The 975,175-nt window shown below is 44.9% G+C and overlaps 85 protein-coding genes, 4 long non-coding RNA genes and 4 other non-coding genes across 246 annotated transcripts in view; 41 read left to right on the forward strand and 52 right to left on the reverse strand.

Moving 5' to 3' along the window:
• Window positions 1–34,394, reverse strand: part of LOC100122665 (5-hydroxytryptamine receptor 1) — a 128,018-nt gene extending 93,624 nt beyond the window's left edge. The window contains exon 1 of the mRNA XM_001606225.6: window positions 33,830–34,394. The gene's annotated coding sequence lies outside the window, so the exon portion shown is untranslated. The remainder of the gene's footprint in view (window positions 1–33,829) is intronic.
• A 7,901-nt stretch (window positions 34,395–42,295) lies between these two features.
• Window positions 42,296–46,732, forward strand: LOC100122707 (golgin subfamily A member 7). Of its 2 annotated transcripts, none has more exons than XM_001606262.6 (3): window positions 42,296–42,700; window positions 43,138–43,293; window positions 43,516–46,732. In XM_001606262.6, exons 1-3 carry the CDS (start codon window positions 42,692–42,694, stop codon window positions 43,804–43,806), a joined length of 456 nt encoding a protein of 151 aa, XP_001606312.1. In that variant the 5' UTR covers window positions 42,296–42,691; the 3' UTR covers window positions 43,807–46,732. The 2 variants fall into 2 exon arrangements, with proteins under 2 accessions (XP_001606312.1, XP_016845876.1); XM_016990387.3 differs by lacking the exon at window positions 42,296–42,700 and adding an exon at window positions 42,739–43,041.
• A 208-nt stretch (window positions 46,733–46,940) lies between these two features.
• On the reverse strand, window positions 46,941–66,087 carry LOC100122718 (cGMP-specific 3',5'-cyclic phosphodiesterase). 4 transcript variants are annotated; one of them, XM_016990381.3, is made up of 13 exons: window positions 65,831–66,087; window positions 58,087–58,354; window positions 57,492–57,721; window positions 57,193–57,432; window positions 55,415–55,772; window positions 54,160–54,552; window positions 53,948–54,022; window positions 53,820–53,858; window positions 53,393–53,581; window positions 52,666–53,132; window positions 52,162–52,598; window positions 50,764–51,215; window positions 46,941–50,280 (listed from the first exon to the last, which is right to left on the reverse strand). In XM_016990381.3, the coding sequence occupies exons 2-13, from the start codon at window positions 58,135–58,137 to the stop codon at window positions 50,023–50,025; spliced, it is 3,189 nt and encodes a 1,062-aa protein (XP_016845870.1). In that variant the 5' UTR covers window positions 58,138–58,354; window positions 65,831–66,087; the 3' UTR covers window positions 46,941–50,022. The 4 variants fall into 4 exon arrangements, with proteins under 4 accessions (XP_016845870.1, XP_016845871.1, XP_016845872.1 ...); XM_016990382.3 differs by having other exon boundaries at window positions 48,122–50,280; window positions 58,087–58,351; XM_016990383.3 differs by having other exon boundaries at window positions 48,122–50,280; window positions 55,415–55,745.
• Window positions 66,088–70,855: 4,768 nt separating this feature from the next.
• LOC107980805 lies at window positions 70,856–71,507 on the reverse strand. The gene is made up of 2 exons (XR_001728918.3): window positions 71,186–71,507; window positions 70,856–71,104 (listed from the first exon to the last, which is right to left on the reverse strand). It is a non-coding gene; the product is annotated as an uncharacterized LOC107980805 (long non-coding RNA).
• Window positions 71,508–71,723: 216 nt separating this feature from the next.
• Window positions 71,724–72,366, reverse strand: LOC103317801 (venom peptide SjAPI). Its single transcript, XM_008217126.3, has 3 exons — window positions 72,250–72,366; window positions 72,072–72,178; window positions 71,724–71,993 (listed from the first exon to the last, which is right to left on the reverse strand). Exons 1-3 carry the CDS (start codon window positions 72,308–72,310, stop codon window positions 71,913–71,915), a joined length of 249 nt encoding a protein of 82 aa, XP_008215348.1. The 5' UTR covers window positions 72,311–72,366; the 3' UTR covers window positions 71,724–71,912.
• Window positions 72,367–74,409: 2,043 nt separating this feature from the next.
• Window positions 74,410–79,279, reverse strand: LOC100122727 (synaptic vesicular amine transporter). 3 transcript variants are annotated; one of them, XM_016981469.3, is made up of 7 exons: window positions 78,953–79,279; window positions 77,887–78,105; window positions 77,395–77,661; window positions 77,304–77,338; window positions 77,068–77,223; window positions 76,528–76,849; window positions 74,410–75,952 (listed from the first exon to the last, which is right to left on the reverse strand). In XM_016981469.3, the coding sequence occupies exons 1-7, from the start codon at window positions 79,044–79,046 to the stop codon at window positions 75,705–75,707; spliced, it is 1,341 nt and encodes a 446-aa protein (XP_016836958.1). In that variant the 5' UTR covers window positions 79,047–79,279; the 3' UTR covers window positions 74,410–75,704. The 3 variants fall into 3 exon arrangements, with proteins under 3 accessions (XP_016836958.1, XP_031776788.1, XP_031776787.1); XM_031920928.2 differs by having other exon boundaries at window positions 76,484–76,849; XM_031920927.2 differs by lacking the exon at window positions 77,304–77,338 and having other exon boundaries at window positions 77,068–77,219.
• Window positions 79,280–80,037: 758 nt separating this feature from the next.
• LOC100678055 lies at window positions 80,038–87,661 on the reverse strand. Of its 4 annotated transcripts, none has more exons than XM_032596018.1 (8): window positions 86,770–87,661; window positions 86,564–86,692; window positions 85,797–86,288; window positions 85,263–85,569; window positions 84,367–85,061; window positions 83,958–84,298; window positions 81,153–81,404; window positions 80,038–80,906 (listed from the first exon to the last, which is right to left on the reverse strand). In XM_032596018.1, the coding sequence occupies exons 1-8, from the start codon at window positions 86,903–86,905 to the stop codon at window positions 80,685–80,687; spliced, it is 2,574 nt and encodes an 857-aa protein (XP_032451909.1). In that variant the 5' UTR covers window positions 86,906–87,661; the 3' UTR covers window positions 80,038–80,684. The 4 variants fall into 4 exon arrangements, with proteins under 4 accessions (XP_032451909.1, XP_016836799.1, XP_008215351.1 ...); XM_016981310.3 differs by having other exon boundaries at window positions 80,038–80,911; XM_008217129.4 differs by having other exon boundaries at window positions 81,153–81,419.
• A 952-nt stretch (window positions 87,662–88,613) lies between these two features.
• Window positions 88,614–94,312, reverse strand: LOC100122757 (lysyl oxidase homolog 3A). Of its 4 annotated transcripts, none has more exons than XM_001606306.6 (9): window positions 93,966–94,312; window positions 93,693–93,884; window positions 91,877–92,026; window positions 91,410–91,682; window positions 90,963–91,169; window positions 90,195–90,492; window positions 89,912–90,040; window positions 89,647–89,770; window positions 88,614–88,996 (listed from the first exon to the last, which is right to left on the reverse strand). In XM_001606306.6, the coding sequence occupies exons 2-9, from the start codon at window positions 93,868–93,870 to the stop codon at window positions 88,874–88,876; spliced, it is 1,482 nt and encodes a 493-aa protein (XP_001606356.3). In that variant the 5' UTR covers window positions 93,871–93,884; window positions 93,966–94,312; the 3' UTR covers window positions 88,614–88,873. The 4 variants fall into 4 exon arrangements, with proteins under 4 accessions (XP_001606356.3, XP_031776643.1, XP_016836951.1 ...); XM_031920783.2 differs by having other exon boundaries at window positions 93,693–93,887; window positions 93,966–94,309; XM_016981462.3 differs by lacking the exon at window positions 90,963–91,169 and having other exon boundaries at window positions 93,693–93,887; window positions 93,966–94,304.
• Window positions 94,313–96,324: 2,012 nt separating this feature from the next.
• Window positions 96,325–124,584, forward strand: LOC100122766 (G protein-coupled receptor kinase 2). Of its 3 annotated transcripts, none has more exons than XM_008217130.4 (9): window positions 96,325–96,837; window positions 104,687–105,287; window positions 110,335–110,430; window positions 116,512–116,869; window positions 117,088–117,450; window positions 117,839–118,382; window positions 118,833–118,970; window positions 119,139–119,267; window positions 119,806–124,584. In XM_008217130.4, the coding sequence occupies exons 2-9, from the start codon at window positions 105,230–105,232 to the stop codon at window positions 119,899–119,901; spliced, it is 1,782 nt and encodes a 593-aa protein (XP_008215352.1). In that variant the 5' UTR covers window positions 96,325–96,837; window positions 104,687–105,229; the 3' UTR covers window positions 119,902–124,584. The 3 variants fall into 3 exon arrangements, with proteins under 3 accessions (XP_008215352.1, XP_001606366.1, XP_016845857.1); XM_001606316.6 differs by having other exon boundaries at window positions 104,687–105,281; XM_016990368.2 differs by lacking the exon at window positions 96,325–96,837 and adding an exon at window positions 97,317–97,338.
• A 212-nt stretch (window positions 124,585–124,796) lies between these two features.
• On the reverse strand, window positions 124,797–140,741 carry LOC100122785 (Y+L amino acid transporter 2). 2 transcript variants are annotated; one of them, XM_008217135.4, is made up of 12 exons: window positions 140,294–140,732; window positions 136,356–136,635; window positions 135,500–135,746; window positions 131,588–131,713; window positions 130,999–131,137; window positions 130,589–130,712; window positions 129,842–130,042; window positions 129,480–129,554; window positions 129,156–129,315; window positions 128,988–129,080; window positions 128,792–128,850; window positions 124,797–128,187 (listed from the first exon to the last, which is right to left on the reverse strand). In XM_008217135.4, the coding sequence occupies exons 2-12, from the start codon at window positions 136,632–136,634 to the stop codon at window positions 128,185–128,187; spliced, it is 1,506 nt and encodes a 501-aa protein (XP_008215357.1). In that variant the 5' UTR covers window position 136,635; window positions 140,294–140,732; the 3' UTR covers window positions 124,797–128,184. The 2 variants fall into 2 exon arrangements, with proteins under 2 accessions (XP_008215357.1, XP_008215356.1); XM_008217134.4 differs by lacking the exon at window positions 128,792–128,850 and having other exon boundaries at window positions 124,935–128,187; window positions 140,294–140,741.
• Window positions 140,742–144,392: 3,651 nt separating this feature from the next.
• Window positions 144,393–147,710, forward strand: LOC100678124 (PR domain zinc finger protein 10). The gene is made up of 3 exons (XM_003423896.5): window positions 144,393–144,761; window positions 144,848–145,025; window positions 145,106–147,710. The coding sequence occupies exon 3, from the start codon at window positions 145,233–145,235 to the stop codon at window positions 146,925–146,927; it is 1,695 nt and encodes a 564-aa protein (XP_003423944.1). The 5' UTR covers window positions 144,393–144,761; window positions 144,848–145,025; window positions 145,106–145,232; the 3' UTR covers window positions 146,928–147,710.
• Window positions 147,711–147,779: 69 nt separating this feature from the next.
• Window positions 147,780–163,215, reverse strand: LOC100122805 (attractin-like protein 1). Of its 3 annotated transcripts, none has more exons than XM_008217137.4 (12): window positions 162,456–163,215; window positions 157,276–157,623; window positions 155,237–155,418; window positions 153,930–154,324; window positions 153,249–153,850; window positions 152,669–153,152; window positions 152,161–152,566; window positions 151,936–152,079; window positions 151,700–151,849; window positions 151,236–151,623; window positions 150,843–151,086; window positions 147,780–150,763 (listed from the first exon to the last, which is right to left on the reverse strand). In XM_008217137.4, exons 1-12 carry the CDS (start codon window positions 162,824–162,826, stop codon window positions 150,518–150,520), a joined length of 3,960 nt encoding a protein of 1,319 aa, XP_008215359.1. In that variant the 5' UTR covers window positions 162,827–163,215; the 3' UTR covers window positions 147,780–150,517. The 3 variants fall into 3 exon arrangements, with proteins under 3 accessions (XP_008215359.1, XP_016845410.1, XP_016845399.1); XM_016989921.3 differs by having other exon boundaries at window positions 150,843–151,065; window positions 152,161–152,575; XM_016989910.3 differs by having other exon boundaries at window positions 152,161–152,575.
• Window positions 163,216–163,532: 317 nt separating this feature from the next.
• LOC100122818 lies at window positions 163,533–165,238 on the forward strand. 3 transcript variants are annotated; one of them, XM_001606370.6, is made up of 2 exons: window positions 163,533–164,288; window positions 164,394–165,238. In XM_001606370.6, exons 1-2 carry the CDS (start codon window positions 164,108–164,110, stop codon window positions 164,819–164,821), a joined length of 609 nt encoding a protein of 202 aa, XP_001606420.1. In that variant the 5' UTR covers window positions 163,533–164,107; the 3' UTR covers window positions 164,822–165,238. The 3 variants fall into 3 exon arrangements, with proteins under 3 accessions (XP_001606420.1, XP_008215363.1, XP_008215361.1); XM_008217141.4 differs by having other exon boundaries at window positions 164,033–164,301; XM_008217139.4 differs by having other exon boundaries at window positions 164,073–164,318.
• Window positions 164,956–169,508, reverse strand: LOC103317874 (attractin). 2 transcript variants are annotated; one of them, XM_016989939.3, is made up of 8 exons: window positions 169,261–169,390; window positions 167,744–168,556; window positions 167,641–167,710; window positions 167,005–167,570; window positions 166,204–166,922; window positions 165,983–166,126; window positions 165,759–165,905; window positions 164,956–165,681 (listed from the first exon to the last, which is right to left on the reverse strand). In XM_016989939.3, exons 1-8 carry the CDS (start codon window positions 169,359–169,361, stop codon window positions 165,314–165,316), a joined length of 2,928 nt encoding a protein of 975 aa, XP_016845428.1. In that variant the 5' UTR covers window positions 169,362–169,390; the 3' UTR covers window positions 164,956–165,313. The 2 variants fall into 2 exon arrangements, with proteins under 2 accessions (XP_016845428.1, XP_031776638.1); XM_031920778.2 differs by having other exon boundaries at window positions 167,641–168,556; window positions 169,261–169,508.
• Window positions 169,509–169,994: 486 nt separating this feature from the next.
• On the forward strand, window positions 169,995–179,399 carry LOC100122843 (N-acetyl-D-glucosamine kinase). 2 transcript variants are annotated; one of them, XM_001606399.6, is made up of 7 exons: window positions 169,995–170,671; window positions 172,409–172,559; window positions 173,882–173,966; window positions 175,047–175,145; window positions 176,835–177,087; window positions 177,716–178,014; window positions 178,237–179,399. In XM_001606399.6, the coding sequence occupies exons 2-7, from the start codon at window positions 172,471–172,473 to the stop codon at window positions 178,618–178,620; spliced, it is 1,209 nt and encodes a 402-aa protein (XP_001606449.1). In that variant the 5' UTR covers window positions 169,995–170,671; window positions 172,409–172,470; the 3' UTR covers window positions 178,621–179,399. The 2 variants fall into 2 exon arrangements, with proteins under 2 accessions (XP_001606449.1, XP_032451910.1); XM_032596019.1 differs by lacking the exons at window positions 172,409–172,559; window positions 173,882–173,966 and having other exon boundaries at window positions 170,218–170,671.
• A 140-nt stretch (window positions 179,400–179,539) lies between these two features.
• LOC100122885 lies at window positions 179,540–261,687 on the forward strand. Of its 7 annotated transcripts, XM_031920774.2 has the most exons (25): window positions 179,540–179,794; window positions 184,370–184,542; window positions 184,617–184,859; window positions 239,862–239,919; window positions 241,395–241,531; window positions 242,374–242,832; window positions 243,297–243,561; window positions 243,661–244,003; window positions 244,266–244,401; window positions 244,476–244,656; window positions 244,737–244,947; window positions 245,302–245,413; window positions 253,140–253,242; window positions 253,334–253,506; window positions 255,276–255,565; window positions 255,900–256,117; window positions 256,292–256,688; window positions 256,762–256,996; window positions 257,086–257,257; window positions 257,339–257,578; window positions 257,646–257,801; window positions 258,504–258,658; window positions 258,748–258,848; window positions 258,921–259,439; window positions 259,510–261,687. In XM_031920774.2, exons 4-25 carry the CDS (start codon window positions 239,885–239,887, stop codon window positions 259,660–259,662), a joined length of 4,791 nt encoding a protein of 1,596 aa, XP_031776634.1. In that variant the 5' UTR covers window positions 179,540–179,794; window positions 184,370–184,542; window positions 184,617–184,859; window positions 239,862–239,884; the 3' UTR covers window positions 259,663–261,687. The 7 variants fall into 7 exon arrangements, with proteins under 7 accessions (XP_031776634.1, XP_031776635.1, XP_031776630.1 ...); XM_031920775.2 differs by lacking the exon at window positions 239,862–239,919; XM_031920770.2 differs by lacking the exons at window positions 179,540–179,794; window positions 184,370–184,542; window positions 184,617–184,859 and adding an exon at window positions 195,128–195,204.
• LOC100122853 (nuclear hormone receptor HR96) lies at window positions 179,810–184,034 on the reverse strand. Its single transcript, XM_001606408.6, has 5 exons — window positions 183,426–184,034; window positions 181,732–183,107; window positions 181,440–181,656; window positions 180,939–181,358; window positions 179,810–180,853 (listed from the first exon to the last, which is right to left on the reverse strand). Exons 1-5 carry the CDS (start codon window positions 183,561–183,563, stop codon window positions 180,656–180,658), a joined length of 2,349 nt encoding a protein of 782 aa, XP_001606458.1. The 5' UTR covers window positions 183,564–184,034; the 3' UTR covers window positions 179,810–180,655.
• Window positions 261,688–264,482: 2,795 nt separating the features above from the next.
• Window positions 264,483–267,411, reverse strand: LOC100122899 (histone acetyltransferase Tip60). 2 transcript variants are annotated; one of them, XM_008217154.4, is made up of 5 exons: window positions 267,256–267,411; window positions 267,080–267,137; window positions 266,675–266,743; window positions 265,392–266,484; window positions 264,483–265,316 (listed from the first exon to the last, which is right to left on the reverse strand). In XM_008217154.4, exons 1-5 carry the CDS (start codon window positions 267,283–267,285, stop codon window positions 265,208–265,210), a joined length of 1,359 nt encoding a protein of 452 aa, XP_008215376.1. In that variant the 5' UTR covers window positions 267,286–267,411; the 3' UTR covers window positions 264,483–265,207. The 2 variants fall into 2 exon arrangements, with proteins under 2 accessions (XP_008215376.1, XP_001606507.1); XM_001606457.6 differs by having other exon boundaries at window positions 267,241–267,404.
• Window positions 267,412–267,550: 139 nt separating this feature from the next.
• Window positions 267,551–372,104, forward strand: LOC100187718 (B-cell CLL/lymphoma 11-like protein). Of its 5 annotated transcripts, XM_031933500.2 has the most exons (5): window positions 267,551–267,744; window positions 267,844–267,999; window positions 271,574–271,806; window positions 364,818–365,306; window positions 369,504–372,104. In XM_031933500.2, the coding sequence occupies exons 3-5, from the start codon at window positions 271,791–271,793 to the stop codon at window positions 371,702–371,704; spliced, it is 2,706 nt and encodes a 901-aa protein (XP_031789360.1). In that variant the 5' UTR covers window positions 267,551–267,744; window positions 267,844–267,999; window positions 271,574–271,790; the 3' UTR covers window positions 371,705–372,104. The 5 variants fall into 5 exon arrangements, with proteins under 5 accessions (XP_031789360.1, XP_031789362.1, NP_001127862.1 ...); XM_031933502.1 differs by lacking the exons at window positions 267,551–267,744; window positions 267,844–267,999 and adding an exon at window positions 271,412–271,498; NM_001134390.1 differs by lacking the exons at window positions 267,551–267,744; window positions 267,844–267,999; window positions 271,574–271,806 and adding an exon at window positions 355,213–355,249 and having other exon boundaries at window positions 369,504–371,704.
• On the reverse strand, window positions 268,030–268,953 carry LOC116415728. The gene is made up of 2 exons (XR_004226309.1): window positions 268,292–268,953; window positions 268,030–268,215 (listed from the first exon to the last, which is right to left on the reverse strand). It is a non-coding gene; the product is annotated as an uncharacterized LOC116415728 (long non-coding RNA).
• LOC100678541 (chymotrypsin inhibitor) lies at window positions 322,656–324,876 on the forward strand. Of its 3 annotated transcripts, none has more exons than XM_031920781.2 (7): window positions 322,656–322,872; window positions 322,953–323,056; window positions 323,130–323,744; window positions 323,830–323,933; window positions 324,014–324,499; window positions 324,576–324,679; window positions 324,748–324,876. In XM_031920781.2, the coding sequence occupies exons 5-7, from the start codon at window positions 324,436–324,438 to the stop codon at window positions 324,826–324,828; spliced, it is 249 nt and encodes an 82-aa protein (XP_031776641.1). In that variant the 5' UTR covers window positions 322,656–322,872; window positions 322,953–323,056; window positions 323,130–323,744; window positions 323,830–323,933; window positions 324,014–324,435; the 3' UTR covers window positions 324,829–324,876. The 3 variants fall into 3 exon arrangements, with proteins under 3 accessions (XP_031776641.1, XP_003423856.1, XP_032451911.1); XM_003423808.5 differs by having other exon boundaries at window positions 323,130–323,740; XM_032596020.1 differs by having other exon boundaries at window positions 323,130–323,933.
• Window positions 325,435–325,506, forward strand: TRNAC-GCA. Its single transcript has one exon. It is a non-coding gene; the product is annotated as a tRNA-Cys (tRNA).
• A 40,609-nt stretch (window positions 372,105–412,713) lies between the features above and the next one.
• LOC100122936 (cold and drought-regulated protein CORA-like) lies at window positions 412,714–413,385 on the reverse strand. The gene is made up of 3 exons (XM_001607491.4): window positions 413,374–413,385; window positions 413,062–413,300; window positions 412,714–412,870 (listed from the first exon to the last, which is right to left on the reverse strand). The coding sequence occupies exons 1-3, from the start codon at window positions 413,383–413,385 to the stop codon at window positions 412,714–412,716; spliced, it is 408 nt and encodes a 135-aa protein (XP_001607541.1).
• Window positions 413,386–417,291: 3,906 nt separating this feature from the next.
• Window positions 417,292–420,788, forward strand: LOC116415785. The gene is made up of 2 exons (XM_031920989.1): window positions 417,292–420,201; window positions 420,275–420,788. The coding sequence occupies exons 1-2, from the start codon at window positions 417,470–417,472 to the stop codon at window positions 420,786–420,788; spliced, it is 3,246 nt and encodes a 1,081-aa protein (XP_031776849.1). The 5' UTR covers window positions 417,292–417,469.
• Window positions 420,789–423,380: 2,592 nt separating this feature from the next.
• LOC100678360 (protein lethal(2)k10201) lies at window positions 423,381–425,623 on the forward strand. Of its 2 annotated transcripts, none has more exons than XM_032596021.1 (4): window positions 423,381–423,746; window positions 423,832–424,027; window positions 424,103–424,615; window positions 425,173–425,623. In XM_032596021.1, the coding sequence occupies exons 1-3, from the start codon at window positions 423,562–423,564 to the stop codon at window positions 424,550–424,552; spliced, it is 831 nt and encodes a 276-aa protein (XP_032451912.1). In that variant the 5' UTR covers window positions 423,381–423,561; the 3' UTR covers window positions 424,553–424,615; window positions 425,173–425,623. The 2 variants fall into 2 exon arrangements, with proteins under 2 accessions (XP_032451912.1, XP_031789628.1); XM_031933768.2 differs by having other exon boundaries at window positions 423,386–423,746; window positions 425,177–425,623.
• On the reverse strand, window positions 424,623–426,690 carry Gt (giant). The gene is given in 2 exon segments (NM_001134921.1): window positions 424,623–426,227; window positions 426,635–426,690. A coding segment is annotated over 1 exon segment (1,113 nt). The 5' UTR covers window positions 426,205–426,227; window positions 426,635–426,690; the 3' UTR covers window positions 424,623–425,091.
• A 10,725-nt stretch (window positions 426,691–437,415) lies between these two features.
• Window positions 437,416–441,702, reverse strand: LOC100122968 (40S ribosomal protein S12, mitochondrial). Its single transcript, XM_016981356.1, has 5 exons — window positions 441,525–441,702; window positions 441,335–441,388; window positions 441,177–441,224; window positions 437,698–437,919; window positions 437,416–437,613 (listed from the first exon to the last, which is right to left on the reverse strand). The coding sequence occupies exons 1-5, from the start codon at window positions 441,586–441,588 to the stop codon at window positions 437,480–437,482; spliced, it is 522 nt and encodes a 173-aa protein (XP_016836845.1). The 5' UTR covers window positions 441,589–441,702; the 3' UTR covers window positions 437,416–437,479.
• Window positions 441,703–442,334: 632 nt separating this feature from the next.
• On the reverse strand, window positions 442,335–500,580 carry LOC100114335 (glycine-rich protein). 2 transcript variants are annotated; one of them, XM_032596044.1, is made up of 3 exons: window positions 500,352–500,580; window positions 443,526–443,676; window positions 442,335–442,795 (listed from the first exon to the last, which is right to left on the reverse strand). In XM_032596044.1, exons 2-3 carry the CDS (start codon window positions 443,544–443,546, stop codon window positions 442,409–442,411), a joined length of 408 nt encoding a protein of 135 aa, XP_032451935.1. In that variant the 5' UTR covers window positions 443,547–443,676; window positions 500,352–500,580; the 3' UTR covers window positions 442,335–442,408. The 2 variants fall into 2 exon arrangements, with proteins under 2 accessions (XP_032451935.1, XP_001607559.1); XM_001607509.5 differs by lacking the exon at window positions 500,352–500,580 and adding an exon at window positions 443,931–444,782.
• Window positions 447,384–451,662, forward strand: LOC100122976 (mitochondrial genome maintenance exonuclease 1). Its single transcript, XM_001606535.6, has 4 exons — window positions 447,384–448,373; window positions 448,449–448,656; window positions 448,778–448,910; window positions 448,978–451,662. Exons 1-4 carry the CDS (start codon window positions 447,617–447,619, stop codon window positions 449,116–449,118), a joined length of 1,239 nt encoding a protein of 412 aa, XP_001606585.2. The 5' UTR covers window positions 447,384–447,616; the 3' UTR covers window positions 449,119–451,662.
• TRNAK-CUU lies at window positions 461,455–461,527 on the reverse strand. Its single transcript has one exon. It is a non-coding gene; the product is annotated as a tRNA-Lys (tRNA).
• TRNAK-CUU lies at window positions 477,199–477,271 on the reverse strand. Its single transcript has one exon. It is a non-coding gene; the product is annotated as a tRNA-Lys (tRNA).
• On the reverse strand, window positions 478,591–478,672 carry TRNAS-GCU. The gene has a single exon. It is a non-coding gene; the product is annotated as a tRNA-Ser (tRNA).
• On the reverse strand, window positions 480,558–485,117 carry LOC100122995 (sensory neuron membrane protein 1). The gene is made up of 8 exons (XM_001606552.5): window positions 484,515–485,117; window positions 482,731–482,888; window positions 482,440–482,642; window positions 482,161–482,363; window positions 481,843–482,098; window positions 481,565–481,776; window positions 481,278–481,504; window positions 480,558–481,207 (listed from the first exon to the last, which is right to left on the reverse strand). Exons 1-8 carry the CDS (start codon window positions 484,620–484,622, stop codon window positions 481,000–481,002), a joined length of 1,575 nt encoding a protein of 524 aa, XP_001606602.1. The 5' UTR covers window positions 484,623–485,117; the 3' UTR covers window positions 480,558–480,999.
• On the forward strand, window positions 500,467–555,770 carry LOC100123003 (fasciclin-2). Of its 11 annotated transcripts, none has more exons than XM_031933736.2 (12): window positions 500,467–501,415; window positions 540,960–541,137; window positions 541,425–541,448; window positions 542,568–542,740; window positions 542,816–543,081; window positions 543,170–543,693; window positions 543,762–544,300; window positions 544,383–544,841; window positions 550,581–550,718; window positions 550,834–550,903; window positions 551,600–551,725; window positions 553,103–555,770. In XM_031933736.2, the coding sequence occupies exons 1-12, from the start codon at window positions 501,301–501,303 to the stop codon at window positions 553,242–553,244; spliced, it is 2,754 nt and encodes a 917-aa protein (XP_031789596.1). In that variant the 5' UTR covers window positions 500,467–501,300; the 3' UTR covers window positions 553,245–555,770. The 11 variants fall into 11 exon arrangements, with proteins under 11 accessions (XP_031789596.1, XP_032451918.1, XP_032451921.1 ...); XM_031933734.1 differs by lacking the exon at window positions 500,467–501,415 and adding an exon at window positions 523,034–523,193; XM_031933737.1 differs by lacking the exon at window positions 500,467–501,415 and adding an exon at window positions 539,986–540,109.
• Window positions 555,771–555,775: 5 nt separating this feature from the next.
• Window positions 555,776–560,166, reverse strand: B3gat (beta-1,3-glucuronyltransferase). Of its 4 annotated transcripts, none has more exons than XM_032601172.1 (5): window positions 559,967–560,166; window positions 558,527–559,023; window positions 556,974–557,515; window positions 556,605–556,901; window positions 555,776–556,408 (listed from the first exon to the last, which is right to left on the reverse strand). In XM_032601172.1, exons 2-5 carry the CDS (start codon window positions 558,753–558,755, stop codon window positions 556,310–556,312), a joined length of 1,167 nt encoding a protein of 388 aa, XP_032457063.1. In that variant the 5' UTR covers window positions 558,756–559,023; window positions 559,967–560,166; the 3' UTR covers window positions 555,776–556,309.
• On the forward strand, window positions 560,159–562,767 carry LOC100123038 (ras-related protein Rab-32). 2 transcript variants are annotated; one of them, XM_008217159.4, is made up of 7 exons: window positions 560,159–561,126; window positions 561,214–561,453; window positions 561,728–561,760; window positions 561,852–561,948; window positions 562,020–562,076; window positions 562,169–562,413; window positions 562,478–562,767. In XM_008217159.4, exons 2-7 carry the CDS (start codon window positions 561,348–561,350, stop codon window positions 562,606–562,608), a joined length of 669 nt encoding a protein of 222 aa, XP_008215381.1. In that variant the 5' UTR covers window positions 560,159–561,126; window positions 561,214–561,347; the 3' UTR covers window positions 562,609–562,767. The 2 variants fall into 2 exon arrangements, with proteins under 2 accessions (XP_008215381.1, XP_008215382.1); XM_008217160.4 differs by having other exon boundaries at window positions 560,159–561,099.
• LOC100123050 (G-protein coupled receptor moody) lies at window positions 562,750–570,732 on the reverse strand. 4 transcript variants are annotated; one of them, XR_004228407.2, is made up of 10 exons: window positions 570,298–570,732; window positions 566,756–566,832; window positions 566,209–566,349; window positions 565,952–566,122; window positions 565,725–565,852; window positions 565,497–565,650; window positions 565,052–565,260; window positions 564,487–564,669; window positions 563,898–563,972; window positions 562,754–563,485 (listed from the first exon to the last, which is right to left on the reverse strand). XR_004228407.2 is itself a non-coding variant. In XM_001606606.5 (9 exons), the coding sequence occupies exons 2-9, from the start codon at window positions 566,830–566,832 to the stop codon at window positions 563,394–563,396; spliced, it is 1,155 nt and encodes a 384-aa protein (XP_001606656.2). In that variant the 5' UTR covers window positions 570,298–570,732; the 3' UTR covers window positions 562,754–563,393. The 4 variants fall into 4 exon arrangements, 1 of the variants encoding a protein (XP_001606656.2); XR_004228408.2 differs by having other exon boundaries at window positions 563,873–563,972; XR_001729727.3 differs by lacking the exon at window positions 563,898–563,972 and having other exon boundaries at window positions 562,750–563,485; window positions 564,369–564,669.
• LOC100123060 (G-protein coupled receptor moody) lies at window positions 570,669–594,859 on the forward strand. 5 transcript variants are annotated; one of them, XM_008217163.4, is made up of 6 exons: window positions 570,669–570,973; window positions 583,206–583,418; window positions 591,494–591,732; window positions 592,100–592,409; window positions 592,486–592,979; window positions 593,294–594,859. In XM_008217163.4, exons 2-6 carry the CDS (start codon window positions 583,206–583,208, stop codon window positions 593,820–593,822), a joined length of 1,785 nt encoding a protein of 594 aa, XP_008215385.1. In that variant the 5' UTR covers window positions 570,669–570,973; the 3' UTR covers window positions 593,823–594,859. The 5 variants fall into 5 exon arrangements, with proteins under 5 accessions (XP_008215385.1, XP_016845359.1, XP_001606666.2 ...); XM_001606616.6 differs by lacking the exon at window positions 570,669–570,973 and adding an exon at window positions 579,778–580,148; XM_016989870.3 differs by lacking the exon at window positions 583,206–583,418 and having other exon boundaries at window positions 570,824–570,973.
• An 8-nt stretch (window positions 594,860–594,867) lies between these two features.
• On the reverse strand, window positions 594,868–599,103 carry LOC100123070 (sensory neuron membrane protein 1). Of its 3 annotated transcripts, none has more exons than XM_032596034.1 (9): window positions 598,810–599,103; window positions 597,995–598,374; window positions 597,762–597,919; window positions 597,488–597,687; window positions 597,185–597,393; window positions 596,845–597,106; window positions 596,561–596,775; window positions 596,266–596,492; window positions 594,868–596,177 (listed from the first exon to the last, which is right to left on the reverse strand). In XM_032596034.1, exons 2-9 carry the CDS (start codon window positions 598,106–598,108, stop codon window positions 595,973–595,975), a joined length of 1,590 nt encoding a protein of 529 aa, XP_032451925.1. In that variant the 5' UTR covers window positions 598,109–598,374; window positions 598,810–599,103; the 3' UTR covers window positions 594,868–595,972. The 3 variants fall into 3 exon arrangements, with proteins under 3 accessions (XP_032451925.1, XP_032451924.1, XP_008215384.2); XM_032596033.1 differs by having other exon boundaries at window positions 597,995–598,387; XM_008217162.4 differs by having other exon boundaries at window positions 597,995–598,418.
• Window positions 599,104–599,994: 891 nt separating this feature from the next.
• LOC100123085 lies at window positions 599,995–607,511 on the reverse strand. The gene is made up of 17 exons (XM_031920988.2): window positions 605,382–607,511; window positions 605,158–605,315; window positions 604,890–605,089; window positions 604,598–604,806; window positions 604,260–604,518; window positions 603,967–604,190; window positions 603,638–603,864; window positions 603,362–603,562; window positions 602,990–603,032; window positions 602,079–602,303; window positions 601,831–601,988; window positions 601,564–601,763; window positions 601,277–601,485; window positions 600,948–601,209; window positions 600,659–600,873; window positions 600,358–600,584; window positions 599,995–600,281 (listed from the first exon to the last, which is right to left on the reverse strand). Exons 1-17 carry the CDS (start codon window positions 605,511–605,513, stop codon window positions 600,068–600,070), a joined length of 3,363 nt encoding a protein of 1,120 aa, XP_031776848.1. The 5' UTR covers window positions 605,514–607,511; the 3' UTR covers window positions 599,995–600,067.
• Window positions 607,512–607,905: 394 nt separating this feature from the next.
• On the reverse strand, window positions 607,906–609,816 carry LOC116418386 (pollen-specific leucine-rich repeat extensin-like protein 1). The gene is made up of 3 exons (XM_031933741.2): window positions 609,152–609,816; window positions 608,615–609,002; window positions 607,906–608,547 (listed from the first exon to the last, which is right to left on the reverse strand). Exons 1-3 carry the CDS (start codon window positions 609,167–609,169, stop codon window positions 608,195–608,197), a joined length of 759 nt encoding a protein of 252 aa, XP_031789601.1. The 5' UTR covers window positions 609,170–609,816; the 3' UTR covers window positions 607,906–608,194.
• A 1,087-nt stretch (window positions 609,817–610,903) lies between these two features.
• LOC100123102 lies at window positions 610,904–613,621 on the forward strand. The gene is made up of 4 exons (XM_016982301.3): window positions 610,904–611,154; window positions 611,229–611,452; window positions 611,598–611,832; window positions 612,866–613,621. Exons 1-4 carry the CDS (start codon window positions 611,041–611,043, stop codon window positions 613,361–613,363), a joined length of 1,071 nt encoding a protein of 356 aa, XP_016837790.1. The 5' UTR covers window positions 610,904–611,040; the 3' UTR covers window positions 613,364–613,621.
• On the reverse strand, window positions 613,610–616,414 carry LOC100123113 (translocating chain-associated membrane protein 1-like 1). The gene is made up of 7 exons (XM_001606671.5): window positions 616,026–616,414; window positions 615,410–615,598; window positions 615,215–615,330; window positions 614,934–615,146; window positions 614,739–614,848; window positions 614,365–614,655; window positions 613,610–614,287 (listed from the first exon to the last, which is right to left on the reverse strand). Exons 1-7 carry the CDS (start codon window positions 616,155–616,157, stop codon window positions 614,193–614,195), a joined length of 1,146 nt encoding a protein of 381 aa, XP_001606721.1. The 5' UTR covers window positions 616,158–616,414; the 3' UTR covers window positions 613,610–614,192.
• Window positions 616,415–616,452: 38 nt separating this feature from the next.
• LOC100123120 (ribosomal RNA-processing protein 7 homolog A) lies at window positions 616,453–618,146 on the forward strand. The gene is made up of 4 exons (XM_001606680.6): window positions 616,453–616,991; window positions 617,121–617,465; window positions 617,551–617,853; window positions 617,929–618,146. The coding sequence occupies exons 1-4, from the start codon at window positions 616,955–616,957 to the stop codon at window positions 618,012–618,014; spliced, it is 771 nt and encodes a 256-aa protein (XP_001606730.1). The 5' UTR covers window positions 616,453–616,954; the 3' UTR covers window positions 618,015–618,146.
• On the reverse strand, window positions 617,888–620,497 carry LOC100114366 (uncharacterized protein C7orf26 homolog). Of its 3 annotated transcripts, none has more exons than XM_032596038.1 (5): window positions 620,246–620,497; window positions 619,376–619,502; window positions 618,668–619,289; window positions 618,298–618,593; window positions 617,888–618,226 (listed from the first exon to the last, which is right to left on the reverse strand). In XM_032596038.1, exons 2-5 carry the CDS (start codon window positions 619,452–619,454, stop codon window positions 618,138–618,140), a joined length of 1,086 nt encoding a protein of 361 aa, XP_032451929.1. In that variant the 5' UTR covers window positions 619,455–619,502; window positions 620,246–620,497; the 3' UTR covers window positions 617,888–618,137. The 3 variants fall into 3 exon arrangements, with proteins under 3 accessions (XP_032451929.1, XP_008215388.1, XP_032451928.1); XM_008217166.4 differs by lacking the exon at window positions 620,246–620,497 and adding an exon at window positions 619,559–620,154; XM_032596037.1 differs by lacking the exon at window positions 620,246–620,497 and having other exon boundaries at window positions 619,376–619,552.
• LOC100123129 (cell division cycle protein 27 homolog) lies at window positions 619,581–625,377 on the forward strand. Of its 2 annotated transcripts, none has more exons than XM_001606690.5 (11): window positions 619,581–619,848; window positions 620,410–620,485; window positions 620,587–621,118; window positions 621,206–621,485; window positions 621,582–621,770; window positions 621,868–622,117; window positions 622,207–622,387; window positions 622,459–622,812; window positions 622,899–623,220; window positions 623,292–623,439; window positions 623,522–625,377. In XM_001606690.5, exons 1-11 carry the CDS (start codon window positions 619,825–619,827, stop codon window positions 623,656–623,658), a joined length of 2,493 nt encoding a protein of 830 aa, XP_001606740.2. In that variant the 5' UTR covers window positions 619,581–619,824; the 3' UTR covers window positions 623,659–625,377. The 2 variants fall into 2 exon arrangements, with proteins under 2 accessions (XP_001606740.2, XP_008215387.1); XM_008217165.3 differs by having other exon boundaries at window positions 619,644–619,848; window positions 623,525–625,366.
• Window positions 625,378–625,494: 117 nt separating this feature from the next.
• LOC103317804 (phosphotriesterase-related protein) lies at window positions 625,495–627,683 on the forward strand. Its single transcript, XM_008217167.4, has 7 exons — window positions 625,495–625,791; window positions 625,862–626,021; window positions 626,300–626,490; window positions 626,668–626,826; window positions 626,890–627,054; window positions 627,141–627,358; window positions 627,432–627,683. The coding sequence occupies exons 1-7, from the start codon at window positions 625,767–625,769 to the stop codon at window positions 627,561–627,563; spliced, it is 1,050 nt and encodes a 349-aa protein (XP_008215389.1). The 5' UTR covers window positions 625,495–625,766; the 3' UTR covers window positions 627,564–627,683.
• A 614-nt stretch (window positions 627,684–628,297) lies between these two features.
• On the forward strand, window positions 628,298–630,633 carry LOC103317805 (transmembrane protein 145). The gene is made up of 4 exons (XM_008217172.4): window positions 628,298–628,573; window positions 629,039–629,477; window positions 629,548–630,137; window positions 630,216–630,633. The coding sequence occupies exons 1-4, from the start codon at window positions 628,481–628,483 to the stop codon at window positions 630,486–630,488; spliced, it is 1,395 nt and encodes a 464-aa protein (XP_008215394.1). The 5' UTR covers window positions 628,298–628,480; the 3' UTR covers window positions 630,489–630,633.
• On the reverse strand, window positions 630,205–631,422 carry LOC100678899 (FAD-linked sulfhydryl oxidase ALR). Its single transcript, XM_003423900.5, has 2 exons — window positions 631,190–631,422; window positions 630,205–631,123 (listed from the first exon to the last, which is right to left on the reverse strand). Exons 1-2 carry the CDS (start codon window positions 631,280–631,282, stop codon window positions 630,719–630,721), a joined length of 498 nt encoding a protein of 165 aa, XP_003423948.1. The 5' UTR covers window positions 631,283–631,422; the 3' UTR covers window positions 630,205–630,718.
• Window positions 631,423–631,486: 64 nt separating this feature from the next.
• Window positions 631,487–636,778, forward strand: LOC100678831 (protein virilizer). Of its 2 annotated transcripts, none has more exons than XM_008217169.4 (8): window positions 631,487–631,668; window positions 631,761–631,873; window positions 631,952–632,327; window positions 632,426–634,196; window positions 634,270–634,951; window positions 635,023–635,648; window positions 635,720–636,286; window positions 636,366–636,778. In XM_008217169.4, the coding sequence occupies exons 1-8, from the start codon at window positions 631,615–631,617 to the stop codon at window positions 636,656–636,658; spliced, it is 4,482 nt and encodes a 1,493-aa protein (XP_008215391.1). In that variant the 5' UTR covers window positions 631,487–631,614; the 3' UTR covers window positions 636,659–636,778. The 2 variants fall into 2 exon arrangements, with proteins under 2 accessions (XP_008215391.1, XP_008215390.1); XM_008217168.4 differs by having other exon boundaries at window positions 631,495–631,668; window positions 632,423–634,196.
• Window positions 636,779–638,950: 2,172 nt separating this feature from the next.
• On the reverse strand, window positions 638,951–642,270 carry LOC100123139 (pentatricopeptide repeat-containing protein 1, mitochondrial). The gene is made up of 4 exons (XM_001606699.6): window positions 640,401–642,270; window positions 639,740–640,333; window positions 639,368–639,673; window positions 638,951–639,285 (listed from the first exon to the last, which is right to left on the reverse strand). The coding sequence occupies exons 1-4, from the start codon at window positions 641,316–641,318 to the stop codon at window positions 639,151–639,153; spliced, it is 1,953 nt and encodes a 650-aa protein (XP_001606749.1). The 5' UTR covers window positions 641,319–642,270; the 3' UTR covers window positions 638,951–639,150.
• Window positions 642,271–642,347: 77 nt separating this feature from the next.
• On the forward strand, window positions 642,348–644,188 carry LOC100123148. Its single transcript, XM_016982352.3, has 2 exons — window positions 642,348–643,670; window positions 643,780–644,188. The coding sequence occupies exon 2, from the start codon at window positions 643,781–643,783 to the stop codon at window positions 644,180–644,182; it is 402 nt and encodes a 133-aa protein (XP_016837841.1). The 5' UTR covers window positions 642,348–643,670; window position 643,780; the 3' UTR covers window positions 644,183–644,188.
• Window positions 644,179–645,789, reverse strand: LOC100123155 (arginase). Its single transcript, XM_003423809.4, has 7 exons — window positions 645,547–645,789; window positions 645,410–645,482; window positions 645,131–645,333; window positions 644,896–645,059; window positions 644,720–644,835; window positions 644,522–644,644; window positions 644,179–644,449 (listed from the first exon to the last, which is right to left on the reverse strand). Exons 1-7 carry the CDS (start codon window positions 645,640–645,642, stop codon window positions 644,214–644,216), a joined length of 1,011 nt encoding a protein of 336 aa, XP_003423857.1. The 5' UTR covers window positions 645,643–645,789; the 3' UTR covers window positions 644,179–644,213.
• A 113-nt stretch (window positions 645,790–645,902) lies between these two features.
• Window positions 645,903–650,448, reverse strand: LOC100123162 (probable fumarate hydratase, mitochondrial). 4 transcript variants are annotated; one of them, XM_031933722.2, is made up of 7 exons: window positions 649,596–650,448; window positions 648,194–648,325; window positions 647,911–648,111; window positions 647,313–647,595; window positions 646,971–647,233; window positions 646,312–646,701; window positions 645,903–646,236 (listed from the first exon to the last, which is right to left on the reverse strand). In XM_031933722.2, the coding sequence occupies exons 1-7, from the start codon at window positions 649,719–649,721 to the stop codon at window positions 646,108–646,110; spliced, it is 1,524 nt and encodes a 507-aa protein (XP_031789582.1). In that variant the 5' UTR covers window positions 649,722–650,448; the 3' UTR covers window positions 645,903–646,107. The 4 variants fall into 4 exon arrangements, with proteins under 4 accessions (XP_031789582.1, XP_031789585.1, XP_031789583.1 ...); XM_031933725.2 differs by lacking the exon at window positions 649,596–650,448 and adding an exon at window positions 649,122–649,467; XM_031933723.2 differs by lacking the exon at window positions 649,596–650,448 and adding an exon at window positions 648,794–648,977.
• On the forward strand, window positions 648,866–688,877 carry LOC100123168 (neuronal PAS domain-containing protein 2). Of its 12 annotated transcripts, none has more exons than XM_008217175.4 (17): window positions 650,564–650,886; window positions 650,968–651,291; window positions 663,124–663,191; window positions 679,512–679,681; window positions 679,908–679,981; window positions 680,456–680,554; window positions 681,855–682,182; window positions 682,436–682,699; window positions 682,886–683,036; window positions 683,114–683,207; window positions 683,294–683,780; window positions 683,852–684,027; window positions 684,106–684,451; window positions 684,528–684,575; window positions 684,654–684,700; window positions 684,784–684,921; window positions 684,996–688,877. In XM_008217175.4, the coding sequence occupies exons 3-17, from the start codon at window positions 663,130–663,132 to the stop codon at window positions 685,065–685,067; spliced, it is 2,556 nt and encodes an 851-aa protein (XP_008215397.1). In that variant the 5' UTR covers window positions 650,564–650,886; window positions 650,968–651,291; window positions 663,124–663,129; the 3' UTR covers window positions 685,068–688,877. The 12 variants fall into 12 exon arrangements, with proteins under 12 accessions (XP_032451917.1, XP_008215398.1, XP_008215397.1 ...); XM_032596022.1 differs by having other exon boundaries at window positions 650,564–650,875; window positions 650,952–651,291; XM_008217173.4 differs by having other exon boundaries at window positions 650,564–650,875.
• Window positions 686,666–696,375, reverse strand: LOC100123174 (JNK-interacting protein 1). Of its 5 annotated transcripts, none has more exons than XM_016982409.3 (8): window positions 696,140–696,375; window positions 694,628–694,849; window positions 693,749–693,951; window positions 692,586–692,870; window positions 691,800–691,952; window positions 691,379–691,662; window positions 691,134–691,312; window positions 686,666–691,055 (listed from the first exon to the last, which is right to left on the reverse strand). In XM_016982409.3, exons 1-8 carry the CDS (start codon window positions 696,220–696,222, stop codon window positions 690,983–690,985), a joined length of 1,482 nt encoding a protein of 493 aa, XP_016837898.1. In that variant the 5' UTR covers window positions 696,223–696,375; the 3' UTR covers window positions 686,666–690,982. The 5 variants fall into 5 exon arrangements, with proteins under 5 accessions (XP_016837898.1, XP_016837896.1, XP_016837889.1 ...); XM_016982407.3 differs by having other exon boundaries at window positions 693,749–693,969; XM_016982400.3 differs by having other exon boundaries at window positions 693,749–693,990.
• Window positions 696,376–698,534: 2,159 nt separating this feature from the next.
• LOC100123183 (tryptophan 5-hydroxylase 1) lies at window positions 698,535–702,141 on the forward strand. Its single transcript, XM_016982393.3, has 12 exons — window positions 698,535–698,918; window positions 699,006–699,110; window positions 699,184–699,394; window positions 699,646–699,749; window positions 699,825–699,892; window positions 699,966–700,016; window positions 700,531–700,629; window positions 700,700–700,746; window positions 700,824–700,959; window positions 701,042–701,168; window positions 701,247–701,476; window positions 701,548–702,141. The coding sequence occupies exons 1-12, from the start codon at window positions 698,820–698,822 to the stop codon at window positions 701,882–701,884; spliced, it is 1,614 nt and encodes a 537-aa protein (XP_016837882.1). The 5' UTR covers window positions 698,535–698,819; the 3' UTR covers window positions 701,885–702,141.
• Window positions 702,142–702,570: 429 nt separating this feature from the next.
• Window positions 702,571–705,358, forward strand: LOC100123189 (suppressor APC domain-containing protein 2). 2 transcript variants are annotated; one of them, XM_016982447.3, is made up of 8 exons: window positions 702,571–702,840; window positions 703,002–703,103; window positions 703,186–703,587; window positions 703,655–704,001; window positions 704,140–704,286; window positions 704,371–704,583; window positions 704,663–704,805; window positions 704,906–705,358. In XM_016982447.3, exons 2-8 carry the CDS (start codon window positions 703,007–703,009, stop codon window positions 704,910–704,912), a joined length of 1,356 nt encoding a protein of 451 aa, XP_016837936.1. In that variant the 5' UTR covers window positions 702,571–702,840; window positions 703,002–703,006; the 3' UTR covers window positions 704,913–705,358. The 2 variants fall into 2 exon arrangements, with proteins under 2 accessions (XP_016837936.1, XP_032451926.1); XM_032596035.1 differs by lacking the exon at window positions 704,906–705,358 and having other exon boundaries at window positions 702,728–702,840; window positions 704,663–704,809.
• A 113-nt stretch (window positions 705,359–705,471) lies between these two features.
• On the forward strand, window positions 705,472–709,637 carry LOC100123198 (neurogenic locus notch homolog protein 3). Its single transcript, XM_001606759.6, has 5 exons — window positions 705,472–706,336; window positions 706,658–706,772; window positions 707,587–707,718; window positions 707,833–707,964; window positions 708,038–709,637. The coding sequence occupies exons 2-5, from the start codon at window positions 706,724–706,726 to the stop codon at window positions 708,100–708,102; spliced, it is 378 nt and encodes a 125-aa protein (XP_001606809.2). The 5' UTR covers window positions 705,472–706,336; window positions 706,658–706,723; the 3' UTR covers window positions 708,103–709,637.
• Window positions 708,406–715,683, reverse strand: LOC100123206 (cold shock domain-containing protein E1). 2 transcript variants are annotated; one of them, XM_032596032.1, is made up of 12 exons: window positions 715,580–715,683; window positions 714,285–714,715; window positions 713,250–714,151; window positions 712,975–713,154; window positions 712,705–712,895; window positions 712,425–712,635; window positions 712,121–712,350; window positions 711,781–712,042; window positions 711,465–711,701; window positions 711,173–711,390; window positions 710,512–711,099; window positions 708,406–710,428 (listed from the first exon to the last, which is right to left on the reverse strand). In XM_032596032.1, exons 3-12 carry the CDS (start codon window positions 713,643–713,645, stop codon window positions 710,260–710,262), a joined length of 2,682 nt encoding a protein of 893 aa, XP_032451923.1. In that variant the 5' UTR covers window positions 713,646–714,151; window positions 714,285–714,715; window positions 715,580–715,683; the 3' UTR covers window positions 708,406–710,259. The 2 variants fall into 2 exon arrangements, with proteins under 2 accessions (XP_032451923.1, XP_001606818.1); XM_001606768.6 differs by having other exon boundaries at window positions 713,250–714,715.
• Window positions 715,684–716,087: 404 nt separating this feature from the next.
• LOC100123216 (glycine--tRNA ligase) lies at window positions 716,088–719,592 on the reverse strand. Its single transcript, XM_001606777.6, has 5 exons — window positions 718,978–719,592; window positions 717,464–718,632; window positions 716,881–717,392; window positions 716,620–716,807; window positions 716,088–716,537 (listed from the first exon to the last, which is right to left on the reverse strand). Exons 1-5 carry the CDS (start codon window positions 719,209–719,211, stop codon window positions 716,427–716,429), a joined length of 2,214 nt encoding a protein of 737 aa, XP_001606827.1. The 5' UTR covers window positions 719,212–719,592; the 3' UTR covers window positions 716,088–716,426.
• LOC100123226 (twinfilin) lies at window positions 719,168–726,094 on the forward strand. 2 transcript variants are annotated; one of them, XM_001606786.6, is made up of 5 exons: window positions 719,168–720,172; window positions 720,308–720,385; window positions 720,632–721,291; window positions 721,367–721,485; window positions 725,370–726,094. In XM_001606786.6, the coding sequence occupies exons 1-5, from the start codon at window positions 720,148–720,150 to the stop codon at window positions 725,529–725,531; spliced, it is 1,044 nt and encodes a 347-aa protein (XP_001606836.1). In that variant the 5' UTR covers window positions 719,168–720,147; the 3' UTR covers window positions 725,532–726,094. The 2 variants fall into 2 exon arrangements, with proteins under 2 accessions (XP_001606836.1, XP_003423949.1); XM_003423901.4 differs by lacking the exon at window positions 725,370–726,094 and adding an exon at window positions 721,968–725,116 and having other exon boundaries at window positions 719,972–720,172.
• A 129-nt stretch (window positions 726,095–726,223) lies between these two features.
• 140up (upstream of RpII140) lies at window positions 726,224–727,196 on the reverse strand. The gene is made up of 4 exons (NM_001134392.1): window positions 727,036–727,196; window positions 726,704–726,958; window positions 726,379–726,627; window positions 726,224–726,302 (listed from the first exon to the last, which is right to left on the reverse strand). The coding sequence occupies exons 1-4, from the start codon at window positions 727,194–727,196 to the stop codon at window positions 726,224–726,226; spliced, it is 744 nt and encodes a 247-aa protein (NP_001127864.1).
• An 87-nt stretch (window positions 727,197–727,283) lies between these two features.
• Window positions 727,284–739,224, reverse strand: LOC107980461 (SET and MYND domain-containing protein DDB_G0273589-like). Of its 6 annotated transcripts, none has more exons than XR_004228401.1 (6): window positions 737,335–739,222; window positions 736,968–737,248; window positions 736,692–736,886; window positions 736,462–736,596; window positions 734,885–735,058; window positions 727,284–727,394 (listed from the first exon to the last, which is right to left on the reverse strand). XR_004228401.1 is itself a non-coding variant. In XM_016982442.2 (6 exons), exons 2-6 carry the CDS (start codon window positions 738,191–738,193, stop codon window positions 736,061–736,063), a joined length of 1,728 nt encoding a protein of 575 aa, XP_016837931.2. In that variant the 5' UTR covers window positions 738,194–738,223; window positions 738,679–739,224; the 3' UTR covers window positions 735,755–736,060. The 6 variants fall into 6 exon arrangements, 2 of the variants coding, with proteins under 2 accessions (XP_016837931.2, XP_031789581.1); XR_004228400.1 differs by having other exon boundaries at window positions 727,291–727,394; window positions 734,881–735,058; XR_004228399.1 differs by lacking the exon at window positions 727,284–727,394 and adding an exon at window positions 732,582–732,762.
• LOC100123251 (probable cationic amino acid transporter) lies at window positions 728,753–758,528 on the forward strand. The gene is made up of 14 exons (XM_001606813.6): window positions 728,753–729,344; window positions 743,692–743,842; window positions 744,983–745,136; window positions 745,406–745,636; window positions 748,744–748,952; window positions 750,316–750,487; window positions 750,622–750,805; window positions 750,977–751,101; window positions 751,570–751,832; window positions 752,249–752,491; window positions 752,562–752,706; window positions 752,775–752,868; window positions 752,933–753,060; window positions 753,141–758,528. Exons 2-14 carry the CDS (start codon window positions 743,699–743,701, stop codon window positions 753,476–753,478), a joined length of 2,430 nt encoding a protein of 809 aa, XP_001606863.2. The 5' UTR covers window positions 728,753–729,344; window positions 743,692–743,698; the 3' UTR covers window positions 753,479–758,528.
• A 245-nt stretch (window positions 758,529–758,773) lies between these two features.
• LOC100123257 (pheromone-binding protein-related protein 6) lies at window positions 758,774–764,282 on the reverse strand. Of its 3 annotated transcripts, none has more exons than XM_001606823.6 (11): window positions 763,945–764,162; window positions 762,903–762,990; window positions 762,286–762,338; window positions 761,480–761,636; window positions 761,151–761,215; window positions 759,596–761,059; window positions 759,461–759,536; window positions 759,304–759,392; window positions 759,133–759,235; window positions 758,999–759,063; window positions 758,774–758,923 (listed from the first exon to the last, which is right to left on the reverse strand). In XM_001606823.6, exons 6-11 carry the CDS (start codon window positions 759,659–759,661, stop codon window positions 758,906–758,908), a joined length of 417 nt encoding a protein of 138 aa, XP_001606873.1. In that variant the 5' UTR covers window positions 759,662–761,059; window positions 761,151–761,215; window positions 761,480–761,636; window positions 762,286–762,338; window positions 762,903–762,990; window positions 763,945–764,162; the 3' UTR covers window positions 758,774–758,905. The 3 variants fall into 3 exon arrangements, 2 of the variants coding, with proteins under 2 accessions (XP_001606873.1, XP_001606881.1); XR_004344476.1 differs by having other exon boundaries at window positions 758,778–758,923; window positions 763,945–764,282; XM_001606831.6 differs by lacking the exons at window positions 758,774–758,923; window positions 758,999–759,063; window positions 759,133–759,235; window positions 759,304–759,392; window positions 759,461–759,536 and having other exon boundaries at window positions 760,502–761,059; window positions 761,492–761,636; window positions 763,945–764,189.
• Window positions 764,283–767,263: 2,981 nt separating this feature from the next.
• On the forward strand, window positions 767,264–768,672 carry LOC100114482 (phospholipid phosphatase 6). 2 transcript variants are annotated; one of them, XM_016982476.3, is made up of 4 exons: window positions 767,264–767,702; window positions 767,783–767,920; window positions 767,993–768,092; window positions 768,176–768,672. In XM_016982476.3, the coding sequence occupies exons 1-4, from the start codon at window positions 767,694–767,696 to the stop codon at window positions 768,565–768,567; spliced, it is 639 nt and encodes a 212-aa protein (XP_016837965.1). In that variant the 5' UTR covers window positions 767,264–767,693; the 3' UTR covers window positions 768,568–768,672. The 2 variants fall into 2 exon arrangements, with proteins under 2 accessions (XP_016837965.1, XP_031789592.1); XM_031933732.1 differs by lacking the exon at window positions 767,264–767,702 and having other exon boundaries at window positions 767,765–767,920.
• A 40-nt stretch (window positions 768,673–768,712) lies between these two features.
• On the forward strand, window positions 768,713–771,350 carry LOC100114401 (zinc finger CCCH domain-containing protein 15 homolog). The gene is made up of 7 exons (XM_001607706.6): window positions 768,713–769,164; window positions 769,333–769,534; window positions 769,609–769,853; window positions 769,927–770,130; window positions 770,201–770,375; window positions 770,455–770,670; window positions 770,795–771,350. The coding sequence occupies exons 1-7, from the start codon at window positions 769,090–769,092 to the stop codon at window positions 770,896–770,898; spliced, it is 1,221 nt and encodes a 406-aa protein (XP_001607756.1). The 5' UTR covers window positions 768,713–769,089; the 3' UTR covers window positions 770,899–771,350.
• On the reverse strand, window positions 771,338–773,317 carry LOC100123275 (ATPase ASNA1 homolog). Of its 10 annotated transcripts, none has more exons than XM_001606841.6 (7): window positions 773,158–773,317; window positions 772,728–772,913; window positions 772,449–772,657; window positions 772,288–772,387; window positions 772,052–772,202; window positions 771,664–771,972; window positions 771,338–771,577 (listed from the first exon to the last, which is right to left on the reverse strand). In XM_001606841.6, the coding sequence occupies exons 2-7, from the start codon at window positions 772,871–772,873 to the stop codon at window positions 771,458–771,460; spliced, it is 1,035 nt and encodes a 344-aa protein (XP_001606891.1). In that variant the 5' UTR covers window positions 772,874–772,913; window positions 773,158–773,317; the 3' UTR covers window positions 771,338–771,457. The 10 variants fall into 10 exon arrangements, with proteins under 10 accessions (XP_001606891.1, XP_031789588.1, XP_032451931.1 ...); XM_031933728.2 differs by having other exon boundaries at window positions 772,288–772,405; XM_032596040.1 differs by having other exon boundaries at window positions 773,150–773,309.
• A 274-nt stretch (window positions 773,318–773,591) lies between these two features.
• P38mapk (p38 map kinase) lies at window positions 773,592–779,616 on the reverse strand. Of its 3 annotated transcripts, none has more exons than XM_031933471.2 (11): window positions 778,963–779,616; window positions 778,606–778,861; window positions 778,165–778,294; window positions 778,033–778,091; window positions 777,811–777,952; window positions 777,576–777,738; window positions 777,406–777,477; window positions 774,996–775,075; window positions 774,257–774,335; window positions 774,009–774,182; window positions 773,592–773,926 (listed from the first exon to the last, which is right to left on the reverse strand). In XM_031933471.2, exons 2-11 carry the CDS (start codon window positions 778,707–778,709, stop codon window positions 773,859–773,861), a joined length of 1,071 nt encoding a protein of 356 aa, XP_031789331.1. In that variant the 5' UTR covers window positions 778,710–778,861; window positions 778,963–779,616; the 3' UTR covers window positions 773,592–773,858. The 3 variants fall into 3 exon arrangements, with proteins under 3 accessions (XP_031789331.1, XP_031789330.1, NP_001136337.1); XM_031933470.2 differs by lacking the exon at window positions 774,996–775,075 and adding an exon at window positions 775,659–775,738; NM_001142865.1 differs by lacking the exon at window positions 774,996–775,075 and adding an exon at window positions 776,719–776,798 and having other exon boundaries at window positions 778,963–779,214.
• A 160-nt stretch (window positions 779,617–779,776) lies between these two features.
• On the forward strand, window positions 779,777–781,983 carry LOC100123285 (ubiquitin-like protein 7). 2 transcript variants are annotated; one of them, XM_001606854.6, is made up of 5 exons: window positions 779,777–780,201; window positions 780,379–780,618; window positions 780,710–780,924; window positions 781,003–781,139; window positions 781,213–781,983. In XM_001606854.6, exons 2-5 carry the CDS (start codon window positions 780,444–780,446, stop codon window positions 781,871–781,873), a joined length of 1,188 nt encoding a protein of 395 aa, XP_001606904.1. In that variant the 5' UTR covers window positions 779,777–780,201; window positions 780,379–780,443; the 3' UTR covers window positions 781,874–781,983. The 2 variants fall into 2 exon arrangements, with proteins under 2 accessions (XP_001606904.1, XP_008215428.1); XM_008217206.4 differs by having other exon boundaries at window positions 780,113–780,305.
• A 2,894-nt stretch (window positions 781,984–784,877) lies between these two features.
• LOC100123291 (bumetanide-sensitive sodium-(potassium)-chloride cotransporter) lies at window positions 784,878–792,572 on the forward strand. Of its 2 annotated transcripts, none has more exons than XM_008217208.4 (18): window positions 784,878–784,994; window positions 786,157–786,688; window positions 787,875–788,043; window positions 788,130–788,225; window positions 788,308–788,499; window positions 788,582–788,758; window positions 788,847–788,986; window positions 789,058–789,363; window positions 789,443–789,668; window positions 789,744–789,865; window positions 789,936–790,071; window positions 790,149–790,360; window positions 790,437–790,678; window positions 790,766–790,914; window positions 790,978–791,320; window positions 791,395–791,558; window positions 791,636–791,747; window positions 791,824–792,572. In XM_008217208.4, the coding sequence occupies exons 2-18, from the start codon at window positions 786,407–786,409 to the stop codon at window positions 791,957–791,959; spliced, it is 3,204 nt and encodes a 1,067-aa protein (XP_008215430.1). In that variant the 5' UTR covers window positions 784,878–784,994; window positions 786,157–786,406; the 3' UTR covers window positions 791,960–792,572. The 2 variants fall into 2 exon arrangements, with proteins under 2 accessions (XP_008215430.1, XP_003423952.1); XM_003423904.5 differs by having other exon boundaries at window positions 784,881–784,994; window positions 786,372–786,688.
• A 915-nt stretch (window positions 792,573–793,487) lies between these two features.
• Window positions 793,488–802,677, forward strand: LOC100123300 (mucin-5AC). 5 transcript variants are annotated; one of them, XM_008217214.3, is made up of 12 exons: window positions 793,488–793,550; window positions 797,590–797,662; window positions 797,870–798,511; window positions 798,595–798,880; window positions 798,989–799,504; window positions 800,074–800,269; window positions 800,357–800,464; window positions 800,555–800,725; window positions 800,805–801,047; window positions 801,132–801,398; window positions 801,476–801,790; window positions 801,874–802,677. In XM_008217214.3, the coding sequence occupies exons 2-12, from the start codon at window positions 797,599–797,601 to the stop codon at window positions 801,925–801,927; spliced, it is 2,862 nt and encodes a 953-aa protein (XP_008215436.1). In that variant the 5' UTR covers window positions 793,488–793,550; window positions 797,590–797,598; the 3' UTR covers window positions 801,928–802,677. The 5 variants fall into 5 exon arrangements, with proteins under 5 accessions (XP_008215436.1, XP_001606923.2, XP_016838011.1 ...); XM_001606873.5 differs by having other exon boundaries at window positions 793,540–794,015; XM_016982522.2 differs by having other exon boundaries at window positions 793,546–794,015; window positions 797,596–797,662.
• Window positions 802,678–803,620: 943 nt separating this feature from the next.
• LOC100123306 (tyrosine-protein phosphatase non-receptor type 9) lies at window positions 803,621–809,566 on the reverse strand. The gene is made up of 10 exons (XM_031933717.2): window positions 809,287–809,566; window positions 808,581–808,814; window positions 808,408–808,497; window positions 808,172–808,312; window positions 807,493–807,756; window positions 806,955–807,370; window positions 806,629–806,868; window positions 806,184–806,334; window positions 805,894–806,101; window positions 803,621–805,808 (listed from the first exon to the last, which is right to left on the reverse strand). Exons 1-10 carry the CDS (start codon window positions 809,317–809,319, stop codon window positions 805,579–805,581), a joined length of 2,007 nt encoding a protein of 668 aa, XP_031789577.1. The 5' UTR covers window positions 809,320–809,566; the 3' UTR covers window positions 803,621–805,578.
• LOC100123312 (UPF0428 protein CXorf56 homolog) lies at window positions 808,177–811,577 on the forward strand. 6 transcript variants are annotated; one of them, XM_032596049.1, is made up of 6 exons: window positions 808,177–808,300; window positions 809,431–809,832; window positions 810,320–810,571; window positions 810,650–810,806; window positions 810,889–811,117; window positions 811,201–811,569. In XM_032596049.1, the coding sequence occupies exons 3-6, from the start codon at window positions 810,451–810,453 to the stop codon at window positions 811,339–811,341; spliced, it is 648 nt and encodes a 215-aa protein (XP_032451940.1). In that variant the 5' UTR covers window positions 808,177–808,300; window positions 809,431–809,832; window positions 810,320–810,450; the 3' UTR covers window positions 811,342–811,569. The 6 variants fall into 6 exon arrangements, with proteins under 6 accessions (XP_032451940.1, XP_032451939.1, XP_032451937.1 ...); XM_032596048.1 differs by lacking the exon at window positions 809,431–809,832 and having other exon boundaries at window positions 810,235–810,571; window positions 811,201–811,577; XM_032596046.1 differs by having other exon boundaries at window positions 809,431–810,571.
• Window positions 811,407–820,859, reverse strand: LOC100123317. 4 transcript variants are annotated; one of them, XM_016982516.3, is made up of 13 exons: window positions 820,597–820,859; window positions 819,741–819,971; window positions 819,465–819,662; window positions 819,276–819,350; window positions 818,661–819,195; window positions 816,040–818,528; window positions 815,528–815,961; window positions 815,218–815,458; window positions 814,960–815,137; window positions 814,692–814,883; window positions 814,069–814,614; window positions 813,741–813,995; window positions 811,407–813,662 (listed from the first exon to the last, which is right to left on the reverse strand). In XM_016982516.3, exons 2-13 carry the CDS (start codon window positions 819,938–819,940, stop codon window positions 812,532–812,534), a joined length of 6,474 nt encoding a protein of 2,157 aa, XP_016838005.1. In that variant the 5' UTR covers window positions 819,941–819,971; window positions 820,597–820,859; the 3' UTR covers window positions 811,407–812,531. The 4 variants fall into 4 exon arrangements, with proteins under 4 accessions (XP_016838005.1, XP_016837993.1, XP_008215443.1 ...); XM_016982504.3 differs by having other exon boundaries at window positions 816,040–818,531; XM_008217221.4 differs by having other exon boundaries at window positions 815,218–815,455; window positions 816,040–818,531; window positions 820,597–820,858.
• A 667-nt stretch (window positions 820,860–821,526) lies between these two features.
• On the reverse strand, window positions 821,527–832,218 carry LOC100123325 (GTPase-activating protein CdGAPr). Its single transcript, XM_031933704.2, has 7 exons — window positions 830,304–832,218; window positions 827,401–828,965; window positions 825,910–827,059; window positions 825,278–825,843; window positions 824,668–825,005; window positions 823,470–824,592; window positions 821,527–823,385 (listed from the first exon to the last, which is right to left on the reverse strand). Exons 2-7 carry the CDS (start codon window positions 828,792–828,794, stop codon window positions 822,917–822,919), a joined length of 5,040 nt encoding a protein of 1,679 aa, XP_031789564.1. The 5' UTR covers window positions 828,795–828,965; window positions 830,304–832,218; the 3' UTR covers window positions 821,527–822,916.
• LOC103317808 lies at window positions 832,218–833,893 on the forward strand. Of its 2 annotated transcripts, none has more exons than XR_001728866.3 (2): window positions 832,218–833,344; window positions 833,445–833,893. It is a non-coding gene; the product is annotated as an uncharacterized LOC103317808 (long non-coding RNA). The 2 variants fall into 2 exon arrangements; XR_512994.4 differs by having other exon boundaries at window positions 832,218–833,370; window positions 833,445–833,888.
• LOC100679685 lies at window positions 833,188–839,234 on the reverse strand. Of its 3 annotated transcripts, XM_008217234.4 has the most exons (4): window positions 835,471–835,622; window positions 834,826–835,185; window positions 834,651–834,756; window positions 833,188–834,530 (listed from the first exon to the last, which is right to left on the reverse strand). In XM_008217234.4, the coding sequence occupies exons 1-4, from the start codon at window positions 835,522–835,524 to the stop codon at window positions 834,352–834,354; spliced, it is 699 nt and encodes a 232-aa protein (XP_008215456.1). In that variant the 5' UTR covers window positions 835,525–835,622; the 3' UTR covers window positions 833,188–834,351. The 3 variants fall into 3 exon arrangements, 2 of the variants coding, with proteins under 2 accessions (XP_008215456.1, XP_003423954.1); XR_004344477.1 differs by lacking the exon at window positions 835,471–835,622 and adding an exon at window positions 837,055–839,234 and having other exon boundaries at window positions 833,188–834,756; XM_003423906.4 differs by having other exon boundaries at window positions 833,188–834,756; window positions 835,471–835,624.
• Window positions 835,775–852,628, forward strand: LOC100123347 (acetyl-CoA carboxylase). Of its 7 annotated transcripts, XM_031933698.2 has the most exons (12): window positions 835,793–836,181; window positions 837,126–837,245; window positions 840,447–840,726; window positions 843,677–843,800; window positions 844,436–845,278; window positions 845,354–845,687; window positions 845,762–849,031; window positions 849,104–849,420; window positions 849,499–849,750; window positions 849,831–850,277; window positions 850,367–850,646; window positions 850,721–852,628. In XM_031933698.2, the coding sequence occupies exons 1-12, from the start codon at window positions 836,145–836,147 to the stop codon at window positions 851,635–851,637; spliced, it is 7,221 nt and encodes a 2,406-aa protein (XP_031789558.1). In that variant the 5' UTR covers window positions 835,793–836,144; the 3' UTR covers window positions 851,638–852,628. The 7 variants fall into 7 exon arrangements, with proteins under 7 accessions (XP_008215451.1, XP_031789558.1, XP_031789560.1 ...); XM_008217229.4 differs by lacking the exon at window positions 837,126–837,245 and having other exon boundaries at window positions 835,775–836,181; XM_031933700.2 differs by lacking the exon at window positions 840,447–840,726.
• LOC116738480 lies at window positions 840,153–843,396 on the reverse strand. The gene is made up of 2 exons (XR_004344478.1): window positions 842,970–843,396; window positions 840,153–840,840 (listed from the first exon to the last, which is right to left on the reverse strand). It is a non-coding gene; the product is annotated as an uncharacterized LOC116738480 (long non-coding RNA).
• Window positions 852,364–855,159, reverse strand: LOC103317809. Of its 2 annotated transcripts, none has more exons than XM_008217226.4 (3): window positions 854,622–855,159; window positions 853,738–854,086; window positions 852,364–853,636 (listed from the first exon to the last, which is right to left on the reverse strand). In XM_008217226.4, the coding sequence occupies exons 2-3, from the start codon at window positions 853,987–853,989 to the stop codon at window positions 852,779–852,781; spliced, it is 1,110 nt and encodes a 369-aa protein (XP_008215448.1). In that variant the 5' UTR covers window positions 853,990–854,086; window positions 854,622–855,159; the 3' UTR covers window positions 852,364–852,778. The 2 variants fall into 2 exon arrangements, with proteins under 2 accessions (XP_008215448.1, XP_008215449.1); XM_008217227.3 differs by lacking the exon at window positions 854,622–855,159 and adding an exon at window positions 854,185–854,203 and having other exon boundaries at window positions 852,364–853,633.
• Window positions 854,791–889,242, forward strand: LOC100123358 (trichohyalin). Of its 6 annotated transcripts, none has more exons than XM_016982597.3 (21): window positions 854,794–855,845; window positions 857,707–857,856; window positions 860,327–860,423; window positions 861,453–861,508; window positions 872,283–872,294; window positions 874,262–874,696; window positions 874,773–874,940; window positions 875,003–875,266; window positions 875,452–875,838; window positions 876,134–876,436; window positions 876,512–876,664; window positions 876,785–876,973; window positions 877,055–877,194; window positions 877,271–877,853; window positions 877,930–879,708; window positions 879,792–879,979; window positions 880,070–880,124; window positions 880,207–881,273; window positions 881,363–881,503; window positions 881,580–881,726; window positions 881,800–889,242. In XM_016982597.3, the coding sequence occupies exons 1-18, from the start codon at window positions 854,955–854,957 to the stop codon at window positions 880,240–880,242; spliced, it is 5,886 nt and encodes a 1,961-aa protein (XP_016838086.1). In that variant the 5' UTR covers window positions 854,794–854,954; the 3' UTR covers window positions 880,243–881,273; window positions 881,363–881,503; window positions 881,580–881,726; window positions 881,800–889,242. The 6 variants fall into 6 exon arrangements, with proteins under 6 accessions (XP_031789561.1, XP_032451942.1, XP_016838086.1 ...); XM_016982608.3 differs by having other exon boundaries at window positions 874,529–874,696; XM_031933701.2 differs by lacking the exon at window positions 857,707–857,856 and having other exon boundaries at window positions 854,791–855,845.
• A 307-nt stretch (window positions 889,243–889,549) lies between these two features.
• Window positions 889,550–893,248, reverse strand: LOC100123367 (ras-related C3 botulinum toxin substrate 1). The gene is made up of 3 exons (XM_016982688.3): window positions 892,791–893,248; window positions 892,324–892,535; window positions 889,550–892,237 (listed from the first exon to the last, which is right to left on the reverse strand). Exons 1-3 carry the CDS (start codon window positions 893,059–893,061, stop codon window positions 891,926–891,928), a joined length of 795 nt encoding a protein of 264 aa, XP_016838177.1. The 5' UTR covers window positions 893,062–893,248; the 3' UTR covers window positions 889,550–891,925.
• Window positions 893,249–893,408: 160 nt separating this feature from the next.
• LOC100123379 (tight junction protein ZO-1) lies at window positions 893,409–916,813 on the forward strand. 13 transcript variants are annotated; one of them, XM_031933705.1, is made up of 17 exons: window positions 893,409–893,757; window positions 893,841–893,970; window positions 901,336–901,507; window positions 908,909–909,105; window positions 909,368–910,204; window positions 910,277–910,579; window positions 910,657–910,951; window positions 911,050–911,221; window positions 911,284–911,506; window positions 911,585–911,759; window positions 912,068–912,145; window positions 912,806–913,357; window positions 913,432–913,664; window positions 914,362–914,551; window positions 914,630–915,090; window positions 915,280–915,491; window positions 915,661–916,813. In XM_031933705.1, exons 1-17 carry the CDS (start codon window positions 893,442–893,444, stop codon window positions 915,873–915,875), a joined length of 4,761 nt encoding a protein of 1,586 aa, XP_031789565.1. In that variant the 5' UTR covers window positions 893,409–893,441; the 3' UTR covers window positions 915,876–916,813. The 13 variants fall into 13 exon arrangements, with proteins under 13 accessions (XP_031789565.1, XP_031789566.1, XP_031789568.1 ...); XM_031933706.1 differs by having other exon boundaries at window positions 914,645–915,090; XM_031933708.2 differs by lacking the exon at window positions 915,280–915,491.
• On the reverse strand, window positions 895,792–900,696 carry LOC100123372 (facilitated trehalose transporter Tret1). 2 transcript variants are annotated; one of them, XM_001606956.6, is made up of 3 exons: window positions 899,981–900,696; window positions 897,338–898,253; window positions 895,792–897,243 (listed from the first exon to the last, which is right to left on the reverse strand). In XM_001606956.6, the coding sequence occupies exons 1-3, from the start codon at window positions 900,171–900,173 to the stop codon at window positions 896,739–896,741; spliced, it is 1,614 nt and encodes a 537-aa protein (XP_001607006.2). In that variant the 5' UTR covers window positions 900,174–900,696; the 3' UTR covers window positions 895,792–896,738. The 2 variants fall into 2 exon arrangements, with proteins under 2 accessions (XP_001607006.2, XP_031789573.1); XM_031933713.2 differs by having other exon boundaries at window positions 897,338–898,291; window positions 899,981–900,573.
• LOC103317810 lies at window positions 916,741–923,894 on the reverse strand. Of its 2 annotated transcripts, none has more exons than XM_031933703.2 (15): window positions 923,674–923,894; window positions 923,371–923,591; window positions 923,078–923,298; window positions 922,688–923,001; window positions 922,498–922,601; window positions 922,229–922,427; window positions 921,586–922,116; window positions 921,276–921,470; window positions 919,025–921,196; window positions 918,732–918,952; window positions 918,030–918,657; window positions 917,697–917,941; window positions 917,386–917,596; window positions 917,221–917,300; window positions 916,741–917,146 (listed from the first exon to the last, which is right to left on the reverse strand). In XM_031933703.2, the coding sequence occupies exons 1-15, from the start codon at window positions 923,828–923,830 to the stop codon at window positions 917,006–917,008; spliced, it is 5,640 nt and encodes a 1,879-aa protein (XP_031789563.1). In that variant the 5' UTR covers window positions 923,831–923,894; the 3' UTR covers window positions 916,741–917,005. The 2 variants fall into 2 exon arrangements, with proteins under 2 accessions (XP_031789563.1, XP_008215462.1); XM_008217240.3 differs by having other exon boundaries at window positions 922,214–922,427.
• Window positions 923,895–923,964: 70 nt separating this feature from the next.
• On the reverse strand, window positions 923,965–926,329 carry LOC100123384 (delta(24)-sterol reductase). Its single transcript, XM_001606972.6, has 5 exons — window positions 925,536–926,329; window positions 925,357–925,462; window positions 924,946–925,296; window positions 924,453–924,814; window positions 923,965–924,369 (listed from the first exon to the last, which is right to left on the reverse strand). Exons 1-5 carry the CDS (start codon window positions 925,878–925,880, stop codon window positions 924,037–924,039), a joined length of 1,497 nt encoding a protein of 498 aa, XP_001607022.2. The 5' UTR covers window positions 925,881–926,329; the 3' UTR covers window positions 923,965–924,036.
• A 66-nt stretch (window positions 926,330–926,395) lies between these two features.
• Window positions 926,396–928,206, forward strand: LOC100123393 (mitotic checkpoint protein BUB3). 3 transcript variants are annotated; one of them, XM_008217256.4, is made up of 6 exons: window positions 926,396–926,491; window positions 926,574–926,643; window positions 926,717–926,926; window positions 927,007–927,076; window positions 927,160–927,470; window positions 927,545–928,206. In XM_008217256.4, exons 3-6 carry the CDS (start codon window positions 926,732–926,734, stop codon window positions 927,947–927,949), a joined length of 981 nt encoding a protein of 326 aa, XP_008215478.1. In that variant the 5' UTR covers window positions 926,396–926,491; window positions 926,574–926,643; window positions 926,717–926,731; the 3' UTR covers window positions 927,950–928,206. The 3 variants fall into 3 exon arrangements, with proteins under 3 accessions (XP_008215478.1, XP_008215475.1, XP_008215474.1); XM_008217253.4 differs by having other exon boundaries at window positions 926,397–926,491; window positions 926,728–926,926; XM_008217252.2 differs by having other exon boundaries at window positions 926,428–926,643; window positions 926,728–926,926.
• Window positions 928,200–932,266, reverse strand: LOC100123398 (mitochondrial coenzyme A transporter SLC25A42). 2 transcript variants are annotated; one of them, XM_001606989.6, is made up of 6 exons: window positions 931,611–932,266; window positions 930,622–930,822; window positions 930,223–930,554; window positions 929,875–930,146; window positions 929,619–929,802; window positions 928,200–929,532 (listed from the first exon to the last, which is right to left on the reverse strand). In XM_001606989.6, exons 2-6 carry the CDS (start codon window positions 930,730–930,732, stop codon window positions 929,406–929,408), a joined length of 1,026 nt encoding a protein of 341 aa, XP_001607039.2. In that variant the 5' UTR covers window positions 930,733–930,822; window positions 931,611–932,266; the 3' UTR covers window positions 928,200–929,405. The 2 variants fall into 2 exon arrangements, with proteins under 2 accessions (XP_001607039.2, XP_032451948.1); XM_032596057.1 differs by having other exon boundaries at window positions 930,622–930,839; window positions 931,611–931,947.
• Window positions 932,256–938,059, forward strand: LOC100679936 (lipopolysaccharide-induced tumor necrosis factor-alpha factor homolog). Its single transcript, XM_003423908.5, has 4 exons — window positions 932,256–933,259; window positions 935,312–935,552; window positions 935,708–935,909; window positions 936,007–938,059. Exons 2-4 carry the CDS (start codon window positions 935,324–935,326, stop codon window positions 936,107–936,109), a joined length of 534 nt encoding a protein of 177 aa, XP_003423956.1. The 5' UTR covers window positions 932,256–933,259; window positions 935,312–935,323; the 3' UTR covers window positions 936,110–938,059.
• Window positions 937,187–942,208, reverse strand: nAChRa2 (nicotinic acetylcholine receptor alpha 2 subunit). Of its 2 annotated transcripts, XM_016986637.3 has the most exons (7): window positions 942,076–942,208; window positions 941,764–942,006; window positions 941,628–941,672; window positions 941,430–941,539; window positions 941,169–941,349; window positions 940,079–941,056; window positions 937,187–939,746 (listed from the first exon to the last, which is right to left on the reverse strand). In XM_016986637.3, exons 2-7 carry the CDS (start codon window positions 941,950–941,952, stop codon window positions 939,534–939,536), a joined length of 1,716 nt encoding a protein of 571 aa, XP_016842126.1. In that variant the 5' UTR covers window positions 941,953–942,006; window positions 942,076–942,208; the 3' UTR covers window positions 937,187–939,533.
• A 1,192-nt stretch (window positions 942,209–943,400) lies between these two features.
• nAChRa1 (nicotinic acetylcholine receptor alpha 1 subunit) lies at window positions 943,401–974,400 on the forward strand. 4 transcript variants are annotated; one of them, XR_004228371.2, is made up of 8 exons: window positions 943,401–944,318; window positions 953,892–954,167; window positions 962,793–962,837; window positions 967,032–967,141; window positions 969,970–970,150; window positions 970,472–971,479; window positions 973,385–973,732; window positions 973,944–974,400. XR_004228371.2 is itself a non-coding variant. In XM_031933472.2 (7 exons), exons 2-7 carry the CDS (start codon window positions 953,910–953,912, stop codon window positions 973,586–973,588), a joined length of 1,806 nt encoding a protein of 601 aa, XP_031789332.1. In that variant the 5' UTR covers window positions 943,401–944,318; window positions 953,892–953,909; the 3' UTR covers window positions 973,589–974,153. The 4 variants fall into 4 exon arrangements, 2 of the variants coding, with proteins under 2 accessions (XP_031789332.1, NP_001234893.1); XR_004228372.2 differs by having other exon boundaries at window positions 973,385–973,723; XM_031933472.2 differs by having other exon boundaries at window positions 973,385–974,153.
• The last annotated feature ends 775 nt before the right edge of the window (window positions 974,401–975,175 follow it).

Here is a 975,175-nt window from a genome sequence, read left to right on the forward strand (position 1 = left end):
ACTCGGCTGTAAACACGGTAACTAGCGGCGGAAGACTTTCCAGGATAAACAGCCGATCAAAGTATCCGTGCAGAGCTTCGCTGCGTCGTGGAGGAGAAGCTAGATGAAAAAGCGCCGAGAATAGCGTAAGCTCTGGCTTTCTCTACCTTGGCTGCGCTGACGGTAAAAAGCGGCGTAATGAATCGCTCTCATTAAAGAAGAAGAGAGTCCGGGGTGTGGAGAGACTGCAAAACGCACGCCGAGTCATTAGATTTACGCGTCTTTTTTTTTCTTCTTCGCGGTCCCCTTTTCTCTAGCTGGCGCTCGCTTTTTGATCGAAATTTCTCTCTCGCGAGGGCAGATCATTCAGCGGACGCGTTCTCTCTATGGGATTATACGCCGCGCGGAGCTTTTCTCTCCGCAGAGAGCTTTTAATTCGTAATCGCGTAGATTCTTGAGAAACGAATCCTGCGATCTCTATAAAACATAGCTGTACATATTCGAGAGTTTAATGCGCACAGTTTACGAGCGCGCGAACGCTCCGTCGATAAATCAAAACAATATAGACGTCGTCATCGTAAACATCACCGTTAAAATACCGCGAGAGGTATCGATAGCTGTGGCGAACTACGCGGCTGAAAAATTCATCGCAATTCGAGTCCGCAATATATTTCCCGAAAAGGCATCGTCGTTGCCGAAAGTACATATAAGTCGGCGCATCGGGGCGCGCGGGGGCTAAATTATACATCCCTTAAATTTTTTACGGCCACCAGCGCCTCCGGGGCGAGTCTTTACTGCCGCGAAGCATGAGCGCACTGCGCTTAAAGGCGTTATTAGACGAATTTCTCGGGATGCGCATGTAAATTGAATTTCCCGGAGTGAAATTTCATTCCGGCGCTCGCCTACTGATGCTTATTACTCTCTCTTGGCATCTGCTTCTCTATCTCAGGGGAGGAGACTACGCGGAGAGAGAGAGAGGAAGTTCGTGAAAATTCTTCCGAATGACGCGAGAGCTTTGAATCATGGCTCTTTAGGATGAGTAGGATGATTTATACAAGCGTATAGATTCATTCCAGGTGAGGAATTTCGCTTGACGATGAGGTACGCGCGAGCATCGATAAGATCTAATGCTCTTAGGTGTAATTAGTGCGCGCGGAATTTTTGAAGTAGGTCGCGTATATAACGCGCGCGTAACGCATTTTCGTATAATGGATAGCCTCTTAAACTTTTTAACGATCCTCGGTGTACAGCGAACTTAAACATTTTTCAATTACAAACTCCTAATAAGAGCAAGGCTCTCTCTCTCTCTCTTGAAAGTTCCGCGCGCGCCAGTCGATAATATCGAAGTGGCAGTAGTAGTCCTCATCCGATTACGATACACGACGGTGATCAATCGAAAAATGTATTGCCCCCTATCTATACACACGAGTATAGTGTGCACTCTCGCGGCCGATTCGATTTCGCCTCCTACGCCCGCCTCACTTAGGCGATTGAAACTAGCGCTGTGTTATGTGTACTTCGGCCCGATAATTAAAAGTTTTTAATTTGCTGAAAAGCCGAAGGGCGTTAAAAGACTCTACTCGGAAGAGAGGGAAGAGTCTGAAAAATAGGTGTACACGCGAAAAAAGGCGGGGGAGAAAAATTAGGGTACTCTCGGCCGGCGCGCAGTAAAGCGGAAAAATTCGAGCGAACTATATACACTGGCTTGCACTGCGGCCTTCTTTCGAATCGTGGAACAATTTCCCGGAAGCTTTGCGCTTTCTTTTCTCCTCAATTGGAGAGAGGGAGAGAGAAAAAAAGGTTAATGCATTGCGCAGTGCTGAAGTGCGCTCTTCGTTTGCTTTGGTCTTGCTATTTGAATTTACTTTGGGGATTGGCCGCGATAAACGTCGCGTCGGTGAGGTATCGTGTTTGTTGAGGGTAATTTAAGGAGGTGGTAATTTAAAATTGGTTTGTATTGTCTATTTTAGAAAAATTCCAAAATCGCCATCACAGAACATCCTTCTCTAACTCCAATCAAAACTTCGCAGTCTGAAGCCTGATTATAAATAGACGAGAGAGTCGCGTCGAAGTATAAATAATAACTCTTCGGTTTGCCCCGATTTACGTTACTGTCGCGGCCAGTGACATAATTACTCGATCAAAATGAAACAGCGGCGGCAATCGAGGCGCGACTAAAGTCGAGCTTGCGATCGTTCGAACAGGAGCTTATAAACATTAAGTAGCCCTAACGAACTACGCTCTCGGCGCGCGCGAGGATTATGAGCGACGTTCTCGAGCGCTGCAGTTGTAAATCTGTTAGCTCTCTCTCTCTCTCTCTCTCTCTCTCTCTCTCTCTCTCTCTCTCTCTCTCTCTCTCTCTCACCCCTTTCCTGTAGCGCTGCTAGCTTGTTCTGTCGCTGTTAGGGACAAAACTTCTCTGGTGGCCTACTTCAAGCGCCGGGAAATGGCCGATTTCTCCGCTAGCGCTAATTTGCGTGTCCTGCAGTAGCACAGCCGACGACGAGTTCGAAACAACTCGATTACGTTATATACTTTCAGGAAGATACGCGAGATTGAAAGTTTATTTTTCGTTCTCGCGCGAACTGCGACAATTTTTGTTGGGAATTATACGTTATTTCGGAACTCCTGATTAGAATCAATTAGTCCGTGTTATTCCAGCGAACGATAACACAGCCTTCGCCCCCCCCCCCAGACTCTCCTCTCGAATTCGCTGCACAGACGAGCTCACATAAGCCATATACTCATACCAAAGAAAAGCAGCGTAACTATATATAGGACTTTGAGGCTCAGCGCGCAGTTACCGCCGTGTCCATTTTGCAGAACGAGAAGCTAATCTTCTAAGCCAAGTCCGCGCACAGCTGCTCGCTCGCAAGACGTCGGCAGAAGCCTTAAGTCTTTGGGTTTACTCAGCGAACAACTCGTCGGCTGCTCTGCCTCAGGCCTTGCCAGTGCAATTCAATTAACGGAAATGCATTCTCCATCCGTCCTACTGTAGGCCGCTACACTGCGACTGACGTTTCATTCGCTTGTCCTTTGGCGACCCTCTTTTTTTTACATCGGTTTTTTCGCTCCGCTATGTGTGGCTTTCCTCTTGCTGTTGTTGTATAGTTTGCAAGGAAATTGGACCGATGGAATTTCGAGTCCGCTATTCCCTCTGTGTAACTCGAGCTTTTCTCGATTCTACGCTAATTTTTCGCAACATTTATACCTTCGGTTTTCTAACCTCAGTCCCACTAGCAATTCATTCCTCCTCTCGAGAGCCCCTGCAGCTCGTTCCTTTAGAAAAAAAAAAAAAAAAGAAATGGAAACGCTCAGCGGTTACAATTGGAAATTAATCACGGCTTACCCGGAGAGCGACGTCAATTTTCTGGCAAATTGCAAGCTCTTAGTGGACGTCTCGTGCCGCAGCAGTGGCAGTACAGCTCACGGCGCTATATATCCCGTGTAAGACCTCGTGTTCTCGATGCGATCGCGCAATCGAAGTGTGTATAGCTCTCCCCTACACTTTCTCTCCCCTCCAGAATCAGCTGCATGCGAATGTATACGAGAGAGAGAGAGAGAGAGAGAGAGAGACTCAAGCGCGAGAGGTCGACTTGCGTTTACGACTAGGAGTTCCTTGCCTGATTGCACGCCTGATGCGCCGTGAAGCTGATTGTTATCGCGCGCGAGGGTCGCTCGCGAAATTGCGGTTGGACTTTGTTAAAAAAAAGTAGGAGCAAGAGAAATTTTCGAACTTTATAAAAACTGCTAAAGTTTGATGAAACATGTATACCTGGACACACGGGGTATACGGCCATGGCGTCGTATTCTTAAGTGGAAAAGGTCGAGTACCGTCCGCCCACCGAGTAAAATATAATCGTATATAAAAAGCGTATATTGAGAGTACATAAAATGCGCGTGTAAAAACTTTTTATATTCGCGCTTCTTATGCGAAGGGCCGAAATTTCATAGCGACAGTGTAACTCTCGGCGCGTGAGGGACGTGTATACGAATTTTTCTCCTCCGCGTAAAAATGCCGACCTCGCCGCCCATGCATATTAAAAACTGTCATCTGCGACTATACTATAACAGCGTCGCGTCAAAAAGTTTTCGCATTACGTGTATATTATACACGGCTGGTTTTTAAATTTCGATCTCGTTACGCCCACTCAAAGCCGAGCTGTACGGAAAAATACGCAAACGCAATTTTAATAATTGAAAAGCCAGCGGTGCGTACGATTTCGATTACACGTTTCTTTTTCAGTAACAGCTTCCTACAGTACGTATGTACTTGTGTGAAGTAGCAGCTATTCGTCCTCGACGATTGTATACGCAGACGACAGTCATCGCGACGCTGTACACATCGATTACCCGGCCGGCCGCAACGAAAACAAGCCGAAATGAAATTCAAATCGCTGGTAATCCCTTATCGCCATTATACACACACCGCTACGCACGTGCGAATCCATCACGAGGTGATGATTATTGAATATGTATCTCGTCCAGAGCTCCGTCGATATTTCATTTATGAGCGCCGAGTGAATGGAAAATCGGCTGAAAAATCTCTCGGTCAGTCTATAATAGCCCTCGCGCGCTGCTTCCTTTCGACGGAGATCCTTCCCGAAAAAGCGTCGACTCATTGGCATATTAGAATCGTTCTCGCATAATAGTCATCCTCTTCCGGCTTCTTATATATATATATATATATATATATATATATATATATACCGATGGATCGTCCGGTACACGTCCGACGTTTCTTCTTCGAGGAGAAAAAGGATACACGGGATTATACGCCACTCCCGAGTGTAATTTCACTCACGGATTTCGATGTATTCTCGAGCTTCTGACGTAAAATAAGATCGAAAATCTTTTGTGAGACTCGCTCGAGCTTTGAATTCGAATATTCGAACGCGCGCACGTTCGATTCCAAAAGTGCAAATGCGCGTGTGCGCTACTAGAGAGAGAGAGAGAGAGAGAGAGAGAGAGAGAGAGAGAGAGAGAGAGAGAGAGAGAGAGAGAGAGAGAGAAGAGAGAGAGAGAGAGAGAGAGAGAGAGAGGAGAGAGAGAGAGAGAGAGAGAGAGAGAGAGAGAGAGAGAGAGAGAGAGAGAGAGAGAGAGGAGAGAGAGAGAGAGAGAGAGAGAGAGAGAGAGAGAGAAGAGAGAGAGAGAGAGAAGAGAGAGAGGAGAGAGAGAGAGAAGAGAGAGAGAGAGAGAGAGAGAGAGAGAAGAGAGAGAGAGGAGAGAGAGAGAGAGAGAGAGAGAGAAGAGAGAGAGAGAGAGAGAGAGAGAGAGAGAGAGAGAGAGAGAGAGAGAGAGAGAGAGAGAGAGAGAGAGAGAGAGAGAGAGAGAGAGAGAGAGAGAGAGAGAGGAGAGAGAGGAGAGAGAGAGAGAGAGGAGAGAGAGGAGAGAGAGAGAGAGAGAGAGAGAGAGAGAGAGAGAGAGAGAGAGAGAGAGAGAGAGAGAGAGAGAGGAGCTTTTCCATTAAGCGCAAGCGACACTTAGCGTATTGTAGTTTGTGTGTCGCGAGAGGGAGAGAGAGAGCGAAGGCCATTGATATTCCGCGCGTGTCGAATGAAAAAGTCGATTTTCATTTCGCTGAAAGTGTGTGTGTATGTTGCTTCAGTGTGCACGTGATTTGTTTATCGGAAAGGAGTAGGTATTCCTTTTTTGTATACATTTTTCAGGAAATAAGTAAAACGCGAAGTAAAACTTTCGGAACTTCATTTCGACGACAAAGTATTTTCATTCGCCAAACAGCCCGCGAACGGGTAAGGAGAGACAGCGCGTTTTCAAACTCTCTCGCTGGCTACGAAGTACACGAGGACGCATTCAAGAGGCTGCCGTCCCATTATGCGTAATAACTTCCGAAAGCTTCGCGTTCGTCGAAAAAACAAAAAGAGCTTTCTGTCGTATATACGTAAACGCAAATCATTGTCTTAAAAATAAGAGAAAAAATACTACGACGGCGCGTTCGTTTTCAATTCTCAAAAAGTGCGGTGCCGGGGTTATCAGCAGCTTCTTTGACAAGCTCGTGGGCCTGGAAACGCACGCGTTTACGTCGCTGTACCTGCAACAGGATGTTTGTTCGCGAAAAGTCGATAACTCATTATTCTCACCGGCGGCTATCTTTCTTTTGCTCTCTCTCTCTCTCTCTCTCTCTCTCTCTCTCTCTCTCTCTCTCTCTCTCTCTCTCTCTCTCTCTCTTTCACGTCGTCCTTTCGCACACGCTGCAGCCCACCTGTACTATATATCTACAAAGCGGCGTCGGCTACTGAAAGGTCGGGCCGAGTTTAGCAAAATAATCCGAGGGTATGCGCAAGGTACAAAGAGAGGTGTTTTTTTTTGAAAAACTCGCTTTTGTTTCCCAGCTCGGAGCTTCTAATCGCGATCGGGGCTGGAGCTTTTGTAAAGACTATACATCAATATGGGATAATTGGGGACGTCGAAGTTGCGCTGGCTATTATGCGCGTTGCAGTGGTCTTCGTTTCAGTTTTGAGAATCGATTGCAGTTGTTGTTCGAGGGGGCGAATCGTTGGATGGGCAGTCGTATATAACGGGAAAGTTAGCTGATGGTGTATACGTTTCTAAAATATACACCGCGCGAGAAGTTCGAGCTTATTGTGCGCTTCGCAGCTGCGTTATTATTGTTCTGTAATTGTGTGTAAATAGAGATTAGATAATGGACGCGATGTGTTATCTAAAATTTGATTCATTATTATTGGGTATAGCGATTCGATTTTGCGTATATTGATATGTATGTGATCGCGGACTATTTTAAAAGCTGCAGCTTTCCAATTAAAGTAGTTTAATTACACCGGTGCGAGCGACTTGCGGCAGTGACTAATAGTAAAATTGATTCCCGTTCGAACGAGCATAATTAAATAGACTCATTATTCAAACTCATGCAACGGACTAATTAAATCGCGCGTCGGTATTGTTAAACAAAGTTAATTAAACCACAAACCGCGGATTGTTTTTCCGCGCGCGTGTTACGCCGCATGTGCGCGTTTAGTTTATAGCCAAAATACCGTGATTGACGAGATTACGTAAATTGCAGTGCAGACCCCATGGTGTAATGGAATTTGAGGGACCTAATCAAAATTCACTATTATCAACGTGAGGTGAAAGGGGTTCGCTAATACAATAATGTATAATACAGAGAGTTGCTCTATAACCTCGACGTTTTATTTACATCTACGATCTAGCGTTTAGGAGAATACACACACACACACACACACATACACACATGGTTGGGAAAGCTGTGCGGTCAGCTAAATAATTGATCGGCAAATTCACTGATGATAAAAGCCCTTCGCTATTTTTCCATTAGACTTTAACGAACGATCCCCCCCGAGATCCAATCCGATAAGCGGTCACGGAATCTACTTATATACGAGCCGCGTGTTCGCTCTCGGGCTATTAAGACTTTATTATATCGAGCGGCGCGAAATGAAAATCGACGTGAGAGAGAGAGAGAGAGAGAGAGAGAGAGAGAGAGAGAGAGAGAGAGAGAGAGAGCGCTTCTGTCGAGAGGGTAAAACCCGAGAGCTGAGAATAAACAGCTTTTCTCTAATTAGATGTTAATGTTTGATCTTACGGAGTTGTCGCGCGCGCAATTTATTTCCGTTAATAATTCAACGCTGATTGACTTTTCGATGGCTGATGGGCTTGTTGCTGTAGTGTGGCGTGTGAGTATAGGTTTACACGAATTTTATCGATCGGGTGTTGATTGATTGGGGAATATGTGTAGGTGCTTACATTACAGCCCGTTATTGGACATCCCGGGTTTCGAGACCAACTGGTGATATTGTATATTATCCGATATAATGTTTTGATTCTATCAAGCCTTAAAGATGTTGAATAGCACGCCCTTATTATACAAAAAAATCGAATCAAGATAAAAGACGATGACGGGGAAAACCGGCAAGAGTCGACAAACCAAAAATTATTCATGAATAATAATGTACAAAACATCCTGCATGACACTTGCGGTTTCTCAAGAATACCCCTTATTTCAATTTCACACGTCCACCACAAACAACTAACCACATCCCTCAGAATCAATAAATCCCCCATATACTTACAGCACCACCTAAAAAATAAACGATTCAATCCAAACCCTCCTCTACAGCATAACGAACTGCAATGATCTAATCTTGTTACACATCCTGCGCCCTAAAAAAATCCTCTACACAGAGCCTGTGTGTATACGACGGCGTTAATGTACACAGCGATAAACGAGCATCGCCGAAGGGGAGCCGCGTCTTCGTTAATGCCATTAAGCTCGATAATCCGATCGGACATCTAACTATCCGGAAAATGCGAGAGGCTGGCAGCAGCAGCAGTGGTCGCGTATTAATATTAGGTTCTCTCTCGCTCTCGAGCTGCTACATCGGTATATAGCGACTTCCAAGGCGACGTTCCCCTAGAGTAATTTACGCGCGCGCTGGAGGTAATGAGGAAAATTCGGCCGCAAGTTCGTCCTCGTCGAGGAAAGTTTACATCGTCTGCTATAGTATACATAGATATACATTTATCGATAGCGTTCGATTCTTCTTCTTGTTTGCGAGAGATTTTTGATGATAAGGGGAAAGAGAAGACACTACGCTGGACGAGGCTTTATTATCAAAGTTTTGTCCTGGTTTTATCTCGGCCTGTTTATTTCGTGTGTGTATACCTTGACAGAAGTCGTAATGCGCACGACATCGTGGTTGTGTATCGAGAGCTGCTCTCGACTACATATATATGTGTGTGTGTGTGTGTGTGTATACATACGCACACGCTTTATTGATTTCCGTGACACAGCCGCCTCTGCTGAAATTAATTACTCGACAGAAGCGCTTTACTTTGTTATTTGATTTATCATCGTCTCTTTTTTCCGCTCCGACTCGTGTTTTTCTTTCCTCATCCTCTTGAATAATTCGATGATTTTTTTTTGTTATGCCTCGCTTAAACATACGACGTTACTGTGTCAGGCGTGTTATACAGTCGAATAACCATCTTTGTTTATCCAGACACATTATTATTGAAATTACACGGGGGGTCGTTCAAAAATACACACATATTCTTCCTTTCTACAAAATATATACGCTCGTCAAAAAGCAACGAGATAATCGCCCATTATTCGCACCGCACATTCAGAGCTTTAATCCAGCCAGTCCCGCTTGCAACACACGCATACGATCATATCGGGTGATACAGGGCAATATGCGCGAGCGAGAGAGAGAGAACAGAATGAGGAACACAGTAGCATCAGCTACAGGAGCTAATCTGCCTAGCTCATTTCCGAACTCTTGGGAAACATCGGGCGTCATACGGATTAATAAATTTTCCGCCGCCGCGATGTTTATCGGAGCGGTTTAGTGGATACTGATGCGTCTCTGTTCTGCAGATTTCGCGCCAGTATACCATCGGCTGCTGTCGCGTGTATTTTATAATTACCATCTGCTCGTGCAGCAACAAGAGCTCGTGAGCGGAATTCGGCCGAGTTTAATTTAATGCCAGACGCGAGCGCGTGTGCGCGGCTAATAGGCTTTGGCCGATGACGAGATTTACGGATAATCCGTGTTGGATAAGTATATTGTTGAGATTTTTTTTTTTAATTTTTGAGAAGAACACGTATTTTTGCAAAAACAAGCGAGAAATTAATGATCCGGTAGACGTGAGTCAAATAACCGGGAGAACGTACGTTGACAGCGCAAAGAGAATATTTTATTTTTAGAACGTCTTACAAGCTCTAGTTGATTTATTTTGAATTCCGGTTCTCGACCTGCTTTCTTATTCTTTTTCGAGATTACGTATTCCGCATCAAAGCATCTCGCGATAATGAAATTATAAAGAGAGACGATCTCGAGCGCGTGACAGATCATAAACAGCCGCCGACACCTCGTGTCTCGCGGCGAATCGTTATTGAAAAAAAGAGTCATGTCACACTTTCGTCAAAGAGACAAAGGCGAGGCCTTGAACCGGCAAATTCACTAGCACCATCCAAAAATGTGTCACAGCTGAGCAAATAGAGTCGGCTTCAATGTTCGATGACGAAACATCCGCCTCATTTTTCACCAGCGCGAGAAAGCCCTGACTTGTCAAAGCTGATTTTTCCGCCGCCGAAAAACACGCTGTCCCAGAAAACACTATTCCGCTTTCAAGTGCGTATTTGCTCGGAGTATAGGTTTTTCCATAGATCTTACATTATTATAGTTAATACATATATACCAACAGCTGTTTTCGTACGACTACGCCGTGTACACCAAACATTTACATATGCTCTTCATTAACACACGAGTACACATACACCTACGCAGAGTGTTGTGCAATTGCTCAAAGAACAGCGTCGCATCCTGCGCACCATCGTATATTACTTTGATGTAAATCAATCATGACACAAGGAGGATGAGGATTCAATCAGTCGCTCTTAATTACACTCTCTCGCGGGTTAATTAAGCGGTTATATTCGAATGCAACACCTTGACGCAACAACAGCCTCGTTTGTCGCGATAGCGTTCGCTCCGCTGCGCAAAACAATATAACATCGCAGGACAATAAGTAACTTTCTGGGCTTCGGCGAAACAATGCTGCGATGGTCGTTGAATTAAAGCTCAGACGCGAAGCGCAAAAGACTACTCCGTAATCGGATTCTCTCTTGCGGTTTACGTCTCTTTCTATCTCTGTATCGAGGGGAAAAGCAAAACAAAACAAGCGCCGCAAATGAGGCTTGACAAGGAGAGAAACGCCGTCGCTATCGGTGGAAGCCAATTAATTAAGCGCATCGTCGGGCGAGACGTCAACAAAGAGGCGCAGCGTAAAAAGAAGAAAATCGGACGCCATAAAGAAACTTTTCGATCAGCAGCAGCGAGAATTGAACACTCGAATGACGTCGAGGCTAATTCCTGGCGGTGCGGCTTATCGAATGAAATTGTCGGCGCGGTCGATTGGCCGTTTTCCCTCCAGCTCTCACGAGAGCAACGAGAATAATTAGCGGTGGAGAATTAGCGCACGAGCGGCCGGAAGAGCGTCGTCCTGTTTTTCGATGCGGATTACACGGGAGGTGGCTCGGAATCGCGCGCACGACTCAAGACTCTTGGAAATTGTCGGAAGTAATGAGACCAGACAGCCTCGTTGCATCTGAGCTCTGCTCAACGAGCGGAAGTCGTTGTCGTTGTTACCCCCTCCTTTCTTGGCAAAGGGGGGAAGAGGGTGAGAAGGAACGGACGAATAGAGAGAGAAAGAGAGAGAGAGAGAGAGAGAGAGAGAGAGAGAGAGAGAGAGAAGGAGGATGAACGGAAAAAGCTGGAAGAGAATGAATTAGCAGGAGATGAGCTTGCTTTCTTTACATTTTCCGGCATCTTTTTCCAGCGGTGCCGTACGATAACGGGATTTTAATATTCCAGTATATTTGGTAAGCTTATTTTATATCGGATTAATTCAAATTGTATAGGGGCTGAATTTAGGAAGGAACGAGAAGGCATTTGTTGCAAAAACTATTCATCAAACGAAATACAAGATAACACACACATCAATCATCGCTCTTACGAAAAAGAAATGAATAAATAAATGAGGAATCGAGTCTAAGCTCAACAACGTACAACGTCACGCTGCAGGAAGCAGAAGAGAGTACACAAGAAAGCGACACTGCAATATCGGATTAGCCGGAATAATCCTCTCCGCAACGAGTCTCGTCTCTCCTACTGGTAAGCAAAGTTCGAGTCATTCCAGATGTGCCGCACAATACACGCAAGCTCTCTCTCTCTCTCTCTCTCTCTCTCTCTCTCTCTCTCTTCTCCATAACAAACGCGCCGACATCGTTGAAAGAGAGACGGAGGAAGCGAGACGCCCCGAGAGCAGCTGAATTGAATAACGTAGTCCCGAGAACGAGTTAAGCGCCATGAGGATTCAGCCCTCTCTCGACAATCGATCAACTTTCGAACACGAGCTTTCGTCCATGCGAATTCCCAGTGTAACCCAGTGCAAGTTTCTCCTCCGCGACAAAAAGGGGGTCGAAAGTTTAAAAAAAATAAAGAGCTTGCAGACATCCGATCGCGGAAATTCCTACAAAGGGCCTCGCTTTTTACAGCCGCGTAGAATATGCAGGTATGCAGCCTACTGTGTATACCTGTATATACATTTTTTTTATTTTACTACGTGTGTACGCACGCGGAAAAGTACAGCCGGCGAGTTTAGTGTCAGTGGCGCAGTTTTCTCAGCGCGACGACGGCTTTCCTTTTTTATAATAGCTTTACGCCCGGGAGCGAATCGCGCGCGTATACCTCGAGAATAAAAGCGAGCTTGCAGCCGCAATAAAAAGCGACTGTCTCAGCAGCGGCAGAACAGCACAGCCTCGTTTATGAACCACCGTGTCATATACGACCGTCTTGCAAATATATGGGGTTTAGCAGTATTGTGTTGTGCGCTTCGTTTGATGACGCGCGAATTATACGATTTATACTTTGACTGTATATAAAAGTAAGCTTCTGAAGAGGTCGCTTACGATTTGCCGCGATTTTGCGAAAGCTCGCAAGTTCCGATTCAAACTACGAGAGAACCTCTGTTGTCTCGTAGCCTTTTGGTCCTGTTTATGCGTCGCATCTGTGATTGCCACATCACACGGGTAGTGGGTATAAATGACGATTAGATTGCGGTGGGTTTTAGTTCTGCGACGATGACGTAGTCTCTGCAAAGGGACACATCAAAGGATAATCATATGCGACGGCTGAACGCACAGACAGTAATTTCTGGCTGTCGCAGCTGCTGCCCGAGCTTTTTAGGACGATTTTCTTACGGGTATTAACGCTGGTTTGATTACACTCACGTGAATACGAAATTCGTTCCGGCGACTCACCTGAAACACAAAGGAAACATCGTTATTAGCAAAACGTGAAACATGTAGCAAGTGACGGTAGTAAAAACGCACGAAACATGAAACTCAAAAATCCTCGCCAATCAATAAAAAAAAGGGGCGGGGAGAGAGGGAACGACCGAGTCGTATAAAACCAGGTGACAGAACTATAAAAACCTACGGCCAAAATAAAATAAAATTTAACGCACGTTTAACTTGTCAGAGCTAGCGCGGGACGTCTACGTTTTATTTTTCGCGCCTCGCTCTCTCGGTATATATAATACGTCAAGGGGAGAGAGCTTGTAGACTATATAGAGGCGTGTACGACGAGGCCGGAGATTACACTGGAAATGCGCAACCTCAACTCTCTCTCTCTCTCTCTCTCTCTCTCTCTCTCTCTCTCTCTCTCTCTCTCTCTCTCTCTCACTCCTATGACATTCGATCGGCTGCTGCAGCCGGGCAACTCATACCCGTTAAACTTGACGATGAGATTTTTCCGACGCGCGCGCGCGCGAAGGTGCCGCCTTCCCCCGAGTGCTCTACACGCCGTTGTAACAATATACGGCCTGGGAGTGAAAATTCTCTCGCGTTATATTTTTTCCCCGACGTCGCGCGAGGCAGGGCTATTACGTCTATCGAGTTCACTTTTCTTCGAAGCCAGCTGACGTTTATTTTTTTTTTTATTTTACCCTTACGAAGCGGAAATCTTATTCAGCTCTTGTATCGAAGCATATCTTATCGGACAATAATTACACACTATCTTCCTGTATCTAAATGGCTGTGTCAACGCGGTACAGACACATCGTACACTCGTGCCAATTAAGTGCAGTCGATGTTTTACAATACTTACTTTCCACCTCGACCTCTAGACGTTAATCCACTGGACTAATTAACCCGCTACAGAGTCGTCTCCAAAAACCGAAGGAAAACCGCGTCTGTCGGAACAACGCGACGTTATAATCCCCAGCGCAATAGCTGCTGCGCGGTACAGTAGAACGAAGTTTCCAGTGTGTCAACGCAGCAGTCGAGAGCACTTTTCGAATTATAATTCAATGAGAGAGTCAGCGACGCGCAAGTTTAACTAGAAAACTTAGGAGGAGGGAAAATCGCTCTAAATTAGATCCGAGAGAGAGAGAGAGAGAGAGAGAGAGAGAGAGAGAGAGAGAGAGAGAGAAAGTAAGCAGAGAAACTCCAGCGTCTCCGCTCGCGAGCGCATAAGTTTCAGCTTAGGCGATCGTCGCCGCGAGCGTTAGCGAGAACTTCTTTATAGCCCTTAGCGCTGAAGCTTCCCATACGTATATATAGCTCTCTAGGCCCCAGTGTGTATAGAGCGATCATTTTGCCAGATTTACGCGCCCGGAATTTCGGCGAAATTGAGAGCTATAGCGTATACGGCCGAGTAGCTAAACAAACTGTCGACGTGTCGGAGCTGCTTTATTAAATTTGCTTTATGGCTCGACTTGAGAGCCTGTCTATGGAGAGATATGAGACTATGGAAGCGCAAGGCCGTCGAAGTTTCTTGCGAATAGTTGCGCGAATACGCCATCCAGTTCCCAACGGGGAATTCGATGATTAAAGCTCACCTCGAGCGTATAACATCCCGTATTTTTCAGGATGCCAGTACTGCTACACGAGGCAATTCACGAGCCGCAACTGATATTCACGCGCGATTACGTCGATTTTTCTCTAACCATCGGACAAAAGTACACATACCGACTCAGCATACTCTCGATTCACACACGCGCGGAAAGTTGAAAAAGCCTCGCGCAGTGGTAGCAGCTAGCATCAGCCCTATAAATCCGTCGGTTAAACATTTGCATTGAGCTAAACAGTCGATAAGGCAAACACACACGCACCACTGCCTGCTGTGTAATGGGCCGTTCTGAGAGAGAGCATGTACACACATGAAAACGGGAAGGAAGCCGTTTGAGCCCGAAGGAAAACAAGCCGATAAAGCTTGCGGAAAATCAGCCGTACACGCTCGCCTTTTCCCACGTTATATTTATTCTCTATACCGCACACGCAAGACTCACGTTGCAGCAGCCGAAATTAGCGCTGCGGGAGTAAACAGGGATTTATTAGGACAGCTCCGCCAAGTGCACTCGAGGGGTCGAGTCTCGGTGCACACACACACACACACACACACTGCACACCTCGGAGCGTCGTAAACAGTTAGCCGAGCCGTCCCGTGCCTGGAGATAATTGTTTGTTTGCGCCGGGCGTTTAGCGCCGCTCCACACGGTAGTAGCAGTCGTCTCTAGGAAAGAATTCGGTAATTCGAGGAGGGGGGTTAAATGAGAAAGAATCGCTGTTTAGCTTGGTAATGAGCTGGTGTTAATGAGCCGGAGCCCAGATGCTGAGGATCGAATCATGGGGCAGGAATTTCATCGGAGCGTGTTTACAATGTACATCCGGGAATTCCCCGCGGGAGCTTGCAAGCTCGCCCGCGAAGTTTTGAAATGCCTCGAAAGCCTGGGATTCGATTTGAGCACGTGGAATTATCGCTGATTCTTTTAAACGGATGCCATTGCGCGGTTGTACAAGTGAAATTTCGAAATTAATTCACGATAGATCCGCCGACAAATAGCGTCGTCCTACAAGTCGAAATAGCTCGTAAGCGTCGTATCTCTCTCGCATCCCCTAAAGCAGCCCCATTTTCCCCCTTGCGAACATCGCACACAGCGAGAATCTCTCTCTTCCTCCGGCAAAATCCGTCTTCGTATCAGCGTCGATCAGAGGAGCTCGAATCACGCCGAGTGAGAGCTTCTCTTCTCTCCTTCGATTTCCGTCTCTCGAGCTTTGCTCTCTGCTACACTGCTGTACAGCAGAGCTTGCGGCGCCGGAAAAAGCCGCTTTTCTTACGCACCGCGGCGCCTATAATACGCAAGCGCGGAAGAGAGAGAGAGAGAGAGAAAGAGAGAGAGAGAGAGAGAGAGAGAGATTTTCGTCAGTCGGCGGAATTCGAAATAGAAATTTTTCGCGAGGACTGCGCGCACCGATATCTTTATTTCGTTATACACGCCGCGTCTGCGGTATGTTCGCTATGCCGAAATGGAATTTTCTCTACGCTGATGCCGAAGAGAGATCGAGAGACGCGGGGGGAAAAATGATCCGGAAGTGATTTTTGCGGCGGGAAAAGTCGAATATACGGATGAGGTATTGAAAGAAGAATTATGGATTATTTGGATGTTAATTGGATGTATAATTGTTTCGGGAGTGCAAAAAAGATTGCACATACGTAAAATATACTGAATCAGAAATATTCTCAGGTTCGTTAGAAGCTTGGAAAAAATAAAAAAATAAAAACATATATTCGTGCATGTAGAGCATCGGCAGCAGTTGAGAACTTTCTGAATCGAAACAAAACTTCATTACATCCTACACAATGCTCGCAATCTCTCGTGGGATATACACGCGTCAAAGTTACATCCGCCCGACGGATTAAAGCGCTTATAAACACGACAGAGCGAAATCCATCGACAATTCGGCAATGAACTTTCATTTCATTTATCCCCTTAATCTATCTCCGATACACGTGTGTATATAACTCAGCGAAAACACCTGACGAGAGAAAATTTAATAACGAAAGTCCGGCGGTACACCTTCGTAAAATCATGCAAATGAGGCGCTAAAACTCAAACAGGCTCTTCTTCTTCTACGTTAAAATAAGCCCAGCGCAGGAGGAGGACGCGCATGTACATATTGTTACGGAAGAAGAAGAAAAAGAAGCGGAGCGAAAAAGAGAAGCGGCAAAGTTCCTCTCGGCGTGTCAGGGGAGGAAAAGACTGAAAGTTCGTCTCGCGGAATCTTCGGGGAGAAAGTTCGGACGCTGCTGCTGCTGCTGCGGCAGTATAGTTACACTAGTTTATCGCGGCCAACATCGAAGAAGCACGACCAGATGCTCCGTGGAGGGCAGAGGTGTGCGCTTACGTTTTTTTTGCACTCGTTTTTCTTTCTACGGAGTTTCGCTTTTCTTCGGCTACTTAATCGACCGTTAAATAGCCGTCTTCATTTCGGGAAAATGTTTGTCTTGCACAAGGGGTAATTACGAGTAGGGCCTCCGCTTGATGTTGCCGTATTTACGTTGCAACTTTGCTAATGATTTGAACGAGTTATGTATACGTGCAGTCGGTTATGTAAACGTTCCCCTTGGTTGGAAAAGGTTCTGGGAACGTGTAATTTGTCGTTTACAAGTGGTTTTTAGCGCAGCTTGATTTCGAAAAAAAAAAAGAATAACTTTTTTTCTTCATAGATACACTGCTATCCATCGAAAATTGCTCTTCTATAGATTGCTCTTCGATATAGCAGCCGACCTTTGTTCACAACAGCTATATCTGTTTCATCCCCCCATCGAACAAAAAAAAACTTTCAACACCCTAAGGCCAAATCCCTTTCGATAAAATACCAAGAGTCAAAGGGGACTTTCCCAAGCGCCAAAGTTTTTAATTAACAATAGAATCAATTAAAGTGCTTCGCACTCGAACTCTTTTTCCACTGGCAGTCCTCAAAGCCTCCGGCGGCAAAGTACAAATACACCGTTGTGGCTTCCGCTCCCCTTCCCCCTCCCCCACATACTCTACAGAAACTTCCCTTTAACCCCGAGCGAACATAGAAGAAGGAAAAGAAAGCCCGACCCGATTAGAGCGATGCAAAGGACTTTGCCGCCGCTACTGCTGCTGCTTCGATCAGCGAGCTTTTCCTCGACGCAAATCCTTCCATTGCCATGGCAGAGAGGGAAGCCGTATGCGAGCTGTTGTGCTTATGGGGGAGAACGAGAGGAAAACAAAAACAGCAGCGTACGGGCTTTTCGAGAGACTCTTTGGGGTAACGGCTCAACTTTTCTAGTGGGTACGAGCGAGGGCCTTTGAAATTATTTGATGGTTCCCATATTGAATAAGTCGCGATGGCTTGAATGCCAACCTGACAACGATTGACTGTATCCGATGGCAGGCACGTGTCTGATTAAATAAATTATTCATTAGTTTTGAGTTTCAGCAATATTTATCAAAGGATATCATTCGACTGTTCCACCAAATACGTTTGTATAGTATTTTTCTCTTGTTCAGGCTCAGAGAGAAGATATGGTCGAGGTACTGCGGATCCCCGCCCTAATTCCTAAACAAAATCTGCCGATACGCGTACAGCCCGAAACGAATAACAAACCCCGAAATTTCACCCATATTACTCTCTCTCTCTCCCGCGCATATTGCCGAGGGAAGAGGGCATTACTGCAGCTCATCCGCATTTTCGAATCCGAAATCGAGTGAGGTCATTGCAAAGTTTGCCTCGCGACCGCAGCGCTATTTGCCAAGCCCGTTATATTCCCTCGTATGTACAGCTCTCTGAAAATCGATCGATCCGCGCTCCGCGAGCGGAATGAGACTTTTTTCACCCTCATTATTTTCATCCGCGAGTATACTGGCCGTGTAATATCGGACTTTTTTTCGCCAGCGAGAACTTTGCGTGTGCAGTGTAGAGCAGTATTTGAAGGAAGAAATGGTAGGGGTCCAAATTATTTTTCTTCTCTTATCAGGACGAGGGGGATGCTGTAATCTGGATGCTTTTTTTCCGGCGTGGATATGAATTCGCAAACGAAAATGATCTCTCTTTAAAAGACCTGGAATCGAAGTTAGTTCCGGCTCACGACACGACTATGCACTTCAGTGACAGATTGAGGTGTACCAGTTTTTGCCAGAATTTGTTTGTTATTATAAACCTGGTAAAAATTATCGAACACGTATCAACTCATCCCCACCACTCGCAGACCATAATACAATTAGCCCATCGCAGTGTATAAATTCTATTTTCAAACAAACGTCGCAGAGCGGTGCACAGCATCAAACCGTCCTGCTATTCAAATCGCATCCGGCAAAGTTTCAAAACAGTCCGAAGCGTCCATACAACACATCCTCTCTCCCTCGAGCCCATAATACGCGTTCGTTCATTCAACGCAGCGCTACAGCAGTATACACTATCTATACACGTATACAGTCCAGTCGCGGCGATCGAATGCATCCGAAGCTCGCGCTACCGATTCACGGAAATCGCAGCCCGCGGTTTCGTGGCCGGTGCAGATATTCCTTCCTTCCTTTCGCTCCGCCGGCCGGATTAGTGCCGGGAATTTGCGAGGGACCATTTGCTGATTTCTGAAGTACTCGCGCCGGCTTCGATTAATCCCTCCTCCGTACGCTTGCCGGACACGATGAAAATGCGGAAGATTTGACTTTAATCCTCTCCAGTCAAAGAGAGGAAAGGAGGAGGAGGAGGAGGAGGAGGAGAGAGAGAGAGAGAGAGAGAGAGAGAGAGAGAGAGAGAGAGAGAGAGAGAGAGAGAGAGAGATGACGCTTGATGTCGACGAGTTTAGCTTAGGAAATGATTATTCCACGATCCGCCGTAGGCTACACAGGTTACACTCCGCAGCTGTGGCAGTCCATCATCCCAGAAGATTATCCCTTAACTAAGTCATCGCAATTCCTCTCGCCCTAAACCTTTTAGCGATGTCGCTGTCCGACTGCTGCTACGGGCACAAATAGAAATGGTAAATGCCAGCGTTATATATAGGTATATACACTCGCACAGTTCAGCTGCTGCGAGGGAATAAGAGAGAAAAGGGTGTATGCGTAACGTGGCAAAGTAACGCAATCAGCGCAGTCGGGAAAATCAAGGGAAAACGTCGAGGAGCTCGGCGAGGAAAGCAATAGGGACGATCATTTTCCTCGCCAAAGTGTGTGTATAGGTACCACCACTGCGCCACCTATATACAAGGAATGTAAGAGGAGAGAAAGCTTTACTCTCCCGCTGCACTCGTATACAAGTGGAATCGCTCGTATTTCGCCCGCAGCTGACTTGGCGCCGAGTCGAAGCCCTTATTTTTCTCCCTCCTTTTTTTCCCTTTATTTCTACATACATTTTTTTGTTCCTCGACAGGGAGGTCCTATATTTCCTATATTCTCTCGCGGCGATGGCTTGATTTCGAGTCTCTCTCTCTCTCTCTCTCTCTCTCTCTCTCTCTCTCTCTCTCTCTCTCTCTCTCTCTTGGTGTGCGCCTGTATGAAGTGCAATTTACGATCAATCAATATGCCAGCCGGGCTTGTTCTGATTCCAGCCGTTCTCTCTCACGTGTGTGGCTGTACGTGTGAAACGCAGTTGAGATTCGCGAAGGGGAGTTTATATCGACGTGACCCGAGCAGCGGCTAAATCTCGGTGTCTAAATCCTTATCGCTGTTTATAAATGCTAAATCAACTTCTTTTAGCGTCTGGGTATGGATAAGCGAGTTTTAAAAAATTCTGGGATAAGAGCACTTTGATAAAATCTCGTTCGTCTTATCCAAGGGAACTTTAAGAAATCGAAGCATCAAACATGCGAGACACACAGTCGAAGGAAAACGGAAAAAGACTCGACAACGACAGCGCACGATACGTACGATCCAAACTAGAAAATGCGATCTGAAAGTCGACACACGTGTACGCGAAAAATACACAGCAGCTACATTCGACAGGTAGCCAAGTGTAAACGCATTGTCCTCCGCGACGTTCTATCTCCATTGAACCAGAAGCTCGACCGAAATATATATTTTTCCTCTGTCGCAAATATATGACCAATAGTCGAACCATCAGCTCACGGCTTTTTAAAATAATTCCTTTTGATCTACTACTAGCGTATAGCGAAAACACACACACACACACAGCCTTGACAAGCGGTGAAGGATGATGGATTCGAGGCGATTTGTATGAGGTCGCGCATCGTCGGCATACGTGATTTCGGCGCTTTTAGAAAGGAGTAATATGCTAACGACTCGAGGCGGAAGTTTACCGAGCGTCTTTACGCTTGTAGATATAATTAGAACACAACGCGAGCATACATTGCGGAAAAAATGATGGAATATTTTTCGTTCGATACACGGAAAATTGAAGAAGCGCATCACGTTTCTCTATTCGCACATACGGGCTTTCGGTTGGTTGGACGAGTCGAATTTCACAACAAATTTGTTTCTACCTTTTCGCGCGAGCTCGCTGATTACTCTACCCGGTAATCAACAAATAAAACTAAATATGTATGAAACGTGTATGAAAAACTCGGCTGCAGCAGCGCTAACTCTATAGAATCCCGGTAATTCGGATTACGGCTGGAGCTCGGACTGAAAACGCGTAAAAAATTAAAGGAAGAGAGAGAGAGAGGGGCAGCTCGAAAACATTCCATCAAACGCGGCGATACCGACTCGAAATACAAAATAATACACGCATACAACATGCGGCATTGGCAGAAAAAGTCTCGCGAGCGGAGTTTTCCCACGAGCAAAATTACGAATTTCAGTCTTCTTCCAACAGCCGTTAATATTCCATCCCGACTACTAGCTCGCAATGGATACGCCATTGAAAAAAAAAAAAAAAAATACTCGATTTTTTCCCTACCTCGTCGGGACAACGCAACGGAGCATAGTTGGTCAATTAAACGCTGGTAGAAACGTTAACGGTTAATAAGTTAAGTTTTGGGCCACTTAGCTAAGTTGTGGTTAACAATTTAAATAAATAAGAGTTTAAACATTATAAATGCATAGATATACACATTAACTCAAGATAAAACAAAACATTTGCTTGAAATTTGTCAAATGACTGTTACAATCCAGAAATTATAGAAAAATATCATGCAATCGTGAAAAATCCATATATTTGTAATGAAACATGCAAACGTTTTAATGCAAGAAAAAAAGGAAAAAACAATTTTTAACTTAAAAATAATACTGTGTTGGTATAATAGACACGCATCACTAAAATATTAGCAACATTTTGCTTTATTTTTTTACATTCAAATTTGATAATAATGGTCAACTAAACTTAACTTTTTAACGGTTTTCACTCGTTAATTTTCTACCAGGGAACACGAGCGCGCATTCGCACGCGAGAGAGCAACAGTAGAGGGCGCATTGTTTGCCGGGAATAAAGGGTGTACATGGCCGAAGGTTTTACAAAAGCTGGTACTTTTTGGAAGCGCGTACACAGACACTTTTTTTCGAGCCTCGTCGAACACGACTACTCGTTTGTCGCGAATTCTTTCGGCGGAATTTCGGCGACGTTTCAATTCCAAAGCGAACGATGTGTTTTTTTTTTCTCGTCGAGCGAAAGGAAAACTAGTTTAGCGAGCAAGGTAATTTTATCAAATAATTGCAATCGCATCGCGAGCAGCGAAGGAGCGCGAAACAGACGCTAATTTCCGTTCCGCTTGAAAGCTGCCCCGAGAAAGCTAAACAAGCGCGAGCGAAAGATTCGGCGAAGAACCGACCCTCGTACCGGCCCCTCCTCGTGTATGCACACGCACACACACATACAGAGCAATAGTGCAGCAGTAGCGTAAAAAAGGCACGAAAGTAATGCAAGTCACGTAGAGCCTCTGGTTCAGGCAGAAGTGGGAGCTACTGGTGTATCGCGTGTGTGCGAGAATTTTCTCTAGTCCATGCGGCTGTGCGGCGCGTGTACAGCTGGTATAGTATAGTCTCTCTTGGAAATCAGAAACGCGAAACAGACGCTCGAATTACGCTCTTTACGGCCTTCGGTTACAGCATAATTTAGTCGCACGCGCGGTGGTTCGCGTTCGGAGATATGCCCCCGATGATGGGAGCACATACGAGTGTTTGTGTGTGTGTGTGTGTGGGTGTGTATAATCAAGCTCGAAACGGAGAGGTGCGAGGGAAACGGTAGAAGCGGGCGGCTTTTCGGGTTGAAAGAATCGCGAAGATCACCTTGACTGTGTGTGGGAGTGGAGTTACGAATTCGAACTATAACCAGCCGCGTTGAAAATTTAAATGCATCGACCAGCGCGCTTTGATTCGGGCGATAAACAATGCAGACTCGAGCTGTGAATCCCTCTTAGTCTACAACACAGAGCCTGAAAAATTAAGCTCGAAACACGAAAGGTGCATTTGCAGCGGCCATTAGCGAGCTATGTATCGCCGTCAGGGGAGAAATCGCCTCTCGCGCGTCTAAGGGCTCATCCTATCTGTACACGCGAACACGTGGGTACAGCTCGAAATACAATTTTAAAAAGCTCACCCACCGGTAAACTCGATACGCGAAGACTATACATATCCGGAAAGGAACTTTCGCGCAAACCCTGCTTTATACGCGACTGCCGCGCGAAGCTCCTATATACTCTGATACACGTCTACATAACTACGTTGCGCACATACCATATAGACAGCTCGCACACACACACACACACACACCTGCCCATCGATTTCGCCCTATAAACATGTGTGGCCCCGAGAGAGCCGATGCCCATGGAAGTGTATAGCATTTTCGCTCGACTGATTCCGTCTGTAACTCGCCCGCAGCTCAGCTTTTTTCGCGTTACACACCGCTCTTATCGCACTTCAGCGTGATTCACCTTTCTTCCCGATCACCGGAGGCGCTCGCTAGCCCATACACGAGTGCGCCGAACAAATATTTGACGGCTGCCAAGTGTGTGTGTGTGTGTGTGTGTGTGAGGGTTGTATGCAGGTGAGGACGAGCGAGGAGACATACTTGGGCTGGAGTTGTGCTCGAGGAGTCGAAAATATTTTATTCCCCGCTGGTTATGTGTGGAGTCTTGGGAGTACGAAGTAAGGAACTCGAGGGGGTGTCTCTGGAGGCGAGAGTAGGTGCTTGTTATACGGTAAGTTGTCGGACAGCTGCGCGTGTGCGCAGCAAGTTTAAAATTTCCAAGTGCGATTATACTTTCTTCGGATATGCTGTCTGTATACACGGGGCTTTTGTAATTGCCTCTGAATTTTGTACTGTTTCGCGCTTCTTTGAAGAATGGCTCGTGTCAGGTGTAATTGTTTTTTAAACATTCCAAAGACGCACCATAAACCTATCCAGCCTCGCAACAACGTATATTATAGGTCCGAAAGCAAGAAAGCATAGGCAAGTGTGCTCACCAGTACACAGCGCAGCAGTGAAGTTTCGAGCTGAATGTCAGCTGTCTGTCATAGCCGAAGATTAATCACTCGAACTCCGGCGCACGGAATCGATCCGGCAAATATTCCATCAAGCGGCTTTGAGCGACGCGCGCCGAACTTCGCGCTATATCTATATACGTGTATTTCGCGCTGGCACTTTTTTCCCTCTCTACACCTTTTTTTTTCGTAGGTCCGCGTCGGTCGTTAATGAGAGCAGAAATGCGCCTGGGACGTTTTTCTACCACTTCCCTTTTTGCCGAGGTGTAGCGCTATCCCCTAGAGACGCCGTCATCGAGACGGGATTTTTAGACGGATAGTGTCGTCGTATTACGTGTATTTTCCCCTCGGAATATTTCGTGGTAAAGACGCCGGCGTTTTTATGGCGGAACGTGATCGAATGTATATCGACTTTTTTACGCGGAGTGTCTAGCAAAAAAAAAACGACCGCATTATTAAAGTCTTTCTAATTTTTCACTCCGCTTCCGTTTGATTTAGACGTGTGTGGGCCGACGCGAGTTGACCGGGAGCATCACATCACACATCAGCAACGGTTATGACTATTATTAAGCTGCGCGGGTTTTTAAATAGACGCGTCGCGCCTTTTTTTCTAAAGCGGCTCTGACGTGTGCCGTCGCAGAGGCTTCATTTATATACGTTCGAAGCTTATACACTGTAACGAGTCAAATCATTCCAAGCCGTTTGCGATGAAAAATTCAAGAGTATATTCCGCTTTGTGTAAAACGCGGATGATGACGACGGAGCTAAGGCGGCATAAAATAGTCATCGGTGCATTTTCGGCTGAAGCTTGCAGCGCGAGACCGCGACGGATGGAAACCGCGCGCTTGCACGAGTTATCAATAAAGCAGTGGCGAAAGTGCATTTAATGTATACCCAAAGCCGCGCGGCAACCGCGACTTTGACTATGTTAATTATAAAATCGCTTTGGTGCAAGCTTCGACTTTTAGAGGTAAATTGCATGCAAAGTCTTACGGGACACATATACGCATTGATATTCAAAATTATGCAGCTACATGTTGTTCGCGTATACGCATGTTAGTTTATATACACGAGGGCTCAAGGGCAAAACACGCGAGTTTCCATGCGTTTCTACCGCAGGTGTGACGCACGTGCGCCATAGGCGTTATTATTAAATTCCTTGTTAAATTAATAATCGCGAAATGTATAATTTAACGATATTACATGCTCTGCTAATTAAGCCTCTGTAGCGAGAATTAACGCGTCATGGTTATACTCATTAAAAAAAAATGAAATAGAATAGCCCACTTCAAAAGGGAAAAAAGAAAGAAAAGCGAGATTCCGTGCGCCGACAAATTTTTTTCATCCACCCGAGCCGCGCGAAAAAATCGGATTCATAAAGCCGCCTTCCTCGAATATACGATATCCCCCGTAATTTCAACAAATCTCTCTCTTCCGTTACTTACATCGTTCTCGGGTATTACAGGCACCGGCACATAATACGCGTCAGTTCGCTCCCGACGGCGCATATCACGCGAGAAAATCCTTTGTTCTCGCGTCGTCGTTTTTTTTCTAGCAAAAAATAAAAAAAAACAAGACCTATAGCGAGAGCCCGCCAAACAATGGGCGAATTTTTTTCGCGCGCGTTGGCGTCGTTATATTGACTGAGCTGCGCGTATTACGATACATCGTCAGGGCCAAGTATCGTCCTTTGTTTTGCCGAAAGAGGATTTACCGATTTGGGGCTGAAAGTTTTGTGCGAACTCGATTAATCCTTTAAACATACGCGTATAGATATATCGTTAGAAGTTTGATCATTTCGAGGAATCGATTCGATGGGGGATGATTTGCTAGATGGTAGTGTGGGATCGCGTCGTTGTTAAGTATTCACGGTTTCGGTATAAAATAGTTGACGCGATTATCGAACGTCAAAAAGTCACCGGCAGATCCCAACTTATTATTAGGAATAAAGTATAAGCTTCGAAACATGTGTATATGTAGGATAATAAGCGCTCGAGCATTAAATTATAATTATTATACGAAGCTTCGCCATTACCGATCGCATTATAAATTCAACGAAGCCTTTGTGTAACGCGATATGCAAATAAAATTACATTGGAAAACCTGTCGCAACTTTTCCACAATCGATCGATTTCCTCATCCACATACACCCGACGTCAATTAAACACGTAATAAATTCAAACCCACCGACCCTCGCCTAAATAATTCAGCAACCTCGTACCTCGAGAGAAGAAGAAAAAAAAATAAAGTACGTGCCACCACCGCAGATCAAACGCAATAAGAGCCGGCGCCGCGAGAAGGATGAAAATAGAGCTCGCTCCCGTAAAAAAACCCTCGTATATATATACAGATAAGCGCGATCGGACACGCCGAGATTTCCCACACCCCCTTGAAAAAAGAACCGAATCATGCATTTAAGGGCCGATAATCAAATAAAAGACCCTTCATGCCTACCGGCCTACCTATAGGTATATGTGTAGCAGATCGACCGGCCAGAAATTACAAATACTCCGCGCATGATTAATGCCCTCGCATTCGGCCTAATGGATCGGGGTGGTGGTCGCCGCGGAATTCGGTCGCGGCTATATCTATCTACGTGGCAAAGGGCTCCTTTGACTTTTTATGCGACAGGGGAGGCTTTCACGTAATTAACGATCACGCCATTCACTGATTATTTCATTTTCCGGCCGCGCGACATCACTTTCATCGCGACTGCACGTAGGAGGATATTTACGGAGGATTTCGTATCGACGGGATGCAATGACGGAGGCACACCACTTGTCGATTACTCATGTCCGATATGCTGGGGATTTATTTTTTTTAGAAGGAGAGAGAGAGCGAACTGCACGAGGCTATCGGGATTTCGGCTGAGTAATGGGGTTGGCGAACGTTTAAATAAGCGTTTGGAGGAACTAGCGTAAGCTATTACATGCGCTAATGTTTGTTTTTTTATGGTTGCTGGTATTTCAGACGCGCGTGTTATGTAAGAAACGTGTAGCTCTGAGTTGCTTGGGCTAAGCTTTAAATAAAAATGTTTCAACTGTTATTTTTATTGATTGACTAAAATACAATAATTGTTAAAAAATGATTGCATCGACTCTTATACTCGAATTCAGAAGTCGAGTCCAAAAAAATTACAGTATTACCTTCCAACTCACACTCCACACGCGCTCTCATTAATCCCCCCGCGATCCAGCCCTTCCAAACAGATCGTACCTCGACAACCCCATGTCAGTCACCTTATATCCACCCTTGAGCATAAATTCTTCAAAAAATACGCTCGTCCAACGACGCGGCGGCGATCACGGACTCGCGCGCGGCATAAATTTTTCACGACACATTTCCATATACCCATACGTCGAGCCTTAAATCATCCGTCAGCCCAAAGTCTCCGCTCTACATACCTCTTTCTCACTTTTTACTCGATACGTATACATCCGTTCCCCCCACCACCTCTCTCTAACCGCATAGTATACACCTTTTTTCTCCTAACGTATTTTTAGTCGCCGATGGAAATTCTATTTCTGGCGTCGACGAAGACTCGCGCCACTGACTTATATTCCATTCCTCTCTCGTGAAAAAGCCCTGCGTATACAAACACCCGCCAGGCCCTCCCCCTGCTCTGTTTTTTCCGCCGTCCTTCTACTATCGCGTTTCTTTTTGGAAAAGAAAGTAAGAGGGCGTGAGCTGCACGCGAGATTTTTCGGAGCGTAGCCGCACCACAGCCGTCGTTCCGGTCCGTTTGAGCGTTGCGCCCCTTTCCACCCCCCGAAACGCATCGATAAGCTTGTTGCTACAGTTGAAGCGTCGGACGTATGTGCGCCGATTTATCTTATTGAACGCTGCTGCTGCAGGATGAAATTGTTTCGGACGATTGAACTTTCGTTTTTTTTATGGTTCATTAGAGAAAGATGAGCGTTTATTTGAGAAGCACTTAAAATTGATGATTCCAGTCGATATGTATCATTTTAGTATGATTATTTAATTTGCATTTCACGCAGTCGTTCACTGACTCACGCGGAGGCTTTTATCCGGTATATTGGATAATCACAATATTTGAAGTTGAGCCTACGCGAAAACGGAGTCGGCGCGTGTCATGAAAAAAAAAAAAAAAAAAAACATGGATACGACGTTCGAAAAAAGTTAACATCCATGTATTCGTCTTCACCGAAGTAGAGAATGGCTGGAACTGGTCAGACGTGTCTCGTACAGAAGCGTATACTAATTTTCTCCTTTTTCACACTATAAGATTGCACGAAAAAAGAAAACAAAACACACTCGATTGAATCACTCCTTGCACACGCTTAATCAATGCTTTACGCCCGGATAATCGTATTCAGATTGTTGCCAAGATACATTAATTCTACAAGGCTCGCGTGCAATTTTTTTTTTTTGTTTCACTTTTACACACTTGTAAACCGCGTGTGCCAAACGAGCAAAGAGAATTTCAGTATCTAAAAGAACACCTCATTCGGAATATCCACTGATATATCCTCCTTTGAATCGCTACAACCGCGAAGCCCGAGCGACATGATTAATTCGTGGATTTGTCGGGGCTGGGATTCGCGCGTTTTCCCTTGTCGGAACTCTTTCTCTCTTTCTACCTTCTTTTTTTCACTTCCCAGTTTCATCCAGAGATTTGAACGGGAAAACTTTTGAAGTTACTGGGCGGACGCGAAGTCCATGTACTATCTCGTCACGAGCTGGGGGAGAATTTCCTTCTGTGTTGCGATAAAACGGCTTACCGCGCAGAGCCTTTTTGTCACAGTGCTGCGTGCGAGCGTATACCTACCGGCTGATTTATTCGATTCCAAAGAGTCGTGCGCTCATCTGCATTTTTATATAGAGAAGATCGTTACGAAGATCTGAGCAAGATTTTCCAATTGTTAAAAAGTTTTCAATGCGTATAAGCGGATAATATTAAATTCGTAATCAGGAGTAATATCCGTACGAAGTTTTACTATAAAATGCGGAAGTACAGATTGACGCGATAGTTTATACAGGGGTTAATGCTCTATATTAGCGAACTTTGGACGATACGTTCGAAAGTTTTGGATTTCAGTACTGTAGGAGAGCGACTAATGCGATAGACAGGTAATAGCGAGTGTAAAAAAGTACTTTAAGCTGTATCTACGAAAATTCACAAGCTCAGCAGAATTCATCATTGGATAAACTTAGTTTCGGAGAGCTTTTTCTCTTCGAATGAATGTGTCGAATTATCTTTATTTCGCGAAAATTCGCTTGAAACTCTTACTTAAGTACAGAGCGATGAAAATTCGAGAGCATACTTCGCCGTTTCTCTAAGCTGTATAATTGAGTAAATAGTCTATAATCTGCGAGCCAACTGAAAGATTTATTGCTTCGTTTTCGGAATAATGAAGTTCATTAAACTTCCGCAGAAGCTCGTATTTTAAACTCAACTCTTAATGTGGCTGCTCACCGGAGCAGTGACGCGCTCGGAGTTCGCGCCTCTAATAAAAAATGACTAAATTTATTTAAACTATAAAAAAATGAAATCAAGCTAAAATCGATTAGACTGAAAATAATAAAGGGATAAAAACGTATACAATTAAAACGCAAAGTAAAATAAAACTCGTAAGTATTTAATTAGAAAATGCAAAAACTATATTTTTACAAAAACTACAAGACGAAGCTCTCAGCTCCGTGTCGCGATTTAGACTGACCCCGTAGAGCACACAGGGCGACGCTCGCCCCCGCAACGTCCCCAAAACTCGAGTTCCCCTTCCCGGGTCTCGTCCGCCGGTTTGAATCGCCAGATGCCGATGCATTTAAATCTCGAAATTTTCCCTCCGCGAAAAGCTATACAAAAATCGGACCCGACTCCGCGTCCGGCGCTGAGTAAACACGGTGACGCGCGCGCTCTCGCCGCTCGGAACCTGACCCAGCGCCATGCGCAGCGCTGGGCCGTAAACGCCTTGCCACGAACAAAGACCCTCTCTTCCCGAACGCGCACGTGCTCCGCAGTCGTAGCCGTCTTCACATTTCGTCCCTGCTCTGTTCCCGCATTCACTCAGGCTTTCACTCGACCCAGGAAAAAACTCTTGAGAGAAAAACCTACGCCAGGAACAGAGCGCATACATAAAAAATATCTTAGCTTAAACGCGCGCCAACTCGTTGTCAACCATAAATCTAACAATAACTGAAACTCCTATCCGCACGCCCGCTCGACCGAAGCGCAGAGCAACGACTCCATGATTTCACTTCATGGCAGTCGATCCGGACAACATGCTCCCAACAAGCTTCGCTTGTTTTAGCCTAATCACGTCCGCGCAGAAAATCTCGGCTTTTCCTCGCCCCGCGGTCTCTCCAATTACCGGGTGTATCCACCCGAGGGAGAGAAAAATACTCAAGTATTCAAGTGGCTACACATACCACGAGGCCTACGCGACATTTTGCATGTCGCGCTGGAACAACTTGTCCGCCGATCTTTGCTCTCACTTCGATCCACACTCGTACGTCGGGAACGCTTAAACTCGATTATTTCGAAAGCGCGAAATGCTCGACTTTCTATGATAGCAGTCGACTGCGCTGAAGATGTTCTTTTACGGGAAGAAAAAAAGGATCCGACGCGTGTCGTAATAGTAGTAAAATGAAGCAGTTTTAAGCTTACAGCTTCGATCAGATCTGCAGTACCAGGCTAGTGACGCAAGGTGGCGCACAGGCCCTTTCTTGTTATCCTAATCTAAATCTGCACACGAGTGCAGATATAGTGGTGTGTCAACAATGCTATAACAGCTCTGTTAAGCCTGATACTCAGGCCGCTCATGCTACAACTGCCTAAGAAGTCATTATAATCATATGCAATTACATAACCTGGATTCCGAAGTAATTTCAGAATACGACTGAAGCATTCGCAGACAAAGAAGTAAACAGAGATTTAAAAAGCCAAGCAACTCTTCGTCGTTACTCATCGGCGAAGGAAAATTTCCGAAAAAGAATAAGCTATCGAAGAGCCGTTCGCCTCGACGACTAAATAATTCAAAGTGAAAAATCGATATCCCCTAACGAGACGAGAGAAGGGCGAAAAGGGTATATCCAGTTTCCCTTTGATGCATCTCGCGATTGAATTTCTGATTTTCCCAAGAGCTTTATATTCCTCCAGAGATAAAAAATATAATTACCGGAAACTAATCAGCCCGCAGTGCCTTATTCAAAAGTAAGCTCCGGAAAAGAACGACGAGAGCTTTTTTCAGTCCTTCTGTTGTTTGTTGCATTTAAAATAGAACCAAAGCATCTTTATGCGACAGCTGCCTAAAGTACACTCAAATAACGGCTCGAAAGTAACTGCGGTAAAAAAAGAAAACAAGAGAAGTCGTCGGCAAAGCTGTGCCTCGCGAACGCGACTCGAGTGCCGAGTGCCCTTTTTCTGCAGCTGCTGCATCTCACGACCTCAAGAATAACTAAAGTGAGAAAAGAAGCTGGATCTTTGAAATCGCGCTTCGTTTAAACAAAAAAGACATTTCGTTCAAGCACACGATTTCGAACTTTTTAAATTTCGTGAAAAAGCACGAGCGAGCTTTATAGAACGTGAATTATCAAAAGCGTCACGCTTGATGCTAAAAGTCCACCGAAATCTTCAATGAAGCTCGAAAGCTTTTCCTGGACGATTCCGAGGTGACTTTTTGAGAAAAGCTCGCTGAAGATCTCGGTCGCTTAACGAGAGTGCTCAAAAAGCAGCCGACGCGAAAATTCCTCGTCCTCGGGCGAAATGGAAGAAAAAGAAATTAAGTTAGGTAGCCGCCGCCGCTGCGAAAAACGCCCAGTAATATAACAGGAGGAGAAAGAGCAAGCGGCAGAGATAGAAGGGAGAGAGCTGCACTATATCCCCGAGTAGAGCGTGAGGCGCTAGCCCGTGAGCGATTCGATGCCGGATTAAGCCTGACGCCCCGAGAGCAATTAAACTTTTTTCTCCACACCAGCAGCGACATCATCCTCCCTTTCTCTTGCCTCTCGTGTGTATAAGCGAGTTACGCGTCGGCCAAGTGCCGGAGGGAGAACATTTTTTCCCTCACCCCCCCCCCTCTGTCTTAATGAACGCTAAGAAGATTCGCACACCTATATAATACCTTTTATCAAAAAGTGTCGATGGGAATTAATCCGTCTCTCTTCCGCCATATCATCATCGGCGAAAAAAGTGTCTCATCAGCTCGAAATTCGAGTGTGCCTCGCTTATCGAAGACAGCGGCTCGATAAGATACATAATTAAAGCGGCGATGATTGCGCGTCTACTGGAATTTTTCGATTGAGGACAAAACGCTGCTGGCGCACATGCGCGGGTGAAAAATAAACAAAGCACTTCAATCGCGGCTGTGAAAACAGAGGGACAGGAAAAAGAGAAGCCGAAGGAACGTGTGTCGCTCGTGTTTTAAGGTCAGCTACTGTAAGGTCTGTAAGATGTCGAAATTACGTTCCAGATGACGACGATGATTCTTCCGACGTGCGGGAAAAGTCGCGAAGCTTTTTTCCTTTCGTAATTTCGAATAAATATTTATAAGAAGAAGGAAATCAGAAAACGCGCCAAATTGAATAAACTTTGTAACTCGCGCCGAGAGCTTACACATGTATGGGATATTGGCTTCTATATGCATAATACATAATACGCGCAGCATTCGATATACGTTTCCGAAGGATTCATAAAATATACATCGAACAGCCTGGATTTACATAAAAACGTTTTGTATACCTGTAAACGATTTTTTTTTCTCTCCGAGAACTCAGTGGGCTCGCTCGCGCGAAATTCAAATTTCAAGAGGTCCCCGGGGAACTCCAAAGTTCGCTTCGATAACGCCCAAAAGTCGGCCGCCCACTCGAGACATTAATTAGAAAAGTGCTCTAGATATTATCGGCGTGAAACTTGCTACCGTCACCTTTCTGTATCTATAGAATTCAATTGTGATGATAATTTCATCATGTGTGCCAGTCGTCGAGCAGTGAAAGTCTAAAAATAACGCGATCGAGCAGCTCCCGTGTATGAAGAATACACACACCAAGCAATATATTCCATACACCGAGCTTTCGAATGGTCGATGCAACAAAGCGAGAAGAATTCGTGTGTACAGCGCTCGTACGATTTCCACCAGTTGTGTAAATAAACGCTACTGCTGCGCCCACATACTCATCGAAAAACACGATCCACACTCGGTTCTCGAGCGTTTGAAGTGTGCTCTTTTTTTTTTATTTACCCTTTGGCGATGAGGACACTTTTCGACTTTTGTTGGGGGGGGGGGGGGGGGACGTACCCAACCCCTTTTTTTAATGACGACGTGAGCCGATCTCTGACACTTCGAAGCGCGAACTGGTTTTAAAGCTGCTGTGCACTCGCCGATGAGCTTTGCGACTCGAAACGTAAACAATCGCGGCCGATTTATATTCATTCGCAAACAAGCGCTAATGATTTTGTGAATGAAAGCGTGAAACGTACGAACGTGTTTGCGTTTCAAAGGTGTAACTAAAATTTCTTCGCCCCCTCGCTGTGGTGATGAATTACGCAGTGGCTCGTAAAAGCTCAAAGCGAGCAGATAACGAATAAAATGTGTGGGATTATCGTTACGGGACTTTTACGGTCTTTCGTTTTAATTAAAAAACTCGGCGTCTCTCCAAAATATCGTATATCTTTGAATTTATGATATTTCCTTATGTGACTGGCCGACGAAGCAAAAAGCGCTACAGTGCACGTGTGATACTTTCGAGGAAAACTGGGAAATACCTGTTGCAATCAATATAACAGCGCGTTCGAGTCCTCGCGGGCGAATTGGCGAGTCAAGTCAATTTCGAGATAACGATCGTGTTTGCTCGATTTCGCGCAATCGAAGGATTGAAGAGCAAACACAGCCGCGTCACCCGCGCTTCGATTCGACAAAACGCAACAGAACAGCGGCATCATCGTCCCGCAAGCTCTCCGGAAGGGTAAAAAAGCGAAAAAATAAACTGCGCGCCTCCAACTAATCCCACAGTGCAGTCCATTACTCATCAGCCGAGGCAGCGAGCGACCCCATCGCGTTCTAATTTCCTTTCGGCAGAGTAACGACACCGTATACTTCTCTCGCTCGCTCACACCGACCGACAGACAGACACGTACCTCTTGTGGAGGCCCAGCGAGCGCAATCCATCGTCGGTGCGTCGCACCGTCCTTCCGCCGCCGGCTGCTGTTGCTGTTGCTGCACCAGTCAAGAGCACTATTTTTTTTTTTTTTTCAGCGTCAAACTCCGTCACACGAGGGACCGTACGTAGACACGTCTGAGAATAAATCCTCTTCCGCTCAAGGCGGACAGTCGGAAATCATGTCGATTCCCCGCGTCTCGGCAACGCACGTAGAATACCGCATTGCATTACAGCATCACTGTTCCACTTTTACTCGCCTCTTTCTCTCGATTGTGTGCGGAGTCTTCCTCTCTTTTGTACTATATACCCAAACGCACAAGATGAAAAGAAAGATCGAATAGCGACGGCTGTCCGACAGTTCGTGTGCACATACACTCACTTCTCCCGGGATAAACAAACGGAGAGAGAAAAGAGGGCTGTATCGCGCGGGCCGATCCGAGCCCGTCCGTTACTACTGGCGAACGCCGGTACTAGATGCGAGAGAGCGCGCGCGCGCGCGTGTATATACGACGGCGCAAGACTTGCGACTAGACTGTCGCGCGAGAACTTTGCCGTTGACCCGGAGAACACAGTGCGCGCGCGAGCGGCAGCAGGAGAGAGGAGGGCGCGCAAGCGCCTTGTCGGCTGCGCGCGCGCGAGCGAGCAAACGAGTGAGCCTATGTATGGACGAAGCGTGTGTATGGGTGTGCATGATGCGTGAGCGAGACTGTACGACACACTATGCCGCGACTGACCGATTCGCCAGCTCGCTTGCAGCGCGATGAATGTTAGATTAGCGTAATTGTGTCCGTGTGTATTGTGTGCAGGGGGGAGATGCGTGTATTAGAGGAAGAGAGAGAGAGAGAGAGAGAGAGAGAGAGAGAGAGAGAGAGAGAGAGAGAGAGAGAGAGAGAGAGAGAGAGGACGGATGGCTAACGACGCGGATTGTGTCGTATGCTGCGTTGGCGGCTGCCTGTTGGCGATGATGCGGTTGTTATATGGAAAAATGCATACGGTTTGAGTCTCTCTCTCTCTCTCTCTCTCTCTCTCTCTCTCTCTCTCTTTTTTTTTGGCATTCACTCATGCTTGGGTTCGTTAGGATTCAAATTTCCCGCGCATTTCTTTCCATAGAGGAATGTATTTGCACGAATTGTGGTATGCGAGGGGAGAAGCAGTTCAAAAGTCCGTCGGAGAATTTTCAATTAGTTATACACGTCGAAAAGTCCTTTGACAACATTTTCCGTTATGCCTCACTTTTCTATAGGACGCTCGCTTTGAAAATGTGTAGCGTATGATGAGTTCGGAGAATCGATTTTTCAGGAAGTGTTCAAACGAGGGAACGAAAAGACTGGATTCACGAGGATGGGATGTACAAAAGTTTTCTTGGTTTCGGTAAGTATCAAAGTTCTTGTAACAATCTCGACGAAGAGGAGAGTATGTGTTGGTGCCAGGAGTGAACAGGATTTTCGTCCGTCAAACGCTCCGAGTACATTGAAAGGTGTAGTGTTAAGAGTATTTATTTTTTTTCATGACTTTTGTGTTAAGCAATTAGATGAAGATTTTGAGAACTTGATTTCTGTGGAAATTTGGGTGAATTCTGCTACGAAGTAAACTCTACAACGTAACTTCATCCGGAACTTTATGACTGAACAACGAAACCATTCAAAATTCAGGTTTCCGGCTTACAACTTGCCCATTTTTTAAGACAAACTTAGCACAAAAATGTCTACCGATCCGAATCTTGAAACAAGTTTATCCCCGCAAGAACAAACGGATAATATACACCAGCGAGCAAAATGTTTCACATTCGCCGCGCAGAAATAAAAGCAAAAATAAGAGATTATGCATATCCGCCATATTTTCACCCGTAAATAGTAGAGACAACGGAGAAATTGGAAAAGAAAATCGAGAGACGTGTTCGGAAAATTCGAAGAATCTACTTCCGTGTTGTTTTCTCATTTGCCGTGCGTGGCGCAGTTTCGCATACGCAATTATTCGCTATTGCATTTCTCCTCCCGTTTTGCATCCAGCCACGTCTCCTATTTGCATCAGTATTCCGCGCAAATATTTACTCTCCGGCTTCTAGCGCGAAATATTATAATTTTTTATTTATTCGACACTGAGAAACCGAATCAACGTATAATACAAAAAAAAAATTACAGACCCGTAAAATCAATAATCCTTTGAGCAAAAACCGTGACATAATTATTGTTTCCGTCCCGACAGCGCGTCTTCTTTATAAAGTTGAAAAAAAAGTCCAAAACACAAGCTACCGACTACAAAGTCTCCTCATCAGAAATTCAATTATTACCCAACTTGCCGCGAGCGTTGGACAAAACTTTTCGCTTTTCTCTCTCTCTCTCTCTCTCTCTCTCTCTCTCTCTCTCTCTCTCCTCATTCCACTTTCATTTCCATTCTGTACTTCCGACACAACATTCTTTCCAATTTCGAAAAACCGGAGCACAGCCGCTTCCGCGCTGGACCGAAAAACTGTCTCTCTCTCTCTCTCTCTCTCTCTCTCTCTCTCTCTCTCTCTCTCTCTCTCTCTCTCTCTCTCTCTCTCTCGCTTCCCGAGAAATAAAAGACTAAAGCGCGCGAAGCTTTAAAAGCGTCCAAACGGTAAAAACTCTGTTCCCGTCCATAAAAGATAGGCTGCCAAAGCAATTCGCCAACGGAAATCGTCTTGGCATACAGTCTGACCACGGCCTCGAAATCCCGCCCCGGAGAAATTTCGGAAACCGACCTCGCACGCGCGGATTATCGCCAACGAATAATCGAATAGTCGCGCAAGGGCTCGGAGAATTTCGAATTGGAACTTTGTTTGCGCGTACTGAAATATTACGCATACGAATCGTATACGTATACGCATATAGCTGTTCGTCAATATCTCGCGCTTTTTACCGTTTCTCTTAGGCGCGGTATCGGAATAGGGAGAAAAAACACGATTACATCGAGAAAATTATTATCCGCTGTATACGTATCGCTTTTCCGAGTGAAAATTAAGTTCGTCCTCGAGAGCGAGTTCCGCGCTGAATTTTCATTAATCAGGAGCGCGCGCGCCTTCAAAACCCCGATCCAATTTGCGTCAGCCAGCTAATTTTCATCGAAGCTTTGAAAAATCATACGCATGCGTTGCAAAACAAACGCGACAACAGAGAGCGCGCGGAAAAATTGATTAAAATTTATTTACTTCCCTCGAGGGCTCAAAAATTAATCTACAGCGAAAAAGGAGCTCGAGGGACTCATCGACAAATAATAATTCCCGGGGACATTAATCCTCGCTAAAACTCACGTCTGATCGCAATTTGATTTCCGCACGCCTTATAAAGTATATAGGTAAACAGAACGATTATACAACTTCCGAAAAAAAGCAACGCCGGGAAAATTGCGATCGCGACAATGCACGCGCGAAACTGCCATAATAAAAAGCACACAAAGGCTGATGCAAGCTCGTAAACGCGAAATTCTATACACGCACGCGGGAAGCTTTTCGGGATAGGTATGTATAGCTGTCGCGTATATGGGAAATTCTACGGGAAAAATGCCATTTTCTGGTTGGAGAAACCGAAAAAAACAAATGTTGGGGCACACTCCCGCAACTTTTTTTTCTTATTGTACATGTTTAGAACTATGCAAAACCACGTTCCAACATCGAAAAAGTGCCTTGTCACACTGTTTTATAGGCCCTTCAAATTCGTCGAAAAATAGCCATTGTTCAAGGGCGTGCACCTAATGCATAAGGGCCCAAACAGAACGTGGTTTTGCATAGTTCTAAACATGTACAATAAGAAAAAAAAAGTTGCGGGAGTGTGCCCCAACATTTGCTTTTTTCGGTTTCTCCAAAAAGAAAATGGCATTTTTCCGTAGAATTCCTCATATAAGACCGCGCGCGGGTATATATACAGTGAAGGGGATTATATATTTCAGGTGAAATTTAATTTCGAACCTGCGAGCCTGACTGGCAGGAGCTTCGAATCGGATTCTGTACAGCGTAGCGCGCGGCGGTTCAAGAATTTCGGGCAGAGGATTTTCGTTGTTCACCTGTCCGAGAATTTCGCGAAAATATAGTATATCCGGCACTGCATATCTCCAGGTATAAAATTTGCCAGGAATTCGGCGGGTGTATTTTCCACCGCGGGAGATGTAACGAATCAAAAACGCGGCATGTATCATCCCTCCCGCTGGGATAAATTGAAAAACCGCAAATATAACACACTGTATACTATACCCTATGGATAGAGAGGAAGATCCCAAATTCGAGTACATCCCCCGACATACCGCGTCGTATGTACGGCATTACATTTCTTGCCGATCGAAAATGTATAACAGGATATAGTCGCACAGCTCAAGGTGGGAAAAACTTATTGTGGCGCTCCTGCATCGACCGACGGAGAGAAGATGATATTGCACAAGAGATGTATTAATCTTTCAGGAGCGCGTCCGCGGCGAGATATCCCGACCGCCGCTCGTGTTTTATATAATAGCCGAGTGCATTTTGAATTCGTAATACCCGATGGTCGACGGAACGCTCGCGAGCTTGCGGTTATTAACGAGAGCGGGTTTGCTACGTTTCTCGCCAGCGGAATTATCATAATTAGTCTTTCTAGATGTACATTCGTTATTATATAAGTATCGTACTATGTACACGAAAAAGCTGGATGTAACGTCGAAAATATTAGTTCTAATAGCCAGTCGTGAGGTGGGAAAACTTTCGAGCGCGAAAAAAGCCGGCGCGTTATAGCCGCGATTAAAAAAGTTAGCTCTCGCGCTGGAGAATAGAGAGAAAGAGAGAGAGAGAGAGAGAGAGAGAGAGAGAGAGAGAGGAAAAAAGCGACGACTCCGCCGGGCTCTATTCATATTCCGCGCGCAGGCATCAATCGGCTCAACTTTATACGTTTCATTGTCCGGCTGTATATTCTACAGTAGTCCCAGGGGCGAGGCCTTTTACGGCTGGATATAGCCTCGTAAAAATTTTGTTCTTCGTCTTCGTCGTTAATGAATTTTTTATATCGAGATTCATCGCCCGCACGCGCGGAGAGAGCTCTCGGAGCAATTAAACTCGCTTCCTTTACGATCATCTCGTTACGGAGATTAACGCGGCCCGTTGTCACGGCTGCTGCTCATGATAAAAAGCCGATGTACTCGCTCGGGGGGCGTATTAATCACAATTAAAAAGTTTGCGTCTTCGAGGTGCGAGATAAATTAACGAGCTTTGTCCCGCTTCATCTTTGGCCTGTTGTTGCGGCGTTTAAAGCGGGATGGATCATTAAGCTGATATACGAATCGAAGGATTTAAAGTACAATCGAACAGTCATAAATGTCTAAGTAGAAAAGTTCCTGCTTCGGTCAGACGCGATTCGGAAACCGAATTTTGGTTTACGACACCTGCGCGAACAAAAGCATAACGAGCTCGCAGTGATGCTCGCACGAGGCGAACTTTCAACTCTAATTTCGCGCAGCAGCTTCTTTTATTCCCGCGTCGTATAACTTGCTCCTGCTATTAGCCCATGTATACACTCGTCTCTCTCTCTCTCTCTTACTCTTCTTTGTAGCGCAGTGCGGGGGCGTAAAAGCAGCGAAGCAGCAGCCACAGCATCACCTCTCGAGTACCACCACCAAGACAAAGGAGAGAGAGAGAGAGAGAGAGAGCCACAACCTCGTACTGATCTCCATCTTACACGAACTGAGAGAGAGAGAGAGAGAGAGAGAGACTGTATAGCTGTGCAGGCGAGGATTTGCATAGTTTCCTTGCTGCGCTGTAAAGAAGGAGACAGCGCTTTATCTCTCTTTAATTCGCATTCGTCTTCACGTCTTGGTTTAGCGGCAGGTACTTCTTATCGCCATTGTTCAACTCTATACAAGCGGCTTTCTCCATCGATCCGATGCTGCGCCAGGTGTGTTTTGCTGAAATCATCGGAGAAGATTAAACATTATTGCGGGGAAGAGATTGCGGGAAGTGCATATTTTCTCGGCGAGATTGAACGACTGGCATATTGCATATTTCAAGTGGTTAAGGTCGAGGGAAATTTGTAGGTTTCGCGGAACAACGTGTGTCGAGAGACAACAGGAATTGACATTCAAATACGAAGCTCCGGAGCTGCGGAGGAAGAGACGTAATAACAGTAAACTTGAATGTGCATATACCTTGAGAGAGTTCGTCGAAATGAAATGCTGATTTACGGTTGCGGCGACAAATTGTTATATGATTCCTTCGTATAACTGCCTTCCTTATACGCTGTCTACGTAGTTGAATATCTAATGAATCACCGCTGGATATTTTTTGTTCTCTCGAAGCTGCGTATATAGACTGTTCGATGTAGCGTTATTCTATCCATCATTGTGCATTTTCAAATATGGAGCGGACGACAGTCCCGATATCTTGAAGTGCAGTGATAGCATGACAAGAGCTTATCGATGAAAGAGCTTCGAACATTGACGTATAATGTTTCCCGTGCGCGCGCGGGCTGCATAGTAAATTGATTGGTGAAGATCGAATTTTTAGTCGTCCCTTGTTACCGATGGGGTAAACTTAAATTCAACCAGCGGTGATAATGAATATTTCCAAGTTTTGACGCTTTTGAAATTAATCTTCTTAACACTTCTCTCTCTCTCTCTCTCTCTCTCTCTCTCTCTCTCTCTTTCTCTCTCTCGGGCAATAGCAGCCCGAGTAATTTGTAACTTCATGCCTGCTTTATTCGCGCTCGATAAAAAAAATATATATGTATATTGTATACACATACGAGAGAGGACGATAACTCAGCGAAAAACTGCCGAAGCGAAAACAATTACAAGAAGTGGGACAGGTTTTATGAACAGCGTGATAAAACTTCGGTGTGTATAATAGTTCGCGTTCATGTACTTCATGCAAAAAGTGTCTAGGAGAGCATGATGAATTACAGGCTTGATTGGCCCTTTGGGCCAATTTTCCCATGTGCGCGGACCGCACGGAATTGTTTCGATATTGAAACAGCTGTGCGTAACGATTTTGCCACTGTGAACATTACATAAATATATTCTATCGCTGTTTGCGATTGTCTTCCTCGCTTTCTCTTTGTACATAAATAAAGAGGAAATCTGTGCGTGTGATTGTTTCCGCGATTGCTTCGTACAAGCGGGATGTTTGACTATTAAATAAAATGGGCCCCTATAAAATTTTAGGGAACTGCTTCGATTTTGAGGCTATTACTCCTGGCAGTTATAGACGAAAAATGTAGTTTTTTTTATTTGTTTATGCAATATAGTTAAATTAATAATTTTAGTAAATAAATATGATTTTGTAACAAGAGTCTTACCTGTATGAAGTTTTGTATTTTTTCTCATACTGTAATCATGCGTTGATCCAGTTCCATTAAATCACATGTATCTACTGAAATATTATATATTTAGTTTAATAAATGATCTTCGTTATTTATTTTGCAATATAAATCATACTATTGAATCTTTTTATATATCAAGGAATATATACTTACAGGAGGTTTATATCAAGATTTAGATACACTGAAGCCGAGCATCTTGAATTTTCCATGAATGCAGTTTTTGTTAATTTTCATCTAATGTAAGAATAGCAGCACATTAATTACTCATCCGATACCACTCATCATAAAGTCTTTATCAATTTCTCTAGGCTTCATTCGTACCTATAAACACAGTGAGAATAAGGAATACAATATCCGCATGTCAGTATAGTTATAGTAGAGGGATATAGACATAGAGCGTAACATGCACATTATGATATAAAAAGAGTAAGAGCTTCAAATACAATGCCTCATGCATATTCAAGCAAATTCCTGAACCAACTACACTACACACATTAATTGATTATGCAGATCAGGGACATACCTCAAGAAACAAAAAAACTGACTGTCTCCATCGTCCTCGTCTTATATCATTGTCTCCAAGAATCCGTGTCAATTGTCTCGGAAGAGAAAATATTGTCCATAAAATCTTCTATATATAACTTGATTCTGTAGTCGGCGTGCTTTGAATTTCCATTTTTGACGGACATTGATGTATCCTTTGTTCGATCGACAATATACGCGATTTAAATACTTGCTCTGTGTAACGAAAAATTGAAACTTGTGTCAACTTGCATCGGTCTGCTGTCGTGCAGTGCTCTTCTTTGTTGCTTGTCAGTCAGCGACCGGCGATCAACTGTCAATCGTGATATCCATTCGCGACAGCGCTACTTATACATTCTGGTTACCCAATGATAACTACTTTACCGACCAGACAACAAATCGACTGTATCTTTCCAATAACTTATCAGTCCCAATAGATAAACGTCAAAAATGAAGAAATCAAAATTTAGTTACTGTCGACCATAGTAAATAAACACTCAAACATTTTTACGAAATTTTCTGTTCGCGCGACAGCGAGAATCCCGCGCCTCCGCCATTTCGCCCCAGCAAAAAGATATCTTCCGTAGGAGGCGCCACCAGCCAGACTCTCTCTTGCTTATCGCACTTGGCGTGTTTCCACTCACGTATGCAGTTTTGCCCTGTGGTTTTCATTGCGTTCTCCGAAGCTCTGCTGCACACGTAAAATCCACCTATACACACATACAGAGTCAGTCAAGTGACTGCTCAGCTCTCGTCGTCGAGTTTTCAGGAGCAGCAGCTCACGCATCACCCATAATCGACTTATATATACATCGACCAGTGTGTGTGTGTGTGTGTGTGTGTGTGTGAGCGCGCGGAGACTGATATCCGAGATCAGTAGGAAAAGAGAGAAAGCTGAGCTCGACGACGACGACGACGATTCCTGCAGCGACGAGACACGGACTCCAGCCAAGATCCCGTGGCCTCCGGTGTGGATTTTACCACTGTCTTGTCCCCGACCCGCTCGCAACACGAAGCTCAAAATGCCCATGGTGAGTTCATTCCTCTCGAGTCGAGTTTCTCTATTTCTCTTCATCTACGTATATAAGCACATATCCTATATACGTGCGATTCCCTCGCTCTGATCTGTCATTCGTGTCATTCGTGGCCAGGCCAAACGGATTCTGCTCCGAAAAGTGCATGTGGGTGTGCGTCTCCGTGTGTTTTGGAAATTTCAGCGTTGCGAGCGCACTCGTGGAGATACCAGGGTGCGGTTTTGTGGTTATAAGCTGTCGATTCATTGTTCGCTACGCGACGATCATGCCTTCCTCTTCGCGCTAATTACTTTGACGTTATAGCCTTCATTATGTAAATGATAGATAGATCTAGCTTGGTTGGTTCTCAAACTCTCTGTAGGCATGCTTGCCTCCGAGATTGATTGTTATTGTTGTTCTTGGCAAGTAAACTAATGTTACTCTTGTTGTTGCAGAGCAATCACACACCGCTGGAAGACATGTCAGCTGGTCGAGGGCAAGGTGGCGGGGGGCCTCCACAGAATTGTCTAAAAGTCTTTATTCAGCGGGATTATAGCGACGGCACTATGGTGAAATTTCAAACGAGGTTTCCTACAGAACTAGGAGATAGGGTGAGTAATTGTTTATTATTTTTATGCATTATTATATTTGCTTTGCTTGTATTTTCCCTGATTATTATTTGTCCCCATAATTCGTTCTATGTATCACTTGTTGTAACAAGTTTCCAAGCTTCATTCGTCTCTTTGGCACTGAAGATTCAAAGCGCGCAAGATTAACACTGATAGAAGCAAAGGTTTGCTTGACTAAACTTTGATAAAATGTCTTGTCTACAGTTGGATCGACAGTCTTTTGAATACACTATCAATCAGCTGAACAACTACTTTGCCGAGGCTGAGAGGGCAAGCTGTTCCACATACTGCGAGGGCTGTTTAGCCTGTCTCACAGGCTACCTCATATACATTTGCACTGAGACGCACTATGAAAAGTGTCTACGCAAGATTGCCAAATTTGTGAGTGAACAAAACGACAGGGTTTACAGGCCCCGCGGGCTACTACTGACTGATCCAACGACACGCGGCCTCAGGTTAATAGAGATCTCGGTGCTAGACAGGCCCGCGTCGTGACTGCATGTTAGCCGATCCACCGAGATCTTCATGTGACCTTAGCGCATCTGCCGTTTTTTAAAACAAAATGAATAAAAATCCACACGTTCGCGCCTAGGGCTAAGTGGTGTCTTGCTTTTTTGAGGCATCACAGGCGTCGTGATCCAAAATTGTCGATATCTGTGCGAAATGTTAAAGTGTACTGGCGTGAGTGAGAAAGTCGAACGAAATTGATCCTACTCATGATGTTTTCGTTCGTTTTTTCTTTAGGCATGGTGGCCACTTTGTTATCATACCCAGAGTACCTGATTGTAAAAAAAAATGTATCGAATGTAGAACCAAATAGAAGACTAGGAAATCGTTTTATTTCTCAGCATTAATGATTAAGTTTAGTGATGGATTATGATTTTATGATCATCTTTTTATAATTGTCAATTTTAAGTGTACAAGTTTATTCTATGTATTTTAATGGTCTTATTTCTTGAATTCTTACAACTCCTGTTGAGTTTTTACAGATTTTATTTGAAATATTCACAGACTTCAATATTTTTAATAAGTGGAAAGGCCCTGGAACAATTACAATTTTTTTGCCAAAGAAAAATAATGAAAAAATGTCAGGTTCTTTTGGATTGTAACTGTGGTGGCTACCATGTTTGGGCGACGGATAATCCTATACTACATCGAGACCTACTATTATATATCAGTGGTGACAAAGAAGCTCTGTATGATCCAATGGACTTGTGAGAAAATTAAACACTACTTTTGCTGACTAACCAAATCTTCCAACACCATAGGTTAAATTTTTTGTACGCGTGTTGTTTGTCATTTTGATGCATCTTTTGAAAATATACTCAGTTCTTTCAAGTTCAGTAGAGTTATGGTCAAGTTACATTCAACTATTTTTTATTTATTCAATGCATTCTTGCCTTCAGGAGTGTTGCAGTTTCTTTGCTGCCACTGTACATGATTCGATATTCTTTCCAAGATATGTATATGAAAGAAAGTGCGTGTTTTAACTGTGCATTTATTACACGAAATGCGTTTAAAACATGTATGTCATATTAAACTTGTCACTGTGCAAAACATGACACTGCATATTATCTTATTTTTATACAATATTATCATACGAGTGCTTACGTTGTAATATTTTTTGCATGTCAAAGGTTTGATTATATTCTACTTCCGAACGTTTATCTTCCGTCGCTCTTATTTCTCTTAAACAGCAAAAGAAATGTTTGAAAGAGTATGTGATTAAAATGTAGTTTCGAAATTCGTGCAAATAATCTGAGATAGGCAGTTCTCTGGAGGGGAAAAACGGAATGGATTGTGCGATGCGGTTGAATTACACTAATTTGTTGAAGAACGTCTTTTTCTTCGTATTTTGTGTGAGATCTAAGGATCGGCTAATAATCTGGGCATTGTGAAAAAAATGAGAGTGAAGATTGAAGAGCAAGAAAAACAACATAAGATATAAGCTTATGAATAAGCAAGATTAGCTATAATTTGAATTGTTTGTTTAACAAATAGTACATTTACTAAGTTCATGCTTAAACTTGTGGTGGATAGAAAGAATATTTTGGAAAACTAATCTTCGTTTGTTATGTCATCGAAAAAGCGTACGTACAAAACTGTCAAAATAGTAAATTGTACTGGACTATAAGTGAAATTGTATATTTATATTATTAATTATTATTACTGCTATTACTATTATAATTATAATTAACTATTATTACTGTTAATCATCATCAGCATATATTATATTATGTCAGGATTAAAAATGATTTAGTTATAATAGCCTAAAATATCAAAGTATAACAAAACTTGCTTTTTTAAGCAGTTACCACTGATGTGCTAAGATTTGACATTGAACAAGCAGCTCGCTGACCATTGTGAAGACGTCACTTTGTTTAACCGAATGAAAATCAATACTTTTCAACGATTGTTTTCGATATATATAAGGATACTTTAACTGTATTAAGTTGCGGTGTACCGATACCCAATTATTACTGGATGAGAAGTCTGAAATGCATTATTTTCACGAAAAATCGATTATTTTTTTATTACACAACATCATACGCTATCCCAATTTTATAGTTTATCTGAAATTGACTGATGATTATAGTGCGTTACAAATATAACCGACGAACAAAAAGAAGGAGAATTATACGTGTGCAACAATTCATGATCTCTCTCAGAAACAAAACTTGTAAATATAATAAGTTCTGAACTGGAATGAAACATTGGACATTGTATACCAAGAGCCGTTTACTGTGTTCGCATCTATTAAAGTCAAATTGACGTTCGCTATATTCCGGATGAAAATGTGCTTTTTTCCTCTTCCATATAACTCTCTTTCTCTCTCGTCCTTCACGATCGAGGCGGCTGGTGCGCGTTGCGATAACGAGTGCGACTGCGAGGGAGAGAAAAAAGTCCCCGTGAAATAAAACGGAGCGACGATGTGACGAGGGGGTAGTAAAAAAAGCGCATAAGAGAGAAAATCATAACAATGCGTCACTGCCGGAACAGAGGCTTTCGTGTGTATCCGAGAAAAATGTTTCTCCTATTTCTCTGTTCTATTCGCCTTTCATTTTTATGAAAAAAGGGAAAACCTTCATTGCTCTGTTATTCTTTACGGGCGATTTTGTAATAACGAAAGCTCACAAAGGTACGGAAAAGCATCACGCGTGGTTGGCTTTTGATGTCGCGGAGAGACTGTAAAAGACGAGTGTGAAACAGGAAGACCGGCGCTGGAAATAATATGCGAGAATTGCGAAATTAAGAAAATTGTTATACATACTTAATTTACCAGTAGGACCAAGTAACTTGAGAGTTGAAAAAAACAAACAAAAAATAACCGCAAGCGATTACCGACGTTCGAATGTAATTTCTAAGTGTTTTATTAATAAAATCGACGCAAGTCCAGCAAACTTGCACAAGTCATCTGTAATTATCTCTCTCTCTCTCTGTCATTTGCCTCGTCTTCATTCGCATAACGTATGGATCTTACATTTGTTTCGCCTCCGAGAAAATCAATATCGCATCGGCGTTTATATCCGAGTCGGTAAGCGAGTTTCTCTACGTTATCCAAAATTATATTTCAACATGATCAAACCAAAAATAAGTGTACTTGTTTTGTAAATCGTCAAAGTCAAGAATATTCTCACAGAGAGCTTCGTCACTTTATTCGTTTTTTATTAGAAAATACAAGGATCTTATATTGCAAGGGGAAGAGAAGTGTTCCTTTCCTCCATCTCTTCTAACTCTTTCTCTCTCTCTCTCTCTCTCTCTCTCTCTCTCTCTCTCTCTCTCTCTCTCTCTCTCTCTCTCTCTCTCTCTCTCTCTCGGATAAAAGGGACGACGGGACAAGGATAGTTGTGTCAGTTACATCAAAATTTTATTGAGTCTTCCCGTCACAAAAGTTCTCCTCTAATTCTCTCTCATCGTTCTTTCCGCACAATATCGCATTAGGTACAACGTCGCCGGCGCACCGCGTTACACATCGGACAGACACTGCGCCCTAAAGAAGAAAAAAATGTAGCGCGTTTGTGTGAGTGTGTGTATAGTAATGGATACTTGTGTGTTTGTGTGCGGAATCGTCTTCACTTTTGATGTCACACACACACGGGTCGCGTCTAAAAGTAACCAACGCGCACCGCGCGAGTATTTAATCGATCGAGCTAACTCGACTGACTATATACGTATATATTATATGCGTCTGTGTATACGTGTGTGCAAGTTATACGCATAACGCCCCTGTCTTTGTTTCTCGCGCTTTTTTTTTTAATTGACCAAGCAGAATATAATTCTTCCTTTGAGTTGTGTCGAACGGGAAAATACGGCCTATATCTCGCGCGAACACACATCGCCGTTTTCTCGTTCCTCCTCTTCTTACTTCGACTCTTTGTGTCCGCCTCTTCGTTTTTCCTCCCAGGCGTATCTAACGAGCATTTTCGCCCTCCTTTTATTTCAACGACTTTCCTCCTTCACTCGCCTAGTCGTTTTACATCGTCGTTCACCTTTATAGATCTACGATATTTATTTCGGATTATACAAAAAGATTGTCGAAATTCAAACCCTACGTCCTTTTATACTTGTTTTATTTTTTCTTATATACTTTTTGCTTTATCATAGCACACGCACACACACCGAGTGGGATATCGTTATCTTAAGCCTGCACATTTTTTGTGTTCCTCCTCCTATTACGTTAGCATCGTTTTATTACTATGTTTACCGCAATTATCAGTTATGCTATAATTCTGAATCGACAACTCGCACACGCACGCTCGAGAGGATATCTGGAAAAAATCTTTTTTTGCTGTCTCGTACACAGTTCTTCTTTTTTTTTTTTTTTGTTTATTATTTATTATGTTCTTTGCTTACTTTTTGATTCATCGTCGATCGATTTTATTTGTTCGTTATCTCCGAAAAATGATCACATTTAATCACTGCTCGCACTACACATGTCCTGTTTTCCTTAAAGAGTTTATTTAAGTACTTTTTAACGAGCTGCCACTAAACCACTCAGTAAAGCTAATCTTTTGCTTATACATTTTATGCGTTTCCGTTTATTTTTTATGTTTGTTCTCTTCGGTATATTAATATTTCTCGTTTCGTCGAAATCTATGCGTGGATCGTTGAATTCCACTCGCAATTTATGCTTTTGATCTATATAGTATATATAGCACTGTGACTCTCCTCTAGGCTTAAACTCTGGAACGGACGTCGGCAGGTAATTCGTTATCATCATTTTTAGTCTCGATTATAAGCGCTAAACCCTATAAACAACATGTTCAGTCCAGTTAATTTAGATATATAATTTCTTCACTCAGCAGCTCTAACATTTCCCTTAAAATTCTCAATTTCGAAAACAGATAGTTTTTTTGATTATACACGCGTTTTAGACTGAACTTTTTTCACCGCCTGTTTATACACACAACTCGTCGAGGCCCTTTTGAAGTGATTTCGGGTGAAACGCGGTTAATACCTCCTTGCACCTCAAATGCTCGTTTTTCCCATTGAGTGCAATTGTTCGGCTTTATTAACGAGAGGAACATCGCGCGCGCTGCGTAAAAGAGCTTTAATTACCGAGTAATGACGTCGGGATTATGTGGAGCAAGGAAAAACGAGAGCTTCTCCGTGTCGCGCGCGAAAAACTAACGAGATTCGGGCTTGAAAATGTATGGAATAATTTACTCTTCTTTTTTTTAAAGAAGAAAAGGTGTTACGAAAAGAACAATTTTAAATCGCCCGCGTCTTCTCTCGCAAAACTCTCTCTCTCTCTCTCTATATATGTTTCTGTACATACGTCATATCGATTTTAATACACGTATAATTACACAGATTAAACGCGTTCTCCGATGAATAATCCGCAGAAGTACGTGACAGGTCACGAATCGGCGACATTATATCATATATTTCGAGTGTGTTCATAGGTAAATCAAGTTGAAAAATAAACTTTACACAAGGGATCTAACATTTATAACGCTTTTTTTGATTCATCGTTTCTTCTTCCATATCTTTTTTTTCATATATAATATATACATATCACTCAAAAGAGAATATAATAATCCATATCATCTGCGTCAATATATAGAACCGCGACGTTTCACGTCACTCGATGAGATAAAGCATTTAAAAATATATTTATATTCGCACGTAATCTCCCTCTATATACTGTTTTCGCATGACAACACATACGTCTCGAAACGAACAATTGAAATCGGCAATAAACGGTTGCGCTGGTGATAAGGCAAATAATGCTATAAAAATCTCCGTAAAAATTCTGTATTGTGGAGTTTCTGATACATGTCCTGTGTGTCTGTGTGTGTGTGTGTGTATCCGTCCTTCGCGCGCAGCTGCAATCCCATAACTATCACACAGAGTGAAAATATTATACGAGACACATCGTCCGCGTAAAAGTGTCGTATCATCGCGTGAATATTATGTACACCGGAATCGAGAGAAAATTGACCGTCGACACAAGCCCCTGATCTGTACACGCAGCCCTAATCTCTCGCTTTCTCTATAATACAATTTTGATTGACTCTTTGCCCTCGCGACCCTCTGCGGGCCCGATTAATCTCGCGGAAGGGTATCGTACCCGCGGGCTCCGCCGCACACGAGGTTTCAATTGCTTAATCGACAACGTCGTCAACGACATTGCAAAAATCGCGTATCCTCTCCCAGAGCTTATCCCGTTCATTCGGGTATGCTCTCGAGGGTCGACGAGGTCAATCGTCATATGAGCAGGCACAGCTTGTTCCGGTTCTTGCGCTCGGGTATGAGGGCTTTGCTGCTGCCCTTGCCGCCACTGGCCGGTGTCTGGGGCTGCTGTCCGCTGCTCGGTGTACCGGACTGGGCGGCCGAGGTGTCCTCGGAGTTGCTGCGCGAGTAGAGCGAACGACTGAGACGATTGCGGACACCTTTGCCCAGGTTGCGGCCGCCCTTGCGGAGCGAGGCGAACCTGCCCAGGGCTGACTTGCTCTCCGGCGTCGGCTGCAACAGGGATTATGTGAAAATCTGTTATTAAGGTCGGGGGCGTTAAAAAGCGAGTGCGATGCGTTGTGTCAGCTTTGTTGTGGAATTTAATATTCGACGACGGTTTTGATGAATAATTTGATGGGGATTCAGTGGGTGATTCAATCATTGGACATTTTTTGAAATTTTAATGGAACGCTTTTGTTTACATCGAGTTTTCGCAAACTTTTATCAAAAGTTTGCGAAACCATTTAAGTTAAAATTTATAAAAATTTGATGGAACTGTACATCCATCAAGCGGATATTTTTTGAAAATATTTCAAACCCCTAAAAGCAAGTTTTCAACATGATTTTCGCCTGCCTCTACCCATCAGCTCATTATAATCCTCCCAAAGAAAAAAAGCCGATAAGCCGTACTCGCGCGAAGAAAGTATCTCTCTCTCTCTCTCTCTCTCTCTCTCTCTCTCTCTCTCTCTCTCTCTCTCTCTCTCTCTCACTCACCGCGTCCTTCTTGTCGGCGTGAGCGCAATTGAGCGTCGTGACCGTGAACTCGATGTCCTTGGGTTCGATCGAGACGAACTCCTCGACGGGCTCCTCGATCGTGTCCCGATCGATCCAGGTCAGGCCCATCTCGACCTTCTCGGCCAGGTCCTGCCAGTGCTTGCGATTGTCCATGGTGCCGTCGTACAGTGGCTGTATCCACGGGAAGGTCTCGGCCATGACCTTGTACAGGGGCAGGCAGATGACGTCGATGAAGCCGACCTGCATCTGCGGCAACTCGTCCCTGCGCTCGCGGTCCATCATCGCGACCGGTTGCTGGTTCAACTGAAGACGCTCCAAGTCGCCCTGGTCGAAGAACTCGTCGGCCACCAGTTTGGCCACTCGGTGCTGGATCTCCCAGGGCTTGGCGATCGCGCTCACGTCGCAGGCCGTCATCATCATGCCGCACAGCACTGCGTGGCCGAGAGAAAAGTTTTAATTGCCAGCTATTATCATCGTTATTGTATTCTAAAATTAAAAGTTATCGCAGAGCGGGTATAACGCGATGATGAAGTTCCGCTGTACTAGCGCGTTGTTTTCGCTCGCGAGACAGAGAGAAAAAACGAACGCCGCGAGAGGAAAGTTTCCCCGCGGACTTTTTGCGCCGATCGCAAAGTTCCGCAAACGTATAAACCGTTTGATCGGATTTACGTATTTTAAAGCGAATCAAAAGTTTGCTCCCGCCGCCGCTCTGTGTTTTACATAAATATGTATATACATAAATATATATACACACACAGAGAGGAAGAGCGCGAAAAGATTATTGAATTTATTGTTCGAAATGAGTTTTCTTTTCAATTCTCCCGCCGCGCAACTTCTGCGCCAAAGTGCGTAGGTATGCACGAAAGCGTATCGCGGATTTATTAGTTTAGTCGCGGCGGGCGCAAGTATCGGTAAAAGAGAGGGAGAGAGAGAGAGAGAGAGCGATACATGCAAAACGCAAACAACGCTTTATACAGCGCAAAAGCCGTCCCATTGAGCTGGGCAAAGAACAATGGAGCGCAATCTAGTCCGCAGCGATAAATAAATCAGAAAATTAGCGACCCCCATACACGCGCTCGCGGTCGATATCAGCTGCTCTAGTAGCCGCGAATATGAAGCTAAATCGCTATCGCGCGGAGAAGGGAGCATGTATATACGTATATAAAGTATTATACGTGTACGCAGTTCGAACAAAAGCCAACGTACTCGACTCTCGCGCGGCGAATCATTTATTTTCATTGCGCGCTCGCTCTCTATATAGTCCGGCTTTTATTTTCGCTTCCTAGTATAGAGTATTTCTTTTATTTTTTATTCACCGCTCGGAAACAGCTGTGTCGGGCGCGCGCGATAATAATAATAGCCATATATCGCACTCACGTTCCTTCTTCTCCTCGCTCTGCCAGTCGAACTCGCCCTCGTCGATGAGCTCCATGAAGCGGTTCTTCTTCTTGAAGTAGACCGCGAGATCGGTCGAGAGGATCGCGTTCTCGACGACCCTCATCACTCTCCTGTAATCCTCCATCGAGAGGTTCTGAAAAATATTATTGCTATCGGAGTTCAGGATCATGACGCACTGGTCGAAGTGGTGGTGCTCCATCGTCGAGGTCGAGTAGAGGATGGCGAGGGGCGACTCGGTTTTCGTTTGAAAGGCGTTGTTGGTGCCCCGGTGGTCCAGGTCGTGGCAGAGACAGGCCACGAGGAGACCCAGGATCTCGATGTCCGTCATGAATTGTTCCATCTTGCCGGTTTTCAGCATGGCGAACATCGTCTGGGCCACGTTCAAGGCGTGCCTCCAGTTGTGGTACTTTACTGGTCTGTTGAGTATTGAAAAGAATTTTTTCAGCGTCTGACCATACCCTGATGTTTCCACTGAGCGCATACCTGTAGTTCTTCTTGACGCTGAGGATCCACCTGCAGAGGACGTCGTAGGGCACGTGGAACTTGTTGATGAGATCGCAGCTGGTGAACATCCTGACGGTGGCTTTGCAGGTGTCCTCGTCGGTCAGGTCGAAGTCGATGAAGGTGAAGCTGAAGAGGTTGTACTTGTCGGCCGGCTGGATATCGTCGGACATGAGCTTGAGCGCGTCGTCGTTGTTGGCCGTCGCGTGGTAGCTCAGGCACTCGAGGGCCACCTTCTGCTTGGCCATGAGCTTGCAGGCGGACTCGTACATCTGGGTGTTGTGGATCCCGAGGCCGCAGAATATGGCGAAGGCTTCGAAAATCGTGACGTCCGAATCGGTGAAGGAGAAGCCGTTGTCCTTGTTGATAAGCTGGGCTACGCCGATTACGGAGCGCTGGCCGTTCACTATAGGCATGCAGAGGATGCTGCGCGTCGGCTCCGTGCCTACCTGCGGTGATCAATTTCGTTCGCTTGTCTTGTACTTGTTCAGAGAATTGAATTCGTTGGAGAAAGACGCGGTAGACAAGCCGAGAGTGATTAAAACTGGTGTTATATTCGCGGAGGGTAATCCAAAACCAATCAACGTCGCCGTAATGAGACAGAGAGCCCTTTGGAAATTCGCCGATGATAATTAAACGCTATGGCCCGAATCGCGCTCGGTTTAATCGTATCCTATATTCGATGTGTATGCGATATTCCTGCAATTACCTGGAAAACCTGGCGCTTGGACCAGCTGGCGACGTCGCCGATGTTGAGGATCTGTCCGGTGGCGGCCACGTAGCGGGCGATCTGGCCCAGAGGACTGGTCAGATTGCCGCTGGTCGGTCGGTAAATCTTCGCTTCCTGTGTGCCGTTCTCCATCTCGAAGACCATCGTGAATTTACTGTCCTCTCCCGCCTTTGTTGAATTTAATTACTTTGATTAATTTCTCAGCGCCGATTAATTGGGTTTCGCGAAAAATTCGTGCTTTTATTCGACAAAGAGAAAAGTTTAATTGAAGCGCTCGTTAATTATGAAAAAGGCTGAAAAAGTTTGATTTTCCCGGTTTTATGGCATCCGACTCGTTAAAAAGTTTATTCGAATTTTTCATATCAATTAGTGAAACTCGAAACGAGAAATTTAGTTGTGAGCTTACATGCTGCTGCAGAATGTCCTCCATGTCGATGTTGTTGCTCTGCTCGGGAAAATGGGATTTAATTTCAATCTGGCACTAAAGGCACACGATATCTGATTCTCAATAGATAAATTCAATCGAGCACTCACTTCTCTCCGTGAAAGTGGCTTCCTCGACTCCTGAATGGACTTTCCCGGCCTTTCGACGATCTTCTCCAAATGGCCCTAGATCGCAATCAAAATACGAATTTAAAATCTCCCTCTCGTTCGCTCCGAGAAGAATAAAGAATGAAATTCGAGCTCTCTCCCTTTATTTTTCCAAGAACCAAATCACATTTTCCCACAAAAGAACGTATAATTACCGCTTCGCCGCAGTCGAGGTCGAGCAGGTACACGGCGCATCTCTCGCACTTGAGCAGTTCCTTGGCCTCGGTCATGATCTTCGTGACGAGACACTCGAGATTGTTCTGCTCCTCGAAGATGCTTCGCGCGAGATTCAAGAGGATCTGATTGCGCCGGTACTCCAGGACCGAAAGCTCGAAAAGCTGGGCGTTCTGGATGCCGATGCCGCAGAAGGTCAGGTAGCGCTGGAACACCTCGACGTCGTGGTCGGTGAACTCGTGGCTGCCGTTCGTCTTGTTAATGATCTGGGCGACGCCGATGACGTCGCCCTCGTAGTTGCAGATCGGCATCGACAGGATCAACGTCGTCTTGTAGCCCGTCCTCATGTCGATCTCGCTGTTGAAACGCGGATCCTGCGAAAGTTTATACCTCTGAATAAACGAAGTTTATTTCGAACGAGTGCATTTGTACGGATGCTCTCTTGTTTCAGCTTAAGCTCGAGATTGAGCTTGAGATTAAGATCGGGATTTATAGCGAAACTCCAAGAGGGCGGATAAAGTGTATAAGTGTATACACACTTCGCATCGTTGTACTTCTGTTTGGAGTTTCTCGTGATTTTATTTGCGTCGCGCTCTTGATATTTCTCGCGAATTAGGTTAATCGAATGAAAATCCTCGCGATAGTACGATAAACTGTGTAATTAAATGAAAAGCTCCCGGCGAGTTATAATTGAATCGCGATAAAAGAATGGCTTTCGTAAATTACGCCGAAAGCTTTCGCAAGCTCTTCCGATCGAATTCACGCACGAAATTAAAAGCGCAATCGTTGAGCGGGAAAAATTACTTGCACACACCGTGAGCAGGAGAAGTGCATTCGCTCGAAGCGCGCGAAACATTCGAAATCAAAGCTCCTTCGATTACCCGCGCTCGATCTATAGTCTCAGCCCCGCTAGCGTGCGCTCCCGTCGATAAACAATACATGGAAGAAGAGAATGTGGAAGCCCGAGAACGCAATATTCCGCATCAAACATCCATCATGCAAAATCCAATATATTTATCCGCGGGACGAGGAAAGCTCGCGTCGTTCGTTTTCCAGGACGAGCTTTCGCGGAGCGTCCCGCCTCCGGATACTTTTCCTCGAATCAGCATAAGTTTCCCGCTGTCAATAATTCGTCTCCGGGATCTGCGTATAAAACTTTACGAGACTGCACACACACACACACACACACACACACACACACACACACACACGAAATTCAGAGAATCATCCCCCAACCTTATAGGCGTCCTTGATATTGATGATCCGCTTGCTCTGGGCGACGTAGCCGGCGATGCCGACGCCGAAGGGTATCCTGATCTCCTCGCTCCTGGCCCTCTGGACGGCCTCCTCGAATTCGGTGTCCTGAGTCACGTCGAAGAGTTTGGCCACGAGGTAGCGGTCCTCGAGTGGGCCCTTAGCCAGGAACAAGCTTCCCCGATCGGCGTGGGTCAGCAGGCCCACGTTCACGAGGATCTTGTGGCAGAGCACGTTGATGTCGAGCTCGTTAGCCACGTCGCGGATCAGCTCCATGAACAGGTCACTCTCGTCCATCCGGTTAAGCTCTTCCCTGCGGCCCAGCAATGTGCTCGACGACCTGAGCACACGTGGACTCTCGGTATTTCCTTTTTTTTTTTTTGTGTGTGTGTTACGCAATAGGGGCTGATGTGATATTGTGAGGGAGGGCAGATCGATTTCGAAATATGCATTTTTCTTTGGTTCGATTACGCGCTTTCTAATTTTCCGCGCCATTAAGCGGGACGTTAAGTTAAGGAGATTGATCGGCTCGTTCGTTTAATGCAGTTTGATGGACAAATTTCGCCCCGCGGGATATTATATAATGGAGAGAAGTTTTATCCGGGGGATTACGGATTATAACATCGGAACACTGCACGACAACGACGACGACGACGAGGAGGATGAAAGGAAATTATCGACAAAGCGCGCTAATCCGATATTTATTATCCCGAAAAAGGGAAACAACGTCGATCGCTCTCGAGCTTTTCAATAATTTTCAAAGGAAAATTCAATCTCGAAACAAGTGCAATTTTCCCCAAGAAAGATTTCGTTAGCGAAAACATTCTCTCGAGGGGAGGATCAGCTGCCATAACATGCGTGCAGGGAAAATTGAGAGAATCGAGGCCTATACGAGATTAGGAAGGAGGGGGAGTGGGAGCTCGCGAGATATCGAAAATGTATTATTCTCCGAGAGAGCGATAGACCCTCTTCGGATTTATTGGTCCGGAAAAAGACGACGTTGTTTTTTTCGCCTATATAACACACACACACACACGCGCGCGCGCGTGTGTGTGTGTGTAGAGGTAGAGGGGAGCGTAGAGCGTTTCTCTTTTGTGTTTTGACCGCCGGAATTCGCTGAATACGAGTGGCTGTTGTGAAGTGCTTCGGGAATAACATTCGTGTGTTTTGTTTTCCACCGAGTGCAGTGCGAATATACGCCAGATAAAAATACACATCAGTTTCTCGCACGTTTTCAAACTCCCCTGGATATATGAGCTTTTATGAGAGAGGGACTATACGTCACTCCGTTTAATCGACCCGGAAAGAGAAGTTTTTTAAAAATTTATTCCCGATAAAGCGCTCGCGTTCGGTTTGAAACTGCGGAATGGAAAACTCGCTTCTGCCTCGGATATTCCGGCCTTTTTCCGCGCAGCGGGACATTATATGAACTCGCGGCGCTGCATTGTTCGTCGAACGAAATTTCGATTTTCATTAAACGCCCGCGTGTACATAAAAGTTAAACTCCATCCTTGCGCGGAAAAAAAATTGAGTTATGCCCGGTGAACGTCGAAATCGAATTCCGGAGAGAGGGAACTATATACACGCGCGAGCTAACGACATTTCCCGTTTTCTCATAAACAAATCGTCAATCGCTCGCGAATCGAGTTCCGAGTCTATTCCCGTGCACGCATACATCCGAGCTTTTTTTTAGCTTCGACGAAACTAAAAACGAGAAAAAGCAAATAAAATCTATAAAGATCGATACATTTTCCGTTCACCTGCTAGGACTTCGGCTGCGTTTGATGGGCGAGTTTGAGGCAAGCCAGGACTGGAAGAGATCCGAGGTGATGCTGTTGCGCTTGCTTCGGCTCATGGCGTTTTCGTCGTGCTGCAAGCTCGACGTCGAGGACTGTCTGATCTGAGGCAGTAGACAGCAGGTCTGGAGTCGGAGCTTCAGTTCGGGGCTCGCGTTCTCGCGGATCCACGACTCCGCGAGCACAGGGTTGGCCTCGAGGTACCTGCAATTTTGAGCTTTCGATAATGACGAGCTTGAGTTTTAACGAGGGGGCCTTATTACCGTCCTATCTTCTCCATGCTGAGGTCGTCGTCCTCGTGGATGGCCTCCTGACAGGAGAGCCTCTTGACCCGGCTCACCCTGGGGGTCTCCTCGTCGGAAGCATCCTCTTCGCGGGAGGAGCGCTGCTGCAGCGCGCACTGCTCCTTGCTGCTGGTCTCCAGCTTCGAGGACGTTGGCATGGCCGAGATCTTCATTTCCGTGCTCTGGAGGTTGTTGTTGTCGAGGCTCACCTGATCGCAAAGGAAAGGTTTCTTTTCAACGTTTTGAGATTATTCACGCGCTCAAGGACGACTCTATGCGCGGGGGCTATCAAAGTCACTTTGCCGCAGCGTCGGCTATAATTGATGCTCGTGAAAAATCAACGAGTCACTATGATGAAGTGGAAGTTCTCTCTCTCTCTCTCTCTCTCTCTCTCTCTCTCTCTCTCGCTCTCTTATATAATACACACATAGAGATGCGAGAGGGAGAAATGGATGGTCTTATCGTTAATTATTGCACCAGCGCAGCGGAGTCCTTAGTCGATGCTTTTTGTCCCCGCGCGGCGTTCAATCTCTTTCGATTTTACTTGGTTCAAGCAAATTTTAATTGTGCATACCTCATCCATCGCCGGTGCCGATTCCTCGTCCAGCTCGTCCCCGGCCTCCATATCATCTGGCCGATCCACTAGCTATCTCCATTGAGTCAACTCCTCCTCCGTTGGCTGTGCGGCTCCGCTATCAGTAGCAGCTGCGGCGAAAATTCAAGCTCCTAAAGCTCGATCTCCGCTGCGGCCGCTGCTTTACGCTCTTCCGCCTCGTTGGCGGCGTACCGCCATTGTTCCTTGCTCTTCATTATTCACTCGGGGCTTCCGCGTGCGGCTTCTGCTGCAGGAAAAACCAGCCCAAAAGGTGTTTATCGTTACATCGAGGTGTGCGCCGCGCCGGAGCAGTTATCGAGTTTCTTTTGTGATCATTGTTCGCTTGGGCTTGTATAATAGGGCTCTATTAAGGGATCGTCTTTGTGACTCGACGACGCTGCGCGGATATTATATTCTTATTGTGTTATTCGTAAACAGCTATAGGTATAGTGTTCCCGTGAGCTTTTTTAAAAGCAATAAATATTGCCCAGGCTGTGGAAAAGCAAACGACCCAAGTACACGCATGCGTATACAGAGAAGCTTAATTGGTCGACCACCAGATCGTCGCGACAATTCCATCCCTATTTTTCCTCCCTAACGACCGGGCAACATTAGTCGATACAAAAACACCCAGTGTAGCAGTCAGCCTCTTCTCTCCCCCATCTATATCTATCTACGCATCTTTCCCGAGACTGCTCTCTCTTTCCGCTCGACTCCCACACACACAGAGAAGCGTGTAGTCTTCCGTATGCGCGACACTCGGCCGTATCCTATAAAGGGATGTATGGATGTCCCTAATGAAAAGTTTATTGAAACGAGTGCTCGTGTATATGGAGCATAGCTCACTTGGTTTCGATCGGCGAAGCGGCCACTAATAGGATTGAAATTCGGGAAATGAGCTTGCGACCATACTCCACAGCAGCAGCTCACTCGGCTCGTTTAATAGCCGAGGCTTTTTTCCAGTCGCTCCGCGCGACTAGCGGCTCCGATTTAATGAGGTTCGCAGTCGCGATTAAGTTTGCTCGCTCGAGTCTGCGAGATGAGAATTTTGTTTCGCGAAGCGATGATTTTTTGCAGCGTGAGCGCGGGAGCTTGAGGAGAAATTAAACTTCGCGACGATCAAAGGAGTATATACTGCTGCGGGTTCCGCGAGATTAATGGCTTTGGAAATTCGATTGGTCGTCGGCTCTCGTTTAAGCGCGATTGCTTTTGTTGAGTTTTAAAAGGTAGTTAAAAGACGTACCGGCGCTGTGTAATGTCGTGAGAGATTTTTTTACGCTTTTACAAAGTATTAAATCAATCCCCCCCCCCCCCCCTGACAAAAGGGCAATCCCCAAAGAAGCTTCGGTACGAAGCAATTTCTGCATAATAAACCCTCGCCCTCCTGCGAAGTTTAAATGATGAAAAGCCTAGTTTTCCCCCGAAAAACACAGACATAGCGAGCGAGCACACGGACAGGGTCGTTAACGGCGCGTTTCCCCGACTTTAAAACGTGATTTAAAGTTACCGAGCTACAGTAATCGGCGCCGCTTCGCCGTTGCATTAGTAGACCCGGCGTACAACGACAATAACACACGAGAGCGCCGCACAGCAGTAGTAGTGCGCGTAATTAGTCGACGTGCCCGTGACTAATGCGGCGTCGTTAACATTAGCGGCCATAACGAGGCGGCGAAAAACAGCAGAGGCTCCTGCACCGCGCACGTGTGTTATAATTCAGGAACTGCTGCTCGCACAAATTGTTGTTAGCCCCGAGTCGAGTACATAGCGCCTCGAGCTTTTTTCCTCAAGAGTGAGTCTCGGAGAGCTTTTATCCGTCTTGTGCATCAGGAAGGTATTAACGAAAATTGGAACTCTTTCAGCCGATCGTTTATATTCCCCTAGCTTTCGTCGCCAGACGTCGGCAAACACCTGCGCTCCCATTTTTGCATTAGATTGCGTTCTTTGTTCGCTATCTATAGCTCTTGCCGCGATTTTTCCCGGGGCGAACGAGATTTTTTTTCTTCTCTCCTTGTCGCTTTTCGAAGATTTCTCTTCCTACTCTTGGAAATAAGTTATACGCTCATCGGATATACGTGACCACGGCGAAAAGGGCTAGGAGCTTAAAACTTTAATGAGCTTTCGATTTCGTGTAATATAAATCGCTCGCTTCCGTTAAACTTGAATTCTTAATTTCACGCGCGATCGTTTCATTTAGTTTTATTACCGGCGCCGCAGTGCGCGATATAATAACGACTTTACTTTAACGGCGATCTAACTTTTTTATGAATTTCATTTCTCGCACCTTATCGAAGCCACGCTCCCGTATAGTGAAGATTACCGGCTTTTTCCGCGAAGCGAGGCGTCGTAAAACTACGAGCTTTACGTCACCTTCTATTCACTGCGTGTCGTGTGCGTGTGTGTGGGAAAATTGCCGAATGCGAAATTTTATAAAATATACGCGTTGTATACGAGTATAATAATAGACAGTCGTATAGTGTCTAGTTCTAAATATATAAGGAAAAGAGAAAACGCTGAATATGCAAGCGAGCGTAAAAAAGGGTATGAGCGCAACGCGAGGGAGCTGCGAATATATACTGCACTATTTCATGAATATTGTATTTAAAAGCGCGCATCATCATTTTTACCGCCCAACACACACATACACAGCACACGTATACGCTGCAGCTCTGGATATAGGGACGAGCTTTCGCGCGAGCTTTAAGTACTTTTTGCACTTTTATCGCCCCACTGATACGGAATACGTAACAACGTCTTGCAGGCGTACGTGTAACGCTATTTTCCACGTATACTCGCGCGCACACCCACGGACTACTCTTGAAAAATTTCATATAAAATATACAGATATTACAGCACAGCGGTTGGGGCTCTCGTAAATCGAACGTTACTCTACGCGAGCAGCAAGACGTTCCCGTTTCCTTTTTTAACGAGCGCGTAATCTCTCGCTTTAAATCACTGCCTCGTATGAATATTCCAGCGCACCGCCGCCGCGGCGTTTCCTCTTTTTGGACCCGCTAGTTCGATTTTATCGACTCCGCGCTATAAGCGAGGAGGATTTAGATTCGCGCATCCTCTAATCGGCTGGAAAATTATTACGGCGCCTTCTTTTTCTCTATCGCGACTTCTAATTTTAGCCGCGAGAAGAGGCTATATAACGAAAGCTTTCGCCACAAGGTCTGCCGCAGTTTTTTTGTCACAAACACACACACACGCAGCTATAGAGCTTTTCTCCTTTTTCAAATATCGATCTCTTCCCGCGCCGCGGGTATGTATAGATATTTTTATCGAATCCCGCTACAACAATAGCTCTCTCTCTCTCTCTCTCTGCACGCGCGCGGCAACCGCCCACAGAGATCTCGCGAATTCAATTAAAAATATTCCCTTTCTCTCTCTCTCCCTTGCTTGATTGCGTTTTTAATTGATCGAGCTTAATTCACTCCTCCGGAAAAGCTGCGCAGAGACACGCTGAGTCCGAATGTGCAGTTTTAATTAATGATATGCGCGCACGAGCGTCGATGCTCGGTTTTAATTAAACTCGACCTCCCCCGCGCACGAACAATAACTAGACGAACGTACCCCCCCCCCCCCCCAGCAATTATCCTAATAACTAGCGAAAACAAGAACAAGTGGAATAAGCGCGCGCGAGCTTTTTCGCAGCTCGTTATACAGCGGAGCGCAAAAATGCCAACACTCGCGGCTGTCTTGATTACCCCTTGGAAAAGCGCTTAGTTTACACACGAGGCGGTGCGTGATATCGATTTCCACGATTAAACGTTCTTGTGTGAAGCTCTTTTCATTGGCTCGAGAGTATAGCCGAGTGATCTTGTACTCTTCGCACTTGTTCCCTGCGCTGTAATAGATATATGCGGAGATGCCTCGCGGCTGATGACGAGAGAGACTGTAGTGGTTGTGTAAAGCTATGAAGAGAGGCGCGACGATCTTTGGTTATGGATGAGGGCGCGGGAAAGCTTTGTCGCCTGACGGCGATGCGGATGACACCACGGAAATTGAGATCGAAGCGGCTGCTAATTTCGACGCCTCTATAAACTCTATTTTCGCGAAAAACATTATGCTATAGATTTTGACGCAAATTGAAGTAATGCTCGCGAGGGATTTGCATTGGGTCCGCGTCGTTTTTCTAAAAATAGCACGAGAGATGGTCGGCTTTAGAAAGATTGAGTGGATTAAAAGGGAAGCGTCAAAAATATTGAAATCGACGAAAGCTTTTACCCTCGCTGCTCAGCAGAGGCTTTTCGCCCTACGCCGTGATCAATCGCTGTGTACGGCAGCCAGAGAGATATAGTCGAAAGCGAATTGAAGGGCATTGTAAAATAGTAAAATTAGAATCAGTGCTGTTACAGCATACGTAATTCGACTGATTCGGCACACCTACACAGCTCCAATTAGAGAGAAAGCGAAAAAAAAGAGTCGAGCCCTCGTTATATCCGGCTGCAGAGACGCGTCGAACTCGCCGCGAAAAATCGCCTCAGCAGATAATTATACGCGGGACGGCCGCGAAGTATTAAATTGAAAATATTTCACGTCCCCGCGGAGATGCGCATAAGAGAGAAAAAGCTATGGTTTAGGGGTAATCCCGACGGGCTGACTATGAATTTTATATTCGGCCGATATACCCGCGAGAAAGAAGAAGAAGCAGCAGCTCGCTCGACGAGTTTTGTTGGCAACGTCTTCGCAAGCGCGTGGAGAAACTTGATTTTCCTCGTTCGCCGTCGCCGCCGCGCAGGAAGCGGCGAAGCAGTCTCCCGGGAAATGCATCGGTAATTGCTTCGTCGCTCTCTCGGCTCTTACATAGCTATACACATCGCTCTCGCTTCTTCTCATTGTGTAATATACGCGTCCTTCTCCTGTGTGTATGTGTGCCAGTCGTCGCTTTCCTTTTTTCGCTCTGCAAGTACACTGGATTGAAAACGCGATTAACGCATTGCTCGGGAAAGAAAAAAAACATAATCGCTCATTTCTCATGAGCTGCAAAAGCCGATCGCTCGGAAACATCGCCCAAACGTCCTCATATAAATTTACATTTTCATCGGGTATAAAACTACGCGGGCAGAGCTTTCGCGACTTGCACACACGCGCAAATGAAGAAGCTCGATACACGCGCCGAGACAAATGGCCAAAGACATTTACGAGCGGCGATTTTGCCCCGGCTCGTTACTCCATATACCCGGAGAGCTGAAAATAGAAAAAAAAAAAACGAGAGAGAAAGAGCGAGCTGGCGTGAGCTGAATCCACTGTGTATATACGCGCGTCGCGATTCGAATCACGAAGCCGATGATCGACGACAGTATTTACCCGTGTTATGCGCCGGCTTATAACTCTGTGTTTCTGTTTTTCCCCCCCAGAGTGTGCCGCGTCCATATAGACTATAAGACACTCTTTCGCAAAATGACGGAGAGAAAGAGAAGCGGGGAGGAGGACGCATTATCCCCTTTTTCGCTTCCTCGAGGGGCTCGTCGTGCCGGTCGTTAAAGAGAAAGCCTCCCGCGCGACGACTGGATTAGCCGATCGCGTGCGGCCGCGGTTTGGAACGAGGACGAGACACACACACACACACACACAACGACCGGATAACCTGATAAATCTCGAGCTTTAAAACAGCCTTTTCTCTCTCTCTCTCTCTCGCTGCTTTTCGCCGATGAGGGAAAAATCCGGCTTACCTTTTCGGCCACTGCTGCAGCTGCTTTTGACGGAACGAGCGAGCTTTTCAGAGCCGCTTCGAGCTTGCGCGGGTATTGATGAGAGAGAGAGAGAGCTCGGTTAATTAGCTAGCCGCGCAGGTGTATACGTGGGCGCGGAGGGAATAGTTTTTGCGAGCTTTTTTTCGCGGTTAACGCTCGCGGCCTCTTTGGAATGAGAGGATTGCGCGAGCTGTAAATAGGAGGAAAGGAACTAGTCGTGAGGGATGTACGAGTGCATTTATCATCAAAATCGTTCGCGATAGATCACTCGGGCCATAACGCGGTGGGAATCAGGGTTGTAGGGACGTTTTGATTGGTTACAAACGAATCTGGCGGTGCGAACGAAGCGTTATTCGCCGAGACGAATTCAAGGTTGCGTTAAATAATGAAAAAGAAGTAGTATAGCCCCGGGGAGTTGAACGTCTTCGGGGAATCAAGCCCGGAGTCAAGGGCAATTTCTGACCCTACCAAAACGAATGTTCGAGAGAGGGGCATTTGGCCGAGGAGCTGACCGTGTCTTTATACATATCTTATTATTCCCTCGTTTGTCTCGGATGAAAAACTACCGCGTGTATACTTTCCGCGATGTGCAATATGCATATATCAGAGAGAGAGAGAGAGAGAGAGAGAGAGAGAGAGAGAGAGAGAAAGAGAGAAGCGACGACGTTTTTAAAGTAAATTTTTCGCTCTGTGTATGTGTGTCTAGACGACGATCTTCGCGGTTTTTATTTACCAACTTTATTCCAACATCAAAGCACGAGAGAATTTCCAATATTTACACGGTTATCACGACACACACACACACACACACGACAAGCTCCATTTTAAAATTTTCATCCAGCTGTACAACGATAATATCAAAGTATATATCGCGAGAGGGCCGCAGTAGCGCAGCTTACACACCGTTTAATAAAATACTGCCATATCGAGCGCCGAACGGATATTTCTGGTATTCGGGACAGTAATATCGACAGTAGCGCGTGTGTGTCCGCGGATTTTCAATCGTCGCTACGCACCTCACCTAAAAACGAAAAATTCGTTCTTTCCCCCTTCACAGAGCGCAGCAGCGACAAAAAAAAGCTCACCTAACAAGTGCAGGCATCCGAGGCGTAAAATTGGCGCGCGTGTTTACCCGCGGTGGAAAAGCGCCGCGCGCGACGCCAACAAAGGAGGGAAGAGTAGTAGTAGTGGAGCCACTCGAGAAAAGACCCCTTCTCTCTCGCGATCGAGACTCGCGACGACGATAATTTTCCCGCCGCGCGAGAGAGACGCGTTGCAAGCTCTTGATAAACCCGGCCGGTCGCGAATTCCCCGCTTGTTTTTATTTTCTGCCCTTTTCCGGCTAGTGTAGCTCTGTTGCTGTAATTGCGGAGGTATTACGGTTTTAGATACACGACGCTCGTTTTATCGTTGCTGTCTTTTACACGCGGAGAGAGGAGCTTTCGGAGGGAGAATTCTCGGGCGGCAAGTAGTACGAGTAAATATTCGGTCGTACATAGGAGGGAAAAATCCGGTGTGTCGGCTAGCTAAACGGGCGAGAAGGGGGTGGTGATAAAAAATGAATAAAACAAGGTCAACAACTCCATTCGCGGGAGCGGCTCGAATAAATTTCGCCGAGGAAATCGAAACTCGCTCTGGCTCTCGTGCGGCAGTGCTTATACTGCGACGAAACGCTCGTTGCATTATAAGAGCAACGGCGGCGGCGGCGGCGGCGGCGAAAAACTTTCTCTCATTTCTTAACTGTCCTTTTTCTCTCTTGCTATATCGCCGTTTCTCTCTCGTCTCCAGATTTATCTCTATCTCCGTCTCCATCTATCTCCCTCTATCTCTCGCGTTCCCCCTTGACTTGCGGGCCTAGTTTCGCACGCGCGCGCACACCCCCTACGTCAAAACGGCTGCCTTCGCACGCGTTCGACGTGATACACAAAATATTGCATGTGTGCGTATGTGTGTGTCTCGACAAACAGCGTCTCTCGCAAAACCCGAGACAGCTCTGTGTACTAAGTAGAAATAAAAAAGGAGCCAACCTTGCTTCTCCGTGTCTCTTTCTCGAAAAGCAAGTCGTCCAGCGGCCGGGCAGCAGACGGCTCTCCTCAGGAACAACGTCCGCCTTCGGTCCTCATCCTCGGAGTTGCTCGAGAGGAGATTCCGTATGCGTATCCTTAAACGAGCTACTGGCCGGGAACGTGTCTGGCAGGTAGAAGCGCACGCGGTCACCTGCGCTGCCGAGCCGAGAGACACTACTGGACGGACCCCGCGAAAGCTCCAAGCTCACTGAGTGAGCACAGAGCAGCTGGCGCGCTGCTGCTCGCCGAGAGAGAACGCAGAGCTTGCGCCGAGCTTTGCAGCGAGCAACCCCCTCCCCCCTTAAGGAAGCTCCTCCACTAGCGGCGCTCGCCGGTCGAGCATCGTCCGCAAGCTCTGGCTTTACTCAACTCGTCGAGCTTTTCTCCTTCTAATCGACGGGACAGGCTTAGACGGTTTGAAAATTTTAAGCATCGGTTGACAATCGAGAGAAGATGAGAGGGTAGGGTGGAGAGGCAGCTGAAGGAGCAGCAGCGCCGGGGGAGTAAAGAGGCGCGCACACACAGTGGACTGGCTCGAGTGTGGTGGTTGGTCGGGCCGAGAGATCGATAGCGGGAGTATACGCGCCGCCGGTCCCGGACGCAGCATCCCTCCTCCTATACTACACACCCCCTACTCCCTTTCTCTCTCAGCAGCCCCTCAACACTCCGACACACACAGAGACGAGCTTGCGATTCTCTTCGCTGGAACACGACGAGCCTATATCATTCCCCCGCGTGTAGCCGTAGTATGACGTGCACGCGGCAAATTTCGAGGAGGGAGCCGATGCTCCGATTTTTTCTCTCTCTCTCTCTCTCTCTCTCTCTCTCTCTCTCTCTCTCCATCGCCGCAACTACGTTTTTCGGCTACTGCGCTCTTTTTTTTCTCGCCGCTCGAGAGGCGAGGAGCTTGTTTATTGGCTTCGTTGAGCCGGCCTTTCTTTCTTTCACTCGCGCACTTGCTAATTCTCTTTGTGTGTATACGCTGTTCCTTTTACGTTTTAGCGAATATTTTCACGGCGAGTGGATTTCACTTACGGCTCGCTCTCTGTTTTCGGGGAAATGAAAAATCCGATTTGCGTAGCGCGGATATGCGATTAATAATCAGCGCGAGCTTGAGGTAAATCTAATTACTTCGACAATGCTGACGATTAGAAAATTGATTGATTAGAACGACGGGGGGGGGGGTGGTAACGACGCCTGCACACTCGCGCATCAGCTGTTAATTATTAATTCACGAGCCTCCGCAGATTGAGTAAACTCGTCGCGCGCGCGCGCGCGGGACAACTCGAAGATCGAGTAGCCATGGCCGTGGGAGAGTTGATGCGTGATTTTTTTCCTGCCGCGGGGCTTTGTGCATTTTTTACGCCCGGCTTGTCCTTATAATGGGCAGGGATTTTTTCGTTATACAGCGTTGGATATGCGCTGTTACGCGGCGAGATTGCGCAACGCGGTTTTTAGATATAACAAAGTTTCGCGAGAGGGTAGTGATTATTACAGCGCGTGTAACGCAAAGTTTCGTGTTATAGGTGCAGCGTTCGTTTTTACGTTTAATATATAGCTGATGCGAGAGGAAAAAGTTTTTATAAACATGCAAATTTTAACGGGAGTTATTTAACTTGTAAATTTCCCGCGCGCAGATTAAACATTGATAGTGCGGCAGGGCTCGTTCTGCGATTTTAGCGAGTTCTACACTACTGATAAAGTTACGCGGAATTAGCATGGGCATTTGGCTTCGTTATGTAGAAATATAGTTTAGAGCGCGAAACGCGAAAATATTCATTATGTTCGAGAAGCTCGAATTCAAATCCGCGGGGAAAAAACAATTCGGGCGAGAAATCGATGATGCCGACACACACACACACACACACTCAAACACACAGGTTGCGGAAAGTGAAACGTCAATTTAAGTGAGAGAGGAGACACTTATTGACGGGAAATTTAAGCGCGACAAGTATGAAAGAGGATAAAGGGTATACGCGAGGGGTGGACTAAAGGGAATTTTCCAGGGGACTGCTTTGCATTTTTACGCACCGGATTTTCACTCGCTGCAATGTATCGTATATAACAAGAGTCACGCTCGAGTTCATTCTACTCTAACAGTTCGATTGTCGCTATGCGTCTGCCTCCTCATTCTTTCTCTCGTGTGTGTATGTGTGTACAAGGAAACGTCGCGTCGTCGTCCCCGCGCCGCTGAAAAATCGCCGGGCAAAGTGACGTTTCCACTTTTCTCTCTATCTCTCTCTCTCTCTCTCTCTCTCTCTCTCTCTCTTTCCGCCGAGGTATCTCTTCTCGCGGACGGTCAGAAGAAGGAGGTACAAATTTAATAAAGAGCAACGCCGACGACGAGGAATTCGATCGACGGTTTTTTTCTTCCTTACGGGATGTGCTTCTGTGTATACGTGCGCGCGCGACCCATTTAGGCAATGGCGCTGAAATAAACGAAATTTTCCTCCGCCGCGAGTGTTATTCTTCTTCCTTTTTTTGCGATGTCCGCCTTTGTCTTTCTCCGGGAAACTGTAATGGCCGGATTGTGGAAAAAAATGAAGGGTTTTTTTTTTGGCTTTTGATTGCATCGATAAATCATGTACGTAATTCTCGAATTTCGATCTCTTTGAAGTTACGGGAAATAAGAAGATTCTATCGGATTCGGGTCACTTCGAGGCGGCAATCGGACGACTCAGCAGTGTTTCGATACCTCCGGGCATATCGTACTTTCGTTTCCCCTGACTGGGCATATTCCCCGTACATATACACACACACACCTTCCGCATCACACGTTTCCCCGTAATTTAATTAAATCCAGTTTGTCCAAAAAGAGAAAGAGAGGTCACCGCAGACTACACACTTCTTTCGGGGCCGACGTAACGGCACTCGTGGGTGACATCCGCGTAATTTCATGGCTTGTAACGCACATAACACCGAGTTAATTTTCGATTAAACGTCGTTTACCTGAAAAAGTCTCTCGAATATAACTCAAGAGCCAACATCAGAGCTTGAATTTTCCTCTGTGTATACACGGGACTTCATTAATGTATAAAATTAAACACATAGCTCGCGGGCATTGTTAATACACCGAGAGAGCGAGTCTGCGCTTGGTTATGACCTTGGACTCTGGAAAGATTCGCGCGTCGAAACTCGCTCCCCATACTAACATTAATAATAAAAACGTAATCTCTTCCTTTCTCTCTCGTCGTGAGAGATGACGGCTCCTACGAAATGCAAACGTCGTGTGCTCTTATCATCAAAGGAGGAAAACCGATCCGCCGCCGTCGCGCTTAGTTATTCTATACATCGTATAATCCGCTGCCGTGGAAATTTCAAAGGCCGAATCCAATTACACGCCGGAAAATGAAAAAAAGCTCGAGCGGCCTGTTCAAAAGCTCCAGCAAGAAAGGCCTATGATAATTGCATTACTCTCTCTCTCTCTCTCTCTCTCTCCGGTCGCCATGGGCACCAAGCACAGCCTCGCGGCGGCTCTGGCAAAAATACACGAATATTCAATTTGCCCCGTCATCAATTTTCCCTCGACTCTCTCTCTCTCTCTCCCCTAAGTTTCGCTTTATTTTTATAAAGCCATAAATTTTAAGTGTGCATGTGTAGCCGTATAAGGTCAGGGGGACTCCTAGAAGAAAGCGACCCTCCTGCGCACACCTTTGAAGGCCGCGTAAGACGTGTTTGCGCCACGCTGTACTGCGGCGAAATGAAACGAGAGGGATGAGGGAAGAAAGAGTAATAGAAACGAATGCATTAAAGCGCGAAAGGTATAGGCCTTCATGAAAATTCGAGAGAGTAGCCCCTTGAAAAATTCTGCGCGTCGGCTCATGTTTTTCTTCGCAACACCTCATATGCAATTGATACGGGACGTAAAAGGATCGGCTTCGTTATTTGCATGAGACTGGATAAGGAAAATACAAAAGCGAAGGTTACGCGCGTGTAATTCGCGGGCCGGATTAAAATGAGAGGAATAATCCGTCTTCCTGACTCGCGCGCACGTGTTATAGTCGTGGATGAGCGTGAGATAAAAATTATGGTAATGTCACGCGCTACAGTGCAGTGTTTTCCTTTTTTTTCTTTCGCAGGGTCGGCACGTATGTAGGCCGTATGTAGACAAGGCTTCGCGCGCGGTGTGTTCCTCTTTTTTTTTTTGTCAGGGTAATTTCGCGGAAAAACGCGTTCCATAAAGACGGAAAAATTGCAGCGATACAGCAGCCGCCGAGCGGTTCGTTGAATACATTTTCAAAAAAGTAGCCGCTGGAAATAGGGTAATTCTCGATCGTAAAACCATAAACAACGAGTTTACCGCGTCTCAAGCGATGTATCGATCAACGCGACGTTTTCAATCGAGCTTTATACAGCCGAAAATAGAGCAGAAAAAGCTGTGCGTAAGGGAAGTTTACCTCTGCGTCGCCTAATATTTACCTACGCTGTCTACGAACGCGGCATTGATTGGCTCGACAGAGAGAAGCGAGAAAAAGCACGCGACCAATGAAAAACGTATACACACCGGCTAATGAAAAAACGCGTCGCTCGCGATTTATTACACGTCGAGTCGCGATGACGAGCGATAAAAGAAATCACGGATGGCCTTAATGACTTATTAAAAGGGCCCGCGCGCAGCTCACTCTCCGAGCGGCGATTAAAAGTTCGCCCGGGGAGGAAAAAGAAAGAGAGAGAGAGAGAGAGGGAGGGAGTGACGCGAACGCGGGGCTAAAAGCGTGATATCACGATGAATGGGGAGAACGGCACGCGGGAATTCCGAGAAATGCAGTTTATATGCACGCTTTTATGGATATCGCGTTGGTAAACGAGGCTATCTGCGATTTTTTGCTTCTCTTGATTATGCGGGGGAGAAAGAGCGGGGGGGGGGAGGGCTGTTTGTTTTGAAGTAGAAACGCGCTGCTACGGTCAGACGTGGAGGGATAATTGGTCGGATGGTTTTGAGGGCTGAAAATTATGGAGATAGTTAATTTGTAAAGATAAAAGTCGTTTGTTTTTAATATGCGTTATATTTGCGAAAATTATTTTAAAAACCGGTAATTATACTCTTTTATTGCGTATATTGATATTCTTACGACTTACTCTGAGTATTGCAAACTAAAATATTTGCACTAATCAAATGCATTACAATATGTGTACAGTTGTCAAAATTTTCATTCAGCAGTCTTGAGGCTTAACGCATGCACTTCCCTTCAATATGTAGCCAGAAGAGCAGGTACACGCTGGTGAATGGCAAATCTTGAAAAAAGTAATGAATAAAAAGAATTCTATTTTTGATTCTGAGAAATTCACTACTTTCACATAGATGAGTATACTTACAATAGATTGACAATAAATGTGCACGTTACACTATTGCGGACACACCGGGCGACATACGGTGTTCCATGTTTGAATAGCCGGACACTGATGCGCAGCAGTGGTTTCTTCTAAAATTTTGTATCGCAAGAATTTAGGACGATTGCATACGAGCAAAGCGAGCACCGTTTCAAAACTTACGTATGGTCACGAGACTATGGCTATGCAGCAGGAAAAGTAAGCTCTTATAACCTTTTTGTGCAAGCACCAATTATCATATCTGTGAATTTATTTTTCAATGACAGATAAGAATGTTTTTCAGCGATAGCAGATAAGAGTATGAAATCATTATCCTTATATATATATATATATATATATATATATATATATATATATATATATATATATATATATATATATATATTGCAATGTTTATGTTTTGCTTATTTCTTTTCCTCGTTCGTATTTACGTATTTTGTGCTGAAATTTTTATCGAAGATTTTAAAAATGAAGTAGTGTCACGGCGCTATGGTCAGACATGACTTAATAATTGATCGGACAGTTTTGTATCAACAGCAATTAGTGTTATTGCTCGTTGTCACTTTATTGCAAAAAATCGTATTGAATAATCCAGTTAGCGAACGTAAGGTAAATTACTTCCAGCATTATTGACAAACTTTTTAATTGATTGCATATCGTACACGTATTTTTTAATCAACAATCGGTACAATCTCAATTAAAAACTTTTTATTCAGCAGTCTTGAGGTTTAACACATGCTTTCCCCTTCAATATGTAACCAGGAGAGCAGGTGCACGCCGGTGGAGAGCAAATCTTGGAAAAAATGGAACGTGCTCAAAGTATTGTACTTTTAACAATAAAAATCGATTACTTCTACACACGACTACTTACAATAGCTAGACACGCGTATTGCACGTGACACCTTGGCGGACATGCTGAGCGACAGCCTGTGTTCCACGTTTGATTCGCAGGACAGTGATGCGCAGCCGTTGCTTCTTCTAAAATTTGTCATCACCGGAATTTTTATCACCAACAACAGTAAATAAATATGTATCCCTATTAAACTTACGTATAGTGACCATACTGGCACCGACAACGAGCAAAACGCAGAACGCAAAAATTTTAATCATGCTGACCTACCGCGAGCGACTAAGTAGCCAACAGGAAAAAGCTCACTTTTATGACATCGCGAGCCCCGATTAGCATGCGCGTATGAGTTTTTAGCAGCAGATAAGAGCGTGAAATCATTCGTTTTGCTTTCCTCGCAATATTTATGTTTTCGCTTCTTATTTTTTCCTAGTTCGTGTTATTTTCGCTCAGCCAAGAGAACAGCGAGCTTTTCCCGTCTATCTACGAATTTTTAATTAAGCACAAAACAACCGCATCCTCCCGTGAATTTTTCAACAAGATGACACAGTTCAACACAAAGGATACCTGGTATACACGTTACCAGCAGGAGCTTTACATGCAAGCTCAACTTTTTCCGACACAAGCGCAACATTATATTTCAAACTCACTCGAAATTCCGCCTCGATTTTCTTCGGGCTAACGACTACTTTTCCACACCCCCAAGCTGACCCAGATAGATTGAGCTTGCGCCGGTGTGTTTATAAAGCAGTTAAACTTAACGCAACTTTAAGTATAACGCTGCATTGCACATACGTGTAATGGCACGTTTCGTGCCAAGAAGAAAAACTTAAATGTATATAGCGTACCTGCATCATTATGCTTGTAACAAAAATCGTATCCGCGACACCCGTCACTTTCTCTCTCTCTCTCTCTCTCTCTCTCTCTCTCTCTTCCCTCGCGATGCGCTCGAAACTTTTAATCGACTCTGTACTGCTATACTGCAGCACAGCGACGCGTCAAGACGAGGGAAAGAAGAGAAAAAATTTTCCGCCCGCTAAAAGATAGAGCAAAGTTCTGGCCGAGCGTATAACTATACTTCTCTACACACGTGCAGAGAGAGAGAGAGAGAGAGCTGTAAAGAAAAAAACGAGCGCGAAAACAAAGGAGTCGAGCAGCCGTGTCATCCCTCTTGTGCGCGGCTGCCCTTTGTCTCTCCCCCCCGCACTCGCGTTTTAATAAACTTAAAATCTCGACGCTCTCTGCATCTCGCGAGAGAGAGAGAGACGAGCCTCTAAGCTGTAGGTAGATTGTGCACAGCGCGAGTTTTTTCCTTATTCCGGTGACCGTCGCGACTTGATTAAAAATTCATCCGTTGCTAGTCGAGACGTATTCAGAAGACAGAATGGCTTCGTCTCACGTATATTGGTAGCGATACGTCTCCCTTTCTGGCGCGAGCTGTAACGAGATTAAAGCTCGGAAAGGCGAATGGTCCGTTCCACTTAGCGCCGCCACAGCCGGCGGTAGATAGGGTTTGAATTACACGTGAGCGACGAGTAAGTAGTTCTCTCCGCTATTGCTGCTGCTGCTGCTGCTGGCACTATAAAGACCCTGTCTTGATATGACCTGACTCTCTATATGGTCGATGACCTATAGCGTGTGTAGTCTATACCGAGACCCTCTTGAGTCTACGTCGCGATGAATATGCATGGGATTTTGGTGTAGCCTCTCTTGGTAAACTAATTTCTTTTTTTCACCCGAGAACAGCAGCACATCGACAAATACATATCTAATGAATCTTAATATAGGCACACTATGATGCAATATTTATCTGGGCTACACGTGCCGCGACTTTTATTCACCCGCTCGCAACTTTGGGGTTAATGCAGGTCGTGAGCTCGGTAGTTCTCGAGGGTATACACTCCGCAGTATGTACACTTTATTCGTCGCACATATCAAGTGCACGATGTGTGTGTATAACGACGCTGACCTCTCTTATATTCCGCGTATTTTTATTCCTACGCGGACCCCCTGTCTCTTTGTCCGAGTACAATGGACAATAATCAGCATATATATATGTATATATATATATATATATATATATATATATATATATATATATATATATATATATATATATATATAGGTACGTGTGAGGGGTGAGAGAGTAGCTCGCGGAAAAATATTTTGCTCTTGTCTGTGATTCTCAGCCCGGCTTGACTCTCTCTCTCTCTCTCTCTCTCTCTCTCTCGCACTCGATATCCGAAGTTGAGGAGTTTACGCGAGCTGCTCTAACGTGAAATTCATGAATGGAGTCGGCGTCCTTTTTGTCGGGATGCGACGTGGTATGGTGGGTTATTGAAAAATAAATTCTCGGCTGAGCTTCGGCGTAGGTTTTTTTTTTATTAAATATATAACAGAGTATATTATAGGATATCATGTGGTTATCAGTAATTAAAGTGTTTATTAAAGACAGAACACCAAGATTCGCCGCACACACTTTCACGTTCACTCACTGCACGTCTAGATATTATACTATCTCCCTCTCTTTTTTCCTCTCGACATATCAAGCGCTTTCTGAAGAGGCAGCTGCAAAATACACCGAATTCTATACAAGCTCGAAATTGAAAACTCTCGATGTGTCTTCCCGTGTATACGTACGCCGCGAGATCGGAAATTCTATAGCCCCGTCAAAAGGTGCTCGTTTGGACTCGGCTTACATACACCGCGAGAGTAACCTACAACAAACGACCAAACGGTAATAGCCACAAAAGAGAGAATAAAGTATACACGACGCGAATTTTAATTTTCCAGAAGAGCTTTAAAGCTCCTCGTGTTTCGCGGCGAATAATTCAAGTGAAACCGCGACGCTCGAATTTCCCGAAAGTAGACAATTCGCACCGGAAAAGCTCGCACGCGTTAATAATGGAACGCTACACCCAAGCCGTTCGGCTCTTCTCTCGTACACGCACATATAGACACTCGATATCAGCCACCGCGCACACGTGTACTATCAATCGTATACGCGATGCAGAGGTTAAAGCTTGATTCGCGTCGTTAAATCTATATGTGCGGCGGTGTATTTATATTATACGCTGACCGCCGTTTATGCATAACAACAAGCTTTATTTACAGTGAGTGAAAACGGTCTTGATCCGTAAAAAAAGTACTGTGAGATGCACTATTAACAACCAACCCTCTCTCTCTCTCTCTCTCTCCGTCGTTATTTATTACAACGCAAAGAGGAGAAGAATACAGGGTACGGAGAGAAAGCTCGCATAACGGAGTGCGAAAGCTCGCTCGTGTATTTTTGCGGCCTAACTCACTCTCGAAATTATATCATCGCGATATAATACACACACGAATGAGCTTTCTCGGAGCTTTCTCTTGATTCCACCACACGCTCATATACCCATGGCTATGAATTTATAATCCCGGAGGTCGGTTGCACAAGTTCTCCAGCAGAAAGAGGGTGTGTGTGTCTCCATTGCTCACACCGAGAGAGTAAAGTCGCGGCGAGTTCGCATAACTAGATGCACAAAGGAATTACGGAGAAATATTACAGCGTTGTGTATACCTTATGCATAAGAGAGACGAGAGAGAGAGAGAACTCTTTCCCGCAAGCTCCGCGTGTATATGTATATATACATCTCTCGGAAAAGGAATTCAAAAAACTTTTTAAAGTCCATCGTCCGAGTCGTAAAACCTCTCGTACTTGGCGTGCTGCTGTTGTTTCTGAGCAGCTGCTGCGGCTGGCTCGAATGAGTTGTACTGCTCTTTTCTCTCCTGCTGAGCCAACGGGTCGCGCCGACGCCTCAGGGCCAGATAGATCAGCAGAGGACAGTAGGCGACGTTCGCCAGACCGGCAACCCGCATCACCCAAGGAAAGCCGATGCTCTGCACCAACTCGCCGCTCGCTATCGGACCTGGACAGATAAAAGTGGGTGGGAGGGGGTTTTAGATTTCTTTCTCTTGCTTTTTAAGTAATTGAACTGCTCTGTATGCGGAAGAGCGAAAAAAGCTCGGCAGGATGATCCGGAGGATAAAGCTCTTCGAATAGGAAATATCCGTATAAATTCGGCAAAGTAGAGGAACGATTTATTTACGAAATTCCATCGGTAGTAAAATTCGATACGTGTATACGCGGACGCATGCAGAATCTTCAATCTCGTTGAAGTGCGGAGTACGTAAAAAAAATTCTTTTACCGGCGCGCTCTTTGAAATATTTTTTTATGCTCTCAGTATAAAAGCCAAACGCTGCCAGCGCTGATTTCGCGTCCTGCTTTTCAAAAGATATACATCCGCTGGTTGATGTCGTAAATAAATGTAAATCACGGTACTTCGTAATATTCGAAAAGTTGAACCGAGGCGAAAAAAAAAATAGGATTTTATGAAATTTTCAAATTTAGTAAAATGTTTACTGGCGTCAAACAAGTTTCCAAGAAAACAATACGAACAGTCCAAAACAAGCTGCACACAGTATAGTAATAGCCGCTCCTACCCAGAGAGTAAGCCAGACTAACGGCGATCTGTTGAATGGAGTAGACCGGACCGTATCCCCCGGTCTGATCGACCAGAGAGGCGAGTAGCGGCACGAGAGCCGCATCCGCCACGCCGATGCCCAGTCCAAGTCCTAAGTGCGGTATTATCAGCTGGGACATGCTGTCGGCGGCGGGTATAGTCATGGCGCTCAAGCCCACCAGCAGCATCGCCAGAACCGCGGTCTTGCAGCGGCCGTACCGGTAGGCTATCACCCCGAAGAAGTTCGTCCCCAGGAGGTAGCCCACGCTGTCCGGGATGAACACCGTTCCCAGCTGCCATTTCTGAAAGGTATAACCAAAAAAATTCGAGCGCCGTTTCTCATCTTGAAAAACTCGCGGTCGTAAACAAGGCGCGTAAACGATTGATGAGCTGGAAAAATTGCTCGCATGCATATAATGCAAAAGTGAATAACGCGCTCCTTTGCTCCGCGCCGGCAGCGTATAGCCGAGATGCATATAAAGGAAGATGGATAGCGGTGCGCATTAGGTAACCGGAGTACCTTGGGCTTTATATGACTCCTTAGCCAAATGGGCAGACAGGGCTCGAGGATGGCCATCGGCGTGGTGGAGAACCAAATAGCCCCGGCAATTATCAGGATGCGAGTGTCCAGTAGCAAGTGCGTCCAGCTCGACTTTTCCGTCGTCGACTGGCCTTTCTGTAACGCAACGAGCTGCAATTTTCACTCCGCCCCGAGCACCCACTTCCCGTGCTATATAGTTTCGAGTTCAGACTCACCGTTGGATTGAAGTCCAGCACGAATAATTGGAGAGCTTGAAGCACAATCGAATAAAACTAGAAATTCAAAGCGCACACTCGCATAGCATACCTATGAGAAGAACGATGAAACTGGCGACGAGGAGAAACGGTGCCATCTTGCCCTCGAGGTCGTAGAGAACCGAGCCCATGGGATAGCCGGCGAGGACACCGACGGCGATGCTGCCGAGTACGAAACCCATCACCTTGGAGCGCTTGTCCTCCTCCGGGTACTGGGAGGCGACCAAAGACATTCCCGAGACGCCGATGCAGGCCGACGAGACGCCCTGGATGCTCCGCGCCAGAAACAGCACCTCGTACGTTTTGCCGAAGGTGAACACTGCGGGGGGGGGGGGGAGGGACGTGTAAGTACACAAAATGTCGAACGAGTCCTTCCCTACGGCTATATGCGACCTGTTTTCTCATTTGCGACTGAATGCTTCTAATGTGCGGACCAGCCGTTTTAAAACTAAACGATCGTTAAACCGCTGATTTTGAAAAATTAGAATTCGCAAATGCGCAAACAGGCAAGAAAGTGCCTATTTAAAAAAGAAAAATCGCTTACGCAGAGCGGCCAGCAGCAGACTCAAATTCCCCAGGAACAGCGGCTTGGCATAGCCAAAAGTACCAGTGAGACTTCCCACCGCCGGGTTCAAAAACAGCTGAACAAACGCCTTGGAGCTGAGCAACAGTCCAACTCTGCCGTTAACATCCTGCTCCTTAACCTCCCCGTCGCTGCTCGAGTTACCCTCGAGGGTGTAAAGGTAGTCCGGTATGATCGGCACTAAAAAAAAGCTCTTCTTATTCAGTTCTTTCGTTTTCTTTTTTTTCACCGGGCGGGCACGTATATAAAACTCGCGTTTAACCTTGCTCTCCCCGCGCGTCAGGCTTTATCACCGCGCGAAAGTGGTTCTAAAGTGCAAAAAAGGATCAGGCAGCCCTTAAAGAGCCGGTACACTTTTTCTCTCGTAATTATCCTTATTATGCGACTCTAAGTGAAACTCCGACGAGCTTACCGGCTAATGAAGACGAGGCGCGATCGTTTTCCCTCTGGCTTTTAATTAATTGATCGGCTCTCTCGCAGCTGTTATACTGACAAAGCCGGGGCTGAAATTCTAAAACGCGAGGAAACAACGCGATTCATAAAATAAGGATGTAACTACGGGTAATTAAATTAAATCTTTTTTTTTTTTTTTTTTTTTTTTTTTTGCAAGGAAAAAAGTGGGTTGGGGCTCTTTAACGGCGACACGGTGTTTAATTATCCGCGCAGTAATTAAGCGACTTTACGATTTTCAATTTGATATACAGGCGTAAAGTTAACGACGGCGTTTGATGCGCTACAGAAAAAAAAACGGTTCCATTATTGTGCTGAGAATCACGACGCGCGGATAATCTCTCGCGTTTCAACGGTTTAAATAACGCGCCCGGTTATATCCGGCGACATCTGATTACACCCGGGGATTGTTGTCGAGAAAGCCGATTCACCGTCAGCACAGCACACAATGCATATATTGCGTGGGTGTAGATACGTACTTCGAAAAGTTCCAATAAAACTTTACTTTATCCTCGGCTATATTTTCCGGGAAATTGCTTGGGGGAAAAAAAAAACGAGAGACAGAAAGAAAACTCACCGACGACCGTAAGCAGAATGTTATCGAGCAACAGGCTCAAGTAGACAGTCGTGACGAGTAGAAAGCGCGAGCTCTTGGCGTTCACCGCGTACATACTGACGTCTTCTCTCCTCTCCCTCGGACGCGGTTCTCTCGGAAATCCAGCGGTGGTGGCAATTTAAAACTTGTATTCAAGAATCCGACGGCTGTCGAGGCACGCGAGAGCTGTATTTTAATCCCGATGCTGCGTCCACCTGTTACACACTTCGGTACAGCTACACGGCATAGCCGAAAGTATCCTGTTTTCCTCCGACACTCGGATCGTCATCCTACGCACTGAAAACCGATCGCTTTGACACTCGTACTTTATATAGGTGCGCATAGGCTGCGCATGCGCTTCGAGAAGCATATAGAGTTGCTACTCGTTTCACGAGTCTCTGCACTTTTCGATTTCTCCGGCCGATCGCACGCGCGCGCGGCTTATCAGCCGGAGACAGGCTTATACCCCGCGCGCGCGGCGCTGACCTCATGGACTGGAATAATAATAATAATAATAATCGACTCCTCTCGCAATCTCTCGGCTACACTCGGCGCGTCGTCGTAATTTTCAAGCTCCGGAGATTTTTCATCCACTTTATGATTAACCGGGGACACAGTCGACTGGAATAACGCGTACGAGGGGTGAAAGGTGTGCGGAGCCGAGAGGAATTATATGGCGAGCGAAATTCCGAGTCTAAAAGAATCCATTACGCCCCTAACTGCTTGGCAGATTATACACCTGCGTCCCCGGCACAGTTGTCCTGATGGAGTTTCCGCGACGACGCAATGATACGGTCGAGCGTGTTTCCGCCGTGTGAGCCGAGGCTCTGATCGATAATCAATGCATTTGATTTCCTGCTAATCAGGCTCCGGTGCTTTTCGATGCGCAGCGAGTGTCGCTGGGTTTTACGATGAAAAATAAGCGCGGTTGCGGCGAATTAATTTGGAGTTTAAGCGGCGATGCTGTACCGCAGTTGAGCGAGGATTAAAAAGGAATTACGGCGATCGAATGGTGCGGTGAGTGGAGTGGATGGGTATAAATCGAGGGGAATGAAATAACAAGTGTCTATCAAACGAAGGATTGATTTATTGACCACAATACACATGGCAGTATTTTACTTTTTCGTTTTACGGCGTATATACCGATATGGCAATCGAATCGTTGACTGTTTTCAGCTTTATGGAGGTCCCGGATACGTATACGTTGTTGGTTTTGCTCTTGTATATACACTATGTACACTACTGGTTTTGATTGTTACAATTTGGCAAACGAGATTTTTATTCTCAAACATGTAAGTAAATGATTGGATTCGAATAAGGTAAAAAAGGATCAGGTGTATAGAGTCCCATATCCTAAACGATAAACATTTGATTAAGTCAACGTAAAAATGATCAACATCTACAGCAAGTCTTTTTACTTTCCTAACAGTGTATAGCTATACTGTAATTCGCTGTTTTGAAAAATTTCTCCAATTCACTCGCTACATACTCTAAAGAGGATACCGTCCATATCGAAAAACGTCGACGACATGTAACATTCAGTTCATCCAAGTTATATACGAAACAAATTACAGACATCCCCCCGGCGGCGCAGCTAATACTTCCCAAACGTCCTCAAAACCGGGTGATCCTCGCGAAAGCCTCGTCCTCCTCCCTTATAGTCGCATGAGTAGGCGTCAACTTGGGGCTGCTGCTGCGCCTCGGGTAATGTTCGTTAGGCCCTTGGGGAGTAGGCGAGAGCCGATCCTGGACGTAGACCTCCGTCTCGACGCAGCTGTTGTTGTCCAGGTCGCGCTGGCGACTGTCTCGGGCCTGCTTGCCCCGAGCCTTGTTGCGCAGCAAGGACCTCGGAAGGGCGTAACGAGCCTCGGTAGCCGGAATCGTACTCAAAGCGCTTTTCACCGCCGACTGATGCTGATGCTGCTGATGCGATCCGCTGACCTTGGACAAACGGGCCGCCGGTTAGTCGGGTTGATTACATCGAAAAGCGTGTATAAATCGTTACGATAAAATCATCGACCTAGTTGCAAGCTTTCGGGCCTGAGATCCCCAGAGAACAATATTAAACCACTGTACACTCGACACGCATTGCATGTATGCGCGGAGGAGCCGATAGTGCACAACCCAAGACCGAGCAAACAACGCGCGGCAGCTCTCTATACACATAGACGTATATACTCACGTCCGAATCCTCGACGTAGAGTCGCGGGATGACGTAAGCGGCCTCCAGCTCCCTCATTTCCGGTCGGAATCCGTAATTGTTGTAGCCGGGCGTACGTCTCGGTTCTGGACTGCGATGCCGCAACGCGTACCTGCCCCCTGTGCAGCCGTTATTCGGGCTCGCGCTTCCGTAGTAATTGGCCTGTGGCATCTGCTGCTGCTGGACGACGCCTTCGGCACTGCTGCTCACGTACTCGTAGAACGGCTGCCGGGACTGTAAATCCAACGCCTTCTCTCACAATGGACGCAAGGCTTCAGTTATCACGTGCTCAAACTCATCCCGACACATATGGGATGTGAGCGTGTGTACAGGTGTGCCTCTGCAGTGCTGTATAACGTTGTGTGTACCGGCGGAGGTTTAATTTAGGAAGTGTCGCGAGATGAGACCGAGCGGAGCTTTGTTGTCGGCGAATCGAGGATTATACGAGTGTGTGTGTGTGTGTGTCTGCGCGCGGTGGGAAATTAAATGAGTTTACGTGGAATTTGAGAAACTTTGAGTTAGGGATAATTTTCTCAGCGATGTACGCACGCGAAGTTTTAAAGAAGCAAGCGCTAATTTCATCCCGAGTCGTCCCGCGAGTTTTATTCAGCGTCATTGAGATTCCGGCCCGCGAACTTTTTCCCCGGGATTGTCTTTCATCGGCCTTTCTTCCTCTTGTTTTTCTTCGCAAGCGTTGTTGCGTGCGAGAGCACAGAGCGCGCGCGAGTGATGAATGCTAAAAGGGCATCATGAGCTGCCGCGAGTCGTACTATGAATATGGAATCGTTTTCACCAGTAGTTCGCTAATTGTTTTGGAAAAATTCGCCGAGTAAGTATAACGCACAAAGGCCGCCCCCGAGAAGTTGTCGACGTCGTGTAATTTCAGTATGTACCCATGGTGTAATATTCTTAGCTTCCTTTCTCGTCATGCTCGTGATATCACAAGCTAATTTACTAAAGTCCCCGCGTTTCTCTCTCTCTCTCTCTCTCTCTCTCTCTCTCTCTCTCTCTCTCTCTCTCTCTATCGGGAATACACATTATACGTTATAATTCAAAGTCCCTTTGAAAGTCGTGCGCGCATACAGCCGTTAACGCTCTGCACACAATATTATATTTTATCAACGTTTAAAACTGCGCTCTTCGGAATATCAAACAACGGCGACATCGTGTTCCGCGAGTCTTTACAAGCGAACGGCAAGTTTATTCAGTATGGCAAGAGGGAGAGACACGCGAACATCAAGCTGTTTTGATCGTGCGCATATTCACAGACCAGTGAAACTACCGACCGATTTAACATTGTTTTAGTAAGTAGATTCTGCTCTGACATACCTATAGCCTTGTCCTGCAGGCCGTGTGTACGCAGTAATATTGCGAATGTCGCTGGCATATAACGCTCGGAGATACTGAATGCAGAGGGAGAGAGAGAGAGAGAGAGAGAGACGCGGAAACTCGCTCGCGGAGATGGAATTTAACGCAACTGCCTTGGTAAAGAATGTTTTGGAATAATAATAATTTCTGCGTGGAATGTAACGATTCTATCAGTTCAAATTTTGACGAAATTGACTCGTTAAACCGAGTATACATATTCAAAATTCGGTTGGACGAGATTAATAGAGTATTAATCGAGGCATTAATAATTACTCGGTTATCATTACGCAGCAGTTTATCTTATCCTCTTTCGCGTATTATAAAGAATTTTTGTTCCGAACGCGCGCGCATACATCATTCCGATTTCGCGCAAGCGCGCGCGGGCGATATGCAAAATAGCCCAGTCCTATGAAACGCGATGAGCATCGCGCTCGAATTGCAGGGTGAAAAGGGAAATTGTATCTCTCTACGTGTCCTCGAGCAACGTTTCATTCGCGGAACCCTCGAGCTTTTTTATATCGAACACGATGCTCGAGAGCGCTTCGCGGAATTATTTTTAATTAAGCCACGCGTGCGTATACGTATAAAACTGCGTTTTAATGAGAGAATTCTCCGGAAAATAGATAGAGAGAAGAAGATTTACGAAACTCGCGCGCCGTTTTCAAATTCTTTTTAACATTTCTGCAGGTCACACTCGCTCGGCGAGCAATTTAAAACGGGAAAATTCGCGCATAATTAACGCAGCCTCTATCATCCGAAGCAAAAAAGAATCATGTGTCAGGGGTAGAGAGAGAGAGAGAGAGAGAGAGAGAGAGAGAGAAAGCTTAATTGTCGGACGTGGTGAAACACGCTCGCGTGCGCGCGGGCAATTCGATGCGGCACCGTATCTTTCCACCTTTCGCCATCTAATTGCAAGTATTGCCGGGAGCCTGCGCGTGTAGACGAATTATACACAATGCATCGGGCGGGTTTTATGAAATTTTAATGAACTTAATTTTAGCCCGAGTCTGACGAAACTATCGCTGTTGTATAACGTACAAGAGTATAGTTCGCCGCGAGTTTTCGTTATCGCAACGCTGAATCGTTCGCGACTGGATACTCTAATTAGGAATTATGAACAAGCACTAGGTTGAGATAGTAGCTCCCGTGACGTGGATTTAGTAAAGCAGTTATCGCGCGGGTTTTGTCTTTTTCTCTCTCTCTCTCTCTCTCTCTCAACTTCTAAATTGCCGCTGGCGAAAAATTAAAACGCCACTCCCGTAGATAAATAGTCCGAGCGTACGTGGTGCGTATTTCCAAGTTAAACAAGCCTCTCGCCCGCAGTGGAATTAATTTACTTTATCGCGAGAGTGGAGTGACGTGGTTTGAGTAAGTATACACGTGAAGCAAAATTTAAAATAACTCAGTGCCATATCTGACCTGTCTGGCAGTGTTGTTCATCCTAGGATCTGGTCCCAGATCCGTTGGCTCGAACCTGCCCACTAGGTCCTTTTCCCTCGTGAAGTGGGAACACATGAAGTAGGTCCTGGGCACCAGGATCCCGACGATTATCAGACAAGCTGTGCCTAGGATACCGTAGCAGACGATGAGGTCACGCTTGTCAACGGACATGAGGAAGAAACAGGTGAGCCAAACTGCCCAGCAGATCAGCAGACCTATCGCTGTACTGAAGAAGCATATGCCCTCGCGGTAGTTGCGCTGAATTTGAACTATGAAGCAGCAGACGATGAACAGCAGTATCAGGAGGAAGATGTCGTAGCCTGTAAGGGATAATCAACGTCAGTGTCTTTATCCGTCGATAATAGTTTGAGTTGAAGAGGCGACTTACTCAAAAGAGCGATGTAAATAGGACTGCGCATGACTTTGGCAGAGTTATCGCTGCTGAGAGTGAAGTACATCGTGGAGATGGCGATCTCGACGCCAGCCATGAAGAACAGCATGAACCCCTGAAGGTATCCGTTGATGTGTTGCGACGAAAACACACCACCGGTTGAGAACGCCAAGAACAGTGCTCTGGTCAGCATCACGGAAAACGCCAATCCAAACGACAACGACGACACGAAGATCTTCCTCGAATTGAGGTGCTCCTCGCCCATAACCTTGTCTTCCAGGCAGAAAGGAATGATGCTCTGGAGCATCATCATCGTCGCCAGAATCAACACTATCGTCAACGCTGGGTTACCGTCGAGCAGATCCTCCACGAAGTATCGATAGACGATGAAGACCAAAACAACGATGCAGGCCAGAGTACCGCAGCAGAGTATCGTCAGAAAGATCGGTACCCAGACGTATGATTTCAGGGTGCCCAGTTCGGAGATGTCCGTTTCGTCGTCGTCGTCACTGTGCTCCTGCACTTGGAAGTTGATGCACTTCCAGCAGTTCTTCACGAGCTTCTTGACGCAGAGCTTGGGCTGTTTGGGCAACTCCTTCTCGGCGATGACGCGGAAACGTGCACTCGTCGCATCGATTTTGTAGGCGCTTATCTCCGCCAGTTCGCCCTCTACTTTACGGTTCACCACGTACCTGGGGTAAGAGATTGTCAAGTGCTAATTTGCCACACACACACACACACACAACTTTTAAATCTATTCATAACGTAACTCAAATAGCGCGAAAATCAAGCTGTTTACCCAACCCGCAAACTCCCACGCGTAACTTTACAAGCTTCTACTCCCGCGCGAAGTTACATCTAGCTACAAGTGTACTAGAGACTATCTCGCCTACCTCGTCGAGTGGGATTTGGCGGGTACATGAAGGGTCTCGTATAGGTCGGCGTTGCTCATCAATCGTCGCTCCTCTGATTCGAAGCGCGGTAGCACACAGCCCGCAGAACCGAAGGGGCAACTCTTCTGCTGCAGCTCTTGCAACACTTTCGCTATCTCCACTATGGCCTTACCAATGCTAAGCAAGTGAGGCGATCGAAGGATTGCGTTCACCGGCACCTGAGACAGGTCAGGTGTCTCTAGGTCGTCTCCCAGGTCGACCACGAACTGTTCAGGTTTTATCACGTACGAACCTTCCGGTAGTAATTCTGAAAGAGAAAATCGTCGCTCGATATTATATCCGGCTATATTTAATCCCCAGCAAAGCAGAAACGAAGCTAACTCTCGCGAGGCATTACATCGACATGATTGAATAACCTTAAGTCTAATAAGCTTATCGTTCGAAGATTAAATCCGACCTAGCGCGCGCAAGCAAAGCTCTACCCCGCACCCATAATATCCCTTGACAAAATCATCAATGCCACACATCTCTCACCATCGACGTTGGAATTATCGAGTGGCAGAACGATCCAGATCCGCTTGTCTTCCTCGTCGCCGAAATCCTGCTGGTCGTCCAGCCATCCGCTCACGTCCTCGTAATCTCCGAGAGCCACGATGACGAGGTCGGTGCCGTTGCCGTCGGGTTCGAGCTCCTTGTCGCTCTTCACACAGATGCCTGCCTCCTTGCTGGTATTGAGGAATCGATCCAGCACCGAACGCGAGCCGCTGAGTAGCAGGTCGACGTTCACGTGATAGACACTGAGGAAGTCGACGAGAACGTCGATCAGCGGTAGGGTCAGGTTGGGCGATGGGTAGGTGTTCACCGGGAGGATGTCCAAACTGCGCAGAGGCTCGAGGACCTCGATGTAACGCTCCGGTGCCAGTATGCCCAGATCATAGTGGGCTGAACAGTCCATCTCGACGGCGGAGACGAGAGCTTGCTTGTACACCGAGATCCGATCGTTGCACGTGTCGTAGAGCCGCAGACCTGTGGTGGTGGGTATAGATAGAGGGTTACACAAGGGACACTTGACTGAACGCGTAATTGATTGATGTCCTTTGCTTCCATAATTATACATGGGTGTCGGGCTCCGCAAAGGCTATTTCGAGTTTCGCGTGTGTTCAGAGCTCTCATATGGGGTTTTTTAATTGATAACCGAGAAACTCAGCGCTGTACCAATATAGAAGCATGAACCAAAGTCGCCGTTTATTTTAAAACCGAGTAAACGGCCGAACGGAATCAACGCATAATTATATACGTACCCATCGTTACTCCGGGCACGTACTCGAGTTTATTCAGAGTCTGCGCGACGAACAGAGCGCTCGCCACTTCTTGAATACTTTTCGGCGATGAAATGTTGCATTCCGGCCCGTAGTCCGTGTCTATAAACACTGGATTTTTTTCCGGAATCGCAATTAGCCCCCATTATGTATTGGTGAAAAAGAAGATTAAAGACTATCAGGCTTACCGGAAAGCACGGCGTCACCGGACATCTCCAGCACCGAGTGATTCTTGAAGCAGACGAGGTTCTCCATGCCGAATACATCCCCAGCGAGAAGCTGGACCAGCAGGAGTAGAAAAACACCGACGTGTTTCCTCTTCATCCTTACGAGCGAGCCAATCACTTATGCTCAAAATCCAGCAACGAGAGGAGGCTCGCAGCTGCAGCCGCGCTTGTTTAGTCGATATCCAGGGGAACGAGGCAGCTCCGCCCCTCGTCGGTCATCCCCGTACAGCTTTGCCCACTTCGTTTCAGCGCACGATACCTTTAGTCATGTTACCTGCACCACTATCACCTTTTCTCCTTCATCTACCGTATAGGTCCTGATCAAGGGATCTTCGCGCGGAGATATGGGCGCTTTGTCTATTCGACGAACGAGAGACGCGTTACGTAATGATTCCGACCTAGATTTCGCAGAGGCACAAGAGTATCGACTTTTCCTCGCAGATACACATCGCGGCGACTTCAATCAAGTTCAGCATTTGCATTTATACGAACGAGAGCCTTCGTGTGTATACATAAAATTTAGCCGAAAAAAAGGCCTCGGAGTCGTGTATTATACGAGAAGCGGACAGCAGCTGATATCTGGCACTTGGGCACAGCGGAGCACAGAACGCGTCCCTTTCCAATATCCCGAGCCGCCGATCAGTCGGCTGATTTGCACAAGCATTTCATTCCTCGCACTTTCTTAACTGCGCAGCTCTCTCAGCCACCTTCCATATCTCAGCGCTTGGCTCGGCTCCAGCTGGATCTCGAATTCGGCGAAATTCACCCGAGGAGAGAGAGAAAAAGAAAGAGAAAAGCAGCCTCGCGACGGCCGGTTGACGGCCGACTGCATTAGCGCGCGCAGCCGAAGCCATATTTCCTCTATACTACTGGCCTACCTCTCCACGTTATCTTTTTTAAACGAATTACGCCCTTTAGTCACGTTGAATTGTGCAGCCATAGCCGATGTATTATAGGCTGCAGCTCTGGCACTTAATTGACAGGCTACATACACATAGCCCGTCTCTCTGTTAGTCATTTGAGAGAACTGAGGGAGAAAAGAACTTCAGCCGGCTGAAGCGGTCGAGGAGAAAAAAATTATCGTTGCGCAATCGTGCGACGCTTCGCTGGGCAAAGATTCGCGCTTTTTTTTTTAAGGTTGCAGCACACTCGTCGAGTTAAATTTGGAAGAGCTTCCATATAATACTAATCCCCATCGATTTAAACCGATTCCTTCTCAGTAACGCGCGACGCCTAAATATAATCCGTATAGTCCCTCTCGCCGCGTCAAAGCACACACATACACACATACACTCACTCACACTCACACTCACACACACACACACACACAGACGCGTATATCCAGCTCATTACTCAAATTATTATCATGCATTTGCGTGTGCACATCTCGCGGCTGATATTAATACCCGCAGCGAGCTCGAACTCACGCGGCTCAGCGCATCGGTATATATAGCTTGTTATATTCTGTTTGCTCGAACGTACAATGCGCACAGATACACACATATACAGAGAGAGAGAGAGAGAGGGACGAGTGTAATGTGCAGCTGCGAGGATGTGTGCAATTATAGGGCGGAACAAAGCGATGAGGATAATAACGATAACAGACGTGGGCAACGATGGTTTTTTCTGCGGCTGACAGTATGCGCCGCGCGCGGCATAACGACCATTTCGCGGTTTTCAAATTTCAGCCCTCTCTCTCTCTCTCTCTCCGGGCTGCGTTCTAAATTTCGAGCGCATAGTGCGGCTAATTTCAGGCGGACGCAATTCGGTTATGTTATAATACGACGCGTGGAATAATTCGAAACTTGCGGTATACACACGCAACGTGTGGTTTATTGTTCTTTATATTAAAAAAAAAAAATGCAAAGAGTATACAGTGCGTATATAAATGTACATACGTCAGACAGGCGCATATAAAGTCTCAGGACTCGCCGCGCATAGTATAAATCGAGAATATATACATATACAGCGGCATCAGCGTCGGGAACAACAAGAAAGGGAAGGCGCACATAGTAGCATCGGTTAATGGCATTCCCCAATCGAATCTGGCCGCGTCGTCGCTCCATTAGGGTCGGCCCATAACGCAGCTATGGACTTTGGCAAATGTTTCGGCGTAAAGTAGCTTGCACGTGGCCGCGTTGTTGTCGAACGACATCTCCCCCACCTTCAGCTCCGGATTCACAGCGACCTGCGAAATTCCCGTTAATTATCGAGTATTTGCTCTCGCCACAGAGCAGCAGCAGCAGCAGCAGCAGCTACCCCCGGACGTATCAGCGACACGCGCGCAATATCGACGCGAGCTATATGCGTGTTTTAAACTACCCCCCCCCCCCCACCGGCCCCACACTCTCTGGCGTTAATAATGCGCCACGATTACTGGAAACTCGAGGATCTGCGCGCAAGCGGCCCTTTTGCGGTATATTATTGCGCTTATCGGGCTCGCGCGCATGCGGTAATTTTCGTTTGCGAGGGTGTGTTGTATATAAGGGAAAAAGTAATTTATTTGTCTAGGACGACAGTGCCCGCGGTCAAATATTGAATAGGAGAATACGACTCTACGAGGATTGAGCTATATCGAGTCTCGAATGTAATCAGAGGAAATTGGCCCGAGATATAGGCGCGATTCGGTCGCTGTATAAACGGAAAAATTAATGCTAGACTGGCCGCTGCAGTTTATACGTGTTCTTTCTTTCTTTACTTTCCTCTGCAGTCGACACGCGAAGTCGTGTACGCGATTGCCGGAGTAAACGCGAGCGATCGAGAATTCAGCGTTGGTTAGCTTTCGAGCTAACGCGTTTCAAACATTTTTAAACGTATACAAGATGAAAAATTCATTACCTTGAGCGTGTAGGGTCCAGGCGCGAGCTCGGAGATGTCGACCCACTGGCAGTCGATGTTGTACTTGTAAATGTCGCTGCAGTTCACGGAAATCCCCTGGTCGCCGTAATTCGCGCACCTGTACCTGCGGGGGCGAAAATCGCTCACGTTATATGTACATATTATACGGGTATATAGCGAAAAATCAATGGGATCGCGAAGTGGGTCGGGCGCGTAACTCTTTCCGCGAGAGATTTATGTATCTAATAGTAGCCATGCATCATACCTGGGCTGAACTCCGTGAAGGCACTGATTATCCTCGAGGCAAAAGGAAGCCTTGTGACCCTCGGCGACGCGTCTCCCGCTCGAGTCGATGATGTCGAACGTCGCGAACACCTCCATCGAGTGGTAGTGCCTGGATTCGCAAAATCAACCTCGTATTCATACAAAATATAATCAATCGTCGCGCTCGCTGCAGCTCAGAATTAGGTTTACGAGAAATAAGATATATAGATTGGGACCGCCAGCGCCGTAAAAAAAAAAAAAAAAAACAAAAACACTGCACCCACATGTGACACATGTGCCACTCCCAGAGATGCTTCGGCACTGACGGCCTGAAGTCAGCTGTGCCGGCGTTGAGGATCCTCGCGGTGAACCTGAGCAGTCGCCTCGTCTCCCAGTGCCAGCGATCAGTCTCCCTCTGGACCTGGTAAGCCTGGGACGCCAGACAGTTCTCCTCCATGGCGCACTGCAGGAAGTATAGGGGACGATCCTCGAGGTGGGCCGTTCGCTCGAGCTCCAGATGGTCGAACACGAGGTCGGCCATTCGAGAGGCGCACGTCAGGCCCGCCACGTTCTCGCCGACACCTGCGCGACATGTATAGTAGTCTTGTAGCTTTCGGAAGCTCTCTGTGCGGCTTTTTTACGAGCTGGGCAAAGCGCGCGGTCTTTACTCGTTTTAGAGTCCCGGGTGATATGGGCGAGCTTTTTTCATTATTCCGCGACTGGTGTGTCTCGTCGAGTTATATATTCACGACTCGAGAATGGAATTATATATTGTAATGAGGAAACGCGGTGAATTACAGCGAGATAGTTATTATACGCGAATTATTAATTAATTTATGATATAATACGCATTTCCAGGCCGGCGGCGATTTAACGACGGGATGATAATTTACACGCTTCTCTCTCGCTCGAGTCGTCGTCGTCGTCGTCGTAAAAAAGCTCTTTGATCTATGACACGCAGAGCTATTCGCATTGGCAATCAGCGCTCGCATTTATCCTTTATCATACCGGTCAGAAGTGCGTACAGGGGAAAATTTACGTTTACTACGAACCAGGACAGTCGAGGAGCTCGTCGTGAAGGCACTCGGCAACGTGTCGCTCGTCCCCGCGACACTTGATTCCGCTCACGGCCATGGGCAGCTTGTTGCCGCCGAAGAAGCTCGTCTGGTATGCCTGTGCCGCGTAACCCAAGCCCAGCTGCCTGCAGATTACAGCCGCTTCCAGAAGCGACCAGCCGTCCCCGCACACGACGCCCCAGTCTGTGAAAAAAAAAAAAAAAAAAAAATTCAACCCTATACTGATGAACGCTGGGTGTAAGAGTAATCCGCTTTAAAAAGAGGTCGCCCCGGCGCTTCATCAGCCTTCGCGGCGATTCGATTCCGAGTCTCGCGGCTCTTTCAAAGCCCGCGCGTGAAAGGGAGAACCCGCTCGAGCGCGCGCTAATCCCGACGCGCGGCTGAAATCAATGGAAATCGATCGAGGAAGGAATCCGTACTCACCGGAATCGGGTAGCTTCAGTTCGAGTCGTCCTTGTCTGGGTCCGGACAGTCGGACGGCTATGCCTCTCGGATGAACGTCTCTGATCTTGCTCTTGTCTTGGCTGTCGACGCGGTTCAGGGTCGCGTTCGGCATCAGGTCCTCGCCGCCGCCGCCGCAAATCACCCCCGCAGCCTCGCCAGAGCGACAGTCGGTTCTGCCCCAGCCGTCGAAGCGACACTTGGAAAGCTCGGACTCGTCGCCGCCGCAGAGAAGGTTGTCCATCCAGTAGCGTCCTGTGTAATGGTAATGGAGCTCATTTGCGGTAATCGCGCTTCATTATTTACGCGTAATAATGGGACGCGATGCTCAGCAGCTGATCCCTGGGGGGGTTTTAACGGCTGGCTTGCGTCGATGCGTATAATTTATGCGGGATTTGCCGAATTAAAGTACACTTTTGAGAAATAATAATATATTTAAGAGACTTTACTTCTTGCCTGTCCAAAACGAGCGTTGCTCGTGGGCTTCGCCTTGACGTTGGCATATCCGAGCTGTCTGCAGACGACTTTGGCCTCGAGCTCGTCCCACTCGTCGTCGCAGACGTTGCCCCATCTTCCCTTGTGCAGTATCTCCACGTTACCTGCACACGCACACACACATACACATAAGCATATCGCCCGCAGTGAGAGAGAGAGAGAGATATTACTTTGTAATTTCTTGGAGCAGCCGCTGAAAGTTTTTTCCCCGCTTCAATCGTAAAGATTAAAGCTTCAATCTCGTGTACACAGTTTAGACTCTGGTGTATATAAGTACAGCCTTCGCCGAGTTTACAATGACCAGTTGTGCGCGGCTCGAGCTTTTCCGCGATTTCGAAGTTTCGCTCGGATAATAACCGGGATTATAGAGAGGTTCGTGCAGGGAAGCTATGAAACAAATAGTATATACCTTTTCTCTGTGCGGGTGTGTTGAAACTCTATCGAATCCAATTTAAATATGTCGCTTAAACTAAAAATGTTCTCTGGGAGAAGTAAGGAAAATACAGATGTTTATACAGATATCCAGAAGCGCGCGTGGTATGTATTATTTACTGCATCGGCGGTTTAGATGCGCGCACGAGCTTTCCGCGATCAATAATATAGTACACACCGTATAGAGACGCGAGTTACAGCTTGTATCAACGATCAATTACTATCGAACTAGCTCTCGTTATACCTCGCACACTCCTTCCCATCAATTTTTAACGTCGTCTTCAATCGCGGTTATGGCTAAGCCTAAAATCACTGCTTCGCTAGCTCTCGTTCGATAAGATTGCCGAAGAGAGCAGCGCTGCAATATTATATTATAAGTTTATCACAAAGCCTGTCCCTCCCTCACATTTTTCCTACCTCCGTATTACGACCTTTCATCTCCCGGGAGCCGACTCGACGCTGAATATTGTATCAATTTTCGTTCGCGCGTACAGCTCAACTCGCCGCTGTATAATAACGCGCGGCAAATCGCATTTGCATCCGAATATGCTCTCCGCGAAACTTCAATTGTCGAGGGCTCCCGGTGTATTATTCTATTCAATTTAATTTCCCAATTACGCATGCATATCGAAACGATCGTCGAATTCGCTGTAATTTCCGCGCGAAATACATCGCGTTACATTCACACATACCTGCGTTCGAAACGGAAGGCAGAGTCGAGGTCACGGATAAAAAATCGTACATCCTTGACACTTTTCCAAGCGAGCGCGTGGATGCAGAGAGAAGACTTTGTCCGTTAGGAGCTTTTCGGGAGGCCGTTGTCCCCCAGAGCCGGCCCGTTACAGAAATTCGGCCCGATAAGAGTCGGTAATACAGAGAGAGAGAGAGAGAGAGGAGCGAGTTCCCCACCACCTCGGCTCTCCGCCGCCTCTCGGATCGATCGTCCGGGCTTACGTAAGAGCGCCTCCCGAGACTCTCTTATAGTTCAAAAACTCCAGCTCTCGCAACTTTCCTCCTCCTCTCGGGCCAGGCCCGCGTTGTCGCCCAAAGCGACGCTCATCTCAGCTCTTTGTGCGCGCAGAACTATAGGTCTATACACACACGCTGCGGATCTCTAAGATTCAAGGTGTGCCTATATGCCTTTTTTTTACCCTTTACGCCAGCGCTTTGCGTCATCCCTAATTGGCTCTATTACGGTAATAACATTCGCATTCTTGAATATAACTAAGCGGCTCGAGGGCATTTCCTTGGAACATTGTAACGGCGGCCGTTTCGCTAATTGCGTTACATTCTCGAAACTTATACGCCGCTCGCGCGCTAACGCATCGGTATACCTACCCTCGAAAGCTCCTCTCTCGCCGCCGACGAGCTTGAGCGCTCCCTCTTGCTTCTTGAGCCGCCGGTAATCCTTCCGCGAGCGCTTGGCCTGGAGAAACGCGCGTTTATTGCTATTGTAACCGGACAGCTCGCCTACGGTCAGACACAGCGTTAGGAGGTGCAGCAGTGGTAGCTTCATGACGACAAGTGATTCTACTGGAAATTGAGTTTTTTTTTTCATGTTGAAATGTGACGATGTGGGCTTTGTTTTCTAATAAAGAGTATGATACTTGCTTCATTCATGCCTCTCGAATCGAATCCGTTTAAATTGCTCTTCAACTCCGAAGCGACTGCTTTCTATATTTAAAAATCCTCAATAGAGATTTAGCATTCGATTCGCCCGTCAAGGCCGTTACAATTTCTTATCGTTATAATATCGTCGCGTGCACAGATATTAGATAACAAGGTAAAAAAAATAACCGACACCCAATCAGCACTAAATACACTCAAATCGATCAGCACAAGCACTGCAGCAGGCTCAGGAGCATTTCGCGGCCGCTCCAAGACTGAGCGTCAATAATAATAAGACAATCTCCCGCAGTTTCCCGCAGCACTATGGCCACGTGCTCGCGCTCGTCATCCCACATCGAGATGCGCGATCGCGAGTGCATTTATAGGCGTCGCCGACGTCTCGCTTATAGTGTATCGGAGAGTAGGAGTAATACGCAGACCTCTCGAGGACTTTTGCGGTGCAGACATAATCTAGCCGCTGTGTACAAACGGTTGCGCAGCTGCGCTTTTTTCGGACAGCTGATTCGGAGGCTTTTCATTCGGGAAGCGCGCGGACATCGAAGCGGGAAGATGGATTATAAACAAGGTCTTTTGGGTGGACGTTTGTACGGTGTGAATCATCCCCGATATGTTGAAAGAAAAAAAGTAACTTAGAGCGTTGAGTTAATCGCGCGCAAATACGATTTTTCTCTCGTCGTGATAAATCATCGTCACGCTTCTCTATCGCCGATCTCCAGCTGATTGAAGGCTGCGACTCGTGTCGCGAATCGTTCTATTTATAACGCACGGATCATCCTGATCTGCTGGAACAAAACCTTGTGCCGGAAAAAAAGCGCATCGGCGAATATATATATATATATATATATGAACAGGCGTTATATCGTTCCGCTCTCGCGCGGTCCATTTGTCAGCGAGGTGAAAAACGAAATTTCTCGGCGCCGTCGTCATAAATAAAACGCATCAATAGAGAGCACTATACATCTATATTCCGAGTATAAGAAAGACCCGGTCTAGAAAGTGTCACACGCGCGCGTCTGCAAGATCTGCGGTATGGCCACTCGATACTCGTCGTTGCGCAATCCCCTCTACACAGACATCGCATGCAGATAGCGGCGCAGTAGTCGAAAGCACAGGCGGGAAAAATTTATAGCGCCAATATCGCGGTATAGCCGTCCCTCTCTCTTTCTCTCTCTCTCTCTCTCTCTTTTTGCGGATCAAGGCTTAATTGCAGTTAGATTTATTATACTCGAGCCTCTGATATCTTTCTCGTTGAGATTTATTTTTCGAGCCCTTTTTAACTGAATCGCGCGAGGCGGAAAAAAAAGAAGAGTCAAACGCCGATTTCAATCTAATTATCCAGTCGAGCGCGAGCCTCGGCTATTAGCGAGACTGTATACTCGATTTCTCAAGTGCAAGTCCAGCGATTTTATTGTACGCGATCTGGTACGCGCAGGATTGAAAATTATTACTATTCTTCCGTCGCGCGCGCAAAGAATGGGAGTTGACGAAAGAAGCGAAAAAACAAAGAACAAAAGGCCGGCATTATCGGATCAGCGTCGATGAAACAGTTGAGAGGCTTGAAATAAAGCGAGTCCAGGAACTTGCCCTACAAACTTTATCTCATCAGCGGAGCGACTCGATCTCGCGACGAGGATCTTCGGCCTTGCGATCGCACGACAAGTCGAGCAGAGCTTTTTCCAGTGTGTAGAGAGAGGCAAGCGAGCGATCTGATGTTCGACTGGCGGCGTCAAGGCCTTGACGAGCTGGGATTTTAATTGGACGCGCCTTGCAGCGCGTTCTTCGCTCTGCTGTGTATAGCGAACTTTGCGTTAGAGTTTAATGAGATTTTTCGTCTTATCGAGTCGGTGTCAGCTGCTGCTGTTGTTTTGGATGTTACCGACGGAGTTTCCCAAGCTTGTAGTAGTTGTTGAGTAGCCATTTCCCCACACATAATTCGAAAAAACCCGCCTCCGAAAAATCTGTCTATTTCGCTTTCCTGAAGCCCCGGCAGATGTGAGCACCGTCCTGATTATCCACTTCCAGCCGTCCCCTAATCTTCAGAGTCCCAACTGACCGACCGCCCACCACTTACCGACGCAGCAGCAGCAGCAGCAGCAGGTACATTCTCACCCTCGTCTCGCCGCATTATAAACCTGCAACAGTCCATCGCTCCTCTTTCCTTCCGACATTTACTCCCCTGTGCAATAAAATACATCCCTCGATTATCAAATGCTTCACAGAGAGCATCGAAGCGGCGGCGCCTATACACATCCACTTGCTCCTCAACGCACGCACCGTCGTCGGTCGTCGTTCCAACCGCGAGCGCTCTCTCTCTCTTTATCGCGGAGAGCAGCCGCCGCCGCCGCAGCCGCAGCCAGTAGTGTGCCGCACGCCGAGCTCGAGGCAAGCAAAAGCCGTGTGCCGCGCTCCCGCGACTCCCCCGTGTCGTGTGCGTTTTCGTCGCCTCTCGGAGCAGTCTCTCTCTTCCTCCTCCGTCCCCGCCAGCAGCTCATCGGTATACAGCGTGTCTGCGGTATATTCCTCCTCGTCGTCGATTATTCGGATACAATACTTACAGCGCCGCAGCGAATTACACACGTCAGTGCGAGAAAGAGAGAGAGAGAGAGAGAGAGAGAGAGAGAGGTGATCTTGAGCGCGTGCAGCTGCCCGAGATCCTTTTTCGTTGAACGGCGGCCGCAGCAGAGCAGCGAACAAGTGCACGAGAGACACAGAGAGATTGCTACACACACGGCTCTTTCTCTCCGCGGTGTGCCAGGCCAGTATCGTGTACACATCAACACAGAGTGTGCAGTGTGCTCCGGAATCGTCAGCAGCAGCAGTAGCAGCGTCTACGAGTGGGACCAGTTCGTTCACGGTTGGTATTATATACAGAGCAGCAGCTCTCCTCTCTTCTCTCCCGCCGCCCATACGTATGTAAATGAGCGGAGAGCAGCAGACTTGCACGCCTGTGTGCGTCTGTGTATTGCGCGACGCTCTTTCTCTCTTTGCCGTCTCGTCGGCCATTGTGGCAGTCCCGCCGCTCTCTCTCTCTCTCTCTCTCTCTTACTCTCTGGTGTGCGTGCGGGTATATAGCTATATAGTTGCACGAGCTGTGATCCCCGAGCACGTCCTCGTTGCGAATCGCGCGGAAGGAAAGACAGAGAGAGAGAGAGAGCCGGCGGCGTACATACACTCCGCTCCGCGTGTGTGTGTGTGTGAGTTGCTCGCTGCAGAGGTATTCGCTCTCTCGGCTAATCACACGGCGTTTACGCCCATAGTCCTCTAAGTCTGCGGAGAAAGCGGCCACGCGCCCTTTTCTCTCTCTCTCTCTACCTGTGTGTGTGTGGGACCTTACTTCGCCGCTGCCGATGCACAGGTATACAACGCACACACCTGTGCTCGCGCGATGCCACAGCAGCAGCATCGGGACGGAAAAGTGAGAGTCGCCGGGGTTACTGCTCGGATAATCGAGATTTTTTTCGGAGCTCCGCGTGTACCCATACCTTTATACACGCTCGCTCCTCTATTTATTTTTTGTAATCTCCAACTCTCGCGATCAACGACTCGTAACAACAACAAACGCACAAGAGGACATAATACAATCGCTCAACTGTGTAAACAATAGCGCGCGTCTCACGTGTTCATTCACGCGGCGGCCGGTTAATTCAGCCGATTACATATTCGCGCGAGTACATAATATATATTTTTAGGCGGAAGTGAGTGTGTGTGTATGTGTGTGTATGTTGATTTAATTTACCTCTCGCCGCGCGCGCGCGATATTTATACACAAGCCCGTGCGCGCGTGCTGCGATTTTTTCTTTCTCGGCAAACACGCCCTTATCGGCCAACCTCCGCGTGTTTATACACGCGGATAGACAGCCGCTGATCTGTATACTCTCTTCCGAAGATTGCTCCGCTTGTGTGTGTGTGTGTGTGTGTGTGTGTGAATATAGTTTTGCTTTCTTTTTTCCTCTCGCCCGCGCGAGAGTTGGATGTTTGGAAAAATGGGGATCCCGCTATGTTTAGCCCGATCGTTCTGAATTTGAATTATTTTCTCTTTCTGGCGCGCGCTCTTTGAATCGCGAGAGCGTCTCTCTCTCTCTCTCTCCTCGCTAATTCCGTAACAAAGTTGCCGGAGAGTATAAAGCGGAGGTTTTATTGAAAGTCTCGGTGCTGTTGCCGTTGTTGCGCGAAATTTACGCGTTAAACTTTCGGAAAGAGTAAGTATAGTTGCAGTTGACAGAGACGTCCGTGACTTTTGCGCGTTGTGCATCGGAGCGAGCGCAATCAAACTTTTATATTTTCGCTTTGTATAAATAGATTGAATTTGCGCGCCCGTACAATAAACTCTGTCTCGGTGTTTGAATGCGAAATTAGTTTCATCCTGAGGAGAGCTTATCTCTTATAATTCTTTTCTCTCTCTCTCTCTCTCTTCTCGTGACACATGCAATATAATGGCACGAGGAAACTCGGGAAATACACGCGACGTGCGCTGCATCTTTCCTTCTCGTAAAAACGAAGATTCACCCGCCGCGCCACATCCTGCGGCTCTCGAAGCATCATCGACGCGCGGTTTTTCAAACTATCCTATACGCAAAGCATATGCGAGTGTATACAATAATTCATCCGTGCTTACAACATTACAGAGTCGTCCCCTCTCGCGTACAGCACACACACACACACGGGGAAGCGGCGTCTTCCCGTCTCCACGCGTTTCCTCTCCAGCACAGGCGTAGTCTCTGTGCGCACACGTACACACATACGAGCGCGAGAGAGACGATGACGCGCGCGCACTTCCTCGTTCCACCGGCACCAGCGAGGGCACGTACACGAGGTTCTGCTGCTGCTTCCTTTGCCGCCGGCGAGGACTCTCTATACCGATGGGGATATACCGTTAGGAGAGCCGAAATTTTCGCTCCCTCTCTCTCTCTGCGGAGAGAATATCGACGCTCCTAAAGAAGACCAGCACCACTCAGCTAACTGCGAACACTAGCTCATTTCACGACTTGTAACGAAGAATCGTACGAAAACTGAGATTGCCGCGATTACTAGCTCGCTAAGAAACCTTTGCATCGAATAGCAGCACACTGAGAGAAATATATCATTGCCGTAAACATGTACACACGTTAGGAGCAATGATTGCTGATATATTCGTGTACATCTTACAAATATTCTATACGAAACAAAAACAGTTTGTATGTATACTATAGATTTCTATTGCGAGAAATATCTGTATGTTAATAGTTAATATATGAATTTCATGGCTATCGCGCGTAGTGTTGCGTGCAGATGGCGTTTCTCTCGTATCGCCTAACCTCAAAATCCGTCATCCTCTTTCATACAAAAAATATTCTTGAGGGTTTATTTATCATGAATAATCAATAAATCATTAATAATAGAACTAAAGCAACTGAATATACCTAAGGAAGCATGCAAAGTTCCTTTGGAATGATATAATGTCAAAATTCAAAATTTTGTCTTTCATCGGCCTTTTGGGTCTAAATACCAGATCTGACAGTTCTAGAGATAAAACACTACTGACTTTGTCCAGTAACTTTTGAACTAATAGTGATAAACTATTGATATATATCCTTTTGGAAATGCCTGAGGCTGCTGAATCAGTTGGAATCATTTTATTTTATCTCTAGAACTGTCAGATCTGACCCAAAAGGCCGATGAAAAACAAAATTTTGAATTTTGACATTATATCACTGTAAAGTTACTCAGCGTTAATAAAATTCATACAAGTGTGTTTTCTAATAATTTTTATCTGATTACTTCATAAAGTCTATGAAAAATCGTCAAGGACAGCCATATGTCAACTATTAACATACAGCTATTTGACATATAACATAGCTACGTTAACTATACATACGTATTATTGGCTCAAATCGAACATGCCTATGTTAAAAGTAAGTTTCGGTGCTGATGTTCGCGGTTGTGCCGAAATGCGTGCTAGTCTTCTTTAGGAGCGTCGATATAAAGATCGCGGCGGAGGCTTCTTTAAAATCTCTCGCGATATAATATTTTAGAGGGAAAAAGTGCCGAGCATGGTAAAGAGAAAAGGCCATTCAGCCGCAGCCACTCTCGTATACTCTTTCGAGTTCGCGCGCATAAAATCACAGCACGACGTCGTCGCTTCCCCTAATTATCTCTCTCAGCTGTGCAGCTCTGCGCTTCGCTCTCTCTCTCTCTCTCTCTCTCTCTCTCTCTCTCTCTCTCTCTCTCTCTCTCTCGTCTCCCTATGCAGCCTCGCTCTCGCATACACGTCGTTAGCGTCGAGAAGGACTAGGGAAAAACGAGAAGTTGCAGTGCTGCAAAGTGTCGCCTCGTCGTCAAAGCAAGCAATCCATGCAAAATTGCGCGCGGCCCGACCTTGTTAGAGCAAGTTTCCCCCCGCAAAGTGTCTCCCGCTCTCTATACTCACGAAAAACTCTTCAAGACTCGCGCGCGATAGATGGACGCGCGCGAGTGAGGAAAAAAAAGAGAAGGAGAAGAGAAGAAGTAACGAGTAACTACCGCCCCGCGGTCTCTTCTGCCCTTAACGACGAGAGCAGCTGCGGAGCTCGCGAGAGAAAAAAGAGAGAGAGAGAGAGAGAGAGAGAGAAGCGGCCAGGGCGATTAGGTAGCCGGCGAAGGCGTGTAACGAGTTTCCCGGAAGCTACTGCAGAGTGTGTATCCACTCGACTCTTCTTCGCGGGAGAGACGACGCTTTTTCTCTATCTTTTTCAGCCGGGCTTTGTGCGAGTGTATACGCTTTATGCTAGACATGCGTAAATACGCGTTTATGTAAGAGATGTATAAAGGGTGGGTTAATTAAAGTCTCGCTAATGCAAAGAATAATTATTACCTTCTTTATATTCGCCGTCGCGAAGTCTAATAAATTCAAGTTTTCGTATACACGCGGTCGGCGCGCAGCGAGAGAGAGACACGCCGCTCTTGATGAATAGCCGTCCGCGGACTTGATGAATCGTTTGAAAAGCTTCAGAGGGAGAGAAAAATGCGCGCTGCGAGTTCATGAAAGAAATTCACTCCACTTTCTACATTCCCTCCTAATAAAACCGTCTTAATTTTCCATGCCGATGCGCGCATTGCACTGCAACAAAATTCAATCTTCAAATTTCCCGCCTATTCGAAGAGTATCCGCAAGCTCTCTCAGCGTCAACCACTCGTATCATCTCTCTTTGCAAGTGGCGTGTTCCTCTGGAAAAGCCAAAAATTTTATATTCCCACGACCGAGAGTCACCCTCTCGGAGCTGCAGGGACTCGCTCCTCTATATACATTAGCGAAAGCTGTGTGTGGATTGGGGGTGTGTATATACGTATACACGCCGGTGGCGATGTGTGTATACTGGTGTGCCAACAGCAGAGAGCGAGGGATGAAAATCGCTGTTGCTCTCGACGTTTGCCCGGCGCCAGCCTGACTCCGACCTCGTCACACCACAAGACCGCCCTTTTTTCTCTCTCTCTCTCTCTTGTCGTTCTTGCCGCTGTGTGTGTGTGGCGTATACATATATGGCAATCTCGTAATCGCGCGACGTCTTGTTCCAAGGCGCCACGGAATTCTCGCTCTCCGGGAAAAAGAAATTCCCCGCGCGAGCTTTTATGTCCGTCATGCGGAAGAAGCAGATACTATGGGGTGTGCGCTCGCTCGGTCAGTCTCGCGGCGGCTGGACCTCGAAATTGCGAATTTTTCCCGTTAATGCCCAGTGGCTGTATTTCGCGCGGAAAATTAGATGGGCTGGTTTTTTTTCTTACGAATATTCTTTCTCTATCGAGATAACAAAATACGCGATATATTATGTGTGGCGCACGCATGCACGCAGCTGCGGGAAAAATCAACACGGAGATGTGTGTGACCTACATATACCACCATACGAGTGTGCGTCGCTGGGTCCCTTATTAATTTAGCAGAGGAGGAACCCTACGGATCGAGAGATGTTTTCGTGAGTCATCGATTTCTGGTTCATTGCTTCTCAGCCACCACCGCCGCCGCAGCTAGTGTAAATATATGTATGTATGCCGCGTTCGTGTGACTATTGTGCGAAAGTCGTCGCGAATTTTCGGGTTTTAGGATATGGAGACACGTATATAACTCGCGGGGTGTCGATATTCGATTATATCCTCGTCGCGGCGCACGTGCGGCTGTCGTTGAGAGAAGCCTTGGACTATAAGGCGTAGGCGCTTTGGATTCTACGATTTCCGGCTTCTTCCTCTTCTTCTCTTTCCTTTTCCCATCGTTTTCTTTCCTCTATTTCCGCGTTACGCAAGAGAGTCTAGCGCGGATATCGGCTCGATCGTCGCTATTGAATAATTCGTGCGTTTTCTATTCTTTTTGTTCGCCTCTCTCTCTCTCTCTCTCTCTCTCTCTCTCTCTCTCTCTCTGCATCGATATACGCTCGCCCACGTGTTTCATCGGGGCCAATTTCCATAAGCGACTCTCCCTAATTGGATCGCACGAGCTTCGATGTGCGTCAATTGAAAGTAAATTCTTATCGAGACTGTTTAAAGTGGGCTGCACTTTACACACACGCAGACATCGGAATCAAAAAATCCCAGTAGTCAAGTCCAATCGAGAGAGAAGAAGAAGCGCATCGTTGCAAGCACGTCCGATATTCCCGGGAGCTACTCTCGGAATTCCGTCACGAAAAATTCATCATCGTCAAACCATCCTATACTCGCGGCTGCTTTCACTTCGGAAGCCAGACGCTATAGCAGCACACACAGAATTTCCGTCGTTTTCGGTCTAGCCGAGACCGCGACGCTTCGTGTAGCGAATTCCACGCGTCGTATTCCGCCACGTAGTCGGAAAAAAAATAACTCTCTATAGACACTTTTGTTTTCTTTAATACGATCGTGTAAAAATTACGGACAGACGCCCACGTATAACGGCGTCGACAGCCGGGGCTAAGAATAGCTGAAACTTTATAGAGGCGTATTGATTGATTCGAGCTAAAAATATATAAGCTATGGAAAGAGAGAGAGAGAGAGAGAGAGAGAGAGTGAGAGAGAGTCTTAAAGAGCGCGACAAAGAAAAATCCTCTCTCTCCGTATTGATTCGCGAGAGAGCTGAAAACTGCGCGTATTCTAATAGAATATCCCCCCGTTCGTACAAGTTCCAGTAGAGACGAACATTCTTACGAGAGACTCGAGGGTCTATACGAGAAGGGATGGAAAAAGCGCTTGTAACGTTCTTTCCACTCGGCGAGAGTCAAACAATACTCATTAAAAGTTCCATCCATTGAAAGCTCGCCGGAGCGTGAATGTAGAGAGTACAACAATTAGTTCGCCCGTAAAAATTTAACAACGAGCGCGAGATTCAACTTGTGCAAATCGAACTCTTCTATTGTCTCTCGCGCAGCTCTTCGCCAAGCGGACAATGAAACTTTCGACTGCCGCTTGTATCATCGATCGAATTTGCATTGTTTCTCTCATCCGAAACTTTTCTCTTGATTAAAATCGGCCGGTATATACGCGTTTCTTTCTTTTTGTTTACTTCAAAGCTACCGCGACTCGAGAGAAAAACGAACAACATTGACACCTCAATCAGACACAACAAGCTCGATCGCCAACTTTTTTTCTCTCCGAAGATAAATAATTCAAAAAAACAAATCCCGCAACGCGGCCGCCCACGCATCTAGAAATATATTATACGCCTCCGGAGTAGTATAGAGAGAAAGAGACACGCGAAAGCCGCTTCTCTTCAAAATTGCTCTTTCTCTCGCCGACGCGTGAATCATCTCGCCGATTCCCACGACCACCGCTCGAGGGACGCGTAAATACAGCTGTCGTTGATGCAGTAACTTCTCTCTCGAGTGGAGTCTTCGAATTAGAGCCTTTTTGTCGAGAGCGTGTACGGAGAGGTGATTTTTCTGCATTACGGGCTTTTTCCGAGACCGCGCAGATGTTATTCCGAGTTATATTGTATTTTTATACAGAATACACATCGGCGCACTTGTGTAGAGCGGAAATGCTCGTTTTTGAAACCGTCGGCTTTATAGACGTGCTATTAAACTCCATTAAGCTTCGCGTAGTGATTGGGGAGTTGTAATTATACGCGCACACAGGTGTTTCGGACTAATTGTACGGTATATGTGTGTGTGTGTGTTTGTGTGTGTGTCATGGCGCGGCATGCATCTAGGTCATAATTTACGAATAATCACGATATTATACCCACGTTCGAGCCTTGTCCGCGCGTATACGGAAAATAAAACTATACACGTTATAGATATGTGAAAAAAGCGTCGATCACAAAATCGTTATCGTTAGCAGTCGTTATGCACTGCACACAGACGGCCATTAGCATAATGGATTTCGAGAATTAATGACACTTTTCGATAATCTATTCATCATTAAAATCGACTCTGCGCGCGAGTGAAATTGCCTTCAATCAGCTAGATGATTGCTTTAATTTATAATCAAAACGTTCGCCCCTCACCGATGTTGACACGCGTTGATCGGCTAAAAATAAAGGCGTCGAGAGCGCGAAATCCACGGGAAAATCGAAAGGGCCGACGATGATGCACCTGCGCCGAAAAAACACATAAGCCGGGCGTTCTCTTCTTTAAACTGGTATATTCCAGCCAAACGGGTTTCTTTCTGAAATTCTGAAAGTGAGAGAAAGAAATCGTCGCTCTTTCGCCGAACGAATTTTTCGAAAGTCGCGGTATGGACACCGAAATATACGCACAAGCACTAACCCTCGGCTAATCATCTGCTTACAGGAATCGACTGATCGAAGATGCGCCGGTCCTTCGTCACGCCGAGATCCGACAGAGTCGGTGGCCAGCAGTTCTCCAGCAGCCCCTGAGCATCGACAGCACACAGCTTCGCAGCCGTCGCCTCCAGGTAAAGGAGTTCCGCAAGTCACACCCGATAACGCATCAGTTTGTAAAAGCGAAGCCTGTAAAACGCGCAGACGGATCATTCGTAGCTCCGGACACAGGTGTGTCGCAGCTTAGAACGTCGACGACGAGAAAGACCCGCGAGTGGATAGCCCTGCGCTGCGAGGAAAGAGATAGATAGAGAGAATCGAAGTGTGCCGCGTGTGAGAGAAGAAGTCGGCGTTGGGGTAGGGCCGCAGATGGGAGAGGCTCTGGCCGGGCCCGGGAGGGTGATCGGTGTCAGGAAGCAGCAGAAGAGGCGGCAGCAGAAGCAGCTCCAGGAGAAACCGGCCAGGAGGCGACGCCGACGACCAGCCGCCGGCGAGTACCGGCGCGGCTGCCCCACCTATACTCGACCGCGCGGAACCCATCAAGCTGGAATTGATGGAGTTGGAGAACATCGTAGCCAATACTGTGTACCTCAAAGCGAGAGAAGGTCAGTGTGCGTATTCTTTTTTTTCCTCACTTTATTTCTATGTTAAATGTATAATCCACTTGTTTGAGTAAGAGAGAGAGAGAGAGCTTCTAGGTGTGTACAGTTCATCATCGAGAAGACAACGGAGGAAAAAATGCCGACCAAATAAACCGACGCACATTTATTGTTGCGAGCCGCAAATGTACACGCGCAGAGAGAGCGAGAGAGAGAGAGAGAGAGACAAGTAGGGTCGACAACGCGGAAAAAGGGGAGCGCACGGAAGAAAAATCTTGTCGAGCTTTGTTAGGCTGATGAATGAGGGTAATTCGTCAATTAGTCAAAAAAAAAAAGGAAAGCAAGCGCGGAGGGATACGTTGACTAATGAAATTCTCGCGCGGAAAATCAAACGAATGTGTACCGTCATGAAACTCATTCACTGTGTGTGTCTGTAGACGACGTACTAGGAATATTTCATGGCGCACGATGAAAATTACATTCCTTAATTAAGGCGCTCGACTGCACTGCTGTATACCTACTACGTGAAATCGTAGTCTTGTCGAATATAACGCGGAGGCTGCGTTTCGAAATAACACCGCTAATAATTACGACGAATTGCAAAATGAATAATTGAAAAGTTGCAGGCGAAACGCTGCTATATTATACGGAAACTGCATCAACGTTAAAATATTCATGTAAAGAGCGCGGTAAAAGCAACTTTGCCCGAGTGTATAATACACAAGGCGAAAGAGATATCTCGCCGCCAGCCAATAAACATAAGTGTATATCTGCAGGCATCGCAAACTCACGCATAATGCACATAGTTGTACATCGACGTTGGCTATATATACCTACAGACAAACATTCACGGGGGTACAACCACAGCAACAGTAGTGGCACGTAGGTATGCATGTAGGCGCGCAGGAGCAAACTGGAGCGTCCGATATTGATTTCTCGAACGACCCGCGCGTGTATAGCCAACCAGGCGATAATGGTCTTGCGGCTCTACCGCCGCTGCTGCTCTTTTCTCTGCTCTGCGAGTATAGTCTAAATATATATATATATATATATATATATATATATGTGTGTGTGTGTGTGTGGTAGAGCCTTGGCTTTCGCCGCTGACTTGACGAAAGTGAATTAATGACGAATTAATGACCTGGAAACGGACGACGACGAAGGAGTCCCGTGCAAAGCGCTAAACAAGTTCAAAATCGTGTATACAGCTGGCGCGCGCGACCCTCTTCGCCGGATACTTTGACAAATTGAATCTCGGGCGAGCGCTTGGTTCGCTTTTTTTCTGCCTCTCGATGAGGATGAAAAATTAAACGCTCGCCGAGTGTATTAACGTTGCTTTAATTCAACTGCGTGTAGATTTTTCGTGAAAAATTACACTCGTAAGATTGAGAGCATGGTGTATTTGGGTTACGCGTCGCCGCGCGCGGCGGATTTTATTAATAAAGCTCGGGTTAACTCCTCGCGCTTTATACGAGCGACAGTTCACGTGTGTAAAAGTTATAAGCTTCGATTTTAATATAGATATATGTGTATACATAGAGAGAGAGAGAGAGGGGTGGTGTCTCTTCTACTTTTCACGATTTCGCTGCTATCGCTCCCTAGGCGACTTTTCCGGGTGGAAAATTTAATCGATGAGAGAGAAAATTGGATGCCTTTATCTACCTATCAGTTTTATTTTCCTCTCTCTCCCTTTTTTCCGAATTTGATGGATCGCCGTCCCGATTTTTTCACTGTTTTGAATCCGTTCGTATATTGATTCAACACATCAAATTTCGTTTCCGCATCGCGCAGTCATCGACGTGACACAGCGTCGAGCTAACCAAATTTATTCGTTATCCAAACCATGATTACCTAAATCGAGCGCCGGTCACGCAAGAGCTTTCGATTAAAAAAAAAAAGTGTACACTCTCGTAAAAGCCCATGAGACCGCGGTAAGGCTGGAGCCGCGGGTAAAACACAAGCGCAGATTAAACTCTCGCAAAACAATGCAACAACACCTGACATTTTCTTTCCCCCTCGCCATACATAACAGCGCTTATAAACTCCGGGCATATAACGGAAACTAATTGACGTGTCCGGTCGATCGTCCGCGAATTCCCTCCTACACGCACGTTCGCTAAATTAACGAATGAACGAACGTGCGCCTCTGTGTCCAACGACGAAATTCCCTCTCTGTTGGCGGGTAATTTGAATTAGCTTCTCCGTCGGGAAACTAAAGTCGAAAAAGAAAGGAGGCAATTAAAGGCTACGATCTCAAGCTCTTCTCTTCATGCATTTTTAATTAAAATTCCCACTGTTACTCGGTCGCCGAGAGAAAAACAGCTCGATTTTGTCCCTGTGATGGTTGGTGCTTTAATTTTTTTACACAGAGTCGGGGAAAATAGAACGAATCCCATTAGCGGATTTTGCGCTGGTGAAATGCTGTGATTAAATTTAATTTCCAGAGAGAACTCGATGTGTACAGCTATTGTTTTCCGGGGCGCGAAGGGACGACTCTTTCTCTCTCTCTCTCTCTCTCTCTCTCTCTCTCTCTCTCTCTCTCTCTCTCTCTCTCTTTTCATTCGATTTATCCAAGAGTTATGAATCGCGAATCAACTGCAGCACTCGCGTGTAAATGGCTTGTAAATTTAACGGGGAAAATTTAACGACGCCGAGCTAATGCATTCGGTGCATCAACGCCTGCTTTTTCTCTCGACCGAAAATTTTTACTCGATGTATACAATCGATCTTTGTACAATACGCGTCGGCGACGTCGACTAACAATGAAACAAAAAAAACGATCATTGTCTCTCTCGACTAGTCGTGTATACATATATAGAAAGAACAAATAATAACCGCTTCGGAGTAATGGATTCCTAACGACTGTACCACGACGATAACTCATACACACAGCCGTCGCTAATTGACCCATCAAAAAACAAATCAAATTTCCCGCGGGCACTTAATACACGCGCCCCGAAAAAAAGCCGCGTATATTATACTTCCAGCCAACTGCTCCGCGAAAAGAGAGCACATATACGAGCAACGACGTCGACGACGATATTACGCAGCTCTCTTCGCGACGCGCGTAACACACATCGCATACCAGCACAGCTGTAAGCCGAGGAGAGTAGGGAGCATTATGCATCGCGCGCGAGCACGTGTTGATTTTGATAAGTGTGCTGCTACCGCTCTGCTGCGTAGCGAGAGTCTCGTCTCTGTCTCTCGTTGCGGAGCTGATTAGGTATAGCTGCAGCAGCGAGTCGCGGCCGCTTCCGTTTTCGGTATCTCGGCCCTGATTGACTTTACACCGAGAGATCTATAAATGTCTCGAGTTCCTATTCGTCTCTGTACTCTCTGATTGTGCAGTAGCGTTCGATCCAAAAATACACACAGTCGAGCGCGCGCGCTTTTTAAATTCGCCGCGTAATCTCGTGACACGTATACGTGACGTCTTTAGCTGCTTCTTCACCTTGACGTTATTATCCGCGCTGAGAGACAGTAGCGCTGCATTGTTTCGCGAATATTTTTCGCGTTGCATAATATCTCCGCGTATTATACACTCGGTGTCGATAACGCGTTTTTATATATTATATATATATATATATATATATATATCGAAGTATGCAAACGAAGCCTCTTCGAGGTTCGCCTTTGATAAAGTGTCGCCTCGCAAATCACGATTCCAATTTCCTCGAGATCGAAAAATCGATTCCCATTAGGGCACGTCTTCTGCTGCTGCTGCTGCTGTACGTTCAGTGAAAGCCATGAAAAATATCCTCTAGATAATACTAAAACTCTTTCATCTATCAAAAAAAAAGAACAACGTTAATCCCCCACTTTCAATTTGCACGGCCGTAATTAACCGCTAAAAATGCAGCGCCGCCCCGGTTCACTAATCCCCGCGACGCGTATATTAGTTGGCTCTATACACTATACACACACAGAGAGGCTGATTACACGACTCTTTTGTTGTTCACACACGCGCGCGCGCGCACCTGTGCTCTCAGGATGCAACGGACTTATCAGCCATTGTCGCGGCGTGGGGAACTGCGCGAATATTGATAATGAGAGGGCATAAGAGAGAAATTTTCACCTTCTCTCGCGGCGTTCCCCCCGATAATGAAAGCGACGCGCTTTTGTTTCTTTCGTTACGTTAATTAACCCATTAGAGCTGTGCGCGTGTGTTTTTGTTGGCGTAATTCTGCCCGCGCTGCGGAGATAAAATTTATCACGACGCGCTGCCTAATAAGATAACTGCGCGCGTGCGTTCTTATTTACTCTTGCTACTGATGCAGTCTGTGTTTGCGTACGTAGGCAGCTATTAATGGAATAATATGCGCGTCTGGCCAATTACTCGTTGTAATTTTGTAATTTGGCCGAGTGTATCCATAAATCAATTCGAATTGATCGTTTGTTTTTCCCGCGCGCGCGCGGCGATTTGAATTCAGCGCGCAAGATAATTTGAGGTGAAACTATAGCGGCTCTATGCATAATACCGAATTCCAAAGTTTTCGAAAAAGTTCGCGCGACGAATCGAATCGCGATCTCCTTCCGGTGTGATGAGAAATCGATGTGTAAGAATTATGACGATCAGCAAATATTTCCCGAGCGATGAGCTGCCAGTCGAGTCGCATTTTTCCGCTGACTCGTCGTCTCTCCAGAGCGAGACTCTATATACATATACTCGTCCCGAAGAAAAGTAATAACGAGGAATCAGGTCCGCCTCCGATAAGCGCATCGATGTCACACAGCCCCGCGCGAGACTATCGCTAATCTCCTGGAAGCTCGCTGAAATCATTCGCGGAATTTCGCATGCGAACTGCGCGACCCCGTAATATCATCTTCTCTCGTGTTATATTGGTATTCCGAAAGGGTCGGGGAGAATGGCAATAAGAGCGGAGCTGCAGACAAACTCTTTCAATTTTTCTTTCCCGACCGCAGAGAGAAGAGACTTTTTGCGACCCGCATAATCGCGATCCCGGCAGCTCTCTCTCTCTCTCTAGACTCAATGTATATATGTGTGTGTAGACTGGCAGACGGCCGCATGTGCTCACTTGATGCTCTCTTTGTTTTTCAGGCGGTGGTGACAGCAACAAGGGGAAGAGTAAAAAATGGCGTAAGATACTTCAGTTCCCGCACATATCGCAGTGTATCGGACTCAAAGATAAGCTCGGTAAGTCAATCTCTCCCGTATCTTTGGGAATTTATATGCGGGTATTGTTGTTCCTTTTTTCCCTTCTATATATAATGCACCTATGCACAACGAAAACGAGAGGCAGCGGCGGGTGTCGATCCTTTGTATACAGGCACGCTCACCCTTAATTATTGATGCCGGAGGGGCGAGAGGGAGAGATTCGTGCGATGTAAACTTAAAATTCATGGACGAGCTGCCGATGTATTCATAACTCATCGCTGTATACACTTTGTGTTGTAAATATAAAATAAGAGAATTAACGCTCGTATAAAGCTCGATCCACCTCTCGTGGAAATCTCGGAATGGCAACGACTCTCTCGCATAAAAAGCTCTCGCCCCTCGGCTCTCGAAAAAGCGCATGTACAAAAGAGAGAGCAGGGGGGAGAAATAAATCGTACGCGTTGCTTTATCGCCAGAGAGAGAGAGAGAGAGAGAGAGAGAGAGAGAGAGAGAGAGAGAGAGAGAGAGAGAACCAACGAGACGACGAGAGAGCGGCTGCTGCATCAGGCGTAATCCGAAATGGCGGCTCTAAACAAGTCAGCGTATTGTGTTCGACGCTGCTGCTGCTGCTGCTACTGCATGTGAGGGATAGAGAGAGAGAGACAACAGAGAGTATAGTGTATGTACGCTGATGGGCTTGCGTACATTCGAACGCCGCCGACAATGGGACGCGACGACGCACATTCATTCCTCTCACGCGCTGCTCCCCCCTCTCCCTTCTCCTCTCTATATATACTGCATCAATCGAGGCGCGCGTGCTTCCGACGTTTCTGCGATTCCTGCGATTCCGATCCTCCACCTTGTTTCCGCGGAATTTTTGATGTCGCAGCGGATTTCGTCCGCGAGCGGAAATGCCTGTACACGCGGATTTCGTTGATCGACACGCGAGTATATAAAGCTATAGCCAGGATATTCGATCGAAAGCTCCGCCTAATTGTTACTCGTTTCGCGAGAGAAAAGCTCGTTTCTTTTTTTTTCCGGATCGTAATTAGTCGCTATGATTGGAAGCTCTTTAGCGGGCGCTTTCAAGATAAATATTTATACGCGCGAGAGCGCGCGACTCTCGATCCAGAGCAGCTGAGAGAGGGAGAAATAAAAGTAGGAAAACAAGGGGGAAAAAAGCGCAACTTCATTAACACGCTCAGACACGCCGTGAAAGAGAGAGAGAGAGAGAGAGGACGCGCCTCTATCCCGATGCAATTATAAAAAACCTAGAAATCCCGAGGATATCGAGAAAGCTTTTCCTCAGTGTAAACTCCACCGCGAGTAATTTGTTTACTTCCCGCGCCCCAAGACACTTGCTCTCTCTCTCTCTCTCTCCTCTTCGAGGAAAAGTACGTCCTTACATACTACAGCATTTTAAAATCTAGTTCGTCCCAGAGATCGGGAATCGACGCGTATATCACGGAGCTTTAATCAGCGCATCCGCGAGCGAGAGCTTCGTGTCTACCCCGGATTATTAAATCTCCGGAGCTTATATACATACACACGTATATACGTGCGTGTGCAGCCTTAAGTAAGCGCATCGATTTATCCGCCGCGGGAGAGAGGGTCGCGTGTGCGGCGGCGCAGCTTGCACCCCTTTGAGCAGCCTGAAACATTTATGAGATTCGCGTATGGATTTTCGATTAGCCTCTGTGCCCGTATCCGATGCCGTCGCCGTCGGGATATATACAGCCGTCGAGAGAGATTCGACAGGTGTATTGTATGAGTATACGGGCTAAGCGTCAGTCAGTCAAGCCGCGAGACGCTTCCGGCTTCTGTACACGAGCGGTAATTTAGTTCTCCGTGTACAGTAGATTCGAATGCCGCGCGCGCGAACGTTTAATTAAAATTTAAAAAGCCGAGAGATGTATACGAAGTTTGTTCCGATGAAAACTATTAAAATCCCGGCTGCGGCGGCGGCGGCGGTAATAAAAACAATCTAATCCCAAAAGCTCGACAGCGCTCGCAATTCCCCCACGTAATTCCGGCTTCGTGTACCTTCATACCTACGGAGGCTCTGATGGCGCTTTTAGTTAGCTTTCCCGAGCTCCACCTGTGCGCCTGTGTGTTATATGTACGCACACGGAGAGGAAAGAAGCAATCGATTCGAGAGAGATAATCTTTACAAATTGCCTCTCGTTAAACAGATAAAGTTGCTACACGTCTCTGTCTCTGATGCATCGGAATTTCCTCGAATAAAAAGAATACCGTACATGGTAATATAACGCTTACACTGCAGCTCTCTAATCTCATTTCGCGCAGGTAGTTAGGAATAATCCTCCTAACGCGACGGCTCAATCTGATAAATAAATTTGACTCTAAGGGACGACGCGAAAGATTATAACTTTCAAACCTGAATTTTCCCGATGACATACATACTCCGTGCTTTTCTTTGCGATACACACACACACACACACACACATAACTTTCCTCGGGACATTTAATTTTCCCTTCGCAGAACTGCAGAATTCATTCGCTGCTTAGGCCGCGACAGCTGTAAATATAAGCCGACTCTGTCTGTGTGTGTGTGTGTTCCGTCCTGCTAAAGGGGGGCGGATAAAGCGTCGCGATAAAAAAAAGAGAATAGGAAAAGAAGAGGAAGCTAAGGTAATTCTCGAGCGACGATAAAATGAATAAAGCGTAATGAGAGTCCGCATCTCTCTCTCTCTCTCTCTCTCTCTCTCTCTCTCTCTTCTCGGGGGAAAAGTCATTTCTTTCGAATGAAAAAAAAAGAGAGAGCGAGCCGCTCAATCTCGGTTAAGCGACTCTGGATTTCCGTACGTCGAAAATCCGTCTCTCTCGTGTGTATATCCTCACTCCCCGGAAATATACGGAGGGGTATATATAGTATATACAGCAGGAAATCCCCTTCCGAACGACCTGTCCCAAGCTTGGATATACTTTCTTCCTATATATTTACGGAGGAAATGAGACGCGCGCGCCAGAGCGTTATTGTTTAACCCACTAAGATAACGAGTTTCACGCCGCAGTTCTCCTTGTTTGCTCGACGGCTTACGCGCCTCTGTACACAGCCATATTCATGTGTGTGTGTGTATACGAGAGAGACTTTTCTATCTTCGATGCGGCTCTCGTCGGATGATTTGAGGCGATTTCGGCGGGCATATTGGCTTTTTATTATTTTCCATCATGACGAGATTATACGCCGATGCGATAAGGAGATTTAATTTAATTTTTCCATCAACTCTGTCGTGTTTTGGATAATTTTTCGCTCGGTATATCGACGGCAATGATACATCTGTCGTTGCGCGTGTATATGTATACGTTAGTGGATTATCGTAAGCCGATTGTAAAACATCGTGTCGATACCGTACAAAGCTGCTTTTGACGTATTGTAAATTGAAGTGTATTACGAATAAAGCACACCAGCGAGTATAATACGGTATCACACAAAAAGTGGATATAAAGCCCGTAAGACAGAGTTTCGCGTTATATTAAAGCGATAAATCATCTCAGCCGCTTATATTTTTCACTCGCGACCTTTAAGCGCTATATTAAACGTAATCGATCCTGCAGCAGCACACGCCCCCCCGCGTGCGTCGATGATTTCGGCCAAGAGAGCAACACACACCCACACAGACACACACGACTTTTTCTTCCGTCATCGTGTCGCGTACGTGCGCATCAATTTGGGGGCTTTACTTCGCCAAATTTTTTCTCGACTCGGGAAACGGCATACACAAAAGAGCGAACGGCGCCCTCCCGATATGTGTGTGTGTGTGTGTTCCCGCTCGCGCGATCGACCCGGACTCTCCCTTTTTGATGTCGTCGCGCGCGCGCAAGCCTCTCCTGTATTATGCATAACGCTATATATCTATATACAGACTCGTACCGTCCCTCTCTTTCCTAAATAGTCAATGCATTCTCTCGTGCGGGGGCGTGTGTTTCCTTCAGCGTGGAAGAGCGGGTCACACTGTTTTTGATCAAATTTAATTTAATAAGCTTTTAGCCTACTCTGGACTAAGGGAGTTGAACGCTTACGATGTTAATTAAATATAAGTAGTTGCTTCGGGGAGGCTAATTACTCATTTTAATTTTCTCTTGACTACGTGACGCGAGAAATTCATTAATATTCCGAGAAAGCTTTTGCGCGCCAGGTGTGTTATATAGCGCACTCGGCTGTATACTCATCTTCGCTCTTCCTCCTCCTCTTCTTCGTTTTTTTTTCCTCTCTTTTGTTGTAATGTGATTAACACGGAGATGGGGTAATAAGTTTTCTGCGTTAAAAATATTTTACGCGATTTCGGGAAAATAATAGAGGCGGCTCTGTGTAGTAATGAGCGGCAATTCAATTAGCCGTCGAGCGGGCGCTTTTAACGCTATTAAAATTGTATTTGTAAAATTATAAGCTCGCGGTGAGAGAGAGAGAGGGGGGGGGGAGAAAAAGTGCGGGCGTTTATGTATACAATTTCGATATTATACACGCCGGGAAGTATAACCTTTTATAAACTTTTATATTCTCCATCTACTCGTTCTGAATTAACGCACGTGAGCCGAAGCTCGCAAAAAATGTAAGAAGCTACGCCGAAATTAAATCTTTTGAATATTTTCTAATCCCGCAAAAATTCAAGCCTCGTTCCACCTAATTACGAAAGAGAAGCAAGCGTCTTATCTCTCCCTCCGCGACTTCTCTCCAAGGTCCCAACCCAACACACATATTGCACTTAGCGAGAGAAGAAGAAAAATGCAGAGCGGCATCTCTCGATCTGCTTCTCTCGCGCGTATCTCAGCCGCGGCTTACGTGCATAGCACAGCGCGTCAGCCCCGCGCCGACGGAGATAACGCGAAATTTATAGAAGTCGCGTTAGCTTCTGCTCCGCTTCTCGCGCGCGCGATGTCCCAGTTGGCGCTGCTGCTCTATACGCTAGATGTACGTATATATATATAAAAAAGCAGCAGTGTGTGTGTGTGTGTAGCTGGTGTGTGGTAGGAGGAATAAGAAAAAGGCGTGATCGAGCTGGCCGATATCGGGCAATCGGTCCATCTACTCGGCGACCCAGAATAGAACACACTTTGCACAAGGAGAACAGATCTGCTTCGTTCTCTTCTCTCGCCAGTTGTAATTGACCCTTGATTCTGGATTGTTTTGTGGCTGATCTAAACGGAGGATTTTTTACTTATTTTTTATTTACTTCGACTGCCATCCAGTATATAATATATACCTATAGACAGAACACAGTAGTGTCGCAGCAGCAGCAGTAGCAGCTCACGGCGTCAATTAGAAAGCATATATAGCATACACAGTAGGAGTATGGGGTGGCTGTTCGCCTTCTGAAATATCATCCGGCGCGCGTATATAGCAGTGCGGGTAAATTAGAAGCCAAGCTCGAGAGACCAATAGCTGCAGCTACTTCTCTCTCTCTCTCTCTCTCTCTCTCTCTCTCTCTCTCTCTCTCTCTCTCTCTCTCTCTCTCGACTCGCGCTATAGCGCGCAGGAAGTTAAGCGTCGCGCAGACAAAGTTATATACTCTGTACAGAAGCGCCGCCGCCGCGTTTACCCGTTGCAGCGCACGAGTATAAGCGACCCCCGCGCACGTGTAAGCGTTGACGAGGCAACTTCTGTATATGCAAATATGAATTGCATCGGGGCTTTGTATAGCTGCTGCGCTGTGTATGTGTGTGTATATATATATAGGGAGTTGAACACTTTTATTGCCGCTCGAGACTGCAAATAATATTGTGCAGCTCGAGTCGCCTTTTTACAAGCCGTGTTATGCAAATTTCACGTGCGACGCATTTTGAGAGCGTCTCTCGAGTTTTTTTTTGGAGGATGTATAATTGAGTTATATGGGAGTATCGACGCGGCTAATCTTTCGCGAGAGTGACTCGGTTCACGAACTCGGACGCAATTCGCTCCGAGAGTGTCGATCAATAACGATTTACGACTGTGATCCATTGGTTTTTTTTTTCAAAATGGACAGGCTCTTTTTTTACGTGTTCGAAACCTAACCCATCTCTTTCGACCTCAAAGCCACAAGTACGCGACAAGGTGTTACTCCTTAATATATCCCCATACACACGCAGCTATATGTCACGTAACTATCGCTTTCATTTCAGACATCCGATACAGCTATGTGGTCGACCAGCAGCCGATCGGCCGGCTGCTGTTCCGGCAGTACTGCCAGGACAAGAAGCCGGCCTATCACCGCTACAACCTCTTCCTCGACGCGATCGAGAAGTACGAGGTCGAGATGGACGAGAACAGGACGGAGATGGCCAAGCTGCTGTTCGAGCAGTATCTCAAGCGCGAAGGCTCCGAGGTCGTCGATATCCTCAACGACTCGCTCATAACCCAGTGCGAGGAGAGGCTCGGCAGTGCCGGAAAGGAGATCTTCGTTGAGATCGCCCAGACGGTCAAGAACTTCCTCGCTGGGGAACCCTTTGCTGCTTTTCTCACCACCTTCTACTTCTACAGGTAAATTATCTCTCGTTATTCGAACGATTATATCGAACGCCTGTCGAAGATAGACTCGAAAAAAACTCGTCGTTTATGCATATATTATCAATTATAAATGAATCTTTCACCCTTTCGGAATGAGCACGTCTCTTCTCTCGGCGGATCACAAAAAGCGCCGATGCTCGACTATTTTATAACTGTCGCGATAAACAATCTTAACGATTTCGATAACGCAGGTATCTACAGTGGAAGTGGCTCGAGGCCCAGCCCATCACGTACAAGACTTTCCGGATGTACCGTGTCCTCGGCAAAGGTGGATTCGGCGAGGTCTGCGCCTGTCAGGTTCGGGCAACCGGCAAGATGTACGCCTGCAAGAAGTTGGAGAAGAAGCGCATAAAGAAGCGCAAAGGCGAGGCTATGGTGCTCATCGAGAAGAACATCCTGCAGAAGATCAACTCCAAGTTCGTCGTCTCGTTGGCTTACGCCTACGAGACCAAAGACGCCCTGTGCCTCGTGCTCACCATCATGAACGGGGGTGACCTCAAGTTTCACATCTACAACATGGGCGGAGAGCCTGGATTCGACATCAACAGGGCCAGGTGTGTATGAGTTGGAACCTGATTTATTATATGACTCGTAAGTAGCCACTGTATACATTTGAAATCAGAGGTCGACGCCCTGGTGTATAACAGTATTATCCTGTACAGTGTAATCTATAACTACTTTAGTCTCATTATCCCACGAACTATTCAGTAAAAGAGTTGGCCCAATGACAGGCCAAGCTCGAGCTCTATGTGTAATTATTTTATAAGGTCGGACTTTTAATGAAATGCACCTGTCGATAGACTATTATCGATGAATTTCTCCAGAGTCGCGTTGTCACAACTTCTCCCAATACGTTCGAATTTGATCGCGAGCTACAAACAACAACAACAACCTAGCGATACTCAATTTCCATTTCACTCAATATCAATTGCAACGTTGCAGGTTCTACGCCGCGGAGGTCGTCTGCGGACTGGAGCACTTGCATCTGCAGGGTATCGTCTACCGGGACTGCAAACCGGAGAACATTCTACTCGATGACCACGGCCACGTGCGCATCTCCGACTTGGGACTAGCGGTGGAAATCACCGAGGGCGACATGGTGCGAGGTAGAGTCGGCACAGTCGGTTACATGGCCCCCGAGGTCATCGACAACGAGAAGTACACCTTCTCGCCGGACTGGTTCAGCTTCGGCTGTCTGCTGTACGAGATGATAGAAGGTCAGGCGCCGTTCCGCGCGCGCAAGGAGAAAGTCAAACGCGACGAGGTCGACAGGCGGGTCAAAGAGGACCAGGAAAAGTACTCGCACAAGTTCACCGAGGAGGCCAAGAGTCTGTGCCAGCAGCTGCTCAAGAAGAGCCCCAAAAGCCGGTTGGGATGCAAGTGCGGTAGACACGGCGCCAAGGAAGTGAAGCTGCACAATTTCTTCCAGTGCCTCAACTGGAAGAGGGTCGAGGCGGGCATGTGGGAGCCGCCCTTCATCCCCGATGTGAGTTTTTTTTAATTTTATTTTCTGCGTATTATAAAGCTCTGGCCCCACGTGGACGAAAAAGTTTTATCTGCTCCGAGGGATTTAAAAGGCCCGTCGAGTCGTCGTTTTCGAGAGTGAATTTTCCGCTCGCGCTTCTGTTTATTGTAGAATCCAATTTATATGTGGCCCGCAGCGCTTTTCCTCAATTGTTTCCGCACGAGAATCGCTTTTAATACGACTTCTTTTAGTCGCGATTGCATTTATTTCAGGGCTTTCATACGTGGACTGCGAACAAAAAGTCCCGCGCTATAACGTGTTTGTCCCCAAAGTCGATATTCACTTTATTCAGTCGAGCGCGCGAGAAAGAGAGAAAAGGCCAAATCATCAGCGTGCACCGCGCGCGATATAAAACTGTATGTGTGTGTATAGACTGAGTTATGCTATTAATCTTTTTTTCAATTTACCCAGCCGCACGCGGTCTACGCCAAGGATGTCCTGGATATCGAGCAATTTTCCACCGTGAAGGGCGTCAATTTGGACGCGACGGATGACACGTTCTACAGCAAATTCAATACCGGAAGCGTGTCCATTCCTTGGCAGACTGAAGTGAGTGTATAGCTGCACCGCAACACGGCGGCTGCCGTGCCGTTCGAAGCTATCGAAGATTCGAGCGAATTGATATTTTGCGAATTTTTCCATATCTCGCCTCTCGACCTTCTCATCCGTCTATTAGATACGCCGAGCGCACTGAAATTTTCGCTTTTTCCGTTTCAGATGATAGAGACCGAGTGCTTCAAGGAGCTCAACGTGCTCGGGCCGAACAATACACCCACCCCGGATCTGCTGATAAACCATCCGCCGCCCAACAATGAGAACAGAGGCTGCTTCCCCTTCCGCAGAAAGGTACGCACGCACACACACACACACACACACACTCGCACTCACACAACGACAGCAGGCGACGAGTATCTTTAAAAGGAAAAACCGCGCGTTCGTCACGAGCTGAATTTCTCTTTCCGTTCGCGTTTCGTTATCTGCGGTTTGCTGCTGCTGCAGTTGGCTTTTTTCCGCGAGCCGTGTACGCCCCGCTTCGACACTTTTTCATTGTCGCTCGTCGCTTTTCGTCCAGATATACGCCTCAATATCGGCGCTCTCGAATAATAACGCGCTCTGCAGCAAGGTTCACGAGAGAATAGATAAACCCGGGATTTATCGCGTGACGAACGCGCGCTGTCGATCGATAAGATTGATTTATATCGCTGTATCGGGAGTTTATCTTTATAAAGGCTTAAGTCTCTATTAGATTAATTAATTGCGCGGATGAGTTACAAAGTCGAGTGGATTACACGCTATGCCGTTATCTGATTGCACCGAGAGCAGGCGCGACATCGTGTTTGTTCAGGAAAGAGGAGGGTAAATAACGAGAATTTTCGATCCACAGAAGAAGCAGAGCGCACGTACCCAAGAGATTCCACTATCAGAGTGCCATTTGTTAGAACTATCGCAAAGCCAAAGCTCGGAGATGCCAGCCAGCTGATCCAGGATGAATTCCGCCAACGGCAATGCAACGACCGAGTCTACCGCGCCGCTCTGCGCAAGCGGTGGCGACGGCTGCTGCTGTCTGAGCCGCCGCCTGGTCTGGAACAAGACCTCGGAGAAGGTTAACAAACCTGCGGACGATGAGTGCAATGGCGCCCACTTCGTCGCCTGAAGGGGGATACTGGAAAAATAGAGGATGATTAGCGAGAGGCCAGGAACATTGTTCATTCCGCCGCCACCGCGTCGAGACACTTTTACATACTACTAATTTTGGCGTTTCGGATGAATGGTATTTATTCGAACCGGTATAGACGATATTTGTTAGCATTAAATGCGAATGATGATGAATTCGGAAGTACATTATGGAATGCGTAGAGATGTGGATTTGAATTGGGCGATGGTTTCTTCTGGCACGTGTTTGTTTTGGGAGAACGTCGCGCGCGTTCGTTTTCTTATTCGTGTTATATTTTTGTATTATCCGTAACGTTATCTTTTTTTTTAACGTGAACGAAGAATCAAAGGTCTGAGCACAAAATAGTCATGCTAGAGATGTATAAAAGGTCCTTGGATTCGACACTTTTTTAGAGGCGACATTTTGCGGGGGGGGGGGGGTCCGTTGGGAGTGACAAGAGATACTGCGCCAAGATGTAGAAAGTAAGGACAACGTGTACCTATATGATCTTTACTTGCATACGCTTAGATAGGATTAAGACTTTCGCGATTCTACATAGGGAGATAACACTTGATTTGGTGTTCTCAACGTCTGGATGAGACACTTTTTTTACCGAAAAAGGCTTATCTAGAGATTGATTGAATGCAAATTAGAAGATATATTATTTCTGCGATCTGATGCGAGATTATTATTAAAGTGAAAAATTAGGATAAAAAATTTACGAACAAATTGCTCACGTCCCGAGCGAGAGAGATTGCTTAGGTCAAAAAATGTTTAACAGGCAACCTATGACGTTCCTGTTATAAAAATTAAACAAAGAAGTCCTTGAACAAAGGAATACTTACCGTCAATGCATTGAGAGCGATTATCGAGATCAAAAAGAAGCCTCTCGCAATGAATAAAAAAAATTGCTGTCGTCGTTGTTCTTTTTGAATTATATATCGTTCGAAATTTCCCATTTTATACATATATGCAATGTATAGGACATGCACGAATAATTTTGTGAAATTCTTCAGTGCAATACTAATAACTGTTTATACTTTAAGCTAAGAACAAAAGTAATGAGATTATTTTACGTACGTATTTTTATCGCTATTTTACCGCTATTCAACGACGTCGTATTACCGGCAAAATATAAGCATTTTTAAAATTTACTCTTATACTAGAAGAAGAATGAGGATCTTAATGAAAACGTCAAAAAAGAAGAGAAGTAACTTTAGAAGAAAAATAAAGAACACAGACGACAAAAGATATAGGGTGTGTTGCAACCTCCCTGTGACTAAAGTTGGTTTACCGTTATAAATCGCGGACTGAGATTTTCAACAACTCAAAGAAAAACTTATTCGCTGGTTTGCACAAAAAATTCCATTGAATTCGGCTTATCGGTAAAATATCTAGCAGTTTTTCCAATCATTGATAGAAATTTTTTGTATTCCGAACAAGTAAAAAGCACAAAACGGGAATTCGATTATACTCAAAAGCGCAACGAACGCGCGTTTTTCTAAGCGTACATACATTCAGCATTTACAACTGACAAAAATAGTTTAAAAATCCGTACCCGTCCGTTCAAGAAACACAAAAACTCGGCGAATTTTAGCTAACTAAGCGATTTTACACAGTAACGAGAAAACGAAGGAAAATTAGCACAGGGGTACAAAAATCGGCGCCTGGCAGATACCGTGTTAAGATTACCGTTAGTGTACACGCAAATACAATTGTCAGATTCTAAGAAGGGAAGAATCGCGAAAATACAAAAAAGAGATGAGTAAATTACACGTGTGGCGTTTGTAATGGAGTAATCTCTCCTCGTTCTCGTCTTATTTTGTATATGCATATATCTAATAGTTACGTATGCCTTGTACACGATAAAATGTGTGTTTATTTTAATCTTATATCCACGTAGTATGCTGGTTCCTTTGTTTCTATAATCGTACCACGACGTTCCAGCAGTCGTAAAGAGGTTTACGAAAATGATCTTCCTACTTTCGTGATTTGAATTCCAGTCTTCGATTGAATAAGTTATAATGGAAAACCACACATTCAACTAATGCTGTTTTATCTAGAAATCGATGGTAACTAGTAAAGTCAATGCAGTAAAAAATAATTTATATATATAGCAAATATATGAAAATATATAAACATATTCAGATGCTTTTCATAATTTTTTTAAAAACGTTTTCTATTTTTTAACGGTTTTATACGAATGTAAGTAAAAAAAAACAATGTGTTCCATTTTACTCAAATAAATCTATCTTCCATAAAAACAAAGTAAACATATTTTTTAATTATATTTTAAAGTTAGTAAGAGCGAAGATCCTCATCGATTGCAATCGACAGCTCTGCCTTTTTTTAACGTAAATATTATCAAATTTGGATCAATAACACTGCCTTGAATTTGGATTTGTTATATAACTGTTAAAGTTGCGTTCTTCATATCTTTTGACAATTGCACAAAGTTTATTCTCCCTTCTTTAAATGTATTCAATTGTAATACTGAATATTGTCAAAGCCTATCATCAAGTGTGTAGCTCTTTCAGCCATAAAATCCACTTTGCTCGATGTTTCCAATACTAAATTGGATTTCATGACCGATATTCTCGATATTCTATTCGAAGAGAACTAAAAAAAATACAAAACATTTGACAGTGCACGTGTAATCCAATTAATTTATCGGCATATAGCGCAGCTGCGACAATCCCAGGAAGCTGTCATTTCCAATACCTCTTGTAATGTAGTCGTTCTGTGCAGAAGTAAGCGCGGTATCAATTGTACATTATCATAATCGAAGCGAGAAATGAAAGAAAGCGAGAAAAAGTAAAAAATACGAGATAAAACTGATCTTTGTAAACAAAGCCTGTTCTTCCACGAAAAAATGCGAGTGTGAATGAGTGAGCGAGAGAAGAAACGCAAGCAAAAGGTCCCCCGTGAGAGGTGCGACTTACCGAATCTCATTATGAAAAAAGAATCTGTGTAAACGAGTAAACGTTTTCCTCCGTTTGTTAGCGTTAATCAACAGGTGCGTAACATACAATTACGTAAAGCGCATACGACAATATTTTGTTTCTATTATAGATCTATATGTCTCTTTACCGTTTATTACTGTTAGGATTGCGTTTTAATTTTCGTTTTTATAAGTATAAAAAGTCTGACTGCGAGATGCAATACTTTCGCGAAATTGTAAATCGGTCGCACAAAGTTAAAATATTGGAACCTGTTCGATTTTTTTTTCTGACTATATTCTTTAATAAATTATAAATGTATATTGACCGATATACAAATTTGGTATTATCAAGAAAAGACAAACGCTTTGTTTGGTAGCGTTTAATCTATTTGTTCGTTGTTTTATTTCGATCGCATTGATTTTTTTCGATACTTTGTAAGAAAGGTGTAATAAAACGCGATGGTATATTTTTTTTTTTTTTTTATACTCTGGGATTAAAGATCTTATTCTAAGATCGAGAGTACACACATCTGTTAGCTTATAATCGTGGTAAACTTAAAAAGAAAAATGCTGCGAAAAAAATCGTTTTTGCAAATATTTTTAAGACGTCGCGATTCAAGTAACGGCACGTCTAAGTACTTTGTAAACAACATTCCTCTATCATTTGTAATATAAAGTCTTAAAGATCCATTATTTCCGACTTTATTTGATATGTGTGAAGAATTTTTTCTACAAAAATGAATTTCTAATCAGATACTTATGATTAAGTAATCAATTTAATATTGTCTGTTATGATTTATAAAGTTTTGCGTTGTTATTTTTGAAGTATTTAGAAGTGTCGAATTCTAAAAACGCTCAATCTGTACCATTCCACTTTGGTGTCCATCCGTGCGCTCAATGCCAACGTATGAATGAGTTATGAGTGCGAGAGTAAATTTTTGAAAATTTTTGTTTTTTCCTTATTTGTTTCATCTTAAAACTAACCGTGGTTATACAAGTGGAAAGCGAGCGAGAGAAAACGAGCAAGCGTGAAAGCGGCGTATAGTATTATAATTGATAACGTGCGATTTTAAAAAAAGACGAATATGAAAATGCTTGAGAAATAAATAAAGCGAATTAAAACGACAAACATCTGTAGATAGAGCGTTGATTCTATATTCCTAAAACAAACTTTACCAACGTTTACTACATTGGCGTCATTACCATGATGTGAATGAATGACGCCTGAGATGTGTAAATGCAAGACGCGGTTCGAATTGGTAAGATAAGTGTTTTTAAGGTGACACACTTACGGCAATACCGGCATTTCAGATGAATAAGATTAAATAATTTTTAGGAAAATGCACTAAAAACATTTGTATATACATGGATTAAAATAAGATATAGGATATGGACCATCTTTCGGTCTGATCTGCGATCTGATTACTGCGACGTCAATGTATTGTTTTTTTAATTTCTATATATGTTTCCATAATCTGTCAATTGTCTTATCAGATAATTTTCTTTATATAAATTCTTATTGTGAGAATTAATAATTAAGTGTCAATAAATTTAAACTTGTAAGAAAATCAATTACTAAAATATAACTCCTCAATAATTTACAATTACTATCGAACATAAAAAATCGTTACCCTTAAATTTAAAAGCACTGGTCACAACACTTAATATTTTTAAAATTGTCTATTTTGATTTAATCACAAAAATGATTTTAGTTATTAAAAAACTCGTTGATCTACGTGTAACAGGTATTCGAATGATTTACTTTACACATGTATACATATTGTCACAGTTCTTTTATTCATTTGTAATTCTCTTTCAATTGTATATACGCAGATCCTAAGCTACAGTAGTCACGTAAGCTTAACTCACTAAGCTTCAGACGTGCACCCAAAAAGATAAATTTTCTCTTAATCGCATGTTCATTTCATTAGCTTTGACATACTGAATTTATTACGTCGACGTTTTACAATTTTATACACACTGAATGTACAGACCAGCAATTCAGAAATGTTTTAGGGTAATCACGTGTATACAAAAATCAGCTTTCAACTCTTTAGTGGAATAAAATAGTTTTAATCGAGTCGCATTTACAACTTTTCGATATAGACATATATGCGTTTAAAATGTCTACTAGGATATGCTTTCTGTAGTAATATAAGGTGTAGAAAAGTTTGTTCTCCCCAAAAATTTCAATTTTGATCATAAGTCGCCAACTGTTCAGTACAACTAAATTGTCGTAGTTTTGATAAAGCAATTATTTGCTGCGTACAAAAATCTTAATGATAAATTAAATCACATGCTTATAATAATTAACGAAATTATTTTAGCTACGAGTAAAATGTGATTCGATTAAAAGTTCGATTCCTGATCCATTAGACACATAATTGTAATGATTTTCAAAAATCGTTGATCCTCCACACAACTCACGATAATTCTATAATGATCAGTCAAAGCCTTATTGTCTTTGAGTTTCAGAAATGGCTCGTTTCGCATACACGATACATACAAGAAATAAAGCCTTTCGATTCATAATTATTTTTCATAAAAAAATATCTAAACTCTAAGCATTCTTAGCAGCGCTTTTTGCTGATTATTATTATTGCCATTAAAATCATTGTTTCAAACTAAATGCAAGGGAAGTTCTTGATAATTCAGTCTATTGTTTTGTCGTGATGTAAAAAAAATATAAACTAACGTTTCACTAACGAAAATTTATATGAAAAAGAACAAAAAGATAAAGTTAAACACAAAAGCGTACTTCGTCAAACATTTGAATACATATGTATAAGTTTTGATGTTTCACTTGGTCCGATAGAAATTTTTTCGCTCGGGATATGTTCCACCAAAAAAGTTGGTTTTCATAATCTACTACCGCTTTGCTACTCTGATATACTTTCCGTGTTCGCAGTGAAGTACAAACGGGTTCTGTTAATACATTATAGTTTTGCACTTGTTAGATACAATGTGTTCCATTTTAGAAAGTATCTGATGTCTAACTTTTTAAGATGGCAATAGAGGACATGTATTCTTTGATCAAAACACGTTCGATGGCAAATGAAAACTAGTAACATTTTCTTGCGTATTCGTATAAGTGATTCGTAAGCTCAAGAAAGCATTAAAAATTTTATGATTTAAAGTGTAATAATTATGAAAAGAATATAATTGTTTAACTTAGCGCTAGCTTTTATAACACGTACTAAAATTTACTGCTACGTACTAAAACTCTTTATGGTTGTAAGTCTAAAAATGAATTCTAATAAATTTACGAAAGTCAATGAAGACTAATTATAGAAATCATACATATTATATCAACAATGATCCTTGACCACTTTGACATTACGTAGTTCAAATGTATGATTGTAAAACGGCCGTATTTACGTAAAATCAAAGTGGAATCGATTACTTACGCCTTTTAAACAAAATATCGATAAAAAAGTGAGTAAAAATCAAATAATCATAATTAATTAATTAAAAGAAACGTCGATCGGGGCAAATCCTGTGCAATAAACGTTAAAAATCATAACATATCGGATGATGTAAAGTTGCTTGCTTATCCTCTCGACAATCTCTAGTATATATAGTATATATGTACAAATGCATTTTTGTTAAAACATTATAGTCGGAATGTTCTTAGCTCCAGCTATTATAGTAACATACAATATAACAATTACAGTATAATAAATTATGCGTCGTTCTTGCGCTCAAAGGAAGCGTTTATATGTATAATATATATTATAGATTATTAGAACCATATTAGTAAATTGTTCACGTTTCTCTCATCTTCTTTCGCGAAAGAACTCAATAAGATTTTATTGTACGGTTTTGAGAAAATGGCAGTAGTCGAAAATTTCGTTCGGTCAAGCATTTAAAACTCTTTTGTATTACCGACAAGCAATTTAAGGCGAGCAACTATTCAAGTGTAATATTTTGTTCTGATTTCTTAATAAAAAAGCCCACATCGAAAGCGCGTTAAAAAAACCGTAACGAACCACTCATGCGCATGCAATACATTATTTCTGCATTTGATATATTGGTAATCGATTACGTTAAAATTATTCAATGCTACTAAATTCATGAAAAGTCTTGCAAATTCGGATCACTTGTAATTTTTCCTCGAATTCGGTAGATCACGTAAGAAATTTGATATGATTGTAGTTTTTGGCGAGACTGAAATGGTTGCCAGAAAATTATCAAGTGATCGCGATATGCAACACTTCCTTTATCACTGAAATACTAATTTTGTTCAATATATAAAAATCACCTATCTCTCTTCTAAGGAAAATTCAAATGTCTCCAGTCGAAAATCAATAAAACTGCGCGAGTCATCACTTCTTCTTACACATTCCTCTATAGTCCGACAATAAACAGATATTAATCGGAACCAGTATAACGCACAACCAGGTGAAGAACAACAATATCATAAAACGGTCAATCATCGCCGAAAAATATAGAGGATTTGTCAAAGTAACAAATTTCTCTGCTGGAATCATATCTACCATTAGAATATTCAAGTGATAACAGCTTCAAAAATTACTCACTGTAGAATGCTAATAACAAGTTCGCTTCCACCAGAGAAATTGGCCACCCCAATCACACGAAAACCATTTATATATCGCTTGGACATATTACATTATTCGACTGTATCGAGTTATCGTCGCGTACACTTTTTCTCTTTTCACATTTGTATTAGTGCTTGAATCTTCTTTGGAGCAATAATGCTCACAGAAAAATATTTCATCTCGAGCCAGTATAAGTATACCATGCAGAGTAAAAAGTGTACGCTGTGGCTCGATAAACACACATTTGATAAAATTGTTTATAGCTGTTTCTTTATATCAACAACAAAGCTGTCAAACGTGATTTTCAAAAATATTCTACTACGCTTTATAATATTTATTTCTTTCATCCTACCGACCGACACACGAGATGTCCTCTTTCAATCGATGGCTGACAGTTGATGTCGGACGTTTATTTTAGCTTTTGTAATTTGCTCGTTTATCGAATTTCTCTCACGTTTCGACTGTTGCGCATATCTTGTTTTTACATAAGAATATTCGCTGCTTGTGTCGATGCATCTCCCGCCTCTTTTTTCTCATAGGCCGCTTAAATTTTCGCGGGCTTCGGCTTGCCCACAACCAGGATTACCTTCTGCAGAAACTTCGTGAAACTTACTGCAAAGAAAAAATTTCTATTAATACTTCTACTGGTGCTGGTAATTCAACGAATGCTACGTATCGTATAAAAAGATAGAATAATATAGTTTCAAACTATTGGTTTAGTTGAATAATCGGGCTTTAAAGTTAAACGAAGCATCGCAGTTAATAATTTTCAAACTCTCTTTGGATACTCTGTACTAAAGTTATAACAGTCCTGAAATTCGCTAAAGTATTATCGTGCCTCATCACCCTATCATTCATGTAATTTTTACTGAGACACATTTCCTTCTTCATGAAGTTGAAAGAAAACTAAGTGTCTGTTGTTATCAGTGTAGTGGTGCTAGTGTTAAATGCGTCATGCAAACCAAAAGGCGAATGATGAGAATGTCTAAATCATAATTAATGCTAAACTTAGAAGTAGACTATGTGACGCGATATTTCATGGATAAACGTTACGACAGTGATCGTGCACATATACTGCTTTTTAAATCAAAGTCATATACTTATATTCTGCATCAGATGTGGGTTTATAATATTTAGTGAGTCAAAAATAAAGTAAGAGGTATAAAAATGCATGCTTGACATGGAAGAGTAATATTTGTATAGTGTGTTTTTGAACCTGTGTCTTATTTGGTCCGACGACCACCATCATCTTCTGCAAAGTTTGGGTAACGGCGCCTGTAGGAATAAACAAGTTAAGAAAGATGGAACAAAAAACAAAGGCACTTAATCAAAACTCATTGTCTCCTGTTTGTCGATTCAGTTCTGGTCATCCGTTAGCATAATTCCAACGCTTAATCGACTCCTCAACTTACCGACACTTTTCTGGAAGAACTTGGGCTTGTTTTTCCAAGCGATGAAGGCAAAGTAGACAGGTACTGAAGAGAGAATCATCAGACATCCGTAGCCTATGAGAACATCGAAACATTCAGTTAATAATGACGCACGATAATTTTTAAATGTGTTATATTATAAATACTCGCCTGTTTCCACCGGACTCGAGTACATTGGCACGATAGTGACAAAGAGCGTGCAGAGGATGTAGACGATGGGGAAAGCAAGATTAACCCTGATGGGTCTAGGCAAGTTCGGTTGAGCCCATCTCAACCACGGCACACAGAGTACCGACACTCCAATGCTCAACTGCAATAATTCAATACGTGCGGCTTGAAAAACTTTCCAAACATTTCGATTCTCTTTCATGATTCATTTAGCGATAATGACACGGTAAGCGAGCATTAAAAGATTAAATCGGCCAATTAGGCTGATATGATACGTATAATAGAGTAAAAGAGTGTCTTGCTTACCCACGTGGCGAACCCGACGTAGTTTATGAGAGCCACAATGTCGGACGAACACAAGTATAGCATGGACAGGAGAGCCTGAAAATTAATAAAGTTATAACGCTTCTTCCTCGGAATGTCGTATCAATCACCCGAAAAGTAATTATTTCGGCGTACAAAATCTAACCCAAGAAAAAAACTATATCACTTTTACATCTCGACTTTTTGTCGCTATCCTCAACCGGTTTTTTCTTTGATCGTCGCACACAGCGCCAAAAAAAGCTCAAATCCCTCCTACGTCTTGTTCCGCACGTGTCGCGCGTTACGTCGGCATATAAAGCATTATAATAGCGGCTTTGGAGGAAGTTCGTTTATAGATGAATTACCATGCAAATCACAGCCGGCGTGGGTGTCATTCTCGAGGTCTGTATCATCGTCAAGATCTCAGGCATCTGTCCCTCGCACGCACCGGCGTAGAAGAGCCTCGATGATGTAAGCAGGATGCCATTGACCGCGCCGAAAGTCGACAGGGCAACGAACACCGGTATCGTCCAGGCCATTGGGCCGAATAGTCGATTGGCGAAGGTCTGGAAGAGAAACATAAAAAAAAACAATAGGAATGCTATACGTGAGACACGTGGAAGTCTACCGAGTCTCGCTTGTATACCGGCTTCTCAAATTTACGATGCTTACACGGTCGACTTTAATGGGTCGTTATATTGGCTCTCGGCGTGAATTATGGGTTTTTAATCAAATTTAACGAACGCTTGAGCGCGCATCTGAATTTCAAATCCGATCGATCTATATAGAAAAATTATGATAATCCGCGCTTGCGCGCGGGTTGTAGCGAGAAGTCGTTATACAGCGATTATACGCTAATGGAAACGCTGATTCATTAGCGATGCATATAAATTCGACCTGAATATCCCGCGTGCACGCGCTGAAAAGCGCGAAAAGAAAAAGAAGGCACAAATTGCCGCGAGAACAATCGACAGTGGACGCGGCTTGGGTGGAAGTTGGGGCGTCGAGGGTCTATAATTTTCCACCTATAACTAAGCCCGCAGACAATGAGCTGCGGCGGCGCATCAATATTAATGCAGTTATAGAAGTGGGAAAAAAAGAGGATAACTTACGACTGCGACAGCCTTGCTGTTCAAAACTTCGTTAGGACTGAGCGTCGTGTAGAAAGCTACGTTAGTCAGAACGTAGACGATGGTTACCAGTGTGCAGGAGATGGCGATGGCTCGTGGTAGATTCCTGCGATAGGAATAAGCAATTATATTTTGCAATTTTGACGGGATTTATCTATACGCCATTGTCTCGCGATTTTTATAATGCCCCGTACGACCTATATCTTATAATCATGTATAGGATATGAAAAAAAAAAAAAAAGAATTTTCATTCTTCTCTTACGAAATCGACGATAGTAATGGCCTCTTAAATACGAACAGAGCAAAGAATTAGTTTCCAATTCTAATTCCGTACGACCGCTCGTAAAACTAAAGGGAATCCTCGATTCTTTCCTTTTTCCCGAATACCATACCTCACGGGATCCTTCAGCTCTTCTATGATGAAGTTGAGGTAGTTCCAGCCGTTGTAGGCGAACAAGCCCGAGTAGAAGCTCAGGGCTATCTGCGTGACTTCCGTCGTCGTGCCGTCGAACGTAAAGTGCTGCGTTTGCTCTAAAAATCCAAGCAATATTAGATCTCTTCTTCGCTTTCTTCATTTTCCTCGAGTATAAAAAAAAAACTCGCTAATACTCGTTCCGCGTAGAGCGACCGAAAAGGAGAAGAGCAAATTAAAATAGCGCGTCTAACTCCGAACATAAGAGAAAGAGAACATAGTCGACGCGGAAGAGAGCGAGGAGCGAGTGATAGAAGCGACGAATGAATCAATTGAGCGGAGGCTCTTTACGCGAGCAAAAGGCATTGTGTAGGTTCGCACGGCTCGCAGTGTTTAACCACCTTTCTGATTGGACAAATTGTCTCGTCCGGCCCGACGACGAGCAGCTTCAAGAAACGGCCTCAAGCTCGAAAGACGTTATCGCGACGGAGCTTTGTGCGCAGCACTGGATTCTTCGTCTTATGTACTAAAGCGAATATCTACTGTGTTAACTTTCATTTTATACTTACTATTAACCAGCTGATAACCACCCGCACCGATGATTACGAACAAAGCCAAGAGTTTGGCGTAGGTGAAGATGTCCTGCACACGCGTCGCCCACTTGACGTCCCAGCAGTTGATGAAGGCCAGCACACCTTGCGATAAAGAAAACGGTTATAGGTGTAATGTATATTGTTGAGAGAGAGAGAGAGAAAATGATAAACGTTTCTTTTATGAGCATCGATCACTACGTGTCGCTAATGATTCTTTCAATACGTACATCGATCTTCATCAATATTAATTATCTCGAATTTTTGTTCCCGCATGATAGAGCTTACATATGTACACTTTATTGCAAGTAAATAATCGTGTATACATATAATTGCTTCAGTTATTTACGTTCCTTTTTTATCAACGGAAGCTCAATCCACCGTTGCGTAACGCGATAAAATAATGCGTCGACTTTTTCGAATATTTCTCCGCAGTGTAATAGCTATCGATTCCTCGTTATAACTATATAAAAGATACAGCAAAAAAAAAATTGACCGACTCCAATTTCGCCGAAATCACGTACTGAACTGATCATTATACGCGTCCTCTCTAATCGAGCGAAATTGCAGCCAGTCGCAAAAGCTATATAGAAGACTCGTATGCCGGATCTAAAAATGGATTAATAAAAAGCGGGCTGACCGGAAAAGCACCGCGGATAATACATAATCACCAGGGCGCATCGTTTGAACTTGGCCCGACCAATTTGTACCATATACGACTCGCTAATACAAGCCGAAAGAGAGTCTGTGTACAGACTATCGAGTTTGCCGAACGAATCTACTTCTCTCTATAATGCACACCCCTCAACAATGGAATTTAAACAGGCGCAATTGAGGGGCTTTTGTGAGCAGATATCGTGGGCGCGTCCTTGACTTTTGTACGAATCGCTCTCATGTAATTAGACGAGCGTTATAGTCCCTTTTTCAAAGGGGCTTAATTGGCTGGATTTAGTGCTTCTACTCTAGATTTGTTCTAATGCCCGCCGCGACGAGGTTTTGTTTGCAGGAAGCAACAGGTCTGAATCGTAATCAACAGGTATATTCGTGAGTTTACGTTACAAAAGTATACGCACAAAATAAGCGAATTTCAAGTCATCAAGCATAAACGATCCTCTCGATACACTCTAATGGATCGGGCTTTTTCATCTCTAAAAGCTTTTGTTTCCCCGCGAGACGCAATTCAACCGCCGCATAGAGAAGAAAATCGAAGGGAGGAAGGACGCGACTCGAGGAGAAATGAGATGGAGCAGAGAGTGAGTATATAGTACGTTTATCGATCCGGCATAATTGGCACTTTTCGATTTACTCGTCCGCGAGACACGCGCACTTACATTATACACTCGCGATAATTATCAGACTAAGTGCGAGAAGCCTTGGATTTGATAATCGATAGCGAGAAGACTTTTTTCTTCATATAATACTATATTCTTCCTAGAGTCTTGCGTCATTAACTCTCGCGCTTACAATGCGAGAGACTTTCTAATTCGAACGCGTTGAATTATACGCCTCGATTGAGGTAAACAACGACTTTAATTAAACGCCTCTTAGATATAGTGTATGAGAGATGAGAATTCATAAAGAGGCACACATCGACGGATATGCGTAGGCTTAGGGGATCGACCCTACTTATAGCGACGGCTAAGACGGAGGGTGTGGAAATTTCGTAATAAAGCTGAGGAAGTTTAGGAATTTTCGATGCTGGGGCGCGGGAATCGCCGACGTAATAAAATTGTCAATTTCATTCGGATACATTCACGGAATTCAAAGTGACTCCCGATTCACGTGACATTGTTCTTTTGTTATTTTTACTTTTTTTCGGAGCAACTGCACATTCGGTTGGTGAATTAGTCATGAGATATAGCGAGGCACGATAAACGATTGATCAATCGATGAACTGCTGCTGTTACATTATTGCAAAGCGCTTTTTCGTATCTCTCGGGTTACGGCGCTATTATAAGGGGCTGCTGATGCTGCGCTGTGTGTATCGTGTTCTGTGCTCTCTCTCTATCTCCGTTTCCATTGAGTGAAAACCTTACGACCCACGGATATGCGGGATTTTCTCGTATTTGCATGGCACGCCGGCGTCGCGTTTCACGGGCTTTAAATCAGCTTTCAAAATAAATCGGCGCTACTGTTCGCGCGTCTTGCGAAATCGGATTCTTTTATTGTTAATGGAAGAAATCGCTTTGATTGCGTGCTAAGTGAGTGTTTTCCTTTTTTCTTTTTATTTGGGGCCTCTGACATTCACAGCTGTTACGTAACTTCGTTGGCCATTTAGGGGTAGAACTTTGTTCACTAGGCGTCATTTCTTAGGCCGATATTTTACTTTACAAATATCTTTCCAAACAAACGACAATATCACAAAAAAATATTATTGGTCCAACCCTATACAGTGTAAATATTGCCAGCTTCAAAGAGTGAAATCTCAGCCAGAGTATAATCATCCGTAATTCAATAAAGAAAGAATCGTCGCTCGACCGCACATACACGCAGAAACTCGGACAGAAGGATGCTCGGACGAATAACGAGGCACATTACAACGCTCTGAAAGAAAGTGCCGGAGGGAGTCGGATTCGAAGAATCTAAGCTCGCGTGTGTGTGACGCGATGACGCCTATTACTATACCACTGCGCAGCCACACGAAATTTCACCGTGACGTTGCGTCAGTCGTCCTACACACTGTGATGGCCTGAATACAGGCATTTTTTCGCTTGCGTTTTAGGTGGGAGATTCCGCATTGTTTCGCTCGCGCGCGCGCGCGCGCAAGAAAAAAAGCGCAAGGCCGCACGTGAGACGCGCGCACGAGTATATCGTTACTGCGAAGCAATCGAATTTTTATGACGGATAAGGAGTTTCTACTTTTGCTTCTGTTGATTTTGTTTATTCATCGCGACGAGATAGACAATCTACTTCCTGTATACCTATGTGTACCGCAAGAAGGAATCCCTGACCTTTAACATGATGCAGTTTCCATGTTACTGATTTACGGCAGATTTGCCGAGTTAACGTTATATTTAGCCGAAATGCAATGAGAAAATCGAACGTAAATAAAGTCGCGATAAAGCGAGCTTCGAAAGCCGGATCGTGGTATATCGGATGCGAGAAAGTTTGTCGTGTGCGTACATAATGAAATGATTGTCAGGCCGTTTGATCGGTTAGATGAATCATTCGTGCGCACGCACTGCCTAGTCGTATGTCAAATATAACTGCAAACGCTGCTCGTTTCGCCGGGCGTCCCTTTCAATGAAGCTCGATGGGATAATTCGATTTTAGACTGCTCCGAGCTTTTCTGCTGTAAACATAAAAGCTGTTTAAAATTTTAACGAACTAACCGATGCGCAGTTTCGCTGCTCAGGGTCGAAAACACATACGAGTCGATGGCCCAGTTATTCGCGACGTCGGCGGCTAGAGAAGAATCTCCGGATTTTTAAGAGTGCGGAGGGCTTGAGGTCGTTAAAAGCACTTTATGAAGGCGTGTGTCGCGGAAATGTGGAGTAGTCTCCGGTGAAAATTGCGTCGAATTATACACTCGGTTTTGAGTTTGGTTCAGTTCTAATTGCTCGAAATTGAGGCGTCTTATCGATCAAATGCTTTTAAAAATAAGCTCTGCGGATCGATGTGAAATTGCTCCGACAATTCAGGCGAATAACCTGCACAAATCGGCGACAAAATCAACATCAAACAAACATCCAGATGAAAAATGCGTTTGCACAGCGTAACAGTCGTTCATATCAATTAGTCGCAGTGAAAAACCTTTCCGAGAAGAAAACGAAAAGGGACCAGCAGCCATTAACCCGAATCACACCAATATCGCTAACTAGACCAGATCCTTAACTCGATACTACGAACAGCACACGTATCACTTAAAAAAATGAAAATAAAAATACTCACATATGCAGCAGACGGCTAAAAGCCTCGCTGCGTCTTGGGGCGGCTCGCAGTCGGGGAAAAATGGCTTTAGGACGTACGTGCTGAAAGTGAGCGCGACGATCGCTTGGCTGCAGGGCCTCACGATCATACTCTCGATCCAGAGCCTTATGAAGGCCATGAATGGGCCGAACGTCTCCATGATGTAGGCGTAGTCCGCGCCGGACTTCCGTATCATGCAGCCGAGCTCCGCGTAACAGTAGGCGCCGACCTGCAATGTGGAAATGTATTATAGTCGAGTGTTTGTACACATGGTTGTAAGGTGCATATGCGGTTCGCGGTCTGATAGGCACGCATGCTCTAATTGATGTTTTTACTTACGGGAGTGTAAGGCAGTGGGGAGTAACGAGGATGTTTACGGCGGAGGAAGTGTCTGGAGCTAACGGATTTGGTTTTTGTCGTGGATTCTCGGTATGATACATTGTCAGTTTGTCGATCTCAAGAGTATAATCTTCAATATAATGTACAAAAACATTTTGAAAAAAATTCGGAACCAATTCACAATAACCGGAATAAAATAAAACAGTTTTGGCCTTTTTTGGTCTTGTTTAGTTCCTGGCAAGCGGCGCTAGGTGGCGCACGGGCACTTTTTCATTTTCCGCAATAGAATCTTCGCGCATAATGGATATACAGAAGTGTGCTGCCTATGCCAAAACTGCTTCGTTAAGCCTGCTACTTGAGACCCTCTTACTATAACTGCTTGAGTCTACTGTTACAACGAAATACTAACATTTTGTGCAATGTTTACATCTATACTATATATTCCGTGTATACATTTAAGCATGAAATTGTCCTAGGCCAATCAAACGAAAGAATTCACCATCGAGAAGAGGCCAGAGGCCGTCCAAACGAGTAGACTGGCGTTAACGCTGCCGGTGTACTGCAGCACACCGGAGGGACTGACGAAGATCCCCGATCCAATGATCGATCCTACGATGACGGTGACCCCGTTCATCAGGGACATCTTCGCCTCGAGCTTGATCTCGTCGCCGCCAACACCGGGGCTGTCGTACGGCCCGTTATTCGTTTCTCCATCCTTGATGCTGCCCTTTATGCTGCCCTTCGTGCTGCCCTTCAAGCTCCCCGACGACTTCGACATCCTGGAATAAACGTTAGAGTATCGTTTCATTCATGATCGATCAAATCGAATCATTGTGTTTTTCATGCATACGCGTATCTCTTATCATATTATATATACTAGAGCGACTCATTGCGCAACTCGTTTCTTTTTTCCGATTTGCATCGGAAACCCGTTCGGCTGTGCTGGTTATGCGCATGTTGGTTATTTCGGGAAAATAAAATTAGCCGATTTCAAAATTTAGCGGGAATCAGGTCCGGCTTGAAAGTCGAAACTTATGTATATAGGTATAGGTTTATATGCAGCGAAAGAGTCGGGAAGATTAAGAGTTAGGGCTTTCAATTTCCCGCCTGTTCTACTTCGTAGTGTATACGAAACAGACTATCAATTCTCACTGGAAACAGCAGCAGCCCACACACATCCCCCTAGATTTTGTTGAATAATGTATATATCGAGCCAGCGCGATTCTCGCGAACAATCGCACTTATTTCCTTCTACCCTCGCGCATCTTTTTTCACTCTCTTTCTTTCTCTCAGCAGCGTTAAGTGCTCGTCTAATCTTCTCTCCTCTATCTCCAGCTTTAATTTCGAATTCGGCCAAAGTCCATTATGTAGCTCTCACAACAAACAAAATCCATTCGAACAACGACGAAAAATTCATCACACGGTGCCAGAAGAAAGATCGTCGATTATAAACACTTAGCATAAGCGACATTCCAGTCAGCTGGAATCTCTAAAAGTCGAACTCACGATCGAGAAACGTGACACTAAAATCTCGGAAATAATAAAAAAGCGCAAGCCAGCCTCCCGTTAACGCGCGCGATTGGACAGGAGTTTCGACATCGATATGTTGTCGTCAGGCGCTTTGGCCGCCGCTTTTTAATCGTCACGGCAGTCGATCTAAACAAAGTGCACACACCTTCTCGGAGTCGACCAATCGACGCGCGGATACTTGGATATACTCGAGAAACTCGTTTCCAGAGAGAGAGAGAGACTATTTATAATTCGCGAATATAAGCGGCAGCCGCGCTAATAAGATTCGGAATTATTATGCCGATCTTTCTTTTTTTTCTCTGCGAGACGTGTGCGCGTCTGGATTCGCTGGAAAATTCGAGGCGATGATAAGATACGCTTGTTGTATTCCGGACGATTTATGGACCGTCTGCTGATACACGTAGTGTTTTTTTTTTCATTCTTCATCAATATTTAGCGGACCTTGTGGGATAGCGAACACACACGGGGTATATAAAACACGCAGTGGGTTTAGTATATCCGGACGTTTAGTATCTCTTGGACGTTACTTTCACCGAGTCGGTGGACAACATTGAAATCAACTACGTTTTTCTATATATACGCTTATTATGCCGATTGGAGTAAACATCGGCTTAATTTATCGACGCGGCGGCCTCATCATAAACTATAAATACACGCACACACGGATCCTTGGCAGACCCTCACGGAATCAGCGAGTACATCGAACCAAAGCCAGATTTCACGGTACACATTCTCGGGGAAAAAAAAAGGACAGACCGATACAGCGTCTAACCCAGCGACTTTTCCCTTTCTCCTCGTGCTTTTTGCGCTGCCGGTGTGTCCCGACGACAAAAAGCCAGTGTCTCGATCTACACAACGCTTTTATGAGTGTTTTACAGCTTATGCGTCGAGAAAAATCATCAGACATCACGAGGAAAATTGATTTATGCTTCAGTTAAGCACACGTGTAATACGCGTGTATTTCAGTTCTCCGATTTTTCGATCTATCAGCCGCCGCCGCTGCGCTGATATGAGAACTGCATAAGTAATTATCTCGGAACGCTTTACAAACGCCAGATGCGAGATGCGGCAATATCTCTCGTCGATAGCATTGTTTCCGATTCGCTTGAATTTTCGTCTATAGCCTCCCCTGCTTATGGTCGAGCGGCAAAAAGGGCCAATAATACACATTATGGGAGTGTAGGGGCGGCAGCTATTACAATACCGCATAGGGTGGCGGTAAAAACTCACGCGCAGGCTCTCGTATTTCGAGCGGCATTCGTAGAGCTTCGCCCAAGCCGCGGCACCGTTGGTTTCCCCGGCGTGCGCGGCTTGTGCGGAACGAGATTTCGAACCCTTACACGCTTCCGTGCGAGTTCCTTGTTTTCGCCGTAGTTCGATGCGCGCTTCGGAGGGGAGGGGGGGGGGGTATAATTTTATGGGAAATCGATGCGGTTTTTAATATTTGCCTTCGTGTATAATAAGCGGATGCTTAAGAACTCTCCGCGCAAAAGTCCGTCGGCACATTGCGTCATGCGGTCCTTCGCTCTTTCCCTCATCGATTTTTTAGCCCTCCCGCGGGACAGTACTGTGTGTGTAAGTATACGGGAGCGTAGTATATAACTGTGGACACGAGGAATCGAGAAAGTGTGCTCGAGAATTGTAAGAAGAGATGGGACTAATAAAAAAGGGTAAAGAGAGGCTCGATCGCATTGTTTGCCGCGGGAAAGTCCGAGTGTTTGAGAGAGAGAGAAAGATCGATCGATCCGCTGTAAAAGTTACTTTTGCGCTTGGAGAGAGAATCCACTGTGGAATTTTGAGATCCTATATTAGATATGGCTTTATAATGGCGAGAGGAGAGTCGTTATCGAAGATCGATTATTAAAAAGCTTAAGCATTCTCTGTTAACGAGCGATTCTTCGATATGAAAAATCCCGCGCAAAAACCACACTCGGCGGCGGCCCCGAGTAACCGTCGCTCTCACCGCGAGTCGGCAAGTAGAAGAAGTCAACGGGGTTCCGATACAATGTCGTCGTGGAATTTTTGCGTCGAGAGAGAGAGAGAGAGAGAGGGGCGATCCGTCTTTTTGTTGCTCTTCTATATCGGCTCGACTACACACGGACTGAGAAATTGTAGCTACAGCTTACTATTTAAATATTTGTTCACTGCAGGCGTCTATCCGAGGTAACGGATATGCACAGGTGCGTGCAATGATCGATTGCGTATTTTCACAGTAGACAAGTGTATGAGTGCTTATTTAAAGTAAAAACGGAGTTCTTTAAATCGGCTAACGAGATTAAAACTTCTCTCTAACGCAGTTCGGAGCGTCGTGTAACCGTAAAAGTTCGGCTCGATCAAGCCCGAGCTGTCGCGTGCGCAGGAAAGTTCAATTGAATCGCGAAAGTAAAAAGAGTAGCGATGTTAATATCAGATTCAACTTGACGAGGCTTATCTAGCTCTATCAATGCATGAAAAAAAGCTTCATCTTCGTAACCCTCGTCCTCGTTACAAGCCATAAGCACAGCGGCTCTCGAGAAAAGAAGAAGCTTCGTTATAAGACTCTCGCGCACAACGTGCTTCGGGGAAAAAGGGCCTATTCCAAAGTCCGCTCGAGGCGTCGTCGCTCGCTCGAGTTTCGCACGGTGGCGGCGCTTGTACACTCCGGGGAAAATCAATATCCAGACCACGTGGGCCGCGAGAGCACTACTGACGCCGCCGTTATAAACGAGGGGAGAGAGATTGCTGCGATGCTTGGCTTTTTCTCTCAGCACCGAAGCATCAGCGAAAATACTCGAGAATGAGAAGTATCCGTAACGATGTCACTCGCGCCGGAAGATGATAATACGAGGGTCGTGCTGATCATCGATGATGCGGATATCGTCGATTATCGGTAGAGTATGATATCGTGCAGTATGTGGATACACTCACCTGAATTAGGAAATACTCGATCCAAAGGTTTATCACTAGACGAACCGAAGCTCTCTCGAGAGCCTCACTCACTCGTCTCTCTCTCTCTCTCTCTTTCTCCTCGCACGCGCACGTCCGATTTTCACGAGGCACCGCCGACAACTACTCCGAACTGTGCGCGCGCGCGAAAAAGACCGTCTCTTTCGTCAGCCGAAAAACCGAGGAGGGGGTCCTCGTTCTCCCTCTTTATGTTTACGACGTGCCTGTGCTGCACAGTAAGTATATAGTGTGTATATCGCGCGCAGCTCTCTCGCGACAAGGGCTGCAGCACTGACCGACTGGACGCGACTGTGCGAGTACGCAGGTATACGATACGTACTGCTGCTGCGTCTGTTATACCGGCGAAAAAAAAAGCGAATCTCTGTATCTTTCTCGGCGCGCTGATGGCCCGAGTCCGAATGAGCATAAAGCCGCGAGCGCTTCGCGCGTCTATCTCGCTCCCTTCTCTCTTTCTCTGTCGTCGGTGGGTATGTATCTATACGTGTGATGAGAGAGAAAGAGAGAGGGAGGATCGACCCTGCACTTCTCTCCCCCTCTGCGCAGCTTCGGTTTCCTATGCGCATGTGCTCTCGTTCTCTCTCTCTCTCTCTCTCTCTCTAGCATCCGCGAGCTTCACCATGATGTTGGGAGAGGATTCAGGGGAAGCATTGTTCCCGTTGGTGCTTGTTGCACTTCTTCCGAGAGTGTTTGCGTGTGTATAACGAGGGTGAGGAAATCGCAAGGAGGTTGTGCGCGTACTTATTCTTCTGTTTTCAGATTGATCGATGCGTTCTGCCTCGCGCGTCTGACGTCAAAACGCTCGCGTATTTGCACTATTTGGAAGATACTAGTCCCGGTGTGTGATGAATCGAATACGTAACTATTTATCACTGGACAGAGCGATGTGCACTCGATGTGAATTATTTTTTGCTCGCAATAAAGATTGGACTTATCGCGGATTCGACACCTCCGCGGAATCATTAAGCACCGTTAATATTGATCCCTCGGCGTTGATTATTTATTCAGAGAGAAAAAAAGTCTCGCCAACGTACTATCTATAAGCGAAATTCGCTCGATAAACCGCAGCGCATAAGCTCTTTTGCAACAGCTGTACTACTTCTTATCGCCCAAACGCACAAGTCTATACTATACACAGTTGCAACATCGATATACTGTTTACTATAATACTACTACTTGTCAGCTGTTTTATCTGAATTTACACATAATTTTCGTCTATTCTCGGGCATCTCCCCCCCTGCGTGGAAAATCACGCTATATCAACAACAACATCAGGCGTCGCAATATAAGCGCAACAGAAAATATCACGCGCGCGCGTGTATATTCAAGGTCGCGGAGCTCGATGCATCGTCGCGCTGCTCACACATATATTTATACGCGCGATGGGGTTCGTTCTCTCTCTCTCCGCGCGCACCTGGGCCTCCCCATATTAACTCGCGACGCGGCACGTCTCTCGGGCCAGACGTGCACGCGCACAAAAAGCATAAAGGAGCTGTGTGCGCTTCGCGATCAAAAGGTCCCGTTTCGACGAAAGGAAGAGAGGTATATGGGCCTTAGGGCCCCATATATGCGCGCGCGCGAGTGAGTATAGAATTACAGGATCATTCCTTCCGCGAATGAAGCTACCGCTCGTGCGTGTGTTGATTCATTCTCGTTGCGGATTTTTCGATCTTCCTTAACGCGCAGGACACGTATATGCGCGAAATCTCCGTCGATATAATTATTGAATCGCTCGACGTGGCGCATCATCAGCGCCGTATTGCCGGCCGTCAAGATAATCCTGACGTAACTCGCTCGCTCTCGGCCCTTAATTTCCATACCTTAATAATGTGCCACGGAGATTTTAATTCGAGAGTAAAATGAGCCGGCGACGTGTCTCCCGTCACATCGCGTACACATCACGGACTGGCATAAAGGATCATCAAAAATAGGGCCCGCGCGGATATAAGCGCGTGGGCAGATAAGCGCTTGCGTCGAACGATATTGCGCGTGACGTCACTTACACCGCGCCAGGGGAATCAATATAGCCGCTGCAGATCCTACTACGTCATAGAGTCGTCCTCTCTTCGCGAATGTATATATGTATATATTAAACAAACACACACCTTCTTCCTAGTTGGCCTTGGACCCGCAGAATCCTGCAGTAAGAGAGAGAGAGAGGTGTTCATCGCGTTTGTTTTGTTTTTGCAATATTGTTGTATATACTTGTAGGAAAGTTTGTAACAGTGGCCAGCTGCTGCTGTATCCGGCTATGCGGAGATGCAGTGTAGTGGAAAAGTTGGGTCGGTTTTGATTTCGCATTTCATATATACGAGTATAGATATAAGACATCGAAGCAAATCAGGAGGAATATTATATCGCGCAGTTGCATTATCCGACGGAGCGGATCAGCGCGCTTTCAGTAGATGCGGACGGGGATTCGTCAGACTTATTATATTGCTTTCTATTTTTTCTGTAAAAGCTAACTAGGTATCTATTGTTTCTTCGCGAAAGCTGTGAGATCTGATTATCCGTGCGTCACGCAATACTATACACTTGTAAATCAAATTAACAAAGCCGAGACGATATGAATAAGACTAAAAATCGAAAAATTATAAATTTCAATACGGACATATCGGTATAGCGACGACGAAGAAAAATGTGAATTCGCATCGCGCAGGACGATTGCGCGGGAGGATCGATGATTCAGGCGCGTTTTACGCGCCGCTGAATGAGGAATTCGAGCGTCGCGTGCAGCAGGAGTGCACAGTGGGACTCACACCGCGGTGCACACCATGGAAAAGTATTTCTTTATTGCAACCGCTGGAATTATACTAATTGTGGCATTTTTTTTATCGCATCAGAACGTCCTTTATCTCTAACTCTCTCGTCATTATTGGCTGCATCGATAGGTGAAGTTGGATGAGATTTTGTTTATATCCTTGGTTAAAATCCCAACTGGCAAAAATAATAAAGGGCTGATAATTAATATCAATAGAGTTGTTTGCAGTTATATAGCGGCTCTCAAATAGTAGTTATTTGCCATAGGTGGCCCTTATGCGTGGCTATCATAAGGTGAGGGAAGTGAAAAAGTGCCTACGCGCCACCTATCGTCACTGACCAGTGGCAGAAGAAGCCAGTCCAAAACAGCCATGCCATCGCATACCTTTTCGCAATTAAAATCCTCGACGATAATTACGTCCGTCTAGATTCATTGCGAAGAAAACCACCAATTACCGGCAGCCCTACAAGTCGCATTAACGACTCGTCAAATTCGAGACATTTTTTATTTTCGATTGTCAGCGCGCCTTGCAATCACCGTCGCGATGACAGGCGATTTTTGAATTTCTTGCCGTATACTGCAGTATACTCGGATTATGCACACAGGGGAGACTATCGATGGCTTCTCGCGGAAGAGACAATTGTCGAGTGTAATCGGAAACTCGAAACCCTTGAAATACCCACTGCGAATCTATTTTAACTGTTACCCATTACTGTGTAGTATAGTAGACTAAAGATTTTGCGCGAATAATTGAAAAAAAAAAACTCGCGCGCGCCCGAGAGAGTTATTGTTATTGCCGTGTATGCGAATGCGAATTAAGTGGATTCGGACGAGGGGCACGTTTCGAGAGAGTGATACTGCACGCATCTGCTCACGTGAACTCTCAATTATAAATTCCCGCTGGAATATCAGGTTTTGCAATTTTTTTTTCTCATTCTTTATTCGTCAATGCGCGCAAGAGCTGTTTTTCTCATTTATTTGTTGATTCGCTCGATTGACACGTGCGAGCTAATTAGCAATACGAGATGCATCTCTGCTAAATAACCAATATCCATAGAATCATTTATAAAAAACTGAGAATCACCGAATTAGATCATTTTATTCGATGCGATCCCATACATACAACACACCTTATTGGCCTAAAAAAAAAACACTTAGGTACCGTCAGACGAACCGTTTAAAAAGGGATATTCCCATTCGAAGCATAACCGGCGAGTGTTCGAACTACACCGTATAACTCGGTCGGTAAGCTAGCACCCTATCATTACGAGTGCGAGTATACAGAAATTGCGCTTTCAAATCTACCTAATATATACACGCGCCGCCTCGCAGTTGGCCGCTTATATGCACGAAAAGCGAATAGCGACTAGATAAAGAGAGGAAGAGAGAGAGACAGGGCTATATACCACACGGCACTTTGTTATTGCGGTGTCTGGCCGTCCATATCCATTCGGTAATCAGTGGCCGTATGGCGGTGTGGTAGTGCCCCCCCGAAACAGTGGCAAAAAGATAAGCAAAGAGACTCGAGCGAGAACCCAACGAACCAAACCCCCGAGAAATAAATTCTCCGTGCGTGTATACACCGCTATATACTGCGTTTCGTCGTGCTGTATAGCTGTCACGAAAAGAAACTTTCGGCAGCAGCACCGTATATGCATACTACGCACGAGGGTAAGAGGCGACGATACGTATATAGGCATAGTCACGCCGTGAATTACAATTAATCGACGCGCTGTATAATAATTTTCCTACTCTAGCGCTTATACACTGTGTGTTCTGTACGCGAGTTCAGAGGATGCCCGACGAGCGGATGGTAAACAACGACGGCCGAAAAAGTCGTCCCGATAATACAAGCGATTCCCGAACGACAGCGAGTGCCACTTCTCGGTAGAATATCGGCTCACCGCAACAGGCATCGATAGGCGAATATATACGGTAGGCAATAGCCTATAATGGCTGCTTAGTATGTTTCCGCTTGCTCACGGCTAATCCCAACATATGACTTGTGTTTACAGGTCTTCAAGCTCGGGCTATGTTTATCCTCGGCGCTTAGACGGTGTTACAGCAGTGCGTCGAGCTCTTCTTCGAGGAAAAAGTAGCCGCTGATATAATCGTTACAACGGTCGCTAATAAGAATTTGCGATGTTGGCTCTGACCGAGTCCGAGGGCAGGAGGCACGCAGCTGGCGAACGCAAGCGACCCAAAGCCAAGAAGAGGAGCAAGCACGACAAAACTCAGAAGAGAGCTCTTCTGGCCATCCAAAAGGATATTGAGGAGAAGGATAACAACACGGAGGAGTTGCAGATCCATGAACTGATGCCAGTGCCCTACAAGCCAGAGGATCATGAGAATCAGCTCAACGCTACGGAGGTCACCTTCGAGCAAGCCACTGTCACAGAGCAGGACTGTCAACAGGTCGCATCCATCTCCTGCATGGATTCAGTTCCCAACAGCAACAAGTTTGTGATCATCACTCTTCTGGAGCCCGAGACACAGGGGATCACGGGGGAAGAGCTGCTCAATGCTCAAGAAATAACAGACGGAGGCGACAAAACAAAGCACACAAAATTACAAAAGAAAGTTATACTTCTGCACAAAATTGATCCTCAACCTACGGCTACCATTCAAGCCAGCACAGAGCAGACCGCTCAAATAGTTACTACTAAGCAAGAGGACAAGGAGTTTGTCGATGGACAGCTGATGACCATAAACTTCAGTGATTTTGCCTCTGAGGCAACCGATGGAAAGCAGCAGAGGGACATAGGTAATTGGATCAAAAAGTTTCCTTCGCTGGCTTTGTTGTACACTGAATCTGGTAAACCGTACGTCAAGTGTCCAGCTTGCACAGCCATGTTCTTCAAAGCGTCTTCGTTTGAGAAGCACGTATCTTGCCATCTGAGAAAGCAGGACGAACGTTATGTCTGTAACTTTTGTAAATATGACAATGAAGATGCTAATACAATATTTTCTCACCTGTGCTTACACCAGGACCAGTGCGAAGTATGTAATATGAATTTGACTAGGAAGAATAGCTTCAAGAAGCATTGGGAGTACTCGGAATCGCAGATGACTTTCACGGTCAAGCGAGACCGATGGAGCAGATTTGTCTGTATCTACTGCAAGCTTGGATTCGACCTGCTACATCAGCTCCAAAAGCATTGGTTCAAACATTCCTGCAATTCCAAAAAAACTTCGCAGTGCAATCAATGCGCCGGTATTTTTGACACCGACGAAGCTCTGCAGAATCACGTTTGTTTGAAATGTCCCGTGTGCGGTAAAATCTGCGACAGCGTACATAGGTTGAGGTCGCACACGAGATATGAAAAGCACTACTTGTACTGTACAATATGCACATATGACTTCATTCTGGCTGTTGATCATGAAAAACACATGGCACTACACAAAAAAATGTATCATTCACACAAAGATTATGCCCACTGCATGGAATCCGAGGATGGAACATCATTCCAGTGTGAAATTTGTGGAAAGATATATCACACGATGTCTTGTCTCGTACTGCATATTCACGACGACCACAAAATTCCAGAAGCAAGCCGAGCTCTTGGTGGAGACGACGATATCGCGAGAATCAGCCTACCCGAAGTCAAGGACGGAGCTACTTCGTACGATATCATCAATTCCTTGAAAAACGAATTGAAATGCGAAGTAGAATTCGCGACTGCGTGCGAAGAAGTTCTAGAAGTTCAAACAGAGAGGACAACTGATCAAGCCGATGGCACAGAGGTAACTGAAGTCAATGAACAGTGTGAACCTGTTGCATTATGCTGGAATAGATATTCGATAGATGATCAAGCTACTCTTAGAAAAGCTACTTAGAATTTTGACATTTTGTTAACTTTTTAGTTACTTTATTCTTCCATTCTATGATTTGTTACACATTTGTGCAGCTAAACCGAAGCAAAGAAACGAGTAAATTCTTTGCTATCTGCAATAATGGGACACGTGCATTTTTAAGACTGTGAAAATAAGAGCTTTTGAAAAATAACGTGAATGATAAGCGTTGTAAAAACGTGTATATAGCGTTTTTGAGACGCGGAAGTTCCTATATGTTTATATATAAAAAAAGATAGTTAAAAAGTAAGTTAACGAAAAAAGTATAGGAATTAGGTAAAATGATTTGATTCCTACAAAGGATTATCTGATTAGTACTTTTTGTTTCAAAAAACATCAGGGTCAAAGGATATTCACGTATGTAGTATATAAAGAGTCAAAGAATATGGTACTGGCTATTAGTACAAAATAATGGTACTTGTCATGCAAAATAATTGAAGCAAATGTAAATATTCGACGACGTTGACATTCAAGTTCAAGGAACTTGCAAAACTTGTTCGTACTATATATTACAAATAAAAATACATATATTATATATAAATTTGTTTACCTTAGGTTTTTTCAAATTATTGGGGAATGTGAAATACTTAGTTAACAATAATACAAATGCTTTTTCTGTAATGCACACCCTAATCATTGGCACATCAGTTGCCTGGAAAAAAATATGTCTTTTGTAGTTGAATTTGCACTAGAATTACATAATGCAATTATGTCTACATAGTCTGCAACTATTGTTTTTCCGATTAAAGATAAGACAAAAAATATAAATACATCTTATCTTATATTCTCTTTTGGAAATCAAACCCCACCTTTTCCTTAAGGATTGAATACTTCCAATTTACATATATATCAATTTTATTTAAACAATATTTGCTTTTTTTATAATACAATATGTTTTTCTTAATGGTCATGCATCTCACTTTTGTATCAACATTCATACGGCGCATGTAGTCCTACCTACGATACTAGCATAAAAATACAGCCGAGTCTTGTTTTTTTCGCATGCACTCTTGTTTACAGTTGCAAAAAAACTTTTTTCCTCGCGCGTTCATTCTCTTTCTTTCGGCCCAAATGCCATTTGCCAGTCTTGGAAAAATCGAGATTAATCTCCTCTTGGAGAAAAGAAAAAATAGCATTGCACATCAATTTTGGTTATTCTAAGATGAATTTCAATGTCTACGATATTGCGCTTGTAACCGAAGCCATCTAAATTTTTCCTAGATTCATATAATTTTGTTCTGTTTGTTAGTTTAGATTCGACAACCGTAAGGATTAGTAAGCCTTAAACATTATGAATATTAATAAAAAAATTTCAAGTCTCTTAGTTCAAACGTATAATTTCATAACGTAAATATGAAATTAAAAAATTAAAACATCACAAATTTTTTCGATCCTAAAACCGCTATAACAGTACATTTCATCCTGCTCTGAAAACACTTGGATTATACAATGGCAAAATATACAAATGCAGATCTTCGTAACGTTAATCGTAAAACTAAATAATGAGATAAGCAAGTAATATATCTATTTGTTCAAAATTTCAAGAGTATCGTAACGACAAAAAAAAATACTGCAGCACACAAGATTGTTTTCAGTTATTTTTACGGCAAATTGCATTTTTTAAATATTTAATGGATATCCCGCAAAAGTCTGACACGCACTTTCTGTAATACAACATCCACTACTCGGATTTTTCTTTACTATAGACTAGATAAAGCTGAATACGCTTTAATGAAAAAGAATGAAGAATGTGCTTAGTTTTATAATGATCGCGTGGAGTTCGACAGTAAGTTCTTTAAAGTCAAGCATTTTACAAAAACTGATACCCAACAAATTCTGGAATGGTTATACAATGTACATTATTTTGTTCTTTTCAACGTGGATCGGGTACGATGATTAAAATTAGGATTCGAACTCAACGCAATCGTCTACTCCTCGAGACTGCGTTGTTTTTACTTCCTCTTAATGGGTCAAGTATAATCCAATTTTCATAACATGGAATAGATTTGCTGACAAAAACATAATGTTTAACTTTAGAGTAGACAAATTTATCTACGAAATTATTCCTCCGATCACAATATGTATGTATCTATAAAGCATGTAAACAGTGCTGAAGATTATCTTAGAACTAAATGCGTAAACCATTTCTCCCAAATTATGCTCACATACGATTTTTATTTGAATAGTTAATGATTATACGATTACAATTTTCTAAAATATTTTGTTCAATTTTGAAGTAGTATATTACTTATACGCTATGAGTAAATTTTTTTCTCTTGATATAATAAGAAGGACGCACGTGAGAATTGAAGTAAATTGTTAGAAAGAACTTACATTTTAAGAAGGCATCACTGTGCATAATCTTATTACTTTATATTCAAATTAAAAAAAGATAATTTACAGCACTGGTTTTATAGACGATTATTTTTATAAATTAAGAGTAACTTGAATGCATAAGATCTAAAAACTGAAAAGACGACTGCACTTTATCATTATTGCATTTCTCAACCTTATGTTTCTCACAAAGTACAGCCGGCAAGTCGTGCTAATTATCGAGAAATATAGATAAAAATGTTACCTAAAATTCGTGCATTCAATTGCTCTTTCGTTCGATTTACATTTATTTTTTGTACAACTATAGCTTTTACCTCATTAACCTTTTCCTTTTTATATTATTATTATCATTATCTTAGTCGACGTCGACTCTAACTTGGCATAGAGTTATGTAGAATTATATACAAATCGACGAAGCACGAGTATCGAAAATGTGATTTCTTTTTTCCTAGACTGAGTGAGCGATCATTCTCACAAAATAATTGAACGACTAATAATGCAACTTCCTCTGTATCTTACTATGTAGGCAATATTACCCTAATAACTGTAGTCACCAAGAAGACTCGCGATTCGCGTCAGTAGTTTGTATAGCGATAAAAAAAATCTGCTTTCGTCGTCTAATAAAAAAAGTTCCGATATCCGTTGTATAACTATATATACAAAACTGTACAAACTCTCGCCGTGATTTCTTCCATGTCTCTTATTCTTTGTACGAATCTCTTTTGGCTTTTCTCCTCCGCATTAAATAATTATCGAGAAATTGGAAAAAAAAGAATTTTTCCCAATCAGACGGAGATTTAAACGTGTATAGTTCGCTTGTCTATCATAACACGCAATTCGAGACCAAGCTTCTTTTTAATGCTCTACGTTTCTTTTACTACTTACGTATATAAATTGAATGGATTTGGGAAAAAGTCTAGCTTTACTCAGTCTTTGTATCACGAGATAAATGATCTAAGTACCAGGAATGATTTTAATTGACAAAGGAGTTTATCAAAAGAAAATTAAAAACAAGTTATCGAGAGAAATGGTATAGTGTGCGAAGGAGAACTCGGGAGTTGATCGAGTCGTCGCTTGACAAGAGATGACGGAAGAGTCTTTCTACGGTGTGAGAATCTTCGATGAGTATGTGAACTTGGGAAAGTTCAAAGGCCTACGATCCTTCTGCTACAATGAAATATTCAAAGTGTGATGAAAATTTTATGTCGTTCTTATGTTCTCTCTCACGCTCTGTTTTAGCGCTAAATGCAAGTCGACTCTGGATGCTGACTGCTCGACTTTCGTGACTTCTTAGGCTCCTTGATGGTTAGCTCCTGAGAGGGCCTACGCGGGCTGCCTAGGGTTACGAGAGCCGAAGCGACTGCGAGGCCTGCGCTCTGACCCGCCGGCGTGTAAGGCTCGCCCCCGGTCGGCAGCCTGACTAGTAAGGAAAGAACCGCAGCCCTATTGCCGCAGCAAGGCTCCAGAGCTATCGGACTCGGAGCATCCTGCAATATACCATTTTTCATTTTTTTTATCTTTCAACCATCAAAAACTAATTTCTCAATATCGAAAATGTCTTCCTACCTTCTTCTTCTTCTTCTTGCGAGAATTGTTCATTTCGGTATCGCTACCATCAGTTTCCGTGATACTTGAATTGCGCCTCTCTATTTCCACGAGAACTTGGCTAAAGGCACGACTAGCCATTTGTTCCATTTCCACGAAGAGACGCTGCCTCCTTCTGTACATGTCATACTTTTGTTTGATTTTCCAGAGGATTGCTGCCACCAGCAACAAAGCAAGGAAGCACCTATGTGGAGGCATATAATCTCTAGTTTACAAGTAAATACTGCCTGAGTTTTAAGACAGCGACTTATTCGAAGAAATTACTCGGTGTGACAAATAATAAAAAGAGAAGAAAAAAGTCATGCGAAATTTCGAAATTGATCTACAAAGTTAATGGTAATTGTCAATACTCACGTAGAAAATGTTATGAAAAACTGCTGCAAATTCAGCTTGGAATACTGGGAGAACGAGATTTGGATCCACAGCGGAGGTTGGAAGTCGTAAACGTAGACGTAGAACGTAGTGAGCGTGTTGTTATCCTCGTTGCCGAAATTGTAGTCAGCTTTACTAAAGCGATGCTTGTAGGTCAGATTCGTGCAGTTTGCCCCGAGGAGTAACGGTTTTTCCGGACTGTTCGCCTTTTTGATAGTTATGTTCATCCTGGCGATTACGGAACACGTTATGGAAAAGTCGGCGTCTACGTCAGGTTTTGGAGGAGAATTCTTAAAGTTTATCGCTCTGTAGTGGCGGTCTTCTTTCTTACTAAGATTAAACGTAAATTGATAATCGATTGCCAGATCATCTGAAACGTATTGGAAAAAGACCAAAGTTAACAATAGAAGTCTAATCAATAAAACATTCAATCGAGAAGTACTTACAAAAACATGATCCTTTGTTCGTGGGGTCACCGTGATAGAGTCCACTGATGTCGCATCTTTCACAGTGATCACCTATAATACCTTTCGTTGTACAGAAACATTTTCCCGTCTCTCCGGTGCAGTTAGTCCCCTGGTCGTTACAAGAGCAAGCTAAACGCGGCAAACAGGGAAGAACAAAATGAAGTAACCTTGTCGTGGACATGTTAATGATCCATTACAATTTACAGGGGACTCACGTTGACAAGTAGCTCCATTAAGAGGATTGCCGTAAAAGCCTGGTCTACACTTCTCGCAATGAGGTCCGTACGTTAAATTTCCACACGGTTGAATACACTCGCTGCTATTGGGATGACATGTACTATGTCCGTTGCATTGACAAACTGTAACCGATACCCATACATTATTTAAGAGGCATCTAATGTAAAATTAAGGCAACTTTGTAAATGCTGCTGTAAACTTACTCGGACACTCTGTGAAGTACCAGCGATCCAACGGGCAACTCTCGGGGCTCCTGTGACTGGGTTGCCGCGCACCTCCAGGTAAGCATTTTCCCCGCCCAGTGTTCGACCCATCGTCGCACCAACCACAGGCCGGGTCAGCCCTGCAGGTTGCACAGGAATTGTGTGAACTGCACCACTCGTTGCCAGACTTAGTGTTGCGACACTTTTCGGACGCCGTCGTCCATTCGCGGCACTGGCCGTAGGGAAAACTCGCTGGATAGGCGTTTTTATCGACGCATCGTTCCTCGTTCTGACACCAGATGCACTCGGCCTCCGTGCAGTTGCGACATGACGTGTACTCAACGCAGGGGCTTCGGCAGATGTCCACCGGCGATCGCTGCGGTTGGATCGTGTTGTTCGCACTCGCCTTAAACACATGTAAGCGGAATTTCATTTTATATATTTCAAATTCCACTGATTTGTCATAAAAACAAAAAAAAAACAACATTATCATAGGGAATAAACTTACAATAGCGATTTCAGACAGGGGCTTGCACCTATCAGGACCGTTCGACCAGGACCAAATGCAGTTGGGATTGCTGGAGCAGGCTTGACACGAGTGCAGCTGATAGCACTCGATGCCGGTGTGTGCGTCGCACATATCGAGAGAGTTAATGGCTCTTGTCTGGGGCGCGTTAGCGACATTCCGGCAGACCTCATGCGCGCAGTTCTTGCCGCACCAGACGCAGTTGTAAGAGGTTTGCACACAAGCGACGCAGTCAGTCAGCAGTTTACAGAGCTCTTTGTGCGAGGTCATGCCACGCGGCAGAGTATCGTACAAACAACGCATGTACCTGCCGTCGTGAGGATCGTCGTTTATTAGGACAGTCTTTGCGATCTTTGTGATGGGCAGGCAAACGCTCGCTTTCTTATCCCACACACATTTCAGACCTATTCTAGAGTTCAAACATTGACTGTAATTGCGCAAGTGCTCGCACGTTCCTGGAGTGTACCTACGGGACGAATCACATCATTTTAATTTACTACTCTTTATTATAAAATTATTATAAAATATTACGACTGTGATTACATTTGTTTCGAACAATTACCTGAGCATATCCGAGAGCATCTGTCCGTCGAATCCACCGTAGATGTACATTGACTTGCTAAAAACGGTTGCGCTGTGCCCGTACCTTGACAGGTCGGCCATTTCTCTGGGCATAGTGTACTGCCTCCACGAGTCGCAGGTTACATCGTAAGCTACCATGTCCGCAGAATAGCACCTGGCGCCGTACGAGTGAATGGTGTCATTGTGAGTGTTGCCACCGAAGACGAGCATGAGCGAGCCGCTAACGAAAACGGCTGTATGGAAGAAACGCGCGGACGGTGCAGCGGTCAGAAGTCGCCACTCTCTTGGTCGGTTTGGATGGTAGGAGTACAGTCTGTTGGTGAGGACCTGAGTACCCGGATTCTCCGACACGTAGCCGCCGTAGACGTAGATGAGATTCGTGTGCGGATCGTGGGCCGCGCTGTGACCATAGCCACCCTTCACCGGGAAGCCGAAGGTTTCGACTATCTGCCACTCGCGCGCACCGAAGTAGTACTCTTGGACGGTATTCAGATAGCCGTACTGCGGCGAGTGCCCGAAGATGACAACCATCTTCTCCTTCTTGTCGTGGCTCTGCACGAGATTCGCTGTGTGTCCGGCAACCTAACGTTCGTTAAAACATTATATTAATTGAAAATATTCCGAGCACATTTCCGATTTCACAAAGAAAAACAAAACGAACCTTAAGCGGTCCGCACATGGTCTTGTTGACGCAATTGTCATGCACAGTGACATTCTCCCAGAGCTTGGCAGACACGTCGAACGCCCAGATCTCATTGGTGACGGTGGAGTTGTCAATGACGCCGCCGTACATGTAAATCTTGTCACCGAACAAAACGCAGGAGTGACCATACCGGGGAAGAGGTTTTACACCGGTGATGTGGGGCGTCTCCCAGACGTTGCCGTTGAAGTCGTAGATGTAGATCATCTTGGCGCGGTGAAAGCTCTCCCCGCCTATGACGTAAAGCGAGTCCTGCCAAACAACGGCACAGTGGCTTGCCGAGCCCTCCGGCGACAGGTCGTTGTAGTTCACCGCATCCCAGTAGCCCTGCTCGCTCGTCTGGTTGCAGTCGGCTCCTGAAATTTCACATCGAGGCTTGTTAGTTTGTCTCGGTCGAGCGGAAATAAGCTCGCGTGTCGCGAAAAAAGTTTGCTCCTCTTCACTTCGTTATTACAACATAAAAAAAGAGGAATATCGCGGATATCCGTTACGGGAATATTTACAGGCCGTCAAAAATAACTGCGACACGGGCCGAGCGTCGTCTAGAAATAGTAATACCCGCGCGCAAGCTCGAGGTGCCTTAAAGTGGTGTAGCCTCTGTATACACACTCTCGCGTGCGCGAAAAAGGAAGAATGCAAATAAAAGCACTAGGTCTGTATACACAGACACTAGCGAGAGAGTGAGGGAGAAAAAGGAGCACGAAAAAAGCGACTGCAGCACGACGCCGAGATGCTTGAATCAGGACGTATAATGCGTATAAAAGACGTGAAGACGGCTCTCGGTGTATACATAAACTGCGCCGACTTTCCCCCGGGTCCTCGAGAGACATAACGCGGCATAATTTAGAAACTTTGAGGGCAGAGAAAAAAGAGCGGAAACGAGAGAAGACTGCTGCAGCAGCAGCGTCGTCGTACGTGTTTTTTTTTGCGCAGACGAGGACATTTCTGTCCAACTAACGTAGGTGTGTTCAACACCAGCAACCGTAGCATTAAGATCCGTGAAAAGAGAGAAAGAGACTGTAATTGTCGCGCTTCGACTTCCTGGTTCCGTTACGCGGCGCGAGCTCTTTTTTTCCCTCAGCCATTGGCCTTTCAGGCGGAGCTTTTTGTGCAAAAGAACCGACGCAAAAACCAACTGTCGGAAGCTAGAATTAAACGGGAGTATATAATAGTTTCGAGTTAATTGGACATGCATAAGCGTTACTGATTGCTCGCAGGCGATAAAATTCGCGAACGGTGTTATTTTTTTTCTTCTGCCTGTCATATACCTTTGAATCCAGGAGAACAGTCGCAGCGATGCCACTCGTGGTTGCACTCGCCCTGTCCTCGATGGGCCGAGCAGTTGTTGGGGCAGACTGGCACGTCGCAAGCCTCGCCCATCCACGTGGCGTCGCACGTGCAGACACCCTCGATGCAGACTCCGTGATCGGAGCAGTCGACTTGAGAGTCCCTGTCAACAGCAGAAAAGCATCGTTAGTAAGCAAGCCAAATAGAAATACGCCTAGTGTGTACTAATTACTCGAGATAAAAAAAAAACGAAAAAAAAACTACACCCACCCACGCGCGATTTTTCATTCCGAACGATAAAGCATCTCTCCCCCTTCCGAGAAAAAAAAAATCCCCCATGTAGGTCAAGCGAACCCCGCAAGAATCCCTCGGAGTCTGCTGCTGAGTCTCGCGGCCAAGTGTCAGTAAACTCGGAAGGCCGCGAGACACGCGCATTGATTCTTTTTCTTAGCCAGAGAGGAAACAAGAGGAAACAACTCCTCCTTTTTCCCGACGTATGTACAGAGAGTAATGCATCGCGTCGAATTAGTCGATAAGCTCAGCTCTCTCTCTCTCTCTCTCTCTCAGGATGCAGATACGGGGAAGTGGTTTTGTTTTGCTTTTTTTAGCGCTCGCTCGCTCGCTTTGTTTGATTTATCGCGTACGCGCGCGCGTGGCTTTGTGCGAAAGTTTTCTTTTCTGCATATACAACGCGAGCTGCACTTCTGGCCGATTACAGTCGCTTTCACTTTGATTCGAAGGACTTTGATAAATCTGATTAGCGCCGGCAAAGGTTTCATCTAGCTCTCAGCCTATACTATACTCGGCTACATTTCGTAATTCGCGCGAATCGGAGCAGTTCCGAGTTGAAAAATTCAAGCGGCAGACAATCTCCGAGAAAGCGCTCGCGTCGAAATATATATATATATATATATATATATATATATATATATATATATATATATATATATATATATATATATATATACAGCCGAGACAAAGCCACAAAGAAGAAGAATAAGCGGTAGCGGCGCATCATCTCGTCTTTGTCTAGACGACAGCTCGAGCTCGCGCGCGAAGTGACTCAACGTATATATACTCGTTCTCGATCTTCTCTCTCTTTCTCGAAACACGTCGTCGTCGCGTCGAGAAGCATGCAAAGCGACAAAAGGAGAAAAACACTGGCCGTTGAATGTATAGTACTTGTTTTTCGCCGCCTTCCGCAACTATGTGTACCTATACTCTCGGCGCGAGAGTAGAGCCGCACATTATACCGTCTGTTTATCGAATGCAAAAAAGAAAACCGCGACGACAAATTCTTGGATATATACGACGATCGGCGACTTTATTATAAGCGTCGAGGGCGTAGATATGCACCGTAAACGGGGATATAAAGTGTCTTTCCGTTACGCCGTCGGAGAGAGAGAGAAAGCTTTTAATGCTCGAACTTTCGGCGCGGCGTGTATTAAGGCAGCTCGTGAATAACGAAGGAGCTTTTTTGCGAGAAGCGTCTGGCGGAGCGTCTCTATAAAGTTTCTCGGAGTGGATGAATTTGATTGACTCGCCGACGCAAGAGAGAGGGAGAAGCACTTGATTGCGCCGAGAAGATCCACCGCCGGAGGCTTTTTTCAGCGCGCGGCAATTACTTTGTGGCTGTTTTTCTCTGATTGCGCCTTACGAAATCGGACCGACGTCGTGGAATAACGAGGAAATTGATTTTTCTCTCGCGCGGAACAAGCGCGTAATCGATATCGCTCGTATTAAAAGAAAACCTAATATTTGAAACTGTCTCTAGTGCGACGAAGCGATACACACACACACGCACAAAGCGCCTGATTATAGGCTAATTTACTAGAAGCCCATCAGTTTGATGAATAATTTAACGTTCGATCACACCGGCTATAGCTGCGAGAGAGCGATTATAAGCGCGAATTAATCCCCCGTCAATATCCGGCTTGATTAAACGACGGCGTATACGCGTAATCGTCGACTACCATAAGCGAAATTTCGCTACACGAGAGAAAAAGAAGAATCCTCTCACCTGCTGGGACAGGCGTTGATTTTGTAAGTGATATTGAAGCCGCTCATGTTGTAGGCGACGTCGGAGTAGAAGTGCAGGAGGGCGCTGCCCGAGCGCGCTATGACTTCGGGAACACGTCTGATGTGGTAGTCGTCCTTGTGCATGAGCCCGGTGAAGACACCGAGAAGGGGCGCCTCGACCGAGTCCCCGTCGAAGATGTACAGATGATCCCAGCCGCATTCCGTGGCGAACTCCTCGATGTGCATGCGTATCGACGAGTTGACTGTGCTCTCGATCAGCCACGAGCATTTCACGTCGGTCGTGTAGTTGCCCACGCCGTCGTGGATGCTACCTGACGGCTCCGACAGTCTGAAATGTGTGCAGCAGAGAGGGGGGGGGGGGCTTTGTTAATTACGTCGAGCTTGCTCTGATGGGTGTTTGCGCTCGTGGGGCGTTCAACTCGGTCGTGTGTAGTGGGCGGGGAGATGCATTATAATATGCTGGGAGCGAATTTTGGGTGAAAAAAAAAGCGTTGAGATTGTAACAATTGATTGGTAAATCATTAAACGCTTAATTTTTATGAATCGCTTATTATTGAAATTACTTCTCAGCTAGAAAATCCACAATTTTTCACACCAAGCCGTATCGGCAATTTTTCAATGAACGCACACCTATTCACTCTGTGCATTATAACCCTCCGTACACACACACACACACACAGGCGCATACGCACGCGTGTACACGCGTACTCGAGGTTCTCGCTGGATCGGCGTAATTAACGCGATTATATGCGTGGAATTTAGCTCGGCCCCGACCGTCTCTCTCTCTCTCTCTCTCTCTCTCTCTCTCTCTCTCTCTCTCTCTCTCGACGATTCGTCTTTCTCGTCGTCGTCGCCGTCGCTCTGCAGTAGCAGATATATAGTTTGCCTGAGAGAGATGGATTAATTACCCGGAGAGTCGTGTTTACTCGCGAGCACGTGCGCGCGAGATAAAGACGCTCTCTGAATTTTTCATTTTTTTTATTCACAAACCGGCGAGCTGATTATACCTTATTATTCATGGATCCGCTTTTTGGGGGAGAAACGCTACAGGGTCTAATCGTATTCGGAATATTCAATGCGATGTGTTTGCTTATAATATGTATAATACGAGGGAAGGGAGAAGAAGAAGGATACCTCTATAATTCGTCCGTCTCTTAAAAAATTCAAAATTAACTTTGAGAGTAATGTCTGTATTTAGCGAAAGAGTAGGTGAAACTCCGCTGTATGAATTTCAAATGCGCTTTTATATAGCTGTGCGATGCAGCCCGATATGCATCACTCAATTTTCAGCCGCACGAGAGCTGCGCGTCAAGTGGGAAAGCAAGATAGGCGACGAGAGACGACTACTACGTGTATACCACGTGGGGGAGAGGGTCGAGAGTTTATTATGCGAACACCCTGTCTCCGCGTAATAACATTACCGGCGAAATATCCGAAGCGTTACGTAAAGGTACAGCAGCTTCTCTCTCTCTCTCTCTCTCTCTCTCGGAGTCTCTATTTTTCGCGTAACCAATTTTTCGCAATTATCCGGAAAATAATTCGCTCTCGCGCGATGATAAAACAACGTTAAGGAACGAATCAGTTTTCAATAATCGATAAATCCCGCGTAGTACCGTGTGTATCTATAAAAATGCCATCAAATACGAAGCAATCTAATTGCTCATATAAGCTGCGATTAAACTCGAATCTCTGTACCCCCAAAAATCGTAGCTTCGAAAATAGACACGAGAGCGACGAATTTTCACGGATATTATGCCGACAAAAATTTACAAAACTTTCAGCTGAACTGAGTCACCGAGAGCAAAAACAATAACATTTTCACTCCTCGAAATAAGTATATACAAGCGCGACATATCTCTTGCGCTGAAAATTATACACGCAGCGTAAAACTGTGTTCGCGAGTCGCGCGCGCGCAATCAATTATTATTATATAGATCTCAACGGCCTTTACATAATTTCTCCGGCGAGTTATAGCCTATATACTCAAAAAAAAAACCCGCGCGTTTTATCGTCGCGGCCGCCGCGCTTATAACGAGTTTTCTTTTGAAAACTGAAATATTCGCGTCCCTCGTTCCGCATTCAGATCTCGCGCGTCGAATCAGAGCCGTAAAGTAACGGCGATCAGAAATGGCTTGGAGAAGGAGAGAATTCAAGGGAGTGAATCCCGCCGCGAAAAAAGAAGTTGGCCGCGAGTGTATACACCTATAGCCGCTACTGATGTCGTTACGACTACCGCTAGCTACTATACTACTATACTCCTGCAGAGGCCGGGCGACTTTCACACTGCGCCGGAAAATGGAATGGCTTATATACAAGCGCTGCAAGTTTACTCTCCATCCGCGAACGAACTTCGCGCGGAGTAAGCAGAGGAAGGGAAAAAAAGAGGACAAACATTTTTCATCTAACTTGCGCTGAAAAAGGGCCAAGAATACAGAGATATTAATTTGGAATTTTATTTTACAGTTATGTTGTAGTACTTTACATTAGTGTCGTCGTTCTTCTCTTCGGAGACAATATTTGAGCGCGGAAAGTGTCATAACGCGCGACGTCTATTTGTTCGCCTGTCGTCTCGTATAATAAATAACGAGGAAAAAAAAAAAAAAATAACGCACTGTGCAGATGAATCCACGCGGCGTTGCCGCGAAAAATGCCTCTTTGTATGCTAAATCTCTCGACGCGCGCGGACGCGAATTTGGGGCCGCGTTTAATGATAACGACGGAACTTCGTTAAAGTCGCCCTTTGAGGGCTGTATATTTTTTTCCAAGCTAACTAGAAGCTTTATTATACATTTAAAAAACGTGTTTTTAAAAAGCATCTCATATTAATCGAAAAGCCGCGTGTATACGCGTCCGCGTCTGAATGACAGAAACGAGTACACGGCAAACAAGTCAAGAAAACTCCCGCAGCTTTATATATCCATCGCTCGCGCGAAAAACTAGTCGCACTAACCGCGAGAGAGATCGATCGGTCAGGCGCAAAATTGCAAAAGTTCACCGAATTATCGTGAAAGCTCTCTCTCTCTCTCTCTCTCTCTCTCTCTCACTCTCGGCCGCCTCGTCGAGAGCAATAAATACCCACGCGCGTCTCGAAAAATTCACCCGCATCTGTCTTATTATAAGAGGAATGAAAGAAACGAGTATATATAGAAGACGCGATAGGTCGTCGTCGTCGATAGCCGCTGGAATGGCCGATTTACCGTTAACGCGTGCGTAGCAGCGGCAAAGCAAGAGAGAGAGAGAGAGAGAGAGAGAGAGAGAGAGAGAGAGAGAGAGAGAGACGACTCACACGTACGCACTAACGAGAGATTTTTCGTCCCCGAGACTCGCTTTATTCGGGACGAGTTATATATTATATCGAGGTCTGCGCTGGGCTCTGATCCCATTATACCTCCGATTTTTTTTCCTCCACCGACCTTGCACCCACGCAACGCTTTTGTATATCTAGTCGTTTATTTTTGGTAATAATAATATAACGTTTCTTTTGTTTTCTCTAAAGAAGAAAGTGAGAGAATTCAATCCGAACACACGTCATGCGCCTGTATACGAAAAAGTCTCAGGATTTCAAATGTAAACGAGATGCGAGCTGTATCAAAAATTAAAATGCTTACACTGACTCACTATAAATGTATACGACTCGCCGAAAAAGTATCACGTTTATTACACGCTGTGGTGGAAGAAAAACCTGTTTCCGAGAGACGAAAACGTCGATGCAAAAATTTCGTGCTCAGCTCTTCTTCTCTAAAAAAAGGAAGAAGAGAGAATAACGCGTCGAGAGGGAAAAAAATCAGGCTTTGATCGACTGAACCACATTTTTTTCTCTCTCCTCCACGTTGCAGCTCACGTCGATGCGATGAGGAACGAGATAAGCACCGGTCGAAGGATGAGCGACAGTGTGCCTCAGGGGCCTTTTCGATGTGATGCATCGCCGGCGATTCTCTCTGCATCGTTTTTTTTTTAATCGTCTTAAAAAAGCGCGCGCTCTGATGATCGAGAGTAAAATAGTGAAAATTTTTCACAGGAGAATAGTATACAGTCGTTTTAAAAAACGATACGTATCGTTAATCGAGCTAATTCGACTGACCGTTATATGATATATAGTCTAATGGAGACAAGGGCACGCGGAATGAATAATAAAACGCGCATTGACATGCAGCTGATAAGTCCGAGAGAAAGCGAATATGCCAGCTAATAAATAGCGATTACATTATCGTAAAGAATTCCGGACGTTGTGATGTGCGTTCATTTTTTTTTCTCTTTTGCAAAGAAGGAGGAGGGTGTACGAGAGCGATGAAAAATGTGTGACCTTACGACTGAGCATACTGACAGTACAGGCGTATAGAGTGTATCGGATGAGTGATCATTGTCATCACTCCTCTGTGGTTATTACATGTCATTACGGATACACTTATCAAGCAGATAAGCTGGCGTGTCTGCCTATGCTGTGTAGAAATTTTAACAATTAAAGCAATTAATAGATACTGGGAATAGCTTGGAATAAATATTGCTGACCTTGAGATAATTCGCTAGAAAGTAATCGAGTGGTTGGTAATTTTTACGGCAAAACCCAAGCTGTTAGTAGATGTTGGCTGTCTGTTATATAGATACATTTTACTGTCTATCAGCTTATGTGCAACAACAAGCCATTCATTGTTCAATACATCTAATTTTAAAAGCTAATAATTTCTTTGCTTTCATTGAGTAAACATCATATTGGCATTTGCATCATTGTTTATGTACAGTGCATTGTCACGGACTGGTCGTGGTGCGAACTCACATAATGACCGGCATCATTTCTCAACTCTCAATCAAAACAGTCAACTTTTAACTATCCCAGCCGGTGTATTTTTATACATGCCAGTTAGATTGACTCTGCAACAGGGTCAGAGGTGCGCGTATAATATTCCATTATCTCATTGAACTAACCTCAATGGAGTATTGCTCTTGAGCGCATTATGCAAATGGAAGTTCAAAAGACAATAAATTTTCATCATCCCCACGGTTTCATAATCAACTTTCACCAATGCCTAACCCAACTGACAGGCTGGATTTCACTCGTGCATTGTTTACAATCAAAGACTCAGCAGGAAAGCGTGTGAGAGAGAAGAAAGAAAAAAAAGGAGATACAGGGTGTATTGAAAAAAAGAGGCACGGAGAACTAACCTGACTTTGCTAGCACAGTATTGACAATTTGGTCCCTGCCAGCCCTCTCGACAGAGGCAGCTCCCGTTGACGCAGTTCCCATTGAGGCAGCTGTCGAGGTCACACGCGGAGGCGTTAGCCCCGACGATGCTGTTCTGCGAGCTCGCGGCAGCCGTCTCGAGGGGCGCCACGCACTGCAGCAGCGTCGTCCAGACGACGAGGCTCCAGAGCAGCTGGCCGGCGCCACCGGCATGCCTGGACCGCAGCCGCCGGCCAGCTTTCTCCTCCCCGTCTTCAGCAGGCTCGCCGGCGGGGGCGACGACTCCCGCCCGGACTTTTCGCCGGTACTTGCACTTATACAGGAACAAAAACATCTGCGCGGCTTCTGCCATTTTGGTAGGCTTCCATGTCAGCGCGCTGAGACAATGGCCGACGGCGACGAGCTCTCTCGCGGCCCTTGCTCCTATTCCTCCGAATAACGTAGAGAAACGCAGGCTTGCGGAGAGGGCGCGAGGCGTACTGCAGCTGCGGCCCCGCCTGTCTCTCGGCTGCCGCTGCTACTTGCCGACGTCGTTGTGTCTTATATTATTGGGACTGGCAGGAGGGCGGCAGGAGCACGACTTCCTCGCCGCTGACGTGACTCCTCCGGCAGACGACGTTCCTACTACTACTGCTGCTGCTGCTGCTGCTGATACAGACGCGCCAGCAGCTCCGCATCCCCAGCATCGTCTCGGCGCGCAGACGAGCCACTGTGTGTGTATACGACTATACGGGCTGTTTTATGTACCAACAACTGCAGGCTGGCTATTCGCGGAAATCCGAGACGCGCTGCACGCTGACCACCTGGCGGACGACGGCAGACTATGGGTATATAACACACTGTGCGCCAGCTGCGGCCTGCGAGTGCAGCGCGAGCCAACGCCGCCTGGACTGATGTCCGTGGAAAGACTAGGTAGGTAGGTGAGTGTATGTACATACACGCGCGGCCGACGCGAGAGATTACGGTGCACTCACGCACTCGCGCTTGCTATGCAGCTGTGTCGGTCTCTATATTTGCGCAGCTGTGTGGGTGTCGGCAGCGTCGTCGTCGTCGAGTTCACTGCAGGCGCGGACTGCGCGAGTGAGCCAGTGATGGGCATGGGTGAAAGATATATTATTTCAAAGCAGGTACTGCCCGTTGATTTGACTACGTTCAGGGCGAATTTTCGATTGCGGTATTTATAAGCTGACTTCAAGTCGCTGAATCGAATTCAAATTGAATTTTCGAAAAAAGTATATATACTTCGAAAATATCTATCTATGTTATTTGAAAAAAAGACGTAACATTCTTTAAATATTTGAATGCATAAATAAGAGTAATTTAGATTAACGAATAGCGTAGAGGAAATATTGAACTCATCATTGACGTAGATGAAGTTAATTTGTAAAAATTATTGGATAGTTTTGTGGAAAACAGAAGAAAAAAGTTTTTGCTGGTTTGTGATTGAAATTAATGATAAATTTATAAATTGATGGGCGGTAGTCACTGTATAAGCTCGTTGGCTCACAGATGGCGTCAAAGTTAATGCATTCTATGACAATTACCATCATAATATACTATTATTGTATTTTATTATGTGTCAGTTTGTAATCGGTTTTTAAAATCGCAAGAAAGGCGATTACTTTCAGCAATAATGAAGTGTTCGGTAGAAAACTGTTATAACAATAAGAGATTTAGATTTCCGTCATCCGATGTAAAACGAAAGCAATGGCTGGATGCTATAAGAAGACCGAATTGGAAACCAAAAAAAGGGCATGGGTTATGTGGAGAGCATTTTAAGAAAAGTGATATCATTACAGAAAGTTATGTGGGAGGTAAGTGCAAGAGGTACTTACTCAACTTAGGTATTTACTCAATGTAAACAACTAGAAACGTATTAAAACTTAAATTTGTGAAAAGTAAAATCAAACATGTTATAGGTTATAAACTTGAGAAAATACATTTGAGCTCAAAGGCTATACCATCCATTTTTTCATGGACTCCTAAAAATGTGAAGAAAGTTATTAATATATTTGAAGATGAAGAAGACACCGAATCTGACAGTCATGTTAATTCTGATTTGTCCACTGCGTTAGCTGTGGATATCAAAGAATCAAGTAAGCCAAACAATGAACCTGACAAAGTTGTCAACCATGATGAGAGTTTGAACACTAGTACAATAAATGACAGCAAAGGTGAGAAACATAAATTACAAGAACATACTTATAACAAGGATAGTACATGCGATGAAAATACTCAACCACATATACCAGCTCCTGTGACAATTGAAGATTTACAAACTGATACAGAAGCACTTCTATATTTTACTGAAATGCTGGAAGACTATGACAGATTTATTATCTCTTAAAAATCTATTGTTTTTAATGTTATGGAAATTGAGAAAAAACTGCCATGACTTTGAATTTAGTGTTTTCTTCTCAATACCTGAAGCAGCTGTTGGAAACATTTTCAAAGCTTGGATCATTTTTATGGCAAAAGAGTGGTCGATAAAAGATATCTGGCCAAATAATGAGTTAATGTGCTTTGACATTTTTAAGCAGGTTTTCTTAAAACAAAAGTAATGTATCGATGGAACAGAGATATATTTATATTCAAAGGTCACATAACGAAAAACACTCATAATAACTGACCATTATGTGATATTTTATTAAAGACTGTGGTAATGTAATTACAGTAAAAAATTTAATTACATTGTACAATTGTATATTTGTAAAATAACTAAATTATGGAATAACAGTATTATAAATATTTTATAAAACGAAAATTTTTGACAATTTCTTTTCCTCCTGACTCCGTATATTTTTATTTTTTATCTTTAAAATATTTAAAAATTCCATGCCTATAATCCATATTTTTTACGAGGTAATTGATCAAAGGAAATTGTGATGACAGCTGGTTTCTTAAATTCGTAGACTTGCACGTAGACCGTATTCTCTTCATTTTCGTTGATGCCATTCGTGTACTCTTGCACGGCGAACATTTTACCGAATTTCGTGTCCCTGCACGGATGATGTTTGAGGACAAACTGTTGCGAACCTTTTTTGTTTTCAATTCTCACGTCTACGGTCGCGTTAACAGAGCATTCTATGCTGAACAAAGCAGGTACGGTCGCTTTTAGTGCCGAGTTTCCGAAGTTGACTTTCCGTAGAGCTTCGAAACCATCGTTGGTCAGGTTGAAGATGTATTTGTAATTTGTCTCAATGTCATCTAAAAAAAATTGCAATCATTAGTACTTGCGCCTGAACTCATCTGTCCCAAAAAAAAAGTTAACAACGTCCTCTTACAGTAGCATAATCCAGGTGCAGGTCCTTCGAAGTAATTCTTCTTCACGTCACATTTTTCGCAGAGATCTCCTGTGGCTCCGATTGTTTCACATTTCAAACACTTTCCAGTTTTGTCGTCGCAGTGATTTTCGCTGCCGCATTCGCAAACTAAAGATAAATTTAACTCGGATTAGTAAAGTAAATCATGAGCATGTAATCGAAGACTTATGAAAGTAATCCTTTACCTTTGCATTTTTCGCCGTTCGCAGGGTTACCCCAGTAACCAGGTTGACACCTATCGCAGTGTGGTCCTTCCGTGAAGTCATTGCACGGTTGAATGCATTCCCCGCTATCTGGATGGCAAGTGCTATGACCGTTGCATTGGCAACCTGTCGAGACAAAAATCGTTAATCACTAATTCATCAAATCGACCTCGATCGATCATATGTATGCATACGACACTCACTTGGGCATGTTTCGGTGAAGTACCACCGATGACTCGATGGACAGCTTTGACGGTTAGATCGTCCAGCTGATCCGTGCAGGCATTGTCCACTACCGGTTCCCGACAAATCGTCGCACCAACCGCAGGCCGGATCCTTTCCGCACTCTGTGCAGTTCTTGTAAGCGCTGCACCATTCGCCAGTGGGTGTGTTCGCATCTGGACATTGATCTCCGTTGATGAGGTAGTCGCGACATTGACCGTAGGGGAATACCGCTTCGTAAGCGTGTTTGCTGTAACACTGCTGTTGATTCTGACACCAGAAACAGGCACCGGTGTCCGTGCAGTTACCGCAGGATGTGATTTTGGCGCAGTTTTCATCGGAAATCTGGAATTTCGATTGGCTTTCCTTCGGCAAAGTTTCGTTGCACATTTCTGGACTATGAGTGACGTTTGCGGTTTTATCGGGGCAAGTTTGCTGATGAGAACATTCTCCGTTGCACCAGACGCAGTCGATCGACGTTTGCGTGCAAGATGAGCAGTCTGTCAACTCCTGGCATGCCTTCATTCTCAGTGCTAATTGTTCAGCGTTTTCCAAACAGCTCGGGTACTTGGTAGGATTATCCACGTCGTCCAAAGCTCGACAAGATTTTGCGTCTTCCATCCAGATACACTTCAGTCCAACTTGGCTCGTGAGGCATTCAAAGTAATCTTCGAACTGCTCGCAGGTTCCAGGTGTGTATCTAAATAAAAAAACACGTGAATTAGCGTTTTAGAAAAAAAAAACACGCAGATATAATCGTATACTAATTGTAATATCCTCACCTCAACACGTTATTGACCATCTCGCCGTCGAATCCCGAGAATATGTTTATCGATCCTTTGCGATCCATGACGGCGCTGTGTCCATACCTAGAGGTGTCTATACCTTCGGGCATCCGGTACTGCTGCCAAGAATCGCACGTCAGGTCGTAGACGATGGTATCCGGTTTTCGGTACATGTTGCTGATCTTGCCACCGTAGACGAGCATCAAGTTCTTACTGACGAGGACCGCGCTGTGAAGATAACGGGGATCGGAAGGTGATGGCGCGGCAAGCTTCCATTCCCTTTTTAAGGTGTGATAAGCGTAAAGTCGATTGGTGAATTCGATATCATTGACGAGACCTCCGTATACGTAGATCATATTGGACGACTCGTCGTAGACGGAACTGTGACCGTAAGAGCCCCTCACGGGAAATCCGGTGGTGTTGACGATTTGCCAAGTGCCAGTTTCAAAGTCGTACTCTTGAACGGTATTCAGGTAGCCGTATTCGGATGAGTAGCCGAATATCACCAGCATTTTGTCCTCGCCGTACGGACCTGTGATCAGGTTGGCTGTGTGACCGGATACCTATATGTATTAAGCATTAGTTAGAACTGCTTCATCAGATAGTCATCGATATTATTATTGATAGTTTTACCTTTATCGGTGCGCACATCTCGCCTTCGTCGCATGGAGTCAATGGTTCGATACTTTGCCAGCTTTCATCCGGGCTTCTATCGTAACGTGGATGAGCTGAGCTCTTCTCGTACATCCAAAGTTCATTGGTATCCGTTGAGTTCATAAACATACCACCGTATAAGTAAGCCTTGTTTCCGATGTTAACACAAGAATGGCCGAATAGCGGAGGTATATCGCTTGGTATGGGCGACGACGACAAGAGCGTAAGTCCGTAGAATCTGCGGGTCTTGATCAGTTCATCATTGAAGTTGAGGTGATCGTAACTTACGCCTCCATGGATGTATTGTTTGTTGTTCCAGATGTAAGCGCAGTGACCGGCAGAAGTTCTCAGTGGCTCCAAGTTTTTGGATCCGTATATTACTTCCCAGGTGCCGTCTTTAACTTTTTGGCTACAATCATCACCAGCGAAATCCTGGAAGCAGGTACACCGCGCATAAGGATGCGCCATGCATTTGCCTTGGCCAGAGCAATCGTTCGGACAAGCCGATTTTAGCGGCTCGCACAAGGGGCCTGGTCCAGGTTCCATAGATCTAGAAGCGGCTTTACATTGTTCGTAGGTGATATTGAAGCCTGCGAAATTGAGATAACTATCGGAGCTGAAGTACAGAAGAACTTTGCTGGGGTTCTTGTGATTAAATGGCTCGATTTCGATGATCCTGTCGGACTGATATCCTGACAACGTAGCGTGTAAGGGTGCGTGAACGTTGTCCCCTTCGTAAATGTACAGTTTATCGTATCCCAGCTCTGTTTCGAAATACTGAATGTGCAGGCGAATCGCTGAATTTGGCGAATCGGGCTCGATCAGCCAAGAGCATCGTAAATTGTCCGAGTAGTTTCCAATACTGCTGATTATCGATTGGCCTGATTGATTTATTCTGCAAGATAAATTTATTTATCGTTAATTATTGGGATGTGCGAGCAGAACAAAGAATAAATATGACGGATTCTTTGCAGTTGTGAATCATAAAATATAGCGTCTATCTTATTGGAATGCAGCTTGCCTGGACGCGGAAAAAAGTGATAACTTCTGAAGATAACCCGCAAAATCGTAGAAACTACTTTATCATAGTTAGTTTTATTCATTACAGATTTTTTTCATGCTGCGTGCTATACTTTGAAATATTAGTTTAAAATAAGTTCTTTCTCCTACTTAGGTTCGCAAAGTGCGATTTTGCGAACGCATTCAATTCTGCGCATGCGCATGCGCATTTCTATGCTTTCCCGCACGCAGCACGCTATATATCAGCTACTTCCCCCCACGCGCACATGACGCGCGCACGCACATGGCAGATTGCGAACTCGCAAACTCTGCTCGTGCGGCAATCACCTACTTTGCGCACTGGTATCGTGATTACTGTCGTTATGTATAATTTTCACAAATGTCCTATAATTTACGTTTAGACGCGAAAATACGATAATAATAAAAAAATAACAAAACGTTAGTTAGCGTGAATTTTGTGGATTTATTTGCAAGCGTTAACTATCCCACATTTGTCACGTGTTTTTATTTTTATTTTTGTTAACATGGAGAGTAATAAGCACTATTCCCACGATAATAATAATTATGTATTAAACTTACTTGATTTTACCGCTGCATTTCTGCCCGTCGTTGTTTTGAGTAAGAGCCCTTACCTCAAAGCACGCTACTAGCGTAAACATTAAAATATACTTTAAAATCATTTTTCTTCACTTATAATGTATATATATTTTTTCAAATAAAAAATTTAAAGAATAAACAAGCTATCGGTATAATTCTACGCCAGCTAGACTTCTTCACAGCAACAAGTGCGCATAGCGTCCTGCTGGCCCGACTGCATGCTTCAGACTGACGCGTAGGAGGCTGCCCTGCGCGTCTGATGCTCTTCTTCTGCAATAGTGTAATCGGATCCAAACTATTAAGAAAGTCCCAATCTGACGACCATTTTAAACTGTTATTGCAGGAAATGAGCTACACATATAGTTATAAATGTCATCTGGGATATTCGCATGACTCGTATTAAGATTATTCGTCTGCTATTCAAAGCCGCAGCAATGAATTCCATATAGCGTTATACCCAAGCTGTTCGCACGGCATCACTGCGGTAGCAGCCGGTCAAACAGAATGCTTTTCAAAAACTCCTGCAACCTTACCGACCGAGTTACATCCAAACTACTTTATCAGCAGCCACGCTCTTCTTCACGGCTCAGTCGGTAAAAATGGCTTCTACAGCTTAGCTCATCTATTCAAGCCCGCATACTATATATAGTAGAACATCCGCACCATTATCGAGCCTACATACGTCAATGCTCCGGCCTCGAACGAAAGCGCGCAATCGCGCAAAAGCTCTCCTACGCCGCGCGATAATACGATTCTCTCTCTCACACGCCTATTGTGCACATGTGTGACGTGTCTATCGCTCCCGCTGTATTTTATACCCCGCACACATCGCTGGAGGAAAAAATCGCGAGCATTACCGCAGGTATTACATATATCGTGAGGAACGACGAGCCTACCACCGTGTAACCTCGCACTTGAGCGCACAGCGCAGTCTCGATGTATACATATGTATATATACACACACAACTGCGCGTGAGCGTAGAAAGAGAGAGAAAGAGAGGGTTTCGAGGAGTCGAGTAGAGGGAGAGCTTGCGCTTGCGCGCGCGTGTGTGTGTGTATGTGTGACTCGCGGGGCACAGACTGATGGCAGTTAAGGATCGTCCGCTGGCAGTGAACTCAGTGAACAAGTGAAGCTCGAACGGGAAACGTCGCCGTACGCCTCTGGACAGCAGCGACACGTGTGTGCAGCGATAATCGCTCTGTTGTCGCGGCGACGAGCCGTCTTCTTCTCTCTTCTCTCTCTATCCGCCTATCTGAGGTTATAATACGCCGAGGTATATAACCTGCTGCAAAGTAGTGTTTACGTGTGGGATTCAGGACGCGCGCAACAGCTGCAGCAGTCACCCTATCGGCGCTTCCTACTTCTGTTGCTGCATCTCTTGGACGTCTACTGGTAGGTTATAATCGTTGATAATTTTCAACGTTCGCTTCCGCGATTCGTAGTCTCATTTCACGTCGGAGAAACCTCTCGGCTCTCCCTTTCTAATGAGATGCCCGGCTGTTTTTTGGATTTTTTTCTCCTTTACAGCCCAGAGGCATAAATCGACTGCGCTCGCGTTCCTTTCTATAATATACCACACAGGTGCACGAAAAAGTGAGAGGGGAGCCTTCCGTGACACGGCTTTTCCCGCCGCGATGGAATGCGCGCAGTGTGTTTACTTTATGCTAACGAGTTGGAGCCGAAGACTTGTATCTTCTTTTTTCGGGAGTTAGTTTATATGCAGCTGATGGGATGTGTTTAACTTGGACGGAATATGGATTCGAATGGAATTTCAATAGTGTATGCTGATACTGGAATATAGCTGAATTTCGTATACGCCGATGACTAGAATATTATGCCGCGAGGAATAATTATCGTTAGAGAGCTGCGTAGGCACGTGCGGAGAGTTTAAATAAGATTTTTTTTTTCGTCTGGTGCTATATTTGAGGCTCATTATCGTAAATCAACTTTGATAAGAAATTTCTCGTACATTTTCTCGCACCTGTTGGTTCCGCTCGTTTCGCTCCAGAATTTCGTTTCTACATGAATTACACACTCTCATATGATCTTCTTTATCAGTCGTAAATTTCGCGCCATACAATCATTATCTCCGCGTCTTTGGAACCTCTTAATTCCAAAAATGCGACGAGCGCCGATTTTCTCTATATTTGCATACATACATCAAACAACGAACGTCATACAGCAATTCGACAATTCTCTCCGATACACGCGTATAAATGTAGCGCAAGGTTATCACCTCCCTAATAATGATTCTCCTACACACACACAGCTAGTACACATCCAAGTTTTGTTTACTTTCTCGAATTCGGAGCAAGGGGTGACGCTCTGATACACTCTGCGAGCAGCAGTGATAATTTACGCAACCTCTCGAGCCGTCGAGCTTATTATCATGGTCGTATAATATAATTTTTCGATGTAACAGAGTTTTCCGCGCGCCCCCACTGACAGGGCGGTGATAAGCCTGCGTACGAGATAGCGTGAAAGACCTCGTGTATGCAATAAAAAAAAAAAAAAATCGTGAAGAAATTTTGAAACCGTTGCGTAACTCTATACACTCTAGGCTCTACTCTCATTAATTCACGCCGTTTCCAAATTCGTGTGAAACTGACGTAACGACATGACACTATCCCGTATCAGATGTAACAAACTCCTCATCACTTACACACGTGGAATCATCTCTGCCTGTTCGTACATACTTCGGAATGTTTACACCGCGACAGAGCCGCGACGACGCTGTAATACCGTATGGTCAGCGAATCGCGCGAGTGTATTTAAAAATACAATGTATATAGCTATATGTATATATAGCAGTGCAGAGAACGACATTCTACCCAGATCCGGAATCGGGTAGCGAAACCGACTGGCCCTGAAAATTTTTTATCTCCAGCCTCTACGCGTTTTATTTCTATATATCTACGTCTATATATATATATATAGTTACGTCTGTATATATATATATACACTTTGCGCGCGGAGTCGAGCGATGTCATTCACCTCCGCGTTTCTTTTCTCTCGTTGCATAGTTGTATTGCGTCTACAGGCGGGTGCGCCGATCTGTGTGTGTATGATCGCTACAGTGAAAGTGTATAGACGGCGTGTACATTGTAAAACCGTTTGTTCCTCCGACAGATCGATGAAATTCGGATTCTGAGACGCACAGCACACACACACACACACACAGAGCCTTGAAAATGGAGAGGACCAACGGCCATCAGGCGACCGTCTCAACGGAGTGTCTGGACAAGGATCCGGAGCACATCAGAATCGGAGGACTCGAAGGGTGAGTTTTATCGAGTGCCTTATATGCCGAAAAAGAGAGCTATTTCAATGGCAGCGCAATTGTATATAATATGGTCCTTAATCCGGCGTAATCGAGCAGACGATTTAATCTCGTCGAATATAAAAGTCAGGCGAATTGCTTATCTCGCGGCGCGCAGACAAGAGAAACGCCTGCGTCTGAAATTCGCGCGATAAGCTATCGATCACACGACGGGTAATTATATTTCGTTGAGGTAATATACCGAATTTTCCGCTAAAAACGCTGCTGTTTCATGTCGTTATCGGTCGTACGATGTTTGATAGAAGAGTCTATATTGCCGTAGATTCACGGACGGAAACTATATATATATATATATTTTGCTCTTTGCTCGGAATTTTTCAAGCGTGAAAGAATAATAGCTCGATATAACATCGTAAACGTGCGCGCGTGTGAAATAATTTCTCGCGCTCGGCTCTAAGATTGTTTATACTTTGTTTTATCTAATAAACGAGCATATGTAGACGATAAAAAGCTTCTCCGCAAGACTATTAAGTGAGTCACTTTTTTCTGCATGTGAAATAGTTTTTCACTCTTTCATCTCTCGGGGGGAGAGTGTGATGAATCTTTCTCAAGCAGCACACTCGCGATTCCTTCACTTGTCAATTAAAAGCACTTGACTGATATAAAGAAATTCGTTAAAAGTTATAGCGAGATCGTTTGAACCGCGCGGTATTGAGATCAACAGCATTATTATTTCCAAGTTAAAATCGTGTTATAGCCTCTTGAGCCGTATATAGTATGCATGTAACGTTGCTCGAGACAATGAGGAAATATTACATTATATGTGTGTGACATGCATCGAGAGTCGTTAAACTAATCAATAACTTATAATTAGGGCTGCGTTTAATGCAATTGGAACGTAATCTGAGTGACGACACACTTGTGTACGAGGGTCTTCAACCTCGTTTAGTATTACGAATCAAGAATTTATCGTACACTCGGCTATAACGTAGTTTGAACCTGTTATCGGAGTACGTTTAGCCATCGTTCTCAGTTTGAACCTTTTTATTGAATGCATTGATCATAATATATGCAGTAAAAATAACAATGCCATCTTATCAAAGCGCAAAGCGTCATCGTTGATCGATCATCTTTCGCGGAAATCACAGGAGCTTATTTGCATGGCTTAGGCCGGTATAATTATTCTTGATCTTGATTGATGAGCCCAGTGTCTGTCATAAATAAAAAATATTATTCAAATCCGTACATTCATAAGCAAATAATCTTGATAACCATTAACAAGAGTTCGATAAATAAAAAATGATTTTCTTTCAACTTTTCAGAGGAGGCACGCACTCGACGCTGTACGTGGTCGATGGAAGGGGCAAGAAATTAACCGAAGTTAGAGGTCCTCATACGAATCACTGGGTAAAGTGTCGTACATTATTTTCCAAGCGCGACGTACGAAGAGTTAACGATTGACCGCAACTGCGCCATCACTCGATCTCGCGACTGCATAAGCGTATATACGAGCCGGAAAAAAAGAAACGCTTTTGTCTCGGTCTTTTTTGTTTTCCAAATGCAGCGCGCTACTCCAACGACTTTAGCCGTTCTCGCCATTTTAGAAATATTGAAAGCTAATAAAGTTCCCAGAACGTTGGGCAACGGTCGAAATCAGCATATCATTCAGAAAATTAATTATTAATAAATCCTCTGATGCAATCCTCTTATACTCGTCTCATAGTAGCAGATAAATTAATCGCAACGAAGCAGAAAAAGAGAAAAAGGATACACGAATCTGCTTCTAAACCGCTCGTGCAATTATTTTCAAAAATAGACTAGAGGTGTTGTGCCCATTCAGTCGAGTAATTGCATAGCTCTTCCAACCTGAGCCACTGTAGCTCCAAGTTACGTAAATCCACAAGACAAAGAGATGTAATCCTCTCATAAATTAACCGCTCACCCCATCCATATCGCGGTATCATCCCACGAATAGTATCAGTCAATAAAAAGCACTAAAAACTTTAATCAGAGCTCCGAAGTCGCGCGATCTCGTCCCGCCGCTTATCTCTCTTTCTGGCCATTGTCTCGTGCGCGCTATACCTAGCGGAAAATCGCGCGTGAAAAGGGACACGATTGGCATTCGAGGGCAAGCTTTGAAAGCTCGCCGAGATGCCGCAAGCTTGCTCGTCGCGCTCGAGGGAGCATTTACGAGAGTTAACTGCGCTTTATTATGTGTCGCTCGCGCGATAGCTAGTTTATAGTGCAGCCGGCCTCTCGCTTTCTCTGCCACTGCTCTGTGTGTGGCGGAGTGCGCAGTTACGCAATCGCCCCCGTACAATTGGAGTCGATGCGGTCAGATCTATCCAATCAATATAATGACGACGTGAGGATATAGCGAAGAAGACTAGTCGCGGAGAGTAGCGCGTTCGGCGTCGTTACTTTTTTTTAACTATACATAGCGCGCGACACTAATATTAAATTTAACGTATGTCCATGATGTTACAGGTACTGGGCTTGGAGGATACGGTCGCCAGGATCAATGACATGATCGTGAGGTCGAAGCTGGAGCTTGGAATTCCGGATACAGTGCCGTATGATATTGTTGTAAGTATACATTGACCGATTTCGACTTGGTGAATTGTGACACTCTTAATTCAAAACCATCTTCTCGGAGATGCTGCGTCCTGATAAAAAAAAAAAAATAGGTCAAGCACCTAATTTATTAGCGTCGAGAACTTTGAAATACATCTGTGATTCGCAGACGAGTTTATTTTTAGACATCGCGCGATAATAAGTCGAGTTGACAATTTTTAAGAGGAATTCTTTTTTCGCCTTTCGAGTTGAGTCTCGTTTTACAGCGCTGTCATGTGCGCTAGAATTGATAAATCGATTGTAATCCTTCATCAAGCATTCCAGGCATTCGATAAGCATTTCAATTGACGAATACGCTCGCTGCTCAGCATTTCACTGTACCGATGTTGGCTGGAGAGTAAGAAACTTATGTCCTTCATTCTTCAACCCGGAAGAAATTCAATTTCATCTCTCGGAGCCTACACTCGCAAGCAAGAGAGAGCTTTCATTTTTATCCGATCGACCTTGCCGAGCAGGTCATAATTTTCGTTTAAGTGCACCGAGTATATATAGCCGCGGACAACGCAATTTATTATGCCGATGGAAACAAGGCAATCATCCATCTTTTCTGTAAAATTTCCAGAGTCTATGTCGGCGTGCACTTTCAATCAAAGCTCCGATTAAAGTGCCTCGAAGGATTCCACTTTCAAAAATCGATATTCGCACGTTCTTTTTGTACAGGAAATACAGAGTGGGTTCGAGTCCTATTTCTTAATTCGTTGCACTTACGAGGATAGAATGCGTAAATGGCATTGCAGTAAATCGTTCGTCGAACTGACGTGATGTGCTGGATTTATTACGCGACGATTATATCTTATCTGCATCGAATTTTTCATCAAAATGCCAAACTGCTCGCTGAATTTTTGAAATCCGAACCCATCTCGCGAATGAATAAATTCAAATGTGATTGCGAGCCGTTAACAAGGCTGCGACGTCTAAAAGCAGAAACGATGCAACGAAGCAATCGTATATACCGCGGCGAAGAAAATTCCTCCGCGCAAGTGGCATTAAAGTGTCATAAATCATCATTTCCTTCTTGCGCTCGTGAAAATATACAGATATATATATATATATATATATACAAGCAATCACGTGCGTCGTTCGACGCGAGAAAGATCGTCACGCGACACATGGTCTTCAAAAGTTCACGTCTATGCGTGTCTTTCTTTTTATAGCTTAATTGGCCATAATCATCGCTGGCCGTCGCTGATATTTCAATTGTGAAAACATTAATACGGCATCCTCGTGATATCGCTATACGCGTTTCATCAGTACGTTATTATAGTCGAGCCAGAATCATATACAATTTTATATTTTTCTCTCGAGAAGAGCCGCAAGGAAATTGTTAGATGATAAATACAGAGATAAGAATCGTCGGTATACCTTTCACTTATACGCACTGAAATACCTCATTTTATCAATCGAGAAACGAAGGTGCCGCTGCTATGCATTACAGCTTTCAAGCCCACATCGTAACGAACTTTTCGTACACCTTTGCCCTTCGAACACACTTAACGGCTCTCCGTCCTCGTTTCCCGACATTGACCTATATATCTAGTACACGCACGAGGAGCACGTACACCATAAGCCGTCCCTAAAATCACGCGCGACCCGCATACATCCCATAAATAATCATGGCTACAATAATCAGGGCCGTTTCAGGGTCTGAACTTGAGCGGCTGCGAGGAGGAGAAGAGCAACAGACTGTTGGCCGAGACGCTTCATCGGCTCTATCCTACAGCCTCGCGAGACTACACCGTCGGCTCGGACACTATTGGAAGTGTGAGGACAGGTGTATCCAACGGCGGAATCGTACTCATCTCCGGCACGGGTAGTAATGCTCTTCTCATCAATCCAGACGGCAAGACTTATGGCTGCGGTGGTTGGGGTCACATGATGGGCGACGAGGGCAGTGGTGAGTTTGAGATGATTTTTAAAAATTTTTTTAATTTTTTTAATTTTTCATTATAGCGTTACGCAACGATCCCGTTTTATGTATGAAAAGACGAGGAGTAATCAACAGAGCAGCGGTGGTAATCCGATACACTTCGAGCGGCGACACGGCTCACCTTGTTGGCTATTATTTTTTCTTCGAATAACTATCGATTATTTATACGGCTCTTATTTTCAATTATTTCATTAATATCGTTCGGTCGGAGGATCGTCTCTTCCGGGCAGATAACGCCTTGTACGCTGCAGTGAGTGACGTCACGTTGATTTTTATTCAACCGCTAGAAAACGTGTAATACGTAGCTGAGATAATAAGATATGAATCGCACACGATCATGAGAGATTGAGAATAATTGTAACAATTTACGCGTACGTGCGACAAAATTGGAGCAAAAATTAATCGATGCACAAAGATCGCACACACGCCCGGCTTGTTTTGCTGCGAAAAAATGTCTGTTGTAACATTTCTGCTGATGCTATAAGAAGCCGCGCCGGCGATACAACATTTCGTCACACCGATAACATCCGAAAACGACAAGTTATTTTTTACAGGCTCTGGTATAAACGAGTTGACGATTTTTCAAATTTTTCAGCTTACTGGCTGGCACACCGAGCTTGCAAGTACGTCTTCGACGACCTGGACGGTCTGTCGAGGTCACCACAGCCGATATCGTACGTCTGGCCTGCCATGAAGCAGTACTTCGACATCACCGACCAGCAGAGCTTGTTACCCCACATCTATGCCAACTTCAACAAGTGCAAGTTCGCCATGTTCACGAAGGAGCTGGCCCTCGGCTGCGAGAGGGGAGATCCTCTGTGTCTTGAGCTTTTCCGTGAAGCTGGCGTTACGCTCGCCAAACACATCGACGCCGTTTACAACAAGGCGCACAATGTACGATATTTGTTTATTTTCGGTCATTTGTGAATGGCGGAATTTTTCCATTCCTGTGTATTTTCACGTTGACTTTATGATTAGACGTCGTTTAAAAAATACACTATCTAATGTGCAAACATCAAAACCATATGTTTGCGAGTCGTTATTAGCTCGACGATAGCAGTGCATCTATTTTTGTCCTCCAACATTAACGTTACCCTCTGTTGAATAAAATTTCAGGATCTGAAACTGGAAAAGGGCGGCGTGAAGGTGATCTGCGTGGGTTCGGTATGGAAGTCGTGGGAGTTCCTCAAGTCGGGCTTCATCGACGAGATCCACAGGAGCGGCGTAGTCGACGAGCTCACACTTCTGCGACTAACCACCTCCGCAGCTCTAGGAGCCTGCTATATCGCCGCAGACAAGCTCAATTGCAAATCCATGAACAAGACATTCCAGACTAACACAGAGAAGTTCTACCACTACAAGCGCGACAATCTGCCGCCGGCCACCAGCACGGGATACGTCTATAAACTCATGGCTACCTGCGACAACGGCGTCTCGACGACACCGACCGCTACGGCTGGATACAAGAGCAACATCGAGCAGAGCATCGAGATCAGATAATCGCGTTATGTGTATAGGCGGGGAGAGAGAAGAGATCGAGTCCGTTGAGATGCTCATTATCGTATTTATTATAAGTATGATTAATAGAATAACCGAGCTTGCGAGCGGACACTTTCTAAAGAGGAGCGAGCTCGACTTGTATTGTCGTCGTTTTCGAAGTTTAGATCTAGCTAGCTTTTAATGTCGCCAAATTAGTCGAGAATTTATCGTCTTCTTTTTTGTAAAATTTCGTTAGTTGTTTGCAAGTAGGCGCGGAGAAATTATTCGTTGTTGTATAATGTTGCGGTTATACTGGCGCGCTGACGGCCGCGTTCGAATCAAAATTCGACAAGTTATGTATATGATTAAGAAGATTTTTTTAGACCGCGAAATTTTTACCAGAACAATAGACACTTGCTTTCCGTAAGAGTTGGGTTTGGAAAATTGTGCTTTGCGCTGAGAAAATACACCATTTAGAAAGTGCCTTTGCAATCTTGGATATGTTAGAACAAATAGAAACTTTGTAGCAATGCAGTGTGTATTCCGATGAAAAGCATCAGATGTACATAAAGAAATAAATCTGATCTGTACAAGACTATTATTTCGAGTGATGATGGAAGGAAAAAGAAAGATAAATGAAAATATTTTTATATAACGTGCGAGAATTTTCTGGTAAAGTTCTCGAGGAAAACGAGGAAAATTTTTTTGATTTGTAAAGTGCTTGTTGAAACGAGTCTCTTATGTTGTATTTTAGAGTTGAGAACTCTGATTAAAATTATATATACCATATAGTTACTATATATGAATGTGTTTACCTGATTTTTCATCTGTTTTTGTTTTTAAGTTGAATATATTAATATGCAAAACAAATGCCTACTCCTCTTTCTCCATTTTTACCCTCTCAGCAAAATACATCGCGTTCAAAACATGTCAAAATTAACAAGTAATAATAACCTTACACTCGTGGTTTGAGAAGAAATGTTCGGAATCGTTAGTTTAATTAAATATGCGGTAGACTGGACTCTTTCGATTATTTGTGGCTTCATAAAGGGTGTTGTTTATTTCTGTTTGTTTGTGATTTCCGTAATATTATTTTGCTTGTCCATGTCTTTTACGGCGGTAATGCTGGTAATCTTATTTGGCTTTTTCGTGCCGTCAGACATCGATGAAAACTCTGACAGCAATGAAATTTGAGGTACGAAGATTCCATAGATTTATGAAAAAAATAGATTTTATTGCTTTATCACAATATGTTTGTGTACAATATGTTTTCACAAGCATACCTACAGTATCGATGTCATAACTTCAAGAAGATCGTAACATTGAAGCAGAATAAACTGACCTTATAAGCGTGGTTATTTAGAAGTTTTTTTGGGTAGAATTTCGCAGGTATGCTTACATGCAATATTCAACAATGATTGTTAGTTTTAATCGATAAATTTACATCATATATTCAAAATTTACAATTAGGTAGCTAGATCATTTTTACTCTTTTAAAAAAATAAAGCTACGATTCAATTGCAAGTTGATTTCTTGAATCTAACCCGGCCAAATGCGTGTGCCCGAGCATTTTTTAAACCTCTAGTTAGAATAAAATTCTTATAATACATTAACATTAAACCTTCGTAACGTCTTCTTTTTCTCAAAAATGGATTAGGTACATGAGTAATTTTTTATACATATTATATAGCAAAAAAAGGTTGCAATGCTAACTGCGTCTATGTATAAAAAAACATAATTTTCAAATGTAACTTTTCGTAAATTACTTTCAACAACTAGGTAATACATTCTATACAAAAATACCTGTGTAATAAACTAATAACATAAATTAAAATCTATTTATAGATATGCAATATCGTGTTCTAAAAATCAAATTGATGTAATAGGTGTAATAGATAGTAATTTGTCAAGTAGAAGTGAGTTCCTACTCTTTGATGCTAATAGCTCTTGCAAGTGAATGATAGTACCGTAAAAACTGTTGTACCACTTTCTGCATCGCAGATAATAAATAGACTTTTGACAATCAAAGTTGGTTAAAGCGAACAACTAAATCGCCTTAATGTTTTAAATCGAATATTTCAATCAATAGCGGTTCTACGCTGGATGGATTAACGTTCAAATATACGCCAACCACTTCGTCGTTGAGTCTATGCAATTCTGAAATCTTCTGTATTAATTTAAGAAACGTGGATTTCGCTTCGCATCCAGGGTATATGCTCTCCAAATATCGCCGTAATAAATAATAGTAAGAGTTCTGAAACAAAAATAATCATTCGATTAGATTTCTTTTGTAAGATAGGTATTCAACATTCCTAGTGCATAAAATATAACAATCTTACTTGTTCGAGTTTGATAACGTCGCTATGTACAACTCTGGGTCTATCAGGCGAAAAAAGTGCTATTGCACTCAATATCAAGATAATATTTTCGTCTCGCCAGCGTGGATCAAATGTCCTTACGAATCTCGAGTGTTCAGCATAAAGATTGCCTTTAGCTTCTTTAAGAACGTCCACTTTAATTTTAGACATTCTGTCTTGACTATGTGGAATTTTCCAAATATCTTTGTCAGGATCATAATTGATCGCTGATCTTAATATCATCATTTCGGTACAGCCTCCTTTTAGTAAGGCAAGTTGATCCTCTTGACACATGTTTTTAAAAGCGTTGATTTTTTTCGACATTTTAATCAGTCTTCGAATAGCTATCGCCGTCAAATTAATGACGTCCAACAGCATGGGATCCGATAGACCAGAATTGCCCTTTAAAATAGAATAGAAGAACGAACATTATTGACAGACCGAAATAAAAAATCATTCGTTATGCCAATAAACGAAGCCTACCTTAAATCTACATTCTTCACCGACCAAGTTTGTGATGTCGTCGTCGAGTGGTGCTAGTAGTGCCTTATTTGCTACTATAAGCTCATTTAACTTAGCCCTCTCAGCATCATTCAATTCTCTGCTATTTTGATTACCTCCTAGAGTTGAATAGGCAGAAAACTCTAATTTTATAGCTTCACATAATATTGATTCGATTGAGTTGGCAGCTATGGGTATTCTGAAAGTTGAACATGATTTGATTAATATTTGCTGTTTATGTAAAATGAATTATAAATCGTTATTTTGGATGTACCTTTGTACATCTTGTAGAACGTCTTTAGTAACATCCTCACTAGTATTATTCCATTCATTCGGTATGTTGTTATCGCTATTTTGATCTTGATGTTCTTCTGTCGTACACCGGTTGTTAATTAAATTTGTTAAAATTGGATTTTCCACTTGACTTGGGCCAGCTTCTAATATATTTTTTATGATATTATTAGAAATTCCATTGTTATCAAGATCTCCTGTTGTACCCTTCTCATGAGATATGATTTCTGATCCTTCATGAACACCGGACGATCCAAGTTTTTCTTCGATAAATTGGGAGATCTGAGGATCAGAAGCTAACTTGCCCATGATTTCTGGGTCTGTGATAAATTTGGCAATTATATTTTGATCTTGAATGATTTTTGCAACAATACTTGGATTGCTTACTAATTTAGCAAGTAATCCAGGATCTTGCATCACTTTAGAAGCCAAATTAGAGCCCTTTGAGCTAGGCTCCTTAGATTTCTGGCACATGATAGCTTCTTCCATATTTGATTGTGGCACAATTGAAGCAACTTGATTTGTACAAAATTCAACAGATTTTGCAGATGTTGAACACTCTGCATATGGCATGTATGGACTCTGTTCAGCAGCCGATTGCTTGAACGTTGAGTAATTTGGTAAATTACTTTCGAATCTTGAACATTTTGGTGAATTTGGAGATCCAATGGATTCTGGATACTTTTTGTCAAGCTTTTTTAACGTAGCAATATTTGCATTACATTTTGTTGGTTGTACTTGCTGCTCCTTCTCTGGCTCGAAATTATTATTATTAGAATTAGCTGTGATGCATTCGTTCACTCGACTAGATTGATCCTTTTCAACATTTGAATCACTTGAATTGTACGAACTAGGCTGACTATATTTTACAAAGTTTGGAACAGAAGTGTGTGATGAATCTTTTAACATTTCTAAGGTCTTACTTCCAGCAATGTCGCAATTTTCCGGTGGACTTGAAGGACTTGGTACACTAGCAGCTGTTACAGGACTCATGCTATCCACTGTGGGTTGTTTGTTTGCATCAAGGTCGGTGTATTTCTTATCAGACTCCCAAAAATATGACTCTGACATGACAGAAGCAACTGAAGCTACAGAAGGAATAGAGGTAGAGTTATCGTCGAAATTAGAATCGTCTATGCTTTCTCTTTTCAGTTTTGTCCCCTTTCGAGTGTCAGAGCCTGGTCTCTTCTTGGCTCGATTTTGTTCAATTTTTTGCCGTTTCAAGACTTTATCTTCCTCAGACATGATATACTCTTTTCGCATACCGATACTGAAGCATTTATCTAATCTACATTTTTGGCAAAAGCGTCGGGTCACTGGTGTTATACTGCAATTTTCACTGAAGGGACAGCGAAAATCCTGAAACAAAAAGTCATCATTTGTTACCGTCAATATCAGTGGAGATAAAATCATAAATCTTAACAGTTAACTGGAGAAAATATCTTAAGATTATTAGCAGAAAAAATAACACGGCTCGAGCGATAATAGCAACAAAGTAGCGAAGAAGTTCTTGACTCTGCGGTTTACAGAGAATATATCTGGATCTCAAAAAACACACATATCTAGCTGCACAATAATAGTTATAAAACCAGTGACTAATTCAATGCATAACAACGGTTGTGAAACTTGCATTATCACAAAAGCCTCTCACCAAGGGTATACAAGCATAAGGAGTACCTTGTTTTTAAGGGCATTGCGTCTAAAGAAGGCCTTGCAGCTCTCGCAGGAGACTGCATTGAAATTGTAGCCAAGTGCTCGGTCTCCGCAGACACCACAAATCTTATTGGCTTCCCTGACTGCGTGCTCATCTTCCATGTCTGCGGGCACAGTGATCCAAGCTCAGGATAGAGATTCATCGAATGTCATCCTCTCCAGAAGGTTTGCTGAACGCCAGAGCAACAACATCCGCGCTGTCTGTTAACTAACTCATATCGACCGGTTCTACGAACGCTGCTCTCAAAAATACGCAGAGACACCTTACGCGCGCGCGAAGCCGCCGGACTCGCTTACCACGTAAGGCAGATTATACGTCGAATAAATCCGTTCAATTGACAGTCACTTATCAACACTTAACGCGTGCCATCCAGTTGTAGGATATATAAGCAGCACGTCGACTCTCCTTCAACTTTACTACTTACGATCATCGCTTGTATATACTATCAGCCGTACGCTGTACATACGAGTATAGTCTGACTAATCCCCCGAGTCTTCTTTTTTCCCTCTTTCCTCTTCTTATAATTATAAACTTCGCTGCTGGCTGATGTTGTTGTGTTATATATATATATATATATATATATATATATATATATATATATATATATACACGTATTCGTCTCGCGCTGCGCGTTTATATTCGCTCATCGAACATCGTCCGACAAAGTCCCCATTGATTTATGAATCATCGGGAGGGGCGCCATATTTAAATGGATTTTCGTCCCACCAGCCGCGGCGTTACGTAAATCATTTTTTCCTCCGCCACGATAACTCTGGCGATAATTTTTTTCTTTCAACAATTCGAATTAAGCTTCAATTATTGGCGATAATTTCAACTATCGATAGCGTTATCGCTTCATTTGGAAGCGCGCAGTATATATAGACTGAAAACGAGTTTACGTTGGCAGCACTGAGCTGATGAAACAATCCCCCAGACGTCTAGTAACTTTCACGAGGCAGTGCGTCGCTGCGTGGCGGGAATTATGAAAGGATGTTCCGCACGCCGGACTGGTTTTCGCACTCGATTCTGGATAATTTCTTCCCAAGCCTCTTCGATCACGTGCTCATCGAGTTCTCCAAGGTAACTATCACGAGGCTTACATTTAGTGTAAATATTTTAACTCACTTTTTTCTACAATTCGGCTATCCACACAGACCTTTCTGCTCTATCTAACGCAGCAAATGCTCCGCGGGATTGTTGAAACAAGTGTCTGCCGAATACTGAACAACTTGTAAGCTTATACGCACCGAACGATGTACACGTTCGATCGAAGAAAATTCGGCGAATCTCGTGACGGCGATCGTGCGCTACTACTACCTTTTTCGCGCTCGTGGCCGAGAGATAGCAACAACACTCTAATGCTTATCTCGAGGAATGTTCTACCTGGGCCGTTATCGGTGAGTATTATACTTTATGAATATTTCACGAATCACGTTCCAACACGTTTCAAATGTTTCAGCGAAAATACGTTACAGAATATATAAAAACTCGAAAAATATTCTCCACGTCCAAATATTCGAAATCTAATACTTTCACCTCTGCTCTGTACGGCCGAAAAAATCAATATCCCACTTATCAATTCATAAGCGAAGAAAAACTCGTTACTGACTCATCCGACGAGAGAGAGAGAGAGAGAGACGACAGCGCGTAAACACGCTTCTCACACATACACATGTATAGGAGAGAAAGCGCACGAGTGTATATAGATAAAACGTCCCCTCCACTACCACTACATCGTAGATATTATATTAACGAAGAGCAGCGGCCGCTTGGCTCTTTTTTTTTTTTTTTTATCTCGGCTCATCGCTCGCGCCTCTCCCCGCGATGCTCCAATGTACATCCATCCCAGTGTGTATAATGCAAAAAAGCGAGCTCGTGCTTAATCGGCTAATGTCGGCCGATCGGCCTAATCTATTTCTCGTCTACAGCAGCAGCCGGCGATGCGATAATATCGGCGCTGCGTGTGCAGTTGTTTATTAATCACTGCGAAACAGTGATTCATACGTCGAGCCGAAGTATTTACACTTTATTATTATTATTATTTTTTTTTTTTTTTTTTTTTTTAATCGGTAGCTTTATAACCGGCGCTTTATCGACGCGAGAGCTCTGCTGCACGAAGGAAATGTTTCGTCAGTGTCGTTGGCTTTGAATACTGATCGCTTTTTTTGTCTGGTGCTTATAAGTATGCTAATAATGATAATAAAGCGTCGGGCGATGTATGTTTATTGATCGCGTCGTTTTTATACGGGCTGCGCGTGTTTACATTCGGTGAGATTGTGTTATACATTGTAGAGTCGAAAATGTTTCTGGAATAGGGAGTAGCTGTTATGAGGCGGTTCGATATGCGCGATTTTTCGTGTGAATGTGTATGTAAGAGAATCGATTAATTCGTGGCATTTTCATCAGATTCAACACAAGTCTGTGCACGAGCGTATAACGTGTAGAGCGGCTTAAATGGGAAAACTTACATAAATCAGTTACGGGAGTCGTATCGGTTAGAGTTGAAGCTTCTGAGGAATTAACGCGAAACTCGCTTTTAATTCTCCATTTCGAGAGATATACTTAAATTCACACACACACACACACACACACACACACACACACACACACACACACATATATATATATATATATATATATATATAGTAGCGAAGGTGATGTATGCCGCGGTGGCAGCTTGATACCCGCTAAACAAAGCGATGATACTAACGAAGAAAACTCTTAACGATCCGCCGTAAGTCGTAAAGCTGCTATTCTTATGTATACTTTACGGCTCATCTTCATCACGCACAGAGCTGCGCGAAGCTTTCGCGCCAAGAATACGAAATGAAATAACCGTTAAACAATTAGCGAGCGACGTAACCTGTAGCCTTACTGCTCGTATAGTGTAATAAATTCAAATTACCATAAAGTCGAACACTTTTAATCAAACCGTTCGACTATTTCGAAACTCCTCCTCGAGCTCCTTAGCGCAGCCCTTTTCAATGTTTACCGAAAATAAATCCCTCTATAACTGGCGAGACGCAGGAGCCGGATATAAATCAGAGCTCTCGGCGCGATAAGAGCCCTCGAATCACCAGAAAAATTAATAAAAATCCCTCGTCCCGAGGAAGCCCGCCCGTTGTGTATTTACGAGAGCCGTGCGCGCTGTTAAAAAGCCGCTCTGTGTGTGTGTGTGTGTGTGTCATGTCTTTCGAGAGAAAGCGTATACAACGCGCAGCACAGCATCTTTCTCTCTGTGCTGTAGGAATCGATACCGGCTAAGCGGGTAGTTTTGCCCCCCCCCCCCCGTATATAGGTATAGGTGTACACAGCACACGCGGACACGTATAGGGAGTGTGCGCGTCGAGGCCCTGACGCAGTTTATATTTAGAATTTACCTTTCGCATACAAGGCCGGTACGCGGCTTGCGCGCGACCGTAAGCTCGGGCTACTGTACTACTTGATGCTTTTACATATGCTGAAGACAGAGTAGCTTATGGGGATATGGCTGCTGTATACTCGAAGATTTTTAGTTCGTTTGCCTATACACTTAGTTAGTATAGGTGGAGGAGGAGGAGGAAGGTCTACATGTACGTGTTTCATCACGGTTCGTAAACCACTTGAGCAAGTTTCATTAAGCCGTGAACTTCGTCGGCGCGGAATTGCTGCTGCAGGCGTTTGGGCAGTGATTCGATTGTTTTCGACGATTTTATTCGATCCTGGCGTGGGATGTGTATTTTGTTTAAAGAAATTTTTCATTCCTCATGCCCGTTTCAGTGATTAGCTTTAGTACAGCACACGACAAACTACAACACGCGTTATACGCGCTGATTGATAATTTTAACCTATTCAAATGTATAAATCGCGCAGCGATATAGTTTGCGTGAACTTGAACGACTTTCTTGACGCAGGCGATTATGTATGTGTGTAACAGTATAGGTGTTATCATCGTCGTGTTATATACGAAAATTCGATTATCCACCAAGTTTCGGCGCGATTAATCTACTCGCGCGAATTTCCATATTTATCCGTTAAAATCTCGGGAGACATTCTCGCGCGCGCGCGTTTCTGAAAAAGAAGTTGTTGACGCGTGTGTATATATATATATATATATATATATAGATACGAGTGTGTATAACGCCGGTTGGCTGCAGCTGCAGGAAATAGCTTCTGGAGTCACGTGCCATCGGAGCGTCCGCAGAAAGCTGTAAGTGTAATATAGCCGGGGATGACGATTTTCCAGGCTGCCGGAGACCGAACGCCCTGCATATTTCATAACGGCACGACGCTGATGCTCCACGGATTTCTAGCGCGACGTCGCAGAGTTCAGGCTTATCATTTGCCGATCGATCGATGTATACGATCGGTACTTATCAAAGAGCGAACCGAAAGAAGCTCGTAATCCTAGCTTTCTGTGTTACACACGCGATACTCGAGAGGAACAAGCCGCTTTGGCTATCTTTTTTCTTTTGATTCGCGGAGTCTATATATAGTCTCTTGGAGGAATTGGGCGGATTGGTTAAACTTGCGCTTGCGGGGTATATCGAGACTTTGAAGCTCGGTTTACTTGTTGATTAGGCTTGATTCTGTACTGAAGAATTTTTTTTTTTTTATTCGCCTCGTCGTTTTTCGAAAATTCTTCTGCACAGAGATGACGCGCGTATAACTAGAGGTGGGTTGCACAGGCCCGCAGTATAATTGTATTCCTGCGGCGAAGTAACGCTGTTAAACTTCGGGACACAAGTGGGATAACTACGCTCTAAACATGTGTCCTACCGGATATAGCCAGTTTCTACTGCTCTCGCACGCTTGTAAAAGCCCTCGCGCAACTTTGTCACCGCGACGCGACACATATTAAATATATATATATATATATATATATATATATATATATATATATATATATATATATATATAGATAGATATATATATACACACACACACACACGTATAGGTATAAGCGAGATACCTTAGGTTTGAGAAATGAACTTCATTTTTCTCTCGGCAATATCTCGAAACGCGAAACTCTGCGCAACTCGGAGAAATATACAACTCGATACACTTCGATCCCAGCACGCGCATTGCCGACGATCGTAATCTAACTCGAGACGCGCGTAGGCTTCTTCTGTGTACGGCTCGATTTCGAGTTTTCAATTTCTCGATCGTTGGGCTCTCTTGCAAGAGAGCAGCAGCTGCAGCGTTTACCGCTTGGAGGAAGTATAGGAAAAAGGTGTTTTAAAGTTGGAGGAAAAAGTTCGGATGGTTACGGCTTCGAGGAGGGCGAAGGGATTGGATTGAACCTTTCATGCACCGCTGATGATGATGATCACGATATGTGTTTATAATAAATATCGTGAAAATTCATTATTATTTTATTTATTCCTCGCGATATGATAATAAAACGGCAGTACACTATACGGCGTATTCTACTTATTCGTTCGAATTTTTCCCAAGCGTAAATATATATATATATATATATATATATATATAGAGTTACGCGGCGGAAGCTGCGCGCGTTGAGCCAACTTTCCCTCTGGGATATTGTCTCTTTTCACTATTTGCTCAATAATGAGACGGCGAAACAGCCTTGCGGCTTCCATTAGCCCCCCCCCCCCCTGAATTCCATCATTTCTTATGTATAATAAATTTCCCGATTCAGCTTACTTTTTCATCTCTCGTTAAATCCAACTCGTCGTAACATCACCGACCTCTTCGTATACAAAAATACACGAGTACGATTCTATTAACTCCACATCGTACGTCGATCAAGATACGCGATATACACAGCGTCGTATAGGAGAAGGAAACGGCGGAGAGATAACACGTCGGTTGACCGTCGTCGCGCGCGGCGGAACAAGGCGAAATTCGCCTGGGATTGGCAGGCTGAACTGTGTATATATATATATATATATATATATATATATATATATATATATATATATATATACACATCTGGGGGGTATCGATTGGGCTACAGGTGGCTTTGCAGCGCCGCGCCACGGCCGCTTATTAAATATCATCGCTCTTCTCGCTCTCTTTCTCTCTGTTTCTGGCTTTGTTTGCCATAGTCGCCGTGAGCGGCTTGACGAATGCCTTTTTTCATTATACGTATACTCGTGGGCCTATTTCTGGGCAGATTTTTCAATGTGTTAACGGGGATGAAAGCCGTTATTCGTGGGTTATTGATTTTAATTAACTTGTCATTAGTATGGGCTATTAGTTTGATCGCTGTTGCGCTTCATAAATCGTGGATGATGATGATGATGCTCCTTGAGATGTATTAGCGATTTTTGCAGTCGCCGAGAGATACACAAACTTGATAAACAAGATTGTTGAAAAATAAAGCTCGCTGCGATGAAACTTTTTTAATCCGATTGCTTGCCGCAGCCCAGAAAAATGTATTTTAAAATTTATTTTAAAATAAACTCGTTATAAGTATACGCGCTTTGTCTGTATATAAGCGAGCGCGGTTCGTTATATGCTTGCGGGTCGAAGAATTTCGTCAGTTTTTTGCTCTATATATAGATAAGAGGATTGGGTATACTTTCGGAAGACTTGGTATTTTCATACAATCCAGGCGAAATAGCCGAGGAGGTATACATATATAAAAGTTGGACTTTTGGGTGCAGGTCTTTCTTTCTCCCAAGGGCCTTATCCCTCAGCTAGAACGTCAGAACTGCTCGTTCGAGAGATGGATCATTATTATTTTGGTCCCGCAGAATTTTCGCCGTAACACTTTACCCGGAAAAAGGAAACTTTCCAGAGCTTTATACTATATACGTATACCTGATGTGGTTGAAGTAAAAATTTGAAATTTCTCAAAGCGATAAAATCGACGTATTTAATGTTTGGCTTTTGCATTTTGCAAGGTGACCTAGTTGCAAAAATTTCAAGCGTCGCAGAGCCATTGCAAACATCATATTTTCACTCGGTGTAAGCGTAAACCGCTTGATAATACAGACGTTTCAAAATTACACTTTTTGCCAGAGCTGCTCGAGAAGTGTAAGGCAGTATTTTCACTTACGATGAATATTGGAAAATAAATGACGGTTAAGAATCCGAGCGTAAAAAGCGCACACCTCTACCGAATCGAAGATAATTGTTTTATCAATTTCCCGCGAAGCACATTTCGGACGACAAGCACCGTTTAATGAGATTCCCGGCATTTCACGAGTTCACCCCTCCCGAAAACCGCGAGGACGAACGAAAAAAAGAAGAATCGCTCGCTTCTCTCATCTCCATTTAAAATGAGCTTCATTTATTTATATCCACGATATAATAACGCGTCGCGAAAATATCACGAAACCGATAAGAACGACGGATTAAAAGAAAGCGCGTCGTCTGGATAACTTTTTAATTGGATGGGTGGATCCTCTCGTGCCTCGAGCTTTTTTTAAACGCAACTCGGCTCTGCGTTTATTTTTTTTTTTCGCCTCTATAATAATCACCGAGTCTTTTTAATTGGACGGATCATCAGGGGCCGAAATTTGTTTTCAGCAATTAGAATCGCATCGATCAGCCGTTGATTGACTCGTATCTGTGCTGACCTGGGAACGAAGTGTCGGAAGCTCGGCTTTAAAGCTTCGGCTGCATAATGCCCGGCATAAGTATTCACGCTGCTGGTCCCCGTAAACTCTAATCTGCCGCAACTTTCCGAACGCGTTTATGAAGTTTTGCCGTCGGGAGCACAGGAAAGAGATAAGCAGCTTAGGGGTCGGAAAGGTTCGTTCTTTTCCTTTTAAGGGATGGAGCTGTGGTGGAAAAATTTTTTTTTTCCATATACTTTCCAGTCTATTTATTTTTTTTTTCATCCTCGCAGCGGTAACGTCGCTGTTTGTTCAGCGCGAATTTCACTTTTCTACGCGAAGGTCGTCGAGATATGTGCCTCTGGTTCATCTCGCGAGCCAGTTCAAACATTTATTTTCCACCGACTTCCAGAACCGAGGCAGCAGGGCAGATTATACGCTGAATTATTTTGAAAGCGAGTTTCGGTACGATTAAGCTCGCGATACCGCTATACGCGACCGATGCGTTTCCGCTTTGGAGGATATTGTATATCAAAGTTGCTTTTACCTTGTAAAAAGCGTTTTTCAGAATAAACTTTATATATATATATATATATATATATATATATATATATATATATATATATATATATATATATATATATCCATGCACAGCGTTACATCGCTCACAAAGCGCCGGTACAACACAAAGCTCTGTAAAGCTCTCCCGCTCCCTCTCTTCATTCAAAATGAGTTCCCTCTCTTGAATTAATAACAGCTGAATTACGGGGAAAAAAGTTTACTCAGCCACGCATCGCTGCAGTAGACTCTCGAATTAAAACCGTTTCATTCGTCCAATACGCACAGAACTCTCGCGACCTCGTCGTCTCAATCGACTTTGGCGTCGCTTAATCCCGAAGGAAGGTCTATCCGTTTTCCCCGGAAAGTTTTAATTCCGACAAAAAGAAGCTTGCTGTCACGGCGACATTGAAAACTCGCCGTTGATACCTTGTTTTCTTTGCAGGCATCGCGCGGCGCACACGAAAGTTGGCTCGCGGGAAATTCCCGAGCTTTGACGAATCCTCGCTACAAGGAAAGACCTTTCCTTGAATTTTGCTTGGATACGCGCTGCGCAGGGATAAACGGCCCTGTTCTCTTACGAGTATATGAAGCCCGTGTGTGTGTGTGTGTGTGTGTGCTCTCCGTTGGGCTAATAAACGACGTTATTTTATGTATGAGAGTAAACGTGGTGGTGGCAAAGTGGTTTACGGGGTGTACTGCAAATTTTATCCAACGCTTATCTCAAAATACGTCGGGGCGTCGCGGCATCTCTGTCGGCACTTGTAGATGATCTGCTTAGCTGCCAGTGATGCTCGGAGGAGGATCGATGCAAAGTGAGCTGCAGAGAGCTCAGGTGTGAGACGCTATTTATAGCGTCCACCTCAGCGGGTTATCAAGTTTTGGATGCGTCTGGCTCGGTATTATCCTTTGTCTCGTGCTGCAGCTTTCAAGCTCGAAATTAAAACGCGCTTTATGCGAGAGCTTTTGTTTAGAGGATAATTTTAAGAAAAAAAAACAAAAAAATTCCCAAAACAAGTAGCTAACTTGTTTTCACAAAATGCAAAAAATGTCCACTACAAAGCAGCCCCTGTACAGAATAAAGAGCAAAAGAATGCATGAAGCAAGCTCTATTACAATTTTCCTTTGATCCCGGGGCTTATAATAACGAATCTCTCGAGTGAATCCAATACACACACACACAAACATCCCGAGGATCGCGCGGGCCATCTACGTCAGAAACAGCGTGAAAACGTATTATACGTACAGCAGTCTGACCGAGCATATGCGCATCATCCCCCACGAAGGCCATCGGCCCGTGTAAAAATTAGTCCAGGGCTTCTCCCCCCCCCCTTCTGGGGCTTTCAAAGAAAGTGTGAGAAAAGCCGAGATCCACACACATACACTCATATAATACGCAGAGTCTCCCATTCTACACGCCTACGTGCACACGAAGCAAGTTTATAGATCAATATGGACGAGCTTTCCTGCTCTCTGTCGGCCAGGCTTGTGCGAGCGCGCAACACACATCGGAAATCCTGCGCCGGGATATGGAATGAGCGCGGGATAGAGAGCAAAGAGAGGATTTTTTTGCAACGTCTCACCCACTTTCACTCTAATCCCGGCAAATAGCATTTCGTGCGCACTCGCGCGAGGGTGCCGAACGAGCCTTCTCTTTCTCGTTTTTTTTTTCTTCTTCTTCCCCCTCATCTTTATACGTGTATTATATATACGTATATACATGGGAGAGCGTTTCTCTGGATGAAATTTTTGTTTCCGAAATTTTCACTTACCGCAACCGGTTTCGCACCGAACGAGGACATCCTCGAGTCATTTCCATAATGAAGAAGCCAAGAGGCTTCTTGTTATATGTATACCTTCAGTCCCTCAGCTCACTATATCTATCTTGCGGGAAACTTTCTGTTCAGAAAGCTATTTATTGATTTGTACGCGGGCCGGGAGTTTCGCGCTGTACCGCAAACTTTTCGCAAAGTCTGAAAAATTCGGAAACTATTTTCCCGAGCTTAATCACTCGAGAGAGAGAGAGAGAGAGAGAGAGAGAGAGAGAGAGAGAGAGAGAGAGAGAGAAGTTTGAGTTATTTTCGTTCCGCTGCAGAGATCAGTTCTGATTGCTGTTTATGTGCTGCGTGGCCGAGTCAGTAAGAGATTTCTCAAGATTCCGCGGATAAAACGCGTGGGTGTACCAAAGCGTGGGAGTCTCTGACCTCGAGAGAAATTCCGGTTTACATGCGCGCGCGACACGAGTAATTTGCCCGGGGAATCCCTAGTGGAGAAAATCGAGTGAAAATCCGATGGATTATCACACTGTGTATCGATTATTCCGTTGACGAAACATCTTTCTTCCGTCACTGCATGCGGCGTTTAATCATTTAGATAGCCGCAAGTATGAAGGATCATCCGAGAGCACAATGCAATGTGTGACTTTCACACGTGTATCACGCGAAACGGGCAAATGCATGAAGAGCAAAGCTCGTTCCATCACCTCTACTCGCGCCATTTTTCAAACTTGACGAACAGCCGATGACGGGCAGCGCGCACGGATGCGCTTAATTTTTACCCAAAGACTCGGCGACAATTAGGCTCGACGAGCTTTCGGAGAAAGTTGCGCTATAAGGAGCTTTTCAGCGCACGCGCGCCCCTGGGACCAGGTGTATACTTTGCGAGAATCTTTTTTCAGTTGGAGGGTCAAGGACGTTAATTATGCTCGAGGAAAATGAATATTTTTCATCGTTTGCCGATGCAAACAGAGACACGCGGTATATATATCAATAACGCGCGAAATAGCCACAGTTGGCAATAAAAGCGTATATAAGACGTGCCCTCGAATAAGAGAAAAGATTGGCATGGCGGGAGAGAAGAATCAAATCGCTCCGGCTGAATATTTCATGTTTCGCGCTGCGTCAATACAAGACTCCTCGGCACTTGTATTCACTCATTCCATTACGCTGTCTCTCTCCTTTCCGCGGACGGCGTAATGAGAGAATCGGAAAAAAGATCGACCTGACTCTCTCTCTCTATATCAATCTCACCGTATCCTACTTCCAAAAGCCTAAATTGATAAAAATACACTTGACTAATCGTAGCGATATCAATTCTCGCGAAAACAAAGCAAGCCGTTAATAAATCCCACGAGCCGGCTATAAGCCTATACAAGTACAAATAACCGCCACTCTCTAGCTCGCGTTTCATCTCGTAATCCGAATGACGGCCATAAATCCCAGCAGCGCGAGACACTCGCTCCTCCATCAAAGCTTCTCATCCCCTGCACCGCGACGGTCAGACTAAAGGCGATATCGAACTAGGCCGCGATGTCAAAAAGGAAAGGAGCGAAAACTTTCGAAAAAGCTCGTATAGTCAGGGGGTAGGGGGGGGGGGAGGCCATAGTATATACGTATGTACATAGGAAGTCCGGTGATGACGATGCTAAGGAGGTCTGCCGCTGCTGTACTGGCGCTGTTGCTCCGAGAGAGAGAGAGAGAGAGAGAGAGAGAGAGAGAGAGAGAGAGAGAGAGAGAGAGAGAGAGAGAGAGAGAGCGGTGGAAAGGGGAGGGAGAAACGGAGGCTCGGATGGAGTCTGCGCGCGCCGGAGAGAGAGTGAGAGCTTTCTGCTCACGAGGCTGCCTCGGCCCGCCGACAATGACAGTCCTGCCGCAACACCAAAACGCGCCACACAATCGTGAGTAGAAATTTCCTTGGCTCTTGTACTCTCTCTCTCTATGTATACCAGTCTCTCACACATAAACACACACGCATACACACACTTTCAGACAGACACAGTCGTGTTCATACGTATATACACGGATTTTCATTGATGTTTTTTGCGCTACATATATATATATATCTATAAATACATCTCCAGTGTGTCGATTATACACATAAATATTTATCGCTGATAAGAAGATCACATGTCAGAGGAATATACAAGTCTCTCTCGTAGTTATCTACACGCCCGTATGTACCCCGAGCGAGCGTTAGATTGACTGTTGCACACATGCACACACACACACGCGCGCGATCCTCTATATACTGTTTCTCCATAAATACACTAGTTATGTATTTACACGATAAGCTACTTGCGTATGTGCAGCCACACCGACGATATTCTACAAGCGAGACGAGCTACGGCTCTCGCGCAGTGTTACCCAGTGCTTTCGATATATATACATACATTACATGGATTAGTTAGGACTCTCTCTTTCTCTTTCTCTCTCTCTCTCTCTCTCTCTCTCTCTCTCTCTCTCTCTCTCTCTCTCTCTCTCTCTCTCTGTATTATTCGTTCCGAGTGTGTACACGTTATATATGTAGCTTCGGAACACGAGGACCTGTGGAATATGCGGCGCGTATGCAGCCGCACCGGGATTTCAATAAGTGCAGGATGTATAACGCATACTCCGAAAAATCATTATATTTCGAAGCCCGTCACAGTAAGAACACTATTATACCTATATTTTATAAAATCTTTATACTCGCAATTTTTATATATAAATAAAAAAAAAAATCCCGAGCGAATCATCGATCGCAGTGATCGAGATCAGCGTCCGGTCCGGCGGATAATAGAGTCGATATAGCGTGTGGCATTTACAATCGGATGCCGAGAGTTCTCTCTCACTCCGACGTGTAATTCCAAAACGCGGAGAGTCGCGTAACGTCGGTGGACTGAAAAATAAAGGATTGCAGGGCTATAGCTGCCGATAAAAGTGTCGAATTCCGGGCCGAAACGAAGAGGAACGATCTCCCCCCAGTCCTGATTCCATCCAGTCAAAATACCGTCCTCTTGATGTATACTCGCTATTTTTCTATAATCTCGATTCTATAGCTTAATCGGCCCCATACCAAGACGTCACGACGGTCTCTTAATTGTCTCTAGTCCCAGCGGTGCGTCGACACAGTACACACTCGGCGTTAAAAATTCATCTAAACTCGAGCAATTACCTAATTAGCGCCAGCTAATTAACGCGTCGCTGATATCCCGATGGATTATTCATCGCGCCCTGATCGACCGGCTGTTTTACTTCCAATTACAATGCGATAGTATACGCAGCGGTACAGTATTTTTTTTTTTTTTTTTTTTGGACGACGAGGCGCGAAGTGCGACGTGTTTACCGGAATTTTCAATTTTTTACACACGCACGCATGGGGCGAAGAAAAGGATCGATATAACGTATGTACGTATGGCCGTCGGATATATTTAGGTCATATTATTGTATCCGCGTCGAATCGATGCGAAGTCGTATTAATTAAACGAGAGGGAGTTTGTAATGGAAATACGAACATTATCGTTCGGTCTTCCTCCGCTACGATAATTTAATAATATACAGCGAGAACAGAGAGAGGGAGAAAGAGTGTATATATTTGAATTTACGAGCGTAGTGAATTCCACGTTCAACGCGCCGAGCATTGCCGAATGAAAGGAGTTTTATTTTTCATCCTCCGAAATACAGTTTTTTTTTCGGTCTCACGTAAATTCCTTCCATTATACGTTCGCTTAAATATTCTACGGCGTGAAAATGCTTGCCCTGCAAATGGAAAGTCGAATCCTCGAAAATTTACGAGGCTTATTAAACTTTTGACACGTCATAATAATACTGTACGCTTTAGCATTGTGACCGAGAGTGCTTGCATAAATCAGCCCCGTGGAATAATGCATAAGCTTTTATTGTTACAAAGCAGAGTCGATGCGTGGTCGAAAGAGTCGTTTTTCCGCTGGTAGCACACACGTAAACACATTCGATAGAATCAGAGACGGCTTCTCCCAGGAGGCTTTCTTTCTCTCTCGTAATACCATCAGTTGTGTACAGGAAGGGAGACTATGCCGCAGCGCGTAATGAGGCGCAGCGACTCGCCGTCGAGTCATAATCGTGTTTCAGCTTTACGGGTAAATCTGTCTCGCAGGAGAACACGACATACACACACACGCACACACACACACACGTCGTAAAGGGAGTTTATTATTGTCCGTTGTACGGGCTACTGCGGAATTTCGGTCGGCTGTTTATCGAGGGCACACAAAATCACTTTCCCCGAGCAGCGCAAACATTTTTCTACGTGTGTGTGTGTGTGTGTGTGCTTGCCGGGGAAATTACTTACTTCGGCAGATGTTTGACTGGCGAGTCGTTATTTGGACGCCGCGTGATGGAATGTGTGTATACGCCGAACTAGGTATCTGAAATCTTTACGATCGACTTTTTACGACGAGCTTGCGGCGCTTTAGCTCTGGGAGTATCGTAAGCGTTTTTGAAAAGCGCGCGAAATTCAAAAAAGTCGATTCGATACACCAGAAATTAAACATTCAAAAAAATTATTCTCGAGCGTTGCATCACCATAACAATCCCGAAACATTAATCCAGCGCAAAAATATACAACCAACAGCGAGAGAGACCTTTCCCCGGGTAGAGCAGTATTGAATAAACGAAAAAAGGCATTGAAATATACGGGTGAGAGAGGGAGAGAGCTGAATGGATTGTAAAAGCAGCAGCGGCTGCTGCTTCTCGTGAATTCAGAGAGGATCATCTCTCTCGCTCTTTCTGCTCGCTTCACCCCGCGCATGCAAAACTGTCCCGTCCCCATTCACTCGCCTCGGTCAGCAGTGTGTGTGTGTGTGTGTGCAATGCGCGTCGCGAGAAGAAAGAGAGTGCAAGGGGCCACTGGGCCACAGCGCGTCAAAGAATCGCGCTCGCGAGAGAGAACCAGGGATTTTAAAGGGAAGAAGATGAAGCGTACGTGTGCTATTTCGCTGATGGATTTTTTTTTTATTTATTTTTTTTTCTCTTTTTCGCTTTGTTTTTCCGCGAGATTTCGATCGCCATTGGATCGGTATGCGCGTGTGTTCTTATCGGAAGTTTTGCCTAAATCATTTATACGCGGTCGGAACTTTCGAATAGTGGTGATAATTTTTTTATTCTATCACACGCGTAATGGAATTTTCATATCGGCTATACTTCCGCGGGCAACTTTTCTATAACGCAATTTTGGCGGCTGGAAAAGTTTGGCCACGTATCCTTCCGCAGTGGAAGACCCCATTCGATATTCCTCTATACCGACAGAATTTGTTCTCTTTTTCAACGATAAAAAAATCAACCGCCATAAATTAATTACAGCGCCGCAGCGATTAATTCGATCGGGGGGCAGCTGATAAAAATATTATTAATACAAGCCTCGTAAAAGAGCCGCGACCCGCTCGGACAATAAAAGCTGCGGCCATAATTACAAACTTCTTTACCTCTAATAAAATAACAACGCGAAAAGCTTAAAGGGAAAGAGAGAGACAGAGAGAGAGAGAGCCTCGCGCACGCGGAATTTATGTCTAATAAAACGTCGCCGTAAAGCAGCGAGCGAGCGGCAATAAAAGGTAGCGACTACACTTAGTACGAGAAAATTCGGCTGAAAAAGGCGGGGGTCTACCCGCGTATAGGGAAGAAATCGATCTCCCCGCGCGCTCGCTCCTGGAAAATAGGGTCGAGCTTTTAGGGGGTAACCTCCGCTGTTGATCGCTCGGCGCAATTTTTCCAAACTCGACAATCCGATGGCATCGAATTTCTCACTGCGCGACTTATACGACAGTTTTTATTTATTTTCGCGAGATTAATCGTACAGGCAGATAAGGCTTTCGGTGACGGAGCGATAGAGGGATGAAATTAATTCGTAAGCTCTAATCCGCAACTGACAACGACGAAGCTTAAAAAAACGAGTCCGCGCGATATTTCCCGTCGATACGACTCTCATCAAGCGAAAATTGAATTTCAAATTTCCCGCGCGCGCGCGCTAATCGAAAAAAATTGGCGTAAAAAGTGTCGCGCCTCACACTTCCCGGATCGGAGAGCGATTAAACGCCGCGCTAACGAGTTCGTCAAATATTTGTACGGCAATCCACGGAAAATTGTGTCGGCTGTATGGTCAAAAGGCGAACGAGAGGAAAAAAAAAACACACGGCTGTACATCGCGGCCATTAAGCCGCCACTACTACTACTACACTCTTTAGCCGTTAGCGAGAGCGAAAAAGGCACGAATTCTCGTTACAGCTCGTAAAATACCGCTGACCTGGGAAATTCGACTACGCGAGCTCTCTCTGTGCAATTTTGCGCCCTTTTCGCGCGCCAGTTAAGTCTCTTAATTTGACCCGGCGAGAGAGAAGTTTTTCTCACATGTACGCGTGCGACATATTTTTCAGACGGACGTATAATACACGGTTAGTCCCCGTATAAAGGGATAATTCACTCGGACTCGTCGCGGAGGGCGGATTAAATTTGAAACTCGAAATTCGCGGGTAATTGGTCCCTCCCGAGGGACGAGTTAATTTGGAGGAAAATCCTGCGTATATTGTTCGCGCTGCAGGTATAACTAAAAGAGCCGCACGTCTGTGTATATTTACGTTCTTAATACACTCGACACATATATAATTTATCAGCTCGTGTATAGACGAGAAAATAGTCGAATCAAACTTTTTCTTTCCATCGCGTCGCATCGAACATAAATTTGGTTATGGCAACTCGAAAGCTCATCGATCGCGGGAAAACGTTCGTAATCGACTTAGGCGAAAGGCTCTAACGAACTATTTCGCGAAAAGCTCCGTGCGCAGCTCCGGTTATCGAATTAAAAAAAATAGAGAGGGAACACCCACGCCTCGTGCGTCCCTATTGTTCTCATCATGCATACACATACACGCATACGTCATCTGTACTGACAAAAATTTTTCGCGAGCGGCATAAACTCTCGGCTATTGTAATAATTCACAATGGAATATACATCTCGTCGTTTCATTCAGTTCTCGCCGGCGACGCGTCACGGAGAAACTCCGCGAAGGAAAACAGGAAATTACGCGCCGAGAGGAAAACTCGATGCAGCCGATGGCCCACTTGAATATACGCGAGCGTAAGAATCCGGTAGCTGTGTGTTTCTGTTTCAGCTAATTCCCTCGACGTGTTTACCGTGTATAGTCGCAAGCTCGAGATTTAATTAGCAGAGTCTCGCTTAAAATCGAAACCGTTTTAGCTTCGATTTTCAACTTTGTCCATTGGTATACACCTAAGTTCGCATATAATTTCTCCGAGTTCGCTGATGATGCGTTGTATTCTATATCTCAGCCTTGGCTACTAATTAGCGCTGATAAACTTCAATATACACGTTCTCACTCACAGATAAGTAAGCACGAGATCTAAGAGACAGAGGTGAAGCGCCGACGCGCAAATTTATTCGAGCGACTCCAGCGATTCTTGTACTACAAGCTACTTCTCTACACTCGACTCTCATTTCGAGAACGACCTCGTCGCATTCCGCGCGTTCGTAGCAGAGTTCAGAATTCGGCCATTAAAGTTTTCAGGTCTGAAAGCAGGACGAGACTCTCAGGGCAGTTGTAGAAATAATAATCAGCCCGCGCCCGCGGGAGGAACTTTTCGAGATAATCGTGTAGAAGCCGAGAATGGCCGCTTCTATTTGCATAATTTTCAAGCCGCTTGCACTCGCGGAATTACGCGCATAGCCCGCAAGCTCTCCTAGATTCGAGAGCTTTTTCTTTTTTTCGAATTTGGGTCACGTTTGGACAGGAACTTTTCTATCGAATCATCGTAATGGATCCGGTTATAACGAGAAACAAAGTCTTTGCTTAAATCTGTATACTTGTAAAGTGCACTGAGTATTTTTGGAGCTTGCGCCGCTTAAAAAAGCACTACGAGGAGGAAGACACGCTCTCAAAGGAGCTGGGTAAGAGCGCGATAAAAAAATTATAATTATCTTCGATAAAGTAACCTTTGTAGCTGCTCCACACCGGAGCTTTGTATTCTTTTGCCCCCGGACAGCTCGATGTTACTCTGACTCTTCCTCTACACTATATATATATATATATATATATATATATATATATATATATATAGTAGTACTCGTTCTCTCGCGTAATTTCGCGTTTAAACACGGCTGGCGTTCATTCACGGAATCGCGCGAAAATAAACGGATCCAATGTTTCACCCCTTTATATAGATAGTTCTTTTGAAGTCACCACCTACGTGGGTTTGTTTACGCAAACGGGGGTTCAAAAGCTCCGCCGTATCGATATAATTGATTCGACGAATACCCGCCGTTCAGTGCTATATGTGAGCGTAATTTTCAGAAGTGGAAATTCGCTGAATCAATACATTGCACGAGGACGGAATATTGGATAAATTCTCCGGGTCGAGACTGTACAAAAGAATACCTCGGAATAATCATTCGGTTTTTGAAAATAAAACGCTCGCGACGCTTGTTGATTTTTTGATAAATATACGTTAAAGTTGCTCTCGAGGCTCGGGACAAATATTTGGGAAAAGCGCGCGCCGACAAAGGAAGCAAAAGTTTTTTAAAAATGCGCCGAAGTGTTTCTATAAATAGAGGAAATATTCTATGGTACACCTTATTTATAATGACGTCGATTACGGGGAAACCCTTGATACTATTATCCATACGCGTTTACTAAAATGAAGCCATAGGACATAATGTACGTGTGCGTATCGAACGTGCGATCGTAGAGTCCGAGTTAATTCAGGAAATGGGTGTGATTTTCTAGATTCAAAGCAGCTCAAAAATTACTAATATGTATACCACCAGAGCATTCATCGATTATTAGAGGGTAGTTTTCGATCGAATTTAATTAAACCGGAACCATTAACGTCTCATATCGGAAGTTTAATTAGACAGCGACGTTGTAGTACACAGTAGAACGTCCGCATCTTAGTGGGCGAAAGGCTAAAATTCCGCGAGCAAGGACGGGTGTATTATACGGCCGGGAAAGAAGAGGTATTTGCATTAACAAATAATCTCGGCGAAATCACGTCGCCTATTAGAGCTGAGCAACTGCACAAAGAGAGCGCAATTAAGCGTGTCTTATTATATAGAATTAATTAAACCTATATAAGCTCATATTGGACATTTATAGCAACAATAGCCGATGATGAAAGTCAATTGAGCCTGACGCAAGTGTGGAAAGAGCAGCTTCGTATAATTTATGGATGAGAGAGAGAGAGAGAGAGAGAGAGAGAGAGAGAGGGGAGTGACGTCTTTTTAAGTAGACGCGACCAGGTTGTAGTCAGACGGTCGGCTGTCAAACGATGCTAATAACCTTCGGTTATTTTATACCTTAATAGACTTTCGTCGGAAAATTAAAATTCGCGAGAATCGATCGAGATCGAATTTCAAGCGTAAACAAAATTCAACGGTTATTCTCCCTTATTAAGTCCTGCCTTTCGGAGAATCAAGAGGTATAAGCAAATTTTTCGCTAAAATTATGTATATTCGATAAACAAATAAATTAGGTCGTTCGCATAAAACGAAATATAATACTTTCAGTAAATTCAACGCGAGCGCGTACACACGCAGTAGGCCGTTATTGAGTTTTTCACGGTCGCTCGAGCTCCACGCCAAACTTTCGTTCGAAATCACTTTACGCCCCGGGGCAAAAAACGAGAATTTAATACACAGCTATAGGGAAAAAGCATGACCTACTCTCTCTCTCTCTCTCTCTCTCTCTCTCCACACACAATGTTATACACAAAACGCAATCCATCGTGCGCGCCGCACACAGTTAATAAAAGCGACATAAAAGCTGTACACGCGGGAAAAAAAAAATCCCGGCTCGAAATTCCCCCCCGCAGTGCATAACGGCTGTACGCATACTTGCTTATTACGCGGCCGAGGAAGAATTTTCCGATCGGCCCTGATACGCGCGCTTAGTTATCCGATTCAATTAGTTCTCTCTCGAAGTGCGCGAGGAATTTCGAAGCCCCTCTTTCTCTCCGCTGCTTCTCTGCGGAGGCTGTGTGTGTATATACACGCCAAGAGAGGGATAGTTCGCTGAGCGCGCGATAATTCGATTATCCTCACTGCGCTCTGTATAGCTACTCGCTTTCTGATGTTTGTCCGATGGCTAGCTCGGGGTCGAGTCGATGATATCGAAGAGGAAGAGGGAATAATTTCCGATCGGCCGAGAGCATAAAAAGGATTCGTCCTTTTTTTACGATATAACGCGTTGAAAAATTCATCGGACATCAAAACAAAGGGAATAAAATCTAGCCGCAGAGACTGGATTTGCCGCGAGGGTTGTACAGTGGGAAAACTCGTAAAACACAGAGGGACGAAAAAAATGGGGTTAAAAGCGAGTGTGAAAATTAATTCAGGACCGGCAGGTGGTCCCGAGTAAAAAAAAGGCTTAAATAAAACATCCTCCCTGTACCCGTATACGGGACGCTTCCCATGACGCGATCAATCCTCTATACTGTATGTACCTGTGTATAAGTGCTTCTCTCGTATAATGGCCCCGCGGCTTTTGAATATGTACGCGGAAAAACCGCGGAATGTTTTCCTCTCTCTCTCTCTCTCTCTCTCTCTCTCTCTCACTCTCTCTCTCTCTCAATGTTTCATCGCTTTTACAGCACAAACAGAAGAGCGAATTTTATCTCCGGCGAATAGAAAGGTAAACACCAAGAGCGTTTGTGTGTGTGTGTGTGTGCACGTATAAATAATAAAAGGAAGAGCGCAGAGAGACAGAGAGCCATAGCGAATCAGAAATCGATTTGGAAAAAAAGAAAACACAAGCGGAGCTGCTCTTCGGCAAACATTAATCTCCGCCTTATCAATTTTTCCCAACGGTGTATAGAAGAGAAGGTATAGATCGCGCGCGAGTGCAAACATTTTTCAGTATATTTACTCCTCGATTCCGTCTTTCCATTACATTTGCATAAACTTTATAGCGCGCGGCTGTCGTCGTCGTCGTGTCCTCCCCTTGGCATTAGCGTTTTCTCCACCCCCGCTCGCGCTAAATAAATACGAGCGGTACTACTACTACTACTACTACCAGCCGCTTCACTTTTATCAGCTGCTTGCCTTGCGCTGCGGCACAATTCCAAGATAAATTTAATTAATTAACTTTATCAAACTGGGAGGAGGAGCGAGTTATACTTTGCGTTTCTGTGCACTCCTCTTCGAACTTGCGAAACGAGTAGAATTCTTTTTTTTTTTTAATTGTTTAAAAAAGAAGTTAAGCGTCGAGCTTAGGGAACTGAAATAAGTATTACGAACGTGTCCTGAATCTCAAAAATACCCAATATATACGTGCCGCTAGGAGAAGAATACTTTGTTATCGGTGAATCTGACCAGCATTGTGCGCATCGATTTCGACGCCTCCCGCTCGAAAGAAACACGTACATACATCTTCCATTTCAAGCCGGAGATTGATTGAAAAATTCGGAGAGAGAACTTCTCGCCGAGTCACCCCGCGCGTTTTTTAAAATTCCTCACAATACCTCTTTCTCCTCGAGGAGGCGCATTAAAGCGAGTAGGACGAGGAGCAAAAAAAAAAAAAAAAAATTTGTGAAAATCCGCTTTAAGCGGATCACGCTCTCAATGGAGAGCTTGCGATCATCCCCTTCGACATTAAATCGCGCACGAGCGCGGCAGCCTCGTATATGCTATATAGGTATACATTGGAAAAGAGAGAGGGAAGCCGTCGATTGAGGGAAAAATGAATCGGCTAATGGCATGTGTGTCGCGCGCGGAGTAAGCTCGTGTAATATCGGGTTTAAAGCGGTCAAGAGCTCCGCTGCTCTGAATACAGAATACCGCGAGCTTGCAGTCGTCCATTCATACATATTAACACAACAGTTTTGACATTTTCGCGTGTATACATTTATGTCAGTCACTATGCGGTTATCAAATTTCGACGTTATATTAGTCATGACATCTCGTTACAAGGGAATTGTCACATACACGCGTAGTAACCGCGTGATCAGGAGCCGCTTATGAGGGCATATTACACGATTGCGTCGCGAATTCCCTGCGCCTCAATACGCAGCCGAGCTTTGAGAGATCTTACCATGTTAATTAGTACTCTCCATCAAGCCGGTGTAATTACAATTACGCTATGCCCGTCTAATCGCTCCCACGCATATACAGGCTTGGAAAAAAGCTCGCGCTGAAGCGGGAAAATTAAGGAGGACCACGCAAACAATTTTGAGCTTGCAAGCGTATGAGTTATGACGTCACGCTGGGTATGAATTAGCCCGCGGATAATTGGATCCTCTATTCCGACGCGTACACGCATGCGTTGTCTCGCGTAATTAACGTCGTTCTTCTCGCTGTTTTTGCCGAAGCTTTTGTTCGTCGGTAATGCGATGCTTGTAGTGCGTTGTAGCGGTGGAACGAAAAAAAAGAGAAAAGTGTCATCGAGAGCCCGAAAAAAAAAGCGCGCGCGTGTAGCTCTCGTTACAGAGCTGAAACTGAGCCAAACTGCGCGAGCGCGTTCTGGATGAAGTGCCCTGGAATTTTGGAAAAATTTCGAGCATCCGCTTTACGGATATCGCAGTTCAAGACTGTTCCACGCTTATAATAGGTTTCAAAGCTCGTTCGCGAGTTATTACAAGCCGAGCGAGAATATTCTTTGAAAAATATCCTTAATTAAATCCCTCTCAGGAGAGAAAAAAAAAACACAAAATAAAAGCTCTCTCCGGCCGGTAGCAAAAGCAGCCGGCGGCGCTGCCACGGCTCTTAAAAAACAGGCGCGTAACGCAATATCCGCTGACAGACCAGCCCACTGCCCGCAGAGAAAGTGCACATAATGCTTTCATTGTGTACGGCTGCGTAGCTTCCCTACTGCTAAGCGGTTTTACCCTCTCAGAACTGTTGTGTAAAAGCTCTGAGAGAGAGAGAGAGAGAGAGAGAAAGCTGTTTTTCTTTTTCGGACACGGGATACCGCGGCTGCTGGATTCGAATTAATTAGCGGAACGAGAAAGTCGATTGGACGTCTTTGTTCCCGCGAAAGTTTATCCGGTTGTTAACTCTGCTCATACGATTTCATTTGGAGCAACGTTTTTTCACCCGAAACAGTTGTGTAGAAAACACAGAGAGAAAGAGAGAATAGCGAGAGCGGCTGACCGCGTAGAAAGAAAATAAATCCAAACGAGGAAAACGTCAAAGTTTCCGCCGAGAGTGCTCGCACGCGACCGACCTTGTTATTACACATCAAACTGTTTCCTCGCGCGTGTATACCTGTACACGCAGAGATGAAGAGAAACGTCGGGGAATTTCGGTCCTCGAGAACGACGGCTCTGATTCAGACAAAGTTGTCCCATTAATACGCCGTCGCTCCTTCGAAATCTGATACGATTTTTTATTGTCAAATATACGCAGCGTCTCTGCGCGGAAACATATATAACAGCGCGTCTTATCTGTAACCCACCCTCTCGCACGTGCGCCGCTCGAGAGAGCCTAATAATACACGCGCCGTCGCACTTGCCCCTCATAATCGCGTAAACGTTGCTGTATATCTATAGCTGGGATCCGCGCGTGGGATGAGGCAGAAAAAGGATCTGGAGCGTGCAGCTCCTTGTTGCACGCTTCGAGGATGATTTTAGTATATCTTGATCTCTATCGACCTACACGCGCGTATCTTCCGACAGTTTGGCTGCATTGTTCTTCGCGATTCTGGGCCGTGATACGATGCGCTTCGCGAGTATTGGAATTTCATCGATGTATAAGGTAGAAGCTGCGGAATGTTTGTATAAATAATCAAACATTCCCCCGTAGGCTGGGTGAAACCGCGTGACTGATGTTTGATCGGCGAAAAAATTCGATGCAGCCGCGGTGGAATATTTCAATTCGTCGATAAGGCAATAAATAACGCGCGCGGAGAGAGGTGGAATTAATGAGGTCGATTTATTTAGCCGAGTGTGCGCTCGATTCTTGCGCTTCGGAATGAACAAACGAAAGAGAGAAAATTTAGTGTGATTTAAGATAAATTTTGAGATATAGTTACTTTATTTTGCGTTGTAGGTATATGTCGCATGCATATCCTACTGAAAAATTCATTAGCGAAAGTGCGAGAAAACATCTGGTCACGTTTCTCCTTATCTCTATGACGTCGGCTACTGCAAAGTCAGCAGTTTACTCAAATCCGCAAGATGGATTACCGTTTCCAGCTATACTCCTTCAGGGAAATTCATTACTGGCTTTTGCCTTGTTGTTATACTAGCAATCTCTATACCCTTGATGCTTTTCTTTTCTATGAACTTAAAATTGTTCTCTCATAACCATAAAATATACATTTTACACAATCGCTCTGACTACAACGCCAGCAATTAAAAACGTTTCAGCACACACCCGTGTGTCGAAAACTCTTCCCAAACGACGAACAAACCCGCGTCCGAGTGTTTTATATATACATACACAAAGAGGTCATCGATTGGCTCGAGTTGATCGAGCGAGTTTAAAAATTAATTTTCGCTGTATGTGCAGTACGCGTGAGAGCTTTTCTCTCTTCTGGGGCGACGCTGAAAGCGCTTCCTCGAGCCTCTATATTAAAACTTTCAGCGTAGATATACACTCACACACACGTGCACGCGCGCGTTAGATCCATTAAAAACTCGGTCGCGCTGCGCAGCACAGCTCGTGCGCGGTAATTGAAAACGTCTCGTTCGACTTTACTTTCTTCCTCCTCTTCTGTACATGGCGAGGGCGATTTTTCAATCGGGCCCTGGTCTTTTTTTTTCTGCAGACTGCGCATAGTTGTAAAAACGTCCTTGTCTCGTAAGTTCTGAAAAAACCGTATATACTTCGAGTATCTATCCTCGAGGGGAAGATTGGAAATTTTGTTTCTCTTTCGCTCCTCTTTCACCCTTGATTTCAGCTAATTGGCCCTATACACCCGTCGATTGTTCCCTCATCAACGCCTCCGGACCTTACCTTTTCTCGAAAGGTACACACACACACACACACACACACGAGCCTTTTATTTGCTTTCCCTCTCGCTATCTCATCTTTTCTAATTCCGTCCTAGAGCTGTGTATTATCCCTTTCGCTTTGCGGCTATTCCGGTTCCAACTCTCTCGTCTCGCGAAATTCACTCCGAACAACAAAAACAGCCTTTCTCCTGTAGCAACGCGCTTACACGACAGTAGCTCGCGAGAGAACAATGCTTGCGCAGGCTAACAAAATGACGCGAGCAGTTAATTTTTAATAAGCCGCCACATAAAGCGGGCGCACAATGCTTTATTTGATTTCCCCGCGTCAACCTCGTTCCACTTCTCTCTCTTGTCCCTTATATTCTCTCCTTTTATTTTCGTCGGCAAGTAGCAGCGTCAAACCATAGCACACCCCAAGAGAGATAGAGAGAGAGAGAAAGCTAGAAAGAATTTTCTTCCTCGCAACAGGTGGTGCCTTTCTATACACAGCCGGCCGCGCGCAAGTAGTAGAACCGCTTGTTTCCAGGAAGTCGCGTATAATAGCGGCGCCGAAAAAAAGACGCTATATAGCTCGAGACGCCGGGGCTAATGAAGAAATAAACCGCCGGGCGCCAGATGCGACGTACGGCCAAATGGAAATAGGAGCGGCATATTTACGTGGCTCTGTGTGCCCTAATCCGGCTAAGCTCGAGCTTACACGCTGAATTTCGAGCTCCGGCTAATTACTGTAGCAGGAGCAGCGATGCTAGTCTATTTGTGATGCTGCAATCGGAGAGAGACTCTGGAATTTAGGAGAGATGAAGGATTTTAATGGGGCACGTAGCGGACGGGGAGGTGCGTAGGCGCGTTAGCTTTCAATTTAGTCATTTTGCTTGATGCAAACCCGGGCGAATTAATTTCCATGTAATACGCACGTACGTACGCGCGCGTTTATCTTCGGTTTGTTTACGCGAGCTTCCGCTTATTTAACCCACTTGCCGCAGCGTTTGGAGACGTTCTACGTATATGCGTAACACATCGGGATAAGCGATTCCAAACTTCCTGCGATCGTCGATGATCCGCGACCTGCGGACGAGGTCGTTACAGCGTATGGAGCTCGAGATAGCGATCCTCGAGTAATTAGCTAAAAATTTAATCTCGAAATCTAATTTAAGTTGGAAATCGACTTCGCGGATGAACTTCCGCGGCAAAGTGCTCCGCTCTCCCTGTAATTGGCCTTTTGAAATATCGCTGCGGTGGTAAAAACGCGGAAAATATATAGGTGCAATCGATTGATGGATCGTATTAATGGCGCGCGTGCGTTATTCGCGACGAATCAAGAGTTTAATCGGCTTTGTCGGTTTAAAAACAGTGGGGAAGTCGCTGTCGATTACTCCTACCTACGGCCGCTGATTCACCGCGCGCTATCTATCACGATTATCGTTATTTAGTAAACTTTTGTCTCTAAACTCGGGCATAACGCGTTTGACCTACTTCCGCTGGCCTTCTATTGTTGTTTCAACGTTCGACGAGCGCAACGTAGGCGCAGAAATCACTGCTTCGTATACGCGCAATGATGGGTGCGTCTGACCGCAGCCCGAGCCGCACTACTTAAGCGAGCGATTCCCAGAAACATCAAAGTTTCAGCGTCGGAAATATCGAGTCGCTGCTGTTCGTTTGATATCGAGTAAACATAGTTCGGCGATACAGGAATAGATGGAAGATTCATTATAACGACGCGCAGTTACAGTGGGAAATCGGCCGTTCGGCATACACTATAGAGCTTCGAGTGTAAAATTTATACTCCCGCCGCGCAGTTCCACGAACGTTATTCCCAATGAAAATCAAAATTCGGCCCATTTCACAATTTACACCCATTTTTTAATCGACCCGCATCGGCCCATTCAACAAACTCGCCGCCCTCCCCCCCCCCTCCCCGCAACAGTTGGTTTTCGGCGGCTTCGCTGTATACACTGCGGAAAAGCAGCGGAAAGAACGGCCCCGTATACATATATACATACATAAAAGAGAGAAGCGAGAGAAATAGAACCGTCGACCTACTTTCCCGCGAGAGCTGACCCAGTTTCGCGCCTACGCCCGGCTGCGAAAGTGCCGCGTGTATATATATACACGAAGGACGCGTGGGAGGAGCGGGGCAGCCAACGCGCGCGGGCCAACAGGTAGCTGCCTATCTGAGAGGGATAGAGAGAGAGCCCGGCACGTATAAATAGACGCAGGCGCAGCCAGGATCATCCCCGGATAGGAGGCGCTGCAGCCGGGATAGCGCAGCAGCTCGTCGATTTTACGCGTACGTGTGTGTGTGTGTGCAGGCAGGGCTTGTATTCTTCCTTTTTGCTCGGCTCGAGCTTTTTTCGGGACGAGGGCTGAATTTTTCGGAGCTTGAAGAAAAAGCTTCCGCTGGGATACTTATTAGCAATTCCGAGTTTCACCAAGTCGATAGACGGTGGGACTCGGAAGAACGTCGTTTCGACTGATTGAAGCTTTGAAATTTCGCAGAGGGATTCCGGCGAAACAACTCTATCTCATCCCGGAGTAGCTTTTTCATCAACTAATTTTATCGGTAGAACTCGCAGCGCACATAACGTCCCTCGTAAAGCTTTAATATGCACTTCTCTCTTCTCTGTATATTGCTGGAAACGCTATACTTCACGAACGGACGCCTCTGTGTGTGTGTGTTATATATGTATACGAGAAACAATGTAGTTTTTCCTTCAATCAAATAATAACAGCGAGCGCGTGAACTAGGCCAATCACAAGCTCTTTCTCTCTCTCTCTCTCTCTCTCTCTCTCTCTCTCTCTCTCGCAGCTACATCGCGAGCCTTTGCCGAGAAAACAAAGTGTCGCACGCGCGCATTGTCGAGTGTCGTGTTTACGATTTATACGCGCGTTTATATATTCGAGTATATAATAAGCAAAATTGCGTCTTCTCAATTTCTGCTATCATCCAGCCTCCAATTTATTCATCGAGCCGACGATGGAACGCGTGCACTCGATACAAAGTACAGGCAAACGGCAAAAATCGAACTCCTCTCCTGCAGCCATTGTCGGAAAATCGACACGGCCAATTGTCTACAGCCCCATCTCTCTCTCTCTCTCTCTCTCTCTCTCTCTCTCTCTATCTCTCTCTCTCTCACTCTCTCTCGCGCGCGCGCGAAGTCACTTTGCAGCTGAATACGCTCGTGTTTCTTTCTCGAGAGTCGCGCGCGAAGCTATAACGAGTCACTTGTCCGCGACGAGCATCAGCACCGGCTGCACACTCGACGTGGTAAAGCGAGACACGCGGTCTGCTGCAGTGTATATAACGACGGCTTTTCATGCGTCGTCTCTCGCGCAACCTACTTACCGTCCACTTTCCGCGCGACGTCCATCGAAAAAAGGGGGAAGAAAAAAGAGCCGTTATTGTCTCTCTTATGTGCGGCTTTTTTTCGCTACTGCACGTGCGGCTGTTTAACGAATGATGTGTGTGTGTGTGTGTGAGAGGGCATAAGGGCGTCGAGATTAAAAATAAACGAGCGAGAGTGAGAGAGAGAAGGGCTGCGGAAATATCGATCGTTTTATATAGTTGGAGAGCTGCGATGAAAATTGAAAACGGACTCTCTCGATCGACTGTAGCGCGGGTATTTATAGGCGGGCGAAGCTGGAGCAGTCGCGGAAACCTTAGATATTTCCTGCGCCGACTGTGAAGTCAACGATTTTTACTATATCTCGGTGCAACTTTCCGTGGGTTTCGGCACAGCCGATATTCATTAATTCCAAGACAAGAAAGAAAAGCTATTCATCCTCCAAGTTTTCGCTGCAGCTCGTTTTTCGACTTGCTCTCTCTCTCTCTCTCTCTCTCTCTCTCTCTCTCTCTCTCTCTCCCTCGACGTCATATAATTACAAATCGAACACGGAACGTTGATAAATCGCGCGCCTCTCTCTAGCGCTGATGAAAAAAACATGCAACGGCCCTTAGGACACCCTCGTATTTTCTCGCGCTGCTGTCGATACTTTCGTCGTGCATTTATCACCAACTGCTGCGAAGGTCACTGCTACGTGTGTAAGTATGTGTATGTAAATAAATTACTTTGGCTGGACAGACGCAGATTTCCACGGGGTTGAATAAGACATGATAGCGTGCGATTGGCTATCAAGGAAACGGAAGAAGGAGCTGCCTCCTGGGGCTTGACCTCCAAATGGACAGGACGACGACGGCGGATCTGAATAAACTTTGCTTAGCGGTGTATAGTGTGTGTACTTTTTTTGCCTTTTGTTTATTTCGGACTGGAGGTGCGGCCGCGACGTTGGCTAGTTCGCGCGGGATAAGGAAAGATCGACGATATTAGGTTACTCGGGTGAAACGGTCTGGGGATTTTGGAGATTTTATCGCGGGATTTTTTAGTTTGAAAATATACGCCGACGGATATGGTTCAGCGAGTATTAGGATGAATCGAGTCTGTGCGACTGGATTGCTTTCCCCCACCACTTGGACTTTCCAGTTCCGACCAGCGACGATAGGTGGCGCACAGCCGTTTTCCCGATTCCCTCATCAGAATCTTCGCCGAGAATTAATATAAAGCGGTGTGCCACCTCTGCTAAAACAGCCTAGTTCGACCTATACTTCAGCCGCTCGTGCTACAACTGCCTAAATCGCCAGTTACTACACCAGAAAAGTGGCAAAGAGAACAGAGCAAAGCAAAACCATAGAATTCAGTCTTCGAATCCAGTCAAACGGAAAAAACTTCAAGCACAAACCTCCCGTCGAGCGTGCACTATATAAAACAGCGATGTAATTCTCGAATTGAATTCTCCAAAGCAATTTAGTTTACCCGGACTGGCTCTCTCTCTCTCGACATCTTCCGACTTCTCCACTGGAATCCACGCGTATAAGAGAACTCGACTCGAGGATTCCTTTTCGCGACTCCGGTCACATCTTCTCTCGCTCTCGACGTTTTCCCTCCAGCTGTGCGCCGATAAGCGAGTCAGCAAAAAACGGCGATTAATTCCCGCAGGCTCTTCTCCGATTTTCATTTTTAACCTCACCGCGTTATGATAACAGCGCGACACGACCTTCCTGATAATCTCTTAGCTGTAGGTACACACCATACTGTTTGCTCTCGTTCAGCCGAGTGTAAAAAAATCCACCGCCGCCGCAAATTTTACGCTTTGCCGGTTCGCCTACTTCTTAAATGGATCTTCCAACGCCGATTATATTATCGTGCTGCTGCTGGCTGAATTCTCGGCGAAAAATAACGAGGGCTTCTATTTTTAACGGCTACGGCCTTTGTAAAGAGTATTATTTCTCTCTCCCCCCCCCTCTCTCTCTCTCTCTCTCTCATTCATTCATTCTCGGCAGTGCTGGGAGGTCTCTCGAAGCGCAGTTGTATTTACGGACGCGAATATTCTTTATGCATTATTTCCGCAGCTTCGATTTTTACCTGAGGAGAGAAGCGAGAGAGAGAGAGAAAAAAAACGGGCTATCATTCAGCGAAATTAAATCCCGGGAAGAGCGCTTCGGCTTTATTTTTTCCATGCGCGCGCGGAGGAGAGCAACAAGTTACATCTCGTGACGCGCGCGCGCGCGCGCGAGAGAGAAAGAGAGAGCAGAGGCCACTTTTTTCCCCCGACAATTCTCCATTGTTTTTTCCACCCTAACAACAGCGCGAGCTTGGATCCCACTCGTGATTCTTGCGCGAACTTTTAGCCTTTCACAGAGGGAACTAGAGTTCTCTCTTTACTCGATAAAACAGAATTATGGTGGACGTTTCATGCGCGTGCGAGTTTTCGAAAGCTTTTTCCTCTCGCTCGCTCTTCCCTTTGTTATTGGAAAAATATCGAATATTTCGCTGGCGGCCATTGTTTCATCGTTGATACGACGGAACAAAACGCAGTATGGCAATAGACGCGGCTGCGGACGTCGGGGCTAGTTAGTATTCGCACTCCGAGTCGCTCGTATAATTTTATACCAGTATAGCGCAAGCTCTCCCACTCGCTGCAAGCTATAATTAAAAAGGATTTAAATCTGCTATGCTGTGCTCAACAAGAATCAAAGCGTTGTGGCCCAATGGGAATTTAATTACCGCGCGAGGATCGGATGTATAAAATTAAAGCACAACGTCCGGAGATAAATTAATTCCTCTGCTCAACAGCTCTTTTCGCTCTCTTCTACGCTGTTATGCTTGATTGATTGACTGAAGCGCGCGTGGGCTTTACAATCGAATTAAAAGCTTCCTCGAAAGCAAATCCGCGCCCTCGAAAGTGCCCCACGCTGGGCAGATTTGCGGTCTCTCGCCGTCAAAGGTCGATTATTATTACCCGCTGCCGCGGGCAATTTCATTTTCCGCCGGTACGCACCCCTTTACTCCTACGTCCTGTGTACCTATATATACAAGAGCGATTTATCGCGAAATTCCCTATGACCCATATCGCAAGCTCGACGACACGCCTGACATCTATTACGCACCGGCTGCACTTTTTCCATTGTAATAAATCTGTGTGTGTGTGTATGTGTGTACTTATATCAGCGCGCTTAAAATTGTATCCACTGACCGAAACATACCTCGCTCGCGCGCATTGTCTCGTTTCCGCTCAAAGAATTGCCAGAGCATGACTCCATGCTATTGTTCCCGTATACTCGGAGCTTTTGTTTCCTAATTCAGTTCCTTTCTCTTTTCTTCGGGATACCTTCGCGCAACGTGCGGATTTCCTCTCTCTCTCTCTCTTATTTCGCCTCTTCACCTCGAGGTCCCGGGAACTCGTAAACACGTCGCGGATCCCACGTGTTAATTCCGAGGAGAGACGGTCTAATGAAAGGGAGGATCGAATTCAATTGTGATCAATTGGGGGAAGAGAGAGAGAGAGAGGCAGAGTCGAGAGGCTAAAAATGAAATCCAGCCGAGGGACGAATACCAATGGGGGTGGAAAAGCTCGCGGTAATGATTCAGTCGAACCTTGCTGTATACAGCTTGACGGAAATTCGCGTGAAAAATTGTGGAACGCGGACGAGCTTTCGTAATTCTTGGAGGGAGAGATTCGAGAGTCCACAAGTCGACGGCGAAGTTGAGACGTGTATGCACGTATATGTATACATGTCATCATCAGTCTGACTAGCGGGTCAAATCGGATTTCACGGCCGCGCGATGTGCTCAGCCAACGGAACCTCAATTACTGCGGCAAAACATAGCGCGATGAAGGGGACGACCTATCGCGCACGTGTCTGAAGGACTTTTCATCGCTGTGTTTTTGCATGAATTAAATAAAGAGCTGTCGCGTATAAAATCGAATCTCAAAGGAAGTTAATTGGCATCGATCGCAAAAGAGAGAAAGAGCCGGTGTATAAAATTGTATTTATATTCGCTCGAATTCAATTTCACTGCTTTTCTCTGCCGTTAAAGAACGAAAGCTCCAGTCTATTGAAGATTCACTTGTGATTGTTACAAAGCGCGCTAATGGTTTTCCTCCTCATATACTCGCAGCCGCGTCCTTTTATTATCCTTAACTTTGCTCTGAAATGCATCGTCGCGTCGCGGCAGTCGTGTTAATTATGGAAAAATAGAGACAGAGAAAATTGAATTTTTGCGGCATTACACAATAGTTCGTAATTTAGTCAAACGAATTCGGCGAAAGCGCGCGAAAATTTTTCATTTCTCGTTATGCCCTTTAAACATTCTCATTTTAAAAAGCAAACACGCTCTCGGAGAAACGCGCGGCGTCATTCGCAAGTGGGATTCTAATTAGAGCCGCTGCGAAGTTTTTTATTTTTCAAAGGCGAGCGCTTCTAACGACGATTTTCAATGCCGAGAGTCGTTTTCGATACGTGCAACTTTTAGGAATCGTTTAAAATTTTTCGAACGAAACTATCTCGCTGAAAATTATGTCAATCTCATCGCTAATTTACGCTGAATATGCATGCGCTTCGAAAAAAAATGCTTCGCTTGAAAAGGAGAGCTTCGGAAAAAAATGTCTGCCAATCGAATTTCTATCCCCATTTACATCCAAATGTCCGCATCAAGAACAATTATGCATAGTGAGTCAGTCCATATCCAGAACTATATGTATATTGTACGTAAACTCGTTGGGGCGAGAGACACTCGATGAAAATACGAAACTGCTCTCGTGCGATCGATCAGACGCTAAGTGATTTAGTAGTGCTTAGTTAACGGCTTAACGCGGCGCTGCAGGTGCGGACAATGTCTATATGTATATAGTCTCAAGAGCTGAGAAATAGACGACGCGCGCGCAACTTTCGCTCAACTCGTTCGAGCTTTCGAAGGAAATCGAGGGAAGATTGCTTTTTTCGAGTGTCTCTCCCCGTGGATCGTCCAGCTGTTTAGTGAGTGCAATTAAAAGTTCTTAATAACTTTCCGATCGAGAAGCGTTACACGTAATATTACGCAGAGTTTCGATTTACGCGTGCGGGAGCTTGCGAACTAAAAAAAAAGCTCGCGTGGTCGCCTAAAAATGCAAAGTTATGCAGCGCGAGTAACCGAATCCGCTCAGGGATATGTTTGACTTGACGAACTCTACTCTCCCGGAGGCTAAAAGTTCGCTTGAATTTGAATAAGTGTCCGCAAGCTCCAGTACAGCTCTTACCCCGAGCTTGAAATAAAAGACGAACAACTTGCGGTGTACAAATCTTCCGGCCATTCTCAACCCTAAACAAATAATTCCCTCCTAAACGCTCCGGGAAAGCCGATTGCTTTACAAATTCTCGAGCTTTGCCGCAAGTTCATAAACGAAATCACGATCGACTTCCGGCGAAGTTGCGCGAGCAAAAAACGTGATAAGATTCGCCGATTCGAGGGAGGCCGTACACGTGCCCTGTTATATAGCTATACAAGAGTAGGAGCAACATATGGATGGCAGACCAATCGATAGAGCAAACTGTTGATTCTGACTACGACCCGGACCGACGCTCTACTGTGTGTTAGTGGATCGCTGCTACCTATATATATGTACTGCTGGCTATGCGCGCTTCTAATCTTTTTCAAATATTTTCCCTCGCGATTATATACCGCGACGCGCGATGTTTGATCGGTGATCGACTTGAAATTCGAACGGCTCGACGGTCATTAATTGCCGACGCGCGCGATTTTTCAAAGCTGATCGAGCGTTTCAATTTTTAAAGCTTCAAGGCCGTCGTGAAATATGAAACGGGGAAGATTCTCACCGCAGCGTTTATTGATTATTTCATGTATATTCTGTCGTCGCGCAGGTCAGACAGAAAACTCGAGCACCGCGAAATCTCTTTCCGATAATTTCCCATTTGATTCTTCCGCAACATCGCGGTTATTGCGCTTTATTAATAACCCTTTGCCGGCGTAGCTCCCTTATTTTGATTCCTTTTATGATTTCCCCGTAATAAAAATTTTCTCCTCGTCATCGTCGTGCATTACGCTGACCCAGATTTTTCCCGTTTTCATCAACGCTCGTCGCTTTAACTAATATTTATTAAAACTATATACGCCGATGGGTCCACGCACGTTCTATTCGGAAAACTGAATTACGCATAGCGACGAGGGTAAAAAAGCCGAAAGCACTTTTTCCTGGGTATAGCCTCGTAAAACTTTTCAAATCTAAAAATTGTAATTGTCAGCGAGCGCGGCCGACGATATGAATAAACGCATAAACTTACGGCTGCGTGTGTGTGTTCGCGAAATAAAAAGCAATCTCGCAACTTTCACCGCGTAGCGATGTACGAGATATTTCGCGCTTGAGAAAAATTAAATCGCAGCTCTTCAAGGAGATAAGACGAGCATAAATCTCGGCAAACGCGTGAGAAAAAAAATCGCGGAGACGTAAGAATTCGGAGCGTTGGAAAATTAGACATCCGACGAAATTCCGCACGCGTAGTCTTATTTACGCCTCGTCTCGCTTTACATTTTTCCCTCGACGCACCCCCCTTATGTTTGCGCATTTTTTCCCCTCGTCGCGCGTCCACTCTCGACGCGGTTTTAATGAGCGCGGAGAGCTTTTTTCTTCCCTCGCGAAAAAGCGCACGTTTGCAGTTATACGAAAATTGAATGTACAATTTGCTTTTATACGGCGTACGATTTCGATTCGGCGCTAAATTAATACGTATGTGTGTGTGTGTGTGTGCACTAAACATATAATTCGAGAGCCAGCAGCAGCTTATCGAAAGTTATTGAAATTACAGCTCGGTTGCGCCGAGTGTGGCGATTATTCTGTTTTTGAGCGGGATTCGATAAACGGATCAACTCTTCCTGCGCTTGACACTGATTACTTTGAAATTCGCTCGTGCGTGTAGCCCCGCATAATGACCGAAATTCAAAAAAAGTCCGGCAAAAAAGTACACACAAAGCTCGCCGTCACAACAGACGGCGAAGTCGACGTATCCGAGGTAATTGGAAGGTTGAAATAGAGGACAGGGGACGGTATACTGAAGAATAAGCCGAAGGGGCTAATATCAGAGCGAGAGAAAAGCAGGTCAGGCAAACACACGCGCGTACGGCTGCGCATCTCCCTGTATACATCCGAAATCGATGGAGCTTAAGTCCCTGGACACGACTGCCCGCGGACGCGACGACGACTCTAGACACATCCCTGTGGCTCCTTTCTTTATCTCTCCTCTCTCTCTCTCTCTCTCTCTCTCTCTCTCTCTCTCTCTCTCTCTCTCTCTCTCTCACTCTCTGTACACTCGCTGCAGCTGTCGAGCGAAAACAAACGAGACCCGACGCTGCAGCTAAACTCGTTCCTCTGATATACCGATCCTCCTCGTTGTCGCGCTTCGCGAATATGTATAATTGAAACGCGTTTTTCATCTCCTCATTCGCCTAAAAACTAGGTCAGCGCGGTGCTGCTGCTGGCTCCGCACCTATAACCGAATACATCCCTACGTATTTTTTTCCACACACACACACACGCGCGCGTATGCGGTTGGAAAAAAGAGGCCGCAAGTTTCATCCGTCAGACTGCATATGCGCTTGACGCGTCGTAGCGGGCAAAAATCCTGGGGGGCCGTGTAAACAAACGGCAAAATTTTTTCAGCTTCGAAACCTGCAGCAGATGAGTTTCGACGCTTATTTACACGCGGTTCCCGCCGACCACAACAAATATTGCGAGAGAGAGAGAGAGAGAGAGAGAGAGAGAGACCCTGCGTGCGCGCACGTGGAACTGACAGGCCGCTTTTTCCCCTATCTATATACGAGCGCGGCGCACGTGCCTCCCGCGAACGCTTTTTTTTCGCTGGTGGAGCTTGGAATTGCTCGTCGGCGCGTAAAAAAAGCACGGCCGGTGCGGGTTACTTTTGACTCGGGATTTCCGTTCATTAGCGATGAGTCTGTGGGTCCCTGGGAATTTCTAGGTTTATACTAGCCCTTTGCTCCGCACCCCGGCGACGTATCGTTATATTCGTTATACTATATATTTCGAGAGGAGAGAACCCCTGCGAGTGCGCTATATACGTACACCTGTGAAGAAAGCTAGTTATACGCGCTTCGTGCGCGCGGAGATACGTGTAATACGAGCTGCACTCGGGCTCCGCTTTCATTTCATTCCAAGTTCGAACTGCCCTTCCCCCGTCATTGTGCAATCTTCCGTTTATGTCTGGCCGTATACGTGGCCGTACCACTGCTGGCTTCCGCCGTTGAATTTCCGAACTTGCAAGGTCTCGTGTTCTCTCTCTCTCCTCTATGATGTATTCGTTTTATCGCGCGTATTTGAGCTTTGAATTTTCGCGCGCTCGCGATGCGCTGTGTGTGTGTAAGGACGTAAAGACACGTTATGCGCTTCGCTTTTTTCGTGTATTTGACGTTCGTTATATCTCGTCCGTCGCAGTATTTTCCCGATACACACGTACATGCGACGCATCGCAATATAGAGTGAACGACGTCGGCTTTCGAGAAATGCGAAATCGCGCTGGAAGCTCCCGTGTCTTTCTCTCTGTGTAAGCAGGGATCCGACGTGATATCGATTAATGTAATTTAATGAGAAAACAGAGATGAGGGTGGGATTCCGTCTTAAATGAAAATACATTGGCTCTTCTCTCCCTCCTGTATGTATGAGGAAATTAAACTCGCGGCGATGAGAAATTCGTGCGGAGAAGCATCGACTTTCGAAGAGAAAAAAATTCGATTACGATGTGTCGAGGATTACGGCTGAAAAATCTCCCCCAAAGCTCGCTCACACATAGAGTAAGATCCGGCAAAAGCCCTCGGAAAAATTTGAGCACTGCGGTATAAAACAAAAAGAGATAGCTGTACAGTATTGCAACTTCAGTGCAAAAAAAAAAAAAAATAAATTTAGAGAACACAACGTTAAAAGCTCCCGAAAACAAGCTCCGTGCGGTGCAACTATTTTCATTCCACGCACATAATCCCTTTGAGACTATAACCTCACGGGCCACTCGATATTCCTGTCGATTGAAAATACCCGCCGCGCGCGCGCGCGCGCAATGAATATTTAATGAAAAAATATTCGCCGCGGCCGAAAGCTCCCCGACGATGATGTTTATCGATCAGAGCTTGCGGTCGTACAAGGGTAGAGAGAGAGAGAGATCCTTTCAGTTTTCTTTCTTTATTTTTCAGTGCTGAAGCTCGCCTCGATGAGCTTGCGCGCTTTCCTCGGGAAATTCGAATCTCCGGGTAACCCAATTCTATACAGGAAAGCTCACTTATATAAAATATGATTCAAACTGATTATCCCCCTGACGCTGACGTCAGAGCTGCGATCCGTTTGAAATCGCAGATTCGAAAACGCACAGGTATCAACTGTCAAAGCACGCGAATCGCGCGCATTAAAGGCGACGCTAAAACCCATGAAACACCGTATTTTCCGAGCATTCGACGCATGACACGCGTGTGGCGTGTGTATAATGGAGGCCTGAAATGAAACACTAAAGCCCAGGCGTTAATTACCGAATCAGAGATCTGACCGGGCGTCCGATAACGCGGAATCGATTAACACTCTTGTCGTTACATACGCGTATACGTATCGGCTTCAGTCATATACACACACTCGATATAGACTCTCAGCTCTTTCTCGGAAGCCAGCGCGTGAAATTGGGACACGGAGAAACGCCGTGGCAGAGAGCAGAGCGCGGTTAATTGCGAAATACTGATCTCGCGGCCGTTTGTTCTCCGTCGATAAGCTTGCGCACATATAGTATCTATGACACGATAAACGAGATTCGAAGAGCTTTCTCTCTGTGTATGGTATTTTCCTCGTCGGAGGCTCATAAACAGAGGATGTAACGTTGCTCGTTAGTCGTCGATCTTTCGCGTCTGTTTGTTCCTGCCGCTGAGAATTAGGCCAATTTCGAGAAAGCTCGTATCGGTTGGGAATTATAATGCGCATAGGGATCCTGCGCTGCGTACATACTCTTGTATGCTAGCAACTAAGGTTAAGTAAGATGCAGAATTCTCGGAGGCTTTCACGAAGCTTTAGGCAGGTGCGCAAGGGGAGAAGTAATTTCGAGGTCGCGCGCTGCGTTTCTTGGGAAATTAAGCTGCGCGTCTGACCGTGCGCGGATTGTTCCACTAATTGCCTTCTTAATCGACTTTCGCGTTGAGGGAGTGTTTCTCGGTATAACTCTCTGTATTGTAATAAGCGTAAAAAAGCTGCACACGCTTGAAATTTTCATCAGTTTACCTATGCAGATGAAGCGGAGCAGCGGCAGCTAGAGCGCATCGAAAATTTCACGCGGAATGTAGCCCTCCGGCCTTATAAATTCAGATTGGAGCTTTACAAAGAAAATATAGACTGCGCGCTTGCTTAGCTATATAAGTGTATAAAGCGGTGCGGTTTGCGCCTATATTTTCCTTCTCGGTGGATCAGAGAGCGCAAGGGGGCGGCTAAAACACTCGAGGTCGGATGAACTCGTTTTCCATTTTCATGCAAATTTTCTCGATTTACGAAAGCGCGTTTCGATCTCTCCTCGCTCGCAAGCTTTCGTTCTCCGGAAGCTCCGTAGCTAGCCTTGACGTGTAAAGCTTGCAAGCTGCTGCTCTCTTTCCTCGAGAGCGTATTTCACAATCGGACGCATATCAATACACGGGATGGATGTACAGCAGTCCGGTTGCGTATTGTTGTCCGCAAAGCCGCGTAGAACGTGTATATCGAAAGACAGCTGCTGGGACATGACGTTCGATCGCTCGCGACTGTCCGCGTGTACCAGAAACCGAATGAAACTGCCTCGTGTCCATTTGTTTTGCTTGAAAAAAAAAAAAAATAAAAAAATAAAAATACTGGGTTGAAACTAGGTCACGGAATTCATACGACGCATACACCCTCTCTCGAATCATAGCGTTCTGTGTGGCGTTTAAGAGAAACTCGCGAAGGAAAAAAGTGTATACTATAAGAAAAAGCGAAATAGCCATTAGCCAATCGTTGATCAGCCCAGTGATGTACGCAGACTCAAAGGCCTCGTATAATACACGTCTATGCACACACACACATCCATTGGAGGCAGCTCACTCTCGGCCGATTTTGTTCGGCCGGCTCGCAGACCATGCAAATTGCCTCCCTTTCATCGCCGAGGCATCGACTGAGCTGCTGCTTCTCCGTCGTCTTCGTCCCCTCGTCTCTCAGCTCTACTCCCTGGGAATACTCGGGGCTGACAGTCTCTCCCTCTAATTCCCTGCTGCCCGTCGAAACGTCTACGCTGTAGGTGTATACGTATATCGAAGGACAGCCTGGGATTTCGTGCGATTTGTTGCTTTATTTATACGCCAAGCCTCACAATGGAGAGACGCGCGCACAATGCGAGAGGTTAATCGGCCTCTCTCTCTCTCTCTCTCTCTCGTTATGAATTTTCGAATATTGTCTCTGCGGTTGATGTCTGCACTAGTAGTCGCGCGGTAAATTAAGCCAATTTCGCGAGCTTCGTCGCTCGCCGTCGTACAACTGGACAATGAAGCGCGTAATACGTACGTATAGTTGATTTAATTCGCCGAGGCAAACACGTTGTTTTAATCAAGAGGTGTATAGGTATGTACTCTCGAAATCGCGGGAGAGTCTATAGTCCTGGCTCAGAAGGCAAACACCGGGACTATATACTACACTCGCAAACGGAACGATTTCGGTTTATCGACGCGTTACTTCGACACACGCCCCCTGAATTTCGTAAATATTTGCCCGGATAACAACATCCGAGCAGTCGTCCCTTGATGGCTTCGCTTAACGACCCGAATGCTCGTAAAACTTTACAGCGTCACCGATGGAATTCCAAATTCTGCAAATATACATCTTTGTATGTGTTCTGCGATTGGATGGATCGCATATGTGCCAGCTTGTCGTTACGGACCGAGAAGCGTGACTCGCGACATCTTCATCTCCCGCGCGTTTTCGGTCTTTATCGATTTCAGTCGACACACACACACGCGCGCGCGTTTCACCCCTCGTCTTTTACATATTTTATTTTTCAAGGGGGGGGGGGGGCACAGGGGAATTCGAGTTTCATCAGGCTACGAGATGCTCATTTTTTCTCGATATTCCGGGTATGTAGACTGCGGGAACGTCTGATGTCGGCGAGTTCTATGGACGGTGAAATGGCGGGAGGAATGGATTTTCGGGAAATGACGCGGCTGAAATTCTCCGGATGATGGTCTTTTGATTTTTTTATCCCTCTCGGCCCGATTCCTGGAATTTTCTACCGACAGTTCGTGCATCATTGATCCTTAACGACGTGCGGCTTGAGCTTTTCGGTTGAATTTTCGAACGAGTATAATCGTAGGTACACTCATTGAGATTTCAAGCGCGCATACACTCTGGGAGAATAGTTGAGGCAAATAGAGCTTTAGAACGGATTTACCGCTTGAAAAAAGCAAAGTTTGCTTGGCAAACATAACACAACGTGTACGGAAGTGCGTCACGTAAACCGCGAGACGTGACGCCGCGAGAGTCTCGCGTTAGATCGAGAGCTTGCGATAACCAATTTCAAGCTCCTTCCTTATCGTCCACGATATATTTATACGTTGTATATCTATATACGTGAGGAAAAATTCGAATAACACAGCTGCCGATCGAAAAACGATTAGCAACTGCGTATAAAGCTCGCGTCGTAAATACAAGCTAGCTCTCTCCTTATCTGCGGCACACACGGCCTACGTCGGCCGTGAAATTGCCAGGCTAGTCACGAATATAACGCGTCGCGTTAATGGAATCGCGGATGCGGCAAATAATCCCGCATAGATACCTCGGAATTATGCGAGCTCTTTAACGTACATATTCCTATATGGCGATATTCTCACGCGCGCGAGCTTTCGGCGGCGTTTCCTGTGTAAGCGTATTTCGAGATTTTTTTTTTTCGACGGTAGGGACTATATCCGAATCGCTTCGCGGATATAGTTTTCTCGAATTTTACGTCTAATAAAGCCGTCCGCGTGTAAAAAAAATCGCCGTTAACCGGGAGGGCTTAGCGTGAAAGCTGTTTCCCGGCAATAACAAACATTTGCTGAGATATACCGGGGAGAACCGCGTGCACACACACGAGAGTGTAACGCAATATCGATTTTGCCCTCTCTCTATCTCTATCTCTCTCTCTCTCTCTCTCGTAATTATAGTCGTCACGCGCGCGCACGGTCGAAAATTACGTTTGATATATAAATGCCCTCGGCTCTTCCGCGAGGAATCGTGTGTGGAACTTAATAATTTAACGAATCCGCATACATCATTACGCGCCGAGAGAATTACCCGCTAACGCGTTTACATACATCCCGCTTGATGATGTTGATGAGCTCGGATTTTTGCATATTCAACTCGATGTAGACCGATGGAATTATGAAATTGGAAAGATTATTAATTCAACAGCGTTATATATCGCGATCGATGCAACCCCGGTTGGCATAAATATTCAGCGGTTATACTGGCAACAAAGCTCAGCCGTAATACGCACTAGGGTATAATACACTCGACAAATGAGCTCTAATACTCGGCAACGCTGAGGCATAAAGCCTAATCTGCGTCTGCAAGACCGACTCGGATCCGGCATCAGAGAGACATCAGAGAAGACTATATAGCTTCTCAAAGGGATTGTGTGTTGCGCGGGTGCCTGTTGCGTCGTTGAGCTGTCGACTTCTCTCTCTCTCTCTCTCTCTCTCTCTCTCTCTCTCTCTCTCTCTCTCTCTCTCTCTCTCTCTCCCTATATACATCCAAAGGGGTTACATCGAGAGGGCGGGAGTTGACTCGATCGATATCACCTATATGCGCAGGTGGATACAGCCTCTGAGTGTGTGTACATATATGTGTGTGGCCATAGTCGTCGATTGTTATTAGAGGACAGGAAGTTGATTAAGACCCCGGGGATGACGGGAAAAAGCTTCCCGCGCGTTTTCCACGCTTATTCATACGGACGATTGGCTCTTGGCCCCTTGACATATTTTCCCTGCGCTCAGGATGTGCGTAGCTTGGCCTTTACGAATTGAAAAGTAACCCGATATGCGAAAAGCTTCGTCGCGATATGAAAACGCAATAAAAAGCTTGTCTTAAATACTTGTCTAGCCGTCTTAAATTGAGGCGAAACGCGCGGACAATTTGCGTCTGTCCAGCTTTCTTGTGTGTCTCGCCGGAGAAATTTTCGTTTTATCGCCGAGTGCCCCCGTCGCCGTCAGTAAATTGGGTCAGCAGGAGAGAGAGAGAGAGAGAACTTTGCAGAGTATATGCACAGCATCAGAGGCGAACTTGCGCTTTGTGCGTATGTTTATTTATACACAGTCCCGGTACGCCAGGGCGCGCACTTATCATCGCGTTAAGGCGTTTTTGTCGCTCGCACACACGCTGCGCTGGAGAACTTTGTAAATTTTCTTTTTTTCTTCACGGCTATGGCTATATTAAATTCTTGCGTGATAATGCACTCCGTTATGCGAGAAATTCTTTCGCAAAAATTTATCGCTATGTAGGTCGCCGATGGAACGCTTGATATTCGATGAAACGTTTTATTCCGCGATTCCGCTTATAATTCGCGAGTCCGACCAAAGAGATTCAAAATACGCATATCCGCGTGTTATTTGATCTCGTCCATAGGCGCGCGATTAGCAAACTTCATTTCAAAGGCAAACATAATGAAATGGCCGGTGTTCCGGTAGCTCGAAAAATCCTCATCACACACGGCGAACTAGCGTCAACACAGCCAAGGCTCCTTTGCCAGTTGTACACACACACGCACAAACGAGCTTGGTGTGTGTGTGTGCGCGCGTGTCGGCTCTTCCGCGATCGTGTGTATATTGATCGCAAGCTCGCCCGCCATTAGGGTTGCCTCTCTCTCTCTCTCTCTCTCTCTCTCTCTCTCTCTCTCTCTCTCTCTCTCTCGCCGCTCTGCAATTTAGGACAAAACGGCCTTTCAACGCGGCAGCGCGATGCAAACTCGATATATAAGCGAGCGAAGCTTGATGGTGGCTGGTGGTATCGCAAATATTTTCATCGAGACGAGCACTTATAGTTGCGGCTTTTTCGCCGAGCCGAGCTGTCGGCGGCGATTGCCGAGGAGCTTGCGATGAAACAGGTATTAAGACGATCTGTTTGGTTTTATTTACGGATGTGACACTGCGTTGACGAATATTTTCAATCAAACTCCAACTTTTAATCCCGCGATTTTTTCCCAGAAAAATCCGAGTATTCATCAGCAACAGAAAAGAACGTGCGAAAAGTTTGGATAAAAAAAAAAAATTTTCATTCATCAGTATATCCAGACATACAAGCAACTGAAAAAGGACATGCGTATAGCAGAGCTAGAATACACGCTCGCTCCTCTCCGTCACATTCACGAGTCGAGGGTCACGCGATAATTGACAGATTGTTCTGGTTGCGCACATGCCGGCACATACAGCGAGTGAAATCTATCATTTGTCATGCGCAACTATACGCGCGAGATTCTATAATGCAAATTCCGAATCGAGTCCGCTATCTGTCACAACAATTTTTCATCGCTGAATATGTGTCGCAATTTCAGCCCCAATTGATTGGATTTTCGTGCAGCGTTAAATTTTCCGCGCGTATTCCGATATCCGCCGGTACAAATTCATTTCTATAGAGCGACCAAGCCTGTTGCTATTTGCGCGGAGTGGTGCACGACTAAGGCTAAATAAAGAGTGGAGAGAGTTAGCTCTCGCTTACGGTTATATATAAGTGTGCGCTCGGATGAACGAGGGAGAGAAGTGCACCGTAAAACGTGCGCCTCCGCTAGCAATATCCCGCGCGTTATCGCGTCGAGAGCTCGAACCTCGTCGGCGGAGAGAAGGAGACAAAGTTTTATGTGCCACTGAAGGCTCTCGTAGCCGGGGCTTGATCTTCCACCTGGAACCTGCTACTACTGCCACTTGGATCAGCTACTCCTTCGATGCAGTTCCTCGCTCGCGGGCTTATTACGCGATCGAGCTTTCCCCTGATAATATATAGCTCGTACGCGAGCTTACACAGAGAGCTGTGTGTTATTAAATTTCGAAAGCGTTCGTATAGTATCGAGTGGAAAAGGATCCGATGCTTGAATGGACGCGCGTGAATGAACTGTCTCCATTTTCGCGACAAAAGCTCTCGCGAGAGGCCATGGCCAAGGTGACGAAATCATCCGGATAAAAAAGCGAACGAAACTGGGACAAGAAGCGTCATTGTCCTTTGAAAACGCTGCCGCACCGCCGAACTAGAACAGGCAAGTCACCGCGAGCTTCTCGACCGTATACCTGTGTATAGCGAGCGACACCGCTCTCCAACGCTCGCGCGAATGGATTAATCTAACGAGTTATTATGTATACGGAGTGTCGAGCTGAATCACGCCACGGCGTCGCGATAATCAACTATTCGTCGATCGGATGATTGTAGTCCGCGCAGTCGGGAGCAAAACATCCAAGACCCCCTGCCTGCGAACAGATGGCTTTGATAAGGCACGCCTTGAACTTTTGACCCTCGGTATATTTACGGCGATGCAGTACGCTTTCATGCTAATGACGAGTTGATCTAATTTTTTCGTGTCCGTGGTGAACTCGAGTAGTCGACGACGGCGATCGACTGGTGGAATCAACGAATCTCGTGGAATTTTCGCAGCTGCGTACATCAACGCCTAGTCGCGTGAGAATTAACGAGCTGACTCGGACTTAATTAAAGAAATCTCTCTCGCGCCGGCGAGTACGCCAAAACGTAAGAGCGCGTTTTAATAACTCGAGTTGCTTCAGATTACGGAAAAAGACAGCCCCGATTCATTCCCGTCTAATGCACGGCTCGTACGATTTTCTCCGGCATCGCGAGGAGTAGAGAGTGTGAGAGGGAGGGCTTCTTCGCATATCCAACAATGACCCCGACAATGGCTGCATTGTTTGAGCTTTCGCGAAACCTCGACAATACAGATATTCCCTCTCTCTCTCTCTCTCTCTCTCTCTCTCTCTCTCTCTCTCTCTCTCTCTCTCTATCTGAGCGCACTGACATAGCGTGTACTGACGAGGAGGAGGAAGGAGAAGACGCCGTCAGACAACAAAAGCCTCCTCGAGGCTGCTTCTGCTTCAGCTGGATATGAGAAAGAGAAAATCCAGCTGGTGCAGCTCAACCGATCGCGATCTTTTATCAGCGTGCGGCTTCCTTTCCCTACCTTCCTCGCGTCATCTATGCGAGGTTTTTTCTTCTTATGGTCTCATTGTCGATCCGGATAATAGCTCGTCGATACGGTGTGTTTTCATTTTTACGCTGTACGACGAATTTTTCAAGAATATACTCAGAGATGTAATGATACGTCGTGTTTCGTTCGGGATGCGGGTTGAGGAGGAAATAAAAGATGTGTAACTCTGTAGTAACGATTGTTTTTATTCAACAAACAACGTAAGGTTAACAAAGTTCTCTAGATGAAATTATATTCGATAAATTATTCGTGTGGTTAGAAACTTAGAGAAAAGATTAGTAAAATTCATTGATAATTTAGTTGGTATTAGAAGAGTTAATGTCAACGCTGTCGGCGTTAATTTCCTCGTTGGAGACATTTAAGTTCGACGATTCTGATCCAGAGCTCCTTTCCTTATCCAAGTCGTAGCTGCTAGCTCCCAACCTTTTCCTAGAAACACTCACGCTCGACGAGCCATTTTCGTTGTCGCGTTCGATGTTCTTGTCGTAACTATTAGCGTCTAAATTATTTTTCGAAACGCTAAGCTTCGACGTGCCAGCTTTGTTGTTGCGTTCGCTATCGAGATTGTACGAACTAGCTCCTACGTTTTTCCTCGAGATCTTGACTCTGGAAGAGTCGGAGCCGCCTCGTTTGTGGTGATGATCTAGATCGTAACTACTGCCTTCTACCTTATGTTTCGAAATCCGGACCTTCGATGAACCTTCTTCTCCGTTGCTACGGTGGCTGTTTATCTTCACACTCTTAGCTCCCACCGACTGTCGGGATACGCTGTAGGACTTTGTAGTGGATCCGCCATCGTTTTGTCTGTTCAAATAACTCGTGTCGTAATCTTTGCCATCCTCGACTATCTTGTATCCTCCATTTTGATGACCGTAGGTCAATCCAGAATTTCCATCGTTAGATTTAGATACGTGTCTGTTGTAATGGCTTCCATAGCCGTGGCCCCGATGCGATTTTCGATCGACGTAGTAGCCCTTGTCTGAACCAGAGTTTTCGATGTATTCAGTTCTCTTATAACCGACATCATCCGATCCATCGCTAATTACTTTGTACGAGGATTCTGTGTCATGGCGGCTGTAGCGATTTCCTGGTTTTGAGCGGTCTATAATTCTAGATCCGGATACATCCCTTCCGTAGGTCCTGTCAACTTTGTGCGCGTGGTTTGATCCCCTCTTGATGGAGTGAACCCTGTTTAAGAGGGAATTTCTTCCTTTCGCCCTGTCATTTCTGTATTTTTCTAATTTTTGACGAATGCGGTGCGAGGCAGGCTTGTTATAGTCTTCAGATCCCAACACAACCTTTCCAGGCTGTCTATCAACATTAATATTGTGATTACTGTTCGAGTAATCTATGTCGCTAGTTTTGTCTACCGTATTATCATAGATTACTTTGTGTCCAGGCTGTTTTTTGTGATGAGTTGGTAATTTTATGCCTCTCTCTGAACTCTTTTCGTATATAGTGACGGGTCTCTTGCTTTCGTTTGATTTACCACTGCTTTCATCGCTGTCGTTGCTTTCGTTACTGTCATCGCCGTCGTTGCTTTCATCACTGTCATCGCTGTCATCGCTTTCATTGGTCTCATCGCTGTCATTGTGTTCGTACACGGGCTTGTAGTCCGATTGATATGTGTAAGTGGGTTTTTTGGCAGGTTTGCCAGGTTTGTATTTAATTACGTCCGTTTTATGGTATTCGACGGGTCGTTCTTCCGATGATTCAGATTCGTCAGAGTCTTCTTCCGATGGTTCCGATTCGCTATCTTCGTCGGAGTCCTCTTCCGATGGTTCCGATTCGCTATCTTCGTCGGAGTCCTCTTCCGATGGTTCCGATTCGCTATCTTCGTCAGAGTCTTCTCCCGATGGTTCCGATTCGCTATCTTTGTCAGAGTCTTCTTCGGATAGTTCCGATTCGCTGTCTTCGTCAGAGTCTTCTTCGGATGGTTCCGATTCGCTATCTTTGTCAGAGTCTTCTTCCGATGGTTCCGATTCGCTGTCTTCGCCGGAGTCTTCTTCGGATGGTTCCGATTCGCTATCTTCGCTTTCATTGGTCTCATCGCTGTCATTGTGTTCGTACACGGGCTTGTAGTCCGATTGATATGTGTAAGTGGGTTTTTTGGCAGGTTTGCCAGGTTTGTATTTAATTACGTAGTTTTTATGGTATTCGACGGGTCGTTCTTCCGATGATTCAGATTCGTCAGAGTCTTCTTCCGATGGTTCCGATTCGCTATCTTCGTCGGAGTCCTCTTCCGATGCTTTCGATTTGTCACAGTCTGCTTCAGACGAAATCGATTCATCGCTGTTGGGTTTGTTACCGCATCGATCCACAGTAACACCGTACTCTGGCGTGTATTCTTCATATGAGCCATTTGGAATGTAATAGTCATCATTGGGTCTCGTTTCAATCCAGTCGCTTGGGATGCTTGGCTCCGGATCCGAATATTTGTGGACATAGTTTGAAATTTCTTGCAATTTTTTGTCGATGACTGCCGCAAAATCAAAGTGAAGGCATTTGTTGATGGTATGTTGCTAAAAAAGTATAAAGTTTCGAATCAACCACTGTACGATCATGTAATCACAACTTTTGAAAAAACTTATATCGAGCTACTCACTGGTTTATATGAACTTTGCAGATTGCCTACTTTCCTTCTTGATCCTGGATATGAACTTGGCCGATTGGCTACAAGTTTCTTTCCACGTGGATAGGAATTGCGCATGCCGGTTACATAATTATTTCTAATAGGATATGAACTTTGCAAATTCGTTGGATTTCTTCTTTCGAGTGGATACGAATTTTGGTAACTTGGTAGATTGTCCTTGTCAACTGGGTATGAATCTTTTAGATTAGATAAATCCTTCCTTGAGGAGGGATACTGTGTTTCGATGTCGGTTGCATCATCTCCCTTAAGAACAGATGAATCTTGGAGACTGGGTAGACTGTCCTTATCAACGGAGTATGAATCCTGCAGATCTGTTAAATTCTTCCCATCGAGTGGAAGATCGGTTAGATTGACTCCCTCGGGAACATCTAAATCTTTAAGACTGCTTTGGTTATATCCCTCAGGAAAATCCGAATCTTTGAGATCGGTTAGATTGACGCCCTCGGGTAAATCCGAATCTTCATAGCTGGTTGCATTATCTCTTCCTACCGGAGTACTCGATGCAAAGGCGACAAGCGCCAATATAAAAAGACCCGTCTTCATTGTGATCGTATGATCGTTTTCCTGAAAATCGATTACAACTCAGTTCAATCGCACTGCACTCCTAAGTATAACAATCAAACTCAAATTCTTTTTCCTTACCTCTTCGCTGAACCCAAGATCCGCAAAGCAACGACCACTTCTGAGGCAGAACGAGTCTCCCGACGCCTTATATACCTCGAATTTTCGCAAATTCAATAACCGCTCAACTAATTTCAAGACACGAAATCCGCGCTCGCGAATATTTCCTCGGCATTTCGTCACGTCGCATTATTATTGGCTTTCGCGCCTGTAACGAGCGTTATCTATGCCGGCAGCGATCCCACAGAGGCTGTCACACTACGGCTGACCGGTAGCCCGCGCTCCTTTGTTCACGCGTTCTCTCTCTTTGCCCTCGTTTCAAATGTATCAGTCGCGCGCACACGTGCGCCTTTTTCTCGCGACAAAGCTGTCTCGCTTTTTTCGCTCTGCGTCGCTCTGATGTGCTCGCTCATTATATTTCCCGCGCGCGCTCGAGCCTTTGTTTCCTTCGAGCCTTCCTTTTTTCGCGACGTACGTGCGCGAGGGTAAGGTCGCTCGATTAAAATAATGCCGACATTAATCGGAAAGCTCGAGAAACGAAATATTCGGAATACGTGTGTGTGTGTGTGTGTGTTGTACATTTTCTGGGTTCTGGCTCTCTGCGTCATGCGATATCGCTATCGCGAGACGTACGTCGGTACATAATGCGATGCATTTGTGTTTTACGCTGCCTGTCGCCGAATCATATGCTACTCTGCGCTCGACAGGCTTTGATGTTTACGCTCGTAAAGCTCGACTGGAACAATCTATAAATCATCGGACGGGTTGTAAATTACCGATGATGTGCGATGAGGACGTTACGCGACGCATCGGAGAATAATATTCAAAATTATACACGACCCATACCCGCAACGTCATACTTATTACATCGAGCCAGTATATTCCCTTTGAAAAGCGACGCATACAAAGGCTCTTTACTCACGCACACACATATCTCGAGCATGTACACTCTATATAATTTTCAAAGCCCGAGTGCGATATATGGATCTTAACGAACGACAGTCCTCTTCGCGCTGAAAGCGTATGCGTCCCTCGAGTATAGATGTATACAAGGGAAAACTGTCTCCGCGTTACATCTTCATTTCGCATCCCTCCTTCGCCACAGCCGCAGTATAGCGTGACGCGCGAGAGTGGAACGCCTGCTCGCTCAGACGGCGCGAGATTAACGAGGCAAAACGAGCGACTCCACACAGATGCTGCCCCCTATACCTTATATAGTAGGTCCGTCACACGTGTTACACACACACACACACATGCAAATATAGAGATCCCCCTGACGAGACTTTGAGGGGAAATTTTATTTACATGCTTTCGGATGGATTTCGTTACACACAGAGTAGAGGTGGGTCCGTCGCTCTTTGAAAAAGTGCCTCGCGCGAGATGAGCAAATAACTCTCCATTACGCGATAACCTCGTCTTCCGGCTAAGAAATGCTTTCACGTAAAGAGCTCGTCGCGCAGAGAACGAGCGACGTAAACAAAGGGTTAGCAATTAAACGTAGTATTTTTACAGGGGAGGAAGACGAGGGGAAGGGCGTCACGTGCGCTTCGCACCTGCTGCAATAATACGCGAGCTTTATTGCCTCGTGATGCGAGACTGCCAGCGGTGATACTACTACAGACACATATGGCTATATACCGCCAGTGTGGTTTTAATGCCTCGAGTTAGTCGCTGTATAGGTATGTATGTATACGCGATGGCACGTCTCTCGTATATTCCCGAGACGTATACATAGGCGTGTGCGGTGACGCGCGAGTCCTTCGGGGCATCGAGTTTTACGGTCATGTTTATGAAATCCGAAGACGAGTATAAAAACAGCGAGTTATGGCTCTTGGGTTACGTCGAGCCGCCGAGCAGTGATTAGGCCGTAATATCGCGCAATGAGTTGATCCAATTTGGCTGTATTATATATATATATATATATATATATATATATATATATATATACCCTTCAAGGTTATATCTATCTATACTCTACCGCTGCAGTGTATAATGGGATGATGAAACGAGAGCTTAAGAGATTAGTTATTGGGTTAGTAGCCCTCCTGAAAAGCCAGACGATGTATATAGCACGTCTTTTTTCGCCCTCCTCTCTATAATTGTACAATCGTTCGAAATTAGCGCACAACGATATAATAGCTTTTAAAATTGATTTCCAATGCAGCTTCTACTCGACGAGTCGAAGAGAAGAGAAGAAAAAGAGCGAGAGAGAAACAATCGCGAGTCGCGCGCGCATTAACGTTTAGTTATTCAAGTCACGCCTAACAATAGCGCGCGGCAAAAAGAATAAAAAAAGCTCTCCTTCTCTCTGACTGGTAATTTATTGCGCGCGAGCGAATTTTTCTAAAGAACGAGTATTGCGTCTTTTAGCCGGCATTATTTTTGCAGCTGCGACGCGGAAAAACTTTCGCGATAAAATGCCGGAGAAATAAGTCTCACGGGTGGCACTTTTCTCTCTCTCTCTCTCTCTCTCTCTCTCTCTCTCTCTTACTCTATAGATATGATAATGTACATGGCGGAGCTTGCGACGCTCGTTCGCCGGGTTACGAAAAAAAGAAGATGAAAATAAAAAATTGTGTATGTATATACCGGTGCGGGTCGTTACAGGTCTATACACACCGACTTCCGGGCATACACGCGTCGTTAGCGCCTCTATCTGTATGCAGCAGCTCCGTTCGGTTTAATGAGATTTCTTTATGAACCATTGCGATCGCAATATCGCGCTCTCGGCTTTCCTTTGCTCCTTTCCTTTTTTTCGCTGCGGATATACCGAAGTGTATAAGAGAGTCTGACTCTCACTCCGGCGTCTTCCATTTCCCGGGATTTGCGAAATTACGAATCACCTCGACCTGATTGACGCAATCTCGTTTTTCAGCCGAGCCTTCGATTTCCCTCAGCGCGACATAATTCTATGTGGATTTCGTTTTGAACAGACCGCGCTCGCTCGGCGCAAGCTCGGGAATGAATAAGGTCAAATGTGCGCTCTTCGCGGTGTTGGGTGTACAGGTGCCTGTGGCCCTATTTGAAGGATTTAACACGTGAATGATTCTTAAATCGCGTAAGCTCTAACAAACGAAGTTTTCGTACCGCGTTCGATTTATACATGGTAATTTCACATCGGACGAGAATAATAGAACGACTCGGTATAGTTAAGTCCCTCTTAACGTTAACAATTCGATAAGGCCAGAACAAAAGTTTGATAAAAAAAAAAAAACTCACAGCGTTTACAGCATCAAGTCCTATGCGCAGACCGATGTAGATTATGCCAAGAAACGAGTTTATAACTCGCGTTTGCGAAAGACCTCTTCCAAAGTTATAACCGCAGCGCGATTAACAAAGCGGAGGCTAATTGTAAGTATAAAAGTCGGATACTCTCGGCTGAGAGAAAAAAAAAGCGCTGATGGTAATAAAACCCCCTACAGCCTTTTTATACGACACGCTTCGTCGCAGGAATAAAAAGCTCTCGTTGTAAAACCTGTTTATCCGCGCGCTTTTATACCCGCCGAACTCGAATCCCGGTGGCGAATGAAAGGTAAACGAGTATCAAGTCTATACACACAAACTGGAAAAAACGCATGCATGTGTCTATAAACCTTATATATACCCCATACACACGTATACGAGATCGAAGTCAGTGACACATAAAAAAAAGCCGAGCGGCACACGTGGCGAAATTGAAATGCATCGAAGGCCAATCGTCGAATTTGATTTCGACGTGATCGCGCGGGCTCGGATTATTAATGGACCGCGTGTGTGTGTGTGAGGCCGAAAGCTCATCAGCCTTTCTTTCCGGAGGTTAATTATTAGCGGCAGAGCTCGTCGCTCCTTTTTTGCCGATGTTATAGATCTTCGCCGCTGTCAGAGCTTTTTTCCGCCGCTACCTCCATTAGCCCCAAAGATATATATATTCGAGTTACCGCGATTAGCGAGAGCATTTTCGCTTACACATCGCGTAGCTCTTTGATACGATTTCGCCGCGTTTTAATGACGCGCGTGCGCGCGCTAAAGCGAAAATTATTTCCCTTTTAAACTTTCGCCATTACACATAAGTATGCGCTTTTGAAACACCGCGGCGCTGTGCAGTAAGTTTTTCGCGCAAACATGGTATATCGAACGCCAGATTGCGCGCGAAAGTTCGGCGAAGCTTGCGGCCGTAAACGGTCTATATATACCTGTAATAACCGGATAAATATTTATCGGGCTCGATTAAGCGGATAAATCAGGCTGAATGTATACGTTTGTTTATTCCCGCGGGAAGAAAAAGCTCGCGCGCGCGAGCGCGTCTGTCAGACGTATAAATTTCCCGTCGTCTTCTCCGTGTATATCTTCCTCGGCCGATCTCGTCGTCGTCGTTTCGTTGCCATGGGGATACGCGACCCTCTTCTCCGCAGTCGTCTACTGTAAGCACGCGTTTTGTTTATCGAAAATGTTTGTTAATCGCTGCGAGGAGGGTCTGAGTGCGTTGGGGAAAAAAAAGAAAACAAGGCGACTAGAGAACTTGCGGGCTTTATCGAATCCGCGAAAGCCCGAAATGGATTTTTTTTTTTAAATTCGAGAGCAAGCGCTGAGTACATATTGATGCGGTTTTCTTCTTATTTTTTTGGGGATTAGCGTCAAGTTTTCTCGAACGCGAGGAGGGAAGTATTTGTTCGCTGACGTTTGATGGGTCGGGAATCGATGCAAAACAAAGCGGAATTGAACTAACTCTTCTGTTTCTGACTATAGGCAGAAGTGGAACATCTGAATTCGTTTTCAAAGTCGCAACTTATTGCGTATAGACCTATATTAATTGATTATTATTTACCGTTGGGAATTGATAGAATGGAATGTTTCTCTTTCCTCGTATATTTTTTTTTGTTTAATTTTAAGCAACAGCGAGCTGACCTAGATTATAAGCGAGCTCGGAGGGCATTTATGAACTTGAGTCTATAAACGGCGGTTGAAACATAATTACGTCGGAGCGAGAGCGTGTAATAATCGCGCTAAAAATACGAGTTTGATGCGCGACGGGGGTTTATGGGTGAAGGTCTGTATACTGTGTGTCTTGTGTGTGTGTGTGTGTGTGTATCGGCTGTAAATCAACTTCGAGATTTCCTCTCGAAGTTCCTCGAAATTTATCTTTGATGAGTTTTCCCTTATTCCTGATGAAACGCGTCGAAGCTTCTCGAAACTGGAAAATTCTTGGATCGAATTATATCTTCCCTATTCGTTATCCCTCTCTCGCATCGCAAAAGATCGACGCGCACGACTCTCCCCTAGGCGCACCGCAGATATGCCCTCAGTGCACACACACACACACAGCAGCCTTGTACGACGTCGACGACCAGAAGCAATGACCCGCGAACGAATGAACTTCAAAGGCGCTACGCTGTTATACTGCAGAAGCATAATACGAGCTCGCTTTTTCTCTCGCTCGACACACGATGTGCCAGCGCCGGCTTCCATCGACCTCACCAGCCGTGTGTCTATGTATACGTATCTCGGCGTTTCACTCGAGAAACACGCGTTATTATGCGCAGCCTGCTATGCACTCGATAATTCAACCGAAGGGCTGACCCGCCGCGAAGAAACAGTGATGGATCGGTCCGCCGAACTTTTCAACCCTCAGAGTGCGCAACTTTTTTTCCTGCTCTTTCGTCTCTCTCATGCAAATTCAATACCCGCGCATTGTTTCGTACTTTGAATTTCGCGCGCGCGCGCGCGCCTGGCGAGTATATCACGTTCGAATTTGAATTTCAAATTTCCCGCGCGCGAGCGCGTTTTCAATGTAAAACCGGATTTATTTGTGGCTCGCAATATTTTCGGGCGACGAGCGCATCAATTCCTCGGCGGCGAATATATATTAATATCTCGCCGTTGCCAGCGGCGTGTATATAGTAGCTGAAAAACTTTCTCTCGAGTAGCGAGAATATCGACTTTTCTCTTCACCTCGTCTCTCTCGATGAATCCTCTCTCCGCGACGTAATTTCTACGAATCCGCCGGCACTTCTTTGATCGGCGACCTGCTTCGACTCCTAATGAGAGCCGCAAAGGCTGGTCATTTTTTCTCATCTCCGTGTCTATATACTTGTCGAAGTTGGCAAACTCGCGCGATAGTTCGAACTCGTAATTCATCGAGTCGTCGGCTTGAAAAGCGCAACGTTGTCAGGCTGCGGATAAACGATGGTCGAGGGCGCGGTATAGAGTGAAGGGAATTTTAAAAAATAACTAGGTCAACATTTTCACCGGCATCGCTTTAAATAATGAACTGTACTCGCTGCAGTGCTCAGCTGTCCGAACAAGCGCGGCGTATCAAAACTCACCTACCTCATCTCCGCAATTACTCCCTCGGCTAATGCAAATGACTCGCCGTCCCTCTGGCTCAACTGTATACAATGCACAGTCCTGCGACGACGCGTGAAATCAATTAGATTCGACACGCCGGTCTATAGCGTCGATGTGTGTTTACGGCTGCATCAACGCGCTGTACGTTGGCGGCGACAGTTTCAAATTCGATTCCCGAGTACGTGGCATCAGTAGCGGCTAACGAACCGATGGAGCTTATTCAAATGTCTATGGCGTATTATGCGCTCGGAGCTGCAATTTCGACGCGATTCACCGATATATAAGTATTATACTTATACGATTTTTTCGAAAATAACGAGCGTAAAATAATCGCGTAATCCAAAGGTCGCTCTGATGGGCGCGCGTAGTCGTTAAAGTTTATCGATATAAAAAGTAGCGAAAAAATCTGTCCGCGGCGTAAAACGCCGTTATTATTAAAATTTCAGCTACACCGAAAGCCCCTTATCCCGACGCTCCTAAAACCTAATGAATTTTACGACTGGCATAAATAATCCTCAACCCCTCATTCGAACATCGCGCCGTAGCCTTTCCTCCGTCGTAAAATATCGCCCGACGTGGAAACGCTCTATATAGTATACACACATCAGAGGGATACCTGCCTTACCGTCGCGAAGTATATACCTCCTCGGATAATCTCCCCCAAAGTATAAAGAGACGAGCGGGTTTATACACACGGGGTGTAGAGGGTATACAGCAGCTGCCAGTTTGCCGACGAGTTACCGACTAAGGATTACGGATAGCTCTCGCAACTTATATCCGCTGCTGCGGCCTTATATGCGCGGATGCAGCTTAATCAGACGGTGTTATTGGATTTGGATCTCTTGACTTCTCGTCGACGGGCCGATTAATAACGGCTCGTCTGCGCTCGCGCGAGAGACCGAAAATGTGATTTCCTCTATACCGTAGCGCGCCGCTCTGCGAGTACGTATATATGTATACAGCTTCGCGTTTGTACAGGGAAAGTGGTTTAGAGCCGAGAGATAAACGACTGTTCGACGGAGCTGCGGTTTGTTTTGATGGCTTGGATTAATCGCTCTTTTTCGAAGTTTGGGATTTTGACAAAGTTTGGTATATAGAGGTGCATATAGTCCCCCCGATAGGTTGCACACTTTTATTTGTTTATCCATAACTCGAGGATAATTTTATGAAATTTTACGAAATATATAAACACACTTAAACAGAAACACGATAAAAGTGAACTGCACTGCATCATACACACGATCGATGTTATATACCTCTATAGCGAGACTGAATCTAAGTGTTATATCGATGTGTCTGACTAGCGCTGACTTGTACTACTTGAACTAGTCAAGTTGAGTGTGTGTCGCTTTGTTGAACATAGCGCCGCGAGCAGAGGCCGAAAGATGGATATTCTCACGTACATATCAGCTAATTTTATTATAAAAAAATAATTATTAAAAAAAAAAACCATCCACATACCTTTGCCCCACGTAAAATGCGAGTGTGTCTGTGTTGTTTTGCAGGTCGGCCAATCCCTTGCCATGCGATGTCGCTGCCGAGCCCGAGACTTCGACACTACAGGTCGAATACCTATACTGCATTTAAAAGAGAACTTATATAAATATGACATTGTCAAATTTTGCCAGTTGCCAAGTTGCAGTGAAAAAAAAACTCACGTCTTATTATTTATTTATTTATTATTTTTTTTTTTTTTCAATCGATTATCTCAATCTTTCTCTTATCTCGTACTCTGTATATACTATATTCTATTCGTTTGCTATTCACATATATCTCATATAGATCTATCGAGAATTTGCCATAATTCTGTATATCGTATGACTCTCATCGCTGAGTTGTTTATAATAATATACGCTTTGTATATACATGCGTTATCGAATCTCTATACATCGCTAATAGCTGCAGAGTTAATTATTGTGTATATAATTATATGAATTTCTGTGACACACAGCCATCTCTCGAGTTTTCTACTGCATCCGCGCTTTGGAATGACGTTCATCGATTATTATTACTGTTATATATTACTACATATAGTGCGCCGTGCGCGCGCGTCGCCTGATGTGTTTATATTATTATTATTATTATTATTACTATATACTATATTGCTATTATTTTAACGACATCTTCAGCTGTACATACATAGCTATCGCTACTTTGAGTGTTGTTGTTGTTGTTGTTGTTATTTGTTATCGTCATTATCATTGTTGTCCTCATTAGTATAATTCATAGTTCACATATTATCATCGTGACTTCATTAAGCGTCAGAATTTAATCTGCGAATTATTCGCAGCTCATTAGTATAAGGCATTTGGTGAATGGTTTGCGCGATTGTTGAGTTAAATATTCTTTGAATCATTAGCGTTGCTTTAATTGATCAAGCAGCGTATGTAGTTGTACAAATATGTTCTCGAGTTTCGTGCTTTTGACTCGACTGCTTTTTTTTTATTGTTACGCTGTATAATCGTAAATTCGCGATAAATTATCGGCTTCTCGTACATGTTTGCTCTGGTGTACTATAATGATAGCTTAATTTCGAATATCATATTATTATTGAAGCTTGATCAAACTTGCTTTGATAATCAAACATTGTTGGATATTAATTATTAGCCATAATTAAACTTCGATTTCGAATTCCATCAATAACGTACAATCATAATTATTAAAAAATTTCTCTCCCAAACGCGAACGCGATCCGGCTTATAAGTTCGCGCAATATCAACTTCGCAAAATGAATCACTCGAGCGCAAAAAGAAGAAGCACGCGAGAGAAGCACGAAACTGAAAAAAAAAGCGAGAACACGTTCGAGCGTTTGGTTGGCATGGCATTTCACCGAGTTTTACTTTCAGAACACGCGTGCACCCTCTTCCGTTGACAGTTCTTCTATCGTCGAGTTATATTTTTGAAATATGTACCTATATATATATATATATAAGGTCGCATAATACGAAATACGTCGTACATGGAAATTCTGAAAAAGAAGCTCCTACACGCACAGTCAGCACAAGCGATACGACTGGTATATTTTTCCATCGTTTCAGGACCATGACGGCAATTTGCTTCGTCTGCAACCTGCCGATCCTGAGCCACCAGGTAGGCTTGGTATGGCAAGGCGGCAACGGATGGGACGAGATCGTCCGGGAGCAACTCGAGGAGTCGACTCTTAAGCAGCGACTGGGTAAGACTTATCTATACCTGTATATACACACACTCCGATGAAACATTCAGCCCAACCGCACGTACGCATACCCTAAGAGCCGGGCGTAATTCTTTAAAGGCAGTAGCGTAATATAGAATTGCCGCCGCAAGTGCTCGGAATTCTCGGCTGCGCTTGCGAACTTTGTCGGCCAACTATGTGCGCAACTGGCACGTTTAAACTCAAGAGAGTCGTTCGTTATTTTCGCCGATGCCCAGCCATTATAAGTCGGCGAGAACTTTGCCGTTGTGTCTTGCGCCCCGTGTATTTACGGGAGCTATTGTCTTTTCTCCCCGAGAGAGAGAGAGAGAGAGAGAGAGAGAGAGAGAGAGAGAGAGAGAGAGAGAGAGAGATATGACGCCGCGGTGGAAAGAGCGGCTGGTGATATATATTAATGAAAAGGGGATGCCCGTGTATGCATGAGGTATAAAGATTGATAATGGAGAGAGTATATGGCTATGGCAATAGCGGCGGCGAGTTGAGTGGGTTTTTCCCTTCCATTACGGCTCGCTCGCGCGGCTGCATTTTTCATTAGTGTAATTTACCGCCGCTAGCGTAATTATTTATTAGCGCGAAGGTCGTTTTTTATAAGGATATTACGTGAATTCGTAATTTACGGCGGGAAGTGTGTGTATGCAAGTTTACTTTTTGCCTGTTATTTATTCATCGTTCTCTCGAGATGATTAGTATTTTCGAGCTCCTCCCGGCTAGATATTAATTAAACATTTTAACTAACGTAATTGCGAATAAAGTAAACTAACTATACAGCATAAACTATAATTGCAAACATAACGAGGCTAATGAACAACTTTCTCCCCCGGCAGGTACAGGTCGGAGGGACTCAGCCGCTCAGATCTCGCCGCCGAACGAGCTACAAGAGCCGTCGCCGATAAATCGCGGAGCCGGACGTCGGCGCTCGTCGTTAGCCCAGCTAACGGACCTCTTACGAGAATGGGGCGGCGGAGGCAGCAGCACCTCGAACAAGACCGGAGGCAGTACGCGCTCGAACAAGCTGAGTCGACGCGAGACTCTGGCCGACATCGCGGCGCGATCACTCGCCTGGTCGAGGCAGACGACGACCGACTCGAGTCATCTGGCCTCGCTGAGAAAGAGACGGGAGAGCTCGGTCGACAGCGGCATCAGGAGTCAGGTGTCGACCAAGTCGCGCCGGGACTCGGCCATCAGCGACTTCAAGAACGACCTGGCCAGGTTGTGGGGCAAGAAGGACTCGGTGTCGCAGCCACAGCCGCCGCCGACCGTTATCTCGCCGACGCCACGAAGAGGTTGGTTTATTAAGATGATAGAAATCTCTTGAAAAATCAATCCGCGCTCACGCGAATCCCGGTATTTTTCCTCGCCTATATAACTGTTTTAACAGTTCGGCGAAGTAAAAAGTAAAAGTCGCGCGATTCCAAAGCCGGGAGAGTAAAGAATTGGTTCGAGAAGGGAGAAAAATGACTCCTCGCGCGCGATCTTCAGACGGGGCTATTGATATAACGTCCGGATTAGCGCTGGCTTCCGCGGAGAGGAAGAAAAAAAATCAATCCCATCAAGCGCGAGCTGTAACACCTGCTGCATCGAGAGCAGCTCTTGTAATTTCTCTCGCTTTGTATGTACGAGCAGAGACGGAGGGCTCGTCAATTTTTTACTATTGATTCTTGTTCTTATCAATCGCTCGGAAATCTCAAAGACACGCCAAAGTCGTAAGCGCACAGGGACTAAAAACGTACGTGATTATCCACCACAGGTTCGGGCGAGTCGAGGAACTCGCGACGGGGTTCGGGCGAGAGCGCGAGGTCGAGAAGGGATTCGGTTTACGGGCCATCGTCGAGCCCGGGCGAGCGGATCCATCGTTGCCGACACCACCAGCGCCGCCAGTCGCAGCAGTCGGTCGATCTCGGCAACCACCAGCAACAGCAGAGCAACACCGGCAGCGCCGCCTCCAAGTACTACAGGAACGACCAGCGGCCGAGCGCTTCTAGTACCGACAGCGCTGCCAGCAATGCCGTTAGGTGGGTAAATCGAGATCCGGGTTATCGACTGAGAAGGTAGTGCTGGTTATCGGCGGATTTTCAAATTCGTTTTGTTTTTTATCGAAAATGTTTGTTCAGGGAGCACCTGGAGGCGAACAAGAATCATAACGGAAGATCGCGGAGCTTCGAGTCGAACACGACGACGACGACGACGACGACGGCGCCAACGATGGTGACGACCTCGACGACGATGGCCACCTCCACGGGTGACATGAAGCACCTGACGCTCGAGCCGAACATCCAGCCGCCGACGATCGTCATGTCCTCGGTGACGCCGCCCTCGGTATCGCCCGTCGCCGTGAACAGTCTGCCTCTGCCGGGAACCTCACCCTCCGGAAGCTCCAGTCCCGTCGGTTCACCCAACATCAGTGGGACACCCTCGCATCCACTTCTCTCCACGCGCAGGGACTCCACCACTCAGGTTGGTCTGACCGAGCGTTGACGCGATCTACTTTCTAGTCGGTAATGCAGATATCTGCTTGATGCGCGTGGAATTATCTTATAGACGAGCGCTCCGCTTTCGTAATATTGTGACGCTGAAGTGCTCGAGTCTATTTTCGTAACGAAAATCACCCATCCATACCGCGGGATTGATCGATGATATAGAATAATGACGTAAGGGGGTATGTAACCCCCTACGTCGAGAACGATTCAATATTTAATTTAACATCTGCACTTTGCAGTGTTACTATAAGACGAAGGAGACATCGCCGAATAAATTAAGATTAACGAGGCAAGCTACAGCAATAGACGAGTCGTTGCCACCACCCGGCCGACGAGGTAGCCAGCCTACCTTATCGCCGGATCCCGATGACGGAGGTGAGTTATATTAACGCGCGAATTTATAACCGCGTGCATCTAAGTATACTAAAATTTTTACTCCTCTCCAACAGGTCGCAAAGCTCGGAGGGACTCGCTCAGTCCCGACTCGGCGTCTTATCCACGGCGTCGCGATTCTCGGAGTCATCTGAGCCCCGACAGAAACGCCGTTGATAAGAGAGACATAAGCCCTATAAGGTCGCGTAAGGGGAGGCTGAGGAGACAATCGACATCAATAGCCGGACGACCGCCGAGGTATGCTTTTTTTTCCCTGATACGATCTCCTATAATTATTTGTTTTTTTTTTTGCTTCACGCACGACTCGCCCGTTTCAGATCTCCTGACAGCTCGTCGTGCTCGTCGAGAGACCCTAGTCCATGCGGTCGTCCGCCTGGTACGCAACACGCACCTGTGATACGAAGACAATCAACGACGGAAGAGATTCTAATCGCGCGCGGCTTCAGGCGGCAAAGCACCACCGAAGAGATGATACGTTGCCGGAACTTTCGAAGACAGAGTTCACAAAGCGACGACCAGGTACTTAGGGTATATGTCCCAATTGCTGTCACGTTCAGGAACCATGGCTTTATTATATATTATACTTATGTTTCTTTTGTAAAATACATATCTTCTCGCTTAACGGTTGTCTTAATCGTTTCTCGCTTCTCGAGAGGCTGCCGAGGGGAGCAAATGATACACCTATCTCTATAACGATCCTCGCAGCCTCTCACCGCATATCGTGTCCGATGTAAATACGCAAAGTGTAAAAAAACTGTGCTGTTCGAAGCTTTAAATGTCAGGGCGATGATCGCCAGATGTTCGTGCATTCGATATTATGATTTGGTTTTTCGAGACTCATCCCCCTCTTCGATCCTCACTCAAACCGGCCTCGAATTCCAGGTACAGAGATACAGAGGACGAAGGGACAGCTCGGCTCAGATAACCGACGGGACGTTCGCCTCGATGACGGTCGAGACGTCCAGCACCTTCTTCGACACGAGCACGCAGACGGGTGAGTGATTACGAAAATCCAAAGCCGCATAAGCCGATTTCATAGTATAGGTATATGTTATTCGAAGATAAAAAAAAGCTCGCGCGCTCGGAATAACAAAAGGAGCGACTTTGAATCCCCGCGCCCGCCGTGTAAACACATCAGCCCACGCACGCCTGCGCCGAAGCGTCTCCGAAGAGAACCGCGAGGCAGCGCTGGGCTCGCTTCGTTGATAACACCGTATAGCAGCAGCAGAAGCAGCAGCAGACGGCTGTCGCTCGCTCGCGATCCCGAGTGTGTCCTCTCTCTCCCGCGAAACTTTCGTCGCGTTGTGTGTGTGTGTGTGTGTCGTGTTTATCAGAGAGAGAGAGAGAGAGAGAGAGAGAGAGAGAGAGAGAGAGAGAGAGAGAGAGGGAGGGAGGCGAGTGAGTTCCCGTCCGGCTGACCAGATCCGAGAGCGATCACTGAAAGCTAGTACTGGGACGACGATGCAGCTGAGGAAGAAGCTGGAGGAGCTGGACGAGCGCCCTGGGGAACCGGAAGACACTCGTCGAATACGTGTCCTGACATCCCTTCGGCGGCTGATTTAGGCGGACGTCAGCATTGAAAACGGTAATCCAGGCGGCCTCTGTTAAGATCGTCTCGCGTGTGTGTGTATATTCGCGTACACGTACACGTAAGCGCCTAATCAACAAAGTTGCGCGCGCGATAAGAAGGTTAGATTGATCCACTTAGCCGCGAGTTCTCGCGCTCGTTAACCGATTCCGGAAGTCCAGCGTGTGTGTGTGTGTGTGTGTACACTCGGCAGCCATGTGACAGCCCAAGTCTGACTGTATCTCGAGATCCACCACTGCTGTGTCGATGTGTAGCTATACTGGGATATACACACAGCTGTGTGTGTGTGTGTGTGTGTGTGTGTGCGCGTGTGGGGGAGACAGGAAGAGCTGAAAAAATGAGCGAGTAGTGTGCCCGCCGTAGCTGCTGCTGCTGCTGCGATCGATCGCGTGGGGATAACACATAGAAGGAGCGCGGAAGTGAGTGAGAGAGAGAGAGAGAGAGAGAGAGAGAGAGAGAGAGAGAGAGAGAGAGAGAGAGAGAGAGAGAGAAGGTGCGAAGCTTGCCAGGACAGGGCTATAATACACCCTCTCTCTCTCTCCCTCGTCGTATAGTCGTCCAAGCGCGTATCTATACGAGTATAGGGTGAAAGCGAGAGATTCGCGTGTCGGACTACCGTGAGCTTGCGCGCGCGAGTATACAGTCCCACCCATCCGAGGACACAACCACTTGTGGAAGTAGTGCGAGAGAGAGAGAGAGAGAGAGAGAGAGAGAGAGAGAGGACGATTCCGCTCTGATGCCGGCGCCAATCTCCAGTCTATCGCGTGTCGGCTCGCAGTTTCTTCTCCTTCTGCACATACACGTGTATATAGCTCGCGCAAGCTCTTATCGCGATTCGCACACGGGTGTATATATAGCTGCTGCTACTGACTCGATGTTTCATTCATTAGACGCGAGTCTCTCTCTCTCTCTCTGGAAAAGGCGCTCGTGAATTCGCGGGCGAGGATGAATCGGTAATCGAGCTCCGCGCTATGCTGGCTCTTCTTCTTTTTTTTTCCCGCTGATGTAGGCGTGTTTGCTCGCTCCGGACGCGATATCGCGCTCGTTTGCATGAACCCACTAGCGCCGCACGCTATGCGGGAGGTCCGGCCCTAACGTGCTGTTGGAATGAAAAATTTTTCTTTCGCCTTTTTGTTTTAAATATCTCACGTATACCTTATGCTATTACCAAGTTTGATAAGGAAACTGCTGGAAAGTACTAAAGACTAGCAAAGTTTCCTAACGAATTGATATTTCATCGAAAAGTTAATCCTTCGCACAAGGGCGTATTACGAATTCAACGAAGCGACCATTGAAAAACTCAGTCACAAAAGACGGCGAAATATCTCATTTCTCGCGGTGGACGGGCTGAAAATTCACTTTACTTAACGAGATTCCTCCGAGCTTTACACTCTCCGGCCGAACGATGATAATATAATGCGACGTGTAGTAACGCCTATTAACTTTCTCCCTTTTCTCTCTGCCGCCACAGTCATTAATCTGCCGTCCAATAAAACACGAAACACCAGCAAACTAAAACTGGCAAACTTTCTCTCTCACTCCGAGAAAAAGACTTGTACGTATGTGGTATAGGGGAAGAAGAAAGTCTCCGCCGAATGCCGGTAATTTCTTCTTCTTCCACATGCCAGAGCCAATAAGTCCAACTTTTCCCTACACACCGCGCGTTATATACAGCTGACGTACGACTCGTGCCCGTGCGAGGGCAACGATTAATCTTCCCTGAAATTATCGCGGCGGGCTGTGTGTGCCAGCAGATAAATCCACGCGTGTGTGTGTGTGTGTGTGTACAGCAGCAGCATCCTTTGCTTTTAAATTGATAATCCAGCGTCGTTATCGAGCCTCGTTTATCATCGCCGTGCACACAACGTCTCTGTCGTTACATAAAGCCCGAGCTCTCTTTTTCGTGCGACTACACCCTCCGCCCCTCTCGTAAACACGCGAGCGCAAGCACATTTCTCGCGCCGTCTTTTATATCTTCATTATACGCACGCCGTGTCGGCTCATTTTTTTCTTCTCCGAAACTATAGCAGTACACGCACTGTATATTTAGTCGGACGCGAGATTTCATCGAATTAGCGGCGCAATGAATATATACGCGATCTGCAGTGGTCAGCATCGGATATAGAGTGTGAGGCGAGGGACACTTATGTATATATACACGCGTCGCTCGTCGAGAATCGAAATTGAATTTCGTGTACGGACTGAATGGATCGCGAGGCTCCGATGCGAGCACGGGATTGAATTTTGTATATGCGGATAGATGTATACGTATACGGATATAGTGTATTATCGAGAAACACGACGACGTTGTGTGTTTTGTTATTACGCTCTAGTATACACGTAGGTGCGGCGATGTTTGATTTTATTGATTGTCCGATGCAGTATAAAGGGCCGCCTCGTTGTGTAACCCCTTTTTGTCGCGATCACAATTGGACAGTCTTTCTGTGTACCGTATCGGGATGGATTTTTTCACGCGCGATTATGTACTCCGTTTTGCGTATAATAATTTTCGGAAAATCTCTCGTCAAGTGCTGTATACAACATCGTTGAAAACGGGCTTTTATTCAATTTTCATAAAAGCCGACTTAATTCCGGATACCCGCGGAGAGATAATACCGAGGAGAAGAGCTTTATTTAGAGCCGCCCGAATGATTCGTCAATTTTTCCTCGAGGACGTCGAGCGCGACTGGCGAGAAAAACAAATTTCCCGCCGCCGCCAGCGATCGAGTTAATGAAACTTTCCAGTTCGAGGCTAATCAATCTTTCGGAGTGACAGCGACGTTGCACTTTTTCTACGCCTTTATAATCGCGGACCGCAGCAACGCGAGAAAGTCGATTAAAATCCTCCCGAATCTAAGATATCCCTTACACACTGGAATATACGTATACAACAAAAGCATCGGCGTGAACACATAAATCACCGCGCGGGCTCTGAAAGTTGCGGCAAAGCCCAAAGAGCCAAAGTCACTCAGGCCAGATCGTATGTAAGAGACGAGCCGCGAAACCTTGACTGATCCGATAGTTAGACCGGCGGACGTGTGAAAGGCCTTTTTCCTCCGTCGGACGTCGTCTCATCAGGCTCTCCCGCGACGTGTGAGAAATAGCGTTTTCCATGGCCTACTATACCACACACACACACACACAGCAACAACAACACCGAGTCGACCCGCGGAACGAAGATAGACGAGGAGGATAGAGAGAGAGAGAGAGAGAGAGAGAGAGAGAGAGAGAGAGAGAGAGAGAGAGAGAGAGGGAGAAACACTTGCAGATGCGCGAGGCGTAGCCACTCCGAATGGGAAATTCAATCGACGAGGGGTAATCGAATCACTTTCCAATCCCTGCTTAATACCCCCCGCGCGGCTAATGGGCTTTTAATTGGCGAATTTTTTGACCGACCCGGAATGAAAAATCTCGTTATCTGCGATTTCAAGGCTGATGCTGCTCCCCGCTCTCTATATACACAGTGTATAGCCCTCCTGTGTGCTGCTGCGCTTCATTGTTCTCCCTGGCGTAAGGGGGGATGAAAAGCGAAGAAAGCTGCTCGAAACAAAAACACAGAAGGCCGCGTCTGACTTTCTGTGTGTGTGTGTGTGTGTGTATTTAGGGGCTGAGGGGCTGATACTGAAAAACTTTGCTTCCAGCGGCAGAGAAGCTGCTCGCAGTCTCTCGCGTGTTTTATCGGTTATTTATTCGGCGAATAACCCGAACCGTCCGACCAATCTCGGATCTTTTCACTACCGCCGCGGCTCTTTCTGTAATTTTTCGAGCTGCGGGAAAAGAAATCCTTATCATCGAGCGACGTAAAACTGTAGTTCTCGGAACTTTCCAGTGTATAGAATCTTGGCTATACGACGAAGATTATACCGCCGCGTCGTCGAGTTTTCTGAATAAGGAGGAAAAGCTCTCGAACTGCGTATCGCGCATAACGCACGTATATATATCGTGTGTAGGAGAAAGAGTCGCGAGAAATTGATTCGCGCCTTGAACTCGAGCGCGTGTAATGCTCGCACGCGCGAATATGGATTTTGAGGCTGCTGTGACTTTTTTCTCGTGGTACATACGTACACACGAGGCTATGATGAAGTCGGGGATAAAAGTTTGATAGCGCTTTTCGCCAGCATAATTTATGCATGAATTGGCCGCGCGCAAGTTATTAATTAAGAGCGAAATGTACCAACGAGCTTTTGTATATTGCGGTCGAAAAGTCGCGCAGATATTACACGTTGGATAAACAAAACCGTCCAGCGTAGGTTCGAAGTGTGTGTGTGTGTGTGTGTGTGTGTTTGCTGTAAGCGAGTGACTCGGTCTCTTTCATTTCTCTTCCGGAATGTGCGAGAGCGGAACGTTTTTATGTACAGCAGCAGGGCGGGTAAAAAAGACAGACGAGCTAAAAACGTCGTCGACGTCGTTTGAAAGATTAGACCGGCTAAATATGATAAAACGCTCTTATATCACGGCTGGGGTATAGAGTAGATTAAGGAAATCGCCTCTCGTGCTCGAATCCAACATTCCTTCTTTTTTTCTCTCTTCGCGGAACAGGTGTGTGCAGCGCGAAACTTGATCGCTCTAGTCTCTACTCTTTTATCCGCAATGGATAGCGCTAATTAGACGTATTTCCGGCGGGCGAAACGCGTACAGCGCCTCTAATGCGGTTAAAGTAATTCTCCAAATCGTAAATGCTCTTAGCCGGATTGTATCTCTCTTGCTCGAGAGTTCTGAATTCGCACCTGAAATATTCTGCGCCGAGCGAGTAACTAGCGCAATCCATTTAGAACTTGGCGCTCTGCGCATGTTAATGAAGTTTTTGCGAGGCTTGTGTGCAGCGCCGAACGAATTTAATCATCAGCGCGATATACGTATATACAATACATGGCGCGAGAGACATTTATTATATGTCCCGTGAGTTGTATGGATTAGATAATCCGGTCACGAGAGAGAGAGAGAGAGTGTTAAATATGAACGAGGAAAGTTTTTTCCTCTTGTATACGCGTTATCAATATCAATTATGACAATTACTCGCATACGCGCTGAGAAGACTAGATATTAAAATTTACTACATATGCAGGAAAAATTACTATATTATATAGTAACGGGTGGTTATAGTTGCTTTGTATTCAATTTTACTATCTCAGATAGTAATTTCTATACTGAAATGAAATTTTTAAAAATTTAATTTTTTTTGCTGGCCAATTTTATGCGCTTATTTGAATATTATTATTATTATTATTGATAGAACCTGAACCTCCGGCATGGAAGTCGAGCGCGCTGACCACTTACCGAAACAGTACTGTTATGTACTAAATTTCAAATCTGATATATTAATCACATTTACTCATGAGTTAATATTAATAATAAATTGGCCAAAATTAATAAATAATAGCAGCGAATGCTATTTTATCACTTAATAATACCAGATAAACAAAAATTATAGATTTTGATCTCTGATTACTGCATAAATCAACTTTGTAATCTCAAATTCTGGCAGACGGAGAAATTCTTAAAATAATTTTTACTATATAATGTAGTAATTTCTAGTAAACACGTAACAAATTTTAATATAAGTCTAACAATTTTTACTATGAATATAGTAAAAATCGTCATGGAGCGCCGGCGGCGGGGTGGTGGTGACGCTGCGAGAATATAACGATAAAACCGTCGTCGCCCGATGACACAATTTATATTGCGTTATTTTAATGGCATCCACACACCCACCCACACATACTCACAGCCTGAATAATTGACGGCCGTGTCCCGGCATTCGTAAATAATGGATTCCGGCCCTCTCCCTCACCTATACGTTATTTCCTGAAAGTTTCGCGATAAGGGAACTAGCGCCGGGAATTCCTCATTGAGCGGCAACATATATCGCTATCCCTCATCGTTCGCTCCACCACATACTTCGAAATTACGCTCTTCTCATCGCGCGGGCAAGATATATAGATGGATAGATAAAAAAGCAAATTGTTACAACACAATTCCATCCAAACACATTGGCATAACAGGTGCGCGCGGGCGAGGGCGGCGTTAATCAGCAGAATTTTATCGCCGGACTTTTGTCGCGAATAATGCATCGATCCTCTCACACCCAACATATCGCAAGCACACATGACACACGACGCGGCCAAGGTTACACTCATATATACGAAATGATTTCCTCGTAAAGCAATATACACTCTCGGGGCGGAAACGAGGCTCGCTAGGATATATCCATCGTCAAAAAGAGAGAGAGAGAGAGAGAGAGAGAGAGAGAGAGAGAGAGAGAGAGAGGGGATAAAGATCAAGCGACTCTCATCAATGCCCCTCGGTATGCCGTAGCTATATATTACGTTCGGCTCGTCATAATCATACCGACGACGTTTCTCTCTCGTTCTCTATATCCGCCCCTACGCATATAACACGAAAAGCGGCGGCGGCGACTTATATCAAAATTCCTATCGGCACGCGCCGGAATGCCGGAGAGAGATGAGAGCAAAATAGAGCGCATAATGCGACGTGTCTGGCCACACCCTTGAGTCGGACCTGTGTTCTGCGCGAACTTTTCGATTTTTCTTAGTCTATATAATGCACACTCGAATCGTTGATAAATTTCAATCGGAGAAAGTGCAGCCACTGCGGGCATATTATCTATACCTAATAAGCTGATCTACTCGATTTGTATGCAGTGTATCGAGGGATCGCATCACACACAGAGCTTAAAGTGTATTGGCTTGCGGCTCTCGCGTATTATGTCATTGTTCGCGCGCGCTTTTCAAAAACCCGCCGCTTTGTGCGCTGCGTCATCGGAAATCGATATACGCCGAGATTTCTTTATATTATCAACGAAAATCGCGCGGAGAACGTGTGTCTATACACACACACACACACATCGATCGCGAGAGACGGGAATTAAATTTCATATACGGACAGACGAGCGGCGCTGAAAGATTTATGCGCGCGAGACATTTGAATTTCATGCACATTTCTTATTATTGATGCAGCGAAATTTATGTCAAATATGTTGGCTGTGCCTATACTTTTTTTTTCGACGTCGACCTACTGCGCCTGTGTGTGTGTTTACTAATTCACGCGCGTAGAGGGTGGAAACGTCGATGCAATAAATCACACACGCGATTCTAATGCTTTATACTTTCAGAGCCATCTCCGCTCTACGACAACAACCACTACCACGAGGAGTGCCTAAAATGTAACAGCTGCGGCCTCAACCTCACGGGACCCAATCAGAAGCGGGCGCGCAGGTGTGTGTGTGTATATAAAACTCGCGAGTATAATGCTATGCCTATATGTATAGATTTTTACAAAATGTAACCGTAACGCGGCTGGTCACAGGTTCAAAAATCAAATTCTTTGCGACCTGCATTTTGCCGACGTGGCGCTGATGGAGTGTTCGGACTTCATGCAGCAGTTGCGCAGCTTCAAGCCACAAAGTTTAGGCTGCGCAGTTGCCAGAAGAAAGTCATCCACGACGCTCATATTCCCGCTTCCACCGCAGGCTTGCTCAGGTAGGTGTTTCATTTGTTCTTTTTTTTTTCATCGTTTTTCCTTTATTATTATTGTACCACAGCGAGATTGAATTCCGACGTTGTAATCCGCTCGCCGAGACGACAAGTCGTTAGCGAGGCATTAATTCATATCTCCCGCGACGAGAGATTATAAATGTATAATTACTCGAAAGCGAGGCGATCCGCATTGTACCCGAAATTATTGTCCCATTTTTTGTAGGCGCTCGTAATAAGGGCACGACGACGACATTGTTATGCGAGCTTCCTATCTCTATATACATGTATACAGCAGTAGCCTGAAAACTCGTTAAGAAATTCCTGCGAAGCGTATACAAGTCCTGAAAGCTCAAGGAGCGTTTCAATATAGCTGCGGCTCTCTCTTTCTCGAAAAGCGCATCGTGCATATATATTCTCGAGAACCGCACGACGGGTTCATTATTTCGAGGCAAGAACTCACGCGATCGTTTGCGGCCGTAGGTTAAACAGCCGTAATTATACGCGAAAAGGCTCTACGCGGGCATTTGTCATGTTTCCACGTATATCGACGTTCGAAAACAGAGAAACGCGATGAAGAGAGAGAGAGAGAGAGAGAGAGAGAGAGAGAGAGAGAGAGAGAGAGAGAGAGAAGCTAGAGCTATAGAGTAAAGAGCCACAGGTGGTTCGTCAGTCATCGATTTTCCTCGCGGAGGCTTCTCTCTCTCTCTCTCTCTCTCTCTCTCTCTCTCTCTCTCTCTCTTCATTCACAAATTTCAAGCCCTTGTGCTACGTATACTAGCTATGTATAGGAGTCAAGAGGAGCGAAGAGTCCGGCCGAAGGAAAGAAGAGGAAGAGGAGAAACCGTAGGCGGGTCACTCTAAGTTCGAATACCAAGCCCTGCTGGAGAATAGCTTGGTGTTCTACCTTACAGTGATTTGATTGCGGTCACGGCAGCGATCAGCGCTCTGCAAATTTTCCACTGTGTTTGCCTTCTATATAACTGGATTAAGCCTTACGTATACGAGGTCGTTTGTTTTTTCTGCCGATATCGATGCGCCGATTTCGGCTATGTGCGAGAATATGCTGTTATACGTCTCGAAAGCGTAGCAAACATTGAAAAGTACTCGAGGGCTTTGATTAACTTTAAGAGCTTTCTCAAATCACGAGAGCTAGGGAGCTGAGGATTAAAAGTTTCATAAAACTCTCTCTTTCTCCAGAGTCGAATAAACGCTCGTTGCTCTATGTACGGCAAAGGATAATTTTTAAGCTCTTTGAGCAAACATTCTCTCAAAACCTTGGCTTCTTTCTCTTATGGAGAGCTTTTTTGATACGAGCTTATAGACTCCCGGGAAAATGATAACTTTTCGAATACAAGTTCATTTCAACTTTTCCCCCCTCCCTCGAAGCTCTCTATACAAGCGTTATGCAATCCGCACATGTTGCAGAAGAGCTACTCCTTTTTTCTCCCTCCCAAGGCCAAGCCGTGCGGGATGAAGTTTAATTTAAAAAATCTCGTTATACTTTCCCGATATACAACCCGGCGCGCAATGTACAGCGCGATCGCGGGGCTCTCTAATGGCCGTAGACAGCCTTGAGGGATAATTATAATGATACCGCTCGCTCGCGGTGTGGCTATATTGATTCACGCGCGCGGCGGCGAGTTAACAAACCGATGTAAATCTTATTTTAGAGCTGTCCCTCCCCCCCCCTCCCTCTACGTTGTTTTATTAAAAGCCTCGATCGCCGCTTGAATAACGCGATGATTAAAATGTGTCTGCGTGTTGTATGTCAGACGAATTCTGCCATGAGTACCCGCACAACCTGCTGCCGACGCCGGGCTACTGGATCGAGTGCTCGCGTCAGCAGATCACCACCGACACGATCTACGACGAGAGCGAGAGCGATCGGGATGGCACGGACATCGACCAGCAGCCCGAGCAGGACAACGAGCAGCAGTCGTCGATGGGAAATCGGCTTAATAATCGATCCGAGCAGTACTGCCTGTTCGAGGAGAACGAGGTCGACGGCGACGAGGTGCCCAGGAAGAAGACCGCCATAGAGGAGCAGTGGGAGAAGAACCAGGTTTGGCTTGTTGTTGTTTTTTTTTTTTTTAAGTTTTTCGAGCGGTTTTAATTTGTTGAAAATTCGAGTACGCGCGGGGGAAGAGCTTCGTTACAAGCTGATGAAAATTCGTTAATCTCAGTGAAGCTTCTCGCCAAGTTTTTGATTAAAAAAGAGTCCAATCGTTTTCACCTCGAAATTCGCGCTAACAACACTTCAGACTTGGAGTGCAACAACAATTTTCAATTACCGAAAACTGAAGTTTCAAGAGCGCTACTCGTTGAATTTTCAAGTAGGTATATATACATATAGATCGGACAGAGTCGGTCGATTTTACGGGAAAATCGATTTCCAGGGCTTCGAGCTGACGTCCGTCGAGCAGGAGACGTACGAGAAGTACTTTTACGGCACCGAGCACTGGAACTACTTCACCAACGACGAAGACCTCGGCCCGGTGATACTTAGTCTGAAGCAGGTGAGGCTGAACGGCAGAGACCAATTCCGCATACTCGTTCGAGCCATCAGCTATACGGTCCACGGCCTCATACCGACCAGCTGTGTTTTTGCCGACAGGTGAGCTACTGTGCTGTATATAAGCTTACGAGAGAAAAAACTCCCTGGTCGGAGTTTAAAATCGACAAAGTTTTCATCGCTTCGATTCTCGCCCAGCTGTTGTTATACTTTAGTTTAATAAAAGTTTATTGCAGTAAAAAGCTACACAGTCTTTTCCGCTCCTCTAATCTTCAGGTACGACCGGGAGGAGGTGGTGAAGAGTCTGGGCCAGGAGGTGAACATCAATCCGCCGCTGATGCTGGGACAGTTGCCTGACACGCCGGAGGAGCTTTTAAAGCTCGACCAGGTGTTCATCAAGTCGGAACTGAAGGTGGGGGTGATCTACGTGCAGGAAGGCCAGTACACCGAGGAGGAGATCCTGGACAACAACGACGAGTCGCCGAGCTTCGAGGAGTTCCTCCACATACTCGGCGAGAAGGTCCGGCTCAAGGGCTTCGACAAGTACAAGGGCGGCCTCGACACCGTCCACGACCTCACCGGACTCTACTCCTTCTACACGAACTGGCGGGGGATCGAAATCATGTTTCACGTCTCGACGTTACTGCCCTATGAGAAACATGATCCTCAAAAGGTTGGCATTGTATTGCGATCGCAGCGACTTTTACGAGACTTATATCACACATATCGCTTTTTCTCCCGTATAGCTTCAGAGGAAGCGGCACATCGGCAACGACATCGTCTGCGTCGTATTTCTCGAGGCGGACAACACGAGTTTCAGTCCAGCCTGCATAAAGTCGCACTTTTTACACACCTTCATCCTCGTACGAGTCAGTCCGCGCATCAAGAGGAAAATCACGAGATACGAAGTTTCCGTGGTTACGAGGGACGAAGTTGGCGCCTACAAACCTTACCTCTGGGAACAAAGTGTCTTTGAAAAAGGTTCGGACAAGACTTCTATACTGCGTTTGTCTACGTATCCCAGGACGATGGTATAATTTTTTTTTTCTCTCCGTCTGTGCGACTCTTAGGACCAATGTTTCGCGAGTGGATCCTCACGAAGATCGTGAACGGCGAGCGAGCGAGTTACTCCGCGCCAAAGTTCGCCAGGATGCAGGAGAGGACGAGGAGTCAGATGCTCGAGGACATCGTTGCGAATTTGGCCAACCACGCGGAGACCGGGCAGATACCGAAACCCTACAGGTTGACTATTTGAATTTTAAAAATTAAAGAAAGAGAAAATGTAAATTTCACGTTTTACAAAACGCTGAATCATCCTTGCAGGCGTGGATCTTGGAGACCCATAGGGCACATGAGACCATCCTCGCCACTGCTGGACTCCGTGAGAGACCAGTTCGAAGACTACGATCAGCTAGCCAAGGACTTTACTAGAGTATTTTTAAACAATGCCGAAAACTTAGCCCTTAACGCGAACCTATTCGACGTATCGTTCTTGGTGCCTGGTCAACAAAAACAAAAAGTTCGATTTATCGGCGTCAGAGCCATTTTAGGTGTCAGAAGCCGGTACGTACGAGCATCGATTAACCCACAAACTTACGATGAAATAACTTTATACGATGTGTGCTTACAGAGTTTTCCAAGAAATGCTTTACGGAATCCAAGCCGGTTTTGGAAGTCCGCAGGTGCCAGTCGCCGAATTGCTGGCCAGACCAGCGCCGACGCTGCTCAGTCCGCAGAAGCCCAAGAGCTCGAATTTCCTGCAGGTGCCGGACGTCGAAAGTCCTAGGTAAGTGGAGAATCGCCGGATTCGTTGGTTTCACTGTGTATAGTGCAGATGTTTAGCTAAATACGAAGACTAGTGGTACAGCGGTGAGACTGACGATCTGCGATTTTTAAATGTCGATCGATGTCGAATGTCTTTTTTTATATTTATTACATGATAAATATTGTGATTATCGATGTTTAACGGCACATCCATGTCTCCTATCCTCACAGCACTGCATGATTTATTGAAGATCGAATTTACATATTTATACTCTACATTTTTACAGTACATCATCGCGGTTTTCAATCTAATTGTCTGTTGCGATAAAGTGTTTTAAGTGCCGAGATAACGTGCAACGCATGTTTCTCTCGGCGAACATGTACTCGTTGTTTGTTATTCAAATTTTTTATCAACCACACGAAATCTGGCATGCGCATCGTATTTTTTTTTTATCGATTCTTCAATCTTTGATGGTTCCGCTATCATACGATCCACATTTTTCAAAATTACCGACTTGCAATCAAGCACGAGTCTTCCACATTATATAATCGTTTTTTTGAAAGTCTCGGCTTTTGACGTTGTAAGTGTATCAAAGATTATATCGTTGTTCGTGTTGAACGTTTCATCATGTAAGAGGAAAAGCAAGCAGTCTCTGTGTGACACTCCGAATCCCAAAAGTGCTGTCCTGCGGTTTCTGTGAGATACTGGTTCTGATATGTTTAGGCCTAAAAGCGTGCCGTCGTCGCCGATGGTAAAGCGGGCCTTCTCGAGGCTGGGGACGATCACCGCGGGCTGGGGCAGGAGTATCCGGAAGCACGGCAGCAACACGCTCTCCAGCGAGGACCGGAAGCGGTGGACCAGTTCCCAAGACTGCAGCAGTACGTTTTTCGGATTCGGTTATCAATTTTACAAATGATAAATGGTCTCTTGGTTGAATCGTAAGCGGCTGTGCACGTTGCAGGTAAAGAAGCGAAAGACAAGGACAAGGCGGCGCAACTGGCCGTTCCCCGACTCAGCGTCTGCGCCGACGCTCAGAAGGTCGACCGAGCGAAGCTGGCTCAGACTGAGGTAAACCTATCACAACCTATTCGATCTAAAAATAGAAAGAAGCAAAACTACTAACTCTAAATCACGTTCCAGTTCGACATCATAGAGTTCGATCCCGAGACGTTCCGCATCCTGCTGGACTACCTTCACACGGGCAGCTGTCCCCTGACCTGCAGCAACATTCCGGGGCTGATCTGCGCGGCCGAGCACTACGACCTGCCGGAGTTGCTTCAGGCCTGCTTCCATCACGCGAAGCAGTTCTTGCGCATCGAGATTGTCTGCGTGATGCTCTGCGCCCTCGAGAACTACTACTGGCGCTACACCTCGGCCTCCGAGCTCGTCAACATGATCCTCGCGTTCGTCGAGACCCGGGCGTTCCAGCTGTTCCAGAACCCGGACTTCCTCACGCTCAGCGAGTCCATGGTTCAGATGATCATGAATCGCGGCCTCGAGGTCGTCGAGATCAAAAAGTTCGAGGCGATGCTCAGCTGGGCCAAGCATCGGATCAAGACCAAGTCCGACGTCGACGCCAACGTCGAGTTCAAGTGCATCATGGAGAGACTCAGCAGGGACCTCAAGCTTTACAGGATCACCCCCCAGGAGCTGATCAAGGTATGATCTTATTAATTGTATGGATTAACGAGTTCAGAATATGTTATGTATATTCTCATCATTTCTCCAGATTGTGTTACCCTCGAAGTCGATAAGGCACGAGAGGATTCTCGAGACGCTGATGTTCCAGGCGAACTCGGGCATCTACCGGAACGTCGACCACTACCTCGAGGCCTATCAGAATCGGGTTCAGAATCAGGAGAGCTTCGACGGTGGCTTCTAAATGCTGCACCGAAGGGAGAACAAGAGAGAGATACCTGATAATTTTTAAGGAGGAAACGTATAACTGACAAGTTTTCAAAGTGATACATACAGAACACGAGCGTTTCTCAAAGCGATTTAACACGAATATAATACACACACGTATATAGTGCTTTTTCGCTAGAGTTAAATGTAGCGGAGCCGACTAAAAATGTGGTGGATATAAGTTAACTTCGAAGACGTCGAGAAGTCTGATAAAACATACATATAAATATTATACATATATATTGAAGAAGAAAAAAGAGGAAAAAATATAATATATATATAAAGTATCGAGCGAATTTTCACTGGAGATGTTTCGGTATATACATATAACTTTTTGAAAAAATTAAATAAGGAAAAAATATGGCATTTGGACGCAGAGAGATGCACAATTCTAATAGTCTTAGGGTTAAAGTACGTAAGAACAAGATGAGCAAAAAAATAAATAAAAAGTCATAAGCGAAGTATTAAAAATAAAGGGTGCAGACACACCACGCGCGCTACAGACTAGGACAAGCGCTTCCTCGAAACTAACTAGGCGCTTGGCTTAGCTCGCGGTAAGTTGTAAGATTCTTATAAGCGTATAGCAAAAAATAAAACAGAGAAAAAAATATATAAGAATATATAAATATACATATTTGAAATTTGGTCTGCCAACGGAGTACTGGCGTCGATATCATATTTTTTATACTCGTTTTCGGGTGGAACACAATAAACACACACATACGATTTTTTAGTATAATACACACGATGAGGACGATTGAGTCTCGTTGCTTTTTAAAAAGGAAAAATAAACAAAGTGTATGAGTAAAATACTTGATTCGATTTTTAAAAGTGATTTTTCATCGGTTCTTCGGGGGCTATAAAGCCGGGAGCGCACACAATAAAAAATTGTCTTATACATATATAGTATATATGGTACGCCAGTACTTGATAAATCGACCGAATGTGACAATCCGTACGATAATGATGAGAGAAGCGCATTTTGAAAATAATAATGAAAAACAAAGTACACGATACATATAGCGATAAGAATATAACGAGCATTAATATATATATATATATATATATATATACACACACAAAGTTGATTATAAATATCGAATACAATACTAGTGTAATAATGATAATGTCGGTAACTATATATATTATTACAATATGCAAAAAGAAACAAATTAGTATTGAAACGAGTTGATGTTGAATGTGAGGAACAAAAATATTTGAAGTCTGTTCTGTTTTTCTATCGTAGATTTTGTATCTTCAATACTCTAAGTCAGAGATTCTAAAAAAAAAAAGTTTGAGTGCTGAAAAAACAAGTTTCTCGCGGGTATAATACACGCGGGAACAAAATAAATATATGATGAAAAAAAAAATTAAAACTACGTATAAGCTATATCCCTGAAAGTTGCGATTGAGAGTATAAATATATTAAGGATCGACATCACCAAAAATTTTAGGCAAACAAAAAGAAGGGAGTTTGGGCGCTCTATATAAGTAGCCGCGTATATAATTATACATTGTAACGAGGAACAACGTCCCTCGCCACGCCGGTAATCGAGGCAGGATAGAGAGTGACGAAATAGGGCGGCGTTGGCTCATGCTCTCGTTACAACATATACATATATATATCGAACTATATCGACGTCGGTGAGTCGAGTGGTCGTTTTGCTCCACTCGCGCGTGATGTATTGTGACAAATAAACATATCGAGAAACTCGGCGAATGGAATGTGCACATCGCCGACTGCATACCCCTTTGAATATTGATGAAACGAATCATTGATTCGGAATCAATGTTGCTATTCTGTATGCTCGATCGTAAATTCCATAAATATACATACACACGTGGATTATTGTCGCGTCAATAAAATACAATGAAAATATGACAAGCTGGCGCGACTTCCATACATGTATGGTTATACACAAAACGTGTGCAGATATTCTATTCGCAAAGTTGCTTATACGAACACAAAGAAATAACAAAAAAAAAAAAAAAAAAAAAAACAGTCGAACATAAAAATCGAATCTTTTTAGAAGTCCGAGCGAAGACAAGATATTTTTTACACAGTCAAGCATATAACCCGTTTTATTACCGTCAAAATTCTGTGCGAGAAAGAGAGACGCTTGAATATTCGATAATTATAATTCGCTTGTGTGCAACGCGCATAATCTCTGTAGCTTTTATCGAGCAAAATCTGTAGCTGCTTTTTCGAAAGTGCGAAATTCAAGCGTTTCTAAAAATCTCCCGCGTTTCCCCGACCGCTGTATACTACCTATATATATGCGCGCATGTATGAAAAAAGAGATAAACTGATTCCTTCTGACGTCACACAGCGAGTGACTCAGTCGCGACAAGCAGAGCAAAGAAAAATGGTATTTAAGAATAACTATAATGATTATTAAAGATGAAAACGATGAAAATTAAAGACAAAAAAAATCAACACTCGGATTGCTCGAAGGGCGTTCGCCAAAACTGTTAAGTGTCTTACTGTTCGGGCTGACGGCTGGACGACCGTAGATATGATTCTCTTGATTCTTTTTTATTTTCTATAAACAATAGAAACTCGAAAGGTTTATATAGGCCAGGCGTTTGTATCGTAAAATACTCTGCTTTTTAACTATGATATATATATATATATATATATATATATATATATATATATATATATAACGATTTTTTACGTACGACTTATGGAGAACGATTTCTTTTTTATATTACAATAATGAAGCGTTTAGTTGTGCGCGATCTCATTACATTATGTATAGTTTTCGACTGTAAAACGGATTCCTATTGCAATTGCGAAGCAGTGCAGGCATTGCTTATATATTTGTGCATCAATGAGCAACAACATTTTGCAGATTTTCTGTTGATGCCGTTATGTACATATACGCATAAATACATATATGACGAGTGAAAAACGTTAGTTTGTCCAGCTGTTGCCGTCTACTGTTCAACTGTACATGTACTATGCAAATATATATATATATATATGAAAAAAAAAACATATACATAAAAAAGATTACATTACCTGGTGAAGAAACAACAACAAAAAAACGCTGTATGATGAAACGTGAGATACAAAAACACACATATATATGAATAACATACATATATACAATATCCATTATATGCACGGTGATATATCAAATACATACACCTATAAGGAAAAATAACGTCGTGCATGAAAAACAGAAAAAAAAATGACAACAAAAATCTTGAAGCCACGTATAGTAGGGTGTAGCATTAACGAGTGTTGAAAAGCTCGAGAGCGGCATTTGACAAAAGACAAACAGATTAATAATCTCCTTTTGATATCGAAGTTGTATTCATCATTGCTGTGTTACAAATTATATATAAACTCATCTGTTACTCCGCGTCATCAAAGTTTAACGATATATTGATTATCCGAAACATTGTATAACATTTTGGAAACGAATATTGGAAACCGATATAATATATTATCTTGTGAATAATACACGCACATTATGGAACTCGTGATATATACATGCATACATATATATGAAAACTGCGTATTGATTCTCATAAAGCGCATAATACCATATTACACCCGTATTTTGAATTATCGTATAGATGCAATACTTGCGCGCGAGCATGTAATATTGAGAGAAAAATTGATCAGATGTAATAATTAATAAATGTTTGAAGTTTTGTTGTTACGATATATTAAAAGATTGACATAGCTTGCAAGTTATTATTAAGCGTGTATCGATTGAGGTATAATGCAGTATTTTGATTGTTGAATAATTTAGTATAACGAAAACATACTGTAACTCTTCGAAAGCCGGCTGATGGAATTATAAATTAGTCTTGTGTTCTATCATATACTCATGAAGAAATGTGCGTTGTTTTTAAATAAATTGAATATTTTTATTATATCAGACACTTTTGTTGAGAGAATTCAATTTATTTATCACGCCTTCATCCCGATTACAAGTGCTACTCGATTCCAATGATTTTTTTGAATTTCTTTTCAATGCACAAGGAAAATGATCAAAAATCTTACTCAAAGCCTGTATCGAAACCAGTTTCATGTCGCGAATCGTTGAAATTCTCACTGTAAACTCTCGAGCATGTATAATCAAGCAGCTGCTGTCTTTTAAGTCATCGTTGTTGATGTTGTTACACTGTTGTTGTGACGGTGATGCCGTAAAGGTAGCCGATAACACTCGTACATATCTATAATCTCTCAGTTCCAGAACTGCATAATAATCCAGTACAAAAGTAAAGGAAATTGTAATATCCGATCAAAGCGTCGTTCCGTCTCCGCTTCGTGCGCGTCTTATTATCATAATGCCATTTAATAATGTATAACAGAAAGGTCGTGTGCGAATCTCTATTTGTGTGTCCACATACGTGTTTCTTTGATATTCCAGAAATAAGCGCTCGATTGTAACAGACCGCAATATCCTTATGTATAACAGTGAGAGATGATCAGCGGACTTAATTTTGTAAGATTTTGAGCGCTCTGCGAATGGACTCTTGTAACGATCGATTTTATCGCAAAGAAAAATGTTTGCTTAAAAAATTAACACGTGCGTGTGTCTCGCTTCGGATTACAAGAGTCCATTCACTTTGTAATATAAAGTTTCTTCATAGAGTAAACGAGCGATTGATTTTCCTCTTCGTCGTTACAATTATTATGTCATTGTCATGAAGATTCATTTTTGTAAATCATCGGTTATCATATAAATGATTGTAAACTCGAATTGCGAAGTAAAAACAAACTGATCAATTGCACAATTTATTGAAAAATTCATCTCTCCTATATATTTGCTTCTATTTCGATGCGACACAATGGTACGAGCGAGAATCAGCACTCGTTGTGCTGCTACTCTCGCGTGGATATTAACGAAATGAACAAAAAAAAAAAAGTATGAAACTCAAAACAAACTGCGAATGCAAGAGAATAAATTATGACAGATGATTTATTGTATATGAAGCTACTGTGATGTTACTGTTGAATATAATGAAAACAAAAATATACATATATATCTATATAAATGAGAACAAAATTAACCACCAACGAAGAGAATCATGCTTGTTTGATATACCTTTTTAATTTTTTTTTCTCTGTATCAGTTTATTTCTGAAGATCCGTATTTACACAAGAGCCGCGCAAATACTTTAAGAAAGGTAAGTAACCGAAAATTCGCTTACGGTTTTGTTTTATATAAAATCATCACATTTATTTACATTTCTACACTATTGATAAATCCCTGTACAAATCATCGACCGTCGATCGGCATAACGAAGTATGAATTAATCTGCTCGAAGTTAATTAAAAAAAAGTTCTAGTCACTGTATGTAAAATGTCTTTTCTGGCCATCAAAGCGAAATTACTCCGGTTCCCGCAGTACAAGCCAGATGCAGTCTTTTTAAAATGCTAGGTACACAATCCTATGTACACCTTTGTACACTCGCATATCTTACGCAGTCACTCCTAAGTTTATTAAGGGAATTACGCGACAAGTTAGTTTTTCGTTATTGTCTATTGTACAATCATTTCACCACTTTGCCCGAATACTCCAATCCTTTGGTGTCCAATGCAAACATTTCGGATCTATTCTTATTTTTCTTTTTTCCATTGCTGCCATGTGTTGATCGATTATTTCCCTGAGAACCAAATTACATTTAGAAAAGGTATCGAGACCATGAGCATGACAAGGTTTTGGAGATTTAAAGACTTACCTATTTAATGTAACGATATATTGTCCCTTATAATAGTTGATGAGGTTATGTTTTTGTAAAGTTGAGATCACATCTTCCTTTTTAATTGAAGTCAGTTCACAAATTTCATTTATCGTTATTGTCGGCTTTTCATTGTTCTCGCCAACAGGTTTGACATTGAGCAAAATGTCCAGTATTGTGTGAGTCCAATAGCTACGGTAAGATAATAATCCTAAATCTGAAAGTGGTTTTTCAGGAGAACCCGTTTTTCCTTCAAATTTCGAAAGTTCATAAGAAAATTCGATCAAAAGTTTTCCATAGCCTTTCCTCTGAAACTGAGGCATAGTAAGAATACAAGCTACATTGTAATCTTCTGTTGACTCCTTTTCTTTGGAAAAATAACCCACTATGTGAAATCCTCGAGTGTCAAATTCTGTCATCACATAAAATAAAAATGGATCCGTGTCATAATACAGAGTTTTATGGTCGAGAAATAATTTTGCCAGCAAGCAAAGGTTTTGGGCATAATTCTTGTTTTTTCTTCCATCTATTTCAAAGAACGATATTGATCCCTTTCGATATATCTCATTGCCTGGTGGATGACGTAGATTGCATTTAGCTAAATGTCTTTCTAAACACTTCCGACTCTTGCGATATTTCAAGCAGAATTCACAAATGTATATACAATTAAGATTAACCATTTCTTGAGGGTATGGACTGAAGTACCATGGTTTTATTCTGTGTCTACCAAGTTCAATGAGTTCTATATTCTTCATTCTTGTGACTACATCATCGTGATGATGTGCGACCAGTGAACCGGTTGGACGTGGACCAGCTGTGGGTTGCTGTGTTGTTCCATCTTGGGAGTCTTCATTTTCGAGAAAATTTGCTTTTCTCTTTCTGGCCATTTTCTTTTGCAATGCTGCTTGCAGCACTGCTGATCCGTTAACCAGCTCATTATTTACAATTGTCGGGCTTTGTGGTCTGCTAGATATTAACTTTTTTGGAGTAGCTGCTCCAGTCCCGGGTGCAGTAGATCCATCTCGTTTTGGGAATGTAACTTCTCGAGTATCTAAGTATTCTTCGGTTACCCATTCGTCTAACCTTTTGTTGACTGAAAAATAGTTCCATAATAGCAATTATCACACAGATAAGTAAGATCTGACATGCTTACAACTGCTTTCATAGTGGTAAATCAACGAGTGAGCACATTGTCTTCTAAGACTAGAGTGTTTGAATGCGCATGAAAATTTACCACCATGTCAGAAAGATTATTGGAGAAAACAGCGATAAACTATACTCACAAGCTAAATAGTGAATGTAATAATTCCTCAAGCCATTTTCGTCTTTTATGCTTATGATCTCCGCCTCAGCTGAAAAAATATTTACAATGTAATTTATGAATGTATACTGTGCTGCCCTAACCTAGAAGTTCTGTTGATACGATTTTTACATCTTTGCTATGTAACTATAATCAAAGATAATTTCGAAAAGCATTACATTTCACAAAATAGTGGGTAACTTTTGAAATTCATGAGCTGAGTTTCAATTAACAAACAACGTCTACAGTAATATCAGCTTGCAATGCAGTATACAACGAGCCCTTGAAAGCTTGCTTCGCACATGAACTATGCTCTCAGGAGCAATATAAAAACTGCTCTCTCGAAAACGAAGGAGCAAGAATCTTGAAAAAAGTAAAAAATACTCACGCCAGTCGTCTGTGCCACTCATTCGCACTTTTAAACGACATCCTTCTACCAGTGCAGTCTGAAAGTGAGGTTAGGATTATGCATTAGAAAATCACAATGGCATTTTAACAAAGTAGTATAAAAGAACGAGGTAAATTTAAGACTATGCAATAAAGTCTTACCCCCGAGTCACATACTGTTTCCCCTTCCTCGTGTTCTTCAATCATTTCCGATCTTTTGTCAATCACATCAACACTTCCTCACAACCTCCGACACTGTCTGTTTTGAAGCGCTCGCAGCACTGAAAACGCGACGCCGCCGCCGCGAGTCAGCCAGAGTCCAGACCAGTATAAGTAGCCTGTGCGTGTTTGCGGCACATGCGCGCGCGTTAACCTCGTCGGTAAACTAGGCAGAGTTGTTGTCGACTACAACGCCGGCATCAGCGCCTCGAACGGAAGAGACGATCGGGTGTTGGTAACCGACTATGTCTATAACCTTTACTAAAATGGCAACACAGTTTGCCGACCTTTCGTGACCGACGGACGTTGAGAAGTTTGGCAGGATGTCGGAGAGAGGCGGTGTGTTTTCAAAGTACTTTATTATTCGTTCAGTTCTAATGGTTGCTTATGCAGGAGCGAAGCAAAGAATTAGTCCCTATTCTCTATCAGGACTATATAATGATATAAGTATGGGCAACGCTAAACCGGCTAAACCGGTGTTTTCGCAGATTCTCTACCTTTTCAAGAAAAGTATTCAATTTGTTAAGTTATTATTTTTTTTTTCAGAATTGGAAGAAGACAATCGGTTGGACATACTTATCAAATATTAACTCGAAGAAAGTTCTTTGGATCTTACCTCGGGCTAACCTATAAACGAGAGTGACAAAGTTGAGATGAAACGTTCTTCTCCACAAGGCAAAGTTTTCAAGCAGTTGACGAAAGGTAGGCAAAGAATATACACTGACAAATTAATTTGCTATTTTGAGACATTTATTTTCATTCAAATACATCCAGTTTTCAAACGTCTGTTCAAGAATACAGTATCATAGTGTATCCATCTCAGAAGAGGCATAAATTTCAGTAGTTTTGCACAATTTTTTAACGCCATTCTTATCGCTAACGTTTCTTGTTATTCCCTGGCAGCAGCGTCAGCAATACCTACGAGGCAGAGAATAAGAAGCGTATAACACACACACACACACACACGAGGTATACATATACAAGCAGAGAGCACATGCAGCATCAGAGGGTGGTCGGGAGGCTCCTTGGTACGCGAGAGCTGGTCCATTAATCAAGAAGGCAAGCCGCGCGTGTATCCACCCTAAGATCTTTGGAATTTTGGAGCCCGCAGCTTACGCTACCCGCACGATACGGACCTGGGCCGTCACGCCACGGCACAGGGGGTAGCCTCGTATATAGGGGGGCTTATATATGCATGTATGTGGCATGTGTATACCCCGCACACGTATACGCGGCGCGCAGGGCAGCAGCAGCAGCGCTATATAGTATATGTATAGAGCGGAGGTCGAAGGAAGGGGCAGATAGAGAGCGAGCGAGCGAGCGCGAGGTTGTGCCGCATGCAAGGGAGCAAGAGAGAGAGAGACGACGACGTGAGCTTGTAGGTGCACAGGGCGTGGCCAGGGTCCGCCAATCGGAGGTCGAGGAATTCCTCCGAAAGCCCGAAATCGAAGCGAGTAAAAATTTTAGCGGCCGTGTCAAACGCCAGAGAGCGCACGTAAGGGGATCAACGCGCTTGATCTCGGCTTACATTTTCCTTGCCTTCTTCTATACGCATATACCTATATCTACACGTATGTATATATATTCTCGGAGTGAGAGCACTTTTTCCAGCCGCCCGCTTGGCGGTCTCCTCTTCGCCACCCCCTTTTTCGCCTACTTCTCTCCCCCTACCCCCCCTTACTCTCTTTGCCTCTTTCTTGAGATTTGCCTTCGTCAATCTCATCTCTTCTCGATTTCTTTGCGCTTCGCGTGCTTGTCCGGCTTCCAGAGGAGACGTCTCTGGCCTTTTTTTTAGAAATCGTTAGGTTTCTTTTCATTTTATATGCTGTTTTGTATAAACTTAATCTTGATTTGGCTAGCACTTAGTGTAAAACTTGACGTACATCTCTGATGATGCAAAACAAGCTTGCTCGGCTTGGGCTAGAACAACGAGAAACTTGTCGAAATTCGTTTTTGAGTCCAAGACTTTGACGACCGCGAGAAAATTGCCATCCGGCAAATTGTATATCTTCAATAATCGAACGTTTTCCCTCAGTTTTATCGACACGTTCGCAACCGAACCTTCGGCGTTCTATTGCGAGCACAGAATATTGAGATCCAAATATCCCGGCTGCCAGCAAACCCTCGCGATTCCGCTATTGTTGGCGTACACGTAACTGTCAACCGCTGAGATTTGCTGCTCCGTCGCTCTGACAGTTGGCGAAAAAAATAAACTCGACCTTATCTCCAATTTTGTCAACGACGAAGTAATCCTCCCCAGAGTTCGGATAAATAACGCGATCGATGATCAAGATGTCGTTAAACGAATCGTTCGACACGATTTCTCCCAATTCTTGCATTGGCTTGATAAGCTGTCCGTTAAAATCGTAAGATCTGATGCAGTAGTTAGTGCGGTAGCGTGGATGTTTGAAATCGACGTCGAAAGAATTCTCGTACTGAACAATTTTGTGAAAGTAAAAGTTGTAAGTGTTATCCGAAATCATTGAGACGTCACTGGATTGACAATCGGCGAGGTTCACGATTTTGAAAACTAAGCCCAGCTTATCGCCCGGCAAATCCTCCGTGAACGTAATCATGACTTTATCCGCGGGTATCAGAGAGTAAGTCGTGTACAGATGAGTGGTTTTCCGAAACGTTTGACGTAAGAAGCAAGATCTCGTCGTCGTTTTGCCGGAAAATTCATGGCTTGTGACGGTTAATTTGCAATCGGTATGCGTTGCTCCTTCGACGTAGTTGTCACACGCGATTACAGCTATATTGTGACTGCTTTTTTCCGCTTTTATGTATCCGAAATAGCTCTCTTTCTTTCTGTTGTCGATGGTCCACTCTGTGCTGAGGCTTGAGTTTTGTTTTACTGTCCGAGATTCTACTGTATAGTTATACTTAAGAGTAGTAAAACTGCGAGAACGCTATTAAGCAGCATTTTTTTAATTCGCTAAGAGGGTTACCTGAGAAAAAGTTTAGAGTAGTATTCAGTTGTTTTTTTTTTTAAGTGAGCTATATTATTTATACAAGATGAAATTCTTACTTTAAGATTTACGAATAGAACTTACCCAAACGTTTATAATAAGTACTAAGAAATCCTGTTCAATTTTCAAATCAGTAAAGAATTGGCGTCTGCTTACAGCTGCAACTATTTGTTCAAGCAACTCATATTCCCTCCCATTATAACGTGATAAGATACAAATATCAACAGCTGAGATTAATTAAACGATTAATTCTAGATCGATTCAATCGCTTCAAAAATCATTTTTCATCGATCCAACGTCGTATTCAATAACACAAACGGCCTACAGAGAGCAGATTACGTATTCAGCATTAATTGAACCAAATAAAATTAACAATGCAAATTCCGCCAAAATTTCCGCGGCGCGCGCTCAAGAAGAGCATAGGAGCTATAAGGGTAGGCAGTGTATACAGTGTATACAGAGTGCAAAAGTCCTGGCGTATAACCGCGAGCGCAAGCAGCGCGTATAAGACACATATAGAAGCTTTCTCGAATCCCCGAAAGATAATTATTTGTCGTCGGCGCGCGAAAGCGAGTATGTGCGCACTCCATACTCCCTCGTCGTAGAAGCGGAGAACTCTCTCTCTCTCTCTCTCTCTCTCTCTCTCTCTTTCTCTCAACGAAAATTGCTGTGCGCTGCCGGAGTCTGCATTTAATAGCCTCTCGCTACTGCTGCTGCTTCTCTGCATCGCCATTAGGAATCCCACAAGGCCTCGTTCCGGGGCCCGGGGACGACCTCGCGTATAGCAGCTCTCGAGACTGTGCCGCCGCTGCGGTCTGCGCTAACTTCTCTCCCAGTGTGTGTATGTGTGTGCAATTTATGTGCACCGGTGAGGTGCTGCTGCAACGCTAAAATCATTAGAAACAAGCGAGAGAGAGAGAGAGAGAGAGAGAGAGAGAGAGAGAGAGAGAGAGAGAGAGAGAGAGAGAGAGAGAGGAGGTATGCACGTGTGAGTATGTGTGTGGCGATGGAGAGCGTGTCCGCATAGAGGGAGGGAAAGACCACTCTGCGCAGAATCCTCCCTACCGATGTGCCGTTAGAATGCTTAGATAGGCCTGTGGAACACACACCTCCCCGGAAATCAATATCAAAACATTCCTCTCCAGCGGCATGACCCTCTCTTCCTTCGCATGTGTGCGCGAGTGTGATGGAGATGAGCGAGTGTAGGCCGGCCCATGGCGTCCTCTGCAATCGTCCGTTGTCTGGAGTTAAAATGTCGCTAAAATTGAAAATGTACTGAACCTAATCAATACACACGTTTGTTTCAGATTACACGTGGCTCAGCCTATAACGGCTCAACTCTTTAACCGGCGTCGAGACTTTTAATTCGCTCGGCGTACTTGGCAAATTCGACTATACTGCAGTTCATTCACCACTTCTGCGCGCGGATCATGGATTCGAGGCGATTTTTGAGCTGCAGGGAAAGCGGAGTTGGATAACTTCATCCGCAGCAGTCTTCGAACTGTATCGGCGCTCGATCTGTGAATGGATTCGACTAAAGGTGAGTGAAAATAACGTAAACAGTTTCATTGTATAAACGATAACCTTTATTGTCGCAAGCTTATATTGTAGCAGTGCCTTTCATCGACAAAAATACCTGTAGACACAATGAAAAAGCGTATGCTGCAGTGAGCTTACACGCATACGCCCAGCTCAAAAGAAAGCTCACCCGCGATTACGCACTCGTGTGCGGCGCTCTGCGGGTAATCGTCGCGCACACTAGACTCGCGCCAAAGAAAAGCTCAACTCTCATCTCGCGCGTCTCCGCCGGCTGCGCGAAAGGTTCAAAGCGGCCGCAAGAGCGAGGTAAATTAGTTGGGGAAGTCGACCTTCGCGCATCTAATTTACGAGGAAGCAGCTCGCATGCGCTTGGCCCGTAAAAGCGGTTCGCGTCGCTTCAAAGCTCGCTCGCGTATACCCTCGCCTACTCGTCGTCGTCGTTGGTGCGGAGGGCAAAAAAGCAGCGCATACAGCTCTCTCTCTCTCTCTCTCTCTCTCTCTCTCTCTCTCTCTCTCTCTCTCTCTCTCTCTCTCTCTCTCTCTCTCCTTACGAGTGCGATACGCGAAATTCCTCGGCATCCCTTTCCTCTTTCTCTCTGCTTAAAATTCATAAGGCGCTCTGTTTACTTACCAAAGATACGCGCTTTTCGACGCCTTTCTTCTCCTCCCCCCCTGCGCGTTTATATCTCGTCTCTCTGCTCTCTTTCTCCCTCTAGGCGCCGGCGTCGAGTCGCGTGCTTTATCGCTGGGAATAAAATTATTGGTTGCACTTTTCCTCGATTTTTCTCTCTCTTTGTGCGCGCGGCCGAGCAGGGCCACTCTCGAGCTGTATATATAGGGCCTCTTGTGAGAAAGGAGAGCAGACGACGACGTTGAAGGATGTCCGCGGGATTTTTCAATGGAGCGAGGCTGTATATACTCTGATGAACAATCGCGGCGCTCGAGAGAAGGGAGAGATGCTTAGGGAGAGACGGCTACTTATGGAGAGGCGAGCGATTATTGCTATCTGAGCTTTCTTTTTCGCGGACGTTGCCAGCCGGATGGATCGAGAGGGATTATTATGTGGCTGTTCAGGCTTCTGGACAGTTTCGAAATTCAAAGGGTTTAGCCAAGCTTCTTTATTTGCTTTTTCGTGTATATTCGCATTCAGCGTCTATCCTAAGCATCATAGACTCGTTCCTCTAATTAACCGTCTTCGAGCCGTTCCCCTTCCCCGTAAAACGAGCTCGACATCAGTCTCCTTTCGTCAATTGTTATCTCAGCCTTCCTCCAAAGCAAAACAGAGGCTCAAGAATCCCCGCGATAAAAAGCTCGAGCTACTATTAACTCGTTACCCTGCACATCGCGCAAGTTCTTCCCATCTCACACACGCGAGTAATATATTCGCTCGTCTTTGAGCTGATGCGTTATCAAGAGTAGAGGGACGTGATACTGACAGTAGCTCGAGCTTAGAAGTATAAGAGCAAGAGAGAGAGAGAGAGAGAGAGAGAGATAGAAGACGAAGTGGGAGGAGGAGGAGGTAGCTCGGCGGCATTGTTCCAAGAGAGGAGAGACGCACAAGCTGCTGCCTCTATTAGGCCGCACACGCGGCTGCTGCAGAGGGAGAGCACCAGGCGAATGGAACTTGGCGCGCACAGCTCTCGCTCGTCTTAGAGGTTGCACACATAAAAGGGAGACAGAGAGCGAGAGAGTTGCGAGGGAGAGAGAAGCAGAGAGCAGCCATCTTGCCACAAACTTGACTCGACCAATCAGCGCCGACGTTGTGGTCACCCGGGCTTTCACCCTCTCGCTATACAGCATACTCGCGTGCACACGTATATAGATATACACGTATACACACCTCATACACACGGCTGAGTGCGCTCGAGAGTTCTCCTCTCTCTCTCTCTCTCTCTCTCCTCCTCCTCTTCCTCTGCTGCCGGCGGTGCACACGCTACGCTGCACCCTTTAATTCTAATCAATTTAGCGTAGCGAGCGTCAGCCGTATGTGCGCGCGCGCGCGGCCGCAAGAAGCGAGATAGATGGAAGGGGGTAAGTAACCTCTCGGGGCTGCTGCTGCCTCGTCGTCCCTTGGCTCCCGGTTGCCATTCCCTTCTTCTTCTTCTTCTGCAGCTCGGGCGTACAGAGCTCGCTGCTTCCTACATCGCGAAATAATTAGAGGCGGACTAATCGACCGAAGTTTACGGGCGCGTGTGCTGCTGCTGCTGCACCTTTCCTTCGCTCGATCCCCTGGGCTTTCCGCGCGCTTATTTATACGCTGTACGCTCTTCACGGTGACCATTGTTCCGGGAGGGAGAACGACGTTGGGTTGGAGCGGGGAATTATTAATGTCGTGTTTTGACTCGATTAGATGGCTGGCGCATCAGAGCGGAGAGACTTCGCCGGATGTATGATGCGATTTATTACCTCCCACGTTGAGAAAGAGAGAGGAGAATCTTTCTCAGCCGAGCTCAAAGCGAGAATAAGACGCGGAACGAACAATTTATTTGTGCCCCTGATGAAGTCAAGGGTGTCTCTATGTGTGTGTGCGTAAATCGAACCGCATTGGAGTTAGGAGAGTGCGATCCGCGAGTACTTTCTCTATCTCTCCTCGATATTTCCCTCTTGAAAGCGGGAAAAAGGCGAGGGAAGAGATTCGTCTCGCGTATCGAATGGAAAAATCTACTTTCGGAGTTGCAGCGACAAAATCGAAAAGCGTTTTGGACGCTTATGCGACATCCGAGCGTTTGGTTCATCACTTCGCGAAACACCAACAACACTGCGGCGATTAACCCGGATAAAAGAAGAATTAAGAAGCCGTCGCGGCGATGAAGACACAGAGTGTTTATCGGTTAATTAACTCGCGCGGTATTTCAAGAGGGTCGTCTCTCTCTCGGATATTTCCTCGGCGAGCATTAGTCTTGGGGTGTAGCAGCAGCAGCGGCTTACACTTGCGGAACGAGTCGAGCAGCCTTGACGGGTGTTTTTAAGTACTTCCGACAAGCCAAGTCCGCGAAGACCAGTCGTTCCGATGGGGACAGGAGAGAGCGCAGTGCGAAGCTTTTAACTTTTCGACTCTGTCACCTGTCGTTTAGCAGCGCGACTCGCTATACTAGTGCTAGTCCGAGCACTTCATTATTTGTGCGCCCCGGTGAATCTCCTCCGGAAACTGTCGCGAAACTCAATTTACTTATGCATTTATAGCGTATTACGGCCGAGAGATAGAGAGAGAGATCGGGATGAGCAAACTCGTTTTCCCACCGGGAAATCGCGAATATTTGCCGCCGAATGTAAATACGCGATGGGATATTTTGGGATGTGGGACGCTGCGCTGAAATGTTGGGAATTGGACTTACAGGTTGGATTTTTTTGCTGATGATCGCGAGTACTCGTGCGTGAAAATCTAATTCGTTTTTTCGTCGCTGTCAGAATGTATTAAGTATGTTTAGTTCGTTGAGATCAGTTGAAGTTCCGACAGTAACGAAATAACTTAAATGGACTAATTTTGTGAAGTAGCGTTTTCCCGAAAAATGCTAAACGTGAACTCATCCAAAACAAAAAAAAAACGAGCAAATCTCCCACCATCCACCCTTCGCTTATCTTTACAAGCCTCTCTCGAGTGGTTTTCGAGCTAATAAAAAAATTACTCCACTCTCTCTCTCGGAAAAAAGCACCGCTGATGCGAACACGCTACCCGCGAAGGGACTATTCACATCCGACAGCGCAGTGTAAGTCTATCCGCACGTGTCTCTCTCGCTCTCTCAAATTGAAAACAACAAAAAAGCGGCTGCGAGAATAATCACGATAAACAAGCTGGTAGTCGCGCTAAATTGGGGCCGCGGACGCGGATAATGACACGAGCTTTCTTCCGCAGCCACTGCAGCCGATACCTATATCGTGCAAATGACGTCGCTCTCGACGTGGTAATTCGTGTGCATTCGCTGTACTGCGAATTAGCTGTTGTTTTTTTTTTTGTATTATTGTTTTAACATCGATAAATAAACTAACTACAATTAACGCCGATATACGATCATAAATCCATCGCTAATGACTTCGACCGCGCTTTGTGGCTCTCAAGAGCGTCAGGAGAAAAAAAATAATCCATCTCAGCGAATCGAATTCACTATACAACACAACGCGCTGCACTCGAGGACGTCGGCGCCGAGGACACAATATAATTCACGAGTTGAATGGAATCGTTGGACTAAAATAATCCAGCGCAGCGACGCGCATCTTTAAAAACGACTTAATTGGCAGCGGCAATTTTTTTCTCTCTCTTCTCTCAACGCACAAACCAGCGTCGATCCGCGCAAAGTACACGCGCCGCACGAGAGAGCAGCAGCCTTTTATTCGTATCTGAAGAGGCTTCGTTATCGCGCGGAGCAAATCTGCGCTCGCTTGTCCAATCGCAGCAGCCGCGTACGTACAGCTCCCCGAGAGAGAAAGAGAGAGAGAGAGAGAGAGAGAGAGAGAGAGAGAGAGAAAGAAAAGAACCTGCGCGTATACATCCGCATCCCCCGGCGGCGGCCGCGAAATGGCCCTCGAGAAATTCCGCGCATGGACTCCGAAAGAGAGGGAGAGCGGGAAAAATTGCTGAAGGAAAAAAGTTCCTCGAGGCGTAAAAGAAAACACAGACGCGGTCCGTATGATATCGCGCGGCGGGAAAAATTGTGCGCGCGCAAAAATAAAAAGGGAGCTGCAGCGAGCGAATGAAAAGCTTCGAGCAAGCGCGGAGCAAACATCGAGCGTGTAATTCGCTCTTTAAAGAACACTTGGACGATAATTACGGGCGCTGGGTGCTTATAGGTAGCGTCAACGCGAGACCTAGAGACTCGTGTGCGTTATATACAAACACGTATGTATATATATATATATATAGCTCGGCGAGGACGAGCGTGCTGTGAAAAGATGCTTTTTGCGCTTATTTTTCGCGACCAGCTAGCGGAAAGACACGTGCACGCGCACGTACTACTCTTTTAATTAGCAGTGCCGCGTTTTTTTTTTCGACGTCTCTACTGTGCGGATGTGGAGGTCGGAGTATGTATGTATGTATGTATATAGTCGAAGGCTTATTTTGACGCAAAGCTCGCGGTTTTCTTTGCCTTTCTTGGCTCCGCGGCTTTTCTTCTCTCGACGACGACGACGACGACGACGCGGAAGCTCGGTCAAGACCTGGCGAGCTGCCTTTTCAAATTAACCCACTTTTGTGTTCCATTAAGTTTTACAACTAATTAAAAGTCGCCGCGCGGAGCTTTAACTGGCAGGATTTTTTAAAGGAACTGCGTTTCACGTATGTATGTGTGTGTGTGTGTGTATCTTATTGTATACGGACGAAAGCCACTTCGACATTCGATTACAGCTTGTATAATAAAACATCGTCGCGCATCTGCGCGCATATAAACAGAAAATTCGATTGCTCTTCGATCCCAAACCACCCCAACGTGACCAGAGGAGCATTATACGGGCTTCCGCGTCCCCGGGCGCTCCTAAAAAACATCCTCGATCCACCCACGCGTACGCACAACAAACGCGCAGATAAGAGCCTTTCCCCCTCTGAGAAAACGAACTACTCGCGTTAAATTCCATTCGATCCGGTGCGTGTGACAGCGTAGAAATATACACACACGCGCAGCCCGGCATCAATCTCTCGGAGCTTCCATTTTGCATGAGAGAAAGAGGGAGAGGGATTCCGGCGCATCCGGCGAGTCGCTATTTCGGAAAACGGACCCCTGGGCTATGTGCGCGCCTGGCGCGAAAGGAAACGAATCTAGAGAGAGAGATGCTACTCGAGAGAGAGAGAGAGAGAGGAGGGATCCGGGCTAAAAGGAAGCTCGAGGGGACGTAAAAGGGACGACGAGGCGGACGCGATAGTCGCTCCGGGGCTCGGTTGGTTACACACATACGTATATATGCTAGTCTCCGCCGGAGAGAGAGAGAGAGAGAGAGAGAAGCCGCTGCAAGGGAGATACGAGCCGACGCCTCGGGGGAGTAAGCTCCGGAATTTTTGCCCTCGGTTAATACTCTCACTCTCTCTCTCTCTCTCTCCCTCTCTCTCTCTCGGCACTGTTTTTGCGTTTCTGCTCTCGCTACGCGTTTTTCGAAATGTCCAAATCCAATAATCGATGCAGTGCCCGTAATGTATGTACAAGAGAGAGGGAAAATAGGAAATAAGCGAGTCGATAAATCAGCGATAGAAAACACGCAGTCATTTTGACTAAGCAACTTCTACTCCCCATACATCCAACGTCCTCTCTCTCCCCCGGACTCATATATTACCTCCTCACTCTCTCCCCCTATGTATCCGCCATCTTGAAGGACTAGGCGAGCTAGCGCTGCTGGTAACGTCCCCCTCGGCCTCAGCGTCCCTTGAGCGCGCACACACACACACACAACCCACCCACGATCGAAAATCCCGTTAGAGTTATATGTGTGTACGGCATCAGGGCTGGGTTAGCAAGCGCCCATTTTGACGCCGTGTGCCCTTATCTCCGAGCCACGTGTGTGCCTGTGTGTAGGGATCTAAAGAGATTCTGAGTCTGCCCACCTCCTGCTTTGCTTTTAGACGAAATTCTCCGAGGCTCTCTCTCTCTCTCTCTCTCTCTGATGCGTTGTGTACTCGCGGAGAATTGATACGGGTGTCAGGAAGAATGATATGTGAGTTTTTTTTAAGGGGGAGGTGCAGTTCGGCGCGCAGGGAAAATGGTGGAAAATTCGAGGGTTCGCCGATGAAAATAGGAGCGGTTTTTATTATACATTGCCGCTCGGAGTTTAAAGAGCAATTTGAGTATTCATACGGAGAGCTGGTGTATATGCGTATGGATTATTTGCAGAGGAGGTAAAAATCGTTCGTAGGGTTGAAAATAGTCTGAATAAGCAAGACGGATGAAAATACTCAGCGATTTTATGAAAAGTATAACGAGGAGAATCTCTCGATGGAAATAAAACCAATCGAATTAATTCAACGATGGATTATCCAAAATTTCATTTTCGTGGGAGTGGTTTGCGTGTATATATTATAACGAGGATCAGTATAACCGATGTTTTATGCGATACTATCACATCCACACACTCGGGACGTTATGCGTATACATATCTCTCTCCTCTTCGCGCGTCAATCTCGTCGCGAGCGCGGGTAAACCGAGGCCCGGACGGCAATTTATCCCGACCCAAATTCGAATATGCAAATCGCGGAATATTATTATAACGCTGCTTGAGAAGGCTTTGTTGGGCTTACATTATACGCTCGATCTAAGAATAAAGATTTTGTTTGTTTATCATAAATATAGATTAGCTCTCGCGGCGTCGTTTATAATGCGTATTATAGTACACGCGCTTTCATCATTTACAGATCAGACCAGGGAGACTGACACTGACGCGGTTCCAGCTCGCTTGTATTGCTTTGAATTTTCGTAATAGACGGATGTTTGCAAAAATTTACGCGAACAAAGCAGTTTTGGACTGGCTGTTCTCCTACCACTTAAACTCTACGTGTCTCTGGCTAGCGACGATAGGTGGCGCACGGGCACTTTACTCACAACCCTCATAGGAATTTGCGCGCCGAGTCTATGTTATAGCGGTGTGCCAGCTATGCCAAAACAACCTTGTTGGGCCCACTACTTTGAGTCGCGCATGCTATAAGTTGCTGAGATGTAGAGAGACAGAAATCAAAATCCGCGTATATACACGATATTATATACAGCAGGGTATACAATACACCCAGACACTTGAACATTATTAACAGGCAATTCATAATGCATACGCGCGCCCAAAGCGCTAAAGCGCGTCTGGGAAATCTCCATGTTCGGGAGGAGGTATTAAAATCCTGACTCGGCTTGTTTTCGGGCTCTAGCTCTCGCGATAAATCAAGTGCGCAACGCACGTTGTACCCTGCCGTTATAGTCACGCAGAACCTCGTAAAAGGCAGCCTCTCTCTCCCCAGGAGCGTTTTCGAGTTATCCGCGGAATTTCACGGGAGGCTCGGCAATATAACGTCGAGCTAGAGGGTATTCCGCGAAAAAGCCCATATATGCAAGTAGAGCGTCCATACTACTACCACTACCACTACTACTACTACACCCGAACGTCGAGACTTGACTCCTGCGCGCATTTTTCGGGAGTTCCGCGTGCTCGGGATTTTCGGGCGGCTGCTGCTCGCTTCAACGATGTGCTCGACATTCTGGTACATTCTTGAGGGATTTGATTATGCAAAACGACTCGCGGCAGTTCTGCCGATCCTTCCGCGTCTGCAGCTCTTCTCGCGCGTCTTCTCTCAAAGCAATGTGTAGGTATAATTCTTCGATTCTTTTGAATTGCGCGAATCGCGACGTTTCCGACTGCGCATCAGCTCATTTGGATTTTTCCCAGGTGCATCGCCTGTAATCAGAAGAGAAAATAAGTTTTATTAGATGACGCATCTTTTTTTCGCCGTAGTGAGATAGCTTCACTCGAATCGAGATGATATTCGAAAAAAAGCACCATCGGATCTGGTATTTAGATCCGGTTGATTAGCCCCGCGCGGCTCCGAGAAAATAAAAGTAAACGTGATTTATTCGCGCGCGGCTCGAGTGCGGTCTTTCTCGACGGCAAAAAAAAACGGCGAAATGAAAAGTCGGTTAAGAGAGAAAGAGAGAGAGAGAAAGCACACTCGACGATCTTTCTCCTCAAGAGTTTTTAGGGTCCGCTCTGTGCAGAAGTGTTTTGATTTCGCACTTGGTTCTCTTACATCCGATCGTTATACGGTTCGCCGGGAGAAAACTTTCGCCGTATTGAAATTCAAATGAATCCAACACACACACATGCATACCGCGAGCGCGGAATCGATCGCCGCGGCTGGTTGTTCGCATAGAGAGGGCAGGTATACGCCCGTGTCGATTCTCAATTGTTGCGCGCGACAGATCGCGCGTAAAAAGCGCTGGAAAGAGGGAGATGATGATGATGAAAAAAAAAAGAAAAATAGAAGCGACGCGCGAAAGGGACACGTCGGTAGGCAGCTGCGTGGGCCCCGGCGCGATATGCAAAAAAGGGGTTGCCAAACCCGGAATTAGAATATCCTCGCGGTCTCATTTGAATTTCAATCTGTCTCTCTCTCTCTCTCTCTCTCTCTCTCTCTCTCTCTCTCTCTCTCTCTCTCTCGAAGGCTAGAAAACCTCGAGGGTCGTCCTATACTCGTATACCTACGAGCGCGAGAGCTTTCTGTGTCTCTTGTTTGCTGTCCCTCAGGCCAGGTAACCGCTAAAAAGGGTTGGACCCATTAAAAATTGGGCTACTACCTGAAGCCTCGATTTTCCGTCGCTCTACCCTCGAAGAGAGCGAAAGAGAGAGAGAGATGGAACCTTGGCACCTCATTAGAGCCGCGTCAAACGTCGATTCCAGGCCCCAAAGCGCGCGCGACCCCACTTCGATCATTCTGTATTTAAATACGATTTATAATTCGCCGCTGGAAGTGAGAGTAAAGCCGCTGTATTTGCCGTTAAATCCTTCGATTTCTTTTTTTACATTTTTAATGACGATGCACAGCAGACACGCACGTCGGTATAATCTCTTCGTTATACCGGCGAACTATGTATGCAACATCGCGTAATTGATACGCAAAGTATCAGCGCGTGAAGGCTATATACTTTTTCGAAAAGTTCCACATAATAATAGCTGAGAGTTTACGCTCGAAGCTCGTTACCTGCGCGAAAAGTCCCGGCAAGAGTTGAGCCGCCTTTATAGTTTACGGAAACGTATCGGAATACCAAAGTTCGCATATAGCGAATCGCGAAATCGGATCGCGCCTCATTACGCTTCGTTCCGGAGAGCATCTCTCTATCTCGAGATATTATATATATATATTAGTGGAATTAGCGCGCGTACTAATAACGACGATACTCCAAGTTTCCCCGTATGCGACGTTTTTTCTCCTGTCGTGCGTCTTGTGTGGGCTGGTGGATCGTTAGACATAAAGTTGGTGGAAAAAGATAATGCGAGCGTATTTTCGAAATACGATGCAGCAGCGAACTCGATTTTAATTTAAACATTCCGCGAGAATATACTACAGTCCTTATATAGCTGGAATTGTCGGAATCGAGCTTTGAGCTTCCTCCGCAGTGCGGAGTAGATGTTTCGTTATTATAACGTCGAATGTAATACTCAAGGCGTGAGAGACTCTCTCTCTCTCTCTCTCTCTCTCTCTCGCTCTCTCCGGGCGTTAAGACGCGCCATGTCGGGTATTATATTTATACTGGCGCATATACATACATACATACTCAGTGCGGCAAAGGTAGAACCGCCGGTACATTTCGCCATCCATATCACATAACACACGCAGGCTCTCCCGGAGAATAAGATGGGAAGCCATAGCCCCGGGGTCTCCACGGCGCAGCCTTGTGTATATAGCACATCAGAGCGAGCGATACGTGCGTGCTGCAGCATAGTGGTACAGTCGGGCCAGGAAGGCCTGATAAAGCGAGGGGAGCTTTTATCCGGCTCCGCGCCCGACTTTTCGCCGATAAAACGAATGTCTTTGATTGGCCGAAGCTTTTTTTCTCTTCTCGGGCGAGAGGGAGAGCGAGTTTATCGAAGCCACGGGAATCGGCCATTTTTCTTACTTTTCCGAATAAGCACCCCGGTGATGCGTGTGAGCTGGGGTCGGCGCTTTTTTCCCGAGGATTAGGAGGGTGAATGATAATTCGGCCGCGAGAGAGATAAGCGAAGGAGCTTTTTATCCTTCCTCTCGTCGTCGCGCGGGGAAAAAAGTTTCCGCTGATGCTGATGTGTATTTTTGTTTGGAGGTGTGGAGAGAGATGGAGAAAAATTCCCGGAGCCAAGTGGAATTCCAGGAAGCCGTAAAAACGAGAGACGGCTGCTGGCGTATCTCAAAGTCAAAACCGAAATTCGCTCGGGTGATGAAAGACGGGGCGGGATAGCGCTAAAGTCTTGGCAGCGAACAAAGAAACTCGGCCATCAATCCGTTGCGCGCTTGGGAAAATTCGAGACTCCGTGTATGTAATACCGCAGCGAAATGCGCGCTCGATTTATTCGTACGGGCCATTAATTGGGCGGCTCTGCGGAGAAATTTCTTATTCCAGTTCGTGCGCGCGCGTTTTCGAGAAAGAGTCGAGTATACAGAATGTTCCAGCGAGGCTTTTGGTCCTTACTGTACATATATAGAATAGCGAGGGAGCTTGGGGAGAGAGGATGTCGAGTCCGTCAAGTAACTCCCGCAGCTCCCTCGGCTTTCCTCTCCCGGTTGCGCGCGCTCGATCCGTCGTGTGTGGACTGTAAGTTTACCCGCGGCGGAGCTGGAAATTTCGGAGCGAAACGTCGAGCTCGTGGTGCGGTGCTGGAAAGTTTTGCATTTCCCTTAGCCCCGGGGATTTCGGTTAGAATATTGAATCTACGGAGAGTAAAGGAGGCCCTGTAACGAGCGCCTTGGCGTCTACCGCCGGCTCCTCCTTCGCGTTTTCTCTCTCTCTCTCTCTCTCTCTCTCGCACGTGTACGTCGAGAGAGAGAGAGAGAGAGAGAGAGAGAGAGAGAGAAGAGGGGGTGGGGACCACTATGTCACGACTGGTAACACTGCGCCTCAGCGCCAGCTACCACGTAATCTCCTGCCGAAGAATACGACGAGCAAATATAACGACGACAGTTGCTTCTCTCGACGGCTCTGTGTGTACTCCCTTTTCTCATATATGTGCTAGCTGATTTTTTTGTCTCTTTCTCGAGGTCGACGGGGAGAGCTTTTATTGGTCCGGAGAAGAGGTGACCATGTGTCGGGACAAATCAGGATAAACAGTTGCTGTCCAACAGTTTTGTACTGGCCTATCTAAACTGATTCCCCCCACTACTCAAACTCTGTGTCTCTGACTATAGGTGGCGACGATAGGTGGCGCATGGGCACTTTCGTATTTCCCTACGCCGATAGCTGCGTACCCAGTGCATACACATCGGTGTATCATCCATGCCAAAACAGCCTTGTTGAGCTCGCTGCTTGAGCCGCTCACGCTATGCTGTGAAATCGTGTATGGGATGTTTTTCCTGTCAATTTAGTTCATTGAGTGTCAGATCGAAAAATGAGCACTACTCGCACACGCAAAAAACACGCGAGCGTATCGAAGGGCGATTAAAAAATATTTTGCATCCAGCCCCCCCCCCCCCCAAAAAAAAGACCACGCCATACTCCTCGAACCCCCAAAGTCCGAATCGCCATCGCGGGCGCGCGCTCGTCTCGTAAATAAGATTTAGCGTCCCGAGGACGATTAGATAAAAGTGAATGTTTTACGAGAGCCCGCGAGCGAGTGATTTATCTTCTTTCTCTTCTCTCTCCTGGCCATAAACGCGCAGCCGGAAAATTTAGCTCCACTCGCGGCGCGATGATGTATACGAGAGCGAGGGTCATGTTTCCGCCTGTTTTGACCGCGAAAGGGGTGAGCGGAAGCGTCCAGCACGCGCTCGCGCACGCCCCAGGTCAGTCGCGCCCCGGATGTGTGTCCTTCGTCTCTTACCCCTTAGCTCTCGCATATAACCTCGATGAAACGAGAAATAGTTGCGCGTGCGGCCGCTTGACCAAATTATCGCGATGTCCCTCGCAGGTATACGCGTGCGGACAGTTCCGGGATGGGTCTTCGCGACTGACCACCTGCGCCCCCCCCCCCTCGCGAAACTGGATCGCGGCTTCCTTTTTTATATTTCGATGCCCCGAAGAAATGGCGCGCGACACACGCGAGCCTCCGCGTCGCAGGGCTGACCGTTATATTATTTCCGTTTCGGTTAAACGTTTTTCGCCGATATATTCCATTATAGCTGTGGAATTCGATACGCTCTCGCGTATTTATGGCTCGAGCGAGGCTAATTTTATAAAAGGGTTGCAACGCCTAGTATGGTTATATACCTGGAACGGATGTTTGAATTTATTAGGGAGAGAGGACGCCTTGATATTGCATATCGTCGATAACCCTTTGTTGTATTCAGAATTACACAGCGGCGCCGATATGGGAAGCCAGCCAGACTTGCACGCATACAACTTGCAGCAAAATCGCGACGAATTCCCAGCTCCTGTATACATAAAGTTATTAAAAGCAGCCGCGCGGTTTATAGGATGCGCGAACTAACGCGATTTCGCGACTCGAGCCTCCACAGACGTCGGTCAATAAAAATATTTAGCAGCAACCGTCTGGCGACTCGTTATCGCATCCTATGCATCCGACTTACGTAATATATGCGAAAAACGCATCCACGCGTTCCGAGAACAAGAGCAAATCGCATAACAGCAGGAAATAGCTTCGTACGAGCCGAAATAATGACGACGGCGTACGTGCGGAATACGGAAAATCTCCTTCGCTCATATGCACAGACACACACACACACACGCAGAGTCGTCGTGACTGGATCGCGTATATGACACGTTATATATTGGGCATATATCCGGAGAAAAATAAGAAAAGCCCCGGCACACAGTACAGGCTATATGCGAGGGAAGAAGGGTCCAGAGAATATGAAGGAAGCCGATATGCGGAAAGAGGGAAGAGAGAGAGAGAGAATGGAGGGACGCGACCCTTGTGCGCGTGTATGTACGCGCGCGCGGCAGGCAGAGTATAGAGCCCCTTGATGCCTTCGATGCCGCGGCGGCGGCGCGCAGCCACCCTCGATATTAAAAATTTCAATATCCTGGCCCCAGGGGTAGAAAACACATAATGTATTCGGCTGACGTCCCGGCCATTCTATCGGCGAGAAAAACGTACAGTTTTTCACTGGAATCGAATCCCGCTCACGCGCTCGCCCCCCCCCCCCCCCCCGCCTTTTCCACCCTCCGCGACGAGCACTCTCACCCCTCCTGTGTGTGTGTGTGTGTGTGTGTGTGGGTGTGTGTGCGAACCAACCCCCTTTCTCACGACGCCCACACTTTCCGATTCGCGAAGCACCGACGACGACGGAGTTACTCTCTCTTTTTTCTTTTTCCTCCTCATCCTCCTCCTCCCTCAGGAAGTTCCTTTGTCTCGTTTCTCGCCTGTCCTGCATCGTGCTCGCTCATCCTTATGCTCGTATCTTCGTCGCGCGCGTCTATATATAGATAGACTTTTTTGCTCCGTCGGTTTCCCCATCTCGATGGCTGTACTTTTATTTTTCGCCGGCTTCGACGTAGCTCGCGTGCGCGTTTCTCGATTTCCGCTTCTATCTGCGCGATTGGTTTTTTATACGTCTCTCTGACGTGGAGTTTTGAAAAATTGTTTACGCTGATCAAACGCTTGTGTTCGACGTGGTACTTTTCATTATCGATATTTTTTTCGAGCCGGTATGTGCGTCTCGAGGCTTTTTTTTATATTTCTAATTCAAGCACTCTCTCTACCAGTGTAAAAATAAGGCTGTAACGTGCGGAATACGCGTGAATCGATCAAATTGTGGATGTTTGCGGTAAACCGTTTTAAAAAGTCGGCATGGGCGCGACGAGGAGAGAAATTGAATTTTAGGATCGATCGGATTATGTTATACTCAGCTGTAGTACGTATTAAATAAATGATTACATTTGTATCATGTAATGCATTTTTCGAAAATATACAGTATGAAAGAGGCACTAGACGTACCTACGAATTCATACAAATCATCGCAAAATCCGAAGATTATTACGTTTCCATATCGTAATTCTATACGCCGCTCGCGGCTTCGTTAAATCTTTAAAATTTCGAATTAATGAAAGGGTATAACGGCTGCTAATGTTTCATGCAACTCGAGCTTTTTATTATTATTAAACGACGCGTGCAATTATAGCGCACCGCATGTATAAATTCGCTCGCGTATAAGCGTATCGAATACACGATATGTGCGTGATACATAATTGATCCAAGCAGAAAAGTAATCGACGGCAAAAGTCTCTGAAATAACTTCTATCATCCATATTTTCATCATCCTGCACAATTCCCTCCCCACAGTAAAGTCCAGCCCCTTCGTCGTCCGATTGTTTTTCCAAGCCCGCAGCGATAACTCAGGAACTCTCGAAATTTTCAATGCGCTCGCCCAACACGTATACACCGTCTGAGTAATGGCTGCCGAACTATTCGGAAAAAGAAGAAGAAGAAGAGCCGAGGAAAATGGAGACTTCCTGCGCGGGGAGAGAGAGAGAGAGAGAGAGAGAGAGAGAGAGAGAGAGTTTGTTTACGGTCACGGCCTAAACAACTTAACGAGGAAATTTATAGTTCCGCAGCACGCCTACCCTTAAGAGAGGATAGGCATCCCAAAGGAGGCGGGAAAGGACTCTCTCGCGTACAGGACTTTTACCCCGCCGCGAGTCTCTCTCTTGGTAATTTATGAATGCCGTTCCCTTATCCGCAGGATGCGAAGAGTCTAGCCCCTGCACACGCTGCTGCTGTCCCTCTATCGATCCCCCCCCCCCCTACACAACGGGTGTCCGCGATCGGAGAAAGAGAGAGAGAGAAAGACGAGCGTGGCCATTTGCATATCGAAATATTGACTGAGCTTCGATAACGAATCTATATACGTGTCTAGGCCCTTTCTCTCTCTCTCTCTCTCTCTCTCTCTCTCTCTCTCTCTCTCTCTCTCTCTCTCGATGGGTCGTAAAAGGGAGAACGGATTTGCATTTCCGAAGGGACGAGATTTATTGTTTATCGTCGTAGATACACCGAGTGTGGAAAAAAGAGCCGTAGGCTAATTATTCGGATACAACACTACGCGCGTCAGGATCGAGTTTGATATATATAATCGATGCGAGAGAGAGAGAGAGAGGAGATTCTCTTTGTTCGTTTTTCTCAAATAACCGACGGCTTTCCCTCAATGGAACAGCTTTTCACTTCCTCTCTCTCTCTCCTTCTCTCACTTACTTACTTACTTACTTCGTCGGCAGCGGCAGGATATTCCACGGCGGCGGCGCTGCTAACGCAATCAATTACACCGGATCGAGCAATGAAATTCCTGTTCGGCAAATCGAGCGGCGCCGACTCTCTCTCTCTGGCATTTTGCATACTGTGCTTTAATCGCTTTCTCTCTCTCTCTCTCTCTCTCTCTCTCTCTCTCTCTCTCTCTCTCTCTCTCTCTCTAGCGGTGCTCCCTGAGAGAGCGCGGAATTTAACTTCGGCGAAAGTTATTTGTGTACGCTGTTCTTTTCGCGGTCGAGTTCGCGCACTCTTTTTTCTCCTCTACTGTGTGTATAGCACACTTTCCTCGGCGCGCCGGAAGAGCTAAATGCTTTTACTTTTACCTAAAGTTTCGAGTCTGTCCGAAGCGAGTCCTCTTCTACTGGCGATATAATGTTGAAAACTCTTTGCTTATCACAAGCAATAATAATACTCGGCCTCGCGAGACACCCGTTATAGCTATCGGCCGTGTACGAAACACACCCCTTGAACGCAGAAACGCTGGGTTCGCGCGCGTGCGGATTCTCCTTCTCACCCACACACACCCCCACACGTATACATCCCGGGCACGTGTTGGTCCAGCCTCGAGGGAGCAGAGCAGAGCCGTACGGAGTAGAGAGGGATACATACATACACACACGTACGTAGGTGGAAGCCCGTCTTATATTGATTTCTGTCCACGGCAGCAGCGGCGGCGGCGGAGTTTCCCCGGACCGGCGCCGCCGCCGTCGTCCTCAGCGACCTGCAGTTCTCTCTCTGTACCTCCCTCCCGGTATACCACCACCACTGCTACTCCTCGTTGCTTTCCAGTCTCTCTCTCTCTCTCTCTCTCTCTCTCTCTCTCTCTCTCTCTCTCTTTCTCTTGGAGGCTTCTCTCCTATACACGAGCCCGACGTCGGCAGCAGGTGTGTGTACGCTATACGTATAGAGCCGCGCGAGGGTGGCGGTGCGGTACTATGTCACATTCAAGCCGCAGCTAGCGCTGCTGCCGCTGCTGCCGAGGACAGAGACGCGGATGTATATATATATATATATATATATATATATATATATATATATGTGCGAGCCTTCGAATAACAAGCGCTATAGGGCGGGAGAGAGCGAGCGGGATAGAGATAGAGTGGGTGAGTTTCGTCCGGCGGCGGCGGCAGCGCAGCAGCACACCTCGATCGATTGGGCTTGTCCAAAGGGGGGCTCTCTCTCTCTCTCTCTCTCTCTCTCGCGTAGTGTGTGCGTACACGGCGGCCGGTTGCCATGGCAACGCACACCCTTCGGCTGCTGCCAGCGCTGCTGCTGTACGAGCTAGGGGAGAGAGAGAGAGAGAGAGAGAGAGAGAGCTAGCGGGGGTGAAACGCCATTGGCCGGTCTGGGTACTCGACGAATCCGCGCGGCCGACGTCCACCCCCGCACGCCGGGACACCCATGTTATTTTCCTCGCTCGTCGCCCTTTTTTTCTTCTATACTACACTTCTCTCTTTTTCATTCCGAGAGATGCTTCTACCGCCGCCGCCGCCGTCGTTGCTTTTTTTCGTATCCAACCGCGCGTGTATACGCGAGAGAGTAGAGCTTTTTTACTTTCACCCCGATACGCGGGGGATGAATAATAAATTGCTCGATTCGTTCGGGACTGTTCGCGTATACGAGAATTTTCTATATTTCTCGGAGGATCCGCGAACTCGTCTCGTACGAACAATCGTCCGACAATTAGGTATATATGGAAAGTCTCGTCAGTCGCGATTACACCTCCTCGTATAAATCAGCGCAGGCTGTCGTAAAAGAGAGAGGACGACGCGGCTTATGTAGAGCAGCGGGGGAAGGGAGAAGTCGTAAAATAATTTAACCCACTTTAAGAAGAAAATTAACAGAATGGCGAAAGTCTTTAAGAGATTCCTCCTCCTGCTCCTGCTCCTCCGGCGTGCGCCGAGGCTCCTCTCTCTGCGTATATATGTATATATGTATATATATACGTATAGAGGGTGCAACAGCCGCTCTTTCTCTTATTCATTGAGCAGCGCCCCACCACCGCACAGCCTGACGAGGACGACGCCGGCACTTTCTCCATTGACTCTTTCTTTCCACTACGAGAGAGTGAGAGAGAGAGAGAGAGAGCTGGTAGTACGACGACGACGTCACTTGCTCGCTCTTGCTTTCTTCGGCGCCTGGTGGCTCTCCTCTCCTCTTTTTTTTTGCTCTAATTATGAATGAAAGCGACGCCGGCGTCTTTTTCTTCGCGCGCCGCGGCTTTTAAGCATCTTGCGTCGTACAACGCCCGCGAGCGAGTGGTACCTAGCTCGTGTTAGTGTGTCCGTGTAACGCGATTACGAGAAAAATTGATTTCACGGTGCGCCTCTTTATTACACACGAGGGGGATGCAGGGAGGGAGAGAGAGAGAGAGAGCGAGCGGCAAACGGGATTACGTGCATCGACGATCAGAGCAGAGGAGAAGATCTCGCGGCGCGCAAAGTGCAGTCGCGAGCGGGGAATAAATATTTCAGATAGCTCTCGTCGTAACGATTAGTGCCGCGAGAAAGTTTTGCGGCTCGATAAACTTTTACTGGGGCTTGATCGTCGCCCCCAAAGTCCTCTTCTCATTACATGACGCGTACGGGAGTTGTACGGCTGTGCGTCTATTAGGACGTGATTGTCATTGCTTTTTGCGTGCTTTTTGAAATGTTAATAACGTATTTTCACTTTAAAAACCCGCATCAGCGATTGATCATCGCGCGGCCGGATATTAAAACATTCAACAATAGCCGAGGCTGCACCAGCCAAGCGTTAAAAGCCAGCAACAAAACAGAGAAAGCGAAAGAAACAACCAACTCCACTCTGTCGATTCGAAAAAAAACACTATAAAATCGCTAGGGAAGTAGCGCATCAGCTCTCCTCTCTCCACCTCCTCCCAGCGGGGCGACGCTCGCTCTCTACTGCATGTGCAAGCTTCGGCGGTTTTCAATTTTCGATGATTCCAGCGAATTCGGTAACAGCGTCAGCCTCCCAGAGAGAGAGAGAGAGAGAGAGAGAGAGAGAGAGAGAGAGAGAGAGAGAGAGAGAGAGAGAGAGAGAGAGAGAGAGAACGGAGCAGATAGAGCTCTCGGGGAAAGGCAGCGGCGGCAGGGGGTGGTGGTCTAGAGGGAGAGCGTCTCTCTCGCTCTCAGCCAGCGGTTACACGCCGCTGGCGGCAGGGGAAGAGGGAGAGCGAGCGGCGTGTGTGGGAGTGGGCGTGGCTACGGGGTTGGCCGCTGGCCAATCAGATGCCGGGGCCGCCGGCCACCCCCAACCACCGGCGGCGCAGCGTCCACATCCCCCAACATACATATTGATCTCGTGGTCCTCGACCGACACACACTAGCTCACCTATACCTATATACGTAACTACGCAACCCGGCTTTTCTTCCTACACCAACTCCCTACCCTCTCTCGCCCTCGTGCGATGCTCTATACGTGTGTGTCTGTACAGCCGAGCTGTGACCGCCGCCGCTGCTGCTATGGTCTGCCATTTTATGACCTCCTCGCGATTTTTCCCGACCGAAATTCTCCACGCGCGCGCTAGTGCTCGAAAACGAATTTAGCCTTGCGGTTTTTTTCCTCCTATATATAGTCGTCGAGGCTTTCACGGGAAATCGAGTGAGGAGCGAATGGAGCGTTTACCGGCTCGGATAAGAGGATCACGCGGCTACGGATTTATAGCGCGCGAGCTTCTCTCGCCGAATTCTGTCGGGGCACGGAAGCAGAAAAAGCAGATACACGTATAACCCCAAATAAAAAAAATAAAAAAGACCGAGCGAACGAGAAAGAGAGAAATAATATACCGTACAATGCGTAGAAAACAAAGCAACAAACACGGAAAGACAAAGGCCCGCCGTTTGAATCCGTAATTTGCTCCTTTGTTACGCCGAATATGCAGCAGTAGCATGTGCGCGCGAACCGTCCGGCTTCTCTCTCTCTCTCTCTCTCTCCTCGTTTTGGTTTTTATTCCTCCGCGCGCAACCCCTTCCGCAGCCCCCCGCGATTCGTTTGAATCGAGCGTCTTGCGCCTTTTCTCGTGTCGCTTTCGCTTACTTCCACGCGCTTTTTGTCTCCGTGACTGACTCGACAAGGCAGCATTGTTGCGCCGACGCTTCGCGCGGCCCAACGGACCGCCTTTATTAGGCACTTCGTGCGGAGTATCGCGTTACCCGCGGAACGGAGAAAAATTCAAATGCGTATTTAATCGTATAATAGGTCGAGCGACTATGAGCGGAACACGTATATATAAAACAAGCGATCGTTCGGAGCGTAATATGGGACTCGAGATTGCAGGGCGACGAGGGAGGATTAATCCCTGGCGAAGCTGAAGATATGCAAATATTTTTCCGCGACAGGTTCGCGCGCTAAATAATGAAAACGGCTCTTCGCGAGAGCTCTCGGCGGTAATTTATGAGATAACGAGGAGGAAAGGGTAGAGGGAAGAAGAAGGAGGTGGAGATGCTGATGGTAGTGGTTGTGCGGGGGAAGGAGCCGCGCGTAAAATTCTTCGGAGAAACTTTGAACTCTTTCCTCATTTTCCGCGTGCTTGAATTATTCAGGAGACTCGCTTCTCGCTTTTGTTTCTAGGCCAGGGTCACAACGTGCAATGAACTTTTTTACTTTCTCTCTTCGGCGCCGCCGACGCCGACGCCGAGAGAGAGAGAGACTATAAGCCGAGCTATACTTGTTTTTTTTTCTTTATGCAGATTCATTTAACAGCTGTTATGGGTCCTTGAACTTAGTTTCCGCAAGTTTCCTTGGCTCTCTTTCTTCTCGCTTGCTGTATGTATATAGAGCTATTGATGCTCGTTTGCGCTGCGGAAAAGCTTTTTATCGGCGGTTAATTTCTTTTTGAGAAGCGAGTTTTAGTGGATTAAGGTTTAACAGTGCGATGAGATGACTTCATTGCTTGTTGAACTGTTTTACGTGTGCTAAAGTTTATATCGTTGAATTTGTGCTGAGAATTTAACACTTTTCCTCGTTTTCATATAAATCTCAAGAAAGATGATATTAAATTAAACATTGCTATAAAAAGACAATAAAAACTTCAAGCACCCAACATCGTTTTCAATTATCAATAAAGGAGCATACGTTATTCAGGCTACGAAAATGGGCGGTTTGTATATCACAGTGTATACGCACACCACGCGTAGGACACATTTCAAGCAGATTATGAAAAAACTATTAGACATCCCAAAGACTCGAGCGCGAGAGTAGCATGTCCCAGGAGATTAATCACGAGGGGTATGTATACGTGTGTAAAAATGCACTTATACAGAAAATCCCGGCATTATTGTGGGAAAGTCGCTACGAGGGACGTATACAATAACACTGTTCACTCGCAGCATCCGAAGCTCCAACCCTTTATAAATTGATTTATAGCGCAGCGGTGGTACGGAGCATTGTGTGCGCCGATCCATCCACCTTTGCCGGCGTCGGTTCTCAAGACGGCGGAATAATCCACGTGTGTCCCGCGATACACATACGTACTTTTTTTTTTTCGAAGGGGCGAAAGGGTTACACGCACGTATAGCTCGCGACAGCAGACATCCGACGCAGGACTTCCGGGTCCCCCGGTCCAGTATAGGCGCGCGAGCGACAAAGGCCTTATCTCGAGTTTCGCTGCGATATTTCCCCTCGGGGGATTTTTCTACGGTTATTGGCCTTATGCGGCGCAGCGAGCGCTATTAGGAGGATTCCCATTAGCTCGGCTGACAGGTAGATTCTTTCATCCCTTTTTCTTGCGCCGAAGAGAGGACGGATCGTTTTCCCGATCTAATCAATTCAGCGCAGTGCGTGTACGTGTGTGTGTGTGTGTGTGTGTGAGCTACTGGACCGCTGCTGCGAGCAGCTTCGCTTCCATTGTCGCGCCCTCGGCTCATATTAGGATTATGTGATTTATGCCTTACCTATGCCGCAGCGAGAGCTACCTTCTCATAAATATTCAATTCCCCGCGGTGAATATATGGGAAATATGCAAATTAACATTTTCTTTGGATGAATTTTTTAGCTCGCAGCAGCTGCTGATGCTTCTGCTGCTGCTGTGGCTGATGTTGCCGATTCAACCGAATAATGTTGCTGGTGTTGGCTAATTTTTCGTCTTTTAATAATAGAATATTTCGACACAAACGCATAAGCAAACTGGCAAGACCATAAGACTGATCATCCGCATTCACTCAACGCAACCAAGTGCATCACCTCCATAACTCCGTTCCGAAGCTCTACACGACACGGATGTAAAAAAATTTCATTGAAAATTGTTTAGCGCACGAGCGGAAGTTCAATTGGAAGTCTACCGCGCCTGCACGTCTGGCGCTGCTGCACGCGCAGACCCGAGGTGGAATTCGAATATCAGTTATTGATGGCGGTTCCGGCGGCGTAAAGAAAATCAGCTCTCTCTCTCTCTCTCTCTCTCTTACACTTCTGTATAATATGACCCTCTCGTAGGTACACCATCAGATGAGGGTTAAATATTTCGCCCGCGGGCGCAAAGAACTCCGGCGGCATCAACTTCTCTCTCTCTCTCGGATCCGGAAATCGGATTTCGAGAGAGAGGGCCGAAAGTCGAGATTACGCACGCCTAATTGGAGACGCGACAGCTGCCATCGGCTGATGTTTTTATCGACTTATTCGCCAAAAACAGCTAATATATATAATACACTCGCATCGATCATTCGAACGGATACATCCGACAACGAAGTCCCGAGCATAAATATAAAAAAAAAAACTGACGCGGGGGGTGTGCATACGATCATACATGAGCGATGCGCGAATCTCTCTCGGGGGGAGAGAATCCAGCTCGAAAAAAAGCGCCGGCAAACAAATTGCGCGCGCGCATAAAAATCGTTTTTTCCTTTTTCATCTTTCGTTTCGGGCATATGGCGTATCTGCCTAGTTAGCGCGTGAATACATAAACGCACGCGTGTATATGCATATACCTATATGTATGCGCGCGCGCACACATGCATATGTTCGACACAAGTCACGGAGAGAGAGAGAGAGAGAGAGAGAAAGAGGGACGCGGATGATGAGACGCGACCCAGCATCCCATTGAGCCGAGTGAATGGACCATCTCGCTTCGTTAACCAGTCTGTCGTATTTCTTTTTTTTTTCGTCGAACCCGAGCTCGCGCGCCGAGGAAAAATCTCTCTCTCTCTCTCTCTCGGAGCTGACTGAACCCTTCTTTTTTACTGCAATTTGAATACATTGTGTATAGCCCGAGAGAGCGCCGCGCGCATACATATGTATATACAGCCAGTGTAACCTCGCCCTGGCGTTGTTTTCTACCTGGAATGTATCCGCAGCGAGAGCTGTGCTTTCACGTCGCTCCCTTTTTTCCTCCGCGCGACTTGCCCTTCCCTTTTTTAGCGCCCCGCAGCAGGGTTCTCTCTCTCTCTCTCTCTCTCTCTCTCTCTCTCTCTCTCTCTCTCTCTCTCTCTCTCTCTCTCTTGCTCAATCTGCCGAGAGAGAACGTACACATATACATACATTTTTGTCCTGTAGCTTGACCGACTTTTTCGCCGTTATTGTTATTATTATCGTCGTCATCCGCGGTTGCTCTCGTTTCGCGCGTCTCTCTGTGCGCTGCTCGACAATACAGGCCGCTGATGCTGATTTATACGGCGCGACGATCGCGACAGCCGAGTGAAAATTATAAATTCACGATCGGAATATATGTGCGTGTATAAGCGACCCTCGATCTTTTTTGATTGCGAACGAGGCGCACATCACGCGTGAACGCTTCCGCGCATTGTCTGCCTTGTATACGGACTGTGTGTCTGTATCCGACGGGGTATATACGTCTCGTCGTGCGCGATAGTTTGCGCTGATATCGATACTTTTCGCGAGGGGATGCGTCGTCCTCTCGAAATTAAAAAAGACAACCGCCGCGACTTTTCTCGCACCAAAAATGATACGTTCTTCTACGCGTAATATCCAGTATTATCATCATCAAAAAAGTAAAAAGTCGCGCGAAGCCACGCATAAATAATAAAAAAAATAACATCGCACACATAAAGAGCTCTCTCGCACCGCGCGTAGATTTAAATGCCGAACTGGGTCAGATTTCGCGCTCAATGGGCCAGGAATTTCGTCTCGCGGAAAAGTTGACGTTTTCTTTTCTCCCCGCGCAGTGCTTCTCGCGCTATATGATTTTACATAATAAAATCAACCGCGAAGATTTTCATGAATGACTCGCAACGCGCTCGCGCTTAGCTCCCGCGCAAGTTATAACGACGAGTTTTCTTTTCTCTCTCTTTTTTCTCTGCTCCTCCTCGCGGAGCTCTTAAAGCGGAAGTTCGCGGCAGCTTTTAAAAGAGGAACAAAAGAGCGCACGAGAGCTCGAGGCGCGTCTTAAATGAACCCGCTACTTGTTGCTTAAAGGGGAGACTGCCGCGCGAGAGAAAGTTAAGAAGAGAGAGAGAGAGAGAGAGAGAAAAAAAAGCTCCGCCGCGGAGGCGAGAAAACTGTTTCTCCTTTGTTTTCATGAACCGCGAGCAAGGAAATCGCAATTAAAAATGTAGTTCAAGGCTGACGCCTCGAGGGAGCTGCCGTCTTGCTCTCTCTCTTTTAACCCCGTCTTTCTTTCCTCCCCTTCGCGAGAGAGAGCTTACTCCTCCTCGAGTTTACTTTTACTTTATGAAGCTCTGCTCTGCTCTGCTCTTCCAGCGTCGTCGCTTTTTCTTCCTCTCTCTCTCTCTCTCTCTCTCGTCGGCAAACTTCCGGCGCCTCTTCCTACTCCGCTGCCTTTTACACTTCCGAGTCGCGATCCTGACCTAAATATTCTTATTGCGACCTTGAGAGTGAGTCTATAGCTCGCTCTGTGCTCTGCTTCTGGCACGAGCTTTCCTCGCGCCAGAGCGAACTGACGTATCTACTTTGCTCTCTTTTTCCAGCTCGAGTTTCCGACTACTCCGCGAGCGACTATATAAGCCGCGGATTATATGGGTTCGTTGACTCGAGAAAAGTGCATTAGCCCTGCTGTGTACACCTCGATTCATTGGCTTTTCTTTGGGAATATCCCGTGTCTGTAACGACACGCACTTGTTTCCGCTCGAGCTGCGATATGCATCGAATTTTTTTTTCCTTCTCGTCCTTCCAAATGCGTCTATGATATACCTGCACTCGAGAATTGGCTTCCGACCTGCCTGCCCGTACGTGTCACCCTCCGCCGCGCGCACAGGTATGTGTATCGAATGTATTGACGTTTCCGAGTCTCTCTCTCTCTCTCTCTCTCTCTCTCTCTCTCACCCCTTCGGTACAGGCGTTCACCCCACGTCGTAAATACATGCTAGAGCGAGAGTCTCGCAGAGAGCGGAGTTTTTCGAAAAAGGCCCCTCACCTGCGCGCTGCAGTGTGCGTGTCACAGAGGCCGCTGTGGATTACGCGTCTCGCGCGCTAGGCACAATGGGGGAAAACAACATTATTGGCTTTTCAAAGTGGTATTTACCGAAAATAAGCAATCCGAGGGGGTTCTCTCTCGTCGCATGCTGCGGGATATATATGTGTGTGTGTGTGATGGGCGGTGTAAGCCGAAAAGCCGAGTTTACCGGAACCGCATTACACACGCTGCGATGAAAACGTGATCGATCATTTCGCCATATGAGCTGCAGGTTTTTAATCAACGATATATTGATGCGCTTGATTCCGCAGAGCCACTCTCCGCGCGACTGCTCCTTTTTCCGCCCGGCTGTGTCTTCGAGGGAGCCGCGTATATATAAGTATATACACACAGCCGCCCTTCTTTCGGCTCTCGAGAATATAGATAGGAGAGACAGAGAAATTGTGACAATCCGCGCATGGCGGAGCCGCATCCGCGGAATAAATTGAATCTCGTTTCCGTTCCCTCTTTCTCTCTCTCTCTCTTTCTCTCACGCGACAAAGCGATGATCCGAGGGGGCTTCTTTCTTCGTTCTTCGGCTCGCTCGGAATCGTAAAAGAAAATGGAAAGAGAGAGAGAGCGCGAATATATCCCCCTTGAATTTTTCACCTTCCTCCCTCGCGATCGTCGTTGCATTTATTCGAGCTTCGCCTTACGTTTTTGGCGCATCTCGACCGCGAGAATGTGCAATCAGTAAGTAGAGAACGTCTCTCTCTCTCTCTCTCTCTCTCTCTCTCTCTCTCTCTCTCTGGCTCGGGGCATTCGTTAAAAGCTCGTCTCGACGATCCGGGGAATTAACGGTTCGCAGAGGCTGCGGTATGTGTATTATAGTCTCTCGCGACGAACCGAAGCAGCAGCAGAAGAAGACGTAGTGGTAATACGGGTATATACGCGAGATGTACGTGTTCCAGGCAGTGCACGCGAGAGATGAGAGCTGTACAACGGAGCGCAATAGTTTTCCTCGAGTTTACCCCTCAGGACATCATCGCCCTCTCTCTTCCTCGTCTCTCAAAAGTAGCATCAGCAGCGGCGGCAGAAGGAAGCAGCCAGGGCACGAAGACCTGGAGAAAGGAAACAAGAGAGGAAGACGACGAGGGAGTAGTAGTGGTAGTAGTAGTAGTAGTAGTAGTAGAGGCAAAGGCAAGAGAGGACGTGCCTTCATTTGTTTCAAAGAGTACGTGGCTGCAGTGGGTGGTTACGTCACGCGCTGGTCGCCATGGAAACCTTCTCTCTATCTCTCTCTCTTCTTGCCAAGAGGGGATTTCCTATGTTGTCGGTTTAAGGACCAGAGAGTGAGAGAGAGAGAGAGAGAGAGAGAGAGAGAGAGAGAGAGAGAGAGAGGACTACGCTCCCTCCTCCTCTGAAAGCTGCTGCTGCCTCCCTTTCCGCGAAGTCTCCCCTGGGCTTTTCCTTCCCCTCGTACGTATACCCACCTCCCCCTCCTCCTCTCCTTGCTTATGGCTTTTGACTGTTCGCTGGATATGCAGGACAACGGTTCGGCTGAGCGGAATTTATTGGTTCCTCCTCCTTTGATCCGAGAGAAAGCACACTCTCTTCTTCGTTCTTCTTTTCCAAGAGAGTGAGAGCTTTGTCTCGCTTCGAGTCGAATGGCAATTTCTATTTTTCCCGAACGATTTTTATTGCGCGAAATCTCGGATTACCTTCGTTGCTACGCGCAAAATTGCGGTGTTATAACCAAAAAGCTCGCGGTATAGGTATATTTGTTGATGACGCTTCTATATATGTAAAGCATGGCACGATGCGCGAAGGAAAGTTTCACCGGCGCGGGAAAGCCTCATTTTCACTGTATATATATGTACTGCAGACGCCCCGGCTTTTCGAGAGGATATTTCGTAGCCTCCGGGCGATACACACCGCGCGCTCGACTCTATTCATTACCCATTTTCGTTTATTCTCCCCGGCGAGACTACACTTTTATTCCGCGGAGAATCGAATAAAAGTGTTTATGCGAAACGGAAACTCGATACCCGAGATTGCTGCGCAGCGATTTCGAGCCAATTAGCAGGTATAAGGTATACGCGGAGTTATCCGCGAAAGCTCTCGATGATGTCTCAGCTCGTTGTCGAACGAATTTCCATCGCGCGTGGCGTCGGGTCGAAAGTTCGCGAGAGCTACACGTACGTAAGGTTTCCTATCTCTCTCTCTCCCTCAAGAGCCGCCGAGCTATACACGGCTGGCTGGGCTTGCCAAAACCAGCAGCGGCAGCAGCAGCGCCTTGCACGTACACTCTCCTCTCTCTCTCTCTCTCTCTCTCTCTCTCTCTCTCTCACTCTCTCTCTATCTGCCGAGTCCCGGCGAAAGCTCTCCGTCTATTCCTACTCCGGAGCAGCACGTAGTGGAAGCTCGTTGGCTCTTCCTTCATCTCGAGACGTAGGTATAAGACCCCAAAGGGTCTGTCTATCTCTCGGCCTCGAGCTTCTCTCTCTCTCTCTCTCTCTCTCACACACACACACACACAAGCTCGACGAGGAAGCGTACGTTCGTATAGGTATATAGCTAGCGCGCGAGACTTTGAATTGCTCGGTGGCTTAGCGGAGCGTCTTCTGCAGCGGCGGCAGCCAGTCCCTCGAGCGCGCATGCAGAGAGGGAATAGCAGCTCGCGCCAATTTGCGCCAATTTACGTACATACGGCATTGCCCCTTTAGAAATCCACGGCGCGCAGCTTGGCTTTGCGCTCTCCAGGACTGCCTTTTCGAGAGTTATTCAGTCCTCTTGCCCCCGGCTCCCATTGTTCTTTATTTTCAGGATTATTCTCTTTCGCTGTGCCTGCCTCTGTAGCGCGCTATATATATAGCTGGCGTTTGCGCGAAATCTGATACCGGTAGCTTCGAGGAATTGTTATTTGCACGTAGATTCGAGCCTCGCCCCGTGAATTTGTCAATCCGGGGGCAAATTAAACGGGCATTATTGAGCGATGAATAATGAGCGAAAACACACGAGCGAATATCCCGATCGCCATAAATCAGAGCCGGCTATGCCTCGAGTACAGCCCGTGCCAAGGCCGTTTGTTTGGGGCCCGAGGCTTCCGGCTCTCGTGTGCACGCCGGACAAACCGGATCCTTGCGCTCGACCCACTGACCCTTTAGGAGTCTCCGTGTGTGTGTGTGTCGTGTGTATGGACGCAACCGTATGCCACTGGTCACTCCTACTTTGCGACACGCGACTGACCGGCGACGCCGTGACTCGCTCGAACGCGGATGATTTATCGCTTTTTGCGAAAGGTGCCGCGCAGGAAGCGTATTAGGGCTTATGCGGCGAATTTCGACTCGAACCTGCTTGCGAGTTTATCCAGCGCCACAAGTGCTGCTGGAAGATACTGGTTTTCTCGATTGGAAATGTATGCGGACGAGTAAACACGAGGTTTTGCGGTGTGAATTCGTAATTCGCTCGGTGCCGAGATGATTAATGCGATGGGTGTGTGCGCTGAGCCTCTGCGTGTGTACTCGTTTTGGTAATGATTCGATGAAAACGAAGTATTCTTAGGTATGGAATAATGGAAAGGAAGGAATAGTGCATTTTTGTGTCCGATATGCGAATTTGCCTCTTTTAACAGAATAAATGCAATGGACGTTTCGAGATCGTCTCGATCATGTTGATAACTGCTATTCGGATAGTCGCATCAATATTCCATACTATTGAGCATTACAAATTCATCCGACGTGAATGCGCGAAATTATTGATCAACCTCTTTTGTACACGAATTTATGTTTTAGTAGCGTCGATATTATTTTAGGAATAAAGTACAAACGTTTTCTTTCTGAGATATAGTAGTTCCGAATCTACTGGTGAATTGTTGCTTTAAGGTCTATATAGATAGCGTGCAAAATTATAGCAATCATTCTATCACTGTCACACTGCACAGTAGCAGTAGACTCAAGCAGTTGTAGCATGCGCGGCCCTATTTTATTCTGTCCGTCTGGCCTAAAGTTGGGCAAAATATTAACTCCAAAATTAACTAGTTCAAATAATTTCTGCGTTGAATTATTGAATACTCCATATCCACAGAAACTTTTTTCTCTTTATGAAAAGAAATCTGCTTTGTATAACAATGTTTTTGTATAACGATGGAAGCACATGGCGGCTCTGTTTCTCAGTGCATAACTTTAAATAATAATTAAATTTTACAAAAGTTAATAGTTTTCTAACGCTCCTGAAAAATTAAGAAGTATTATAATGTAATGGTTGTTCTGTTCTGTATACAAGTAACAATAATTCCATTACGAATACGCACGAGCATCAATATCGCATCAATCGTAAAAAACAACAGTGCAAATAATCCAACAAATAATCGAAAGCTCAAAATACACACATGTATACCAAATCTATCTTTAATGAACCCGCCGTTAGCATTTTTAAAGTCCGCTCGCTTGACCGATGACTCTCTCGGCGTTAAGTCAAACCCCGGAAGCGCAATTGCACGTGGCAGATCTAATTATTCATAAATTCAGTCAATTCAGAATAACAAGTTTGACACAATTCACAGCATTAGCCGGTCGAGTGGCCTCATTGTCTTGCGACGCTCCGGAAATCACGTTATTCACGGTCAAGTGAGAAGAACTGACCAGCGGTCAACTGCTTCCCAGTGGGAGGTACCGGAGCAGGAATACAACCCTCAGTCCTTTAGCTTTCTCTGCGCCTACTGCAGGACGTCAGGCACAATTGAGTCGAGACGAAAACACGCGCGAGCAGCGTAGGGGTGGAGAGAGAGAGAGAGAGCGCGAGACTGACCGGCTCTTTTCAAAATGGCTTCGCGCCATTTTTCCTGCCCCCAGCGTCGACCCCTTGGTTTTATGTAGTTGAACTAGAGGGAGAGCGGCGTCTAGACTCGCGCCTAATCGAATTTCCTGACGACGCCGAGAGTTGGGGGCGCGGGCGTGGATGGAGTAATGGTGGATGCGTGACGCTAGGCTTTTTTTTTTCAAGCTATTGGTTTTTTTTTCGTTGGTGTTGGCGTGGACCATAAAAAATTCTGCTTTAGTTTTTTTATAGTTGAGGTGAGGCTGCATTTTTAGAAGTTTCTCTGCGTTTGTTTCTAAATGCGTATATGTAGTTTCAAGCTTCTTTGTAACCATTTATTGAAGTTGTGAATTTTGGCCTACGTAAATGAATTGAACCTTCAAATTAACATTTTATCATATTCCATTTTAGTTAACAAAATTCATGTGCGTTATTAAACCGGATTCGAGAGTACATCTAAACATTTTCAGACCAATTGAATAAAACACACGCCGAAAGCAAGAACACGTTCAAATATTCCTAACAAATTATTAACGGTAGCATATAGTTTGCAATCGAGTCAGTTTTCAATAATACAGTGAATCGCATCCAGTTGGCAGTGTAACGATTCATGCACCTTCGTGGATTAAAATTGCATTTTTACTCCCTTAACTATTCCCAGATTAAACGATTAGCAAAGCCATCGCAGATTTATCGTCAGGCAGTTATACCGAACGGAATGATTCCCTCCAAAACCGTAGGAAATTACCACATTCCACCTCAAATCGTAGCTCGCACAGTTCGCATTTTTATGCATACAAAAGTGCGCGGCCCTATAAACGTTTATACGCTGCAGCCGCGCACTAAATCAGCCTTCTTACGACGCAGCCATCAGCAAAGTTCCTTTTAAAATTGTAATATGAAAATTGAAATGGGTCGTATCTAACATAGCACAAACTTCCGCGGCCTCGAATCTATTACATAATTGAAAATTATCCACATAATCCGTCCACCGCTGTCGTCGGTAGAGAGAAGAAACTGATCAATAAATCCTCAAAGTTTTTATACGCTTCAGTCGCGTAAAAGTCCCTCCATAAACTTCTCTCCAGTCTCGCGTCCGTCGGCTCATGCGACTCAAAATAAAGGATCTCTCCTTCGAACTCTTATCGGATCCGCATTGGTAGTGTGCATAAGAGACGATGCACCTACTCGAGATATTAAAATATCTTTGTCGCGAAGCGAGTATAAGTAGCTCTCGCCGCGTGCTCGCGAAATAAAACGAGCTTTATCGCCGGCAATAAGAATTTTCGCGTATAAGCGAGAGCTGTCCCTTTTAACGCTCAAACACGCCGAGAGAGAGAGAGAGAGAGAGAGTTTTATCGGTCCATATCTCTCTGTCACTCGTTCGTTCGATCTCGTATATGCGCGCAGTTATTATTGCTTTTTCCGATCCGGGACGTACATATTATTACTTTCGCATTATACGGGGAAGTGCGCGATTACACGCGCAGAATGCGCGGATTCCATTAGATACCGGGGAAAATAGCGGGAGCGACGAGACGCGCGTATAATGGACGAGATAGTACGGTGAGAAGAAATTTACGTGATTCGAGTATAGTACGTATATAGTATAGAGATGAGTGCGCGAGGAACGTTGGGATTCCTTGTAGAAGGAACTGGGCGTTGGCGGATGCGACGGATTTTATGCTAGACGCTGTGGCCAGATGATGGAATGGTGAATGATGATTAGACGTTTGAATGAAATAGACGAGTTTTATTTTCGATAGATTTTTCGAATTTATTTTTATTGTAAAAATGACTTTGAAGCGCTATTAAAAATCAAATAAGGATAGCGAACGAAAATATTAATATCACTCTTCCCATCAGCTACCCTTAAATTTCAAAAATTTAACCAAGTGATCTTGAGACCTCTATTAAATGGCCCTTCAAATTTTACTAAAATCCAATAAAGTTGAACAACATTATTAGTTTTCTCATAATACACTTTACAAAATTCCAAACCCACTCGTAATTAAAAGAAAAACCGTCGCACACTCCACCTCCGCAAACTTGTTGCACAAGAAATTCTCGCATTACGCAACACCAAATCCCGGGAACGCACACGCCCCCACCGGCAACGATTTCGATTAAATTTAATCAAAATCACTCGCCGTGCGCATTACAATATACTGAATTGATCCTTACCCCGCACAAAGCCTGCAGCTCCGCGAGAGCGGAGTTTCCCAGTAAAGACGCAAAATTAGACTCACCTCGTTCCCGCTTTTCCAGGAAACGCGGTTCGCGATAATGCCAAAGCGTTGGCGGTACCAGCATTTCTCCTCCTCTCGCGCAAAAGAAAATGCAGCAACAGCATCACACGTAATAACTAGAGCAAGTGGAAGCAGTAGCAGCGGCGGACTACTCCTGGACGCGAGATGTTGCCAAGGCAGTGTCGATCGGTAGACTAAGCAGAAGAGTGAAAAGGGTTAACATATTCAGGAATATGAGCCGCTCTCTTTCTCTCTCGCTCTGCATACGTTTTACGCTCGGCGACTATACATATGCTTATGCGCGCAGGGGTCCCCGGGCCGTATAGGCTGAGCGACAGAGACAGATAGACACACGCGTGCCGTCACAGGTCACATGCACGGGAAGGGCCCCCAGGTGGGCTCCCCACCTCTCTGCTGCTGCTGCTGCTCTGCATGGATTTGTGTACGCTGCGCTAGAGTGGAGGTACAGTCGGGGCCAAAAGTGACCGTTTTTTTCACCGCTGGATGGATGGTCGACAGAGGGAGGGAGGTGAGGCAGATGAAGGATGATTAGAAATTAATTTATGTGCAGGAGCTTTATTTTCGCCCGGCCGCTTTGTGGGGGAAGATTTATGGCAGTTTTGACTCTGAAAACTCGAATTTTGCAATATCCATATAGGAATAAAAATTGACCCCACTCGAAACCTCAAACTTTGAATATAAACCATATCGGCTCTAATGCGATTTTTATATGCGCAGCGTCGACCGCGAGACCAATAATTAATGATCCTCACCGAGCTCTCTCTCTCTCGGAGCGATTATTCGCGGCAACGAGATCATTGTTAATGACACGCGGACTTTTGACGACCGTTCGCTCGTTCGGAAATCGCATTACAGCCGCGGCGGATCGCCGCGATTGAACTCCACGTTCGAATAACGCCAAGTGGCGAACGTCAATCACTTATAAATAGCCTATAGTGTGCACGCGGTTGAAGTGAGTGACTTTAGTCGGGGCAGTTCGAGTTCTCTCTCTCTCTCTCTCTCTCTCTCTCTCTCTCTCTCTCTCTAAGGTTGATTGATTAAACGCTACGAGACTTCGTTGCACCTCGTAAATTGTTCAGCGCATACCGAAAATTTTCCGATCTCCAAGCGTGTCAAGAGATGTTACAAACTTTATCGACGAAATGCCAAACTCCGTCCCTCGTCCCGATTAACGGTCGAAAACTCGGACGAAAACGGCAGCCGTCACACCTATACGTATATACATCCAGCAAGCAGATGCAAAACTCGGCCATTTTTTATTCCACACTCTCCCAGTTAAGACGTCAGCGAGTGTATAAGGCAGGGACAATGCGGTCAGCCATGCATGCTACATTCGCACCTCGCTCGATTTTTTTTGTCGAGAGCGATTTGCGCGATCGAGAATTCCGATCTTTATCTTGGAGAGCACTCGATGGGCCTGATTCCGGCGAGGAGATAGCTCGAGGGCTCTCGCGGCAAATGTGCAACTCGTCGGGCGCGCTCTCTTTTCTAATACGAGTTTGTCGATGACGAAAGCCGCGTGATGGGGTTCCCTCGCGAGGTGAAATCCTAATTATAACGATTGTAGGGTTGCGATTCGCCCGCGGCGATTTCGATTGCGCGCGTTTTCCGAACGGACTTTTTTTCTCGACTATATACGTTGCGCTACTTCGATCGAAATGTAAATACAAGTAAACCTCGTCCATCTGTTCGATATCTCCGCATGAGTTGTATGGAATATATAGGTAATAAATTACGTTCGAATCCGCAATATGCTTGATTTACAACACCAGGCTACATCCCGAAACTCGAGCACCGACGCGGCTCGTATAAATAACCGCACCCGAGGCTCTCTTTCTCTCTCCCGCTTCTTTTTTGTCACCGTCACGCGCACATACATTAATATCGCGAGAAAGATGGGTATGCTTGCCAAGAGAGAACGGTCTATTAGTCAAAACCGAACACCTATTCAATGCAGCGCTGATTACTTTAATAATGGCCGGAATGGCCTCCGGCGCCGCCGCTGCCCGGGTGTTAGGTTTTTCTCGATCGCGCGCACAAAGCCCGGTATACAAATATAAAAAAGGCAAGAGCGAGAGAGAGAGCCTAGTTACCCCGGTGCGAGAATATTCAAATCGACAACCCTTTGCGCCCTTGCGCGCGTGAAAGGACTCGGCAGTACGTGCCGCCCCGACCCTTCGATCGGATTCAATGGGCATCGATATTCAAATTTATTTGACGAAGGTGCCGCTACTGCAGCAGTGCCTTTTTCCCTATTCTGTTTTTCCCATCCCTTCTTTCAATTCGCGCGCTCGAGATCAGAGAGGAAACCGTTGCAGCAGCAGCAGCAGCAGCAGCGACGGATCGAGTTTTTATTGGGGCAACTCTTGCTTATGCATCGCCAGAGTAGAAGCAGAGAGAGAAAAAATTTGCATCTTTTTTTCAGTCCCTGCCTATTTTTTCTTCTCCGGAGAGATCTGGAGCGGAAGTAGTATACAGTCGAGAATAACCGTTGCAGCTGCTCCGCGACGATATGTGCAGTGTGTTTATGGGACGTTGACAATTGCACCGCTAGGAATATGAGTCTCCTTCCGAGACTTTACGTTTATCTCGATCGGATTTCACGGGGTCTAATTTGTTTGATCGGGAAGCCGGTTTCATTGAATATTCCTGTGAATAATGAAGCGGGAAGGGGGTGTCGATGTCGCGTATCCTTCCGATTATATTATATACTTCTCGTACAGGATACGTCAAGCATTTTGATGTAAACGCGCCGACGAGAGAGATTATATAAGTCTTATAGTGCCTCGAAGACTATACTGTCCGTCTATGAAACGGAATAGTGCGCGAAAGCACCGCCAGGTGGCCTCTTCCGCAACGCACTGCGCCGAGGAAATAATCCACTATCGAATCGTTGCCTCGGATTCTATAAGCCTAGCGCGAAAAGCTGTAACATCAATTCTTTCACTGCCTACCGCAGTAGCGGTAGATTCAAGCAGTTATAGCATGAGCGGCTCTATTATATGACCGTTAAACACGCTCGATTCTGGTCTGGCCTGAAGCCGGGCCAACAATTAAATCAAAAAATAATTCCACCCCCAATTACACAATACCCCTCACACTCGTTTTCTCCTCTTTAAGTACAGCTTACGCACTTCTTATATAAACACACGATCATCAAAGAGCAGCGCACGTTTTGTACAAACACGAGCCGCGCAGCGGCGTTAAATATTCCGACGAGATAAATACACTGCACAGAGCAGCGGCGGCTCACGGGGGTTGAGTAACTCGGCTGGAAAGAAAAAACAAAGAAGAAAATAATGCCTCTTACGAGAGAGAGAGAGCAACTCAAAGGGGTGGGGGTAGGTTACGGGCGTCGACGTCGTCGCGAGCGCGAAAGTAAGAGAGAGAGAGAGAGAGAGAGAGAGAGAGAGAGAGAGAGAGAGAGAGAGAGAGAGAGAGAGAGTGAGAGAGAGAAAACGGCGTCTACGGCCGTGACCCGGTTTTTTCCGAAGCAACAGGTACCTTCTAATTAAGAACACTTAAGAAAACTTCCCTCTTAAAGCTGACGCCTCTCCCTCGTTTGCCGCGCTGATAACGCCATTATGTTTTAATAAAGTTTCCGAGCGGGCGCGGCGCAGCATTTTTTTCTCTCTCTCTCTCTCTCTCTCTCTCTCTTTCTCTCTTACTCTTCGTCTTTCCTCTTCTTCTTCTTCTTCTTCTTTCGCGGAGGCGTATTATAACCGCTGTATACACGATCCTTATGACTCGCGCTTTCGTCGACTTTTCTATATACGGAGAATATCGTACTCGCCGTTGCTGTTTTGCGTTATCCACGAGACATTAGCCACAGAGGAGGAAAAAAAAACAGCGAAGCGCGTCACACTGACTGTGATAAATCACTCGGATCGTCATCCGAGTTACTGGGAGGTCATTTTTTACGGGGTAAATATACATTCAAGCGCAATAAATCTCCCTCGTCCATCAGGGCGATTGTTTCGTATATATGAGAGCCGACTCGGTGGAATAATAAATTCATAATATATTCGGCAAAAGAGCAGCAGCAGCAGCTACGGAATCCTTCTATCTCGGGCAAAGAAGCCACGTCGTCGTCGTCGGGGCAAATTAGAAAGGAATCCTCCTCCTCCTCCTCCTCTTACACAAAAGCATCCAGAGAGCGAGCAAGAAGCTCCCGCGCGTCTCTGTATACACAGCTCGCTGTACTCCCGGCGTATATATATCGCGTGCGCGCTTTGGCGTCCTGGGCTTTGCTCGTTCCACTCTCCCTCAGCTCTCACTCACTCCCCTGCGCCGCTGCCGCCGCTGCCTGGGCTGCTTTCCCGAAGTTAAAGAGCTTTAGGGGGCATACGTGAGAGCGAGAGAGCTGCTCTCTCTCTCTCTCTCTCTCTCTCTCTGTGTCCGGGGGTGGCCTGGGTGGTGTCCCGGCGGCGGCCATTTTGAACGCATATATCGATTGTTTGGTGGTAGCTGGGCTCTCTCTCTCTCTCCTCCTCCTCCTCCTCCTCCACCTCTTCCTCCCCCGCGCGCACGTCCTCCCTCGCTCGTCTCGGCGTAGCTGCTATTCCTCTCTACTATATTCCCCCTCGTCTCTCACCCTTCGGCGTCGCGCTATTCGTCCTCGACGTCGACGTGCTCGTGTATGTGCTCGAGCTTACGTCTGTGTGCGAGCCTCGTGTCTCTCTGGAACGACGTGTAGCTGCTGCTGCGTTCCGGGAGAGTTGGAAAACAACTTGAAATTTGGCCGTAGGCTGACACTTATTATCCATCATCCTGATGCTTACGCTCGCGAGCTTTCTTAAATAACGAGAGTGCAGGCTTTTCTTTTCGGCTTCCGGTGTGCGGCTAACGAGTTTCTTTCTTTTTTTTTTCTTTTTTGTCAGGGTAAATTATCCAGCGAAATGCACATCCAACTATGCTCGCGTTGTACGCGAAGAGCCATAAATAAAGCATCCGTACTCAATACGCGGAAACGGCGCGTTACGCGATACTCCCACTTTTACGCATTTGTCTCCCGTATAACGCATTTATAAGCTATATACATGAGACATCAGTACACTACAACGCAATAACGTAAAAGCTCGCGTTTCCTCGCGTATACGCATTACTCGGGGGAAAAACAATCGTCGCTTTATCGTAAAATTCAACGACAGCGTTTAAAATCCCTCGATTCCGCGCGTGCCTTGGATTAAGCATATTCATCTTCTCTCTCCCTCGAGCCGTCATAAATATACACATCATCCTGTCTCTCCCTCGAATATTTCTCTCCGGCACGCGCCGCTCTATACACTACTGGAACCTCCAAAAAAGACAGAGTCCAGTTTCATCCGCTCGCTCGCGTGTCCGGCAGTTCTCTCTCGTACGCGTACACCTGACCCGAGGGTCAGGGACCGGTCACCGCTCTCTCTCTCTCGCTCTCTCTCTCTCTCTCACACACACACATATACGTACACTGTGGAGAGAGTGGGGGTATACAGCTGGACGCGAAAACTCGTGCAGCACTACCCCTAAAATCGGCTTAGAACCGCCCCCCTGGCCAATCCACGCGCGGCGTTGACCCTCGCCGCTGTGCTACTGCGCAGGACCGCAGACGCCCGCCGCGATGCTTGTATGCGGTGTACGTGTATGTCTGCTGCTCTGGGGGGCTGGAACTTTCTACTGGACACGTGAACTGACCTTCTTTCCGCGCCATTGACCGTTTCTTCTTACAATATCCGTGCTTCGCTCGAAGTAATAATTTTCAATTTTTTTTTTTTTTTTTTTTTTTTTTTTAATAAACAATTTCAACGCACGATATATGTAAAAGAAAATCGAAAGCCAATAACTCGAGGAAAAAGGACAAGTTATCGCGCAGCTGGAAACCTGTAGATTCGGCAGCCGCAGTAGAGCGAAAGAGAGTCACCAAAGTCGGGGCGACGACGGCGGTTCATTATAAGTTTCGCGGGTGAAAGTGCCGCTGGCTGGCGCTCGCTTTGCTTATATATAAGAGCGAGAGTGTATAAAGAAAAAAAGGGGGCCGCCGCCGTCGCCGAGGAGGAGGTAAGAACTACCCGTCGATTGTAAGACTTTCCCTCTCGGGCGCCGAGGAAAATGATAGCGCGCAGCAGGCTCGTATAGTCGTATAACTTAAAGGGGAAGTTTCGCCGCTAAAGTGTACGCAAAGTTCCTTCTTTCCATCTGCACATTCGCATATACTTTCGTATATAGAGTATGTGCTGTGCTATTACCTCTGCCATACGTACGTACGTCTACGCGCGCCCTGTTACGTATGCGTCGACTCGTACCTGCGCGTTTTTCGGGTAGTCTGTATGCAGGGGCGGCGGCGGCTTCTTTTCTTCATTACTGTTATTATTATCATTTCCAGCACAGGGAGGGAAGAGAGAAGCCGAGGGAGTGTACGCGTCGCGGTTGGCCTCGAGCCAACTAGGTGAAAAGTACCGCCGCGGAAAGTGTAAGTCTCGCGATTTACGGCGGCGCGACTTTTATTCAAATTATACGGAGCTATGTATATACAAGCAGCTCGTTTTCACTCTCTTCTTCACAGCCACTTCGCGGACGCACGACCGTAGATTTTTATTATTTTTTTCTCTCTTCTCAAATCGAACGCGCGTCTGAAATTACGCGTTAGCGAGGGATTAGAGGGAGCATTAAATAGAAATTAGAAGCCGCGCGCGCGCTAATTAAGCCTCAGCGCACTCGAAATTCATCGATGAAAGAGCCCGCGAAACGATCCGCACGCGCAGTTAAGAAAAAGAGAGAGAGAGGGAGGCTAAACCGCAGCAGGTGCTTGAACTCTTGAAGCTCGCGCGATAATTACCATCAGACGCGCGCGCGGGTGAAAGTCGTCGAGTCGCTTGCGCGCAGCCCCTCTCGACTTCTCATTTTCTCTCGTTTCGTTTAACGGCTCAACTTTTCTCGGCTTGCTGCTGCACTTTCGCCCTCCTTTTCTTCCCGACTTTTGTTTCGCAACGAGTTAAGGAACTCGCGCGCGGCTCGCCGGTAAGAGATGATTAATTGGATCAGTGCGCTGGATTGGATTTTCCTTTCCTTCTCCTACTCTTCCTTTTTCCCGCCGCTTTTCTCTGCGGAGTAGTTCAACAGCCGATCGGTTTAATCGAGTTCCGCAGGCTCTCTTACTCTGATTTTTAATTGCGCGCGCCTGGAAAATTAGCGCGCGCTAATTCGAATCCCATACACGCGTGCTTATTGTGTTTTATTTTGAAAGAAAAAATATTCCCTCTTCGATCCCGCGGAGAAATTCCCTTCCGCGCGTCGCCCACATCGTTCTCTGTACGCGCAAAGGGGGGAACCTCGTCGAGTCTAATCTCCTTTTAGAGGACGCGAGGCGAGTCATTGATATGCGCGCCTTTGACGAGCGCGCTCTGCACGGCGCCATTGGCTCATCGTAATCTCGAGCGCAAGTTGGATTGCCTAGCAGCCCCTGTACACTCGAGGCCCGACTTGCACGCGTGATGGGCCTGCTGCGCTGTACACGTTCCCGTCGGTTCGATCGATACGGCAGATGCCTCTGCGCGCGCACAAGCTAAGAGAGAGAGCGAGAGAGCCTCACCCCCCTGGTTACGCTCAGACTTCGGACGGGCGCTCATAGAGGGCGGTACAGGACGCTTCTTCCGCTGTTGGGGCTTGAGACGGGCTCTCTCGCGGTTATGAGCTGGGTCAATTTTTTTTTTCGTTGGAGCATTGCTCGGTCTGCGTAATGACTGTGTTTTTTTTAAAAAGTCGCACACTGGCGTGTTCTCCGATGTTTGAGCGCGATAGCGCGCGCTTTGCGTTTTTTCGCCGGGCTATCAATGATATGCAAACATGATTAGAGCGGCGAAGCTGGCCGCTGATAAGGAAGCTCATTTGCGAAGCGTAATGCAATTACCGTTGTAAACTCGAAGATTCGTGGAAGAACGTTCGAGAAAACGATCCTTCCGTGTCCATTATAAGAAGCTGTACACATCTTCTCCATAAAAATTCACCCAAGCGCGATCGTTTCGTTATTACCTTCGCAAAAAGGGCTTTCAAGTACTCGCTTACCTACCGGGTCTTCCGTCTTCGTCGCGCTGTAAGTTCCTCGAAGTTCCAGAAAGACTAACGAATGGATGACGACAAACTCCTACAAGATTTAAAAAATCCCGAGAGAGATCGATCTGCAGCATCGTTTATTTAAAAAAATACTCCCAAGCGCCTGCAGACACGCAACCGTCCGCTCGTAGACGCAGAATAGGTCATAGACGCTCTCCCTCCCCTATCCGCACCCTTCAACGCTCGAGTCGGCTTATGTATACTCTTACACGTACACAGAGCGGAAAAAGCAGCGCATCTCAACGAAATCAAATCGAAAACACATCTCGCATAGAAAAATGCTCAATAAAAGCTCGGAAATTTCGGCATAGCTGAAGAAGAACGAGGCAGCCAGCCGAAAGAGGTTGCGGCCTAAAAGCCCCACGTGCGCCGCAGCAGTTCTCCCGCTATATATCTCGCTCTCTGTTCAAACACTCGGCCGCTGGCGTCGTCGTCGTCGTCGTCGGGAGAAAAAACCGCAGCAGCCTCGTATACTTAAACACCGATATAATGCTGCGCACATTTCCAACGTCGTCGTCGACGCGCCGGTCCAGTTTTATCGTACGGAGTATAATTGCCCGTTTTACGTAAGGATGTTTGTACATGTGTGTTATCATGAAATACGGCGCTATTTGTACAATTGTTTGCGCTCGCGCACATCGGAGCGCCGCGAGTTGGCGTGACCGCGGCGGCCTCTCTCTCTCTCTCTCTCTCTCTCTCTCTCTCTCTCTCTCTCTCTCTCTCTCTTTCTCTTTAATGAGCTGAAAAAAATTCCGGTTCCCCCGAGCGACGTCGTCTTATTATTTCGGCCCTATACACCCGCGGTCGTATGTTCAGCACGTGTGTGCATCGCAGCGTTGCGTAGGCGCGTCCGACTCTTACCTTGGAATAATTACACGAGAAGCTGCTGCTGCTGGCGACGAGAGTCTGACTTTTTCAAGCTGAGGGATTACAGAGATATCGCGGCGGCGGCGTAGTCGTCGGTTATCGTCGTTGTTTCGTAAGAGCGCGAAATCGTGACAGGCGAGTCGAAAAAAATCAGCCCGTCGTCGTCGTCGGTCTATTTACCGAGACTCTCTTTGAATTTTACTGCCTGTATAGAGACGAGTATAGAGGCGGCTCGCTCTGGGATGCGACTAGATTGCGTAGCACTACTCCTATAGGCGGAAGAAGAGAAGCCGCTCATTGTTATAATTGTTTCGAAAGAGTATTTTTCCTTCTATTATGTACACGATCGTCGCAGCGGTCGCAAATCCGGGCTCGTCTAACCGCACGCACTGAGCTCCGCGTAATAATCGATTATTCGCAAGGCGCAAACTACGGAAAAAATGTCCTAAACAAACAGCAGCTCCTGTTCACACACTGCAGCGCGTCTAATCGCATCGACTGCACCCCTCGGTAAAAGTCGTCGGAGGATTGTCCGAGCAATTTACACTTTTTTGAGGAAACTCAAAGAGCATAATCCCACGTACAGAGCGAGGCGCTATAATCCACGGACACGCACGCGCGCGCGGGCGGGACGAGGAAAACAGGATCGCTTGCTCGCGCTCATAATGGATGGCCGGATGACCCAGAAAAAGAAGCTTGAAAGATGAGCCCCGCTGAGGAAAAAGAAACCGTTTTCGACCCTTGCCATCAGCTTCCGTTGGCGCACAGCGGAGACTGGAGCGCACTTTTTTATTCGATTTTTTTTTTTTTTTTTTAAGAAGAGAAGGCTGTGATGCGCTTATGTGAATTTCACTGCTGCAGTGTTGCGTATCGGTTACAGCGCGCGTATAAGACGATTCTTTACGCGCTCGCGCTCTTTTCCGTGAAATCTCTCGCAATGTGGGTCTTTTCATTGAAGTCTCGATGTATGTAATTGTGACCCTATTTTTTTTTTTTTTTTTAAATAAAGTACCATCAGAAATTTGTTATTTTAATAATTCTAACCAGAAATAGGGTCAATTTTCTACTAGGATGTACATACACGCATTTTCCTCTCCTGCACACGTAACAAAAAAAAGATCTCGTTTATCGAGAGAATCGCCGCGAGCCCTCTCCGAGAAAAAGGCCGCATCCTTTGCGCCCGCATTCATCCATTCTTGCGCTAAAGACTCAGACACACTGCAGAGAGAGAGAGAGAGAGGGGCGAATAGCCATCGGATCTGAAAATTCCGTCGAAAAACGCAGCGACGCATAGAACGTAATAAAAGGGTGAAGAGGAGCGGCCGCGAGCTCGGAAGCCCGGAAAAAATCGGAGCATTATGAGAAAAAAGAGAGCCGGCCATCCCCGAGAAAAAAAACGCTCTCTATTCACTTGGCGAGGGATCGAATCGCGTAAATCGAGGGCACGATGCACATTCACACACACACACGCGGACAGAGAGAGAGAGAGAGAGAGAGAGAGAGAGAGAGAGAGAGGTCTAAGCAGGTCAACTCTCGGTTTCTCTCATACGCGCATAGTATAAGCTCTCGCGGGCGTCGCACAGGTCTCTCTCTCTCATCCTTTTTTCGGCCCAGCTGCGAAAAGCCCCGTGTGGACGAGAGAAAAGGTCGCGAGAGTAGGGGACGAATCTTTCTTCTTTCTTTCTCTCTCTCGTTCCGTCATCATCTTCTGGCCGATCATTTTTTACGAACCCTTTTTTTCTCTGATCCTCTCGGAGCGTTCGTATACAGAGCCGAGATCACAGGTCGCGCGCGCGAGGGTCGTTGTGTGTGCTGCAGTCGAGCCCTTCCTTGTGCTTTTGCGCAACACAGCACGTCGTGCAGTTCCAGAGCGCGAGGAGAAGGGGCTCTCGGACGTGCCTATACGCTCTCTCTCTCTCACATGTGTGTGTGTGTGTGAATCGTGCAGACTCGACGTGTGTATGTGCCGCTGATGTGTGACCCGATCGAGAGACGCGGCGGCATCGCGGGGAGAGGATACTTAATAGAGGGAGAGAAAGGCGAAGCGATAAGTCGTCGATTCCTTGGGCTCGCTCGCTCGCTTGCAGCTCTTTCTCCGCGCGCGAGAACAAAGCTCCGAGGCGCGAGAGAGAGAGAGAGAGAGAGAGAGAGAGAAAGAGAGAACGATGTGCTGCTGCTGCTCCCTAATGCCCCGCTGCTGCTGCTGCTGTTACTGCTCTCCGTGCCCTTTCTCTCTTGCTCCCGCCTCTCGCGCTAGCTCTATCTCTCCCTCGATGCTCGACGCGAGCTATGGGTATAGGCGAGAGAGGCTAGTGAATGTCCTGAGCGAAAGACCGACGACTATTTTCTATTTCGAGCGCAAGAGCAGCACTCCTCCGCCGTGTGTGTGTGTGTGTGAGTCGCGAGTAGTTAGCTCTCTGTGATCTATACTCGTGAGCTGCAGCGAGCGATACGCTATTAGGGAAGAGGCTCCTTTGCTTATTCGATATTTTATGCTCTACACTCCGATGTACAAGTCGTTGCGTCACTCGTTTGCTTAGGTGCGCCGTCCTCGGCTATTTCGGCTTTTCCAGATAATACCCACACCGCGCACACACGATTTACACAGGTCTGGCAGAAGAATATCGAGTTATCAAAAGAGACTCGCTTTGTTTTGGTATAGCAGTTCCCGCGAATATATCCATTAAAGAGAGAGAGAGAGAGAGAGAGAGAGAGAGAGCTGATCATAACAAAAACCACCGCCCGAAAGCGATGATGCAAGCGCGACGTCGAACGCGAGCGGCGATATCGATCAAATATTCTGGAATATCCCAGCGCGACTGTGTATGCAAATCGCCGAAAATCGTTCTCGTTAATACACACACGCGCAGACACCTTCGCCCCCCCCCCCCCCAGCTGTTCAAACTCGGCCGCGTAATAATCGCCCGGGTTTATTTATCGGCCCCCCCGCACACGAAAAACGGCCTCGTTACACGGACAGTCGAGCCGAAAAAACGCGACTGCACACACACGTGCACCTCCTGACCGTCACGGCGCTATATGTATGTATAACGCTTAGCAGCGTCTCGAAAAAGGGGTGCACAGGTACACCCGATCCGACCAATTAGCTAATGGACTCGCGCGCGCGAGCGAGAGCGATTAGCATAATCGCAGACCCTCGTCCAGCGTTTACAGATATATTACACAACGCGTGTGTAACGCCTGCATGTGTGCCTACACGGCGTATAAATACGAGGAAGAAAGTCTATATCCGCACCTGGCGAGTCAGGGTAGCAGGTGAAGGAGAGAGAGAGAGAGAGAGAGAGGGAAGGATATCGTGACTGCTGGTCAGTTTGTTCGATAGTCGGTGCCAGGCAGCAGAGCGGAGTGCGCGAGTGTGTTATACGTGTGGCGCGCAGGGCCTTGGTACCGCGTTGTACCAAGCCGGGAAAGGCCACCGGTCAATACTATCCACCGACGCTATACCTACGACTGTATACCTATGTAGACTCGCTCGCTGCCAGCTATCACGCATGGATACAGAAGGAAAAAAGCTCGCCCCGTTGCTAGCCCTAACGAGATTGTCGCGAGTAGAGGCTATATGTATGCGGGAAAGCCGTGCACGGCACCAGCTTTCACCGGAGCTTTTTGGCCTCGATTATTACTATGTATATCACGACGTCGAGCTTGCGCGCGGACTCTCTGTCGCTACGGCGAAGGACACACTTCCACGACGATTTATTTCCTCAAACAAAGTCATTATAGCACTCGGAATATTCCTTTTTCCCCGTTAAACAGGCAGTATAGCTCGAAAAATACGTCCGGACTATTTCGAGAGCATCGTGTTTATCAGCATCGATTCGACTTTTTGGTCACCAACCGCGCACGTGGTACCTCGAGAAGATTTAAAGCCCCGAAGCGTCGCCGTTAGAGAGAGAGAGAGAGAGAGAGAGAGAGAGGAAAAGAAGCGGCTCGCGGAGGGCCACGGACGAATTTATACTTTTCAGTCGTCGTCGTACACTATACCGTGGCGGCGAGTCTCGAGTGGGGTAAAGCGTACATTTTTTCTCCGGGGCTATTTTCGTATCGGGATCCGTTTGGTGAACTCCGATTCTCTTCGCCGACTATCCCGCGAGGAGATATAATTTTTTCCCGAATTCTCCGTCGATTTTACGAGCCTCCTCGATGCACACGTACAATACAGTACACAAGTGGACACGGGCGTTCGGTAGAAAAGGTATAAACCTCGAATTTCAGCGCTTTCCCTCGAAAATTCAATGCCACGGGACATCTCTCGGAATATCCCGAGAAAAACGAGAGCCGAGCAATTTGACTCCAAGAGACGACAGGCCACTGCCCCCGACGACTTTGATAGTTCCTCAAGGATCGGCCGACTTTTTCTCTCTCCCGCATACACGCGCGCGCGCGCGTCTCTCACAAAAATAGTTTCTCTCTCGCTCGAGAGAGCGAGTAGGGGTCCTGCGAGACGTGTCCAACCCCTGCAGCGGATGTGCAGCAGCTTTTCGGGGCTATTTTAACGCAGAGCGCCTGCAGCATCGCCGGCTTATTTACGGCGGCTGCGGCTGCTGCTGCTGCTGCACGTGGATGACATTGAACGAGAGCTACGCGCTTCTCTCTCTCTCTTTATCGGCGCTCTTCTCGCCTACTTTTTTAATTACGGAAAAAATGCGAGCGCGCGCCATGTAAAACATCTGGAATCTGGGAATTCGGACGAGAGAGGAAAGTCGCGTGAGAAACTCCCTCGCTGCTGCTGTTTTGAAAGTTTCCCTTGCGACAAGAGTCGTCGATGGCGAAAAAAAATTTTCGCATCGGAATGCCGTGAGAATCGAGGGAAAAAACTAAATGAGCCTGTTTTTTCCGCGTTTTTTGCGTGATCGAGAACAAAAAAAAACCAAAGTGACCGGAAGAACTCGCACGCGCTTATGGTGTATTCATAAGCAGCATCAGAACTATTATCGATCGCTAGCGTAATGTCCGAGAGTTGCATACGCATATAGGGAGATGAGCGCGTGCGGCTCGGACAGCAGCTCTCTCGGGCCTATTGTTCGCCGGGACCCCCCTGGCCTTTGATCGTCGCTCCTCTCCCTTATACGCGCGTATACTCGATATCACGGTGTCCGGCAGCGTATAGCCCCCGGCGGTCATTTGAATACACACGCGCTCGCGCACGCGCGCTTTTTTCTCCCCCCATTATGCGCAAATTGTATTATTTTTACCCCAAATATATTTTCGGCCGGCTGAGGTCAACAGGTCACATGCGCGCTGTCCACCCGTCAAAAGTCACCCCCTGTCGTCTGCGGAGATTCTCGCTCGCCCTTTTTATTGTGCGAGCGCGTGCAAGCGCGATTTGCGTTTCGAGCTTTGTCCCATATACAGCTCTGCTATACGGATGATATAATGTGTTTCTCTCGGGATAGAGAGAAAGAGCGGTCAGTAGAGGCGCACGAAATTATATGCATTTTTCGAGGGGCCGACACGTGCGCCCCCGATGGATTCGGACATCTGGGACATTATATGAATAAGAGTGTGTTTTCCGTGTAACGATTTCGTACTCGAGCTACTGCTAATCATTTTTATACGCCCTTTCCGCAACGCGACAAAGCATCGCGCGGCCGAGATTGTTAACAAAATTACTCCTCTTATTTACGACTACTATACCTCGTATAATAATTTCTCGCGTGATTTTAAAACCGTAAATTTTTTTCCACTCTTCCGTTTTTTTTTTCGCACCCCTCTCTCAACGTTATCTCGGTACACCGTTGCGTCCGGCTTTTTTGCGCGAAATCCTCTCCTAACGACGGCTGCTCGTGCTTTTGAAACAATTTTTTTCTCTCTCTCTCTCTCTCTCCCGAGTGCGCTTTTTACGGCCGGAAAAACAACGAGCGGTGAATCGTGATCTATCTCTCAAGCGGCTCCTCTCTGAGGCCGGCGATCGGTTATGATTTCACGCCGATTACAATAAAACAGCCGAGAACGAGGAGAGCTGGCAAAAAAGCAGCGAACAAAGGGGTCGCGCGTTTTTCGCCGTGAAAAAAGTCGCAGTAGCCGGCAAAAAAGCCCGCTTAAATAAGTATATAATCATTTGCTCGTAAGCGAGCGCTGCAACCCCTTTTTTCTCTCTAGCTTGTGCCAAAAAGTGTATACCCGACCGACAGTAGGCCAGGTTCCGCTTCTTTTTTCTTCATCCCTCGCGGCCCTATCTCGGCTAACGGATAAAATCTAAATTAACTGAATTAAGGGCCCGTCAGGCTCTCTACCCCTCTTTGCGCCGGATTTATACACAGTGTGCAGCTTTTTTCGAGGTTGACCGAAAAAAGGGTTACGCGCATGGCACCCCGCCGCGCCGCGGTGACCCCGTTTCGGATCTTCCGCTTTTTTGCTTGTTTACTTCTCTACTATACCCTATGCGACGAGCTGCTAGTTCTTGTTTTTCGAGCTACTTTTTTACACCTTCTCACGTCGGTTTTTCTTCCCGGGGAAAAACATCGCGTATAGAGGATAGGTGTATAGCAGGAGAGGAATCGTTGAAAGGTCGATTTACGGTTATGAAATTACTCGCGCGGAATTCGAGCTGGATGTTTGTCGCACGAGATTTATGACGCCGCTGCAGAATCGCGCGCGCCAGTGAAAAAGCGAAAAATGATGCTTTTTTGGCCGTGTAATCGGTGACGTTAGGCGACAAAGGGCCGGTTTAATGACTGATGATTTATACCGGCTTGCTTTTTGCTACGGCGGAAAAGTCGAGAAACGTTGCGAATATTTTTACGCGGCATAAACATCGAAAACACTATCGCTTTATACGTATTGGTTCCGAGACGAGAGATGGAAGTCAGTTTGTCATAACATTAGCGTAATTGTTTTCATTTGTTTGGCTTTGGGCAGCACTCACTCACATAACGCTTTTTTTCTCCCTTTTCTCTCGCCACCAATCAGCCTATATGTGTCGAGGGATGAGCTTTTTTACGAATCCAAGCCCGAATGCATCGACACTAGTCACGTATCTTCCCCTCCCCCCTGATATACTTCCTTCTTTTTTTCGCCTGTTTGTCCGTATAATTTCGGAATACCACGCAGCATTCATACATATATGCATATACACACACGAGCATCTAGAGTTTCGGTGCGACAATTCGCGCCACCCTCTTTTTGACCGTTTGACCATATGCGATGGCCATATGCAAACGCGCGATCGATGTTCTCTCTCGTCGATGTATAGAAAAGAGGCGCAAAATACGTGAGCCACCGAGTGAATAGGAGCTCATTGCCGCTCGAATTACGCGGAGTAATGACACGGCCGAGCTATAAGTCCGGATAGACGGCAAAAATTGCTTGCCTTCGGATTTTCGGCTGCCGCACAATGAGAGAGACGCGCGAGAAAAGCATATCTCTTTCGACGCTTCTGCTGATGCAATGTGTATGTGGGGAGAAAAAGCGAGCCCGACAATTAATTTAATAGCGACGAGCGATCACACGACATCCCTTGTTCTGATTTTTCTCTCTCGGCTCGTCGTCTTCTTTTATCGCATATAGCAATTACTGCATTCGTTCTAACGTAGGTCGTTGAATTTTTATATTCGCTTGAATTTTCAGCGACGTTACGTCTCGATGTATTTGCGAATGAAGATTTAACGCGGGAGTCGAATTTATTCAAATTTCTCAACCATAACAGGATTGAAAAATGTCTTTAAATTGTTATGTTGTTTGCTATACTTCGAGCGCTTGAATATTTCATTTTGTTCAAAGGCGTCGCGCGCTTTAACGTTAAAAAATTAACGGAATACTTGAGGCGAGCTTGCGACAACTTGAAAAAAGTAGCATCGCATTTTAATTCAGTCCTTCGCGCAGCTCTCATACACTCCGCTACAGACGTGCGCGACGCGGGAGCAGCAAACTACACACGGCTCTTTTCGCATCGACGCGCGACGAGTCGAGCGAGACCAGCTCGGGGCGATTCAGCGAAAAAAACACATTTGTCAGAGGCCGCCGGTCGCGAAATCGCGTTTCCTCGGGCTCTCGGATTAATTACTCCGCGTTTCGGCCTGCTACTGGTCGACTTTAATTAATCAACGCCTTCCACAGAGTGCACAAACGAAATGGACCCCGGCTCACTCTCTCTACATTTTCGAGCTTTGAGCTCTCGCTTTTTATATTACATTTCTGCTACACTTCTTTCACTGCGCGTACAACGTATATAGATAAGCTACGAGTGACCTGTGCAGAGTGTTATAACAATGGCTGTATGTTGCGAATGAAATTTTTCCTTTCCTTTGTGATCCCACTCGCGAGAGTGTTTTTACAAAAATATACAACTACTCTCGTTTCTTAACAATGATCGATTATTGCTAGGATATGTTTGCGCGTGGAAGGTAAGTAGAACCGTTATAAAGAAGATTTATCATGGAATTTGACTAATGCAATTAACGAGTTATTTACTATGATCCGTGACAAAAACCACGGGTCTTTTTACGACTTTTTGTCCTTCCTCCACGGTCCAATACCAGTCGGTTAGCCATGGAGAAGCCTGTAAGCGCCGATTTTTTTCTCACTGTCCCCGAGAGCTCTCTTTCGGAAGGGGGTACGTGTAAGAAGTACAAGGGTTAGCTGCGCGCATCGCGAAGATCCGCATGACCCCGTGGCCTATGCTAAACAGGGGTGTGACTGAAAAAATATTAATAGCCATCCAGCCCCCGGGGACACGGCGTTCTCTCTCTCTCTCTCTCTCTCTCTCTCTCTCACTTCTTTTTTTCTCGAATGCGCATATTATAAAGCGCGCCGTAGTACTGTCCCCCCTCGGCTGGCCCCGAACGAAAAAAAAGAGGGCCCACGACCCCAGCACAGGCATTACGCCGCGTCTGTGTAAGATACACCGGTGATAGCCCTAGCGTGTGTGCATCAGCTTCCGATGATGAAGGTCCAACGAATTTTTCTGGCGATTTTCGCCGCAGCTGCTGCCGCTGCTGTAACTCATTAATACGTTTTCTAAAATAAATAATGCGTAGACGAGAGGCTCTACTGACGCCGCCGCTGCTGCTGTGGGATATTATTAGGCGTCACTTTTGTCGAGAGAGAGAGAGAGAGAGAGGGAGCAGGATGACTCCTTTTCGTGCGTATTAATTATTATTGGGAGAGGGCTTGATTTATTATTAACCGCGCACGAGAGGCGAGAATTCATTAATGGCTAGATGGTAATGAAGATGTTATAACGATTGAAGAAACTCGAGCGAGCGAGCTCGTATGTGGATTCACTGATGAATAATTTCGGTCCACATATTCGGCGGCGTTATTATATTGGTAATGGATTTTATGAAATTCTAATTATCACTAGTCCTCGTGGTGGGATTTTAACATATCATTTTTGACGTGCGTCGTATTTTAATGCTCGAGTGGCGCCGTTAATTATAGGAACTAATGCATTTCTGATATAGCGGTTGGGTGATGAATTTTTTAGGGATCGAAATTAAATATGAAATGGTAAATATTATTCTATGATAATCTTAGAAACCATATTTTAGCGTATTGGAAATTACTCTTGAATATACAACAGTTTTTTTTCTTGCAAAGCGTACATTAGAATAGAAAAATAGAGTTATTATAGTATGAGGAAATACGGGGAAACACTGCACTGGTTGCTGACGTGTGGGAAGTTTTTCCAGCTAGTATATGCTAAGTAATCATCGCGTTATGTAATATTATTATCGGATGTTCGATTGCGGAAAAGATGAGCCATAGTTTAAAAATAACTTAAAACGACTATAAAAACGCCTGCTTTCCTTCATTCGTGTCTTAGTTGCGCGTGTACAAGTTTGAAGCACAATGTCGAAGTCTACGATGCTGTACTTTCTCGTTCTATGCATTGGCGTTAGTCTAATAGCTGCTCGTAAGTATTGTGATTCCAAGAAAGTTTAATATTTATCAAGTTTATCGATTTATGTCTCATAAAAAACTTGACTGAAATAGGCGCTTCGGACAGACGTTGTCCTAAGGCTAATCAAGAGTGGAGTGGATGTGGTTCGGCTTGCCCCAGCAGATGTGGCCAAGGAGAACCACGATTTTGTACAATGGTACTATTGGCAATAATTTTTTTGTTCATATAAAACGAAAACTGCATTAATGAGTTTCTCCTTTCGCTTGCAGCAATGCATCATTGGGTGTCGGTGCAAGCCAGGCTTCATGCTACGCAATGATGGCGAATGTGTACGACTAGAAGACTGCTAACTTCTTTTGTCTCGATATCTATTGCGATTGATACTTTTTTATGTGACGAGTAAATAATAGAATAGACATGACTGTTTTCATGTTCATTTGCACAGCTCTAGTGATTATATATAACTTTGAGTTTGTTTATTTATTTCAAAATTTTATAGTTTAGGTTACTTTTTACACGGAAATATGCTCACAAACATATGCAATTGTAAAACTAATAAATTTAAGCAGAAAAATAAAGATTTATGTACAAAACATACTTAACTGGTCAGTTTAACACAGGATTTTTCCAGGAAGCCTTTTCCGAGCTCGCATAGCAACAAAGCTATCCTTTGCACATCGCTTTATATAATATTACTATCAAACGTTTGATCGTGGAAAAGACATTCATTGTTTTTGAAATAGTGCGCAGAATTGAGTATAAAAACATTGTTTTCCTTCATTCCTGTATCAGTTGCACGTTCAGATTTGAAGCATAATGTTGAAAAACAGCGTACTGTGTCTTCTTTTTTTATGCATTATTGTCAGCCTGATTTCTGTTCGTAGGTAGTCTAATAGAAAACCAATAAGAATTAATATTTTTAAATTCCATAAGAGATCCAATAAAATAAAAAACATTGATATTCAATAGACGCTTCGGACAGCCGTTGTCCTAAGCCTAATCAAGCGTGGTATGAATGTGGTTCGGCTTGTCCAAGAAGATGCAGCCAGAAAGCAGCACAACTATGTACAATGGTACTGTTGATAATAATTATAAGTTTTACCTTTCTCTAGCAAAAAATATATGTATTAATTAGTTTTTCTTTAACTTGCAGAATTGCGTTCGTGAATGTCAGTGCGACACCGGCTACGTTCTTCGCGATGATAGCGAGTGCGTTCTACCAGAAGACTGCTGACTTCTTTCTATTCAATATCTGTCATGAATAATTTACTATTGTTAGTTTCGTGTAGTGTTCTCATTTATTTGCATAATTGTTAACGTTATGTTATTTTTACTTAGTAAGTAAATAAATAAATCAATAAGGTATGCAAAACAGTTATTTTCGATAAGCAGGAAAACAATGAGTTAGAGGTATGAGGAAATACGGAGAATTACTCTGTCCTTGATACATAATTTTCTTTATCAGAGGTTTGATTATTAAAGAGATTTATAACGCCTTAATAGAGTATAAAACAGTTGCTTTTTATGTACGTTTCTTCGTTAATGCATCAGTTTCTTGCGAAAGTTTAGAGTATAATGTCGAAACTCACCGTTTCGTGTCTTCTCGTACTGTGTATCTGCGGTAGTGTGATTACTATTGGTAAGTACTACAGTTTCAAATGCATGTTTAAAGATTCACATATTTTTAAATTGCCAAAGTTTTAAAAACGAAATAGATGCTGCGTCTCTTTTTTGTCGCAAACCTAATCAAGAATGGACCGAATGTGGTTCAGCTTGTCCAAGGACATGCGACCAGCTGGAAGATCGATTATGCATACAGGTATAATTAATGATATTTCTATGTTAAAATGACGAATACCATATTCCCTATGTGTTGATAATTTACAGCAATGCATTCGAGGATGTCGATGCAATAGAGGCTACATCTTGAATAATCATGGCGAATGTGTACTACCAAAATACTGTTGATTGTTTTTAACGCACCATTAAATAATAAATATATACTTATATAATAAATATACTTTTTTCTTTGCGCGTGTTTATACTGGTCTATTTCAAAGGAATGCCGCTATTTTACTAATCCAACGCTTTCAGTAATGTTATTCCAAAAACACGCAGCGTCGATGAAAAACGAGCTGCGCAGGCTTTTGTGCATAATCCGCTAATGACCGAAAGAAGAAAAATAGAAAATTAACTAGTCCGAAGTGAACTATTTAGTCTTGTTGCAAATATTTGCAGGATAAGCTTTGCAATTACTACAAATGCGTGCTTTATGAAAAATATCTTCGTCATATTATGAATAAACGATAAAGGCTTGTTTAAGTTTCTATCGCCATAGTATCTTTACATATCAATTGTCAATAGTAGTTACAGTCGTTCATACCTTCGATATTATAAAATTACCAATCGAAAAAAATGGTTAATTAATTACTTTTCCAATGACAACAAAAATAAACCGACTGCAAAAGACATTTTCTGAGTACAGAAACGAAGTGAAATAGTCGTAGGCGGCCATCGCCTCGCTAGTATAAGGCTTATCAGCCTGAAGCAATGATAAGCCAAGTTGAGCACCACGGGGGTATAGCTCAGTGGTAGAGCATTCGACTGCAGATCGAGAGGTCCCCGGTTCAAACCCGGGTGCCCCCTCATTCTTTTTTGCTCGTTAGATATCAACAACGATGTTGTCCGCGCATCGTTTTGCATTGGATAAATTAACTTCGGGGTAAAAAAACCCAGTTTTCTCGACACACGTCAATGAATTTTCTTTTATCTCCGCGCTTCTTAATACACGGAACCGACAACGCAGCGGTTATTAATCGACTAAAAATTAACTCAAAACATTGAATAACCGCGCAAACTCAGTCTCTACGTCGTATACCAAAGGAAGAACCCTTTTCCATAAATCATAAATCCGGGAAACTCGGCAGAGATCGTCGATATAATATACCCCGTACCCTCGAAAAAGAAAGGCCCCTCTCCGCGCGTCATGCATTTCATCTCCGGCTCGATCGCCGAGTCTCCTAGCCGTCAATAATCTCCGCGGCGCATGCAATAGTCATCACCCAGCATACATAATACGTATCCGCTACAAATTCTGTTACGACGCCTCGACAAAGGGCTGACCATGTATGCAACTGCACATTTTCCCTATCTCTCTCGCTCTCTCTCAGTGTGACGCAAGCTGCGGCAAGGTGAAGCGCCCCTCGCCCGTATGGCCCTTTGCGGGGGAGGAAAAAAGGTGGGCCGTGTGTGAATCCATAACGGAACCCTTTCGCCCGTGCGTTACGTACACACAGCGTTTATTATATACACGTATATATAGCATTACAGTGAGAGAGTAAGTCGGAGAGAGAAAGAGAGAGAGAGAGAGAGAGAGAGAGAGCCGATGTTGCGTCTACGGGGGAACGTGACGACGGATGGACGACGGCCGGATGAATTGGAGGCTCGACACCCCCGAGAGAAGCGTCGGCAGCCCTTTAGCTTTGCGCAACAAAACAACAGCTGCGCCTCGCGTCACAGAGAGAGAGAGAGAGAGAGAGAGAGAGAGAGAGAGAGAGAGAGAGAGAGAGAGAGAGAGCGAGAGAGAGAGAGAGAGAGCGAGCTGCCAGTCAGTCCTCGCCGGCGACACGTCCGCGCGCTCACACAATCCTCGAAATATCTACGAATTTGAGCCGACACGAGCGCAATCCTTCCATAATATAATGTCGTCCCTCTGATGGACCAGCAGCAGCGGCAACAGCAGCGCGTGTGTGTATACATAATACGCGCGCGAGCTTTCCTTTTATTTTCATTCCATTCTTGGTGACGGCGCGCACGGCACACAGCCGGACGGCGCGCAACTTGATTCCGACTATGAAATAATGACCGCTGAATGAAAGAGCGCTTTGTGCGACTCGAGAGCTATTGTGATTGAATTTTTTAAACGGTTCAGCGACTCGTTTACGCATGTGTCTGCCTTCTTAAAAGCCAATTCGCTTAATAATATCAGCGGCGATATACCTATGTAAAAGCTTCTGTATAGCGATATGTTGCATAATATTTGGGAGATCATCGACACGCATGCTCGCCTTATTTCGTACCTCCTCCTCCACCTATTTTATAAACAATAAAATAACAACAGCACCGATCTCGAGACGCGACTTTACGTAACCGATTTCCCTGCGATACAAAGCCGCGCGCTGCTGCATATCGGAGAAAAATGCATAAAACAATAAATCCCATCAATATGAAAAGTGACAGGCGATCGGAGGAATGCTCCGTGCGTGCGGCTATATATATTCCGCATCGCGGTCATACAGAACCTTCGCGCGGCTGATGTACGGCTTGGAAAGCTGCCCCATTGACTCTCCTCGCTCTCTTATACGGCGCATTGTTTTCTCCGCGCTCGCGTTGATATTTTCATTCCTCGCGCTCTTGCACATGTATATACGTATATACATGTGTAAGAAAAGGTGAAAGAGCGCGCGCTCGCGAGGTTGTATACGCGAAGGTGGTGGTGGTGGTGGTGGGGATAGGAGATTCCCCTCGCACTCGCGCGCGGTGCGTTAATTATGAGCGGCTTCCGGCGATCTAGATTTCATTCTTAGGCTTCTGCTCTTGCTCCTGCCGGGAAATGATAATAGGAGCATATACGTGACCCGTGTGGTCAGTTCACACGAAGGAGCTCTCTAGACCCCCCCACCACCAGCAGCACCTCTCGCAGCTCGGCTCACAGTTTCTCTCCACAATGCGCTGTACTCTCCCACACTCAAGGAGTCTCACGCCCTCACATCCTTATGCTGTATACCTCTTTCGCGCTCTCTTTCTCTCTCTCTCTCTCTCTCTCTCTCTCTCTCTCTCTCTCTCTCTCGTGCATATATGTGCTGCAGCGCCTCGGCAGATCGGCTTCCGCGCGCCCAAGTAGCGGCCGATTTCTGCGGATGTGCGTAGACTCGCGATAATTTCCCGCTCCGGAATGACAGCTCTACCCGAGGATTATTCCTCTTTTATGACTCTGCTGTGTCCGTTGCTCCTCTGAAAAAAATAAAATTACGCGAGTTCGAAGCTCCTCACACCGTGTAGTATAAGTTACGCAAGGATCGCTAATGCAGCGCCGCCGAAAAATTCGCAAACTCAGCGTGACGAAAGCCAGCATAGGCCCAATATAAGAGCGGACAGCTCTCGTTAGACCTGCGAGCGCGAGAAAAGTCCCACAGTGTATAGAGTGCGGCGCGGAACGGAAAGATCATCACCGCGCGCGGTGAAAATGTAGCTCACTCCCGCGCGTACGTTGCACATTGATTATAAGCTGGCCGCGTGAAAGTTGCCCTCTCGCGAGCAGATGAGGAGAGTCGCGATTTCTCGTTAAAATCTCTCGTTAGAGGCCGCCGCCGCCGCCGGGAACGTCGTCGCGGAGAGGAAGCGCCGCGGAAGGCGCTACTAATGGTGAGAATGAGCCGCGTGTATACGTACTGCACTACACACTGCGCGATAAGCCTGAATTGATACACACGCGAGTTGCCTGGGAAAACTCGACTGCGTACGCGGTATGTAAGTACGCAAGCAGGGAGGAAGCGTCGAGTGACCGGAACACTACTACGATGCCCTTTCTTATCCCCCTTGCGGGCTGCCTGCTTTATCTGTAATTACCTACTACGCCGTGACGACAGGACTTTGCTGTGTGCGTACGCGATTGTTTTCGAATTAAGGAAGAAAAAATCGTAGCAAGACAGTAGGAAAGCTGAGGCATCAATTAGAAACGTCAACTCGAATGATCAGCTCGCCGGATAAGCCTCCACCCACGCACAAATCTCGCGCTCCGATTTCCTCTTAATACATACATCCTATACACTACTCCGTGACCAGTTTCGCCTCCCGGGGGAGTCCCTCATTACCTCCCACGCTATATCCAGCGGCAACATAATCGGCTACCGCGATTTCGCATCAAGTCCGCGCCTCCGCGTTATCTTCCTCGCGCGATCGCGGCCGCGTATACACCACGACTGCTGCAGTATAATATAATATACTCTCTTAGCTCTCAACCTACGCTGTCGTATTATATGCTCCCGTTTCATTAGCCGTAATTGTACCGTCGTCGCAAGGTCGCCCCTCTTCCTTTTTTTTTTCTCGCTCGCTTGTGCTCCGCGCAACCCCCGCGCGCGAGAAACTCCTTTTTAATTCTCCGAGAATAAGAGCGCGCGCGCGCTTGATTAGTGGGCGGAATGTTTAGAGTTCGTTGGGTCGTTGTTTACGGGCTGGCAATTAGCGCGGGTGAGATTTCGAATTGACTTTTATTTTGAGGGAAAGGAGAGCGGAAAAATATTTAATGCGAGCGTGTAATGAATCACGTTGGGCTGAAGGTGTGTATCTGAGAATTTCATCTGATATTAGATAATGTTTTTCATTGTAACGCCAATTACGGAAAAAATTGTGGGAAAGTTTCGTTTGTATCCGATATTTCTCTAATGACTTGAACTTTTGAAAGTAGATTCGAAATTCTAAATGTATAGAATTACAATAAAAGAAATGCACACGCACACTGATTCAGCGCAAGATCTAAACCTAATCGCGCGATTCGCAGGCTCGCGAGTAGGCGATACTCCTTAACTCGCCAATAAAAATAGGCGAACCAGCGCTACCGCGAGCCACGTGTAATTCAGCCGCGAATCACTCCGATAATTACAGAGCAGCAGGATACGCGTCAGGTCTCAATTACCCGGGTGCACATAGCTCCATATACCAACCTGTGCCGCGTATACATGCGACTTTTCTCATCGGCGGCGATTTCTAGCGCAGAACTGCACAACGCGGACATTGTTACGTTTTTTTTTCCTCGCAGCTCTCTCGTATATAAATCGCGTCAGCCGCGTATAGGTATATACATAAAGGAGCGAGCGAGAGCGGGAATTCTTATGGCGTGGTTACTTTATTAAGGGCATTCCTGACCTCGTGTGCCACGACCCGTGTACATACGAATAGAGCGGCGGCGGCGAGGGGTAAAAATCCTCGACGAACAGAGAAAGTCCGCGCGATGCTTCTGTGAGAACGACGAGCGCGCGTGTATGGAGGTTTCTGACTCGTGTGCCGCAGCTCAGAACTATGTCTTCGGGCGACGAGCGGGTTATATATTTTGGAGAGATGATTGTTCGATATGTGTGTGATTTTTTTTTTTTCAAAGGAATCAATGCGATGAATTGCTCTGTACTGGCGAATTTTAGAAAGCCGTATAATTATTCAGTGGATTCGCTCCGTCGGATTACTCTAGCTAAGGTATATAAGATTTTGAAATTTTTAGCGGCGATCTCGCGAGAGTGCCGCCGCATAAAAAGTGCATTTTTTCCATAGCCACGAGCTAGAGAGAGACGTCGGGGAAAAAATGTATTCATATATATATAAAGGAGAAGAAAAAATAAATAAATTCAAGCATATACGCTTTATACGCCAAGCGGTGGTGTCATATGTAAAGTCAGTGAAAGTCTAACGGTCCTGGCTATAAAGTGCCTCGAGACCTACGATGCAAAAGTACATAGGTTTTGCATTTGCCTATAGTAAAGAAAATAATTATTCCATAAAGTGCGCTGCGTGACGAGACAAAAAAAAACCCTTACACAGTTTGTCAGTCTAGTTCTTATCTTCTCTAGATAAAATGCCAGGATTGTGTTCCTCTATTTCAGCGCGAATCATTTTCATCTCGTAAATAACGATCGAACGCGTGAATAAAGTTCTCTAATCCATTAAAGAGATGCATGGCTGGGTTTGATCGTTTAGAAAATTGAAAAATCGTCACACGACAGTTGAAATCGACATTCGAAAAAAAAGCACACAGCAGCAGTCGAGAGATTGTCACCGCGCGCCATAGCAGGTGCGCGCGGAGGACGCTGCATCACATTTTCCTCGGGGGCTCGCGCGATAAGATAAAGCCGCGCCTGACCGCGCTCGGCTCTGCTCCACATACACACACAGAGAGAGAGAGAGAGAGAGAGAGAGAGAGAGAGTGAGAGAGACAGCCGCGGAAAAAGGCTCCCTTTGTCCTCTTCAAACTTTTTATTTTTCCCTCGCTCGGCTTTTTTCAACAACTCGCGCGCGCCTTACACTATATACCGTATTTTTTTTTTTTTATTCCCTCGAAATCAAGTCGCCCGTCCCTGCAGCAGCAGCGTTTGAAGTTAATCGCGGCGTCTCATCGCGCGCTGCACTGGACAGCCCTCATGCCCGCGCGTGTATATATTGAAAAAGCGTCTATCTGATAGGCCGCTTTGTTTTAAAGTGGACCGGACGACTATGCCATTGTGTATGTGTGTGTGTATACAGACGGGGAAAAGAAGCAGCGACGAGTCGCCTTTGAATTTAATTAGAAATGCCGAGGACGTGCTTCTCTTGCGTAAGATTTTTACGTGATTTCGATCGTCGCCGGGCTTCTTTTTAATGCGTTTCGGATACGTAATACACGATCTTTCCTTTAACCCTCCGGAATTTCCACGTTTATGAAATACTGATTTCGAGGAGAGATCTCCTGCAGGCGTGCTCGCACGTTCCGAAAACGCGTCCCTCTCACACACACACGCCGACCTCAAACTACACACGTATATATATAGTATTAAACGCGGAGTAATGAAAAATCGCGCAGCGAGAGAGAAAAGTCATTCCGTGCGTCTAATCGTCGTCGTCGTAGTCGTCGGCTGCTGCTGGCGCACAAAGTTCCCGGAATCGCTTTATCTCCCGGCAATTCTTCGGAGTAGTCCGTGAGATTAATTCCGCGTCGCTCGCGAGAGGAAAGCCGAAAAAGAAGGAAGACTCGCACACACACACACACACACACACACACTTCGGGATCCAAAAGTGACGCGCGCGGCGATGTCGAGAAATCCCGGCCGCCGAGAGAGAGAGAGAGAGATAATACTCGCAAATATCGTAAAGATAAGCGGCCGCGTATGTGTGTAAAAGAGCCGCGCGATGACTCGAGGGCCAGAAGAGAGAAGTAGGCTACACGCGGACGCTTCATTCCGCTCGGAAAAACGGAACATTGAATTTTTTCTCTCTCTTTCATCGAAGCGGCTTTTTTATGCGCTCACCCCTCGTCGGTCTTTTCTACCGCCGCGTACAACCCCGGAATCCGTTATAGGTCGCGCGCGCGTGTGTGTGTGTGTGTTTTTTAAACGTCGCCCAGTTCTGATGCCGACATCTTTGTCTCACTTTCCGTCCGCTTTCGATGTTGATTTTCAATTGAAACGAGATCTCCTCAAATAGCCCCGCGCAACCCCCGTTATACTCTGCGCATGGGAACCGCAACTTTTTCCTGGGCTAGGCGATGTGCGCGCTTAATTTTTCGGAGGATACGTACCGAATGTCGGTGTTGAATGTCGGCGATCGAACGCTATATGTGCGTATGATCGAGTAGGATATATATATATATATATATATATATATATATATATATATATATATATATATATATATATATATATATATGTTTTTTTTCTTCACGGCGGAGGTTTCGCTCCGCGGGAGATCGCTCGGCGCGCGGTGAAATTACCGAAATTGAATTTGCGCTATGGTAGGTTGGTCGATGATAAGTAACCAAAGGGGGAAACTGATTGCGAGTGACAGCTCGTTATTTATGGGACCACTCGACGGCTGTTAGTGCGTTTTGCTCGGGATCGACTCGAGTGGAGTGGTTTGATTTCGGTGTTTTTTTTTCGTTGGTTGATACTTTAGACGAGGTGTTTGATGGTTTTAACGAATCGCCGGATTACAACCCCATCCCTCGTGTATCGCACAGCGTTTATCTCCTCTCGATGAGAGCAATTTGAACGGGGGGGGGGGGGGGAAACGTGTGCTATCTGTTTTTCAAAATGTTCTCTCTCATGGAAGGAAACCTCACAGCCGCCGGCATACATTCCAAGCCCGGAAAATAAACACGCAATCAAAGAAAAGCCCCCGCCACAATAATACGGCTAATCCCGCGCGCAATTCCCCGCGATACTCCATCCAGCACAGGGTGGTCCGGCCATCGGTCCATCCCATTCGACCTAATCCCGAAAGGCATTATTCGTGCCACGACTCACCGATACTCTCTCCTCTCCCGGCCATTGTCCCTTCGTCGCCGCCTCAAAAGGTGCCAGTCTCTCTCGCGCAAGAGCGCATCCGATGCTCACACGTCGTACAGTGTGTCGCGCGAGCGACGTGAGCCGGCATATAATAGAGGCGTGAAACGATCCGTAATTTGTCACGGAAGAGCTTAAAGCGCCTTTTTTGCCCGCCCGCGAAAGGAAAATATATACCGGCTTTTAATTTCCAATTGAGAGTCTGCTGAGCATCTCTGTCCAGTAGGATTTTCCGGCTCGCGCGTTATTTCACGGACTTTATCATCGAGACACGTAACATCTGAGCAAGTTAGCATAGACGTAACACTCGGCTCGATCCATCACGCGGCGCGATATTCGGTCGGACAGTGTGCGATGCTGCAGACAGTGAGGAGAGAGAATACGGAGAGTTTTGTTGAGCTCCCCGGCGGCATTTTTAAATCCTCCGGGAATCTTCCTTTCTCCGCCGAGTCCAAGTCTGCGCTATAGAGCTGTGTGTCTGTGTGTGTGTGTGTGTAGAGCTCGCGCTCGCGATGGGAATTCGCCTTTCGAATTGCGCGCCATGCGCTAGCTGCTCCGCTCGTGTCGAAGCGCGCGAAAAGCCGCGCCGAGAGCGGCACTCGAAGGGATTAATAATATCGTGGCGGGAGAGAGGGATGGAGGAGGGGGGGGGGGAGACGCCGCGCGTAGGTACGATTGGATAATCCTCAATTTTCATTTCCGCGTACACGGTCTCCTTCCTCTTTTTTCGGCTTTTCGAGTTGGGTAATGTTGTGCGAAAACTATTATGTCTGCAATTTGAAATAATGGCTATTGTCCACTGTATATTCTAATCTCCGCGTCGTAATGAAATAATCAACAAAATTTACTGCTAAAAACATCTCAACACCGCGGCGATAGGATCGAACCTTAATCCCGAAGAAAAACACGAGCCGTTACCTCATCGTTTCGCCTCTGCTGCAGCAGATGCCATCTCCGTAATAGTTAACAAACCTCCCCAACATGCGCACACACACGAATCTCATCTCTCCCAGTAAAGATCGTCCGCGATAATTATTAATAAAACGTTCGCGCTCTCTTCCTGTTCGGCGCGATAAAAGCGTGCGCAGGGCCTGACTCAGACTCACGGCCGAATCGTGTCTAACTATGGGACTTATCGCGGCGAGCAAATATAGCCGATGAAAAAAAAAAGGAGGAGAGAAACACGACGGAAACGAGAAAAAGAAAGGAACACACGTCGCCGCCGCCGACACACTGGACGCTCCACCTGTGCGTCCCTTATCTCTCCGAGAGCACAAATACACGCGGCGGTGTATATCCTGTTATACATACAGGCGGGCCGTCCTCGGCTCTTCCCTCGCAAACAGTGACCGCTCGACCTGGCTATATATGTATATATAAGTCGCCGTTTAGAGAAGGTCTCGCTCCGAAGAAGGGGGCGACACGACCCTCGTGAATTTCTTTTCCACCGCGCGGTCAAGTGAAATCCGATCGCGGATTCGAGTGTGTGTGTGTGTGTGTGTGCGTGTTATACAGTTAGGTCGAGTTCTCTCAATATACTACTGTGTGCTACGCGCAACAAGTCGAAATATGCGCGCGGCCGTCTTCTGCTCCATTTGTCGTCGCGGGGACCGGGCTTTTTTCTATTCCTCGGGGGGTGCGTGCGACCGGAAGGGATCCCGTTTTTAATCGATCTGTGTACTCTTTTCCAGTAGCCAAGCGTACATCCTATACCGTTAGATTATAGATCTTTCAATCGGGCAGATATCGCAATAAAAGCATCATCGTTAACAATAATGGCGCGCGTACAACACGTGTAAATAGAATTTATCATCGCGACTATAGATCGACGCCGAGAACTGCAGGCTGCAGCGCACGCGAGAGAGCCGTTTCTCTCTGTGTATAATATATATATATATATATATATATATATATATATATATATATATATATATATATATATATATATATATATATATATATATATATATATATATATATATATATATATTATATATAAGACACAGCAGTAGGGGGAATCTTTTCGGCGCGGCTCTTTCAATTTCACCGAGAGTCTAGGAGCTGCTCTTCGCGGGTTCGAGAGGTCGAGAGGGGCCCGTATATATAAATGAAATTTCTGAAACGGCAAAGATTATACGGCGACGCGGGCTATAAATCGCGCGAGAAGGCGATCGCCTGGACGCGCCGCCGCAGTCGTGGGATGTTGCGCTCTCGGCTCTCGCTTGTGTATACGCCTATATAGATATATAGGTTTATGCAGTGTACTGAGAGAGAGAGAGAGAGAGGCGCGCACGTTTCGCTTTGGGTTAGATCGCGGGGCTCGGGGCTATCGATCTCCATTACGTATAGCCTTTGATTGGCCTACAGCTGATTTGCCTATGCTGCACTACCTGCGGCGCTTTCCATCGTCCGTTTCGCCTCTCGGCCGAGTGTGTGTGTGTGCTGAGAAACATTTCGTCGGATTTTTAGTTTCGGCGACGATTTAGTACACTTTCCCATCGGTGATATCGCGCTGATCCAACTATACGGTTATTTAGGTTGACCGAAGGTCTTTAATTATTTTTCGGCTAGAGACAAAGTGTGTATAGGAGCTTTCTTGAGAAAAAGGGTTATCATAACGGAAACTCGATAAATCGGCCGATGAGTGATCAGCACTCGATGACTTCAAAAAAGCACTCGAAACCATCATAACAGCGACTACAATACATCGAGCCGTAAACACACAGTGAGAGAGAATAAGGCTGACCGAAGATCGAGTAAAAGTATCTCTCTTTCTCTTTCCGCCGTTCGCTCGCGCGCGTGTCTCCGATAAGGCGTCGACGTTCCGGCGTGTCATTTGTTAGCTCGTCGTCAGGCATTGTTTCGCCGCGGGAAGAAGGATCGATAGCTTCCCAGCCCCGTTCGCGCATGCAGTTCGTATACGCTACATTGTTTTCCTCCGCGACGCGAAAGAAAATCCTTCTTGTGTCGTCGTCGCCGTCGTCGGGATTTCGACGCTATATCCGCGTGAGATAACGTCCGTCTCTCGGTATTTTCGAGTCACGAGCGCAAATTGTTCCGAAAAGCGCGTTTGTGTGATATACGTCGATTTATAGCCCGTAATAGACGAGGACGTACGCGGACTTTAATAAGCTATTCGCGATCTTTTCTTTATGACCGCGAGGATCGCGCGTTGAGCAACTCGACACTGCACTGTACGGGATGAAAGTAAAAGTGCCGATAGATGCCTCGCTCGCGCGCCGCCATACAATTGAGAGCCGGGCCTCCTTTTTTTGCAATGCCATGGTGCACGATCACGTGTATAACGGAGCGATGCAGGTATAAGGTGTATGGAAAGGCGAGCGAGTTTTGCATTTCGCCGGGGATTCCGATACAGCTGAGCTTTTCTTTAGCGGGACGGGGGACATCGCAGTAGTGGATTCCTGCGATTTACTCGTGCGGTAGAGGAGCCCTTCGTGAGCTAACGGCGATTTTGTCTCGCGTGTGCGAGGGAAAAGAGTATATACAGCCGATAGGCGGCGCGTGGGTGCTTTTCGATCTCCCTCGTCATAATCGGCCCGCGGAGTGGGTATATAGAGGTGCAGTGCCGAAACTGCCTGCTTGGGCCACTCAGGCTTGTTTATTTGGATACATTCTTTGGTTGGTTCCTCGTGCATTTATTAGCCTCGCACGCGAGCAACAAAGGAAATTTCAACACACGTTACATACAGCGCCAAGCATTCGCATAAAGTAAGCCATAGGAGCCGTAAAAAGCTCTGTCGCTCGTATAAAACACCAGGGGGGTAGTAGTAGCAGAGCAGAGCAGAGAGTTTCTCTCTCTCTCTCTCTCTCTCTCTCTCTCTCTCTCTCTCTCTCTCTGTCTCTCTATCCGTAAGACACGGAAGAAAGGCTTTCGAAAATCGATGAACCTGCATCACGTACGTGCTTCCTTGTCGCTACGTTCGCTATTATCGTGTCCGAGCCAGGAGCCAGGCTATATAGGTGCATTAGGGAGCCGCAAAGAGGCGTTTAGCCGAGCGCTCGCGCATGTGTACTGTATGCAGCTATAGCACAGAGCGCAGCCGAGCTGGGAAAGGAAGGAGCAGCGCGATGCAGCGGCAAAAAAGCCGAGCGCGACGAGGCCGAAAAAATGAATTCGTGCGCATCCCGTGCCCACACATCTAACTTTCACTTCGGAGTCTCTCTCTCTCTTGAGAGCTGCCGAGGTGCAACGTGTGTATATAGCTTAGATGTGCATCCGACACAAAGTCCTGTGTGTTGCTGCGCAGCCTACTCTTCTTTCGCCCCGCTCACTTCTCTCTCTCTCTCTCTCTCTCTCTCTCTCTCTCTCGAGGTGCCGTGTGCCCTCTACTCTCGTGTAGTAGTAGGTCGTTTGTTCGACTCCCACTACAGCGCACGTATAGTCACGGTATCGCCGTATGTCTGCTCCTCGCGAGCTTTATCTTCTCCCCCTCTTTGATTCGTCCGCAATTATCACCTCGTTCCGACTCATCGATGGAGTACAAGTTATTTTTACATTGCGTAACTCTTAATTGCACAAAGTTTCGAGAGAACTGATTCCGCCGAAAGCGAATCGTTACATCTCGATAATCCTGACGCGGCGAATTATAAGTGAGATATTTATCCATCAGCGCACATCAGCCCGCGGCTACCCTCGGCCAATTTGAATGCAGCCGTTTAGCGGTCAGCGTCTAAATGAAGCCTCGACTCGTCTCCCCTCTCTTGAGATAAAGAGAAGCTCAGGCTCGAGCGACGATCGGTATCTGATGCGCGCATCGCAGCGGCCAATTGATTAATTGCGGAATTTCGATGTTTTCGCGCGCCGCGACTAATTTATGACGGAGAAGAGGATACCTCCACCGCCGCTGCGGCTGCTGCTGAAATTTACGATTTATCGATTGCACAAGTGTTTTCTTGTGGGTTTAGCCGCCGCCGCGGTCGTGTCGGTGAAAGAGCCCGATTATGTGTATGTGTATAGTTATATAGAGGAAAGTGGGAGTATATGGGTCTTGCGTTCTCAGACTTCGTGACGTATGATACATCCGTATTGTGATATCGATCTATCCCCTCTATATGTTGTACCTTAGTTCGCGGGATGGACCTTTTTGTCTTTCTATTTGGGATGCGCGCGGGATTACCCTACCGGGCTTTGAGCAACTAATCGATATCGTGTGCATATACCGATCGATTACGCGCTTGTTGTTCCTCTCGAAACGACTTCTTGATTCGCCATCAGGAGATGAGTAGCGGACGCCGACTATGTGTGTGTGTGTGTGTGATTGGAAAATAGTCATTATGTCGTGTTTTCTTTTCTTCGCGTCGAGAGAACAGTTCCTTACTCCACGTGAATCGTAGGGAACAATGCAAAGATGCATAAAAAACGAAGAACCAAAAAACTCGACTCGCGCAAATTGGCAGGTGGATATACACAGCGCTTACGCAACCTGCGCGCGACACCTCTATTCACGCGGCGCGAGGCGAAAAATTCGTTGTTTATAATTTAATCCTTATTCTCGCACTTTTGCGAGTATACTATGTAACGATCGAACTGCCTCTCGGTGTACAATATCATTGCATCATATTCTCGCTGCACAGACTTATACACACAGCGACGGGGTAATAACAACAATAACGATCTCCTCCGGATTGTGTGTCGCCGCGTGGTTGTCTCAGTTCAGCTTAGCAGCAGTACAAAAGCGGAAAAACGCAAACGTCGCCGCGGTGGCGTCGCCTGACCAGTGGTTACACGGAGAGCAGTAGCGAAATATCCCCCGCGCTTTTGTCGCCGCGAGGAAAAATCGCGGCGAAACCGCTAAGAGCGCAATCCGAATACCGCTGCGCCGGCGTCACGATCCTCTCCTTCTATATGCGCTGTACAGAAAGAGAGAGAGAGAGAGAGAGAGAGAGAGAGAGAGAGAGAGAGAGAGAGAGAGAGATAGAGAGAGAGAGAGAGGTTACGGAGACGAAGCCGCCGACGCCGCTGGCCTCTCGCCTGCCGCAATTTTCATTAAACATTGTGATTTCGCGTAATGTGCTTTGCCGATTTTTTCGCGGCAGTCGCGCGCGCTCGGCGGTAGCTTCTTCGCTTCCTACTTCCATTATTTTCTCTCGCGCGCGGGTTATATGGGCTGCGCGGAGAGTCGGTTAAACAATTGCCGGAGTGTATACATGTATATAGTTGTTGTCGTAGTGGGAGAGAGCTCGGACAAAGGGTTGTTGTGACAGCTCTCTGTGACCGCGATTTTTTAATAACTAAATGGCCTTTTCCTCGAGATAGAGAGACAGACTCGAGATTGCGCGCGAGATGAGGTGGATAAAAAAATTGAGCGGTGCGAATTTTTGAAAACTATAAGTTAAACTTGAGTTAAAATTCCAAAAATCGACTAACCCGCGCATCGTTTCATTATCGCTATCGGAGCGCGTGCACTTGATTACGTACAACACATCTGCAGGAGACGCGGCCGCACACATAAATCGCTTGGATCGCAGCGCATACGTGTGTTAGGGGTAATATACGTGCGCCTACGGGCCCCTTAATCCGCGCTCGCGCTTTTAAAAGACAGCGACAACACACGAGTCGTGAGCCGGGCCGCCGATATATAGGGCAAGCACAGTCTCTCACGGTTTCTGCTCTATTCATCTGCATGCGCCGGCCAGCAGCCAACAGCTAGCACTCTTACTCGGTCCTGTATACAGCTATATATATAGGTATATACACACAGAGAGCGAGAGAGTATCAGGCCAGAGGGGCCTTAAGGTTGACCGGGCGAGCGCAGCTTCGCGCTTTTAGAGGCTATGTAGCGGTAGCGCGACGCGACGAGCTCTCGATTTTACCGGCGCCGCCGCCGCCGCCGCCGCCGCGCTTGAACTCGAGCACGACGGACATGCAGCGCTCTCGGATAGCGAGGAAATTTAGCGTTTTTAATTTTTTCGAAGCCTCCATATAATTGCCGAAGGATGAGTGAACAGCTCGTATAAAGCCCATAGATGTTTATTATATCCGCATTAGCGCGGACGCGCGGGGGCATTAAAAGGCATTTTGAGCCTGAGAAAACGGCCCGCTCGCGACTGAGCTCGCGGCCTAAGCGCTAAGGATATATAGAGAGAAAGGAGTGAACTTTCGACTCCCGCAGCGGCGGCTCTCTGCATCGCGCGCGTGTCTCTAACTATATACGTGCAACGACTTCTCTCCTCTGAGATGCTCGCGTATAGCGCGCGCAAGAGAGACTGACCGGCGTCCGGCGAAAGGTCGCCCCCTCGCGTATCGTGCGAAAACACGGCGCCTTGCTGTAGCACAAAGGGAGATGCCGAACGATCGTGCGTTTCTCACCGGCGACGATAGGTGGCGCATAGGCGATTTTTCGCTTCCCTAGTCGCAATCAGACCGGGCAGTCTATATATATGGAGGTGTGCTGCCTATATGTGAAAAATGTCCGAATGGGCCTGATGCGCTTGGGCCACGGGCCACCGATGCTGTAACTGCTCTTCACTATATGCAAAACAGTTGGGACTCAAGGACTTACGCTTGAGAGCTCTCGTTCCTAGTCGAACGATTAATAATAATAATTCGCCTATTATTATGTACGACGACTTTACGAAGCTGCAAGAAAATTTTATACACTCGAAATTTTATGCAGAGTATAGAATATATAGAATAATTGGACGGAGCTCCTACACGGAGGATAGTAACTTTCACTTTAGGGGCTCATTTTTCAGATTCGTTCTAATGATTTCCACGTTAATTCGCGAGAGAAGCGCAAAATCGAGCGTTTAATTACGCAACGTCTCTCCTTCCCTGCTCGGAGTTTTGTTTCCGCGGTGTAGCGCACACTCGGTACTATATTTATAATTGAATGCCGATGAAATTCGCCAGACACGCGCGGCCCGTTGATAAGGGAGGAAATTCTCCGACGTGTATTAACGCTAATTTTACGGCGAACGTAAATTTTTTTACGACCTCTCTCTCTCTCTCTCGCGCGCGGGCGTTATTCATTAGGCCGAGAGCTTTCGGATGAAAAAACAAGGTGTTGACGCACAAAAGGATCGTCGATTAATGATGATCGATAAATCATCGGGTAAATTTTCCGGATGCCTAAAAAAAGGAAGACGCGAGCGCATCAAAGGTGCGACAATCGAGAATCGAGGTCCCATACATGGCCTTCCGGTGCGTGTGGTTGTGAGGCGCAAGTTTGGACAGAGTCGGGAAAAAGGGGCCCCGGAAAAGCCGAGGGTCCGAGGCGTATCCAATCGATCAGCATTGGCGGTTTTTGCGCTATCCATATGTCATAGAGACGAGTATGTGCCTCGGCATCGAGAGCTCGGCTCTTCTCTCTTGTCGGCTTCGTTTTGTTACAGACGTTCTATGGCGTCATGTGTGGCGCGAAACTTTACTCTTTCATGTATATAATGCGTTCCTTTTTTCCGGCGGTCGGGGATAAAAAAAAAAGGCTGATTGACTTTCCGAGTGATTAATCAGTTATGGCCACACGTACTAATGGCTCTGTCTTTACGTAAGCCGCATATTCGCGCATACACATCCCGAATTCCTTCACGCGAGCCACGCACGCCCGGCTGAAATCGTTTTCATTTCGGCCGCAATTTACTTCTCGCCCGCCGCCGCCGCCGCGAGTCTGTGCCAGGCTGATTCATCGCAACACGTGTGTGTACGTCCCTCGTTTTTACTCGCAGCGATGAAAAGAGCGTATCAGTCGTCGTCTATTTTATCGGACAAAGGAGTTATGCAAGAGCCATATCCATACACCGCATTATAAATGTAAATTAGACGTGTCTCGTCCAAATATTCGATCGGCATTACGAGAGGAGCAGATAGCCTGCAGGAGAAGAAGAAAACAAAATTTCGGTAGCCGCAGGATGATTGAACTGCATCCGGCTCCTCGAAATCGGCTTTGGAACACGAGGCTCTCGCACTGCGGCGCGGAAGATGCCGCGGATAAAAAAGCCGAGAGAGATGTGGGTGCGGGCCTAGAAAGTGTCCCTCGAGGAGGAGGAGGAGGCATCGGAAATAAAAGAGCGCGGCGGCCGGGTCAGTTTGAATAATTTTGACCACACCTCTCGTCAAAGGCGACGAGCTCGCTCTCCGCGCGCATATGAATACATACATTTAAATGTCCTCTCGAGGGGGGAAGGACCGACACGTATACCGGAGAAATATTGTCCGAATTTTTTGTCGCCGAGGAGGTGGAGATAAGACTCTCTCTCTCTCTCTCTCTCTCTCTCTCGCTTGGTCACCGATATATGTATACACACACACACACACGCACAATGCGGTGTATTATTCATACGCGTATACACACACAGAGGCTTTCTCGGTCGCCCCCTTTTGTCGTCGGATTTGCTCCGGGTTTTACGAGACGAGGCACGTTTAATTGGCGCGAGGACCTCCTACGGTCAAAATGTGGCTATTGTGCGAAGGAAGAAACGTGACCTCCGGCAAAAGGGAGTAACATCCTTCTGTTCGTGCCGGGACGTAGACTCGAGGAATTTTTATTATATACGGCGCTCGCGATTGATTCCCAGTGGGGATACAGGTGATGCTCGAGTGTAATTCATTCATATAGGGATCTCTTGGATGCTCGTCGGGACATCGGAATCATCGATCGATCGTTCGACGGTACGGAGATCGGAATCTCTTATCTAATAACGAAGCTAATTGCCATTTACAGGCCGAAGCGATTAATTCGAGTGTCTTATACGTATAAGCATAACTGCACACGCGACTTTCGCTCGCGGAGAACGGCTTGAACTTTTTCGCGGGGCTTTTAACCTCTCCTCGCTCACTTTTTGCCGCAGCGAACTTGACAGTTGCGCGCTGCAGCACGTGATGCGCCGGTATACGGTCTCGTTAGCCTTGACATATGTATATGTGTATACGCGCGCGGCTTATAGTTGCGCAATAAGAAACTCCGCGCTTCGATTAGATCCTGACGATGATGATGATGATGATGCTCGATTGCGTAAGGCTGTGTGTGCGTGCGTTAAAGTTGAAAATTCGCTACACGTGAATCGAGTTGCCGTTCATTCATACACGCGACGCGAGGATGTAGTTTGTTCACCTTCCGCGCGCGAGCTTATCGCTCTAGTTGTATATGCTGCGTGTATGGGTGAATAATCCTTAAAATTGGGTCTGGCATTGTATCGCGTAAAATGAATTGCTGGTCGCATAATATCCAGAGAAGAAGGAAACAAAAGTGAGTCTTAATCATTGTCCATCCGGAGAAAAATCTCCATTAGCATATCGACACTATATAAGACTCGAGCTATTTTGACACTATACGTATATGTATATGTATATACCACGCGTCTCTCGTCGCGGCGGACAAAACATGTTCCGGTCCGGTGTAGGATGACCCTATGCCGCACCTTTTGTCGAGCGAAAGGTATATGCGCGCGTGTCTGTATGCCGACCCCGTGTCTTTGTCATTATATAACGCCATTGTGACCACACTTGCTCGGAGACGCCGAAGTCGCTCTCTCTCTCTCTCCCTCCTTTGCCTTTGCATATTATTAAAATGACGATGATTGTCATTTTTGTCTCCCCCTCTGGACTTCTCGGCTCGACCTCCTCCTCCTCCTCCTCCTCCTTCTTCTCGTGATCGCCGTTTCGAGTCAACTCGTTCTCTCTTTCTTCTCCGTCGTTGTCGTCGCGCCTTCGACGCTGCCTCGCCTGTGCGCGAGAGAAACGATGATGACGAGAGGAGAGGGACAGCAGCCAGCCTCGGATGCTGCGCCGCGGCTATTGTTGCGAGCTGCCTCTGCGCCTATTTTACTAGTCGTTATAAGGTGCTATTTTTTCCTCTCCGCGGTCTAGACGCGCGCGGGGAAATGCTAATGGAGAATTCATTTGTGTATTGTGTATAATATACCGAGAGAGAGAGAGAGAGAGAGAGAGAGAGAAAAGGCATTGACCAGCATCGCGCTCTATGAATAATTTTCGAACGTTTGTGTGTATAGCTACTTACGCAAGGAGCCTCGTGTTTCAATAGGCGTCAAATTAGTCAACTTACAACAACGTATACAGCGTAGATTAAGGACACGCCTCGTTTCGATTTTCGCTCTTATCGGAGGCGATCGAAGAAGAAGAATAAAATGTAACGCACACCTTTCCCGCGTCGTCATCATCTATTTCCTCTGTAATAGCTAGAGAGACTGTTTCTGTCTCCTGCGAAGAAAGAGTTAGAAACAATAGATCGGGTCGCGATGTCGCAACCGGCGATTCTCCTCGATTTCGGCAGCACCTGCGCCGTTTCTATGTACCGATCATTGTTTTGACATGTGCGCGAGCTGTATTGTTCAACAGCGCGTCTGGATTCCGAGAGCGACGAAACGAAAAAAAGGAGGCTATGCTGCTTGTGTGTGTGTGTGTGTGTGTGTCTCTCTCTCTGTCCCGTATCACATGCGGGCACTGCTGCGGTACAGTCGGACTGAAAAGAGAAGGAAAAAAAATAACCGACGAGCGATGAATAATGTCACAATTTGTCGGTGGACATCAGATCTGGAGGAGAGAGAAAAAAAAGTCGCGGATGAAATTCGAATGACTCCTCGCGGGCGATTCAATTATCTGATAATATAGCTCAAAATCGGACTTCCCTTCTTCGATTTGGATCTTCGCGAGCAAAAAAAAAAAAAAAAATCCCCGCAAAAATTATGTTAAACAACGCGAGATTCAGGACGACAGATACACGCACACACACACACACTGTGTGTGCTCTTTCCCCGAACGTCATCGCCGTAGCACTCGCTCTCTCGCCGATTACAACACTCGGAGGAGATTTTTGCTCTCTCGCTCGGCGCTCGTCGGCGCGAGACTATAATATTCTCTCCTAGGAGCGCCGACAGTCATTTTTGCGAGCGAGCGGCATACCTCGAGCGGAGAAAGTAATGGGTTTGCAATTATTTTGCGTAGGAGCTCTTCGTCGCTCGATCTTTCCGCGGCGCACACAGCGGGCCTATCCCCCCTCCCGAGTGTATAATACACAGTATGTGTGTGTGTGTGTCTTTCTCTCGCGGCCGCGACACAATACAATGGCTTGCGCGTCGGGCCATTTGCAAGTCTAATGCCTCTTCGAAAAGTTTGACGTTCTTCTCGCGCGTCCTTTTTTTCCGCGCTGTATACGCGTATGTTATACACATGCGATCTTAATTTGGATGATACAAGAGGCCGTGTTGTATAGTATATAGTGCGCTTGGTCAGAGTTAATGGAATTAATAATCTCTCGTTTTATTAACATATTGATGGGTAGGCTTAACGGGTCCCGATGTACACCGTTGTGTATTCTGGTGTTCGATTTTGAAACGGGCGCGGACGATCCCATTTCGAAAAATTGAGTCGTCGACTGTACGCAATAATGAAGCGACGCTGCGCCAATGGTCAGTTGCCCCGCAGAGCCCGCATGCGATCGGGACAGGTGAGGGCCAATGAGATAAATTCGATCTGGCCCCCATGTCATACTACTGGAGGCTATTATGTTATAGTGCCACCGCGGGGGTACGCTCGCGCAGTTATGCAAATTAATATGTAGGTTTGTCGCGCGCGGAAGGTCGTCGTTCTACTCTTTTTTTTTTCGACGAGTTCGGCGTAACTGACATTGACATTATGTGATCGAACTGACATTGATTCAGATTTGTTTTAATTTTTTCCTTTTTGATGGAAATTATAAGATCGAACGATTTTTGTTGCTTTCAAAATTTGAACACTGACATACGAGAAAAAAAAACTCATCCCAAGACTTATCTCTGAGAAAGCAATGAACGAATATTGTGATGTCACAATTAAATTAAACATACGACAAAGGCAAGCGGCTCTCGTCGGCGTATATGTATTATAAACGTCCATCCCCAGAATCCAGAAGCAAACTATAAAGTCTCGACGCGTAAAGAAGATACTAATCTCTCTCTCTCTCTCTCCCCCCGCCCATTCTTCCGCGCAGCTTCTTCTTCTTCTTCCTCTCCTCCTTATATTCCTCGAAGGCGAGCGAATTCAATTAAACTTTTCATACGGGCCGCGCGGCTGTGTAAACGAAAATTTCGCAAGATTCACGCAGTACCGGCCGCACGCGCATTATTCCCTTTTTCCGCATCGCGCCACACAACACACCAGCCCTGACTCGTAAAACGATTAGCAGCCGCGAGGCAACCGTGAAGAATCCATCGCTCGCGCGCTGCGGTTCCGTATTTTCCTATGAGCTTTCAGAGAGAGAGAGAGAGAGAGAGAGAGAGAGAAAAAAAAGGTATAGCAGCCGACCACCGAGGAGATTAAGGAGGGAAAACCAGCTGAGAAGAAGAGAGATGATGCCCAGAAATTGATCCGGCGTCTATTTTCGTGTTTGGGCATCGTTGCAGCGCCTGCGAGTCTCTGTGTGTCCTGGGGTTATGTGGAGCTGCTGCTGCTGCGCATCCGGACCGGATGCCTCGAGCGTTGGACACTCACTGCTGGCGCTGATCTCTTTCTTTATTGTCTTGCTCCTTTTGTGCTTATAAATTGGCTATTTCTCAAAACGCGTTTTTACCTTTTCTATCTCCCTTGTTTGTCCGGATGATTTGTTCGTTTTTTAGGGCCCGTTCACGACATATTTATTATTAGCTTAACGAGATATTATGCTCTCGATCTTCGTCCACGATTTCATTCGTCGTTACCCGCAACAGCTGATGTCTAGAAAAATACCAGCTTTTCTTCGTTCATACACCTCGGCGAAAAATTCGCCATCCGCCTCAGAGACGCGATTAAGTTTGCGTCTGAGCGCGCGACGTGAAAAGGTGCGGGGCGAGTATTATTACACAAAACGCATCCGTCGTCCGAAAAATCCCCACAGCGAGCGATTCTCGGATGCATTTTCTCATCGAGGCGCAAAATCGTCGTCGCCCGGCGCACAATGCCCGAGAAAAGAAACGTCCGAGAGGTAACCGAGCGGTCATAATCAGAACGAGAGAGAGAGAGAGAGAGCGAGAGAATATGGCGCAAGCTCCTGTCATCGGTTGCAGGCGCAGCGGAAAAATCCTATATATACAAGCATAGAAAAACCGGCGCGTCATCGTCAAATCCGTTTGTCCATTGCCGACGCCGCCGACGCCCAAAGACATCGTCCATCATAGGCAAATATGACAGCGGCCGCTGGCACGCAAGCGTGAAAAATCGCGCGCGTAAGCGCGTATAAGATCGGTATACCACTGTCTTCCACACGCTGCTCTCCTCCTGTACGTGACTGGGCAGAATCGGACTGCTGCACCGGTCACCGCTTTATTCTCTCGACTTCGGCTCTCTCTCTCTCTCTCTCTCTCTCTCTCTCTCTCTGTGGATAATATGGCTCTACACGAATGATTTGATTTTTCGTGAAATCGGGCGAGCCTCCTTTACCTGCGCCAGAGTGTATAGCCCTGGATTTGTTTGTTATATACGTATGCGCTGGAAGCGTCTGGACGATTACCGTAAATCGCTCGCTCAGCGTCCGAGTTTGTCACACGCTCTCCTTAGGGAGGATTTTTTTAACACGTGTGCTTCCGCTCGCTGTCCAAAAATATGTTTTCTCGTGCGCCGGCTATTTATAGCGAGATGTACGGATAAAAATTTTAATAACGAGCCTGCAGCCTCTCCTCTACAAAAATCTACTCTGAATAAAATGTTAGAACGATAAACGAATTATTCGGATTATTTATTTATTAAATTTTCATAAGTAAATAGCAGTGCTAAATCAGTCCATAAGTTTTTTTAACATTGCGGCATCGCCGCCCGGACATAAAGAGCCATTCGCGAGCTAACGAAAGCCGTATAAACGTACAGTCGGCGACGAGGAGGGCGTGTGTGCATGTGCCCGCGCGCCGATTCTTTTCCGTTTCGCGCGAGCGTCGTGCTGCTATTTTTGCTCCTGCAGCAGCAGCAGCAGCAGCCGACGCAGGAGTGACTGACCCTTGGCCAGTTGGGAGAGACCAAGTATTTTTAAACTCCTGAAAAATGCAGCGCCGCGGTATGCGCTCGCGACTCCAGACGCTCTTATCGTCGTCCTCTTATTTCACGCGGCTGTGTATAAGTGTATGTACGTTAAAAAAGGCGGCTTTATTCGCTGCAGTCGGCGCAATTATTTTGTTTTTCAATTTCGTGCGCGTATTTCTGTCGGTAAATATCTGAGGATATAGAGAGTCAGTTGCTGGGGCTAATTAGCCGCGGCGATGCACCGGGGAAACAAAAGTGAAGTATATATATATATACAGTATAGTAGGCGGTCCTAAGACAGCCGCTCTAATTTTACGGATTTCCGGAAGCCCATCTACGCGAAGATGCGCCTCTATACCTGTCCCTCTTGCTCGCGCGCCAATTTAAAAGCAATCTCGCTCGAATCGGTTTTAGAAAGAAACAGCCAAGGGTGAGAAGAAGAAGAAGAAGAGAGGGTGGATATAGTGCGTAACCTCTTCCCACGGCTCTCGCTCTCGAGGAATGGTCAGCTGGTCTGCGCCTAAACTGCAATAGATGCAGCGGCCGCTTACCTTTTCTCGTTTTTTTTTTTTAGCCGCTTGGATTTTTCTATACCTGCGCGGCGTATGCGGGTCATCCGGGATAGGATCCTTTACAGTTACGCGCGAAAAGGAGATCCCCGAGATAGTGACGGAAAATTATTATTTCTGCCCTGCACCAGACAGAGAGAGGAAAAGGGATGCTTGTACGAACTCGCTCTTCTCGGCTTATTTACATTTTGTCGACGTGCCAAGACGCAAACATCACCGTTAATACTCGAAATGTACCTCGATCGCTATCTCCTTCCGTGTGTTATACCTATACAAGTATATCGGAAGGAATTTGTTTACTCGGAAGATCATCCACACAAATTTTCTTCCAATTACACATATCGATCGGACCGTATCGCTACTGTACGTTCGCCTAACGGTATACAGTATACAATCAAAGCCTCCACGATACACATCTTCTTATCCCACAAGACACAGACTAGCGGAAGGATGCAGCGATCTCTCGTCTCGTTTTTATCGAGGCTTAGAAATCGCGCGGGGGCGGAGTATAGGCGACGAGATCCATAACGATCCGTGAAATTATCGAGGTCACACCTGGACCGTACACATACATACACACTATCCCGTCCGGGGGACACCGGAGAAGAAGAAGAAGAAGAAGAAGAAGAAGAAGAAGCGGAGATTAGAAATCTCAAGATCGCGAGCGATCCTCTCAATGCGCACTTACAGACGGGCAGAAAGAAAGAATTAAGGAGGTAAAGGGCCCTCTCTCTCTCTCTCTCTCTGCACACGCTGCATGAATGCTCGAAATTCGATCGAGAGAGAGAGAGAGGCGCGCGCATGTGTGGCTGTATACACACGTGTAGAGTGTGCTGGATGGAAAGAAAGCAGCAGCAGCGCATTTACCGTAAGATAAAAAGGGAGCCCTCGGGGCGCTGGGCTTTTTTTTCAATCGCTTTTTACAAAACCTCCTCTTCTTCTTCTTCGGCGCTTCCTTACCCCTTGGCCGGCCATCTGCCCCGGCGACATCGCGCAGACACACATATACATCAGGGGCGAGATATAGAGATGCGCCACGAAGATGCAGCACACGAGTCTCTCTCTCTCTCTCTCTCTCTCTCTCTAAGCCCTCTTTCTCTCCGTGCGATCAGCATCGCGCGAGAGACTAACGGCTTGAGTCTTTAACGTCTTGGATTATTCGAATGGCACCGCGCAGATGTGTATGTGTGGACCACGTCTCTATGCGCCGTTTTGTGAAATAGATTATTTTCGAAAAATCATAATCAGCCCGAGGTCAACCGTTAGAGCCACAGGTGATCATCAGCAGCAGCTCCTCTACGTGAGAGCACGATTCCTCTGTGTACACCCGCCAGAAAAAAAAAATCACAAAGCGCGATAGACGCGGCGAAGCTGGAGAAAAAAGGAGCGCGGAAATAAAAATCTCACGTCTCGCGGAAACAGGATGTCCCGTTCTCACGCGAGTTTTTTCACTTAAAAAAACGAGAGAAATTGGGGGAAAAGTCAGTAGCTCAGCAGCAGCAACAGCATCCCCCTCAATATCTCGGAGGATTTTTCACTCCCGTAAGGCTCCGCCACTACAAACACATACACACACATGCGCTTGGTCTAGCAGTAATTCAACTTTTTTCCCTGCCTCCCGAGCTCCGCTTCGTTTTTTATCCTCGGAACTCTCTCTCAATAGCCTATAGAGAGAGAGAGAATCCGTGCCACAGCACACGCAGTCGCCCCGTGTACCGTAAGACTTTTTTATGCCCCTACCCCCACTACCTTAAGGCCTTCCTGTCCTTCGTCCCCCCCCCCCCCTTCTGCAGCCTCTGGCTACAAGGTGCATCCGTCCGCCGGTGCGCGTATAGGTACGGCTACCCCCACCCGATACGCATTTCCTTCCGATACACATCGCGCGCGTACGTGCGTGTATAGGAACGCGCGCAGGAGATCGTACCCCCCTTCGATCGCTGGCGCGCGAAAAAAAAACTCGCAGCGAAGGGTGAGTCTCTATCGTTTTTTAGGCTCTGAGGGAGAGAGAGAGAGAGAAATTAAAGGAATGCACCTAACGCTATATGGTCATACGTGTGTGTGTGTGTGTGCCCCCGGGGGAATGCGCGTTTTTTTCTCCATCCTTTCCGCGGAGCGCACGCTAGTTAATGCACCTTTTCCGTACGTACGTGTATGTGTGTGTGTGGCAGGGAAGGGCATCACGCGGAAGGAGGAAAAAGGGGGAGCCCGTGCGAAAGTATGACGGTGAGAATTTTTTTATGCAAAAATGGACATGGGAAAAAAAGGCTGTGGAGTGCATGTGTGTGTGTGTGTGCGTGCGGGGATCAACGAGCCCGTGATTTTTGATAGATAGACGAGTGTATAGCTACGGTTTTGTTTACGAGGCCAGAAAAATCCGATACACTTGTGTGAGTGGATGTGTGACAAGCGGCGGCGATTATCGGCGGGACTTTTTTAGAGAGGGCGACTGATCGAACGCTCGCGTGAGATTCTGGAAATTCGCTTTTTTCGACTTTCTCATACGAGTGCGACGAATTCGCGGTTGGTCCAGATGTTTTGGAATTTGGCGGGGACGTTAAGAAAGCGCGTGTATCGACGCACTATGGTCTCTGTGGAATATTGCGTGGAGAGAGAGAGAGAGAGAGAGAGAGAGAGAGAGAGAGAGAGAGAGAGAAAAGACCAACTGCAACTTATACCTGTGCTCGGCGCATACCTGACTAAGCGTTTTCGAGTCCCAAGTGTCAATATGCAAATAAGTGTATGTATACGTATACCCTCGGATCGAAGGCGTCACTGTCGGCGAACTGTATACACACACCGTTATAACAAATCATACACATTCAAATCGAACGATCTCTAAAATTAATCATCTCGAGAGATCCGAAAAATTTTCCAGACGCACCTGACAAACAAATTATACAACGGAAAACACAAGAAGCCCATATAAATCCGTCAGCGTAAAACCCTTGCCCTGCAACAGCTCTCGAGATCTCTCTCTCTCTCTCTCTCTCTCTCTCTCTCTCTCCGCAGGCCCACACACGCCTCTCTCTCCGACAAAGAAGCTGCAGCTCTCGAGCTCCAAAATTCTAAACACCCTTGGCAAGGGGTCTCTGTCCCCGCGTCTTGTGTACTTATTTTTGGTACAGCGTATAAACTGCTGCAGAGTCGGCGGACGCGCGATGGCCAACGCGCTTTTTTCATCATCCGCTGCACACGCGCCTGTATTACTCTTTTTCTTCTTCTTCTTCTTCTCTCCTTCTTTCTCTTCCTCCTCTCTTTTACTGCCAACTGGCGAGCGGACTTTATGGCTATGATTTAGAGCTACCGAGAAATCCTCCATTTACGCGTATGCATAATTAATAGCGTCACTTTTTCTAATTACCGAATTTACACGCCGATGTGCCTTATCGGCCGGCGCGAATAAACAGCTCGTTACGAGCTCGAAATCCTTTGTGACGACGAGTGTACGATGTCGGGGGGCATCAATTAAGCCGCTTTTAGAAGCAGCGATTTAATGACGAGAGAACGAAAGCTCAGCCGAAAAATCCCCCAAGAAAGAGGTAAATTTAGAAAAAAACCGTCGTAAATATCGGGAGCAGCGAGAGGGGCGTACGCTTCACGCTTGGCCGCGAGAGTGAGAGTATAGTCGTCGTCGCGAGCGCTGGACGTCGCGACGCCGTCGCCGCTGCAGCGCACATGTGTGCGCCAGACAGAGAGAAGCAAGAATCTTTTTTGCCCCGTGTAAAAATAAGCTTTAAAACCCAACAGGATATGCGTCTCTCTCTCTCGGAGGCTATCGTCGTCGTCACCCGGCTTCTTTTTCTTTTTTCACCCTTTGGACGATCGCCCGCTCTTTCTCTCTCTCTCTCTCTCTCTCTCTCTCTTTCTCTACACATAACGGCTGAGCCGCCGCGCTTCTGTCTGAAATTAGCGGCGCTCGTGACTCTCGTGCGCGGCTGCGGCGATATTCTCCGGCGGAGATACGAATCTGCTCTTAATCCTGATGCGCTTTCTCGTGGCGCCGCCGCTCTTTTTCCGACTGGAAAGTGAAGATGCAGCGGGGAACAGATGCATATCGCGCGGTTTCGTTAACCGAATCGTCGCCTCTATGCCGATTGTTTTTTGCCTCGTCTAACGGAACACTGTCAAACACGTATGTGTTTTCTCTCTTGTAAATTTCTCTCGTAACTTTGCGGCGACGAGAGACGCTCAATAATTTATACATCCCCCTCGTTGAGAGAGAGAGAGAGAGAGAAAGAGAGAGAAGCTTTCAAGAACTCTCTAATTTCCGAGCTGACCGTCGCCAAAACAATCCCTCTTTCTCCGCACACGTCCCGCAGGGAAACTTGCCGACTCTTAAGAGCGTCGCGCGGAAAGAATACCGATTAGTTCGCTCTCTTTCAGCCGACGATTTTTTAAACCTCGCTCTCGGCTTTATCGTTCGAAAAATATTTCTCTTCCATGTATAACAGCGCACGCGAGCTTCTTCTTTTTTTTTCGCCTCAAAACGCGCGACGACGACCCGCTGACCAATATGTTTAATCAGTTGCTCGCGCGCGCGACGAAAGAGCCCGCATTACAATGTCCCTCGTCATCATCGCGCTCCGTAAAAATATTCCACATTTCGGATGAGCGAGCTCTCGTCGGCGTCGTTGGACGTAAGCGCGCCTGTTTTTTCAAGATAAATCTGTTTATTCTCTCTCTCTCTCTCTCTCTCTTGTGCGCGCGGTAGAGTCGCCAGCTTTTTTACAGCTGGAGAGTATAACGATGCCCGCTTGTGTGCGAGTATAAAACAGCGTATTGCAAAGAGCAAATATTATTATCTAGCGGGACACGTTGTGTAATTGCGTTATATATACGAGAGCGCGGAGTAAGCCGAGGAGGAAATTGGGCGGCGAGTATATGTTTACCACGTGTGATTAATTGTTAATTATACGGCTCGATTTTTTCCTTTCGAGAGCCGACGACGCTTTTTCGTATAACCGCAGGGACGCACTCGAGGTGTCTCGTAGATGAACGAACGAACCCTTGATCTCGAGTGGTGCAGAGTAACCTACCCGAAAGTCAGAAATTTCCAGAGAGTTTTGGTGTCGGAGATATTAGGCAGAGGTCCGGTCTGGAGACACGTACCAGACGGCCTGATTTTCAAGGGCGTCTTCGATAGGGCCTGTGAGAAAACTCAGCGGTCAGCGAGAAAATCACGTGGAAATTACAGGGCGCGACTGAGTGTGTACAAATACGCTCGTTACGCGCGAGTTAAAAATAGGCCACCTTTCGAGCAGCTGTTTCGTATATTCTCTCGGCATTGTTGCTCGCTTCGTACCAAAAATCGCTCTTATCGGGGCTCGCGACGAATTACGAAATCGCGCAAGGTGAATCAGCGCTTCGTTATACAAACGCGACGAGATATTCCCAACTACACACACACACACACACTATAACACCGCCATTCCCATTTCCGGCGAATAATCCACTTTACCTATTCATCCGACCGCATCTCTGGAAAAAGCGCGCGGTGCACGTCCCAAGAGTCAGCCGGTCCGTATAATAGAATTTATCAAAGATTCATCGAGTCCGCGCGCGCACTGACCGCCGGCGTGACTCCTCTCCTCCCCTACTTGCCAGCAGTAACATCCCCTCCTACGGGCGTCCGATGCGCGGGAGCTATCTCTCTCTCTCTCTCTCTCTCTCTTCTCGTGTGCTCTCCTTCGGCTCTGGAGGGAGAGCACATGGACCGGGCGTCTGCGCGCCAGACAGAGACGCGACTACCCCCACTACCCTCGACTGTAGGGTGAAAACCACCCCAGAGCGAGCGAGCGAGCGAGAGAGAGAGAGAGAGAGAGAGAGATAGAGAGAGAGCGAGCGCCTGCGCCAGGCTGTCCGGTACGTACGTCTCTACACGCTGGCTCCCTCTCTCTGCCCGTCCGAAGCGCTCCGAAGCCGACCGAACGGCGGCGGCTCAACACACGCGAGCAGCGCAGAGCGAGTAGGAGAGTCGAGCCGCCGCCACCGCTCGCTGGCGTACACAGTGCTGCCCCGAGACCAGGTCCCGACGAACGGCGCCGGGTTAGCAGCCGCCGCGCGCCCGCGTCCGGCCACAGTCCACTCAGAGATACGGCCCATGCTGGACCGAGCTCTTTCTCTCTCTCTCTCAGCCGCGAGCCACGACCGCCCGCGCGTACTTACACGCCGGTCTGCCGTATACTCTATCACTCTGTGTGCTTCTCTCGATATTCGAATTTTCGCGCTAGTTCGCCACGAAAGAGCGTGCCGATGAAGAGGAAGAAGACGCAACGCACGTGAGGGAGAGATACTGAACGGAAGAGAGTGTGATATTTATTTTTTTTTTTTTCGAATCTCCGTTCGCCTCCTTTTTTTAGTTTTCCGAGAGAAACAGTGCATCAAGCGCCGGTAAGCCGTGCGCCGGCACAGCCATGAGGTCGAAAGCAGCAGCAGCAGCAGCAGCAGCAGCCAGCAGCAGTAGCAGTTGACGATCGGAGCCTCATATCCTCGCTCGCGTGTTGTGTGATAACAAGAGAGCAGCAGCAGCCGAACTTTGCACCGAAAAATAAGTGAAACGATATATAGAATGAAACGGAGAAGGGGGTGAGAGGAAGTGACTTTACCTCGCGCGGACGTTACCCTCCTTTTCCCTTTGGTTTTTCCCTTCGCTCAAGTGTGAGTTCTCGCGAAAATCATCGGAGCGTGCAGGGCACATCTGTAATACACACACACACACAGACACGACGATCAAGGAGGAAAAAGCGAAGCAGTCATCATGAGGATCAAAATGCCAGCTGTTAGAATCGCCCAAGGTAAGCCGATTCGCGATGCCACTTATCACCCACGCAGCACACAATCGCGATTGTAAATCGAGCTGTTTGCCCGTGGAGACGCACGAGGAGAAAAGCTTAGAATATATATATATATGTATATATATATATATATATAGCTGATAAGCGTGTGACGCGCGTGTGCATAAGAAGCCGGCAGGCAGCGTCTTGGCCGATATGCCAGAGAATTTTTAATTAGCCCCCCTAGACGCCCCCACCTTGAAACTGCTGCACGAGAGGGAGGGAGAGAGAGAGAGAGAGAGAGAGAGAGAGACGGCATTGTCATGCGCGAGCGTTTTTCAGAGCCGACTTTTCCACCCCCGTACTGCCGGGGCAACCCCCTCACCTCTTTTCTTCTTCCGTTCCTTCCTCTTCTCTCGCGGCTGCCGCGCTTTTCTTAATTACAACTGCGATATTCTTTAGTTCGCGCGATGACGCCGCCGCGAAAAGATACCCCGGCAAGGCCTCCTCTTCCTCTTCTTCGCTGCTTTTGTGATACGAGTGACGAGGCTTCGCTTCCTGCGTGCGTATATACCTGGAATGTAGAATTCCTGCGTGTACGTGTTTTTCGGCAGTGAATCGATAAGACGCGCTGATAAGACGTTGTTATACTCCTCATATACGTGTACGCTCTCTCGCGGTGATCGGTCAATAGAATATTACACAGTGCTTATTGCACCGGGAAGAAAAGAAGAGACTGCTCCTCTGTTATCTTAGCACCGATTCCGTCTCTCCAAACAGAAAAAAAAAGAACGAAATATACGAGGCCGATCTCGCTCCTCTGAAAAGTGCCGTCTCGAGGTGTGCTCTCTCTCTCTCTCTCTCTCTCTCTCTCTCTCGCGGCTCTTATTTAGCAAACAAGAGTGTCTCTCTGCAGTCCCTCTCTAACTCTGGCCGGCACGTGCGCGGCATATGCTTCGCCCTCTCTCAGCGTCCGTTAAACATTGTGTCTTTGAAGCGAGCCGTCGGATCCTCCGGCGAGCTTTTGTACGACGTTTGTGTGTGTGTGTGTGTGTGTACGATAATGTATCCGATGCAGTAGACTGTAGAGCCGAGTGTCGAAAAAAGCGCGATTTCATTCCTCAGATTAGACTGTAGTCGCGTGCCGCGGAGAGGAGAACCCTTTTAATCGAGACACGCGCCCAGGTAGTGTACGCACCGACGGACCGTAGAGTCGGGAGGGCAAAAAAAAAAAATGAAAGTAAAGTGCGAGAGGTGTCTTTGCAGCGGACAAAAAAACGGACACGAGCCGCGCACTTGACGGCTGTGTTGATTTTTAATCGACGGACCCGTGACTCTTCGGAGAATTTATCTCTGAACACAGGGAAGAAAAAAGTGCGGCTAATAATCACGGCTATACAGCTCCCTAACTCCCATCCATTAAACATTAAGAAGCAGTTCGCTCGAGAAGAGAAAAATAATTAGTCTCATCGCGCTCTCTCTCTCTCGACACGCGACTCTCTGGCGAAAGAAAAACAAGCCGCTCGCGCGCATTGAATTCCCGCGACGGAACGCGGAAAAGCTCGCCCATAGATCATTATCCCGTAGTCGTCGTCGGGAGCAAAGAAAGGAGGAGCGCAGGAAAATCGCGGCCGATTTTCGCACAGCTCTAATTGCCGACTCTCTGTGTCTATTATACACTCCATAGTCGTGTAAACACGGCTTGGGAAAAAGACGCGAGGATTTCACGCGCAGCGACGTTTCGGAAGTGGCACGGAAGTAGTGCAGCGGCAACGAGAGGTGTATGTATGTGTATAGTCGCGTGAGGCAGCTTAACGCCGCGACGATTATATTAAATGCCCCGCAAGAGAGATGCTCGTAGCGCTTCCGAAAGGGGAGACGAGGTGGCGCCACGATACGAATGTTCTGCGCCGCGCGGCCGACGATGCGTTGACGCGCGCTACTGAATTACGGGCTGTTTGTGGTGCGCGGATTGCTACGTGATGATTTTTTTATTCGGAATCGATGCGATAGCGTTATCGTATTCGTAATCGCAAGGAAGTTCGCTATAATGTTAACGCGTCCCAATAAAAATAGTCGAATCCCTCGGAGGAGGCCTATATACGCGCGAATCGTTGTGTAACGCATCTGCAAACATCAGAGAGAAAAAAATAACAGCAGAGGCTATACACACGCGCGAAGGCAAGAGGTTATCAGCTCGAAATGCAGTAGGTGGATCATGCGGGTGCTGCCGTAGTCGCGGATTTTCGCGCGCAACTGTAGACACACTCACACACACGCACACGAGCGAGCGCGATAAGGAAAGTAGCACGACGACGACGACGTCGCTGACGATTTTTTTTACATTCTCTCTCTCTCTCTCGTTTTATTGCGCCTATACTCCCGCCGACGACTTTCTGTTTTCCTCTAAGCGATAATTCAGCAGCGGCGGCGCGACCTTCAAAAATTTTTGCGCGAGCTTTCGCGAGAGATTTTTACTTTGTTGTTATTATAACCGCGTGAATATAACGTTCGAAACGGTGAGAAAACCGATAAACTCGATGACTCGCTGGTTTTCGACGATTTTTTCATCTCGAATCGAGCGCACGCGTTATAAGCATTCTAACGGGGTGAGAACGTAACAATGAGCCGTGCGCGCGTTCGTTTTCAATAATTCATGGGCCGAGAAAGTTCGTCTTTGATAATTCATCAATAATTTATGAGTTCGCGTTAGCTGGCTTTAAACGAGAGAGAGAGAGAGAGACTCGTATGATTTACAGCCGTTCTCTCGGATGATTCTCGCGCTCGAGGTGCGACAGAAACGCAGCGCTCTTGTGTTTATTCGTTACCAATTAGCCTTTTCCAGATGTATATATACGAAAAGTTCCTTATCTCCATCCGCGTATATATACGTACACAGCACCGATAAATCGAAACGGCCCTGTCCCCGCAGCCATAACGGCTATACACAGCAGCGTAATACTCGTCGTCTCTTTTGTTTTTCGCGAGTAGTATAGATGACCGCCGATGTATATGTGTGTGCTTCGTGCACCAATTTCTCGCTACTGCCGACGCTGTACCGGAGGCTGTATATCGTCCATCCAATCTGCCGTCGGGCAATTTCCCCTGAAATACGACTGTCGTCAGGTTCGCTCTCTTGTATCTCTCTCTCTCTCTCTCTCTCTCTCTCTCTCTCTCTCTCTCTCTCTCTCTCTCTCTCTCTCTCTCTCTTACTATAGATATAAACGCGCTATACACTGTGTCGTCGTCGTCGTCGACTACTGCAACCTGGGATTATTGGAACTGCTCGTCGGCGGCCCGTTAAAAAGGGGTTAAATTCGCGCAAAACTACGCTGGAATGGCTCTCTCCCTCTCTCTCTCTCTCTCTCTCTCTTGGAGATTGGACTTTTCGACGATGATTCGGCCCTCGATAATGAAACTACTACGCTCCTTGATAAACCGCCGAGATTGCCTCTCTCTCTGCGATAAACGTGATTTATTAATTTATCCGTATACGCGCCCTCACTCCCTCCGCTAATTCACCCCGCCTGTATGTGTGCTTGTACTAAAAAACGAGAGAAAAGAAGAAGCGCGTGCAGAAACAATACCCGCGCACGCTTCTCTCTCTCCCCATCGTATTCAAATGGCCTCTTAAAAGGCCGACTCGCGTGTTTATCTCATCTTCCTGCGCTCGTGCGTTTTTTCTCTTATTACATTCATCGCTTGCGCCGAAGGGTCATCCCCCTGCGTAATAGGCCGAGTAGCCGCGTATATCCTGTGCGGCAGCGAAGAGAGAGAGAGAGGGAAATTTATCGTTGTTTGCAGTCTCGGTTTCCCTCGGCCATTGTCCGGCGGCAGAGAGACGACCCTCCGAGGTGCGAACACACTGCGCTTGTAGCACCTTTCAGGCCAATAATCTGCTCGCATTATACGCTTTGTCGCCCCCCATTCACCTTCCTCTCTTCCTTCGGCTACCTGACCAAGGGTCACTTTCTCAGGTGCTTCTCACTGCGATGCGCCTTATTGTATAGCCCCTGTCTTCCGCACTCCTCCTTCTATCTTTTTTTTTTTTTTCACGTCTACGAATTTCCAATTGACCGCAGCGTGTGTAAACAGTGTCTGCAGCTCATTATTCTCTCTTTTCCCGGACACACACACACACACGCGTGTCTAAAAATACTAATTCGCGCGACTCTCCAGGAAAAATTTTCTCCGCGACCTTAGCCGGCGGAGAAACGCTATGGGAACGTACGCGCTGGCGGAAGTGCGTAATTAAAAAAAAAGTACGAGAGGAACCGTATACAATGCCGGCCTTGACGCTTCACGCACTAGCGTGTGTGTGTGTGTGTACAGAGGATGTTTAACCCATAGCAGTTCGTTCGCCCCGCGCGCGCTTCTCGCAGACGCTTGAATTTCGAAGCTGGTCGCATCGAAGAAAAGGCACAAATCGGCCTCTTTGTCGCGCTCGGTCGAGCGTTTATGTGTATATACGCGTCGCAAGAGCGGAAAACGGAAGCCGATTCTCTTTCGCGCAGGATATCTGCTTTAAAGCGTAGACCGTTCGCACTTTCGAGTCCGAGAGCGTAATCCTTGCTTATCACGTCCTGTCGCCTCCGCGTTTCACCATTTTTTGCCGCAGCTATATAGACGGCAGCGGCCATTTCTCAAGAGGTAAGAGAGTGAGCGGCGGCGATTGGTCGGACCTTGGATAATAGCGCCGCGGGTGAGTTTTGTGACAAATTAATTAACAATCGCCGAGTGGGGAAGGCTACCGTTCAGGGGGGAGGGGCTTGCCTGCGATTATTGTTCGAAAACTGGGTCGATATTATGCGAGTATGGGGACGAGTGACATCATTGGAAAAGAGAAAGGTATGCGTGTACGCGCGAAGGGGAATGTCGCGATTTATGAAGCGATGGATTCCTTCGTACGAACGCGTCACCGTTGCTCGTTAGAGCATAGAAAAGTCCTCCTAAACACAGAGAGCGAAAACTCTCTGTCGCTCTCTCACTCCGCCGCGGAACACGATTCGGCACTCGCGCAAAAGTTTGCGTTTTGCCGCAGTTTCGCACGCGGGGGATGAATAATGTAACGAGCTGCTCTCGTCGCACACGCCGAGCGAGAGAAGTTTCTAATTAGGCAATCCTGTGCGTGTACGCGACGCAGCAGCGCCGGACAGTACAAAAGCCGCGGGATTTGTATGGGTCCGGCGCTTTTATCCACGTAACTCGCGTAGCCTCGTCGAAAAAGCGATATATTGTGACGTGCCGGGACAGTTTTGTCCCGGTCAGATTTTAATTGGCCTTTCGCGGTCAGCTTCTTTTCAGTTAGCTCGCGGAGCCGTGATTTCGAAGCGCGCTTTTGATATGACGATCTTTCTTTCGCACCTGTGCAGTACGGGGAAAACGCAGTAGGTCTAAGCCTTTTTCCGGCGAGAGAAAATCATGAGAAAATCGGCCCGGTCGATCATGGAAGAATGCGAAAATGCGAGAAAAGCCATAGAGAGAGAGAGAGAGAGAGAGAGAGAGAGAGAGAGAGAGAGATCCCGGAAACAGCGGGGCAGCTGAAAAGCGTGTATAACTGTATCCGTGCAATGTCCCCACATGATTTATTTTGATCGAAAAAAACGGAGAAAAGGGTTCTTATACAGCCATAAGCATCGGCATTTCTGAATGAGCCTGTGTGTGTGTGTGTGGAGAGCAAAAGGGGACAGGTCAAGCCCAAAGGGACCTGTTTGGCCGTCGCCTACGCTCTCTCACAATGGACATCGTCCAAAGAGAGCTGCGACGAAGAGCGCGTTATATGTATGTGTGAGCCGGCGGCGGACTGCGGAGCGCTGCAAGGCACAAAAGGCCCGGCCGAGATCCTCCCACGATACGCAGGAGCCTCTCTCTCTCTCTCTCTCTCTCTCTCTATTCAGAGCTCGCCGTGAGAACGAGATTTCATATTTTTCATAACTACTACCGGCAGCCACTGCGGCGAATGTGTGGACTGTGTTTTTCTGGGGCCTTTTCTATGCCGTCTCGGCTTTTTCTCTCTAAACTCGCTGTCTCTCGCTGGTCACCCCGATTTCACCCGTTTTCCGCTCGAAGCAAAGGCCAGAGAGAATGGGACCTATCCTTTTCCCGCCGGACAATGCGTGTATACGCGCGCACCTTCTCTCGGCCTCTATCTACGGGCGAATCTACCCTAATCAACTTAACCGTGGGAGAGCTGAGGATATTCTTTGGTACCGTTTTCTTCGCGCATCTTTTATTCATCTCGTTTTCCGCGCGCGCCTTTTTATCGCCTCTCGAGGATGATTATTCCGCTGCGGTAGCTTCGTGGTCGCGTCGGTGCGCCTTGGGGACCGATCGGGAAATCGCGGTGCGCTACTCGTGTGTTCTCTATACGCTCGAGGAAGGCACAATACGTAAAAGCCGCTTAAAAGCCGATAAATCATCTTTATTGCTGCGAATCGATAAGATCGATCCGGAGACACGCGAGACGCGCCGCGGTAATACCGGGTAGCTAGAGAGAGAGAGAGGGTCAACGGTCTCTTTTTTCCCCGAACCGTCGCGCTTTTTTTCTCTCGACGTTACCGGGCCGCTGCAACGTTGGAGAAAAAACGGCCGCATCCTTTGTGTCCAGGTACGGGTTAATCGAAAAAAACCGAGCCGTCGTAGGTCCCGTACGGCGAAGGGGGTTGGAGAAAAAAGATGAGCGACGAGAGGAGAGGAAAGGAGGAACGTTCGGCTCTCTCTCTCTCTCTCCCTTATAGAATCATCCCCACTACCGAGAAGCGTACATACGTATGTACGCTCGCGCGGGGTCCTTTCTATTCTTTTGATATCCTGTCGGGGTCCTGCTCGGGCTGGCTTCATATCCAGTCTGCATCCGAGCATGGACCACGCCAGTGGCCCCTTCTTACCGTCGCGCGTTCGGTGATACATGTGCAAGCTTCGCCATATTAGCGACGCCGCAACGGAAAGTATCCGTCGAATTGTACAATATATTATCGAGCCGATGATCGAGCTGCTAGTGTCGTCGTCGTGATATACGTACACACTCACATACTTCGAGGAGTAATGGCGCTGCTAACGGGTAACGATTCAAACAATCGGCGAAATTACCCTCCAATAGAGAGATAAGACTCCCGTCCGCATGAATAGTACATTGCAGCGCGTGCGGCTCCTTTTTCCTGCGCTGCAGCGTAGTGTAATCCTCGTTTACGTGTTATATATGGATAGGTGTGTGTGTGTGTGTGTGCCGCGGAACTTGCTCGCGAGAGAGAGAGAGAGAGAGAGAGAGAGAGAGAGAAACTCAATACTAATGGATAATGGAATTATTGGTTTCGGAGAGAGAGACGCCTGGGGATGATCGTAATTCAATTGTTTCGATGTGTCCTCTGGACGTTTTGACAGGACGGATGTCCTAACAAGGACACCGCCGCGGGCTATGTATCCGGCGATGCGGCATACGTGCCTTCGCTCTCTCCCACTGTATAATACATATATCTATAGTGTATATAGAGCAAGAGCGAACGGTAAACTTTGCTCGTTTCTTATGCGCGCGTGTGCGAGTGTGTCTCGATGCGACAACTTTTTCCCGACGAGCCGCGCAAATCGCATTACATATATACTATACGTCCCCGCGACGAGTCGAGGATTTCTTTCCTGAAGATGCGATTTCTGTATTATCGTAGTGAAAATTAACGCACGCGTACAGTGCATACACCGAGAGCAGAGCTTCTTCGATTGATTATACCATACGACGTATTCCGGGTAATTAACATCCGATTGATTCCCGGCTCATTAGTCGCCCGATATTCCCGTGCAAATATAGCCGCAAACAAAGTTACACACAGAGGGAGGGATGTGTTATATTATGGAGGTACACATAACTTACAGGCGCAGAGAGAGAGAGAGATATCAATATGCATAAGTATATTGGTTATATCTTGCCTCTCTCTGGGCCACTCGAATCATCGCGCGGGACTACTAGCTTTGATTGCGTTTATTGCGTGCGCATGGATATGAGAGAAAGAGAGGGAGAGAGAGAGAGAGAGACAATGCAAGAGAGGGAGCGGAATGCCCGAGACGTATACAGATATAGATAGACACGCTCGAGATCGAGGCATTACGGATGTATGGGCCAATTTGTAAGCAATCCAACTTATGCTCGATCCGGCGGAGGAGGCTGCAATATTGTATTTTTACCGACTTATATTCCCTCTGCCACTACACTCGCACACTTCTGTACACTCTCGGAATGCCGTGTGTCTATATATTTCCCACTAATGACGAATAAGGCATTATCGTGGTCGTCGCAGAAGTTGATAAAAAAAAAAAAAAAAAAAAAATACACATCAAGCTCGCTGGACCGAATTTCGCGCGCGGCCGGCAACATCTGCCCCCGAAAAAACAAAAGCCCATTGTCGCTACAACTACGCCGGCGTCTCTCGAGTTTCTAACCGAGCGCTTTTCAATCGTAGGCGCATAACGGACTCTATACTCCGCTCTTGCTCTCGCGCATTCAGCTACCTTTTTCTTGCTCGATTTTTTCCCTCCTCTACACCCCAAGCTGAGTTACGGCGGTTCTGCGAGTTTTTTTATTAACACACATCGATTGCTAGTACAATACAACAATTATTACAGCCGTATACACACACACACACACTTCCGTAACAGTCAAGAGCAAAAGAGCTCCTCTTGAATGTGGGTCTTCTTCATCGTCGTCTCCGCGCCTCCTCCAACTTTCCCTCGGCACAGCTTTAACTCTCTCTTTCCGTGGCGGCGCTCGATATTTTAATTTCTGCCGCGCTCGCGCCAGCGAAAGTGTTCCCCCGCCATATATACACTTTATAAATCCGTTCGCTCGACTTTTCAAGAAGAAGACGTCGTCGTCGTTGCTGCTGCGATCTAGCAGATTTTCGGTAAAAAAAAAATCCTACACCTCGAATGGGGTGCGACCCTTCCTTCATCTTTTCCCTCCTTTCCCGCCTCCTTCCAACCCCGCCGTCGCGATTCCCCTCCTTCGGCGCGACATGCAGCACATACGCGCACGCGAGCGAGTAAGAGAGAGAGAGAGAGATTTTTTAAAGGAAAGAAAGCCATACACGTGAAAGGTGTGGCCAGGCGCCTCGCGGCGTCTGCGCGATCGCCACTGGTCAAGCGCGAGCTCCGCCCCGATTGATACTTTTATCGTTATTGTAACGTATATGAAAATTTCTTGTTATTTACTTTTTTCTCCTTGGCGATGAGATCGATGCGCGAACTCGTGCCAATCTCTATGTTAATTCCCCCTCCTCACGTGTGTATACGTGTGTGTGAGTAAGTGTTGCTCGGCGTGCCAGAAAGACTTTCCTGAAGGAGCCCTAAAAGTGAATTGTTACGTCTGCGGCTGACCTCGCAGCGCGGCTGCGGCACCAGACTGAATTATAAGACTCGGCACTAGGCTCTCTCTCTCTCTCTCTCTCTCTCTCTCTCTCTCTCTCTCTCTCTCTCTCTCTCTTTCGAGTGCGCTATTAAATTCCCGAGATGTATAAATCCTCCCCTCAAACTCTCATCCATATTTATATTCGTAAAGCTGTATATATACTATACAAAAACCAATTCGCTTCTCTGATTCCAGCGGAGACGTCCCAGAGCACAGCCTCGCCGGACATAGTGATGTGCGGCGGCTGTCGGGTCTCCTACCCGCTGGGCGAGATAGTGCGCTTCATCGAGCACAAGGTGAACCATTGCCGTAGCAACTTACCCGGATGCCAGAGCCCATCGGCAACAGCGGCACCGGAGGACTCGGACCCCGAGGACGCCCTGGCCATCAAGAGCAGCATCGGCTCCGAGACGAGTCCGAGCGAGAAGCTAAACTCGGTGCCGAGCATATCGGCCCCGATAATCAAGAGGTCGGGCCGCGTCGAGAGCCCACCCACGCCACAGGGTAGTAGTAGTACCAGTTCCGGAGCTAACGAGGCCGTCAGTCCCATCGAGCTCAGGGCGAGCGCCAGCTCGACGCCCAAGAGGAGGACGGTAGACGGCCTCCTCGACGACGGCATCGACGAGATCGCCAAGAAGCCCAAGACCGAGTCCGTCGACGCCGAGTCCAACACCGTCAGCACCGGTGAGTTATCCTGTACGGTGCCGTAGAACCCAATGATCCAATGATCGGCTTTGAATTTCTCTGCGCGCGCCGTGACCGCAGGTATCCCGTTGAAAGTCGCGCTTCTGTGGGCTTAAATATACGGCTATCGATCGAGCGCACTTGCTTCGCGTAATTGCCTCGCGCGCAGTCCGCCGTCGTCGCTCTTCTCTCTGTATATATCTATATAAAGGCCTCTGTGCGCTGCTCTGCAGCGCCGGCGAAAGGGGACGACTTTCCCTTTTCACCGCGCGGCGCATCGGAAAAGAAGAAGAGTAGGCGGCGGGGGAGGCGATATCGATCCGAGGAATCTCGCGATTTCCAACGCCGCTGTCGCCGCGACGTGTGTCTCTATGCGAGATTTATTCTAAATTTCTCCCCGACAAACAAAGCCGTTGACCCAGTTTTTTCCTCGAGGATATCGCCGTGTTTTTTTCCTCGCCTACACCTATATAAATCCAGGAGGGGAGAGAGAGAAAAGAGTTTAAAGCGCTGCACTTAGAGCATCAGAGCGTCAGGTCTACTGGGCGACGATATCTGCTCGAACGGAGCCGAACAACGAGTCGCCCCTGCGTGCGCGACTGCAGGGGAGGGGTAAAATTCGATTTTTGAATTTAAAGCGCGCCGCGTTACTGGGGTGCATTGTCCGCTGCCCTGTGTAGTTTCGAGTGTCGCCGATTTATTTTTTTCGCTCTCTCGTGGGACGCGACATTTGGCCGATCGACCTTGGACATCGATATCACCGCGCTGCGATTTTAAAGCCTACGTACATACGTTCCTTTTTTTTCTCTCGTGTGTATAAGAATTATTTATAGCAGCGCGACGAACGATTAATCAAAGCCACGAAGCTCGTAAACGAAGAAGGAATAGGTAACGAGGGCGTTGAAACGCTCGGCTACTTAAAACTTTAAGCGCGCACGCGTGCATAGGTGCGCGCGTGTACAGCCGTGTCCGAGATAGATCCCCTCGACGCTCGTGCACCGGATTTAACCCTTCAGCGGAGAGACACATCAGCGCGCGGCTGCGCGTTTTTGTGTCCAGTTTTTTCTCCCGTGGCCGCGTCCCAATTAGAATCGTCCCATTGTTTGGCCACGTGGTACACACGAGCCCAGTCTCTCATACTCCCCTCATACGCGTGTGTATGGAGACAAGACAGGAAACGATATTATACTCGCACAGGTACGTGCGCTAGTCGTCGTGTGCCGCGCACGCGCGTGACGTATATTTACGGGGGATTTTTTTTTTCGCTGCAGAGGACGCGACCGTTGCTTTAAGCGTAAATTTTAGAAAGATCGGAAGGATAATAGATTCGATTATATATATGTATATTGTGTTATGGGCTATTTCGGAGGAAATATTAGATTTCACACACTTTGGGCGAGCTGTATCTCCTTCCCGAGATCTCCGCGAGCGAGTAGTGATAATATCGTTAAACGCACACGCTCGAGACTGCAGCGGATAAAAGGAAGAAAAGGGAGGCCTCGGTAAAAAGGGCGAATTCGAGACACTCGCCGCGCTGTGTATTGAATAAAATTAAAATCTCTCTCCGCGACATCTCCCGAAAAGTGTCTCTCCCAGCTGGCCCATACGCAGGATTTTCCGATCTGTCAGATTCGTCTCTGGAATATTAATCCAGCTCTCTCAAAGTTATCCTTGGCCCGACTGCTCGTGTATGTGTATCTGTGTGTATAGAGGCGGCCACTTGGCTTTTCTATTTCCCGCCAGCGCGGTGTAAAGAACCTCGAGAAAAGAGAAGAGGCGCACAGCCCGCGGCGTAGTGAAATTGCTTGCGAATTGGCCACGGCTAAACTCAAAACAACGCGCCGAGCTCTACACTCTTTCACGCCCACATTCGAGAGAGAGAGAAAAAGAGAGCGAGACTCACTTTTGTCGCGCTTTAAAGAGGCTTTTTTGTTTATCTTTCTGCGCGCTTTTTTTTTCTCTCGATACAATTCTTGGGAAGCGATTCTAAGCGACGAGATTACACATTGTAAAATCGATCTTTATAACGCACTGCGTGTATGCGGGCATATAGCTATAGGTTTTACGACTCCGCGGCAGAAAGTGTGTTGCGGTCTACGCGCGACACACAAAGGATATACCTATATACGCGTCGTATCTTTAAGCGCGACTTGACCAATCCGCGCACTGACCACAAGCTCGAAAGGCTTTGTGCAACGCGAGGCGACCATGAGAACGATACGAGGCGCGCGTGCGAGCGTAGACGGCGAAGAATTTCCGAGAGGCAAAACATCCGCACGCGTGTGTATAATAATATAGTCGAATGCAGCAGCCCTTCGCCGCTGCAGCAACCCTTGCGACGCACAAAGTGCATACGTCGCATACATCGGCCAATCGATATTTTAATATTGTCGAGCAACGACGCGCGCCGGCTCTCGTTTGTGATCCTCCGCTCTTCCCTCCACGCTGTTTTATGTTCGCATATTAAGTTTTCCTCTCTCTCTCTCTCTCTCTCTCTCTCTCACTCACTACAGCTCGCGGAAAGAAACGGCCGTGTGCGACACTAGGCTGGTGAAAAAAAAATCCGCCCCTTTGTCAATTAAAGCGTTAGAGCTGGCGTATACAGCGCAGTTGTATCTCGAGATCGTTCTTCGCGTGAAATGCCCCGTGAAAGGGTTGCCGGAGAGGATGACCAGGAGTAGACAATGGAGAGCGACTGCATAGACGATTCCGAGCGATTTGAGCGAGACACGGGCAATTTCGGCAGAAAAGTGGTCACTACTACCACCGCGAAAACGACGAGCCTCGCCTCTTGTTATTGCTCACCACGCGTATAAGTCTCCCTTATCTCTCTCTCTCTCTCTCTCTCTCTCTCTTCTCGGACTTCATGAGAATACATCAGCGCGTAGTGTGTATAGAGCTATCTATGGAAATCAGTTCTGCGGTTTGCAACACGAGCCTCGTCCACCGGACCCTCGGGCGAAGGGCGAGAATCCATAAAAAAAGGAGAGCGATAGAGAGAAAAAGGAGCGAGCGCGCGAAAAATAATCCTAACGGATGGCCACCCGCGAGGTTTGCATATGAAAAGCCGAGAGCGCGCGAATCGATACACCTTTATTATATAGCCTGCGTCCGGGCACTTGCTTATCTGCCCTCCCGGCTGCCCGGAGCTAGTCCGGGAAGTCGGCAATATTTTCGACTTCCGCGCGTATATTTATACACAAGGGTGCAGAGACGCCCCGAGCGCGAAACAATACGTCGGCGGCTCGTCACCCGGCTTCCCGTTTCCATGCGTCTTCCTTCTTCTTTGTGTATCCACGAGTGCGTATTAGATCGGCGGGAAAAAGTTCGGAATCAAAGATGGTCTTTTAATTAAGCCCGACGACGATAGCAGCGGCGCCTTTGTCTCGCGACAACTTTGGAAAAAGCTCGCAATCTCTCGCTCTCTCTTTCTCTCTCTCTCCCCAAGGCTCTTACAAACCGTCTGAAAAAAAAAGTTTTCCGCCGCTTCTTAACGGGTCGCACTCGAAGCGCGCTTACTTTCTCGGAAGACAAAAAAAGAGAGGAGAAGAAGAAGCGGCAGACCATTGTGCCCCCTGAGTGATTCCCGAGTGAATCGCGTATTTATTAGAGCTAGGAAAATACGTCCTGCATACGGATTATCGATTCATCCGATTACAGGCGTGCAGATTCGTCGCGCTCGTAAATTCGGCTCGTGTGTGCGTTCCGAGGTCATGCTTCGCGCTGAAAAATCCGGAGAGAGAGAGAGAGAAGGGTAGGCGCACGCGGTGCCTTACGTACAAAGGGGGAGGGGGGCTCTTTCTTTCTCTCTCTCTCTCTCTCTCTCTCTCGAATTAATAAAAATCCCGGGGCCGCGCAGGCGAGCGTGAAAAATGGCTGAAAATCTGATATTCCGGATTAAAAACATTGAAATTCAAAACCCGTCGCGGGAGAGAGAGAGAAAGAGAGAGAAAAGTCGTTAAGGGTCAGTTTCGCCCCAGCTTTCTCTCCGCACATGCCCGCGCCGTAGCAGCAGACTGTCGTCGGGGATATTATATATTTTACCGAGAGCGCGGCCTCTCCCTCGCTGCCGCAATTTCACACAGCGCGCGCTGAATTCCGAATTGAAACCGATAACGAGCCTTTCATTGCCGGTCATTGGGGAGCAATAGCATAGAGTAAAACATTAAATTTTTTTCTTCCCCTCTCCTGTTTCAGAACCAAAGTGGCTGCAGTGCTCGCAGTGCTCGCGGCGCCTCTCGTCCGCCTGGGAGATGCTGCAGCACGCGCAGACGGTCCACGGCTCGCGGCTCTACTCGTCCAACGGCTCCTCGGCCAACACGCCGGCGCCGAGTCCGCCCACGCCGACGCCGATCTCCGGCCAGCAGCCTCAGCAACAGCAGCAGCAGCACCACCTCAGCCCGCTGAACCACCTGAACCTCAGCGGCAAGTCGACCGGCAGCTCCTCCGCCGCCAACTCGTCCGGCGGCACGTCCAGCAGCGGCAGCTCCTCCAACCGGCAGCAGCAGCCCGGACTCCAGTCCTCGGCGGCGACGGCGCCGGGCCTCGGCGTGGGCGACCCCCTGCACAGCTTCCTGCGACTGCCCCAGCACCTCGAGCGCGGCTTCGCGCCCATGTTCAGGCCCGAGTTCCTCGCGCTCAACCCCCTCGCCGGCTACCGCGGCCTGCAGGACCTGCAGACCGCGACGCGCAACCTGCAGAACCTCGGCGACCCGCTGCGCGGCATCGACGGCCTCAACCTTGGCGACCCCCTCATGCGCAGCTCCCTCGACACGCTCAACAACGCGCGCAACCTCGCGAACCTCGCGGAGCTCTCGCACGCGGGCGCCCGAGGCCTCGGCCACGGCCAGCCAGCCCAACTCGAAGCGAACCTGGATTTTTACTCGGCGCGCCTAAGGAGCCTCGCTAACCCGTCCTTAGGCGCGGCTCCTAACACAGCTTCGGTCAGCAGCTCCGGCGGCAGGGGTAGCTCCTCGGCTGCCGCCACCGCATCCAGCCAGCCCGAGCCCCCCAGCCCGGCGCTCCAGGCCAACGCCGCCGGCATCAACACCGGCTCCTCCAGCGCCAGCCCCCAGCAGCAGCATCACGCGCAGAAGGAGAGCTCGCCGCCCTGCTACAGCCAGAGCCCGCTCGCCGGGCACCACCACCACAACAACAACAACAGCACCGACAGCGACAAGACCTCGCCGCCGATGATCGGCGAGGGCGGCGCGCCCGGCGAGCTGGGCTGCGTCTACACCTGCGACGTCTGCGACAAGAAGTTCCGCTTCCAGTCGAACCTCATCGTGCACCGCAAGAGCCACAAGGAGCAGCTGCGCGCCGAGTCCGAGCAGGCCCGCCGGCCGGTGCGCTGCGACGTCTGCGAGGCCGAGCTCAGCGGCTTCGCCGAGCTGAAGAAGCACGTGCGCAAGGAGCACCGGGACGGCCTCGGCGGCGCACAGAGCCCCCAGGGCAGCGTCGAGACCGTGCCCGACGACGACAGCAGCTGCGACGAGAACATGGACCTCGAGGATGAGAACGAGGTCGGCGGCAAGCGCGCCGGCGACGAGGAGGCCGACGACGCCGAGGAGAACACGCCCGAGGACCTGTCGACCACTCAGGGCCACCCCGGCGAGGCCGAGCGCGCCGAGAGCAAGGCCAGCCTCGTGGGCGACCTCATGGAGAAGTTCGGCCTGAGCAACATCGACCAGTACTCGGAGGCGTACCGGCAGGCGCTGCAGGAGAACCACCGCAGCGTCGGCGGTGTCGGCGGCGTCGGCGGCGTCGGCGGCTTCGTCAAGGCCGAGTCGACGGCCAGCCTGGCCAACTCGCTCAACAACAACAAGGAGAAGGACTCGACCCTCTCGCCGACCAACTTCAACAGCTCGAGCGCCGGCAACCTCTTCTCCGGCCAGGGCTTCGGCCGCGCGGCCGGTCCCGACTTTGCCGGACTCTGGCTGCCCAGTCCGCACTACCTCGAGAGCAACGAGTTCCGCAAGGCCAGCAAGGCCGCGAGCAGCTCGGCCAGCCTGGCCCTCCAGGGACTGCCCAGTCCGCTGCTGAAGAAGGAGCGCAGCGGGCGCAACGACACCTGCGAGTACTGCGGCAAGGTATTCAAGAACTGCTCGAACCTCACGGTCCACAGGCGCTCGCACACCGGCGAGAAGCCCTACAAGTGCGAGCTCTGCTCCTACGCCTGCGCCCAGAGCTCCAAGCTCACGAGGCACATGAAGACCCACGGCAGGCACGGCAAGGACACGTACAAGTGCCGCTTCTGCGAGATGCCCTTCTCCGTGCCGAGCACCCTCGAGAAGCACATGCGCAAGTGCGTCGTCGTGGTGCAGCAGGGACCGAAGCTCGGCATACCCTATCCGAGCAGTCAGGACGAGGACTCGTCCGTCAGCGCCAAGGACACCTGATCCTGGACGGGGGGAAGCCTGCCGCCGATTCCGCCACTCTGGCCACACAGGCCGCCCTATCCGGTCTACTAATTGCGAGAGACCGGCTGATCTGCCGCGCCCGCTCAAAGAGTCTGAACCGCTCTCGACGACGGACGACGATGCGGAGGCCAGTATAGACGATTGATGAAGGGAGACTACGAAGGCCAGTCCGACGATGGTTACCAGTCATGTCGTACGCCCAGCCGCGCGGCCAGTCTACGTACACACGCACACACACACACACTGCAAATACGAGAGAGGACGAGTACGAAAGTCGAAAATTATTATTATTACTACTATTGAGTATATATATATATATATATAATATATAGAGAGAGAGAGAGAGAAGAGCGATAAAGATGAATATATATATATAGATGATTGAATATAAATATTATATATAAATATATAAATATATGGGGGGAAAGCGCGCGAGCGAGGCCGAGAAAGAGAGGACCGCATTCGAGATTATTTATTTGTAACGTACACGCGGTGTAACGACAACAACGTCACTGCGAGAGAAGAGAGCTAGGAAACTTTTTGTACACCACGAGCTCGTCGCGCCGCGCGATCGATCGCGACGACGCTCTCTTTCTCTCTCATTCTTTTCACTCGCGCTTCTCCTCCCGACGACTCGTCTAATGTGTCTTCTCTCTCTCTCTCTCTCTCTCTCTCTCTCTCTCTCTCTCTCTCTCTCTCTCTCTCTCTCTCTCTCTCTCGCTCGCCCGCTCGCCTGTACATAGAGCCGGATGATCGACGCCCCGCGTTTGGCCTCGGCTATACTTCAACTCTCTTTCTCTCCTTTTCGCGCGCGCGGCTCGGCGAATTTTTCGGGCCGCCGAGATCTGGGCATTCGCTTATATATAAATACACACACGAACACACGCCTATACGCTCTAGTTTATTAAGCCGCACAACTCGACTAGAACGTATACGGGGGCTGAAACATTGTATCATAATAATTTTTATTAAAATATACACACACACACATTGTATTGTATAATTGTATAAGTGCGACTATTATTGCTATTATTACACATTAGTTGTATATCAATTATTAATTATTGCTATGGCTATTATCATTGCTATTATCATGATTATTATTATTATTATTATTGCTATTATGATCATTATCACGAATGATTACTGTCATTATTATTATTATTATTATTATTATTATTATTATTATTATTATTATTATTATTGTCTTTGATTCTATTTCTCATTGCTTGTATATCGATGCCGTATACTGCGTGATTTATCTGTACTACGCCAAGCGAGAACGAGATTTTGACAAAAAAACAAAAATTTTCACATTTGTGATTCCGTACCCGGTGTGTCGTAGAGTCCGTTCTAAATTGTATAAGAGATCGATCGATCATCGAAAAATGAAGTACTTAAACTCGCTCTCGCGTCTCCGTCACCGGCTACTTATTACGCGTACCTTACCCTCCTCTCTGTTACGCACGAAATTCGAAGATGAAAATCCTTGTTTTTCCTTCCCCGGCCTCGTTCGATCGTTGATTGTTCCCAATTATTGTTTCCCCTACTCCCCGAGAACGTTATAAGCGCCAGTGACGGAGACCGGAGTCGAAAAATGCCAAAGTTGTCTAGGTTTATCGTACCTATATTACCGTCGTTACAAGGTGTTTGCACCGGACAAAAATGAAAAAACGCATCAGTCGCTCGATTGGCTCTTCAAAGGCAAAAAAAAAAAAAAATTACCAAGTCTCTGTATAAGAGGAAGATTGCCCGAAAACGACAACACTATGTAATACGTCACACGCCAAACATCTCGTATCGACCTCGTCACCAGCATTATTATTAGAAAAAACGTATTATCGTCGCGTCGAGTCGAGCGTCGATCGGAGATTAAAATCTCGTCATCATACCAGTTCGCGATTTTCGTAGACGCGATCGATTCGAATCATCGCGTCTTCGAAAATCGCCGCCGGACGACAAATCGACTCGCATCTGCGCGAGATTCTGTTTTCCTTGCCTAAGACTGAGGTTTGTTCGCGTATAAAGCGTTCCTTTTTTTTTGCATTTTTTGTAGCGCGCTGTGCCGCTGTTTGTGTTTATTATTATTATTATTATTATCATCATTATTATTACTATTATTATTATGAATATTTTTTCGTCGTTGCAAGCGTTTTCGAAGAGAACTGTTCCTAAAAGATTTAGGCAATAAGTCGTAATAAATCCACACGCGGAGCGAATGCGAAAAGTAAGAGAAAAAAAATTATATATAATATGTGGGTATGCGACGATGCGTGTGTGAGAGAGTGATATGTGCGCTCGCGCGTGGTGGAATGCATAAGAAGAAAAAAAATCTCATATCAGATAGTTTTCAGTGTTAGTCGTGTACGACCTTAGGTAAAAAGTCTCGTTAACTAGTTAAAAGTTTGTTAGATAATTCAGAAAATACGTACACGAGCCAGGCCCTGTTTATACGACGTTGTACATAATGGCACTGTCCCATGTTCCCGCAAACATCCCCCGTCCTATTATCCTCCCTGTACACCACCTGCCCCACAACCACACACGTACACCCACACCCACGAAAAAGACACGATCCAGCTAAGAAATAAACAAAAAAATAAAAAGACCATAGGGTTATATAATTATAAATAAAGAAAAGAAATCATTTTCTTCGCTGACATTCATATAGTGTAAAACGAAATGTAAAAGCGAGTCGCTATCGCCGCCGGCGTTGTTCGATTGGCCAATCGACGACGAGCAGCAAAAGAAAATAAAACGGCAACAATAATCGTACACGCATACAAACACACGAGTCAAGAGTCAATTGCGAGAAAATAATAAGAGTATAATGCGTCTAATGCGTCGATTGGCCAAGAAAAGCGTCGTCGTCTTCCATGCGATTATACAGAAGTTTATTGGTGTGTAACCGAGAATTATAATAATGAAAATAAAAAAAAAATACGTTCATGTGGTAATAATAAAGAGACGATTCCACGTGATGCACGGAGGAAATTGCAAAAAAATTGATTCCATAAAATAAACATTGTGTTTCTCTCATTATTTCACACGATCATACTGCATAATACTTTTGCGAGGAAAAGAGAACAGTTTCATCGTTACATAGGACCAAGATCCCCTGTAATCCATAATAAAAGCGAGAGATTTGACGACTGAGTGTGATATTCTACAGTAGTGCAATCGAAAATTTGTTTTCTTCATCGTATGATAATAATATGAAGGAATGAGCGAAGGGACTTTTTCACACTTTTTAATCGAGTAACCCGACTATATTACGATTTAAATGTAAGTGTCTACTTCTCTGTCTCTGCGTCTCTGGTCGAATAAAAAAACAAAAATATCCAAGCAAAATTCTCTCCTTCGCGTCGTCAAATCTCTCCGGCTAATATTTCTCTCTCTCTATCTGACGTTTCTAATATGCACACAGGGTAACGAATGGCGATTAATAATTAAACTACATAAAGAGAACACAGAGCCGGATCATATTCGCAGTTGATCTCGAGAGAAGAGCGCACACGAAGCGACACACATCGCTTTTTTCCTTGAATGAGATTATACAATACGAAAACAGATAGAGTATTGCCGAGGAAATCGATTTTAGCGGAGCAAACTGTTTCTGATTCAGGGTAAAAATAATAAAAAAGAAATAAATAAATAAAATCCGTATCTCGGTGCGTTGGGAATGTCTATCGCTATACGTAAAAAATTGAAAGAAAGATCGGATTGTGTACACAATTGTGAGCGACAGAGTCAAGAAGAATAATAATAATAATAAAAAGTAAGAAGCGGCGAAGAAACTTCACATCGACCCGAGAATCGACATTAAGGCAATACGATAAAGAGCTGCGTGCGAGCTCGGGTAACGTGCGGCCAAAGCTCTGTGTGTAATATACCTTTGGCCGAACTTTCCTCGACACGGGGCCCGTTAATTATAATATAGCGAATACGGTGTATGTCTTGTGCGATTCAAATAAACGACATTGTTTCTAAAAAAAAAAAATAACACACCTGCATTCAAATTTTATCGTCCTTCAAACACATCCTCGATCCACTTTGAATCAATATTAAGCATATGTAGCGGTTTTATTCCCGCCAACTGTGCGCAATAAAGCGGTGGATTTTGCAATTTGGAAGATCACCGATGTTTGATTTATAAACTATATAGGAGGACGCGTGGATTTCGCTATTCAGAAACGTGTTACTCTCCCCTCGGCTTAAACGAGCTCCTTGACGCGCTGAGAAACGCGCTGCGGCAATGTGTGTCGAATTGCCTAACATAAGGGGCGAGAGAACGACTCGTCTTAGGGTCGCTCGCGCGCGCGTGTATACATTATCCGTCCCATTTACCAAATATGTTTTCTCTTTTTTGTCTCTCTACGCTTCTGCAAACTACGTTCGAATTCAATTTTTTACTCGTGATTAAACAATTTTAGTCGCATATACTTGTTATCGTAAGCCAATTTTCGCGGAAAACCGCTTCCTTCCGAGAAAGAAGAAAGCTCTCGGCGATAAATAACCGTTAAAAAAGTGATCTGGCCACACACGGAGAGAGAGAGAGAGAGAGAGAGAGAACAGTGCGGTGTATGTATATAGCTATAACGCGATCCATAGACGCGCGGTGCGAGGATAGCCCGACGATGCGCTAGCTCTCCCGCGAAGTTGGAACAATGCCGTTGATTTTTGGCGGACGCCATTGTTCCGGTTCACGTTCATCCGTCAAGTGGCGCTCAGCGGAGGCTCTCTCCTCCTACTCTGCAGCAGTTATGGAAAACGTCGGTATAGGCGATGTGTGCGCGAAATCGTCTCACTCCGTGGATTTCGACGAGATATTAAGAGACTGAAAAATGTCCAACAATTAAATTTTCAGTACAAATCGATTTTCTCTCTACCCATACCTACTAACAAAGTACCCAAACTCGTACGAAAAAATCCATCTCAGCGCCGGGCTGTATATTGCAAACTCCATATCCGCGCGCACAGTCTCTCTCTCTCTCTCTCCGGCGCGTCGTTGTCAATTGTTTAGCCGCAGCTATACAGAGGCGAGAGCAGTAGTAGTCCTATCTGAATGCGTGTTAACTGCGCGCTGACGTCAACACAATGGCGGACACTAATCTGCACGTCAAGAACAGAGGTGTCCCCGCGACTATAGTATACTACCTCCTCCTCCTCCTCGTCTATCTCCCTCCCTCTGTCCTATCCCGCAAACTCGCGTCCCTGATCTGTCGGTTTCCGGAGCAAAATATGTCAAACCGCAGCCATACGCGCGTTTCGCCTTCTATACACGCTTCTATACGAACTTGCGCGAATGACTCGCGCACGCAACGCCGGAACGAGCGGGAGCTATTAATTGGGCGCACTTTTCGCGCGCCGCAACCGCTAACTTTCAGATGCTAGATACGCCGCGCGCGCGCGCGCTGTGTATGGAGTATTGTGCGGAGGGTTTGCGTGAACGTGATACGAGCGATAGAGAGAGAGAGAGAGAGAGAGTGCGGGTGACTGGCTTGTTTTTGGCTGAAATGTAAAGTGTAACCTTTATTTTTCCTTTTCTTGGCGGTATAGCTTTATTGTTTTTATACGAATTGCGATTGTTTATACAATTTTCTTTAAAGATTGCTTACATTGCAATTTCGATGCGACGCGCAGCGCACCTTCGCCACCTCAACCCGGCAGACACGCAGGTAGAGCCGCGCTACCTGCTCTAGGGGACGTACAGACAGTCTCAAAAGCCAATTCAGCCGTGTGTAACGAAGGGTCGGCCGCGCACAGGTATACCTATAGGCCTAGGGATTTTTCAGACTGCCCCTCGTCGTCGCTGTGCCACCCGTGGTCGGCAATCAATAACAGCGTACTACTGTATCGAGGCTACTACGTGTATCCATCGAGTCATCTATATAGCTAGCATTTATACTTTTGAATAAACCGCCGCTATTTCCGTTCAGCGAGTAGCGCAAGCTCGTCGAAAAAAAAAAATATATATATATACGGAGTAACTGGGTGGTAAGGTTCGCCGGAGGAATCTCGATGCGCAAGTTGGAAGTTTGTTAGACGGCGGAATTAGTCGACCGTTGAGCCAGATAAGCAGACGACACGGCTGAAAACGATTGCGCGGATTAGAAGCTCAAACCGCCGGGATATCTATTTTCGCTCAGGAGCTTATCACACGCGAACCGCGATCGACTTTTCACTCGCCGCAACGATGAGAAAAATTTAAATTTATAACCTCTCTCCCTTCCAGCTTCATCCAACATTCAATAGCTCTCTCGGACAATACTTACCCCGTCTATCCCGGCGTTGGTTACACACAGCGCGCTGTATAGCTATATACCTATACATCGGCAGAGCTCGAGAAATTCACCCCTTCCACCGTTGCAGCAGCGACGGATATATACATATATAGCCGTAGAAAGGGTCAGGGAGAATTCGACTGTGCTGCGGCGTCGAAGGAAGGGAGCTTTGACCAATCGCCGGCGAGGGTTGGCCGTGCCGCTTAGCTGACCAATCGAGTGGCTCTTCAAAGGCTCGTAGCGTTTCTCTCGACACTGCCAGAGAGACGTGTCTCGACTATATATAACTGTGTACCGGACTCTCTGCGAATAAGGCGTCATGGTTTCCCTACGGCTTCTATAATTATAACGACGTCGATAAAGTGTATATGACGAAGGTCGAATCCGTGTATTGAGTGTTTATAGCTGCGACTGCGCGAACCTTGCGTAAAATTAATCGTCGGTACGGATTTTTCGAATTTTCAAACTTAATCCCTTCTCCGATTACCTCTTCCGCGGCTATACTTTCAGCGAATCGAATTTCAGCTTCGAAATACCTCAGCGCGCTCAGGTCTCCGCTGAATAATAATTCGCCATGGAGATGAGGGGCATTATACTGGCTAAACAGATTAATATTAATACTATATTTCAACGGCGCGGACTTGCGAGTCTCGGAGCGCGGTCGATTATAAATATTCGCCCGTCCAGAGCTCCGTGAATTCAATTACAAGAACGAAGCCGAGTATAATCGCGACGTACAGCTTCTCGCGTAATTCGAATCGATCCTACGCGGAAAAATTGGCTTTTACTGCACATCACTCCTCGGATGTAATAATGACTCGGTATGTCCGTGAGTGGATGCCGCGACTCCGTCGACGACGACGAGAGGTAAAGTATACACGTATATATAGATATAACACGCACACACAGAGTCGCAGAGTAGTAGGGGCGGAAGCGGCGGCGGCGGCGGCGGCAACTCGCGCAGCGCGTCGGGTGTTATACATTCGAGTACATAAATGTATGTAACTTTGCGCGGCGGTAGCTTCGCGTTGGAGTGGGCGTCGGCCATCTTGTCCGGTGGGTATTGACCGAGCGGCCGCTATACATATATACATCGTGTGTCGCGCGGACATACGTATATATACCGCAGAGAGTCGCGAGAACTGTATTGTCGTTGTTTTTACAATACGCGATCTTCTTACCACTTACGTTGTTCTCTCTTACGCGAGGATGATTCGGAATTAATTAAGAGAATCGCTATACCCTGATTGTTTAATGCATGAGGCGAGGGCCGCGGATTCTTTTCTCTCAGCCGCGCTCCAGTTTTCTCCCTCATACAGCGGGAGAACTTTCGCTTTTCCGCGAGCTTTAAGCGCCGCCGCCGCCGTAGCGATTATCATAAAGTTTTTCGCCGACACGGATCGCTCTAATTCCGCGTTATTAATACTACGGATAAACGCATTGATTAGCGCAAAAGCGCCGTGGAGAGAAAAAGAGATAAGGAGCGGAGCAAAAAATTGAGGGGGTTGCAAGCCCTTTATCATTAATTCAGCGCCGATGAAAACTCGCTCATGACGACTAGGAGGAGGAGGAGGAGGAGGAGGAGGACGCTGCCGTCGCGCTAAAATATTCCAGCGGCGTGCGCTGCACGTCGGGCTGTTTCAACGGCTGTGAATTTTCTATTTCCGCGCGCGGTAGAGGCGTCCGCGACGTTTTCGCGGCCGATACGCGGACTACCCCCGACGTACATTGATCTTGCGAGAGCTCCGCTACGATCTTAAAATTCCGAAGCGTGTTTACGTGCGCTACTGGCCAGGAGCTGACGCTGTAAACTTTACGACGTTTGCTTTTATTAATCGATTTCGTTAAAGAGAGAGAGAGAGAGAGAGGAGGGGGGGGGGATAACTTTATTTTCTGATTCTAGCGAGAAGCGAAAAGTCGCGGCTTTGAGAATAAGTATATACAGAGGCCTTCGTGCAGGATTAATCGACGCCGAGAGAGCGTCGCGACTCGAGGGGGTGTGAGAAAAATTTCTCTTTCTTTTCTCCCTCCCACGATCGCCGCTTTCGATTGCGATTAAGCGCCGAGAGACTGCGCAGGATTGAAACGCTCGAGTTTCGCGGGCCGATTTGCTCGATGAGGGACGTGCGGGACGTTGGCGCTTTGAAAAAGGAGCCGTTGTTATTTATCGATCTATAGTGAAAGGAAAATTTCAGATAGAGAGAAATGCCAACGTTTTCCTTCGCGGAGCTGTAGGATAGTTTTGTAAGCCGGACGTAAAAATTCCAAACGGTCCAGACATATACGAGCTCCGCAAAGAACGCCGAGTCTCGAGAGAGGCTCTAATTCACGCTCGGTATTTCTCGCGAGCCGTGTATTTTAAGGCTGGCCCCCGATGCTAAAATTCCACCCTCTCGCGGAGCCAGCAGCGAGTCCAAGCCTCTCTCTCTCTCTCTCTCTCATTTCGTCCGTGCATTCTCGCATTACCACATCCTCCCTCGCTTTTCAACCCTTCAGACCGCTCGTTTCATCTCTCTCTTGCTCTCTCTCTCCGTTTTACCTCCAACTCCCTCGCTGCAAGGTACTCGGCTGGTGGCTATACTGCCGCCGCTGTGCCTGTAGATATAAAGGTTGTTCAGGCGCTGCAACAGCGGACGAAAGAGAGAGAGAGAGAGAGAGAGAGAGCGCAAACAGTACCGACAAACTCGAGAGCGCGAGCGAGAGAGAGAGAGAGAGAGAGAGAGAGAGAGAGAGAGATTCTGCTCTCTAGTTGCTGCGGCCGGGTGGTAGTGGCTGCAAGGGTTCGTTCGACCCTTAAGGGGTTGTGGCTAGCATCCACAGTCCCTCGTTGCCCCCTTCCCCGTCTCTCTGTCTCTCTCTCTCTCTCTCTCTCTCTCTCTCTCTCTCTCTCTCTCTCTCTCTCTCTCTCCGCCGGCCACCCTCGCCGCGCACTACCACTAGCAGCGTCAGAGAGAAGAGAAACCCCCGGCGAGCTGCAAGCAAAACTACCCTCCGCGCGCCGCCGCCGGCCATTTTACTCCCCCCCTTATTCGCTCTTTCTCTTCGTCCGGCTCACCTACACACAGAGATGTCTCTCTCTCTCTCTCTCTCTCTCTCTCTCTCTCTCTCTCTCTCTCTCTCTCTCTCTCTACGGTTTGCAGCAGCAGTCTTCCTCTCTGCACACGACGGACTCGCGCGCAAAATTGTAATCCGAGGCCAGAGGAGGAGCTGCGAACTCGAGCAGAGTCCGAGCCGCTGCTGCCTCAAAGGAACTCTGACGACGAGCTTCTCTCTCTCTGTCTGCCGACGCTTCTATACTTACTTCCTGCCGCCCTTAGCCTTCCTCCTTTTACGTCCTCTCTCTCTCTCTCTCTCTCTCTCTCTCTCTCTCTCTCTCACTCTCTCTGCCTCACTCCGAGCTGCGCCAGGAATTTTGATGATACGCTCGTATACGCGCGCGGACAAACAACAAACGTCCCTCGCGCTACATACCTTCTCTCAGTGTATACTGTATATATAACGTACACACGTATCTGCGCCCCCCCGCGACGCATTGTGTCCGAGGAACAGTCGCGCGGCTATTGTACAACCTCGCCTCGGCTCGCTCTGTTTTTTCATATTTTAAAGGAGTGCCTTGTGTATTTTTTTCGCGAGCTTGCGTCAGACGAGACGACGATTTGTTTACGCGCGTATACACACTTGCGTAACGAGGAGAGCGACGGCGTTCGATATGCACTTCCGAGAGTCTCTGGACAGACTTTTGCCGGGAATTATTTGCGCGCGCGAGCCGAGGCGATTGCGGCCTGTATATATAGATTCTTCTTTTGCTAATTAAGACGTTATATAAAGTTGGGTAATCAGTCGGTGTATATAGACGATGATTGATAACGCTTCGCTTCGCCCGTTATATTTTATTTCTCGGAAAGAGCTCCGCTAAGGGGATGATTGAAATGTCGCTTTCCTCGGCTAGACTCAACCCTTTTTTTTGCGTATAATAATTTTTTGCGTATAATAAATAAAAGTACGGACAAAAGAGAGCCGGTCGTATGTGCGAATGAGAAAATCGATTCCCTCGGCAAACTCAGCCCCTCGCTCGCATACACGCACGTATACCGCAGCAGTAGCATATACCCTCAGCCTCGGCGGTGCGGCTTCCCGGACGAGGTTTAATTAACGCACGCTCCTTGTCATTTCCTCCGAGGCTTACCGTCCTCTCTTCCAAGAGGCCAAGCCGCTGGCCGTAATTTAATATCCCGATGCCCGGCGCTATCCGATTGGACGGACGATACCCCCGTATCGGCGCTAACGCGAGATTACCTGTTTACGGCGAGGCTAATGGAAACGATCTCTATATACACGCGTTGTCGAGATCCGTGTGTATAGTATCCATTTATGCCGGACCGGCCGCCTTTTTGGCGCGAGACATGTTGGATTAATTTTAGGCTGTACACAAGGAAGATTGCTCGGGTGTTTTGTTCAATTTATTTACAAACGTTTTTCATTATGTTTATTCACAGATGTCTCTCGATCTCCTCCGTAGTGAAAGGGCAGCCACTGGGTTGACGATCTGAAACAGCAGGAAAACGAAGGTTATCAATATACTCGAGCCGACAACTTTCCTCTAGCAAGTATAGCATACAACACAAGACACAGCGCTATACATATTTCAAAGCGTCATTTGACACGTAATAAAAGTAGCAGTTGCGCGCGCGCGCGCGCGAGCCCGACGTAAAATCGATGCAACGTCGCCGCGGCGAATCAGGCAAAACTAAAGTCCCTTAATTAACGGCCGCCGCGGCGAGCGAATATAGACCGAGAGATCGTCTCTTCCATACTATGCACAACGTCGTTACATTACACCCCGGCGCTTTTGTATTCTTAATCCCTGCTCTTTTCTATATTCGCGCTACTGATAGAAGATTAATAATTAACGAACGCTCGAAGACTCGACGCTCGAATAAATTCTTTTTCGAGCCGCCGCCGCCGCCGCCGCCGCCGCCGCTGCGTATAAATACACCAGGTACCGAAATAGCGCCGATTTCTTAGAATCGCGACGCGGTTGCATTAAACGCTTATTATATAAAAACTCGATGCAGCTGCAAGCTACTCTCAGCGCGGATAATAATTACTCGGCTCTGCAGCTCAGCCATTTATCTATCTCGCCGTCGCCGTGCGATCGTATCACCGCCGGCTCGAGATAATTTGTTGTGCAGCAACATTAGCGGCGATGTCGGCATTTGTCATCCGCTCTCTACGGTTCATAACGTACACACGCGAGCTTCCCGTATACCCCATAGCCTTCGTGTGTTGACAGGCGCGAGCGGAAGGGGCGCGAGATCCGGATTTCGGATATAACCGGACACGCGCGGACTGGACTGGTCGGTATCGCGCGTGTTGTGCGACGGGACTCACCGCAATCGGCCCTGTCGACAAATTTTTCAGTGCTACTTTTATTATAGGCCAGTTAGAGAGAAAGAGAGATTATAAATTGCTCTGTATAGGAGCTCAGTCGTGTTCTGCGGCGCGCGTTTATTGCGCCATTACGCGTGTTTGGGGCTGTTCGAGATGTTTGCAGAGAGAGAGAGAGAGAGGAAGGTTTTTATGTTTTTTTTTTTTTGAGTGAAGTTCTTATACAAACAGAAAAGCCAAACGAATTCGTCGTTTCTCGATCTTGCAGCATAAATCACCGAATTATGCAGCTCCCACGCAAGAAAAGTTATCGTCGTCTTCCAACATAAAAAAAAAATCCTTTACATCTCTCCCTATCGGCGGAGAAAAATCGGCCACGCATTCCAGTGCTATGCCGGACTCGTTTGCTCTTTCCCGATCGCGTCGGAGATCGACTGGTATATATACCTATACAACACACGGCATCGCCGAAGAAGAGGGATGAGAATATGTACGCGAACGCGGAAAGTCGAGGCCGATCGAAAGCCCGTCTGTGTATATACATACATAGACAGACGCGCTGGCATATCGACATCAGCCATGCATGACAAGACGCTTGGCTGGCCACGCCGGGAAAAACGAGGAAAACTTGGGGAATACAAACCCATAGCCCTCAAAGCTCGACTTGTACCTCTTTCTCTTCCTCTTCCGTTATTTCCGCGTATACACGCGCGCATGCATATATATGGCACGTCGCGGCGCAGACAATGAGCGCAGTAGGATTTCGACGAGGGCGCGCGCATGATTCGTTCCTTTTTTAGCCGTTTTCATCAAATTATCCGCGACATTGCGCGCACTCGACGCACGTTTCCACGGTGACACTCTCTCTTTGCGCGCGCGATGCTACTCGTGCGTGGAGAGAGAGAGAGAGAGAGGGCGGATTTCAATTTTGAGACATTGCGGCGACGAGATTGCGCCTTTTTGCCCGTTGATCTTTGCCTCCTCTAAGAAGGCGCTTTTCGTTTCAATGCCAGCCCTTCCTTATACACACACACACACACACAGCAGTGGGTCGCTTGGCGAAAGAGACATATACGAATAGCAGCGAGTATAGGGGGTAAAAATTAAAAATTCGCCGAAATCCACGAGGTTTTCCAGAACGGCGCGTCGCCGTGCCGTATCGATTCCGCTCTTCCGCTCGCGCGAGTGCAAGCGAGAGATACATGCAGCAGCAGCAGCCTCGTGGGCGTTGCTACGAGAGATGGACCCTTGTACCGCTGCTGCTGCTGCTGCTGCTGCTGCTACTGCTGGAGAGCAGAGACCGAACGAGAGAGAGAGAGAGGCTCTCGAGTGTCGCCAAGCTACTACTACCCCCCCCCTCCCGCCTCCACCCCCGCGTCGCTCACCTCGCGTTTCCATTCCTCGTGACAGACTACCTAGAGAGTGAGCGAGAGAGAGAGAGAGAGAGAGAGAGAGAAAGAGCGGAACCTATCGCGAGGGGATAAAATCATCCGCTGATATCTGACGATCCGTGTTTCGATCTGCCTCGAAAAGGGGCTCGATATCCGCGCTTTTTCCTCTCGTGCGCGCTTGCTTTTTGTCCGCGAGAATTTCGCGAAAATTTTCTATAGAGATGTTATACTATGCTGTAGAGGCGGCATAACGCGAGATAAATAGGTGAGAGAGTGGAGAGGATGACCGACGGTCAAACCTGTTTCCAGTGTATATAATATAGGGAGACACATCCAGTTTCGGTCCAGCGGAGTCAGGTGCGAACTCGGCGACTGTATCTCGTCAGTCTGGTCCAGAGTCCGGCGCGTGCTGCAACACCTGACCACGAGTCATAAATCGCTCCTTTTATACTCTATTCAAACGCACATAAATCTTAGAAAGCGAATTAAAATAAAAGAGTTAATTGGAATTTTCCGATCCACACCACCCTTACCCCCTCCAGCGTCGTCACACACACTCGGCGATTAATTAGTTCGTCACTCGGCACTAGTGCTCCGCAGCGTAGCAATTTGTTTTTTTTTTTTTATTTAATAACAGCGCCAGTACAGCGAAGGTCAGCCAAACGTAAACTGCTCGAGAGGGCGAAAGGAGAGGAAATGAAAGGAAAAAAAGTTGTACGCGCGTGCTAGTATATATAAAAAGCGGGCTTCGCCCCTCACTTTTTTTCCCTCCTTCGCTCTCTGCACTCGCGCGCGTTACTTCTGCAGGCTTAGACTGCCTTAATTGGGTCCGCCATTTTCGGTGTGGACGACGCCGCGCATCCACCCTCTCTCTAATTCATCCGTTAGCTATATAGCGCAGCTCCAGAGAGAGAGAGAGAAAGAGAAAGCTAACCCACCCCAGAGCGCAGCGTTCCTGATATATATATACATGTATACGCGTTCGAGGCTCGAGTCGCCCGGCCCTTTTCCTCTGGCGAGCGCAGCGTCCGCCATCCCCTTTTATACGCGCGCGCGCGACAGAAGGGTTGCCCATCCTCGTCCTCTCACTGTGTGTTAGACGCGCCGACGTGTATACCCTGCCGCCGACGACGACGACGACGACGACGACGACGACCCCCTGGACCCTTTTAATACTGTACGCTCGCGCGTGTGTGTGTAAGTGGCTTTTGTTTTCCTCCCAAAGGCGCCTACTACTCTCTCTCTCTTTCTCTCTCTCTCTCGCCATTTTGAATTTATGATACAGCGGCAGAATTCGCCAGACTCTCTCGGACAGCTCACCAAAAAACTTTGCTCGTTAAGGGAGATATTGCCGGCGCGGTGTCGTCTTTCGCGCTAATAAAGGCGCCGAGAGAGAGAGAGAGAGAGCAGCCCTTTTCGAGCGTAAAGTCAGATTGGCCCTCGTGAGCATTCTTCATCGCGCGTCGTGACAGAGTGAGAGAGGAATTTTCGGGATAGGATTGGATTTGTTTGCCGATGGGGTTGCGGCGACGCTCTACACAGGGCTGCAAATTACGCGGAATGCGTTGTTTCATCTCCGTCGCTATATAATTACACACACGCGAACACTCGAAAGTTTGGCTAACGAGTCGCATCGGGTAATCGCGTTATGCGTTCTATATTTTCCGCGGACGAGCTCGTTTGATAAATCATCCTCGTGATCGTTAAGGGGACCGAAAAAAATGTATCCTACGCCTTATCGTATTCCGGAGCAAAAAGCCGCGCTGTACAACAGACGTCGTATAGAGCAGTGTCGGACGCGTTAACGCGACACCTGACTGACGCCTTCTTTTCTTCAGCGATTCGCGCGATGTATACATTCGGCTCCTCTTTTTTTCGTCGACGTCGGGAGAGGATACTGACAATGACGCGACGATTATACCACCCAGTTTTTACCAGGTGATTCGGTTATCTAGACTATGACGGCACAGCGGTATTTCGGCTATTATTTCATAAATTTAAAAGTCTCTCTTAAGAGCGACGGAATATTCGGTAAACGCACATGCGATGTACACGCAAATAGGGATAATCAGTCGAGGCCGCAAATCCGTCAAGTCGTCGTGACTATAATTACTCGTCGTTTCCCGCGAATTTCCTCGACTCCGCCCGATGCTCCTCCGACGCAGTCTCTGCGGCAGTCAAATCCGATTCGGACGCAATCGCGAAATAAGAAAACGCCCACAGCGTCGCATCAATGTGCACACGCTTCTCCCTCTCGATAACTCGATATCTCACGCTCGATAGTTTTAGTACAAATTCAATGTCCGGAGATAGAGAGAGAGAGAGAGAGAGAGAGAGAGAGAGAAAGCGCCGGCGGAGACGCGCGACGACGACGACGACTTAAAACAATTGAGGACCGACTCGGCGCGCAATATCCTGACTCCTCTAATTCGATTACGAAACTAGCTTGTAGCAGCGCAGTGCTGCGAATTCCCCCCAGTGCAGCCCTCAGCCATGCACACATTTGCTGTATGTGTGGCTTGTATAGCCGAGGACTCACCTGCGCGCCGACGACGTTTACTCATCTATGCTCGAAGGAAATTCGAGACTCGACTCTGTCGCCGTCGCGCGGATGTAGCGAATTATCGGACTCGATGGAAGAACCGTCGATTCGACGAATTAATCCATGAGCGTCTGCGGTTTCCCGAGTTTCCGAGAAGTCTTTAATTAGTCCGCTGCACGTGGACTGACGCGTTTTGCACATGCAGATCGAGCTCGGAAAAGTGATACATGCATACGCATGGCGCAAGGAAGGTTGCCCTTGTGGAAAAGGGGTATAGTCCTTCATCTACATTGCGTATGTTGTTGGAGCGCGATGATGGCGGGCGGTTTTCATTACGTATGTGCGCGCGGATTCGATAGTGGAAATCGATCATTTGGAAGTCGCGAAGGACGGAGGACTCGCTGATTTTCCGGCGCTCAACTTGGGGAATTAGATATTTCGCTTGGAATTGCTTATATCGGGGAGGGTCGACTCGGAGTATAAGGGGTACTTTGAATTCGGGGATCTGTTCGAATTGAAATTTCCAAGTGTATTGTCAATTGATTCTTTTAATTTCATTAGGTTTGAAGAATTTACGAAAAATAAGCTAAAAGACGAAGAGCGACTTGAAATTGCATCCGATTGATAGTGTCTTTGAGAGCAGCGTTGAATTGAACAATTGAACAAATTTCTAATTCTATCGTAAGTCGTGATGAACAATGGATTTGAGATTACACTGACAATTGTTCTATAGTAAACAGAATCAGTTACAGCATGAGCGACCTGAGCTGGCTTAACGGAAGACAATTTCGTCGTAGGAGACAAACTGCTGTATATGCACTGGGCTCGCAGAAAACGATGGAGGGAAATAGGAAAAAGCCTATGCGTCACCTACATTTGCTTGACGGAAACAATGATAGTTTAAGCAATACTACTTTTGATAAATATGATACGTTTCGCCGTTCACCGTGTGCATACGCGAATTGGAATAGAGTTTTGATTGGATTTGCAATAATTTTTAATGAAGTTTTTTGTGACTTAAATGTGAAATTTTTATTTGAAAAGACCGAGTGTCTCACTATAAAAATGAAATACCCTTTTTATATCACTCTTCTCGCTTCCATGTTAGACGCTAATGCGGAACGGCCACATAAAATTTATTATTTTCTAACGTTCTTAAATTCTTAACAATCATAAAGAAAAGAACCTTGGAAAAATCATTCTCAAAAAGAACGAATACTCAGCAGTTTCACGAGTCACAGTGAACGATTTCTTTTTATTCATTCCTTAATGTAAAAATCAAGCCGCGCTAAAAAAACAGCGCCAAAAAAAAATAAACACGTGAAATTTCCTCCATCACACAGTAGAGACGTCGAGAAAAATAAGCAACATCGCTCGCTCGAAACCGCTCACTCCGATATCCCGTTAATATTTACGTCATCCCCGATCCGCACATCCCTCCTCCGAGTCTCCAACGGTCGCCACCATCATCGTCTCTCTCAATCACCCCCGCCCCCTAAAATATTTACACAACCAGCGGAGTGGTGCTCGACAAAAAGAAGAAGAAAAATCCAGACGAAGAATCGAACTACACCACCCACGCCATCGCACTTTCAAAAATCGCTCCACCATAACACTTAGAGGGTCCAAGGCGAACCCCCTCCTGCGCCCCCTAATGAAACATAAATAACGCAAACTCGAATAAGCTTCGACGTGGCCGCGCGCATCAATACATCATCGATTAAGGGAACCCCCCGATACGCGGGATGTACGTCCCTGAGCAACGGTAGTAGTCCCAACGAGGGTTGGCTTTGGACAACCCTCGCGGTAATCGCGTAGTGTATAGCGAGGGGTGAGTTCAGCGTGACCGGTTCGAAAGGGACTGTCGTACCGACCAGGAAGCGACACGACTGCTTTATCCTTCGCGCTACGAGCTGTTGGTAATGCCGGGGATCTACCTTTTGGCCTGCATCAGGCTCTTTTACGCTAGTTCCGAATCGAGGGGCTGATTTTTTTCGACGCTATACACACGCGGTCGAATCGAACCTGATAAAAAGTCTTCCATTTCCAAGAGGAAACCAAGCGGATTCCCCGCGTGATAATATGATTACTCTCGAGCCCCACACATATACAGAGTAGATTTTTTCCTCGGCAACTCCTATCCCCTATTCACTTTCACCTCACTCGCGGCTTTCCTCTCTCTCTCTCTCTCTCTTGCGCCGGTGAATGGTCTGACGTATCGCCGGGCTGTCTGTGCTCGACACCTCGGATTTTTCCATTAAATTTTCCGACGTGCGAATCTATCACCGCTGCACCGACTAAAATCCGCCGCGAGAGCTGAGTGATTCTCGCTCGTCTCTTCATCCTCTCTCTCTCTCTCTCTCTCTCTCTCTCTCTCTCTCTGACCTACCCTTGTTCCATCCCTCTTCATTCCTCTCGTTTTTTCTCCTCGCTGTAAAAAAAAAGGGCGAGACAGAGTCGCGGTAAATGCACGCGTAGGAAATCCCGCGCGCTCTGTTTCAGGCCAATGGAAGCGCTCGCGCCGCGACTTTGCGCAAATACGGATTTTGCGCGGATGGCCCCGTTCAAACAACGTCCGTTCAAATACAGATGGAGTCCTGCGCTCGCGCGCGCGCGAGAGAGAGAGAGTGTTTGCCCGGATAATAAGATCGACTAATTTACCGACAAAGCGTTGAGGTCCGGGTTTGATAATACCCTTCTCTGTGTGTGTGTGTGTGCCGAGGCTTCGATCTGCGATGCGATAATTTTTTAAAATAAGACACGCGTTATAACGCGACTCGTTAATTATCGTAAAACCGCAGACGTATAACGCGCGCGCGAAACTCGAACAAAGGCCAATAAAACAAAGGCATTTCCCGCGCGCTCGGCCAAGCGGGCGTATAATAAAATCTGCGTCCAGCAGCAGCGACAGAGAGCTATAAAAAGCCGTCGTCGTCGCCGCGGCGAAGAAATTCCGCAGGAAAGAGCGAAATATGCCAGATTTCCATTTTACACACAGTGTACGACGAGGAGGAGGGGAAAGACGACCGGCCGCGTATATTTATCATCAGTCTCTTTCTCTCGTCTCGTCTGATTCTCTCTCCTACGCGGGCGCGGGCTCGTCGAGACAAAAAAAAATGAGGGTCGAGAGTGCGAGAAAAGGAGTGAGGAAGAACGTAGGATTCATTTTTCAGAGCTGCTCGCCGAGCTCGCGTCCAGGGTAAATGCAAATGCACGGGGCATCTGGCAACAATGGCGCGGCGCGCAACGTGGTCTCGCCCCCTATTTTAAGGGTCGGTTTGTGTCTCGTCCGGAGAAGGAAGGGGGGTGGCTGTCGGCGAAAGCTCGAGGGGGGTGGTGGTGGCGGCCAGAGAGAGAGAGAGAGAGAGAGAGAGAGCCATGCAAAGCAGCTATCCCCAAAACAGCCGAGCTGCTGCTGCTGCGGACCAGCCGACGACCCCTGATAAGGGTGGACAGCCGCGATCGATTAGAGTAGCTCTCGCTCTACTTTGTCTGCTCTCTCTTCTTCGCCCTAAGCTCCGGCTTTCTCCGCGCTCGCCTTAATTCTCTTTCGGCCTGACGCTGCTGCTGCTGCTGCTGCTGCTGCTTGCTTTTGCCTCGAGATTTACTCTTGTACAAATACAAGCGCGACACTTGCAAGCGGGAGCTCCTCGCGTGATATATATTTTCTTCACTCTCTCGCGTGTGTACACCCTTTGTTTCGCCTTGACCCTGTACAAGACGCCCTACTCGGGCTAATGGAGCCGGTTAATTATTAATTTGAAAATTTTTGCACACACACGCGCGTATAGAGCGAAGCGATTAAGCCATCGGCGAGAAAGCGTAGGCGGCGTAAATTATCGGCTAAAACTTGGGGTAACGATATCCACTTTAATGAAGTTTCAGCCGCGAGCCCGCGGTCCGTCGGCCAGTAGTAGCAGAAGCGCAGAGGCGCCGCATACGACAAAAGCACTTGATACACCGCTGGCCGAAACTCTCTCCTCGCGGGGGCGGATATATACTTTCCGTCCAGGCTATATACAGAGTCATATTCGGGTATATCGCGGCCGCTCGCGCTGCACCAACTTCCAAACTCGGAAGCTTTCTCCAAAGGCGACGCTGCTGCTGCTGCTGCTGCTGCTGCTGTAGAGAGTAACCCCAGCGTCGCATTTCCGAGCGCAAGACTACGCTGTACGTGCGCACGCGACTGACTAAACTTGACTCTCCGCAAGTCCAGACTTCGATCCTTCCGAGCCTGCTGCTGCTGCAGCGAGGAAACTTTTATTGGAGTGAATCTCCACAAGGCTGTAATTTATGCCTTTTCTACCACCCTAATCTCTCGCGCTTACTCTGACTCATCGGAACCGGAGCCTAAGTGGCTCCTCGTCTTTTGCTTCGCTCTCTCACTGTCTCTCTGCGGAAAAAAGAAAGCCAGCGAGAGCAGTCCTTGGAATTTTCATATCGGCCTGCCGGCAAAATGACAATCTCGTCATATTAAATTCCTCCGCGCTTGGCTCTTGCGTACACACGCGCTGCAGCAACTTTTCTTCTATCCTCCCCCTTCTCCTCGCCCTTTAACCCTTGTAAAATCACGAGCGCGCATCATATTGCAGGTTTTCGGAAAATTGATATTTATGAAATTCGCCCGTGTGTGTGTATCTCTCTCTTTCTCTATACGCGTATAATAGCTCGAGTCAAGCATAGCAGCTGACGTCGCATTCGCGCACGCAATAAATATCCGATGCGTTTCTAGGCGGCTAGTCTCCGCTGCAGTCACGTAAGAGCGAGTTCTGTGTGTGAGAGAAAGAAAGGACCCTTTCAATGGGATCCGCGCGCGCTACAAAACCCAAAACACTTTTCCACTCCGACTGTCATTTGTATCGTTATTTATTTTCGAGCCAGAGAGAGAGGCGGAGAGAGAGAGAGAGAGAGAGAACGCTCGGAAAGAAGAAATATCGGGAGAGAGAGAGAGAGAGAGAGACACCCCGTTTTTTTTCCAAAGCATTGTCGTCGCGAGTCGAGTGCGGCTTTTTAACCCTTAAAAAATTTCGGCGAAGGGGTTGCGCGCGATACCCCCTCTAGGCTATACTGACGGTACAGAGTGTAAGAGACGCGAGAGAGAGAGAGAGAGAAAAAAATTGCCGCGATACGCCGAGGGATTACACCAGGGATTTTGGTTTTCGCGAGAGAGTGAGAGCAAAGCCGATTTTCCGATTTCGAAGCTATACAGCGCAGGTCCTCTCTCGAATTAGCCATTGTGCGCGAGCGCGAAAGGAAAGACGCCGTACACCGTTAGAGAGAGAGAGAGAGAGAGAGAGAGAGAGAGAGAGAGATCCCTTAAAGTCCTCGTGACGTCGCATATTGAGTTTCGCTCTCGCTTATATATATCTATACCTCGAGCCTTTAACCAGAGGGCCCGAGTCGCAATATCCCTCGGACGTGTCCGATATTCAATTCACTCTCCGGAGAACGTACGCCGCGCACCTTGTCTCGTCTTACTTCTTCCTTCTTCTTTTTCATCTCTCGAGAGACCCCCGACGATGCTTAACCGTGGTAATCTTTTCATTTTCGATATACACGCCGTACGTACTCGCCCTCATACTCACTCGCTGCCTTTGCTTCTTCTTCTCCGTAGACTCCTCGCGATTGGCACTGATGAATGCACGAGCGAGGGGAGTCGTCGTCGAGTGTGTTCTGATTTTCCGTAAATAGAGACGGATACGACGCGCGCTTTTATTTTCGGCTATTTCGCGACGGAAATAAGTCAAAACGCGTATACTTCCGACAAAAAAAAAAGAGTGAGAGAGAATTCCGCTCATCACGGGTGTGTTTGTTTGGACAACGGTTTTTTCAGTTCCTCTCTCCGTGGGAAACGGGATCGGCGCGTATCGATCAAAAATATATTAGTCCCCGAAGTGACAGTGCGGAGTGTTTTCTACGAGCGCGCCGAGTAAAAGGGGTGGAGTCCGCGCGAAAGGGCGACTTTTTTCGTATACACGACCCGAGAGAGCTACACGTATCGGTCCAGATAGAAAAAAAGCGTGAGATGAGAAAGGAAGAGCGGAGAACGAGTACCTGTGGGGTAAAGGGTTTTTTTTTTCTGCACCATCGGCGCGCCGAGCTACCTGCGGAAATATGGACGAGAGAGAGAGAGAGAGAGGAAAAAAATCGTCCAAATTAATGATTTATTGCTGTCAGTTTCGACGATGGGGTGAGGCCGTAATCGAGAGGAATCGACGCTCCCCTCTGTGCATCGCGCGGAGCCCTAATCGCAGAAAATACAAAATTAATACACTCGTATCGCCTCGTAATTTCACGTTTGTCACTCGACGTTAAGAAAGAAAAAAAAACGCGTAATTCGGTACGTACGTCTCGGGCACATGGGATCAATATCACGCGATGATTCCGCATCAAGGCCGGGCGCACGCACTCAGCCGAACTTTCGAATTTCCCGGGCGCGCTTCATTTTTTGCGACCCGTCCGTATACACATGTATATATCTCTTACGGGCTCATGTGCAAAGTTTAGAGCAAAGGACCTCGGCGTCCCTTCTTTTTTTTTCTCCTCGTCGTCGGTGGCTTTTCCCAGGAGACCGCGAGGGACATCCACGCAGTTCAAAAATTGAAGCGAGTAGTCGCGCCGACGTCAGCTCGAGCCTTGGTATATATAGTGCAGTACAGAGCGGCGGGCGGACCGAGTGACCACCCCCGACTGTGTACGTATATACAGTGGAGGAGAGAAGCTGAGGTCGGCGCTACGATCCCTCGGGAGACACTTTCTCTCTCTCTCTCTCTCCGGGAATTTGAATTTAGATTCAAATTTCAAGACTCGCCCCCTTTTTCCACAGAGCCACTGTTTCGGCCCGTATTAGGCGGCTTTTGATCGCCTGCCGGAGATAAGGAGAAAAAATACAGCCAGATTGTTTTTGATACGAGCGCCATGTATCTCACGAAATAATTTCGCTGTATACAATATAAGCATCCATTCGTTATCCCAGCAAGTGTGTATGGGTAAATAAGGCAGTCCATAAGCAAACAAATTTTTCCCTAACGTATACAGCTAGAAAAATTTCCTCCACAGGCGCAAAGTGACAGCTGAAAAGGAGAGCGGATTCGACGATATCGGATGATCGACGAACTATACCAACGCGGCGCGATGTCCTCCACAGACGGACAAATATCCTTCGAGTGGTTACTCTGCAAGTTTCTCGCGCTCTGTGTGTGTGGGTGTGTGTATACTCGCGGGCTTTGAAGAAATATACATTTCCGCGTAAATAGAGGAGCCGCGCGCGTCTGTGTATAAGGAGGTCGCGATCCATTAGCGCGTTTGCCGGCGGGGGGTCTCTTCTTTAAGTGGTGTTTTGTGCGAGCTAGCCAATCGCGGCTAGGGAAAATAGAGGAGAAAATTTTTTTTTTTTTTTTTTTTTTGCTGCTTCGAGTCTGGAAATGGCGCGTGTTATAGGAGGTGCGAGCGCGTGGGTAAGGCCTGTCAAAACTAGTTTCCTCGAGACTTCTTTATTCCGTGGACGACTCTCGAGGAGCAGAACCGGTAAAGGAGACACGCGTATGTATTATCATATGTATGGGACACGCGACACGAGTGTATTGTGTTTATACGCCTTCAATTACCCTCGTTTCCTCCGTTCATTCCTTCTAGCTTCGATATTACAGCCAAATTCAATCCGTCCTCTAATGCTTCTCACCTCTATACCTCTACACAAGCTTTCTTAGCCACACACACATACACAGGGACGATCGTCATTCCCCCGGAAATAACGATCTAAGATAACAGCGGCTTCTCTCTCTCTCTCTCTCTCTCGCGCAGCTATCTCAGCCATCAAATCACCTTAACGTGCAGCACACGGTGTAAACTTTCCTACCACAGCAGCACTACTCCCTTTCCATACACGTACACATACACACACAAGGCTCGAAACCTCTCAGGCTAATCTAACGATTCTTTAACTGGCTCGATCGCAGTCCATTTCCAGCCCATCAGATCTACGCCAGCACCGCTGGGGATGCGATTGCCGTATCATCGCTGCTGCTATTCTTTTTTTTTTTTTTGCTCTATATACTTTACTTAGTTGGGTATATTGAATGCGAGAGCGAGAGCTTCTGGCATGACGAAACCCTTTTAGAGATAACTCATCGTTCTGGAGCCCGCGCAATGTGTGGATGACGAGGAGAGGATAGGAGCTCTCCTGTGATGGAGAGAGAGAGAGAGAGAGACCGTATGTCGCGCGCTGTTCTAAATTGGATTAATGATTTTTTTTTTCGGGCTGGATACCCTTTTCTTGATTAATCGTGTTTTTAGTAGTTTTATATATTTTTTTTTCTGCTGAATCGCGCTCAATTTTAACCTATCGAAAAAAAAGACAAACAACAATTCCAAGAAAAACTGCCCCTCGCGTACCCATTAAACTAATCCAGATAAAGAAAAAGCAGCTTCCCAAAGTTAGGCAATAAAGGCCGAGAGCATCCATCCCGACACTTTAACCGACCCTCCGTCCCTATACACACCCAGCAAAAACTCTATCTCTCAAGACATCAATTAAATAAAACATGCGCGCAGTAGGCAGTTTCCACCATTTTGCTCGATTCGCCGGGCAGATCAGCGTCAGCAGAAGCGGAAAAAGCTCGGGAGGCTGCACCCTCGTCCCGTATCGATGAGAACAAAAAAAAATCGAGCCAGCCCATTGGTCGACGCGTCGCCGGACCCTGGGGTGGCCGCCGTCACTACCACCCCTCGCTCTCTATACATGTATATAGAGAATCTACCGTATACTACTGCTGACCAAGCAGCGCACGGTATCCACTCCAATTTCCACGCTGCCGCGCTCCTTAGACTGTATTCTCTCCCTCGCGTTCACCCTCCGCACTGTGCACACACACACACAGAGAGAGAGAGAGAGAGATGAGAGCCGGAGGAACCGCTGTGTTTTTGCGCGTCGCGATAAGCCGGGCACTTTGCATATTGCAAAAAGCCCCCGTCGACTCGACCGCGTGTATATAATCACGATATCCCACGCGTTTACTACTTTAATATATGGCTAATCGCGTATCATGTATATACGTACCTTCGCTGAAGATCGAAAAATCCGCGACGCAAACTCGACGAAGCCTCGATTTCGACTGCGACGAGACGAGGTGCGCGCCGAGGCTCTCGGCTAATGGAAGAAAAAAAATTTCTCTTTACCTGCGAGGCCTTACTACTCGGGTGGGGGCCAGGTAGACGAGCGAAAGGGTTTCGAGCCTCCCATGGACCCTTCGTTTTTTTTTTCTTCTCTCCCGTTACGCAATGACGAATTTACCTACGAGCGCGGCTCATTCGCCATTCAACGCGATGCATGTAAAACCCTATTCGCCGCGTGAAAAGGTCGCGTCCCTCGTTATAGGTCTCTGCGAGCGCACGTGTGCCGCCGCTCCTGATCGATAATCGTGAAAATTTTCGGCGATGGGTAATATATTACGTCGTTTGGAAGTTTGTTCCATAAAGTTTGCGTTTATTATAGAACGAAGCTGATGTTTTATTATTTCTTTGAAGAAGACGTCGAATATTAACAGATCGCTTGTGATTCGATAAAATAATCGTCTCCGGAAATATTCATACCATATACGTCGCTATATATTGGCTATTAAATTTACAGCCCTCGCCACATATACCTGGGATGCAAATAGTCGCGTATACGAGGCACAAAGAAGAGGGACCAAGCTGCAGCGAAAAGTAATTTAATTTATTTCCACCCCGTGGCGGAGGGAACCGTTGTACGCTGGGCTAACGGGTTACACGCTGCGACTGCATTATCTCCATCAGCTGCTCTCATTTTCGAAAATCACGTTACAATAAAGTATCGATAATATTACATAGAGGAAACGACGGATTACACCTGTTACCTAATTTTTTTTCCTCTTCCCAAGGAAATCAACTTACATGGCCGATTAGCAGCGTACATGAACCTGCCGGCAGTGACCAACCTGCCCTTCTGCCGATAAAGCCCCGAAGTGCCTGAAATTTCGACTCCCCTAGGGGTGGATTACGCGCTTCTGTGGAAAAAAAAAATCGGCGGCGCTCGCCTGCCTCTCTACACGCGGGGACAATAGGCCGTCGAGGGTGATTTTGGGTGGAAAAAGCTGAAAACCGACACCAAAACAGGGGCGCCGAGCGAGAAATCGGCTACAAAGCCGCCAAATAACGCCTTTCAAATGGCTATATCTGATTTAGAGAGGGTACACAGGTTGTCGCGTTTTTTTTTTCCCTGTTTACGCCTTTTTTGTACATCCCCTTTCTCTCCCTCTAATTATTCCAACGCCACAACACCTCGCTGGAAAGCCCTCGAAGAACCATGAGCGATAACCCATCTGGCCCTGAAGAGCGCGAAAAATCGCAATAACGCACTCGAGTCCATTTCGCAGCCCTTCAGCGCGGCGGCACATCCGAATGCAAAAGTTTACCGGCCTTTCAATACATCCCGCGGCTTATCCGCGGGGCCATCTCCGCACCCTCTCGAGCAGCCGCGCTCGGACGCGTCAGTGAATTATCCGAAATCTTCGAAGGGCTACTATACTGTATACTATACTCGCCGCGCACGCGTTCTCTCCTTCTTGACTACAAGCCGCATGGAACCGCTTGAGATAGCTCTTTCGCGGCTGCGAGATTTCACGCAGATATCGCACGGCCCTTCTTTATACTCGAGGCTATTATGCGAGTCTGCGTGTGTCTAGGAGTGGGTTATACGAGGGCTCGGCTTTTATACTCGCCGCTCGGACTTTATAATACGGAGGTGGCGCGGAGATGCTTCACTGTTCCCCTCAGCTTAATCGGCGTGTAGGAGTGTAGATATAGAGAGGTCTCGGAAAGAGTGTACTGCTGCTTGGCTAACGCTTACGCTAGAACTGTTTTTCACGAATTATCTTCTTATCCTTTCGTCGTCCGGTCTTACCATAGTCAGTTGATGGATAGTAGTTATCAGCTGCAAGACCAAATTTCTAGCGCTTCGATCATTTTCATGCCACGGATATAATCGGTCGCCGGAATTAGTAACTCCATTATATAACCCAGCTTCGATCAAAAATGCAAGCCGTCTCTGAAATAATAATCGCTATTCAGAATTCATCGCGACTTAAGCTCTGCCTCGATATCTCGGATCTTCCGAATTATTGAAACCGCTTTCGAAAATTCAAAAAAAAAAAAAAACCATGCGCTCTCTCCGAGCCTAATTAAAATTTCGAGACCGAAATAGACCTCTTCCCGCGCTGGAATAGATCTCGTGGAGAAATAAAATCGATCTTCAATTTGGAAATGTAATGCGGATGATCCCGGCGACGCGTCTGCAGTGACGAAGCGTTAGATGAGCTATATGGGCTTCGGGGAAAAAAAAAGGTCGCGACTCGAACACCAACCGAAATGAAAATGGGAAGAGGATCAACAGCCGCGCTGCGCTTCCCCATAATCCTTTTCACAATTTTTTAACCCCATCTGTCGCCTTCGGCGCATCCCTTGGCGAGCCTTTTTTTTTCAAACTATGCGTGCGGAGAATGAGGCGAAAATACCGTGAATCGCTTGTTAGTTAACGACCTCGATATATATATATATTGAATCGTGTGAGTATATAAGCTGATGCGCTTTTTGGAAGCCGCTGTGTGTTAGAGCTTGTTTAATGATTTTTTCGAGTGTACCATCTGCTTCGTATCGCTATTAGATCCTCTTTATCAGTCGCATATTTCGATAAGTTAGGTAACTACTCCATTTCAAAAATCGAGTTTAATCGTTAACCAGCCGATGGCAGCGTGTCGCCCGCTGACCTACTTCCTCCGCAACAATAGCATAGTCAGACCCATCGCAGCTCATCTACCTACGTGAAAAACGCAAAAAAGGATGCGTCCTTATAATACGGGCACCAAGGCCCCGTTTCCGCAGCACACGCACGCATCTATCTCTTTGAATCGCATTGTACGCGCAATGCCTCTACCTACCTACGTTTAACGACTCGATTCGCGGCGGCGCAGCCCCGGAAGGATAATCCATTAACATAATTTCACATGGAGCGGGAGAAGCGCGCATACGCATAGCAGATGCAAAAAAGGATCGAAGTAAATAATAGCCGTAGAGAGAGAGAGAGAGAGAGAGAGAGAGAGAGAGAGAGAGAGAGAGAAAAGTAGGCCCCAGGTATATAGCCCTTTCCCTCGTCGCGTCGCGACCCTTTCTTACGTATACATACATATCCCCCGCCGAAAAGGGCTTAATTCAAATATTTAAAATTTTATACCCGGCCTCGATTTTTGCGTAACGGCGCGCGCAACCCTTTTTTTCAACCGAGACACCTCGCGCGCGTATACCTGGGACTGGTAACTCTAGCCGCGTCGAAAGGGTTATGCGCAGCGTTCGCTCTAGAAAATTTCATTATTATTTCACGCCGCGCTAAACGATAACATTTTTTTTCGTCTTCTCGAGAATTCGATCGCGCACATCTCTGCGGTGCAGCATGCCGGGCTTTTCTTACCGAAGCGCGAGTCGGAGCGTGACACTCCTATCCTCTCTCTTTCTCGGCCCTTGATTTACGAGAATCGTGACGGGCCATTTGTCGGGCCAAGAGAGAGAGAGAGAGAGAGAGAGAGCCCTTTTGCTGGAAAGTCCTTTCTCTCTTTCTCTCTCTCTCTGGCCTTATCGGCGCGCGACAGGACCGCAAAAACGCGGTGGTTTCTTCTCGCGGGCGACTTTACGGGGAAAAAGTTTGTCCGACGGTATACGGATATAAACGTATATGTATAGAGGGAAAAAAGTGTTGAGAGAGCCGGTTACATAGGTAAATATTTGAGAAACGCGCTGAGCCGGCTTGTTATTGTTTTGATTACTAAATTACCGTCGCTGTGAGAATTCAGCCGTATACTTTAATGTACATCCTATTTTCGTTAAAATTGCACATTCCCCGTTTACATTCGGTAGTGTAAAGGTGCGAGGAAAGTATAGGGACGAAAAGCGGCTCGTATATATTCTTATGGACCGGCCTGTTTATGGCGCGCTATTTATTTCCGAATCGAAGGCGTATAATGGCCGTCGGGGCTTTTTTTTTTCTCTCTCGCTCTTTCCGAAATCGAGCCGCGTGGCGGCATTAAAATTTCAGCGGGTCGATGAAATGCATTTTTCATTCGATCTCGTGTATATACGGAGGTGGGTTTATTCGATGATAACGAGCTATAGGCCCTCTCCTTTATTTCGTATTCACGGTTTAATTGAGGCCTCTTTTCGTCGAAGAACCGCGAAAGATAGAAGGAATTTCGCGAGAGAGAGAGAGAGAGAGAGAGAGAGAAAAAGAGGAAGAAAATCGTCTAGACCGTCCAGACGAAATCCTCTCTATGACAGCGAAATCGTAGGAGGAAAGCCAATCGCGAGCGATTTTCACACGAGAGAGAGAGAGAAGCCTCGAGTATTCCTCGTTCCCTCAAACTTTTCTCGTCCCCTGCGGCCTCGATATCCTCCCCCCCCCCCTCTCTCTACCATCATTTTTTGATCAGACTCCGATGACTCGCCGCTTTCTCCCAGGATATCTCCAGCTTCTTCTTCCCTATTATATATACCTATACACGTGTGTGTGTGTGTGTGTGTGTGTGTGTGTGTGTGGCTATAGCGTGTACGGGCGCGGATTCGACGGCGTTATCCGCGGATTTGAGGGTCCGTTCGTGTACAGACTTCCTTTCGCGCCTTCGGCTTATATTTACTCTCTATACTCAACGCACTACGTACTGCAGTGAATATAGTCGTCATCAGAAAGCGGCGTTAAAAAATTTCCAATAATAATACGTGCAGCATAAGGCAGGACCGTCGCGCGAAGAATAAAGTTTCCCGGCGGATCGACTTCTGCCTGACCTATGCCCAATGGCGCGATAGTGGCTCAATATACAGATACGCGGGGGAGGAAAAATCCTAGCCACGTCGGCCGTATAAATCGCGCGGCCCGTAAAATTTTATTGCGATTACAGCGCTATAGCTACGCGCGCGTATAGTTTAATGTCACGGATTACCGGAGCCCGAAAATTATACGGGAGTTTTTTCGAGAGGAGCATCGCGTTGCGTGAAACAACAAACTGTGGAAGAAATATCGCCGCTTTGGGGAGGGAGAGTGGAGGGAAGGGGGGAACACACGCACAGAAAGTTTTCCTACCTGGTCGAGCGGCTCTACCCCTTTTTCCCATGACGGGCTAAAAAGGTGGCAGTTCTAGGCCGGAGCTCGCACGCAGCGCATCGCGCAGTCAACAGAGAGAGGTGACAGGTAAGGGTTGTGTACGACTGTTGTTGACTAATCTGATTTTCGGATACTAGTGAGAAAGCTGCACTCGACTCTTGTTCGGAGATTGCGGTGGATTTTGGAAAGCTTTTTCGGATAATTCTATTCTCGATTCAAATTTAATAAAGAAGAACACGCCGTTCGATTTCAGACGCAAGAATTTTTTTAAATTAACGAAGCTATCCGAGCAAAAATCATAACTCATCTCTCTCTCTCTCTCTCCAAATAAAGACGTATACACCCCCTCGCCTCCCTTGTACTTTCCTTCCTCTCTCGGTAATGCCATCAGTATAGAGCCCGGGCAGAGCAACGCGCGACGAGCTGTCCGTGGCCGCAGAGCGTCGAAATCGGTCCGCCATTTGCGCCGAATTGTCTCGATTTGGGGGATAGGAGAGAGAAGGCCGCTGCTTTCTCTCTCTCTCTCTCTCGCTACACTCGAATCGAAGTAACTTGTATGTGTGCGGGGGGGTACGGGGGCGGGAGCAAAGCGACAGCAGCAGCAGCAGCCACGACAACGACTATATATATATATATATACATACATACACACACAGTGGGCAGGAGGGGGATGGGGGTGGAGGGAAGCTTCTCTCTCCCGCGTATTGGAATAAAGCGAGGTCTGCGGGATAGTATCGATCTGGGCTTTGATGTATTATATCCGAAGGTCCACCCAGCATCTCTCTCTCTCTCTCTCGCTCGCTCGCTCGCTCTTGGAATATGTTTTTTATGCGTCGTGTCCCTCCGCACCGCACGCGCGCTCGCGCCGGGCGAATTCGAATAAATGTACGACTTTTTATTTCAAGATGACGCTCTTTTTCCGCGCCGACGAGAGAAAGGGACACTGTATATACGGCGGCCCCCCTCTATACGCGTGTCCGTTATGTGTTTTATGCGAGAGACGCCGTTTTAGCCGAGAGTTCGCTTCTGCAGGCGGATAATTGTGCGCGATATGGCGCGAGTTTTACTGCGCCGCGTTGACCACTCTATACAAGCGCGTATTATTTTTCGCCGCTTTGAATAAATTTTGGGACTTTTCCGATAGGTGGCGCATAGACGCTTTCACGTTTCCCTCAATCAGTATTAGCGCCCGCACTGCATAAGTAGAGCTGTGCCGCAAGTACGTCCGCAGAACGGCTCTTTGTTGTGCATGCTTGGGTCACTAGTGCTATAACTGTCTTGATATTTACAAGCTTATCTTTCGAAATTAGAAGAGTAAGCGTGAAATGCAAAAAAGCGGTCGGTTTTTCCTCGCAGCGCTTTCCGTCTCTGCTCATATTATTTATTGCAAGAGCACGTGGAAAAGTAAACGTACATTGCGGAGGACGTCGCATAAGAAAATCGGCGACGACAAAGAACGTACCTGCACTCGAGTATAAAATTCTTCCCAGACTTTTCCCTCTCTCAAACGCTCTTCTCCTCTCTGTACACACAATATTCCAATCCGACGACCTGATCGAGACAAAGCCAGCAGAGCCTATTTCTCCAAATCAGCGATTATCAATCCAAACTCGCCGCTGCAAACAAAAAAAATTCAGCCATACACGCACCAGCTTCCTCGAATATCTCCCGAATACGCGCCTCCGCGTTTTAGTATGCATAAAGTCACGCAGCCGTAAAAAAAAAGCACGAGAATTAGGGAGGAGTATTGGCTCGTAAAGGATGCGGAATCGCATCTGTTTCTCTCTCCTACGTACATATACACACACACACACACACACACACACATATATATATATATATATACACAGCTCGTCGCGCAGGACCCCCTGGACAAACGGAAATGTATACGCGTGCGTGTGCGCGGGTCCAAGTAGTAGTAGCGCTGGTGGGCAAGACAACGCCGAGTATAGAATGGAAAAGCGGGGAGGAAGAAGACGAGGACGGCGCGTTCCTTTTTTAAACGAGCGAAACAGTTGCGACCACGAATCGATGGTAACTACGCCGCCGCCGCCGACGACTACGACGACGACGACAACGACCGGACCAGCGTGAGGTATATGTATAGAGCTCTCGGGGGGGAGAAGGGAGTACAGTCCGATGAAGGAGTGAGGCTACAGAAGCCGGCATCAGCCCCAAGGCTAACTTCGACCCTCCTCAAGGATTACCTTCATCTCTCGGCGCATGGCTACTGATAAATCGTTGTTTTAATGGCTTGCTTATTTAGCCGCTCGCTCTCTCTCTCTCTCTCTCTCTCTCTCTCGGCGAGTGGAAGCTTTTATATTCATCATCCCTCCCTACTACACTCTCGTGGATTAACTTTCCTCGCGAAATATCCAAAACCTGTTTTTATCAACGAGCATTCGCGTGAATTACGCGAATAAAGAATAAAGAAATCTCAAGGTTAACCGTGTCGCGCGCGCACAAAAGCTCCATCATCCCCCCTCCCGAGTGACTTTCCCCGCGGACTGTACCCTCGCGCGCGTTAGGATGCGCGGGTCGCTCCGGTCTTTTGCATACATTTTGAAACGTATATAGCGTCAAGGCAAGCCACCGCCGCCGCGAATATGCCGGCCGGAACACCGCGGCGGGGGAAGAAAAAAAAATAAAGATCCCAAACGCGGGGGAAACAAAAATACGTCGCGCGTTTTCCTACGACATCGAGCGTACAATTGCGTTAGGACGAGTGTGTTTTGATTCCGCCTTGTGTATCGATTAAATTTTCATCGTAAAAAAATACTCTTTAATGCGTTACTTTTATTGGACGGTGATCGAAGGTGGCACGCGCCTGGCCGGACAAACGGGTTGAGGCGAACCAGTTCCCAGGTAATTTTCGATGCGACCAGTTTTTCAGCTGTTGCTCTATACTAAATAAGTCGAGCTGCCGTATCCGAAAACTATAACCGTATGCTTATTACCGAGGCGACTATCGATTCTCCTTACACACGGCTATACGTGTGTGTGTATAAGAGCCGCAGCGAGACGAGAGGATTCCGCGAAGGCGCATCTCGCGCAACAACAACGAAGGAAAAAACCTGGCCCGGCGTATCGCACAATGGACGAAATATAGGTAGACGAGAGAGAAGCATTCGCCAGGGGGATCTCCTGGCCGGCTTCTTCGGGGTTATATTCTCTAGCTATCGGAAAAATGTTATTTACGCGCTGCAGAGAGAGAGAGAGAGAGGCTCTGTCCTTATTTACATGCGGTAAGTCTCCTGCGGGACCAAATCCCGGACGCGAGCCGAGCCCCGATAATTCTTCCTTTGATCCCGCAGTCCCCCGTGAGACTCTCTCTCTCTCTCTATCTCTCTTATACCTATAGGTATATATAGCTCACTTTCTCGTAGGATATCCGGAAGTCGCGAAAAATCGACGTCTCGCGCGGAAAATCGCCTTTCCTGTACACGTTATACGCGTATAATGTGTGTGCGCTATATATATACATTAAACGCGAATCATCTTATTTTTCGTTTGAGCCACAATGTATATCTCGCTCGACTTACTCCCTCGGATTTTTTCCCCTTTACACTCACCAACAGCATTCGAAACGGAAATTTCAAGCTCGTGCTGTTGAAAATTAAAAAATTAACATTGACGTATACTCAAAGCAAAGTGACATAGATTTCTCTTTATTCCGCCGTCGTCTTTAAATCTCGCGTTTGGCAAACTTTCAAGCGCCGACCCATCTGCTTTAGTACAGCCGCAACGCCTAACGAAAGATCGGAGGGAAAGTGCAAGCGAGGGCGATATTATCATCTCGAGCAAACTCACGCCGCTGTACTCCCGAAGCGGCTTACGGCCCGTTTCGTTATTGTTTGCCGGCCGGAATTACACGAGACTTGCCTAAACCGTGTTTTGACCATATAGGAATTTCCAAAAAATTAACCTTGCGTCGCGCTTAATCACAAGTTATATAAACACATGTATATAGATAAGGCTCTGAAATTGAAAGATGAGGAGAATTCCGGGTGATCCCTCTTCGGTTAGTTAGCGGCGAAGGATCTCCTCGGGCTAAGCTCTCTCCCTCTCTTTCTACCTTACACACAGGGCTGTACACAGCAGACGCCTATATACCTTCGTCCGTCCGTTCTATCCCCCTGACGCGGTGACTCAGCCCCTGCCCCGCTAGCACTGCTCACTGCAGAGGGAGAGAGACCGACCAATGACCAGCGGCCGGACGTAGTGGGGGTAACCTCGCGGCCATTGGTCAGTCCGCAGCGCCGTATTGAGCGGCCGCGGCGAAAAAGGAAAACCGCCCCGAGCTGTCCGCTCTGTGTACTCTCTCGCCGCGAAACTAAACTCGTGTACTTTTTTTTGGGGGGGGGGGGGGCGAAAAGGAATTGGATTCTTAGGGAGGCCGACGCGCCTTAAAACGCGACAACGTTGAAAATTCATGTCCTGGGCAACGCTGAGCGAGCTACTGTATATAGAGATAGACCGACTCGCGGCGGCGGGGAAGACCAGAGAGAGCGAAGGAGTTAGCGCAAGGTTGTAATTTTAGCATCGAGCAGCCGAAGTACGTCCAACCTGTCCAAGTCTAAAGGCTATTTGCATAGGCGATATTATACCCGCGTCTCCTCTCTCTCTCTCTGTCCTGCTACTACTACTGCTGCTCTGCTCCTCTTCCCATCTTTCTCCGCCGCTGCTACTGGCCTCCGCTTTGTGCGCCGGCTTCTATACGTATATATAGCGCAGCTCTCTCTCTCTCTCTCTCTCTCTCTCTCTCTCTCTCTCTCTCTCTCTCTCTCTCTCTCTCTCTCTCTCTCTCTCTCTCTCTCTCTCTCTCTCTCTCTCTCTCTCTCTAGCTCGAGGACTCGTCTTGGGATCTCGAGAATTGGATTAGTAGTGGTTCACCCTGAGTAAGACTTGGACTATACTCAATTTGAACTAAGATCGCACGCTGGAATGGGCAAATTGCCAAATCAGTTTTACGTGATCACCTATTCAGAAAGTTATCCAAAGGAGAGAGCGACAGATCGAACGGTGTATTTCACTATTCCTATACACACGCACACACTATAATATGTATCCTGCAGCGCTTTATTCGTTTGCGCGTTATTGTGTTTCCATCCGCCGTAATGTCGGCCGCTTTGAACGGGTAATGACACTTTGAACGCGCGGCCTTGTCTTCTTTTTATTCTCTCGTTTACCCGAATGCCAGACTTTCTTTATCGTCCCGAATAGCGACTCTTTAATCGTTCCTACCTCCCTTCGACTTACATCCCTCTCTGACCGTATATATAGGCTCGATTCCGATCGATTTGAAAATAGACACTTAAAAAAAAGGTCCGCGCGCATTTACGGTAAAAAATGCAGGACTAGCCGGCAACTCTAACGCAGTTAATTTGGGCCGTCCCGGCGCACGTCGAACACGGCCAGTCCCTCTTTCTCTCTCTCTCTCTCTCTCTCTCTCACAGGCTTCCACCCTATTTGGCTAACTCTGCGTACAGTTCCTTCTCTCTCGCTCGATCCCAGCCCCGGAGTCTAATAAAAAGCAGACCGGGGGATGGTGTGCGGCCGAAGGATAGACGCGAGGGATATGGCGAGCGGGGTCAGAAGTCCATTCGGAAAATGGAGGGAGCTCGTCCAACTAAATCTACCCGATAACGCGCTCCTATTGTCCGTTCGTCGGATCTACTCGCTGCCGACCGATCCTGATTTCCACGAGATTCCAGAGATCCGTCTCTCGTCCCTCGGATTAGCCAACGATTCGGAGGCGTGGGTGGCTGGAATTTCGAGTTTTAGGCTGGTTTGCGAATTTTCCGAATTTTTTCAGCCGGCAGCCAACGGACTAAATTTCTCCGGTCCGTTAGCAAGACGTATGGGGTGGAGGCTGGCCAGGGCTTCGACTTCCGACTTTCCCGGCGGAAAACATTGAGTCCGAGGGTGGCGGTGCGCGCTCTGCACAACCCTCCGCGGCTTTAAACCTTCCTCCTTTTCCAGGCCTTCTCGCTCCGCTCTCCGAGACGCTATAAATTTTATCCCTCGGCTCTCTCTCTCTCTCTCTACCCTTCTTCTTCTTCTTCTCCTCCGCCGCTGTGAGTCTTTATCTCCGTTCGTGCAGTAGTCTCTCTTTTTTTTCCACGTGATATGTACGCGTCCATCGGGCTAATTTCACTTCCCGACGTAATGCACAATTACGTGACGTGGCGGATAGTATCGATAAAGCCTCGTCTATATTCAGTAGCCGCTTGAATTTCTGATGATCGATCGCGGGCAGCTTGTATTATTTACGATTTATATCTAGAGAGATAGACCGCTGCATCGTCTTCCAGCCTGCATTATTTAGCGCTAGTCCGATACTCGCTCTGCGCGTCAAAGATGCAAAACGTCGAGGGCCGATAAACCAGTCCATCACATTAGCGCGGCGAGCGGAGTAATAAACCTCGATATATTAAACATATACAAAATAAACTTTCAATTCCAGCAGAGAGACGGACACAGCCAGAGGAGCGAAAGGGCTTATTTTTTTCTCATATATATATATATATATATATATATATAGCGACGGCAGCGTTTTTCCAAGCTCGATCGGCTACACAATTTCACGCTCAGTCGACGCGTTTGAAGACTCGCCGCTGCCACTTCCGCAGGCGGGAAATCCTCGCGGACCAAACGAATCTTACAGGGGATTTAACACTGCGGCGCGCAGCCCCTGGACTTTTTCGTCACCGCCGCTAGAATCCGATTTTCTCCTTACGCGTACATTCGCCGCGCTGCTTCCTTCCTCGATTGATCCCGCGATGATGCGTGTGCCCTGATTGCATTTCGATTTTGCCAACCCTCGAGATATGTAATATTGCGTGTGTAGATTTTTCTAGATCCGATCCGCGTTTTTAGGAAGATGCTACGCCGCGAGCTTGCGCGGGAAATTCAAATTTGCGGTTAAAGGAATATATTTTTGTTATAAAGAAAGTCGAATAGGTGAAACGCTTTGGTATAAAGGATATTCCTCGTGTGCGCGCGGTTCGTTAATAAAAGAGAAAAGATGAACTTTCCTTTCACGGCACGTCGCGAGCTATAGCGGGCGACGCGACGACATACGCGAAAAAAGCGCGCTCGGCTTTTCCGCGTGTCGAACGACCCTATATCGGAAAGACATAAACGCCCGGAATCCCGGCCGTAAATTAGGATCCGACAAAATGCCGGACTACTCGAGCATTCGTTTTTCGTCTCTACCTATATACTATATATATATATGTGTGTGTGTATATGTATATATACATATGTAGGCGAGGGGGAGGAAGTCTGCAGCTTCCAGCATCGTCGTGACCATCTCTCTTTTTTATTTTTGGTGTATAATAATATTACGATATACACTACTCTCTGAAGCGAGTTTGGCAAAAATATATAAAAACGTATCTGGAAATCCACGGCAAAGCTCGCGCGGATTTGCAGGGGAATAAAGAAAGCGCCATTAAAAGAGTTAAGGACCTTTACGATCGAAGGACATGCAGGGAGAGAGAAAGATACGCGTGTGTGTGTGTATAGGTAACGAGGGTGGCACGATTTCAAGAATGCGGAGCACGTCCTCAACCAATGCCGGCAGCCAGGCAGTAAAACAAATACCTCTTCTCTCTCTCTCTCTCCCTCATGCGCGACCTGTGTAATACGACTCCGCATGTGCATGGCCATCATCTCTCTTTCTCCCTTCCTGCATATATACATACACCTATAGAGCAGCGTTCGGCAGATATATAGCGTCGCGGGCGAGGGCCAGAACTCGCTAGTCCCTTTCATGGCTCTGTTTCCGCGCTTTTTCGCAGGCTCATTGCGCCCGCGAGTGTCTGGCATATATGCGAAGCCACCCCCGCAGGCTACTACGTGCGGAGAGCGAGAGAGCTGTAAAAATGGATGGCAAACCGCGAGCTGGGCTTCCTCTATGATTGGTTTCGTGTGCGATCGTTTTTTTTTTTTTTTTTCTCTTGTGCTTATGGAGCGAGTCGATAGCGAGATGGGACGTGCGAAACAAGCTGGTTTGGGAGTTTTGAAAAACGCGCGATTTTTGTTGTGAAAATAATGACGTTTTAGAAGTTGGAATATGTCTGATATGCTTGGATGAATATTCATCGAGCTGTATACGGTTTTATGGCTGACATAGATAATGGTATTTTTAACGATTTTATGTGCAATGTCTTTTGGGTTATTTACGATCGTTTCCTGGGTCGACGCTAGGCATTGGCGAGTATAAAAGGGGATCTTCTCGGCAGGTTTGTCATCAGAAGCGACTCGAGGTATCATCAGTCCCTTGTAAGTATTCTACAGTTTTAAATATTCTTTTCTATACAACTTTTTAATATCTTCATACTTCGTTAGCTCGATTTACCAGTAAAAATCTTTCTATATTATTATTCGTATTATTCGTTTTTTTTTTAATACCTTATCTGCGATAACATGACAAAATATCGTTGTATTGATTTCAGCGCCATTCAATAAACAGCCAATCATGTTGAAGCTAATCTGGGTCTTGGCTGTCTCCGCGGCCATCATAGCTTCTGCCAACGGTGGCAAAGGTGGCGGCGGTGGTGGTGGTGGTTGCGGTGGCAAGAAAGGATAATAATTACGTGCTGTAAACGCTGTATTTTGGCAACACTTAAATAAGCAAGATTCAACGGCAGTATTTAAGCTCACGTGGAAGAAGCCCAACACTGCAACTTGTCCACTTTGTACAATATCCGGATACTGCAGTTGGATCTTGACGAAACAGCGCATCCTATATAATACAACGATTATCGCACACGACGCCAAAATACAGCGGCAAGCTTTGTTACTATATATTACCCGAAAATGAATAAATGAAAATTTAAAAAAAAAAAATAACATCAATGTTCCTATTTTTTATGTAAATAATACGCCTCAATCTCGCACAGCAGCAGTCGATCACCGCAAGAGCTAATCGCTCGACAATATATAGCGTACACAAAACGTGCCGCGAGGAGCGCTCAAAAAAAGCGAGCACAATAAACTCGGTCGGACGCAAATGTCCTCTTTTGAAAGCAAAAAAAAAAAATAAAAAGAGAGAAAAATGTCCTCGACGCAATGCCCAGACGATGACGACGACGCGAATGACAGACGGCTGAAAGAAGTGGCCAATGTGGGCTGGTTTCGGCGTCTCGCGTGACACGCACGTCGGGCGTCCTTTGTTTTTTCATCCCTTTGATCGAGTGTTTGAACTCGCCTTTGTATCCCACCTTCTTCGCGGCGTGCACGCGCTTCAGCCCTTCCCTTTTCTTTTTATTTTTTTAACGACGATCTGTGTCGCTCGCTCTCTATTCCGCTCTTTTTTAATTTACCCCGGTTCTGAAACTCATCGGGAGTCCCCTGTGAACGCTTTCTCCGGCAATTAAAATTTTCAACGATTCTTCCTTTCAAACTAGGAGGGGGAAACTTTGATGTTGTTTTATAAATAAAAAAAAACGCAAATTGAAACAAACGAGCTACGAACAGCGAATCAGGTGTTCCACGCGATAAGTATACAAACACCAGCAGCAGCATCACCCATCACCAAAGCGCACCTGCATCGACTGATCTAGTTTTCACCTCGGACGTCTGTACACACTAGAGACACGCGATGGACCAGTTTTCACCTGATCTGGAGCGCGCGATCGCTTTGTCGTGCCTCTTTGGCTAGCACACGCGCGCGCAAGAGAGAGAGAGAGAGCAATAGAAAGGGTCAGCGGAGCCAATAACGCGGATTCCGAAACGGGACAGACACTAGAGGAGGAGCAGCAGCAGAGGAGAGAGAAAAAAACCTGTCGGCCTCTCCCCATTATGTTCCGCGCGTGCCGCTGAAGAAAAACTGGTCCACTAGCGGGGATGCTGATGTCCGTCGCGTTTAACAATGACCAGTGGCTAGTTAGAGCTGGTTTGGACCGCGAAATCCGTACAGCCCTCATCTCGCGGAAGGGAGGATGGATTTTAGGGGAGCCACGCGTATTGTGCTTTATTTACATTTAGCCCTGACTCTTCAATGGGGCCTAATCATTTTGTTTTGACGGAGTTAACTACTCCGAGGAGAGAAACGACTTTTGCGGATCCTGCGCGTGGACCGGTCGGGATCAGCGAAGCGAGAAAACGCAGCTCGTTGTGGGCTTTGCGGATAATTAAGGCTGAGGTTTTTTGTTATTGGGTTTGGTTGGCGAGAATGTCGACGGGTTGTTGGAATTTTTGCGGTTGTTTTCTAAATTTTTGTTGCATATAGCGATTATTATAATTGGAGTGAAAACAATTTCTTGGCATGACTGTATTTACTTTAGTGCTTGTACTTGGAACAGTATTGAAATGGCAACTATTTACAGATACTACTTTTAGTTTCAAAGGGTTCAGGAATTCACTATATCGAATGCACAAAGGACCCTTAGCGAATAATGCGCCCCTCTCGCTAGCTCTCGGAAACTCGTATACGTTACCCTAGACGTCGGTAATGCAGAATCCTACTGCTTTGCTAGGAATAGAGTAGGTCTAATGGCAACGGTCGGTAAGCTAGTAAGCTTAGTAGATCGCTCCCCTATCGGCAACTCTACGTCCCTACTCGATTTTCTGCCAATTTACCAATGAGAGGTATCATATAAAAAATTTTTTTTTTCAAACATGTGTAAAATCAAAACACGCTGTAAACAATAACGCGACGAAGTGGAATAGAAAGTGCGCGAAAACATTTTCGAGCAACACTTTTCCATGTTTCAATGCACACTTACTGTAATCGCTGCTAAGGCTTCAGGAATAATATTATGGATTTCTACTTCAGTGATTACTGTATAGGAAATAGAAGCGTTTCTCGAATCGTAAGAAATATTATATTACATTTCATTAGCACTGGAAATTGTTTTACTTTCAAGTGCACCTAGGATGACGGCACTTAATGCATAACAGCATTTTTCAAAATAATACGCGTAAAGTAGTTTGAGATTTCAAATATTTTATTGATCTTCTGTATTGGCACATGTGCATTTTTTTGTTCATTATACAACGCTCTCGACAAAAGCGTAGCAAATTTTACAGCTAGAAGAACTGGTCACATCAACATCGTTAAAAATGGCAGACCGCATATCGACGTCATCCACGCAAATGTACAAGGTAAAATCAATAATGATAATAATAATAATAAGGATCCCCGGCTTCTCGAACTCGCTGACGGGCCTCCAAAATATACAACGACGAGCCATACATATCCAAGTCAGCTCTCACCACTTGCTATGCCATCCACCATGACCGTGCCAGCCGTGTCCGCTGCTGATATAGATGGGCCAACCGTAGCTCAAGCCACCGTGCCAGCCGTGTCCGTGTCCTGACCATCCACCGTGCCAACCGTGGCCGTGTCCTGACCATCCGTGACTATACCTGTTCGAAAGATTGCATGAATATTGGAAAGTATTGCATTATACCGCGCGGGTGAATTATTTATTGGATAACTGCGTTTATCGCCGCGTTGCACAATGCGAGATCGAATTATTGAAATTAAATTATTGCGACTTTTACGCGCTCGTATAAATTAAGACTAATCAATGCGCGTTACAGAAAAGCGAGCTTACGATGGCCATCCATGTCCGGACCATCCGTGACCGTGTCCAGACCAGCCGTGACCGTAGGACGGCCAGATCCACGGGTTCCAGCCGTAGCTTCTCTTGTCAACTTTTTTATCCTCAGCTTGTTCCACGTCCTCTTGCGGCACCTGATTCAGCACACCCTGATTGACACCGACGTCGTTCGTCTCCGCGGGCTTCGAAATGATCGCCTGACCCACGGCCAAGCCCACCAGCGAGAGCAGCAGCTACGAACACAGCCAGAAGATTTTAGTAACGACTCAGCCGAAAAATTGCGAAAAATCATCGAGCCGAGCTTACCAGCAGCTTCATTTTCCTATACAATATGTGCGTGTAAAGAAACTCAGCCGAGCCGACTGATACACATGCGCCGATCGTCCTGGACTTTTATACCGCGTTCTTCATCCAACTCGTTTCCATCGTTATGGCGAATTCCCGATCCACCGGTATCACACACGCGTGTGTGCCCTCGCGACTACGAGAGTGACAACTCGGTCTCAGCCACTCCCATTACAGAATTGCAAAATCTAGACTCGCTGCAGGGCACCTGCAGCTCGAGGCTCTTACGCATCCGACTCGTTTGTTGTCATGCTCGCGCGTGTTACGGAGACCAACTCGCCCTATACCGGCTGATCGGAGAAAACAAATCGTGAATAACATCGGTATGGCCTATGCCGTAGAAAAAAAGTATCTACTGACACGAGCGACGAGTCCGGATAAAAGGGACAGTAGTGTCACACAGACAGAGAGAGAGAGAGAGAGAGAAACCCGGGCATCGAACTGTGCGGTAACAAGTGGATCGCGGAACAGATCGGTATACACCGCAGACCTGGAAACGACCGGTTGCACCTATCACGCGACGCGGATGTAAGTGTCGGCGATTAATTAACGATTTTTCGGACTCATCGATCGAGAATCTTTTTTCCTCGCAGAGGGGACTAGGTCCACCCGCTCGATTGTAATCGACGTTTCCCGACTTTCTTCGATGCAAAGAAGCGAACGAGGAAGTGTCCGCGACATGGCGCCGATTTATCGCGCTGCAGCGGCCTGTCACTATGGCCAGCTATAGCAGCGCGTTCATTACGCGATTCGTTGATGTTGCTCGTTTGCGGTGCGCGCTTCAAACCGATTTGGTCTTATTTACCGTTTTTTTCTCTCTCCCGAGACGACTTTTTCAAAAGATCGGTAGAATCGCGCTTGGAGAAAATTGGGCTAGTTTCGCGGATATTGAAATACCGGGTGATGGATTGTGTATACCTGTGAAGTAACCACGGCTCTCTGTTTACGAGCCTGAATTTTCGGTCGAAAAATGTAACGACTATCCGGTCGCATACGCCGAATATCTGGGCTAACTCGCGCAATTAGCTTGCAAAATCTCTCCGTGTACAATAAATCACGAGCATCCGTCGGGTATTTTCTCGCCTGATTAGTCAAAGCACAATCGGAGCAAACTAGATTCCGCGCGACACGTCGTTAGCAGATGGTACACGGCAATTAAAAGCCATCAGCAAAACGATGTCCCCGGGTGCGATTATAACGTAGAGCGGCACGTTTAAACGGACGATTGTCGAGAAAAGTACTCGCGCGGTGTGTGTGTGTGTGTGTGTGTGTGACACGAGAACGTTGATAAAATAGGAAACGCATGGTCGTAAACCCCATTTTTTGCATCGCTGCGTAAATGCCCGTACGAGAATTAATTGCAGGCTCGAAGCGTATCCTGTTTTGGAAATTTGTTTTGTTTACCTCGCGCCCGAGGTACACTATGTACGACATAGTTGTTGGAGGGAAAGAGCGAAATTAATGTAAATTGCCGTGTATCTGCTTAGTTTATGCTAATTATTTCCTACGTCGCGGCGGAGTCCTAAGTGATTCGAAATATGGTTATTTTTACAACCGGATAATTCGATACCGCGTGTAATGGAAAGTCGCGAGATTAAATGTTCTATTAGGCTCTGTACATACTTTTATCGGGCGTATCGTGTAATTTTATCGGCGTAAAATTTAAGATCACTAACGAGCTGCTCTCGCAAGCCTTCATCGTAATGTCGTTAAAAAGGCATTCCAGCAAAGTGCTTACTCGGAAACCGGGCTTTTCAAGCATCGATCTCTGCTGAAAAAAAAAAAATTTTAAAACAAAACCCCCCGTCTCACTCCGTCATAAAAATCGACAGCCGCACTTCCCCTGCAAAAACTCTTCTCCAAAGTTTCTTCACGCAGCAGCAGCAACTGCATCCTCGTCGCCTAAAAACATTCAAATTTTTTGCCCAACCTGATGCAGAAATTTCGCGTGTCCTCCTGCATGCGGCTTCGCGATTTCCTTTTTCGCTCTCCGCCACGTTTTTCTCTCTCCACACAGCGGCGCGCGAGAAACCGAATGGCTTTCTCCGCTACAGCCGGTTGCTTACTTACTGTCGTAAGTGAATCCAAAGCCGGCCTGTGCGGGTATGCAATTTGTCGTTAACGGAAACGTCAGTCCCGTGTATTGGATAATACAGCCGCCGATCTGCTACCGGTCATCTTCTTGCGCTGCAGCAGCGATGGACCACGATGCAGAAAATATTGTCATCGCGCTTCGCGGCCGATTGATTACGCCGCGCAAGATTCACTTCGTAATGACCGTTAATTATGCGCAACCGATTTTTTTTCTCTCGCCCGCGTACGAGAGTATAGCGCTGACTATGGCTTTTTAACGATGTGTAGGTGATAAGAAATCTGCGAAGGGACGGCGCACAATCGAGAGAGAGAGAGAGAGAGAGAGAGAGAGAGAGAGAGAGCGTTATAAAACGCGCCGGCGTTGAAAGTGGCTTTTTCTGCGCCTTTATTACGGTAATAAAGCGACGATGGAAAAAGGACGCCGGCTATTGTCACGATCAAGACGTTCGCTCTCGAGGTGGGGCGGAAAGAAAAAGTTTGGGACGCAAGTGAAATTTTCACTTTCAGCGAGATTCTCGCGCGCGGATTTATTAATAGCGTTAGGCATGACTTTACGCGCTTCGCAAGTGCAGTTCGTTAGGAAAGTTCGGCTCGACGATACGGCCTTTCCGAGTACAATAATTTCGATTTTACCGACTCTAACGGTGAGCGGCTCTACCGGTACGGATCGAAGTATACTATAGAAAAATAATCGAACTAAACGCAACAATTATGGCATATGCATAAAATCTAAGAGCCCGATCTTTGAGATTGCCAAATGAACCAGCGATAGGTATCTTACTCTCCTTCGCGAACGTTCTCTCGTATAGCCTACGATGCGGCAAAAACGACTCGCAATAAATATTAATAAAAAGCCCTCGAGCTCATTAAGCAATTACAAAGCGAAAAATCGGATATAACTTTCTACGCCAATTATGCATTACAAGCGTGCGAATACACCAGCGACGACAAAAACAATATTATTATCGCAAAGAAAGTCCCTCCGATCCAATTACACTCAACTCGCCGCGGGAGGAAAATTGCCCGCGTACACGCGCTCAAAAAGCCCCGAGTCCGTTTCTGGGTCGCGCGCGAGCGCGTTTACCAATAATCCATTTTTCCCGCGGCCACCTCGCATAATGTACATGCGTCTGCGCGCGCGAGGTGTAATTGCAATTTACGAGCAAGCGGCTGGTTAAGGGAACGCAGAATTTTCGTGCGGAGGTGAGTGGGCGGCCGTGACGGTGTCTCTAAAAAGTTTTTGCGCCAAGCCACTGCCAGCGGAGACTGCCGTGCCGCTTCACTTGACTCTAATCAACAGGTGGCTTTACTAGCCGGCGTGCAATTGAAGAGAAACTCTCTGTCTTTCTCTCTCTCTCTCTCTCTCTCTCTCTCTCTCTCTCTCCATAGGCGGCTTGGGTCCTTTCCGATATTATGCAAAATCCCACCACTACCCTCCGGTCATTGTTTAACGGGCTTTGACGAGCTACGACCTCGCCGCTGTCGACAGTTCGACTGCGGAACTCGAACCCGCCTGACTATCGCGATAGATTCGTGCGGACTTGTATATTATAGCCTATTGTGAAGCAGCCGGACTTTGGAGTGCGATCGGACGCTGTGATTGGGAAATCGCTGGACTATAGTGCCAATCGTTGCTTTTTTTGACTCGAGAATTTGTATAATCTTTTGGAGGATTATTTTGATACGCCGAGAGGACTGTTTCATGCTATGTACTATTTTAGTGCTAGACGTGGAATTTAGTGCCGGTTAAAGTTCCTTATTTAATAGCGAGAGTAAAGACGCAATTGTGCAAGGTGATATTAAAGTTAAGACAAAGTGTGCTCGATTCACAAAGAGCGTCATTGTCCTCCTCGATCGAGTGGAAACGTTGTTCGCCTGTGAGCAAACGTCGGGACTCAGTTGCCATGTGAGATAGATTGTAGGATACGGTGATCCGCATCGAATCATGAAATCTCACGCAGCCATGAGACTTCTGATCCTCCTGTGCCTAGGTCGGGCACTGGGGATCACTCCGAACGACGATGGTGTTTTCGGTCGCAAGAAGTATCCTCTTTCGACGAAGCACAACCAGCAAGACCGAGACGAGAACATGATACGACGTATAGAGGAGGAAATGCTGGCTCTCAACAAGTCCGGTGAGCTGCCTCGCGATAAGCGCGCCCTAGGAATACTTCTTCAGGGCTTTATGGAGGCTCTAGGTTACACGGTCTCTCCTATCCAACTAGGTTCCCTACCCAACCCGACCGCGGCTGCCCAGATGCCCGCTCCAGCTGCTGCAGCAGCGCCACCTGCCGCAGGCATGATGCCAGCAACACCTATGGGTATGCCGCCGATGATGATGATGGGTAACGGCTCTGCAGCGCCACCTACACCTAGGCAGAGGGAGACTGTCAGGTTTACGGGAGTTTTGAACTTCGGCAACAACGTCAATACCTCAAACCTGGTGACTCATCTTGCCCAGTACGAGCAGCTATTTCACGGTAACCGAACTGCGGCGCCACCAGCGGCTTCATCGGCAGCTCCAGCACCCTCGGGACCACCGCCCGCACCGAAGCCGAGCATAGACCCACGTAGTCAACCGCTGCCGGAGCCGCTCTTTGTCAAGATCCCGTTGCCGATCGTGCCCAACCTGCCGCCACCTCAACCACCTTCACCCATGCCCATAGAGAACACGTATCAGGAGGAGTACACCAAGGATCACGAGGAGGAGTACACCAAGGATCACGAGGAGGAGTATCACGGAGACAAGGATGACTCCGAACGTCGAGGTAACCACGAAGACGAGGAAGATGCTCACCAGTACAACGAAGAGTACGAGAACAATCACGAGAAGTACGATGAGCCCGAAGATCGAAACTACGAGTACAAGCCTAACGAAGGTAGCATCGAGACGAACAGTCACGACCATGACGATAACGAATCAGAGCCTGAATCACCGCCACCGGTAACGACGGTGAAGCCACAGGAGAAGACCACCGAAAAAGAGTACAAGAAAAACGAGAACGTGGTAAACTACAGCGTCGAGAGCAAAGAAATTCACGATCCGAGTGAAGTAGCTGAAGAGGCTCCACTGGTTGGTAGCAAGTTCAACCACGCCATGTACGTCGGCGAGCCCAACTGGAAAAAGGAGCACGAGGATCATTTGTACAGACTAGCAGCCGAGCGGGAGGCTCAGGCCGAAGCTCTGGCAGAAGAAAACGCTGAGCGAGAAAAGAACAGAGATCGTGATCACAAGCTAGCGGGCGAGAACAAGGAGTTCCACGCCAGTCGTGAAAAGGAGATCAGCGACAGAAACGAAGAACTTTCAGCCAGTTACGAGGAGGATGACGAACCTACAGAGAAACCTTATTACGACGATGATGACAAAAGCCGGGAACCTGACAAGGAAAGCTACAGCGACAGTAGGAATAACAGCGAGGACGAAGACGAGGATTACGAGCAGGAGACTAAGGTTTCCGAAAGACCATCGTCTTTGGAAGCTTCGACCCAGATTCCCAAAAAGGAGGAGATCACTACCAAAGCCGATGCTCGTAAGTACGAAAACTACCACGACGACGGACCTCGGCAATACAACAAGAATTACTACAACGAGGATGAGAAAAAAACTATCCCACCGGTGATCTCGTACACGACCACACTGCCGATCAGCTACAACCGAGAGAAGGTTCGCCAGGGCGATCCACTGCGCGACAGCTACGGTCAAAACCTGGAGAAACCTGGTGGCAAGGTGGACGAACGCGTTGCAGGCTACTTCACCATGTTCAAGAACCCCCAAACTGGAGTCTACGATCCAACGATAATCCAGCAATTCGGAAGCCCAGTTAGCGCCTCTTACGACAACAGCGACCTCGTCAGTGGCTTCCAGAAGATCCAGAAGGAATACGGTAGACCCGAGAGCAAGTACGAGGAGTACGAGATCAAGGACGACGATGACTACGGCAGCCACGATGACAGTAGGCCAGAACACCGAAAACTGCCAGCAGAAGAAATGAAACATTTAAGTGAGCCATCCTCGACTACCGAGTGCGACTGCAGCAAAGAGACCAGAAGGCCCGATGGGCATACCGAGGAGGCCAGGAGCCCTGGTTACACTGTGCCTACCAGTCTACCTCCTCCAACCAAACTTCCGGATGCTTCGGTAAGCTACGGACCATATTACTCAACGGTAAACCACCTGTACGATCCTCTGAGCAACGACCAGGGCATCATCGCCAGGCTTACATCCTACTCGCCACCTACGACTCAGAGATTCGAGACCAGAACTGACCTGGTCCAGAACCCTAACTTCGCGACTGTCCACAGACAGTATCAGCAGACTTACTCGCCGACAGTGGTGACGCTGCCAGAGCGTGCCACTACTCAAAGTATACTGCGGGAAACCGAAGTCAAGCAGATCAGAGCCTGGCCTGCGCCATTCGACTACGTTTATGACAACAGCGAACACAGCGACGTTGTCCACAGAGGATCACAGCATCCCACGAGACAAACGCTGTTTGAGCCCACCAAATCCGACTGCTATCACCAATCCCACTCGTTGCCACTTGGCAAAGAGGCGGACAGGGTCTACAAGATGCTGAAACAAGCGAACAATGACAGGTTCGATCTACCGTCCTCTGCTCGTCCCACGAGGAGGCCTGACAACTCGAGGGATAGCCGGAAGGTGAAACCAGGTGCTAATCCAACTATGAGGGTCAAGTGAGTTATTGACTATCGTCACTACTGTTGAGTCTTTATTTAGACAACTATATAAAACCTATTTTCTTTCCAGTATCTACGCGCCAACGACGACGCAGCCGACAATCTGGGACAGTCGAAAAAGACCAACCACTACCGAACGTCCCGCAATAAGGCATCATCAGCATCATCGTACCTACCCCTCAATTCCAGAAACCCTAACACCTCATCCAGGTAGTCTTCTGCGTCCTCCCGTGAGAAATCCCGTCGCCTTCAACAACCAGTTCTTCAGGCGTCAGGACCAGAACCCAAGGCAGTCGAATAATAGACAGGTGAGCAGAACGAAACCCACCGCGAAGAAGAAGCATCAGGTGAAGGACGAGTCGTTGAAATACGTCGAGAAAGACGGTATGCTGATAATACCTGAACCCACGCCATACTACTACAACGAGAGGATCGAGGAATTCACGGATGAGCCGCTGCTCAACGGCGAGAAAATCAAGATCAAAGAGTACAGGAACAGAATAGCATCGGTTAAGGTGTCCGAACTCAAACAGCAGCATCCCGAGGGATCGTCGCAAATAGTACAGTACTCGAGGCACCTCTGAGTGTGACGATTTTCTACTTTGTTGATGTACGGTTAATATAATATTGACTCTTAAAAGTTATATCGATGGTAAAGTGCAATAAAAATTAATGAACTGGAATTCTTTCAGAAAACGAAAGCGAGAGATCAACGTAATGAACATAAGCTGAATTTCAGACGGAGTCATGACGCGCTAGCTAGTCAAATGACTGCATTCGAAATCGACGACGTGAAGACTTTAGTTTTATTGAAATGCAACGTTATTGCGAAAGATCATATTGATTTATAATATATACATATATTTGATTGATTATGATTGAATAAAACATTTTAATAATATAACAATACTAGGAATTTTCATTAAATATAAATATATTTTTTTTTATTTAACAATTTTATATTATAATATAATTGTTAAATTACATTGCTTATTACTTCTAAATTTATTGAAAATAAATTTGTATAAGTTACGAATTACTTTCAAATTTCCCGTCAGAATATAAGCGTAATGCCATTTTCATATCTATATATGTTCACCCGAATTAATTAATGATTAATTATTATCTTATTTTAATAATGGTAATAATCGCATGCTTTGTCATAATGAACAGCAGAATATAAATAGTAAATGCACATCAATACGATGCAGTATTAACAATATAAAGATCTTTGTCTTTAACCACATTCAGTCCTACTGCTGCAAAAACTACTGAGAGATTTGAAAAAAAAAAGTAATTTTGCGGAAAAGTGATTCACTTTTATATAAACATGCAATATGTAGCATTTACAGAACATCCTCCTCTCTTAAAAAAATGATGGCCTTTGTTGTGAAGCATTTAATACGTGATTTTGATTGGTTGCTGTTTGGTTGCCTAGGCAACGAGATCAGAACCGCGCTTTAAATTCATAACCCTCAAAACAGTCATAACTCATAACCCGGTAGAAATGTTTGAGGTGTTTAAAATGAAATGTGGAAACCTTGATAACAGATAAAATATATGTAATATAACTAGCAAGAAATTTTAGTAAAAATTAATCATTACCAAGAGTGTGTAGTATTACAACTTGTGTATTGAAAAGTGGCACCCTCACCCTAATTTAAGTAGTAATAAAGTGTGTGAATATTATTTAGTTTATTTTTTGAAATGTCAGTGAGAAGTTCAATTAAAAGAATAAAGAGTTTGAAGATATACTGTGTCTCTGTGCCCAAAGTCGCCCTCGGTAAGGTTTGAGAGGTGAATTTAAAGAAAAGTTCAGTATCCGAGTCAGTAAGTTTAAGTCTATCATTATACAATGCTCTTCTAATGACAATGAATAACAATGAATTGTAAAAAGGCTACTAGACAACTAAAATATGACACTGACACTTCCTATGTTACCTAGAAATATGTAACCTAGATGATTCTGATTTAACTGTTTTCGTTCATATTTTTACATGCAGGCTCATGCGAATTTTTTAATTGAGCAGGTCAAATTTTACTTATAGCCAGTTACGCAGAAACTACTATCTCTAGCACATTGTATTTCTGGTTTCTAGCATATTTTTATCAAGGTGTTAGGTAATTAGAATTTTGACTTTTAATAGTTGTGAGAGATTTTGAGAACTAACAGGTCTAGAGAGCTCATATTTTGCATATAGATTTCTTTTGTGATTGTGGAAAGATATTTAAAGTTGAATCAACGTTAACTGAAATACTTTTGTTTTCGACTACAACACCCATGATAATTATTTAGTCGTATAGCATGAGTTTGCATTCACATCAGTGTCGAAATCAGAAGTTTTTCAGTTAACGTTGATTCAACTTTAAATATCTTTCCACAATCACAAAAGAAATCTATATGCAAAATATGAGCTTTCTAGACCTGTTAGTTTTCAAATGAGAAAAAAATGCAAAAATGGAGAAACAGCTATCGGTCTCAAAATCTCTTACAACTGTTAAAAGTCAAAATTCTAATTAATGCCTTGATAAAAAAGCTAAAATACTTATCACTTTCTTCATGTAAAAATACACTGGAAACCAGAAATACAATGTGCTAGGTAGTTTATGTGTAACTGTCTACAAGCAAAATTTGATACGCTAAATTAAAAAATTCATATGGGCCTCGATGTGAAAATATGAATGAAAACAGTTAAATAATAATCATGTAGGTTACATGTTTTCTAGGTAGCACAGTAAGTATCTGTGTAAAATTTCAGTTTAGTTTTTTTATAATGTTAGATATAGCTTTTTTTATAATGCAAATAAATGGCATTGTAATGATAGACAAACCCACTGACTCTTATACTGAACTTTTCTTCAAATTCACTATTGAAACCAATGATGACGACATTGAGCATTATTAATATATTTATTAAAAAATAGTTTTGAGGGATTTAGTAACATGTTACATGCTTATAAAATATTAGCAGACGTTAGTGTGCCGCCCAACACTTATGGTAGATTTTCTACCAGTGTTATTAGACAGAGATAGAATCAAGAGCGCGCGAAGCGCGCCTTCATTCCTATAGTATTTTAAAATTATCAGCTTTACCATATAATATGACCTTTTCTCGGTAAAGTAGAAATACTTATATAGAAGAGGTCGTCGGTAAAGTAGTTATCTATAATAAATAGGTAAAAATCAGAAGCCGCTTTGCGCGCATTGATTTATAATTGTTGTGATATAGTGCGGGATGTGATCGTCCTGTTCATATCGTTCCGTTATTGCTTGTTTGCGATAAATTTAAAGTAACTTCAACAATTAATCCATTTATTCCGAAACATTATCTGTTAGTTAAGAGACAAGAGGTGATAATGGACACGGATATAAGAGGAGGCGATCACGGAGATAATGAACGTCTCCATGCTCAACTAAAAAAAATAGGAATCGGTCGGCGATATCTGTGCGAACGTTTTTTCAATCAATCGTACGAATATTGCAGACTTTTTGAGTGCAAAGGTGTTACTGTCGAAGATGAAGAAGTACTTTGTCATCAAATGTAAGATCATTCGTTATTCACTTTATACACCGTAGAACTTTATCGTTTGTAACCTAAAAAAATGTGAAAATTTTTTCCATTTCAGATTGGAGTCATTCCAATGTAATGCCTGCCCGGAAATCTTTGATAACCTATTCGATTATCAGTTACATTACAATGATCTGCATCATCTTGTCTGTGCTGAATGCAAGAAAAAGAGACCAACTGCTCGTCTTTTGGAAATACATGTCCAAGAAACGCACGACAGTTTTTTCCAAGTGATGGCTGAGAAGCAACCAATGGTGCGTGTATTGTTTTAATTTTTTTATACGTCATTTCTTCGATAAAACTGTATTCAATAATCTGATTGATTGCAGTACCAATGCTTTGTATCGCATTGTGATGTCAAATTCAAAGATCCTCTGGAACGAAGAAATCATTGCAGGAAAGTTCACCTGTTTCCAAAACGTTATAGGTATGATGAGTTGGATAAAACAACATCAAAAAAGAAAGCTAGTGAGAATGAAACACCTATGGAGACAGATCTGATCGAACCTAGAGCAAATAAAAAAAAAAGTGTTTACCTTGGCAAGAATCTTCCAAAAGCTTTTACAACAGAAAAGTTTGAAATAATAAAACCTGCAACTTCTACTACGGATGATCCAAAACCCGAAAAGAAAATGTCACTGGTTACCATGTTTGTACCCACTCAAGTAAGACGAAAATCATTCGCAAAAACTCTTACTGGCGACAAAACAATGGAAAAAGATGTTCTTGAATCGGAAAGTATAATGGATCTAGCAGATTCATTACCAACCACCAAATAATCGACAGTTTTCTACGTAGAAGGAAGTGATAAATGGAGCGCTGTACACAATTCACAAAGACATGTATGTATGGTAAAAAAAGCATTCTTATTATTATTCTTGTAATTCTATTTGTACAATTCATTGAGGGGGGGGGGCGCGCTTGCACCCCAATTATCATTAATTTAAATATATACAATTTGATGCATCACAATAATACACAAGCGAGCGTGAGCGAGAGCGAGAGAGAGAGAGAGAAAACGCCGCAAGTAATAATTATCTAAATTTTCTAATTCTAACTGATTCCGCAGTTTTTAACCTATCGATCTTAAAATTAAGCAGTCTGTTGCTCGAGATGCAAGGCTACGAGGATAGTAGAGAAATCTCTATAAATAAAAATCGATATATCATATTATTTGTTGCTCGAGATGCAAAGCTACGAAGATAGTAGAGAAATCTCTATCAATAAAAATCGATATTTCCATATTATTTGTTGCTCGAGATGCAAGGCTACGAAGATAGTAGAGAAATCTCTATCAATAAAAATCGATATTACAAACTTAACGGCCGTAAAGCAACTTTGAATTCTCCGCCTTCAATATTGCGTTCTCGTACTTTAATTTGTTGTATTCTGCTTCAAGGAAGGCTGCTTTGATGGCGATCTCGTCCTCCTTGGCTCTCCTGGCATCTCTGGACCTTTTGGCGGCCTCGTTGTTCTTCCTCCTTCTTTCCCAGTAAGCTTCGTCTTTGTCGCTGCAAGTGCTGGTGGGCAGCATGGGACTTTTGCTCATACGGCGCATCTTGATGTTGGTGCCCTCGTTCGTCCTCTTCACGCAGTCCAACATTTTGTTACGGAAGTCGGAGTACTTCTCCTTCAACTCCTGGTCGAACATCATGTTCGGGCTCAAGGTGAGAGACAGCGCATCCTTAGGGTAGGCCTTGAATGGCCTTGGAGCCTTCTTGCTTTCTTCGGAGGATACGTTCATCTGTTGGACATCGCGAGGGGACGGCGGCGTGGGTATCTGCATCGACGGCACCGGCACCGGCACATGATTGTTGACCTGGGACAGCAGCGTCGGAAGCACCTGTGGAATGCTCATCGGTATCGGCACCGGGAGGCTCATCGGGTTCATGTTCATCGGAATCATCGAGTAAGCCGGATGTGCCTGCATCAAGCCGTTCGAGTGATCGTAGATTGGCTGGAACCTCGTTTTCTTCGGCGAGTCGGATTCCGATGGTGGAGTCATAATGTAGGCGCGGTTCAAAGGACTTTTCCTCTCGTGATTGGAGGTGAAGGCCGTCGACTCGTCGTGGTGGTAGTGGTGAGTCAAGGTTTGCTGAGTCTGTTCCATCTCTTTCTGCTTTGGAGATGGCTGAGGATGCTGATAACTGTGCATGTGTTTGCTATCATTGTTGTTGTTGTTGTTGTTGTTGTTTTCACGATGATTTTCCAGGTAAGGCGATCCTCGTAGAGGCGAAATTGACGAAATCGGCGAAATCATCGGCTCCTTTTCGTAGTCCGATGGGGGACTTGGCGGCATAGACTTTTTGCAAGACAGATCCAGTACTGGTGGCTCGCAAGGCTCGTCGACTGGCTTCTGCGGCGGCGTGCTGCTGGAGTAGTCCAGCCCGTGGAGCGACTCCATTGAAAGCTTCTCGAATGACTTGGTCATCTTTGTAAATATTGTTTGACCAACTGTAAATAGAAAAGTCATTGGTTAGTTTAAAGGTAGAATATGTCACCGCGCTTAAATTTTTTTTGAGTGATGTTAACTGATTTTTACAATTTAAAAATATTATGCTGAATCGTTAAATTATTATCAAAGTTAGCTGCTATAGATTTTAAGTTAAAATTTATTTGAATAAATCGTATTTTAAAAATTAAAAAAAAAACGTTTTTTCCAACAAATGTCAGACAAGTTAGGTTCCATCCTAAATAATTTCATTTATTTTATGAAACATTTTTCGAAAGTAAATTGCCGATTTTAGCGATTCACTCGATAATTTCAGATGGAACCTTACTGTCGAACACTAGCGAAAAATTTTTAATGAAAACTACGTCTTGCAATTAACACTATTCGATATAAAGAAACGTAGACGCACCTTAACGTTGATGAATCTCTGCGGTAAAAGCACAAAAAGCACAACACTTGAACGATAGTTCGTTGCTTGTCAAAAATTGGTCGAACTATTGTAAAAGTCCTCGAAAATAGGCAATCAATGCGCACGACACTGACCACTGACACTCTACTGCTACTGCGGCACTCAAGGTCCGGATGCTCAAGTAGTGTTCGGCTCGCCGTCCAAAAATCGTTTAATGCTGGAAGGGGGTGCTCAGTACTTATATAGGCAGGCAACCCTTGTCTACTGGCAGTCCTCCTTGGCGCGCGAAGACGAGTGGAGAGGGAAATTTTGACAGCCGGGGCAAAGTGACCGCCCGCTTGACAGCCGCAGAGTAGGAGGAGCAGCCGTAATAGAAAAGGACGGTCTCGAAACGAGAGAAGGGGAAAGTGGCAAACACAACCGAAGCTTGTTATGCCCGCGATGCATCTTGAAATTGCAAAGTATTCGGCTATTTCGTTATAATTATGCTGTTTATTTCGTTGAAAGATCGCTGCGACCGATTTGTGCTGCAAGAATTGTTTGACGAACTTGAATGATTGTAAAATTCGCCGCTGGGTCATAAATAAGATTATCCGATTTCGAATCGTTTAATAAAAGCGCTAATAGCGGTAGGTGTGTCTCACAAGAGTTCCTTTTGCATATCTACGCAAATGACGGTTGTTAAAAAAATACCTACTTAATTATTATAGATCGGATTTATTCGGCTACTCGAATATAATAGTTACATTTACGTATAAACTCTTTCCAGATCAGTCAAAATTTACACGCGCGTTTTCGCGAGGAATATCAACGTTAGTGCATACTTCACTAGAATATTTCACATGTTTATTAAAAACTAAAATTCACGATGTATTGTTGAAAATCGTTAAATTTGTAGAAAAAGAGCTATTTCACAGTCGACAATGGATTAGAATATGTGCGTACAATCATTCTATGCTCTGCGTATTGTAAATAATAACAATGCGAAGACGGAGTCTTGCGTACGTATACGTCGCTATACGCAACTCACGATTATAGCGATACCTCTACAATATTCATTCATTTGTTTTGAATTATTTTGCCGTGAATCCGAGCAGCAAATTGAAAATCCGGAAAAATTGTTTATTCATAAATATCGGTTACGCCGTAACTCTTCGCTGAAATTGTGCGCAAATCCTCAACCATTTTCCTCGAAATTGCAATATACATGTCATCGCTACAAATTTATGTTACAAGACCGTTCAGCAAATTTCGTTTACATTTGGTTTCATAGAATGTTCCGTAGGTAGAGGCAGTATGCTAAATAAAAATCGCCCACCCTTTGAGCACTACCGTGCGCTAATCCGCGCTTTCATACTAACAACTGCAGTCAATAAATTATATACTTAGGATATTCTATGAACGCAAATGACTCAATTTATGTGCCATATCCTCCGCCTACTAGATTGAAATTAACCACGGTTTTAGAATGCAGGTAAGCGCGTGCGGTCATCCGATTTCTACCTGATGCCGACGCGCGGATGCACTATTCCGAATTTTCGATCGACTGGGCCGCGGAATTATTTTCGTATTTACGCGACGTAGAGGCCGTTCGAGTCTGGAAATTTTAGCCAGATCGGCATCGCTTTTCCAAACACACCGCATGGAGAACGTAGAGCGCGTCACGTACGATAAAGTCGACAAAGTTCGAATGCGTTGGCGTAAGCGCCGTGTATTTACTCGCGATAGAGCGTTTGCGTTTTATTTTTATGTAATTGTCACATCAGCCTCGATCGATTGTATTGTTCCAGCGTATATAAGTCCTCTTTCTCGGAAACTATTGTACACAGCGGGTTACGCAACGACTCGAATTTCGACAACATCTCGCGTCGGCGATCGTATGATCCACATAAGCAGAGTATAATCTCCGCGTAATCTACGAAGTAATCTCGCATGCGTACTTACAAGGAGGGAAGCTCATCCTGCGAGGCGAAAAATTCTGGCTGCAATGTTGACGGCAAGCGACTAAAAAGTCCATTAAACTCGGCTGATCCCGCGCTTACAAGGCGACAATTTGCGAGGGCAAAGTCTCTAGCCAAAGACAATATAGCGGCGGCCATCGAGAGAGAAGAAAATCAAAATCCGGGTAAATTAATCCGGATCCTTTCGCCGCAGGGTGGATCCACGAGACTCTCACTCGGAGGAAAAATCTTTGGAAAATCCAGTTAGAGGTCGGGGCCTTGGCACACTAAATCCTTCCTCTGCGTGGCAGAGTACGTCACACGTTTCCTTGTTTCCAGGCTACTACCACCTACGCAGCACTCTTTGCGGCCTCTCTCTCTCTCTCTCTCCTTAACCCTTTGCTCCCTTGGCCGGCTTGTCTTCTGTAATATTTCAAAGCCTCGGCATTGTTTAGCGCACCGGCGCTGATTTACGAGTACTCGCCGTAGCGTAATCCTCTCGCTCTGTCAGCGGCGGCTGGGGCATCAGCTTCCGATCCTGCGATGCGGGGCCCTACGAGCATTTGCGAATTTGCGTAAAGCGCCCATAAATTACGGAATAGAGACGCGCGTGAGCGTCCCATTGGCTTGAAATTTGCGAAACTCTTAGCCCGGTCTCTCTCTCTCTCTCTCTCTCTCTCTGTCTTAACCCTTTTCCCGAAAACTGCAGCTAATCCCGCTTCACCTAGTTATTGTCCTTGGCCTTCTCCTCCACCTCTTCCTCTCTTCCGATCCCCGTCCACGCCCATCAGCTGAGTCTCTCGCGTCCCAGGTTGTACAGCACGCGCACCGCTCGGTTCGCCTCTCGATTTTCTTACGTAGCCGAGATAAGAATGCCGAGGCTTATTGTTAATACCCCTTTCCTCTTAATTTCCCTAATTTCAGGCACTAGGCGAGTCAATAACTCACCGGCTTGGCGGAGTCTCTCTTTCTCTCGTTCTCCGCATGGGGGTCGCATGGACGGCGCGCGCAGCCTGTAATACCGATCTATAAGGCGGCCCGGCGGACCTTCCGCACGTCATCCGCAATCGGCCGCCTGCAGCCACGCGGGCCGTGCTATAAACTTATTATTATTTTAGATACGACTAATCCGCTCGTATATGCCTCGGCTACCGGGAATTACGCCCCTCTACTTGCGTTTGTTGCTTGCCAAATTTATGTACCTATATATAAAACCGATCTCTCGCCAAAATTCACTTGTACGAAACACGAACAAATTCTTTCGTCACTTGACGCGCGAATTAGAATCTCGTGAGCTGCCGCGCAGCGTCGAAAATTTATAACCGATCGTCGGGCGTGAAGAAAATTAGCGTAACGCGTTGGACAATGGGAAAATCCATCATCGCATCACACGCGTCTTATTATGTCGTACGAGCCTCCGGGCGAATGACGGTAAATTGAGTGCTCGCTCTCGCCCGCGCTTTTTCTCTCTATGCCGAGGAAAAAAGGGTCGTTCGAGGAACGCATAATACACATATAGCGAGTATAGCCGGTGCCGTCCCTTTTCCCATGTATACAAATTTCTCTCCTCTCTTCTGGCCACATAACCCACATTTCTATGCCGAAACGACTGCAACCCGTTATTTGCGCTCGCTTTTCCCTGGGCCGCAAGGCCACCCGCTTCCACGTTATACACATACCTATATTATATGCTCGGGGAAAAAAGGACTTTCCCGACACATCTGCAGCCCCTGCAACGGATCGCACGATGACGATATAACGGTTTATGCTGCAGCGGCGGCCCTCTCGTTCACGCGCGATTTTGCGGTTTTTGTCGCGCACCTTTATGCGCGCGTCACCCTTTCGCACGTGCGAGAGACGACGTGTCAATTAGTAGACGATTTCGGCGATTTTTGTGGGAAATCCGAAAGGGGATCCGGTTACGACGAGTGCCTGCGCGCATTGGGAGAGTACCGTTACGGAGTCAAGGGTTATACTTTGGCTTTATGCGTTTTCTCGCCGTATAGTTGAAAATTGCATACAATACGCAATCGACAGTCATCCTTAAAAATTTTCCTCTCATAAAGCCGATAACTAGCTCGGCAAAATAAACAAGCTTTGACCTCCCCGCGCGCGCGCGCGCAACTGTATAATACGTTTATCCTGCAATCGCGCATCCCTCTCTCCCCGCGACAAATATAATACACAAGCATATCGACGACAGGTCGAGCCAGTCTTTATCCTAATGACCGACTGCGTCATGTATATGCAGTGGGAAAACAAAATCTTGCACAAGTTTTCCATTGCCTACGTGATCTCCTCCTCGACACCTCTCCCTCTACTGCATTCGCGCCTTGCATTTCCAATTGTCTCCTTCTCTCTATACACATAAAAGCTCGTACACAAATCGACACGGCTTATCTGTCTTCCGCATTGGCTCATTTTCGACCGTTAGATAAGCGCGAGCTGACTAATCGCCGCTATGACACTTTCAAAAGAACGCGGAGAATCTTCTATGCACGCTATATATATATATATATATATATATATATATATATATATATATATATATATACACACACACGCACACACACGCGCGGTGACGCAAGTCCCCCGCGATTGTGCATATAGCAGCAGCAAAATTTCCGTCGATTCGTTGTGTATTCACGTGCGAGAGATAGATAAGTACGCATGGACATAGTCCAAGCTATATAGTCGAGAGAGATGAGAGACAATAATGGGCGGATCATAATAGCGTCGTCGTCGTGGCTGTAAAAATCGTGGGCCAGCGCATAAAGTTTATGCATATACGGCCGCAAAAGACAGGAGAGAAAGTTTTTACACGCTCTTAATTTTTATTATTATCCGCTCGTCTCTGCGACAATTGCTCGTTTAAGGCCGACATAATCGATTGATTGTACCCCCCGGCAATTGCACAGGATATTCGCAACGATGATGCTTCGTGTCTCTCGAGGGTGAGTAGGTAGGGTCGTTTTATTCTCAAATCCCCGTGGTTTTATTGCCGGAGTATACCCAGCTGTTATATATTATATATTGCACCGACGATGCTCCGGGTATAACTTTACCTACGTTTTGCAAATGTTTCCTGGACTGGCCCACCGAGCGTCGATGATGACTTTATATACATGTTTGGAGTCAAACAATGCCGCGTACAGCCATTATTACGTGAATTCGGGCGTGTGCGCGTGAGGTATATAAATCAAACCCGTCGACTTCTCCGATTCGTCGTAAATAAGGAGCTGCTCTGTGTCGGTTATATATTGCGTAACTGCGCTAGCTCAGACCGCAACCGATTTTAAAACGATTATTAGTTTATTCGATAGCTGTCACGCGATGGGCGTCGCCCCAGAATGCACATTAAATGGGGTGGCCATTTATCAGAACTGAAATAAGTATCATTTAACATGAAGTACACGCGTACTTGTGACGTTCTCGGTTCAAATTTCAGTGCAGTCGTCGAGAGCGCAACGACGATGCGCCTCATCCCTTGTAAGCATCAAAACAATCTATATATATATATATAAGTATACCGTTACAAATCGCTTTGGTCATTAGCGCGGCGCGCAAAGCTTTCCCGAGAAATTCCCGGCGCACATTAGGCGATACTCCGCTGCAATTGCATAATAAACGCAGACTCCCGATCCGACCTCGTTTTACACAGCGCCGCTTTATAATACCCGTACCTGCTCCACTTTTTCCCCAGAGCGATCTGTTGCGCGTATACCTGTACATAAGTATACGAATAGAGCCGTCGCTTAGGGGTTCCTAAACCGCGCTTGTTGCGCAACCGGCGCAGCGCCGTACAAACCGCATCGACGATGACGATTTTCCCTGAGGCGTTTTTTTTTTCTCTCGCGTGCGAACGGAAGCCAAAACTAAAATATAGCTGTGTAGAAAAATGCATCCATCGCGGGAAAATTAATAAATCAGCCGCAGAGAGAGAAAGATATTTCCTGCGACGATCAAATCCCGAACGGAGAATAGGAAGATGATGCGGTCGGGGGAGAAAGAGAGAGAGAAGCGAAAAAAAAAGAGAAGAAGAGAGAGAGAGTGTGTCCTGACAGACAAACGGAAGTCGTCGCAGATATTCACGGGAGGTCCTCGTGTGCGAGGAACCATTAGTCGCAGAGGAGAGTCTAATGGATATTGGCTCCTTATGGAGTTTGAGAATTTTTGAGAAAGACGCTCGAGACGCTGACGATCCGGAGCACAATGTCGGCGCTAACGATGTGGCAAGGGGCTGGACTACAATTTTGACTTTGTTGTGGGTGAAAGTAAACGTTGGGAGGGAAATGCAAATATTTGTGCACGGCTCTGGTGAGAAAGCTTTAATTTTAAAAAAAATCTCGACCATAGAGTAAATTAATGCACTCGATGAATTTGTACTTATTAAAATTTTATTTTAAAATAACAAATATTTTTTTTAAATAAACTGACTCGAAACTAATTGAGCAAAACTCCAAGATCGCCCCAATTCCATAACAAAGCGCGCAAAAGCATCTCTTTCTCTCTCTCTCTCTCTCTCTCTCTCTCTCTCTCTCTCTCTCTCTCTCTCTCTCTCTCTCTCTCTCTCTCTCTCTCTCTCCATCGGTCCACTCCTGCGCATACGACATTCTCGCCTATACTGCCCACTGCGAGTAATTAATTCTTCATTAATCATTCCCCCGGCCGACCACCAACGGGCTCGCGTTTTGCCAACAGAGCCGCGCATTCGAGTTTTGCATGTATACACTTCCGGCGCAAAGGGCCCACGCCTACGCCTCGACCGCCCGCCCGTATAAACGGTAGCTTCTTTTTCTCTATATGCGAGTATAATGCGATATTCCGCATGCGCAGAATGGACCCGAGTGAAACGTCTTTTTGAGGCTCCGTTGTGAGCGTGAATGGTTTTATATTGTCAGGGGGATCGAATGTGTGACGGCCTGATCTTTCTGCGCGAGTATGACGAATGGTATACGTCCCGGCCGCGAATCTCTCTCCGGGGAGTTATGGCTCCGGCGATCATATTGTTGTTGATAAATTGATTTTAATGGAATTGTCGAGCTGCGGTGGGAAAGACGCAGTGCGTCTTCGGAATATGCCTGTTTGAGAGTGCCGATTTTTCCTCGTAAATACTTAAAAGGTTCGAGCCTAGCTTCATCTCCGCGGACGATTCAAAATACTTAACTCTTCACTTTTTTCTCGATACCATAAACCGTCCCGACGCGCGACGAGCGATAATTTCGCCGTTACCTTTTCCGCGCGACCCACAATAAAGTTTTAACTCGGATTTTTTCCTCCGATACACCATAAACCGCTGAGGACTGCAGCGCAGCTGAGGAAGGTCAGCATCGGCGAAAAAAAAGGTCAGCTCAGTCGGATTTTTTTGTTTGTTTTTTTTTTTGTTTTTGCATCGCTGGTGTTATGACAGCCACATTTTCTCGGAGGTCTACTTAACTCCGCAGCTCTTTTTTTCGGCGTCCGCAGCCCCGCGCGCAAACATAATAAAACGGAAGCCTTTTACAATACGCGTATACTCATAATTCCAAGGGGTTGTAAACTCGTCACACAGCTCGCCGGGAAAACTCTTTCCCATAGGACCGTAAATCCGGTAGTTTTACGATATACACCGCCATTGGTATACCTCTCGCCAAAGGAGCTGAAGAGACGAGAAGAATCGAGAAGCGGTGTCGTCTGCCGATTTTTGCATACATAGACACTGCGATCGCAAATCGAGCGTGTGCATAAGGACAGAAAGCTGCGGAGAATGAGTCGAAAAAGGCCCGTTAGCCGAGTGTCCGGTTACTAAGCCCTTCGGCAAAGAGTTGCGATGAGAGCAGGGACTGCTCCCGTTTCTCTCTCTCTCTCTCTCTCTGATGTGTATGCTGTCCTTGAATTTCGTGTCGCGCGAGCTTTGTTTACGGGGGAGAGAGAGAGAGAGAGAGAGAAGCGGTGAGGCTTTTTGCGGCATTGTGACCGAGCGCTCGCGCGCGAGACAGTTCGCTCGAGCGACGTTCCAGGCCAAACTTTTCGAGCACACCGGCTTTGGACTGTGTCAGTGTGTGTGTGTGTGTGGGGGGGTGCGCAGTTAGTTTTCTTTTTGGGAGAGTATAAACATGCGGATTTGAGGGATTCTGCTGCTTCCCACAGAGATTTAAGCTTTGGAAATTTGCGCCGATTGTTTTTGTACACGTTCGGAAAAAAAAAAATAAGTTCCAAATTAATTTATATAGCGTTATATTAGAACGCAACTTTAGAACCAAAAAAAACCTACACCAACAAGCCATTACAGCAGTCAATCGCATCCACATAAGTAGTTCCGAGTCAAAAACTCCCGAAACACCAGAAAAAATTTCGAACCCCATCAACCCGCCGTCTTATCGTTAACTCTTTAATATTACAGCCCCCTGAGCATCCCCAATCAGCTATAATTCCATTACCCTTTAAATCGGCGGCCGACGCGGGAAAAAAAAAGCACATTTGAAAGTATTAACTTCTCAACCCGGCTGCAGCAGTCAAGCTGCTCGCCTTAAAAGGCTAAGTCCAGTCCGCATCGAGTCCTCTCTCTCTCTCTCTCTCTCTCTCTCTCTCCTCTCCTCCCTATACCTTCTATATACATTACTGCACCGCACTATACCTCTCGATCCCTCAGCTGTCTCTCGCAGCTTTCCCGGCTTTTCCCGCGCAGTAAATCGTCGCAATAAAAACAAAGCTAAAAAAAAGGTGCAACATTATGGGGCTAGTTGGCGCACACGTTTTAGCCTGCAAAAAATCAGGTCGGAGGCTAGCCCTGCGACGAGTGTCCTTACAAAAGCCCGGCGATTATTGCGGAAAACCATAATAAAGCGCGCGCAAGCCGGTCTACTACTCGTAAAAGTTCGCCAGGTATGTAGCTCTCGGCGCATCCGTTCTCGAGACCGTAGACCGCAATAAAGTCCCTCTCAGTACCCTCCGCGGAAACCCTTAGCTCGTGCGCGCGCGCGTCGCTTTTTTCCTGCGCAGCGTTTTTATAGCGTGTCCGCGGCGGAGCTTTATTGTCGAGGTGGGGTAGGTAGTGGATCAACAGTGAGGATCTCGATTATAGCGTTGGATTAACTTTGCGCGCTTGCTCGAAACTCGCCAGGCAAATGAGTTAACGACTCGGTCTCGGCCTGGGTCACGTCGTCGTCTTCGGGACGTTCAAGGATGCTAATCCCGGATTAGAAAAATTGTCGTCAACGCGGACGATTTTTTTCTCGCAAGAAACGTTTTATTGGCCCCCGCTATTGGCCGGATTAGGACGGCTCTTTTACGGCACGGTCGGGACGAGCTATGCTTGACGCGCGCGCGCGCGCGCACGGGGAAGTAAGTACTAGCTCTTCCTTTGAAAACGTGTGATGAAAAAATGTAGTGTATATTAGTCGTTTTTTTTTTTTTTTTTTTTTTTGGCTGCCGTAAAATTAATAAATCTTGTTTCGAGTTTATTTTCCGGCTGTCGGAGGAGGCGAGTTTTTCGGTCGCTCGCGTCGCTGACGCTTTTTTGTGAATTTCAAATCATGAAGTCGATGAACGCGATGCTCTTCTGCGTCAGTTTGCCGATGACTCGGATAATGTTACACTCGAAGTGAAAAAAATCCAGCGTATTCGTTACGCAGAGCTACGCCTACGCTGCCCGAGCGAAAAATGAGTCAGTAGTGCCGACGCGTGGGTCATGTGGGAAGGCCGAATGGGGGAGTTGCCGGCTTGTTTTCGGAAAAATCATTCGTATACATAGACGCGCTGCACCGCTGGCCACGTGCCGCGTTGCGAAAATTCGGTCGCGTGCGGCGATCGCTCGTTCATTTCGAGTTTCCCGCCCCCGCTGACGTATCGCAGCCTCATCTCCATCCCTTTTGAAACTCGGAGAGAGGGTTGCGTCCAGGTTTGCTCTTTGTTGCCGCTCTCGTCTCGACGATCGACTCTGTTTTCGTATTATCGTAAGTGTGTCTATACATGCGGAGAATTTTATGTTTATGCGCCGTTGCGTTATTTATATGTATTATGCTGCTGCTGCTGCTGTAGGCGTGAGAAATCGGTAATCGTTTTCGTATGTAAAATCTTCGCAGTAAAATTCGTCCGCGTCTGAGCAAACAGCAACGACGCAAAAAAATACAATCCAGTTTACAGGAAAAGAGCAAAATAAAAGGCCTCGCATGATTTTGAGAAGAGCTCAGCCCGCGCGCATAAGGATAACAATGTTGGTCAGCGTGTCATATGGTCAACAGCCAAGAGAGAGAGAGAGAGAGAGAGAGAGAGAGAGAGAGAAAGAGAGATGGACGTTCGCGTTAGCGCGCGCGCGGGGGCGGATCTGCACTGCGGAGCAGCCGTCGAGAATATTTCCCATTTCGGCGGAATACTGCTCTCGAGCGCAGATGCGTAAAGCCAGCGCAGGATCAACCCTTCCGTAATAACGTTTTCAGAACCTCGGGGCGCGCGGGCTGGACCCCATTGTCCGAAACAGCCGCCACCGACGCATTGTGCTACTGCCGATGCACTTCGCCCGCTTCCCTCTCTCTCTCTCTCTCTCTCTCACTGTGCTAATGTTGGAGAATGCTGCGCTGCGCGACCATAACGGTGCATCATGCAGGAAAGAGAGCCCCGAATGTGTGTCAAAGGGCTGCGATGCTCTCGCGATTTTACTTATGTGAGTTCTGGTCATCCCCGGGTTCAATTATGAGCGGCGTGGCGAAGCCGAATTCGATGCGCATCGAGCTCAAAGCGGGGGCTTTGCTGACAGACTGTGGCGGCTTAATTATGATTGAGTTTTGCGATGAATATTTCACTTTCCGCTTTTGGATGCTCGTCTCGCTGCGGAACGAAGGGAGAATATAATCGTTCGTCAAATGCATTCGAATCGACGACGCGTTTTATTATTACTCAACATTTATAAACAAACAAAAAAAATGACTCAGCTCCTATTCTTGACGACGTGCGCGAGATCGTACTTTCCACGAACGCACTTGATCTTGACACCGGGAACGTCCCTACACCTCCCGACCCTGCAGAGAACGATGTTGTGCTCCTGCAAGTTGTGCCCGATACCTAGAGAAATTAGAGAAAGAGATGGGGGCGTTAAAAACAACATCTCGACAATGCAACAAGACGGATCAATATTGAATGTGTTACCGGGAATGTAGGCGGTCATCTCCTTGCCGTTCGACAGCCTCACGAGGACGCACTTTCTGTTGGCCGAATTCGGCTTCTTCGGCTTCTTGATGAGGGTCTTGAGAACCACGCCTTTCGCGAACGGCGCGCCGTTGAACGGGTTCTTGCTCTTGCGCTTCTTTATTATCGGCCCGCGCTCGTGCATCTTCAGCAGGGTGTTCTTCTCGCGGATCTGCTGGAGTCCTGAAAAAGAAAACGTAATTCGAGTGAACGAGCGTCGTTATTGATTATAGCGATGAATCGATGCTGGTAATGGAAAGTGTCGAGAGTGACCCAAATATTACTTAACGCATTTCAGAGCAAGCTACTCATCGAGTTTCCAAAAATCCACCTAATTTTCCCTACCCTCCGGTCATTTGAATTCTCTCAAATTAGTCGTCGCGCACGGCACATACGTGACTAATTATGCCCATGACGAGCCGTCAAGGATACACGTAGCGCCGATAAATAGAAACGTTGCGTTTTCGTTTCGCCCGTTGCGACACTTTTCTCTCCGATTTATCGCCTCTAATACCGTTTTAATACCTTTTAAATTGTCATCGCGTAACAAGGCGATCTCTTACGAGTTATGCGGAGCGCGCGGCATAATATGTAAATTCTATAGGAAAGATTCGATAAACTCCAATCGATCCTCAAAAAGTCCATACCTGTTGCCGAAGAAACGCGCAATCCATCAAACTCGCCTCGTTCTTTTTTTTTTTTTTTTTCCCCGAATAAAGTGCAAAGTTGGCCAAAGCTCTGTCATTGTGCGCGGGCACAAAACTCTTTCGCCGCTCGAGAGAAAGAGAGAGGTAATCTTTGCGACGTTGGGGAGAAGAATAGCCCGAGTCGAGAGTGAATGCGCTGTCCGTAGGAGGAAACGCCGGGAAATATGGAATATGACGAGCGCTTGACATCTGCAAGCCGTAGAGCTCTTTTCTCGCCGGTGCGTGCATAAGCTTATTAAGTAACATTGTTCGAGCTGCTCGGACGGGGCTTTTGCGAGCGCTGTCGGAGGTCGCGCGCGCGCGCACGAGGCGGAGGACGACGACGACGGCGATGTCTTTTTCTCGGTATGTTATAATACTGTTATATTATGGAGTCGTCGTGGCTGTGCGGAGGGAGAGGATCGATCTGGCTTTGGGGAATTGTAGATGCGTCTTGCGAGTTTGCGGTTTACCGTTCGGTGATTTTTCGCGCTGGTGCATCGGGGTATTATAGCTTGTTTTTTTTTTGTGGATCGTGGACGTTCGATTTTTGGCAGTTTCCCGCGACGAAAGCGGTTTGCTCGTGAATAGTTTGCATCGTTAATTGGCATTTGGTAGGAAATTGACCCTATTTCTCCGAGTAGAATTATACTATCGAAAATTCGGTTTAGAGTATTTCCAGTAATTTCAGATAGAAATTCTGGCCAGAAATAGGCTCAATTTCCTATACCAGAGTAAACACTTAATTGTACAATCCATAATGAAAAGTATAATAATAAAAATGAATAATTGCCAAAAGAAATCGCGGAATCACCACTGTTTACATATAACGCGCAGCGAAGAAAGTCTCCGCAGCGCATAAGGGTGAAGGAAACGAAGCGATCGAGAGTAGCGCTCTTGGGGAAATAAACTTTTGTCCAGACGCAGCGCATACGTCAGCCCGTTCACTGCGGCTGCACCGATTGTTGTTCATTTCCAGATCTTTCTCTCTCCTTCTCCCCGACTGACCAGCGTCCATCAATACACATACATCCGTATGCACACAACACGCACGAAACTCGACAGATGTGTCCAAAGGGCCCTGGCGCTGCTAATCCGAGCTAACTCGGACTTAGCCAAGCCAAGAGACCAGCAGAACCCATTATGCCAGCGGCGGAAGGCAGCAGCCAGAGCCCAGCAACCCCTTTTCTTCCAAGATCAATACGCAAGATTACATTGCGAAAAATTTCGGTTGCGCTTTTGTCGCGGACCTCATTCTCCGCTGCTGCTGCTGCTGCTGTTATATATCAAGATTCTCTTTCCGGCCCGCGCGCTCATGCAAATATCTCGGCCGCCGCATCTCTTTTACTTACGCTCAATCTCGTTTCTGCCGAGTAGAAAGAGAGAGAGAGAGAGAGAGCGGGTCCATTTGTCCGCGGCGCGTAGAGGTAGCTTTCTGCGGAGCGGCTATTAAAGGCACACGGGAAAAGTGTCCAGTCATGCACCGTTACTCTCTAATAGGGAAAAATATTGGAGATCTTTGCGTCGTCGCGCGCCGGGTTTTGTTGTGCCGGCGGCCGAGGTCGCTGTTCTCTCTGATGTACTATGCTTCGTAATAGTTCGGGTAAAGATAATAATATTGTAAAATTTCGAATAATTTTGTCAAATCATATAGAGAATCTCCGTAGCGCTCGGCGAATAAACAAAACCGTCGTCTTCGCACAGGTGATTAAAATTCAAAAATTTTCCCAAGCCACGCGCAAAAGTCTCCGGTCAACCGCAAATGGACACGTCACCCCTACATCGATCCCACGCATTTCCACGCTTTTCTCTGCCTTTTTTTACGTTCTTCCCTCACTAGAACCATCAGCGCGTAGAGAAAGAGGTGAGGCCTCGGGTCCGGCGTTTTCGCATGCGTCCGGAAAAGGAAAATCGTCCGAGCGAGGCTTTTGTGCGGGAAAAGGGAAGGAGAGAGAGAGAAAGGCCGGCTTTGCACCCTTTCGCACGGATCCTGAGATACGCATCGGCCTGTATACGCGCGATGAAACTCGAAACGCGCGCTTTTTCCGAGGGTTTGCCTGGCTCTTTAGGAAAAATATGACGGGCGCCTCTGTGTCCGCTCGTTTTTAAGCTGAAAGAGGAGAACACTTTGCGTGCGTGCATAGTATAGCTTGGAGATTTTAGGGAAATGGGTCACGAGTGTGCAGTGACGCGAGCTATGAGGGAGAGAGAGAGAGAGAGAGACGCGATGATCGGAGATGAATAGAGAGAGAGAGAGTTTTCGGAAATGCTCTGAGATTTTCGAGAGAAACAATTTGATTGTTCCGAGGTATAGAGGTTGATTTTTAAATACAGTGCTGTATCATTGGTCTTGTGTTTTTGGGTTATTTTTTTTTTTAGTTTGGATAGATTTGGCAAACGCAAGATTGGAGATGTGAATGTGTTAATCTGGAGCAGAAAAATTTAATAAGCGCATTCTGATGTTAAGTTAAGTTTATGTTCAGCCCTATAAATTGATGTGAATTTTCAGTAAAATGCCATTTAAAAATTTCACAATATGTGGATCAAATTTTTAATGCTGCTTTACTTACATAACATGCTACAAAAGTTCAAATAATTTGTTATGTATCCAACAATTTTAAGCATACGCTATCCTTGGAAAAACTTGTTCAGTGAAAAATTTACAATAATGTTGCTCGCTGATTAGTTTCTATTCAAATTCAATACGCATATTCATGATTGTAAGCAAAAATTGTACAAATGATTTAAATTTACCTAGCATTGAGTTTTCCAAATATTTCCTCGCTTCTGCTAATATACTTCCTAGAATCAAAAGTATTATCTTATATTAGTACTTGAAGTAAAACTTATATTAATAAATCCATCGCACTAAGAGTATTTCATTGTCAATGTTTACAAAATGTAATGATTACCATTGGCTGCTGGGAGGCCTGAGAAATTCTGTCTAGCCAACGCTAAGGAATTGCCTGTAGAGAATATAAGCAAATTATTGAAAACCATCGTTATATTAATTACAACAAAATCGAAAAAATACAGTTCAACAATATAAATTCAGAGGTTATGTCATCATGATTAAATACACATTTTCATCGCACAAATTACCTTCGACAGTCCTTCCAAGGCATGTTTTTGCTAAATTTCCGATAGTTCTAGCAATAATATTCATTGTTCTGACTCTGTTATTTACTCTAATTAAAACTATAATGAAAAATAAGCGGCAGCCCGGAATCACAACATTGCCTCCCAACACGATCTCAAGTAGAACTGATCTACGATCTACATTCCTTCCGTCGCTATAGTAGAAACTGATACTTACCGGTACGCAACCTCCGCTAAAGTGGTATCTACCTTACCGACCTTTTTTAAATGCCGCTTTTTTTCAAATTCAATTGTGTGCTTATTTCGAAACGCGAACGTGGCCATAAGTGCATGTAGCATTTTTAAATTTTGTCGTGAGAAGTACCCAAGGCTAAAAAAGAACTCTATTATTCCATTTACATTGATAACGCATTATTACGAAAGGTGTAGAAAGAAAATGCAATTTTTTCCAACTAAAAACTATTTGCTTATCGTTTAGCACAGTTACAAGTATCGTGAGCTAGCGAATGATTAAACTTTCGTAATTTATTACATTTTCTCACAGTTACGTAAGTTATGCGCTAGTAGCATCAGGTTTATGTACAAGAATCCTGGCTTCATAATAACGATATAGCGAGATATAAAATTTCTTTGCTTAACATTTCAATTTATTGAGTGAATCAAGCTCGCTGGGGATAGCGTAACTTTTTTTTCTAAGTTGTATCGTGATCTTGTTCTTACATCGTTCTTCACTTCGATCCATACAATCGCATTTTATATAACATTTTGCTAAGAATGAATACTTATGTGGGACCAAGGAAAAAGCACACATGGTTGTTTCGAAAGGAAAGAATCTTTATTCAGAAAAAATGTACAATACTCGACAATCTCAGGAATTGCTGAATAAATCAAGGAACTAATCCGTACAGCCGTATCATCATCGTTAAAAGGAGAAAAAAAATCGAATTGCACTCGGATTTGAAAATTGTTAAAAAAAGGCGAATCATTAAAAGTACAAATAAGCGTCTTCTCGTTACTGCGATATCCCCGTCATCTCGGCGATTCAGCTCCGGATTACCAGACGTTGTGTCCCAGGTATCCGTTGTATCCGTGTCCCAGACCGAGACCGGCATGTCCCAGACCAACACCATGACTGTAAGCTCCAAGACGCAGAGGTGCGGAATAGACCGGAGCAGCCGCGTGGTAACCACCGAGGTGTCCTCCGTAGGAAGCGTGGGAGTAGCTCGGCTGAACTCCGTGGGACACGAGCGAAGGAGAGGCGAGATGTCCGTAGCCTGTAATGTACCATAAAGTATTTAGGTATATAAGTTCGATCGTGAGCTAGGCCGATTTCGATATGGATATGTGTAATTCGCTGATGGACTTTTCTCGTTCGGCGCATGTGTTGCAATCGAATACGTGTAAACCTGATTGTTTATATACGTGCCTATTGTGCGATTAAGGTACTAAATAGTGTGCTATGCGAATTTCTGCGCTTTGTGGATTATTACCGATAGGCATAATGGGCTTCAATGTCAGTAATGGTACATTGTTCGATCGGCGCGCTTTATCGATCGATTTTGCGCGCGCGGGAAGCGATTTATCCGCGAATTAAAATCTGTTTACTGTGTGGCGCGCAGCTTTTTACCGATCTTCGTCGGACCGGATGCGATTTATGTAACGATGGTCGTAATGAAATATGATACATTTAGATAACAATCTTTTTATTGTTGACGATCGTTAGCGGCGAGCTTTTTACTCCGGCCTTTCTACGATAAAACGTCGATTTATCCAGCGGGGGCTTTCTAAAATATTGACACGAATAAAAGCGATAAAGTTGCGTAACGCATTGTTGAATTCATCAATTTTGAAATTTCATAATCTCCTAAATTTTTGCGTAAATGAAATTTATGTATAAAGATAGCTGAGAAAAGAGGGGAGCGCAATTTAGATAACGCGGAGGCGCAGATCGGTTGGTGGTGTATAATGTGCGGGGTGAAATAATTTTCGACGTTCGTGTCTTACCTCCATAACCGCCAAGTCCATGGACGCCGAGGCCGGAGTAATAACCGCCGTATCCCAAGCCAAGGAGTCCTCTCTTTTCTTGCTTCTTGGGCTCGAGAGCCTCTTCGGCGTAGATGGGCGAAGCCACAGCGGCGATGATGGCAATTAGGATCTGATGCAAATGAAAACGAAATGCAAATTAGTTTGATCTATATATATATATATATCATCGAGCTTCCAATCTTCACTGCATTCAACGTTAAAAATTAAACTTCAAACTAATAAGAACAAAGATGGATTGGTCCAAAAACAAATGTATCCTTTTGCAAATATTTTTTAATACAAAAAAAAAAAAAATAAATAAATTTCTCTCGTGAACCCAAAAAGCAATGCAGACTCGAGCGGCAACAGAGAGCTTATACTCACGATGGTCTTCATGTTGATAAGAAGCTGTTGAAGTATCTAAAAGGATTGATTCAGTCTGCTCAGACGGGCTAGTCGAGATCTAACTGATGCAGTCTGCAGCCGTTACGCCCAGCTTATATACCTACAAGTCTCGCTCTCGTATACGTGCTCTCTCAGTACACGTACCTTCTTTCTCCCCGTCTTTCTCTCTCTCTCTCTCTCTCTCTCTCTCTCTCTCTCTCTCGCGGACGCTCGGATATCGCTCCCCCCGCGCAATTGCGCCGATTTCTGTACAAAAAATCCCCGGCAACGCTCCCACACACATACTCACGATCTCGATCCTTTCTAATCATGCCCAGCAGTGGCGATTTTTTGTTTTTCGGCACAGCTTTGTTCGCTCGATCGGCTACTGCCCTTCGGAGATCGGTATGGGCAAAAAAGCGCCGGATTGCATACGCGCCAGGGGAAACCGTCCCTCGCGGGAGAGGCTCGATCGACGAGCCCCTGGGGAATCCTCCAATTGCGTCTTTTGCCTGATGCAGCAGCCGGACTTAAGTAGCATATACCGGCTTATACAGGTGCAGGTGTTATGCTAGATATCCACGCAGCAACGAGTCTCGAGTTCCTACAGCCGTTATAATTGATCGCTTGTGTCCGTGTTACGTCGGCGAAAAATCTCCGATTTCGTCGCTCTCCCTATATGTATATATGATCAATTCGATCAACTCCTCCATCATAAAATCAGCTTGTCCATTTTTTTCGCTCACCTTCGACGGCCCGAACTGATTTACCGCTGACATTTTTCCGAGTTAATTACTACACTCGGCAATGCGATTAATTGCGCTGCTCCATTATAGAAAAAACGTAGCGAATTTGTAGCGCACTTTGGAAAATTTAGATGCGGCTCCCTATCCTAACTCTAATTTACCGAACAATCTTCTCGTATTAAAGGGACCATCCCTGCAGCGAATAAAGTCATCTCGCTTGTGCGTATACACTATATATATATATATACAGTCGAGGGAAAAAAAAGTGTCCCGAGTAAAGGTTGCTCACTCACTCTATAGACGCGCAGTTAAAGAAATTTAGAGCGCGCAGTTTTTTTCCCCATCAGCGCAGCGCGCACGGGAAAGGTCGGCCCATCTGTACAACAATCGGAGCGTTTTTTTCTTCCATCTCGTGTGTACGCAACCTCGTTAATAGCAATAAAGTCTGACGTCGAGGCAGCAGCTCCTACTAAATTTGACTTGTGAAACAACGTCCTCGCGGCCGACATTCTTTTTCTATCTCGCAGGTTTTTATCGAGAGACACACACGCACGACTATTATATGCTGCTGTCCCTTGGCTTATTCGAGAAAATTGTATCGGGATAGACGGTATAGGTGGTGAATCAAGGCGTCCGAGTGAGTATAGATAAATTACGAGATCGTGTTTACGTCCGGCTCTGACGGAGATCTATTATACGGCCTATACGGACTGCTTTTGATTTCGATGGAAAAGCCGCTGGTAAATTTATCCGACCCTATACTCGCGCGCGAGATACAGTCAACCGGCGCACTATTATCCCCGATCGAAATTACACTTTACAATGTATCGATATATACACCTACCGTGTGCACATAGTACAGCTTTTATTTCGTAATATTACGAGAGGACCGAGAGACACTTGCCGTGGATTTGGCGGACGCGTACGTTATAGATAACGGGTCAAGGAGGAAAGGTTTATTCCTCCGCGCGGGGGTATAACGAAAAAATTGTCGGCTTATATTCGATTATTTTCGCGATATGCGCACGAGTCTGTCGTAATCTCATTGTTAAAAAGCCGGGGCCGTAAATCAGCGGCAGTTATATATGCTCCGAATTGTCAAGTCCATGTTTAATTGAAACAACGACTGTGTATACTATATATAAGAGCGATAGGGACAGCTCTCGCGCGCGAGGCATTGATTGCGATTCAGATCGATGGCTTTGTCCATCGGGTAAAATTATTCCTTTCTTTTGTCTTTGCTGTATCATAACTAATTTTACGTAAAAACTTTATTACACCCGTCGCTTTCTGGGGCACGTATAAGCTTTCGCGTTTGTTTTGATAATTAAAATGTAACGTTTATTTTTCATAAACATCGAGAGTATTACGTAAATATTTATATAAAGAACGCAAGCGCGTTGCGTAAATTTATATAAATGCACATGCGACGATAGTGTGTGTGCGTGTGTGTGCGTTTGAAAATTCCCATTAAAAGTTCAAGGCGCGATCTATAAAAATCAATCAATCGATGGAATCGGTAGGCGCGCGCTTTTTAAATTTATTTATACTTAATCGGCTATGCGCTTATTCGTGTCGATCTAAAAAGGCCGTGGCGTATATAAAACGCCGATATATTATAATCTAATAAAATAAACCGCGCGAGAACACACAGTGAGAAATTAGATGAGAAGTTTATGCGATACACTATAGTTCAAATTGACTACTTAATAATCGAACAAAGTGTTCTCACGATACGCGCGCGATTTTTAATGAAACGAGATCAAGTTCCATATACCGCGAGCGCGTAATCGAATGCCGATAATCACTTATAGCTCGCGAATTAGTGTAAACTGTAATTATGTGCGAATAAAGTCATTTACCTTATGTAAATGTGAAAAATGTTATGTGAAACAAACACTAACCATAAAAGTGTGTAATAGAGCGCAAACTTTAGTCGTGTCGCTCGAACGCACTTTCTATAACAAGTATAGCTGGAAATCCGAATCCGAGACGAAACGAGCTTCACCCTCGGAGTAACTCGTCAAACGTCAAATTATTCTAACAAGCTATATCCCGGTATCGCCTCGACGAAATCGTCACTTATACGGCCGACGCTAATTAACCCCGCGAATAATCCGAGGGAAGCTACTTGCTGCATTAGATGTGTGTGTATATATATATATATATATATATACGACGGCTCTCGCATTTCGCGAACAACGAGACATAAGAGAGTTATAGGCGGGACATTCGACGCGTAAGAGGACACCCGGCTGCAGGCGCTATTTCGTTACCTTGTCATTCATCTTGCGCAATAATTTAGATATACTTCCGTTATCTCTCGGCGCTACGAGATTTTTTTTTTTTGTGAAACAAAACTCTTATTTCACGCGTAACATGCTTCGGCGCAATTTAAAGCGCGTGCAACGTAATCGAGCGTCTCACGAGTGTACGAACTGGGACAATTTTGAATTTTTCAGATAGCGCGTTCTTTGAACTTGCCCTTTTTTCGTTTTTACACTCGATCCTGTTTCTGTAACGTGATAAGAGGGCTAACAAATTTTTCTAAACATTCAAATTGTTGGCATTTCAATATTTTCATGTTTTAATGACTTAATATTATAGATACGTATATCAAGAAAGGTATATGCTGCTGCACACGTGCTATGGATTTCCCGGCTTTGCCGCGCGTTCGCTCGCCGTCGATCACGACTTCCCCTTCTCCTCGTGCGCTCTATACCTATATCGCCGACTCAGCTGATATTCATTTCGTATCTGTATATTTTGTAACTACGTCCAATTCCGTGTGCCATGAATTGTCTTCGTTGTTGAAGCAAGTGAGGATTATCCTGCCGTGAATAAATTATTCCACTTCTTTCTCCGATGAGATTCGTAGGTACCAAATAAATTCTGCATTTACACCGCCGATCGAAAGCTTCGTGCTCCAAAGTTGAGGTTATGTTTCGTAAGAGCGCGCGCGAATTCGCGCTACTGGCGCGCATAATCGAACATTCAAAACGTGCCTCGCAACTGCAAACTCAAAGAAGCAAAACGAATTCCAAAGCCGAAAAAATGAAAGCCCTCATGTACCAGGAGAAGATGCTCTACGGCAAACTCGTGGAAACGAAGAAAGAAAAATTGAAACGCGCGAAAAAGGGAAATGAAGGAAAAATACCTGAAGTTGAACCATCGGATAGTAGTAGTCATCCAGAATTGGCTTGGATGCTGAAAATGCAGAATTCTGGAGTTTTAACGGGTTTGAAGAAAATAACTCCGCCAAAGCCAAAGCCAACAGTGCCTTGGGAAGACCAAAGTGTTAGCACCAATTTAGAAGTAAGCCGTGATAAGCAAAGTGTACAAACGACTGACCATGCGAAAAGAGAATCAAGCTTGAAAGAAGACAGTGTAAATAAGCATGTTGCAAAGGAAAAACCCATTGAAAGCAAAAAGAATTCTTTGCTTTCGCTGACTGTGATACAAAAATTGTTGGAGTTCCCTATTGTAGAAACTTATAAGAGTCCTGACGATAAGTGGTCCAGTGATTTTAAAATCATGTCTTTATCAGCGATGGAAGAGAGGTCTTGCTTAAAGTATCCCAGTGTAACTAGAATCTTATCAGCCACGATGACAGAAGAGGCCAAGGCAGTGCTTGAAAGGTGGAAAATGGGCATGATTGAAAAACTGGGTGAAAGTGGATTCGAACTTTATCAAGCAGGTACTGATATCAATTTGATTTTTAATTGTACTGCTATTGAAAGATAAATATTCAACACTTGCTTACATTTTTCAGAGCTTCTCTCGGATGGAAAAATGTTGCACTCGTCGATAATGAATAGACTCACTGATAAACCTTATGAAGTACCTGAAAGAGTTAAAAATGCATTTAAAAGTCTCGACAAAGTACTTGAGAATGTTGAAGGAGTCAGAGCAATTGAATCCCATGTCATTCATCCAACGCTTCTGTACAGAGGAATTGTAGACTGTGTTGCTGTTTATAGGTAAAGTAGAAATTGATCTTATCGATTGCCCTTCATCTTCCACGTAGAATCATAGATGGCTCTGCGTACCCTGTAAAATTGTTTCTTACTGTTTTAAAATTTGTTGATCTTATTTTTCAAGGGGTAATCTATGCTGCATCGATTGGAAAAAATCAGACAAAGCCAAGAACACTCTCGGTTCGACATACGATGCTCCTCTCCAACTTGCTTCTTATATCGGAGCTCTCAACGCTGATCTCAAATATCCATTCCAGGTATTTGAATTTAAAAAATTAATAAAATTCGTTTGAATTAACGCGAATCTTCATAAAAATTTCGTAGATAAAAAAAGGACTGATCATAGTCGCCTACACCAACGGTGATCCAGCGACGGTCCACGAAGTCAGCGAAGAATCGCTACAGCTCTACTGGCGTTTGTGGCTGCAGAGACTCCAGGAATACCATATTGCCTTGAATACGTGATTCGACAAAGTGTCATACAAGCGCAAAAGAATTAATTTCGTTAGAGCTTCGCGCGCGGGCGCTAGTAAAGTTCAAAGTACAGCTCTCGAGCAAAGTTTTTCATTTCCGTGGTTGTTACTCGTTCGCTCTCGATATTGGAAAATTTTTCTTGCATACTGAATTACGGGACACCGAAGACGTAGTTTCGTCCGGCTCTCTCACACCGTCGTAAAAAGAAACGGCGCGCGAGCGAGACTTTTTCAGCAAGGGCAAGAGAGAAAAACTCGCAAACGCGATAAGCCGTCTCATTGCCGACCGGAAGTTTCCTTTGCTTCTCTCTCAGCTCTCTCTCTCACTCTCTCTCTCTCTCCCTCTCTCTCTCTCTCTCTCTCTGGGACTCGCGGATATTCTGCAGAGAGGAATTGAATATCAGAGGCTCTAATAAAGCCTAGCAGCAACTCATCCATACATCTCGCACGTCGCGCAAACTTTCGACATGAAGAGAGAGAGAGAGAAGGAAGAAAAGAAAACAAGGAAATTTCGTATAATTAAACTCAGAACTTTATACCGCCTCCGGTCCGAAGAATAAACAGCGGGCAATTCCGCTGATTAAACCGCGTGATATTTCATGACGCGAATTTCGCTGCAGCAGCGCGAAACCCTCCCCGTTCTCTCACTCGGATGAAAATCGATGTCTCTTCTCTCTTTTCGTTCGCTCTCCGCAGCTCGTATATGTACGAACACACGTCTGCAGCCGCGCTTATCGTTGCTCTCTGGCTTTTTTCTCGCAGCTGACGCCGAGACTCTCTCTCTCTCTCTCGCGCGCGGATATAACCGATTGAAGCTCGGCCGGAAAAAAGGGGCCCGCGGGCGGAAATCTGCCGATGCGAATGCTGATTCGGTCCGGGCGAGATGAGCTACGGTACACCTACACTCTCGCACACACGTTATACGTACTCGGAATAAGGGAAAAAGCCGTGTGTATGACGCGCGGCTCTCTGCCTATACAAAGTGAGTAGTGGTAATAAAAAGGAGAAGGAAAAGCGTCGCCTCGTAAAAAAGAGCTGCCGCGTGAGTAAGACTGGCGAGACTCGGATTCCAAGAGATAAAACCTCGATGCGAGTAGACGATTATAGGGGGGAGTGTCGAGAAATTGCGCCATACTCGTATATTTATAGTGTGTGTGTGCGTGTATGTGGCGCCAGGTAGAGAAAAGTAATGATCGGATTTCCGGCTGCTGCTGAGCTTAGAGGGAAAGTTTAAAGCTGCGAATAGTCTCGATGTAAGGTTGATACATTTTTTTTCTTTATGTTCGCTGGGGTATTACTCTTCATTACGGGCTTTCATTTATCAGGTTTATTATTATAACTACGCGTTACCGCTTCTAAAGGCTGTGTACACTAATCCAACTTGTTCAGCTAGTATGCGATTAAACGAGATTTTAATCCGCTTAAATTCTCATTAACTTTTGTAAAGCAAATGTATACATCAACGCGCGTACATCGACTCTCCGTAAAACGAATTAAATCACGGGAAAATCAGTTTGACAATTCAATCGCGGCTCGTTATACGAAATTCCTCGGACGAATCGACTCCGCACGCACACACACATCTCTCCTAGGCCAAATAAAAAAGCGTCGGCAGCAGCCCCTCATCGTAAAAACGAGGCTCGAATTCGCATCTCCTATAGCCAACTACGCTACATATAGCAATTATAACTTTGGCAGTGCGAGAGAGAGAGAGAGAGAGAGAGAGAGAGAGAGCTGGAAAGTAACGCATCACGCGAAGAGTACAGAGAGAGGGTATAACGTCCCTCGACGCACTCGGCCCTCCACAGCAGCCCTTGGGGACCGTAAACTAATGGCGCGCGGGGAGAGCCGTGTGTGTGTGTGTGTGGTATATAGTACGCACTATATACGTTCTACGTTATTCGGCGTTATCTCCCGGCACTTTCCCTTACGAGACGCGCACCTGCGCGAAATTCAACGCCGTATACATGCTAACCACCGCGCACGCGTGTACTTTATTAGCGAGCATCAGTTATTCCAGCTGTACTGTGTATGTGTATGTGTGAGTGGCTGAGTGTGTCCTGCGTAATGCGGGGGAGTGAGCGCGGAGATGTCGGTTAATTTTTCAAGACGCGTTTAGCGAGAGCGTCAAGACGAGACGAGAGAGCAGTCGTTTGGACGTAGTTCCGCCGCGTTTATGTACTCGGGTGTACACAGGATGAGAGGCGAGGATGTGATAGCAGCTCGTGAAGGAGCTGTGGGTTTAATGATTTGGCGGCGCTTTTCGGGGGAGAGCTGAAAATTGCGCGCGAAGGTCGTATTTTTCATTAGTTTTCAGAGGAAAACCTTTTGATTTTAGTTTCAGTCGATCGAGCCTATAGCTCTCTTATAATAATAGCCGCAATCTCCGAGCGCAATCCATCGATTGCGGTTTATTCACTCCTATATATACTGTCATAGCTGGATATAATGCAGCTCGGCGAATCGAAACTTTGTTACATCCACATGTCTTCTCACTCTGCATAAATAAACAAACACACAAACTTGACCAAGATTATATATACAGAAAAACTTTTCTGAATCATCCTCTCCCACAATACACAAGCCGTAATTCAGGACACATGCGTGATCGCCGGCCACGATAACTAGCCACAGCTGCGTATACGTACCTGGAAATCACTTAAGGCGAAATAAGCCGGCATCCCGAGATCCGTATACGTATATAGTATAGCAGCGCAGAGTATATATCGCATATACAGCGAGACGGCGCGCGCAATCGATGGCCTTATCGCGGTGAGGTCCGGGGGCACGCCAGCAGCTAATCCTGCATAGCAGACGTAATTTTTCGTGGGCGCGTCACGCGATCCTCGCGCGGTGTCCCACAGGAGTTCCGGCGACGCCGCGGTTATCCAATTCCTAATTTATCGCCGTGGGGGAAGCTGCTACGGCTATAAGTCGTCTTGGAAGTTTTATTTCGTCGCCGGCAAGCGTGAGGAGGGGAGCTTTGTCGCAAGGCTTTAATCTTTTAATTTTATGGCGAGCGAGAGGTGTCTTTTATTTTGGCCTCTGCTTCATGGCTGCGAAGGTCGGGTGCATTAGAGGAATGGGGGGGGGGGGGGGTGCGATGAAAGCGTCAATTAAATGAGTCGCTTTTTATTTCTTTTGCGCTGCGATCAAGTGGGATATTCCGAGGTGTCGATGTTCGAAAGTAGTTGACAAAATTTAGAGAAATATACCGTAAGAGAACATCGATTATTCCGAGAAGAGAGCTATCGTTTGGACGAATTTTTAATTGTATCGAATCTTTTAATTGGTTTCAGTTCTATAGTCAATCAACCCCGTCAATTATTTATTTTTTGCAACTCTAGCGTCAAGGTTCTCATAATAGCGGTAATATCTGAAGTTATATCTGAATAAGTGGAGTCGATCGATTGCGGTTCGAACGTTTATACTTGCACAACGGTCAACTTCTATACTTTAATTGATTAATGCTATGATACGAAGATAGCTCGGTGAATCAAAACTTACACAAAGCCATACTCTTACGCCTATATTCGCTATTATTTTTAGTTAAAAAAAATCGATGATTAAAAGAAGCTCACTCGACTAAAGTGCACGGGATATCACTCTTTAATTAATACTAAAATTTTCATACACCCCAAATCCCAAGCGACGTCCCGCCACGTCACTTTACACCACAGTCGATGAAGAGCCTGCACTATATCCCCCAAACATATCCCTCCCTTTTCTATCATTCGACTCGCCACACAACGGGGAGCAGCTCTTTCTTCCTCAAAGATCGAACGACGACGACGCATTATTAAAGCTCTCGCTTGCGGAATTCGATGGGGCGAACCCTTGTATCGGAGTCTATTTTTAAAAAGCGTCAATTCCCAAGCGTCTCTCTCTCTCTCTCTCTCTCCCCGCGTGGCACACATTTCTCGAGTATAAGGAGCTTTTTTACGAGGCTGCGCCAGATGTTGCGCGCTAGAGCTGCTGCGAGCGAAAAAAAAATTAATTAATGAGCTTTCGCAAGCTCGTTACTCAGTCTCGTTCATGTATACTATTTTAAGTGGGTACTTTGCGCAGTGGGAATGTATAAATTATAGTGTTATTCGAAAAAAGGGTGGGGAAATAAGTTCGTATAAACATCTTATAAAAACCGTAGCTTTTTCCTCTAATTCTAAAGCACACAGTGAGAGCTAACAGCAAAGTTCGCTATCGGGCGGCAACTTTCTCCCGCGCTCGCTCGCGTTAAAAGCGGAGATGCAAAAGATTCTCCGCTCCCGCAAAGACAAAGCGCCGTCGCTCGTCAAACTGGAGCAAAAGCGAGGCCTGAAAGTGTTGTACACTTCAAAAGTCCGTCCGGCGCGCGGCATATCCGATACAAACTTCCATACTTTATTTTAGGCCCAGCTCTCTTCCTCAGAACTCCGGCATCTCACACAACGTTATAACGTCATTATTATCGACGGCAAAAAAGCTCGCGTCCTTGGCAAAAAGCAGCGGCTTCGAAAATAGCAGCGGCAAATAAACAACGTCGAAAAAGTAGGCTCTTATACACACACACGGGTGTATGTTCCGCACGTGTACCCCCGTATAAGTACATATACGCGATGCAAGCAATCGACTATATCGTACGTATACTGCACACATACACACACACACACACACACACACACACACGTATAAAGCTCCGATGCGGTAGTACGGCTGAATTATCGAGCGACTGTGTGCGTGTGTGTATACGTAGTGCACGGCAGGCTAGCTCTTCAATGTTAATTAATTATCCGCGACGTTGCGGAGATGCTGCGAGACGGAAAACGCGTATAATATAGCCGGCGGCTGGCTATCGCGTCAACCGGACTGTTTGTCATTCGGGGCCGGGGAGCAGAGAGGAAAAAAAAATGCCGAGGGGTGTACAGCCTGCGCTCTGACTTTCCATCTATTACCGTGAGAGCTTTTTTCGACTCTCGTCGTTATTAATAAGTATGATGAATCGCGTGTGTGTAAACAGAGCGAGAGAGATATCGATTGCGTTTATCGAAACGCTCAACTTTGTCTCCGTAAATTTCTCGCTCGGTGTAATAAATATTGAATTATATAACGGGAGAATCGCCGATGCAGCTACTGTTTATTTTCTTCTGCGAAACAACGGCCGGAAAGAGAGAGAGAGAGAAAGCTCATTGAAAAAACCATAGCTGTGTGCAGCGCGTATACTCGGATGAGTAATCTCCCCTTTGGCAAAAAGCTCTAATGCAGGCCGTTTTCCCGCGGTGCTTTTCATAAAATAACAAGCGAGGAGCGACGAGCTTAGCTAAAACAGCAGCTTATGAGCGCCCGCTCTTGGTGTATAAAACGACGACACGAAATTTCGAGGAAAAAATAATAACTTCCATTAATTAATTCCGCGCAGTGGAAGAGAGAGAGAGAGAGAGAGCAGCCCTCGCCGGTCAGTAAACGCAGTCGTTTTTCTTCGTCTTTGCACTTTGAAAAAAGCGCATCACACACACGCGCGAGCCGGGCGACGCAAAAAGGGCAGCGCCGGGCTAATAAGCGGAGGCTGTACACCGTGTGCTCACCCTCACAAGGAAGTGCCTCTACACAGCGAGAGGAAAGTAAAGGGTTGGCCTCTCCCTCCTCTCCGAGTGAATAGCCGTCCCTCAGCTCTCGAAGAGCAGCCGAGCGCAGAGCATGAACTCGAGGGGGCTACATCCATCTGCCCCCGTACCACCTTTCGACACAGGCTAGAGAGAGCCGCTCTGTGCTGTGTAGTGTTATATAGTCGTGAGCGAGAGAGAGAGAGAGGGCTGCAGTGTGCGTATACAGTATGCAAGAGCCGCTCGAAAATACCCGACGTAGGCAATTGCGCAGCGGGCAATCCATAATCTTGAATTTACGCGCAAGCGCGTGTATTTTTTCTGAATTCGTAATTCATCCGGACGCCGAGCGCGCATTGTGCTATCACTGCGGATGTATTTTTCGTGAAAAAGTGCGCTGTTCGAGCGTCGGCCTCTCTCCCGGCGAATCCGATTATTTAGCGCTTCCCCCCCTACACACGCACGAGTATCGCGTTTCCATTAAAACGAGAAACTTGTTGTGTATATCGATTCGGAGTTGTATACAGCGAGGCTTAATAGAGAGAAAAAGTTTTTTTTTTTTTTCATTAAACAGCCCTCTCGAGATATACCGAGTTCATTAGAGCGTGTATTATGCACCGCGCGCGGGAATTACGAAAACAATTTCGTCGCGGTGCGGTATTATACTGCAGAGTTAAATAAGCCGATTAAACGGTTTAATAAAAAGAAAGCTCGTAATAATTCATATCTCCGGCGGAAAGAAAAGTTGAATACAGAGAGACACGAAATCTCTCTCGATTCGCGCCCACGTGAGCGAGGAAAGAGCGGGGGACTGAAAAATGGCGAAAAGTTTGCAGCCGCGATAACTTTTCGACCCAACACACATACACACACGCGCATAGGGCGCGGCTCCGCAGGGAATCGATTTTGGAAAAGACGACGAGTGTCGCGCAAAGTTCCGCGAGGGTTACGGATTAGGAGGGCGAGCACCTATGGGCTTTCACCCGTGGGACCTGATCTTGGGATGACTCTAGCTGTTACCGGCTCTGTTTTAAAGGTCGGGTTTGATTTTTTTCTTTTTTTCAAGTTTTAATTTGGAATATCCGAGGGGGAATATTGTTTTTGGGGAGAGAGGGAGGGCCGTTCGGTCAGTGATTTTGTATTAGCCGAGTCAATTTTGCGCAGCAGTGCAGAGGAGATCTTTTCCGGTAAATTAATTATGCGCCGTACGTGTTACGTAATTAGATCGCTATCAAGGTATGCCCGGTGCAGTGCGCTTGAGTGTACGTGTATATATACATATATTGGAGCCGAATCAGGTCAATACTTGGTTTGGCAATATAGGCAACGTATAGCGTACAACACATATATTGTGGGGCAACGAGAGTATACCTATGTTGGGACCGAAATCGATTAAAATTACGATCCACCTACACCCGCCGCTGGAAGCTGTGCGCGCAGTGTATTTTCTCTGGAAAAACAAGCACTGATTAAATTCGGCAAAGCCAAACTACTAAAAAATGAAGCCCAATTCGCCCTCTCTCCGAAGAAGAAAGAGGGAAGCCAGAGGAAGAAAAAAAGAAGGTTCGTGAATCATTCGGGCCGCGTTAATCCGCGACTACGACAACGTCGACGACGAGCTGAAGCGGCTTATTCAAGGCTGGGATTTGCAGAACGTGATCTGGTAGGAAGAGCGGCTTTCTCTCGTAATTTCGTCCCTATATACCTTCTTTCTTTACCTACACGCTCCTTACCTTTGCTCTACACGCGACAGGACAACGTGATGAGCGACTCCCCCAGGGACGAGTTCCTGCTCCGAGGAAAAATTCTATTTTCCCGTGTCGTCGTCTTGCGCCCATCGCTTTGATCTTTTTCCGCAGCCGAAAAATCCTTCCTTCCTTCCTCTCTTTCTGTAGGTTTGTACTACACCGGGCGATTGTCGCGCAGCAGATATTTTTCTATATATCTCGTCGCGAATTCCTGCGGCGGGAATTTCAACTTTGAAACCGAGGACGGTGCGTGCGAGAGCTTCTGCGGGGGGGGGGGGGGAGTGGAACGATGCGTCGAGAGGGGCCGAACTGACTTCCTCCCTTTATGAGAAACGTGTCGGGAATCCAGAATTTTTCGCCGGGCAATTAGGGGCTCGAGGCATCTATTAGCGGCTGTGTGTGTGTGTCTTAAAAAATAGGGGGGCTTTTGCCGATGCCGAGCGCGTGCTGGAATCTCGGATAAATTATCGATGATGTTTAATTTCGAGGAGACGCGCGCAAGCGCTTGATTCGTTCCCGATCGAAATTCATACGCCGAAGCCAGATAGTAATTAGAGCCGGAAGTCGCCGGTCTGAGTGTCAATTATTTAAGGGGGAATCGAACGAGTGTGCATTACAGTGTATTTTCGTTTTTCTCCGATCAGACCTTCACCTTCGACCAAAACAATTCATATAGAGAGTTATACAATCGCTGTTTTAGCATAGCAGGACACCTATACTTATTGCTCAAGCGACGGGAAAAAGCAAATCAGGCCCAATTTTTTTATTCTATAACAGATTTCACATAATTATGCTAATACACCGTCAGAGTGACAAACTTTTTGACTCCGTGTAAACTTAAAGTCACATAGTCATGGCTACTCTCACACTTCCCAGTTTCTCGGAACACTTGAAACTCCGCGAAAACTTTTTCCAATACTTATATACACGCATAATGGAAACTACTATACACCTATCTGCAGGTGGGGAGCAATAGTATAACGAACTCGCGGTAAATCTTTCAGCAGCTGTTCCAAATTCGCCGTCGTCGCTTCCCGCGTGATTCCATCGTAGTTACACTCGGTTTGTGTATAACGATGGTGCGATGTGGCACATAAGCGCTCCGTCGCGCGACGGCCGTATGAATTTCACTTTCTTTCGCGCGGAATCGATCGGCTCCTACCGCCCGGAGAGAAACGCATGTACATTCAGAATGCCTTTATACGGAAAGCTTCATGTAAGATGTACGTAAGTTTGAAAAAGACGAAAAAATACGCAAAACTACGTATAGGTCCCTACTACCGCCAGTTGCTGCTGAGGGACGAAATATCGCCTCGGATTTGACCCCAAAATCCGCGTATTTTTGTGTTTCACTTATGCGGCGTTCTCGGTACGTTTTATCGTCGCCTTTATAAATACACGGCTTAACCGCAGCTCGTAATCTATCGTCAATTTCTCTTCTCGCTTCCTCGAGACATCGGTGACAAAAAAAGCTCCCACGTGCATTATACACTAACCACTGCAGCTTCAACATCGATCGCACCTAGCAGCAGTAGTCGAGAGTCGAGCAGTAAGTGAACGGCGTCGCTGCAGTTAAAGTGGCTCTCTCGCCGCAACGCTTAGAGCCGCAGGTATATAGCGCAGAATAGGAACACGAACTAGAACTCGTTTGGCCAGGTCAGAGCGACGAGTGTAACGTAATTCAGCGGCGCCTTTAACGCGCGCGTGCGGCCCGTAAAGCCGAGAGCTACGGAACCGCCGCGTAGTAGAGGAAGAATGGGATTCGCTCTCTTCGACCGCGAAAGCAATACTCCACTGCCTTTTCCTATACTCTATATAGGTACATCTACATTCCAACTACTTCGCTTCGTGCCTTCTGTTCCGGCGAGCCACTTTCTGCAGATGCAACGAGCCGATCGATTTGTTTGCTAAACAATTCCGAACGATTGCTTCGAGCACAGGATTCCTGGCTGCAGCAGCTCTCGCAGTTTCGAGCAATTTTAAATTTACGGCGGATCGTAAATGAAGGATCGCCGCTGCTGTTCCTCAGTAGCTCGAGTGGAGACAAATAAAAACAACACTTTTTGCCCCTGACTCTCTCGTAAAAGAGCAGAGCTGCTCCTGCAGTTCAAGTATACGTGTCCGAAAAAGTCGTTAAGCAGAGGTGCTCGACCTCCGGCGCGTATATGACGTGACTCACCAACTGCTATAATGCAAATTCTGCGCATTCCGCCGAGAACGGCGAGAAAGAAATCCATTAGCATTATCAAATACCTCGACGTCCGTAATAGACGCAACAGCCGGGGACAGAGCGCGATTTATCGAGCAGCGAATGATGGACGTCCCTCGCGTCATCTTTTTGTATCATTAATCACGTGTGCGTCGGCGGTCCACCCCCGCATACTATGTATAATGACGCGCGATGTCAAACGTCCGTATATTCTCTGGCGGTGGACGAGGTACGAAGACGCGGTACGGAAAATCGAGGAAGAAAAAGAACAGACGGGCTACTGGTAATTTCTGCGCAAGAGAACAGCATCAGAAAAAGCGAACTAGAGAGGGAGAGAGAGAGAGAGAGAGAGGAACAGGAAGATCGAGAGAAAGAGATAATTAGATCGGTCTCCAGCCGCGAAGTGAACGAGGGGTCGACGCATAATTAGATGATTGCTGGATCCCCGGAGCGGACACTCGTGCTACTCTATCCCCGAGAGCTAATTCGTTTGAATTCCACGAGAGGCTTCGCTGCATCAGACTGTCCAGCCTCTTCTCTATGACTCTGCGTTCTGCACGTTCATGCGTATGGAAGCGTGCGATAAAAGTTCGGCCTCTCTGTCTCTCTCTGCACGTGCTCACTTCGTTATGGCCCTTTTTTTGTTCCGTTGCTCTTCCTTCTTCCTTCTTTTCGGACGCACAGTACATAGGTATAGGGTTTGGTCAGGGCGATTTCCAGTCGACGGCGCAGCGAGACTCAATTGGCAATTGCGCTTCTGTCCCCGTCTGATGGATTCCTCCGATAGGCTGGGATCCCAGGCTAATGCGTTAAGTGAGAGATAAGGTGAATTAAGCCGCCGCAGTAAGGGATGAATCATCTTTTTGCCGCGCTGCGCTGCCGTCAAACCCCTTTCGCCTACTGAGTTGGCTGAGAAGAACAAGGGCTTTTTTGTTGTTGCAAGAGAGCAAGGCTTTAAATTCTACTTTCATAGGATAATGCCATTACCAGAGTGTCTTGAAATTTGTGCCCGGACGCGCGTCATGGAAGTCGGCGTTTTTTTTCCGAGAATCTTAATTTACATTTGCTTCGGATTATAGCGTGTGTCTGCGAAATCGAAAGCTCGACAAATGTTTTTCTTGCCTGGAGCACTTATCTCGATTGGTTTCTCTGTAGCGATTCAGCGTGTCTACGCTGTGGACCGAGATAAGCGCGCACACCTATAGTGTACAATGCTTAGTGGCGGGTTTATTTATAGCTGACGGATTTTGTTTAATCGACCTGATAGTGCTGCCAGCTTTGGCTTTTTTCTGATGTAGTGTGGAACGGTTTTTCGATTGAATCATACGTGATTTATGAGCTGTATGTGCGTACAACATCAATTAATAAGAGTTTTTATGGAAAATAAAATTTCAAATACTACTTTTATTTATTTATTCATAACATATTTGTTTGCAGAGTGTTGTACACACTACTTCAAAATCCCACAGACATAAAAGTGCTGTTTTTCATTTCCATAAATCATAACTCTTTTGATCATGGTATCCTTTTGACTTATTCAGTCTAATCATGACTTCATAGCATTGCTTTATTATTTACAAATTGTTAATTTGATTGTTATAAGAGTATTTATTGCATTTGGTATCTGCTGTGATAAAGTGCCTTTAGATCTGAATATTGTTATCAATGATAAACCAATCGAAAGTGTTAATGGTACTAAATATTTAGGACTTATGATTGATTCTTAAATGAAATGAGACTATCTTATAACATATGTTGTTAATAAAACCAAATACTTGTTATTTATATATACTAACTTGTCAAAAATTATCAGCAAAGAAACGTTGTTAATTTTGTATCATGCACTCTTCAATAGTATTGCTAGCTATGGGATGATTGCATGGGAGGGGGGGGTGCTTTACAGAGTAGATTGATAAAAATAATACTAAAAAATAATACAGGTCTTAAGAGAACACTAAAAATACATGAGTCTTTTATGATTGAATCGTTGTCATATTTTTACAAAGACCTTCAAAATAAGTTTAACAATTCTCTAAGTATTAAAAGAAATAAAGAATTGATTTTACCAAAATTATCGAAAACGATTAGTTTTAAAAACAGTGAATGGGTAGCTATTAAAGCGTTTAATTCTCTTCCTCAAGAATTGAAGCTATTAAAGCTTAATAATAAAAGTTTAAAAAACAGAATCTCAAACTGGATCAGAGCTAATTAATATATTTGTTCATACTTTTACAAAATTTTATAATGTTATACTAGGCTATAGTACATACATACTTCAGTTAGTAATAATATGAGATGTGCAATGCCGTAAAGGCCCGTAGTTTTTTTTGTAATTTTGAATGTAAACCAGACCTATGTACAGGTAACTCTGTTTACCTTTTTAGGTTGTATGTTTCGTTTTATTATATCATGTATAATTACACATAAGCATGCATGTAATTTACTCTGATTAATAAATAGATAAATAAATAAAAAAAAAAGTTGATATAGCCAAGGCTTAAGAAAGTCTAGGAATATTTTACAAAGTGCTATATGCTACATATTATAGCAAATGCATTATGACTTAACAAAATAGCGCTATTGTTTATAATTGTTCCTTTGATCTTATTATTATTTATATGTAAAATTGGCAATCGAGTTTTTGAGAGTTGAATTTCATCAAATATTAAAAGAAAATAGAAGCAACGGTGAAAATAAGAATTTTGAAGCATCTCCTGAGTACTTCAATGGTTCCATATGCATGTTGGGACATTGTCTATTGTTAATTATTACAAATTAAAGCAAAATAGAAGCGCCCAACGTGGGGCTCGAACCCACGACCCTGAGATTAAGAGTCTCATGCTCTACCGACTGAGCTAGCCGGGCAGTTGAGTCGGCATTTTCTAAAGTTCCAGTGGCACACTGGAGACGTGGAAAATAACGTCTATTTTTGGAATATTTTCAGCCTTTTTAAATAGTCGTTTAAACTGTCTTAACAGAGTTTCTACTTGTTCTAAGGCATAGTATACTTAAAACTAGTTCTAAATGCTCTGCTTGAGTAGATAATTGACTGCAAAAAGTTAATTTAACAATAATAAAACAGTGTTTATTAGTTTCAGAGTTTTACAGACTTTTTAATTTTGCTACTTGAGTTATAAACGAGTCTTTAAATTTTTTAAACGCGAAATTGTATTCTTTTAAAGGCATCTAAGAATAAAATTAACAACAGCATCTGACAAACTCAATCATTTATAATTTTCAACAAATATTTACGCATTAATTTAAAAAATTTTAATTTTTTAGTGTATTGCTGATTGTAAAAGATACTATAATAAAAGCTAATTAAACTAGCTTTGAAAAATTTTTTATTCTTTTTAGCATTATAATCTACTTTGTTAGCCGTAGTAGCATCAGCTTAGAATATCGATAATGAAGGAATCTATTATCGATATTCGATATCATGAGTGCCATGCGTCGTAAATATGCTAATCACTACGTCTTCTTTTTCCCTCATTTTTGTATACCCCATTCATCCAACATCATAGAATACTATCAAACAAAAGCATAAATAAAATAAATAATTCCAGTAATAATTAGAATAAAATGTAAAAATTGTTAGATTTCGGGTTTTTTGTTATTTTTTTGGTAGAAACAGTTAGCTGATTTTCTGTTGGAATATAATACAATTTAAAAATTGTCTACAAAAGCTTTTTTTAAAAAATCTGGCATCATAACTTGAATCTACATAATTTAACAAATAATGATGCATGCTTGCAGCAATAATTACTCAAACTAACAATCTCGACACTTAAGGTTGTGTTTGAATCAGTTTTTACGATAGAACGTACAAGTCTATTTTAAGAGAAAATAAACTGATCAATAGATTATTTCTAGCTTCTGATATGAGTTTATCGTTATTAAGTTAGCTGATGCGTAAACTTATTTTTTATTATATATGTATCACAACATCGTTTTTTATTATTACGATTCGTATTATCGCGATTCCTTATTTTTATTCTCACTTTCTCACAATTTATTATATTTATTTATCAAGCAGTAAATATCGCAGTGCAAATTAACACACAATCCAATTATAACCGATCGATGACACGAATGCATTGTTTAAAACCAACGTCAATTCCACTGTGGCCAATCCCGGCAAACGCAATATTGTAAATACCCCGAATTACAAACGAAATTACGAACCAATTACTCTCTCCGAGTTTGGAAAGCGCAGAAATAGCAATATCCCGCAGGCAACAACAACAGCAGCAACAACATTGCTGCCGAGTCATTGTTTCTGTCGGAATCGAAAAATCGATGAAAACAGCATTTCTCGCGCAGCTTGCTGAATAATTAGCGCAGCCATGCAAAGAGCTTATATTCAGTTTACGCAGCATCAGCCCGGGCTAATTCCAGGAGCGAAACGCCGAATAAGCCTCACACACACACACAACGATCCAATCTGAATCATCATTGACTCTCATACACATGTGTACGTATATATGTGTGAGCATCGTTCCGCACACAACATAATAATCGTAACGTAATCACGCTTCCTCTCGATTTTCCGGCTACTCCCGCAAGGCATTATCCACCGGTACGTTTAATCGGAAATTCGCCGTTAACTACAAATCGTTTAACCGGCTCATTTCGCGCGTGCGTAAGTGAGGGACACAAAGAGGACTTAAATAAGCGCCGATTTTATTCGCATTCCGCGGCCGGTCCCGCCGATATTTCAAACTTGAATTACGCCGTTCGGCGAGAATAAAGAGTGAGAGTGAATGGCTCCGAGCTTAATCTCTGCGAGCTTTGGCCTCTCCGGAGAGTCGAATACGGTCCTGTGACTCTCTCTCTCTCTCTCTGCTACGCTAATGGGAGGTTAATCCACCTGATCCCAGTACGGCCGGTCTCATCCTCCTTCGGCCCGGAAAACTTGCTCCCAACTATATATTCGCGGTCGGGGGAAATCGAAACCAAGTTTGCGCAAAGGGATCTCTCTGAGAGCTTCGGTAATTTCTAGGTCGCAGAGCTACTCTCTCCCAGTCCCTATCACTCGAGGAAGGCTTATATGCATGTACATACAACGAGAATATATTATATATAGCATACGCGCGGTGAGGGATGTCCTTTGGCGGCCAGGACGTTCGCTGAGCTGATATAACAAAGCTCCGCGAACTCACTCTCCTGTTTGCCCGGCGGGCTTTTGTGTAATGCGCGCAGTTCGTGCGGTTGTACTGTTAGGCGGATTTACGTCCGGGGCCGGGGGGGGGGAGGCTATAGCTTTTTTTAGGGGAAAGAGAGAGAGAGAGAGAGAGAGAGAGAGAGAGTTGATAAGATCCGCTGATAAGATGCTCGAGGGCTGTTAGCTGCTAATTTGGCGTTTTACCGTATTACGCGAACCGATCGTTGTATTCTTGAATTATATATGATGTGCGCACATAGATTCTCGAAAAATTACCCGGCTAAATGCGTGCACATGTCCCCGTAAGAATTGGATTTCAACTTATACTCTTTGGCTGAGAGGAGCTGAAGTTACGCGAAGTTTCCACTTTTTCGAGCTACTTGGCGGCGGCTCCGCTTTGGGAGTTGCAAATTTTTACGAGATAGCTGATTCATCAACGGGCCAAGTTTCGCGCGCTATACTGCACACGTCTCGTGTACCGGCAGTTATTTAAACCATCGAAAATTTCATCCTAATTAATCGATACGATAGTATCAACAGAGATATAGCGAGCAAATAGTATAAAATATACGCAATAAAACCGAGAGCGATGAGTGCGGGCAAAATCCTTTTTTACGGCCTCGGTCTACTTTTTACGATCCGAACAATATAATCCATTCCATATACAAATATACATATATATATATATACCTCAGCGCGGGCACACACTGCAGAGGCTCAAAACGATCGTAAATCGATATTCGAGGTGAAATAGCCAATCGAGGCGGCTTCTTAAATCAATTAGCCTTTTACGACTGACCAGTCCCCACGAATATATATATTTACCGAGACTAATCAAGACGTCGGACACCAGCTTTCCGGGGCTTTTTAATTCGTCTCGCCGGGCTCTATATACAACGCGCCCGCACGATTTCGTCCTCTCCCATTACGCTCAGGGGTGCAGCGAGAGTTTCGATAGCGATTTATGCCTCTGACGCTTAGATTATCGCGGCGAGATAGACTGTGAAACGTCCAAAGGGGGCGTATAGAGAGAAAGTGTCGAAAATCGTTTTCCACGCGAATTTATCAGCCGCGTCGACCTACTTGGGCGTCGCACAAAGGAAACGGGAAGATAGACCGGGAGAGTCGAATAAATATAAACACAGAGGGTGGGAGAAAGTTTTGTAATTGCATAGCGTCGCTCCCTCGTCTCTCTCTCTCTCTCTCCTCGGCGGAAATAAATACACACAGAGGTTGCGTTCGAGGAAGCCCCGGTGAAATTAAACGGTTAGGCGTGGGCTCGTTAGCCCAGCCGTATAGCTATACACCTCCGGTAATGAGAGATTAAAGCCTCTTTACGTCCGGCTGACCCTGTTCTTCTTTCGACCGTCGATGCAGCCCGCGGTGTATATGTGTATCGCATGTATATCTATATAGTATACGTGAGTGTGCTTGTGTAGAAGGAGCAGCAAATTGAGTTCGCTTCCCTTTTCAGACGTGAGAGAGAAGATTGTTTGTTGCGAGCTATAAATATAAACGAAATTTCTGCTCTTTCTTCGCGCGCTGCTTTCAACTCGATACGCTTGTGCTTGCATATGGCCATTATTATTTCGAGATTTTAATGCGTATCCGATACCGCATATGACAGCGAGAGCGTGAGAAACGTATTATATTCGGCGCTCGTCAAAGGGTTGCATTGTGTGCAATCGACGCGTCGGCGTTAAGTTTTGTGAAATGGGAGATCTATATTACAATGCAGACGGACGACTCTGCAGTGCAGCGATCATCAATCATGAGAGAGTCGGGAATTATTACGCGGATACGGGAGACGCGTCTAATAAGTCTCTAATGACTGGAATAAGTCCCCCGCTGGGACAGAGTCGACTCTGCGTATATACTACGGAGACCTTTCCGCGGAGCCGCAGCCGCCATAAAAGCCTTACACGCGGGTATTTTATTTATAACACACACGCGCGTAATTCCCGAATGCGTCCTAGGTACGCCTGCACTAATACACACGCACATACATACGCCTACTCCTCTTCATTTCCGCGGCCGAACACGCGCGCAAAGAGAGGAGCTTTAAGCTCCGTCTCTCTCTCTCTCTCTCTCTCTCTCTCTCTCTCTCTCTCTCTCTCTCTCTCTGGCAGGGGGTCGGTGTGTACCCTTACATACCCTCTCCCCCCTCCTCCCATACACACACGTATCACCTTTATGCCACGAGACTCGCGAGTTATTTATTTTTATGGCACGCGGGCAAGCTCTCTCTCTCTCTCTCTCTCTCTCTCTCTCTCTCTCTTTATAGCAGTGTGCGCGCGCGCGCGTCGGAGGATCTGCGCGTCGTGTGCGAGAGAGCAACAGGGAGGGCGAAAGAGAGCGCGTTTAATGGCGTTACGGGGTTGCCATGGTTACGGGAGAGCGAACCCCATGGAATCACCTCGCCGCCCGGCGGAAAGCCCATTTATCCTTGAAAAACATTATAAGAACGAAGCCGGAGAGCTCTCTCTCTCTCTCTCTCTCTGCGCGCGCGGAGAAAGTTAGCCCAGCCAGTATTCGACGCCCGCTGTGCTTTGTGCGTCTTCCAGCCGGTGAGCCGACGCGTAGTCGTCTTATAGCTGCTGCGCGAGCCGAAAACCACGTGCGCGTAAGCTGCGCATGACTGGGAATCCCTCTGGTCGAGTCGAAAATCGTTGTTGAAAAAATGTTTTCTCCGCCCAATCGGTACGCGCACTCTCTCAATGGAAGCCTATTCACTTTACGCCGATAAGTTTTAGGGAGGGCGGGGAGGGGGGGGGGGTAGCGTGTCATCGGCTCTGAAATATTCAGCCGAGGAAAAAAGAGAGCCAGTGGACCCGGCAGCTCTGAATTTTGTATGGAGGAGAGAGTGAGGGCTACCCTTGGCGATTTCCGATTAATAATTAAAATCGACTCGGCCGATGTTTATGCTATCGCTATATGGTGTGTATAGCTTTCGAGGACGATGCAATAATTTTTACGCGGATCCACGCTCGGAACGATCATTCCTGCTTAAGGCTGGAAAAAAGGCAGAGCCGAGAAAGAGAAGCATAACGCGCGACACCTTTTATACTTTCTCTCTTTCTGCATCTTGTGTTTCTCTTCCACAGAGGCTCCCTGAAAAATTCAGATCTCGTTACGCGGCTAGCGCAGCCGCGAGAGTTCGTCGTCCGTCGAATAAATGTATTTTTATGAGGCTTTAATGTTGTTTTAAATTTTCAGTCCCCCAACTTCTCCGCTCGCTCCTCCGCACTGTTTTTCCCGGGCGAAACTTTTCTTTCTATTTCTTTCCAGCTCTCCCTAGATAATATACAGGTATACACCAATATGCGCATACAGTATACCGCGTGTCCACCGCGAAACTTCACATCGATAGGCGATGTGAATGATCGGGGATGAGGCTGCCGGTCAAGGGGCAATAAACTTGACACCCATAAACAATATAGATTAAAGCATTAAGTAAATCTTATCCGATTTTCGTGATTCAAATTTGATTTTAATCGGCATTTTTTATTTATTAAAATGTTGTCTGTCAATTTTAAATTCGTTTGTTTATACAGAAATTTAGTAATCTATATTTTTTGTGGGTGTCAAGTTTATTGCCTCTTGACCGGCAGGCACCATCCCCGACCTTCCTCATTCTGGGCTGTAAAATCCGAAAAAGGTCTAAAAAAATTTTCACTGTGATATTTCCTGGGTAATTTTTTCCACCTACACATCGCCTATCGAAAGTTTCGTGGTGGACACACGGTATAGAGAAACGTACAAACCCGAGATGAAAAAAATTCGGTCTCTTTCGTTCGCGAGAAGGAGGAAAAAAGCGGAGAGAGGGAAAAATCCTTCCCTATAGTCCTTCGCGTCAAAACACCGGGCAATTAACCCCCGAGGGGATTTAAAAGCCCGGCACCGCGTTATATGCGCCCTGGTCGTGGTAGTGGCGGTGGTACTGTCCCCTTAGACTTTCTATATACACCTACGCACTTTAATACGTACCGAGAGAGAGAGAGAGAGAGAGAGAGAGAGAGAGAGAGAGAGAGAAAGAGAGAAGCTGCTGCTACTGGCGCATGTGCGCGCGGCTACTGCACGGGATGAGGTTCGTTCGCGGCCACAAGGGAATTACTAAGGATTACACGAAAATTCTATTATCGTCTTACCACGTCGTGCGTATCGCCCGGCAACGGTGTCGCTCGCGATTTTTATGTGAATATATACGCTCAGTGGACTCCTACGATTTTTTTCCCAATAATGGCACGTACGATGTACATAAATCAAACCGTTAAACATCTGCCGAGATGAACCCGTACATCGATACATAAGACACGCATAGATCTCCTGCTGGAGGCGACAGGCTGTATGTAATAGCGATTAATTAGAGTCGGAACAGTGTAAATCCGACACTACCCCACGCAGGATCATCCGGCATTAAATTTGTCCGGAGAGGATGTATTACAGCCGGCGCCGCGGACACAATGCGAGAATTTACGAGTGAAATACTACGTATAGCCACGTACGCATACGCGCCGAGAGAGAGAGAGAGAGAGAAACCAAAAGCTCGATCGTCGTGCGGCCAATTACCGAGGGCGGCCCCAGAGCTGATCCGCTTAATTAAAGATTAGAGGAAAATTTTATTACCGTCTTATTTGCCCCCGCAACTCTAATTATAAAATTTAACCCAGCGCGTGCGTGCGGATAGATCACGCGTTAATTTATAGGTGTATATAGAGGGTGCAGCTGTATAGCGCTCTCGATATTTTATTATATCGAGCTCGTAAATAAGCGACGGTAACGAGATGGCTGGTATATAAAAATTTCCTAATGTGTTTGCCGTATACACTCAATTATAGAGCTCGATACGCCGGCAGAAGGATTTTCGTGTCTATATAACGTTTTTACGGGTGAATCGGGATGATGATAGGCCTTATGATATATTATACACACACACACACAGAGCCGAGTCGCGAGCTCGTAATTTTAGACGAGCAAACACTTTCATCAGCGTTTTTATATACGAGCTATATTCGACGGCTCTATTAGGCTAATGATCGCATTATGTACCTTCAAAAGTTCCTCTTGGACGCTGTACGCGCAATTATCGCTCGATTCATCAGCGCCGAAAAACACACCACAAAACGATCGAAGGATCGATACGTCGCGACTCTAACGTCAATCCATAATAGGTATAACAGTTGCGATTGAAGCTCTTCGCTAATTAATTATAACGCGGCGCGCATATAGCGCTGCGGTTTTTTTTTCTCCGACGATGCTCAGCAGCGAGAGGGAGTAGAAGCGAAAGCGCGCAGTCGATTACCGGCTCCCTCATTAACCCCGTAATAATCGTCGAGGGCACTCTTTTCACGAGCAATTGTGCTCCGAAGAGAGTGTAAGCTCGCAAGCGCAGCCAACGAGCCGCACACGAGCTTTTGCGCGCGTGCGGGTATATATACTTTGCGCTCAGACACTGACTCTGATGCGCTGCACTTGCTGTGTATATATATATATATATATATAGATATATGTATATAGTCGGATTGTCAAACACTCGCGCGAGAATACGGCCGATTGTTCGGAAAAGTTTTAGATTGTCTCTCGCTCGCGGAGCGGATATATATATATATATATATATATATATATATATATATACAGAGAGAAGCTCTCGCGAGAACAGCTGCCGGGCTGCAGCGAAAAGTTTCGAATCGTGTCCCAAGTTTTTGAATTTGATATCATGTGTAGTACGTAATAAAAGCGTACAGATACGAGTATTGGATTTCATTATTAAAATGAATATATCATTACGTATCGACGCATATACCTGACGTATTATCCTACGGCGAAACGTTAAAACAGTTCATTATACGCGAGAGTGCAGGTACACGCGTTGATTGCGAAGCTTACAGCTATACGGGCGCAGAAGCTCGATAAAAGCGGAATCGCGTTACAATATGCAGCGGCATGAACATCGAGGATATGAATTATTTTGCGCAATCATCATTAACAACGTGTATGCAAGCGAGCTCTCCGACGCTTTTGTCTGCGATCGAAGTTTTTGAATAATTACCCCGGCGCGGTAATGCACATTCGATAGATATGTAAGGGCCGCTGATGCCGTGTTCCGAGTAGAAATTTTGTCCGGCCGCCGGGTTATACCCGAAACATCGCAGTGAGACTCTGTCAAACCCATGATAGACCGAGCAAACATAACCTCAAAAATGTGATTTTTATCGGTGTTCGATATTTTCTCTTACTTCCAATATTCGTATAGTTTAACTTAAGACAAAATATGCCTTCGTTTGTTTATAAGATTCGATACACGCAATACGAAATTTACTTTTTACGGCACCGTATCCGGCCCAGAAGCCAGCCATGTTACGTGCCGTAAAATCTCGCGTGTTATTTTTGGCCCCGGACCGCAATTCGTTTTCCAGACTTCGGATTCGGCCCGGACCGTACCCGGAAGTATCATTTCTACTCGGGGTGTTCTATACACTCGCGCCGATTTAAATTAATAAACAGGAGAGTGAGAGAGCGCAGTGGTAATATAAACGGCCCGACGTGCTGTATTATTTTGGGAATAGTAGATCGAGTGTATTATGCAGCGGAGGCGACGAGTTCAAAACGATTCTAATTAAGGGAAACAGTATATACATAGTCGCGAATTCAAAATTCGCGCGCTATTCCCGGGACGAAACGCTGCGCAGTGTAACTGAACGGGACTGCAGCGAGTGTAATCCGTCAAAATTCGTTAATTAACTCGGAGCCACTGTATACTGATGTACACAGCCGAAAAATATTAAGCTCGTATGCAGCGCAGTAGAGCTTTTCCAGCGATACGAGAGAGTCTACTTTCCGGCAGTTTATTAAAATTTTTGATGCTATGCGAGACGAGCCCACCCGCGCTCTATATTGCGGAATGGAAAAGTCATATCCTCCTCCTCGTCGCTGCGTGTATATATGGACGTATATGCGGTAGAAGAAGACAGAGAAAGAGAGAAAACCTAGCGGATCACATACACGCGCGCGGGAGAAGATGAATAGAAGGAAGCTCTCGCGTGAGATGCACGATGAAGCTTGTTTTCTTCTACAATATGGCCTCGCCGCGAATGGAATATACATGAGCGAAACAAAAGGCCCTCTGTGTGTACGGCTCCGATATTATGGAACTCGATTTAGCGCTGTAATACCGCGGAATACATTATATATGTCGCCTCTGAGCTTCTTCTCCTCGCCCGTGAATCCGCACACGCGGACAAGGAGCTGTAGCAAAGCAGAGAAAAGGAGAAGGAGGAGGATAGGTATGTGTCTTTTTCAGGGATAGACGCGTCCCTCGGGAATTTAGGCCTTCTTCTCGCTCGCTTCTGCGCGCGCGAGAAGGAGGAGAAAAAGAGAAAGAGACACCCTGGGCGACCCTTCGTTTTGTACTTACATTCTAGTGCCCGAAACGAAAAGGAAAGCGAGTATACGTGGATGCTTTCTAAGCACGGCTCCCGTGTACGTGACTGCGGGGTGGCGCGCTGGCCGAATTATGTCCTGCTGGCGTTGTTTTTTTCTCTCTCGCTTGGCTCCTGTACGGAACATTAGCCGCTAGCTCTGCGGTTCTTGTTTTTCGCCGCGTTATTAAAGTGGCATGCGGAAGGGTTTTCCGCGCGGTTATTTCGATGGACTTTTATATTATGTGCGCAGTCGCGGAGGGTATGATGTAGCTTTTATTTATTTATTTATTTTTTTTTTTTTTTTAACGAAAATATACGAACCGGGATATGGAAATTTTTCGGGGCTCGAAAATTGAGGAGAGTGGTTATTTCGGGATTATATGAATTGAAGTGTGTGTGTGTAAACAGCGGCTCATCGTCGAGAGATGGATGTCTCGTGTGTGTGTGTGTGTGATGTATAGCGATCGGAGGGATGGAAAAGAAAGAGCGATCGGGTAATTCGACACTATTACATATTGCGTTACCGGCGTGTAGGAAAATCACACGTGTATCAACATAGAGATTCCCAATCACTCACGAGATTGTCTCGGATAATCTTACACGAAAACCAGTGAAATTCGCGCCGTCGTGTTAAAATCGTTCGATCGATTTTCATAAGATGGATATTCATCGTCGTTTTAGTAAAAATAAAAAATAAAAAAATTAACTTGTATACTTGTCAAATATACATATAAATATTATCCGATTTTTATCATTAGAATTTCATTTAAATCGGTATTTTTTGCATATTAAAAAGTGTTCTACAAAGTTTTGTGTATAATGCGGCATTTGCAATGTGAAAATAGGGAAGACCCTTTGAGTTTCGTAGCAACCCTCGTAAATGTGTCCCATGTGTTTAGGATTACGGGCGAGCGTACTAGAATTCGGCGCGTCTTGGTTCACGCGCTAGTCTTCGCCGCATAGACGACAGAGCGTGCTTTTCTTCGTCTGAAACCCGGTTTTGGAGTTCGTTTTCGCCGCATGGAACACAGAGAGTTTTCGTTTTCGTTGCGAGCTCGCAACACGTACTACTATTCGATGCAAAGGTTTCTTAGCGACCTAGTCATCGCGACAATCTCGGTTTTTGTGCGATTATTCGATACAAGTCGTGAAATGAGCTAGAGTTCGCAGTTAGCTGAGTGGTGCCAGTCTTCGTTAGGATCGGTAGATAGTCGTGTCTTAAAAAAAATCATTCAGTCTTTTTTACCCAAATGTCAAAAATGTCCTATTAGCTTTACTCTGATAAGCGCTATAATTTACAAAGCCTTCTTTCTCTGCTTGTAGAAACGCGCGTTTCATTGCAAAATTTCCAAACTGCACCGTTTACAAAACACGACTCGCCAAGAACAAAAGCCCGATGACGAATGACCTCTCTCGAGTCTCGAGTCTCATATGTGCGTTATGACTCGAAAGCGTTATACGTCGCGAAATAACATCCCCGCGCGAGAGCTACCGCTGTGTTGAACGGCACGAAGAACTCGCGCCAAGAGTATTATAACAACAACTACCTACTTCTCGGGACGAATGTTTGGGCTGTCGAAGGAGGCCAACTCGGTCACGTCGTGTTGTTTTCTCGTTTTCTCTGCGCCGCGCCGCGCTCGCGGTGCAACGAACTCGCGCCACAGGGGTCTCGCGTGTGTACACCGCCTCTCTAAGCGACGCCAGGGTGTAACGCTCGACAAAGGAGCCAGTGTGTGTGCGTATGCGACTCGGTCTCGTTGATTGGCTCAAACGTTCGTCAAATAAACAATCGCCCGCTGATGCTCTCTCTGGACACAGCGGAGCCTTTTCTACTACTCTTATATGTACTCTTTTTCCCTTATGGTCAAGACTCGAGAGATACGTGAGTACGTGTGTGCTCAGCGTATACTCGGCAACACGTGTTCGGTTCGCGCTGCACGAGAGAGAGAGAGAGAGAGAGAGAGAGAGCAAAAGCTCGACGAATGTTTTTCTTGAATTAGGCGCATACTTATCTCGATTGGTTTATCCGCTGAACAAGCGCTGGTGTATAGGCTTTGGGATGAGAGAATATGGAATACGGAACCTTGGGCTCGGGTTTTGGGCACGAGGCTTGCTATCTTGGAATTGAAGCGTTAATGACGACGCTGCCTGCACGGCAAACGTTGTTATCTTTCGTTTGCTTCGAGGAGAGGCTTGGATTTTGAGAGACGGAAAATCAGAGCAGCGTCGCTGTGCGTTGATGAAATCACAAGAAATATAATATCCAAGGTGCATTTTTTTCTTGCTTCGTTGTTCGCTTTACAGATGACATATTTTAGCTGCTGCTCGCAACACCCCGGAATTGGCGCGTGGAGAGGCGTAGCTTTTTATTTTGCAAAATTAATTTCTTAGGTAATTGATGAAACTTTGCACACTGCTTCGTGATAGTATTGCCCATACACACCTCAAATTTCAGATCAATCTGACATCTATAAGCTAAGATATGCGCCGCCGGCGTATACCGACGCTACGAGTCTAACGATCTATGCGTGCGGCCGGCAGAGGCGCGTTCAAAAGTCTCTGCGCTGCGGAGAGGGGGGAGCCATGCTGAGAGAGCTGCAGGATTGTCGGTGATGAATCTCTGAAAGTCCTTAGTACAACGTTGCAAGGTGACGCTCCCAGCTTGTCTCTAGCGAGCGTCGTCGACAGTACAGGGCCTATAGCGTGCTATTCTATGGAAAATCCAAATTTTGTCTCTGCGGAAGAAAAGTGGGAGGGTCTGTTTTTCGCTTCGCCTGAACGAGCTAATATCCTTCGGGGGTATAGAAGGTAAACCATCTCTAGCACAGCTGCTTCGAGAGTGTATACCTGGCCCATAAGAGAACGGACGCGTACATTGCATTTCTTCTCGGTAACTTGTCGATCTCTCCTCAGCCCTCAGTCTTCTGATGCTTCTTTCGGCGTTCGGACGTGCGTTTTTCTCTGTGCTACTCAACATAAACACTGTAGTTTCACTTAAATATTCTGAGTTTTGTTCAATTCGATTTTGCAAAAAAAAAACAGGCTCTATTAGCTCTGACGAGTACCTTTGGACCGGGTAATTTTTTTCCAGCGTCACGGGCAAGTCACCGGCGAAGATCGACAGACAGCATTACCGACTTTTCAGTCCGCAAGAAGATCTTCAAGATGGCTGACGATAACTCGCTAATCGAATATCCGATGCAGATACACCGAGAGCTTTGTAGTCGCGTAATAAAATATGACTTAAAGCAGCTCTTTCGACAACTGAAGGAGGAATCGATAAATAAAACAATGAAGAATTTAATTAGGGAGATTGTCAGGATCGAGTCGCTGTGTTTTAATGAACCATTTTTCGATGAGGAGGATCTGGTATCGTTTAATATACCTAAGTTATTGAATTATTACAAAATGTGTCAAGCTGAGATGTCGGCTATGAGTTATCACAAGTTTGAAGGTGCTTCGATTACATACTTCGATGTATTAAAAGAGCCACGCGCAGACCAATTGTTAAGTTATTCTAGTGATGAACGTATTGCAAAAGAGTTTAAGACTAAAAATTACGAGAACCTTTACCCGATTTATGCCTCGAAGTTGGCGAAGAGATTCACTGAAGTTCCCAACAAGCCTATGACTTTGAAAGAGAAAACGAGGGACGACTTCAAATTCATAGAACTCGCGAAGAGACTCGGAATCGGATTGGATTGGGATTACGACAGGTACGGAAGTCCCCTGTCATCATTCATAAAACGACTTGAACGATTCATGCCAACGGTAGAGATATACTTAATGAATCAATTCTTCGTCCAGAAGGAGCCAGTAGTGTCAAAAAAGCTAAACGTTTCAAATTATTACTCAAAGTGTCAAGATGAACTGATGGCCATGGAAAATCGAAAATTCGAGGGTACTTCGATTGCATACATCGATTTATTGAAAAAACCGGTAGACTTATTAGCTCGGTATGTGCGAAACGATGAACTAGTGCAAGAATTCACGACTAAAAAATATAAAACTCTTTTCCCGATTTATAAATCGAAGTTAAAAATTAAATTTGACAAGGCTTGTGCTAGAAGAATGTTAATAGAGAATGTATCTACCGCATTAAGTGAGATCCTGCAGTTTGATGCCCCCGATCAGATTTTCGAGAAGATCATTGAATATTTAAGTAAACAAGAGATGGACTTTCTTGTCAATTGTACTAAGATTTAAAATTACATTTTACTTCACAATTTTCGGGATTGTTCGACCAAAAACGATGCCAATTTTAAGTTTACTAGCGAATTTAGACGCACTTCGGTTTAATTTTGTACTTTTAAGTTTTAAGTTTTTTGTTGTTTTGTGTTTTAAGTTGTTTAAGTTTTTTAGGTATGTGTGCATCCTTTTTGGTATAAAAGTGAAATTTTCTTTTCGAAAACATATAATTATTGTAGAATAATTCATATGATTTTGCAAAATACATTGAGTGATCAATAAATTAAATAATTGTGTTTTTATTTTTTACCATTAAAAGTCTTGAATAAACACTCGTATGCATAAATATGTGTACCAAGGTCCAAAGGCAGTCTACTCGACTTTCGTCTAAAAAATGCTTTGCCTTCCGAGCTGCCTTCGGATCATATTATTCAGAACTTCAGAGACAGCCGTCAATAGAAAAATTATACACTGCGTTGAGTGATATTCTATAGTTTTCAGAACTAGATCAGGCAGCTTTTGAGATTATTTTTAATTAATTAGGTAAAAATGATCTACTTTATTGTCAAAAGTGCATAAATTGCACTGTTTACTTGATATGGTTCAGAACTATAGCACGCGAAGCCAAATTATTGGCATAATGTTTTAGCTAAAACTTCAAAATAAATCAATCATTACTTATTATTCGTATTTCTTTGCATCAACTGTTAACAATATTGCTGTATTCTTTATGAACTGTTATATCATCTCATATTATTTATTTTATTCACAATAATCCTTTACCTGTCAGCTTAGGACTTCTTTTTACATTACATTTTACATTTTATCTTACATTTATTTTGTTCGCATTTTACATCTCTTTCTTTATAAACTTTGAGTCTATAAGTTAGATTTTGTACATCCTACATCGTATTTACATTTTTATCTTATATTTATACATTTGGTTTCGATCTGCTCTAAGTTATATTGTCTTTTGATTCGTTTATCTCTTTCCTAATATCTATAATATTCTTAAGAGCTAATAACCCACACGCATTAGCCTCTAGTAGCTCTATCACCTCCCATCTACCATTCAACCTATATCTGATGCATTCATTTACAATATTTTCAAATTATTCTCTTTTTTTCCCATTCACTTACAAACTCTTCCCGCTTTTCTTTTTCCATTTCTGATATATATTTATTCGCTATATTTTTATCTGATTTTTTAGATTTTTCCTCATAATCTACTGCTCTTTTAACCGCCTTTAAGCTAGTTACCGTTTATTTGTTTCATCCATTACCAGATAATCTGCCGTTGTCTTTTGTAAACCTAATATCCATTTTAAGTACTTTCTTAATACCCTATCTAACTCTACTTTCAGTTCCCATCCCCAGATTTTAGCCCCATATAAACCTATTACCTAGTACCTATTATTATCCACAGTGTAGTTTACCCCTATCTTCTCACTTTTTCTACTTTCCCGTAATTTTCTGCTTTACTTTCTTTTCACTATTACTTATTTGGTCAAGCGCTACTCCAGACACGTGTTGCCTTATTGATGCGCCGCCATCTCTCCCTTATATCATTCATATAATTGTGTGTATTCGAAATTAATAATGATTCTCTTCTATGAAAAGGGCTTTTAAATAAAACTTATAAGGAGTTTAAATTAACGGTAAAGGCAATCATTTTAAAGCGCCTCATGGGTGCCTCTGGTGTCTTATATGCATGCCTAGACATTGTTTATGGTTAATTATTGCAAATTACAGCAAAATAGAAGCGCCCAACGTGGGGCTCGAACCCACGACCCTGAGATTAAGAGTCTCATGCTCTACCGACTGAGCTAGCCGGGCAGTGGAGGCAGCTGTTTTTCACGTTCGAGAGACATTCCGTCGATAGCTTAATTTAGGCCAATTATAGAAAAATTTTAGAATTTGAAAAAATATATTTTGAAGTAGTAAAACTCAAATTCCTGTTAATTTTTAAGTAAAATTAACTACTACAAACAAGTTAATGAGTTCACTATACTTTCGAGATGGCAGAGCTGTTATCTTGAGACGGAATGATGTGTGATGTAATATCGCAGATAACCAAAAATCTTTGCTTTTACATAGAACGACAAAAGAAACAGATAAGCTATTAATAAAATTAGAAAATGTCATACACTAACATGTTCAAGAATTTTTGAAATTAAAATCGATTTATAGGCCTTTAACAAAATTTAAGCAATAATATAAATACATAAAAAGTTTTAAGTTGATAGAGGAGGCATTTTTAGAGCATGTTTAGTATAATCTATAACGGTGTTTCGTTTCATAAATATGCTAAATTAAAACCGGTTGAAAATAACTAACCAAGTTAGTATTCATTTTAACAATATTCAAAATTATTACTACATTAAAGTTGATTTTCATTCTTAGTTCTAAATTTTGACTAATAATAATTTTAGCGGATTATTTTAAATTATCTACGAAAAAATCAGTACAAGAGAACCTTTCTAGGTAAGTTCACTTGTAACTTAAAATTATAAATTGTTAATAATCATTGAAGATTTAGGTAAAATATGAATTTTTACAATAAACATGATGATCATTCAGTGAAGTATAAAATTAGATGGAAATCTGGGACGATTTCATAGATAAAAGTTTTTTTATGTAAATTATCGATCAAAATAAATTTATAAAATAATTCTTTTTATAATAGTCGATTTCAAATAATTAATAAAATAAATAAACTCAGAATAAATAATTGTTTGAAAGTAGTTATCGATAATAAACTGAATGATGAAAATTATATATTTTACAAATATTAGCAAAGTTTACACAAAATAAAATTCGAAAAATTCAATATCAAGCATGTTATTGTACACCCTTTTTCAATTCAAATAACAATAAAATATGAGCATGTAAAATTCATTAAGAGGTTGATCAAATAAATTATAATAAAATAATTATATTTGTAAAGGAGAAAAATGATTATATCGAATAAAATATAATAATGACAAATTAATTTAAAAAATCTTTGCTTATGGTCTGCTTTTGATTTATAAACGAGCAGTTGAATAGTTTAAAATCACATCCATAAATGTTTATTTTATCAGTTATAAATGAAATCATGTGATAAATGGCATAGTTTAGCATCTAATTTAACGTGGAGAAAAGAAAAAAAATTTCGACGAGGATGGGATTCGAACCCACGCGTGCAGAGCACATTGGATTAGCAGTCCAACGCCTTAACCACTCGGCCACCTCGTCCTTGCGGGAGGCGCGTATACAACTCCAGTCGGAATCTCTAAATGACAAATATGGTTTTGTAGCATCAAATTTCTAATAATAGCAACTAATACTTCCAGAAAAAGATTTCTAACCATAGACATATCATATTCCAACGAAAGTGAACACGTTCCAAGGGCGTGTTATCAATTTTCTGACAGATTTAAAAGCCATCAGTAGTAGAATGGGTTTATTAAACATTGACGAATTGCGTGGATGATTTAGTTATTGAATAAACAATGCTGCAATCGTAATATGTTATCTTATGAGTCCATGATACATATTTCTATGTTCAAGCTTACTTTTATACTGTATTAATAAAAAGGCGACAAAAATAAAAGAATGGCTTTCATCAGAAGATTTTTTAATTCAATAGTTTCTATAAGAAGAACTCGTTAATAAAATGACTGAAGCATTGACAAAAAGCTTACAATTACGAAATCGATTCTGTTACATAACATCCCCCAGATACAGTAATATACTTTATTGGTATACATCATCCAAATAAAAGATCTAGCTATTCGCTTTTATTCCAGCCAAGCCATCACTTCCAGCTATAAAATGCCTGTAAATACGCTTTATTCGACAATTTTGTCCATTAATAATATTCCAAAGCAGAGTTATTATCGCTTCATCACCGCGCTATCAAAAGCAGGCAGCACGGCTCGTTTCAAAATCACTCTCAGGCGATGAGGAGAATAGATAACGACGTTCAAAATAGTCTCAAAACACAAAAAAGATATTATGCAAGGCAATAAAGCAAAACCGACGATACTTCGCCGCAGATGCCGGCATGTTCAGCAAGGCTGTACCGGAGTCCCCATCAGCGAGCGACGAGCTTTGAAGTGATTAAACGATAAAAGTGTGCACCGAGAAAATCTCGTTCCTTCTTTATCTCTTTTCAAATATACAGCTATACTACAAAGTATAGGTGAAGCGCACACGGCGCGAACCGCAGATCGATGAGTCGATCCGTCGAAGGTATTTATTGTCGAGCGCACGCGCCCGCCGTTGCGTGGAGCATCTGCCGCTCTTTAAATTATGCGCTACATTTGCTCTGTGAAGCGGCCACCCTAAATCAGCTTTCCTTTTAAACTGGGGTGAGTGAGAGAGAGAGAGAGAGAGAGAGAGAGAGAGAGAGAGAGAGAGCCAAGAGAATGAGCCCAACGCAGTGAGGAAAAAAGCGAACCCTCCAGAGCGTGCGAGAGAGCTCTATCCTGGCTTTGATGTTGTGGCCTCGTGTGTATGCGCGTGCATATAGCTGTCACCTGTCCCTTGATTTTTTACCCTCCGCGCACTCGTTTAACCGCAGTTTTACATGCCATAATTTTGACGTAATTATTCAATTATTTTTCGAGCACTGGATGCGGGGACGAGAGAGAGGCTCAGACAATTTTAAATCTGGCCCTATGCACGCGTTTGCTGGTATGATGAATATATATATATAGTAGCCGATATGAAGTAAAGATAACATATTTTATTTGTGAAAAGAGATACAACTTTAATGTGTACAGAGTAATTAAACACGAACGCGTCGTTGCGCATGTATAAATAAAACGACTGAAAAAAATTAAAACGAATTTTAACGTCTCCGCCTTGTTTCGCTTATTCATATAAATATGCTTTATTTATTTATATAGTATCATACATATAAATATTTACATGAAAACCGGTAACTTAATTAGACAAAAATATATATAACTTGAATGAATATATTATACGTGTTTGAATCAACGGTATATATATATATATATATATATATATATATATATATATATATATATATATATATATATATATATATATATATATATATATATAGATCATATAAATGAAGAGTGATTTACAATGAATGGATACTGCGAGATTCTTGGGAAACTATAATAATTAGTTTCTGAACTGTATTAGATTCCGTTGTATTGTAGAGGTATATGACTGCATTGTGGTCGTAGTTAAAGGACTAGAGGTATACTTACGAGTTTGTAAAGCTATATGCTCGGATATGTATATAGTTATCACTCTTCCCTATGATAAACTTTCAAAGCTTTATAAAAGTATAATTTCTGGTGAATGAGTAATTGGACGGTTCTCGGCTTCACCGGCTTTCGTCGTTGCTCTCTCTTTCTTATGTATACTTAACTTAATATTTATACACATGAAAATAGAGTCATAATTTACGTACCTTACGAAATAAGCTTAAATGATATACATCGTCATAACATTGTAAAATTATCAACAATCAATAGTAATATAATAATCGCCGCGTTTTCTTTCTTTGGATCGATCCAGTACAAAATCAAACCTTCGCTCTAGTCAAGATTCGGTGGTACTTGTGCCGCTTGCAAAGTGTTCACGTTGATGGGTGATATTTTTTTCTCTGTACTGCCGGGCTTGGTGCCGTTGGTCACGGCTTTTGTGATTTCCAGCTTCTTGGACTTCTGGGTAGCCTGGTAGTACATGAAACCGGCGGCTCCGCTCATTCCCAGGCCTCCCACGACCATCAGCCACTTCATCCAACTGCGAAATCGTACGAGTGAGTGGAGTAGAGAGAAATCGATACGCATTGTGTACTGCACTGTATACTCACCCCACGATCGCGACCATTTTGTGGCCAGCCTTCACTTGGGCGATCAAATAGTCCGGTAAGACGATACCCTCTTCGACCCAGAACAGCGGCAACAATGCCTCGGGGAAGTTCTTCATTATCTTGAATTTTTCCACCTTCTGGATCATTATGTTGAACTGCAGCCTCTTCCTTGCGCTCAGCGGAGACCCGGTGAACGGCTCGAAGTCCAGGAAGATTCCGTGATCATCCTGTTATCGTTATATCATTGTATAAGCGTTTATCACTCACGTTCGCAAACAATAAAATACCTTCGAGGGTCTGAGGCCGTCGACCATGTTCAGATAGTCCTCGTCTGCTAGATAGAAATGCGGATGGGAGGCGACGAGCGGTGCGCCGATGCACTTGAAGAGGTCCATTACTCCTTTCTTGAGGCAGGTGTCCGGAGTCGGACAATAGCAGCGCTGCGACGGAATGGTGTTGGGGTCGCCCAGGAACGCGGTGTATCGATTCGTGGTCAGACCTGTAGACCGTAGCGATCCTCTGAATTACTCCGCAGACTGAGGGGTGGGAGGGTGTTTTTGCATACCGGCTATGTTGGTCTTCTCCTCGTAAGTGGTGCTCAAGCTCCGGCAGAGATCCGGGGCGAAGGAGACGACGTCCTCGTTCTCGTAGAGGAAGGGGTGAAAGATGGTGCCGTCGGTGCCGTTGAAAGTGTCGCAGTAGTCGTCGTCCCACGTGGAGATGTTGGTCTTTCCGTTGTACTCGACGACGACCCCTACGTCCATCAGGTTCTTGACACCTCGCAAGACTCGGAGTCGCTTCGTCGTGGGTGTGTCGTTTTTCTGAAAATTCGATACTCGTTTTACCCGGTCTGGGTGACTGACTTCGCTGCGAATCAACCAACCGCTCCCAGGAAAGAGAATCTGTATTTGTCCGGGCCGTCCTTCATCAGATCGTCGGCGGCGTCCCTCAACATGCCGCAGACGGCTCCTCCGGCGAAATCGGTGACGGTGCAATCGATGGGCAAACCGTCGAACATCATGTCCATCGCTCGGACTTTCACAAAGACGCTGTCGGGGTTCTTGAAGATGCTGTTGACCGCCTTGTCTTTGAACGATCGAAATAAGAGCGAATAATACACGTTCGTTCGAAAAGCTTGATTTCCAAAAAAGAGAATACTCACTGACGACGGGAACCATAGTCGGCTTTTCCCTAACCGTCGTCATGACCATAGCCAGAATAAAAACGTGAGGCAGCACGAGCATCTCCTCCCCGGTAAGACCCTCTCCACTGAGATCCGCTCTGAAAATCCACTTGTTCTTTATGCTGTACTCCACGGTATCGTCTTCCTCGCGGTCGACCAGATTGGTTTTCTCCTGCCATTCTCTGCGCACATTTCACATACTCGTTATTTTCCTGTATATAGTTCACGAATTTCGAGAATTCCAAGACCTTCGGCCGAATATCAACTTACTCGAAGTAGTAAGGGCCGACTTGCTTGACAATTGGCTTGGCTCCGCTCTTTATCTCATCGGCGTTCGTGATGTTGAACAGGTAGATTCGAAATTCGAGGGCGAACGGGAATTTGCTCCACATCGCTCTCATGTCGGATCCCTCTTTCAATGCGATTTGCTGAAAGAATTCGATTTGACGGTGTAATTTAATCGCGTGTTTTCAATGAGTTGGCGAATTTTGCCGCGAGTGCAATGAGCTAGAAAGGTAGAGCATCATTTGTTTTTAATTATACACGTCTTCCAAAGTACACTAGCGTCGATGCGACGATAAACTTTTTCAGAGGCGACTGAGAAAAAAATTTAACGATTGAAAGAAACTGTTTGCACCGTAACCCGTCCTCAGATAAATCAAATTTGACCATCGGAATCAGCAATGCAAATTGATTCTTCAAATTTCATAAAAGTCCGATCACGCATAGAAAGTATGCAAAAAAAGAACGTAAGACCACGTCAGCACGTACTTTATAAGCTGCATACATAGTTGCATTTCATTCTTTCTCATACATTGCAAACGTTGGAGAGGTGGCAACTTTACAACAAAAGTTCAAGGAGCGTCAAATTAGGCGACAATGGCACTGGAGGAGAATTGCATAGCAAATCAACTCTATAGACTCGTTTCGACGCTTGCACGCGTCAAGCTTCAACACCTTCGCCTTCGCGAAAAAAAAAGAATCAATTCTGTGCTGGTGGTCGATATGAAACTAAGTGTAAAAATGACGCGATATGCTATACATTACTGTCGACACTTTAGCGTTGTCAGACTATATGTATCGTGAGAAACTGAGTTAATGCGAAAAGTGCATTGTTAAATTTTGATAGATTAAAAGCGATATTTAATTACGATGAAAACGGTCGTGGGTTCTCGCTATATGAATAGTGCGAGATCTTTTATCCCGTTGTATTTGATCGAAGGCGATGAATAAATGATTAAAATTTCATTCAGGTTAATTGAAACTCTTTTTAGCTATTTTTCCGATAATTATGCGTTTTAATTTGTTAATGGAAATCTGTAGCAAAGCTTGAAAGGCTGTCTAAGCGCTGCAGAAAATATAGCCGAGTGATTTTGGTTCTCTGAATACGGATTTCATGAATCGGATGTCAGAAAAAACAATGAGGATAATGATCGGTCGAGAAAACTATAAAAGCACTAAAAGACCTATTCATCTGATGAGACCGGAATTAGTTTTTGGTATTATGCAACAAAAGTCAGTCACTTTAAAAATTTGTACGAAAAACGAAATAAAATTTACTACACCTTAGTGACTCGAATAAGCTATTTTTTATTTAAAAAAAATAATAATTAACTGCTTGAGCATGTAATCAAACGATCATTTTTCTCAGCGTAATAAACCATTAATCCCGCGACAAGGCTATACCGCCAACTCGATTTCTAAGTACGAAAACACTGAATATTTCAAATCAACGACATCATCATCATAATCACCATTACCTCCGCGCACCATATTTCCAGCTTTATTCAAAAACCAGCGTTCACCTCTATACACGTGCTTCTAACGCACGTAACGCTATCCCGACGATCGTACAAACGCTCGGCATGATAAAGCAACTCCTATTGTGCAATGGCAAAAGAAACTTGAAAGCGACGTCGAGCTATTAGATCACCGTCGCTAAATTAAAAATCTCCTCCGCTCAATGCACCGCTGCAATCAACCGAAGCCCTGATAATCACCGGCGCAAACATCGTTCCCCCCATGTGTGGACAGTAGACAAAAGGGCTGCTCACCTTGTGAACCTGCGACTTGAGAACCATGGGAAAGAGCACCCAGCCGAACATGGTCCCGAAGACAAACATGCTCACCCCGGCGATACCGATTTTCATCATCCGCTTCATCTTAATAAGTTCCTCGTTGTCCTCGATTAATTCGTTCAAAAACCCGACGACCAGTCGAAACGCAGGCGAGTTGCGAAGACGCGCACGTACATCAGCGAGGACTCGTTCGAGTCCCACTTTGACGGTTCGATTCTCGAGAATCGAGAAAAAGGTCCTCCTCCCTTCCGTCGCAGCTTGCACACTACGTCCTGGCGAAGACACTCGGACGAATTTCGCAGATAGAAGAAATTTCAAAGGGCCACGACGAAGACGACGGGATCCAGGCGGCCTATAGCCAAAGTGAGCGACGACGAACGACTGGTATGAGGAAGCGAGCGATATCGCGTGAGACGCTGGCTGTTCTTTGCGCGCATTAACGACGCGCGCGACCACGACCCTGTAATGAGCCTCGTGCTCTTGGGGGACGACGAGAGGGAGTAGTGGGTTGTCAGTGAGGACGACACTACTGCTACTAATACTGGACGAGGGACAATAGGAAATGTCATGTTGCCAACGCGGCTGCCCGTGACACTGGCCCGCGACGCTTTTTTTCGCTCTTATGGCCGAGAAGGAGACAGAGAGATAGAGAGAGAGAAGGAGTAGTCGTGCGCTGGAAGAGGTGGGGCAGAGCTATGATTTTCGCGGCGTAATGCACTGTGATTTTAGTTCTTTCTGTTTTCGAAATTAAAAGGCGATACACGCATACACGTGCGGCGGTCATTAGCAAGGACTGGCTTGTAAGCGATGCGATGTGTGGCTTTATGTATATTATAGTAAATCTTGAGTGTCGTGTGCGACGGAGATCATGCGGTAGAGTCGAATTGAAGCTGCTCCCGGCGTCGTGCCGCAAGACTACCTATTATATGTACAACTCTTGCAGTTACAGCATAAAGGGCCCAAGCAACAGTGATCCCAGGAGCAGAAAAAGGCAATTTTGGCACGTGTGACTCGCCGCTACATGTGCACCGAACGCGCTGATACGATAAGGGGAATAAGAAATGCGTCCATGCGCCACCTATCGTCGCTCGCCAGAGACTGGAGAGTTTACACTGTACGAAAATGTGGGCCAGTCTTGTATAAAACTGATTTTAAATCTTCCGTAAATCACTATAGCTCTTTTTTTGCGATGAAAATTCTGCTGGGTCATCGCTAAATCGAAAATATTTCAGCGAAATTTTTTCACGCTAATAATTGATTACCACCTGCGCAGCAGCCTTGCATCATCATCCGAGCGTATGCGTATAATAAACATAGTTACGTCACGCAAGCAGTTTACGCTTTTGGCAACAGTGTGTAGCATCGGGCTCGTTAATCATACAGAATATGAAAAATAATCCATCGAGGTGAAATATTTTTTTCGGAAATACCTGTCGTTATACGCTACAGTCGTATATCTTCCATTGTTGTGCGCGCGCGCGCGCGCGCGAGCGCCGGATGCACGTCTGAAAATTATAGCTTCTCGATAACTGTCATTTAGTTCTAAATCCTCTATTTTTTTACAACAGTACTTCGAAAAAAATTACCATATCAACATTTCTACATTTCAACGTCAAATCTCGCGGACTTAGACACTGTGATGTGTGCACGACTTTAAACATAATATGGACACCGTGCACGCGAACACATTGTAATAAAATAATCCAGCTTAGCCCTAGTTCATATTGATCATCAAGCTTATACTAGAAGCTTCACAAGATAAGCTAGTTACATACCTACATGGAGTGTCAAAGTCCCTGCATAATTCACCGGATAATAATTAGCCTCTACCGCGTCGCGAATAATACATAATAGCGGCGATTCGATTTTCCCCTGCAACGTCGCTTCTAAAAATATCTCTCGGAAAGGGAGAAAAATCGCCTTTTAAAACGCCTCCCGCGAAATACATATTTCTCTCTTTCGGTAAAAGACACAACGCGTCGATTCATCATACGCGTCCCCCTTTCACTTTCGATTTCCACAGCGAGCGCTTCGAATCGATGCTGACAGTAATTAGGCATGGCACTGGCGTTTCCCTGAAAAGAGAAGTAGCAGAGGAAAAAGCCGTCGCGATTGACTCGGAGATACATGCGCGGACGTGAGCATAAAACACAGAGTAGAGGGAGTCGAAAAAATTCGAGGGACGACGGAAGCGAGGGAAAACCGCGGGAAACTGCGACTAAAGCTTTTTCGTCGCGAGGGCGCTTTCTCCCCGGGCATTTTTGAGCCTGAGTCAGAGCTTGCAAGCGCGCGAGCTGCGAGCGATAATAAATCCCGCAAGCGCGGAGACCCACCGCGAGATCATTTGTCGGAGTTTTTTTGTCAGATCTGCGCGACGGAGAGAGAGAGAGAGAGAGAGAGGTAGGGCTTGGCGCTGGGTTTAATTAGGCTTTATTACGACTGCCATTAGCATGATTAATACGCGGATCGTTATTAATATTTGTGAAAATTATTATTTTTCATATTTACTGGTCAGAGAAAAACGCGCGTGCGATGCGAAGATAAGCTCGGGCACACTTCCCCGAAAATTTCCGTAAATTGCGTATATAATACGCAGGAGAGTCGGTCATTGTGCGGCGGCGTCCCTATTCGACATCAGAGGATCTAGCGGGGCAGTCTAGCAGCAAGATAAAAAGAGGGATGATCTGGATTAACGTCAGTGTTGTGCTGCTCCATATATCGAGAGAGAGAGAGAGAGAGAGAGAGAGAGAGAGAGAGAGAGAGAGAGAGAGAGCGAGAGAGCGGAGAAATCCTGACATTTGATTTTCGCGTTCAATGGATCCGCCAGCTATGAAATGTGATTGAAAAAGGGATTTGAAGGACGTTTATACTCGTCGAGTACATGCTTTCTCTCTCTTTCTCTCGCTTCGTCAACTATTCGCTATTCCAGTGTGACAAAAAGCGAAGAGAGAAAGAGATGCGCATAGCGATGCGTGAAAATCCATGTGCGAGCTCGTCGGGGGTCGTTCATCGTTATAGATACGCGTAGAGGACATGAGTGTTGCGTGTGCGTATTTTCGAATATATCGATTCGCGATTATTGTTCATAATTGAATGAACCGCGTAGCCGTAATGCGGTACTAATGATCGTGGGGAAAGATACCGATGGGGATCAGTGTCACGGCTAATCATACAGCGCTGGCTTAACGACGCCCCGTCGATTATTCTATAGTCTCGACTTGACACTTTTATCCCTTTATTCTCATTCAAATTTATCAATCCCTCCCGCGTCTCGATATTGTATAATATGCGCTGATGAGTCGAGCATTTCTGCGTAACACTCGATCGATACGTCAGAAAACTTCCCACGGACACACAGACACATGAGAAAACAATGAAACCAGAGAAGAGTCGCATCAGCAGCCTCTCTGCGTCTGGCGGCAAAGCAGAATATAATAATTCGCGGTACACAGCAGTAAAGTATGGCGGAGAAAACCACTACGGAATTCCCCTCGCATCTCGGAAGTCGTGAGAGAGAGAGAGAGAGAGAGAGCAGCCGCGTGTTGACACGTCGTTTAGCAGCCGCGGCACGAAGCTCCTGAAATTCGTGAGCCCTCGCAGAAGAAGAAGAAGAAGCAAAGTCGAGGACGCAGTGCCAGTATCGAACGACGCATCGCCCCGTGCCGTTTCCATGGCGCGCCGCCTCCGCGTCGCCAGCTGGACAACGACTTCTCTTTATCACTGTGTATATATATATATATATATATATATATATATATATATATATATATATATATATATATATATATACATGCGCAAGCTCCAGCTTCTTCAACATTTTTGTTCTCTCCTCTGCTTTTTAGCTCTGCATAGCAGCCGCGATTCGTTAGATCCTTTTTCTCTTCGAGCTGGCGGGGAAAGAAGGATCGTTAAGTCGAGCGTGGGATGATGATGAGGGAGAGAAGGAAAAGGTGCGAGATACGATGCTTTATGAAGACGAATTCTTGCGCAATTAGAGAGCGGCTGCGAGAGACTTTTAATTTTTCGGGGGAAATTTAATAAGGCTTTGTGGTGACGCTTGATGATGAGGTTTTATATAATCCAGGGCAATGGTCGTTAAATTTTGCGCAGCGTATACTTACTTGCGCGTGTACAGGAGCTTCTGCGTAGTTCGGTCAAGTTTTTTTAAGCACTTGACACCGATTCCCGGCGAAGGTAATAGACCTCTAGCACTTTACGATGAAGTTATTACACGATAATAAAACTGCACTCGCCGATCCTTTGACTTTTTACTCACGTTTATAAACTTTTAACGACACTGCACTTTCACTGTAAAAAGAAAAAAATAAAATAATCACACTGTAAATAAATTCAGCTCCTCTACAACAATATCATAAAAATATACATAAATTCATCGCACACGCCCCTGCACCCCAACGCTCAGAGCGCGTTAAATACCCCGAACATCGTCAGCATATCTGCATAATCGAGTCAAAATCCACGGCTCGCAGCGCAATAATCTTCCTTGCACCGGACTCTGTACCACATACACATATACACCCCCGCAGAACTGCACGCGCACACCCATACACAGCTCGCACTAAAGGGCTCGCGAGAGCTGCTGCACGCATATCTCCGTGTATTATTTAAGTGTTTTGGTATACACGCTGCTCTCTCCCGTATACGCGTAAACAGCCGCGAGGATATTCCATCGGGGGTGAGGGGGGTAGAGAGAGAGAGAGAGAGAGAGAGAGAGAGAGAGAACTTATGAATTATTAATGCACCGGCTTTCGCCGAGTGTCTGAGCGATGGCGGAACGCGCGACTTTGACGGCCCGTAAATTGGAATGAAAAATTCGACGCGAGTCTTGCTGTCTGCAACGGCGCCGTTTTTGACGCCGGGTTATGCGCCCACGCGTGTGTGTACGTGCCAGTCGATATTATATAGTATGTGTACAGGGACTGCCGACGTTTTATACGTGCGGTTTCGCGCGTATTCGCGGGGGATTAATAGATATTGGAATTCGCAGACGCGGATGTGCAGTGTGTGTGTGTGTGTATACAGGGTCGTCTTTTTGATCGGATTACGGAACGATCGTCTCTCTATCTGTGCATATATACGGAAGGCGAAGAAAGGACGATAAATTATTGACGTCGAGTGAACGAAACCTAGTGTTCCGCGAGATAAACGAGGACCTATAGGATCTGACAGCTTTTCGAGTTAGTGAAAAAGGCTCCATTGACATCAACAACTTTCGGAGAGGCTGGACCCGGAGCATAAAAAGCATCGTCGGAATCTCGATAAGGAAAGCTCTATACTTTGTATAGAGCAATGATTGAACGGCCGTGTATCTCCCAACAGACGCAATATCAATGAAACAGCCGTAAAAACCGCGGCTTTTATTAATCTCCCAGCAGCAGTGCACGCGTGTGTCCATCGAGCCGCATTTTTTTTTTTTTTTTTTAACCTCGCGCGTACACGAATTCATTTGTAAGAAACATGACAGCCGCCCAGCCGTATCTGTATATCGTCCCGTCGCCATAAATCCATCAGCGACAAAAATCGCCCGATAAATATACGCATCCTACGATAAAACCGGTGTACAGCCTAAAACACCATTTCCTTCCTAATGAAAGCGCGAAAAATTCACCAGCTCATAACTCAAATGCGCGATGCGCCTATACATCCATGCGTATTTTTATCATCGGCACAGGCTCGAAAGACAAACAGTCGTTAATTAGTACACAGGGCGCGCATCAAGCTCGGCGCGAATCATCAGCGCGATTGGCCTGGTATACGAGGGGGGAGGAGTGAGCGAGTTATTTATTTGGCCTATTCGCTCGTCAACGAGGGCCAACTCGTCATGGATGCGGTTCGCGCGTTCCGGGCTTCGACCGCAATTTCCGGGACGCGTGTGCCGACTCCGATGCTCGCGACGATCTGACGCCTGGTGTCTGCCCTGTGTGCGTATGTGTATACCGATCATGCTGGGATATGAGGCTAGACGCTCTCGCGTGTGTAGAGATGTTGCGAGGGAGAGGGTTTATGGGGTGCGAGGATTGGGAAGAATAAACAAGGGCCTTTCGCGAAGCCGATGTACGTGCGGCGGCTTGGTTTTTCCGCGGACAAAGGATTTTGAATCGAAGGGCTGGTAAAACGCGTATAGTGAAAGTAGCGCCGATGGCTTACGAATGCATTGGCGTCCAAGGCGTTTATACGTCAATCCATGTAGCAGAAAAATAAAACATTATGCTTCGAAGATTTCCACAAAAGTTTCCCAAACCGCAACAATGCGCGACCCTCTAGACCGCGCGAGATCTTCCAACTCGACACCTTGTTTCTATATAAATACACTCGCGCATACGCACAGTTCGCTATATAGCCATCAGCATCTGCCTCGTCTGTCCCGAAAGTTTGCGCTCCTTGAATGCCGGATTAGCGCGTATAGAGAGTGCGCTCTCGCGCACAGTGCTGCGAAGCACACGTGTCGAACGAAGAGAGCGTATAGCCTAATTATAGTTGATCCGATAATGGCGAGCTAGTGGCGCGCGCTTCGGGCCGGATTTTCACGGGCTGCGGATCGTCAAAGGCTCGAGCTTGAATTTTTCAGCCACGTGAGAAACATTGAATTTATGCACAGAGGCGCGGAGAATTTCGAGCGCGGTATAAAAGCTATAAAATAGTGAAATCTGACGATAATACTGGACGCGGGAGAGGAAAAAAGAAGGGCTGTAATTCAGCCTCTAGAGGGCTTTACGAGCCGATATAAAAGCGCGTTGACAGTTTATGAAATGCGCGCGCGCTTTTAATTTCGATCATGAATTCTCTCCGTAGCGACACGCGAATGCACTCGCTGTCCGCGTGTACTGACGTTCGCTCGTATAAATTATTATTTTACGCGAAGGAAGTATAAGCCGTATTTCTCAAAAATTTGGAATCACATCTCTAAGCGTCGATGCTGCAGCCAAGTGTCTGAAAATCGAATGACTCACACATATAGTGGCAATAAAATGCGTCCTCCTATTATACCGATGCCAGGGATCGATATCCAGTATATATACAGGCGACTAGCTCGGTATATATACCTACGTTATACACACGCCCGTCAAATTCAGGCTCGTAATAAGCGCTGGCTTAGTTACACTCGCGACCGCGTATATTAAGGCGCGACACCTTCGCGCTTATATACCATATAGCCACGACGCTTCGAATTATCGCGCGCGAGCGAGAGCTATATTCTATAGCCATCATCCGGCGTCTCTATGATAATGGGCTCGGATAGTAGCAGTAGTCTAGCTGGGAGAGAGAAAGCTCGAGTTTATATCGATTGGACGTGGCGGTGGCAGTACTGCGTGCGCGAGGCGCTATAACCCAAATCGGACCCGGCTTGGAGTCGATCCAGACGCTACTGCAGTTAGATAACACACCGAGAGAGAGAGAGAGAGAGGATCCTTCTCTCGGAGAGATTGGCCCTTGGAGCAACGCGATTGTCGCTCCAAAGGCCGGGATTTGTTCAAGTTTCTATGCCGCAGAAGCTCTCTCTCTCTCTGCGTTTAATTCTGCGGAGAGTCAAGGACGGCTATCCGAGAGCTTTCCTCTGATACGGACGCCCTGTTGCGGTGAAGTTTGAGGGAGGATTTTTGAGCCCGATTATAATTCCAGCCACTATACTGTTGTTAGGTCTGCTTGTCGAGTTGAACGGGGTCGAGAATATATTCAGAGAAATATAGAAAATAATAAGCGTGTTTACGCCGAGCACAAATCGATCTTAATTAGCCACTTGAAAGCTTGAGAAATATATGGGTCGGCAGCGAAATACGCGTGTATACTTCGCGAAGTATACAAAGTACGAGTGCAGAGCCCTTAAATTAAATTTAATTGAAATTGCTCCGGCCTGCGGGAGCATCGAGTCGAGTTTTATATGTATATGTTCGCGTTTCAGAGTTCAAGCTCGTGAGCGTAAAGTGCAGGAGATATCGCGAGCAAGCATCGGACATCAAGCGCTGGGGGGGGGGGGGGAGGGAGGCTCTTGTTGGAACTTTTGTTTTCGTTTCTGCTGTCTTGAGAGACGCCGATGACTTCTCGATATAATATACTCTTGGAGGAATATGCAGTAGCTGCAACACCGACCAAATGTATGTAATACGTATAATTTTTCGAAAATAACGACGACGGCCGGCACTTCCTCCATAATAAAACAACTCGACGGCGATAAAAGCAATTTACTTGTCGCGGCCAGGCGCGTGAGGCCAATATGAAGTACGAGCTCGCGCGCGCGCGCGCAAGCACACGGCGATATATAAAAGCTCTATACACGTATACAGCCCAGTCCAGTTCCACAGCTCGAGGTAAGAGACCGTAAAGATCCTCTTAGTCGAATTAAAGTCCATTTAATCGTACAGCTCTCCCTCGGCACTGCTTCTTCAACTAGCCGCACTAAAACAAAGATTCGACGGTTTACAAATCCAACGGCTCTGCGGAGCTTTGCTTTCGATAATAATCGCTCGCGTATCTACATCTCTCGCGCATATACAAAGGCAATAATTGCATTACACAGAAGAGGGGCCAACGCGCTCGGAACTCGACATAGCAGCTCGTAATTCAAGGGCCGCTCGACCATCCATTTACGACTCGTGTGTGTATATAGGTGTATAGGGGGTTCACTCCTTATTTAAGCGCTTCCGCCCCCGCGTTGCTGTCAGTGGCGCGGAGCGCGACCGATCGGCTACACCAATCTTCCGAGGGCGAGTACGGTGTGCGAGGAAAAGAATTATTGGACGCGATTTAAAAAAAAATTTTGCTTTTTGAGCGATCGAAGCGATTCCTTGGATTATGGGCGAAACGCGATAAATTTTAGTACAGCAGGACAGATAAATCCTATAGAACGCGCCCGGCTATTGCGATAACGTTTATGTAGTACACAGGACGAAATAATAATAAATGTGGACGAGCTATACGTATGGCGGTTATAACGGGCGAAATTTAAAGTAGCATATTACGAATATTAGAGATTGCGTTCGTGGAATATGTACAAGGCTTATGGTGTATAATATAGTCGGAATTTAATAGTTTTAACAAGCTTGATGGCAAAATCGATTCGTTAAATACTACGACCTCTAATTCAATTCCCTCGTGAGCGCGCAAGCGAGAGAGATAGACGTTCTGGAAGAAATGTGATTCCGCTTGAAAAATTCAAGCTTCGTAATATCACTACCGAGAATATCTGATCGTGTTACGTTCGCGGAACACACGACAAAAATCACGCCCTTTTTCCAGCGAGAAAAAAAGAAGGGGATTCAACGTATACCCTCGTCGAAAAATTCTTCTTAATTAACTCCGACATTCACGAACGCGCGTATATATCTCGGTATATCTCGGTCCTAGTCCGTTGAAAGCCGCGGCGTGATTCTTTTGAAAATTCCGCGATACAAATTAGAATCTCGCCAGCGCCTGCGGATATAATACCGCGAATGTGCGGCGGAGGGTAACGAGAGCGAGCGCTCGTATATAGACGAGATTACAGTGCAGCCCTGAGATTCACCGATGGGGAGATTTTCCGTCCCTCTTTCTATTTGCAAATCTCTCTCGCGTCTATACAACACATCGGAGAGAAAGAGAGAGAGAGAGAGTCTGGACGTTTAACAAGCACATTAGACTCTTGCGATCCTGTCCTTCACGTATGGACGGAGCAGAGCGCGTGCGCGCACTTTGGACGTCAATGGGCCGTGTAATCGGATTAGGATCGACGCGATGATGCCGCTGGGCTGTGCTCTCCATCTGTCCGATTTCTCTCTCTCTCTCTCTCTCTCTCTCTCTCTCTCTCTCTCTCTCTCTCTCTCTCTCTCTCTCTCTCTCTCTATATATATATATATATATATATATATATATATATATATATATATATATATATGTGTGTGTGTGTGTGTGTGTGTGTATAGCCTGTACTGCAGACACTCCCTATTCGATTTTTGAAACGCGATGAAAATCAAGTTGCGGGGGCGAGTGTGTTATATTTATAGCTATGCGCGCATTCCGCGTTGGAAGTTTCGGAATGCCCGGGAAGAGTTTTGATTAAAAATATCTACTGCAGCTTCATTTTTCGAATAGCTCGACGGTATGGCCGAATTTCCGCGAATAGATTATCCGCTCGGTCGATCGTCTGCTCAATAGGCTCTCGTTAAGGTGCGAAAATTCCCTCTTAAACTCTTGACCCCGCGCGCAGGAGTGTAAGAGAGATACTCAATACTCTTGTAAATCCTTCGCTCTCTGCATCGAGATCCCCGTCTACACAGCGTCTGTTCGAGCTTGCGAATCGGCTTTTCGCGAAGCGACTCAATCCACTCGCTCGTTTCTCTCTCTCTCTCTTACTCTCTTCGGGAAAATTCGCGCGAGAAACAGACGAAGTGTTTATGCTCTCTCTTATCCACTTTCGCCGAGTCGATTCTCCGCTGCTCTTATTCCTTCCAATATAAAGCTTTCATATATACATTCTAATCTCTGGTTCGCTGAGACTCGATCGATAAAAGGATCGTTAACCTCGTATCGTGAAAATTACTCCCGTAATTGGGCCATCTGTCTCCGCGGCGCCGTCTCTGTGTACTCAGCGCACCTATAGATCGCAATATTGACTCTCTCCGCGGGGCTGACTTCCCGGTTTATCTGGTATACTGCAACGTGCTGTATAGACGAGTCCTTTTCTTTCTCCCAACGCCGGCCGTTTCCGATTTCCGGCACCAGATCGCTCGACCTCGAAATGCGGATTAAACTTAGCGATCGCTGCAGCTTTTAAAACGTCCGCGTACGGCAATAAAGCTCGCCCTGGTGGATTCTTTGAGCTTTGATAACAATTTTGCTCTATTTTCTCCCGATTCGCGCGTATGTAAAAATTGAGCGATTTTTTTTCAAAATTCGAACCCCCGAGCGAGCTTGCAATTGGGGTGTAACACGCGAGCGCGTTTGAAATGAAAAAATCCGCCGAAAGCTCGCGCATTAATTAAAGCGTATCCTAGTTTCCGGGGCTCGTGTGTAAACGGTAATATAACGAGTGCTCGCATATTAAATTACCCGTTAAACGGCCGTTAAAATTCGGTTAATTGGAATGGAATTAATTGGAAGTTTAATTCGTTCTATTTTTGAAGAGCCATCGGTAGCCACGTAACGCCGTTTATCGATCCTTGCGGATGAGAGCTTTAAACTTTCAAGCGCCACCGCGCACTTAACCCAAATTCGTGGGCCATGTAGTTACCGATTTCAAAAGCACGCGGAGACTATATCGATTAAAATTTGAACGATATCGCCTTCGTGTTTATTGCTCGGGAGCCTATTATTTATTATTAACTCTTCAGGTGCTTCTCATCACACGCCTATGTAATGGCGAGGGAGAGGGGAGTATCCCCCCTGGTGCAAGTTCCAAGCAGTTACCTCCGAAGATTCCTGAAGCCCACTTGTGCGGCATAAAGGAGCTGCCGCTGCTGCCTTTTTTTTCCGGCACAGCGTCTATTTTCTCCCCCTCACAGTCTCTCTCGCTCCTTCACATAACTCGAATACAATGCTTCTTCTTTCTTGCCGACTTTTACTTCCTCCCCCCCCCCCCCCGCATGCGTGCGAGGTTCTTTGCTCCTAGTCTGTCGGTATCACGCTTTAAAATTTACCATTATAATATTAAACGGTTTTGGATTCTTTTATAATACAACGCGTAGGTTTCGATAAAACGCTGTATATTATAGTGTGGTAAGATTCGATGAGGTGCTGAATGGTGAATTTCATCGTTGATGGTTTTGGTCAATTAGTCACGACGCTATCAATTCTTGATTTTCGATTTCAAAAGCTGATATTTAACATTCGCGGAGAATTACCGACGCTCTGAAAATCCATAACTGAAAATAAGGTGCGTCATCGCTGATTCACTCTGGAGAAAAGGAAGTTAAAAAATCCGCTAGAGACCGGTTCGACTCATTTGCACCGGAAAAAATATCCCGATAACGCATTGATCCGCGCGTAATCGCCTTGAAATTTCTGGAAATAACAAAAAATTTTTTAAAGCGATCGTCCCGCAGGCAAAAGTAAGCAATACGCCAAAGGACTCCATCCATCGCGATCTGGAGCAGCGACCTAGGCAAAGCTCCTACCGGGGGTACACGGTTCGATCGTCTGCGCAAAACGCGCGCGGACTGCAGAGAAGCAGCTCGTGTAGGTCGTCCCATTTCGTCGTCATTGTGTTTTGCAGCAGCCACTGGCGCCGCTTCGGCGGGCAGCTCGAGAAACCCTTTGGAGCGCGCAGCTTCGGCGCCCGCCTGGCTGCCTGCCTTCCAGGCGCCGCGTCGCTCTCCCGCGGAAAATCTCTTTAAGACGCGAACGCTCTCCTTTTCATTTTCTCGTAATTTTCTTGCCTGCTCTCTTATTTTTTCATCCAGCCAAGAAGGGACGAACCTCCTCCTCGCTTGGTATTCATTTTTTTCTCTTCCCCGCGCGCGAAATTGCTTTCTTCCGTCTCGCGCAATCTGCCGCCGTGGTCGTCGGCGTGTAATGCGAGGGAAATCTTTTTTTAATTATTGACGACAGATTGACGCGAGACTGCTGCGGTTAATATATAGGAGAGCTAATTTTTGTCTCCTTCTTTTTTTTTGCGCATATCCTATTTCTGGGATCGAAAGAGCTAACCGATTCGCGACTGTCTTCTTCGTATTTCACCGAATTAAGCGGAATACCAGAAGATACGGGGTATCGTGTAGAGAGGAGATGAATCCAGGTCAGAGTTCAGAGCACTCGAAAGAACGCATAAGTATATACCCATATATAATTCGAATGAAATTTCCGCGCGAGAGTATCGTATACACACAGCGCAGCACCCCGCGGCGCAAACTTCTCAAAGTAAATATTTAATTAAAAAAAGAGAGAAAAAGGCATCCATCGCGTCGCCGTATTTATATTACCTCCCTCGAATATCCACTTTCTCTCTGTCCCGAGGCGCAAGCTGTGGGTATTTATTCTTACTCTCTCTCTCTCTCTCTCTCTCTCAAGCTCCCGAGCTTTTTTCTCGCGGCAGCAGACGCCGCTGCCTTTTTATTCATCGAGAAAGATTTAAGTGTTTAATAACCAACCCCCCCACCAGAGACTCGAAGCGCGCGGCTCAAGTAGATACAGTCGGGCGTATTTCACCCTTATTCTCCTCCAGAGAGAGAGAGAGAGAGAAAGATGCATACACTTTCTTATATATCGTGAAATAGCTCCTTCGTTACGTTCCTCCGCTGACGACGACGGCGACTGCTTTGCATTTCTTTCACGAGCATAGCTTTGCGTATGTCTATAGTTTCGCGTTGGAAATCGCCTTATTTACCGGCTTATTCACGGCGCTACGATGGATGTCAATTTTCTTTCATCAGTCGCCTATTCAGACGTTTCGATAAAAATATAGCTAATCCACAGCGCTGATTAGGCAAATTCTACCAACTATAGCTACACCGCTCGAATATATGAGAAAATATTTCCAAAGCAAATGGAGAAAACAGCATCCTCTACGCAAACACATACCGGTCCTAAGTCAACGTTTGCCCCCGTAAAATGCTCAACTCGAGGACACTCGACCCAAAAAACTTTTCTCTCTCTCTCTCTCTCTCTCTCTCTCTCTCTCTCTCTCTCTCTCTCTCTCTCTCTCTCTCTCCTACCTTATATACGTTGCATCTCTTTTCCGCATCAAGCATAATCCCCCTCAGTCACGCCAGTGCACGTCGCCTACTACTATCTACAATCCAGCGCCAAAAAGAAGAAAAATCGAGGCGCCGTGCTTGGAGCATAAGAAAAAAACATAACGAAAATCCGCAGCCGGTCTAATCCAAGCCATCTTCTCTCACCGCGACGAGGCATAATCCCGGCTACTTACGGTATTAGCGCTCGGCTTTTTGCCCGTATATCCGCGGAACGAACGAACCTGCGCTGCAAGAAGCGTCGACTCTGCGCGCGACGTGTAGCGGTGTATATATATATATATATATATATATATATATATATATATACGGGGACGTTGTTCTCTACGCCGACAAAAAGTCGTCCTGCAACCGACAACGACGACGAAGGGAAGCAGCTGAGGATGTCCTTTCGCCTAGTAGACTCTCTGAGCGCCTTTGTAAACAGTGCTGACAAATGACGCTCGCAGGGAAAAAAGAGACGCTGCCTTTGTGCGCCGGTGGAGTTTTGATAAGAGAGAGAGAGTGAGAGAGAGAATTTTCGACGCTGCGCGGGATTATTTTTTCGAACGCGAAGTCAAATTGTTTTTCGGACGCTGACGCGCGCAGTGTGTCTATAGAGAATGGATGGACAGCGGCGAAATTGAAGCTGCCAACAATGACTGAAAGTTTAATTGAATCGGCCTCTATTTACTATACACACGCCGGCGGGGATCCATATTTCGGGAGAATAGAGAGAGGAGACTGCACAATGGAGTAAATTAGTTACACACAGAAAGCCAGATGAATCGTCAGAAAATCACGTCGATATTCCCGGCACAGGCACAAAGTGCCGCGATGACTCGAGGAATTCCGTGTGTATAATCCCCACACATAGGCAGAGTTCGGGGGGTCACCCGCGTACACTCCACTCTAGTACGCGCGGCTTTCCGTCGTCCGAGTAGAGAGAGAGAGAGAGGGACATTTATAGAAGCTGTACGCACGAGTCCCGCGACTCATCAATCTTGGCTCTCCGGTCGATCCGGTGTAATCGATGCGCATTGCTCGGTTCTTGCCTTCGACGAGGCGCACGTATAGCATACACTATCTCGAACGACGATATATGAGAGAGGACAAGTGGAAAATAAGTAATGCGTGAGAGAGAGAGAGCTGCGAGCTTCATTTTTTATTTATCGAGGGTGAGGACCAGCTTTTCTCTCTTTTGTCTGCGCGACGAGACGATGATAATGTGGGTGGTCATCGATAACATTATGCTAATTCGAAGAGTTTGTTGTTATTGGGGAAGAATTAGTAAGCGAGCTGGATTTAAATCTCGGACGTCGTCGACAACAACACGGGTAACGACGTCATTCGAGAGATTCGCATGTAAATGCGTGCCTATACCTCCTGAGACTCTCGATGCGTTTTTTTCTCGACGCATTGTTGACGTCCTACAATATTGAATTTCTCGTCACGACTCGGTCGCATTAAAAAAGCAACGCAGCAGAGAAAATCGAATTTTTCCGCAATTCTTCCACCGTTATATCCTCCTTGCCAGTCGAATATAACGAGCAGCCTCAGGAATAAATTATACAACGTCCCTTTAATCCACTCGGTAAATACGAAATAATCCCGCGCGTCTAAAACTCGAATAAAAATGTAAATTCGAGAAACTCTCGTTTTTCCAAGAGCCAGCGTTGCAGCAGCGCGAGTTGATGCATTCAAATGCAAGGCCGTTAGTCGAAGATAACAGTTCTCCGTTGCTGCTCGCGGGCAAAAAGAGCGTAGAAACGCAGGAGGACTGAGAGAGAAAGGCGTTGCGCAATTCAAGAAAAACACCAGCCCGTTGCATTTCGCTCGAACTTCTCCGAAGCCCTAAAAACCCTCTCGTAGTTCTCTCCTACACACGCACGGGTATAAGACGACGATATCATCGCTCTGAAAGCTCTCCTCAACGTCCCTTTATACGCCCTGTGTTTTCTTTACGTCCTCGCGCGAGTGTGAGCAGCTCGTGAAATTTATTTACACACGCGGATGCTCTCGTAAATATCCGAGAAAGTATGGATCGAAACGTCGCATTTCCCGTAAACGATCGGTCGTTAAGTAAAAGATCATCGAGTTACTCAGAGAGAGGTTGAAAACCCGCGAAACTAGAATAAGTATCCTGACTCACCTGTTCATTAAGATTAGAGAAGAAGTGATTCACTTCGTCGTTTCATTCGCTGCTGCTGCAGAGGTGACGCAACTCTGCGCTACGGCGAATACCGTCGTCGAACCAACCGCAGCACTACTATTCTTCCCGACGAGATAAGGCAAAACGTTCTCTTTTTGCATCGTTATATACGGGGGGACTCATCGGCTTCTAGTGCAACAACCTTCAACTCCCGGCGCGCGAACGTGCACACACTCGCACGTGAAAAACTGAAAAGGAAAGGTGTATATAGGTATCCCCGACACATCGTGTTTTATCCAGTCTCTGCTGCACGCACATACGTATATACGAGGGACAAAGACAGAGAGAGAGAGAGAGAGAGAGAGAGAGAGAGAGAGTCTCTCTCCCCACCACTCGGCGCCATCAGTCAGCCGCCGCGCGAGCGAGAGTATAGCGCGCGCGCACGCCGAGCGCCGAGCCGTGTCCCGAGCTGAGCCCGCGTAGCGCAGTCCGAGATCGGCGAGCGCACGGTGTAGTGCAGTCATCAGGAGAGAGAGACCGACTGAGACACGGCGGACACATAATATAGTATTATTGTTTTACCTATATACCTACATACAGAGAGACAATATATAATTATACATTATACAGTGGTGTGCTTTCGCCCAAGCGTTCTCACCTACGCATATATATATATATATATATATATATATATTCCGGTGTGTGATACTATTATAACCTCGCTGCCGTGTGGACAACGGGAGATCGGTACATACACGCTTGTATATATCGAGAGTGATAGTCGCGCGCTACCGCGGCGGCGTCACGCCTTTTTCGCTGTGTTGTTTTTTCCTACCGTTGCCGCTGCTGCTGCACCGACCGAGACACGGACTGGCTGATTAATCCCGAGAGCGGATTATTCATCGCTCGGGAATACAGTGCGCGTAGACCCGTTACACGAGGCTCGTATATGAAGGAGAAAATCGTAGTCGAAGAAAGAAGAAGAAGACACATCATGGAGGCCCGTTCCTGGCGTCTGGCGACGGTCGTGCTGCTGCTGTCGCTGCTGCTCTCGCACTTCGCAGGTGAGTCTTTTTTCTCGGTAGATAAGGCGCGCGAGGGGGGGAATACGAGCGTTCGCGGAATCTCAACGGTCGCCGCCGGGAGGATTGTATTTCAAGCGGGCGCGAGTTTTTGAAATTTATAACGGCCGGAGAGGAGAGTCCAAGGTCTCTTTGTTCGAGCGCTCGTGGACCGGTAACGGGTTTCTGTTTTCAAGGCAGAGGTGACCGTTGCAGCTAAGCGATAAGATTAGATACTTTTTACGCTTACTCTTGCACTATTATACCTGTCCGACGTTTTCATTCTTTTCCCTTTATCCGACGTCGTTCGACCGGTACACGCGGCGATCGCGGCGGCCGTTTCCCAGAACAATCTCCCGAACTAATTCGATCATTAACTTCGGACGGAGAGGGTAGATATACGCTCCCGCGAAATCCGAGCAAAGTTTAGATAGGCTCCAAGAGAGACTGACTATAGACATCAGGTCCCTCCGACCGCAAAGCGCGAGCCGCTCTCGGATACCTACCTGCAACAGCATCGAAAGACCGGCGCAAGACAAACCGTCGCTTCCGGCGGCAGCGGTTCTCTCTCTCTCGCGCTCGCGTGACCGATGTATTCTCTCTCTCTCTCTTTTGCGCTCTAACACTGCAGCATATACTTCGCGCTCTATATGTATAGGATATACACGCGCGCACCTGTGACGCGGCGGGAGGAATTTAATTAGTCTCTTCGGGCTCTCTCTGTGCACAGAGAGCGAACAGGTGCGAAGAACGACAAGGTACAGAGAGAGAGAGGAGAGCGAGCCGATATTGCCGATGTTTATACGCGCATTCTTTCGCGGATTTTTCTCCTCTGTGTGCAGGAGAACGCGCGTAATTAAACGCGAAAATCGCAGAAGGAGCAGTAAAATTGTGAGATCGTGTACTGCTGTGCGGGAAGATTATGCGCCCCCCTAGACGACCGGTCGGTTATATACGACTCTGCGGTGGCATATAACCAGCGAAAGAGAGAAAAAGAGAGAGAGGGAACGTCTGGCACGAGAAGCACGCTCTCCGCAGGCTCGTTTTGCTCTTTTGATTTCTTTTGCGGCGGCGTTCCAACGCTCTCTCTCTCCGCGAACCTTCGGCCCGGTTACACGCCGATGTTCCTGCGCTTGGCGATTTTGGTATTTTCTAGAAAGAGCTACGCCTCGCTTCTCTCGAGAATCGAATCGATTCTCTCCCTCTTGGAAAGTCATTACCCGACGCCCGAGTCGATGATGACATTTAAAACCCAGTAGCCCGTGCGACTCGTTGTTTTTTTTTCTTCCTCGTCACGGACTGCTACTACACGGAAAAGTCAAAGTCCTGTGGAAAACACTTGCCTCGGAGTCGCTGCTTGTCGTCGTCGTCGTCGCACCTGTCCGACGACTCGACCTTTTTTTAATAGCTCCTTCTTCTCCTCCCCTGCAGCAGAAGCTTTTTTCCCTCTCTTTCTCTCTCCCCGTCTCGCGCAGGTTCTCATCGAACAATGGGAACCGCGCGCGAGAGGCCCCTCCGAAAGAGAGAAAAAACTCGGTGGATACCTGCGGAGAGTCGAGAAGCCAGCCTCCGAAGTCACACATAAGACCCTGAGAGCTCGCGCACGTGTGCTCTCGTTTGATTTTTCACTCTGGAATTCTTTTATTTACACACACATAAACACACGGGCGAGTCTCCTCCGTTACATATTTGATGACCGTCGTCGCCGCGAGTGTCTGTATGGCGCGGGCTTTTTGAATTTCAATGAAAGAGCTCTTCACCTCTGTCCGTTATCCGTGTACACACACACAAAGGAGATACTTAAGCGTATTATTCGGGATGCAGCGAGCCGCGTATAATTGCAGAACTATTTACGAGTGAGAGACGGAGAGAAGAAACGCCGCTCGCGATAAATATTCGCGTGGGAGAGCGAAAGGGTGAAGAAGAATGCCTTGGCCGTGTCCTTAAGGGAAAATGAGAATCAAGAGCTGAGAGTCTCGAGACTACGGGAAAAGTGTTTATTGCTGCTGCTGTTGAAGAGAAAGAGACTGTTCAAAGAGAGTCGAGTGGCTGCGCCTCTTTTTTTCTATACACACAAAACGCCTTTCGTCGCTTCGTTGTTTTCGATGAGACTCCACGCGCCGCTTTCTGAGCGACGGAACGCTTTGTGTCCGTGCTCTCTTTAGGAGGAGAATCTCCTTTTTCTCTCTCTCTCTCTCTTTCTCACCCGCTCGAACTAAAGGAAGAGAGAATAATCATTAATAACCAGCGAGTTATAGAAGGGAGGGAAAAAAAATGCTTCGAGGAAGAGTCATTTCTCTTCGTCGATTTGCGGGGGCCACGTCGGCCACACCTGAATCAACAATTCAAGCGACGCGCGAGATATACGGCACACCGATCTCTCTCGTACTATATACTCGCGTGTATTTGCTATCCGACGGGTGTTATGTAAAAATGTTCTGCAAAATTCGAGACACGATTCTCTGCCGTTATCGTTTTGTGTTTGACTTTCGCTCTAGCACATGCCTGCGCAGCGTGATGTATTCATTACGCCTTTACAAGGCATTTTTTATCTAAGATCCTCTTATCGGCCCCGGGAGAAGACCTTAATTTTAAAACGCTTACGACGAAATTTCGGTACAATAATTACTCAAAGCGGCGAGAACAATACGGCGCCGCGCGGGAAATTAATCGCATCAGCCGCAAGCAGAGGATCCTGTTTAAACTTTCCTCGTGGACTCTTCGCCTTGAGAGAGAGAGAAAGAAAAGTGGCATTACGCCTTTATCTTATTTAAAAAGTGGCGAGCCAGGAAAAACAAAGAGAAGATCTCCCGGGGCATTGTGGACTCGCGTCACGTAGAGAGTCTCTCCCATGGAAAAGCCTGAATCGGCGCCGAGAGAGGTAAAAAGAAGTGTCCATTGTCCGCTCACTCGCACGCGAGAGGGACTTTCGTCCCGTTGTTTCTACGGGCGGTTTGCTTGTCTCGCCGCGCGCTTGATCAAGGGCACCGCCACCTTGTTTACGTCGCGGCGCAAATTAACCCGAGGTTGAAGAGAAAAAAACAAATCGACGTGTTTTTTTTCTCCAAATCTCGGAAAGCTACCGGATGACAACAAGACCGACTGCGGCTACTTTACGCGGAACCGCCCCCGGCGTTAAAATATTAACACGAGCGTTGCGTCAATCCCTCCCTCTCTCTCTCTCTCTCTCTGCGTAGCTGTTACTCTCTGTCACTCGCGCGTAGGCTACTGCGATGATGTCGCGATAAGAATAATAGATCCCGACACCTTTATTTCTTCGCACACGCGCGAGAGCTTTTTTTTCACTTCCCCTCGCATATAGTATACCGGACGACTATTTGCACCCCCTGACCCCGACGTTTTCACGAGTTAATTCACGGGGTAGATTAAGATGAATGCGCGGAGGCTTTCCCGCGCGAGCGCGATTTATATTTATCCCCTACAAATTGTTGCCGTGCTTTTTCGATGGAATAGAGCTTTCGAGAGATAGCTTTTATACTGCAGATTGTGTGTACACAGCTCGCTGACGGATCGAACTATATTGCGCCGCTGCTATTTCGGAAGTTCGGGAGGTATACTCGATATTATACATAGTGGCAAGTTGGTATAACTAACTTCAAAGAAGATAATTCGTCGACATTGTTCTCTATAGGTGTACCGTATATAGGTTGGGACGACGCGCGGAAGTTCGAACTATACGATATTCGCAATTAAAACTTTGCTATTACCTGTATGAGGGAATTTTTCTCCTTTTCTGTATAGTGGGCACAAAGGGTTATAATTAAACTCGCGCGCGCGATAGTCGCCCATTTGCAGGCAAATAAAAACAAGTCGGGCGCACCCAATTTAGATAACGTTTTTTTTTTTTTTCGATATATAATCCGTTTCCCGTGTATGTAGGACCACACACAGTCTTTCTCGCTTCGGGCGAATAAAAGCAGAGAACAATCTCAACTTTCGAGAGCCGCGACGGTCGCTTAGCGAAAATGTCATTTCGCAATTCCGTCTCTCCCCCGTATCTCGAGAGCAAGACAAAGCGAGCGGGGGGTAATTGCTCGCGGATAATTAACAGGCCCTCGAAAAACAGTTTAAATCATCTCCCTAGCAAGTTCACATCACAGAGGGCGCTGTTGGCGTTCTCATCGCAATAGTCGTCCAAAATTCGAAAATAATTTTTCCCCACATACGCAGCCAGACGTCGCGCCGTAACTCCACTACGAAAACAATATCTCTCGTTGCGCAGCAGCAATTTCTGGCCGAGTGTTTCTCTTCTGCGCGCTATAGAGCCTATAAATTTGCCGGCGCGCACTTCGCGCGTGATAAAGCGAAACAGCGAGTTGCGGTGCGCGCACTACTGCACGAAGGGGTTGAAGTGCCGCGATAGCCACCTTCTGCACGTATATATATATATAGTCTGTGGAAAGGGAGTGAGCGAGAGAGCGTCGATAGTGTCAGGGAGTTGTAACGCGGCAAGTTGAATCGTTGGCCGCGGCTTTCCAAAAGACACGAGCCCTGATAACGCGTAACACCTACGCGTGAGCCGAGAGCAGTTGAGCGACTCTTCCTGCCAATGGACTATATGCGATGTGGAAGCTGCTGCAATCTCTCTGCGGAGAGAGAGAGAGCTTGCAAATTGCCCACTCGGCGTGCGGTTGTTTCGTGCGAGCTGCGCCGGCACTAATAATAATTCCTGCGTTTGTCGCCCTCGAGCTTCTTTATATGCTTCGCTGCTTTTCCTGTCCTCTCCTCTCGTTAATACATTCACGAGTGTATGTATAGCTGTGGATTAAACGTACGAAGTTCTGGAAGACTCGGCTCGTTGTTATTTATACAACAGGCTAAAAAAGCCTTGATACGGTATTTACGTACAGCGGGATAGAACGCGAGCTTTTTTATTGGAAGCTCATTTCAACACGTCCGATCGATCATATGCATTATGCACACAAAGCTTTGTGTTTGTGCTTGAAATTAGCATGCGCGCACATACACCGATGAATTTTTGCCGCTCTATAATGTTTACACACACACACACACTGCTCGCGCAATTTTTTTCTTTTGCTCCTTTATTTAGAAAAAGCTCGCAACTGCACAATAAGTAAACGTAAACATTTCAAAGAGCTTTTCGCTTGTTTATCATCAGCAACCAGCGCTCTTGCAATCGAGGGGAGAGAAGGAAAGAAAAAGAGCGAAACGAGTGATTGTGTATCGTCGATGTATGCGCGGTAGTAAACATGGAAGAAATTCTGGCGGAAGGCAATTTTCCGAATTTTCTTTCGCGAGAGCGAGGGACTAACGACGCGCGATTCATGCCCCGCGCTAACGAAGCCTCTTCAGCTGCGCCTCTTCGCGAGCGTACACACGGCTATATACATACGGGACGAATATAGCCTCTCACCTTCGCTTTCGTACGACACACACACGCTGTATCCGATGTGCGTTCGGCTGATATCTTATCAAGGCCTTATCACACGCCGCGTATCAATGGCAGACGATACACCTCGACGGAGATCGATGATTCGATGATGATAACCCTCACCGACAGCAGTTCACGTGTGTATACTCTGTCTCTTCTGTGATATACTGGACATAAACACACGCACACGCGTATACAGAAGCGTAATTCAACTCTCGAACTTGACATCCACATAGAGTAGTTCTCTCGAGAGTGTGTGAGTATACAATTAGTAAAGTAGCATTTAGGAGGGGAAAAAGAAAGCTCCTTATACACGCTGTTATGCTGCAGTCATCCATCGCTCTCCTCGCGACGGCTTAACGACTCGGTGGATTTCGGTGACGTCAGACTATATATATAATACGAGGAGGCCAAGAGAAGAAGCAGTCTCCGGGATCAAGCGAGAGAAGAAGACGCTCGAGGTGAATTATGCGATACTTGCGCTCTCTCTCTCCCCCCCTCTCTCTCTCTCTCTCTCTCTCTCTCTCTCCAGCTGCTGCACACGCCGGCGCACTAAAATAACACGCGAGCCGAGCCGAGCGTCGTCGGCTTTGTTTTTATATATCGCTCGCGCGCGGGAACTGCTCCGTAAAAGCCTAGTCGTGTATACTATGGTGCTATACTCTTATATTCCCCGGAAATACAAACACACAATGCGGCTCTCCTTTCTCACACCATAATACACGGAAACTTGGGGATATATCGGCGGTTGACAGTTTTTCAATCTCGTAGACACACAGCCGCGCGTGCGTGTATTTATTTTCGTTGGAAGTAGAAGAAGAAGAAGAAGAAATGCATATAGATCTCGCGCGCGCGGGCAATTTGAAATGGATACATCGTGAGAGCGAATACTGTTTATTTCGATAACGTCGCGCGTCGCGGGTATTTGAACGGAGAATCGATTTCTCGGAGGCGGGAAAAAAAAATTCGAAGAGTTTAAATGTAATGCATCACTCGAGGTATATAATCGCACGTCTAATATTGCAAAGAAAAAATTAAACATTAAAGCTCGTCGTCGTGTTGTATAACGAAATTCGAATGAATAAAAGCGCGCGCAGGGCCCTCTCTCTCTCTGCTGAATAATTGAATTGGAAAATAGGGGAAAAGAATCGCCCTCGAAAATAAAGCGGGTCTGCACACGAGAGACGTAGCGTAGAAAGTAGTCCTGCTTCGAGTCTCAATTTTGCGGAAAGCCGTCTTCTTCCCTTCTTCTCGCCGACAACCTGCCGCGAGCACCTGTTCTCTCCGCTTGACGAGTCGTCTTTATATACCTATACACTGAAATGCGCCGAAGCACAACGGGCTTTATTCAACTTTTCAGGAAATCGTTTCGAGCCATCGGAGCTTCATTCAACGGAACGCGCCACTTGAACTTGCTCCGCCGTGTGTTGTATTATACTATATACATATAACTGTAAAAATGACGACGAGAGAGAGAGAGAGGGGGGGGAAAAATAAATCGATTCGATTTCGCGGCTCTCCATTTCCAGGTAGAGACATAAAATTACTCGAGCGTACTGGAGACGCTGAACCCTTTTACGGAGTACAAGCGCGCGATTCGCGGAAACGACTTTGCGCATATATTGACTCTCGGAGAGAGAGAGAGAGACGCGCAGGCCATAAGCTTTTATCGGTATGGAAACGCGCGCCGAAATTAAACATCCCTCGCGTCGTTTGTAATCGTATATATGTATAGTGTATCGGCTCGCGAGCTCTCGGAACAATTATCTCTCCGAGAAATGCAAAGCGTATCCCATTGCAAAAACACTCGACTCTCTCTGTCTCTCCCGCGATACACTTATAACAGCGCGGGTGGCTCAACCGTGCGCAAATAAACCTCCTTCGAGTATTTCAATGAAGCGTAGAGCTTCAGACAACGCCGGAAAAGGTCGTTAAACTCTCGCGTCTTCTCCTTTTTTTTCGCTATATGCACTATATCATCGTTTTTTGCTTTAATAGCTCGTACGAGTAGTTGCGGCAGCGTAGAAAACAATGAATTAGAGGATGGACCTCCTGCGATGTGTAATAAAAGCGCGGAGCGTTATTAAAGAGTCTTCCGCGGGCCGCTCGTCGTAAAAAAATCTTGGCAGCGTTTCACGGAGTTTTAATACTATAGAATAAAAAAAAGAAGCTGCTGCACACGATAATCCTTTGTTAAATGAAAAAAACTCTTCCCGGTAAAGCTGTTTAATTGCCTTCAGCGAGAGCTATTTGCACTCCATCTTCCTCGTCCGCTCCTATGTCGTAAAAAATAAATAAGCCCGTGTTCGCTCGCTCACTAACTCTCGTTGTACTGATTGCTTCGGTGCGCTTTCATCGAGGCCCCACACGCGTACACGCGCGTCAAGTGCCATCCAGCAATCAGGACTTCGAGCGAACTCGCGCCAGTCGAGCGCGCTTCCTTCATCATCATCAACCGCGAAGCTCTACTTCCGCTTTTTGCCGCGCGGATAGAGGCTCACCCCCGAAAGTCCTGGGAACCACGCACACGAGTATATGGGAGAGAGCTTTGACGGTGAAACTTTGTCGTCGTCGCTGCTTTTTTTTATTAGAGCTCGAATGTAATTTTCGGTAATGAAGCTTCGCTTTATAAAAATAAAATGGGGCAAAAATATGGGTAAACGAGGGTAGAGTGCTGCGTTGAATAGTTAAAAAGCTCGAGAGCTTTTAGCGTTCCAGCAGTCGCGATCATAGCGAAGCACACACATTAGACCGTAATTCACGCGGGTGAAATCGTCATGTCAGTCACGGCCGATCATCAAAGAACACCCGTACATACGTCCTCACGAGAGACGCACGTCGCGCACGTAATAACATCGGCAGAGAGAGAGAGAGAGAGAGAACTGCGTTACGGCATCGCGTTCGCCGCTGCTGCGGGGAACAATGAAATTATATCGCGTAATCGAAGCTCGTGCATCGTAGATTAGTCACAGTGGGAGAGACTCGCGGAATGCGCGCGCATTGCATTACTCACGTCGCTATAGTGTGTCTGTGTGAGTATATATCATAACGGCGTTGCGAACCGTTACACTTTCTTTTACCCTCGCGCCAGACGCTCTATTACTCGTGTCGACAGCGATTTCTCGTACATATTCTTGAATTATATATAAACGGTTGTACAGTATACCGTATGCAACAATGGAAATTTACCGTATACCGCGAAAAATAAATAAATTCTTAAGCAAACTCTCGTACGGTGAGATAGAAAATAAAAAAAGAGAGATCCATCCGACTGACACGCAACACGTCCCACGAGCGCCGCCGAGAGAGTATATAACGCGGGCGCATGTAGCCGAGCAAACATCGTCTGGCCGCGATGCAAGTCTCTCTCTCTCTTCTCTCCCCCGTGTGTATACACATATCAACGGGATTAAATTCGCCGGGCGAAAATCGATAGCATTATAATCGAGCGAATTTTGCGCGTGACGTATACACTGCACTGCAGGCCGGGGGTAACTTTCTCTCCGAAAATGAAAATTCGACCTGCCTCCATATACACATACCGCGGGGAAAAAAAGCAACATCGCGAAAAATCGAACCCGCCGACGGCTCTCTCTCTCTCTCTCTCTCTCTCTCTCTCTCCGCTAATTACTCTTCAAACATCCCTACTGGCGTCTGGGCATCGACGTATAAATATTTGCTGTCGCTATATATAGGCGCGATATCAGCGCTAGCGCGTAAATGCTGAATGCGCACACCGAGATTCCGAGAGAGGGACTCAACCGGATAATTTATTATCGTCCGCTCTCTCTCTCTCTCTCTCTCTCTCGCGCGCGCCGAATTTACATATAAAGGCAGTCGGAGCCGTGCGCGAACGCATACGTGTAACGAGTAGCTATAGTATAGGTTGTATACAGGACAAATTCGTATATCTTGCGAATATCGCGGGGCTTTTAATCCGCAGCCTTTAGCGACGTTCTTTGCGCTATATTCTAATATCATCGCCGCAAATCAGGGATGGAAGAGAGCGGGAGGAACATCAAACGACGTTTTAATCTAATTCCGGAAACAGAGAGAGTACATTCTCTCACGTTTCCACATACACATCGCGTGTGTATGTCGAAACGTGATTAATAATTGGCGGCCGCGAGATTTGGCAAAACGCACAACAGTCGATATATGCTTGTGTGTGTGGGTATCATACTAGGTTGTATACACAGCGCAGTGATTATTATTGCCACACGCAGACTTGATTTTCTACCGTTTACCTTCGAGCGCTCGCGAGTATACGAGCATTAATGCCATTGCAGGTTATACAATGTGTGTGTGTATATATATATATATATATATATATATATATATATATATGTGTGTGTGTGTGTGTGTGTGTGTGTGTGTGTGTGTGTGTGTGTGTGTGAAAATACGTATGGGGCATCGGGAGCTTCTATAATCGAATGGACGCGCTCTAATGGCTCTGCGGATACCAATTGCTTTCTGCGCTTTTCATGAATAATCTACATGGGCATACAGCTGCTCGACGCGTCGCCTTTTGTTCCTGTCACCTCTATGCGCAGGGTTGACTTTTTAACTTTCCTTTTTTTTTTTGAAAAATCGATCGAGACGTGTTCTGTGACGTACTCATCATAGCCTCTTAAAATTCCAATACGCGTAATAGGTATACACGCGGTGCGCTTGTTTCCAATTAACTGATGGACGATCGTTATGGCCGATCCCTTTTTCCCGTTAAGTAGCTCGAATGCCTGACGAGTGAGTGTTTCTGTGTACACTGCTCAAAATTTCCATTATAACCCAGAGCCCTTTGTCGTGTAGATGCTCTCCATAGATACACACACACACACACACACAATACAGTCGAAACGCGATCCACTTACAGAAATTTCACTCTCGCGACGATAAGCCTTAGCAAGCAGCGCATGTACTTATACGTATACGGCTCGTCGGAAATTAAAATTTCAAATGAAAAGGATCACCTCGACCGCAGAGCTACCAACGCACTCACACACAGAAGAAAAAGGACAGTCGTCGTAAACTGCAGGGAACAGCCTCTCTCGCGGTCAGCTCTAGCCAGTGGCAGTATAGAGGGGGATATAAAGTAAAGTAAAACTATAGCCGTCGTCGCGAGAACAAAGCCAAAATAAAGCTATAAAGGCAAATTAGGAGCAGCCGAACTTTCCGTCGCGCGCAACGAACGAACCCACGCTCTACACTCGCTCGAGCTTTTTGGAAGCCTGCCAAGGGCTTGTTTTGTGTTCGGCCGTGACGACGACGACTACTTGCAGCACCGGCAGCCTTTCTCTCCCTCTTCTCTGTGCGTATATCGCCGCTCGTTATCAAAGGATGATTTATTTGTCCCGTGCAAATATTTATACAGGTTCCTATACTCTCGCAAAAGGGCTCTCTCTCTCTCTCTCTCTCCCGCGAGCTTTTTACGAGTGTAGAGAGGGTCGCGCAACTGCATGCGCCGAGCTAGCTGCTCGTTATAATTAATGGCTGGTCATTTTGCTGAATAGACCGGTAATTCAGGTGCGGGCTTTCTACTATGCTATACTACCTACACGTTTTTATCTTACGCATCACATATAGCTGCTATATGGTGTATATACGCTAGAGACGCTCGTCACGTTCCTCTCCCGGGTGCGAAAGCGCGATACGAGAGGGATGATCTCGATAAATTGGACTCTTCGGACTACGGCGCTTACGGACCAGCCTCTCTTCCCCTCTATATCTGGCTGCAAACGGCGCGACGCGTTGGGAATCTTTGATACGAGCTACGAGAGAGAGAGAGAGAGAGAGAGAGAGAGATTCTACTGTTGTTATTGTTGACGATGCTGATGCTTCTTCTGCTTCAGGGGGTTGGTGCAGGTTGAAAATATCGTATAGCTGGGCTTAGGCTTTTCGCCGCGTAATTGTTTCTTTTTCTTCGTTATCGCACGGACGTGACTCCTTCTCCTCGTTGGACTTAGGCGTGTTGTGTAATATTGAAAATGTATGATAAATAATAACGATTTTTCGTAGGTTTGCGTGATGTACACAAAACCGTGAAAGGCAATATATATATTTTTTTTTTTTTAACGAAGTAACTCGTTAGTCAAACTCGCGCGAGTGTAATTGAAAAAGTTGGAAATAAAATACAGCTGTCATCCCTCTCTGAACGTGAAACTCTCTCGGACGCGCGGGAGTAAACAAATAGCTTGTATCGATAATCCTCGCGCACGTGTGTCTACATGAAAAAAAAAATCTCCCCGAAATGTAACTTGTTGCGGAGAGCGCGAAAATTCGGCGCAGCCAATTATTCCGATCGTTTTTCAAAGTAATCTCTCTCGCTCGTCGCTTGTAAACAAAAAAATAAACATTCTCTCTCGCCGAGGGCGGGGATTAGAAACATGGCAAACAAAAAAGTCTAGACACTCGCAATTCAAAGGCTTAAAAACGTAAAAAAGCGACCAAGACGCGCATAATTCATCGAGTTGGTCTGCCATACGGCTTCGCGCTTTTAATCCGCGCTCGCGCGTCCCTCGCGATTGTTAGTTTTGCGCACAGCCTCTCTTCTGTCTCTCTCCCGCACACGTGTTCTCCATTCATCAATGTGTAGGCTCTCTCGTCGCGTAAATACCGTATATATAGGCGCGGGAGCATTCATCGGACGACGGCTCTATCTCTCTCTCTCTCGTTGGCCCCCATTACTCCCCCCCCCCTACTCCTCTTTGTTCGCAACGGCGGCGACCAAGGCATTACACACGAGTACCTATGGCTGCGCTAATTCCATTTCGGAATTTACGTACGAGAGAGCTACCGGCCGCTGTTAATTTGTACTTGCGGAAACTCGAGGACGCCCGGATTTCACGCTCCGTACTGATGAGAGCTTTGTGTATGGGGCTAGCGCTGTGTGTATGGAGCGTATACAGAGGGTGGCTCTTTTGTTTTCGTTCTTTTTTTTTTCATCCCGACGATACGCCGCGACGACGACCGGATTTATATTCATTTTATTAATTGAATCCTCACCGCCGAGGGGATGACGATGTGTGTGAAAAAATTCCGCGTTCGAATTCCCAAAAGCGGGTAAAGAAAAGAAACTTTTTCTACACTCTTCCGATTCGAAGAGCCGCTGCTTTGATCAGCGGCAGCATTACAAGATTAAAAGTTGGAAGCTTTCTTATCGGGAAGAAGAGCTTTCTCGCTTGCGAAAGAGAGAGAGAGAGCTGGCGGCGATATTGTCTCTTCGAGGACAGCTTCTTTCGCTTAAACTTGAAACAAAGCTCTCTATCTCAGCGCTCGCGCGCGCACTTATCCTCTCGTCGAGCACCTAAGTGTCTCGTGCGCTCTCGGTAATTGCAATTAAAGGACCTATTCTCGCTACGACGCCGTGTACTGTACGCTATATGTCTCGAATCGGATGCGTGTGCTGATTTCGAGTGCCGTGCGCCTCTCGCGCGAGAGTGTAAATAATTGAATTTAGATCGAAGAGAGAGAGAGGGATCGTTTCCCGCTGTCGTCGTCGTCGTTGCGTTCCTTCTTCCTCGATTAATTTGCGAGGCTTCATCGGCTTTGTGTCCTTACTAAGTCTTCCCCTGCTGTATATACATCTATAGTCGGGAATAGCATGGATGATTTCGATCCGCTTCGACGACTCCCTTCTTTTATATTCCATCGGCACCTGTCTGTCTCTCTCCGTCTCTCCGTGTGTGTGTATCATACACAGAGTATACACACTACAATAGACACATACGTATAGTACACTGTGTGTTGACCCTTTCTGATTTCATCCTCTCTCTGCGGATTCGTATTGTCGGTTATATACTCGCATTCAAGCGAGTTCGACGACAAAAAAGCGGCGAAAAAATAGGGTTATAATCCGCTGAAAGCTCGAGAGAGAGAGAGAGAGAGAGAGAGAGAGAGAGAGAGACAGATTAATTGAATGGCCCGAGCTCTCTCTATTAAATAATAACGTATCGGGAGAGCGCAAGCGCGCAACATCCATTATTCCGTATACGTACAATGCGAGAGGCGTGTGCGACGCCTCTTGACCGGCTGCCCGATCGCGCGTATGAATATTTAAGCGGCACCGATCAAATATGCATTTTCAGCAATAATTACCGACGAGTTAACAACGCGGACGTTGTTATGCAGACAGGCTCGTGTTTATCATTATTTTTTTTTTCGCGATCAATTGGTAGCCCAGAACGTCTTGTTGCAGTGTATACACACACAGTGGACGGCTTAATCCCCGAAGCGCTCGTTAATTACACGGCCGTGCGCGGACACGTGCAATTTTTTTGATTAACCTTTTACGAGAGGCCGAGCGCCTGTGTTATGGCGCGATGAAACGGCCGGAGGTGATTCTTTATGGCAGAGCAGTTTCATTTTCGGACTGAAAGTACGGTTAAACTCGTGCGCTTCTGGATTCACAGCCGTGATTGGAGCTATATAGTTTGTTGATGAATAAATTGTAGAGAGCTACAATTACTAATATCAATTTAGAATCCGTTTCCAACGGAACAATCTGGAACACAATAGCAATCGCGAGGGTATAGCAAGCAGCGCATTCTTTCTCCTTATCAGTTCTCGCTCGTAATAAATTTAATGCGTCGTAAATCTAGCGCCACTATAACACGATTCTCGCAACTTCTATGCAAATTATCGTCGATAAAAAAACGACCTCTCTCTCTCTCCTACTCATTATCAGCAAATAGACCGCCGTGTTTTAGCTGTGTAATGTGTACCTCGTGAAAAAATATATAAAAATTTTAATGAGCGCATAAATTACACCATCACGTGCCCTATCATCTATAGACCTCTTTGCGTCGTAAATACATCTAGAACCGTTTGAAAATCTCGAACAAAATAAGCAGCAGCTAGCGCACAGCGTATAATGCATTAGATCATTGTTCTCCCAAGACGCCGACGACGACGACGGCTCTGCCTCGGCTTATCCTTTAATGGTCAGATAGCGCGAGATGTGCCGCGCAGCTGTGCCTCGCGGAGCGTAACTGCGGAGTAACGCGAGAAATCGCAACGTCCACGGCTTCTCCGTTACTCGCGTTGCGCGACAAGTATAGCAGCAGCGTGCAGTTCTCTCTCTCTCTCTCTCTCTCTCTCTCTCTTTGACGCCGCGGAAGAAACTGCAGTTTTACGCCGCGGCAAATTAAACCGGAATTATACGATACACGGCGTATAATGACGCGCTGTTTTACGCGATTTTTAACGCTTGTAGCGAGAGCTTTTTTTATCTCTCTCTCTCGCTTAACGTCGGAATGATTGACGAGCTGAATTATTTGTCAGCGCTTTATATTCGGAATTGACACAAGTGCGAAAAGACAGCTCGTTTGTGTATTTGAAATTCCCGCGCGAGTTCGCTCTCTCATTCCGTGATTATTAAAATATCAATTGTAAGCGGCAGCAGTGCAAACATTCGCTGGGAGAGCGTGCGCGGGAAAAATAATAAGAATAAATAAAATCGCGCGCGCGGAGTTAAAATTAACTCTGAAATATTCAATATCGCGTGTACACACTCCCCCGCAACGTCGAAAGGAAAATTGCACGCGTAAAAGCGCGCGAGCGGGTTATAACCCTTACTTTTTATCATCGCCGATGGATCAGATAGTGTATATCAGTCGCGTGGCTGGAATATTCCCTTATCCGGAGGCGATACGCAATTAAAATAATCGTAACTATAACAATGGCCCCTGCAGTGCCGAAATCCTCTCTCGACATTAGAGGAATCCAGCCGCACGCTATATAGCACAGAGTAGAGACACGAACGCAGAGAGAGAGAGAGAGAGAGAGAGAGAGAGAGAGAGAGAGAGAGAGCAATGGAATCAAGACCGGAACGCTTTGGCCAAAGGGTCGAGCTCTCCTGTTTCACGAAACCAAGCCACTGCATCTCTCTCTCTCTCTCTCTCTCTCTCTCTCTATCTGCACATATATACATAGATATAGGGGCGCACGCGTTAATCGAAATTCCCATTCGCGGCGCGGTATCGCGTTTCGCGACATCGACACGCACCGGAGCTCTCCGTCGCGAAAATAACGAAATCCAGAGTTCTTTTCCAGTGATAACGCTCGCTTCTCTGCTCTCGGGATATGGGAAACAATGGCAACGCGGCATAGAGAGATAGGGACGACTCTCTCTCTCTCTCTCTCTCTCTCTCTCTCTCGTAGGTATACATACCTTGAAACATTCAATATCGCTGCTACAGAAACGCGCTGCGCATCAGAGACAGCGGAATAACGACCGGATTTATGGCCGCGCGTTTTTTACGGCCGAAGCTGCTCTCTCTCTCTCTCTCTCTCTCTCTCTCTCTCTCTCTCTCTCTCTCTCTCTCTCTCTCGATTGTACGCGCGAAAGAGACACAGGACTATTTTTTTTTCGTTCGTTCTCCAGGCAAAAAAAGTTTGGTAAACGTGTCGTCGTCGGGGGGCTGGATTGTAAAGTTTTATTGCGAGCTTTTTATAAGCTCGTACGTGTGTGGGTGTGGGTGTAGTAATCCTGAAATCCAAAGCTGGTTTTCCGAATTTTCCGCGGCGATGTCGGATTATACGCGCTGTATACGCGGGAGAAGACTCGAAATGAATACGTCTGTCTGCGGTCGTGCAACGTTACATAATATGAGTCAGAAGAGCGAGAAAAGAGAGAGAGAGAGAGAGAGAGAGAGAGAGAGAGAGAGAGAGAGAGGAAGGAAAAAAGACTGGCACGTATAACATACCCCATAGCACCAGTGTTTTTGCCAGTCAGGTCTCGATTCCTCATTCCCGGATAATCCCGAATCAACATACGAAGCCCCGTAGCTCTATCCCCCCGTCCAGTTGGCTCGTGATTTGCGAATTAGTAATCCGGAAGGCCCTGCGCGTGCTTCCGCCGTCGTCGTCGTCTTCATCACCCTAACTCTATATATATGCGATACGATTTTTCCTTCTCGGCCACCCCCTATATGGACGCGCTTTCTTAGTCATTGTCGCCTCTTCGTTTTTCTTCGTCCTCTCCCTCCTGGCTATACCAACATAAAAAAGACGATCGAGGGTCAATGAGATATCGGACTATGGCTCCGGTGCCGCTGATGCTGCTGCTGGCAAAAATTGCCGCAATTTTCACTTCGTTAGGGAATCCTTCGCCTTTTTCTTCTATCCTCTCGAGGGCTCTCGTTTCGAATTGCAGCCCAAGAGAGAGAGAGAGAGAGAGAGAGAGAGAGAGAGAGAGAGAGAAGGTTGGTAGGGGGGGTGGAACAGAACCCCTTGTGCAATCGTAGAATCCCCAGGGATTCGGCACTCTCTCTCTCTCTCTCTCTCGAACTGCTGCGCGTCGTCCGTCGCTCTTTCCCTCCGCTCTCTCTCTCTCTCTCTCTCTCTCTCTCTCTCCCGAATTATATCCTTTGAATCTACAATTATGGAGTCCCGCAGGCATGCGGGACACGTTTTCGCGCAAAGTTTGCGCGCGGAATACTAAAAGCACGTGCTCCTGCTGTTCTCTAAACAGGATCAATACCCATCCGCGCCGACAACGACGACGACTACGTCGATTTCTTCTTTTCGCCCTCTCTGTGTGTGGATTGGTTGCATTGGTGAGCGTGGGTGAAAAGGGAAAGCGCGCGAGGGCGAATGATTTTGTATTTTTGTACCGACTGCTGCCGCCGCTGCACAAGTGGCGATTATCGGCTGCGTTTGGATTTTCGAATGCAAATATGGGCTCCATTCGCTTTTATTATTTCAATTCAGATCTGATGAAAAGCCAGACTTGTATACTCTCTTTTTCCAATTGTTTACTCTTTGAAAAACATAAAACGAATGAATCAATCCAATAGCAAATTGAATATCGTACCCTTCTTCTCTCCACAGTTCGAGAGATCTCGACGAGCAAATAACTACCTCCGCGCCGATCAGATATAGCCCCGCGCGCATCTTCACCGCATAGAAAATGCAAAATACCCTTTAATTGTGGCCTCGCTGCACACGTGTAGTTTTAGTTACATCGACCCCAGCGCAGCACACACACACACACACAAAAGTCTTATCCATTTATGATCCGGCGCGCGGTTGAAAGGCAAATAATTGCTGACCGAGCCACGGGCTAATTACACTGCTACCGGCGCCACACATACATACCTAGCACATACGCTATTCCCTGCGTTACTCCCATCTTTTTTTTTTCAAACAAAAAAATTCGCAGCGTTTGCGCGAAATTCAAGCGAAGGTGAGTATTTTTTTTCTTGCAAAAATGTTTCGCCCCGGTTTTCCTCGTCCGAAAGTAAACACTGCACCAGCAGAGAGTTTCAATTGAACAAAAGCAATTCCAGAGAGCGTATACGAAACGATTTTTCCCAACTACTACTGCCACTATACCGTCCATTCTAATTTCCCTCCTCGCCTCGTCGTCGTGTTGTGTCTCGCGCGAAATGTAGCGTAGAGAGAACCGGACCTTATTCTTCCAGGGGGTGAAAAGAGCGCGAGCGAGCGAGCGAGCGAATTCCAGAAGTGCGACTGTAAGGGAATGCCTGAGACGACGAGGCGACTTTTCAGAGAGCAGCTCTTTCTCTTGACTCTTGTGCACGCAGAGTCTCTCCCCTCGCGCGTGAGATATACGTACACGCGCGATTCATATGAATGAAACTCGGCGCCGGGAGATAGAGAATCTTGTAAATTTCGCGGAATTCCGGTCGTGCGTACACGCGTGGAATCCGATTCGAAATTGAATTTCGACCCTTTGCCGTAGAGAGCTGCGGCGGCGCTTAAAACGTTTAAATTAAATCTCACCCGGATGCGGGGTTTCATCTCTCTTTCTCTCCTGGCTGTGCGATATAGTGGAGGAGGGAAGAGCCGACGCATAAACATGATTAAATAATTATATGTTAATGCGCGCTCGCGAGTACGTGCCGGAAATACAGGAACTCGTCTACCTGGGCAATTAGCTGATCTCGTCAACTTTTTGGAGGCTCGTTGCACATATACGCATGAACTCGGCTCGTTCCCATGATGCGGCGCTCGCGAGTTAAAAGTACTCGCGGCAAAAAATAATATAAATTACAAAACCGTCTCCCCCCCTCCAATAATCGAGTGTAGCGAGTGTTCGCACTTGACTCTCTCTCTCTCTCTCTCTCTCTCTCTGAAAGTCCCGGCATTAGGCTTCTCTGGTACAGAGAGCAATTACACGAAGCTTGGCAAACAATTTTTTACTCTCCGCGATCCACATGATGCTGTGTACAGCGAGCTGCGCACAAGAGAGCACATGTTGCCCACTCGATGTGTATAACCTTCGCGACTGCAAGCAAACACACGTGCGCGTGTTCTCTCCTCTCACACAGCAGATAAAAGAGAAGCGCGACGAGGAAAAGTGCGACGACGAAACGGGAGCAGCGACGGCAGAGATTCTCAGATAGGCATGAATAAGCCCCAGACTTCTTCTTCCTCCGCGGCGTGACTCGAGAGCAGCAGTCGGTCTCTTTCTTTCGCCTACTTGTTCTTCTTCTTCTTCTTCAAAAATATGAATGTAACTGCGTCGCGCTTCTCCTTCTTCTTTTTTTCCTTATCTTCTTGACCCCGTCGCGGACCTTCGCGTGAGAATTTGTCCCCCTTGCGTAATAATTAGGGTTTACATACACACGAGTTCTTCAGCTTTTTTCGTCACTTGAATGGCGGCAGACTATTCATGAGTCACGCGCGAGGCGCTGTTTGCATAGCTTAATGTGCCGCCGTTGGTTGGACGCAAATGTTTGGGAGGTACACACGAGACGCCGCTGTGGAAACTTTGCTGCTACTTAAATTTTTTTTTTTTTTTGTTTTCTTATTATTAGGGTTAGTTCATTGTAGTGTCGCATACGCACCTGTACAAATTCGGTATTGTGCTCGATTCAACCTCGTTACACTTATCCATTTCCAGGAGAAAATGCTTACGTATCGTCGAGACGGGCGATTAGAACGAGGACAAGATGATCTCTCTCTCTCTCTCTCTTTTCCAGAGTCGATTTTCGGCATGGAAGCCTCGGCTAAAGAGCTTTCGCGGAGCAAACGAGGTAGAAAATGAAAAATTCTCCTTCGGCTCATACCGTCCGCGTATACGTCCTCGCTTCCCCCGAATAAGACGACGAAGAGGTAGAGAAGAAGCTGATACTCTCTTCTGGGTGACCGCGAACCAGCGGCTCCTCCTATAATCCGATCGACCTCTCTGCAAAGAGATTGCCCCATTGAGATCTCTCTCGTAAGAACCTATCGGTTAATGAAAGCGTCGAAAGAAATAGCGCCTGGGAACGAGAGCAGAAAAAAAACAAAGCTTTTTCCCTCTCTCGCTTCGAAGAAAGGAAACCCGATACATCAGGAGCGTAGAATCTCCTTCTTCTTTCTTGGAGAAAAGTGAAGAGGTACACACACACACGCGCGCACTGCGAGGAAAGTTCCAGTGTGTATAGCGTGACGCGCGTATCCGCGAAAAACAAAAGCTGCGCGAGCAGCATGTAGAGAAAGAATGAATAGAGAGATAATACGAAATGAAGAAGAAAAAAGTTGGGACAGACGGAAGCAAGACGGATTGATAGCGGCGGCGGCGGAAGATCTCGTTTCGAATTTCTCGATAGATTCCTCCCTTATTGGCTCCACTCGCGTGCGCTCTCCTCTTTCCTATACCCCGAGAGCGAGAGAGAGACACTTCCCACGAGAGAAGGAAGAAACAATGGGTAAAGAGAGAGAGAGAGAGCGCGAGGGCGCTCGGCGTGGAAAGACGTCTCGAATTTCGCTGAATCAAAGGTGACGCCGGTGTGTGTGTGTGTGTGTAGTGCGGCGAACGTGCTTGCCGGGAGAGATGGAGGGATTCGAGGAAATCGATTTTGTCTAGGAGTTGCGCGCCGCCCCTGCGGTTTTTTTCCATAGCCTCATTGTTGTCTCCGCACGCGCGCAAGCACAAAGCCCACAGCTCTCTTTCTCGCGTATTACGTTTCTCTCGACGCGCATACTTGTAACCTTCCCTCCATCTCTCTTCTTATTCTTCTTCGCGAAAACGTGAATGAACGTGCGGTGGATTCGGCGCACGGAGTAGTTGCTCTGCGGCAACAACGCCTTTACGCGGAATTAGCGCTGCTCTGAGCTTTCTTCACTCGCGCCTGAGGCTGTTTGTTGAGTTTTTGGCACTGTGCAGGAAAGTTACCGCAAAAAGCAAACTCTCTCGGTGTTTTGCGCGCGGTATTATTGCTATTGCGCGAATATGCTCAAGCGGGTGTATAATTCATGGCCGAAAGCCTGTCGAAAGTGTAATCCGCGCGCGCGAGAGAGAGAGATAAAGCCGTGATGCAAATGACTTGATAAAATCGCGTTTGCGAGGCTGGCACTGATTTTTCTCTCTCTCTCTCTCTCTCTCTCTCCGTATAATGTCCCCTGACATAATTCATGACAGCGGAAAGCGGAAGCGATTTTGTCACACGCGCGAGAGCGCAGAACGGGAAAAGCCTCATAAAATTATCATCGTTATAATCCCCGAGTTGCGTCAACGCTTAATAATCGGCCTCGAGCTCTGCTGCACAGTGTCGACGCATCTGGGTTAATATTCAATATCGACGGCGAAAAAAGTGTCGAAAAAAGAGATCGATGAGGGAGAGAGAGTGAGAGAGAGAGAGAGTTGCCGGTGAAACTGCGGAGAATTAAATTCAAACCGCGGCCGGCTGAGAGGAAATCGCGTTAGCAGCCACAGTTCCGCAACGGCGCGAGTGTCTCAAGCTTCTCTCGTGTCTGAGAGCGTAAACTCCGTTGTCTCGCCGCTGCAGCAGAAATCCCGTGTCTTTTTACGCCTGCTGCAGACTGAGAAAGGGGGCAGAGGCTCTCGTTTTCTTTTTTCGTGTCTTTAATTTTCAGGACGGCTAACCTCGTTACACAGACCCGAGGGTGACGCGGTTAGTTCCTAATTAAGGCACGCTTTGACCGTTACTCCAGTCGAGTTAACGCCTTGCGCCGCCGCTCTGCTCTCTATCTATATAGAAAGAGAGAACCCTATGAAACCGCTTAATTTCAACGCAAACGTCCAATCTGCTGCAGCGGCGCAGCGAGTCTTTTCCGAATATCTTTTGCCCCCCTTGTACGGCGCCGAGCGTCTCTCGAAAGTCAAGAGTTATTTCGGAAAGATTTCTCTCTCTCTCTTCTGGTCCCTTTAATTAAACGGCTGAATTAATTGCGCTGACCTTCGACCTGCGTATACTAGAGGCCTATTGGGGGGTGTGGCTTTTGTCATATTTGGGGCTTCTTAATTAGGGCCGATGCCTGTGTTAATGAGCGACGATATAAAACAGACTCGTTATAATTACGCTAATTTTATTGACGATGAATTTTTCCTCTCTGTTCCAGGTACGTACTCGACGCTCATAACAACGCCCTTGATATCGACGACTGGTGTACAAGGAGGTAAAGCTTGTTCCTTTTTAAAAAGAAAAAGAGACAAAGAGAAGAATAAGAAGAAAGGGACCATACTTTCCATAGAAATGCAAAGCCGGGAATTCCGAGAAGATCAAATCATCGGATAGCCTAGCCGGTCGTGCGATCGATATTTTATCATCGCCGGGCAATATTCCGACAAGCGGCGGTGGCCGGTTTACTATGCTGAATTCAAAATAGCTCCGTACGCGGGAGAGCAACTTCGCCGAACGTACTTTACGACTTCTCCTTTCTTTGCTCGCCAGAGAGAAATTCCTCGGCCGGATTCCCTCTCTTCCTCTCTCGGAAAACATAGTATAGAGGAAAAATAACCTTTTTTCCCTCTCTCGGGCCGCGGCCCGCACGATGGCCTCCTTAATTCCGGCGTCTTCGATCGCGCCCGGGCTGCCGTACAAATTTCTCCCTTTCTCTCTCACGCGCGCCGGTTTATTTCCACCCTGCCGGCTTTAATTCTCCTTATTATTTCACGCCTCCCGAAAAGAGTAACTTTCCTTCCCTCTTTTTTTCAATAATTAGCCTGCGGAGCCGAGAGAATGAAGAGAACTTTCTTATCAGTATAAGCCGAGGGCGCACAAAGAACAGAGGAGCCGTTTTCGTTCGACTCAGGGCGAAATTAGAGGAAGCGCGCTGCACATCCGGCCTATTTTCCGGCAATCGAGGAGCTACTCGCCTTTGAAGCCGCTACTTTCCCCTCGCGAAAATGCACTGCTACTACTCGAGAGAGCAGCCCTGCGGCGGCACATTACACGAGGTCGCGATGTGGCATGCACAATGCTCCCGATATGGAGGTCGACGGCCCGAATCACGAGGAGCTTTTCTCTTTTAGGACATTTGCTGCCATTGTCGTAAAGTCCCTCTGCTGCGCTGCTTCCCCATTGTGCTGCAGTCTCTTTTCTTCTGATGTGTCGCCGAGCTTACGTGTTTTGTCGGGTAAATCTTCTTTCCGCGCTCTCTCTCTCTCTCTCTCTCTCTCTCTCTCTGAGGAATATGAAAAATCGCGTTACGCTGATTGAAATATCTTGTTCCGCGAAAAGCTCTCCTCTCTAGAAACATTTTCTCCAGTACTACGCGACGCGCATCAGCCGCAATCATCGCTTCGCAATGTTTCTTCTTCTTCTTCATGCTCCTTCCACTTTCGTCGCCCCTTATAAATGACCTCGATGATACGGGATATTAACGTTCGGCCGAACTTTTACGCGCGATCATAGTCGTTTCCCTTAATTATCGTTCTGCGCATCGTTTGCGCGCGGCCGCAAGCTCGCGGGAATACTTCTCACCGAAGAGAACATCAGTGGATGAAAACTCTGGGGAGTAGGGAAAAACTCGACGGATCTTATTTCTCTCCCGCTCGCACCCTCTTCCTAGAAAGAGAGAGAGAGTTACAGCCGAAACTATGCGGAACACTCGGATGGGATTATTCATGCGAGTGTACAGAGCTACAGCGAGTTTATAATAAGTCTCGATTACCATTAATCGTTATTTAGGAGCCTCCGCAGCTAATACTCTAATAAAACTTGCTCCCGAGATCTGCAACCCTCTCGGCTAATTAATTGGGGACCGGCGCGCGAGAATTTTCACGCTCCAAGAGCTTTCTCTCGACAAATTGACTTGAGTCTTGGAATTCTAATCCGGTTTAATTTTCACACTCGGATCGAGCCGAAAAAAAAATGAAGAACTCCTATAACGGCCGAACCCCGAGGTGTAATCCGAGGAGCCTCTGATAAGAAGCGTATATACCTACGCAGCTTTCCCCCTCATATCTCGGCGCGATGCTTCTCTCTCTCGCTCCGGCAAAGTAAAGTCGTTCTGTCGTGGGCGATAAAGCCTACCTAGGGCTGTATCGACGCCCCCGCAATTATTTCGGTGTACGCAAGGGCGTGGTTCGCTGTGCTGCGACTAATTTTCCTCCGAGGTGTGTGTGTGTGTATTGTGCTTCTTGGCGATAGAGGCGGCGATAAATCAGGCCCGGAGTCTCTTACGTGCGATGTAGTAGGCACACGGGAGTAAAGTCGGGCTTTTAGGTGATACACGGGGCCAAGTTTGCTATTCTTTTATTATACCTGTACTGTGCACATTAAGGCGCGTGTCATCCTTGTATAGGTACTAAACTATTTTACCTAAATCTTGTATAAAAAAAAAAATTTCAGTGCATTAGCGCCACCCTAAAGAAGAACAAGACTCTATTGTTATCCGCCGTAAATCAGGCCGCGAGCTTGGAAACTGAATTAGCCTTAGTCGGCTGTTTATAAAAAAAAAAGTTTTTTGATTCATAGCCCCGTCGATAATACCCCAGCGACGGCGGCATCTCTCCTCGATTTTTTCCCCGGTGATTTACGCGCCGGAATTATTATTATACGCACAGCAGCTCGAGCGGAAATAAGAGTATAAGGAGAGCGAAAGAATGAGCCAAGAAGCTCTCGTCCAAGTTTCACAGTCTCGATTAATTTTCCCCTCGTTAGAGCCTGAGAGAAGAGGGGGTTGGGTCTGAAATTTATTAAATTTCTCAATTAGTCATGAAATTACTTGTCGCTCAGAGAAAGAGATCTCGACTGGCATCACTGTATACGAAACATTCGGCTGATGCATCAATCTTTTTCTACTTTATAGCCGATACGCTTCTTCTTCTTCTTCTTCTTCTTCTTCCTCTTCGGAGCAAACACATACCCGGAGGAGCAGAGCGGAGGCCATAAGTCAGTTATCGCGATACAGGTTGCAGGAACTGCTGCGGAAATGTTTGTCCTTAACGAAATACACACACACAGAGGGCGAAGGAAGCTGCGCAGCGAAACCTCAAATATTGTGTTCTCCGCGAGAAACTTGCTTGCTTGCTTGCGCGGTCTTCAAACTGGAAACAATTTCGCAAGTAAAATACACCGGAGTATAGTGCGTATATCCGGGAAAATTTATGCGCCTTGGCTGCTGCAACTTCTTCTGCTTATTAACCCTCCGAGCTCTCTTCTCTCTCCCTTTCTCGGTCTTATTTATGCTAATAATGTTTGCGCGCTCTTAGGCTCGACACAACTTTCCTATTAATAATCGCATCGACGTATATTTCCTCCAACTTTATTCATCGTTCACGCCGGATTTATTCTTTCCCGTCACTCTCGCTCCCTATATATACAGTAATACAGAAAAAGCACAGCAACGCCGGTGACAGCTTAATCAGGCCCGCGTCTCGCTTAGCATGACAATATAACGTATAAGAATCGATCGATTAATTCCTCGGCGCCGCGGCAGCAGACGTCCCGGCGAAGATTGCCATAGACAAAACAGAGGAACAAACACACTCATCGCGTCGGCCCTTTGTTTTTCGCGGCACAAAAGCGACGCGCCGGCATCAGAGATTCCAGCGAGAGATACTCGATAGTAGAGACAGTCGGGGACAAATAACGCCGCCGCGATCGATCGATCCCTCCGCACATCCGGAAAAGCGATATTCTTCGGTAAACATAGCGCTGCACTATATACAGCGCCCTATTCGGAAAAGACTAATTTTCGGTGCAGCAGCCGGATGTGTGTGTGTGTGTGTACACGAGGCGTTACCGACCAGTGCGTTTAAACGCGCGCTGCTCCCCCGCGTCCGGTAATTCCTGGCTTTGGATTTAATGGAGGGTGCAGTATAGAGCGGCACATCGGACAGTCGCGGGCGCAGGCCCTTTCGCTCTGATATCGCTCGCGCGAACGAGTAATTTTGATATATTGACGGGGCACGAGGGAGGAGGGAGAGTTTTCCCGATAATATTGCCCCGTCGGGGGATGTACGCTCGCGTGCGTGTGTGCAGTGCTATGCTATATATACCCTCCGGCAATTTCAGCTTCGGAGTATAGGAGAGACGACGAGGACGACGCAACAGACAGAAGCTCCAGCCTAATGGGGAATCGAGCACGTGACCGTTCGACTTTTTCCAGCCCGCGGCGAGACGGCGTTTTCTTTTCGTCTCTGCGCTCGATTCAAGAGAGAGAGAGAGAGAGACAGACAGAGAGTCGTTTGTTATCTCGCGAAACTTTCGAGATCGTCTGTTTTATTTGTTTTATCTCTGCCGGTTAGTCGAGACACAAGGGGGAGAGGATATTTTCCCGGTGGAATTTTAGGGCGCGCAGAGCGCTTTAAAATCTCGTTAGCGGCGATACAGTCGATTATACGCGTTATTTTCGATGAGACGATCTTTTTCGAGCTTGCGAGCGAGAGAGATGGGAGAGAGAAACAAAGAGCGACGATAATTGCGCAAATTTGCACCGCCGTCGATGATTATTTGCTCTCGGGTATTTTTTCCAATCAACGCGCTCGACCGTATACACACTCGCTGTGCGTCCGTGTGTCCGAGTGTTGTCGAACGGGTTTAATTGATTATCCGCTGATATAATTGCGTATACTGCATACGCTTGATTGTTTTCTGAATAATTCATCCGAAACGACGAGGCAGATCGCGTGCGCTCGAGAATTTTCTCTCTCGCCTCAAGTGTATGTCCACACACACACACACATTCACATAAGTGGTTGCACACGCGATTTAGCAATTTTTCATAATGGCCTAGCGGGAAAAAGCCGCGCGCGCTCGATAAAGGCGTATGAGTCCGTTGCAGCGGCGAAAAAGTATGGAAAAATTTGTAACGCGCGGTACAACAATTAGAGCGTATATACTGCAGCACAAGGTATATGTGTACACATAATTCCCATCGCGTGATGACGTAAATCAACCTCTTTCCCGAGAACATATAAGTACGTATAGATATAATAAAAAAGAGTACAAGCTCGTGTGTGTACGTGTGGGCTAAGTGCACACGCCCATGCACTCAACAAAGGGGGAAAAGCTTGCGCGCGTGCGGGGCCAAAGTTCGGGGTAGTGTAAAATCGCGCTGCATTGAATTTTAATGGCAGAGCCAGAGCGCTGGGAAAAAATCTCCTGGATTTATAGTCACGCTCTACTCGGCTGAGCGCGGAGAGAAAAACACTTTTCTTCGTCCCCGAAGCTTCTTTGATCTTTGCGCGCGCGCGCGCGCGCGTGTGTGTGTGAATCCGCACGAACTTTTCGGAACTTTTGATTTCCTCCTGGAATATTAACTCGACGTAAGGCTCAAAGAGTGCATAAGAGCGTCGGTCGGCGACGTCACTCCCCCCTATACACACTATATACGGCGACTTCACCCCCGGAAAATCCGAGGAACCGGCGATTCGTCACGATTTTCCCGCTTATCGCAATCTGTCGCACAGCCGGATGAGACGCACACACACACACACACACGCGCATAGTTTGCTCTATGGGGAGATAATGAAAAGAGCCGGAGGCCAGGAAAATGGATGCGAGCGGGCGAGTCGGAATTAAAGCGCGACGTATCTGCTTTTCCACTTCTACCGCGCGACGGCGACCCTTTCATCCGTTTGGTTCGGCTCTCGGTGATGCGTCGCGGGAAATCTGTTTTGTATATGGATGGGATTTTATTGTCTGATCGAAAATGCGAGAGAGAGAGAGAGAAAGAGATAGAAAAGTCGAGTGTACGAATATGCTCGGATTATTGTTGCGGGCTTTTATTATCTTTAATGGCTTTTGGATTTGATTTCGGGGTGAGATTTTTTTTCTGTCTCTCAGGGGGGTTGAAAATAACGCTCGGCGCTATCGCACCGCGGAATAAATTGGACTGTTGGAGTGATATAGCGTGTGCTGTGTATATTATGGTTAAATAAACTCAGTCGCGGATTAGTACACGAAATAAGATTTTAATTGATTTCTAATAACTATCCCGAAAAAAAATTCTTACCTATATAGTATAGTATATTTCGCACGTGTGAGCCATCGCTCATTTTTTTTTTCCTCGAGTCGCGCGTGCCGTTTCCCGTAAACCGGATCAGCCCCGGATTTCCCACTCGCTCGTCTATACTATATATACATATATGCATCTACACGAAGTCTACTTTTTGAAAGGAACGTCGATCGTTCATGCCGGTGCATTAAGAGAAGCGTGAATATTCCGCTCGATGGATTATCCTCTCTCCTATTCACCGCTTTGCTTTGTGCACTTCCGTGTATAACAGATTGACAGCTTGCTTTTTTTTCTCCTCGTTTGTCAAAAATCCTCTGACGTATACCGCACCGCACACACGCCCACACATTAATTCGTCATTGATATACAATAAGAAGCAGCGCCGTTGCATCTGTCGTGTATTATACGTCGTGGCTAACGAGCTTCTGCACGGAAAAAATTCTTCGGTTACACCTACAACAAAAGAACCGGAGCTATCCGCAGATGCGTTATCATCCCTCTGTTATTCCAACCTTCTCCGCCGAGTATAATTGCATACGAAAGAAAGCCATTTGCACACGTTGAAAAAAAAGTGTAGCAGCTCTCGCTCCTTTAATATAACGAGTCTGTGTACATAGCGCCCTCGTTAGTCGCCGCTCGTAAAGCTCCGGATTATACGCATTATCCCGTATATCCTCGCTGTTTATTGTGACGTATCGCCGGACACGATCATCGGGATCCAGCTCGTCCATTTACCTAACGCTCTTCTCCCAGAGAGAGATAGCACCTTGGATCGTCGGAGTTGGAGAAAATGGACGGGAAAATTTTATTACGACCGTAAGAGAGAGAGAGGATGAATCACCCTCTGAGAGAAAGAGAGAGAGAGAGAGAGTAGCACTTTCTTGGGGGAGTAATAGCTCCGCCTTAAATTTTCAACTTTTTCAATTTCAACACCACCGCGCGTATACGAGTCTAATTAAATAACCATCGCTTCGAACAAACGGACGCGTGAGTCGCATGGGGATAAAACGGAAGCTGCAGCAGCAGCAGCCCGCTCTAGAGTGGAAAAAAATGATGGATCGGCGAGAGCAAGAGCGATACAATGCATCGTTCCTCTCTCTCTCTCTCTCTCGTTAGCGCACACCACGTCCGCTCGCTCTCGAGTGATGGATCGCGTTTCGGTGTCGTCGAGACGGAAGCGATGCGACTTTAAGAGCTTTTTCGAACTTTTTACGGCGATAACCCGCACACAAGCTTCTTGTTTACATCACGGATAAACGTTTGGAAAATCGCGCAGCGGCGATTACGCATACCTACTTTTCAGCAGCGACACCGTTCTGATTTACGCCTAATTGACATCCCCTTTCGCTATGCAGTACACCGCAGCAGCAGCTCTCAACGTTCCGATGGACGCCGATGCGTAAAGTTGGCAGGCAGGCAGCCAGCCAGCGGAGAGCGCTCTGTATAGTATACGGGGGAGAAATTGAGATTGACAGTTAATTTCGTGCCGGTTTCAGGCAGTACTGCCAGGCCGCCGTCACACAACCCCAGACAGCAGCAGCCGAAATTTCGCAGCCCCGAATTGGCCTTCCGCTTCGACGACGTTTCTCTCTCTCTCTCTCTCTCTCTCTCTCTCGGCGCTTTAAACGGCCGCTCGCTTTCCTCTAGTCCGTTTTGCGTGTGATGTCGTCGCACGCGTTACACCGGCTGCTGCTGCTATATACATATAGCTATAGTGTAGCCGCAGCCGCGACCGCCGACGCCTCGTGTGTGTACACCCTTTTACGCGTATCGCTTTGCATTTCACGCGCGCCGAGTGTCTATATACGCTACGCTGTATTAAAATAGGCTGTGCTATGGAATATCAGGCGATGCTTCTTCCACGCTTTCTTCTCTCAGCAATTCGGTGATCCTCGCTGATGTTGAACGCGGCGTCGGGGGAAAAATAATTGCAGGCTTCATTAAAAATGCAGCGCGCGTCCGCGGCTGAAAAAGAAAGAAACATTCGTATGTATTCCCTCTTTGTGCTTCCCGTTACACATCGTGCGCCGGGCGGCAAAAAATTTCGTTGCATTCCATCGGTAAATTGCAGCAGTCGAGAGAGAGAGAGAGAGAGAGCTGACCCGTGTTTTTCTTCGCCGAAGCGCGGCTCTCAAAAATTACTCGCTTATACGTGCGGCGCTTCTCTGGTATAAAAACCATGCGAAAGAGATAGCGTAGCAGCAGCATAGCCGCCCCTTTAAAGCGGAAGCCCGCGTTACCGGTCTGAAATTGAGTTTGTGCCCGCGCTCGATTTACGCAGCTTCCTATATGCCTTCTTACCCCCCGAGGGTTGCTTCCTGCGCCCCCTGCACGACTCTCCATATTACAGTAGTTCCTCTTCTTATTCCGCTCGATGGCCGCGTCGCCGCAGCGGTTTAAGGCGCTTTTCTCTCTCTCTCTCCGGTATAAAAGCGTACGTACGTTCGCTTCTCGCGCTCTGAATTATGACCGCGCGTGAGCGTCTGCATGCGGAGAGAAAAGTTCGACGAAATAAGATATCTCTATAACTCGAGCGCACAGCCAATTTGCTCTCGCAGTTTTGAGAAAAGTTTTCAGTGTGTGTCCGCAGTACGGGACGAGGAAATATTGCGGGCGAGCTTTTTCTCCTGCAAGCTACGGGAGTTTAAACTTTGCTCTTAAATGTCCATTGTCTCGATCGGTGCCGCGAGAGAAAAACTTTGCGGCCGAAGAGTGCTCGCCGTTTAATTCTGGAGAGAGGCTTTGAAGCGGACAAGCGGCACTTTATTTCTTAGGTGCGTTAGACTTTACACGCGAGAGCTGCTGTGTGGGATGAATTCTTTCTAGTGCATAAATACAGTAGATGTCAGCTGTACACCAAATCTGTCTTCTGCTAGTAGATGCACAAGGCATAATTTTTCTCTTCTCCGACAATAATCCCGCCTTCTTCCAGGAAGACACTATACACCGCGCAAATTTATTCTGAAAATTTATACGCACCGGCGACAGAGGAAACGCGAAGTACCCCGTCGTTATTCGTGGCGCCGCGTTCCAGCAACGACGACGAAACAAAACAGGGAAATTCGTCCTCGAGACCGCCCTTTTTCTACTCTCTCCTCTTACGCCTTAGTCTCACTCCCCGTTATATTACATACAGGAGAGAAAAAATTCTCGATTTCCACTGGGTATTGACCGAGCGCGTCTCGTTGCTCTCTCTCTCTCTTCCGTCGTCGAGAAAAGATGCTTTTTTTGCGCGCCAATCGAATTGCCGCGGAGAAAATTTGATACAAGATAGGCGCGCGCACGTGTCGCCAGGGAAACGTATATAGAGTGAGTGAGAGTTCGGTTAGGTTTTCTGGGCGTTGAATCGACGCTGAATTTGCAGGTCGTAAATTTCGTCGAGGAGTAAGTGCTCTGAGAGAGAAAGACACGTCATCGGGGATTGCGGAGGAAAATATACGCCGCTGCATTAGAGTATTGGATGCTGCTGCGTGTGTGTTGAAAACACGCCAGTAAATTTCGATCTTTTTCTAAATCAATTTCGAGCCCAGATTTATTATCCCCAGCACCGCGTCGTGTTTCGAAGATAAAACTCTGCCTCTCGAGCCTCGGGCTGGAAGCTCGAGAGAAAATTCAAAACTCCCGCCAATTAACGGGGAAGATTACACGCGCAACAGCCTCTCTTCTCTATTACCAGCGTAACAACTTTGATTCACCTTGCCCTCTCGCTCCACGAGTCTACTCCTTCGACCTTAAACGTTCTCTCTCTCTCTCTACAGCTTCGCGTTTATACACTGCAAGAGAGAGAGAGAGAGAACGATCTACCCCGAGAATATAGCTCGAAATTCATAAACAGCAAGAGAAAGGCTCTGTATACATATAGCGAGCGAGCGAGCAGGTTTCCGGCTTGTCGCGTACGTGTGTACATGCGCGAGTAAGTTCGAACCGAGGCCGAAACTTGCCTAATTGCTTGGGAACTCGTCGAAGCGCGATTTCCTTCGGGCACGATTAGATGTCTTTGCCCTTCGCACTGAACGAATGCTTCTCTCTCTCTCTCTCTCTAGTTGTGCAGTTGAAGAAGAAAATTGCCGTATTCGCGAAATTTTCTCTCCCCCGCGCGCAGCGGCTTGATTAAACTGCCTATCTTCTTCTGCTTCGAGAGGGCAATGATATTTCGAGGGGTGATTTTTCACGAGGGAGATATTCTCTTATATCTGATGTAATTCGCACAGTGTGTGTGATTTTATTGGATTTATCGATTTCGCTATCTCTCGAAGCAGATTCCCCTATACAGAGATTCGAAAGCTCTCCATCGTCTCTCTACTATTGGTTCTCTTCTGCGCCGCTGCAGTGAGAGAGGCGTAGAATCAATTTTCGATATCCAAGAAGTTATTACACTCAATAAGCATAATAATACCTGAAATAAAGCTCTATCTCTCTCTCTCTTTCGTCGGTTCGCGGAAAACTAACGATTCTCCATTCAGTATGAAAGAGCCCACTTCCCGTAATATCCCGACGATTTTCCGACGAGCAAACTCTGTACTCCTCTCTGCGATATTTATTCTGGCCTCTTCCCGACGAGGCGAGAGAGAGAGAGAGATAAAAGTACCTGCGCACACGCGCGTAATTCATGCAAATTGCTCAATTTCATCGCGAGGAAATATAGCACTAACGATGGGCTGATTTTTATTGTCGAGTATTGTGTGCACAGGCAGTCGAGAGAGATATTCCTCATTAAGGACTTATCGGCGGCGAGGGTTGCGATCGAGGGGCACCGCGTGTATTGGAAGGAGACTTATGCCGGATATGCATGAGGATTGAATCGCGAGTTGCCCTACCAATTTGCCCGTCAAATCGACGGGAAAATCCGTAAAACAGAATCTATCCGTCCCGTTATAATTGTTTCATCCGATTCGATCATCGCACGTGTAATCCCATATTGTATTTTTCGCGAACATACTTTCTTATCTGAAATTTTCAAGCTGTCGCCTCTCGAGAGATAAGAGAAACAGCGGAGATAGCGAGCCTGGGGAGCAAAATTAAGCAGATCCCCTCGTCTTCGCGCGATAAAAGATTTTTAAGACTCTCGCTCTCATTTAGCAGCCGCCGCTGCTACTGCTGCTTCTCGTCGCCCTTTTTTTCGCGCGCGAGGAGGAAAAAAGTCGCAAATTCATCGTTTCTGCGACGCCGAAGGGTCCTCTTTCTCTCTCTCTCTCTCTTCTCGGCTGTAATTGGCCGAGGGCGTCTTCTTATCCCGAGACTGACTTTTCCGGTCTCACTCGTTATTTAGATACACACACGAGGCTCTGATTTAGATTGACAATTAATTGGCTACAAGCTGCGTGCGGGTCAAACGATCGTCATTTCCCGATCTAATCAACGTCACTTTCACTTAAGCGCGTCTGAAAAACGTAGTCGTCCATTTGTATGGATGAAAAAGCCTTTCAGCGAAGCGAGTCAATATTGGAACCTCGAACGATATGTCTGTTCGTGTGCGAGGATGGAATAGATAGTTAAAACAATTTTAACGCAGCGCTGACTTTCGTTCGTCATCCTCACCCTCGTCTACCGGCCAACCTTCGCCGCCGACATCTTATTTACGTTAGTTAGGCTTTGTTGGCACTGCCGAGCCCCGAAATCGCCCCTCGCCCTTTGCGCGGCAGAAACACGTACGCCACAATGCCAAAGAGAGAGAATTTCTCTCTGCCGTAATGCTATATATTCATTGGTCGAGCCTTTCATTTTCCTCTTTCTCTCTCTCTATCTCTCTCCTTAATTCGGCCTCTACACACTCCGAATTCGAATGCCGCGCCGTAGCCTAATTAAAAGAAAAAAAAATCGCACACCCTCGCGATTCATAACGAAATCATCGGAATCGAATTTCCCTTTATCCGAATCATAAAATCAATCAATCAGACGATATTACTTTTTGCCTCTCGGATTTCCAGCCATCGGCGTGTACCAGCACACAATGGACCCTCGTCGCGTCCTTATGTGTACAGAGAGAGAGAGAGAGAGATAGAGAGAGAGAGAGAGAGAGAGAGAGAGAGAGAGAGACTGGGCGTGCGAGAAAGCTGCTACAAGGGAGAGAGCACAAGCAAACTTGGCGACGTGTCAGGCGAGCTGGAAGAATTCGATCCGCGCGCAAGTAGGAGAGAGGATTTGATCAAATTCCGATAGCCGAATTGGCTCCTGCTGCTGCTGCTACTACGACGGAGGAGAGGAAGAAGCCTCTCTCTTCTTGTGAATACATTTCTCTCTCCTCGGGGGAGAGAATTTCGGCGGCCGGTGCGCAAACTTTCTCGATTACGCGAGAGCGCTGCGACGTGAGCCGCGTGTACTTTGCAATATGCCACGATGATAAGCGATCCCTCAATTAAGAAGTTTCCGGAGTGGAGTATAACTGTGTGTATAGCTCTGTCTTATATGCATTTCACGTTCGAGAGTAAAAGTAAACAGCCGCTGCGTGTATTACACTTGTTAACTTGTGTATACACGCCGGGGAAAACTTCTTCTTAAGAACGTGATACGCCTCGTCCTTCGAATTAGACGCTATATGGCTGAATCGCAGAGTCGAGCGTATTTTTTTCGCCCTCCCTATCGGCGAAATAAATGTCCCAATCCTCGAAAGGGTACAACCCTTATCCACTGCCGCTGCATTCCCTATGTCTAAGAGGGGAAAGCGAATCTTCTCTCTCTCTCCGTCTCGTTTTACATTTCATTTCACACTCGCGCGCGACTCATTCCGCTGTCGCACAAAAGTTTTCCTTACCCCGAGACAATGCGACGAATACAAATGCGGGAGGGAATTTGATCGAGTCCCGATATCCGTGAGAGAGAGAGAGAGACGGGCGCAAAAATTGCCGGGGATATATTTATGAGGCGCAGCGCGCGATTTTTCAAAAAAAAAAAAAAAAAGATTAGGAATCCCCGACGCCGCCACTGTGTATTTCGATTTATCGTCTCGAGAGAGGTTCTTAAGGAGAGCAGTGTGAGGGTGGTGTATATTTCTTCCTGGATTATACGCGTGACTTAGGAGTGAAATCCTCTTGAAAAATCGATAAGTATATAGCCCCGCGTGCCGCCTTACGGAATGAACTATAAATCTCTCGCGGTGAAGTTTTCAGAGTACAAGGGGCTGCGTTGTATAGGCTAGTGATGGATTCTCGTATCATGTAGTCCGACGACACGTGAGAAGTCGAAATTGAATGTTGTTGGATAAATCGCGTCTCTGTATCCCCGGTGTGTGTTCATGTGCCCCGGTTAATTTTCTGATATGACGAAATTAGCAGAGAAGTAGTCGTCGCAGAGCGCGCTTATAATAAGCGAGATACGCCCGGCGAATTTATGACGCTCGGGAAACGTTATTTTCCACAAATAAGAAGCAGAGAGCGAGAGAGAGAGAAACCGGCTTTATTGTCCGCAGATAAGATAAGAATCCCCCCTAATTAAATGCCAGATATATATAAATGTCTCTTACACGCTCTCGTGACTCGCCCCGAAGTTTTGCGCTGAATAAAACGAGAAACGAAGTGTACATAACGGGGGAGTAGGAGATGACGCGAGCTGATAAAGGACGTGTGTATAGGTATGTAAATGCGCGTATAAAGCGATTTCTGCCGGACTTCCGATAAGACGCGGCTCTATGCTCGGAAATGAAAAAATATATAATAGAGGCCCTCGGAAATCCCCCGAATCAGATTCGCCGATATTTATAGCGCAGCCAAAGGTCCGCGCGTTATTTGTCAATATTTCAGCGATTCTCATGCCTCGACGGATTTTTCTCCGATCGACTGCGCGTTTATACCCTCTTCGATGCGCGCCAGATTCGATTTTCCTCGTCGTGTTATTTTTTCTTTTGGATAGATATTTAGAAGCGAGAAAGACAATACGAGGTGCCGGTGTATTTTTTGATCAGCTTCCTGTTCGAGAGAGAGAGAGAGAGAGAGAGAGAGAGAGAGAGAGAGAGAGAGAGAGAGAGAGAGTATCCCGTTTCAGAGAGCATGACGAATGAAAAACGATAATACTCGTCGCGCACAAACGTTCGGAAAACATTCCTCAGATAAACGCCGGTGTAGACTTACCGCGAGCGTTTATAAATCAAAAGAGAAGAGGAGGAGAAGGTATACTACCTATACACCTCAATTACAAAAGGGAAAACCAATTCGGTTCGATTCGTGCCCTCGCCTCGCTATAAAATAATGTCTGTCACGCTTATAGGAGAAAAAAGAAAGAAGACAGCTATGCAGCTCTTCCTTTCAACGCCGTGTAAAATAACGCGTGATGCAACGATCGATCGAAGAGAGAAAGAGAGTGAAATTGCTATATAGCCACAAGCGCTCGCGGCATCATCAAAGGCCGCCGGCCACACGTGTGTTTAATGCCTTCGAATAAACACACGCTCTCTCTCTCTCTCTCTCTCTCTCTCTCTCTCTCTCTCTCGTAGGTATACGTACACACAAGTATATGACACGGGCTGTAGCGAAGCTCGTATACGTTTATATCCCGTAGGCGTGGACTGATTGAAAGTGCGCAGCTCTATAGCACGTGTATTAAATTGGATGATCGATGCGATTTCGAATTTTCCTTGATGGACTTTTAAAAGCTTCGCTAGTTGGTAGAGCGTAATTTAGGCTAATCCTCTCCTCTCTCTTAAATCACGCTCGTGTGTGTGTGTGTGTGTACAAGCTGAAATCAGGTCTTCTTTGCAGAGTCGTGTTTGCTCTCTTTCTTACGAAACAAAGCTCTCTGCACCACGTGCGCGCGCGGAGGCCGTAAATCGTTGCACTACACTTACGGCATTAGTGAAGCCGAGATTCCAGAAACTCGCTCACAATGAGCCGCGTAAGCCCATTAACGCCGCGGAATCAAAGCGAACGAACTGCTGCAGCTTCGAAAAACGCTCTTTCTCTCTAACGCGCGGCGTAAGAGAAAGATAGAGAGAGAATAACCGTTGCGGTCTAACTGTAACTACGGGGACACCACCGCGGGAAAAGCATTAGTGCGTGCCCCGAGTCAGCTTCTGAGTAATTAAACATCGGGGCACACGAGGAGGAAAATTTACGAGCTGCTGTGTACTTAAGGAGGGGTAGAGGGACAAAAAGCTCCGGGAAAAATCGGACAAAACTCTCTTGTTGGGACTGTAATTGAAAGAAAACAACTGGCGCTTCGGTGAGCTAGTTGTTTTAAAAATTTTCTCTCTTCCTCTCCTCGAATGTAATTTACTCCAGTATAGCACTCGCACTTTATCCCAGTTGCGCGTAAAATTCGCTGCCCTAAATTTGCCCCCCCCCCCCTCTCGTGGAACTTTTCTAATTTCTATTAAGAAACCTGCTGCTGCTCCGCAGAGCAGCGGAGGATATAGTAAAAAGCAGCGAGCTTCCCTGCAAGCTCTCCCCTGAAAATAAAACTCATAAACACACGGGGCCATGGCCTTCCCAGAGGCAATCAAGCCCCGACGAGTCATAAAAGTAACAAGAAAATAAAAGCGATACGAGAACGAGCTTTTTTTCGTACACGCGTATACGTATATGTACGTATATCCTGGGGTGAGCTTTCACCCTCCATACACTACATCGCGGAAGAAAAAGTCACGTATCGCGGTGTCGTTAAATTGCTTTCTCTCTACGCTGAAATTTTCCCTCAGGAGAGACGTATAATACACGGCGAGCACTATCTCCGCGTGTTATTCATGCGATATATCTAACGGTATGGGCCGGCCCCGAAAAAAAGTAGCAAGTTTCGGGGAAAAGAAGTATGTAGGGACGATCCCTGGATAATTTCGGTAAAAGGGTTCGCCGCGCACATGCAGCTGCGCGAGCTTGAAAGCTTTCTATTGCGTACGGAGAGAGAAAGAGCTTCGCTTTATCGACGCCGCTGCTACATATCTAACTGTGCATTTCGAGAACGACGTACACGTACGTATATACGCCAAAGTTTAGTATTATACGTATAGGTACGAGAAAAGCTCTCGCGTGTGTGCACACAAAGGCATCGCAGCTTCGCACAAAAGCTTCCGGGCCACAGTGGAGCCGAGCCACCATAAGCGGGAGTTTGATGCGCCGTCGACACAGGGGAAAGTATATCGGAAGCGTTTCGGAATCCGCCAATTAAGGCGTTCGAATCCGAATGTATAGAGACTCTTTTTACAATCGCCTGCGTTGAAAGTTCGCGTCCCCCTTCGATTTTCGCGCTTAGACGCTGTGTATATTCATCGATATTGCGTATATATAGATACAGCCCTCTAGCGCGAGTCTTTGTGCGTAAGCACATAAATCAGCCGAGTGTCACGCTCCCGATGGCACATAATTGGCCGCCTCTGAAAAGGATCCCGTACAGTTGATTCAGCTGCGTGTATACTCCTATATAATATTTATAGCGATTCGCCGCGTAATACCTCAGGGTTTTATTCTCGTTACGCGACGACGATTCAATTTCCATACTCACGCAGTCAACAGAAACTTCCATTAATAAAGCGTCGCGCGCCGCTGCACTTGACACTGAAAAGCTTTTAAAAGTGTAAAAACAAGACACTTTCTCGCTCTGGCAGAAAGTGTCAAACAACAAAGCGTGCGAACAAAAGGCCGCAAAAAAAGCGCAACTCGTACAATACAGTTCCCACGTGCGCTTATACGCGGAAACGCTTCTCTTCCCCTCCCCCCCCCCCCACAACGCGCTATACGTAATGCAGTATCCAACTACTTGTCGTCGTCTCTCTCTCTCTCTCTCTCTCTACTATATATGCATATGCGCTCGAGCAGTAGTTCGCAAACAATTACCTCGAGAGCCTAATTGGACGTGCGACTGGCTTGCGCGTAATACGCTCTCCCTACGCGCAATTCAATTAATAATCGCGCGCTTAATTCGCGCTTCCGGCCGACGAGGAGAACTCGCTGTACTGTATAGTACCATAATGTACTACACGGTATAACTCGAGTCAGTCTGGCCGATGCATCATCGCCGTCGCGACATTCCGATATAATATACGTCTCTGCTCTCGGCACAGGCGCCTGCGTTGTTGTATTGTAATATACGCGATATGCAGGAAAGTAGTAGTCTCAAGACTGACGCAGCCGACGGCTCGAGTCTCTGCATCTCGCTGCTCTGCGTCTACGTGTTTGGCGCTGCGCGGAATAGCACGATTCCCAGTAAGGCGCATTTATCTCTTTTCGCGCGAGACTTATTTTTACGAGCGTTTACCGTATAAGTGCGTTGAACCGAGAAGCTTCGCCTCTTTGTTGTATTGTGCTGCATGCAGCTAAAGCGAGTTTTCGGAAATTGCGCAGACGAGTTTGTAATTGCCTGCCTTATTCTCCCCGGGGAGAAAGTTTCGAATTGCGCCGGAGGATTTCATTCAACATCTCAAGTTTAAGTAATCGTTACCCTGATTAAATGCCCTCTCTGGGGACGAACGCTAAAAATAGAAGCTTCTCTCTCGCTTTTCCCATCGGAGCCGCTTCTATACACTACAGCAGTACTGCGAGACGGCTGCACACGTCTTGCTGCAGAGAGAGAGAGAGAGAGAAAGAGAAGTGCAGCAGCGGAGAGAACACCTGTTGAGCCCTGTGGCCCTCGTCGTATATATAGCTTAATTATTCCACGCGCGCGCGATTTTCCAATTCTCTCTCTCTCGCTTTTCCAAGAAAATCCGATACCACGGAATCGCGGCCGGAAATTGCACTTTGTTATACAATTATATGTATAGAGCGAGGGGAAGTATAGTAGCAGTGGGCAGTTTTGATTTATCACGCTCGAGTAACACGAACCGATCTACTCCTCTGTTATGCTGCAGGACGACGACTTGGCTTTCATTGCGCTAATCGCGTTATTCTTTTATACGGCTCTGGTCAGTAGCGCGTGACAGCCGAGCCGGAGATAAGCCTATCCGGTTTTACACTCTTGCAACGCCAGTCGACTCGACGCGATGGACGAGATTTTTATTTTTCTTTTCAAAGCTTAATATGCTTTGGACTAATGGCTCGATTGTTTTGCTTGCAGCTCAAGCGGAAGCTCAGAAGATGGACCAGTACATGGAGATCCTGCCCAGTGGAGAGAAGCAGACCAAACCAGTAGGCTCTAGCATCCTGATGACCTGCAAACCCAGAGTCGCCGACACCAAGCTCATCACCGACATCCAGTGGATCGACCCGCAGAACAGAGCCATCGAGAGCCTCAAGTGAGTGTACTTAACGCGCAGCGTCGTGTCTCTCTTTGTAAATATTAAATGAGACGATATATCTTGTGAAAATTTTTTTTTTTCTATATTTTTTTGTACATATACTATATACACACAGACACACCGAGTGAGTCGTTGTCGTTGGTTCGATTAACGTGCATGTGAAGAACAATTTTTGCGAATATATAATTGCTCTGTAAACTAATAATAAATGCAGAATATGACACTGACACACGACATTGAGCACTAATCGAAGGTATTTCTCGCTTCTCTTTTTCTGCACACAGACTCGTCGTCTTGCCGCTCGACAGGCGAGTATTAACTCTACTACCCACCGAGACTAACACGCAAGCGATTGTTGACACGTGAGGTTGTCGCTCGCTCTCTCTCTTTCTCTCTATCCCTCACTCGCTATACTATATATATATATATACTCTTTTTTTTGCCTGTTTTCAACCCTTTTTCGTTGTGTGTCGACTGCTGCCCACTTTTTTACACGTAGTAATTCCACGATAGCCAGCGCGCGGCGCTGCAGCAGCGGCAGATGTGTGTTATTTTCTCTATACCCTGCAATTTTTACACATTGTTTTCGTTTTATTGATTTTTCTCCTGTGTGTGCGCGTGTGTCCGGCTGTCGCCAACCCGTTTTCCGACTTTGATTTTTTGCTGTCGACTACCACTACCACTACTATTCTTGTTTGGTATGATTTAGAATAGTTTTATGCGTTTTTTTTTCAGTTGCCGTACGAGGAAAGCTTCTTCTATACCCCTTTTGTGTTTTGCGCGATAAATCAATCTACATGAAATTAGAATTTGAATGCCGCAGCTTTTTACAAACAATTACGTTCCGCATACACGATTTCCATGGTCCCCTTAGATATACATATTTACATTTAGCACATAGTGATGCGTTTCCCATCATGGTCTTGTGGTCGTCTAGTGTGTTTTGTCTCTCTCTCTCTCCCTCTCTCTCTCTACTCTCTCATTTCTCGTTTCGGATCGTTCAATTTGAAAGGACAATTAATTATTTCTGGTCTGGCCTACAATTACGCATTCGCAGTTTATTTCATTAAAACGCTCGTCGACACGCTGTCCTCCCACTCTGTCCCCGTCTCTCCCTATTCATCGCGATACAGAGAGACGCGCTGCAGTGTCCCTGCCCCCCGTCATTTGCAATTACTTTCCTCCGCCCTCGCGACATTTGCGTTTGAATGCGAATGCCTTTTTTTTGTTTCTTGTCAAAATTTTACATTGTCAAAATTCACACGAGTTTTTTCTCATCGTCTTGATTTTTTTTCTCTCCATACATTTATATAGCCATCTCATCTGTATAGATCTCACTTGTATGGATAGATATAGTCCCGTAGAGATTAGGAGCATGTATGCGTGGGAGGATTTACTGACGATTCGCTTTTTTTTTGCAAACGCAGCAATTCACCGGGATACTCGAAGCCTCCGATGTACACGGAGTTGCATCCCCAGGACAACAGCATCTCGCTGTTCTTCAACTCGCTGCAGGAGGATCAGGCTGGTCAGTACATCTGCAGGGGCACCTACGCCAATACCGAGCTGCTCAGCAAAACCGTCATCATTGAAACCATCGGTGAGTTAAATATACCATATACGAAAATTAATTTAGAAAATGCCCTCTAATACGATCTCTCGGTATATGTAACAGTCGCGATCACGTGGGATGACGCGCCACTGAACCAGTTCCCCATTCTTGGAGAGGACTTCGCTATCAAGTGCCAGGTACGTGCCAGGCCGTCACCAAAGGTCGATTGGCTCTTCAATGGTGAAGTTATCAGAACCAACGACCACTACGTCATCGAGACCCACGCTCTCAGGATCAAGAACGTCAAGGAGTCCGACGATGGCATCTACACTTGTCGTGCCTCCGTCGAGCAGACCGGAGAGCTCCAGGAACGCGCTATTCGAGTCGAGGTAAGCCCTTGTTCCAAATACCTCGTTTCTCTTATGCAGATTATCTTATCTTTTAAGATATTAAATTAAATTCTGTTCGCGGAAACAGGTGCACACGAGGCCCAGCATCGTGGAAGCCGAGAACTCGGTGTACGAGGTGACGGAGGGCGAGAGCGCGCAGATCCTCTGCAAGGGTACCGGCAAACCCCCACCAAAGTTCACCTGGATCAAGACCCTGACGAAGGAGAACCTCGCGGTTACCGACCGTTTCAGCGTCAACGAGGACACCGGACTCCTGACGATCAGCAACGTCAAGCGCGACGACAGCGGCGAGTACCAGTGCACCGCTACCAACGCCGCTGGCATGGCCATCATGAACATCCAAGTGAACGTCATCGTCAAGCCCAAGATCATGGAATTCCTCAACCAGACCATCGCCCAGGGCGAGAAGACCGTCTTGTCTTGCAAGGCTTTCGGCAAACCCCCACCGACCATCACTTTCCGCAAGCACACCTCCGAGAAGCCCTTCATCCGCGGAGTTCAGCCTGAGGATGACAGGATTCACCTGACCAACGACTTCGACGATCAGCAGGGCGAGACTGTCGGCAACCTCACCATCGATCACACTCTGAGGTGCGTATTTTTACAGGACATTTGAGTCGTATAAGTATTGGTATTCGAGCGTTTGATGTTCGTTTTAGATCCGACGACGGCCTGTACGAGTGTATCGCCAATAACAAGGGTGGAATGGCCTTCAAGAACGGACACCTGACTGTCGAGTTCCCGCCGTCGTTCGCCTCGATGAGCAACCGCACTATCTACTCGTGGGACAACCGTCCAGTCAACCTGACCTGTATCGCCGAGAGTATACCCAACGCGACTATTCACTGGACGTACTACGGTAACGACAAGGTCGAAAACGACCAGCAGATCACGGTCTACGACAACGGCCCGATCTCTTCGCTCTACATCAAGCCGCTAGACAGGAGGTACTACACTCAGTACAAGTGCCATGCCAAAAATAGGCTAGGCGAAGCTATTCACGTGATGGAGCTCAGGGAGGCTCCCAAGCCCGCCGACATTCCTCAAGTCTCGATGATCGACACCACTGCCACGACCATCACCTTCAACATCGTCCCGCCGGTTGCACCAGTTGACCTACCCATCAGGACCATCTCTGTGCAATACAAGGTTCAGAACCAGCCCTGGACCATGTCTAAAAACCGCACTTGGGCTGTTGGTGAGTTCATGCTCGTTACTCGGCGAATTGACTAGGTTACTTGAAATAACGAATTAAAAAAATTACCTTCATTTTAATGCAGGTTCTCGTGCCGGCTACGTCATCGAAAACCTCGAGCCCCAGACGACCTACGAGTTCCGTTTCGCGGCATCCAACGAAGCCGGTCGGGGCAACTGGGCTCAGCACAAGAACTTCGCGACGACGATGCGCAGTGTGCCCGGCAGAGTAAAGTTCCTGCCGCGTCCTGGACCGAACGACGAGTACATCAAGTCGCCCTTCCACGATAGATACAATCTCAAGTGGACTCAGGCGCCCGACAACGGTGAGCGCATCGACTACTACGAGGTCAAGTGGTGCGAGGTCAAGAAGTACAGTGGAGACGAATGGGTAGAGCAGGGCAACTGTCAACAGAAGACCGAAATCAAGCAGGAGACATGGGTCACAGAATTGTACCCGGACACTTACTACAAAATCGGAGTCAAGGCTCACAACTTCCTTGGTCTGGGAGAAGCGCAGAACATCACTATTAAGACTACCAGAGGTAAGTTTCTTCAGTTATTCAAACGTGTTTTACTTATTTCATAAAATTACTGTTTTATCTTTGATTTAGTATCTTCTGACGAATCTAAACCGTTATACTCTTTCGCGGTTACATTCATTTTTTATTTGTTTTTATTATTTCACAACTACACTGGTGTACCTCTTTTTTGCATTTATATACAAAAACATACATGTTGAGATTACACGTTGTGAGCAATTTGAAGTACCTGAAAGAATAAAAAGTCAGTCAGATGTCGGTGCTTTGACATTACGAATGCCGAACATATAGGGGTATCTACAAATGGGGCGGGTGTACTTGTACGAATTAAAGTCAAATCAATCGACGAATCACTTCTCTCTTGTCCACCCTTTCAACACAAGCTTTTTTCTATCCAGAATCTGAGGGCTTTGTAGTGGATGAAAAGATAACGTCTGGCGGAGTCGCCATCCAGCTCGCCGTGGTCATCGTCGCAGCCACTCAATTGATCTTATCTCTAGCCATTTAAAGAAAAGCATCAACAGGAGTTTAAACGAATAATACAAAGCGAAGAAAAAATAACTCGTAATATCCCGAATCTCGTCAATCAACGGAGCGCGATGAATAGTTCACGCTCGATAAGACACAATGAAAAGAGAATAACTATATATTTATCTCACGATACTCGACAACGCCGTTGTTACATTATCCGTCGAAAATCTCCGTTCTTCCGAAAAAGTAAAAAGAGTCGAGGTCGCTGCATAGAAATGCGGAGAGCGCAGAACTATAGGGTATACAGACAGTCGTCGCGCCTAGTTGTTTTGCATTCTCTCGCTGTTCGCGAGCGCGAGCAAGATCAGTACGCGGCGAACGCAAACTCAATTACCACTCATCGATTGCCTTAGCGTAGGGTCACGTTGGAGATTCGTGCTGTATACATTCCGATGCGAAAAGAATACAAGTAAAGAGAAGGAGGGAAAAATGAAAACCAAATCCGTTGCAAAAACCAAGCGAGGAGAGTGCGAGAGGAAGGTTGGCAACCGTTGATATTCGACGGTAAGCCAAGCGTACATTATACGATATTCGCGTTGAATGCTCATTGTTAAAAACGTACTGGTACGTTTCTTAGTTACTTTGCGCGTTACATACGCTCTCGCAGAGAGATACATCTTTTTTTGTTCTTTTGCAATCTCGTCTTTCACACGCGCGCGCACAACAGAAGCATAAGCGCGTACTCGGTGCGATTTATACCGATGAGCCTAATAAGGAGAGAAATTAAAAATTAAGATGCCTTACATTGCCAAATGCCTAGTGTTTACGGATAAAGTTTCTCGCGTGCAGGCGGGAAGACTTATCGGAGGCTCGAATCGTATTTTTAGAGAATCTTTACATAGTTTGGAGATTATAAATTTTTAGTTTGAATTCGAGATCTTTGGGTACTTTTAATTCGTGTTTGTTTTAGTAAGCCTAGCTTAAGAGTAAGTTGTTTTCGAGTGTTTGAGTGAAAGAGAGAAAGAGAGAGATAGAGAAATTGAAAGTATCCACTACGCCGAAATTGAATCATTTACTCAAAGTATACTGAATACACACAATTACATTTTCGTTTGATCATTGTTAACATAACAAATCAAACACCGCTCTCGAAGCGAAAATCCGCTTTTAATGAGAGCACGTAGAATATACGAATCCAAGATCTGGATTAAAATCATCTCGAAAAGAAGAAAGATCACACTACAAATTATTGTGTCTAACAATGCTGAATTCTTTATCTTTTTTGTGTTTAATAACCTTACTATATTATTTGTTTTTCTTTTTTTCAAAATTATGTTTATCTTTTCCTTTTTATTATTACATTTTCCTTGCGTTTTTTTCTTCTTTTTGATCTTATCAGTCACTATAGTTGTCTGCTTGTCTAGAAATATTTGTCCGTCGAGCCCGCGTTATTAGAGCGCATGATTTTTGAATTTATTAGAATATACTAAGATTATAATTTACTGCTCTATATGGTTATCCAGTTTCTTAATTTTCTCCTGCATCATATATTACAAATAATTTTTAATTACTAATGCTGTACAATACGTCATATGCCGTAGATATCCCCAACGCATTTTAGACCAATAGCTATATCGTCATACAATAAGTTAGATATTTCTCACGAATACATAACAATATCATCACGAAGCATTATTAAAGAGAACGTGTCATCGTTTACCACAGCCTAAAAGCAATGTCCTAGTTATCGGCACCGCTCGCCAAAGCTGCGTCAATAATTTAATTTCCACGTAAAAGCCAAAATTAATAGTGTTCGTAATTAGGACATTAACGAGGTTCGCTATGTATGTGTATGTACGCTCTCGTGCGCTGCTGTGTTATACGCTCCCTCGAGCATTCGCTGAATTTTCTTTAATTAAACTTTAGCGCCTTTTACTTTTAAGAGTAGCCCGAGCTTTATAAGTATATAAGAGAAAGGGTGCAGGATCCAGCAAAATAAAGAAGAAAAGGAAGAAAAAAAATCGACGCCGCGTCTGGGAATTTTCTGAAGCTCTAAAAGTGAATCGCGTCGTTTCCATTCTTACCGGGTAAAATCGACGACGCGATGCATGGCATGCGCTTGATTGCTCCTTCCTTTTTTGCGTAGCGACTATATCGTCTCGCTGTTTTAATTAGCGTCGTTTGCCTGCGCTTCGCTGTATATACACTCGCAGAGCGCCGATCGATTTTTACTGTACAAGACGGTCGACGGATGGACATTTCTTTTTAGCGGCGACTTCCTTTGAAATAACTTAATTTACCTCGCCGGGGAGCGAAGTCCCTCGCTCTTCTCGATTTTAAGCGCTCCATTTGATTTTACACCTATTGTCGAAAAAACTTTTGAACCAGCGCTTTTTACGGTTCTCGCGCGCGGAGAGTGGATTATTATCACAAGCCAAAACACCGCCGACTTCGCTCCCGCAATTTTATTTTGAATTTACTTTTCTTTATGTTCCACCAATCATAAACTTTGTTCCAGTTTAATGCCTCTCAGAGTCAATTGAAAGAAGAAGTATAAAAAAAGAAAGCAATATAACAGAGAAGGAAACTTTGTACCAGAATAGTATCGGTTCTATTAATTGCCGGGGAGAGCTTTCGCTCGCTCTCGAGCCTCGTAAAGCGAAGGAAGGGAAATAAGCTCTGTAACGATGTGAATGAAAGTGAAATTCCTCCCGGTACACGCCAGCTCGATTTCCGTGTCGCCGAGGCGTGATTCGCCAGGTCCTTCACTCTCACTTATGCGCTTAACGGTAGCCAGTTTTACGGGGCTCGCGTAGCTCGTTTCCGCAAATAGAATCGAAAGCTTTGCCCGGCAAGAGAGAGTATTGTATCGCGCATCGCGAAATGGAAGAACTCTATGGACTGTGTGTGTAGCGTCTGTGTACATCGAGAATTGCGTCGTTCGATTGTACTGTTATGTCGGCGCCGAAAGAGGAAAGAAAGAGAAAACCGCGAAGAGCCTATGGTTTCGTTGTATAATTTTAGGAGGTGTAATCGTCGTTGTTATACTGTATCGGGCTTTCGTTTGCCAACTTTTCGCGCTACACGATTCTCGAGGCGTATAAAAGGCAGGCGCACGAGGCGTAAATTATAAAAAAAAAAATATATACACTGGCGTATAGAGAACCTTGTTGCTGTAGGCAGCGGTAGTCGTACACATGTATTATATCATATAGAGCGGTCGTATACGAGCGTACATACTATACACATACGCATAGATGTCTGTGTTTTTGGCTTGAGCCAGTACATATACATACATACAGTACGTATACAATAAGCAAAAAAAAAAAGAGAAAGAAGAAAAGAGAAATTTTTTTGTCTGCGAAGCATTTATTACTGTACATAAACACAACACTTATACATAGAGATACGTGAAGTATTGAAAGAAAAGAAAATATATAGAACGTCCAGATGGAAAACAAAACGCACAACTGTCAGGAGCGTCGCTGAAGCCAATCCAACGTCTCCTCTCGCGCGAGCGCGTATAGTTCTCTGCGTGAAATTTTCAACGAAATTTCACTCCCGCCATTAAGGAAATTGCCAGGCGAGATGATTGTTGCGTTGGCTTTTCCGGCGCGTCCGCATTCTTTATTTGACAACAAACATGCAACAACAAATTTAGAACATCCATGATAATAAACCAATTCTCGATATATATATATATATATATATATATATATATATATATCACAATTCTAAAAACTGCGTGGATCTAATGCGAGAGCGAGACAGACACATGGTAATTATGAAAAAACAATAACAGCAATAAAAGAATTATCTTCTGTATTAACAATTGTTCTAACCAAAGGTGTCTATGTACTATTATTATATAACATAAGCGGCAGCTGCGCGCGCACGCTTCTCTCTCACCTTATCTTCTCTGGCATTTAAAAATTGCAAGCTCTATAGTGGCTGCTGCTGTTACTGCTATATACTGGTGCTGGTGCGGCGTATACACGTATACACATTGAGAGAAACATACGGTGCTGGGCTAGAGTGTAATTACGTAGAGTAGTCGAGCGGGACGTAGTAGAGACTAACACCGCTGCTGTTCTCTCGCCGTTAGAATGGGCTTTACTTCCTTGGGCTTCTTGGCTGGATTTTTACTCTTTTGCGCTATTTACCTTTACGCTGCAGTGTACATGTATATATATATATACGTAGTAGTCGCTCCTCTTGTTCTCACGCGCGGAAATAAAACGGCTGCTACTGCATTTCCTTGTCTATCGCACTCTCTCTTACTCTCTGAACGGCTTTTCAGGTTCGCGCGACTATTGCTTCGAGAGTTTCTTTTTTTTTTACAACGCTTTTTGTGTGTTTTTTTATTTTACGTTTATTTTTTAACTCTCATATGTGTTCTTCATTCACTCTTGTACTTCTCATTCATACGTATATACTGAGCTCTCCTATGTACACAATATATCAAAGATCGACACGTCCAAAGTTGTACATGCTAATTTTTCTGATTAATTTCGAACGGCTTGGACGTGTCTATTTTTCGTGTAACGTTCATAGAGATGTATTATCTGTGGCCTCGATAAAAACGGATCTTCTACTCGTACACACACATACTTTAACTCTCTTTTTCGTTCTCCACCTCACATATGTATTATTATAATGAAGACACGACTAAACAAAACAATTTTGAAGATGCATATTACAACGCGGCGGCACGTGTTTGGTGATGTTGCGCAAGATCATTTTTCACTTTCAAAGAGACCATTATACACACACAGCCGCATCGATGTGTATCGCAGTTCGTTCAACTCGAGAAACGCACAATGAGAAAAGAGCTTTGTATAGAGAGAGAGAGAGAGAGAGAGAGAGAGAGAGAGAGAGAGAGAGAGAGAGAGAGAGAGAGAAAAGGAGTCTAGTACCAGTACGTTTTAATTTATAATCGGACGTCACCGCTGCCCAGTAGGTGTCCTCTCCTTTGACTTTCGTTCGATGATGCGGGTCCCTTATGCGCGTGAAGCATCTAAATTCATCATTGACTCTCTTCGTCCGCATCGACAAAAGCGCGCGCAATTTTCGATTTAATTAATAAGAGAGCTGAGCGCTGCATACTCGAGGATTTACAAGGCGACTCTTCATTGTACTCCATCACCAAGCATCGTTCCGTTAATTTTTCTTTCAGCTTTTTGCACTAACATATTGTTCTCTCTCACTTTCTTTGCCCACATGCTCACTCGCAATTTTATACCAACGCTTGAATTTTCACTTTCTTTCCAGGTAACGCGAGCAACGCGTCGGTGCTGCAACACCACGGCTCGATAATCTCCAGCGCGGCGATAATCGGTATAGTCATCGCCGTCCTCATTGTTATTATGCTGATTACAGACGCTATTCTCTGCTGCACCAACAAGTCAGGTACGTTAAGATTTTATCTCCTATGCTTGCGCCATACTCTGCGTTGGATGGAGATTAGAGAGGAATTTCTCGCGTTGGGGAAATTTAATTTTTCTTTTTTGTCTATACATTGCAGGTATCATCTACTACATGTGCGAACGATCGAGAAGAAAACCCGTGGACGAAGAGGACGCCAAATTGGGAAGGTACAGTCTCTTTCGAACGATTTTTCTTTTAATATAACTGTTCCTCCTGATATCTCGATATATACATATTTTATGTACACGGTATTTTTTATATATATATATATATATATATATATATATATATAAATTTCAAATGGTGCATATACTTACACACTAACACACACACGCAGAAATGCCCGATTCACTCGAGCTCGACACATTCTGTGCTTTGGCAAGTTTGGCGCTGTCGTGTCATCGAATTTCGCGCGCGGATCGTTCGTTTCCTCGCATTTTTTTATATATACATAGATCTATATTATACATTGACTGCATTTTTTCCATATAATACTCACATGCATCAACGTCGCCAAAGACACTATATCTCTCTCATTATCATCTCATTTATTCATAGTCGATATACAGATGTGCTCGACACGTTTGGGCATGCACTTCAAAAATTACACTACTTACGTAGTCTTTTGCATGGGATATATATCATATATACGGACATTACTGTTATTCTATATATTCTACTTTATATCGATCGATGTTGAGTAATATAGCGGTTGTTATAATGTTGACGAATCCGAAGAGACGATATGCAAAACGCTATGGCAGTGTAAATTTTTGAAGGATATACACGATTTTCATTAAAAAAAAAAAAAAGAAAGAAAGAAAGAAACTGACGTTCTGTTTTCTCACCGTGCATATTTATAGTCTTTACGGTTGGCGGTTCCCATTGCCGTATTGCGACCAAAAAATGGCCAACGTCGCCGGGGTGACGGCCATCCAAGACTCGGGTAGTGGAAAAAGTACCATTACGCTGGTCAAGCACACTGCCATGTAAGAATAATCGAGTTTGTCACGACGAAATTTTAACTTTTGGAATCAAAATTTTAGAGTATAAACCAAAAAAAGTAGCATGAGGAGGCAGTGCCGATTATCACATGTTATATTGTACAATCGACGTGGCTTACCGAGCATTTATCTATATATTTTTGTTTCGCATGGCGTTTTATTATGTGATGTGTATATTATATTTTATTGCTCCTGTATACATCTATATCTGTATATCTATGATTGTATTCTTCGACGTGCAACTGTCACCCTGTGCAATAAAGATATGTGTACACAGCATCGGCTCTCCAGCGCGAGTTACGTAAACGAGGGATGAATAAAAGCCGACGCCGGGGACGACAATAGAGAGGCCTATATCGCGGGTGGCGCGAAGAGAAAGCTCGGTACACACAGCATGCGGCGAGTTTTTTCTTCGATTCTCCCTCTAACCCCCCCCCCCCCCCATTGTGTGCGGTAGATAAGCCAGCAGCCGCCAACCACTTTTTTCCTCCCTTTTCTTATATTACGGTCTTGCGCGTCTCGGCACGCGCCCGCATCTTACGCGTACGCGGAGAGAAAACTTTCTGCGGTCGACGGAGAGCTGAAAAGCTTCTTTTCTGTATATCTGTGTCTCTTTTAGTCTCGTTCATTTCGTTATTTTTTTGTATATGTACATACTTCCCCCCGGTGTATTCCTTTGTGCACTGTATTGGTTTTTTCCTTATTTTTACTCGGAATAGATGGTACTAGAATAGAAGTTTTTCGATAAACGTTATGTCTGTATTATTTAGTTCACGACGTCTCGATCCGTCCCTGTGAATAAACTACTATCAAATCCAGACTCGCCTCTGTAAATATTGAATTGGAGAATTTCTTTCTTTACACGTCGGAAAGAATTATTAGATTTTTTTACTATTATAGAATGATCAGTCTTTTAAAATATAAGTATATGACAAACTTAGATGTTCGGTACAGTTTTAGTATTCGAGTGACAATTGACACTTCCGCTTGAGTTCCACTTCCGTCATGTCCTTCATCATCAATCATATCATTGTTACATACGTTTATATTTATACCAGTCGCATCAAGCTTTGGCCATGTTGCACGTTCCATATACTATATACACACTATAAACGCGCTTAGTCATTCTTCTTTCCTTATAGATTAGAACTTATTGTCTTTAAATAAAATTTTAAAAACAGTCAACAGAACATAGTGTATATAAAAATCCCTGCCGAAGTACGTCTTCGGCATCGGCATGTAATATTGAACAGTATCGTCGATGTTGATGTCCTAGCTAAAACAAATACAATATAGACACCAAAACTATCCGAAACCAAAAGAACCTGCCCGATCTAACGATAGCTTTGTTTTGCCTCACAGAGACGAGAAGGAGCCACTGAAGGAGGAGAAGAAGATCACGCCGATAATCGACTCGGGCCTGCACCGGGAGTCATCGGTCACCTTCGACGGCAAGAGGTCCATCTCGAAGACGGGCTTTGTCGGCAAGGACTCGGCCGTCTAGATATTCTTCCGGCGTACTAGATTGTAAATCGCTCTTCCTCCGAGAACGAGTCTATACGCGCGCACTTGCTTCCTAGCGGGCGGCGAACCTGTCTGATGAGACACTTACCATCATGCACAAAAATAAAAAAAGTATAACTGCCGTTATATCACACGCGTACGCCCTCGCAGAAGCGACAACTTATTACGAGAATAGAGAAGGAAAAAATATCGCCGAGTCATGGGCTCGAAACGACACTCACTTTACCCTTGCATTCCTATACACATAGAGTATATTTAAACAAGAAGAAGTTGGCAGAGCATAGCCCCTAGTCTCTCACTGTATCTCTCAGAAGCACCCGTCGTTCCGAGTCGGTGGTGCCGGTTCGAAAAGAATTGACGATATAGAGAAGAAGACAAAAAAAAAGGAGAGAACCGCGATGCGCGCGAACCGATACTAGCATGAGCTTATACACAGTATAGCAGAGTCAGAGTCACGAAACAAAAGGGTAAAACTTAACGCGAACCGGTTGAGAGGCTATTCTATTAGCCATCAGCCGCGATAAACTATGACAATATCTAAATGAAAGGACAGAGTTTTGAGTTTCTTCAAGCGCCTTCTGCTCTCTGACGACTTGCGCGCGCGGCATAAGGAGTAACAGAGTTGTACAAAATTAAAAGAAAATACACGACGATATATTACGTGCAGATTCGTTCGACGAGCAGCGCATCGGTAATGCGTCACGCGTTGCGGTATATAAGTCCGAGTGAAGCACTCGAGGAAGATGAGAAGATCCCAATGTGCCCAACGCGGTCGCAATCTAGTACGTCGGCTTGGATCCGATCTCCTATTATTATTCCATTTATTCCTACTCTCCTTCATGTAAATACGTTTTTCTCAAATAGTATTATATTGTATTATCTATGCCCCTCTATCCTTGTACTCCTAAGGTTTCCCGCGTACGGGAGGAAAATCACTGTTCGTCGTTACAAAGCAGAAAAACAGAAAAAGAAAAACTTAAATTATATCCCGATTATTCCTCTATAGGATTAAGCGAGAAACGAGCTTCGTATTCCGATGTTCAGACGCCATACAAGCGATCAAAAAACTATTCCGTACATGTGTATTCAATTTATATACTTTATCTAAGACTGAGTCCTCTCTATGTACTTTTCTGATTTTTTTTAACTATCGGTACTTTAATGGAAAAAAATAACGTTAACGTACATTTTTAGCGACAATCGAGAGCCTTGAACAAAACGTGTGCGTTGACTCCTTGAAGACTCCATGACATCGAAATTTAAAAATTACCGTTGTCGTTCGTTTTTTAAATACGAAGTTGATCATGTCTGCGGCTGATATCGTATAAGTAATGGATAGTCTCTGTCGCAGATGTGGCAGCGACCTTTTCTTATAAACACTGCTACCCAGAGAACAATGAGCCAATCTATAGACATTGACTTGACTTATTTGCGTTAAACGTAACTGTTGCTTATATGCCATTCGTTTGTTTTAATCGTAAGATTTGTATTTTTTAAAGAAAGCGCACGTGCGTGGATCTCTTTGACACGAGAAGAAAGAGCTCCGTCATGTGCGCATGAGTGTAAGTGTGTTTTACCTGTAACCTTAAACAGTGGCGTTTCCTTCGGGAGTCAATTTTGATAAGTAATAGAGGAATTAAAACAAAAAAAAATTAACTAAACATCGGTTGAAGGATGTCACTGACCTCTAGAACGTAAGAATGCTTTCTGCAGAAAAAAAGAAAAAAAACAGTTAAAATTGTGATAAGTCTTTTGTAAATGCTTGTAAACGTTATTCCCTAGTCTTAAATAAAATGTTTGACGAAAAAATCTGGAAAGAAGTAACAGTATAAAGAACGACAATGTAATCTCGTAAGAGACCCGCAGAGAATAGTGTTGTACTTGCGCCGAGGAAAGGCCGATTACTATTTTCGTGATCAGCCTTTTCACGAACGTAGCTTTTTTACATGAAAAAAAAAAATGAGATACGAAGGATTTTTGCCAAATATAGTATATAGTACTTACTTAGCTAATTAAGTCGGTAAAAAGTGTTGATTTGCGAAAATCGTTGCTGTAAATTGGTAATGGAAAACTGTAAACAGTTGAAAAATTAAAAACGAGTTTGAATCATGATCAAAGTTAAAAAAAATTCATCTACTCTTTTTTGTCTTTTCAACTGGTCCCAGAAAGTAGTTAAGTATGTACGAGTCTGGCGTTCTCTGCACGTTGCCTCATTTGTCATTATATATTATATTGATATAAATAAAAAGAATGCTATAAGTATTCGTCGATGCTCACAGAAAACGCCGACTTGATCAGAACGTAAAAAAAGAAAAAAAAACAGATGTCGCTTTCCACAAAAAGTATTAACTCGCATCTTCCAGTTTCTCCAAAACCTTACGATTAGCCGTAAGCCAATTAGGATTAAGGCATATTTTTTATGTATGCTTTTTCTGTACGCCACGATGACAAAAGAAGTTTCAATAAAGGAAAAAGACATTGTCAAAGGTTAAAACCACCAAAAAAACGTGATTACTTATTTTTTTCGCAATTTTACTCTTATCATCCTTTTATTATTATAAATAGATACAACAGAGCCTTACGCGTAATATGGCATTGGTGTGCAGAATTGATGAGGGGAATACGAGCCTGTCGTATTTCCGCTTTAGGACTTTTCAATGTCATTGCTTAAATACCATACACGCGCAAAGCGAGTACTTGCACACCTCTACCCAGCCTCGATAATAGTCCATGTTCATTTAGCCCCGCGAAGGGCGGCACTTTTATTATACACTTTTCGGGTCAAGTCCGGTGAAAAAATGCTTCTCTCTTCAAGAACAGTTCACGCCCCGTAGTTTTGACTCGGCGTCGACGTAAAAAGCAGCATGAGTCTTGAGTAAGCGTGGTTTCATTCTTGGCGAATGTGCTTTGGGAAAAAGAGATTTAAAAGTAACACTGGCACTGCGTGTAACCTACTAGATATGATATGGCAAATCTCAAAGACACAAACGCGCTCGATTGTGTAGTTAATTCCATCTTTAAAGAATTCGGACGGAATTACTTTTATCACACTTCGATTCCTTGGTTGGACGATTTTCCCTTTTTGATCAAGAGTGTTTCGGTATTCAGGACGGGAGGCTGTGTTCGCGTATGCCAAACGTATACCTGTAACGTGAAAAATTTATTTGAGTTGTGTGAGCAAAAGGAAGGTGTTTTGAATGTTGCCGGTACTTTAGGTAGGGTATTTAAACGTGAGTAGAAATTCTCTTTACCGACCGAAGGTTAGAAGCCAAATCTTTTTCAATAGTTTTTAGAAAGCACTGCGAAAAATTCAATGATACAAAATAAGTATTGATTTTACCTTGGAGCAGCCATCAGCCAGTCCTTCTAGTTCATCTCTATGGGTGACTTGTTTGAGAATCTCGCTCTCTTGAAAGCCGCTTTGAATCTCATATGCAAACAATGCATCCTTCTTCTCCAAAATAACTTTCAAATTGATTCCAAATCCAGCCATGTCAATGGGGAATGGCCTGTCGGGTTTCCATACAGCATTGAAGCCTGTCACCTTGCCTGTTGCTTTGTCACAGATGGGCCTTTCAACCATTAGGCCACCAACAAGACCTACTGGCCATACACCAACTCTCTTTACCTTTGCTATCTACAATCACACGAGTTGAAATCAGTATCTGTATTAACAAACAGCTTAGTCAAATATTGCACCTGAGCTTACCTCTTTGAACAAAAATCGAGAATATGTGTTGTCATCATCAGCAAAGTAGATAACACCGTTGTGGCTTTCGTTGAGATTATTCCTGATCCACCTGAGAGCAGCGTTCCTCTGCTCCACTCCCCTGGGCTTTTTCCAGTTTGGATCATTTTTCCCAAGCTTGTAGTGCGGTGGCGTAGGTGCATTAATGTGTGTATAAGTAAGGCCGCTCGAAGCAAGCAGATTAGTAACTAATGGAGTCTTTTTAATAGAATCCTCTACGACTATCCAATGGAAATTTGGTACGAGCAGAAAAGTTTGTGACAATCTTGTGAGTTCAGCTTTCTGTACAGGCCTTGTAAATGTGGGTGTTATTGCGTAAATAGTAGGGCCATCGTTTGGCTTTCCTATTTCGTTGTACTCTGTCACAGCATCACATATCTTTGCACTGGTGGGCATCGGCATGTGCACCGGTTCATTTATATTTTTGCAGGCAACCGATGCAGCCCTTATTGCTTCTAAAGAATCCCTGGTCATTCTGCATAGTTCTTCCTGAGCCTTGCAATCTGAAATGAAAATTCAGCGTGTTAGAAACAGACAGAATTTGAGATGCTCATTGATATCATTAAAAAGAGTTATTTTTGAACACATACTTAGATAGTGTGCTCAAGGACGTGGATGATTAACGTAAAAAGTGAAAGTGAAACCAAAGTAAATGTTCTTAGGCTGCCTGCGTCAATGTTCATTCGAGAGAAAATTGAAAAAAAAATTTTCTGAACAGTTATAATTAAACGCGTGTGAAAACAGAAAATACCAGACTGACAAGTGCACTAAAGTCACTCCGTCAAGTGAATCCATTCAGGCTGGTCAAAAAATTTTAAAACAAAAAAATCCGCTCGAATTTCCGTCTAACCTGTAAAGCGATAGGCCAGCAGTAAAGAAGAGGCAATCAGCAAATCGAACAAGAACGGCAGGAAATCGTTGAATAACATCTGGCCTAAGCAATTTCCAGCTTGTAATGAATCACTGCGAACGTAAGCTTTTCTCTCTCTCTCTCTCTCTCTCTCGGATTCTTTCGCAAGATCGCCTCGAGTACAGCGGCGGTAAAGGCACTTGAGGACGTAAGTATTTAGACGAAAAAAACGACGCGTACAAAAAAAGTAGAGAGATGAAGATTTACAATAGGAAAGGCCGCATCGGAGAGTGGCAGACGATACACTTGACGTTAGGTAAGCGTGTATTCGTATTCGGAGTAGTCGCGCCTCTTGCGCCAGCCCGTTGCAATTGAGTATCTGCGGCGCGCATAACTGCGGTCCGGCGAAAATAATCGAAAGACGAGTACACGCACAGTCCGATATACGGGCGAAATGATGCATTAACACGGGTGAGTAATAAGTGCATATAAGCAACGGGAGCAGTCGATGTGCAGCGGCAGAGGTAGCGCCATTAGGTATACATAGAGGGAGTGGATGGCCGCGCGCGCGCGAGGGTGGGTAAAAATCGAAGGGTGCGAGAACGAGACAGCTATAGATATATATTATAAATATATATATTTATATATACACATATATACTCACTGTTGTAGCTCTGATAGATGACGAAGAGGAATCCGAGAACGAGTATGGTCCTGCTTAGGCACATGAGGTAGAGCGGCCTGAAACAGCTACGGCCGGTCTTGTACATCATGCTACTGGAGGATGAGCCGCCGTGATGCTCAATGCTGCGCGCCAAGCTGCTCTCCTTCATCCTCTGCAGTAGTCTGGCCTGGTCGCCGCTCTCGCCGCCGAAGCCGCTAGCGTACGCCATAGTGCTGCCACGATGACGGCGACATGCCGACAGCCGACTCTCTGATCGTCGCTGCGCTCTGCGGCTCTAGTGTATAGTCTATAGGCTCTCTATAATGCTGCGCTATGCGCGAGTCTTGTGTGCGCGGGACTCGATGCGCGATGTTATACACACTGATTTTTATATATGCTTGTGCGCGCGAGGATATATGTATATATACCTATACTTACACTTTCGAATATTTATATATATATTTCTTCGGGCTCGCGGCGCGCGAGCGTTTACTTATCTGCGAGAGGAGAAGAGATTCGACGATTAGATTGGACATGGAGATTTTGGCGTTAGATGTTTTTTTTTTTAACCGCGACTTTTCTTTCTGATTATACCGCGTGTACGATAATACACTTGCGTTAATTCGGAGGGGTGTTTATTGCCTGGTTGTCTTATTCACTCGCTAGATGGAGTCGCGTAATCCGCTGCGGATTCGGAAAAAGGAACGGAGCGACTTTCGAGTCATGTTTTAGGATCATTATTTTAATGTCGTTACAATGGGCTGTTCTAAAATTAGACTTTTTTTTGGAAAACACGACGAGCTACTCGGAAAGCTGCTAAATATCACGTCTATAAAGCGAAATCTGAGAAACGTCGGACAATCGTGTTCGGAAGCTTAAATTGTAATCTCCTAAGCATTGAAATCGAGCCGTGTGTATTCGCGCTGCGGCGGATGTAACGAAATTGATTCGCCAATTAAATATTAATAAGTATTCAAGCCGATGAAACGATCGATTTTTCATCAATCATTCGCTTCAATTGCTTATACTTGTCCGTAGGTCAGCGAAATTTATTACTTACAATTAGATTTCTATTCGTGAGAGCGTAAATCGATTTTATCGTTATTGTTCTAAATCGATAATGCGCATACGTATGTGTTTTGTATTATCTCGCGGCTATCAAAATAAAATTGTCGGGACCGAAGATTGTTGAGGTATTCGATAGATATTGTCGGTTTGCAGAAAAACAAATCTAAACTCGGCATAAAAAAAGTGTAGATAGAACGTTGCGCTGCGAAACCAAAACTCTCTCTCTCTCTCCACAGTACCGTATTTTCCATATAACACAATCCGAGAAGACACACACCGAAGCGTCCGGCGCGAGAGAAATCACGCGGAACTGGAAGTCCGCCCGCGATAAACCCGATAAGACCGAAAACCTACCGAGAATGTCGCACTTACTGTCTCGCCTCTCTCCAACGCCCGTGATCATCACCCCCGGTCATTTACACTTACGCTTGAAAAACTCGCACACTGCACACTTCATAATCCATCACACCTATCGATCCCTCCCACTCTTCCTCCACTCGTAAACTCTTTCCGATACGAAGCAAAGCCTTCTTACCTTCGTCGCGACGACGACGATGCAGTAAAATAGTGCTGATGCCGCAGTGACTATTATACTATATATGCGTGTGCAGCACAGAGAGGGAACGAGAGCTGATGCTGCAGCGCCGGGCACGCACGCGCTCTTCTCTTATCAGCTGATACCTGGCCGCTGCGAATTGCCGCGGAAACTCATTATCGCTATTCCATCGCAATACACGCGTATAATTGCGATTCTTAATAGAGACGTCGCGTCGATCAGCTGGAGTTGAAGCTCGCGATGTGTGTACCGAAGCTCCGGCTGTGCGATAAGATATAGGATGAGATAACGAGTTGTTGCACTTTTTATGTCCTGACCCATATGTACACATTGTGCTAACTCGCACACGAGAATCGATCATGTTTATACGGCGCTGGAAAATTGCCCGGTGATTAGCGTGAGCGAGCGAGAGAGGCTTTTACGCGTAATTGCACGCTTGTCGCTCGAGTTTATGTTATCTAGGGCCAGATGAGAAAAGGACATGCATTTTGTTTGGAATTAATGTTCGCGTGCTCGCACGTAGTTTCCAAGCTGGGAAGCATTGATTTCGCACTTTATTCATAAATTCATTGAGGAGAAGTCGGTGTCGAAGATCTCTGCAAGCGAATTTACCTACAGAGGGTATGGTCGGGGAATCCCCGGAATCCTTCGAGCTCTCCGGCAGATGTCAGCACCGACTCAGAAGCCACTCGCCTAATCAGAGGGTTTCCCGCGTGCGTTTATCAGCCCTCTCGCGTGCAGTATAGCTCGTTAAAAGTCTCGTGTTTCCTGATCGCGGTGTAATCGTGAGCCTCGAGAAACTTTATACGAGCATTGCCGTGATAAGCCGAAAGTGCGGCTTTCGAATTTTCAAATCGTATCGTGCAAGTGTTGTCTGCCATGCCTACACCGGAATTTCGCGTGATTTGAATTTTCTCCGAGTGTCCGAGTGGTACCGATTTTTTCGAACGTGCGTGAGAAAATCGATTTTCAATAAGTATACAAATTACATAATCAATCGAACAGCTGACTAAGCATAGATATTTTATCCGAAAATACGTACACGTCGTATCTCCATGTTTAGAGAGAGAGAATGACACAACGGCTGCCGGTACAATCTCGATAAGCTACATTAGCGATCGAATCGTACCGAGCTCTCGATTCGGGAAAGGTGTAATCATCGCGCAACGTACGTACATTGAAGAAATCGGAGAAAAGATGGCCGGGCGAAAAATCGTGCGTCGAGACTCAGACGCGGTTTTCCAACACTTCGGGCAGAAGGAGCTGCTCTTCAAAATTCTCGTCATCGGCGATTACGGAGTCGGTGAGTCGAACAGCGTGTATGTGTGTGTGTGTGTGTGTGGATATTGATGACAGAACGTAGAAAAAGAACGGCGAAGGGAGCCGAGAAGATAAGCGCCGTGATAAGACGACGATACTCGTCGTTGCAGTAAGTCGGTCGGATGAATAGTGTGTATTTATAAGGAGACTCGTGTTGTGATATAAATATAACGTGTTTTTCGGAATCGTATACGACGTGTAACTTATTTGCGTACATTTTTCAAAAGCTAATGACTTGTGAAACCGATTTGTTGCAGGTAAAACCGCTATCGTCAGGCGATACACCGAAGGTATAGCTCTCGACTTGGCTTATTTTTCAATGCAGTAATCGATAATTCTTTGATAACAATTAAGCGGGGCTCTTATCCGATCTTTCCGCAGGAAAATTTTCTTCGAACTACAAAATCACGATCGGCGCCGATTTCGCCATCAAGAACCTCGACTGGGACTCGCAGACGAAGATCAAGCTCCAGCTATGGTACGAGAAAAATAAAAACTATGTAATTGCCACTTAGCATAATCCCCACTTGATTGTACGTTTGATTTCAGGGATATCGCCGGCCACGAGAGGTTCGGCTACATGACGAGAGTGTACTACAAATACGCGTAAATATGACCCAAATTTTGACTGTACGATTCATCAGCAGCGAGTGAGCCGAGCCCCGATTAGCCCTGATAAAAATCTGACACCGTTTCAGGGTAGCCGCGGCCTTGGTCTTTGACATATCGAGGGTCGCCACCTTCCAGTCGGTCAAAAAGTGGCTCGGCGATCTGAGGGAGAAGGTGACGCTGCCCGACGGATCCAAGATACCGATCGTACTGTTGGCCAACAAGTGCGACATCAACCAGGCAGCGGTACCCAATGAACAAATCATCAAGTTCTGCAAGGAGAACGATATCGGCTCGTGGTTCGTTACCTCGGCCAAGGAGAACCTCAATATAGGTGAGTTATTGCACATTGTTTTAATCGTGGGACTGTCGTAACAGAGATATGTCTATTGTTTCAGACGAGGCGATGCACTATCTAGTCGGAAACGTCCTCAAGTCGAAGATCAACGAGGAAATACGAGAGTCGATCAAGCTGAGGGATACTCCGCTGCTGCGGGACAAACAGACTTGTTGCAGAACTTTTACATGATCGTAGATAGAACACTTGTTAAACTATTTTTAACTATATTACGTTTGTTTCATTTTCTCCGCTAGTTCTTGCACAAAATCCTTGTGGATCGTGTGTTAATTTCACTTTTCGTATTTTTGTACAATAAACAGTAAACGATGGTTTATACTGTAAATCGTATAACGGACTTTATTGCTTCTCATATTTATATATAACAATTTCAACAATCGTATCTTTAATATCATAGCGTTATAATCGACTTGCGTATAGTAATAAGCTCCGGTATAATAGTATAATAATAACTTGTTCGCGTTTATCGTCTACATAATATGGATCGTATAAATATATAGCAGCCATAGTGCGCGTCTTCCTATACAAATACATAAACTTTAATATTATATTTACAAGATATATAGTTATAAAAATACGTTCGCGTCTCTCTTTGGTCGTGCAATCGTTAGTCGCTTTTGTACAGAGATAATAGTAACAAAATTACGCGCACGTGTACAAATATCAATCCCGACGAGGAGTCGCGTGTATGTATCAGTCATCGGAACATCATTCGATCTTTTAAAAAATATCTACAATAAAATATAGTAACGTTTATAATACAGATCTCGTTTTTCTTCGCGTCAATTCGGCAGTCAACAAGATCTCTCCTTTTTTTTTTCAATAAATAACTACACGGTTTCGAGCGAATTCGTATCACTTGACCACACGAATTTATATGTATACGAGAAATTCGTTTTCTTGGCCCCCTTGTTCCTTCCTTGATTGCGTTTTATATATACTCGTCTTCCGGCTCGTTAAAGATCGTCGTCGCGATGAACGTCCCTCACGGAATTCATGGCAATGGACACAGTCGAGACCATCGTCTTGCTGTAGTCTTTGGAGTAATCTAAAATGACAGAGAATCATCGGATTTTAGTCAAGAAGCTGTCGTCGATCTTTCGGAAAAGCTGATACTTTTTTTTTTTTTTGTTAAAACTCAATCGCCTAAATTTATGTTATGTAGTACTGATAGTAATCAAATATACGAGGTCTTTTGTACAAAAGATTCAACAACATGATTAGTGTGATTATGAGTAGTGTACTCTACAATGTTAATGGGCTGTTTTAGTAGTGTAAGTGTACACATGTGTTAAGTTTTATTATCAGCGCATGTTATGTTAAATTACACCCCCAAATCCAAAACTGTTAGATCGATTAGTCGAAGCTTATATTGTTAGGGAAAAAAAGGAGACGGAAATGCGTCTACCAAAAAGAAAAAAAAAACGCCACACACTTTTGCTTGAAAACATGCTACTCGCCTCTCGGTAACTGCGTTAGTACGTAGAAAATCGTGACACACGTGTGTGCAATTGTTTAGCTCGGTTCGGCCAGTCCTGGAAAAAAATCCGTGATAGAAGGGCAGAGAAGAACCTGATAAAAAGTATCCCGCGCGAATAACACGTTCGTCACCAAAACCACTTTTATAGCGTATACGTATGCGAAAATTAAAGTTAATCACAGCATCCTCGTAACTTACGATTTCCCAATTCCCAGAACGAAGAACCTATACAGCGACCCGCGATAAAAAAAAAAAGGAGAAAGAAGTCATCGCGATCCGATCGCTCCCAAGACGGCAGTAGATCGAGAATCGCGTGGGCGTGGATTATATCGCCGGTAAATTAGACAATGTTACGTACGTATATACAAGGAAAGTGAGAAGAGAGAAGCGTGTGTATACGGATAGAGAGAGAGAGAGAGAGAGAGAGAGAGAGTAGCCCTTAGCGACTTACACGAAGAGAAAAAAGCGTAGAGTTGCGGCTCGCGGTCGGGATTCGTACGCGTTCGACCCGTTCGCTTGCGCGGCTCGCGGTCAGAGTTTGGTGACCGTAACGAGCTGCTGGTCGTTACCTTGATGGCCGAAGTTGTTCTGGCCCGGGGCGCTGCTACCGTGGGGTGTCAGCGTAGCCCTTATCCTCGAGCAGCTTATCACGCCCGCGTAAGCCTGACGGTACTGCTTGTTCATTATCACGTAGATTATCGGGTTCACGCACGAGGCGAAGTACAGCAGGAGGTAGCCCAGCACGTGGAACGCTGTGGATATGAATATGTTTTTTATTGAAAAAATTTTCATAAAGCTGACGTATCAAAATCGCTTGACTCATTTTTCTCGTTAAAAAAGCGGCTGGTTACGGTTACGTAAAGCCGACTTTATCAGACTATTGTTTCCAGCGTTGATATTTTAATGGCATTCTCGCGAAAACCCGTATACGTATACGTAGATTGAGAGAATTCTAGAAGCGCGCAAACAGCGACTGGAGTCTAAAAAAAAAACAACGCTAAGATTCATCTTCATCCTTGCCTCGCGGCGATGCGTCAGTCAATTAAAAAACAGACAAAGCCATTACGAATTCTCCTCCGATATCATCACTCGCCTATGCTTGTAAACTCTTATAGAGCAAGAACAACAACTCACCAGGATGTCGTACTTCCGGATCGGCGACCTTGACGATCGTGATCGGTAAGTAGCAGGCGACGAATCCGAGGAAGATCGCGAGGACCATTTTGGTGATCCTCCACTCGCTCCTCCGCTGCTTAATCTCTCGGGTGTCCCTACCGGGGGTGTGGGGTGACTTGATATTCGGCGGCGGTGGCGCCGTGTGCTTCCGCATTCTCGACTCCGACCTATGAAATTTTCGAATTCACCGAGTCATTGTATTATTTATCGGCTGTGCGGGGATGAGGAACGGGGAAGTGTCAGCGCGTTTAATTTAATTGTTTTTTTTTTTTTCCTCTTTTCATTTTTCATCCGCAGAGAAACCGGTTGATTTTTTAAAGCCACTTCCGCCACTACATTAGTATATGTATATATAAGCGTGCTGACGCGCAAAAATAATTGGAAAGGAGATAAGTTTACTCACTTGTGGACAACCCAGAAAATCTTGGTGTAACATCCCACGATGACTATACACGGAATGACGAATCCAGTGACGAAGAGGAAAGTCTTGGATGTCCGTCCATTGGCATCTCTCACGATCGAGCAGGTCTCGAGGTTCGAGTCGTAGTCGAATTTACCTGTGTGGACAGGCGTATTAGACGTTATGGCTCATCGTCGTTCGAGCGCTGATAAAAAAAAAAAAAGCAATTACCCCAAGATCCAACGAGAGTCGGGACCTGCATCCCGTAGGAGAAGAGCCAGCAGAAGATGATCATCAGGGCGATCCAGTGCTTCTTGTAGACTCGAGCGTAGATCCCGTGATGGGCGATCATGATGTACCTGTGACGCGTGTCAGTAGGCGGTATGTATGTATACATCGTAATAGAGACGAGGGATGAAAAAAAAAAAAAACAACAACAACAACGAAAATGTTATTACCTGTTTATCGTGATGGCGCCGACGGAGAGCAAACTGACCCCGACGTTTCCGTATCTGAGGAAAGGCACCAGTGCGCAGAGAAAGCGAACGTCAGCCCAGCTCGCGTCGATAAATCTGATCGAGTCGAAGGGCAGCACCAGAAGGCAGAAAATGAAATCCGCGACGCACAGGCTATGGAGAGGGAAAGATCGATCTTTATTTATTGCCGTTACATTCATTGCGAAAAAAAAAAATAAATAAAATTGTATAAGATGTACCTTATGATAAAGGCGGCGGCGACGTTGCGCACTTTCGGGTACTTGAGCAGGGCGATGATCGTGAGCAAATTTCCCAAAAGCCCGACGATCATGATGAGGATGGCGATCGTCGCCGCGAAGTTCCTCAGCGGCCTCGAGAACCTGCGCAGAGAGTAGAAAAATGCCGGCTCGTTTAGTGCAATTTCTCACTCGGAGCTTACTATAGCGCGCAGAGGCTATATACACACGCCCGTAATTGAGCCGCTTTATAGTTGACACATTGACCGAAATTTAGCGAGCATAAGCGGTGCGATTGCTACCGCGGCTCGACGAGCGTTCTCATAGAGAACTTCTTTTGATGACTTTTGCAAACGAATATAACAAGCGAAATGAGTCGTCGGTAAAAGTGACAAATCAAAAAATAAGTCAAACACAGCCATAGGTTCATTGACTCGCGCGCGCGCGAGCAAACTCCCGAGACAATTAACTTTCTCAGCGGCGATCGGAAAGCCAAAAATATACATCATCCGGCGTGTCAAGCTCGAGAAATAAATGGTATATAAGCAACCTCGAGAGATCCTCGTCGATGGCAAGTCCGTGGCTGGTTCCGGGCATCTGGGCCGCCAGCTGATCCTCCGTCGCCATCTGAAATGACATCGAGAGACGGAGACTTGAGTATCTCCTACATATACCCTCTTCCGGCTTCTTCTCTTCATATTTTTTTCTCCCATACGTACGCCCTTTTCGTTATTTTTTTTTTTTTTTATCTCCGCAGAAGAGCCGCGCGCGATCGAGCGTGATAAGTCTGCTGCTGGACCTTACCGCGAGACATTCGTCATTCGCTTCTGTTCTTCGTTATATACAATGTATAGCTATAGGTATATAGGGTGTCGGAGTCGGAGATCGGATTCGCGCGAGAGCAGTGTATCATATCTCTCTCGGTCCGGAAATTGTTTTTCCCTTCGCTGAGCCAGCGATATCTCCCGATTAGCCTATTGTGTGTGTGTGTGTGTGTGTGTGTTTTATCTCTCGTGAGACGAAGGTGCGAGTTTATACCCGCTTCGAATTATTCAATTTCGCAGAGAGGAAGCTTCCAATGAGCTTTGTTTCAGAAATGCAACAAAATATAATTTCTCGCTCTTTTGTTCTGTGTCTCGCTGCAGACTCGGGGGGGTAATAAAATAATTAGCCCTAATAAGAGCGAGAGGCAGACGACGACGCGGAGGAGAATGAAAGCCCAAAGACGCGGACGATTCGGCGTAATTATAGGCTCGTTGAAAAATAGCGTCGGGCGAGCTTCCTCTCCCGAGATTCGGCTTTTATCAGCTCTTTTTAAAAGGCCATAGGCGACAAGAGAGCGTCAATACGTATAAGTGAGCAGCGAAAGATTTCCTAGAAACGGCTCTCTCTCTCTCTCTCTCACTGCTTTGATCTTCGATTCGACTCGCGCATTTATTATTTTGTTTTAAATTTTCGCACGAAAGAACAATATTTGCGGTATCCCCCTTGGCAAAGCTATTTATACAACGTGGTGATCGGTTCGCGCGCGAAATTGAAAAGCGACGCTTTATTAATTACAGTATATAGCTGCGGCGATTCATAACGCGTTATCGAACGTTTCATTAATAACAATAATGCTGTGCGAGCTACGCGCGCACTTCTATATCTCGGCTCTCGCTTTTTTGGCGTCTGCGGAGCTTTTGACGCGCGTCGGCGTGATTTACGCGGCGCGACATATGTGTGTGCGTGTAAGTATATAATTAAGCGAATCGCGGGCTAGAGAGAGAGAGAGAGAGAGAGAGATTGCACTTGAAGACGCGCTCGGCATAGCAGATATTATAGTGCAAATATACGTAGAGGTGTGATTTTGAATATTTTTGGCCTTAATGCGTCGTCGGGAGAGAAATCGAGTAGTTTACTCATCCGCTTAATTAGGCGTCGTTAAGCGGCTGATTCAGTCGCGGCTTTGAATTAATAAGCCTCGTACGATGCGTTCGTGAGGACGAGGAGAAATGAATTTAAAATCGCGCCGATTGATGAGGAATCTAGAATTTAAGCATCGTTTTTGCTTAAAAAAAAAGCCGATTTTCCCCCTAGAACGGAAACAACAACTGCTGTTTACTCGTCACGACGTCCTGTGTGCGCCCCGCAGCACACGTGCAGCGCTTCTCGAAAAAGGACCTCCCGAATCTCTCGTAACACTAGAGTGAGGGACCCTCATACACACACACGCACACACACGCGCACACATAACGTATAGGGGTGTCTCTCGCTCGAACAGTGGATATTTCGTACGAACTGGGGTTAAGCAGCGGTGCATTAACCTCGATTGAGCTTAACTGGGAAAAATTGAACGGGGCCCTGCGCTTAACTTCTTTCTCTCGGGCTATGCGCGCGCGCGCACGTCATATCGTCGAGAGTGTGTGCGCGTTGCTGTATGTTTCAATTCGAACGCCGGACAATTAAGCGGCAGCGCGCGAGTTAACGATCTGCCACCGCATACGATGCTGTGCTACGCGTCGTTTCTTTATTTAATGAGAGAGATGCGTTTGACGGCTACTCGGTTCCGGAAGACCGGGGATACTTTATTACCGAGAATTACTGCTGCTGCGCATATGCAGATATTATACGAGTATATATTTTTATTCGCTGGTGGCGAGTCAGCGCGACGTAATTTCGTCGGACGATTATCAACTGCTTGTATGTTATTATTTAAGGATGTCAGTGTAGGGATATTATTATAATCCGAAAATTACTGCACGTTCGTTCCGCGAATTATAAGCCCCACCCGGTAAATTTGCTATTCCAAGTGTGACTGTATACACACACACCTATATAATCCCCGGCGTGTCGAAGCACGTGCGCGAATCCGCACAGCTAAGTATTTACATATACACACAGTCAGCCGATTTTTCTCGGTCAACGAGAATTCCGCGCTGACGTCACTCTTTCTCTCTCTCTCTCTCTCTCGTATAGAGCTAATCGCGACGTATACAGCACGTAATGGCAACGCGAACGAGTGACTCAACTCGCGATGAGCTGGTGGAAGTGAAAGCTTGGGACACCTGGAAAAACGAATCCGGGAATACGGGACATTCTGTACCCGATGTCGGAGACAAAAGCATCCACCCACGCGTTAGATACGTTTTCGGCGATCGTATCGCGGAACGATAACGCTTAACACAAAGCGTATAATATAATAGCTTAGAAAGTAAGCGGAAGTGCATTGCGCCCACCTTGACTCTCTGCGCGAATTCCGCTCAACTGCGCACTGGACGAAATATCGTTATCGCGCCACGCGTATACTCTATTATTAAGCTTCTAAAATCGGAGATAAGCCGCCGATAAAATTCAACGATGATCGCTCGCTTTCCCGGAAAATTTATACGCCCCGAAACGACTCCCTATATCCACACTATAATCCGGTAAAACAATCAACTCTCCTTCTACATAAGCGATAAAATTGGGCAGACGTTCGAAAAAAAGAGTCCCACGCACACTTGCAGATAATAAAAGCCTCCGTTTTTCATCCCACCTAAAAAAGACATTTCAGCCGATAATCGCCCCGCAATTGGTCAAAAGTGAGAGAGAGAGAGAGAGAGAGCGATTTTAATCTAATCTCATTTCACACACTTGCCCGATCGTTCGGAATGCTAGCGTTAGTATGTGCGTGTGTGTGTGTGTGTGTGTGTGTGTGTGTGTGTGTGTACTCAACTTAAACGCGCATCGAATCGGTATGGAGAAAACGCACAGCGCGCACTTTATACTCCTATACTCGTAATCAATTAGCGCACACGATTTTCGCGTTATCTCCCCTCGCTCGCGCGCATCCATCAGACTTTTCGTCGGGAAAAGAAAAACACGAGGAACTATATATTATTCACTAGCAGCGATGCATCAACGCACGCCCCGTCTCTCGGGGGGTAGTGGGTTATATACTGCAGCGTCTCTCTCTCTCTCTCTCTCTCTCTCTTTCTCTCTTACTCTCCAACACGTGTGTTACGCGCGCAGCAGTGGTCCTCTTTTTCTTTTTTCCTCTACTCCCTGATGTGTCCATTCGTTCATTACACAGACGCCAGGATATTCTATATTATATCGTAAAATACGAACCTCGAGAGATACCGATTGTTCGTTGCCGATCAAGACTGAGCCATCAGTCCCTGGGACACTCTAGTAACTCTTCGCTCTTGAATTTCCAGCGAATCACTCCTACGTCATCGGCACTGTGAAATCCTCGCGCACCACAACCCGAAACGCGAGATCCGGCAGCACAATGCAGGGAAATCCAAGATCCGGCACAAGTTCACCAGGCTGATGTCAGAGCGCACTCGTCCCACACACCTACACACCAACTTCCTTCTTCTTCTTCTGGGGACAGCCGCCTGTGCAGCGGACTGTTCTGTCAAAAGCCGCGCGCGTTAGTGAGCGAGACTGTGCTGTGCAGCTCGGTCTGAGCAGCGGCTCAATGCTGCAGCGGAGTGGGGACCGCAAAGAGAACCGGCGAGACCACGCGGCCGACCTTCTGTCGTTTTCTCTTAACGTTGCTCTCTCTATGTGTGTGTGTGTGTGTGTGTCTTGTATAGAGGAGTGGGACCGACTACTCGTCATCGACGAGAAGAGCCTTGCCGGCGTAGACGACTTACCTGTTCTCTGAGAGAAGGAGGTTTTTGTTTTAGCCGCCGCGAGTCTGTTGCGCAATGCTGCATCGCGGGATTTTTTTCTTCGCAACATTTTCCAATAGCGACGATGGGAGTAGCCGTGTGAGAATCGAGAATCGAGACTGCGGGTGAGTTCGCTTCTTTTTCACACGCGGTTATCTAATATAAAAATAGCCGCCTAATCGCGAGAGCGACGACTTCCCGCGCGAAAAAAAAAAAGGAGCGCGTTTCGATTAGCGTCGTTCGAATAGAAAAAAAAAAAGAAGCTTTTTCCAATTCCAGCTTCCGTTTCCAGCCGGATATCCATTTACGCAAAAAGTTTTGCGCAACGAGAGTAGATTTATAGTAGGCGTCTCGCGCGCGACCGGTCTTTTTTTTCATCCGTATATATAATACACACAGTGTGTGTGTGTGTGGTGTTGTCTCCTACGCACGCGGCCGCAGAGTAAACACACGGAACGCGTTGCATTTTTCTATTGACCTTTTTAGAGCGCAGAGAGCTGCAGCTGCCTTTTGTTATCTCTCGCTCCGAGGCGTGCAATTACGAAACTTGATTATCGTGGGACTTCTTATTGCGTAATTTTCCTCGATGCGGAGAGAGGATGAATTTATGCGTTTGTGTTACTCTCGATATTATGAGCTTATACAGTGTTTCGTGTATAGTGGATCGCTCTATGACATCGATAGATAAGACTGTGCTGGGGGAGAGGAAGTGTAGTTATATTGGAAAAAGCCGGATGCAAATCATACTTTTATTTATTTATTATCGATGGGTCATTCTTTTGCTTCCGCCTAGAGGAAGCTTTGTAATAGTAAAATTTTCAGTTTCTTCAAAACTTCTAGCAAATACTTTTTAGTGTGTTAGAAGTTCAAATCAAGTGTTTTTCGAAAATGTCCGTATGCATGTGTATGTATAGCGTAATATTTCTGAAATTACTACTTCAATATCAATAAAATTTGACATAAATATATATTTTTGGATTCTGAATTCGGGAAAAACATATTTTTTTAATGGCCATAAAAAACACTATTTTGCGTTTTTTTTTCAATCATCCCATTGTTACAAACAATTCAGCTATAATGCATTTGAAAGAGAATAAAATTACCTACTTTTCCTCGTTTGGTGCAGATAAAACGTATGTTCGGCAGGTAAAATGAAAAAGGTGATTTTTTTTTGTAAATTCATATCTCTGAAACTAAACGTCATAACCTCGCGAAAAAAATGATCTCAATGGGTCAAGCTATACCCCATTAAAATTTCAAGTGATTTGACTACTTATTTTTTCAGTAATAAATCGAAAACTGAAAAAAAAAGAGTTTTTTTGTGCCTCGATTACGGACGCAAAAAGGCCTTATTGCACTTGAGATTTCGGGAAAAAGTAGATATTTTATGTGTTTTGGCTAAGTTTATTGCACAGCTTTCAAATGGTTCGTAAGATATCAAGGTTTCATTTTTTTTTTTGAAAATTTTTTGATTTCTTATATCTCTAAAACAATGTAGTCAAATGCTTCAAAATTTTATTTGGTGATTCACTATAAAAAAAGCTATCTGCTGTTAAAATTTTCAACGATTCAAGCGGTTTTCAACCAAAGAGCTAAAATGTAAAAATCGTTTTCTTGAAAATTGCGCGAGCGACCTATCTAATGAATAACCTGCTGTTTTGATGGTTAGATTGGTTAGGAACACATGTAAACATGCCTGAATTTCTGTGAAAAAAAAAAATTGACGACAGTGTTCGTATTCTATAATAAGAAAACAAAGGGGTCTGCAAACTTTTGGACAATGAACTATCCAAAACTTTTATAAAATTGTGTATCAAAAATCGCCTCGTACACTAGCAAGCAGATATATAGATATATTAAAACAATATTTTATTTATTGGACTTATAAATTTAGTTGGAGGAAGCTACGTGCCAATGAATTGGCAGCGGTTGTTTTTTTTTTTTTTTTTTTTTTTTTCAAACTTCGAGAGTAGGTGAAAAAGCGAGATATCGGCTCCACCTGTCGGTCGTGCGCGCACAGGATTTACGGCCGGCGATAAGCCGGAAAGGTGGAAAGCTTGTCGAACTCTAATCAGCGGAGAGTAAATATTCTTTTTTATCTCATCCCATGCGCGTTGCACAAACGCCGCGAAAGAGAGAACAAAAAAAGAAAATCTAAAATTTCCACAACGTATTGTCCTCTCTCAACTTATATAGCTGTGTTATTAAACGCCCGCGAAACTGAACTTTGCTTTCGCGCTGCATGACAACAATGCGAGGCAAATATTTTCACCGCACAATGCCCTCCTGGTCGTTAGCGTATCGCATATACAGTCCCACACACACACACACACACGCGTCTGCGCATAGAGAGCCGATTCGTCATAGTTATGCGCGGAACAACGGGATCACCGAAATACTCAGCGAACCTTTCGAAAGTCTGAATCAGCTGATGAATCAGCCAGGTGTTATTATACGCGCAGGTATATACAGGCTCGCATTCTCGACTTCTGTGTTTCTCTTATCGTCGAGATTGCAGTATAGCGCACGGAGAGTATTGCGCGCGACGAAATATTTTTCTGAGTGTATATAAGCGACCGGGCGCTTTAATGGCCGGAAGGACACTTTGGCCCCTTGCTGCTATACACCGGAATTCGATCTTTAGATTGTTTTTAAACGACGGCTTTTGGATTTACTGCCCTCCGAGGCTTACTCTCCTGCGCCTGTGTTTGTGTATAGCAAGTGTAAGAGAAAATTTTACGGTTAAATTGTTTGCTCTTGGCCGAGTAATTATTGCAGAGAGGGATGGGTGTGTAGGTATAACGGAAGGCGTTATTTGGAATGAGACGCCGCAGCCGGTGTGTGACCGGCGCCGTTTCGCAATTATGGTACAAATGGCTTCTCTGTATGTGTATACTCGTATTTAGCGAGGCAATTTTTCCTTAGGTGTTTAGCAACAGGTGCGATTGCCGTGATGACGGCATTCCTAGGGAATGAAAAAAAAAAAAAAAAAAAAAAAAAAAAGTTCTTCCGCGTTTCTCAAAATTACAATATATGTTAAATTTTTCAGGCCATCGCCATCTCTTCTAATTCCTTGAAAAATTAGCCGCCCACGCACATAAGCTTGGCCAATCGCCGATATAAGATCAATTTCTCATAAGAGAGATCGATATACCCGTCCGCTCCCAATTTCCTCACTCTCCCTCGTCTAATACACGAGGAATTACGTAATCAAAAAAAATCAGCGCCTAATAGGACACACAATTTAGCGCGTCCACAGCATCAGCTCTATATAAGCCAGTAGTATAGACAAAAGCTTCTCGCCCCCGTCCCTCTCTCTCTCTCACCATCTCGATTATTATGACTGCCTCGTTGCTCTATAATAATCGAGAGAGAGAGAGAGAGAGCGACTACAATATAGCTGCCGCTTTTTTCCCCCTTGGAAAAAATGTAGGCTGAAACCTTGATCGCTTTCCTTCCTTCCCATACTCTACACGAGCGATTACTCCCCCTCGCACACGGATACACGCACCTATGCACGTCTCTATAGACACGAAGCTGTCCGGTAACAAAACGTAATTATTTTTAAAAAGGATGTAGGGACGAAGTGCGCGCGCGAGAGAGAGAGAGAGAGCGACGATGAGCGTAAAATCAGCTACGGCCCACATCGCGCGCCCGTCGTCGAGTGTGCTTTCGATCGCGATTCCACCGGTTGTCGCAGAAGAGGAAGTGTATAACTTATTTTTAAAACTGAGCTGATGCATACTGTTTTCGTAGCTGAAAATTAGTAGGACGTGGATGTTTTTTTTTTATTTTAAATTAAGAGGAGAAATTTAAAAATAGTAGTCTACACAATTTCTCTAATGCAAACGCGGTTTACACACTGCATCAAGCAAAACACACAGAGAGAAGTCGTAAAAGCCGCGCAGTCGCGTCCATAGGGGCTGCAGTATGTCTGCCTGTGTGTGTGTGTATATATATATAATCAAGCTGCGCACAGTCGTCGAGAGGGCGCGAATGGAAGCGCCTCGTCGCCGAGTATTATTACATGCGCATGAGACACTTTTTTTCTAATACACACACGCGCGGCAGTCTCGCGCACGTGCGGACTTTTCATTTCGGAGACTCAGTCTCGCGTTGATTGTTTTCCTCGAGAGAGAAAAAAAAAAGAAGAAATTTAATGGAAATATACGTAACGATTTTCTTTCCCTGAATGCAGCGGAGATTCGCTGTATACGAGAGCCACTTTTCTCGTACTTTATTACCTTCTTGTTGAGGACGAGATGTGAGAGTGTATTTTCTCGTTGTGCATTTGCAGCGAACGGCACGGACGACTTGAAAATTGACGTCGTAAAGAGCCACAATCACGGCAGCGCCGAAGGCGGGATTATTACACGGAGAGAGAAAGAACTGTCTCTATGCGGCCCAAGCGATACGCGCACGCGTGCATTGTCGCACGCGACGACCACTTTACGAGTAGGTATAGAGACAGAGAGAGAGAGAGAGAGCTATAGATTCAGTGCTATTTGCGGTTTACTTGTTGAGATGTGACTTCGCGTTTGGAAACTGCGCGGTAATTGAGTTAATATTAATTAGAACGAATTGGTGCATACTCGAGCGAAAAGCTGCTTCGTAGAATTTCCACGTAATTCAAAGGTATCGATAAAGTTAAGGGTCGGAGTTGAAAATATTGTAAATTTTAAATTTGGCGCCTCTTCAGATAAGCAATCGATATAAGGCGTCCTTGTAAGCCTGACTTTTCAAAGAAGAAAACTTATAGGTAATTAAATAATAACAAAAACGTTCGAGCTAGTTTACACAACAAGGCTACTGCAGAAAAGTCTCTTCACACCTCGACCGCATCGGACCATTAATTCAGCCACCCCAAAAATAACATCCCCTCCTCTAAAGCACATGTTGCATTCTCTCCCCCGATATCCATACCACAGACAATTGGTCCCTCCAGCATCAGCAACCTTGACCGCGGACATAAATATGCTTCTCTTCTCCTCCGAAAAAAAAAAATTTTCTCGGTCCCATTCGCATACCTCCCCCGACTACTGTTTATCAGAGAATCGAGTCGTCGTCGTCGTCGTCGTCGTCGTCGGGGGCCAAGGAACGAAAAATTCGTCGCCCCTAGACGAGCTACGAGTGCTCGACCCCTTGGCACGTCTGGTTGCATCTCGCCCAGGGGACTACTGGCTATGATGCTTCTTATTTATACTTTTTTTTTTCTGCTCCCATTTATACTTACTTACCTTCGCCCGATCAAACGGAATTCGGCGCGTGGGTGTGCTGCTGCAGAGCTTTTATTTTTGGGGAATTTTCATTTTTTATTCAGCGACTGGCGCGTGCGCGCGTATACGTGGAGATCAGGGTGATGAAAGTTTATGGAGTTTCGGAGAGAAATGTGGGAATACCTGCGCCGAGGGCCTATCTCGCTGGGATAAGGCGTTTGCTTTTTCTCATGAGAGAAGGAGACAGAGAGAGAGATATTGTAGATAGGAGCAGATGCTTCGTAAATACAGTTAGTGTGGTGTAAAAAACGTAATCATGAGCGCCTTGCAAATTTCTTGTTTGCTTTTTCTTTGCTCCTCAGCCTGGATGATCATAGTTTAACCTAGTATAATTTTGAATTCTATGCTTGCGTCGGACGATATTTAAATTTTTTTGATTTGATCAATAAATTAATGTTCATGTAATTGCACCATATAGGAATGCTTTTTTGAACGTTAGTGTCCTTAATTATCAGTTATACTTTTGTGGCATGTTGGAGAACTATTGGTTTAATAACACACAAGCTCATACGGAAAATTGTACAAAACTATAGATTTTGAACAGCGCGCGTTGGGCGCCCTCTACCTCAAGGGCGTTTTGACTACCTGACTTGAACGCATGCGTACTGCACGAGCCAATCACGTAACGTCTATCTTGGCTTCACAACATCAAGTGATTATATGGGAAAAATACCTAGGTACAATTCGCTTAAAAATTATTATTATTTTCAACAGATGCCAATTTATTCAGACGGTCGGTACAAGCTTATTTAGCATGAAAATGATCATCCAAAACTGACTACCTACGCGTCATTTAATGGCTCTGCGCATGCGCAGATTTAACGAAGCATCCCTAGGTTTACCTTACTATACCTACTTTTTGAACTAATAACGGAGAAATTTCAAATCTGGCGCTGGATCTTAACATTTTTCCGAGAAGTAGCCTTTTGTCATTTAAGGATGAATGTTAGATACGCACCCATTACTACGTGTATACCTGATGCAGTCTAGGTTGACGAGGACTCCCTGTTAAAAATAAATACATATTTTTTGTATGTATCTTTAGTACGTACTAAAAACATGTAATTTGCCTGGTAATACGTATTAAAAATATGTACCGATTTGGGACTGACTATTTAAAATATATTAAATATAAAGTATCAGGGCTAGTCTGAAACGGCCATGCCGTTAACCCCTAGGCCCACATTGATATCCGCCCACTGTCTGGTGTTATTATAAAGCCATATCACCTTCCTTCTGGAGTTCAAGGTGCCTCAAATAGATGGCACTAACTTTTGGCGTTTATCCTTCGATCAGTGTAGGATAAGGATCAGTCTTCTTCTAAAATCAATAGAGTACACTTGCCAGACCTGAAACTTAGCTAGCAATGTACACTTGAACATCGATATACTCTATTCTTCTGCCTGGCACTGCTTGATGTAAGTGAAACCTCGACGGAACGTCCCAGAAGTCACAGTTACAAAGAGTTTTCAACCAAAATCAAAAGATAACTTCGCATCATCAGTGTTCTTCGAAGAAGAAGGATCACATCTTCAGCCAGACGGACCAGCAAAGAAAGCTATAGTGTACTACTGATTAGTCAGTTCAGAAGACAATTTCTCGATATGCGGTACGGAGAAGGCGAGGAGCCTGTTGACAAAACGACTCGAAAGGGAAACTACATCCGAATCATGACAATTCTCGAGGCAAAGAGAAACAAACCGATGTCCGAAGGAGTGGGTCTAGTAAAATACCGAGATAGTCCAAAACATTTGCAATATTACAAAGACTGCCAAGCCGAAGTGGCGCGAATCAAGAATAGTCCCCGGTTTAAAGACAGTCTGGTTAACTACTTCGATTTTTTATGGAAGCCGTTGAACGTACTGTCTGGTTACGTTAGAAATAAGAGTATTGCGACAGAGTTCGAAAACAACAATTACCGGAAGAGTTTTCCTCTTTTTAGCGACATTTTGCAGCAGAACTTCAGCACGGCGATCGAGAGAGAGAGATTAGTAGGAAAGGTATCTACTGTTTTGAGTGAGATTCTGCAGTTTGCTGGCCCAGAACACGAGGCTTTCGAGGTTATTTTCAGTTATTTAAGTCCCGATGACATAAATCGAATTATCGGCATGAATGATGATTCACAGCCTAGCAGGTGACGTGTTATATATGGAGAGAGCGTGCTTGCGAATGATAGACAATTTGAGGACCGGAAAAAGTTTTGTGTCATCTGTACAGGCGATGCACGTTCTTAGGAATAATTTTAATCTCAATTTCAGTTATGATATCACTCGGCTTATTCGAATAACTGAAGTATCAATGTAACACGTCAATCTTATGCTATTTACTATGTAAATAATTATTGTATAAACGCGCTTATACTCATATGCAGTGTGTACATTACACAATTACATATGCACCCAAGTATAAGTTTTCAAATAGTATTTTAATTTGTTAGAGACTTTCGATATTTCTGTCGAATTCCATGTAAAACTGAAGTCCAGGCCTGTGACCAGATAACCAGATGCACGCATAAGATTTATGGCCGACGATAAGCCGGAAAAGCAAACTCGGTGGTCTTTGGAGTGCTTTTTTGACAATATATACATTATTTTATACGAATAAACATTTATTAAAAATTCAAACCGAATGTGCTGTACAATATATTTTCAAACCTTTCTATATCTGCTAAACGAATACTACGTGTACATAGCATAATTATTGTGATTATCAATGGCGCCCACCGCAATCTTTTGCTTACTGCGCATGTGCCTACCAAAAAAGATGGTGGGGGAATTACCGTACGGTCTTAAAGTTAGAGCAACGGATATTCGAAACGTTAGTGTAACTGTTGAACAGAGGTAGGGCTGAGGATAACATAACCTTTATTCAGCGTAACAGCAAGCAAATCCTCCAGGTTGAGTAATTTTTACCATCCTAATCGAAAGTTAAAGTCGAATTCGCTAAGTAGTTTCATACTCGGTGCATCTCCCCTATTATGAATAATGAAATTAAAAAAAAATAAAAATATAATACTAACAATTTTTGTTTTTAATCATTAGTATTATTTTACACAACTTTTAATTAATATTCAATTCTTGCAAAACCTAAGAGTAAAACCATTTTCGCACTTCTCTACCATAAAGTCCTTTCAGCCGTCGTTTAATACGCAATTTAATAACAATTTTCGCTATTTCTTTTTGTAGCGATGCGATGAGGCATCACACTTAAACTTGTCTTCGTCATTCCTCGTAATAAGGATTACACTGACATATTTTACGATCCTCCTGAAACATACAACCACAGCTACGCATACGCTTCCGGGAATTATCTCACACCGGCTATATGCCCTCCAATAAAAAAAAAAAAATCTCCTCCTCGTTGAATCCTCTCTCAACGACCCAGACCCGCAGCGAAAGAACAGGAAAAAAAATTTCAATCATTGTCGCGATCCTTATTCGTTAAAAAAGTTTCCCCTGATTATTCTTTACAGTATATCCGTAGCAGACACAGTCCTCGGTTTAGCCTATATCTATAAATCGCACCGGCCAAATCCACGTCCCCCAAGGAGCCGCTTTCGCTCTCACGAAAGAAAATATGTATCCGAGGCGCAGGCGCAACCTTCCGGTCCAGAATCGCCGGCGGCTTGTATAGAGCGGCTCGCGGGCGATACCGCGCGCCAGTCGAGCGCCGCGGCTCGTTCGAAACGGAGAAACCACGCTCAACCCGGAGAGCTTGCAAGCACACGTGGACTCGCGCGTTTCACGGTGCGGCTTGAATTTTTCACCCTCGACACTTCTCTCATGGGGCAACGAGTCGAGTGGACTGGAGCTTCGTGGCGACGGAAATAATTAATAGAGAGAAATAATCGCGAACAACAAGTGAAGTCGGATAGTTTCGTTTAATATGTTCGCGCATCGAGGATCCGAGGATTCGTCGATAGCGAGTCACCGCCGTTCGGTGCCAAGAGTGCGAAAGCGACTCCGCGCGGAGAAATCAGCCGAACTGCCTCGAGACGCTGCCGAGCACACCGAGACGATTTAAGGTACGATTTTTTTTTTTGTTTCATTCCTCGCGTTTACATCGTGCCCTTAAAAAAGAGAAGCTCTTAATAAGAGCTTTTCTCAAAAGATTGAATACCCTGCGCTCGACGAGCCATAAATATAAGGCGGAAAAAAGGGAGGAAAAAAACAACGAAACTTCCCTTTATCCTCGAGTATTATCGCGGCGCGATGAGGACCGCCCCGAAAGAAAAAAGAAGAGGCCGAGAGAGAGAGAGAGAGAGAGAGAGAAAAAACAAGACCCCCAAGAGCGCCGTCGTCGTCCAGCAGCAGCACACCCCATCATAAACATCGGCTCGCGCATAAAGCACATCTGCCAATGAATATTCGTCTCACGTCCGGCGATATCAAGCTCACTTAGCCAACTGCATCGCGTCGCCCCGAAAACTTTCCAATCTTCGAGGGCAAATATTTATCCTTTCGCTCGCGCGCCAGAGTATGTGTGTGTGTGTGTGGGCACAAGGTGAGTATATACGGCGCGAACGAAGGGGAGCTTTCGCGCGCCTATATATATACATAAGCCCGTGAGATATCTTCGATTCTCGCGCGCGAGAGCGAAAGTGTATCGGGTAATTCGGCCCTATATGCCATAAAGCTCTCAGGGTGAGCTATAGCCGATGCGGATCGAAAGTTTCTTGTTGTTCGAGTGCTTGCATTTTTTTTTATCCGCAAGCGCGTACGATATGTTAATCGGTCGATCTCGAGTTTCCTAATTAGAGGGATACGCGATTCGTGCCTTATAATTTATGGCCGTGGAAAGGAAAATCGTGATGCGTCACAGATTGAGCCGGCAGATATATGGACTTGGGCTGTACATATCCGAGTAAACACATTATCATCCCAGGGGAAGCGTCTAAAGAGCAAATCCGGCCAGGTGATCCGTGGCCTCGATTCTTGGACACATCGGACCCTCGAGGAAAGCACATTATCCGTATCGATTAACGCTGACCTCGAAAATTTCGGCCGAAAGCTCGCACAGGCTTAATCGTTTCCCCTATAGCTATACTACGAGTTCATATCGCGCGTTTATTCAAATGCCCTCGACTTCTATATACGACTCGAGCTTGCGACCTATACAGCCCTTATAAAGGATTTCGCCGTCTCACGCTCTATTTTTTTCTCCCGCAGCGCCTCTCGAAATCAATGACACACCGGAACCTTCTCTTCTCGCCGAGCCGCACGTGGAAATGTAATTTTCAAGCGGCACGAGGCAGTTGCCGCTCCTTTTTTTAAAGCGTTTTTGCGAGTTATTATCATACCAGAGAGAGGGGAGCTTTTACGCGGAGTAAATAAGGAAACGCGGCGCACGCGCAAAGCGCTGATTGACGTGCACGAGAGTGTAAAAAAGCCTGGCTTTTCGCGACTGTGCGATGGCACTTGCTTTCAAAGCTCGGGACAAAAAGCTCGTTTATTACGATTTATAGAGACGTAGGCTTTAGCTGATGGCAGTGTTATATGTTTGTTTATATTCATTTTTAATACCCATCGCAGGCAGTATATGTAGGTTTAAATTAGAATAAACTATACATATAAACGCTTATACAGTGGAATAAAAAGCTTTGTTTATCGGAAGGGTGAACGGCGACTCATCTGACGATGCGAAACGGGATAATTAAGACTAGTCGAGGGGGAGGTCTAGTCGCCTCGTATATATAGAAATCTCTTTTCTCCGCCGCCTCTAGCACGTGGGAAAAATCGATAAAATTACCCCTATAATTCAGTTCGGCTCTAAGCTCTCCACGTATATAACGCGCGTATAAAACTAACCGACTGCATATAAACGTCGCGCGGCTCTAATGCACTACAAATTTATGTGCCGCGCGCGCTTACGACGCTATCATCCTCGAGAATAGTAAATGCTTAATTCCCCAACTATATAACACGTACAGCACAGCGATACATCTCCACGTGTGGCCTCTTCGATCTATCGCTCGGAATTCATTACCGTCTCGGGAAATAACAAGATTTAAGGGGATCAGCTGTTGCCTGCTTATTTCCTCTCTCTCTCTCTCTCTCTCTCTCTCTCTCTCTCTCTCTCTCTCTCTCTCTCTCTCTCTCTCTCTCTCTCTCTCTCAGCGTTATATTCCATCGCGTCACGGCGAGGCTTTATTGTGCTCCCCCTCGGCCCTCGAGAATTTTGAAATAAAAAGAAAAAGCGGAAAAGCTCGTTATTACGATCGCTTTGTATAACGCGGAAATCGAGCGCGTAATGGCCCGCGAATATATATATCGGCTTCTCTCGTTAAATTGAATTCCTCGCGAGTCGATTCTTATCGAACCGGCGCGCTAAAGAGTTTTCCGAGGGTCGTTAAGGCGCCGCCGGGAGAAAGAGCGATGGCTTCGATTAAGCTGACATTAGTTTTTATTTATACACGCGTCGAAGAGCTTCGAGGGTAGATAGCGCGAGGAGCTTGTTGATTTTTGCCCGCTTGTTTTGAATATACGCGCGACAATTACCGCGAAATCAGCTCCTAACGAGCGCATGAACTTTTAATTCGACGATGATTCTTTATTATAGTTCTCACTTGTAAGCAAACATAATTCAAATTCATGAATAATCACGTGTACGACGAGACTGGTTTTTATCGTTGTGGCGAAGGAAGGTTTTTTCCTCCGGTATATTTAATATTCCAAGCCGAGCTTTCTCGACCCTCGTGCATCTTGTGCGTTGAAATTTTCATCAGAGGCCCGCATACGCAGAATTCGTTGCGTAAACCCCAAAGTGACCGCGAGTGTGTCCTTGCGGCACATCATATACATTTCTCACTAGTGCGCCTGAATGAAAAAGTAAAGAGAGGAAGCTCGCTGGATACAGCCAATAAGGAAGCCTCTCGAGCTTGCGATATTTATCGGGGAATCCCATTTTCATACTTCGCCTCGTACAGCCAGCGATAATAAAATTATAGCTGCTCTTCGTCTCCTTAAGAGCGCGAGATAAAGGGTCATGCGTATTTAGAGAAAGCTGATTTTTCACCCGGGAAACTTGTTCGCGCTTTTTATCAAGGACATTTACGCGTGTATGTAACACGACTATGTTGCAGATGCTAGAGTACTGGATGGGGAGCAACGAGAGCGCCCCGAACGCGAGCGAATTCGAGATCCAGGAGGTGATCGAGGATCCGGGCTCGGCCAGCCTCTTCGCCGGCTATCCAGCTTGGCTCCTCTACTTTGCCGCCGGCTGCTGTGCCCTCTTCATGCTCATCGGCATACCCGGCAATCTCATCACCGTCGCCGCCCTCTTCCGCACCAAAAAGGTTCGTTCCCTAAATATACAGGTGTATCCTAAGCTTGCGGTCGAATAATTAGCGCGAAACCCTTTCCCCCTCGAAAAGATCACACGCATAAGCTCTTTTTTTCATCTCGCGGAGAAGAAAGCTCTTTGTTTGTTTTAGTCGCGGGCTCTCGGGGGGGGTGGGGGGGGGGAGGGAGAAAAAAATAATTCTCCAGCCGCGCTGACGTCTTTCGCGAATGATTAAATGCGCGCTGGGCAAACAGGGAAGAGGAGCTTTCGACTTTGAACTTTATTAGCGGGTCAATGAATCGAAAGGATAGAAGAAGCTTTTTTTCTTAGGCTGCTCAAACAAACGGAAATATATAAGAGAGAAAAAAATACGAGAGCGGCAATTCACGTCCACTTAAAGAGCGATAAGACTGACAAACAAGCTCTTCTCGAGAGAGAGAGAGAGCGTGATGGATAATGACGGAACGGACGATTATTATCCTGATCCTTGTAAAGTTCGCCGCATAGTTATAGTATAGGAAAAATGAAGAGAGAAAGAGGATGATTATCGTAGAGCTTAAGCCTCGATTCCCGGCCTATCTCTCTTCGGCGGTTTAACGTGCGCGAGTGTGTCCTTTCTTTTTAATCGAGAAAATTTCGCTAAAGATCACGAAAGAAAGAAAGCGAACGTTCTATATTCGCGACGATAAATCAAGCTCAGCGCTATCGGCCCGAATATTCCCGCGTAAAAAGGCGAGCTCCAGTCACGGCGTAATTGATGATCATTCGCGGCGGGAAATAAATCGACTTTTCAATTACCTCTGTATCGCGCGCCTATTTCGGAATTAATAAGGGACGAGCGAGGAGAGAGAGAGAAAGAAAGAAAGCGTATATCCGGGATATACACAATTAGCGGAATGGTTGGGAGTAGTCCCGAGCACTCCCTGTTGACAGTTTTAATACCAGGCGCGCCACCGGCGATTATGCCTTTCTAATTAAACTGCGCATCCTTTCTTTATATACACGCGGACCTTTGTTATCCTTTCGTGTAGTGCGTCACGCTTTTTTTTCCTTATCCGCGCTAGGAATAGAATTTAAGCTCGAGGATTCTCTCTCTCTCTCTCTCTCTCTCTCTCTCTCTCGAGGATAATAGCGCTCGCGCGGTTTTACTGCGTTTGCACCTCGGACGCGCGATGCAGCGCGAAAATAATTAAGCCGACGGTTTCTGCCGTACGTAAAGTTTCCTTTTTAAATTACTGCGACTGCGTTTTCTTTTTATAGCTGGCCATTCGCGTAATTGCTTTATCGTGGGTTTATTTTGGTCTTTGAATTGAATAACCGAAAATACACAGCAGCATCAGTCGAGCCGAGGCACTTGTCAGCTAGTATCAACGCATTCCAGTGTGCTTTTATATTAATCGACAGATGGCGCGAATCCGATAACGCATAAATCGAGATCAGCGACGCGCAGAAAAAAAGGAAAAGAAAATAAAGAGAGAAAAGAAAGACTGATGGCGAAGGATCCCTTCCGGCAAATTTCGGGTGTCGCATCTGCGAGCGCCGTATAAAAAGAAAGCTCTCGCTCTGTATAAGACACATACACACAGTAGAGGAGAGTCGAAATTCGCGGGCGGATTCATCTCATTTGCATATCGGCGGGACGAAGAGAGAGAAAGCGCGACATTTGAATTTTCCCGCCCTTTTTCCTGAGATGGGCGGTATCGATAAGCTTCTTCTTTTTTACACACACACACGCGCGCGCGCGCGCGCACACACACACACAGACATATGACAAAAAAAAGGAAGCGCGAGTTTCTTCGATTCTCGCCGGAGCGCGCGAGATCCGAGACCGTTTGGCTTTATTAGACGCGATAAAAAGTAATTGGAAGAGCGAGTGGGAGGAAATCGATTGTATTAAAACCACGCGCGCGAGAGTCTCGTGTGTATGGAATTGAAAAAGTTTTCTTATGAAAATCCCTTTGGCTAAAACAGTCGACTTGAATGCAGAAGCCGCGAAAGCTCTCTATTTTTCACGCTCACGATGTACAGTATGGGATTGACGCCTTATCGCGCGAGTGTTATATAGTTAGGGTAAGTGCACATAGTTTTGACACTCGATGGATAGATCGCGGGGAGATAGTACGCGGTGTCTTTTGTTTTTTTTTTTAACGAGCCTGATGTATACGGCTGCATATTTCACGGGGTAAAGTACGCGAGGGGACGATCGAGTATAATGGGAGCTTTCGGTTGATAAATTCGGAGATGTATAACTTTTGAAAAATCGAGCAGAACGAGAAACTTGCATCTGTCGTCCTTTTGTGTGCTATATGTATGGGTATATATATATATATATATATATATATATAACTCGCAACCTCCATAAATCAGCGTCGATCCGCAACGTTGAACTTCCTGCTCTCCCGCGCCTTTGCAACCCTTGGCCACCTCTTTTTTGGCATAAATAACCAATTATGATAATTCGCCTAAACCTCTCGCGGTGATCCGCTGGGCGTCCATTTTTTCACGTCAGGAATCGTAATAAGATCGGTATATATAGCTATAAGGGTACATATGCATTATAATATTTCGCTTCGAAAAGTACTCATACAGAGCTGTTTTGGACAGTCCCAATTCTCCTGTCTCCGGCAGGTGTCGATAGGTGGCGCATAGGCATTTTCACGTTTCCCTCGTGTCCTTTCCGCGAGCCATAGTGGATATACGTATACGGGAGGTGTGACAAAACTGCCTATTTGGTTAGGCCTCTTTGAGACGTTCTGGCTATAACTGATGCATTGACTTTTTGAATGATAGACTGTCTGTAATTTTGTACATTCATCGATCTATAATTGTCTCTTACGTTCGTTTTCAGCGCCCGTAAAAAAGTCTTCTGGTATACATTTCTTGTCGCATATGCTTACTCCACTATAGGCTCCACCTATACAGAAATTAAGCCTCGTAGAATATTCCAACCATCATCGTCAGCAGCTCACGCCAGCTATGTGCGGCTATTCCAATATTCGAAAGCAGCTAGCGTACAAGGGCAATATCTTCGATCCTCGCCACACAGGCAGGAATTTCATATACAGCCTCGAGGCAATATCCCCGTAGAAATGCAAGATTCGCGCACGGGTGTACGTAAAAAAAAAAAAAAAAAAAAAAAAAGCGCTTCTCATCCCAGTATATAGGAATGTGTCGCGCATACGCGTGAGAATTTTCGGACGTGATATGCGGCACACAGGACGAAAAAGCAAATATCAGAGAAGCGTCTCTGACGCAGTCGCAGCTTCGCGGAATTACACACTCTTCTTTCGTGTTTTCCGAAAGCAGCACGAACCGAGAGTATACACAACGGATACTACTACTGCGGATCGGGTATTTTTGGGCGACCGTAGCTTTTGAATTCGTCGCGAGACTTATACTTACTCCTGATGTATGTGCGTAACGTGTAACGATGTGGATTCGCCGGAGGAGCTACCTTTTCCGGGATGGATTTATCGGTGATTTATTTTCGAGCTTCGACTTTTTCTGTATAAGCTACTCGGAAAATTACGGATCTGCATTCGACGGTACAGTATATTGACGAAATTCTAAAAGTGGAAAAAAAACGAGTCGATTTCTTCTTCCCTCCTCTCACGAGAGAGAGAGAGAGAGAGACGCGAAGGAACGCGTCGAAGAAGTATACGCGAGGAGGATACAGAGCGACGACGTCAGTCCCATATCGTACACACACGGTTCTCTTGTCCAGTTGGCAAGTTTCCCTCTCGCGATATATACTCGGCGAGAATCGTTGACTCGGCGAGGACGAGTGTGTGCGGGAGAAAAATCTTTGCTGATGTTTCCCTCTTCGCTGTCGCTCTTTTTTTCTTCTTCATCTCGAGGATCGTTCCGACACGCGACGCTCGGGATTATAAGGCGTCGATGACACGGGATGTTTCGAGGATAGCGAGCTTTTCGTTCGGATGCTGAGTAAAATGAAGAAATTTTGTTAAATTAGCTGTCCCGAAGCCGTAATAAGCTATCAGCTCCAACCAATCATCCCACAGCTCATATCCAGAAGAAATCACACATCTTACACTCTCCTCGTCACCTCCGATACATATCCGAGTCATCGAACTTTCCGGTCCAACGACAGCGCGTACGTCTTCATCCTCACTGCTCGTCAGTCTGTCTAATCAGACTCTCTACTCCGATCGAACGAATCCCTCTCCGAACACACTCGCAAGCTCCAACACACGCATCCCGCGCAATAATAATAAACCCGAAGCTAGGAGCATTGTAAATAGGCGGATCTAAATCCAGACGCTTTATCGCACGCGCGCACGAGAGAGCGTACCGCTTAAAATAGCCCCCCGATCAAGACGTCGAAGCTGGTATATCGCTGCAGTAAAACGCAAGCTCTCTTGTGATTCGGAAAAATTTTTTACCCGATGCGCTTATCAGATAGTCGAAAACCAAGAATTAGTATGCTCGACGTCGTCGGCCTTTTTATTCCGAGAAACGTTGATCGTTGGCGAAACGACTTTACAGCAAATCAGTCGTCCGCTGAGACTTTGCTCATTTTCCTCACGTACGCATTTTTAGCCTCAGACGCAAGAGTCCCTCCCGTGACTGCCCGCACGCGAACTTTAATACGATTATACGGCTCTGCTCTCAACTTTCTTTATATCTCTTTCTCTCTGGCTCTTCATCCTCTGTTTTTCTTTCTAAACTTTCGCCGCTCGCAAGCTCATAGCTAGTCGGCTCACGCCTTCGACTCTCGCTCCGCGTCATATCATATATACACCTATGGTACACCACACACACACACACGCACACACGCGAGCGCTTGTATTACAGCCATTAAGGGAGGAGAAAAAATCTGTGCGACGCGTATAACCGTTCCATATTGCTTTCGCTTTTCATCCGGCTCGCGCGCTCAAGTTTTACACCGTTTCCTCGCTGCCTGCGTGTGATATTGCCTTTTTTTTCGCGCGGAATCCGCCGTAGTTTTCAAGTTTTTAGTATGGACGGGGAAAAAAATTCAATTTCCGAAAATTCCCTCCGAGGCTTTCAACCGATCGAGATGTGCGGTGTAGAGGCTCATTATGATATGAAAGGATGGAGGGATAGAGAGAGGATCGCTTTTTATCGGAATCGCAGCCGGTTTAGACTTGTTTCTTCTTCAGAGGCGGCTGACCTTTACCCTTTCGATACGATAATACCTGTACCTTTCGAGAGAGTTTTCTCATTCGATGATACTGTTTTCCTCTCGGTCTTCGAATCCCAGTTTCTCTCAAAATCCGCAGTATATCCTCGACGACCTCTCGTGAAAAGCGAAACGGGGCCGAAGCAAAAAGAAGCTCCTAGTCTGTCGGCAAGCCGAAACGAAGCGGAAAATTTATCCGACTCGCAGGAAGGTAGAAAAAGTTTGACGAGAGAGAGAGAGGCAAGCTTAATCAAGCTCGTCCCGCTTGTTTGAGGGTGGTCCTAAGCAATCAGGGTCGTACACGCACGCGAAATCAGAAGCGCGAACGCGGCTGTAAAAATAATACTGGAGAGCCGCAACGTGTGATTATTCCGCTTGTCATCGACCTCTTTTCGCTATACGTCTGTCCTTTTATTTTTATTTATTTTTTTTTTTTTTTTTCGAGTCGCGCCCATCCACACCGATCTATTTTTAGCATGATGAATTGTAATTTTGGGCAGGTATACCGTCTGACTAAGTGCTGAGATTTAATTGCGCAGTTAATCGCGCCATCACACCTCGCGGAAATAGTTCTGATCGAGGATCGTTGTATCAGTCGTTTATTTTTATGACCCTTGCGGAACGATCAATTTTTTTATACATTCCACGTTACATAACTTTTGATATGCGTGTGTGATATATATATATATATGTTAAAAGCCAAGTAAGATCTCGTAAATCCGTCGGCGAAAAAATTTAATTAAAAACAACGCCGCCGCGACTTGAAAAACTCTACCCGCGACCATTTTTCACGCGCGCATTCATAAACTTTTAAAGACTATAGCCGTGCTCTCGCGTTGTCGGCTTACCTTACCCGCGAGCGCGACGGACAAGGTAAGCCGATACTCCGAGAGCCATTGTTCTCTCCTCCGTATACGTGAAATTGCCCTCCTAAGCATCGCGAAACTCTCTCGGCTCCTCCATTAAAGCTCGTAACTACCGCGTTAATATACGGAAGCCCGTGTGTGTCGCGCGCTCGAAATGATCGATATAAAACGTCCAATTGGCCGTGCGCAGGTGAACGTCGAGGCGTCGCGAAATTTTATTGCGGAGCTCTAAAAAAGGAAGAAGAAAAAAAAAAAAACGCGAGCGCAACCGAGAAAGCTTTTGCCCGTCGTAAAACTGCCTCTCGCGAAATGTCAAAAGGAGCTGGATATACGAGGTTTTTGTTACGCCGAGCGCCGCGAGCGCGAACGTGGAATATTAAATTTCTTTGTTATTTTGTTTGCTTTTCGAAAACCGATAACGATTCATTTTTCACCCATCTCGGATATACGACGCTGTAATTTTTTTTTTTTTTTTTTTGTTTTTATCAAAAATCGTAAAATTCAAATCGCCTTCCAACTCGATGATAAAAAATAGCGCAAGCTCTTGCTCTCCCTCCCCTGCGTGAAAATAAAAGAGCCACAGCGCATATAGCTGCGCAGTTAAGCAGCGTTTAACCGCGTCTATATTACCCTTATGAAAGTTTGAAAAAGAAGTAGAAATTATACGACTCCGGACGATCGATGCGCGAGACTAAAACACACACACACACACGAGCTTTAGCGAGCTTTGGATCCATATCGCCGAGCTGCGCGCTCTGACTTTCAGTCGTAATGACGCCAGTATAGAGTCGACGCATCGCGAGAAAAGGGCGTGTAAGCTATAGGCTTTTATCGCCTCGAGCTTTTTTTCTTTTTTGTGCCTCATCGATGGAGCTGAGAGAGAGAGAGAGAGAGAGAGAGTGTCTTTATGGCCGCAGGGATGAGACCGCGGTTGTGTTTTCTTTCTCTGTGTTCCACGCGGGGAGATAAGCTTATTTATGGGGACGTTACAAGTTGGTACGTAACGGCTGGTTTATAATAATCGTGTCTTTGTGGCGGATCAGTAATGCCTGCATATTAACCCAAATTCACATGCAAAGAAAAGCTCTAACCACACTGCGTCGTGTCGCGAGGCCGCAAATCCCCTCAGACGTTTATGAACGAGAGGTCCGTGTTATTAAGTTTCAGTCTGCCAGCAGCACAAAACCCACACACACGCACGCATACAAGTCTCATCCATCGAAGGTATATTGGAAGCTTGGCACGTGCGGATTAACGAGTGCGGATTCCATCAGAGCCTACGTCGAACCCTTGCCTTCTTCTTCTGCTTCAGCTTCCATATCCCTCCTCCTTTTTTCTCTCGCTCCGATGCAATTTGCTCGCGGGAGTAGGGAGGGACTATAGAGCCGCTACGGCTGTTTGTTTGGGATAGGAATCGTATACCGGTGTATACTCTTAATGGTCCTACTGCGTGGGTTGAAAAGTTCTAGCATTGTTTGCCATGAAGCAGTGCTACGAACTCGGTTATATGATAATTCCATCTCGAAAATGATTCGACACATTTGGAATTTGGCGCACGCGTCCCCTGCATCATTCGCCCTGGGAGAGGAGAATAAATTTATGAATACGTCACGTCCCCTATACCAGCGCTGCACAACGAAATCCGTAATTCTCGGAGCGAAGCGATTTATCCGGATTTTATAGTCCGGACACTTTGTTCCTTTTACGAGGCACCTCTCGTCCCGAGCTTATCGTCCCCGTTAAGGTCGACTGGCCTCCACGTATACGTGTCTACCGCAGGGCACTTCGCACCTGCTGCTGCTGCTGCCTTTTTCCGGCGTATCTCTCCTCGCGGGGGCCAAAAGTCGTTGCGAATTTATGAGAATTAAGAGCGCGGAGAGGCGCCCCCGCGCTTTCCATTACTTTAAAAAATGAGGATATCGGGCGAGCTTTTACGGTCAGCTTTTCATCGGGTGTCCTCAATTTTCTCGGGGAATCAATCGGGTTCGAGATATGTAGGAGGGACGGAATTTATCAAAATATTTTTCGAAATATTAAAATACCTATACGCTTCCACAGCTGAGAAACGCAACGGCCGTCTTCATAATGAACCTCTCGATGTCGGACCTGATGTTCTGCTGCTTCAACCTGCCCCTGGCGACGTCGACCTTTTGGCACGGCTCCTGGCTCCACGGACCACTTCTCTGCCGTCTCTTTCCTCTGCTGAGGTACGGCCTCGTCGCCGTGAGCCTCTTCACCGTACTCGCCATCACCATCAACCGGTACGTCATGATCGGACACCCCAGACTCTACCCCAAGTAAGTGCACACGTATACACACACTACTACGCTACTATCTTCCGCGTCGGACGTTTTTAGTTTACGGACTGAATTTCATACGCGCGTCGCGCGAGGAAAATTCAAACGTACGAGATGCTCCCGGCGCGCGTTGCAATTTTATCTCCGGACGCGAGAGACTTTCAAGCGAATTGGCCCCGCGGTGTATAAAATTTACGCATCTCTCTCTCTCTCTCTCTCTCTCTCTCTCTCTCTCTCTCTCTCTCTCTCTCGCGGGAATTCGGTTTATTTAGGAGCGATATACTTAGGCGCCTAACTCGATTTCTCGCCGTCGACGCACGTCAGTCTCGAACTTACCGTAAAAACACCAGTGACCTCCATGTCGCAGGTTGTACAAGCCCAAGTACCTCGTGCTGATGGTACTGGCCACGTGGATAGGCGGCTTCGGAGCGCTCATACCGACTTGGTTCGAGCAGTGGGGTCGATTTGGACTGGATCCGGTTATAGGAAGCTGTTCCATACTACCCGACGTCTACGGGCGCAGTCCCAAGGAGTTTCTCTTCATTCTGGCTTTTCTGGCGCCCTGTATAGCCATCGTCGTTTGTTACGCCAGGATCTTCTACATCGTCAGGAAGACGGCGATGAAGAGCAGGAGGAGGGACGAGGCCACCCGGCAACTTGTGCATTCGAATTTCGAGGTGAGCTTCGTTGTATCAGACCTGTATTTTATACCATAAATAACAGCCACTAAAAATCATTGCGTCTTTCGAGTAGTTGATGGGCTTCGAGGCCAAGTGCTCGAAGAACATGGAAGACTCGGCGATCGGTTCGATGAGCTGCCAGGTGACGCACACGACTATCAGCGAAAACGGCGGTTCGCCCCTCAAGTGCGACCATCAGGGTCTGATGGTGGCAATGGCTCGAGCCCGTTCCCCGTCCCTCCGTAAGATATCCCTGCCGAGATTCGTCGAGCGATCGGACGACGTGACGGCCAGTAGCGTCAGCCACCAGAACGAGCAGTCGGACCCGGACTTCCGAGGAGTCGTCATCCCCGAGCTCAGAGTCCAGGACAACAACAGGTCCGACTTGGACGTCTGCTGCGGCCAGACCGAGTTCGCCAAGAGTCTCGAGACTCTGCCGTACATAGATGTCAGCAGCTCGACTCAGACGGGCAATGGAAACGCTGGAGGAGAACAGATACTCGACTCGCACTCCCTGCAAAAGGCCAGCAACACTTCCAGGTTTCTCAGTCCTCCCGCTACCTGCAGGTAATTTAATTTTTCATTCAGCCAAAAAAATGTCCTCTTGGATCGAGACCCAAAATTAAAATCATTTTACGGTAAAGGGATTCCGTTTGATTCAAATGAATTCCTTTTAATTCGATAGGAATCCTTTTGCCTCAAAATTGTTCCTATTGAATCAAACGGAATCCCTTTACTTTAAAATGATTTTAATTTTGGGCCCTGAATCAAGATTATTTCCTCTTGATCCAAGAGGAAATAATCTTTTTTGGGTGTTCAAAGAGCCAAATCACGCAACGAAAGACCGTCAATATAATATAACGATCAATTTCAAACCGCAGATACGACGAGGTCTCGGACGACTGCGTGAGTTCTCGTTCGGACTCGCCGTCAGAACGTCGACGCGCGAGCAACGGCAGTCGTCGCGGCGACGTAACCCCGACGGGCAGTCGAGTCTTGCGTCGCGAGTCACGTTTTCGCAGCGTCCGCGGCCGAAGCTTCGAGACCGGTAAAATGACGGCCAAGGACAAGAAGCTCCTGAAGATGATCCTCGTGATCTTCTCTTCCTTCCTGATCTGCTACCTGCCCATCACCATCACCAAGACGTTCAAGAACGTGATCGACTGGCGGGGCCTGAACATCGCTGGCTACATCCTCATCTACCTGACGACCTGCATCAACCCCGTCATCTACGTGGTCATGAGCTCGGAGTATCGAAGCGCCTACAAGAACGTCCTGCTCTGCAGAAGCGAGTCAAGCAATGCGGGGAATACCGGAGCCAACGCCGTTTGCAACGAGAAGCGACGGGCCAGACAGAAACTGGAAGACGGACCGAGGAACAGCAGCAGGAAGACTCAGAGGAACGGCTGAAGCGATGAAGACTGAAGGTGTACCAAGGATTTTTTCGATACTCTTGATTCCTGATTGTGAATGAATGTCGTATTATAATATTAACGGAGCGAGCGAATCTCTTAACTGTTTGTATAATGAGGCGACTGGAGGATGAATGTTTTATTATGGATATGTAGACATCAGTAGCCGATGTTTTCGTATGACATTTTTATATAACGATCGTAGCTATGATTTGTACTTTTTCTTACATTGAGGCGAATTCTGCATGGGATCGTATACTGAGATCGATTACGAGACTCTTTTGAAGACTGCTGACTTTTGTTGTATTATGGACGTACATTTTACAAAGATTTTGCGATTTCTCAGAGCTTTTATTCGAGTTTTACTCTACATTTATACAATGCCGCAAAACATAACGTTTTATGCAAAATCGATATCGTCGACTTTCACCATTAGAATGTTTCATAATTCTCAAATTTTAAGAGGAACGAGCAAACGATGCAATTGGCTTATGTCGTATACGTAACTTCGTTATCGGTCAATTTTTTACTAAACTTATTCCGTTAAGTTGAGTGACAGTGTCGTTATGTTGCACAAAAGAAAAAGTATTGTGTAATGTAAAAATCACCCGCAATAATATGTTGTTACTATTTTGTTAAGGTTCTTGTGTGATACGAATCGGTGTCTTCTGTAAAAGCGCTGTGAACATAACGAGAGGACTAACGATCCTTATATATGCGAGAGAAGAATGTTTTCTGTACTTATTTGCAGGACGTGTGCGGCGAGTGTACATAGATTTATTATTTACGGACGGAAGATCACAAGTAATAAGAGAGATATGGAAAAGAGGCTACGAGTCATTGTTTATGTATTATATTCTCTTCGAATATATAATTATTATCGAATTAGCCGAAAATATTTTTTAATACTGATTTCGATTATGATTTGTATAGAAAAGTTCAATAGATTATTGATAGAACGATTAAGATGATTATTTAAATATGTGTATTATTTTATTAGATACAATAAACAACAATATTAATTACAAAATTTACTCCTTAAGGCATTTTTACAAAGGCAGATGTATCTTTATCCCTTAATTAACATCGAATAATTGTGGATAAAATAAACCAAGTATAATCATGTCATAATTAATGCATATTATTTACAATATTTGAGCACGACATTCATGAATCGATTTCATATAAAAAATTTGGTAGTAAATCTTGTGCGCATAACACATCGAGAGAATAATCTATAAAATAGTACATTATGCAACAAATGCGTGTATAGAACAGGGATGTATTCAATACAAATTTACGCACGTCATGCATATCCAAGTTTTTACACGTGTATGATAGAGGGTCTACCAAAAGGTCGTTCAGTCTGTGTGTATTGAATGAAAAGTAGAGGACATTGGGTAGTGTGGTTGAAGGTAAAGTCTCCTGATAAAAAATGAATCACCGAAAACACCTGCATATCGTAGCAAATAATGTAAATGAACTTGATTCTAAAGTGCAGGCAGCGCACTTTGCACACGACTTTACACACATACAGGTTGATAATTACAAGTCGTGCGTAATAAATACCGCGATTGCTTTAAAAACTGGAACTTCACAGTTGCATATTACAATATTGTCATTTTGGGTTAGTACAGAGCTAGTTGCACAATATACCATTTATTAATTCAAAACTACCTTCTATTAGCAAAAAAATATTTTGAAAATAATTTTTCAAATAATATAACGTAAGATAAATATATGAAAACATGATATATAAACCATATAATATATAAGAATAAGTCAAATGCTTGAAGTATACAATAATATTAGTATATTACACGAAATTATCACTCTTATCCACGTCAAAATGTTAGTCGTGCGGGGATCACCTACTTTACGCACTCTTGCATAATATACAAGTTTCTCATTTATTCAATACTGTATTTAACCGATTGTTTCTAGTTTTAGCGACAAATTTTGCAGAATCAAATACTAATAGTGTATCAGAAGTAAACCAATAATTATACCTTTTATGATGAGTAATTACTCATAATCAGAATCTTCTGACGATGTCTAACTTTATCAAATATTTGTTGGAATTAAAAACTCAAAAAAAGACCCACCAACTGTTAACAACAATTCAAACATAACCCCTTTCTAAACTCATCAGTCAACATTGGGCGGAAGCGGCGCCGGTTGTATAGTACTGATATTAATTTTCTTTTCGCCACTTCCCACACCGTTGGGGCTGCTCTTCACCGGCACTTTTTTCACCTCCGTTGTGTTCTCACCTTGAGTAGCCTTGTAGTGCATGAATCCAGCATATCCAGCCATTCCCAGTCCTCCGAACATCATGAGGAATTTGAATACCCTGAAACAAAACAAGTGAAAGTTTGACGTTCGTTTGACTCATACAGCATCGATCGAATCTTTTTATTCCAGAATGAAAGGAAGATTACTTCGCCATTGCAACTTGACGATGACCACCCTTAATTTCCTTCAGCAGAAAATCTGGCAGAATCAGGATCTCGTCGAACCATATGAGTGGCAGCAAAGCATTGGGGAAAGTCTTCATCAGTTTGAACTTTTCCACTGGTTGGAGGAACATGTTGAACTGCGCTCTCGTATGGACGTGAATCGGCGAACCGGTGAACGGATCGATATCGATCATTATCATATGCTTCTCCTGGGACAACGGGACATCTTTTAGTGCTAAGCACTTGTCGAGTATTTAGCGAGGAAGTTCTTACTCACCCTATCCGGTTTGACGCCCTCGATCGCGCTGACATACCATGGATCGGCGAGGTAAAAGTGCGGGTTCGTGATCATAATCGGTGCGTTGACGCATTTGAAGATATCCATGGCGCCTTTTTTCGGACATCTATCTGGTGTCACACAGTAACACTTGTGGTGCGGATACTTTTCTACATCGGTACCCAAATCCGTCGTGTACCGCAGCAACTTGAGACCTGCGATTCATCAGAAGTATAGTATTAGAGAAAAGAAGTTGAAACGAAATATATGTGCAGATAGCTTACCGGCAAATTTAGTATCCGAATCGTAATGACAAATGACACTCCGACAGAGGTCAGCATTGAAGGCAACGAGATCGTCCTTTCCTTTCTTGTCGAAGTAGGGATGAAAAACGCTACCGTCGCTACCGTTAAACGCGTCGCAGATTTCATTGTCCCATACTGAGACGTTGTTTTTTCCGTCGTACTCGACGACTTTCCCCACCTCCATGATATTCTTCAAGCCTCTCTTCACGCGATGTCGGGCTTTGTTTTCCGTGCCGTTGATCTGTAATCGTAATTGAGCGCGCGGGACGTTAAATTTTGGGCACCTACTTGATTAACCGATTTTTCAATTTTAACTCACCAAACCGAACAGAGACAGGGAGTATTTATTGTCGCCGATAGATTGCAAACGAAACTCTTCATAGTTCTGCGCTATTTCATTACACACAGCAGAACCCGCAAAGTCTTTAACGTTACAGTCGATCACGATGCCATCGAATAGTATTTCTCTGACCTTTGCTTTCACGAAAATGCTGTCTGGCTTTCTAAATATGCTGTCGAGGGCCTTAGCTTCATGAGGGATATTTAAAAAGATTAGTTTAGACTTTTAGTTTTAATATTGTGCTTTTAAATTTTACCGATTTGAAAAAAAAGTTGATCTTACAAACGATAGGCATGGCGCTAGCTTTATCTCTCAACACACTGTTGACTGTTCCGAGTATGAAAAAATGAGGCATTATGACTTCTTCCTCGCCAGTGAGACCTTTGCTTTTTTCAGCATTAAAAATGAAGGTGCTTTTCGCGTTATACGAGATGGTATCGTCTTCGTCGTGATCCACCTGATTTACCTTTTCTTTCCATTCTCTGGGTAAGAAGAGTAAAACGATCATATTGGTGAAGTTGTTTTTATCTCTTTTCATTATTATGTCATCACTCACTCGTAAACGAAAGGACCAACTTCTGCGACAATGGGTTTGGCCCCCCCTTTGATATCCATGTGATTCGTTACATTGAACATGTAGAAATGAAACTCGAATGAAAATGGAAATTTGCCCCACACCTCTCTCATCATCCAGCCTTGCTTCAGAGCCACTTTCTAACGAGATTGAGAAAAGTAGACGAAAAGTGTGACAGACGTATGACATTAAAAAATTATACGTATATAAAATACCTTCTTCACTTCGTGCTTCACTATAGGCGGCAGTATAACACCACTGAAGAGAAAACTAAATATGAACATGCAGATGCCGCCGACGCCGATCTTTTGGATTTTCGTGAGAGCCATATTGTTGCGCGATTTGTCCTCCTCGACGATATCGTTCAAGACTGCGACGAATAGTCGAAATTTGCTCGAGTTGCGGAGACGTGCCCGAACATTCGCAGCGGCTAGTCTCAAGCCCGCGAACAAAGGCGCGTTCCTTGATTGCTCACCTTGACGAAACGTGGCTCAATAATAAAGCCTATAAGACTTCGCGCTTTACCCAAAGCACTTTTCACCTTTACGCGTAATTCGCATCGATTTTCGCACAAATCGGTAAGCCACTAAAAACTCTTACCAACAAATCTTTTTATGAAAAACACCGGAAAATTATTCGCTGGATTCAAATAATTTATTGTGAAAAATCACTCCAAACAAATTTCCTTCACTTTCATTACGTAGCTTAAAAATGTTCAATATTATTAAAATCCTTCATTATATCTCTTAGAAATAATCAAGGATTTTATTGCGAAACTCAAATTTTTGAAATCCGCGAGTAAAATTCGAACAGAGTTACTTTATTATACGAATTTGCTTGTTAAAGAAAAATTCAATTTGATGTGAAAATTTAACTTGAAGCTTGCAAGCGTATTACGGAATAAATTCTTTAAATCTTTAGACTATTATTCAATGTAAAATATTGTATTGTTGATAAAATAATAATAAAATAAACAATTAATAGTTTAAAGATAAATCAAAGTTAGAGATTTTTCACAACTATTATTTACCGGAAAATTGCAGAACTTTTCAAAACAACAGTATCTAAAATGTCAATTATGTAATAACTTATTTTTTACAAATGTTACATGTATTAACTATATTTCGAGATTTTTCGTTCGAATTTTAGAAAAGAAAAATTATAACTGATCGATGAACGCGAAATGCTAATTCGCTGCACCCCTCCGAGTGGTGACAGAGAACTGAACAGGGAAATTCAACCCGCACTGTGTCGAACCTCAAGAACACTTTCTCTCACACACACATATAACGTAGATACACGATCATATGCGCAACAGAAAAAGTGCCTATGCACATTCGTCATTCGAAAATGTACATTTGCACATAAGCGATCTAGAGTCCATGACCCTGTAAGCTTTGCGAATTACAAGGCGGTACTACACAGCCATTATATTTTTCATGTAAATTGCAGCCTGACGAAATTTCTCATGCTACCAATGAAGTACGCAATAATCAAAGACTGAATAATGTCAATTCAATTTTAATATGCTTTAACTAAGTTCTCTATTTTCTATTTTCAAATTTATTTTCAAAACAAATACTTTCCAATTTTAACTTTTAACGTAACAGTCTTAAAAACTAGCTTCGTATAGATCTACTATAGAAGAGGAATTATAACGACCCATACTATATTACTATAATGAAATTACTGCAAAAAATTGTAATTTTGATCGAATTTTGTTAAGTATTCATTATTAAAATTTAAAAACTACAGTTTTCTGTAGTAAATTCTACTAATCTCAAAATGGGTGCTCTTCTTTCTTACTTTGAATGTATATCTATCAAGTTATACCAATCTTTTACAGTCAAGATTTACGCACATTTATAAATATTTCAGATACTATAGAGTGAACTATAGACATTGCGTTGGCTGTGAAAATGATGACATTTTTCAACGCGCGTACGCTTGGAAAAAACTCTAGGCTTACTTATTTTTTATGCAATTCTAGCCTTTAGTAGTTAATGATCACAAAAAATTATGTTTTTTTCCTTTCCTTTCCTTTGCTGTCTTAGTTTTCTCTCTGTACCATCTACAGTATATATAGTATACTATAGTTGATCACTCATAGCATAGAGAAATTTAGTATCTCAATCTTATTATAAATAATAATAAACTTTTTTGCAAAACTTAATCCGAATTGAGAAAAATTGTAATACTATAAAATGCGGCAAATATCACAATTAGTTTATAGAAACAAAGTTATTACTTATACGCATAGAAAGTGTCTTACTTTTGGTATTGTAACGTTAATTTATGTTTGGTAGCACCGCAATTTTCTGAATCGTGGTACTTTTCGATTTTTTAATAGAAGTGTTATCATTATCTGCTTCGTTAATGCTATCAGTTTTCTCCAATTCTCCAACAATTTTAGTGTCTTCAACGTGCGTTAACTTATAGTGCTTATACCCACCGTAACTGCACAATACTATGCCACCAAATATCATGAGATACTGATATATCCTGCAAATATTAACTATTATTACCCATATTTTAATTATCGGTACATTAAATGCAATAAAACTAAAAACATAATTACTTGGCAATTTTGTACATTAATAAGCCTTGCCTAAGAATTTTCAGCAAGAAATCAGGCAAAATAGTGATCTCATCAAACCACATGAGAGGAAGCAAAGCCTCCGGGAATTTCTTCATAAGTTTAAATTTCTCCGTTTTATTGATAAACATATTGAACTGGCCTCTCGTATGAGCGTGTATAGGCGCACCTGTAAACGGCTCCAAATCTATTATCAGCATGTGTTTTTCCTGTAAAAAAAAAATAATAATAATTGTTAGGTGATATAATGAATCATGTGCAATTACGTGAAACATCATCTTACCATATCAGGACTTAATCCATCCACAAGAGTAAGGTAGTATGGGTCGGCCAGGTAAAAATGCGGATTCGTAATCAGTATCGGTGCTCTGAGACATTTGTAAAGATCGTATGGTCCTTTTCTATAACACGAGTCTACTGACGGGCAGTAACATTTGTGTCGAGGATTATTCTCAGGATCGATGCCCAAATCCGTCGTGTAGCGAAGCGTATCAAAACCTGAATCGGCATCGGATGAACAAAAATTCAGTATTTCTAAATACACTATTTCACGAGTGTTAAAGTCAACGCACCTTTCCATTTGGATTTAGAGACAAAGTGGCAGCTGATACCTCTGCATAGCAGTTCATTGTAGGCAACGAGATCATCCTTTCCTTTTTTGTTGAAAAACGGATGAAAAATTGTTCCATCAGTTCCATTAAAGGTATCGCAATATTCATCGCCCCAGACAGAAATATTTGGTTTGTTGTCATATTCCACCACAGTTCCTACATTCATGAAATTTTTAATTCCTCTTTGAACTCGCATTCGACCCTTAGAATCGGTTCCATTTAGCTGCAATAAATTCAATGTTCAAAACAGATGTACTTGCTTTGTGACATTAGTACAATGTCTAGCTTACTGGGCCCCAAAGTGACATCAAGTACTTCTTCTCTCCGACCAGTTTTAGGCCTAGCTTTTCATAATTATCCGCTACCTCGGAACAAACCGCCGTTCCTGCAAAATCTTGTACGTTGCAATCGATGACAAAACCGTCAAATAGTATGTCTCTTATCTTTGCTTTCATAAAAATAGTCTTCGGTTTTTTAAATATACTGTCGATCGCTTTGCCTACGAGCAAATCGAACATTAATTTTTACCCATCAAAAAATTGAAAGCAATTGAAAAGTGATATATTGTTCTGCTCACCTACTATTGGCATGGCAGAGGGATTTTCTCGCTGTACCGTCAATATCAGACCCAAAATGAAGTAGTGAGGAACTATAACCTCTTCGTCTCCAGTAAGACCCTTACTTTTTTCAGAGTTGAAGAAATAAGTAGTCCTCAGCGTGTAAGATACGGTGTCATCTTCTTCGTGATCCTTTTGGTTCGTTTTCTCGTGCCACTTGCTGGATATGAAGATTTCAGCCTCAAAATGTTTTCAAGTATAATTAACTAAAATTAAATTATACTAACTCATAAATAAATGGTCCAACTTCTTGCACTATTGGCTTTTCACCGTTCGTTATTTCATCAGGGTTTGTCACATTAAAAAAGTAGAAACAAAATTCCAATGAAAATGGGAAATCACTCCATATCTCTCTCATAGACCATCCGTCCTTCAATGCTATTTGCTATTCAAAATTTGCAAACCGTTAAATTTGTTAGTTTAAACATGATCATCCTACTAGTTTAAGTCAAGAAAAAGAAATGTTTGTGCATACCCGCTTAACTTGCACCCTTAGCACAGCTGGAAGAATCGCAGTTTGAAAAAGTATACCAAAAACGAACATACAAAAACCGGCGACACCAATTTTTATATTTTTCGTCAGCGACATGTCGAAGAATTTATACGGTTTGATACTATTGTTCGAGATGACGGCGGGCAAATATCTTTTGATAAATTTCAAAAAAATCATTGCATCAAAGCTACGTAGCGTTATGCACTCTTACAGTGAGCTTTACTGACTGACTGAGCTGAGATTTCACAGGAAGGTTAAAAAACAAATATACAAACCAACGCACATTCAAAAGGCTTATGCATGTACACAATACATTTTCACGGATGATTCATTTAATTATGAATGTACGTACAGAGCGTTATCGTGAAATATGTTACAACTATTACGTGACCTTTGTAACTATACCTGTTTATTAAATATGCACAACCCTTTCTTTTCGAATGAATAATTCAGCACTTATATTAATAGAAGAATATGTATTTTCCAAATAAAAATTACAAAATTAATATTGAACTTATAACAAAAAGGTAACATTATATACTGATATTTTTCTAACAGATATCTAATTGAAAGAAAGCCTGCATATGTGATCTATTATGTATTTATCTTATATTATAGTACAACGATATACATTATACAGTTTTGCAATAATTATAATTAATATAAATATTTACACTACTACAAATTATCTTGTTATCACGAAGCAGCTAGCATTTAAATAGAATATGTATGTATATTCGTAGACCCTTGTATATCAGTGTTGGTGCTGAACCGTGCATGGTAGATTATAAATCGATAAATATAAAGGTGGCTTCACCAGACGGTTGCAAACAAAATTTTTGAGATTCCAAGTATATTTTATATTTAAATTGAAAATAGAAAAAATTTTTAACAGAAAATGGCATGGTCATTGATGACGTATAACTAAGGTGAGTGCTAAAAAAATAAAAGATTGCAGTTAGTAATGTATATCACAGCAATAATAATTGCATAAAAAACATATCAGTAAATATACAAAAAATATTCATAAATGGTAATCAAATCAAAAACTTATTAAATGGAAATAAAAAGCGCTAAACGTAAGTACAGCGTGTCAACTGCCTTCTGCAAAAGAATAAGTTATATTGATTAAAAAAAAAAAAGAAAATCTTTCTTTCTCTCTCACTCTCTCCGTCTCACATGTTGGTTAAGACTTTTGCGACATTTCAACCGATCGTCAAGCAAAAGTTTCATCAATTGAAGCACAGATTCCTCAATCATCTCGCTAATCTACACTAGTCGGTAATGTAGCGGGTTGCAATGTATTGATATTGATCTTCTTGTCTGCACTATTGGGCTGACTAGCTGACTTAACCGATATCGTTGTCTTCATCTCCATCTTCTTCTTTCGATGCTCCTTGAACATCAGGAAGCCGGAAAATCCGCACAAGAGCAGTCCGCTGAACATCAGGAGATACTGGACAGTTCTGGTCAAGCAAATTCCCAATTTAGAATTGTTAAATGGAACACTTATAATCTACCAAAAACGGGCGAATTCTTACAGTCCAAAGGCGAAGGACTGGTGGAAAAATTTGATCTCCTCCGTGAGAAAGGCCGGTAGCTGCATTTCCTGTTCGATCCACAGTATGGGCAACAGAGCCTCGGGAAATTTATTCATCAGTCTGAACTTGTCGATCTTGAAGATGTTCAGGTTGAACTGGGCTCGTGTGTGCGTGTGCAACGGTATGCCGGTGAACGGATCGATCTCGATGGATATCATGTGCTTCTCCTTTGGAAGAAAGTCACGGAAAATATGAAATTCAGAATATAACGTATAAGAATACCATGTAGTATATACTAGTATATAGTCGTACGGTGTATACTTATCTACCTTGTTGGGGCTAAGTCCGTCCACTTGGCTGAGGTACGAACTGTCGGCCAGGTAGAAGTGAGGATTGGTAAAAATGAGCGGTAAGCGAACGCACTTGTAAGCGTCGTAAGCTCCTTTTTTCATGCACGTATCTGGGTTTTTTGGATCCTCGCAGTAGCACCTATCTTTGGGATTAGTCCTCCCGTCGGTTCCCAAATCCGTCGTATACCGGATCGTCTTCAAACCTAAGAACAATAGTTACCGGAATAATGTTTTCTGTCGCCCCCTCTATACCTATAGACATATACAATCACCGTTCCATTCTCCAAAGCCGTCAGCGCGTAAGGTGAAGCTTCGGCAGAGTGACGAGTACACCAGATCAAGATCGTCTTTGCCCTTGTTGTTGAGGAACGGACGAAACAAGGTGGCCTCGGTACCTCTAAACTTGTCGCAATAATCGTCCTCCCAAACGGACATATTTGTTTTGTCCGCGTACATGATGAGTTCTGTCAGTTTGCTGAGGTTCTTGACGCCGCGATACACCCGCATTCGCGGGGAATCAGTCCCGTTTCTCTGTGTACAATACATTCGTCGACGAGATTTAAATTTAGAAAAAGAACGCAGAAACCGGTGTATCAAAGTTTCAACTCACCGGGCCAATAAGGGACAGTATGTACTGGTTCTCTTCAACCAGGATGAGACCAAAATCCTTGTACTGGCCCTTGAGCTCGTTGCACAGAGCCGCGCCGGCGAAATCCTTAACCGTACAATCCAGAGGCATACCGTCGAACAGTATGTCCTTGACCCTTTTTTTCTCGAAGAGACTATTCGGCTTTCTCAGTATGTTGTCGATCGCCTTGCCTATCCGAGAAGAAGACAGATTTTACCCGATTATCTTCGCAGCACAAGGAAATTCAAGCGTACGAAGTTCGAAGTAACCCTACCTACAATGTTCGTCGCGCCCGGTCTTTCCTTTACCACGATGTTCATAGTGCCAAGTCCGACGTAATTGGGAACGATGATTTCTTCGTAGCCGGTCAGCGGTGCGGTCTTTTCCGGGTTGAAATAGAAGTAGCTTCGAGCATTGTACGACACGCTGTCGTCTTCATCGTGATCTTCCTGAAAGGCTTTTTCCGCGTATTCGCTGAAGAATCAGAGATTTTTCATTTTTAATTAGATTTCTACGTTAAATCCTCCTCTATACAGACTCACGAGTAAACGTAGGGCCCTATCTCCTGCATTATCGGCTTCGCGCCGTTGTCGACCTCGTCGGGATTCGTCAAATTGAACATGTAGAATTTCATGTCGATACTGAACGGCAGTTTGCCCCATATGTACCGCATCTGCCAGCCCAGCTTGATCGCGACTTTCTAAAACGAAACGAAACGTCCATGATCTAATGTCGGCTTACATTAAACGACTCGACGAAAGCATACCCATCTCATCATGTAGTACTTCAAAGAGGGCAGCATGATGGCCCCGAATACGATGCTGAGCAGGAGCAAGGAGAGCCCGTAGACGCCGAATTTCTGGCTACGGGTCAGCTTGATCTTGTGCATTTTGGGCATTACGTCCTCCTCGACAATCCTGTTCAAGACAGCGACGAAGGTGCGCAAATTGCGCGATTTTCGAAGGCGCTTTCGGGCATTCGAAATCGTGTTATTCGACCCGGCGAAGAGTTGCCGGGTTCCTCTGAGCGCCTTCACTTTGCGTCGGATCGCTTGAACGTCTGCTCGAGGGTATTGTTAACAAAAGAACTTACTAAACCGAACCAGCAGACTAAAAATCGAGCGTTGACAAATCAAGAAACTAAGGATGCAAACCACGCAAACGAGAGCTCGAGTTGCCAATATGAGGATCGGCAAGCAACTGAGGGGAGCTTGATCTTCTGGCTAGGCGTATAGAGCCGTGGAAGACCGCTGACACACACACACACACACGCACACACCTATTACAAACGCACCCGTGTGTCTGTGTCTCTGCGAGCGAGTACACGCACAGCAGACACGTGTATTTATACGCATCAATCACAACTATGGATCTGACCTATGCGCCGAAGGGTCAGTTGAAAACCGACACCTGCGCTGTCGTCACTGGCGCCAAGTGTAAGCTTCGGGAATAAGTAAGACTTTTTTTTTAGCATAAGTACCGAGTATAGCTGAATTCACCTATCCCTGACCACGACACAATGCCGTTTTTTTTTTTTTTTAACATTATCGGCCAGCAAAACGATCGTGGCTGAACTTTCGTCAGTAATACAGTTTTCGCTCGAGAGCGAGCTTTTCTCTCCTTTACGACGGCTCCTCTGCAGCCATTGATCTGGGGGATGGGATGATCAGGGGAAGCGAGTTTTACACCCTGTCGTAATCGTAAAAGCGCGAACGAGCGGACTTTTCGAGCGCGAGAGGAGCAGTTAAATAATTAACCCGGTATTCATGGGAGATGTTGGTTGAAGAGGATTTTCAAGCTCTTCATCTGTGACATATTCATCGGTTTGATTCGAGGAGTGGCGATGGGGAATATTTTACTCGTCATGCGTAACGTCTTAGGATCGATCGGCGCTGTTTGCTGGTTACGTAATTTCGTCGTGGTTTATTGCCTTAAACCCTTTTTTTTCTCGTGCATAGTAGCTATATAGCCGCAGTGCTTTAAACGTTTTAAGGACTTTCTATGAGTAGCTTTTTGACGTTGCCGATTTTTCAGAGCTATTTTTCCTGTTTCTTTTCTTCCATCTTGAGCGATTACTAAATATTCGTATCATAGCAGTACACGCATGAAAAATCGCAATCGTGTATTCGAAATCTAAAAGCTCGTGGAATGTATCGGACCGAATTTATTTACGACGCCGTATACATTCTATTATTTTATCAAACCAATCATCGGGAAAAAAACAAATCGGACAAGCGAATCGATACCGATACGACGTATTACGCCCAATCTAATATACAGCTCGATGTATGCAGGAAACGTAAAAAGTTTTTTTTTCTCCGACTTTTCACGCGCCTATAATCGGAAGCCTTTAACTTGAATACACGTTCTTGAAACCGCTCGGCTAAAACGTTGAAATTCCAACACGAGTAAAGCACCGCCACGACTGTGTGAATACGTGTTATATGGATGTGTGAAAAAACAGTCGTTCTTAAAATAAGGCTGAGGCGGCGGTAGAAAAAATGTGCACCTTGATGGCAACTTTCAAGAATCGCAAAATCAATGCTGCGCCTTTATTATTAATGATAAAACTCCCCTCCCACGACACCTAGGCTCGACGTGTTATATACCACGTTGGCAATCGAACTCGAGAAGCACGGGGTCATCGAATCGATATTGACTCTTGTGGAGTCCAATATACTCGATAAAAAATTTCAGAATTCGGCAGTAGATTTTACTAAATTTTGAATTGATTTTGAATTATTCTGGTTGGCTCCAGTTAAAAATAATTAGCATAAGCAAGCGTCTTAGTAACCGCCCCTAGACGTACACCGTCACGCCTACAACACATAAACCTGTGTGGATTGAAGAGACGAGAGGGAAAGTCGGTGTGTACGCGGATCGTCACGCGCAGCGTTTATAGCCTTGATTACGTTTTCTCCTATAGCTGTACGGACGCTCTGTGCTAGTTAATATAGGTGCGAATGACGTTTTTCTTTTTTATAACTTTCAGTGTCTTGAGTTTAAGAAAAAAATAATAATAACGAGCTTCGATCTCAAGAGGCTTATTAAAGAGCGACGTTGAAAATATTCGTATTCACGTGTCCCAAGCGTGACGTTTTCGCGGCGCGTATATGAAACATGTATCGAGTATCGACCCGCTTATGAAGTATACCTTACGCGGAATGCAAAGTACAGGGGCTAACGGTAGTTTGAAAATTCTTTTATATATGACGCGACACAATTACATTCGATTGCTTTCATGAATATTGTGTACGGAACGATTTCAGTTTAGTTTTATACAGATTCGGAGACGTGTTATATCGTATCTTTTATTCAGTCCATTTTTTAAGCACACAACAACAGTAATAATATAAAAGCATTAAATACGCATTATATACAAGTAATTTTTGGAAGAGCCATCTTATCTCAGTCCACTCGAGTGAGAAACCAACTGAGAAATCGGTTATTCGGCATCGTGCCGATCGTACAGTTTTGCAATTTTCAAGTCCCCGTTAAAAAGCGCAAAAATGTACGATCGAAACAACAACAACAACAACAACAACAACAACAACAACAACAAGAGTATTCCTTAAGAGAATCACCAGTCGCGATGCAGCGACTCGTAGTGGGTCCTGATGGCCACCGGTACCGGATACGGCTTGGGCACGTGGACAGGCACGGCAACGTGAACCGGATACGGCCTGTTCACGTGAACGATGCGGTCCACATGGACCGGGTATGGCTTGGGCACGTGTACTGGCACCGGTACGTGTTTCGTCACAGTCTGTATCACAGGTATGTAGATGGGAGCCGGAGCTGGTACTGGCACCTGAGGAAGTGGCGCTGGTACCGGTACTGGTGCTGCGATCGGTAGTGGTGGTAGCGCTGGGGCCACGGGTACCGGGTGGGCTACTGGGAAAGCCGGTGGCAGGGGTCCTGGTGCCACTGGAACTTTACAGAGAAATGTCAGTTCGATAAATAACCGTCCGCTATTGCCCCAACGAAATTTAAAACTTACCCAAATGCTGAGGGAAAACGACGGGGCCAAAGGATCCAACAGACACCGGATGAGACTGGGCAGGCAGGGGTATGGGCTCGGGCCGTTCGAACACGGGTGCCGGCGGCCTGTGCCCGACTTCGGGCTCGGACGGCGCCGGTATCTGAGCCGGCGGAGGTCCGTACACTTGCTGCGGGGACCCGTACACCTGGTGCGGCTCTTGTTGATGCTGCGGCAGTCCATAGCCCAGCTGGAAGAGATTCCGCTTGTCCTGGCGCCTCGATATCCGAGGCGTCGACGAGGAGGACGACGGCCGCACTGCTGACAACTTTGTCGATTTCGGCTTCGGCTGCGACGAGCTCTCGGATTTTGCCGAGACCAGGAGCGCGCTCAGAGCGAAGCAGGATATCTGTGGAATTTCAAGAGATTATAAAATTCAATCTCACTCACTCGTCGTGTAACGTTCACTGGGAGCACAAGAAGAATATATCACTCGACGAAAAGCACTGGCAAACTGTCTACACTGATATATATACGAGTATAACGAGATATAGGTACCAGAAGTAGCAGCCTCATGGCGTTGGCCGATCGGTAGAGGTATATACGAGCGAGTACTGTCGATCGAGGTCGGGCAAAAAAGTCCGATTGTCCGGTACGCTGGCACCCGATAAGTATTTATAGTCGGCGAAGGAAGAGCCGCTCGCGACTGCCAGTCCATCATAAAGGCTCATTATCGATTCCAAATCGACTTTCGCTCTCTCTCTCTCTCTAGCGGGCGCACCTCGCGCGATGACACTGGCTCACGGCCAAGGCTCTTTTCTTCTTTCTCCCCATCGGAGGCGACGGCCGAGGCGCGATCCTTATATCGTGCTGGCGATGGCTATTAATTATTCAATTTTCTTTTGGCATCGGCACGTCTCGATCGCACGCGGATCGTATCGTGTGCGTCATCATTCGATTTTCCAACGGCTGATCTTCTATATGCTCTATCGAAATTGAAGATGATGCTGCTGCTCAAATATCCTGCAAAAAAATGCAATACTATAAAAAAAAATATATATATATATATATATATCTCCGAATGAAAAAGTAGGTGCACCGTGAAGTGTTTGACAGGCCTATCAAGCGCCGATTGTCGCGAACGCCGCGATGAATAATAAAACGGGAGTATTTACGCCGACAAGTTGGTATATATATATATGTGTGTATTGCTTGACTTTAGAAAAGGAAAGTCGTTCGGGAAAAACCATCGAGGAAAGTGCGAGAATCGATTCGTGATAGGTGTGCGAGCTTTTTTTTTTAATAGTAGCATACAGGTATAATATATATATATGGGTAAGGGTATAACAAAGTAGACGAATTGTTGGGTGAACTGCTTTAAAATAATTTATAGGTTTACATTTTAACGACCAAAAAATACTCTGATCAGCGAAGATAGGTGGCGCATACGCGCTTTCCTACTTCCCTCATCTCAATCCGCGTATAGAATGTATATAAATAGACATCGCCTGAAAATCTATATACCAAATCCGACTTGTTTGGGCTGCTATCTTGGGCCGTTCGTGCTATAAAATAATTAACATGAGATAACTGCCATATAGTATGGAAACTGGTGCATTTGCAAACGATTTAGTTTATATGGTCCGTTGTATTAAGACGTTCCAGAAAATACTGTCCGAAACCTGCGACGATATGGGAATGATTCATCATTCGCCTGGCGGTTTCGTAATTTTAATTGAAAAACATACGTAATATATGGCACGAACCGGTCGGATATACAATAGACACATGCTCGGATATAGTATATAACGGAAATAAATATCTTCTCGTGCTACATAATCGAAAGCATAATCGAAAGCGTTCGGCGAACGGAATTTCTGGAGCAACTCTTTTCATACGTCCTCTTCGTTTCACCGGAAACACCTCGCGACGTACCTTGAATAATTAAATTTGATGTACGTCTCTCTGACCCGTTTTCCGCTGTTTTCATAGATGTTTGATTCGTAATAGTAAAATGAGCTGTTATAATAGGTATCTTTCAATTGACTCCTCGTACACAGCGAATCAATTGAAGAGCTGGGTAAAAAATCCAATTTCACACATTCGCACCAACTCGACAACCCAAGCGCGTTTCACAACTCTTGAGTAACTCCTAATTATCTTATACTCTGGATCGCTCAAAAAAGAAACGAAAAAAACAAAAAAAAAAAAACGACAACAAGGAAGCGAAATCCGCACATACAGCACAGCCGAAGAAAGAATTAAAGAAAGGGAGTCCCCCACGCGCTTACAGTCTCAAGTTTTCGCTTCCGCCATAAGACTCTTCGCCCGGTTTTCCTTACTTATAGGGCATCTCTTACGCTCTTGTCGATCCGGTCCCCGCGCGCTAACAGCTCCTGTCGATCTCGCGGGCTATTTCACTTTCATCTCGCGGAAATCGATCGCCGATGCGGGAAAAGCCTCCGCGCGGGAGATCTTGGTATAAAAGCCTCCCAGCATCTGGGGAAAAACGCGAGAGTGTCGACGTTGCGAGTCGTGCGCGCATCATGATTAGGAAATTGGTGAGCTTATCTCTCGACACAGTCTTGAAAATTATATATAAGTTGAGAAATAAATGAGAAATCTGAAATTTCAGCTGATTTTGGGTCTGGTGGTGTGCTGCGGGCAAGCGCTCGCAGCCGAGGCGGAGCCGGAGAATCAGAACAACCAGCAGCGTAAGCGAGGAATCCTGAACGACGGTTGGGTGGGTCTGCACAACCCCTACGGCCACTACGGTCTCGGTCAGCCTTGGTCCGGTGTCGATCACAACCCCTGGAAGGGACTCAAGATCAACCCGGTATTGCCGCTCGATACCGCGGGGTAAGTACAGCCAATTCCAAATCCTCCTTGCTGGCGCTTCCTATCTAGTGGCTCTGCATATACATGACGATGTATTTTTCAACTTTTAATATACCTCAAACGTTCAGCAAATGCAAGGCTCAAAGAAAATTTATTTCGTTTGCAGATGGCAGTACGGAGGAATAAAGGCAACCGTCGGCTGGCCGATCAAGCACGAGACGCACCACGTGAAGACGGTACCGGTTGTGGTGACCAAGCACGTCGTCGTGGAGAAGCCGGTGCCGGTTCGCGTACCTGAGCCAGTACTCGTCGACAGACCCGTGCCCGTCGAGAAATTCATCCCTGTGCCCATCGAGAAGATCATCCACAAGCCTGTACCCATCGCTGTGCCCTATCCTCAGGTATGATTCCTTTTTTCAAAAGACGTTCGAGCGTCGTTCGCGGGGTGACGATCGATTTTAATAATTACACGCATAAATTATGATCGCTTATCAACCATACTTTCTTCTCACTTTGAAGGTGCTTAAGTGCTAACTTTATATCGCCGCGCGTTTTATCGACCTGGCTAGATTAACAATTAATTTTAAAGATGTGCGAGTTAGCGGTATATTTGCATAACCGCACTTGGTAGGAGCTGTTTTACAAACTTCTTAACTCGCGGCTTGTCGGTTCTGATGGGAAAAATAAAAATGGTTTATACCGAAATTTTGAATTATGTAAATGGCTTATTTTTGCTACAAGTGGTTCGTGAGTATATTGTTCTTCTTTTAAAAATAGAAGAAAATCGCTTTTGTAAAATATATAAAATCCGATTTGCGAATTTATATATATATATATATTTTTAGTATAACTTGAATTTGTATTTCCACAAAGCTTATATTCTTCTAAGAGTATAAGCCGCGAGCTAATACATTTTTAAAACATTCATATTTTTTATAGAATAACTCAACCGAACTCTATATAGTTTATACGCAAACTATAAATAAACTAATCCATACGAGCGTTCGAATAAAATGTCCTTTAAATGGCAACGCACTGCGTAAACAGCAGCACAAGTTTCCCTCACGATTCCGTCCTAATAAAGAGAAATAGCGAATGTAAGAAAACTCTTGCCAACTCCCAAGCGTCAAATTAGAAAACTGTCACCGGAAGCTAATGCCCTGCTCAACTTCCTACACTTCTCGAAAGGGAGAGCCCCGATAAGTAACGAATCAATCCAAAGCACTACAGGCGTGAATTCCTCAAACTTGTTCGCTAATTCCGAGTAAGGAAAAGACGCTAGCAGTGGACACACCTGGAAGTAGAATCGAAGCGGTTTAAGTAGTTCACTACATGTATTGTATGTGTATGTAGCTTCCGCGATTGACTATTATTTCCAATAAGTCAACGGAGATTAGATTGTTATACTAAAATACTGACAAATTCTCATTGCAGGCCTACCCAGTACCGGTCGAGCACGCAGTACCGATCCCAGTGAAACATCCGGTAGCCGTCCCGGTGCACCAACCCTACCCGGTGCCGATCAAACACCCGGTTCCTTATCCGGTCGCGGTACCGATTCCCTTCCCCGTTCACCATCACGGCCACCATCACGGTTTACACTTCGGCCACGGCCACGGCCATGGCTATGGCGGTCACGGCTACAGCCATCATCACGGCCACGGCGGTTTCCCCTACGTTCAGCTTCCTTACCATAGCTATCACGGACACGACCACTACGGCGGTCACCACGGCTACGGATACCCCGGATACTACGGACACGGTCACGGATGGTACGGTGGTCATAGCCATGGCCATGGCCATGGACACTACGGACACTACTACGGTGGACCCGAACACCATCACTCGCATCGCAGCGCCGATTACAACAAGAGCAAGCGCAGCAAAAGCAGCAGCAGCAAAGAAAGCCTCAAGAACGAGGAGAGAGAGTGACGCCGACGGCTGATCTCGATATAACTCGAGGAGACAGTCGTATCGCTCGCGAGAAAAAGATAAGCTCCGTTGGTTCTCATCAGTCGCGCTGCTGACTGTTTTTTTTTTTTCGTGCGCCGATATGAGTAGCAACGGAATCGTCGATAAGTAGGACTCGAGATTCCACGAGTTTTCCTCTTAATTTTGTACATTGTTTTTATGTAGGATATATATATACCGTTGGTGTTGCAAATGAATAAAGATTTGTTGTAAAAAATTGAATGCATATATTCTTTGAATCTTTTCCTTTCTAACTGTTCTTTCACAATAATATTCACCGACGCACGGCTCTTTGATTCATAAAAATCTATCGCACAACGCGCACAATGATTAAAGGATATGTCGTTGAGAGTCAATGATATAATATAGTGATGTTATATTATAGTATAGTTGTGAAAACGTGAACAATGGGCAAGCAGAGCGCACCGTCAAATAAACTTTTTTTTCTGACTCCATGACTAAACAGAGTATTTCTGTTAAATATTATTAAAAATATATATATTTATATTTTCTATATATATATATATATATATATATATATATATATATATATCGCGATTTCAGGCTGGCTCGTACTATAGTCTCTTTGCGCGATTCCGTACGAACTAGCCTGATAACATATGCTTATGATCGATTCAAGTCTTATTTTACAAAATATCGTTAAATTGCAACGACTGAAGGAAAGATGAAAAACTCATTGTCTCGTAAAACCTTGACCAGTTTTTCTCGTGCCGCCTTCGTGCTCTTCTTGACGAAGATTTACTCGTCCGGAGAACTGAGATGAAACGCGTTATTTCGCTTTCGTTGATGACCTGGATCGGACGCTCTTCTTTGTGCCTTGGTCGGAGTCGACCTCATCCTCGGATCCACCGGATTTCTTGCTCGCTATATCGAGTGAAAGAATTAATTAATTCGCATGACAAATGGAATGTATTAAGTATCAAAAATTTATCGATGCTTACCCTCCTTCTTCTTAGGCTTTTGCTTCAGTACTTTGACCTTGGAAACAACGGGAACTTGGTTTTCACGAGCGCGCTTGTACTGGTATTTCAGGAAAACGTACAACATGTAGAATTGGAAGACCGCGACGGCTGCGAAAGCACCGTATCTGATGGCTGGGGTGTTAAAGTAACCCTCGGCAATGTTAAGACCGCTGTTAATTTGGCCCAATCCGTAGATGAAGACAAGAGCAGAGATCAATAAGCTGGCGAGACGAGCAACCAAAAAAGTTGAGTTGGCAAGAAGGAAGGCCGCTGCAAATTTAAAAACATCGTATTTTATAATAAAATATTAATTTTTTTTATAAGTTTTCAAATTAGAAATAAAGTTTTTTTACCTTTGGATGCCTTTTCCTTTTGATCAGCAAAGTGGACTAAACGAGCTCCATGCAGCAAACCTTCTCCAGCATGGTGAAGTACCAGAAGGATCACACCAAAGTTTTGGAAGCTAGAAATAAGTTTTTTAATGCGTAAGTATGATAAACATTAGTCTAAAGAACTTGAGATTATAAGAGAAAATGTTCATGTTTTACTTCAAGACATAGGCACCAAGAGTGTAAACCAATCCAACAGTGGCTTGGAAAACTCTGTTGGGGATTTCCTCCTTTTTGGCTTTCTGGAAGTACAATTCTGGGTAGCAGTGGAGCCAGTAAGCAAGCTGACCAACAAAGAACAATTTCAGAGAGAAGGACATGGGTGCTGGGTAGTCAGTCCAAAGAGCAGGGATGTTGAAGATGAAGCGCTCCCTAAAAAGCAATGAAAAATTTATAAGAGTCGAACAAAAATCAAGTCACGTGATCATTTTAAAACTTACCTGACGATGATGTCGATTCCCCAAATAACAGAAAGAGCATAAAATACAACGAGCTGGCTGGACTCGTTGAATTTTGAAAGTTTGCTCTTGCTCAAACGAAGACGCTTGGATACTTTCTGTAAATCAAATCACAAAATTGCTTTAGACAAGTCACTTTCATGGCTATTCTCATTGACAAACAGCTAAGATACCAACATCAAAGATATATTCTTGGATAACAGCATGCATAACAATGGTGATCAAGAAGTAGAAGAAAACTGCACAAGCATCCTTCCATCCTGTAGTGTACTTGGTTGGCTGGGGTGCCACGCTACCATCCAGCGAGATCAAGGAAGAAACATTGTGGTGGATAGCGATGAAAGTGTAGGCCCACGGCGAAGTAACCTGTGTTAAATTAAAAATTAAATGAGATAAAATTTTCTCAACAATCCTCAACCATCTGGTCAACAAGGACCTGAGCTGTTGTACATTCTATCAGAAACTCATTTTGGCTCAACTCCAAAGAACCAAAGTAGTTTCTAAGAGTAACATATGGAAGCTGCAGATGTTCATGTAGCTGGGAAAACGCATCTTTTTATAACAAAAATTCGTGCCGGCAATCGTTTGAAACATCTTGCTCGGCTTTAGAATCCGATCCTTCTTAAAAATTCGAAAAAACCCGTCAAGTACACGTAGTAAAAAAAAACTAAAATACCGAGCTCAACTACTCGAGCATATCGCTCGGCGGCTCGGCTATGCATTTCGGAGAGCAACAAGCTCCAGTCAAGGAAGAATAGAGAATCGGAGCCAAGTAGAAAAGTCGATGACCAACCTGCACCATAAGCCCGACGACGAAGACCATCGCCACGCAGGAGACGATGTCCGCGTGATTCTGGATGACGAATTCATGGCTCATAATCGGCGGATTTTTGTTCGAGCTCTTCCTTCCCTTGATCGCCACCATCCTGCTGATTCTCACTGGAGATCCTTCACAAAATGTCAGTAGAAAAAGACGTCCTGGAAGACGAAGTGCAGCAGCACCCGGTACACACAGTGCGAAGCGACGTGCGCGAAGAACCGTTCGAAAAGCCGATAGTCGCAATCTGTCCTTCTCCTTTTCCTACTACTCGACTCTCTCTCTCTCTCTCTCTTTCTTTCTCGATGACGTGCCACGCCACCAGCCGCCACGCGGACGCTAACGGGGACGCTACTTGACCGGCGGCTCTTTTTCTCCCTCCCCCCTCCCCCCCCCGCGATATATCCGACTGTAGTGTATTGCGTACGCGTTGGAGAGATAACACTGCGATAACAGTACTTTGTAGTTTGTACTTTCCAAAATAATCGTATGCCTGTGTGTAGGACTGGCTCTGCACCTGTGTGTGTCCTCTTTGCCCCCAAAAGCTCGCGTTCACGAAAATCGGGCGACACCTGCTGGTGAACTTTTTAATTCGGATAAATATTTGGGTTGTTGTTTTATGGAGGTCATGTTTGTTTATTATTAGACGGGGACTCCGAAATGCATTTTATGTTAATAGCTCGATATCTGTATTTTACGCAAGCTGAAATTGAAGATCTATCAGGCAAAATATATTTTTGTCGATAAAAAATCGGAGCATTGATTTTTTTACCGTCTGCTAGACTCGGACGGTAAAGTAGCAAAGTGTAGTGGCGCTGTTTATAAGTGTTATACCCGTTGCGCTCCATGTGCAACATGCTGTTTTGTTTACTTTGATTAAAGACGACTAAGAACCGATATAAACAATGACTGTCGAGAAGAAAAAAGTTGGAAATTTCAACAGTGAGTAAAATTAATCGAAAATTGTTAAAAAATTATACCTTTAGTTGTTCATCTTTCTTCAGAATCGGATATTTATCAAGCTTTGAGGTTATCTTGTTCAATATAACATAAATTATTATAAAATTTCAGCTATATGGATTCGGTACGATGTTAATAGTTCCGACAGACATCAATTATTCATCAAGGCACATTCAATCAGAAATCAAGAACCAGAATATCCAAGGGGAAAGACTCTCTTTGTGTTAAACATCCCACCTTACGCTACAGTTGAATCTGTGCAAAAAGCATTTAACGTGTGTGGACAAGTTAAATCTGTTAGTTTTGCAAAAAGTTCAAGCGGCTCAGATGATGGCTTTAAGACTGGATATATTGTATTTGCCAAAGATGCAGGATTGGACAAAGCTCTGTCTTTACAGTCAGAACACACACTGGTATTAAGCACAAAAGATGCAACTGTATTGACAGGAATGAAAAGTAAGCAATCTACTACTCATCACTCCTAATCATTCTCTAAATTTAACATTCAATTATTATAATGTCATGATGATTTTTCACACAGAGTGGTGCAAAGACTATAATGACTCCATACAAGATGAAAAAGAGATAAAGAAAAATATTGAAGACTACATGAATGCATACGATCAGAAGGTTACAGCAAGATTAGAAGCAGAAAAAGCAGCTGAAGAAGCAAAGGATGATGAAGGATGGACTACAGTAACTGGTAGAAAGAAGAGAGGTCAATTTGCTCTCGCGAGAAAAGAGTCTACAATACAGAAGGTACAAGTAAAAGAAGAAATGAAGAAACAAAAGAAGCAGTTGCTGAACTTCTACACTTTCCAAATCAGAGAAGCTAAAAAACAGAGTAAGTTTCATGTGAGAAATAAAATAAGACGGTATTATTATGGTAACATTTTTAAAATCTTCTCTTTTATTTCAGATTTGGCAGATTTACGAAAGAAATTTGAACTTGATAAGAAAAAGTTGGAACAAATCAAATCAAAACGAAAATTTAAACCATTTTAAAATATTTATAAAAATAAAATATACTAGGCTAATCAATAAAAATTTGTATGTTTAACAAATTCATGTATAAATGATTGCTTTTTTGTACACAATCATATTTACCAATTGTAAATAAATTTATTTTTAAGCAGCTTTGGACGTGTAAGTCTGTAAAGTCCATTCTATTAAAAAGTGTTGATATGCTAGTGGTTGCAACAATGCGAGCAGTTCCTCTGTAACATAAATTAAATTTACAATTATCTTAATGTTGCAAAAATCCAAGTATAAAAAATGCTATACATACGCTTATTTCCATATATACAATTTGCTGACATTGCTGCACTAACAGACTGGGCAAGTCTCTCCATAGCAAGATCCTTTAAACTACTGTCTAATTCTGAATTTGATTGTAGAATTGCACTGAGTGCTCTTGTTGTAGCTGCTAGATGTTGCGCAGATATAGCATGTTTATTACTTTCATTATTTTTTAGTCGTAAAACAGAGTCCATCAAAAGTTGCTGAATTTTTGAATAACATTTTTGCTGCTCTTCCTGATCTGTAATCTCTGATGGATTCCTCAATGGACTCAAGATGGACCACCTGAAGAGTCAACAAAACATGAATTAAATTTGTAATAGCATAACAAAATAACTATGCAAAATTTATTTCATTACCTAAATAGTCCTGCTATTGGTGTAATAGGGGTCATGGGAATACCTCCTGTGGGTAGCGCAGGATTATCCATCAAGGATGTCAACAATAAGCTAGGATTATCATTAATCCAGTCACCAATCAACTTTAATAACTCTGTCGGAGGGTTCTTGTCCTTGTAAACCTCTCCAATAGCTGTCAACAAGTTGGCTGTGAAGTGTGGCACAAGGTTTGGAAGCTGCTTAAGCCTATCAACCGAGTTGGGAATAAGAACGAAATAGTCATTTAGTATATGCCTAGCTAGTCCAACGCTTTGTGGAGAGGTCGAGCCCAATTGTTGCATCCAGATACCAGCAGCATTTAAAACAGCCTTGTTTTGAGTTGCTATAGACAACGAAACCAGATTTCCCAAAATCTTGTGTCTTGGAGTCTCTGCTGGATAGAGAGAAAGGAAGACTGCATTTCTGACGGCAGGACTTCCACCAGGACTTTCAAAGAAGTCACTAAAAATCTCGATCAGCTGTAATTCGTGAATGGCCACGGGTAGATTTCGTTTTTTTCTCCTCTCAATTTCCCCAAACACAAATTCGGACATCAAGTCCATCTGTAGATCCATCTGCTTCCCAGGCCTTCCACACAACATTTCTGCAAGTGACAAACAACGATGAACCAAACTCTATAAACCTAATACAACGTAATTCAAAGTCCGAAAACAAGGTTAAACCACAAACCTATTCGACATAGCGCTTCCCTAACACAGTACGGAAAGTCCAATTTTCTAAGCGACTGCTTTATTTCATTAGCAGCCATTTAATTTGTTGATAAATCCGCAAAAACTCGACGGCGTATATATGCGCACTGTAAAATCAAAACAAACTAAGTATATATGCTTCCTCTCCAACGGTTAAGCCAACCTAAAGTTCGATGCGAGTCGGCAGTTGGCAGCCCTGCAACGCGAGGACGACCGCGACGACCGCGACGAGTCTGCAGAAGAAAGACAGAGACAGTTTTCACCGTCGAATCGAGTAGTGTAGCGTATAGCTATCGGCGGAGCCAAGATGGACTCTTGAGAGAGAAACGTCCGCGATAAAAGGCAGTCGTGCGAGCTCGAGAGTTGAATCCTCCTGCACCGGAGTCGTAGCCTTGATCGTCGGTTGCGCGAGCTCGCGATCCAGCCAAGATGATCGTCCAGGAGCCAGTCCAGGTAAGGCTTGTACAGGAATAGCTAACAGCCCTGACGTTTGCGAACGATGCCTCCCAGCATCTCTCGTTATACCTAATGAGCTTGTCTTGCGCGATATTATTGATATCTAGATTAGGGGATGACTATCCTGGTGCTTGGCTTTGATCGGACGACTCTTTTACTCGAGTTTTTCAGCTTCTCTGGCTGTTGCGGGGGTGGCTGGGAATTGGGACAGGGGGATATCCTCGGCGTGTTATTGCGACAGTCGGGATCGCGGAAAATGTCCCGAAGCTTTTAGCCTTGCAGCGATGCACTCGTGCATTATTTTAGGCTTAGCGCAAGGCGCGGCGCTAATCGAGACGCCGATCGTTTTTCACGATATTATATTTGCACGGATATATATTGACTGGCTACTTACGTATACTCGCTCGAAGGGGAGAGCTACTACTTCGAAATTCCGCGAGAGCGGAATCAATAATTTCAGCGCGTGAATTTTTCAACAAATGCGTCACGCTCCTGCGGGCATTTATGCGCCTCGGGATCAGGGATATTGGGATAATTGACAATTATTTTTATTTTTAGGCGGCCATATGGCACTGCTTGAACCACTATGCTTACCCAGACGCGATATTCCTGGCAGAAAGATTGTTCGCCGAAGGCAAGTTACTTACACTTGATTGTTCCTTTTTGCTCTGCTCTGCTCTACTTGTACAACTGAGATAAATGTAAACTAACGGCTTCTTGTTTGTTGTATTGCAGTGGATAACGAAGAAACACTGTTTCTTCTTGCTACAAGCTATTACAGGGCTGGAAAAGTGAGGCAGGCACAAGCTTTGCTCTCAAAGCGCTCACTGACTTCCCCGCAGTGCAAATTCCTGCTGGCAAAGTGCTGCTATGACTTGGGAATGTATGCAGAAGCAGAGGCTGCCATTGTTGGAGGATACTACAAGCAGGTCAAAAATTTCGACGAGATTGTCACCCAGTTTGGAGATGAAGCTTGCTTCTCGCTTCAGATCATAGCCAAGATATGTTATAAAATGACAAGGACCACAAAGGGAAATGAAGCTCACAGGTTGGCTCTGAAACTCAATCCATTTTTGTGGCACTCCTTTGAGGAGGTGTGCAACACTGGTGAAAAAATTGACGCAAAGAAGATATTCCAGCTGGATAAGTTAGATAATCTATCCACATGCATTGGAAGCACCCCAGTCTCTTACTATACACCTGAACCAGATCTCATTGTATCTAGCAATAATGCTCCGATTACTCCAACAACCAACAATGTCCAGATGTGAGTGAACAGCAATATAAAAATATTTTTTGAGCTTTTTCACTTTTTTTCAACTTGTTTTCAATAATTTGATGAATTACTTTTAAGAACGCCAAATCAAGGAACAAATGGTCTACCTAACAATGTTAGGCTGCACTCATCGATAGAAGAGAGTCCACAAAACATATCTAATCACATGAATACCTGTTCCACCATGTCCCCTCGTGGGAAGCCACCTCGCTACAGAAGCATGTTCAGCAGCTCAATGAGTCCTTTAACGCCGAGTTTCGGAATCCTGCCTTTGGACATCAACACTCCAGAGCCTCCAGCTATATCCACCCATGCAACATTGACAGAAGCAAACGATCAAAAAAGCTTGGCTAAACGCGTTAGTAGTTTAAAAGCCCATGTTGGGATATCATTTGTCCGTTATCTTGACTCAAATCAAAACCTCTTGCTCACTTTTTATATTTTGTATTTCTAGCAATTGATATCAAGGAAAGAAACACCACTGCAACAAGGAAAATTGGTATTTTCACAATCTGGTAATACCAGTAATACAGCAAATATTGTCACAGTTACTCCAGCAACTCCCGTTCCTCCTCAACCGACGCTTCAAGGTCCTAATGTCAGGAGATCGTCAAGGCTGTTTAGTCACAGCTACTCTGTAAAAGTGAGTTATTTTATCAATTATCTGATCTATATTGAAACTGGTGAAAGTATCCTATACTATCTGAACTATCTGACTCATAATTGGCTTTGTTTCACAGGAAAACAATAAATCTCCAAACAGGAACAAATTCACGACTCCGAAATCTCCTTCTCGCAAAACTAAAACAAGACTGTCGAAAAGTAATCTCAATAAGGCAAATTATAATGACTTGAACGAGAAAAATCGAAATGAGAAAGAAAAAAGTGAAACGATCACTTCAGAGAAGGTTGTAGCAAATACCAATGCTTTAAATCAAAGTAATAATTCAACATTCACCAGTCCTGTAACCATTCAAAAGCATTCAGCAGGTATATTATCATAATTTTTTTATTAAAAAGAATGTCTTCGTCACAACAAAAAACTTTAAGTTAAATAACAAATTTATTTGCATTTACAGAGGGTTTAATGTCTCTGTTGCGAAAACTTGGAGAAGCATACAATTACTTGTGTCAATTTAAATGTGTGGATGCTGTTGAGATATTGTCTGTATTGCCAAGACACCATTATAATACTGGCTGGGTGTTGTCTATGCTAGCTAAAGCACATTTCGAAATGATAGATTATAAAAAAGCAGCAAAGTAAGTTTCTAAGACTTGAAAAACTTGCAAGCAATATCTGTATACCATATTAATGTTACTTTATTTTACAGTCATTTTGCACAAGTTAGGACATTAGAACCTCATAGGACTGAATTAATGGAAATATATAGTACTGTATTGTGGCATTTACATGCTGAAGTACAGCTTTCTACGTTAGCTCAAGACTTAGTAGCAGAAGATCGAAATTCTCCAGCTGCCTGGTGTGCAACTGGTAACTTGTTTTCTGCTCAAACTGAACACGAGACTGCTATCAAATTCTTTCAAAGAGCTATTCAAGTTAATCCCAATTTCCCTTATGCATATACTCTTCTTGGACACGAATATGTAATTACTGAGGAATTGGATAAAGCTATTACAGCTTTTAGAAATGCTATAAGGCTAGACCCTCGTCATTATAACGCCTGGTACGTCCATATTTACATTATATCTGTATTTACACTCCGGCAATGGACTTGAATTTATACTATTTAACACATTGATAATTTTACAGGTTTGGACTAGGAACCATTTTCTCAAAACAAGAACAGTATAGCTTAGCAGAGTTGCACTTTAAGAGGGCATTACATATAAATCCTCACAACTCTGCAATCATGTGCCACATAGGTGTTGTTCAACACGCTTTAAAGAAAGTCGACCAAGCTTTAAATACATTAAATCGAGCAATCCAAGATGACCCTGACAATACTCTTTGTAAATTCCATCGCGCGAGTATTAATTTCTCAATTGGTAGAAATGCAGAGGCTCTCAGTGAGTTCGAAGAACTGAAAAATATCGTACCCAAAGAGTCACTAGTCTATTATTCTATAGGAAAAGTAAGATGCGATTTTCATCTAATTGATCTTTGATGCATGGCACCATTTACCAAAATGATTTTTATTCACAGATTCATAAAAAATTAGGCAACACTCATCTTGCATTGATGTACTTCAGTTGGGCTACAGATTTAGACCCTAAAGGCGTCAATAGCCAAATAAAAGAAGCTATTCTTAGCCCTGGACAAGGTGAAGATGAATCTTTCGTAGCTCAGTCAGGTAAAACACTTCTTTCATTTTCATATATTTAAGAAATATAATGAATGTAGAGCACTTAAACTAAAGTATCATGCATTTTCAGCAGAAGAGCAAACGCTCAATAGTTCCACAGAGCAAGAAGGAGAAGCAAGCGGCGAAGCAAGTGGTGAAGGCAGCGCTGTCGTTGCCAATGTGACGGCTGATGCTCAGGCAGACGATAGCGACGATAGTAGTTTATGAAGCTTCGAACTGTTCAAGACTCTGAAACTGTTAAGTGATACGATCATATGCGCCATCTTAATTTGTGATGACCCGCCGTACTAGTGTGTGAAACGACAATGAAATGATTTTGAACGTTCTTGAAGAAAATTGTTACTAGTACACTTTGATTGGAAGTTGGGCGGCTGGCAATTCTACGTGCATAGTATAGATATTATATTTACCGTATCATGCCTTGTTCGATTGAAATTAGCGGTGTGGAGTCAATGTCAGGTTGATATTTCGTTTTTTTTTTTATATTTATTCATTTATATAACGTCGGTCAACGTGTGTTGGAGAAAAAATATGCAAACGCATAAAATGAAAAGGAAGAAAGAAAAAATACAAAAAAATAGTTGAGTAGTAGCGATTTCAATTCTGTAAGTGGTTGAGTAAGGCAAAGTCTTGTGTAAATGTAAATTATTATTATATTATTATTGCTAATATTACTAGTTTATATTAAATACATGTTGTACTTTGAGTAACATTGGCGATCGCAGGCAAATCTCGTTTAAGAGACTGGCCGGTAAGGACGATCATGCAATTTTCCTCCAAGGAACGTGCAGAATCGACGAAGTTTAATGGACTACGTTGAACGAAAAGGCGGCTCATTGGAACTGAATATTATTATTTTCTGTTTAAAGCGATAGTAAGAAAAATTCGAGGTTTATCTGTGGAACCGAAATCCTTAGTTCCTTTAAAGATTGACCGTTGTACGCTTTTGTAGAATATATATTTAAATAATCGGCGTAGAATTCTCGTACCTACATACATAAATTCTAGCGAAGTAGCTTTGGCATGTTTCACAAACGCAAGACGGGCATATCTGTGTATTTTTCGATGAAAAAACTGTTAAGTTGATGAGAAATTTTTGGAACCAGCATTACAATATCTTTTTATTCATGTAATCTTTTCCAATTGATAGATACGTATACAGTATAAATATATATCAATAGAGAAGAGGCGAGCTGTAACTATAAACTTGCAAATTAATAGTGTTTGTTTGAATCCCGTATGTTCAGCTTGACAATAGGCTCAAATCATTGTCTTTTTTTATTTGTATTATCTTCCTCTAACTCGTCCAAAGCATTTATATCGAATATTGTAAAGGTCTATTCTCGGTGCATCCAGTTAAAATGTGCACACTATAAAGTGACACAATCAATTATCACTCCGACAGTTGCGTGGAATTGCGATTTTTAAAACTTGAAAGGTAATTTTTTTATGGCGAGTGAATAATAGACTTTTATAAACTGTATTAATTAGAAAACCTTTTGTATGTTTACTTTGGACTTACCTGTGACATGAAAAAAAAAATCGTATAAAAATAGATTTTTCAAGTTTTCAACGTGATTCTACTCATTCAAAGCGAAGAAAAGGCCTCGCTGGGAATACAAAGCTGTGCAATGACTCGAAAAAAAAACAGTGAAGTTGCGACAAGCTCAGACAATGCTTACTTATTTTATATGTAACGCATTATTATATACTTTTTCTGTAAAACTAAAAAAAAACGCGAGCGTAACTGCCATCATATTGACTTTGTCTCCAGTTGGAGGATATCCCGTAAAAACTTGTTCCATTTGAATGCTACGTCAATCCTTAAACAACAATGCGATTTATTCTTGTAAAGAGGTATTATACCTGTTATATGTAAAATAAAACACGTGATATAAATATATATCATATAAAATCACAATCAAATCTTTGGATGAAGTGATCTTTTTATTAATACAAAATCATTTATTTCTTTATTTTTCACGTGTATAATGTACGTATAAATAACTATTTACAAAAGAAAATTGCAATCTAATCAGTCAATTAGAAAGAGCATATGCAACGAACTACTTGGAGGTCGTCGAAATGCAAAACAATGGCACATAATAATGCCACGTATCTAATTTTATATCTTGAAATTTTGTTTTGAATAGCCGAAGAGGTGCAGAATAAATCTGTGAGACGTTCGAATTGTGTACAGACGCCAGAGATAAGGTCAATTATCTGCTTGTTTGGCCATTCAGTTGACAGGCATCGTTGTTCGACGCTGGAGCTATTTTCCTTTCTACAGAATAATATCACAGATTTCTAGCAAAATGGCTGACAAATGCGTGGAAACAGGTACAGCGAAACTTTTGACCGAGACTCGTAAAATTTGTTCGATGTAAACTAGTTTTGTTTTTGTTCTCAGTACTGGGCCCTGTCAAGGCATCGGAGCTTGGAGTAGTTCTGACTCACGAGCATCTGGCACTCGATTTCGACAAGTTTTACGTGCCACCGCCGAAACTTCTTAATGAGTTTGTCAACGGAAAAATTGACCTCAAAAATGTCGGAGTACTCAAGCAATATCCGTGAGCATTATTTACTCTGTGCCTGTGGTATCTATCAGAATTCAATACCTATATGTTTATTGAGAAAGATACTCTACAGATGAAGTTTAAACTACTGAAAGAATTCGATCGAAACTACGCGAGCATCGTTGTAACTTTATGCTGTGCATCATCGTTACTCATCAATATTAATTAAGGCCATTGAAAAATTATAACCTTTGCCGCGGCAAGATGCGATCGATAGATCAGTTTAAAATTGACTTCCAGCCTAAACCAAACGAACGTTCGTTTATTTTTAGCTACGGCAGCAAATACAACGTTCGTTTCAACGATACTGATAGCGCCGCTGCGGTTTTAGAAGACGTGAAGTTCTATAAAAAAAGCGGCGGCGGTACGATCGTCGAGAATACGAGTCACGGAATCAAGCGGGACATTCCGCTGATGCAAAAAGCCAGCAGGGAAAGTGGCGTTCACGTAATTGCTGGAACTGGTATACTTGCCGATCTATTATTTACTTTCGCCTACCGTTTACACGGCTATTATTATGGTCGATTCATTCTTTTTTTTTCAAACTTAAATTCCATAAAAGCTTGAGAGGCAAAGTAAAATATGTTTCTGAAAATTCAAAATTATGTATGCGAAGATTTTCATGCGATTTATTACGCAGGTCATTATGTAGCTTTAACGCAAGCCACTCCATCTCTGGCGGCCACAGAGGAGCAGATGTACAATTTAATAGCGCAAGAGTTGACAGTTGGTTGCGAGGGTAATCCATCGGTGAAAGCTGGATTCATAGGCGAAGTGGGAAGTGCCTGGCCGATCGAAGGTAAAATTTGATCTTCGTCAAGTCAAATTCGATATTTGCATCGTTTCGATATAACGATTACAGATTTTGAAAAAAGAGCCATTAGAGCAACAGCGCACGCTCAAGAGCAGCTGAAATGTCCAGTAAGCTTTCACCCGGGAAGAGATGCCGCTGCTCCGTTTGAAATTTTGAGGATATACTTGGAAGCCGGGGGCGACGCTAAAAAGGCAATAATGTCCCACTTGGATCGTGAGTTTATAATTAGATCAATTGCATAATGCACGAATCACTCGCGACTCGTTGACTCATTGTAACATAATTTTCCGGAACAATAGGAACTCTGACAAAGGATGAGGATCTGCTGGAGTTTGCCAAATTAGGATCGTATTGTCAGTGGGATCTTTTTGGCGTCGAGTGTTCCTATTACCAGTTGCACGTTCCTACGGATATGCCGTCGGATGCCCAACGAATTGATAAAATACGGCTTTTGAGGGACGAAGGAGCGGTGGATAGGATTATGATGAGTCATGATATTCACACGAAGCATCGTTTGGTTTGTTTTGTGCATTCATTTATCAGTTCGTACAAAGATTGATTTCGAAATTTTGTATTTTTCTTTTTCACAGATGAATTTCGGCGGACACGGATACGCCCACATCATTAACAACGTGCTACCCAAAATGTTGGTCAAGGGTTTCACAAAGGAGGAAATCGATACGATTACCATTACAAATCCGAGAATTTGGCTTACAGCTTGATTTTATTTCTTTACATACATGCACGTACATACATAATATATTATATTTCGTTTACAAAAGAGGCGATGCATATACTAAACGCAATATTTTTCAAAGATAAATTTATATTGATTATAAAAACGAGTTTTCATTTCTTTTTTTAAATCCCGGTTCATCTTGTTTTACGCCCGAGCTTTTTGTTCGCTCTTCTTGTACCGACGAGCTTATAACCGGACTAGCAAAAGGCAGTTAGGCACTGTGTATACATATATTCATGACTAGTGTCTTACATCGACTTCATTATGCGAATTCTACCCTACTATCCCACTCGAACCTATAGCGCGTATTCGCAGTGGCATAGACGCCCTCCAAATATATTTGACTTTACCGAAAGCTAGACTTAAAGTATAAAAAAATACTGAGTGGCGTTTTCAAGTATTACGAATTCATCGAGTACACCTCTTCTCCTAATTAATCAAAATTCATCTTCGATATACATTTGTAAAAGCTGAATACGTTTTGAAAACTTAAAGTTAAAAACTGCGCTTCAAAGCTTCACAATGGCGCGAATTTTAAAAATCCCCCAATCATTGCATCAGAGCGTTATCAAGAGCTTGAATTGTTAATCCGAGCTTTCGAGTGGACATCGGCTAAACACGTCCAAAGAGTCAATAATCAACCTCATTTATATACGAACACACTGTGCGCCAGTATGTGTCTTCGCAAGGAAAAATATCGATCGCGGACACCGCACAGTAGACTATCGGACTACCGTCGAGTGTTGCTGTACACACATGACCAGCAACAGAAGCAGCCAGTCGTCAGTTAGGCGAATATTGTCAATTGCGCTGGGGGTTACAGAAGGCGATTATTGGCATTAGTACAGTCATGATTGTCGAAATTAACGGCGAAAGCTCAGTGCGGATAAGCAGTCAGCTATGCATAATGTCTACGTGATCCTATTACTCATCACCCTTGTCGATCGGCTCTGCAGCGCTAGAATCATCACTGGACAGTTGACTACGCATCAAGTAATCGATTTTTTTATACATAATTATGCGTGCGCTGTGTCCTTCAAAACACGTTTTTACCGATATTTGAACGAAATTTAAACTTCTATCGTCTCTTTTGTCAGTCGTGCTTGAAAGCTCGGTTCGAACTGCTCCGTTTTTGGAGGACTGATCGAGTGAGCTTTCATTCGAGAGAGTTGTTTAATCGATGAATTTCGCGAACGAATCTTGCGAAAGCTCCATGGAAACAGCAGGCAATTCAACAATTTAATTATTGTCTTCTTATGACAGAGCTTTCATTAGATTCCGCAATTCAAATGAAATGATCATTATTCGACCACGCGTTACAAAATTTTTAAAAATCGGCATTATTATTTATAATATAATGCAGAGAATATGTAAGTCATGAAATAAACACGAGATACAAAGTAAATATACATAATAAATGTTCTTCATTATTAACAGTAACGTTTGTGCACTTTTCAGAATTGGGCTTTTCTAGCGAGATTTTGTTTCCTCTCGGAAAAAGGCCGATTCCAGTACGACTTTATCATCGACGATGAGCATACAGAGGCGAATCTCCTGTTGTACTATGACAGCCCGACGCAATGGCCGAGTGTATATCCTTCCAACAAAACGTGCTTTGAAAGGGAGTCAGTCCTCAACAGAGAACTTGGTCAAATTGTATCGCTTTCACCATACTCCACCTATACCTCAGTATCTGGATGTTACTTCACTTCAGAAGATAAGAATCAAGTTCGATGCAAGAGTTACAGAGAATTCCGTTCTTCGAGACCTCGATGGTGGTTCATAGCTTTGTCAGATTGTCACAATGATAAAGGACTCAATATTAGTTATTGGATATCCTTGACCAATGCCGAGGAGGGCAGCTTCTGGAGATATCATTTTTCAGCAGATGAATTCTGTAAGCTCTTTTATAATTTGGTTCTAGGATTTGATTGCTGATTAATTATTCTAATGTTATGCTTTTTTAGACATTCTGCCAGAGTTGATGATAGGCGCTTGCATTTACATCTTGCTAATAGGCTTTAGTATTTACACTGCATTCGAACTGCGCACAAGAAGACTTTTACACATAACATACAAGTTATTTATGCTCTCATTGGCAACTCAATTCTGTGGATTGCTGTGTGAAATCTACAGTAATGTAAATAGAGCCTTAAAAGGATTCGACTTAAAAGGGGTATCTCTAATTGGAAATTTGCTTGAAGCTTGTTCGGAAACAACTTTTACTACACTTTTACTGCTAATGTCACTTGGTTACACAGTGACCAAAAGTCTCTTGACTCCCTTAGAAACTTGGAGACTAAGTGCCTTCATTGGTATAACCATATCATTACAGTTACTACTATTTGTTTATGAAGCAGAAGCATTTGACCCAGGACTTGTCTTGTACTTGTATGAATCACCACCTGGATATGGACTACTGGCTTTGAAAATAAGTGCCTGGGTAGTTTTTGTAATTTGCTGCTACAAAACAAGTAAAAATGCTGCAATAAAGTTTCATTTTTACGGATCTTTACTATCTCTTGGATCTGGTTGGTTTCTTTGCCAACCATTAACGGTATGGACAATAATTTTATGATGAAACTGAATGAGAAGAATTGAAATAATTATAAATAAAAGCAATATTTATTTTTAGGTACTAACTATTACGTTTTTAATTGACAAATGGGTAAGAGAGAGTGTTGTTAAAGGCAGTTCTCTCTGGGTGATATTTGTTGGGCATCTAACATTTCTTTATGTGACACGACCATCGTCAGCCAACACCAATTTTCCTTTTCACATCAGGACTTGTCAGGTAGTTCCGATAGGAGGTGAAGGCCAAGGACACGCCTATGAGCCTCAATCTCGAACTGCTATGACACTCTTTACTCTCTCACATTCTCCACCAACAGTTAATACTATCTCTTGACTCTTGATTGTAAAAGACATTTGTAAAAGAAGCAATATTACGTGTATATATTTCTGTATGAAACCAAACGATTATATTTACACTTTTCATACAATGTGGGAACAATTTATAAAGTTAAATATAGATATTTACTTATTTACAAAAATTAGTTTATCTCATTTCCATTTGTGCGTGTGCTCTAATTCTCTTTACAGCGACGTAAAAGTTATAGGAAATCTAAAAATTGGTCATCAATCACAGGAACCATCGAGCCAACCATCTCGCCATCTCTGATTTATTAAGCTACAGTCAAACACGGGTTTACCTAATTTCTTGTTGACTTCGTTGTGAACATCGCAGAGCCACTGGCTCAGCTGATGGTTGGAATCAGTCTTGGGCGGCGACTTTTTCAGCTGCTCTTGTAAATCCTCAGCGCATACATTGCACGGATAAAACTTTGATATCAAGTGAAAAAACGTTTTCATATCTTTCCTCTGCTCCACAGTAGGACTTTCCGGATAGTAAGCAGCCATGGTGTGCAAAAATCCCCACGTACGTGAGCCCAGCTCATCCCTGTCCAACGGACAGTCTTTCCTCCTTGCATTCATAGTTTCTGTGTACTTGTGATCCGATCCCTGCTTGGCTTGGTCCGATTTCTGCGAAAGTAAACATAACTGCTCGCATCATTGCGTCAACTTTCCTCTCACTACTGATTCACTCACCTTTTCCGAGTCGAAAGTCTGCTTTTGTAACTTTGCCCAGGTTTTGAAATCGGTGCAAGTGCGGCACGGCTTGCCGTCTGCCATTGTTTCCATTTTTCGCGCAACAGAAACGTCCTTGCTTCGACAATGAAATCCGTAATTGCACTGGATTTTACGAGCGTCCTGTCGGCATGAAAGGCACGTTGTTCATCACATCGCAGACGACGCGCTGCAGCCATATACATATGACGACGCAACTAACCTTACCTCAGCAGGGCTATACCTAATCTTGTCGAGACAGCGGGTACACGCCATTCTGAAAATTCATCGCGGTACAGAGCGTCTGTGATTTTACTGCTCCGCTTTTCCGACGTTAAAACAGGCTGTAAATATGTGGATTTCCAGTTAACGAGAGTCCGATAGAGTTAACGTCGCCGGCCGTAAACATGGATAATACAGAGTTGCTATTTTTCGACACATTTTCGCACGATATTTCCGAGGTAAGATCATCTGGCCTCCACATTCAAATATTGTTTATTTTCATGATATTCTTCTGGCAGAACTTTCGATAACAAAATTTGCTTTATTCCAGGAATTGAACTTGGATCTAGTGCAATTTCCCAAACCTGTGTACATTAGTGAAGTGCGAATAATCCCTCTGGGGGCTCGTGTGCAAGCAGACTTTCCTGGTGGGGTTCGGCTTGGGTACGTATAATATTAATCCCATTATCTAACCAACAAATTGAATCATCTCCACTCTAAACGTAACACGTTACCTTACAGAGCCACAAACCCATCCCAGTTTGAGATTGAATTTTTCGTCAATGATCTGAGCAAACCAGGTGCTTCAACTTTTGAGTCACTCGGTGGATTGGAATACAAACAAAATGTCCACATACAACTGGAATGCGATAGAAAGCATTTGCCAACCGATGGCTTGGTGTTGAGAGGCTGGTACACAACAATAACCTTAGCTGTATACGGTACACTCACCAAATCACTCAGCAATCCTCAGGAAGTACCTGTGGCAGCTCCACCTGCTCCTGCTCCTCCTGTTCCTGTGCCTGAAGAGGAGCCTGCACCAGTAACCAACAATGTTCCAGCACCAGAGCCAGAGCCAGAGTGGTTTTATGAAAACCAAGCGCATCAAAATACACTGGTAAGCTCATTAAACAATTTTTTTTTCAATGCGCTTTGGTACTTAGTTTTATTACGGCCAGTTACTTTCATTAAATCGCATATCTACTATTCAAGCAGGAAACATGCCCAGTAGCCACGCCATCGCCACCAGTGCATGCAGTGCCAGTTGTCGAGCCTGCGAGAACTCCCTCTGCTGAGCCACCAAAGGTAGAGCAGCCTCAGCAGTGGAAGGAAGAATCCTCACCAGTTAGTCACAAAACTGGCAAAAGGCCATCCACACCTCCCACGGAGTCGCTCGTATCTCTGAGTCCAGAATCGATTTCTGCCGAGGAAGAAGATGGCGAGCGCGAGGAGGCAGTGGAAAGGTCAGATGCAATAGAGCCATTTGAACCAATTTTGTCTGATGAGGACGTTATGGCGGATGACGAGCCACCTGTTGATTTTGAAATCGAGGCAGTGCAAATCGACGAAATGTATGCGATCAATCCGCCGGATCTCTTGGAACTGGAGAAACGCGAGCAGTTCTTCGAAGATAAAATGGACAGTAGTGTGATCGAAAAACTGCAAGACATAATCGTATCCTTATCCAAGTCGGTCACGAATTTCAGCAATGCGTCAGGGCAGGAGAAGGAAACTTTTGTACATAACTGCGAAAACCTGTGCGCGACGTTGGGAAATTTCGAACTCTGTACGCAAGACTTCGAAAATCTGTCGAACATTGTCGACGCCGGACTGAACGTCGAGTTCGCCTGCTCGCAACCACAGCCAGCCTACAAAGTCCGACACGTGAAAGTCGGCGTCAGATTAGCCGAGGCCCTGTGTCGGCTGTCGTCAGGCCCTGAAATTCTCTTGAAAGTCAACGCACCGCAAAAGCTTCTGTCTCTATGCATGCGCGAGAACGTTGCCCTTCCGGTAAAATTAGCAGCAATCAGAGCAGTCGACGCGGCGTTGATCAGTCCGAAAATTGTGGAGGAATTCCTCAAGGCAGAAAACGAATTGTACAAACTATCGCTGATGATGTTGGATTCCGCCAAGCTGGCCAGGCTGAAATACGCTCTGAGCTCTTTGTTGAGGAAAGTCCACGTCTACGAATCCTTGTCAGAGTTGAAAGAACTAACTGAGCTGGAGATTATGGAGCTGACGAATGCATATGCCTATGCAACCACTTTGATGGCTCAGCCCAAGCGTCAACTTCCCGCCAGTGCCCAAATGGAGTTTGAAAGGGAACACAATCGCAATCCTCGCAAGCATCTCATTGCCTACTTCGATCATTGGAAGCTCGCAGGTCGTCTCCTTCTGGTTCTCTGCTCGCCCGAATCCGACAACAATTTGATCAGAGCTTCCCGACAGTTTTTATCGCTTCTTGCCGACACCAAAGAAGGACTGCTGTACCTCCTGAAAGAAGCAGAGGTAACGAAATCTCTACTGAAGGTCCTTCGGTACAACGAGTGTGATGGTATAGGATCGACCATCGCCTGGAGACTCCAAATCGTTCAATGTCTGATCGAAATAGTGCACCATCCAGACGACTGGACGGCGCTTAGGAAACTGCACTCGTTCCTGGTCTATCCCGAAGGTGTACAAGCGATAATCAACGTTATCCCAATGGAGAACTTTATAGACGTCCTGATTCCTTGTCTCGGCAACAACAACCTCGCTGAATTCGCGGCAGAGATCATCGCTACCGTTGTGCGTTACTCGAGCGAGGTGGCGATATTCCAAAGTCGTGCGGCAGATCTGCTGGAAAAGTTTGCGAGCCATTTCGTCCTGCGAGACGTCATTCCACATTTGAACGTAGCTGCTCAGAGTTCGAATTGGAATTATGGCGACGTAACAACACTGGTTAGCATAGTTAGAAAAAATGCCGAGAGAGCTTCCACCCTTCCAGGTACGAGTCCACTTTTTACATTTATTCTTGCGTTAAATAGTTCTTTTTTTACTGTATTTGTTTTTATTTCTAGGTGAATTGACGACAGCCTGCCGAATACTCCACTACCTAGTCTTTCCTCCAAATGACGACATAGACCCTATGGAGCCGTACGTCGAATTGAAGCACAGAAATGCCTTAACCCAGTTGTTTGCCGCGGACGGTCTCACAGCCCTAGTGAACGTAATGACGAATGTCGCCCAGTTCTACGAGCAGCCTCTACTCCATCGAGCTGCTTTCAAAGGACGACGACGTTTAGTCTTGATTTCGCTACTCGCGCCTTGTGTTAAGCTCACCAGAGCGATCCTCGAGCGACTCGTCAAGTGTATGGCAACTGAATTTAAGGACCTTACCGCAGTTGTTCCGCTTCTCGGAGTTTACTGCCTGATCGAGGCGATGCCATCGACGAACTCGACGCGAATGTTGTCGAACGAGATCATCGAGACGCTTCTGGTGTTCACAAGAGCTGTAGATCCTGATGGTTCTGGAAACGTTGCCAAGTCTCTGTGGACGCAGATGCTAGGCGAAGTGCTCAAAATGGTGTCTTCGAATCCATGTAACTTTTTACCTGGACTGAAGCTGTTGGCCAGGTTGCTGCCTCCAATTTTGACTCCCAAAGAAACCAGCTCACAGGATAAGATCAGGGCTTTAGGATTCAGAAAATTATGGTCCGCGCATTTGCAAGCTCAAGCGAACAGCCTTACGGAAACTCTTAGGTACGGTATATGAATTAGAATTTTGTGAGTTCTCAAAGATCTCTTGTAATAACCATCCTTTTTTCTCGCAGGCTGCTCTGTGCCAGTTGGAATACAGAACTGTTGATGCTGGTATCGACAGTTTGCAAGCAACTGAGCGACTTGGCAGCACCGACTGCACTCCTCGTAGGTCGCTGTCTTTTAGATGGTATCCTCACAGCCAACCCCTTGGAGAATAATCTACCCATCCTGGCTCTTCTAGCTGATCTCACAAAACACGCTCCGATGAAAGCGACTCTCCTCACTTTGACTAGTCCCGCGTCCAGGGCCCAGGTGAAATCCGACCAGAAATATCCGCCCGTCATTGAGATGATGTGCACAGCTCTGAAAAACACAAATGATCCAAACGTTCAGCGAGAACTCGTCGACATATTCGGAACGTTGTGCGATTACAAGCTCAGTTTAGTGCAGGAAAGTGCCGAGTCTTTTGAGAAACAGTTGGCTCACTCGATACCCAGCAAAGAGCCGCTGCTCGTCATTATCGCTGCGCTGATTGAGATTCTGGCGAGTGCGTCCAAGTATTCTGCGGATATCGTAGAAACCACTCTGCACATATTAGTGACTTTGACAAGTCACAATTATGGACTTTATCACGTAAAAAGTTGTTTGGAAAATAATCCTGACGCGTTAAGAAATCTTCTCGACTATGTTGCTCAAGGTATTTATGCAATCTCTGATTGTATTGAAATAACGATTCAAGTGTATTTTTTTGACATTATTTTTACTCAGCTGTTTCAGAAAAAGAAGAACAAGAAAAGGACAAGGAATCCCTGCCAGAACATGTTGTAAGTTTTCTAGATAGTCTGATCCACTGCAAAAATCCTGAAAGAACTTTATCCTTGCGAATACCTCAACTATCGAGCCTGATATCCTGGGATAAGGAAAATCATCCTTTGACAAAAATAAGTCAAGCCACAGAACTGGTAGAAGCGTTGCAAGTTGTCGAAGAAAAAGAAGATAAAGAACCTCTTCCAGAAATGCTTGAACCATTGCTACTACCACCTGAAGCATTGCTCAATCAGTTTGCTCAGAGGTCCACTGCAACTGTGACCACTCAGAAAGAGAGAATAAAAAAGTCTCTGCTAGAAATTCAAAACGAAAATACCGTCGATTTACTAGCACTGGCCACGGAACTTTTACCCGCCGACTTTAATCTGTTGGCCGAAGCTCAAAGGGTATGTTCAAAAGTGCCTATGCATTATACAATGCATATGAAAGGCCAAGAGGAGCCCCAGGATTCCAGGGAAGCTCAAAAACAAATTAATACACCGACTGCCAAGACAAAGCAACCTTTCGGTAATACTTTGATCTTTACTAATCTGCATTTTGACTATTAACGAAATTTCTAACAAAAACCAATGTGTTCAATTACTAGTTGCGCCAATGCGGGGAAGAAGTCAGTATTCTAATTCAATGCGAGGCAACTCTGGAGGCGGAGGTGTAGGAAGGGGTGCCGATCCATTCCGTTCTCGACCACCAAACACGTCTCGACCACCGTCCCTCCACGTAGATGATTTCGTAGCCCTAGAAACATGCGGAGCGCAGCCAACCGGACCCACAGGCTACAACAAACTCAGCATTCGAGGATCAAGTCAGTCGAGGGGTGTGATCGCTAGTTCGCGAAGTAGACCTTGGGTTCCCGAGACCCGACCCTCGTATATGCGCTAGCTCATTTTCGTTATTAGGCAAGAGATAATTTAATAACTTTTTTTATTCTGAAAAACGTTTTTGTAGAAAAACAACATTTGTATATGAGTGAAAATAATAATGTACATAACATAATTAGTATATACAATTGTTGTGATCCACATATTTTTTCTGAGAAGGCTCAGAAAGTCAACAGCAACAGGCTTGTTGCGACTGTTTAGAAAAAATGGGAGGATGACATTTAAGTTCAGAAGGTTCTTCCAAATCCAAAAAAAAAGATTATTGCTCATCAATGATCAAAACTCATTGGATGTGCAGAAGGAACTCTCTTTGTCCAAGCACTATAAGTGAACATGTTTCTAGTTTCATTGACGTCGCTCCTGCGAGAAAACTTTAACGCGCTTTTTATATTCGCGTGACAACGAGCTTGAAGCCTACTTATAATAAATGAATTTTTGACATTTTCGACAACACAGCGATCATCGCCAGCTTTCACATTGCGACTTCGACTTCGATGCTGTCCTTGTCCAGTAGGAACTCGATGAGTCCTTGTGTCGCCTTTGCGTCGCAGTCAAAATGCATAACTCGCCCTCTATAGAATAAGTACTGTATAGCGGATGGTTTCTTGCTCGAAGAAAGGGGCTCCACAACTTGTTGTCGCCTCTGCATGTTCTATTTATGTGCGTAAAAAGCTAGACCCGAAGTTCAAAATAGGTATCCATTTACATGGACTGCTCACCGCCGGAGCATTTTTCAGTGTGTGCGTGACGGGATTTTTAGAAAATTTATGCAAAATTATTCCATGATTTCAGTTCTTTTTTTCACAAGTGTACCTATATCCACCACGTGCGCATCTCATATTCCATAAAACTACTTTTCATTATAATCGATTGCGAGTATATTCTTTATTTTTAAATCAAGATTCTTGCTTCCACTTCGCATAGTGGGGGCGGATAAATCGCGGTAAATCTAAAAAGTACGAGTATCATTAAATTTGGAAGACGTTGCCGTTCAGTGCATGTATATTGTAAATGCATTTTTTCTCATGGCTTCCAAATCTGCTGGTTTTCTGACAAACTTCAGTCGCAGCAGTAGATCCCGCGCGCTACGGTGTTGTTAGGAAAGTGCAGCAAAACCTTTGAGATATTGTTAGTGTGAGATGTTTTATTTTCTGTTCTATTATGTTTTCTACGATTTTGTTACATCTGTTGCATTGATATCTAGCTATCTTTTTGAGGAAAATAAAGCCCTCATGCAAGTAATATGCATGGCACTGCCTTATAAATTCTCTTCAATTTTCGTTCTACAGCTCGAGTGAGTGCGACTGCAAGAAACATTCAACAGCGATAGCTAGCTGCTCTATAATACACTCCGAGTATACGAAAGTGGTCCACGAGGTGATGGAACGCGGCCGTTTCAATGTTGACGTCGCCGCGATTTTACTCGAACACGGGAGCGACGTTAACGCTAGGAACTTGGCGGGTGACAGCTCCGCGTTGCACTCCGCGATCAGGAGCTTTGAGGGCGACATAAGAGTCTCGTCGAGAGTTCCTGCTGGACCACGATGATGGCAGTCTGCAGCTCCTCGACATCCAGTATAAAAGGTGTCCCGAACTGGTCGAGTTGCTCCTGGAACGCGGTGCCGATGTCGAGGCCAGGACAGCGCGAGACGGACGATTTAAAAGTTCGCCGCAGAACGATTGGTAGTGTCAACTATGCGGATGGCGGCTTTTTTTATCGCCGATATTTTATTACTGCAGCATGCTAGTGTCGATGGTAACGCCGGGAATTTCGGAACGGCTATACACCTCTTCACTTGCCGGTACAGCAAGGATACACTTTATATTCCTTACCGTTTTGCGAATTTCTGGAACGTGGACTCGATGTCGACGCTAAGAACAACGAGGGCGATACTCCTCTTCACTTGAATGTAAAATTTCATGCTGAGAAGTTGGATAGAAGTTTTTGGATAGAATCGCCGACGTCAACGCCGTTAATTCAAAGGGTGAAACTCTCCTTCATCTGGCTGCTCGAAATCGGCACTGCGGTAGTACAGATAACATACTGCTTCTGGATCGTCGAGCCGATTTCGGGCAGCCAAATGAAGGAGAGTTTCACCCTTTGAATTAACAGCGTTGATTGTATTTTTCAGCGATGTTATTCAACTGCCTGCTAGGCTTGCCAGGGAGTGAAATACTAAATAATGTGTGTCTTCCATCTGGTGACTAGACTCTGCACAAAAGTTTTATTCATTTTGGACGTTTTATCAAATCATCCATCCCACTAGTACTATAAATATTCAAACTATTTCAATTTGAGAAATTTAGCAAATATATTTTTCACTTTGCTCTTTTTTTATTTGTTGTTTTTGTAGAAAAACCATGTATGTAAACAAGTAATAATAATAATAATAATAATAATAATAAGGTACATAATGACTAAATATATAACAATTGATTCATGTTTCTTCACATTCATGGTATCTCGCGAATTTTATAGTACAACAGTAGCATTTATTTTTGCTTTGTTTCCATTTTGTAATCGCGTTCCGCTACGATTTCACGTCCCATCTGCTCCTGCCAAGATTTGTACCTCATGTTGAATTTAGAAAATCCAAGTTTAAATCTTTCTGTTTGTGCGTAACGGTGCTAATAAAAGGAAAAGAAAATATGTATTACTATTATGCAAGTTGCTTATCAACACGTTAATATTTTAATCAATATTCTCTACCTTTGATTTAACTAATTCTGACATTTTTTTTTGAAACTGGTCAAACTTTTCAAATGTTTCTTCATCCAGACGCACTCTTTCCCATCTCATATGTTCCATCAATTCCAAAATAAATGCAAAGTCAAGTTTAAAAAAAGCATTGCTTAGTAAAGCGTCTGCTACATATTTGTTTATTGTGTGGCCTGTAGATTTCATAGTACTTAGAAGGTCCCTGCTTTCCTTTGAGGTACTGCATGAAAGAGCTAAAACGCCATATGTCACAATGTTGGGTTTTAAATCTGACTTGTGGATTTCATCGACAACAGCCTAAAATTAAACATAGAAAATTAAAAAATTGAACCAATATGAGAATAAATACTGAAAGATTGTTACCTTGGCAGCTGCTTTTGCGCCCCGCATACAACGTTTTTTTATCAACATGTTAAAGAAATCGACATCAAGAGGAGTCTTGTTTTTCTTTGCATATCTTATAACCATCTCTTCTGCTGTACTAGAGTCAGGAACTATTTCTATGAGATATGTTAAAGTTTTGACAGTTGGCTCTATCCTATCATTTTTCATTTTCTCAAAAAGGGATTCCAATCCTCCAAATAGAATAAGCTTATTCTGTTTTAAAATAGCATCCAAATCTAAACTCGTAATTGAAGCAGGTAAAGGTTCTTTATAATCCTCCGTGACATCTGAAACAGTTGAATCTGATGATTCAGAATGTGTACTAGTTGAAGATTCATCCTTGGGTGCACTTATTAAGCCTTGGATTTTAGATACATCCTTTCTGTGAATATTTTCAAGAGGCAAATCACTGAGAACTGGTGGATATAGTAACAAATCAGGTCTGTTATTATCAACTATTATTGCATTATGTTCTTTACTTTCCAAAAGCAAGTCGTTGACTGTAGAATTTCCAAATTTACAATCTCGAATTGCTCTGAATAAAAGATTATAACTGAAAATATCTGGTGGTATCTGAAATAAATTAAAACTTAATATTCTTGGAAATGATTGACAATCACAAAAAAAGTATAATGTTTACCCTTTGATGTCTCATCATTTGCCAGATTCTTAAAACATGTTTCAGACCTGATTCTTTATCTGAATTAGCGGCATACATAAGACTATTTATAGTTGATACACCAATCTTCAACTTCTTTTCCATCATTTCTTCTAAAATTTTGTAAGACATTTCTAATTTATTGTGACGCCCATAGGCCTTTACCAAACAATTATAATGTGCATGACCCAAAGGCACAGTCTTATAATTCATGTAGGACTGCACCCTCTCCAAATAATTCAGTGCTTTATCTGATTCAGGAGAATTAGCACAGGCATTAAATAAACTTGTGAAAACATTTGGTTTTATTTTGTATTGTCTGGCTTTCATCTCACTAAAGTATTGATAGCACTTTTTAATATCCCCTTGATTTGCAAATGTTCTTATCAAAAGACTGAACATGTAATCTGTTGGTTTATCCCGATTTCTTTTACATTCCTCGATAACTTCTTCGGCAGATTTCAAATCACCTTTTTCAACATACGTCTTTATCATTTTAGCATACTGTCCTGGAGATGGTTTAAACTTTCTAGGAACCTTGCCATGAATATTTTTCAATCTTTCTTCTTCCTTCAGTTCTTCTTCATCTAATTCAACCTTTTCATACTTCAAGCCTCCTAGAGAACCAAATACATCCGTTTCTGGAGGTGGTGGCTCAGGCATAAGTGGAGGTACTTGAATTGGTTTTGTTGAATATTTCAAACTTGGTGATACTTGACTTTGTGCATCATTTGTGGTACTCAATATATGTGTTTTTTGACTACTTTTTCTCAAAGTATATATGCAAGCCAGAGGTAGATGACTACTGTTTTGTAATTTAAAGTCATATTTGCTATGACTGTAAGTTTTGGTAGCAAGCTTGATTATTCTTGGATAAAATCCAAATTTCGTAGACATCATTTTGTATTATTGCAATAATAATGCCGATCTCTACTCATGAATAATACGCGTTTGGAGGTTATCGCGCCCGTTATAAATCTTATAAAGATTACGTACAAAAATTATAATTTATTAACAGTGATAAATTCGCGTTCCTTAAATACCATTGGCATAGAATAGCAATAAACAAAATATCTCTTTCTTGGCTAAATATACGTTCTTGTTACGTTACATTTCACACTGTTTTTCCGCACTACTATCACATGTGATATTGTGATATGGTATAATCAACGAATATAGACTTCCTATAGAAGAACGGTTCTGGGTTAAAATGGGGGGACGAAAGCTTGGGTAACAGGCCGTTAGTTCTGTTACCCAACCGCTCGGCGGCGCCACCTATGAGTTTCCTACAGCTTGGCGCGCATATGAGCACGCACAAGCAGACGATTCATCATTCATGCAGTATATTATGTAAAATATACTTTTTAACAATAATGAAAGTAAATAAATGACAAGAAAATGAATAATGAGTGTGTAAGGAGGTTTTACAAAAGTATTGGTTGCGACAACCATATTTTTCTGACTAGGAAAAAACCGCGAAAACGCAGCTCCTGTCAGTTTCCCGCTCGATCCTGCTGTGTAAACAGCGCGAAGAGAGCTTTACCGCAGTCTCTGTGTTTGTTGGTCATTGTAGTCGACAGTTTACAGATTTTTTTTGCAACAAATAGCGATAAATAATAGTAGTGAATAGGGAAGTACATCGTTCTAGTTTCGTGAGATTTTTTTGGATAGGTTTATCGTGTTTAGCGAAGAAGATTTCGTGGTCAGCATGTCGCCTCCACGTGCACTTTGTGTCTACACCGATTGTGGAACATCGAAGGCAAAAAATCCTGATTTGACCTTTCACAGATTTCCCAGTGATGAGATACGGTAAATCTGTTTATCACGAGTGTTATTAGAGTAAATAAATGTGAAAAAAATGTTGCTAAGAGATTAATATACGAAATTACACTAAAAATTAATGAACTTTATCCAGAGTACTTTAATATTGATGGGCCATGTAAATCGCATCGACAACGTATAGTAGCTTTTTTTGTGAGAGTGCACATTTTTTATAAATTAAAATGGATTAATCATCGCGCACGTGATGCAAATAAATGTCAAAAACGTGCTGTTGCTGGTGAGAAACCGAATGCCAAATTACAGAAATTAAGTCATCGATAGGCACAGTTCGAGTATATAAAAATAATTTTTTCAAACAAATTCTAAAGTCATTTTTAGCAACAAATTTTATGTCTCGAAGATAATCAAAGTGCTTATTTGCTTATTGTGTCGTCTCAGCCAATTATTACTTCATACTTTATATTTTATTTTGTTCACAGAGGAATTCTTATAAATTGTCGATAAACGGTATTAATTTTTTTAAATAGAATAAGCACTGCTTTTTATTTAAAATTATTTTTGTTTACAACTTTTAATCACTCATCAATATAAAATCATTTGTATTTAATTGCATGCGCATAATAAATATTTTAACTCATTAATTAAATCATAGTTTGTTTTGATTTTTCATATTCTTTTCTTTTCTTTAATTAATTAAATATTTGTAAATACCTTCATTAACAGCAGTTGCATGAGTGTTGATCGATAGTTGCATGAAATGTAAATAATTTATGTGTATCATCATCGCCATTCCTACACCTATGCTTTCCTTTTATCCTATCCTTTTCCTGATGGAAGAAAACTTAGCCACCTTCCCGATTGGTTTCCATCGAATAATATTAGTTTGATTGTTTTTATTTTGATGGCTGTTTTTAATTATAAACAAACTAATATTAACTAAGAGCAAGTATCCCGATTTATTGTTTTTACGCACACTGTAGCGAAAATTAAATTTTAAGTATCACGTAATAATTAAACTATTATACACTATTACAATTTTCATAGTGCGTCACATATAATATTTATTTATTATTTACATCTACGCTGCTATTATTTAATTTTATAACATTCATGTAGCAAGGAGATTGACATTCGGCTGACTTGACGACTGCAAGCTTAAAATTTGAATGGCGCCGTGAGAGTGAGAGAGACAGCACGATAGAAATTGATGGCTGCCGCCATCTCGCGGAGCGTACCGAACTATCGCTTTCCGTCCCCTCGCCGCTATACGAACCGTTCTTCTATATGAAGTCTATATTCGTTGGTATAATGGATCCGGCAATGCAGTGCATTTCTGTCTTCTGCTCCATTCTAACCTAAAATATTTAGAAATTGTTCGGCAAATCAAAATACTTACGGTTGCCAGCAAATATTTATTTCTTGGAATGTGGTCAAGTTAAATATTCAGCCTCCAGAGTATTAAAGTGAAAAGTTAAGTATACATATAGTACTATGATTGTAGAAATCCATTTTGATACAGAAAACAATTTTTTTTTCAATTTTTATATTTCATTATGTAACTTGATGTATTTTTTTGTAGGATGGTTTTTTCAATGGAAACATTGAAAAAAGTTGCAATTAGAATAGGAGTTGTTGGAGGAGTGGGTACTTTTGTGGCTCTAAACACAATACCCTATATATACAGTGAACGAATTCGTAAAACGGAACATTACAAACAAGCTTTACAACTGTTGCGCAGTAATACAGAAGCTGTTAAATACTTGGGTGAGCCAATTGAAGAGCGTCGAGTGCAACCTACAAAAAGAGAAAACTTTGGCACAGATGGAGTGACAATGTGGGTGAGAGTACCGGTAGTTGGACCAAAAGATAAAGGAATGCTATTTTATGAATATCCAGTAAACGAGTCGAACAATTCCACAAGGGTGGAGCTCACATTAAGCAAATTGAAGGATTATAAGTTAATAATAAAGAAACCAGATTGATTTGTATATCGTGTATTACAGTTTATTCTTATTATCTAAATGTTTGCAAAGGCAAGTCAGTGATTCCTTCAGGAACTTTTAAACCTCTCCTAGAGTATCCAAAACCAGCTTGGATTATATGTATAGCAGCTTCAACGGTAAAGTCAACACTTTTTTTATCTCCTATTCTTGGATTTACTTCCACCAGATCAAGGGCATTTAATCTGTTGGTTCTGTACAAATCTTCCATCAAGTGGATACCTTCTCTCAGAGACAATCCTCCTCTCACTGTGAATAAATTGTACAAGTTTATCTCAACTCCTTTTTAATCAAATTAAAAGATGTGTTTTAAACATTTACCTGGTGTTCCAGTGCTTGGAGCTTCCAGTGGATCCAGTGAATCAATGTCGAAACTGACATGTAGAGATCTATTGTTATCTGGATCAATTTTTCTCAAAGCCATGTTTACAACTTCGTGAATTCCTGAAAAGTAAGATTCAAGTTGTATATTTTTATAATCTAATCAACAATGTTGTATTTTTAAGATCGAAATTTTACCGAATCTTTCTACATCTTCCATTCCAAAGGCTGTAATTCCAAATTTCTCTATGACTAATCTCTCATATCTATCAACTGACCTAAGGCCAATGTAGCCCACATTCCGGATTGATACACTAGAAAAGAAGAATTCATTGAATGAAATTGATCACAACCAAAAGAAAAGTCATCCTTACATTGGTTGTTGCCAATCCATTCCTGGCAAGTAAGGCCAGTAGTCAGCCAACTCTGAAGCTAACAAAGCCACTGGCATTCCATGAACATTTCCGCTTTCGCTGGTTTTATTTGTATTCAAATCTGCGTGAGCGTCTATCCATAGTATTGCTACATCTTTGTCTACCTAAAAATGAAATTTGCTATTTAGTTGCACAAAATTTTAAAATTAAAAAATCGTCTAGTGTCATAAATTACCTTGACATGACCATCTATGGAACCGATTCCTATGCTGTGATCTCCGCCTATTGTTAAAACCCGCCTGCCGTCTCTCAAGGATTGCTGGACCATTTCTGATAATTTTTGAGTACACGCGGCCACGTCGCCCAAATTTGGCATATTATCCACATTTATGCTAGCAGTTTCATATTGCACATTTCCATAATCGTGAACATTCAATCCTAAAGCAATATTAAGCAACCATCAGTCATCGGATAGAGTAATAAAAAATAATTGAATTCTTACAATCTCACGTACCCAAGCCTTGCAATTCGTTGACCAACCCCGCCGATCTTATTATGTCAGGAGCTTCGCCGACTCCCGCTTTTCTCTGTGAAAATCATAACAGAGAAATAAAGTAAAAACAAAAATAAAAGTAATCACAAGACACTCACCTGCCCCTTGTCGAAAGGCACCCCTATGATGCCGACCTTGCTGTACTGTCTTTCTCCTATTTTGCGGAAAAAATGTTTAACTGTGCGCGCCAACATCTCGACTAAGGTTCGATGTGTACTACCGTAGGACTGATATGGAAACGATGACTCCGGAGAGGAGAGAGCGAGAGAGAAGAATGATTACTCAGTGCCTGACCTCTACCCCCCGATCTGCGATAGCGGCTATCTTTCTTTCTCTCACTCTCAAATTTCAAGACCAACTCGGGCAGAAAAAAAGATATTTTCCTATACGAGATAACGGCGCAATGGTCATCTTTAGACTACTTATAAATAAATCGCGTGTTACAACAGATATGTTTCGTTTTGTTAAACTTTTATTGCGAAAGATCTTGTGTTTTTATAAACGGATGGTTTGTGAGAACGTTTCTCAATCAACAGTGTATTTGTATGTATATCACTCTGCGCTCGCTGCATCTGAGAGGCCTATCTGCTAAAATCGATGCATAACAGATTTCCTCTCAACAATGACTTTTCGACGCTTTGACCGAACGACGGACGTTTTTACTTAGGTCCAAGCATCTCCTCGGGTTTGACCCACTGGTTGAATTGTTCCTCGGTGAGGCCGTTCTTCAATGCCGATTCCTTCAGCGTCAGCTTCTCTTTGTGTGCTTGCTTCGCTATCGCAGCAGCCTAAAACACAAAAAATTGCTTACTCGCTTCGAATAACATTCCAACAGAGAAAGTAGCACGAAGTAACGCGCATACCTTATCGTAACCGATATGAGGATTAAGGGCCGTGACTAGCATAAGACTCTCGTTCATGATCTTGTTGATGGCGTCGATGTTGGGCTGAATTCCGACGACGCAGTTCTTGGTGAACGTAGCAGAGGCGTCACCAAGAAGTCTGGCCGACCTGAGGACGTTGGCGACGATGACGGGCTTGAAGACGTTGAGCTCGAAGTGGCCGTTGCTGCCGCCGATCGTCGTCGCGACGTGGTTACCCATCACCTGGGCACACACCATCGTCAGGGCCTCGCACTGAGTTGGGTTCACCTTTCCAGGCATGATGGAGCTACCAGGCTCGTTTTCGGGCAGGGAGAGCTCGCCAAGACCACAGCGGGGTCCGCTGCCCAGGAATCGGATGTCGTTGGCGATCTGCAAAATGACGTGTAATTGCTATCTCTTTTATTCATTCAAGCAATTTGATATTCTGTAAACAAGTTGTTTTTCATCTGCATCCGTTATTGTTCGGTATTGATCTTCCATACCGCATATATCTTAACAGCGTGTTTTTGAAAAAGATAACCGACCGATACAGCTGAATAAGCGAGAGCTTAATTTCATCACCGACTCTCGCTCTAATAAAAAAATAACAATGTTATTTTTTCCGGCTATGCGATAAGCCGGGTACCGTATACGCGTACCTTCATCAGAGAGACAGCGACAGTGTTGAGCGCACCGTGGACCTCAACGAGCGCATCGTGAGCAGCCAGCGCTTCGAACTTGTTGGGAGCCGTAACGAAGGGCAGACCTGTGAGGGAAGCGATTCTCGCAGCGGCTTTCTCAGCGAAGCCTATCCTCGTGTTCAAACCAGTACCTACGGCGGTACCTCCAAGGGCCAGCTGGTAGAGCCTCGGCAGCGTGTCCTTCACTCGGGCGATTCCGTTCTCCACCTGTGTCGCGTAAGCTGCGAAGACAAAGGAGCGCTATTGCGTAACTCGAAGAAACTAGAGTAGTATATTGGATGAATTTTAATTTCATCCTACCGGAAAATTCCTGGCCGAGAGTCAGCGGCACGGCGTCCTGCGTGTGCGTCCTGCCGATCTTGATGATGTCCTTCCATGCCTGAGATTTTTCCTTAAGTGCCGAGTGCAGCTGCTGGAGGCCGGGGATGAGGATCTTGTTGATTTCCAGGGCTACGGCGATGTGCATCGCCGTAGGGAAGGTGTCGTTCGAGCTCTGGGACTTGTTCACGTGGTCGTTGGGATGGACCGGGTTCTTGGAGCCCAGCTGACCACCAAGCAGCTCGATCGCTCGGTTCGAGATCACCTGTGTGCAATTGTGGAATTATTATAATAATCGGTTCTTCAAGCTCTGGCTGTATTTACGTTCTTACTTTCAGAATTAAACGTAGAGTTTACGCGCATAGGCCATTAAGGCGATTCGGGAAAAAAAAAAAGATGTATACAATCGAGCAACACTCGATTTAAATTGCTTATAGAGTCGCGGTCCGGAATGAAATTTGAATGGCAAATAGTCGCAAAGTCTGGAAAAATCGGGCGCCTCCGCGAAAAAGAAAACAAAGCGCAAGCATCGTCGGCAGAGACGAGTCGTTGAACTCTATAGGCAATGCATCGAACGAACCTCGTTCGTGTTCATGTTGGTCTGAGTACCGGAGCCGGTCTGCCAGATCACCAGGGGGAAGTGGTCGTCGTAGAGCTTTCCGCTGATTACGTCATCGGCGGCTTTGCTGATGGCATCCGCGACTTTCGCGTCGAGGCCGAATTCCTTGTTCACCTCGGCGGCGGCTTTCTTCAGGATACCCATAGCCACGATGACGCCTTTCTAAAACGACATTACGATCGTATAAATATTCACGTCGAAGAGTGTAGTCAGAGTACAGATAACGTGTTCACAGGAAAATTACCGGCATGCGCTCGGCCTGGTCGCCGATCGGGAAGTTCATTACCGATCGCATCGTCTGGGCTCCATAATACTTATCAGCCGGCACCTTCAGCTCCCCGAAGGTGTCCCTCTCGAGCCTGTACTCGCCGCTGGCCTGTAACGAAAAATCATCGTCGTCAGACATCGACTAAAAATTAAACCAACGCAATAGGTAAAAAAATGTATATAACCATCGTGCAAAAAAAAAAACAAAAAAACAAGGTACGAAACAAAGTCGCGAGAGAAAACCGCAGCGAGTAGACGTTCAGACGCGAGCAAAGTATGGCGAAGCACTAAAAGTCAGCGAGGTCTCCGCCGGGATCCAAGATAAGCGGAAATCATCTCTTGTTACAGATATATACACACAGGCAGACAGTAGAGAGGAGAAACTGCCGAGTGAGCGGCAGCCGCGAGAGACCAATACACACATAGTCACCAACAACGGGCTGTACTGCTATGTAAATATGCCGAGTTCCGTGCGGGGCCTTTACTGACTCGCGACTACTTATAGCTAATAATTAATTCCCCGATTCGATGTATGTATAGGAATCGAGTCGGCTATTGTGCGGCTTTACGTTTATACCTGTTTTGCTGGTTCGGAAGATTTATGACGAGTGTATGTATATAGGCGTATTGGAGTGCAATCGAACATTGATAAACTTTGCCGGTGCGATTGAGAGCCGAGAAATTTACACCGGGAGCGCAGGTCTGTGCGCGGAGAAATTGTGCTGATTGTGCTTTTTTCCGTCGAGAAAGTGGGTATACTTGTGTGCTAGAGAAGGTGAGTTTTGAAGTTTCTTGTGTTATCATCTTATCGTAATATAGTTCTTTAAAATCCAAAATTAGCTTCGAGGTATCATATTATGATCGAAACAGCTGTTTTTATAAGTACACAATTAACGAAGGCTTGCCTTTCTTCTCTGCGGTGCGAAATCAACCTTGAACTTCGTACATGACACAAAACCAAACTCGTTTCACTTCTTTGCCCAATCCTTCTGTCCCTCGAACTCGACTGAACCCACTATAACCTAAAACTCGCGCCGCAAGCTCGGTGTAAACATCGAAAAACCAGGCCGAAAGGTTCGAAACCTAAATTCAAATTTTCAAACGCTCAGCCGCGACATCTATGCGAAAAAAATAAAACCGACGATATATTTTCGGTATCTCATTCGCGTCAACAAAACCGTTCTCCCTCATCGATTATGTAAAACCTCGCGTCAGCTCCGAAACCGTCGTCTCTCTCCCGCACAGCGAAAGCCATGAATGAAATCAATCTAACCCTATCGCGAAAGCCACTCGATCGAAAAATTTCCACTCTCGCGACGATAAACGACACACACACACAGGCACACACACACACAGTAGCTCTTATCTATATATTATACCTTGGAGGCCGCTCGGCACTTGGGCTCGCACATGACGAGCCGCGGCCCGAGGAAGGCGCTGATTTCCCTCGGCTGACGGCGAAGCCCGACGCTCGTCACCCGCTGTCTCAGTGCGTTGAATGCCATGGTGCCGCTGCTCTTTTGTCTACGTACGCAACTTTTTTCGAATTTTCTCTTAAGTACACACTGTGCTGGTCGAGGTCGCCGATCAGCTGCTCTGCGCGCGAATGCGGCCGAAAAACCGTCTGCTATTATGTAGGGGGAGATACAGAGGCGGCATTGATCAGGTAGCTTCTGCTAGAGGGGAAACTTTGTACTGGATTCAACGATTTTTTTTTTCGCAAGTATTTGAGCCGAAGATAAAAAGCATACTTTTAAGAGGAATTCTAACGTTGATATGTGGATGAAAGATACTTTGAATTGCGCAATGTTGAAAATTGTTCGTGATACTGCGAGTTACAATAAACCTCAGCAAAAAGTGAGAAAGTTACTGTGGCATAATTGCACCGCGTTGATTGTTCATCACGAGTTCAACACAATTATTTTAATTGCTGAAATACTCAAGGTCCCCGCATTAAAAACGCACATTTCCGCAGATAACGACTACCTTATCGTCGAAAATAAACAAACTTATACAGTACAATTAAAAAAAAACGGTAAATCCCGAGTAGCCGTCAGCGCAACTGTGTATTACGCAAAAAATCACTAAAAAACCTTCATAACAACTTCAACAATCGCCGCAAAAAAGTCGGCGACATTCGCGCCGCTCGCGACTACTCGCGGAAGCATCCGTAGCCTCGCGATCTCCGCGACTAAATATACCTACCGAGTCGCGCACATCACATCTCAGAGTCGAATAAAATCGAAGACAACAACGCCGCCGCCGCCGCCGCCGCCGCGCAACTCTCTCGCATCGGCGCCGTTGATGTGCTATATCTCTCCCATCGCGGCGGTCTATACATACACTCGCGGTTATATACGCGCTACATAGCTCCGTCTTCGTCGGACTCCCATATCTGCGCTGATGTGCGCGGCCTCCAAAAACAGTGCCTGCGCGGCGGCGCGCCTCTAGTACAACCTACCACGCACACCAGCCAAGCATATACACGACCTATCGTCGCGTACGATATTCAGTACACACAAAGAGCCTCGTCTGGTCGACGTCTCTCGTTCGCGAGAGCCATCATCGTCATCGGTGAAGAAAATAACATCGGTGGATCCGGCCCTGCAGCGTTTAAAGAGAGCACGGCGCTCGCGATATCGTGTAACATACATACTCTGTAATACGCGAGTGTGTGCTATATACACATATATATATATATATATATATATATATATATATATATATACACATAGTTGTGTGTGCTTGTAGTGGAGGGACATCGCGAGTCGAGGACGTTACGGTGTGAGCAAGAGAGAGAGAGAGAGAGGGACAGTAGAGAGAACTTTTCACACACCGGCCCGCTCTGGTGATCAGTCGGAAGCAGGACGGCAGGCGGGCCGTATAATAATATGTGCCGCTCCGTCTCATGACGAAGAAGCCGCCGCCATTGTCGCGGCTTGGCCCAAAAGAAACCCCCCAGTGCCGTCTTGCAGGTCGGTAACGAGGAGGAAGAGGAGCCGCGAGTGAGGGAGCAAGACTATACTTGGCAGCAACCCAGTGAAGCAGCCGCGAGTCCGCAGCCGCTATTAAATAGTGAGTCTCTACTTCTATCTCTGTACGCGTATTCTCTTTTTTATCTCTCCCTCGCATACGTACGTACATACATGTAAGAGAAAAAGAGAGGCGCCGAGGCGCGGTTATTTATGCGCATGACCATCCCTAACCTCCAAGTTTTTGGGGTATCAGAGAGAGAGAGAGAGATAGGAGCTGAGCAAAGTGCGCACACACGAGCACGACGACGACGAATCGCGCCCGCGCGCGGGGGGAAAGAGAGAGAGAGAGACGCGGCGCCGCGACGTTAATCGATTTCTTTCCCTTTTTTCACGGTATAGAGGCTCTCTTGAGGCGGCTCCTCTCAAGGACAGCCCTCGAGAGTCCCTCCCGTGTTTTTCAAGAACTCGAGTGTATACACTCCCGACTCCGTGTCCCTCTCTCGCTCTTCTCTCTAGCGCGCGCTCCCGTCTTATCGAAGAAAATCGGAGCGATTAGCGCCGCAATTTTCTGGACCAAGGGCGACGATGATGCGCCTACGTACTCCCACCCATAGCGATCCTTGTTTACTCGTATATAGCATACAACACTCGTTGTTTTCGTCTCGCGCGATACTTATCATCATCGTCGAATCGTCTCGGAATTTTTGCCCGAACTGGGCTACAAGTGCGCGTAGACTCCGAAAAATCGATTTTCCTTGTTTACTCGGGTCGGAAACAAAGGGGGGGGGGGGCATTTCTTACAGCGCGTGGTACTTTCCTCTTTGTTTTCGACGTAGGTATATATTATAATATAACGAGAGCTGAAAAGACGGCGGTGTGCAGCAGCAGGAAGACGGGACCTTGAGAGAGCCCCGAAGCGCTTAGATAAACATGGGCGGATGCTACTTTTTTTTCACGTTCGCGACTGTACACCTTGTTGTTTTGCGCACCTTCTCTCTCTCTCTCTCTCTCTCTCTCTCTCTCTCTCTCTCTCTCTCACTCTGCGCACAGCCCAGCTGCAAGCGTCGTTGTTGTTTTTTTTTCTTCTAATTATTCTCGGATGGAGTGTTTTTACTCCGCGCCATCATTACACGGCTCTTAACATTTTTCACGTCGTGTACGCGTGAGCTCGTTCTTGATAAAAAGTTTTCGTTCCCTCTTTCTCCGCGCGACGATTTTTGTATGTGGTCAGTTTTTTTCGGCGCATAATGTTATATGGGTCTACCCCCTTACATCAGCAGCAGCTGCATTGTCCCCGCACTGCAACTACTCTCTCTCTCTCTCTCTCTCTCTCTCTCTCTCTCTCTCTCTCCATGGCCTACTGCACAATATTCCCTTGGTTTTTATGCCGCTGATGCAGTGTGCGGCTGCAGAAGCTCGGAAGAAAGAAGGAAAGAGACAATGCTCGAAAGCTTTCCTTTGAGGCCTTTGTCTCTCTCTCTCTCTCTCTCTTTCTCGGTGAATTTTTCTCCCCTCCCCTCTGCAGTATACGACATACACGTTCTCTTCATTCACGTATATACGTTCGCGAGAGAGCGGATGCAACGCGGCTAAGCGCACAACAGACCTTGGGTTCTCTCACTGCGTTATATATGTATGTATGTAGATGTACGCGTATTATCATTCGCATGTGTGTGCGCCCCGTTATTTATGCGCACTGGACTCCTCTGGCCTGTGTGTATACGTCCGAGAGCACAGCAGTAGCGTATAGCTGTACACACGCATGCACACACATATGGGACTAATTACCTGGAAGAAAAGAAACGAGTATTTTTCGGAGAGAGAGAGAGAGAGGAGCGGCTCTCGCGCTAAACTGGAAACTCGATGCGTGCGGGATCGAACGTCGTGGGCAGAGAGTGATATCCCAGCTATATACCTGCGCGCGAGCGCTGTCCCTCGACACATAAACAATCCGAAAAGTCGCGCGCTCGTTTTCGGAGATGACAGGATCGATAAAAAGTTAATCACGAAATTGAAATTAAATCGATATCCGCGCGCGCGCAGTCTCTTTATTCTCTCGACGTAATCGAAGCTGTCCTTCTTTCTCTCTTTCCCTCATCAGCGCGACAGCAAAGAAAAGTGGCGAACTGCCCGCTTGAAAAACATAACGCGCACGTGCTCTCCTCGTATGGGCCTGACAATGCAGTGCATCGCACACGCATCAGGAGACGACGCGGGTATATATAATATAGGTCAGACGGCTCTCGATATCGAGGTCAATGCTCCACCTCCTCCTCCGGCAGCGCAGCGAAGTCGGTAAGGTAGACAACCGTACCGCTTGAGTAACACAAAGGCACTTGACTTTTTCGGTGATGTATACGCGGTGCGTGCAGAGAGCGCCGCGCGGGGCAAGCCAGACCTGCTTCGCTTTTTTCGCGCTGTCTCTCTGTGCGGTGGTGCCACTCTGCGGCCTGGAGCTTGATTCGTTGCTTCACGGGGATGATCTCGAGTCGAGTGTTTTTAATCGCGTTCTTCGAAGAGCGAAATATTTTCAAACCTCAATCTCTCAAACTTCAAAAAACGCGCAACCAGCCCTTCGCTCTCCAGCATCGAGAAGAGCAAAAAAACAACAAGCCTCAGCGAAATCCTCCCTAAGAAAGACACACACGCACGAAAAAAGAAAAAAAATCGCAGCGATATGCCGAGTATCAAGTTTCACACACGAATCAAGCTCTACTCGCACACATGTACCCCCATAAGCTTCATGCAGAGAGAGATAGCGTATAGGCTATCGAGTCCGGTCGCGGCATGAGAGCGCCGCGTGCGAAGTTATGCTATAGTATATTCCTCCGCGTGCGATACACGGGTTTAATTATAAACGCAGGGAGTGAGAGAGGCGTATACATATATAATAGTAACTTTGACTTGGCGCTAAAATTACTAGCAGCTGTGCGCGCGCGCGCGATTTTTAACTTTCCGAGGGTTCACTAGCCTCCGTAGGCGATTTTTTTTTTGTGCCGCTGCAGAATCTTCTGGTACTTTTCCAGTTGCAGCAGCAGCGATCGTATATGAGTGAGATATACAAGCGTCACAAATCTTAATTCGTGCGTTTTGATCGGCAATTGGCTTCGAAGGGCGAGACGACGCGATGCTGTATTATAAGTATATAGAAAGTCAACGACTCGTCGTCGTCTGGCCGAAATGCGTATATCGAGAGCGATGTCAACGGCACACATCAGGGTCTGTACATCAGAGAGATAGCCTCGAACATACGCCCCTCCAAGCTCAATTTTTCCGTTTAATAAAAAGAGACGCCCAATACTTGTTTGATTCCATAGCGGTTAATCGACGCATATGTAGGGTACATTAGCATATCAGGCTTGCATATAGAATTGACCGGTTCGATCCGCGAATAATATACTCTTTATCGCCCGTATAACGTCGATATAACGTATAAAACACAACATATTATAATAAAATAAGAGAATCGTGAGCCAGGACTATATACTCGTCTCTCGCTTTAGAAGCGAAGACACGTTTGTTGAGAAACTAGTTTTCGAAAAGGTTCCACTGTATAAATAAGCGAGGGAGAGAGAGAGAGAGAGAGAGAGAGAAACGGGGAAGTAAAGAAGTCGAAGCGCGTCGAGAAAGCGTAGGTATACGCCTCGAGACTTTGAAATACTACTGCCTTTAGACTCACAAATTAATCGATGCTATGGGGAAGAATTGTGAAGAGCGAAGAACGAAGTCAGCGTTTATAATTAAGCTCGAGCGTTCTCGAGTCTCTATCCGGAATTCTTCATACAGCATCGCTTATAATACATTGTAATTACTTTATCAATCCCGGTCTCGCTAAGTTACTGCACCGCAGTAGTCGTTACACAATGCAGCTGACTTTTAGAGATGAGCGCGGTGACGTAATTTTGTAATAAACAGTCGCGCGCGGCCGAAGTATAATACAAAAATACCCACAAGTATCCTCATCATACGGGGACGAGAAAATGTCGAGCCGCGCGAAGTTATCGCGCTGTAGCCAGGCGATAAGAGCTCATCGATTACAGAGAAGAAGAACCCCGCGAGTTCAAGCTGACGTAACGCGAGCGAGCTGCGTGCGCGCGTGTGTGCGTGTGTTTTGATGCCGAAAAAATCGGGCTCTGAAAAACGACACACTCGTCGTCCGGCTTTCTCTGATTAAACTGCAGCGACAGTTTCTCCTTAATCGTGAATCCCCAATTTTTTTTCTCTCTCTCTCTCCAATTACAATCAACCTCTGCCAGCTCTCTCTCTCTCTCGTAGCAATCTTTAGTTGCAGCAACTTTTCAGCTGTATATCTCGCGCTTCCAAGTACTTTTCCGATTGTATACGGTTCGCGATAACGTTCGCTCGTTCTCGCTCGCTCTCGCGAGTAGTATTGAAGTATACACATCATAGTATCAAGTAGCAGCTAGTGGGTCAACAGGCAGAGTTGTACAAAGTCGAGGCGCGCGGCGCTGCCGGCTTATCGGCGCCGAGTATGATAATTCCAGAGAGCGACGGATAGGCTGTTCTCTTAGTGTGTGTCTTCATTTTCCTCTCTCTCTCTCGTTCTCTAACGTTGATGTGTACATTATACGCTATTGTATGTGTGTGTGTGTGTGTGTGTGTGTGTATACATACGCCGCGAAAATCACCCGGCGCAACGTCGTATTTTTCTTACGCAAGAGACACTTTTTTATGCCTTCGCTCTCCTACTGCACTGTGTGTGTGTGTGTGTGTGTGTGTGTGTATGTATGTTAACATGTGGAGTCGCCTCTCTCTCTCTCTCTCTCTCTCTTTTTACTAATTCTCTCGTTCTCAGCTTCCGCGCGAGGTGTTACGCGTGAAAATTCTGCAGTCAAAACAATTCCCCGCTAAAAATACGCCCGGATTTTCGAATCTGGGGCTGCTTTTAGAATCGCGCGCTGTGTTTTCGTGTGTATAAGACATGCGTATATCGTACAAACGATCGTTGTGTGATATACTTACACACTCGCATACGCATCGGAGAGATAGAGATACACAGGGGGGGGGGGGAGAGAAAAAAAAACCGGTTGTAACAACGAGTAAGAGGCAGAGAGAGAGGGAATCGATCGGCCGAAACGATGTAAGACCTTGACAACGACTATGCAGCTCGTTTTTGCGAGGAAATTACACGAAGTAGTGATATTATATACCGGCTTCTCTCTCTCTCTCTCTTTCTTGAGCTAAGTAGTCGCAAGGCCACGACGTAGCTCATGCAGCGCCATTAATATTTACCGGTCTTTTTCTCTCTCCGTCTATGCGAATCGTCTGTACATGCAGGCTAATCAAAATTCTCGCTGATTTACTTCGACCGTACATACCCAGCTATATACGAGGGCATATATTGCATGAGTGGGCTCGACCTCGAGTCGAATTTTCCGAGCGTTGAGCCGAATTACATCTCTGAGCGGGCATATTTAATTAGAGACGCGGACGTGGTCAGACCATACGAGAGAGAGAGAGAGAGAGAGAGAGGAACTGAGCTCGAGAGAAAGAGAATTAAACTGGGTCAAGCGCACCGGCGAGTCACACGACTCCTAGATGCATGTATTTATTCTTAGACCTCTCGGCTATACCGCATGCGATGGTGCGGTCACCGCTGTGTGTGTGTGCGTGTGTGTATGTGTCAGTGTATATCAACACGTCGAGCGTACTTAGCCGACCCTGCCGCACTGACGACGATCGTTTCTTCCCCTCTTTCACTTGTGCGGAGATAATATGCGCGCTGTACATGCCTATATTATTATATATACTTAACTGACGATGTTCGGAGGGCTCCGGAAAATTTTCACTTTATTTATCGAGGCAGAAGACAGTATGCAGCGACTGATGCAATTCGCGAGTGGCTTTGCGTGAATTTTTATACCTATATCTATACGCAACGACGATCGAAAGTCAATCCAACGACGCGCGCATGCCAGAGAGGCGCCTATTACCGTCGATGATTTACCGCGAATGTATATATGTATGCATGCACTAATAAATTTTATCGTCAACCGCGCATTACACGAGTGCAATTTCAAGGAGGATTTTCTTCTCCTTTTTTTTCTCTCGTCCCGACGCCGGCCGCGCGGTATTCGCAATGAAAAATCCCGCGAGAATAGATCCCAGCGCTGCGTATTTCGAGTGTGCCTTCCATAAATACCCGCCGCTTATTTATAGTAACCGTAGTGCGGCTTCGTGTGTACATATACGTATGTATACGTCTAGTAAAAGTATTCGACGCGCATATCGCGAACGGATGAATGAGCACCGGAGGGAAATAGATTAGCCGCGACTTATCATCGTTATTATATCGTTGTTACGAGCCCCCGATAATAGTCGCGTCTCGGCGAGAAATTCGCTCTATTTTTGCACCCAGAGATCAGAGGGCTATAGAGTTACGCGAAATAAGCGTCTATTTATCAATGAAGATACAGAACTATGTGTTTTTTTTTTCTCTCGATCGATTCACCAAGTCCATGTTTTTGCCTCTTCAGAACTGCGTAATTAGCATCGTGACGCTCTTGGCGAGGAGAAAAAAAAAAAGAAGAAGCAGAGTCTCGAGGGCCGTCGTCGCGACTCTGAGAAAATAAATACCGCGGGCATATCCGAAAGTGTCGATAATTTCATATCCTTCGAGCGCGCGTGGATGCGGGGAGCGGGCGCGTCTAAATAAAGAAATCGCTTAATGCAAATGACCGTATGAATAATTAAGAGACTTTTTAAAAATAAACCGCGACGATGTCGACTCCTCTCCCCGTCGTACGTCGGCGCTTGACGATAGGCTATACACGAGCGCTATTAAATCCCGGCGGCGGCGTCAATCTATAGCGAACCGATAGCGAGTCTACAATAGCTATACGACAACATTGTATGCAGCTCGGGTAATTGGAATTCATACATCCCTACCACAATGGCTGTACGTATGGTCGAGTGGATAATTAAAGTCGGTGAGCATCATAGACGACGACGGCGATCTTAAATCGCCAACGGAGCTGAGAGTATTATGGCGATGCTTGTGCACTTTGTTATCTAATTGACTCTCATCCTCTTTCTATACTGTGTTCTAGGTTTCGCTCTTAGAAACATAGGAGGGGGGGGGGCAGCAAAAAGTAGCAAAAAAAGGAAAGAAAAAATGCGAAAACTGCTGCGCCATCATCGCGCAACTGAGCTACTTGCAGTTTTCGATCGGCTCTGCGAGCTACTATACGCGGCTTCACTGAGCTTCCATTTTTATTTGTTATTTTCTTGCTCGATATACGTCGTGCGTGATTAATCGGTATAATTATATAGATAACGTTCGCGATTCTGCAACGACGGTCGTTTTCTGCGAATGAATGGGACGAAAGAGAAAGTGTCGAGTATAACTATAACGAATATCAGCACACCAGATCCATATTTATGATTCGTGCAGTGTTACGTAAAGTTCATCTCTTGAGACACTACGTACGTATGTCGTATATTATAGTTAAGCGAATCTCGCGATTTTCCCTTATCGCTCTCTATCTCGTCGCTACTCTTGGTGCACATTTATACGTTGTAACCAAGAGAAAATTTCTCGCGATAAGAGTTGTGTACACAGCGAGCTTCTGATACAATGATGTCTTTTCCGTGACGAGGAGTGTATGTGTAAGCTGTCGAGAGTGGGAGATCGAGCGAAAAAAAAACCCCACATAATTTTCACAATTCGCTCTCGCTGATTAGCGCTTTATCAGGAGCCTCCGCAGATAAAAGCTATCATAACACTGAGACAGAGAGAGAAAGAGAGAACGTATATTTTTTCGACCGATTCGCCTCGCGATAATTAATTATATTATTGCACACGCGGTGTATTTATATATTTTTTTCAAAAACGAAGGATTTACTTTTTTTCAATATGTTTGCAGAGAAGATGAGAATTAGTAAAAAAAAATACTCATCCCGTTATCGTCGCGACAGAAGCTGTATATAAAACAACGGGTTCTCTCGTCCGGGCTGAAAAACTCGCCCTGAGGGCCGCGCTCGATTCCGACTTTTACGAAAGTTGATCGGCCTCTCGCGCGATTTTTTCTTTTTCAGCTCGAACATACGATGTTTCTCCGATCACGACAAATCCACAGCGATTGTGCGCGGATTACGTAACCGCCGCTGCGTTTCGTTGCTTCTCTCTCTCTCTCTCTCTCTCTCTCTCTCTCTCTCTCTCTCTCTCTCTCTCTCTCTCTCTCTCTCTCTCTCTGGTGATATTGCGTAAGTGCGAACGCAAAAGGTATATCTTTTATATGGAAGAAGAAGTCTCCACCCCGCGTATAAGGATTATTCTAGAGTCAAAAATACATTGCGCATAGATCGGCGTAAAACAAAAAGAAAAAAAAGAAGCGTTAATTAACAAGGCAGTTTAGCATTCCTATACAGCCGATATCTCTTTTGTTTGGAAAGAGTATCTAGGTATCCGGTTCGCTCACTCTGGAGTGACCTGCTCCTTTTTGCCGCGCTCGGAAAAAAGTAATTATGTATTCGAGATATATATCCCCCCGGCGAAAGGAGCGAGAGAGAGAGAGAGAGAGAGAGAGAGAGAGAGAAAAGAGAAGCCATATCCTCCGATCCCTAATAGTTTTGTTTTTGTGTCCCACTTTTGCTTCTCTCTCACGCACACAAACACAGTCTGTTAAAACAAGGCGATCGGGATTGATGGCGAATATAAAAAAAATTGCCGATTTATGAAAGAAAAAGACAATATCGGTGAAATTTTTTCTCGCGTATGTGTGTCGCAGCTCTGCATCGCTGAATCTTGAGAAAGAGAGAAAAAAATCAACGATCGGGCCTTTCTCTCTTTTGCACACACACACACACACACTCACGAATAATTATATGTGCGCTCCGCGGTGATGAGAAAAAAAAGAATTTTTATATAATTCTCTTATCTTCGAGGCCACGACGACGAAGAGCCGCGCTGCAATACACGTCGGCTTTTCGATCCGAAATGTAATTTCGGAGCCGTAACCGATAAGATAAAGACGCATCGCCGCGTATTCTGCATATACATGAAGAGAGTAGTAGAATAACAAGATGTATACAACACATCCAAAAATACCGGATCGTCGTCGATCGTCTTCACACACATCCATATCTGTACGCATACGCGCGTACGAATCCTTTTATCGAAATGCATAGTAGCTCGCTTGTGTGTTCGTTTGGCCCAAGGCCGACGAGAAAGAGAGAAAGCCAGCTTATCTGGCCTATTAAAAAACGGCCGACCGGGCGGATCAAAAAAACAGATCGAGTCGTCGAAATATGCACGTCTCGATAATGAAGGATTCCACGAGCTGTTCTCGCTTCTTATGTGTGTAGTATAATACCACGATAAGATGGCAGACAGAGAGACGAAGAGAAAGCGAATGAAAAATATATCTCGACTTTAAGATAGTGCAATAAGCGACAGGGGTGTCAACGACCGAGACGGCGCACGAGGTAGAAAGTACACATCATATATATGTCAACAGTACAGACCTACCTGAAGCTCGATTTTCGCTCGGAAGAGTGTGTGTGCGTAAACGCGAAGGCGAACCGGCGAAAGAATTCTGTATACGGCAGGGAATCTGCGTTATCGACTCTTCGCTGGACATTCCTTTTTCTCGCGCTACGAAGTCTCGAGTAGCCAGCTTTAATGCAAATTTCGAGGAGATTTGTTTTGAAAGTTATATTGTGCATCTTCTGTTGCTGATGAAAATTCTGGATGAATTGCGCGGGAGAAAAGTTTATTTTTATACAATGCGTCGATAACTTTTTTGACTCCTCGATAAAGAGGGATTTCGACAATTATCATAATAACCTATCGCTGCAGACAATTATTTGTGATTATGACTGGCTAATATAATGAGCTGATAGTCAGTCACCAGCCAGTCTGGTAGCTGAGGGTATTGTCACATTTACTCATGCAGGATAAGTTCATATGCAACATCCTTCGTCTGTCTAGTGTGTAAGTAGAACTTAATAAAGTTTTGATATAAATGTAAACATCTGGGGGAAAAAGTGGTACATAATAAGGATATTTCTAGTCTTCTGCGTGTCCTATACAGAACAAGAACAAGGTTTTCTCAGAAGCGTACAACTTGATATATTTTTTGATGTTTATTATATCACGGAAAGTAAAATTAAAACAGATGACTTCTTTACTGCGCATGTTATGATTTTTTGTACCTGAAAAAAGTTGAAAGATATTTCCAATAAAAAATTTTAGTCTGAAAGAAATCATCAAGAATGAATGCTTCGGAGATGAGCAATTAGTAGTTTAGTAGCAGGATGTAAACGACGAAATTGCAATTGATGGAAAAGTCTAAGATCATCGACTAATTTTCTGCTGCATTTTCATTCGCTCGTAATTTTGCTTCTGGTTTTTGTTCGGATTGAAGACTTTTCCTCTACTTTTATATCCTTATACGAAAATATGCTTCTATTTTCAATTGCAAAGCTGTACGATCTGTGCAATAAACTGTTGTTCATCGACATTTTGAATTTATCAGCATAAAAAACAAGATGAAAAAGTTAAAAAGCCCCCCGAAAACGCCTTTGACTTTTCGATTCCGTCCGCAACTCTCGATTGACTTATTACAATGGAGGACGCAACTAGCCGTTCAAGATCCTAATCAGCTAGTTAATGACGTTGTATAGTTCTTATCGATGAAGCATGTGTGTATATTTGGTTTAACAAATTGAACGATTCTTGCTTTCGTTGTCGTAATTAGCAAATCCCTCCCTCTTGACTTACGTAAAAAAATAATGAATAGCAATGGAAAGCACGCGATGTGCAGTTATAACAAAGCTAAAATGCAAAAATCATCGCGTTATTCAAGACAGGTAGTCTTCAATCTTCCTTACTTATCGTCATTTTTGCCCGTGGAATGATGCAAAGTTACTGCGTTGTATACCTATTCGCTTGAAAAGTGTGATTACTCAAGAGCGAGCGACGAGAGACCGTGACTTTGACTTTCGCGTGCGTGTATAGAGAGACACTTCACGCACGCGCGAAGCTACTGCAGAGTACATAAAATGTAACAATTTCCCAGATTAGAAATTGCGTACAAAGTGCGATAGCTGTGTTATCGAGATTGAAATATTTTTCCTACTCGCAGCGAAAAATGCATTTCCGCTTCGAATTATCTAACGTTATTGCGGAGAGGAAAGTTACGTGCGGACTTTAGCCGTAATTTTCGATATGGGGAATATGACGTATAGAGGCTGCGTGCCGCAACACGACAGGCTGCATCGATAATGCAATAAGTGCCTTTTAGCGAATAGTGCGTTAGAGTTATAGGTCAGCGTTGTATACACACACGCGTGTTCTCTTGTTTAAACGCGGGGAGACAGTTCGAAAAGGCCTTCAAAAGCAAAACAGCATAACTGCATGCGGGCGTATACTAACGCAAAATCGATGCCACGTTTTAAACTGCACCACAGCGCGTTCATTGCATTATAAATATAGAATGTATGGCTGAAAATCTAGCGCACACAGTGTGTGTACATTTTCGAAGCGACTGCGTTGTGTTTTTTCTTTATTATTCTCGGAATTCGAGTCATCAAATTGCCGGGTTAAAAAATGCAAGGCTGGATATGGATGACAAAAAATAAGTATAGAGATTTATTAATAGAGGGTTGCGCGTCTTGTGATTTCTTTATGACTTTTGGAATAGAGCTGATATGATGTGTGTTTATTGAGGCTGCAACAAGTGCGACGACTATACGACCCATTAATATTGTAGCCGTTATATGGAGTACTTGCAATAAGATATTGCATACCCTTTCGCATATCATGAAAGTTTTATCTATATCTATAAGCGAATGGATAACGCTCAATTATGCGAAGCATATTATTAATCGTTCCTTGCATACATCTTATTTTATGTAAACGATCAATTAGCTGCAAGTAATTAACCGTTTATTATTGTTTTCTTTTCAGTAAGCAATGAAGGACGACGACGATGATTCGGGCGCCAGCTCCTCGGGGCCGCAATTGTCATCCTATGGGTAAGCATTTTTCCTCTGACTCTTATTCGTCAAACGAAATATGCCGCAACGATAATGTCGCGTATATTTCTATGCAACAAACAATATTCTGTTTGCGACTTTTTGTCCTTACAATGATACGCGTGAATTTATCGATCAGATAGCATCGACAAATCGAACATAAAGATGAGTCGATAGCCTTTGTTAACCGAACTTATTCGATATATCGTACAGTCACCTGTATAGAACGCATGTGGACTTTAAATAATCAGCGTTTGCATGCCGTAAATGTCAAATCTTGCACAGGTATTATAAAGTCGTAGTTAATTTTTTTTTTTTATCATTTGTGAGTACACACGTGCAGACCGTATAGAGATTTTGCAAATATACTTCGAGGATAATAAAGCACGTGTCGTCACCGTGGCTTGTTTTCTTGCAGTAGTTAACAAGCAAGTGAATAACAGAAAAACCGCAGAAATAAACATCCTGCAAATTTAAAATTATACGGGTGATAAATTATAAGCGCGGTCTTATCAGACATCGCGTTTTTATCACAATTCTCTCTCGTTTCGGGCGCTCTCTCTCTCTCTCTCTCTCGTTCGTTCGTTCAGCTTTAGCGCAAAGACAAAACCAACCGCGCGCACACGGACGAATCCAATTGCTCGAATAACGTTTGGCGCTTTTTTATTACACTCATCTCTTATATCCAATAAAGTTTAGTCAAGTGCATTAGATTGATTAAAATTTTTATTCGCAACCGCGTGAATAACAGAGCAGAACAATAGCGAAATTAGCATAAAATTGCACGTAGAAACTTAAGATCGAATCGAATGAATTATATGTAGATATATGGCTTATTACATAATGAAAATTGCAATAATAAGATTGTAATCTGATAAAAGTTCGCGCTCTCGAGAGATGTGGCAAGTGCGCTCGACGACACTGTTTCTAAATGTATTTACACTGAAAACAAGCGACATTAGCAGATAAACGCGTAGAGCGAATTGATTCTAAACATAGTTTATGCAACGTAGTTTCAGCTCTCGAACCAACGGAAACATATGTAGCATTTATGTGGCTCTTCGCGTATTGGCGACGACGCGAATTTTTCCTTCGATTCGCGACACTATATACATATATTGGTTTGGTTTTATAGATTTATTAAAAAGAGTGATCCCTCCCTCGAGACGTTATTTTGCTAATTGCAAGAAAGCACTGTTTGCGAGCGAGATATTTAATTATTTTCTCTTCTCTGATGTATTATACTCCGTATATAGGCAAGATAATTCCTGCTTTTAATTTGATGAAAACTCGGTTACTCTTCGTATAGCAACACGACCCAATATTTGTTTCTCATTTCGTGTGCTTATCAAATAAGCCTTTTCAAAAAAACCTTCTCAAATGTCAAAAGTGAGTTATATCCATTCACCTCCCCCCAAGATGGCGTTATCTCACATGACCCCTCCTAAAGCCCAATCCAATAACTACCAAACAAAAAACGAAAAAAATCGTCAAGCGGTCGGCTTTTCTCAAAAGCTGGCAAACACATATACATAGCAGAGAGCCACCTCCCAAGGAGGACTATATATATATATATATATATATATATATATATATATATATTCAGCGCCCGGCACGCAGCGACGACCTGCGAAGTATAAAAGCCGCGTGAAGGAGGAGCAGGAGGGGGGGGGGAGGGAGGGAGGGCCTATGCGCGGCTGATCTCGCGCGTTCGCGCGCTCGGCCCGGCACACAGCAGAGCAGCAGCAGCAGCCGGGCGAGCCATCAGTCCGCAAGCGAGCGTCACGACACCAACACACCCCGTTGCCGCTCGCGCGCGGGTGCTGCCGCCACCGTCTGTTCCATACAACACACATAGCCATCTAGCCCTCTCTCTCTCAGTCTCTCCGTCTATCATACACAGGTACTAATCCGGAGTCGTGCATACACATGCTGTTTTGCGGATTTCGTGGCGCGCGTGCAGTGCGGGAGCTGAGGCACAGCTGTTTCTACTGGGTGGCGTGTGTGTGAGCGTGAATTTTCCGGATAAAAAAAGAAAAACGATAAAAACAGAAAATTCTTCTCCGTCGAAAAGTCACAGCAGTGCTACGAGTGCGTGAATTCGAGCAACAAGTGCCGCTACAAATCTTACCGCCGGATGTAGCGCGCACTGGAGCGTTCGGAGATAAATGCAGTATAGACTCTCTGGTGAGCTTCAGATAAGCCGGTCTTCGCTGGACAAAGAAGAGGACAAGGAACCCTTCCGCCTCTCTCGAGTGAGAGACCGAGAGTAGGGAACGTAATCCTCGAGGCGTTCGACGAAGAGCCGCGCGGGGAGCGAGAGAGACTCGCTTCTTCGTTTGTGATAAGAAGAAGAGATACTCGCGCATACTCTGTATACGTGACTCTGTGTGTGCTACATATATATGAAATAGTAGTGTTACATATCGAACGTTGACCTCAAAGACACACACACACACACGCGCGCGCGCACTGGACTGAACTGTAATACGCGTATATGCTTTGTGCCGTTGGAAAAATCGGCACTGCTGCAGTATGGTATAACGATTTTTATTGCTCTCGAGCTTGTGACGCGAGCGACCTAAGGTGTGCAATTCGGCAGAGTCCGCTGATAAGAGAGCCGTATAATACGTCGCCCTCGTCGTCAACTGGGAATAAAAATACACACTGGCGATAAGCCAGAGGCTCTCCCTCCCTCCCTTCCTCTCTATCTCTCTCTCTCTCACTCTCGAAAAAGTCGGAATCTTTCTCGGAGAGAAAATCGGTTATATTTGGATAAGTATAGACGTCTCGGAGAAGAATATTACCATCGATTTTTATCGTCGAAAAATCCAGCAGCAGCAGCAGCAGCAGCAGTAGCTCTCTCCCGTAATGTCAAAGTGTTGAATGGCTGTTTGCCGTAGCCTCGAAGCCCAGATAAAGTGGCTTTATCTGTCTCCGGGCTCACGATCGGCCGCGCGAGATTAGCCCGCGAGTGAGAGAGAAAGAGAGAGAGAGAGAGAGCGGGGCACAGCGAGGCTAATTTTAATGTGACAAACAACCAGCAGCCTGCTGGACTATATAACATAAACTCTTCTACGTAACTGTGCGCGAGTGTCTGTGTGTGTGTGTACGTGTAACCGTGTGTTGTGTCTCGTGTATTATCATTACATTACACGTTACACCAGTGTAGTAGCAGGAGAACGTAACCGCTGTGCGATCGGTGCGGCATTGAACTTTCGTAGACGCTAAAAAAACTTAAGGGTAAATAAATGAAGCCATCACACATGGAGCAAGACGATGCATCACCGGATGGTGAGGTGGAAAGTTAGTCGGCTAGAAGAGCCATAGAGAAGCTTCGTGTCTCTCCCACGAGTCATGTGGCAGCCAGACATTCAGGAGCAGTACTTGCAAGGAATGGCGCAGCACCAGGCGATATACAGGATGCGTCAAATACAGCAGATTCAGTATCAGCAACAGCAGCAGGAACAACAACATCATCATCATCATCATCATCATCATCATCAGCAGCAGCAGCAGCAAGTTTGCGGAGACAACAGGATGCAGTTTTCGCAGCAGCAGCATCCGATTGTCCCGCCTCCGCAGGTGCAACAATCACAGCCCCAACAGCAACAGCAGTGCAGTGGGATGAACAGTGTCGTCATGATGGACGTTGCCGCGCACTCGAGGTTAGTTTGGCCATTGGGAAAGCGAATATACAGAATTTTTTTTTGGTTTCGTCGCTCATTCAAAAAGTGGTGTGCGAGGGGCTATTATTGCGCATAAATGTGCCATATATATATATCGCATATAGTCGCGCGCGTCGGGACACCTGTATGCGACTGGTATACATTGTGTATACGTGTACGTCGACGCGGCACAAGGAAAAGATAAAAGGAACGAGTTCCCCCCTATTGCAGACATGTCAGAGACGTAAGGCGCTTAATCGAACCCGACACTCGAAAAACGCTACATACGTTTTAGCGAAAAGCTACACACGATATTCTCTCGAGAGTAATGCTCGAGCATGAAGCGACTTGTTTACGCATTGACAATCGAACGTTCTGTCATCGCGGGCTTTCGGTCACGAGCGCGCTGCTCACGCCTATGCTTTATATTGGCTATTTTTCACGACTCCAAAAGCAACGTTTATCCATCGCCTCGCGAAAATTTCCTGAAAAGCACATTATTCTCTCTCATGCATATACTTATACAAGGATCGTCGACGTGACCCAGAAAAGAAAAAAACACGGTGTGCAACATGTCCCAAGCCGGCCGGTATACCAACGTGTATCGTAGTTTCTTTCTCTCTTCCCACACCTTCGCGCTTCGTTCGTCGTCACAACTTCAGCACGCGTTGAGGGAGGTCGGGTGCTTTTAGCTGCGCAGCAGCACACGTGACGCGCTTCTACGCTGTGTAATATTCTCTCTCGAGGCTTTCCGAGAAAATATCCGATTTTCGGAGGCGGCTATTCCAGCAAAAGACGAATTAGCTATTCATAGCGAATTTTCCCCGTCAATTCCGAACTGCGGACAAAGCCTTGGAAGAGTAGAGCCTCGCGAAGGGGCCCGAAAGAGCTGTATTATAAATATTTGGCGCTAGTCGTCACTTTCTATTTTCGTGTGCCAGTCCAGTTGCACTCTCGAACCAGCGTCACACATTTTCACACTGGGCAGAGAACCGATCTCCGAGCTTATTCATTCGATGTCGCGAGTGAATGTCCCAATTGACTGCTTTTTACAGCGTAGGATCTCTCGAAGAGCCGGTTTCGCCGATGTCGCAGAGCGTCTTGTTTTGCGGTTACGGGACGCGGCCGATGTGAATTCCACGGCTATACGTGCCTCCTTTTTAAAGCCGAGCGAGAGCCAGATTAAAGAGACACTTGTTTGCGCTGCCCTTGAATAATAATCGCTCTCTTTCGAGTTATGTGTGTGTGTGTGTGTGTGTGTGTGTGCGCGCGTGGGTTATACATTAGATCGTGCTCTGGAAAATTCGTCGATATTATATACTCGCGAAGAAGTTCGACACCAAGGCCTCTCGCGCGAGCGCGGCAATTATCGAAACTTCCGAATGTAAAAATCGTTATACGTGCATATTGAAAATTTTCGAATGAATACTTGAACCGAAAAAGTCCAAACTTTCTTGCGAAAGTATACAACAACGCGACGTGTTCACACTTTCTTTATCCTTGAAATAAAGTGTCTTCGAGAACCCTCCTCCGCATTCACACTATAAACGTATCAAAGAAAATAAAAAAAAATAAATTAAAGCCGCGTGGGTGTATTTCTCCAGCAGCAGCATCGCATTCTCTTCCAGCGAAGAATATACTATTAGGCTCGCGTCGTGCGATGCTTCGTAAACAAAAGTCAAAACGTCTGTGTGTATACCGTATTATACAGAGGGGGTAAAAAAAAATGTGCGTCAAAACAGTTGCGCTTGACGTCACGAGAGTATTATATAGCACATAGCGCGCGCGCGCGCGCTCGGGACCTGTCCCGATCACACTCTCTGCTCGCTATATCACTTATTCAGAGCGTTTTGTCTTCCCTCGCGATGCATATGCATGATGTGTGTGTGTGTGTGTGTGTGTGTGTGTGTGTGTGTGTGCTGGGCAGTGCCGAAAAAATCGACGATAATCGATATAAAGTCGCGCTTCTATTTTTCGAGCCGGATATATATATAGCAGCGGCGATTTCAATGTCGCGAGATCGCTTATATCGAATTTATAGGGACGCGCGATCGAGCGGCTTTTAATAATAGCCGATATGCGCGTCGATATAATATATTGTACGGAAAATCGCGTCGAGACATTACAATGACTTTTCCCTCTATTGACATTATACAGCAGCGTTTGCACAAGTGCGCATATCGCTCTTTGTTACATTGTTATACGGTGAACGCGTTGCCTCACCACATCATCATCATCATCATCATCATCAGCAGCAGCAACGATTCTGTTATGGTCGACTCTCTCGGGTGCTGACGACATTTGTGTATTTGTAAAACAAAAAATTCCACGATTTTTCGGATTAGCATATAACCGCGAGCGTCGGCCACGATTCACCGCGGCTTATATTAATAGCCCGAAAGCGTGAAAAAAAAACGTAGCGATTGATTGGCCCGATATACGCGGTGCGTTAAGCTCTGCATCTCTCTCTCTCTCTCTCTTTGCGTAACGTGACCTTGAACTTTACCTACGCCGAGGGAGTCGCCACGCAGCCTCTCGATTGTTCCACGCCCTGCGTTATATATATATATATATATATACACACACACACGCACACATAAACATACTACACTATATACAGTGAGTTCCGATATGCTGTAACGCGTATGTGTGTATACACATCGGAGCAGGTGCTTTGCCCTCGCGGCTCTGCGTCACGCGCGGATATAACAGGATCTCGTGGTCTCGGGGCGTTAGGTGTTACAAGTAACGACTCGAGATTGCAAATTAATATCTTCGATTAATATTCCGCCTGGTTATACACCTCGAGCAAACATTTGCCCCCGGGAAATTGAATTTCGAAATCTCGATCGAAGCTCTCTCGTGTTTTCTCGCGATAATATATAACAGCTCTCGCTTTCGCATTGTTTCTCTCTCTTTAAACTTGGAAACGCCCTAATTAAAAAGATTTACACCGCACCATGGTAGATATCGTATACTCCACGGCCAATTGGTATTCCGCGAGCAACGAGAAGCTCGAGTAAGCTTCGCTCTGGTTCGAAGTTTAATTATATAACGCAGCTGCCGCTGCCGCCGACGAAGAAATGATGTTGAAAAACTCGGAAAAGTTCAAACTGCCAGCAGCAGCAGCTTCTGTATTAGCTACATAAGCGGCAATCGATGTATATATAGCGAAGAGCTGTTGTACCTGACCGGAATGTCGAATGAAAGAACGTAATTTTATCTATTTAAAAAAAAAAAAAAAAAAAAAATTCGACAAGACGATCTGTCCTCCTTTTTCGTTACAGCCGCATAAACCGACGACATATAGATTATAATTCGCACGTATATAACTCTGCGCACATACATGCTGACGCTGCGCCGGGGCAAAAACGCTGACACGCCTTCTCCTCGAGCTTTCCTCGAGTGTATATCTCCGGATTCCTACGAGACGCGCTTCTTTTCGCTCTTTCATTGACGATCGCTCGCGGAGGCCCGTCACTATCGTGTGATAGTGTCAGCGCAAACTCCAGTTTCGGATGTCCGCTATGTACAGCCGTCCGACATTCGAGAGCGAGTTTATAAACTCCTGTACCTACTGAAATTCACCTCGATATCTTCTCGGAATACCGCATCACGTAAGGAGGGAAGAGTTGCTGCGGTTGGTATACATATCACGTTCTCCCTCTTTCATATCATCTCGATACGATGGTTTCCGCGTTGTGTATGCCGCGTCTGTGTAGCGTCTCGCGGCTAAATATTTAGAGACGTGCTTCGGCTGTATCTCGTCTAGACGAATAAAGCTCGGTTTTCTCTCTATATTCGTAGCGTATAGCCCGGAAGATGAGCTTCGTTTAGGAATTCGCTGAGGCGCGACTGTTTGGGAGAAAAAGGATGTCGTCTCGCTTCGCCGCTGAAGAATTGATGAGCGACAGAGTAGAAGCGATTTTTCGCTATTCCGCCGACGCATCAACAGATTTACGTAAGAAGACGCCACACGCGAACCTTTGCCAGTCACGAGTCGAAGGATTTTCCGCTTTCCTCATGAGAGTCCGTGAGTTGCAATAAGTTTGGACGTATACATACATTAAGTTTCATACAGTTGGCTCTGAGCTTATTCGCGGGGCCGCCTCGGCGCACTTGTCCAAATAACTCGACATTTCGGTAATAAAAATTGATCGCGCAAAGAATCTGAAAGTCAAGTGGAAGAGAGCCGCGAATCTGCAAGTTAAATCCAGTCGTCGTTGCCGAAATCCAGAAGAGAGAGAGAGAGAGAGAATTCCCCGCCTGCAGTTCGTCGCTCCCCCTTATACACGACGTCCGCGAGATGGCGATTCGGTGCTCGAGTCATCGCTAAACACCCATCACCGAATATCTCTGTCTCTGCGTGTTACGCGTCGGAGTAAAGAGAGAGGAAAACAAAATTTTTTTTTGCTCTACACGTTTGACCTCAGAAGACGGCAGCTGTCTATATAATATCGCGGCGCACTTGTGGCCTTCGCGCCTCTGCAGTGTGTGCGTGGATTCACCGGAGTTTTTCTGGGAGAGAGAGAGAGAGAGAGAGAGAACACTCGCGCGTGTGGCCATGAAAAATCTACTTTTCACTCGCCGGTGTTAATTCATCTCTCGTCGGTCTCGGCTAATCCCTTGCAGATCTCTCGCGAAGCTTTAGAGGAGAATAAATTATTTAATCCTGATCGTGAGAGAGAGAGAGAGATTCGTTTATATTGTTTGTGGGAAAGAGCGAAGGTCGTGGACGAGAGGAAATTGGTATACATATTTGCGCGGAAAATCCCATCCTCTCGAGAGCGGCCGTCGTATACAGTGTCGCGCGAGTGAAGTGATAGATCCGAACTTGAAAAAAAGAAAAAAAAAAGAAAGAATGAAATAAAGCGACGTTGGTTATTCATGTGACGAGGTGATTCTTTCGTTTCGATTAAGCGCAAACACCCTTGAAACGCCGCTCGCGCGCGCGCAAATGCTTTGTGATTAAAATCTTTGTAACCTTTTTTTTCTATCATTGACGTCGCCGCTGCTGCCGCCTCACGATCGACTCGTGCGTTATCCCCTATTGTCTCTCTTTCTCGACTGTTGCGCGAGTTTTCACATCGTTTGGGGGGACCTCGATGCATCTCGTTTGTGGCCTGATTAGCCCGTATCGTGTGTTGCTTTTTCTTTCAAATCAATCAAAATACGGCTTTTGTTATCGTTTCGGCTCTTATCAATTCGGCATTGTTTCAGTTGAATACGGCGCCAAATTTAAAAAAAAAAGGCAACGCAATAAAGGTCCTCGATTTTTCCCCATTATCAGCACACTATTTACGGAGTAAAAAGCTCTCGAGGGATAACGAGTCGCGCGCGGAAAACGTTTACAGCGGCGCATTATCGATCAGTCACTCTCTCTCTCTCTCTCTCTCGTGAACCCACGCAAATACACGCCAACGTATACGTATACAAGCCCACGGTGCACCGAGAGCGAACAATATTTTAAGAACTACCTGAAATCCTCCCGTGCGCCGGCAGTACACAGCGTTAAAACGGTAAACAAGAAGAGTGAGAGGGGGGGGGAGGAGAGTAGGCGAAAGGAAATTGCATGCGCACGCGAGAATAACCAGTGGCAAGCAAACTAGACGTCGCAGGATCATTACGGGAGCGAGAGAGAGAGAGAGAGAGAGAGAGAGAGAGAGAGAGAGAGAAAGAGAAGGAGAGAAGGTGGTGTATACAGGGGGGGCGAGTCCACTTAGAGGTAGTTACGCGGCATTTTAAGCCGGGGCTGAAAAGAAAACCAACTGATTGCGCGCGCGGATATAAGTAGCCTAATTTCGCATCGACGTCGTCGCGCAGCCTCTTCTTCTTCGAAAAGAGAGCCGCCGTCTTTGGTAAACATTGCTCGGACGTCAAGGGGACTTATACGCTTCGGGGTAATGGTCGGATTTCTGCCAAAAGTACACATACAAACGCGGGAATGTTTAATACACGCAGCACACACGTGCGTATTATTATTTTTCTCGCGAAACGAAAATAACGACCACCGCCTATTTAGCTGTTTTTATATTTATACAAAGAGACGCTATCGAGAGAAATGATTCGCCCTCGTGCAGCAGCAGCAGCAGCAGCAGCGGATTATTGTTATTCTTCCATATCTTCCTCTTCTCTCTTTGCGAAAGTTTTCGAATGTATATGTACACTACTGCATCATCGGCCAATAATAAAACTCCGCGAGCGATTCCACGGCGGCGTTGTTACATCCCGGAACTTTCCATTGTTCCTATAACCGCTGCGATGCTTCGCGTCTTCTTCAACATTTTTTTCGTTTTAAAAAGCAATTTGAAGACAGAGAAATCCTATATCCTCTGCCTCGCTTATACACAGCTTTATGCAACGTCGCTCCCGCCTTTCTTTCCCGATGAAGTGTGCTTGTACCGACGTCGGGGAGAGAAAGTGGTCTGTCTGCTTTTTACGGCCCGGTTACACACACACACACACATACACCCCGTCGACTTTCTTTATGTACTTCGCGTGCTACTGCGCTGTATGTACAGCTGATTTTCGATAATTTAAGGGACGTTCGAAGACCAAATTTAGTCGGGCTGTTTGAGCTCGCACTTGACTTCGAGACTTCATTTAAACGACACTCGAAAGCAGGGGGTGAACGGGTCTCAATTCGCAAAAATTTCTGGCGCGAAATTTGAATTCTCAACTCGATGGCGAGGCCGAAACAACCTCCGTTATATTTGCATTCGCCGTCGTCGGGGAGAGATACAACCCAGAGTCGTTGTCAAGCGATAAATCCTCTCTTAACATTCTCGTCCGCAGCGTAGAAAAATATCATCTCTCCGACGACGACGAGTCCGAAAGAGTCGAGAGCAATTGCTAAAGCTGCTCCATCACGGCGGAATTCGCGTTTCATTTGGCCCGGCTGCACCCGACGCCTCTCTCTCTCTCCCTCATATAAAACAAACGGCCCCGCCTGTGTATATCTATAGACAGCGAAGTCGCGGCGGCGGCGAGCGAAAGAGAGAAAAAGGACGGCAAAAAATACCGGAGGGAGAGGACAGCGATATCCGCCAAGGTCACCTTCCGGCAACCCTCTCCTTTCTCCCCCCTTGTGTCTTCTGCAGTGTGATATACCAAGGGAGTAGAGCCGCGGCGAGATGCACGAAAAAAAAAAAACAGATATACACAGTATGTTGACCTATGACTCGAATTTATTATGTTTCACGCACCGAATATAAGTAGTGCGTGTATTAACCTTACGTAAACGAGGCGCTGGTTCAGCAGCGTGATTGAAATTCTTGAAAATCTATCGGCGATCTCAGCGCGCGATAACGAATTGTCGTGTTCTACGCGCGCTCTTGTTTGATTACAGCCGCGATAACGATCTTTGCGCTTATACTCGCGAAACAAATTCTTTTTTCTCGAGTGCAGAAGCCACTTGGCGTTAGGTAAGCGCTGGAGGAGGAAAATTCAATCGTGAGAAAATTACGAAACCATCACTCTCTCGAGTATGTGTATGTACAGTATATAATACGCGAAACTCTCGGGGCCTGATAGCAGAGCGGCTACACGAACTCTTTAAGGTTCTCTCTCTCTCTCTCTCTCTCTCTCTCTCTCTCTCTCTTTCTCTCTCTCTGCTCGAGGCCGATAACATCAGCTGCTCGCGGCGGCGGCATAGGCGAGAGAGTTTATGTTGTGAATTATCTTACTATTATTGGTACAAGTGACTCATCACGAGAGAGGAGCCCCGGTTGGAAACTCGCGATTTAATCTGATGCGCTGCGTGAAAAAACAAGTGTCATCGTCGAAAATTCGCTGCCGCCAAGCTGATGGTAAACAACAACGAAATAATCTCCCGCTAAATTTCGCGGTTGGTCATCCTCCCTCCCGATATCGACCACCGAAATATATAAGTGGAAAAAAAAATATATTCGCTTGCAAGGGGGGACAGCTGCTGCTGCTATGTATACAAGTACACAGTGTGAGGCAGGGCGCGGTTGCCATGCCGCGACGATCGAATTTTTCACCCACGGCTCAGCTGATGCAGAGTCTGTATATATATATATATTTTTCCTTTGCGTCTGGTCAGGTCTGCAAGAGCCGACATATGCGACTGTGTGTGTGTGTGTATGTGATGTGTTTGTTTTCAATTGTGAATTCTAATTCATACCGCGCGGTTCTATTCTCGTTCCTAATGTATTCAGTGTTTTGGTTGCGACGACGACGACGACTTTCGCTCTTATATATAGTCTACACACTCCGTGATTCATAGATCGAGCGATAATTATTCCAGCCCTCGGCGCGCGGATATACTCGAGTGAATGAATGTAAGAAAAAGAGAGAGAGAGAGAGAGAGAGAGAGGAAGGTTCGCGCGGGAAACGGAATTACTCGAACGCGAAATCGACCTATGTATTTTTTTTTTTTTTAAAGCAATAAAAGAAAATCGATGCATATAACACGCTCCGATCGCGTCGTGATTTTCCAACAACGAGTGCTATAACACTGCAGGCACAGTTTGTTATACGTAGGTATATCGGCTGTACTCGCGGAGCCACTCGATCCAATTTATTTTATTTCCTTCCTTTCGAAATAACGCCGCGCGCGCTCGTCGGATCCATCTCGAATTCGCGTTTTCTCTTTCGCTATCTGCATCCATCCATCTATCGATCTGTCCCCTTTTGCGGCAATCCAAAATCTACTCGATACGCATACGTACAAATCACGCGAACTCTGCAAAAAAAAAAAAAAAATAGAAAAGAACAGAGTCTCTGCAGCACAGGTGAGAGAGAGAGAGAGAGAGAGAGAGAGAGAGAGAAAATAGAGAAAAAAAATAATTACCGAAGAGAGCTGACTCTACAGCCGGTGGTGCGGCGGCTCGACATTGCGGGTCGAGAGGTCGCTGCTCAGCGGCGAGGAAAAAGCTCCCGCAACCGGGGGTAAACAAAGGAGGCGATCGCGGAGTGAGTGTATTGTTTATTTAAAACGATGTATAGATATAGGTGCGTTGTGCGCTGTGATAATGTAATAGAGACACAGGGAAGGTCCCGCATCGATATAATGTACGAAGGGGGTGCCAACAGCGCATATATAGGCGCCAACGGCGAAGGAGGATCGAAACTCGCTCTCGGGACGACGTTGGAGACCTTGACGCTACTGGCGCCGTGCGGCTCGCGCTCAAGGGGGAGAGAACACCATCGAGGGGTGGCTTTTCTGTGTGTTATGTACGTGCGTGTAGTGTACTCTCTGGATCCTTGAATTTAGAGGATTTTTTTCGCCTCCGTGTATATGTATAGATCGACCTGGGGGATATACGAGACGAGGCTTTTTTCGGCGCTGATTCGCGTATCGATTGGTCTGGGATTGTGCGAGGAGCTTTATAATTTCTTGGCTTTTGTAAGGTGACTTCGTATAGGCGGGGCGAAATAGTCTAGGATACTTTTGGCAAAACTGTGTCTGGTAACGCGAGGGCAGGACGAGTTTTTCTTGTATGCTAATTTTCGGGGGGAGAAAAAGCGCTGAACTTGGTGTAAAAATATATATGATCAAGAGGAAAACTGAAATTGGTTAGACGAATAACAACTTTTTTACACGAATTTTATAGTGTGCCGCGCCGGAAACGTTTAATAATATTTTTTCCGGGTAGAAGTAACTATCGCTTTGAACGTTATCGTATAGACGATTGTAAAAAAAAAAAATCGATACTTCTATACACCGCGAAATCGTTGTGTGACACGCTGCTCGCGAACCATAAAAATACTCGATAGAAATATCAATTTCTCTATCCACCCGCAATTGCTTATAGCCTCAAATGGCTTTTCTCCGCGAGCTTCTCTTCTCTCTCTCTCTTTATATAACGTCTAAATTTGTTTCGACGGCGGAGCATTCGAGGAAGGACCGACAGGACTGGATTGTTTGGCATCAGCCTTTTGCCGCAATGTTGCTAAGTGCGACTCTGTGCAGTGTGCACACACATTAATTGCGGTAATGCGTAGTTTTCAATACATCCACTCTTCACTATACATATAGCGCTATATAGATTTGTTTAAAAAAAGCCGCACACGCCGACGTTTAATCAAACGCTAAAAACAGACTTGAGCGCGAGTTTTTTTTCTCCCGCGACTCGTCTCGAAGAATCTGCGCGTATAAATGTTTAAATAAAACGTATATGAAAGCGTCCCTTCGATGACCGCCGCCGCCGCCGCCGCCGGTGCGAGTCGTTGGTATATCTATCGAATGCATAAATACCTTTGGCTTCGGTGCCCAGGTATTTTCCTTCGCGTTTATAACTCGCACGCGTGAGGGAGAGAGATGTATATTCGCGGAATAAAATAACTTTCTCTGTAACCTTTCGCTATTTCGAGATAGACGGATCTCCTTGCGCGATATGAAGTTTGTCGTTTTTCCGGACAAAGTTGCGCGCTGGATTGTTTTTAAAGCAAACAGATCGATCAATCCGTTCGCTCTGGAGATTAATAAAATATATATATCTATATCTGTATACAGCGCCGTTTGGATTTCCTCGATATCCGCGGGGCGTTTTCTTATTTTTTAAACAAACAATCGGCGCTCGAAAAATATACTTTTGTCGTATGTGAATGGAAGTTTCATTTCGTACATCGCGAGCTATAAATACAAGTACGCATGAACAGTACGAATTACAACGAAGGATCTAATTAAGCAAAAGCTACGCGTTATGCAACCGCGAAATCCGACAGATTCGCACCGGCCAACGCGTCAATTAAAGTACGCGTGCAACACCTGCATCACAATATAACATCGGTCGGTGCATATGTAGCTTCTCTCTCTCTCTCTCTCTGCCAACAAAATAGCCGGTGACGCATATTACGCGACACTCGAACGGCCTTGAGGCCGGAAAGATTATTATTTACACGCGTCGCGCGCGGTCTCGTGAGAAGTCTCTTTTATATTATGTCAGCGCGCGAAATTCAAATATGTGTAATAATCTGCAGCGCGAAATTAATTGCGACGTGTTTGTGGAATTATTTTACTGCTGCACTGCGGTGCGCTGGTGTACACAATCAATTATGCTATAGAATTTGCGGCCGTGAAACTTTTCGCGCGCGTGTGCCGGGAGAGATGGAAAAACTCCGCGGAACGAGGGATTGGCTTCGCCTCTATGCAAATTCGACTGCTGCGTATATTTATGTAGCTAGTGCGATAGGGGATCGCGGCTTTTTCTGGATTTGTTCCGACCTGAAATTCCCGGCGAAAGTGTTAGCGTTCGTTACCCTTGTAATGATATCCGCACGATGCGATTGTTAAATTGACGCGCTCCTTTGCTTCCAACTTTTGGAAAAACGGCTGTACATAGGAGCCTCAAAAAATTAATTAATTAATTAGTTATCGGTACCGTCTTTGCGCGGAAGTGAGCTGGGCAGCACTTATCAACAGAATCCCAGGGGAAAAGAATACTTCAAAAATTTATTTTGGGTTAGATCAGATCGATCGGTTATTGTTTATTTTAGCCGAGGTTGGACGCTCGGAAGGAAAGCATACTTTTAACCATCTTTCGCATGATGTCCAGCCGACTTCCCCGCGAAAATTCTACCGTTATCTACGTCCTGTAATTTTTTTAAAGTCATCAAAGCCCTCGTTTATCCAGAATTTCCCGAAGAGCCGATTTTTTCCAACGCAATATAATGATATATACTTTATGCCGAGCTGATGGCGAAAAGTGGTAAAACTCGCAAGCACGCCTTTTTTCTCTTATGCAACTGCGAAAAGTATTTTTCCAAGAGACAATCTCAACGCAACCGAAGAAACACGATTTCTTACAATGTATTGATCAAAATTATATACCTATGACGTTTTCAGCAGCACGAATAATTCCACGTATAATTATAATTTCGATAACTACAAACCCGCACAGTATCGTAGTTTCCTCAATCCACAATAACGAATATCCATCGGAGTCTCGATTGCGCAACAAGCTACACACACACACACAGCGCATTAGCATACATATTCATCTCTCTCGATAGTGTGTACAGCACACATAGGCGCTGGTATACGCTGGCGCAGAGAACTGCGCCGTAATACAAGTTGTTTGTTGCATGCGTAGTTTTCACGGCCGACCGACCGGCCGGCGAAGCGTTATGTGCATCGATCGCTATGCAGCGCCGCCTATACACACCGTCGTAGCTTCCTTTTTACACGCACGTCCGAGAAGCTACCCGCGGGAAAAAGTGAAAATCGAATAATCAACGACCGGCTGGTTTACTTATTCGTAAAGGTCTCTCTCTCTCTCTCTCTCTCTCTCTCTTTCGTGGCCTTGGCTCGTGAATTTTATCGAGTAGCGCATAACAAGCATTGATTTTTATTTAGGTATATGTGTAGGGAAAAAATGAGGGGGAGGGAGTAATGATACACGTGGACGTTTTTCAAATTCTTTGAAGAGCTTTTAACGAGAGAGAGAGAGAGAGAGAGAGAGAGTCGACCCTTGTTTCATGGAAAATGCATAATGTATATAGGTGACTGTACGCGTAGTTCCTTAAATATATCTTTACTAAAACGCACACGAAATGTAAATCGGATCAATTCTCTGTCGCACATACGTCAATCCCTCATGAGATATAAACGTCAGAGAGTAGGGAGAAAAAAAAGGAAGAACCATCGCGCAGATAATAACGAATACATCTCTCTTTCTGATTGCAGCAACCCACGAGCTTCGCGCAACATGGCGGAGAAGCAGCGCCGAGACAACCTCAATACCCAAATCGCGACGATGGCGTCGCTGGTACCGACGGTCTCCAACGGCGGCTCGCGAAAGAAAGACAAGATCTCGGTGCTCAGGCTGACCGCCGCCCACCTCAGGGTCGCCTACAGTAAGTATCCATCGCTACACGACGTCCCATTCATACATACACGCGCACCTCCTCCTCCGCTTCCACTTGTCCGTCTCTAAAAATAAACGTCCGCGCGGCTTGCGGCCAATTACACGGGAACCAAAATAATGCGACCAGACGACGCCGCCGCCGTGGATATACATAAATATATGTGAATGGGTATATCTCTCTGGTATGTACTACATAACGGCTCTGATTTTTGCAGCTTTGGGCGTCCCGAGCAACGAGTTTCTTCCGAGGCAGTTCAACGACATCGACCTCGAGAACTGCCTGATAGACGTAAGTCCCCATCGACTTGTTGGCGAATTAGTATTCGAAGAAACGCCATATAAAATCCGCTTCATTGTCAGTCCACGTATACTCGACCGTCCGTCTCTATCTTTAGGCTAGACTAAACTCGCTTATATAGCCTCGATGTACGCGCGCCTACCTGAGGGATAACTTTCGAATACGAATGTACCTCCTAATATACTTTCCATTTTCTCGCGCGCGCGCGCGCGCGCGACTTCCTACACACGCGGAAGACTCGCTGGCGATTTACGAGCGGATCTTCCGCCTGAATATTCATGCCCGGTTCGAGAATTATATATTGATAACTCGCGCACGGGGCCAATTCCTATGATAATCCCATGGACGTGCGCGCACCGGCGAGCCGAGCGAGTATACGCGCACTGACAATGTCGCGCGAAAAAAAAAAGAAAAAAAAGGAAGACAAGAGAAAAGAAACTGACGTGTATCGAACAAAAATTTCAGAACCTGGCAGGGAGCACGAGTTTTCTCCTGGTGGTCACAACCACCGGCAAGATAATTTACATCAGCCGGCACGTGGAGCAGCATCTCGGCCACGAACAGGTAAATCTTTCACGCTCTGACCTACTTTTAACTCTCTCTCTCCCTCAAAAACTCTCGCATACGCCCATACACAGCCGGCGAGCTTTCCGCAAAACGAATAAACGGCGAGTTCATCATGTTCATCTCGCGGGATTTTAATTAATATCACGAGAGAGTAAACGCGTCGCGCGCGCGCGGGATCGGTTTTTTTTTTATAAACGCTGTGGATGTGTGTGTGTGTGTGTGTGTGTGATTAATTTTCATTCGCGATTAATTTCAGCCCGAAATCACCTCCGCAGCCGTGTATTTCGCGAACAGCCGATTACCGCGGGCTGCGCGCATGCAGCTCGCCTTGATTGACGCCGTTATGATTTGCGCCCCGACTGTTAATCAACGCGCGCGAGAGAGTAATTACGCCGAGGTTCGCTTAAGGAAATTAACCCTTTGGGAGAGGCGCGGCTGCTGCGGTGGTCGCGTTCGTGGAAAATCCTGCGAGCGCGTGAATCCTAATATAACTGATTGAAGAAGAAAACGCACGAGTTTATCAAGAGCTCTAGGCTAAAGACACGCAAGGATATCGCGGAAGGTTATCAGCCGGGTAAAGTCAGGCTGGTCCTCTATGCACGAGCGCCAACAGCAGCAACAGTCGGGAATTATCGATCAAATTCCAGGCAAATGCAGCAGCAGCATCCCGAGCGGCTCCCATGGCAACCTTTCTATGCAAGCTCTCCCGGACTGCGCATCTCTCTCTCTCTCTCGCTCTTTCCGCACGCGCGACCGTTCGCGGATATTTGTTTCCTCGTTCGAGAGGCTGCTGCTGCTGCTACTACTTTTTTGTGTCGCGTTATGAGGCTGCAGACTGCAGCGCGACACCTTGTCTCCTCGATGCACGCGAATTTTCATCCGTCTCACCGAAACCTTTTTTTTCCTCAACTCTTATATCCTCGAGCGATCGATTACGCGCTCGAGTTATCGCGGTGCCTGATTTCCCGAAGAGGCTGTACAATTGAACGAGCTCTATTTAAGCTCTAATAAGTATAGTCGAATGCGTAAAGAGCCGCGGTTTCGGCTTGTTTTTAAAGCGGAGAATCGGGGGAGAGATAAGCCGCACAATCAGAGATCTCATTGTAGCCGACGACACGCTGGGAAAACAAGGATCTCCAGCGCCTTTTTCCCTCTTTATACATCAATGATATACGTGTGCGCGTATCGCCTACGCTGTAGACGGACACGCGTGTTTGCGTGTATATAAAAAACGACGATTATTTCGCGCACGTGTTGGAATTTTTTCACAAGGATGCGCTTCCGCTTGGTTTTTCAGATCGACCTCATCGGCGACTCCCTTTACAATTACACGTACGAGAAGGACCACGAAGAACTGACTCGTGGCCTGACACCGGACCAAAGCTGCATGATCGGAACGAGCATACTCGGGGCGTCGGACTCGTTAGAGGACAGCTCCAACTCTTCGGATGATAGCGCTGTGAGGCCGGAGTACAGCAACTTCAAGACTCAGAGACGGAGTTTCAACATACGTATGACACAGCGAACGAATTCGCGACGGGAAACTCCGCAGTACGAGTACGTGCTGGTCTCGGGTGTCCTGAGACTGGCGAACGAGTGCAGGGCCAAGGAACGACCGAAATTGGGTGAGATTTTCTCTCTTTTTGCAATTGCTTGGAATAACGCGAGGTACTATATAATTGTGCGGAAATAAAACGCAATTTGAACTGTACACTTTGCTGCAGTGTGTAATTTGAAAAATCGATCGAGGCTCGTGTTTTACAGCGATTCCGTTGAATATTGCACACCTCGCGCGTTGCTTTGAAAGATGTGCTGCGCTTTTTTCAAAAAGGCTTCTGTGTACTTGAATCGAAATAAAATAAGATAAAATTGTTGCAGCTGAAAACAGTTCCACGAGTAACGACATAATCTTCGTCGGCACCGCCCGGCTGCTGAAGAAACGTTCGATCACAGAGCTATCCGTATTGGAGGCGAATAAAAACGAGTACTTCACTCGTCACCTTCCTGATGGCAGAATCATCTTCTGCGATCATCGTATATCGATTATCGCAGGATACATGTCCGACGAGGTGTCCGGAACAAGTGCATTTAAATTCATGCACAAGGAAGACGTCAGGTGGACCATCGTGGCGCTTAGAGAGAGTGAGTTCTACATTGTATTTTTATTTTGCACACGCCCTGAGGTAGATTACGAGTCATGTTGTATAAACATGGCAAAGAGCCATTGTCTCGCTTGGCATTTATGCTTTTTACGACTTATTCAAATCTATCGCTATCATGGCGTAAGACGCTCGGTTGTTAAATTACAATGAATTTTTTTCTTCACAGTGTACGATGGTGGAAAGAATTACGGCTCATCGTGTTACCGTCTCATGACTAAAACCGGCGATTACATTTATCTGAGAACGCACGGATATCTCGAGTACGACGAGTCTGCGAACTGTATTACATCGTTTGTTTGCATCAATACCTTAACAACGTAAGACAATGCTGATTTAATTTTTCAAAGCTTTTCGATACGATTGTAAACGTTAACGACGTTTTATCGAATTACAGAGAAGAAGAAGGCGAGATATTGATAGCTGAGATGAAGAAGAGATTCTCTGCGATCACTAGTAAAGCGGCTAAAGTCATCCGAGATGATGGATTCGTAAGTACACTCGTATCTTTGGAGATTAATCGCGCACGCACCTTGATCCATATTGCACAATAACAGGCAATTGCATTCTCGATTAGGAATCGGAATCCGAGTGCTCGAGTACGAGCCATCTTGTGGAAAACATAGATGATTCATCCCAGTTGGAAGACGCAGTTGCTCACTTGCTTGGTGACTTGCCGCAGCCGGTCATCGAAGATCGAGACTCGCCGGCGCCATTGCCAAACAGTCAGTTGGTCAAGGCAGCCATCTACTCGCAGGGTTTGCCCCCAGCCTTGATCCAAGCTAACAAAATAGGCATCAAAGACATAACCAATGCCTACGCTTCGTTCGGCAAAGGAGGCAAGGGTGACAAGAACGGAAAAGGCAACCGACCTTCCGGCGGAAAAAAATATATAGACAACGGGCAGAATAATCATGCTCAGACTAGTTGCAAAAGCGTCAAGATGTACGGAGAAAAGAAAATGCCAGAACTGGAAGATCCTTCAAGTCCTGTAGCTATTCTGAATAATCGAGCTTTGGTTCCAATCGCGGAGAAAGGTACCGCTTGGAATTCTCACGCTTACCGTAATTGAAATTAATTTGTGCGAGATATAGATGATAATGGTATATAACTCTTACATTGATTTACTTTTCAGTTTTCCCGCCTGCGAGCGACGTGGACGAGTTGGATCCTGATTTTCGAGTTGTGGCCACTCTTGAGCTACCTCCCATCCCTAAATCGGAACGGAATCCACCACCAAACTTTCCTTCGACGTTTGAGATGAAAGAGCTTTACACTGAAGGACCCTCCATAAACGCCAATGACGATCTAGTAAGAAACAATTATTTTATCTATAATCTAAGGCCACTGATCGTCACACCACTTTAATGTGTTAAATAAATTTTCCAGCAGCCACCGCTGCCACAGCAAAAGCCGCGACAGCAAACGGGCTTAAAAAGACCATATGAACATCTCAACAACACAAATAACATTAGTCCGAAAAAAAGAAGTGCAAACAATGTCGAAAATATTGTCAATATCTCCGATAGCATACCATGCGTGAATGGAGAATATTCAGCAGCATATGCTCCAGTGCAGCCAATGACATTGACGACAGAAATACAAGAGGTCCAGTCGGACTTCAAACAACTTGAGGCTAATGAAATATCCATAGCCTTGACAGAAAATCAATTTATCGATTTTCAAGATATGGCGGATGATCAATTGTTAAACTCAGCAATTGAAAACAACCCTGGTAAATAATTCTTTTAAAAATTTTCATAATTTACTTTTTTTAGAGACTGTCTAATTTTTTTATGTTTTTTTTTCAGCTATCATTAAGTTGTTTTCCAACATACCACCTACGATAAATCTCGAAGGTAAATGTCAAGTCAATGAGATTTTTTCTCAATACCTTTTTATTAGTAATTTACTATACACTTTAATTTATTTTACAGAAACAGAAGTAGAAGATCAAAATGCTCACCAGTATCCTACTAGTGATGTAAGAATTTTTTCTTGCTAAAATAATTGTTTTAAACATCAGTAATGATTATAAAAGATATAAAAATGAAACGCTTTTTGTAGCAAGGCGTCGTTGTTGAGAATGAAGTAAGGCGTGCACATTTACAATTAGCAGACAGCATGTCTTCTTGTGAATCACAGTTCAGCGACGGAGAAGACTCGGCTATCGCAACTAAATGCGATAGTTTCATAGAAGGACATGTAATAAATCGTTTTTTTTGATGGATTGTATTAACAATGTTCTCACTGATGCAGGAGAATTTCAATCTTTGCAGAGCGATCACAAGATTCAGAAGCAACAACTCGCCGGATCGCAACTTAACGTCCAACATGACATTGGCGTCTAATGAATAAACAATAACAACGCCAATGTTCACTTGAGGCCAACGTGAGGACGCAAATAGGAAGATCGCAAAAGCCAGAGCATAACAATCGACTTTGCTTCCTATGATTGTAAGGCGAAAGTCTGTTCAAGAATCGTAAAGAGATAAAGGTGCAATCTCCGGAATTTTGCCATATAAGATGTGTCGTGTCTAGTCGACTGACTGTAATTGTACAAAAAGATGGAACAAGACGCAAGATAGGATATCATAGAGCTGGAAATTTCTCGAGAAAGAAGTTCGTATTTTTTTTATCGAAAGACTAGACGACCGAAACAGGGCATATTCTAAAAATTAATTAAAGTGAACAGGGCAATGACGAAATACAAATGTTTGTATTAACTTGATGTAACATTCAAAATGGTCAAAACTTGCCTAAACGCTGCTGGTTAGCTAGATTCATATTTTTAAATTAACTGCCCAAGAAACAGTGCATACTAAATGCAAATTATAAAATTTGAGTAGTTTGAATATCTAAAGCTTCAATACGAGCTCAGTGCAATTGATTCGTATTCTGATCGAAATTTTATCTTCTTTTTTTATATTCAATTTTGCTTTCTTTATTATAACCAACATTTAATCAATACTTCTGAACATGCATAATATGTTCAGTACTTATCAGTACTTAGTGTTTAAGTACATTTTTATCCATACCCTGGAGTATGTGTTTTATTCCCCGTTTCCACGGAGTAAAAACGGCACATCGTCTCACGCTTAGAAACTCTTACGTTTCTATGCTTTTACTTTCGCTGAGCGGCGCCTGCGTGTTGTTGTCCTCGATCCGCTTGGACTGCAAATTACGTGGGCATCGTTATAAGACGGGAATAGACGTAGAAACGAGCATACGTGCTGCAGTTTTTAGAGACAAAGTTTTTGTGGCGTTATCCATATAATTTAGAAGTAAATACAACCGACTTTTTGTCGGGCACGAGTAAAAAATGTGTGTTACACTCGGGAATGATAAGGGCTCTTGAAATAGTTCGCGCAGCAACTCACTTCTGTATAAGGTTATCGGTTCCATGCGGTAACCCTCACTAATCTATTTTATGGTTCTAAACTTAATAATTGATTCAAAAAATGATGGAACTTTATTTTTGATGTGATACTTGGTTCATCAAACTGTGATTCCGCTCGTGAACTAGACTGTATTTTTCGGATAGAAAGAAATAAGGAAAAGACAAACCAAAGAAAAAGGGCACCTCCGATTGAATGGATACATCGGCCAGAATATGAAAATGACCCAAACACGATCCCTCAGTTCTAAGTCCACAAACGGAATCCAGTAACTCACTTGCGCGCGTCAATAACCCTTGTTCCCTCGGTGCCATTATATACTACTTTTCATTGGTCTTGTCTTTCTTATCTCTTGAAAAAAAAAAATGATGACCGGATATTGTTAAAAACAAAAAGTAGATTTTTAATACTTCTGAATGTTATGAAGAACATTAAGTTACACTTTTTGACAATAGAATATCCTAATAATTCTAAATACCATTGCTGCTAGTGCTAGTCTAATATGCCTAAATCATTGATTTAATATGAATGACAGTTGCATGAGCTATTCGTTTTTTTTTTTTTAGATATAACGCAAATTTATAATTGTACGGCCAAGAAAGGTGCAGATAAGTTACAAAAGTTTTGATCACTTCCGAAGTCTTAACATTGCAAGATACGTTGCACGTTGCCTTCTATAGAAAGTATTGAGTTATTTTTAGAATATGCCCTAAATGTAAAAACTCGACAAATGCTAAAAAATTGTAAATAGTCAATTTAGTTATAAGAAAATGAAACTACCAAACCGTGTTCGAACGTTTAAGTGCGAGCACGCGTCTGGGGAAACCGAGTGCAAAATGTGACGAGATGCAAAGTAATGTTGTACAATATGTTAGATTTATGAGTACTATGCGTTTAAAATGTTAATGCTAATTCATGAACGATATAATGGAAATCGTTGCCATCGTTATTTAATTGGCTCACCGTAAGACTGCAATGTAAAAATTATGCAAGATTGCGAGGCTCTCCAAACTCAACAGTTTTTTCATGAAAATAGTGCACGGATGTCGACATACTTACTTGTGTACCTTTTCTTTGGATTGTCTTGCGATGTTATATTTACTCCAATGATTATGTTATTATATGAAATATAGTTGAATATGCTTCAGCATTGCATAATCGATTTCTATATAAATTGTTTTTAGCGCGCTAAAGTTTACGCCTATTAAGATATAAAAAATTTTTTACGTGCTTCAACAATATTAAAATGCGTCTGTTATTATTAATATTATTATAACTATCATCATTATTAATATTATGATAATTATTGTAATTATTATTATTATTATTATTATTATTATTATTATTATTATTATTATTTCTATTACTATTATTACTATCACCGACATCGTCATTATAATTATCATTACAATTTTATTACTATACTGCACTACGAGGGTAGCAGCTGATGAAACGATCGATATTTGAAGAAAAAAAATCTTTTTATTGTACATAACTGTTTTTGATGTGAATGACCGGTTCCAGAGTTCATGGCGACTGAAATTAACTTAACGACGCAAGTGTAATTAGGGAAGTTAAAACTATGATGTTTCCGTCTCATGTTGTAGTGTAATTCATCGTCGATCGTCTCATTACTGTGAATTGTTTGCGAGGACGATCTTTGTATAAAGACAAACTCAACTTACTCGTAATCTCAGTGTTCTCTCGCCACTTTTTAAATGAGCCATGCGGAATCGATATTCCAATACCACGTATCGATGGTTTGCGCAATCGGGCAATAATTGTACGAAAATGATGACAGCCATTTTCGTAATTGTAATACTTGTAATTTTAACAGAGATCGAAACGGACAAAACTTTAATAGTTGATGGCACTCGTGAATATTGTGAATTATGAGTAGATGAACGATAATTCAGATACTCGCAGAGATTTATAAAAATGTTTAATGGTTAGGCATGCAGTTCGAATCTTTTAAAAGTTTTCTCGTTAGGTTGTCTGGATAAATTGTCTTTTTTTATTACGCAATACTGGAGAATTCGTTAATTCAAGCATCGATAATTAATGTTTTTCAATAAGTTTCTGCAATACTTTTTTCGCGTGACAGAGACATTCATTGCTGTATGATGTACTTAATAATTACTTTTTAAAAAGTTAGACAACCAATTTTTCGAGAAAACTCAGACTGTTCAAAGATCAGATTCTCAGTGATTCGTTAACGACATAGTTCTGCTTAGTAATTCTCAACGAAGTAACAGCGATTAAAAGAAAAAAAAGGAAACGACAAATTCTTCCAATTTGTCTGCGCATGACGTGCTACGATTTTTTTGAAATTGCGGTTCTTCGTATGTAATATGAAGGCGAAAAATTCTATATGCCACTAAATCACGAATTTAAAGTTCTAGTCGAAGATTGTGGAATCGAAGAAACGATTAATCAATGTCACACTCTGTGTAAAAAATTGCATTCAGGTTTCATTTTTTATCCGCAGAATATAAATATTTCGATGAAACATTTTTAAGAAAATAAGACTTGTCATCTTTTTTTTTTAAGACTCAATTCGTTTTTTTACATTTACCTGATTCTTCGATACGGAATGCAGCAATTACGTCAGTCTGACGAAAATCGGTTTTCGATAAACTTGTACATACGTAGTACGTCGTCAATTGCGCAGCCAACCCAAATGCTCCTCATCGCTTAAAATTGTATATGATGAAGTACCTGTGAAATTAACGAAACTCCTAAATATATAAACTTTTAAAGATATGTTTGAGAAATTAAATTTAGATCGTTGATTTGGCATAGATTTTTCATATAAACGTGAATTATTTACTGTTTTTGTTAATGCGCTAAATTAAAAGAAAAATTATAATAATCTTGTACGATTAAAAATTATAAAAAAAAAGGAAAAATAGAAGGAGATAAGGGTGGATTAATATTATTATTACTATTATTATTGTATAACAAATAATGAATTCTTTATAATGATTGGAAATCATTGTACACGTAATAGTTATTGTGTCAAGACTGAATTATCAAGACTTCGTAGAGGTGGAACATTTTTGTAAATAATGCTGCCTGATATGAGAAAAATATATGTAGACATTATGAGAAAGAATGAAAAAAGAAAAATGATCGTAAAAATAATTGTTTACAAAAACTTCGCTCCGCATACCACGATTTCCCTTCTTGCACATATCGGATTTTAAATGTTCTACACATTTTTTTCTTTTAAATCTTACAGATAATTTATTAATTACATCGACGATTAGTCAGCTAACTATAAGCTATAAGTCTTTTCATTTCTTCTTCACACAAAATAAAATGCAAATCTCGCCTTTCCGTTCCTTCGCTCGAATTCACAGGTCTCCGTTAACCGTGTTCGATAACACCTTTCGCGTTCACATCACACACGCGTCTCGCGAACAAATAGAAAAATATTTATGTTTGTGAGCTTTTCTAGCGAGCTTTTTTTTTTAATGAAACAATATCATATAGCCGTGATAGATGTTTAATTGAAATACTTTTTTCGTCGAAGCGATGGCACTGCAGCGTGCTCGAGATACAAAAGTCAACGTTAAATAATAAAAATTGTAAACAATCGTCAATAAGAGTAATCGCGCGCTTAAACAATAATAATAATACGTTTGTAAAGAGTATATTTTGTCAATTGCTTTCGAGTATGCATCGATCGATTGCGATATACTAGTCCTGGCGCAGTCCGGGGGTCACCTTACACCATTGATGAGTAGTCGTCCACAAAGGTTTCGATTTAAATTTTCATACAAATTTAATTTTACACTTTATCGTCAAGCTAAAACGGTAAGTGCCGTTGAAATTCGTCGCATTATTTTAAAGCATTTCGGTCAGTATATGGGGCTACGCCAGGACTATACAGACAGGTGAAATTTTTCGAACTTTGTTTTCGTCTCGCTTTCGGTAAACCGTCGGACACGTTCATTGCGATTTTGAAGAACTCGATACCATATAAGAAGTGTTTGCCACTTGGAGGAAGTAATACTTCTACAACACTAGTCGTATTCTACGCGCCCTACACGAAATGGTCCTTTTGATATACATAGCGAAAATCGCACTTAGATTTAAATTACAGTGAAATTGAATACCACGGAGAACATTTCGTAACATGCAAAATACAATACTTATGTGTAGTTAATTTCGCGTTTTTATATACTCGCAATAATAATAATACGAAGTCAAACTACGCAACTCAAAAACTTTCTGACACTACTTTGCGAGCGAGAATCGATCAGTATAATGAAATTCTTTCCCATTTTTGTAAAATAGAAAAATTTGATAATTTCGCCTCGGTCTAATTAGGGTATACAATCCGAACTTTAGTTATATAGACGCAGCGAAAGAATGTCATTAAATTGACGTTCATCAACGATACACATACGTATGAGATCACAGAAATCAAGAAAAATGTTTTCTCTCCGTCCTAAGAATAAAAAAATACCCAAAGCGCTACTTTAAATATTTTTGATAATAACAATGCATATAGCGTCGTATAAGTAATATACAAATTTCACCTGTATGTATATATTGATTGAGGTTGATTTTCTCTGTTGTCATTTTTTGTTTTGTTTTGTTTATTTTTATTATTTTTTTCTTCTTTAAAGTAGCTACTCGAGTACGATATTCTTCGAAGCTACAAAATTCAACCGAAAGACGAAGATTAAACACGTTGATTTGTTTTCCTTCCACGTCGCGCTTAATGTTTGGTTTATATAATTTGTTTGTCATATATATATATATATAATATATTGTAGTTCTCTGCCGGTGCGCTGGCAACTATTTATGGGAGAAATGTATTTACAGAGGGGATTGCTGATGAGATGGCTGCGGGAACTTTATTCAATATAGATGTCCTCTATGGGGAAAGCAGTCTCGATGAATTTCGTGTAGAATCGATGAAAGGCTCGTCTGCAAGAGAAGCGACGTCGTTAAATTTCAGCGAATCGACGCTGAAAGAGATACGTTCTATATTTTGTTAATAATTACCCGACTGCTTCGGCGACTGGTCTCGTCGAGTCCTGGCCGATGAAAACGTGACACGCGAACCTCTGCAACGTGGGATGCTTCGTGATGAATCCAAGGTAACGGTGGTCTCGAGGATGAAAGGCGCAGAAGGAGACGTTTTTCAGCGAGTAGAAGTAGTCGTGACACGGGCCCGTGTTCTTCTGCAAAGCCAAGCGTATATAAACTAATCCTATTTTCGAAAGTCGCTAAAAATCTTTAATACCCACTCTGGGCTTGCTTCTGTCGACCATCCTGAGCCCCTGATCGGAGACCTCGAGTATGCAGCTCTGCGACACGGGCGAGTCCTGGGAGCCGTTGCCGACGATTCGACGCACGGCCTGGCAGACGACCGACGTGCCCTTGTGCGCGAGGGTTTCGACCGAACCCAAATAACCCAGGAGATAACGCTCCTTCTTGACCTTCGGCGCCGCTGGATCAAAGTCGCTGTAGTCCATGTCCACTGCGTACGCCGACGGGAAGATGCCCTGACGACCCGTTCGCAGATTCACTCCTGTTTGCTCGAACAAAATCGTTTAAAGTCGATGTTAAAGTAGCAGAAACCGGTGAATTTTAATCGCACAGAGCAACGTAGCCCGCGTTGGAATCGAAAATTATAAAATAAGCTTTATATATCGAGAGAACACTCACCCTCGCACCACAAGTCGTCGGCCTCTTTCTGTACATAAATGGGATCGCCGATCTCCAGGTCGATCTCGTCCCGATGCCGCGGCACGAATTTGTGCAGTCCCCTGTGCGTCGCCTCCAGCAGTTCCAGCTGCGTGAAGGGTACACCCCCGCTTCCTGAAACATCGCATCGCCCGCGTTCCAACTTTGAAATCTACTTTGTCTTTAGCTTTCTCGGTATACGGAAAAAAGTCTCACGACGAAGCGGACTTGAATTCCTGCTCTATCGATTCCGCGCGCGCGCACCTCCTACTCGCTGCTCTTATATATAACGTATACACAAGTGTTGCCACTCTGTATTGCACGAGTCGTCGGGTGAGATTTATCGAACGGCATAACAGGTGCTCTTTCTCAGTCTGCAACTTTTAATTGATATAATGGAAAGTTGAAAAGTTTCCTCCCTACGGCTTACTATACCGGCTGAATATAATAATAATAATGAACGGTGAACGTTTAACGATATTGTAAACGGATGACGGGAATCGAGGGTTATATAGGTGCGCCGTTATTTTCGGTCGATCCTCGATACCGGGGTAAAATTACTTGCTCAGGGGGAAGCTTTTATATAACGATGCGTAGATCGTTAGCTCCACATCTGCGATTACGCCGACACGGTGGTATCGCGAGGCTGTACGTATAAGCGTTGATTTAAAACTAATTCTTCTTTCATAATAAAACGTTAATTCGTACTCCCTAACCTTTGATTAAAAAAAAAAAAAAAAAAAAAAAAAAAGAGCATAAACAACTAACCAGGAGTACTGTCGGGCGAGACCGAGTCGATGTTCTGCAACGAGCTGCAAGGAATAGGCGATACGCTTTTGGGCCCGTTATCCGGCGAGTGCGCAGTCGAGTGTCCGCTATCCGTTGCCATCCGTTCACTGTCCGGCGAATCGTCCTCGGGATGTCGGAGACTCGGATGGCACTTGCGGAAGATTAGGTGAGGCCTGTTGGCAGCTGCCGCCGCTGCAGCCGCTGCTGCTCCCAACTCCTCGGCCAGCGACGGCGACGACTGCATCGACAGCGGACACGACAGTGCTGTGAAATGAAAATTTTAATGCGTATAGAAAATGTTCGTTTGCGAAGGATTGCAGGTACGTATAGTAGTATCGGTTTTGCGGTTGTTGGACAAGGTTATACGAGTGTATTGGCTTACGATCGAAAGCGAGTTATTCCATTGAGGTTCGACGTTTATGCTTTATATATTTGTGTCCAATCGATAAGTGGAGTAAGGAAACGTTTTGGTTTGGAAAGCTGCGTATACGTTTAGATCGATCGTACGTACGTTATAAGGCGGTATAGGACAAACCCTTACAAAAGGTTATCTCGTATTAATCGTATGGCAGACGATTGATCGGGATTATAAATAATAATTAGATCGCATTCTGCGAGCTGTAGAGGAAAGCGCGTATAGTTATTAATTTTTCCTGCTCGACATTTAAAATAGATTGTTAAATCGAAGCAGTTATATAGCACGAGCGACCGAGGCAGGCCAAATTGGCAATTCAACGATACCGCAGCGCTAAAAAGCCCATGCTAATTTCCATAAGTTGGTGAGTTTTCAAAGCTGAGACCAACCCGATTTTGTATCCATTAAAATCGAGTTTTTTTCAGCTTCGCAAACTCGCCACTTTATGGAGATTAGCATGGGCTTTTTGGCGCTGCGGTATCGTTGAATTGCCAATAAGATGATCTTGGCATAAACGGCACACCTCTATATATAGAGTCAAAGAGCGGATACCGATGTGGGAAGTGTAAAAGTGCCTGTGCGCCACCTATCGCCAGCATAAATATTCACGAAACTGGATCTCACTTCTTCTCACCAAGCCGAAATTATTAAAAATTCAAAATTGCGATGTACCGATTAATTGATAACACTAAGAGTAAAAAAAAAAAAAAAAAAAATCTCAACTCACACTTCTTGCTCTTGGGAATCTCAGGCAAGCGCCTGCGTCTGCGTTCGGTGCCAGCGTTGTTGCTCCCATTGGGCTGTATCTGCGCTTGTTGTCTGGGATGATGCTCGGGCGTCGGCCAGGAGTTGAGGGACGAGCAGGAGTCGCCGATGTCGCTGATAACGCTGTCCCGGCCGCCGTTGATACCGGCCCTCGTCTTCCCAGCACTGCCGACAAGTCCACCACTGCTCAGCCCGGCGAACAAGCTAATCGTCATCCGGGGTGCAACAATACCAAGATTCAGCTACGTACTACTCACGAGCATGCCTTACATTTACTGCACTTCCTAGAGATTCACTTGCTGGATGGGTGTGCTATTATATGGACTTTTATTGTTTTTACATCGTCCTGCCGACTAATGCGAGTTATGATATATGTTAAGGTATGCGTTAATGACTCCTAGCTTAGAATGATTGACTAACTGAAATGCTGATCCTCTGGAACGATAGACAGCGGGAAATGTAAAAATGCTAGACTATATATGTAACCGTAATGATTGTTACCGCGATTTTACAAGCTTTGTTATACGTTTTTTTGGTCAAATTCAAATAGCATACAATAGACGTTGTAATATGAATATTAGTAATCGATTTTAAGGTATCGAAACCACTAGCTATTCATCATCGTCTTCTCAATAGATCAATGGCAAACGTAGTCGAAACGAAACGAATAATCGTATAATATCTGAAAACCATGCCGTGTACGTATCGTAGGAGAATTGAAAAAAAAACTTCGAATCACATATACCAGAGAGAAAGAATATAATACAATCATAATATCGTCGTGCATGAATATTTGAAAAATCGATCCCAGTATAACCGAGTCAAAAGCTCGCAGCCGTACCTGAAATCGCTGTCGGCGACGATGGACGAGCAGCACATCTGCTCGCAGTCCTCGCTGTCGTCCGCGGAGCTGTGTCCACTGTGCGCTTCGTGCCTGTGCAGCACCACGACCTCCTCGTCCTCGGAATCACCGGCCACACCACCGGCTGACCTGCTGCCAACCTCGGCGTCGCTGCCCTGGGACGAGGTCGGCGAGTCGTCCAGCATGACATCGTGAACTAGTCTGAAATTTGTCGGTCGATCGATCGGTTTTCGTTAGATAAATCCATCATACACTATACGCGTGACATCGTCGAACGCTCGTTATATGCGTATTAGGAACGAAAAATAATCAGGGCATCGACCTGTTAGCTAATTGCTCGAGTTGTGCCGAAAATCTCTTGTCTCGACGGAGCCATTGAAATTACTCGACGTCTCGGCTCTTACGTAACACACTGATCAGACGCAAAGCTCCGAATAACAAGTCCTCCTCCTCCTCCTCCTCCTCCTCCGAAAAAAAAGCTCTAAACTCCTTGACACAGAGAACTGATTATAGCCGCCGCAAAGAAGCTTGTTGCGCAAAAGCAGCCTATATACGTGCCACTTTAACAATGTAGGATATCAGCTTAATTTCCGCGCGTCACCTACTGCGCTATACGTCACTCACCGGGCGTCTCAAAGCTCTTTCATTAGAAAGAAAGAAAAAAGCTCAGCCAGCTGCACGAGCACTTGGCTTAAACGCCGCAGAGAGACAGAGGGTGGGTCGATATATCCGGAGGATATTTATACGAGGAAAAAAAAATGAGAGGGCAGAGGATTCGCCAAGACTTTCGTACTGCAGAGAGAGAGAGAGAGAGAGAAAGCTGTGCGAGTGTGTTGTATGCACACGTACACATGCGCCGCAGACGACGACGACGACGACGACGACACCATGCGAGGGAGTATTGACGCGAGGGAGAGAGACTGGAATATCGAGAGATGTATCACGTGACGTCGCGCAGTCGATCCTCCCAGGGGATGATGACTTTTTACAGGTGCAACGATACGGGTCAGAGGATCAAGTCTTGAGCGATACACGCCCAAGAGCTTTTTCAGGTCAGAGGTGAAATATTCATGTGCGGCGGCGCAGAGAGTCTCGGCTCTGATCGCATTACGATGACAGCTTGAGAGTCGGCCCACGACAAACAAAGCGTCGAATCGTATAATCAATCTAACGAGCTTTAAAGCTCAACACGTTATCCGCGTTTTATAGAGAGACAGACAGGTATAGAGGAAGGTCGTCTCCGATGTGCAACAACCTTACCTACATCGGATGGTCCAGCAGGCGTAGTATATCAAGAAGCAAATCCTGAGCAGTAGCTCGGGCAGAAGCATCGCAGTAGCGCAGCTGGTGCAATCATTCTCCCCTGACACTCGCGAAAAAACTGACTCTATAGCCGTCGTCGTCGTCGTCGTCGTCGTCGTCGCGCATATTAAATGTCGACAGCAGCAGTCGGTCAATGCTAGACTCTACAGCCTCGTTCTATCTACTCACGTGTAATTTGATATCGGCGCTTTCAGGTGCTGGGGTAGCCGCTCGAAGTAGTAACGGAACTGCTCGAACTCGGAGTCGGCCATCTCGAGAGGCTGCTCCTCGGAGACGAGCTCGCAGGAAAAATACTTCTATGTATGGCGTGTGTCTATAGACCGAGGCGACGACGAGCTGCTCTGCTGCAGCACAGCGCGCCGCCTGCCCGCGACGATATTGATTCGGGCTACTGCTGCTGCTGCTGCTGCTGCGGCTGATGCTTCTTTTTCACGACGGAGAGAGTCTTGACGCGATTGCGCGCAAGAGCGGCGTATGGGGGTGGCCGGTTAGGTAGCGCTATCTGCTGGAGGGTGCTCGTGTTAGCCGATGCTGGGGTGTTTTCAGGATTTTTGAATGTTTTTTTTTGTTGAGGAATTTAGCTCGCGGAGAGCGTTCTTGGATGATTTTTCGATTATTTACGCAGAAGCTGGGGTAAATGTTTTTATAAGAAAGTGGAATGGAAGTGAGTTACGTCGACTGATTTATTAACGATTATAGACGAAGCGAATGCAAAATTCATTAGGAATTATGTATTCGCAGGTGTGCTTTGCAAAAAACTTACGGAAAATTATTCATGCGAGAACGCTTTTATTCATTGTCGACCCAATTAAAACCCGATATATATATATATATATATATAGTTATAAATAAAGAAATGACCCAAAAAAAGGGTTTGCTATATCCCTACCTTCTCATCAATACGGCTGAAGCTTCCCTTTTTCCTCCTCAAGAGGATAAAGCTATTTGAATAAGACATTAAGTACCCATTCACTTTACTTCTGCGAGAAAAAGTTCTTTTTCTGCAACGATATGAAATTTCTTACAAAAGAAGTACTTATTTTTCTGATACACCCGCAGAAGCTAACTTCGGTGTATACATGAAATATAACACCTATTGTGATATCGCCTCGAGTCGGGAATGCGAGATAAAAGCGAACAAGCTCTTCCCTCGAGATTCTCTTCACGCGGTAAGTGATTGATCCCTCGTAAAGCGAGGAATCCTCCCTCTTTATTTTCTTCCACGCTCGCATAGTTCCGGAAAAATCCGACGACACAACTGCTAAACTATCAGCTCGATTATGCTGGATTAGAAAATAAATAAACTTTATAACGCACGAGACTCGAATATCGATTTCGAATATATGTACGTAAGATACAGGTATATGCGCAGTGGGTGGAGAGAAGACAAAGTTTCGTATGGGGGCCATTTGTTAATTAACGATTCCCCGCGCCGGACGCATGAATCTCGATAAGCTCGTCAGTTCGGCCCTCGTGTTCCGATTGTATTCGAAATTGCGCGCGGTTTCACATGAACATGAAATAATCTTTTGTAACAACTGTATAATGATTAAAAAGGAACGAGATCATCTAGACATACGCAAACAGCAGCCGAAACAAATGGTATATCGACGAAAGCTTGGCCTGATTAGAAGCGGGGGGGGGGGGGGTGAAAGAAGCTTCGGTTACGTATTCCCGCGCGAGAAGAAGAAAAATCGGCCGCAATTTAATCGTGCGTGCGATAGCGCGTATAAATAAGTACAGGTCTAATGTGCTGCATCTGCTTTAGGCGCTTCGCGCCGAGAGAGAGAGAGAGAGAGAGATAGAACCGGCGTTTTCAGCCCCTCCGGCGATCGGACGGTTTTTATTAAGAGAACCTCGCCTTTCTCGGTTTTATCTTCTTATTGCGCCGGACTCGACTCTTGCTACGTTCACTTGACTTGATTGTCGGGGAGACGAGGAGTTTCGTTTGGCTGCGACGTATATACATGGAGGGGAAATTGGGTCACGTGGAAATTTTGAAAAATTTTTCTTTTTGAGTAGTTGCGCGGTGTCATTGTGCCGAACGTGGGTGGTGATGCGAGGAGTTAACGAGCCGAGACGATATCTTGGCTTCCTGTGTGACTTTATGGTTTGATTGTGGGGTGTATGTTCGCGATTGTTCTATTGAGAGATTTGTCGTCATCGTATACTATTATATTACATATTTGTGTGCTATATCTGTACACTGTAGTTAGACAACATGTAACGGTAGATTTTTTTTATTCAAAATTCACTACATCAGAACAACGCGCAGATCGTTAAAGAAAGCTCTCGATCGGCCCCAGCATCATCGCGTCAGCCTTCACCCTCGCACCTACACACGCACCACAGACTGACGTCAAGGAATATTCAGCAGTAGTCCATTCGAAAACGAACAGCTTGCCCGGCAAAATCTATGGCATGGTCTCAAATGAATGGAAGCTCGAGAGGAAAAAGACGGAGAGAAACAGTAGTGTGTACCGTACCCACATATAGGTATAGAGAGAGAGAGAGCGAGAGAGAGAGAGAGAGACTGAGAGAGAACCAATGAGAAGAAGCTCCTGGTAGGAGCAGCAGCGGACCAATCGGCTGCGATCGAGCCATTCAGCCGAGCTACCCTCGACGGAGGGGATGAGAGCTTAAGTACACCGGGAAGACTCCTCGATGGGACACTTTGGCTCCTGCACTTCCTCGACGAGTGTTTGTGATTCTTGTGAGTTTGAGTCATCGCCTGGTGAGGAGATTGAACATTTCGACAGGGGTTCACCCTGTCATTTGTAAAAGTACAAGAGATCGTTTTGCGATTTTTCGCTCAACTCTTTGAAGGAAGCTATAGTTCGAAGCAGAAATGAGTGGATCGGGCAAAGGGTTGCTGGGAATGTGGCTGTACAGGAGGGACGAAGAGTGGACCATCAAGGAGGGCAGTCCCTTGCACAAAAGTCGCGACGTGAGTGTCTTCGATTGTTACCTCGCGATACCTCGAAATTATCCTTCTCTACGGTAAAATAAAAACTCGTATAACCGTATGTTAAAGGTGCCAGCGGTCGAGAAAGTCGCCAACGGCGACACTAAAAACTCCGTCGTATTCTCCCTGAAAAATCAAGTAGGCGGTCTCGCCCGAGCACTCCAAGTCTTCCAGGCAAGCTTTATCTGTGTACCCTCTCTAGCCCCGAAAAAATTACAACTTATTTATCCTTCACGTAAAATTAAAGGACCTCGGGGTGAACGTCGTGCACATAGAGTCTCGAAAGTCGGTACGTCGCGGCTCCGAATACGAGATCCTGGTGGACGTCGAGTGCGACAGCAGGCGTATGGAGCAGCTCACGCGGATGCTCAGCCGCGAAGTGGCCGCGATCAATTTAGCCCAGTACGAGGAGATCGGCAGTGTGCCGCATCCACCGCTGTCGGCTGCGCCGAGCTTTGGTTGGTATAGTTTTAGATTTTTTTTTTTTTTTTTTTTTGCTCATACGAGTGTGTAACGGAGGTGAACGATGGGAGGCTGCACGGAAAAGCTAATCTGGGAAAGTGCGCGGCTGTTGGCATGAATAATGCAGCGCTTCTCATCGAAGAATAAAACTAAGCGTCCGTCGTTGTAGATTTGTTTGCGATAGTATTTTTTTTTTTTTCGAGAGAGAGAGAGAGAAAGTAATTGAGAGAAATGTCGATCGTTTTAGATTTTAGTGAAGTTGACATGGTGTGGTTCCCTCGGAAAATAGCAGACTTGGATCAGGCGCAGAGAGTACTCATGTACGGCGCCGAATTGGACGCCGATCACCCTGTAAGTTCACTCGGAGATGTTGAAAAACCCGCGAATTTTAATTGAACTACTTTTTTTTTTTTTTTTTTAAAAAAGGGCTTCAAGGATCCGGTATACCGCAAGCGACGCGAGCAGTTCGTGGACATCGCCAACAATTACAAGTAGTAGGTTTCCCTTTTCCGCTCCCTTATTTCCCCGTGAAAAATGGTGTAAAAATTAAATTTTAATAAATTTCAGCGGAATGCCCATTCCGAAAATACAGTACACAGCCGAAGAGGTGAAAACCTGGTGAGTACAATTCAACAAGTTATATAGTAATAAGTCAATAGATTTTCTCCCCGTGAAAAGTTTATCCTAATGGCCGCGAGCCAGTCTATACGCAGTTGAAGAATCGTGTTTCCTCCTTCACGAAGGCAATCCCGTAGCAAATTCTTTCAACTAAGAAACTCAGCGCAATCGCGAAAGGAACGAGAGAAGCGAGTTTGCCAGACTGAATACAGCCTAATTGCCCTGATTTGATTCGTCGACGATAGCTCTGCGCTCGCGCGTGTGTGTGTGTGTGTAGAGAGAGAAAGCTGCGCGTTTAGTTGAGCCAAGTGCCGGGTTGTCGGAGTAAACAAACGAGGCTTTAGACGTTTTTAAACGAGAGACGGGGATGAGTGAATTATACTAAGGTATATGGAGCTTGCTTAACTGACTCGAGTCGTTCGCGCTTGTCTAGCGGGGATGAGATATTCTTGTTTAATTGTTGTTTAATTGTATTTGGGATTGAAAAGGGTGATTAACGATGATTCACTGGTAGGGGAACGATTTTCCGAGAGCTGCATCAACTTTATCAGAAATACGCTTGCAAGGAGTTTCTCGAGAACTGGTCTAAGCTTGAGAAATACTGCGGTTACAGGTATTGCAGAAATTCGCGTAATGTTTTTCTTTTTGCAAGAAATTAGTACAGAACTGTTTTCTTAATTCAGGGAAGACAACATACCGCAGCTGCAGGACGTTAATACGTTTCTAAAAAGTAGGTATAAAACCGTCTAGTAGAATTAGAAATTATACCGAAAGATATCGCCAAAAATTATAATTTCTTGTCAACAGAATCGACAGGATTCCAACTACGCCCAGTAGCGGGTTACTTGTCGCCTCGCGATTTCCTGGCTGGCCTGGCTTTCCGCGTATTCCACTGTACTCAGTACATCCGTCACTCTTCGGATCCGTTCTACACGCCTGAACCGTACGCCAATAATAAATCTTATAACTTTTCGCTCCGCGCAACCTCCTTACGTTGCTAAAAATTGTAAAAATTATCTCCACAGCGACTGCTGTCACGAGCTCCTAGGACACATGCCTCTCCTGGCAAACCCAAGCTTCGCTCAGTTTTCCCAGGAGCTCGGACTCGCCTCCCTTGGAGCAGCGGACGAGGACATCGACAAGCTCGCGACCGTAAGCTCTAACGCAAACTGAAAGCTCTCTTTCAAATGATCGAATACGACTCTATAATCGACGATTTGACGTCCGCAGCTTTACTTCTTCACGGTGGAATTCGGACTCTGCAAACAGGACGGCGACCTGAGGGTCTACGGAGCTGGACTGCTGTCGTCGATCGCCGAGCTGAGGCACGCCGTCTCTGCGCCGGAGAAGACTTTCAGATTCGAGCCTGAAGTTACTGTCAAGCAGGAGTGCATCATCACGGCTTTCCAGAACGCTTATTACTATACGGATAGCATCGAAGAGGCCAAGGAGAAGATGCGGTGAGTTTTTACAAATACAACAAATAGAAGCTCGTAAAATTTTCCAAACAAATCATTACCTCTCCTTCCAGACAATTCGCCAGCCAGATAAAGCGGCCCTTCGGTCTCCGCTACAACCCGTACACCCAATCGGTAGAAGTCCTGACCGACGCCCAGAAGATCACCGCAGTGGTCAGCGAGCTTCGCGGCGATTTGTGCATCGTCTCGAACGCCTTGCGCAAGATTCACGAGCAGGACGAGAGCGTGAACGTCGAGCGCATTACCAGCCTCCTGACCCAGGGCATCGATCTCCAGCTGGAGACGTCGTCGTTGCACTCGTCCTCTGGTAGCGATTCCGATGATAAGAGTCCGAATAGAGACGAGGGTGTCAGGGATGACGCCAGCAATCCCATGACGAGGCAGTTTTAAGCTGTAAAAATTTAACGATATAATGTCGATGTGAATATGCTGAGCGTCAGAGCGATATGTATTGTGAGAAGTTAAAGATTAGAATTTCAGGGGATGAGATAGCGTTATACCTATTTATATTTCAAAGTATTTATAAATTATGCATGCTTTGTTTATGTATGATATTATTGTAATTGCAGTTGCATCTATTACGAATTCTGTTCGTTAGAAATGTAATTATTCAGTGTTACGACAATATATACATTATAGAAATCCTATTGGTGTCTAAAAGATGTGCTCTTTTAATTTTAAAATATACCTTATTTTAAAATTAACCTTAAAAATCTCAAAAACAACGATGTTCCTCGCTATATATAGCATACCTACAACTTTTTTGAAAACGCGTATAGGTACATACATTTTTCTTCTCCCCGCATCAGCCGAAAATCTCGATAAAGTAACCAAAAAATCAAAACAAAACACTCGCAGGAGAGCAACGACCTCACCTTTTCAATACAAACACCCTAGTCCCATCAAAACAAGTGCACTTCCCGGTATATCGTGCTCCCAGCTCTTCTCCGATATCCCCACAATACACACGCACACCTACTTACAGAGGCGCACACAAATCATCCTGACGGCGCAGGTAAAATCCTGCACCTGAGCCGCAATCGACTGACTCGCGCCGGATCGAGTCGTAAACTCGCGACTACTATCTTTCCTGCAAACATCCAACGGACCCCCATCGACTGCACTCTACCTGTAAATATATGGGTGTATATATATATATATATGTGTGTATATCCCACTCCGCCATCAGCGGAGCACTAAACCCGACGCATATACAGAGTCTTCGGCAGTGCATAAGAGGCGCGCCTCGCGCGAGTATAGACCAGACTGCTGGAATGTCTGGCCATCAACCACCTGTAAGATTCCTGATGGCCATGCCGCTGCAGCGCAGCTCGTAGACAAAATAGGCAAGTCGTTTTACCTCTTTCCTCGCGTATATATTGCGAGATACCATACTCTCTTTTATCTGCGCAGAGCCGTGAGGTAAACAACCGTTGTTTACTTGTCTCGCGCGCGCTTTGGCCCTGTGGGTAGTGCTTTGTTGAATTTCGTGTCGACTTTTCTCCAGGTACCATGGCCCAGATCACCAAGTCCAGCATCGATGGCCTGCCCAAACATTTCGTCTCCGCTATGCGGACCCTCTTTGATATTATGGATGACCAGAATACGGGTGAGTTTTTACGTTTGTTTTATGACGATGCCTACTCTGTGTGTCTGTGTGTGTATTTGCATTGTTTGCGGTGTATGTTCAGGGTACGTCAACTACGCGGACATCGAAGCGCGTTGGCGAGACGACGGTGCATCCGGCTTACCAAAGGGAGTCTTGGATGGTTTGAAGAAGGTGACTCCACCAAATGGTTTGCTGTCGTTCGAGAGGTTCTGTGCGGGCCTCAAGATATGTCTGCTGCATGCGCAGGCTGACAGCGAGTCCAAGAAGCTCGATGCTGGCCAACCAAACAGACCTCCCTCTGCTCCAGTCCTTGAGAATCAAAGCAAAGCTGCTTGGACTTCTCCGAACACAGCTACTATAAGGCCAAATAATGTTATTTCGCAGCAAAGAACGCTCAGTATGCCACAGCTGCCAGGTAGAAAAGAGGGAAATCCACAGTTTGATGTAGATTCAAGGATTTGCTCGGAGTCAAAGCTTATGAAAGGTGCGTATTTTGTATTATTAAAGCTTGAATTACTTGATTGTGCCTTTATTTGACAATGTTTGTGCAGCTTATGGGCCACCAAAACCTCCTCGAACTGGTGCAGCTCTTGATAGCAGAGTTTTAAATGCAGACAGGAGTTTTGACAAGTCTGAAATTCGTACGGTACTTCAGAATTGGCAAATGGGCAGATTGATGGGTGGAGAAAAAGGTTCTGACAAACGTCAAATACCTGCTGCCAAATATCGACCGGATCCAAACACTTTACTTCATCCAGCCAGGGTGTTAGGTGATGGAAAAGCCATAGATATGCAAAATGCCCAGCAGTTGGCCTTGCAAGCACAAAACAAAAAATCACCTAGTCGACGTAGAGAGCCAAGGCGACATACCCTACAGAATGGTATTGATTACAACATGGTAAAGCACACTTTCATCAAAGGTTTCCCAATAAAACACTATAAAGATATCATTTTTATGAGAGGTAGAGTTTGGGAACCTTACTTAATCCATCAAATTTTCGATTGGTTGGATACATGAATAATTCTTATTTTACAGATGAAAAGGATGAAGCAGATAGAACAGGAAAAAGATGTACTGCTCCAAGGTCTTGCGGCAGTTGAAAAGGCAAGAGATTGGTATCACAAACAAATTTCAATTACCCAAGAGAAAATTAAGCACTTGGGACAAATGGGTTCACACGTGGTAAAACTTATTTAACGATATTTATAATTTGTCACTCTCAATTTATAAATCGACTTCTTTATGAGAAAATGATTAAATTTTTAGGAGCAATGGACTGAAGCACAGCAGGAAAGATTGGAACTGCAGAGAGCAAGAGTACTTGAAGTCAATCGGCATCTAGCTGCTCTGATAAGTAGTTGGGAAAGAGGCGGACTTCCTCTTCACATGAACTTAGCATTCCTGAGTACCCCAACGTCGGCGCAACTACAAACCGATATGATGTCCAGATTAAAACAGCAAAATCACAGGTTAACAGAGGTGCGTGAAATTACTTAAAAAAAAAAATACTTGTGTTTATATTCCTGAATGTTTAGTGTAATATGCAAAAACTTTACAGGAGGTCAGCAAGAAGAGTCACAGAATAGCTTTATTGGAGCAAGAGAAAGACGGCCTCATGCGGGAACTGTACGACCGCCAGACGGGAATCGTCCAATCGAGAAGATCTACAATGATTCACGAGCAGCATGATCAAACATTCATGTAAAGTACTATTCAAGTACCTACGCTTTTCAGAAGATATAACAAGTGCTATTATTTAGTTTTAAGAATACAAATAGAGTAAAAAAATTTATTTTTCCAGAATTTAAGAGAGCTGAGAGAAGGTGCATTTATCGGGATGAAATTGCTCAATGAAATTTCTTCAATGAGAGTGATCACGAAAAGAGGAGTTATACTCGGTACATTAAAGGTCGATTCCGACTTCTAACATTACCTTAACGACTTATATTTGTATATCGGTAAAAAAATATATTGTAAAATACATCTGTTACTGCGGCCTGCCACCGTATTTTCATCAAATTTTATGATATTTTTTAAGATTTTTATAGTATTTTACGAGTTGTATATCTTGTATTAAGATAATATTTTATACGTCGCGACAAAATTATTGTTTTATATAACAAGGCGCGAGCCATTAAACTAACGCTGTGAAATCGATCCATCCAATTGTTCTAATTAAGCATGATATTGAAAAATTATCTCGTTACATATATTTTTTCAATAAATTATTATCATCGTTCCACTGTAAACCAAAGCAGGGTGCTTTCTTTTCAATCGACAAACCTCATTCGACACGCCTTTCAAATGCGGAAGCATCGCGGCAAAGCCAAAAAGAAAATAGTTCAAAGAAATCAGATCGTTCCAAATAATTGCGCTAGATGTCAAATGTCATCGCGCCTCTATCCTGCGACGATAAAGCTTCCGCTTCTGCACGAGCGAAGCGATAAAATGCGCTTTGTATATAAACTTTTTCACGATTATTAATTAGAAAATCACTTTGGCGAGGCGATAAAAAAGCGCGCGTGTCCGTTGAAAAATCTAACTCAATCCAGTATAAGAGCGTAGGAATTCAAGCGCTAAAAATTACCATAGCAGCGATGCGAGGGAAAATGAGTGAATAAGTAACGCACATCCAACACCGGGGAGCGCAACGAAAATAAAGAAACGACCGGCGCGCAGCTGAGAGTCGAGAAGAAGGAAGGGGCGAGACGAATTCAAGTGAAGAAGATTGAGGAGAAGGAAATTCCTGCAGATGCGCCCAAAGTGTGCAGCAGCAGCAGTAGCATCGCAGAGTAGGGAGAAATCTGGCATTCGTGTGTTATCTTGCTCTCGTGCGACGCGTGCAGCTGAGGTCGTTTTGTTGCACCCCACGCGCCGCCGTTCCTTCATTTCTTCTTCTTCTTCGCTTTATGCTGAGAGCTTTCAGTTAGTCGCTTTCCGTGCTCCGCTACGTCGAGATCCGCGCGTGCTGTTGTTGTCTCTTTTTATATACTCCTACTCATAGTTTATTTTTTAGAGTTATCGACAGTCGCGCGGTTCTTGAACCATACACTTTCTGTTTTCCCGATCGGACGGCTGATCGTGAGCTTATCTCGACACAGGCCTACTGCAGAGCTTTTTTTTTTTGTAAGATTGAGAGTGTCGGTCAGTTCGTTTAGGGGGATAACAAAGAGGCGACTCTTTACGCTGCAGCCGGTGTCTGATGAAGCTTTAGTGGTGCAAGTGACACGCGGCAAGTATTATTACTTTATATGTATGCGGTTTTGGACGGAGTTTTATTGATTTGTATTCTTTGAAAAATCATTTTTCTGTTTTAATTTTTCTTTCTTTGTAATTCGGCTTATGTAAATATAAGCTACAAGCGTAGAAACGATGATATTCGTAAGCTACAAATTGTGCGGACGGAGTATAATGTAGAGAAGCGATAAAAGGGTTTTTGTGAGCCGGCAGCATTATATTCTGTTACAATTTCTTACGCTCGTAAAGCTGCGACCTATGACCCAACTGGTGAGCCCGCTACGCTGACTTATCGTAGTGTACCTACTTATTTCAGATCACTAAGTTCGACGATCTTTCTTATCTGTGTGTCTTTGTCGCGCGAATTTGCGAATACACTGCCATGCGGGGACTTGCGCTGCTGTTTGTTATTTTTTTCATCACATTATTAGGTATTTATAACTATGAATAATTATAATCTCGATTTTATTTTGTAAGTTAATCTGGCGGCTCTCGAGCATTCACGATGAGTTATTATAATGAGAATGATTAATCATTTATCTGCTACTTGTTAACGTATAAGATAATTTTGTTACTTTATCAAATTATGAAAATGTCGTATAAACTTGATTATAATAAGGTAGTGTTATTAGTGACATTAATCTAAAATGCCAAATCTAGTCGTCTGTAATTTTCATAATACAAGAACGTGTGTTATTCTGGACGATATTTACGCCACGGAAACTAGTACAAAATATTGGTAATAACTAAAATCAAATATCAGATTCCGTGGAAAACCCTCAAGGCCTACACCGAATCTATAAGAACGAAATAATTTCTCAATCACATAAAAATTCCCCGAGGAAAAACCTATAAAGATACACTTAATCCGAAATCGGCGACTATATCTCGTACGTTGAACCAGTCGTCGCATCGGTCCATACGAGTTATCTCCTTCGTCGCGGGAAGTGCCGTCGTACACAGCGACAATCGCCCGGATGCGATCGTCGCGTATACCCTTCCCTCGTCCTTATCGGTTTCTCCTTTGCCTATCTTTTAGGGCGGCCGATACGAGGAAAACCGTAGGAGAGGCGAACATGCGATAAAGCAGACGCGACCGTTATCTCTATATGTCTCTCTTGACCGAATGTACGTTTAATCAATCTCGTAATTATAAAGAATTCGTCGTGGCGATATCGAGAGTCGAATTTGTTCTGCGTTTTGTATAAAGTCGAGCCTGATGACGGACGTTCGGAAATTTTGCAGAGACGCAGACATGCGAGCTCGACAAAATGGGCAACGGATGCAGGATCTTCAACGGTCAGTGCTCCTGCGGTTATGGCTGCAAATCTGAATTCAGATATCCGAACATGGATGAGTGCAGACTCGCGATCGCCGGTAATAATACGATTTGCTTTATTGAGAGACAGAGAGAGAGAGAGAGAGAGTAATTTTTGAATGATGAAATAATTTGAAATTAAAATGTGGTATTCTGGTTGTGAATTATCGCAGGAGGACGACATAATGCCTGCTTCAGATCCACGACGTGTCTACACGGGGGCAGTTGTCTTCAAATCACATCCGATCCTGGTTTCAAATGCCTCTGCGAGGGAACTGGCTTCTTTGGACCTAAGTGCGAAAGTCGTGAGTTCAAAGAATAAATTAAATTTTAACGAAAATATAAATGAAAATTACTGTAACGTGATCTGATTTGCAGCGTGTCCTGGACCTGCAAACACACATTACCGAGGACCTTTCCCGTACGAGTGCGTCGTCATATAAAGAGAAATAAAAGATCCATCAAGACGTTATTTTTTTTTAAACAAGACTATTTACTTCCTATTGGAATTAATGCTCTAGATTTAAAGCTTTTGTACATAAAATATAGATATACATGACTGGAAAATACCAAAAAATTGAAAAATAATAAACGTGTATGCTGGTTTTTGTAAATAAGGTATAATAATATTGATTTTTTTGGCGTGAATCAAAGGACATTTTTATACAAAATGGTACAATGAAATCGATCGATTTGGAGGTATCGATTTTCACGTGATGTGTGAGTATACTAATGACACTGTTTGGTTTTATCTTGTTCATTCTGATGCTTCCAATGTTTATTCACCAAAGGAGGATTTACAGTATGTTATGGTACGATGTATTTTTTTTGTTTTTTTTTTGTTTTTCTCTTCGAATCTATGGGGCACAAGATGATAACAAGCGCTAAACTTCATTTTTCGCGAGTGTGCTTGTTTTTGTTGTTTTTACAATTTGCAATGTCATACATTCGCCTCGTTTGTGTCTCCCGTTTACGCTATTTTCGTTCGAGATTATACAGAAATTCTACCATCGTTTACGCTCGGTTTGTCCCCCCTCCCCCTTGTTTTTGTGTTTTTATATATTCATGTGCTTTTTTTCTCATCCTTTACAATAGTCGCCGACAAACGATGGTAAGATTTCAGATCAAAATGCAATCATTCAGCATGATCCTCTACTCTCATTATTATTCGTTTTTTTTTTTACTTCGAGTAGACTTTGCGTCTTTCGTTACTTTCTCACGACGTTTCCTCTTACGCTTTTTCTTTCTAGTTTGGTTGTCAAATTAAAGATTTCAACGGAAAGGTTTGTATAACTCTAATTTGATTTTACAACACGACATTGCATCAGGAACTTAACGACAGACTCGTGCAGGTGCGCGTACGAGCGTTTCGAAGGATTTTCGCTTGCGACTGGTTGTCGTCTTGTGTATAGTTTTGCTTAAGTTTCGTAACAACAGTCTGACTGAAAAAATGCTCATACACGCACGCGCACCCCAGGCTTTTATTTAAATTCTCATCTTTTTCTCTTAATATACTCTCTCGGACCAGTTGCTGCCCGGCGTAATGTCTTTTTTACAAGTTTCGTTTTTTAGACATCACACGTCGACAAAATCGTCGCCGACACATATGCGTATAGAGATTCTACTTCTCCCGACACCTCTTTCGTTTGTTCCGTTATTATATTCGAAGTTTCATTTGATTTCTTAGCGCTTCTTTACGCGAGCGCGCGTTGGCAACGCTCGATTTATTATTATTATTTTTTTTTTTTAAATTATTTGTCATTCTTCAGAACTCGCTTTTCTTGGGTAGAAAAAAAAGTACGGTTCGAAGAAATCATAACGTAAAAAATAGTATCAACATGTACGTATATTTTTATAAAGACAGACAGGACAAGTTTCATTGTCGCAAAAATTACAAACAGACGACAGCAGTGCGACCTGCCCTTTTTTATACTTTTTTTTATATTTTTTTGAACGCTAAAGCCCGTGCCTACACTTTTCTTCGTTACTCTTTTGATGGTACTCTCGTTATTTTTTTTTCTTTCTAACGTGTACCCGCATATTTCCTGCTGCACGCTGTCCGTTTTTGTTCCTATTTTCCATTCATTTTTTTCTGACTTAAAACACTAAATCGCTTCCGAAATCTTCAAAAAATGAGCCTACGTATGACAATTTCACAAATAATTAACAATGTTTGGCGATCTCCTTCCACGATTTCAATTAATTTAATAACTAGTGTTTGCGTGTGTTTATTTTGTTTATCTCTGTTTTTTGTATGTACGATGAGAAGATAAAACACTCTTCCCTCGAATAAAAATAAAAAAAATATAGACTCGTTGTCCAATTCGTCGCCGCCGACTATGCGCGTTGTCGTTACACAATATTTTGTATTTGTTACAATAAAGTGTCTTAGATTTGGCAAATGTTCTTAGTTTCGCGTTTCTTTCACCTAATAATAAAATTATAATGATAATAATATTAATAATAATAATAATAATTATTTATTACAATAATCTCGGCGTCGACGCGTGCATGGACGAAAATATAGGTAAAGTAGGTTTGCAATCCGAGGTTATGTCTTCTTTCCCTCCATCCTCACTCGTTAGGTACAACGGTTAACATTATTCTGCGATGGCACCTGGTATGCGCTGCATCCTCTCTTGACTAAAGCCGCGAGTCCCGTCCGGACCCTTGGGCTGCCTGACTACGGTTAACTTCGGTCCAGAGTCTTCTAAAGAAACGGTGCGCAGCCGACTGATCAATCTTTCTGGCCGTTGCATCACTGCCTCACTGTAAAAGCAAAACATGTTTTCTAGAAGTTATCTACGCAAATATTTTTGAAGTACTTATAAATAAAAAATTCGGAAACTTACCTCAAACGAACGACGTTACATGCCGAAGACTTTCCAGAACGCTGATTGGTAACCAGCACGAACTCAACTTGATCGCCAGGCTTCAGCTTGGCGTCATCGCAGACTTCGCTCATGTGGAAAAAGAGCTTCTTGCCCTCATCGACCTCGTAGGCGAGGAACCCGAAGGGGCCTTTGACCGCGTCGACTGTGGCTCGGCGCTTTTTCCTCACGGCGACGATATTGGTGGCATGATTGTCCGAGTCCACCTGGAATTGCACGGGATCGCCAGTCTGCAGGAGCTCGCGCTTGTTCCCTAGGCCCATAATGCCGAACTCGTATTCAGGTGTCTCCTCGTCTTCTGTCGTTGGATTGACCTTGATCAGGCCAGCATACTCCACCTGATCGGGGTTTGCGCTGCGCAGCGGACGGATTACGGTTCCGTCCAGGACCTCAGCATTGACGCTCGGTCGCGGGATGCTACCTTTCTCTAGCAGTCGCACCGACTCTGCGGCCGTACAGCCCCCGGCCCCACCACGATTGTTGCCCGTACTTATGTTGCACTCAACGTCGGCGCCCAATTCCAAAGTGCTTGCATCTCCGTCAAAATTACTACAAAAAAGAGTTACATTATTTTGACATTTTTAAACGAGTTTCTACAAAAAAAAAAGTATCTACTACGTACCTATAGTGAAAAAATATTTCTTTATCATGATTTATTGTTTCAATAAAACCAAAGCCGTCCTTCAGAGCCGCGATAAAGCCTTGAATCAATTGTCCAGTGCCAGCTGATTTTTTGTTGCCATTATGATTTTGAACCTTTTCTCCACTGGGAGTCAGGAGAGAAATATCTACAGCAACGAGTTCTTTATTTCGTTTTACTTGGCAGATACTGAACTGTACCTACGATCACGAAAATTAATTGCGTTTATGTATGTCTTGGTATAAACGTATTAGTAACGTTTATTTATACTCACTTTGTCATTCATTCTCGGAACATTTTTAGATTTACAATCTTTTGTAAAGAAAATAATGTTTTGTTCTAAATCGTCTTTGAGGTAGGCTATTAGTCCAGGGTCGTTACCATTGGTGTCTTCGATTACTTTTCCCAGAACATCAGATTCTATAATAGTTTCAAACTGAACACTTCCGGTTGGCAAGTGCTTCAATCGAATTCCGCTTTGTCTCGTGTTCGAAAATGATGAAGAAGGGTCCTAGGAAACATACGGCAGATTCTGAGTAAAGTTGGTTATGGCCAAAATACCGAAGCATTTGACAGGAATACTACATTACCTGTATAACCGTGAATTCTACTTCATCACCAACGCTTATTTCTCTATCAACGTCTAGCACCTCATTAAAATGAAAGAAGAGCCTAGCATCGCGATCAACACAACGAATAAAGCCAAAACCATCCTTTAAGGAAGCGATAATACCCTGTTCGCGTCGCTCACCGGATACCTCAAATGATTCAGGCAATAAAGAAATTTCCGTGGCTCTCTTTAATTGATCTCTAGTATCTGTTGCAATTCTAAACTGAACCCAATCTCCGTGTCTGGAAATATTTAGATGTAAATTAATTCAAGTCCTTAAAGCATTATCCATTGAGAAAATTATAAAAAATTCAACTCACTTCAAGGTAAAATCACCCTTTTGATCTTTGTCACCAAAAGGCACTTCAACTTCCGAGTGATCAGGTGCTCTATAACGAATGCGGCCTGGTAGCGGATCATTTTGGTGTCTAGCTGAATTACCCCTTTCAAGTGGTTTCAAAACTTGTCCTTTAATAACTTCGTCGCTGATTTCCTCGAAAATAATAGATCCTGGTGGCAACTTTGTTATATTACACGCTACTTCTTTGCCCTGAAAATGCATTAAACAGATTTTTTAAATAACTGTGGTAAGCGATAATTCACATGCAAAATCAATATACTTACGTTTCTAGTTTGTATGATAAATTCAACATCATCGCCAAGCCTCAGTTCATCTTTCATAGACTTTGCTTCACTAAAGTGGAAGAATATTTCTTTAACAACATCGGCTCGCTCGATAAATCCAAAACTTTCTTTCATTGAACATACGACCCCACGATAACGGACAGGATGGGCTGGGTTCTCTAATCTGACGTGGCAAGCTCCTAAGTTTCCACTGATGAAAAAAAATTCGAATTATTCTATTGAAAAGTTCTTTGAAAATAATCTTTCTCGAGATACGTACCGATGATTTGTAGCAATTGTAAATGATACTTTATCGCCGTTACGCAGGGTTACATTCCCCTCGACATCGTCTTTGGTATACGGTAGAAAAAAACATTCGCCCCTATTCTCGTAACTGATTCGACCCTGAGAATCACCATTTGCCTGCAATTCTGTTGTTACGTTACCCGTGACTCGTTCTTCACTCAAAACCTGCGAAACGATGAATTACGTTTATGAGTAACCTTGAAAACGATTCGATAGACGACTTTTTCTCGCATTGGACACTTACCACTTCAGGTGAGATTTTACTGACGGTACTCGCTATTGGTTTACCAGTTCGACGATCGTACGTCATTTCAAATTCTACGGGATCTCCAATTTTCAGGTGCTCAATGTTACCGCTGAATTGGCTGAAGTGAAAGAACAACCTTGCTTGTCTTTCACAGCATTGAATAAATCCATACGAGTGCTGTTAATGTTAATAAATCATGTGATTAGAATGAGATGTAAATGTAAAATGCATAAAAAACGTTATCTTCATCACGTATCAGAAGAGAATATTACCAAAAGCTTTTCAATGATTCCAGTTTCACGTGTGCCCTGATTTGTGGACTGATCTGATTGGTAAGAAGAATTATTTGTAGTCACTGGCTCGCCTGAATTATTCACAATTCCTTCTAAACCAGTAAATGTACTAATGGGAAACCTCGCTGTACCGTTGCGAGGAGAAGTTTGTGCGCCTGAATAATTATTGAACGTTGTAGAATTCTTTCCACAAGCAGGAGGCGAGTCCATGTAGTCACCGCTGTAGTTGGTGCCATTTCTATAACTGTTATTTGCTTGATGGGTGCCACTGATGACTTTAGGACTTGGAATGGCCATGGACTTGTACTCTAATATCGCTGGGTCAGAGTTCATGATTGGCGGCTGGAAGGTTTTCCACTGAGGATTGTTGGACATGTCTCAAATTCTTTAGTATTTTTTAAGCTTATATTACTACCCCTCTCTCTCTCTCTTGTATTTTTTGTTTATCTGTCTCTTTGTCTTCTCGTTGCAGGTGATGGAAATGATCAGTCGAGCTTATTCTGCTGCCCTTAGTGTGTCGATGGCTTTGTCAGCCACCCACGATATTATATACTTATACTTAGAAATTTTAGTCTTTTCAATTATTTAAGTGTTAACATAGATATCACAGAATGGTTCTTGGTACCTTATATCTTCGTTTATTTATTATTTACGACTTTACGAGAACTTGACAAAGAGGAAGAAAGGCTCCTTGAAATGCCGCCAAAGAACTTTTGTTACCTTCCTCTTTTTCCGTTTGGGAAGTTGGAAGAAAGGCGATGATCTTGTCGCTGCTATTTGGTAGCTATTTCATATTTTTTACGTATCATCGATACCATTCATTGAAAAAGCACCGATCTTCAAGGCCAGCGACTTGTGACTTGTTGGCACTTTCCGCAATGCTGCAAACGCGATTATACGTATACGTTTTTGCTCCAGCCCCCGCAACAGTTTTGCAATATGTTATATTTGAACGTGTGATAGTATCAATTCAATAAAGCTAGCTCTATTGAATTTGTTCTTATCGTATATTACCAATTTCCTAAGAGCGTATAAAATTATCAGCACAATATTCATGTGTGCCAACGATGATACTTTCCATTTGCATGCATACGAGATTGTTTCATTAGAAGGCAACCGTATGCCCAACAACTCCGTTTTGATACGATCTCTTTAAAATTGCAGATAATCAAGGCATAACAGAGAAACAGAGAGATGAGAAAAACTACGTTTTTGTTCAGACATCAGTCATCCCTTATAAAAGGTGTACAAATCAGAAACTTTAAAAGATTTTAAAGGATAACTGTTGTTGACTTAAAAATCCTCAGATGTCTTCAATGTGTGCTGAGTGTGGTTGTGTCGTTTCAGTAATTCCTATATTGTCGTTTCCTTGTTCTTCGGCTTTGAAAAGTTGAATTTGTAATGAACGTTGTTTCAAAAATGTCCTAAACTAACAATTACACAAGCTGAAAACAAAAAAAGAGCGTATGTTTAATCGGAACAAAGGTTAAAGTCTCAATGCACTATGAGAATGTGGATCATGCCAGCTTTGGTCCCCCTGCTCGCTTTTCCTTTTTTAGGTCAACGTACATCCAGAACAAAAGTTCCGCTCATAATCGCGCTTATCTCACAATAATCCCAGCGTTAAAACAAACTGCATAACAAAAGCGAAAATAGCCTCTGCTCTATTTTGCAACGTATAACATACAGTAAACTCTATTCCCGACACATATTCTCTCGCTCGTCTTGGCCCCTCCGAGACTTTCGGAGTCGCGACTAAATCCTACGGAATCTTGCAACAATGATCTAGCAACGTTTAACCAATAAAGCTAAATTTCCAAACAGCAACAAATCCAACAAAAAAAGTCGCTTTTATTGAGCAATTCACGTCCAATCTGGATCACTTGACTCGTCGACCGAAGCTCATCGGGCCGCACGCTCGGAGCGACGACGTCGACGACGCTAGATGCGCGCGGAGGAAAAAGACCTCCTCGACCGCGTCCGAGCCGATATCTCCGCTCTGGCCCAGACGACGATTCACGCCGAGGAGGCGACGACGATTCCACGCACACACGCAGCGAGTTACGATAAAAATCCGTCGCGCATCGAATCGAGAGACTCCGAATTTTTTTCACGTCGTCCACCGAGGCGAGGGGTAGAGCGAGCGAGTGACGAGTGGCTTGACTCGACGATTAAATGCTGCCGTTTGAGAGGTTATCCGGAGACGAGGTCGACGCATTCGGGTAGACCGATTGGAGAGGAGTCGCCTCGAAGGTTTTTCGGACCAAAGCTGGCGATTTTCGGGGCGTGAGGAGACTCGGAAAACTCACCACGACACAGCACAGCACTGACGACATGCCGCCATGTTGAATGTCAACATTCAGCACTCGCACACTAGTTTTGTCTCCCTCCATCCGCCGGTTTCGCGATGTTGCCATGTGTTTTTTTCTCGATAGATCGTTTTAAATGGACTCACGGGCCAATCGCGTGGCGATCTCGAAGGAACGACACTTGCGCAATGCGGGGGCTCGGTTTTCAAAATTTTGTTGGAAAAATCAAATTTTCACTAACTTTGGTCGAGAGTTGACGGATAGTTTTGATTTTAAATCAAAATTGAGTTTTCGCGGTTGTTTGGATCTCGTAGACTTGGACGTGGAAGAGACTCGCGTGTTTGGAGGTTGGGCACGAGACGGGGCGGCAACAGCGTAAAACCTTTGAAAAAGTGGACAAAAACATGACAAAAATAGCGGATAAATGGAAAAAGCTGATATTGGAATGGTAGGCTCTGCGGGAAAATCTCGTGTGAAGGCGAACGGTAAATAATAACGATGCGGAGAATAAATTTGATAATTTTTTTTAATCTAAGACAATGGAATTAAATGGCTTTACACTTCGATCATAAGTTATCAAATGCGTAGACGCGTGCTTTGCAAGCGAAATGAATGATAAATAGTTAAGAAATAAATGCTCCTTTTAATGCGCAGTTCTGCTGAGGTACAAAATATCTTGAAAAATATCTTATAAAAATTCAATTGTTCTCATTAAAGCACAATATTCATTATGACATTAGGTAATCATCGCACTAAGTCTGTCTGGTATTTAGATCTGGCATATTGCTTATGCAATGTTCTAAATAGTCATTCAGATTAATTACCATCATAATTATATAATAATTTACTAAGCCTCGGTGGACTCTTGCTGTTCGAACTTTGGATACTTTGCCTCGACATCCGACCACGTTATTTTTCCCAGCGACAAGTCTCTTACAACAGCCGGCAATACTTCCAGCTGCAAGGTAAAAAGATTAGCGTCAATCGAAATCTCGATTTTAAGTACGAAGGCGCTTTTTTGACAAGAAAAAAGTACTTACATTTATTCTGACTTGTCCCATGCTGTCTCTTTCTCTCAAAGTCGCACTATGGGGTTCCTTCAGGGTGTCAAAGTCGATGGTGATACCGAACGGTATGGCAATTTCGTCTGTTCTCGCGTACCGGCGACCAATACTGCCCGAAGAATCGTCAACTTTGTGCGATACGTCTACCCTCGTGAGTTCTTGAGCTATGATGATCAGAAGTTTTCGTGTTAAAAAAGAATAACTTTAGCGATCGTTAATTTTGAGGCAGTAACTTACATAATTTCTTGACAAATGGAGTGAATTCAGCGTTGGAACTGAGCGGCAAAACGGAGCATTTCAAAGGCGCGACAACGGGTGGCAAGCTGAAGTATCTCCTCTGTTCATCGCCATCCCTCATCTTGAAATTGTGCTCGAATACGGAGTACATGATACGACCGATACCGAAGGACGGTTCGATAACCGAGGGAACGAATTCCTCGACGTGAACGGTTTTCTGATACCGTTTAATGGTGATCATGTCTTTAGTAATTTTGTACGGAGCGTCGGACGTTTGCAATTCGTACTCTCCCTTCTCATTGAGATCCTTTTCTAGAGCGTCGATGTCTTTCTCTTCCAGTGCAGCCAGTGCATCTAAAATTACTTTCGCTTCTTTGCGGAAAGTTTTGCCAATGAGGCCGCGATTTGGCGCAGCCTCGCAAACATCAATGGTCTTGGGCTGGGGAAGTTTCTTTTCAGCGACCAATTTTACTCCTGTGGCTTTTGTGTGCTGTGTCAAATCGTAAGCTGACCTATAAATAAAAAATGCTATTATTGTACTTGTCACAAATTTTAGAATATAAAAATTAATATGTGTATTCACCTGTCAGCACATCCAACACACTCAACCCAACCATAAGAAGTCAGCAACTCTGCATCCCAGCAGTCACATGCATAATGGGCCATTTCATTTCCCATATGCTGCCTGAACCTCAGTTTCTTAGGGTCCACACCTACTTTTACAAGGAACTTTTGAATTCTAGCCATGAAGTAACCAAGGGTTTCATTGGCTACAAGGCCACTTTCAACAGCCTTGCCTATAGTCAAATATTCAGCACTTTTGCCATCCATCTGATTGCAGGCAGAATAGAGAAGCATGTTGGTGTCTTTGACAGAGTCGAATTTGTGATGACTCTTGTCAGAAGGATCACAGAAATGTTCAATTTCTGCCATGGTGAATTCTCTCACTCTGATCAGTCCAGATCTTGGGGAAATTTCGTTTCTGAAAGAGTTTCCAATCTGAGCAGCAGCAAATGGCAATTTTTCTTGATTGAATTCAAGCAGACGTTTAAAATTGACAAAGATGCCCTGAGCAGTCTCTGGTCTCAAGAATCCCTTGATCAGACCGGTTGGCCCAATTTGTGTACCAAACATCAGATTGAATTCAATGGGTTCAGTCAAATCATTTTGCGTGATGGGAGATTTCATGTTGAACTTCTTAAGTACAGCTCCCATCTCTTCCTTGGTCATGCCATCAAGTCTGATTACTATGTCCTTGCACTCCTTCTTGGTCTCCTCTGTTGTCTTCTTATCTGCGCAGACCTTCTCCAGATGTGCCTTTATCAAGTGATCCAGTCTAAAGCATTCTCCATTCTTCACATCTTTGACCATCAAGTCTGCAAATCTCTCCACATGGCCAGAGGCTTTGAGAACAGATTCTGGAGTTAGGATGGAGCAATCTACTTCTAACATCTGTTCCTCCAGAACGAAAAAGTTTCTCCACGCGCTGAGGAGATTTGCTTTGAAGGCACAACCCATGGGACCAAAGTCATACTGTCCAGTTATTCCTCCATAGATGGCAAAAGACTGGTCGTAGAAGAATCTGCGCTTCAAGAGATCTTCCATCCTGGCCCTATCAAAAGTGGCTGCATCAGGAACCAAAGACAGCTCCTTGTCTTCCAGGACCTTCTTACGCAGCTTGAGCTCTGCCACAGCTTTCTTGATGTCCAACTCTGGGGCTCCATCAGCTTTGAGCTTGCGGACCAGATCTCCCTGAAATTCATTTTTATACATAAATATCTTGCCACTTATTTGCATTCAATTCAAATTGTTTTACTGCTTTAGCATTCGCTTGTCATCAATGAATAATCAAAAAGTCAAATCATAGTTTTGTTTAGATATGACATGATACAAAACAAAGTGAACCCTTCAAAACAATGAATTGCTCCAAAGCCAATGAGCTACAGTAAACGTCAAATCCATCTATAAAGCAATAAAATAGAAATCAAAACAGAAGGTCTTGTCAAACGCCATAAACCCGCTAATTGAGTCATGCAAAAGCACGTGTACCGCCGCAGTACAACACAGCAGCCCCTAAACCATATGGCAGAGCTCTACCTGCTCCTTGACGCTGGCTCTCAGCGGCGCCAACTCGGCTTCGATTTTCGGATCAGCCATGTCCAGGAAGACGTTGAGCTTGACCTTTCGATGCTTCTTCTTACTGCCCCAGACTACCGGAGCGACTGCGGCGTGACACTTTAACCTCGCGGTTAAGACAGGCGTCTGCTGTTGTTGCGCTGCTCGAAGCAGTGAGCGGCCGAGTCGCCAGCTGCAACCTAGGAGAACGCGCATCCGCAAGGTGATTTCCGCTGAGAAAGGGAGAGAGAGAGAGAGAGAGAGAGAGAAGAGCCGTACTTTCACGAAACTGAGCTGCACATGATTATTGCATGGATTGGCGAGTTACGTATATGATTAGGTAGAATTTCGAGAATGTGAGGTTAGAGCCCAGGGGCCCGGGGGTTGGGGGATACGGGGTTGGAAAGGTGTTCGCGGTTGGTAAGAGAGGATTCTGTTTCGTGCTTTTGAAGTATACTTGGGTGATAAGTTAAAGTTAAGTAGCGTTTAACGATGCACCTAACATGTGCTTTACATATGATAACGGGTAAAAAGGCAGTTGGTATATTCTATTTTTGAACAATGATAAAGAATTGACAGCGCGTATTATCACAGTGATTCACGGCTCAATATCATCGCTATAATAATTCATCGCATAAGCGATATAAAGTTACATTCGATGAAAGAGAAAAACGTCCTAAAAATAACCGAAAAACTATTCTCGATTCGATTCCCGTATCGAATTCGCCAAACTATAAAGCGCATCGGTACATACCTACATGCGGCGATTAAACAAGCTGTTTTTATTTTTAAATCGCCGATGACGTTCCACTGGCATTTATACAGTGCTGGGAGGGACTTCCCTCGGCATATCATATCAGCCGCGCCTCGGGCAAAAGTCCCTCGGTCAAACTGAAACTTCCGCCGAACTCGTCTCCCTTCCATAGATCCGCTCCTGTGTGTTTCTGGGATTGGTCGCGGTATCATCATTATAATCCAATCGCTCGGTGGCGCTGCTCTCTCCGCTCTCCGCGCATACAGCAGTTCAGTCGCTCGTACTCGACTGGGCTGGACCGTGTGTCAAAAAAAGGAGGAAGGGAAAATAATAGAGGTGTATAACGGGGCGCCCGAGGCACACGGCAACAGGCCAGAAGATATCCGAAGAGGAGCAAGATGTCACACCAGACGGGAATCAAGGGTGAGTACCGAGGTTTTCTTCGTTTTACGGACGCCACAGCCTCTTTGTTTTTGTGTCGTGGCTCTGTGTTTTATACACACTTGACGAGCTTCCCGTCCCTTTGTCATGAAAATTTTTCCACTTCTTTTCCTGCAGCCAACGATGCGCTCAAGAAGATCTTCGCCAAGTGCAGGGACGGCAAGATACGCGTTCTCAAGGTCTCCATCGAGAACGGTGAGTTTTATTAAATTCTAAATTCGTGACGCGTGATTCACTAGGCTTTAAATACAAAGGAAACAAATGATCTATTTTCGATAGCTTCCGGACGATGTTTTTTTCGTTCTTTATACTACCAATGGCCTACATTCTTTTTGTGAATGTTTTTTCAGTTTTTTTTTTTCTTCAATTTAATTGAATTGATCTGTGGATACTTACTGTTAATTCGTGTAATTGCTGATGATTAAGTTTATTACTGTATAGAGGAACTGGCCCCTTCCACCTCGTCGAAACCTGTTGGAAAATGGCAAAACGATTATGACAAGTTGATCAAGCCACTGATCGAGGAAAATCAGCCGGCCTACATTCTCTATCGCCTTGATACCAAGTCTCCTGATTCTGGCTACGACTGGCTACTTATATCCTGGTCTCCGGATACTGCTCCGGTCCGACAGAAGATGCTGTATGCCTCGACTAAAGCCACGCTTAAGCAAGAATTTGGATCAGCATCTATAAAAGAGGAACTCCATGGAACTGTACCTGAAGATATTAGCCTAGATGGATATCACAGACACAAAAGAAACGACGCAGCTCCAGCTCCCCTAACTACTGCCGAAGAAGAACTTGCTGAACTGAAGAAGACTACTGTTCATACTGACTATAGTGTTGAGACTAGACATCAGACTTTGAGTGGTGTTGCCTTTCCTGTAACGGACGAAGCTAAGCAGGCAATAACAGATTTGGGAAAAGGTGTTCATGAATACGTACAATTAAAGATTGATACAGAGGAGGAGAAAATACACTTAGTGATGGCGGGTGAGGTTTCCTTAGACAAATTACCAACAAAAGTACCTTCAGATTCTGCTAGATATCACTTGTACAACTTCAAGCATACCCATGAAGGAGATTATATAGAGGCTATAGGTGAGACTTGACTGTTGCCCTTTGAGTACACAATTATCTTATTTCTACTAACATTATTCTTTGGAATGTTTTCAGTCTTCATATACAGTATGCCTGGCTACAGCTGTACTATAAGAGAAAGAATGTTGTATTCATCGTGTAAGGCTCCATTACTGGAGCTCATTCAATCCTTAGGAGTGACAATAGCAAAAAAGGTGAGTATCATTTGAATTATTTTTCCTCTCAAATAGCACATTATTTACTGCATCGTGAATGGTCAATTGCATGAATGGGGATCAGATTCTAAAATCTTAAAAATCAATTTTGTAAGTATATTTACATAAAATAATAATTATTGTGACTAACCACAATTTAATAAAGTGTAAATCATCATATCAGAGGAAATTCGTAACTAAACGGAATAATCTAAATGTTTTAACTTTTACCAATCAAATATTTTAATTCATGAAAAAAAAATAGATTTTCAAAGATTTCCAGATGAATCTGTTACCTTCACAGATTATAAGCTCCACAGCTTCAAAGATAAGACGTGCTTTAAAAGTAGACTAGCTAGAGTGTGTTTTTTGCGGAGTGAAGTTTGCTTTTTCAATTGTTTGAGCCTTACCAAAAAAAAAAAAAAAAAAAATAGAAACCAAAGATCTAAAATTCTATTTCACAAAACTGCGCTCAATCGCAGTTGGAAGTGACTAGCGGCGAAGAGTTAGCTGACATGTTGGAAGACCCGCCGGTGATAAAAGGGACGGGCACATCGACGCCGGCGACACCGTCGACTCCTTGTGCCCCGCCGAACACAATAATCCAAAAGAAATCGAAGCCGAAGCGATCCTGCGTTTTAAGTTAACAGGCCTAATATTAACTCGTTGCCAATTGCGTCTCCCTCCAAGAGAGAAGAGACTCTAATAAAACTGTTCTCGATATGTATTTACCAAATGAGAGCGATTGAAAAAAAAAAGGGGAAAAAAAGAATTAACGAATAACGACAGAAAGAAAGAAAAAAAAAATGATGATATCGTCCAGAATTTCGGATTTCGAGCTTGTGATATAACGCGAATCTAATTCTCAGATTATATTTAAAAATGACAGCCTCCGAGGAGGTCGTATTTTTCTGAATCACACAAATTCCCAAGTTGATAATATATAGAAATAGTCGAGCAAAGTAATACGTATTGCAGTAAAGTGTAATAATAGAAGAGGTAGAGATCTAAATAATAACAGTGTATTTTTCTAAATTTTCGATGATAGTATTCTTTGGCAGTGAAAAATCTATTGACTCTTATATTTCAAAACAAATCTTTATATAATAACAGCCACATCTTTGCTTTGTGCGAGAGCCGATGGAAGGACAAGGAAATTATAATTTAGAGAATATAAGAAAGTAGTTATTTTTAAGGAGAAACCTGGAAAATACTTGGAAATCCATATAAACGGTGATATTATTACGAGATCCTGTGTGTGTAAGTCGACTAGAATTAATAGGCTTAGGAAAAGTCAGTTTTTATTTTGTTGTGAGATTTGTAAGTTTCTATCTCGGCCCAGTCGTCCGACTCGCCTCGAAGTTAAGTCCTTTGCACGAGTTATCTAGTATTAGTTTCTCTTATCATATGATAATCGCATATTGTTTCCTATGTTTGCTGTCAATCGAACGTTATCCACGTTTTTATTATAAATATACACCTTATTTTTTTCGCACAAAACTAAACGTATACGCCAGTGCCGTCGCAGATCGTACAAAATTTTCGTTCGCGGCAAAACTTTACCTTTGCTCGGCGAACAGAATTTCAATGACAAAAGTTAACGGAAAGTCTAGCGCACTGCCTCTCTAATTAGTTCCTAGTCTTAAAAAAAAAAACGTGATATATATACTTATACGTATAAGTTACGGGTACACGTGGTACTCGTTGATACTTTCAACGTTAAAACAAAGGCTTAAGTCGAGTTCGACGTCGGACCTTGATATATATTGTACGTGTACGAATTCGCTGCTGAGGACAGTTGAGTGAAGGACAGGTTGAGAGGTGTTCGTAATATAATATATTCAAAGACCAATTGTATCTTTTAATCTCAAAAATTTGATTTCCCGCGCGAAAATTCGATCGAGCGTTCTAAAAACCAAACGATTTAGAGAATAAGTGACTTTTTTAATATTTAGAAGAAAATGCGAAATTTCCAAAGATACGATATTATGAAACGTCCGTTTCGATTTTAAACAATAAATGTACGAGTACTTTGAGATTACAGAATGATTGTTCTTTTAAAAGTCGACCGATATTATCAATATATATTATTATTTCATCAGTATAGTTTTTGGTGAAATGCTGTTTATGTGATGAAGAAAAAAAAATATGGCTAAACAGTTAGGACTATATCTAAAATGCTTGAAGTACTGTAATCTGCACTTGCCTATTTTCTCTGTAGGCACTAATAATAAACTTATAGATACTGCCTAGAAAAAAATACGCTTCACACACGGAACAAACAAAAGTGACATTTGATCAACTGATGAGTTAAATTCAGTTTCGGTAAACGCGATTCTTGGAATCCCGACGATTGATGATGACGATTTATTTTTGTAAGACTACAAGATTTACGATGTGAACAGTTCACGTATTTTTTAAATGAAAATTACTCTATGACTACATACTGACAGTACACGTTTAGAACAATAAATGATAAAAAAAGTAAAAATTAGGATTTTATCTTTGATGACTTGATATTTGCGAATGAGTCGTAAAAATAATTAAATGTTTAGCTGGGGATTCAATTCAGAATTGAATGCAAAGTCTTACCATATTTTCTGAGAATCGCCTTTCACGAACGATTAAAAATGCTCAAAAAATGTATTCCAAAGAGAAAACTCGTTGTTTTCAGAACAATTTTTTTTTTAATTATTTTTGTTTTTTATAAACTATCACGTTTAGTGATGCTCTTCACGATGTTATTCAAGCATATTAAGTATATAGGTATATGTATGTATATTGTTTCCAATGCCAATGTAAAAATGATATATGACAGTGGGAAATCGTAATGTTTAAGACTGATACTGGCAGTTTTCCACTTACTTTAAGCTTTTTATGATATATAATGTTTAAGTTGTATTAATTATACCCTTATGAGCTTGTAGGAGAACTTACTAACATTCCAGATCTGTGAAATAGAAATAAGAATGAGTGTTTCGAGAATTACTTTTAATCGTTGCTATTTTTGCGCTTTTACCGATTTTCGTTTTTGAAGTTGCTATGCCGCTTTCTTCCCTTACAATTAACTCATTCGTATTTCTTTGTGGAAAGCTTTTAAAGTAGGTGGAAAAACCAAAAGGTAGCCATATAAAGAATGTGAAATTAAAGAGGCATTCTCTATTTTGTGTGATCTGTATTTTTTTAATAATAGCTTTTTATATATAACTCAAAGTTTTAAATCCATTGGTAGTTTTCCAACTAAACCGAAGCAAACTTCCCATTGTAAATGTCACGCAGAAGTAGATATTTCAATTAAAACGAATGATTTTTTCTGATTGAACACGAATTAACGTTGATGATTTTTGTAATAATAAGTCAGCGCATTTGATTGCCTGGGGCTGAATTATTTTTATTTTGACGAGAGCGACGTTTGCTCCAGGCCTATTATGTAACCAGTTTTACACTTGTTTATCAAGGAACCGTTATTTATGTGTAACGAGACGAGCAGAGTTCTGTTAATAATATAGATATGTAGGATTTCATCAGTTAAGGAAGCATTGTGAATGAAGATTTAATTGTATATCTTGCCAACGATACATCTAGTATCAAAAGTATAATAAAAAGCTATGCCATAAAACTGTAAGAAGAATTTGATTAGTTTTTTTTATTTGCCATTCTTCCTTTGTCACTCTATTGTTACTTTAGGCTCGATTTTCCAAGACAAGTCATCCACACGGTATGTAATAAAATCATAAGGATTAACTCATTTAAAACAAAAATAGTTTACAAAATAGGCCTGAAGTATTCGTCGATGGTTTTGAATATTCTGATAAACTTGCACTAATATAATTTTAACAAGTAGAGAATAATTTAGTCTTTGCATTTTTTTCTTTCTTATGTAGCTTGAAATAGATGATGGAATGGAACTGACGGAGGCTTTTCTACAAGATGAATTACATCCCAAAGTGAATTTGCACCGACCAAAGTTTGCCAAGCCGAAAGGTCCACCCAATAGAGGTGGAAAGCGCATTACAAAGGTTCAGGAAACTGAGCCCTCGGAATAATACATTTATGAGCAAAGACTGTCTCAATATTATGTACATAAAAGAATAATTGTGGGATTATTGTGAAACAATCAGGGTTAAGGGCTGTTGTTCGATTAAAAAGTGTTAATTTTAGTATATGAATTGTGAAGTATAATCATGTTCTTTACTCGTGAGTTAAATTAAATGATCAAGTATTTAAAGCTTTTAACAAAGTTTTGCAAAGTATTTAAAAAGAATTTTAACATTATATTTTTGAAAAAGTTTACAGTGTTCGATAATAATCAGGCCTATTCTGTAAGTGTGATTTTTAATTACTCCCTTCTGTAAATGAGTGCTCTCATCAAAATTAGCATCATTTTTTATTTAAAATACTAAGTAGTTGAACTCTATATGACTGTCTGAAAATTCAAGTATATGTATTACTCAAATGAAAAAAGTGAAATCACCGCTTAGAGTATTATAAATATAATATTGTATGCAAACCTGTGCACCGAATGATACTTATTAATAGTTAGATGAATATTTTTTTTCAATTTGGAGAATTTAAAATCTGACATTAATAAATTAAGCAGTAACATTAACTATAGGCCTGTTTTCTTGACACATTCCTGATTCAAACAAAATCTGTGTAATATTATTTTTTTACAAATTTTATTAACTGCACAGGTAAATTCTTATTTTACAAACATAAACTTTTCTATAAATTCCCCCTATTTACGAAGCATCTGCTGTTCAAAATCTTCCCTTACTTGTTTCATGAGTAACCTTTTCTGTACTTGATTGATGGTTCTGATGATGAAAAAGTAACGCAAATTATTAATTGCAGTGCAAGTAAAAAATTTTACAACAGTAAAAATATACTCACTCTTCTCGCTCGACTTTTTTCTGGTAAATAGATTGCTGATATTGTTCCTCTGACCATTTTAATGCGAGTAATGAAAGATAATGAAAAGCACCATACAGAGTTCCGAAGAAGCCACCAAAAACTCCACCAGAAATCATTCCTTTAGGACCAAGAGGAAATTTGTATATAGCACCGGCGTATGCTCCGCCAGCTGAGTAATACCAAATTGCATCTTTGTTCTTGTAGGTGGAAATCAAGACGTATGACAACCTGTAAAACAATGATGCATTTAATTATTAAACAATCGCAGTCATCTTAAAACTGATTAAAGTGACAAGGGCATTACATGAGCGACGTGCAGAAAAAGGACACCCTTATACCCAGTTTCAGTCCACCACTACCAAAACTCGTAAACATCTTGTCGGACAGCAGTCTCTTTGCGTGGAACTGACTCTCAAATTTTGTTGCTTCGTTATTCTCGATGAACTGTATAAAGGTAGTCCTAGACGACTTTATACCTCCAATAATACCACCTATTACAAAACTCGCTATGCTCGTATGGACAACGCTTACAAGCTTGGGATGAAATGTGGTATCCTGGCTGAAAAGAATCGATGAATCTCAACTACTGTTTTTTCGTTAAATTTCATTATTATAGAAATTAAACGAGAAACTTACTGTTTCGAGAATAACGCCTTAACCCTGTCCCAACCAGTCTGCTTGCTAGGGTCGAATATTTTATCTTTGTCGACGACGACCCTGTCGTGTGGATTATCCTCCGGTATGAGGAAAGGGAAAAAAGCGTAAATCTTTCCATTTCTCGTTAATTTGCTGAACATTTTTTATCTAATGTTTTGTCGACTCGTCCTTTTCATTTCCGAACGTTGACAATTTACATGCCGTCTGCTTCGTGTGTATTTGGATTGAGTAACATGGTAATACAAATGAGCTGATCGCTACGTAAGCAGCGGTCGGTAAAGAAGGCGTTCTGCATCGGGAATCGTACGGTGATATTTTTGTTGCGGATTCTACTCCATCTGCAGTTGATCAAAATATGTTCACCCATTAAAAATTATTAAAAATTGGCAACTCACGACAGAATCCTTCTTAAAAAAAAAAAGAAAGAAAGAAAACTAAACATCCACGCTACTTTTAGGGGTAGAATGACAATTCGAAAAATCGAACAACACCCAAATTCATTCATCTCATCCAATCTCGCAATTCTCCATCCCGTCATCAGGCTCTCTCCCCATTAATCCAATTCCCCACCCCGGGGGCGTCATCCGAATTCACCCCCCAGTTATACGCCGGCCGGCAGTTCTTCCTTCATTCCTTTTCTCTCCCTACCTTCTCTCTCTCTCTCTGTGCTGACGTATACAGCGCGACGTCGGCGTTACGCGTTCGTGGGCGAGTGTGGAGCGAGAGAGGAACGCACCGCGTGTGCGCACACGTCAATAGGGATACACGTCCTTAAAAAGGGGTCGCACGCGGCGGACCTACTGACCCCCTCCTTCGAGGGGGAGAACAAGACTGAGCCAGGGCCGTAGAGGAGGGTGCAGCGCTGTATACACATTTCTGCCGGTCATTTACATTCGTTATATGCGTATAGGGGGATGAGCGATGAATCCTGTGGGATTAAATATTCTTCTCACCTTTCGTTTCACGCGTACTTCGCATTATTGTACTTGGGGCTTTGATCGAACGCTTTCCGCGGCGAGTTTTTTAACCGGGAAATCGTTGAATCGTACCGACGCGTCTGACCGGAGCTTGACTCCGACTACTGCGCGCGCGTTATTTTTACTTACAGGTTCGACTTAGCGATTCGCTGTTCAATTCCTCAGCGCGTAAAGCAGAGTCCGAGCAAATCCTCGCTTTGCTATATATCGAATGCTTTATGGCTGTGTACAAAAATATATACGCGAATGTAATATCAATGTTCGCGGGATTCCGCTGCTGCAGGGATTTATAAATAAAGGGGGTCAGCTAAATCGAGAGAGGGAAGGATTCGACTTCGTTGAATTCTTCAGAGAGTTGCACCTGTGTGTGATTGATTGCGCGGCGATTGTCCTCTATATATGTATAATCTCTTCCAAGTAGACGAATACGCTTTCGGTCAGACGCGCGTCTATATTCGGTTTTCATTCAAAAAAGGCAAAGCGACGCTACCACCTGCAGCTGTAACCTCGCATAAATTCTGCTCCTCGGCTGCATGTGCGCGTACGGCCTTGGCTATACAGGTATGTATATATACTCTCTCTCTCTCTGTACACGAGCACATCACCTTATACACATATAGCGCGTCGGGAGCATCGAAAAAGGGGAAGTCCAGGTTGCGCACGCGCGCGCATCGCTCGATCTCCTCTCTCCCCATTACACACAGTAGAGCCAGTCTCTCTCCTGGCAGCCTGGGGAGCGCGCCGTAGTACGCTTAAGTTATACACTCATACAGTCTCTCTCTCTCTCTCTCTCTCTCCAGCGAGGACTAATATCAGGAAAGCTCATATCCGCGATAAAGCGCATCTCTCTGAAATTCGAAGCTCGCGACTGTCACACACACACACACACACGTACAAGGGTACTTGAGCGAGTCGAGATGAGGGGGACGCGTCTTATGCGCTAGTCCTGTACAAGGCCAGAGTATATATACGAGCTTTCGGGAGTACACGTACACGCACTCTAGACACAGGCGCGCGTGGAAGGAAGAGTTCAAGAGGAACGAGAGCGAGAGAGTATAATTCTTAGTGCGTTATCGATTATCCGCGCGCAGCAGCGCCAGGCGCTGCGGTTGCGGCAAGATTGTATAGGACAAGGTGTCTATAGTCCTGCGAGTTGTCATCGGTTATTCTACTACAGCGAATACACGTATCGCGCCGCCTCATGTGGCCGCCGACTTGTTCGCCCTGATGAGATAGTGATCGTCCGGAGTCACTGACGCTGCGAAGATTCGACATCCACTGCGACACGGTGTCGTGTAGACACCGACGAGGGTGAGTTTTATATATGTGTGTGTGTGCTGTAACAGGGATTTTTCAAGTATGCAATCAATTCGCGTGAGGTATGCAGAAGGAGCCCGAGAGAGCTCGCACTAGCTTATCGATTGCCTCGCGCGGCTCTGAGAGAGAGAGAGAGGCAGTCGACGCACTGAAAACAAGTCAACGCGATGGAAATTTCTGTAAGACTCTCTCTCTCGGGCCGGTGAATATTTTTAATCAAAGTCCCGTCGGCGCTGCTGCTGCAGCGAACTTTGATGAGGGGGTAATTGAATTCGGACGTTTTACCGCCGTAATATCGAACGGCGAATGAAAATATCGCTTTCTTCGGCAACTTTCCTCGCGTATTTTGTCCGGTAAGGATAATGGAAAAAACAGCGCGGCTATTGTCGAGATCGACGATCGATAGTTTTAGGGTATCGATCTCGGTGTGTGTAATCGGACAGTATAGGATAACGCGCGAGTGAAAGGACTACCGATAATCGCTGGATATTGTTCGACGGTGAATCGGCGACTTTTCGTCGGGTTATGGATTTCTCGTGTATATATACACACGGCTGAAAGGGTTGACCGTATTTAATTCGATGTATAAGAGAGAAAAATCGCACAAGACTGTACAACTCGTACAGTAGTAGGAGGGAATATAAAAGGAGAGCAAAAGGGGCCAACTCTCACCGGGGCTTTGTTCCCGTCCGAAAAGCTCGAAACTCGAAAATCTCGCTTAGAGTCCCATTGTTCGACGCGCGCGCAGCTCTCTCGCCGGAGGATCAACAGGAAGGCGAGGAATTATGCTATACACCTCGAACGCGCTAATGGGGCTAAATACTGCAATAGTCTCAAAATAGCCTTGGGGATAAAAATACCGGAATTTAAATATAGCATAGTTTTCTTACACGATTATTATACTAGAGAGTGAGAGGAGACGACAAAAAAGTTCAACAGCTGATCCGCGTACACTATAGCTATATTATATGATTTTTCAATCGATGGTCGTCGGGAAAAATTACGCGCTGTCGTTTGTCTTTCGACTGGTCGCATCCCCTACTCTTTCTACGCACGTAAGCGTCTCGAAAAATCGATAGGCAACATACATACATCCTGTGCAGCCGTATAGACCCAGTCGCACACACAGAGCGACGCGTCCCCAAAGAAGCCATAATAATGGCTTTCCCAATTGAAAAACGAGCGGCTGCGTTAGCGCAGATAACGAATTTTACCTGACCCCGTCGACTGTATACAGTACATGCATAACACAGTTGCGGTTCGCACGCGAGAGAACGGCTGACCTGAATGTGTGCAGGCTCTCGTATAGGAATATAGAATGGAAAAAAATTGCGGGATAACCGGAAGACGACGGTGAAAATGGAAAATACGCGAGCTTTTTTCCTATATATATATATACCCGTGGCCATATACGCGGAATCTGGGACAACCTGTCATCCGAGTAGGAAAGTTGAATGAAAAAGCAAACTCCGCGCCGCTAACGAATCATCGCTCCCGTTCCACATATTCACCCTCTCCGGGTAGATTCATTTATCTTATTTTCTTTTTACATCATCCTATACTGATCTCATCGATGGAATTCCCAACGCCATCTATGTATACACTAGCCTGTTGCACTTCCGCCTCTACGCGTGTGTGTGTGTGTGTACTCTCAAGCTCTCGATCGCTTACTACCTCTCGAGCCGATATATCCCTTATCGAGTAGGCGCGGGTGTACCGTCGAGTGCATGGCCAGGTGCAGTGTGCCACCTATATATATATGTATACGGAGAGAGAGAGAGAGCGGCGCTTGTTGCTAACGCGCTATACGGCGACGCGGGGGTGTACATAAAATGCTTACGCGGCTATATCTGCGCTTGAACACGCTCGCCCATTATCTCTACTTTGCACTGGTATATAGCGGCTCTTTAAGATCGCCGAGGTCGGTGAATTTTTATTAATCGACCCCAGAGCGCAGTAATATCCCGAGTGACAGGACGGCTCACGTGACCGCGACCGCGCTGATATCCCTAAACGCTCCGCGGCCGAATGTAAAGTCATTACGAGAGCCCAAGCTAGCGCGCAACGTAATTACGGACTGTATACTATGTGTAGAGCAGCTGTCACGAGGCAGCCTATCCCCCCGAGGCGTGTACGTGTGTATATATATAGCGCTAAGCTGGTGTGTAGCTCTGGATGATATTGCATAACGACGAATTTTTCATATTCTGTTGTAATGTGGCCGCTGACGACTAGCCGAATCTTTCGGCTAATTATACCCGTCCCTCGATACTCTCCCAATAATTAAACGCCGCCTTTGAACTCTCTCTCTCTCTCTCAACACATTGCCGCATAAGCGTCTCGGTTGAGAATCGCTCGGAGCCTTTAATAATTATCGTATATCGATCATATTGTGTATATCGTGTGTAATCCGATTATAATACCCCGTCCCACACACACACACACACACACAGTATGCATAACGATAACACATACACGCGTCGATTAATCACCGAATAACACTCAAATATCTCACGAGGGACGCGAGGTATAAAAATTTTTCAAATTACGCGGGCGAACATAATAAAAGAAAATAAACCATATAAAAGATTTTATTATGCGAGCCACGGCGGATATCGCGTGCGCGGCGAAAATTCGCGGATCAGAGTATATAGCGCGTCAGCTTTTGTATTAAAGAACAAAAGTGTCATATATATACGTTATTTGCACGCCGTTATTATATGGAGGATCGTAAAAGTGCGCGCGGAATCGTTCGTATGCGCAGTGCCGAGGCGTATAAGCACGTGCGAGTTTATCAGTCTGCGCGTTTAATTTTCTGAGGATAATCGTGAAAAGATATTGAAGATCATGCGGAGGGAGAGAGTTTAATTTTCGTCCGTGAGTTTCGACTTTGATCTTTGATTGAATTCACTTACGCCTCGTTGGATAACAAAGCTATACGCAAAAATTTCAGTTCACTGATGCGCACAGCTTTCGTAATTGTGATTCGAACAATGCATATTCACCGCCTCGATAAATTCGCAACAATTTCCAATTTTCAGCCTCGATTAACCAGCTTTTCGGAAACTCTATACCACATAGGTACATACTGTATGCGTTTTTCCTCCACAACCTCGTCGTCCAAACTCGTGACATTAATGCCCCAACGCTGGCACATTCACGGATCCGTACAGCACAACGCGAACCATATATATATATATATATACGCGCGCACACGATTCATGGACTTTGTCCGTTAATGTATCCACAGGCCCTTTATTTCATGAACTCTCATCGTGATATAATCGTCGTCCACTGCTTTCTCCTCGGAACAGAAGCGGTAAGATATATACAATAGCCGTGAATGTATATAACGTGTCCAAACAATACGTCGGCGCAGTGTTATTCTGTTGTGTCTTTTTCGTACTCGGGGCTGCAACAGAAAGGCTAAATTATCGCATTGTTCGAAGGAAGCCATCGTTATTTGAGTATAAACTCGCGCCATACATAAAATTAATAACCATAACGTTCAGCCGTATAAAGCAGCGCACCTCGAGACGACGCGGACCTCGCGTCAACCGAGACACCCGAAGCCGGAACGTAGATATATATATATATATATGTATATACGTTCCCAAAGTCTGCACTGACTCGTGCCGCGGAATATCTAGCAGCTAAAGCGCCGTTAAGATGCAAAGCGATATGCCGTGTATAGCTATATATACACGGGTATGCATCCATCGGAGGCGAGCGCATAAAAGCCGTCCCATATGTGCTTTATTCAATGGAGCATATATCGATCTCGCTTTGACTCGCGCAAAGCCGAGCGGAGTTCCGGAACTTTTCGTTGTCTCCGAATGAAATACACTTGGCGAGATGGATATAGTATATATATATATAGGTATGCGTCGATTTTTCGGTTGTGTAACGAGCTTTTTTTTTTTTATTGTAGTCGGAAATAGTTAGAGCTTTTTTTAGAGTTAATCAGCTAATTGGAAACAGTTGCTGACCTGATTCTCTGCTTATACTGAGAGCTTTAAATTTTCAGGAGAAACACTTTAAGGATTATTCTTCGTTCTTTCCTCTCTCCGTAGAGATGATCGCTCTTTATATAAGTATCGCACAAGTACATTTGTTTGCCAAGCGGTAGTCTCTCATTTTTCATCAGATTCAATATTTCATCAAATAAGTAACAAGCATATACGTAACATCGCCCGGACTTTCCCCGAAATTCAAATTATACGTTATAGTATCAATGACGACACATCCGTAGACGTGTGTGCGAATAACCAAACTTTTGCGTCACACGTGTGTATATCGTCGCGCATTAACGCTTGGAAAATTCGATACGGGAAATGAGGCGAACCGGCCATTATTCTCCTCGACGGCGAAGCGCCGCCAACTAATACGAAACTGCGATATTAGATTTTCCGAGTTCCGGAGAGCTGTATATACACCTATAGCCCGCACACGAGCTATCTATCCATCGACTTGTGGAACGGGACGCGTGTGTGCGCAGGAAGATTGGGCCGAAGTTTGCCCGTCGATTAGGCGAGAAACTGCGGGCCGTTGTACGCGCGAATGGCTTATAAGTGTTTTGGGTTTTTATATCGGCGCGTGATCGATTCGATACTCGTGGAGTTATGATTATAATTTTTACAGAACGATAATTGGATTGATAATTCAACAACGAAACTATTCTATCTCGAGAATTCGAGTCACGTATATACATCGGTTCCGTTCATTCTCCATACCTGTCCCGACGCATACCCTCGCACACGCACGCGCAACTTTCCGGCACTCGGTTATCGGAAAGCCATAAAAAATATTTTCCAAATCACCGGCTAATAAACGCAATTCCGTCGACGTTCCGCCGCGGGTATTCCACTCGCGTATGCCCGAATGCGAACTTTCGGAAAAGGCAAATCGCGTTTGCGAGCGAGCGAATGATTTCCCGATAGCAATTTCAAAATTATAGCCATTCCTTTCGAAATTCCCCGCGGATTTTCTCCGGCGCGCTATTATCGCCTCCGCTATATCGGTCAGTATATCGTGGGTGTCTCGAGAATATATAAAAGTCGTAGTGATGTACGATGCTCACGCGATTAATGGAATTACCGAGTTTTCGGCGCTGGGATTAATTCTGATCGACGCGTTGCAGGGTGTTATCGTTTTTCTTTTTATAAATCGGAAACTATACTGTGATGCGCGCGCTCAGTTCGAATTTCCCGCTCGCGAATTAATTGGGCAAACTCGAGTGCAATTATCCAAGCCAAATTACTCGTGAATAATTCATCGCTCTTAATTACTCAAATGAAACAACGTGTATAAAAGCAAGCAATTGACGATGGCACTGGCCGACGTAAAATATATGCAGCTCACCCACGTTACGTCCGGTGTGTATATATATATATATATATGTCACTACGGCGCCCACGGCGATATGCCCGGTCAATTATCGATAATGATTAATTAAACGTGCGGTAGTAGTAGTACGCCTACGCCCTGTCGTTCGGATCAATGAGTTATTGTAAAAAAATTGAAGATATACCTACAGTCAGCTGCGATGTCTGACCGCAGCCGGACATCGACTACTGGATACGTATGTTGGACGCGATGATTCCGCTTGAGCTTTGGATTTCTATAGGCCGCTTATAACCAGTGCGGAAATATTGACAGGAGGCTCAGCGATGTTGTTGGCGGATGTGCGATCGTCGCGCTTGATATACCTACGGAGATTACAGATTGTTTTAGTCGGAAATATTATGTTTGTGCGTCAATCGCGTCCGTTTTCACGCATCGCTCGTATAATCTATCACCTTGAATGCCACAGCTTTGTAAATCTACTGTAAAACTTAAAAAAAAAAAACCCGTCAACCAAAATGAAAACAGCTGCTCGAAGAAATTTCGTAAATTCATCAGCTGAATACCCTGCTCTCTCCGCAACGTCATTCTAGCCCCGTTTATACGACTTCTTCCTTGGACAGAACTGCAGCTTTTTTAATCGCAGCTCACGTCCGGCACGAAGAAGTGAACTCCCTTGAAATTAGAGTCGAGAGCTGGCTACTCACTCTCTCGCTCTCTCTCTCTCTCTCTCTCTCTCTAAGAGGAGAATGCAACCGAGGAAAAGCGTCGGCGCAAAAAGACGCCGAGTGTCGTGGGAAAAAGTTTGATGATAAAGGAGTTAAGGGCGGCTTAATTGCTTCGAACGAAGTAAATGGCAGCGAGGATTACTGGGAAATTAGTCGATTATATTGCGTCTCATTCGTTGCAAGAAAATTCTAGGTACTGTAAAGGCGCTGCTAAGTGATTTGGCACTTTGCTTTCTCGACGATGTGTACATCGGTTTGTTCGTTATTAATAAGTTGGTCGAACTTTCTTGTTTAAAAAAAAAATTTATTTACGAATAAAAAAGTAATATCAAAGGAACAACGGAAAATATTATTTTCAAATTGTTCTTAATCGTATTACGTTACTAGTCGTTTCCTAATTTTAGAAAACTTATTTTAATACATTAAATATACGCTGTGTCGCCATTATGCATAATTAATTACATTAATTAATTACATGCAATTAAAAAAAATTGTAAATAATGGATCATATGAATGCAAACGTTTAAAAATTGATCTTATAAATGCGATGCACAAAAGAATTTGAACAAACAGACTATAGTCAAAATAGTAACTAAAAAATATTTTTAAAAATCAGAAAATCAGAAGTGTTTTCAAAAGTCAACACTTATCAGGTATTTTGCATTTTTCTTGGTAATGATAGACGAACGCGTCTGCTAAAAAGCACGAGTATTGATAAGAATATCGCAGAGCGTCATGATCTTTTAAATTCTTTCTTAAAAGTTTACAGATTTCTATTGCTGTTTTGATGGATTCTGCATCCATAGTCAATTCCCCGTGTCGTTTTAGGCTGGATGAGACAATTTTGTAATATTCATATAAAAACTTAGAACTACAATTTAGATTATGATCTGGTACCTACAATCAGTGAAATTAAATTTAGTAATATGATAAGAATAATTATTAAATGAACAAAAATAATTAACCGTTATTTTAAGCTATCGTTATTTTTAGCTATAAATTATAGCTAACATGATACATCGGTGTATTCGATTTCTTACCAGTTTAAGCAAATTTCTTGCAGTCAAATCATTTTTGCAACCTTCACATTCACAGGTAAAGTGATAGTTATGTTTTAAATATGCTTGTCTCCCTTGTTTTTCTGTAACTATTGACACTCCATAATCAATAGACAACTGCATCAAAATTTCATAATAAATTTTTTTTACATATGAATAAAAATTAAATAATTTATGTCCAAAATAACTAGATATAAAATTTATAAAACTACCTGTTCGCCTTTTTTAACAGGAAGTATCGTAATCGTTGCCATTTTTCGTTTTGGCATGAATATTCTACTAATGTTAGGATAACAGCTGTGGTTGAAGAACGCAGAGAATAGAGTAACTATTATTCCTTTGACGGAATCAGGCATAAGAAATTGATTCTTAACTTTAAGATGATAAGTACCGTGATGTATCTCATACTGTAAATGAAAACAAAAAGATAGTGTAATTTACATACATTATAAAGATATATCAATACGCATAAATAAATTTTACTGTACTCCATAGCTGTTGAATGCAACGATTTTTAATAATTTAATGAGTATTTTTTCCAGAGCTGAGAAAATCTGTACAATATCATATGAATTTTTAGCATCAGAATCAGTTTTCTGAAGAGTATTGATAATGTCAGTATACGTGTAAAGCAAGTTCAGTATGATATTTGCTTGACATTTATAAATTTGTTCATGCTCGAATGAGTTTTCATGGGTTATTAAGTTATAACAACTACTAAATGTTTCATAGTTAAACCCTTTGTTTGACCAAACACTTGTGCAGGAATCTAAAATATATTCACAAAAAAGAATTAAAAGAATTAAAAATACAAGTAAAAGTAATAAATGACAATAATTTTAATTCGAAATGTACCTTGCTTATCTATGGATTCAGCAATTTCCAACATGTTTTTTATCCCCTCTTTCTTGGCTGCTGTTATAAATATTCTAGCTGAGGTCATAATAGAAGCGTAATTTGATTTCTCAGTTATATTTAAAAAAATATATGGAATTATGCGGCATTCAATATCATGATACGCGTTCCAAGCTTCCTTTTTGCATTCCTCACTGCAGAAAATAAAATGAGCACAAGAATCACAAGGGATTCCATTCCAAGCTAAACATAGACAATGAGAGCAATTGAGATACAATTGATTCCCATTAGGAAATGCAGCATAGCTGGTTTCAGCAGTAATCACTTCACCAGGCTCAATATCACGAGTTGCTATAATATGCCTACCAAACTGCTTATTGTAAACAATCTTTACACAGTCAGCAGCACATGGAACTTCTTTAGATGGCGTGAATGCTGGAATTTCCAATTCATCAGAAGTATCATAGTCTTCTGGATCAGTAGACTTATCTATGAGTTCCAAACAATTTGCTTTTCGTGAAAAGAGTTTTCTTCTCAAATCCGTTGATTTGGTCATTTTCAATGCTCTGGCAATATCGATTAATGAATTTTTTGGACGATGCAAATGTAACAACAAAGCTGATCTGTTGCTGTATCCTAGGGCGAGCTCTTCAGAACCCTCTGGAGCAAAAGCAATGCTTTCTGAATAAAGCGACAATATTGTTTCATGGATTTTACTATCATGTTTTTTGCTTTTGTATAATTCATTTCCTCTTTGACGCGGATTCGTTGACAATATTGAGCATTTTCTCAAAACATTTCCCTGTTTGACTTCTCTTGCAACTTCATGGTTAAAATTTTGTCTTCTAAAGGCCTCCATGGCAACTGTGTTGGTGCATCAAAAAATTATCTAAAAATGACACGTCACGCGTACTCGTTAAAGAAAAAATTAGTTCTGGAGAATTAATTGACTAAAAGGCAAAAAAAGTATGAAAAAATCTACGTTTAGTCGCGACTGCTGAAGATTCGTTTTGCTCAGGCGATAGGCGCTTACGTCTGTTGTGTGGCTTATTCGCCCGTTTTCACGTTATATAGCTTACCAAACAAAAAATCGTCCCAAAAAGGGACCAAAAAAAAAAAAAAAAAACAAAAAAAAAAACGCGCGAGGAACCATTATTACTCTAATAACGTTCGTAGGAATCTATAACACTGAAAGGCGAATCGTATACCCGCAACGAAAGATGAAACGACGGCAATGACGTCGTGATAAGTATCTAGCGTGTCGACTCTGACAACGACAAGAATTAAATAACGAATTCACGTTTTATAAGCGCACACAATGCAGCGATGAAAGAATATGAGTACTTTAAACAATGGCTGCAGTCGGTCGAGCAAGGTGAATATTCGAACAAACGACGATCGCTGCGTTTACATATAACGCAACGTTGCTCGAATATCTCGAAATTCCACTGGCGCTTTTTCGAAGTGAAGACTTTTACGGATGATTTCCGAAGAACGGTACAACGTTCTAGCGGTTCTAGTCTATATAACTCTGATGGTTATAATAACGTAACGATGCAGTGGCAGTGTCGCTTTGTCCTTCCTCTTGGACGGTCTGAGCAGGGGTCTGGGCCTGAGGGCTGAAGTGATCTGCAGTTCGGCTTTTGTTTCGCGGCGCGCGCTATAATATCCGCTACGTAGATGGCAGCATTATCGGGCTTCGAAGGTTTACATACGCGGGAAAGGTATGTCTATATACGTAAAAGATTCTCTAAAGCCTCTAATAGAGGCAGGCGTGAAGTGGGCCATTTCGATTTTCTTTCGAATGCGCCAAGTGTTCCTCGAAAATGGAAAGCGCGTATTAAATCTCAATCTAACCTACGTAATCCGATCTAAAATTCTCCTGCAACTTTACTCTTCTCCCGCGTAAGTATAAACAGTTATTCTCATTACGAAAATCCGGAGGATATAATTAATCATAGAGTTCGGCCACAGGCATAGCAGCCGCGAGTTATATATACGCGAAATTCGGTTGCGGGGCAAAAAAAAAAGTTGAGCGCGAATGCGATTAGGGGCAGGGGGGGGGGGAGCGAGAGTAGACTCTCTGGCTGCGTTCCAAGCGTATATGCCCTTGTCTCTCTCTCTCTCTCTCTCTCGGTTCCTCTTCCGCGAATAAATTTCGCGCGCCACGTGTGCCCCCGACGAGTTCCTCGATTTCTCTTTGTCGCTAAAGAGGACTATGTGGATTAATTTTCGTATAGGTTTTGTAGAAATTTACGCGCTGGCGAGAGTCGTTCGATGAGCGGCACATGCTTATACATTCCTTCTTTCGGAGAACTCGGCACTACTTATTCGCATGCGGTCATTAATTTCCGAGATTGATCGGGCATTTTTTCCCTTGTTCTGTGCTATTTATCATCGCCGTCGCAAAATTTGTTGCGCGTGTGTGAGTGTGTGTGTAAGCTACCTGCATGTCTCTCTCGCGTGTACACGACGAGTCTTAATCTGCTCAAGTATCGCGGGTGCTTACTTATACGGTAACCAAAAGCGACCGGGAATTTCTCGGTTATAGCTCTTTTTCTTCGTTTACATTGAAAAAAAAAAGATTATAACTTTCCATCCATAAATCGCGCTTAATAGCTCGGAAATCGGGCCCTCCTATATACACACACACCATCAAGCGCAAGCTCACGACGTATACCGAGAGCTTGCGAGCCCCGAGATCGATAGCTCCCCCGTCGGCTTAATCTAATTTACCAAAAAAAAGAATTTCATCTTCGCCGCTCTCTCTCTCGTGTAAGACAAATATTGCCCTTCGTTTTATACCATATATAACTTGTCAGGTCGCCGCAAGGGGGGGCGATCGATTTTTCGAGGATTTCGCGTCGCGTCTCTCTCTCTCTCGTGATCCGACCCATTTCTTTATTTTTAAGCGTCTGAAAAATGCAGAAAACACGAGATCACTTTTTGCGACCATCAGCTCGGTATGGAGTAATTTTGTAGCTTTAATGAAATCGCGCAACGTCAGGCCTTCAAGGGTATATACATATAGGTTATGTATGCATACCTAGCTGAACTAGAAATTCTTCAAAGGGGCGCGCTGTAACACTCCCTGCATCAACGAACTAATTATCCAACGCGATTAACCCCCCCTGGCTTTTGTACATAATCGGAAAACATAAAGCTCCGACACAGAGGAGAGCTTTCGCCGTTATCAGGACGTTACGAGATACGTGAGGGGAAAGAACGTCGTTATTTCCCGGCGCCTCATTCGGATGCCTTTATCACATCAGTGTGTTTGATGCCGTGTGTGTGTATACACGTAAAAAGGGGGGGGGGATGGGAAGGAAGTCGTTCGCGGATAAATACTTGATGCGTTCGTTGCCGCCTCTGGTATAGGGGCTTTGTCTCGGGAGATAAGCTAAGAGGGAGAACATTTCTCTCCCCTGTGTAGGTGTATACGACTGGATCGTTATTCTTCGAATTTTCGACAGAGGCTTTTTCGCGGATTATATGTAGAGCGAGCCTTTGAATATCTGCAGCGAGAAATGTATTAATTAAAAAAAAGCTCGAGTCCGCGCGAAAATTACAATTGAACCGTTATATGTGACCGCATCGAGGTGCGGAATTAACGAACCCCGTGAATATACATGTTGTGACGATCGGTGTGTCAATATGCATTGAGTGAAAAATAGTATAAGAGAGTTTGAATATTCAATCTCACGACTTTATATAGTCTTTGATTCGAGTCCGCTGTGCTTTCATTGCTGTGTATACATATAATAATAGGTGTCCGATGATAGCAGCTAATCGGATTAAGCGCAGCGTCGGCGCGCGACAGTCGATGTAGCGGAGGATTAAGCGCGATTTCCGACCCAGATGTCCTCTACCGTTATATATTGTGTAAGGTATACCTGATGTGTGTATAACGACGAGACACTCGACTCTACCGGATCAGAGCTTGCACAGGACATATTGTGGCCAACGAGACAAATCAGCTGTTATATATGCTCTATACGGTGCTTTTACCTATGATATGCAATTCTCTCTAAGAAATAATATCGTCGGTGCGGCGACAGTCCATTAACTAAAAATCATACCGCTATGTATCTCGAGATAATTTATCACAAGCACAAGGGGGGGAGGAAAAATTGCATCGCGCGGCGCATGGCCAATAAACCGCACGGCAATTCAATTAAAGTCGCGATTCAACTCGCATCGATTCAGCCGACCGCAAATTGGAAACCACGGGCGGCTTGTCATCTACATAACCGTCTGTTTACATCCCGAGCAGCTCCTTCTCTCGCGAGAGAGCTCACAGTATATATATATACATATACATATATATATATAGAGAGATAGTAGTCGACTATAACTCGTTATCAACGCTCGGCGGGTATAGCGATATACAGAGCCGTGAGAGGGATCGATAGGTGCAGAAAAATGAAATTCGCCCCTGGCGCTGTGTGTGTGTGTGAGAGAGAGAGAGAGAGAGAAATCGGTAATCGGCATCCTATTGAAAGTCGCGCGCAAGCGAGAGAGAGAGAGAGAGAGAGAGAGGAAAGCTCTGGCTGATTGCAAGCTCCGAGTGTTCCAGGCGTATACGCCATAGGATATTATATTGCCCTACTGCGATGAGCGGAGGGAAATTCTATGTGTGTGTGTGTGTGGAATTTTTCGAGGAACAGCGAGAGCTATTGGATGCAGATCGAAAGCTCGACGCTTTTATCAAACGCTTTATTTCGCAGCAATTTTCTTATCAGGAGAAAAGATAAATGAATCATATAGCGCGCGCGCGTGTGTGTGTGTGTACTATATCGCCGCTGCGAGAATTGCGCTCTGCAGTGTGCGCACGTCGTCGCCGCTGGGTTTTCGCTTCGCCTATATACATATTGTACATACCTTTGAATTTTCATTCCGGCGCACACAACGGAGCGAAATATCGAGCGGAAAAACGTATATTGAAATCCGTCCGCGCGCGAAATTAGCTTTATCCTGCGTGTCTTTGTACGAAGAAAAAATTGTATATACATATATACGAGCCTATCTGTGTGTCGCCTATAGGCTACTATATATGGGTATATATATATATATATATATATATATATATATATATATATATATATATATCGATTCTCGAATTTAACGCGTATGCCTCCCTCGTCGCGAGCGGCATATATCTATACGAGTTTCCGCTATACGACACACGATATCCCCCAACTCCGACGGCGTCTCTTCACAATATTGATATACGACACGCGCCTATACGTTAGATCTTCATTGTAACGACTGGGCGCTTCTGCGCTTCTCGGAAAATTTACGAGGCTTCGCACTGACGCCTCGGGATAAGACTCATTTTCGGGGGGATGAAACGATTCCGGATATACTTCTACGCGATATATATAGCTTTATTTATGTATATATTATTAATATTATAAACGTACTAATTCATTGTGTTGAGCTTGTGTAACGGAGAGGATGTCACGGCTTATTTTTAGAATATTCGAGATTGGGTTCGAAAGCTCCTTTTTATATACGGAGGCGCAAACCTTTAGGGCGCAGTTGGAGTAAAAATTTTACGACTCGGAAGCGCGACCCTTTCTATACACACACGCATATATATATATATATATATATATATATATATATACACAGCAAGGTACGCATATGCGCGGTAATATTAAAATATAATATTACCGAAAAATGAATCCTCGGATAAAGCCCTGCGGCAGCATTAATACTGTATACACAGAGAGTAAAAGGCTCAGCTTTTATATACGAATTAAATTTCGCGCGCAAAAAGCCCCACAGGTTATATATACGATTAAAGCGCGCACACGTGTATGATATACGGGAAAGAGAGAGAGAAGGTCGAGGAATTTTCGCCGTAATGTAGGGCGACTCGCTCGAGGGTGTCCTTTATCTCCCTTGAGCCGCCGACTGTGTGCGCTTACCGCCATTTTCAATTACTAATCGTCGACTGTGTCTACTGTGCGAAGCTGGTTCGAGGGATTTTAAACGGATACGGAGCCTTTTGCTTTGAAGCGTGTCGGTACTAGTGTACTTTTCGTATAATTATTTAAAAAAATCGTCACTGATGCGCCCAAACTCTCAGGAACAAGGCTCGAAGCTCGAAAAATAAAGCTTCCGTAGCCGTGTGCCGACGTTATTAAAATACCGCTCGCGCCGAAACGAAAGCAACGGCTTTGGCTGATCTGAAAAAAAAAAATAAATAAATAAATAAATAATCGAATATTACCTTCACTCTTAATCGGAGATGAATATAAGGGATGCTTGGAAAAGGGTTGGGTGTAGTTGGCAAAGTCTGACTGCTCGACGAGTAATACACCGAAAATGTTTCCGACTTCTCTGTTGCAGCTGCATCATGAAGCTGGATTTCATGGACAGGGAGAAGGGCCTGGAACTGTTCGGCAAGTTCATACGGACGAAGAATATCGATAATCTACAGGGCGAACAAGCGAGGGCTGGTTCCGAGCAATATTCGGCCGGCTCGAAACAGAAACTACAGGTGAGTCGTCGTTAAACGTTAATTTTTTAATTTATGCCTAAAATATTTATAGTTACATTATTAAACTAATCTTTAATATAATTATAATTATATTATACGTTCATTTTTTAAAACAGAGATATTATAAACGGCACCGCAATCTCTAACGAACTTTCGCATCGGCGAAACACGAGATTGAAAATCTCCCGGCTGTGCGCTTATATTTCATTGCCGATTCAAGTTTCCCGCGAGATACGGCTCTGCGGACAAACTTTCCCCCGGCGTTGTCCCGACGATTCTATACACGAAACTTGCCAGCTTCTCTCTCGCCCACGCGAGTCACGTCGATATATATATATAATATAAAGCGGTGCAGCTGTGCTGGATAGCGGATTTTTCGCCCAAAATTTTGGTCGCCCCGGGCTTTTTAATTTAATTATACGGATAAACTGCATACAGCGTCACTTTTATATCTACAATACGCCTTTTTTGAATTTCGCGCGCGCGCGCGCGGCGTTTAATTAGGACTGAGAGCGCGAGTGTTTTTTAATTAGCCGGCAAAGTTATAACGGAGCTCTGCTGGGACGCATCGCACAGCTGTTGGCAATGACGCGTAGATGACGTGGTTTGCTTCAATTATATGCTTTTATTACTTCTCTGATTTAAATGGACACTCGCTCTTTCTCCCAACTTCGCTGCAGCGTTTCAGTTGCGTCACGGACTCTGTTCGAGTACAAAATATTATTCTTCTTTATTTAAACACTACACTAAACGCAAACAAGATAAGCGCTCGATTGCGGCACAACAATAAAGTTTCGCGACGTATATCCCTCGAAACAAGTCCGCCGAAGAAGAAGAAGAAGAAGAAGAAGAAGAAAAAAGCACGAAAAGCCCGAGAGATCGGGCAATAAATACAGAGAAACGGGCGAGTTCTCGAGCGGACAGTATCACGGCGACCTGCAATTACTCCTTGGGTACACACACGCACACACACACACACAATCCGGGAAAGTTCGAGCTCAATGAATCGAGACTTTCTCCTCTCGATTGGATTCTTATCGCATCCTTCTCTTATTTTTATTTTATACGCGGGTATACAAGCGATATTAGAATATTGAAAATTCGATATAAACTGATAAATTCGTAATTCGACTTCGGCAGAAGTGCCTGACGACTCTGGACCTGACGTCCCTTGGTGTGGGATCATGCGTTGGGACAGGGATGTACCTCGTTGCAGGGATGGTGGCCCGGAGCGTCGCCGGCCCCGGCGTCATCATCTCCTTCATCATAGCAGCCATTGCATCAATTTTTTCCGGTGAGATTATATATATATATATATACACACACGCATGTATTCTTTCCTCTCCATAATTATAAACTATACGTATACATAGTGTTCCGCGCGCGCAAAGCTCCGCAACATTGTGCCGTACTTGGTTTAATGAAAAACGAGCAGAAGCTATGATGAAGTTTTCTCGCGCTCTATAGCTATAACTGCCGCGATGTAATTTATTTTACACAGTAAGCTTACCTATATATTTGTCGTTGTATTAGAATAACTTAGACGAGCTGTGATGATTTCAGGAGCGTGTTACGCCGAATTCGGAGTAAGAGTGCCTCACACGACGGGCAGCGCGTACATGTACAGTTACGTGACAGTAGGCGAGTTGATAGCCTTCATAATCGGCTGGAACATGGTGCTGGAGTACCTCATAGGTACGAGCGCCTGTGCCTGCGCCCTCAGCGCCTGCCTCGACGCACTGGCGAACGGAGCCATTTCCGGTGCCATCGGTGATACCTTCGGCACCATTTTCGGTAAGTTTTATTACTTCTATTCCATAGCCTTTAAACGCTTCCATTTCCCTCACAACGGACAGCAAACAACGTTACGAAGACTACTCGAGCTCGAGACAATCGAAAATTTTAATCAACCTATCGCGGTGGGGAAAGATTAAGCAACGGAAACTCGACGACGCTATATACGCCGGAATCACGGGGAATTCAGAATATCGCAAACTTCTCTAATTACTGCGGAGGTACAGCTCCTGAGTAATCATCGCATTAGCATTAACGCGCATTGTGCATACGTACTCTGCCTTCTCTCTCTCTCTCTCTCTCTCTGCGCTTCATACTTATGGAATAACCTGCCGTGACACATCAGAAACACTTCATCCACCGTCACTTTCGGAAAACTTGCTAAGGATCACTTTTTTCAACTCGTACACAGTCCACGCACGCGCACACACCTACTTTCTCGCTCATTCCACCTTCGCTATCGCTACACTACACTATTATCTATTGTTTTTTCTCTTCTCACTTGTAATGCTGTAAACTTACAATCGTAAAATATAATGTACGCAAAATACAACTAATCTAATCTAATCTCTCTCTCTCTCTCTGCTGTTTACTTTTCATTAACTTTATCGCACCATCGACTCTTGACTATTTCATTGCAGACTAATGTAATCAATTAGTTTCAACAATAATGTAAAAAAAGGACTCTTGTCAACTAGCGTAAAATAACAAGTATAGCCTCTAATAAAACTTCTTCCGTTATATTTTTTTATCGGCGGATCGCGCAAACTTCGGTCGTATCGTTTACACACGATAAGGTGTATAAGGTAGGGCGTATCGATAGGCTAAAAAATCTAATAAAACTAGCGCGCGAAATTCAAAATCTCGCCCTTGCGATGCCCACATTACGCAGTAGTAAATGCCGAGCAAGGTCGGACACCGGATGCATCAGTGCGGACGTACCTCGAGTCTCTGCGGGATTCTCCGTATACACGCAATCATCGACCGTGTACGTATGCACTGGAATATATAGCATATGTATTATGCAGGGATGATGAGAAGAAAAAAAAAAAAAAGTCCGCTGCAGGTTTCTCACAGGTACATAACATGGCAATAGAAAGTGTAGTATATATAGGCGCGACTGTATATAGGGAAGAAAAAGGAGACGAAGATTCCGAAGCGGGGGTGGGACAGAGCGCTTGCGCGGATGAGTCCAACGGCTGCGAGGCACCTGTGGACCTCATCGATCCCTTATATTCGAAGCGCGCGCCGGTGTGACACTTTAACCTGCCTCCCTGTACACCTGTCATCCTTCTTTCTCTCTCTCTCTCTCTCTACAACTATAGCAGCTGCCCAGCTATATACACGTCTTCCGTAGCAGCAGCAGCAGCAGCAGCCGTCCAATTTTCTTCGCTCGCTTTTGTCCGTTCTTTTTCTCGATCCTCCATATACACAGCTATAGTTTCGTTCGTTTTCGCGCGATCGATTTCGAAAGGGCTTAGCAGCCGGACAATGCGAAAGGCCAGCGGGAGATTGATTCTCTAAACGTTACGCGTTTGCGCGTCCGCTTACCGTTTTTTTTTTTTGCGTTTTCGATACGGCGATGTTCTCTTTTTTGCCTACTGTCAACTCGCCTAATGGTCAAATGTTTATTCGATCAACGAGAGCCTTTGCTTTTTTTTGCGCGCGCGCTTTTTTAATGAAAAGCCCACGTATAGTGACGCGATACATCTAATCGAAATGTGTATTTCCGAACGCGAGGGAGAAAAGTACATTTTTAGTAAAAGGGGGCGCGGCTATTCTGAATTCGGGTCAAGTTTACAAGGGCTCGATCGGAGGAATGTCAATCGCGTGATTTTATTGTACGATTGGCGCTTACACAGTGACGCTCGCGTGTGGTAGACGGCTCTACTTTGATCGTTTGTGATTATTTGTATTTGATCGGTTATGGGAGAGGTTTAATGAGATGGTGATCGTGACGAAGCTGTTATATTTAAAATCGCATCGTTATTTCAAGTCTTTCTGTACTAATATTGGTGTAAGGGCACACAATTATTCTTGAAAAAGCAGTTGTCGAAGATTGAATTTCATCGAATTGATATATGGTAATTATGAAGTTACAACACACACGTTTCAAATCACTCTATACCGGACTTGAACAAATATTAGCACAATAATCACTTGGCAGAGTAGGGATATCGAAACGATTCTCCTGTAATGCAACGCATTAACAGCCGCATGTTATCATACACATCAGAAAGCTCGTATATATTCATTATCGTGTGGAAGCTCTAAAAAAAAAGCATAAGCTCTTAGGAGTTTCTCGGTACAACACCTGATGCTATGCACAACACAACTCGGTATGCGCGCGACGAAAAAAAGCTCCTCGACACGCGAACCTTACCAGCTTAAGGAGTAGACGATCTGAATTTTTTTTTTCTTTTTCTTTTTTCAGCTCATAAATCCACGGCGCATCGCGCGGCGCGAAATTCCGATCCGGCGCACGACACGTTTGGAAAAAATTACTCGAGATTAAAAGAGCACGCACGCGAGCTTCTTTATATATACGCCGTCGTTTTCATCTTCTTTTTTGTTTCTCACCTTCCTTCATTCTTTCGTTCGCGATAATTTGGGATAAAATTGAAAAGTTTCTTTGGCCCTATACAACAACAGCAATTTCCAGTGCGTAGTGAAATCCCGGCAGTTTTGCACCGCACAATCATAAATCTTTTCTTACTTTTAATTAAATACACACACACACACACACATAGCAGGGCAAACAAGTCGCGCACGACGAGGCAAATCGATAAAAAAAACTTTCGCCATCAGCAGTAATACGACACGTAGAAACAGAGCAACAGCAGAAAGACATCCCGGCAATTCGCCGCTTATATACACGACTAATTAAACTCGCACCTACTACTAGCCTCTCAAACGAGTAAACAGCCAGGAGAGAGAGTCCTCTCGCATACATACCCCCTGGAATGATTAACGAACGTGTCGCGCCGGCTCTGATATATCCAACTGTTCCAAGCGCAAACGAGAGGGTACAGACGAGCGTTTATATATACGTGTAGGTGTAAGTTTATACTGAACCTTTTTTTTTTTGCTTCACTCCCTGTTCACAGGCCGACCGCCCGACTTCCTCGCGTTCGTTATCACGTTGCTAATGATGCTGCTGATGGCGGCGGGGGTGAAAAAGTCCCTGGTCTTCAACAACGTCCTCAACGCGCTCAACCTCGCCGTCTGGGTGTTCATCATGGCTGCGGGCATGTTCTACGTCGACTCGGCCAACTGGACTGAGCATCGAGGTTTTATGCCGTTCGGTTGGAGCGGGGTGAGTTTTTTATTTATTTATATAAAAAAAAATTCGCGGTCACGCGCGCGGTATGCATATGCAAATTCCACGTCGCGTACATCGTATATTGCATTCGTGGAATAATCGATGGGGGAAGGACGTTTTATAATTATTATTTCGGGTCACGTGCCGGCGCATATGCGGAAAAACTTTCTCGACCGCGCTCGCGGGGGATGAATAAAATCACGAGAGAGCCCCGGCGAATAAATAACAAATTTTATGCAGCACATCTCGCACTAATGGGGGAAAGGAGCGAATCGAGTTTTCGACGTTAAGGAAGAAGTAAACTTGTGTTTATTCAGTCCGACGTCGCCGCGCGGGAATCTTCTCACTCGCAGTGCGTAAAGTCTGGTCTAAGTGACGCGGGGGGGGGGGGGGTGTATACCGGCTTGAATAATGTCATTTTTTCGGTGTGAGAAATCAGGGCGTCTGGGGCAGAGAGAGAGAGGAGGAATCGTAAAGTACGCGGTTTTATCTTTTCATTGCAATTGCTGCGGGAATAATTTAGCGGAGGGAACTCGTGGGTTCGGCTGATTATTGTTTTAATGCGTTCGCGATTCGTGGCCAGGCTCGTGATGAATCGTTGATTCGTCGTTGGTGCGATGGGAGGAGTAGATTAATGTGTACAATGACGCGGGGAGAAATAGTTATCGCTTTTAGAGTAAAATCAAAGCTTGAAAGCTTTCGCTGAACGGCTAGAAATTATTCAACACTCAAACATCGCGGTAATAATCCAAGATCCCAACGATAAGAACACACCAACTCTCGGCAGTACACCTATAGGCATAATCACCGAATCTCTTCTCCAGCCACGCAGATGGAGATAAAATGATAGTCGCCAGCAGTTTCCTTCGGCGCAATCATCCGAGACAATGTCAAACTTGTTGCTCGCCGGATAGAGGCGCAGCTTCCCGTGAACACACTGAAAACCGCGTCGCTGCAGTTACGAAAGAAACGAGGCTGAATTATTATTATTATCGAACCTCGTTAAATATAAGCAGCAGCATTTAACTTGATGGTAACTCTTCGAGACGTGCTTCCCTTTTCAGTCGCCGCCTATAGGCGAGCTTGACCTCTGAGCTTTCGTGTCAGTAGCGACGACGACGCCTGGAGAGGAAAACGAGAAGGTCGAGTCGGTTTTTTTTATCGAAAAGGAGATGCTTATCGAGCGCTCTTCGCGACACTTTAAAGGACGGGTCTGCCTGACTGACGTCTTGTGCACGAATGCGATTAAGAGGCTCCGATTTTATTTTTATACCTATATAGCTAAGGTGTATATAGGAGAAATTTATTATAAGAATTTTCCGGAAATATTTCCTTATAATTTCTCGCTTGGTTGCAGGTGTTTACGGGAGCAGCGACGTGCTTCTACGCGTTCATAGGATTCGACATAATCGCGACGACGGGAGAGGAAGCGACAAATCCCAAGAGAAGCATACCCCTAGCGATAGTCTCCTCGCTGGTCATCATCCTTATCGCGTACGTCAGCAGTAGTATGGTCTTGACGCTGATCGGTGAGTCTAATCATCTGATTTAACACGCAGTTAACGTGCGTGCTGCGTTTCTGATTCATGCGCAGACTTTGATCGAGTTTGTTGTTCGAGATGTAAGTCGATAATTTAGAGGAAATGTGTCAATTGCGTTGCAGTTCCGTACGACGAGGTCGATCAAGACTCGGCCCTGGTCGAGATGTTCGGCCAAGTTGGCGCTTACAAGTGCAAGTACATCGTTGCGGTCGGAGCCCTGGCAGGACTGACCGTATCCATGTTCGGCAGCATGTTTCCCATGCCGAGAATAGTTTACGCAATGGCTCAGGACGGATTGATCTTTCGGTAATGGACTTGACCTAAATGCGCTGTATACAGCGGCACAGAGTACAGCCAATTTGTATTATCGATCGATTGAGATCTTCTATAGTTGCTTTGTGTATCAAGTATTCAGGCAGTTTACCTAAGTACAATAAAAAGGTCAGTTCGTAAAGAGAATTTTAAAATGAATTTCAGCTCTCTGAGTCAAGTGTGGCCGCTGACAGGAACACCGGCGCTGGCAACGCTCACATCGGGTTTGTGCGCGGCCGTCGCTGCCCTTCTGATCCAGCTTGAAGTGCTCGTGGAGATGATGTCCATCGGTAAGGTTTTATACTGCTATCAATTTTCGCTCTCTCATTTATACTCATCAAAGGCACAATCAGGATGCCCATAAAGAGGGTGACAATGCTTCAGAACATAACGGAAACGTGTTATTACTGTAACAAATTCGACCACGTATGTACGATTTACAAAAATTCGGCAACGCCTAAGCCATGGATCCAAATATTGCCTCGAATTACTTATCGGCCGTTCTCGATGCCCTAGCACGTTTTCGTAGGTTACTCTATAACCTACGTGGGCTTAAAATAGACAAAAAAAAAAAAAAAAAAACACGTTAAATTATGTAGTCTAAAACATCGGGCAACTGCTGCTAAGAGCCGATGTATCGGTTCATAGTGTTCGCTTATCGGGCGTTTTAGATGCCATATCTGAACCGGCTTCTTTTTTTTTACGTTGTCTACGTGAAAAAGAAAGATACTGATCGTTCATATTTTATGGTTCAACAGGCACGCTGTTGGCCTACACGCTGGTATCGACCTGCGTTCTGATACTGCGATACCAGCCGCACACGACGAACCTCGTGGAGCTGCTGCCGCAGAGTCTGCGCACTCCTTGTCGCTCCCCGACGAAAGATACCCAGGCCAACGGTCATCAAGTCGGCTATGGCAAGGAACTGCGACCGGATCAGCTGACCACTGCCCTGAACACGGCGCAGAGCCACGCCAGTCAGTCGGAGCTCGGGATCTCCAGTAATGGACAGCGTATTATGGTATACTGTCTCTTTTTTTCCCTTTGTTTATGGGATAGTATAAGGTCTTTCAGGCCGGCCGTTAAACCGGCGAAATGAGATTTCGTTATGAGGAGCCCCTTTTACCCGTCTTTTTATTTGCTGCGTGGGAGGAGAAAGATTTTATATACGAGAGGACACGCTTGTAATACTAGTATGACGTAATCTTTAGATCCTTATGTTAGGTGCAACTTTTTCGTCGTATTAATTTTGCGAAAAATTTAATCCCGCCGAAACGAGAGAAGTTTAATAAAAGTTTCGTGTCGAGCCAGTGGTGAATTTTTAATCTTCATTCCTCGTCGCAAAGTTTAATACTCTTTGACGCGCGAAAGAACGTCCAGTAGTCTGAGGGCGAGTTTAGTCAGAGAAAAAAAAAAAAAAAAAAAAATGCCTCGCAGGTCCGACGAGTGCGCCGAGCCAACAGTTCATCGCCGGACTCGGACGACACTTACGGCGGTGAGGAGGACGAAATCGGCCTGGGTAAGGACGATCAGTACCTGGTGAGCGACAGGACGGAGAATAAGTTCTACGGAAGCGTTCACGCAGCGGCTGCGGGATCCAGCTGCGGAAGCGCCCATCAGTATCCGGGAAATACGCCCATAATCGGGCCGCCCCTCAACTACCTGCAGCGAAGGTTACAGGTATGAACGTCTCGTTGATTTGTGCTTGACGCTGGTACGGGAGTATAGAGAAAGGATTTTGAATTTTCAGGCGGCCCAGTACCTGTGCCCGGCGATATTCCCCTGGGTCGACAGGGGACCGGCGACGGAAGCGTCGGGGAGATACGTTATGAAGCTCGTTGGGATTTTGTACCTCCTCATCCTCATATTCGACTTGATTATCGTTTGCGGAATGGGTGAGTAGTTCGGGATCTTTATGATCGATGTAGGGGGTATCTCGTGACGAGGATGATCTGATCGACAGGTAACATGGGCGGCTTCACGACGTTCTTGCTGTTCGTCTTCTTCTTCGCCATAATCGCTGTTCTCCTGGCGATCAGCAGAAAGCCTCAGAACAGGTGAGTCCAAGCTTTGCCTTCCTCGCACTGCTATGTCACGTACTCGTTAAAACTCTTCCCTCAGGAATAGCATGATGTTCATGACACCTGGACTGCCGTTCGTTCCGGCCATCGCCGTCACCGTCAACATCTACCTGATCTTCAAACTCAGCATCCTCACGCTGGTTAGGTTCACCGTTTGGATGACGCTCGGTAACTATAACAGTTTTTCTTCATCTTCGCAAAATCGAATCCTGATTCAAGCTAATCACTGCACCATTTTCCACGCTCAGGTTTCATCGTGTACTTCTACTACGGCATAAAGCACAGCAGCCTGGAGGAGGGCAACGCCGAAGCGGCCGCGGAGACATCCGCAGGCGGCAACATCGAGCTGACAGTGACGGATCCGTCCAAGTCGTCGCATCATCCGCAACCGGCCTCGTCACCCTACGCAACCTCGGACCGCAGCATCTACGAGGGCCAGCAGCTCGACGCTTTCGGTCAGCCGGTATTCGGCAGCACCAACTTCGGCGGTACGCCCTCGTCGCATCAGCAGCAGTCCGGAACCTCCGGGACGTCCGGCACGCCTCTCTTCGTCCCCCCGGACAGCTTTCCCAGCTGGGACGACTGAAGGGGTGACGCTTTTTATCAACGCTTTACTCGAATAGTGCCGCCGTTTCTCGTCTAACTCCGCCGCCGCCGCAGCCGCTGCTGCTGCTGCTGATACAGCTACACTTATATTGGTTGCGTTATATCGCGTCGTGTTTTAACGACTAGTCGTTGTTGATGTTGCTATATACTGCTGCGCAATTCGTTTATAATGATGCATTACATATTATATATCGCACGATCGTGTAACATCAACAATTTCCACTATACTTACGTCATGGTTTATTATTGCGATATACGGATAGAGAAGGGCTGCCGCGTTGACTCGGGGAGCGATATGTAAGCCGCTGCGTTCAGTATTATTAAATTTTTATGTCATAATGTATATGATATGTATTGCATTATGTCGCGAGTCTTCGAGCCTCTGTTTATCGTTCTTTTGCTATAACGTGAAATGTTGTTTTCTATATTACACTTATATACACAGCGACGACACACGAGCGAGTTACAGTGATATTACATATGGAACGATGCGATTTTTGGAAGAAAGTGAATAATTAGATGAAAAAAATGTGCTATTTTTTTCAAAGTTGGATATCTAACAGATTTTAACGACGACGATGATGGCGACGCATACTGACTGCGCTATACACACATATCATTAACAGTTATATTAAATGTATCGGGGAAAAAATATGAAACCGGGTCGAGAACTGATGAAAAAAAAATATATATATATAACTCGTCATATCAGAGAATTTATTTGCTTGACTGAAGAAACAAAAAGAGATTTAACAAATGATATATACTGTAGCTTGAACTTGTATTTTAATGAGGAATATACAATGAATATGATATCATATATTAGTTTAGCAGATATCGTCTCACCACTATTCGAGTAAACATGACAAACACAAAACAAAACAAAAGGAGATACACTTTTTCTCGGTATGTACACACAAACGAGCATCTTTTCGGGCACTCTACGCATATATATATATATATATATATATACACACGTATGAGTTCTTCTATATGATATATGTATACACGACGTTATAGCCATTCAAGACGTACATTGTTCAGTGACAAACTAAAAAAGGGTTTATAGTAGTCTATAATTAGCGGTTGATGAAAAATATTCGTATCACTTTTATACAAAAAAAAAAGTAAAAGATGTATGGAACAGCATACGTAGCATAAAGGAGAAACGCAAGACGCGTTAGTTTTGCGATTTTGTTAATTCTTGAACGCAAATTCTATTATAGGTATATGAGGATAAAAAAAACTTGCCGTCAATCATGCATATACAATATAAATATATCTATAGTCTAATCGCAGTAATGTTTATAAACCGATATAAGCTTAGATACTCAATCTATGTAAGAATCGCCCCATTTTTTAACCTTCGATTGTGCTTCCGTAAGTTCGACTCTATGTATACTTTTCGCTGTATCGGCACACATGCACTTTACGAGAAATTTTAGAAAATCGCACGCGATATCTCAGTACGAAAGAGTTATAACAAAAAAAAAAAGATTATGAAGCAGGAAGCACTTGTTGACTATGATGATCCTTTTTTTCGACGAAAAAATGCGTAGCAAGTATAATTGCGGCAATATTACCTATTACATTATCGTATAGTATAACGTACTTAAAAAAAAAAAACGACTGTTGACGATGAAGAGAGAATCGAGAGAGAGAAAGAGAGAGAGCTGAGTGAGTGAGAGAGGAAGAGACCACTTTGACGTAATACATACGTATATACATATATAAATAAATATATATATATATACGAATAAATAAAAAACAGAAAATATTCAATTTTCCATAAAAAGTTTGAGTTGTTAAAGATTTGAGGGTTCGCTCTCGGGATTGTGAGTGCGAGCGAGTATACTTAGTTAAAGCTAAAACACAGAGCGTGAGAATGACTTGTAATTTAACATATTACGCCTAATTCTATCATATAGTCTTTCCCGTCAGGAAAACAAAAAGAACAATTAACAATAAATTTCCAAGTCTCCGAAGAAAGAAATCCAAACGATATAACTATGTCACAACACACACTTTATCCGTCGTCTTGCCCCAAATACGTTACATAATGCGACTGTTCCTTTTACGCCGTTTGTATCATATATCGATTATTCTATCATACGCTAAGTCTTAAGAAAAGCTCTCATCGTCGTCAATCCACGAATTACACGACGGCGTTGCAATAATGAAAGAGAATAATTCGAGTAATAATAGAAGTAGTAGCTTACTATGGTATACTTTCGTTCCTTCGAACTTAGCCAGATTCATCAATTCCTTGCTGTCTATACAGATATATATACCTAATATACTATATTATATATAGATGGATATATAGATAGATACACTGTATACTAATATACATCATACGCAGGTCGTGTGACTCGGCAATTCTCGACGGTGAGCTGAAAATATCGAGCGTTATTAAGTATATTGTATAAGAAAAGAACGCTGTGCGGATATATTTGGTTTTGTAAATATACTCGTTGTCTTCTATTGTATAAGCCGTTGTCTTCGTGCTCCTCGAAGGTGTAATATTTACGACTTTCGCTGTGCTGCTCGTCTGTTTGATAATCTCTAAGACTATGTATAACAATTTTTTCAATCGGGTATATACATATTATACATATACATATACATATATATATATAATTAAACGCACTACCTTCTACTGTACCATCAACATATACTTTTAGCTTGGAATATTCGATCTCTTCCGATCCTTATATATATATATATATATATATTATACGAACGCCGTTTTCCACAATTCCATACATCAAAATACCGCGAAATAATATACATACATATATATATATATACACACACCTTTGTTAATACGCAAGAGAGAGTTTCGTGCTTATACCTAAGGTGTGTGTACCTATATATATATGCCATATAAAAGAAAAATTCGCGAGGTCTCGCTGCTACAATTCCTTATATAGACGTTGCAACGCATACACCTGTATACAAGGTTTTAACGCAGAGGAAAATGCACATAGGGTAGAGGCACTAGTAGTTGATCAGTTTTATTTCTTACTTTAATTAAATAAATTTCGGTTATTAGGCAAAATAATTAGTTTGATACAAATCCATAGAACTTGTCTGCCCCATTGAAACTTATTTCATTGTGGTGCATGAACTTTCTGATTAAGACCAGTGGTCGGCCACTATATGAATGCAAATAGAGGTACTTTTTTTGTTTTATTCTGTCGTATAACTTTTTTTTTAAATTGTGCTACAGTATCCACTGAACAAATTCTCGATATTACTTTTTTCGTTTAGTCTTTTAAAACCAAATATATACAGCTTAAATGGCCGACCACTAAGTATCCAACTGCTTAAGTGCTACTAGTGCCTTTACCCTATAAATACATTATTCGAGATTTCAAAAGGAGAAAAAGAATAAGAGACAGATGTTTACAGACATTGCACACGTTCAAGCATATCTATTGATTATATGAAAAAAATATCGTAAACTATAATGATCTCTCGTTAAAAAAAAAATCCATCGACAAAGTGAGAAAGAAGCATTATATTATAATTCTGTGAAAGAACAGTGCCTGTATCCCAGAGGCTAGACGAGAATTAGATTATCTTCCGTTCCGAGATATGTAACGAGTCAAATTTTATTAGGGCAAGAGAGAAGCTGAAAGTCCAAAGTGCCGAGAGAGCGACTCTGATTTTATTGATATATATGTATACATACTGATATTATACTCTCTGGTGATGATCGAACGACATATCTCTTCTACATAATACTACTGCTTCCTTATAATACACACACGACTTTGAGAGAAAAAAAAATGAACTCTTGGCTCTCTGGATTTTGCCGAGTGAAAGTATATGCGAAGCGAAGATAATGCTTTAATTCCATTATATTGTATAATTATACAGAATAATTGTATGCGAGACAGTCGTTATTACAACAGGCATATATTTATTTCCGTGGCTCAAACGCAAATGACATTTCCGGAAGAATCGATCATTTCCCGATATTTTCCTATAGACAGGACGAGCTTGGCCTATGTTATACGTTATTCTATACGTACGCTGCATACATATGAATATACTTTAGTACAAAAACCTTCTATCTTTAGTACAAAATGTCACAGGAGACCTCACACGCACGCCGTTTATTTTTTCGAAGTTTACGAGGAAGAGAGAGAGAGAGAGAGAGAGTAAAACCGTAGTGTACGAACTCGTTACAAAACGCATATATTATCGTTCTATATTTTAAACAGAATATTGTATTTAATGTATAGCGACGAGCGGAAGGCCGGAGAGGGATTTAACGTACAATAGTTAACTAAAAAAAGGGAAGGAGATTTTAAAAGAAAATGAAAAACGAAAGAAATAAACCGTTTCCGCCTGTGACATATTATGTGTTTTTTAAAGTATATGTAATAACCGAGTTATCCGTTACGCGAAGAAGAGAAAAAAGAAATTATTAACGATAATAATAACGATAAATCGTATATTATAAGCTCGCGAGTCCAGTACATGTAGTTAGGAAGAGCGCAATTTTTCGCGCCACTGTGAATCTTCCAGAGAAAAATTTCTTCGTTTTGAGAATCCGGGGGAAGAATAAAAATGTTTGAAAGGATGCGAATTAAGCGGCACGTTGTGAAACATGTTGTACGATCCTGCGTTTAGACGACGTTCCGATCGGATCCGAACCTATACAAAGCAATGCACACCGCCCATTACGGAGTGAGCGCACGTAATGCATTTACATCTTGGAATCTACATCACGAGGATGGAAAAGATTAATCTTCATTTTTTTCAATTCTATGCGTTCGTTCGACGTTTATTTACCAGTCTAGTAAAGTGTATATGTGATGTTCCTTGTATAAAACGTTAAGTTTCCATTATTTTCTATTCGTACACACAGCAATCGCGTCGTTGTACTGTTCCGAGTTATTACATTTCGCAATTGAATACTCGATCTTGCATTAATCTTAAGAATCAAAGTACCAAAGGGGGTTGTGGAATTAAGGTTGTCCTTGCGGATGTGCGGAGAAATTAGAAAAAAAAAAAAAGTAAATAATAACGCGGATTTGCAGAAAAACGAAATGCAAGGCAAAAATTTGAAGAATTAAACAATTGTTCGTTAAGTGTAGAGAAATATCTGCAAAAGCATGTGAGGATACGCGATTATCGCATATAACGTACGCACTTATGTGCAAAACGCGCGAGCAATGACTTCTGAATCTCTAGTCCGTAAGACTTATGAAGAAAGAAAAAATTAATAAAAATTACATAAAAAGTATAAAAAAACGTTCTCGTCGTTGTTCTTATTTCTTTATTGAGCACCTCTCGTAGACATTTCTCGTACTCTAGTAGTATACGTTGCAAGTCGTAAAAGTGCCGCAAGCACGCATGTAGTAGTAATACAAAGAAGACGCTCTCCGTGTTCTTAGATGACGAAGTATTTCTGAAAAGTATCGTCGAGTATTAATATGTGCTGCTTGTTTTTAGGCGATAAAAAGAGTATTTTTGGCAAACTCACCGAGGGGTTGGTTTTCTGGAAGCATTGAACGATGTTCAGGGCGGAGTCGCAGGGGTCCTTTCCGGCTAAAATCGCAAGCAAGATATTTTAACGACGATGAAAATAAAAAATTGATCACTTTTTACAGTACGTACTTGTAGAGCGACAAGCCGCGATCATCTCATCGGCGTGTTCCTTGAAAGATTCGGGGATCCTCGGGACCAACTTGTCCCAGTCGAGGTGACCGTCCTTGTCAAGCTGAGGAGTCGAAGAATAAGGTGAGCCTTCAAATATAATAAATTCTGTAGTATGTTTTAAATACTTACGAGATCAAAGTGGTTGAATATGCAGGAGAAGTAGCATCCGAGCAGTTCGCTGGGGTGGAAATATCCCTCGACTGTTCTGTCGACGTGCTCTGTTCAAGGAACAAATCCACTTAGAAAATCATCGTCCAGTTAATATTTCAAATCACTAAATATTTACCAATATCGACTCCAGTCTCTCGGTGACACTTGTCGCGAACTCCGACCACCATGTGTCGGATTTCGTGAGGGATTTCCTGCAAACATTGCAAATCATCGTCAAAAATTTAATTTTACACCACATCAGCCTACTCACATTGCCGTTAACTTTGATGACGCCGAGAACCACGACCAAAAAGCACAGAGTCAAGTTCTTCATCATCTTGACGCGGATCAGAATTGCACACTTGGAAACTGACGCACGAATGCATCGGCCATCGCGGGTGGCAGTGTTATATAGACAAACGTGGGATTAACCACCGGGTATGCAAATAACCATTAGCCCCTGGATCGCAAACATGCAATCGCGCAACGACTGACCCGAGCAATTATAGCTGATTCATTCTGTAATTTCGCAATATTATCCAGCTTTCCTACCTCATTATATCACGCGCTTATACTCGGCTTTTAAAAAGTAGAGAAACGTACACCCTCTTAATTGCCAAGTATTTTTTCATTTTTTATACGCGCAAAGCGCGCGTCAGTATATATATCGTGCGACGAGCGCGAAAAGCTTTAAAATGAAAATTTTAATTACTGCAAAAATACACGCGCCGTCGAGAAAAAAAAAGTATACGAGCTACTTCAATCAAATACGAGCTTGCAAAATTAAAGCGTGAAAAATTCATAATAATGATATCCAGGTCACGAAACAGATACATATACGAGAGCCATGCAGAGGCTACATTCGTCCTATACACGAGCCGTGACAATTGCTTTCGGTCGGGATTGTCATAGTCGAAAATTGCGCGGACTCTAATGCAAACGTGTCGTGACTAAACAAACGTACGCGTATGTATAGGTATATGTATAGCGGACGCAGTCGAGCGGTCGCGCGTACCTAGCGTGCAGTTACACATGTCGTAATTTCCAAGCGCGACGCGCAGATGTGTCAATTTCAATTAGCTCTCCGTCATATAGAGCCCTGATCAAAGGTAAACGCTGATATACATAGGGATGTCTCGTATTTGTTGCAATTGAACATTAAATTTATACACGTCACTATCGTCATGGATGTGATTGTTCTTTATTCATTCTCGTATGTCTCAAACGCAAGCTCACATGTGACGGCACTACAGGTGTGTACATTTACGATGCGTATAATTGGTATTACGTGGTATAATATATGGAGTTCGAAATATTTACAGCACATTTTCTTCACTCGCGATGTAAAACTCAGCTCATGTATTCTATGAACAAATAATGAGGCTACGTTTATAGGTACGTGTATATATATACGTGTTTTTGTTTCTAAATTCTGTGTATAACGATGTACACGCTCGTTGTAGCAAAAGCTCCTGTTCGTGTAGATATTGTGTTCTTTTATTGTTACGTTATAAATACGATTATTCTCGGTATGGCATATCGATTGCACAATTACTACGAATTGCAGCGATTCAGTCCATGATATATAACTCGTCGATCCACTACTTGATGCGGGTGTGGAATCGAAATTGACATTATTTTTTAATCTGAGCACACTTGAGAGAGAGATTATCGTCTAAACGGCGTCCTTAATTCGTATTCTGGCGGTTCGGTCGGTTCAGAAGAGGTAGTAAGTCTGCACAAACACAATCGAATCGAATGAATGAGAAAACATAATCCATCGCACAGGCTGAGGCTGATATATCAAAAAAAGGTCGTATACTCACTCTGGGTGATCTTTCGGCGTAGCATTTGTTGAACGTGTAGGCGTACTCGCAGGTATCGCCAGTCGCTGGAAAAGACCAAATTTCTCGTTTTAAACGCCGAACGACTCTTAAAACAATTATTTCCTGTGCAACAGTTGCGACTAATCTATACGCCTATGTATAAATAAACAACTGGCTCTGCACAGGTCGGCTCGACGGATCGAACATAATCAATGCAGTGGACCATAAACAAAAGTAGAAACACGTAGAAAAACGAAAGGCAATATTGAAAATAATCGATCGATCGAACCGAAAACGAAATAAAATCATAAAAAAAAGCACACAGATACCGTAATATTTACCCAGGGCCTTGCACTCGTTAATAGCCTTTTCGACCTCGACTCTATAAGCCGGTATTCTCTGGAAGAACGTCAGCATGCCGTTGAGACTCAGCTCGCGCTTCTCGTCGATCAGTCCGAATTGCTCCCAGAGACAGTACATGTAACACTTTTCAAACGCTTTATACATTTTTGCGGACTCGTCTATGCGCAAAATCGATACACACACACGCGCACTAACCACATCCGTCGCAGCCCTTCCCCGCGCGAATAGTGGGATAAAAACGCGAGTCGACATTTTAATTGGATTTTTTTTTTCTTCGCGAATATAACGACTTTCGATGAAAATCCGCTTAAATTTAACTTAACCATCGACGACGACGACGACGACGACGAGAGGAGAGAACATTTACGAGAAGAGCTCCTCGTTTCACGTCTCGTCGAGTTTTGCCGCATTACGCGCTTAGAAATTCAATATAACCGACGCCGGAGCCTCGGGTCCATATAGATATTATATACATATAGCCGTGTATCTCGTTGCTGCACCGAAAAAGTAATGACCATCGCCGCGCTCCTATCGTATACGGCCACTAATAACCAGCCAGTGCAGTGGGCTGTCGTCGGGCTGAAAAACGAGCTTGCGCGATCGTTTATCGCGAATGTCAAAAATAAAAACTCCGGTTTTTACTCCGTAAGAGCATCGATGTAGTGTGTATATCGTCGATGACACACAAAAGAAACAAAAAAAAAAAAAAAAAAAGAGGCTATATTATGTATAGTGTGCGCAGAGGTAGGAAAAAAAAAAAACGAGTGTTTACCTTGAGCTCCATGGTATCGGGCCACTGGCCGTTTCTCACCGACTCGATGTCGGCTGCAATGAAACAAAAAAAAAAACAACAACAACAACAAGCTTAATATAACGTACTCGCGGCTGCTGTTTGCTTCGGTCGTGCGTGTACTATATGGCGCAAAAGAAAGGGAAATTCGCAGCTCGGAATTCCGTGCTATGTACAGTTTTTTCCGAGGGGCGACGGAATAAGAGATAAAAAAAAAAATAATAATAATAATAATAAGGGGAGTTTGTTCCCTCGCGACAGTGCAGTGCTGTACTGCGGAGCCATTAATTCAAATAAAACAGCGCAGCGTTTCGCATTATAGCCGAAGATTCTCTCTCTCTCTCGGCGAGAACTGCATATACAGTTCTGGAGCTGCAGAGTCGCGCAAAACTTTGCAGACAACAAAGTTCCGCCGTTGTGTATAATTAATCGGCTATTACTACTGAACTATGCACGCCCGGAACAAACAGCTGAGCCTCGTGTGTATAAGGTATAGACGTGATTGAAAATTATCACGTAATAGCTATAGCTGTATTGATATGTGTGTGAAAACAATTGAAAAAAAAAAAAAAAAAAAATTGCATGTTGACATAATATACCAGTGGCCACGCCCGTTTGCATTTGGCAGGCGTTCACGACGCTGGCGGCCGTGGCAATCATCTTGTCGGATACGAAGCTGGGCCGCGTCTGTAAACAGAGGAAACACACGCGAACGGGGCGTTGAGGGGTGGGAGATCGATCGATATGTTACAGTGGCAGTATGTATACAGCAAGAGCCTCCAACTCTCCATCTCTCCGTGTCCGCGGCTCATTATATAGACTGTAAAACAATTTTTTGTAAAATTACTATTATCAGCATAGTAAATGAATCAGACCTATGCTCGGCACAGTTAAATCACTAGACTAGTAACAATTTTACAACTGTAGTATAGTAAAATCGCAAACAGTCTAGTAATTTTGCGACGACTCTATTTTCTCTTCTTTAGATGTCACCAGCGCGCGGTAGTAAGATTAATATCGTAAAGGCGAAATCGCAATTAAAAAAAAAAATAGCAAATTTACCACATTTACAAAATTTTTATACCATAAAAATAAACAATCAAGTAACTAATTAATTTATTCGGAGAATGATATAATAATAATAATAATACGCAGGGATAATTTATTTGAACATTTATTTGTATTATTCTTGCAGTAATAAAAACAATATTGTTCTTAACAGAATCTTTACATTAATATTTAAATATATACCAGTTGTAAAATTGCTAGGTAAATATATCAATTTACTAGATTTTGTATTTTTACAATTTTGAGAGTACTGAAATTGTCTTACTCAAGATCAAAAAGTGGTTGTAATTTTACAACCACGTTGTATTTTTATAAAGCATTTTTTACAGTGTAGGGAGGATCGAGGGATCGATGCGCCGATGTATATATATATATATATACAGGCGGGACTCGGCGAGCGCCCTCTCGGCGCGGGACGATACGAAAAAGACGTGCGAAACCGGCGATACGTAGGAGGCGTTATTTTCCTATATACATCTATGTAAACAACGCGGAGGTGCGCAGAAGAGCACAGATACGGAGAGATCGAGCTGACGCCGTGATTAGATGGAATCGCAAGAAATATATACGTACCCCAGCGAGGCAGTGCGGCAGGAATATCCCGAGCGCGAGCAGTAGTAGCGATTGGCCGGACATCCTGGACAATACAGCGTTGTATAGAACGTTACAATAGTGAGCGAGGTAGGAGTGCGCTGCTGCTATACTGACGCTGTTTCCGCGGCCGGGAAGGGTGCGCGACTGATCGCGCGCCGCGCGCGAGAGAGAGAGTTAAGCGAGAGATAGGGCGCCGCCGCCCCTCCCTTCGTATAACCTCTCTACCGCCGGAGCAGCTGTATATATATAGATATATTCACAGGCGAAACGGACGACTGTGCTGCCGCTATACTGCTGCTGCTGCTGCTGCTGCTGTGTCTGTAAGAGGGGAGAGAGAGAGAGAGAGTCTGCGATGCGCTGAGAGAGATCTCGTATCCTTATATCTGTATTGGATTCTCCCTTGGGGGATGAGAGAGCTGCTCTCGAGAGTTTTGATAATTGATTTTTGCGGATGAACGGATCGGGGATCGAGTTAGGCCGAGGAGAGAGAGAGAGAGAGAGAGAGAGAGCTTAAAAGAATTTTACTAGATGATGCAATTTTTTGTTCTACACGCTGCAGAGAGATTAAATAAAGTTTGGAAAAGCCGATTCTTCAACTTTTACCCGCGTTTTTTTATTAAAAAAAAAAAAAAAAAAACTCGTTTCGCGATCTATATTCGCATCGGTATAAATACGACATTTATCTATCCTCATGCGTATATACACAGAGAGACTCTGTAATAATATAATGTTAGATATTTCGAAGCGAAAAACGCGACGCGATGAGAAGGCGCATATTCGGAATTTGTAATAATACATGCGGGGAAGAAAAAGCACAGGAGAAAAAAGTGGATTAAGTCACTATACAAATCTCCTCGCTTATATATATACATATACATAAGTATACATTCGCGCGGCAGTACATAAGTACATATATATATATATATATATATATATACACCACTGCGAGCACGGCTAATTCAATCCCTTTCCTAATTTCGTCTCTCGCAGCTCTCTCGCTTGAGTGACAATTAGGCGAAAGTCGAACACTATACCTATATCTATAGGTGTATATAGGCACGTGGCTGGAAAGCCGTTACCCAGATACCACCGGCACTGCTGCTGTTCTATATATATATATATTTTTTTTTTTCTTTCTTCTTTTTCTCCTTTTATGCGAGCGAGGGTATGTCGTTGGGCCTACAAAAATAAAGTCGTTTTAAAATAAATACAGACGAGGGCCCGAAAAATTGGTCAGTAGATCAAAGCAGCTCGTATGTATAATTCGCAATTGTCTTTCAGAGAGCTGACGCGCGCACGTGTTGTACATTTCACTGATCGCCGGATGAAGTAGTTTATATTCCCCTCTATACATCTCGCTGCTCCATTACACCTTCTCTCTCTCTCTCTCTCTCTCTCTCTCTTCTCCGTGTTATATCCTAGTATATATATACGCACGTGCGAGATTCTATTTTCGTTTGATTTTCGGTTATTTTCGTTTCCCGCTCGAAAGCTCGATTATCAACTGTGCAATAATACCCTATGATTTACACGTGCGCGGTTATACTGCAGTTATATATACATCAGCCGCGCTATGTAATAATTGGATATAGTCGTGCGCGCGCTTTTGCTAAGTATAGCTATATATATATATATATATATATATATATATATATATTCCATCCCTTCCAATTACGCACTCCGCTCGGATCTTCGAACGAGAGTACCCATATATACATCGCCGCCTAAAGCGATATAACTCGACGTTTTCCGGTTGAAAAGTTTAATTTTCTACACTTATATACATAAGTATGACATATATAGTCGAAAGCTCGCTTTTACTTTTCGACCTCGTTTGTGCAAAAAAAAACCAGCGAACTCCTCCTCATAGTATATAAACTCTCTCCGATGGAATTTAAGCCTCGTTAAGCAGCTCTTTGCGCATAAATTTATCGCGAATCCTCGCCGGCTGGCTAATTTTTCATCTCGCCGCCGCCTCCGGGAAATGAGGGAATCGTTTTTCAATTTCCGAACTACTTGCGCTTCGCTCGACGAATCTTTAACTCTCGCACACACACACACACACACAGTCAGTCGTGCGAAGCTGCACAAAGACTTTAAAAGGAGATGGAGAGACGAAGAAAGGCCGATGCGAAGCGATTTTCTGGGTCAATAAAATTCCGGCTGTATATATATATATATATAGTATATATATATAGTATATATAAGGTGTGTGCGCAGCGCAGCGTTAAAAATTCTCTCGTTCTATCGCGGCTGCCGTCGCCGTCTGTTATGTGTGTGTGTGTGTGTGTGTGTTTCGGCCGAGGCTGCACTTTCTGAGAATTTCATTTTCATAAATGATGGGCGAGTGTGTGTTATTCCACTGTACCGGCGCGCGGACGTGTGCTGCGGTATAAAAGCGGGACTGTTTTCGCTTCTCGGAATAATACGCTGATTGATCGCTCGGAAAAATGTTATATATGTATAGACGAGGGACGAGATTGAAAGAGAAAAGGATGTGTGGCGAGGGAATTGATTCGGTTGAGATAATGTTTGCGCGCTGGTTCTGTTTCGAAGGATTTTGAAAACGCGTATAACGATTTGGAATTTTTTACGGAAATTCAATGAGCTTTTAAGGGGGGGGGGGGTATATTGAAGGATAATCCGTTTTTAACGAACGAGTGTCTATGGAACTCTAGTCCCTGCAGACATTAAGTTATGGCTTTTTTACTTCGGCCCTTTTTTCGTAACGTCATATTTTTTTCTAGATATATAACAAAATTCTGTGTTATACTCGGTGCGTTGTTTGAAATAAAAAAAAAAAAACAAGCAAACTTTGACGTAAAATGAATTTCAAAGAAATCCTGCGTTTAGAAAACAGCTTCAGGTACATGCGCTTGAAAACGACGTTGGTATGCGGCCCGCGCACTTTTCTGCTATACTGCAGTAGAGAGAAAAAGCATTTTATGATATACGAAATCTTTTCTCGTATTCCAAAGGCGTAGCGCGTGTGTGTGTGTGTGTGTCTTGCCGTACTCGGCGTTATCTACTCTCTCCCTCGTATATATGTGTACACATATATACCGTTCGCTTATGCGGCACGTTATTTCCTGCTTTTTTTCTTCTAATGTATGCGTTTCGGAAAATTCAAATTTGTACGCAATTCTTTAATTAACATTATGTAGCTAGTATTGAAATTGTATATTAATTATACAATACTCAAGGGAGAAAAAATCATGTATCACCTTTTTACAATTAAAAAAATATTCCCAACACATTACCGACATCATATTTATAGCTATTACAGGTGCAACAATCGGTGTCGCAGTATCCAACCTTGACTGACTGAAAACGCATATACGTCACGCAAGCCCGGCTTGGCCGACGACCAGTAGACGTCGCAGTGCAGGTTACATCCGCGCATCAGTGTAGGATAGGTGTTATGTTTATCTCGCTCGAAGATAAGCCGACAATAGCGATTAATTAAACAAATATTCGTATAACCTCTCGAATGTTCCGCTCTACGATTTTTTGATAATCGCTGCTTTTGCATACACACCGATGCAGCGAGTTTACGCGTTTATAAAGAGGTTGCAGTGAGATATGTGATCACTGCGCGCAAAAGGCTATAATTATTCTCGACTGGATGCTATTGTCGCGTTTTATTTTTTGGAGTATAATTAAGTTTCGCAGTTTACAGCTGCTCTTTTACGTTTAATTCGGTACAGAAGAGAAATTCTGCTGCGATTATGGATAAGGTTAGAGATGTTCTTTCAAATGTATATGCATAGTGGTTATTTCACGTCATTGTCAATAATAAATGATGCGATTATTGCAGTCCGTGAAGAAGAGGCAAGTGCCTCCGGTAGTTGAAAAACTACTGTCCATGGATGTCTACGTGACAGATCAGTTTGTCAAGGCTATGGAAAGATTTTTAGCTTTCCGACAGCTGAGAACTCATTACAAATTGCTGGAGGTAAGCGAATTTCATAAAACTTCTCGACGGTTGCAAAAGATTGGTATTGCAAGAATTTCCATTTGTTTGCAGTATTCCTGCCATGGACTGCTATGGATCCCTTGTTGGATAGGCTTTATCTGGGTTTTAAACAGTAGAAGCTTGTACCAAATGCAAGTTAATTTGTTCATAGGTAGGTATTCGATTAGCACAAACGCGAATATTTTGAATATTAAATTATCGACCAATGACTCATCATCTCAATATGAATTCTAGGTCTGATTTTGGATGTGATATTAATCGCATTAATAAAAGCCATCACCAGGAGGCGCAGGCCAGCTAAGAACGAGTCATTAGAAATAGGGCCTGACAAATTCTCATTTCCTTCCGGTCATGCGTCCAGAGCATTCTACATCGCCAGCTTCTTTATTTACAACTGGCCTGTGCACTTTATATTTGTGCCGCCTCTAATGTGTTGGTCCATTTGCGTCTGTTTGTCAAGGATCATGATGAGAAGACATCATCTGCTCGATGTTGCTGTTGGGGCTGTCTTGGGTATTGCAGAGGCCTACTTTATTGGACTGATTTATTTAGAAGACGAAACTTGCAGAGATTTAATATGGTATATAACGGATGAGAAGCTGGATGGTGGTGAATACCATGTGTGAAGACAACCGACTGGTTTTACATTTTTTCGTACATTTTACTGTTAAATTATTACTCATTTTAGCGAAAGATAATAAAATGTATTTTTTAATATATTATGCACTCTATGCACTTCTCAGATCTCATTTCAAAAACTAACCTTGGTAGCGGCTGAGAATTACGAGTCGGGCCATCAGTAAAATTATTGCAAAATTCAGAAGAAACATAGCTCACAAAAGATACCTCGCTAAATTCAAAGTTGCGGACAAAAACCCTGGTGGTGTCTACTAAAGGCACGTACCCAATCGGGCTACACAAAGCACGCTGCATCAGCTGTTCCGGAAGTCTAACCGCACTCGCAACATGGCGACGCCGACAAGCCAATCGTCGCGACACATAATTGGCATTTGCTCCACAGTCGTGTAGCAGACTCCCCTGCAGGGCAGATTTCGTCGAAATTAGGCTAGGCAACAAAGTTCGGCAGGGTTTGACGTAGATTATTTTTATTGAAAAATCGTCAGCGCTGGTCGCAAGCCGGAGCCAAAATGCCGCCGAAGAAGGCTTCTTCTGCCGCGCCGAGCAAAAAGACGGAGCAAAAAAAGAAGGAGAAGGTGATCGAGGTAAGTTCGCGAAAGATCGCATGTTGCTCTTTCACCACACGTTGCTCCTCTGCTATGTATGTACCTATATAGTTAGCTCTGGAACGAAATTTGCTACGTGTTTATCTCGCCGATTCTTTGTTATTTTTCACTTTGGCAATATTTACCGAGTTGTGTGCGTCGTTTCAGGATAAAACCTTTGGTATCAAAAATAAGAAGGGAGCCAAGCAGCAAAAGTTTATTCAACAAGTCGAGAAACAAGTCAAATCTGGAGGTCTCCATCCGAAGAAGGCAGAGGATCCGAAGAAGCTTGAGAAAGAGAAGAAGCTGAAGGAGCAGCAGGAGTTGGCTTTACTTTTCAAACCTGTCCAGACGCAGAAAATCGAAAAAGGTTATTGTAGTTTTGATGTACACTGAAGAAATTTATTTCGAGCAGTGTTAATTTGGAATTTCTTTTGCTTTTAGGAACCGATCCAAAATCCGTTGTTTGTGCTTTCTTCAAGCAGGGACAATGTACAAAGGGAGACAAGTGCAAGTTCTCGCACGATTTGACTGTAGAAAGGAAGGCAGAGAAGAGGTCACTCTACTGCGATATGGAGAAGGATGCGGACAAGGAGGCTGATAATATGGATGACTGGGATGAGGAGAAGCTCAAGCAGGTCGTGGAGAAGAAGCATGGAAGTGGTGGAAATAGACCTACTACTGATATTGTACGTGGTACCTTTAAACCTTTTGTATTTGACATGAAACTCGTGTGCACTGATTGAACTTTTTTTATTTCAGATCTGCAAGCACTTCTTGGAGGCAGTAGAAAAGTCCAAGTATGGTTGGTTCTGGGAATGTCCATCTGGTCAGAAGTGTATTTACCGCCATGCGTTGCCTCCTGGTTTTGTACTGAAGAAAGATCTTAAGAAGGAGGAAAAGAAAGATGAGATTTCGTTGGAAGATCTCATTGAGAGAGAAAGAGCCAATCTAGGACCGAATCAAGTAAATATGTTCACCTATTTACAGATGGTATCTGCATGAACCATAATTAATACAAAAAATTTTTTTTTAGACCAAGATAACATTGGAGACCTTCTTGGCTTGGAAGAAGAGGAAACTAAAGGAGAAACAACAAAAGGCCATCAAGGATGAAGAAAAGAAACGAAATGACCTCAAGGCTGGACGCCAAGTCGGTATTTCTGGACGAGAAATGTTCTACTTCAATCCTGATCTTGCAACTGGAGATGGTAAAAACTTACCATATTCATATATGAAATTATGAGACTTGAGAGAGCACAAGATTTTAACATTTTATTTCGTTTGAAGGTGCTGACGATGGCGATGAAGCTATCGCCAATTACGATCGCGAAGAAGGCGAAGAAGAGGATGCACAGTACCGAGAATTAGACTTAAATGAACTTGTGCTAGAAGCTAGTCAAGTTGATACCACTGGAATTTGTACCGTCGCGAAAGATCGATCGAAAGATCTGGCTCAACCTTCCCAGTCAAATGACGCTAGTAATAGTGAAAGTCCTGTATCGTGTAAGTACTTAAAAAATATGAAAAAAAAAATATATATATATATATATATATATATATATATATATATATATATATGTTAATGATTATTTGCCAACAACTACTAATCAAATTTTCTCCACAACAGCTGCAGACCAAGCAACAGCTTTAACTATCAATGAGAACCTCTTCATGGAAGAAGACCTGGAAGGCATTGAAGAAGAATTAGGGGACCTGGATTTGGAGGAGTGATCCAGGCCTCCCCAATTTCTGTTCTCCTCTCTGTCCTTAACTGGTCAATTTCAAGCAACTGTTGATCTTTCATCACATTTTGAAAAACTCAAGACTCTTGCGTTATTTTTCTGTTTAGAGTGTGCAATTTTTATACATGGTACTTTGCACTCATACCTACCACTCAACAGCTACTTCAAGATACTTCTTGTGCAAATAAACGCTTCAAACTAGAAATAAATACTGATTTTCAGTGATCTATTTTTTACATTGGTTCTGAGATTCTTGACTGCATATTATTCTACATTATTATCCAATTATTAATATTTATATAATTAAAATTTTTTTAAGTAATATTTAATGTCACTTTTGTTAGGATGTTATTTTATTCTAAAAATAAATTTTGATATCAACAAATAACTCGAATTATAAGTAAAATCTTAAATAAAAAAATCCATAATAGTTTTAAAAAATCATTATATTGTAAAATATTGCAATTAAATAGTCGTCCACTTCCTTTACTTTATAAAAAGTTTGAATTATTATCTTATAAATTGTAATTATGTACAATTCAACAAATTTATGGTTTGTATGGCTTAACGAGATTTTCAGAAAATTCTTTGACTTGCGTAACGCCTCGCACCTCTCTGTCCAATAAGGGTAATTTCGTTACATGAAAATCTTCATACAGATCCATTATCTGTTAAACAGGAATGAATATTCGTTACAAATGTAAATAAAAAAATATAAGTTTTTTATGTAAAATGTAAAATGCTCATAACATACCTGATCTAAATATTTTGCTTGAACTTTATGTCTAGCCTGACATAGCCTACAAGGAGCATCTCCCTCTTTTAAGAATAATAATTGATTGACAATAATATTGTGAGTATCAATGCCACACTTTGTTAATTCTTGTACTAATCGTTCAGTTTCGTACAGTGATAAGAACTCTGCTATGCAGACACAGACAAAAGTGGTTTGATCTGGATTTCTAAACTGTTCATTTACTTGATGTATGACAGCAAGCATTTCTTCTACTTTGTTTGAAAATGAGTCTACATTGAAGTCTGGAATTCCCAGTAATGAACTGAACTGTAAATTGAAATAAGTATTACATCATAATTGCATTACAGTGAATAAAAATTCAAGAATGGAAAGATCATTGAGATACCTGTGAAATGAATGGACTAATTTTCATCTTTAATTTCATTAATTTTCCCAGACCCTTTTCAACTACTTGTGGGAAGGACAGGAGCCTTAAAGTATGACCTGTTGGAGCAGTATCAAACACAACCACTGAAAAGTTCATACTTTTGACTAACCTGAAAGATGAGAAAGTTTAAAAATCTCAACTTGAAACATTTTATCAATGAAATTAAAAACTATAAAAGGTGGGTGATGCCTTACTTCATGACTTCGGCATAACTCATAGCCTCATCGATACCTGGAAACGCTCCTACAATTTCTTGCATAACACTTTTACTTAAACGCATAGTCTCGCCAACTCCTAAAACAGCAGATTGTTCTTTTGATCTCTATATGCAACATTTATATTAGTGCATTCAAACCTGTTTCATTTTCAAAATAATCATCTGGCAACTCTGTGATCCCAGCATTTGGATCAATCTCCATGGCAAACAGGTTCTCGAAACCCTTGACTTTAGTTGGCACTTTGCTAAATTTCTGATCGAATGCATCGGATATGTTGTGTGCTGGATCCGTAGAAATAATCAAAACATTGTCTCTGACCTTTGATAATTGTACAGCCAAGGAGCAGCTAGAATGAATGGCTTGGATGAAATAAACTGCTTCAGAATTTGATTAATACCATTTTTTGCTAAACTTACCTGCAGGTCGTTTTGCCAACACCGCCTTTTCCGCCGACAAATATCCACCTCAACGTGTGCATATCAACAACATTTCTCAGTGAAGGTTCTAGTGGCTCGAAATCGTCGGCATTACCGCTGTTTACGCTTATGTTCATTGCACTCATCGTTCTAAGCTTTTTTACAAACCAGGCAGAATCAAACTAGCTTTAAAGTAAAGAAAAATCTCTGAATAATTACAAGCTTTTACAGCACGTAACCTCAAAATGCCAACTTTATTGTCGATTTTCAGGTTGTCGTGCTATAAAATATCGTATGAGACTGTTGTGGGAGGTGTTTTTCTACCTTGCTCGAGGTTTTCGCACGAGCAAAGCAAGTGCGAAAACCTCGAGCGAGGTAAAAAACCATCTCCCACAACAGTGTCATAATATACTGATGTGTACAATCATACGTCACGTCGTATAATGTTAGATTTTAAAGCGAAGTAAGTATCGAATCACTGTTTCGTCGTGTAAACCACGAAAAAAGTGCTATATATAGACAGCAGACAAAAGTCAGCTGTGCGAAATTGTGACGATCCGCGTGTCTTATCGCGTGTTCGCGAGCAAGTAGAATTGTCGGTCGCTGATATAGTCATAAAGTCACTAGCGCAAATGGTCATTTTGAAAACTAAATCATCCTTTATTTCATCCTTTATAGTTTAGCGAATGACAAGTTTATAATTTATCTTAATCTTATCTTGAAAATTATCGGATAATTTAGATTTTACAATAAAATTAAACTTTTATCTTTCGATATTTTTATATGACTAGTTCACTATTCACATAGCCGCTTCTTCTTAAAACTGTGATACCTGCTTGAGTTTAAGAATTAAAAAGTCATGACTTTTTTTTTAACTTCATTTATTCATTATTGTAACAAAAATATAATCTTTGCACATTATAAAGATATAAGCTCGAATAAACTCTTTCCGCGTCTGTCGTCGGAATCGCATCTGTACATATTACTAAAAATCGTACGATTATACAATCCTACACTTTCTTCGTTGTACTTGTTATTATCAATGTTAATTTGTAGTTTGATTTTTATGAGATATTACGTAGTATGGCCGGTTACTCTTGGTGTAACGAATTGACGCTTATGTGATAATTTTCAGGCGGTGTCCGCTGGTAGCATTTGCTGCTGAGGTACAAAGTTTACGACTTCGTGGTAGACTAGTTCTGTAAACAAAATTATACCAAATTCAATTCATGCCTGATTTTCATTCATCACATTTATTTTAGTGAATTATAGCTACAATACCTTTCCACTTTTCGACCGGTAATTCCATATCTTCGAAGCTTTGATCGTAGGGCAAGGAGACGGGCTCGTCTGTAGGGTCGGCGTATTGAGCGAGATATGGGTGGGCCAGAGCTTGTTCAGCCGTTATCCTTTTCTCGGCGTCCAACTCCAGCATCAATTCCAATAATTCAATGGCTAAGATATTATCAAAATGTCATTATGTATGCACATAATTACGAATTTTTTCATTGCTTTGTAGTGAGCCTTACCCAACGGATTAGCTCCTCGGAAAACTTCTTTGAAGTTCTTCTTCTTCAAAGGCGGTAAGCTCTGTATGTAATTTCTCGCCTAAAACAGAAAACGAATTTTTATTTAAAGTATTAAAAAAAAAAAAAAGGTTTTGAAATATTATGTACTACTTTATCTGAAAATCGATAATTACAATGATTTCAAACTTTCAATCATCATAAATCATGATTTCTATTTTCTAACACTTAACCAATACTTATTTCAGTTTTACGATTTTTCAGGCGATTAGGTTTGCATTATTATGTAGCTACAACTGCAGCACTTTTAGCATGATAGTAGCCACGTTTAATGTAATTAGAACTGCGGTAAAATACAAATAGCAAATCTAATCTTTTAAATTAAAAAAAAAAGAAGATATTGGATATTGCAATCACAGTTTTACCTGGCAATACTTCCTGTAGTAATAACAAAATTTATAGGTATTTCTATGACAAAACCAATTCTTAATTATTCATACAAACAAAATTGTTAGAAATAATAAAATTCGAAATTACAGCTGATTACGGCAAACAAAAAGCCTGGCAATGCACACGTTACTGCTTCTTTAATGAAAGTCACGTTCGGAATTGTTTATCTCAAAAATGCTACACGCATAATGTTGATTCGTGAAAGATTAAGTTTATCTTGGAGTTTTCAAAAGAATAATAAAATTTTTTAAAAATTCAGTTTTGAAAATTTTCGAAATGTTTTTTTTTTTACCTCTTGACTAGTAATTTTGCTCAAAGTTTCCTCTGTGGGTGTACCACAAAGCACGAGAACTCGAGTTAGGTGATCGATGTCTGCCCGACGATTTGTTAAGGTTTAACGTTACCATAAACAGTTTGAAACTGTAGCAATAAGAGCAATTTCAGTCTTTGGGGGTATAGTTCAAGACGTTGTATCACGTTCACAGACTATGCGATTCTCGTATACGAATCGAGTTGATGACAAATGAAACGGACGTGTGCATGTATCACCTTACGTATGAGTAGCGTTGAATACTTATTTTTTGAGACGATTAAACGTGCAAAATATTAGTTAATATTTTATACAGGTAGCCATTTTTGACATACTGTTTTAAAGAGTAAACATAACATAGTCAGGTCATGCAACAGGTTTCTAACTTGCTTTGCTAGAGATGAAACCTTTACTTTGGAGTGTTATTTATAAAAACACAAAATAACAATATTATATACATGAATATACAAATAAATTACGAGGTGAACGCAAAGTAGGTAATTATATTCTACCGTGGCCTAGATAATTGATTGTCTTTTTGATCAGATAAATATACGTAACCACTCGTCAATATTAGTAAGCATATTTTTTTTTATCTTTGTATTGTAGAAAAATCACAAATTTTAAATACAATCTGCTTTATACCTCTTGACTAGTTATTCTGCTCACTGTTTCCTCTGTGGGTGTACCACAAAGCACGAGAACTCGAGTTAATTGATCGATTTCTACCCGATTATTTGTTAAGGTTTATTTATAAAGCTATATGATTCATCGCAATAATAAATTTATTAAAAATTTAGCATTTAAAAACATGTTGTATTTCTACAAGTTAACAAAATTACTGTTCAACAATATTCTAAACGATTATACTACCAATAATTAAGCCTTTACTTACGCGCTACATCTAATATTCGTCATAAAAAAAAAGCGTATCTTCAACCCGGCCACACCAATAATAACTTTATTTTACAGAATATAAAATTAAAAAAGATCTGAGTGCATATATAGAATATGTGACATGCATAGGCACTATCGCTGGATAGAAGTGTTTATTTTTCAAATAATCATTCAACTTTGTTCTATCGATTTACATGCATGTCATTGCGAAAAATCGGTATGGTTTCTACAAACGATCAAGAGTAGAATAAATTCCATCCTATATGGTGCACCAACACCGTGATGCAAATACTTTTTATGAAAACAAATTTAAACTGGGGTATCCATTATAACGGTAAAGCAAGTGTAGACATCATCGCCGAAAATATCATGCGACTTTTTTTATCACAAAAAAGAATGTGCATATTCTTTGACAACAAACTAAGATAAATCGAATTCTATGAACTCAAAGAAATATAACAACATAGAAAGCATATCCTTTCTACGTGTTTTTTATCTAATTTTAGCAGCGAAAAGTATGGTAGTTAAAAGCAACAAGCAATCAATCAACATGAAAGGTACAAAAATATGGATTTTAACCCAAATCCTTATTGTGTATCTTGTTTACATTATTATAATTTACTTTCTATTCTAAAGAGTGAAGAATTTATAGTAAAGAAGACCATCAAGTACCCAATTTTTGCCACAAATTTATAATATGTTTCGATTAAATACAAATTAATAACACGCGCATATTTGAAATTTAGTACTTTATTGTGTTAAATCGAAACAATTATACTAGTTGGATTGTAAAAACACACAAACTTACCGACTCGGACGATATTTTCTGCATAAACTCGTCTCGTGGAGTGCCCAATACTTCCATAATAAGGTTTAATTGGTGAATATCTGTTTTTGCTTTTTGCTAAGGTGTTTTTTTTTACAAACAATTCTGAGAACTAAAATTAACGTTTACTTTTTTTTATTTTAGCTGCTATTAAATACTGCACACTGTAGTAAATAATTAAAATCAACGTAAATGCATGAGAAATTCGACATTTGCAATGGGATATTAATTGTTTAAAATTAACAAATTCATTAAAATTACAAGTATACTGAGGTTAAACATAATTTTTAGACATCTGCTTTACTGTGACAAAACTTGGTGGTTTTAGTTGAAGTGCAAATTTAATTAATAAAAGTATTATTTAATAATTTATGTTTGCAAATTGCAGAATGCTTATAAAATAATTGTAAATTTTGTTTGCAGTAGCACTATGCAGTTGTATTATTACTTTCATTAAAGCTAAAATAATTGCAGCATTCATATGGCAAGTCATCCTTAGCAAGAAGCGATTCAAATTAGCAATATAGTTAGTTACTATTAAGCTGTATTGTTAAGCTGTTGCATACATTAAAAAAATCAAACTGCAGAGAATATGTAGCATGCAAGCAATTTCAAGCAATAATAATTCAAATGTTAACTACAATACTAATTCTCTGTTATAAAGGATACGATCTGTTCCTGGGAATAATGTTCTTCCCGTCAACAACTCGGCCATAATGCATCCAACAGACCAAATGTCAACTGTATGGTTGTATCATAAGCAATAATTATTTTTTTAATTATTGGATCCATACGAAATACTGAAAGATAATATTATTATTATAAAATGGATGTCAAACCTGTTTGATTATAGTGCATCCAGTTGAGCATGATTTCTGGTGCCCTATACCATCTTGTTGCTACGTAACCAGTCATTTCATTTTCTGTAGGTCTAGCCAAACCAAAGTCTAAAATTTTCAATTCACAATCTTCATTTACTGCTATGTTTGAAGGTTTTAGATCCTGAAAAAAATATTTAATATTGAGTAATTATTTTACACTTGAAATATTTAAATTCTATGCATTCTAGAGTACCCTATGAATGATTCCAGCTGAATGAATGTATTTTAAACCTCTGAGTATTTGATAAACAAGGAATTGGACATGGTCATCGGAAAGTTTCTGAGTTCTAACAATGTTATTTAAGTCAGCACCCATAAGATGTGTTACCAGGTATCTAGATTTGAAATTGTATAATCGATTAATATACATCATATTGAAATTTAAATTGTCAAGTTGTTTATAATCAAAACTTACACATGTTGAAAATCTTCAAGAGACGTGCTTGGATGAAATACGTCCAACAAACCTATCACCTATAAACAAATAATAATATTTTTAAAATAGACCTATTTATAACAAAAGTCTTGTTGGTATAAAATAACTTACATTTTCATGGTTCATATGTTTAAGCATTCTGAGCTCTCTGTAAGTACGTTTTGCGTGGACAGCGGACTGAAATGGTCTTGCCAATTTTTTTATGGCTACCTTGCAACCACTAGTTGTGTCTAAAGCAGAGCTATAAAGACAGAGTAATAATAGCCTTTTGAATTTTCCATAATATCAGTTTAAAAATAAATTCAGAAAAATGCTAAGATTCTTTAAAAATTCCACACTGAATTTCAGCCTGCTATTAAAAGTAAAAGGGATGTCGCAATGTTTCACTGTCAAATGCTAAATATAAAACAATAGATTCTAAGAAGACTGTGTTTATCCTTCAGAGTATACACGTGTATTTTTGTCAGAAGAACAAATTCTCACTTTAGAATGTTGTGTACAAATTAAGCTAATAAAATAATCAAATAAGCAAACGGTTCTTCATTTACTCACCAAACTTGGCCATAAGCACCTGATCCAACAGGAGTCAGCATCTGATACCTCTCTGGAACTTCCCATTCTGTCTTGTTTATTTCAAGTTTGTGGAACTGAGGCATGTTTAACACACTAAATTTAACTTTCCAAATCACAAGTTTGCAATGTCTTCCACTTGATATTCAAATGTTCAAGTCTCTATCTCTTTCCACTGTATTATATTGCACCAAGCAGAAACTACACTTTTTTCAACCAACCAAACAATGCTAAATATCTAAAATAGCAACAGTAGAATATAAGATACAGAGGCAGATATATGTATATATAAAGAATCTACACATGCACTCATCTTTAAAATTCAATCCAACGACTTACACTTTCCTCTAATATAACCGACGATCTCTCGCTCGTGAATCTCGAGCTACAGTAATTCAAGGGTAACCGGATTATTAAATTAAAACAGAGCCGAGCCTTGTCGTCTCTTCTCTGCCGTCGTTGTAAACATCGCGCGATGCACTGCACTAATGATGGGCCCGAGAGAGAATTTGTCAATTGATCTAACTACCTGTGCGACGTAAATGCGAGGAGATAGCGCGAGTAAGTAGGTGTGCTCTCCGCCTCGAGTCTCTCTTATTCTCACTCGGTCACCTCCACATATCTATATTCTATACCGAGTCCGCGATCACCTCAGTGCTTTTCTCAGTTCTCACGTCCCACACACATATGAGAGGGAGTGATATATTATATATATATAGAGAGAGAAAGGAATACACTTAAACATGAGGAATCTTCTACAATAGTAAATTTGTAATAATACGCTCGCACTCGGAGTTTCTAACCTCTCACGCGAATGAATATTTATCAAGGTCAACGGTCTGTATAGCTCGATAGTTTAACACTACATTGCGCTTGATTGATAATCTTCTAAGAACGTTGAGTTTAGCAGTAGTGAAGTAGATTATTTTCGAATTTTCAGCCAAAAATGAAACTGACATTGTTGAGAATTGTAGAAACTACCACGGGTGCATGGCGATAGAGATGTTACATGACTGGTCATTTTACGAAGATTGGTGGGACGGTCATTCACGTGTGATAAGCTCTGTAGGTAACTTATAAACATGCACAGCTGATGTTGATCCCTTTTTCCACCCCCCATCTGCCGATCTGCGGAGAAAAATAGCGTCAGTCTTGCTCGAGACGCCTTGAGATCAGTGCCGAAAATTTTGCTTCACGTAACTATTTCGACACTTCATTTCTCTCGATCCAAAACTCGCGCGCGCATCAACCACGTATCAAATTACCAACTTGGCAACTTCCAATCTGGCCGAGGCTGGAACGTTGCGCGTTAAAAACTTTATGCAACTCTAAGCAAATGTACTCTACAGAACTTACAGTTTTCTAAACTTTTGAAGCATAACAGTGTAAACAGACTCTAGATTGCGGATCATAGTGCGTTGTTTGGTCAGAGTGATCTGACAATCTTAGATTCTTAGCAGCGCACGATACGTGCAATGTACTATATACTTATACGTCGACGATAGGTCCTTTGTTTATGTTCAGTTTCATTGCAAATGCTGGTGAATGATCTTCGCAAATTTTTCTCAGGACTGTGAGGTAACTTTATACGGCTTCGGAAAATGCAAATCAGCAATGTTTTTTTGATAACGCAATGAAAAACTGTTTTTCATAATTAAATTTGACTACGTCATATATTATACGTACGGAGTTACGGAGTACTTTTTCTCTGAATGTGCATAATTATAACCCTCAGGTATTGTCTTTGTGTTTTAGAAATCGTGACGGTGCAAGCTGTGGGGTGTAAAAATATATAAACTAACAGTACAGTATTCATAACCATGAATCAAAGTTGGCAGAGCAATAACCTGAAAGTGGAGCTCCTTGTGGGAGTGAGGACGAATCCTCTTGAAAAATTAAATATCCTCAAAATGAAAAATGTGGATTTAACTGACAGATCGGAATCACTGAGATCCGAAGTAGCTGAACAGACTAATATACCGAAGGATGCATTTGGTAAGTGTTACGTTGCTCTGATATATTTGATTACCTAAACTTATCTATTTATTTATTTACTTATTTATTATTTTCAATTTTTGTCTTGCAGATCTCATTTATGGAGGTGCTATTATAGAAGATGAAACACCTTTGGAAGCTTATGGTATAAAGAATGGGTCGCTGATTCATTTTTTGAAGAAAAAAGAGGTGGAAAAAACAGCAGCTTCAACAGCTTCTGCAAGTGACTCTGAACCAAACATAAAAATGTTAATTTCAGTATTTCAATCATTCATTGGTATACCATTGCTTCAACTGGCAATGCGGGTAAGTTTACTTGAAGTAAATAGGAGCATGCGCTACTCATTAATAGAATAACATAACCAGTGTTGATTATTTTTGCAGCATATGACTAAGAGGCCTGAAGTCATAGAGAATATTATTTCATCCTCTCCTGGACTAAGCGAAGATGCCGTTGCAATAGCAATCTTGCATGACCCTGATCTGATAGTTCACTTCAACAATGCTGAAACCATCAGAAAGTATGGTATTCTTAATAAATTTGAAATTTTTCCTTCGAAAATCCAGATATAACATTCATCATCAAAATTTTAGGATTGCCAAGCTGCACCCATCTCTCCTGGAGGCAGCACAGCACATCGCTTCAGCAGTCCACGACGAAGCTCACAACTTAGCAGCTTCAGCAAACTTACACAACAACACAGCCAACGCAGCGACCACAGGCCATTCCTACAGTTTAGAAAACTTGAGCGACGACGAAGAAATGGCCGGAGATTCTTCCCAATCCTCGGATTCACCTCAACCGTCCAACAGTGCGAATCAATCCCGAATTCAGTCCAACAGACTGAGCGTGGCTGACTTTTTTGCAGCGATCACGAGAGCGCAAAGATCAAACTCGAACAACGGAGGAACTGGCAGTGCAAGTACGGCTAGTTCGTCCTCTGTTTCTCGGTCGAACTCCAACAGTGGTGGAGTCATCACCGTCGACTTTTTCAACGAGGCGATGCAACGAGCAATTGCCACAACTCCATCCTTGAACAATGACTCCTCGAACTCGCAGTCACAACCGCCCTCGGCCTCGTTCACGCCGCCCAACTCATCGAGTGGCAGCAGCAATGACATGCAGAGACAGATATCGATCATGCACGAGATGGGCCTGTTGAACGACGCGATAAACCTTCAGGCTCTGCAAATCACCAACGGGGATGTTCAGGCTGCGATTGAATTAGTGCTAAATGGTTTTGGAGACAATTGAGACTAGATAAGCTACATACATACTGTTCTTTTATTACCGTATTTCTATTTTAAATTAAATTAATTATTAAGAATGTACACACCTCGAACATTATTTACTATCTACTTTGATTTACGTTTTAATTTTTTGTATGCTTCTTCCAAACTACCTAAAGACACACCGTTATAGTATTACAGTATACCAGGAAATGTTCATAGTCGTATAACTTGAAAATTTATTGAAACTCGTACTGTACAAGCTCAGATTATCTTCATAAATACTTGCACGTGTCCTCGACTGTTTTTCTCGGCGATTAAAGTCGGAAATTTATCGAAGCAAACAAATTACATTTCAAATTATACGTTCAATTATTAATTTTTTTTTCTCTCAACGACGCAATCGCATTTACAAACGGTGATAGACAATGAATTGTTTATTTGCCGCCTGCAGCACATAGAGACAACATTGTGATTTATCCTTTATTAGTGTGAAGCGCAAAAGTAGGTTGAGCCTCGGCCATAAAATTGATACTAGCTCTACTTGCTTTCCCACACTGGCAATAACGCGGTTGCGCAATTTTACGGTACGTTATATATTTACACCAAGCTTCGCCACTGCCATTACTTATCAATAATCCCACTGCGAGAGACAGATCAATGTTATTACTCACAAATCTCGCTACTTTCTCGAAGCTTAGCCGACGTAAATACAAACGAGAATTTTCCCGCTCAGAGAGCTGATTTTTTTCGCCGAAAATCCGACACACGCGCGCCGCGACCCGATTTCGAGGCTCGATCGCCATTGCCAAACTGGATTACATAGTTTTTACACGCTGATTGTGCAATCGAAGAATTTTTTTTTTTTTTTTTTGCCGCTGCTGCATCTGCAATTTAATTAATGTCACGTATATCGGCCTCTCTTCTGCGCTTGTTATTCACCGGCGTCATTCCTGTAGACTACACGCTTGAAATATCAATTCCCATATACAGCACACACGGCTGGCTATTTGTGCCCCTATTTTCGCTTTGCCTCGATCGAACACGGCATTTGAATTTCGCTCCGAAAATAATTGTCCGCAATCTTCGATGCCTTCGAAAGATATTGAGCAAAAATTTGAATAGAGCGATAAAAATGCGATCGAATGAAGCATCTACTATATATATATTTCCGGCCTCGTTTCACCGTTGGTAAACATAGAAAAATGCTGCTGGGATTAAATCCTAGTCCTGTCGTTCGCTACACAGATAACGTTCGCATGCACGAACGCATTTTTTTATTCGTTCAACGCTTAATACTCTTTTAAAACTTAATATACGACCTGCAGCGCGTTGCAATAAATTGCTGTCCCATTTAGACGAAATATCAGGCTTGACTTTCGTTTTCCAACCGAATCAGAGTCGCGCGGCTTGCATAATTCGATTTTATTTATTTTTTATTCATTTTCAATTTCTATTATAGGAAAGTCAGGTAGCGGTAAATTTTTTGTCGATTTTCAAGAAACTGTCTCTCTCTCTCTCTCGCGTTCGAAAGTGTGCGCGCATTGACGAAATCCTTGATTTCCAGAGCGAAACCTCTATACTCGTGAACTAACTTGGACGTTATACAACCGCACTTTGTATCCAGGAATTGATCGTCGCGTCACTATTTAAAAAGTGAACGTCGACGAGAGGGAAATTAAGCGGTACTTGTTAATTTACGCATCAAAACAAGAAACGAGTAGGTCTCTGTTTTTTATTGACGCTGACGTCAGACTGTGGAGTGTTTAATTGTCGACCCTTTATAGGAGCGTATAGCAGAGTGGGCCCGAATGATCGAACCATTCGTTCGTTCGGCCGTACTCGTTTTTCTAATATTTTGACAAGGTTATATCGTGCCTCGGTATAATAGTCGTTATACAAAAGACCGTCTGCGGGTGCCAAGACCTCGTTACTATGTCATATTGTAGGTGATATCGAGAAAAGATAATCAATATACAGAGTGGAAAATTGAACGTGCACTCGAAACTGGAAATAGAAAATTTGTTCCGCTGACTAATCGCCGCACCCGAATTCGAGAACAAAAGATAAGCGCAGGTATGGTAGCGCAGTAGGAGATAAGCAAAGCACATACGCACACTTGACTTTTTACGTCGTATCATCAACCTGTCAACCCCCGACTGTTCTATGGATATTTATGGAAGAGAAACATTTTTCTCGCGATATATCGTAAGAGCATTTACGATAAACATCGCAACTATCGGCTTTCCCCATCGAGCGCCGTTTAAAATTGAATAAAATCGCAACGCTGTGAATATATAAATCGCGCATCGCAGCGATGCGCTTATCATCGCCGCAATTACGAACAGCGCCAGGGAGAGCGGCGCTCTCTCTCTGGAGTGATTCATTGAGCTCCAACGAGCAGTCAAGTAGATAAATTAATTACCCTCCACCTCTCGCTCTTCTTCAGCTTCTCTTCGCATCATCCCGATAAATGCAACACCCGACGAGCGTTTAACTCTTTCACACAGGTACACGCGCACACACATGTACACACACGCGTATATACGTATAGACGCATCAGCAGTTCTTATATACTTGTAGGTATACGTAATCGCGCGCGAAGAGAAAGAAAAGTGTCTCTCGTCGGTGCGCAGCTAAAGTTAGCCGCTCTCGCGCAGCCAACAGCCGGCTTGCGCACGTGTTCCAGACGAGTGCGTGTATATATATATATATACGTGAACGTCACACACGTATATCATTCCCCTCTCTCTCTTCTTCGAAATATACATACACACACACATATATATATATATAGATACACATCATCATCCTTCTGGCTTTTCCACGGAGCAGCGCCGCGAGCGCATTCTAATTCCTCTTCCGAGTTCCGATGCGACTCGCGAAGAGAGAGAGAAAGAGAGAAAGAGAGAGAGAGCGAGAGCCGTGTGTGCATCGCATCAGTCAAGAAGGAGGGAGAGAATGTGTGCTACAAGCTATACTTACGACTAGCCCGCCGCGTTGACGAAAAGCGTGCGAGACTACGTCGGTTAGTACAGTCGAGCCGCTAGTGTGTTGTGCCCACGTGTGCAGCTCGGGCTTCCATCAGAGCGCGCAGGCTGTAACAGGACAGTATTTATACACACACACACACCGCTAGATAGAAGGTAGGTATAATGGTGTTCGTACTTTTCGATCAAACGTCCGATCTATAATATACCTGTGTGTAATGTACTACCTCTTGCGCGACGAATTTCTCAGTAAACGTAGGTCGCGCGCGGATTCATACGGTAGGAAACAAGGACTCTGACGCATGTGTCTATACAGGATTTTTGTACGTTGTCGTGGGTATACCTATATATACTACGTATAAGAGAACACCAGACACAGGAGCTGTATAGAGAAAAGCGTGTAACATACGCAACGGCGCCAGGACAACGGGTGCGGAGCAAAGAGGGGGGTGGGTGCAGGACGTATATGTATAGGGGAGCAGACTACACATATAGACAGTGCAACATCTGCGGAGAATACGTATACTTATTAGAGTGGGGAGGGGGGGGGAGGCTGCTATAGACGGGCTCGCGCTTCGCACACGCACGTGTTTTTCGACACCCATACGCGCGCGAAAAACCGGCCGCCATGCGGGGAGTAATAAGCTTCGAGCAGCTCGCAGCATACATCTCCATTCGTTCGAAGAATCGTGTGCGCATGCATATCCAAGTAAAAGAGCAGCGTGTGTAAAACTCTCTCTACTCGGCAAGTGTGCGCGCACGCGCGACTGTCTCGAGTCGCGCCGGAGTAGGTATAGTGTACAACAAAAACGGCGAAAAGCTCGTGCGGCAGCGTTAGTTGTCGTTCGACGCGCGACTTTCGAACACCATCGATCGGCTCTTACTCGCTGTGCTGTGCGAGTCTAATACTAATCGTTTCGAGCGAATCTTCTCTCTTTGACACATAGCTATACGTAGAAGGCCGCGCAGCCTCCGCAGACTGCAGACTCTTGATAATCTTATCGCGGTGACAGTGGCTTTTACAACGTATATATATAGTACACGCACACACGCGCACGCACAACTGCAGATTTCAAGTGCAGCGCGCGCACACCGAGCAGTAATATATATATATATATATATATAAGTATAGGCGCGAGCGCGGGCCTTAGATAACGGCCGCGCGTGGTCGAGTTGGAACAAGCTTTTAGAGCGAGATCGTGGTCGGGAGAGTGCGGATAGCAGAAGACGTGTGTGCTCGCGAAGAAGAGCATCGCTGCGTGTGTGTCGGTGTGCACGCGTATCATAATTGCAGCAGCGGCTAATTTCTTAATTGCAGGACCGCCCACGCTCTCGTTTTGCCGCAATTGCGCCATCGATATATAGAGGGAAAAAATGCAGCCTCGCAGTCGGCTAACTGGCGGCTAACCGACAGCGCGTTGTTGTTGTTGTTGTTGTCGTTGACGATAAGGATATATATATATATATATATATCGCACGGACTGTACGTGCGCGCGTGCGTGCATAAATACATATAAACACACGCGTGCGTAGCTGTATAGAGTGCGATAAGAGAGAGGATCGCGAAGATGACGCACGAGAACGGAAAGCAGCAGCAGCAGAAGAAGGACGAGGAGGAGGAGGAGGAGGTGGAGCTGAGGTCCCTGGCCAGACGCACGAGGTTCCACGTAAACAGGGTCGACAGCATCGAGGGAAGGGCCAGCCTGCTGGGCGATCAGGAGACTAGAAAGTCCCTCAGGCACATGACCAGAGAGGCTCTGCCCAGGCTCGACAACTACCGCAACATTCTCAGTATCCAAGCGGCCCACAGGCCGAGTTTAGACGAGCTACACAACCCCACCCTCGACAAGGTTAGAGTGAATTTTTTCGCCCCATCAGCCGTGACCTAACTCGTTTCTTTATTTCTCCTATATGCTTTAAGCGTAGACTCGCGGTAGCCGCTTGTGTCTTTAATCTCGTTTGCGGAAGCTTATACGCGTTAATACCCAGGCTCGGCTCTCTCTCTCTCTCTCTCTTTTTCTTCAACTTCCTCGAACTCGAACCTCGCACGCGTGTGTACGGTATCGTTGCGAGGATCAGGGAATTTTCTTCTCCAGAAAAAGACTCGTGATCGCCGTGCGGGCGTATATAGAGAATTAAGAAGAAGAAGAAGAAGAAGAAGAAGCAACAGGTGTTCGCAGACGTCCAGAGTAGCTTATGTGTATACACGCCACATACACAGTCCGACGAAATTTAATAGAGCTCGCTCGCGCGCGCTGCAGCGAAGCTTAAGAGTCAGGGACGACGTGTGATACACGTAAAGTCATTACATTACGTAAATCGTTATTCCTCGTTATGGCCGGGGCCGACCCTTCATATTACTCTCGGCTAAATCGTCCTCTCTCAATACTATTGTCGCACGGCTGCTTTGAGAGAGAGAGAGAGAGAGAGAGAGAGAGAGAGACAGACGGATCACCTGTGTTCCCTGCACTCGTGCGCCTTTTTTTTTTTTTAGATATTGCCATTCTGGATAAATAATTCCCTCGCGTAGATTAGCCTGGCGCCGATGACGTGTTTTTCTCTCTCCGCGATGTGTGTACATTGAATTACATTCGGCCGACTGGTGGCTCTGTATATGACGGGAAATTTACGAAAGCGAGGATATGAGTTTTATATGCTTATGCTGATAAGTCCATAAGAATTCATGAATTTTTATCGGGCATATGCCGGGTTATTATTAGATGGAAAACGATCGTTTCGCCGCCGCCGCCGCCGCCGCGACACTGGGCAAATATTTCGCGCCCGCGACTATACGAGGACTCAATTATACGCGATTACGTCTGCAGCGCTATTTATTTTTTCGACGTCGCGCTCTAGAGATAGAGGCCGAGAACGTGCTCGCGGCGGAGATAAGTCTCTCGGGAGATTAATGGCTTTTCGCTCTCTCGCTTTGCTTTTCCACCTTCTCGGAAAATTAATTTTTCTAATCGAACGAATACGTGTGAGATATGCCATGACCCGGATTAAATTTGCCTTTTTTTTTTTTTCTTTCCAAAGAGCACAACATGCAACGTAGCGCCGACGAGCGACGACCTCCACACGAAGATGGCAGCAACTGGGGTGAAATTCGGCTGGATCCAAGGCGTCCTGATAAGATGTCTCCTGAATATATGGGGAGTCATGCTGTTCCTTCGACTCTCGTGGGTCGTCGCGCAAACCGGAGTCGGTAAGACGAGGCTGAATATTTCAAACGCTATTCGACTGCGCGAGTGGGATCGAATTTTTTACATCCTCTGAGGTATCCGATTTCAGGCGAAGCGATACTGCTCATCATGACGACGACCGTCGTCACGACGATAACGTCGCTGTCAATGTCTGCCATCAGTACGAACGGCTTGATTAAAGGAGGCGAGTATATACATTACTTTATGCAAAGTTCTCGCGTCGGAGGCGGAAGAGCTTAAAATTGATTGCCTACGTAATATAACAGGCGGAACGTACTACATGATATCGAGGTCCCTGGGTCCGGAATTCGGCGGCTCGATCGGCCTGATATTCTCACTGGCGAACGCGGTCGCTTGCGCCATGTACGTCGTTGGATTCTGCGAGAGCATGGTTGACTGCCTCAAGGCCTACGACGTCTGTATGTTCGGCTGTGACAGCAGAGATGTGCGAGTCATAGGTTGGTATTAAATTTTTTTTTTTTTTTGTACCACGATCGGCACGGCTGATAAGTAGCAACGTGCGTTGTTTGTTTTTTTCAGGGGTCATAACGATAGCCGTACTGCTGTTGATCGTGATGGTGGGCATGGAGTGGGAGGCGAAGGCACAAATGGGATTGCTGGTCATCCTGCTCGTGGCTATCGCCGATTTCTTGATCGGTGCGATCATTGGCCCCAAGAACGACGATGAGAAGGCCAAGGGTTTTATTGGATTCAATCGTGCGTGCGGATTGCTTTTTTTCTCTTGATCACGATATATGACGGGGCATGACGGTATATAGCGGATGTTTTGTTTATCGTTTCACAGCGAAACTCTTGGAGGAAAATTTCTACCCGGACTACAGGGCAAGCGAGGGCACCTCGCACAATTTCTTCTCGGTCTTCGCTATCTTCTTCCCCGCCGCCACTGGTATTCTGGCTGGTGCCAATATCTCCGGTGACTTGAAGGTGAATATCGATGATTTTTTTTTCTTGGCTCGCGTTTCAAGCTTCGTATTGCAATTTTCATCTCCTCGCAGGATCCGCAAACGGCGATACCGAAAGGCACACTCCTCGCCATCCTTATCACGACGTTGTCATACCTGTTGATGGCTCTTATTGTGGGCGCGACCGTGATGCGCGATGCCAGCGGCAACGCGGCCGACTTGGTAGCCAACGTCGTTAACGAAACCGCCAACTCGCTGCTCAACGACTCGGCGGTTAATTTCTTGCCGCCTGCGGCATCTGTTCTCAAGAATCTCACGGAATACGGCACTAACTTTAACTGCACTGTCGATGATGATCCCGTGACCGGATGCAAGTATGGCAGTCAAAATAGCTTTCAGGTGCGTTTTTTTTTTTCACTTTTGATAGTCAAAGTTGACGTTTAATCGATGATTAATTATGCGTGTTGTATGTGTGTAGGTCATAGAGCTAGTTTCGGCCTTTGGACCGTTCATTTACGCTGGATGCTTCGCGGCGACTTTGTCAAGTGCTCTAGCGTCGCTCGTGTCGGCTCCGAAAGTTTTTCAGGCTCTTTGTATGGACAAGCTCTACCCTGGAATCGACTGGTTTAGTGGCCAGGAGGGAAAGGAGCCCGTCAGAGGCTATCTGCTCACGTTCATCATAGCCATAGCTTTTATTCTTATAGGTCAGTTTATGAATCGTTAATGTTTTACGCGCTGCAATTTATCAAATTATTAACTTTTCTCGTTGAATGTTGCAGGCGAACTGAATGCCATAGCTCCGTTGATATCCAACTTTTTCTTGGCTGCCTACACGCTTGTCAATTTCAGTACTTTCCATGCTTCGTTTACCAAGCCTATCGGCTGGCGTCCTACTTTCAAGGTACGTTTTTAATTTCACTATTGCAGACATTCCCATTGTGAATGCTAACAAGCCATGATGTTGTTTTTAGTATTATAACATGTGGCTGAGTCTCGTCGGGTCGATTCTCTGCGTATCTGTGATGTTTTTGATTTCCTGGTGGACTGCGCTCATAACTCTCTCCGTCGTCTTGGCCTTGTATCTGGTGGTTTCTTACAGGAAACCCGGTAAGCGCTCGTAAATTTCGAAACCAAACATCTGGCCTTTAATTCTGTAATGACACACTTTTTTTGTTTAATTTCAGACGTTAATTGGGGATCGACGACACAAGCTCAAACCTACAACAACGCCTTGACGGCGGTGCAGCAATTAGATAGAGTAGAGGAGCACGTAAAAAATTACAGGCCTCAGATTCTCGTTTTAACGGGCAAGCCTAGTTCACGGTCGTCACTCCTCGATTTCGCACAACACATTACAAAGAATCAGAGTCTCTTAGTATGCGGGCATATTGTACAGGTGAACAACCGATTATCCGTCTTTGACACTTCGTTATCGGCATTGAATGTATTCAAATTCTTAACGGCCTTTGCAGAGTCCTCTGCCACACAAAACGAGAGCCATGATGCTTGCCAAGACAACGGCCTGGTTAAGGTCGAACAAAGTTAAAGCGTTTTACTCGCTCGTCGATGGTGCTTCCTACCAAGACGGTGCTACGTCGCTCATGCAGGCGTGTGGCCTCGGTAAGATGCGTCCCAATATTTTGCTCATGGGCTACAAACAGGACTGGTCCAGCTGCCCACGGGATAATCTAGTTTCGTACTTTAACGTCATGCAGTAAGTGGATGCCCTATTCAACGAAACTCATACTCGCATTCAAATTTGAAAAATGATTAAATTGCTCTTGTATCTTAAATATTCTAGTAAGGCTTTGGACATGCACATAGCCGTAGCTCTTTTGAGAATGAGCGAAGGTCTGGATTACGAGTTCTGCGACGAAGAGAATCAAGATTTGCAGAAAAAGCCAACTGCCAGACTCCCGCCTAACCAGAGTTTCTCGCAGCTGAGTCAGGGCAAGTCTCTTGATAATCTTGAAATTTAAAAACTTACTAAAAAGATTCACTTATTTATTACAGCAAGCAGTATTTCGGACGTATCGATGCCTGGCAGTCCGACGCCAAGACGAGGCAACAAAGTGATCAATGAAAGTCCGAATCCGAACAGCACACCGAAGAGCGACGAGGGAAAAGACAACCAGGGCAATGTAATCGGAATCCCTAAGGACGTATTCAATAGCCTCAGCAAGTTCCACAAGAAACAGAAGAAGGGTACGATCGACGTGTGGTGGCTGTACGACGACGGCGGCCTAACACTTTTACTGCCTTATATTATTAGCACTAGGCGAAACTGGTCGAGTTGCAAATTGCGAGTGTTTGCCTTGGCAAATAGAAACTCCGAGTTGGAATACGAACAGAGGAGGTAAGCTAATTTGGCTATAAATACTAGACTAAACATTGACAGAAAATCTTTAAGAGAATCGTGTGTATTTTTAGTATGGCGAGTCTCCTGTCTAAATTTCGCATAGATTACTCAGCACTTAAGGTGATTTCCGGAATCTCAAAGCCAGCACAAACGGAAACCGTCAACTTCTTCGACACTCTCATAGCCGATTTCATGGAAGACGAGAACGCAAGCAGCAACTCCAACGTTGACGAAGGTATACTTCCGCTATGTATGATTGTTCGGTATGATACCGGATGAGACATGGATTTTCATTTCGATGAATATTTACAGATAGCGTCATCAGAGAATCTGAACGATTAGCCATGAAAGAAAAGACGAATAGGCATTTACGCCTACGAGAATTGCTGCAGGAAAACTCAACGGACGCCAACCTCGTCGTCATGTATGTAATTTATTCTAACGAAAATATCGTTAACCCTGCCTGAAATTTTAACGACAACGTTAAAATTCTTTTTCAGGACTTTGCCTATGCCAAGGAAAGGAGCAGTCTCAGCGCCATTGTACATGGCCTGGCTGGAGGCGCTGACGCGCGACATGCCTCCTTTCCTGCTAGTCCGAGGAAATCACACATCCGTGCTGACCTTTTATTCGTGACGTGCTTATGTGTTTATATTATACAGATGGCAGCGTAGCGTCGACTAACTAAAACCCAACATTATTAAGATTTTAAATACTAACAAGTATTAGATAAAAATACGCTTTTTATAGATCCAAAAAGATATGGTCCGAATTATATTTAAAAAAAAAAAATTATTTATCAACTGACGCGTGCGTGTGACGTTGAACACCATCATCCATCCACGTGTGAGGATTCTTGTATTGTTATATTCGCCACAACCGTACGACAGTTTATACGAAACGCTTCGGAACTTGCAAGACTTATTACCACAAGAACGAGAGATCGCAGCGATTTCTCGCGCACTGTACAGATATCGTTTGGATGTGTCTCCAGATATATTTTTTTACTGTAGTCCTAAGGTGACCCTCCGTTTTATAAACTATCCAAAAGAGCAACAACTTTTTTTCAACCCTGAAAACAATCAAGTGACATCGGAACATTAAAAGAAAAGAATAGGATGCGCATACTTAATTAAATACGATGGAAATTTTAGGCTATATCTATTTTATTACAATTGCGCTTTGATATTTAATTGTACGACGTATTGTATCAATACGCTACTCTTAATAAGTTATGATTGTAACTGTATAACACTATTTTTAATAAAACACGAATGATCTAACCGCAAGAGTATATACATTACAAGTTAGTCACCCGCACATATGCATAAAATTACTCTCGCTCTCTAATATCTAGCGTGGAAATCTGAAACATTGTCAGCGACAGCGGAAGCGCGAGGCATTATTACTCGGGGCCATTGTTCGCCGCTATACGGACACATCACGTTTCGTTGATTGGATTTTCGAATGTCGCGCGCGCGCGACCTCGACTAAATTCTCTAAACTTCGGACCTTGCGGTTTTCAAGCCTTGAGCACCGCCTGCTCGGTATATACAATGCAGACTTATCTCTCGAAAAATCATTTTTGCCGACTCTCAGGTTTCTTTTTTGTTCCAGGAAATCGTCGGCACGCTTGATTTGCGCTGGAAATCGGTAGCTATAGTTTCTCGGCTCGTACTAGTCCACTTGTAATAACTAAAATTGAAACTCTGTACATCCGATTCGATAAAGAGAAAATACCGAAGCGATGCGTCTGCATGAAAAAAAAGTGGGGAACCGCCCCTGCAATTCCTATCATTATCCCGTTAACGTATCATTTTCCGAAATAAACCCAGCACGCGTGCACGCATACACTCCGCTCGTTCGGCTCTCCAGAGACATTCTTTACTCATCGCGCATCGCAGAGCCTCGCTCGCGAGGGGCGTCGATCGCTGCGGAATAACCCGAAAAAAAGGAAAGCAAGAATCTCTCTCCGGCACAACACACCCACCGCAGATATCGCATTCGAATAACTGATCCGGAGACTGAAAATATATAGCGTAGGTAAGACAGAGAGAGCGTGTGTGTGTGTGTGTGTATATATACTTGATGCAGGTGAGCCGCGCGCGAGCGAGAGATACAAAAGTTGCGCAGACGCAGGAGAGCACACAGTATAGGCTAAGATCGGAGCGAGGTCGCGACGACCTGCCAGGAGGCGCAGCGCTCGCCGCTCACTCGTCAGTACGTAGTGAGTAGTCGTTGGGTTCCGATCGTCGCTTTCTTATACATCTCGCAAGCACGGAGGAGAGTGTGTCTATCGCGATATTCCGCGCGCGTCGATCCTCGTTTCTATATCGTACGCAAGCGCGCGTTTGGGTGTGTGTGTGTGTGTGCCAGTGCGTGTGTGTGTGTATTGGTGAGCGAGACCAGGTATAGGATATGTGCGTCCGCCGCCGCTGAGAGGACAGGTCACGTCGTCATGGTAGCCCGGCCGCGTTGCTGCACCTGACTCTCGATCTGTACTCTTTTTAACCTGTGTGCATTAGCTATCGTATAACGAAAAACGAAGAGGGCACAACACGACCGTCACCGATGCAGCAGTTCGACGAATTTTTCCGTCGGGGGACAGTAGTGCTCGAAGCTGCGGAGGAATTATGCCCGCGAGGACAGTAACCACGGGCTCTCGCATTACTCGTCGCCGTCGTTGTTCACGGTAGGAGCAGCTCAGCCTTTCCTTTCACGAGTTTCACCTTGTTTGTGTACGTGTGTACGTGTGTATGTATAAGCGCTGCGCTGCGCGCCTTCAAAATCTCGCGAGGCTGTCTTAGATGTATATAATGCAGTTAGCTGCACTGCCCCGTATTCTCTCTCTCTCTCTCTCTATTTCGCAAAATCACGAAAAAACTCGAGCTCTTTCGCGGTACACTTATCTTACGCAGAAGCGCGCGCACGTGAATTTTATACGTTGTATCCTCGAGATAGTGGATAGTCTCTTTGTCAAGTCCAGCGCGATGAGTAAGACGCTGTCCGCGGCTATTGTTATTGATAAAGCGCGGCTTTAGCCAGTACATAAGTATTGTAATACGGCGCAGCTTTCACTTTATAAACTCCTTTGTAAGAAAACCGAGCAGCAACCCAAGCAGAGAGCGGGTTACGTCCTTCTCCATGGATTTACCAATCCCTCCGCGAGTGTATAGCTCTCTCTCTCTCTCTCTCTCTCTCTCTCTCTCTCTCTCTCTCTCTCTCTCTCTGCTCGTTTATACACCTCTAAAGTACGTGACTGAATTTTACCCTCGGACAAAAAGCAATTGCGGAGAGCTTAATCTTTTGATTGTCCCTTTGACTCGCGCGCGTGTGTGCGTGCGCGCGCTCGAGATCGCCTTAAAGAAAATAACGGTACAAGCGCGCGCTCATATGCGTGCATATGTGTACGTGTGTATGTACTGGACGGACATATCGCAAAGAATATGCATATACATATAGTTGTTCTCGCGCGCATCGGGCATATAACGCGAATAGTAGAAAAAGAGCGGCTATTACGATCGTGAATATTAAGCCTCCTAATGGGAAAATTGAACGTGTTCGAGTGCAATTTACGCGTCGTCGGCGATTAATCAACGCGTTACTTCATTTTTTTCTTTTCCCGACGTGTAATTGTTACACGACGTTATTACGCGTTTTGCGTATACACAATACGCGCGCGGTGAGAAAAAAATACATGCGTAAACAGTTTTTTCTTTCTCACACACATCTTCGGGGCGCATATAACATCGTGTGCGGGTGTATATATATACGATATAGCGCGTCGCCGGCTAATTCGCTCTCGGCGCGCGGAATCGATTGTCGCTTCTGCATAATTAATGCCTTTTTAATGCGCGACTATATACGCTGCACACACCTGTGTATAGACTAGGAAGTGCATTCGCGGGCTCTAAACTCTACAAGCGGAAACTTATTTCGGCGCACAAAAAAAGAGCGACTATTATACGGAAATCGATTACCGCGTTAAAATGCAAAGCAGCTCTGTCGGCTATAATTGAAAAATCCCGCGGAAAAGAAGGAGAAAAGCGCGCGAGCAGCCAAGCGATTCGTAAAAAAAGCGAACCTCTCTCAATTACATAATTGCGCGCGAAATCCGCTAAAACACTCGGGCTGCACTGGCTCGCGCGATTTTTCTTCGACTCCTACACAGCTTGTCCATACACGCGGATAGGAGCGCAACAAAGAAAATGTAAACGGGGAACGAGAGAGAGAGAGAAGCGGTGAAAAGACTTATTGTCCATCGCGCGCTGAAGTAATAACGTTAGAAAGTTGCTGCTGCGCTGACTCATCCACGGGGATGCCCCAGCGCGGAACGAGTCTCTTCGTGTGTTGTATACTCTGTGTACATGTACGGCTGACAAAAAACGACAACGACAACAAAAGGGAAAATTGGGTAACGCAAGCGAGCTAGAACAAAAAATGAAGTAACGAGGAGTCTCACACGCGGAAGCAGCTGATATATCGTCGACCCTGGAATAGTATTGGTATAGTATAGTTTACGCAAGAGAGAAGCCTACTAGCGCGCGTCGTCGGTCAGTTACGCAAAAATCCCCTTTCTAGACTCTCCCGCGCGAAAAAGTGCACGCGCGCGAGCCTTCGTCGACGATAACACACAAATGCATCGAGAGACCTCTGTGTGTGTGTGTGTGTGTGTGTGGGCGGATCGGATGCGTCATTAACGTGACGCGCTACGAACGCGTACAGCTGTTATATGCACTTCCTTAACTACTCTATTATACGATACATCGCTCCACTCGTCGATTGGCTTTGATTTCGATTTTTCACGCCGCGAGCTTGAAAATTGCGGAAACTTAATACACGGAGTCGAGGAAAAAAAAAAAATCACGAGGAAAACCTCGCGCCGAGGAGGGAGAGAAGATTTCATTATATCGTAGACGCGAATCTCGTCGTCGTCGTCGTCGTCGTCGTAAAACTTAATTTTGATAAAGGCTATAGCAAAGCGGCCTTATAAAACTGATAATGAACGTGTATAGCGCGCAGACACGGGCATGTGAAATATGCGTATACCTCTTACATATTGATGCTCCGCTGCGATAAGATAGCGACAGCTGTCTGTGCACTCGTACAATAGATCCTCCGCTAATTACGAAGCGCAATTACATGTAGAGAAGAACAAAAAATTAGTCCGAGTCGAGACGTCGATCGGAAAGAGTTAGCGCTATCAGGTATGGTGCTGTGCGTGTGTGTGTGCGTGTGCGCGATGGGGAAGAGAGAAAATACAGTTAGACACACTGCGCTATACGCACAGAGTCGAGTGTTGAGAGCAACGGAAACGTCTTCTTTGTTCATCGCGTTATATATACGATTTGATCGGTGACACTCATTGCGCTTTGTCATTGCGCCATCAAGACAATTTCATTGGGATCACGGACGCGTACATCGTCTGCCCCAGTATATATGCCGTGCGCGCGTATAATGTTTATATGCCGCCACTTTCACGCTACGGACTATAGCAGCACACATTCCGACAGGATAATAAGCGGCGAAGCTTTTCGGTCTGCTGTACTGCTTCCGCGTCTGTATAGTACTGAATATTTATTTCTGCCGAATGGGGGAGATAAATGACGGCCATAGTCAACCGTATATACGCGTGCCAGCCTCTCTCGAGCGTTTTCGGCGCTTAAAGTGATGGATGGGAGTTGGAGACTTCTTTTGACGCGATGGATTTATTTTTGTATCGAGCTAATGCTTATCTTTTTTCTCTCTCTCTCTCTCTCTCTCTCTCTTAATGATTGGGTTCGTTGCGCGCGCGAAAAGCAGGTCTGGGATTGAAAAGCAATTAAAGTAGGTCAAAAAATAAGAAGAGAGAGAAAAACGCGCGCTGTGTAGTTACGCTCAGCGGCGAGAGGATACGAGTTATTTCTCTCGTTATACTTTTTGCGAAAAATACGCTTCGTACACGGGCAATTTTACGAACCGTTTGGTAATTGTTTTGTATAAAGTATTTTATACGGTAGAAAAACGGTAAAAATATCGTTATTTTTTGCTTCCTGCTCTCGATGATAAATGTATTTATTCCACTAGGATCGATCCGTGTGTCGAGGAGAGAAAAAAGGCGCGATTATCATAATTTGAAATTCAATGTTTTCACATCGGAGTCGCGCGCGCGCGCGCGCTTCGCATTCGAAACGCTTAGCACTCGACACGTGAGCTACGTAGTTTCAAATACGCAATTACAAGTATGAGAATTTTTAAGACGCATAACGTCCGCTATTCTCTTTCAGTTGCAGACCATGGAAGAAGATCGAATAAACATCAAGGCTTCTCGGAGAAAACTGTCGGTGCGGACGATACTGTGTAAGTTGAAACATTCATCTTGACTTTTGAAAAACTCTGAATAACGTAACCTTGAAGCGCTATGCAAATCGAATCAGCAGAGCTGTAATTAAGACTAATCAAACGACACACGAGTCGCGCGCGCGCCTGTGCAGCAATTACGAGAGGCAAATTCCTCTATCGCTTCCCCAAACAAAGCTTAATCACTGCCGCACCTCTTCTCCACAGGCGTCTGTCTCCTATTGACACCGAGCATCGTCAGCTCGTCGTCGCAGGATGACGTCCACTCGAGAAAAGTCGTGGTGACCGAGGATCCGGGAGCAGCCTCGTCCTCCGAGCGCACCAGCAACGCCATCCCCGAAGCCGAGCAGAGCACTTCCGAGGTCCTCAAGAAGTACGGCTCGAAGAAGTCCGGCGACTCGGCGACGGACCAGCTGGAAAAGCCCTATCCTTACTACAAGTCGCAGGCCTCGAAGAAGCCCATCACCGGCGACGATGACATCCGGCAGGCCAAGCGGTCCGGTACTCCGGATGTGGGTATCAACGGTACCCTCGTCGTGTCCATCTCCGAGTCGTCGACCAGCAAAGCCGAGGAGGAGACGACGACGATAACGACCGAAGAGACGACTGAGACAGAGCTCACTACAACGGAACAGGTGACCACCGAGGCTGTAACGGAGATAGAGACGGAGACGACCGAGGAGAGCGTCACGACGACGTGCCAGCCGACCGAGACCACTCCGTTCGAGGATGATACTCAGGATGTCAACTGGTCAACCCTGGAGTCGACCACCACGCCGGTCGCTGAGACCACGCAGCGAGTTCCTTCTGTAAATACTCAGCCTAGCACTAATCCCACCTCCGCTACAGGTTAGTTCTTTTTTTTTTTCAAGGTGTGATTAAGAAACGTTCGTATGGGGATGGTTTGCTATACATTGTGTTACCTTGAGCAGAAAGAAGCACCGTGAACAGCAGTGCGCCTATCTCTAGCACAGTAGAAACTACTACGATGGTGTCGACCACGTCGCAGACTCAAGCGTCGACGACTCCGGCGACGATTACGACGACGTTGACGGAGTCGACAGTAGCGGCCACTTCGACTTCGACGGCACCAACGACCATTTTGACGAGTACTCAAGCTGAGGAAGTCAGTTCCGAGAGTACCGACGCCTTGATAACCAGTACGGAGTCGACCGCAACGATTGCGAACAACGAGGAATCGTCCACGACGCTCACCACGTGCGTAATTTTTTTCATTATCGAGTTACATCTCGGAGCTTCGTATTTAGATTTTGTCTGAAAAAGTTCATATCAAGGATGACTCACGGTTTCCGCTGTTTTCCACAGCGAAGGCCGTCTGCCAATAACGGCGACAGTGGCAACAACTACTACGCAAACAACGCCAGAAACAGTGGCCACGGTTGCAACTACTACTACTACGACAACCACCACCACCACTACCACAAGCACTACCACTACGACTGAATCACCAGAAGTTATTCCGGAATCCACGGTAACGACGCCGATGGCGACAACTTCGCCGCCCGCAACGACGCCAATGACGACCGCGAGAAAGGTGGCGAGCAGCCCAAAGTCTGAGAAACCGCTAGGGGCGACTACGACTACCACAACAACTACTACTACCACCACCGTGCCTCCGGAGACGTTCAGTTCCGCCAGCACTGTACAGGAAGACGCTCAGGAGAGGTCTACGACTGAAGCGATTCCTCCGACGCTGCCGACGGAAGACGTCACTCTGCTCATTAGGATCGTCTTCGAGGGCACCTGGCGCGACGTGTGCGAGAAGCTACCGGTACTGCGCAAGTCCCTGGCTAATTTGATCAACAGCAGCGATTTGGAAAAGTAATTTGTTGTCGTTATCTCATCTTCCCTTGAATTATGCGCTGAAATTCATTGAGTCATACACCGTTTTTGTGATTTCCAAAGAGACTAATGCATATCCGTTCTCTCTTGCGTCTTTTCTAGAGGATAACCAGCGAACTTACCCGCTAAAAGTTGTACGAGATTCCCGAACCCATGTCCTAAGAAATAATTGATTAGGAGCGTTACTCGATTTCCACGTGCGATGTCCCAGTAAAATATAATTATTACATTAGCTTCTTGTGCCGAATAAAGTTTATTTTCTCGAAAGTCGCGATTTCTCTTCTTTTTTATCATTGTAACACTGTAAAAGATAAATCGAACAAGCTTTCTTAATTGGTTAATAAGTTCTTTTCGACGTTCGAATAATTAGCATTGTTATCTATATTCCGACTGCTACTAGTATTTTCACTTCATTATTAATTTATTTATCGATTTACGTATGTTTCCGTATTACTGCAACACGTTTTACGCCTCGTAAAAGCAGTTTATCAGACGAAATTCCGAATCATGACCTAATGCAATTTGATATTGAATTTGTTTTATTGCAGGACTGTAACGCCAATGCAAATAATTTTCCATCAACCCCAGTGCTTCGATAATTTGACACCGGCATCCTTGATGTCGGAAATACCTCTCACCTCTGTGCTCGTTTACGTGGTCGACGAGAACGGCAGTTTTGACGTTACCCTGACAAAAAATTTGCCAAGCCTGTACGAGAACTCGCCTATTGATTTTCCCTTGACAGTGAGTTTTCCTGATATGCAGTTCCGTATAACGCAATCACTGCCTCGAGGATACCCTGAAATTGACGTGCCATTTGTCTTTTTTCAGGTTCACAGCTTTGTGCTAGTTCAGGAAGCGGACTCCGGGAACGCGATTGCCGTAGTGATTGTGTCGTGCGTCGCGTTCATTTGTCTCATTCTACTAGCCGGACTGCTTGTAAGTTGTCATTTATGTAATTTGAAAATTATCTTTATTTCAACGTGTAACAATAATTATAATGGCTTGTATTCTGTTGTTACTTCCAAGTTTATCATGAGGAAGCGGCAAGGTCGCTTTAATTACGGAGAACGCTGCCGGCCTGTGTCATTGGACGCTTACAGCCTGGACAGCGTGTCGGCCTACAACAGCGTGAGACGCAGCAAGAATGCGTTGAGGTGCTCGAAGCGCAGTTACGGCAATCCAACTTTCGAGGATTCCGTAAGTGTCATCGCTTTCACTTTTCATCAATTTTTATGAATAATTCGATTAAGAAAAAATACGTTGATCTTCGATTCAGAGCACCATTCCGACGCACCCGTTGAACTTCGCGGGGCTCTCTAGCTTTTGCAGCGACGAAAACGCAATTTCCGAGGAGTTTGCCAGCATCCCGCAGGTGTCGTCAAAAATTGACGAGTTGCCTCCGGGAGCCGAGCTGAAAAATCGATATGCCAACGTGATACCGCTACCGGAAACTCGGGTACCTTTACAGAGGCTGAATAATGACCCGCTTACTGAGTACATAAACGCTAGTTACATTCGGGTGAGTTTCAAAAAGGAAAGTTCAAAAGAGAAGCTCTAGAATAGTCAACGATGTTTACTAATGATGAATTATATGTACTCGCAGGGACCAAAAAATGCAAACAAGTATTACATTGGCTGCCAAGCACCGATGGAGAGCACAGTTTCCGACTTTTGGCGAATGATATGGGAACAACAGTGCAAAGTTATTATAATGCTAACAGACCTCGTTGAGAACGGGGTGGAAAAGTGCACAGAGTATATACCTCCGTTGGAGGTGAGCGACTGTCATCGGCTTTACGGTGATTACCAAGTAACGCTGAAAAAGCGAGAAGCCAAAGAAAAATATGCCATCTCGACGCTTCATTTAAAGGTATGATTGGAAAACACTAATGTTGAAACAAAAGCCGCGTCAAAGCCAACACTAAAGTTACAACGATTTTAATGTAGAATCTGGAGAACAATACATTCCGAGAAGTATTCCACATATGGTATCTGTGGCCGCCAAGCGGAACACCGACGGACGCCACAGGTCTGATAGCTGTTCTCCTGGAGGCAAGGGCTCTTCAGCGAGGAGCCGCGGGACCAATCGTAGTGCACTGTAGTCCTGGCACAGGACGTACTGGTACACTAATAGCTCTAGACTTGGGTATAAGACAGTATGAGATTACCCGGACGGTCGACGTCCCTAGAGTCGTCTACACCATTCGGAGGGACCGCGCCGGAGCTGTGCAAACACGAGAGCAGTATGCCTTTGTATACAAGGTATGTTGTTCATTATTCTTGATTTTATTTTCACGGTAAAATAACGAAGTACAAAATTGATGTATGATTATATATTTTTGCAGGGACTCAATCTTTACGCTAGCAAACTCGCTGGTGGTGTTATCGAATCAGCCTGAGTATATGATGATTAGAATAATACATGTTTTTTATCAACCAACTGAACGGCAAGTTTTTTACTTGCACAATCTATTGTGATATACTCTGCTCGAGTGCTAAAGTAGCTTGAGAACATTTTTGACTTTTTTGACTCGACGTCCTTTGTATGTTAGACAAATGAATATATAATATATACGTATCAAATACCAAGCCCTAGGCCCAGACCATGTACGATGCCTCCTTCATAACTATATAGCAATTAGATCTATAAGCAAACAAATGAAAGTAAAGAAGAAATCAATCAAGCACATTCCATCTATGATTCAGATTCATCTTTCACGTTGTATTCTCAATGTATATGTATACAACGCATTGGAAGTCACGTATTGTTTTAAATTTCGTGAACAATAAGCATGAGAATGTGAAAAAACCGTGACTCTTGTTTTTTGACATAGGCTGTTTGTAGAAAACGATATAGGCACTACATTTGTTACTGTTGTTGTTGTTTTGTTACAATTGTTGTACCAATAGTGTATCCAAACTCGCGATACATGGCTCTCTAATTTTGTAAATAATTATAACTATACATAGCATAATAACAATAATTAATAGACTCTAAAGAAATATTCCGGTACTAGTGAAATCACTATTCTGAAGAACATCGACCATTGCTAAAATTGATTTTATTTATTGTTATTTATTATTATAAAATCTAATTTAGAGCTGTTTGTCAAATAAACGAATAAATATCTAAATTTTGTACCAAGAAACGTTATTTTTATTTATTCACTCACAACTGGCATTATTATAAATAAACTGTAGGACGAGGTTTTACAATGAAATTGGCGACAACTTATTAATATTTGCAATATATTAAATTATTAATAATTTGATTAAATACAGTGTGATAGTTATTTCATTTTATGTTATATACAATTTTTAATCTTCATCTCTATTTCTTACACTGATTTTTTTTTTATATTTAAATACAACTTTTTCCTTCAGTTATGTGCGCACATAAACGTATACGCAAGTGACACTTGACTTACGTATATGTACGCACATTTGACAAATTTGTATTTGTATAAGTTTTTCAGACTTTAGGCAAATAACGTTAATAATACACATATGCACATAATGCATACCAAGCCTTGTACAGAGAGTTATTGTTTTCATCGATTCATTTAATTATTTATTTCTTTAATTATGTATTCATTTTTTGTCATTCATACTATTTCTTTTTTTGAACGTCATGATTAATAAAGTTAGTTACTTATGTAGGAATAATTAGTGTCAGTAACTGCGGTGCCTTCTCTCGTGCAATTTAACATTTTAAAATAATTTAAACATCAGCGTTTCAAATTCTGGGACATATAGCTTTAAAATGGCGAAAAATCAATTGTGAGGTTCTTATTAAACGTTTGTTACACATTGATACGCGCTGTTCAGGAACTTTAAGACATTACACCTAAGAGCAAAAATGCGACGAAACCTTTATTATAAAAGTTCATTTTTTATAATACTTTGAAAGAGCGACCTGCAGGTACTCGCTGCTCTGAGAAAGGCACCTCAAGTCATTATTATATCGCGACCCCGATGTATCTATATTTTATAACTTGTATTGAAACTTTAATTTTCCTTATTTGTTGTCTCTTTCTCTTTGTCAGGTTACAAATGCTTTGATTAATATGACATTTGCCTAATTGACACTTATTATGTACCTACATATATTATTTATTTCTTCTGTAAATTTACACTCTTACACCCACTCACAGTGCGTGGTTTTTTTTATACATGATCAACAAACAGCGGGCTATTTTATACGAAAATCAAAGAAAGCACAAATATTTTTAGAACAGATCCAAGTAATAGAGCTTTAATATAATATGAAACTTGGAGCGTCTGAATAGATTTTAAAAATTTATGTACAGTTTTCATATTGATGAATTCAATCTATCATATATTTTAGCAATACCAGAATTGCATATTTTACTTCAGGATCAAGGACGAATGTACATTCAATGGATCGAGATTGATCAATTTTTTTTTTTTGTATAATCGTGTGTTTTTTTTTTAGCAGAAGATAACTCATTTTATATTTCTTTTAGTATGTTGAGGATCGGACTCTGTAGCACTTACAGTTTTAGTTCAAGTTATTATCGTTGCGAAAGTATGGTACCGTCAGTTTACCAAGTAAGTATGCTTGGTAGGAAACAAGCGCTCGGAAATGAGACGCCAAGAATACCAAATCCCATATGAGCAGATGCTTATAGATTGGACTTTCTTCAAATACGTAGCACGCGGGTGTACACACTTACACATATACACTAATACAAGCAGAAATAGAAAAGTAATAATCGGTGCGTTACGAAACCAAATTGACCTACCGAGAAAATGACTTATTAAATAATGATAATAAAAGAGGAATATTATTCGAATGATGGAATCGGGTGTGCGCTTGGCACGTGCACACACTCACATTCGCACACACTTAATAACTACATTTTTTTAGCTTAACAACTAACGAATCAATTTGTTACCTTTCGATGAAAATGCTAGTTTTATTTTCTTTCGTCGAAATGCTCTTATTACAAAATCCGCCAGAACTTTGAAAAATTGAAAATTTGAAATATTCATCAAGCACTAAGTGAAAAATCAATCAGTTTGGAAGAACTTGACTGTTGAATATTATCACAAAGTCTATCGTAAAGTTATCATAAAGATTGTTTTTCGTCAATCGTTTCAGCATACTTTGCTTGCAAATCCAGAGAAGGTTGTCTACAATGCAAAATTTGCTTATACAAAATGACATTCAAGTTTCTCCGAGTTACTCCAACAAATGCCGAGTTTTGGTTTTTTGTTCAAACTTTCATGTACATCTTAGGTAATCGTTAATTATTTGTCTAAAGACATTTATCAAAATACTAGATTGCACAAGGAACCACGATTGAAAATTGAAACATTGTGACGCAGACAAGCTTGAATCCTGAAAAATTGTCTAATATAATCTTTGGTCATTCATATGAAATGCCTATATCGATCACCTAACGAGATTTACGGGAATTGGTTTATAGAAAATTGATTGTATATTCAATAGTTGGTTACGCGGAAAAAACTAAATTCCTCGGGGTTCTCAATATAACTGAAATAATGTGCATGTCCGACCGCAGAGGGTGTTCGCACAACTTGATAACATTTCACGTAATCGGATTATTCAGAAGCCAAATTTCTGTGTACTTGTTTGCTTTCTCATTCAGTCGCAAGAAATAAGAGAAGGTACTCGAGCTACACATGTATTCCATGTTGCATTATATCAATTCTTTGTTTTAGTAGCAAAAGGCTTTTTTTGTAAATGAAATACTGAAAATTCCGCGATATATCACGATTGGAAGATTTTTTAATTCTTTCAAATTAATACTCGTAATTTCTTCTTTTGAACACAGTCGTAGACTCTAGAAAAATTTGTCATCATATCGTCGTTATACAATGTATAAGAATTGGCTATCTAGAGTACGGCTAAAATGATAGAATAGTAAATGAGTTAATGAATGAACAAACGAACGGATGAGAAAATGACGATAGAGAGAAATAGAGTTGTGCGAATGGTATTGGGCTAAGGTTAATTAGATGATGGGCGTGCTTGAAGTATATATATATATAAAATTGGTAATCTAGTCGGAGTCCTCCTCGATGGTCGGCGGTAACATGGCAAGATGCTGGGGACTGAGCATACCCCGAGAGAGCGCGTACTCGGCAAGCGCGCGATGACAGAACACGTACTGGTCCGGCATTTGAATGCTGAAGGCCCGCTGTGCTCGTATCCGCTCGACCGTACCTCTGATGTCCACCGTGCCTGTGTCCTCGAGCCGCGAAATGCAGATGTCAAGGGTGCAGAAGGTTCCTGAAAAATGTTCACGTTACGATCATTTTTAATATAAACATGATTTTTCGGTACTCGACGAGCGCATAATAATTACGATGCTTACCTGTCCTACCGATGCCAGCACTGCAGTGAACGACGATTGGCGGCCCTCTAAGATGGCCGGCCCACGTATCGCCTCGGCTGGCCAGCAGCTTGTTCTGTTGCTGTCGCACCAGGGAGAGGAATTGGAGCAGAGCTTTGGCCGACTGGGGCACGCCGTAATCGGGCCAGGCTGTGTAGAGCATGTGGCAAACCTCTCTAGTCTCTTCAGTCTGGAACGTTACTCCCATTTCAGTTGCGTGTCACCATAGAGTTTTGAAAGTATCGACAGTTTTCGGAGTATTGACAATTTACCTTATTATTCGTGAGAAGAAGCTTGGTTATCGTGTAGTCGGGATTTGTGTCAACCTCGAGACTCGTGATGGTGAAGTTACCCGCTGTGACTTGGTCACCGGGTTCCGGTCCCCAGTACTGGGCGCATTTAGTTCGGCCGCGTTCGACCACCCTGATCGATTAAAAACCCTCTTAATACCTTGTTTTTTTTTTTCTCAACTTATCACGTGCCGTCGTTTTCTTGTAGCATGCATAATAGAATGTGTGCCTTTCGAGAACGATCGCTGGGAATCGTTCTCAAATGATTGACTCTTACACATAATAAAATTAAAGAAAGACGATGGGTAAATCGATTGATTGGATTACGGAAAGACGTTTTAATGATCTTGTTTGAAGGAATCCAATTAGTGCGCGAATAAATCCAACGAAGTAAATAAAGCAGTCTCGATAAACCGGGCGAACATACCTAGTAGTCATGACTATGACGAGGGTCTGTTGTTCCCAGACCATCCTCCAGAAGTCAGGACAAGTCTTGGGTAGTGGACCCTGTGTGCTAATGAAGGCGTTCTTCTGCTTGTAACCATCAACGAAGTTGGCATTGATGTAGTCTGAGCTGGGATCGTTCTCCAGTTGGGAGAGACAAACCCTACTGTGGTCGTAGCACAAGACGTCGGTGTACCTATTCTTAGACACATTCGTTTTCAACCTGTAACAGCAAAGGATGAGTCATCGGATCAGTAAGTTAGCCTACGAGTGCAACCCACGCAGGCACGCTTCGATTCTGAGACGTACTTGGCGTTATTGAAAGAGCCTTCCGGTGGACGCTGCTTGATTTCCATGTACTCGGCGACGAGGGCAGCTCGTCCCCTGGCGTGTATCGTCTCGATGAGCTGCTCCATACTGACAGCCTGGAGACCCAGGTCACCGTGGAGACTGTCATCGTCGCTGAAGCCAGAACTAGCGGATGACGGCGGCTGTAGGGGCGAAGGCGCCTCGTCGCCGCTGAGGCCGTTGCTACTGCTACTGAGCTCCGTCTCGGCGACGCTGCCGTTCTTCGCGACCGTCCTAGCCGGTTCTGGCAGAGGACTAGTCGGGCTGCTGCTGCCAGCGCTGCTGCTACCGCCTCCTCCAGCCGCCGATTCCGACGCCTCCTTGGCTAGGCCCAGGCCGTTAGTAAGCTCGGCACCGCTCAGCGAGTTGGGCCCGACCTGTCGAATTGAGATTACGTGTCAATACAAAGGATGCTCCGCGATGATGCAGCGCAGTGAGGCTATGAAAGGGTAGTGGGGGCGCTGCAGTTGTGGAGTCAGGGGTATTGTAAAGTACGTACCTCGCAGAGCTCGGGCCCGGCCCGGTTCGTCATGGACTTGAGGCAGTGCAGCAGCCAGGCCTCATGGTGCACCTCCAAACTGCCGGCCAGCCGCCTGGGCAGCGACTCTCGCGGGATGTGTTGGCTCAGCTGAGGTATGGAGACGGTGAAGACGCGCTCGCGCAGCTTCTCACGCACGAACAACCGCAGGATCTTGAAGGGTGCCTTGAACCACAGCGGGGCCGTCACTATCAGGACCTTCTTGAGCTTCGCCGGGTAGCCTCCCTGAGGACGACGACGAGCGAGTTCCGGAAAAACAGAACGTATTATTGTTAGCGTTGCACCACGCGCACACACTGAGAGAAAGAGAGAGAGAGAGAGAGAGAGAGAAAGTCGCTAGAATTGTCGCGACGAACAGTCGGTCTACTATACACGGATAGGGGGAGACGAGAGCAAACGCGTGCGCGCACGGGGGCAGTCGCTGCTGCGGAACGCGACTGGGGGAGCGACAGAGAGGCCGCGAGAGATCGATATCAGCACGCGACACGACGGGGAGAAAGAGGGGATGGATGCCCCCGACGATCAATCCGAATAGCGGTGCGCGCGCGTCACACGGCGGCTCCAGCTGATTACGCTCCGCTATTCTCTCTACACCGACTGCTGCCCTGGCGCACATGCGCCGTGTCAGTCGCGCGCTCACCTTCAACAGGGTCAGGATCTTTTGCGACAAATCGTAGTCGAAGTTCTGGTACTTGCTGTCGGACATGTCGTAGATGAAGACGAGCCCGTGCTTCTGCGTCTCCTTGCTCTCCAGGGCGGCGTCCAGCTGGTAAACCACCCCCTGTAACATTTGACAATAGGTCTTTCTGTTAGGAAAAGGAGCTGCTCTTTTTTCCTATTGCATAACAACTGGGTGGCTGACTCATTGTGCCGTACCTGCAGTGTTGTCTGATGTGTTGTGTTCTGGGGCAGGTGAAGGTGAGCCGTGAATATGGCTATGGCTGCTCCGCTTGCATCTCTGGAAGGCTGTACAAAAAGCACACACGATCCAAATTAGCATCGCACAATCTTGTACTTGCTTGACCTTTTAATTATAAACTAGGTCATACCAGCACTGTGAATTTTCCTGTACGCAGCTCGCTGAGCAGTGGCTCTCTGGTGGGCTGCATCAGGGCTAATCCTTCTCTCCTTCTAGTGGCTTCATGCTGCTCGTACAGAGCCAGGGCTCGCACGACCTCGAATTTTCTTGCAGACAGAAATTTGACAGCCGTGCTCCAGGATACAGGTCCAGCTCGACGACCAGCTCGACATTTGTTCACTGTCTCTATAAATTCCTTAGTTGCCTGGAAAAAAAGCACATGCAATAGTCAGTTCTATGCGCTAAAAATGATCCTGTCCCTTCACACACACCCACACATACACTGCACAAGCCACAGGTAGCTAGCGCACAGTGCAAAAGTGGAGCAGCCTGCACACGAAGGAGTAAATGAAGAAGCCGCAGAGAGAGCGAGGCAAGGACAACAAAAGAATGATTGACAGCTGATTCAAACGGCCTTGAATAATTTATCAATATAATGTTGCAAGGGGGACGTGTGGGCGCACTCGGCACTTTGTTCCTGCGCACGTACGCGCACCTGTGTGTAAGTGCTCTATATGTACAGGTAGAGAGAGGGAGTAGGTGTAGGTGTTGTGCGAGAGACGAAAAGGATGCTGCGTGAGCGGAACTGCTCCGAAAGTTAGGTTAGAGCGATCTTACGCTAGATGCACTTGTGCAGATTCTATAAATGAGCGACGATGCAAAAAAAGGACACTCACTTGCTCCTGCTCGAGGGTCAGCGCAGCTGCCATGTTGGCGCAGGAGAGTCGGAGGGGGCCCACTGCAGGTTGGGCCCGACGTTGACATGCACTGACACACGGACTTCCCGAGTGTCTCTTCTCTTTCCGAAATTCTCCTTGCAGGTGCTGTGTCTGGGCTAGCTCTATCGACGAGGCATACTAGACTGGCTGCGATGAATAAGCGAAGAGAAGAAGCTCCAGCTCACCGGCGACGTATACTGACTGTGTGTATCTACTTGTCTATACCCAAAGACACGACGACGTCGAGCTTTTAGTGATGACAGACGAGATGAAAGGAGAGAGAGAGAGAGCGAGATGCGTATACGTAGAGAGATAAGCTATATGTATAGCCCGACCGGCGGCCGGATGAGACGCTGAATGAGTCTACTGATGAATTGATGATGAAGAACGGCCGGCGCGCGCCCGAGTGCTGCAGGCTAGCCAGCAGTGTCTGGCATGTCAGTACTGTACTCGTGTCAGTCGAGCGAGCTGCTGCTGCCGCTGGTCAGTTTTATGCGTTGGGCGGTAGGTATATAGCAGCTCACACACGCAGTAGTGTAGCGGAGTCTTCCACCACCGCCGCCGCCGCCGCGATTACTTGCGCGGATCCGGTTTCGAAGTCGTCCTCGTATTAGTCCGCTCGGCCGCGCACATGACGGCTGTATTGCACATATATGCACACACTTTTTGTTGTCCGACCGGATGACAGCTGGCTAATCTTGGCTTCGCGCGCTCTGTCTCGCTCTCTCTCTCTCCCCGTGATGTGTTTGCCGAATACGACGCCGAACAGCCTCCACTGCTGTAGTACTCGCGTCTGATATTTATTAGACAGAGTGAGAGAGAGAGAGAGAAAGAGAGTTTGGCTCTTATCACGGGATGATAATTGTCGTTGGCGTCCAGTCGGGTACTACACTAGATTTTCGCAAGATATTCTGCGCATGCGTGGAGGCTTGGTCAATCGACTGGATTAATGACAACTATTGTCGTCGCATGACAACGTCGACTGCTGCAGTTTCGTCCGAGCACGCGTAGTGTTATGGTCGATTTTGGAGCAAGCAGCTCTGCGAGATACTTGTATCAACAAGTTAGGAGTTCGTTTAACGTTGTTGCTGTGATACACGCGAGTGAAAAAGACTTGACAATATGCCGAAAGTCGTCTCGAGGAGCATAGTCTGCTCCGATACCAAGGATCAGGAGGAATACAGCGAGGAGAAGCCTCTCCATACGTATTATTGCTTGTGCGGACAAATGACGCTTATTTTGGGTATGTTTTGCTGAGAGTTTATAACCTAACTTTCGTATGCCGTGTTTGTTTAACGTTATTTTACGTGAAAAATTGTAGATTGCGCTTTGGAGAAGTTGCCAGTGCGCAAGAGGGATGGAGCCAGGGTTATCGATGGAAGCAAGCATGCTCACAAGATGACGAGTGAACAGGACGAGACTACGTACTTAAAGAGGCCAGAGGGTATTGAAAAGCAGTACAGGCAAAAGTGTAAAAAGTATGTGTGATTGTTGATCGACTGCAAAATTTGAAGGTATATGCAGCGTTAAAATTGATTGATTTTTTTCTTACCTTTTCAGGTGTGGACTGTTCCTTTATTACAAACATGATTCGTCTCCGAATGTTGTTTTTATTGTTAAGGGAGCTGTAGTTATGAGTTCTGGAGAAGGTCCGATGACTGATATCTATAATCAAGTGGAGGTGGAGAAGCCTAAGAAAGTTATGGTTACCAAACACACAAAGAATATGGGTAAATTTAGTTCAGTCACTGTTTCGACTATCGATGAAGAAGAAGATGAAATTGAAGCTGTAAGTTTTTTTTTACATACTAGTTTCTGCTGATCTATTAATTGGAACAGATATTTATCATATAATCCTTATTATTTTTGCAGAGAGAAGTGGCGGATTCTTATGCAAACAATGCCAGAATTATTGAGAAACAGTTGGAAAGGAAGGGCATGAACAAAAGAAAAGCTATGCCTCCACCACCTCCAGATGTTAAAAAACCAAGAGGAACCTTGTTAGATATTTAATTCTTTTCGACCATTTTTGCAATATTAGAGTTCTAGGATTTTTGTAATTAAATAAGAAGCTGACATTTTTTAAACACTGTTCTGAATTATTTATTAACATTACATAAAAGTAAATATTTAAAATATGTATCGCGATGACTAGATATAAATATTGCATAGAAATGTACATTGTAAAATATAGATACATAAATTTTGTAAATAAATAAAATAAACTAAATTAACAATAAGTAAAAAAATTCGAATTAACAGTACTTTTACAAGAGACAGATTAATAGATTTATGCGGATGTTTGGATGGCAACATTGGGCTGTCCTAAGGAAGTAAATTTCGCCTTACTAACACAGGCTTACCTAGAATCTCGAAGTTTAAAAGCAAGACATTTGATATGGTTGATTACAAATATGTTCATCCAGGTTCAAAGATATTGCCTTGAATAACTGACTCCAGTTACTCAACGTGATAACTACCTTTGAGGGGTATATTGAGATGCACATGTTTCATGTATTACAATAGTCAAGTATCTATTTAGATTGCATTAATGACCATCTTTCATCTCTTATAAATTTCAAATCTGCTCTTATATAAAAAATTATACCTCGTATAATAATTTTTCTAACAGCCACAGTTCATTCGGTATATATTATAATATATAGGTTTAGATTAAAGCACTCTTTAACATTTTATCCATTACTTCAATACATTATCAACAATCAATAATAAACTCATACCTCAATGTTAAACATCATAATGAAGCATTGAAAGTTCAGTTCCAACAAATTGAAAACCTTTTAAGGACTTTGAAATTTAAAAATTTCTTCCAAACAATAAATTAATAGAAATAAAAAAAAAATAATTAAAGCTAATGAAATATAATTGTGTACAAAACTTTGATATCGCCATATAATTATTAGTACGAATTTCCATAGCTGCTTTAAATTCCTTTGTGAGGTAAATTTACAAGTCCTTCCACTTTTTTCAAAATTTGATTCCGTATGAAATCCCTATGAAAAATGCTGTACCATACAAGCAGCCAGCCACCTAACAACAGCGTGGCTTTAATTCCTTGATCAGAGAGCATCTTGATGAGCTCGACAACGGCTCATCCAAGACTGTTCGAATTCTAATTAGAGGATCACTAATGCAATGTACAAATACATTATTAGCGCACTGAATATTACCGAGCAATTGGATTAAACATCGATGGCAGCTGTCTCGATATCTGACTTGTTTAATATCGTCGGCTCGTCTTTCAGGAAAGTACCTGACCTTGAACTTTGGTTAAGGAACTTGGGACCATCACCAGCCTGAGATTTGGCCTTATTGGAGGACTTGTCTTCGATCTTGTTTGGTTTCTGCTTAGCAGTTACAATAGTTGACTTGGTCAGTCTAGAGGTGATGTTAGACTTTGGCGATCTCTTGCTACCCGGACTCGAGTTAGACCTCTGATTATTGCCGGTGACATCGTCTTTCTTCTCATTCTTATTGGAGCCGGCGAACGATGACCTCATCGACTGGCTGCTCTGCCGCAAGTTTGTTCTGGTCATTGCCGCGCTGTTGTAGACTCTACTGGGAATGTCGGGTGCCTTCGCTGCGTCCAAGAGGCTCTTTCGCAGATTCAAAGAGCCGCGATAAGTATCGACTACTGCGGCAGCCCTACTTCTACTGGCAGCGGTTGAACTCTCCAGTGATCGAGCTGGCTTGCGCGTCGAAGATGTTGTATTGTTGATATTACGCTGCTGCGTGGGAGGAGAGGACTTTTTCAACCTTTCGTAATTTCGTGTCTGATTAATACTAGAATTAGTAGCTGTTTTGCCTAAAACAGGGGACGATTTATTGGTGGCCATAGATTTAGGGGTCGTTATAGCTGTCACGTCAGTCATCAAACTATCCGTGGACATTGAAGTGTCCATTTTGTTATTAGGTTTCTTAACTACAGGTTTCTTTTTGGAATCAGCCAAAGAGTCAATCGATAGGCCAGGTTCAATGCTAGCTTCCTTGACTTTTAGCTGAGGCGATTCCGGCCTCGTAATACCGAGACTCTTACTCGCACTGTCCTTCTTGAGACTCAAGCGGGAGCCCGATTCCGTAAGGCTGTCAGAGGAAAGAGCTTTACCGTCTTTTTTCATTGGTACCTTGCTCACGCTTTTCATCAGTCCCTTCTTTTCCGCAGCGCGCTTCATAGCCGGACTTGAGGTTCGAGACGAATCTGATGATGAGATCATTATTTTCCTTCTTTGCTGGCTTAAATTTTTCTCTTGGTTGGTTGGAACAGACTCTTTTGAAGTTGGCCGGTTTCGCGGTTCCAGATATCTTGACTTTACCTGAGGCGAAAAATAATTTATAAATGAAAATAAATGAGAAACTAGTTTTCAAATTTTATTTTGATCATTTATACGCACCTCCATTTTATTCGGCCAAGATTTCGGCCTTGATATACTACTTGTATCACTAGTCAACTTCTCATTCTGCGATTTCCTTTCTAATGGGTCAGTTTTTGGTTTGTTCATAATTTTACGAGTTTGAAGTAGCGGCGTCTGTTTGAGCGTTCTATCATTGTGTTCAGAAATAGCCATCTTAACTCTACGTAAATCTAAGTTCCTATTCGGCGGTGTACGACTGGTAGGTATTTTTTGCTCTTGACGCTCCTTTGGTTCCTAAAATAAAAAAAGGATGTGATTAGTCGTCACATCGTTTTCGTTGTACTTTGTTAAAAGCTCATTAGAATACCTTTAAGAAATTCGAGTGTCTAGATGGCCTTTTATTAGGCGGATCATTTGGTAAAATGACAAGACAAGCAAGTTCCTGAATATGCCGTCGAAGCTCCAAATCCATCTTCAACCAAGCATTGGTTCTAGCTGCTCGTGCGGCATCGCGTATAAGACATTTTTCTACCTGTGCTCTGATCTTAGTCATAAGTGTCATGAATAAGGGGCTCCAGCTGCTAGTTTTCATGCGTTGAGGATCAGTCGTGTGCTTTGTGTTGAACATTTTGTCAAGTTTCGCGTAACTCTTGCAAGCTTGTTCGGGTGGCAATCGTTCGGCAGCTGCCAGAAGATGGTCTTCTAGTCGACTTATATTCCACGTAAGCTCTCGGTCAAGTCCTTGGAAGCTTTCGTTTCCGAGCACACTAGCGAAATTGTCAGTCAAATATTTCATGGATGCGTCAAGGAGATTTGATGCTAGTCGGAAAACTGGTTCGGCCCATCGTACGTTCGGTAACGTAGTCAAGAGTTTGTCGCAGTCCATGATGGTTTGTAGTACGTTATCTGCGCACTAAAATTCACACACATACACACATTAAAATTATTTTTCAATCCCATATATAAATTAAGGTAAATGTACAAACATACCATATGAACTATGTGCTGGTGATAACATTTGTCCATCAATTCCCGAGGTAGAGTTGCAAATTCCTTGCATGGCCATATCCTTACGAAATGTCGCGTTACCCACCTAAGAGATTTTCTATAAACTTCATCTAATCCATACGCAGCAGCTAAAGGCATGCATTCTAAAACACCGACAGCACATCCATTGCACGGCTGAAAATCGATACAATTTTTATTTTACCTATTCAATGACTTTTTATTCACTGGTCGGTCAATGCTTTATAATTACCTTGTGAAACAAGTGACAATATTTAACTTTAAGCGTAAAACCTATAACTTCTTTGAGGCCTTCCAGACAAAGCATATCCGCCAGAGTAGCCAATTCGACGATGCTTATAGAGTCTGGTATACAACTTTCGCCGCTGTATATGTGGCATAGGGCAAAGTGCACCGCATTATAGGAGTATCTGTGCAAAAAAAAAAAGATAACCACTTGTGATATCGGATATTGCAAGCACTGTTGAATTAAGTCAAAGACAGCACTTACCCTTGCAAAGATATTATGTTACCAGCACTTTCAATCCAACCGCCACTCAAAATAGCGGCGAAGTACTGACAGCGGGAGCTCAATATGCACTTATGCGCTCTTATTCGTCGACCACCGACGTCGATCGTTACGTCGGGATTGATTTCTTCGAGGAACATCCTAAGTAAATCTTCGCCCAGTCTATTATAAGGTTTGCCCAATGCGAAACTTGTAGAAGTTTCCGTCTCTTCGGTACTTCCTGCTTATTAAAAAACTCTTTTTTTTTACTTGAATTTATTACACAAATCAATCATTCGAAAGTGAACATTACCTTGCCCAGATCGTCCCATGCTACTCTGTAAACTAGATATATCCGATTCGGAAACAACAGCCTCGGCATCAGCTTCGTTTCCGAATTCATCGTAATTATCGGATCTCGTCGGGCCCGCGCCCATGCTCAACGACAGCTTCTTCGTGAGCGTTCTGTGCAGCGGTTCGTTCGTCCTACTCGTCATCACTAATTTACTCTCGATCCACGATGTCTCGGTGACGCTGTTGCTCAGGCGGTAGGAGCTTTCGTGGCTCGTCGTGACAATCATCGAGGAGGTTGCACTGGACCCGTGTGGCCTCTTGTCGAGGTCTGATAGTCTGACAAAACTGGCCGGAGGACCCACCTTACCGTTTGATTTCGTTGCTTTGTCGTGGCTCGGCTGATGTAGTCTGTTATCTTGATGATTTTTCATCACCTTTGACGATACCGCTAGTCTGGAAATTCAAATTAATCACGTATTAACCGATATGAAATCCTAAAATAATTTTAATTCAAAAGATCAGTTCAATTACTTTTGTTGCGTGGCATCGATGAGATCGGCGAGTTTGAAATCAAGATTATCGCTTGCAGAAGAAGGCCCACTGGCACTGCTGCTGATCACGTCGAAGGTCTCGCTCTTACGCGTCTGATTATTCTCGGTGCTTTCGGTTGGCGTCTTGTCCCAGACAGAGCTCTCTGAACATCCGTCGTCCTGCTGTGTGGACTTCCTCCTCGTCTCTTTGCTCGTCTGTTCGTTAATTGCATCTAGCTCTTGGAAGTTTCGATTTTTCAAGCTCATCAGCAACTCGTCGTTCATGATCTCCACGTGAGAATTCGGCGGTGTGTCTCTTGTGTCATAGTCAAAGGTGGAGTCCTCCATCAAGTCTGGCTGTTGCGTTTGCTGTTGCTCCTCTTGCTGCTGTCGTTCCTCTTCCTGCTTCTTCTGTTGCTCCTGCAGCATAGCGCTCTCATTCAACGAGTGACTGGAATTACTAGACTTGTGACCAAGCATCTTGCGCAGATCACCGCACCTGTCAACCGACAGGCTTTGTGCTCGCTTGTGCATCCGTTTGCTAGCCGCGATACTCGTCGCCGATTGTGGTGTGGTCTGCGTCGGAGTCTGCGGCTGGTTCTGCAGCTCGTTTACCTTATCTGTATTCCAGGAGTGTCTTTTAAAAGCAGGTCGAGAACTCGACAAGGTCCGTCGCCTCACGATAGGAGAATCGGACTCGATAAACATGAACACCCCGGACTTTGGCTTCCTCTCCTCGCTCACTCCATTTGTAGCACTTGCAGCCATTTGATCCATCGACTGCGTCAGCTCGTATCGTTTGTCCGCGAGTGTCGACGATGAGCTAGACTTGGCGACGCTTCTTCCGCTGGTCGTCTCCGTTTGTCCTAACTCGATGAACATGGAGAAAATATTCTTCTTGCTGTCACTCGGCTGACTCATCGCCATCGCGTTTGGCACAGCTTTAACACTGTCGTCTTCCTTCTTCTTGTTCACGACGGAGCTGCTGCGTGCCGGAGCAGGTTTATTGTCCGAGAGATCCACAAAAAACTCACAGTAATTCTTTTCACTGCCTGTGTCACTCGGTCGCCGTCGGTGCTTTCCTCCAAACGGGCCCTTTGGTTTCTCCTTCGGACTCTTTATGTCGTCTAGGTTCACGAAGTAACCCAGACTCGAGTGTTGTTTCTCCTCTTTGGCGTTCGCTTCAGTCCATGGCGAAAAGTTTGTCGCCGAGGTGCTGATTTGGGATTCAGCAGAACGTCTCTTGGTCAGTGGTTTCTCGCTGATGCTGTTCGATCTGCAATCGCTCATATCGACGACCCAGGCGGTCGTTGAGGAAGACAGGGTAGGCTTTGGTCGGGGTTTCGTCAACTCTGGCAAGATGATAGAGCCACCTGAGACGATTGGTGTTGATTCGGTTTTTCGCTTGACGATCGGACTGTCCGTAGCTTTGCGGAAGTCGGCTGTGCTCGCTCCACCCGAGACTATCGGCGCTGCTTCGTTCCGCCGTAGCTTTGACTTACTCGCCGGGCTCATAGTTGATAGATCCTCGTTGATGGTTACAGGCAAGCTGCTGAAGGAGATATCCTCGTCATCGCTGGTGGCAAGAAGCTTGTCACTGGCACTGCGAACAAGAGCATCGTCGCGAGCAAGCGAGAGTGATTTGCTCTCTTTTTCAGCATTATCTAGATCGTACTTGTTCCGGACGACGTCGAGGATGGGCTGCGTTTGAGGTGGTTCTAAGTCTAATAGCATCGAATCCGATTGAGCCGTCACGTCGAAGAAGGAGTCGTCGTCTACCCGGTGCGAAGAGTACTGAGTGATGGAATTCTGGAAAACCAGGGTGCCCTGCCGTCTCTCGTACTCCTGCCTGAGGCTGGACAGCTTTTCGTCGTTCGCGTCGAGTTCGAAGGTGTTCCGCCTGATAAGCGAAGGCCGCCTTTCCGGGTCGTCCTCTTGCTTTGCCTGCTCTTGCTCCTGCTCTTGCTCCTCTTCATCGTCGGATTCCCGCTGCTCCGAATCAATCCTACTGAGTTTTTCCTGCACCTTTTGTGCGTTGTCGAGTTTTGTGTTGTCCGGACACGGCGAGTGCTGCGCACTTTCTCCACTGTCGGCTTCTTTTATCTCTACTACCAGAGACTCTTTGTTAGCACTTTTCGTGTTACTCAGCTCGTCGTTCACCAACTCCTGCTTCTTCAACTTCCTGGGCTCGGCTAGCGGCTCGAGGAACTCGTTAAGCTTGAGATCCGTCTGGAATTCCGCCGTCTCCTCGTAGTGGTTTTGAGCGTTTCGACTTTTTCGACTGCATAGTTTGAAGGTGTCGTCATTGTGGATGAAGTTATTCGACCGCGACGTGGGAATGTAGCAACCGACAGGTGCCTGAGTAGTCGGCCAAGCGAGCCTTCCGTTAACGTCGTGCGGCCCCGCACCTGGCGTCGTCACATCGGGATCGTCGTTCAGACTGGAAGCATCTATGAAGTAGTAGTTGCTCGATGCCGAGTTGTCGACGTGCTGCTGTTGAATAGAAAGGATATTTCAGTATTATATATACAGAGATGAGGTATCATGCTAATTGCAGAGGACGAGTGTTATATGCAAATATGGGATGAATCACTGCAGTGTTAGTTAGTTATATATACTCACCGAGATGTTGATGTTCGGTTTTTTCCCGTTTTGCGTAATCCTATCAGCTCGAAATAATTTATCGTCGTTCTTTTTACTATTGCCGCCGGCCAGCAATAAAGCACTCGGCTTTTCGAATTCGAAAGAGCTCGTGGGTACGTAGGAACCCACTCCATCGTCGTCGTCGTCGTCGTCGCTTTCGTCGTAGAACGGATCGCTCAGTACGCGATTCTCGTAATCGGAGATCTCATCCCTCATTTGCCTCGGGACTCTCGAAGACTCGATGGGGCCGGGGAACTTTCTCCTTGGGAGGCAAGCTTCCGCGTAGACTATGTCATCGTCGCTCCTGGCGAGTATCTTGGCTTCATTCGGCTCGTCCAAGTCGGTGCTCGAGTTTTCGGAAATCGTCTCTTGGGGGCTCACCATCGATCCTGTCTCTAATCCGGAGTCGGCCATCTCGGACGATGATGAACTTTTATCATTTAAACTCTTTGTTGCCACATCTCCGTAGCAGTAGTTCATGTAGAAGTTTATAGCTTTGTCGTATGTATGCTTTCTGTTCAAAACGTGCTTATTTAAATATTTCAAAATGTATTATTTTACTCAGCAAGTGGCTCAATGTCATTTTCAACAAACCTTTGTTGTGAGATTAAAATGAGCTGAATAACGTATTTTTCATATTCTGACACATCCCTATTTGTATGCAAGAGTCTGTAAAATTGAACTGTATTTTAAAAATATGCTCGTCGTAATAAAAAACTGTTCGAGCATTGTAAACAGCTACATAATATTATAATATGAAGTAGAATAAATGACAATGAGTACCTCACAAAATGTTTGATGTGTAGGTAAGTTCCAAATTGTTTAACGTAACAGTGTGCTGTCTTAGTTTGAACTGAAAAATATGGCTTGATAACATCATAGAAGCATGGTGCTCTGACCCTAACGATGCATTGATTTGTATGTATTTCTTGGTATTTGTGTATGATTTTCAGATCGCAGTATAGGGATTCGTTAAATATTCTACAAATTGAAAAAATTATTAGACCAATCCTTCTCTGTAAATTTATAATTCGTTAACTGGTCTAGTTTTTGGTGTACCTCTCTACGTCTTGCTGTAATAAATTTATGTGTCGCAGATAAAGAAGTTTTGATTCCTGTTTATCTCTATGATCGTTGCATCTACTTTTAATCGTCTTATATTTACGGTACAAACGACTGTGGCCAGTAGGTGACAGACTCAATCTTGCTCGAACCAATGATCCATCTTGCTTGATCCTACCGCCACTACTGCCAGCCATGAGGCATGATTATTAATTCATCTTGATCCACCTGAACATATTGAAATATGAATTTGTTTTCACTCTGCTCATCATTCAATTCTAATCTCATGCCACCATCAAGTCTAGCAAACTGAATTTATTAAATTACTAGACGCGAGCAACATATAGCTATGAGAATATAGCAGAAAACTTTTGAAAGAATTAATTCCATGGCGAGAGAGCGCGAGTCGCGCTCCGAAACGTAAATATTGACAGTGCGGGTTATTAACAAACGATAATCGGCGTTATTTGCACGAAAACGCGCACGATTTCATTGATGCGCCAAGAAAAGCACGCGAAAAAGGAAGAATTACGTACAAAGAGAAGCCCCAAGTGAGATCTAGAGAAAGCGCTTCGGCACGAGACAAGTGTTAGTCCTGTATACATATATACGCATTACATATGTATAACCTGTCAGACAGGTAGAAAAGTTGAAAGTTTTCACTGGACTTGGCTCGTCCCCGAGCGCAAAGTAGTAACAGACAGTCGGGATCGCATTGCGACAATAAAACTAACCGAACGTCTTGTCGAGAATAGCCAGGGAAAAAGGCCGAAGAAACGCAGATTTTCGCAGTGGTACATCCGTACATAGTACGCCTGTGACACACACATACACACACCAATACTATACACACCTCTTTGGCGCACGGCTGTCATCCGCAGTGAATCGCATTTTAATCGAGCTACTCCTCGTCCGGCAGCATTTCCGCCGCTCGGTTATTTATCGCGACGTTATCCCGAGTTCAGATGAGCGATTCTCGCCGCTCGACGAGGGACCTGTGTCGCGTATTACTTTTTAAACAATAAATTATTGATCGCGGGCTGTTGCGAGAATTTTGCGGCACTGGCGGTCCATGTTCCGCTGTCCGGACACCCGAGGGCCGAGAGACACACTGATTGTCAGAATCGACTCGCGAGTATATGGCTATACAGTGTACGCATATACCGCGAGTCGACCGGGGTGGGGGGGGGAATGTGATAAGATAGTGCTGCCGGCTGGTGGTGATAGGGTGAAATGGGATTCCGCGTTCCGAGTTCCCTAGGAAAACTTAGAGGCCGTGCGACAGAAAATATATTCGCGAATAAACGTGACGCCGATAGTTCGAAATCAATCAACTCAAGATCTGGAGATTTTCTAGAAATGTTTAATAAAATTATATTTTATCGAATGATTTTGATTCTTAAAGAACGTCGTCACTCGTCTACAGTAGCTATAGCGCGAATATTTAGGCTTGGAGTCTTAGATCTTCCTCTACTTATTCAAGTATATTTTCAAAGATTAGCGTAATAAGATCTGAACAATAATAATTCTTTAGGAAATCGACGATTCATTGATAAAACTCGATTTTACTGTGGCAGCTTATATCCTTACACGTTTAGATTCTGATGATACTTGGACTATAATTAAATCTTCGAGTTCTATAAACTAAAAATAATGACGACGAACAGTATGTGATCCTGTTTTTGCATTCGATAATTTTTATAGAGACAAGTATTAAAATAAAGTTCGTGTAAACGTTGGAATACAGAAGGGAAGTTTCAATAACGTATTCGGAATGCAACTGTTTAATATAGTATTCTCTTATACTTTTCTATTTATTTTACTAAAAAAAATATATATATTGTGAACAAAATCGCATAATACATCAGAAGAAAAGAAAAAAAAGAATGTAAAAAAATTATAAATTAGTGAGAAATTCGTGTTTTTCTTTTTAATAGAACATATGGCATGATTTATTTTCTTCGTACATTAAAAAGATTCCTTTTAGTATATTGTAGCAGATCTGTCGGATATATTTTCATTCTTGAAAGTTGAGAAAAAGCAGAGTGCAGCTGCGTAAGTGACGTACACGTAATACTCGTTAAAGCAGTTGTATAACACAAATCACAAGTGTTATTACTTTATCTCGTCAAATGCGTTACATCAATACAATGGAAGTTGAACGTGTCAACTTTACAAGCAGATCAAATAAATACCTCGCAACCGCTGCACTCTCGACTATTCTCTAATGCGTAATCGTAAAATTTGAATGAAGTACCCTCAAAGATACAAGAATGATCTTAACGACATTATGCACATAAATACTTTACGATATACTATTGTCATCGTATTTGCTGCCAGACCTAGTGTCGAGAGACTAATGGAAATCACTTAACAATTCAAACAGCCGTAACAGGTCGTTGAATTCTTTGTGCTAAAAGAAACTACAGAAAGTGACTATGGACTCGTGGTCAAGTAGCAAGCTACTATCTAAAATTTTATCACCTATAATAGAGAAAGTGGCGATACATGTCTCAAAACATCATCAATATCACCTTCGTCATAATATTGTTCATCAGTGCTGTGGCAGAAGTATAAGTTAACTTAAAACAGTAAGGCTTTAAAATCTTAAGGGAAAACTAACATGTACAAAAGATACTTTTTTAGACCATAGCAGACCAGTCCACAATGGAAGAATTAATTTTCTTTGTAGACAACGTTTAACATAACGATGCGCGTAATTGATAAATTACAAGGCTAAATCTCAGGATTGACATCCTAGCGCATTATCTTGAGTATTACCGGCATCCGTTAATTAAACTTAGAAAAATCAAAATAAAAAAATACAAGTAGCAGTGCAGCTTCAAGAATGTATCAGTTCTCAAAACTCTTAACAAATTTACTTTTCAAGTATATAAGCAAGCGACTTTTTTATATAAAAAAAGGTACAACAATAATTATAACATATACAAACAATAAACTGCACTTTTAATATAAAAAAGGACGATATTAACGTGTCAACGTATTAACGTATCGTGCAGAATAGTAATTCTTTAAAAATTTCTCTAGTTTATAGTTCATAGAAGTTGATTGCACGACTTTTTGTAACAATTAGGCTTGATCTATATTAGTATCCGTGGCTCGGTACAATAATTAACATTAAACTGATCGCTTGGTGTATTGGGTTTCGGGGGTCAGAGTACAGAGGGTCTGGAAGCTCGCTGTTTCAGTCTCGCCAGCAAGGCTTGCTCTCCATCCTCTTTGTTACTCGGGGCGTCGCTCGCGGTGGCTGCGCTCGCGGTAGCCCGAAAGCTCTCAGATCTGTACTTATCCCTCAAAAAAGTCCGCCTCTCCTCCTTGTACTTCTCGATCCTCTCGCGACAGCGCGGGTCGTCGAGGTCCAGCCCGAGATTCTTATTTAGTGACCTGTCGGATAGACCGATCTGCGAACCGCCTTTGCTGCCAACATTAGGCGTCGAGCCGTGCTGCTGTGAAGTTTCAGTCTTCATTTGCTGCTGATCGTTGCTACCGCTGATGCTACCAGCGCCGACGCAGCCGCTGGTCATCTTGTTGAACTTTGCCTCGTCCAGCGAGCGACTTAGCGCTGCTCTCGTCGCCCGCGCATGACGAGCTCGCAAACAGGGGGGTAGATGCGCTGTAACTCTGTAACCATTCATATGAAATTTTAGCTATAGTGGAAACAAAAGAATGAATGTTTAAATGTTTATAAGTAAATTAGTAACTTACATTTGATTTTGGCTGCTAGCTAGAGATTCGTCAAATTTCCCTCTCGCGTTTTCAAGTTCCTGCTTCATCTTGTGTTCGCGTACTATTTCTCTCCCGATTTCCGAATCAAAACTCCGCCTATCACGTGTAAAATCAGAGTCGTATCTTCTTCTCGTGGGAATCGATTCCACTCTATCACCACCCGACAGTCTCTGCAACGCCAGCTCTTGCAAGATAGCTGCAGTGTCCTTATGCAGAACCGAATCTCGTTCGAGATTTGTACTATTGGAAGGGGAAAAATTGCAAGAAGAATTCAAAGTAATGCCTTGAGAAAGCATTTCTGGAACATGAGCCATCTCTTGAGGCTCCACAGCTGCACTTTCGGAAGGAACAACTACGTCCAGGTCGTCCTGTATCCTAGAATCTTGAATAGCGCTAGAATTGTTGGGCTCCTGGGCAACAACTTTCGAACAATAATCATTATGAGGAGAACAAATATTACCGCAATTAGAAACTTGTTCTATCAACTTGGTTCCGTTCATATTAGATTCTATTGATTCATCACAAGTATCTTTCTGAACTACCTTTTCTTGGCGGTCGAGAATCAAGGAAATCGTTTTCTCGTCTTCGTTTGTTTCTTCGTTGAAAAATTTATTGTTCTGATCCAAGTTGTCGGCGGATTCGACCTTTTCATTTTGATTATTCTCATGTAGATTTTTATCATCTAATAATACGCTCCAGTTAGATATTTGACTTTCAATTTGATCACTCTGATAGTTTTTAACATTTTTGATACTTGTATTCATTGAACAAACGGTACTGTCACTGCTTTGATTTGTTTCCATCATGGGATTCGGGGGAAGTAAATTTGTTTCCAAAGACACTAAGTTATGTAGATCAACTTGGTCAAGTTCGGAATCCCTTGTCCGCGCTATATTAGAACTGTCGTCTTTACATGACGGATTATAATTTGAATTAGTAGATTGAGTATTTGAAATATTATATAGTTCATCTGATACTGAATAACACATGGATTCTTGAATACTCTTATTAGAATTTGCACTAACTTGGCAATCTTCCTCTACTAAAAGTTCTGACAGTTTGGAGTCTGATATTCGTTGCAAGCGATTTTCGTTCGTAGGCGCTAAAAATATAAAATAAAGCACATAAGTAAAATATGCAAATCGAATAAAAAAAATGGACTATTAGTTGTAAGTACCTGATGGTATATCAGTCATAAGCCATTTTTCAGCAGTCTCTAAATTATTTCTATAATTTGGCATTTGTGCTGTCGTATCGTTCGAGATTTTAGTTCTGGGATCGATGGGGCTGAAATGCGAATCCGGAGTATTTTGATAGCTTCGTTGATAAGGCATTAAAGAATCTAAAGAATCTATGCCAGATAAATCAGTCATATTGCTATTTTGTGCATTCGACTCCTGTGACGACGTTCTTTCTCTGACGGCCTCGCTCTTGTCGAAAGCATTTTCTAGCTGCTTTTCACGCTGCTCTCCGTTCTGACACAGCACATCTGGCAAACTGGGAGAAGAATCAATGCTGAAACGAGATCGAAATGAGAAAACTTGATGGTTGCCATTTTTGGGTCGATTATCTCTAAATCGGTGGTGGTACTGGTGGTGGTGGTGGTTGGGTTAGCAAGCGAAGTCAGTCAGCTGTAAAGTTGAGTTGAGTAGAGTTGAGTAGAGCAGAGTTGAGTTAGGTATCGACGGAGCACAACCAGGTCGGAGAGAGAGAGGTTAGTTATCAAGATGTCTGTCTGTCTTGTTAGTAGTTAGCCAGGAGGTACCAGTAAGGAAAAAGTCAATTACCCATGATAAGTGGCTTGAGTCATCTCACTAGTGGTGTCGACGAAATTAAGCAAGGTTTCGCAAGGCGTCATCTCTTGATCAAGAATATCCGACGTCGAGGAGACGAATGGCACATGCTGGGAAGCTACCGCGGCAGCCGTAGCGGGACCGGAGGAGGAGGATGAGGAAGAGGGTGAGGATGAGGAGGTGAGGTCAGTCGGTGGGGTCTGTGGCTCGAGGAGCTCTTCACAGGCCTCCATCGCGCTGGTTTGGTTACTCGAAAGCCTTCCGGCATTACAATCTAGATCAAGGGAGGAGGAGGAATCCGGCTCTCTCGACGCTTTGGTTAAACAAGACTGAAGATTGAGAAGGCTGCCCTTGTCCTCCGTCAGACTCCTCGCTGGCACCTCGGGACTGTCCACCTCCAAGGGCAGCATGAAGCTCTTGAAGCTTATACGGGGACTGACCGCAGCGGGACTTGCCGTCGGAGTCAAAGGAGTCGAACCCTCTGACAGCAAAGGCAAGTATCCCGGCGTAGGCAGAGGCGAGGGAGTCTCCATCTCGTGAAGTTCCGCGGACACCATTACCTGAAAGTGCAATCATTAAGTTTCGGGCATTCAACCGTGTAAATACAATTAACAACCAGGCAATACCTGATCGGGACTCTGGCTGTCGATAAATCGCAGCTCAACATCACAGTGCAGTCGCTCCTCGAGTCTGGAGCGCTTACGCTTTGATCCTCCGCCTCCACCGCCAATCGAGGCGAGAGACGGCAACGGAGACGCTGTACTAGCAGACTCGGATTGTATCTCGGGAGCTCGCTGTCTTCTTGGCGAGGCTTCAAGCGACTGTCGCGCGCTTGGACTCTCCTCGGCCGAGAGCATTCTCATCTCGCGTTCTTCCAACTCGAAGCTTAGCTGAATCTCTGAGAGATCAAGGGCTGATCCTGCGCTGGCCGCTTCACCGAGTTGCTCAAAGTAAGAATCGTGAGAGACGGAACGGCTGTGGCCGCAACCCCGTGTCGTACCTCCCGACAACATCAGTGGTCCCAATCCATCCTCGGCGACAGCCACCGCCACGCCGTCCAGGCTGTCTGCGCTCTTGACCGGCCGCAGCCGCCTAAGGGAGGAAGTGCCGCTCGTTATTGGACCAGGGCTGCCAGTAACCGCAACCACGCCACCGCCGCTCGCGGTCAAGCCAGATCCATTTGTAACACCAGCACTAGTTGCCGATACCAGCTGCTTGTGGGCTCTCGGAGCCTCGGAAGCTCGAGACTTGGTACTCTGCCTACCGCCGAATAAAGCGCGCCAATTGAGCGAGGGTGAGCGTTTTGATCCAGTTCGCTTCCTCTGGGGCAATTCGATGACCGTGTGGTAGTGTGGCCCCGTCGAGGCTGCATTCGCCTCGGTATTACTAGCATTCACAGCAACTACAGCAGCCTCTTGCTCTGGAGCCAGCAACGATCGACTGCGCGCCTCCTCGAGACTGAGAAGTCTCGGGGCTGAACCTCCGGCTATAGCCAGTGACTTGGGTCGCTGATGACTGAGCGCGGCGGCCTGTTCCGCTGCACCTGGTGAATCGGACGGACCCGTGGCGAAGATCAACTCGGCGTAGCAGATGAGAAACTCGGTAACCACAGCCTGTACACCGACGCCTTGCAGCGCCGCGACTCCGCCCACCTCGAGCTCCTTGCAGCGCAGCAGGTTCGGCGCCCAAACGATCGCCACGTTGCGCGCCGTCATGCCCGTCTGCTGGCCTCGCGAGGCCACGCGTACCAGATGCCGCATCAGGTACTCCAGCGTCCTGCAAGGTGATTGATTTTTAAATTTCACACAATTTAACTGTATAAATGTTGTATAAAGAAGAAAAACGACCCGCTTTTTCTTCTCTGACCATATAAATTCACGCATGAGCGTGACTCAATGCGACTCTGCCTTTAATATGCGATTCAATTATAATATATGCGATGATGGAATGCACTACCGAGTGAGTTTAACTAATTTTAATAATCCTCGAGTTTAAATTCTTAGCCGAACGCCTATGCAAATCCGGATATTAGCAATGTACAAATTAAATTCCAGTCGCCGCTGTGCATTTCACGGGGATGTTGCGATGATTGCCAATCAAGTGGAATGAAAAAGTACCTGTAGTGAGGCGGCGGCAGCTTGCGAACGGCGTCGCGCATACGACTGAGCCTCTCCTGGTCGGTAGTCGACTGAACAGCTCCGACGAAGCTCGAGTAGAGCTGGTAGGTGCACAGAGGGTTAGGCAGCTCGCGGAAGTACATCTTCAGCAGCGACGCCACCGAGTGTATGTCCTGAAGGATAGCCTGGTCCGCGTGCAGAGCTGGGAGTCTGTCCTCGTCGAAGGCGTGCCTCAGTCTCTGGATGTTCGAACTGACGCCGCTGAGTCTGTAGATGCCGTCGACGAGGCCGTGTCTCTCGATAAACTCGGCGCAGCAACGCAGGACGCAAGGAACCTCTTGGCCGGAGTTCAGCAGATGCTCACCGAGGTCGCAGCCGAAGACTCGCTCTCTCAGGATACCCGACTGCTTCAGTCTACGGCGAGATGGTCGGTTCAGGATGAACGATCTGAAGAAGGCGATGAGCTTGCCGTGCTTGCGCAGCACCGGCTTCACCGGCTGCGGCCTGGGCTCCGCTGACGCTCCCGCGGTGGACACGACGCTTCCAGATCCAGTCGAAGCTGGCCGAGGCGGCACGCCGATGTGTCGCGGCAGCTTGTCGCCGATCACGGCAACGCACTCGGCGGGAAAGAATCCGACGGCGAAGCCGTGCTTACCTCGCCACCAGCTGCTCTCACCTGCCGGAGGCATATCGATTACCGAGATCATGTCGCTGACGTTGAACGACAGCTCGTCCTGTGCCTGAGCTCTGTAGGGCCTTATGGCGTAGGCAGCCGCTACGGCCGGTGTGTTGATGGGACAGGAGTCGGACTCGGGCACGAGTATGCGCCTGCCTCGGTTATCCAGCTGCAGCCAGTTCAAGACGGGCCCGCAGTTCAATCCCTCGTGGCTCAAAGCGGAAAAGCGGGCGAAGTAGGCAGCCAGATCCTCGGGCTCCAGCTCGCGCTCGGCGAGATTCGCCAGCATGGAGAACTTCCTGTCGAATATGCATCTGTGCAGCTGCTTGTCAAACATGACGAGATTCTCGTAGCTCCTCTGCAGCGTCCAGCAGGCATCCCCGGAGGTGACTCTCACGGAGAAGCTGTTGCCGTCCTCGCTCGGGGCAGCTCCGTCTCTGAGCTGGGCCTGAGGCGAGGCCACCAGGCTAACCTCGAGACTGCCGAGCTCCACGTGCTCGTAGTGAAAGTGCGCGCACTCGTCGAGCTTGGGAAACCTCGCACTGCCGCTCCCGGGCGAGTGCTCCTCCTGACTGCCATCCTGTGAATTGCTAGCGGCGCTAGCAGACGACGCGGCGGCTTCGAAGCTAGCCTGGCTGGGCTGCTCGATGTCGGTGAGCCGACAGGCCCGGGGCCTGGCCTCGAGCGCGGCTCCCGGCATCCTCTGCAGCCTCTTCATGGGCAGGCTGCCTTCGGGAGACGATTGGCACCCTCAGCCGCACAGCCAGCCGAACATCCTCTGAGCCGGCAATCTCGGACAGGCGTTTCTCCTCTGCTGCTGCTGCTGCTGCTGCTGCTGCTGCTGCTCTTGTCGGTGGTACTGCCAGTAGTCTCGCATCACCTTCGGGCTCTGGAAGCAGGAGAGAGAGAGAGACGCGGTTATACAGAGGCATTTGCGGGACACGTATTATCGGAATTTCGGGCGTTGACAGCCCGCGGCCAGGCATGTGACGTGCGCTTCTGCACCGCGAAGAAATTGCGGCTATGCGCGGAATTATTTATCACCTACTGCTGTTCGACGCGAAATTCAATTGTGTCAGCTGATGATAAGTTCATTTCGAGTTATACGCTAGTTTACGGGGAGCGATTTAATGATACTTGGAGAAGTTTTACCGCCTTATTGTGCGTGAGCCGCGCGCGCGGCATAATTACGAACTTGAAAGAGAGAGAGAGAGGAAATTCCATTCAAGCGGGACGTTATCTTTGCAGCGCTCTTTCCGTATAAGTATATCACGTCAACGAGTGTATTAGCGGCCTGCTGGTTTATTATTACTATTAGGAAGCTCGTTTAAATTTGGCCGGTGATAATGCGCGCGCAAAGTGTGCGTGTATAGAGGAAGTGTCTGGCTTTGGACTATTTTTAAGCTGATTTCTAAGGTCGACACTTGGCCGTGTATTAATAAACAACAAAGCGCGGCAAAAAGGCATTAGCTCGAAAATACGAAACTAGCGCGCGCTAAACGATGCACAATGCTATAATATAATATACGATGCAAGAGAGAGAGAGAGAAAACCTGGTGATTCACGGCGCGAGTAAACAGGCAACGACGACGACAAGTATTTGTACTCCAATTGATGAGAAAAACGGACAACGCGTTCATTGAATCTCTCTCTCTCTCTCTCTCTCTCTCTCTCACTCGTACGCGGCATTTACTCCAAGCGCTGATGCAGCAGCGCGTAGTCGTAGGAAGATGATTGACATTTTTGTTACAGCAATTGCGAACGTCGAAGAAAGAGAAAACACCGAGTGAGAGAGAGAGAGAGAGAGGGAGGGGAGGGAAGCAAGCCAGACGCACACACACATACACTGCGTTGAGCGAGAGAGACGATTCCAATCCCGGAGAGGAGAGAGAGAGAGAGACGAATGGGAGAAGATGGCGAAAGCAAAAGAGAGAATTTGTCTATGCGTTGAGGTATAAGCGCAGCACCACCAGCTCTAACAGCTGTCACATGCAGCCGCGCGCGTTTGTAAACACCGCGGGACGGGCCCGCGCCCATCCCTCCGCCAGATTTGCAGGGGCTGATAAGAGATTACATGATCGTTGCACTCTCTCTCTCTCTCTCTCTCTCTGAGTATGCACACACTGCGCTAGAATATCATCTTTTACATCACGGAGAGAGTAGCTCAGAAGTGCAGTGTGTACACGCACACAGAGAAGCGCGCGATAAGTCTCGGTGTAGTACGTACCTTGTGGGCGCGCGCGGGGGGAAGTAAAATAATATTCCGAGTACGGGTTGTCGTAGACTGCAGCCCTCCCCGCAAGATCAATCTCGCTGCAGCTCTCCTCCCTTCCGATATCTTGTTCCGAGTTGCGAGTCCGCAGCAGCCTAGAGCTCGATTAGCTCCGGCTGACGACGGTCCAGCAGATCCTCCTCTTCCTGCAGCAGCTCCTCCTCGCGACGGACATAACCTCCAAGCGCTGCTGGCAACAAGCGCCAGCGCAACATCTTACTGCCCGTTTTTTTTCGTCTGTCACTGATGGGAGAGAGAAAGATAGTGAGAGAGGGACTCACTCGCGTTACACGCGCGCACTCCTCTCAATTCACGACACGAGTCTTCGATTCTTATGAGCGTGCGGAGTCTCTTCCTTCCTGTGCAGCTCTTACGTTCACGATTGATATTCCACGCGCGCACGTCCAGCCCGCGGCCAACGGGAGTGTGTCGATCGCCTACCTACTTACGGCACATTTCGACTCTTCTCTCCATTTCTACGCCTCGTATGTAAAGTAGCTTATAGCCGCGGATTATGCTCTCAGCTCCGAGACGCGCGGCACTGAATTTTGTATACACGTACACCTTTGTACGCCGCGCTTCTATATAGGTATACGTATCGCTAATGTTGTACGCTGCAGGATGTGCAGTCGCGGCGGAACTACTGGCCGCCAGGCTGCAACACTGCTGCAGCCATAATATTTGGGGACTGTCGTGTTTGTGCTGCCGCCGCCGCCGCCGCCGCCGACGACGACGCATCCATCTCTCTTCCTCTCGCTCTCCCAAGCGTATACCTATACCTATATACTCGCGGGGCCGCCTCAGCTCTATAGCACTCGCTCACTCTCTTAGTCACCAACACACACGCACACACGCGTATATAACGCGATGTAGGCTTCGGGATTATGTCTCGCGCGCACACCCCTCCGGCCGCCCTCGACGGATTGATTTTCGGTGATGGGTTTGAAGGGGTCGATCGGTGCGTTGTTGGCTTGTCGTACTTATTACTTGGCGGATTTCGACTGGCGCGCGTCTTGATGCCGAGAGGACTGAAAACCGTAATAAAAAACTACGATCAAATTATGTGATCCCCGTTTTCCTATAAATTATACGAATAGCGATAGTTGGTGGGAGGAGGACGGAGAGAGGGGAAGGCAAGGCGGGTGTGTGTGTGTGTGTGGTCGACGGGGAGGGAGCCGCTGACGAGCACGACGTGAACCGCGCTTATCGCAGCGTAGGCAGACACTTTTTTGTACCGCCAGAGCCATCTATAGTTGAACTAGTGAAAATAAACTCGCTGGAACTGCTAGAATTTAAAATTTGAAAAGTGTAGTGCCTTAGTGATAAGTGGTGATATAGCGAAATCGATTCTGCATGGTATAGACATTCGAACGCCTTCATCGCAGTATGTCGCGCATACTTGAATGCATCGTTGGTTATTGCGTATCACATTATTTGGTGTTGAATAGAGGAGATTTCGATCCGTGATCCTGCATTGTCACTATGGTTTAGTAAAATTATTCTTTTGTAAAATTCAAATTTCGAACGATTCTGAATTCGAATTTTATATTAATTCATTTATTTATGTATTGACCGGTAAAAATTTATATATTAGTAAACCGTCACATAGATAAACATCTGTTCACGACACCGGCAATAACTAAAAACTAAAAAAAAAAAAAATAAGTAGCGATAAGGATAATTATTATAAAAGAATTATTATTTACTAAGAATGATAAAAGCAATAATATACTTGTAATAAAATGAGATATAAGAATATAAATAAATGATGGAAAATCGACGCTTTTGTAAAAAGCGGGCAAAAACATTATTATTTTTGCCTACCGGTAAATAGAGAGTTACTTAAGAAAATACCGATTAATAGATATACGAAAAACGTGAAAATCGTTCGTGTGTATTGCAAAAACTTAATTTTAATGAACATAACGTACGTATATGTACATACACGTGCGGTCCGCTAGAACGATTTTGGATATCAATGCCAAAACAAAGCAGTTTTGGACTGGCGGCCCTTCCGCACCGCCTAAAATCTCCGAGTCTGTGGCAGGCGTCAATAGGTGGCGCATGAACGCTTTTACATTTCCTTCATGAACAGTATGCGCGCCATGTCTAGATATGGTGGTGTGCCCCTCATGCCTATATAACTGCTATAATTTGGTGAAATGAAAGTTTGGGCCCATGGCCTCTTGTTCGTGGTGGCTTGTTCTTCACTCACACCTTTCTTGTTTAATGTTTTTTACTTGTCTAGGTTTTTCTTTGCACAATTTGAACAAATAAATTTGTCCGTGGGAAAAACATCATGGACAGATATTATATAATATGCGTCATAGACGCGGTACCAAACCGCCATAGTACACTGTGGAGACAAGTATATACTTACTTATAAAAGCCGCACACTCGATGACAGTTAGTCAGTTGCTGGCCGTGCCTTCTGGAGAAAAATAACCCACAGGGCATCGATAGCGGTAATCGCGCAATTCAACGCGCGAACCATACCTATAGTTCGATATTAATATGATAATGTTCAAAGAAATAATGTTTGCGTGCGTAAAAAATAGGTATCCATTTACATGGACTGCGCATCGGAGCATTTTTCAGTGTGTGCCTGACAGGATTTTCAGAAAATTTGTACAAAATTTGAGAATTATTCCGCGAGTTCAGTTTTTATATCAACCACGTACCCATCTCATATTCCATAAAACTACTTTTCATTATAATCGATTGCGAGTATATTCTTTATTTTTAAATCAAGATTCTTGCTTCCACTTCGCATAGTGGGGGCGGATAAATCGCGGTAAATCTAAAAAGTACGAGAATCATTAAATTTAGAAATTGTAAATGCATTTTTTCTGTTCTATTATGTTTTCTACGATTTTGTTACATCTGTTGCATTGATATCTAGCTATCTTTTTGAGGAAAATAATAGCGGTAGTGCAGATATCAAACTGCTTCTGGATCGTGGAGCCGACTTGAGTAAACTAGACTCACCGTACGAGGTATACTGTCCTACTTTGGATTGGTAGTAAGGCGAAAATCGATTGATCGACAGCTCTCTAGCAATTCGTAAGGGTTTTCAATTTTTCCAACTCTTTATAGGACTCATTGAAGAAGCTTACTCGGCTGGACTAATAAGAAGAAGAAGAAGCGCAGAGTAGCGGAAGAAAGAGCAGGAGTACATGGACTCGTGGCTGCACGTAGTGTGCCTATGTGCAGTTGTCAACGATGTAGGTATTTTTGGTGTTCCACCTCTGCTCAAAGCACGCTGGCAAGTGCTCGATCTTGAGGTTGATGCTCGTGCAGATCTCGACCAGCCAGTAACACCGGACTGGGAGAAGCAGTGGGTCCAGCTTCATCACGAGGTCGATTGTGTTCGAGCACCTGGCCAAGCGCTGCGTGCTGCATGATCCAAAACTGGAAATCTTTGAGGCCGTGCTGAGTTGAAGGGGAGGGGACTCTCGATTACTACAGCAACCAAGATTTGCTGCGCCTTATCGAGGCAATGGAATTAAATGAAGAATAAATTTATGAACTGTCACTTGGTCTGATGTCTACATTTTCATTTGGTAAACCGCAGTTGAATAACATAGCTGAAAAATGAAAGAACCCAACCGTTTTTCATTAAAATTATATATTTGTTCTTACTTGCAATTATACAAGTATGTATGTACTACATGAACTGAACAATTTTTTGCTTATCAATTGCTCTATTTATCTACTTGAAACAACTTTGTATAAATAAAAAAATTCATTATCAAAGTGAAAGTAATCAGCTAAGTTTTTCAATTCGTATCATGTCAATTGATACAATTAAGCGCATACATTTAATCAATTACAGCTCTACTTTATTTCAATTGTACTAACTATATCAGTAAAGCAATTGAATAATCTTAATTCTATTGCTGGCGTAATCAATTTCTCTATTTAAAAAACATGATTTTTTTTTTTCGTTTTTTTAAAAAATCTTCATCTAATCAGGAACTTGTTTCATAAAATTAGACGTTAGTTAAACTATGTCCATCGTATCTGATTCTATCTGTGAATCCACATCCATAGAATCTTGCTTCTCAGTCTTTGAGTTCTTAATTGGTACCTTGAATTGATTATTAGCCTTGGCTATTAACTTGCAACCAAGAGCAGCTTCAACACCAGTTGATTTCCTCGCACCAAGCAAAGTCATCATATCTTTGCGAAAACGGTCATTGTTACTATTTTTAATTATTTTTGCACAAGCAGAGCTAAAGATTTTACAGGACAATACGACATCATCCATCCAAACTTGATTTCTATAAATGTATTCACTACCTTTTCTGAATAAAAACTTGATATTAGGATCGTACGACTCTATTTGCATGATGTAGGCCAGCATAATATCATAAAAACTACTCAGCGACGTATTTTCAACCCGAAACTGTGATAAAATATATCGGATGAAATGTATATCAGTCAAGAAGTAAGAAAAAGAAAACCTCTGTATTACCAGTATTTTAATGGAAGTATAGTCCTTGGACGAAGAGAGCTCCTTCTGCACATCCACTAAGTTTGGATCATCGATGAGGGACAATCTCTTTTTGGAATAAAGAACCTTCTGAACTTGAACGTCATCTTCCCACTTTTTTTGAACAATCGCAACAACTGTGTTGCTGTTGACTTTATGAGCCTTCAGATAAGGCTTGAGTACAAATGACAATAGAGGCTTCAAATCTGGACAGCCTAATCTGCACTTTGTCACTTGAATATTGAAAAACACCTCTTGCTCCAAAATATTGAAATCAATCTTTTCGTAAATCTTGCTTGGTATAATGTTTTCCAATCTTTCCAACACCAGCTGCTCCGCAACCTGTGAGAAAATTCAAAGCTTGTTTTAGCGTGTAAAATACGAATTTGTTAAGAAGACGCAGTCGAGCTTCTATCGCGCTTTTTACATTCGCGTGACAACGAGTTCGAAGCCCACTTATAATAAACGAATCAAGTCAGTATACGCAACAAGTAATTGCCAAGCAAGAAAAACAAGTAAAACTCGAATCCCGCGATTTCTGCCGCCCCGCGCGTCTCCTTTGTTTCGAACAATCCCCGCGAAAAAGTCCATCACCCGCGCGTAAATCAAAAAATCAAATCTTGATACCTCCAAAGCTATCTTCGCCAAAGTTTCCGAGCTGGTGACAAGACAATTCGCCATTTCTCTTTCAAAACTAATCTCGACAAAAAAAATCCAGGAAAAATGTCGGAAAACCCGCACAAAATCCTTACTTATTCTTAACGCTGCGGCAGCTCTCGTCGCGCTTGCATATATATATATATAGAAAAAACTCATTTCTGACTATCATCGGTAAGGTAGAACGCGACTCTCCAGTCCCCATCCGCGGTGGTTAAAACAGCGCGGCGCCGCATCGAATAAAATTCGCGGTGGACGCGCGCGCAGGTGCGTATACACACGCATTTAGTACACAGTCTAATCGTCGCCGCAGTAGGACAAGAGACGCATCGAGAAAAAAGAGGTCCTCTTCTTTTTTTGAACAATCTCAGTCCTGCAGACGACGGGAAATCGTCATAGATGACGGCTCACAGGTACGACCTCACCGCGTCCTAGTGCCAGCCACACTCTTCGATCGACTCTCTCGCAGGCGTCAAAGTGATATACATACACAGAGACAGGAAGGAGAAGAGAAAGAGAGAAAGATAGCCTATAAGTAGCGGTACATATAAAACGAGGGCGATATACAGCAGCAGAGGAGGGAAAGAGAGTCGACCGAATGACAGGCGACAAGACCAACGTGGAAGCTAACCTCCAGGAGGACAATGTTCCGCCGCCTGCGCCGCGGAAGATCCGCCACCGGTGAGTCTATATAGCGCAGTGCATCATCGTGTGTCAGTTATCTCCGCTCTTTCCGCACCCGCGTACATATATATATATATATATAGGTATGTCAGTAACGTCGCAGCTCTCTCCAACCAACGGCATGCAGCAGCGTGTGCGCGTCGACGGCGGCGCTCATATTATCAATCGCTCCGCGCGATATATAGCCCAGTGAGCCACGCGGATCGGTGTACACACACGTCTATATCAACGTATCCTATATACGTGTGTAATACGTGTACGGCGAAAAAGATAGGCTATTAGAGCTCGAAACCGGCCCCAACGTCGTCGTCGTCGTCGCCTGACTCGGCCAACGGCCAATCCGCGCGCTCCCTCGATCTTTCGATTACACTCGCGCTGGCTGCGTGTATGTGTAGCTCTATCTCTTTCTATACACTCGCGTGCGCTGGCTATAGATCTAACGAGCAACGTAACCTCGGACCATGTGTGCCGTCTCGTGTTCCCCTCGTGCGTACAGCCTCCCTCCACGCGCTCTATACACGTGTATTGTAATCTCCTCGACTATAGCTATATATCTATTTGTATACACGCGAACGCCTGATCTTGCCCGCGGAGATTTCGATCTTGCGGTTCTCGGTGTTAAAAAACGTTATTATACTTTATACGGCACGCACGACGTACGGAGGTACGATGTTACACGGCGCTCAGTTTAAATAACGGCTGGTGGGGGAGAACGTCGTACGTATAGCTGGGTATTATGCGCGATAATAACAAGTGTAGAGAGAGAGAGAGAGAAAGGGAGCGAGGTTGAGTCGCGTGAGTTTTAGCGTTAGTACGAACCGAGCTATAGCTGCGTCTGGGGGGAGGCCCTTTTCGCGTCTGTGTATATACCTATAACCGAAGACGAAGGTTCGCTGCTGTCGGAGCTCGCGCTACTATAGCCGGCAAAATTGGGTTTCAAGTTCACGGATTCTGGGGCGACTTCTGCTGGCTCGTCGTTGTCCGGTTCTTTCATCTCTGTCGGCTTCTCGCGGAGGATCGTTACCCATGTGGAAGTCAACGGTTGCTCGGTCCACCCTCAGGTATACTGCACATCATCGTAATTGTCCTTTATCGTGCCTCTCGAGGGGACTGCGTGACATTTCATATACAGTCGTGCTTTTTCGCTTATGGCAATTTCGTCTGCTCTGAAATTCAAAACGAATTGGTATATATATATATACATATAGTATATATTATGTAATGCAAAACGCTTGTAATGTAATGGCTTAATGCGAATCGAGAGGCAGAGAAACTTTGATGAGGTTTTCGCGCACTGTATACTCTTTGCACATATACTTGAAGCACGTGGATATTGTATTATGCTCTCTGGCGGTGCTTGATTCATTTCTGTACACAATTTATATAAAATTATGTAACTAACCATATATTATAATTATGAACTAACAGTTGTTTTAACATCTCTGTATGTGATATATGTGCACGTTATGTGTGGATTTTAACCGATGCGTGTGTGCGTGCGTAACCGGCCACGCGGGCGTTTACTCATTTGTAATAAATTGAGGAGAAAAAGAAATTATCCATTAACGAGGAAGAACAGCCGTAAAAAGCTGATGCACATTGCAATCATCGAGTGAAAGAGAAAAAAGTTGACATGTAAATCACGACCGAGTGGAAACTACCAAATTCAAATGGCCTTTTCTTTCAAATTCTCTTATGGAAAATTAACGAAAACCCGAAAATTTCGACTTTTTGTCTGAAGGCGCTTTTTCATTTTTTTACGAAATTTCAACGGTCCGGGGCTCAAATTGTATAGCTCCTTTCTTCTGCTTTCGTTTCGAAAAATTAGACTAACATTTCAATTTTACGATCAGCTGTATATGTGCCTATCAATCATAAAATTAAAACATTGGACTAAATTTTCAAAGCGAAGGTATAGATGTAAGGTGCTTTAATTTGAGCCCCGGCTGGTTGATAATATAACATAATTTAATTATTCGTGATTTTTTGCCATTTTTAAGCCTAGACAACTTCTGACCTAGGCAATCATTTTTTTAACCCACCAGCCATCAAATGAAAGCTCTCTTCGATTACCTCTGCCCCGCAAAAAAAAAAAAAAAAAAAATCGGCCTGGTGTGTCCTCAAATCTAAATTTTCAACTTCCAGTCGAGTTGTTTCCACTCTCGGTCATGGATTTTCACACGTGCGCGTTGTATATCAGTGCGTCGACCATTAAGCCTTAATACGGCTTTATTAGCGTGACTACACCATTACCGACTCAAAGGTCTGCTATACGCATACAACCTCGCACACGCGATCTTCAATACAACATACTCACGCGCGAAATGAGCTTCTGTATACGAAGTACATTATAATGTACACGTATCGGAATAAAGAGAGAAAAGCATATAATACCGATTTGTATCGATTAATCAATAAGCGTATAACGGGCTGTTGATCGATAAGAGCGAGAGAGGGCTTGTATGTTATATACCACTCGATAACTAACCATCAATCGAGCGCATGCAAAGCACGAGAGGGAGAACAACAAGCTGCGACGACAGATAACGGAGTGTGTAACCTTAACATTGAGGAACTGCATGATATTTGGGGGAAGTGTATGTACACGTATACAAGACTGCTGTACTGATAAATCGATATAATTAGAGAAAGAGAGCGAGAGAGAGAGAGAGAGAACTTCTTCTTTTCTGCTATGACATATTATCAAAACAGAAAGATTATTATATGCAACTCGCGCGTCACTGCTCGCGCGATCGTTTTCTTTTTTTTTGTCTCCGTCTCTGTGTACATGCTAAGATTCTTTTTTTTTTATGCAAGTCTTTGAGGAAATTCACTTGGAAGCTGCGTTTTTATCGAAAAAAAATTTGACCATCAGCCACCTATATGTGCTTCTCTTTTTTTGTTTGTTTGTTGGGCGTGCGCGGCTTGCGTAATCGAATTTTTACACGCGTATGCTAAAAGGGGCAAACGCGACGACGTTGACGTTCTGCTGACTCTCTGTGCGTCAAGTATCACTTTTTTCTTTTACATTTTGCAAAAAAAAAAAAAAAAACAAATCGAGTCGACGGTATGTACGATTTTTAAGCGCGTACGACGAAGAATAATCGAGAAGCGATCTGCTTATGCCGCAGAAACGGGAAAAAATCGGCAGCCGAGATCGCACTCTATTTTCCGCCTTTCTCGCCTCATCCTCGTTACGTAACTAAAAGTGCAGTATACGCAAATATGCAGATCTATAATCCACAAATACGCGCATAATTATGTCACTTAAGATTACGAGTCGCGTATAATAGTCGATAAGCTTTACTGGTATGTGTATGTAGCATCGTCGCGCATGGAAAAAATAGAACGATCATGTACGGCAACAACAACAACAACAACAACACAGTATAAGCGTCCTAATAAAAAGGTGCAGGGGATGCGGTGATATGTAGCAAGTATCTGCATGAACAATGCGTGAATTCGATAACGATTAAATACAGCCTTGCCGGAGGAAAGCTACTATAGCCGCTTGCGCAGGCTATCCGAAAACGATAAGAGGTGTCTTATATATACTTACACACACACGCGCGCGCGCGCGCTCGCGCTTACACATGTTTACACATACGCGCCGACGACTCGAAGCACGTCGTTTGTGACCCTTGAACTCGAACGTTTCCAAAGAGCCGTCTCACGAGTCGAACTGGATCGGCGGTAGAAGCTCCGATCAGTCGTCAGTCGCGCGTTGTCTCGTCGAGTTATTATTATATATTGTCAGTTGCGGCTCGATCGCCGTCGAGGTGTATGCTTTTTCGGGCTATTTACGAGACACTTATCGGTATTACTTTTTCGTAACGATCTACATCGACGCATCGCTTTTTATTGATTTTTTTTTTTTATACACTTCTCTGCTTATTTTGCTGCGTTACGGATGTCGCTTGTGAGGGAAATAAAAATTGGTTGGTTATACGTTGGCTGCAGTTTTCCTCGTAGCGATCGTTTTCCCTGCTGACTCTCCTTAATACACACGCACACACACACACACATACAAATCGATCCTTCGAACATCCATGACGCGACTCAACAGGTTGCCGCCGCGAAAAATTTGTGCATGACGAAAACGCAGAAAACCAAGTGCAGTCCATACACACGCATATTCCTGGGGCATGCGGTGCGTTGAGAATCACACACATCCTCATCTCTCTTCGAGAAACAAAAAAAAAAAAAAAAAAAAAAAAAAAAGTTCGAGTGCGCACGTATAGAGTCGAATTTTGCACTTGAAGGTAACGTTAAGGAAGAAGCGGCGTCGACGAGGAGCACAGTCGAGGAAACAGCCAAGGAGGTCGATAAATTGTCGTCATCATCATCATCATCGTCGGCGAGTGAAAAGACGATGGCAGAACCGGTGAGTTTTGTCCTGGGCGAGACGGAGGATGACGCCGGCGGTGAGGAGCTGGCCGAGACGGGGGACAGTTTCCCCGGGGACAAGCTCCAGCATCAGACCAGCCAACAGGGACAGCAGAGTTTGCCCAATGGCCTAGCCGAGCGGCGCAGACGCCTCAGGTAGATGACTAGCACTTTACACACACGCGCGCGCATCTTCTTCTTCTTCTTATTCTTCTTCGGATTTGCATTGTTTATCCCTGTGTGTGCGTGGCCTCTATGCGCGTGTGTGTCCTGTGTGTTATGCAATGATTAATATATACATATATATATATATACGTAGCCGTAGGTTTAGGCTTCGCGACGGGAAGAAGCTATGAAAATGTGGCTTTCCGGGGTCAGCGCTAACGTAAGCCCCGATGAATATTCAGGGCTTACAATAGTCGAAAAGAAGCTACTATTACTTGTAAAATGACGCGCTATGCTCTCTGTGATGTGTTTATGTCTATGTATATACATAACGTGACGATAGTAGGACGGAGAGAGATAAGCGATTTCAAAAATTTGCTTTTTTTATTTGCTTCTGTGTACAACGTTTACGTATATAGAGAACATTGTTAACGTAGATTGTTGTTGCTTGGAGTTGTGTATACTGTGTGCGCTTTTTTTTCTTTTTTTAATAATAATCGTCTGCGTGTCCGTGTGTATAATATGTGTGTGTTTCTCACTCCGACGGCATAATAAGGGGTTAAAAATAATCAATTTGCCGGATGGTATATAAGACGAGACGAGTAAACACGAATTCGAGGATGTAGAGGTCGTGTATTATGTAAAGCTGGGCGGCGATATGTGGAGCGTATATTTACATGTATTGTTTTCGTTCGAGCTCTAGATTCTATGTACTTATACGCGCACGACGATGTGTGTCTTTTAACGTCCCTCGATGATTTTTCCAGCGAATTTCTCACGAAATCGCAAACTAGCACATCTGAGATAAGGATGTGGTATTATGTGTATAGTTCGTTGTAATGTGAATCATTGGCGCTCGCTTGATATATATATATATATATAATGCGACATCGAGTCTCATCGATTTTCCGGCAGACTTTTCACTTTTTATGTGCCGTATATAAAAAAACACGCTCTCCATAATAACGACGACTATAGGCGCGGTGAAAAACGCAGCGCGCGCGTGTATCTCATAATGGAGATGGTAAATTATGCAGGAATCCAAATGAGAATCTTCTTTACCGTCTTTTTCCCGCAGCGCCGGCGGTATTCGATAATTAAACGTTCCCGCTTTCGATTCCGTATGTTATTGTTACGCGCGCGCGCGCGCATTCATCCATTTATTAACGTTCTTATACAAGTCCTCTCACAAGAACAAAAAGAAAAAAATAAATGTTCAGCACAAGCTTGCTCGCTCACGCCTGGCACAAGAAAAAAACAAAAAAAAACAAAAAAAAAAGAAAGGAAAGGAAAATTCGATTACACAGCTGTGAGATACGGCCACACCTCGTCGGGGGAAAGTCCCTTGCGGGCGATGTTAATAACGGTACAGGCATCAGACTCCGAATCGCTCGATGCTTACAACTTCGTTACGCTTAAGGAAACGAAAGGTCGATCGCGTACAGATGCAAATTGACTGCGACAAATTAACTATGGCGAAATTTCCGATAGATCAATCTCCGCTTATGACAACAATGCTGAGGATGTATAAAAAGCCTTAAAAACTCTCTTTAAAAAATGATGGACTTTGTTGTGAAGCATTTAATACCTGATTCTGATTGGTTGCTGGTTGGTTGTCTAGGCAACGAGATCAGAACCGCGCGCTTTAAATTCATAACCTCAAAACAGTCGTAACCCTGGTAGAAATATTTGAGGTGTTTAAAATGAAATGTGGAAACCTCGACGGCAGAAAAAATATATGAAATGTAACTAGCAAGAAACCTTAGTAAATGTATTAAAACATGTGTATTGAAAAGTGGCACCATAACCCTATTTAAAAGTAATAATAATAATGTGTGTGAATATTATTCAGTTTTTTTGAAATGTCAGTGAGAAGTGCAATTAAAAGAATGAATTTAAAGAAAAGTTCAGTATCCGAGTCAGTAAGTTTAAGTCTATCATCATAAAATGCCCTTTAAATTGTAATGATAGACAAACTCACTGACTCTTATACTGAACTTTTCTTCAAATTCACTACTCAAACCTTAATGACGACGACATTGGGAATTATTTATTTTAAAATAGTATTACGGGTATGGTAACGTATCAGATGCTTATAAGATATTAGCAGAAGTTAGTGTACCGCCCAACACTTATAGTGAATTTTCTACCAGAGTTATTAGACAGGGATAGAGTCAAGCGCGCCTTCGTTCCTATTACGAGTATAACACATATACACACAAGCGTCCGCTCACCTGCGACGGCGGCGGCGGCACGAGAGCTGACAGCCGTATGGCGCTGTGTATGCGGTGAGAGAGAGGGGGGGGGGGGCGCGACTCCTCTTGAATAAGACAGCTCTCTTTTTCCCTGCCGTGTGGTCTCAGTCTTACAACACGTAGCGGACAGGTGAAACTGCTCCGGCATTTGGAACGTCCGAGAGCAATGAGGAGCAGGAGAAACACTTTGTAATAATCGAATTGATGAGCTGGATCGTCGACGCTGCGCTCGGTATGAAGCGCATCAAGAGGTTCGTTCTGGCCGAGTCCGGCGAGAAGGATCCGATCTGGAAGAGTTCCGACAACCTCACCTCCGGCCTCTCCAGGATGAACAGCCTCGAGATCGGACCCATGTGTCCCGAGGAGAACGACGACTCGTCCGCATCGGCTCTTTCCACTTCTTCCTCTTCCGCCTCAACTTCTGCGGCGAACTATCATCTCGGAATGACGTAATTTTTCCGCTGGCTAGCCGTCTATACTTTTAATATACGCATTTTTTTACATATACATATATATAGATATATATATGGTGCGCGCAGGAGGATCGCGATTCGGGGGAAGGGGGTGGGGGGGGGAGGTATACTTTTTGCTTTTTTCTTCGTTTTCGTAGTTTATAAGGATACGCGTGCGCGGCTTTGTTATACATTGGGTCGAGGTAATTCTGACTGCGATGTCGACTTTTTCAGGCCCAGCATGTCGCAGGGCACGGTGATGATCCAGGCGCAGAGTCGGCTCACGGAGAAGGACTTCACCGTCGCTACACCCGAGGAGTTCGTGCATCGATTCGGAGGCACTCGCGTCATCACTAAGGTGAGAAAATTTTTTATTCACGTCTATGATTGTCCGATGGTTTATACAGGCGCATTGGAGAAAAAAAGGCTCGATAGCGTCTTAAAAATATGTCGATCGCCGCTGGGCAGGAAAAATCGATGTTTTCGACTGTAGCCTTGTGAAACCTATGATAGAAAAGTCGCACGAAAGTGAGAGGTTTTTTCCTCGAGGCATGTAACACGCACACTCGAAAATATAAGCGCCGACCGATTTAATGGTATGGGCCAGTTTAACGAGTTTCCAATGTGCTGACACGCGTCAATGCCAACACACCGAGTCGTGGACGCACTGCAAACACTACACTTTTTTTTTCTCTCTCTCTCTCTCTCTCTCTCTCTCTTCGATGCAATGACGGATGTGCGCGCCGATTTTGCTGTTTCATACTCAGTCGAACCTTCGCGCTCGCGCGTTTTGTCATCAAGCGCGTTTGCTTACGGCCGCGCGGGTATTGGCCAACGCTAATATTCTTCTTTTTTTTGATCTCTCGATGCGTAAGCGATTTGCCTAATTGCGGCGATAACGATGTTGACGTTGCAAAAATGAGAATAGAACAAGAAAAAAAAAATGATTTCAGCCAAGGCTAACCACTCGCTTATGCGCCTTGTTTTCCGCAGGTCCTGATCGCCAACAACGGCATCGCGGCTGTGAAATGCATGCGATCAATCCGTCGCTGGTCCTACGAGATGTTCAAGAACGAGAGGGCCGTCCGCTTCGTCGTTATGGTCACCCCGGAGGATCTGAAGGCCAACGCGGAGTACATAAAGATGGCGGACCAGTACGTGCCGGTTCCCGGAGGCAGCAACAACAACAACTACGCGAACGTAGAGCTGATCGTCGACATAGCCAACAGGACGCAGGTTCAGGCCGTCTGGGCCGGCTGGGGTCACGCCTCGGAGAACCCGAAACTGCCCGAGCTTCTGCACAAGAACAACGTCACCTTCATCGGACCCTCGGAGAGGGCCATGTGGGCTCTGGGTGACAAGATCGCGTCGAGCATCGTCGCGCAGACGGCCGACGTGCCGACGATGGCCTGGTCGGGCTCGGATCTCAAGGCCCAGTACAGCGGCAAGAAGATCAAGATCTCGTCGGAGCTGTTCAAGAAGGGTTGCGTCGCGACCGTCGACGAGGCTCTTTCCGCAGCTCACAAGATCGGCTACCCGATCATGGTGAAGGCTAGCGAGGGTGGCGGTGGCAAGGGTATCAGGAAGGTGGAGAACGCCGAGGAACTGCCCTCGCTCTTCAGGCAGGTGCAGGCCGAAGTTCCTGGCTCGCCGATCTTCATCATGAAGCTCGCCAAATGCGCCAGGCATTTGGAGGTGCAGCTGCTGGCCGACAATTACGGGAACGCGATATCGCTCTTCGGACGCGACTGCTCCATTCAGAGGAGGCATCAGAAGATTATCGAGGAGGCGCCCGCGGTCATTGCCAAGCCCGACGTCTTCGAGGAGATGGAGAAAGTAAGCCGTGATTTTCCGACTCGATTAACGAGGTTTTCTTATTGCTGAATCGACGATGAAACTTTTTTTTTTAAGGCTGCGGTACGGTTGGCCAAGATGGTGGGCTATGTGAGCGCGGGAACAGTCGAGTACCTGTACGACACGTCGGGTAGGTACTACTTCCTTGAGCTGAATCCCAGGCTGCAAGTCGAGCATCCCTGCACAGAGATGGTGTCGGACGTTAACCTGCCCGCGGCTCAGCTTCAGGTCGCCATGGGTTTACCTCTTCACAATATCAAGGACATCAGGTTGATGTACGGAGAGAGTCCCTGGGGTGACACCATCATCGACTTCGATCAGCCCAGGCACAAGCCTCAGCCGTGGGGTCACGTTATAGCTGCTAGAATCACCAGTGAGAACCCCGACGAGGGTGAGTTGGATTTTTATGTAGCTAATCTAAACTTTGAAAAAACTCGCGACTGATTAAATCGCTCGTCGATTCAGGTTTCAAGCCCAGCAGCGGTACGGTCCAAGAGCTGAACTTCCGCTCGTCGAAGAACGTGTGGGGTTACTTCTCCGTGGGAGCCTCCGGAGGTCTGCACGAGTTCGCTGACTCGCAGTTTGGTCACTGCTTCTCCTGGGGAGAGGATCGGCACCAGGCGCGCGAGAACCTTGTCATTGCTCTGAAAGAACTGAGCATTCGTGGTGACTTCCGTACGACCGTCGAGTACCTCATCACTCTGCTCGAGACCGAGTCCTTCCAGACGAACAACATCGACACCGCCTGGCTGGACGCGCTCATTGCCGAGCGCGTGCGCAGCGATAAGCCCGACGTCCTGCTAGCTATTACCTGCGGCGCGCTTCACATTGCCGAGAACACCATCAACGCGGCCTTCAGTGGATTCCAAACGTCTCTGGAACGCGGACAGATACAGGCTTGCATTGACCTCGACAACGTCGTCTACATCGAGCTCATCAACGATGGCTTCAAGTACAAGGTCCAGGTGACCAAGTCGGGTCCCAACAGCTACTTTCTGGTTATGAACGGATCCTACAAGGAGGTGGAGATACACAGACTGTCGGACGGGGGTCTTCTTCTCTCCCTCGATGGAGGCAGCTTCACGACCTACATGCGCGAGGAGGTCGAGCGTTACCGTGTCGTCATCGGCAACCAGACCTGCGTCTTCGAAAAGGAAAACGACCCGTCGCTGCTGCGCTGTCCGTCGGCTGGTAAACTCATCAACTACCTCGTCGAAGACGGTGGCCACGTAGAAGCCAATCAGGCCTATGCCGAAATCGAAGTCATGAAGATGGTAATGAACGTCACGTGTTCCGAGCCTGGCACGCTCTTCTACGTCAAACGACCTGGTGCCGTACTCGAGGCTGGTAGTCTCATAGCCCGCCTTGAACTCGACGACCCGTCGCTCGTCACTAGGGCTCAGGACTACAACGGCCAGTTCCCCGGTCCCAGCAGTACCGCCGTACCCGAGAAACTGAATCACCTTCACGCCAAGTACCGTGCTGCTTTGGAGAACTGCTTGGCCGGCTACTGTCTACCCGAGCCCTATCACCTACCCAGACTACGCGAGCTGGTCGAGAAGTTTATGGGATCGTTGCGAGATCCCTCGCTGCCGCTCCTCGAACTCCAGGAGGTCATAGCGTCGATTTCAGGTCGCGTACCGCTCAGCGTAGAGAAGAAGATCCGCAAACTCATGACCTTGTACGAGCGCAACATCACATCTGTGCTCGCTCAGTTCCCAAGCCAGCAGATTGCCGCCGTGATCGATGGCCACGCCGCTACCTTATCGAAACGAGCCGAGCGCGACGTCTTCTTCCTGACGACCCAGGCGATCGTGCAGCTGGTGCAACGCTACCGCAACGGCATCCGCGGTCGCATGAAGACGGCGGTGCACGAGCTACTGCGCCAATACTACACCGTCGAGGTGCACTTCCAGCAGGGTCACTACGACAAGTGTGTTACTGCCCTCGTCGAGAAGTACAAGGATGACATCAGCCAAGTCACCGGAACGATCTTCAGTCACATTCAGGTCCTCAAGAAGAACGTGCTCGTCACGATGCTGATCGACCATCTCTGGGCCAACGAGCCGGGTCTGACGGACGAGCTTGCCTCGACTCTGACTGAATTAACGAGCCTCAACAGACAGGAGCACAGCCGCGTAGCGCTGCGCGCTCGTCAGGTACTGATCGCTGCCCATCAACCGGCCTACGAGCTCCGACACAACCAGATGGAGTCCATCTTCTTGTCGGCGGTCGACATGTACGGTCACGACTTCCACCCGGAGAACCTGCAAAAACTCATTCTGTCCGAGACCTGCATCTTCGACATTCTCCACGACTTCTTCTACCATTCTAACAGGGCGGTCTGCAACGCTGCCCTCGAGGTCTATGTTCGTCGGGCCTACATCAGTTACGAGCTGACCTGTCTACAGCATCTCGAGCTATCGGGTGAACTGCCGCTCGTGCACTTCCAGTTTATGCTGCCGAGCAATCACCCCAACAGACAGAACCACTCGCTGGTGAATCACCGAACCGGAGCGATGGCCGCTTTCAAGGACCTCGCTCAGTTCTCACAGTACGCCGATGAAATTCTCGATCTCCTCGAGGACCTGTCATCTCCCACCTCCCTCTCGGCCAAAGTTCTCGAAGCCGTCGAATCCGCTGTCGGTGGCAGCGAGTCTCGTCACAGTACCTCCATAAACGTGGACCAGAACGCTCAGCCTCCGCAGCAGGTCGAAGCCCAGAAATCTGAACCCGTGCATATTCTCAGCATTGCCGTGCGCGAAGAGAGCAACCATGACGATGCCACCATGGCCCGTCTCTTCGGCGAGTGGTGCGCCAGCAACCGCGACGAGCTCACAGACCGAGGTATCAGGCGTGTGACTTTCGCCGCGCTGAAGAAGCGACAGTTCCCCAAGTTCTTCACTTTCCGTCAGCGCGACAACTTTGTGGAGGACAGGATCTACCGCCACCTCGAGCCCGGCTGCGCGTTCCACATCGAACTGAATCGCATGCGCACCTACGACCTGGAGGCACTGCCGACCTCCAACCAAAAGATGCACCTCTACCTCGGCCAGGCGAAGGTGGCAAAGGGTCAACAGGTCACGGACTACCGCTTCTTTATCCGCTCGATCATTCGACACTCGGATCTCATCACAAAGGAGGCCAGCTTCGACTATCTGCACAACGAGGGCGAGCGGGTATTGCTCGAAGCGATGGACGAACTCGAGGTTGCCTTCTCACACGCGCTGGCTAAACGCACCGACTGCAATCACATCTTCCTGAACTTCGTGCCGACGGTCATTATGGACCCAGCGAGAATCGAGGAGAGCGTCACGAGTATGGTACTGCGCTACGGCCCCAGACTCTGGAAACTCAGAGTCAGACAGGCCGAGATCAAGATGACCATCAGGCCGGCGCCCGGAAAGCCCACTTCCAACGTCAGACTCTGCATTTCTAACGACAGCGGATACAGTATCGACCTGCATCTGTATGCCGAGGCTACCGATCCCAAGACCGGTGTGATTAGGTTCGAGTCGTACTGTCCGAGCAATAGCAACACCCTCAACTGGAGGCCCGGACCGATGCACGGTTTGCCCATTTCCACGCCGTATCTCACGAAGGACTATCTGCAGGCCAAGAGATTCCAGGCGCAGAGTGCTGGAACTACTTACGTCTATGATTTGCCTGATATGTTCCGGCAGCAGATTGAGAAGGCCTGGGCTAAGCACGTCGAAGAAGCCGCTGCTCTTAATGGTACGTATACTTTGATACAGTACCTACTGGATTTCTATTGTGCTATCCTAATTGTACGCCTTTTTTTAACAGAGCAAGTGACCATACCTAATCCCGTCATGGACTGCGTCGAGCTGGTTTTGGAAGGCGAGAATCTCGTTGAGCAGAAACGATTGCCAGGGGAGAACGACGTTGGTATGATTGCTTGGAGATTAACGCTCTACACATCGGAGTGTCCAAATGGCCGAGACATCATTCTTATCGCCAACGATCTGACGTGTTTCATCGGTTCTTTTGGGCCGAAAGAGGATCTGCTTTTCTACAGGGCGTCGGAGAAAGCGCGGCAGCTTGGCATTCCCAGAGTCTACTTTTCGGCTAATGCCGGTGCTCGTATTGGGCTTGCGGAAGAAGTGAGTGCGAATGATCTTATCGCTGCTTTTAGTCCTCACAAGGCAATTCAAATTCAATTTCTTTCATGTTTTTATCAGGTGAAAGGTCTGTTCCACATAGCGTGGGAAGACAAACAGGATCCGGAAAAGGGATTCAAGTACATATATCTGACACCAGACGATTATGCTCGCATCGGGCCGCTGAATTCGGTAAAGGCGAGCTTGATCGAGGACGAGGGTGAGTCGCGTTACAAACTCACCGACATTATTGGACAGCAGGATGGACTCGGTGTTGAGAATCTCAAATACGCCGGTTTGATTGCCGGTGAAACGTCGAGAGCGTACGACGAGGTAGAGTATTTATACATTGTATACATACAGCGATTGTAAACTCGCAAATTTTCACTCATCGCAAAAATCTGTAATTTCAGGTGGTGACGATATCCGTGGTATCCTGCCGCGCTATTGGCATTGGCTCGTACCTCGTTCGTCTCGGCCAGCGTGTCATCCAGATCGAGAACTCGCATATCGTCCTCACAGGTTACAGAGCCTTGAACTCCGTGTTGGGTCGCGAGGTCTACGCTAGCAACAACCAACTCGGTGGCATTCAGATCATGCACAACAATGGCATATCGCACGCGGTAGAGCCGCGCGACCTGGACGGTATTTCCACAGTCCTCAGGTGGCTGAGCTACGTGCCAGCTGTTAAAGGCGCGCCACTGCCTGTTAGCCCTATCATTTCCGATCCGATCGACAGAGAAATCATGTACTTGCCTACCAAGGCGCCTTACGACCCTCGGTGGATGCTGGAGGGTAGGCCGCTGCCTTCCGACGCCAACGTTTGGGAGAGTGGATTCTTCGACAAAGGATCATGGGCGGTTAGTTTTATTGTATTTTATTTGTGTTATTTTTTTAAGCTACAAGTTTTTTAGTTGATAAATTTACTGACGATTTGGTGACTTTGCAGGAGATCATGAGGCCTTGGGCTCAAACGGTGGTCACGGGTAGAGCGAGACTCGGCGGTATACCCGTCGGTGTGATAGCCGTAGAGACGCGCACCGTAGAGCTTCACTTACCAGCTGATCCAGCAAACTTGGACTCGGAGGCTAAGACTGTTTCACAAGCCGGACAAGTCTGGTACCCCGACAGTGCCTACAAGACGGCTCAGGCCATCAAAGACTTTGGCAAGGAAGAGCTGCCTCTGTTCATATTTGCCAACTGGCGTGGTTTCTCCGGTGGCATGAAAGGTATCTTTTTTTCTTCTTTTTGTTTTTTCACTTTGATTTTGCCGTCGAAACTAAGGATATTTTGTTGCTTGCAGACATGTACGAGCAGATCATGAAGTTTGGTGCCTACATCGTCGATGGGCTACGCGAGTACACGCGACCAATTTTCGTGTACATTCCACCCAATGGTGAATTGAGGGGAGGAGCCTGGGCCGTAGTCGACCCGTTCATCAATCCGCAGTGTATGGAGATGTTCGCGGAAACAACGAGTCGCGGTGGCGTGCTCGAACCCGAGGCTATCGTCGAGATCAAGTTCCGACAGAAGGACATCCTGAAAACGATACAGCGCGAGGATGAGATTGTCCAACGTCTCAAGGAGAAGATCGCGGCGCTCGGCTCGACTTGCGGTCCCACCGAGGAGAAGGTCGCGCTCGAGGCTGAGCTGCAGACGCGTGAGCACCAGCTCGAACCCATGTACCACCAGGTAGCGGTACACTTTGCCGACTTGCACGACACTCCCGAGCGAATGCTCGAGAAGGGCTGCATCAACGAGATCGTGCCCTGGCGTAACGCGCGTCGCTTCTTCTACTGGAGACTGAGGCGCCGGCTGCGCGAAGACCAGCTGCGCCGACAGATCTTAGAGACACAACCCGAGCTGGGTGAGCGCCAGGTCGAGGCGATGCTGCGTCGCTGGTTTGTCGAAGACAAGGGAGCTACAGAGTCCTACCTGTGGGACAACGATGAGGCAGCGTCCAATTGGATGGAGAAACAGATTACACTCGATAACAGTGTGTTGCTGCGTAACATGTCCTGCGTGAAGAAGGACGCGGTCGTCAGTAGGATAAAGAAAGAGCTCGAGGCTTGTCCCGAGGTCAGGCTGGACGCCGTCCTGGAGATGGCTCACAGGCTGGTGCCCCAGGAACGAGCGGAGTTGCAGCGATCACTGGCCCAACTGGAGTCACCGGCCAACCAGGAGTCGGGCACCGATTCGAGCTCGTCGTCCTCGCCCTAGTGCCACCCGCCCGGACGCGGGACCATACTTTTTTTTATAGCTCTCTTTCTCCATCTTTGTAACTTAGTTCGCGCCCATCCTCTCCCGCATTTCTCCGCTGGAATGGAGACTAAATAAACGAATGGGAAGCTCATTCTTACCTATACATACACGCCGTTCACTTGTTTAGAGTTAGAATCTTGTATGGAGGGTTATGGAACTAGAGAAATTGATTACCAAGTATACTTCGATTGTTCCGTGGAGTATATTGAAAACACATTCTTGTTCCACTTCCATTCTTTGGCGTATGATTTCTTCCTCGCTAGACGATGCTAATATACGAGAAACTTGTTAAGGGCCCGCTCAGTTGGAATCCAACTGAGACGCGCCTCGCCCAGACATTGATTTTAGACTTGTATATGCGTTGTGAGATGTGGGGAAGAAAATTGATCTGTATAGACGGAAAGTGCCAGACCACTGTGTGAATCGCTAACGTTAAGTGTAGATGTCCGGGAGGTCGGTCATCCGGCGCGCTGATCGGGCACGATTCCAAAAACAATTAGAGTAGTAGAGTAATGTAAGTTTACCTTATAAATGTCATATATGTATAAAGGGAGTTTTCCTCGTGGCACAATTGAAAAAAAGTATACTTTTATAATAGTCAATATATGAATTTTAGTTATTAATACTAATTAAAACTGATGCTACTACTGTTAATTTGAATAAGATTGTGGTAATTACTGTCACTCTTTTTATTACTATATTATTTTTACAACTAGTGTTATCTGTTATCGTTGTTGTTATTGTTGTTATTGTCGACGATCGAATGTTGCGAAAAAAAGATATTCTTGACACGTCGATATATCGAAGAGAGCTATGCGCACGGCATTCGGATCGACTCGCAATAATCAACGAAATCTTTGTATATGCCTTAATCAGTAGATACGTAAACATAAGTTATCAATATAATTTCACCTCAATTTTTGCTGAATAAAATTTATTCACTTTTCAACTGTGTTCGTATTATTCAATCGCTGTGAACTCGATCACCCCTAAATATCCCGATAGAATCGCGAGAAGAGTTCGATAGACAGGTCAAATTTGTGTAAACTAGACAAAAAAACCAAACAATTTACAAAAATAATTCTACGCGCGCGCGATCTCACGTCCTCGCAGCTTTGTTGGGATCCACGGAGCCGTTATTATCGCACAGCAGTCCCGGAGGGCTAGGGATGCACTGCGGTTTCCTCGCGAAATAAGTCAGGCCGCCGATGACCCGTGGCTCCTGAAATTCCGGCCAGTAAGTCAAATTGTTGAAGCTGCTCTGCGTAGCATACTGCTGCTGCTGCTGCTCGTTCGTAGCGTTAATAATCGCGGCTTGATCGTTCTGCGATAACGGCGCGCTTTGTTCGCAGTAATGCTGCCGAGTGTGTTGTTCGTCGACTCGTTGGGAATTTCTCGCGTTTTCCAACCCGTTGGCCGATTTCTGCTTCTCGCGCACTTCCGCGCTCCGAGTGGGCTGCAGCTCGAGGCTCTCCATCTCGCTTCTGTCCTGAGCACCGTTCAGTCTGACGATCTGTCCTTGCGTCGCGCTGTTTTCGTTTCTCCTGACGGCGCCCTTGACCTTGAAGCTGCACTTTTTCAAAATGTCTCGAGCGACGACGGGATCCTGCAGTCCGTTGTTCCTCTTCCGGAAGTCCGTCTCCTCCTTCCTCATGCGTATCTTCAGCAAACTCGACGGCTCGAGCCTACTCGTCCTCGGAGGCGTTTCATTATCGCGCCTCGTATCCTCCGTCGAGCTATTTCTCCTGACTCTCGGCGCGTTAGCCTCGGCCGATTTACTATTGTCTCCCAATAGCCTGAGCTGCTTGCTCTGCTCGTCCATCAGCCGTTCGAACTGCCGGCGGATGAGAGTCTCGGGAATTCCCTGTTGACTCATCGACGTTACCAGCAGCTCCTGATCGCGTATCATTTCGGGGGTGAACTGGAGCGCCCTGCTACTATTCGACGATACCTGCTGCTGTGGGGGGGGGGGGATTGCCGCCCGTTGCGTTACTCCGAAATATATATATATATATTTTTTTTAACGTCTATGGTTAAATATAAAAAATCGATGTATACCGAGCTCCGTTGCGTCTCGGCGTGTAGGGACGGCCCACCGCCGGATTGATAAGCAGCCGGTCTGTGGCTGTGATAAGCGGCGCATTCTCCGGCTTCGAGACATTCCGGCTGGCGGTTGTCGACGAATCTCCGTGTGTGCGGGGGATTCGCCCCGACTCCGTCGCCGCTGTCCAGGTATCGCAGCGAGTCCGGCTGGCGCTCGTTGAATTTCGCCGGGTTCGACGACCCTTCGGCTTGGGAGGACCTCTTCATTTTTATCTTCAATTTTATTCAGAATTTTTAACCGTGGTTCGTGTAACGAGCGAATTTCGAGGTTGCGGTCGTAAACGCGTCGGCTGTCAACGGCGTTCTTTTATGCACAAAAAAACAAAAAAACAAAGGAAAGTTAATTCCCAGCGAATATCCAGTGGCTCGTTATAATTAATACGATCCTATCGTGTTCCTCACTCGCTCTCCCAGTGGTTAGTCTCGAGAACTGTCAGACACGCAACTCTTTTCCCGTGTACAGGTTCGAAGTGATGGCGTAAAGTTTGCGCCCTCTGATCGAATTTGCCGTGTGTCGACGGCGGCGAGAGAGAAAAAAAAATAATACATCCGCCGATGGGTAAATCAGCTGTGACCGCTGGGTGGGGGGGGGGGCGGACGAGGTTGTTCACACCGCTTCGGAATTTTCCTCGTTGAATGGGACGTTGCTCGAGGGATCGAGCGCTCGTCCTTATAGGAAAAATCGAAGCTAACGAGGTGTTTCACCCCCCCCCCCCTCCCGACCGCGGGCGAAAGAAAGGAAGACGGGGAGAGCGGGGGAAAAAACAACCCAGCGAAAAGAAAAGAAGAACAAAAGAATCAACGCGTGCATTATTCGACTCGGACACAGACGCACGTACGGTGTTGGAGGGTGGTGGGTATGCGCTTGCGCCCACACGGCGAGCGGCGGCGGCGGCGGCGCTAGATCGATCCCCCTGGCTTGGCGTTGCTCTCTCTCTCTCTCTCTCTCTCTCGCTCCATAGTAGGTAGATATACTAGCGTAGTATAGAAAACGCGAGGCGATCCGGTAGTGCGCTTGGAGCAGCTCGCCGCGAAGGTGGTGCGTCGTGGTGCGGGAGCTGAGAGCGAGAGAGAGAGAGAGAGTGAGTGCGTGAGAGAGAGAGAGAGAGAGAGAGAGAGTGTGCAGTATCGGCATCAGCGGAGCGGACGGCGGAGGCTGCGGAGAGGCGGAGATGATGCAGGGCGGCAGGGACGGCTACGGGGGCGGCGGGACACGATCGCCACGCAGCGGCCGCCGGCTCGGAGAGCTGCCTACAGTGGACCGCAGTCCGTCGAGAGGTTACAGCGGCGGCGGCGGCGGCGGCGGAAGTTCCGGCTACGTCTCGGGCCGCGGAAGCCCGCTCGGCTCGCGCAGGCTGCGGGCCGGCACGCGCAGCGGCAACAGCTCGCCCGAGGGCCAGCTCTACTCGACTGGCGGCGGCGGAGTCTACGGCCACCACACGCCAGTCCATCAGTCTCTCGTTGGCCTGGCCGGGAGCGGCGGCATCGGCGGTGCTAGTCCGTACTACGCGAGCAGCTTGGGGGGCGCGCGCGACGTCGTGGACGAGCTCGGCAGCCCGGTGCTGCTGCTCGAGGAGCGCGGCCGCAGCATGTCGCAGGGCGCGGGACAGCACCGATCGCGCAGCGCCTCAAGGCCCGCCGGCATGCCGGGCCCGCGCTACGCCAGCCTCGACCGCGCCTCGGTCGGCCTCCTCGACCACGAGCGCGAGTTCGTGCCCATCCGCGAGCCGCTCTCTCGCTCTGCGGGCCGCTACCTCGAGGACGAGCTCTACGGGCCGCCGTTGCGGAGCGTCGCCCAGCGGCAGTCGCCCAACCCGCACATGCTCCGCGACGGCGGCGGCTACATCGGCGAGCTCCAGCACCAGAACAACGACCTGCAGCGCGAGCTCGGCAACCTCAAGAAGGAGCTCGAGCTGACCAACCAGAAGCTCGGCAGCTCCATGCACAGCATCAAGACCTTCTGGTCGCCGGAGCTCAAGAAGGAGCGGGCGCTGCGCAAGGAGGAGTCCACCAAGTACAGCCTCATCAACGAGCAGCTCAAGCTGCTCAACAACGAGAACCAGGTACACCTTTTGTATTTTCATTTTCTCTCTCGCTTTTCCTCTCTCGCTGTCGCAGCCATGTTCCAGCTCTCTGTATATCTGCCTGCCCGCTCTCGCCCGAGCGCATGTCGTCTGCGCCGAGCTTATATTTAGGCCGATCGATATACGTACACGTCCTCCTCGACTCTCACCCCCGCTCTCTCTCTCTCTCTCTCTCTCTCTCTCTCACTCTATCTCGCTCTCCGCACGTGCATCTATACCTTGTCACCCCCGTCTACGCTGGCGCGAATTTCACGGCACTTTTATGGACGTATATCCGCGTAATCCGGGATACTGCCCCCTCCCCCCCCCTCCAATATAAGCAGAGATCTCGAGTCCGATCTGCCTCGGGGGGCGCGAGGAGGGAATGGCTAGGTGCAGATCGCGCGCCTTCGTATCGAGCGCTCTTCTCGCGGCCCGATGAGAAAAAGGAAAACACTTATAACCTCCTTCCGCATCAGAAAGAACTGGCGTATCCGAGAGAGCAACTGGTACTCGAGTTCTCTTACGAGCGCCGCAGTCATTGACACGGAATTTTTCGCGTGTCTGTTGGTAAACACTCGGACATGCACGGCGCTCGTCGCTTTGTAGGCCGTTAGCCGCGCGACAAAGCCGAAAAACAGAGAAGAAACAACAAAACGAGGCCGCGAGTCTTTGACCGACTTAATAGAGAGAGAGAGAGCGCGCGCGGGGTTGTATGTACGATTGCTTAACAGCTCTCTCTTTCTATACAGCAGACGACAAAAACAAAAGTGTCGGTAATCGGCTATTGTCGTCGTCGTCGCCGGTGTAAAGTCAATTTTCCGAGGCTAATCGGCCGCACACGGCTCGCGCGCGCGCATCGATCATGTAACCCCGCGCGCGATGAGAAGAGAGAGGGGGGGGGGCGTTCTCTGCTTTACCGGCGTCAGGCGCGGCCCGTACTATACTTTTACTACCGCGAACGCGGCATCTTTTTTTCATTTCTGGCAACCGGCCCCCTTTTCATTCAGAGGGACGCACTTGACTGCGATGTGTGTATAGGTAAGCGAACACGTTGGAATAGAGATCGTAGTTGTAGATGATTAGAGCTAGAGTCGCATTGTTTGAAAATTATCGAAAGAAAAATATGTATACATCATGACCTGATCCTTGATTGCAGAAGAAAATGAACGTATGCCCCAACGCAGCGCAAACAAAGGATTAACTCACTCTACATACGTATACAACACATATAGACTAGCCGCGGGTGTAGAGAGAGAGAGAGAGAGAGAGAGAGAGAGAGAGAGAGAGAGAGAGAGAGAGAGAGAGAGAGAGAGAGACATGTGTGTAATACATTGGCGTCGAGCAAACGACTGGCTCGTACCACTGCGTTTAAGTAGACACGTACAGTGTTTAGTCAGACACTCACTTGATCTATGCCAATTTTAATCGCTTATCTCTTTTAACTGTTCCAGCGTACGCAATGTGTATCTCTGTGTATCTTATACCTGTATAATCTATAGATAGTACATAGGAACGATCCATTTCTCACATATGTATAAGAGAGAACGAAAAATCGCCGCCGAGTTTTCACACTCTTTCGCGTTATTCATACTCTGTATACCTTCTTTCTCACACATAATCACACGCTATGTCGTTGTCACGAAAAAATGAAAACAAAGCTGGACAAGTGTATACACACGATCATCGACACCATCACCACCACCACCACCACCACAAGTACATCCGAAAACAAGAACGTACATAATAAGTATACACATAATGCAAAAATGAGACGATGATTCGCTGGAAAATGATAAGAAAAAAAAAATCTCTCAATCACACCACTTGACGTGTTGCCATGAATGTTTTGCTGTTACAGAAGCAGAGCATGATGGTTCGACAACTGGAGGAGGAGTTGAGATTGCGTATGCGAGGTCCGAGCGTCGAAATGCAGCAACAGATGGAAGTCTTGTACAACGAGAACGAGCACTTGACTCGCGAAATCGCAATACTCCGAGACACGATAAAGGTTTCATTCGCATTTTTTTTACAATCATTCATATTACACACTCATACAAACACGCTCTTTTCCCATATCATTCATTAACTCTCTCTCTGTGTTTACGCTACAGGCCATTCGTACAAACGCATAAATATACACGTTATTTGGCAAGCGTTGCGGCTGTTTTTTGGGTGTATACATACCGGCGCATTGATCAACAGGACACGCAGACCCTCGATCGAACAATGAAAGATATCTCTCCCCGCTGCACACTTATATACTATACCACGTGTGGCTATATACGAAGAAGCCCGCGCCTGTATACATACTCGACGAGAGAGAGAGAGAGAGAGAGAGAGAGAGAGAGAGAGAGAGAGAGAGAGAGAGAGAGAGAGAGAGAGAGAGAGAGAGAGAGATCTTTTATTTACCGAGTACTTTTCAAGCTGCTTATACGAATTTCGAAAGTGTATAATACCCCCCGGCTTTGGCTGCAAGCAACGTCCCAGGGAATCTCAGGATATGCGACTATCTCAATGTGTAATAGCAGCTGGCTGGAAAATTCGATGCGCGGCAGCGTTGCTCCACTTTCTTTTCAGATCCGTAATATCGCTCTCTTTATACTCTCTCTCCCGCTATATATATGCCAACTCGCTTTGTGTCTATGGATATACGTTGTTTCGAGCGTTTTCCTCGAGCGACGGAGATTATCGCAATCGACGCGAGCGCGATGTGGTTTATTAGAGAGAGAGAGAGAGGGGGGATTACGCGAGGCGATTTAAATGCCCCCGCGACTACTCTGTGTGTAATTTCTGTAATAGAGAATTAAGCCTATGAGCTGTGTGCTACTCGTTTACGGAAATCCCACTTAATCCCCTCTTTTCTCTGGTTTCGCTGTATAAGTCTACACACACACACACACATGTGCTACCGCCGTATAAACAATTCGTCATATTTTTACGCGCAAAGGTGACGAAGGGATCGCGAATCCGAGCGCGGGTTTAATCAAACGGAAGGGATTTGCGCTCGATAAGTATATGGTTAATGAATGAAAAAAGAAAGCAAAGCCTAGACAACGCGAGTGTACACACAGTGGATCATCGTGCGACACGGAGCCTTCGGTCACGCGAGCCGCATATATATACTCACTCACTACTAACACACACGTGTGGCGCAAGTATATCTTATCACGAGAATTATATATGTGCCTGTAGTTCATATAGCTGAAGCAAATACATTAGCAAATTCAGTGCTGGAGATTTTCATTAAAATTAATCGCTTTCATTCGGTTCTAGAATTCCTGACACAAACACACACACGCACACGACGAGCGAATCGTTGTGTATAAACTCTCTCTTCGTAACTGCGAAGAAAAGTTTCTGCGTATACACACACGTAATTGTTTGCCGAGGTATCATTATATAAACATTATATAGTGTGCTATATAGCTAGAGATTAGATACTGCATAAAATATTATATATTTTAACAAAAAAAAAGATGATCTACTTAATACTAATCACACATTTTTTTACACACAGGAGAAAAAGGGCGAGACTTAACTCGGCGCGCAAGAGAAGTAGGACAATGCGTATATTTAGGTGCGACTTAATTTACGCTCGAGCTCGTTCCATTCGGCGCTGGGAGGGGGATCTTTCCTTTTTCCTCGCTCTACACGTCTCTTTTTTTCTCTCGCTCATTGCTTGTAATCACCTCTGGAAATGACTAATCAAGTGACTCTTAGTTGGGCTGCAAGCTTCGACTTGCTTGTTTTTCCTTGTTTTTTTTTTTTTTTTTTTTTGTTGCACACGGGATCGCTAATTGCTCGTCTACGTGTATATATTGCTGTATATACTGCTGTACACGTATAGCCCGATTCGGATGTAATCAGCTTCTTTTCAAACTCGCAGTTGCTAGCGTCGTCCGACCGACGAACGAATCTATTTGCCAAGCTTCAGCTTTCTCTCTACTTCTATTACTCTTACTGTATATATATGTATGTGTATATAGGACTGAAGCGAACAATTATTAATGAGCAGCTTGTTGGTCGCTATTTTGAAGCTCTTTTTCCCCCGCTGTACACGTGCATATGCATTATTGGCTGGAAATCCCGGCGTGGCTTGTACGTATGTAAACTGCATTAAGAGGAGAACTATGTTGAATTGTTCAATTGGCACAGGGACAACAACGACGAGAACTCATCAATTTGCCAAACTGCCTAAAACGCTTGGAGAATAATTTTACAGCTTTTCGAAAATTCCCGCCATGATTAGGAGGCCGAAGCTTGCGTTAAGCCACTATATACTGTACACACACACACACACACACACACACACACACAGAGGCTCTGTTTGAACAGAGCTTCGAATACCAAATTCTCAAAGGCTCCGGAGAGAGGAGATTAAGCCTCTCCGACTGATTGAGACACTCGAATATACACGAGAGTATGAGAACACTTATAAATACAAATTAACGCTTTGCCCGTTTCTCTTTTCTGCGCAGGAGCTCGAGCTACGGATAGAGACGCAAAAGCAGACTCTGCAGGCGAGAGACGAGAGCATCAAAAAGCTCCTGGAGATGCTGCAGAACAAAGGCATGGGTGAGTCTCCGATGCCCTTTTTATCTTGCAAAAATTACAAGCACGATGTACAATAAGCTTCCCCGGTAATAAGCTATTTGTTTGGAAAACACGCGACGCGCGCGGGAGATTTGAAAAACGAGCTTCTTATTAGTCCCTCTTTCTGGGATGAAAAAGCTCGGCTCATAAATTCTCGCGAGGCTAGGGTTTATTCACCGAGAGATAAAGAGTAAGCCGGTGTGTTGGCCTTTTATTAAATTTTCTGGAGAAGAGCCGATTTTTTAAAATTCGATAATACCGCTCACGCTCCAGATAACGGCAAAGCCCTCTGCTGATATGCTCTGTACCTTGAAACCCGAAATTCCTATTATAATCTCTTGCGGTGTACTGCGAAAGTTTCAAAGACGGCGTTTCGGAAACTTTTATCGCTCCGTGTAAATTAGGCAGGAATATCCGCAGAGTCGTGGGCCAAAAATACCGAACGCCGTGTGCTTAGTTTCTCTCTTTATTCGGTCGACGACAAATGTTCATTTAATGCTTTCTCTTAACCCTACTTGCGCGAGGGGCGTCTAACTTCTCTCTCTCTCTCTGAGCTAAAAAAATTCGTCCTACTTTGCACAAGAGACGGAGAGATTCGCGCGCATCGGATCGATATCTCGCGTGGCCGCCGTGGCTCCGTATCACTGTATTCCGGAGCTTAATTTTTATCCCAAAGAGCCGAAAGCATTGACTGCTTCCTGCTCAACTGATTAATCTCTCTCTCTCTCTCTCTCTCCCGACTATTTTTACGTGAGCTTTATGAACGGCTGTACATCGATGCCACACGATATATCGACTGATTTTATCGGCTCTTCTTTCTCCTCTTCGTCGTCCTATTGTCGACGACGCCGCTAGAGATTGCAAAAATGTATTTGGGTGAAAATTTCAAAGTTTTTTTTTTCGAGAGACGAGATTACACGGTATACAGAGACACATTTTAAGTTATATATTCAGACTCTTTTCGAATATGCACGACCTCTATTTTTCGTTCTCTCTCTGGTCTTGTTGCAGGAAAGGAAGAAGAGCGCATCATGTTCCAGCAGATGCAGTCCATGGCCCAGAAGCAGGTCTTTAAATACTCTATTTATAAATATATAAAGATATGCATTCTAGTATTATTTTAAGGACTGAAACCTTCTTTATATAGTGCCACGTCCTATACCTAGTAGTGCTCTCAGTACCAATGCTAATAGTATATACCTGTAATATTCTCGGCTGGTATATGCTGTATATAATCAACCCGTTCTGTATACTCGTCGTACTGTTAGCATTTGTACAAAGTGCAAAGTAGTGCGTAGTGTAGTTGAAATACAGTAGTTAGTGGTAGCTGTTGCAGTATTCTTAAGAAAAACTTTGATACATTATTATATATTATACATAAAATGAAGCATGGTACGAGGATCTTTCTAAAAATCCCCTGTCTTAATATATATATTATATATATTTTCCGCTCACCATGCACTGGTTATAATATATCTGCTGCATGACGAATTCTCCTCCGTAACTCTCGATCGATCCGGTCCATATTCAGTATATATGTGTTCTGCTTACATGGAATTTTTATCTCAGCTCTATCTCTGCTATTTATGAACTTTTTCTGTATGGATCTTGCCAAAACTCGCCGTCGATGATAATTTTTAAAGATTTCCCAACAGTTCCCTCGATATCTATTGCAATGCATAATGTGCAAAGCTGTAAATAGTGTATATAGTATATATATACCGAAAATAAAAGACCATTCAGCTTGATAAAGCAGATCCAATTAATATGCTATATATAACGGCGCCGATCGCGTGTCGTTAATTGTCTCCTGATCGTTTCCGTGTGATATATATATATGTATACACTGCACCCTGACAATGACTAGCGGTGACACATGCGTGTCCCTGTACCTCTATATGCATGCACGTGTGTATATATATAGTAGAGCCCTTGTGGCTGATTACAATACACGCAGGTGTGTGCGTATACATATATAGAGTGGTCGCCGCCGTGCTTTACTTGGGTTGCTTGCGCGTCGTCTCAGCGCAGCGCGCGCGATCGATCGAAAGGCACACATACTCTATCTATCTATCTATCTCTCTCTGACTGTATTTCGAATCCTATATACTTACATGCGCTGAATTCGCATCGGGAAAGTTTCGAGGAAATTCCTTCTTCTTTTTTTTTTTAATTTTTTTATTTTTGAGAGATATATATACATATCCGTATACGATATACTGACATATTACAAAGTGATCTATCTTGTACCTTCTTATACATATGCTTACTGTATGCACATTACCCACTGTATACTATGTTGAAAGCATGCGACTCTTTATATAAGACGTGTGTTGAATTGATAGAGAGCGAGATGCTCGTTTTATTATGCAGCGAAGAACAGTTTGAGTGTCCTTCTTATTTTTCTCTTTTGATGATGATGATACTCTCTGTATATATAACACACTGAATATATATATATATGACATTATACGAGATAGCATATAATTACTATACTCTTAAGACTTAAGATATATACTTACCTGCATATAGATATGATACGAAATTAGATTTTTATGTATCATAATAATCTATAAAGATAATTATATAAGAAAATATACATGCCTCTCGCAAACTATATACTATTGCTAAAGCAGACGAGGACTCAGAGAATAAGGGATTTATATATATATACATATAAACATGTGAATGTGTGGAATGAGCTGCTTTGGATGTGTAGGTGATAAGAATTAGATAAACATAATATGAGGATAACGCCCGCATCTATACCCTTACGTTGATCAAAATAAGAAATACTCTATGACTAACCATTGCCATCTTGATCATCATTATCATCATCATCGTCATCGTCATCAACGTCATGCTCATGAATCGACCACCTGACTCGCCATGCCCCCCATGCTGTCGTCGCGCGTCGTGCGATCATGTACCTACTACTACTACTACTACTACTACTACTACTACATCATCATCGTTATCATCAACGCATCGCCTACTGCAATGCCTACTCTACTGCAACTACACGTAGAATCGACTCGGTCGCGAAATAGCCATATGCAGTCAACGGCAAAAACGCTTGAGCAGATCGCCTAGGAGAAGGGACCAGGTATACAGGCAGCTCTATCAACTAATTAAACTACCAACACACATTTTATTACTGACTCTCTCGAAGATATAAATCATCATGATACATTTATTGTAGTTGCTCGCTATCTCGGTTCTATATTTGCTCTACCATGCAGCTCTAATTTATTTCCTATGCGAAATAGTGTACGCCGGAGTTCACGCTTTTTACGCTGATCTGAAAGATAAGCTCAAAACTGAATTAGTGAAAGTTTCTGTTTTTTCTGACTTATACACCTACACCCCCACACACACGTTTTAGTTTGATTTTTGTTCTCTTTTTTTCTGCTTACGAGACTTACTGCAATCACGAGAAAGAGTCATTATACTGATCATGCTTTACGTACAGGTGTAACAGAATAACCGTATAATCGTTACGATGTGTGTTCATTTTTTTTTCATTGCTGATAAAAGAGGACGTGTTCAATTCGAACTAACTATAGGGAGTATCGCTACCAGTGAATAGTTTAATAATTTAAGATTTGCACACGATATATATAGTTGATAAGTGCAATTAAAAATTGAAACTGCAAAAATCCAATAGCAAAGAAAAACATAGTGGTTCTATATTTTCATACTAGCATCGTAGACATCCCTTATGCAGCTGCCGCCTTAGTTTCAAACCAATCGATATACCTAGTTTCTTTTTTTTTTTAATTTTTTTTATTTTTTCAATGTCTTAGCTGCTGATAACATTTCTTAACGAAACATAATTCATTGAAATCATAAACGGTACGATCATCTATTGAAACTCTGTGTTCCCTCCGATTACGACTTATGTATGTTTGCCAAAATTTGTTCGCACGACTGCCATTTGATTATTAAATTTAATTATGATTAAAATCCGACAAGGTCGGAAGCTGAAAGAGAACCGAGGAACGAAATAATAACGTTGCTCATAATTAAAAGCGCGTATTTTTTAATTAAACGAAATGTCAAGTGGCAATCATGGAAACAACGTTCGCAGCCCTTGCATCAAAATATTAAATATATAATTCAGAGACGTATAGTGTTTCAAATATGAATGTTATCAAATGTGATGTCATGTATTTTATACTGTATGATCATACATGGGTATACGGCAGCCGCACGTTAATACGTTGCGTAACCGCGAACCGAAGCGTGTCGGATAATAGCTTTATGATTTTACGCTAAAAACTGCGGGCTTCATGTGTGTGATCATACAGCGTTACTTTATTATTCTTTATTTGTTTTCGATACTATGGCGGTTATCGCGTTACACTCTGTACATATGTGCATTCTTTACATAGAGTTTCCTATAAACATACATTGTTTAGGAATGGAATGTTAATCAAACTTTCTTGCACAATTTATTACAATGTTGCATTAAACTGAATGTGCCCTCTGTCAATCTATCTATACATATATTTTATTCATAATCACCTCAGTTCATCTCGAAAATTAAAGTCATTATTCCGAGAACGAAATAGCGATTTGGAAATTGTTTAGACCTTCAAGTCCTGTTGTTGAAGTAGTGTACGATTAAATTCGTGTATAGTGCATTTTAAATTGAGAAAATGACTAAACAGTAAATCGATAGCTAATAATAGCGCGTTTGTTACTCTCTATTTTTCTCTATTGATTTCCATTGATTTCTGTTGAGTATATACGTTCAGTTTTTTTTTTTTCATTTTACTTCATTTTTAATTACACGTTTATATTAAAGTAAAGTTTATTGCCATCATATACATTTACCAGTATAACGTTATTGACGATAACAATATTACACGGGACTTTGAAAATTAAAGTCCTTATTATCGTGTTTCGGGGGTAAAATAATAACGTACAGCCATTATAACCGAACTTGTTATACGCTTTCAAAACGCATTAACTGTGATTAATAGAAAATCAGGACTTTAAGGATAAATTGTTGCATAATACTAAAGTGAACAATTAATAAGAATAAGTTTTGCGCTAAAAGAAGAATCTATAATGACTCCGTCGCACATATATCTCCATTATGCCCACTCTGTTATATCACTATATACTGTCACTGCAAAGCGTTGAAAATTTTCTGAGCACCTCTTCATAGCTTTTAACGTTTAATTATATATACTTTATACTTTTAATCATATGATATACATCCCGAATATGTTATATTTCTTAGCTCTGTCAATATATAGCCTGTCTCATTCTGAACACCAAACATACACTATCTCTCTCTATCTCTAAAACCGATCATGATTATATTATATCACATAATGCAATGATTTTGTCCATCGTATGTATGATACTTTCTGTACATATTGGCATATCTATCTATATACTTATGTTCATCGGCGCTCGATCATCTAAAGCAAACTATCGAGAAACACGTATATCCGCGATACGTTCTGTGCATCGTTTCACCGACAAAAAAAAAGAAAACTGAAAAATACAATGGAATAGCGCGCACGCGATGGGCAATTTCGGCCACATCAGCTCGCGGAAGGCGAAAGAACTGCGGCGTCGTGTTGTGTGTGTACTATATTCATGCATAATGGAAACCAAGAAATGTGTTGTACCATAGTAGACACGAGTGAAGGTGGTGTTGTGTGAAGAAGCTTGTGCCAAAATTTTGTGAGAAAAATGACCGAGTGGAAAAAAAGAGGACGAACCTCGACGAAAAGAATCAAGAAATCTGGAAACTGTAATAATATGCCGGAGGAATTCGAACGCAAAATTCATAAAACGCATGGGCGCGCAGTGCAGATATCACAAGACATGATGTTACATGCGAGAACGACGGAGCCCGTCGCTTTTCTTTCGTCGACCGTTGAAAAGCTGCACGTTTATATGAGAAAAAAAAATGAGAACACTGAAGCGCGAGGCGGCGCACACGACTCTATACTCCGCTCGCTCGAATCCCTCTCTCATGTATTGTAATAAGCCAGACAGCCAAGTAAATACAGGTAAACCCGCATGGCGGCCGATCATGATTTATACCTGTATATACATGTATTCTATCATGTTCGACTGGCCCTGCGGTCTTACTTTATACGAGCCTTAATTGCACGAGCGCTTGACTATTGATTGCGATGCGAGCATCTTTCTAACGTTGCGTTTGTATATAAACACACTTAGCTGGCTGGCGTTACTGTATACACACTGTTATGTATGATATGTGATATATAATGATAATGATGATGTCGAGCGAAAGGACTAGGGGCGACCGCGCGAGCCTCGCAGAGTTAGATCAAAGTCCGATAATACAACGCTTGTTTGTTCTTTCTCTCTCTCTCTCTCTCTCTCTCTCTCTCTGTCTGTCCATCACCATCCCGTCTGCCTCCGCCCCGCAAATCCCCGTTTCTTTCTCTCTCTCTCTCTCTATGTCAAGGAGCTCAAAGCCACGAACGAGACGCTCAAGAGCCTGCAGACGCAGCTGGAGCTAGCCTACGCGACGACAGCGGCTTCGACGACGTGTCTGCACGGCGGCAGCGTAGCCGTGCCCGGTGGCGTGCCGGGCAGCAGTACCCTTACGGCCATCCTCGAGACGAAAGACGCGCGCATACAGACGCTCGAGCGTCAGATCCAGCTGCTCGAGGCCGAGCTCCAGCGTATCAAGGAGTGCGGCGGACGTCTTCGCGAGCAGCTGCTCAGAGCCGTGGCGGTGCCGTCCGGCGCACCGAATCCCCATTACAACTACCAGAGCCACCATCACCAGCAGCAGCAGCAGCATCAGCTTCCAATGAGGCCGACCTCGACCTCGCCCCTGTTCGCCGGTACCGGCGTCACCAACCCCTTCGCCGATCACCTGAGAGGAAATCAACAGCAACAGCAGTATAATCAAAATCTACAGTACCAGAATAGACACCTCAAGCAAATCGAGCCCGCGGCACAGGGTGGCCTGGCGCTTTACACCCATGCGTTCAACAAGCACGATTTCAACTTTAAACGCCAAGTAAGTTTCTTCATCGACAACGAGCTCATCGATAAGAACGACGAGTGAAGCTCTCGCATTTCCACGGACGATGTATCGGCAATGTAAAGAGGACTGTGTTATATGCTCTATCTCGCTCGACATGATCATGACCCGAGATGATGATGATGATGATGATGATGATGACGATGATGATGATGATGACGATGATGAGGACGATGAGGACGATGATGATGATGATGATGATGATGATGAGAATGATTGTAGCGAAATTTATTACTTATATATTATATATATATATATATATAATCTCTGTTATTTCTGTGTATATATATCGTTATAAAAGAGTGCGAGAAACGAAAGAAAAAAGAATGCAACACGCGGTACCTGACTCTTATCATGCATAAAGCGTTCTCGCAGCAAAAATTCAGCTCTCGCTTTCTCTGTACACGAATAGCTCTGCGACTGATCGATATTATATGCATATAAAACGTACATACAACCGCTGTATGCAAACTGGGCAATTACCGATATCACTTTACCAGATACACGCTTTTTGTATACATAGGATATGCTCTTTCTCTATATTTCTCTCTCTCTCTCTTTATCTCTCCCGCTCAGAGACAAAAAGAAGCAGGGCCTTTGTTTTTTTCTCTCTCCCGATTTTCTGGCGATAAGAATGAGACAGCTCGAATGTTTTTCAATATAGCAGCTAGCTATAGCTCGCATTCTGTGTGCACAATTGCACGCGTGTAAAAGAAAAAAAAAATAGTAGCGCGAACGCGTGCTATATGAGCACCACGTACACGACTATCGATTCTCTTTCAATGCATATCAAAAAATCGTTGTTTTCGCAAGCGACGAATTTTAAAAAGAATACACGAAATCCGCGAGGCTGCACTTTCCAAAAGAGAGCCGCGCTTGAGAGATTTAGCGAATTAATTAAGGCTTATCACTGTTCAAGGACTTTTGCAAAGTAAACGCTTATCCACACATACAAACACACAGTGAAAGGGGCACAGACACAAACTCGCTCACGAATACTAACGCAGTAGGGGGACACAATGGACTCGAGTAATATATAGTCGAGGGGTTGGAAAATTCTGGCAGATGAGAAGGGTGCGATGTGCGCTGAGATCCCCCGGAAGCCCGAAAGGCTTCTTCGCAGGCGTGTTTGTTTTGATGAGTCGAGCTGGAGCGGGCTGGGTTATGGCCTATAAGAAAGGCTGCGTCGTTAACGTGTGGGAGATATAAAACGCAGTCGCGTTTATGGCAACCCGAGTCCATTGTGTTGTATACTCCTCGTCTATCACGATGATTTTAATATTGTTACACTGTCCTGCATCGAAAGCTGGACGTTCTATACGTGTTAGTTCTTTGTATAACTCTTTACTGCACATGTATACACTTGCAAAAGTTATATCGTCCAAGTTGTAACGAGTAATCAAAAGAACTATCAAAATAACTCACGTGAAAGTCTGCACAGAGGGGGTGGGTACACTCGTGGGTATAATCAAAACGTTACTGCCATACACCACTTGATACAAGTGAAAAAAGAAAATTCAACCAGACACGAAGTACACACGCCATATCACATCGAGTACAAATTGTATACAGAAGCATACACACAGGTACACCAACACAACATAGGCACAAGTTACAAGACGGATCAGTTGAAAGTTGTTATTATATATGATTATATGAATATTCGTGACTCCATATGAGAAGTCTTCCAATTTGTTTGGGTCCATGCGATGTGTTCCGATATAGGCTAGATTCTATTGAAAAAAGAAACGTTCACTTTTTGCTCTATTTTGAATATAGCGCGCGAACTGATAACACATGCTGTTTCGAAAGTTAATTTAATTGTATATTATACGAGCTATATAGAGGTAAGCGATGAAATTCGTTTGTTAAATGACAGAAAGAAAGCTTTTTGAAGAATTTGGTGTCTCATTGCCGTTGAAATTGTTACGAAATAGTATATTTTTCTTACTATATCATAGATACGTGGCAAAGCTTATTTGGCCCATATTATATATACGCATAGAATATATATAAAAAAAAAATCATGCCTGTATGACTGATTATAAGATACGATGTAATTTTATTTTTCATGCAAATAAATTCTAGTTTTAACTACAACAAACCATAGATGAGCTTTGAAACAATTACAAGTCATTATTTTACCGATGATTCTGCTGAATTTTACTATATCCCATTGCTCTTATAAGCAGTAATTTAATTATTTACAAATTGCTTTTGTAATACAATTTTGTGCTTTATAATACATAATCCTAAAGCAGCGTGCGAAGGAAGGGGATTTCCGTCTTCGGATCACGGATCTTGCTAGGGTTTCTCATCATGTCTTCTATATAGCATCGCGCACGATGAGAAATGGTATACACGGTTTGATCTCGTAAACCCTCGTTACCTGGATAAGGCACAATCAACTTTTCAACATTCGTTAATGCCTTCTATTAATGAGATAAATCCGCAAGCGAGGTTCTATAAGATCAAATGGATCGTGTCGTTATTATCATAATACGTTTATATAGCGAAGATACCCAACAAGCTTCGTTGGATCCGTGGACCGAAATCGTAGATAGCGAAGTAGGATATAGAACAGGAGTATCTACTTTTGAGTGCTTTGATTATTTTTTTTCGAAAGATTCGAGCTTCAATTAACAGATTAGTTATAGGCCAACATCAGATATATAGTGTGTAATTGGGCTATACTTAAATTTTCTAAAGGCTTATAAACAATACTGAATAATCAGCAATTACAGCCGAGCCGTTATATGTGTTTTTTAAATTGATAATTACATATACTTTTCCAAGCATTACTCATCATCATTTGTTTATTAGAGATAAAATGCGAAATTTATATATACCTCTCCACCTATCGAAGCTCATCATTCGTCACCCCAAATAGTGTTCATCCATGCTCATCTTCATGTCTGGCGTTTTCTTCAACGAATATAACTTGCGTTATTTTAATTTTGCTTCGTTATATTTTCGTTCAACTTTATTACTTATGCGAATGATTTGTCAAAATCGATTTACTAGCCGATCGATTATAGCAAATTATTATATGTGCATGCTACTAGAGACTGCTTCCATCAGTTAAGTGTACACAAACAGGCACATCATGTTTAACACTATCACTTTTGCAATATTCTCAACTACATACTCTATTCCTCCAAAATCTCTTGTGTAATTTTCTTAAAGGATCACAAAACTGTATATTATATGTACCTTGGTATCTCTCGAGTCTCGACATCAGACGACTGAAAATTCCTATAAGAATTTTCCGCAAGGCAGTTCATTCCACGACAAAACTATTTGATATAATTATACCCGTTTTCGTTTTTGTTTCTCTGACTAAGAAGAATTCACATAAACAATATGTCATTGGGGTTATTTGCATCAGGAATTTTAACGATGTTATTAATCAGTCGCGTATATATGACTTGTGCATATATCGAGACTATAAAGCAATAATTATTATCTGCAGGCCCTTAATTCTTTACGAAATTGCCGTGATAAACTTTTACGGGCCTCGACATTGCAGTGCCTTATTGATCTGGCCTCGTTTAACGAATAATAAATTCGAGGCATATGCAACATTTACAGTAACAGTGCGTGTGTAATATAACACCATTATATTGTTGCAGCGATCAGACCGACTCTTTAGGTTTGTCGCTTATACTTTTTTTTATTATAAATACTTGTATACCGTTAATAATAAATATGTACATAAAGAGTGTTCGATGTGTACTTCCAGTGTAACTGTAAAATGTAAAGAATTTTCTACTATAAATACTATAAAGCATGTTGTAAATCTCTCTAACGGATTGTAAAAAAATGGTGTAATATTTTTTGTATACTCTAAAAGCAAAGTTTTTATATGTGGGTTCCAAAGCCGATGTTGTTTACTCTGAATTATCGCAATTCAGACCCCTGTCTCTACATTCTCCGTGTATACCAAAAACATTTAATTTCATTCGAGAGTTATCCCAACATTTATACTTTAACTAAAACTTATATACTCGCATGCGGCATGTATTTATTTTCACTCTCTTTCTCTTTGTATCTGTAATGTTGAACATTTATTCATAAGTTAGCTGTGGTAACGTTGAGATAGCAATATAACCGTAAAATTTCCCTCGACTCTCGTAAGACGGCAGAATAATACTCGAGCTTAATAAAAAGTATAAGGTAGTATGCTGCCGTTATTAGCCCCCGTAGATTTGCTTTATACATCTATATCTGTAGCTGGTCGTTCCTGAGAATGATAAGATCCAATGATGCCTCGTTTGTACTTTATCTTCGCTCCAGCTTTTGTCCTTATACCGTCTCTTGGCGTTAATTAGCGAGAATACACAAGCCGAAGCGAAGATAAACTGCACCGAAACATGTATAATTGTTGTTGATACCCCCCCGTGTCCTCGTTGATGGTTGTTTGACTAGATTTTGTGCGATGACGATGATAATGTTTAAGTGTACGTTTATACGAATTAAATATATGTAAGTCGAAAGCTAGCAGCGACTGCTCGGCCTCGTCTCTGCTCTCTATATGATCCATATTACATATTACATATACTATCTGTACATATACTCTATTCTGTATATTCGATAACGATTTTCCGATCGTCGTCTCCCTGTACAATAACATCTATATTTTCTCTCTCTTTCTATCGATGTGTGTGTCTGTATACGCATGTGAATTGATATATATATATATTGAGAGCAGAGTCGCGAGGCCGGCGCGGCCGCTTATTCTGAGCATATAAAGCATATTCAATAAAAGCTGATAAGATCCCGATCCATTTTAGCTTACTGAGGAGGTAAGGATATCTCTCGCATCAGCACTGACGCACTTTTCCCACTGCGAGTCTCTCTACCTTTCCTACGTTTCCTCACTGCGAGTCGAACGTAACAAAGTTTCTTCTTAATAATTATCCGTAGTATATGCTCGTCTCTCTCTCTCTCTCTCTCTCTCTCTCTCTACTCACTATCGCGGGGCAAGACAAAAGCGTATGACTTGCTGCCGTTGTTATTATTATTTTTACTAAATTTTTTTTTCTTCATACATATATATGTGATTATGCGTCACCGCATATGTTTCATACAATGCAGATATTCACGCATCGTATCAAGGTCGCCATCATCAGTGTGTAGCTGGTTACATTCATGGGGGAGAACGATTATGTGTCATCGCTCTTATTATTAATAATACATATAGCTATATTACAATATCGACTTCTGTTCCTCGTGCTCCACGATTATTGTGATAGCAGCACGAAAAGCAGAGGTCCTGAATATCATGTCTACGCTCGAGAAGTCGTATGTATATATAGATCAGGTGACGCGACTTCCACAGCTCTAATCCATTCAACAATTCGAGTCGCACACCTGACGCTATATATATATACACGTGTATGTCTACCTCTCGAGCGTAGGCGCGTAGCTCATAACATATAGACTCGTTCGTCATCTCTCGCTCACTAGCTCATCTCGACGCGACTTTGATGAAAACTTTAACGGCCGCAAAATGTAACTTGGCTACGAACTGCTTATACGTGGAATAACATGTATAAGCAGTTGGTTCGCGGCAAAGTTGCAGCAATACTCCCTTATAATAACACACACACACACATATATATATAATTATATATGTTGTTAGTTTATAGAGCTAGCTGTAGACTTATATTACGTATTTTATATATATATATACACACGCCTTTGCTTCACGCGATAATCGTCGCGGCGCGTCCGCACATATTCATATGTATACCTCGTTCGCGCGATCAGCAAAAACAACAATACAACAGCCACAACAGGCATTATTCGAAATATATGACTCTCCTAGTTTATCATACCCATGTATACGCGTACGAGACATGCACACGATATTTCTCCGCTCCGCTTTCTCTATATATATCCTTTTCCCTTGTGCTTCAGTTCCGCCGCTTTTCCCGCATACAGTATACGGCGTTATATATTGAATTTGTCTTTACAATGGATTTTCTGAAATTGCTCGACTATATGTTGATACATGCGGGGGCGTTTGTATTGTCGCGCAGGGCAATATTGAATAGCGCGTACGTTGATTAAGACGGGATGTGTATTCTATACCGCAAAATTTTTAACGTACGTTTATTTTACAATTTTTTTTTTTTTCTTAAATTGGTAATAATTCTACTTTTCCGAGTCCTAAACGGCGTAAACACACGTAGAGATGATGAATGAACTTCTCCTCTAACGAATCCCCCCCCCCATACTCTCCCAAAATAAGATCCTTGTACCACAGAATACAGATCGAAAACTAAAATTATACTATTATACGGTCATTTATTATACGTTATTTAAATGGTCTGCCGCTGCATGCTATGCGTGAGCCCTGCCCGAGTATGACGACGTGCCATCAATTCGCCTCATGCCTCTCGTCGTCGTCTCTCTCTCTCTCTCTCTCTACTTCTTCTCTCTACTATATATATATATATATATATATATATATATATATATATATATATACAACAACAACAAACAACAACAACCACCTGCGCGCGCTGCATCTCAAGTCATCGCATAAAACACGTTCAACAAATGAAATAAAAAAGCGCGGGTTTTTTTTTTCAAAAAATTCCGACCGACAACAAACAAATCAGCTCATTTGCCAGAATCAGTATATAGGGATTTGATGTTGTTGAATAAAATGAGAAACAAAAAGGATAGTAGAAAAAAATGTATGCGAGGGGGAAGGGGGCAAGGTAGAGAACGCGGAGTTTCAAGCTCGAGTCTATGAAATAAGGAGGTGGCGTTCGGAGATCCCGGCATTCTGGACGAGGAGGAGGAGGAGGAGGATGAGGAGGAGGAGGAGGAGGAGGAGGATGAGATGTTCAGGGGCTTCAGGACTTACGAGCCCGGCGGCCCCGGCAGCGTCCCCATACTCGGGCGAGGCAGCGTCGTCGTCGACGATCTGGGCCTTGTCGCGTACCCGTCTTCGTGCTCGATCGACCGGCTAGTAGCAGACGCGAGGCAGACCTATCCTGGACAACAACCACGACTCTTTTCACAGCTCGACGAGTTGAGGACGGAGGTGCAGCGACGGGATCAGGAGATCCTCGCCATGTCCGCCAAGATGAAGACCCTCGAGGAGCAGCATCAGGATTACCAGCGACACATCGCCGTGCTCAAAGAGTCGCTCTGCGCCAAGGAGGAGCACTACAACATGCTCCAAGCCGACGTGAGTTTCTTTTTATCCTTAATCCTTATCCCTTCTATATGTTTGCCCTGTTTTTTCACTCACTCTCGTGCTCCAGGTCGAGGAGATGAGGCAGAGGCTCGAGGAGAAGAACCGGCTGATCGAGAAGAAGACCCAGCAGGCCCTGCAGGCCCAGCAGGAGCGCAATCGTTTCAACACCGAGCTGACGGAGCTCAAGGACCACATGGACATCAAGGACCGCAAGATCAACGTGCTCCAGCGAAAGGTATGCGCTCTTTAACCCACTTCCTTGAACGCACGCCTCAGCTCGCCCTGAACCACCCTCAGATCGAAAACCTGGAAGACCTGCTGAAGGAGAAGGACAACCAGGTGGACATGGCGAGGGCTCGGCTCACGGCGATGCAGGCTCACCACTGCAGCAGCGAGGGCGCGCTCAGTAGTCTCGAAGAGGCGATAGGCGACAAGGAGAAACAAATGGCCCAGCTGAGGGAGCAGCGGGATCGAGCCGAGCAGGAGAAACAGGAGGAGCGAGAGCTTCACGAGCGCGAAATCGCCGAGTACAAGATGAAGATTCACACGCTCGAGTCCGAGGTATAACGTTGTATTCGTTTATTTTCAACGTTCGCGCGGTGAATAAGTGAATATCTCAATAGAATTTATTCACTCGCATGAATAATAAAATCTTGGAGCACGAGAAGCACGAAGCCATTGCACTCGGTTTGCCTTTCCCCGCGCGAGGGACTTTTCTTTGAATTACCTTGGAAAATCAATAACAGGTAGAGAAGCTCAGCGCACGAGTGGAGCGAGCCCAAGCGGAGAAGGACCGTCTGGAAGCCAAGCTCGAGAGTTCCCAGTCCGAGCTGGGCAAGAGCAAGGCCGAGCTGGACAAGGCCGCTTCCGAGGTGGGCCGCAGCGGCGCAGACTGGGAGGCTGCCAAGCAGAGACTGACCCGACTGGAGCTCGAGAACGAGAGGCTCAGGCACGAGGTCGAGAGGTCCCAGTCGAGCTATGGCCGCGCCATCAACTCCACCCAGGAGATGGACAGGATCCAGGAACGCGCCGAGAAGTCCAACTCCGAGCTGAGGAGAGCTCAGGCCGAGCTGCGCGTCACTCAGGCCGACAACGAAAGGGCCCGAGCTGAGGTCGCTGCTCTTCAGGAGAAGGTGCGACTTTTTAAACTTTCATGCCGGCCGCGGATCGATATAGTCGATAGTATGACACGCCGTTGGGTATATAGGGCAGAGCGTTTGAATTTGTTCGAGTGTTATGAATTGATCATTGTCTCCGTCGCGTGTAATTCTAAAATTGAAAGGGTCACTCCGAGTCAACGACAGACTATCGATTGGGCTAACCGAGTATAGCCGGGGATTCGATGAATACTTAAAGGATCGATCGCAATTAGAGAGAGAGAGAGAGATAGAGAGAGAGAGAGAGAGAGAGCAATTCCAATCGTTGCAGGTCGAGAAGAGTCAGGGCGAGGTGTACCGGCTCAAGGCTCGTCTGGAGAACGCCCAGAGCGAGCAGGAGAGCCTGAGGGAAGAGTACGACCGCGCCCAGGCTTCCGTGGCTCGACTGCATTCCGAGAGGGACAAGGCCGTGGGCGAGCTCGAGAAGGCCCAGGAGGAGCTTGAGAGAACTCAGGCGACCCTCGGCAAGGCCCAGCTGCAGCAGGACAAGCTCCAGAACATGCTCGACAAGACACAGACCGAGGTCGACAAGCTGCAGGAGCGGCTTGAGAAGGCCCAGGCTGAGATCAGGAGGGTGAGCGTCTTTGCGCTATTTCGCGAGATCAATTATGCACGATGCGCAGTTGACTAATTGATTGATTTGCTTCAGATGCAAATGGAGAAGGAGAAGCAGATCTACGACTCGGAGAACCTGCAGAGCCAGCTGGACAAGACGCACGGCCAGATCAATAGGATGCAGAAAGAGCGGGAGACCATACAGCTCGAGGTCGATCGGCTTCAGGACAAGTACGAGAAAGCTCAGGTAGGAATGGAATTCTTTATTACTTCGACCGATCGATGCCAACTATGCCATCGCTATCGATTCGAGCGCTAGGTTCGCGGAACTATTTTTAAGTCGCGCTCTCTTCAATGTTTCATGCAGACCATCATGCAAAGACTGCAAAAGGAGAGAGACAGCTTCCACGAAGAGATGGAGAAACTCCAGGAGAGGGTGGAGTTCCACCAGAGCCAGATCGCCAAGTTGCAGAGGGAGAAGGAGAACGTGCTCTCGGAGCTGGATCTCGTCAAAGATCGTTGGGAAAAGGCACACAATGCTCAGCAGAAACTGGCGGTGAGTAATCGTAGATTTGTCAAATACGAGAACTGCTTTTTTTCAGTACAGGTCAGTTGAAAAGTATGGCATTTTTTGCAGCTCGAACGGGACGACGCGCTAACAGAAGTGGACATTTTGAAGGACAAGCTGGAGAAGGCACAGTACACGTTGAGCAAGGCTCAGGAGGAGAAGGAGAATGCAAGCAAGGAGTTCGACAAAATACTGGAGAAGTATGACAGGTAAGACTTTTTCAACAGGCTTTCGAATTCAATGCGCCATAGTCGATCATTCCATAATTTTTTCGTCACTTCTCAGAGCTCAGAGCGAGGTGTACAGACTGCAGAACAAGATCGAGGTAATGGAGGCCGACAAGGACCGCTTGGAGCTGGAAACTGAGAAACAACAGATGCTTGCGAGCAAGAGTCGCGAAGAGGCGCGCAAGGCACAGGAAGAACTGGCTCGAGTCCAGGAGCTCTACGAGCGCGCAGCACTACAGCTGAGCCGCACGAAAGAGCACGAGGAAAAGTCGAAGGACGAACTGGACAGACTGACCGTCGACCTGGATATGGCACGCGAGCGCTTCGACAAGAGCCAGATTGAGATGCGCCGGCTGCAAAGCGAACGCGAAAAGCTGCTTGCGGACAACGAGAGGCTGAGCTTCGAGCTGGAACGTGCCCAGTCGCAGCTGGCTAAAGCTCAGGCGGCGACGGACAAGAGTCAGGAAGAGCTCGGTAGGATGCAACTGGAGATCGAGAAGATGTACGAGAAGCACGACCGGCAGCAGGCAGAGGTACGCAAGGCACAGTCCGAAGCCGAGAGACTGAGGCAGGAAGCCGAGAATGCCAGGGAGGAGGTAGAGCGCTATGCCGCGAGGTTCGGCAAGCGCGAGGAGAGCTTGGTAAGTTTATTCATGAATACATTTGATAAGTCTTGTCTGAATCCACGTAACTCAAACTTAACTTTTTAACGAGCAGCGCATGAAGGAGGAGCACGAGCGTCTGAAGTTGGAGTGCGATCGTCTGCGGGACCGATTAGAAAAGGCCACTGCCGAGCTGGAACGATCGCGACGCACCGAGCGAGAATTCGAGACTCGGTCGGAGAGCCGCATGGGCAAGTACGCACTGGAACAGGAGGTCGAGCGGTTGCGCGAACGCTTGGAGAGTAGGGAGGCCGAACTCAAGCGCAGCCAGAACCATGCCCAGGAGCTAGAGCAGCGCTATCACGAGCTGCAGCTTCAGCTCGAGCGAACCCGAGAAGAGGCGGCCAAAATGCAGCAAGCTCAAGAGAGGAACAAGCAGGAGCAGGAGCGAGCTCGCATCGAGGCCGAGAAGCTCAAGGATCGGTACGACAAGCTCAAAGCCAAGGCCGATGCGCTGGAGGCTGATAACGAGAAGCTCAGGGTAGAAATCGTCAGGTTGGAGAGGCTCATGCAGACCGAGGGCAAGACCAGATCCGAGAGCGCGAGCATAGAAGTAGAACGACTACGCGCCAGCCTAGAGAAGGCCATCACGGCGCGCGACCAAGTCGAGCTCGAGGCAGGACAGCTGGCAAAGGAACTGGAGAAGAGCGCGCAACTGATCAACCAGAAGCAGGAGGAGATCAATCAGAGCAAGAAGGAACACGAGCGTCTCCTGACCGAGGCAAACCTGCTAAAAGAGGAGCGCGATGCCGTGAGAACGGAACTGCGCCGTTCCCAGCAGGTCCAGCAGGCCCAAGGAAACGAGGAGATCGCGCGGCTACACCAAGAACTGCAGGTAGCCCAGCGCGAACGAGACAAGATGGCCGCGATCCTGGAGAACCGCGAAAAGCACGCGGAGAAGATCGAGAAGGCCAAGGAGAAGCTCGAGAGCGAGACCAAGCATCTGGAGATGGAGAGGGACCAGCTAGTCATTCAGCTGGAAAAGTCGCAGGACATGCTGATGAACTTCCAGCAGGAACTGAACGCCAGCGAGGCCGAGTGCAAGAAGCACACCGACGAGATCCGACGATTGCAAATGATGCAGCAGCAACGAGGCCAGCAGCAGAGCGCCGAATCCATGGTGGAGGTGCAGCGCTTGACACAGCAGGTCCAGACGTTGACGAATCAGGTCGGTGCGTTGACGCAGAACCTGACGAAAGAGCGACAGAGGGCCGAGGCTGCGGAGAAGCGACTGCAAGAGGGACTGTCCCAGGGCCAACAGCCACAGAATCAGCAGCAGCTGGAGCAGTGGCAGAGGCAGCTGGACATGGAGAAGCAAAGGGCCGAGCAGGCAGAAAAGAAGGTTCAGACGGCGGAGAGGCAACTGCACGCGCATCAACAACAAATCCAGCAGATGCAGCAACAGATGCAGGCGCAAGCACAAGGACAACAGGGCCAGGCAGGAGCGAACGCCGCGGAGGCCCAGAGACTGAGACAAGAGTTGCAAAAGGCGAAGGAAGAGGTTCAGCAAGCTGTAGTGGAACGAGAGAGATTCCAGGCGCAAATCGAAATGCTCTGCCAGGAGCTGCAACAAAGCCAGTTCGCACTGCACGAGGCGAACAACAAGCTGCAGTCCAGTCAAGCGAAGATGGGCGTGGATGCTAATCAAGGCAGGCAGATAGAGGAGCAGAGAAGACAAGTTGAGCAACAGAGACAGCAGGTTGAGGAGAAAGCGAAGAACGTTGACGCTAAAGCGAGAGCTATTGACGAAAAGGAGAGGATGCTTCAGAACCTCGACCAAGAACTTAAGAAACGAAAGGCGAAAATGGACCAGTTGGAGCAGCAACTCCAAAAGGTAATCGAAAGCTCTTGACGGTCAAAAAAGGCTTTTCTAAATGACTGTTAAATGTGTGATTAACTCTAACGTTCTTTTCGCAGAGCGGAGGATCGCCAGACAAAAGACTGGCCGAATTACAAAAGACACTGGAGGGCGCTGAGAGGGAACTTGAGAAGGCGAGGGAGGAGGCCAAGAAAAGTACCCATGAGACGGAGAGATTATTACAACTCGTGCAGATGTCTCAGGAGGAGCAAAATTCTAAAGAAAAGCAAATACGAGATCTTCAAGAGTCAGTATTTTTCATTATCGTTGTAATGTGAGAGGCCACTTTTGGACTCTAGAAATCGTTTCTAAACTATCATGTTTATTTTTCTTGCAGAGCACTCAAAGCCGCACAAGCAAAACTAAAAGCTACAGCAGCACAGCAACAAGAGGTCAGTATATAAAAATTTTTGTTCGGTAAAAAAGTAGATGAATTGCCAGCCATTCTAACGATGACTTTATTTTATTCAACAGGCGGGACCCGCCGGTTTCTTAAAAAGCTTCTTTTAAGTTCGCCCTTGTCGGAGGCAACTTCTACTTTCTTTTATTAGTACAATTTACAAGTTTTTAAATTTGAGAGCATTGAGTGTGGCCAAATACAGACAAGAGCAGAGCTCAAAAGTCAAATATAAAAAGACTATGTAAGACTAAAAGTAAATAAGATATATTCGTCGGATACAACGGATTAGCTATTCAGCTGAAAAGTTTATGATACATGTAATCTATAATCAGCGAAGGCTATGGACCACTTTGTTGAGGTAGATAGACAAAAAATAAGTTGGCGAGACAGCGGAGATTAAAAAAACTTGTTGAATAATGTTGACAAATACGTAAATAGTTGGAAACTAAAATTGGACATTTGAATAGAGCTGAAGGAAGAGGGTACAGAAAAAAGAACAACAAAAAATACTGTTATTCTTGTGCTTTAGATTCTCAATTCACGATTCACCCTTATCTCAGTTATTCATCAATTATCATTTGTACATACGCGCATACAAATTCTTTAAGATGAATTGAACGTCGGTAAGATGTTAATATATACGGCTGCATAGATATTATGAGACATGACTAAACTGTGTAAAGTTCTTTGACGAAAGGCGTTCAAGAGAGCTGACCAAGACGAAGTGTGGAAAGACACGATGGGCCTGTTAGATCAATTAAAGAAATTAGTAAACCATTAGATATCGGACGCAATGAAAGGATGCAATAATGAGCAAAAATATGTGTAGATTGACATTGTATCCTTTTCCCGCTGAATGTTGAAAATACAGAGAAAAAATGTATAGATATAGTAGCTAAAAAGAAACGTATGGAACGATAGACAGCTGATAAAGTCAGATGCAACTATGATCCTGAATAGCATTAGTTTTATTTTAAATTAGAAGATCGTGTTCAGTAATTTTGAAGGATGAATGATAAAAATAGTTACTAAACGAATTATTAACGATATAATCACAGCGGTCGTCATTGGCGTAGACAAACACAAGTAATGACTATAACGCTAAAAGCATTGTTCATCAAATTCGAGTATTTTCGAATGGGTAAGCAAAAGTCAATAACGTCGATTCTGCAGCCTTCGAAATTGAATTTTTGAAAAATAATCATGTCTAATTTTCTCTATTCTTTTCAGTATTTATTGGCACAAATTATGTTCCGGAACATTTTGCAAAACTGTGGTATAGAAGATGACAAGCTTGAGCTTGACTACACAAATGTGCAACACAGACCAGATATAATACAATTGGTGACGCGGAGTTAAGATAAACGAATGGTAATCCCAGAATATGCCTTTGTGATCGTACAAGTAATTTATTTTATAAAGTACTTATTTTTCTCTTGCGTTTTAGGTGAACAATTTTGCTTCTGAAGTTGCTGGGCGGTAATTTCGAGTTTCATATTCTCGTCATTGTTCCAATATTTGGAACGCTCTGAATATGAGAATTACGAGATGTACTAGATAAAACTAGAATTTCATGGATAGAATGTAATTATTTGTAAGTATTAAAGACTATCAAGCTCAATAGTCGTAAAAATAAAGAATATCGTAAAGTTTTGTTTGTATCTTAGGCCAATTAGCAGTTGAATCAACAGAGAATGGATCTACTGACAGTAATGTATCAAGTATCAAGAGACTTCTGACAACAGAGCAGAGACCACAAATCGTTACCACAAATTCGAATATTGTTATGTTGCAATCATGTTTTTTTTTGTAATATATTCTGTGATTTTAGAAAAGCTAGGGTATTTTTAGGAAATAGTGACTTGATCAAACTGTAAGCCTCACGTATATTCTATGGGTCTCGTCTTAAATCATCGGTATTAAATAGCGCAAGACACGACACATTTTATTGACTAGGGAGACGTACTAATGTGCTACACTTTGACGATATTGCTCTTTTACTCTATCATGTTCTTCTTACGTATTGATAAGGTGCGATCGTTGATGCACCATCATTAAATATATATAATATAAATACACTTAAAAAACAAAAGGCTGATACACTTTTTTCAAGTTCAATTAAACGAAAGCCGCATCTTAATAATGCAATAAATCTGATGAACCAAATTAATAATCTTATGCATTGTATGTAAGATCAAACACATGAAATTTTGAATCCGCTGTCTCAGTATTCACATCTGTAAGATACTGCAAACACAAAACCTGATTTTATAAGTTCTTAAAACACATGCCGTAAGATATGAAGTAATAGGTTTGCTTATTTTGCATATTCTTATAAATGCACGATTCACTCGAGCTTAGTGAAACGTTAATCAGATTTATAATAAAAGTGGCGTAACACTAAATCTAATCTCAAGTCATACTGCTCAGACGACAATTTTTTCTCACATCGAACGAACGTATATACATTATACTCGGCTTAAAAAAACACTGCAACTTTTTATTACGTGGTCCAAAAGTAAAGACAAAACATAAAGAGAATTTAAAGGGATAATAAAAACAGGATAAAAATATTCAGATATAGATAAACAAAGTGTATTATGCAATGTACGATTAGGTGATCATCTACATATATAAGTAAAAGTACTAAGGAGTGATACCGTAAGGAGGTCATACCTATCGCAAAAATAAGTCTAGTCATATAGACACACGGGCACAGAGAGAAACTGTCTCGTAAATATTACTGAACTTTTATTTTGGAGCGAGGGCACTGCCGAATTACGATGCCAATAAATTTTTATTGTGTTTCATCACGAGTCGTTAATTTTGACGTCGTTTGAAGTTTTATTCCACAGTGCGTCAGAAATAGATGTTTTACGGACTATTGACACAAATGAATGTCTTCGCAAATCTAATGATTTTTTGCCACTATCATTTTGAATTGGGGTACCGAGTAATAATTGGCAGACTTTTTCTCTCTGTGCAGGACAAAGGAAAGGAATCCGCACACGCGCGTTCCGGCTTACTATTAATATATTTTTTTTAACTAAACAAATTTTCATATGATAACCAAACATAAGCCACACATAATCACATATTTTACACTTACGACAACACATCCGCCATATCAAATACCCAAAATGCCTGCTTTTCTTATAACACAAAAAAAAATACGATATATAATAAATTATAGTATGAAAAAAAAAACTTTTACGAATATCCAATAAGTATCTAAACGAAAATTACAATTATACTGATAGCATTGTATGATATGCAACAGCGCATCAATGATTCGTGCACAAAACTTAATGTTAAAACGAATGATGAAAAATTACAATGACGTCAAAACGGTATCGATCTGCGCGCGTTTGTATTCGGGGGTGAAAAAATACCAGCAGCTTATTTCCTGTACTTTTAGTGAGAGCACAATTTAACAATCCAGTATTTAGATTAATCTTTTTTTTCGCGAACAAATCGTTTAGATCGAAAAGTTGATATGTAAACACACAAGAGTGATTCAATGTATAATCATTTGCAAAAGAAAATCAGCTGCAATCAGCGACATACAAATCAGACTATTTAGTCTAAAGATTTTCTATCGAAAGAATAGAAATACAAACTCCTTTATCTTTTTGATGATTTTTCCATTTGGTGATGAATTCAACACACCTATATACGATGATATTTAGTTTAAATCAATTACAATGAAATGAAACAGAGCTATGCGAGCTATAGAATAATAATTGGATACGACTATGCTTTTGCATAGAGATGAAAGAAAAGTCGTGTATTTTTTTGAAATTTCTGATCTCGGGTCCAAATGTCGTCATTGTACAGTTCAAATATGCTATATATAAATATGTACACAGCTACACTCACGTGCACAAACATATACTCACGCATTCATACACCGAAAGAACACCTACAGACATAGAGACAGACATTATATACGATGTATAGTCGAAGGTATGAACAAACAAAATGTATTAGGGCGCGTTAATTAAGCAATATATATGTGTGATTGATGCAGAATCTGTGCATACCAAGTGTTTTATTGGCGCGAAACGCGGAATGGTTACTAAAACGTATTCAATGGTATAGGCGATGACAGTTTTATCAAGTCCTGGGGCGGTGCACGTTTTGCGGTGAATATTTGTTCAATTACATTGATTAATGGTATATTATATATGATAAAAAGCGTAACGATATAAAACAAAGCTACGAGTAAGTTATTGTAATTGAGAGTGTTGTCGAAAGCTCACAAAAGTAAATGCAAAACGATTATTGCAGTGTACTCGGTACAGAGGAGAGGGTGATGCCGACTTGTTCTCACGATGACAATAATGACCGTTCGTTCGTTCATTTTTTTCGCGAGTTTAGTGTGTCTGTGTGTGTGTGTGTGTGTGTGTGAGTCACACAGCGCGTGGAATTCGAGATGACTATGTATTGTTATTCAATGAAAATGCATAAGTTTTTGCGTCATTCGCGAGAGAAATGTATCTACACTCTCCAACGGTTATGCTAAATATATGATTGAAAATAAAAACACGCCCGCGAGTTTATTGTAAATATGACTTCAGCCTCTATAACGTAACGTTATTAACGTATGAGAGACGAGCAACGGAAATAAATGAGTTTTAGCGCAAGAAGCAATGATTGTCGGGAATATAAAAATAAAGGCGTTTTTCTTTTTTGTCATAATTACGTGTACAAATGTACGAGAGAACAAAGTGCGTATGTAATGGGCGGTACTTTGCAAGCTTTTGCATTAGATTTTTATTTCGACACCGGAGAAAGAGATATGTTGTAGCACACGTGTGGGAAATAGGCGCGATTAGCAAGCCCAAGCGAGATCTAAACAAGTCCAAGCAGAGTAGCTATAGATAACAATAAGTATAGATATACATAAAACAAATTATAAATATAGCGTATAAATATTGTAAGTAAATGTTGAAGTTATAACGACTACTTCCTTGATCTCCTCTATAGATCACGTTTATTTCCGACAAAGAGCAGCTGCTGATGATGATATAAAAAAAAATATATATATATATAAATAAATAAACGCATGCGGGCACGCGCGCGAGTGCTGCCTGAATGAGAGCGAGATGAAAAAAATGCGAATATCTATATAGTTTTCTGTTTTCCATATATATGAGATATCGTTGAATATGAAACTGCGAAGACTTTAAAAATTTTAACGAGGCGAGCCTAAGCGCAAATACCCGATTTTGACGTAACATGTAAATATACCAAAGAGAAAACCGAATGCGGTGGAATATCTGAGTGTTTTTCAGTTATGGAAATATTGAGCGAGGTGCATAAGAGAAAAGAGAAGCTGCATAGTAGATGACACGGTTTTGCGTGAGCGCGCGAGTTGTGCATATAAGAAACACTATTAATGATTATATACATATATACATATTTAATGTCACCGTCATATCAAGCCTATATCAACGTGTTACGTCGTGATAATCTTAAGAAGTTAATTATAAATATATCGTTATCGAACTATAAAATTGTTGAATGAGTATAAGCGTTTTTGTTGTCGTTTGTCACTCTCGTTTGCAGCAGCCGGTAGAGTCATAAAAACCAGAAAGCAAAAAAAAAAAAAAAAATTAAGAAAAAATCGTATAAGCATATAGGGTTTTGATGCATTTCGTCTTGCAACTCGATCTTCCCTCTTTCCGTCGTCGGTTCTCCTATCGATATTTTGCTTTCAAATTATCCTTGCATTTCGCCACGAATGACATGAACGACGCGTTGTTTTATCATCGCTAAAGGAATTGTATACCGGAGATGTCTCGTACGTGTATAGCCTAAAGACTTGCAAATTTCGAGGAGAAGATCGACTCGACAAGGTCAAATGCGCGACTTACTCAGCTGTCGGGGAATTGCGTCTGACGATGATGATGATGATAGCGAAGCTGAACGTTTACGTAGGGAAAACAAAAAATTTTGTGAATATGCGAAAGAATCTCGAGAGTGAGTGAGGCGAGATTTTCATTGAATTTCTTGTTGACTCGTAATAACAATTATTATTAAAAATTATCATGATAATAATAATATATTATATTAATGATAACGTTAATAATGAAAACAATAATAACATAATGATATATTAAAAGTAATAAGAAAAAAATATATTAATATTACTAATTACAATAATATGAATGAATTAATATATTAATATAATGAAAATATAAACAGATGTAGAGTCAAAAATTTGTCTTCGGATCGTGTCGTAGAGGCGAAAATTCATTTGAATCAATGTGTATATCATTGAGCGAAAGACAGAGCGAGAGATACGGAGGTGGCAAAAATACTGCGAACATTTTTGCATACTTTATATACGTCCGTTATAATTCTTCAGCCGTTACCTCTTATATACGATTGCACCTTTATCTCGCCGAGAGTCCCATTTAGGTAGAGACGAAGCAAAAGAGAGAAAGAGAAAACTGGCAGTAGGTACACAAAATAGTTTCTCATTATCGTTATACCTCTACATCATTATTATATGACTATACTTTATTTTTTATTATTCCAACGTCGAGAAATAGAGAGAAAGTTTTAATGTTACATGTTATATCAAAATCTGCGTTGATGATTCTGTAAAAGATTGTAAATACGCCCGAAACAACGTATTCCCATATATATTGATCTTTTTGATGACTGCACCGCTCTATACAACAAAATACATTATACTGCTAAATAAAGTCCACGTTTCATTCCATGCACGTTGTTAATTTCAACAAATTCGACATTCTATACTCCTCTCACATTAAACGATATAAATAACTATTATTTCTATAATTTTTTTTTCATGATTTTCGGCACAGATATACTCTATCTATACTCGTATCTACTCCAAATCTGTAAAGTCAACTCGAAAAGCGCGCGAATGACGCTCTTTATTGTAAAATAGTACAAAGAAAATAAGTAGCGTGAAAAAGAACGTTGAGAATGAGTTACAATTATACGTAGTTTACCATTATTATAGACTATTACCACTACTACTTGCTCGTTTCAGTTTTTGTATAAACGAAAAGAAGAAAAAATACACAACAATTATATCGCTTCGTTGAACAGATATACACACACACCGGCTCCATAATTTAGATTTTTTATACAACGTCCTCTTTTAGATAATGTCGGTCACGATCACTCTCCGCATTGTTGCAATGAAAACCTCGAGGTGTTTTTAACGGAGTCGTGACCGGATTATCTCGACAACTCTAATACGTTCGCATTGCGTCATTCCCCGAATAACTACTATGGACTGCTTTAATTTGTACATTTATTCTTATCTCGTCGATGAGACTCGAGCGCGAGTGTTATATATACATTCGGGAGCCGAATGAGAGGAAAATTTTTGTAACTTCGATCCACGTTACATTCGGTACTCTATCTCTCTCTATTCCATTTTTCATAATTCCCTCTCTATACATAATATATTATGTGTATATAAGTATCTTAATAACACGATTGTCACGATAACAAAGATTAGTGTACACATAAGTTCAGAAAACGACACATCACACACGTACTACTCACACAGGCATTAATGTACATATATTCAGAGACTAAAATCGAGTATAAAAAGCACTACCTATCGACTAAATGACGCTAGACTTATATACATATAAAAAATAATGATGATGATGGTCACGATGAGATTATTGTATAGTTGATGGCTAACGCGTGTACCATCTCTGAGAGGAATATACATATAAATAAATGACACGCGGTGTGTATCTCCAACGCCTACTCTATACTTCAAATGCAATTAATGATATTCAGATAAACTGTGCGTGCAGCGATGTGTTATCGTGAGAAAAATGAAAAAGAAATCTACACTTGACTCATTTAGGCTTAAATTGTAGTCTGTAAGCGTATACGGAGTATTCAAGCTAACGAAACAAAAAAATTACCGAACAAAAGAGTGAAAAAAAAATATTAAGAAAAAAAAATTTGTTGTTGCAACTGCCATGCTGTGTGCCATTATATACTTACGCGAGTCACGATTGTTGTATAAGGAAAAAAAAGTATTACCTACAACAACAAAATAAAACTATTTACTGCTACTCATCTCGTCTCTCTGTGAACTTGTGCACTTTAAGAAATTAATGCGAAGAATTTAAACTTATTGAACGTGAATTCACGAGATACGTCAATTTGCGTCGATCGTCATATCCTGTTGAGCTGATGATATATCGTTAAATTGAAAAAAAAATATATATATATAAAAAATACAAACACAAATGGTTGTCCTTCGATTTCGCGATGCTACTTGTAACTGCAGTTATTTTCTGTGTATAGATTACACGGATGGTTCGAGAGTTTCATTGCGTATTCGATATTATTTATTTTGATGCGCTCTATATTATAAAAAAAAAAATTAAAAATTAAAAACTGGCGTGCGATTGCAGTTGAGTGAATGATTATGAAGAAGTATCGCATTCAAATTATACGGAACAAAGCTTGGAAAGCCAGACACCCACCCACACACACACACACACACACATACACTTACACACAAACGTTTACACGTGCACGATTTGTAGATTTTCTTTACATCCCAAATTAACGAAGAGATGTATAAATTTCATTGAGACAATAAGTATATTGGAATTATTATCGGAAAATCTGATAAAAAAACGAAGAAAATAATTATCGATCGTAAGAAAGATTAAAGATTCGATATAGTCGCACGTGTAAACGTGTATATATATACATACCCATCGTGCTTATCCAACGATTGTAACGTTTTTTTTTTAATATCTGAACGTCGTTCCCTGAACAGCTCAGGTTCATAAAGAGAAAAAAAAAGAGAAAAAAAGGAAGATTATGCATTATTCGTATTTAAAATATAGTTGGCAAAACTACGGAGCACTTGTGTATTGATATGTGTATAATTAACAAGGGAAAAAAAACAACTAAAAAATCGTTGATTAATCATTATAGATTTCAAGCACAACAAAGATTAGTAGGGCCAGGCACAATAAAATTCGGCCAATACGTTGTAGACAGCGATCTTTTAGAGCGGCAAGTCATATAAGTCTAACTATAGGTAATGATGATATTAAATAAATGCATATTGTCTATTGTCATTTCGAGATAGTTTTATTGGTATACATTTCCTATCTACAAACCTCGCTCTCTCGCAGCTTAATTGCGTTTGGAACACGATCGTCGCGTCGATGCTTGCGAAACAATAGCTCACCAGTACCGCGAAAGTCATGATTATTTGGTTATTCAGTCGGAGAAGCTAATCAAGCTCTAATTGCTGCTTTGCAGACGTGAAAAGACGAGCAAACAACTTTCCTTTTGAAAGTAAGTATTTTTTTAATTGACGTGTGCGTGCATAACAATAGGAATATATAGAAGATGCGGTTTAACGAATTTGAAACACTTATATAAAAATATTGTAAATTTTATTATATAGAGTAAACGCAAATACATGTAAATCTAACATTGCGATATTTCAGTCAAATGTTTTTACTTTCTTTCAACTTAAAAACTACTCATTACATTAGTTAACGAGGTGAATCCACTCCTAAAATTATAATGGACAAATGCTGTAAACGATAAATTACTTACTTATCTATGTACATACACTTTAGTTAGATATTGCAACCTATTTTTTACGTATGATTTAATTGCGTGATAGTTGAAATAATAATAATACTAATGATATGTATGGATAAAAGAGCAAAAACTTTTGTGTCATATCTGTTCCTATACTATTACACATGTAATAATGTTACTTTGCAACTATTTTTATATTCTTTTTCAATTAGTTATATTTTCATCAGATAGGCCAAGATGACAAATTACACATGATCTAGCCAATATCCTTCGGTTGATAAGGACAATTATAATTCATTCATTATAATTGCTTATTATTATTCTACAACAGGTTCAGTGCCAACTACCTGATTATAGTTTGTCATTTCATTCATTAATTGTTCATAAAAAAGGGAATCGATTGCTGTAGGCATATTAGGAATGAAACGAAGACACTGAAGCTTTACGAAAAATATTAAACTTCTGAGTTAAACCTATAACATTAAAGCAGAGTCGACGTCATGTTTATACATATTGTATACATTAAAATCATGATTCAGAGGAACATTGATGCTTATAATCATAATCAACCGGGTAAGCTTCTTGTGAATTATAAGAGCATATATTAAGAAAGACTTTCTTAACTCGTTTTAAATTTCAATCATGCTCCGCTTTAACGCGATCGAAATGTATAACGAATTAACTATTGCCTCATGCAATGAAATTTCTTACATAATATTCAATAATAACGACTTTCTTCTTGGATACACATGACGTTTTATCACATCGTTGCTATAATTCGTAAACTGACGTACGTGATTATATGCATATTCACCAGTTAAGTGCAAAATATAATTTAAAATATAAGATGCGATGTCGATATGGCATCCGAGTTTTTCTATAGGTTTTGATTTCACAAAAATAAAATATCGAATTTTGAGTCAATCATCTAAAATCGAAAATTCAAGTATAATCTTTTTTTTCATCTCGTCAAAACAATTCACAACCAGAGAACGGCAAGGCTCAGAACGTACTTAAGCGTGCCTGCACACAAAACTTGAGTATACGTGGATAATTCCTAACAATAAATAATTTACGTCACTTTACCGTTACGCGTTAAAATAAATAAGATAACGATGATTATAATCGATTATCTTCTGAAGACTAACTATCTAAGAGAAGTGCTTGTATATATTGGAATGTTGTTCTTAATTGACAATAAATTAAGTACCAGTCAATATTTCTATGTATATTAAATAATGTGCTAATTCTAGCTATGGAAGGTAATAATTAATGCTAATTAATTGTCTTTAATCGTTGATAGATTAGTATTATTTCAGTTGAGCTGAAGGGTGTGTTTTTTGAATGGATTATTAACATTGATTTGTGAGATCTGGCAGTAGACATAGAGAAAAATCTTATTAAAAACTTACAATCGTGAGATACATCTATTTCATAGACGTAAATCTATGTTTCGTCATTTTATGCTGGCTTATCAAATAAAAGTAGAGCTGTCCATTGGAATGTAAGATGAAATGTATGAATTTACACTAACAAGCTTGTCAACATCGTTCGACGTTCTCGCAGATACTGACAAAGTAATAAGCTCATCATTAAAAATGAAAGCAATTCAAGAATAAATCCCTTCTAACGCTTTTGAATAAAAGGAAAGTATGTAAAGCTACATTGCATAAATGCTTTATCTGTTAAAAGCAACTGTCAGACAACAATCTTATACATATCTCTGATCAACAGTACTTAATTAGTATTAAAGTTTCCAATCAAACGAATTTATACCACAAATTAATTAGACGCAAGGTATAAATTGCAGAAGGGTCAAGAGGACCGTTTAAAATTTAAAATATTTCATGGAATATGGAAAAAAAGTCTAACAGAGAGGCAGCCACTTTTGATCACAGTTTTTCTTGAAAGTTTTCCAACTTCATCTCAAAATCTAGATCTTGGACTTTGAGTCGTTAATATAGTCAAATCTAAATACTATTTAAAAATATCAGTATATATAATTAATAATATCACCGTTGTAGCAACTCTTTAAAAACGTATTAAATTTGACCACGTGTAATTCACCTACCTATTGCATTAAGTAGATTGCGGCAGGTGCCGCATGAGCAGCAAGTGCACAATCAAGGACAATATATAAATATGAAAAAACATAGTTATAACGAGTCCGAGATATTTATACCTAGCACTTTCAACAAATTCAGTTTAGGCCCTACTTGAGGAAGCTGACGACGATCTCTCCCAGCAGCAGAGCCACCTGCGCCACAGAGAGGGTGGCTTCCTGCGATTTGCCAAAAACCTAGCCCCACCTCGTCTCATGCTGAGAGCGCTGACTATTGCCTGATCGAAAGCCTCTTTCAGGTCTTGCTGCGTCAGAGCTGATGTCTCAACATAGCTAGATGCCCCTATTCTGTGAGCTAATTGATGACCTTGAGTAGTAGTGATAGGTGCCTGTCCATACCTTGCTAATTGCAGTGCCAGTCTAACATCAGAGCGTAGATCACTTTTCGTCCCAACCTATAATCAGTAATCGACAACTGCTGTCATACGGTTCGCACTCCAATGAACTCTATATAAGCATGAATGCTCCAGTTTTTCTTTACCAAAATCACCGGAGTATTGGGGCAGTGTCTCTGCACCTCGTTGATCCACTTGGTGGCCACGCTGTGATAGGACGCAGGGCTCACTATGCTGTAGCATATCAAAAACACGTCAGTCTCCGGGTAGCACAGCGAGCGCAGCGGATCAAAGTCATCCTGGCCAGCGGTGTCACATAGCTGAATATTAATGGGCTGTCCATCGACGTTGACCACCACTGCGAAGAGCAGAAAAAATAAGAGAACAGGTAACGAGAGACTGTCACCCGATGCATCCAGAGCAGCACAGATGGGCTTTGCGTTTGAAAGAAAGAGTGATGAGTAATCAGCCACTCGGGCGTGCAGCGACTCTTGCCCGCGACTGTACTTTCACCTGTTGTCTGGCTAGCACACCAGACAGCGTACAGTCCCCATGAAAATTCGCACACCACAGACTACAGCTACATAACGTATATACGAAGCAGCCAACTCACCGTTGTAGTTGTCGAAAGCCGTGGGCTCGTACTCGGGTGGAAAGCCATTGGTGGAGTAGCTGACGATGAGGCTGGTCTTGCCGACGGCACCGTCGCCCACGAGCACGACCTTGATCCTCGCGGTTTCCTCGCTGGGACTGTGCTTGTTGTTGTTGCTCGCGGAGGTGGACGAATGCTGGTGGTGCTGCTGCTGCTGCTGCTGCTGCATCTGCACCTGGTTACCGGAACCAGCGAGCAGTGGTCTCGTCCACTGCGGCGGCGGCGGCGGCATCGTCTCTCGGTGATGAGGCTGACGACGATCTAGGACACTCGCGAAACCCGATGCACCATCGGACGAGACCAAAGTCCGAATGCGACTCTCTTTCCAACTTTTTCGCACAGCGCACCGCAGAGTGCAGACACACCGTGAAAGATGAGTGGCAACGCCGCACAGTCTGGGGGATACTTAGCGAACAAGTGCCGCTGCAGGTATAGTCATCGCGGTGGCGCTGCGCGACGCGCATCTTTCAGCAGTCCGGCGGCGGCAGCAGCGTCTGACACCTGTTGCTGCCTCGCGTGTTTTGTGTTTTGCGCGTTACACGTTCTCGCGTTCTCCTCGGTCTCGAGTACTAAGTCGTCCGTCTCGCTCGCGGGTGACAACAAGTGAGGAAGATGCAGCAGGAGGCCGGCGTCCCGACGACGGCGGGCTCGCAGGAGGTGCGGACGCTGTTGTCGAGGCACAAGGCGAGTCTGCTGCAGGAGCTCGAGTCGACGAACCTCCTGGGCGTCCTGCTGAAGCGAGGCGTCATCACGGAGGTCGACCGACAGGCCCTCGCCAGTAGCGGCAACAACGACACCGACGTCGATCTCTTCATCGATCTCATTCAAGCCAAGGGCTTCGAGGCCTTCCGCGAATTCTGCTTCGCTCTCGAGTCCGAGTGCCCGCATGTGCTCACCGACCTCCTCGTCGATCAGCACGCGCTCACCGGTCAGTCCCATATCATAAACTTAAGTATTTTATTCCAATCGAAAGTTATTTTCTCTCGTGCGCTACGCGTTTTTTGCACACAGAGGAGCAGGAGCAAAAGCGGGACAACGGCCAGCAGCAGCAGCAGGAGCAAGACGCAGCAGCGCAGCGCTCGAGCAACGCACGTCAGGACGCTAACCCAACGGCTGCGGGGCCAGCGGAGCTGCAGCCCAGGTAACGCTCTCATAACCTACTAATGCTACACTCGCACACACACACACACACACCTGTCCCGTTTCTAGCGTCGCGCGACGTGTCGTCTATACTTATGTACCTATGTGGATACGAGTATGCGGTTATGAATTAATTCGAGTTCAACGAATGCGACGCCGGCTGCCATCTACATGCAGGAAATGTGAATGACCAGTTGATTGGAAAACGAGCGCGCACGTGTCGACGCTACTTATATATGCAGTGTGTCTCTGTGATGCGCGGCTTTGGCAAATTATTATACTGAAGGGATATGCGAGATTTGATGTGCAGTTCCGCAGCTGCTGATGCTTGTTCCGGTGTGTCGTGTATGCGGAGATGGATGCGTGAGAGAATTTCGTTGTTGCAAAGGTGAATGAAACTGCTTGGCTTCCGTTGGGAGAGAGCGCGTGCGAAAGTCGTTATGCGAAGGGATATTGCGTGGGAGGGAAGGGTATTATATTGTAATTTTTTTTTTTTTTTTTTTTTTAGAGGCTTGACGTAGAAAATTTTTCAAGGCGCTCGTGTGCGAGCAGTGACAGTTTGTTTTTTGTTGGTTATGGATTTATGCGCGATAGCGAGTATAGGTTTACATTTTGTAATTAATTCGTGTAATTGGATGGGAAATTCAAGAGTAGTGTTTTGTTCACGCGATCGAGAACTTTCAATGCTGGATGAAGAAAATGCGGAATCGACTTTTTCTTTCGTTAATATAAATTAGAATCTTTATGTCTGTGTATCTCCAGCTAAGCGTCATTACCACTAATGCGTGTAAAACCGAGTTTTATAGATCATTAAACGGTAGCGTTAGATCAATATTTTTCACACATTCAAATCCGATAGGCATGCCTCGACCGATAAAACAGACTCGCGGTTGAAAAATCAAACTTTCGCGCTTTCTCGATTCCCATATCAATATCGTTCACAACGATCACTCAATATACTTACATGTCCGTCGTCGCTTCTCCGCAAAGTCGTTGTTTTTGCAGTATACCAAACCACGAGAGAAAATGCATCGGAATAACTCATCGATCGCTTTGAGGAAAAAAAAACAACGATACATTGAACTTTCCCAACGCGAACACACATATCTAGACGTAAACAAAACAATATCCATTGATAGAAAATAACGCGTCGTCGACAGAGAAGCACGTGCGCTGCGTGTACTGTACCCCCTCGAACATACGAGCCGACAAGCTCTCTCCGCACGGATATGTTTTTAGAACTAGCTGTACTACAGTACAAACATACACATCCGCGTCTCGACCCTATACGCGCCGATGCATCGGCCGACGTCTCAGTGCGTCTCCCATACCGGTCCACGAAACTTCGTTCTCGTCGTCGTTTCTTCGAGCTTACGTAACGCCACAGCATCGAGCTGTATACTCGAAAGAAGTGCAACGTCTTCTCTCGGTTATTTATTGTTCTCGAGTAAAAAGTCTCTGTATAAGCATCTCGCGAGTGTCGTTCGCGCACGTGCTGGAAGCTCAGCGTTCTGTTCTATAAATAAGCCTCCGATTGACGTCGCGAGAGGTTATACAAAGCTCGGATTATCATCCGCGAAGAAATGCGAGGATACAGCAGCGATGGGATTGACGATATTTAGGAGAAGAACAAGTCGAAATGCAACAGCAGAGACGGGAGGTTTGTCCTTCCCCGGTATTGGCTCAGTTCGGCTACTTCATAGCCTTGGACCGACTAACCTCGCTGCCTTGCTTCTGGTGAGTCAACTGCAGCAGCGGCGCACAATGTGTCGCGTTGTTTACGATTAGTCTGGTGGAGAAAATAGCGACTGACGACCTCGGCTAATTGGTATATTCGATTTTATTGAAAGGTAGTCCCACAATCACCTCGTCGCACTTTTGCACACTACGAACATGGTTAAATTGTTTTGTTTACTTTCGCTACATTTGTCGGTTGTTGCTCTTTCTTCTCTCGATGATCACGCTCGTTTTTTGTCCGTAACGTGTTTTCTATATTACTATACGTTTATATGCGCGGTAATAAGAATATTTACAGGAACAGCCTGAGCGTCCACGTGTATCGTTATTTATATACATAATCATACTCCTGCCTATAGATATGCTTTTATTACAGCTACTTACAAGAGATCTATAAAAATACCGTAAAAACGCGAGCGACTACGTTCTTCTCTCTTTCTACACATCTCCCCGCAGTGTCTATGTATATAAACGAGCAATACTAGGACGAAAAATCATCGCCGTAGCGTAAATTAATTATTAAATTAAAAACAATACGATCATTTATAATGATAACATATAGTCTGCGCTTCACTTGTATGCGGCTTATCTTCTCGGATATAGACACATAAGTACCTCGTGAATTTGGCAAAGCGGATAACTTCGACTACATCGTGTCGCGTCGCACACACAGCAACGGATGGATATAGATATAGCGTAGGTATAACGTGTGTGGGCGGGGGGTGACTGCGTAGAAAAAGTATACCTATATCCATCACCGTTTCATCTCATCTTCGTTCGTATACTGTTTTTTATATTCAGTTTGGCTCAACTAGACAGAAATAATACGTATGACGAATATGTCGCTTATTGGATTGAATACTTGGCCGTCCCTCGGCAGCATAAGAATACTATAGAGAGCCGATCTTGGCGTATCGCGCAAAGATACCGATCCGACCGATCGGAGACTGATATCTTGGCGAGCCAGTCGCGCAAAATGTGGACCTCCGGATATAGTCCCGCCGTATGGACGACGTGTCTTCGTCGTCGGATTCAAGCCGGTGCCAGGGGCATGGGCTTGGTATCGCCGGCGAGCTCGCGCTTGTCGCGCTTGTCGCGCTTCTTGCGACGGGCCAGCTTCATCTGGATCTCGTGGAGGGTCTTACCCTTGGTCTCCGGCACGTAGACGTAGGCGAAGAGGGCCGCCATCGCGCAGACCGACGCGAAGAGCCAGAAGGTCACCGACTCGTGCAGAGCCTTGGTGAGCATGTGGAAGGTCCGGGTGACGAGGAAGACGAGGAACCAGTTGGTCATGATGCTGATGCTGCCGGCGATGCCCTTGGTCTCAGGTGGGAAGAGCTCGCTGATGATGGAGTAGGGCACCGAGCCGTAGCCCAGCGAGAAGACCACGTTGAACATGCCGATGCAGGTCAGGGGCAGCCAGGTCAGCGAGTCCACGTTCTGGCCGTCCTCCATCATCCGGTAGTAGTAGCCCAGCACGCCCAGACACAGCGTCATCGCCGAGCCTGAGAATACCAGCAGTGGCTTCCTGCCGAACCTGGAAAACGAAGCGGGAAAAGAGCGAACCCATCAGCAATGAGCCTCGTTCAGCCAGGCGACGGTCATCGATTCGAATTCTCTGGAGGCCTTACCTGTCGATGGTGACGGCGACGATGAGGCCCATGACTACCTCGATGATGCCGATGATGATGGTCGCGACGTTGGCGTCGACCGAGCTCTTGGAGACCTCGAAGATCTGCACGGTGTAGAAGAGGACCGCGTCGATGCCGCACATCTGCTGGAACCACATGAGGCCGACGCAGGTGCCGATGGCCTTGCGGCCGGCCTTGGTGCCGAGCAGGTCCTTCAGGCCGCCCTCCTTGATCTGCATCTGTTCGCACTCCTCTATCAGCTCGGCGATCTCCTCTCCCACGTCGTACTTGGAGCCTCTCAGGCTCCTGAGCACCTTGCAGGCCTCCGGTTTCCTGCCCTTCTGGACCAGCCAGGTGGGCGACTCGGGCAGGAAGAAGACGACGCTTACGAGGAACGGCAGCAGGAGCGCGCAGCACAGCCCGTTGAACGCCAGGAAGCTCATGTAGGCGCCGGCGATGTAGGAGAAGACTATGCCCAGGGAGAAGAAGATGGGGAAGAAGGTGCCGAGGGTGCCTCGGATCGAGGGCTCGGCTATCTCGCCTATGTAGACCGGTACCAGGACGCAGGCGGCGCCGGCTCCTATACCGCCGAAGAACCTGGCGACGTAGAGCAGCGGCACCGCGAGCTTGTAGGCCGCCTGGACCGTCGGCGCGAGGAGCATGAGGACCCAGCAGATAAGGAACGGCAGCACGGTCACGCCGATCACGGGCTTGCGTCCGAACCTGTCGGCAGCCTTGCCCGACGGCACCGCGCCCAGGATCGCTCCCAGCGGCATCAGCGACGTTATCCAGGAGCTCTCGTCGCCGTCCTCCAGCAGACCCTCGATGTGGAAGCTCGTCGTGTTCTTGCTGATGTGCGGCAGCACCGGCGACGTCCAACCCAGGTTCATGCCGCTCTGGGCCATTATCGAGCCGGCTGTAAGGACACATAGCATATGGGTTCCGTCGTTCACTCTGAAAAGTGAGAGCCCGAGGAATTGTCACCGCGTGCCAAAAAGAGCGCCGGACGCGCCTGACCTTCGATATTTTAGCTGAGCAAACTCTCGTATTTTTAGCGCGCGCGCCACTCGCCGGAGCGATCCGGATCGAACTAGATAGCAACGCAGGCGCGCGCGAGTTGCCGCCGACGCTGATGTGTGTTCCACGTCTCCAATGAGCTTGCGATTAATCAGAGCGAGTGAGAGAGTCGATCGCTACCCTTTCGTCTCTCTCTCTCTCTCTCTCTCTCTTCGCTTGTTTATAAACAGTAGCCGCCCACTTAGCTCCCGATTACAATGTATTTTTCGTCTCTCTCTCTCTCGATTGTACTCTATTCCGATCCTTCATTGTCGCGCGCGATAATGCATAGTCGCTACGCGTCATTGTATGCGTGTACACACGCATATCCGTGGAGATAAGTCAGCCAAGGCCGGCGGTATACACACTCATAAGTACTTGCGGATGAAAAAGCGGCGGAAAGCGATGAATTCGGCGCTCGCGCACTTTATACAACACACTATACTCGCGTTTCAATTAGACACACACACACACACACATATTGCTGTGGGAACATAATACACACAACGCGTTCCACTCGCGCGCGGCTAGATTGAGCTGCCCTTGGGGCAATGATCTCAATCTATGGTCTATACGAGCGATGATTTTTCGAGCGTATGTGTAATATCTACGTAAATAAGGCTACTTGGGAAAAAAAAAAAAAAAAAAAAAGCGCGCGTCAGCGCTTTGCATCAATTGTATATACGAGACACGCGCGCGTCGTACACTTTCTTTCGGAGATTTCTTATCCAGCACTGTGCACGTATATGCGCGTGTGTGTGTGTGTGTCTGTATTGAGACGTCCGAGCGTGAATGACGATGTGCAACAAACAAGAAGCGCGCACGAGCGGAGATAGTCGCGGTGTACTTTATGTAACCCTCAAGCTACACAATATACCGGCGCATACACAATGCAAATTGGGTTAATTCGGTGAGTGAAATTGCAGAGAGGCGTCTGTACATAAAAGAGCGGCTTGAATTCGAATTTCGCTCCATCGCATTATCTAATTTGCCTACGGGGGAACCGTTGAACTCTCCGCTCTATGTACATAACAGATCTCTCTCAGTGTGTTATTGCGCGAGATAATGGATAAATCGTCGGCGTGTTGGTGTGCCAAAAAAAAAAAAAAAAACAAATTTGTCGCGAGTTCGGGATCGCATCGGTGTACATCGGCGGCGTTATCGGTATCTATAAGAATGCGTCGTCGCGGCGATCGATCCGTGATTGCACGTGTCCGTATATAAAGTTTAGCGAGAAGATGCAAAAAAAAAAAGAATAATAAAAAGTCTCTTACCGATCGCGCTTATCACCGCCGGCAGAAATTTCGGAGAAACTGTACCGAGAAAAGAGGAAGAAAAGCTGACGAGGCACCCGCACAAGGTCTATGTCGACCAGAGCGATTTGATTATATCGACGGGTAATCGACGCTCAATTGGACCAGACGCGTATAGTAATGATAATAACTCATTCTGTCTCTCTCCGGGGGAGGGGGGAGGGGGGGCGAAGATCGCCACTGTCTTTCACAATCCCGCACAGCAGCGACGATGTACGTCGAGATAAAGCGCGTGCAGCGTGGAAAATTTCGAGATCGAGGAATAAAGACTCACCGATGAGGGTCGCGAGGTACTGGAAGAGCTTGCGGCCCTCCTGCTTGCAACCGGCTTTCACCGTCAGTTGGGCTACGCTAGGTCTGAGGGGCTGCCCGCTGCCCTTGATCCCGTTGCTCTCCTCAGCGTACATCCCGGGCTTGGAGTCGCTCGGTAACTGGGCCATCTCCGTGTCTTGCGAGGGTGGTTGCATATCTCTCTCTCTCTCTCTCTCTCTCTCTCTCTTAGTACTTTTGTGTAAAGTTTGAATTTCGAAAACAGCGCGCGCTATCAGCCGGCGTTTCTCCGTTATAAAAATTCAAATTCCGACAAGGCGATTGTTGTCGCGAACGATAGCCGTGGCGGTGGTAAGAGGCCTCCTGTAAACGATCTTCTTCCTCTTGTCCTCGCGCCTCCTGCGTCCGTCGCTCGCGCTCCTCGGCAGCAGCATTAAGGCACCTCTCCGGGGCTCGACAGCTCTCTCGGCAGCAGCAGTGTCTCGTCGTCCTCGTCGCTCCGCGAGTCGCGCGCAACAACTGTGCTGCCTCCGCGCGATCTGTTCGTACAAAGTGTGTGTCTGCTATGTGGAGAGAGAGAGAGAGAGAGAGAGAGAGAGAGAGTCGAGCGTCAAGTATCGGTGGTGGCGCGCGCCGCGTCTTTGCCTATACTGTTTTTAGATCTCGCGCGAGCGCGGCTTTAGACCCAACGGCGGCGGCGGCGGCGGCGCGTCGCGACGCACAGCAGCGCCAGATCACGAGCGGACGAAACCGCCTGTTGATTGACGTGACGCAACTTTTGCGTTCTGTGTGTATGTGCAGCGGGTATACGCGATGTTGCAGTCGCTCAGCTGATCGCCGCTCTCTGCAGCAGGACGACGACCCCCCCCCCCACCTTGTGTGTATTGTACACGCGCTTCCGAGAGAGAGAGAGAGAGAGAGAGAGAGAGAATATAATGTGTTGTTTTCGGGGCGCGCTTAATCTTATCACCGCCGTTTGGATTCGGCACGCACACTAGTCACACCGACACGTCGATCGATCTCGGCATATTACAATATGACGCACTCGTGTGTGTATTTTTTCCTCTCCTCTATACACGGCTCTCTAATGCCTCCCGCGAGATTTAATGCGCCGGCGGCCGATAGTGCATACGTCGCTTTATCGGGACTCGTACACACTTTATTCTCTCATTCCCGATGCATTATCTCGCGCCTATTTCCAGCGAGTCCGTCTCCGGCTCTCTTGCATATACGTGTACGATACAGGCAATATCTCTCATAGAGAGTGAGTGAGAGAGAGAGAGAGATGGAGACGACGATAGCGATAAATAATGAGTCGAACTGCCAGGAGATAAATTTTCTGCTTCTCGCACGTTTCAGGTCGGAAAACGGCGAGCAGCAGGAGTCGCCGTTGTCGGCCTCGCCGCCGCCTCCGCCCCCGCAACCGCCACCGGAGAGTCCAGTGCCCACCAAGGAGGCTTTCTTCCAGCAGAACGAGATCTCAGCCGAGCCGCCGATTCTAGAGGTGCTGGACGAACCCGTCGACGAAGCGGTGAGAAATGTGCTATTATACGATTGTATTATAATATTGATCGTGTGGTCGAGAGGAATTCGCGCAAGCGTTATCACGATCGCCAGTCACTGTATACACGCCGGGCATGAGTAATCAGCGTGACCGACAGAGCTCTCGAATCGTCGTTTTTTCCCGGAGCGTATGCGCACTCGAGAGTTTACCAACTCGCTTCGATGCCATTAACACGAGAGAGAGAGAGAGAGAGAGAGAGAGAGAGAGAGAGACGGCGCAGATTCTGACGTATCGCACGCCCCTGTACCATTTTTGCTTAAAAATAGAATAGCCGAAAAATCGCTCGCCCGTCACGAGCGGCTATTTTATTTTTAGGCCATCACAACAATTTTCCCGCCAAACTCCGCACACGCGTGTTCCCTCGCGCCCTCGAGGATCGATATACGCCGTGGATATTCCTATGATATACGAATTCTCTGCGGAGAGACGGCTGAAACGATGTAGCCTAATATAAAAGATTCGAAGCTGGGATTCTATCCGCGCGTGGTTCCGAAAATAGTTAATTACGCACTTTTGCGAATTCGACTTCTGTGACCTACTTTTCGCCGCAGTGAGAGAGATTTTCTATTTAGGACTGTCCGTCGCTCGCTACGATAATCGAGAAAGAGAGATTTTTCATACAGCTGTGGTAAATAGAGGGGCCTTGGAAAATTTTAAAATAAACTCTCCGCTTATAGGCAGGCAAACGAAGCTTAATCGCTCGAAAAGTGAAAAGCAGTCGAGGATTTTTACAATTCATTAATGAAGCGTGCGCGTGTACGCGTCTCGGCTAAATATAGACATGCAAATATATATATATATATATATAGGGGGAAATGCTGCAGCGCGATAAACGAATATACACGCTATGTGCGTTAAACTCTCCCGCGATATTATTACCGTGCTAACCTTACGGTTTTATTAAATAGCCGAGAGATGCACACGACGTTTGTTTGAGGACGATCTCTCTCCACGACGACAGCTCTTGTAATTACACTCGGCTGTGATGCTATACGAAAACATCAGAGGTCAATCACGACGACGTGAGTATGCGTGTAAAAAGAAATATACTCGTCGGATAGCATCTTTATTACACACGAGCGATCAAGGAGAAGCGATATATATATATATATATATATATATATATATATATATATATATATATATATATATATCGGGGATATGTAATAATTGCCGGAATGTTCGATCTCTCGTTATCTATATAGAAATCGAGACTGTCAGTGTTTACACTGCAGCTCTCACAGCTGCGTTTAATCTCGGTTACCCGCGCCTACGCGTTATGTCACACACCTCTGCTGGAGTGAGAGAAATGCCAACGGAACCTGATGTTGCCACCGGCACCTACAGATGGCTACACCTGTTTGCGTGTAGTACGACAGAAATCTATCGGCGTCGGTATTGGTTACAGCTATAGGGCGTAGAGAGTGTAATAGAAACGTATATGTGTATGGCTGGACAGGCTCGATTGGCTAATGAGATCGCGGTTGATGGTTAATTCTATATACAAGATATACTCAGCTCCGCTCTATCTTTCCATCTCTATCGATCGGAGGCGAAAGTCGCATTAGCATACACGGGAGGCGCTTTCGTTATCGGTTAGGTAATTTATTTCGTAGGGAGAGAAAGAGAGAGAGAGAGAGAGAGAGAAGAACCGTTACGCGAATTTTTTTCGACTCTCGCGTACTGTGTTACACGGAGAGAGAGAGAAAAAGAGGTTTCAGGATCGGTGCACGCGCGCAGAGAGCCACCCCGAAGACACTCGTTAAGCGTCTTCTTTTCCTCGCTCCTGATTAGAGAGAGAGAGAGAGAGAGAGATGATACAGAGAACACCTCGTCGATATGCTGTGACACAGAGCGAACCGATACGTATGTAACGTACAGCGGCACTTTAGGGCTTCTAATCCAAAGCAACGCTCTTTGCTTGGACGGTTTCTCGGCCGGCCTTGGCTGAGCGCTCGCGATTGATTCCTCTCGCGCATAGCAGTCGTCGTCGTTCCGACACAGCTGTCCCATCGTCGGCGCTAGCCGGAAGTGCATCGCAGAATAATAGATTATCGCGAGTGTGTCATGCCTAGCGGTAAAGAGAGATACATCGGACTAGGGCTTCGATTAATCAAATCCCGCTATGAGTCGGGATCGCGCAGGCTTTAGCGGGCGGTGTCCGTCTCGATAAAGCGTATCCGCCCCCTTAGTCGGTTATACACAGCAGCAGTGTCGCGAGTGCGAAGTGCGCTAGTCGCATCGCTGGGGTCATGACATGAGGATCTTCGCTGGTTTCGAGCTGAGGCGAAGCAGCGCCAGAGCTGCAAGGACGACGGAGAAGACTAGCGGTAGTCGGAGACGCGTCCGGAGTTGTAATAACCGGAGGAACAGGGACGAGTCGACTGCTGTCGCGAGTACACGCAGTGCTCAGCATCGCCGACGACACAAGGTACAGTGTGTAGAGAGAGAGAGAGAGAGAGAGAGAAAGACGGCAGATTATTGGGGTTTTATTGGCACGCGATCGCGTGTCCGAAGGCGGAGAGCCGCTGTGTTCTACATGGGGATGACTAGTGCTTCATCCGCTTGTTTGTTCAATTTTTCAGCGCTGTGCATTGATTCTCTCGTTGACAATACTTGTATGTTTGAGTGCGAAACATTTTATTCATTATTTACAACAATAACTATAACTCGAAGAACGAGATCAAAAGCCATGATTCAATCGCTCGATTATTATACGCTACGAGAGAGAATTATAAAAGTATAATGTTCGACTTTGAGATATAACGATCCTCGCGGATTATTTTCATTTATTAGCTATTATAATATATAATAACTGCTCGCGAGAGATCTTTCAATGAATCAGCAGCGCTGAATGAAACGACTAGCCGCGAAGCTCTATGAAGAAAGGGCTCGGCTCTGAGACGCGCGCAGGTGTGCGGAATAATATAATCCGCGCTGGAACCGCAGCTATTACGGAATATCTATGCGCCGCTGTTGCAGCGTAAAGTGAAAGTATAAAAGCAGTGACTTTTCACGCATATCAGCGCAGCTGGACGCGCGTAATGTATTCCAGGGCCGACGCCGCGGCGGCCGAGGTATCAGTACAGCGCATTGGAATCTACAATCCATCAGTTGCAGCAGTCTGTAATGTAAAACGCACAGCCGCGAGCGAGAATAGCCACAGCGCCCTCTGTCCGTAGACACGCCAAGCTAGGTGGCCCTGCCGAGGCGGTCCCCGAGAAACCGGTGCCTGTTGGGCCCGTCTCTCCCGCTCCCCTGTGCAGTAGTACGCTAGTCGGGCCTCGGCCTCGCTTTCGCTCGCACCGCGCGCTATAGTATAGTAAACGCTGTTTCTTCGTCGCTACTGCGCGCGTGCGCGCGTGTCTAAAAATCGGTATCGCTCAACAACGCGGACAGATAGCGTGAGATGTGCATCGGTAGAAGGGCCTACTGTTGTTCGGTATCGGCATCAGGGTGAGATCGTCCGGTCTCGCGTGCCTCGTAGACTCGAGCGAGGCGCGACTATGCCGAGCGGCCCGTAAGGTCCGTCTGTTAGCCGCTGGATTAGCGGCTGCAGCGCACCCCGATAACATGGAGCAGCAATCTCAGCAGCAGCAGCAACAGCAACAGCAACAGCAAAGGAACAGCAGTAACGAGGCTGCCGCTGGTATAGTCGTAGCCGTGGCCAGTCCGACAACTCAGTCGCCCCAGCCCGAGCAGGTATCGTTTTGCGCGTGTATATATATATATAGTAAAGAGAAATCGGTAGTGTGCACGTGCGAGCTGCCGATTTTCCGCGGGGAGATCTCGGCCTTTGTTCCCCTATGCGGGAGAGTTTCTCCGAGATCACGTGTGTGTGTGTGCGCGCGCTCGCGGTCGTGCAGAAATATGCCGCAAGAGAGAGAGAGAGAGAGAGAGATATCGGTATGTGCAGTCGTATACGCTTGCCCAATCGCCATCTCGTACACACTGCAGGCGAGAGAGAGAGAGAGAGAGAAGGACTCACCTCGAAGGAATTTTCACGCCCCTGCGCTCGAGCACACCTGCATGCAGCGCACGCATACAGAGCCGAGGGAGCGTCTCTCTTACACGCGTATACACGCATATTACGCACACGACCGCTCTGATAATTCGAAGAGAGATCGGTTGTGCGCGAGCTCGAGTGGTTAGCCTAACGGATCGGATTTTCGGCGGCGAGTGTATTTTTAGCGGCGATCGCCGTTATAAAATACAGAGAAGGGGAGGGAACCCGAATAAACCGGAATTTTCATATAAACACGTACAAGCTTCTCTCTCTCTCTCTCTCTCTCTCTCTCTCTCTCATCCGTTGCGCAAGTCGCGAATGTCTACGACATTCAAAAGTCTGCCAAAAGAAACGTCTGCCAGACGCGCACGCTTTTAACCCGCGACGCCACTCTGTCGTCTATTTCCCGTCTGCGGCTCATATAAGCGCACACTTGCTCTCTCGAAAACTCGGATAAACATCATCGGGTCGTCCTTGCGCGACCGCGTAAACGCGGTGTAAATACACGAGAGAGGGAAAGAAAGAGATAATTACGGTCTCTCTGCCTGACCTAATCTACCCTATACACACACACACACACACACACTTCAGAAACGAGAATCGCTCGACCTTCGAGTGACTCAACCTTTCCTCCCGGAATTCTCGGCTTTCTCTGTGTGTGTGTGTGTGTGTGTGTGTGTGCGTGCGAGCGAGCGCACAAACCTGATCGGCTGCTTCGGTCATTTAAACGGCCCGTGTCTCATCTCTCCCGCGACGACGACGCACCTTTTCTTCTCTCTCTCTCTCTCTCTCTCTCTCTCTCTCTCTCTCTCTCTCTCTCTCTCGGCTCTGCGCGCAGGTTATTATTTTTTTCTCCACTGGCTCTCCTCGCGCAGCGCCGATTTCTCTTCGCTGCTGCTGTGCAGCGTTGTCACGCATCAACGAGCCATACCGGCTTTTACTTTTATCCTCTATATATATGTGTGTATATATATATATATATATATATATATATATAACCCCGCAGCGCTACTGGCTTTTTAGCAGTAGTCGTCGCATTGCGTGCGGTTCTCGGCGTCGTAAATTATTTTTTTTCTCTATTATACCTTCCATTCTGTATAGGAGTCTGGAATTTCCGATGAATAGCAGCAGACGTACGCTAATGACTCGCAAGTGTGTGTTTTGATCGATATCGGCTTTTAAAAAACCGAGCGCGCATATGTACACATACAAGGCAGTGTTATACGCGAGCGAGAATAAGTCGCTTTGGTATTCAATGAGCTACGCGAAAATACGACGCGTCATCTCGAGAGCGTAGCTCGTTATTCATGCGCAAGAGTTTACTTTCTAGGAGGAAAAGAGAGACACGGCCAATATCGCCGGACGATTTATTGGAAAGCCGTCGGGTGTGTGCTCCGATGCTGCTGCAGCTCGCCTCTCTATATCCCACACCTGATCGGCTCTACGTTGGCGTTTATTATATATATATATACATACACGTGTATCTGTATAGAGGAACGAGTCAGAGCCAGTTTCGTCGAGCTGCTCTTCGCCTATGTGTCACTCTTTCTCGTGTAGAGAGAGAGAGAGGCTTATCGTCGGACAGGTGATTACCGAGGAATCGATGAATAATTATCGAGCCGTCGGTTATTGCGTGTACGATATTTTTATTGGACGATCCAGTTTGCGTTATTGCGCTTGTGAAAAGGGAAATGATGCATAGGCTTTATACGACGAACGTTTAAAACGTGTATGCATTTCGCAGATATATATATATATATATATAATCTACGCCGAAGCAGCATCGAAACCGGCTCTCTCTCTCTCTCTCTCTCTTTCTCGAAAATCTGCATCACCGCTCGCGTGAATAACGTCGGAAGAATGCCTTTGTCGACTTTCCATCAACGATTTTTTTACGCGTGACCGCGCAGAGGTCGTTCTTGCAATTTTGGATTTTTTCAATACACTTAAAAAAAAATAAAAATCTCATTTTCTCGCTCAGCTCATATTATTATTGTTATATAGCGGAGAGCGCCGCGCGTGTCTAATTTCGCGTTCGGTTTATTTCCGAAGCGGCGCCTGTCTTTTGTCCCAAAAATACACACAGATCTCGCGCAGATATTTGCGGACAAATTGTAAGAATCGTCGAGGCGTAAATTCCTAACAGAGCCGCTATAATACGCGCGTACGTTAATTACCCATGAAGCTCGCGTCAGTGCAATACACGCGCATCCGCGGCGCGCAAATCTCGTAAAAGGCAAAGCGGAAATGTCCGCTTATGCGCTCTTTCTCTCTCTCTCTCTCTCACACATGCATGCATAGCCTCCTCCACACACACACACACACACACACACACACACACACACACACACACACACAGAGAATAGTGTGTGTTGTACGGCTTCTCTCTCGGCGCGATGCCGGCCCGTTAGCGCCGCCGATAGCGAGTTCCTGCTAAGAATTCCGTCTTTCTACCGGCGAAGAGAGAGAGTATACGTTCTGCCTACTTTTCTATACCTGCACGCACACGCTCGGCGCGTCCGAGGTGGACATTCTTCGGGCCGTTGACTCTCTTTCTCTCGGGGATCGCGGTGTGCGTTGTATATACTGTTGGTCGAGCGTTTCGCCCTTTTTTATTTTATCACATACTTGGAGAGAAAAAATATATCGTCGACGGTGCGTATATGCATAGATAGACAGGAAAAAGGAGAGCCGAGAACGGGACACGTAAGCGAATTAGCTGGAAAAGTAGGGCTAGAGACCGCTTACCTCAAGGAAGAGAGAGAGAGTCTCGTACGCAGTCGTGCTGACCACGTGCGTTTTATTGGCAGCCTCAATCGCGCGGATTCACGTTTTCCCTTTGACTCTGTCGTCGTCGTCGTCGCTTCCGCGATTATAGGCCTATTCAGCTGCCGCCGCCGCTGTGTATATATACGCGGTACATAATCGTCCTCGTGTATTTAATGGGCACAAATATTAGATCGCTTGTGTAATTGAGGAAAAGAAGCTGCTCGTATGCTGATCGACAGCGATGAATTGATTGTATGGTAAGATCGAGGAGTATTATTGGAAATCGAGCGAAAAATTCCCTAAATACGGAATAAATATTTGGGCTACGTGAGCGATACGCTATGTATATATAATACGGCTAATAACGCCAAATCGCTGTAATAAATACACAGATAGCATCGCGCAAGCATTGATAAATCAATTAGGGAACCCAATCAGCGGATATATGTAATGTCTGTTACATGGCCCACTTAAAGAGCCATTAAGCCTAATGACACGGAAAAATGCGTGTCTGCACCATAATATAATACTCAAATCCCGCGCGTATCGTTTACCCGCATGTAATTAAACCCAGCTTAATCGTTTCGTTACAGGTAGGAGGCGGTTGCGGTAGCGGCAGCGTAACCGACCGAGGATGGGAAGTTCACCAGGTGACGGTGACGAGGGTCCCGGGTTACGGATTCGGCATCGCCGTCTCCGGCGGTCGGGACAATCCGCACTTCACCAACGGAGATCCGGCCATCGCCATCTCCGACGTTCTCAAGGCTGGACCCGCCGAGGGAAAGCTTCAGTGAGTTCATGACGATGCTACTGTGTGTTATAGTCTTTCGTCGGATGACGCAAGACTTTGAGAGAATGTGTTTTGTTTGGCCTGGTTAAGCACCGGCGTGTATTTCTGTATCGATCGGTATAATAGGGGGGAAAAAAACAAACAAACATTGATTGATGATTGAATGGAAAAAGATCGTTTTCGTATGAACAAAAATAAAATCACCCTTGTAAATCTCGATAAATCGGGGCTAATCTTAGCAACAACTCGAATCTCTCCGCAGAGTGAACGACCGCATAATCTCGGCGAACGGCGTGTCTCTGGAGGGCGCTGATTACGGCGCAGCTGTCCGAGTTCTCCGCGACTCCGGCTCGACGGTCCTCCTGGTGGTGAAGCGTCGCGCCGGACCGATGTCGGCCAACTGTACCATCAACGGCCAGACCGGCCTGAACCAGAGCTCCCGTAGTCCGGTGACGCTCCAGCCGCCCACACCGTCGACCCAGAGCATCAGACTGAGCCTGAGCAGACCCAGCAAGAAGGAGGACTTTGGCATCGTCCTGGGCTGCAAGCTCTACGTCAGGGAGGTGACCCGCGAGGGAACCGGCGCCAGAGCCGGCGACCTGGTCACCCGCATCGCTGGGGTCCAGGCGGAGAACATGAGCCTCAAGGAGGCCAGGAAGCTCATGGACTCGAGCAAAGAGAGGCTGTCTCTGGTGGTCAGCCGAGAGACCACGACCGATCCGAATCAACCCGCTGGCTCGTTTCAACAACAGCAGCAGCAACAGCAGCAGCAGCAGGTCGACGGTACCAAGGGTCAGCAGCAGCTGGCCGGTGGAGCCGATTACTCGGGACAGGGTTACAGCAGTCAGAACCTGTACGTACCGCCGCCGACCAGACTGCCCAGCTCGAGCAGCGAGGACAAGAGTAATCTGGCGCCGAGAGGAAGGTCTCGGGGCCCGCTGATGGACGTTTCGCTCAGCCAGCTGGACCTGCCCGCCACACCGACGCAGGCTCACAAGGAACCCCCGAGACCACCACCACCGAGACCCGAGGATTACTACAGCTCCAGGAGACAGATGTACGAGGACGATCCCCTTATTCAGAGGACCAAGCAGCCGATGTACGTATCGTTGTTATTTCGTTGAACTGACCTTGGCGTGATGTGATGCTCACGGCGTGTACTCGCTTTCAGGCCCGATCCGCGATTCATAACGTTCCAGAAGGAAGGGAGCGTTGGGGTTCGGTTGACGGGAGGTAACGAAACTGGCGTCTTCGTTACCGCAGTTCAGCCCGGCAGTCCAGCTTCTCTTCAGGGTCTCCAGCCGGGAGACAAGATACTCAAGGTCAATGACATGGACATGAAAGGCGTGACTAGAGAAGAAGCTGTGCTCTTCCTACTCAGCCTACAGGAACAAATCGATCTCATCGTCCAGCATCGACGCCAGGAGTACGAGCAGATAGTGGCTTCCGGCAAGGGCGACTCCTTCCACATAAAGTCAGACTTGGTTTTATCACCAAAGTTTATTATAATCGTCCGATGGAACGTTTGACAATGGTGAAATTCGATTGCAGGACACATTTCCATTACGAGCAGCCAGACAAGGGAGAAATGAGTTTTCGTAGCGGAGACGTTTTCCACGTCGTTGACACGTTGCACAACGGCGTCGTGGGTGCCTGGCAAGTGTACCGCATCGGCCGGAACAACCAGGAGGTCCAGAAAGGGATAATACCCAACAAAGCACGCGCCGAGGAGCTGGCGACCGCCCAATTCAACGCGACGAAGAAGGAGATGAGCGCAAGCGAGAGCAGAGGAAGCTTCTTCCGACGGCGGAGGGGCAGTCATCGTCGTTCAAAGTCACTTGGCAGGGTACGACGCTCGTGCGGTTTTAATTTGAATCTGAAAATAACTTTGTTGATCTCTCTCGATTTAACGCTTTCTCTTTCGCTCTGCTTCTGTTTTTTTAGGATCACTGGGACGATGTCGTCTTCTCCGACAGCGTCAGCAAGTTCCCCGCCTACGAACGCGTTGTTCTACGTCATCCTGGCTTCATCAGACCCGTTGTACTTTTTGGCCCGGTTGCCGATCTGGCTAGGGAAAAGCTACTTAAAGACTTTCCCGACAAATTCACTTCGCCTCGTAAGTTGCCTCGTGATTCCTTACATGATAACGTAAATACTCACGAGAACGTATTTTCGCAGAAACGGAGAGTCAAATAGAGGAAGGTGGCAAGAGCACCAAGTCATCGGGAATCATTCGTCTGAGTGCCATCAGGGAAGTCATGGACAGGGGAAAGCACGCGCTATTGGATATCACACCCAACGCCGTCGATCGACTGAATTATGCTCAGTTTTATCCGATTGTTATATTCTTGAAAGCCGAAACCAAGCAGATGATCAAGGAAATGAGAGTTGGTGTACCAAAGTGAGTGTCGATGTGTTTCGTTAGAAGAATTAATCGAATGCTTCCGAGTCTTTCATTAATAACGATTTTCAATTTTAGATCGGCGCACAAGAGTAGCAAAAAGTTGCTAGAACAGTGCCAAAAACTCGACAAAATCTGGGGCCACGTCTTCAGTGCCGTGATAACGTTGAATTCTCCGGAATCGTGGTACAGAAAGTTGAGAGAGCTTATCGACTGGCAGCAACAGGGTCCTCTGTGGATGAGTCAAACAAAGGTACGCTTCGAAACTCACACTCGAGTCAATACTACATGAATTTGGTTGTACATAAGAAAAGAGCTGAACACTTTGTTTTGCATTTCGCTTCATACTGTTTTTACTCTTTTTGTAATACCTAGTTATTTTTTCAATTAGTAAATTAGTGACTTGAAGCATTTGGAATTCGTTCGGCATGTTGTTGCTTGTGATATCAAAATTCGTCCGGGTATATCAGACGAGAAATCGATGAACTAGAACGATTTATCGCACGATTCTTCGCGACGAGAAACAAGTTTTTAATTGTATACGGTGCTGGTTGGTTGTAGCCTATAGAAATGGTGTCGGATCTCTACTTCCCTCCTGTCCCTCCTTCTCGTGTGCAAACGCCACTTGCTTTACACAGTGCAAGTATTTTCTATGAATACAATAACAATATCAATGAAATTCCACCAGTCCGTCCGCCGTCACCCTCCAGAGCAGTACCGTTCCTACCACATACATTTCCATCGTACCACGATCAATCATCCAATGTCATTCATGAGCAATTTTTCGGCTACATATAGTATTTCGTTTTTCTCTTGTGCCATTATTGTGCTAGTACTCGTCTACACCTACTACACCATTCTCGCTTACACCAAGGTTTATGGTTACTGTTGATTTGTCTCGTTCTCTGTGTACCTCTTTTCTATCTGAATCTTGCATGACGAAAGATTGCCATTGAGTTTTTATTTCTACACCTATAGTACGTACGTTAATATTATTTTCCTTTAATTTTTATACGTTTCATTGTGTTACATATCTTATGTTTTTATGTATCCCAGTTGCATGCTTTAATTTAATTTTTCGTCTCTTTTCCCGCCTGCGCTAATACTCCCTGTACATATAGCCACATAAGACTAACCCCGCGTCAGCTGATTTCCAGCAAAGTACGCTACTTGTAACATCGCTACTCGCCTGTCCGAATGAATGGCCTTGCAGCATGAGAGCATGTGCATATACTGTGGATCGTCCATGCGCTGACTGTATCGTTTGTAAACGTGTCTCTCATTTGACTGTTGTCGTAGCCGGAAGAGGCCCTCTCGGATGACTTCCTCTTCCCGATGACTTCACGTCTGTCCTACGCTTCCTCCCCGGAGAGTGACCTGGAGCTAAGCCCCGCACCTCCCCTTCCTGGCGCCCTGGGAGTACCGTCGCGCCTCAAGAGCAGCTCCGACCCGAGCATTGCGACGCAGGACGATGCCGTAGCTCCGCCGCCGTACACCACCAGTTACCAGCTCAGTCAGCTCCAGCAGGCGGCATTCGAGAGTGCTCATCGCCGAAGAACGCAGCAGCAGCAGCAGCAGCAGCAGCAGCAGCAACAGCAGCAACAGCAACAGCAACAGCCTCCGATGCAGCAGCAGCAGCAGCAGATGCAGTCGCCGCCGGATCTGCCGCCGAGGCTGGATAGAAACTCGAAACCAACGAACATGCCGATGCGCACCCAGTCCCAGGGGCGATCGGCGCAGGAGAGGCTCATCAACAAGACTGACTCTGTTCTGGATATGGCCAACTACATCAATGCCACTTCGCATAGGGCTAATGCCACCTCGTCGCTCGAAAGGACTCAAGCCAAAGCGGTAAGTGGTGTCGTCGATTATCGACTGATCTAGATCATTTGATTGGATTTTTACGCTATTCTGTACTCTTTTAGGGAAGCTACGACAGCATGTCCTCGTACGACTCGTACAACACCAACGGCAACGTGGCCTATCCAGGCAGCGGTCTGAACACGTCGACCGGTCGACTGGGTCCAAACGTGCCCGACGACCTCAAGAGCAGCACCATAGGCGTCTCCTCGAGACCGCACGACCCATACAGGTTTACAAGATCCACCGCAATACCTGTGCAAGAAACGCAGACGCGAACCGACTACGCCAAGTACAGGTAACTGAAATTTCGAATTGCGCAATGACTCGCCATCGCGTCGATGCCATCCCTCCTGCGCAAACACTGCTAATCGATCTGATATTTAAGAAAGAGAGGTTGATTGAGAGATGAACACGCTCGCTGGATTTTAATTGAGTCAATTACGCGGTGGAACGTTTTTTTCCACACCTCAATTACGCCTGTAGTCGAAGAGAATGCTTATTATATTATTCAAGAACAAGTGCAATTGACGCGACGATAGGAAGAAGAGACGTTATACAATGAATTAGTCCCATTAGATTAATTGTCTAGCTGGAGTTTGTTATTTCCAGCCGGAGTTTCGTGCGCGACTCGGAATGGAAATCAAGACCGTTCATTACGATTGATTAACTTTTTTTCTCGCATACTTATTAAATTCATTTCTCTGGCCTTTCTGCGCGACACACATTGCGTAAAACGTGGGAACGGATGGTACACTTCTATGTTAAATGAGAAAAATAGAAGTTGTACGCAAAACACTTAACTCTGTTTAACAGGTCGGCAACGAGAAAGTCACGACCGTTGTTGAGGAGAACTTGTAGAATTTACATATCGCAAAGTCACATCTTAGTTTAATAGACCATGTCATCTTGCACACTTCCAATGCACTCGATGTATGTTTTGTTTGTTTTGCGCCCAAAAGTAAGCTAGAACTTTTTGTTTTCTTGTCCTGTAGCCGAACGGGCGATTACAAGCCCGTGCCACCTTCCCAGTCGAAAACTGGAACCTACAAGCCAGTACCGCCTCCCAAACCAAAAAATTACCGGCCACCCCAACAACCCATCATCCAGGACGAGAACAACGGCGGGAATATGTACCAGCATGCCAAGAGCTACTCCATGGGAACTTCGCACATGCACAACGGAGTGAGTACACAACTATCAGTGCGGTGCCTGCTTTAGGCATACGTAGTTGATATCCTTTCATATAAATATTGCAATCAGTATGCTGATTCGCAGGCGGAGAATGGGGTAAACATGCAGCGCAACAGCGGTCAGTACTACTACAACATCTCGCCGGCGGCGAACCGCAACATGCAGAACGACGCCTATTCGGTAAACTCAAACCACACGCATCAGCATCACGCGAGCCCGGCGTCCCACAGCCACAGCGTGTCGCACTCGCACCCGCTTTCGAGTCCCTCCATGATGTCGCACTCCCACAGCAACAGTTCTGGCCAGATCGGCATAGCTCACTCGCACAATCGCAACAACAATAACAACAACGTGTCGATGAACGGCCATAGCCACAGCAACAGCCACAGCGGGATAAGTCTGCAGAACTCGCCATCCGCTAACAATGCCCATAACAGGGAGTCTAGCGCCCTCGATCTGGCGGGAAGTAGGGAGCAGCGAGGAAGTGCCTTTGAACTCTATCGTAAACCATTGCATCACCACAACATCAGGTAAGGGTTATCCTGGTCGATAACGAAGCAGGATATGTCATATGAGTTTGTTCAACTAATCCATTTAACGATTCTCTACAAGCACTGTCAGTGATGCTCACTCGCTTTGTTCGATAACGTGCAATAATTTATGTATATTTAATATGTGAAACATACAACTAACCGTTTTGGTGACGGTTAATTACGCAGGACTATGGGGATGGGGATGGCACGAGGGGCGTTCGGTAGCAAAGGCGGTGTTCTCGAAGGGCCAGGAGGTGTTACCCTGATAATACCTCCCGGCGCCTTGCCACCGAACAGCCATCAAGAGATCTACTTCAGTGTAACCGACCCTAACGGTGTTGAATTGCATAACAATACTCGCGGCCATCGCTCGTCAATATCACCTCCCATGCACAATGGTGAGCGCTATGCTACTAGATCATGGTGGTGGTGCTGCTGCTTTCGCAAAATCAATTCTCGCTTTCACTCGCTCATCTAACATTCATTTTTAATACAAGACTAATAAACTGCATCACCCGAGTACCTGCGACTGGACGACCTTTAACCTGCTGCTTCTTCTTCCTCTAGGTGAATCCATGTTGAGTCCACTCGTGGAATGCGGACCAAAGGGACTTGAATTTCAAAACCCCGTCGAGCTCAGGATTCCTCACAAGGCCACGCCAGCTCATCGACTAGCATTGAAAGCCACCGACACCGAGAACAACTCGAACGCCGACTGGCTGAACGTCAAACTGCCGGATCCTACGTCGGACCACGTCATCGTTAGACTCGATCACTTCTGATCAACAATTTTTCGTAATTAACTCGTTACTTAAAATCACTAATGTGCATTTATTACTATACTTTTCATTCTTTTTCTATAGCTAGAATATAGTCGTGCAGGCGCCCGACGAGCCTCATTCATTAAATTACCCCCGGAGATTATTTATTTCGACGCGAAAGAGTTTAACTTGCCATAGCCATCGATAGAGTAATCATCGTGACATTGTGTTCGCGAAAGTATTCTCTTCGTCGGGCAGCCAAATTTTAGAGTATTGTTCGTAAGAAAGTCTGAAAACTAAAGAATTAGAAATAATTAAAACATTCTAGATGAAATTAGTTGACGAGAAAACTTTTTAAAGCTTCCTTCTTCGGTTTTATTAATTTTCATTTGAGACGATACCACTTTGTAGATAGTGGCTAGCGAGATTAATAATATACCAAAAGAGCAAGATCACTCGGAGATTGACGATACTTTGCTTAGCATTTAATTGACAGTCATGACGTCGAACGTAAACAACATTACTCATAAGCATATGCTGATTGTGATTATCGTTTTTTTTACTTTTTCCTTATTTTTATATGTATGAAAAATGTTATTTCATAATTTTCAATTAATAGAATCTTGTGGTTATTTTATAGATACGATAGATAAATATTTGTACTAATTAATAGTTTGTGGCTTAATGATTTTCTCCAGACAAATTTTCCTAGTCTTTTTTTCTGTCTCTTGAATTTTTTTGCATAGTTTATCGATTTTTGTTTCGTTTAACCCACAAATTGTTAATTAATATATGTTACATATTAATGATCTAATTAAAAATATTAGGTTAAAGATCTTTTAAAATGTATAATGAAGCATTTAATGATACAATATAGAAAGCTCAATTTGCAATTTAGCAAGAATAACATGTATTAAAAATGTTGAATCTCCATATTACAACATAAATTACTAGATAAATATGTTTTCTTTGTTAATTAGTGAGTTTTTCTTGTGTTTCCTGGTTCAGATCTTTTCTCCTTTGGCACACCTTGAATAACATTGTTCTAACAACGATATTTTTCTCTAAAACTTAGAAATAAATAAATACGAAAACACAAATTCGTACAACGAACATAATATTTGAACATTAAACGGATGAAATCGTAATTCTTAATCAAGCCCCTGTTCGATAAACCTAAACACAGTACTGTTGTATTTTAATCCAGCGAATAAATAATTTCGATTCAAGTAGCGGAATGGAGATAAAACTTGTATATCCTCTTGCCAGTGTGAGATTTTTAACTGGAATTTCTGAAAAATCATCGAAAGATTAATCGTTTGTTTATATCAAAATTTACTTAATCTGTAAAGTCAAGCAATCTCACCCCCATGAGCAAGTATTCGTAGACGTAAAACGAGCCATCCTTAGTGGTAACAGTAACGAGAGCATCGCTGTTATCGAAATCTTAAACAAACGATTTCAAATATTTGAAAAATGGTGCAATACCCTGTTATATCAAACCGTAAACAATGATCTCGATTATATTTACCTCCGGCGTAAAACACATTTAGACTCGTCACCCTCGAGTCAAAATACAAATTCTGATACTCGTAAAAATTATCAAAAGCCCGATCGTATGCGAATATTTGTAGCGCCTCGATATCAGGATTGTTCAAGATTACGAAACTCTTATCGTCGCTTCCGCTGACAGAGCCAATGTGTCTGCTTCCACCTGTTGAAAAACTGCGAACGAGCTGAAACTGGATACAGCGCAATTAGCACACGCATCGCTCATTAGACAAAGATAAAACGAATCGCCTTCAGTTTTTCAAGAAGTAATTGTATTGTATGTATACGTACTTGCCGAGTGTCCGGATTGAATCGGAAAAGCAGCGACTCGGCTTTTCCTTTCACGCAACCAATAAGCATGTAGACACCAATGTCGACGATCCGGAAAACGTGTAAAGCCTTCGCGCCGTCTGTTGCTATGTGCTGTAGCGCGATTGCTTTTTTAGTTTGGAAATCAAGCTCGTAGACAAGAGAATCAATTGCGTGACTATTTGCGGCTTTGTCGTAGAATATAGCGAGGATTAGGTATATACGATCTGTAATTAGCGAGTAATCGAAAGATGAGTCAACTTTTATGTGCAGTGAATAGAAGTGGCGATATTGTAAAACTAACGAGTCGTATACCGTTAACGAGGAACGCTTGCGCATCTGCAACGAAACCGTTGATTTCGAGCACCGGTTCTTGACTTTGCTTTTCCAGGTCGCCTTCGAATGATACCCAAAATACTTGAGTGCTCTCGGGTTCGTTTGACTGTTTCGAACATCGTTCGTTGCTGGAGACACTCACGGTCATGACTTTGAGACCGAAAAGTCGGTTTGACTCGTAAAAATTGAACGCGATCTCGGGATTGGTTTTTTCCTTTATCGTATGGTTTCCCAACGACGAGATTTCGACGACGTATTGCCTTCTGCAAAAACAGTCGAACGGTAGTCCGCAGAAATCTGCGGATTCCCTTGCGTAGACGTCTAATCGAGTTGACGAGTTGATCGGTGTACTTTTGATGTTGTATACTCGTGGCAACTGTATATCTAGAATCTCATCTTTTTCTAGGTACAGCATCACTTTTACAGGCAACGATAACTTTTGAGATTTGAGAATCGAATTTTCAAGCAAAGATTCCTCTTTGTTAAATACATTTACTGCTGATCGCATCTGTAGTAAATGAGCTTCGACTAGTTGATCCGGTTTGACGTTATTTATGTGGCCTGAAACGTTCATGTTACCCAACACTTCGACGTCGTTTTCGAAAATCTACTTACATAATACACGTACATGAGTGAACAAATTTCCTTTTAAAAATTAAAAAAGAATTTATATTGACGTACCAAGCTTCCTTCGATTGTAACGTTTTGGTCATTGTAAATACTGTTTCCAAACATTTCGCTTATGCTTATATTATTTATAGAAGTGGTCTCTACGTCTTGTAAAACCAAAACTTCGGACTCAAAAACTTTGTTACCATAAATTATATTAGGGATTCCAGTAGCATCGTTTTCAACTAGATTAGTCGGCCTAATTCCGTTGATGGAGAATACAAAACTCTCGTCTGAAAGTATAAATGCCTCGATTATTAATATAGGGGAACATATTGAATCTAAAATGTATAACTTCTACATACTTTTAACCTCAACGGTATCATCGAACTGCACGTCCCCGTAAATCTCGTGATCCTCGCGAATGTCAATCCTCTTTTTATTAAACGCATCAAACTCGACGCCATCGAGCTTGAACAAACTGACGTTACCCTGTACGACCAGGTGATCAAAGTGCAAATGTTCTGGCAGCTTTTTATCTATCGTAGCAAGTTCGTACAATGGAACTCCGTGAATTTTCTTCGAAGTTATCAGATTTCCTATTTCGACTTCTGCAAGGAACGTCACTTGTCCGGAAACTGTGTCGTTCTTGTACTTTTGGAAAATTTGAGAGGTGACATCCTCGAAGTCGAGATCGTTAACGGTTCTAACGTCTATATTGTTCGTAACTACCAGATCACTGACAGTCAGTTGACTTTTAAAGATCTTCGTACCCGTGATTACGACTGTATCTCCGTGTGCAGAGTCGACAACAGCATCGTCAATGACTTCTTTTATTTTTCGCAGAACAAAAGAATCCTCGTTCCGCAGGTGTAGAGTGTCTATAGCGACGGACTGTTGGAAGGTGACACTGCCGTTGATAACCTGATCCTCGTGTTTCGTGATGGCGTTATTCAGCAAGTAGCTGACAGAGTACAATTCATTCGACGACTCGTCCCAGGTTACTTCGCCGAAAACGTGAAGACTTATCTTGTCGTTCATGGGTATCACTCGTTGCTCTTCTTGAATCTCGGATATGAGCTTACCCTTGAGGGTTTTCGTAACGATGTCTCCGTGGACTCGAAGCTCCGAAAATGATACGTTCCCGTGGATGATGCATGGTTCATCGGTGTACATTAGTTCAGACAACTTTTTGTCGTTTATCTTCTCAGCATTGAGGTACTTCACAGTGACATCGATTGCTTCGAATTCACCGGGGATTATTTGTCTGCTACTCTTGGACAGGGCTGCATCGAAAAGCTCCTCGATGTTCTGTCCGTTGAGCGTCGCGACATTGAGATCTTCCGCGATTCGCAGGTTCTCTATGCCCTTAGTTTCGATCAGATCTACCAAATTGACGTCCTTGAAAACGTCGATGTAGTCTAGTGGTTCTTGATCGTTGATCAGGTCCACCTCCAATCTATCTTCGATTTCTAACTCACCGTCGATCGTGAATGAAACATTATCCGTTCTATTTGCAAAATCTATTTGAGCTAATAAAGCCTTTTCCAGATCGTGCCCATTAAGATTGTCCACCTGGACATTTCTCATGTTAACATCGTTGGCTTTTATCGTTCCTACGTACAAGTCTTGTCCAGTCATCAGAGCCTGATGTATCGGAAACGAATATTTCTGATTGATACGATTAACTCGAAGATCGTCGACGGTCATTATCCCATCGACCCGCACAGCCTCGAATTCGGTGACCCCAGTGAATTCCAAGGAATCGTTAGCTTCCATAAGTTTCGAAATCGGTATCCCATTGTAAGTATCGGCGATGATATTATCCACCGTCAAATGACTGAAACTTACGGTTCGGTGGAAAGTGATCATGTCGGAAGACTCCTCGTAGAAATTTTCCACTATTCCGATGCTCTCGTTGACGACAGTGTCGAAGTGGAAATTCATGAAAGTAACGTTCTCGAGATCGGTGAGAGCTTTTTCGTCCACGTAGAGAAAATCGTCTTTGCCGAGGCCGTTGAGATACTGACAAGATAATTCGTCGATAGACGCACCTTTTCGGAAGCTGATGGGATTCTTGATCGTTTGGTCGGAAGATTTGCTCCACGAATTTTCGACAATGTCGTGGATGTTGTGCGCGCTCAGGATGTCGTCACCGAGTGTCAGAGTCGCTTTGTCTTCGATTTCCAAGTTGTTGACGTAGACATCGCCGTTGATGAGGATCTCGTCGTATATTTGAGTCGACAGGGTGAACGGCAGGGTGGCGTTGTCGTTGAAGATTGCTTCATCGGTGATTATGAGATTGCCGATCGTTACTTTTCCTTTCACCACGTTCTCTTGTGACATCCTGGCCGCTTGGTCTATAGGTACACCGTTGATTTTTTCAACGCGCAGATCGTTTACGCTCAGAGTTTCGATGTACACGTCACCCAAGCTCTGATTAGTGTACCTGGTTATCAACGACGTCGACGAGACGTTGTTCACTTTGCTCGCGGTTAGCCTCGACACTTGCGCCAAACCCTTGTAAGTTAAGTTACCTAAGAAGAAATGATTTGTCATTAATAGTCGAAACAATCAAAAAGTCGAAATTTTTATAATATTGTAAGCTGCGTTTACCCCTGATAACTTGATTCTTTCCGATCACAAAAACACTCTCCAGGAAATCGGTAATATTTACGCCATTGATAAACTCTGCATTCAACTCATTCAACGTCAAGTCTCTCTCGAGCGAAATTGTGTCATTATAAATCATCGATCGATCTATGATATTATCCAATCGAGTTCTGCGCCTATCATTAACTCGCAGCCAATCTAGACGAGTGAATGTAAATATAAACCGATGCATTATATATTCCGCCTGTGCATGCCCCATCATCGAATTAAAAGCATTGAATAATACACTATACTACTCTGATGTATGACTTACGATCGCTGTCGAGTCCGCAAAGTGATGGGACCTCGAGCCTGTCGATATAAATAGTTTCAGCCTCCAAGGCTGCGCCAAAGCTTTGGTTCGATCCGGAAATCAAGAAATCGTCCGTATTTAATCTCTGATCGTTTAAATACTCGACGTCCAAGCTATCGATGTACAAATTGTCGACGATCACGTCTCCTTCCACCTCTACTTTTCCTGAAAAAGTAACCGGATCATCGGAAACAGGAACACTCGTGGACGAATTTAACATTGCATCGACGGTTTTTTCCAACTTCATCAAATCATCGTTTATATCTAAGGGACTAGATACGTTCAAATTGTCTGGATTATCGAATTCCACCAGAGATAAACTTCCTCCGTCCAAGAATAACTCTGGGATTTGCAAAGGCGTCGTTGAATTTTTCGAAACGGGCGCGAGTTTCGACCAGCTCTTTTTCATATTCTCGATAACAGGCGTTCGCTTATCCAACAAGGATTTCAGCTCAGTGAAACAGTTCCACACATCGTCGGACTTTACCGCTTCTAAAAATCGATAGTAACAATAAACTATATAATATCAAGCGATAAATAATTCGACATAGCCACATTAAAAGCGCATTATAATAAAATCGATAACAACCGTTTATTAGTTTACCGGCCTGTTCGTCATGAAAAGTCAATTGCCAAAGTTCAATCGAATAAGTGCCGTCTGGATTGAGCTTTATTAGTACGAGCATAAATGAATTTTCATATTCCCATACGGCGATTTCAACAACTCGCTGCCCGTCGCTCAATATCAAATCGTTCAAATGGATGCAATCGCGATTCACTATCCTATAGATGTGCAGCGCATCCTGAAGAAATAAGTAACGAATAATTAGCGTGAAATTTCTTGGAAGTGTATGCAAATGGATATGAGCTTACCGTATTGCAAACGAACAACAAAGTTTCATTTTTCACGTGAACTACGCTCACCAGACTCGACGCCTTTATGTTGGGTACGCTAATCCATTTCTGCAAATCGGTACCTGTTTGAAATAACGATATTCGCTCGTAGTTATAAAAACAAAAATATCGTTACTTTATGCTGTAGCAGCAATCATTGAAATTATACCATCCCAGATGAATATTCCGCGAAAGCCGTCGTCGCTCGTCAACAGGGCAAACTCCTCGCCGTCGTAATTATACGGATGAATCGACGTTACTGAGCCGGCGTCCGGTAGAAACGTTAAGAACTCGATTTCGTTGTTGTCCTTCAGTTCGTACACGACGCAGCCGATGTGCATGCCTACTCCGTCGATTAAATTATCCTCGAGAGCGAAGAGCAGCATCGTTGATTGGTCGTCGTTGAAAGTCGATACTGCCCGTACCGTGGGTGTCGGGATTTCTGTTGTGAATTTCATCGTTTCTCCTGACCATTGATAGATTCTGAAAATTATTAATGAGTGTTATGCATAAAATTATTAGAGGTGAATTTTAATAAAAGGTAGAAAGAATAGATCACTTTGAAGGTGCAGCATTGCTGGTCACGCCATTGTTCAACTTGTACGATATTATGAGATAGACATGGTCGTCTCGAGTGAAGAAACAAGCGTCCACTGGGAACAAACCTTTGTACTGAATTATTTGCCTTCTTTCCAAATGTGAAATATCCGTCCCCTGATAGTTCGTGCAACTGTCTTCTTGGCATACGAGTAGAAATATCCAGCCGTTCCAGGAAAATTTCTATATTTTAAAACAGAGTGGGGCAAATATTATGTAATGTGTACAAGGTATAGAGATCTTTACTATGCATACCTTTACGAATTGCACGCCGTCTTTCGCAGATGCAAGATCCAATTCACTGACGATGTGAATATTGTTATTAGGTTTGACAGGATTTAAATCGATGGAAAACACGTGTTTCCCGTCTATGATAAACATTTGATCGGACAAACTGACCGCCCGCGGTCGTTTCGTTCTCGGAGCATCGGTCCATAATTGCTCCCAATCTACTGTATTACTTGCTACGTCATTCTCTGAAAAAAAAAAACAACAAAATTTTCAGACTCGAATAAAAGGATGGCGAACTAAAACTAAAGTTGTTCGGGTTAGTTATACCTTTTGCACGATCTGCGTACGTTTTGATCAGCAGATCCTTCGTTTCTTTCAATTTAAACTCAATGTATTCCCTAGTCGACTTGGGTACTACCTTTTCTGATAACGAAAATCCACTTAAACAAATAGCAACGACAACGAACTTAAACGTAAGTAACATTATAGAGACTTTAAGGTATCACGCTAGAATCCGCTAGACACTTTTCACGTAATACTATAAACTGTCGAGTTCAATCGACCGGTATAAGGAATATAAGCGTCACCTGTTGGTAAACATATAAGTACACGAAAGGCTTCATTCCATCAGCAGCAACTTTATTGTCATCCAATACGTACGTACAGCTATATAACAATCATATATACATATCACTTTCGCGCATTTTTATTGACCTTCCCGTACACCTCCGGGAAAGCTTTCTCGCAGTCGAGCTGTTTCCTCATCTTATCGTACAACGTGTGATCGAATATTTTTCTAAATTCATCCCTGGTGGTGTAGGTATCGGCGTAGAGCATCTGGTATCCGTTGAACTGGCCGACGACCTTTTCGATGACTCGAGTTGTTCTGGCGGCTTCGTAGTCGGAGGTTCGAGGAACACCGTAGACTCCGACGTCGACGTACATATCTTCGTTGGAGTCACGAGAGTGAACGAAACCCGGTTCCGGGGTCAATTTGAACGGGCAGAGCCAGATGGGGTAAACCTGTCAACAGTGTGAATAAAATAAAACGCGTTAAAAAATGCAAGGTTGAAGCGATGGGTGTACAAGATTTTTGTTTCGCATACCTCCACCGTCATGTGGAACAGTTTTATGGCTTCTTCGAGCTTCTCGATAGGAATCAGCATGTCCTGAATGATGTGCGACTTTTCGTAGAGTCTTTTAACGGCTTTCGTCTGCGTAAGTTTTAGTAAGGAGACCTTCGGTGGCATAGTCCAGCCCAAGAAGAACCTGAACAGGGGATTGTTGCCGAACGGAACGATATCCTGGAGTTCCCAGAACAGGGACTTGGTATGCCTGTGGTAATAGTCACGAAGGGGTATGTATTCGGGGGAAGTCGGTCCGTTCTTCACGTGCTCGAAGAACCAGGGCTTGTACCAGCGACCGATCGCGTTGACTTTTTTGCTACCGTCATCGTCCACCATAACACCTGCAAAATTAATAAATATTTTCGTAATTGCTCATTAGTGCAATCAATTTTATATCTGTTATATTATCAGTCTAAATCTTATCTTCTTTCTCTAATTAAAATTATATCGATCCCTCGGATCTCTCGCAGACCTGTCACGACGACTCCACGGTCCAAGGAGAACACGAGTGCCTCGACAAAGTCATTGCTCTTATCGTTGCTGGCTTTGCGAAAAGCGTCGCAGAGACGTTCCATCGAAGTGAACGGCTGGTAGTGAAGCTCGACGAGCTTCTTCGCCGGTATGATGTCGATCTCGGCTGAGACGAGAAAACCCAGTGTTCCATGGGACCAGGGCAACGCGTAGAACAGGTCGCTGTTCTCTTCGCGGCTACACTTCACTACCGATCCGTCGCTCAGGACAATCTCGAATGATCGGCAGGTGTGTTGGAACAGGCCGTACTTGTGCGAACTAGTTTCGACTCCGGCACCGTTGATCAGACCACCTGTGAAAATTAGGATTGGGTTTGAAATTCGTTGATAATGAAAACCGTTATATCACTTACCGACTGTGAGGTCGTCGATTTCCGGCACTACCGGTATGCTCCATCCTAGTGGGATAAGCGCCCTCGACAGCTGACCCATCGTCACCATCGGTTCTACTCTGACATACTATCGGCAAACATTATTATCGATTAAAAAAATGAACATTTATATTAATCCTAAGATAATCACAAAACAACACCTTCTTATCCGTATTGATCTCCAAAATATCATACATATCCACCTTGACGTTGAACATGGTCGACTTGTACCTGCCCACCCTGAAGCTCATGGTTTGCCATCCCGGTCTGGCGGTACACATTTGCTTATCGCTGGCCGTCGCCTTCCACTCCCTGACTTGTCTCTGGACATCTCGGACACGTTTGTCATGCTGCAGAGGTGCAGTGTTCAATTTGAAGACCAGCCAGTTTCTCGCGAGGATGAAGACTTCGTAGACCACCGAAATCGGTAGAAGAAAGAACACGACGAATAGCCAGCGGTAGTGTATAAGGACGTGCTCGATGCCTCTGTCTAGATAGTCGAGCATTTTATCGAGAGCAAAAACTGATGAGAAACCCCCGAACGAGAAGTAATCACTGACTGACCAATTCTTATCTTATACTCGTATTTTTCGCTTTTTTTCTTTATCTGCAGCTTAATTATTGGAATAACATATATAGATATACACTGCACTTAGTACTCTAGTGATAAAGAATTGATTTGTTTTCATATGTTTACTTTCCATGAATATACTTTCACATCTTATTTTTATGTATTCTCCCGGAGTCTCACGATAAGTTTTTTAACTGATATATCTCAATTATTGTCGCTTTTATGTATGCTATACTTTAGCGATCTGACGTATGTATACCCACGTGTACTTCTCGTCGCTAGGGACGCTATGTGCTCACTTTCTCCGCAGCTTATAAGCTTATTGTTGCTTACTAAGTACCTCACAATTCCGCAAGTATAACTTATGGCTTATGGTTGGAATGGGATGTAGGAAACGTGTAGAACGTTTTGCGCATGCGTCGCTCGCTTTCGCGCTTAGCTCAGCCGGTGTAATAGAGCCCTACTTTATCGCGCGTCAGTCCTCGCTGATCTTTCGCGGTTGGTTCGCCTCTTGTCTGAATGCCCGCACACAACAATAAAAACCGGGTACCTAAATACTTGTTTTTACAGAGCTACCTGTCGTTTTAGCTCGTTCTTATTAGTATATTTATAAGAAAATCTTTTCAAGCTGCTCCTGAACGAAGTGTGGCATCAACTTTGACGTAATTTGCAGTAGACAACGAGTGCTTTTCGCAAAGGTTCGTATCGGCAAGGTTATGTTTTTCACTTGCACCGAAAAAACTGCGAAATATTTATTATTTATGAATTAAGTCCCTTTCAAGCATCATGGAGTCGCGAACGGAATTCAAACTTAAAAATCCACCGACCGATGCCATTTCGGCCGTCGAGTTTGGGCCGAATTCAACACAATTTTTACTAGTTTCATCCTGGGACAGCACAGTAAGACTTTATGACATACAAACAAACACCATGAGGTTAAAATACAATCATGATCTTCCAGTGTTGGACGTGGCGTTTCAGGTTTGTTTCGAGCTTCTGCAAGTTATTGTTGCATCGATTTTTTCAACGCGCAGGCCGTAAAGTTTTATTCTTGATTTTAGGATGCCGTTCATGCGTACAGTGGAGGCTTGGGCAACACTTTGAAGATGTATGATATCAATACGAACACAGGTATTTAGTAGATTGCATTAATATTTTACGTGGTTGAACGTTTTTGACGAAATTGTTAAACGAAATATTGTTGTTGTAAATAGAAACTGTGATGGGTACTCATGAAGAGCCAATAAGAAAAATAGAATACTGTGGAGCGGTAAATGCCATTCTAACTGGAGGTTGGGATGCAGCAGTGAAACTTTGGGATCCAAGAAGTCCAACTTGTGTAGGAAGTTATCTTCAGCCTGATGTTGTTTTAGCTCTTTCTGTTTGTGGAGACAAATTTGTTGTTGGAACAGCTAAGAGGAAAGTTTGTATTTGGGACTTGCGAAATATGGCTGGCATGTTCCAGAGGAGAGAAAGCAGTTTAAAGTACCAGACAAGGTGCATCAAGGGATTCCCTAATGAACAGGTAAATAGTCTTTTTTAAAAGTAATTATTGTTTTGACTTGAAAAAAGAGTTAATTCATCTCAAACAATTTTTAGGGATACGTTTTAAGTAGTATAGAAGGACGCGTGGCTGTGGAATACTTGGATACCACACCTGAAGCTCAAAAGAAAAAGTATGCCTTCAAGTGTCACAGAATAAAGGAAAATAATGTAGAGCACATTTATCCAGTGAATGCGATCAGCTTCCACTCTGGTTACAACACATTTGCCACTGGTGGTTCTGATGGATATGTTAATATTTGGGATGGATTCAACAAGAAAAGATTGTGCCAGTTCCATAGATACAATGCTGGTGTTGCAGCTCTTAGCTTCAGTCAGGATGGCTCCGTGTTAGCTATTGGAGTTTCATACCTCAACGAAGCTGAAATTCCACCTGGTGGTAATGATGAAAGAGAAGTTTATATCAGATACGTGAATGATCAAGAAACCAAGCCAAAATAAAATAACTACTTGAGATCATTACAAAGACCGAATGGAACCCTCCAATATCGTGCGACTTCATTTCTTAGTTAAGTAAATATTTCTTATTTTTATTCTAATTAGCATTTATTGTACATTGTATAAAGTTTACTGAAGTAGGAATGTTTTTAGACTTGTAATCTTATGAACTTTTGTATATTGATAATACAATTTTTTGTATGTGAACAGAAAAAGTATATGACGTTTGTGTAAAAAGAAATATACTAATTTATTTAATATTTTTAACAATTTTATTTAAAGCGCTCGAATAACTGCACAAAATTTTATACACACCTTTTTTTTACAAGTAAAATGCATTTTTCAAGCGTGAATTTTGGTAGAGAATTAAATATTGTTCTGATTTTCAAATCATTAATTTGCAAACATTTTCTACAAGCATTTAATTTCCTACCAGAATTTGTATAATTGACTAATTAGTACAACAGCATCAATTAAATATCAACACAAAATGAATTTATCAAATAATATAAAATCATGAACACAAAGATCAAGCAAAATATTTGATTTATTGGAACAGTCACCATAATAGAAATTTATTTTCACCATTAGATTTCTCATAATTTAAAATATTATTGTCAGTATTGCACATTTAACAAAAATTAATATACTCCTAAACAATCAGCAAATGTAAAAAATTTTTCTATTTATAAGTTTAACATACTTAAAATTTAAAATTTTTTAATAAATGTATTTTACTACAATTTTATGTGATAGGCTTTTGAGTTTTTCTAACCTTTTGTACAAATAAAAAAGTAAAAAAGGTCAGATAACCGTATTTTTCTTTTCTAAATACTTCAATCATTCAATATCTTTAACATTGTATAACAACTTTCAATCAGTGCCTACCTAATACACTTTCACAAATATACAATTAACAATATTTTGTATCTGTGACAATATTCTTGTACAGAACGAGTATTTAAGACTCATTTTATATCCATGTATAGTATATGTACATATTACTATCCTTTTAGTATTTTTTCACATAAAGGAATCAAAATTTTTAGTGGAAGAAAATTGACGATAAAATAGAAAAATATATTTGGAATACTATATAAGCGACAATTTATACTTTTGAAAATACTTTTTCTCTGTTGTGTTTCCATTTTTGTTTTTTCTACTATCAGTGTAAGATCACAATGTTGGAAATAAGAACTTTCAAAAGTATAAAATTAAAGTTATTCTATACATAAAAAATCTTGTACATCCTTATTATATCATGCATCAGTTATTAAAATGATATCAAATATAAATTTACAAACAAAGGATTTTAACATTACGAAAATATTGTCAAAATACTTGACCTTTACATACGCGCACCCACACATATATGTATACCATGTACATGATTCCTGACAATAACCAATGTCAACTTTGCCTTAAGCTAGCATTGTATCAAGTATTTTACATTTGTAAATCAGCATAAAATTTTTCTAAGCGTGTCTTTTACCAAATCATAGGTAGCAAAACTGATTCCAACAGCAATTGGACCTTTCACCCAGTTCATACTTAAGCCCTTATAGAAAGACCTAATGCCATCTTCTCTGCAATGAAAAGTGGAAAAAAACCAAAATGTTAAATTTTGTAATACTTCAATTCAAAAGTATTGAATGAACTAAAATAAACTCACGCATAAATTTTCTTAGTCATCTGAAGAACACCAAGCGTGTTCAGATTGTTATTAAGCGTAGATGTTTGCATCCTTCTGCGAACTATATCTAGAGGATAGCTGGTTGCTTGACCCATCATTCCAGCCACAGCTCCTGATACCAAACCAGACATTGCTGATAATCCAGGATTATGAACTGTATAAACTGCGAACAGGACAAACTTTTATAAACCACAAGTCTTATAAAACGATATGTACAATGGATCTGACAACTTACCAGAAAACGTATTTTTTAAAGTATCATAAAAGAAAAAACTGACGCCTGCATATGGTATCACACCAAGTATGGTTGGAGTGAATCCTCGATAAAAAGATGCAATACCTTCTTTTTCGTAAATTCGAATAAAAACGTGTCGCAAATTTTTTATTTCATCCTTTTGAGATACAGCCATTTGAGCTCTTGCCAAATCAAGAGGATAAGTCATACTTTGAGAAGTTGTTCCTGCTAGGGCACCAGCGAGAAATCTCCTGGTTTTATGATCATGCTCCCTAAAAATATTTGCATTTCACAATTGAAATCATGTTAAAGATACATAATATGATAGAGAATTTTTTAAAACACTACCTGCCAGGCTCTTCTACTTTAAGTATCCTTTTCCATTGCTCAAATGCTGTGAATTGGATTGCTGCATATGGAATAATCCTGACCATAGTAGCACTGTTGCCCCTCCAGAGACTGACCAGACCATCTCTTTTATAATCGTTTATGAGGCTGTCAATAGCTGCTCGAGCTGTAAAGGGCTGCTTGGATATTTGGAATTTAATTTTCGTCCTATCTAATGGTGCTATAGCAGTCTTGGCAACTCCTCCAGCTATAGCTCCAGCAGCAAGACTAGTAAATACTCGCTGGGAATTTGTGATTGACGCCTCCTGGTATGTTGCGGATGCATCTGCTTTCTAAAAGATATCTAACTTTTAATAAAACAGAATAATTAAGAGGTAGTTCTTGTACAAAGTAACTTACATTGTCATCGTTTTTTAATGATGTGGGGGAGAGAGAGTGCACTTTGGTTATCGGAGCCATTATAGGAAGCTGGATAGCAGTACCAAGGCTGTTCTCTACATGACCACTCATTTCTTCCGTTAACAGTCAAATCCTCTGGATACTGTTTCCTTTCAGTCTCATTCATTTTTCATTTTGCCAAGCAAATTTTACATTGAACACCTAAAAATCCAACAACCCTGATCAATCAATCAATGTGTCCACATATCAATGAGACTTACATAATAAAACGACAATTTTTATTGAAAACATTTCCTATATTTATTTGTATCGATATGTACGATCTTTTCTTGCAGTCTGAATGACATTTATATTTCTCTTTCCACAGTTTGCATAACTTTATCATTCCGTGCGTAAGACGATACACATTACCTCAGTTTTTATAATAAACTATTTTAGGAGTGTTGCATTGCAAAATCTGAATGATTCTTCAGTTTTGGCCCCCTCGAGTTCACGGCAAAATCCAAAGCAAAAAAAAAATATCTCTTTTTCAGAAAAAGTTAAGTGAGACATACGGCGATGCGTCAAAAAGCAGTATGTCACAACAGTGCAATAAACAATCGTAAAATGAGACAGTAATACATTCGTAAACTAGTTAATTACACTTACATAATAAGTTCAAAAAAAACCTCCGCGTTCCTTACAGAGCGCCGCGATAATAGCAAGATAATTAACCAGTGTTTAGTCAACGATAGCCGCTTCGTTATCTGCTGTACGATCGGAGTTTCCAAAAAGAAAACTCTCGACCGCTGCATCTTGCTTCGCGAGAAAAGAGCATTGCACAGACTAAACAAGGCGTAACACCCCCTATGACTAGGCAAAATGCACACGCACTCGAGGCTTTATTGTCGTTGCCAATAACAAAGACGAAGAAAATATTCCGCACGTGGTGATAACGAGATACGTAATCTATCCTGTGACAATAGGTATACCTGAGAAGAAAAGCTCACCTCTATGCGTGCGTGTCACCAAAATTGTTGTCTTCCGAATCTCAAAAACTCTTCCTACGTCATAATGATAGATCCAAGTGCGTCTCTTCCTAGTCCTCGTGCAGTCGACTGTCGAGAAAAAAGCTCGAGCGTGTACTTATCTCGAGTATTCTTGGCTTATCGGCACGAAAAATTCGCTAGTTTCGGGATGAAGACTAAAACGACTGCAGCAGCCGAAAGATACTGGCGTACTACATGTTGTCGTGCGGAGCGAATTGCGTCGAGCCTCGACGTTTCGGATCTCAGACTCGACTGGCTTACTACGTCACCCACTGCGATCGTACACGCTGATCGTTATAAGCTTGACCGCTCGTGTGTTGTGTTTATGTGTTATGGAAGATGAGAGAGTCGAGCCTTCGAGGTTAGTCTGGGAAACAGCTGTGTGGAGGCGCCCTATACTCTATATACAACCTGAGCAAGTGTGTGATTATTCGCGTGCGCGTAGCGCTTGATTAGTAGAGGGGATGTTATCTCGCTATTTTTAGCGCTCGTTGATGGGCTCTACTAATAGACTTTTACTTAAATTTTTACTATTTTTTTTGTTTTTCGAATAAATTGCTTTTAAGCCCTATTTTATTATTCATAGTCGTGATTGTATACTATTTCGATAAGCGACTGCCGAACTCGGCGGAAATGTTCCTCCAAATCCGAATTGTTGTTGCGCAGAAGCTAATTTTAAATTAACATACAAATAATCCTCAAGGTAACGGCGGCGCGTCGCCCTCACACGTGCAAATATATATATATATATACCTATATCATCGATAGAGACAAAACCAGAATTGCCAGTATGGTAAAACTGGAATGTCATCTCTAAAATACATATATATATTCTGACACTCGTCTAGCTTGTAACTTATTTCCGCGAGTGTTAATCTATACCTATATGACGCTTATAACTATGCTATCTGAAATTCGAGCAATATGAATGATTGCATCCGGAAAGTTTACGATCTAATTGAGACGATCTTCTTAGTTTCGAATCCATTGTTATACGCGCTTTATCGTCTGGTTATTTATTCGTTCGCTCGGGTTTCGGTAAACACGTCACGATCGGTGTGTATACGATTGTTTTAAATTGCCGCCGACCCGTCGAGTTGCGCGTGATACAATTGCAGCAGTATTGAAAAAAAAAAAATCACGAAAAAACTGGAGCAACACATTTTTCATTCTATAAAGTATCTTTCGACAACAAAATAAAAATATTTATCTACGAACAAATTTGCGTTATTTATCAAACTTGAATGCAAATTCGAACCGAATAAGCCAAAAAAGAAAACTGCTTTACCAACGCGTGGTACATACCCTAACCAATACCTCACTCCTCAGCACCGCCAGATATCGCTGTCAGTCCCTATCCCGGCCAGGCAATAGCCAATAGCCATCTGTTTGTGCTCCGTCTGCGCGACTGGTCTCTGAGTCGTTCTCGCGTGCGAGAGTCCGAGTCTCGCACGTCGTGTGTCTGCCGCCAGTCCCGTTTAGTTTATCAGCCTTAGCGTTTAGTTAACCAGCTCTGCTTCCTTCCGCTCCGGATTACCTGTTAACCCGCTCGATAAACCCACGCACTTCACACGCGAGGCTCAGAAGGAGGAGGACACACTTTTAGACAGGTAAGTGCCGTGGACGTTATATCCTTGAAAGTTTTTCTTCGTAGCACGCGCATACCTGCCTCTACATTTTCTAGACCCACACGACGGTTGTGTGTACAGGATGAGTAATCGCTAAGGGAGATTGCTCGCAGTGCGCGTTCGATGGTGCAAGCCGAATATTCGCCTGTGTGACGTTCGCCCGTTCGTATAGATTCGCCCGTTCGTCTCTCTCGCTCTTTCTCGCCTGTTCCTGCGTATATATACGTATATATATATATTATAGACCGCAATGACGGCGGCGGCTCGCCAAGAATCCAGACATTTCGTTCCCTTTTTTCTGTGACATGCACAGCTGATTTACATTCGACGGAGATGTGTATGCTGTATAGCTTCAAAGGGGAATCCGCATTCGACATGCGGCCTTGCGAGTGTATTAAGGCAGTGCTCGGATGTCCTTAGATCCTGCGAGTTGTTGAAAACGTTCGTTGATCGAATTCGTTGAAAAAGCTGCGATTTTTCTAACCTACGCATGCATATACACACCGGCTGAAAAAATCTCGCACTCGACACTTTTTTATTTACACTCCCCGGCGACATTGTTATTCATTGAAATGTCGGTTATTCCTATGCAGCAGTCGCGCGCGGCCGACAGCATCACGTGTACAATACATAATTGCACAACTTTTCCGGCCCATTATACTTCTCTCCTCCTCCTCCTCATCATCATCATCATCATCATAATCACACCATCGACAGTAGCGAAAAAGTAGCCGAGTTGTTATTGAGTCTAGCTTATTGCAGTGCTAATAGTTACGCAAAGATAAAATCCGGTTTTTCTCTCTCTCTTTCTCTTGTAGCATCTCTAGCCAGTACACACTTACGCACACGAGTAAACAAGAGGCGACACTCGCGCGTATAAAGTATAAGTGTGCAATAAATAAAGGCGACTTTAGCGGAACAAGAGAAGATTCCCAGACTGTATTAATAGTCTCAATAATGCATCGCAGCGCGTTTCAAACATAACTATAGAGAGAGAGAGAGAGAGAGAGAGCTTAGAGTCTTCGAGAGCCGAGGAATGACGCAGACATGGATGAGAGAGCGAGGACGATAAGATAGTCGGATTTTTCAGCGGTCTTTCCAAATATGCCGGACGGTATAAGTATATTATATACGAGAGAGAGTAGATAAGGCTCTAGTACACTAGATCTTCGACAGATCGTCGTTGCCGCCGTCCCGATTGATATTCTTCCCGACGTTCGAACCTATAGCGCTTCTACTGCTGCTGTGTACGTGATCGGCCTGCATCGACGCTGATAATCTCAAAGTATAATATCGGCGTATATAGGACATCTGTACGTTTTATCGCTTGCATAATAAGAATAAAAAAAAAAAGCATTCGCGCGCCGCACACCATTGGAATATTTTCGGTGAAATCTGAGAGATAATTAGTTCTTCATCTCCGCTTGATACTTTCCAAGCCCGACGTTCTGCTGCTGTTACACGCGCGACTTTTTTGTATTACTTAACTTCCGCGCGCTGCGACTTTCACTAGTGTATAACTTTCGATCAGAAGCGCGCGCAAGTATGTGTATTGCTATCCCGTCTTCTTCATCGTCTTCGTTGCGCGCGTTGGAAAATTTTCGTTGAATTTTTCGTCCTATGCTACGCGAGCGTCATTGTTTTGGAGGACGTTTTTCTGAGAGCTGCAGAGAGAGAGAGAGAGAGAGAAAGCGAAAATCGTTCTCTTCTTGCGGCGAATATAAGATATTAACGAAAATTGGCTCGCGACTATTATTCTTTGCATTTTTATCGTTGGGGGAATGCGTACGTTTGGAAAATCCTAATTACTTTCTAAATCTGAAGAGTAAAAAGTAGTAGACATAATTAAGCTGGCCGTAAATTAGTGAGGAGCGAAGCGTGAGTGAGAAAGACATAAGATCTTATGCGGCGGCGCGGGAATTATGAAATATTCAGCGGGAAGTGCTTTTATAACGATGTGACGAAGCAAAACGTTATCGTCGCGCTTGTTCAGTTCTCAATAATAAAAGTCTAATCAATGACAATCGTTCGCAGAGTAAACAATAAATGGAGAAAGGACAGATGTCGTCGAGCGGCCCAAGCGGAGCAACGGCACCGGAGGCCACGGCGCCGTTGCCTTCGGCCCCACCATCGTACGAGGAGGCTGTCGGCTTACCGCTCGGCGGTATATCGATGCCCATGCCTGGAATGACGGGAATGGCACCGGTGCCTGCTGGAGTTCCTGGAGCACCGCCTTATCCGGTTATGGGTACACCGATGCCCATGCCTACACCACGTAATTATCGACTCTTTTCTCCAGCATGATAAGTGCCGACTGTATTCCCGATCAGTCGACGGTCGTTGCGATTATGACGTCTCTCGAGCCTGGAATAATAGCTGTGCGAGGAATGTTATTTTTCTAGATACTGAGCTGTGATATTTTAATTTCAGATGGAGTGCCGACCGCCGCGCAAATACCGGCGCACACGACGAATCGCCCGGTGGAAGTGCGAGTCGTTCACCAGCACGTCTCTCTGGGCCCGAATCCTGTCAAGATGTCCTGTCCATCCTGTCACGCCGATATCAAGACTACGACCATGTCAGATCATCAGCCCAGCGCCCACGTGTGCTGCATCATTCTCTGTTTGTTGGGGTGTGTATGCGCTCGTAAAATTCTGTACTCGCGTGATTTTTTTTTTTTTTTTTTTTGTTTTTCAAGAAATTCACGAACGAATGTGTGCTGTTTTCAGGTGCTGCCTCTGCTCGTGTCTGCCGTACTGTCTGAGCGCGTTCTTGAGTGTGCACCACTTCTGTCCGAACTGCAAGGCGTACATCGGCACGTGGAAAGGCTGATTGATCAAACCGAGCATCTGGATTTAAGCGCGCAACGATGCGCGTCACTGGCCAAACTCTATTCTCTACGCCTAACGAGTACATAGTGCGTACGAAGAATACGCGCGCTTCTTGGACAGTCGAAAGAATCCCGTGGGGGAGGCGAGATCGAGCTTCAGCCGAGACCGGCTAAGGTCGAGGCATAACTCATTCCTACCGTGCACTTCCTGATATATACCTTGTCTTCTACCTTATTGTACCTCACGTTACCCATAAGCTCTTATCCTCGTTACCTGCGTCTAGATCTATCTATACTGCAAACCTTGACTATACGCGCGAGCAATTCTAAGGGAAGAAACGAACAAATTTTCTATTTTCTTATATGTGTGCGTGAACATCGAATCGCTGCTGAAATCTATATAGGGGAACGACGCGAGTATCTTATCAGTATTTTTTTATTCGTGAAGGGCAGCTAAAACTCGGGGACGAATTTTATATATATATATGCAGCTCGATATTTAAGAGAATGCCTAGTTGCCAAGTGACGTGTATAGATGTCGTTGCGAAATCGCGCGCGCGTGTAAAGCTGTCGAAAAATTATCTCTGTGTCTCTGTGTAATTGCTTTTACGAGGCGAGCGTCCTTCGGCTAAGCGCATTTTTAAGTAAATTTGCAGTGCTCGCCGCTTCGAGAGTATATACATATATAGAGCAAAATACAAGCGCAAAGATACTGTCACTTTGAAAATAGCATATCTAGTCCGTTTATGTGAGATCTGCCAGCAAAGTTTAATAACTTTTTGAGAATTTAAATATATCAATATATGTTTAAGGCATAAACATTTAGAGATTAAAGTGCAAATTTAGGTTTACGCGTAATTTTTTCATAAAGGATGATTGCAAGCCTGTTCGTGTGGACTCGTTGAGCGAATAGGCCGCACAGATAGTCTGTGCCTTTTCTCGTCTTCTGTTCATATACGCTTCACTTTGAGCGATCGCGGAAAGGTAAACATAATGATTAGTAAAATTCAATTTGTTGCATTTTAATATGCATTCTTTTATTGTATAATTAACAGATTTCATATTTTTTTGTAATAAAAATGCTTTTTGTTTACAATCGTGATGATTAAACTTTTATCCAATGGTTAAAGTTTTGGTATACATACATGGTTGGGCATGAATGAATCAACGAGGGAGTTATCAGCCCTAGTAAACCTAAGATTAGGTTGCATTCGATTGGGTTACTTTAAATTAATTTATCGTCGCAATGCACGAAGAAAATCAAGAGCCGCACACTTGTCATGTGCATTGGAACGATATCTCAACGTCTACTTTTTTTCAGAGTTACCTTTACGTTACTTTTTATATTTTTTATTCAATAGTTTTGCGATAATTTTATATGATAAGAATATTGATTTACAGATTACTGTCAAAGTTTTATTTACGTTTAAAAAATTATAAAACTGCAGTATCGCATATTTTAGTTGAGTATATAATTATATGAAATAAACGTAATAATTTGTTAAAAACTGTTGTTCATTACCGCTTTCACTCTAACTTTAGTTTATTCAATTCTAATGCAAACCCATAATCCTGCTTTACTTTTTTTTTTGATACTTCAATTGATTATTCCGATGGACAATACATATTCCCGTAACGATTACCGATAAAATAATCAAGTTGCTAGTTCGAACGTACAGTACTACTTCGCAAACAGATATTTATAATAAAATCTCTGAGAAACATCGTTATACTCATATAACAGCATTAAAATTTATGCCCACTTCGCAACTTACATTCCGCTCAGGATATTTGCATACCGTACACAGTCTCATTTAAAATTTGGCACGTTCGATAAAATGTCAATTGAAACACTTGTTTTTTTTTTTTTTATTTCCAGAGCAATGAACCGCTTCAATACCGTGTGCAAATAATCCAAAGAGGAAAAAATTCATCAACCGTGGTTACACATTGAAGAACTGTATATATAATCGAATTGATTTGGCATTTATACATATAAAAACGGATGAGATTCATTTCCCGCACGAGTACAAACGCGTACGCGTTTCGCGAGAGATCATACATTGAAATCATAATACGTATGGAGGATTCGAATACGAGTATAAAATATTGCGAAATACAAGCCTTTTCGTCGCGACATATTACTTTGGCTTACACGAATCCATTAATCGATAATACGACGTGGAATGCAAACGCTTCAATATATATATATATATGTACATTTGTATCATAATTTAATTGTATAGGTTTATAGGTATATACGTGGCTTCAACCGAGAAAATGAGATCCGACACAGAGATTATTCACTTCAAAGTTTCGTTGCTCCATCTTGTGAGAAGAACAGAACTCAAAAGTAAGTATTGGATTGTTATGCGTACAGTATAAAAAGGCTATATATAACGTGTATGTGTTTATAAAATATTCCAGTCAGTACAGATGCGCGAGATATTGTATTTTGAGTAACCGTTTTTTTCTCTCTTCAATTCATCGTAACGTGTATTATCGCTTTCCTAAGCCTATACCTAACAAATAATTTTTACAGTTTAATACTCAGCCTTGATTTCCTGGATCTAGAAGTAATTTTGAATCTTCGAGATGTTCCGAAAGCTCCGCTGAATCACTAATGCAAGAATCTCCTCTCTCGTCTACCTACAAGCAGTTTCTCTGACTCTCGACTTTTACGTATTACAATATAATCAATAAACTGCAGCGAAAAACGAAAAAAAAAAAAAAAAACGCGACGGACAATGTATACATGAATTGCATCGAATTGACGGGGCGTGAAAAATTCTCGTCACGCAGCTGTATTATTACTTGATATTATAATAAAAATAACACCAACATCGTACCATTGTTATGTATAGCATGTAATAATAATAACCGTCGCTCGAGGATCCGTATAATGAGGCTACCCGTTAAAAATGTTTGTATTATATATACAGAGATCGAAAGTATTGATTGTGTAGGCAGTGCTTGAACGCGCGTTGATAAGTACGGTACAATGTAACCCCGGGGTGTACTATACCTCACCCCGAGAATGTACAATTAATTCGCGGCTCTAAATTCCACGAAGTATATCCATCAGTATTTATAGGAATCATCGCATACGCATATAATATTAATGAAGTCTTGATGGTGTATCATCGTAATAACAACACACCTGTCGTCGGCGATATAACATTGCGTCTTCGTACGTTTTCCCCCTTATCTGTGAGTAATTTAACAGCGGCTGCTTTGATTTGAGATCAATAATGTAGAGAAGTATAATAATACGAGTCTCGACGCGACTGTTTGATTTGGCAATTGATTTAAGATAGAAGTGTTACAGAGACGGAAGGATGAAGGGATTAGCTATAGGATATCAGAGAGGAATAGAGTTCGAGTTCAATTCCGAGGTTCACATATACGATTGGCGAGTCTAGTGCTCTAGTGCGGCGGTATGAGGTTCTCGAGCTGCTTGTTGGGCTGCAACATCTGACGGGCGATGGAGGACAGCTCGATGTCGATTGGCTTGGTGTCGTCGTAGAGGGCAGGTGCCTCGCACAGGATCGTCACTGTTCCCACCAACGAGGCGATCGCGAAGACCCAGAGGAAGAGGCGGTCCAGGACCATAGCTACGAAGCCCCAATCCTGGTCCTCCTGTAGATACACAACACGCACACCGGCGCAGTGCGCAAATGCGCTTTTGATTATTAATCGCTTGGTTGCAGCTCCGATAGATTCGCGGCGCGTCTTTGGATTATGCACGCGTACACCAGGGAGCCTTTCAACGGAGGCTCGACGGGTAAAGTTTGATTTAATCATCGGAATCAATATTATTATATCCGCGTCCCGATTGTGCAGAAAGCTCGTTCATTATTACTCGCAAAGTTGCTTGAATTATTCCGGCGAATTAGCCCAACTTTTCACGCAACCACCCTTGATCCGCTTACAATGATTGAATTAATGAAAATGAATACAATTATACCGACCGCGTTAAACTCGTCCTGACGCTGTATGTGATGCTGGATGAACATGACGTTGTGCAGCGCCTTCTCGAGCTCGAAGGGGTACTTCTTCCTGACGGCGACGTCGCTCATCGATTCGTCCAGACCTGACATGACCGTTGGTAGCCCGTTGTACCCAGCCATGTTCGGCACGATGCTGCCGACCACGAATCTGTTGTGGGCCGTCGTGGTGTGATGCAACCCGTTGCAACCTTGTCTGATGCCGACCCTGACCGATTCAGGCGACGACAGCAGCGATGAGGACTGCTGCACGGCAGCGGCGACCGCGGCGCTGAACTTGCTCGTCGGTTTGGACGACTGCTGCATGATGAGACCACCCGGTGTCTTGAGCTGTTGGTTCGTACCCACACCTCGACCGTAAATCTTGTGAGCCGCCAGGTCGTCCAGCAGGTCGTCCGGCACCCTCATCCAGAGTAGTTTCGGTAATCTTCTGATGAAGACGCTCCGCACCCAGGGCGCCATCTTGTGGGTACTAGGTTTCCGATAGTGCACGTTGAGTATTATGATCGTAACCACGACGGACAACCCCACGAGTATCATGGTGAAGAGGAGATATTTTCCCAGCAGTGGTAACGCCAGCGACGTAGAAGGTATGATCTCCGATATTAGCAAGAAGAACATGGTCTGAGACAGAAGGATGTTGATGCAGAGAGCGATCTTTTCGCCGGAGTCGGCGGGCAGGTAGAAGGCGAGAACCGAGAGGTAGCTGATGCTGACGCATGGGATGATCAGGTTGACGGTGTAGAAAAGGGTCTTGCGTCGCAGAGTGATGTTGAAAAATATGTCGATATAGGGCTCGTGACAGCAGGGGTAGTACTTTTCGTGGCGCTCGGCCGGCACGCCGAGGATGTCCCACTCGACCGAGGGATAGTACTCGCGCAGGTCGATACCTACTGGAACCTGATCATCACCGACCTTTTGATTCACGTGCTTCAGGTCGATCTGCAATTCCGGTACGTCGTTTGATTATGGGTTCGCAAGGTAGCGTTAGGTATGATTAGGTTTGATACCTCAGGCATACCTAATATACCTAAACCTGAACGCGTGATCTCACCTGGAAGCCGTCGTAAGTCCAGGAGCCGAACTTCATGAAGCAGGTCTGCTGATCGAATGGAAAGTAGCGGACGTCGATCTCGCAGGAGGACTTGAAGATTGCCGGCGGTACCCAGACGACTCTTCCCGTGTAGTGCAGGATCGCCTTAGTCATGGTCGTCACGCCGTACTCGCCGTCCGCGCTGTCAACATTCATTTCAGCTCAGTGCTCGCGCTCGACAAAGCGGATGATACACATATATACATGGCGCATAAGACTCACTTGTTGTAGAGCACGATGTCGGGAAGCCAGATGTGCTCGCTCGGCACGTAGAGCTCCGCTACTCCGCCGTACTCGTCGGGATCCCACCTGAACTTGTGGTCCTGCCATTCCTTTAATAGAAAGCGTAAATCAGGCTTACCGAGCATATACATAGCGTACCAGCAGTCGTTAAAACAAAGACAAGCCAGCTAGACTTACGTGCTCGAGCCAGACGTTGGTGGTGAGAATCTGGTCCTTGAGGTTCTGCAAGTTGACGAGTGTGTCAGAGTGAGATGGAAGTCGCGTAATGAGGAAGCGAGAGCAGAGAGAGGGAGAGAGCTGCGAGATGACTTACCAGGTCGATGAGCTGGGAGAGCCGTAAACCGAGCTTGACGACGATGGTGTCGTTGTTGCTGGGTACGGGCCGGATGAGCCGATTGTAGTTGGAGAGGAGATCGTCGTAAAGCCGCTTGGCGTCAGGATTGCCGTGGCAAACGCCGAGCGTCAGGATGCTCAGAATCAACCGCAGAATCATCTTTCTCATTCTCTCTTCGATTATATCTCCTATATCATCTTCTCCGCGCTTCCCGTTTCACACCTGCAGGGTATAATCCCAGCACGCGATTATAGGCACGAATGGAAGAGAAAGGCAAAAAGGCACACTCACCGTGCGACGACAGTAGGCGAGAGAGAGATAGCTGGCGATTAGTTCCCGGTCGGTCCTCTGCACCTCATGCTACGAAACACACAGCGGCGCTCGTTTGTTCGCGCACGCGGCCGCTGGAGCACTGAGAGGCTGCTGCGCGCGAGCCGTTCGTCCCCCGGACACAGAAGAGAGTGAGAGAGAGAGAGAGAGAGAGAGAGAGAGAGAGAGAGAGAGAGAGAGAGAGAAAGGGATCGATAGGTCGAGTGCGCGTGCGCGCGACTCCGGGACGCCAGAGCAGCAGCAGAGCAGCTCGTCTCCACCCCTGGAGGGGCGGCCACAGCGACATTTTCATTCTTCGCCGCACCAGCACCCCGCCGACAAAGAGTTCGCTGGCGACGACGATCTATATATATACGTGCAGGCCGGAGAGCTGTCTAATTGCCCGTTTCTTCTTTTTTTCTCCCTTTCTCTCCCGTTCGATCCTTAATATTATTATATTTTTCGAAAGCGTATTCTATTTCGCCGGATTATTCTCTCGGAAAGGGGATCGCGCGGCTCTCGCCGGCGGCTGGATTCCGCTGAAAAAGGGATCCGCATTCCGGACTTGATCGACGTACTTTTGCGGCGCAGCTAATTACGCCCGGAGAGAGAGAGAGAGAAAGACACATTTTCTCTCGGCTTCATTTTCTCGCTGCAGCCGGGATTTCTAAAGTCCCTCGTCCTCTTTCATTCACTCTCTCTCTCTCTCTCTCTCTCTCTCTCTTGGCGGCTCCCGCGGGGCGTTTTCCCGGCGTGATTGCAGCGCCCGTCTTGCCACACCCTGGGCTAATAGACGCATCCTGGACAGCAGGGGTCCGCGTATCCTAGTGCGCAGAGCCCATGGCCTACATTCGAGCGGCCATACTCGGCGGGAGAAGAGCGCGGGGGGCAGAGGGAGAGCACGAGGAAGAATGAACGGTAGCGCGGAGCATCGGTGTTTATCGGCGATTAAGGAGATACAGCAGCGAGGAAAAGGGTGGGTGGGTGGGTGTCCGGCGTCAGCGGCAGCAGCAGCAGCACGTGGCGGCTGCAAGGGTGTGCCTGCGCGCTCGTCTAAATCCGGGGGAGCTGGGGCGGGGGTCGTCGTGCCGGCTCGGCTCCGGTCGGCCCGTCAGCCGCTTCGGGCTTTCCACATGGCTTGGTATTGGCTCCCGGGGCGCGCAGACTGCTGCTCTGCGCCGGGACTGCGCGCGCGCTACCTATACGCCGCCGCCGCCGCCGCCGCTCTCTACTCGCGCGCGCGCGCGCTCTCTCTCTCTCTCTCTCTCGTATATAGCAGCAGCGGCGGCGGCGGTAGCGCTGGCGGCGACTCGCGCTCTCTCGCATACTCGGCACAACACTGGCCGAGCGAAGAGCGAGTTGCTGCGCGCGCGGCGGCACCCCGACTCTCTGTGTCTCTGTCTCTGTCTCTGTCCTGCTCTCAGTCTCTCGGTGTCTCTCTATACTCGATATCTCTCTCTCTCACTCACTCTCTTTCCTTCTCTCTCTCTCTCTCTCTCTCTCTCTCTCTCTCTGTCTATTCCGCCTGTCTCGCGAGTGTTGCCTACGCGGGATGCAGAGCATCAGGTAAATAGTGCGCGGCGTTGAGTACCGCGAGTGAGTGATTCGCAGATTGGACGCGTATACAGAAGAGAGAGAGAGAGAGAGAGAGAGAAAGAGCAGATCGCAAGGGAGCGAGGAAGGAATATAGTCATGTCCAGCTGCTGCTGACGACGAGGGGATACTCGTCCGCGGCGAGGAGCGACGATCTGTGTAATATGCGGCCTAGGACGAGGAGCGGAGCGCTGCCGCTACTCGTGCCGCTGCAGCAGCATCAGCAGGCCAGCAGGCGCCGCCGCCGACTCTCCTCAAGCTCGACTCTCTAACCAGTTCTCGTTCTTCTCTACTATCCGAGCCCGCATCATCATCCGCAAGCAGCAGAAGAGTAGCAGTAGCAGCAGCAGCAGCAGCAGCAGCAGTACAGTCGGATAGAACATCAGCGAGTACCGGCACCGCTGGGGCTATGCTTAGGGCAGGCGGCGGCCTGTCGCTGCTGCGCTTACGGCCTCGAGGAGCCAAGCTCTGGGGGACGAGTGCAGCCGAGCCGACGCCCGGGCCCGGGCGGCTGCTCCGCCGCTAGCTCCTCCTCGTCGTCGTCGTCGTCGTCGCCGTGCTCCCTCGTCCGCACCGAGACAAGCTCGACCGAGAGGCCCGCGGGCGATGTGCCCAGCCCGAGGAAGCGCTACGTGAGTACATTCTATCCGTCTGTGTACCCATACACGCACGCACACGATACACGCCCCTCTCTCTCTCTCTCTCTCTCTCTCTCTCTCTCGCTGCTGTGCTGGTGTGTGCACCCCCCCCTCCCCCCCACCTACGCCCCCGCCCTGCGCGCGACCACCCCCGCAACGCCCGTTTACCCCGTCTCTCTCTCTCTCTCTCTCGCTCTCTCGCTCTGTCCTTCCGCTGATGATGCCTCTATTGTTTACCTTTCGACAATCGCGTACTACTCTTACTCTGCAGCGCGCGCGGCGCAGGTGTGCGCGCCTCTACCTTGTATATGCACATCCGCACGATGATTTTTCACCGCCGAACTTTGAGGTTAGCTATTTCCAGAGGGTGGAGTTCGCCGATCTCTTTCGTTTGATCTACGCTCTCTCTCTCTCTCTCTCTCTCTCTCTCTCTCGCGGGGGTGGACTGCCGAGAGATTTCAGCCGAAAGCTGCCTCCCACTTCGGGTGGACTGCCGCCGCTGCCACACCTATACGCCAGCAGCAGCGCGATTTTTACACACTCTCAGTGAGTTTACGCGCGCGGCGCGTATATATATATATATATATATATATATATATATATAAAAAACCAAGGCAAACAACTCGTTAGAATAGCGGCGCAGTGGTACGAGTCAACGGCCTGTCAGTCGGAGCGGTAAACAGAAGCGCACAAATCATCGCGGCTCGTAATCTTCTCTCTCTCTCGCGCGCGCTTGTGACTTTAATTAACAAAAACCGATGAAGCTTCGTGTATTTATATTATACACGCACACATCGGCGATATGCGGTAATAAAACAGTCGCCGAGCGCGCGAGAGACATTATACGGCTCGTCGCTTCGATAAAGTCGCAATGACCGGTTTTTCACGATATATCGACTGATTAATCATTCGCCAACTAATCGTCGTCGTCGCGGAGAATAAAAAAAAAAAAAAAAAGAAAGTATCGGCTTCGTGTACCACAGAAGAGAAGGACGAAAGCGTCTCGAACCCCACAAAGGCAAGTGCGTCGGGATGGGAGTAGAGACACAGGGGTATGGCTTTCCTTTTACGGCTTAGCCCTGATTACCGATAGTCTGGCTGCTCTGCGGGCATCGTTAAACGATCTCTCTCTCTCTCTCTCCGAGTCGGCTATTATTGTTGTAATCGTCGCCCCGGGGATTCCTTTGACTACTGTACGTGTCTCCGCTCTTCTTTCGATCATCGCGATCAACGATTATTACAATTCCTAATTTAATCCGCAAAACTCTCCAAGCGCTAATTACTCGTCCTTCGAGAGAGAGAGAGAGAGAGAGAGAGAGAGAAAATACGTATACCTGCTTATATGCATCAGGACGCTGCGGAGCGCGATAACGAGGAAAAATGAGCCAAAGCAAGTGGAACGAGTCAATGCTCGGGCGGACGCAACTCTCTCGCGTCGGAGAATAAAGGAACGAGAGTAGCAGCTCTAGTTGGGAAAAAAAATTTCGCGGCTCAAAGAGGATCCTCCGTTGTTTGTGCTCGCGGAGAGTCAGCCTAATTGCGTGATTAGGATGAAAAATTCAGCATCAGCGACATTAGCATTGTGAGAGGCGCGGCTCAATTAGCCAGTTGAAAAATCTCAGCTTTGTGGCACTCTCTCTCTCTCTCTCTCTCTCTTGGCTTAAATAATCTCTCGCTCTTTCGAAGCACTCGATATAAACAAACGCACTTTGCGCGCGATTAAAACGAAATAAAAAGTGTATATATATATATATATACATACATACAGCACACGCGTCTATGCATGTTCGAGTCGTTACGCGATGCGGTGTAGCCGGGTGCGCGCATAGCGAGCTCGGCATATCATAAAGGAGAGATGGAATATTTGCAAAAGTATGCGTGGCCCAGAGGCATAACAAAGCTCTCGCCGGCCTAGCTTTGCTCGTGGAGTATAAGTCTGCTGCGCGAAAATGCCCCGAGAGACGACTCTCTCTCTCTCTCTATGTACACTCGCGTCGGGTCCCGACCTTCTTTCTCGCCGGCCAACTATTCCGAGTCCTGTGGATTCTCGCCCGCGGATTATTTCTCACTGGGACACACGGAATCGTCACCCCCCCCCCCCTGCTTTGCGCTACTACGTCGTACACAGCCCGTAAAGAGATCGATCCGGAGCGCTCGCGATAAGGATATCGGCGCAAACAGGTGTTCTACCCTCTCCATCCGATAGGAGCATTTTCGTTTGTTTTTTCGCGCGACGAAAAAAAAAAGGAGGCCGGCTTGATAAAGAGCACGCGGCACAGCAAGTTTAATTGCTCGTTAATCAATCAGCCGAGCGGCGGTGTTGGATTTGTAATTCAGCCGGCTGTCCTACTTTCCGCAGCTAATGAATTCAGCGGCATAGCTATGAACGCGTGGAATATATGTTTAAGCGACTTGTGCAGCCGCGTGTGTATGCATACGGAGGTGGCCGATCGAATTTTTAAATTTATGGAGATGCGCGTGAAAAATTAATCCGATCGCTCCACTGGAAATTGAAATTAACGCCGAGGAGAGAAAAAGAAATTAGTCCAGGCCCTCCTCGATCAAGCCTAATACTTACACGCTCCATCTCAATCCGTCTCTCGCTCGGAAAGTATAGAGAACATTTTTTAAAAGCTCCATTTTTTTAAAACACATCAGCTGCACACACACACACACACACACACAGTCAATAAGTGGGTCACACAACACTCCCTCGAAAAACTATCCCCCATACGCGCGCTCCCGGTCAGCTGACGCACACACGCACATAATTACCCCGTGTGTATAGTAGAGGAGATCGGGAGAGAGAGAGAGAGAGAGAGAGAGAGAGAAGAAACGAAACTCCTCGAATTTCCGGCGCAGCTAAGCCCGCGCATCGATTCCTTCTCTCTCCCTCGGCGAGAACGAGAGCGAGAGAGAAAAAAGTCGCCTCTATGCTGACTCGACTGGCTCCACGCCCTTATCGCGAATTCCGCTCCATTCCCTCCCCCCGTGTGCGCATTAATTTACGAGCGGACCTATCTCTCAACACACCGGTTTTTATCGCGGACCGAAGACTGTTTATTGTATGCAGGTGATGCCTCCGTGAGAGATGAGGAAAAACGCGATCTTTTTAGTTACGGATGTCGACTCGAGGTCAACCACACACGTGTGTGCGCCTCGATAACGCTCAATTATACGCGAAAGAGAGAGAGAGAGAAGAAAGAGAAACGAGCTACGTTATTGCGGCTCTCGAATAACAAGCAGGAAACAAGCGGACGTGTCAACAGTCGTCGTCGGCGGCAGTTAATTACGCCTCGAGCTTTTTTGGCCTTGGCAATTTTCGGGGGAAAATTCAGTAGTAGCAGCAGTAGCCGAGTTGTGTCCCCGCATTCCTGCGGATAAAGTCGGCTTACGCGCCGCCGGAGCTTTTCCAAACGTCAACTCGTCTGTCTCTCTCTCTCTCTCTGACTCACTGCGCGACTAGGGCGTGTACATGTACGCCGGCACTAATTTCGGATTTATTGGCGGCTATCGTTTTGAAAAAAAAACAAAATATAGTTCGATAACGAAGTCGCGAGAAACAATCGCCGATTGCATCGTGACTATGCAGAGGAAGGGCGGAGACGCATAACTACGTTTACCCTCCGCAAACACATCGGGGAGAGAGAAAAATTTTCATATATCGACTCGCGCAAAAGTCGAACGTTCTCTCCTTAAAAAGTCCGCCCGTAAAAGTTTCCATACTGCGATAAAAAAATAAATACTCGCTTCGCGTATGTACACATGCGGGTCATTACGGAATCGTCGCGTGTAACAGTAAAACTTTCCGCGACTCGTCGCCATGTCGATAAGGACGATTTTTAGCGGAAAACTTAATCGCGCTATTTATCCAGAGCTGGATATATGCCTAGGTACACATCGAACATTCTAAACGGCACGTGATCGGCAAGCTCGAGTATTTTTCTCTCCGCGAAGCTTCTTTCACTTTCCGGCCTCGTTCTCTCTCCCGAGGCGCCTTTATTTTCGTCTCTCTCTCTCTCTCTCTCTCTCTCTCTCTCTCTCTCTCTTCTCATTCATTTCGCCCCCGCAGACTACGCTGCCTGAAAATATAATTCGCGGGGCTCATAAATGATTTAACGCTGGACATACACACACACACACATATATAGTTCTCGCTCGATCCACTGACTTTTCTTCGAGGGACACGTATGTTTTGGCTATGAATAAATTCGTTACTCCCTCGCCGCGGACAGGGCATAATTATGTATGAGGCTGATGCGCGTGTTTACGCGCTTGAAGGGATGATTGCGTTATACGAAATATTCGCAACTCTCGACTCGCGTCGGCGAGGAGCAGGTCGAGGCTCACTCTCGAGCTTTGTAGGTAAGTAGATTAAGCTGCCCGAGTGTAGGGTTATATTATTTTTGAATATCGATCGCGTCAGGTTTTACGCTTCTCCTGCGCGTATATAAACTCGGTAATATAATCGCGAATTTACAAGCCATATCAGCGTTATTTACACTCGACAGTTATTACTACACCCCCGCGAGTATACGTATACGGCTCTCTCGCGCATATAGCCGAAATATCATTCAGTCGTTCTGAAAGCAGAGTCGAAATTTCTAGGACACGCCGGGCTTTGTTATCTGCAGGCCTATACCTAGGGTATACCAGGTATAACCTACTCGGGTATACGAGAATTCGCCAAGTGGACGCTGAAAAGCGACAATGCGAATCTCCGTGCTCGATCTACAGGGCAATACTGCTACGCGGTCTACGCTGTCCGCGAGTTTCTCTCTATGCGGTACACGTATACACAGCCACACGCACATACACAGAGAGAGAGAGAGAGAGAGAGAGAGACGAAAACAGGAGCTCTCGGTTATAATCCCGATGCTGCGCGCGACAGATTCGCGCGGGGGCGGCCGAATTTATTACGGCGCGCCTTTTCCAATTTCCCGCGGAAAAATTGCCGGCCGGCCGTTAATACGCGTCGCGAGTCGAGCTTTTTAATGAGTGGCTCGTTACATGAATTAATTGCTCCGCCGGCGAGCGTGTGGAATGTTTGCGCGTTATGTAGTGTCTCTTCTAGTCTCGCTGACTTTTATGTCGTCGAGGACGAGTTATAGGTATATATACATGTTCTAGCCGTGGTATGAGGGAGATCTGGATTTGATTTTCGCATGTGCGGAGAAAGAGAGAATGCTTTATTGGCGGCTTGAGAGAGAGAAGGAGAGTAGGTATAGGACCTGATCGATAAATTCTCGGAAGGTTTTCCTTCCTTCCTTTTTTTAGAGAGAGAGAGAGCGCGCGCGTGTGTGTTTTTACCGGAGCCCGGAGCTACTACACCTGGTTCCGCGGATTGATCCAGATTGTGTCGGATTGAACGCTTTCGAGAATTCCTCGCGCGATTGGCGGGTATTCAATTTTTCGCCTTATCGACAGGCTTGTACGTGAATTTCTTTTTATTAGAGAGCGCATACCCGTTCGAAATTCCGGAGGATTTTTACCGCTCGTCGTCTGACTGAACCTCGATTTTTTCACTTTGGAAATAGTCTTCGGTACCTTGTAGGCTTTTGCCACGTTAGCCGTATTATATATCATTCAGTAGTCATAGTAGCCGTTTCGAACTGGCTTGCTTTTACTTGTCCGTCGTCTAGTTTCCGGCTAGCGCTGATAGGTGGCGCACATGCCATTTTCCATATCCTTCATCAGAATCAGCTCGTGGACTCTAGATATAAAGGTGGGGTGCCTAACTCGAAACAGCCTCGTTTGGTCAGCTGATCGGACCGCTCAGACTGTAACTGCTATGCAACTACCAATCGATAATAATAATTTTGTTGCTTAGTTGTATGCATTTTATTCTGGCATTAAGTAAATGCTGTTTTTATGAAGATATTACAGCAGTATTGCCAAATTGCATCGCAACGTTCGTAAAGAGCATGCATTGTTGCAGCGACTCCATCTAAACGCAGATCCAAAATCGTGCATTTCTATGAATAAAGTATGTGAAAACCGACTGTATAAAGTACGTCAAAACGGTTTTGGATTGACCCGCTTTTTCCCAGTACGTACCTATAGCTTCTGTTTCTGCTCGTGGACTCTACATACAGAGATGTGTCCTTCTGTGGCAAAATATGCCTTGTTTGGCCGCTCATGCTATAACTGTCCACCGCGTCAAAAACTAACTCATCGACATCCAAGTCAGCCTGTAAAGGGAACTGATTATAATTGCGCGAGTTTCCAATTCGTTTTCTCCATTATATAGAGCTAGAAGTAACGACTCGAACTCAACGCAGCTGATATTACTGCAATCTACGAACTCGATATTCCCATTCGAGAACGAGGCGTCGATAAAATCAAGTTTTCGTCGACACACACACACACACACACACACAGCATCTAAGTGTAGTTCCCGCAGCTGTTCGCTACCTCTAGTATACGCACTCTCTCGTCGTCGTCAATATCAGCTATACATACACACACACACACATAGCCGTGTACATCTGGCCTCGACGGTCTCACACTACTCGTATACGCGCGAGTTTGAGTTTAAAGAGTTTGCAGTTGAACTAAACTCGAGAGCAGAGCGACGCAGGTGCAGCGCGTGTAGTCGAGTCGCTCCTTCAGCCATCGATTCTCTCTCTCTCTCTCGCCTCTCGACGAAAGCAGCGGCGTATCACATCAGCGCGCCTCTTAATTTACACACACACTCTCGCGTCGTTTCTCTAATTACCAATATTATGCGCCCGCGTATTATCGAGTCCTAAACGAGATAATCGTTATAATCCACACGCCGTTATAAAAAGGAGACACTGCATAGTGTTGCGCGTCCTCGACGTCAACTACACAGCTCTCTCTAGCCCATCCAGACAGGCTCGAGAGCCGGCTCGATGATGCAGCAGCTGCAGCGATGTGTATAGGATATACCCGCGCGATACAGCGCACGCGTGATATATTCTTTATAGCGCGAGGCATTAAGAGCGAGTGTGGGGTGAATAGCGCCGAGGTAACTGACTAAGCTCCGGCTCTTTCCAGCTCCATCAGCTTTCTCTCTCTCTCTCTCTCTCTCTCTCTCTCTCTCGTCTCCGTATGGAAGTACACAGGGTTGTTGCGGTGCGCGTCTTTGAGTTTATCGACCGGCAGTTGTCGCTCTGCGCCGCTCGCTGTACTTTGACGCCGAGTTGCGGAGAGCTTTCTTCGCCTCTGTGTAATACACGGCGTGTTGTAACTTCCCTGAGAGAGAGAGAGAGAGACTCGCGATCGTGTATAATTAAAGCTTTTGTCGCGGCTTTGGCTCGATCGAAGAGATGATTCCGGCGAGTCATCGGTGTTTATAAATACGCACACGGAGACACGTACACGCGTTAATTTTGAATGGACACATCGCCGGGCCGAACAGATTAGCAGAGCGCGCGGCAGCCGGAATATCGCAATTATCCTCTTACTGAAATTTCCAGCCAGTCGACTCTCTCTCTCTCTCTCTTCATCCGCGCACGTCTCCTATTGCCGCGCGCGCGATACCCGAGAGCGCCGGCACCTAATCTCGGAGCCCTCGAGCCGGGAGAATTTAATTAATCACGACTCGAGCATTGAATTTCTCGCACCTATAACTCCCCCTCACTCACTCTCTCTCTCTCTCTCTCTCTCTCTCTTGGCCAGTTGCAGTTCGGCTTTCGTTATTTAATCGCCTCCACTGCTCCGTACACTATGTGCTGTTGTTTAGATTCGTCCCTCTTCTCTCCGCCAGCACACGTACGTACGTACGTACGTACGTCGGAGTCTCTCTAATTGATTTCCGGAGGATCTTTGTCGAAGCTCGAGCGAGAGGCTATAAGGCAATTTATTAGCGAGTCCTTTCAGCGAGCTAGCTGCAAAGAATTTCAAACAAGCAACAAACAGCTCTAATGCGATTAGCGCCTAAGCTGCGCACAGTCTGCAGAACAAAACGCTAAGCAAGACTGATTAAACACCTGCATTGCGCATAGCCTCAGTTCTCTTTTGTTTCAATTCGAGAGAGCTGTCGCTCTGCTTTTTCGGATCATCCGATTATATATGCGCGCGCGTCGTCTTGTTTAAACAATCGATCGGGGCCAACTGCACTGCGCTGCGCGAGGAGTATAGGGTATGTGCAACCGCAGAGAGAGAGAGAGAGAGAGAGAGAGAGAGAGAACGGCGTCGAATTGAGAAATTGAACGTCCATCGTCGGGCTACATGTCCAATGTCCATGTCATTACCCCGCGGGGGCTAACATCGGCCGGGTAATTGTTTCCTGCGCCGGTTATATAGTCGGGGGAGAGTATCGAACCGTCGAGAAAGCCGCCTCTCGCTCTGCAGATTGATGGATGCGTCCTTCTCTCTCTCTCTCTCTCGCTTCCAGCAGCTCATTATTGCTTCTATTAAACTCACTTTCTCGAGCGATGGCCCGTTCTCTGATTAACCGCGCTCTCGCGGGCTTCATCGATTCGCTATTCCTTACTCGACTTTTCCCCCCAGGATTTATGGCTCTTTTGCGGTTCAAGGTCGCGCGGCTCTCTCTCTCTCTCTCTCTCTGAGGATTCCGGAGCATTAACTCTCCTTCCTCTCGACTCGAATATCTCAATTACCCTGAAAAAGCGTACGGAACGTTTCCGAAAACCAACTCGCTCGTATGAACATCATCATCAGAGCGGCAGCAGTATAGCGCATCGCGTGCGAATAGCTCACTGACATTGAACCGCAAACTCTCGCGCGTGTGTGTCTCTCCACAGGCATGTGTCGTGATGTGTCGGAGTAGAGTCCAGTGTGCACATACAGTTATACGTAGCAGGGGTGATCGATCTTTCGAGCGCTATAACAGAGCAGAATAGCTCGTGCGCCTCGCGATTGTCTAGAGAGAGAGAGAGAGAGAGAGAGAGAGAGAGTCTACTCTCGGAAAATTCGCCCGAGGCTTCTTCTTCTTCTTCTTCTTCTTCTTACGCGATATCCCCGAGTCTTGACATAATTAGCTCACTCGACCCCAGACTCAGTCACGGCCGCCGCGTGTGCAGAGCTCGTTGGTAATGACCACAGCGCGTCGCTGCAGATCTATTTAGCTTCGCGCGCGATAAGGGAGAATAGCAGCGGCAGCCATAGTCATCCCCCCCCCCTCCTCCTCTGCGCAGATTCCAACACTCGACTTGCTCTCTAGGTCGTTCTCATTGCCAGCTGCGCGCAGAGCCTATTTTTATTAGTTATTTCTCTCTCTCTCTATCTATCTATCTATCTTCTGCTATGGCAGCTGGAGCTCGTTCCGTTTATTTTAGGTATATACATACGATCGCACTGAAGATAAGGAGAAAAAAGTTAGTAGCGAGTAGATGGAATCTAGTCGGCTGGTCCCCAGTAATTATTTGGCCCGAAGCTCGGCCTCGATCGGCGATGCGAAAGTTTACCAGCAATTACGCTTCCGTCTCCCTCGCCCCTCGCGATCGGGGTCGATCGAGCCCTGTTGTACAGCAGCCCTGGAATACACACACACACACACACACAGAAACACACACAAACATACATATAGACAGAAAAGTGACCGATACTTGTATCTAAAGGCAACTTTATGAATTGCAGGGGTGGACAAGGCGTACGATGCTCAAGGATGCTGGGACGGACGGCGGTGGGAAAGGTTGGTGGCGATGGCGGTCCAGGTTAGGCGGTTTTCTCGCAATGGCGACGGCCGTCTCCTGTCTGGCTGCTGTATTTCCGGCTGTCGAGGCCAATCCCGAGGCGAAGCGTCTCTACGACGATCTGCTATCCAACTACAACCGCCTCATCCGACCCGTCGGCAACAATAGCGATCGTCTCACTGTCAAGATGGGACTGAGGCTTTCCCAGCTGATCGATGTTGTGAGTATACGCTATGCAGCACCCTTTTTCTCCCTTATACACGTTAAGCTTGCGACTAAGTCGCACACGCGAGTCGAACGAAGTTCGAACGAAGCCGATTAAATGAACTGCGACCGAGGACAAATCGCCCGGTAGAACTTGCTTAATGGAAAATTCCCTGCGGACCTATGCCTCTCTCTCCCTCGCTCGCTCCGCAAATTCTCCACTCGTGGCGTGCGAGGAAAGAGAGAAGAGAGAATCGGCCATCGTTTATACGAGCTCATCAATTACGGTGTCGTCGTTTGCGAAAGAGAGAGAGAGAGAGATGACTCTCTGAGCCACGGCATCTATCGATTTTTACGGGATTTCCCGGAAATTTTCTCTTCTTCTCGATTTTTTAAAAAACTTTTCGAGAAAGTGCACTTACCGGGATAGGGGGATGGCTTGCGAGTAAATCAATCGGTTCGATAGATGCGCGCGGGGAAGATTAATTTGATAGTCCTTCTTTGCTTCGAGGCTGGTTTTGAATTCGGATTGATTCATCCGATTTTCTATGGGTGATGGTAAGACACGACGAAATCTTTACTAGCATTAGGCAGTATTGTCGCGTCAGATAAATAAGTAGTAACCGTTTCGGACTGCTCTACTGTCCCCCACCTCTCACCACAAGCTTCTGTATAGCGACGATAGGTGGTAAGCTCTTTTCCATATACCCTTCATCAGAAAATCGGTTCGTGGACTCTAGATATAGAGGTGGGCTAGCTATGTCGAAACAGCATTGTTGGGCCTGCTGATTCTGTTGCTCTATCCGCGTAAAATTCGGAGAATCTGCTTAAAAATTTCTTAAAAATCCTCACTCTAAAATTTCCCACTGCTCGTTCCAGACAACCGCTCTGGAAAAGAAAAACCGTTACATCCATCACTCTCTCCCCCCCCCCCCCCCAGAAATACCTCCCCGAGAACTCATCCCCAGAAACCCTCCGACCGCAACCACACGAGAGATTTCCAATCATTAGAAACGTAAAACCCAATCTCTCTGTGTGAAACTCTGCCGTTGAAAAAACTCGTAGAAAATCGTGGTCGGGTGCCAGACACCTTAATGAAACTCCAGAGGCTTTTCACGACAAAGCCTCGTCCCCGTCACAGAGAGCCATTCGCACCTAGAAAAAGAAAGCGAATAAGGGTATCCGATGATTGGTGAAGAGCAAATAAGGAGGGGCGGCGGTGGCGATTGGACGGCAGCAATTAACGACGTCGAGAGTAGTGGCTCTCTCTCCTTCACCTTCAGAAGTAATTAACGACTAGTGCCCGTGCCGCGCTGAGCTTTCGAGTGATTTAGCCTCGCGCGCGCACACACACACACACACGTGAAGCGGGTCGTTTGTACACGATTGTTGTTATTCCTTCGGACGCGATAGATCGAAGCTTTAAGGAAAAATAGATGGAAGAGCTTATAACGAGTTCGTTATCGCGTCGTCTCTTATTTTTCTTCTTCTCCAGTTGGCGCGAAGAAGAGATAGAGGAGCGGTAGGAGATGAGATAAGATAGGGCAATCCGATCCCCGGTAATTTCGTTGCTACGTCCCACTAGAGGATAGAGGACGTGATGTATTTCGTCGTCGGATAGAGGATATATAAGCTCCGCGTATAAAAAGGATCGTACGTCTTCGTCGCTGTTTAAAGTCCGTGTTAATTGGCAGTCGTTACCGGCTGCGGAAAAAGATCGAGTCGGGCAGATGAGGGTATGGAAAAAGGAAGAAACGCGTGTAATAATTACTCGCTTCGTTAATACCCGACGAATCGAAAATCATTTCCACCGATTGATTTCCGATCTCCCTCGTCGTCGGGGATTTATATACACTCGGCGAGCTCTGGAATTTCCCGCCGCGCGATCGTCGTCTCCGCGTATGCATATATATTCAGCAGTACAGCGCGCACATTTTAAAATATCGACGTATAAGCCGTTTCTCTTTTATTTATTAGCTTCGCACACAGGTATACGGCGCAGAGAGCGGCTAATTGAATATTTACAGGCCTCCAAATTCCAATATCATTACGCGAAAGCATCACACGAATGCGCGCGGGATCATTCGATTGGGCGAACGTTTCAGCGCATTAGAGCGTCGACACACACACACACACGGCATATAGAGTATATAACGGCCGCGCGATCGAATCGATAACGGCGTGAAGGACCTTCGGAACTGCACACGTGTATGCGCAGTGTACGCGCCGTAGTGTACATACAGGTATATATATATTGGTACACAGCGCTTAATCCGTGCACACACACACACATGCTGCAGCCAACATTTTTCCGAGCTTTCCCGGGTAATAATCTCTCGGATTTACGATTCCGCGCTCCATTCTGCGCTCCGAGAGTTTACACGGAATTTTTCCCCGCGTATACCTGTATATCCATCGAGTATCGGACAAAGGCGCTCGTGCGAACGTTATTTGCGGTGGAAAAACGAAACTTTCCAATTAACAAAGTCCGAGAATCTACTTTTTCCAGATTCGACTTTTCGTTACAGAGAAGCGCGTGCGTAGAAGAGAAACTTGGAAAATTCAATCCGCAGCGCTGTTTTAACGACGGGGGAGATATCACTTTCGATCGTGCTTTCGGCTGTGTAGCAGCTTTGTTTCGTAATGTCAATACGCGAGGAGCTTTTTTTCTCTCTCGGCTGCAGCAGCGGCTTCTCTCTTTTTCCAGAGCATACACACGCGAGAGAGTTTGTTTACGTGGCATCGTTATCTGTTGATTTAGCCCGACGACAACGACGACGACGAGTCTCCCCCCCCCCCTCTCACCACGGCCAATCATTTGTTCTCCGGGTTTTGTGTTATTACACGGCGAAACTTGAAAAGTGCTGTCTCCGCTGATTTTCCGTTGCTCGCTCTTTCTTTCGCCTTTTTTGTTCTCTCTCTCTCTCTCTCTCTCTTTCTCGCTCTTATCTGCTTTCGCCGATCGTTTCTTTTGCGCAAAGTGTATATAGGCGTCGCCCTTGGATGTATATACTGTACACTGGGTTCTTTGGAATTTCCCAATTTCCCCGAGAGCGACGCCGTCGCCGCTGCTTTTCTTAATAAGACGCGGAGATTTTCTCGGTTTAATGCCAAAGAGAGCTTCGCTGAGAAAAGAGAGATAGAATTAAGGCTAGTGTTTTTTTTTCTTTTTTTTTTTTCATCTGCGGTTGGTCGTCGCCGTGTGTGGATTAGGACGTTTTGAAAAGTCGAGAATTTCGTCGTTCCTATATTTTTCGAGCTAACATAGACTTTATACGACTTTCAATTCAGCCTAAATTTTCAGTTAACTTAAACCCTCCTCCAAAACCAAGCGAACCGCATTCGAGAGCGAACTTGAAACCGTGCACCTATTACGCATTTATAATATGATCCACTCGAGAAGTCGAGATTAACAACACAACAACAGCGTTCGTTCAGCCCCCTACATCACACAGGGCAAAGAGCCTCGACTATACGCTACAAGCAAAAAAGAGAATAATCGCTGGGAAAAAATGAAACACGTGACCGGAAGAGAAGTGCTCGGTTATTATTACGCTCGTTAACGCTTATAACACAGAGACAGAGCTCCGACTCTCTGCGGCAGGTCGAAATTAAGAGCTATTGAAATGTTGCGTGGCTCCGCGAAAGCATTTTCGTGTTCCCAGGACCCGATGCCGGCATATCAGAATCTCTCTCTCTCTCTCTCTCTTTCTTAGAGCTCGGCTTCTTATTTTCCCTCTGTGCTATGCTCGAGATTTTCCAAGAGTAATTCCGACGCTTCATTTCATTTTTTTTTCCCAAGACTCACGCATCCGATTTAAAATTTTCGAGTATAAACGCGCGCACGCGTACTGTAGAAAGTTTTGCAAGCTCAAAGGAGGAATTTAATTTGCCGCCGCAGTGCCGGGCGTGTTGAATTCTGGAAAATCAAACGGCCTCTCTCTCTCTCTCTCTCCGAGCACGCGTGTAATTGGATTCGCTGCGTTTGATCCGTTTGGAGGAGGAGGAGGGAAAAATAAACGAGATCATCATATCAGACGGATATTATTCTTGCTCTCTTACACATACACACACACACACGTGTGCCATTATCGACTGCACAGTGTAGAAGCAGCGCGAGCACTTATTGGATGTTCCAGACGAGCGGAGGGCCGATGACTCGTCGTCGCGCGTGCGTCACTTAAATTACCAAGTCAGCGCTGCGGAGACTCGTCATTCCGGTGGAGATTCGAAAAGGAGCGTTTATCGATTAATGCACGAGCTTGCGCTTAATTCTCCGATGAAATTCTAAAAAAGACGCTCGCTCGCCCGGTGAACGTCCTTTTCTCTCCTCGATGGTGAATAATAAAATATCGTAAACGCGCTTCCGAAAATTTATCACAACCATACGCGGCTGGAGAGCTTTAATATAACTTTCTCGCAACAACAGAGAGAGAGAGAGAGAGAGAGAGAGAGGGGCATCAGGGCGCGTCCCCAGGCTCATCACACGCGCGATATTCATTAAAAAGTTGAACTCTCCAGATACGCATAGCCCCGTCGTCATCTTCAGAGAGAGAGAGAGAGAGCTACGCAGTGGTGTATAGTGGCTCTCGTGTGCGCTTATCTCGCAGCCAAGCCGCAAGCTCTCCCTCAACAGCCATTACTCCGAGGCCAAAGATGTTTGTCGCGACGACGAGAGAGAAGCACACTTGATATATCGGCTGCTGCAAGCTGCGGCAGGTTTGTCCTGCGGTGTATTATTACGTCGTTAACTCGCTAATACGCCGCCGTCGCCGCACCGATGCCCCCTATACACCAACGCCGCCGCTATACACACACTCTGCCGTCCTGTCTTGTCGCGTGTATATACGTGCGAGGCTCCGATAACGTCGTCTCTCTCTTGCGAGAATACCATCGATACGTCCTATACACCTCCAGAGAGAGAGAGAGAGGAACAGGAGCTTGCGCATACACACTCCGTCCAATTAGCTCCTCGTCTTTTTCTCGACGCGCTGCTACGAGCTGGTGTGTTGGACAGGTGTGCGGGAGCTTTAATCATGGATGGATTCCTCTCGCGCTCGCGAACGGAGAAACAATGAAGCAGTGCTGTATATGTATAACATAGGGGCCGATATTGAACTTGGCGGAACTCGATTGCGTAATGCTCTCTCTCTCTCTCTCTCTCGCGGGGATTATGCGCCGCGCTCTGCTCTCTAACGGCGTTTATAATCGTGCGAATATGAATTCGATGAGATCGAAGCGAGAAAAATCAACGAGGGGCGGTGAATTGGAATTTTCAACCTGACGCGCGCAAGCTCTACTCGGCAAGTTGGCCTGTCGGAACTTGATCGAAAGTTCGGCCGGAGAATCGGAGAAAGTTTCGAGACGCCCCGAGAGAAAGAGAGAGAGAGAGAGAGAATGTATCCTTATTTGCATGTGACACGTCGATGTGTATAATGATTGGATATAGTGTTCTTTTAGTCAAATTAGTCATATACGAGGAATAAATTAACAAAAAGAGCTGTTCCCTCGTTACGTAGTTTATACCGTTTCGCCCTCTGGAAGCTCGAGAGAGAGAGAGAGAGAGAGAGAGAGGGAACGATGTACAGAGCGAGGGAAGAATAAAAGTTCGGTGGCATCGTGCCACGATCTTCCTTCCGGCGAATATCTTTCTTTCGATCGCGCGAGCGCGCGAAGAGGAATAAAAGGGCTCAAAGGCGCCAGGTTGACGCTTGACGCAATTAAAACTTTTCTACTGCTACTCCCTCCGCCGCCGCCGTCGACGACGACGACGGTTAATTTGTCTTTGTTCGAGCTTTTCTTCCTCCTCTTTTTTTTTTTTATTTTTCATCCCGTGTCCGCGCGTGTATTATTCATTCGCCGAGAGAGACAATTTTTTCCACTTTTCCTCGCGCATATTTTTCCTTTTCGGCTCTGTGTGTACGTACTCCCCCAATTAAAAATTCCAATGTATATACTCGAGAGTGAAATGTCGGTCTGCAAAAATCGTTTAGCGACACGAGACATGAATATAGGACGAAAGGGACGTTGCGCCGGTGTTTTCCTTATTCCGTCTGAAGTTTAAAAGGGGACGTAGTATAGTATAGTACCGAGAGTACACACGCCGGCGCGTTGTCCTCGTTCTCTCTCTCTCTCTCTCTCTCTCTCCGACCTCGAGAACTATACACACATACAGCAGAGAGAAAACACGTCTCTTACGACGCAGATTCCACGCTCGATTTGTCAAAGAATCCGTGAACGCTACTCTTGGCGTAAATAAATCTCTCTCTCCCCTCGTTCCACATGCGCGCGAGCGGCTATTTTTCTCTTTAATCTATCCGGCGCAGAGCTCCAGCCTGGCTTCTTTATGGCTCCGCTATACCGCCTGTACACACACACACACACACAGCGCCTTAAACGCTCTCTCTCTCTCTCTCTCTCTCTCTCTCTCTCTCTCTCTCTCTCTCTCTCTCTCTCTCTCAGGACGCGCAAACATGCATTTTCGCGCTCGGGATCAAAGTGCGCCGAGGCCTAATTATACCCGTACTTTCTTCGGCTTTCTGCGTATCTTATAGACTACGCCACGGAGGCTGTGTATGTGGGGCAGAGGGGGAGCTGCTTTGTTTTTTTTCTACATCGATTATGCGTCTCTCTCGCTGGCTCGCTAGAAAAATCAATTTAAACTTTCGAGACAATCGCCTCGGCGCGCAAAACGGAATGTAATTCCTAATTCTAGGCCGCGCGCGCGCGTATAAGCGGATATCTCTCCAGCGGAATTCGATTCAAACTCTCCTACGAGTATAAGCACGCACGTGGTATATGTGTGTGGAGAAAATTGCGCCGCGCTCGTACGCAAGATACGCAAGAGTATATGTATATGTATATAGAGCGCCGGCATCCGGGCGTGAGCTCGCTCTCGCGGGCGCATATCCATCGGCCTCTGTTTTCCTCCGAGCCGACATCCAATTTCCATAGCATTAGGCTTTTTATACGCGTAAACGGCCCTCTCGCCACTTCCGTTGCTGCTGCTGTTGCTATACTCCCGCGTATAAGCCTGCGCACGTTTTATCAGCGGCTCCTTCTCCCTCTATATATATAGCGATATTGCGCCTTAGCCGCTGTACACGCAAGCGCGTTGCTATAGCTATTGCAGATGTACGAATGCTGGGTTTGCCGGTTTCTTGGGAATGAAATGAAAATAAAAAAACAAAAAAAAATCTCGGGGTAATTCTTCGTACTTCTAAGTCCGAGAAACGCGCGCAACTCAACTGCGCCTCGCGCCGCGGCAGCCTCTCCCCCGCAATCGATCGTTGCCAACAGTTGAAAAGGCGCCGCGAGCGCGCTAAGGACCGCTAAAGCCAGCAATATTCCCCGATAAATCCTCTGTAAAATAACAATTCGTCTTACCTCGCCAACACACGCGCACGCAGACATTTTGCCGGGTGCTTTATACGTTGCGCTTGACTTTTCTCGAGCATCGATTACCCGTTTCTCTCTCCCTCGTACAAAGACGATCGCTCAAAACTCTCCGTATAAACCCTGTCGCTTATAAGTTAAACAAGCCTCTCTCTCTCTCTCATCCTTATATGCCTTTGAAATTTCAAAAGAAAAATATAAGCGCTCGGCGATTCTCGCGCACTATAAAGTCGCGCCATAGGCGCGCGCGCGCGCGCGGTTTTAAAATAAAGTTTAGAGCCGCGGTGAGCGAGTGTATATAACACGCCAGTACCCCTTTTATCAAACTGGTTCACGGTCATTGTGCTCCAGAACGTCCCGCCGCGAGAGAAAGAGCAGGGCGACTATGGATTTTTTATGGTCAAGGCGCCTCGTGCGTCCTATACGATTGCACGTGTGTGTGTGTGTACACAGAGCGTTTGAAAAAGAAAGAATCTCGTAATGTGCGCAGCGTATCATGTATATAGACTCGAGGAAAGTTGAGCGAGGTGTGCATAATGCAAAGCCTGCGGAACACACCGCGCAAGGCTCATAAGCTGTAATCCGCCGTGTTATAGCTGTATACAGGACTGTAGCCAACCGCGCGCGATAAGGTCAAGAGAGAGAGAGAGAGATATTAACGAGCCTCTAGAGGTGTAACAGGCCTCCAATCGTATTTTTATTTTTACTTTTACACACGTGCGACGCTTATCGCCGCGTCATCGCATATTCGAAATGCGCGCGCGTAAAAGCTCTCCCTCCGCGAGAGTATACAATAGCAGCAGCGAAGGGAACTTACTCTCGTCGCGTAGCGAGGAAAAGAGGCCGAGAGCGACGAAAGCAGCGAGTGAGAGAGGCTGAGGCGATTTTTAACGTTTTACCAAAGCCGTCGTCAGCTGTGTATGTCTGTATCGCTCGCAGAGAGAAGTAGAATTATGAAGGCGGATTTTAGGTAATTCGAGGAATAGCCAAGAAACCTCTGATGCCCGCATGTACACGTACTGCACCGGAATAGGCCAGAGCAACGCGACGGCAGTGTATATAGGTGTCGTGCGTGGCAACACCTCGGCAGGGGCGCTTTATCGACCGCGGCGCTTATATACTCGCTCTCGCGTATAAACTAAATGTTTCTCTCACTCGCTCTCCCCCCACCCCCCCTGCAAATATCTCCGAAAATGTCCACTCGCTGCAGAGTTATCATATAATCCTCTCTTCTTCTCTGTTTCAGAATCTGAAGGCACAGATCATGACAACGAACGTTTGGGTGGAGCAGGTAAGAGCTGACATCGTGTGCATATAGCTACTTTTCCTCAATTCCCGCAACGATAACGTTTGCTCTTTTTCATCTCCGATAATATAATATAATACTCCGCGCCTCTGCTTCTCGCGGCAAATGGAAGGGATTCCGATGAATATGATTATTATCGGATTAAAAGTCTCTCTCTCTCTCTCTCGCTCGCGTGATCCCTCGGCTTTTATAAAAGATGCATTCGCGTCTGACCGAACTCGGCTTAGTCTACTTTAAAGCGAAGATTATGCAAAAAGCGAGCGGATCGATAGGCTCGTAAATCAGTCGAGCAAAGCTCTCTCCCTCTCCCTTCTTTCCGGATATATCCGCAAGAAAAACATTAAAAATATTTCATTCGCAAAACGCCGCATTGTCTCCCTTCCTCTCTCTCTCTCTCTCTCTCTCTCTGTTCGGATTAAGGTCAGCCTGTCCCTCCGCCAGAAAATTCAGCTATTGCTTGATTTCCGATTCGATTTCAAGGCGGCGGCGGCCTCGTTAAATATGCCGTCGACCAAGCCAGAAAGAGAACGAATTCTTCCTCGCCCTCTACACTATGTGCAGCGCTGCGGTGTGTAGCCTTTGCCGAGGGAGAGAGAGAGAGAGAGAGAGAGAGAGAGTAATACGTATACCGTCGCGAGCTTTATGCGGCGCGATTGAAAAGTCGTGTTCATAGAAATGTGCCGGGCTTCGCTCTGATGCAGCCAGACTTTAAAGTACTACCGCCAACGCCGCAGCAGCAGCTGCTGCTGCTTCTCGTCTTGTAAACCCGACTACGTCTCTCTATACACGTGTATGTGGCGCTTGGAACAGATGCCGATAATAAAATGCTCCCCCCCCCCTCCCCCTTATAGCTGTCATTTTGTTGCGCCTCTCGATTTTCCGACGCGCGCATATCATACCTATATACGATTCCCTTTGAGCGTAATACAGGTAAACGCGCGAAAAAATTCGCGGGCATATTACGCTCGGTATAATTGAATTACAGCGCGAGAAATTTCTCTCGGCGAGAAATAAACGAGCGAAGAAGAAGAAAAAAAATACATCACGCAGCGTATATAACGCGTTCGTGCTCCAGTTGTCGACTACACCGAGCTAATTTTTCATCAGCTCTCGGCTACGCTTATACGTACTCGGCTGAGTTAATCGAGAGCGCTGCATGACCGGCCGTAAGAGTAAACAGTCTGAGCTTTTATAATACGTGTTTCGCGAGCGGTGTAACGACTCGCGTTAAGCTTTTTTAATTCAGTGACACGTATTACGTATATACGCGGGCGTGTAATTTTAGAAGAGAACGAATATCGAAAGGTCGAGTTCGTTGGCTCTATTAATACTGATATATCTGTCTAGGAGAAATATTCTTTCCCGTATAGTGAGGGAAACAAAAATCTCCAATCTCTCTCTCTCTCTCTGTGTGTATAATAATTCCCAGCGGGAAATCCGAGAAAAGGTCGGGGGCGGCGTGCGACCGCCCGATAAGAAAAGACCGGCCATTATCTCGCCACACATATTGACCCGATATCCCGTCTGCGATGTATCTCTATACACACACGCGCAGAGCTGCTATATACATCGCGATGTTTCCTCCACACTCGAGAGTCAATCTCGCTGTAACGAAATATACGCGGCGAGCAATTAAATTATAAAAGAAGTAGCGAGCGCAGAGAGAAAGCGACGAAAGCTACCGCAAACAAGGAGATATTGCCTTAAATTCTTTACGCCGCGCGAAAGCTGCAGCTGCTTCTATCTCTGCCCTGTGCTATACGTGTAGATGGTCTCGCGAACAATTGCCCGGCTGGATTCATATAAATCGAGCGTATTTATCCTTCCGGCTCTTCATTGTGAGAAAGGCCAGAAGAAGAAGAAGAAGAAGAAAGCTGTGGAGAGTTGTGCCAAATGTTTCTCGAGTGTTCTTTACTTTTCATTCCGGGGAGTAGTGACCGCGACGCAGTTGCTCTCCCTCGTTTTATATCAATTTTCCAACCTTGGATAGCTATGCTCGTGATATTGTCCGCCTCTGCAAGCGAGGAGGAGGTGGAGCCGCGGGATATAGGGCTGTTGAAATATGCAGTGGCCGTAGAGAAAGAGGAGATGATTTTTGATTAGGGTTTTAGCTCGCGTCTGGGATGAATTTGTTGGTTGATACCTTATAGCCCTGTAAAACACAACAGTTTTGAACTGGCCTGCTTCCCCCCCCCCCTCACCACCGCCGCTCGGAGAACTTTTTAGTTTCTGGCTAGCGCCGATAGGCGGCGCACGGGCTGTTTTTCATATCCCTCATCGGAATCAGCTCGTGGACTCTAGATATAGAGGTGGGCTACCTAAGTCGAAACAGCCTTGTTCGGGCCGCTCACGCTGTAACTGTTACTATACTCGTTGACTTATTAATTATGATGAAATCCATTGAAGATCATATTTAAACGAACAAATTGAAGCTTCGGTAAATTTCAGAATCGAAACGTTATACATAAAACGAAACGCGCGCAATCGTACTTCGCCAACTCTCAGACTCTATAACCGACTAATCCTCGCAATTGCCCAAACTCTCTCGTCGCATCAATTACAAATTCCGCAAAAAGTTTCGCACGAAATTGACCACAGCTAGACGCGCGACGCGCTTACAGTATAAGTAGTAACAGCCGCGCAAACCCTTTAATCTCAGCTCTCAGCCGCGGCACCCACCCACGCACACACACACACACACACACACACAATATATTCCACATAGTCACGTAGCATCAGTCGTCCCGGTTTCTCTCTCTCTCTCTCTCCGGCGCACACTCTGACGAGATAAGCGGACACGTTCGTTATTCTCCGTCGCGGCGGCTGCGCGCATCAACGGCGCAAATCTCACGGCCGATTTTAACGCTCCGCAGCTGCACGTATGTGTGTGTGTGTGTAATTCGGCGAGATGAAATTTCTCCGTAGCCCGATTTTATAAATTCACATTCGTAAATCGCCTTTTAATTCGTCGCCGCTCGCGCGGAATATTAATGGACTCCCGGTTGAACCAGTTTTCGAAACTCGCTCTTTTTTTTCGCTCCGATAAATATTGATTTTCAATTAACGCCGCTGTATATACACACACTCTCTCTCTCTCTCTTGCTATTAATCGCGCGAGCGAGCGAGCGGGCGAAACAAAAGAATCCGACGAAAAGTAAAAGTTCCGACTCGCCTTCGGTATAGTAGGTATACGGTATATGGTACAGCCAAGTTGGCTGAAATTATGATTGATGAGAGAGAAAACGTAGCTCTCTCTCTCTCTCTCTTGCTCGGACTTATTGAATTTTTCCTCGCCGGCTAAGTGAAAAACGTCAGCGATGTACGTTCGACATGTGAGAGAACAGTAGACTCGACTTACACACGCGTAGAAGTAGTGAAATATATATATACAGAGAGAGAGAGAGAGAGAGAACTGTTGGGGAACACAATTTCATCGGCGGTGCTGCTCGTGGGAAATGGAGTTTGGGGCGGTTGCCTAATAGACTGCGCTCTGGCCGCGCATCTCGTCCGCAGCTTTCAAACGATAATGATATTTTATCGGGCATTATCATCATCGCGCGCGCGAGCTTACGGAAAAAGCTCAGAGAGCTGCAGGAATAACAGTAGTCAAGTTCGGCTCTGCTGTAATTGAATAGATCTCCGATCTAGCCTGGGCTTCATTAAAGGCTAATCCCCGACACTACTCTGATGCTGTATATACATATATATATATATATATATATATATATATATATATATATATATATATATATATATATATATATATATATATATATATATATATATATATATATATATATATATATATATACACACAGGCCCAGATGTATATAAGTATATAGATATACACGCAAGCAATCTCATCGCGCGGATAACTGCTAATTCGAAAAGTCAATTACCGTAATCGCGCGCGCGAAACTTCAAAGCGTAGCGAGCTTTTTAAAGCGGAGAATCGATTAATCAATTCTCGCCGGAGTAACAGAGCTTTCGGCGAACACGGCGAGCGAGCGAGACAAAGGGCAAAAAGAGCCCGGTATACGTATCTCTCTGATTGATAGATATTTTTTCTCTCCTGCTCATCCTGATTTCTTGGGCTTGACAAGCGCGTCTCTCTCTCTCTCTCTCTCTCTCTCTCTCTAATGCACTTTTTTCTAATCCCTATACCTGGCCTGCTTTCAGGAGTGGAACGATTACAAGCTCAAATGGAACCCGGACGACTACGGGGGCGTCGACACTCTGCACGTACCATCCGAGCACATATGGCTGCCTGACATCGTACTCTACAACAAGTGAGTATTTAATAACATTATATATATTTTTTTTTTCACGCTTTATTAGAGCCGGCTTAATTCAAGCTGAATACGAGCACGCTGCGATAAATCAATGCAAACGCAGGGCTTATTAAAATACACGTAAACGCGCGCTTAATATTCGAAAATGTACATAATACGACACGGGAGGGGCGGGGGGCCGTTTAATACCTCGTACATACACACGAGAGAGCGCTCTAAATACCTCGATAACATTACCGCGCGCAGCTTTAGCTTCTTTTCCAAACAAGTCGCATTACGTCCGAGCTTTACGTTATTACGGCTCCCGTTCCACTTTGTACGCGCACATATATCCTTGGCAAAAAGCTCCGCGGTGTGGCGTGAACTCTACGACGACGACGAGGATGGAAAGAAGGTGAAAGGGTCGCGGGGGCGGGCAATAGGTCATAGCTGGCAGCGAGTTAGCACTTGCCGCGGCGCCCATTAGAGGCCCTCTTGCTTTACCTTCAATCCTTTCTTGCAAGCTCGCGTTCTCGTTAAGCCTCCCGGAGGCGCTTCCTTTCTTTCCACGGCTCGCTCTTTTCTCCTAGCCAGCTCTGTCCTGTCATAAACGAGTGCAGAACAAATATATACTCGCGCGGCCGGCTGCATTATGCAAAAGCTCCTCGTGTATAGACTCGCTCAAGCTCTGTTTTGTTTTTTATATAGTATACCGACAGAAGGGATATGGTATATACATCGCTCGAGGGCAATCGAATTTCGGTGCAGAGCTTCTTGACGACGAGGATGTACATAATGCAGGCCCGCACGCGTGCCTTATATATGCTCTTGTTACACCTTCCTCCGCGCGCGAGTCATCAATTTTTTAAAATATGCGCATACGTGCGAACGAATATCCCTCGGCTCTATTAGCGGCTGCAGTGCTTTCGTTTTCTCTCTCTGATTATAATCAGCGGTGTGCTTTACCCTCGAGTGTGGGTGTGTGTGTGTGTGTGTACGGGCCATCAAGTGGGTAAACAATAAGGGCGTTTTTGGGTTGAAAAAGCAAGTATGTGGGTCAGCGCACTTTTATCGCACTCGATTATCCGATAGCTGCAAATTGTGCACTACCTCGTGTCGAGTGTGTGTGTGTGTGTGTGTCGTTGCTGCAGTGTATTATACACGGCATACAAGGGAGTAAATTCGCGCAGGACGCTCTAGAGTCAAGGAAACGCAGAGAAGAAGAAGAAGAAGAAGAAGAAGAAGAAGAAGAAGGGCAGCGGGAGGGGGAGAAAGTAGGCGAGCTCTGCAGCGCAGAGCGAGTGTATATAAGCGACTAAATTGGGTTTCGCTGGGGCTTAGGCTCCGCAAGCGCAGGCGAAACTTATTGCGGCCGACAAAGGAAAAGCTCCGCGCGTAGAAGCGAGTTGTTGTTATGCCGTCGAGGGCTTTAATTCACTCATCATTCTCTCTCTCTCTCTCTCGATATTTTCTCAAAACTGTATACGATAATTCAGGCGGAACAAAGGCGCGCGCGCGGCTAATTCAAAAAATAAATCAGGCAAAAAGAGAGAGAGCCAGACCAGCGAAATAAACATGTCTCTCTCACCCCAACAGGTTCGCTCGGCCGAGTACTGTCCTTTCTTCTCTGCAGCAGCAGCCGCTGCGCTCACTCTTTCTCTCTCTCTCTCTCTCGGTTCAGCGATTAAAGTTGGGTAACGCAGTTAGCGCTGCAGGCGCGCGTCGAGTGACGCCGCTGCTTCAGAGGGCCGCGCCCAACTAACTTTCTCAACGACCTATCCGGCAATCAACGAGCTCTAACCGCCGACTAATTGGATTCTTAAAGAAAATATAAATACGCGTGCGTGTGTCACTTTTCTTTCCGAGAATTGTCGCTCTGCACCGTGCGCGAGAGAAAAATTAATCTGGAAAATTCTACGTAGGACGTTGAGGGGCTTCCATCGGCATAACTCGATACCCGCTCTATATACTCGTACGAAGACGCACGGACTCGCGTGTGTATAGGTGTGCTTTAATCAAGACATCTCGGCCGTAAGACGACACTGCGCAGAGCGGCTCACGTCGTCTTCTTTATTGTGATTTACCTCGGACGTGATCAGTTCCGACGTGAGCGCGCGATTTCATAAAGAAATCTTTCAGGGCTCGCGTCGGCTTTAACTTTCAATGAATGCCCGGCTTACAAGCCTTTTTACGCTCGCTCTTATTCTGGAAAATGTGTACCTGAGGCGCGCAGAGCTTTTACCTTTCACTCCGATGTTTTCAATGGAGATTGATGCGTCTGCTGCGCGCACTGCCATATATATATATATAGTCCGTCTGTGTGCGTTTGAATCGAAGAGAGAGAGAGAGATTACTCCGATGGATGAAAACGCGGCCAAGAGCTGAGCTTGATTTTCGCGAGGCGATAACGAGAGAAAGCGATTTTAGAAAGTTATACGTATATACGTTTTCGCGGGAAATAAAAAGTCGGAGAAAGAGAGTTTGTAGGAAGCTTTTCTCTCCCCTCTGCGAGGAAAAACGAGCGATTTATGGTGCAGTAGATTTTAATCGAGTCGTTTTCCGGACGAGATACATAGAAGGGAGAGAAGCGCGCTCGCTTATATACCGAGGATTCGAAGAATCGTATCGCTCTGAACGCAGCCTGCACTTAGACTACTCTCGCGTATGCACCAGAGAGGGATGTGCAGTGGGCTGGAATAAATCTCGCGTGTGCGCGAGGGAGGCGGCCGTGGAAGGAAACGGCAAAGGCTCCTCTAAAAACAACTTTTAAACAGCTCGTCTCATTCAATTATTTCGCGAAAGAGCCCACTAACACTAGGCCCGTGTGTTGTTTTCCTTGATTCCAGTGCGGACGGCAACTACGAGGTCACGATAATGACCAAGGCGATACTCCACCACACGGGCAAAGTGGTGTGGAAGCCCCCGGCCATCTACAAGTCCTTCTGCGAGATCGACGTCGAGTACTTTCCCTTCGACCAGCAGACCTGCTTCATGAAATTCGGTTCCTGGACGTACGACGGATACACGGTAAGTACAGAACACACAACGCTCTATGCGCAAAGAGAGATGAGATACGAGGTATAAAGAGGGGATGCGTGTAATTAAAAGCCATAATGGTCCGCTTAGTCGTCCGCTGGATTTAATTGCAAATCCGCGGCCGTCCGGCGGAGTCGCGCCGAGTTGAATAAATCTGACTCTCTCCGCGAGCTCTTTGTCGTCGTTGGTTCCAGCTCTTCTTTTTGCGCGACTCGCAACACTTTTCCCAACTTCTTGCACGCTCCTCTCCTCTTTCGCTGCGCTAATTCGATGGAAAAGTTAATCACGTACTCTCCCCGTTTGATTGCCAAGGTGGACCTGAGGCACCTCCTGCAGGCGGAGGACTCGAACGAGATCGACGTCGGCATCGACCTGACCGACTACTACATCTCGGTCGAGTGGGACATCCTGGAGGTGCCGGCGAAACGCAACGAGAAGTTCTACATCTGCTGCGAGGAGCCCTACCCCGACATAATGTTCTACATAACGCTCAGGCGCAAGACCCTCTTCTACACGGTCAACCTGATAATCCCCTGCGTCGGCATCTCATTCCTCTCGGTCCTCGTGTTCTACCTGCCCTCGCACAGCGGCGAGAAGGTCTCGCTTTCGATCTCGATCCTCCTCTCGCTGACTGTGTTCTTCCTCCTGCTCGTCGAGATCATACCGTCGACCTCGCTGACGGTACCGCTGCTCGGCAAGTATCTCCTCTTCACGATGGTCCTCGTCACGCTCTCGGTCGTCGTGACGATCGCCGTCCTCAACGTCAACTTCCGCTCGCCGGTCACCCACAAGATGGCGCCCTGGGTGCGCGTCGTCTTCATCGAGGTGCTGCCCAAGTTCCTGTTCATCGAGCGGCCGAAGAAGGACGAGGACGAGGGTAACGGGGCGAACGGGCCCAACGGCTCCGAGCCCGAGGACGACGACGACGACCTGAACAAGCCGCCCGAGGCCATCCTCACCGACGTGTTCCACGTGCCCGAGACAGACGGCAAGTACGACGTCGACGAGTACTGCGCCGACAAGAGGTACAGCGAGTACGAGCTGCCGGGACTGCCGAGTCTGCCGCCGTGCCTCAACCTGCCAGGCCAGGCGGTCAGGTTGGACTTTTCGGTGCCGGTGGACGAGCAGCTGCCGCCGAGTCTGCCTCTGCCCGGCGCCGACGACGACCTCTTCGGCCCGGCCAGTCCTACCTACGTCACTCACGACGACCTCCAGGTCAGCCCGACCTTCGACAAGCCCATGCTCAGGGAGATCGAACGGACCATGGAGGACGCCAGGTTCATCGCGCAGCACGCCAGGAACAAGGACAAGTTCGAGAGCGTGAGTATGAAAAGCCTTGCATATACCTATTCATACCTAGGGTCGAGTCAGGTATAGAGCCTTTTCTTCGCTCGTTCGCGTGTGTGCACAAAGCCGCGCCATAAATAATCAAGCTAAGAGCCCTCCCCGACGAAGCGGCGACTTTGCCCGCGTCGATGGTCGTCTGGCGAATTAGTCGAGAAGTCATTAGTCCGGCGATTAATTCGTCCACTCGCATATAAATCTCGGGAGAAAGAGCGCGCGCATTGTTTATGTAATTGTCGCGAGCGCGCAACCTTGCGCCCACGCCCTTTTTCTTCTTCTTCTTCTTCTTCTTCTTCTGCCATGGAAAAGCCCATCTCTCCCCCCCCCCGAGGGATCCGAATAAATCCGACCTTATCTAATCTCCATTAGATTCATCCTCTTTCTCTCTCTTTCTGCTTGTCCTCCTCCGCTTTTTCCGCAAAGAGAGCGAGCGAATCCACCATATATATTCAGTTCATCCCGGCCCAGCTGTCGCTCCACCCGCTAATATCTATTTTCCATGGTAGAGGAGAGAAAGCCGAGTCGACTCGTTGTAACTTGCTCGATAATCGGATAGTTGCCGGTCACGCCGCCGCCGCCGCCGCCGCCGCCGCCGCCGTGGGAGAGGGGCTGTGCTGGGGCGAGGCCGGAAGTCTATCGGGAGGAGAAGGGCGTGGTGGTGATCGCTCGCATCAATCTCTTTCTCTTCGCGAGTCGACGTTCGATCGACTTCTTCAGCTCGCAAAAAGCCGCCACCTGTTAACACCTGCCTCGGCGCATACTACTAGTATACGCCTCAATCGTCTCGCTCTCTCTCTCTCTCTCTCTATCTATCTATCTCGTCGTACACGAGAGTAGCTTATCTCTCTCGCGTGAGGGCAAAAACTCTCTCTCTCTCTCTCTCTCTCTCTCTCGGGCGATTTTCGAGTCGTTGATAGCGGAGAGTATATACGGGGAACGACGACGACGGTGGTGGCGACAAAGGAGCGCCGGGGCGGGATTCACCACTACGCCGGCATGTGGCGGCGCGATATTGATCTTTCGTGCGCGCGGCAAAAAGCGCCGACCCCCGTTAGAGAGTGAGTGAGAGAGAGAGAGAGAGAGACTACGCCGGCATCCGAGGGATAAATAATTTCGCGTCGTTAAGCTGCTGCTGCTGCGTGGCCGGGAAATTAGCTGCGGCCTCGAATTTTCCTTCTCCCTCGCTCTGTGTCTGTATAGCCTAGTCTCTCTCTCTCTCTCTCTCGCTCTCGCATCGACGGATAAATTATTCGTCTGAGTGAGAGAGGAGCGAGAAGTGTGTGTGTGTGTATCTGGGAACGCACTGCGGCACACAGGATAGCGAGAGAGACAAAGAGAGAGAGAGAGAGAGGATTCGGTGCTCTTTGCCAAATGCACCTCGCGGCCGATTTAACAACTTTATGCACGTATGCGCGCGCGGCCGCATACGTGAGGGAGAAAAGGAAGGAGGAGATGCTCGCTGCCAATTCCCTCCGTTATGCTCGCCAGATATCTCTCTCTCTCTCTCTTTCTCGGAGCGCAGAGCCGATCAGATACGTATATGCATCGTAGGAGGAGCTTCTCTCCGCTCGCTCTGCTATACTGATTCCAGCCCAGAGCGAGCTTTATTTATGCTTTATCAGCTGGACGGGCAGGCGATTCTAGTCTTGTTTTGCGCACTGCGCTAAACGCGAGCGCGTTTCTTGAGACCTCGGACTGAGACATCTGGAGCGTGAAAAGTGTCTCTTCTCGCGAGCGAGATCTGTTTGCGCTTTTTCGCAGGAAACGGAGCTTTGTGTATACACGCGCGAGTAGTCGAGGTCCGCGTTCAGTAAGACCGCGCATAAAATACGCGCTAACGGAGACTCGTTCTCGATTTCTGCTTTAATTCTGTCCCGACAGGTCGAGGAGGACTGGAAGTACGTGGCGATGGTGATCGACAGGATCTTCCTCTGGCTGTTCACGGTGGCCTGCGTCGTCGGCACGGCCTTGATTATCCTCCAGGCGCCATCGCTCTACGACACAACCAAGCCCATCGACATAAAGTACAGCAAGATCGCCAAGAAGAAGATGATGCTGCTCAACATGAACTTCGAGGACAACTAAAAAGTATATATTGTTATACACTGCTCACATAATCCACCGCCACACAGAGTCCTCGTCAGTTCCTCAACAACGTCGGGGCCGCATATGCCTCTCCTCCTACGACAGACAGCTACACACTGACTACATGAACTGCACGTAAGCAAAGTATGTACGGTACACGTAGCCCTCGATGATGAGACGAGGTGAAAAAAAAAAAAAAAAAAAAAAAAAAAAAAATATACATTAAACGTTCGATCGCGCAAACTCGCCAGTCGCGACGCGCAGAGGGACTATCATATACGTACGAGAATACGCTTGCACACACGCACACACAGTTACACACACTCGACTAAGCAGAGTTATTACGCTGCTGCAGGACGAAGAGGAGAGCGAGGCTGAAGATTATAAATGAGAGAGGGACAAAAGTGCCAAATACCGCGGCAGAGCGCGTACCGTATTTTTATAAATCTGGTTTCATACGTAAGGCTAGAAGAGTCGCGCCGCGCGTGCTCGGCGCGCACTATAAAGTCGAGATTTAAAGAGTTAAAAAAAAAAAAAAGAATTAATTAATTAAATTAAATTAAACGACGATACGAAGGGAGTGTAGAGCGCGAGAGAGGCGAAAGAGAAAGAGAGCCGACGAGCTCCGGGGGTTAATTAATTGAAGAAAGGAAGAAGCAGAAGAAGGTGACGACGATGAGAAGACAGAGCGAGAGCGAGAGCGAGCGAAATGAGAAATAATAATAATTAATAATTAAAGAGATAAGAGAAATACAGAAATCCCGAACTGCCGATTTTATAAGAGAGATACTCGCGTTAAGTTTACGTACATAGACAAAAAGATGAATAAAAATAAATTTGAAATAAATTAATAATAACGATATACCTATTATTGTACACGCGCAAAATAAAAGAGGAAAAAATAAAAAAATGCCAAGAGACACTCACTGACTTTTCCCACCGCAGCGAATGAAAGCAAAAAACACACACACACACACACACATATTATAAATATAAATAGGATTATAAATACGTTATAAATAAAAGGAAAACGGCGAGAGCGATGATGATTCATTCGAGCCTCAGACACACACACACACGCACACAGTCACGCGTATAGCGCGAGAGAGGGACACAGCGGCGCGGAAGGGGATTACCAGAGACACACATACACACTGATAGGAGGGGGAGCTTGCGAAGAAACAAACAAACCAAAAAAGAAAAACGGATAACTCGCTCCCAAAAGAACTGCCAATTTTCTAGGTGCGGCTTCTCCCTCCTCGAGACTTCTTCTTTTTTAACGCGGTGCCAAACGACTCTCTCTCTCCTCTTTTTTTCGTTAAGCATAGAGAGAGAGAGAGAGAGAGAGCACACACAGACACGTGCCAAATCACGCTCGATCAACATCTCGCGGCGGCTGCGCGCATAAATCGAGGCTCACCGCGGATTATTTATAATGGGCGAGAGAGAGAGAGAGAGAGAGAGAGAGAGAGAGAGAGAGAGAGAGAGAGGGAGAGAGCGAGGGAGAGAAAGAGAGCTTGCGCGAGAGAGTCCACACGTGGCGCGGCGGCGACTTTTCAGCCGCACACACGGTCCAGCCGGTTGTTC

This window comes from Nasonia vitripennis, chromosome 1, assembly GCF_009193385.2.
Source record: "Nasonia vitripennis strain AsymCx chromosome 1, Nvit_psr_1.1, whole genome shotgun sequence".
NCBI classification, from domain to species: domain Eukaryota; kingdom Metazoa; phylum Arthropoda; class Insecta; order Hymenoptera; family Pteromalidae; genus Nasonia; species Nasonia vitripennis.

Coding starts and splice junctions, on each gene's coding strand:
- LOC100122707 (XM_016990387.3), top strand. CDS start 43,021: ATGATAGATAGATCTAGCTTG. Junction 43,042..43,137: donor TGATAGATAGATCTAGCTTG/GTTGGTTCTCAA, acceptor TTGTTGTTGCAG/AGCAATCACACACCGCTGGA. Junction 43,294..43,515: donor CTACAGAACTAGGAGATAGG/GTGAGTAATTGT, acceptor TCTTGTCTACAG/TTGGATCGACAGTCTTTTGA.
- LOC100122718 (XM_016990381.3), bottom strand. CDS start 58,137: ATGGAGGCCGGGGACGAGCTGGACGAGGAATCGGCACCGGCGATGGAT. Junction 53,582..53,819: donor AGGACATTCTGCAGCAGCAT/GTAAGCTCACAA, acceptor AATTCAACAAAG/GCGGGAGAGGACAGTAAATT. Junction 51,216..52,161: donor GAGCGAGGAGAAGAAGGAAC/GTGAGTGCGATA, acceptor TCGGCCACGCAG/TGCTGTGCGGCATGATGATG.
- LOC103317801 (XM_008217126.3), bottom strand. CDS start 72,310: ATGATTAAAATTTTTGCGTTCTGCGTTTTGCTCGTTGTCGGTGCCAGT. Junction 72,179..72,249: donor TGCCAGTATGGTCACTATAC/GTAAGTTTAATA, acceptor GACAAATTTTAG/AAGAAGCAACGGCTGCGCAT. Junction 71,994..72,071: donor AATACGCGTGTCTAGCTATT/GTAAGTAGTCGT, acceptor ATTTTTTCCAAG/ATTTGCTCTCCACCGGCGTG.
- LOC100122727 (XM_016981469.3), bottom strand. CDS start 79,046: ATGTACGCGGTGAACGCCAAGAGCTCGCGCTTTCTACTCGTCACGACT. Junction 77,339..77,394: donor TTTCATCGTTCTTCTCATAG/GTATGCTATGCG, acceptor TTGTGCTTCAAG/CTCTCCAATTATTCGTGCTG. Junction 77,224..77,303: donor TGCTGGACTTCAATCCAACG/GTGAGTCTGAAC, acceptor GTTGCGTTACAG/AAAGGCCAGTCGACGACGGA.
- LOC100678055 (XM_008217127.4), bottom strand. CDS start 86,905: ATGAAGAGGAAACACGTCGGTGTTTTTCTACTCCTGCTGGTCCAGCTT. Junction 86,693..86,769: donor CGGTGACGCCGTGCTTTCCG/GTAAGCCTGATA, acceptor AAAAAAATCCAG/TGTTTATAGACACGGACTAC. Junction 84,299..84,366: donor TATTTACATCGCTCTTTTGA/GTAAGTCGCCTC, acceptor TATCCCTTACAG/GCTACGACATCTTCCTCCTG.
- LOC100122757 (XM_001606306.6), bottom strand. CDS start 93,870: ATGAAGCTACCACTGCTGCACCTCCTAACGCTGTGTCTGACCGTAGGC. Junction 91,683..91,876: donor TCGTTTTGGACAGGCAAGAA/GTAAAGTCTCTT, acceptor ACCATTACACAG/GACGCTACTGGATGGACAAC. Junction 90,493..90,962: donor CGAGCTCCTCGACTGTCCTG/GTTCGTAGTAAA, acceptor CATGTCGCGCAG/GTGTCGGCGAGAACGTGGCG.
- LOC100122766 (XM_008217130.4), top strand. CDS start 105,230: ATGGAGTTGGAGAACATCGTAGCCAATACTGTGTACCTCAAAGCGAGA. Junction 116,870..117,087: donor ACCACCTTCTACTTCTACAG/GTAAATTATCTC, acceptor TCGATAACGCAG/GTATCTACAGTGGAAGTGGC. Junction 118,971..119,138: donor CCATTCCTTGGCAGACTGAA/GTGAGTGTATAG, acceptor TTTCCGTTTCAG/ATGATAGAGACCGAGTGCTT.
- LOC100122785 (XM_008217134.4), bottom strand. CDS start 136,634: ATGTCGAAGTCGTCGGGGAGCTTGAAGGGCAGCACGAAGGGCAGCATA. Junction 130,043..130,588: donor ACAGCAAGGCTGTCGCAGTC/GTAAGTTATCCT, acceptor TTTCTCTTCCAG/ACCTTCGCCAATCGACTATT. Junction 129,555..129,841: donor CGCCGGCTGTGATTTGCATG/GTAATTCATCTA, acceptor ATTAATTTTCAG/GCTCTCCTGTCCATGCTATA.
- LOC100678124 (XM_003423896.5), top strand. CDS start 145,233: ATGTTGGCTCTGACCGAGTCCGAGGGCAGGAGGCACGCAGCTGGCGAA.
- LOC100122805 (XM_016989910.3), bottom strand. CDS start 162,826: ATGGCAGAAGCCGCGCAGATGTTTTTGTTCCTGTATAAGTGCAAGTAC. Junction 153,153..153,248: donor ATGCTCTCGGATATGCTCAG/GTAATTGTTCGA, acceptor TTCGTCCCGTAG/GTACACTCCAGGAACGTGCG. Junction 152,080..152,160: donor GTACTTCACAGAGTGTCCGA/GTAAGTTTACAG, acceptor TATCGGTTACAG/TTTGTCAATGCAACGGACAT.
- LOC100122818 (XM_008217139.4), top strand. CDS start 164,108: ATGAAGTGTTCGGTAGAAAACTGTTATAACAATAAGAGATTTAGATTT. Junction 164,319..164,393: donor GAGGTACTTACTCAACTTAG/GTATTTACTCAA, acceptor AACATGTTATAG/GTTATAAACTTGAGAAAATA.
- LOC103317874 (XM_031920778.2), bottom strand. CDS start 169,361: ATGATTTTAAAGTATATTTTAATGTTTACGCTAGTAGCGTGCTTTGAG. Junction 166,127..166,203: donor CTTCACCGAAACATGCCCAA/GTGAGTGTCGTA, acceptor TTGTCTCGACAG/GTTGCCAATGCAACGGTCAT. Junction 165,906..165,982: donor GAACGGCGAAAAATGCAAAG/GTAAAGGATTAC, acceptor ATTTATCTTTAG/TTTGCGAATGCGGCAGCGAA.
- LOC100122843 (XM_001606399.6), top strand. CDS start 172,471: ATGGAGAGGACCAACGGCCATCAGGCGACCGTCTCAACGGAGTGTCTG. Junction 175,146..176,834: donor CAGTGCCGTATGATATTGTT/GTAAGTATACAT, acceptor GGGCCGTTTCAG/GGTCTGAACTTGAGCGGCTG. Junction 178,015..178,236: donor TTTACAACAAGGCGCACAAT/GTACGATATTTG, acceptor ATAAAATTTCAG/GATCTGAAACTGGAAAAGGG.
- LOC100122853 (XM_001606408.6), bottom strand. CDS start 183,563: ATGGAAGATGAGCACGCAGTCAGGGAAGCCAATAAGATTTGTGGTGTC. Junction 183,108..183,425: donor GCAATGCCCTTAAAAACAAG/GTACTCCTTATG, acceptor TTTTTGTTTCAG/GATTTTCGCTGTCCCTTCAG. Junction 181,359..181,439: donor GTGAAGAATGTAGATTTAAG/GTAGGCTTCGTT, acceptor TCTATTTTAAAG/GGCAATTCTGGTCTATCGGA.
- LOC100122885 (XM_031920770.2), top strand. CDS start 195,165: ATGACAGTCCTGCCGCAACACCAAAACGCGCCACACAATC. Junction 244,948..245,301: donor GCGACGACCAGGTACTTAGG/GTATATGTCCCA, acceptor CTCGAATTCCAG/GTACAGAGATACAGAGGACG. Junction 245,414..253,139: donor CGACACGAGCACGCAGACGG/GTGAGTGATTAC, acceptor TTATACTTTCAG/AGCCATCTCCGCTCTACGAC.
- LOC100122899 (XM_001606457.6), bottom strand. CDS start 267,285: ATGATTGAAGAACACGAGGAAGGGGAAACAGTATGTGACTCGGGG. Junction 266,485..266,674: donor TTACATTCACTATTTAGCTT/GTGAGTATAGTT, acceptor ACTATTTTTCAG/TCAACAAAAGGTTAGACGAA. Junction 265,317..265,391: donor TATATCGTTACATTAAATAG/GTAAGTCTTTAA, acceptor TTTGGTTCTCAG/GGAAATAATCGATCAACACA.
- LOC100678541 (XM_032596020.1), top strand. CDS start 324,436: ATGTCGAAACTCACCGTTTCGTGTCTTCTCGTACTGTGTATCTGCGGT. Junction 324,500..324,575: donor CGGTAGTGTGATTACTATTG/GTAAGTACTACA, acceptor AAAACGAAATAG/ATGCTGCGTCTCTTTTTTGT. Junction 324,680..324,747: donor AAGATCGATTATGCATACAG/GTATAATTAATG, acceptor GATAATTTACAG/CAATGCATTCGAGGATGTCG.
- LOC100187718 (NM_001134390.1), top strand. CDS start 355,213: ATGAGGATCAAAATGCCAGCTGTTAGAATCGCCCAAG. Junction 355,250..364,817: donor AGCTGTTAGAATCGCCCAAG/GTAAGCCGATTC, acceptor CTCTGATTCCAG/CGGAGACGTCCCAGAGCACA. Junction 365,307..369,503: donor GTCCAACACCGTCAGCACCG/GTGAGTTATCCT, acceptor CTCCTGTTTCAG/AACCAAAGTGGCTGCAGTGC.
- LOC100122936 (XM_001607491.4), bottom strand. Junction 412,871..413,061: donor TCCGGACATGGATGGCCATC/GTAAGCTCGCTT, acceptor TCTTTCGAACAG/GTATAGTCACGGATGGTCAG.
- LOC116415785 (XM_031920989.1), top strand. CDS start 417,470: ATGAGACTTCTGATCCTCCTGTGCCTAGGTCGGGCACTGGGGATCACT. Junction 420,202..420,274: donor AATCCAACTATGAGGGTCAA/GTGAGTTATTGA, acceptor TTTTCTTTCCAG/TATCTACGCGCCAACGACGA.
- LOC100678360 (XM_032596021.1), top strand. CDS start 423,562: ATGGACACGGATATAAGAGGAGGCGATCACGGAGATAATGAACGTCTC. Junction 423,747..423,831: donor GAAGTACTTTGTCATCAAAT/GTAAGATCATTC, acceptor TTTCCATTTCAG/ATTGGAGTCATTCCAATGTA. Junction 424,028..424,102: donor TGGCTGAGAAGCAACCAATG/GTGCGTGTATTG, acceptor GATTGATTGCAG/TACCAATGCTTTGTATCGCA.
- LOC100122968 (XM_016981356.1), bottom strand. CDS start 441,588: ATGAATATTATTGCTAGAACTATCGGAAATTTAGCAAAAACATGCCTT. Junction 441,389..441,524: donor CCTTGGAAGGACTGTCGAAG/GTAATTTGTGCG, acceptor TATTCTCTACAG/GCAATTCCTTAGCGTTGGCT. Junction 437,614..437,697: donor GATGACCGCCTACATTCCCG/GTAACACATTCA, acceptor TAATTTCTCTAG/GTATCGGGCACAACTTGCAG.
- LOC100114335 (XM_032596044.1), bottom strand. CDS start 443,546: ATGGACTTGGCGGTTATGGAG. Junction 442,796..443,525: donor TGGACTTGGCGGTTATGGAG/GTAAGACACGAA, acceptor GGTACATTACAG/GCTACGGACATCTCGCCTCT.
- LOC100122976 (XM_001606535.6), top strand. CDS start 447,617: ATGTTTCGTAAGAGCGCGCGCGAATTCGCGCTACTGGCGCGCATAATC. Junction 448,657..448,777: donor GACTGTGTTGCTGTTTATAG/GTAAAGTAGAAA, acceptor TTATTTTTCAAG/GGGTAATCTATGCTGCATCG. Junction 448,911..448,977: donor ATCTCAAATATCCATTCCAG/GTATTTGAATTT, acceptor AAAATTTCGTAG/ATAAAAAAAGGACTGATCAT.
- LOC100122995 (XM_001606552.5), bottom strand. CDS start 484,622: ATGAAGCGGATGATGAAAATCGGTATCGCCGGGGTGAGCATGTTTGTC. Junction 482,364..482,439: donor GACTATGGTTCCCGTCGTCA/GTGAGTATTCTC, acceptor GATCGTTCAAAG/ACAAGGCGGTCAACAGCATC. Junction 481,777..481,842: donor GGAGAAGACCAACATAGCCG/GTATGCAAAAAC, acceptor TACGGTCTACAG/GTCTGACCACGAATCGATAC.
- LOC100123003 (XM_031933734.1), top strand. CDS start 523,049: ATGCCTGTGTTAATGAGCGACGATATAAAACAGACTCGTTATAATTAC. Junction 523,194..540,959: donor GACGACTGGTGTACAAGGAG/GTAAAGCTTGTT, acceptor TTTTGCTTGCAG/CTCAAGCGGAAGCTCAGAAG. Junction 550,719..550,833: donor CTGCTGCACCAACAAGTCAG/GTACGTTAAGAT, acceptor TATACATTGCAG/GTATCATCTACTACATGTGC.
- B3gat (XM_031933495.2), bottom strand. CDS start 558,325: ATGCATCATTTCGCCCGTATATCGGACTGTGCGTGTACTCGTCTTTCG. Junction 556,902..556,973: donor CTCGATTTTTGTTCAAAGAG/GTAAGCTCAGGT, acceptor GTGTGATTGTAG/ATAGCAAAGGTAAAGAGAGT. Junction 556,409..556,604: donor TGGCTGATGGCTGCTCCAAG/GTAAAATCAATA, acceptor TTCACGTTACAG/GTATACGTTTGGCATACGCG.
- LOC100123038 (XM_008217159.4), top strand. CDS start 561,348: ATGGCCGGGCGAAAAATCGTGCGTCGAGACTCAGACGCGGTTTTCCAA. Junction 561,949..562,019: donor AAGATCAAGCTCCAGCTATG/GTACGAGAAAAA, acceptor GTTTGATTTCAG/GGATATCGCCGGCCACGAGA. Junction 562,077..562,168: donor AGAGTGTACTACAAATACGC/GTAAATATGACC, acceptor ACACCGTTTCAG/GGTAGCCGCGGCCTTGGTCT.
- LOC100123050 (XM_001606606.5), bottom strand. CDS start 566,832: ATGGCGACGGAGGATCAGCTGGCGGCCCAGATGCCCGGAACCAGCCAC. Junction 565,261..565,496: donor ATTTTCTGGGTTGTCCACAA/GTGAGTAAACTT, acceptor AAAATTTCATAG/GTCGGAGTCGAGAATGCGGA. Junction 563,486..564,486: donor GAACAACTTCGGCCATCAAG/GTAACGACCAGC, acceptor CTGTCATTTTAG/ATTACTCCAAAGACTACAGC.
- LOC100123060 (XM_008217163.4), top strand. CDS start 583,206: ATGCTAGAGTACTGGATGGGGAGCAACGAGAGCGCCCCGAACGCGAGC. Junction 583,419..591,493: donor CCCTCTTCCGCACCAAAAAG/GTTCGTTCCCTA, acceptor ACGCTTCCACAG/CTGAGAAACGCAACGGCCGT. Junction 592,410..592,485: donor TTGTGCATTCGAATTTCGAG/GTGAGCTTCGTT, acceptor TCTTTCGAGTAG/TTGATGGGCTTCGAGGCCAA.
- LOC100123070 (XM_032596034.1), bottom strand. CDS start 598,108: ATGGCTCTCACGAAAATCCAAAAGATCGGCGTCGGCGGCATCTGCATG. Junction 597,394..597,487: donor TAGCGCCATGCCTATCGTTT/GTAAGATCAACT, acceptor TCCCTCATGAAG/CTAAGGCCCTCGACAGCATA. Junction 596,776..596,844: donor TTCGGATACTAAATTTGCCG/GTAAGCTATCTG, acceptor GATGAATCGCAG/GTCTCAAGTTGCTGCGGTAC.
- LOC100123085 (XM_031920988.2), bottom strand. CDS start 605,513: ATGCCCAAAATGCACAAGATCAAGCTGACCCGTAGCCAGAAATTCGGC. Junction 601,486..601,563: donor CTCTGCCATGCCAATAGTAG/GTGAGCAGAACA, acceptor ATTTGCTCGTAG/GCAAAGCGATCGACAGTATA. Junction 600,585..600,658: donor ATGGATTAAGTCCTGATATG/GTAAGATGATGT, acceptor TTTTTTTTACAG/GAAAAACACATGCTGATAAT.
- LOC116418386 (XM_031933741.2), bottom strand. Junction 608,548..608,614: donor CGTTTTCCCTCAGCATTTGG/GTAAGTTTTAAA, acceptor TTCTCTGTAAAG/TTCCAGTGGCACCAGGACCC.
- LOC100123102 (XM_016982301.3), top strand. CDS start 611,041: ATGCGGGAAAAGCCTCCGCGCGGGAGATCTTGGTATAAAAGCCTCCCA. Junction 611,453..611,597: donor TTGCCGCTCGATACCGCGGG/GTAAGTACAGCC, acceptor TTTCGTTTGCAG/ATGGCAGTACGGAGGAATAA. Junction 611,833..612,865: donor TCGCTGTGCCCTATCCTCAG/GTATGATTCCTT, acceptor TTCTCATTGCAG/GCCTACCCAGTACCGGTCGA.
- LOC100123113 (XM_001606671.5), bottom strand. CDS start 616,157: ATGGTGGCGATCAAGGGAAGGAAGAGCTCGAACAAAAATCCGCCGATT. Junction 615,331..615,409: donor TCCAAGAATATATCTTTGAT/GTTGGTATCTTA, acceptor TTTGATTTACAG/AAAGTATCCAAGCGTCTTCG. Junction 614,849..614,933: donor CTTGGTGCCTATGTCTTGAA/GTAAAACATGAA, acceptor ACTTATTTCTAG/CTTCCAAAACTTTGGTGTGA.
- LOC100123120 (XM_001606680.6), top strand. CDS start 616,955: ATGACTGTCGAGAAGAAAAAAGTTGGAAATTTCAACA. Junction 617,466..617,550: donor TGTATTGACAGGAATGAAAA/GTAAGCAATCTA, acceptor TTTTTCACACAG/AGTGGTGCAAAGACTATAAT. Junction 617,854..617,928: donor CAGAGAAGCTAAAAAACAGA/GTAAGTTTCATG, acceptor CTTTTATTTCAG/ATTTGGCAGATTTACGAAAG.
- LOC100114366 (XM_032596038.1), bottom strand. CDS start 619,454: ATGGCTGCTAATGAAATAAAGCAGTCGCTTAGAAAATTGGACTTTCCG. Junction 619,290..619,375: donor GGAAGCGCTATGTCGAATAG/GTTTGTGGTTTA, acceptor TGTCACTTGCAG/AAATGTTGTGTGGAAGGCCT. Junction 618,594..618,667: donor CCAATAGCAGGACTATTTAG/GTAATGAAATAA, acceptor TTGACTCTTCAG/GTGGTCCATCTTGAGTCCAT.
- LOC100123129 (XM_001606690.5), top strand. CDS start 619,825: ATGATCGTCCAGGAGCCAGTCCAG. Junction 621,771..621,867: donor GTCACAGCTACTCTGTAAAA/GTGAGTTATTTT, acceptor TTTGTTTCACAG/GAAAACAATAAATCTCCAAA. Junction 622,388..622,458: donor GATTATAAAAAAGCAGCAAA/GTAAGTTTCTAA, acceptor TTTATTTTACAG/TCATTTTGCACAAGTTAGGA.
- LOC103317804 (XM_008217167.4), top strand. CDS start 625,767: ATGGCTGACAAATGCGTGGAAACAG. Junction 626,491..626,667: donor TCACGTAATTGCTGGAACTG/GTATACTTGCCG, acceptor TTTATTACGCAG/GTCATTATGTAGCTTTAACG. Junction 627,359..627,431: donor TTCACACGAAGCATCGTTTG/GTTTGTTTTGTG, acceptor TCTTTTTCACAG/ATGAATTTCGGCGGACACGG.
- LOC103317805 (XM_008217172.4), top strand. CDS start 628,481: ATGCATAATGTCTACGTGATCCTATTACTCATCACCCTTGTCGATCGG. Junction 628,574..629,038: donor GACAGTTGACTACGCATCAA/GTAATCGATTTT, acceptor TGCACTTTTCAG/AATTGGGCTTTTCTAGCGAG. Junction 630,138..630,215: donor TTCTTTGCCAACCATTAACG/GTATGGACAATA, acceptor ATTTATTTTTAG/GTACTAACTATTACGTTTTT.
- LOC100678899 (XM_003423900.5), bottom strand. CDS start 631,282: ATGGAAACAATGGCAGACGGCAAGCCGTGCCGCACTTGCACCGATTTC. Junction 631,124..631,189: donor AGACTTTCGACTCGGAAAAG/GTGAGTGAATCA, acceptor TTACTTTCGCAG/AAATCGGACCAAGCCAAGCA.
- LOC100678831 (XM_008217168.4), top strand. CDS start 631,615: ATGGATAATACAGAGTTGCTATTTTTCGACACATTTTCGCACGATATT. Junction 632,328..632,422: donor AAGCGCATCAAAATACACTG/GTAAGCTCATTA, acceptor CTACTATTCAAG/CAGGAAACATGCCCAGTAGC. Junction 636,287..636,365: donor CAAGACAAAGCAACCTTTCG/GTAATACTTTGA, acceptor TTCAATTACTAG/TTGCGCCAATGCGGGGAAGA.
- LOC100123139 (XM_001606699.6), bottom strand. CDS start 641,318: ATGATGTCTACGAAATTTGGATTTTATCCAAGAATAATCAAGCTTGCT. Junction 640,334..640,400: donor AAATGATGAGACATCAAAGG/GTAAACATTATA, acceptor AATTTATTTCAG/ATACCACCAGATATTTTCAG. Junction 639,674..639,739: donor GCGCAAAAGCAGCTGCCAAG/GTAACAATCTTT, acceptor GTTTAATTTTAG/GCTGTTGTCGATGAAATCCA.
- LOC100123148 (XM_016982352.3), top strand. CDS start 643,781: ATGGTTTTTTCAATGGAAACATTGAAAAAAGTTGCAATTAGAATAGGA.
- LOC100123155 (XM_003423809.4), bottom strand. CDS start 645,642: ATGTTGGCGCGCACAGTTAAACATTTTTTCCGCAAAATAGGAGAAAGA. Junction 645,483..645,546: donor TGCCTTTCGACAAGGGGCAG/GTGAGTGTCTTG, acceptor TGATTTTCACAG/AGAAAAGCGGGAGTCGGCGA. Junction 644,836..644,895: donor ATGGATTGGCAACAACCAAT/GTAAGGATGACT, acceptor CTTCTTTTCTAG/TGTATCAATCCGGAATGTGG.
- LOC100123162 (XM_031933722.2), bottom strand. CDS start 649,721: ATGGCATTCAACGCACTGAGACAGCGGGTGACGAGCGTCGGGCTTCGC. Junction 648,326..649,595: donor AGTGCCGAGCGGCCTCCAAG/GTATAATATATA, acceptor TTTTCGTTACAG/GCCAGCGGCGAGTACAGGCT. Junction 647,596..647,910: donor CCAACATGAACACGAACGAG/GTTCGTTCGATG, acceptor AATTGCACACAG/GTGATCTCGAACCGAGCGAT.
- LOC100123168 (XM_008217177.4), top strand. CDS start 666,549: ATGTGGCAGCCAGACATTCAGGAGCAGTACTTGCAAGGAATGGCGCAG. Junction 683,208..683,293: donor TCATCCGAGATGATGGATTC/GTAAGTACACTC, acceptor ATTCTCGATTAG/GAATCGGAATCCGAGTGCTC. Junction 684,028..684,105: donor TAAACGCCAATGACGATCTA/GTAAGAAACAAT, acceptor TAAATTTTCCAG/CAGCCACCGCTGCCACAGCA.
- LOC100123174 (XM_016982400.3), bottom strand. CDS start 696,222: ATGGCCGACTCCGAGTTCGAGCAGTTCCGTTACTACTTCGAGCGGCTA. Junction 691,663..691,799: donor CGACGACTTGTGGTGCGAGG/GTGAGTGTTCTC, acceptor TCGAGCAAACAG/GAGTGAATCTGCGAACGGGT. Junction 691,313..691,378: donor TCGACAGAAGCAAGCCCAGA/GTGGGTATTAAA, acceptor TTGGCTTTGCAG/AAGAACACGGGCCCGTGTCA.
- LOC100123183 (XM_016982393.3), top strand. CDS start 698,820: ATGAGTGGATCGGGCAAAGGGTTGCTGGGAATGTGGCTGTACAGGAGG. Junction 700,960..701,041: donor CCGTTCTACACGCCTGAACC/GTACGCCAATAA, acceptor TTATCTCCACAG/CGACTGCTGTCACGAGCTCC. Junction 701,477..701,547: donor GAGGCCAAGGAGAAGATGCG/GTGAGTTTTTAC, acceptor CTCTCCTTCCAG/ACAATTCGCCAGCCAGATAA.
- LOC100123189 (XM_016982447.3), top strand. CDS start 703,007: ATGGCCCAGATCACCAAGTCCAGCATCGATGGCCTGCCCAAACATTTC. Junction 703,104..703,185: donor TATGGATGACCAGAATACGG/GTGAGTTTTTAC, acceptor GTGTATGTTCAG/GGTACGTCAACTACGCGGAC. Junction 703,588..703,654: donor GGAGTCAAAGCTTATGAAAG/GTGCGTATTTTG, acceptor ATGTTTGTGCAG/CTTATGGGCCACCAAAACCT.
- LOC100123198 (XM_001606759.6), top strand. CDS start 706,724: ATGCGGGGACTTGCGCTGCTGTTTGTTATTTTTTTCATCACATTATTA. Junction 707,719..707,832: donor GTGCAGACTCGCGATCGCCG/GTAATAATACGA, acceptor GAATTATCGCAG/GAGGACGACATAATGCCTGC. Junction 707,965..708,037: donor TGGACCTAAGTGCGAAAGTC/GTGAGTTCAAAG, acceptor TCTGATTTGCAG/CGTGTCCTGGACCTGCAAAC.
- LOC100123206 (XM_032596032.1), bottom strand. CDS start 713,645: ATGTCCAACAATCCTCAGTGGAAAACCTTCCAGCCGCCAATCATGAAC. Junction 712,636..712,704: donor ACAATTGCTACAAATCATCG/GTACGTATCTCG, acceptor TTTTTTCATCAG/TGGAAACTTAGGAGCTTGCC. Junction 711,100..711,172: donor GAAATATTTTTTCACTATAG/GTACGTAGTAGA, acceptor TCTTTTTTGTAG/TAATTTTGACGGAGATGCAA.
- LOC100123216 (XM_001606777.6), bottom strand. CDS start 719,211: ATGCGCGTTCTCCTAGGTTGCAGCTGGCGACTCGGCCGCTCACTGCTT. Junction 717,393..717,463: donor TGTGTTGGATGTGCTGACAG/GTGAATACACAT, acceptor TTTTATTTATAG/GTCAGCTTACGATTTGACAC. Junction 716,808..716,880: donor TCCATTTGTCAAGAAATTAT/GTAAGTTACTGC, acceptor TGATCATCATAG/CTCAAGAACTCACGAGGGTA.
- LOC100123226 (XM_003423901.4), top strand. CDS start 720,148: ATGTCACACCAGACGGGAATCAAGG. Junction 720,173..720,307: donor ACACCAGACGGGAATCAAGG/GTGAGTACCGAG, acceptor CTTTTCCTGCAG/CCAACGATGCGCTCAAGAAG. Junction 720,386..720,631: donor CAAGGTCTCCATCGAGAACG/GTGAGTTTTATT, acceptor ATTACTGTATAG/AGGAACTGGCCCCTTCCACC.
- 140up (NM_001134392.1), bottom strand. CDS start 727,196: ATGTTCAGCAAATTAACGAGAAATGGAAAGATTTACGCTTTTTTCCCT. Junction 726,628..726,703: donor TTTTTCTGCACGTCGCTCAT/GTAATGCCCTTG, acceptor ATTGTTTTACAG/GTTGTCATACGTCTTGATTT. Junction 726,303..726,378: donor AAAAAAGTCGAGCGAGAAGA/GTGAGTATATTT, acceptor TTTCATCATCAG/AACCATCAATCAAGTACAGA.
- LOC107980461 (XM_016982442.2), bottom strand. CDS start 738,193: ATGGAGGCCTTTAGAAGACAAAATTTTAACCATGAAGTTGCAAGAGAA. Junction 737,249..737,334: donor TGAATCCATAGATAAGCAAG/GTACATTTCGAA, acceptor AATATATTTTAG/ATTCCTGCACAAGTGTTTGG. Junction 736,319..736,461: donor CAAGAAATTTGCTTAAACTG/GTAAGAAATCGA, acceptor CACTGATTGTAG/GTACCAGATCATAATCTAAA.
- LOC100123251 (XM_001606813.6), top strand. CDS start 743,699: ATGAAGCTGGATTTCATGGACAGGGAGAAGGGCCTGGAACTGTTCGGC. Junction 750,488..750,621: donor TATGGTCTTGACGCTGATCG/GTGAGTCTAATC, acceptor ATTGCGTTGCAG/TTCCGTACGACGAGGTCGAT. Junction 751,833..752,248: donor GTAATGGACAGCGTATTATG/GTATACTGTCTC, acceptor AATGCCTCGCAG/GTCCGACGAGTGCGCCGAGC.
- LOC100123257 (XM_001606831.6), bottom strand. CDS start 764,007: ATGTCCGGCCAATCGCTACTACTGCTCGCGCTCGGGATATTCCTGCCG. Junction 762,991..763,944: donor TGCCGCACTGCCTCGCTGGG/GTACGTATATAT, acceptor CTCTGTTTACAG/ACGCGGCCCAGCTTCGTATC. Junction 761,216..761,491: donor TAACGAGTGCAAGGCCCTGG/GTAAATATTACG, acceptor GGTCTTTTCCAG/CGACTGGCGATACCTGCGAG.
- LOC100114482 (XM_031933732.1), top strand. CDS start 767,765: ATGATGCGATTATTGCAGTCCGTGAAGAAGAGGCAAGTGCCTCCGGTA. Junction 767,921..767,992: donor CTCATTACAAATTGCTGGAG/GTAAGCGAATTT, acceptor ATTTGTTTGCAG/TATTCCTGCCATGGACTGCT. Junction 768,093..768,175: donor GCAAGTTAATTTGTTCATAG/GTAGGTATTCGA, acceptor TATGAATTCTAG/GTCTGATTTTGGATGTGATA.
- LOC100114401 (XM_001607706.6), top strand. CDS start 769,090: ATGCCGCCGAAGAAGGCTTCTTCTGCCGCGCCGAGCAAAAAGACGGAG. Junction 769,165..769,332: donor AGAAGGAGAAGGTGATCGAG/GTAAGTTCGCGA, acceptor GCGTCGTTTCAG/GATAAAACCTTTGGTATCAA. Junction 770,671..770,794: donor TAGTGAAAGTCCTGTATCGT/GTAAGTACTTAA, acceptor TCTCCACAACAG/CTGCAGACCAAGCAACAGCT.
- LOC100123275 (XM_031933728.2), bottom strand. CDS start 772,873: ATGAGTGCAATGAACATAAGCGTAAACAGCGGTAATGCCGACGATTTC. Junction 772,658..772,727: donor GTTGGCAAAACGACCTGCAG/GTAAGTTTAGCA, acceptor CATTCATTCTAG/CTGCTCCTTGGCTGTACAAT. Junction 771,578..771,663: donor AAGCAAAATATTTAGATCAG/GTATGTTATGAG, acceptor CCTGTTTAACAG/ATAATGGATCTGTATGAAGA.
- P38mapk (XM_031933471.2), bottom strand. CDS start 778,709: ATGCCTCAGTTCCACAAACTTGAAATAAACAAGACAGAATGGGAAGTT. Junction 775,076..777,405: donor ATTATTCCCAGGAACAGATC/GTATCCTTTATA, acceptor ATCGTCGGGCAG/ACATCGATCACCTAACTCGA. Junction 773,927..774,008: donor ACCGGTCGAAAAGTGGAAAG/GTATTGTAGCTA, acceptor TTTTGTTTACAG/AACTAGTCTACCACGAAGTC.
- LOC100123285 (XM_001606854.6), top strand. CDS start 780,444: ATGAATCAAAGTTGGCAGAGCAATAACCTGAAAGTGGAGCTCCTTGTG. Junction 780,925..781,002: donor TGCTTCAACTGGCAATGCGG/GTAAGTTTACTT, acceptor TTATTTTTGCAG/CATATGACTAAGAGGCCTGA. Junction 781,140..781,212: donor AATGCTGAAACCATCAGAAA/GTATGGTATTCT, acceptor TCAAAATTTTAG/GATTGCCAAGCTGCACCCAT.
- LOC100123291 (XM_008217208.4), top strand. CDS start 786,407: ATGACGCACGAGAACGGAAAGCAGCAGCAGCAGAAGAAGGACGAGGAG. Junction 786,689..787,874: donor ACAACCCCACCCTCGACAAG/GTTAGAGTGAAT, acceptor TTCTTTCCAAAG/AGCACAACATGCAACGTAGC. Junction 788,044..788,129: donor CGTCGCGCAAACCGGAGTCG/GTAAGACGAGGC, acceptor ATCCGATTTCAG/GCGAAGCGATACTGCTCATC.
- LOC100123300 (XM_008217214.3), top strand. CDS start 797,599: ATGGAAGAAGATCGAATAAACATCAAGGCTTCTCGGAGAAAACTGTCG. Junction 798,512..798,594: donor TAATCCCACCTCCGCTACAG/GTTAGTTCTTTT, acceptor TACCTTGAGCAG/AAAGAAGCACCGTGAACAGC. Junction 800,726..800,804: donor ATCCAACTTTCGAGGATTCC/GTAAGTGTCATC, acceptor TCTTCGATTCAG/AGCACCATTCCGACGCACCC.
- LOC100123306 (XM_031933717.2), bottom strand. CDS start 809,319: ATGGCAGCTGCGCTGACCCTCGAGCAGGAGCAA. Junction 807,757..808,171: donor AGATCCTGACCCTGTTGAAG/GTGAGCGCGCGA, acceptor CGTCGTCCTCAG/GGAGGCTACCCGGCGAAGCT. Junction 806,869..806,954: donor GGCTCTTTCAATAACGCCAA/GTACGTCTCAGA, acceptor TTGCTGTTACAG/GTTGAAAACGAATGTGTCTA.
- LOC100123312 (XM_032596048.1), top strand. CDS start 810,451: ATGCCGAAAGTCGTCTCGAGGAGCATAGTCTGCTCCGATACCAAGGAT. Junction 810,807..810,888: donor TACAGGCAAAAGTGTAAAAA/GTATGTGTGATT, acceptor TTACCTTTTCAG/GTGTGGACTGTTCCTTTATT. Junction 811,118..811,200: donor AAGAAGATGAAATTGAAGCT/GTAAGTTTTTTT, acceptor TTATTTTTGCAG/AGAGAAGTGGCGGATTCTTA.
- LOC100123317 (XM_016982504.3), bottom strand. CDS start 819,940: ATGGCTGGCAGTAGTGGCGGTAGGATCAAGCAAGATGGATCATTGGTT. Junction 819,663..819,740: donor TTACAGCAAGACGTAGAGAG/GTACACCAAAAA, acceptor TTCAATTTGTAG/AATATTTAACGAATCCCTAT. Junction 819,351..819,464: donor CACATCAAACATTTTGTGAG/GTACTCATTGTC, acceptor TCAATTTTACAG/ACTCTTGCATACAAATAGGG.
- LOC100123325 (XM_031933704.2), bottom strand. CDS start 828,794: ATGAAGAGGCTGCAGAGGATGCCGGGAGCCGCGCTCGAGGCCAGGCCC. Junction 825,006..825,277: donor ACTCAAGCCACTTATCATGG/GTAATTGACTTT, acceptor ATCTCGTTTCAG/CATTGATTCTTCTCCCAGTT. Junction 823,386..823,469: donor GCTAGCAGCCAAAATCAAAT/GTAAGTTACTAA, acceptor GAATGGTTACAG/AGTTACAGCGCATCTACCCC.
- LOC100679685 (XM_003423906.4), bottom strand. CDS start 835,524: ATGGCGAATTGTCTTGTCACCAGCTCGGAAACTTTGGCGAAGATAGCT. Junction 835,186..835,470: donor TGGCGAAGATAGCTTTGGAG/GTATCAAGATTT, acceptor ATTTTCTCACAG/GTTGCGGAGCAGCTGGTGTT. Junction 834,757..834,825: donor ATACTTCCATTAAAATACTG/GTAATACAGAGG, acceptor ATTTTATCACAG/TTTCGGGTTGAAAATACGTC.
- LOC100123347 (XM_031933698.2), top strand. CDS start 836,145: ATGTTCCGCCGCCTGCGCCGCGGAAGATCCGCCACCG. Junction 845,279..845,353: donor TCTTCGAGGAGATGGAGAAA/GTAAGCCGTGAT, acceptor TTTTTTTTTAAG/GCTGCGGTACGGTTGGCCAA. Junction 849,032..849,103: donor AGAAGCCGCTGCTCTTAATG/GTACGTATACTT, acceptor TTTTTTTAACAG/AGCAAGTGACCATACCTAAT.
- LOC103317809 (XM_008217226.4), bottom strand. CDS start 853,989: ATGAAGAGGTCCTCCCAAGCCGAAGGGTCGTCGAACCCGGCGAAATTC. Junction 853,637..853,737: donor CCGAGACGCAACGGAGCTCG/GTATACATCGAT, acceptor CCCCCCCCACAG/CAGCAGGTATCGTCGAATAG.
- LOC100123358 (XM_016982597.3), top strand. CDS start 854,955: ATGATGCAGGGCGGCAGGGACGGCTACGGGGGCGGCGGGACACGATCG. Junction 855,846..857,706: donor TGCTCAACAACGAGAACCAG/GTACACCTTTTG, acceptor TTGCTGTTACAG/AAGCAGAGCATGATGGTTCG. Junction 877,195..877,270: donor ATACTGGAGAAGTATGACAG/GTAAGACTTTTT, acceptor GTCACTTCTCAG/AGCTCAGAGCGAGGTGTACA.
- LOC100123367 (XM_016982688.3), bottom strand. CDS start 893,061: ATGCCGCCGCCGCCGCCGCAGTGGACGAGACCACTGCTCGCTGGTTCC. Junction 892,536..892,790: donor GGCTTTCGACAACTACAACG/GTGAGTTGGCTG, acceptor TGCTCTTCGCAG/TGGTGGTCAACGTCGATGGA. Junction 892,238..892,323: donor CCAATACTCCGGTGATTTTG/GTAAAGAAAAAC, acceptor TACTGATTATAG/GTTGGGACGAAAAGTGATCT.
- LOC100123379 (XM_031933705.1), top strand. CDS start 893,442: ATGCAGCAGGAGGCCGGCGTCCCGACGACGGCGGGCTCGCAGGAGGTG. Junction 910,580..910,656: donor GGCGACTCCTTCCACATAAA/GTCAGACTTGGT, acceptor ATTCGATTGCAG/GACACATTTCCATTACGAGC. Junction 914,552..914,629: donor CTTCGCACATGCACAACGGA/GTGAGTACACAA, acceptor TATTGCAATCAG/TATGCTGATTCGCAGGCGGA.
- LOC100123372 (XM_001606956.6), bottom strand. CDS start 900,173: ATGCAACCACCCTCGCAAGACACGGAGATGGCCCAGTTACCGAGCGAC. Junction 898,254..899,980: donor GTACCTCGCGACCCTCATCG/GTGAGTCTTTAT, acceptor GTGTCCTTACAG/CCGGCTCGATAATGGCCCAG. Junction 897,244..897,337: donor GTCGCCGTCACCATCGACAG/GTAAGGCCTCCA, acceptor TTCGTTTTCCAG/GTTCGGCAGGAAGCCACTGC.
- LOC103317810 (XM_008217240.3), bottom strand. CDS start 923,830: ATGTTACTTACGTTTAAGTTCGTTGTCGTTGCTATTTGTTTAAGTGGA. Junction 918,658..918,731: donor TTACAATCGAAGGAAGCTTG/GTACGTCAATAT, acceptor TTATGTAAGTAG/ATTTTCGAAAACGACGTCGA. Junction 917,301..917,385: donor AAATGTGTTTTACGCCGGAG/GTAAATATAATC, acceptor CGTTTGTTTAAG/ATTTCGATAACAGCGATGCT.
- LOC100123384 (XM_001606972.6), bottom strand. CDS start 925,880: ATGCTCGACTATCTAGACAGAGGCATCGAGCACGTCCTTATACACTAC. Junction 925,463..925,535: donor AGATCAATACGGATAAGAAG/GTGTTGTTTTGT, acceptor GTTTGCCGATAG/TATGTCAGAGTAGAACCGAT. Junction 924,815..924,945: donor CCGTGGAGTCGTCGTGACAG/GTCTGCGAGAGA, acceptor TTAATTTTGCAG/GTGTTATGGTGGACGATGAC.
- LOC100123393 (XM_008217256.4), top strand. CDS start 926,732: ATGGAGTCGCGAACGGAATTCAAACTTAAAAATCCACCGACCGATGCC. Junction 926,927..927,006: donor TGTTGGACGTGGCGTTTCAG/GTTTGTTTCGAG, acceptor TCTTGATTTTAG/GATGCCGTTCATGCGTACAG. Junction 927,077..927,159: donor TGATATCAATACGAACACAG/GTATTTAGTAGA, acceptor TGTTGTAAATAG/AAACTGTGATGGGTACTCAT.
- LOC100123398 (XM_001606989.6), bottom strand. CDS start 930,732: ATGAGTGGTCATGTAGAGAACAGCCTTGGTACTGCTATCCAGCTTCCT. Junction 930,147..930,222: donor AAAGTAGAAGAGCCTGGCAG/GTAGTGTTTTAA, acceptor AAATATTTTTAG/GGAGCATGATCATAAAACCA. Junction 929,533..929,618: donor ATGACTAAGAAAATTTATGC/GTGAGTTTATTT, acceptor TTTTCATTGCAG/AGAAGATGGCATTAGGTCTT.
- LOC100679936 (XM_003423908.5), top strand. CDS start 935,324: ATGGAGAAAGGACAGATGTCGTCGAGCGGCCCAAGCGGAGCAACGGCA. Junction 935,553..935,707: donor GATGCCCATGCCTACACCAC/GTAATTATCGAC, acceptor TTTTAATTTCAG/ATGGAGTGCCGACCGCCGCG. Junction 935,910..936,006: donor ATCATTCTCTGTTTGTTGGG/GTGTGTATGCGC, acceptor TGCTGTTTTCAG/GTGCTGCCTCTGCTCGTGTC.
- nAChRa2 (XM_016986637.3), bottom strand. CDS start 941,952: ATGAGAAAGATGATTCTGCGGTTGATTCTGAGCATCCTGACGCTCGGC. Junction 941,350..941,429: donor GACATCGTGCTCTACAACAA/GTGAGTCTTATG, acceptor GAATGTTGACAG/CGCGGACGGCGAGTACGGCG. Junction 939,747..940,078: donor GTCAGGACGAGTTTAACGCG/GTCGGTATAATT, acceptor GTGTATCTACAG/GAGGACCAGGATTGGGGCTT.
- nAChRa1 (XM_031933472.2), top strand. CDS start 953,910: ATGCTCAAGGATGCTGGGACGGACGGCGGTGGGAAAGGTTGGTGGCGA. Junction 954,168..962,792: donor TTTCCCAGCTGATCGATGTT/GTGAGTATACGC, acceptor TCTCTGTTTCAG/AATCTGAAGGCACAGATCAT. Junction 967,142..969,969: donor GACATCGTACTCTACAACAA/GTGAGTATTTAA, acceptor CCTTGATTCCAG/TGCGGACGGCAACTACGAGG.